This window comes from Peromyscus californicus, unplaced genomic scaffold (genome assembly GCF_007827085.1).
Source record: "Peromyscus californicus insignis strain IS unplaced genomic scaffold, ASM782708v3 Scaffold_16__1_contigs__length_79575227, whole genome shotgun sequence".
In the NCBI taxonomy this organism is placed as follows: domain Eukaryota; kingdom Metazoa; phylum Chordata; class Mammalia; order Rodentia; family Cricetidae; genus Peromyscus; species Peromyscus californicus.
Genome location: NW_026294458.1, coordinates 40,148,642 through 41,227,191, shown reverse-complemented (window position 1 = coordinate 41,227,191; position 1,078,550 = coordinate 40,148,642). Strand labels below are relative to the sequence as shown.

The 1,078,550-nt window shown below is 40.0% G+C and overlaps 4 protein-coding genes and 2 pseudogenes across 9 annotated transcripts; 5 read left to right on the top strand and 1 right to left on the bottom strand.

Moving 5' to 3' along the window:
- Positions 1–227,964: 227,964 nt before the first annotated feature.
- On the top strand, positions 227,965–228,074 carry LOC128112322 (uncharacterized; annotated as a pseudogene).
- Positions 228,075–305,389: 77,315 nt separating this feature from the next.
- Positions 305,390–305,498, top strand: LOC128112327 (uncharacterized; annotated as a pseudogene).
- A 246,234-nt stretch (positions 305,499–551,732) lies between these two features.
- Col8a1 (collagen type VIII alpha 1 chain) lies at positions 551,733–689,641 on the top strand. Its single transcript, XM_052740928.1, has 4 exons — positions 551,733–551,992; positions 633,941–634,059; positions 681,041–681,371; positions 685,094–689,641. The coding sequence occupies exons 3-4, from the start codon at positions 681,044–681,046 to the stop codon at positions 687,001–687,003; spliced, it is 2,238 nt and encodes a 745-aa protein (XP_052596888.1). The 5' UTR covers positions 551,733–551,992; positions 633,941–634,059; positions 681,041–681,043; the 3' UTR covers positions 687,004–689,641.
- A 22,440-nt stretch (positions 689,642–712,081) lies between these two features.
- Cmss1 (cms1 ribosomal small subunit homolog) lies at positions 712,082–1,028,039 on the top strand. 5 transcript variants are annotated; one of them, XM_052740921.1, is made up of 10 exons: positions 712,082–712,285; positions 1,002,941–1,003,041; positions 1,010,320–1,010,391; positions 1,012,497–1,012,626; positions 1,016,249–1,016,308; positions 1,017,767–1,017,869; positions 1,021,823–1,021,883; positions 1,022,314–1,022,401; positions 1,025,851–1,025,939; positions 1,027,773–1,028,039. In XM_052740921.1, exons 1-10 carry the CDS (start codon positions 712,225–712,227, stop codon positions 1,027,854–1,027,856), a joined length of 849 nt encoding a protein of 282 aa, XP_052596881.1. In that variant the 5' UTR covers positions 712,082–712,224; the 3' UTR covers positions 1,027,857–1,028,039. The 5 variants fall into 5 exon arrangements, with proteins under 5 accessions (XP_052596881.1, XP_052596882.1, XP_052596883.1 ...); XM_052740922.1 differs by having other exon boundaries at positions 712,084–712,285; positions 1,002,941–1,003,029; XM_052740923.1 differs by lacking the exon at positions 712,082–712,285 and adding an exon at positions 833,103–833,255.
- Positions 715,777–810,840, bottom strand: Filip1l (filamin A interacting protein 1 like). Of its 2 annotated transcripts, XM_052740920.1 has the most exons (5): positions 810,594–810,840; positions 809,682–809,855; positions 802,518–802,696; positions 736,426–739,198; positions 715,777–720,490 (listed from the first exon to the last, which is right to left on the bottom strand). In XM_052740920.1, exons 1-5 carry the CDS (start codon positions 810,834–810,836, stop codon positions 720,299–720,301), a joined length of 3,561 nt encoding a protein of 1,186 aa, XP_052596880.1. In that variant the 5' UTR covers positions 810,837–810,840; the 3' UTR covers positions 715,777–720,298. The 2 variants fall into 2 exon arrangements, with proteins under 2 accessions (XP_052596880.1, XP_052596879.1); XM_052740919.1 differs by lacking the exons at positions 802,518–802,696; positions 809,682–809,855; positions 810,594–810,840 and adding an exon at positions 762,385–762,492.
- Positions 1,028,040–1,028,152: 113 nt separating the features above from the next.
- On the top strand, positions 1,028,153–1,052,105 carry LOC128112124 (cell cycle control protein 50C). The gene is made up of 7 exons (XM_052740926.1): positions 1,028,153–1,035,359; positions 1,037,843–1,037,953; positions 1,041,505–1,041,606; positions 1,042,498–1,042,585; positions 1,043,010–1,043,150; positions 1,048,047–1,048,256; positions 1,051,640–1,052,105. Exons 1-7 carry the CDS (start codon positions 1,035,168–1,035,170, stop codon positions 1,051,822–1,051,824), a joined length of 1,029 nt encoding a protein of 342 aa, XP_052596886.1. The 5' UTR covers positions 1,028,153–1,035,167; the 3' UTR covers positions 1,051,825–1,052,105.
- The last annotated feature ends 26,445 nt before the right edge of the window (positions 1,052,106–1,078,550 follow it).

Sequence of the window (1,078,550 nt, the reverse complement as noted above, 5' to 3'; positions counted from 1 at the left end):
ATTCCTCCAACTGTATAACTGCACCAGAAAGTAGAGTGAACCAGTGCAAGTATGGAAACCTTTCTAGAAAAGATAAAGCTGAGGTTGTGGCTCAGCTGGGGAATACAGCCTGAAAAGCATCCGCATTTCTTGTTAATAAATACCCCTCAAGCAGGAGAGAGGCGGGCTCACATTTTCTCTCTGTTGAGTATTTTTAAAGAGTTCTTTCTCAAAGTGGAGAATAACGTGGTGGGAGGTTCCAGAGGACAGGACAGGGAAAGAAAGCAGAGAAACTAGTGTCTGGAAAGTAACACCCATCTGTCTGTTATTTTGTATTCTTTTATGTTTCGGCTTCCTGAGTTTTGTTTTTTGGAAGTTTGGCAGGAGAACAGCTGTCAAACATCCCTCTGCGTCCGAACTTGGGAAATCATAGGTGGAGCACTGACGTGAGAGAAGTGAAATGTGCTGCCCACGTTGTCTCTCCACTTCTGATTACCGTGGTACCACCAGCTTCAGAAGGCTACCGCGAGATAATGAAGTTTTTCTCAGGAACTTCCCACAAAAGTCATATATCAGGCATTCGTGTCGAGAACAATACCTGCCAGCAGGGAGTACTGGTTCATATTCCCTCTCCCACCCTCTGAGTACTTCTTTCCTCCAGCTCACCATTTCCCTTGCCTCTGTGACTCAGTTTCCTTGCAGGTTGACTTCTGCTGAGGCAAGGGGGACTGGATGATTTTGCTCCTGAGCCTCACCTACATAGGGACAGGACTGATGGTGATTCTGAAAATCAGGACCCAAGGTGAACAGGTTTGTAGAAGACCACCATCATAAGAATCATAGCTAGAAGCTAACATGTGTCCCCTAGGCAACCCTGGCCCCCTCAACTTTCCAACGGAATCTCGAGAAGGTGAGAGCTTTAGAGGTTCCCTTGAGTGCAAAACAACAGCACAAGCCCAAACTGAGTAGAGACTTCATTACACATGAGTTCCTGGACATGAGCCCAAACTTGCAGCCATCACAGTTGTCTATTTTGGCTGGTAAATGAAATAATGCTTTGAATGTGGCTCTGGGGAAGATTAGGACTTAAGGAAAACACCACACAGGACAGTTTGATATGAAATACTAGGAACTAAAGTATGTATCATTTTAATTCGTATTTACTCCATTCGAAGACACTTAAAAATAGAAACAGATTGCCAGTGTGAATTTTAATTCACCAGATCTTCTCCTCCCTAATGTCTCCCCCCCCCCCACCCCACCGCCTCATTCTTGCTTTTCTTTCATCTGCTTTTAGTCAATAAAAAGAAACAGGAATTGACACACAGAGAAAAAAGAAATATGAAGAGTCACACCCCACAATTTCATCTTGTAAATGAGCTCAGGAAATGAGAACGGAGGGAAAGCCCCTGGGGCTGGCGGCCTGCGCTCCTGTCCCTGCAGACAGACATCTGGGTTTTAATGACATGATATGGCAAGAATCATTTGGTACCATCATTGCTGTTAAATGTCTTTCAAGCATTAATAAAACATAAGAGACTTGCTTAAAATGGCATTTATACTGGAAACCTTGCCGTGATGGTATGTAATGAATCACTGGTGCGCTTTATCAGTGGCTGTGTTTTTGGCAGGGTAGCTGAAAGTGGTGGTGGTGGTGGGGGGGGGATGAAGGAGAATTTGCGTTTGTGATCTTCCCCTGAGGTCAGAGAGAAAGAAGCCTATGGCAGTTCTAGGGAAATATTTCAAACTTCAAAGACTGGAGGCCTAAGATCTGGTTGCCGTTCTCACAGGAGCGTTTCCTTTGTCCTGTGGACTGTCGGGGACAAATGTTTACAGCCACGTTTGTTGCTGAGTGTCTGAATTCTGCTAATGACCCCTTCTGTGAACAGCAGTGGTTTGGACGGATCCTTCCCTTTATGGGGTTGGTTTCTTTAGCCCGTCTCTTCAGACAAGGTTCTCGGGTGTATTCCTCACGTTTTCTTAACATGTATCAACGATTGCAAAAGATATTTGTTACAGCAAATTTAAGGCAGGAGTTTCCGTTATATTTATTTATATATTTATTATAGAAGACATTTAGTTCCTACAAGTAGGTTATGAGTTGTGACTTTTTTTTCTTGTAAGATTAACATCAGAGTATGTTAGCGACCACTCTGATTCCTTTCTACTATATTTCTCTGACTGCAACTCCCTCCCTTCTCTTTCTCCTTCTCCATCCTATTCTTCCTCCTTTCATTTTTCTAGGAACACAAGCAATTGGGGATTGGAAGTGTAGCTTGGTGGTAGAGTACTTGCCTAGTACACAGAAGACCCTGGGATTAGTTTTTTTTTCCACCAAAGGTAAAATAAGTAAATAAAATTAACTGGTTAATTCTCCCATGGTTCAGAATAAGAATCCTCCACTCCATTGTTTATCTCTGTTGGAGGCGTGAAGAGTAGTGAGAGCAGTGAAGAATGCCTAGAAATGAGAGAATTAATTATACATGAATGGTTAACACATCACTTAAGTACAAATACTAGAAACAGCAGAGTGTCTGAGATCACGTGTGTTAGAGGTGAAGTCGCTGCACGCTGCCATGGCTTTGTGCTGTGTCTTTTCCTGTAGAGATGTTTGCTGGGAACAGTTAAGAATTAAAGTACAGAACGGAGATGCACCTGAGAAACTCAGTTGTATTATAACATCCCTGGATAAGGAGCATGCGTTGAGCGCCTGCTGAAAGGGTTGTTAAATCTCCTGTAAGGCTCAGACCTCAGCATAAGTTTCTCTGTCCATTTTCAGAAAATGGCTGAATACTATTATAAATTTAAAGGTCAATAATTCTGTATTTTCATTGTCTGCCTCTCTCCTTCTTCCCCACTCTGCCCCCCCCATCTCTTTCTTTACCCTTGTGTGTGTAAATGTGTGCTTGTGTGTGTGTAAATGTGGGCATGTATTGCCATGGTATGCAATTAGAATTCAAAGGCAAACGTTGGGTGCTGGTCCTCAGCTTCCACCATGTTTGGTTGTTTGTTTGTTTGTTTTTTTTTTTTTGAGACAGGGTTTCTCTGTGTAGCTTTGCGCCTCGAACTCACAGAGATCCGCCTGGCTCTGCCTCTCCAGTGCTGGGATTAAAGGCTTGCGCCACCACCGCTGGCACCAAGTTTGGTTTGATGGACAGCGTTTCTTGTTTGCCACTTCCTACTCCCCTTTAGCGAACCAATTGCCTCTGGAGAGTCTGCTGCCTCCACCCCCCACCCCATCCCCCCGCATCTCCATGGGAACATTGGGGTTATAAATGTGCGCTGCTTCACCCATCTTTAAATGGGTTCTGGGGATCTGAACTCAGATCTTCTCATCTGTGTGTGGTAAATGCTTCACCCACCGAGCCATGTCCCCAGCTCTGCTGCTGTCTTTTATCTCTTCGATAAATTCTTCCATTTCCAAACTGCTCCATAATGTGGGGAAGGGAGAAAACAACGAAGCTGATGAATACAGAATCGGTTTCTGGGAAATGTTCACTCTGAACAGAAATGTACCTTAAGGGGCGCTCGAAAAACAACTACCAAAGTAACTAACTTCATATCAGCGATGCCTGCATGGATGGGCAAAAGAATAACCACTGTTCTGTTCTGTGGAGGAAGCAAGCAGGACCTTGGAGCAATAAAGGTAACATTATCCAGAAGAAGACGGAATCAGCGGAGATAAGGCCAGTCAGCTATGTGGCAGGGAGCTGCAGCTGCCAACAGTGGAGAAATGGAATTATCCAGTTGTATGAGTTCCAAGATGCCTTTAAAAGTAGGACAAAGTCGGGAGTGACAGTCCATGCTTGCAATCTCAGCCTCATAGGAGGTGGGCAGGTTCGAGGCCAGCGCATACTACATGGTAAGACTGTCATAGCTGACTAACTCACACAATAAATTAAATAGATGCTATGATAATAGACAGATCCAGTAAGTAATTTAAAGGCATTTGTTGCATATGATACACTGCAATCTTTTCTTTGCTTTCTTTCCCAGTTTGCTAGTCATAGCCTTGATTTGGATGAAACTTATGGCATTGGGGAGGAAATACAATCAAGACAGTATCCAGTTTACTGATTATACATAGAAAAGGGCAGTATCCTCAAGAGATAAAGAGAGATCAGGACTATTAGAACCATAAATTTGAGAAACTTATATCTCCATGCCACTCCCCACCCTTTTGACAAGAAACTGGATTTCCAATTCTTATTAGGTTAATATATTTGGAAATGTAGCCATAGCTAGATAGAGAATCTGGAATCTTCTAGGCAGCTAATACCTATTACACTAGGATAAGTAAGTAATGTAATCAATTTTAAATATTCCATGAGCCAAGAGAACAGAAGTGGAAACTGCAGGGTTTAAATACACACATCATTTCCTTCAACTATTTGTTTTCAGTCCTTGAACCGAATTCTAATTTAAATTCTTTAAGTTTAAAATAAGTCAATAACATAGGATTCTACTATCAATCCTTTGGTGTTTAAAACGGAGACGGAAGGTCTTTCCAAACAAGTGTATTATCCCTTTCATGCTGCGTTCACAGGCAAGCTAATGTTAGCCAGCCTAACACAATAACATGTAAATGAGATGAAGATATATATTTTCATTTAAGCGGGTTCTTTTTTATTTTTGACATTTTATTAACCGTGGTTTGCGAAATGATAGATTGTGGATGGAAAGGAAATGATATATTATTCAGATTAACCTAATTTTCCACGACCTTCTGCATTGAGAGTCAGATTTTAATACCATTCTAAGTATTGCATTTGACTGACACACACTGTTATTTGGTTCCTAGCTAACGTACAGCACAAGAGGAGAGAGGCGAATCATTTCTTTTGAAAGATTGACTGCTGACTGCGATAACTTCTAGGAGAGAAACAAAAGAGAGTATAATTTCCCTACACTAGTTACCTTTTCTCATCTCAAAGGATAGGGCATGTCTAGTCTGTGTGGAATTCTGAAGAAATAAAATTATTTTCTTACCACTTATATAGTATTGTTTGCTACAGCTGCTTCTAAATCAATATTTCACATACATTTGTGGACCCAGAGATTCATTTTGGGTGTGTATAATAGTATTTGATGCACATGGCTTGTATTACTAATTGGACTAAATGAAAGGGAGTAGCATGGCCTTTACAAAAGTCACAGAATAAGTCACAAAAAGTCATGTAGTGACAAAGCGCCATGCATTTCCTGCATATTTAGGGTTCATGCACAAAGGGCATAGATAGGAACAGCACCCATCCAAATATTTATTTAAATATTTTGATGCTAGTTTTTTCTTCCAAAATATATTATCAAATAGGTAATCCAGGATTCAATTTAGTCTTTTCGTTATTTTCCATTACTCTTATATTCAAAAGTAATATTCAGAAAGTACTTCAAACACGGCATGAATCACTCATGAATATATTTGCTGTAGCTACTGTTAGTTACATATGCATGCCATTAATTAAATCACCTACAAAATAATATTCCTCACTAGAGAACCAAACTGAATTAGCCCCAGATTTTAATAATATCTACAGCACTGCTTAATTAAATTGAAATTCTCTCCAAATGAACAAACTCATGTGACCACTCAGGATGGTTATAGAAGCCATTCATTTAGAGAAACTAATGTTATACATGCCCAGAATGGAAACTGTAACACAATTCTTCACTCATAGAAAACAAAATGAAACAGTTAAGCTATGTGTAATGAAATATAGAAATATTATAGTCTGTAATAATACCCTCTCTTCTGTAACTATTCATAAACTTCCATGTCTATATATTCTGTATATGAAACATTCACATTCTTTACTCAGTAAGATTTTCTTCCTAATTCTGAAATGGGCAGCAAGCTAGGCTACAGATAGTGTCTAAACCTTAGCAGTAGGTCAGACATGATGCTTGTATAGTAACCCCTCCTCCTTAAGCAAGTCGATCACCCATAACGATTTTCGTTTACTGGAATTCTCCAGAAGGCTGTTGGTGACAAGGATGAAGTACCTTCTTGCAACCAATGAAGAATCATGAACTTTAATATGGAACCACTACCTTCCATGCTCAGCAGCCACTCTGGCCAATGGAGACAGGGACAAGCATCACACAATATGAAGCATTTTATGAATGTACTGCTGATGTCTCCTAGCTCTCAGTGAGGTGATATAATTATCTACAGGTATGCATACACTAGTCAGTGACTAGGCTGGAACTTAGCTGGGTTGACCCACAAGGGAAGTCTACTGTGAGCGTTTGTGGTTTTTTTTTTCCACTTGATCACACTTCCTCCATGCTATTTTGAGGATTTTGCTTCTATCATTAAGTGAGTAAGGTTGTCTCTAAAGCTTGCTCCCACTTGGGAACAAGTGAAGTATCTAATTAAAGTGTATTTGGGTTGTTGCATACTTATTTGATATAGTTGGCTGTCTAGAAAGCGGTGTTAGACAATGCCCCTGTTGTTACATTTTCTAAATTTTCATTAAAAAATTCAGGTCTGAAATATTGAAAAGTATACGAACTGAGGTTCTGGAGTTGTGTGGAGCTGAATTTAGTGTTTAGAGACAATGCATTGGCAGTCCTTATCTTAACCTAGTTAATGTAAGTCTAAAAGAGGTTTGAGGCCAAAGGGCTGGGATTTAAGAATCACAGCTGAAAATGAAGCTGTGGCCAGGTAACTGAATGTCGGTTGGTTTAATGCTTGGACACTTTGCCCTTTCTCTACCCTGGTGTCACAGTGGGTATCTAAAGAAATAGTAAGCCGGGCGGTGGTGGCGCACACCTTTAATCCCAGCACTCGGGAGGCAGAGCCAGGCGGATCTCCGTGAGTTTGAGGCCAGCCTGGTCTACAGAGTAAGTTCCAGGACAGGTGCAAAGCTACACAGAGAAACTCTGTCTTGAAAAACCAAAAACCAAAACAAAAAAAAAAAAAAGAAAGAAAGAAAAGAAATAGTAAAGGATAGGTCATTCTGAAATTTCACTAAGATTCTGGAACATTCTGTCCTATCAGTATTATGCATGGGCTTAACTGTTATTGTATACCTGCTGAGGGCTGTATTATGGCAGGCTTGATTCAGTAACTGTGCCCATCCTATCTCTCTGAAGTCTAAAGGCAAAGTTTACATTTTAACAGCCACTTTCCTGTCAGACAAGAGCATGCACTGGCTTAGGGCTATGTCGTTCTGAAGAACAACAGGCTAATTTCTACAGAGCTAGTAGAGCAACATAAAAGCATGAAATTTTATCCCACTTCCCTGATTAAATCTTAAGTTACTAAGCTGTTTGCTGCTGGAGACTGGAGAACAGGGGATGTTTTTACATTGATTTTAGCATCTCATGTCAGTAGACAAAACTGTAGTAGACCTACAGTGAAGGTTTTAAAAAAATCACCAATATATGCATAAAAAGTAGTGATCCTTTTTTACTTAGACAAAAATTCTGCTCTTGTTTAGACTCCAGGTATGACTTTCTATCCCCATATTTTGCTTTTAGTTTTTTTTTCCTAGATTCAATCTTTCTTTCTAGATGTGGATGTGTTCTGAGGAGACATCATCACCACCACTCCATGTTGAAGCATCTTAGTAATGTTTATTTATCCTTTCCTAATTTCAAAACTACCCTGCCATTTTCCCTGGTTAGGTGCACAAGATTCCAGATTATATATCTGGGGTTCACATCTAAGTTCTGATGTGAACCTCCATTGTATAATACATATAATCTGTAAAAGAGGGATATGTGGGATCTTGACTCAGAATTGTTAAGGATTAAATAAGAGACACATTAAAAAGTTTTAGTGTTTTGTAGCAGTCAGTCCTCAGCAAAGGCACCATTTTTTGGTATCACTTAATTCTATGCAATTCCATGTACTAAATTTCAAGTATCTGTCAGGATACATAGATCAGAGATACATTGTATACACCTGTGTCATGTTCTTAAGCCCTAAGAAATCATCATTCACTGTTCAGCTTAATGGACAATGGACGAGTAAAAGCACACATGAATATTTAACATAGATACATTCTCTTTCTCAATTTTCAGCCTCTTCTACATTTTGATATTGATTAATAAGGAATCTGTTAGTGACAATTACTTATCAGTCTAATTGTCATTTTTATTATCCCGACACACTTCTAATTTCATTTTGGACGGCAAAGTAATCTGTTGAATATACACATCCATGAAAAGTATTTTACAAGTAAAGATGTCCAAGTGACCCAGTTCTGACCAGTAAAATATAAGAATCCATCAAGGAAGGTTCCAGGAAACTTCCAGAAGGAGGAAAGGCTTACACAGCAATGCCACTTACATTCTTTTCTCCCTGGCATCCTGGAGGTACAAAGGGTTGTTTGACACACAAAGACTGACGATATTTGACAAAGTTTACAGAGTAGAAATACAGAAAGAATTAGAAATCCTAATGGCATCCAGACCTACCCTAGAGTTACTTCCTATAAATACATTTATTTTAGAGGAGAAAAAAAAAAGAAACTCGAATTAGGACTGCTTATCAGGTTTCTGTTCTTTGCAAACAAATGCACTTGTACTTGGACAGTTAAAACAAACTATAAGGTAGATGGGTACACACTGAGTACATTCTAAGAGGAGATCTTACTGTAAAGACTTTGCTTATAGGTCAGAAGTACTGTCCCTTTTATGCAAAGTACAGAATTAGAGTAAAATTGCTCTTCTCTAGTCCCCAACTGGATGAAATAGATCTCAGTTAATTTCTAACACACACTCTTCACTCTCAGAATAAGAAATGAGTATGAAAAAGAAGTGGTGTCTCCTTTAAGAGGCTTATAATGGTAAGCCAGGCAACCACATAAATATGTATAATACAAAATAGGCTCAAGGTCACACCATGATTTAGGAGTAGATATAGTGGATGGTGACATTGCATACTGTCAGAGGATCTGGAAAGCTTTACAGACAAGAATAGGCAAGATTTCAACAGAATAAAGGTTGAAAAGAGCAAGTGGAATGGGCAAAGCATGAAGGAGGGAACAGGTGAGGTGTGATCTGAAGACTTAAGCGTTGCCGTATGAAATACACTAATTGTTCTTAGCTCTTGGCTTGTGTTCAAATATTATTTTAGATAATTCTGAGCTGGAGATGTCACTCCATTTTGTTCACATCCTTTGTTTTGATGCCAAACACTATTATAAACAATCTCTAGGTCAATTTGACTTTATATTTAAATTTTAATTCAACTATCTTTGAAACTTTCATCTGCTAAAAAATGTGTTTCCCCCTTCAGTTCTTTGAAAAAGAAGTAGAAGGATGAGGACATTGCAGTTTGAGAAAATTAGCACAAATGTGAATTCTCTGCACCTATGTCTGTGAAGAAGCATGGAGCATCCCGTGACATCTTTATTCTCCGTGATGATTTGAAAGTTGCCTGTTTTGATGATATCATGAGTATAATAATTGCAGTCTCCTTGACTATCCTTGTCTTCTGTCTCATGCGCCAATGCCTTTAATTGCATTCCTTGCCAAGCAGAAGAATTTCACACAAAGGAAGAAACAGAGTCTTGGAACCGATAAGAGCTTGTACATTGTGAATTGTTCCACAGTGTAAGCGAGTCCCTAATGAATCCCTGTTCACCGCGTTATCTCCTTCACTTTGAAAGTGTGGTCTGTGACACACTTTCTGACTGGATGGTGGGACAGAGAGATTGTTCTTTTTCAAAGATACCAAGTAGCTAATACCATTGAATTTTTTTCTTTAAACAAAACTCATAAACATATCTGAGTGAATGAACAGGCTGTAAGGGTTTCAGAAAAGAGTTTTAATTAATAAAAAGTATATCTACAAAAAGTGGGCCAATATGGGGTACATAGAAACTGGAACAATGTTGCTTTTCAGGCTGTCGTGTGTGTGCTATGGAGACTATGTGCTGTGTTGAGGATACACTGTTTGAGTCCATAAAGAATGCATTCACAACATAGTCTATGGAATGACACTTTTGTTACTGGATGATGCAGTACCTCTATGGTCATATGGGAAATTCTTAGGATCATCTTTTGTTTAGTTTATTGTGGCTGAAGAGATTTCCTTGCAGAATTCTCTGTCTTCTGTCATTCCTCCAGCTCTTACTTTTCGTGGAAACTTGGTTACAGGATTCACCAGTGTCTGTTATCTCTGGGTGTGGTTGACTATGTCCTTGACTCCCTACAATATCCTGCAAAACCCATACGCATATCTCCAATCTTTGTTTGGAGATTAGGTTAAATTTTCTCTGTGTTAATTATTCTTATTCCAGAGTCTAAGACTTTTCCCTACCGATTACTTTGTTCAAAGAATATATTTTGTTTTTATACTGGGGTGTAAAAAATAATTTTTATTCAGGGACAATTTTAGGTAAATATCATGCTGTCACCATACTATAAAGCCACAAAATGCAGACGTGATTCTCTAAGAAGGAGCTGTCACTAATGACACTGGAATACCAGGTACAGACTAGGGCTGTCCTGGGCCTCTTGGAGTCTTGTCACCCATTCTTCCCCTTTTCCCAGTGGGTAATCAGTCAATCCACAACTTTAGTGGATGAGAATATCATTTTGGAGTATTTCTGCTTTGTAAGTAAATAGTTACAGTCCTTCTGCCCTGAGTACATGGCTACCATTGTAACACTTCCCTGGGTCTCTGTATCTCACTACTTCACAGAAGCTAAAATGATAGCTCTTGGCCAGGATGGAAGGTTCCAACCCTTCACAGGCACTAAAGCTGACCCCTGCTCTGCAATAACCTACTCTGTTCTCATCATTAAATGCTTGGCATTTTCCTACCTGATTCAAAGACAGGGAGGGAGGTATTGGGTTCCGTTCTCAGCACCTCAGAACTGCGGGGGTGGGGTGGGGTGGGGGACTACTTCGGAAGCAGCTTTGAAAGGAGAGCTCTGTCTCTCCACAATCAAAGCATTGTGGAGAGATGGTGGGCCTGCTATTCTACTCCCCTGGCTGGAATGCAGAGAGGATGCTTGGGCTGTGGGAAGGAGATTAGAAAAACTAGAGGAGCATTTCAACGAAGAGAGCCAAAAGAAAGGTAGAAAACATTCAGTCTTTTGCTTGTAACAACCACATGCCAAATATTTCCTGTTATTGACTCAAAATAAGACCTCTTAGGGGCAATAAATAAAAAAAATGAAAATTTTATGGCTGTATATAAATGTTAAATCTAAAATATAAAAATCCTAAAAGACACTGGACAAGGATTTGGCTGGGTATTAGTTTCTTTCCCCTCCCTTTCTTTCTTTTCTTTTGTCATGTACAAAATATATTTTGAAAAGAATAAAGGGAACACAAAATCTAGGAGTGTGATAAGTTGTACAAAGAACATACGATCTGGAGTAAGGCAGGTCTGGGTTCAAATCCCAGTTCTGCCTTCTCGCTAAGCTCTGTATAGCAACTGCCTCAGATTACACACAGGCAAATAATGCTTTTCCTATGCAGTAGTTGCCAACAATTACGAAACTGATACAGGCAAAATGTCTACTAGCATGCTACTCCATAACAGGTGCTTGATAAATTTGCACTTCAGAGTCTGGAATACTTTAGAGTGAAGGAATTAAAAGCAAGAGCAAAGAATCTGGCCAAAGAGAATGGGAGGGTCAGAGTGACCTAGGTCTGGGGCGTGTGTGGAGAACTGGCAGAAGAGCACACGGGAGAAAGGGGAAAGAACGCAGCTGCAATTTCCAGAGCACCAGTCAGCGGTCAGCAGCTAGTTTCATATAGCAGGTCAAGGTCAAAGAAAACCCTGGCATACACATGAAGCCTTTTCTCCTTTGAAGACCAAAAGGATATCTGTAATGATTTCTAGACACACAGTGAAAAGGAGAAAATCCTACTGTTAGAATGATTCACCTCATGGGATGCTTGGTCTATATCCTTGCTGGGTTTACAGCCTTGAGGCTCATGGATTCCTGAAGGGGAACTTTAAGACTGTTTGAGTAGGCTATTTTGACCTCTTGCAACCAATTTTGTGAAAATTTTGGTGCATAATTGTGCTTTCTGGGAACTGCTTCTGTTGCTTTTTTTCAAATTCATTAAGAGTGTATAGAGTATATGCCACACCAAGTGATAAGTACTTTTGATACAGTACTACCTCCATCAGCATTTCTGGATACATAAGTGAGCTAGGGATCAGCCCATTGCCGTTTCACTTTTGTTTTAAATAATTTGTTTAGAATTGAGAGACTGGAAAAATAAGCCAGTAGGTCAATCATACAGCTTTATTTGAAACTGACCTAAAGAGCCCTTGATAGACTTTTACTCTAGAGGTAACCCTTCTGTTTTGGCTTTTGTCATGAGTAATTACAGTGCTTCCCTGCTTTGACAACTGTATGGTATATGTGTGCTAACCCAGATGGCACTCTGCCCTTGACTCTACACTCTACAAAGTCCTAGCTCAGGACAAAGCTAAGATTTCCTGCTGCATTATCTACTCTAGATCATCCTGATATGCATTCCATTTCCAGACTGCAAGGCTATAAAAAGGCATACCGAATTGCATTCTCTCCCGAGCATTTCATATCATAGTCCATTTGAAGCCCGACTCACTTTGGGGTGCTCCAAAGCATTGATTGTTACAGAAGAATTGGGACAATGAAGAGTATAATCTATGAGTAATTGGTGGCTAGATCTATGGTGTTCTCTCTATAGACTTCTCTTTTGGCAAGGCTGATTCTGCCAAAGGTCCAGATAGGAAGCCAACATCTATAGTTCTAAAGGAGAATCCTGAAAATCTGTTCTCACTCACACTCCATGTGCATTGTTATCAATGGCTTGTGTTGATGAATAAATGTACTATGATATTCTAGACTTTTTATGAGACAGGGCTGAGGAAAATGGTTGGAAACACAATCATAGCTTGCGATACTTATTTTTATACATAGTTAATATAAATTAGCTCATCTAATACTTATTTTGTAGATGAAGGACTTAGGACATAGAGCAAGGACCTCAAGTGTCTTGTCTAAGGCCACACTGCAAGGAAAAGATAGAAGTAAGGTTTGGGACCCAGAAATCTGGCCATAAAACACATTCACTTAGCCTTAATTTTTGATGCCTTTCACATGGTGTACTAGTTAAGCTGGTAGAATAGATATTTTTGTTTGCTAAAATATTGGCAAAAGCTCCAAAGGAAAGAAATAAATGATTTACTAATAATATATGTGAAGAAAGACCAATGTTGTTAGTTGCTCACAATCTGGATCTCAACAAAAGAGAAGTGAGATGTTTCTGAAAAGGAAACTTTTGGTTCAGGACAAAGGTAACTGTCCTATTGCGCTCTGGCTACTTGGATCCCTAAGACCACATCAGAATGTTTTACTTAAGTTGGTGTTAGAGTTCATGAGCAACAGTTTCAGGCTAAGGACATGACATTAACGGTCCAGGGGCCACTCTGTGTTAGCTGAGACAGACGCTTGCTCAGTACAGTACACAGTACCAGTATTTTATTTCGAAAATCATCAGTTGTAGCAAATATGGCCTGGTGCATCTCAGACCACAACCAGGTAGAATCAGGTAAATAGTGAAAACCTTGAAAACGTTACAAGACAATAATCAGAGCTACTTTCTTCACTAGGAATGGAACACCAACTACACAGTTCTAAAAGCATTTGGGCCACACCATTTGTTAAGCATCTTGTCTGTTAGCAATCAGAGTATCACCCCAATAAAATCGCTTTACAATGCCTAGATTTCCAAACGTAGTTTTTATTTCAAAACCAAAAAAGGTGACTCACACAGTTGTTAACGAGAAATATCAACTTAGTGTGCGCTTCTCACGACTCAAGTCAGCATATACTGATAGGCAATGCTAGCAACGAAATATGAAAGAATAACACCTGAAACGAAATCTCTAAATTCCTTATAGTGCAGCTAGAAAAAAAATGTTGAAAAATAGGTCTCAAATGGACATGTCTCTGACCCGTTCATGCTTGTAACTGCTCTCTGTCTTTGGGAAGACGCCACAAAAAATATGAAAGTTAATAATCTAAACCTGGTTGAAATCCACAGTACCCATGGTGACTGAAGAAAGTAGAAGATTTTAATGTAATCAGAGAGGTGACTCCTGGATAACCCCAACAAAATTTCTTGTGAGTCATCTATGCTCACATTTCTTTGAACTATGTCTCTCCCATGGGAGATGAAGCAATTGCATAGACATACTGTCTTACCCTTTCAGTACAATGCAAGCTGAATTCCTCAACACATTCATCATCATCCGTGGTATTTGTGTGCAGTGCTGTCGTGCAGAGCTGGTTGCCAGTGATGATTAAAAAGAAATCCATAAGGTTCTACACTTAGGAGACAGAGTAAAACCTATTTTCACCATGTTTACTATGAAGACATCAAGCCATTAAAAGGAAAATCCCCAGAGGAGCTCCTCCAGGAGACGCTCTCCGTGAGGACTGTCTCCAGAGACCCGAGAGGTAAATGAAGTGATTATCTGTCACTCACAATCTCTCTTCTTGGAATCCGAGTCCATGAGGCTGGGATATCGCTGTAGAACAGCTTCTGTCTCCAGTTGTTACTTTGCCTACCTCTCGCTTGTTGATTATGAAAGCCTTCTTTCTCTCTGACTTTCCTGATAGCCTGCTTTCATTCTCAAAACAAATAAAAAATGAAAGTCCCAAACACTCTGTGATCTCATTACTGGAGACATTTCATGTGGCATACATCCTATCTAGTACATGAAGATCCTTTCAAGTTCTTAGAAAAAAGAGAATGATTTAAATCTTATACCCCCTCGTCTCCCTCTCCCTCCCCTCCCCCATCTCCCTTCCTGTCTCCTCTTTGCCTCCTCAAACTTTCCTCTTTTTTCTTCCATCCTCCTCTTCCTTTTCTGCCTTCCTATGTTTCCCTTCAAAATGAAAATTTTAGTATCAACCAGCTTCCTGATACTACTAGTACAACAAAACTATGGAAGTGCTTGCAATATGCCTAGCCCCTCAGTATTCTAAGCATATTACACATATTGCCTCATTTAATCGTCTTAACAATTTTAGGAGGTGGGGATAATTGTTAATTCTTTTCAAACAAAACTGAGGCATGAAGAAGTTATATAATTTGGTAGTGACCCCATGAAAAATGAGGTCTAGACACTTCAAACTCCATGTGAGAATCAGTGCTACACATCATTCTGTGGAGGAAGGAATTGAAGACAAAATTAATGTACATGGGGCCCCTAATTCTTTCCAGCACTCAGGCTATGGGTTACTTAGTTAAATCTGACCAACAATACTACATATCAAGCACAATTATCCTTGCTTTAATAGATAAGATTAAAATAACCTTGCCTAGGTAGATTGATAACCAGCTGGTTACGTAAATTATTCAGGCTAATGCATACTAGATCATGCATACATGAAATGACACCATTGTGCTATAACTATATGAAAACAGTTTCATGTTATTCCATGAATAAATCTTGTGAGATAATTCACATGAGTCTTCTTTAAACTTCTCGTTATCAACCATTTTGGATTAAAGTTAATAAAGAAAAAAATATGTAATACAAATCAGAGTCAGAAGTAGGACTCAGACTCTGATGAGTTTTTTTTTTTTTTTATGAGAATGGATTCTTAAGAGCAGTAGATCATCTGCTACTGGAAATTATCTAAGTGGCCCTTATCTGAAATCACATCTTTGGCATTTAGTTCTTGTTCATTTTGACACCCTGACCACCTGGATATGCTAAAAACTTCAACTCAGCCAGTCAAGGCTACAACTTCCTTTTTTAACTTGCTCTTAAGAATCCATTCTCATAAAAAAAGAAACTCATCAGAGTCTGAGTCCTACTTCTGACTCTGATTTGTATTACATATTTTTTCTTTATTAACTTTAATCCAAAATGGTTGATAATGAGAAGTTTAAAGAAGACTCATATGAATTATCTCATAAGATTTATTCATGGAATAACATGAAACTGTTTTCATATAGTTATAGCACAATGGTGTCATTTCATGTAAGTCAACATCATTTAAATTTTGTTATTCCCATTTTATTCCTCATAATTTATTTAAAAGTAATTAAGAACATAGAGTATTTTAAAGGCAGTGTTCAACTGCCCTCAAGAAATAACTGCCAGTATGTTTTACATAATTTTATTTTCATGTAAATGATAAGTGTGGATCTTACAGCCCCAGGACCTAGTGTCTGCCACACTGCAAATATCTTAAAGAAAAATTTAAAAATACACTGTGCTCCATGAAAGAGAAAATACAAAGTGTCAAAATTTATGAAATGCATTAAAACAGAGCTGTAGGGAAATTTATAGCACTAAATAAACAAAATGCATAAGTGTAGAAAATAAGAATATTCTCAAATCAATAATTCCACTTTCCATATTAAGTAATCAGAAAAAAAATTAACAAGATAACCTGAAAGCAAGCAAAGTGTGAACTATCGAAGATAATAACACATACCAGTGAACCCAACAGCAGTAAAACCATAGGAAAAAAAACCAGTGAAACAAAGGACGTTTCTTTGAAAGATCAATAAAATTGATTAACCTCTAGCAAGACTAACATGAGAATATGCAAATTACATATATTAGGAATGACAGGATCTACTGACCTAGCAGACATCAAACTTATAGTAAAGAAATGTCACAAAAAATTTTGTATATATAAATTACACAACACAGTTGAAATGAACCAATTTTTCCAAAAGCACAAACTGTTACAGTTCATCTAATATGAAACAGGTAATTTTAGTAGCTCTATAACTACTAAAGAAATTTAGTTGATAATTTCAGTCCTTTCCTCAAGTGGTTTTAATAGTGAATTATTCAAATATTTAAGTAGAATAAATGTCAGTTTTCTACTGACTCTTCAGAAGAAAGAACATGTTCCAATTCACTGTATGTGGTCAGTGCTAATGACTCCAAAATCTGTCAAAGACATCAGAAGAAACCAACTACAATGCCTCTCAATGACACATACATAAAAATACTCAATATTTAGTCCCCTAAAATTAGCAATCTGTAAAAAGAGGCCATGAACAACAAAGTGAGATTAATTTTAAGAATATACACTTTGTTCAAGTTTTGAAAATGTAATCAATGTAATCTTTTATAACAGTACCCTAGAGAAGAAAAAGCAAGTGATCCACTCAGGTAGTCCAAGAGAGCAGTTGAAAAATTCAACATTCAGTTTTACAGAAACGCAGCAATCTTAGAATGGATAGTAATATCCTTATTCTTATAAAGGACATGTATGAAATGATCATAGTTAACTAGTACTTGATGAAAAACTAATGGTATAAGGTAACCCTGCCAGAGAACACACAGGGACGTGCTTTAAGCTGAATAGAAAGTGTTTACTTGCCAGATGGAGGCTGTTGGTGGAACTTGCCCAAATCATAGCAGTCATGAGCCTTACTGTTCTTGGCTTTTTACAAACAAAAACCACAGCCTGGTTGACAGACTCCAATTAGCAAGAACAGTTAGCAAGAAGCAGAGCTACAGAAGCCAAAAAAGCAAGGTTGGTACATTTAGGGACTTTCCTAGAAGTGTGGACTATGATGGGTTAGGTCTTTGTTCTCATTTTTGGCAGATGTTGGGGTCTATGTGCTGGGTTTGTAGGTCAGAATGGTGCCTCGGTGCCTTTACCATGGTGTCAGTTGGGCTAAGATCTGGGGAGCCTGTTACATTTCCCCACTGATTCTATGGGCGTGAGTCAAATTGTGGATTCATCACGGGGCATAGGGTTATAGTGTTGCTCAGTACTAACAACAGAATTTGCTCTCTGTTTTACATAGGTAAGTAGGCAGTTGAACAAGCGGGGTCCTACAGTGGGAGCTAGGGGCAAAAGGACTAATGGCCCAGCAATGGTTATAAGTGGAGTAGTTAACCAGGGGGACCAGGAGAGCAAGGACTGGTGCCAGTTATCAGGTTCTTGACACCGTTTTTCTCTTTCCTTAAGGTTATTTCTGACCATGACTAAGCTTTCTCTAATTACCTCTAACTGGTTGACATAGAGGCAACAAGTTTTTCCCAGGGCCATGCAGAGACTTCCTTGTTTCATGAAGAGGTCCAGACCTCTGTGATTCTGAAGACCAACCTCTGCTAATGAGTCTACCTGGGCACTCAGGAAGGGGAAAGAGGTCTTCCTGCTGCACTCAGGAGTGGGGGTAGTGTGTGCGGGGAGGTGGTTTCTTCTTCTTTAGGCCCCTCTCCCTCCACACAAACAGAGTGGCTCTGGCTATGGGGGCTCCAGGAAGAATTTCCGTGGGACAGAGGCAGCCCCGCCACCCTTCTCCCTCTAAGGGCTTGATGGAGTTTGACAATAGAAATCTTTATACTTTGAATATGAAGTATTGCTCAAAAAGGCTCATGTGGGAGTTTAGTTGGGAAGAAAGGGTACATGGAGAGTGAGAGAGGGATAAGAGAGGATATGGGGTGAATGTGACTGAAATACATCATATACATGCATGAAATTGTCAAAGAATAAAAATAAACCAGAATGGGCTCATTTATTGAAGGCTTGATAGCTAGCACTTTTGTGAGATGAATACATTATGAAGGTACTAACATTATGAATGGACTAACCCATTGATAAATCATAGTAGGCATCACTGGAGGATGCCTATGAACAGTATACCTTGTCCCCGGAGCCTTCCTTTCACTCTACTGCATACTTCTCTGTCTCTTGTCCATTATGAGTTGAGCTTCTCTCCTTTATCTCATGCCCCCTGCCAACCATGATGTTTCCTCTGACCATGTGGGGGCCCAGAGCATTGTAGTCAAGTGATCATGGGCTGAAACCTCTGAGTTCCTGAGTCAGATCAAATCCTTCCTCTTTTAAGACATCTTAGGTACTTTGTCACTCTGATGAAAATTGACCAGCATAGATGTTGAATCACAACTCTTGTATCCACCAGTATACAAACAGTTCTGTTGTAGGAATCTTCCTGGAATAAGCTCTCTTCTGACACCAATAGGAGCAGAATAGAGGAGGTGTCACTGAAAGGAATAGTTCTATCTATCTATCTATCTATCTATCTATCTATCTATCTATCTACCTACCTACCTAATCTATCTTCACTAAAGAGAGTTCCTGAAAGACTTCAATCCTGGATTACTTTGTGTTCTCATTTTATGTTCTAAAACAGCAATGAGATGGACAAGCAAGATTGATTGTACAGAAGCCTACACGGCAGCCTGTGGTGATATTGTGTTCCCCAATATATCATGCACCCTAATAAATTTATATGGGGTCAGAGGACAGAACAGCCACTAGACAGACAGAGAGGCCAGAAAATGGTGGCACTCATACCTTTAATCCTAGCCTTCTGGAGGCAGAGATCCATCTGGATCTCTGTAAGTTTAAAGCCACACTGGAAACAGCCAGGCATGGTGACTCATGCCTTTAATCCCAGGAAGTAATGGCAAAAAGCAGAAAGGTATATAAGGTGTGAAAACCAGGAACTAGAGCTGGTTAAGCTTTTAGGCTTTCAGGCAGCAGTTCAGCTGAGATCTATTTGGATGAGGACACAGAGGTTTCCAGTCTGAGGAGACAGGATCAGCTGAGGAATTGGCAAGGTGAGGTGGCTGTGGCTTGTTCTGCTTCTCTGATCTTCCAGCTTTAACCCAGTGCCCGGCTCTGGGTTTGTTTTTTATTAATAAGACCTTTTAAGATTCGTGCTACAGCAGCCAGCAGCTTGTTAAGTGTAACAGCCCATTGTTTCAGCCATTCCTCCAGGTCATTCTGTTCCAGGTAACAAGGGAAGTCGTGTTCGGCAAATAGGCAGTACAAGCAGTGCTTTAAGTAAACTACTAAAGTTAAATCAGTAAATCAGTATCTAACAATTGGTCTTTTCTACCTTATTCTTTTTTTTTTTTTTTTTTTTTTTTTTTGGTTTTTCGAGACAGGGTTTCTCTGTGTAGTTTTGCGCCTTTCCTGGGACTCACTTGGTAGCCCAGGCTGGCCTCGAACTCACAGAGATCCGCCTGGCTCTGCCTCCCGAGTGCTGGGATTAAAGGCGTGCGCCACCACCGCCCGGCACCTTATTCTACTTCATAACCAATGCCATGATGCAGTGAAATTAGTAAACATAGAAATTGGAAACGAAACCCTATTGTTACCTATTACAGAATCCTAAGAAAACTACAACAAAGAATAAAACAAAGCAAAAATTCCTAGGAAAAGTGATTGCGTTTAGCATGGCTAGGAGTTATAAAAATACCACGCACGTATCAATTGTATTTCATGTATTGATAAATAATGAAGTGAAGAGCAATACCACTTATAGCTCTCTTGAATAAGAACTGTTCCGCATAAGCACTGGAGCAGTAGGTCAGCGTCTCTGATATGGTCTGACTGCTTGGAATTCATACACTGAACTGTTCACCTCTCCGAGTGGTGGTATTGGGAAGTGAGACCTCTGGATGGTGATTAGGTCGTGAGAGTGGAGTCTTCTCAGCTAGAAAGACTAAAAGAGGTGCTGAGAACAATGAGATGCAATGTAACTAAAGCAGAAACTATTAGTTACAAATCTAACATACATGTAGAATTAAGTTAAATCTAGAACAGGATACCACTATACACCTCTTAGATAAACTGAAACGAAAATATAAAAACAAAAGCAAAAAAAAAAAAACAACTCTAAGTACTAACAAGGATTCAGAACAAACACAGACAACAGTAGAGTCACTTTGGAAGAGAGTTTTGCATTTTCCTATAAAATTAAATATATTTTAAAAATACACGCTTGCCGAGACAGCTGACGAGCTTGAACTGTTTAGGGGGCCCCCAGGCAGTGGGATCGGGACCTGTCCCTAGTGCATGAGCGGGCTTTTTGGAGCCTAGTACTTACGGTGAGACACTTTGTACAGCCTTGGTGCAGGGAGGAGGGGCTTGGACCTGCCTCAACTGAATGTACCAGGCTCTGCTGACTCCGCATGGGAGGCCTTGCTTTGGAGGAGGTGGGAATGGGGGTGGGCTTGGGGGAATGCTGGGTGGTGGGAGGAGGGAGGACAGGGGAATCTGTGGTTGATATGTAAAATGAATAGAAAATCTCTTAATTAAAAAAAACCTCTCCTATCCCCCTGCCCCCCCCCCCAAATACATGCTTGCCATATGACTGAGGAATCTCACTCTAAGGTAACTGGGAAACTAAAATTTATGCTTGCACAGCACATAGAAAAACTAAAGTTTATAAACATCACTGCAAGGGATCTCCAGGAGAATTTGAGAAAAATCATGCATGTTTTCATCTTGCCTCTTGGCTTCATTCACTTTGTCTCTGGGCTCTTGAGCAAGGGAAATTTAATTCTTTTGCTGTCTGTTACTAAGAGAAGGGTCAAGCTCAGAATCTTTAATCTCCTCTACAACTGTGAATCTGAAAATTATGAAAAATACTGATAAGTTATGTGTGCTTCAGAAAATAATGACAATGAGGCTCCTATGTTGACTATAACTGAGAAATAATTGTATGACTGTAGCATCTGGTGTGTATTTTGTTTACTAGATGCAAGTACTGAATCTGTCCAATGATGCTTTCCTTCATATCACTAATAGATCTATTTTTACCGATGGAGATTATGACAGAGTAAGGCTAAGCAACTTGCTAAAGATTAAGGTAGCTCCTAATTGCTAGTTTGGGATTAAACCCAAACTTTTATCATTGTGCTCTTCTTCCCCTTGACCAGAGCTCTGGTTATAAATACTTTTAGATGCAATAAGTGTGAATCAAACCAAATCACTTATGGAAGTTAAAAACCCACACGAGATAAGAAATTTCCAGCTGCATTGACACAGTAGTTTGGAAACAAAAATTGTAATTATAATTTATATTTTAATAACTTAGAGTACCTGAGAAATACAGGGATAGAAAACACCTTCTGAGATAATATGACACATTTGTCTTTAAACAAGTGGTGGCTAGAATGGTAATCTTGAAAGCTGTTTCAATTATGGGGTTATTTTCCAACAGGTAGTGGTAGGAAACAGTCTGAATGGGTGTAAGCTGTAATTCTTGCTTCATGGTATCTTCTGGTAGGAAAACTCATTAGTCTCATTAAACATTTAGAGAATCATATATAGAAATATAGAGTGATGGTATTTTGTTTAAACACAGCAATGGATAGTATAGACAACACACTCTTGCAATCTTCAAGTGATAGATGTATATATTCAAATAGTGCTTAAAAAAATGTGGACCATTCATGAGAAATTTCTTGCAGGAGATGAGCTTGAACTAGGACCTGAAAGCTGGCAAGAGTCAGGAGACTAGAGTAGCGAGCATTCTAAATGATATATAAGATCTAGTTGATATCTTCTGGAGGGAGTGAAGACATGGGTGTGATTTGAGCAAAGATATGCAGAGAGCAGATAGGTAGGTACTCATGGACTTTGGTGTTTGTACTGTATTGTATAGCACTATGGAATTATGAGAGGCCTTCAGGAGACATTGAAGTATTTTAGGATGGTAACAACAAGGTTGCTGAGAATGAACCAGGAAAGTATAACTCAAGAGAACATTTAAAGGCTGCGTGTACATCCTATTAAAATACATGTACTGTTTTGTCTTCTAAAGGGAAGTCACTCAATCTAACTGCTATTGGCATTGTTTGCTTTATGTTTAGGATAAGATGGAGCCAGCAAAAAAAAGTGCCTCTGATGAGAAAAGCAGTCTAGAATTCTAAATTCAAGAAGCCAAATCTATTCAGTAGCAGGAGCACTCATGGAGCTGAGATTCAGAGATGGAGCTGGAGGAAGGAAAGCAAGGCAAGAGCTGAGCAGAAAGAGGGGAAAGCTTACAAGCAGGCTACAGCTGGGCAGTGTCAAGGCTTAAGTATCTCAAGCTCTTTTCAGGTGACGCCAGTCCCCGCGGTCTACTGGTTAGTTATCCATCCTCAGGAGAGGATCTTTTAGTCACTCTTCTAGATAACCTGCATTCTATTTCAAGACAAATGAAGTCTCCAGTGCCAGGATTGGGTTATATCTATCTCACTGAGGTGTTAACCAAAAGGATCCCATGAAATCCCCAAACAACTTTTGCCAAGGCTATTGGTTGCCCCCACAAACTGATGGTAAGGCCTTTTTTGCCGAAGACAACACCTACATAACTGATTGGACATGGAAAAGTCAAAGTGGTACCTACCTAGAACCTTTACTCTGGCTAGTGTTCATGGTACTGTAGTGTACTCTACACACTACCAGAGGAGAATGCTAACCACCAACTCAGATGCAAACCATTTGCTCTACAGTGGCGACTGGCCTGCAAGATATGCTGGTGCAATACTGGCACGAAAGTTGTGAGAGTAACCACCTACTGACTGGTTGGATTTAAGGCCTCCTCCTCCTCCATGAGATGGAGCCCATGCCTGACACTGCTCAGCTGTCCAAGAACGTGGGATTAGACAGGCCATAGACCTACGGGAAAACCAAATACTGCTGTTCTGCCAAAGGAAAATAGCAATGAAACGGCCCCTCACGACATTCTGCTATTCTCATAGATCAGGGTCCTGCTCAGCCATCCTCAGAGAAGCTTCTTCACGCAGTAGATGGTAACTAATACAACGACCTACAATTGGGCAACGTACAGAGACTGAAAGAATTTGGAACGCTCTGTCCTAGACAGTGTCATCAAACCCCTCCCCCCAGGGCTCAGGGAGCTATAAGGAAGTGGAGGCAAGAAGGTTATAAGAGCCAGTGGGGATGGACGTCACCCAGGGAACAGTGCCTTCCAGACAAAACAGGACTGATGCACATATGAACTCACAGAGACGGTGGCAGCATGCACAGGGCCTGCACAGGTCCAAGCCAGATGGGTTGCCAGTGCTGTGAAGAGAACTGGACATGAGCCCCTATCTTTAACCCAGAAGCTACTTCCAATTGATAATTGCTTGGAAAGGAAAAAAAATTGGTTATCTCCTGGGGAATCTCAGTGGGTATACAAACCACACTTAAGGACGGCCTCATGCCCAGCGGTAGACCACCAACACAGAACAAACTCAATGATAGTTTTGGAGGTGCTTTGTTTGGGCATTTGCCTTATTTGTCTTCTGCTTTTGCGTTTTTATGGAACGTGTGTGTGTGTGTGTGTGTGTGTGTGTGTTTCTTGTACTTTTTTTATCTGTTTGATTTGCTTCATTCTGTTTTAGTTTCTTATTGGCCTGTTTATTTTCTAAAGAGAGAGAGGAAGAAGTCACGGAGTTGGATGGGTGGGGTGATGGAGAGGATCTGGGAGGAGACGAGCGAGCGAAACCTGATCAGAATATGCTGTATGAAAAAATTATTTTCAATTAAATACAGTTGAAAAAGATCAATTTAATTTGAATCTGAATGTTGACTATGTGTAGAGAAGGGCAGGGATCTTCTTCTGTTACATTTTGGCTCTATCACAAGAAAACATTCATTAAACCTGTTTATAAAAGAAAGAGATCTATAGAGAATCATGACTTACTTTCTTTAATGGCTATATAAGCTGTTTATCAAATCTCTAGAGAGAAAGTCTCATTAATATCAGGATCAAGTAACCATAGTTAATGTCATTTAAATTTATGCTACATGTACTTCTATTTACAAATTAACAGATGCATCCTATCATTCCATTATCACTTTAATTGAGAGTTCCAGGATGAAGAGCCAAAGGCATTGGGTTAATTTGTGACAGGCTTTTCTTCAGTACTTCCTCGGCCATTTGCCTCACTGTCTTTCTCTTATTAAATAGGGAGAATATTTTTAAAACCATGTTAGGAATCCATCAGAGAAACAGATTTTGAAATAAAATCATATTTTTCTCTATGTAAGGAAAGACCCAACCAATACCAATCAACCCCAGAAAATCCTTTTCTCTCCCTGGGGCATAAATTTTTGCTCATAAAATAAATAGCTGTACCTCCAGCCTATCATGTTTTTATTACAGTTCAAGTCCTACAGTGAAACATGCTTGTGTACCCTGTCCACATACCAAACAGTGCTGGGGTACATTGCACACTGCAGTAGATGTCTTCCTGTCATTTCTTGTATGAAATGTGATTCATATCATTTTCTTGGAGCTAGCCAAATACAGCATCAGTGATATTAACTCATTTTTGTGTCCTCTTTCAGATACAGCTGAGTAATGTCAAAAGTGCATTGCATTGTAAACCCCCACATACTGTTTTTTATCCTGGAGTTATTTTTAAATTAAAATATGCAAATGAGTTTATAACTTATAAACTCTGTGTGAAGGCAGTAGGATACATCAGAATCATGCTGCTATTACTGGTCAACTTGGTTGTAAAGCACAGAGCTGGTGCAAGAAATCTGCTGAAGGAAAAAAAAAAACACTTTTCTGCATGTGAATGAAGTGGTTGATTTAAAGAAAGGGTTCCAAGAAAGTAAGATGAGTAACATGTATGTCCGAGGTGATAAAAGTTTGTGAAGGGTTGATTTTATGTGGGCCTGCGGGGGATAAAAACATTAGTTCCTTGCTGACTCAGAGCCCAAGATTAAAACGAAGGGTTTCCAGCACATGGCTCCCTCATTAGAAACTCTTATTTACTGTAGAGTGTAGATCCATCCAGGCTGTGCTGGATGCCTGGCGCTGAGTCAGATGCAGTGATGATCCGAATGGGCTTTCATAGGAGGTGGCTGTGCTTGAGCTGGATTCATAGAAATAAGACAAATGACTCAGACTAATAATTAGTGGTGAGTCAAGGGAGACATAAAGGAGGGTGTTTGGTACATGAGATGCACACAGGGGACAGACGCCTGTTTTCCCTGCCTCTGTGAGTTTATTGAAGTTGGTAAGAAGAGTTCCTAGTTGCTTCCAATATGTGTCATCCCTCCACGAGGAAAATAAGTATGATTGAAATGGATTCTTCCACTTTTCCAATAAGGGGACTGAATCAGTCTACCTTATGGACAAAGAGGCAGGTTCTCAAGGAATCCTGGAGCTTATATATATCTATCTTGTTGTAATAATTGAGATGAGAAAAACTGGTGTCAGAAATACCAGCATCAACAGCTTATTTGTATTCACAGAGGAAAAGCAAAGGGAATTTGAAACTCTTCTGGAAAATCCCGGAAGGCATGTTATCCAGTGATTTTTTTTCTGAAATCTTTTTACTGACAAATGTAAACACTTATGAGAACTACAAAACCCTATTGTCCCATCTTCCTTTACCTACTGTCTGAGAATGCAAAAGATTAGAGTTTATAGAAATTTTGATCTAATGCTAATTGGAGGATGTCCAAAAGAAAATACAATTTACATATACTAAAGTAAATAAATCCTTTGAAGATTGATCAGTGATGAGTAGCCACAACTAGAAGAGTTAGGCATCTTTTAACAGGTTTATAGGACAATGACAATTAATTTAATCTATGGTAGAAGTATATTTTTAAACGTTGTGTGGTGGGGGTGATGCATGCCATGGGACACATGTGGAGTCAGGAGACAAGTTCTTCTCCCTCCACCCTTAAGCTGGTTCTATAGCTTGAACTCAGATAGGCATGTTGTATCGCTGGGCAGCAACCAGCTCCACACTAGAAATATTTTAACACAATGGCCCCACATAGAGCCATCATTTTGTTCTTTTTTTTTTTTTTTTTTTTTACTTTTTTTTTTTTTTATTTTTTTTTTTTAATTTATTTTAATTTATTTTGCAATACAATTCAGTTATGCCCAAATGACAGAATATAAGCAGAAAGAAATGGTCTCTCATGAGAAATCCAGGAGTAGTGGGTATGTTTTCAGTTTTAACTTTTCAAATACTTCAGTGTCACCCACCATTTATTGAGTGTTTGCTGTGCCAGACACACCGTGAAGTGTAGTTCAACAGGCCGTGGGCCAGGTTCTGTGTTAAATGCTTCTAATCTAATAATCCAGAAGTTATAATAATGTGAAGTTATTGCTATGCCCATTTCACAGGTGAGGGAACAGACGGTAATGTTTAACTTCTTAAGCTTATGCAGCAGGAATTTGCATCTGTATTTGCCTAGCTCCAGAAAAATAAGCATTTATGCAGTGAAACTTCATGGAAAAAACAAACAAACAAACAAACAAAAAACCCTCACTTAGTTTTTAAGAGCAAACAAGTCTTTCCGTAGATTTATTTAAAGTTAACAAAGTTTGATTGTAGTTCAACACTGTTGAACGCCTTCTAAATATTATTATCCACTGGAATCATATTCAATACAGAGAATGCTTGTAAAGAAGTTATTAATGATGACAGTATTTCTTGGCCCCCCATTTATTCTTTTCTTTCTCACACTCACATCATCATTTTCAGAAAGAATATACTCTTGTTTTCAAGAATCATTTAGCACAATTCTTTTCTAAAGCCTGAATCCTCCTCACAAGTTCCCACCTGGTGCTTGAATTTATCCCACAAAGGAAAACTCCGCCTGCTCTTGCTGGTGGTTCTATTTCTGGACTGCTCCGATAATAAGAAAAGTGTGTCTTATCATAAAGCTAGGACTGTCTTTCCGAGCATTTCACCCACTTGTCCTAGTTAGTTCTGTGTTAGGGTGGAACAAGACCATTCTCGAAACACATCAGTGGGGCAGAGTAAGCATGCCTCACACAGAGTAAGGCACTCGTAAAACAGATGCCGTAAAAAGAAATCTTGTGATTAGGAACTCAGAACACGATATGAGGGCAGAAAAGGAAAGGAGAAAAACTGAAGGCCTTGATACAGATTGTTTTGAGATAAATGCAATGCTACTCTTTCATGTAAAGTCAGAAAATAAGTGGCTAAAAATAGGAGCCCACAAAAATCCCTCCGTTATCCCGGTAAGTCTATTATCTTCAAATAGCTGATGTTTGCAAATGATATCTCCATGTTCTGGATTAACTAACTTCCTCAGAGGCTGCTGCTCATCCATTGAATTCCTGCTAGTATTAACTTGCTTAGAAAATCTTTTTTTTTTTTCCTTACAGACATTACACATAGAACACCAGTCAGTCTAGAATTCAATATTACACCTAATTAATTGATAACAGCATGTTTTATAGAAAGTTAAAAATATCCTCATACTGTTCTTGTTCTTTCTAAGACATATAATTATCTACACATATTAACCTCAACTACTTAGTCTCATTTAAAAATTTAGTGCTAATAATTGTCCTATTATAGTAATGGTACCCAATCCTGAGTTAAGTATAATTAAGTATCCAATAAATACTTTTGAATGCTATTGAATTGAACTAACTCAGGAAATAAGCATTTTTATAGAGGTCAGTTGATTTTATTAAATAAGACTATTGTTTCAAAGTTAAAACTGTCTTAATTTGATATGGGTACCACACAAGGAAATACCCAGAAGGCAAATACAAAATTGGAACAGTTTTGTAGGTACCACCTCTTCAGCATCCAGCTGACCATGTGAAAATACATCATGGCAATTGTAGCATCTTTTGGAACCTGTAAACTGATTATAAAGACTAAGATGCTAAAAATCAAACAAGTAGCTTATTATCTCTGAGGTTCCAGTTTGTGACCTCTATCATGATGAAAACTTTTGCATTCAAAAATTAGTGGACTAATTGAATAAACCTATATGAATACTGGGAGAAGTGAGATAATATTAAATTAATTACAAAAGGTTGGCAAATAATATATGGACTATCACATTACTTTGTACAATTAAATTGACAGAAGTGCATAGAAAATGTTCTGGAAGAACCCACAGTATCAGAGTGGAAATGTAAGAGGCTGAAATCATTTTTTAAAATAAATGCATATTATGTTTATATAATATGGTTCTTTGTTAATTAGTGTTTTTACTTTCTTCTATAAAAATATCTCAAAGTGGTATTAATGATCTGAAAATCAATTAAAAATGAAAAGTGATGAGTCCTTTTTCCTCTTACTCCTATCAAATTGTGAAAAGCAAACTAAAATGAACAAAAGTGTGTAAGTTCACCATAATCAACAGTGAACAAGATGATAATACTGAAATATTTATTTACTTATAGATTTTAACATAATTCTGTATTGATTTTTTGGGAATTTCACATCATGTACCTCAATCCTGCTTACCTCCCAGTCCCTCCATATTCACCCCTCACCCCCGCAGCATGTGCTCCTCCGAAATTAATTTAAAACAAAACAAAACAGCAAACAAAAGACTCACCTCCCACCTCCGTCTCTCCAATATCTCTTCATTCATTCTGGTGGCATTGGGAGCTGAGGTGTGTCATGCAGTATACTCTTTTGTCCAATTAGCCCCACCCGCAAAACGTTCTTTGCAAGGAGTCATTGGTCAGATTCAAGGCCTCTGGCATATTATCATCACTAGACCCTTACCAAAACTCCTCTTGGATATCCTGTTGTTGCCCCGAGTCGTAGAGATTCTGTGGTTATCGATCCACAGGACCTGTACCTTTACATACTCCAGCAGGTCATAGTTGGAATAAACGTTAGGGTGGGCCAACCCAAAGCCCAAGGTGTGGGTCTGGGTGGTAGTTGAGCTGGGCGGTCTGGACTACTGGGACTGTCCATCAGGCGAGGGACAGAGCCAGCTCTCCTAAGCCCATGCTGTCAGGGCCAGCTCTCCCACACCCATCTCTTCTGAATGCAGGACCAGTTCTCCCATGGGGTGAGCAGCTTTCCTGCTGCAGTGTCCATCTAGGATCAGCGCCAGCTATCCCAGGGTCAGTGAGAGGAGGGACCAGTTCAGCATGGCCCTTGGATTTCAACATGTATGGTTCCTATTATGCTCTGTGGTAACAGGGGCCATAGACATCATCACAGACCCCGGCTGCAGCAGGAACATGAACCCAGACATGCTCTTGGCAGCAGCTCAGGCCCAGGCCTCATCATGGCCCCGGTGACACCATAGACTACTCAGATCAGTATGACCCCAGCAGCAACAAGACTCCAGACACCAGCATGGTCTCAAGTGGCTGTTCAGACCCCAGGCATCTGCTCAGCTCTCACTAACAACAGGAGCCATGGACATCAACCCAGACCCTGGCTGCTTCCGAGTCATGGACTCAGACACGGCCCATGGCAGTAGCCTGGGTCTGCACGATATCATGACCCCATGTGGCAGCCCACGCCACTCAGATTGTCTTTGCCCCGGTTGCAGTATGGTCCTCAGATACTAGCATGGCCACAGGTTGTGGCCCAGACCTGGGGCATCCGTCTGGTCTTTGGTGTTACCATGGGCCAACGTCCACTTATTTCTAAGTCCCCCTGGGTGCTTTTGGGATACACTTCTTCCATCATTCCACCCAAAACGCTAACTCCAGGGCCTGGCAATCAGAAATGATCAGCAATCACATCAGTACAGACTCTGGCTATGGTAGGGTCAAGGACCCAGACATGGCCCTTGGCAACAGCCCTGGCCCAGACAACACCATGGCCCTAGGTGGCAGCACAGGCTTTTCAGATTGGCACGGCTCAGGTGGCGGTACAGCCTTTGGGAGTTTTTTGTTTGTTTGTTTTGTTTTGCTTTTTTCAATATGTATAATCAATCTTAGATAGTACTGGCCAGCTTCCTGATGCTTAAATTGTACGAAATCCACTTGTAGTCAAAATGTCTTGATTCTTTGTTAAATATTGCCAAGTGTTTATTGTATTACCAAGTCTTGTATTCTTTGTAATGCCTTTTTGACCCCAGAGTTTAGAAATCAGAAAAGTTCTGGGTTAGAATCCGAAAAGACACAGTCATTTGAACTGCAGGGAAGAAAATAGCCTCCTATGGTTGATATCCAAGGCCCTTCCAAGTCAGAGGTTATATTGCAGAAACATGTAGATGCTCTTCAGATCGTCTCCATCATGTTAGGCAGGCTCTCCCCAGATAGAAACAGTAACTTGCAGAATCTTTTCTCTCTATAAGCTTAAAGTATGGAGTCTGATACATGATACTGTACAGTGCTAGGTAGACCTCATCGTTTGAGAACCCCTAAAAGGGATGCATCCAGTTACATCTTACTAAAATCACGCTGCTTGGTTTCCAAAGTGATTACTTGGTACTCAGATAATTTCTAAGAAGATTAAACCAATGATATATTAATCTCATAGAAAATTAGTGTGGTTTGGATATCTATACGTACAAGAAAAAGCAAGCAAACAAAGGCAAACAGTAACAAATCTATTAGGAAATGGAGTCAAATTTTGAAGGGATAAATTTTCTTTGAGAAAGTCTTTCATGTTGGGACTTATTAAGATTGAGCCACTTGACCTCAATCACTAAGCTGTATTCTCCCTAAGACACTTTGAGAGCAAACTGATCAGATTGGTTATGATGGACCATGCTGGTTTTATCCACTCTAGTACATGTGTAGAGAAGCCACTCTCAGACAGCTTGCCAAGGCACTGGACCTGCCCGAGTTTATGGTTATAAATGGTCCATGATTGGCCTATTCGTTTGGGCTTATAAAATCCTCCCATAAAACGTCCACTTATTTCTAAGTCCCCCTGGGTGCTTTTGGGATACACTTCTTCCATCATTCCACCCAAAACGCTAATTCCAGGGCCTGGCAATCAGAAATGATCAGCAAGTCATTCTCAGGTTTATACTGTAGTCCTCCTAAAGAGTAGTTTTATATGTTTTTTTTCCCTTACTTGGGAAAAAAGGACTTTTTCTCAAATTGAGCTGTATACCAGAAACATCATCATTTTGAATGTGAGAGGAAATAAGAAAGGGAAAACAAGAATTAATTCACATGTTTAGGATGATGTAATGTGAAGAGGAACTTTAAGAGCAACCATGATCTTTGTATTTTTATTTACTAGCTTTTGTTTCAAAAATATATTTTGACTACTGTAGTTTTTTTTTTTAACTCTTTGGGGGCCTGCCACCCAGCTCCCAAATACATGGAGACTTATTCTTACTTATGAATGCTCAGCCTTAGCTTGGCTTGTTCCTAGCCAGCTTTTCTAACGTAACTTAAATTGTCTTATTTCCCCTTAACTACATTTTGCCTCTGGGCTTTTTATCTCTCTTTATTTTATAAATCTTGCTTTCATTTTTACTCCGTGGCTGGGTGTGTGGCTGTGTGGTTGGCCCCTGGCGTCCTCTTCTCCTCCTTTTCTCGCTCCTCCCTCTTCTCTCTGGAGCCTAGATTTCTCCTCCTATTTATTCTCTCTGCATGCCAGCCCCGCCAATCCCTGCCTAGTCATTGGCCGTTCAGCTCTTTATTAGACCATCAGGTGTTTTACACAAGCAAAACAACACAGCTTCATAGAGTTAAACAAATGCAACATAAAAGAATGCAGCACATCTTTGCATCATTAAACAAACGTTCCAAAGCATAAACGAATGTAACATATCTTCAACTAATATTCCATAACAGACTACCTAGCAGGTCATTTCTGTTAGTTTTTTAGTGTGGGGAAAAGGGAGGGGGCAAATTCAGGAATGCTGACATTCTGTTCCCAAAGTCCTTGGTCTGTGTTTTATTTTACTTATCTTTAAAATGTTTCTTGCTTTTCAGTGGGATGTCACAAGCTTGGTCCAGGGTTTATCACTTCCCATCCATATATCTCTGTGGCTACTTTCTCCTCATGTCTACACCTTAAGCTGCCATTGTCAGATAGTTTACCTAAAATAGTTCTTCTGTGGTTGCTGTTGTTTTTCTTATTGTATTTGGTGATGCAATCTTAAAACTGAATGTAAGCTCCTAGGACAGAGGGAATGACCTTATCCCTATGAGTTTAAACACCATTTAATAACATCTTTTCAGGAAAAGAGGTACATGTGAAAGATTAAGATAATTTTTGTTTCAGAAATGTCAACAGTTAGGAGCAAACACACACCTCATACTCAAGGAAATTCTGTACATCTTTATCTCTACTATTGTGGAAACTAATAAAAAAGTATTAGTAGCAAATACTATTATTTCATTATTTTTCTCATTAATACTAATGTTGCCAAGAAAACATTGACAAACACTATCCTACCAAGCTCATATGCAAAGTTTTTGCTTCTTATGTTTATTTATTTATTTATTTATTTTTAAACCTTTAAAATCATATGCTCTTAAAACTTTTTTCTGGAAATTGTTTTTAAAAGTTACATATATTTATGGTATACAACAGGATTCTTGATATACATGAAATGATTAGTCACAACATAAGAGCATGTTAACCTTCCCTGTGTGTGTGTGTGTGTGTGTGTGTGTGTGTGTGTGTGTGTGGTGAAACCATATTTCTGTTCAGTGTGCTTAGTTTCCTTACTTTCCTCATTATGCAAATACCTCCCTAAGCCTTTTTGATTCACTGTTTTGAGGTGATGACAGTCTTACAGACTGACATGTATCATGCCCCTTTCAGTCCCTTCACTTCTCATGTGACCACTACCTCGATACTTTGTTCCATGCACTAAAGTGCAGCTAAATAAAAAAACAATCATCACCTCAGCAGCTGCTCCCAGGATTCCACTTTCCTAAGGCATCTGTATGTGTTTAAGAAAACGCCTCGTGAATGTGAGTGAGAGCTCCTGAGCAGGGTATGGAAGACGGAGCAGAACACAGAGAAAGCAACCATATGATGCTCAATGGGGAAATGAAAACAGTGAGAGAAACCAACTCCCCCCCCCACCTCATTTTTTTTTTTAACTTTGAGAAAAGAGTAACGAGATGGAAGCAAAGGAGCAGCAATTCTCATAGAAACCTCAGAGAAAGGAAAAAATCTGAAACTTGAACGACACTAATGGATAAAAGACTTAAAAAATGAGGCCGGGCGGTGGTGGCACACGCCTTTAATCCCAGCACTCGGGAGGCAGAGGCAGGAGGATCTCTGTGAGTTCGAGGCCAGCCTGGTCTCCAAAGCGAGTTCCAGGAAAGGCACAAAGCTACACAGAGAAACCCTGTCTCAAAAAAACCAAAAAAAAAAAAAATGAGTGTATCTAATCCTCTTATAATTTTTATGATTCTTGTAATATTGCTGTAACTGTTTTCTTCAACAACAGTGTAACCCACCACTATATCAGGAAAGTCCACCGAGAGCATGAGCAAGTGATGATGAATTTGTGACTGTCATATGACTATGGTGTCTGACCCTTCTGATGTGAAATAAAGATAATGCATGCAGTACCTCAGTATGGCTCACAGGTTCACACAGTAGAAAAATGAGCTTGAGGCCGATGGAACCAAGAAAGCCACCAACCCCTCATCCCCATGCTGACACAGATAGGAATCACATCTGTTTCCTTTGTCTTTTCTTAAGGTACTGATTAGTGAAGATTTTGGTTTCAGTTGCCCTTGTATTCCTTACTTTCTTGATAGCGTGTAAAAACTATTGCACAGACTCAACAAAAACAATTTGAAAATACGAGCATTTTGACTGATACAGAAAGACAGCTCTGATGTACACCTGGGTAAAGTTCAGTTTGGTTTGGTGTACTTATCCTAATGTCTACTAACAGAAGATATGTCTTTAGTATTTACTAAAATATAATTAAAGCTTTGGTTAATAATCAGTATTCCCCAGCACTTGATGGTAGAAACTAAAAAAACAGGTATAAACAGCTCAATAAAGACACGGTTGAGAAAATACAGTGAAGGTCATTGTATATGTGTGAGAAAAAAAAATTATTCAATAATAGTTAAAATGGATTGATTTTACTTAATATTCATTCATATCTTGCTCAATATAATTCAATATAATTCTTCAACAGCTTGATACAATGTGACTTTTTTGAGTGACACAGGGGTACTGTTTGCTGAGTTTCTGCAAGGAGTGGTTTATCAGAAAATTTATATTATTAATCTTACAGATTAATGACTATGAACTTTCTCTAGAGATAGGAGCAACTGTGAGAAACAGACCAATAATGAGTGCTGTACTAGTTAAATCAAGCGCATACTCTTCTTTATTCCCAATGCTTTCTGCTAAGGACACCTTTTTTTATAAATTCATTGAAGCAATTTAGGATAGAGTTCTGTAATTTTCTTAAAAAGAAATTTCAGTATCCATCAGTTGGAAAGCACATTATTGAGAACTAAGAGAAAGCAAACACAAAGATCGTATGGCCCTGTATTTAAGATTTTTATAATTTACAATCAAGTCTACTATTAATATAGGTATTACATTAAGTTGTTAATTTAATGCCTATATTACCCCAAGAGAAGCTAAAATAATGAGTTATGAATGGAAGCATTCCCTCCTGGAGGCAAGAGATACTCACAAAATTCAGGAGGTTCAAAACGCTTACAAGACTTATAAGGCTCCTCCTCAAGCTCACACAATCAGCAAACAGTTGCCTGGGGGAAGGAGATTCTTCAGCAGAGCTGTCCTCAAGTTGCACAGAGAACAAGGGGATGCCAGTTTTGTCAGTTATCGCTCCTGGCTCATGCTGGAGTAAGTTTTCCAGTTATGCAGCTTCCTGGGGTTGGTCACTCATCCTCCACTCCATAATCCCTCATCTGTGTCCCATAAGAAACCCCAGGAGGCTCACTTACCCCACAAGCTAGACTTGAGCAGGATCATTTTGTTTATGCCCCACAAAGAGTGAATGGACACTTGCTCTTCTTTCTCCACAGAACTTCAAAATTCAGAGGAGGCATATTATCTGCAGTAGCTTGACCTGAGGATATGAGATGAGAGCTGAACCTAGTGGTTGGATTGGATTAATAAGTGAGCTCAGAGAGGAAGGGAAAGGAGAAAGTGAATCCAAGATAGAATGTATGGTACCTATTTCAGGTCACCAAACTCTGGTTTGGGCTTACAAGGCCATTACTTCTATTGTGTCCATTAGTCCATGGGTTACTTTGTGCTGTTCTGTCTCTCCTAACTTATCTAAGGAAATATATCACCACTTACATCACTATGCTACTAAAAAACATTCAGTGGCTCCATTACCCCATGCTTAGAGAATAAACTCCACATAGAAAACCCTTGACAATGTGATCCTTTTTTTCTATCAGTGGAAATTTTGTACCTTCTGAGGAAAATTCAACAGTCCAACGTTGGGAGACATTTTAACTTCTCATAGTTAAGGGGCACGAGTCTTCTATCATCTTGTAGGAGAGGTCAAGTATCTGCTAGCTGTCTTACAAGGCTCAGAGTAACTTTTCACAATGCAGAATTACCACGCTCAAATGCCAATAGAGATGAAGCTGAGCAATTCTGAATTATGCAGTGTTTAGATCAATTCTATAATTATAAAAACAAGTCAAGAGATGTGTAGAAAGAGACTAATAACTCTTAATAAATAAAAATGTCAACTAACAGCTGTGGGTGAACAGGAGAGTCATATATGAGCCATATGAAATTTGCATGGCCTGTGCATTAACCCACCTACTCACAGAGGCTTGCTGTGTACTGCATAATGAACAACAATTAAGGAAGCATTTTACTAAATTATATTTTCCCCAAACAAACACAGTTTCCCAAACCATGACTGGACTTATGCATATTTCTTTATGCCTGGAATTCTCTTTGCCACTCTTCCATCTAGTAAACTTATACTTTTATTTCAAGTCAAGCTTAAATATCACATCAAAGAGGAAAATTCCCCCAATTGTCTACAGTCAGTTGGTCTGGCAATCTCTTCAGGCCTCATCTATCACATGCTTCCTAGGGAATTATTCTTATTCATCATGTGTTTGTTTACAGTTAGAGTATGTGATTTGAAGACAGGGCTATGGCTTATTCATTTTTATATCTCTACTACTTATCATTTAAAAAAAGAGGACACAAAGTTGGGAGAGGAAGGATGGAGCAGGTCTGGAAGAATTTGGGTGAGGGAGTGAACACATTGTATGGAATTTTCAAAGTATTGATACACAAATCAGAAAAAAACTGCCAATGGATATTGACTTAGTAAATTAAGAATGGCTAAAAAAATGTGTATATTAGTAACAGCTGGTAGTCTACTGGATGGGAAAGCAGACATAAATGAGAGAGAGGTAAAAGTTTAGGTGCAGAAATTACTTGGAGGTTATTAAAAATGTTCTGAAGGCCTGGAGTTTATGGTTTATTTGGAAAGATTGATAGAACATAGGATGTATTTCTTTTTTCTCAATGAGTGATACAAACTGACACAGTAAAAATATTAATGGTGGAAGTATTAGAAAATATTTGGTAATTACAGTGTTTAATCATTTAACCATGTATATGAAGCTTATGTAAATACTGTAGGGTTTAGTGGAAGAGCATGTGAACTCAGTCTGGAGTCTGTCCCATGCCAGGAAGACTAAGGAGAGGAGGCAGGGGAATATTACTATAATTATGCAACTTGTCCCCAAGGATTGCATACATCCAAAGACTGGACATACAAAAGGAGGACACCAGGCCTGGGAGTCTGGATAACCAGTAGAAATGACCAAAGCCTGGCTTGTTTTCCCAGGGAACTGTTTGCTCCTCTCCCCATCAGGATCCTCACTTTCTACGTTCTGTGGTAGCTACTGTCGCTGATATCTAGGCTACCATGAAGAAATTCAGTAGGTCTTACTTTTTTACTGACTTATTTATTTATTCTATCCTTCCAGGTATAATACTTCATTTTCTTTGGAGAATTTCTCGCCTCTTTATGTGCTCTTTGTATACCCATTGAGGATAAAGTTCTGTCTCCTCAGAAACATCTCTGAACACTTGATTCAGGCTGAGCCTATCATTATATTGCATACACCTGGACAGTTATAATTCACAGAGTGAACACATCAACAAGACCCAGGCCAGTTGGGATTCTCCCCTAGAACTTTATGGTTAGAGATGCAAAGGGATCACTTTCCTCCACTTAGCCTGTGAACTGTGAGAATGAGGGTCTACATAACCAGTGGCTATCCTCTGACCTTCATGGTGAGCCTGCATGTAGCATGGATGCTAAAGGAGTCATTGATGCAAAGAGAAGTAGATGTCAACCTAAACAGTGGCAGGAGACAACCATGGCGATGGCAGTAAGGTCTTAACCAGACTGAAGTTCTTCTTCTTCTTCTTCTTCTTCTTCTTCTTCTTCTTCTTCTTCTTCTTCTTCTTCTTCTCCTTCTCCTTCTCCTTCTCCTTCTCCTTCTCCTTCTCCTTCTCCTTCTCCTTCTCCTTCTCCTTCTCCTTCTCCTTCTCCTTCTCCTTCTCCTTCTCCTTCTCCTTCTCCTTCTCCTTCTCCTTCTCCTTCTCCTTCTCCTTCTCCTCCTCCCTCCTCTTCCTCCTTCTCCTCCTCCCCCTCCTCCTCCCCCTCCCCTCTCCCTCCCCCTCCTCCTCCTCCTTAAAAGCCTTGATGTGCTTCCAGAATAAATGAGTCAATCTATTGTCTCTTTACTTAAGTTAATTTTTGTCGGAGTGCGGTCATGTGTAACCTAAGGAATTTAACTAATAGGGTTAACCCTTGCATAATGTTACAGCAGTTCAAGGGAGCATTCATCTGAATCAACTGTAATGTGAAATTCCAGCTCTTATTGCTGCACATAACCCCCTCTATCTGCTGACCAGTGGCACAAATGTAGGAATAATTTATTTGGATCTCTATTATGTCTAACTTACTGTCAAAATCCAACCACATGACTAAAAATCAAAGCACAAAGCTTTTAAATTCTAATAACAAGTGTGGAAACATTCACAACATGAGAAATCAAAGCTCTCATTTTATAGTGCACACCAGCGGTGACAGCACATGCATCACTACAACGGAATCGGCCCCTGTCGGCTGCTCTTCTTGTTTGGACATTTAAGAACCACCCTGACTCTCTCCCTTTCCCCACTGATGGACAAGGGGGAAATGGAAAGTGAACAGCAGCACAGTCTAATTTGCCCTGGAGAAAGGAGAAAGAGTAGAGACAGCTGGCAAACACCGGAAGTTCTAAACTACAGCTGAATCAATATTGTGGGTAGACTTTAGGTGGGAGGGTTTCTTGGGGCTGCGATTCTGTTCTTTGGAGGAGTCTCTCTGGATATCTCAGGGTGTTGTTCTCTCTACCCTTCTGTGGATCTGGACAGGGCATCAGTCGTACATGCTTTCCAAGAGGGTTTTTAAAGCTTGGTAAGTCCATTCTCATGAAGGAGTCTGGACAACCAAGACCCCTGTTCTGCCTCTTGCTTTTTTTGGTCAAGATTCCACTTTCTTGGGTAATTTACTCTCCTCTAAACTTCTGATTGGTTTTGCTCGAGTAAATTTGCAGAGTACCAAACACTCCTAAAGTCACTTTCAAAACACAGTTCTCAGATTTGCTTCATTTCTGGTTTGTTTTTTCCCCCTTCGCCTTGCATTTTCTCTTTGTTTCTTTGAGATGAATCTTGCTATGTCTTTCAGACTGGCCTTGAAATTGTGATCATCTCCCTGCCTCGGTCTCTCTAGGACTGGGCCTACCTGCAGGTGTCTCCACATCTGGCTAGTGTTCTCTGCTGAAGCTTTTGAGTGTCAATGAAAAGATTCCACCTTCAATCTGACTGTGCCAGGAAGAACGTTAATCAGCTGAGGGTTTTTATTGGTTTATTCCTATTATCATTAACTTGTGTGTGTGTGTGTGTGTGTGTGTGTGTGTGTGTGTGTGTGTGTGTGTGTGTGTGTCACTCAAAGCGTTTTAATCCACTTTTTCACTTTTGAGCTAGCTATCACTCTCTTGCCTGGGAGGCCCCGAATTCCTGGTTTTTCCTTTTCGGTCTGCTTTTGAACAGTCAGTGCTTCCTGATTTCATTTCCTGCTGGCAATGCCTTGCTAAACACAGCAAAAGGTCCCTAATACACAGTGCTAAATCTCTGCTTTCCACCCTTCCTCCGACTCCCCAGTTGAAAGCCCATTTCAGCCGACTTCCGAGTAGAGCTTTCCCAATGATTTTTATCACTGTAAAACACATTGTTGTTCAAGCTGCTCATATCGGTTTTCATGCCTACTTTAAAAAAAAATACATGTAATTTAGGTTATTTTAAACTGCTACTTGACAGTCAGATACTAGTTTCCTTATTAGGATGATTAATGCCAGCTGTCGCTACAGACATTCCAAAATGACACACAAGTGACAAGGGGTTCATAGTCTTCATACTACATATCCAGAAAGAATTAGTGGATAGAGATCGGGAAGTGTTGTTCCACATGGGGAATCAAGCTAGGAGAGTCATCTCACAGTATCTCTACTCCTTCAGAACAGTTGGTCTTTGAAGTATCTTGCACAGGAATTAAAAATTGGAGGAGAGCACCAACCCTTCACTCCTCAAATCCAGGCTTGTGAATATCGCTGTATTCACAGTCCATTTGTTTAAATAATCAGGCAGCTCAAACCCAATGGCAAAGGAGACAGGAGACTGGGAAACGTAAGGGGGGGGGCATGTGGAATACTGGGTGAGCCTTAACTGGCTCAACCCCTAGAAACTGCTGTAGCAGTATGCAGATGTGAGACTGCGGATTGGAAGGTCCTGCAGGAGAGTGTCTGGTAGTCATTAGTTCTGTTCCACAAATATTCCCAGTTCTGTTTCTCAGCATGCTGTACTTCTGCATTTCCCAGGAGATGGAGTGCTCGGTGTTTTTGCCTTTCATTGCTTTGTGCAATGAAATGTGAACAGAAGGGCATGTGTTTCTTGAAGGTTGACTTTTCCCACCCAGGATGCAATTATTTGCATAGTATCTTTCCATCTGCCTCAATCCTCAGTAGTAGTTCAGACAGAGGTTGCTTTATTAGCCTGGATACCCAAGTGAGGATGACAGGAACCCGAGATCCAGCTAAATCATTATAGACATGTATGAGCATGCACAGTAAAATCCCAAATCTAAGACACTGAGATATGTGCCCGTGATTGTTGGTCATCCAAATACATATCATTTCATTCTGATTGATGTCACCTTTTTTTCAACTTTGCTTTTTTAATGTCAGAAAGTCAGTAAATGCAGAAGGAATTTTCAAGTCTTTGCTTGTTTTTAATATTTTTCTAGGTTATGCCTGTATTAATTATAACAGTGATAGTACCAAGCAATAGAATCAAACTTTCTGACAGTTTCCTGCATATTGTTCTAGCTAGTGGTCACTGACATCGGTGGCATCCTAGGGAGAACCACTCATGGCTTTCCCTAGCTGTATTTCAAAGCAACACTTATCTCTGTGAGTTCATATCAGCAGAATGTTCTTTCAACCCCAAATCACTCCTGGCTTCCTTTCATTCTGTCTCCTCTCCTCTTTGCTGGAAAATTGTCCTTCCTCCATTTTGCTAGAGTAGAACTCTTTGCTCATATAACAGGACATCAGCTTTTTTAGGTTAACGTACATCATCACAGGTTTCATTATCTCACTTTCACACCTACTTTGCTTTTGTTGATCCGCCTCCCTCACCCCTCCTCCACAAGACAGTGACCCTTAAAGTAGTCTTAGAAATAGCCGGACGGTGGTGGCGCACGCCTTTAATCCCAGCACTCGGGAGGCAGAGCCAGGCAGATCTCTGTGAGTTCGAGGCCAGCCTGGACTACCAAGTGAGTTCCAGGAAAGGCGCAAAGCTACACAGAGAAACCCTGTCTCGAAAAACCAAAAAAAAAAAAAAAAAAAGAAATAAGTAAGGTGGCTTCACTGCACACCCACATTTTAGTTATAGGTAGAATACGTAGTGGCCAAAGCTCTAGATATAGATTCAGGAGCTTAGATGCAAATCATGTTTCTGTTTTTAGCTAATTTCTCTATTAGTAAAATGGAGTTTTCTGTAATATTGTTATGAACACAAAAATATATCAAACCAAATATAGTGGTTACAAAGGCTCTTTAATATTACCATAAAAATAAAAGGTACAGTTAACATAGAGAGCCTTCATGTACAACTGTTTGTATTAAATGCCTTTAAGACCGAGGACACCCCCAAGACAGGTTTACTGATGTCAAACTCTATTCTGTCTCTGAACTTGTCTACTCTTTCAGCATGGCCATCCAGGCAAAAGCCTTGTTGAGTGTAGCTGAAGTTTTCCTGGTCCTGCCTGGTCCGCAGCCACTCAGACCCAAGTAAACACACAGAGGCTTATATTAATTAAAATTGTTTGGCCATTAGCTCAGGCCTACCACTGACTAGCTCTTACACTTAAACTCAGTTCATTTTTGTTAATCTATATGTTGCCACGTGTTCTGTGGCTTTACCTGTGTGCCTGGATGGCGGGCTGGTAGCTCCTGACTCAGCCTTCCTCTTCCCAGAATTCTCCTTATCTGCTTATTCCACCTATACTTCCTGCCTGGCTACTGGCCAATCAGCATTTTATTAAACCAATATGCAAAAGCATTATCCCACAGCAGTTGAGGCATTTTTGAGAATAATGAAAATTGAAAATAAAAATCTATTGGCTGCAATTTAAATATGAACTTTACTCAGTTCAGATTTATATATGTTCAGGTTTTAGCTTTTGAACTTTATTCAACAACAAAAAGATGAAATGAAAGAGACTGCTATTCATAGTTATGAAAATGCTGTTCAAGTGAGCCTAGAGACCACAAGCAAAACCATATTTGTGAATCTTTTCCATGCTTGTTTTAAATCTTTTTCTCTAGGGAATGGACAGAGATGTAGACAAGCATTCTAAGAGAACCATAGTACCACAGTTAATAGCTCCTTCCTATGGCTCTCGGATGCTCTTTTCTTTTCATTTGCTTTGAATCATCCATTGACTTCTGGGTCCCTCACTGAACCATATTTTTTTTCTTTTACTTTCTTTTTTTTTTCAATTTCAAAGAATTTTCAATCTTGATGAAATTTTCTCAAATACTTTACATACAGACTGGTTATTTCTAGAAAGCTGATTGATCGCTGTTCTTAATGTTATAGAATTTAAAGATAGCCCAGATCTTGTCCATTGGCCCTCTACTCTTCTATCTTTCTGTGAGGTAGGCTGACTCATGTGGACAGTATGTGTTGGCACACACTTGGGTTTCCTGTTAAGTGTGCAGGGAGACTTGGCAGTAGATAGGAGAGGGACTGTGCCCTCCACACCAGGTGCAAGGTCTCCTCCAGCTGGCTGAATTCCTCCCATAGTCATTTCTTTCCTCAAGTTATTAACACTCTCCATGGGGTCCTGCCCTGTGCTCTCCACTCCCAACAGACTATTAGACTATTCCCAATGCTTGACTGCATGATTCCCATAATCCACACCTTTACAGATAATCTCTTTATAAATAAACAAATGAAATTATTCAGCTTGGATGACACCATCTGTTTCCTCTTGGGACAGTGAGTAACTCAGCAGATGCCTTCCTTGGATCTACTCTGTTTCTACTTTCTCTTTTATCTATTTTATTTATTGTTGCTGTTGTTAATATTTTCTTTACCTGTATATAATGTCTGCTATGTATTCCTGTTCTCTGTGTGTTTTTTTTGCTTTTCTACCTAATATTGTATGTTCTCAAATTACTCTGTTGTTTGCCACATAAGGGTTGTTTGGGGTTATATAGGGTTTCTCTTTTTCTGATAATTAAAAGTACACAAAAGTGGCAAGAATAGACCAAAAAACTTTTTAAAATTTATTTATTTATTTTTTATTATGAACCTTTTGGGGATATTGTTAAGAATCACCCTAAACTGAGCCAATAGTATGACTGAGTGGATAAAGGTGTCTTCTGCTAAGCCTGGCAAATGGAGTTCAATTGTTGAAATCTACATGGTGAAAGGACAGAATGTATTCCTGCAAATTGCCCTCTAAATCTCACACATGTGCTGTGGAACATGCATGCACACATGCACATGCACACACACACACATAAACAAATGATTAATTAATTAAATTTACAAGCTTACCCTAATTCCAAGTACTTTAATGAATATGTTCTACAAGTAAGTATAGTTTTCTGCACAATAACAGAAACACCATCAAAGTTATCAATGATAAATTATTATTGCCAAAAATCACAGATGTCATCCTAGTTTTTTTAACAATGGTCCCAATAATGGCCCTAGGAAAAGACATAATCCATATTGCCATCAGCTGTCATGTCTCTGTTATCTACTCTAATCAAGAACAGTCCCTTAGTCTCATTAAACATTTTTATGGGTTTATGATTTTGTTAAGTTATAAAATATCCCCAAATTGGGTTTGTCAAATGTTTCTTTAAGATGATTCAATTTGAATCCTTTTGCAGTTGAATCACTGCAGTAATAATTTCGTATTTTCATGGCAGCAAGCTAGGGGGTGTATGCTTTCACTCCATCCCACTTCCGGTTGATGACCACATCAATCCTCAGGAGGTGATGTCTACCAGATTTCTCTCCTGTGCAATCAGTCTTCTTCTTTACAATTAACCATGCTTTAGTAATTGACTAGATAAATATTTCATCTTTTCAACTTGCACTCGCTAATTTTAGCAATGCTTATGTTTCTTGCCTGAATTAACTATTACTATGATGATTGCAAAATTGTTGGTAGTTTTACCATGTCTTCTGTATTTATTCGTTAGCATGTTATCATTGGAATTTATTACTCCCAGTTGATTTTATTTATTCATATCAGTATGGATTTATGAATCCTGTTTTATTTGATGGGTTATTAATTCTGGTACACAGAATATTACAGATTTGCCAATAAGAGTCCTTCTAAGATGGCTTCCACAAGCATTTGAACATTTCCTTGATATACTGAATAAAATATTCAGGTTCATCTTTATCTCCTGTGCTTAGTCCTAAAGTCAGCCATTTGCCGAGGAGCACTGACTCATTTTAGTGGAAAGTTAAATTTAGAAACCAAGATCTGGGCACTGGTATACTCAGTCTTTCCCAAGTATTGCTGCCCTCGGACTTCCCTGGAGTGGCCAGGGAATTAATATATCAATCATATATACGCATGCATGTGTATACTATACATGTGAGCATGTATGTGTGTATATAGTCACCTATGTTTGGTATAAGAGGAGACTATACATAAGTACAAATAGAGACATGGAAGATTGGGAACTATTTTAATGGCTGAATACCATGACGTCTTTGTTTATTACACTATCTCTCTTTGTACATCTATGTAAGTGTGTATGTAGGTATGTAAGTATATACATATGTATCAAAGCTGTGAGTTCACACCAATATTTTCAAATCCAATCAAGTTCCTTTTAACTTTGTGTTTTTCCACAACAGTGAAAAATATGGGCAATCTGCTGGCCCTATAATAAGAACTGCCACCTCTGGATTTGTTTCTCCTCCCTCCCCACCTCATAGGGATTAGCAGCTCACCAAGACTCCATCTAGTAACTCCTGGAGCAAATTATTCAAGAAGAAAGGTCATTAGTATGATGACATTTTTCTCCCCTCATGAATTGTAAGTGGTCAATAGGAATAATTTATCATGCTTTCATTTGGATCACAGAAACAATTCTCAGGATTTAATCCAAACTAACAAAGGTTCTTCATACCTATTTAAAGGTTTGACACATCCATGTTTCCTGTGGAGATGACTGGTCACTTATTCTGTGTTGGGGAATATTATTTTAAGGCATGTTATTTTTGTTTATGTTGCATTTGTTTAATTGTGAAGCTGTATTACTGTGCTTGTCTAAAACACCTGATGGTCTAATAAAGATCTTAACATCCAATGGCAAGGCAGGAGAAAGGATAGGCAGGGCTGGCAGGCAGAGAGAAGAAATAGAAGGAGAAATCTGTGAGAAAAGAAAGAAGGAGCCAGAGAAGGAGGAGGACATCAGGGGCCAGCCACCCAGCTACACAGCCAGTCACAGAATAAGAAACAGAGAAAGGTATACAGGAATAGAAAACGAAAAGCCCAGAGGCAAAAGATAGATGGGATAATTTAAGTTAAGGGAAGCTGGCAAGAAACAAGCCAAGCTAAGGCCAGACATTTATAAGTAAGAATAAGCTTCTGTGTGTGATTTATTTGGGAACTGAGTGGTGGGACCCCCAAAGAGTAGAGAGCCAAAAACAACCAACAGCAAGTCTGTCTGCAAAGAGTTGCTTGTTTGGCCTGCCAACAGTGTTTTTATGAAGACTATATACAAATATCTTAGCCTCTTTCTCCCCATTTCCCTTTCCTTTCCTTCTTTCTCTTCACTTACTATAGCTTTCATCCTCTCCTATTTTTTTAAGTTGCTTTTGCTTCAGGCTTGTCCTTGACATTGATGGGCACACTAATAGGACTCAGTTATTCTCATAGCAATCCTCAGGAGGCTGTGTGATACTGAAAAGCCTCCAATGAAATTTCATTAAGAAAATCTAAACATATCAGATTGATCTATCTCATTTTAGACCTTTGTATAAAGTGTTTCTTTTGAGAACATGGGTATGAAATTTCTTTTAAAGTGTCATTATTCTGTGTCTCTTCTGAGGTACTTACTGGTGACCTCGGAACTTCAACCAAATTAAGAAATCTGAATAAGCAAAACAGGATTTCCAATATACAATTCATAATTATTCTAACAATATGCTTTCTCTAAATTGCATACTGATGAATCATACTAAACATCATTCCTACACTGGCCATTTCATCTTCCCAGGAGCTAGGGTGATTTATTAGATGAGACACATCTTGAGGACTATGAGACAGATGTTCCAGACATGTCAAAGAGACAAAAGCAAGCTGTTCAGTCCTCAGTCATTGACACAGAGAAGCATAATGGACCATTTTGGACTTGAAAGTTGGGCATGGCTAAGTCACCTGTAGGACTGTATGAACTTTGCAGAATGTAGACATGAATTTTTTTTTTTTTTTTTTTTGGTTTTTCGAGACAGGGTTTCTCTGTGTAGTTTTGCGCCTTTCCTGGATCTCGCTCTGTAGACCAGGCTGGCCTCGAACTCACAGAGATCCGCCTGGCTCTGCCTCCCGAGTGCTGGGATTAAAGGCGTGCGCCACCACCGCCCGGCCTTAGACATGAATTTTTTATGCATAAGAAATGTCAGTTTTTTTATGGTCTTACTGTGGAACAGTGCATGGAAGGTTAACAATGTGCACCTGCCAGAACCAAGGTACAGACATCTCTGAGTTCAACAATTTGATTTGAGAGTAAGTTGTAGAGGAAGCCAAAGAGAGAACTGTCTGCATGATGGGCACACTGGGGATCAAACTCTGTGGGAAGCCAAGGGAAGGCAAGCAGATTAACTTTTAGCACACCTCATGCTCTCTGAGGTTAACATGACATAAAGCTAACATGTCAAGTTATTTCGTGTTGGGAAATTTCACTACTGTTTATGAAGTGGTTCCAGTTTTTAAAATCAAGGCTAATGCCAAATTGTATCTAAAGTAGCCAGAAAAATCATTCCAGGAGCCCACAAGAGAATGAAATAAACAAATAGAAAATACAAACATTTTAAGATGGGAAGATACTAGGAGAACAGAAACAGAAATAGAGTGTGAGGGGTTTCCAAGTCTACTGCTGTCTTGGGTTTCTGTTCCGATATGTTACGTCTTCATGAAATGAAGCTAACACTGGTGCTTGGACACCTTTCTCTGCAGCTTTAGGGGGTAACATAAGAACAACATTTATCCAATATGAATTTTGGTATTAAAATTTTCTTGACATAGTCATTGTAGTTTTAATTTCTCTGGATGTATTTAATATGATCATTTCAGTGCAAAGACAGACTTTACTGTACAGAATGCATGAAAAGATAAAAAGAGCTGTGCTCTCACTTTGGGGAGGGAACAGCTGAAAAGAAATATCAGTTGTAGGTGTTTTTCCCCCCCAGGAGTAGTTAAGAAAAAAAAATTATATGTACAAAAAAAAATCAAACCGAACTTGGTTTTGCTAAGCTTTCAAGTTGCTTGTTTTCTTTTCCTTTAGTGTCATTCAATTTTAGGTTTGTCTTGATGAGAGAACATGAAGAAATACAGCTAGTGGAGGATTTCAAAAGTTAATAAAACTAAGAAGTGAAGAGCATTGTGTGTGTTTGTGTGTGTGTGTTTTCTAAAACAGTGTGTTTTGAAAGCAAACATTCTAAACAAGAAGGAAAATCCCAGAGAAAGAAAATAAAGTCATCATCATTTCATTAGAGAAAGAACTAATCATTAGCTTTCAAAACACGGAAACAAATGTTTTCTAGTTCCTACTGCATAATTTGGATAGGGCCAAAAAATATCAAGTATCTTAGTATGGCTGCATTGTCTCATATCTCCAGCATCTGTTAGCCTTTCTCAGAACAGCACCTACACTTTCCTTAATGGGTACTCTCTACCTCTCACTAGGCCTGGTAGGTCTCTGTCTCCTTGAGTGTTTGCCTTCTGAGCACATACTGTCTCCCGATCACAGGGATTGGCTCAGGGACCACTGTGTGACCCAATCCAAGTTCTGTGAATCGGTTCTAGGAAGTGGTTGGATGTACTGGTAATTCTTCAGTGGGACTTTCAGCTTAGGGCCAGGAGCCAGGCCTGAGATGTTAGGGAGTGTCCCATAGTTTGAACTAGCCTGTGAATGGAGGCAATAGAGAAGAGCATGCTGGTATGTGGAGAAACTGACTAGCCCCTGAGGCTGTCATTTGAGGTCTTTCCCAGTAGAAGTACTGTAGGTTTTTTTTGTTTGTTTGTTTGAAATGGTATTTTCACACCACATTTTTATTTAAAAAATAGAAGAAAGTAAATGTGATAGTTAATATTGACTGGCAGCTTGACAGGATGATCACCTAGGTGACAAGTTCCTGGGTATGCCTGTGAAAGAATTATCTAGACTATGCCAGTTAAGGTAGGAGAACCCACTTTAATTTTGGATAGCCTCATTCCACCGGCTGGGATCCTGGACTAAATAAAAAGGAGCCAAGCACTAGCGTTTTTCACTGTCTGCTTTTTGACTGTGGATACAGTCTGACCAGGTTCCTCAAGCTCTTTCTTGTCCCAGTCACTTCCTCACCATGATGGCATAAAATCCTCAGACTGGGAGTTAAAACAAACTCATATCCAGTGAATATGGCTGTATTGAAAGTCAACGTGATCACAGTGCAACAAACAGTAATGTCACCCTGTTTTCATACCCTTTCCCGTTAGCTTTTATACATAGACTTCTACACATAACTACACATTTTAGTAGTTTTTGTGTGTCAGTACTGTTTTAAGCACTTGGTCAAGAACACTCAGTCTTTAAAACAATCCCCTGATGTAAGACTTATGAGCACCTCCATTTCACCCTGGAGGAAGATGAGGCACCCAAAGGTCCTGTAACCTGCCTCAAATCACACAGGTGTCAAGGGCAGACCTAGGAACTGGAACTCACCACGCTGCCTTCGATATGCCTTAATGGGTATTCTATATGGTCTCTTCAAAGCAGTGTCCTGCCCTGTTCAAAATTGTGAATAAAAGCAAAGAATATGTATCTGTTCATTCTGTAAATGAAATTTGGGCTGAGGATACTGTCATATAGTTAATTACTTTTAAAGAAAGTAACCCAAGAAGCAAGATAATATTATGAACCAAAGTGTAGAGCAGTAACTACCAGATGTGTGGGTTAAATTCTTTACCTCTGTGTCTCTACTGCCCCATTTGTGAAATGGAGTAAAGAGTGATACATGCGGTTTCTATCCATTTATTCTGCTACAACAGACTATCAAAGACTGAACAGTTCATAAAAATGAAAGTTTATTTCTCACACTTCTGGAGTCTGAGAAGCACAAGGTTACGGGATGGCCTCTGACCTTGCTGTGTGCTTACATGGTGGGAGGAAGAGGACAAGAGAGGGTTCAATTCCCTCTGTAAAGTCCCTAAACAAGGGCACTTAATCCCATTCACCATGGGTAGATCCAACGATATAATAACCTCTTAAAATTTCATGTATCTTAATGCTACCCCCACTGGCAACATCTGAATTATAGAGAGGAGTCTTGATGTATCTAGCTGTGTGGGGTTTTTTGGGGGGTGGTAAAGTTTTAGCACCTATATGGCATTTAACAGAGCACACTGATTAACATATTATTATTATTATTATTATTTATTGCTATTAAATCTCACCTCTCATTCTCACAGTTGTTTGCCCCCTCTTTTGGTTTTATTCTTTGTGTCAATTCTTATAACTCTTCTGCCTCAATTACACCAGCATTTTTACTGTCCTCTCAAAAGACCATTCTTTCAATTAAGTCTGAATCTTTATTCTTCTCTGATCTTGTTCTAACTATGACTCCCTGCTCAAACCAGATTTTCATTTGAATCATGAAGAATTAGGGTGGGATACCCAAAAAGTCAAGCTCCTGCCCTACTTCCTTTTTCTTTGTCTAGAGAGAACCAACAAGGCACCCAGTTACTTCTTGTCCCTGTACGAGACTCACAGTGCTGGCACCATTTGTTCCTTTAGCACATGAACCCATTTTCTCTGCAGAAGGACTGTCGGCTATCTGCCAGGGAACCGCCTCTGACTCCCATCGTTCTGCACAGGAAGCCAGTGGATGTTAGCTCAATTCAAGAGTAGAGACTGAGGATTAGTCACTAGGTAAACTGAAACATTTCCCTATGCTGAATGGTCACTAAAGAGGTATTTAAAATCTATCAAAATGCAGTGCTATAGGAAAATTAGTTCGGGGCAAAGCATTTTAGCTTGTGATTGCTAGTTACTGTGTTTTATGGGTCATATGCAGCTACAACGAAGTGCTCAGAATATCACTGTGACCTTGTTCAATGAGGAATGTTTTATACTAAAAAAAAAAAAAAAGCCAAAGTTAGCCTCCTTGCTAACCCCATCCATCTGAGAGAAAGGTTTTCATATTCTAAAGCAGTGGTTCTCAAGCTCTGGGTGATGACCCCCTTGGGGGGTCTGAACTACCCTTATACAAGGGTCACCTAAGAACATTGGAAATATCAAGTATTTATAATACAATTCATAAAAGCAGCAAAAGTACAGTTATGAAACAGCAATGATAATAATTTTATGGTTGGGGTCACCACAACATGAGGAGCTATATTAAAGGGTTTCAGTGTTAGGAAGGTTAAGAACCATTGTTCTAGAGGGAAGCATGATAATAATTAAAAAACAATTCCATGATTAAGGAACTGGACTCATTACCTTTATTCAGGCTTCCAAAACAAAAAAGTGCCATGTTCTCAGTGGCCTAAACAATAGAATTTTACTTCTCAGTTGTAAGGTTAAAGAATTAGGCTCTGAGAAAAACCTACTTCCTAGACTGCAGATGGCTCCCTTGCCCTAGGTCCTCTGATGATAAGAGACAGAGTTAGCTCTAGTCTGTTTCTTTCTTAAATAATGCTAATTCAATCTTGGATTCCCCACTTCATAGCTCTATTTAATCAATTAGTTTCTCTCAAACTCCACATCTCCAAACATCCTTACACTGAGGGGTGAGGTTTCAACACATGAACTTGGAGGTGACACACGCATAACACTCATTTTTCTAATCTTAGGGTCTTCTTTTTAAATTAGCTAAGAAGGTCATTTTAAGTGTAATTATCATTTTATGCCATGATTGCATATGAGCTTTAAAGTTTGGACTTTTAAATCAAGGTTATTATTACAATAACTCACACCTAACATTTTGTGACCCAATTTGCAGTTAATGAGAAGGAGAAAATTGTCTAACATTTTCATTTAACTTGACGTTTTCTTAGGTAATAAAAAATGCTACAAGGAAAAAATTTCCCTGCACTGTTTTATCTCACTGCTAATGAGAACTGCTATGAAATGAACATCACCCCTTCTCGTGGGGATTTCTTTGGCTATCGCTACAGGCAGGATGTGGCATCCGATGCACAAACATGACCTTGTGATCCCTTGGCTAATGTGGACCTTTGAGAAAGATTAAACTGATTTTCCAAACAACTGGTTTAAGATTTAAAGCTTTGATGTAGATGAAATGGAATCCCCACTTTGCTTGCTCCACCTTGACACCCACCAACTTGTCTTTAAATCTATGAGTCATTTTCCGCTAGACATGTGAAAACACTATTTAAAAAATTCATTGGTAAGTGAATCAAAAAGCGTTCTGAGAGCTGATGGCAGTGTTTTGTTTTCAAGTGTTTGGGGGGACGATAACAAACACCTCTGATTTTCCAATGTTAGGGGACCCTTCTGAATCTTCATGATTTTTGATGTACATGATGAGATGGTAGAGGGTGTTAGAGGTTGGGATGTTGTCTTGAGGGTAAGGTTCTAACTAACCATTATGGACAAGACACTTTATCTCTAGATTCCTTTATGAAGTTAACTGTTAGTTAAAATAAAGGAAACTCACTAACTGTGACTTTGCCCTGAAGTTGTTTGACTCTAAAGCAAATAAGTTCAAGCAAGAGTTTAAGATGAGAACTTTTCAAATGAATTAACATATCAACTGACCTGTTGCTTCAAAATGAAAACAGACTTAAGACCCCAATACACAAAATTTTAAACCTTCTACTTTTTAGAAGAAAATGAGGAGCTTGGAAGCAGCATGACTATTTAAAGAATGAAAAATTATTTGACCTAGTTCTCTTCCTTGGCATTTGATGGATGACTTTAGGAAGCTCTCATACAACTTGATAGATTTTCTAAATAAATAGAGTGAGGTCTGCTGTAAGATGTGGACTGCTTTTTTATATAGAAAATGTGCAATCTTTGGTCTTCCTGAATACTTGGTAAGCAGACTTCTAAGAATACATATTACATCCATAAAATTGATAGGGTAGGCAAGTACAAGGGATCCTTCCCAGAGTAATGAGCATCACGACAAGTCAGCATGACATAGGGCCAAGGAGAGATGTTTAAGAGACTCCAGGAATGAGAAAAAAACATATAATCATCAGGATTTTGCAAATAGGATGCTTGAGAAGAGGAATTGAGAAGAGAAATTCCTGGAAAGTGAATTTCTACAAGTTACAAATGGCCCCAAATCTTAAGAGAGCTACACTATTGAACCAACCATAGCCCAGCGTTAAAGGAATTAGGATTGAAAATAAATCGCCAAATGGGTAGTGACTGAATTTCACCAAGAAGTCAGAGGTTTCTGTCAATCAAGTGACAGTAAAATTTATTGACTGCCAGCCTGCCACCAAAGCACTAAGTTCTGGGGGACATGAATGAAGGTGGGGCCATAGTTACTGTCCTGCACTTGCTCACAATTAGAGACTGGGACGTCTCAGTCTAAAGTCTAAGAGCTAAGCAGGAACAAGAGCCAGCATGGTAAAAGCTAGACTAGAAAAACAGCAGTGTTTGCATTTTCTGCCATATTTCAAACTGCTCTAGAGGTGGGAGAGACAGGGTTGAGTTTCAGGTGGGGATTTAACAATCATATCTATGAGAAATGGCAGGATGTGGAGGTGAAGAAAACTCAGGGCTTGCTGCTGCAGCAACACTGTGGACAATAATGAAGTGCTGACTGGTATTTCCTGGCTTTCAATTCCATCTCAGTGGGTTGGCAGCTTATTTGGGGGCTCCTGTGAGGATTTCATCTTGAAAGGAGAAGTGCTGTGAATAGAGTTTAATTCCTCTTATTTATTTATTTATTTATTTACTATTTATTTATTTTTAGCAAACTGTGAACTTTGCTCATTTTAATTAATCTGAGTATCAAAGATTTTAATGAGGGAGAAATCTGTAGAAATAAAACAATTCTGTTACAGTTGGCTGATGGGAAGCTATGCTTGGAAAAGCAAATATGGTGGTAACCCATGTTTTCTCTTTATTTACTCATTTCTCTAGTGAGAGAAATATTATTTTTAAAAAACTTACTTTGTTGGAAATCATTTAATAATTAGTACCCATCAGTATTTTAAGAATTAGTAAGTAATAGGTCATTGATAGCAAATGGTGGCAATTAACCACAGCCTTTCACTTTCCTTTTCTTACTATGTGACCATAGCCAAAACTCTTAATGGTTATTGTGTTGTTTTGTTTTCATTGTCGGTTTGACACCACCTAGAGTCACCTTGGAAGATTAAGTCTTAAGAAGGAATGACCTGTGGGTATGTCTTTGGGGGATGTCATAATTACGAATTGATGTGGAAAACCCTTCCCATTATGGGCATCACCATTCCCTAGGCAAGGGGTCCTTACTACATACGACAATAGAAGACTAGATGATAACAAATAGGCAGCAAGGATCCACTCCTTTCTTTCTGCTCTTGACTCCATATGGGATGTGGCTGTATGCACGAGTTCTTGCCTTCACTTCACCTTAGGGTTGCATTGCAATATGGAATTGTAAGCCAAATAAACTCTTCCTTTCCTACATTGCTTTTGGCCAGAACATTTTTATCATAGCAACAGAAATGAACATCTTTCACTTCCAGCCTCCTTTTCTTTGTGTTCTCACCTTTGGTAACATGAAATAACACTTGGCATGTAGGCCTCCTACACAAAACAATTTGCTTCTATTTTCATTCGTTTAATACATCTGTTGTCTCTTGTTATCTATAAAAGAGCGACTAGGGGTGCAGCAAAATGATTCATTCACTGTTGTGATGGTTTCAATGAGAATAGTCCCCATAGGCTCATATATTTCAATGTTTTGTCCCCAGTTGGTGAACTGTTTGGGAAGGATTAGGAGGTGTGGTGTTGTTGAAGGAGGTGTGTCATTGGGGCTGGGCTTTGAGATGTCAAAAGTCCATGCCAAGTCCAGTCTCTCCCTGCCTGCTGCTTGTAGATCAGGATGTAAAGCTCTCAGTTGTTGCTCTAGCACCATGTTCTGCCTGCTTCCCACCATGATGATCATGGACTAACCTAAAGCTGTAAGGAAGCCCTCAATTGAATGTTTTCTTTTATAAGAGTTGTCTTGGTCATGGTGTCTCTTCACAGCGATAGAACAGTAAGACAACTATGCAGCCCAAATTGACATGGAATTGGTATCCTTCTCCCCAGCTTCATGCCTTGATTGAACTTATAGACGTAGACCACTACACTAACCTTTGTTATGTATAATCCTTTTATATGCTTCCTTGATGTCCAAGGTGAAGACCTGGTTATCTTTTTTTTTTTCTGGAAAAATATGACTTTATCTTCAGTCCAAGTTTAATAGCATATGATAAAGGCTGTAAGTTTTCCCATAATTTAGGTTGATATGAGAGTTGCCTTTAGTATGATATCTAACTTTACAATCAGCAACTTATTTGAGCAGAAAGGAGTTTCAATGCTAAGGCTATTGTAGCTAGAGTTTTCCTGGTCCTACCTGGCCCACAGTTAGGACAAATCTCTCTCACCCACCAGTCCCATAGCTGCTCAGACCCAACCAAGTAAGCACACAAGACTTATATTACTTAAACTGTTTGACCTAATGGCTCAGGCTTCTTGCTAGCTGTTCTTATATCTTAAATTAACCCATTTCTATTAATCTGTAAGTTGCCACATGGCTTACTGGTATCTTAATATCTTCTCATGGCGGCGGCTGGCAGTGTCTCTGTGACTCAGCCTTCCACTTCCCAGAATTCTCCTCTTTCCTTGTCCCACCTATGCTTCCTGCCTGTCTACTGGCCAATCAGTGTTTTATTTATTAACCCATCAGAGCAACACATTTAACATACAGAACATCCCACAGCAGGCTATAACTAGTGCTTCTTTCATAAATGGATACTTTTTAAAAATTTATATTGACTTTAATTTTAGTAACTACAGAGTTAGTGATTATTCTTCATCAAAGTTCCCCAGAAACTGCTGTGATATTACACACACACACACACACACACACACACACACACAAAATCTGTTTTTTGATAGCAATGAAATAGTAATGCTATATTGGTTATATTGATATATGTTACTAACAACAAAGAGAATTCATATTTATTGAGAGTCATAATTATATACCAGAGGTTTTTTATCTGTTTCTTTTTTTAAAGAAATTCTTTTATTCATTTTACATACCTATCACAGATCCCCCTCTCCCTCCTCCCACCTCTTCCGCCTTCCCCCACCCAACACACCCCCTATTCCCTCCTCCAACAAGGCAAGGTCTCCCATGGGGAGTCTGCAGAGTCTGTGTACCAGAGATTTTAAGAATCATTATTGCCTCATTAGAGAATAAGTAATCAAAGTTCAGAAAGGCCAAGTGATGACAGTGCTCTGAGTGTGAGATCAGATGTCTTACTCTAAAACGCAGCCTTGAATCAAACCTCAAGTTATGCTTTTTCCTTTTTTGAAACAGTGTCTAGATTTGAAAATGTAAGTCTGGATTGGTCCCAAACTTGGAGTTTTCCCACATCAGGTTTCTGAGTGTTAGGAGTATAGCTGTACACCACCACATTCTCCAAATGAAGAGATAACTTAAAATATAGGACAAATAAAGAAACGGCTTCTAATATCACTGGGAAAGAGTAGTGTGAGTTTCTTTCAGACTCTGATGAGCTCCAAGGAGTTATGTGTGCAGCTCTGGCCACTACTAAATTGACAATGATTACTCATGAATCCTATGTGGGAGGAGGTGATTTCCTACAGGAAGAGAGTTGGGTAATAAAGCCGCAGAGATCTGCTGATATATTTGCTGGGCATGACTTCTGGTCATTTAGGAAGTTATTTTGTGGCTCCATCAATAAGGTATTTCCCAAGCTGCATCACTGCATCCCACTATTGTCTCTTCAACTTGAGTGATGGCTTCCTGGTCTGTGGCAAAGACAATCACCCCTTTACCACCAACCTCCAAGGCTGGTTGCTTGACGGCAATAATGAGCAGAGGAAATGAATACCTGGAAATCAGTCTTTGGGAGGTGTGGGATTTAATGATCCTTGATTCTGAAATACTAGCAGTGTGTGAAATCATCTGAGCATTCTTAGGAATAAAATTTTCACTGCTGTGTGTATTCCCCATGGGAGACATATAATTTCTTTTTATAAACAATTTATTATTTTAGAAAGACTTTTCTGATTATAAAATAATAGATAGATATGAGAAAACACACAAAATGGGAGAAATTTTGATTGTAATAAATAAGACAACTATTGCTAACATTTTGGTAGATTTTTTCTAAGAGTCTGGGAATTTTGTGGCAATTGAAATGGTAAGAGTACATATTTGTACCCTTTCTATCTGTTTAGTACATATTATGGGGATACTTTCCTAAATTATTAACAATGGAAAAATCACCTAAAGCATTTTGAACTTAATGTTATAATTACTCTCAATATTATTGCAGTCTCCTTAATAGAAACACATAATATTTATGTAATATTCTTCCCTAGAAATCAGCCATGTTGGAGCTAGAGAAATGGTGTAGGGGATAGGAGTGTGCACTCTTCTAGCAGAAGATCTGAGTTGGATTCCCATCACCAATGTGGGATGATCTACAACCACCTGTAACTCTAGCTCCAGGGAGTATGACCCTTCTGGCTACCATGAACACCTGCTGACACACACATATAACCTAAAAATGGTAAAAAGAATTCCAAAAAATCAGTCATGTTTGTCCAAGGTCATGTAGTTGATCATTATTCACAAGACTGGGGCAAAAAAAAAAAAAAAAAAAACTTCTCTTATTCTTATTCGATTGAGGGTATTTCCAAGCAAGGTTTTGTTTTTATACAATCTTGAGTAAAAATCAGGAGTTTTATTATAATTAAAATGACACACTCTTTTTTTTTATTAATTTATTTTGCAATACAATTCAGTTCTACATATCAGCCACGGATTCCCTTGTTCTCCCCCCTCCCGTCCCCCTCACCTTCCCCCCAAACCCCCCCCCCCATTTCCATCTCCTCCAGGGCAAAGCCTTCCCCACAGACTGAGGTCAACCTGGTAGACTCAGTCCAGGTAGGTCTAGTCCCCTCCTCCCAGGCCGAGCCAAACAATCCTGCATAGGCCCCAGGTTTCAAACAGCCAACTCATGCAATGAGCACAAGATCTGGTCCCACTGCCTGGGTGCCTCCCAAACAGATCAAGCCAATCAACTGAAAATGACACACTCTTAAAGAAGCACCACATTATGTATATTTAGATTTTCTCTTTTTTTGTGCCTCTCACAAGATTATTTTGTTTTAAAGTAGCTGCATATAGGTAATAAAACATGCCAAGTAGTGCATGCTAATGAAATTTACTTTGCCTGTTAAAGAATAAATCAGCTTTCTATCTGTATCAGATGGAACATAGCAGATCATCAATGACAAATGTCATGACATTATAGCATCTGGTCTAGGTTTGGGGGATTTAGTTGTGCTGCGGTTTTCATTGTAACAAGTCTCATTCACAGTTTGAGTGTGAATATGGTGATTTCCCCACCTCAAACGTTCCTTGCCATTGTTTATAGATGAAGATATAGGAATATGGAAGTCTAATCACTTATCTTCATCCACAGAGGAAGTGGACTGCACTGCTGGAAACCTCACAACTTGGCTGAATCCCTGACTTTGTCCATGGGTCCAGTTAGAGGCATAAAGCTTTTCTCTTCCCAAGCAGTGGTTTTGAGTACCAGCTTTCAGAGATTTGCTTGACATTGAATCTGAGCTTTGTGAGGAGCTTTAGTGGGAGAAGAAGGGGAGGAATTACTTATCCCTTGGCATACATTAGCATGCAAATCAATCATCTCTCTGCATTTCAGAGTGGCTGAAATTATCCCATATACAATCTATCTTTTATCAGCAGGTCTGAATACAAGTGTTGCTCTAAAGCATTCACTCTTCTCCAAACATTTACAGTGCTTCTTTATCTTTGGATTAAAACTTCCATTTGTTGTCATTTTAACAAAATATAATTGCTAAATAGTATAATTTAACAATTATTATTATTATTAATAATTATTAATTTATTCATTGTTAAAGCTTCTAATAGTCTCTCCCAAAAGTTTTTGTAACATGACTTGTAGTACTTACCACATTTTATGTGTGCAAGGAAGTTTTGCATTGAAATGAAAGTTCTAATCACAAAAGGAAAATCTTATAGACCTCTCCAATTCAATTCACAAGGCCATATGACTGAGGATTTTTTTGTTCATTTGTTTTTTTGCTTGTTTTATTAACAGAAGCCAGAATCTCATTTGATTAGTGGAAACAAGCCCATTTCTAGCATGACATGCTTTTTCCAAACGGAAGGTTAAAACACATTTATTCCAAGCAGCTACTTCATGATAGAGTATAAAAGTAAATGGCATAAGTAAATATAAGTAAATACTATTTTTATTGCGGTGTGCTTGGTGTTGAAGCCAAAGGGTATCTATCACATGTGCTAGGCCAGTGCTTACATGTGCTCGACCACTAAGCTGTAGTCCCCATCTGAGACAAAAGTTATCGTAGTTTTGAAGGCCAAGGAAAGATTCAGTGCAACCAGATGTTTATTGGATGAAGAATGATCAGTTGACACTCCTGGCTGGTATGTCATATACTGCAGCCAATAAAACAGAGTATTTGCTCAATACCCTAATCAACGAGGAGGGCCGAGGTTAGAGGTAATCTTAACTTCAAAATGGCTTGACAAGGGCAAACCAATTTGAAATTTAAAATATTATTGTTAGCTTTATGTTCCTATCCAGTTGTACATTTTCACTAAATATAAAAATACCTTCATTTCATATCAACCTTCCTGATATTAGGCAACTGTTTATCCTCAGTTTGTTGCTTACTTCCAGGTTCTGAACCGATAAAAACATGGCAGAAAGTCAGATGCAGTGGTTTTTGATCAGGGGCGATTTTCTACCCCAAGACCTCTTTGCAAACAAACATCTGGAGCAACTTTTGGTTGCCACAGGTTGGAGCAATAGCCTATGGTCATTTGGCAGTTAGAGGTTAGAAAAGTGTCTCTGAAAAAATCCAGTAATGAACAAGTTGCTTTCCACAGTAGAGAGTTATCCAACACCAATGTCAAATGTCACTGAAGCTGAAAATGCCTGGACTAAACAAGTACTCTCGTTTGATTTTTTTCCCCCAGTGCATCTCCTAAGTTATGCAAGAAAACATGGAGATTTCCTCCAGAATCTCCCAAGTATGCATTTATGTTCTAATGCTCTAAGACTTTCTTAAAGTAAATTCATTGAGGAAAGCAAAATAGAATCATCTTTATTCATCTTTCGAGATCATCACAATGATTTTTGGTAGCTGTGAATAATTTCCATTGTCAACCTGATTGGATCGAGAATCATCTAGGGCGTTAATGAGGCAGACCTTTGGGTGTGTCAATGAGGACTTTTCTACAGAAGAGTAATTGAGGAGGGAAGACCTATTCTGGATATGGGAGGCACCATTCCTGTGGGCTGGGTTCCTGGAGTGAATCAAAATGGGAAAAGGAGAGGGCCAGTTGAATGCCAGCATTCCCTGCTCTTTGCTCCTGGTCCATCAAGATGTGAGGAGTTTGAACCAAATGTTTCCACCTCCGTGAACTCCATCATGCTTTCCCAGCCATTATGGGCTGTACTAGCTCAACGGAAATTTTTTCCTTCCATAATTTGCTTCAGTCAAGTTATTTTGTCACAACACTGAGAAAAGGGGGCAAAATGTAAGGTTGGCCCTCACATTAAGTCACCCCAACTATTAATTGTCCACTAGAAAATATCTCTGTTGATATTTTACTCCTTTTTTACACCCTTCCTCCTTCCCCAGGTAACCTGTTCAGCCAGGGGCCACTGTAACTGGTGAAACATGGACAGAATTGTCAATTATTTTTTCTCCTTATGGCTGTAGTGTCAGAGGTTAAAAGTCTTTTGATTTTCTATGACCTCACCCCATGTCTTAAAGTAAATAAAAGTTTTCCCATGCCCAATTTCCTTAAAAGTTACAATAGACATGCTAATATGGAAGGAAGAAATCTCACAGGGTGTCACTTCTAGACAAAGAACTACAGGCAACTAGGCACTCCTGAGAGAGGTAGGGTTAGCCTCTCCCAGGAATGAGTTTCCTAATCGGTTATCCAATACAAAGTGGTCAGCCCTGAACTCATATACATACAAGCAACAAAAACAGGCCCAGCATCTTGCACTAATATTTATGCATCCATATGTATCAATAAAGAGGACATCAATTTGAGATAGAGTAGGAGGTAGGAGGAAGGAAAGGAAAAGGGGAAAATGATGCAATTATATATATTTAAATAAAATTAAAAAGAAATTAAACTTACAGTGTTATAACTTACATACAATAAACTGCACACACAAGTATATAATCAGATGTATTTTGATAGGTATGCTTTTACAAAATGATGAAGGCGTGCATCACCTGCAAAAGTTTCATTTGCTCCTTGCTATCCCCTCTTGCTTATCCCTCCAGCCCAAGACCTGTCTTCCTTTCATACGTATAGATTATGTCACATTGAATTTTACATCACCTGAACCTCAAAGAATGTTTTCTCTCTGAGTATTCTTTTCACTCACCAGCGTTATCTTGAACTTTATTCATGCAACTGAGTGTCTCTTCAATGTTTCAGTCCTTTTTTTTTTTCCTGAGTGTTCTGTTGTGTCCATAACTCATGATTTATTACTCACCTTGTTGAGGGCAATGATATATAGTGTTCTACTCAGCAAATGGTCCTGGGAAAACTCATAGCAGGAAATTAGATCTCCGTCTTTAACCCTGTATGAAAATGACTCCAAAAGCATCAAGGACCCGATTAAAGACCCCAAACACTAAGGTCGATAAAGAGAAAGAATGAAGTCAGTCTCAGACAGACAAAAATTGAATGTCCTCTATTATTTTGGGGTGTAGACAGTATAGACACATAGTATAGCGCACACGTTGACCATGTGACAGCAGAAGCGACACTCTAGGAAACGAAGGGGAAGGGAAAGAAAGGTTATGAGGGTGGTGCTCATGGCTGTGACAGCCTGTCTCTCAGATGATTTCTGTTACAATGAAACTTTCCCACCACCTGGAGTGGCTGCCATGTCTCTGTGCCTTTGCAGGCATTCAGAAGTTCAGGCCAAAATGCCTAACAGCACACATCATGGAGGACCCTTTCTTCTCTCGTTGATCAGTACATGATGAGGAAAAAGAATCTTAAATACCTTTGATTTCATTTAAGAATAAAGTCACTAGAAACATGTCAGGATTGAAGTGGTCTCTGATGTTCTCTCATGCCATAATTTGGTGTCAAACAGACGTGTATGCTCAATGGGATGAAGACGGTGCTGGAAGGGACCATGCGATGCCATGATTCTGTGCACATCACTACTTCTATCTCACTTCCCCTAATAACACTACTTGTATCTTTATGTTCCATTTTTGTGTGCAAGAGGAGACCTTGTTGTGACTCTCATACTTGTAAATCGTCCTGAAGGGGTGGGTATATACTTATTCCCTACAGCGTCAGCATTCCTTTCCATACTTTTCTTAAGGTTTGTTCTTTGTCAAATGCAGGATACTTGTTTGTTGTAAAATTGTAAGTATTGTGAGCCGGGCAGTGGTGGCGCACGCCTTTAATCCCAGCACTCGGGAGGCAGAGCCAGGCGGATCTCTGTGAGTTCGAGGCCTGCCTGGGCTACCAAGTGAGTTCCAGGAGAGGCGCAAAGCTACACAGAGAAACCCTGTCTCGAAAAACCAAAAAAAAAAAAAAAAATTGTAAGTATTGTAACATTAAGTCTATTACAATCTCACCCTAAAGATGTAACTACTTTACCTGTTTTACAGAAACAATTATAAGTAGCATTTTATATTTGTACTTCTTTATCTTCATGCAAATTTTTTATGGAGGTGGCATGGGTTCAAAGGACATTACACATTTGTATGACAATGACCTTCTGTAACCCGCCGTGATAAAAAATAACTGGAAAAGGAAATTATACAACATTATTTTGAACTTTTTAAAACAAACATTTTTATTTGCCTTTATGCTTACTCAGTATTTGAAATGAATTTAACATATATAAATTAAGAGTTTTTTTTTTCTTTTTTTGGCCCAGATGGTGGTAATTTCCATTTACCAAAAACATATGCCTCTCTCTCTCTCTCGCTCTCTCAATACATATATTCACCCACATATGTATATATATTTAGAATTTAGCATCTCTTTTTGAATTGTTTTAGCAAATAGAAATGTACCGGGAAAATATTAAAGCTCCCACCACCAGGCGATTTAAGCAATGACAGTGTAGGAAATAATGAAAACGCTAATGACTACCTTAGTTACCAGCTTCTCACTCATCTTGTAAAGCAATTGGTCTCAGATTCTCAGCTTGGGTGGGGGTGGGGTGGGGATGAGGTTCCATTGCACTCAGCAAGTGGGAAGTTGTAGGAAAGATAAAAATTACTCAGGAAGCATCAAGGACTTGGCTCTTTAAGTTGGGTAACTGCCCAGTGCAGAATTAGAATAATGAACTGCCTTTCTTACCTGAATGAAATATTTTTAAGAATTCTGGCTTCAGCATTCTTGAACCCTTTTGGAAGGATTCCATCTCTCCAATTAGTTGCTAGTGAACATAATGAATCTGCTTCTCTAGGCTGTTTGATATGAAAGATATTGATTGACAATTACCGGCCAGAAGAGGGTAACAGTCTTTCTGATTCTAGTGAGTCACTCACTCTTCTTGACTTTAAGAGCTTCTAGTCAAGTTAGCCATGAGTGTTAAATCAAAGGCTACATGTCAAACCCTCCCCCGATATTAGAATTTCTGTTTTCTGTAGTTTTGAACAGAAGGGAATCTGTAGCCCTGGAGTTTTTCAGTCTGTAGAAGCATGAAGAGTGGGAAAGAACACAAAGTAGGGAGCTTCCCCTTGGCCTTCCACCGATTCCCAGACATGGGTGAGTGCATAGTGTGGCGTTTATTGTGAACTCTTCACTACCACAGCATCAGCTAAAAAATGTAGCTACAGACCATGTCTTATAATAAACAAAACAAAACAAAAACACTAGGAAATTGAGGAATTCTTTTGGTAAACCTCAACGATTTGATTACGTCTCAAAGATTCTCACAGGGAACTGATCACAGTGAGTTTAAGTTCTCCTATCTCATGGCTCTTTATGGAAAAGTAGTAAATGCATCATTTTTCTAAAATGTTCATTTCTTATCTTTTGTTATTGGAAAATGCAAAACATATCTTTCTAGTATTACAGGGAAATACCAAAGGACCCACCCCGGCTCCCAGGCTTCTCACTGCTCTTTAATTGCTTTTACATCATGAAGTTTGAACATTTGCACTTAATACAAGTCTGAGGAACTCAGCTAAGCTGAAGGATGTCTGCTTTAAATTTTTCAGCCCGTGAAGGATTTTTTTTTCTGCTTCACAAGCCCAAAGGGGCAAAGGTCAAACCTTTTCAGCTGCAGATGAGGTCATCCTTGCTGATGGACTGCAGCTGATCACAATAAAAACAGGGTCTCCCATGTGACCAGTCCTCCCATTTAGGAGCAGTGATGTCATCTCTGCTGAGACAAGATGAGACATGTTTAAAACTTGTTTTAAAATACATAAATTTTTCTTCTGATTTCACCATGACCTTTTATGTGTTTTAACACAAGGATTAATTTGATCATCATTTCAAATAAAAAAAGATAAATAACTTAGATGGTACTTACGTGTTTTACACGTAGTTTGTCATCTCTATTAAGTTGAGCTCTGTGAAATCATCATTTTACTCAGCCAAGTGATTACATATATTCTAGCAAGAACTGGGAAGGAGTTCATGAGTCCACACCCTAACTGAGGATCTATGGACAGTGATGGCTTCTGGGGGAGGAGGGGTCAATTTTCTTTATGGGTGTGGTGGTTCTTGGTAGGTTGTCCACTTTCCAGTGAATGGTGCCTCACCCAGAAGTATGGACAACACAAATTGAAGTCAATAGGCTATTTGAACAGGTTATATTTAGGAATATATATGTATACACAAATACATATATACATAAGATAACAATTAATGAACAAAAAGGTCATGAATTTGAAAGAGGGTAGGGAGTGGCTTATGGGAATGTTTGGAGGGAAGAAAGGGAAGTGAGAAATGTAACTAAATTATAATCTTAAAAATAAGTGAAAAAAAAAGACATGAAATTGGAGAGGTATGGAGGTGGGGGTGGATGTGGGAGGAATTGGGGGTGAACATTCAGAATTACCGAGCATAAATTCTCAATTAGTAAAACATCTTTTAAGAAATGAAAAAAGGTACATATTGTCAGTCTCATATGCTGTACCTTCATAGTCCAAAGACCCTTACATCTAGGAACATTAAGTATCTCTCATGAGCTCCAGACTTGGAAAGACCTTAGTTTAAATTCTACCTGTGCCCTTTGCCAGCAGAGTGACCTTAAAACTTTTGGATAAGTTGCTGAACTTCATGGCACAGTTTTGAAAATGGAAGAATGTGGTGTGATCACCCAGAAAGAACTCTAACAAATGTCAAATCCTTACTTGTGAGCTGTGTTCAGGCAAACAAGTCTTTGCATGTTCAATAGAGATGTCATTTTTTTCTGATTATTTTATTAGCTGATTGAATCTCATGTTCACATCCTTTTTGTTGTGCTGCATACTAGTATTATGCAACAGTGTCTTTGAGTAGAGTTTGAGTCTGTAAAGTAATAATTGATGCCACTTAGGTACATATACACAATGGAATACTACTTAGCAGAGAAAAGCAATGACATCATGAGGTTTGCAGACAAATGGATGGATCTAGAAAAAAATCATCCTGAGTGAGGTAACCCAGACTCAGAAAGACAAACATGGTATGTACTCACTCATAGGAGGATACTAGATGTGGAACAAGGATGACTGGACTGCTACTCACATCACCAGGGAGGCTACCTGGAAAACAGGACCCCAAGAAAGACACGGGGATCGCCTAATGACAGAGAAATGGAATGAGATCTACATTAACAGCCTGGACATGAGTGGGGGTAGTGAAGGGCGAGGGTCGAGGGAAAGAGAGCTTGGGGGAGCGGGAGATCCCAGCTGGATCAACAACAGAGAGGGAGAACAAGGAATAGGAGACCATGGTAAATGAAGACCACATGAGAATAGGAAGAAGCAAAGTGCTAGAGAGGCCCACAGAAATCCACAAAGATACCCCCACAATAGACTGCTGGCAATGGTCGAGATACAGCCCGAACTGACCTACTCTGGTGATGGGATGGCCAAACACCCTAATTGTCGTGCTAGAAACCCCATCCAACTACTGAGGGATCTGGATGCAGAGATCCATGGCTAGGCCCTGGGTGGATCTCTGGGAGTCCAATTAGCGAGAATGAGGAGGGTTTATATGAGCGAGAATTGTTGAGACCAAGGTTGGATAAAGCACAGGGACAAATAGCCAAACGAATGGAAACACATGAACTATGAACTATGAACATATGAACTATGAGGGGTCCCCAACTGGATCAGGCCCTCTGAATGGGTGAGACAGTTGATTGGCTTGACCTGTTTGGGAGGCATCCAGGCAGTGGGACCAGGTCCTGTGCTCATTGCATGAGTCGACTGTTTGAAACCTGGGGCCTATGTAGGATCGCTTGGCTCGGCCTGGGAGGAGGGGACTGGACCTACCTGGACTGAGTCTACCAGGTTGCTCTCAGTCCGCGGGGGAGGCTTTGCCCTGGAGTAGGTGGGAATGGGGGGTGGGCTGGGGGGAAGGTGAGGGGGGCGGGAGGGGGGGAGAACAAGGGAATCCATGGCTGATATGTAGAACTGAATTGTATTGCAAAATAAAAATAAAAAAAATTAAATAAAAAAATAATTGATGCCACTTACTATAATTTATCATTTTAGTGAATAAAGAATAATTGAACCTTGAGCCACAGGTACTTGGATCTAAGCTTCGTGTTAGCATTTTGCAGGGTTAATTGAGATATATAGACACATTTTATCCTTCAGTAACCCAGTAGAGTGAGCCCTGGTTGATATTCCTCCAAATGCAGCAACAAATCCAATTATTTTGATCTGTATAATATGTATTTTAATTACAAAGTCTTACTGAGTTATAAAATAAGTGAGCAAGGTTTTTAGCAAGTTAAATACATATAATTTTAATGGAAAACTGAAAAAAAACCCAGAAAATGAAGAAAATAGATGCACCAGAAAGAAATACTCTTTTAAATTAGCCTTACAGAGGAAGGAATAAAGCAATGAATGGAATTATCCTAGCTGAATATGAGACTGTGCAATAATTTCAAACAAGTTGGATTGAGGAAAGGGTAGGATCCATATTCTAATCATTTGCTTCCTAGAAACACAAGGTAGCTTGTGGAAGAAGCCAACTTCAATTACTTTTGCAAGCAGCATATGCAGTTGTGTTAGAGTCCCATCAATGACCAAAACAGGAGAGCATCTTATTGTGACAGAGGCCACACCAAGGTATTTTGAGCTGAGACACTGGATCATTAGTCTGAGCGGCGAGATTCAGAGATAAGTGTGTTTGCTTTAAAATGTCTAAATTACGAATGCGAAGTTTTTTTTTTTTTAACATGCACCATTGCCATTCATTTAATAAGCAGACATGATTGTAAACAAGATGATCACTGAGACTAAAAAAAAAAGAGTGGATCTATTTGATAGGAGAAACCAGTGATACCTTTCCTGTGTAAAGGAAATTTAAGTAAATTGCAAATTCTAAACCTATAAGATCTTCCAAAGAAGCCTTTCATAATGATATCACTGATAACAGATTTTTCTTTTTTCTTTTTTGGTTTTTCAAGACAAGGTTTCTCTGTGTAGTTCTGGTGCCTGTCATGGATCTCACTCTGTAGACCAGGCTGGCCTCGAACTCACAGAGATCTGTCTGGCTCTGCCTCTGGAGTGCTAGAATTAAAGGTGTGTGCCACTGCCCGGCTCAGATGGGCTTTTTATTTATTTTTTTAATTAATTTTTTCTTTCATTTTACATACCAACCACAGCTCCCCCTCCCCCCTTCTCCTGCTCTATCACTATCTCCATCCCCGCCCCCATCCACTCCTCAGAGTGGGCAAGGCCTCCTTTGGGGAGTCAACAAAGTCTGGCTACCAAGTTGAGGCAGGACCAAGCTCCTCCCCCGTGCATCAAGGCTGAACATGGTATCCCACCATAGGGAATGGGCTCCAAAAATGCAGTTCATGCACCAGGGATAAGTGCTGGTCCTACTGCCAGGGGTCCAGATGGGCTTTTTAAAAAATAGCAAATAGTCTTCATGAAACAATACCACTGTATGTTAAGGACCATGGTTCAGGACCACAGGAAACTTTCCCTCTACTAGGGCCCCTTTAACTTTGCACCTTAATACTAATGCTGGAGCGGTGGGGGTTGGTAGCCTCCTATGACCACTCTCTCCTGGCTTCAGTGTGCACCTGTGCACCCATCCTTACGGCTTTCCCTCCTTTATCTTCAATAAGTTAGAGGTTTTCAAAAGTTGTTAGGAGACAAGACAGTAGAACAAAACAAAACAAAACAAAACAAAACAAAACAACAACAACAACAACAACAACAAAAAAAACCAACCAAGCAGCTACCAAATACACACACTGCTCCTTCTCCTTGGCTGCACCTCATTCCATGTGTTAGCTTTTCATTGGCAACGGCTTCCCACCTCGAATAGTAATTTCCTGACAGAATAACAGAATTCTCATAACCACTAGAGCATTTTTGATCTGGATGGAGGTGAGGGGTAGAATGATCCCCTCTGCAGGGTTCTGTGCAGGGTTTGTATAGGAGGAGCCTCATGCCTCATCAGTATCAATATGTGTGAATTTTCTGTATGTGTTTTTCATTTTTATCTCATGATCTCCTTCTTTCGAATCTCTCCTTTCAACAGTCTGATCTTTTCTACTGATAGTTTTGTCTTTTAATATTTCATACACGTATAAACACAGTTTTGATACTACCACAACTTCTTTACTTCCCTCCCACTTCTGGCAGTACCCCTTCCTCCTTACAAATCGTGTTTCCATATTCCTAACTTTTCTGTCCCATAGAGTTTAACGAGGGCTGTCTGTGTGGCTATGGTTTTGGGATTATCTAAATAGAGCCTGGTGGACTCATCCGTGAGTATATAGGCAGGTAGAATTATACGGGCCTGGGGCCAGTGGGCAGAGGTGGTGTGAGCTCCCGATTGCCATGGCCACGCTTGGAGGAAGGCATTTTGCATCTCTTCTTCTGTTCTGGCTTATACATTTTCCCACCCCTTCTTCTGCAGTATTCCCTGAGCGTTGGGGAGTGGTAGGAGAGTCTTGTGCAGGGCTACATCCTCAACAGTGCTTTATTCTCAGGATTCTTAGGTTAGCTTTAGTTTGGCTCTTGGTAGTTTAGATTGCAGAATTCAATTTTAATGGCAGTTAGGGTTGATCTCTCTGAGAGTTCCTGGAGAGGAGGGTGTTGATTTTAGAATTTTAGAAATACGTTTTTTAGGATACTTAACATAAATATTCCACCTTTAACCATATACTGCTTCTTATTTATTTGTGAAAATTATCTATTGTTCGCTCCTTGACTCCAGATTTACTCTCCAGTCCCTGCTCTGTGATAACGGGTCGGATTCCTGTATCTGCATGTACAATGAGGATGCTCTTCAGCTTCCTCAGTGAGGGCTCACCCCACAACTGTTGTTTCAGAGATGGCAGAGAGAATCCAAAGTGAGGGGTGAAGACAGAGTCACAGTCACTTGCCCTTCCATTCCTTACAGCTGTGACTGGTCTTGGTGACCACTTCCTTGCACTCTTCTGGGCACTGACACACACTGCTTGCACTGTCCTCAGAATGCCTTTGCTGAGCTGCCCAGACCCCTTAGCCATGGTCTGGAGCTCATCTGCACTCTGCTCATTGTTTCTGTCCGCCAACATGTTAGCTATTGGCTGTGTCACGTCTGGGACTAGATGGTTGCCTCCTTCTTGCCCAGTGACTGCAGAGGAGATCTGCTCAAACTAGCTAATGTCTCTGCTATCACTGAGCCACAAACTTGTCTTTACCAGTGAAGTCCTAACTAAGGCACAGACAGTAGGACCCTTTATACCCCTTCGCTGAGCCCCAGAGTAGCATATTTATTGGGTAAAATATCTTATAGATACGTTTGGACATATTCAAAATCTTTGTATTAAATAACTTCTATTTAAATGATTAGTAATTTATAACTCCTTGAACATAATACTTATATATACAACAAAACAAGAAAGGATGTGCATGTGTGAGACTCAATAAGCTATGGATGGAAAATATTAAGAAACAAAACAATCAAACAACATCTCTATTGAACATGCCAAGACTTGTTTTCCTTGTCACTACTCCTTAGCAAATAAAGTAAGACACCTCCTTGTACCAAGTTTGCATTGTATTTGGTATTAAAAAATATAAGTAACCTAGAGGTGGTTAAAATGTATGGGAAGACGTAAGATATGTGTGACTACATTCTACATGGTACTAGAGTATGAATGGACTTTGGTATCTGGGGAAGTTTCTGGAAGCAGTCTGCTCTGGGTCTCAAAGAACAAGTGTACAATGGGTGCTGATGTCAGACCACTCCTCTTCAGTTTCCAGCTCAGTTGCCGCCCCTTCCTGTTTCTTCATGCTTCATTTCGTTTTTGTCATTGTCAAGATATACCACAGTTGCCTTATTTACTCAACCCATTAGAAGACATCGAGGAACATGCGTTCTGTAATTATCTGGTAAGACGCTGTCTTAACCTCGGAGCCACCTCTCCAGTCCTTGAGCATGCCTAGTTTTTGAAGAACTCGCCAAAGTGGCTGTATGGTTCACTCTGGCCCTGTCTCTCTCCACCCCACTTTCTACCCATCTCTGTCTCCTGCAGATGCCCACGTATGGTGACATTTTGTCATCTCTGTCACAGGAGTGTGCTATCTTAGCATTCTGCTGAAGAGGCTTCTTTCTCTTTCGTGACAACCGACCTTTGCTTGCTGTGACAAGGCAGTCTCCATGGCAGGGATTTTCTTGAGTCCCAGTGTTTCTCAGGAAAATGTATTCTTCCCCATGTCACTTGCTGTGCAACTCCACTGACAGATTCAGTTTCCCTGTGTAAAGCCTGTGCCTTACACTCTGGCAGTGTTGAGAACACTTCGGGGAAAACCATATGTCTATAGTAAAACAGCCAGACACTTTACAAGTTATAGTTCCTGAGAAACAAATTAGAGTTGCCTGTGTAGTTGAGGTTCCTACGGATTAAAAAGGGCTAATAGTGGCCCATGCCAAGAGCCAAATGGCAACCGTGGGGACTCCAGAATAAGTTTTGGATTTGGGACTTGAGACAGGAATGAATGGAGGCATGTAAGGACCCCCTCTTTCCTTTGTGAATGGACATACCTGTTCTATATTCCAGCCCCAACAGCTCTTAGACCCCTTCCCTGATCTCATTCCCTGATTTGTTTTTCCCTCATCCGTATTCTGTTCCCTCTAATTGTCTATGATCTGGCACAGCTCTTAGACCCCTTCCCTGATCTCATTCCCTGATTTTTTCCCCTCATCCGTATTCTGTTCCCTCTAATTGTCTATGATCTAGGCACAGCACAGCACATTCCCCACGAGCGAGTGGGCTACAGATGAGAAAAGCAAGGAGAAACCTTCAGCTCTTACACAGGACCCAGAGGAAATGCCAGGCAGAGTTTCATTTTTTCCCCAGGACAGTATTTCCCTCTGCTGGTGAAAGGTTGTAACTTTCCCCACTGATTTAACTGGGGCGTTAAGAAGAAGTAATCAGTATTCAATACTAGTTGATCTCAGAACTGACACAGCCCCTAAGGCAGGGTGGTTCTCAACCTTCCTAATGCTTTGACTCTTTGATACAGTTCTTCACACCATGGTGACCTCCAACCACAGAATCATTTTGTTGCTGCTTCAGAACTGTGATTTTGCTATTGTTCTGAATTGTAATTACCTGATATGAAGGATATCTGATATGCAACCCCTTTGGGGGTCATGACCAACATATTAAGATCCACCGCCTAAGGACTTCAAGCATTGCCTCCTGTTTACATTTTCTTCAGTCCTAAAATTTTCTTCCCCAAATGATGTGCTTGTGTCTGTGGAGTGACTGCAGTCATCTCACTACATGGGCCTCGTCTTCGAGCTTGAGTGTGCATATGAGTGTTTATGTGTGGGGGTCCCAAATGCCGAACAACTAAAATGAAATTTATAAGCAAGTTTTAAAATATTTGTCCCAAAGGGTGTTCCTTTTTATCCCCAGAGTACAATTGTATTCCACAAAGGTTGGCATGGATACATGGATAGGAACCTTGCATTAAATTCAGTTGGCACTGTAAAGCCTTGTGATATAAATCACAGACTTCCACAGATTTCTGTCTTCTCAGGAAGGCTAATTCACGAGAAACTGGACCACTTTTAATGCCTCACCCTGCAAGAGAAGACATCACTAGGCTCACAGGTGATAACTCAGTCCCATCACATGTATGCACATTAGTGCTAGTGTGATTTTTGCATTGATAGTTAAGAAATAGAGAGAAGAAAAGAAATGGAAACAGAAGGAAAAGGTGGAAATTAGATTTTTGATTAGACTCTTCTCTACAGTCTGAAAGAGATGATGGGGTAAGCAGTTGAAATAACTACAGGTGACTTTTACTATATTATGTGAATTTAGTTGATACTTTAGACAGAATATGCTGAGGATTCATATTATATATGCAAATATTTAATTCGTTCTTTGGACACTAATAATTTTTTCCACTCAGCTCCAAAATTATTTTTGAAAGTCTGAGGATCCTCTTCATTTTCTGCTTTGTATGTATTGAATTAAATATTTGCTTTCTTCTAAATACTGTCTTGGAGGGTGTTAAAGAAGGATGACTTGCATAGGGGTGCCATGGAGTAAGTGCTCATGGATTTATTCTCCTTTTATCACTTAGTGAATCAGGCAGATATAACCTGTTTAAAAACGTCTGAAGAACAGATATATGCTGTGAAATATTACTTTCACTATGTGAAGATGTGTTACATTTGTTTTTGTTGTAGAATATTATTTTAACTATGTAAAGGTGTATTAAAATTGTTTATGTTACAGAATATTATTTTAACTGTGTAAAGGTATATTACACTTGTTTATGCTGCGTTTATTTAACAATGTAAAGATGTGTTGCTTTGCCTGCCTAAAGCACCTGACTGGTCTAATAAAAAGCTGGCTGGTCAATAGCTAGGAAGTAGAGGGTTAGGCAGGGTTGGCAGGCAGAGAGAATAAGTAGGAGGAGGAATTCAGGAGGAAGAATTTAGACGCAAGAGAAGAGAACAAGGAAGAGAGAGAAGGAGATGCCCAGGGCCAACCAGCCAGGAAGTTGCCAGCCAGGCAGATACAGAAGAAGCAGGAAAAGTAGGACATAAAGAATGAAAGAAAGGTTAAAAAGCCCTGAGGCAAATGTAGATGAAGAGAAACAGGATAAATAATTAAGTTATAAGAATTAGTGGGAGTGCTGGAGAGATGACTCAGTGGTTAAGAGCACTGGCTGCTCTTCCAGAGGTTTTGAGTTCAATTCCCAATAACCACATGGTGGCTCACAATCATATATAGTGGGGTCTGATGTCCTCTTATGGCATAAAGGCATATATGCAGATAGAGCCCTCATATACATAAAAATAAAAGGACTAGTGGGATAAGCATAAGATAATTCCAAGCATTCATAACTAATAATAAGTCTCCATGTCATGATTTGGGGACTGGTGGTCTGAGAAAGTCTGCTACAGATATACTTAGGTCAGGAATCCTGAAATGAGTGTGTAAATACAAGCAATACTGACTTTTTCACAAAAGAGGAGGGGGGACATTGAGCCTCTACCGCACAGGACAGGATTTATGTGTCAATAGGCTACAGTTGTTTCTGATGGTTACATTTATATATTTAATGTATAGAGTTTCAAAATAGCTCAAGGCCAGTTGAAGAGTAGAACTGAATCACCCAGAGTGTCATGTGAGGCACAAACATATTTCTTCATAGGAATGCTTTCCTGCTTGAGGCTTATTCTTCTATAAGTTTTCTTAAAAACTGGGCAGATTCAAGGCCCACAATGAACACTTAAAATTCTACATCATGATTTCTCTCTCACAAGATCCAGTGGGTTTAGGTAGAAGTTGCATGATGTTGATATGGGACAGTTCACAGTCAGAGGTCCCATTCTCCAAATGAAGTGCTTAACTATGTGAAGCAAATAATCTTTTGTTCTTTGCTTATATTCATCCTTCGGATGGATATACAGCCTATTCATTTAGTAAATACTTTCCATTTGCTGACTTGTCTAATATCAGGCTTAAGGAAATAGAAGTAGGCAAAGTCTGTCGACAAGGGACTTGAATATAGCAGGTGTGAATTTAACTCCATAAACCTAGGAAAACAAGAACTATAAAGGACCTGAATCTGAGAGCCCAGATTCTGCTTTGTAGAATAGTTCATCTCAGTCATTTGTCTTCCGTGGAGCCAAGAAAACCATTCATGGAACTGTTTTGTTGTCTGGGTGAGACTTTAAAATTTACTAACTTCCAACATCATCAGTAGAGGTCATGTCTGCTTTTGCTTGTCATTGACTGGGCTGCTTTGCAAGGCTGTAGTTAATAGAGCACTGGTTGCAATGCAAATATTTCCTATAAACATCCACATGACGATTCCTGTTCATTAGACTGACAAACACTTTCTACTTGACGATACTGGAGCTCAAGATGCTTAATCCTCCAGACCTCGAGACCTTCTGGGTCGCTCTTGATTAGGTCTGCATTGCTTAGCTGTAGCATGAATCCTGTTCTTTTTTGTTGTTGTTGTTAGAGCTCTCACTCTTGGTGTCTGATCACCCTGGAGAGTCAATCAAGTGCCTTGTTTGGACCACCCCTGCACCCCAACCTCCTGTCCCCAATATCTCATACCCTCACTTTGTCTTCATCACGAATTTTGTTGGATCTGTTTAGCCAGAATCTTCTCTGCACATATCTAATGCAGTAAAGTGCCCAAATGAATAGGTCTCAAACCCAGGGCAAATGACTGAGGTGCCTATTTAACATATCAAAGCAGACTTGGCCATCAGGTTCTCCCTCAGTCCCTACCTGTTACACGGTGTGGCTGGCATACCACACCCCTATCCTTCACTTTTCCAGCCTAGGGGCTGAGGTGCTCTTCCCCTCACCCTTCTTAACTCAGCCATTTTGGTTACCAGGCTCTTTCAGCCACCTTTTATTCTCCTGGCTCTCCCTTCTCCCCTCCCTTCTTTCCTCACTGGCCAGGCTCAAGGTCATGTTCACTCTGGACCCCTCCAGATGTCTCTGGCTGTGCTTTCCCTCACATCTACAATAAACCTTCTCCTCCACCATACCTTGGAGCAGTCATGTCCTTTCTTTTTCTTTTTCTTTCTTTTTTTTTTTTTCAACCAAAAACCTTTTCACATCTTTGGAAAACATTCATGAATTTGTCTTTCCCTATACAAATCCTAAATGAACTAAATTACTAAATTTACTTTTAATTTTTTTGAGAATCTCATACATGAATACTGTAGTTACATCATTTCCATCTTTTCCTCCCCAATCCGACTCTTCTGTGTTCCTCTCAAATCTATGTCCTCTTTTCTTAAAAAACTAGTTCTTTGAGAGTGTCATGTTTCATACAACATGCTTTGATCATCTTCATCCCCTCCTGGAACTCTTCGCAGATACATGCTCCCTTTTCTGGCCACCCGACTTTGTCCCCCCCACTTTTCTCAAATCCTTTGAGATCAATTGTTCCACTCACATATTCTCTGATGTGTGGTCTCCCACTGGAGCATGGTCAGTTTGTCAATAGCCACTCTCTCAAGAAAACTGACTCTTGTGACCTCTTCTTGCCCTGAATTTGAGATTTCTGGAAAATCTCAAAGGATCTGTTCTCTCACCTTGTAAAAAAGAAGTATCATCTGATTAGGCTTATTTAGCATGCTGCATTGCATGAAAGAACATACTGAAATAAAGAAGAGAGACTTAATTTTCCCTAGATTAAATTTTTATGAACCACATAAGAATATCAGATATTGAATAAAGCTTATAGACATTTGTAAACACTCTCGCCATCCATGATATGTCTTGGTATGATATGAGTCATAGATTTGGTTATTATTTTAAAATATTGCATGCTATAGAAATAATCCAGTTTCCTTGTTAAAAGAACTCTCAACAGATCCTTGTCTATAGCCAATTTAAGTCTTTAATCTATCTCAAGTAGGTTTTGTTTTACAAATGGATTTAAACCAAAAAAGTGTATGTGTGCTGTGTGTGCATGTGTGTGTGTGTGTGTGTGTGTGTGTGTGTGTGAGAGAGAGAGAGAGAGAGAGAGAGAGAGACAGAGAGAGAGACAGAGAGAGACAGAGAGACAGAGACAGAGAGACAGAGACAGAGACAGAATGAGAATTCCCATGGAGGTCAAGAGAAAGTATTGGATCCCAGTGAATTGGAGTTACAAGCATAAGCCAGCTGATGTGGAGGCTGGAAATAGAACCCAGGCCCTCTGAAAGAGCTATAAGTACTCTTAGCTGCTGAGCCATCTCTCCAGCCCCTCAAATGTGTTTTTAATGACCCATAGGCTGGAATGCTTCATGATGGAATTGAGTCATGCCACAGGACTGAGTAAGGATTTTTAGAAGCATAGTGGAAAGGCTGATAGATTGGCTCATAAAACTGCCTAATCCAGAATTGAGCAGAACAAGCATCAATTACAAGGGGTTGAACAAATTGCTGTTTGTTTGGTAGTGTGCTTCACTGTTGCTGTGATAAGACACGGACCAGAAGAAGCTAGGAAGGAAATGTTTCTTTAGCTTACAGGCTATCGCCCATCATTAGGGAAGCCAAGGTAAGAGCTCAAATCAGAAGCTTGGAGCAGAAATAATGGAGTGTTCCTTATTGACTTGTTCTCTGGCTTGCTTTGCCTTCTTTCTTATGCAACCTAGGGCCACCTGCTCAGGAATAATAGCACACACAGTGGGCTGGGCCCTCCCACATCAATCATTAATCAAGAAAATGCCCCATAGACGTCCCCATAGATCAATCTGATGGAGACAATTCCTCAACTGAGGTTCCCTCTTCCTGAGTGACTTTAGTTTTTGTCCAGTTACCCCAAGCTAATCAGCACAGTATTTTCTTGGAACAATGCTGCTGCTGCTGCTTTTGAGCTCTATTTTCTGAATTTAAAGAGACCCTTCCCCCTTTCCCTTGGATCATTTGTGACATACAGCACTTACATAGGTTATACTCTCATAATCAGAAATGAAGCAATCTATCATTTTACTCTGCGTTCAGAGTTCTAAAGGTCCCATCCTCTGCCCCTTGGCATGTTCTTACTTTTGTGTTCCATGACACTGATGTGTATCTATCCTCAATGTCTTGAAGACCACAGAGCAGTTAATGTCAATTGTTACTGATTTCACCTCAGCAGTCAAAGTGATTGGAGCTCTATAGTAAGGATCTTTTCAACTGTCTCTCTTCTATACTCAGGAACTGGTTTCAGGGTCTCCTCCAAACACTAACATTTGCCATTGTTTTTTTGTCATTGTCTCTTTAAATGCTTGACTGCCTGTACCACCTAGGAAATATCCTCTAGTATTAAGTCTCAAGAGATGGTTCGGCTGTCTCAGATTATAAAACAAAGTGACAGCATTTGAAATAGAATTCTATTTGTCAAGAAGCATGTTTCTTTTTTTCACCCAAGAAAAAGAGGAAGAACTGACAGGCTTCCTCTTTGACCAAATGATAGTCAGGTCTTGTAGCCCTCTGTTCTTCTCCCTTCAGCATCTCTACTTAGCATCATTGCATCACCCAGTGCTAAAAAAGAATCTTAGCAGCTTGGTTTAGCCAGAACCTTTGCCCTGGACAGCTGGTTAAATTCCTCATTCCGCCAGATATTCCAACTCCTCACATACACTGTGATGGCTCAGCAGTAAATCTTGAAAAACTAGAAGAGGAAAAAGAGGGGAGCATCATTCTTGGATCTTTCCTCAGTTCTCCTGCTTGCCTCTTAAAAGGCACTTGACTTTTTTCTTGCTGTCCTCTAGTATAATTTTCTCATTAAGTATATTTTCTGAAAATGAAAGACAAGAAGGAAATTGTTAGAAAATTTTGCTTTGGTCCCTTAATGGCCCCAAATCAAAGAACAAGAATACTGCCTTTCATTTTTCATTCCTGATGAAAAATGAAAGGAAAAATATAATTAGATCCAAGTAGTGCCTTGAATCTCAGTAAAGATCCTGTCTTAATGGTAAGACCCAATTTTACTATAATCATTATTTGTATTTTCAAACTCTTGTGAAATACTTCATATTTTTCAAAGCACTTTCCCACATGCACATCAAAAAGCAAGAAGAGCTACATGAGAAGTGTTCTGGTCAGTGTTTAGCAGCTGGCTAAGGCCAGGCGAGGTCTGGAAAGTCCATGTGGCTTCTGCCTAGTGCCTTTTGGAGTTCCTTCTGTGGAGGAAATCAGCTACCATGTGGAACCTGATTACCTCAAGGTCACTGTGATAGAGAGGACACACGTGAGCTCTGTGGTAGAGGCTGTCCTCCACGTTAGGGAGCAGCCACACATGACGTATCTACGAAAGTTCATCCTACAGATGACTGACATACCATGACTATGTAAATGAAAACTGCCTCACTGAGCATTTTATGATTCCTGACCCACATGATGGTGGGCAAAACAAAATAGTGGATGCTTTATACCAATGGGTTTTTTTTTAATTTATTTTTTATGTTGTTGGTCATGTAGTAATGGGAACTGTAGTAGGAAGAAAACAATAGTTTTAGAAGAGCTGCTTGAATAGATAATAAATGAGAGAGAAGAATTAAAGATAGATGACTGAGCCATTTGGAAAACAATTCTTTCATTTTGAACAGAAAATGAGTTGAAGGGCCAAAATAGAGAGGTGAAACTTAGATGATCTTGACTACATTAAGTCTAGAGGGTGCTGAAGTCAACACTTCGGTCCATAAAAGGATTTAAACACAAGTATTCACCAACTTCTAATGAGATTATTTCCAACTGGAAATAGTTCAAATATCTGCTAACAGGAACATATCTAAATATCTATATTATTTAAAAGAAACAATTTTCTTTACTGGCAAAGTGAACATTTTGCAATAGCTTTGCCTTTTTTAATATTAATTTTCTTTTTTATAGAAAAATAATACATGAATAAAAATAGAACAGTTGGGAATGAACAAAGCTGTTAAAAATTCAAGGCATTTACAATGTATTCCACTTGATCGGCTTTTCAAAAAAAATGTGATTTCCCTGGGGAACACAGAGCTGAGAAAATGAGAAAACGGCCTGTGAGAGATAACCCGTCACATACATACACCACGTTCTGTTCGGCATATCATAGGCCAGGCGTAATATAAAAAATCTGAAGTATTTGCATGTAGATTTTGAACTACTGTTTGCTTTCATCTGTTGATTCTCTAATCACAAATAATCATTGCAAACTGTTAGACTGTGTGTGTGTGTGTGTGTGTGTGTGTGTGTGTGTGTGTGTGTGTGTGTGTTTAATGAATTTAAAATCTAGATATCTTCTTTTACTGATGAAGTAGCAATACACATGTTGAAATATTCCAATAGCTCAGAGGATGCAATGACAAAAACAACTTGGCTTTTCATTCCGAATTTTTAGTTCTCCTTTTTCAGAATTATTCACTTGTAGTTGAAGTTTTCATGTGTCCACCCTGCTCCTGCGTCCTTGCGTTTCTGCAGCTGCCCAGACCCAAATAAACACATACAGGCTAATATTATTTAACACTGCTTGGGCATTAGCTCAGGCCTACCACTGACTAGCTCTTACACTTAAACTCAGCCCATTTTTGTTAATTTATATGTTGCCATGTGTTCTGTGACTTTACATGCTGCTCCCTGGAGGAGGGCCACAGTCTCCTGACTCAGCCTTCCTGTACCCAGAATTCTCTTCTCTGCTTGTCCTGCCTATACTTCCTGCCTGGCTACTGGCCAATCAGCATTTTATTTATATAGAGTGATATCCACATAATCTACCCTTTCATCCTATTATATCTATATCATCCACTTTAAGAAAATGTGGATCTTTTGAAAACCCATTCTTCTGTGAGCTTATATATGCCATCATATATCATCAGTTTGCATCCAACTATACTCTATCTTAATGTATCTGAGAGAAGTTCCTTTCAGGTCTGCCTCTATATTTCTCATCACAACATGCCATGGCATGAATGTGCCAATATATTATATCTCTTTATGTGATGCAATATGTCTAAATTGTGCTTATATATTATGTTTAGTTTAACATGTTTCTTACTAATGAGCATTTAGTTTGCAGGACTGGAGAGATTGCTCAGTGGCTAAGATCTTGGACTGCTCTTGTAGAGGACCTGAGCATGGTTCCCATCACCCTGGTGAATCACTGTAATTCCAGCTCCAGAAGATCTAATACCCCCTTCTGGCCACCATGGACAACTGCACTCACACATACATATCCATGCTCCCAAGCATACACTCAATTAAAAATAAAAACAAATCTAAAATGTTTTACAATGGCAAAAGTTGGGTGCAAATGCCTGTAATCTCAACACTTAAGGAAGCAGAGGCAGGAGGATTAAATGTTCAAGGCAAGTCTAGGCTAGTATAGCCAGCTCCGGTTTCAAAAAACAAACAAAAAAAAAACTCGAAACAATAAAAAGGCTGGGTTGTATTCAGTGGTAGAACACTTTCCCAGCACGTGAGAGGCCCTAGGTTCAATTCTCCTTCCCCCAACCCAACAAAAGACAAAAACATCAGTTAAATCCTTGAAGAGTGAAGTATCACAACTGGAAAGAGAAAGGCTGGAGATGGCTTTATACCTGATCTCAAATCACACTCCAGAGGCTGTGGTTGCGTTCCCTACTCCTGCTTCTCCAGCTCTGAGCAGCAGATATTACTCAGAGTACTTCCCATGAAATCCATCTCAGGGCATTTCTCCACTGAGAAGATTCTTTGTTGTTTAAGCACCCTCCAGCCAGAACCTCACAGCAAGAACCTGTCTGAACAAAACAAAACAACAACAACAAAAAAAACCAGTTTCTTCTTGGGATGGTCCAGTCAAAGGTACTGGATCATAGGACCTGGTGCCACAAGACTGTCATTTTCATGGATGCCAAGGAGTTGAGTATCTAGACGGCATTGAAATGTTCCTGAGGACATCCTCTAGAGTCTGCCCTAAGAGCGGAGGCCATATATACAAGGAGATCCATTCCCTGATAACAGAAAAATAGACAGTATGAATCTGAGTCCGGGCCACAACAGGCTTCTGGGAAGAGGATGCCTTTAAGCCTTGGGCACTGAGCCCTTCTCCAGTCCTTCCATGTTTCCAGATGCAATGAAGACTCAAGACTCTGTGCCATGAGGGTCCCAGGCCTAGACAGAGGCCCATTTCCCCAGTAAGTAAAGGGGTTAGTGAGATCGCTCAAAGGGTGAAGTAGCTGCTTACTACCAAGCCTGAGGACTGACTTCCAACCCTGGGACCCACATAGTGGAAGAAGAGAACCAATTCCAGCAAGATGTTCTCAAATCTCTGAAACTGCTGTGGGCCACCCGCATACATACATACATATATATAACAAATCAATCAGCATGGTGCTTATACAAATAAAGACATGCAGACCAATGAATTGGAATAGAGGAACCAGGAAGTAAGTTCACACAGCTATAACCACTTGACGTAAGAAGGTGCCCCAAACCCATGCCTGTGTGTTAGCTACTCATCTTGTTCCTATGACATATCCCGATCAAAGCAACGTAGGGAAGGATTCATTTAGGCTCACAGCTTCAGGACACGGTCCACTATGGGGAGAGAGTCACAGGAAGTGAAGGAGGTATGAGCTTAAGCACTTGGTCGCATTGCACCCACAGTCAGAGAGCAGAGGGAAAGGAAGCCGGTGCTCACAATACAAGCTTAGGCAAGGGTTTTTACAAAGACTCCAACTATAGGAAATACAAATAGGATTGTATGAAGATAGAAATTTCTGTACAGGAAGAAAACAGTCACCAGAGTGAAGAGACAGTGATAGAATTAAAGAAAAAAAAATGTTCCCAGCTATACACTTGAGGGGATTGACATCTAAAATCTCTAAAGAACTCTAAAATTTAATTGCCTCTCCCTAAGAGTCCCCCCCAAAAAAAACCCACATCACCATTCTAAACAATAAATGGGCCAATAAACTGAAAAGATGTTTTTTTTCAAAAGAAGAAATACAAGCAGCTTAAAAATAATTGAAAAACCTTAACCATCCTGGAAATGCAAATCTCCCTGTTGGGGAGGTGAAGGCAGAGATGCCTGGAACCAGCTGACTAGCCAATCCTGCTGAACCAGTGAGAGACTGTCTCAGAAAATAAGAACAACAAGAGAGGATATCTTATGTCAACCTTTGACCTACACACACACACACACACACACACACACACACACACACACACCCCACACCACACATACAGACACACATACACATCACACACACCACACACATATCACACCACACACACACACAAATGCACACACCCACCACACACACACACATACCACACATACCACACACACACAAGCGCACACACATACCACACACCACACACACACACCACACACACACCACACACATACCACACCACACACACACACCATACACATACCACACACACACACAAACACACACACCCACCACACACACACATACCACACACACACACAAGCACACACACACATACCACACACACACACACCACACACACACACATACACACACACACATCCCCCACACACACCCCACCACACACACACACCACACACACCACACACACCATACATACACACCCCACCACACACAGACACACACACACCACACACACCATACATACACACACACACCACACACACAAACACACACACACTCACCACACACACACACACATACACACCACACACACACACACACACACACAACACACACACACACACACACACACACACACACACACACACACACACACCCCACAGAAAGAAAACAAATGGCAACAAACACTGGTGAGGATTTGGAGAGAGAGGAGCCTGGGAACACTGCGGGTGGGAATGACCCTGGTGCAGCCACTGTGGAAGTCAGTGTGGAGACTCCAAAAACCACCATCCAGCTCAACTGTACCAGGTATACTGGGTGTGAACCCGCAGGATTCCAGGTCATCATAAGGACGTTTGCACATTAAGGTGGATCACTGCTTTAGTCACAGCAGCTAAGAAGTGGATCCGGCCCAAGTGTCTATCAATATGTGAATGGATAAAGAAAATACGGTAAATATGCAAAGCACAATTTTATTCACCCATAAAAATGAAGTCACGGTATCTGAAAAAGAAAGTGGGTGGAAATTACTATGTTAAGCAAAATGAGACAGACTCAGAATGACAAATATTATGTTTGCTCTCACATGTGGTATCTAGTTTTAAGTTAGTGTGTATGTGATGTGTGTGTATGTATGAGTGTGTGCATGTGTATGTTTCTGTGTATGTGTGTGAGTGTGTGTTGTACCCATGTGTGTATGTGTGTGCACATGTGTGTGTGTGTGTGTGTGTGTGTGTGTGCGTGCAAATTATGAAAGTAGGAAGAGGATGAAGGGAGGGAAGGACAAGATGTTAAGGGATGGAGGGAGGAAGGAAGGTGAGTGGGATATTCGTGATACAAAAGGAGAACTGTCTGGAGGAAGAAAAGGAGACCAGTAAGAGGGAAGATCAAGATTGGGGAAGCTGGGTGGGGGGACAAATAAGGACAATGCATGCTGACATACACATGGAAGTGCTACAATGAAGTCCATTACTTTTGTTTGCCAATTTAAACAATAAGATGTGTGTACATGCATGTCATTATATCTGTGGAAGTACAGTTAGTATGTGTGTATATACACATTACATAAGCATTTATATTAGCATCTAGATATGATAATTCATCTGTAGCATGACTTCTTAAAGGGCTATGTCAAAGGATGTACAAATATTTCACAATATACAAATGTTATATTTTGAAATACCATGGCACGTGACTCCCTGAGAAGATTTTACTACTTTTGCTCCCATGTTTTTACTGCTTTTACTTCTCATGTTTTTATCAGCGATAGTATCCATAAAATGTATTTTTTGCAACTCTAACTATATCATTTCTTTAATTTTCATTCCCTTCATTTAATATATCTTTGATCAGTTAATTTCCTTTTCCCAAATTTACTAATTTTCGTGTGTTAGCAGATTTTCAAGGTCTTCAGCACAGGGGATTCTTATGGCATGTTCAGTTGTAACATCCAGACTGGAAGGGGAGTGAGATTGGATGGAAGATGTTTCTTGCCATCTCTCCAGGTGGGAACAAGGGAATGATACAGTGTGGCTTTCCACCAATTGGTTGTCCAGTACCACATACCAGAAACATTATACACGCTAAGCAGGTTGTATTTGTGTATGTAAGGATATGAATGTATTCGAATACGTGTATATAACAACAATTAATGAGTAAAGAGGCCATGAATTTGAACAAAAGCAAGGAGGGTATATGAGAGGGTTTGGAGAGAGGAAAGAAGAGGAAATAATGCAATTATATAATTTCAAAAAAATAAATAGAAAGATTTAAAAAATATCAAATTTCTTAGAAATAAGTTTTAAAGGATCATGGTTTCTGTTTTATGGATAAAGCTATAAAGGAACATAACTACCATAAATATATCTGCTGTATGAATAATAAATGGGATTATGTCATTTGTATATTATTTTATGTACAGTGGAAAGTGATACAAAGATTCATATGGAAATGTAACACAAATTGCTGAACAGTTTTATTAGTAAAAACCTGGAGCCAGATATTGGGGTGAAAGCTGAAAGACCAGAGGGATAGAACAAGCCAGCCACAAGTTCTTACCTCTAAGAAATCCTCAGGCCAAGAGAGAGCTACTTCCTCTATAATCATGCCTATGTGCCTTTCTGTACCCTGCCATCTTACTTCCTCTCTCTGCCCAGCTACAACACTTTCTCTTTTTGCCTAGCTCTATCACTTCCTTTCTGTCTGTACAGACCTCCAGACCTCTATGGTTAACTAGTGTTGGAATTAAAGGCGTGTACCACCACGCCTGGCTCTGTTCCCAGTGTGGCCTTGAACCCACAGAGATCTGGATGAACCTCAGCCTCCCGCATGCTAGGATTAAAGGTGTGTGCTACCACTGCTTGACCTCTATGTTTAATATAGTGGCTGGCTTTTTCCTCTGATCCCCAGGCAAGCTTTACTTGTTAGAGCACAAATAAAATATCATCACATATAGAGACATTTGTTCTTGCTTCTGAGGTACTGCCTTAGTTGGACTCCGCGGTACAAGACTCACTCTCATTCTCAACATTTGCCTCCATTGCTTTATTTCTTAAATAGATTAACACAGATGGGGAGTTAAAAATTTTCGTGTATTTTGGAGCTGAAAAATTACATGGTGTGTTAGTTTCTGGTACAGGCTGTGGAGCACCAGGTGCATTGTTTCTCTCCGGTTGGGATCATTCTTCCCAGAGCTGTCGAGTACCCCAGTCACCAGACATTTTGTTTTCTCTGACTTGTAACTGTTAAGATAGGAGTCAATGTCTTATATTCAAATAAGGACAATGGACTGAGAAACAGAGCTACCAGCAGCTCTTACAGACGTTAGCAAGTAGGCATGAGCTGTCCAAGGAATGCAGTGAGGTTATAAATTGAGCTCTTCTCTCATCACAGATGGCCAGGGCACAGCTAGCTGTGCTGTCCAGCAAGGAGAGAAGAATTTCTTCTCTCTGCATTTTAATGAGTGCAGTTAACAAAGTCATTTTCCTTGCAAAGCTTTGCACTGTCTCATGTGGGACGAAAGAGTCCAGCTTATGCTTCTAGGTTCCAGGTGCTGGCTGCTGTCTTCTTACTTAGAGGTTTAGCAGAAACAATCATTTAAAGGCCACTTACTCCTTGAGTTCAAAGGCCAAAATGTCAGCCAGGAGCTGAGTTACAGGCCATTTTGGGTACCAGATGTTTGTAATGTGCTGGGTCCTGTGTGGTTTGGGTCCCAGAACTCTAGCTAGAGGCATCAAGGGAATGAAGAATAGGCAGATACACAGACACAGTGAAGCTGGGATCAGAGGCCATTCTCTAACGTCATCTTCTCAACTTGGAACCTCAGCATGTTTGTGTTTATTAGGTCTAGCATAGGGGATGGGGTAGCTAGTCTAGGCAGCTGGTCTCTGTAGGTGGGCAGTCTCAAGCTGTAAACAGCCCAGAAGAGGAAGCCATAGTTTCTAGTTTTTGCACACATGCTGATCAGTCATTCATAAACACTCACACTCAGACTCCTGAAGAAAACTTTACCATTCCTCTTGATCCTGGCCCACATGAGTAATGGCTTTGCCAGTTTCCCATGGGTCAATTGGCCTTGGCGTCCTTGACAGATCAGGCCTATGTTAAAATACACATTCACTTAAACTTAATTCACTTGGGGCTTCCTCTACTCTCTAGAGGGATGCATTGTCCACTGTAATCGAGCTCTAGACGGGTGATCCTTTCTAGTCCTTCCTTCCAACCTCCACCGAGGCAGAAACTGATTTCTACCACTGTTAGTTGGCCTGATCTAGTCTTAAATTTTGTTGTAACAGAATCATATACTGTCTATTATTCTTTCAGATCTTTTTATTTAAATAACATCAAAAAGATTTATCAATGTTACTGCACAGATCAGCAGTTTGCTTCCTTCTATTGCGGAATGAAGTTTCATTGTGTGAATAAACCATGATTGATTTGTGTTATTTTTGTCAATAAAGATTTTGGTTGTGTTAATGGTTTGTGAGCTAAGATACCTGGAACACATGTATAAGTTGTCTGTGTACATGTGTTTGCACTTCTTTTGGGCAAATACATGTAAGTGCACATGCTAGTCATATGTTAAGTCTGGTAGGCATTATGAGAAAGTGCTAGATCATTTTTTCAGAATGGCAGCACCTTTTCACAACTCCCCTTCCAAGCAACATATGTCTCTCAGTTCCTTGGCACTCAGCTGACACTCAGTAATTTCGGCTATTTTAATGGGTCATCTTAATTTTTATTTTGATGTGTTTATTGATGATTTCTGTATTTCTTGTTGTTTCTAAATATTTAGGAGATTTTGTAGAGGTGGCTTGCATCGTGAGTTTATTTTTACATTCATGATCTTTTGTCAGAAACATATATATTATTCCTGTTTTAAATCATTCACCTTTTAATATTTTAATATAATCTTTTAAACTTATTTTTACTTGTGTGTATATGGATGTGTGTGTCTGTGTGTAGATCTGTGCTAAGAACGCAAGGAAGAAAGATCAAAACTAAAAACAAACTTAATGCCGAATCATATTTATTTCGGTTTTAATTGCCTTTCCAGCAATTTTACAGTCCAGAAGAGAATGTTAACTGCATAGGTTCATCACCCTACAAAGACACACAGAGTGATTTACTGGGAAGCCATGCCTGTTTCTCTACTTCTCTTATCATTTAATGATGACTGTTAGTCAGGCTATCTTTTATACACACAAGTGTTTTGCTTGGGGTTGTTTCTGTGTCATAAGCCAGAGTCACTCAACCTTCCCACTGTAACAATCCCATTAGATTGCTAGTGTTACTACAACTAAATACCACAGACCAAATGTCTTCCACAACCAAAGTTTACTTCCTCCACAGCTTTGCAAATGGAACATCCAGGATCAAGGTATCTGTGTGTTTAGTTCCTTGTGGAGGGCTTTTCCTTGGCCTGCAGGTGGCTGTCTTTGGGCCTCATCCTCACATTTTTTTTTTTTATTAATTTATTTTGCAATACAATTCAGTTCTACATATCAGCCACGGATTCCCTTGTTCTCCCCCCTCCCGTCCCCCTCACCTTCCCCCCAACCCCCCCCCCCCCCATTCCCATCTCCTCCAGGGCAAAGCCTTCCCCACAGACTGAGGTCAACCTGGTAGACTCAGTCCAGGTAGGTCTAGTCCCCTCCTCCCAGGCCGAGCCAAACAATCCTGCATAGGCCCCAGGTTTCAAACAGCCAACTCATGCAATGAGCACAAGATCTGGTCCCACTGCCTGGATGCCTCCCAAACAGATCAAGCCAATCAACTGTCTCATCCATTCAGAGGGCCTGATCCAGTGGGGACCCCTCAGCCATTGGTTCATAGTTCATGTGTTTCCATTCATTTGACTAGCGCAGTAGGCAGCGCGTCAGTCTCATAATCATCCTCACATTTTTCCCATGCACAACTGTGTCTCCAGTGCCTGTCTGCATGTCCAGGTCTCCTTCTCGGTAAATATAAAGTAGTATTAGAGTAGAACCACCTCAGCCAGTCTAACTCACAGGCACTTCTTCAAAACCCCCCAACTCCAAACAGAGCCATATTCTGAGGTACCTGGGGATTTGGGCTTCAGCATACAGACTTCGAAGTGACCCGGTCCAGCCCCTAACAATTCCTTGTTGTTGTGGTCCCTCCTCTCAGTTATTAGCTATTATGAGAATTTCTCACTTTTACCCATGATTTCTTTTTTAAATTAGAACTCTCCAATTATGCCAAACAAAATGTCTTTAAGCACTGATAAATATCCTCAAGGGTGTGTGTCAAACTCATCCTGGCCTGGGAATTACTTTTATAAAGGCTAATTTGTACCTTGCTTACTTCCTGTCACTCATTTCATAATTAAGTAAAAATCACCCTGGGATAAATATTAAATGTAGCTATTAGCTGCATCTGAAAAAGAATTTCCTCCCCACTACATCACAGGAGCTATTAAGTGATCAAGGGACTTTAGATGGATTTTGGGACACAAATTCCTTGGGCTCATTGAAAAGTCAGATAGGATGTTTTGTCTGTGTATCCATTATGTCTGTCTATCTGTATCTTTTTCCTTTTCATAATTCTCTTAAAGTCTAAGTCAACTATAGCGAGATTTCATTCCAGATTTTTCTCTCTCCATGTTTTCACTGTAGCATCCTTTTGACAGCTAGAAACCTGGCCTTTTCTGGGATGGAGAAGGAAAAAAATCACAGGTTTTCATTGGCGCTATTAGCCCATTGTACAATGAGCATGCCTTTCTTAGCCCAGTGAACTCTGATGCCCCTCAGCTGTCCATGTGTGTGCAGCCCTTTCTCCTGCTAAGCTTTCTATGCCTTTCTGGAGACCCTTGCATGGATGACCATCTCACCGCTCTCTGATGACCCACGTTGGGAAGCTCTGCTAGCAGGATGATCTCTTTATCCTGCTTGGATTTTGACATCTCACACTGGCTTATCCCTCTCCTGTACTCTGTTTTTTGCTTCTCTGAAGTTCTGATCAAACAATTCTGTTAACTTCTACTTAAAAGCTTACACCTTAATCAGATCTTCTCCTTCCACTCTACATGGAAACTCTCCCAACCTTCTAGACTCCTATGGCTATTGATGGACTGATAATGTGCATAGGTAACCTTTGCGCCTCCAGACTGGGACACATTGCTCTCCACCCTCTGACACAGATGTCTACCTTGCTTAGCTGGTAGCTGACATTGGGTAGATTAATTTTAGGCAGGAACAGGAAGGGGACAGAGAGAATTTCCCTTCAGAAGTAAAATGGCATGAAGAGGTGTTGGTCAAGCAAGACCTGTTCAAATTAATATCTATCATTTTTCTTTCTAGGCTAGCTTAGGCACCATTCTATCTGTGGCACCATTCTCCTGCTTCTAAACTCTTGAGTGAGAAGAACATTATCATCAGTGAGTATCTGCTAAGGAAGTAGTTAGAAAAAACTTTTTGTAAAACTTTTCCTAGATCTTAGGGGTTTCTTCATTAGCCCAGGATGTTAAAGATCATTTTTTGTTTGGAATTGTTATGCATTTGGATCACGTAAGAGGAAAGAAGGTCTCCTCAGTAAAATGTCATCTTCTCTAGTGTCTTTGGTCCTGGGGTTCAGAGAGACTGCTTATTATGTTGGATAGGGATTACATTCTGGCATTAAAACTCTGTTTAAATCTTGGAAATCAAACATAGATGTATTTTCCAAGAACTGTCATTTATTCATTGTTTCATTAGACATGTCCTAGAGTTTGGTTTCTCTTTTGGTAAAGTGAGACAACCTTCCTCATTGGCCAAAATAAACAGAGGTCAGTGAAATAAAAATAAAAAAAATAAAAAAATGCTGCATTTCTCAGGTGAAAACACTCATGTAAGTACCAAGTATTCACTTCTCTAAAATGTTATTATATTCATTAGAAGCACTCCAAAGGGCAAAACAGTGAAAATTAAAATACAAGAAAACGTTGGCTTAAAAACGTAACTAAATAGATCATTTAAAAGACAATCATTCATGCCATTGACATTTGAAATAAAATAATCATGAAAAATGAATGTCTTGGTTATTTCTGATGGGAAATAAGAGGCTGGCTTATTGGTTCTTAAGTTTAATAAAATTAATTGGAATTTGTGCATTCTTGGAGAAAGAAAGATTGACCAACTACCTCTGGAATACTTTTACTTCATATTTTCCAGACATTTATTTTTCCTTTTATCAAATAAAATGTCAGAGTTTTTACACTTCAAATTTATGGCTATAATTTTATGATAAACTGTTAGCTTTGTTTCCAATAAGTCATTTGGCCTAATTCCTCCTATATTTTATGGACTTAAATGACTTTAGCTGGATCATGTTCAGACAAAATTATCAATTATAGTTGGTCTGGAAGGCCAAGAGATCAAGTAGGAGATAGACTGGACAAGATGTCCTGAGATTAGAGTTCATGCTCCCATTCTGTGGAACCCTAGCTAAGTTATTTTTCTCTGTGGCTTCAGTTTTCCTTGTCAAATGGAAGGAATCTGCCTACCTCTTATTCCTTTGTGTAGCTTTGAAAACTTTGATGGTAATGCTTGGAGATCCACAGTGCAGAATGGTAGAAGACCCTGCTATTTTTATAATTAACGGCCTCTGAGTTCATCTAGACACCAAGTGGATTTCTTTTCTCCATTTACTTAACTTCCCATATTCCTCTTCTCTCACGACTCTGGCATTGTTTCTCTCGATCATCTATCCCGGAGAGTTTGTGAACCTAGTCTGTATTTATGCTTACTTTTCTTACTTTCTTCAGTTTTTTTACTGAACTTATCCATTTCCTCCTTCATGTCATTCTTCAGTGTTACTTGTCTAGCCTGCGGTTATTGACATCAATATATCTGACTCCCCTTCCTCTCACATACCTGCTAGGTAAACATTATACCACTGAGTTGTAATTCAGTTCCCTACCATCCGTTTTTGTCAACAAAATTTTATCATCACACACATACTCATTTGTTTCCTTATTGTGAATGAAATTCCTGCCACTGGTGACAGTCTGGATGAACCCAGAGGACAAGCTGTGAAATCATGCAGATAGACCAGGAAAACTACTATGTGGTTCCACTCATCCATGGAATCTACACTCATCTGAAGTAACCTAAATTCAAGAAAGTAGAGAGCAGAATGATGGTTACCAGAAACATTGGGGCTAGGGAATGAAAAGCATTGATCAACAGGCATGAAGTCTCAGTTATACAGAGTGAATTGTTTCTAGAAATATAATGTTCAACATAAAGACTATATAACTAGTTATTATTTGTTGTACAGTTGAACTTTCCTAAGGTATTAGGTCTCAAGAGTTCTCAACATATGAAAAACTGGATATGTTAATTAACTTTGTAGTAACTAATTCATTATGTATGTACATATGAAAACATCATTTTAATAGCAAAATAAACATCTTTCATCTCTCCCCCAAAGAGAAAAGAACACCTACATCCTTCAAAATCCCAATTATTTACTATTTGATAAACATTACAAGAATGTTTGATAATTTCTGCTCTAGAGGGCAGTGATAGAATGCAGTAAAAAACAAAATCAAAAACCCCCATCCCAATAAAACCCAATAAATTTCTGTTTTCTTTTATTTTGAAGGAAGAAATTTTGTGTGTGTGTGCATGTGTATGTAAGTATGTATATGTATATGTGTGTATGTGTGTGCGGGGGGTACACATGTGTGTGGGTGTGGGGGCCTAAGAAGGACATGAAGTACTCCGCTCTATCACTTTGCAGCTTATTCTCTTGAGACAGAGTCTCTCACTGAACCTACACCTCGTGGCAGCCAGCATACCCCACAGATCCTCCTGCCCCAGTACACTGCAGTCCTGAGGTTGCAGGAGTATGTGTGGCATGTGAGTGCACCACAGTCCTGGGGTTACAGGTGTGTGTGTGGGGCATGTGAGTGCACCACAGTCCTGGGGTTGTGGGTGTATGTGTGGCATGTGAGTGCACCACAGTCCTGGGGTTACAGGTGTATGTGTGGCATGTGGAAACAGCCAGCTTTTCACATGCATGCTGGGGATTAACGCTCTTGCCCACCGACCCATTTCCTAGCCCCCTGAAGGAAGAAATTTTAAAAAAAATATTGTTCTCTTTATAATGAAAGTTTCTTGTCAGCTTTCTTAGACTAGAAGAGTGTGTTGACATAAAGATCCACCATTTTAACAGAGTGAGGGAGTCACCTGCTTCTGTCATATTTGTTCCTCCTAACAGTGCCAATTGTGCTCATATCACTTATATCTTTCTCCTGAAGGAAAACAACTCAGTCTTTGCAAACCATACAAAGAATATGAAAAGACAATCGGGAAACCAAGTGTGATACCAGATGAAGTCCAACAGGTGGCTGTATTTCTCAAAGTTTCCAACCCTGCTGGGTTGTCTGTTGAAGGCAAATTTTCAGCTTGCAGCTCTCACTCATTGGTCATTTGATTCTGGGATAATCGGCTTTATGACAAAAGCCTAAGCATTGGGCAGGCAGGGGGCAAAGAGAGTTATCACATAACCTGAGATTTCATTGACTTTATCCAAATCAGGGCTTCTATTGCTCACTGCACAGATAAAAAAGAATACTCATTTACATTGTCAGCCTGGCTAATCACTCTGTAGTGTCCCCTGACATTAGAGGACAATCTGAAGCTCACTTGTATCATGTCATAGCTGAGTGAACCTGATGGTTATTTGACCTACTAGAGTAAATTAATCAGCAAAAAGTCAACAATTCTACTTCATCCTGCTACAGGTAGTTTTATACATGTTATTGGTTAATATCTTCTTTACTCTCAAAAATGTTTGGTGTATTTGTTTATTTCATTCTACCAAGAAAATTGTCAACATTTGGAGTTGTAGCACACACCTTTGATCTCAGTACTTAGGAGGTGGAGGCAGCAGAGTCAGAAGTCCAAGGTCACCCTAAGCTATATGACAAGTTTGAGCCAGGCTAGTATACTCTAGTATACTTAAGACCCTGTTTCCAAAAAGAGGATGAGGATGAGCAGCAGGGAGGGAGAGAAAATGTCAATGCATCAAGGTATAGATCTCCTCACCAGCTTTAAGTGACTGCTACATGACTGCATTGGTCTCATTCTTTCTACAACTTGGAGTTGGTCTTATGTCCTAGGTGCTGGCATTAGGAACATATCAAGACAGCTTTTACATATTTTCTGAATGTTCCTGTGCTGGCTTCTGTCTCCTACCATGTCACTGTGGATATGGAATCTAGTTCTGCTTCAAATTATTATTTTAAAAATTTTCATTCAAGTTAGTATGTTTTCTGTCAAAGATTCTCTCCCCACACCTATTTTTCTTTGTGTGGTTATGTGGATCAAATCCATAGCCTCATCCATACTTGGCAAGTGCTTTACACTGAATTAAAACATTGACAGAATATTTCCAATCCTTATAAACTACTGCTATCCCTCACCTATTATTTTTGATATTATAGCCTAAGGTGAAAAAAATTTAGAAATTTATACACCATATATAAGATATATACAAGATTTAGAATATATAATCCTAACCTCAGGAACACTATAATAAATTTGAGCGTGTGTGTGTGTGTGTGTGTGTGTGTGTGTGTGTGTGTGTTGTGCATGTTTGTGTGGATTTCCCTCTGTGTGAGAGTGCTCATGTATGCAGGCCAGGGGACAACCTTGGTTATTGTTCCTCAGAAACCATCTTCATTGTGATTGAGATAGTTTCTCACTGGCCCAGGACTCACCAAGTAGACCATGTTTGACTGGCTAGCAAGTCTCAGGGATTTGCCTGCCTCTGCTTGCCTAGCATTGGGATTACAGTGCATGCCATCACACATGGAACTTTTTACTCGTGTTGTGGGGACTGAATTCAGGTCTTTTAAACAAACACTTCGCTAACTGTATGGTTCATTCAACCTTGTTTACTGATTTTTATATATCAGACAGTTGTAGATATGGAAGGGACAGCGACAAACAAGGCAGACCTCCTGTCCACATGGAATGTATCATTTTGGTTTTCTGTAGCTCCTCTAAGAAATCACAGGCAAAATTAGGCTAGAGTTCTGCAGGTCAGAATTCAAATAAATTCCTCTGAGGTAAAATGAAAGGTATGGAAAGGCTTTATTCCTTTCTAGAGTCTAGGGAATAATCCTTTTCCTTGCTCTCTCCAGAACTTAGGGCTTTGTTCGTAGCCCTGTCGTCCCTCTTCAAAGCCAGTGATATGGCATCTTGCTGACCTCCTGCCTTTCATCATACATTTCTATGACCATAGCTGAGACAGCTCCCCATTTTACAGAACTCAGGTGGTTAGATTGGACCCATCTGATAATCCAGACTTAGCCTTTCAACTGCAAGCTCTGTGCCCTTAATTACAGTTGACAAGTTCCCTTTGCCTTCAAACTCTGGGCACGCAGATGGGAATCGTTGGGGATATTGAGCCTGTTAGGTGGAACTTGCAGACTAAAGCATGGGTAGCAAGCAATGCCAAGAGAACAGGCAGGCAACTGAAATGAGTGAGATGGACAGAAGAAGGCAGTGATATCTGAGGCATTCTTGCTGACGTTAGCTCATGAGGATGCCTGCCTTCATGTTCTAGATATTTCTATATGCATTAAGAAAAGCTAAGAATCTTGATTACGTGAATTCTACCAGTTTTAAAAATACAAACCTCTCTGGGGCTGGAGAGATAGCTCAGCAGGTAAGAACACTGACTGCTCTTCCACAGGACCCTGGTTCAATTCCCAGCACACACATGGCAGCACACCACTGTCTGTAACTCCAGTCCCAGGGGACCTGGAACCCTCACACAGACATATGTGTAGGTAAAATGCCAATGCACATTAAATAAAAAAGTGAATTAATTTTTTTTTAAAAAAAGTTGTCCTTTGACCTCCATGCACCCATGGTGGCACCCATATCAACATACACATAAAGTATTTTTAAAAAGCTAAAATATAAACATCTCTCTTGAGGTATTTCCTTAGAAGCAGAACCTGGGTTGGCATTTATTGAATAAATATTTTTGGGAAACTGGGTAGGAAATGGGAATCTTAGGCCAGGAAAGGGACAATGACAACAGCTAGGGTACTGTCTCAGGCAAAAGAACTATATTCCCCATCTCTTAGAGAATGCTGGAGCAAGTAATATTTCATATTGTCTACTATATGAAATTAGGGCTTTCTTAAATATTTACTGCCCAGTCATTGGCTAAGAGCATCACCAGGGGTGTGTAAACAGCTTAGCATTAAATGGATGACCACAGATAAAAGTGCTCGTGATTTTTATGGTTTGGTTTGGTCTCTACTGTCTACTAGACCTAAGGATTACTATCTGATGAGCCTAATTTGTTTGTTTGTTTGAAATTTCTATTTTTATTTGCCAAATATTAATCATATATATTTATGGTGTTCAAGGAAAATATTTTGATACATTTACACATATTAGAAAGATTGTATTAAACTAGTACATTTATTTTCTTATACATAATTTTACTTTGAAGAATAGCTAAATTTTATTGGTTAATCAATTTTAAAGTATTTTAATTATGTTGTGCAGTGTGGACTTTAAGTGTTGAAAGCTTATTCTTGTGTCTAGTTGAAACATTACACCTTGGAACACCTCTCAAAAACTCACTCCCCTGCCTCCAGTCTTTTTACTACACCTTTTACTTTTAACCACTATTTTGTTTCCTACTTTATGTAAATTTAACTTACTTAGCTGTCACACATAAAGGAGACCATGTGGTATTTCCAAGCCTGGCTTGTTCCACTTATTAGCACAATGTCCTAGAACAATATCCTTCAGGTCCATCAATGTTATTACAAAGGAAAAGATTTCCTCTTTTGAAAGACTGAGTCAAACCCGTGTTCTTAATCCATTCATCTGCAAACTAACAGGCTTTTTGAGTCATGTTTTAATAAATATAGGAGTGCAGATGTCTCTTTCAACATGTTGATTGCAATTCTTTTGGATATGTAACCAGACATAGGATTTATGGATCATGGTAATCCTACACTCAGGGATTTTTGAGGAACCTTCACACTGAACATCCTTATTGATTATGTCTGTAGAAAGACATTCTCTCTTTCTTTGTATCTTTGCCAGCTTTTATATTTCATCTCTTATTCAGTCATTATAACTAATTTTGAGGTTTGATTGTCCTAATTCTAAGTTCCTCTTTAGATCTAGCATAGCACATATAGAAGAATGTGGTGATGTCTTACAGGTCAATAAAAAGGTAGAATTTTGCTTTTTGAATGCATATTTACAGTTCAAGAGAGGCTATGAGATGGAGAGCAGGGCAATTTTGTTGAGGATATTTGGGGACTCTCTGATCATTTCTTGAAAACACCATCCATTGCCCGAGACTCTTTAAAACTTAATATTATTTCAAGTTTTAAATTGGAAGATTTTTAATTACAGGATGCTGTAGAGTCTATTAAAATTATTTATTTCATCTTGATTTGTGTTTGGTTGGTTGGATTTATCCAGAAATTCACAAGTTAACATACATTATAGAAAGAAAAACAGGTACCCAAAGCCAAAGTCATTCAGTACAAGCTGTTCAGCTGGACACATCCTTCTCAGTGCTGTGTGTATAATACAGTTCCAGTTCAGGTGACTGAAACTATGTAATATGTGTATGGCAGATTGAAATGCCCATGGGAGATTTACTGGCCATTTGTAAAAGCCCTTTGAATATGATTTGGAAAAGCAACTCTTGAACTTTTACCAAATTTAAAAAGGAAACTCTTGCTTTATCTGGATATTATAGATGTAGACATATTGCTAACATAATAAAGTAAAAGTACAAAGTCCCATTCTCATATCACAATGTTCAACAGAAGTCAGAGGTCTGGTGCAGGTGACAGTATCTGCACCAAGATGTCAGGCTTAACGTGCCATTCTGCAAATACAACCACTCCCATAAAGTGAAAATGATGAAAATATCCTGAAAGCACATTGTATCAGCCTCTCTTTTTAAAATGTAGGGTATATTTAAAAGCACAGTATGCACTTTTAAACATTTAGAAGGATGCTTCCAACAAGAATTTTGTTGGAAGTTTTCCACCACACATACCTTTCACTGAATAAACCACACCCACCCAACAAAGGCTATACTTGGAAAATGTCTTCTAAATAAAAACAGGTCTCACCTCAAGCCCATCCCATCTCTATCGACCCAGTGGTCAAGTCTATGGAATGTAATGTTTTCACAGAAAATTTACAATTAATTACCACAGAGGCGTAAAGACCTTTGCACTGGTTCTTACTCCCTCTCTGAACGTGCATAGTATTTTGCTATGAATTAACAAACAGTTATTTACAAAATGTGCTACTTAGCACATCTAAACAACATCTGGAAAGACTAGATATTTTAAAGAACTTCCACTATAATGTTGAACAACTGTACACAGTTCTCAATGATTACATCAGACAGTGTCTTCCAATCAGAGTTCTGGTTTAAAACCCTCCGTTTCTTCCAGCACCTTCTCTCTCATATCAAATGTGATGATCAACTTCACTTCCAAAGAGTCTTTTCAAAAGATAGCCTTTCTATGAATTTAAACACAAAGTACACACGTGTTAGCTTACTAACTCTTCTTTTACCATATATGGCAACCTCTTTAATACCTAGAGATTATAAGGTATTAAAAACAGTTATATGTGGCACATGCTGTGTGAACATGTGCATGTGTGGGCATACGTGCGTGAGCACGTGCACACACATACACACACACACACACACACACACACGTCAATGTAAATGCTACTGTTTTCTAGCACATACCAACAAAATCTTCTACCATTTGTTCTACCCTACACTCCTCATCCCACCAATAACAGACAGTCCCCTGCTATCAGAAGTGGTTTCCCAAATCCATCTCCAAACAGTGTTTTCTAAGTTTTCAAAAGCTATTTTCCCAGAATATTATTCTATTATTTCTACATATAAATGCATCAAATACTTACAAGTATCTAGAAATCCTGGCTATTTCATGTCCAGTAAAGACCCATAAAGCTATACAAGTGGCAATGGTTATAATGCAAGGCAGCTTCTAAATTTGATCATTTTGGCCTTGAACCATGATTTCATCACTTCTTGCTCTCTGCCATCAACCAATAGACAAGTACAGGCGTATGTAGGGCTTTGGAATAGTAAAACAAACATATCCCCAAACCATTCACAGATTTCCCATGAATATTAGCTCACAGTGTACAAAATATGCCAGTTTTACTGACTAGGTTATCATACACTGGCAACCCCTTCAACATCTAGAGACTAGATGCTGAAAACCCCCTAGGTCTGTCGCCAGCATTTGTTGGCCACCATTCTCTCATGCCTTTCCTACCACCACCCAAGGTGACACATGTGACCTTGCTGTTGCTCTCTGTAGTTCCCTCATGTCCAGGCTGGGGACTTGAACAGTACGTTGGTCATGGAGAGAGGAAGGCTTAACCACTGCTTGGAGGCCAGGCCTCACAATGCTAGAGCTCTGGGAGTCCACAGGGATGAGGCTAGGCCTGAGCCAAGGGCTCAGAGGTCCCCTGTGAGGTGAGCGGGCCATGATCTTGGGTAGAACCCCTAACAATTGGTCTTTGCTGCTCAAAAGCAATGCCATTATGTCTTTGTTATAGTTTCACAAAGTGCTCTGAGACCTGCTTTGAGATTCACCACAAAGATGTTCATATTTGTTCTACCTTCAAAGCTCTAGAAGTAGCCAGATATATTTAAAAATTATCACGTTAATTACCACAGGTCATTTCTTTCAGAACAAGAACCAAGTTGATTCATTTTGAAATTATGACTTTTTATAGATCATTTGTCACCACTTTCTGTGTGACTTGCTAAAGCAATTCTTGCCTTTGGACACATTTGGTGAACACCATTACAAAGTATGTTCACTTTTGGCTGCCTTGAAAGGGGATGGAAACAGCATCAGAAAGTATTAGTAGGACAGCTGACAATTTGAGAAGCCAATATTTTAATTTTATTTCATTGTTCACAGCTGAACGAAGCTGGAGAGATCAGGCAATTGACTTTTTATCATGCCCCTGGGAACACGTAGTGTTACTCTCAGGAGTCTTACAAAAGGAAGATTTGACGACTGTGCATTGAAGGTCTGGGCTCATTCCTAGATGCCTAGGCTTAGTCTTGTTATAATTATATTCTTAGAATATTCTAGATGTTGCAACTGCTATCAGTTGGCCAATTAAACAATAGATTCCATATGGACATGTCTGTCGAGTTCATGTCACAATGTTTAGCCTTAAAAATATTTTAACAATGTTTAAAGGCACCGAGTACTACTAGGATGCTAACTTGAAGGTTGACTCAAAAACTGAGAGGTGTGTGCATGTCAAACTCTCATAACTTTTCCATAAGATCAATAATTTAGACTTGTCTTTAGAGGCTATTGCTTAGTAAATCACATATACTGTTTACCAATATATCTTACTTTATATATCATCTTCGTATTTCAATTCATCAAATCTCAAGTGCTGTTAAAACCCTACTGGACAGCCATGGTAGAGATAGTGGAGATGATTGAGCCAAAAGAGCACAAAAGGTTCAGGTACTTTCTCAAAAGTGATCATGGGGTCAAAAGGACACCTGCTTGGAAGTAGGCAAGCTTCATTATAACTTTGACTAGCATGTGACAATACATGCATGCCTTAGCCTTTGGATATCTGTTTCCTCATCTCCAAAATTGAAGAGCGTAGATTTAGACAATGTTTGAAGCTTTTTCCAACTCTGACATTTGCCTCATCCTCTGTTCCTCCACGAGACAGGCTGGAGACAGGTCAGGATAACGTCACTGTCTCCTCTGTTGCTCAACTGATTTATCCCCCATTCGTCTGGCCATTTCTCATGTTAGGAAATCCAAGCTGGTGTCCTGGAGTAGCCGGACCTTGTAAAGGGAGGTGTTGGACTTTCTCCTACTCAGTTAAGCCGTTTGTTCCGTCCACCAATACCATAAAATCATCTTTCTGTTTCCACTCCAGGATTTTTGCTTCGAATCCTAGACAATGAAGAGAATTGCTTTCAAGATACTAGTTAAGTTTCTTTTCTCTGGCTGCTTTCAACTGGTGTGGTCCTGGTAAGGAACAGGAAGAAATGGGCATGTTGGTCTCTGGAAAAACTGGCTACATGTTTGTTTTTTTTTTTTCCTATCCCCAGCAGCTAGACCCCACTGAGGAGGATCTATCAAAGGTTCTTAACTAGGATCAGAGATTAGGGCATACTGTGCCTTTGAAAACAGGGAAAATTTTAGTTTATAAGGAAAAACCATTTCTTGGAATTTTGGGCTTGTTTAAACAGTTCAATACTGTGTTCGCAGTAATTATAGTCCTATGTGAGGTTTCCAAAATTTCATTCTTTATCTCAAATAACATATAAGTTTTTTTTAATCACATAATATTCCTTCTTATGGAAGGAATTATGTACCTTACAGAGAAAGGAGAGATAGGAAAAAGAAAGGGAAATGAGTCATTTCCTCTTCCTTCCCAGTTCCTTTCAATCATGGAAACATGATTAAACACATATGTGTGACGCAGTGGTGGTGGAAAATGCCTAGTTCCCTCTGAAAGCTATGAAAACATGTATTTGGGTCCAAAGAGCCCCATGCAGTGAGGGAACCTGGAGAGTTTCCTAGTACATCTTGGCCTTTACATTCTTGCCTTTACTTTTAGATATTCTTTGCTTGTGACCAGGTGTTTGAAAGCTGTTTGAGTTGGCCAATCCAAATCCCCTGTTCATTGCTTAGTGCCTACTAGATGTAAAAACAGTTAAGTAAGTAACATTTTAATTTTTATTTTAATATTGTCTACACAAAATTTATGTAAACAGAATTGAACAGATTGAGATGATGTCTTTCGTATCTTATGATTGCCCAGCTTAAGCTGTTGTCTTGACTCTCCTCTCTCTCTCCCCCCTCTCTCCCTCTCCTTCTCCTCTCTCTCTCTCTCTCTCTCTCTCTCTCTCTCTCTCTCTCTCTCTCTCTCTCTCTCTCTCTCTCTCACACACACACACACACACACACAAAACACACACATACACAGCTTGGACTTACCCTGTGTTGTAGGCTATTTATTAGCCCCTGGACTTTACCAATTAGATTCCAATGAAACTTTCCAGTCTTCAATTATAAGAACCAAAATTAGTTCTAGACATTGCCAAATGTGCACAGGGGATATGATCTTCCTTGGTTGAGACCATTGACCAATTTTAGATAAATTTTGGTTTTATGCTGATCTATCACATATGTGGAAGTAAGTTGATCTGCCCCAAATCAATTCAGTATAAGCCAGTTTCATAAAAATACAATTTACCATTTTGTCCTGAACTCCTACCATTAAACTGACTCATTTGAGTCAACTGCTAAGACTAGGAATAACAGCTGGGGGTAGTCAGTATCTCACAAAGTTAACATACCAACCCAATTCATGAAAATTTATTTAAATGGATATTGTTCATGAATATAGCAGGTAAATTGTCAAGAATATATGTGTATTTATAAGAAATTTGTACTCAAATTGTAAATACATTTATTTTTAAATAATACATTTAACTATGTTTTTAGAAATCAGCAAATCCATAAACAGAGCAAACTATACTTCACTGAAGTAGTTTTCAGGAAGCAACGTCAAGGAGCTACCTTAGAGTTCTACTGCATCTCTCTCAATGGTATCCAAAGCAATGATTGGAATTGATAGAAAAGTTATCAAGAGCCCAGTAGACATGTTAGTATCATTTTCTGGCAAAGAAAACTGAACTTCTTATCTTGGTTCATATTTTATACAGTGGTAAAGTACATGTAGCCAAAGCATTTTGGGGTTATCGTGATTCCTGTGCTTACTTTAAAGTGGTAACGTGGCCTTTAAGCAATATATAATATCTTCTCAGATGGTGTCCCTCTTGCGTGTAGCTTTCATCTTAGATAATAGGAATGATGAAGTTGCTTCCACAGATGTGTTCAATGAGGGTTGTGGGGAACCCTGGGAACATAAACTCCACTCCAAAAGACCTCTAGTGGGCTGGTGGAAGTCAGAGATACCATAGACAGGGGTGACAAGTGGCAGGGAAAGAAATGCATCAAGGGAAAGTAGATGGAGGTCAAATACTTCATTATGACTTTTATTTGTTATTTTGAAAACTAGGTTGAGGCTAGCTGGCAACTGTTTTTGGATGTTTGGAAGTTTTGTTGGTTTTATTTCTCACCAGCATGGCACAGGTTGAGAAATACCACAGTTAATGCATGGTTGCTTTACTATCCTCATCAGAAATAGTCAACTTATTATGGTCCTGTTCCTTGAACAACTTAGATTTGGTTTTAGAAATTCTTATTCTGATATTTTCAGCAGTCATTACTGAATGGTTGGAGTTGGTCGATGAGTTTAAAAGCGTCACTTGTCATGCCTGATGATTAGAGCTAAGGCATACACATATGATTACTTATGTTACCTTCTAAGAAAGCTTTGCTGTGTAGTATCCACAAAAACATGCAAAACCCAGACCATTTTTGCACCCAGCATCACTTTTTAAGACACACCTTAGAGGACTCTTGGCTGGATGCCATTTTCCCCCTACTACTTGAGAAATCTTTTATTTGAGAACTTTAAGCACTCAGTAAGCACGTTTTAAAATTTTATTCAGCAGCTCCCATTGTCACTGATGACAAATGTTGCTCAGAAAAGGCTGTCCCATACAACCCGGTCCTCGTTTTAATGTGAGCATCTACTAACTTCCTCATTAGTGGGAGGTTAGAGCATTCATCTTTGTGAAAGAGTATGGGATCCAGTGCCATATGACCATTCTAATGCAGCTTAGGGGTTGATCTACCTACCAGGCTACATGCTTCACCACTGTTTGTATTTACAAAGACTAACCTCTGAAGGTATTTATAAAATAAATAAAGAATTAAAAAAGCTTTTGCTTGCTCTAGTTACACTGAAATCTCTTGGACCAAAGTAGACAGACCAATGCATTATTCTAGTTCCTATTACCTCAATAGCTTGAGAATTCTTTCCTTGAACATGTCAACTATAATTACCTCATTTTTTAATCTTTTGAAATGTCCAATATCTCTTTATTCTGCCCAAATAGATATACAATTTTGTGAAATAATTAAATATTAGTAATTTGTTTTCTGTGATATAATACATATACAGTATTATTATTATTATTACATTTCTGTCTGCTACTGAAACATTGTGGTTTTTTTTTTTCCTATTTATTTTTGAGGATCTTGTGTATTGCAGACTGGCCTGGAATTGTTGTGTTCAAGAATGATGTTGGATTAGAGGTGTGTACCATTATGTCTACTTTTTATGCAGTGCTGGGTATTGAGCCCAGGGATTTGTGCATGTCAGGGAAGCACTGTACCAACTAAGCTGCAGTTCCTGTTCATTTATTTATGCAAACAAAATGTCTTGCATCTTAACAAAACCAGGAAGTAGAATAGAGATAAAGTGAATGACTGCTCCAAGAGACTGGCATTTACCCCCTTGTTGGTAGGTGTAGAACTAGCCTCCTTCCTCTGACATTATAGTAAAATAAGGCTAGTAATCATCTCTTTCTTTAGAGATCATTGAATTAGTTTTGTGTTTTCTGTATACATTTTAATGCACTAGCCTCAGCTTCAGTTATCTAGGTATATTATAGAACTATGCTAAGCGCTATAGAACTCAACTAAAATCCACTATATCCCTTCAAGAGCTGCTGTTCTTTCTTTTCTGATCTTGCACAACCATTTTATTTTTATATGAAGCACTGTTTACTTCAGTCTCATAAAACTTCATGTCATATCTTCAAGCTCAGAGAGAATGTTTTGAATTCCTGTGTTGTTGATGTAGATCTCCAAAATGTCCATCTTCTAAAGAGTTTATAAGCATGCCTTTATCTCCATCAGAATCACTGATAAACATGTGGAGCAGGACAAAGCCAAATGCAAGCCCCGGAGCAGGTTATCTTTGCGCTCAGGCACAAATCCCGTGACCCCTGCCAACACCTTGTTGATGTTTCTTCACCTTATCTATAAGCTTCTTCTGAGAGATTTTATCAATTGCTTTTAGACAGTCCCTTTTATCTAAATTTTTTCCTTAAAATTGTAAATGAAATGAAATTGGAGTATTGTTAGCTCAGAAATGGGAATAGATAATTTAGTGATGAAAATGGGGCAAACATGGTACATCTCTCTTTTTAGAAAAATTGATCATTGTATCCAGGGTTGTCTGGGAGATAGATTGGAAAATGGGACATTGAAGAGTACATTGGTATCATTAAATCAATAAGTTATGAAAGTCCCAGTTAAGGTATTTAAAGTAACAATAGAAAGAGTGGAGCAATAATGATGTCAATTGAAAGGAAAGGAATTTTTTTGTTTCATTTTGTTTTTATGTTTAGGTAAATCCAGAATGACTCAAAATGAAGACACTCAAAAGGGAAGCTCATCTTTTAATATGCAGGCTCTACAAGTAATGGAAACTACTCAAATTGTTTAATATTTTCTAGTAGTATATCTTATGTAGCATTTAGTATAAAATGACATTATTATTGTTACATGCATTTGAAATAAAAGTCTAAACAATTAACTATTCTTTTTATTTATTATATGTCAGTTTATAACTTTCTTCCTGTCCTCTCTCTAATCCCTGTACTCTCAGCTCTATGTGTGTCAATCAAAACCTGGACAATAAGGTGACACCAGAGCTACAGAGTATATCGGAGTCATGTAGGAAGAAAAACAGTTATGAAGATCACCTGTGTAGTTAATAGAGGAAGAGAAGGACTGAAATTATATTCAACTGGCAAGTGAAGAAGAAACAAGATATAGTCTAAAGAAAACTGGTACTTTAACAGTTGCAGCAGAAGAGAATAGTCAAATACGCATGGTACTACTAGATGACATTATTTGGGCTTGTTTGGAGGGATAGTGTTGAAAACCTTATAGATTTAAGAGGAAAACTGACACTATAAAGAATGATTTGTAAAAATGAACTGATTTAGAGATCTGAGTGTATTGATAGAGGGAACAACTGTATTGAATTGTCCACATTTCTGTGTGGGAGAGATCTGAGGATATAGTCAGAGGGAAGAGGTTTTCAGGGAGTAGGAGCTTGACAATGTTTAGGCTTCCATGCAGCTTTAAATGCAGGGAGAAATAATTTGTAGAGATGAAAAGTTGGGATTTAAAGGAAACAAGGAAACTTTCTCTTTATGGTAGAGGACAGAGGCTCTTTCTCTGAGACTGAGAAGGAAGGACAAATATAAAATCCAGGGAAATTGAGTATGATAAAGTCAGACAACACAGAGTTTTTATGTCTAGAATTTCTCAAGAGTAGTTCCACTGATCTGAAATTTAACTTTACAATACATACTTATGTCCTTGTTAACCCTGACTACAATCTCTGAAAACCTTGTTGCAAACAGGTATGACTGAGGAGCATGTAAGAGTCCCATGTGTTCAGAACATTTCCTGTAGGATTGTGAATATGGAATATGTTAAGTAGCACTGAGGAAGCTTTCTGAGGTTGAAAGGTTTTGTCTCATTAGTATAAGAAAACATTTTCACCTTTAAGAATTATCCTTTAACTGTTTTTTAAAAATATGAATGTTTCTTAGGGTTTGGGGGTTTGATACATAGTATTTAGTAAAATAATCATTTTAACAAATAATTATTTAGGATTGTATTTTTTTTAGAATATTATCTTTTTTTCTTCCATCTTACTCTTCTCCATTTTCTTCCTTTCTTCCTTTCCTTTTTATTTCTTCCCCTCTTTCTTTCCTTCACAAATGATGAGCATTTCCGATATGCCAGGGAATATGTGAAACAAGATATAAGTATGATTATGAACCCTATAGGTCATAGTCTAAAGCAGTTTTCATGGATATCAATGAAATGGTAGAGTGGTGGAACCATTCTATGATGGATGTACTGGTGCATTCAAGCTCAGGGATTTTACTAGAAGAAGAAAAGTGGATAACATGATTTGTAGTTAAAGAGCAGTGACTTGGGATTAGGATCCTCGAAGTTAACCCTGGCATAGGGCAGCTGTCACAATGTAGACAAACAGTGGACTCAGAGAGCATTGTCCTGAACATGGAAACTTTGAGTATCAGGAAGACAAGCCATAAACCATAATGCCTAATTTTCGAGGCTCAGAGTTTTTGTTGCCCACCAATGAGGATTCAGGACACCAGCCTATGTAAATTCAACCCAGGGGTTAGACTAGAATGTTTCCATAAATTATTTCTCTACTTTCAAACAATAGTATCATAAATTCACCAAGCTGATTTTGGAAGCCAGAATAGCCCTCCTAAGTCTGTTTTAACTGCAAAGGTTTAGATCTAATCTCAATTAATAATGAACTTCAAATGGGATGTTGTCTTTCCTCCAGCAGTTACACAAATAAATATAGATAATTTATATTTTGACTCAGTCCCAAGGCTCTCACTATTAAGACACTGGAATTATTGTCAATGGCAGAACACAAAAGGGAAAAGAGAAGGAGGGGACTGGGAAAATGAATTTAAACCCAACTTTTTCTTACTAAATACTTCCCTTCTGTTCGATTTTATTATTTTCACAGAGCTATTAAATGTCATATTTAGAGTAAATGTCATTAAAGATCCAGAGGCAAATTAGAAAAATAACATCTGAATTCAATAAGAAAATATCTGCTTAGAACAACACAGACTGATGGAAAAAGAATTCTCTGCACCCCCACCGCCTCCACATGCTCCAAACTCACCCACTCCCCGCCCTTCCTCTTAATTTTCCAACAACAAAAAAAATCTTGTATTTAACCAATGAAATACAATCATCTCTACTGGCCTAGAATTTTATTAGCTGCTCTAGTTATGAAGAAAGAATGCTTTGCTTTGTTGTGTTTTGTTTTTTTCAAAATTGTCCAGCTCAGGACACGATGCAAACCATCTCTCACTCAAATCGGTGATTTGAGAAATTGCACATGATATTTAACAGTTGCATTCTTTTTAAATGTCAGCAACATGCCAGCCAACACTCTGATTATTAAACTGGAGTACTTTAATTTCAGTTCATTTAAAAGGAAAATCTTTATCATAAACCCACTTTAGCCAATGGTGAGAAATGATTTTAGGTTATCTTCAAGGGTTACTGTAATGTTCAGATGGTTTGATCAATGATAAAATTCATTATTGATGGTCCTTAGCAAATATTGATCTAACTCTGCCATATAATGTCATAGGTTTAGACTATGCCATGGCATTTGTTTTCTGTTGCAGTCCAGTTTGATCGAGAATTTCATTTTAATAATGATTCTACCTACAGGATTTAATTCCTTTTTCTGAGAGTTCATCCCCTCAAAAGCCAGCTTTTAGAAAAGTTGACAAATGAGACACATACTTATCAATAATATCAAAAGTGCAGTCATAATTGTCACTGAAGATCTAGATACAAGTTAGAGAAATGACATTAAGAAGATAACAATAAGATTATTAAGTATTAAGAAGATAGCTGTTTAGAATTGTATAAACTTATGGAAAGAGAATTCTCTGCACTGTTACCTCCATAGCGCATTCACTTTCTTCCCCCTAACCTCTATATTCCTTTTAAACTCCCAACAAAATCTACTGATCGCGCCCTGACCCCAATAGCACCTGTGTCACTGGTTCTGTGAGTCCACAGTTCAGGAGGTCTGGGGGATGGTGTAAAGGGTAAGTACATGATTTGACAGTTTCCTACCAGTTGCCCCTCAGTTAGCTGAGAATCATTGCTATATAATTAAATAGCTTTGCAGTTATGATTTTCCAGGTGAGCATGGGCGTATATAAAAAGGTTGTCACAAGAGATGCTCAGGGACCTCTACAAAATTACAACTGAAAATGTTTGCACTATAACTTAATGTTTCCTAAGAATCATTTGAATATAGTCTCCTTGGTATTCAGTTCCAGGAAAATCTGTCTATTCCAGTAAAAACACAAAATTAAAAATATTAATAACAAAATAACTGAAGAAAAATGCATGGTGAATAGTTAAGAATCCATCAAAGATGAAGACCCATCATACTATATTTTCCTATGTGCCGTGGATCTCAGCAAGCTCAGATCTATATTTTGTATTATATGTCAGCACTTACTTTTTCCTACATTGTTAGTAAAAAATGAGTTATCTTTCAATTGTTCTCATTATTGACACTTAATATTTTGCTCTGAATTTGTCATTGATCTTGAGCTGTCTCAATTTTTCATATGAAAGAATCATAAATAATGCAGCTAAAATAAAAATATTCCATTAGTTCCATTTTAGACTGCTTTAGTCTCTAAGGATTTTTTGTCTGAAAACTTCCTTTTCGTTACTTGTATTTAATTATTCATATCTTCTTTTGATTCTTTCTTTAAATATTTGTTTTCTCTTACTCTCACTATTTCTACTTACATTTTAAGCTTTCTCATTATAGAATATTTTCCCTCTGATTTTTATCCTCTTTCTGCCCATAAATGAGCTTTGGTCACTACCATGTTTTAGTTGTTATTTACTCATGATTTAATGGCAATCAAAATATGCATGAAAGATAGACATTAGGCAATAAAATGTAGTGAAAGTTATAACAAAAACAAAACAAAAACATACAGGATCCTACACTGATCCTATGTAGGGTTTCTGAACTTCAGCACTGACATTCTGTGTAAGAAAATTCTTTTTTTTTTTTTTTAATACTTGTATTTTTTTTTTTATTTTATTCTACTTTATTATTTGCATAAATTGCAGCTCAGAACAGTGACAGTGAGAAGATAAAAAGAAATAAGCACAAAATGTTCTACACAAAGATTAGGTCAAAGTGTATAATAAATCTTCAGAAATGCATCACTTGGCTTCAACAAAGATCAACAGTTTGCCTGTCTTACTTACACTGCGCTTTATTCTTTTGTTAATTTTCTGTGGGAATAAATTCAGGTAATACTTAACACCTCCCCAGCAGGTCGTTCACATAAATCTCTACCAGATTGTTTTCTTGTTGCCAACTGCTATTATAGTGAACAAAATTACTAATAATTACCTAATGTCATTATCACAGAAATATAAAATGTGTTTGTGGATTTGGTCCATCTTCACCTGATAGCCTTATATTCTGGAATCGTTTCTTTTTTTTTTCCCCCTTTTCTATTTTAATAAAAAGGAAAAAAAAGAAAAAGGTTATAACTAACAAAAGAAAAACTATATACAAAAGTACAATGACTATATACAATATATACAAGTAATAAATGTCTAAACAATGTCTAGTCCATTTGTATTTGACAAATTCAGAGAAAATAATTTCATTATCTATCCTATTTTGTTAAGTCCAAAATGTATCTAATTCACTTTCTATCCTAATTAATCTTCAACTATAACTAACTAACCTTCAACTATAACTAACTAATCTTCAAAACTCCCTCAGAGACCCAAGAAGGAAATAATATTAGCTAACAAAAATAAAAACAGAAAGTGCATGCAAGCAACTTCCAAAAAATTTGTGAGTTGACAGAAACAGCCAGCTACCTGGACAGTCACCTGAGGTTTCTCCACAGTGTTGGGGCATCATCTTCAGCCTATAGGCTTAGCATATCTGACAGACTCATTTGTGAAGTAGGATGTATACAAGGTCGACAGTTCAACCTCACATTGGGTGAGAGCAGTCCATGTACCAGAAACACCTGAATTCCACTAGTGTCATGTCATGATTCAGGATTTTAAATTCTGGAAATTGTTGATTTTTTAATTCAGCTGTCCATTCTTGGCTGTGTATATATGGCTTCATCTTAGCATCCCGTTCTTCTCCACATCCCTCTGTCAAATGCCAGTTTACTATTGCGAGGCGTGAGCTTAGTTACTCTTCAAGAATAACTGTTTCAGCTGCTGTTCCATTGCACATCAGAAGCCATCGGCCCACTGCCTATTCAGCTGCCTTCGAAGAAAAGGGCACTGTACCTTTTCCAAATTGCGAAGGCCACTTCAGGGATGGTGCCATATTGTCCTGGCCTCAGAAGATGCCTTTTGATAAAGCCATAACCACACTCGTTTTGGCAAGAATCAGTAGTCCTTTGTTTCATGTCCTGTCTGTCCATTTTGTCAGCAGTTGATTCAAGGATACTTTGTTGTCCAGTGGCTAACTTTTGCCACAATGAAAGTTAACTCCATATGCAGTTTCTTCAATGCCCATATTTTCTCTGAAGTAGATTGGTACTGCCAGGAGCCGACATGTCTCATAATCATAACAAAAAAGAAAAATTTTCTAAGTTATTAAAACATTTTAAATGCCATATTCTGTAGATCTCCGAAGGGTTTGAAGATGACCTGTCTAAAATATATCTGCTCAATTTTTAAAACATATCTAATATGACTACAACTTCTATTGTAATGTCTAACTACTAACTTTCATTTCTTTATATCCTAATAGTTGGTAATAATAACATTCAAGGATCAGAAAATTGCATTGTTAAATGAACAGTATAAGTACAATTAGAAATATACATATAGCATTTTCTAACAATATCAATTTCAGTATATATAATTTGTATACAATATAAAACAATCCAATCCAATGTAAAGTATTTAAAACTAGTAATTGTCTTTTCTTCTTTCTTTCTCTTTTTTTTTTTTAAATTTATTTTAATTTATTTTGCAATACAATTCAGTTCTACATATCGGTCACGGATTCCCTTGTTCTCCCCCCTCCCGTCCCCCTCAACTTCCCCCCAACGCCCCCCCCCCCCCATTCCCATCTCCTCCAGGGCAAAGCCTTCCCCACAGACTGAGGTCAACCTGGTAGACTCAGTCCAGGTAGGTCTAGTCCCCTCCTCCCAGGCCGAGCCAAACAATCCTGCATAGGCCCCAGGTTTCAAACAGCCAACTCATGCAATGAGCACAAGATCTGGTCCCACTGCCTGGATGCCTCCCAAACAGATCAAGCCAATCAACTGTCTCACCCATTCGGGGGGCCTGATCCAGTGTGGACCCCTCAGCCATTGGTTCATAGTTCATGTGTTTCCATTCATTTGGCTATTTGTCCCTGTGCTTTATCCAACCTTGGTCTCAACAATTCTCGCTCATATAAACCCTCCTCATTCTCGTTAATTGGACTCCCAGAGATCCACCCAGGGCCTAGTCATGGATCTCTGCATCCAGATCCCTCAGTAGTTGGATGAGGTTTCTAGCACAACAATTAGGGTGTTTGGCCATCCCATCACCAGAGTAGGTCAGTTCGGGCTGTCTCTCGACCATTGCCAGCAGTCTGTTGTGTGGGTATCTTTGTGGATTTCTGTGGGCCTCTCTAGCACTTTGCTTCTTCCTGTTCTCATGTGGTCTTTATTTACCATGGTCTCCTATTCCTTGTTCTCCCTCTCTGTTGTTGATCCAGCTGGGATCTCCCGCTTCCCCAAGCTCTCTTTCCCTCGACCCTCGCCTTTCATTACCCCCACTCATGTCCAGGCTGTTCATGTAGATCTCATTCCATTTCTCTGTCATTGGGCGATCCCTGTGTCTTTCTTGGGGTCCTGTTTTCCGGGTAGCCTCCCTGGTGATGTGAGTAGCAGACAATTCATCCTTGTTTCATGTCTAGTATCCTGCTATGAGTGAGTACATACCATGTTTGTCTTTCTGAGTCTGGGTTACCTCACTCAGGATGATTTTTTCTAGATCCATCCATTTGTCTGCAAACCTCATGATGCCATTGTTTTTTTCTGCTGAGTAGTATTCCATTGTGTATATGTACCACATTTTGTTTATCCATTCTTCAGTTGAAGGGCATCTGGGTTGTTTCCATGTTCTGGCTATTACAAACAATGCTGATATGAACATAGCTGAACAAGTGCTCTTATGGTGTGGTTGAGCATTTCTTGGGTATATGCCTAAGAGTGGTATAGCTGGATCTTGGGGGAGATTGATTCCCAATTTTCTAAGAAAGCGCCATATTGATTTCCAAAGTGGTTGTACAAGCTTGCATTCCCACCAGCAGTGGAGGAGAGTTCCCCTAGCTCCACATCCTCTCCAGCATAAGGTGTCTTCAGTGTTTTTGATCTTAGCCATTCTGACAGGCGTAAGGTGGTATCTCAGAGTTGTTTTGATTTGCATTTCCCTGATGATTAGGGATGATGAGCAATTCCTTAAATGTCTTTCGGCCATTTGAGTTTCCTCTGTTGAGAATTCTCTGTTTAGTTCTATAGCCCATTTCTTAATTGGACTGTTGGGCATTTTGATGTCTAATTTCTTGAGTTCCTTATATATTCTGGATATCAGTCCTCTGTCAGATGTGGGGTTGGTGAAGATCTTTTCCCATTCTGTAGGCTGTCGCTTTGCCTTGTTGACCGTATCCTTTGCTCTACAAAAGCTTCTCAGTTTCAAAAGGTCCCATTGATTGATTGTTTCTCTCAGAGTCTGTGCTACTGGTGTTCTATTTAGGAAGTAGTCTCCAATGCCAATGCATTCAAGACTACTTCCTACTTTCTCTTCTAGCAGGTTCAGAGTAGCTGGATTTATGTTGAGGTCCTTGATCCACTTGGACTTAAGTTTTGTGCACGGTGATAGATATGGATCTATTTGCAGCCTTCTACATGTTGATATCCAGTTTTGCCAGCACCATTTGTTGAAGATGCTTTCTTTTTTCCATTGTGCACTTTTGGCTTCTTTGTCAAAAATTATATGTTCATAGGTGTGCGGATTAATGTCAGGGTCTTCAATTCGATTCCATTGGTCCACATGTCGGTTTCTATGCCAGTACCAAGCTGTTTTTATTACTGTAGCTCTATAGTAGAGCTTGAAGTCAGGGATCGTGATGCCTCCAGAAGTTGTGTTATTGTACAGGATTCCTTTGGCTATCCTGGGTTTTTTGTTTTTCCATATGAATTTGAGTATTATTCTTTCGAGGTCTGTGAAGAATTGTGTTGGTATTTTGATGGGGATTGCATTGAATCTGTAGATTGCTTTTAGTAAGATTGCCATTTTTACTATGTTAGTCCTGCCTATCCATGAGCATGGGAGATCTTTCCATTTTCTGACATCTTCTTCAATTTCTTTTTTCAGGGACTTAAAGTTCTTGTCATATAGGTCCTTCACTTGCTTGGTTAGTGTTACCCCAAGGTATTTTATGTCATTTGTGGCTATAGTAAAGGGTGATGTATCTCTGATTTCCTTCTCCACTTCTTTGTCCATTGTATATAGGAGGGCTACTGATTTTTTTGAGTTGATCTTGTATCCTGCTATGTTGCTGAAGGTGTTTATAAGCTGTATCAGTTCCTTGGTGGAATCTTTGGGGTCGCTCAAGTATACTATCATGTCATCTGCAAATAGGGAAAGCTTGACTTCTTCCTTTCCAATTTGTATCCCCTTAATCTCCTTATGTTGTCTTATTGCTCTGGCTAGAACTTCAAGTACTATATTGAATAAGTATGGGGAGAGTGGACAGCCTTGCCTCGTTCCTGATTTTAGTGGAATTGCTTTGAGTTTCTCTCCATTTAATTTGATGTTGGCTGTTGGCTTGCTGTAAATTGCCTTTATTATGTTTAGGTATGTTCCCTGTATTCCTGATCGCTCTAATACCTTTATCATGAAGGGGTGTTGGATTTTGTCAAATGCCTTTTCTGCATCCAGTGAGATGATCATATGGTTTTTTTCTTTGAGTTTGTTTATATGGTGTATTATATTGATGGACTTTCGTATGTTGAACCACCCTTGCATCCCTGGAATGAATCCTACTTGATCATGGTGGATAATTGTTTTGATGTGTTCTTGGAGTCTGTTTGCCAGTATTTTATTGAGTATTTTTGCATCAATGTTCATGAGGGAGATCGGTCTGTAGTTCTCTTTCTTTGTTGTATCCTTGTTTGGTTTAGGAATTAGGGTAATTGTAGCCTCGTAGAAGGAGTTTGGTAATGTTCCTTCTGTTTCTATTGTGTGGAACAATTTAGAGAGTATTGGTATTAACTCTTCTTTGAAGATCTGGTAGAATTCTGCGCTGAAACCATCTGGTCCTGGGCTTTTTTTGGTTGGGAGACTTTAGAAAATTCTTTTTTTGGGAGGAATGTCTTGTCCGTTGTATAATATTAAGCAGCATCTCTTGCCTATGCCCAACCATTACATACTAGTAGGTCTCATCAATGTTAAATAAACAGAAGTGTTTATAGACAGTACCAAATATTCCATGGGGTTCAACATTGTCCCCAACTTGAGAATCTTTGATTAACTATGTTCCTGGTAAATTGGGGTGTGTTTAGTGTGGCAACATTAGCCTGTGAGGAATTCACTTGGACTGAAAGTTGATGAAGGAATTAGAATTAGTGTTGTGAAAAGAAGTGGGTTGGATCCTTTGAAGATGGGAGTCTTGGTGTTTGTGGAGGCACACAGAGGTTTCCTAGTGAGCTTGCTTTACCCAGCAGGGCTGTGTTAGGGGATGGCTTGACCATGTGTGTAGTTAACAGGTATTTAGAAGGGTCTGCACTTGGCTGAGCTAGGGGGAGGTCTTTTGCCTGGCCCCTTGGCATTCCTATGAAAAGCCCTTTTGAAGAGAAAGAAGGGGCTGGTGGATATTGATCTAGGTCCTCCCAAAGCTATCCTGTGTTTCTGTCTTCTCCATACTATCTTTCTATCTAAATATTTCTTATCCCTTTCTCCTCAAGAGTACCCTGGGAAAAAGTGGGAGCCAGCCTCTCAAAGGTGTTCTAGGAAGAGAGTCCAGTATCTGCAAAGTACTGAGCTGGAAATGAAACTATAATAGTCTCAGAACTAAAAGGAGGCCAGGGTGGACTAGTACTTATAAGATGCTCAGACAATGGCTACTTCCAAGCTTGAGAAGTATACCTCTCCTCCTGGGCTATAGGGGCCATGCTTAGAACAAAAACCAGTGGGAACACTAAGGCATTTTTAGCAGGAAAGTTAGAGGGTACTGAATTGAACCTGGATAATGACAGGAATTAGGACAAAAGAGAGGGTAGAGACACTATTTTCAGTGAATGATGGTGAATGATGGTGGACGTGGGCAGGTGAGTTGATGACAGAAAAGGCAAATGTGCTGGGCTATGTTTAATTGGCTAATGATATAAGCCTTAGAACCAAGATATCCCCTTCCCCATATGTGTGTATTATCTCTCTTTGATTTACTAGAGAGTCAAACGTGTAAGAATGATGGTCTTGGAAGACCTTTGTAAAATACCAGCTACCCCTCCCAACATCAAATTCTAAGTAGGAGAGGGGGATGATGCAACAGAGGGAGCATCTTATATGAGTCAGGAGAGAAAGAGAGTACCTGCTACAGACTGTAAAGGAATAGTCTTCACTGGAAATTCCAGAGTACACTGTAAAATTCTGAGAGTAAAGATACAGTTTAGACTGATGACAGAGACATGTTAGACTAATTCTGAGTTTTGTGTTTGTTGGGAGAAGCGGCAGACATTTTGATCTAAATGTAAGAGCTGGAGAGTTGATATCACGGAATAAATTTTCCTTATTCCACTCTACTTTGATAATGTCATTCTTTAACTTCTTCCTCCAGTTCTTTTTTCTTTTCTTTTTATTAAGAAATTTTTTTAATCATTTTACATACCAAAGATCTCCCTCTTCCCTCCCTTCTCCTGCCCCTCCAGCCTCCCCCTCCCAACCCACCCCCATTCCCTCCTACAAGAAGGTAGGCCTCCCATGGGAAGGTACATTTAGTAGAGGCAGGTCCAAGCCCCCCCTCCCACCTCAAAGCTGTGCAAGGTATCCCATCATAGAAGTGGGCTCCAAAAGGCCTGCTCATGCACCACGGATGGATTCTAATTCTACTTCCAGGAGGCCCCTTAAGCAGATCATGCTACACAACTGTCTCACTATGCAGAAGCCTGATAAGCAAGCAGGACCAGATAGCCTCTCCACCTTACCTCACATTACACTTCTGTGCCACATGAACTTGACTTTTCACACCCTGATCTTACTGTTTTTGTTCCTCATTCTCTCATGGACCCTCATGCTCCCAATCATTTTTGTTATTCAGATCTTGCACACTTAAAAAGGCCCAGCTTATATTTTTCCATCCTCTATGGTAGCTTCTTAGGCCACCATGTTACTGATCTTCTCTATAGGCATTGAATTAAAAGCTACCCTGGGCTTCTTTTGTATTGGTGGTGTCTCAAATATTGTTAGCTTTCATGGGCATGCATTTTTTGCTTCTGAAGTTAAGTTATGGATTTCTTGAAAGCTGGGATAACTATGCTAGTCCTCTGTCAGAGACACTTTCTATGCTCTTACTACATCCCCAAAGATAGGACTTGGCACACAAAAATAAACTAAGTGTTTAATGCATTGATAAGATACATGTCATGTTCTGAGAAGTGGTAGAGTGGTATGTGGACTTGAGGTGTAGATCTACCTCTGTACTCACTGTTCTTTTTTCATCTCATGTAGATGACCCATTTGATCTTAACCACTTACTCAAGAGATGTTTCTCTGTGCTGTACATCTTGAAGAAAAGTGATCATGACTTCCTGGAGCTATTCTTGTCAATGATTAGCTAGCTTTCCTGTAACCCCTCACATATTATACAACAGGCAAACTACAGGGGTAGCTTCCCAAGGGCCTCTTGATGACCAAGCTCACAATATTAACATTGTTCACCCAATTATTGCAATAGACAAGAGTCAAGTGAAGTTCAATGAGGAGTTGGACAAGGGACCTGGGCTCAATGCCTGACTTTAATGTCAGTTGACCCTATTACTTGTAGATTATATTAATAATTCATAGACCACAAATATTCCCATTACCAAACTTTCACTCAACACTCAGGTCGTATGAAACTTGGATGAGGACTTACAATTCACATGAAACTCAGCATGCTATGTAGTTCACTTCTTAAGTTCCTTGTAACTAGATTATGAAATCTTTGAGAGAGGAATATCTTTAAAGCAAAATGGGTGTGTTTGTGTGTATTTATATTTCTATAACAAAGGACCATCATAACTTCTTTAGCATTTAAGGCAAGAGAGTGAAATTAGTTTATACTTTTGGGCAAAAGTACTTCTTGCCACCTGGAAAAGCCTCTTTTTAATTTTAATTTTAAAAACATATGAAAAGGTAACAGAAGATAGAGATATTTAATTGGCCAATGAGGGCTAGTGAGATAGATCTGCACATATAGATACCTGCTTCCAAGTCTAAAGATCTGAGTTTGACTCCTAGTACCCACCTGATGGAAGGAGAAAACTGAATCCCATATGTTGTTTTCTGTTGGAAAACAGTCCAGGAATAGAATTGTGTGAGTAGAATTCTGAATGCTTGTGAGAACTCTCCAAGAAAACAGGACAAGAATCTTGAGACCTCAGTTCCTTCAAAGCATGGGGCTGTTCTTGGAATGGGTTTTCATGCTCCTCCCAGGTGTAGCAGATAGGAGTGGGTTCGCTTCAGGTTATCCACTGCTACTTGCTTTTGTTATGCTGAATGTTTTCATCCTGCACACATGTGAACTTTACTCATATGGCCTTTGTCTTAATGCTCAAAGTACAAATTGTTTGATGCTCTAAATAACATTTCTTGAAACTTCAGGCAGCCTCAGTTGTCAGTCCCATTCTCCGAGGTCCCACCGCCTCTAGAATGGCAATCTTCTGACACCCACATATGCATCACGGCACACATACAGAACAAATAAATAAATTTGAAATTTAATAAAAAAATAAATTTTATTTAGTCAGTGAAACAAACCAGTTCATCCCTAAGGTCAAATGGTCATCTTTAAGACTGTAGCCTGCTCCTCTCTTACATTATTCATCATGATTTTCCCTTGAGGTAAGCATTCTTCTCACTGTCTTCCTTTGTGTCTGTTGTATGAGTGTATAAGTTGCATGTTATGGTCTTCTTTATGACTGAAAAAAAATCTACGTTAACTTCCAATCCCTGGCCTCATGATAAAACCACATAACTTTAAAAATTATTTTTGCTTTATCCCAGTGAGTCCAATTAATGATGCCTATACGCACAAGGGTGTGGGAACATCCAAGGGGCACAGGAAGCCTACCAGTAGCCAAAAGTGACTCTTTGTTTTTTAGCATCTGTCAATAGCTTTTCAGCTAGAAGGTGGAGCCTTGGGTTCTTTGGTCTCACTCACTCTGGGTTTTATCTGGCTTGATTTTGTGTTGTGTTGGTCTGTTGTGAGTTTGTGTTTGCAACAGTCATGTCTTATTCTGAGGGCAACATTTCACAACACTCCTCCACATCTCCAACTCTTCCATTGTTCTTCCCATTCCAGGATGTTCTCTGAGCCTCAGGGCATGAGTGTGGTAGTTGATATATATGTCACTTATAGCCAGCCACTCACATTTGCTTATTCTCAGCATTCTGAACGGCAATGTGTCTCTGGACTAGTTATTACCCACTGCAATAAGAAGCTTCCAAGGTTGGAAGCTGCACAAATCTATGGATATAAATATTTAGAAGGCAGTTTGACCAGGTGACCATTTAGAAAAACATCAATCAATCACTCCTAGGGGCTATGACTTTCTTAGCAGTGAATTTTAACCATAAAACCTTGTAACATTATACTCCAATTATTTTTGGAAGTTTCTAAAGGTTATTTATCACTGAACCTGTATACCAGCTGCAGTTAACATGTTGATATCATTATTTCTCTTTAAGCCTAGGTCTGTTGTCCACTCCATGACTGGTTTGGCTAACCGTGTTCACAGTCAGAACTCCTGTGGGATTGCTATGCCAAGCTAGGTTCCATTGAGTAACATTAGTGCTTCTTCAGGTGTTTTCTATGGACAGCTTAGCTGGATGGCTTCATCACTGTAACCAGAGAGCTTCATAGCCAGTTCTAGGAGCAAGAAGGCAATAAGTACCATGCCAACCATGCTTTCAGCCCACTCTTCCCAATCCTTACCCTTTTCCTGCTCCCTATTAAGCTCCAAGATTTGCAGCAGATGCAATACCCACCCAGCAAAGCTGTTGCACACACATACACACAAATCAGTTCTTAGTTGTTGAAATCATGATTTTTTCCTACATATTTCTTCTACTCCATCAGGGAGTCTTTTTACCTTTCCATGGGGTCTCTTGGGAAAATTTTCTCAAAGTGAATGAATATTTCCTTCAAGTGTGATTTCAAGTGCCCACATTTACATAAGGAAGGAATACAGCTTATAGCTATGAAATTGGTTTTTTTTTCTATTCTATCCATCACATTTTTCAGAGATCTTAAAGCAACGTAAAGCTCAAGGTCAAACATTTATTTCTCTAGATGGTGGAAATAGTTTTAAGTTGGACATTTTTTTTAATGCTTCTCAAGGGATTTCTGTTCTCAAATAGGATTAAGAGGTCCTGATGTTAGAAGCACTTGCCCAAGGTTGGGAGATCTTGACTTGTTATTTGTGTAGGCACATTTGCTCTTTCTCCTATGTCAGAATTTAGGAATCTCAATATTATCACTTATCTAGAAGGTATAGGCTAACTCAAACTATTCACTATAAACTGCTATTGCTTGTAATTTGTGCTAATTCTTCAAAATTGGGGCCTGCAGAGACAACAGCTAGAGGTCATTTTCTGTCAGTTGTAGTTGCTGATATTCAAGGACAAGGCTCCCACGTGGGATTTGAGATGAAAAACTAGGAATGCCTACAGGTGTGGTTAATCAAGGGCTTCTTTCTAATCCTAAAATTAAAATACTTTTTAGAGCCGGGCGGTGGTGGCGCACGCCTTTAATCCCAGCACTCGGGAGGCAGAGCCAGGCGGATTGCTGTGAGTTCGAGGCCAGCCTGGGCTACCAAGTGAGTTCCAGGAAAGGCGCAAAGCTACACAGAGAAACCCTGTCTCGAAAAACCAAAAAAAAAAAAAAAAAACTTTTTAGTTCCAACGAATTTGCCAGTTGAATATATATGTATATTCAAAATAACACACTCGCAATATCAGAACAAGAGTTAACAAAGTTGAAAAGAAAAACAAACTACAGTTTGATTCTGTGTTCATTAACCATGAGTTATTATTAAATGTTGCTTAATATAATAAAGATATTTTCCTGCTTATGTATAATTAGCTAACTTGTCTTACTCAAAGTAGGTTATATACCAATATCATATTTTCTTTTTTTTTCTCGAAAATTTGAAGGCTCTAATACAGGTCAAAATTTTTGAAGTCTCTTATCCAGGTTTTAATTCTCCTAACAACCATGTAATACTTTCATAGAAAAGGCATTTGTTCAGTGTTCCAGCTTCTTAGCATTTTGTCCCTATCTGATTTCAGCTGGAGAAAGCAGAAAACCACAGAGAAAAGTTATATAGCTTTTGACCTTACTGTGACTAGTCATTGTTTCCCCTCTCATGGAAAATGGTCTTAATTTGAGCACCTCAGGTCTCACTCCCTCTCATCTGGTGTTTGATGTGCACTTGTGTGTGTTAGCACTCTTGTCAATCAGAGCTAACCTAGGGCTACAGGTGTACCCTGCTTCCCATAATTACAAAAATTTTGGTTTACCAAGTTGCTGTAATTGAACACATGTTCCAAGTCTTGCACAATGTAATACAACTACAACATGGTTTTCATAAAACCTCACAGAAATGACCTTTTAATTTTTTTTAAACAAAAGCATATTGTAATAAGATAAAATAAAAAAGGTGTATCATAATGAAAGTTTCTTGATATTCTCAAGTAGAAAAGTATTTTCCAAGAATCATGATTTCTTCTCTTCATAATTTCTCATTCTTTGGATCTACTTGAAATGTTTAATAAGGAATTCATTGATATGATCTAGAAATTAATTAGATGTGTATAAAAGTTAATTGACAAAGAACACATCAAGAATTTTCCATGTTATTGTGTCATTAAGAATTGGTAAATATTCAGATTGGTAATGGAATATTGTTCAGCACTTGCACAAGACGAGTGTATCTTTCAAGGAAGAATAACGTATGAAAGATTTCATTGTGATTACACATGCCATGAAGGGAAGTATAAAAGTTTTAAAGCAAGGAATCAGTGTTACCTGTTTTACTTTTAAACAACAAGCTAAAAGGTACTTTGACTTTGTAACTTGATGTCTTGACTCTATTGATATAAGATGATTTTCTTGAGTATGACAAAAGTAGCAATGAAACAAAGGATATGAGTGACTGTGTAGTGCACCTAAAACACTACCTGTATTTTCAAAGTTTCCTTACATTTATTGGAAGTAACTTTACTGAAAGTATTGGAAATGAAGGGACAACACACATTCTGTATTACTAGTCCTCATAGTGGCAGGTGGCTCACATAGTGTATGCTGTGCACTGTACTGCTCTGATTCCATGAAATGCTTATTTGAAGCCCTTATCCTTTCTATCTTATAATGAGAGAATCAAGACACATAGGAACCAGGGGCACAGTACTGGCTTGTGGCAAAACTGGGATTTGAGTTCAAGGTCTGTTCCACTATGTTCCTTGTATACTGTTGCCTTCCATGTGTGAAAAGCTGATACTAAAGTGGACACTCAAAAGAGACTCATCAAAGGACACCAGAGCAGGGCATGTCTGATCACTTCTTCCTGTCCTCCTCTGACAGCCAGGTCCTCAACGCACAACTTTTAGGAAACTTAAAGAGTTGGAGAATCTCTCTTCCATGCAGCCTGGTTGATCTGAGTCTCTCCTAGGCAGCTTGTCTGAGAGTGTCTGTCAGCAGTCCATATGCTTGGGGTGGCCTAGTGAATCTGGTAGGTTTTAGGGACTTCCTGATACTTTTGAATTGTTTGCTTCCTAAGCTCAATGAGCTTCTTTGCTGAACGGAGTTTTTAACCCCCCTTTCGAACATCCTGCATCTTTAGGGGGAGTTTCAAGATGGAATGCTTGTCTCAGAGGAAGTTTTCATGCAACAGTGTGCCAGACTAACCTAAAGTTGACTGAATTAATTCAAGCCAAGGCCATACAAAGACATTGCCAAAAATTCTATTGCAAGGAGATCACAAATCCTGCCATAGCTTTTCAGTGTTGACAAATGGTGACTTTTGAATATGATGAGATCACAATACATCCATCAGATACTAAAGATACCTTGACAAAACTACCAGTGTGTTATTTTATTTATCATCTTTGAAAAAATGGACTATGACTTTTTGGAAGCATCAGCTTGCTGGTATAAAGATCTTTACTACCTGAGAGTCTAACTTCATGGTTGATAAGCACATTTAATTGGCATCAAAAAGCATTTATGTATAAACACACCAAGTTTTCCTCAAGTTAAAAGTTACTAATAATACCTTTAATTCTTAGACACAAGATAGGTCTATTGTGCAACAGTGAATCCAGGTAAGATACAGGGCAGATACCCTGGAAGTGGTTAATATGTTTAACACGTGTTCATGAAAATATGACTGTTAGTAAGGACAGTGTTTTTTATATTTGACCTGTGAAAACATGTCCATTTCTTTGCCTGGCTTTCACAACTAAACACTCTCCACTTTTCCCATTATTATTCAGCTTTTCACAATCTCTCACTTTACTAATGTATCAATCTCAGTCACCCTGATTTTTAGCTACTCTCACCTTTCAAAATCTAGAAATTCCAGAATCACAGAGAATCCCTAGGCTACTATCATCTTATCCTCATCCTTATTCATAGCTTCAGTGAGCAGCATACCTACACATACCCACAACTCACCCATTTAGCACATGCTGTAAATATTATTTTTAAGATGTACCACCTTTGTTTGTACTGTGGAACATTTGTTTAATGATGCAAAGATGTGTTGTATTCTTTTATGTTGCATTTGTTTAACTCTGTGAAGCTGTGTTACTTTGCCTGCCTAAAACACCTGATAGTCTAATAAAGAGCTGAACGGCCAATACCAAGGCAGGAGAAAGGATAGGCAGGGCTGGCAGGCAGAGAAAATAAATTGAAGGAGAAATTTGGGAGGGAAAAAAGGAACAAAGAGTAAGAGTAAAAAACAACCAACAACATTTTGACATTCCAACATGGGGCCAGATAAAGCTGAACAACAAGCAGACTATTTTGGAAGGGAACTAGCAACTAATAGGAATACAACTAATATTATTTTACACATATATACTGGCAAGATTTTAGGTGTTTGTCTTTCAAACTCTTTTTAGGACTGAGTTATATAGGAAATTGGGGGTCTTCCAATAAAAGAAAAGTTAAAAATACAACTTCCCAGTCTCACATGACTGAATGAATGTGCCTTGCTTAGCAGAACATAGTAAAAACAAAAACAAAAACAACAACCTCCTCGTTAAGCAGCATGCTGTATATGGATATGTTCAACTAACTCTAAAAGTGTCTTGGTATTTTCTATGAAAAATAAAAGGTGATATAATGATCAGGAGTGGGTTGTTTTCTAAAATTTCATTGATTGTCCCCCTGGAATCTCTACAGTGTAAAATCTTCTGCACTTGCCCAGGTAAACCACAGTGAAGTATGTTCAACTTTAGGACAGAGGGTGTCTTCTGCACTTTCAAGACCTCTCCAGGGATTTGTCTGAAATAATAGCCTGTCACACAATAGAAAGGTATTCTCCTTATTTGAGAGGAATTTCAATTTCATCAAAAAGAAAGCCCTTCCTAAAATCTTGTGGTCTGAGTTTTTGCCTGTGGCACATGCTAGTTTTAAAAGTGGCTCAGTTTTATTAAATGTAAAAAACAATCTTCCAAGGAAAATAATAAATATATTTCTAATTTTGTACTTGTGGAATCATACCACTGGAAAAATTATGCAAAACCCAGGGACAGGTATCCAAAACCCACTGCAAGTTCAGAACAGTGGGGGTGGCACTCAGCCTAAATGCTTGTCTGCAGAGTCTGAACTTCTTTAATTTTATTCCTTCTAAATTTTGCTAGAGACATCCCTGTTTTTGCCAACCTCTCTCCTTGGAGAGATTCATTTAAAATTTTTTTGTTCAGGATTGTTTTTGTAGGCCTGCTCTAGAGAATCTGAAGTAATCGATACAGAAAAAAAGTGTTTTTTACCCATTTATCTAGATATTTATCCAATTCTCTTCCCAGGCTGTTCTTAATCTTTTGAAGCTATATATTTCTCTGAAAATAGGAGGAAAGCTGTGATCTATCACTCCAAGATTTAAAAAATTATGGATGTGGGCTATTTGAAGGATGTTGATGGCTTTTATTTCTTCATAGAAGACAGAACGGACAAATGGATTGGTAAAACCATACCTTTGTGGTCTCTGCCAGCTTTACTCCCATTCCCAATGTGTGCTGATACATTCAGTGTTTCTTAGCTCAAAATCTATCCCTTTTTGCTTTCTTTGTTCTTTGATACCTATGCTCCACAGAATTTTCTTCTCTGGCTTGTACTATATTAAGATTTATAGGTGGGGGAGCTGGAAGGGGAAGCTGGAATAGGGAGGTGGAGGAGATGAAGGGGAAGTTGGAGGGGGAAGTTAGAGGGCAGAGCTGGAGGAGGAGCTGAAGTGGGGAGCTGGAGGGGTGCTTCAAGACATAACAGAGAAAGACTTTCTAGTTCGGCTTCTGGTGCGGTGGGTATTTTCCACCCATGATGTGGGTGACTGTGTTTCAGAGGTCCAGTGTCATTGTTTTCTGCATGGAAGTTTTATGTCCCACAGTAGATACCCTGATGAAGAATAGCTGTAGCCTGCCAGTGCCCCAGCGGACATCTGCAGGCCACACTATACCATGTTCAACAAATCTGTTGCACACCTGTTGGGGGTGCCTTCCTCTGGGCGATTGTTTTGTTGCTTAGATGCTGTCTCTCAGAAGTAGTAGGTGATGTGTGTCTGTTCTTCCCACATTCCTCAAAGTCCCCTTTTAGCCACTAATCACCTTTTATTCATTAATTCATTTCATTAAGCTCTCTCTACTCACATTACTGGTGCAGTTTCCATCTTCTGACTAACGTTGACATTTAACTTCAATTTCAGTAACTTTTCCATTTTAAAATAATATCATTTAGGCAATTAGTATTTAAAACGCTTCCTCTTTTAAAAATAGATGCTGGCATTAGTTTTTGATGGACGCTGATATCTAATTTGCCTTCCCATCAGGGTACCTGGAGGTATTCCCTTGGAGTTAAGCATGAGCAGAGGTAACTCATTCCATTTCCCTGGAAGCATCAAATGGCTGAACCTTAAAAAATCTGCCTTTTCTCTAACCACCTACTTTTTCCATTTGTCTGCTAACTGATCTTTGCTGAGTTAATTATCATTATCTAAGGCATTGACAATGATTGCCAAAAAGGGTAGGAGTAAGACGTGTTAGACAAGGAAAAGACCGGGATTGCTAACTGATCCACCTCTTGCTGAACAAGTTTTTCTTCCTTTTAAAATTTCCCTCTGCAGAGCTTCTGAAGAGTTGTAAGACACAAACATGTCAGGCCCTTCTCTATGAAGGGGACATTTTTGATCTTTCCTAGCCATAATTGCAGGCGAGCCTTTTCCCAGGGAAGTCATTGCCACATGCTTGAGGTTTCTTCTTAGGGAGGATGTAGAGTAAACCACTGCACTGTTATTTCTAGGGAAACTCCAGAGTGTGCAGAGGATGGATTTTTATGATATTATTTGCTCCATGTCATATCTGTTTAAATCATCTTTCTATGCTAGTACTTGGCCTTTTTGAATCATTACCTAGAAAAGGAGACTCGTCTACTACACAGAGTAGCTTTGGGAGTGTCTTTTCATTTTATCGTTTTCGACACAAGAGTGAGGAGTGACATACTTCTAGCCTAAAATCAGGTAGGTAATGACACAGATCAGGGCACCGAGTCCCCAGTGTGAAATAAGGTTGTCTCTGCCTCTGCATGAAGAACAACTCTCTTTAGCCACCTGAGCATTACCCTTTTCCTCTACTTCTATGAACCCATCATGGGTTATCTAGACGTGTATATCAAGGCTTTTGTGCAAAGGATGTACATGCTGCACAGATGCTGCAGACAGGAAAACAGAATCAGCACCATCTCTCTTCCCAATTTACTAATTCAACAGGTACTTATTGATCAGCTAGTATTACGAGCAAACATGCTACACTTCAAAGATGTCAGATGAACAGGGCACACAGACACAAAGGGGAGGCAATGCATAGGTAATTTAGAGAAGACTGATAAAAGGAACAAATGAGAAGCAGAGATAGAAAACAAGAGAGAGGGGCAAGAGAAATGTGTAAGTTTCAGGAAATGCTTGTCTATGGAAGCGACATTTGGGGTGAGGCAGTGTTAGCTATGCCTCCAGGGATTAGATGGAGATAACCATGTGAACACTGGGTACAAGACAGCATCAGGCAGAGGTACAGACACACATAAAAAACCAAACCGTCGCTGGGCGGTGGTGGCGGCGGCGGCGGCGGCGGCGGCGGCGCACCGCACGCCTTTAATCCCAGCACTCAGGAGGCAGAGTCAGGCGGATCTCTGTGAGTTCAAGGCCAGCCTGGTCTACAGAGAGAGATCCAGAACAGGAAACAAAACTACATTGAGAAACCCTATCTTGAAAAACCAAAACCGAAACAAAACAAAACAAAAAAACCCCAAATCATCATCAACAACAACAAATCCCTCTTTCAAGATATTAAATTCCTTGGAGCCGAATCCAGTGTCATAGGAGCATTCATTATGAACAAGGGGAAGAGTGGCAGAAAGAGGTGAGATTGGCAGTTCATGGGATGGTCATATTGCTGATGGATCCTTATGGGATTTTCCTGTGCATTTTATTTGAATGCCAAGCAAGACCACTGTAGGTTTTTAAATGAGAGTATCTATTTTTCTAGTGTAAAATAGTATTTGTTTCTATGGGATACATGAATTGATAAGACACCAGAACAGGATGATGAAGAACAGTCAGAAAGGTGTTGGGTCATTTAGGCCAGAGATAATGTTAGTGCCATGGGAGAGAAGAAGTTAAAAAGGAAAAATGAGGACATACATTTTTTAGGTAAGAAGACTATATTACACATCTTGCCCATGACAAGCATACGAAGAAAGTTAACAGGGAAACTACTCATTTGCAACACCCTTAAAGAATCTAAGTAAACACAACTCAGGAGGTAAAAGACCTTTACAGTGGAATATGAGACACTGAAGAAATAAACTGAAACAAGTTAGAGCATTGAATGACATGTAATGCTCATGGATTGTTAGAATCAGTCCTTTAAAAATGGCTGTACTGTTGAAAATGACTTAAAAATTCAATGCAATCCCCATCAAGATTCCTCACAGAAATAAAAAAAATAATAATTCTGAGTGTAATACTGAATCACCAAAGACCCCAAAGTGCTAGGTCATCCTGAGCAAAAGAATGCCACTAAGAACATCTCAGTGTCTCATTTCAGGTTCTTCTATGGAGCCATTGTGGTAGAAACTGTGGTACCGGCATGGACATGGGCAATAGGTTAATTGAACACGTTAGAAGACTCAGCAACAAGCTGTGTCAAAAACATGCATTGGGAAGAAAAACAGTCTCCTCAACAAATGGTACTGGCCAAACTGGATATTTACATGTAAAAGAATGAAACCAGATCTTCTCTTCCTAGCCTGTACAAAAGCCGATTCCAAATGGGACCAACGATCTGATCTCAGTTTAAGATTAGAAACTCAGAAACTGAAGAAAGTATGGGGAAAACACTTGAGGCTTTAAGCATAACGATTGTTCAGGAAATAGTTCCAAGAAGTACAAATGGGATTGCATGGCATGCAAAAGCTTCTGCATGATCAGGAAAACAATAGAATGAAGAGACAGTCTATAGGATAGAAAAAACTTTGCCAGCTGAGCATCTGGTGGGGGATTAATATTCAGAACGGAAAAAGAATTAAAAAGATTAAGCTCTCTAAACACAAATATTCTAGTCAATAATTGGTCAATTGGAATGTATAGGTAAAAGTACCAAGTTTGGTACAGATGAAGCACAGATGACCAAGAGCTATATGGAGTTCCTCAAATGTTAATGCAACTGCTATATGACCCAGCTATGCCCCTCCTGGTAATATACACCCCCCCAATAAAAATCAGTACTTTATAGAGACACCTGCTAGTTCATGTCTATTGTGAGACTATTCACAATAGTCAAGCTATGGAATGGGTCAAGGTTTCAATCACTAGATGAATAGATAAAGAAAATATAGTATATACATACATACATATATATATATACACACATATATAGATATATACTATATTTGTATTCTTACGTGTGTACATGTTCATGTGGGTACATGTGTATAGAGCATATAAGTTGATATTAGGTGTCTTTCTTGATCACTCTCCAACTCATTTATTATTATTGATGTTGTTGTTGTTATTACAGGTGTATAATGTACACCCAATGTGTGGGTGTGCATTGCCAAAGCATATGTATGTATAAACCTGTGGAGTTGGTACTTTCTTTCCACCTTTATATGGACATGTCCAAGTTGTCTTGCTGACCCAGCCATTTTTCTTTGTTTTCTTTTGTTTCCTTCTGAGACATGGTTTTTGAGTAAACTGGCCATGCTCAGTAATTTAGCTGCACTGGCTGACCAATGAGTCAGTCCCAGGGCCTTTCTTGTCTCTGTTTTCCAAGAGCTGGGTTTACAACTGTGCATGACCACAAATAGTATTTTTTTTTAAACCTGGCTGCTAGGGATCCATAGTAAGCAGTTCACTGAGTGAACTACCTACCCAGCCCCTACCATATAGCTTCACTTGGACCTACAGAAGATGATTTCACTTGCAGAAAAATGGTAGAATTGGAGATCTTATTAATACTAAGCAAAATAACCTATATCAGAAAGACAAATATAGGTTTTCTCTCATATATGGAACCTATGTTATATACACACATATACACATTTCACATGCACACACATACACACAGAGATAGATAGCTAGATAGACAGACAGACAGACAGATAGATAGATAGATGGATAGATGATAGATAGAGGAACTATCTACTTGGAAGGGGAAGAGAAGAATCAAGAGGCAGGAGAGGTGGCAGGAAAGAGTAATGGGAATTTAATATGGTCAAAGTGAATTGTAGATGAGCAAAAAAGTGGTTATAAGATCCTCCATTTTGTACAAGAAATATAAACTAATAAACATTTGAAAACTATATTTGAAATATAGTTGAAAAACTATAGTAAATTATTGAAAACTAAACATCTGAAAAGAGACATGGAAACTGTATAAAAATACAAGGTTACATATCAAACAGTAATAAAAATAACATAGATCATGTGGTTCAACCTTTTCATTTAAAGATAAGACAGGAACTAAAAAGCCTAGCTAGTAGAATAACCAGTATCATTATTGGTTTACTTTTGGTGCTTCCCCCTTATAGAACACTGTGAACTATAAGAATAAAATTATGGGATATTTGTTAATTTTTATTAGGCAAGTTCAAGATTCTAAAAATTAAACATGCTTGTCAAACCAGGTAAAAATTTCATGAGATCTACTTGTCTTGGATACTTATTTCATTGCTATTGGGTAGAGATAGAAAACAAGCTATTTAGTTGTTTTGGAGGAAACATCAAATGTGGAAGTACTTGGATGGTTTGGCACAGCGTGGTGTGATGTCATCTTAATTTCGGAGTCTTGAGAAGAGAACCTTTAGTGGGCTCAGCTGCTCATCTTTTGCCCATTTGCAGCACAACAGGGTTGAGAAGGCAGATAGAAGCTAAAGTAGTTAGAAGAGACAGCCTCCTCTCCAGGGACTCCAGTAGTCTCTGGCTTCCTTCCTGATGACTAAAGAAAGCTAGACTGCAGTAATTAGATTTTAGTTAATTATAAAAGCATATTAAGTAGGGGTGGTGGGCATAAAGAGTGCTTATGAAGTCTTGGAGGAAACACTAGTCTTTTTCTTAAGACAACTAGCTAAAAAATGTGATTTGTAGCTTGTCCTTATTCTCCCAATACGCTCTTTTACCTCACTGACTGGAAACCTTGGCTTAAATGTTCAGAGCAACACATCCTTATAATTATTCTTTCTAATTAATTCTGCCTGCCACTTGCCAATACAGTACTTTCCATACATTTTGACTCAAATAAACCAATCTCTTCCTTTAACTCAGAGTGTACTCAGAGGTACTCTGCAAGTTGCAGTTAAAGCGTTAAGTTGAGCCAATGGCACACCACGAGGGCGAAAAGAAAACAGTGAACACATGGAAGTTCGACCCTGAATCTACAATATCTTTGTGATCTTTGTTCTCACTAGATTTTTCTTCTTCATTAACCATCCTATTTACATTTTCAGGAACTGTAGATCCAAACATAGTTGCTTTGTACCCAACTTGGAGAGAAATAATATAAATATCTTGACATAATCACAGAGGAAAATGGATATTAAAGTTGGAAAACTCAAATTCCTGGCTACTTTGCCTCTTAAGTTCTCTCAGTTCCCTCTTATCATCCCTGTCATTAATTTTTAAGTATTAAATGTAGTCTCATGGATTAAAAATACATGCAGGGACATGTTCAGTACAGAAAAATAAAAATTAAAAAACCCTATTCCATTATTGTCTTCAAGTGGGTATAGCATGAATCTTAAAAGGTCTTATTAATAGAATCAAACCTGAAGCCAGGTACTGAGGTGAATGCCAGAAGATCAGAGAAGCAGAACAAGGCACAGGCACCTCACCTTGCCAATTCCTCAGCTGATCCTGTTTCCTCAGACTGGAAGCCTCTCAGTCCTCATCCAGAATGAATCTCAGCCGAACTGCTTCTCAAAAGCCTGAAAGCTTAACCAGCTAGTTCCTGGGTTTCATACCTTTTATACCTTGCTGCTTCCTGCCATTACTTCCTGGGATTAAAGGCTCTTGTTATCATGCCTGGTTGTTTCCAGTGTGGCCTTGAACTCACAGAGATCCAGATGGATCTCTGCCTCTGGAATGCTAGGATTAAAGGTGTGTGTGCCACCATTTTCTGGCCTCTATATCTAGTGGCTGTTCTGTTCTTTGACCCCAGATAAGTTTATTAGGGTGCACAATATTTTGGGAAACACAATATCACCACAAGTGGGCTTTCATAGGTCAGTCTCCATGTGTCATGTAAGTTCATTGGGTTTGGGTGTCACTTCTTACATCCGTTAGATGCACGGATAAAGTACAAACATCAAGTCCAGACAGTCTAGGCTTTACTATTTCAGCAAATGTGTTGATGAAGCAAGTAACAAAGTTTACTTTTGTTAAAATATTTTGTTATTAAGTACTTTAAGGGTAATAAGATTGTTGCCATTATCTTTCCCTTCCACTTTTAGAGATGCATACTAAAATATGGCAAAAGAAATTGTAAGATATCTGGGCACTTGTTAAAGTACTTTAGCATTAATAATAGCAGTATGATCAGGATCTATTTCCAGTGCATGAGCTGGCTTTCTGGATCCCCCTACCCATGGTTGGACACCTTGCTCACCCTTGATGCAGGGATGAGGGACTTGGTCTTGCATCAACTGAATGTACCAGGCTTTACTGTCCCCCCCATGGGAGGACTTACCCTTTTGGAGGAGGGGAAGGAGGTGGGTCAGGGGAGAAGGCAGTGTGGGGTGAGGGGGCAGGAGGAGGGATGAGAGGGGGATCTGTGGTTGGTATGTAAAATGAATAAAAATTTTTTTAAAGGAAAAAGAAAACAATTTTGTTCATGTTATAGTAGTTAATTTTCTGCTACACACACACACACACACACACACACACACACACACACACACACACACGTATGGCAAATATTTTTTCTTATTCCATGCACTGTCCCTCTGCTTTAATTTCTTAGCTGTACAGAAGTTTTAAAATTTCATGTAAATTCATGTTAGTTTTTTTGCAAATAAATCCTTTCAGAAAGTATTTACCTATATTTGTATCTTGAAATGCTTTCCTTGTATTTTCCTACAGCAACTTCAAAGCTTCAGGTCCAGCATTCAGTCTTCGATACATTAATACTTAGGTACATCTTACAGTAACTAGAGAAAAGCTGGGAATTGTTTAACAGTTACAGTTCACTGTACCATCCTAAGTGAACCTTCAGTTTAACAGTTTTCACAATCCAGCCTTGTGATTTATGTCTACTCTCTTAAGTAAGCTAACATGTAAATATTTTTGAATCAGCGAGAACACATTGTCTTAAAGCTGTTGGGACAGATTCTTGGGTGAAAGCAACAAGGAATTAATGATTGATTACTTAAGGAGATTAACCAGCACACACTAGCTATTTCATACTTCTTTGTGTTTCTAAGAATTGCAATTTGTCTTGATTATATAATAAGTTTAGTTGGTTCATTTTTTTCTCCTTTTACTTTTCTTTTTGAAAAAGTTATTTGAGAAATTCATATAGTATATATTGATCATGTACATCTCTTCCCGATCTACCCTGTTCCCGCTCCCTGACCACCTAATTTTGTGTCCTCATTTTTTTTTTCTAATAAATGGAGTCCAACTTGAGCTGCTCATATTCTCCTGGGTATGTGACCATCTACTGGATCATGAATGGTTGACCTACCAGGGGCCACACTCTTAATAAAAATGGACTCTCCCCCTGCCAGCAGCAATCAATTGCCAACAGTCCATTTCTTTTCCTTTTTTTTTTTTTATTGAAAATAGGTTTTTTTATATGATATATTCTGGTAACGTTTCCCACCCCCAACTCTTCCCAGATCCTTCTTACCTCCTCACTCACCCAAATCCATACCTGTTTTTGCTGTCTTTCATTAGAAAATAAATAGGCATCTAAAAAAAAAAACAAGAATAAAAGCCCATTTTTGAAGAGCATACAATGAAGGTAGCAAGAAGAGTTGCAAAATTCCAGCTCTTTGCATCATCCCCAATGGTTTACTGTGTAATCTTTGATAGTTGCTTATTTCTCATCAACCCTGACTTTGACCATAAGGATCACCTTAAAGATACTTTAAAAAATTAAAATGACAGTAATGGGGGTTAAATGAAGAGTATTTGGGTTAAATGAAGAGTATTCAGAGAAGCACATTTGAAACCCCAGGAATTGTGGGACTGATGAGCATTTACCACATCAAGATCTGTGATAATCAGGTAGTTCAAAGATATTCATCAGAGCTCACCTAAATACCCATTCTTTTTTCATTTATGTGCTAGTTCCTCTTGTACACAGACATCATGTAGAAATCACCATAATATGTTGCTAATTTAGTTCTTGGAGTTTTGCTAAGAAAATATTTGCACATAAAATGAAAGACCCTGCAATTTAGAAATTAACACACATCTTTTATCCTGCCTCAAAGGCGAAATAAACCCTTTATTGTGTTTCCTCATTTTTTTCTATGTCCTGTATGTTTTGGACCTGACAGCATTTCGTGTATCCTGTGCTGGTGTTTCTGTTTTGGTTGAACCGACTACGCTTAGGAGTCAGAACTTTGAGTGTCAATCACAATGCATGTTAAATCACTTATGGAACTGATTTGATTCCATAGTCCATGTGGTAGAAGTAAAAGCATTTCTACCAAAGGCTCCACTACAACTGGTACGTTCACTTAAATACCAATTTTGACTTCACGACTGGAGGGTTAGTTTCCATGTCAAAGCTCCTTTTCCTTTGTTCTTTTCTTATACTCACACATGTGCCCTGCCACCGAGGCTATGTGTCCACCATGCTGTCTCTCCCCTAAGGACACAGTACTTTGCAGCTCTCCTTCTGAGAAGGTTATTGCATTCACTGGTTGCATTTGGAAGAATTTTGATGACTTTTTTTTTGTGGGGGGGGTGACTTTTTTTGTTGTTGGTTACTACAGGAGGGATTTGAGTTTTAGGTTTTATTTTCATACCAGGGTTGAGTTGCTGAGCCGGAAATCAAATTAAAACTGGCACGTCGCTGTGGTTTCATTTGCTTTTCTTCCCGCCATGGGACAAGCTGGCACAAAAGTCTTGTTTTGAAACCCTGAAATTCAAGCTTTAGAAAATCAGCGCCAATAGTGAGTTGAAAAATGCTTGCTTTGAATTTCCATAGGATTGTGTGCGCCCAAAAAGAGAGGTTGGGTTAGAGTTTGTCTCAGGCTCCAGTGCCATCTTCACAGAGGTTTGAAGAACATAGACATCGTCTTGTAAACTCTTTAAAGTTTACCGAATACAGGTTCTTCCTACACCATGTGGTGCATCCTGTTTATGTGTGGGGTACATTTGTAAAGGCCATCAGAAGAAAGGACGGGTGATTGTGTTTTAAATAAGGAAGAAGGAAGATTTGTGATGCTGAATTTGGTCAGTGTTGGACATTAGGAGAAGAATGAAGCTTTTTTTTGGATCTGTGTGTTACGAATAGAATTCTCATAAGTATACCTATAAAAGTCAAACATTTCACTGTAATAGTCAAAGATTTCAATTACTTTAAAATCTCTACTTAAGGAAAGGTTGGATTATATTATAGAAGACACGATAATGTCTTCTATGGATGAAACTGACATCAGTTTGAACTTACCCTTCTTATGAGCAGCACAGTATCCAAGTTTCATATATAGAAAGCTTTAAATATTCATTAGTTTTTCTTTAATATTAGATTTTGAATGGGAAATATCTCCAATTCCTGTAGATGTGACAGGAGATTCAATTATCTCTCTTTATTATTTTCATCTAATATTAGATTTTGTAATTATAAATATTTCCAACTTCAGGCAACATGGTATGTTGTTGATCAATATAGAATTCTGAACATTTCATGCACATGGTAATGGCAGTTCAGTGGGCTAGTCATGCAGAAATGAAGACAGGCACATGAGATTTGTAGATGTCAGATTTGTTGTATCCTGGCCCCATTTTTTTCTTAGTCTATTTTTAAAACATTTAAATAGCAGAGTCAAGAAGGAAAATGCAGGGCATGCTAATATGTCTGTGTGCAGAAATGATAATTTTCTATATTCCCCAAAATGCCTTGGTCAGGGTCAGCAGGAAGAGGAAGCAGTTAATGCACTTTCAAAGATGATTTCCCCAATAAATCACCTCTGGGTACTATGGCTAGATCCAGGTATGAGTTAGAGAGGCAGTAGATTGATGTTGGATTAATGGGGTCCTTTACAGACTTATCTCTTCCATAGATGCCCAGACGTTGCAACTTAGAGTGTGATAAAGACCCATTTCATTTTTCTTTAAAGAGTAAAACTCTCAATTTATTCATTATACAGTAAAGCCAAATAAAGCTTTTCATGAAAGGTGGTCTGGTATGAAATGTAAGAAGTCTAGTGACCTTCATCCCATCAAGCACTCATTATTATCTCTTGTGGTATACTGAAGAAACACAGGCCAACAAGGACAAGTATGGAAGTGTAAGAATTGGATGAATTATATCGAACATGATTTAACAATGAGTGACACCAGCAAAATCTCTCAAATTAGGGAAGATGAAGGAAACATACCGCGCACACCAGGTCCAACGAACGGGCTGTTTGTAATCACACATCTGAACCTCATTTCATTAAATCCCCCTGATTATTCAAGTCTGACTCAGTGTACATTCTAATTCTACCTCTCTATAAAACAGAGAACTGTTCACTCCAGGCTGGCTGTTTGGTTAGTAGGTTTTGGAAGAAAAGAGCTTAACCAAGAATTGGAGAATGTTATTGTTTTATTTGGGAAAAAGTTAAAGACATCACTTTAAGTATGATTAAAATATGCTTTTAATCAATACGTTACAAAAACTACAATGTTTAAAAAGTGGAATGAAGGAAGAAAGTTTCTGTTTTCTTAGGCTTCGGGGTAGGCTTGCTTTCCACATCAGTCCTCGGAGAGGAAGTGGGAAAGGAGTGGAAGTCACATTAATCACGGCTGGAACAAGAGGCCCTGGCTAGGCCCAGTTTCAGTTCTGTGCTTCATAGATAGTATCATGGCCAAACTAGGTACTTTTAGGTGAATTTGGATTTTAATGAATTTTAGAATCAAAAGGTTTCTGAGAAGTATTAAGGGCTGAAAATAAAACCATGTTATTAAACTGAAGGAACAAAAACCAAAGAATCCTAATTTCCAAGAATTAAAAAAAAAACAAAAACCCCCCAAAACTTCAAGAGTAAGATGGACCTGTACCCCTAATTCCAGAAAGATACGTGCTTTGACTCTCACCTGCAGGTGGATACACACACACACACACACACACACACACACACACACACACCCCCCACACACACACAAACACACATCCAAGCATAAAACATATCTTGTGGAGACAATTCTGTTTTGCTTTTCAATGAATAAGAACGCTACCACAGAGTTTTCCCTTTTAGACCCACATCCTTCTGACTTCAGCAGAGTTCACAGACATCTCCCATCCATTCTTTGTCACACTGAGTCCAAACACAAGAACATAGGCCTTCTGGGCATGATATAAAAGAGATGATGAAACCGAACTGAGAAACATCATTGTTTAGGTTTTCACTCTATCTCTTAAGCATTTTTTTTTTTGAAGAAGCATGAGAGATATAGGAAAAAAAAACACCCATTGATTAATTTCTGCCATCATACCTTCAGAGCTGGAGGAAGACGGAAGAAGTGATTCTGTGACAAAAACAAGACAAGACAAAACAAAACAAAACAGAGGCTTGATTACCCAAGGGTTCTATTTGAAAGGAAGATGACTTTAGTAGTTCTGTTCCTGAAGAGTGATTTCATCTTGGGGCATCATTATATGCCATTATGTCTCAGGCATCCTTGAAAAAACAAAGAGATTAGATTCAAGGATGTCTCCCCTACCACTCATATGCCACATATAGTCAAAGATAACCATGAATATATACTGACAAAAAACCTACAAACATACCCAAAAATCATGAACATAAAACATTATAAGGTTGCTTGTTTGTTAACTCAACTGCATGATTCTCAAGCATGAAGGCTGCAGGTGACAATCTCCTGTTGCAATGACAAAGGTTGGGTCTTGCCCTAACTTTGTACCTTTTCAAGATGTTTGCATTCTAATTAATTCAAGTATCTTCTTTAAAACAAACAAATAACCAGGAGAATAATTCTGAAGCTGTAGAGGTGACTCAGCAGTTAAGAGCATGTGTTGCTCTTCCACGGGATCATAGTTCAGTTCTCAGTATCCATATCAAAAGGCTCCCAGGCGCCTATAACTCCAGCTCCGGGGGATCTGACATCTCTGGCCTTGTGGGCATGGGGACTCACATACACACAATTAAAATAAATCTAAAATAATTTTTTTAAAGTTTTCTCAAGTTTCAACTTAAAGCCATGGGTTTTGGATATTCATTTTGTTGTTAGCAGGTCTTCCATTAGAAAAATTATTCATCTTTTCCTCTAGTCTGAGTACTTTAGGGTAAATTTTAGGAGCTTTAAATCCCTCCCCACTGGAAAAGAAAGCCAAACTTTTTAGGGAAGCAAGTTCTAAATATACATCAAATATAATCAGAAGTATATGGCAGAATATGGTGCCCACTGTAGTCATGAGTTTCATATGTCTATGGATTTGGGAGATTGTTTTTTTGCTAAGTATTTCCAACATCTCACTGCTTTTAATTGAACCCCGAAGGCTTCTTTTGGCACCTCATTTCTTCCCTCACTAAATCTGGGAAGTAGTGAAGGAAGGCCCCTGAAATCCACAGGAACAGTGGGCTGGTAGGATCCTTTATTTCAAGTTACCTCAGATTTTTCTCTCATAATTTTGCTTAGGCAAAAAGAGAACATCTCCTGCTGTGTGACAGATGCACAGTCAAGGTTTTCCAAGATAGGTATTGCTGGTGTGTAAGATTTAAAATAAACCCCACAAAGGCTGCCAGGGAGTGTGGTTTGGGGAGTAGGCTTGTACGGCCACATCTAGGTTTTCCTATTTGAATCACTTCCCTCCAGAGTGTGAAAGGGATTGGCTGATGTAAGGAAGCGAAATGGTGATGGATAGGATAGGTCCTCTTGAAATTAACTTGTAGTTCTCGAATGCTGCAGGTAAACTGTGGAAAGTCCCTTAAAGGTAAAGCAATGCCACAGTTTTACGCCATTGTCTCATGAGGACAGATGTGGCTGTTAAAAACATAACCAGTCTGCAGGAAAATGAACAAGCTCTGCTTGTGTATTGCTTATAATCATGGGTAGAGCACTGAGGAGTTCAAGTTACATTACTGGCTAATATCAAACATATCCCAGGATATCATAAAGAATAAAGTAATCTCATAACTTTTTACTGGCATATACAATGCATGATATCTGTTTACGTGAGTGAAAGTCTCCCGGACAGACAGAACCACTTATTGGCTCCTGTGATGAGAGAGGCGGAGGAGCCTTACTCAACACAGAGACTGGAAAAGACAGGGATACAGGTGGAAGGCCTGAGAGCCACAGGTCCAGCAGCATAGATTCCAGAATCTCTACAGGCTTGAGAATCAGAAATGCCAATAACAGCGGAGGATAGGCATCCTAGTTTGTGCACTTAGGAGGAAAGTCAGTGAATCCCTTCTTTTCCGCTTGTGTACTCTGTCCATATTGCATGGTGCCCCTGAGTGGGGGCTATCTGATGTAGTCCATCTATTGATTCAAACGCTCATCTCCTGCAGAAATGCTCTCATAGACACACTCAGAAGTAACATTCAATTAGATGTCATCATCCATGATCCAGTTACAATGCTGTATAAAATGACCTATCACTCTGCCTAAATATCATTAAGAATATTATCCCTAACAAATGATAAACTATCAACAAACTGAAAGACAGGATCAGCACTTTCTGGGTTTTCTAGTATAATTGAGTTGGTCTGCATTCTCTTGATAACATTACTATGACCATATGACCCGCTTAGGTGGCAAGAATTTTAGTATGTGCAGCCTGCGGGCACATACTTGCAACTTGTATTCTTTGGGTCTTGGATTTATGAGACTTAGCACTTATATGTAATCATGTGGAAGCATTCCTTTTCCCCCTAGAGCTCTCATAGCTCAATTTCCTAATTGACAGCCCCAAATGGAAGTGAACTTAGACACCTCCTGTGTCTCTACAGGTTTTCTATCACATGGAGCTCTCATTGTCTCTGAATCAAAGACTATCCCTTGAAGCTGGACAGCTGTCCTGACCAGCACTTGCTATATCAGTGGACAGCTCTTGCTGTGAGTTCCCAGAGGGAGAATGATGAAGGGATCTTTGATTTGAAAAGCTAGGGAAATAGAAAATACCCACTCCAAAGGCTTCCAATGCTGAAAAGAAGAGACAACTTTATGCAGACCCCCCAGTCACCTTCCTGTTTAGGCTGGACTTACACACAGTGCTGATGTTTCCGGCTAGAACATGTCCACGCTAATCCAATGACATCATATACAGGTGAGGAGATCCCTTTCAAGTGCTGGTCCACGGCAGCACTAGGTGTTTGTAGGCAGTGAGTGGCACTGGCAGGCAAGAGCAGTAACCTTGCAGTGTTACAGACAGGCTCAGTTCTAGTGCAGGCCTCCAGTATCAGGACCTTGGGAGGCTCTGAGACCCTTGTTCCTAAAGACTTGACAGCTCTCTGCAAATCTTTTGGCAACCAGGGCTTGCAGATGCTCTTCTCTGGATCCTTGCATTTTTTTTTTATTTCATCAAATGTCTTCATCCTTGGCTCTCTGCCCTCTCTTGCTGTCTCTCCAAGTCTGCCACATTCTTATTCCTGCTCTTGCTGCTCCTCAGCTGTTTAGATGCTGCTGCTGCTGCTGCTGCTTCAACTGGTGAGCAGCAGCTAGCTGCCTTGCTTGGCTGTAGCGCTCTGCTGTTCCTGCTTTTGCCGACCCACTGCTCTGCCACCATCGCCAACACTCTGCCCTTGCTGCCTCTCCTTTCTCTGAGTTGGGCTTCTAGCTTGGCCCCCACCACTGAAAGCAGTAAAGTAAAGGCCACTCAAGATTTTTTTTTTTTTAATCCCCATTGGGACTAATATGCGGTAATACCCAGGGAAGGTAGCAAAGGAAGTTATATCCCACCTAACTCATAATGTAAGCCCTATCAGGCAGCGTCTATAGCTTGAGAAGGGGTATTTGGACTTATCATGGCCATTTAAGTGGATTACAGCCTTTGCTCTTTATCACCAGTCACAATCATGAAGAAGGCGTTGTTTAGATCAACTGAGGCTTCCCGTTTGGCAGTAACAACACCATCTATACTCGGCCACCAGGGCGGCACTCCTCCTTTGGTCAAAGTGGTCGTGGTTTCAGGGTGATCTAGAGCAAAGCTTCTGACACTGTGGGTTGCAACAGTGTGGGGTCAGATGACTGAGGAGGGAGGTCGGACAAACTCTGGCAACGGGAAAAGGTTTCTGAGCAGGCAGGCCCACAGGTTTATTAATGAAACTTTACTGCATCCTTGCTTCTGAACATACATCTTGTACGATCTGCACGGTGCCCGCCTTCTCACCATGTAGTCTGTGAGTTCTGGCTGGAACACTTCAGCTCAGATTCAAGACGACTGGATGCCCTGAGTGATAGTGTTTTTAGACTATTTACAAAGTTTCTGTTCTTAAAGAAGCACGATGGTTTAGTTATGGAAAACGAAGGTTTTTTATATTTATCTGCCATTATTCTCAACATGTAAACAACAAATTAGTCTGTCTTTGGATGTATAGTGTTAGACAAATAAGCTCATCCATCTCATAAGCATGCAAATTTACTTTCATCTTTAAGAAGGGGCAAGATTATACATACCAAATAATTGCTTTAAAATAAATTTATCTCTCTATGCTTTACTACCAGGAAAGGTCTGATCTGTATACTTACCTTGTACACCTGTGTACCTGGGGTCACATAAAATTTCTTAGATGGAAAGTGATTCCAAGTGGAAAAGATTTAGGAGGCCCTAATCTAGTGTTCTTTGCAGCTTGTGAAAATGAAAAGTGGTGTAAACTGTTGTTAAACAGTCCTGACTGAGACTGGGCCTTCAGGAGCTGTGGCAGTCAGTTGTGATGAGCATGCAGTTATACAAAGCGTCAATCACCTGCTCAAGACAGCTACTGTCAGCGGAGAAGCTTGGGATCCATCTGTGGGTACTGCTTGGCTTGATACAAATTTTTGATCTGTTTTGTTTTTCGAGACAGGGTTTTTCTGTGTACTTTTGGTGCCTGTCCTGGATCTCACTCTGTAGACCAGGCTGGCCTCAAACTCACAGAGATCTACCTGACTCTGCCTCCCGAGTACTGGAATTAAAGGTGTGTGCCACCACCACCTGGCTCGATACAAATATTTTTGATATCACTGATTCTTGAACTTATAACTGGAAATTAATACCATATAGCTATCTAAGAATTACCTCAAGGATTCAAATGAAACATTTGAGTAACAAAGGGTCCTGTGGCAAAAGTTTAAAAGCATGTATTTTTTAAAATTTTTTTAGATGACTTTCTGTACACTACCAGAAGTAGAGGTGAGAACTGGGTACCCCATCAAGTCTTAGAGGACACCTTCCAGGGACTCCCTGGCTACACATTCACTCTGACAGACACAAAGCAGGCTGCTTGTATACTTGATAAACACTGCTCTAAACCAGGTTGGGTTTTAGCACTCCCATCTCAACAGACTTAAGGGTCCCTGGTTTCATTTACTTCTTTTACCTGGGCATGCCCCTGCCTCAGATATTTATCTTCCTGTCTCTTAGAACAAAGGATTTACCTTGGTTAAGAAACTCTTGTCACAGAGCAGAAGCAGAAATGATGCGGCCCCTTTTTCTGATTCAGGGATAATGTTTTATGTGCAAATTGGGGATATTGCTTAGGGGTTGATTTATTTAGGCAGCCAAAATATTATTTGAGGGTCCAAGTGAAAGTCTTTTGGTTGTTATTTGCTTCCAACTTGAAAGGAACTGACATGTTGCCTTTTGTTTTCACTATCTTCCTGCTTACAGTGAGAACTATGGCCAGTACCTGTACCCGTATCTCACACCGAGCCCTCAGCCCTTTACTGTTTGTCCTTTTCCCCATAGTGTTTCTCCTATAGCTCAGGCTAGCCTTGAACTACTTGTTTAGTTGAGGATGTGTAGCTGAAGTTTTCTCCAGTCCTGCTTGGCCCATGGTCAAGACAAATCTCTCTCACCCGCCAGTCCATGCAGCCACTCAGAGACTTATATTGCTTACAAACTGTATGGCCGTGGCAGGCTTCTTGTTATCTAGTTCTTCTATCTTAAATTAACCCATTTCTGTTAATCTATATTTTGCCACATGTTCCATGGCTTTACCTGCTGCCTTTAAATGCTGCTCCCTGGACGGCAGGCTGGTGTCTCCTCCTTCCGCCTTCCTGTTCCCCCAATTCTCCTTTCTGCTAGTTCCACCTATACTTCCTGCCTGGCTACTGGCCAATCAGCATTTTATTTATCAATTAATCATAGCAACATATTTTTACAGCATACAGGACATCCCACAGCAAGGATGACCTTGAACTTCTGATCTTCTGCCTCCTCCTCCTGCATTCTGGGATTACAGGTATGTGCTTCCATGCTTGGTTATGGAGTGCTGTGGATCTATCAAACCTGAGGCTTTGTGAAGGCTAAGAAAGAACCATACCAGCTGAGCAACACCCCTAGCCCCAAAGCTGGTTAAAAATTCACAATGCAGAACTTACTGGACAGATTCTCTGCTTCTTTGGATTAGAACACTCCAACATTTCTCTAGTGTTTGCTAAGTAAAATTCTACTTAAACAGTCTCTCTCTCTCTCTCTCTCTCTCTCTCTCTCTCTCTCTCTCTCTCTCTCTCTCTCTCTCTGTTCGTGTGTGTGTTCATACATGTCACAGTGCACATGTGGAGGTTAGGGGACAACTTGCATTAGTTGATGCTCTCCTTCCACCCTGTAGGACTCAGGAAATCCAACTCTGATAAGTCAGACTTGGTCCTTAAGCAATCTCACCAGTGTCTCTTGGGTGAATTCTCTGGGCTATGTGGGAATGTTTGGAGGCATGAAAGGGAAGGGAGAATTGTAATTGTATTATAATCTCAGAATTAATTTTTAAAAAGTAAGTAAGAGCAGAGGAGAAACCATTTGATAACAAATCCATCCTTAAGAAGTTTAGATGTTATTGCTTCTGTACTGCCAAGGGCAAGGGTTTTACCACTGAGTGTTGCCCCAGTCTTTTTTGGTTTGTTATTTAGAGACAGGGTCTCATGAACTAGATCAGGATGAACTTGAACTCATTCTGTAGCCCAAGAAGACCCTAAACATTTGATCTCCCTGTGTCAGAGTAGCTGGAATTACAGTTGTGCACCATTGAGCCTGATTTATGTCCTGCTAGGTAGCAAACCCGGGGTCTCGTGGATTCTAAGTGGGCACTCTGCCCATTGAGCTACATTCACAGCCCCGAAGCATTGTTTTCTCAACAGCAATTATTGACTCTGAGGTAGAAATTACTCATTAATATTTTTCTCTTTCTGGATTTTTTTTGGTAATATTAAAAGAAAGTAAAAGGGAGATGGAAAAATTCCCAATTTAAACTGGACTCAGATGATTTTTCTGTGGCTCTCAATTTTGGTAGTTGTTAGACATATGACTTCAGCAATGCTAATTTAGCTTGCTCCTGCCTCAGTTTTCTTTGTTGTGAAACCAGCCGAATATTATTTTTTCATTGAATTGTTTGAGGATAGAATGAGGCATCTGAGACATTACAGGTTAATCATGTTATTTATCATACAAACCAAGTAATAAATGTTGTTATTATTTATACTGTAAGTTAGAAACTGATAAAGCATTAGTAACTCACTTGATGGAGTGTGTGTCTGGCATGCAGGATGTTTTAGTTTGATTTACAGCACCTGTAACCGCACACCATACTTGGGAAGTAGAAGGTTGGGTGTCAGAAGTGCAAGGTTACTCTCAGGTGCATAATAAATTTGAGACCAGCCTGAATTACACGAGATCATGTCTCACAAATTACATATATATATATTTATATTTATATATTTATATTACCTACAGTGCACTTGCTAAGAATACTTTCCATTGTTTGTTAAAGACTTGAAAAGATTTTCATCTCACTTCCATTTTTATTCTTTCATTTTCTCTTGAGTGTGTATCTCCCTGAATATGGTGAAAACACAATGACACTTTCAGACCTCTGTTGCCTTTGGGTCAAAATATTTCTCAGCTCATATCTTTTCTCCACTATATCAAATGAACTTTGGGAAATCTTTTTTTTTTAATTTTATTTTTTCTCTCATATATTACATCCCAATGACAGTTTTCCCTCCTTCCTCTCCTCCCAGTCCCTCCCCTGCCCTCCTCTTTCCCCCAGATGCACTCTTCCTCCACTTCCCTTCAGAAAAGGGCAGGCCTCCCAGGATAACAACCAAACATGGCACATCAAGTTGCAATAAGACTAGGCACCTCCCCTCATATTAAGGCTGGTCGAGGCAACCCAGTAGGAAGAAAAGGGTCCCAAAAGCAGACAAAAGAGTCAGAGACAGCCCCCATTCCCACTGTTAGGAGTCCCACAAGAACATGAAGCTGCAAACCATAACATATATACAGAAGATCTAGGCCAGACCCATTTAGGCTCCTTGGTTGTCTGTTCAGTCTCTGTGAGCCCCTATGAGCTCTGGTTAGTTAATTCAGTGGGTTGTCTTGTGGTGTCCTTGTCCTCTGTGACTCCTACAATCCTTCCTCCCCCTCTTCCAAGGATTCCCCAAGCTCTACCTAATGTTTGGCTGTGGGTCTCTGCATCAGCTTCCATCAATTGCTGGATGAAGCTTCTCTGATGATGATTGTGCTAGGCTCTGGCCTATGAGTATGGCAGAGTATCATTAGGAAACATTTCATTGACTTCTTTTTTGGTAAAATTTGGTTCTATCCTAGGTCTCTGGGATATCCAGCCTCTGGTTTTGGCCATCCAGGCAGTGTCAGGCATAAGTTCCCTCTCATGGTATAGGTCTCAAGCTGGACTGGTCATTGGTTGGCCATTCCCACAAGTTCTAAGCCACCCTTATGCCAGCATGTCAGGGAAATCTCTATTTTTTTTTTCAGGTTTGCTTTGCTCCCTCTGTTCAACAAGACTTCTGGAGCTAGGTCCAATGCTTAGCTGCGGATCTCTGAATCTGCTTCCATAGGTAACTGGATGAAGGTTCTATGATGACAATTAGGGTCGTCACCAACCTGATTAGAGAAGGCCTACTTAGGCACCCTCCCCACTGTTGCTAGCAGTCTTCGCTGGGGTCATCCTTGTGTATTCCTGGGAGTTACCATCAGGGAAATCTTAAAGCTGTCGTAAGGAGTGTAAGTGGCCAGAATTCCCAAATAAACAAGGATGAAGAATCTGGAAAAATAAGGAACAATTAAAATGTCAAATTCCTTTGTTTTTTTGTCATTATTATCTTGCTAGCATGTTAGCTCTTTGTAAGTAGCAGACTAGAAACCTTTTCATATGTGAAAGGTACAAAATGATTAGTGCATGAGGTTTGTGTGTTAGATATTCTCCTGATTTCTACTACCACCTGTGACTATAGACACTGCTCTTTCAAAGATTAGTCAGTTAGTCCCAAAGTCCAATATTTCTTAACTGAATAATCTAATAAAATTGAGATAACTTGTTGCTTTAGATATCTTATTTTCCCAGATTCTTCATCCTATTTCCATTTTTATTGGCCTACCACCTTCTTTGCATTTCTCAAGCAATGTACCCTGGAATAATCTTAACATCTTTATCTCCTTCTTATTCCCTCCCAAATGTAGCCATTCAATTCTATCACATAATTTTATTTCAGAAATATCTCTCATTTGTACCTTCCTGTGGTGATTTGAAAGAAAATGGCCCCTCAAGGGAGTAACACTATTAGGAGGTGTGGCCTTGTTGGAGGAAGTGTATCACTATGGAGAAGGGGGTTTGAGGTCTCATATGTGTTCAAGATACTAACTTGTGTCTCAGACCACTTCCTGTTGCCTGCAGATCAAGATGTAGGACTCTTAGCTACTTCTCCAGCACCATGTCTGCCTGCATGCTGCCATGTCCAACTTCATGATGATAATGGATTGAACCTCTGAACTGTAATTTTTTACAGTTTATTTTTTCCTTTTTAATAATTACCATGGTCATGGTGTCTCTTCACAGCAATAGAAACCCTAACTAAGACACTTCCCTTGTCCATGTTCATGGCCACAGATTTCATCTAGACCCTCAGTTAATAGTTGGCAAAACTGAAACACATTACCTTAAGTCTCTCCCCTGTAAAATGTGATCCACTTGTGGCTATGATGGACCAAATCATGTCATTTCTACATTTAGAATCTATTCTATAGTATCAAAGAGTGAATCTAAAGTCTTTAAGTATATAAGACTTTTAATTCATGGTCTTAATTTAAGAAATGGGTTTATTTCTTGGTACTTTTGATTTAAATCACACAATTTGTTAGACTGACTTACAGCATGTGTCTGGGTAGTCAAACAGCAGCTGTCTCACATTGGAAAGACTGAGACTTCAGTGTTGTGGAATATTATTTTATGATGTATTACACTTGTTTATGCTGTGGAATATTTGTTTAATGATGCAAAGATGTGTTGCATTCTTTTATATTGCATTTGTTTAACTCGGTGAAGGTGTGTTACTTTGCCTGCCTAAAATACCTAATTGGTACATTTGGTATAAGCTGTACAGCCAATAGCTAGGCAGGAGAAAGGATAGGTAGGGCTGTCAGGCAGAGAGAATAAATAGAAGGAAAATGTGGTGATATTGTGTTACCCAATATATTGTGCACCCTAATAAACTTATCTGGGATCAGAGAACAGAACAGCCACTAGATAGAGAGGTCAGAAAATAGTGGCACTCACACCTTTAATCCTATCACTTGGGAGGCAGAGATCCATCCGAATCTCTGTGAGTTTAAAGCCACACTGGAAACAGCCAGGCATGGTAACTCATGCCTTTAATCCCAGGAAGTAATGGCAGAAAGCAGAAAGGCATATAAGGCGTGAAAACCAGGAACTAGGCTGGTTAAGCTTTTAGACTTTTAGCAGCAGTTCAGCTGAGATTCATTCTGACTGAGGACTCAGAGGCTTCCAGTCTGAGGAAATAGGATCAGCTGAGGAATTGGCAAGGTGAGGTAGCTGTGGCTTGTTCTGTTTCTCTGATCTACCAGCATTCACCCCAGTACCTGACTTAAGGTTTGTTTTTATTAATAAGAACTTTTAAGATTCGTGCTACAAGAAAAAGAGAAGAGAAAGTAAAAGGAGGAGAGAGGACTCCAGGGGCGAGCCACCCAGCTACACAGCAAGCCATGGAATAAGAAGTAAAGAAATGTATATAGAATATAGAAAGATAAAAGTCCAGAGGCAAACGGTAGATGGGATAGTTTAAATTAAGAAAAGCCGGCTAGAAACAAGCCAAGCTAAGGCTAGGCATTCATAAGTAAGAATAAGTCTTCATGCATTTATTTGGGAGCTGGGCGGTGGGCCCCCCTAAAAAGCCAAATGAGTAAAAAATTAACTACTGCACTCCAGTAGTTGTTCAGTTCTTGAAGCTGGATATCTCAGCTGGTTCTGGAGTCCTAGTGGATTCTTGGAGACCTAGAATCTCCAGTTTGTGTTGGAATCCCAAGGAAGTTATTTCTAATGTAGGTAAAGAAATGTCTTAACAGCACGATAGATGAACTTGCCAGTGAGTGTCAGGGCAAGTAGCAAAAAGCAAAAGCTTCCTTTTTCCATGTTCTTTTATGTGGTCTGATGCTTGAAGATATAGCCTATATTTAGGTGAGTCTTCCAATCTCAAATAATCCAACTAAGAAAACCCCTCACAGGTATACTTGAGTTTTAGTTGATTCCAGTTGTAGACAAGTGACAACCAAGAATAGTTATCACACATGCTAACATCTAATAGGGAAATCTCATGGGGCTCCAACCCTAGACAAAGAACTACAGGGAACTAAGGAATGCTGAGAATGGGGGAAATAGTCTTCCCCAAGAATGACAACCCCCCCATTGGTTATTCAACACTAAGTAGTCAGTCAGTTTTCTTTGATTTTTTTATGCAACATATTTTAATCATTGTCTTTCCCTTCCCCCAACTCCTCTCCCATAACCTCCCCATCTTCTCATACACCCAACTCCATGTCCCCATCCCTCTCTCAAAAAGAAAAACACATAAAAAATAAAAACTGGCCATGCACATCTCTATCTTCTCTGTCATACTTATCTCTCATGATTTTCAGGCTTAATTGCTTATCTATTTTCACTGTATGTTTTATTCTCACACTTATCTACTTAATCCTCCACTTATTTTATGTGCCATGCATTTATCCATCCATATACTTGGATGAATTATGTCTCTCCAATGTAGTTAGTAAATTATGACATATTAAAGAATAATATAAGGTTCTTATCTTCATGGATTTTTTAAAAATACATTTTAGTATGAAATAAATAAAAAAAACAGGTAAATGCAGCGATTCTATGACTTCAGATAATGAAAAGTGCCTTGAACAACAACAACAACAACAACAACAACAACAACAAAGAGCAGTGTATAAGGCTAGAAGGTGTCAGAGTTGAAAAGTTCTTAGTGCAATGGCTACTACAGAAGAATAACACAGATTTTTTTGGTTCTTGTTTTTGTTTTTCGAGACAGGGTTTCTCTGTGTAGCTTTGCGCCTTTCCTGGATCTCGCTCTGTAGACCAGGCTAGCCTCAAACTCACAGAGATCCACCTGCCTCTGCCTCCCGAGTGCTGTGATTAAAGACATGTGCCACCACCGCCTGCCTGAATAAGACAGATTTTTAACTATACAGAAAAAAGGTTATTTCTGACAGTTCAGACTGAGAAGTCCAAGCTTAAGACTCGGTTAGGTTTCACTGTCTGGTGAGAGCTGCTCTTTATTTTCCAGATGATGCCAGACTAATGTACTCTGAGAGGAGATGGTCATCATGGAAGCTGGGCCAGCTAGCCTAACACTGTGTGAAGCCCCTTTTATAAGAACCTTCATCTCACTCACAAAGGAACCGCACTTGATGTTAGAGCAACTACTTAAACATACCATCTCTCCATCCTATGGCATTGGCCACTGAATGTTGGAGAGGATGCACGGAAACCATGGCAGGGAGACCCGAATTAACTGTCACAGCCATGCTGGCATGCTTTAAATGGATTGATACAGGTCATGTGAGAAATAGGAGTCAAGAATAAAATGTGAATATGAGTGAAAGTTGAAATCATTTTCTGGGATGAAGCAGATTGAAAAGATACACATTAAAGAGAGGGCACACAGTTTATTTACAGATTAATGTCTCTCATTAGAACAGAGCTCATTGAAGGGCCCGTGGGGTGGCACAACTATAAGAGGTCATGTTTTGGAATAATTACCAGCTCCAGCACTGTGCATCTTTGAACCCTAATTTTTTTTTTATTTTGCAATACAATTCAGTTCTACATATCAGCCACGGATTCCCTTGTTCTCCCCCCTCCCGTCCCCCTCACCTTCCCCCCAGCCCCCCCCCCCCCATTCCCATCTCCTCCAGGGCAAAGCCTTCCCCACAGACTGAGTTCAACCTGGTAGACTCAGTCCAGGTAGGTCCAGTCCCCTCCTCCCAGGCCGAGCCAAGCAATCCTGCATAGGCCCCAGGTTTCAAACAGCCAACTCATGCAATGAGCACAGGACCCGGTCCCACTGCCTGGATGCCTCCCAAACAGATCAAGCCAATCAACTGTCTCACCCATTCAGAGGGCCTGATCCAGTGGGGACCCCTCAGCCATTGGTTCATAGTTCATGTGTTTCCATTCATTTGGCTATTTGTCCCTGTGCTTTATCCAACCTTGGTCTCAACAATTCTCGCTCATATAAACCCTCCTCATTCTCGCTAATTGGACTCGCAGAGATCCACCCAGGGCCTAGTCATGGATCTCTGCATCCAGATCTCTCAGTAGTTGGATGAGGTTTCTAGCACGACAATTAGGGTGTTTGGCCATCCCATCACCAGAGTAGGTCAATCAGTAGCCCTCCTATATACAATGGACAAAGAAGCAGAGAAGGAAATCAGAGATACATCACCCTTTACTATAGCCACAAATGACATAAAATACCTTGGGGTAACACTAACCAAGCAAGTGAAGGACCTATATGACAAGAACTTTAAGTCCCTGAAAAAAGAAATTGAAGAAGATGTCAGAAAATGGAAAGATCTCCCATGCTCATGGATAGGCAGGACTAACATAGTAAAAATGGCAATCTTACCAAAAGCAATCTACAGATTCAATGCAATCCCCATTAAAATACCAACACAATTCTTCACAGACCTGGAAAGAATAATACTCAACTTCATCTGGAAAAACAAAAAACCCAGGATAGCCAAAACAATCCTGTACAATAACACAACCTCTGGAGGCATCACGATCCCTGACTTCAAGCTCTACTATAGAGCTACAGTAATAAAAACAGCTTGGTACTGGCATAAAAACCGACATGTGGACCAATGGAATCGAATTGAAGACCCTAATTTTTTAATTGACATAATAATAGTATATACTTATGAAAATACAATGCAATGACTTGATAGGTATATACAATGTGTAATGATCAAATCATAGCAAAGTAGCCTGCCCATATCTTGGAACCTGTACATTTCTTTGTGTTCCCTCTAATGTTCTTTATAGCATATACAATAAAGTGTTTTCTTCTCCATATTACTGTGTAGAGAAGCACTACAAAATCTTCCTTTAATCTAATCCATTATTTTTCAATTTCCATCTGTCTTCTACCTCCACCCTCAGTTATCCTTCTGAGTACCTGGTGACCATGATTCCACTCTCATTTCTATGAAGTAAACTTTTTAAGCTTCCTGTGATTGGAACGCGTGGTATTTGTCTTTCTCTGCCTGGCTTATTTCACTTAGCATAATGTCGAGTCTTAAAACTTCAAGATGGGAAATTTCCCAGTGACATAAAAATCAAATGTTTGTTACTCAGAGACATTCAGAGTAACAATCCCCATGCACAGCACATATGACCAAGCTCTTCAGAAGTTTTCAACTTAAAATATTGTCTTCAACATGGATCATGATTATAATGTAAGAGAAAAACAAAACAAAACAAAGCAGCGAGTTACCGAAACAAACAACAATAAAAAACAAGCAAGCAACCAAAAATAAAAACCAAAAGAATAAAAAACAAACAACAAAAAGCCCAAAAAAACTTAGCAAAGATATAGTCAACACTAGAGAAATCTTGAAGTAAAACTTGTTCATTTGTAATCGTCTAAAGAGACATTCACATGATCTGTCTCAACACTGAGCAAACGTATACATTTATATATATCATTTATTTATTATTTTATATCGTTTATTACCAATAAGGAAGGAAGCAGCCCATGGTCACGGGAAGAACCACCAGCAGCAGCAGGCCAGGTCCAATACTGTTTTATGTCCAGAAGTGGATGAAAGCTTCCCACAGCTCACTTCCATTAACTGGGAAGTTGGGAAATCACATAGACCCTGCCCATCTCATAGCATTTTGGTGGCCTTTTGCCAAACAGCATCATAAATTAAGCTCCACCCCCAGCTCCCACAAATCATAAAGTTTAATACATTGACAAGACAATCCCTGAGATTTTAAACTTCCTCTTTATCGGGGCTATTACAAAGGTGTCAAAGATCATTAGTTACTTTGAGAATGTTCCTGTAACAGGAGGGGCATTATCATGTCTAAGCAACTCTAAATTGAGGCCTAAGTGAGATGCAGGGTAAGTTGAAGGAAGTACTATTAATGTCGTTCTGCATTGTAGTGACGGGTGTACTCATTTATTTCCCAAAGAGACGATAAATTCCTGAATGTTAGAAACCGTATCTTGTATAATATTCTCATATTCCCCTTATTGGCAGCAGTTATGAGCTCAATAAAGATTAGTTATATGAATCAGTGCAGGTAGGGAAGTGGGCTGAGGAGCTATATCACTCCATATATAAACACTCCATAAATCTTCCAGTCCATATATACAGTTCCCTGTGTCTCTGCTTTTGGAATGTCCATATTATGAAACTAGATTAGTTTTCTTGGACATGCTCTGTATTCCCTGGTGTCATGCTTACCCTCCCATAAATATTTCCAAAGACATTCCAGAAAGATATGCACACCTCAATTTTCCTAAAAAAGTATACTTTCTGTAAATGTTTTGGCAAAGTCAGTTCCATTTCCTGAAGTCTGTGGAAGGCATGATTTAACATGTTAGTTCCCCTTATTCCTTTATCTAAGGCATGCTGCAATGGCTTGTTCTAGTTATTTGAGTAAAGGCGTACAGTAAAATTGCCCAGAACACTAGAAAATTCATCACACAAGCATATTCCCAGGTTATTTCCTGACCTCATTCTGAGAGTGGTTAAGCTCTGATGAGATTGTTACAGATTCAGGAAACAGCTGCAAGAGAACACACTGCCCGGAAATCTGGCTTCTACGGTCTGAAGTCAAGCTTGTTATCTCTTCTGAATTGTACACCTTTTGATCAATGTCATTGTCAAGCAAATTCCAAACACATTGTGTAAATTTCAAAATATGACTAAGCACAAATGTTGCCCTTGCCCAGTTGTGCAGAACACCTGACCCTGTCGTAGGACCAGGTATAAAATACAAATGGGTATATTTGGTCATAACCTAATCTAATCTCATCCCTTTAAGTGTGTGGTGCCCAGTAAATAGAACAGCAAATAAGCTTAAGTAGCTAGACTTTTCCAATTAATGTGAGTTTTGTTTTGAGATCATGTTGATTTGTCTTTGAATGTCAGCTACTATGTTGGTCATTAATAAACTCTAATCAAAATGTGTACCAAGCTTAGAATTTAAATATAAAATGTATAAGTTTCTCTGAATATTTAGGACATTTCTGTCTTAGGAATAGATCATTATAATATGTTTTTCTAGTTTATTAATATTCAAATATGCTCAGACTATCTAGGAAATATGAAATTAAGTACTTTTATCATTTTACAGGTAAATTAAAATATCAATGCCTCTAAAGTAGCTTTTAAAATAATTGCTACAGTTACCTTGCACCCAAACCACACGAAGATGCAACAAAAAAGAGAATTATAGACCAATCTCCCTCATGAACATTGATGCAAAAATACTCAATAAAATACTGGCAAATTGAATCCATCAAAAAAGTCATCCACTATGATCAAGTAGGCTTCATCCCAGAGATGCAGGGATGGTTCAACATATGAATATCTGTCAATGCAATCCATCATATAAACAAACTGAAAGAAAAAAAAAACCTCATGATCGCCTCATTAGATGCTGAAAAAAGTCTTTGACCAATTCCAACACTCCTACATGATAAAGGTCTTGGAGAGATCAGGAATACAATGAATATACCTAAACATAATAAAGGCAATTTACAGCAAGCTGACAGCCAACATCAAATTAAATGGAGAGAAACTCAAAGCGATTCCACTAAAATCAGGAACAAGACAAGGATGTTCACTCCCCCCATATCTATTCAATATAGTACTAAAAGTTCTAGCTAGGGCAATAAGACAACAAAAGGAGATCAAGGGGATACAAATTGGAAAGGAAGAAGTCAAATTTTCACTATTTGCAAATGTATGATAGTCTACATAAGTGACCCAAAAACTCTATGAGGGAACTTCTACAACTGACAAACACCTTCAGTAATGGCAGGATACAAGATCAACTCAAAAAAAAAAAAATCAGTAGCCCTCCTATACACAAATGATAAACGAGCCGAGAAAGAAATCAGAGAAACATCACCCTTTACAATAGCCACAAATAATATAAAATACCTTGGAGTAACTCTAACTAGGCAAGTGAAAGACCTATATAACAAGAACTTTAAGTCCTTGAAGACAGGAATTGAAGAAGATAGCAGAAAAATGGAAAGATCTCCTATACTCATGGATAGGTAGAACCCAACATAATAAAAATTGCAATCTTACCAAAAGCAATCTATAGATCCAATGCAATCCCCACCAAAATCCCAGCACAATTCTTCACAGACCTTGAAAGAACAATACTCAACTTCATATAGGAAAACAGAAAACCTGGGCTATCTAAAAAATCCTTTATAATAAAGCAATTTCTGGAGGCATCACCATCCCTGACTTCAAGCTCTACTATAGAGCTATAATAATAAAAATAGCTTGATATTGGCATAAAAACTGACATGTGGACCAATGGAGTGAAATTGAAGATCCTGATATTAATTCATGCACCTATGAACACCTGATTTTTTACAAAGAAGCCAAAAATGTACAATGGAAAAAAGAAAGCATCTTCAACAAATGGTGCTGGCATAAGAGGATGTCAACATGTAGAAGATTGCAAATAGATGCATATCTATCATCATGCACAAAACTCCAATCAAAGTGGATCAAAGACCACTTGGGAAAATGATTCTCAAATGCCATACTTTGGGGAAGGGTAGGAGGAAAAGCCACATATCAGTGAAAATCTGCATATAAACAAACATGCTTTGTGATCATGTTGAAGTTCATTTAACAAATTTTGAACTCTCACTGGGAATAAGGCACTCAGATACAAAGGTGATAAAATTCACAGCTTTGGGGCAGGGTATTGAAAACCAGAAAATAGTATCTCAATGAGGCATAAGAGTATAGGGATAAAGGAGCAAAGGCTTAAAAGACACTCTGGTCTGAGAACAGCAAACAAGTAATGCCTGGGAAATATTTCTCATCCTTGACTGCACAGTAGAGTCTTTCTGTGAACTTAAAAAAAATGCTTACCCAATGTCCAAAACAAGATGAACTATTTTGAGGTGGTGCCCATGATTTCCTAGTGGTTCTCACTGCATTTCAGTTGAAACCCATTGTAAGGGTCATGGAGAGTGAAGTTGGACTTGATGAGAGATGAACAAATTCACCCATCAGCAAGCCAACTTGACTGACTCACCAGGCTAGATAAACGGAGGGTGGGCATGTTTCTGAACAAAGGACAGATCATTTGTACCCCCTAACAAACAGTATCCCACTGTGAGGATGTATTTCAAACTACATTTAAGATATAAAGCCCTTTATAATGCACAGTAATACTTACTGCCATATAGGCAAAAAACTTTTGGAACATGAAAATCATATTTTATTTATCTTTGTATTTCTACATATTCTAGCATATGGCTTGCCACCTAGTAGACATCCAATAAACTTCTGCCAAAAGAGTAAATGAATGAATAAAAGAGCGGTGCAAATAAACACATATTGAGTTCTTGAGACAGCACACACACACACACACACACACACACACACACACACACACACACACACACACACACACAGATTAAAGGGAAATGGTATCCATATGGTTTACATTCAAGTGAAAGTTTATAGGGACATGTGAGCTTATGGAATGATTCAAATTAAGTTGATTTATTGCAACTTTCAAACAAAATGTGAAGAAACTTTAAAACTATGCATAGGAACATGTCCTTGATGTTGAATGTTTAAGCTGAGAACACAGCTTGGTGCACAGACAATTTGAACAACAGGAGATTTCCAGAAAAAAGGTCAATATTTAAATTCACAGTGGAATTCTTGGAAAGCAACAACATTTTCTTTGGAGTCCCTATTAATTTATGTTTTAGATGGTCTGACTTTGAATATGAATATGAATCTCTCTCTCTGTCTCTCTGTCTCTCTCTCTCCCCCTCCCCCGTGTGTGTGCGTGTGTGTGTGTGTGTGTGTGTGTGTGTGTGTGTGTGTGTGTGTGTGTGTGTGTGTGAGATGCTTGGATTCAGACATTATGGAGATATTCAGGAACAACAACTCTATAATCCGAAAGTGGTAAAAACACATAAAACATGAGGAGGTGAAGATTATGAGAGCATTGTGTTTTCGATCTGCTTTCCACTCTCCGTAACTCTAAGGAACTATGCTCAGAAAATATCCCACACCGCTGGTGTCAAAGGAGAGCAAACCTTTGGGGAGTTTACTGCAATTTGACTTTTCACTAACTGTCCCCATCCCATCATCACTCTGTCTCTTCACCATATGCCAAATTCTCTATCATAGAAAGAAGAGATAAATGGATATAATTAGGTGCTCGGGCTCTGGAATGTTACAATCCAAGCCTAGAGTCTTGCTAGATCTGAAATGTGACACAAATTTCTCAAACTGTGCATTTTAATATCTCTCTTTACTGTAAAATGAGAGTTTTAATAGTACTTTCTATTTTTTGGAGTGAGTACTAAATGAGAGATATTGTTCTGAAGCTCTCTAGAGCATTCTCTTTGCTATTTTCTAGAATTAATTAGTACCAAGCACCCAACTATCTGCTATTTAGAATGATAAATGATAACTTCATTTATAATAAAAATAATAATGAATATTCAGTATATTATTATCAGTACATTATTTGATAAGGTTTTTAATACTGTGATGTGTTCATGTCTTTCATAAGCAATAGAAATTTATATTTACAATGAAATTTCACATAAGACATAATAAATAATTCAGATGAAAGCAGAAATTTAATTAAGATACTTTGCAGGCTTTGGTATTTGTCTAGGGATCGGGATGCTATTGTCTGGGCCAGAAATGAGTGGGAAATGCAGTATTGGGGCTGGTGAAAGTGAGACAAGCCTCGGTATGTTGGTCTTGAGCTAAGTAGAGGACATTATACGGAGATTTGACAGTTAGGCATAGCAGGTAGCATGAACTTAGGGCAGATTGAAGAACCAAAGACAGATGTGGGAGCCATCACTTATGAGTGACTGGGGAAGCCAGGTGTTGGGAGTGAGTATGTAGAGTGGACAAAGGACCAGAGACAGAATCTTCATGGAAACACTTTTACTAGAGATTGACAAGAAGAAGCTAGGAAGAAGCTGTGGAGGAATCCACAAAGGAAGGATGTAAAATACAGAAAAATAACAGGGAAAAGAGCCAAAGAGGTTGCTCAGGAGATGCAATCACTTGCTACCATGTTAAGGAACATGCCCACTCTCCAACCATAACCCAAGACTGCTACTTCTAAAGTCCTGTGAACCAAGGATCAAAGCTGACTGGTGACCAAAAATGACCCAGGATAGAAACTGGGTCAAACAAATTCCTTCTCCTTGATGGGTATGCCACAATGTGTAATTCTAGCTCTTTTCCTGGTGTTCTGAACTAGACTATGTAAGTCCACAGTCAGAACAGTCAGGTGGTGCAACAGTAGAGAAGTTAGTCTCTAGACAGACAACACAGCAGTGAGGAGTACTGAGAATTATGGTGGGCTTAAGCTACCTGATAGATGTGGTGGTTTCAATGAGAGTAGCCCATATAAGCTCATGTGTTTTAATGCTTAGTCCTCAGTTAGTGGACCTGTTTGGGAAAGATTAAATGTGGCCTCCTTGGAGTAGGTGGGACTCTGGAGGTGGGATTTTGAGGCTTCAAAAACCCACACCAAGCTCTCTCTCTCTCTCTCTCTCTCTCTCTCTCTCTCTCTCTCTCTCTCTCTCTCTCTCTCTCTCTCTCTCACATCTGCAACCACAATGATCATGAACTAACCCTCTGAAACTGTAAGCAACCCCCCAAATAAGTTTATTTTATAAATTGCCTTGGTCATGGTATCTAGTGTCTATTCACAGCAAAAGAATAGTGACTAGACAGTCAAGAAAGTTAGGGTGCAGTTTTTCACTTTTCACTCTAGTTCCTCAGAGGTATAGAGGAAACCCTACTTCTGGATTTTGTCCATCAAGCTACCTTGAGAGGTATACATTCCTAGCAAGTAGCAATTCCCTACTAAGGCTGAAATCAAGGGAGAAAAGTATTTGAAGAAGATTATAGTTACTATTAATGGAATTGCGTGCTGAAACAAGAGAATGATATACACTGAAACATATCCATGCATTTGGTGCAGAAATAAGGTATATTCAGAGTTTTAAATAGCTGCAGAGATTTATGTGGTAGTTGGGAAAAATGAAACTGAGGTAATCTGGCTATTTGGGGAGAAACATGGAATTCATTTTCAAAAAATTAAAATTAAGGGAAATTTATTTGGAGCAAAGACCCAGAAGCAAAGAAATCTTTGCTAAAATAATGGCGTATGCAGTGGAGGTTTTGGACAAAGCAGAAATGATTCACCTAAGGTGGATTCTTCTTGTATCTTGGTAAATCATAGAATACTATGCAGCATTGAATCTGGGTTGGAGAGATGGCCCAGATGTTAAGAGTGCATATTGATCCTGCAGAGGACCTAAGTTGGGATGCCCAGCACCCACATTGGGTAGATCACAACTGCCAGCTTCAGGGTATCCAGTGCCCTCTACTGGCCTCTGTAGGGACCTGCATTTGTGTGCATGTTCCAGATACACATGATCAAAACTTTAAAAAATCTATAATAATACATATAATATAAGAGCATAATTCTTCTGTTATAAGTGAATAGATGTGCACTGTGGATACATGTTCAATTTTTATTGATGAGTGTGTGTAATCAAAAAGACCATGACCATAATACTAAGGCATCAAAGAAACAAGATGCTCATTCTCTCAAAAGCCAATATTAAATGAGGCATCATAGAGTCAGCGACATGAGAGAAAACTGTTTTGGCATAGTAAAAATGAAATAGTGGAAACAGGTGTGTCCTAATGTGAAGGCAGCTCTACTTAAAAAAAATCTTATTTTCTTTGTGCTTTCTTGAAACCTCCACTTATATCTTAATGAGGTGAGCTTTATGAAGCTGGGAACTGAGTAGACCTCAATATTTTCATTTTATTACTTTTCCATAACAAAGACTTTTGGTCATCAATGACTGATCCCGGCATACCAAAAGTATCAGGTATGAAATAAAATATTTCTGAAAAGAAAATGCCAGGAGAATCTACTTTGATTCTTTTCTTAACTCAGTGGTCTTTGGACATTCTGATGTCTCATTTCTAATCAGACAGAGAGAAAGAAAAAGCAGTTGTCCTGGTCACCAAAAAATGAAGCAATTACACCTCCTTCATAACTGAGGTAGTAAAACAATGTCAAAGATAGAACAAAGTCAAACATCCTGTTCCAAATACTGGGAAATTCCTGGTGTCAGTATAGCTAGATTACAATAATGATGATGTTAACAATCAACTGAATAATTAAAAGATTCACCCTCATATACTGTCCATTTTTAGTCCCTTCAGCTGATAGAATTTATAGGTCACATGAAAGTTAAAGTTTTCTCTTTCATTCATCAGTTGAGGTGACACTGTGACTATCCAATAGATTAAAAGTTTTGTAATGATTGTATGCGCGAGAAGTAGAGCGTACAAATGGAAAAAAGCCCACCTTCTCCACGGTCCTTCATGAAGGACAAGCCAGACTCTGGGGTGGGGTGGAGGCAAGAGAAACAGAACTAAGAAGAGACCCAGGCAGAAAGTGGAAAGCTTGCATTCACTCCATCTTTTAGAATCAACTTGTGTGAAAAACTTTCTGCCACACATTTCCTTATGGTCAGAAATATTCTAGATGTTGTTCTGTAACTAAAGGCTTATGTAAAAATTCAATTTGCCATCACAGTGCAATATTTTTTTCATCATTAATATTGTGGGTTGAGGTGGCAGGGATGTCACATTTTACTTCAGGAATATCTCTATATCCAAACATTTCTCATCAGCCAAAGGCCAGTATTCTCAGAGGAGTTAAGTCTAACTTAAAAAAATCTACAATGGGATTTGTACTTTCAATGTATCTTTCACACATTTTTTTTTATTTCTAACACATTTCAGCTTCAGTAGAATTTTAGTTCTTTATTCCTTCATCATACTATTAAAAACCATACTCTCAGTGCTGGTTTAGATTCCAAGTAACTTTGTCCATTTTGGTAGCTCTGTAGGCTTAAGGGTAATAACTTCTAGGTGTCTTCCCCACTAGGATAACCTAGATGAGGGCCGAAAGACAACTAGAACTGTAAAACTAGAAACATTTATATCAAGGCTACATTCACACTCTATGTCTTTGTTGGTTTATGGCTTTCCACAAACTAATTTGAGCATCACTAACGGATAAAAAAGTGATTTATTCTTAAGATAAAAAGATAGGGAAGACAAAGTGGTATCATTTCCTCATCCATTATGGCTGAATTTTTATAACGAATGACAACAAGAGAAAATCATGAAACGTGAAATGTTTATTTAAGTTTTATTTAGGTTTTTATGTATATGAATGTTTGCCTGAAATATGTAAGTGCACCCCTGGTGCTGGAGAAGGCCAGAAGGGGGCCTTGGACCCTCTGGAACTGAAGTCACAGACAGTTGTAAGCCAAGATGTCAGTACTGGAAACCAAACCCAGGTCCTCTGCAAGAGCATCATGTACTCTTTAACTGGTGAAACATCTCTCCATCTCCCTAATTTCATGGGGGGGGGGTTTGGAGAATTCTAACAAGGAAAGCCAAAGGAAGGTTAGAAAATGATTCTCAAATGCCATACTTTGGGGAAGGGCATCCTGTATCCAGTGAGTAATTATATGTGTCAGAGTGGCTAGACCATGGTACCCACTTGCTTGATTAAACAGGAGTTTACATTCCTATGGTGAAGATATAGTTGAGATGAGAATTAACATTGAAGCCAGGAGGCATACTTTGAGTATTAGATTATACTATAACGTGAGGAGCAGCAGCCAACCAGTGGAAAGCCTCAAGAAAACAACAACAACAACATCCAAGGTTAGCCAAAAGGGAAGGAACTCTGCCTCCAGACTGCCACTGAATCAAGAATGTGCCTTCATCTTCTGCCAGAATTTTGAAATTTCTATGCTGCTCATCTTCCTTGCGTTTTTCAGACTTGCCATAATTTCATTCCTTACATAAGTGTTTGTGGGTGTGGGTGCGTATACTGTGTGTGTTCTGTTTCTTTGGGGAGCTCTAATACAGATAAAATTAAGATTCTCTTCCCCAATCACTCGAATAAATTATATTGGCATTGTTTGGAGAACAATAAGATCTTGCAAACGAGCATTCACATGTCTCTTCTTAATTGAGCCAAGCACTGAAACATGCACAGACTATTCTAGGGATCGCACACATGGTGCTGGACACACCAGTGCTGGTAGTAGTCAGTGCTGGTGACTTCACATTTAAATGTCCTGCTGGTCTTCGCCCGCTTGGTTCTGCTGTCACTCCCAACATCTGCTGGTTTGGAGAAGAAACATTTCGAGTTCTAAAGTGAAGGCTTGACAAGGGCTTACTCAGAACACCCTTTGGGGATTTACAATTCAAGTGTTTCCATAGCCGTGGTCACTTGACAGCTAAAAATTACACTAAGATCGAAGATCATTAGAAAATTTCCAGACGCTGAGTGCATTCAGGCCCTCTCTCTGAAAATTAGTCTGCTTAGCTACACAGAGGCTCACCTAGTAGTAATCACTACCGTTTTGTTTTGGGTGCTGTTCAAAGTAAGCAAATCGAAGAGGGTTCCTGTCACATTCTTCCTTGATGGGCCGATGTTTAATAATTTAGGAATAACTGTTCCTTACCCGACATATTTTCATGCCTCACCATTTAACTCTGAGGCATCTTATTTGACCAAATAAGTTATAATAAGTAATCAAACCCAGCATTGGATTCGGTATTAAGAAACGCAGAGAAGGGAAAGTACAATGGTTTCATTTGCATCTTTGCTCCCCTGTGTTGCTGAACTGCAAATCAGATTTTGAGACTAGACTTTACCCTGTGCTAACGCTCCATGGGAGTCATGCTGATCCACTGTGTTGATCAGCTCTGTGTGTGTGTGTGTGTGTGTGTGTGTGTGTGTGTGTGTGTGTGTGTGTGAGGTTGATGTTGCTTGTCTTTATCAACCACCTTCTATCTCATTTGCTTTTTGAGACACAGTCCCCTAGTGAACCCAGAGCTCACTGACTGGACTAGACTGGCAGCAAGTAAGCCCCAAAGAAAGTTCTGTCTCCACCTCTTCAGTCCTGAGGTTACAGGCACTCACCACCATAACTGGCGTTTTAAATGGGTAGTGGGGCTCTGAACTCAGATCCATGTTGTTTTGTAGAGGAGCTTTAAAAATGCACTCTCCTGGGGTCAGAATTTATTTTTATCTTGTTTAATGCTGGAATAAGCTGGAGCCCAAGGAAAAAGAAATCATCCAGGTAGCGTGGAATAAGTCATGAATATCCTCAAAACAAATGTAGGCATTTCTTCCTCTTTTAGTCCCTTTAAACACAGTGCCTGCTTTTATTTTATTTTATTTTATTCAGGGACTATGGTGAGACAGTTAGAGTTTAAGTGTTCAAGGATGATAGATAGAGTAGCCATGCCTATTGCATGTCATGTCTCAGGCGGTACATTTTGAATGAATTGCTTCCTCCCTACAAGATACAATCTTTCTACCAAGTTCAGCTATGTTAGGTTAATAACAAAATCCTTTCATCTTCATATCAAAAATGTAGTTTTTCTTTTTGTAGGGCCAAGAAAGAAAAATAGTCTATACTTCATTTTGTCAGGACTAAAGCTGGCCCAACAAACCTTGGGAGGGTGAATTGAAATTGTTCAAAGAAAGAGACTAAGATAAAAAAAAAAAAAGTAGCTCAGACTAAACATTTACGCACTGTCTATCTGGACCTGTCTTTGACCAGTCTGTAAAACCTGGCAGCGTGTGTCAGAGGCAGTCAGTAGTCCCGATGATTGCCAGCTTCTCATTCAGAGACAGAGGTGGCCACAGGCATCTAACTATTATTGTCAGGATTCAGAAAGTCTGAATAAACATCAACATTTTCATAAGGAAGTGGAGAAACTCCAGATGCACCAACCAGGAGAAAGAAAGGCTCTAGAAAGGAAATGGAGGCAGACACTCCCACACCTCTTGGACAGACATTCACATTTCCTACTCTGGGCATCCATTTGCCCCCAAATGTGAGAACTGAACAAACATCACTTTCACAGCCCAGCCCAGCCCAGCCCAGCAAAGGCACATTTTGATTCCAGAAATTCTGCAAGTTGACTAAAGGAGTCTACCTATGAACATTCCTGGCTACTTTCCCCCATTCTGAGACAAGAATGTCAAGGCATTTTTCCTCCTCTTCCCTCAGGGGAGAGAACACCACTGAGATGGAAACTCTCCATTCTAGACATGTCTGGCTCCTAGAAGACCATAGTCACTGAAAAACATTGTGTGTAGTAAGGTCAAACACAGAGAAATGCTGTGGATGCAATGAGCAGTTCTCTACAGTGTTTTGGAGAGAAAGAACCATGTTTTTGTTCTTAGCAAGAAAGAGAAGCTACCATGATCTTTTAACCATGCTTTCTTCTAGGGTAAGCTTTGGTCCTACATAAATTCAGCACAGAAAGAACTCTTGTTTAAATGTGATAGGAGAGAATTTGGCTCAATAATAGCAATACTAGATATGGAAGTTATTCTTTTTGGAAGTGATGGCTTTTTTATCTTTGGTTGGTTTTCAGGTGTCAGATATCAGAATCAGATTTCCATAGGTTCTCCTACTACAGCAGGGTGTGTCTCTGTTCAGAGTAAGGGGTCCTCATGCTTGTCTCCACACTCAACACTTGTAAGGGTCCAATCACTGTCTCTGAAAGTGGCACTGAAAATATATGCTTTTAGATATTTTAATGTTTATTTTTTATATTATAACTATATCATTTTCCCCCTGCCCTTTCTTCCCTCCAAACCCTCCCATATATCCCCCACCATTTCTCTTTTTCAATTTCATGGCTTATTGTTTTTTAATTGTTGTTACATTTACGTCTATATATGAATATGCACACATGTATGTGTTCTATACAATATACACAGTACACATGTATATGTACATATATATGTGTACATATTTATATGTATATGCACATCATGTATATGCATAGTTATAAATCTATAAATACAATCTGCTTACTTTATATTTTTTACTTTTATGTATATGTTTTCAGGCATAACCATTTGGTATTGTACAACCAATTGGTGTGCTCTTCCTTGGAGAAGATTGTTATCTCATCCTCAGAATTCCTTAGTTGTCTGTAGTTCTTTGTCCCAGGTTGAGGCCTCCTGAGTTTTCCCCCTTCCACGTTAGCATGAGTATTGATGTCGTCCTTGTTCAGGTCATGTTTAGGCAGCCATGTTGGCACAATTTCATAGGTATAGCTTCTGTGACTTTTCTACAAGACACAGTCTCACAGCAGACTCCCTGGTCAAATATTCAGATGCTTGTATTTTAATTCAAATTCAGTAAAACAGTTTTAGCAAATAGGTTGTAGGCCATTTGGATGAAAAGTATTTCCCTTAGAGGTGTCATTTGCTTTTGTATTGTATATTGCATTGTATAAACTAAATTACCCAGTGTGCTCAGGTGTATTTTATATTTTTAGGATCTATTTATGGAAATAGTAGTTTTGTTTCTTCAAGAATTTTCAGGCATTCAAAAACAGATGGAAAATAAAAAAACGAAGACACAGAAAGGAGGCATTTCTTAAAGAGCAGGACTGACTGACATCAGTGCTTTCCTTGCCAGGCTTGTGGGAGAAAAGAAGATGCTGATGATGGAGTTTCATTTTAATACTCAAAATGTATCCTAATTTTAAAGTAGAACCCCATTGTATAAATGATAGAAATGCTGATTTGATTATGGTCTAGCCTAAACAACCATGCAGGATTTGATTTTCCTTTTCCCTTTGGATGTTTGCATTTTTACAAGGCTATCAATGAATCCCTTACAACTTAACTGAAGCTGACTTGTGGTTGAAGAAAAATTAGAATAAAAGAGGTTAACAAAGCTCCAGAAATGCTTCTTCAGACACAAAATTTATGACCTAATTTTAAGTAATTTAAACTAGAGTCATCTGAAGAAACATAGTAGTTTATGAGTCCAGGCGACACTGGGCGTTGGTTTTTCTTGTTCCTCTTCACACTGAGAGGGGCATGATCTATTAATGTCAGGGCAATGCTTCATAGCTCTGTTCATTAGGACTGAGCCAGCCTGTGTACTGAGAGTGGGGCTCACTCACACTTAAGCAGAATAGACTAAAGAAGCTCAATTAGAGAGACCTCAGTATGCAGAGATTAAAACATATTTCAGCTAGTCCCCAAAGAATTATTTTACTTTCAGTATACTTTAAAACACACCGAGTCATAGAACAAGGCCAAGTATGTGTTTGGCACAGGTTTATTCACTATATTCATTTGTATATTTTAATGAAATCTATCAGTGTATTTAAGGTTTTCTACAGAAATACAATATCCCTGGATGAAAGTAACTCAAGTAAAATCAATTTCCTCTGTACACCGGGGTTATGATACTGAAATATATAAAGGGTCAAGAGATGGCCAACCCTGTAGAATTATGGCATGATGTGTATATTGTTTATCTCCCAGATGAGTTATTCATTACTAAACCTATAAGTAGCAAGGCAAATTCATGCGGAAAAATATAATAGGGTCTTTCTTGTGGTTACGGTCTAGTGTTCTTTCATGAAAGCAGAATTAGGAATCAGGAGAACTTGCCCCAGTTTTCACTTCTACAGTCTCACTGTGTGATCTCCAGAAAGGCATAAAAAAACTAGGTCAAGGTCTCCTGTTTTAATAATTAAAGGCACTTGACTTCTCTGTAAGATAGACTTTATAGTTCTTAATTTCCAGAGTTGACAAGTGGTAAATGGAAAGTGAGAAATACAACTAATAATGAGATGAGCCTTCAGATGCTCTTTCCAAATGCCACGTCTGTGGGGTTGCTTTCACCACACCGGCATCTCTCTCTTGTTCATGCTCAGCAATCCTGTAGTCAGGACAGGAAGCACAACAAACAGCACAAACTAGATTCAGGAATTTCAAATAAGCAAATTTTTTGATGCCGAGGAAGGTCTAGGGACAGAGACTTGGATTCAAGCCAAGGACTCAAATCTCTACTTGGTGTTCGAAGCGTCAGAGGACCAACTTCGTAACTTCAGGGGTCTTTAACACTTGCTCTTAGCTCTCAGTTCTCACTTATAAATGAGGTGCTGTATAAAGTAATTTACCTATCTGATATTTTGTGAGTCATCAAAAGAGAGTGTATTTGGGAAACAGGATAGAATGAAATAATCGATTTATCTTTAAATGTATTCTTTCTAATGTATGTCAATCACATGTTTTAATTTACATTATGGTACACAAAAAGTTAATGCCCATTTTTACTGTTATCTTATCACATAATATCTTCAGATTCCTCCCTTTCTTGTAAGCCAGCTTACTTGATTCAGCCACTTCTCGAGCACAGTTGTGCTTCCCAGATTTATTAGGCTTACCTTTCACCTACAAAAGTATCTATCCTTAAATATTCTTTGAGTTCTTCTGGTGACATCAAAACATATCCTATCAAAGAACAAAATTCACTGTAGCAAGTAGCAATGCTAGTTAGAGACAGAATGTTCCTCAACAGAGTTTATTTATATTCATTTTTTACAGCTACAGTAATCAAGTACTATTGAACTTGATTTCTTAGACAAGAGAAATTTATTTATTGTCTCAGTGTTTGGGCTTCAAGATGTCTGCAAACAAGGTACACCTGTGTGGAAGCCCACAGAGGTTTTCTAGTGAGATCTCAGCTTGCTTTACCCAGTAGGGCTGCATAAGGAGATGACTTGACCATGTGCATGGTTACCAGGTCTTTGGAAGGGTCTACACGTGGCTGTGTGGTATGCTTTGATCTAGCAAGGGAGAGATCTTTTGCCCCATCCCTTGGCATTGTTATCAAAGGCCCTTTTGAAGAGATAGAAGGGGCCAGTGGATTTTGATTCAGGTCCTCCCAAAGCTGTTCTGTGTTTCTGTCTGTCTCATCTCTGCTATCTTTTTATCTACAAATTCCTTATTCCTCTCTCCTCCTCATCCTCTCTCCTCCTCATAGAAACCCTTTAAAAGGTGGGAGCTGGCCTCCCACACACCTGCAATACTTCTTCATTCTCTCATTTGCAAATTGAAATTTTTCATTTTAAGATGGCTTTTAATGGTTTGGGTTGAAAATATTTTTAAAATGCATATCCCACATTTTGTAGTCCCATTCATGTTTTCTTTGTGTTGGAATAAATTTTCCCTTCTAGTTATCACATTAATTCCATGACATTTAGGAATGCAAATACCAGCTTTTGGCTGACCCACATACTTCAGAAGTGTGTGTGTGTGTGTGTGTGTGTGTGTGTGTGTGTGTGTGTGTGTGTGTGTGTGTGTTTAGTATTCATGGTCAGACCTGTTCTAATCTATGTATTCTGGTCCCATAGAGATGCACACATGCTCAATATTTAGTTGCAAAATTGCTTGGTAGTACACGTTAACTTTATTGACATCCCTTATCATTTTCCCTCTCTCTTTTGTTTATTTTTAAGATTGAATTTTAATTACCACATTTCTCTCCTCCATCCAAATCCTCCCTTGTACCACTCCCAACTTTATTCAGTTATCTATAGTTCTTTGTGTGGGGTTGAGGCCTCACTGCTTTTCCCCATGCATCTTGTCCTGTTCGTTGGTGTCCTTCCTTCTTGCTTAGCTCACCCTTGGATGGTAATGTTGGTGAAACTTTATGGGTAGAGCTTTTGATGTTACTAGAAGACAGAATCTCAAAGCTATGTTCCTAACCCTCTGGCCCTTACAGTCTTTCTGTCCCTCTCCCACAGTGTTCCTAAACCTTAGGTTTGGGAGTGTTTCTAGATGCAACCACTGGGACTGGACTCCACAATTCTTCATTTGGATTGTTTGTCATTTTCTATAGTGGTCTCTGTCTATTGCAAGAAGTTTCCTTGATGAAAGGTGAAGGCTACACTTATCTGTGAGTGTAAGAACAAATGTTTATAGATTGTTGTTGGGTATTATTCTGGTTGAGTAAATTAGTTATGGTTTTTCTTCCAATCACCATGACTTCACTAGCACCAATTAGTGTGGGGTGTTTACCCACCAACCCCACAGCTCCCCAGAGTTTCCATGAGTGTGAGCAGCAGGAAATATTAGATAGAAGGATTTATTGCAGAGAATATTGCAGAGATAAACAGAAAATAAAGGATAGCCTCGAGAGGGCCTGGAACCTTTTCCAATGGGCCCGACTGTCTCTGCCCCAGGGTATTTATAGAGACGCCAAGGGGTGGAGCAAAAGACCTTCCCCCCAGCATAGCCAAGTGCAGACCATCTCAGACACCTCCACTCAGGCCCAAGGCCCTAATTATTCTCTATTCAGACATGCTGGGTAAAGCCATGAGGAACCCGAAAACGGGCTCCCACAGATTAGTTAGCTAGGTTTCCCGTATCAGGCATGGTTTCCCTCTGGTTGAGTGAGTCTTTAGTTCAATAGAGAGCCATAGGATACCACCAAGATATGTATGCTACTACTTTACCTGTAGGGTTATTGTGCCATGCTCTCTGTTGATGAAGTTCATAGGCGTCATAGCTGAGTGGGACTATTAGCTGCTTCTCTCCTTTGGAAGCCTATATGGCACCTTCTGGTACTACAAAAGTGAGTCCTTGAGAACAGGGGATTCAGGTCAGCTCAAGCTCAATGGTCTCTGGACCCTGTTTCTGATGTTCATGATGTCTTCAACAATAGGGACTTGCTTTCCACTTCAAGGGGGTAACCAAGGGCAATGGCAGTGGGCTGTATGTTTTGGGGAGTCTCTTAGACAGCCGTGGCCAACAACTCAAAAGAGGGCCTCTCATTCTGGTATTGGGTTTTTGTGAGGTGGTCTTTGGCTCTTGGGGGGAACACTGTCAGCCCACCTTACCATTCTCTTAACAATGTCTAGAACTTAGAAAGAGATGTTAGTACTCTCTGGGCACTACAAATAACAGCTAATGAGCTATGGTGTGCTGTGGGTTGGAGATCTAAATGAGTGCTTCCTTACATCTTGTTTAGGTCTATCCATGCTAAATTTTATTCAGGGGTCAGTATCTTTTCAGAGAGTATAAGGAAGTTCTTGCCTGTGACCCTCTAGAGTGATTATAAGAATTAAAGGAGAATGCAAAATGGCTGCATATTAGAGATAAGGAAACTGAGAAAGATGGCCTGGTAATACGTTCAAAGGCGCACATCAAATCTAGCATTTGAATCTGTGATTCAAATTAGAGGATCTGGTTCCAAAGCCAACATGTTCTTTGTCTGAAAGCAAAATCTGAATAACTTCCCACTCTACTTTTTAAAACAGGAAACCCATTTTTATTGAAATTGCCTTCCTTTAACAATAAGTGTGGAATGAATCCTGAGTGCTGATTGTCAGTTTTAATCTAACCCTGGCTTGTATCACATCAGCTTCCAATGAGTTCTCAGGTGTGATCTTGGCCTCTGTAGAACATTTGCTGTGGATAAACCTGATCTAATTGGAGTGTTCTAAGTCCAGCACTTTCACCAACATCTTCATCTAGAAATATTCTTAATTTTTCTACACCTAAAGTTTTAAAGTTTGAAATTTAAGACATGAAGGGACAATTTAACCAATATTTCTGACTCTAACACTCTTTGCTGTTAATGTGAAATTTGAGGCAAGAACCAGTCTCATTTGAATGAGTTCAATAGAATTGTTAACTGAATTATTAAGCACTTGCGTCACGTCAGAATTATCTGGAAGTTAAAGCATCCTGAATATGTATATTCACTCCAGGTGTGCCTCTAAATCAAAATGAGTAGATTGATGATGTGATAGTGCTGTATTTTGAACTGATACTGAATTATTGATGCAAAACAGCAAATATTCAGTTAATAAAAGAAGACTAACAATATTGATTTACTGGATTTTATTCTCAAATATTAAATTAGGTCTTTCTGTGGATTATTTGTTTATAGCATTTATTAATTCTCCTCCTGGGTAGCTTATATTTTAAATTTATAGCCATTCTCTGTTGTAACCATTATATAACTGGTTGTAATCATTATAACTGCCTTCTCCTGATCTTTACTTCAGCATTTTCTTTATGATATCATTAGATAATTAAATATAGTAGCTAAATGCATCAATAATTACATCCATATTTTTTCTCTATGCACCTTGATTAGTTAGTTCATAGACACTTTCCCTAATCTATTCATTTAAAAAATTGTCACATTTACATTGTAAATCACCTAGCTGTAATCTATTTTTCAAATATGTGATTGTGTTAGTTTTCTGTCACAGGAGATGAGCAGCTTACAAAGAGAAAGGGGTGATTTTTGACTCATCTTTTCAGAGATTTTATTGTACAGGTGGCTGGCTTCATTGCTCTCAGTGAGGTGTCATCCAAGAGCAAAGCAGCTCACCCAGTGGCTTGTAGACAAGAGAAAGAACAAGCCCAAGGTTCCACAGTCCTCTTTGGACATAAGCCTTCATGGTCAGATTAGCACCACTTCTTAAACTTTCTAACCTCCCTCCCCAATAATGGTCCCCTTGGGACCATGCCTTTAAGCCTTCAATACATGTATCATTAGGAGACAGTCTAGATTCAAAGTACAACGATGTTATTATTCAACATGGAGATGTAATTTTATCTGTTTGTGGTATACTTAGTACCATGTCACACTGTAAGCAGCATATTTTTCTCTAACAATTTGTGATGACCCTATCATTTCTCAAGCTTTTTTTTTAAGGCTCTATCATATCATTATTGTTCTTTTTATCATTTCTCATACTAATATTACATTGTTTTAATTATGACAAATCTTTAAAAATTTTAGATTTATTTTATTATTTGGTGTGTATGAGTGCTTTACCTACATGTATGTCTGTGCATTGTGCATAGTGTCTGCAGAGGTCAGGAGAGGGCACTAGATCCCTTGGGACTGGAATTGGAGATGGTTGTAAGCTACATGTCAGGACTAGGAATCCAACCCTGGCCCACTGCAAGAGCAATGAGTGCTCTTAACAACTGAGCCAACTCGTCAGCTTCATGTTATATTAGCTCTTAGTTTTGAAACTGTTCTTTGCTGTTCCTGATCCTTTTTTGTTGTTTCTGGTGCATTTTATGATCAACTTCTACATTAGTTAATTTTCAGGTCCCTAGACAAAAGCAACTTAGGAGGAGAATGATTTATTTCGTCTCATGGTTCCAGGAGGTGCTGTCCATGGTCACCCCACCCTATGCATTTGGCACAGAGCATCATGGTGGCAGGAACAAGCAGTGCACAAGGGAACTGTTCCCTCCATGCCAGGCCAGTAAGCAGAGAGAAGAGGAATCCATGTGCACATCTGGTCTTCCTTTTCTTGTTTTACTTTTGCTGGCTTTGGAGCTCTTGGGATGGTACCACTCATTTCCGGGCACATATTTCCCTCTCAGCAATTTTTTTTTTCTGGAAATGCTCTTACAGAAACATTTAAAAGTGTGCCTCTCTATCTTCTAGATGTTTCTAAATCCAGTGAAGTTGAAAATAATGATTAGCTGTCACAGCTCCTCACATTTAAAATGTGTCTTTGAATTTGATTACAATTACCTAAAATTTTAAGTATGTGTACATATATTACATGTAATATACCTATATGCATTACCCATGTATAGTATGTATTATATGCTATATATATTCATATGCATACATGCACACACACAAACTATGAGAACATTTCATCCTTGTGATAATGACTCAAGTAAGTTAAGATAGCCCTCAATTTGTTTAAGGTCTTCAGTGGTTTGCAGTAGAATTTTATATATATACTTTTTGTTTTGTTTTTTGTTTTTCGAGACAGGGTTTCTCTGTGTAGCTTTGCGCCTTTCCTGGAACTCACTTGGTAGCCCAGGCTGGCCTCGAACTCACAGAGATCCACCTGGCTCTGCCTCCCAAGTGCTGGGATTAAAGGCGTGCACCACCACCGCCTGGCTAGAATTTTATATTTTTAACTAAAAAATTTAATTGATCTTTTATTGTTTGTAAGTTTCTTAAATTTATTACAAATGTGTAATTTTTTTTAAAAGTAATATATTTAAAATGTTTGTTTCAGGGCTGGAGATACAGTTCAGGGGTTAAGAGTTCCTGGTCCACAATCACAAGGAGCAGAGTACAGACGTAGGGCCCCATCACTGAGATAGCAGAGTAGAAGATTGTTAGAGCTAGCTGGAGTCTCCTAGTTCAGGTTCAAGAAGAGAACCTACCGTATTTACAGAATAGGCAGAGAGTGGTGGAGAACATCAGATGCCCTCATCTGGCCTCTGTGCATAGGCATAGGTGCACACAAATGTATATACATGTGTGTACACACACGGACACATACACAGACTCACACACATGCACATGAATAAAGAGATAGATACATAGTTCATTAGATAGACAATATTATTTCAAGATGTTTGCTTCATCTTTCTAGGAATCGATCTGAATTTTATGCTTTTTCATATTAATATTGTATCTAGACATTTCTTATTGATTTTAACAGCTTGATTAACGTCACATTACCAGAATTGTTTCATGTAGATAATAAAAATCACTGTCAAACACTCCAGTGCCTAAAAGTAATAATACTATTGATTTTGGAGTTCAAAGGAAATAGGTGTTATGTTTATTATTAGTAAGGTTTTGGTCAGCTACCAAGTATAACTATTTCCTTACAGTAATTAATTTGCTGATGCTCAAGAGACCATCAGAGACACTTAGAGGGCTTACTGAAAGAGATGGCTTGGACTTAGCTCCATGATATGTGATTAATAGGTGAGGAGAAAGTGCCATAAAATTTGAATTTCTAATATTTTTTCTGAAATGCTGATGTTAAGGGACTACACATTCATATCTCTACCATGTTTCCCAGTTAAACTTCTGTCTTTATTAACTGAGTGTTATGCTAAGGTGAGCTGGATTTTGTTTGTATGTAAACTTCTTTATACTAGTTTTATATGGTTTATATTTTTTCTGTGCTCAAGGAGGTAACCTGAGTGAGTATGACGCTAACCCCCATGACTTCTTTCCAATGATTGTAGCTACTTATCGATGGCTGTCAGTGCCTGCAGATAATTCTATGAATACTGCGCTTGTTCAGATTTTATAATTGTTTTCCTTTAGATGTTTTTTTTTATTGTTGAAATTATAATATAATTACATAATTTCCTCCTTCCTCTTCTTCCTTCCAACTCTCCCCATGTTACCGATCCTTGCTCTCTCTCAAATCATGGCCCCTATTTCTTTAATTGTGGTTACATATATACATATATATGTGCGTGTATATATTCCTAATAAATACACACATATGTATATATTTATATATATATATATATTCCTAATATATAAACTCACACACATATATGTTCCTCAATATATAAGCACAACTTGCTTAGCTCTATAATGTTGCATGTATGTACAAGATTTCAGGGATGTCAATTTGTCACTAGATAGCCAATTTGGGGGCTTTCTATAGGAAAAATTATTTCTCCTGATTTTATCATTCCTCGATTGCTTGTATCTTTTGTCTGGGGGGTGAGGCCCCCTGAGTTTTCCCCTTCTGTACTAGCTATGGTGATATTTTATTTGTACTGAAATGTGATTTTATTGGTATGTTAAAAAATAAAGTTGCTTGGGGATCAGAGCTAATAGCAAGCCATAGCAGAAGCTGGGCGGTGGTGGCGCATGCCTTTAATCCCAGCTCTTGAGAGGCAGAACTAGGCAGATCTCTGTGTGTTCAAGGATACACCCAGCATGGAGACACACACCTTTAATCTCAATACCAACCATAGAAGACCTGGAGGTCTGTACAGACAGGCAGTGACGAGGAGGTCATGTGGTTGGGTTTACAACCAATGAGAAGGCAGAAGAGAAAGTCTATAAAAAGGACAAACAGACAGGAAGTAGGTCTCTTGCTGAAGAGGACAACAGCAGCAGTGAAGGGTAAGGTTTTTAGCTCTTAGCTCTGACCTCTTGGGCTTTCATCTCTGCAATGGCTCTGTGTTTCTTATTTAATAAGATGGTTACTTCTACAACTAGCATTTCTATTGGTGTCATCCTTGTTCAAGTCTTAAGCAGCCCCGTTGGTGGCATTTTGTGGGTAGCTTCTCTGACAAATTCTCAGAGACACAGTCTCACAGCAAGCTTCCCTCTTAGTATCTAGCCATTCTAATTTACGTGCATTCATTATAGCATTTTGTTAAATAATTTTCAAACACATAAGAACTGGAGGAATGTTATGCTATCTATCTGTTTCATAACTGCTTTTACTATATTTGGTAAACAAATCTGCCCATCTCTCTAGCTCTCAGTACGTTTCGTTTTCCATGAATCTGTATCATTTTCTCTTGTGTCTGCAAGTTTCTTTTTCTTACTGATCCCCTTAACCGTATTTACTTTAGATCTCTTTTATGTTCTTCTATTTTCTGTTATTACTGGGAATAGAAATCTTTGTTATGAGTTCTGTCTCATTCGTGATACACTGTTTCCTCATATTTTATAATTGCATTGGAAACACATTTTCATTCTTATGGGAATGCTGTACAGCTAAAGTTGAAAATATTCATATCAGAGAAATTTTTGTTTTCTTACTCCATGACTCAGAAGTATAACGGTTACAAGAACAATTTTTATGGTCATTTCTCTTCCAAAATAGACAATGTTTGGTAGAGGCCCAACATAGTGATTATTATTATTATTATTATTTTAGCCACTTCAAATCTAGGCTAGAATAAACTTCCTTGTATTTTCCATATGCTGGTGGGCTTTCTTTCCTTTTTTTAGTCTTTTTGTTTAGTGTGCACTTAGAGGACCCAACTTTACAATGGTAACTTTATCTCTAGCTTCACTATTTTCTCAAGTATAGTCAACATTTTTAGTAATTCTTTGAGAATTTTTTTAAAAAATGTATCTTGATCATGTTCACTCCCCATTTCTTCCCCAACCCCTGTTAAATCCACCCCTGTTCAGAAAGTAGGCAGGAAAGTACTTTCTGAATAGGGATCTACTTGCCCAGAAACTAAGGTCTAGAATTGACAAACATGTACTCATAAAATTTAAAAACTCTGTATAGCCAGGAAACAATCACTTGAGTAAAGTAGAAGCCCACAGAGTGGCCTTTTCCAGCTCTCCATGCAGTGGAAGATTGATATCTAGGATACACAGAGAACTCAAAAACAGAGTCAAGGAAACAAGAAATCAAGAAATGTCTTGTGGATCTGAATAGAGAGTTCTCAAAAGGAGAAATAAAAATGGCTAAGAAATATCTGAAACATCTCAGCAAATGTTCAACATCTTTAGCAATTAGTTTTCCAAGGAGCAAGTCTCATGTCCATTCTCTGCTCTTGTTTCAGTGTGTAAAACCAAAGAACAAAATGACCCCAGGCCCAGATGCAACGAGAAATCGGGAAGGGGAGGCTGGAGTCCCCAGTAATGGAGATGAGCATTCTCCATGGCTTCTCACAGATGGTCTCTCTCGTCTCTCAGTCTCGTCATCTGGAAACCACAGTACCACTTGCACCAGCCTTCCCGAAGGCCTTTAGAGACCATGCTTTGCCATCTCAAGTATAAACTGCTCCTTGCATGAAATCTAAGCATATGGGCTTCATTGAATGCTGAAAGAGCAAGACCAATGGGAGTGGAGAAAGAACTGATTTACAATTCAACTGTTTTTGAACAGTTAGGATTCGTTCCCCCCACAACATAATATTTTTATTAGTTATTTGGGAATTTCACACAATGGTGCACCCTGATCATACTTGCTTTTCCCATTCCTCCCAGGTCCACCCTTCCACTTTTGCACCCCCTCCACCCAAAAGAAAAATCCAATTTGTGTTGCCCATATACTCATTGGAACAGGGGTCAAGCTCTCAATGGGCAGCCCCTTAAAGATAACCGAGTCCTCCCCTGCCACCAGAAGCCATCTGCTGTGAAGAGCTACACTTCAGCATCATTATCATAATTTTTAAGGACTCTCTTCTATAGCTTCGGGTCTAGACTGTTACTAGAAATCAGAGAACATATGTCTACCACATTTTAGCAGACTAATAATTAGGGAATAGGATGAAAACAGCTTTGTTGAGTCTGTCTGCACATATCTGCTTATTTAGAACTATATCTCAGCAGAGAGGCATCCCAAAGTGTGAGGACAGTTTAATTTTTATCTTTGCATGGGGTGCACATCTCATATGAATTGAAGGCTTGAGAGTCAGGAAAACCTAGATCACAACTAGAATTCAGCTATGACAAGGAGTTGATGATTTGAAGATTCATGTTAGAGGAGACTTTGTAATACCTCAGATCCAGTATTACCTGGTTTATTAAGTCAGCAAGGAAGGGTTTATAGTGTCCAACAAAAGGGATTATGTGACACTTCAGAACGAATTTCAATGCTTTTAATCCTGTGTAACTTTTGTGTTTTTTTTTTATTTCCATTCATACTTTATTTAAATGTGGATGACAGTTTCCTATATCTTATTCAATTAAATATCTCCATAAATCCTAAAACAACACTTAACAAAGGCTGGGTTTAAATTTTATCTCAAGTTCACTATTAAGTACAAAGAAACATAAAAATATTTTATTCTCAAGCTTAGAAAATACAAAGTTTCCAGTCTTAGAAAGGAAAAACAAAAAGATTAGGTGAGACGTTTTGTATAAAATTGCACTTGGATTGGTTCGATTGGAGCTGGTGGAGTCCAGCAGCTCTCCTCCATCCTTCCTGATCCAGGCTCCTAGGATGTCCCCTTAGGCAGCAACAATCCTAATTCTGCTCTTTCCTCCCCTTCTGTATTCTCAAAGCCCAGTTCCTTGAGTGCTGCCAGAAACAACTACAGTTAACAAAGAGGAAAGTGTCTGCTAAGGGCAGAATATATTGTTCACCTAGAACAACATTTTAAAACCTGGCTCCAGTACTGGTGAGCAACTGGAACTTGAGGATTTTCAGTTGGCTGTGTGATTTTTAAAAAAAATTGTCTCATTAGTTCTTTGATATTTCATTTAATATATTTTGACGATATTTACCTTCCTTTCCCAACTCTCTCCACAGCCAACCTCCCATTTTCAATTCCTTTTTTTTTTTTTTAACTATCATGTCCAATTTGTACTTCCAATCTTCTCTTGGGTATGTGGCTATTTACTAGATAGTGGCCCACATACCAGGGGTCACACCCTTAACAAAAACTTGACTCTTGGCTCTGAGTAGCCATTAATTGTCAATAGTTCCTTAGTTATGGGTGGGACTTCACACCCCTTTCCTATCTCCATGCTCCTGTTTTGTCTGGCTTGAGCATGCACAGGTCACGTGTAAACTGCCTCTATGAATTCCTATGTAGAACTGCCATGTTGTGTCCTGAAAACCCCATTACCTTGCAGTCATACACCATCTCTGACTCTTACAATCTTTCTGTTCCCTCTTTTACAGTCATCCCTGAGCTGTGGGAGGGTGGGGTGTTATATAGATGTCACATTTAGGGTTGAGTGTCTCAGGACCCTGGACCCTACCATAGCTGAGTGAGGCTCAGGGGCAGGCCAAGAGGCACAAGAAGCAGGCTAATTAATTCTCTATACAAAAGTTTCTCTCTCTCTCTCTCTCTCTCTCTCTCTCTCTCTCTCTCTCTCTCTCTCTCTCTCTCTCTCCCCTCTTTCTTCCCTCCCTCCCTTCCCCTTCTCTTTATGTTACTGCCCAGTGTGTGTGAGTGTGTGTGTGTGTGTGTGTGTGTGTGTGTGTCTATGTATGCATTGTTGTCTTGAAAAATAAATTCCAGCTACAAATTGTTTTTTTTCTAATCTCATCTGTAAGATAGCCCATGAATGGAACTGCTCTCCGTAGAGATTACATCTGCCCTATTTGGGGGACACTGTTGGCCAATAGGTGTCAGGGAATGATTTTTCTTATCACTGACAGCTCTTTATTGACGCAGCCAGCAATAGCCAGGTTGAGAAACGTTGTTTATGCATGGTCCAGATGCCTGCTGCTATCTCATGAGGTGCAGATGTCCCTCTTCCTAGATACAATCTTCACGCCAGCGCCCAAACCAACATTGTGTTGAGGCCGAATTCCATAAAATTCAGCCCTTATTTTCTCTACTCTATTGGGAAACCATGAATCTTATCCCTCTCCCAGCCTCAGCTCTTCAGATCAGAAAGGGAGCTGCTTAAAAACAGTCCAAAAGGACAGGAATGTACGTGCAATTGTAAGATTCCAGCTTTTACCAAGACTCAGGAGGTCTATCAGAATTTTGTCATAAGAATCTCTACCCACAGCTGAATCAAAGCAAACCATTTCTGAAGAATTTGACTGTAGACAAATTTCTAAACAGTCTTATTAAATAAGAAACACAGAGCCAAATGCAGAGTTAAAGCCAGAGAGATTAGAGCAAGAGCCACCTAGCTTAGCTTACTACCAGCAGTAACTTCCCCCGAGAGAGAGACCTTCTAATGTCTGACTTGTGTTTTTATTGCTTTCCTGTTCTGCTTTCTCATTGGCTCTAAGCCCAGCCACATGACTTCCTCATCACTGTCTGTCTATACAGACCTCCTGGTCTTTATGGTTGATACTGGGATTAAAGGTTCGTGTCACCACGCTTGGCTGTGTCCTTGACTACACAGAGACTCTGCCTGCCATGTGATCAGATTAAGGGCATGGGCTACCATCGCCTGACCGCTGTCCCTGGCTCCCTATGACCTCTGATCTCCAGGCAAACTTTATTTATTAACATACAAATAAAATCACATTTCAGCACAGTTAAAATATCACCACATTTGACTGGGGAAAATAGAGAATTAATAATGAGAATGATTAGTGGGGGTGAGGACTAGGTTAGCTGAATAAAGGTCACCAGACTGTAGGTTGCTGTTTTTTTTAATTTTTATTTTATTATTTTTTATGCTAGAGAAAAATAAGTCCCAGAGGAAATATGAGCTAAGTTACTACCTGATTAATTACTGGCAGAACTTGATTTAGACTAATTAGGCAGAGTCCTTCTGTTGAGCTTCAATAATGATCTTAGGTAAAGAAGAGAGTGTTCAAAGGCACTTCAAACGTGTTCTGCAATATTGTATGTAAAATAACGCTTTTAATATAATAGGAATCATTATGAAATGATTGAAAATGAAGAATGTAGAATTGGACCTGGGTGATGGCTCAGCAGGTAAAGGCTTATTGCCAAGCCTTATAAACCCTGGATTCAGTCCCTGGGGACACAGATGATAGTAGGAGAGAACAGATTCCTGCGAATTGACCTCTGACCTCCACATGTGGGCCCTGGCACAGGTGTCCCCAAATAAGTAGAAGAATAACTGTAACAAGAATGCAAACTTTTCTACTTGGCTGCTTTTTTGTTGGTATATTAAAAAGTCTTAAAGAAAACCCATTTTTTATAGATGGTATGTTTACTAGCCTGGCAGGAGAGGAAGCATGTTAAAGAAACACTGTGCCCTTTCCTCTGCTATCAACCAGACTGTTGAAACGAAGGACCCCAGAGAATTAAGATTTTTACCAGGCATAAAAGACTGAAGCCCTGGTGCTAGCCAGAGGAGGAAGTTGTCGCCCAGGAAGAGATTTCACACAGTTCTGACATTTTACGGGCTTCCCCTGTAGTACAAGTTGGAGCCAATCACTGTGGTTTATAGTGAGTACTACAGACTACATAATCATTATTATGTATTATTATTTATTGATTTTGAGTCTATTTTAACCATTCTCTTCTCTCTCTTTCTCCTTGTTTCCTTCTCCTCCCTCTCCGTCCCTTCCCCCTACGTGTTCTTGTCCAATGTGTGTGTGTGTGTGTGTGTGTGTGTGTGTGTGTGTGTGTGTGTGTGTGCCCCCTTCTCAACTAGTTCTTTGAGAATGTGTGCATTATATTTTGGTTATAGTTACCATCCCAAAAGTCCTTCCAGGTCTACCCTTGCTTCCCTACTAAACTAATCTAATGCAATTTGTGTTGCTCAAAACTCTGGCCTGCCCCGGAGAGTCGTTGACCTACCAGGTGTTAGACTCTTTAAAAAATAATTGCTATGGACCCTGCATGGGACCCTGGATTAGACCCTCTGCATACGGGAGGCAGTTGTGTAGCTGGGTCTGTTTGAGGGGCCCCTGGCAGTGTGATAAGGATCTATCCCTGGTGCATGAGCGGGTTTTCTGGATCCCCTTACCATATGGTCAGACACCTTGCTCACCCTTGATGCAGCAGCCAGGGGCTTAGACCTGCCTCAACTGAATGTACCAGGCTTAACTGTCCTCCCAAGGGAGAACTTACCCTACTGGAGGAGGGGACAGGGGAGGGAAAGAGACGGGGTGGGGCAGAGAGCAGGAAGAGGGGTGAGAGGAGAATCTGTAGTTGGTATGTAAAATGAATAAAACAATATCAGTTAAAAAAAAAAAGAAAAAAGAATTGCTATCAATTGCTGGTAATTCCTCAGCTAGTGGTGCAACTTTGTTCATGGACACACTGTCCTCCATGCTGGGATTTTATCTGGTTTGAGCTTGCGCGGCTTTTGCATCTGTTCTGTTGTTTTTGGAAAATGTTGTTTCCTTGTAATTATCCACTACAGTAACAGGTGTTCTTATGGCATTTTCCTAATAATTTGTTTTGTTTGATCTCCCTTCACCCAACCTTTTCCCCCTTTGCTTTACCCAACCCAACCGGCCCCTGCACTGATACCCTTCTGTCCCCAGTACTCTACTTTCCACTTTCACGTCGTACGTGTTCTATTATCATCAGAACCTTTACCCCCTTAGGACATTGTTTCCCTTCACCATGCTCCCCTTACTATTTTCATTACCTATCCCCGACCTCCCTCCTACTGATTACACATATATAAAAGTCATAAGATAAGATCTGTATGTGAGAGGGAACATGTGGTATTTGTCTTTCTCAGCCTGAGTTACCTCACTTAATATAATATTTTCCAGTTCCATCAATTTTCCTGCAAATTTCGTAATGCCATGAAAAAAGCACATGAATGTTTTAAATGGAGCATCCACTTTAGTTACTAAACCCAGTCAGATTATCATTGTCATTTTTGTAAGAAGAGATGTGACAGAATAAGTATCTGTACATTTCTTTTACACTTATTTTCAAAAGCTATCCAATCAAACTCTTTCCTGAATCTTAGATAAAGTCTTTTCAAACATAATGGTCCCTTAATATACCTGCATTTTTGTGTAATTCAACATTACATAGTACTGGACAATATTCCAATGTTCAAAGTATAAGATTAAAAAAAACTTACCAAAGATAAGTTATCATAGGAAAGATGCTATATTATAAATATCAACAATGATATTTTATGCCAATTATCCTATGTGCAGAGAAGAACTCTCTTCATGGTATGAATTATCTAAAGCAAATTTTATCTATATTACTGGCAAACCCTCTAACTCATAGTAAGTTTTCTATTGTGCTAACAAAATCTTTCACAGAGGCAAAATATGAGTAACAACTTTGTAGGTGGGGTAACTAAAAACCATCAAGGGAAGCAGAATTTGCTTTAAAGGGTAGCCTCATTGTGCAAGGTTCTGCAAGTACATAATTGTGAGATGAATCCTCGAGACAGACCATCACGTCATGTCCCTAGCAGCATCACATTGAACTCCATAAATATGGGAGATGCATTCATCTTTTGCAGAAAGGAAATTAATGTGGTCTTTACTGCTCATATGTGAAATTTCTCCAAACAAAATCATATCCTGACTAATATGGCTTAAGCCAAATGTTCTGTGCATCTCAAAATTTGCAAACAGCTGGCGACCAGTCACTTAATCAAGTCTCTCTGAATATTTAAAGAGTATACAACATGACTTGGGTCTTTTCTTTTCAAGTTGGGTAGTTTCTCCCCTCCCTGACTGCCATAACTTCCAGTTCTTTAATCATCTTCTGGATCATCTCTAAAGTGTTCCGGTCTTCCATGAGTCATTCTACTTGAGAAAGCCCTCCAGCTGCTAAGAAACACATCCGGATTTGTGTTTAGTTGTCATAGTATTTTCACTCTCATGATATATATTTCTCTGTAGACTCTGGGCACTAGGACAAGGCAACCATGATGCTGCCAGAGCAGTATTTCTGTTTTCTTCCTACTTTTACAATGTTTGTTGATAATGTGGTCTGCCAGTGAGTCAGATTCCTTAGTTAAGAGCACAAACTAGACGTAGGGATGATAGTTTAGTTCCATTCAAGTCTAGAAACTCTACATTGCCAGATTTTCACTCAGTGTTAACAATCTTAACTTTGCTAGACGTCATTTATATAAAGCACTTCCAAAAATATATCTGATTTTCCTTCCATACACATTGCATCTTGAATATGGTTTAGGCTTCTTATATGATAGCATGATTTGATATAATATATATTTGTTGAGAACTTACAAATACAATAAAGTGGAAATAAAGTGAATTTGCATACTACTAGAGGCTGGGATCTAGCAGAAGAGGTAAATGGGCATGGGATGATTCTCATGCACATTGGTAAGAATAGATGCTATCTGAATTATTGCAGATACAAGTTAAGGGATATTAGAGGGGATGGGTAACATGGAGGAACTATCTTTAACTTATTCATTAAGACAGAAGAAATACCTTCTCTGCATAAGCAACAGATTGGCCTAAAGTCTGAAAAAGGACCATAAAAGAATACTTAAAATTTCAGCTTGTTTGACACAGAATTTCAACATAATGGCAAATATATAAATATATTACATAGTATATAGTACTTACCATGTATATTTATCCTATATAATATATGCCCTATATATTATCTACATACACACACACACATATATGTGGAAATGTGGCTGGTAAATTTATACATTTTGTAGCTTCTGGGAAATTACTGTCATTTTTAGAGTGAGAGTGTGGTGAACAGGGTTGACTTTCTACAAGATTTACTTGGTATTCATGAATAAAATTTACTTAAATATAAAAATTACTTGAAAAGGAAGTAATCTGGGAAAAATTAATAAAGGTTTGAGAAATGAAGGAAAGGCTGTTTTAGGAGAAATCATACAATTTGACAGATCTGGAGAGTAGCGTTTAGAAGTGACTCTAAAGTTGAGTTTAGATTGCAAAAAGATGGCGGCATACTTACAGAAACAGAAAACCAAAAGGCAAGAGGCCTATTCGGATCATAAGAGTCAAAGCCAGGTTTCAGATAAAAGGTGAGTCAAGATCATGAATGAAGGAATATGTAAATATTTTCCTAAAATTTAACAACCTCGAGAAAGATAGAAAGGTTATTAACTTGAGAAGATGGAATGAAAAAGTGATTTGAAAGTCTGGTAGTTTTTGCTTGTGGGAAACACAGTGCGCACAGAGTATGGGATAGGGAAGAAACAACATGGAGATGACGACCAAGGAAATAAAGACAATAGACTGTGAGTTGCTGATGGCAGAAGCCACAACCCAGGACTTTAAAATCACTATTACAACTACATTAAGGATGTTCAGAAAAGGAGACAAAAAGAAGTAGACAAACAGAAAGATCTCAGCAGAGAAATGAAACTGTAAACCATAACCAGCACATGTTAGAACTGAAAACCTTAAGAAATCAAATATATGGTATTCATATCATACTAAACATTACATAAAGGCAATTGATAACAAAAAAATGCTCCATGAACTTGAAGATGGGTTAATAGAGATTATCCAAAATGATTTGCCAAAGTACAGAGAAAAAAAAACTGGCAAATACTGAAGAAAGGAACCTAGAAGAATCTGAAAGGCGAATAGCCATTTAAAACATATGGTGAAAACAAACCTTCAAGTCCAAGAAGCCCATCAAACATCAAGGAAGAGAGAAAAGGAAAAAGTCAAACACAGGTGCATTGCAGTGGAATTACATGGACAATTATTAGTTATTGGTTTTTATTGATTATTTAGTGATTTACTTAAAGCACAGCTTGCACTGCCTATTTACCAAACATGAAGTCACTTGCTACCAGGAACAGAATGACCCAGAGGAATAGCTGAACAAATGTGTCATGGTTATTCTGCAAACTTGCTTGCCTCTCCCACCTTGTAGTTTTAGAGTATAAAATGAGAATACAAACTGGACCTGCCGTTGAAGACTTTCAGGAGGTATCCTGGATTTGGTCCTTTGGTGACATCTCTCTTCCATTCTCGTTGGTGTCACAGTGCTTATTCTATGAAGATTCCAGTAACTGTATCACAACCAAATGTGAAAATCAAAAATATAGATGAGATTCTAAATGTAATCAGAGGGGGAAAAAACTCATGATATGAGGATAACCTTGGTAACATCAATATTCTCAAGTAAAACATTATTAGCCAGAGTGCAGTGGACTGAGCCTTTTTCAGGGACAAAGAAAAAATACCTATGTAGAATCCTCTAATCAGCAAGAAGTATATCCTTTGGAAATTGAAGTGAAATAAAGACCTTCTAGGAAGGACTGTTGAAAGCTAGAAATGGTCACAGATGCTTTATTAAGAAACTGGTTTATTTTTTTGTTTTTGTTTTTGTTTTTTTGCTGTGCTGTGGTGGCGCATGCCTTGAATTACAGCATTTGGGAGGCAGAGGCAGGTGGATCTTTGTGAGTTTGAAGCCAGCCTGGTCTACAAAGTGAGTTCCAGGACATTCAGGTCTGTTAAACAGAGACACCTTGTCTTGAAAAACAAACAGAAAACAAAACACAAAAGAGACTATTTTTATTTTAAAGTATTTCTATTGTTTTTAAAAAGGCATTTGATAAAAGGCAAAATAAACAGCATTGTATTATGAGATACCTAAAACAGAAAAATATTTGAAATCATATGATAAAATAACCAACAAAAATAGCAAATATGTTAAAGAGAGTATGTGGAATTGTGTGTTTGTAGCCTTCCCATATTCTACATGAAGTGGTTTAATAATAATAATACAAAGTAGACAGGTTATGCATACACATTAGTGTCTCAAATACAACCATACAATGATATAAGGAATTACAGACAGAATCCCAGTGAAGCAGATAAGACAAGAATGCCCAGTCTCTCAGTCTGAAGGAATGTTTGAAAGGAATAAAAGGCGTAACAACTATAATGGCTTTATTGACTAAGTGGGATAATAAAAGGCAGACATAGCCAGAACTGTTTTAACAAGTAAGTCCGGACTGTATTTATTGAGGGAGACAAAACACAAAGTTGAAAGAAAAATATGGAACTTGACATACCATACAAGACCATGTGATATGCAAAGTCTCATGTCTACAACAAGAGTCAGAGAGAAACACATTAGATGAAGAAGGATTTACTCTGCCCATAATTTCAGGGGTTTCAGTACATGATCACTTTGCTATGATGTATTGATCATGGTATAAGACAATATCATGGTGACAGGAGCATGTGACAGAGGTTGCATGCCTCATGGTGAACAAGAATCAGAGACAGAAAGACATAGAGTCCAAGGACAACACATAGTTCCCAAGAATGTATTACCCAGGAATCTACTCCCTCCATAAGCCCCACATCTGAAGGTTGCCACTCCTGACAATGTCACAAAATTGTGAATTCATCTAGTGAGTTAATCTATTGATTAGTTCAAAAGCTTTATGATTGATTCAGTTTACTTCTCAACAATTAGATCTACCACATCTGCCTTTTGAGGGAACATTGCATATTCAAGCATACCATGTAAAGAAGTGATATGATTCTGTTGCTATGAGTAAATTTACTTATCAATAGAGTGTTACTATAGGCACAGAAGGACAAGACAAAACTTAGGAGGGTTGACCTTTCATTAAGACAAAATGATCTTAATTGGCTACAATGGAGGTCAGGGTGCTGCAGTCACAAAGGTGAGGGAATTACAGTGATGGGGTCTCAGGGATGAGGACATGTGATGACTGGGTACTCCTAGAAAAGACACACATTGGCAATGTCTGGGTCTTAAGATGCCCCACAGCAGGCATCTTGGTCTTGAGAGAAGTGATAAGACATGGGCTCCTTACTTGGAGCAGGGCAACTATGTACACAGCCTACAGTTCCTGAGCCTGGACTTGGGGACTGTGAGACTTCAGGGTTCTCCAGGAGCAAAGATTCTGGGTCTCTGCAGTTTTAATAGAGCCCATTAACCAAATGGCCTTTCACTTATTTTTTCCTTTCAGGAGACATCCTTCCTGGTTCTAAGATATTTGTAATGGAAGAGTTGGCCCAGCAGCGACGGAGGATTTTGTTTCCTTCTCTTGTGTAGCAGTCATTCTGAGTCTCCAGGATCCAGAGAGGCTTTGTCGCTGTTGCGGGACCTCGCAGCAATCTTTCTCCGACACTCCCGTGGGAAAACAAGTATGTGCTCACCAAACCATTTCAGTGAGGAGAACCGGTACTCTGCTTTCCTGGGAAGACATCTTGCTCTTCTGCCCAGCCAGGCATAGGTTTTGTTTTGCTTAGAAGAGTAAGCATGCTAGTTAAGTGTTTACTTTTTAGACATATTTTAAAACTTTAAGGGAAACACCAAGAACAAATAAAAGTCATAAGTTCTTAATTAATAGAAGAGAGACAACAGAATTAGAATACCCTAATACAACAAGCCAGGGAAAGATATTTCAAAACACATTCTTTAAAAAAGCGCAAAGTCACAGAAGAAAGAAAAACAATAGAATAAAGTGCAGTACTATGGTCCTTGCCCCAGGCCCCATCCCTGGGCACCAGCCACTCCAGGAAAGACCTGCCCAACTCGGCCCCAGGTTCTGGCCACCGGGCAGGTTCCCTGCTAGCCCCACCGGGAAGGATCCCCTTCTCCAAGACCCCTGGCAGACCCTGCAGTCTCCACGCCCTGCCCCCACGCCCATCCGCCTGAGCCCCAAGCCTCTTCCTGAGACTTAGAGGCTGGCCCCCAGCTCTTATCTTGCTCCGGATGTCCCTTTTGGAACAGTCGTGAGTACCCTTCCTTGCCCCAGACCCCATCCCTGGGCACCAGCCACTCCAGGGAAGACCTGCCCAACTCGGCCCCAGGTTCTGGCCACCGGGCAGGTTCCCTGCTAGCCCCACCGGGAAGGATCCCCTTCTCCAAGACCCCTGGCAGACCCTGCAGTCTCCACGCCCTGCCCCCACGCCCATCCGCCTGAGCCCCAAGCCTCTTCCTGAGACTCAGAGGCCGGCCCCCAGCTCCCATCTTGCTCCGGACGTCCCTTTTGGAATACTGGTGAGTACCCTTCCTTGCCCCAGACCCCATCCCTGGGCACCAGCCACTCCAGGGAAGACCTGCCCAACTCGGCCCCAGGTTCTGGCCACCGGGCAGGTTCCCTGCTAGCCGCACCGGGAAGGATCCCCTTCTCCAAGACCCCTGGCAGACCCTGCAGTCTCCACGCCCTGCCCCCATGCCCATCCGCCTGAGCCCCAAGCCTCTTCCTGAGACTTAGAGGCCGGCCCCCAGCTCCCATCTTGCTCCGGACGTCCCTTTTGGAACAATCGTGAGTACCCTTCCTTGCCCCAGACCCCATCCCTGGGCACCAGCCACTCCAGGGAAGACCTGCCCAACTCGGCCCCAGGTTCTGGCCACCGGGCAGGTTCCCTGCTAGCCCCACCGGGAAGGATCCCCTTCTCCAAGACCCCTGGCAGACCCTGCAGTCTCCACGCCCTGCCACCACGCCCATCCGCCTGAGCCCCAAGCCTCTTCCTGAGACTTAGAGGCCGGCCCCCAGCTCCCATCTTGCTCCAGACTTCCCTTTTGGAACACTGACTTCCCTTTTGGAACACTGGTCTGTCTGAACCAAGTGTGCGGATAAGGCCAAGAACGAACCACAAGGAGATGGGCAGACGTCAAGGCAGAAACATATACAACAAAATGAATAGCAATACAGCATCACCAGGCCCTAGCCCTCCTCCAACACCTAGACCTGAACATCAGAAATTGGAAGAAGCAGAAGAAAACAGCCTTATGAATGACATCATGAAGAAGCTAGAGGCTTGCGTAGAGGAAAAGACAAAAAAATGTGAAGAACGCTGTAAACAACTAGAGGAAAGGGCAAACAAATTAGAAGAAATCAATAAAGTCCTGGAAGAAAACAATAAAATACTGAGAGAAAATCAAGAAAAATCAATGAAACAAATGAAGGAAACAGTCCAAGACCTGAAAAGGGAAATAGAAAAAATGAAGAAGACACAAACAGAGGGAATGCTGGAAATAGAAAATCTGAGAAAACGATTGGGAACTTCAGATGCAAGTATAATCAACAGAATGCAAGAGATGGAAGAGAGGATCTCTAGCGTTGAAGATACAGTAGAAGAAATACATTCATCAGTCAAAGAAAACACTAAAACCAACAAAGTCATGAACCAAAATGTCCAAGAAATTTGGGACACCATGAAAAGACCAAACCTAAGAATGATAGGGGTCAAAGAAGGAGAAGAATACCAACTCAAGGGCACAGAAAATATATTCAACAAGATCATAGAAGAAAACTTTCCCAACTTAAAGAAGGAAATGCCTATGAAGATACAAGAAGCTTATAGAACACCAAACAGACTAGACCCCCAAAAAAAGTCCCCTCGCCACATAATAGTTAAACAACTAAACGTACAGAATAAAGAAAGAATATTAAGAGCAGCAAAGGAAAAAGGCCAAGTGACATATAAAGGCAAACCCATCAGAATAACACCCGATTTCTCAATGGAGACTTTGAAAGCCAGAAGAACCTGGACAGATGTAATGCAGACACTAAGAGACCATGGATGTCAACCTAGACTAATATACCCAGCAAAACTTTCAATCACCATAGATGGAGTAAACAAGACATTCCATGACAAAGCCAGATTTAAACAATACTTATCCACAAACCCAGCCCTACAGAAAGCACTAGAAGGAAAATTCCAACCTAAGGAAGTCAGATACACCCTCGAAAACACAGGCAACAGATAAAGCCACAGCAGTAAACCCCAACGTATAGAAGTACCCACACATCACCACCAAAAAATAACAGGAATGAACAATCACTGGTCATTAATTTCCCTCAATATCAATGGACTTAATTCACCTATAAAAAGACATAGGCTTACAGAATGGATACGAAAGCAGGACCCATCTTTCTGCTGCATACAAGAAACACATCTCAAATTCGAAGATAGACACTACCTAAAAATAAAAGGCTGGGAAAAGACTTTCCAATCAAACGGTCTTAAGAAACAAGCGGGTGTAGCCATCCTGATATCCAGCAAAATAGACTTCAAACTAAAATCAATCAAAAGAGATCAAGAAGGGCATTACATACTCATCACAGGAAAGATCCACCAAGATGAAGTCTCAATTCTGAATATTTATGCCCCAAACACAAGGGCACCCACATATGTAAAAGAAACATTACTAAAGCTTAAATCACATATAAAACCCCACACGTTAATAGTGGGAGACCTCAACACCCCACTTTCACCACTGGACAGATCTCCCAAATTGAAACTTAACAGAGAAATAAAGGACTTAACTGATGTCATGACTCAAATGGACTTAATCGATATATACAGAACATTCCATCCTAACAAAAAAGAATATACCTTCTTCTCAGCACCCCATGGAACCTTCTCTAAAATTGACCACATACTTGGCCACAAAACAAATCTAAACAGATACAAAACAATTGGAATAACCTCCTGTGTTCTATCAGACCACCATGGTCTAAAGTTGGATTTCAACAACAACAAAAACTACAGAAAACCTGCAATCTCATGGAAACTGAATAATACCCTACTGAATCACCAATGGGTTAAGGAAGAAATAAAGAAAGAAATTAAAGACTTCCTAGAGATCAATGAAAATGAAGACACCACATATCCAAATTTATGGGACACTATGAAAGCAGTACTAAGAGGGAAATTCATAGCACTAAATGCCCACATAAATAAGTTGGAGAAATCTCACACTAGAGACTTAACAGCATACCTGAAAGCTCTAGAACAAGAAGAAGCACAGTCTCCCAGGAAAAATAGACGCCAGGAAATTATCAAAGTGAGAGCTGAAATCAATCAAATAGAAACAAAGAGAACAATACAAAAAATTAATGAAACAAAGAGTTGGTTCTTTGAGAAAATCAACAAGATAGACAAGCCCTTATCCAAACTAACCAAAAGACAGAGAGAGAGCATCCAAATCAACAAAATCAGAAATGAAAAGGGGGACATAACAACAGACATTGAGGAAATCCAGAGAATCATCAGGTCATACTTCAAAAACCTCTATTCGACAAAACTGGAAAACCTAAAAGAAATGGATAACTTTCTGGATAGGTACCACATACCTAAGTTAAATCAAGACCAGATAAACTATTTAAATAGTCCAATAACCCCTAACGAAATAGAAACAGTCATTAAAAGTCTCCCAACCAAAAAAAGCCCAGGACCAGATGGTTTCAGCGCAGAATTCTACCAGATCTTCAAAGAAGAGTTAATACCAATACTCTCTAAATTGTTCCACACAATAGAAACAGAAGGAACATTACCAAACTCCTTCTACGAGGCTACAATTACCCTAATTCCTAAACCAAACAAGGATACAACAAAGAAAGAGAACTACAGACCGATCTCCCTCATGAACATTGATGCAAAAATACTCAATAAAATACTGGCAAACAGACTCCAAGAACACATCAAAGCAATTATCCACCATGATCAAGTAGGATTCATTCCAGGGATGCAAGGGTGGTTCAACATACGAAAGTCCGTCAATGTAATACACCATATAAACAAACTCAAAGAAAAAAACCATATGATCATCTCACTGGATGCAGAAAAGGCATTTGACAAAATCCAACACCCCTTCATGATAAAGGTATTGGAGCGATCAGGAATACAGGGAACATACCTAAACATAATAAAGGCAATTTACAGCAAGCCAACAGCCAACATCAAATTAAATGGAGAGAAACTCAAAGCAATTCCACTAAAATCAGGAACGAGGCAAGGCTGTCCACTCTCCCCATACTTATTCAATATAGTACTTGAAGTTCTAGCCAGAGCAATAAGACAACATAAGGAGATTAAGGGGATACAAATTGGAAAGGAAGAAGTCAAGCTTTCCCTATTTGCAGATGACATGATAGTATACTTGAGCGACCCCAAAGATTCCACCAAGGAACTGATACAGCTTATAAACACCTTCAGCAACATAGCAGGATACAAGATCAACTCAAAAAAATCAGTAGCCCTCCTATATACAATGGACAAAGAAGCGGAGAAGGAAATCAGAGATACATCACCCTTTACTATAGCCACAAACGACATAAAATACCTTGGGGTAACACTAACCAAGCAAGTGAAGGACCTATATGACAAGAACTTTAAGTCCCTGAAAAAAGAAATTGAAGAAGATGTCAGAAAATGGAAAGATCTCCCATGCTCATGGATAGGCAGGACTAACATAGTAAAAATGGCAATCTTACCAAAAGCAATCTACAGATTCAATGCAATCCCCATCAAAATACCAACACAATTCTTCACAGACCTGGAAAAAATAATACTCAACTTCATATGGAAAAACAAAAAACCCAGGATAGCCAAAGGAATCCTGTACAATAACACAACTTCTGGAGGCATCACGATCCCTGACTTCAAGCTCTACTATAGAGCTACAGTAATAAAAACAGCTTGGTACTGGCATAAAAACCGACATGTGGACCAATGGAATCGAATTGAAGACCCTGACATTAATCCGCACACCTATGAACATATAATTTTTGACAAAGAAGCCAAAAGCGCACAATGGAAAAAAGAAAGCATCTTCAACAAATGGTGCTGGCAAAACTGGATATCAACATGTAGAAGGCTGCAAATAGATCCATATCTATCACCGTGCACAAAACTTAAGTCCAAGTGGATCAAGGACCTCAACATAAATCCAGCTACTCTGAACCTGCTAGAAGAGAAAGTAGGAAGTAGTCTTGAACGCATTGGCATAGGAGACTACTTCCTAAATAGAACACCAGTAGCACAGACTCTGAGACAAACAATCAATCAATGGGACCTCTTGAAACTGAGAAGCTTTTGTAGAGCAAAGGATACGGTCAACAAGGCAAAGCGACAGCCTACAGAATGGGAAAAGATCTTCACCAACCCCACATCTGACAGAGGACTGATATCCAGAATATATAGGGAACTCAAGAAATTAGACATCAAAATGCCCAACAGTCCAATTAAGAAATGGGCTATAGAACTAAACAGAGAATTCTCAACAGAGGAAACTCAAATGGCCGAAAGACATTTAAGGAACTGCTCAACATCCCTAATCATCAGGGAAATGCAAATCAAAACAACTCTGAGATACCACCTTACGCCTGTCAGAATGGCTAAGATCAAAAACACTGAAGACACCTTATGCTGGAGAGGATGTGGAGCTAGGGGAACTCTCCTCCACTGCTGGTGGGAATGCAAGCTTGTACAACCACTTTGGAAATCAATATGGCGCTTTCTTAGAAAATTGGGAATCAATCTCCCCCAAGATCCAGCTATACCACTCTTGGGCATATACCCAAGAAATGCTCAACCACACCATAAGAGCACTTGTTCAGTTATGTTCATATCAGCATTGTTTGTAATAGCCAGAACATGGAAACAACCCAGATGCCCTTCAACTGAAGAATGGATAAACAAAATGTGGTACATATACACAATGGAATACTACTCAGCAGAGAAAAACAATGGCATCATGAGGTTTGCAGACAAATGGATGGATCTAGAAAAAATCATCCTGAGTGAGGTAACCCAGACTCAGAAAGACAAACATGGTATGTACTCACTCATAGCAGGATACTAGACATGAAACAAGGATGACTTGTCTGCTACTCACATCACCAGGGAGGCTACCTGGAAAACAGGACCCCAAGAAAGACACAGGGATCACCCAATGACAGAGAAATGGAATGAGATCTACATGAACAGCCTGGACATGAGTGGGGGTAATGAAAGGCGAGGGTTGAGGGAAAGAGAGCTTGGGGGAGCGGGAGATCCCAGCTGGATCAACAACAGAGAGGGAGAACAAGGAATAGGAGACCATGGTAAATGAAGACCACATGAGAACAGGAAGAAGCAAAGTGCTAGAGAGGCCCACAGAAATCCACAAAGATACCCACACAACAGACTGCTGGCAGAGGTCGAGAGACAGCCTGAACTGACCTACTCTGGTGATGGGATGGCCAAACACCCTAATTGTTGTGCTAGAAACCCCATCCAACTACTGAGGGATCTGGATGCAGAGATCCATGACTAGGCCCCGGGTGGATCTCTGGGAGTCCAATTAGCGAGAATGAGGAGGGTTTATATGAGCGAGAGTTGTTGAGACCAAGGTTGGATAAAGCACAGGGACAAATGGCCAAATGAATGGAAACACATGAACTATGAACCAATGGCTGAGGGGTCCCCACTGGATCAGGCCCTCTGAATGGATGAGACAGTTGATTGGCTTGATCTGTTTGGGAGGCACCCAGGCAGTGGGACCAGATCTTGTGCTCATTGCATGAGTTGGCTGTTTGAAACCTGGGGCCTATGCAGGATTGTTTGGCTCGGCCTGGGAGGAGGGGACTAGACCTACCTGGACTGAGTCTACCAGGTTGACCTCAGTCTGTGGGGAAGGCTTTGCCCTGGAGGAGATGGGAATGGGGGGGGGGTGTTGAGGGGAAGGTGAGGGGGACGGGAGGGGGGAGAACAAGGGAATCCGTGGCTGATATGTAGAACTGAATTGTATTGCAAAATAAATTAATAAAAAAAAAAAAAAAGAAATGAAAGTTAGTAGTTAGACATTACAATAGAAGTTGTAGTCATATTAGATATGTTTTAAAAATTGAGCAGATATATTTTAGACAGGTCATCTTCAAACCCTTCAGAGATCTACAGAATATGGCATTTAAAATGTTTTAATAACTTAGAAAATTTTTCTTTTTTGTTATGATTATGAGACATGTCGGCTCCTGGCAGTTCCAATCTACTTCAGAGAAAATATGGGCATTGAAGAAACTGCATATGGAGTTAACTTTCATTGTGGCAAAAGTTAGCCACTGGACAACAAAGTATCCTTGAATCAACTGCTGACAAAATGGACAGACAGGACATGAAACAAAGGACTACTGATTCTTGCCAAAACGAGTGTGGTTATGGCTTTATCAAAAGGCATCTTCTGAGGCCAGGACAATATGGCACCATCCCTGAAGTGGCCTTCGCAATTTGGAAAAGGTACAGTGCCCTTTTCTTCAAAGGCAGCTGAATAGGCAGTGGGCCGATGGCTTCTGATGTGCAATGGAACAGCAGCTGAAACAGTTATTCTTGAAGAGTAACTAAGCTCACGCCTCGCAATAGTAAACTGGCATTTGACAGAGGGATGTGGAGAAGAACGGGATGTTAAGATGAAGCCATATATACACAGCCAAGAATGGACAGCTGAATTAAAAAATCAACAACAATTTCCAGAATTTAAAATCCTGAATCATGACATGACACTAGTGGAATTCAGGTGTTTCTGGTACATGGACTGCTCTCACCCAATGTGAGGTTGAACTGTCGACCTTGTGTACATCCTACTTCACAAATGAGTCTGTCAGATATGCTAAGCCTATAGGCTGAAGATGATGCCCCAACACTGTGGAGAAACCTCAGGTGACTGTCCAGGCAGCTGGCTGTTTCTGTCAACTCACAAATTTTTTGGAAGTTGCTTGCATGCACTTTCTGTTTTTATTTTTGTTAGCTAATATTATTTCCTTCTTGGGTCTCTGAGGGAGTTGAAGATTAGTTAGTTATAGTTGAAGGTTAGTTAGTTATAGTTGAAGATTAATTAGGATAGAAAGTGAATTAGATACATTTTGGACTTAACAAAATAGGATAGATAATGAAATTATTTTCTCTGAATTTGTCAAATACAAATGGACTAGACATTGTTTAGACATTTATTACTTGTATATATTGTATATAGTCATTGTACTTTTGTATATAATTTTTCTTTTGTTAGTTATAACCTTTTCTTTTTTTTCCTTTTTATTAAAATAGAAAAGGGGAAAAAAAAAATGTGGTGTCCTCCTAAAAGCCTAGAACACAAACCTTTGAAAACTAAGTTATGGGAGCATGGGCCACATGTTCTACAATGAAGTCATGTTTTGATGGAAAGCTGGATACTGTATACATGACATCAATCATTAAATTCACTGTTTCAAAACGTGAAAAAAAAAAAAAAAAAAAAAAAAAACCACACCAGTAGGAACTTCAGAATTTTATACCTAGCTAATCTATCATTCATCTCAAAATAATTATTGAAGTTTTGTAAAAATTAAAGTACTAACTCACAATGACCTAAGATTAAATTGATAAAAAAATGTTTTTTAAATTGTTTCCTGAGTTGGCTGGCTACAATTAATAATCTTGGAAGCAAACTAATAAACAATTTTTAAGAAATGGGAAAAAAAAAAAAAAAACAGTCATAAGCAAATAAATAATAAAATTACAATTGGAAAAAAAAAAAAAAAAAAAAAAAAGTGCAGTACTATTGACAATGTCACTACTGACATTGAAGATGGCTAAAGCGTCCATTTGTTCAGCTAAAGGCTTTACCTTCACAAAACCAAATCTATCTATATAATCCTAGATGTTGTAGCTGTTTAAGGGTTGCTTGTCATTATTAGGAGTGGTCCATAATAACAGTACTGCTTTTAATCTGAAAGTAATTATTACAACAATTTTCAAGTATACCTTACTTATTTAAACTGTTCAGCCATATACTGCTTTCACACTAGCCACAAACTATTTTAGACAATCATTTCAGCTAAAACTTTTTGTTCATTATTTTCTAGCTATACACCCTTTTTACTACCCATTTGTTTATGCATTTTCAGTATAATATTGTTTCTGGTAACTCTTTAGAAAGTTTGCTACATGTCTTTTTGTTTATTTCAATTATTAAAATATAAGCTTCATTACTGAAAGAGAGTTACCTATAGGTGAGTAAATTTCAGTAGAGTAGCAAAGAATTTTTAAACCAATTCGACAGTCATATATTTAGAATTGCAAAAGTAAAAACACACACACACACATAAACAACAACAACAAAAAAACAACCAACCAAATAAACAAAGACACCCCAAAACAAAATCTCAACTTTCCAAACAGGAGAATTTGTTCGGACAGAAAGGGGAGGAATTTTTGTTGAATTTATTCAGGCTTTTTAGCATCAGCCTCCTACTTTATGTTGTTGATCTTCAGTCCAATGTGATTTTTATTTGATTCAAAAGAACCTGGAGAACTTCCTTGTTGAAGACCAAAGTGCATAGAACATGCACCAATTTCTTTCAAATAAGTGTTTACCCTATTATTAATACTGTCTAGTGGTTTGTTTTAGGTAAACATTTAAAAGTGCCAGTATGATCTTATTTATCTTGAAAAATTCTCATTTCTTTCCAGGAATATGAATGAAAATCGCTAGGAAAAAAACAAGCATATTCCTAAAATAAAGCTGCACTTCATCAATTTCGTGAAGGGAAGCTTGGACTGAAGATGGTGAATTCACCTCACCAAATGATGCTTACATCATGTCCACGTAGTAGACAATCCTTAACTTAATTCATTGTTGGCTATACTCTAGGTAATAAAAGGATAGCTGGGTGCATGATGGAACAACTCTCTTTCTGTTCTTTTCAGAAACATTTATCTTATGTCACGAGGCATGGGAAATGTATTTGTATTCTTTGGAGAAGCTGATTCTAATCAAAGTCAAAGGGAATTGCAATCTCTGATCTAAACACATGGTTAGAACTATTTCATATCAAGTTTGGGGCCTTAAGAAGAAGCCTCAGCAATTGGAAACATGATTAAAGATTAAAGGAATTGGGATTATTTGGTTTGGAGAGAGCACGATTGGGAATTGACAGACCATGAGTCTTCAAACATGACATACTTATTTGGAGACTGCGGAGCAGCTGTTCCTAGCTCCAGTACATTCTGCCTGCAAGATAATTATTTAAAATAGCAGCAAGAGAAATACAGAACAGATCAACTGAAGAACTTACCAACTCTAGTAAAAAAATATTGAGATTTAGATGAAAGAAATATATATGGCAATTATAAGTGTTTAATGGTTGAAGGAGCTCACATCCAGCCATGTATGTGAGTCTCATAACACAGAGACTGCACAAATAGTCTTAGTATTGTATTCATGGCATTCATTCATTTGGATTGAGGGAAAATGTTTATTATCATAATAATATAAATCACAAGGTGATTTTTCTGTGACCTAAAGCAAAAGACAGCAAGAAATAATGACTGCCAGAGTGTCTATTTTCCTTAGAAACCATCACACTTTTCCTCAAATTAAGCTGAAAATGGAATCTTGGCAATATATGCTATGATTCTCTTATTCCATGCTCATAATAAAAAGGTATTTGACAGAGTGAGGAAAAGGCATTTCAATGTTCTCCTGATGTTCCCACATTTTTCTCTGTGGCTGTTACTAGCTGAAATAGCTATGAGTCAGTGAACTCTCTGTAGTTGGGATGTTCCTTTGCCCCACTAACCAGAAGAAACAAAGATAGTTTGAAACAGCAATAAGGCAGATCAGGGACAACATAAGTTCATCAATAAAAGTTTAGCATAATAACAGAAAAGGAGGATTCAGATTAGAACCAAACTGGAGATTATAACGTAACTGTATTTATCTGTAAAGCTCTCCAACATTTTAGTGTAGAAATGTTCTGTACTTGTGTAACTTAAAAAATGTGACAAAAATTAATTTAAATAAATTTCAATGAGACAATTATATAATTTTGTCTTACATAATTTATAAAAGACAAAATATGTCCATTTATACGTACACTTCATTGAGATTTAACAAGCATACACAATTACGTAGCCATGCACACAATGAAGAAATAGAATTATTTTCATCAGTTTTGTGTGTGTGTGTCTGTGTTGAGTGTTGGATCACAAGGTATAGTGCACATGTAAATCTATAAGTGCACAGATTTTGTTGTTTTACTTGAAGAGCACTGAACCTTGTTTGAAAAGGCAGTTACATTATTTGTTGACAAGCAGAAAAATCATTTGTTGAAAAGCTGAACCATCAGTTCATCTATCTATCTGTAACATTTTAAGAAAAGGCTTATAGTAGCCATCCTTGGAGGTTCCAGGACCAAATTCCAATTCTATTTCCTCCATGATCTCAAGGATCAGGTGTACACTGGCCTTTTGGTTGTGTCAGAGATAATCAATCACAGTGCTACTTCATATAGTTTTATATCTGCTTACAGAAGAAGCCCAAGTTCGAAACAAATAGTGCCTGCAGGCAAACATTCCCAATTTCTTTCCTAAACATCATAAACAACTCAATCATGCATCAAAGCACAGGGTACACTCTCAGAACTTCTAATACTGCATAGCCCTTTCCCATCATAAAATAATAGTGTGAGTTGTATAGATATGGTCAGCATATTGAGACACAAACTCAGAATATCAAAGAAGTTTCACTAAAATTAGGTATTCAGTTCAAAAGTATAGTCAAACCCTTAAACTGAACATGTGTAGAAGAAACGTGTGTATATTTATTTAACATATTTCTCTATGTTTGGTTGCTATATTTATGGTTTCCCTCAAATATATATTCATAAAAGTAGATAGCCAGTGAGGCATTTTACAATGTGAGTTCAATTACCATTAAAAAATTAAATACACTGAGCTACTCATTGTTTCCACATGGAAATGGGTAGTTTGGCTTGGGGGTCTTGGCAAAAATGCTTTATTTGTCTTTAATTTGACTCATCTTCCATTCAACTTGAAAAATTCTCTATGTCATTGGTATTTCCAAAGACATTTCATCAAAATTTCAAAATTTCACTTCATCAGCTTTCCAAGAAAGCTGGAATTTTGTCAGGTTCTCTCAGTAATTTCAAACCTAAGAGAATTTCCAAAAGAAAAAAAATTCATTTAGATGAGTATCTACATTAAAATGTGTCTATATTTAAAACAATAATCCTAAGGCCCCATCAGCTACTTTAAATAATCATCAAGCTTTCAACCAGAACATTTTTATATCCTGTTTTTGTCTTTTTTTTTTTTTTTTTTTTTTTTTTTTTTTGGTGGTGAGAGGGTGGCTCACAGGTCTCACACTGTACCCAAGATGACTGAAGTTCATTACATAGCCCATGTTGGCTCCAAACCCAGGCTATTCCCTGTGCCTCAGCCTCTAGAAATTTTCTAAATTAGTTTCAAAAGAGTCATGGTTTAGATAAATGCAAATAAAAAATTTGCATGAAGATAAAGAAGTACAAATATAAAATGCTACTTATAATTGTTTCTGTAAAACAGGTAAAGTAGTTACATCTTTAGGGTGAGATTGTAATAGACTTAATGTTACAATACTTACAATTTTTTTTTTTTTTTTTGGTTTTTCGAGACAGGGTTTCTCTGTGTAGCTTTGCGCCTCTCCTGGAACTCACTTGGTAGCCCAGGCAGGCCTCGAACTCACAGAGATCCGCCTGGCTCTGCCTCCCGAGTGCTGGGATTAAAGGCGTGCGCCACCACTGCCCGGCTCACAATACTTACAATTTTACAACAAACAAGTATCCTGCATTTGACAAAGAACAAACCTTAAGAAAAGTATGGAAAGGGATGCTGACGCTGTAGGGAATAAGTATATACCCACCCCTTCAGGAAGATTTACAAGTATGAGAGTCACAACAAGGTCTCCTCTTGCACACAAAAATGGAGCATAAAGATACAAGTAGTGTTATTAGGGGAAGTGAGATAGAAGTAGTGATGTGCACAGAATCATGGCATCGCATGGTCCCTTCCAGCACCGTCTTCATCCCATTGAGCATGCACGTCTGTTTGACACCAAATTATGGCATGAGAGAACATCAGAGACCACTTCAATCCTGACATGTTTCTAGTGACTTTATTCTTGAATGAAATCAAAGGTATTTAATATTCTTTTTCCTCATCATGTACTGATCAACGAGAGAAGAAAGGGTCCTCCATGATGTGTGCTGTTAGGCATTTTGGCCTGAACTTCTGAATGCCTGCAAAGGCACAGAGACATGGCAGCCACTCCAGGTGGTGGGAAAGTTTCATTGTAACAGAAATCATCTGAGAGACAGGCTGTCACAGCCAGGAGCACCACCCTCATGGTTGGCATATCAATTTATTGTGCGGAAATAAATGTTTCAAATGCTTTCCAAAGGAATGGAAATGAAAAAGCCAGTAAAGGGGGTAGAATTACATGAGATCCAGATGAGCAGGATAAGATTCCTACATTGCTCATGAGAATTTCTCCACTATCACCATGCTGTGGAAAAAAAAAAAACACAAAAAAACAGCATGGGCAAAGTTCACCAGCAAATTTTCCAAACTAGTTTTCACTGAAACATGGGCATTGCTAACTCTCAGCCTAAATATTAAAATATCTCAGAATGGATGCATTCAAGTTCCAAGGAGGAGGGTTGATGTTTATTCTCCCCAAGAATTTGTTCTGTCAGAGTTCTCTGGATAGTTACATTAGCTTTCAAAATATACAAAGTTACAAAAACTGTAGACACATTTGGTTTTTAAAGATCTTTATATGAATTCAATATTTAGAAGAAGTATCTGTAACAAGACCCATGCTCTTTCACCCTATTCACAACTTGCCTATTCTAAGATATAATTCCTGCCACACCCAAGCTACTACAGAAACACAGGGCAAGACTCAAAGGAAGGCCGTTTTAGCCCTGTAATCCTTTAATTTCTACCAGGGTCATATAGTATATCCTAACTTCCAGTGTTCCCAGAATACTGGAGCCTGCTGGGGCATAGAGAGGTCTCAGATGGGTGAGCACATAATGTTTTCCTTTTAAATCATGGATTTGGGTGAAAATACTGCCAGATTACAGTTGAGTAGTGGAAAAGATGGGGAGGAACTAACATCATTAGGAGGCCTTATGGACTTTTAAGTATGTCATAATTTCTAGTCTCAATGAGGTTTTCTAACAGAATATATAATATATATTCTACATATAATATTTATAAACAATTACTTATATTAAGCTAAATCTATGAAATCATAATATAAAAGCAATTATTCAAAAGATATAAGAACAGAGTTTTAAAATGTGTGCATATACACACCACTTCAAAACAAAATGGGTGGAGAGTTTACCAGGAGATTTACAGATCCTTTTATTTCAATTTTTTTTCATTTTTTTTTTTTTTTTTTTTTGAGACAGGGTTTCTCTGAGTAGCTTTGCACCCCTCCTGAACTCACTTGGTAGCCCAGGCTGGCCTCGAACTCACAGAGATCCGCCTGGCTCTGCCTCCTGAGTGCTGGAATTAAATGCGTGCACCACCACTGCTCGGCAAAATGGTTTTTTATTGACATTGAGTGTCCTGAGGACCAAGGCAAAGAGGGAAAGATGCAATGATGTTGCTGTAATTCTTCAGAGGACTTAGAATTTTCAAGGACTGGCTTCCTTCCTTGATTCTCAGTGTTTAGGTGTAACTGATTACCTGTCCTTAGAGGGCAGAGTCATTCCTGACGTGTCTTCAGGAAACAGGTGTGAAGTATTGGGTCTTGGTATTTCATAGTAAGGAGAGAAAAAAGTGACCATCTAAATTTCTGTTTTCTCTAGAAATCTCAACAAGAAAACAGAAGAAAAGAATCTATAGCTTTCTCCATATGTGTTGAATGGTGTCCAATCTATGAAATTGAAAGTTTGCTTTGATGACTTTCTTGCTGGATATTGTTCTTGTATTTTCAGCAAGGCAAAAAACAGGATTGAATCATGTAGTTTATTGACTCCCTGTTCTGGCCAATGTGACAATTTGGCAGATGGTGAGGTAACAAAGTCTACATTTGACATGTAGGTAGTTTATAAAAGGATACATTGGAAGAAGTAGGTGATAATATGTGAAGCAGGCAGATTGGATTATTCCCACTAATTCTGGTATCCATGCCTGTGGCTGGGATTTTTTGATCGAGCACCCATGTGGGGTTTTGTGGCTGTTGTCCCCAATAATAACTTTATTTATGGCCCCACAGCTCTTAACATGCAAAACAAGCCATGAAACATCAATCATGACAAAGAAATGTTTCAACACAGTCAGAATTGAAAATTCAAGCTATTGGCTTTGAAGTTGCAAAAGCCAAGGTCTTCAAGGAAGATTACAGAAGAGAGAAGATACAGGTCAGACAGCTTCTTTTCCTCCTAGCCCCAAGGAACCACATTGCCATACTGTGGGAGACAAAGGAGGGCTGAAGGTAGTGCTTAGTCTTATGCCTACATGCCTCTGAGAAGCAGCTATGTGACAGTAGCCTTGGGATATGTACGCCTCCTTGGAAGACACAATAGAAATAATGGATACATTAGGAACTTGCCAATTTCTTTAATTTTTCTGTTAATGCAAATATATTGCTACGTGATACTATGTATCACAACTATATTAGAAAAAAATCATGAAAGAGAAAGAAAAACAGCAAGAGAAAAACAGGTCAAGAGGAATCCATGAAGGGACCCAAATGGTTTATGGAATTGGTGCTCATATGAAGGTTGGGAATACCAAAACCTGACGGTCATGCCTGCATACTTAGGCAAGAGCTGATGTTGCACTTCGAGTCCGAGGGCAGCCTAGAGGCAAAAATGAGAGCCACTGTTGCTATAGTCTGGATCCTGAATGTTCCCCCAACATATTCCTGGATGTAGTTCTGAGGCCGGCACAACTGAAGTGAAGGAACCTTTTAGACATGGACCTACTTTAAGATCTTGAGGTTGCTGAGGCATGAAGAGGACTGTTGTGCCCTCTGTCCTTTCTCATCTTTTGCTTCCTCATCTGTGAGATAAGCAGTTTTCACTCTGCCCACATACTCCAGTCAAAGCATGATGCTTTGCTATAGACCCAAAGCAATGAGACCAACCAAGCACAGACTGGAATCTCTAACACTGTGAGCCCAAAACTTTCTCTTGAATAAGTTGATTTTTTTATTTCAGGTATTTTGTTATAGGGATGGAAAGCTGACTAACATCACCCTTTTCCCTGCAACAAAGAAGTCATACTTATTACTTGTTGATTGGGTGAGAATTATGGCTATGGGATTCAGACTCTGGATGGAACAAAGAGAAGGTTTTTAGATGGCTAATTCTGCAACCAGCTGTGGAGAGGCTAGCTTATGCCATGTGCTTCCCCTCATACATTGTTTGCTACTGGGAGGCCAGTCACTGTGTCTTACAAACCCTTCAACTTCTTTGGGAGAGGTCCCAAAACAGAGAAACCAAGGCTTTTGGTCAACAACCAGCATCAAACTGAGTGACGGATTCTGGGTACTGGCTTACTGTCAGAAGCCAGTAGGGAAGCACCAGAGGGAAGCATGTGCTTGTTTGCAGACAAAGAGAGGCCAGCTTGAACTCATATGGGAAGTTATCATTAATCACCAGTAATAGATTTAGATTTACCATGTATTGTGAGATGCTTTCTTTATGACTTGGATTTTGGACAAAACAGCCAATATTTTCTTTCTTGATTTTAGAGAAAAGTTAAGTTACTCACAGTAAAGATGATGGGAGGGAGCCCTAGAGAGGTAGATCCAAGCAAAAGGAAAGAGAAGCCTCTGGCAGAAGTGACTCAAAAGATCTGTTTTCTTATCTCTGTTGATTGAGACTGGAAGTCATCAGGAGATAGGGATTTATTGTAAAAGGGGCATTAAATAAAATACGAAGTATGCTGGGTACCCGAGGGGCAAAATGCCATGTAGTGTCATGTAATGTCATGTAGTACAGTTGAAAGTACAAGCATGAAACTGACTGGCTCCGCTTGAATCCTGTCTCCATCAGTCTCCATCTCTACTGTGTGACCTTGAGCAAGTTGCTTAATCTCTTTCTCTGTGATGTGGTTGAACATGCTGCTTAGCCTCTTTCTGTTCTTTCTCTCACCTTTAAGGTGATCATGGGAAAAGTGTCTACTCACCAATGTGATTGCGTCTATTATTTGGTGCTCTGTTGGAAAACTGAGTAATAATATTCTTGATCTCTCTTTCTGTGAGTAAGAACATGGGAGAGGTTTTGCTGAAAACCTTCGACTGTAGGTCTGTGACAGTGTTGCAGTCATGTGTTAGGGCCACTCTGGTTCATTCATTGCTGGCTGATTGGTGCTGGTTGGTAATCAGAGGTATTGGTTTCTTTCTATGTGAACATCTCCCAAAGATGTTGAAGAGCTTGTATGTGGCTGGCCCCCCAGTAGCAAACAATGTATGAGAGGAAGCACATGGCACAAGCTATCAGGTTCACCACGGGCTGCAGAACTACATAACACCTCTTTTGCTCTATTTTCTCTGGTAGATTTAATTTACAATCTGACACACATTTGAGGGGAAGGGGATGCAGATAGAAGAGTGTCAGTGAATTTACAGCATATTTGAAGTTACATATATAAAGTATACAGAGCTAAATAATGCATAAGTACATTATATGTTTATCAAATAATAAGCTTAGACTGTTTGACAGCTCAGTTGTTGGAGTTTAAGAATCACTCTTACTTTTGTATACAGTATTTCCTCACTGTCTGGGGGCTGCCAGTTCCTGTATCCCTGATGATACTAATCTGTAGTTGCTTGAGTCCATTATATAAAGGGTGTAGTATTTTCATATCAGCTGTAAACATCTTCTCATGTCCTTTGAATCATCTCTGAATTGCTTGTACTACTTAACACAGTGTCAAGGGGTGTTACTCTCTGTTATTTAGAGAATGATGACAAGGAAAAAACCTGCACAGGCTCAATACAGATTGAGTTTATACATATTCAACCTCTGTTGATTTGACTCCATGTATATGGAACACATGAACTTTCAGTGCTATCTAGGATTTTCCAGTTGTGAAGAACTATCTTATTAATACCAGTAACTTGTCCATGGACTCTTCAGGGCTACCTATATAAGAATTGTCAATAATAGTTATAATAAACATTCCAATGGAATATGTATACATTTCACATTTTTATTCTAGTTTGTTGTACTGGTTAGGACTCCAGCACCATATTGAAAGAGTAGTGATAAGGAATATTCTTAGTTTGCCCCTAGTATTTGAGGAAATCCTTTTTAATTATGGGGTTTACTGAAAGTTTTTTGCATGTTTTTGATCAGTGATGAATATTTTCTTCTGGACTTAGATAAGAGCTTTTCTCAAGAATAAAAATTGAATTTATTTTTTTTCCCAAAGTTGCTGAGATGAACAGATGATTTTCTTGCCTCATTTCTTTTTCTTCTTCATTCATGACACTTTTCAGAAGGAAGAATTCAGCCCAACCCTGAGGCTTCTGAGTGACACTGATCAGGATTCAGAGGCACATCAACCCAGAAAGGAAATGTTGGGCTATCATTTTTTTACAGATTCCCATTTAGAAAGTCCTTTTGTAAGTTGTAAGTTTTGGTGAATCAAGGTTCACACTTATTGTTAAGTATTATTTTCTACAGTTAGGTTTTTCTGCTTTATGTTTGTTATAAATACTCTTTGGAGTTTTGAAATAAATAATCATCTATTTAAATAAGCCTCTCAGAGTAGTTTTCTATGCAAACACACATATTAATTCTCCCCATTCCTCAAATAAGCCAATGAACTTAAGTATAGAGGTAGATTGGCTTCCTAAATTTCCTTTGTGGTAGATTGATTTCACAGCTCTTACTTGTTTTGCTTTGAGTGGGAAGGCACACCCACAGAAAGACATGAGTTCTGCTTTTCCTCAGGGCTCTCGTGAACAAAACAGCGTCACAGGGTTGGAGCCAGGTAGTGCATTAGCCTGCAGTCAGTGAGGTAGAAACAAAGCCGTTCTTCATAAGCTTTCTCTCTGAGTAATAAAAAAAAAATAGAGAAAGAAACATGCTTTTCTTTTTCCCTTTGGATTCAAGCCCTGTTGACCTTAAAGATTTTACCTCTTCTCCTGTTTAGTCCTCTAGCAGGTAAGAATGGCTGGTGGCTAGCCAGCTAGAGAAGTGGATAGGCTGGCCCCTTGAAACTCACTTTCCATTTTGACCATGTTGAAAGTGGTTTGTTCTCAGGCAGTAGTCAGGATGCTCCGAACATCAGGACCGCTGTCACATGAAGTTCCAGGTGTCCAATCTTAACAAATGTCAAACTTGTGGTGACTTGACCCTTTGCATCCGTGTCTCTCCTAGGAGACTGATGAGATCGATAGCTTGTTTCATGAAGAGGCTGCATGGGAAAAGTTGGCAACATCTTTGTACATGTTGGCAAGGCATAAAGAAAGGCAAAGTTGGCAAGGGATAGAATACTAATTACTACCAGGCTTGGAGAGCCTAGCATGTGCCAGGCTTTGCTAAACATAATTTATTTATTTACTTTTTAGCACTCTGGGGAGCAAGCATTGTTATGTCCAGTTTCCATATGAGAAGTTGATATTCAGAGAATATCTACAAATTTCACTTCAGCTATGGATAGAGTAAGTTATCTCAGATTATACATTTTCACTTATAATTTCAATTACGTGAGCACATTGCTTATGTGCATTTTTAAAAGGACAAGTGAGTTTTAAAAGTCAAATATATCATCAAACAAGATAGAACAATCTATCGCATTTGTGTGAATAACATTACATTCAGAACTATATTGACATCATGCTTCAGTGCTTAAGGAGCTATGATAAGACAGTGTCCTGCCAAGTGTTCCAAATTCAATGTGCTATAGATTTTAATAAATGTGCCCTGTAGGCAAAGAAGCAGAATAAAAATGCCTTTATGGATTATTAAAAGCAGCATTCTGGTGTAAAGGAGCTTTCAGATTTTATAAGGTTGATTGGTTGTCATTAGTTTTAATCACAAACAAATTATCCACCAATAAAAAGCAGGCCAGTTTCAATAACTTTATTGATTTCAAAGAATACCACCTGCATTCAATGTGCTGGTTCCAAAGGAGCAGACTTCTTTTTGATATCATGTTGACACCTGGCTGCTACGTGTCCAAATTTATTTTTCTGAAAAATGTCACTCTGTTTTTATTTCTGCAAGTAATTCCTTTTTTCTCTTAACAATATCACACGGAGCCTTTTGGAATTAAAAAAAATAAACCATTTTTCAAAGTGGGGTACCTGCATGGAGTGGAATGGCTTAACACTGTAGACTTTCAACTCTGTTCTAGAGAATTTATGAGCAGAGAGGAGAAACTAGCGGTATCCAGAGAATTTGGTCCGTAATAATCTATGGATGCAAATAAACACAGCATTTGTAGTTTCATTGAACAGAAAAAAGTTACCAATGAGATTAATCTTTTTTGGTCTTTTTTTAAAATTTTATAATTTGATTTAATTTTACATATCAGCCACGGATTCCCCTGTCCTCCCTCCTCCTGCTCCCCCCTCCCCTCAGCCCACCCACCCCCCATTCCCATCTCCTCCAGGGCAAGGACTCCCCTGGGGATTCAGCTCAACCTGGTAGATTCAGTCCAGGCAGGTCCAGTCCCCTCCTCCCAGGCTGAGCAAAGTGTCCCTGCATAGGCCCCAGGTTCCAAACAGCCAGCTCATGCACTCAGGACAGGTCCCTGTCCCACTGCCTGGGGGCTTCCCAAACAGTTCAAGCTAATCAACTGTCTCACTTATCCAGAGGGCCTGATTCAGTTGGGGGTTCCTCAGTTATTGGTTCATAGTTCACGTGTTTCTGTGTTTCCACTAGTTTGGCTGTTTGTCCCTGTGCTTTTTCCAATCTTGATCTCAACAATTCTCGCTCATACAATCCCTTCTCTTTCTCGCCAGTTAGACTCCTGGAGCTCCACCTGGGGCCTGGCCGTGGATCTCTGCATCTGCTTCCATCAGTCATTGCATGAGATTTCTAGCACGACAGTTAGGGTGTTTGGCCATCCTATCACCAGAGTAGGTCCGATCGGGCTTTCTCTAGACCATTGCCAATAGTCTGTTGTGTGGGTATCTTTGTGGATTTCTGTGGACCTCTCTAGCACTTTGCTTCTTCCTATTCCCATGTGGTCTTCATTTATCATGGTCTCTTTTTCCTTGTTCTCCCTCTCTGTTCTTGATCCAGCAAGAGAGCTTAGGGGAGCGGGAGATTAATCTTAATTTAGAATGATTATATAATCAATAAAATACAAGAACTATGATTTTTATTTTATCATCTTTTATTTTATTGATATAATTGTATTCAGTAAATAAAAGAACTTCCTAGAACAAAATTGGAGGGCTTGGTTGCTTTTGCTTTTGTGGTGTTCATACTCATGAAAAAGTTGATGCACTCAAGATGTAGAATATTGAGGAAGGATAAAACAGATAAAACCCTGTAAGGATACTCTTTAAGTCTTCTGCCCAATTTGGTTATATTCTCTGTGTATTCTTTAACTGCCAGCTGCCACATGGTAAATACCAAGATGGCATGAAGGCAATTCAAATATATATAAGCACACACAAAAAGTGAATGTCTTGTGATCTTGCTTTCTGATTTCAAGACTTAATACTGAGGCACAGCTGTGCTTATTAACCACTTGAACACCTTTTTGGAAAAATATCATTTAACTTCTCTGTTCAATTTTAATTGAGTTGTTGGTCTTTCCACTGTGGAGTCATAAGAATTTTAATATATTCTGGAGAATAGACCTTATTAGATACATGAGGTAATATATTTCTATAATTATGTGGATTGTCTTTGCACTCTAATGGTAGTGTATTCCAATGTACAAGTTTCTATCTTTGAGCAAGTCCAATTTATCTACCTTTTTGTCATTAATGCTTTAGAGAACAAAACTGTGACTGGTTAAATCCAATGTCATGAAGACTTACTCCAATCTACTCTTCTGAAAATTGTGTATTTGAGCTTTTATGCATCTAAATCTTTGACTCATTTTGAGTTAATTTTAGTATATCATGTGAGCTAAGGATCTAAGGTTATTCTTTTGCAAGTGATTACTGCATTTACTATATTAATTTAATGAAAAACACTATTGTTTACCTTGTTTAATGGCCTTGGCCCAAACTTATTTGACTAGAAATGTATGACTTTACTTCTGGCCTCTTGGTTTTATTTCATTGATTTATGCACATATGCCAGCAACCCACTTTTTCATTGTTGTGGTAGTATGTCTTAAAATCAGGAAGTGACTTCTCCGAGTTGGCTCCTTTTTAAGATTGTTTTTGCTATTTGAGAATTATTTTGATACAGTACTATGGTGATATTTGTGCTGATATGTGATTTTATTTGTATGTTAATAAATAAAGTTGCCTGGGGGTCAGAGCTAATAGCAAACCATAGCAGAAGCTGGGCGGTGGTGGCACCTGCCTTTAATCCCAGCTCTTGAGAAGCAAAGCTAGGCAGATCTCTGTGTGTTCAAGGATACAGCCAGCATGGAGACACACACCTTTAATCTCATTACCAACCATAGAGACCTAGAGGTCTGTATAGACAGGCAGTGACGAGGAGGTCATGTGGTTGAGTTTACAGCCAATGAGAAGGCAGAATAGAAAGTCAATAAAAAGACAGATACATAGGAAGTAGGCATCTTTCTGAGGGGAAGAACGGCAGTTTCAGTGAAGGGTAAGAAAGGGTTTTTAGTATCATCTCTTAGCTACTGCTCTGACCTCTTGGGCTTTGAACTCTGCATTTGGCTCTGTGTTTCTTATTTAATAAGACTGTTACATCTACACAGTACAGATTTTATAATCCACTATCTACCTTAGCAAAATATTAACTGGATTTTTGGTGGAAATTGCATGAGGTCTATAGATCAGTTTGGAAGCTATTGGCCCCTTAACAATATTGAATCTTTGGATGAACATATATGCCTTTCCATTTGTTTATGGTTTATTTGTTTTCTTCCATAAATTACCTCATTGCTTAGCTTTTTCTGCCAAGATTTTTAGTTTGTTTATTATTTTCTCTGCCATCCTTTGTCCGTGACAGCAGCTACTAATAGATTTGCCTTAAAACAGTTTTGACAAATGCCTTCTACAGAACCTTCTCAGCCCTGGATTACTCTTAATTAGGCAAGAAAAAAAAGCAAATCAATTGGGTAGGTCTATCACTCAGTCATCAGACTGTCAGCATAATGAACTACAATTCTACAAGAATCAATTCTATTCTGTAACCTCTAGTAGTAGGAACCTGAGTAAGAAATGTTGTTGCTCGGTGTTGCCATGATTGTCTTTGAGTTAGGAAGTAGAGGATGGGCACAACTAAAATAAAATGCCACCCAACTCTCTCTTACTGCAACTTGAACATTTTTATTGATTAATCACTTGCTGTATACCCCTGATTGCTTTCCAGGATATCGATGGTTGATCCTGACAAATCTTACCATTTTCTTTACTACTTTGGGACAGCTCTACTCTATTGTTTTTTCCTGATACCACTCCTAGGTTAGGTCTTTGCTAAGGAAGCACCCTCTAAACCAGCACATAAAGATTTCCTTCCCGTTCTTGATCATGTGCACTGTGAGTGGGCTCTCTGCTCCATTTTTACTTCCACCTCAAGATGCAGCTTGAAAGAACAGCTGCAATTCTGAGCAATGTCAAGAGTTCAAGCTGAGGGAAAGGGAAGTGGCAAATTATCTGTCAATTCTCAGTCTTCTTTCTGGAAGTGAGCACTCCAACCAGGTGAGCCAACAGAGAAACGAGCATTTGAGAATAAAAATATCTATAGAAGAAAACTGGAGAATTTTCCTATTAAGGTTATAGTTAAGATCATTTACGTGAAATACCCTTGAGCCTCAAAGTAATGCAAATAGTAAGGTAATTTGCTATGTATATAGGGGGTGACAACAACATAGTGGTCCTGAGAGTAAACCATTTGGACCCATTATTATATGCAGGTAATTCAATATAGTGTTACCTTTTTTAAAGATGAAAAAAATTGTTCAACAGACCCAAAGGCTCTGCTGAAGTTAGCTATGTATTCCTAAAGCAAATAATCAGGTTGGGATATTTTGCAATAACACTTCACTTTTGCAAACTAACAAAATGCACTGACTATTGCATTGTGACCAATAATACAACAGAACACTAAGAAACAAGTGACAGTCATGTTTGCATCGAGGTGATTGTGCTAACTTAAGAGGCATTTTCTTTTCTTCCTACTGGATCAAGTAACATTCTGGGCAGTTTAACCTCAGTTACCCTACTTTGAATAAATCCGAATGCAATGAGGTGAAGCCTAGAGGGGGAGACTCGCCTGTGGCTTGGCAGAGTGTTCTTCCCACAAGATGTTATTGACAAGATATAATTTTTGGCCTCTAACAAGAATATTTAACATATTTTTATCTGTAAAAATAAATGTATGTGATGGTTCCTATTGTTTCATCTTCAAGACTTTATGAGAAACTTGGGAAATAAAAAGGAATGATAAAAATGATTCTTTGTAGACTGAAGAAAAAAATTAAGATGAAAAAATGGATGGTTGGATATATTGTACTATTACAAGGAAGTAGTGGAAGGAGGCAACTGGATTGTCTGAAACAGAACTAACATGAATTTGAATATGTGGATAGGATGGGGGATCAAGACAGACTTGGATATAGGAAGGGCTTCCCTATTGATTAATTGTCTGGGGAAAGATCTTGGAAGGAAGTTGATTACTAAATGTAGGAGAAACACACTGACTACTTGATGGTAAAACCAAAATCAAACACTAAGGGAACACGAGTAGATGACTGTTTTTCCTTTTTAGTGTTAACCTTGATAAGACCTACATCATAACATTAAGAAATATACACTGTGCTAGTTCTAGCATGTCATCAGGCTTTCCACCTGTCTGGAAACCTTAGCCTCAATATCTTTTTACAGGTGAGATCAGGAATAAGGTAGGGGTACTAGAAGCATCACTTATCCCAATGAAAGGCCTGAGAAGAGGGCTTTGGAATTGTCTAGTACTTCCGAACATGCCTAGGGTGAAAAGAAGTTGATTGTCATTTGTTCTCAGCATTTTAGATTTTATTACACAGGTAGGGTAAGCTTATTGATTCACTGAAACTACATTCAGTCCCAGAGGGGAAAAGAATCCTATTAGTTATGCATAGGGAACAGGGAACACATAACTAAACAATCAAATGCCACTGCCCTTATGAATTTACAAAATAGCAAAAAAGCAAATCAGAAGCTATACATCTATAAAAAAAAATAGATTGCACTCAAGGCCTCAAAAAAAAGGAGGGGGAGAGACAGTGCCAGTTGTTTTTATCTGAATTACTGCTCATATTAGTTGGGTGATTCGACATAATTATGATGAAAGAATTAACAGTTAATTGGGGTTCCAACTTGGTCAGCACCTTATCACATTGGAATTGTGTTATTCCAGGTAGAAGAATTAACATGAGCATAAACAAAGGAGGCTGAGCTATCATCTGTAGAGCAGGTTAGATCAACCAGAAGAAGAAAATGCTTCTAAATTATAAGAAAGAAGACAGAATTTTCTTTGTGGAGTTATATTATCTGAGCCTTGAATACCAGGTTGTAGAGAACATGCTTTTTATTTGATAGGCAGGGGAAGATAAATCAAGGCTTTAGAACTCACCTGAGACATGAACAAAACTAAGTTTAAGGTCTAAGTCCCATATAGAGTAGCCTGGAATGGGTGAAGATTATAGGTTGAGGTAACTAAGTTAGAGGCCATTTCAATAGTACTGTGTAAGCAATGACAAGTCAATGTGGTGGCCGACAGAATGACAGTAGCTTCCAGGGGTCTGTCAGCAGACAGACTCACCAGGTGACTCACTACGGGGAAACTGGAGGAGTGGAATTGGATTTGATGGTTTGAGCAACAATGCATGAGAGCTTTAAAAACATCATCATAATAACACGTTAATCCAAAGAATGAGGGACCAGAAATGAAATCTTGAGTTATAGAACTCAATATACACTGTGAAAAACATATGAATTCTTTAGGTCTTAAATTGAGCAAATTCAAAGAGTTATGATTGTTAAACACTTTCTCATGATGTGCATCACCCTCGGGGTGGAATTTGAGGAGGATGGGCTCATTTGGGGGTACTTTGAGTTTGGAGTGACTGAGGGATAGCTACTGTCTTTGTCCACCCTAAAGCAAACCTTTCAATTTGGAATAAAAAAATTGAGAGGTACAGACTACTAGACCATGTAGACCTCCTTTTCATTTTTGCAAAAAGTTGTGGAAATATAACTTTTTGGCAGAAATGGTGTAATGTGGGTTATGCCCAAAATTTTATTTCTTTTGGAAAAAACTGATGCAAATGTGTTAAAGTCTGTTTGGGTGAGAGGCAGGTGAGAAAGTCTCTATTACTATTGTTTAAGGATCTAAAATTACATTTGCTGCATGGCTGATGGTAAGGGCTTGAAAGTTGAAACTTCAGAGGTGTCAAGTTTTCACTGAGGAATTTATTACTTATTAATAAAATCAGTTACCATTGAAAAGAAACTTGTTCAGAAGGTAAGGCCACGTTCAAAATACAGCTTCAGATGGAAGAATAAAAGCTGCACTTCTTTGAACTTTACTGAGGTGAAGAGAAGGGCAGGAGGAAGACCAATGGCAGGGGCATGAAGAAGGAAATGTGATAAAAGAAAAACTAGAGTTTTCCTCCATATCCCATCTATGTATAGTAAAGAGGAAATTCGAGGTAACAACTTGAAATTGCTTCATGTTTAGGTGGCAGGTATAAGCGCTGATAGGCCAAGAATTTTTTTGGAAAATTAGTAAGTTTCTTTTTCTCAAAGGGGCACATTTTTAAGCATTTTTTTTTTAAGGAAAATAGTATGAAACACAAGACTAGAAAAAAAATTTTTTTTGTTCATGTCCACACTTACAAGGGTGTTTTGTTGGGGAGGTCTGTGGGTGAGTGTGTGGATATAAAGTCCACTTACAAAGTCCCGTTTTTCCACATTTAATGTTCCAGATAGACTTGTTTCTTCCTCTAACTATTCCCTGTGCCAAGGGCTCACATATGCCTGGAGGCACAATCTGTCTACCTGCATAGAGTGTTGTGAAGGGATTTATAAAGCCTACCCAATGTGTTCATACAATAAGCCATGGGACTATTCTTGTCTTCCTTTAATCTCTTTATGGCAAGCCGATTCTAAGACAACCCTTAAAGATCTTTCTTCCTAGCATTTGTGGCTGTAAAAACCTTCTCTCTTTGACTATGATCTAGATACTAGTAATAAATCTAACAAACTGGGGAAGAATGTGTTATAGACTTTGATTTCAGCTGGGGTCGTGCACCTATTTGGCTCACTCAGAGTTACCAGCTGCACTGTGGCAAGCTGTTTGATGGACAAGTCCAGGAGACAAGGAACTTACATCTCCACCTGACGCTCAGTGAGGAGGGCTCAGAGGCTTCCAGCAGCCATGTGAGTGATCCTCCCTTAGTGGAACCATGAAATGACAGCAGCTACTGCCAAAACCTCAACTGTAGCCTTGAGAGCCTGGCTCCCTGCCTTGAGCCACAGTCATCCAGTTCAACAACACCTAGAGTCCTGGCTCACAGTAGCTGTAATACAACATATGTATATTGTCTTAAAGTACTAAGTTTTAGGAGACTTTTAATAGAAATAAAAAACAAATACATTTTTATATTGCTAAAAAACTGGTGAATCGACTAACACTAAATTGGAAATAGACTTTTTTTTTTCAAGACAAGGTTTCTCTGTGTAGTTTTGTAGTTTTGGTGTCTGTCCTAGATCTTGCTCTGTAGATCAGGCTGGCCCTGAATTCACAGAGATCTGCCTGGCTCTGCCTCCCCAGTGCTGGGATGAAAACTGGGATTAAAGGCGTGTGCCACTGCCGCCAGGTGGAAATAGATTTTTCTTTTGGCAAGTCACATGTGTTTCTGGGATACCACATGGCTCATCTCTTAAAAGTCAAATTTCCAAGGACTGTCTAAATAAGAACAGGCTTAGTGATATAGGCCTTTTCCTTTATAGAGTAGGTATTACCTCTTCAGATACTGAATTCTCTGAGATGTATCACTTGGAGTATTTCAGAATCAATGGGAATACTCCACACAGCCTTTTTTCTTTCAGTCTTTCATTATTGTTCTAACTATCAACTGAGTATACAAATGGAAGGCAATAAAAAGGTTGCTGAAACTATATTATTATTATTATTTGTGTGTGTCTAAACTTTCTTTGCTTATGTGAAAAGACTTATTTTAGTGATCCAGTTTACTGCACATTATATGTATAGTATGTTATATTCAATTATGCTTCTTCGCTTTACTACAATAATATCATCCTAAATCACTAATTGATGGCATTGAATGCTCTAAGCTTTGTAAATTTCATTTATATATTGATGTACTTAGTGACATTTATACTTTAAATCTCAACCTTAAAATCTTTTCTTTGAACTGCACATTGTGTTCTGGGTATCCAGGAAATATGCCATGATGAATCAAGAAGTCTATGAATTTTGATCTCACATGTGTGAAGTCAACTGAACTATAGACTTTTATTTAGTCTTCAAATGATGTGATAAATACATCCATTCATCATTGAACAGTGAGCATGACCCTATTACTGGAGCATACAACAGATAGGATATATAATTAGAAACTATATTAGTTTATTTTGAGTTTTGCAGTTTATGACACAAAGTGTTTCACATTAAAGATTAGTTTACTGAATATTTTAAAAACATTTCTCATTTAAGGAAAATTGCTTTGCCATTTTACAAATTTTAGTGGATTGAAACTATAAATCATGGTAGTAGCCAGAGCTTCTTTGTCTGGGTGTCACAGCAGTCCTCTAGGCATAATCAATGTGTTGCATTTCCTTGCCCTTCTTTTCCAACTTTAATACAGAATTTGGTGTGAGGAAGAGAGATAGAGGAGTGTTTTCTAAGCTTGTGCATATTTCTAATATTCACAGGAACCATTTAAGCTCAGTTCATTATGAACATTTTTCTTGTTGCCCTCAAGCAAAACTATCTGAAGTCCTTTGCAAGTTCTTGCTGTCTCTGGGCTGGTCCTTCATTGTCACATTGCAGTTTTAGAAGACTGTCTCTTCTCTACCTTCCCTCACCCACTACCACCAACCCATGTCAAACTCTAAACTCTTTAAAGCAGGAAGTATGCCTTCCTTGCTTATTGTCCAAACCTTAGCTTGATCCTAGTACCAGAAGGAGAGTAAACATTCTTGGCACCTCTGTTGAACAAATGAATGAGGAAGGCATGCCCTTCTTTCTATTGTTTACCGGAGTATTCAGAAAACTAGATTTTATGTATATTGATTTACTCTAGCTACTAGGTCATCCATTCCATGGAAGAAATATGGAGTACCAAGTATGTACAACATAGTTATAGGAAATGCAACAGCTACAGAAAACCAGAAGATGAATGCCCAGTTCATAAAGATATTGCCATCTAGCTAGCAACTCTATACCTAATTGAAAACAGGGTTTCTGTCAAGGCAGTGGTATGACCAAGCAAACAAACACTTATGCTGCCCATTAGTGAGAGAGGCCTCTGCTACCTTCTTAACCAAAGCCTTGCAATGAATTTTCCATATGCACTTCTTTCATTTTCTTTTGGTATAAAGTTCCAGCAAACATACAAAACTTCTTTGGAGCAAAAAATAAATAAATAAATGAAATTTATGTAGAAATTTATTTAATACTAAGTGATGAGAGACAAAAAAGTCTTTCACCTAACTCAAACCACATAAAGGACTATAAAAATAGCTGAGCATTCCTGGGCTGTGTTCCCTCTCCATATCCCACTAGCCAGACAAGGAGTACCTCTTCCCTGTGTGAAATATCTCCTGTTGGACAACTGGTCCATGTCTTGGGAATCTCATTTCCTAAGGTCCTGCCAGTGACCTTCTGTTAAAAAAAAATTAGTTCTTGTAAGATTTTGGCCAGGTAAAGTTTGGTCTGGCAGCCAAGAAAGGGTGATCCTGGGCAGTCTTGTGAAGTCCAAAAACACTATTATGCACCACCTTGGAGTCAGAACATGCTTGGCCCTCTGATGACTGGCTTGGGGAGGTAGAATGACTGGATAAAACCCCACTGCATAAGTCATAATTCTATAATCAAATTTGTATTTTTTTTCAGCTGGCTTCAGGATGGCAGGGAGCAGTGGTAAAGCCCTTCCAGGCTGTTTGCGTGGCTCGTGCCAGAGTTATTTATACTCAATGAAATGGTGCTTTGAGCTGTGCCCAATTACTGGCTCCCCACCTACACCCAAGCCCCATGTAAAATGAAATCAAATCATACACACCTATGTCTTTGCTCTTTTTCCCTGAACAGTCAGTGTTTTATAAGGTTGCCTGGAGCTCTTCTGGCTTTTCTCTTCGAACAGATCAACACTGTTGACTAACTAAGGCTGGCACACTTCTCCAGGGAAAAAAGGTCAAGGGAAGTGAACATCATAAAAGGTTTTGCTATTCATTATGTAAGACATATCATGTCACAACATGTCTTTAAACCCTTTTATTGTCTCATATACGTTGGGAGGGAGAATTTCATGACAACTTTGTGTACACAAGACAAAACAGTCATTCCACATTTGCGAATACTCTATTCCATATCCCCAGGCAGTCAGCAAGTATTCAGTAAGGATGGTTTGGGCTCCTGGGAAGTATCAAAGGACAGTGAGTCCCGGTTCTGCTCAAATGTATGTCCACTCTATAGTAAAAGACTTCCAGATCCATCCCAGTTGCTTCTAGCGTAACAGTGCTAATAAACTGATCTTCAAAGTGGATTTTAGCTACTTTTGGACTAGAGGGAGACTCTAGGCTATCATATTTAGAATAAAGTTTACATCTTTATAATAAGATTTCCGTAACTCCAGTGGTCTTGGTACCAAGATGTTCCCGCCATCGCTGTTTATTCTAGGTCTTAGTCTAGGAAGAATGCCTGCGAAGCCCTTTTAAATGTCTTGTTGAAAACTCTTGTGATGAAGGAGCACTTACACTCTGTGGCTTGGGGAGAAATTATTTCTGCTACTGCTGCTAATGCCATCAGTTTTGTCCCAACTTTAATGAATATGATTTATCCTCACAGCTGAGGTTGGTATTCTCATCTGTTTTAACACATTGGAAAAGCGAGACCCTGAGGAATTCATAAGTAACTTGCCAAAAGCATTAACTGACTAGTATGAGAGAGAACCAAAATTTGAACCCTGCTCTGAAAGTGGGTGTTAGTTATTTTTTGTAAAGTCACAAATTATTTTCTACATGAGTTATTAGGTACCAATAGGGTTTGACTAATTAATAACCCATTTAGAATTTTGAAATTCGTATTTTAAATAAATGAAAAGGTTTAAAATAAATATATATTTTATATAGCCCTCATAATTCAACTTACTAAAAATTTTTCTCTTGTAGTGCAGGGGAACAAACATTGACTTGTACATACTATGCCAGCACCCTCCTCCTGAACTACAGTTTAGCCCCATCTAATGTTTTTCAGTGCCAGGGGGTCTTGGGTTATATTTTAACATTGAGATTTGAGTAACAAACAAACAAATAAAAATTATCTCTTGATCTCATTTATAAAGTTTTCTTTAGTCCTTATTTTCATTTGCTAATGAGGGGAGATAGTAAATAAAAGATAGAATAATCTGTAAACAAGTGATAATAAATTCAATGAAACCAATGGGGGAAAAAATCTAAGTGAGTTAGAAAATGGGATAAACTGAGGCAGTTTCTGCAATTCTTTGAATACAATATTCTTATTAATTCACTGTGAATTTATTCCATACATTCATGAGATATATTTTTTTATCATATTAAATCTCTACTTTTTTCCCTAATTCATTCCAGGTCTATTCCCTACTCCTCACTCTCTCCCAACTTTGTGTCTGTTTTTTATTTTATAATCCACTGACTCCATCCTGTACTGCCCTCACACTCATAATTATGGGACCACCCACTGGATAGTGGTCAATGTACCAGAGGCCATACCAATCAAGTTATCAGCTCTTCTCCTAGCAGCATGTTGTTCCTCAATGAGTATGAGTGCCCATAAGCCCTCCCCTTTAGAAATGTTGGATCTTGTACAAGTCTCCAGGTAACTAGAACTGCTATGAGTGTATGAAAATAGTAGTCCTGTCCTGTCTCGCAGACACTGTTCTGGTCCTCCTAGACATTTGACTCTTACAGTCTTTCTCTCACTTTCCATGATAGTTCCCTGAGCCTTGGGTTGAGGAAGGGTGTCTGCTATTTTTCAATCAGGTCAATAGTTTATCTCTTTGATAAGGTAACATATAAAAGGAGATCAAGAAGAGATGAGAGCATGAGACACATGGAAATCCTGTAGAAAGGTGTTCCAGGTAACTCAGTGTTGCAAAGATACTAATCTAGGTCCACCTAGATGTGTTTTAGAAATAGCTAGGGAAAATGTCCACTTGGAGTACAGGGAGAAGAGCTTGAGAGATAGGAGCAGGAGAAGAGGTAGAAAGGAAGATTTGAACAGACATGGGTTGGAGAGATAGCAGAGAAGCAGAAGCTATGGGACCAGGGTGGTGATAGTTTTGACAAGAGGCTTGGATTTCATGATGAGACTGGAGGCCATAATTTTGAACAGAGGCAAGCGTCATCAGACATTGATTTTGAAAAGTGTTAGTCTGGCGTTCTGTACCAAATGCAGTATGGAAGTGTGGGGTGGGCAAAGGAAGCAACATGGGTACTTGGCAGGATGCAGACTGAAATAAAGATCTGAACCAATATGGAGAATCAGTGTGCAGCAATGGTAGAGTTTGCCAAGAAGCTGAGAGATGTGAGTGAAGAGCGAGTCAAGAGGCTTCCCAGATTTCACTGTTAGCGAGTAGAACAGTGAGATATTTAAGTGAAGGGAAGGAGGTTGCATGTTATAACGGACTCTGGGAAATCTCATGTTTTTTTCCATTGGACCTCATGAATTTGAGGTGTGTATTTGCTATCCAGAGGCTACGTCAAAGAATCAAATAGATGTTTGAATCTAGAACTCACGTGACAGTTCAGAAACATAAATCTAAATTCAAGAGGTACTTGAAATCATGACACCAGAAAGAAAATAAAATACTTTAGAGACAGTATTCAAGAATCAAGCTCTGATTCATTTAAATGATGACGAAGGAGTACCCAGGAAGCAAGATCAACTTCTACAAGGAGCAACTGGTGAAGAAGAACAGAGGTTGGTGGCTCTGATGGTCCAAGAAGGACACAGGGACTAAATAGCTGTATCAAGATGGGTGATTAAATCCAGCAGTAGATCAGGCCATTGGGTCATCTGTGATGCAATGTATGGTGGTACTTAAATCAAATGAACAAAGCATTTTTATGAGGATTTTTCTTAATAACCAATTTCCTCCAGAAAATTACTCATCTCAACCATTCCTTTCTAGTATGCAAAATAAAACCCACCTAAACCAAAAGGAGAGCATAAGTGAAACACAAAGCAAGAATCCATATTAAGTAATAAAATATTTCAGGCATAAAGATGGGCTATTTATTTTCTGTGACCCTTTTATCTGACTCAGTTTCTATGTAAATAGGATGGTTACAATGCATTAACCCTGAAGCAGCTCTCTTTCCAGTTTATTGATGGAATGAGGTGATGAAGTTGTTGCTAAAATGTAAAGTTCTCAGGGATTCTTTGTGCTGGTTCTCTTCTAAGCAAATGTTGGAGTCAGTCACAAACTTGGAGCAGCAAGGCTCACAGAGAGCATTCACGAGCATCTAATGCTTTCACTTGCTTAACAAGGACCACCGTGGAGTTGAACAAAATACTTGTTATTTCTTTAAATTAAAAACAGAAATTTCACAGCACCTACTTCAGTAACATTTCTTACAAAGAATATTTGTAGAAGCCCAGGCCAAACACAGAAGGGGCATTGCTCATGACTCATGCCAAGGGTCTTTCAAGAGTCCTGAAATAATAGTCACAGCTTTTTATTGTTTGTTTTTCCCTTTAAGATTAGAACATAGTGGGCATGCTATTTTCCAGCACCACTGTTAGGTAAAAATGGGCAGTTTACTTTTGGTAACCCTCTATCAGTTCTGACATCAGATACACATGTGCCCAGAACCTCAACTTTCCTGTCTTTTGTCAAGTTCCCGATGTCTTTCCTTGGTACCTAAGGACTATGTTTCTCACACATGAATGCGCACGCGCTCGCACACACACACACACACACACACACACACACACACACACACACACTCACTCTCTCTCTCTCTCTCTCTCTCTCTCTCTCTCTCACACACACACACACACACACACACACACACACACACACACACACACACACCTAGATCTTTTTCAGATTATTTCTGCTCTACTTCATAGATTCATCATCTCTTAGTTAATAAATGTTTCCAGAGGACTCGCTGTGTGTTCAGCAGTGTGCCAGGCATTGAGTGTACAGTGTCAAATGAGACATTTGCTTCTGTTTTTACAGACTCTGGTGAAAGGAGTTGGACAAGTCAAAGCTTTCAGAACGTGGTCAGCAATGCTATGAGTTATATCTGAGCATGTGACTTTCATGTTCTATGAGACCATGGCTTCCTGTACATGGCATACCTCTCCTAGGACTCCACTCGGTGATTTTCAAAGTACTGACTCATTAAAAAAAAATAAGTCCACATTTCTATTAAAATCTTTTTGTCAGATTTTTAATTAATATAGTTGTGAATATTTGCCCTCCATAGACAATAGCATCACCCAATGAATAATAGTAGACAATTTAAATATCAAAGCCCCAGAGTGAGATACTGGCTGCCCTGGAGCCTGGCATTACTTGGAGCTTCTTTATTTCCTTCATAGAGTTCCCAATCTAAATCTGTCTCTTGGGCTCTGCTGTTTTTGTGTTTTTCCACTGTATTGCACAGAAAAGGATATTTAAAGGCTCCCTGATGAGTTGTTTCTCTTCTGTCTTGTTGGCCCAAGCTTTACTCAGTCATGTCCCCTTCTCAGCACTTGTCTGCCATTGCCTCTTGGCCTATCATTCTACTCCTCTGATGGATCAAACTGTCTGGCTCTAGCCTCCCTGGAGGCTGTTTCTTCCAATATACACATGCCTTTTTGAGTTTTGTACTTTTTTTTCTTTACTGGAAGGTGACAAGTTGTATAACATTTCAAAGAGTGAAAGCCTAAATAAAAGCAATTTCTTGTGTCTTAAAAATTCCCTTTGGCTCTATGCAACACTGGGTTGCCACTTTTCCAAAGAAAATGGGAGACCCAGATCATTAGTTTACAAACTTTATGAGTCTCAGAAATTCTTATGGGCTGTTTTTCATGTCTTGGACTCTGAACCCTCGTTGCAGGATTGGGGCAGTGTTGGCTGCTGGTACAGCAGACACAAAACAAACATAGCCTAAATGGCCATATTATTTTTCTTTCAAGGAACCCTTAGGATATTATTGGTCATAGCAGAAAGATAGGAAGGAAGGCAATATTGATTGCTTTGAAATGCACAAACTTTGACTCCTGAGAGACCACCTTGGGTTGCTAGATGAAAGAGAAGCTAACAAGATGGTCTTTAGATCGAGCTGATGAAAGCAGATAAATGTGGTGGGACAAAGGTGAGGCAATTGCTGTCTGTCCCAGTTGGCAACCTTGGGGAGTCCAAGGAAACAACTCCATTAGGATTCTGGGATAAGTCTTGTGAATTCTCCTGGGACTCCAGAAATGTGTACAGTGATGGCATTTTGTTTTGGGGTGTCTTTTCAAGTAAACCAGGAAAAAAAAAACTATATACCTATTTTAGGAAATATTCAGTCACTAAGCTAGTATCTGGAATGTAGTGAACCCTTTCACAACACTGAATTTGCTTAATTTCTTATGTAATACCAAGAACATGTTATCTGAAAGGGTCCTTTTATATCATCTATGCTAACCTCTTCATTGCACAGATGAAAATATTAAAGCTTACAAAGGGATGAAAAAAATAATGTCTTTTCCTCATTTATTTCAAGGGCCACCATGGACACTAAATATAGGATAGCAATTGAAAGCATACTAAACTTATTTAACCAAACGTTGCATGAAATGGGAAGGATGTTTCAGAATGAAGATTGAGAGGTCCTTGGAAAACAGTATTATTATTCCAAGGTTCAGCAAGTATTAGATGCAAAGTCATGCATAAGTGGTGTGTAGAATGGCAGGATCTAACAGCAATAAATTGGTTGAGAGACTGGATCATTGGGTCCTTTTTGTTCATGTTTTCTTGGCCTTTTTGTGTGGTATTCCTTCCTCCAGGTGTGGTGTAGAACTTGCTGGGAAAAAGGTCTTTTGGCCTATATTCAGACAAAATAAGTCACAGAAGTATCTTACAGCTATACATCACACAAAGGGTGAAAGGTGATGGTGTCTTGCTCTGAGACTCTTCCAATCTTTTTCAGTTCAGAGTCCTTTTCAGTGCTGTTTTCTCAGCCAGACCCTTAAATAGGTAGGCTATTTAAGAATAAATATAATAGGGGTTGATGGTAACACATCAGGAGAGCAGCTGCTTATCACCAGGGAAGGCCTTGGAGTTAATCCCCATAGATCACAAAAATTAGAAAAAAGAAACAAAAGAAAAAATTAGAAGGTGGAAGCTTGACAAAAATGAGTGTGAATTATAATCTCTACTTGGCTAATGATTTCAATTTTTATGTTAGAATTTTACATATAATCACTATGAAATACATATGCATTTATATATACATATATAATAGATATATAAAAGAGAAGTTCCTAAAATTTGATTAAATATAACTGAGTTCATTTTTTAAAAAATTGAAACATGGTGCATGTTATAGATTTTTAGGAAAATATAAGTTTTCAAATATTTAGTAATTCAGGATGTAAGATAATTTACTTGTAACTGAACTTAGATGCAGAGATATTTTTAACTACATGTATTTAGAAAGTAATTTCCTATATATATCTGGGTTGTCTCCCAGAACTTCACATTAAGACCCCATTGCTGAAGATTCCACATGCTTTGGACACAAGACTTGGAGGGGATTGAGCTGGAATTGATCTGGAATCCTCTTTCCTGAGGACTAGCACTCACAGAATATAAAGATGCAATGTGAGTAGCTAAAGGAGAAGAGCAATAAAAAAAAATCTACCTAGCAATTAAGCCTATGAATCACAATAACAATTGGCCTGGCAAGATATCACCAACTGTTCAAAAGTGGCATTTATATACTGGAGGTAACTAACAGCTGTGGAATTGGACTTAAGGCCTTCTCAATAGGGGAGATTTCATGGCTGGTTCTGTAAACACAGCCACCCACCCCTGGATGGAGAATCTATAGATCCTAGAGGACAACTTTCTACCGCCATTTTCCTAAACCAATACAATTTATAACTGTATTCTTAGTTCATCTCCTTTGTCAGAGTTAGGGTTATCATTGCTGTGATTAAACACCATGGGAAAAATCAAGTTGGGGTGGAAAGGGTTTATTTGGCTTATACTTCCATATGATAGTCAATCACTGAAGGAAGTCATGGCAGAAACTCAAACCCAGCAAGAACCTGGAGTCAGGAGCTGATGCAGAGTACATGGAGGATTGCTGCTTACTGGCTTGCTCCTCATGGATTACTCAGTCTGCTTTCCTATAGAACCCATGGCTACCAGCCCACATTGGTACCATTCACAGTGAACTGGGCCCTCTCATATCAACTACTAGTTATGAAAATGGTCTCTAGGTTTACCTATAGCCCAATCTTAAGGAGGCATTTTCTCAACAGAGACTCCCTCCTCTCTGATGACTAGCTTGTGTCAAATTGCCATAAAACTAGCCAGCACACTGTAATACATGCAGCTGAGTGTATCTCTCACCTCATCAAAGAAGCTCAACAGCTCTATCTATTGTACAACAGATAGAGGTTACTAAAAAGATCCATGTTAGGTCAAAATGCAGAGAATGAGTGACCATGCAGCATCTATACCTAAGTCTCAGGGAATATCATAAAAAGAGGATGAAAAAAGTGTAAGATCCATAGGACCAGGATGACTGCTACTGGATAGTATCTTCTGGAAATGCAGGGATGCTGCACCCATGAAATCTCAATAATGTAGTTGCCTAAACAAGACCTGCATAATGAACATATAAGTTAACATGCCAATGTGGATGGAGCAAATTTTACAAGGTCCCACCTCTAGATCCAGAGCCACAGACAATCAATGGCAGATGAGAGAGGGATAATCAGCTTTCTCCAGGGTCAAGCCTCCTGAGAGGTTATTCAATTCTAAGTGGTCAGCAGTAAATATATACACATAAGATTCTGTTAGAACAACATACTACAATGAAATTATAGAAGACAAGCACACACACACACACATATATATACATATATATACATATATATATATATATATATATATAGAGAGAGAGAGAGAGAGAGAGAGAGAGAGAGAGAGGCTCTCATGCCTCATCAAAGAAATTTCTCTTCAGCAGGCAGAAACTGTTCCAGAAAACCACAACCTATCAAAATGCAGAGTTGTGGAGTCCAGTCCCAACTGACATATCACTACACAACTTCTGTGTTTAGGCTCAGGGAACATTGTGGAAGAAGGGTACCATCTAAGTCATTGTTGTATTGCTGTGAAGAGACACCATGATCACAACAACTCTTATAAAAGAAAGAATCTAATTGGAGCTTTTTTACAGTTTCAGAGGTTTAGTCCATTATTTCATGTCAGGGAGCATGGTGGTACACAGGCAGACACGGTGTTGGAAAGGTTGAGAGTTTTATATCTGTATCCACAGGCAGCAAGAAGAGAGACAATTCACTGGGCCTGACTTGAGCCCCTGAAACCCCAAACCCCACCCCAGTGACACACTTCCTCCAACAAGGCCACACCTACTCTAGCAAGGCCTCACTTCCTAATCCCTATCAAGTAGTTATACTTCTTAATGAATGAGCATTCAAATCTATGAGCTTACGGGGAAAATCCTATTCAAACCACCATATTCTACTCCATGGCCCCCATTGGCTTGTAATCATATCAAAATGCAAAAAATGCACTCAGTCCAACTTCAAAAGTCCCCATCGTCTATAATAGTCTCAACACTGTTTGAAAGTCCAAAGTTCAAGGTCTCTTTTGAGACTCATGGCAATCTCTTAACTGTAAAATCAAAATGAAACAGCAGATAACATACTCCCAAGACACAATGGCGCAGAATATACACTACCATTCCAAAAGGGAGGATAGGGAGCATAGTGAGGAAATACTGGACCAAAGCACGACCTACAACCAGCAAGGCAAACTCCAAACTCTGCCTCTCCATGTCTGATGCCAAAAGGTTCTTCAGATTTCCAATTCCTTTCAGTTTTGTTGACTGTAACACACTTCTCTCTCTTGCTTGTTCCACACCCAGTTTCCAGCTTTCCTTAGTAAGGAAACCATGGCTCTGGCATCTCCAACATCTTGAGGTCTCTAAGTCAATCCAGACTTCACCTTCAGTTTCATACAATGTCCTTTCTGGATCTACTTGCAGGGACACCCCTGACACACATCTAGACTCAGCAGCTTTTCTTAGTCACAGAGGGAGATTTCATAACCCCTTTCTTGTATTCTTGACTCTAAAGCCAGAACCATGTGGCTGAAGCTGCCAAGTTCTGCTGCTTGCTAGGAGTGGAACTCGGCCCCCTGATTCAAATACATTTTCATCAGCTTTCTGTTTTTAATGGTTTTCTTCACTGCTTAAGCTTTTCTTTAATTCCTTTCCACAAGTAGGAAGCTTTGCTGGGTGGGGTCTTTCCCTGAGATCACCACTCCCTTTATTACTTTTAGCATCAGGCTTATGCTTTTTTTTTTTTTTTTTTTATCTTTTTAAGCCCTGGACTGAGCTACATTACACTTCCTGGTGCTCCATTTCTCATCAAATTGTACATTTTGTATTTTTCCTTGATCACTTTGCTCCTTTTCATTATAGATCTGCATAACACTGGCCATTAATAACCACATGAAGTCAATGCCAGGCTCTTTTGAATCTCTTTTGCCAATGCTGTTAATCCAAAAAAACTCTTCAATTTATCCTCAGGCAGATTTTTCAGACAAGGTGAAAAAAAAGCCACATTCTTAGCCAAAATATCACAAGAATGATCTCTAGGCCACATACTAATATTCTTTCCCTCTGAAACTTCTTGACCTAGGCTCCTACAGTTCAAATAACCCTCAGCACCACTGCCTCCCATGCTCCTACTAAGATGTCCCCTTAGTTCCAGCTTAAAGTGTCCAATCACTATTGTAGTCTAAAGTCCCAAAGTGTTCCATATTCCTCCAAACAAAAGCATGTTCAGTCCTATCACAACAATACCCTAGTCCCTGGCACCATCTTCTTAGTCATTGTTCTATTGCTGTGAAGAGACATCATGATGATGACAGTTCTTACAAAAGAAGGCATTTAATTGGGGCTTGCTTATAGTTCCAGAGATTTAGTCCATTATTGTCATGGCAGGGAGCATGGTGGCACATAGACAGAAATGATGTTGGAGAGGTTGAGAGTTCTACATCCGATGCACAGGCTACAGGAAGAGAGAAGAGCCACTGGGTCTAGCTTGAGCTGCTGAAACCCCAAAGCCCACCCCCAGGGCACACTTTCTCCAACAAGATCACACCTACTCCAACTAGGCAACACCTCCTAATCCCTATCAAGTACATTACTCCCTAATGACTAAGCATTCAAATACATCAGTCTATGGGGGTAATTTCTGTTCAAACTACCACAAAGAGGAAAGACCCTCAGAGCCAGAGGATCGGGGAGTTTGCTGTGATATTATATCTCTTAGTAATAACCAAAGCTAAGTCCATAAAATCTCACCAACATGACTGCCTAAACTTCATGTGTTCATATGGAAACTCAAACAAAAGCAATAAATTAAATTGTAAGACAATACAATTTAATCATGTTGGCAAAACTTAAAAGGATGAAAATAGCCAGTATTGGCAATATCCTTGGGAAAGAAATTCATAAATAAGAAAGTATCTTAAGTACTTTGGAGTGTAAATAGTTTCAGCTCTTTGGAGGATTTTGGAATATCTACTGTAGGTGAAGATATTCATATCTTAGGTCCTCAACCCAACAGATCTAGATATAAAATACATATAGGGAGACAAGAGAAGGGTGGCTGATGCAACATACTTCAGGAAGTAACTGATCTTCCTGAAGTGGCCACAAACTAAGAAATATGTGTGTTGTAGAAGTATTCAGTGATTCAAATGCTCAAAGAAAATCCATATTTTGCTAAGTAACAAAAATATGGCTATTTTGGCTTAAAACTAGAAATACCTTTGCTCAAATCAAACTCATCACCTACCTGGTGATAAGTTACTACTATAACCTCTCCGTATTTTGCTGATATATCTGCTCAGCAATCCCTGTTGTGTGTTTTTACCTTCAGGCAACTTCCTGTGCGAATTTCTAGGTGCCCCATTTATATACAACAGATTTTGTCAGCAAATAAAGCCATTTCTTTGTATTTTGAGAGGAATCATGTCATGTGGCCCTACATAGTTCACTCACTGAGAAATTAATAAAATTATGATGATTTAAAAAAATTATTCCACACCTTGGTATGGAAATCAGTCCCCCTGCCTTAAAGAATGGAGCCATCAACACAATAGTACTTCTCTAAAAAGGAATAGAAAGGAACCAGTTTATGCTCAAGTGATTCTGAGCTCAGCTTTAACAGATAATAAAAACACAAGATGTAGAAAGGGATTTGTCAGAATGTGTCCTTGTAAACAGGTTTAAAGTATCAGATACAATGTTCATTCTGTGGAAAGATGTAAATAGGTACAGTGAAAGGTCAAAATCCCTGATCTGTAACTTGAATTCTAAGTTCCTAGCCTGCATTCTTTTGCACTGTGACCATCTATGGCCTTGAGGTTTTCTTTAAGAAATATCGCTTCTAGGCCTTTTGGCTAAGATCAAGTGTAGTATCTGTTATCAGTATAATATCTGATACATCCTCTATTCAAGAACAATTCAAAAAAAAAAAAGAAGAAATATGTAACTAAGAGGAAGCAAGAAGTAGAGGTAGGCATCAGCAACAGCCACACATTTTATTTCTTTTAATAAAGGAACAAATGAGGCAATATGTTAACATTTGTTAACTCTCAGAGGCAAATGAAATCCATCATTTTAAACAACAACAAAAAAAGTTTTGGAGCTGAAGCCCAGGGAACATTTTGTTGTATTCAAATTCCAGTGTGTTGATTATCTGGCTTTTTGCAAAAAGGAAAACACTATTTCAAAGTAGAAAATTGGTACATTTTAACCCAAAGCAAATATATTTACTTTGGCAGAGCTGTCAGTGATTTATGAATGATGATTAAAATGATCAAAATGTTACCATTTCATTGTTACAGTTCCAAAAAGGCCATTCCCAGCATGAATTCCCAGACAAATGTGAATGTGGTTTTTGGCTATTTTTTTTTAATTGCTGGTTTGTTTTGGGTAATTCATTCATGTAAATCACGGGGGAACAGGTAAGGTCCTGTTTCCTTTGGAAATTAACTCCATCATGTACACACCCTAAAAGGTTATATGTGGGCAGATCCCCTGCTTCAACCTTGGGAAACATATTCTAGAAAACAGTTTCTATTTTTTCCTTTCCTTTCCTTTGGGGTGTGTGTGTGTGTGTGTGTGTGTGTGTGTGTGTGTGTGTGTGTGTGTGTGTGTGTGTGTGATTTGTATTTGATTACATTTTGATTTCCCTTGAAAAATTGTCGTGGAGAGAAACCACCACCTTCATTGAACCTAAGGCCTCAAACACAGGCAAGGCAACACACACCTGTTTCTTGAGTCCTTTTCTCCTTACATACAGTGAGAGATTCTATATAAAGAAAGAAGTTAAAAAGCCCATGAACCCCAGGGAGCCCTGCTTTTTGGCAGGTAGGGACCACAACAAGAAAAAATTTCTTTTAGGTCCCTAAGTCTTCTTGGTGTTTGGAAAGTAGCACATGCTTTTTATAAAGTCCACTATCTGCTTGTTTTCTGTCATCAGTATTCAGAAAATACAACAAAAATAGTTTTCAAAGAGCTGTAGGCAAGGTCGGGGACTCCTTGTTTTACATTTCAGAGCACTGGCATCCAGGAACCCTTCACCATTGGAAGCACTGTGGTTGAAGAGAGTTGGAGGAGAGCCCAGCACAGCCTCCCTCAGGTTTCTCATTTTCCTGTTGCCCATCAGTCCACTGGCCAGAAGCAAATCCTGAGTTGGATACGAGAGTGGAAGCCCAGATTTGGTGTGGTCTAAACTAAGAGGGGTTTCTTCTTTTTGTTCCTTCGTTTTCCCCCAGCATCCTTGCCCCAAATCAGGAAAGGCTATTTCAGAACACGCCATTTGAAGCTGTAGGTAGACAAGCCTTATCATAAAAAGGGCTGGTACCCTGACTATTGTCTAGACATCAGGTTAAAGGAGAAGTTAATGCTGAATCATGCTGTACATTCTCAATTGCTTTCACTGAACAGTAAAGGGCCATCCTTCCTTCCTTGTGCTCCATACACTTATAATCACACTAGAAGTATCATTTCTGTTTGTTTAAAACTCACCCTCCCTGTCTGAAGTTGTTCATGAATGCTATGTTATGGGTTTGCATTATTAACCTTTAGATAGTACTATAGTATAGTGATTTTAAAGAGGTATTTAGTGATGGGTGTAATTTAAATGATACAGGAGAATGATATTGGAGGTTGTTCGGAAGACAAGAAGAAAAGGACCATTTTCATTTAATTCAGAAGGATCTCAGCAGAGAAATTCCACTGTACACTCACCTTAAGTGAACCTTTTAGCCCTGGCCTAAGTGTTTACTCTAGTTAACACAAAACTTTTAGGCCTATCTGTTTAGCACTTCAGTGAGTCTCTATAGTAACATTTTCCTCAACACATAGATTTTGATGAACTTCTAAATAGAATCAGTCTGAGATTTCAATTAAGAGGGTGTGTATGTGATTCACAAATTGTTTTTGCTTATAGGAAGATCAAGTGTGAACAGATTCTGTCTAGAGCCTTCTTCTTAAAAGACCAAAGAACTTTCATATGTAAAATTTTATTTATTTTTATACATCTCCTGTAATAGAAGTCAAGATTGGGTTTTAATTATTTCCTTATGCTCCATGCAGATGATATACTATTATTTTATGGTAAGTGAAGACTTCAAAGTATTAACTCAAAGTAAAATAAAGGAAATCATTGTGTCTTTTCCTGAAGACGCCCATTGCCATCAGCTTTGGCAGGCCTGTGTCTGACCTTTTGTTCTTTCTATTATCTAAATACTTATTTGGCTTTTAGATCGCAGCCATGTATGCCTGGAATTATTACTAAGCGTAGCCATTGGTTTCACACCACTTTATAACTCAGAAAAGGAAAAATGTGGTGCATATGCTGTTTCCAAAACGATCTTCTTATTGACAGCATGGGCCACTGTCTTTACTCTTTGAAGCACTCAGACCTGCCATGCTGTATGAATGAGTTGGCTAACAAGTGCCTCGATTACCAAAGATTCTAGGTCACAACACGGTGATATCTATACAGTAAAAATAGAGCAGAAAGGATGGTCTTTTTCTATCCCAATTCTACTGCTCTGTCTATCGGATTTAGTATGGATCTAGTCCTCAACTGGAAAAGCATAGATTTTAACAGTTCTCAAGAGCAAAATAAAATTTGAAGTCATGTGAATCCTATTTCCACACCCTTGTTTGAGTTTATAAGAATATTGGCATACCATAATCTCAAGATAGCTAACAGTTTGGGTTGGCTATTACTTACGTCTTTAAGAAAAGTGCAAATAACATATTATTGAGATTCATGGCACATAGAAGAATCTTCAAATTTGGATTCTATAGTCATGTCTATAGTTAATCTGGTGTAATTAGGATCCTGGAAGCAGAGTCTTCCATTCCAGAAGTCCTGCTTCACTGGAGAAGTCCAAAAAATTTAGTTTCATCTCTCACCCAGAGATATCAGAGAACCTGCCTAAAAAGTTGTTATGAGCCTCAAAATTGTACATTAGAAACTTGAAAAGTGAGTAAACCACACATTTAATAGTCATCCACTTAATAGCTGTGTAAAAAGTAATCCAATGTGCCAGACTCTATGATGGGCAGGCCCACAGCCATTTATCAAATAGTCATACATAAATACAAATAAAATTATCATGTTAAGAACTATCAAGGAAAGATGGATAAAATCATTTACTCAGGAAGTTGGCTTAGTCAGAGAGTTCACAAAAGCTTTCCCAAAGAAGATACATGTGAGCTAGTCAAAGATAGGGAAAGAGGAACCATTAATATATTCTACTAATACAGAATTTTTAAGTACTAAAGTCTGAAGAAATCCAGCTTGGTAGTAAGACTGGAAGGAACATGGAGAAGTTGGTGGGAAGGCTCACCATGAAGGGTCCCACCATGAGAATTTTTACTTTGCCTTTAAGGCAAAGCAAAATGAGAATTCATTATGAAAAGGTGAGGAATGTCTGTTACATGATTACACTTGTATGATGTTGAGTCTGTGAGTGAATTGTGCTAATTTGTGTGCAGGTGCATATATGTGTGTGACAGATTTATGTGTATGAAGGTCACAGTTCAACCTCAAGTATCATTTCTCAGAAGCTATCTTATTTTTTCAGGCAGGATCTCTCACTGGGAGTTGGGGCTTACAGATTGTGATGGTCTGAATGAGAACAGTTTCCATAGACTCATAAGTTTGAATTCTGGGTCCCCAGTTGTCAAATTGGAAAGGATTGGAGGTGTTGTTAGAGGAGGTGTGTCACTGGGGCAGACTTTGACCTTGACGTTCCAAAAGCCCATGAGATTCCCACTCTCTCTCTCTCTCTCTCTCTCTCTCTCTCTCTCTCTCTCTCTCTCTCTCTCTCTCTCTCCTCTTCTCTTCTCTTCCTTGTACCTGTGGATTAAGATGTAAGCCCTCAGCTATTACTCTAGAGCCATGCATACCTGTCTGTTACCATACTCCCAGACACGATGCTTATGGACTCTAACTTTCTGGGAATGTGATCCCCAAATTAAGTGCTTTACTTTATAAATAGAAAAGTAACTAAGACACTGATTAAGCTAGCTAGAGAGCCCCAGAAATCCACCTGTTGCCACTTCTTCGGCACTCAGATTACACCCACATGACATTATTTGTGGCTTTTGATCTGGGCTCTGGAGACAGAACTCAAGCTTTCACAGCATGCGCTTTACTAGCTGAGCTGTCTTCACATCCCTGTGTTGTTGGATTTTTAATAATTACTTGACTATGAATAGATTAATGGGGGGAGAAAAAAAAAGATCAAGTAGAATTCTACCCTGGAGTCCAGATATCATGGTTAGAATTTGTGCAGAGCTGATCAAAAAAAGAAGTAAATAGATTCAAGAATCTCCCTTGAACTGTGATAACCTCACATGTCTTTTCATTTCTCTCGGATCAAGAAATTTCTCTTGGTTTCTGAGACTCCACCAAGGAAGTCCCTCAGATTCATATTTGAATCCAACATGACTTGGTTTGTCTGCTTTTGCTTACGGTTTGTCCTTTATGGTCTCTAAAATGGGCTGCTTTCCAAACTCTTTGACTAATTCCATCTGGAGTACTGCCTAAGCATAACCCACAGCCTGCTACACAATTGTGAGTACAATCCTATCGGATACAAAATGCCACATCATGTCATGACAGATCAGGGTTCCATGGTTTAGTACTCACCAGGAAGATGGAAACCAATTGCAGCTCTTGAACCATGGAGACTGACAGCAGATGCCTAAGTCTTTGCTATTTACTGCTTAGCAGGGTCACAGAGTGACCCATGTCTACTGAGGTGTAGTTAAGTTACCTGCATCCCCCGTGTGTTTTCTTTAACTAGGTGTAACCAATGCTTGTTCATGTTTATGGCATGAATTAATGAATGAGGCCATCAGAGGTAAGAATCTACATTTCTTACTCATTCAGAGTAAAAAAAGAAAACAAAATTCAAAAGAATAGTTATATTCCTAAATTCAGGCAATAATTCATCAGAAGAAGAAGAGGAAAAATCTGGTTGAAACTAGAACTGTGACAGGAACAGAAGGAAAGTGGAGAGAGAGAGAGAGAGAGAGAGAGAGAGAGAGAGAGAGAGAGAGAGAGAGAGAGAGAGAGAGAGGAGGTAGGTATACTGGACAAAATGAGTTGATTCTTATTCTGGCAGGGAAAGGAAAGACTGGATAGAATTGGCCCTTAATCTGATGGAAACAGTGTGACTATGTTTGCCCCAGCTGGGCTTAATCCTCCTCCGCGGGCTGCTGGGACTGCCCTGGGTTTCTTGAAGCTTAAGCTTCTGGATTGAAAATCAGTCTAGACATTTTATTCTCAGACTTTCCAGAGGAAACTCAGATCAGTAACCCTACCAGCGTGTCAAATTGAAAACCTGCCTTGTTCTCACCTCATGACAGCCATTTAGGCCATATCCAATACAATTCAAAGGAATGGGAGAACTCTTGCTACTTTGCGAGAAAGTAAATGTTTCCTTAAACTCTTTTTATGCGGATTACATAAAAAGGGGGGAACTCTTTATCTGCTTGTTTAAATGTTGACATAGAAACAGGGACAGGGAATGTGAGAATTTTCATCTCTGTTTCTTGTCATTGTTAATCATAGTTTCATACGAAAGCCAAAATCTTGAATACTGGAGAAAAAACATGGATAGGAGAAAACACCAAAGATAAACAGGTTTGTGTGTAAGTTATACTTAGGGGATCAGGGGCAAGATACTTAATCTGGATCTCCATTATGAAAGTAACAGTTGTGTGAATTGTTTGTTTCTATGTGGAGTACTCACTAATGGCACTTAAAATGGATGGTTCATTAACTTTAAAAAATAGTAATACATTTGTAATGAGTATTAAATATTTTTTAAATAAAATGAGATATTAAAAGCTTAACTTGGATTTTGCATTACCACTCTTTGTAAATTATGGTGAATAGTAGACTAGCTACCAAAAGTTATCAGTTCTCTCTAACTCATTCTGTTTTTTTTTTTTTTTTTTTTTTTTTTTTTGGTTTTTCGAGACAGGGTTTCTCTTGTGTAGCTTTGCGCCTTTCCTGGAACTCACTTGGTAGCCCAGGCTGGCCTCGAACTCACAGAAATCCGCCTGGCTCTGCCTCCCGAGTGCTGGGATTAAAGGCGTGCGCCACCACCGCCCGGCTTTTTTTTTTTTTTTTTTTTTTTTTGGTGTCATTCTGTTTTTTTTAATCCATTTTCAAGAATAATTTCAGTGTGTGTGTGTGTGTGTGTGTGTGTGTGTGTGTGTGTGTGTGTGTGTGTGTAGTAGTAGTAGTAGTAGTAGTAGCAGTAGCAGCAGTAGTAGTAGTTGTTGTTGTAGTGTTACTAGTTTAGTGGAGTTTCTCAATCTTATCCTAAACTTCCTACAAATGACTAAAACTTCAAAGTTACATCAACAATTGATAAGATAAATATGAAAATAAGAGTATATTGAATTATATTTGAAGCTGTGACGGTATACTCTTGTAATCTCAGTGCTTTAGAGGTGGGGAGATCATGAGCTGAAGATCAGCTTGTAATACAGAGCAAGAGCCTAAAAGAGGAAGGAAGGAAGGAAGGAAGGAAGGAAGGAAGGAAGGAAGGAAGGAAGGAAGGAAGGAAGGAAGGGAGGGAGGAAGGAAGGAAGGAAGGAAGGAAGGAGGGAAGGAAGGAAAGAAGAAAAACTAGGACACACACATATGTGTAGCTGAAGTTTTCCTGGTCCCACCTGGCTCCTGCGGGCCTCACTCCCAAAGCCGCTCAGACCCAAAGGAACACACAAAGGCTTAATATTAATTAAAACTGCTTGGCCATTAGCTCAGGCCTACCACTGACTAGCTCTTACACTTAAACTCAGTCCATTTCTATTCGTCTATATGTCGCCACATTTTCCATGGCTTTACCTGTGTGCCATTACATGCTGCTCCCTGGATGGCGGGCTGGTGGCTCCTGACTCAGCCTTCCTTTTCCCAGAATTCTCCTTGTCTGTTTATACACACATATATAAGAAGAACTATCCTTATAAATCCCCAAGAATCAATGAATTTGTTAAGAAATAACATCAGAACACCTAGGTATTGAAATAAAAACTAATTTCAAATATCTGAAACCTCTAAATATAAGAAGCAAATTTTAAAGCGTTAAAAGGAAATATAGGCTAAGGAGGTTGAAAAGTAGGTATAATAAGACCTCGCAGTTGAGAGTGTATTGAATGAAAGTATTTGTCTTCATTAAAACTATATTTAATAAACACCATAAATCTAAAAAGAAGTCAAAAAGTAATTTCATATATTTAGCATATCTAACTGACATGGATCTTTGTATTTAGAGTATATAAACAATTGTAGATGAATGAGAAAAATACTCCAGTAAGGAGAAAAGACAATTTATGAAAGCAAGATGATTAAAAAAATGGATTCCCAAATGGCCAATAAAATTGAAGTAGAATGCTAAACCCCACAAATAGTTTCTTTGAAAGTTAAAACCATTTGCATATTCAAGTGACTTTTCTTTTCTTTTTTTTTTTTCAACATAGGATTTCTCTGTGTAGCCCTGGCTGTCCTGGAACTCACTCTGTAGATCAGACTGGCCTTGAACTCAGAGGTCCCCCTGCCCCTCCTCCCGAGTGCCAGGATTAAAGGCATGCACTGCCGCCACCACTTGGCAACCTATCTTTTCAAACACAGCAAATCGAAGCTATTTTAAAGCATGGCAAAACTATAGGTTTGTAAAGTTAATGAGTACTGAAGATTCTTCTTCTTATACTATCAATTCTTTCATATTTTGAGATTATACTATAATTATATCATTTCCCCTTTCTTGCTCTCTTTCAAATTAATGGCCTATTTTTATTAATTTTTACACACACATGTATGTATATTTTATATATATAATAGCAATATTATACAGACTGAGCAGGTTTATATATATATATATATATATATATATATACATACATACATACATATATTCTTGCATATTGATAGCACACAAGTCAGAGTGGTAAAGCCACCCTGGATGGAATTCAGCCATAGTTATTAATTAATTGTAATTTGATGTGCTGGTTTTCTGCTACTACTATAACAAATTATTGTAATCAATATGACTTTAAACAACATATTTGTAAGCTTACAGCTGTAGAAGTCACAAGCCCATCATTGTCTCATTGGATTGGCTACAGGACCACATTGCCTTCTGGAGATGGAAGAATCTGTTTCCCATGCCCCCTCCCAGCTTCTAGAGGCTTCATATTCCTTTGTAGAAATATCTGTTCTCCTCTTTAAGACCCATAACAGCTGGTTAAGACTTTATCACATCCTATCATCCTAACCATCTATTCTGCTTTTAATTACAATTTCCGGTCTCATATGATCATATTGGTACTTCTTGAATTAACCAAGATAGGCTCTATTGTGAAGCTCCTTGATTTTACATCTCCAAAGTCCAACTCACATACTCAGTGGTCCCAAGACTGGCTTTGGAGAGCCATTCTTCTACTTATAACATATATAAACTCCCTTTGAACTAGTAACTCTATTTCTCAGGTTTACAAGAACTATTGCAAATGTGCTTGAAGAAAAGTCACAAGTATATTCACTGGAACCATTTTGTACATTATGAAACATATTTCAAATGTATGAATCGAGAGAAAAGTGGGTAAGTATATTATTTCATTAATACAACACAGTGGTGTTTAGAGTTTGTAAGTCTGAAGCACAGTGTAGATCAAAATAAAAATGAATAGTATGTACTGATGATTGGTAGGCCTATACATAAATTGACAAATGTACAGATCTAGAATAGAACTATTTGTATTAACTAATGAGGACATGTTTGTTAGATTATTATTATCTCTGTGAAATAGGGCATAGCAAGAAAAAGAGATGCATTCATGGCATAATGTTACACTTATTAAAGCCAGAGGGGCTACATGATTTCTGGTTTTTGTTTTTGCTTTTAATCAGTTTGATGCAAGCTAATAGTTGTCTCAGACAAGGAAGTCAGTGGAGAAAATGTCTTTGTCCGTAGGTGAATCTGTAGGACATTTTCTTGATAAATATTGACATGGAAGAGCCTGTCACACTAAGATTGTGTCACTCCTGGGTTCTGAATTATATAAAAAAGCAGCTGAGCAGGAGCAAGCCAGTAAGCAGCTTCTGTTTCAGCTCCTGTCTCCAGGTTCTTGAGTTCCTGCCCTGACTCTCCTCAACAATGGACCATTACCTGGAAGTGTAAGCCGAATAAACCATTTTCTCCCTAAGTTTCTTTTGGTTATGCTGTTTCACACCAGTAGAAACCCTAACTAATGTAAATGTGTTCTCATTAAAATATTCTCTGTGCTTTTTGTATTCTTTAGGTATATTAAAGGATTGGTAGATTTAGGAGTTAGGACATTAGATTGATTGAAGGTATCTTATGACAGGAGCAAAAGCTAAGGAAAGAAAAATAAGGAATTGTGTTTAGATTAGCTGGGATTGGTGAAAAAAGGTTTTATAGACTAAAAACCCGTAGAACCCGAATGCTAAGCTTGGCTCTGTTTTGGCTTAGGTTGGAAACTTTGGGTAAGTTATTGGCATTATCAGATCCCATTCCTCCATCTCATTATAAGCTTGCTGATTCAAAACATCATTAGCCTATTGGAGGTATAAGATAGTTTAATCTTGTGGTTTTTATTCATGTCACTGTATTTTTATCACTAAAATATGACGTGTTTGACAAAATTCATCTCCCTAAAATTGGCAATCACATCCAAGGAACTTGTACACCCACAAACTCTTATCTGATTTTTTTTTCACTTAAAACAGCTTACACCCAGTCTTGGGGGGCTGAAAGCTGGCCCTAGAGTATGAAGTAGAATGGTAGAAAGCAATCTACAGTCCAGTTTTGCAGTGCAATTCTGAGGACTTTTTCTTTTTGGTGGTTTCATAGGACCACATTGAGCTTCTCATCTGTTGGATTTCCTTGGAGAACATGCCCAGTGGTAAGCTGTGACAATACGTTTCCAGAATACTTATTCTCTCCAAAGAAGCCTACTTAATACCATCAAGTTACAGTAACTGCCTGTCCTAATTTAGGAACAGTGTTAGACCATGGGGTAAATGTTTCCTGGCAAAATGATATGGCTATACAAATCCAAGCCATGTGGCGAAATCTCCTTGCCCATGCCAAAGTGGCCCCCCAGTCTGCAAAACTCTGAAAGCATTCCCTTCACCAAAATCTGTGCCACCTCACACATGCTGCTTTTGTCCTGTGTACAAAACCAACTCAAGGACTGCCCAGGTTTTGTACCTGATTCATTTCTTCAGACACTGCTTGGCATGCCTTTGGGAGAAATGTCTTCTTCAATAAGAACAAGTCACTTACTTCTGATGACATGGATTCTTGAGTGTTACTTTGACTAGACACGCATTGCCTAAGGCAACAGGCTGGGTTCCTTGGCCCTCAATTGCTCAGCCCTACTTTCATGTCCTAGTTAGTCAACTTCAAAACAGCCAAAAGTTGTCATAAGCCAAGTTCTTCTAAACAAAAAGCACTCAGAAGTCCTGTTTGCTTCAAGTTAGTAGAAGACTCCAGCCGGATATTGGACCCATCCAATAACTTTAATAACTAAAAGGGAACATATTAGATTCTTGTTTTATTTTTTGTATTGCTAGCACTACATTCTTTTTAGCCATGTCTATGTGAAATTTCATATCTTTTCCTTTAAATGTTATGTTGGTTTTATTGTTTTGTATATGGGACAATATTTTACAATGTGCTTTGTAGTCACATTTACACACCTAAAGGTCCACCAAAGTGGCTCTGTAATGGATATATCACAATTCTGCATTGAAGGTGACAATATTCCAGATGTTGAAAGACTCTCTCTACTTCCTTGTCCTTGTCTTCCATCAGTTTCCTATTCTCTTCCCCATACTCTTTGAGACATTGATGTAAGACTCGTGGATTTCTTTTCTAAGTCATTACAAGTTCATGTGAACAATTTATGCAACCTGTGGGTCTTCAAGTTCTTTTAGTTTTCCTCTATAAACAGCATCCTTACAGTTGGTCATTCTCTGTGATATCTACCACAATTCCCCCTAAAGTCATTAATTTGGGTTTCTCACTCCTTTTGTCATCTCTGACCATCCTAGTTTACTTATTCATGAATATTTTCAACCCTCTGGGGTTCTCCAGTTGACTTTTCTATTTTCTGCTTCTTTGTACTACCTCTGTTCTTATTTGCAAACAGGATTAGATGATTCAGCAATGTGTTGGTAAAATCACAAGGTAGCTCTCTCCCTTTGACAGAAAGCTCTAATCTGGCATCAACTTAATCATCAACTTGGAAAAATCAGGCCCTGTGATAAATTTATACTAAGGAAATCACAAACCGTATCTCTCTCTCAGGTCAACTTTTCCTTTTCCATGCATCAAAGACTATTTAAAAGTTCCCTTTCAACATTACTCTGGTATGAATGTAAGCTTAGCCCCCTAAATTGACGGAATGATGCCTAACTCACCAAATGAATTGTATTAAAACATGGTGTTTGGGGAGGGTAATGAGATCAGATGGGAGGAATTAGCATGAATGAAATTGTTGCTCTTACCAAGCATGGTTGCTCCTTCCACTGTATGAACACATAGCTTTGTAACAATATTTAGGGAGAAGCAGGCCTTTACCAGACATTGGGCCTATTTGGCACCTTCATCTTGAACTTCTATATCTCTAGAACTAAGAGCAATGAATTATGTTGTTTACAAATACCCACATTAGAGTATCTTTGTTTTAGTAGTCCATATGAACATGACAATCTTCAAATTTCATAACTTCTTTCCCAGCCTTACTGTGATTATTCATTTTTCACTGATATTACATTAAGCCATACAAAGAACATCAAAATAAACCTCAAAATAGTGAATTAATTCCTAACTATCCTACCACAAATCTTCCTGTGCCTGTATGTACATTATCTCTTCAGTCTACTATTCTGAGAAAGGGTTTAATCTTCCTGAAGAATGGCTTTGCTCCATCTGGACTGAGCCCCCAGCTTTTACCAAAATCTTCCACACCACTACTTTGCGTGGAATTGTCAATCTCCAGCTTGATACAAGATCTTTACCACCCGCCCCCTCCGCCATCACTCAGTTGGTCAACCTTTCTAATCAGTCCTGATCTCAATGGGATGGAATGTTAATCAGCCTTTTAAGCATCTCTGACTGTGATGTAATAAGCTCATCGATACTCTAAAAAATGTTCTTTTTCCCACCAGTTTATAGAGTTATTTGTGGATTCTAAGTATAAACATGTTCTTAGCTGAACATAACAATAGTGTTATTAGTTCTCGGCTTGCCTTTTAGATTTGTTTATAAGGCTTACTGTCATCTAAGAGTCTTCTTTTGTTGTAACCAATTGTAACAGATTTTTCTTTAATGATGTGTGGAATTTTTGTGTCTTTTAAAAACATCCTCTGTTTTCTGATACAATGATGTTAAATACTAATACGTTTTACAGAGAAATCCATGTTATATTTTACACAAGATTTTAAAGACAGTTAGGGTACTTTAAGAATATATATACATATATATATATATATATATATATATATATATATATGATTTTCCCATTTAAATCCAACAATTTATAAAACAATCAAGCCTTAATATTTGTATTCAATACTTTATTTCCAAGTTGATTTTCTTTTCATACTTTTGTTACTAGGGTAGTACAGAATTTTTGTAGATATTGATATTTGGAGTGAATTTCTGGACTGTATTCTTCTTAGAACCCTTGCCTTATTGTCTCACTGCACCTTCCCACAAATTACCAAGTTTTGTAACATAGTCACTAGATCTTTTTAAAATAATAATACTGAATGAGTATTATTTAATTGCCTTATGACTAAAACCAGTAAGAGAGAGTGTTCAACAATTTGAATTTGAGTCCATAAATGTCAAATGCTCTATACCATTTTTCTATGTCTTTGTGCTTTGGTTTGAATAATTTCTCTTGCTGTTTCTTCAAGTACTTGTACAATTTCTATTCTGTGGAGTCTACTGCTTGTCTATCAAATGAGTAATTGCAACTTTCTCCTCTAGAGTTTTTAATCTTGTCATAATTTGCATCTTTGAGTTGATTTGTTATGACCTTGGTGGATTTCACTAGCACCTATAGTGGAGTACTTTGAAGAAGAGAGCAAGACTTTCCATCAGTGGAGTTTGAGATAGGCACTGGAATACACAAATTCTCTCTTTATGCTTTACCTCATTTATCAGTTATCCAAACTGTGGGGAACAATTTTCCGTCTTAAGTTTCTCCTGTCACTTCTGTATCAATAACAGTTTTTTTGTTTGTTTGTTTGTTTTTGTTTTTTTGTAGCTGTTGTGTCGTTCTCTAAACCAGGGAAACCAACTCTGACCTGTGGGCTGGCCACCAGTCTCCTTAAGGCTGCTTCAGTATATTGGTCCAGAAAGCCAGGTAAGAAAAGAGAGTGGAAAGACGTGCTATATCCCACTTTCTGAGCATCACTGATACATATTAGATGAGGGGAAGAGCTAGTGATTAGGTTTGGGTTCTCTCTGTGTCTGGCAGGTCACAGGTTCTAATCCATCATTTTAGGACATAGGTGATTATTTGAAATTTGGAAATAATTAACCTACAGGAGTGGTTTACTCTCTCTGTGGATCATGATCTCCTTTTGGGGGGGTCATATATCAGATATCTTGCATGTCAGATATTTACATTACTACTCATAACAGATGCTAAGATTCCACTTACTATTTTTGGTGGATTAAAGCTGCTGTTTCTTTATTTAGATTTATTTGCATTCTCAGTTCTATGTTTTTATTTATATTGATTTTAAATAATGATTTTGTAGCTTCATCGGCTTGCTTTTTTTATTATCTGAGTAAAATTTTATTTGTCCTAAAAATAAATACATCAGAGAATTTTCTTTACTTAAAAAGTGAAGACAAATTCTTATGTATCAAGGTATGTAATATAAAATAATCCATTTATTTGGTGGGAAAGGATTTCATCTGAATGTAAAGGCTATTCTCTTCTTTCCCTTTGGGCCCTTTAATCTATAATATAGAGCACTAGCATATAACTCCCCTAGCAGACAGTCTGTGCTTATATGAAGTGAACACAGGTACTACATTTTTTGAATCCTCTTAATTTTTCCTAGTTGTAATAAATCAAAATTTTATTTCTTGGTTCCTAATTTTAGTGTTAAGGTCAACATCTTTGCTTTGTTACTTGATATTAACATGTTTTCAAACTGGCAGTTTGCTTTGGTCGAATGCTATTCTTGCAAAACTATTTCTTTAATGAAGGAAACATAAAATTTGTTTTTTTTTTAATAGTGCCTGGAAAAAGATGTGGATGACCCACAAAGTCATAGGAGGACAGAATAAACTTAGTATCTTTTTGAAAACATGTTTTCCACAATCCAAAGACTATTCCCACTTGCTTTTTTTGTTTCTCCATCATGTTATTATTACATTCTTTTAGCCAGACAGGCATTGCTCTCCCCTGTTCTAGAATATGAGTTTTTTTTTAGAAGATCAGTTCATGGCATTGGTATAAGGAATTCCTACTGTATCCAATCCAGCGGAATGTGTAATGGATTAGTTTTATTGAAAATGTTTTCTGCTTTTACACTGGAGTTGTAGAGTATGAACTTGAAATCACAGTAGACTTCACAAGGAAGAATTATTCAACCTACAGCAGATTTCAACTCAGTCAGTGGTGTTGTGTCAAGTCAATGCATCTAACTAGTTCTAAGTATTAGAATGTATTTTCTAGACAAATGTGAAAAACATGAAATAAGAAACTGGGCATTTATTTCACTTAAGGGCATAGGTTTGGGGGAGTTGGGCGCTGGAGAGATGACTCTGCCATTAAGAGATTTGTCCCTCTTTCCGAGGACCCGAGTTTGGTTCCCAGCACTCACATGATAGCTTACAACTGTTGGGGAATATTGTTTGAAGGTGTGTTACTTTTGTTTATGTTGCATTTGTTGAACTCTGTGAAGCTGTGTTATTGTGCCTGTCTAAAACACCTGATGGTCTAATAAAGAACTGAACAGTCAATGGCGAGGCAGGAAAAAGGATAGGCGGGGCTGGCAGGCAGAGAGAATATATAGAAGAAGAAATCTTGGAGGAGAAAAAGAAGTAGCCAGAGAAGGAAGAGAACATCAGGGGCCAGCCACCTGACTATACAGACAGTCATGGAGTAAGAGTAAATTTACAGAAGTAAGAGAATGGGAAAAGCCCAGAGGCAAAAGGTACACAGGCTAATTTAAAGTTAAGGAAAGTTGGCAAGAAACAAGCCAAGGTAAGGCTGGGCATTTATAAGTAAGAATAAGCCTCTGTGTGAAGAAAAAAACAACACACAACCACCCATAACACAAGTTCCAGGGAATCTGGTCCCCATTTTGACCTCCATGAACACCATGCACACATATGGTACACATGCACCCACTGGCAAAACAATCACACACATAAAATAAAATTGAATTCTAAAAACAGAAGAGTGTAGGTTTCCTCAAGATCCTCTGATAACTATTCTAAAGTTTATCACATGGTGTTGGTGAGAGAGCTACACTAGGAGCCACCACCAGCCTCTACCTCAAAAGCTGTCATTCCTGTGACCTCATGCACTAAGTTCAGTCTCCCTTTTAGTCATGGGTTCTCCTTGGTTTCCAAGATAATCTGTTCTCAGTAAGAGCGGAGATATAATTAAGACTAATCCTGACTCTAGCAGGAAGTTTTTTTGTGTTTGACTTGACTTTTAAAATTGACACATAAAATTGTACACAAGTATATGATAGCAGGTGATGTTTCAATACATTCACAAATGTGTAATGTTCACTTCAGAGTTCTCATATAAATGTCTTCTTCCTCTCTTGCTTTATTATTTTCGGGTGGTTATCTGTTGTTTCCTTTATCTCATAAATAATTTTTTTTCTCAGTCTGAAGGTCCCTTCAAGTGTCTCCTGTAGAGCTGACTTTGTGGTCATCAGTGCCTTTGGTTTATTTATATTCTACAAAAATATATTTTTCCTAGAGATTTCTTTGCTGGTTACGGTAGAAGCTGGGGTGGAAGCTATTGTCTTTCAGACCTTGAAATGCATCATCCCAAGACCTCCTTGCTTTATAGTTTTTGGTTGGATCACCTGCTGTCATGGGCCTGACTTTAAATGTGACCTGTGCCACTTACAGGGTGCCTTCTTTGTCCTGTAGATTTAGTGTGGTGATTATCATATGACGAGGGAGGTGCTTTTCTGCTCTTCTTGTGTGTTTGGTATCCTCACTGCTTCCTGGGTCTTGGCTCACCTACCAAGAAAACTTCCTACCTCTGCGAAGTTTTCTGTTATGACTCTTGTCTTTTTATTGTATTTCATTTTTGTTCATTTTTATCTAAATTTTTCATATAATCTATTTTTATCATCAAATTGTTTTCTGTGCTTTTAGAATGAGATTATTCTGATTCTATTTCTAAAAATCATAGATTTGATCCTTTCAAAATGTTGCATACCTCTTAGAATTCTCACTGGTACCTCCTCCTCCTTCCCCTCCCTCCCTCCCTCCCACCCTCTTTCCCTCCCTCCCTCCTTCCCTCCCTCCCTCCTTACCCCTCTCTCTTTCTTTTGTTAGATTGTTGCCAGTCCTCTTTGTTTTCCAGCTCAGATATTGTTTTCTGTTTGATTCATGTGTTGCTGAGATTTTTCCCAAATTTTATTTGACTTAGTATATTTTATTTTCAGCATTTCAGATGGGTTTTCCTTCAGCATCTCCATTGAATTTCCCTTTCATGCCATGTATCACTATCCTCATTTCACTGAGCTGTTTGTAGCTTTGATCACACTTTTAATCATCATTCTGACTGGCTTTTTTTTGTCTTTGAAAATATCTGTTGTCACTCAAGTGAAAATTTTTTAACATTTTAATTAAAATATCGGATCACTTCCTCTCTTCTCTTTCCTCCGTCTAACTTCTCCCATGCCCCCAAAATTCACACCATCTTTTTCTGATTATTATTGTTTTTTATATTTATGCATAAATATATAAATGCAAACTGATGAGCTCATTTGTATGAATATGAATTCAGGGACGACTACTTGGTATTGAATGACTGATTAGGGGCCTCATCCCTAGGGAAGACTATCTCTCCATCTTTCACCAAATCATTCATTTTCTGTAGTTCTTTGTCTAGGGGTACCTCCCCTGTGAGACTTCCACATTAGCATAGTTATTGGTGTTCTCATTGTTCAAAGTTTAGTTAGGCAACCACTATCATAGATGTAGTTTCTCTGTCATTTATATGTGGCGAGGGGACTTTTTTGGGGGGTCTAGTCTGTTTGGTGTTCTATAGGCTTCTTGTATCTTCATAGGCATTTCCTTCTTTAAGTTGGGAAAGTCCCCTCGCCACATAATAATTAAACAACTAAACGTACAGAATAAAGAAAGAATATTAAGAGCAGCAAAGGAAAAAGGCCAAGTGACTTATAAAGGCAAACCCATCAGAATAACACCTGATTTCTCAATGAAGACTTTGAAAGTCAGAAGGACCTGGACAGATGTAATGCAGACACTAAGAGACCATGGATGCCAGCCTAGACTAATATACCCAGCAAAACTTTCAATCATCATAGATGGAGCGAACAAGACATTCCAAGGCAAAGCCAGATTTAAACAATACTTATCCACAAACCCAGCCTTACAGAAAGCACTAGAAGGAAAATTACATTTAGGTTTTAAATCTATCTTGCATCGACTTTGTTAATGTTGAAATACAGAGATCTAGAATACTGTTTCAGTGTGTGGAAATACAATTTCCCCATCATTTATGGAAAAAACTCTACATCCAGTGCATGTTCTTGGTAGTTTTGTCCAAGATCAATTAACTATAGATGCTTGAGTTTATTTCTAGATCCTCAATTCTTTTCCAAAGTCTCTCTGCTTGGGTTTTGCTCATGTGCTGTTTTGGTTTCTGTAGCTTTGTAGCATGTTTTGAAGGCAAGTAATGCAATTATTCCTCCTTTGTTCTTTTTTTTTCAAAACTTTTTAAACTATTTGAGAGGCTTTTTTTTTCTTTTGTGACTGATACAACTTTTATTATTATTAATCTGTTTAGGGTTTTAAGTCTTGATGATTCAGTCTTGAATATACAGGCTTAAAAATGTATCCATTTTCTTTTAGGTTATTATCTTTGTATATACTTGAGATGCCACAAGAGATTTGTTTACCTGAGTTCTTTCTCCTTTCTGGATGTGCTCAATGATTGTTACAAATTTCTTGTTCAGTATTGTTTTCACTGTATCCCATCGATTTGGTATGTTGTGCATCGAGAATTCTAATTGATCTTAATAATAAGTTTTCCACATGGACAACCTACTCATTGTTGAAAGTGGGCTGTTAAAGTATTTTTTATTAGAGTCTAACTCTCCTTTCAGGTCTGTTAATATTTGTTTTACACATCTAAGTGCTCTGATATTGGGTGTGCATATTTAATTATTTCCTCTCGCTAAATCAAAGCCTTTCTCATAATAGAATTAACATAATGATCCTAGTGGTTTTTACTGCATTTTGTCTCTTTTAAACATGGCTACTTTCTTGGAGCCTATGGAATTAATTAATTGTAAAGTATTAGAGAAAATGTTGGCAAACACAGAACTTCATATTTTCTAACCTTTCTCACATTTTCTTAAATTAACTTACTGTTTGTGTTCAAGTGTTTTTCTCCACATTGGGACATTTTGGGGGCTGGACCCCTCTATTTCAGTGTATATTCTATTTGATACCCAGTTGTATGTCTTTTAAGTAAGCTAAACATCTTATTTTTCAGGACTTCCTTTATTTTTATGTGAAAATCTCTGGCATGCTCAGCACCTATAATACTTGGATGGGGATGGCTGCTATGAAGAAAGATAGCAATCAAGTTTTAGAAAAAAATAAATCCAAACACTAGTCCCTTTACTGCAAAGCTGCTATTGCGCGTGCATCTGTTTCAAAGATGTTTCTAAGTAAGAAGACCATGTAAGAATACCACTCAAACCTCCCTTTATGATTAAAAACATTCTCTAAGGAGTTTCAATTAACAATTTATTTTTCCTAATGGTAGTGGGAAACTAAAAAAGAGTCAAAATGTATTTCAAATTAGATATTTTGCAACTACTTCTATTTATATCCATTATTGCACCAACAAAAGTCATTTCTTTACATTTTCTTTACTTATATTCTTTGTAAAGTGTAAGACTATTGTAAAACAACATTTCACAACAACAAACATTTCACAAACTTTGAGTTACTTATAAAATTAAATTGGGTAAAAATTATTTTGCCAAGTGAGCATTTACCATAGTGTGAAACACAACTGTGAACTACTCAGATGGAAAATATCTCCAAACCAAATGTCTTCTTTAGTTGTCCTGATTATGATTCTTTTTAGTAGATTCAATCAATTAGTACCCCCCCTTTTAAAAATCTTCATCTTCTGTTTAGCTTAAAGCGTCATGTCCAAGACAACTGACATTTATACTCCTTCTTCTCTTGCGTGACTGAGCTCACTAAATTATCATGGATATGACTTTAGAATTTTCTCAAACAACTTGAGATATTTCTTCCATCTGATTAGAATTTCCATACAAGATGAAACCCATTTGCTATCCCTGGTTTAGATTACATATGTGTAATGATCATATTGTCACAAATAAGAACTTTGATTAGTGTCTGGATAAGTTCTAAGTCATTCATTTGATGACATCTGAAGAACTGTGTGGAAACAAAAAGACAATTTAAACTAAACTGGAAATTTGGGGGACAAATTGTGCAAAAGAAAGGACGCAAGGTCAACAAGTATGCCATGAAAGAAACATCTAGTTGAATCCCCGCTACTCTAGGATACTCTATTGTGTTTAGCTGATCTTTCAAAAATATGAAAACAAGACTTGGAAATAGTCTGTCGTGTTACCAGGAATACCATATCTTCTCCACTGAAAACTACATATTTTTAATATGTTATTTCTGTTATCAAAAGGTCTTATGACATATCTCAAAATAATTTCCCTGATATCATTGTGGTGTATGTGCGTGTGTGTGGATGCACACATTTCTGAGTGAGTATGCACAAGTGCACACATGAGAATGGAGGCCAGAGGTTCATTGCATATTCTCTATCAAGGTTCATCTTTATATATATATATATGTGTGTTTGTGTGTGTGTGTGTGTGTGTGTGTGTGTGTGTGTGTACATATATATATAATTTTAAAAGAGGTAGAGAAAATAAATAGGTGATATGGATATGGATAATTTTATCAGAAGAATAAAATACATGAGAAGAAAGGAAATTCAAGAAATGAAAGTTTTCACTATATGAAATTAAAAATAATACACAAAGTAAACATCTAGTTGGATAAAGCAAAATGCATGACTTGTAAATGAAAAAAACATGTCATGGTAAAGTATGCAAATTAAGAACAAAGAGGAAGCATAATGAGCACACAAAAGAAATATATGACCATGATGAATACATAATCCTGCAGTCGGATTTCTAGAAGGAGAGTATGGGACAGAAGCAGTAATTAAAGGGAAAATCACTTAGAATTTTCCAAAACTGATGAAATTAGCTAACACTCATATGGCAGAAGTTCAATGAACTCAAAGACAGAATTTTAAGTAAACCTAATTTAAGGTGAATTATGGTAAATAAACTCTAGGAAATAATTCTCAAAAAATTCAAAGACATGTTCATGATATGCTGAATGTCATAACAGTGTGGTCCAAGAAGGCAGTCAGAAGATAACAATTATTATCTTTAAAGAGTGAACACTTAGATTTCTGCTTGTAACTAGGCTTGAAAATGAGGACAAATTGGGGGTTCTCTTAAGGCCATATTGGGAGAACCCCTAAGAAGTTCCCCTAAGGATGTAGAAAGCTGGGAGGACATCAGGTATAGATACCAATACTTTACTCACTGTTGTAACAAAATGCAAAGTATGTGACAAGAAGTAACTTCAAGTGGCTCACAATCTCAAGGTACAGCCCATCATACTGGGGACTGCTAAACACCGAGAATATAGTAGAATCCTTGTTCCCTCTGAAAACTCATCAGCTCGACCTCCACTGTCTGTATTTTTCTCTGCATGAATGTCTTCCAAGTTCCCACCAGAATGGCTCATTAAGCTCTTCCTAAAACCTTTGAGGGTTTTTTTAGTTCAAAGTTCTAAACTCTTCTACATTCCTCCCACAAACCATTTCCAAAGATCCAAAAACCACATGGTCAGGCTTATCAGGTACGTTTAGTCCCCAGTTTCTGTCTTGGTTTGTTTTCCTGTTGCTGTGATAAAATGCCCTGACAAAAGTAATGTAAACATTAAAAGATTTATTTTGGCTTACATTTCAAGGGAACAGTCCATCTTGGTGTGAGTATCACAGCCACAGGTGCTTGAAGCAGTTGTCACATCATGTCTCTAATAAAGAAGTATAGAGAATGGATACACCTTTGGAAATATTGCTTTGTTTTTTCACTTTTAAGTATATGGCTTTTTACAGAAACAATCTATGTTTCTCATTTTTGGTTATGAGTCTAGCATTTAAAGGCTGAGCCATCTCTCCAGCACCATTCTATGCTTCTATACAGGAACAATATTGACTTAGAAAAGCTTCAGGTTTACTAAAAAAGACGGTTATGCTAATTATTGTTTACTATGATAACATAATTTTAATTTGTTTGAACGATTCTGTTACCCATTGGATTTAGAGTAATTCAGTATGTTAAAGCATTTATTTTTAGAAATAGTTTAAGAAATAAATCTAATACTTCCAATTGTGGAAGTATTTATAATTTGAAGATTTCTGAGAGAGTATATTCACAAACTGTGGATTAATGTGATACATATTTTTAATCATCATCACTTCCTTCTGCCTTCCATCCTCCATGATGGCCATTCCCACTACAAATACTTGCCCTGCATTCATGTTTTTTGTTTTTGTTTGAAGTCCACTGAGTTAACTTAGCCTCATCTGTGTGACCATAGGTTTGGAGCCATCGATTGGTGCCTGGTGAGCACATCAGTGGCTACACAATTAAAGACAACACCTGCCTGTAGCTGAAGTTACAGCACCTGCCCTTCTTCCAGAATCTTTAAGTGGTCACTCTTCTGCATGGAGGATAGGGCCATAGGCCATATATGCTCCCCCAATCTATGATTGACCTTTGAAAAGCACCTGCAATCCTTTCTCACAAAAATGCCTAATTGAATCTGGAAATTGTTTCAATAATTGATATTTCTACCTATTTGTTTTGCTCAGTCTTCTATTCAAGACCCTTGACAGACTACCAGGCTCATGGAATCTCTCAGTAAATACTTGTTCAATGAACAATTAGATATGAGAATTTTTGCTTTAAGAAAAATGTTGGTCCCTGATTTCAGAATTCTAAATTAAAATTTTAGAGTGAATTTTAGTTAGAATTAAGCAATAATAAAATGTTATGAGTCACAGAAGAAAATGATGTACATGGTAAAAAAAATATGAACACACAGTTATAATTTAACTATCAAGTGATTATTCTGAAGTATCAGAAAGGCCAGGATTGGGTATCTATTTTATATTTCTTTGTTCAGAATCTGTTTATAATGCTTACTGTTGAAAGCAAGTTGTAAAATTAAAATTGAGTTTTCAATGGCAGCCTTTAAACAGTAATGACTTTTTCTACAACAAAGTCAAGATACCACAGACATCTATGTATCCAGAAATTCCTATAGCAGAAGTTAATTTCAAAACATTCTCTTTAAAATGTGATGATGCATTTTCTTATGTAAACAACAGCAGCAGCAGCCTGACAGAAGAGAAGAATGAGGAGGCTGCTAAATATTTCAAGGAGATAGCATCTGTTGTATTAAAAGAAATACATCTGTTTTTAAATTCTGTGACATTCCAACTAGCCTACAGGGAGAGAATTATAAAGGATGTTCTTCACACAAACACATTTAATAAAAAAATCTGTCACTGCGGAAAGAAAAGCGATGTTTCTCTTCAACTATTCTAGTCAAAGGAGAGACCTCAGGAACAGGATGCTTGCTTTTCATAAGCCAGCATCAAGCCTAGACAAATTTTCAAATTAAAGCAAAATCTAATCAAGGTTAATTTTATGGGCAAGCATTATTTCAGTAACCCCGTGAGTTGTGTATAACTGTGAATACTAAGAGAAAAAGAAATTAAGAGACTTCCATTCACTAACTGATGTAGATGTGGCTGGAGAACAATGGGTGGGTGGGTCTTGAATTCAAGTATGACTCCAGAGTTTTGGGTTTTCCACTCAGCCTTAATTGAAAGCACTCCTCCTCCTTTTTAAAATTTTGTGTTTCTTTGTCTGTAATTATTTCCCTCACTGGAATCCCTAAGAATTAATTTTCTCTACTGGCATCATTCCACTTAACGTTGAACACGTTCATTACAGTTACTATGGTAGACAAATTTGTAAATTTAGTGGGTAATTTGAGACTGTTTTCCATCTCCTATTATGGTCTTTACCCTTCACCATCCCCTATCACGATCATGCAACAACCTGGGCTAATCATTTTCCAGGAATACTAAAAAAAATCAATATATTAATAGTTCAAAGAGTCTCACAATAAATTATATCCCCCTATGTTCAATTTTTCTGGTACACTTATAAGCTTACTTTTTTTTCCCTTCAGGTTGACTTTAATTTTGTAAATGGAATTATACTATGGAACATTCCCCAATCAAAAATCACCGTATTAATTACAATTCCTCTCAAATACATTTCTTTAACTTCATGCTCACATATGTCGTCTCCTTGCTGGGTGAAACTGAAGACTTCCTTTTCAAAGGCTTTTACAAGGCCCTAGACTTATAGTGGTTCCTCATTTGCACCTTCTTGAATTTGGGATTCCAACTTGTTTGTACAAATGGTCTTCCTGAAGCACATTACTTCATTTCATTTCATGCATTTCCTCCACACAAAGGGTATAGTAATGTACAATGGCATGTCTTCAAGGATTACATGAGATAATAAAGTACAGGTCACACAGTTAGCAGGCACTATTAATTCCTTTTCCTTCTCTTTTCTCAGATGCTCTATTCTATGCCATCTCCTTAATGTTTTGCTACATATTTAAAGCTCCTTTTTCAGGCTATAATTATTTATTCATTCATCAATACCCTTCAATTAAGATATGCTTATTTTGAGCTGATTCTTCTTAAGCACGAGGGCTTTTCTTAACAACAATCTTTCTCTGCGCAGTAGTAGCTCACACTTTTAATCCCAGCAGAAGCAGGCATATCTTTGAGTTGGAGCCCAGCCTGGTCTACAGAGCGAGCTCCAGAACAGCCAAGGCTATCCAGAGAAACTCTGTCTCAAAAAACAAACAAAAAACAAAAACAAACCAAACAAACAAACAACAACAACAAAACCCAATAATCTTCATACCTTATTCCTCCCTCTTTTCAAGAGTTGCATAGCCTGGCACTGTATGTAAACAAAAGATTAAATTTCAAAAATGGGTAAGTCATAGTTACGTAACTCATTTGCAACTTGAGCATCTCAAAGAGAAAAAGTTCATGAGATTCATATGTCCTACAGCAAAACGGTAGAACATAGTTTCCTCCTTTTCATCATTTCCACAGACAAAAAAAGCAAGTCTGCATTGCATTAGTGACCAGTGCCTATGTCTTCAGCCAAGATGGAGATATTTCTAAATCCACCATGACTTTTGAAAGATGGGATGCCTTATTACAAGACTTACTTTCAGTTAACTTTATATTTGTGTATATTCTATGGAATTACGGTAGCAAGAAAGAATAGCAGAATATTTAAGAGAATTATAGTGTTCAAAAATGTCATAAGGAATGAATATTATCACTGGCAATAGAACATAATGGACTGAGGCTCAGATTTCACTATATTAATAGTGCCATTGTGTTATTTTGAACCTGGCCCCAAATTTTTTTTGACATAAGAATATATGTCCCATATACCTTTTTATTAGTTATTGATGGGGAGGTCCCAGAGGCTCCCAACCCAACTTAGGCTCTTGCCATTCCTCTTAGTTGTCCACTTGTAACTTGATGATAATATCCTGTTATGCTACTGAAGACACCACAAGCTTTGATGCATAATATAGAGAAAGCAAGCCAAAACTAGACCTGGAAGCTTCTTCCCTGCCAGCTATCTGTTACAATTCCAGAAGGTGTAACACAGGATCCTAGGAGATATGGGGAGGGAGAAAAGGCATCAATAGTCTTACCCAGTGGGACTTAGGGGACCAACTTTCCAGTCAAAGTATGCTGATTTATGCAGTAGTGACACTGCTGTTACCGAGGCCACCAAATAGTCTCTGATTGGATTTAAGACCACTCCAAAGAAAGGAAGCCAAACCTGAGGACTATAAACTTGATCAAAAACCTACAGTGAAGGGGATTGTAGACTCAAGAGACTGAATACTATTGTTTCAGTAAACTGATATAGCATCAAGCTGCCTTCTAAATATTTATGCTTAGACCCATTTCCAACACTCTTCTCTGCTTTAGACAGAGAAGCCTTTCTTTCTAATGATGAGTGCAGAAACTTGGGGCTATGAACATTACTAAAAATAAGTGATGGGTTATATTCAGCCCTAAAGAAGACATTTATACCCTCCAGGGTTCAGGAACCATTGTGGAAGAGGCGGTAGAAAGAATGTATGAGATAGAAGATAGGAAGAAGTGCTGCTAAGTATCACTCCTCGTTTTTTGACTTTTTCTGAAGCCTGAAGGCAATTTTTTTTTACTTAAAAAAATTTTAAAAGAAATCCTCCCAAGGGTAGCAAGCTATGATTCTGGGCAGCTGCCCAGAGGAGGAAGATGGGGAAGAGAAAGAGGAAAAATGCAATTTGAGCTGAAATTGAGGCCGCCACATAACAGACAAGCAGCACATGGCAGGGCGAGGAACCGTAGAGAGTCAGGAATTTCAAAGTACCCGCAAAAGCACACTTAAGGCCCGGTCTTCATCTGGAAGACACAGACAGAGAAAAGAGACACAGGGATGCCTTTCTGAATTAAGACTCAAAAAGGTGGCAGGCCCAAGGGAAGGTCATGGTGACTTTGGAGCATCTTCCCAAAGCAGAGGAATTCTGGAAAGGAAAAACGCACGTTAGCTCACTAAAGAAATACTTACTTCACCTGAGCTCGAGGCTTAGGAGGATCTCACTTAGCTTATTAAGGTGGATCTTACTTCCTGAGAGATGGTCCCTTGGCCAGGTGATAGACTTGCCAGATAGGATTATTTTTTTTTTATTTAAGAATTTTTTGATTCATTTTGCATACCAACCACAGATTCCCCCTCTCATCTCTCCTCCTGCCACCTCCCCCAGCCTCCCCCCCCCCCCCCCCCCCCCCCCCCCCCCCCCGCAATCTCCTCCTCCAAAAGGGTAAGGCCTCCCATGGGAAGTCAGCAAAGCCTGGTACATTCAGTTCAGGCAGGTCCAAGCCCCTTCCCTGTGAATCAAAGGTGAGCAAGACATCCCACCATAGGTAATGGGCTCCAAAAAGCTGGCTCATGCACCAGGGATAGATCCTGATCCCACTGCCAGGGGCCCCTCAAACAGACTAAACTACACAACTGTTTCCCACATGCAGAGGGCCAGGATTAATTCTTAGCAGCAGAGACAAAGGCATTTCTCCTCTTAGAGGTAGATTCCATTCCTTACTGTATTATTTCCCCCCTTTAGAGAGGTAATCCTAAAAAGATTTAGGATGTAGGCTAAAGTTGTGGAATAGATATAGCCCATTTTTACCATGAAAATCTAGGGATCCAGTTCCAAAGTCATTTACCAGAAGGAAATAATTTCTGAGCTGGAGTGTTGTTTCCTTGTGCAGCATCCAGGCAGAGAGGAGCTCATTTAGGAACAGATAAGAAACTAGCGCTACCTTCTGGCCTTTCAAGCCAGATAACCAAGCAGACTTCTGGAACATCTGCCTCCAGGTTCCATGCCCTAAAATGCCTGTCTAGTTTCTATCTCCTCTATCTCCTGTTCTTGTCATTCCTCTCTCTGAAGAGGTGATTTTTAACTGTCATTTAGGGAATTGGGGCACTGACTGAATTTGGCTTCATCCTAGCAGGGCCATTGAGTATGGCAGTTGGAGTAGCCTTCCAGTAGGTCTACCTAGGGGTCCTCAAAATTGCATCAGTGGTTATATTTGTATAACAGCAAGGAAAAGTAAGGAAGTTCTTAGGATGTTCTCAGAATGAGACTTGAGGGAGATGTAAGGGCAAGAGTTTTGAACATTCCAAGCCCTAGGCAGAGAAACAGGAGAGGTCAGAACAAAAGACGTTTTTTAGATGTCTCAATTAAAGTTCATTAGAATCGCTTGATGGATTCAAAGATTCATCTATCCATTGTGTTCTTTTTTTTTTCATGGATCTTTTTTTCTCCTCTAAAGAAGAAAGACTCGAGAGTAAGGAACCTAGGATTTGCTTGTAGACATTGATAGCTGTTGGAGGGGCCAGAATCACAGATGCCTTATAGAGAAGGAGAATGAAAAGATGAAAAGATATTTAGCAATTGTGCTAGTTAACTTTCTGTTGCTGTGATAAAACACCATGATGATCAAGACCAATTTATAGAACAGTTTATTTTGACTTATGATTCCTGAGAGATTAGAATCCATCATGGCAGGGATTCCTGAAAGCAAACTGTGACCGTGGTGGTCGTAGAAAGAAGAAGAAAGCATATATTTTCAACATAAATGAGAGAGAGGAGGGATGGAGGGTAGGGGGAGTGGAAATAGGGTGAGGTTACCTGTAGCTAGAGTTTTTCTCTCCGGGACCTGCCAAGCTCCGGCAGTCCCGTAGCCCATTTATAAAATAAACATACAGACACTTATATTATTTAAACTGCTCAGCCATTAGCTCAGGCCTATCATTGTCTAGCTCTTACTCTTATATTCAGCCCATTTCTGTTAATCTGTATGTCGCCACATGTTCCGTGGCTTTACCTGCTGCCTTTACATGATGCTCCCTGGATGGCAGGCTGGCATCTCCTCCTCTCCACCTTCCTGTTCTCTCAATTCTCCTCTCTGCTAGTCCTGTCTATACTTCCTGCCTGGCTACTGCCCAATCAGTGTTTTATTTATTTAATCAAATCATGGCAGTTACCTAATCTCAAAGCCTGTACCTGATGTTACATGACCACACCTCCTAAACCTCCACAAACAGCATAAACCTCCATAAACTGGGAGCCAAATGTTCAAACATTCAAGCCTATGGGGGCATTTCTCATTTAAACCACCAGAACCATCATTTGACCTTTAGGTTAAAAGAATAATAACCTTTTTTTTCCTCTGTTACAGGTCTAGCATATAGCTGCTATAGTGTTGGAACTGAGCCATGTTTTAATTGCCTGTGTCTAAGTAGCATTTAATTTATTAAGAATGAAGTCATTAGTGAGAAATAGGTGTCAAAATAATATCTCATGTGGATTTAAGTCTAATGTTTGTGGAATGTGATCTCTTGGACCATTTAAAAAATGTATCTGTTATCAGTCACTTTAATCTTTGGTTATACTTTCCTATTGGTTGTTTAGGAACATATGGGTGGCCCAAATTAACCATTTTTCTTTTTCCTGTCAAAGAAGATTGAGGGCCTTGTCTTCAGGTGTCCATAGGATTTGAGAGGGCATATTAATATCAATCCTTTTCTTAAGTGATGTTCTTATACGTTATTGATCTGTACTTGGCAACTTCTTAAACCATTAGCTTAAAGGAATAAGAATATATATCAAATTAGGGTTTATTTAAAAGTATTTGTGTTTTGTTGACAATTATGCAGTAGTAGCAAGTATCAGACTGGTGTAACAAACCTGTTAAAATAACCTGAGTGTATAATAACCACACTCAGAGGCCTACTGGAGTGATTAAAAGAGACAGCATTTTGGCTCTTACTCTCCAAGGTCAGCTAGGTCCCAGGGAACTGTGAGGCATCTCTTTAAAGGTCCTGTAGCCCTAGTGAATTACCTGTCATCTTGATCAGGGAATCCGTGAAGAATCTACCAAGTGAACTCTAAACAGTGTACATCTACAAAAATGGAGGGAAAACAGGATGGAAAATATCCTCAGTGTTCACAAATGAAGCCATGGACAAGCAAGGCCTTTGACTCATTCTCAAAGAGATGGAACAATGATTATAAGAAAGATGAAATATAATTTTCTGGACAAGGCACAGCCATTGCAATCAGGAACTTTCAGCAGCTGCTGGTGCCAACACCAGGTCTGTACAAAAATGGTGCCATCAACAGTCAAGCATGGATGGAGGTGGTACTCATGAGGCCCTATCTCTTCAATGATGAATTTTGCTATTAGTGCATTAAGGGAGAGGAGAAAACACTGCCTTCAGTTGTATATCTACAGATGAACTGACCAGGCTTCTGATGTGCAACGTTCTGGATAGAGAACACTTGGTTAGATATGGGGATTAAAAGAATTTAACCTGGGACAGGAGAATGTATTCTAATTGAAAAGAAATAATCTCAATAGCATCCTCAGCTTTTCAGCCTTTAGGGTCTCCACTGTACTAGGGGGACCACAATGCTGCTTTTATTGTATTTTACTAATGGTATATTTCAATGAAGGAAAATACAACCTTTTAAGTGAATGGACATTTGGACTCGTTTTCTAATGATTATCTTTGCCAACAAGGAAGTTGAGGATTGAAGAGTTATGACTTCCCAAGCCCTCATGGCTTTATGCTGACAGAACTTGAAATAAAACTTATCTCTGTGCTCTTATTTTTAATGCAGTCAATTCAGGTATAGCAAGAATACCATGAAAAGAGCATTAACACCAATATTTTCATTTCTTATGACATAATGGTACTAGATTGACATGAGTCACAGAAAACCTTTCAACTGTATCATAAGCATTCATTGTCTCCTTGTTTTGTATGCATAAAATGTGTGATAATTTAGTGCTGTTAATTCCTTTATTGGTTTACCATTCAGATGAGTGTTCAAGTATTGCTTATTTTAAATAACTGGAATGTCTCTCCTTTTGCTTTTTAAAACTGTTACTGTCAATAACACAGAATGCTTTCTTCTATTATAACTGTGAAATTCCACCTAGTAAAACTGTCCCCAATGGTTGAGAGACATGTAGTGCCTTTATATAATACCAGTGCAATAATCTGTTGTGAGAAATTAAAACAGTTGGTTGCACTGAGACTCAGTAGTGCAGCAATCCCGAATTCAAGCACAGCAGATAAATGCAAATGACATGACCCTCACTTGTGTTTCCACTGGCTCCTGGGGTCATAGCATGAGAGAACTGAGCTGCTTGTGGAAATCATATACGTCTATGGGAAGTGAAACAATCAGTGATGGAAAATGAGTCTGAGAACTAGTTTGATTTTTAGTTTTTGTGTTTATAGAAAATTTAAGTGTTAAACATTTCAATCTTGTGACTGGTATGGCACAATTGTTATTAACTACTGATGATGATTTCCTATAGTTTTGTGAATCTCTTGAAATATTTACCATGCCAAATTTGTTAATTTGAAAAAGGCATAAAATGTTATTTCCTCCAAAGAGTTCCCTCAATAATTGCTTTTTAAAGTATATGTTTTCAAAGTATATGTTTAAAGTATTCAAAATACAATCATTAAAATAAAACATCTTGATAATTTTAGGAAACTGAAGAGAGCCCATTTAAAATATGACTATGCTCTATGATTCGTTACTAAAAATATAGTTTAATTAATATTCAGGATTTCTGTATGGAGCAGTTCCAGGACATCATTTATAACATTTTAACACAAGCCAAGGATCCATACTGTTGGTCTGCTTCAAAGAAAAAGGTTAGTCTTAAACTTAAACTTTAAATCTTAAAGATAGGAAAAAAATAAAACAACCACAAGTTAAAAATTCAAGAATGTGCAGACTAAAACTCCAACCAAAATCACATCACCAGGGAGGCTACCTGGAAAACAGGACCCCAAGAAAGACACAGGGATCACCCAATGACAGAGAAATGGAATGAGATCTACATGAACAGCCTGGACATGAGTGGGGGTAATGAAAGGCGAGGGTTGAGGGAAAGAGAGCTTGGGGGAGCGGGAGATCCCAGCTGGATCAACAACAGAGAGGGAGAACAAGGAATAGGAGACCATGGTAAATAAAGACCACATGAGAATAGGAAGAAGCAAAGTGCTAGAGAGGCCCACAGAAATCCACAAAGATACCCACACAACAGACTGCTGGCAGAGGTCGAGAGACAGCCTGAACTGACCTACTCTGGTGATGGGATGGCCAAACACCCTAATTGTCGTGCTAGAAACCTCATCCAACTACTGAGGGATCTGGATGCAGAGATCCATGACTAGGCCCCGGGTGGAGCTCTGGGAGTCCAATTAACGAGAATGAGGAGGGTTTATATGAGCGAGAATTGTTGAGACCAAGGTTGGATAAAGCACAGGGACAAATAGCCAAATGAATGGAAACACATGAACTATGAACCAATGGCTGAGGGGTCCCCACTGGATCAGGCCCTCTGAATGGATGAGACAGTTGATTGGCTTGATCTGTTTGGGAGGCATCCAGGCAGTGGGACCAGATCTTGTGCTCATTGCATGAGTTGGCTGTTTGAAACCTGGGGCCTATGCAGGATTGTTTGGCTCGGCCTGGGAGGAGGGGACTAGACCTACCTGGACTGAGTCTACCAGGTTGACCTCAGTCTGTGGGGAAGGCTTTGCCCTGGAGGAGATGGGAATGGGGGGGCGTTGGGGGGAAGGTGAGGGGGACGGGAGGGGGGAGAACAAGGGAATCCGTGGCTGATATGTAGAACTGAATTGTATTGCAAAATAAATTAATAAAAAAAAAAAAAGAAAAAAAAAAAAAGGAAATATGAAGAAATGTGTGTTAATAAAAAGTAGCACGGGCTGCAAAAGAGTCCAGTCTGGAAAGAAAACACAGGAGATACACATCACATTCATGCCTACTTAGCCTTCATGAGTATTCCATCTTTCTGAACATTCTCAAATCTACTGTGTGTGTGTGTGTTTGTGTGTGTGTGTGTGTGTGTGTGTGTGTGTGTGTGGCTTAAAAGTTATCTTCAAAAAATGTAAACCAGTTTTGTTTGATATGTATATATACAAGATCAGAGTGTGCATTGATTATAATTTGCTTTAACTTTCAATATATATAAATTTCTGGATTTTTCCAATGCAATTTGTTATAATATGCTTTTTTCATGTTTTGTACTATCATAATATTCTAGCATACTGACCATAGTTATTATTTCTCCTGTTCTTTTAAATTTTTTTTTAATTTATTTTAATTTATTTTGCAATACAATTCAGTTCTACATATCGGTCACGGATTCCCTTGTTCTCCCCCCCTCCCGTCCCCCTCACCTTCCCCCCAACGCCCCCCCCCCATTCCCATCTCCTCCAGGGCAAAGCCTTCCCCACAGACTGAGGTCAACCTGGTAGACTCAGTCCAGGTAGGTCTAGTCCCCTCCTCCCAGGCCGAGCCAAACAATCCTGCATAGGCCCCAGGTTTCAAACAGCCAACTCATGCAATGAGCACAAGATCTGGTCCCACTGCCTGGATGCCTCCCAAACAGATCAAGCCAATCAACTGTCTCACCCATTCGGAGGGCCTGATCCAGTGGGGACCCCTCAGCCATTGGTTCATAGTTCATGTGTTTCCATTCATTTGGCTATTTGTCCCTGTGCTTTATCCAACCTTGGTCTCAACAATTCTCGCTCATATAAACCCTCCTCATTCTCGTTAATTGGACTCCCAGAGATCCACCCAGGGCCTAGTCATGGATCTCTGCATCCAGATCCCTCAGTATATACATATCAAACAAAACAGGAATTAAGGATATATTTCATAGAGATACAAATATGTTAAGCTAAATAGAAAGTGAAGGGATAATAGAAAACTTATTCTACAGTAGTTAGTAATTGCTGGTATCTTTGCATAAAATAGAATATATGTTATTATTATTTTATGGTTGCCACTTAAAAATAAAAATGTAGTATAGAGATCTCTTTTGCCCCAGGGTAACACAGATTTAAAGCAGAAAACCCAGGATTTATAGCAAACACCCTGGTCAATGAGGTCAATGAGGTTCAATCTCAGAGAAAGGACACTTAATAAAAGGACACTCATTGTAGAATTTATTTGCTTGCAGGTCAAGGGAATAGCCGGGCCCCTCATTTCTAGGGTGAAGGACTTAGAATGTTTGAGTAATAAGGATGGCATTTCTTTGGGAAGGCATATACACACACATACATATATATCCCTAAATTCTAGTTTGCTTTCCTCCCTTTCCTTTCTTTTCTCTTTTTTCTCTTTTGAAACAGGGTCTCTCCCCACACCCCTCTTCTTGAACTCACCGTGTAGACTAGGCTGGCCTCAAACACATTGAAATCCACCTGTCTCTGCCTCCCAAGTAGGCACGTGCCACCACACCAGATTCAATGAACCTTATTTCTTTGTTGATCTGTATGCATACATGACTCAACATACAAATTCAACTTGCTCAGTCTACATAATTCATACCATGTTACTTGATTGTATATGATTTCAGGGCAGATCACTTCGTACTGGATAAACAAATTGGGGGCTCTTCCCTAAGGAAGTATATTTTTCCTGTTCTTTGTATCCCTTGGCTACCTGTAGATTTTTTATCTAGGGATGAGACTCTGAGACACTCCACTTCCATATTAACATGTTTGCTGGTGTTATCCTTCTTCAGATTTTGATTAGGTAATAATGTTGTTGAGAATTCATGTGTGCAGCTTCTGTGACATTTGTAGGAGACACAATATCACAAAATAGTTCCTTTTGCTCTGGTTTTCACATCTTCCATGATGGTCTCTGAGCCTTAGGTGTAGGAGTTGTGTTACTGGTGCATCAGCATAACAGCATACTCCTTGTATAAAGTTTCCTTTGCTATATGTTATTGAGAATCATATATGCTATTAGAGTTGTCATTAAGTACCTTTAATTGTATCACATCGACTAGATTAAAGATTGTTTACCAAATTTTCTAATGCTAGAAAGCTGAATCATTTTAACTATGTGGCTATCATGAGTAGAATAATTCTAAACAGTTATGGAGAATTTCATGGACATTTCATTTTCTGAGGTAATAATGCAGGGTCAAAATATCTGGGTCATAAGCTACTAGATATTTAATTTTGTAGCCCAACCAAAAAGTTGCAAGAACCTCACTTGCTCTACATTCTTCCTCTCATATTCTGGCATCAGTCTTTTTGAATTTTAACCATTCTGGTAAATGTGTATGATATCTCATTAAAGGTCTAATTTGAGTTTTTCTAAAGATAATTTTGTTAAGCACTTTCTTATGTGCATATTAACCATTATGTATCTCATTTTATGAGATATCCATTAAATTATTTTGCTCAATTTTTAAAAAAAAAAAAAATGTAAACCAGATAAAGTGCTAACTTTTTCTTAAACCATGAAGGTCTTTTTCTTTCAGTTTGTTTATATGGTGGATTACATTGACAGACTTTCATTTGTTGAACCAACCTTGCATCCCTGGGATGAAGCCTACTTGATCATGGTAGATAATTGTTTTGATGTGTGTTTGGAGTCTGTTTGCCAATATTTTACCGAGTATTTTTTCATCAATGTTCATGAGGGAAATTGATCTGTAATTCTCTATTGGTGAAATTATTAAGGCCACTCCACGTAGTTAAAAGGAGATTTATTTAATGGCATAACTTACAAATTAAGAGATAGGTAGGTCGCGGAGTCTGGGGAAGGTGTATCACAGTCCAGCGGTGTTCTCTGGAGCTCTGCTTGGTCCACCTCCACTATCCAGGGTCCCGCAACAGAGAGAGCGCCCGCCATTCCAGATCTCGGGTCCCCAGGCACCTCCCTTGGCCCCGCCTTGTAGGCGTGACAGTTGCCGAAGTCTCAATGGGGGTTGGAACTTCCAGATCAAAGCTGGAATGGCTACCCACTACAATTCTCTTTCTTTGTTGCATCTTTGTTTGGCTTGGGAATCAGAGTAACTATAGCCTCATACAAGGAGTTTGGTAACATTTCTTCTGTTTCTATTGTGTGGAACAATTTGAAGAGTATTGGTATTAACTCTTCTTTGAAAATCTGGTAGAATTCTGCATTGAAACCATCTGGTCCTGGGCTTTTTTTGGTTGGGAGATTTTTAATGACTGTTTCTATTTCCTTAGGGGTTATTGGTCTATTTAAATAGTTTATCTGGTCTTGATTTAACTTTGGTATGTGGTACCTATCCAGAAAATTGTTCATTTCTTATAGATTTTCCAATTTTTGTGGAGTACAGGTTTTTGAGGTATAACCTGATGATTCTCTGGATTTCCTCGTTGTCAATTGTTATGTCTCCCTTTTCATTCCTGATTTTGTTAATTTGGATGCTCTCTCTCTCTGGCCTGGATAAGGGTTTGTCTATCTTGTTGATTTTCTCAAAGAACCAAAGGCTGGGTTGAGGCAGAGCTCCAGGGGTCCAATTGACAAGAGAAAGGAGAGATTCTATGAGTAAGAGATATTGAGACCATGATTGGAAAAAGTACAGAGACAACTAGCCAAACTAGTGGAAACACATGAACTATGAACCAATAGCTGAGGAGCCCCCATGATACTGGAGTAGGCCCTCTGGATAATCAAGACAGTTGTTTAGCTCAAACTGTTTAGGGGGCCCCCAGGCAGTGGGATCGGGACCTGTCCCTAGTGCATGAGCTGGCTTTTTGGAGCCTAGTGTCTATGGTGAGACACTTTGCACAGCCTTCGTGCAGGGAGGAGGGGCTTGGATCTGCCCCAACTGAATTGAATGTACCAGGCTCTGCTGACTCCCCATGGGAGACCTTGCCTTGGAGCAGGTGGGAATGGGGTGTGTGTTGGGGGGGGAAAGCTGGGGGGTGGGAGGAGGGAGGACAGGGGAATCTGTGACTGATATGTAAAATGAATAGAAAATCTCTTAATAAAAATATATTATATATATTTTTATTATATATATTTGTATATATACAATAGTATATACAATTGTATATAAATGTAAAATTGTAATATATATATATACCAAAAAAACCATGAAAGGTCTTTGCTATATCACTGAGTATGTCTACTATGGCACACGGGTTGATCTCTGCTTGTTCCTTCATCTCCTTCCCATGCCTACCTCTCATTTTCTACAATCCCCTCCACTCCAAAGTGCTTACCCCTCTTCTATTACAGGCTTAGAACATTCTCACTTTGATGCTAGTTTACCCACTGTTTCTCAATGGGAATACTGCCGTGTGTGTGTGTGTGTGTGTGTGTGTGTGTGTGTGTGTGTGTGTGTGTGTGTGTGTATGTATGTATGTGTATTCCTTCTGGCATTTAAAATCAGCTTATGCACTATTTTCTTAGCAAGGTCTTTCTTAAGCATCCAATTCAAAACATTACTATGCCGCCTTGTTATGCTGTGCTATTTTACTTGTAGATGTAATCAGGAGTTGACGTTAGTTTGACTTTTATTTGTTTTATACTGTTTCTCTTGTCCCCTCTCTGCCTTATTTCTTGCCATTTTTCCTGTCTTATTCTTTCCAACAAAACTTTACTTGGCGCAGAGCGAATCTTTATTATATTATTAATGATGAAACTAGTCTCATCTAACTTTTCTATTACTTGTACCAATAAATTTCAGTTTTTAATCCCTCCAGAAATAATCAAAAGGAATTTCTTTTGTAATTGAAATTTTTTTCACCAAGAAAACTTAACCTTAGTCAATATAAGTGATTGTAGCTCTGGAGAATGTGAGCAATCTTCTTGGCCAGCCATTCACCCTGGTGTTAGGAAAGCAGCTCTCAAAAGGTATAAGACAAATTAGGAATGGCCACACTGCCATAGTTTAAAAAGGAAGGTGCTTCAGAGGGACGGAAGAATAACAGTGATATTCTGATGATGCATTCACTGATCACATTTTTTAAAAAATGAAGCCCAAGGCACTACCTAGTATGAGATCATATTTCACAAAGACAAATAATAAAGATTGAATAAACACTGTACAACCAAGAATGAAAATAAGAATCCTGTAAATTTGCAAGAACCACAAGTCAAATGGACAAAGCAGCCCAAAGAAACAAGAATAAGGGAAGACACAAGTGCTATTCAAAAGATTTCAAATTAGTCTATCCAGAATGAAAAGAGCATAAAAGCTAAATTTGGAAAATGATTGTATTGGTTTTATTAGTAAAAGATTTAAACCCTGAAGCCAGTAAGATGGCTCCGTGGGTAATGGTGCTTGCCACAAAGTCTGATGACCTGAATTTGATCTCTGGATCCACATGGTAGATGGAGAGAGCTGATGCCTACAAGTTGTCCTGTGAGCTTCACAAATGAGCTATGGCATGGGCCTTCCCCCAGGACAGGAATGATGGAATGCATTTTTTAAAGATTTAAATTCTGTTATTGCTTTACTTCCAACTTATGTATTAAGAGGAAGAATTTCATAATGAACAAAAGAAACCGGAGAAGAGAATAATAAAGTGTGACTTAGAATCAGACATATGAATTAATGAACTCAATAAAACCAGGGTGTCAAAACAATATAATGTTTAAAGAATCCTATTGAATAATGTAGACATTAACAGATTGAAGAAAGCTCAGTGTAATGTTCACAAGGAATGAAATACAATCTTATCCTTACTTATTCTTGCTAAAATTCTAAAGCATACCGTGATAAAGAAATTCGCAACACTACAGTATGTTAAGAGAAACAAGTAAGACAAGACAGCCTCCAAACACAATTCCCTTAACAAAGAAGCTTGAAAAATGTTGAGATAATTGGAGTTAATCAAAACTCACCAGATTATAGTGTTTACTATAACAACGGCTTTCCAAGAAACGGCACGAAATGTGGCGTGTCTAGTCTTTCATGGTATTGTCATCTTAACAAAAGCATATTGGGAAACAGAATACTTTATCATTTTTCTTTCATTGTGTGTCTAGGTGTGGGTATGTAGATGTGTGAGTATGTGTGTCCACAGAGTCCGGAAGAGGATGTGAGATCCTCTGGAAATGGAGTTGCAGACAGTTGTGAGACACTTGACTCGGGTGCTTCATACTGAACTCAGGTCTCCTGCAAGAGTCATTTCTCCAGCCCCTACTTTAGGGTTTTATATTTTTTGTCTCTTGTATTGAACTCTTTTTACTGATGACTCAAAGGGAACCATAGACCCTGCTTGTCACATCCACAGCCAACAAAAGCTGGAAGCAATAGTTAATGTGATGGATGGCTGAATCAATTTTGGAAAATATTATGACAGGTTGAAATATTGGACTAAAACAAATAAAATAATGTTGAGTTCCAAAATCATCCTGCATGGAGAAGACAGGAGACACCTGGCTTAAGAGAAATTTTATGAACGAAGTCTAGAAAGAAACAAGTGTGTTTCTCGGCAAACAGAAACAATGGTGTAAAAGATGTTCCACAGCAATGTTTTCACAGGCAGGAAAGGGCTAGAGTCACCACTGACTTCACTGACTGCCATTGAATGCTAGGTTAGAATGATGGCAGTATGTTCAGATGAAGACCATGGGGAAGTCAGTTTGTCTGTATGTTATCACAGAATAAGAACACAAAACTGGAACTGTCTTGTCTAGATAAAAGAGGAAACACTCCGATTATTTGTCCCCTCCAGTAGAAAAAATTCATAGTCTAATTGACAAAATGGCAAGCTACCTTTTATAAAAAAAATTTATTTGTTTGTTTATTTAATTTGTGTGTGTGTGTGTGTGTGTGTGTGTGTATGTGTGTAGGCACGCGCGCACACATCAGTGAGGATGCAGGTGTCCACAGAGGCCAAAAATGGGTGCCAGAGCCCACGAATCTTGAGATATACGTCATTGTGAATGACATGACATAGATCCTCTACAAAAGCCATAAGCACTCTTGACCACATAGCTGTCCTTTTTAATCCCACATGCTCCTTTTTGATGTATATATGTCAATCAGACTGAGTGACTATTTGACCAGGATATTAAAGGTAGCATTCCAATGCTGACTTCTACTTTCCCAGTCCAGACAGAATTTAGAAGTCTATTATAGTGTATAATTCACCATTGTTTTTCTGGCACGAAACCTTAAAAGGTTTTCATGTATACTACTGTAGAATGTTTAATGAGGAAATAGTTTCAGACAATCTGTGTAGAACTGCTTTTCAGAGGTGAAAACTGAATCATTCTTTGCTGTATCTTTCTTTGTGACTCTTATGTCCACCACACTAGATTGTGTGCATAACCAGGGAGAGAGATTGGAGTCCACCAGCTTATCATCTAGTGTGGAAGACTGGCACACAACCAAATTGAGGACGGATAGAAAATAGACATGACTGACAAACTGCAATTCCTTCTGATGCAAATATCGGGAAACAGGACAATTTAAAAGGCATTTAGAACTCCTCCCCACCCATCAACGCCTGAGTCAGGAGGGAGAGCTGGCTTGTGGTCACGAGAGTGGGAAAGCCATCCCTGACCCCCACCAGTTGCATCATTCAGGAGCTGTTAGTGCAGGTGTGGGTGAGCCAGCCCTGAAATTTTGAGCATGGGAGAGCTGTCCCCATTACCCATCTGTCTTGTGGCAGAGTAGTCAGGGGTGAGTTGCCTCCACTCCCCACCCATTAATGCCTGAGACAGATGGGAGAGCTGACCCTGAGGTCGCAAGAGCTGGAGAGCTGTCCCTGTCCCAGCTGCAGCATTTGGGAGAACAAGCCCTGCACCTTCCCCGGGCAGTACAATAGAAATACAACAGAGCCAACCCTGCTGGTGGAGGTGTGGGGGAGCTAGCCCCGAAGTAGTGAACAAGGGAAAGCTGGAGAGCTGTCTCCATTTCTCATCTGTCATGAGGCAGCATGGGCAAGTGAGAGATCCCTCCCACTCTCCATCCCCCCACCCATCAACACCCTGACCCCAGGGTGGAGGAGCTGGCCCTGGGGTCGGCAGAAGGGCTGTCCCTACCCCTCACCAGCTGCAGCACTCCGGAGAGTGGCCCCTATACCTCACCTAGGCAACACAGTAGAGCTGGCCCTAGGTGGTATTGGTGTGGGCCCCACCTCTTGCTCATTACTGCTAAAGGTGGATTAGCCAGGGCAATGCTGGAGAGCTTACCCCTGGTGGTGAGGACAGGGAGAACTGGTTGGTGAACCAACCCTGCAGCTGTCTACGCCTAGAACCAGGGTTATGACTTGGCCCATTGTAGCTGGAGAATTTTTCTCCAGTTCCCACCGCCATGTCCCGCCAGTCCCGGAGCCCACTTATAAAATAAACACACAGAATCTTACATTATTTAAACTGCTTAGCCATTAGCTCAGGCCTATCATTGTCTAGCTCTCACTCTTATATTCAGCCCATTTCTATTAATCTACTTTGCCACGTGGCTTGTGGCTTACTGGTACTTTACATCTTCCTTGTCTTGGCGGTGGCTCCAGCGGGTCTCCCTTTTCTTCCTCCTTCCTCAATTCTCCTCTCTCCTTGTCCCGCCTATACTTCCTGCCTGGTCACTGGCCAATCAGTGCTTTATTTATATCGAGTGATATCCACAGCAGCCCATCCCAACATCCACTTCATCTAGGATCTGCTGGGGAACATGAGGGACCTGACCCGCAGACCCAAAGCTGCAGGATCTCCACAACACAGGGAAACAACAAGATATCCAAGAAGAGTTAGAGTAGGGCCCAGCATTGATAGTGTAGTAGAAACCAAAGGCCTTGAATCAGACCAATGACCCTTTGCAATAAACACTTGCAAGTAAAGATGTATGGACAGAGGGGATTACTGTATGACTCACTGTGTCAAACTGCAGCTTCCATGACAAGGTTTTTTTTAATTCCCCTGTTTTTTTTTTTCTTTCCCTTTTTCTCTTAAATTTTGTTTTAATTTGGGTGGGGGTGTGCAGGGGCAGAGGACAGATGTGAAGGGATGGGGAAATGAATGAGATCAAGATACATGGTTGTAAAAGATGCACTGAAAAATTAAAAAAAAAGGAGAAAAAAATAAAATAAAAGGCATTTAGAAAAACAACTAAGAAAAATGTTTGGTGTTTATTTGTTTTTTAAATTAAATCATTCCAGTGGCCTCACGGACAACCAAGTCAAGACGGTAGAGCAATGCAGTCCTTGGAAGGGGCTCTGGCCCATGTGGACCAGGTATTCCAAGATCTGGTTTCCTGTTGCCTGAATGTGACTGCAAAGAACAGTTTTAGGTATGCACAACTTTTTAGGCCCCCAAATCAATTTCTTTCCGGAAGAACATAAGAAAGGTTCAAAGTGAGGCCTTCTAAAGCTCACAAGCAACAGAAATGTCCTGATTCCAGTGCAAGAAATATCATTTAATTTCAAGGTCATTTTGGCACTATGTAATCTTCTGTAGAAGAAAGTAACATTATTTCTCCTGGTAAGGTTTAAACCCACATTTTAATATGTCACCATTAAAAATTTAGAAGAAGCAAAACTAATTTTAATCTTTTATTTTTACACATGTGTACAATGTAGTATGATCACATTGACCTCCCAGCCTCCCTTCCATCTAGTGCCAATTCTTCCCTAACACACCCCCTCCCAATCTCATGTCCTCCCTTTTAAAATAAAATTACTCACTAAAGTGCAATTAGTGCTTGGAATTTATTCTGAAACTTTAACTACAATTATTTAAAAGCTATCTCCTTGTTCTTGATCAACACCTAGGAACACTATTTTGAATGAAGTGAAGGAGCTTTCTGAGGGTGTCTGCCATTTCTCCACACATGACTCTGTTCTGTTTGATATCCTTATTTTGAGTGACTCACAGGACTTACCGTGGGGGCATATCCTCTCTTTCAAATTAGCCTTCTTAATATTTAACAACTACTAGCACTGAGGTTTCCCACTCTATATGCTAGTCAATCTGAATTTAAGTTGTAAGGTGAAAATGATTTATTTGAGATCTTTTTCTTTCTGTGAATGGAGTCAGAAAAGTCCCAACGTCTGTGACCAGTGAGAACTACTGCCTTTATTAATTTCTTGCATATGCAGGTTGAAAATATGGGGTAAGTCATGCACTGATAAATCTGTAGGTAAGTCCCATGGGGCAATACAAAAAGTGAGCACATCCATTCTCGGCTTACAAAGGGGAGGAGTACATGGATGCCTGGGCTCCAAAGGGGTGACTTTATGCAGCTCTGTTGTAGTTACATATGGTCTGCATAAACCGATGAAGGGTCTCTGGCTTCTCTTAGACAAGGAAGGGTAATGAGAATCTAGCAGCCAAGAGAAAAACATAGACTGTTGGCCACAAACAAGTTTGATCAATGGCCTGAGAGCTTCAACTGGCCATTCTGTTTCCTTATTAACTTCATCTTGTGCCAGCCGCTGCTGTGCGCCCTGTTTGATTTTAGGGACTAGCTATTCATCATCCTTTGCTTTTCTCACCAAGCAGAAGGGTGCCAATAAACTGCTTGTTGCCTCAAGATAGCAGGTGGCAATGTTGGCAGTCAAGCAGTCAGCACAATGTCAATATTCCTTTCACTCTTCTGCTCCAGAAAATCACAGAGCTGAATGGGAGCCCATTTCACCACTTCCTAAGGCTTTTTTTTTTCCCAAGTAGTACTGTGGCAGCATAGGAGCTCCTTATATTTAATGAGCATTAACTGGTGTTTAGTTTGAGAACAGACAAATTCTATGTAGTAAAAAAGCTGCCTAAAACATCAGGGAATTTGTTTTCCTATAAAACAAACTAAGCATGTCTGTAGTAATATTTTGAGTGGCTAGTTACTTCTTAGTTGCTCCCTCTATTGTATCTGCAGAATTCATATCATCCTAGACTAACACAAAACAGAACACAATTGTTTCTCTGGCTAGATTCTTTGAGTCATTTTATAATGTCTATCCTGGGCCTATACCCCTAGCTCCTCTGTACCTTGGAAGACAAGGGTTCATTTCCACGCAGTTTCACTGGTCTGTATCTGAGTGACTGGGGTTTTCTGTACAATGTATGAGAACTGGAAATGTAGGCGAAAACATGCCCTTAAGGATGCTCAGACTCATGGAATCAATCTGTCATGTACTTTCTGTTTTACATTCTCCTAGAGATAGGCTAAGGTTGGGATGTGTGTTGCTTTCATCCCTTCCGTAATCCTCCATCAGTTTCCCATGAAGAATCTTTCCTAACAAATTGCCAACACACTAGTGTAAGAATACTGGGGAGGTTCCTCTGGCTGTGCTACCAAGAGTAAAATGTTTGTCAAAGTTCCAGGATGATGAGAATGGCCTCCTAAACACTGAATGTGTCTGAGTATTTTCCTCCTTTGGCTTTATTTTTTAAAAGCTAGAAACATCTCAGGAAAACATGTACACAACAGAAAATCAAAACAGAAACCCCTTCTGTAGTATCCACTACAGATAGTCTTCCAAATTGACCAGTTTTAAAAAAATCTGGAAACTTACTGTCTTGAAGAACAGTTTATTCTTTTGCATATGTTTGCAACTACTATAAACGTCTTCATATGGTGGGCTCAGACACTTTCCTATTGTTCTCTGTTCTGTGCTCTACAATATCACAAACTAGAGCTGACCTTTTCTCCATGTACGTGACACATAATTTTATGGGCAACTCTACCGGGACACAGGGTACCCAGATATTTTGTCAAACATCTTGAATGTGTCTGTGAAGTGTTTCCAGATGAGATAAATGAATTGTTGGCTAGGGAGGTCCCTGAAGCCTCCAAAACAAAAAGGGCCATTGCCATTGCTGTTCGTTACTCACGAAACTAGGTGGCAAAGCCTCATTACAAAGACACCATATTCTGTTTCTGTACAGAGCAAAAACAAGCTAGAACTGAGCTGGAAGCTTCCTTTCTGTTGTCTAGTTACTGAGGCTGCTCAGGGAGAAAAGTCATCAATAATTAGCTGTCTCCCTAGTATGCTATAATACTAAACTGCCAGGCAAGATGTACCCACTGATTCCATGGGGTATGACCGTTGTGGGTATAAACAGCCACTTTCTACTTGAATTTGAGTCCCATTCCACAGGAATTACCAAATTACATTTGGTAATGTGAACGTGGTTAAAAGCCTGTGGCCAGGAAAGACATAGGACCTAGTAAGGAAGCTACACCTTTTTTTTTTTAATTAAATGAACATGCTGTCCCTATCAATTTTCATTCTGAATATTTATGTTCATGCTCACAGATTAGTGTTGTTTTCAGCTTTTGTCAGAAAAGCTTTTTTTGTGCAGTTGGAGGCAATTGCCGCAGAGGCTCATAGCAGAGCAGTGTGCTGTGAATAAGTGTGTGTCGAATGCTTCATCATAAACAGGACATCTATATTACTACATGCAAGGCTCAAAGAACATTGCAGAAGATGAGGCAGAATGAATATCAGAGCCAATGGAGGTGGTGTCGTGCTGTGGAATGCTGTCTTCTAAGCATGCCATTCTTGAATTCTCGGCAGCTGTGACTCCGTGTACAAGACTTGCAGAATAAAAGTCTATTTACCTTGTATCATTTCTGACAAAAGCTGAAAATAACGCTAATCTGTGAGCATGAACATAAATATTTAGAATGAAAACTGATAGGGTATCATGTCCATTTAGCAAACCAAGGGTGGTTGTCGTAAGGCCTCTAGGAGGTAATTAATGATTTCGAGGAGGAAAGGGAATGTAAGGTCTCACCTAGCCCTAAGAACTTATAGGAGTTAATAGTTGTTGGGGAAAGAGAAACTTATTTTCAGTAGCTTCTGGTAGGTTGCCTGTGCTTCTGTAAGCAATCCAAATTAAACTTCTTGGGTCACAGCAAAAAAAAAAAAAAGACAGCAAAGTGGAATGAACACTAATTGGGAAGAAGAAGAGTATCAGTAGAAGAGGAGGACAGGAGAAGATACAGAGGGTGAATGTGATCAAAACACTATATGCATGCGTTAAAATGTTATCCACAAACCCGTTAATATGTACAAATGATACATGCTTTTAGCATTGATTTTTTAAAAAAAACTGAACAAATCGGTAGAATGAGTATGGTAAACTCCCTAATATAGGCGGACCTCACCAAATCAAGTGTAGGCCTTAGTAGAACAAAGAGTCTAAGAAGGAGGGACATCCTCACAGCTCAACTGCTGAGCTTGGACATTGGTCTTTTCATTCTGTTAGACTAGAACTGAGAAACCAACTCTTGGTAAACCTTCGGCTGGAATACATATACACATATGTGTTTTCCTGTGATATATTATGTTATGACTTATACTGTATATGCAATCCAGTCAGTTTTACCTCCTCTGGAGAACCATCTTGACTCACACATCACAGCATCCCTCGGGTAGGAATGTCTCTAAAAATTCTTGTTTAAAAATTGGTGATGGCCCAAATATATCTTATTTTCTGCTTCCTGCCAGAATTCTGTGCCTTTTACTATATTGCTTTGGATTAAGTGATTGTATTTCAATTTCAATGAAACTTTGGGAAAATGTGAATAACATAACAAAATTATACACTAATTATAGAAAAGTCTCGTACATTATCAGAGTTTTGAGTGAATGAGATAAAGAAAACAACATTTTGATTCGAAAAGTACTTTTGATAAACGATTAAACACAGAGAGTTAGTGTGTAGTAGAGCTTCACAATGGAGACTTCTGGAGAGTCGGGTTAGTATAAGGAACTTGTGGTAGGAAAGGATGCAAAAATAAAAACAAAGACTCTTGGCTACCAGTTATTTTCTCAGACTGACCTCACCAAAAAACAACAACAACAACAACAAAAAACCAAACAAACAAACAAAAAATTCCACTGGTGAATGAACTGACCTGTAGAAGCTTCTAGAGAAAATTAGTTTAATATTTTCATTTTTCTGCTTCACACAGGAACTATTTTCTCTGGATAATTTTTATACAATGTAGGAAGGCATACACTGGTATCTGACTTGGTCCACATTTTTAGAATAGAAATCTAGTATATGTAAAATGAAGCCCCAAGAACCAAAATGACAATTATTTACATAGAGTAGGTTTTAAACATCCTGGGGCAGACAGATGCCAAATGACTAAAATATGGACAGAACTTCATATATTAACAAGAATAGTTATTTTCAGGAAATATTTCATTGAGGAGATTACTTTCATAATTTTTAATCCCAGACACTTCTTTTTGTAGGTTCCTTAACAACTAATGAGTTAATAAAAATGATTTAAGGAAGGATAACTGGCACTGACTTATTTGGAAATTTAGGCATCTTAACTAGCTTTACTTACTCAAGTTACACCACTCTACATTTGCTAGTAATTTTCCTTTGGCATCATAAAAATAGAATTTACAACTTAATCAGCCTTGCTTACACACAAAACTCTGGAGAAAATATATCATTTGCAACTTATGGTTCCAAATTATTTTTTAATAATCTAACTTACCAAATTTAAATTTAAATCTTCTAGAGTTTTCCACCTTCTAAAATAGACATTGCTATAAACTGCAGAGGAATGGAATCAAAGTACAAATATTAACCTAAGGCTAGATGACACTGAGGAAATCATAGCATCTCATTAGGCACACTTACTTTCTCTTTGATGTCAAAAGAGTTTTTGAAGAAAATGGTATCTGAAAACATCCTCAACCAAAGACTCTATTATTAAAATGGCTCTTTTGAGCCTAATCATGTGAAGTTCTTGTTTTAGTAGTACTCATTCTTTAAAAGTGGTGAATAAAAAAGTGCACGCAATTCCATTTCTTTGTAGGGGTGTCTAAAAATAAAATAAGCCATCTCACACTTACTAACTTCACAATTCTTGAAGCTATAAGAAATATCAGAAGATCTGACGAAATGGTAGGGAAGACTTCTCATAGTAAGAGCAATAACATACCCTCCTAAGATTTTAGGGAGAATTAGATGCCTTGGCCTGTTGCAGATCCCCACTAGTCCTGGACTTATATCCTAGTTTAAATGGGAAATTAGCTTGTTGTTGAGGCATGGATTAAACTGTGTGATCAACTGACAGAAGGCCACTGGCCATGTGCCTATATTTTTATGCCTGCACACTTTCTCTGTCTCTGTCTCTCTGTCTCTGTCTCTCTGTCTCCCTGCTCACTCCCCCCCCTCACTCATTTTCACCCTCTCCACCCCACCGACCTCTGCAAAATTATGTGACTACAATAAAAACACCAAAAGCTTTCTGAAGTGCTCCTGGATGCATGTGCTGCTTTCACTTTTGTGACAGACATCATCTCCCGTGGCACTCTTAAGCTTTCATTTTAGGTGTGTATATGTAAGTGCAGAAACAACATCAACTAAGAAGAAAAGAAATTCGAGCTTGGATTCCACACACTGACCCTTCCTCTTATCTTGTCATTTTCTTTCTTCAGGTTTCTAACATCCTAAGCATACATATCCATGAGCATTTGTTTACTGAGTATCTATCTTTAGAGTGAGTGAGACCCTATCAATACAAGTGATGCAAGAATGGATGTTATAAAATCTTCAAAGGGATGGTCTAACTAAATAGCTCTACACCAGAGTTATATGGCAGACATGCAGCAACAGAAGTATGTGTTAAAGAACAATGATAAAGCAAAATCAATGAGGCGGCACTGCATGTAGGACTAGAACAGCCAAGGTCCTTCTAGCAACTTCAGGAAGTCCACGGAATTTCCTGGCATGAGGAAAAGCTTGATGGTGAGCTGTACGAGTAGACAGGAGGAAGTGCAGCTATAATTGATTATGCAAATGTGTGACATGCATATGCTTTTTCCCATTATATAGTTTTGGCTTCTTTGTCAAAAGACATGCATATTCTTATGTGATATTAGTGGCAGATACTGAGTATCAGAAAAGATATTTCTATTATCCCAAATTGCTGGTGGAAATTTTGCCGATGTTAAGGTCAATTACAATGATTTATATTTATATAAGGTTAACCATACAGTTCCTACAAAAAGCCAAAAAAAAAAAAAAACAAATAAACAAACAACCAAAACCATAGTCATCAATAGCATCCATTTTTTTACTCAGTAACACACTATAGCATGAGAGCAGTGAGCAGTTCAATCCCTGTTACTTCCTCTTCATTCTCAGTTTCAAGGAATCACTCCTTAGTAGCCAGGATTATGAAAACGCATGTAACTTTATTGATTTATTATACCTCCTCAGTCCAGATTTTACAAAAATTTAACATTTCAAAGTTGTTTTTACAATGCCTAAATGCACATTAAATGTCTTACCTGATGCTAGACCAAAATATCCATGATGAATTCCAATGCTAGAGAATATATGACTGGGTTAGACTCTTAGAAAAATGATTTTGTGGTCCCCTACATGTACCTGCTTAAGAGACTTAAAAGACTTCTAAAGAGCGTTTGGTTTTATACAAACTGACTTTGAGTTCTAGGTCTATGAAAGATGTCATTCTATGAAGTACTTTTTTCAAAAAAAAAATCCAGTAAATAAAACTAGAGCTCCAAGAAAGGAGACTAGCAAGTAAATTATACAAAAATTGTATTGATACAGAACCTTATTTAACACTATTGAATGCATGTAATCTTTGAAATAAATCTCTTTACTAAAAAGTGGCATGTAGACAAATTTCTAAGTGGTCTTATTAAATAAAGAACACAGAGCCAAATATAGCGGTGAAAGCCATAGAGATCAGGGAAATAGTGAGAGCCACCAACCACCTTACCTCACCAGCTCTGTAGCTTTCAAAAATGCCACAACTTCCTGTCTACCCAGGCTTTTATTGCCTTGCTGTTCTGCCCTCTCATTGGCTCTTAGCCCAGTTACCTCACTTCCTTGTTACTGCCTGTCTGTATAGACCTACAGGTCTCTATGGTTGGTACTGGGATTAAAGGCATGTGTCACCACGCTTGGCTCTGTTCCCTAGTGTGACCTTGAACATACACAGAGACCCTGCCTGCCAAGTGGTAGGATTAAGGGCATGTGCTACCACTGCCTGACTTTTGTGTTTATTTAAAATGGCTTGCTATTTCCTCTGATCTCCAGGCAAACTTTATTTATTAACATACAAATAAAATATCACCACATTTCAGCACAAATAAATTATCACCACAGTGGCATTACCATCATCATCAGAAATTCATCTCTCAAGTAGTAAACAATGGGATGATAGTAAAATGTAGGGACAATAAGGTCTTCTCTGAATATGTCAAGTTATTTGATGTTGATGATCTGTGTGTCCTTCATGCCTTCCTGGCTGGGTTGATTTATGCTTTCAACCAAATTCTTCATCAGCTTAGAAAATGTGTCCAACATTAAAAGGAAATTCTTCATAGTTTATCCAGACACATGATATTTTGTTAGAAGCAAAAATGTTTCCCAATATTCATGTTTCAAAGACTGTAAGATGGTTTTGATAAATATTTCAAAAGTTTAATAGTGTCATATTCTTGCAAAAACTCTATTACAGTTGGAGAACCATTCATTTATCAAGCATACTGACATTACCAAATCATCACTTGATGGATAGTTTGGCTCTGCATATAGTCAATCTTTCATGAAGAAGGCCGAGTCTGGGTGTGGTATTATCATGGTATGGAGAAGTATGAAGAATGGAATTTCAGAAGGAAATTTATTGGGATCTGTGAAAAGATCACATTTACATTAAAAGCAGTGAGCTAACCCCCTGGCCAATAATATAAGCTCTCCTAAAGCATGAATTTTGGCTGTTCTTTTGTGGTTTGATTGTGCTGCAGCTTCTCTTGCCTGGTGAAGTATCACCAATGTAGGGAAGAACCATGGGTATTGGTATCTGAATGAACGCTCTGCTGAGCACTTTGTAGTGACAGATATTAGATGGGAGATAGTTTGCTATCAGAAAGCATCATTATCATACGAATGCCTAAACCAAGCATGAATTTTCAATAAAAAAAATAGAATGTGGACTTTCATTTTTTCTGAGTAGTTAGATGAATACCATATAAGTTACAATGGAAGAATAAATTAGGAAAACTATGACCACTTGAGATGTTTTAAATATATTTAAAAAAGTGGAAAACCACAGAGAAAAATCCATAGGCAGTCTTATTTTTCATCTTGATGGATACCATCTCTCATCTTTAAGTCAGGTACTGAAGTAGGGAAGTTAATTGTTTTGTGTTTCAGGTGGGAGTACAGTGTGAATTTAAACAAAGACAAATATAATTTCTTTAGGCAGGAAAAAATATCTGGTGAAAGATAAGAAATATGACCGCCTGAAAATCACAACAATGACCAGCACATCAAGACACTTCCAACGGTGTAATAATGGGACTTATATCTCGAGGGTAACCAATAGGTGTCTAACTAGACTTAAGACTTCACTCAACAGAAAGGAGTTAATGCCTGGTAGTATAAACCTATCCAACTACCTATGGATAGTGAGGCCATGGACCCTGTCCCTTCCTAAACCATTATAATCTATACCTGCATTCATAATACTTATCCTTATACCCACAGATAAGTGCAGTTCTCACTTACCATTAAAGAAGTTTCTTATTGCAGCAGATTGCAGACCATCAAAGAAATCCACAACTGTTTAAAATGCAAAGAACAACTGACCAACAGTTGCCAAAACCTCTACCTCTACCATACAACCTTTAAAGAACATCACAGAAGAGGAGCATGGAAAGATTTTAAGAGGCAGAGGACCAGGACTTTGGCTCAAAGAAGTGTCTGCTATATATGATAGGAAAGCTGCATCCATGAAATCTCAGTGATGTGGTTACCTAAATAAGAGTAGCACAATGATAATGCCAGTTGGCATGTCAACATGGATAGGGAAAGTCTTAAAAGACACCACTCCTAAAAAGAAATTAATGGCTACTGAGAGAGGGATATTGTTGTGGGATATTTATACACTGTGTGAAGATATATTGCTGTAATTTATTTAATAAAGAGCTGAATGGCCAATAGCTAGGCAGAAGGTATAGGTGAGACTTCTGGGCAAAGAGAGGAAATATGAGGTGATAATTAAGGTGCAGGGGAGGCACCAACAAGACATGAAGGAGTTGGATACACAGAATGAAAGAAAGGCAAAAAGCTACATGGTAAAATCTAGATTAATAGAAATGGGTTAATTTAAGTCATAAGAGCTAGTTAGGAACAAGCCCAAGCCTAAGAAATTTAGTAATTTCTATGTCATTGTTTGTGAGCTGGGAGTCCAAAGAAAAATCTATCTACAGATATTCCATCTTCTGCAGGAATGAGCATCCTGGTAGATTATCCAATCTCCAATGGTCATCCCTAAACACATGTACATACAAGCAATACTAAATGGACTCATGAAGGGTTTAAACTTTTCTGCTTCTACAACTGAATTTAGGTTTCAGTTCTCTGAGAGGGACAAACAGGTGTCTCTCTCAACAAAAGGCCATTTATCAACTAATTATGTTCAGGGACAAGGGAGAGAGCATGAATGAGGCCTGAGTCAGCCCCACAGGACAGTTCTGGACAATTCCTGCAACCCCCTTGAAACTTACCCAAGTATGTCCAAAGAGAAAAACTCAGCCAGTTAAAAGTCTACTAATGTAACTGATGGTGAATGGCCTGAGTAATTTTATTGAATCAAAAGACATTGATCCACCAGCCAGGAACAAAATATTAGTTGTCACTAGGATTTGGATCTATTTACTAACTCTTTAAATTAATTAATTTATTTTGTTAATTGATAATTAAAAAATACATATATAAAGGTATATCATATGTTATTTTCATATGTTGACAATAAATATATCCAAGTCCTAGCAATAAGCTGAATACATTGTGAAATAGCTGAATTAAACTTTAAATATGCATTCATTTACTTTTTGTAGTTAAATATATCTTAGCAATTTCCAATGTAATTTATATGTATTAATTCTAGTTGCCATGATGTATAGTATAAAAAGTAGATTGAACTGATCCACCCCAATGAAAACTTTGTTATTTGAAGAGTGAAAACTACAAAGTAGTATTTTTATTAACCTAAATCCCAAAATACTTTAAGCAAATTGTATTACATCCAGCAACTAGTAAGAAGATTGATATAATAATATGGTTTACTTGAGAAAGAAAGATTGATTTTTTTTACATGTAGAAAAAAAATCAAAGTAGCTCATATTGTTGACTTGGCCTCATCCTATTCTTTTGTTTATAAGCTGCAACAAATTAGATATCTCTCCCATCTATTTTCTATGTTCGAAACATATTTTACACTTAGGACATGAAGGGCCAAAATGCTTTACTTCCTTTGGTGTCAGTTGTCACTCTAGAAGATTAAACCAATAAGGAATCACATGAACACATTTGGGAGAAAAGGTTCTCTCCATCTTCTCATTAATATTTATTTTTATTTATGTATATGTGTATTTGTATTAATGTATGTCACTTGTGTTTTGGTGTCTTCAGAGGCTAGAAGAGGGTGTTAGAACCATTGGAGCTGGCATTACAGGCAATTGTGAGCTGCCCAATATGTGTGCTAATATGATCTCTGGTCCTCTGAAAGAACAGAAAGCATTATTAACCACTGACCCATCTTCAAAATTCTTATTTATATTTTTATATTCTTTTCAATATTAGAGTATAGACTACTCAGGTGTAAAACACAAAGTTTCATTACTATATACACAAAAGAGGTACAAAACTAGGTCATGATCATATTGAACAAGAGGATACTAATTTTTAAGAAGTGTCCAAGTGATACACATAATCTTAGCAAAGAGAAGGACAACAAACTAAGCCTTCCTAATACATGTTTCTAGAGTGAATGAGTGCTTTACAATACATCCCAGGGAAGACCAGACAACCATGTGGTCTAAATCTTCTTTCTTTGGTTCCTGAGACTGCATCAAATGGAGACAAAAGTCTATCACACACTATGTTCATGGGACTGTGTTTGGTTCCAATACATAATTATTACATTTATTTGGGATACTTGTTTAGACCTGCAATAAAAACTTAATCCAAGAATGCATACCAGTATTAAGGCTCATCACAAGTGCTTTTAATTAAGCATTTCTTTAAAATGTTAACTAAACACTCCCACAGCATTCCATTCTTACCAATAACCCACTGACAAGCTGTCTTGATCTGGGCCCAATGTATCTTTAACAGTGAAATAACTCTTGTTCTGATTATCAAAGGAATTATATTATTATAGTTCTCTAGATACTATATTTAATATTCACAAAGGCTACACATCCATGTGATGATGGATAGTTCTATTTGTGCATGGTTTACTAGGTATATCCAATAGTACTCTGACTCTTAGTTTGAAGTCATGAGGAATGAACTCTATTTATTCATTCTCTTACTAATGCCTCCATGCATTGCAGGCCACTTGTAATGCCTCTGGCTATATTTGCATTAAGATAGTAGTTACATCTTCAAAACAATTGCCATGCGCGTCTCCATGCTAGACAATATTGTCAAGTCTCAGGTATCCTTCAACCAAATCAAATGACTTCCACTAATGTAATAATATATAAGCAATATAAAGTATTAATGCAGTCCTCTACCTTACAATCTAATTTTCATTGCTGTATTCTCAATGCTCAACATAATGCTCATCATGTATTTGTTTCATAAACAATGAATTATCTGATATGCTATATTCATAGTTCTTTGTATTAGTTTGTACTTTATCTTTCAATCATACCATCTGATACAATTAGATTGATTTGAAATTTCAGACTCAAATTTTCTTTACTTCTTGGTTTTTCAACCAATATCATATATCTAGAGTAAAATTATTAATAAAAGGAATTCAAAATTACTTTCTTTGTCTTCAACTAGCAAGGAAGAGAAAAGCCCAGAAGGGAGAGTGTTTTTCCATTTTAATCTTCAACTTCCTATAAAGTCACTTATTTCATTCATGAAAAATCTGTTCTCTTTGTCTCTATAAAACCTTAAAAAAATCAAGAGTGATTTCTCCTAGCTCATTAAAATTATCTTCAGCCTGGCCTGTGATACAGGTATACCTCTAAAGCTGAGTGCAATTAATGACTGCCAGAAAGGGTGGCCTGGGGAATTAAAGAGCTACTTTAACCCCAAATTGCAGGTGAATTTCTTTTCCACACTTAGATTAACATTCGTGGTAATCAGGCTTCATAAACAATATCACTTGTCACATGAGCTATCCACTGAGGAGTCGTCGGTTAGAGGGAGACTCAACCTCATTCAAGTGGTCGGTCTGACCTCCATCAACAACTGTCATGTGGAATGCTATTTGTGAGGTGGACATTTATTTTCTAATATGCAATCCCTTTACACATAGCAAAGACTCACCACTGCAACTTGTCCAGATCATTACACCTCCACTGCCCCCAAAACCGAGCATCATTTAACTCTTTCTCCTCCGGATAGTCCTGTGTCTAACTAAGCACAGCTGATACCATTTCACTGAAGAAAGTGCTGGTGGGGGATGGAGTAGAAAAACTCTACACATTTTTACAGCCCTGTACGTATGTGAAGTAAGAACAGAAAAGCAGATGTATCAAAAGAGAAGAGAAAAATGTGGCAAAATTGATCAATGTTACTTGTGAACAGTCACATTGTGCCTTGTGTTTATGTATACAGAAAGAAGTGAAGTGTGTGTGTGTGTGTGTTTATAGGAAGAAGTGAAGTGTGTATATGTGTAATCAATAGGAGCTTAAAGACCTCATCATTCTTCTTTACTAGTTTATAATCTAGTAATGACAAAATTTACCTACTTGAAACTGAAAAAGAATGACTCACATGCTTATAATAAGTATAGCAGATGTTCAAAATACAGGAAAAATTGTGTCACAGTACAGTTACCTTTGATTTTCCCATCAGTAACATTCAATCATTATTAGCTGAACTGTTACTAAGAAAAAAAATTACTTATTCAAACTACCAAAGTTGAAACCTCCCCAGCAGAATTAAATTGAAAACGAACCAAAACAGCATAGAAGTTAAATACAAATTCTATAGTCAGGCTGCCCGCACTGAAGTTGTAACCTTATTTTACATAAAATGGCCTTTGGTAAGTTACATTATTTCTCCACATGACCTTCTAACTTATAAAATTGGATATTTCTAGAATATTCCTAGGGTGTAAATGAGTAATAAATCAGTTTCTATCATTTTGTATTCAGTGCCTGCTGGTAAGAACCACATTAAGTATTCACTCTTATTTCTAGTCTGATGTTTGGTAGTATTATATAAGAATTTGGCATCATTTCTGATTTCTACTGTCTTATGACTGCCCTTGCAAGGAAGTCAATAAAACCTAGGACCATTGAACTGGCTCAGAACCCTGTAATTCAAGGTATGGGATTGCTGAGTGAAACACTCCAATGCAAGCAGGTACAAATAGGCTTAGTGTGTCAGAAGGCACAAAAATATGCCATTTGAAAAACTTGGGTAATCCTCCTATTTACCTCCTCCTTTTTTTTCTGAGAAAGCAAACAGGATTATATTAGAGAGCTAAGAAAGCTTCCTATACAGTATCTTATATGTTATTTCAAAATATTGAGATCATGCCTGTTTGTGCTATGTCTGCCTATGACTGACTGACACCTCAACGAGCCAGGGGCTGCCTGTGTCCATCAACATCTCCCTCTCCATGCAGATGTCATGAAGGTGAGATCCCTCAATGCCTTGAGATTTTGAGGAGACAAGTAGAGTTTCCAGAAATCATGAAGAAATGGGTGGAATACAGTTGCTTCTTAGAATTAGTTGACCATGGGTTCCTGCTTCCCTGCAAAAGGACTGTCTTCTCTCTGGATAAAATATGGCAAAGTTTACTTTTTCTCTGAGAGAGACGACTTTGCCATTGAGAATACTGATGTCACTTTAGATAAAAGGATCTTTAGCTAACAGAAGAATTGCTAGTGAAACTTGAGATAACTTTAAAGATAATAGTATCCCAATACACTGCATATCAGGTTTCTGTAATGTTTTATAAAATTCTTATTTTTGAAATTTTGCTTTTACACAAAGTGTTTGCATGTGTTTCTACAACTTTTAAGATTGAGAGAACAGTTGTTATCTTCATCCTTATAATGGGAGAACTGTAGCTTAAACAAACAAAATATATTATCCAATTAAATTTTACAATGAAATGGAATTAATCACAGTTTGCCTTATTTTCAATTACATTCTCTTTGTAATTTTCATCACCGGAAATGATTTTTTCATAACTAATGATAAAAATGTAAAAATAAGAGTGTAAGTTTTTTGGGAGAAAGTTTGCAACCCGATGTTCATTGGCATTCTATCTCATCACATTTGTGTCTAGGAGAAATGTATTGTCTGCCTTGTCTTTCTACTATGTCATCTAGGCCCGTTGATTTCCTTTTATTTTTCTTAGAATCTTGAAGCTAATCAGTCCCAGAGGGCCTTTATTCACCTAGCATCTCTATTTTTACCTACCTTGACTATCATCCTGACAAGAAAAAATATTGTCATAATGAAGGCACAAAAATAGCAAGTGATAGTTTTCATAATGGTAAAAAAAAAAGTGCTTATAGTAAATTTTCTCATTAAATAATAATCTATCACATTTATTCATTCTTTCAAATCATTTACTAAGAAACCACATAGAAATAAAAATATCCAATGAACTTTTGAATATCAGAACCATTGATTCATTATAGCCCTTCCATTACGACCAAAATAAGTATCTCTAATATTTCATGATTTTTAGTTGCAAAATGGATATCTAAACTTTGTCTCAACAAATTTAAACAAACACAAATCCATGGATAGAAACAGTTGTTTTTACCCTCATATAATTTTGGGGTGTGTGTGTGTGTGTGTGTGTGTGTGTGTGTGTGTGTGTGTGTGTGTAGACTTTAGAATGACTGTCATGGTACAGTCAATAAGACAACTGGGTCCAAATTGCAAAATTCCAAGCTCAGATGCTGGCAAACATGGAGGACAGAGCAGGAATTTCTTTTGCTCTACTCCACAGCAACCTACATGTCACAATATGGCCTTGATTTTCCTTCATGTTCTTCTGTCTATATATGCCTGTCAAGAACTAGAAAATACTGGAATCCTGATTAGAGTTGTGCCTGATATTTCCCCTCTGGATATTTGCTTTAATTGAAAAAGGAAATAGTATTATACAGTGCACATATGGAACATGGATTTTGATTGCTAACCACCATACCATGAGAAACATGTGTTCCTAAAAGAATGAATAATAACAAGGTACTTTTGCAGATGGTAAGGCAAAACTGATGAACCTTTGCCATACACAAAGGTTTAACCTCAGGGGTAAAATTTAGAACCATGGGATCAATTTCTCAAAGTCCAATGGGTTTTGAAATTAGGCTCTGCCTTCATAATCATTTTTTAGGCTTTTTACTAAAGTCAACAATCATTTTTTGGATTACCTTCACAAATATTTATTGATCCTTCACTGAAGTACTGTGCACTGGTGACATGGAAATGCTCTGCACAGAGGGAGTTCAAATTACGAAACATGAATGAATGACTCAGGAAGCGCATGATGTTATATCAGGTAGCGTAAGAATTGAAAAGCTCACTATGGCAGAAGGAGCTGCAAACCAAGTGCTCTTTAAATCTGTGATCAGAGGGTCCTCTTAGCTCTGTAGTTTATACTCACAACCAACAATGTACAAAGGCTCTCCTTTCCCCACATCCACGGCAGCGTTTGAGCCATTTGCGTTCTTGATGATGGTCATTCTGGCTGTTTGAAACAGGGACAGGGCCAAGAGGAGGAAGAAAAAAAGAAGTAGGGGATTAAACAAAACTAAGGATATATGAAGAATCCCTAGGAAACTCCACTAGTTTGTAAGGTTGTCAATATATATATATATGAATAAATTGAAATATATATATATATATATATATATATATATATATATATATATATATATATATATATATATATATATATATATTTGAATTTGAACACAGGTATCCTGTGTGGGTGAATAATGCTGCTTCAAGAAAATAGGGGTCACAAAACTGAAAATCTCAATGTCGGGAATTAGTTATTTGCAATTTAATAATTGGTCAGGGAGCCCCAGAAACACCCAAAACTATATAGGCTGTTACCACTGCTCATCATTGCCCATCATAACTAGATGGCATGGCCTTATTGTTGAAGAAACCACAAACACCAGTTGCAGAGAATAGAGAGGTTAACCTTGAATTAAGCGGGAGAAGACAAAGGTGCCAGGCCCTGCATCTACAATACTGACTTGCCAAGGAAGATATACCCATTGTTGCAAGGGGCAAGAGATGTTTCTGGGGGTAACCAACCAGTTCCTTGGTTATATTTGAGGCATCACCCACTGGAGAGAATTCATGCTGGATACTGTAAACATGCTTAAAATCCATGATGGGAAGTCATTGGCCCAAGGGGAGACCTTATTGATAAAGTTTTGCTAAATGATCTGTGTGAAACTGTCTTCTAAATACGTTTCTATCCATGGATTTGTGCTGTTTCTTGGTGTTGGTTAGAGAAGCTTCTTATGGCTGTGTGTAGTGGTTAGTGCACAGACTCATAACTGTTCAAAGTGCTGAGCAAAAGAGACTGTAAGTGTTCAGTCTTAAAAGGAACATCTGCATCAAACACCCCATTCCTAAGACCCAGAGAACATCATGGAAGAGGGGCTGGAAAGAAAGCAAGAACCAGGGAATCAGGAGATCAGGAGTAGTGCTGAGACATACTGGCCTCTGGACATGACATGCTGCTGCACTCAAAAACTCACAGGAGATAAGAGCTACATACATTCAATCCGGTTTTAAAATCCCACCATAGAAGATGGGGGCTTCTGGAAGGCACACTCGTAGCTAAAAAAAAAATTGGCAGTCAGTGAGTGCTGAGGGAAGAATTACTGTTCATTAGTGGAGTGGACATTGTTGGGTTGCTTATACCCCCAGTGGGTGACACAGACTCCTCCACTTATGGGCAGCACTGATTGGACTCGGTGGGTTATTTTTTAAAAAGAAAGAGGACATAACTTTAGGAGGGAGATGTGTTGGCAGTTGATGGATGGAGTGGGGCTGGATATAATCAAGATACATTGTGCACATGAACGAAGAGTTAAAAAAATAGAAGATAAAACAGTACCATGCTATAAATATGAAGAGCTATAAAATTCCTGTGGTGTGCTTTTTGCTTATTTGTTTGTGTGGTTTTTGTTTGTTTGTTTCTTGTTTGGTGCAGAAGATTCAAAAACTGTGGATTTGTGAAGCTGGGGTTTTGGAAAGAAGTAATTCAGCTTCAAAATATAGAACATGATAAATTCTTCTCCTTAAGCTGGCAGCTGCTAGAGACTTGCATATACAGTGCACACATATCTCTAGAACTTTCTGTAGTCTGGAGAAATGCAGAACAGAGAGGAGGCCTTTGATCAGCATTCATTGTTCCCTATCACTGTGAGGCTCTTAGCTTAGTCTTTGGAATAAGAAGGCTAACAGGGACAAAAGAGATAAACATAAAACATGATGAACTTTCTGGAAATCTCTCACCAATTTCCATCCTTTCTAACATATGCAAACTACTGCTTAGCTATTCTCCAGCAATTTCTTGCCACATTCACTAAATGTTTTTATGGTATCCATGATTATGTAGGGCTTCACACTACTGGATTATTACAGGGAATATCTTTTCACAAGAAGTGTGTTTCTTTCTCCTCTAGGCTCACAAAAGTAGTGCTTATCTCATAAATTTTTGATGTTCATCCACAAACATATACAGAGCCATATTTTGTACTAGGCACTAGCTATAATAGCTTGTAGGCAATATTCTCACCTCATAAAAATTCTCAACAAAATGTAATGCAGCTAGCTACCCAATGATGTTAATGCCAAGAATTTCAGCTATATAGTAGACCAATAGAGCCTGGTACCTATTAACTCCAGAAAATAAAAGAGAATCCATTAAGGCATAGTGTGGATGGTGTTTCAGTATCTGAACAGTGTCAAAACCTCATGGTGACTGCATCTCTGGTCATCCTGTCCTCTGACTGGCTACTGAGCCTGAGTGTTTTATCAGTGGGGATGTGTGAAGAAGAGAATTTCAAGTCTGGACAGTACACACGCAATAAGAAGAGAAAAGTAACCAGTAGATGCTGCCTGGCTTGTCCCTCCTTTCACCCAAAGCTAGTAGGTTTACACAAGGGCAGAAAGAGGTCTAGGTCTATCACCGACTGAAAAAAGTTGAGTATGTAGATATTTCTTCATTGGTATTCAAGTTTTCCTATTTTCTTCATTCTAAAGTGACATGTCTTCAACTCTCATAGCCATGTTATGAATAAACCAGACTAGCTTTCTTAACCCTATGAAATTCTATAACAGGAATTTTTCAACCCTGGCCAGTATTCTGAGGAGAAAAGCATAATTCTCCCCACTGCAAAGTCCAAGGAAATCAGAATATGAACCTCCCATTGATATACATTTTCTTTTGACATACACAATTTTACAAAAAGTGCTGACTTACAATTTGTGATGCAAAGCCATTTTCTCTGAACATTGCACAAGGGCTTGGAGTCTCAACAATGTTCATTGTCTTTTCTAGTTATACCATATTGCCTACTGATTTGACTTCATGATATTCATACATCTAGAAGCCCTTTAACTGGATTCAGTCTATCTGCCAAATATAAACCACTATTACTCACTTAATAATTAATACTCATGCCTAATATGAAGGACACTTCATTTAGCACTCTAGAAAATAGTCTCTGAGCTATTTGCCAAGATTCACATTTGAGCAGAAATATCAAGGTCTCATGTAGATCTCCATTTCTAGGAAGATATGTGAGATGGAAGTTGGCAAATTGCAATTGCACTTTAGAGTGTCTGGTGAAATTATTTTGGACCCTTAATGTATGGGAAAGTGGTTTGAATGACTGGCCAGACCAGATATCGCACATTCTCGTGCAAAGGAAGCCAGTGTAGAACACTGGCCCATTCCAAATCAAGGAGGAAAGCTGCTTAATTAGGAGAATTACTAGCTCTAACTACTAGATGATTTAAATGCTTGGTAGGTAAGGTTATTGGTCAATTGAAAGTTCTTGGTCAGCTATGGTCTGAAGACTCTTTCTCTTAACATAACAATTTGTCTTCAGACTTTTTAAAACCTCCAGGAGACTCAACACTAGCCAAATATTTAGTGGTTTTGTGAAGCTTTTTTTTTTCTGGTGTTCATGTCAACTGCAGTTCTTCAGAAACCCATTTAAAATGTTGTTTCTTTTCCATATGGCACTCTGGAAGGGAGTGGGAGTTTTGAATTTAAAATTGTGACACAAAAGAATGGTCTTTGTAACTATTTATTCTAAGCTTTATAAAACAATCTGACTTATATTGCACCATTATTGAATACTGTGTTTATCATTGAGATTGGGTGTATCCACGCATGGTGTGTATATGTTACATGCTTTTGATTTTCATCCTTTACTGTTTAAGTCTGATAAACTGAAGCCATAAAAGATTCTTGATGAAAGTTAAATCAGTTCAGTTTCATCACAATACTTACTGACCATATTCAGTTCAGTTTTAAGTGTGGGGCTCTAAGTACTGTTGGAGAATTGTGCAACCTCACGGCTTCATTGTATCTATCAGGGAACCAGACTTTCTTGAATTTCCATATACACTTGAGGTTGTCAATTTACTCATTCTCATGTGTATAGCTACCAGAAAGAACACAATTGGGGCTCTTCTGAGAAGCCTTGGAGTTCCTGCCAAGCCTCGGGTTCCCTCCAGGGTAGTTCTCCAGCCCTAGTTCACTCTCCTTTATTTCCTGTGATCATCACCCCATCCTTGAGCTGTGGCTACAATTTCTCTAGCCAGAAAATGTGTGCCTAACCCAAATGCATCCATGGAATGGGCAGAGCCAGAAAGGAGTCCAGCTGGAGAATTCTGCTCAACAAAAATTATGGAGTGACTGAACCCATCAGGTCTCTTTCTTATGACCAGGAAGACAGGCTTACAAAGTAAGAATTAGTCGTGGGAAAAGAATCTGAGAAGTACATAAAAAGGGAGAGTAAATACCATGAGGAATGTCTCACAGGCAACATAAACTGTATCTATTTAGATCTAATATCTAAGTAACAATTATGAAATTCAGAGAGGAGTGAGAGTGAGAGCTAGAGCAAAGTAAGAAAGAGAGACAGTAGAAATATGTATTAGTTATTGGATGTTTTGGAAGAAGAAATAGGTAGAAACCAAGGCAGGGAGGATATTGAGCCATGGACTTGGTAGAATACCACTGATGTAGTTATACAGAACCAAAGTCACAGACAGTGAGAGACTCTGTCTCATTGTGACCCCCTGTGTTCTTCTGGGTTTGGCTGAGGAGTCCCCGAAACTTTTCCATGTCTTTCTTCATCTGAGAATACATCCCCACCAATTAAGATACAAGGGACTGGTTTTCAAATTTCTGACAAATGGTATTAGAAACTTAAATAGTTAATGTGCAATGAAGTGGAAGATTATTTTGTGGGTAGGTATTCTGACAAATTTTATAACTGCAACTACAAACATGAAAATCTGTCCCCACTGGGCTCATTTGTTTAAAGTAGTCATGACACAGTTTTTGCAGAAGCAGGGAAGAGATAAAAGCATCCTTCATAACATAAGGCTGCTTGCTTTTAAGTTTTGGCCCTAATATCAACTATCTGTAAGATCTTGGGCCCCCTTTTGCCTAGGTTTGCTCTTCTGTGAAATGGAGGCTAACTCTAAGATTTCATAGTGTTCATTATATGAGTTAAAATCTATGAAGGGTTCATAATAACCCAGTTTGTCGAAACCTTCTCCAATGTCTTGAGTCCTTGTGGAAAGGAAGGAATGGGGTAGATTAAGCAACTCTGCATATGCCTATTCCTTCTGGGAGGACAGTCTTGATGCCAAACCAGGCAGCGTAGTTGGGGAGTTACACCTAGATTCCAAGGCAACTATCCACAGAACAGACACCCACCCAGAGCTCCTGAATCTTGGCAAAGGAGATCCTTGCTCTCATCGGTCATTCACATGCCAGGGGAGGAATTTGGCTCTCCTGCCTGTCTGTCTGAATCCTCTCTGCCAGACATCTGCTACATATGCTGCTCTTGTGTCTACTTCACCTTTCTCCACATGATCTTGTTCCCTTATAGAAAAGAACCAAGGGCAATTTTCTTTACAACATATGTGACCACACAAAACATACATTTCCCGCTTGGCTCTGCTGCATTTGTGAGCCAATCAATACCATCTGTGCTAGAATATCCAATATCCCCCAGTACACCCCACCATCTAAATCTAATCCTTTCTGTGTAATTTAACAGTCTCTTTGTGCTATAAAGCCCTTAATAATTTTTAAACAAAATTGCCTTAATACAGCGCAATTGCTAAATATAATACAGAAATATTTATTTCTCTTGCCAGGTATAGATTCTGTAGCCCGTAGCTGCCTTACACAAATTGCAGGGAACTATATGATATGAACCATGTAAGACACATTTTGTAAAAACTACTCCTTTGAGTAGCAACACATCACATTCAATTGTGTTAGAAGTAAACATTGCAAGTTACCGGCAAGTTAATTGCCCAGGGAAAGCACCCATGCCACTCCTACAATGTTTTATTTCCCCTCGACTGTTCTATGGTCGACATCTGATAGCAACACTGTCTGTGTGATGGCACCTGATTTCCAGTCACTGACTTATGCTTATCGTCACTGAAAAATATGAAAGCATCAGTTCTACAGACAGAAAAGAAATCCAGCTGGAAAAAAACACCATCAGAGCACCCTGGAATATGTAACATACATAGCAAGTCAAGGATAAGCACTGAAAAATAAAAACAATAACAATTTTGGTAATCTTATACTTATAAAATTACATAAATTTTCATGAGCTTTCTAGTGGATCTGGAGCTAGCTCAAAGGTCATTCTTTCGATGATTATTTAAATTCCATGAGCATGACATTTGCTCCAGTGAATCTTTGAACTTTTAGTTTTTCTGGATCCCTTAACTAATGTCAGTTGAACCCTCTATTGTATGCAGGATAGAGTCCATGTAGAATATAACCGTAGACAAGTCTCGTATCTGGGGTCCTAAGAAATTTACAATCTAGCTGAAGAAATAATATATATATACATGTGGCAGATTAATAGTTACTCAGAAATATCTGTGTCACAATTCCTGGAAATGGTGAATGATTTGCCTTACACAGCATGAATATTTGAAAAAAAATACTAAAGTTCAGGACCTTGGGGTAGAAGATATTACTGGGGACTGTTAGAGTAAGGCCCAGCATGGTTACATGATTCCATAAATGGTGAGAATTTCCCCCATCTGTAGGATATATAGTTTCAGAGAGATGCAACATTCGTGGTTTTGAAGATAGATGTGAGTCATGAGCCAAGGACTGTGGGTGGCTTTTAGAAGTTGGAAGAAACAAGGAAATTCTCCCCTAGAGTACGAAGAGAGGAAGTAGGCCATGCTGATTCATTTATCCTAGCCAAGTGGCATGTCAGACGCTGACCCCAGAGTGTAAACTAAAAGATTTGTATTGTTTTAAGCTACTGAATTGGAAACAATTTGTTATAGTAGCAATGGAAAACTAATACAATGCAGAATTTATATAGAAATTGGAAAGTATCAATTACTGTGCAGGATGTAAAAAGTAAACAGGATCTTAGATGAATGTGAGTAAGGAAAACAACTGTCTCTTCTCATTCTGTTTTTCTTGACTCAGAACAGGTATTGTATTGAATTTGTAACAAGTAGCATCCATAGAAAAGAAGAATTCTAAAGGCCCCTTCAACTTTCTGGGACCTCTTCATCATTGAAGGCCACACAAATGAGGTGAATTATTTGTATTAGATGGGAAGTTCACAAAATTGACTAAACCTGAATCAACCACAGTCTATACCCAAGAGGAAATTTTCAAATTTTTCAGTAATTTGATTAAAAAAAAAAAAGTTTCTGGTTTCACTACGAGAGACATGATAGTCTCATAGTGATGCCCAATGTAACTACTTTCTAAGACTTCCCTGTCATTTGAGAAGGATTCTTAGAGTTTTTCTGTAAAGTGTAGACTCATGGACAGCCAAATGTGATGGATGCGCCCAGCTCTTAGTATAATGCTTGCAGAGAGTGGCATGAAGAAGATGTTCTGGTAAATAGAAGTCACAGTCTTCCAGTATGAGGCAGCCGTAGACTCTAAGAACAATACACTTTTGGAACACCTCCACAAAGAGTCTAGACAAACTTTTTTTTTAATATTTAACATAATTTCTTTATTGAATCTCTGGGAATTTCACATTATGCGCCCATTCCACTCACCTCCCAGTCCCTGAATATCATCCCCTCCTCCCTGCAGCAGCCCCCTCAATGAAAATTAAAAACAAACAAACAGAAAAACAAAAATAAAACAACAATATTCTTCACTCCTCCATTTTTCCTGCCTCTCCAATACTCTTCATTCCTCCTGGTGGCATTGGGAGCTGCAGTGTGTCACATAGTATACCCTTTTGTCCAATTAGCTTTACTTGCAAATGTTCATTGCAATGAGTCATTGGTCTGTTCAAGGCCTCTGGTTTCTGGTATACCATCATCACTAGATCCTCACCAAAACTGTCATATTTCCCTTGGCTACTCCAGTCGTGGAGATCCTATGGTTATCCACAGGACCAGGACTTTCTCAAGCTCCAGCAGGTCCTAGATGGGGTAGATGTTAGGTTGGGCCAACCCAAGGCCCAGCTGTGGGCCTGGATAGTAGTTGATCCAGGCCACCTGGTCTGCCCCCCTCAGGTAATGGGCAGAGCCAACTCCCCAACACCTAAGCTAGACAAACATTTTAAGCTTTTGGGATCTATCCAAATTACCTATGGAGCTTTAAAAGAAAATAAAACATCCTGACCACACCCTAGATCTGCAACAGAAAGACCATACTATGAGTCATTGGGCTAATTCTCAGCAGATATTTTAGTGCCATTGAACCAATGGTTTTTAATAAGAGAACAGAAACTAATATCTTTACTGGTTCTTTCCCCCTGTTTACCAAGATATTAAATAATAAACAAATTATACATGAAACTTTTAACTTCCTAAAATGAATGAGGATAGTATTGGTTCATGTCCTGCCTAGCTTCCCTAGAAATGGATTGTACCTAGAGGCATATACTCATACTAGACCACCCATTCTCGGTGGAAAGAGAGGGCTAGACCATTGAAACTATTCTTGTTATGAAGTAGGGATCTATATAATAATGCATGTATTCAGAGAGTTAAAGTTCATGATAATATAATAACACTTGTATTTCATCCTTTGTTATGGAATATTAGTTAAAGATGTATTACATTTGTTTATGGTGTAGAACATTTGTTTAATGATGCTAAGATATGTTGCATTCTTTTATGTTGCATTTGTTTAACTCTGTGAAGCTGTGTTACTTTGCCTGCTCAAAACACCTGATTGGTCTAATAAAGAGCTGAATGGCCAATAGACAGACAGGAGAAAAGATAGGTGGGGCTGGCAGACAGAAAATAAATAGGAGGAGAAATTTTGGAAAAGAAGATTGAAGAACAAGAAAGGAAGGAGAGAGGATACTAGGGACCAGCCACCCAGCTACACAACAAGCAATGGAGTAAGAAGTAAAGAAAGGTGTACAGAAATAGAGAAAAGTAAAAGCCCAGAGGCAAAAGATAGATGGGATAATTTAAGAAAAGCTGGATAGAAACAGGAATTCATAAAAAAAAAAGAAGAAGCCTCTGTGTGTATTTATTTCGGAGCTGGATGGTGGGCCCCACAAAGAGCCAAAAGAGTAAAACAGTAACAACAGTCCTTTAGTGTGAAGGACTATCCTCTCTATTCTATTACAAACATAAACCAATGAGGATTTATATTTATAAATAGAACTGGATTTTGAATCCAAACTATAAACATGGCATGTTCTCCTTGAAGCATTTAGTTACTGCTCAGCAAATAGGCACACTTAAGGACTACAAAGTTAAGGACAATGGTCAAAGTTCACTGAACTCATATGTTTTCTTACAATGGAGAAGTTGTTACCTGATGATAATGCAGTGTTCTGTTATATCCATCCGAAGGAATGGGTTTGACAAAGTCTATTTAAAAGATCCATGGGTCATTTAGATGCACACCAATTTGCTGGCTAGAGTATCACAATAAAACTCCAATACTTATGTAGGTTAATCATGCCTGACTTATCTTAAGTCCATCACAGCCTAAGTCTAAGCCTTGAATCACACAACTTCCAGTGTCTTAATGAAGTTATTCCTCTCTTCCTATGTACAAACGAAAGACGATTAATAAGGGTAACATCATTTTTAAAACACCTTTGAAATGACTAAAAAGCAATTGGATTAATACCATTTCTTAAGAAATCCAATAGCAAAATGTTTTCAAAAGGAGAAAATGAAATGTTTAAGTAGCTCATTTGCAAGATGGCCCCAATGGTGACATCAGGCAAAAGCAAAGCTTCTTTTTCTCCTTGGAATTCATTTGGTTATTTAGGTCATAATTGGCTGTAGTACTTGGGGAAATGTGGGGGAAGAAATTTGGTTGTCAGGAAAAAAAAGAAGAAAAATCTCAATATGCCAGAAATTCTTTTCAAACGCCAGTTTCAGTGTGAAATTTAGAGTTATAATTTCCAGTAAAGAACAGAATCGATCAAAGCCATATATTTCAAGTATGGGGGAAGGACAAAAGAGATTATTTTTTTAAAAGAAGAAACTGTAAAATACAGAGGTTTGGATAGTTCAATGACAACTATATAATGCCCATGTCTGAATGATAAGTAGGGATAGAGTGACTTGTTTGTATAATCTGATTACAAACTATTAAACACAGACACATTGATAAGGTAGAATATTCATTTAAAGGCTTCACCTTTCAAACTTAACATGAAAATTTTACATTTACTTCTTAGAATTGCTTTTTATGCTCTTTCATTTAATTTTGTTATTATCATAATCCTGCACTTTACCTTATATGTAAGAAGTACATACACAGTTTGGCACTGTGCCGTGTACCCTGAGAAGCACAAGGGAGTAAAACATGATACTATTTCAGTGAACCTTTATACCTCACTGTGAAAATGGAACCTGTTCATATGGATATTGTCAGTGACAACTGTCTACATAATGTCTACTGTAAGTGTGATATGATTTCTGGAATGATAGGCATCATTGTGCCTAGGGTATTTTGCAGAAGACCTCAGAGAAATTGATCTTGACTGCAATCTTGATGAATGGGATGGTTGTAAAGGACACAAACTTAGAAAGAGTGGGTAGTCATGCTAGGAGTCATTTTAAAAGCTCAAAGGATACAAGAAAATTAATGTACCCACTTTACTATTAGATATGAAATGTGACTATTTAAGGTTTAAGAGACTGGAGTCATGGAAAGGTCTAGTAGAACAAGAATGGATTTTGAGACCATATCATGATCTGTCACTGTAATATTCTATCCAATGTGTACTGCAGTAAGAATACATTTTAGATTTTTACTTAATAGAAAAGAAGCTACCAGCTTGTTTTCACTTAATATCACTCGTTAGAGTCTGTGATTCTTAAAACTCCTTCCACTTATGTCTGAGAAACGTTTTCCTCTCCTGATATAAGCTGACACCTCAAACTCTTAGGTATTATCCTAAGGCTGGTCATTCTTCTCAACTCTAAAGAAAGTCATGTTAAGAAATACACAGTTTACTTCCTGTGTCCTTATGTTTTTCCACCTCTCATTCAGAGAGGTATGAGAGGTACAGCATTTTGACAAGATATGAGTCTCTAGATTAACTTTTGCCCTCCGTGAAAAGGAGCTTTTCTGCTGGAGGCTCAGATAAACACTCATCAGTGAATATTAACATGAATATTTAGAAGGAAGTTGGACAACATGTCCATTTAGAGAAACAACTATAGTATGTTCCCTTCTTAGGCTCATAATCTCCCTAGCCATCAGCTTTTGACAAAGTTTATAGTACTAGATATGTATTCCTTCCCGTGGAGTGTGTTTCTAATCTAATCACATAGCAATTGGTTACTGCCCTCTGCCCCCCGAACATAGCCATGCCACTAATGCACCAGTGTGTATATCTTGCCTGGTAGGTCTGTATTAAAACAAGTGCAGACTATAGCAGGATGAGACAATTGATGAGTTTTCTCCCCTGGTAACCTGCATAGCACCTTCAGGCATTATGGACACTAGCCAATCAGGAAGGTGTTCCCAACTCAGCTCCAACCTGATTTCTCTGTGTCCTATAACTTAAGAGTATGGTGTCTTCATCAATAGAATTTTACTACCTACTTCTGGTGGTAAATCAAGAGCAATGTCAGTAGTTGGTGTGATCAGTACCTTCATATATTTAACTGAGTGAGTTAACCTTTCTGGTGCTCAGCTTTTTTTCTGGAAAAAGGTAGTATTAACACTAAATTTCAAGATAATTTGGGTAGTTACATCATTTGTAAAACAATGTACTATAAAATGTAGTATTGATAATATGGATGTGTCATTAAGCTGATAATATTTTATCTTGAAAACTTAGACCAACTTCTCATTTAAAATAAGATAGTAAATCAAGGTGAGAGCTGGGGGAGGAGTAGGGTGGAATGAAAAAAGAACATGTGTATTATATGAATACCAACTACGAACCAAACTCTTGGGCTGATCTCTTCAGAGATATTCTATTTCACTAAAACCTACTTACATGATCGATACCAAAATATGAGGCAGTATAATTATCTCCTCAATATATAGGGAATAAACCAAGGTTAGAAAATAAGTTTTGTCCATTTGTCTGTTGGTGAATATCTAGGTTGATTCCAGTTCTTCACCATAGTGGATAAAATAGCAATATGCATGAAAGTACACATATCTTTGGTGAATACCCAGGAGTGAAATGGGAACACATCACATCAAGATTTTGAAAGCCTCTTATGTACAGCATCAAACATGAGTGTACAGTCTATTGAGGAGGACATAAATCAAACAATAACATAAGATACTTGGTATAAGTGTGAAATTTAAGTAGCGTTGTTGAAATCATCCTGATCAGCTAGGTATTGGAGCCTTACTACATGAGATTTGGAGTTTAGTTTCTCATCTCCCAACTACCCCCTCCTTCTTCTGCAAGAATAGTTATTTGGGTGAGGTTCTCCAGTTCTCCAGATAAAGCTGGATTCTTCTCTTTCTATTTAAGCAAGATCCTCTCAATTTGACCCTGTCTGACCCATCTCTTTGGCTGAAACATCATTTAAAGATAAATGGCCATGGGAGAATGATGTTCCTTACACTAGATTTCTGAGGAGCTTTTCAATCCCCTTCCTAATCCAGGATTGAGAACAATGAACTGGAACAAATGTAATTGTGACAGGAATTGTTCTCATCTATTAGTTTTTCAGCATCTCAAGAGGATCTGGGGGCTTTTGAACTTTACCCTTGAGCAAGTGGTTGGAAAGTATTTTGACTCCTGGCAACGTACCCAGTAGTCGGATAAATGTGACTGAGCCACCTTAGCTCTGTATTGTGGGAAACAAAATTTTTCTATGGTTGTTTTGTGCACTATGATAAAAGAAAAAGCCTTTATATATATTTACTTTTATATGTGTGGGCTGTGTGCACACAAAAAAATTATGAAAGAAAAATTATATGGTAACAACAAATGTGATTACCTCTGGAGATTGCAAACATGATAAGCAGGGCCTTTCTCCTCACATTATCAATTTCACGGTATTTAGAAGTAACTGCCAGGTTTTCTTTTACCTCAATTAGAACACACCATCATAAGTGAAAACATGTTACTTACTGTTGATATAACACATGGAGTAAATTTCAACAAAAGGGCAGATCACTCTCCGTGTCATATGTATGTTAAGTGAAAAAACATTGTGACTTTATTTCTTCACTTTGTAGAATAAAAATCTGTAAGTCATGTTAAGTTAATAAAAGTCCAACATGTTCCTTTTAGTCATTTTTATGGATAATAATAACCATGTAAATAATAACCTCTAAAGCTGAGGGAATCCTGTGACACTATTCACTTGAAACTTACTTCATGTCACATACTGAATAATTTGCTCATTCATTCACACATTTGACAAATATTTATTGAATACTTAACATCTAACAGATATTCTACCATACACTAATTCTATAAAGAGAAGACTTAGTCCTTGACCAAAGAGAAAGACAGAACTCAAGTAGGTTAAAAGAGATACTTATAATAAAATGCTGTGTTACAATTAAGGCACAGACACCATTTCTTTACTGTAATAAAGAAACTGAGACTAGGAAAGGAAACAGACTAACAGATATGACTACAGAGAAAATGATATTTAAGCTGAGACCTGATGGCTGGATAGGAGTTCCACAGGACAGAGGAAAGGGAGAGATGTGGTTTACAGGCAAGAGGAATGGCCTTTGGGACAGTAACAAGCCAAAGGAAAGATTACAGCATCTCCAGTGACCTGAAACAAATCCACTTTCCTTGAGCTGGTATGTGCAATGTGAGGAGGTTGTAGTCGGTGATTGTAATATGATAACTTTTGTAAAGTTATGACTTTGACTTTAAAATTTATCCTAAAACCACATAAGATAGGTAGTATTATCTTCATTTATCAGATAAGAAAATTAGCTCAGAGAGGTTAAATATGTTCCTATTTATCCATCAAACACTTATTCCAGCCAGACTTTTAAACAAGGACTGCCTGGCTACCAAGTCCATGACTTTTACCCTGTAATTTACGGTCTGTCATCTAACCCACACTAAACTTCCCACTGGGTGGCCTTATCTTGACCAAGTGTTACACCCAGGGACATAGAGCCAACTTATTTAAACATAATTTTTAAAAGATGAAGTGCATACTACTGAGCCTCAAGAAAATTCCGGGATAATAGGAGGTTCAGTTCGGATATTCAGGAAAGCGCTGCATCCAGTTCTACCTTTTTTGTTGTCAGTGATTCCTATGCTTGTAAGGTTTTTTTTTTTCAAGTTTCTCATCTTTCCACACTGTAAACACAAAAGCCTACAATCTTATCTACACAGGAACTCATGAGCCTTTATTTCCTCTCTGTTATAACCTTCCTTTCTTTATTTGCTAGTCATTTTTTTCACTCATTCTTGTGCTAAATGAGCCATCTACAGATTATTTGGTTTGGTTGGTTATTTTTCTCTGCTTTCTCCAAGCAGCAGAGATGAGTTAAGCTCTATGGATCCTCCCTAGAAATTTCATTTTTGGAAGACATATCATCAAAACAATCATCATCGAGAAATCTAAAAACTTCATGGTTGACATGCACCTACAGATACCTCATAGAATCCAGGAATGCTCCTCTGAAGCATAAAACACAAATTTTAAACATCATAGCCATGAATTGTATGAGATAACCGGCCAAACAGTAAGGTGAATCTTTTAGAGTACAAGGTCAAAATATAGCTGGCTGTATGCTGCTCTGTTAAAACAAACAAAAGAAATCTGACTATTTTGTTAATACCACTCCAAAGAAATTCAAGCCATTCATAATTTATTCAAGTTAAAAAAAGAACACCTTTCTTTGAAATGCCTTAAAAAAGCACTTACTGCATGTTAGCTGATTGTACCACTGGAGCACCAGAAAGAAAATTTCAATTTACCAAATTACCTGAAAAAAGGCTTTTTTCTTTGGAGAATGATACCACCTTAAGCCATCATTTATTGTCTAGCCAATACCTATTGATAAAAACATGGGCATGGTTGTCTATGAGATAATGTTGGCAACAATCAAAACAATGGAAGCAAAATTAATGGCAGAAAAAGAATAGAATACTAACAAAGATGATAAATTAGACACACAGGAAGATAAAGAGGAAGATAGAGGCAGAAAACAGACAGACACACACGCACAGCACACACACACACACACACACACACACACACACACACACACACACTTACACACACACCAGAGAGAGAGAGAGGGGGGAGGAGGGAGGGAGAGAGGGAAAGAGAGAGAGAGAATTTAAGCCAAAGAAAGAAAAAACATCTAAATGTAAGAACTAAAGAGAGTAGAGCCAGTAAGATAGTTCTGTGGATAGAGGGCTTGCTGTGCTGTGAATTAGATTCCCAGAACCTACATAAAAGAGAAAGAAGAGAAATTACTCCACAGAGTTGTCCTATGGCACAATATGATGGGTTACAAGCATTCAGTATTTGCCTGCTTTTCCACATGACATAACCTCAACACCACCTGGGAATATAGTCTGGGACTTCACAAACACTGGGTATTACAGTGCCATGGAGCTAACAGTCCCACATGAGATGACAGGAATTGCATCTACCGTAGCCATGACCATAGAAGATATTTCAAATAAAAACAAACAAACAAACAACAACAACAACAACAAAAAAAAACCATGTGTATTGGAGGTTGATGATACAACTACAAGAGGAAGTATTCTGATGGCCAGCTTTCAGACACTGACTCCCCTGGGAAACAGCAAAAAGAAATAACACAAATGCTGTAAAGAACACATCTGCAAGAGTCCTTCATATTCGTTTCTGTAATACTATTTTAGATGTATCATTGGCAAATTTGGACATAACAGTCACAACAGGGAGGTTCCGACCCCAGCCTTACCACATGGAATCCTAGGAAATGCATTAGTAGTTGAATAGAAGAGTACAAACATCAGTGCCTTCACCAGGATGTCAGAAGCACTTCCAAGGTGAAAGCCAGTATCAGTAGTGCCCACAGAAATTTGTACTGTTCAATTGGGATTTTCATTCACATTACAAGAGTAACTCTAGAGGAGACCTATGGCCAGGAAGGCCAGTGTAGTTAAAATGGTAACCTGGGGCAGAGGAAATGGGTAAGAGCCTTGCTCTGAAAGCAAGAGGACCAGGGAGTTTAACTCCCCAGCCACCATATACACATCTAGGTATGTGCCTCTCACCCCAGCCCTGGGGGACAAAGACACGCGGATTCTAAGACCCAGCTGCTCAGCAATCCCAGGTGAAACAGCAGCTTTCAGCTCAATGGAAGATTCTGTCTCAAGGCAATGAACTCAAGAGCAATAGAGGAAGACACCATATGACCTCCTCTGGCCTTCACATGCATCTGCATCTGCATCAGCATACTCATACCCTCCAATACATGACACTAAAGAAATAAAAATAGAAAAAGAAGGGTAACCCTAAGGCTAAAAAGTGTGTCCTCCACGTTATTTAATTTGATCCACTCTGTGGAGGTATCTGTTCCCATTAATACCTTTTTCCTGTTGAGGATCAAACCCAGATCTTGTACATGCTAGATATGCTAGATAATTGTTACAGATAAGAAAGTAATCACTAGTAAAAAGAAGATGAATAATCATACTTCTAAATTAGATGGAGGGAGGAAATAAAAGAATATATGAAAAATAATATGATTGAACTGGTTCATAGAGACTAAAGAGCTTGCTTTTGGTAACATGGTAAAGCAGAGATAAATATCTATCCTAGGTCCATCTAACTAAATCCTGTGCATTCTTATTTTATTATTTGACTTCTGTCTATGATTCCAGAAAGTACTTACTAAATACATTCTAGGTGAACAAGTATTCCTTTTGTAGTTTTATAATTTCTGATTTTAGTGAGCAAAGAAAAATGTTATTTAAAAAAAAACACTTGCTCTAGTAGTTGCATGTGACCCGGCAAAGTATCAGGAGTAAGTGGCAATAAGAATAAAAGAAGAAAGAAACATAAAGTAAATTTTGTGGTAATAGTCATTCACAAAGGGAAAAAAATGAGTTTGATGTGAGAAGTGGAATCTGAATCATGCAGTGACCACCCAGGAGATCAATGGGGCATTTGTGGTGTCTAGAAACACAGAAATTATATTCACTACATTTTTCTCACATCAACATTATTTATATTACTAATATATAGCATTTCTAAAGAAATGATCTGCTTTTTAGAACATGATGTTCAAATGTTTCCAACACTGGCTAGACAGAATGAACTTAGAATTTGAAAGTATATTGGGAGGAAAAATTAGGTATACAAAAATGGAAAAGGAAAATTATATTTTTAATTAAAATTTTTTATCTTCAAATATTGTATCCCTGTTTTAGAAAAAATACATCTTTCTGGATGTTTCTAGATGATGTGTATCATGGTGCCTTTTCCCATATACAGTATTATCGGTTCTTTCCTGACTGTGCTGAGCACTGTGCATGAGAGTTTGTGGAAGAGGCAGCCAGAAGAAGCCCTACTGCTTAATGTAAAAACTGAAGCTATAAGGAACCAAGGCCCTGTATTGCTCCTGCCCTGCGGTGGGAGTGTGTATCAACTTGAAGTTTTTAAGAGACAACAAGTCTGATGATACCATCTGGACCACTTCATTTCAAAGTAGTCAGAAAATTATGAAAAGTTCTGAATACAAATACAGAAAGAGATTTAAAAAGACAGAGACATGGTTAACAGGAAACAGTGAAAGAACTGATTGGATGATCGAGCCAAGTAGTGACTAAGGAGAAATAAGAGCCCCCTGAAGATATGGAGTAAAAAGTGGGGAGGGTAACCAAATGGGCATAACTAAGAGAAACAGGATTAAATGGAGCAAAAGAAAATGTAGGAAGAGCATTAGGAGGAAAATAACCACATAATGAGATCTGTCAGTCTGTGGAAAGTCATCGAGGGGAAGTGGTAGAAACCCCAACACTTGATTCATTTTTAGCTAAGCTGGAAAAATTGCTCCATTAAAGAAAGCTACCCAGCCATGGAAGAGGGGGAGCTCCGTGGTGAGTCCTGTGTCATTTTTCAAACTTCAGTTAAGAAAATGAAGTAAAAGATAAACAAGGGAGCAACCCAGTGGTGCAATCGAAGAGATCACAGCAAAGAGTGAGGAGCAAAATGTGCAAATGAGAGAGAAAACCCACTTAGTCCCATAAATGTCCAGAAATATGTGAAAATTCCAAGTAAAGCTTAGAGAAAATGACTTTAAAATAGCTAGGTGTTGTTTAAAGGCTGATTTTTTTCTACTCACACTAAACTGAAAACTCACCTTAACCTTCCTTGTATTGGTGGACTTTTATGACTATCCAAGGGAGACAAACAGTAGTGCTTCTTGGGGAAGCAGCAAGCCTCAGTGCTTCCAAGGGACTAGAATGTTCTGGTATGAACCCCAAATCCTTGATAAAGAGTTAGTCTGAACACAATTAAATAATATATACTTAGATCATTAAGTACAACATTAGAATGTTAATCAGCCAAAGAACACTGCCAGACAATACCAAGATGACAAAGGCATAAAAGACTTGGAAAATTACTTCTTTGGGCCTTTACTTTCTTGGCAAAAACAAACTGATGAGATGGGATAAACACCATGGCCTTTGAGAGTCTTTTTTTTTTTTTTGGAGTATTCCATCTCTGACTCTTAATTTTTTTTTTAAACCTCCTCTCCTACCTAGATCTCTGAGCCTTGAAAGGAGGGCTTTGATAAAGACCTCCCATTTACGACTGAATGCCCCAAAGTCTCTCACTCTCTGCATATTGTCCCATTGAAGGTACTGTGTTAATTACCATCTACTGCACAAAGAAGCTTCTATGATGAGAGTTCAATGAGGTATTGATCTATGGGTATAGCAGTACATCAATAGAAGTTGTTTTATTGCTATGTTCCTTTAGTAGAATAATAGTAATAGGTTTTTCCTAGATAGGCTCATGACCTATCTAGTCTCAGGTTATGATCCACTTTAGCAGTGTCAGGAATGGATTCCACCTCATGGAGTAGGCCCCAAATCCAATTTTTAATAATGGTTGGTTACTCTCATGACATTTGTGCCACTAATGCAGGAAGATCTCTCTTGTAGACCTCAGGGTTTTCTTTTGGTTTTTTTTTTTTTTTTTTTTGAGACAGGGTTTCTCTGTGTAGCTTTGCGCCTTTCCTGGAACTCGCTTTGGAGACCAGGCTGGCCTCGAACTCACAGAGATCCGCCTGCCTCTGCCTCTCAAGTGCTGGGATTAAAGGCGTGCGCCACCACCGCCTGGCAGGCCTCAGGGTTTTTAGCTGGATGATATTGCTGATTGCCTTTCTCTTCTGGTAACATGAAGAGCATCTCCCAGAATCATGAGTGCTTGTCAGTAGAGGTGAAGCTTCTAGTTGGGCACCAGCTTTATTTCTCCCTGTCCTATGACATAAGTGGTGTCTTCAGCAATAGAGACTTATCATCAGGTTGACAAGAGCAATAGTGTTAGCAATAGTTTGCGATGTTGGGAGGAAGCCTGTGGAATCCCTTTGATGAATGACTCAACAAACTAAAATCTATTCCTGGCACTGGAGGCTTTAATTTGTGACATAAGATGTCTAGTTGGGCATTCTTTACTTTATTACATGGTGATTACATTTAAATTATTCATATATATATAAAATAAATAAATTATATATATCTTTCCAGCATTTTGGCTAAGATCAAGTATACTATCTGTTTTTATCAGTTTAACAAAGTTCTGACATTACAGTTCTCTGCTTCTTACACATTAATAGAAGTCTCTTTGTTTAGTTGCCATCTACTTTTATTTATAACCATCATTGTTACCAGTTAATTCCCAGGTCTCCTCATCTAGTTGATGCTACAACAGTAACAAAGAAAACAAAGCATGGTATCCTGTGTTTAAGTTATGATTTAAGCAGTAACCCTGAAACTATTTTTGTTGTTGTTGTTATTGCTGTTGTTGTTGACTCCTTTGACAAAAATCCAGGTTACAACAAAATGTTCCCCAATAGGACACTTGTTCAGGCCAAATAGGAGTCTAATTGAGCAAAGAAGATGGAGCTCTGAGAATAAAAGCATTCTTTTGGAGAAGTTGATTGGTCGTCACAACAAGAAAACATCTGATAAGTACATTTGTGGAGCAGACACACACTCATGACGACACACAGGAGGGTAAAAGCTCATGTCCCGGGAAGATGTTGCTTTGGCAAGATGGCCAAATTCAATTTGAAATCATGAGCTCTCAAAAATATCATCTGTGATTCCTCAAACTCCTTTTTTTTCTAAGAAGGCATTGTCTTTCAGCTTGCAGTCTGAAGCAAGATGTGTTACAGCCTGAAATATCCTTTCCAGTTTTGAAAGCTTCAAACCTTTCCACACTAAGGGATTTATGACTGTTTGCGATATATTCAATCATTTCCCCTGTATTTTTTCCTGGCACTATGTTGAAAGGGTGATTTAAACATTAAGATTTATATGCCATTTAGAATAAAGGCAGTTAGTTTGTTCTCAAGAGGTGTGATCTGGCTGCCATCTGGCTAAAGTAATGACTTCTTCCTGGTTAAGGACAAGAGGGGAGGGAGGAGAGAAATGAGAAGAGGACCAGAAAGCAATATTCCCAAATTAATGTTAAACAACAGATGTGACAGCAGGGATGTTAGAAAGCCTTGATCTGGTTACAGCAGACATGAGTTCTAGTCCCAAAACTACTTAAGATATATAAAGCCTGATGAAGTATGGACTGCTATGAGCTTCAGCTTCCTTTCTGGTAAAATGGGAACAGCAGCAAGCTTACTGTGAGCATCACAAGAGAGACAGAGAACACAGATAGTTGATATACAGAACTGGCATATGGCAAACTGATCAAAAAAAACATAAGATTATTATTATCATAAAATACTTCATGAGAAATAAGTGAAAATTTGCTTTCTTAACTTCCTAACCACAACATTGCTCTGTTCCACATGTAATATGAGAATTTGTATCAAAATCATGTTCTGGTTGAATATTAAAAATGTTCATTTCTAACTCCCATTAAAATTTATTTAATCTTTTAAATCAAGTCTTTTGTCAAATGAAATAATTATTTCTGCATGCTTCATATACGCCCATCACCAGTGATGGAAATGCAGATATGTGCTTGTCCCTTGTCCTTACAGAACTTACACATAAGTGAAGAAAGATGCAGCAAGTAAATAAACAACATGATTAGCATATGGCATTAGGTGTTATAAAATTATGTAGGTCCATTTTAGATAGTGTGATCTTGTAAAACTTTTAAGAGAGATTAGCTGAGAACTAATGGAGGAAAGCTGCAGTAAGAGAACAGGCCGAACAAGTAAGAAGTTCAACAAGCCTGAATGGTGCAGCGAGTGGGTAAAAGAACTAAATGTAGCTAAAATGCAATGGAAGAGCAAAACAATATGAAATGATATTGGAGATGTAAGAATGACAAGAAATCAAACCCACCTCTGTGTCCTATACACCACTCAACCTGCTTGCTTTCTATTATTTATTCCTCCCACCGTTTCCAGGATTATGGCTGGGACCTTTTTCAGACAGAATCATGCTGAAACAGATTTCAGTTCCTACTGTATTGCTACCTCTATATTGTAACTCATTTTTTAAAATCATTTTTGTCCCCTGCTGTTCATTCTAGATTCCTCTCATCCTTAGCGAATGTATCTGCTCTTCCAAGTAGCATGTTGGGTGAGATGACCGAGACTCTCAGTCTTAAGTCTCCAGTCACCATGTCAACTTTCAGGTTGTGAGTACTGGAACCTCAAAATTGAGCAGAGATGGGCATGTACTCAAAGATTCTGCCTTATACCATAAGGTTGCCATACATATCCTTCACTGTTCACAGAACACAGCACAACTGATTTCCTCCTGACATTCTCTTGGTCTTTGATACAGAGAATCCAAAGCAATTGGATGACCAAGCATCCCTTAAAATATAATGGGACTTTTACCATATTATTTAGTGGTAGCATCATCCCTCTGAAAACTAGAAGTTTAAGCTCACAAAGTATAGGTTTTAGTATATACCCCCTACCTCTGAAGATATTTCACATGAATAAGATGTGCACAGTTGCTACAATGACATGCAAGCCTGGAATTTGAAGATAATGTGGCTAACTGAACAGCACACATCGGGGTCTACAGAATACTTGGCAATTTGTCCTCATTTGCTCCCACTGACATGAGACTTCAAGATAATGGAACAATGTGGTATAGTACAGAATATGAAGATAGTTATTATCCCTTGGGACTATATTATGAGAGAGGGCTAGATAGTCAAAGTTGCCTGGGTCAATACTTTGACGTCCTGTTTCATGTGAATGTTAATGGGCTTTAATTTTTCATTTTGACTGAGATGGAAAATAAGTCACTCGCCAGATCCATGGGCTCATAGCACACACACCTAAGGCTATGTTAATCTGTTCCAGCAATGATAAGAGACCCTGGCCAAAAGCTGCTGTTGGACCATTTTGCTGACTTTATAGGAGTCTACTAGCATTCTATTGTGGTGATATTTAATTTTTGTGCACCTCAATAAAGCTTATCTGGGGATTAGAGGAAAAAGCCAGCCACTATATTAAACATAGACGTCAGGCAGTAGTAGCACATGCCTTTAATCCTAGCATTCAGGAGGCAGAGACCCATGAGTTCAAGGCCACACTGGGAACAGAGCCACGCATGGTGGCACATGCCTTTAATCTCAGTGCTAGTTAACCATAGAGGTCTGGAGGTCTGTACAGACAGACAGGAAGTGATAGAGCTGGGTGGAAAGAGGAAGTGATGTAGCTGGGTGGAGAGAGGAAGTGAGATGGCAGGGCACAGAAAGGATATAGGTGTGGGTATACAGGATGTAGCTCTCTCTGGAGGCTGGGGAGTTGGTAAGGTGAGGTTGCCTGTGGCTTGTTCTATTCCTCTGATCTCTCAGTTTTATCCCACTATCTGGCTCTGGGTTTTTTATTAATAAGACTGTTTAGCAACTTGTCTTACTTCTGGTGCCCATTTAGCAATTAATCTTACATTCCATATGACCCAAGTGTTTTCATATCACCAGACTGATAAGTCAAATAATATAAAGATATTTATATTATATAAGTAGCAAAACTAATGCAAGCAACTCTGTCTCCTTTAGGCCTTCATCTTTGCTCTTACTGCTTGAGTTCCATGTTGCTTTTATTTATGAGTTTTACTGGAGGTGTCCGGGCACTTTCACTCACTTCAGACACCTGTCCTGACTTATAGTCCTTAAGTTGTATGACTTACATGTCTGGAAGCAGAAATGAGAACTTACTAGAGACAGACTTGCCAAGAGCTCCATTTATATCCCAACTTTCACCATCCCTATTTTAATTTGTCAGACTATAACAACATTTCAGGTCTTGTGAATAATTGCCACCTTAGATGCTGTGTCCAAGAGTCATTGAACTGTGTAGCTATTCCTCTTTAACTAGCATATGATTTCATTAATAAATATCTGTATGTCCCCTTGGGAGAATAACTGGGGAGGGGTATTACTGCCCTACACATTAACCATGAGCCTGTAGCGCCATCTCTCCTAGAGGCTTAATCACTCCTTCAGTCATTGGATTCTAATTCTAAGATTTGGCTCAGGTCTGGAAATTGGATAAGAGATTGTCATTTTATTGAAACAAGTCTCCTTGACCTCATACTCACAAATCTTTCACTTATTTTTTTGTGATATAAATTAATCAGTGTCCCTGTTAGCTGCCTCTTTACCTTTCTACCTAGGAATATTGTATCCTGTTAATCATTTCATAGCTCTCTGAAGGTTAGGTCTTTTGTCAACATTTCAAACTTATATATAAGTATAGTAACTTTGTACAGCCTACTTACGATCTAACCTAAATCATCTTAATTTCCACTTTTGTAATAGCATCCCCTCCTGTCATGGTACAAACCCTTGAAGTTCTTAGTGATACTGGATTTCTCCCACCAGTGCAGTCCTTGGTGCATTGGCAAACAGAATGCCTTCTTAGTTCTCTACCACACTGTCATCTAGAGTTTGTAACCATATGTACTATACAGATAGCTTCTGGTATGTTCATTTCTCTTAACCTATTGATCATCATCTAGAGATTTGTCACAAAATAGCTCTATACTGTTTTGCTTCATTTAGAGCAAATCTTTGTGTTTTTTTCCAAGCTTCGAAGGAGCTGTATGTTAACACTTTCTCCTAGAGTCTTGCCAAGGAGTTAGACCCTGTATCCCAGGAGAACAGCAAATAAATTCTTACTTTTCCAACTTAAGTTCTGTTATGTGGATTCAGTGCCTCAGGAATAAATCTCATACTAACTTTCCTGGCTTGTGCTAACACATGTTGACTCGGTCTTGCTGGTGTTTTGTTGTATGATCTTCTTCCTTTAGTAGACTTACCACTTTCCTGGAAAGGTTGTATTATTAATTGGCTGAAGATTTTGTCTTAAAAAATAGAAGAGGGAAGAAGTATCTTTTAAGATGGATGTATATGCTCACTTTGCAAATGCAAAGGGATCTGGAGACCTCAGGATTCACAATTTATGGTTAATCACAGGATTCTATATCCTCCTAATGCTTTTGATCTTAGTGTGTTGCATTTGTTTCAGCTGAAAAGCTAACTTTCTCTGAAAGTTTACTACCCTGACAAAAGTCTTTTCTTCTCTTCCAGATGCAAGATGTAGAAGTCTTTTGCTACCATGGAGGCTGTTTGATTTTCAGAGCTCATATTTAATTCCTTTAATCTCAGCATTTTAATGTCTTTCTCAACTGTCTCAGTAACACTGAGTTACTGTGTTCCTCAACAGTAATATAATATAGTATCAAATCAGTATAGCTAAGCTATATCTCTTAGAGTTATTGTTGCCCCAGACTGTTTTAAATGCCTAAGGAGCTCTCCCGCAGGTCATTTTCTTTCCTCTGTGTCCCATCCCACTCCATTATAAGTCAAAGTTTGAATAATATTCTACAACATGCTGATGCCTATCAACACTCTACCCACCAACAAAAGTTAAGAGTCTTCATTGTCAGGTGTCCATTGGGAAGTCTAACTTCAGACTCTCATTTTATAATCTATTTCCTGGAACCATTCTTGATCCCACCTGTCAAAGGACAAGTTTCTGGTTGAGACAGACTCAGGTAGTCTACTAATATGCAGGATATTTTTGGTCAAGGAATGTTCTTAGAACAACTCCTGTAGGAGAAAGGAAAGCAACAGTGTTTGACAGAGGGAAAAACTGAACTACAACACAGTCAAACAAGGCATCTTCTGAGAAGACCTGGAGCTTGGAAAAATCCTTCAAAGCTATTCCAAGTAAAGGCAATATGTTGGAGCTTTGTAGTTTTATCAACAGTCAGAAATTGATATACAGTCTCAGTAAAGGAAGTATAACCATTGATGTAGTAGTTTTCTCTAGCTGAAGCCAAGTCCCATTAACAACTCACACTTTTACAGTCTGGGTGTGAGTGTCTGTTGCAGTAGCGCCTGCGCTACCACCATCCATTCACCATGTCCAAGAGAGGGGCTGTGGATTAAAAAAAACAGAGACAAGAGACAGCAGGTCATTCGCCTCAGCAGAATGCCCAATGCTGTTTATTGAAGGAGGGAGGAGGCCTTAAATACAGGCTTACAGCACAATGGGAGAACCCCGGAGGGCAGAAGTTCGCTACCAATGTTCTACATTCTTGCATCTAAACTGTTTACACCAAATGCAGGATACACAAAAAAAGAACCTCTGGTGAGCGTTCAGAAAGAAGGAAACCAGCAGGGAATCAGCATAGTGAGGACATCTGGTCAAGGTCAGCAAACAAGGCAACAGCTACCCAAAAAGGGGGGCCAGGGCCCTACAAGTGTCATGGTCCTGGACAGATAGGATTTGTATTCCACACCATGGTGCCTCCATGACTATCCCAACTACTTCCTGGTCAGTCTATCAATCTCAAAGTCTTTTAGACTCACTCTAGTGGCAACGAATTTTGGCAAACTAGGAAATTTCTTGGGTGTGTGATCAGCAGAGAGATGTTTGAGTAAATGCATAGGAAATGACTCTTCTCAAATGTCCAGAGATTTACAGTATCACAGCTGCCTTTACTATAATTCATGATTATTTCCAAAGATCCAAGACAATTACTCAATTATTTTTCCCAAAGAAAATCTCTTCCAATTTCACAAGTGAGCAAGGAATGTTATAATATTTAGAATAATAGAATGAATTGATAGAATCCCAATAATGCCAACCCTAAAACTGAACTTCTTTCTACACTGGTCTTTTCTGTCAATGAATAGCCAACAGTATCATAGCCCTCTCATTGTCCTCTTAGTTTGGTCTATGAAACTGCATACAGACAAATTTTATAAAGGACTGTGTGTTAACTGTAAAGAGAGCATCATCTACACATGCTGGTATTGGTTCAGCTACTTCTGTAACTTTGGAAAGAACTGTAAGATTGTATATCTCTCATAATATAAAAGACTCTCCAAAGTAAAATGTACAATTTCTTCCATCAACATTTCATGTATTTAATATGAATCTTGTGATGTTTTATCTGTACATTTTTAAGTCAGGAGTCATTAGCACACTGACTTACTAGAGCTAAAGACATAGCAAGGTTCTGAAAGCAAATGTTTTCATCTAACTTTAACATCTGAATGTATTTAACTTTACTCTAAATCTTAGAGTCTTCAAAGCCAATCAGTAAGCTCCTTTTACATGGAACCAACACATATTGCTCTTCTTTATTTATGATGATATCTGTAGGGTGACTTGACCCATTAAAGAAGAACAAAACAATCACACATTGCTGTCTGTCCTTAATTCATGAGAATTTGTCACAAGATTGAGCATAGAACTAAACATTTTACCTGGCATCAATCTTTAAATTCTTTTCATAGCGCTGTTTGAGATTTTAATCTAAGCATTATTTAAGTAAACCAATTAATATAAGATAAACATAAGGAAATAAGTTAAAAGTGTGTGAATTCATATTGTTTATAAATAATGATCAGCTCAAGAAGACTGGTTTTATACACATTGCATTTTTCCTTTGGTGTGTGCTGTATATTTAAGAAAATGAAATGTATTTCAGCTGGAGCTTAAGGGACTGATTTATGCCAATGCTCCAGATTTTTCTTCTGGAGTCCACATTCCTAGGAAACATTTGAGACTATACAGAAGCTTCAAGCTTTTCTGGATGCAAAAGAACTTTGGGATGTAACTTCCTGTCTGTTTTCTATATGGAAGGGGCACTGAGAATTTTCCAAGCTCTAGGAGCACATTCTTGATCACAGTGCAAGATGCTACCCTTGCTAAAATATTATGAAGGGAATAAATACTATTCTCATTTCAAAGATGAAGACTCTTAGACACAGAGATGTTGTATTATCTTCCTCCAAGACACAAAGCTGATAAGAATGGAAACATAATCCAAAACTGAGCAGCTTGCCCTCAGAAGTTTTGTCTTTAGTCATTTGTCAAGGATGTTCGTTCACATTTTTTTATTAGCAATACAATAAAACCATGAATATTTGAGGCAGAGGAAGAAATTTGAAAAAAATATAATCGTACAGATGAAGTTGATTACCCCTATTTGATCCTCGTTGTTACCCAGTCAGTCGGGCATCTGTATTTGATTTTCAGATCTTCACAGGAATCATGACTCTCAATGGACCAACAAATGTTTCAGACAATTAAAAGGAATTGGGTGGATTATTTTTGTTTGGGTTAAAATTCTCTAGTGATAGAGAGACGTATAAGAAATATATTACAGGAATTGGCTCATATGATTTGGGGAACTGAGAAGATCTGTAATACTTTATGTGCAAGTTGAACAAATAAGGAAGCTGGTGGAAAAAGTCAGACCCCATTTGAAGGTTCAAGAATCAGCAGTGTACATGTCCCAGGGCAGAAGAGTAGGATACCCACCCCTCCACCTTTTTGTACTATTACAGCTCTAAGCAAACAATGATGCCCACCCACACTGACAGGAACCATCTGCTCTGCTCGACTTAGTCTAATTCAAATCATAATTCTCTTCCAGGAATACCCTGACAGACACACCCAAAACGTTTTACCAGTGTTTGGGAATCTCTTAGCTAAGTCAAGTTGACATATGAAATTACCCATCATGGTTGTGTTGAAAATTCACTTTCCCAGTCCACTCTTTTCAAAGCTCTGCCTTACCCTAGTGGCATATTTGATTTTCCAGCTAACTATCTACCAAATTAATTGCACATGTATCTCTATCAGATGTGTTTCTCAAGCTTATTTAATTCACTCTTTGTGGTCTTATTTTTTCTCAGCTTTTTTTTTTTTGCTGTCCTTAAAGCAATGTGTACCTAATGTGTGAACTTTTTAATAAAAAGACTGAAATTAATAATTGAAAACCGAATTCATATATACTGACTTGACAGATATCAGCAACATTTTCATATTTTTTCATGTGCCCTCACTCCTCTTCTTCCTCCCCCTGCTACTCTTCCTTTCTGTTTTTCTGCCCATATATAATTAGAGTGTTACCTCTAAGTTTGCTGTTTCAATCTAGTTTATAACATTACATACTTGCTTGAGTTGTTAGATCTTCTTCAGAAGCAAATTTCCATGAGTGATTAAATAATGTAAAATTATATGGATATAACGTAAAGGGCATTTGAACCTTTTTTATTTAAAATATAACACTAAAAGGGACTTTTCTGTTTATTTCCTTAGTGAAGTTACCAATAACAGTTTCCAAAACCCTGTAGCAGGCTCTTTAGTAAGCGTCGTAAGCCTCTCTGACAGTCTCCAGTGCAGTCTCCGCACTACCGCCCACAGTCTCCACATCCGAGGGGCTGCACACCTTCGAAGCCGTGCAAACAAACCGCAAGAGACCGAAACTGATTGTATCAGTATTGAAATTGCAAGTTCATCTTTAAAAAAGAAGAAAGTGGGCAGTGCTGACTGGTAGTAGAGAGTTGAGACACACAGCAGGTACAAAGACTTACCCTCAAACACGCATCAAGGATGTTTACCATGAGAAAAAGACAAAGCCCAGCAGAAAACAGAAGAGAGGAACTAGCCTAGCACAGTTGAGGAAATGTTTCCAATGCACCTGAAAAGTCAAAGTTTTATGTATTTAATTTAGGGTCTTATTATTGTATGTAATGGAGGGGTACAAGGATGCCACAGCACACATGTGGAGGTCAGGGGACAACATTTCAAGAGTTGTCTCCTTTCACTGTAGATTTCAAGTATGGAATTCAAGCCATGGCTTGAATGATTTTTTTTTTTTAACCTGCCAAACTGCTTTTCAGACACAGACACAGTCTATCAACTCTTTGGCATTGGAGATGAATATAAATTATTATAGCAGTGTTGTCCAAATATGTGACTCCCAATTATAGTAAACAAACAAATTATATATAATAAATGCATAGGTCACAAATTTTCATATATTTGAAATATACATTATTTGAAATAAGCTTTGAAAACATAAAGGATACCACTATAGAAATATTTTTAGGAAAACTGTTTGAATAATAGAAAAAAATGAAATAAATAATATGCATAGGAGAATGGGCTAAGGACTTAGGATATTTATCTCCAAATAAGAGTACCCTCCCCTGCCACCACCCCTGCCACCGCTGCCACTGCTGCCACTGCTGCCGCCACCACCAATTAAGTAGGGATAGAGACAGAATAAAGAAGGTATAAGGAGTGGCTTAATCAAAGATAGGCACATAGGAAGCCTCATGAAAACCCACTAATTTGTAAGCTAATTGAAAAATGTAACTTTAAAAAAAGGAATTGAACAAAGATACTGCATATAGGTGAACCACTGTGGTTGCAGAAAGACAAGGATTATTAAATGGAAATCCTAATGTTAGACACAGGTTACTCCTAAACAAGTTATCAGTGGGGGAGACTCCAGAGGCACCCAGCACAATACAGGCTGTTATATTGTTGCTGGTTGTTTACTATGATTAGGTGGTAGGATTCTATTGTGAAGATGCCATACACTTTAGCTGTAGGACATAGAGAAATCAATGTTAAATTGACCAGGACACACTCTCTCTGCTGCCTAGCTTTCTTAGTGCTGGAAAATGCTATGCATACTGCAGGGGGTGGGGTGGGAGAGGGGAGACATCAATAGTTTTACCCAGTGCTAGTTGCTGCATGAAACAGTACCATCTTTCCAGGCAAGATGTGCTCACTAGTGCAATACTGGCAAGACTGTTCATTAGCATAATCAACCACTCACTTCATTTGATTTTGAGGCTTCCTCTATAGGACAGGATTCAAACCTGGTCAAGTAAACATTGTCAAAAATCATGTCCAGGAAGGTTGTAGTCCCTAGAGGAAACTTACAAGGTTTTTTTTTTCTAAATGTTCCCATTAACAAATATTTTCTAGATATTTATGTTTATATCCAAGATTTGTGCTTCTTTCAACCACAGTCAGAAAAGCATATTTTGGTGGGTAGTAGTAATTACAAAGATGCATAACTGTTCAAAGTGCTAGGAATAAATGGTTGTGTCAGGTGTAGATGAGACATTCCCACCCCAAGGTCTCAGGGAATATGGAGTAAGTAGGGGCTGAAAGCATTTAAGAGGCAGGACATGGGGAGGAGTGCTGTGAAATCCTGCCCTCTTGACATGGCTTGGCTGATGCACTCAGGAGCTCACAGAAGCTGAGGTTACCTGCACAAGACCTGCACAAGATTAAGCTGGGTAAAAATTCCAACATGAATGGGGGAGGGCCTAATGAGGGACCCACCCTTAACTGAGCAGCTATTGGCAGTTAATGACTGCTGGGGAGAAACAGTTATTTTCTTTGGGGGCAGGCCTGCCGTGGCATGATATGCACATGGGCAGCAGATACAGTGGGTTAAGAAAAAAAAAAGAAATTCCTCCCAGTTCTAGTTTAGTGAGATACTATATTGTCTACCTTGATTTCTAGGGATAAAGCTTAATTTTGTGAAAGACAGACAGACAGACAGATAGATACTAGATTAGCATGCATATATATTTTGTTTTATACTCTATTAGAATTGGTTTGCTAAGGTTTTGTTTTTATACCTGTAGACAGGAATGAAATTAGACAATAATGCTTTTTCTTTCCTTTGTCCCTGCCTAGCTTGGGTAATAAGTTTATAACAGTCTTATAGAATTTATTGAGAATCTTTCTGGTCCTATTTGATATTTTTTAAATGCTATTTATGTTTAGACACTATGCCCATTTGCTGTGGGATGGTCTGTATGTCACGTGTGTTGCTGATTGGTCAATAAATAAATCACTGATTGGCCAGTGGCCAGGCAGGAAGTATAGGCGGGACAAGGAGGAGAATAAAGCTGGGAAGTGGAAGGCTGAGAGAGAGAGACACTGCCAGCCGCCATGATGACAAACAGCATGTGAAGATGGCGGTAAGTCACAAGCCACGTGGCAAGGTATAGATTTATAGAAATGGATTAATTTAAGCTGTAAGAACAGTTAGCAAGAAACCTGTCACGGCCATACAGTTTGTAAGCAATATAAGTCTCTGTGTTTACTTGGTTGGGTCTGAGCAGCTGTGGGACTGGCAGGTGAGAGAGATTTGTCCTGACTGTGGGCCAGGCAGGAAAACTCTAACTACACCCATTGAAAACTTGTTAGCTCACAAGTAATGGTGTTTCCTCAGTAAGAAGCCTTTCTTTAACCAAAAATTATCTGTTTATAACTGTTGTAAGCTCTGTACTGCCAAGGAACGCTAAACCCACAGACAATTTCTTAACTCTCTCCCATTCAACTCTATATTAATACTAATGAGTCAAAACTCAGAAAGCGATTTCAGTTAAAGGAATGAAATTGTATGCCTTTGCAAAAGTGTGAATGCTGTAATAATATGATACTGCCCATGACATATTCATTTGTTTTTTTACAGACAATGATAGAAGACCAAGAATGATATTTCCTTTGCCCAAAATTTTCAATACTGTAATCATAGTTGTACTATAGTGAAATATTTACCCCATTTGCAAAACATTTTTACCTTTAGATGAACTTTATTTAATTTTTTAAACTTTTGTTGTGGAAAATTCAGCATCAGAAAGAGGTTAGTATAATGAACTCCTGTATTTCTCATTCCATTATGAACAATTATCAAATTAAGGGAAAGATTGTGCTAAATACAAACTCAACTGTTTTTTTTCCAGACCCAAAGAATATATCAGAATCTGTCTCAAGTATGGTGGTTCTTATGGCAAGGTCTGCTTGGCTGTTAGTGGTCTCCAAGGCCCTTTCACTGAGTCATTACCACAATAATTCTAAGATGTTTATTGCATTTTCTCTTCATCATTTTTTGTAAACAGACTATGAAAATTTTCAGATACTGTGTTAGATGATATCACAAAGGATTGGATGTAAATGTAGATTTGTGAACAATCTACTTCTATCTTTGAGGATCTCTGAGTCTAAGGCTAGCCTAGTCTACAGAGTGAGTTCCAGGACAGCCAAGGCTACACAAAAAAAAAACCTTCTCTGGAGGAAGAAAGGAAGAGAGAAAGAAAGAAAGAGAGACAGACAGAGAAGGGAGGGAGGGAGAAAGGGAGGAAGGGAGAGAGAGAGAAAGAAAAAAGAAAGAAAGAAAGAAAGAAAAAAGAAAGGCAGAGAAAGAAAGAGAGAGGAAGGAAGGAAAGATTTCTTATAAAGATTTGAAAACCTGTAAAAACAATGCCACATTTATGATTTTATTTTTTTCTTTAGAGAGTATAGTCATCTTAATAAAAAAAAATACATTAGGGACCAAGGATAAAGATCAGTGACAAAGCTCTTGTCTAGCAAGCACAAGACCCTGAGTATCTCAGTACCACAAAAATTACATTAATGTACTAATGCCTCATAGTGTCATCATACAGTTGAATGGAATGGAGTTAAGAGATTGTCTGTGGGTTTAGAGTTCTTTGGCAGTGCAGAGCTTATAACAGTTATAAACATAACTGTTGGTTAAAGACAGGCTTCTTACTGAGAAAACACCATTACTTGCTGGTTTTTATAGGTGAGCTAACAAGTTTTTAACCTATAGACCATCTAAACTTATATAGCATTTATATACTTAGATGGTTGGTGATGTTTTAAATTAATTAATAACTGCTTTGTTTTAATTTTGAGTTCTAAATTTCTAAAACATTGACTAGTATCAACCATTAAAAATAACATAAGGGTTCTCAATGAGTTTTAGTAATACGGGAAATCCTGAGAGTAAAAATGAAAAGTGTTCTCACTTTCAGCACATATTTAAAAATCTGTATCCATAGATACAGTTGTAGAAGATGCGATACAGGCCTCTGAAGGAGAAAAGCTACCAACAGCTGTAAACCTTATGAACTACAACAATGACTAATGGTAAGATATTCATAAGTGTGCGATAATGGCATGAATATTACAGGGGTAACAAACCACTTTCTAGTTGGATTTAAGGCCTACTACACAGGATGCATCTTATGCCTGGTACTATAAATTGAGCCAAGAATTTGCCCTAGAAGTCATAGGCCCTAGAAGAAAATTATTAGGATTATTTTGCAAAATGGTCATAGTGTCAATCAGACTGCCTTCTAAATATTTATCCTTCTACCCATAGGTTAATGCAGCTCTCAAATCTGAATTCTCAGAGAATTTTCTTTATGCAGTTGACAGTAGTTTATATGGAGACTCACAACTGGTCCAAGTATAGAAAATAACTGACCTAATTGGGATGTCTGTATCATATCCATTTCCCCCAAAGGCTCAGGGAACATGAAGGAAAAGAGGCCAGAAAAATTATAAGAGACAGAAGTTGGGGACAACTGCAGTAAAACAGTGTTTTCTGGATATAACAGGGATGTGTACTCATGAACTCACAGAAACTGTGGCTGTCTGCACAAAATCAAGCCTAACACATTGCAGCAAGAACCAGGGAGGGACTTGTAAAGTCCCACCAGCTAGCTGAGGAGCTATTGGCAGTTGGTGGATGCAGGGGAAGGGTGTGTCAATTTTCTTCAGGGATGTGACCCTGGTAGGTTGCCCAAGCTCCAGCGAATGTCCTACACCGCGTACATATGGGCAGCATTAACTTGAATCAATGAGGGAAGACACGAAGTTAGGAGGAGGATGTGGTAGGAAGAGAAGTCTAAAAGGATTTGGAGTGGGGGAAGTGGTATTAAAATCCACATACATGTATTAAATTTGCGAAAAATCAAATTTAAAATACATTATTTATTTATTTATTCTTTTACATACCAATCACAGATCCCCCCTCTTCCCTCATCCCACCCCTCGAACCTTCCCTCCCCCAACTCACCCCCATTCCCTCCTACAAGAAGGCAAGGCCTCCCATGGGGAGTCAGCAGAGCCTGGTACATTCAGTGGAGGCGGGTCCAAGCCCCTCCCCCTGCCTCAAGGCTGTGTGAGGTGCCCCACCATAGGCTCCAGAAAGCCAGCTCATGTACTAGGGATGGATTCTGATCCTACTGCCAGGGGGCCCCTCAAGCAGATTAAGGTTACACATCAGTCTCGCTATGCAGAGCGCCTAGTCCAGTCCCATGGAGGCTCCACGGGTGGTGGAAAGTGTATTTTTTAAATTGATATCCATTTTACCTCTTTTGCAGGTGAAAACTAAAAATAATTTCATAATGTTACTAAAATCTACTAGGTATTCAAATCTCCATTTCATAGTGCCTGTTTATTTTACAATTTTTCTTTTGTTTCCTTCAAATAAGGTCTTTATGTGAGACTACAAGTCCATTTCCATTCATAACTTCCTTATTCCACTATTTTTTCCTCAGATAATTTGTTGATGAATCAAGGTTGTTTTTTTTTTCTAATGTAGCTTTTGCATTTGAATTTTGCTGATTATATTATCTAAACATGTTCTTCTTTGTGTATTTTTAGTGTATTACTATTTATGTATAGAGATATGAGCAGATTTAGGTTTGATATTTTGGCTATAAGATAGTTTTTCTTTTCTTTTTATGCAGCAACTAGTAGTTTATACAGCCTTTATCTATTAATCTGCTAGAGGTTCCAAAATGACAGTGTAATAAGTATTCATATTCTATTGAAATACTTCTATAAAAAGCAATTTTCCTTTTTAACTATTTGTTGCCATAACTATTTTCTTTTAAATCTAGAACAATCACAGGAAGCATGCAAACTCATGTGGTTTCTGGACTGACCCTCACCTAAAAACAGAACTTTTGTTGTGTCAATTATAAGGCAGTGTTTACACTTGGGACCGGACAAGCCAATAGTAAAGGACTTAACCCTCTTCTTTTTGCCTAACAGCAGCTGGACTACTTCTTCTAGTGCAGGGTGGGCATGGAATAATCATATAAATAAACAGTGTTCTCCCTCAAATACATGAAAGTGTTTTACTTAAGGCACTAACAGATGCTGTAAACTGATGTTTTAAATAAACGTGGCTTATTTGTATTAGGATTCCAACCAATTGCATTTGGTTGGAAGTTCCCTTTCTTCCTCAGCTCAGGACTAAAAACCTGATATAGATTCAATTGGTGTGCATCATAATGATGTTCAAACATTATTCTTTGCTCTACCAGAAAATTCTGTGGCAGTTGTGGGAGGGGACACTAACTTTAAGAGATGACTTGGTCAAATAGCAGCAGTGTGAAGGAAATGAAAGGTACTAGGAACAGGTGTGATAGGACTTTCCACAGCACACAGCTTAATGGGCCATACTGTCAAGCTCATCTGGCTCCACATTGCCTGAGGATCAGCATACATTCTTCACACAGTAACTGTGTATTTTGCTTTCACACTGTATAAATTGCATAATCTCAAGATAGCGCATGCATATGTTAACTATGCTCTTAACTGTTTCATTACTCATGGATAAACAATGAAGTACAATATATGATTTATTTTTCTTCCTCCAGTTTCAACTGAAATTTTCAAAGAAACCGAGCTGATGTGTGAATTATCACAATCTAAGGGAACTTGAAGTCAGTTCTTTCAATCTGTTTTGTTAGTTTTTGCTGTTGTTTTTTCAGAAACTGGTTGAGAATCATGTGAGTTGATTCTGAAAGGTCTGTAGACATAGACTTCAAGCTTGGGCTGGATGCTCACAGACTTGTTTACATTTAAAAATCTTTGTTCTAATTCAAAGACAGGAAACAAAGCAATGCAAACAGGTAGTAGGAAACATTCATGTAAGAGAGATTAACTTCAGATTTTTAAACAATCCAGTATTTGGGGAGAAATGAAAATATTTCATAATCCTGTGGAGCCCAAACAAAGGACCAGTCAAATCATTACAATTTGTAATATGGAACCTAAGCATGTTGTTTAATAAATCTGTCCTGAAGTCAGTGTTCTTTGTTTCATTTTCTTTTACCCACCTAAAGTTTATTTGTATGATTCTGTTCTTTGTAAAACATTTTACTTTTATAAGATCAGGCTGCTTATATGATATTTCAAAGCAAACCTGTATGACTAATTCATTCAGAAAGCAACTGTTAATTACCCAAGAATTATGTCCAGTTTCTAGTCTAAAAAAAAAGGTTATAATGTTTTAAGTAGATACTACATGGCGAGGAGGAAAGTGTGAAAAGACATAAATATAATAAAAGAAACGTTTTTAAGACAGTTATAGAGGACTATGCACATTACATTAAAGTGATCCTGAAAACAGAGGCTCAAATGACTGTGGGAGAGGAGAGGGAGAGGGAGGAGATTTCAGCTGCAGATCGGGGAGGCCAAGGAGCACTCTCCAGTGGAAGTGGCATTTTCCTTGAGCTCACTGAAAGATGTGACAAAGAGTGGTGGGAAAAACATCCAAGATGAGAAGGGAGACATGTCATAAGGAGACTTATGCTGGACAGACATGTTCGATTAAGCAAAGAGCTTAAAAGAGATGGTGGGAAAAAGCTAGCTGGTGAGAAGATAACAATGCAAGCCCCCACTGGGCTTAAGAACTTTTCAAATGTGGAGTCTTTAGAGATCTTGGAGCAGATAAATACCATGAGGATGAACTCTAGCCATGTTTGAGAAAACACTGGTGTACAGAGAGCAGAATAACTGAATGTACAGAATAAGAAAAATGACACCACCAAAAGAAATAAAGATGTTGGGCTCAGAAGATGCTCCATGCTCACCCATGTGAACTGTGCCTGTTTTCAGTTAAGGCACTCCTCACTTGGGGTTCAGCTCAACAAAACATGCTTCTCGAACTATGATCTTGACTAAGTCCCCTGGAACCCAACATTGCAGCAGATATTTACACTTGGACGCATGCCTAACAGAGGTCTTAGGTCCTGTTGCTTGTCAGTGGCTCTTTCCTGATTCCGGGCCATGTCAGTACAAGTTATCACTATCTTCCCAAGCACGCAGGTGGAAACTCCACTGTCTCTTTCTTTCACTACCATCTGCATCCCCACTATGAGTAATACTCAGTCCAGCCAAAAATGCTGTGGGCTGCACCTGAAAACTATATTCCACATGTGTTCATTTCTACTGAGCTCACCCTCAGATGCTTTCAGTATTGCAAAAGTCTTCTAGCTGGTATTTCCCATTGGCTCTGCTTCGCTCTAATCTACATAAAAAGCATGAGCAAAACCCCATGAAAACACAAAGGATTGCTTCAAATCCCTCCAAAACATTGTTGGATCCTTTAAAATAGGGAGACTTAACAGGCATACCCTCCATTTCTTCCTATCAATAATCAATAATCAAGTTTCTGAAGTGGGAACAGAAACTTCTCAAGACCCTCATCTAGGAGGACCCCTTTGGGTGGGGTCCCACAGAACCAAATCTGCAACCAGACCACTGCTTAACCAGAAGTTCTATGTGTATGCATATCTCTTGGCCCTCTGCATTTTTCCTTCCCTGTAGATTCTGGAGCCATTGTCTGAAGACAGAGGACAGTTCTAGACTACTATCTTCCTGGTGAGGCCAAGAAATAAACTCCCTTCTTCCTTCAACTCTGTTAATTGGGCTCTCAAGGCAGGCATACGGCCAAACCTGCTCTGTTAAGACCCCTAGAGTCAGGCCTCTGGAAAAGAAATCTAGTTAACCCTTGTTTCAAACATTTCAGTAGCCTTATATTACATTTAGAATGAAAAAAAAAATCCGATTCTTCATCCTCCTAGTCCACATATGATCTGTCCCTGTCTTTTCTATGATTTCTCTTTCATTGACACCTTCATTCTCTAAATTTCTCCTTTTAGAGTAGACTAAGTCCTGTCCCTTCTTAGAAATCTTGCCTCTGTTGATACAGTGATGATCTTTGCCTCCAAATCCATGTAGAGCTGGTTGCCTCTGGTCATTCACCTCATCTGACATCATCCCTTTGCTGACATCCATGTGTAAGTAGCAGTGCCCACCCATCTCTACTCATGGCAGACATCATTAGTCTCATTTATTAGGTTATTTGCTTCTTGTTCCTTCAATCCTAATGCCACCCATGAAGAGGGTCTCTAATCTGGTTTATCACACTATGCCTTCAGTAGTATCTGGCATACATTCAACTCTTATTAAATAATTGTTAAATGAGCAGACAAAGTCCTTTTGTATAAATCAGGGTCATTGTGGGTCTAAAGAATCCTGACTCTGTGCTAGTCTCAGGGATGGGAAGATATGAGGGAAAATATGTATTTTTCTCTAAAGTTTGCAAGACAGCCAAGGGTTCCCCCTCACAACGGAAAATTTTATTGCCATGAAGAAAAGCACATGGAGATTAAATTCTAAGGGATACTTGGAGAGATTTGTGGACAGTTATGTACCCATTCCGTGGGTTCCATGAGCCTGTAAACAATCAGCAGCACAAGCCACACCCTGGCTGCTGTGCCTCTGCCACAGAACAGAGAGCAAGGCTAGCTTGTGAACTATTGCAGCAGGACTGGTAGCTTGAGAGACAGCAAAGCCTGTGTTTCCCAGTTGGACAGCCTGTCTCACTCTCAGGTCCCAAAGGGCAGAGAGCAAGGACCAGAGAACCACAGAGACCAGTGCTCTGACTTCTGGAGAATCTGCAGGCTCCACATGAGTAATGAATTGGGCCTGGCATATCACACATTACCCTTAAGATGAAGAAAAACAGAACAGGGATGGATGCGTGCCTGTGGGAAAAGAAGGCTATCAGCTCTCACACAGACCATCATGCAGTACATGCCTGGCCTAGACAGAAGTCTGGCAAGCAAGAAAAAGGAACTGAATGAAGAAAAAGCTAACAAGTGATTCTCTCTCTTTTCATTATTACATTTCTGGCTGGGGGGATAAAACTGCTAGTTGTATCATGTGACAGTATTAATGATACATCTTCCATCGTCAAGAGAGAATTAACTATCACCATTAGCGAGAGACCACTGAAGAGACAGCAGTATATTGTTTGTAATTCATAGTTCAAACTCTGGATACCTAGCAGACTCAGACTCAAATTAGAGTTTTTATTATCTAGGAACATAACATCTCTTGCAGTGGGAGTATTGCATTATCCTGTGTAATATTGTTTAAAGAAAATGGACAAGCTAGTTAAGTGATTCATTCAGTACCTATGCCATAAAGACCCCATAGAGACCTCAGTAAACAGTAGTAAAACATATGTAAAATACACAATTACTATTCTACTATACAACCTATGCTTTTCTTTCTCAAAGAATGAGACTAAAAAAAAGTCTAAAAAAAACACGCATTTTCTTCTTAAGAAGTCTTTTTTAATTAAAGAATTTAATTAAAAAGATACTTTGATTTTGAAAAAAATTGTAGCAGGATTCTTAAAAAGTCTTATTAATAAAAACAAATCCGGAGCCCAGATATTGGGGTGAATGCTGAAAGATCAGAAAAACAGAACAAGCCACATCCAACCTCATCTTGCCAATTCCTCGGATGATCTTGTTTCCTCAGACTGAAAGCCTCTGAATCCTCATCCAAATGGATCTCAGCTGAACTGTTGCTAAAAGCTAAAAGCATAACCAGGCTCTAGTTCCTGGTCCTCACGCCTTATATACCTTTCTGCTTCCTGCCATCACTTCTTGGGATTAAAGGCATGTGTCACCATGCCTGGCTGTTTCCAGTGTGGCTTTGAACTCACAGAGATCCAGACGGATCTCTGCTTCCTGAATGCTAGGATTAAAGGTATGTGCTATCACTGCCTAAACCTGTTTACTATAGTGGCTGTTCTGTTCTCTGACTCCCAGAGAAGTTTATTGGGGTGCACAATATATCAACCACAAAAAAATTGATGAGCTTTAAAAATTGTTCTACATTTAAAATATGTAAAATCTAGTAGTCCACTCCCTCTGCAAATATCAAGACTGAACTAGGGAGTTTAATCATTAAGAGTAATAACAAAAAGTTATCAATAGGCTTGCTGTGGTATAGGTCAGTGTCAGAGCATGGGCTTAGCATGCTCAAGGCTCTGGATTCCATATGCTATAACACACACAAACACACACACACACACACACACACACACACACACACACACACACACACGTTATCAAACAGTGAATGAATAAATATAGTTTCAAATGAAGATAGAAATTCTATTCTAATGCAACATACAAGTGGTGTTTTCCAATGACCAGTTTGGCAAAGCAAAAGCATAGACAAATGATGCTGTACAAGGAAACCAGTGCTGCCACAGACAGTTCTTAGAAGCAGAGCTGAATACAGAGGATCTGGACGACAAATACTCAGTATATGTTACACACATTAAAATGCTTCCTACTGGCTCCAGCAACTCCATTTCTAGGAATTTCCCCAAGGAAATGACAGATAATTTCCACAAAGATAGATATATGCATCTCAGTTTGGAATTGTTTTTGAATTATACCTCAGAAAAAAATTAAAACCCACAATACACATATTATCTAAAACTTGGTTAAAGAAGTCATGGGAAATGTTTTATAGCAACTAACTGAAAATGTAGATCTATTGACTGCCAAAGTCAATATATCTAAAGTGATAGTGATTGGTTATTCTTTTAAAATTAAATTATAAAAGAATTTTATAGTATAATTTTATTTTGTTAATTATAGCATTCACATCTGTCAACAAAATACTTAGAAAAAATGCACTCTGCACATATGTTACAGTTGTGTAGCTTGGTCCTCTTATGGGACTCCTAAAAGCAGGAACAGCAGTTGTCTCCAACTCTTTTACTGGCTTTTGGGACCCTACTTCTCATGCTGGGCTGCTTTGTCCAGCCTTCATATGGGGAGGTGCTCAGTCTTACTACAACTTGATATGCCATGTTTTATTGGTACTCATAGGAGACAAGCCCTTTCCTGGATGGAGATGAAAGAGGAGGAGGTTGGGGGGAGTGGGGAATAGGGGAGAAGGACTAGAAGGGGAAGGTGGCAGGGAGGCAAAAGCCAGGTTGTAAAATAAATAGATGAATAAAAAAGGAAACTATTGTCTACACCAACAAAATATTGTATATACATTATGGGTTCCAGTTTGGTGTTTTTATGGGATTCCTGAGTGTGCAAATGTGTAGGTCTCTGTTTCTTGTGCCTTCCCTTGGGCTCTTTTCCTTCTGTTTGTTTGTTTTGTCCAATTCTAATGTGCAAGTTTTGCTTCATCTTTTGTTTTATTTTATTATGATCCCTTAGAAGCCTGTTTGTTTTCTGATGAGAGACAGAAAGGGAGTAGATCTGCATAAGAGAGGTGGGGAAGGAACTGGGAGAAGTAGAGGGAGGGGAAGCCATAATTAAAATATACTATGTGAGAAAAAAATTTATTTCAATAAAAGAAAAAATACTAAGTTCAGTTCTACATAGATTCTGCATAGATACATGCTACTAATACAGCATACTGCTTTCTCTGAAGTGGTCCCATGTTAAAGAAAATACGAATTGAGGTTTTGGGTTTCATTTGGTTATGAATTATTGTTTACCTTTATTTTCATTATGTTTTTACATCTTTAAACATTCTTAAATGTTCAATAATTTTATGTCAACAAGAAGCCTTAAAATATTTTATTTAATAGATTATGACAAGTATTTTATTTAAAAGTATCTAGAAGTTAATATTTATAGCATAGTAATATTATAATATTAGTGAATAACAGATGTGGACTAGACAATATTTATAACAAGACCTCTAAATTGTACTGGGTTCCTTAGCAGGGATCTATGTATAGGTTAATATTTTCCTGAATAGTCACAAGATAGCAGCACACAGAGATATATACACGTGTATGTACATGCGTGCGTGTATGTGTATGTGTGTGAGACGTGTTCTTAAAATGCACGTCTTAGAAGACTGAAATGTTTTTATTTAATCTATTTAGAATACTACCAGCATTTGTTTAACTAAGCCTGCAGCCACCTTTTTGCTTTGTCTAATTAGGAAAATCAGCAATTTACTACTAAATTAATTTTTGTTCTATCACCATGTGCTTAGAATAATGACTTGACTTAATCGCACAGTGAACAATGTGCTTTTCAGGACTGACTTGGAATAGTTTGCCTTGTTTTGTTTTCAGTGTGTTTGTGAGAAAGGCCACGTAGTCTTCTGGGACCAGTTGTCACCTCATAAATAACAAAAAGAGAGGCCAAATCTACCAGAAGCCTACAAGGAGAAAGCATTCCGCTGGTGAGGGTTCTTTGGAAACCTACTGCTATAACTACAGAGACAAAATTCGAAACATGGGAACCAAGAAGTAAGAGGAGGAATTTTAAGAAAATAGCATAAACTCAATACTGAGACTCCACATCTTCTTTTAACAAAGCAGGACTCAGGAAAAGCACTGTATTGTTTGCCACCAGAACTGGTATCCCCACACTTAGAGCATAGAAGACACCCGCCCCTTGCCTGCCTTGGGTGTGCCACTGTGGTTGCAGCACACTAAAACAGAGCTCAAATTTTGGCATTAAAACCATTTTTTCACTCGAGTTCCTTTTCTCCCTGCTTCCAAGTCAATGTGTATTTAGTTAATGATTTTGATGCCATTTGGACCAATAGAATAATTTCGGAGCCAAATATACAGCTTATTTCATGGTATGTTTAGAATCAAGCCCATACTGCCAAAGTGAGGCAAGGAGTTGTGTAAATGTGAGGAGTACAGACAGCTCCTTTGGAAACTTCTAAGTGAAAAGGGCTGCCTTGTCCATCTAGAATTACCTGATTTATCAAAAATTGTTCATTCTTACATAAAAGTAATTTCCTTTCTGACAGGCTTTGTGTTTCAGGAAACAACTGAATTTGTTTCCACTGTCCAACATCCGTGTGGAATGTGTTGACCAAAGCAACAATTGGAGACTATATTGACATACAGTGGAAGAATTTTTACCACCACAGATTATATGAGTTCTCTCTTAGTTGAAGGAAATACCAAAAAAATCTTAAAATTTATTCCAAGGCAAAGTTAAAAATCAGTGAATAGTATATATGACACCTCCAAGCTAATAATATACAATATATTAGGACAGAATGCATTTTAGTAACAAGCTAATTTGTGCTATGTACTAACCCCATGTCAGGCTTTGTTAAAGATGTTTGTCCAATTAAATCCTATTTATTCTGATTGGCAAGATGCCATAATTATCTATGTTTACAGATAAGAAAATTTAGATGTTAGGAAACTTAAAAAAGGATATAGTCTAGTGTATAAATAAACCAGAATTCAATTTCCTGCAATCTTACCTTTGAGTCACTACACTCCTCCTCCTACACCAGCAGCATATACTCAGTGAACTGTAAATAATGGCAAAGAAAGTTCTCTGTAAAATTTCACCTTGGTAGCAAAGCAACTGCTTAGAGAGATTGAATTGAGACCCTATTGTGTGAGCGACTTTGGGAGTAGCCTGAATGTTTTGTATTCTTGAAATCAGGGGGCTAATCATAGAAAATCTCAAGGAATACTTCCAAAACAAATTGATTGTGCTAATAAGTGATTCCAACAAAGGATAAACACAAGAATTTAAAGTATTTCTATTATAATGTCAATGGAAATTGAAATTAAATAAATTGTGTTTATATTAAATAAAAATCATTTTGCTCTAGTGACAGTGATAAACTTAAATATACAAGTAATAAAATGAAATAAGAATTATAGCTGAAAATGAAACAAATTGAAGGTATGAATAATGAAACATACTATATTCATGAATTGGAAGATTCAACATAGTACTGTCAAATCTCTCAGTCTAATACAGCATTTTAAGTCATTTCATCTTAAAACTCCTTAAAGGCTTTATAGAGATAAATATAAGGCTATTATTATACGCTTATGGAATGTCAAAAGAATTAAAATAGCTATAGTTGAAAAAGGAAAAGAAAATGAAAGGCATTGTTTACCCAATTTCATGACATACTCTCTCTCTGCATTAATCAGGACTGCTTGATATCTGTGAAAAGTAGATAGAAAAATTATTAAAGGAACAGAATATAGAAACCAAAGCAAACCCACAGAGCATGCCAAATTGATCTATGGGTAAAGTGAAAAGTAATTTCAATGGAGGAAAGATACTGGGTTTTGTTTTATTTTAATCTGGTGATGAATACTGGCCGTGGTGGTGTATGCCTTTAATACTAGCAGCTGGGAGACAGGGGCAGGTGGGTATCTGTGACTTCAAGGCCAGCCTGGTCTAAGTCATGAGTTCCAGGTCATCCAGAGATACATAGAGAGACCCTGTCTCAAAAGAAAAAATACAACAATGTGTCAGTTGTACATTTGCTGTGGGGTATCTTTAAGTATGCTGTGAGTATGTGTTGCTACAATTGGTTAATAAAGAAGCTGCCCTGGCCTATGGCAAGTCAGGTTATCACCAGGTAGGAAATCCAGGAGAGAGACAGGAAGAGGAAGGGCAGAGTCAGGAGTCACAAGCCAGACACAGAGGAAGCCAGATGTCAAGGCAGAGCTGAGAAAAGGTACCAAGCCACATGGCTAAACATAGATAAGAATTATGGTTAATTTAAGTGTAAGAGCTAGTCAGTGATAAGCCTGAGCTAATGACCAAGCAGTTATAATTAATATAAGCTTCTGAGTGATCATTTTATAAGCAGCTGCAGAACCATGGATGAGAGAGGTTTGTCTGGACCATGTAGGGCTGGGTGGGACACAAGAAAACTTCTGACTACATATATTCATAGACAAAACTATTTATCTCAATCTAAATATCATATCTCATAAAAAATTAACTGAAAATAGAACATGGTTATAAATCCCTGTGTTCAGACCCAGACAAAGACTTCTCAGACTTAAAAATCACAACCATAAAAGGATAGATTTGTAACTTGTACCTAACTAAAGTTATCATTTTGCATTGTGCATAAGATATTAAGAAGAATTTGAAAAGACCACATGCGGACTGAGAGAAAACATTTCTAAAACATATATTTGATTAATATCTAAAATAAAAGAGCTTGGTGTCCACAGATTCAAGCAGTCACTTATGAAAAATGAGGGGAAAATAAGGTACATCTGTGCTGAACATTTTCCTCGTTGCTTTCTGAATTACACTACAACAACTACGACCATAACATTTGTGTCAGATAAGTCACCATACACAATGTAGAGGTAATTTAAACTATACAGGAGTATGCATAGATTATACACACAAAGACTGCCCTATATCATTTTATATAAGGGACTTAAACATCTGTGAATTTTCATGTCTGTAGGGTGTAATAGAACCAAAATCCCATGAACACAGAGGAACATGGGTATAGAACATGAAGACATTCACTGAAAAAGTATAGATGGAAAATAATCAAGATAAAAAAGTCAATATTATCAGCAATTAATAAAATATATGTTAAAGCCATTGGTGAGATATCACTACATGACTATTAGAGTTGTGAGAATAAAATAACAATACCAAATTCTTCAAAGACTGTGGATAAAATAGGACACTCATATATGACTAGTACAAATGTAGCATGAGAATTTGTGAAATGCACTCACCATAGGGCCAAACAATTACACTTCTGGGCATTTACCCTAGAGATAATGAAAACTTAATTTTACATAAAGGTTTCTCCATGAACACTTGTGGCAAATTTCTTTGAATTATGTGAAAACTGAACATGACATATCTAGATGTTTTCTAAGAAGTGAATTGTTTAACCAACTGTAGTATAATTATAGCATGTATTCTCAGAAGGAAAAAACGAGAACATACTGTTGATAAACACAAAAGTGATAAATCCCCAGAGAACTACACTATGTGGGAAAAAGGCACCCAAAATTTATATACTCTGTGATTCCATTCATGTAATAGTTTTGAAATGACTAAACAGTACAAATGAAAAACAAATTACTTGTAAAGGATTAAGAAAACAATGCTATCCAAGTATTTGAGTTTGTTTCCATTTGCTATAATAAATACCAAAACCAAAAGCGACTTGGGCAGGAAAGGGTTTATTTGACTTACATTTCCACATCATAGTCCATCACTGACAGAAGCCATAGCAGAAGTTCATGGAAGGAACCTGGGGTCAGGAGCCGAAGCAGAAACAGGAGGAGAGCTGCTTACTGGCTTGCTCTCCATGGCTCATTCAGCTTGCTTTCTGGACAACCCAGGACGATCAGCCTGGGGGTGGGTGATGCTATCCACAGTGCGCAGTGATCTAGATAATCCCACATTAATCATTCAAGAAAATGCTCCCACAGACCTGACTATAGACCAATTTGATGGAGGTATTGTCTCATTTGAGGTTCTCTGCTCTGAGATGACTCTATACTATGTCAAGTTGACAAAAAAAAAAAAACAAAAAAAACCCCACTAACCAGCACACCTTTAACTGTCAAAACAACAACAACAAAAAACACCTAGAGTCACCCAAGAAGGGAGTCTCAATTGCAGAATTGTCCAGATCAGATTGTCCTATAGACATGCCTGTGGAAAAATTTCTTGACCATTAAGTGATGTAGGAAATTCCAGCCCACTGTGGGATGTGCCCGCCCTGGGCGGGTGGTTGGGGGCTGTATAAGAAGATAAGCTAAGCCTATGCCTGGTAGTGTGCCAGCAAAGCAGTGGTTTGTCCTGCATTCCCCTTGAAGTTCTTGCTTGAACTCCTACCCTAACAACCCTCAATGGTGGACTGTGACCTGGAAGTTTAAGAGAAATAAATCCTTGCCTTGCCACGTTATTTGTGGTCATGATATTTTACCACCACAGAATGGAACTAGAACAGATGAGGTGAAAGATAACTGGAACTACACTGAGAGCTATGCGAGGAATCTCGGCTGTGTTGTGAATGTTTCGTGTTAATTGCATCATTTTCAGGATTCTAGCTTTGATGTTATCTTCAGTTTTGTAGGATCTGGTAAATGAAAAAAAAATCTGGGTAAAGAGCACAAGAGATCTATGTACTGTTTTTTTGAACTGTATAAGAATAGTTATGATAAAATTAAAAGTTTAAAAGAATAATGTAGTAGGTAGCTGTTCCAGCTTTGACCTGGAAGTACTATCCCTAGTAAGGCTTCTGGGAACTGCCATGCCTACCTATGATGTACCTCTGGGATGGGGCTGAGATAGGAGCCCTTAAGACCCGAGATCCAGATGTGCCAGCCCTCTTGGTTCCTGGTAATCCTGGATGCTGAAAGACAGACCAAGTCAGAGTTCTCCAGAGAACCCTGCTGGACTGCACCTCACCTCTCCCAGATCTTGTAATCAACCCCTTTATTGGCCGTAAGTTACCCCCAAATAAACCTCCTTTTTAACTATGTGGAGTTGCCTTGATAAATCCCCACATTATCTAGAGCTCACGTGGGCCAAACTCCAAACACCTGGGTGGCCTCTACCCTCAGCCTCCTCTGTGGCTGCTGTGGTACTCTTTCCACAATTCCCACGCTTCCCTGTCTCTTCTTCCTGTCTCTTTTAAAATTCCAGCTCCTCCTGGGGATCAAGTGCTTACGGGTTCAGCCCATAATCATACAGTACTGCTCCTTCCCTTCCCTTCCTTCCTCCTCCATGGCTCACAGGCACAAGCACTCGCCTACCGAGTTCTGTATGGTCAGGGAGCACCTCTGCCGTGAGTCTGGTTCCATTCCTGATGCAAGGGAGTAGCTGAGTCCAGTCCTGGTTCAGCTGAGTTGGGCCCTGGTTCCCCCAGCAAACTTAGCCCCCAGACCAGTGAGAGCTGCCATCCCCCGTGCCCACGGCTTCTACCATCTCACCTGAAAGCTGCTCAGAGGCTGCTGCTTGGTTAAAATAGACACCAACACCATCCCCCAGCCGGCTCCCCAGGGGGTACTGCTCCCACAGCTGCAGAGACACTGAGGGGGCTCAGAGCTGCGGCTGCCAGCTGTCATCCTTGCCACCTGGAGCTCTTCGCTCCCTGAGCTCAGGCCACTCAACCCCACATGCCAGCCTCTTGGCTGAGGGTAGGGCGCTGAAGGGCCAAGCAGGCCACCACGAAAGCCAAGCCGGGCACTGAAGCTCCAGAGAGTCACAGGAAGGTCTGCTGCTGCCTTGCTGCTGCCTGAAGCTCCTCCACATGTGCACATAGGACACTCTGCTCCTGCCTGCAGCTGCCACCAGCCAAAGCCTTCAGTGGGACCTGCTCTAGCTACACCAGTGACACCTACTGGCTGAAAAGCACTACTACACCCCAAAAACTATCTGGTAAGACAAGCAAGCCAGTGATTTATTTCAGGTAAGAGGATTTGATAATTTTACATCTTGAAGCTGACTAACAAATTTTGAATACTTCTTTATAATATAGCTGAAAACATTACTTCACAAGAATTTAAAAACTTTTTTGCCTGTATGATGAATGATATTTTCCTGGAAATATACGACCTTCCTAAGGCGTATCTGGCCTGTACCATCTGGGCATTTACTGTAATAATTCACATAGCATTAAAATACTTGTTTGATAATAATAACAAAGATGAATCATTATTGGGACTGATACAGATTTCAAAAGATAGTGATGAAGGCTTACATAAAAAGATTCCTTCTCTGGAATCTGCTAACCAGGATTTACAAGATAGTAATAAAAATTTACAAAACAGACTTCTTCGTTTGGAATCTGCTAACTTATTACAAGAACTTCAGTCCATTAATAATAAATGTATAGTCAGATTTGATTTTTTATAATAAATATGAATACTTAATGGATAGAACAATAACTCTCCAGGGTGAAGTTGTTGCTACTCAGACACTTTATAAGGAAGAAAGGTTATCATTAACCGATAAAATAAGGTCTATGGAATCATGTGTTTCAGAAGAACATAAAAGATTGCATGATTCCATGAAAAATCTGGAATCCCTTGCAAGAGAGGAGGTTCACTCCCTAGAACAGACCCTAGGTGCTCATTTGCAAGCCCTGGAAGAAGCTCTCAGTAAAGATAACAAGGGACCTAATAAGCAGAAGGGCAAGACCATACAGGTTGTAACATCTCCAGATGTCTCTCGTACAATGGCTTATCCTGTCATCATCCATGAGAGGCCAGCAGATGATAGACACCCCGAGCTGTATGTGCAATATACATTACAACCGATTTCGATGAGAGATTTTTAAAAATATAAAGGAAGCGATAGTCATGTATGGCATACACTCAACATATGTAAGACATGTTAAATTTGTGGTCTACCTCACATAGAATCATTTCAGATGAATAGGATCTGTTAATTTCAGCTGTTCTAGAATATAGCCAGCAGTTACAATGGAAAAGCTGGTTGAGAGAAGAGGCAAGAAATTTAGAGCAACAAGGTAAAATCAGAGGTTTTGAGATCTCCCAAGATAAAATACTTGGTGAAGGACATTTCACTGATAGGAGTGTACAACCCACTTACGATGAGCATACAATATTCCAATGCCATACAGCAGCTCTAAATGCTTGGGGAAAATTCCAGAACCAGGAAAACCAACTGAGGTATACATAAAGATATTTCAGGGACTGCAAGAACCTTTAACTGATTTTTTACAAAGGCTGACCACAGCTATAACAAAAGCGTGTCAGATAAAGGATTAAGATAAGTATTAACTGGGTCCTTGGCATTCAACAATGCTAATACAAAATGCAAAAGAATACTTATGCCATTAAAGGTCAGATCAGCTCCTTTAGAAGAATGGATTCAGTATACTAATGGTGTGGAGTCTCAACTATAGTAATGAGGCTTGGATAGAAGAGGCAATTCCCAGAAGTGGAAGAAGGTCCCAGGGTACCAAATGTTTAAATGTGGTACACTGGTCATATAAGTAAAAACTGTATGTGGAGTGCTTCTAGAAGTAATACTCCTAGAAATAACCCAAACAGGAGACTCCCAACCTTCTGGATTATGTAGAAGATGTGGCAAAGGCCAAGACTGAACCAATGAGTGCAGATTAATAATAGATACACAAGGCAAGCCTTTACCAGCAGGAAACACCTCAGGGGGCCTCCTGTGGGCCCCCAAATCGAACATGGTCCAAATATTTCCAGCCACTGTGGAGGAAATTCCTCTCCAGGACAATTAAATAAACAAATGCCTAATGTAAAGAATGATACTCCACTGGATGATAGAATAGCTCTGATAAATGAATAAAATGTTCCAAAGAACACAATATTTTGGCAGATTTCCATGAATGAACAAAGACCAAAGCTTAAAATTTGACTTAATGGCATTTCTCTGGAGGGCCTGGTAGACATGGGTGTGGATGTGACTATAATTACACCAAAATCATGGCATCCGAATTGGCCTCCTCAAGAGGTAGATGTCCAATTTCTAGGGATTAGAATCCTATCTCAGATAAAACAGAGTTTGAGATGGGTTGAATGCATAGGGCCAGAAGGACAAAGAGGAAGGCTGAAGCCATATGTGGCAAATGTAGCAGTGAATTTTTGGGGCCAAGATATTTTACAACAGTGGAATACCAAGATTAAAATTCCTACACTCTCAGAAAAGGAATACAGACCAATGAATGTTTCTAGGAATAATATCATAACATGCTATAAAAAAAAGCCACCAGCTGTTCAGGCTTTACATAAACAGAGCACAACTGCTGTTCAATTATCAGAAACCAACAGCCTTACCTTTAAAGTTGACTAACTAATAAACCTGTCTGGGTTGGACAATGGCCTTTGACAAAAGAGAAGCTATAAGCTTTAGAACAGCTGGTTCAAGAGCAGTTAAATGCTCAACACATTGAAGAATCTACCATCCCTTGGAATTCTCCTGTATTTGTTATTTAAAAAAAAAAGTCTGGTGATTGGAGAATGCTGACAGATCTGAGAGCTATTATTAAAGTAATTCAACCTATGGGCTCCCTATAGACTGGGATGCCCTTGCCTTATCTGCTACCCAAAAAATGGCCTATAATAGCTATTGACTTAAAAGACTGTTTCTTTACCATATCCTTACAAGAAAATGATAAAAAAAAAAATTGCCTTCACAGTACCTAAGTATAACAATTCCCAGCCAGTCAAGAGATATCAATGGAAGGTCCTCCCACAGGGAATATTAAGCAGCCCTACCCTGTGACAATTTTTTTGCAAAAACCATTGGAGATAATTCATGTGAAGTTTCTACAATCCATAACTTATCATTATATGGATGATATCTTATTAGCTGATGCAAAGTTAGGCACATTAGAAAGCAAGTTTGAAGAAGTTAAAAAAAGGTTTGCCTCACTGGGAACTGCAAATTGCTCCTGAAAAAATACAAAGAGGAGATTCTATTAATTACTTAGGATATAAGATAGAGCCACAAAATTAGACCCCAAAAAGTACAACTAAGGAGAGATAGATTGCAGACTCTTAATGATGCCAAAAATTGTTAGGAAACATTCCAACTTACTGGGTATCATGGGAATACCCAAAGATGGACTATAAAATTTGGCTAATACTCTAAAAGGGGATAAAGAATTAAATAATAGTCCAAGAGAATTATCAGCTGAAGCTGAGAAGGAATTGGCTCTAGTATAAAAGACAATACAACAAGCACATGTGGATCATGTGAAACCAGAACTTAAACACATTATGGTCATATTCCCCTCCAGTCATTCCCCTATAGGTATTTTGATGCAGAGGGAAGATATTATATTGGAATTTATATTTCTACCATGTAAACCAATTAAGAAGTTAAAGACTTACATGGCAAAGATCTCTGCTTTGATTCAAAAAGGAAAATTAACATTTCACCAGTTGATAGGAATGGATCCAGCAGAAATTGTAGTACCTTTAACTAATGAGGAAATTTCCTCACTATGGAAAGAAAATGAATACTGGCAGAGAGCCTGCAGTAACTTTTTTGGAGAGATTAACAACAGTTATCCCCAAAGCAAGAGAATAGAATTCATAAAGATGACTGAATAGGTCCTTCCTCATGTTGTACCACAAAAGCCAATTTCTGGAGTCCTTACCTTCTATACTGATGCAAATAAATCAGGGAAAGCAGGATACAAACCAGGAGACTTAAGTAAAGTGGTTCAAAGTCCATACAACTCTGTACAAAAAGCAGAACTGTATGCCATTCTTATGGTACTAATGGACTTCACAGAACCCGTCAATATAGTCACTGACTCTCGATATGCAGAGAGAGTTGTTTTATATATTGAAACTGCTGAGTTTTTTCCTAATACAGAATTAACTTCATTATTCATACAATTGCAGGAAATCATCAGAAATAGGAAACATTATATATATATATATATATATATATATATATATATATATATATATATATATATATATATATATATATATACACATACACATACATACATACATACGGGTCTGCCAGGAGCTCTAGCACAAGGTAATGATGAGATTGATCAGTTACTAATAGGTAATATGCTAGAAGCCTCAGAATTTCATAAGAAACACCATGTAAATAGCAAAGAATTAAAGAAGGAGTTCTCCATCACTTGGCAACAAGCCAAGGATGTTATAAAAAAATGTCCTACTTGTTCCTTCTATAACCAAACTCCATTACCTGCAGGGAGCAATCCAAAAGGTATACAAAGAAATGAAATTTGGCAGGTGGATGTGTTTTATTTTGCAGAATTTGGAAGATTAAAGTATGTACACCATACCATTGACACCTATTTAGGATTTCAGTGGGCAACTCCTATGAGTTCTGAAAATGCTGATTCTGTGATTACACACCTATTAGAAGTTATGACCATCATTGGAATACCTGGACAAATTAAGACAGACAATGCCCCAGCATATGTGTCCGATAAAATGAAACAGTTTTTTGCTTATTACAATATAAAGCATATTACAGGTATACCACATAGTTGCACAGGCCAAGTAGTCATAGAAAGATCCAATTGAACTTTAAATGAGATGCTAAAGAAACAGCAACAGGCAACAATGACTCCTAGAAATAGATTTATTAATTCAAGCTTTATTAACCTTGAATTTTCTCAGTGCTGATGAGAAATGAACAACAGCTGCAGAGAGACATTGGACGACAGACAAAACTTCTGAGATAAACCAACCAGTTTATTTCAAAGATGTGTTGACCTCAGAATGGATATGCCTTATGTTGTGGAAGGGGTTTTGCTTTTGTTTCTGCAGGAGAAGAAATGCTATGGATACCAATAAAATTAGTAAAAATTTGATTAGAACAGTAGAAACCCCTTGAAGAAGAGAAGTAAAAGCTCATTCACCAATGTGACATCTCTACAAGTGGTAAAAAAAAATTAACAGACAAGGGTTGGGGTAGGGTTCTGATTTTTTCTTTACAGAACAATAGAAATACCCATCTTCCAGAAGTCATAAGGCCTTAGATATCCATACATCTACAGCAGAAAGAAAGAATCTGTTGGTACCAATCTACACAGGGTAATATCTCACAGCCTAACATCTATATCTCTTTAACGCTAGAAAAGTTGTGGTTCAGATTCAATTATATACCAAGCTGGCTTTGGAGTTGGAATTGGCTTACTCCTTCTCTAAACCCAAGCATATTGCTAAAAGAAAAGGTTGAGAGATTCTTTCTCATATCAGAAGAGCCATCTGGTGTGGGAAAGAAGAAAACCAATAAAAAGGGACCATTGCCTTCAAGATTCTAAATCTCTTCATGCTTATTCTTGATTTCTCAGAATCCTTTCTTACATGTCATGTCATCTTTAAATCCAAAACTTTCCACTTTGATATTAATAATGTTCAAGATTTTTACAGTAAAAAAATAAGTCTTTTCCAATAGCAATCTCTGAAGTCTTCAGAAGGAAGATGGGGCCCCACAAAAACAACTCTACCTAGTCCAGAATGATGCCATGGTACTCATAAACATTACTCAATCATCAACTCTGGACTGAAAACTCTTCAAGGTAATTCCATTATAAGATATTACACATCTAGTCAGAATCTCAGACAACCTTACCCATTACTCTGAGACTGGCTGCAGAATCTACAGTTAGTCTAACTGAGACTTAACTATCTGAGCTTTCTTACAGAACCCCACAGAGATACCATCACCTCCTGAACAGCAGGAAGCAATTCTAAGAAAATGACACACCTTTTTCCCAAAGGTTTCATGTTTCTGAGGGTTATGGATAATGGTTATAGGGTTGGGGGTGGAGGAAAACATTGGACTCGGTATTCACCCTAAGAAAAGAAGAAAAGGGGAATGGATAGGTATAAGATATTAAGGTAGATAATTGCATATACTAGTAAACTAATTTAGTAAAATATCAGCCTTAGATAAATTACACTGTTATGGATTCTTGTATATTGATACAAATGTAAACTATTTTTATATTCTTATTCCAGATAATTTGTATATTGATACAAATACAGAACCATATTTGTTGTAATATATATATATTTCTACTCTTCTTTGAAATGTTTGTATATTGATACAAATGTAAAATTATATTTGTCATACTGTATGTATGTTCTACCTCTGTTTAGGATATTTTGTATATTGATATATTTAGGATTATTGTCATATTGCATATTGCACTATATATTCCTACCTCTGTTAACGATATTTTATGTATTGTCACAATTTTGAGGTCATTGTCCTTTTACTGTACATTTGCTTACAGACTGTTTACCCTGTTTACATGAAGCCTTAATCCTTAGGTTATCTAGGTAGATAAGACTTACTAATTTATAGTCACCAATGCTTGTCATCTCTATAGTCATGTTAGTTAGGTTCTCCAGACTTACAGACATATGTTAGATAGATAGGTAATCTTCAAACACTTCATAGACCTGGAGAATATGGCATTTAAATGTTTTGATAACTTGGAATTCTGTTGACGTGGGACACGATTGCTTCTGGCAGCACCAATTTGATCCCAAAAGAATGTTGGGCTTCTAAGACATTTCTGTTTGGAATTTTGTCTTCACCTTGGCACAAAACGGTCTACTGGGCAAAGAACTGCCCTTGCCTCGACTGCTGACAGTAAAATGGTCTGACAGATACTCTATACTGCAGCCAATTTGAATGCACCAACAATGCTGAGAAACTTTAGGTGACTTTCCAGGCTGCCAGCTGTCTCTGTCTACACTCACCAAACTTCTGAAAGTTGCTTGCATCCTTCTCCCATTTCTTAGATATTATTATATTCCTTCTCAGATCTTTGATGGGATTGAAGACTAACAGTTATAGTTACAATCTTCTTGTATCTTAGCTAGAACACATTAAGTATTAGATTCAAGTTCTTTAGGATAGGACACCTTTTGGAATAATCTCTGTAGCATGCCATTTACCTATGCTCCAGACTTCTCTGAATTTTAGTATTTTAGTATGTGTCTCTTATTTGATATTGTTTGTGTTGGTTGTAGTTCCATCTTGTCTAGGTCATTATCCCTTATTCCTCCTGGACAATATTTGATAATCATTCCTATTGTATATAGTTTTTTATTAGGTTAGAACTTACTTATTTAGATAAAAGGGGGAGATGCAGTAGGTAGCTGTTCCAGCTTTGACCTGGAAGTACTATCCCCAGTGAGGCTTCTGGTAACTGCCATGCCTACCTATGATGCACCCCTGGGGTGGGGCTGAGATGGGAGCCCTTAAGACCCAAGATCCAGATGTGCCAGCCCTCTTGGTTCCTGGTGATCCTGGATGCTGGAAGACAGACTGAGTTAGAGTTCTCCAGAGAACCCTGCTGTACTGCACCTCACCTCTCCCAGATCCTGTAACCAATCCCTTTATTGGCTGTAAGTTACCCCCAAATAAACCTCCTTTTTAACTATGTGGAGTTACCTTGATAAATCATCACATTGTAATAATACACATTTTAAAAGAAAAGAGCATAGTATTGGATTTTAGGCTGGAGTTCTTGTCTATTATCACCATCAGTTGCCATAGGGTCTTGGATAAGTCCAATCAACTTTCAAAACCCGAGTTTTCTAATACTTCTAATATTTCTCATCAGAAATCTGATGAGAAAGCATTGATTTCCAAAGTCATTTTCTAACTCTGTAATTCCTCTATGAACTTCTGTTCCCTATAAGGACTATCTTCATGGAATATATCTTTCTCTTTACTGATGAAATTAAATGCATAAAGCCTATTTGAAATCTGGGAAAATATTTATACTTAAGTGTGGACTGGAGATCTTGCAAGTGGGCAATGTCAATGTTGGCTCACTACAGGGTACTTCTCTTAAAAGGATCCATCAGCTCAATTCAAGGCAGCATTTTGCATTTCCCTTAAATATTAGTTTTAAGGAGCTCACTTGAGATTGAATTATAATTTTTCTCAGTCTATAAAAGAAATATTTCCTTTCTAGCTGTTTCTGAGATTTCCAGAAATCCAAACTTTTCCCATGCCCCAGTTTCACAGGGTGGGGGAATAACCCACACGTGTGTGGCGGGGCCTTTAGTTCACTTCAGCTTCAGGAATGTTAGGCTTGGCAGAGTTGCTGGGACTAACATGTTTACACGACATTTGGGGCACGTTTCTTCTGGTCTTCTGTCTTTCACCAGCTGATAGACACCAACCCTGTCTGGATAGGAATCTAATACTGGGAATTAGTCTGTTTTACTACATTCATACAATGTTTCTTTAAAGTTATTTCCTCTGCTAAAAATCTACAGAATCTTAAAGGAATGTTAAAGAAACAAAACTGTTATTTAAATACCACATGACGTTCAAGTTTACTCGGATTGTTCTTTAAACATTCTTCTGAGTTCAAATTACAGAAGTATTGATGGATTCCTTAAAATAACAGAATGACATGATTCTGTGTATGTAGGTCATATTTTATAATATAGATGAAGCTATGGAATAGATGGGAGTTTTGAAGTAGCTATTCTCTTAATCTTATTATTTACTTATGGAACCAACCTGAATATTTAAACATAATATTGGGATCTATACTCTGCCCTTTAAAAAATTAAGAAATTGGGGGGTTGATGTGAAAAATTTTGAAATTGTTATGTTTGAGTTCTACTTGGGAATGCAAAGTATATGTGTAGTTCAAGCTGGCATATAACCTACCTTTTTTTTTTTAATTTTTTTTTTTTTTTTGGTTTTTCGAGACAGGGTTTCTCTGTGTAGCTTTGCGCCTTTCCTGGGACTCACTTGGTAGCCCAGGCTGGCCTCGAACTCACAGAGATCCGCCTGCCTCTGCCTCCCGAGTGCTGGGATTAAAGGCGTGCGCCACCACCGCCCGGCATAACCTACCTTTTGATATTGCAACATAATATTGTCATCTACAAAGTTTACTCTTAAGAAACTCAAAAACAAGTTACAAAAAAAGATTCACAATGTTTTAATTAAGTAAATTTAGGATCTTATTCATTCATTACTGTCCTCTGCTACATTTGGCCACATTCAGCCAGCAGTCCATGTGTTGACCATTCCTACTTCTGGTGTTTATTCATCACAAATTTTTATTGGAATCCACCATTAGTTATGACATGGCTAGTGTGAGGAGAGATACAGACTAACAGGAAATGAGCTTAACACGTAGTGTTGAGCTCTACAATGAAGGTAAGTGCTGTAGAAGGATATTAGGAGTTATCTAACCCAACTGTGAGAAGGCTTTCACATACATGATACTGTGTTTTAAACTCCAAATCCCATGTAAGCAGGGACATCAACTTCCCTATACTGTGACTATTACAGAGTTCTCCTTTGCTGGGTTATTGGTATGCCAGTAAATCTTCTGTAAAGAGCTGGTAATCCAGATCAAGACAGCCTACCAACAAATAGACCAGTTCGCTCATGAAAATTGTTTGGACAACCTTCATTGTTCTTGATAGAGTAGTGGCAAGAGTGGATGTACCATAACCTGTACCACAAGTTTAGCAGAAATTGGAGACCATGGGCCACTCTGTGAGATGTTCAGATTTAGAACATCAAATCTCTACCTATGATTCTAGTTTTCTGAGGTTTTCTTTCCTTCGCCAATAAACCAGACCAGTGGATTTATTTAATTTACAAATTTATCCTGAACAGTATTGCAGAAAAAAACTGTATTCCCTTGTAAAAATCAGCTTCCTGAGTGATGTATAAATAGAAATCATAAGAAAGTATGTTGGGGATTTTCTTCCCCCCAACTTCTTACTTAACACAGAGAGCAGCCTTGTTGAGGTAAAATTGAGTATCTTCACTGTCCAAAGTGACCTTAGGTTCCCCATGTAAAACCTAGCTCTCCCTACTCCAGACTGTTGGACAGTGTTAGCGTCTGGTTTGTCTGATTTGATTAGGAACTCTCTAGGCAAGAGCTTTGTCTGATTCTGTGTTCTCTACAGCACCTAGCTTGTAGTTGGCTTCTCCCAATGCCAAGGAACATTCTGTTAAAGAATAATAGGATTGACTTAGCCACTCACCCTGATGAGATGCTGTCTTCTTTATGCCCATGTCCTTTCTGACCCGTGATTCATATTTGTGTCTGGGTAGCAAGCTTCCTGTGTTACTGAATCACCTTTGGGCTGATCTTCTCAGGAAGAGTTTGAGTTTTGGGAACATAGCTGAAATATGCTAGGCTACGTGAAGGGGAAATATTTCTAAAAGAATCACTGTTTTTCAATAGTCATGGGGATCTCTGTTAGCCAAGGATGCAGGCTGGTTAGCAAATGAGGGCATAAAACCAGCAGGTCCCTTAATGCAAGTATTTAACTTCAGTTTCTCTGTTCCTTAAGAAAAATACTCAACTTTTTGTTTCATTAGTGAATCTTTGAAATTGTACTTTGTTCATTGTATCTTTTTTTTTATTCCTGGTACTAAATTAATAACAAAGTTTTCCATCATTTTTTTATGAACCACTGAGTTAATTTTTATAGTTAGATGTCAGGTATTATATATGGCATTTCATAGCATAAGCATAACAGAGGGCGGTTCTGTGCGACCTCATCTCATTTCATCTGGGAGTGAAAAATGTCTTCATATAAGATTCTTTCATTCTGTGTTTTCTTTTCTTGCCATTTAGCATGCCTAAATTTTTTTTATTGAAAGTTAGACATGATATATTAGGTAATAGGAATTTAGGTAAATATGCATGTAGGGTGAGGTTTTATGCTAATTGACTAGGAGTTGGGCTATGATTAATGTTTTCTATAGCAACATAACCAGAGATTTCAAATGCCTCTGCTGCCTTTGATTTTTTTCCTCTGCTACTCTGGGGCTTCCCAAAGAATTGCTGTCTTTTGGATCTTTAGTCCTAATTCTCTGATGTCTTGTGGATGTGATGATAAGGTGTTGAGGCAAGGGTGAGGATGGAGTTTTATAATCTTGTCACTAAGTTTTAGTCAGATCATAGGCTGAGCTCACTGGGCTGTGACTCTAATGAATATTTACCTTTACTCCATGCTTAGATCACACAACTCATTTGGAAATGATAGAATTGAATAGATGTCATTGTCTGAGGTGAGCTTAGACTCTGGTCTAATGTATGGGTAGTAGTTTGACCTTTAAACTCAGTTCCCTACTGGATACATGAACTCTAATGAAATTTTAGTTTACTCAGAATCTATATTATAATAAAAGAAATAACTTGCAAGTTCACATATTCTAATATATGATTTTAACAGTCAAGGTAAGTTTACATTGTCTTCAAAGCTTGTTATTCTTAATGACAAATTAAGTGAATAAGACAATTGAGATAGATAACAGAACCTAGCATGGATTCAATTGATTAATTTGGATAACCACAAATAATATTTCTGAGTGTTAGAGCAAGGAGGAATGAGAAAGTTGTGTGTGTGTGTGTGTGTGTGTGTGTGTGTGTGTGTGTGTGTGTGCGCGCGATGGTTTAAATATAAGATGTCACCAAAGAATCATGAATTGACAACTTGGCTCCCAGTTTGTGGTGTTAATGAAAAGTGGTTAGATTATAAGGACATTAATCTCATTAAGGGATGAATCCATTGGTAAGCTCAAGGTTAAATAGTTTATTGGTAAGACAAGGTGCATGACTTTGAAATCTCTCTCTCTTCCTCTCTTCTTTCTTACTTCCTACTTTTTTCCTTCTTTGTTGCCACAAAGGAAGACACTTTGCTTCACTTTGCACTCTCTGCCATGATATTCTACTTTTTTATGATCTCCAAGCAATGCGGACAGATAATCATGAACTAAAACCACTTAAACCTCCAGCCAAGACAAATCATTCTTTCTTTTAGTTGATTGCAGAGGTAGGAAGGTGACTAGTAGTACTAACTAATAAATGCAGAAGAAATAATGAAATCCAAGTACCAGCATTTACCAATATCATAGTAATGATTGCTCCAAGCTGTGTGGATATTTCATTGCATGATAGTGAACAGCAATAGGACTAGGGTCATTGGAGAACAAGATAACTGTACAGTCTCACTGTATCAAACAGGTTGCTTCTTAATCGCAAAAGAAAAAGAACATTCAAAATATGTTCACAATAAAAAATGTGATGGGCATGTTACAAGCAAATGATGTGAGTTGGCTCCCCAAAGCACGGGTCACTGATTCCATGCACCTGATTTGGAGCTCAGGTAGGAAATGGCACTATTTTTTTTTTTTTTTTTTTTTTTTTTTTTTTGGTTTTTCGAGACAGGGTTTCTCTGTGTAGCTTTGCGCCTTTCCTGGAACTCACTTGGTAGCCCAGGCTGGCCTCGAACTCACAGAGATCCGCCTGGCTCTGCCTCCCGAGTGCTGGGATTAAAGGCGTGCGCCACCACCGCCCGGCTGGAAATGGCACTATTTTTAATGGTCATGCCCCAAAATGTTTTCTCTAAAGCTGGTTCTAAAACAATGTTCATTTAATGGAAACTGTATAAAACAATGATTTGGATTATCAATTTTTTTTCTGTCATGAGAGAGAAAAAAAAAGGCTAGGAATTCTTTTGAGATTAAAAGAAAGCAAAGGGACTCTATACCTAAATGATATGCAGGATCTTCACTGGATCCTGGGAGGAGGGTCTGAGAAAAGGATTTTATTTTATTACTTTTGAAGCTCAAATGTGGGTTGTTTTTAAATAACAGCATCATTGTCACTGCTAAGTTTTTATTAGCTGTTTGTAGAAGAGTGCCCTCATTTGGGGAGAGAAATAAAATATTTTGCATTGAATGTCTTGGTATTTACAACTAACTCTTAAACAGCAGGAGATTAACAATTGATGAGACTAATTAAATGACCTGTATTTACTTTTCTATAGGCTTGATCCTTTCAAAGTAAAAGTAAATATACTGAATACTCATAATAAAAATCACTGCTGAACCAGTGCAATATATCACACAAAGTAACAGCTAATGAAAGGTAAATGGTGCTGGTGGTGGTGCTGGTTACCGGCAGAAAAGTCACTTGCCACGGACATGACTACCAGAGTTACAAAGAAATTTATTAGAAGAAAGGAGGGGATAGGACAGAGGAGAGAGAGGCCTGGAGAGAAAAAAAGATGGTGGGAGCAGAGAGGGAACAGAGAGAGAGCAAAGAGCAGAGAGAGAGGGTGGGATGCTTTTTTAAGACACAGATTGAGTGACCACATAGTCGTCAGTGCCCCCGATGATATAAGACACAAGACCCCGAGCTGTACATGTACAGGACCCTGACAGCTAATCTTGCCCTTCATCAATTAACACATTTAAAAACCAGTCACTATGTTATTTTGAATTAAATGTTAGCAAATGATAACAAATCTACAGTAAAATAATCAACCAACAAAAAGGACAAAGGTACATAGACAAAAGACTCTCGAAAACACAGATTTTATAAGGAGCTTGGAATATCAAGGTAAGAAATTAAAAGTAACGTTGTAGATCAAAGAAACTCATCTATAAAATATTTGTTGCCAAACTATGAAAATACCAACCAAATAATTAACACAAAATACAGGCAAATGCGATAAAACATCTTCCATTTTTGATTTAGCATTTTGTAGAAGCCCGTTTTCTTTAAATGCTGTCACTTCACTGTACTGGTTACTCTGACAACATGTGAAATAATGAGCACGTACACGTAGTCTTGGCTCTGAAGCTTCTCCTAAATAGGACACTTTTGAAGTCACCTCTTCTGAAAGTGTTGACAAAGTGATTAAAATTATGGGAAAGCCAGCATAAAGGTCATGTTGAATTCTGCCGAGTGCCAGAGCCCTTTGTGGAGTGCCTGAGGAGGGTTTTTATCTTTCCACCTCACCTCCTCTGCTGTAGTGTTCCAAGGCCCCAGGGAATGGTTAATCAGTGTATGCACAGACAGTGGGAGAAGCATGGGAAGTAAAGAATTAACTCTCTTGTCTATCTGCGGTAAAACATACTACTGCACTGAGACACATTTTACAGCAAACACTGTTTCAATTTGTGTCATTTATAAACTATCTATGCCCTGGGGAATTTCAGGAGGTTGATTTAAAAAAATACTTAATAAGCAAAAATGCCACCCCAGCACTGCTGTCTCCATTTTGAACAGAAATATGGTATTTGAAGCTCAGAATCTGGAGAGAGGAGGGACTTAAAAGCAGGACTTCCACTAAAGTCCCAGGAATTTTCTTTCAGTTTCTAATCCAGCAGAGAAGCTGCTGTCCTGGGCTGGGTGCAGAGCCTGAGACCAAACAACCTGAAGTGTCTGAGCTATTTCCTGCACCTCAAGACCCTGGAATAACACATGGGCCTCTGGGCTGACAATTAAGTTACACTGCAGTTGTAATGTTATTCTATGTTTTAGATTGAAATCATTTAACTTCTGAACATCTCCTTTAGCTTTCTATTTTTGTGCTGGGAATTAAACTTAAAGCCTCACCAATGATAGGCAACTCAGTTATAAAGGAAAACAAGCAAGATGGGTAGATAACTCTTGGCTACCTCTTAAAGTAGTATTTGGTGTAGACTGTTCTGAGGGTCTGTTGCCATGCTTGACAGTGGTAAGGGCTCAGGACATGAGGTTGGCCATGGGCTTAAGCCATGGAGGAAGGGTGAGTAATGCTGCCTTTCCTTGGAATTTTTTTCATGGAGTGATCATCTGGATCATGAAGGCTGTGGTGTTCAGCTTGTTACGGTTTCTTGTATGTTCACACATACTCTCACCATGAACTTTGGTCTTTGACAAATTTTTAAAAAATGGAAAACTTTTTGTAATTTTTCCAAAATTAGCCTTCATGTCCATAAAGTTTGGGACATCACTATTTGGACTAACCCATCTGATGCCTAAATTTTCCTTGAAATATCAGGTTCTACCCAATTAACCAATCAGATCTCTGAGGTTATTTTTGGGTCTTTCTTTTTTCTACTCATGTGGTCTTCCAGTCGTAGTGGATCCCAGCCTTGATGTCTAATATAAGTGAAGGCATTTGGCTGTCTTAGACTTCTACTGCTTGAAGCATTTTTCAAAAAGTAGTAAAACTTAGAAATATTTTGATGATTTGAAATAAAACATCAATCTTAAGCAATGGGAAATTGCTTTTAGAGATATTATCAAAGCAATTCAATTTTTTCAAACAAAAATAAAGAAAAGAAAAATACAGTAATCTTAGATTTAAAATGGAAAAACCAAGAGCCATGACTCGGTGTAACGTTTGCATTCATCATTCCCTAATCACAGCACCAATGTGTTCTCTCTAATTGTCAATGGTGGCAGGATAATTGACTCTACTTTTTCCTCTCTAGTCCTCCCATTTAAAAAGCGGGAGGGAGGTCTTTGTGTAAGCACATTATTAGTTCTTGACAAAAAGAAATATAGCTGCTTTACAGCTAGGTGAAAATATGTTTCATGTTTCAGTCATACATATCTGGGCTCATGGTTTGGAAAATTCAAATTAAATTTCCCAGTATTTAGTTCATTATAGAGTCCATGCTCAGTGCCTTGGGGAAATTGACTTTTCAGAGCCTTATCATGATTGTCACATTCTTAAGCTATGAGTTTCTCTTCACTAAAATCCACCAGTGTTTTGAAAGTGCAGGTTTTATAACTAGTAAAACCATACATGGCATTTCTTTTAGCTGGAGTTCTTTGTCAACATGAAGTAATGTTAAGAGTTGTTTGTAGAGTTTGTCACTGCCTTTTTCTCACCGAGTTTATATTTATCATCACTTTCTGATTTACTTCCTATGTCAAAACTCAAGGATAAGTCAGCTCATAACTGTATCCTCCCTTTACACCATTCAAATATATTTGGGTCCTTCATTCCCAGACATTTGTCTAACCTTGAATCTGATGATGTCTTTTGCTGCCTCAATTGAGTTTGGTACCTTCCTAGGTACCAAAATTTAACAAAATAAGTCTCCAACACTTCATTGTTTGTTGTCCCAAGGAATAATAATGAAAGAAAATAATGAAATAAAAATGTTTACAAATTTAGATTTTCTTTCAAGTTTCTGAATAAAGAACTCAAACTATATTTTTATGTGATTGTCTCTAATGATTTAGTGGGGCTCTCACACTCTCACAGAAAGAAGTTGCTTATCAAAATATTGTTGAAAGTACATGGAAATGAGTAAGCATGTGAATTCATATCTTAAGATCTTCTGAGGTCATCATATTTCTCACTTATTCATAGTTAATCTCATCTATGTATTAATGCAAAGAAGGAAGTAGCCCCCACCCGCCTTATTTTCTTTTTTGTCTATACACAAACTCAAAGATTCCCAAGCAAGATGACACACTAGAAATAAACACAGGAAACTCTCTTCTTGGCAATGCATTCTAAAAGCAAAGACTAAATAAATAGTTGCAAAGGTAGAAAGAATGAGCCAAATATTTTAACTTTTGTTCAAAAGTCTAAGTAGAAGTATGGTCATATTATGAGCTTTGCCATTTTGAGTTTCTGGGAGAAATCTGCATGGAGAACATTCCTTGGGCTGGCACCCCTGGGAGAGGGCTCCCTTAAATTCTTCACAGATGGTCTCTGGACACAAGCAGCTGTTCTGCATGCCAAGGACACAAAGAGAGAGGGAACTACCAAGCTGATTTTTGAGGAAGCTGGCTCCCAACCCAAATATGGAAATCACAGCCAAGATTCTGGTTACTTGTCACTTTTTCCTTACAGTTCTGAGTCCATATTTGTGCTCCTCTGGAGGCAGATGGTCATCACATAATTGCCATCCACATTCTCCTCAATCTTCAGTCACTAATTTACTTAAACATTTTACAGTAAGGGCAGTTCCATTAAGATTATGTTATTACTACACAAAAAGTCAAACAACACTGGTGAGTTTTCAAACTGTGGTGCTTTAGAAGATGAATAACTTCTGCCTATCTTTCATAATTCTTTCAGACTGAAGTCTGAAATCTGTCTTCAGAGAGGCTTCCTCTGTCTAATGAACATCCACGACGTCTCTGAATATCAGTTTGCTCATCTATCTCTGACTCCCTTTAATCACAGTTCATATAAGTGCACTTAGGATTTCTGTAAGCCTCCTGTTATTTTATTCATTTTGAAATTCATTCAGACCAGGAAGCATCTTCTTTATATTAGCAATAAGCATGAGGGAGCACTAAACATTTTGTAGATAATTTATCTAAGGTCCCATTTGTGCTGAACAGCAATGAGAAAGGGAATTTCACACTCACTGAATTGTGAAAGATTATCTTACTATAAAATGTTACTTCTAATGGGTAGGGAATTTAGTGTGATTAATTGAGGTTATTAATGACCACAGCTTAATTTTATTATGAGACATGGTGGGCAGTGTTTGCTATTCTCATGTCTGTAGAGGGTTTTTGGATTTAGTGTCTGATCACTCTGTTTACTCTTCCTGTGTGTTGGTTTTTGTACAAGGCCATCTACCCATTCTCTGCTAGCTACAGGCGGTCACCTTTAGAAAGATACATTTCCTCTGTACTACCATAATATAAACTTCAACTGATGGTTTTAAAGAGACAATAAAAACATAAAACATTTTTCACACTGTATTATGCTCAAGAATTATAATAATGGCAATGGTTAAAACAAAACAAGAATTAAAATTTATTGAGTGGCATATTTTCCACTAACACAGGGTACTATAAAGTCTGTTGACCTCAAAACTATCAACACAACACCACCTTAGCAAAATTAAACTATGATCTCCATAAAAAATTTTTAAAAGAGCTAAGTAGGTCAGACTGCTGAGAGCCCTGGCACTGAGTTTCCTTCTGACTGGGAAAGCATTCTCCACCGTGGAAGATTGAAGGCGGCATCATAAATCTACCTTGTTGCTTGTAAAGAAGTTATTTAATGAGAAACTTGGAGTGGTTCTGATAGTATCAAACAGTTCTTCAAGCTTAAGCTTTCTTCCTTCTTTCCCCACTTCCTCCCTCCCTACCATACACACACATATGTTTTCGTCTTATTGAGAGATATGCCCTTTCTCTTTGTAATATTTTATTTATTCTTTGAGAATTTTATAAATGTATATAATGTTATATCCTCTCAGTATTCACACACACACGCACATGCACACGCACACACACACACACACACACACACACACACACACACATGCACACGCACATACACACACACACACACACACACACATACTTCCAACACATCCCCCTCCCAATTCATGTCCTCTTCTTTATTCATATCTTTCTCACTCAATATCTTTAGTGCTGCCCATATATGCACATGGCCAATGCAAATGGAGCCAACCACAAAAGCAAAAGTAACCTACCAGTGGGCACACTCCAGTAAAAATGATTCTAGTTTCCTTTAGCAGCCATCAGTTGTAAGTGACTCCTCATAAAGCACCTACCCAGCCTCAAATCCCTTCTGAAATATCTTTCTGGCTTAATCTTTTGTAGGTCTTATGCAAGTAACCACAGCTTCTGTGAATCCATGGATGTGGCCACCATGCAATGTCCAGGGGACAGCTTAACAAAACATTCCTCCTTACCCTCCAGCTTTTACATCCTTTGTGCCTCATCTTCTATGATGTTCTGAGTCTTGGATGTGGGTGTCGGTAATACATATCCCATTTAAGGCCAAGTACTCACAGCCATTTATTCTCAGCACTTAGATCAGTATGAGTCTCCATATTAATCGCTATCCACTGCTGTGGAATAATACACTGTAAAGATTTGTCACTTGAATTGGTTTAATAAAATACCGATTGGCCAGTAGCCAGGCAGGAAGTATAGGTGGGGCAACCAAACTAAGGATGATGGGAAGAGGAAGGGCAGAGTCAGAGAGTCACTGGCAAATGCATAGAAGCAAGATGAGAATGCTGTACTAAGAAAAGGTAGCAAGCCATGTGGATAAACATAGAGAAGAATTATGGGTTAATTTAAGTGTAAGAGCTAGTTAGAAATAAGCCTGAACTATCAGCTGATCATTTATAAATAATAAGTCTCTGTTTGGTGACTTGGAAGCAGCTATCAGGACAGGGAGAGGGGACAGGGCAGGGCAGGAAAATGTCCATTTACAACCCACTGTAACAGAGTTTCTCTAACCAAAGTTGAGAGCCATACAGATTTATAAGTATAAACATCACTATTTAGAATACAATTTGACAACATAATCATTCAGAATAATGCTTCCCCACTAGGACTTGTGGTCTTTTGAGCAGGTTTATAGTCCTAAACATGAAGCCCCTCCTATGAAGTTGGCCTCACATACAGTTAGAAAGCAGTTGGTTACCCCCAGAGCAGCCATACCACTACTGTACCAGTGGGCACATCTTGCCTGGTAGGTCAGTATTGCAGCATGCAGAGTCCAACACTGGGTAAAACCATACCATTGATGTCTTTTGTCTCCCACTAGTCTGTATAGTATGTCCCAACTATGAAAGCTAGCCAATAGGAGAACATACACCAATAAGTTCCAAGTTAATTTCTTTGAGTCCTGCAACCACAAAGAGCGACAGTAATAGACTATATTGTTTTGGTTATATCTTGGACCTATTTGTCCAACAAGTTGAGGAAGTTGAAGGAAGGTTTCCCTTGCCTGGCATTAGAGTTTTGTTATACAGTCTATGGCTCTGAGAAGAGAATTATCACTCTGTGTAATATTATATACATAATATATAGTATATATTACACATATAATATATTACACAGACTGATTATATATATATATATATATACTATATAGTGTAATTTTAAGTAATATTATAAAATAATGTTGCTCTAAAGCTTTTTTAAAAACATCCTTTGTATTATTCATCTCTCTTTCCTCTCTCTCCCTCTGTATTACCTCACTGTCCCCTCCCCAGTTACTTGTTTCCTCCATTTTGTTTTCTTTCCCCTTAGATATCAACAATGTCCTGCTGCCTTGTTGGGTAACCCACATCTATCTAATTGGATAGAAGGATGGCTCAATAGGTGGAAGCTTCTGCATGTCACTGTACAAACTGCCTGGGTTTGCAGAAGTCATAGACCCTAGAGGAGGACTTACTACTGCTATTTTCCTAAATAAATATCACTTCTAGCTTTATTCTCAATGCTTAGCCTTATACACAAAGGTTAAGTGTAGCTTTCCCATGCTATCAAAGTAGCTTATTTTTGTAGCAGACAAAGGTTACTAAAGAGATACACAACTGGTCAAAATGGAGCAAATAAATGGCCATGGGATGTCCAGCTCCAATTGGTACATCTACAATACAATTCCTATTCCTAAGGCTCAAGGAACACTGTGGAAGAGGGGCCAGAAAGACTATAAGAACCAGAGGAACAGGATACTCACTTTGAAATAGTGTCTTCTGAACAGGAAAGGGAAGATGCAACCATAAATAATATGGCTGTCTGAATAAGATCTGCACAAAAACATTGTAGTCCGCATGCCAACATAAATGTGGGGAATTTCACAAGGCTCTAACCCTTCCATCACAGCTCAGGCTTCTCCTTATCCTCCTTTTATGTTTTAGAACAAGGCTTGGCTACAGCATCAAGTTTCCTCGTGCTTTTCTTCTCTTCAAAATGTACATTTTGTATTTTTTTTCTGTGCCACTTGATCTTTTTTATTGTCAATCTCCATTCAAGTGATTACTAATAACTATCTGACAGAGTCATTACTAGGCTGTCTTGAAATCTACTCCACCAAATAAATTAGCCTATTACTTTTAAATTTAGCCTCGGGCAGATTCTTAGGACAAAGGCAGAAAACAACTACATTCTTTGCCAAAATATCACAAGAATGATCTCTAGTCCAGTTGCTAATATTGCTCCCCTCTGAAACTTGTTGTGCTAGACTACAATAGTCCACATGCCTTTCAGCATGTCTTTCAAGCTCCTACTAGGGTGACCCATTAAGCTCTACTTGAAACATTCAACTACATTTCTAGTCCAAAGTTCCAAAGCCTTCTATGATTCCTCCAAAAGCCAGTGAGGTGAGCATCTTCACAGCAGTAGCCTACTTCCCAGTGAACAATATCTGTCTTAGTTTCTATTGTTGTGATAAAGACCATGACTTAAAGTGATTTAGAGAAGAAAGGGTTTATTTTATCTTACAACTCTCAGACCATAGTCCATCATTGAAGAAAATTGGGCAGGAACTAGAAACTAAGAAACAAAGAAGCCATGGAGGGGTGTTGCTTAATGGCTTGCTTTCCAATGGCTTGGTCATTCTGCTTTTTTTTACACTACCCAGGACCACCCACCACCACCATACTACCCAGTGGCACCACTCCAGATGGACAGGGCCCTCCAACTTTAATCATTAATCAAGAAAATGCCCTCATAGACTTGCCTATAGGCTAATCTGATGGAGGCATTTTCTCAATGAGGTTCCTCTTACTGTTGGACTCTAGCTCATGTCAAGTTGACAAAAATCCAAACCAGTACTCAGTTTATTTGCATATGCAATTAATATTTCTCTAAGTGTCCTATGCAAAATATCTGCTCTTAGAAGTCGATACCATAATACACATACAAAAAGAAGTTGAGTACCAACTTTGGTATAAATGCTATATTTGCTGGGACACTATATTCTCTACATTGCATTTCAATTTGAGTTATTAATAGATTTTTCTTTTGTCTTATTTCATGTTGACTTTTTCCTAAAATATACAAAAACATTTCAAAAATCTCTGAACTATTTCACAAAGACAAAGTTTAAGGCTGAAACTTTCTACTGTGAAGTCACTGGCACCTGGCCAGAGTGCAATCACATGGAGAAGGAAAATGATACTTATGTGCAACAAATTAAGTCAGATGAAACCAGGATGTCTTCTTTTTAATCAAGCATGCATAGCCACACATGGGAACCTGAAGAAATCTATAAAGAGTCATATTTAACTTGGACTTTGCAATAATTCTCCCTTTCCTAATATGGATATTCTCTTTTCCTTGGCATGGGTCAACTCTCAACAAGAGGTCATACCTTTGAACTTTTCTTCCACAAATCAAATAACCAAAGAAGTAAGTCTAGTTGGAGCATTGACCATTGCTCCTCTGGCTCCCTTGAATTGTCTATGATGGTTTAAAAGAGGCTACATAAAAACAGACCCAAATGTATTCCTAAATAAAAGAGATTGAATTTATAGATTTTCCATTATAGATTTCAGTCTCTCCTCACACTGCATTAGCAAGCTAGACTTTCTGCCTATGTTCCCACATCTTCATTCCCAAGGAAACTTTCAAGGGAACCTCAGATGAATCAAAATAAGGATTTTGCTGATTTTGAGCTGTACCTACAATCCTAAATACCCAACTAAAACATCCATGAACATTCAGATAGAAGACAAATACATACCTGCTTAAATGAACCAACACCTATGTTAATTGAGTAATGCTAACTTTTCCTCCATTTGAGATAAAAAGAAAAGCAGACACCTTTTATATCTCTATGCACGGCGGTGCTTAGAGAAATCCTGCCATGCTCTACCAAGCTATTGCACCCCCCTGTAGTCACACATTCTTTCCCTTGACCTATTACAGAAGTGTTGGAAGTCTTGCCTTCTATAGTGCATTGACTCAGTTGGAAACAACTGCATCAGCTAACATGAATTTGGCCTGTTTGGGACATGCTAGCAAGGTTTTTCCACCTTAAAAATATTTTACAGCTAGTCTTCTGAGTTATTGTCTGCTCAGTCACTATCTTCCACCCCGTTTTCTTTCCATCTTACCATGTCCTGAGAACCACTTGAACACTTGTGATCTTTCAAAAATAGAAATGTCAAAGAATTCTGCCAATTAGAGTGCTCTGGGCTCGTGGCGCCCACAGTTTTATACTTCCAGCTGTTACCCTGTTTGTCCGCCCACCCTGTTGGAGAAAGAACAAATGTTAAAACAAGTGGAAGTGGTGTGGTGCTTTAGAGTTTATGTTTACATTTCCAGCCCTACATACAATTTAAATTAGTCCTGGTCTTTGGGTGGTGACCCCAAATACAGTCTAACTGAATATAAGTCTGTTGACCCAAGATCCTCTCTTGTGAGTGCTTACCTGGTTACTTTATCTTTCTTTTGAAAGAATAATAGAAGCTAATGACAACACTAGAATGTTCTTTCTAAATGAAAAATTAAAATTAACCAATCTGTCTACACCCTCTGAAACTGGCAGCTTTTTTTTTTCTTTTGAGAATATACAATTGTTACTGTGATGCAAAACTGTGATCTACCTGTATTTGGGAGAGGGATCCTAATGAAATCTTGTAGGAGAGATTGTAACTAGCCTTTGAAGCAGTTGAACTAAAACAGCTCTCTACTTCCTTCTTTTAGCGGTTTTTCAGGTCCCAAATATCAATTTTTTTCTTGTAGGCAGCAATAGCTGTGTGTTCAGATTCATTTTTATAAAGTGCAAAGGAGTTCATTGATGACAAGGGGCTCAGAATTGAGAATTTGTAGACTTACACATTTTTCCTAACATTCTCATATTATCTCCACCATTTAGCACTGTGCATAACATATGGTAAGTACTTAAAGGAAACTAATTAAGTACTTAGTATTTGTGGGGGGAAATGGGATATTACCTAGAGGTGAATGTTCCCTGAATCAATACATTGAAATTCTAGCCCTCAAGATCATGGCAGTGGGAGGCAGAGCCTTTGGAAAATGTCCAGGTCTTGAGGACAAAAGCTCTCCTGAATATGATTAATGTCATTGCAAAAGACCCAAGGAAGCTTATGTGCCACTACTACAAAGGAGGAAACAGTAAGAAGCCTCCATCCATCAAGAGCAAGATCTCCCTAGATACAAAACCTGCTAATACCTTGGTATTATATTTCTCAGCTTTTACAACTCTGAGAAATGAATGCTTATTGTTTATAATCCATTAAGTTCATGGTATTGTTGTCCTAGCTACCTGATCAAACTGCTCTGATTTTGCTACTCTTCAAATTTCCTGTTTTGAAACACAGTGGCCACTGTGAGAGTATAAAAAAGCAGATTAAACCTTGTAGACAAGGTTCTTATGGATATAATTAGGGATCTTATAGAAGAGCTTGAGGAACTGGATTTACTTTCTTCCCTTCTCCTGCCTGTATGGAAGGAACAACTTATGAAAAATAAGCCAACTGGATACATTGATCCAGATGTGGCTCTATCTTGTGCTTTCAAGCTCTGGAACTACAAGAAAGTAAATTCTTGTTATTTTTAAATTGCTTATAGTCTTACAGGGTGATAGGTGTGGAAACAGACCTCAACAGACTGAGCAATCAGAGGTGAGAAAGTGCAAAGAATGAGCACACAAAAGAAGTAAGGAGGTAAACTGACGTTGTAACTTAAGGATGGTGTTATTTTCTTAAAACGAAAAACACCTTGAACTTAAAATACTGATAAGAAATGGCTACAGAGAATGATGTGAGTAGAATGAGCGAACAATTAAAAATAGGTCATAAGGGTGTTACAGAAATCCAGGACCAGGAAAAAAGGGAAATTCTTTTTCTATAAGAAGAGGGATATTAAAGGTTTTGTGGCAGGAAGTTGGAAGAAACGGAGATGTGAAGGCAGGAAAGTCCAAGGTGACATCATCTACTGAGGGTGAGTAAAGGAATATCAAGTGACAGTCCTGTGAGAAATAAATGTGTGCTGTTATAACCATGTAAGTTTACAGCATTTTTATTAAAGCTGAATTTCAGATCACTCTTAAGTTCATATAGCTTCCCCCTAAACACTGCATTATTTTGTATTTAGTTACAAACTAGTCCATTTGATTTCCAGTTTCAAGAAGGTGAGCAGAGGTTTCTCTAGATCCCTTTTCTTTTTGAAAATTCACATCTAAATGTTAAAGAAATGCATCATAGTTAATAAATATACAAGGCACACACTATTGTAAATTGTGGAATTTAAAAGAAAACTTTGTAACCATGACAATGTTAGGGGGGTTGTTCAGATCTAGGTACCAGCATTGAATGGAGATAGATGGAGTTCATTGAAAAGAAGTAAATCATCTTCACTGGACTTCAGGAAAGACCAACAATCGGGAGCATGAGTAAGCACAGTAGGTGGAGGTCAAGCAAGGGCCTGAAAATCAGGTTATTAGGCTGCAGTTCCCCACCACATTCTGAAGCACTGGTGGGGGAGGGGAATTTCTTGATCTACAACTGTAGAACCAGAGGAAATTTGTTTCTGAGATAGAGTCAGACACAGAAGCATCAAGCATAGGACCTACTCAGGTTCCTTTGTTTTCTCAATTTTTCCTTCTAGCTACTAGCTGTGAAGCTCACAGCCTCCAGAACAAAAGCTAGAGGCGCCACAGAATTAACCCATACACATCAGCATTTGTAGGATATGGGCAGAGAATTCCAGTCTTGAGTTCAGTTCCTTTTGATGAAGTGTTGCAACTTGGATGCCATACCTGTGCACACAGAACTCCATGCATCTGTCTAGTTCCTTACTCTTGTAGAAGACAAAGATCACCATGTGCATTCATTTGAATGAGAAAGTGTTCCCCCATAGACTCGAGTATTTGAACATGTGTCCCCATTTAAAGATGTTGTTTGGAGTGATGGTGAAGCCTTGCTGGAGGAAGTCTATCATTAGGGGTGACCTTTGAATATTTATACCTTCACCCTACTGTGACACATCAAGACATTACTTAGGTGATTCCACTTATTCTTGTTGAGACCATTTTAGGTTTAGCTAGAGTTTGGTCTCCATGGTGGAGAATCAGGTGGAAAATTAACCAACTCTATTCTAGGACCCGAGGCCAAGATGTCCCAGCTAACTTACCTTAGCTTCTGTTAAACTGCTTGCTTGTACAAACCTCCCCCACTTCAGTTGCTTAGCAGATAGCAAGATGTGGTTTTTGCCTTTAAAATCCCCTTGGTCTAAGTGCTTGGGGCTACACTTAGGTCCCAAATACCTGAGTGCAGTCTCAGTAGGCTGCAATAAAGACTTTAAATTAGCTATAAACTGTGTTTCAGTGGTCATCTCTGGTGGGCTCCCTGTAACACTACTTCTAGTTCCAGTTCTCTGTTTCCTGCATGTGGATGAAGGTGTAATCACTCAGCTTCCTGCTCCTGCAGTCATGCCTCCCTGGTTTTATGGCTCTTCCCTATGGAAACATAAGTCCAAATAGAGCCTTTTATAAGTCACTTTGGGTCATGACTATTTTGTCAGAGCAACAGAAAAGTAACAAATATACCACACGTTCAAGGAAAATCTCCAGGATGGAAGAGGAGGGATAAAGCAAAGGTAACAGGCTAGTAAAAGGACCAGAGGGAACAGAGACTTAGAGGAAGACTATTTACATGAGTCATTTATCTTGATACTCAGGAAGATGTAACTTTGGAACAAAGAAATACGTCAGAAAAGAAGGAGAAAATAAAAACCAAACAACTAAAACTTGAAGGAAAACTGTAAGATACTGGGGAGATGGCTCAGTGGGTAAAATACTTGCCTTTCACCCTTAAGGACTGAAGTTCAGCTCCCCAGCACCACATAAAGAACTGTATGTGCCTGTAATCTCAACACTGTGAGGGGAAGGCAAGAGAATCAGAAGTTCAAAATCATTCTCAGATACATAGTTAGAGGCCAGCCAGGCTCTACAAGGCCCTGTCTGAAAAAAAAAAGAAAACAAAGATGAAGGAAGGAAGGAAGGAAGGAAGGAAGGAAGGAAGGAAGGAGGGAGGGAGGGAGGGAAGAAGGAAGGGAGAAGTATTAGGAGATCTGGAGTGAGAAATGGTCATCTAGAGGTACAACTGAGTTCTTTCTGTGGAACAGGCAAAAAATTGTACATCTTGGAAAGAAGACAGACCTAGAGAAAGCTAAAGTGATAGAACCAAGGGATTGGGTGAAGGGTACAGGGAAGCAGCCATCAGGAAATGAAGAGTGACAGGCAGAGAAAGTGAAAGCCACAGCCAGGAAAAGAGAGAGGGAGGGAGAAAGGAGGGGAGTAGGAAAGAGATAGATGACAGATGATAGATAAATGGATAGATAGATAGATGATAGATAGATAGATGATGATGATGATAGATAGATAGATAGATAGATAGATAGATAGATAGATAGATAGATAGATAGATGATAGATAAATATAGATGATAGGTACATACATACATAACCTTTATTATTACAAACAAACAGCTCCCATCAGGGAGGCGTCCCAGAGATAGAAGTCTATTGAGGTCTTTTGTTGGACATCCTCTTTCCTGAGCTCCTCAACTTCTTCTTTATTGGTCCAACTCTAATATCTTCCCTTGGGCATGCTCTTTCCTTCCAGCTGCCTATGGAGACTTTGCAATGGTTGTGAAGTCCTAGAGGAAGGAAGCAATCCTAGGCAAGCAGCCTCACTTAAAGCAACCAGTCACTGCCGTTCAGATGAGGCTAAGTTTGCCTGAATCTCCTTCAGGAGGAAGGGAGGGAATGAAGGAAGGAAGAGGTCTAGAGAGTGTTAGGAGTGACACACAAGTGGTTTCTTGTGGTGATTTTAATGAGAAACCCCCCTCCCCACTTGTTAATGCATTTGAACACTTGGTTCCAGGTTGGTGGAGTTGTTCTGGGAAGTTTATGAGGTGCAGGCTTGCTATAAGGAGTATGTCACTGGAGATGGGCTTTGGGGGTTTATATCCTCACCCCACCTCCAGTTCACTTTCTGCTTCCTGCCGTGGGTGTAGATGTGATCTCTCAGCTTTCTGCTCTGGCCACCTGCTATGATGCTACCCCCCGCCCCCCGCAAGGACCCTTCCTCTGGAAGGAGCCATTGGCCAAAATTATTCTTTCTTCCTTAAGTTGCTATTGGTCATGGTGTTTTATCACATCAACTGCAAAGTAACTAATACATTCCTCTTTTAAACCTTTCCCTAAAAGCCATATAACAGGAAGAAAAGGATCAACATTTACGACAACAATCCACCAACTCCCCCTCCCATCCCAAACCCCACACTTTTGCACAGATACTCTGTCGAAGTTGAATATATGAGATCCTCAAAACAAGGCCATCTGCATCTGCCCTGCGCATTGTCTCAGTCCTTGCTCTTCTGGCATTTGATTCATGACAGAAGCAGCCTGTTCAGGGAACAAAAGCTCCTTTGTTTTCTAGGGAATGTGAAGTGAGGTAATACACCAGTTTTATGAAACCCTCCCCAGGGAGGAAAGTGGCAAGTTTTCCACTAGAAATAATTGCTTCTGGAGTGATAAGAAAGGAAGGTACTTTTGCAAGAGCTCGTCTGTCTTGACTGGCTACAGTTTCTGTCTTTAGCTTGCTCTTTTAGGTCAGATGTATAAACCAATGTATTTGGATAGTTTAACTTGTTTGGCCATAGTTTGATTTTTCTGCCACACTAAGTCCAACTTAAGTGTTAAAATATATTGGAGCCAAGCTTTTCATCGGAACAAAGCCACAAAACTACAATAGATGAAAATGAGGAGGTTGTCTACCAGCTTGAAATTATTGAGTACTGACTCTGTCATGGATTGTTCCCTGTGGATTGGCATCTGTGTTGATGTCAAATTTTGTTTTAAAAAGAAAAAAGCTAAGTGAGTCTAGTAGTTAATCATTTACGGAGTGGCTGCACCTTTCTCTCTTTGGGATCATGTATGTGTGGTACACATCACTGTACCTATGTTGGGGAGAAGCTCTCACACGAATTCTGCATCTTCTCTTCCTCAAAAGTACACTGGAGATTCGGTGTCCAAATTTGTCCTTACGGCGGCTCCCTGATTCAGTACTATGTCATTCATTCAATCCCAACTTCCGATCTTAACCTGCTGCTCCTCCCCCTCTCCCTTCTCCCTCTCCACCTCCAGATTCGGGTTTTATCTTTCCTCTAAGCCATTCGTGCAAAAATGTATGAGCCATTGACTCTTCACACTGACACAGCTTGTGATCACACACACGGGTGTCCATGTGTGTACCCAAATAAGAACTCTCAAGTTTATGAGACTCCAACTTTAAATTGTGCAGTTTTTTGGGTTTTTTTTGGTTTTTTTTTTAAAGGTTTATTTATTTATTATGTATACAGCATGTATGACTAGAGGCCAGAAGAGGGCACCAGACCTCATTACAGATGGTTGTGAGCCACCATGTGGTTGCTGGGAATTGAACTCGGGACCTCTGGAAGAACAGTCAGTGCTCTTAACCTCTGAGCCATCTCTCCAGCCCAAATTGTGCAGTTTTAAGATTTTATAAAATACAGCATTGGAAATTTGAAGTTAATTTTATTTATTTATTTGTTTGTTTGTTTGTTTGCCTTTCAAAGAGTAATAGGTGCTTTGTGGAAAGGACTTGAAGAAAATTATTTTAGTTTTTTAAGCTTTTTCTTATTTTTGAGACTGGGTCTCAGGTCAGTCAGAGGCCTGGAACTCACTATGTAGCTCAGACTGGCCTATAGCTCCTGTTCCTCCTGCCTTTATCTTCTGGATGCTGGAATTACAGGCATGAGTTCAACAAAAATGTCTTAAATGTTACCATTTCCATCTTTGGGCCCTTAATACTCTATATGTAATGAAAATCAATCTATGAAACAATGCTAAGGATAATTCAACAATATGAACAATTAACATACTGAGAGGGTACAATATATCATATTTACACAATGAAAAATTTAGTATTATAAGTGAAAAGATGTAAAACATTGTGACTAATAAATTTCAGATAATTTTGACAAATTCCCATATCTTGAAGTCATTATTAAGTTCTACTTTGACCCAAATATTTAGACTTTAGAAATCATCACATACATCACTTAGTGCATCATTTAGTCAGCAGGTGTTAGCAGATGCTTGTTGTGTCCAGGCACTCAATTATCTTCTAGCGGGAGAAAAGAGAAACAGAGCATAACTAATCCATGATGTGCAAATGATGTAGCATGTTAAAGGACAGTGAGCAGTTGATACATATTAGAGGGTGATAAGTACTCCTCAGAAAAGAAAAGACAACTAATTTAGGGAGTGTCAGGAGCATGGAGATGAGGAGTACTAAAACTCTGCAGTTTTGATTGGTTGTGGTTTTCTATGCCTAAATATGGCTAGAACAAGCACAATGCCAGTAGACGTGTTAAGCGGATGGAGGATAGCCCACGGCCTCAACCCTACACAAAGGACTACAAGCAACTGAAGCGTGCTGAGAGGAGAAGAAATGACTTTGCCAGGCAAAAGCACACACACACCAGTTGACTATCTAATACTAAATGGTCAACCCTGAAAACATATGCATACTACAAGTAACATTATACAGACTGAGGAGTTTGTATTTATATATTTAGGAATATACATGTACATACATGCACATATATGCACACACACACACACATGTAACAACAATTAATGAAAAACAGGCCATACATTCAAAAGACAGCAAGGGAATATACATGAGAGGGTATGAAGGGAGGAAACGGAAGGAAGGAAATGTGTAATTACATTATAATCTAAAAAAATAATTAAAATATAAAAATATGTGACAGAAAAAAAGTCATTACACATGGTGTCTCGCAGGAGGTAAAGGCTGATGGTTCTCTGTAGTTTGAGGCTAACCTGATCTACATGGTGAGAGCCTGTCTAGTTACATGGTTATTACAAGGTGAAATTTTCCTTTCAGTTCTTGTTTTCTTGAAGGACAGAAGGAAGGAATTCATCCAAGAGACAAACACTTTAAGCAGAAGTAAAGGACAGCAAAGTGGCAGTACACCTCAAAGAGAAACTATTGCAGCAGGCTTATCCAAAGGACAAGGGGTTACAATCCCATTGGGTTCTGTTTTGTACATTTTAAAGAAGCTCTTATGAATATTTATGAGGTGAGTGGCATATTCATGGAGCTAATGTGACCCATCTTTTTCTCCCAAACCATAGCAGACTGGATCTCCCTTTTAGAGTATTTCTTCCCAGAATCCTCTTAAGAAGCTTGGGAATGGGGTCAAAACCACAACAAAAATGATATAATGAAGCTGGAGTCTCTTGAGGGTGTAGGACCTGTTAGTCCGTCTGTGTGGGAAAGTGCCCTACTTCCTCAGCTCCTGGTGTAGTGGGAAGAAGCTAGCTGTAGCATCTGTTTGTTTAACACTTGTTAAAGAAGTGTTCTAAACACCAAGGGATACTGCTGTCAGTTCTTAAGCTCTCTCACTTCCAACTCTATGCCTTCCCAGGAGATACAGCTACACAGCTACTGAGACACAGTTGAGGCTTTCTTCAGTTCTGTCACACCTAATTCCTGCCTACCCAGTCTCAATACCATGCATGATTTGAAGTTTGATTATGCCAACAGGATGTCATGAGAGACAGCTATAGTATGTGAGAAGGAAGGGCTAAGAGTGAAACTAAGGTATAATCTAAGCAACTTGAAAGATGCTATCAACCATAATGAAAGCTGCAAATAGTATAAGAAGAGAGAAGGAAAACTCCTACAATCAGCAGTGGAAATGTTGGCTTTAACATTTAACTTTAAGATGCCCATTAGATATCCAGCTATACCTGGCAAATAAGCAGGTATAAATGGGAACCAAGGCTCTAGAGTTAAGTCTGGTCCATCAATAGAAATTCAGGAGATTTTTGTCATGTAGATGATATTCTATATTGTGAGGCTCAATGACATTACTTAGGGTTTAAAGTAAATGGAGAAGTGAAGAGGACCAAGAGTAAGAGTGAAATACTCCTGCTGTGGATTACACTCATTGTTAATAATAAAGCTGATTGGCTGATAGCTGGGCAGGAAGAGATTGAGTGGGAGAGCCAGACTAGGAGAATTCTGGAAAGAGGAAGGGCAGAGTCGGGGCAGATGCCAGTCATCTGTGTAGAAAATGAGGTAACAAGCCATGAACCATGTAGCAAAGCATAGATAAGAAATATGGGTTAATTTAAGTGTAAGAGCTAGCTAGTAATAAGCCTGAGCCAAGCATTCATAATTAATATCATAATTAATATAAGCCTCTGAGTGATTATTTGGAAGCAACTGCAGGATGGGGTGGGACAGAAAAGCCTCTGTTTACATACTCCAACATAAAGAGATTGGAGAAGACAGGAAACTAATGAGGGGTTCTGACCTGGGCAGAAAAGCCTGAAATGACTTGGAGCTGAAAGCTAAGTGAAGCATACCAAGAATGATGGCATGATAACCATGACAGGTCACATATGGTGAGGCTTACACTTAGAAGGGTGGAGAGTATGTGGGCCTTGATAAGAGAGATATTGAAGAATTGTGACCAGTGACAGTGGATTTGGAAATGAGTTTGAGAGGGAATGGAAAGCGGAGAATGGGAGACATTGGAGACATGGAAAATAAAGGTATCTTCAAGACATGTCACTGCAAACAGGAGCTGAAGAGGAAGAAAGTATCAGGAGAGAGAAACAGAAAAGCAACTGAGAAAAATAAACAGCACTGTGTTAGTGTCTTCAGGAAGCTTTCTAGTCACTAATTACATTGACTTTTTAAAAGTGGCGCACGCCTTTAATCCCAGCACTCGGGAGGCAGAGGCAGGCGGATCTCTGTGAGTTCGAGGCCAGCCTGGTCTACAGAGCGAGATCCAGGAAAAGGCGCAAAGCTACACAGAGAAACCCTGTCTCAAAAAAACCAAAAAAAAAAAAAAAAAAAAAAATTTAGTTTGTCCTATATCTATTTATTTATTTAGTGGTGTGTGTGTGTGTGTGTGTGTGTGTGTGTGTGTGTGTGTGTGTGTGTGCGCGCGCGCGCACGCGCGCGCGTGCGTGCCTGTCTGTCTGTGGGCAGCTTGCTAGAGTGGATTATCTTCTTCCATCATGAAGATTCCAGGAATCGAACTCAGATCATCAGACTTAATGGCAAGCACCTTTACCCACTGGTCCCTGTCAGCCTGTTTCCCTTTCATCTGTTCTTTCATTAAGTTCTGACTCTGTTCAACCAACATCTGTCAATTAAACAATATGTTCCAGGCACAGTATTGTACCATGGGCTAGGAGGTTTATTTTATGGTCAAAAGATAATTATATCTTCACCAGTGTCTCGTAAATAGAGTATAGTAAAAGCTAAGCACAATGACAGAGTGAAAACTGAGACCTAGGAACAGTCAGAGATGAGCAAAGGAACTTGTGTATACCCTATTGTCTTAGCTGATGTCCTATATCTATCTCTTTCCTAATGCTAGAAGTTCCTTCCTTTTTTTCTTACTAGTATCACATCTTTTTCCATTGTTCACTAAATCCGAGCACATGTGCAACAATCTTTTTTTTTTTTTTTTTTTGGTTTTTCGAGACAGGGTTTCTCTGTGTAGCTTTGCGCCTTTCCTGGGACTCACTTGGTAGCCCAGGCTGGCCTCGAACTCACAGAGATCCGCCTGGCTCTGCCTCCCGAGTGCTGGGATTAAAGGCGTGCGCCACCACCGCCCGGCGCAACAATCTTTTTAAGAATTTTTTAAATTAGTTCTTTGAGAGTTTCATACAATGTGTTTTGATACTATGCATCCCCGAACTCTTCCCAGGCACAGCCATATTCCCTACTTTGTGCCTATTATTTTTCATCCTTCAAGACCAGTTTGTGCTGGGTGGTGGTGGCACATGCCTTTGATCCCAGCACTCAGGGAGGCAGAGACAAGCAGATCTCTGTGAGTTCAAGGCCAGCCTGGTCTACAGAGTGAGTTCCAGGACAGCCAGAGCTACACAGAGAAACCCTGTCTCAGAAAAACCAAAGAGAGAAAGACAGAGAGAGACATAGAGACAGAGACAGGGACAGAGAGAGAGAGAGAGAGAGAGAGAGAGAGAGAGAGAGAGAGAGAGAGAGAGGGAGAGAGAGAGGGAGAGAGGGGGGGAAGGAGAGAGGGAGGGAGAGAGAGAAAAAAGAGAAGAGAAGAGAAAAAAGAAAAGAAAAGAAAAGGGAACAGTTTGTGCTGCCCAAATACTCTTAGATGTGTGGTCTTCCACGGAGGAGTGGGGGAGCGGCCAACCTACCAGAAGCTATACTGTTACATAAAACTCTCTCTCTCTCACCCAGCAGCTAGCATTTGCCAGTTTGATTTTAATGTTTCTTTAAGCTTTGAATTCCAGTTTGGGCATGAAATTTTCATGCAAATATTCTATAATGCAGATATATAAATTGTCACCAGTCACCTCCTTCTATCACCAAGCACCTGTGCAAGATCCTCAAAATATAAATGTTCAAATTAATTTTGTTCTTTGACAATTCCATATATACGTTATTCATTTTGATGACTCTCTCCCAAACTCTTTTTTATTGCCCTTCCATCCCTCCCCCTGCCAGTCCCTTTCCCAGATTCATTACTATCAGTTTTATTTTGTTACATGTTTAGTTTAACCAGGGCCATCTACATGACCAATCAACTAGACCTATCCACTGAAGCTCACTGGGGTCACCAGTGGTATACAACGTACAGACAATGACTCCTCTTCTTCATTAATCTATCAGCAATAAATAGTTCAGCAGTGAGGGGTAAGGTTTTCCGAGTCCCCGCTCCATCCATGGCTGACTGTTGCGGGACCCATTCTTGTGCAGATCGAATGCAGGCATCTGTAGCTGCTGTAAGTATGTGACTGCAATGGCTTTGTCTTACCCAGAAGATGACATTTCACACCTGTCTTCCATCATCTTACATTCTCCCCACCTCTTACACTTTTTTTCCTGCCTGTTATTCTGCAATGTTCCATTAGCCTTAGAGGCGATGTTACAGATGTCATGTTCAAGGCCGAGCACTCACCCATCTCTTATTCACAGTACCCTGTGCAGCTTTATGTCTGCATTGACTACCGTTCACGGCAAAGAGAGGCTTCTTCGAGAGGCTGAGAGTAAGAACGGTCTATCATAAACATAAATATGAAGAAGGCAGTTTGATACTATCAAAAACAAAGTTTTGAAAATATTATCTTTCAAGGGTTGATAATTCTTTCTCAACAATGTTTTGAAATTTAACCCCTCTTCCCACCCGTTACCCCACTCACATCCACAGCTTTATTGATCCATGCCTACTTAATGGGCAACATATTTCTGGGTTCTTTCTTGTCTGTCTTCATTCTAGCTCGGATTCACCTCTTACTAGAACATATATCCATCTTTATTAATTTAAAAAGTAATATAATGGTATTGGTTTTAAATATTTGTACATACACAAATGTGTGTACATATGTAGATGTGTAAACATACAAGTGGATAAAGAAACAGAAGTAACAGAGCAGGAATTTGGACAAAAAAATATCTTTGTGTTGTATATTACATAGAAGAGGAAATCTAAGTAGAAAACTGCCATCATTACTGGGGCATCACCCTGGCAAGACAGAAATACCCAAGGGGTGATAAAGGAAGCAGAGATAAACTGCTCTGTGGCGCTTTCTGGGAACAGCATCTGCTTTATTGAGGGTGAGCAGCCACTTATATAGTGGAAAACCTATGACTGTGATTGGTTAGCACATAACCTCGGATTGGATAGTGAGTGCTCACACCATCAGGGTCTCTATGCAGAAGAAGCATATTAAAGGAGACTTGGAGAGTGCAGATTGTGTCTTCAGGCCATCTATGACTATTCGGGCTACTTCAGAATTCAGTGTTCTGCCTTCAGGAGCATGGTATGCCATGCTTTTTGTTTAGAAGTGTAGTGTGTCACGTAGGCTGGCCACCAGGTCATGCCTCCATTTTCTCCTACAGATAATAAACACTTGAACTATGCTAATTTCAAGTATAATTAGGAAAATGAAAATTAAGTAACAATGTGTTTTTTCATAATAGTATTAAGGAAAATTTAAGTCTGAAAATATATTCTGGGAAAATGTTATGGATATAACACTTTGATAGGAGGGTAAAATCTTTTACAATTTTATAGAAAATGGTTCATCAGAAAAATATATGTGAATATTTAACAATCTACATATTCTACTTCTAGATGTATACCCCATAGAAACTACAAATATTTGCACTAAAAACAGTCATTAGACTATTAATTGTAGCTATATTTTAATGATACAAAACATTCAAGACAGTATAAATTAAAACTAAACAGCATGGCTTATTGATACATCTAAATCGTTTAATAATTTTAAAAGAAGAATTTAAAGGTGATTATCCTGATGAAGTTTTATAAAAATGATCCTCAAAGACATATAATTGTTGTGCAAAAGCATGTTAATTAATATAGTGTCATTTCAGTCCACTTAAAAAAATGGCTAGGGATAGAATTTAGTAAGGTTGCACCATGCAAACATGAGGAACTTAGCTCAGCTGCCTTGAAGAAACATAAAAAAACAGGTATCACAGTTTGCACCTTGAATGCCAGCACTGGGGAAGAGGGGCCAAGAGAATCCGTGGGGTTCTCTAGACAAATCAGTGAGCTCCACGTTCAGGAGCAACTGAGAAAGACTTTTGATGTAAACCTCTGGCCTCCATATGCACACACACACATACCTACACACATCTGTACATATACACACTATGATGATAATACATTTCATTATGAATAAATATATGCATGTGCCGAACCTAAACATAATAACTCCATGATAAAAGTTGTCTTTAGGCCGGGCGGTGGTGGCGCACGCCTTTAATCCCAGCACTCGGGAGGCAGAGGCAGGCGGATCTCTGTGAGTTCGAGGCCAGCCTGGTCTACAGCGCGAGATCCAGGAAAGGCGCAAAGCTACACAGAGAAACCCTGTCTCGAAAAACCAAAAAAAAAAAAAAGTTGTCTTTAGAAAGAGGAAAAATAAACCAACCTGTAGGTTAAACTATAAGTAAATGGTATCTTTAGCCGTAATTCTTACTTTTAAAGATTGTAACAGAAGTATGATAGTATGTAGGATTAAGTCATGATAAATTAATTTTTATAGTTTTAATATTTAATAAAGAATAATAAATCAAACAATATATAATGTAAGCTTATGCTCTGCAAAATCCTTTCACTATAAATACACTAAAGAAAAAATTTTGAAGTATGTCTTTACTTATTTAAATATATGCTCACGTATGAGCACCCATGTATGCATATACTATAATGTATATGTGCATATTTTTAAATGTGTGTATATACATATACACACAAAATAAAAACTTAACATATCTGCTGATCAGAAACAGAATTTACCTGCAAAGCACTGAGAGAGAGGGTTCAAGCCAAAGGCAGGCTGGATTCTGTGATTGGAAGCAAGCACTAAGAACAAGGCAATTGGCCCTGCAAGGTACAGGAACAAAATGTGTTCCCCACAAAATTATAGACGACCTGAGCCAGGTTTACTACTTGAAGCCAAGAGCTAGGGAAGGGCTGCTCTATTTGTAAAAGGAGGCTGAAAATAACATTGTTCAAAGGCAGCCTAGGGCTACAGCTTAAGTGGAGTTGCACGTCTGTGGAATGCTACAGTCATAGACACAACAACAAAATTACAAATTATATTGCTATCTTAACCACAAAAATAAACGCCAAAATGCCATTACAAGAACTAGTTCTGAATAAAATGTCCAAGAAGCCAGGTAGAGAAAATTGCATCCTATTAGAAAAAGAGAAAAGGAAAGGCTCATTTAAAAAGAGCCTGGAAAACAAATTTACCAAACACTTTAAAGATTTTTCAATTTAAAGAAAGACAAAAAAGTCAACATAAATTCACTCAATGCAAAATAATGTTATAAATCAATCTCACTAAAATGAATGGTTGTGGAAAATGTTAATTTAAACAACTTTAAATGAGAAAAGGTGTTTTTTTTTTTCTTAATCTCAATAAGCTGAACAGTTTCTATATGGAACACAATCAAAGAGAGATTAGTAAAGTGGTAATGTATGTGGAGAAACTATTCCAAAATCCACAACAGAAAGATAAAAAGGTTTAAGAAATATGAAAGAGTTATTTAAATATAAAAGAAAAAGATTGGGAAGCATGGATGAATTTCCAATTCATTTTACAGATAGATGGCTGTCGACTGACAACAGGCTCAAAGTGAACTTTCAAGTATAAAGGCAAAATAAAGACAACTTCAGCAACAAAAAGAAAAAAAGCATTCTTCTGAACATGACAAGGATGTCGCACCATGAACTTTCAACACCTGTGGCAGGCTACATAAGACCTGCACAAGATGGAACCAGTCAGCATCCCAGCATGGACAGAAGAAGAGCTCACAAGGCCCCCACTTTGGTTTCGAAAAGCTAGTCAGTGGACCACTGCAGTCGGACAGACGGCAAATTCTCTATAGGAATGTGGTCCTCAGCAGACGGCCTGTGCTACAGTGGTCAGCCCTATACCTATGTGCACATGGAAAACACTAACTGGACTCAGTAGATTATTCATAAAACAAATAGAAGAGGACATAAAGTTTAAGGTAGAACATAGGAAGGAAGACAGAGTAGGGAGTGAGAGGTGGATATGAGCAAAATACATTGTATTTGTGTATGAAATTCTCAGATAATTAAAAAGAAAGAGCAATTATTTCCATCTCATTCCTAACCATAACTGAATTAAGATATGATATTAGGATATGGTTACACAAGGAAAATAAAGCAATAAGAAATGTAAAGTCATTGGAAAGCAAAAGTTTTAATTATTAGAGAGCATAAGCATTGGTAAAATAGATGGACAAATGTAATAAACTAATCATTACTAAAATTAAGATATTTGGTTTGGAAATAAGTTAAAAATCTAAAGAAAAATTAAAGGATCTGAAGGGGAAGTCAATAATGGATAAAGAACAAAAGTTGTCATGGGCAGGATATAAATGTTAAATAACTACACATATTTTAAAACTTCCTAGATGTGGTTGAGATAAGTGGTAGAGCACCTGACTGGTGTATGTGAGGCCTACAGTTCAATCCCCGCCAATGAAAAAAAATATTGTTGATTAAATATGGATGTTTAAAACATAAAGCTAGTTTCAAAAATACAGAAACACATTGCTTGATGGCAAAGAGAACAGGAGAAAGAAAAGTTTTTAATATCACCTGTGGAGGTGGAATGAGGAATGTCCTGTGTTTGAACACTTGGTCCCATGTCGGTGGTGCCTCTGTTTGTGAGATTTAGGAGGCACAGACTTGCTAGAGAACATCTGTTACTGGGAGTGGTCTTCGAAAGTTTGCTTTCACCATTTCCTGCATATGAGTGGAGCTAGAGATATAATCTCTCAGTTTTCTCTCCTGGCACCCAGGCCTGCCATGGATTGCCCATGCCTCCACCACATCATGATGGACTCTGACACCTCTGAACCATAAGCTAAAATAAACTCGCTTTTCTTTAACTTGCCCTTGGTGTTTTATCACAGCAACAGAAAAGTACCTAATAACTCATCACTCATGACAGATTAGGAAATGATACAGTAATAAAAATAAACAAAAAATAACCAGAGAAAAATCAAAAAGTTTTAAGTGGACTTATAAAAAATAATGGAGAAATTGGTCAAAAATATTAATAGTGAATCCAAAAAAGCTATACTATTTGATTTTTCAAAAATATTATTTGATTGTATCTAAAAAAAGAACATAGCTCTGTACTATATATATACATATATATATATATACACACTCTGTACTATATACATATATGTATGTATATACATATATAGCGAAGACAGACAATAAAGGTATTTACCCAAAGGTATAATAAACAAATATTAATCAAAAAACTCGATATTTTGTTACATAAAAACTATACAGTTAAAGGTGAATTTTACAAACTCAAAATCATAGTAATATATTTAAAAATCAGAAATTGATATATTAACCTTATAAAAAGTTAAGGGAGTTATGGCATTTTTGAATGCCAAAGTATATTTGAGTAGCTAAAAAACTTTATCACTCAATGAAAAATATGCAGATTTTTAATTATTACTAATAATTATTTATTTTTAATTATTTAATGTTTTTAAAATTGACTGGAATGTAGGCCACAGAGTATTGTTTTAACAACTATGAACAAATGATATTATATAAACTGCAGTCTCCAATTCCAATTAAAAGAAATTAATAATAAAGGATTTTTAAAGTTTTAAAATCTCATGTTTGTGCACTAACAAATACAGCCTAAGTAACTCATGGGCTAAAGAAACAATCACTATTGCTAGGGGTCTTAGCTGCGGTCATTATTATGGATTCCTGGGAGTTTCCCTGGTACCAGGTTCTCCCTAACCCAGAATTGTGCCCCGCCCCCATCAAGAGTCTCTTTCCTTACTCTCCCCTCTGTCCAGGTCCACGTCCAGTCCCCAACCTGCCTCCTGCCCAGCCCTCCCAGCCCTCCCAATCCACTCCCTCAAGTTTCCATCCTCCCATTTCCCCACCTCCACCCCTCCCCCCAGTTTACCCAGGAGCTCTCTTCTATTTTCCCTTCCCAGGGAAACCCATGCATCTCTCTTCGGGCCTTTTTGTTATCTAGCCTCTCTGGGAATGTGGATTGTAGGTTAGTTATCCTGTACTTTACACCTAATAGCCATTTATGAGTACATACCATGTTTGTCTTTCTGGGTCTGGGTTAACTTTCTCAGAATGATTTTTTTCTAGTTCTATCCATTTGCCTGCAAATTTCATGAGGATTGTACAAGATGGGGTGAGGGTGGGGGGGGTGGCGGGGGTGGTGGTGGTGGTGTCAAGGTCATGACTGAGAAACCCACAGAGACAGTTGACCTGAGCTCCTGGGAGCACATGGACTCTGGATCCTGCACAGGACCGACCTAGGCCCTCTACATGAATGTTAGAATTGTGTAGCTTGTTCTGTTTGTAAGGCTCCTAGCAGTTGAGATCAGGATCTATCCCTGGGGCTTAGCTGGCTTTTGGGAACCTGTTCCCCATGCTGGATTACCTCCCCTCAGCCTTGATGCAGTGGGAGGAGTTCAGTCCTACCTCAACTTGATGTGCCATGCTTTGTTCAAGCCCATGGGAGGCCTGCCCCTTTCTGAATGGAAAGGAGGAGGTGTGGCTGGGGAGGGGGATAGATGGGAGTCAGAAGGGGAAAGACCAGGAGGAGAGGAGGGAGGGGAAACTGGTCAGTGTGTAAAATAAATGAAAAAATGTGAATTAAATTTAAAAAAGAGACAATCACAATGAAGAGACAAATATAAAGACTAGTGATAAGATCTTGACATAAAATCCAGGGATATTGCTGAAATAATAAACACATATGAACTTTAATATGTTTACTACGTAATTAGTGTTTGAAAATATGGGTTACGTTCTATAAAATAGAAAGTAAAGCTCCATAAGAGATGTGTTACTAAGAAAAACTATAAACATAAGAATATTAAGGATGATAACAAGTCATCTAGCAAGCAACAAATCAATCAGCAGAAACCGATATGAACCTTATGAAAATGAATTTTTAATAAAGTCAATTTGATACTACAATATAAATACAAAAATGACTCAAGAAGTTTACATAAAACTCAAAAATCTTCATAGACAATGATGTTTTATTTTGTCAACTTGACAGGATCTAGAATCACTTTGGAGAAAAAAAACTCAGGGCATATCTGTAAAGTCAATAGAGGTAGAAAGACCTACCCTAACTCTAGGCAGCACAATCCCACGAGTTGGCACAGTATGGAGAAAGAAAACTAAGCATCAGCATTCATCTCTCTTTTCTTCCTGTCTGGAGATGCAATGTGACCAGATACCAAGCCCTCTTTACCATTGTGGACTGTATCATCTAAAACTGTAAGTCACCAATGCAAAACCCTCATTCTTCAGTAGGGTATTCTATTGCACAATGAGAAAAATAACCTAAACAGAAAACTGGTACAAGGAAGTGGGGTTCTTTCTGTGATAAACCTGACCATGTGGCTCTGCACTCTTTAGAACCTGCATGGAAAAGGAATGTGGAAATTTGTAATTTGTGGCTAGAAAAGCCCTCAAGTACTATAAGCAGAGGCCAACCTGATGGGAGTGTGGAAAACCAAAATTCCAAGAAAGTGTTGAAAGAAACACAGACAGTGGAGGCCCAACTCTGAGAAGTGGGGTAGAGGCCATTCATATTACACTGTAGCAAAGAATCTGCGCATATTCATCCATATCCTGAGAACTTGAACGAGGCTGAATGCACAAGTAATGTATACTATTAACAGTCAGAGGAGCATTAAAGACAGGAGAGCATTTAAGTTGTGCTATAGTTACTGCTGTTGGCTCCTATCCAAGTCTATAGTGGTGAGAACAAAAAGAGGAGCAAAAATAAAATATGAAAATGTTTTGTTTGGTTGGTTGAAAATATGGGTTACGTTCTATAACCCATATTTGGGAAAGGAAGGAATTCAAAGTCGCAGACAGTGTTGGTGCTGAGATAACAGCTATAGATGTTAGAGATTAGCACCATAAAAGGGCAAACTTATGCTCTTCGTTAGGAAATAGGAAAGATGTCCGGGGGCAAGAAACAAATTATCTAAAGATCTAGGCTGTAAAAATGCAAATTCATTTTTTTTTTTTAATTATTTGAAAGGAAAGAGCCTAGACTGAGAGTCTTCCAGTTGGGATTTCCTGCTCAAAAATAACCACCTTGAAAAATGTTTTTACATATTCAGCAACCAAGGGGCACAGACAACACTACAGGTTTATTTATTCCAGTTAGGAAAAGCTCCATCTCAAGCTGACAGTAGAATTTGGGAGCATTATCAGTGTGGTAATGTTTTCACAGGCATAGCACTTGTAAGATTGAAGAGGTCATGGAAATCTTGCTCCAAAGTTTCAGAGACTTACCATGTCTGGGTGGTGAGGTGGGACCAGAGTTTTTACAAGGAGTCCTTAAAAGGCCATTGTGTGATGTCGTAAGGATGAAACTTAAGTTTCAATAGAGACCCTAGGATGTTGGAGTTGCTGGGACCATTGAGACATCTGCCAAGGAAAACCCAGGTTTGAAATGGAGTCTCCCAAGAAAGAAACTATGTGATAAAGTTAACAGGGATGCTGAGGTGTATGGGGATATCCAAACCCTTTGGAGGCCAGCTTCTTCTATCATGAGCTCCAGATGCCAGGCATGGACTACAGAATTTTATGTTTGTCTGGCTGGGTTTGTCTTTGCTCTGTCTGATCTTTCCTTGCTATGCCCCTTCCTTTCCTTTTAAAATTGTAATGTTTATTCTATGCCATTATATGCTGAGAATATCTAATACTTTTTGATGTTATAGTTGTTCGCAGTTAAGATTGCCTGGGCTTTAAAAGAGAAAATGCACTTGGACTTTTGAATGATGTTGGAATTATTGAAGTATAAAGATTTTTAAAAGTTAGCTTGCATATATCTACGTTATGAAATGCCCACTAGCTTATGGGGATGGGAGATTAAAGGTTATGCCTTAAATGTGATGTGTTTGATTATTGATGGTCAATTTGACAGGATCTAGGATCACCTTTGAGACACGAGAGAGTGTCTAGTTTAGGTTAACTCAGGTAGAAAGACTCACCCTAATTATGAGCTGCGCAATCCCAGGGACTGGGTCTCAGACTGACTAAAGGGAGAAAGCAGGATGAGCACCAGGTTTGTCCTGCTTCTCAGCTGCGGATACAATATGATCGATGTCTCTACCCACTGCCACCACATCTTCACCTCAACTACAGGGGAAGTATATGTATGTATCCCATTGAACTACAAGCCAAAATAAAGCCATCCTTCCATAAGTTCCTTCTGACAGGTATTTTATCACATCAATGAGGAAAAGTACCTAATACACAGACTAAACAAAATTAATGCTTAATTACTAATCAAATGTTTTCCACACAACCTACAGAATGAAAGGAAATATTTGAAAACAGTATTTTGCATAATGTTTTAATATCCAGAATATGTAAACTTAAAAACAAAAGATGAACAACTAATTTTTAACATAGGCTGAAGCTTCATCTAATATTTCTCTAAGAAGATACACAAATGAGCAACAAACATTTGAAAAAGTGCATGATAGTATTCATCATTAAAGAAATGGAAACCAAAACCAAGACTATGATGCCACTTTAAAACCAACAACATGGTTTGGGGATGAAAAACAAGTAACGGTAAGGAAATGGAGAAATAGAAACCTTCAAATAATTTATGGGGACATATAAGGTGGTGTTGCTATGAAAAATAATTTGTCCCTTAAAAAATTAACAAATTACCATAAAACCTCCCAGCAAATCTACCCTTACCTGTACAACCAAGAGAAATAAGAGTACATGTTCACACAAAATGTGTACATTATTCTTTGTAATGCCATTATATATAACATCTAGGAGATTAAAAAAAACAAATTTCTATCATAGATCGTTATGTGGGGTATAGTACATACAAACAATGGGATAGGATCCAACCATTAAAAGGAATGAAGTAAGAGACAGACTCCCTGATCCTCTGGCTCTTACAATCTTTCTGCCCCCTCTTCCACAATGTTCCCTGAGCCTTGGGTGCTAGAGTGTTTTATAGATGCATCCATTGAGATTGGGGCTTCATGACTCTACCTTTTGATTGGTTGTGATTTTTTTATGAGTTAAAAAAAGAGAGAAGTTTTTTTGTGAGAGGTAAAGACTACATTTACCTATGGGTTTGAGGCCAATATTTATAGTGTCGTTAGGGATTATGCTGGCTTAGTAAATTATAGATTGTAGATTCTCATCCAATAACTATGACTTCACTAGCACTCAGCAGTTAGCTATGCTTCCAGTACCAGAAATAGTTTCCCTCTTGTTGGCCTAGTAATATCAGAAGCTACAACAATAAAGTCTTACCAGAATGACTGACTAAAGATGAGTTGAACAAGCATTACACCAATGGACATGTCAGATTGGACTTGGAAAAACCCACCAGGCCTCAATCCTACACAAAGAACTATAGGCAACTGAGGAAAGTTGGGAGAAGGAGAGGTGGCCTTCCCTAGGGAGGAGCACACCAATCAGTAGTATAGTGCTAATCGGGCAGCCCGGAAAACATTTATATGAGTAACATCACACAAACTGAACAGGTTATATTTAGGAATATATGCATATGCATACATATATACATATATGCATTCAACAACAATTAGTGAAAAAAAGAATGCATAAGTTTGAAGGAGAGTGGAGAGAGGTATACAAGAGGGCATGCAGGTAGGAAAGGGAAGGAGAAAATTTTCTAATTATATTATAATTCAAAAATAAATTAACAACCAAAAAAAAAAAAAAAAGGAATGAGGCATGGATACATACCTCAACTTGGATAAACTCCTTCTGTATGGAAAACTTTTCCTGTAGAGATGCAACACACACACACACACACACACACACACACACACACACACACACACACACACACACCCCAAAAGGGGAACCTATGACAGACTAAAGTAATGATTGCACCCAAGCCCAACTTGATCAACCAATGAATCAATGAGTTACCGGGGTTACGAACAGGAATGTGTGTGAAGGGTTATTTCCATGAGAAGGGATAACTCAAAAACAGATGCATCACCAAAAAGCCCATGCCAGCATGGATGACAGTTGACAACAACTGCACCCCTGCAGCGGTTATAGACCTTGCAGGCCTGCTCAACCAATCCCAGAAATCTCCTCTCCTCTGGTCAGCGATCCAGTCTCCCTATTCCCCGGAAGTTATGCTGCTTCTATATCTCTGTAGGGGGCGCTCTTGAAACTTACAAATTTTACCTCCTCCCAGACAAGTGAAGTTTGCTTTCTTTTGAAGTCTCAGAAGAAAGTAACCCGGCCCTCCTGGTGGAACATTTTCAGTTTGGAAGAAACTGCTGTCCAACAATGTCTAAAAGAGAATGTTTTGCAAAGAAACCAGGGCACACATTATATGGTTCTTTTCATACACAGTCTTCAGAATGGGCAAATCCACAATGAGAGCCAGCAAATGGCTTCGATGATTCCGATAGGATGCAGGGAAAGGAAAACGAGTGAGGAGTGACTACTTAAGAGACAGAGGGAGGTTGTATCGAGCAACGAAAGTGTTTGGGGAACAAATGGTACTACTATTTACCCAGCATTTTGAATACACTAGATAACCCTGAATTGTATCTTAAGTGCCACTAAATTCACTAAGTTTAATACAATTGATTGCATGTTATCTTTTGTTTTCAACCTCAAAAATAAAACTCTTCCTCACAGACACTAATTTTACCAGGTTTATAAAAACTTGATGGAGCAACCAAAGGGTTGTAAACTGCTTCATTAAATGAGAAGGAAACACTGTCAGTTTGTTTCACAAAGCTAGAAAAATCTTAATACAAGGCCCCAGTGAAACAACACAAGTAAGAAAGTTCTATAGTAATCTCATCTTTAATGTATCAGTAAAGACAATCTTACTGTCCAATGTAGTCTCTATCATAGCCGTAAACATATCGCCAAAAAAATCTCTTCCATCAACTTGATATACAGGAGAAAGAATTGGTAATCTTGACCATCAGTCAATAAAAATTACTCAAGGCCCGGCAGTGGTGGCACATGCCTTTCTTTAATCCCAGCACTCGGGAGGCAGAAATGGGTGGATCTCTGTGAGTTCAAGGCCAGCCTGGTCTACAGAATGAGTTCTAGAACAGCCAAGACTACGCAAGAGAAACCCTTTCTCAAAAAAAAAAAAAAAAAAAAAAAAATATATATATATATATATACAAAAAAACTATAAATGAGCAAAGGATTTGTGCCTATATTACACAAAGTATACAATCTCAATATTTTTAATTCCAAAAATGAACAAAACAAACATATGCAAAGAAGGTGTATTTTGGAAAATAAGTGCATGAAATTACCCCCACGGTTATTTGAAAAATAAAGACCACAATGAGATACCACTTCACACCCATTTTTTTCACACTTGGAACTACTAAATGCTAGCGAGCACACTATAAATAGAGTATGAAATAGCGTTGTCACTTTGAAAAACAGTTTTTAGTAGTTATCATAAAGTTAAATGTATAACACAGCAACCTCATATTTATTCAATAATTTTATTAATAATCTCTAATGATGCGAAACAACTCAAATATCCACTGGTTAGAAATGCGTAAATTATTATATAGCCACACAATAGAATATCACACAGCTGAAAAAAAAAAGCATAATGTGTATAGTTTTAACATGGAGCTCAGTAATTGCTGAGACATGAGTACCCAAAGCAATGGGATATAGAGAAATTGATCAATTCTATTACCACTACCTTAAAAATCTCACATTCCACTTAATGAATTTGCCCTTATGCTCAGCCCCTGGCAAACACTAATCAGTTCCCTATCCCTAAATCTCAGCAAGAATGTCATACCAATGGAATCAAATAGCATATAGCCTATTGAGAATGTGTTGGGTTTTTTAACTTAGGTGTATTTTTATTCACCTATCTTTTCACAACATACCATACTTTATTACTTCCTTTTTTTCATTTTTGTGAAATCTTTGTACTGGTTCCAATGATGTACATTCTCCAGTTTCCTTTTTATCCATTTTATTCTCTTATAAGAGTACTAACCAGCAGAGAAGCTTTGACTTGATTGGAATTTAATTCTTCAGTGGTTCACCCAATTAAGCCTAAAACAGGTTTTTTCCATTTATTTCTCCCTGGTCTCCACAAGGAAGCACTCTAAATGTCCTTGAAGGCTTTTGTTATCTGTGTTCAGATCATCAGCTGTGCTTAGCAATAGTCACCCAGTTCTTTCACATAATTCACTTTAGTTTCTTCCATTTTTGAATGCCTGATACAAGGCACCAGTTCTCTTAATTAAAGTTTCTATTGCTGTAAAAAGACACCATGCAACTCTTTTTTTTAATTAAGAAAATTTTTTCATTAATTTTATACACCAATCAAAGATCCCCCTCTTCCCTCCTCCTGCCCCCCCATCATCTACCTCCCAACCCACCCTGCACTCCCCCCCTAAAAGAAAGCAAGGCCTCCCATGGGGAGGCACATCCAGTAGAGGCAAGTCCAAGCCCTTTCCCTGCCTCAAGGCTACACGAGGTGTCCCATCCTAGGTAGTGGGCTCCAAAAAGCCCACTCATGCACCAGAGATGGATTCTGATCCTACCGCCAGAGGGCCCCCAACAGATCAAGCTACACAATTGTCTTGCCATGTAGAGGGTCTATTCCAGAGGGGTGGGCAATGGAGGGTAGGGGCTAGGGGATGAGAACATAAGGGAATGGGATGGTCGAGCTGGAACAGGGATGGAGTGGGAAAGCAATGAAATAGATACCATGATAGAGGGAGATATCATGGGAACAGAGAGCAACCTGATGCTAGGGAAGTTGCCAGGAATCCCCAAGGATGACCCCAGCTTGGACTACTAGAAATAGTAGAGAGGCTGTCTGAACTGAACTGGCTTACCCCAGTGTTCAGATTGGTGAATACCCTAACTGTCATCACAGAGCTTTTCTCCAATGACTGATGGGAGCAGATACAGAGATCCACAGCCAAACACCAGGCAGAACTCCAAGAGTCCAGTCAAAGAGAGAGAAGAGGGATTCTATGAGCAAGTGCATCAGGATCATGATGGGGAAACCTGCAGAGATGACCAAACCAAACTAGTGGGAACTCATGAAAGTTGGACCATGCAACTCTTATAAGGAAAACATTTAATTGGCATGGCTTACTTACAGTTTCAGAGGCTCAATCCATTATCATCATTACGGAGAGCATGGCAACATATAAATACATGTGGTGCTGGAGTAGTAGCTAAAAGTCCTACATCTTGCAGGTAACAGGAAATGGACTGAAACACTGGACAGTATCCTAAGCATAGGAAACCTCAAAGCTCACCCCTACAGTGACATACTTCCTCCAACAAGGCCATACTCACTCTAACAAAGCTGCATTTCCTAACAGTGCCACTCCCTATAAGATTATGGGGGCCAAATACATTCAAACTACCACACAAATTGATAAATTCTCTTGACTCCTGTTACCTCAATGAACCACTAATTCGGCTTCCGAAAACCAGATAGCTGTGCCAGGACTGTCTGTGTGCTAACCACCCTGAGCGATGGAGTTCTCATTGCCAGATGGTAGCAAATGGCCTAGCCCCAAAACTTCATTTTGTCACGTGTGTTCTGAGCTAATTCTGCCATCAGCTTTCTGAACTGGCTCTCTCAAACACTTATTTCCAAACCCAGGTTCTTTACTAAAGAGTGTTCTTAGGATCCATCCTTGTAAGAAGCATGAATGAGGAGAGGAGTAAACATCACGAACAGTAATGTGGTCTAAACAATAGCAGCTCTGGAGCTAGGTGCACGTCTAGGATTATCTCTGTTGGAACAAAGTGACCAGGCTATGGTCAGCCAACAGAGGTGCCCACCCCTACCCACTATATACAGTGCTTATTTCAAGGGAGTGACATCTGAGGCCTGTCCCCCTGGCAGCTGAATCCATAAGCTCTTATTACCTGACACCTAACTTTGGAAAGGAAGGCTCAGAACACGAGATCCACTGACATTTCTAACATCTGAGTTATTCCTGGAGATGTGAGTGAAGACCTCGGTGTTGACCAAAATGTTCCAAACTGTATAATCTAACCAGACCCTCTCAACTTTCTCCAACATTTCCCACTTCAAAAATCTCTATTAGTTTTAAAATTAGAAACCTGGGAGCCCTTCCTAACATCTCCCTCTTTTCTCCCTGATAAACCCATTTACCATGCATGATATAAATTAATATTACTAGTAGTCACTTGTAGCTTCAAACCATTGCTCAGATTCTACATAGTTATTTCCATAGCCACTGCCACCACCTCTGTCTCTAAGTGATAGCCTTCTCCATTGGGTCAAATTCCAACACCCTCTGCTTTTCTCTCTGCTATTTTCTTTTTCTCCCTCCCCTGTGCTCTCGTATTCTCTTTTCCTTGGCCGGTTGAACGTCTCTGGGTTAATCACCATCTATTGCAAATATAAGTTCTCTAATGAAGGTTGAAAGATGCATTAATCTATGTATATAACAAGTCATTAGTGTTCTGATGGAAGCTCCACCTCAGCCCCTGGCACCCTGACATCCATACACCCAAAGAGTCTGGAATGTTCTGGTGGAAGGTCCACCTCAACTCCCCTCTCCCATCTCTTTTCCCAAACCCGCCCCCTCAAAGCCCACCAAACATGGCTCCTCCCTCAGAGAGACTCAAGACCACTCGTACAAGGTATTTAAGCTGCATCCCAGAAAACAGACATGTGGTTTTCCAGTCTCTTGCATCCCTGTCTCCTCTCTGGGGGGCTGGAGTTTCACCCAGGAATGCTTCACCCATTAAACCGGGCCTTTTTCTAATTTGGTCTGATTTGGTTTGATTTGGATTGCTGCATTGGTGGAGAGGTTTATGGCGTGCAAAAGCCTTTCAATTAGAAGTTAGTTTAATACTATGCCATTTAAAAGAGCAATAATAATAGATTCTCTCCTAGGATCTAGGACTTGTCTAGCCACAACTTTTAGCAATCTGTGCTGTTTCCTTACCTATGCCTACAAGGCATTTTTAAAAACATATTACCCAGCTAGGTGATGAGACATGCCAACTTATATCTAGCTTTTTTTAGATGCTAAAGTGGGACTGAAAAACCGATATAAATCAAGCTATGATTCATAATCCAACCAGGATTATGAGTTCTCATGAGCACTCTTTAGGATTCAGACAAGCTACTTGGTTGACCAACTTTTAGTGTCTTAATTCCCATTGAAAATACTTTTTAAGTCTTAACTCCAGAGCCTCAAATTCTCATCCCAGGAAGGTGTTTTCTCACAAGGTCCTTAGCAATGACAGGCAAATGGAAGGAATGAGAAACAGCACAATTAAAAAAAATCATCACCCAGTTAATGAAGCAAGCAACTTATCACTCTCTACCCTTCTCCAATTTGTACCTAAAATGCTGAAAATCAGACAGGTTGAAGGACCCTTTGCAGATGCACCACTAACAGTGCCACCTGTAGGCTGGATCCTCGGGAGAAGGCATCTCTCTAGCTCTCCTCTACCTTGGTTTCTCAGAGTCACATGCACTTGCTCTGTTTTCCATGGGTTAATTACCAAGGAAGCATTTTTCCTCTGTGGTCTAGACATAGAAATATCCAGATATTGTTTCCCTTGAAAGGCAGCCATCCTGCTGAACACACTTGATCACCCGTTCTCATGTTTTTCTCAGGCCAGATGGGGCTAAACACAGTTTCTGAAGCTTTGCCTCCCTCCTTCTTTTTTACCAGTTAACAGCTTGTTTGTTTTTGACTGAGGATGCTGCCAGGCAAGCAGAGGAAGGCAAAGCAAACGCCTTCATTTTTAAGGCGGGGAAACTAGAGAGTGATGGATTTGCTGTTGCCAAGAGGAAACAATCCTTGGACCTAACAAATAAGCATGGAATAAAAGGTCACTTGGTATTATATAATTTCAGTAGTGTGAGTACATAGTAGAGATTTTTAAAATATAATTTTCTTAACTGAAACCTGAAGGAGCATGTGTGTGCGTGCGTGCGTGCGTGCGTGTGTGTGTGCAGATAAGTAGAAAGTGAGAAAAAAATAAAACAGAAATCCCAACCTGTGGGAAAAATCTTGACCTTGACATTACTATCTCTGTGACCTTGGAAGTCACTCAACTTGTTTAAGGCTCTTTGTGTCTTCATTTGTACACTAGATGATTAAGGAGATTTTGTAATCATGGGGGTTCCATCTCTTAAAAATCTTTGAACTTTTGTGTTTCTCTTCCAGGGGCATTTTTACCTGGTCTTGAATTGTCACTCTTTGGCTGTGTCCTTCCCAGAAACGGAGTGCTTCTGTGGGAGTTTCACGAGCAAAGGGAAGAGCAGGCAGATGAGTCTGCTCTGAAAACATGATAAATAGCCCCAGTTTCCAGAGGGAGCCTTCCAGTCGAGGCCAAGGAACTCCATATAGGCATTTCGAGGTTTAATGGCACCACCGCCCAGGACAGACTGGCATAGGACGCAGGTACACGCAGGCCACATGAGGCATTCTGAGGTTATGCTGCGGCATCTCCCTCCTGGGAGGACATGGACTTCCCCTCTCCCATCTCAGATTCAGATTCCAGAGTCCCAGAGGCCCCCAGTACAGCCACAACAATTACCATTGCCAGGAACAGTGGTAAGTAGCAGGAGCTGAACCCTGACTGGATCAGGACTCGCTCCAACTCTTAATGACCGGGACAACTGAGTTGGCCACCAGTACTGTTTTCTCCCAACTTTGCTGAAATTGCCAAGCTTGTGATTGCTGATGCCCAGTGGTGATATTTCCATTCCAGGCCAAAGACTGAAAAATATGTTTAAAAAATAGAAAAGAGTCAGTATGATTAATGTTCTTGAAAACTGAAAAAAAAAATTAAGTCTCAAAACACCATTCAAGAGAGTGAAGGGACAGACCAGTTTTGGTAACTGTACGGCAAAAGGGACACCACTACCCAAGCCTCCAGCTGACAGGAGACTAGACTCTGCTTGGATACTGGATAGCCACATGGGAATAAAGGAAGCCAACTTGGCAAAGGACAGGAACATCGCCTCTTGTAGGCCAAACCCTTCACCGGAGGCGCACAGTACCCTCCGTGGAGCAGATGAGATGGGGCCTCTCGTTTCTTTCTGAAATGTGTGTTCCAACAGTATTAGACACACTCTGGAAGCAACCACACATTTCTGAATGATGAGTTCTGAAGTGAAGACTTGTCAGTAGTGTAGTAATGTGGAGAAAAGAAAAATATTGTATTTGGTGGTAGAATTGCCAGGCTCTTAAAAAGACACTGCAGAATTTACTTTGACTCAAGCTGATGTAAATGATCAAGGTCGTCTGTCTAAGTCATTATCGCTAAAGGAAAGCAGCTGTCCTTCACTCGTTCCTCTCTCTTCTCACTGCATGTTGGATGGCACATTGAAACGTATCGGGAGAGCAAGTTCAGACTCGGGGATGGGCTCATTTTATCTTAGAGTTAGGATCTAGCTATGTAACCCAGACTGACCTTGAATTCATGGTACTCTTGCCTCAGCCTCCTGAGTGAACCATCACGCCCAGCTCCGAGACAGATTCAGAACATTTATTACATCAGACCACTTTCTTCAAACATGGGGCGGGGGCATAAATTTTCCAGCCCTGTTTATCCATCCAAAAAATAATAAAAACTTGAATGTTCAAAACATTCTTTACTTTGATTCATTGGATGAGCACCATAAAGTGTTTGATGGGACTTGTCGCTTTTATCACTCTCTGTATACACCCCAAAAAGACACAATACAAGTCTACATGAGGCCTGAGGCAAAACTACCCAATAGTGGTAAGCCTCTCTCAGCCCAAACTCCCTCCTTTACTACACTCTAGGCATTTACCCTTACCAGACTCTTATTTCTCTCCGAAAATCATCTTCTAAGAGTTAGAAGAATCATTCCTAGGTGTGTAAGTATTAAATTAGTATATCTTTGGATTATATCATGTTGGACTGTTTGATATTTAAAATTACTGTAGAGTTGTTGAATGAACTTTCATTTTCAAAATTATTAAGTTAACTTTTGCTTAGAATTAGGATAGAATTTCCAACAAGTATTGGAATGGCCCTGAACATACTTCTGCCATTTTGGAAAATTAATTCATATGAAGCAGCATGCTCAATGCTAAGTATTATGAAATCAAAACACTGACCAGCTTTGAAAACTGTCAAAGGTGCTCTATGCCCTGTATTATGAAATATTCACCCAGAACTAAACTCCTTGTGTGAAAATAAACAGCCACATCTATCTCACTAGTGTGTACATTTGTGTTATTAATAAATGGTTAAATTATATGATTACTGAAGAATTGTATTTAATTAGTATAACTTTTCTATATTCAGATACTAGGATAACATTAAAATTTCTTAGCAAGACTTTTTCACAGTATTCTCCTTAGTAATGATGCTGCAACTTAGTAATTCATTCCATTCTGGACAGGCAGTATGTTTTTTGTGTGTTTTACTGTTATGACTAGTGCTACAAAATCATCAGGCATGAGTTCTTTGGTAAAACTATCTTCAAACTTGGATTGATAACAACATGCCAGGGCATGATTGAGCTTAGCAGATAGTGCTAAACCGTTTTCCAGTTTGACTATGCTGATTCAGTTCTCACACCTTCAGGGCCTCACAGACAACACAGCCAGCAACCCTGGCAATTTTTCATTCTTATTAACATTCAATGTGCTCTGTGCTCTCTGTTTTAGCCACCAATCAGGCAGCATTATCACAGGGTGAAGCTTGTTTGTTGTTCTGTGTTTTGGGTAGTCAGTCGTTGTAATGTCATTGACTTTGTAATGTTACACTACTTTTGTGTACCTAAAGCTCTTTTTCACTGTTGATGTTCTTTTTATGAATCACTGAACTGAATTTGTTAATATAACCTTTAGAAATTTGCATCAACGCTCAGGAAAAACTTGATTCGTAACTTTATATTATGGTGTCTTTGTCACTTTCATAATCCCTTTATGGAATCGCTCTAAAAGACTTAGGCATGTTCCCTCTTGCTCTGGTCTCTTAAAGAATGTTTGCAGTATTGCTATTATATTTTTCTTGAATTCACCCAGTAAAATCTAACCTCAGAATATGATGAGAAGATTTTAATCAATAAATCAATTTTTGTAAATATACACCTGTGTGCCTATGGAAACATATAATCAACTGTTGGGTATTTTGAATTATGAGTCCACTTCATCTAAATCATCATATTTGTTAGTGTATGTATGTTTATTATGTAGTTCAGTCCATTATAATCACTGTATTTCCATTTCCAGAAGCTTGAGAACTCCCTTTTCACCAAGCTTGCTAGAACTTAATGTGATGAGGGGTTGACAATAACACTGTTGATTTTTGCTTTCCATCTTTTTTTTAAGTTTTTGCTCTTTATGTTTTTTCTGTATGTTTCCTTTAGCTTGGGTGAGTTTTTGTTTTCTAGTTTCTTGTGTTTTAAGTTTGAATGTTTATTTCATCTTTATCCTTTCTAATATGTACACAAAAGTAGAAATTAGAAACTGTGCTGAACTGAGTTAAGACAGAACACAGCACATTGAATTGGAGGAAGTTAATTTAATTTTATAAAGATACACATGCTAGGGACAAATTCTCTTATATTATTTCTTGACTAAAAGTACCTTTACATTTTTAGAGGTACAATAATTTGTGTGAAATTATAATTTAGTTATTATTCTCTTCCAATGTTTTAAAGATGTAAGTTCACGGTCTTCTAGTTTTCATTTCTCTGAAAAAGTTATGTTTTAGTCTGTTTTTGCTTTTTTAAATGTGGATTTTAATATTAATCTTTGTGCTTGGTTTTCAAAAGATTTCATAAAATACTTTAGTATGACTGTCTTTGTTTATCATTGGACTTCCCAGTTTCTTACATCTGTCATTTGGTATCTTTCATCAATGTTGGCAAATACGGTTGATATTGCTTTCGTCTCTCTTTTCCTGATAGAATGCTGTTATGTGTGTTAGACTTCTGGATCATTCCACACTTCTCACTCACCTTTCCGTGTCATTAGTTTTTGTATCTAGATTTATATACTCTCCCTGAATTTCTTTCAACCCTTTTTCATACTCTCAAATCCAACTCTCATATTTGTAATGTGGGAGATTTTGTCTTGTTAGTTCTAGATTGTACAATTATGTTGTAAATCAAATATAATTCTCCACACCTTTACCTGTTTTCCATACCCTGTGGTTTACCCAATCCATCCAATCATAGGTATTTTGAATGCCTTGCCTGATATATTGACATCCTAATCATCTCTTCTATTGTTAAGTTTACTATTTTCCATACTTTTTTCTCTTAATCACTATTATTTTGTAAGCCATATCCGACATTAAATATCTTAACATTTTATAATTATTGAAAGATATCTTTCACCAGAGAGCATACCCCTCTCCTTGTACAGATCATATGGCGACTACCAAGAGAAGACAACCTGTCTCAGTCTACCCCTTGAAACAGACACCCCAAATTTTGGATTGAAAGCCCCGTTGATCTCTTTCTACTTCGCTCTGAAAGAGTTCAGAATTTCCAGCTCTGTCATTCGTGAGTGTGAGTTTATCCAGCCCTTCAACCTCCACGGCAGACATCCTACTAGTCCAGCAAACGTCTTGATTTAGAGACAAATGGAGTGCCTGAGGCACTGCTTGGCCTCGGGTTTCACTTCTGCTTTTGGACGCTCGTAGACGTACACTGCAGTTCTGTCACAGATGTCTAGAACTGAGCCAGGGTCACATGGGGCAAATTATCCACGCACTTGAAGAAGCCCTTAAGGTTGCTAACTTACCTCACCAAACTCCCACGCAGCAAAACAATCACTCAAACAGAGACTCTGCTGGTTTCTTTGTTTGCCTAGAACCTAACTTGAGGACGTGTTCCAAACCTTATTTCTCAAGGAGAAAAATTTCCAGTATCCCAAGGGAAAAATATCAGTTTACCTCAAATGTTTTTTTTGTTGTTGTTGTTTTGTTTTGTTTGGTTTGGTTTGGTTTTTGGTCCCCCCACCCCTCATGCTAGAGCCTTTATCTGTTTTCCCACAACTGGATTTGTAAGATGCAGTCTGTGAACTGAGCAGCCAAGTATCTTTCCAAATCTATTGTATAAGCCAAAATCCAAGTCCTCAGAAGTCCAGTTTCTAGGCTGGAGAGCTAGCTCCGTGGGTAAGAGGACCAGAGTTTAAGTCTCAGTACCCACATCAGGAAGCTCACAACCACCTCTAACTCCAAACTCCAGGGAATCCTTACACTCTAGCCTCCAAGGAACCCCACACACATATGGCAAACACACACACACACACACACACACACACACACACACACACACACACACACACACGATTAAAAATAAAATAAAGCTTAAAAAAATTGAAATTTAATTGCTAAGTTGTAACTGCTTAATATGAGCAGGATGAAGGTGAAGTAAACAAAAGGCTTATAGAGACAAGAAACACAGTCCCTTTCTCATTATCCTGCATCACTGTGCTCTGGCTCCTGGCTGAATTCAGCTTACAACATCACCCTCACATGTGCCCTTCCTACTCAGAAAAACAGGTTTGTCTTTTTGCTTGCTCTTTCACAGAACCTCAACAGTATCCTAGGGAGGAATAATCTAAAGAGGGTAACTAGCTCTTTCACTCAAAAAGCATTGCTAATTTATTAATTTCTACCTATTTTTACGGATAGTGGATAAGTACTATAATTTTAGTAATCTAGTTAATCTATAGTATGGTTTTAAAGTCAAACAAAATACCCAGAGCTGTAGCTGATACTAAATGTAACTTTATCAGGAACATATTGGTTTATAAAGTCTACATAAATGCATGTATGTTGTATGTGTAGGCAAAAAGTATATATTACTTATATTTTCAAGTATAAACTATAAAGACTAAACTGTTTCCAGTATGTTAAAGCTTTCTAGAATATGGTCTTACTTTTTCCTTTTCTTCCAAAGGTCTTTATTATCATAATGAGATGAAATTGGATTTAGTCTAAAAAGGTAATATTGTTGAACTATTACCTTTGGCTCTTTGGTAACCAAGAGTTGGCTTGCTCATGAATTCAGGTTCTTGGCAATGTTGAAATGGTATGGGAAAGAGAAATGAATTGCATGACAGCTCTATTCAGTTTGAAAGCTTTCAGCACTGGTCTACACAATGGAAAAATCTCAAAGACATTCCTTATGTCTGCGTGTTTGTGATGATTACAAGAAAGTCAAGCTGCAGTCCAACAAATGCTTTAAAGTCAAGATGCTGAGTGTGTGGACCAGGTTCTTTAACAGAGGCCAATATTGCTATAAAATTCCTTGAAGATTGGGAAACTTGAAGTTATATGTGGGTAATTTCAACTGTGCATTGATCCAAACTCTGTGTGCAGAGAGTAATTTTAGAAAATATATAAATTAGTACAGTGAGTCACAATAAACATACAAAGTAAATAATATTTTTACTATTTGTGAATATTGTATATATGTAGAAAATACGTATGGGTACATACATATGTGCATAGGAAGGTGCATGTGCATGTGTATGCATAGGCCTGTAGAGGTCAGAGGTCAAGCTTAGGTTTCATTCCTCAAGTGCCATCTAACTTGTGGGTTCCTTTTTGTTATTGTTTGAGAATTTCTTAATGCATTTAATGCGTTTTGAGCAAATCTACCTCCACTCCCTCCACTTCAACACCTACCATGTCCCCATTACCATGTTCCCCTCACAGCTTCATGTATTGTTTGGTTTTGTTTTAACTCATTATGTTCTCTTAGTGCTGCTAGTATGAACATGGGTGTAGGACCATCAACTGGATAGTCTATCAGGGTTCATATTCCTAAAGAAAAATGTTTCTCCCTCTCCTTTCAACCATCAGTTTCCAGTAACTTCTCATCTAGAGGTGAGACTTGAAACACTCCTATCCCTATTCCATCCATGCTGGGCTTTTGGCTGCCTGCTCTTGTGCATACAGTTACGAGCACTGTGAGTCAATCTGTGCAAGACTTATCATGTCTGAAAAACACTGTTTCGCATCCATCCTTCACTACCTCTGGTTCTTACAATTTTCCCCACCCCTCTTCTGGTGATTGAGAAGACTTGGGAGGAGGGGTAGTGGTATAGATCCACCATTTAGGGCTGAACATTGTCTCTTTTCTCTGCACATTGACTAGTTGTGGGTCTAATTATTAATATTAATCACCACCTACTGAGAAAACAAAATCTTCTCTGGTGACAGTTGAGAGATGCATTAATATATGTGTATTATAATAAGTCATTAGGAGTCAGTTTAACACTATGTCTGTTTAGAAGAATAATGGAAGTAGGTTGTTGTGCTGGCTAGATTTATGTCAACTTGACATAAACCACAGTTATCTGAAAGGAGGAAACCTCGATTACAAAATGCCACATGAGGTGGGATGTGGGCCAGCCTGTAGAGCATTTTCTTAATTGATGATTGATGGGGGAGGGCCAAGCCCATTGTGGGTGATGCCACCCCTGAGCTGGTGGTCCTGGGTTCTATAAAAAGCATGCTGAACAAGCCATGTGGAGCAAGCCAGTAAGCAGCACCCCCTCTATACCTCTGCATTTGCTTCCAGGTCTCTGTCCTGACTTCCTTCAGTGATGGACTACATTGGGGAAGTGTAAAAATAAACCCTCTCCTCGCCAACTTGCTTTTTGGTTATGGGTTTCATCACAGCAATAGAAACCTTACTAAAACAGTTGTCCCCTAGGGCTTATGACCTACACAACCATGAGTTCTTGACCCATTTAACAATACCAGCATGAGTTTCATCTTGTGGAGTGCGTTATAAATCCAATCAGAAGTGATGTAATAACTCTCATAATATTCTTGTCACTATTGCCTCAATGGGCACATCTTGCCAGGCCAATGATTATTGTAACTCATAGGGTTCATAGTTGGGCAAGACTGTTGACAACTTCTCTCTGTAAATGTAACCATCCTGTTAAATAAGAAACACAGAGGCAATTGCAAAGTTAAAAGCCCAAGAGGTCAGAGAAAAAGCTGAGAGCTAAAATCCTTACCCTTCACTGCTGCTGCTGTCCTCCTCAGCAAGAGACTTACTTTCTGTGTGTTTGTCCTTTTTATAGACTTTCTGTTCTGCCTTCTCATTGGTTGTAAACCCAACCACGTGACTTCCTCGTCACTGCCCATCTATACAGACCTCCAGGTCTTCTATGGTTGGTATTGAAATTAAAGGCGTGTGTCTCCATGCTGGCTGTATCCTTGAACACACAGAGATCTGCCTAGCTCTGCCTCCCAAGTGCTGGGATTAAAGGCATGCACCACCACCACCCAGCTTCTGCTATGGCTTGCTATTAGCTCTGACCCCCAAGCAACTTTATTAACATACAAATAAAATCACATTTCCGTACAAATAAAATATCACCATATTTCTCCTCCTGTAGCATATATAATATAGTAACTTCCAGCATTATGAAAGCTAACCAGTCAGTATAAAATTTCAAGATTGGTACCATTTTGATTTTTCCATGTGCTATGACTTAAATATGAGGTGACTTCAGCAATGAGGTTTTACAGTCAAGTTTTAGAAGGTAATCAGGGACAATAGCAATAGCCTGTATGGTTTGTAGGGTCTGTGGAAACCCATTGACCAAAATCTCTAAGGTAACTTACATCTGGCCCTGGGCTTTTTGTTTGTCAGCCTAGAGTGTCTGGGAGAGGGATTGTTGCCCCTTTGTAGGGCAACACCATTTAAACCTGCTTATACATGTACATACCTTAGGGAGCTTCTAAAGCATTAGATTTCCATATGCTTTTTTAAAGGTCATTATTATTAGTTATCCCTCCTCATATCCATCCTTCTACCCTGCTCTCCCATCCCCTAGCCTACTGAATCCTTCCTGCTCCATTGTTCCCCTTTCCCCTTCATACCACTTGTGTTCCATCTTCAATACCATAAAATCCCCACTCATGCAGTTTACTATTCCCTGCCTTCTAATGGTACTCAAGGTTAAACATACGTATCTGAAAGCTAGGGACCACATATGAAAGGGAACATGAAAATATTACCTCCCTTCGGATGACTGTGTCCAGCTCCATCCGTTTACCTGCAAACATCACATTTAATTACTCTTCAGCTGAATAAAATCCCATTGTGTAAATGTACTACATTTTCATGATCTATTTATCAGCTGATGGGCTTTCTGGACTGTTCCTATTTCCACTATTGTGAATAGAGCAGCAATAAATATGAATGAGCAAGTCCTCTGTAATAAGATATAGCATTCTTTGGTGTATGCTCAAGACTTATATAGCTTGATCATATGATAAATCTTTTTCTAGCTTTCTAAGGAACCTCCACACTGATTTCCACAAGGGCTGTACAAATTTGCACACCCATCAGCAGTGAAAAACTATTTCCCTTTCTCCACATTCATGCCAGAATTTGTCATCATTTGATTTTTCTTCTTTTTGTCCTGTCCATTCTGCCTGAGGTAAGATAAAATTCAAAGTATCTTGATTTTCTTGATATCTAAGGTTGTTAAATATTTTGAAAAATATTCTATACCTATTAGTAGTTCTTTTGAGAACTTACAGTTAAATCTATAACCCACTTTTTAATTGTGCTGTTTCTTTTCTTGACATTTAAGTTTTTAGTTCTTTGTATATTCTAGATAATAATCCCTGTCAGACTTTCTTTCACTCTGTCCAGTGTCCCTTAAATCAATCGACAGTTTCCTTTGACGTTCAGAAGCTTTTTAGTTTTGCAAGATTCCATTTGTCATTTTTGTTTTTCCTGTCCTGTGGTCAGGTGATCCTATTCAGAGAGCCCTTCCTTGTGTCAATGAGTGGATATGTACTCCATACTACTTCAGCTACCAGTTCCAGGGTAAAGTATCTTATATGGATTTCCTTAATTCATTGTCTATGGAGTTTTATGCAGGATGAAAGGTGAAAATCTAGTTTAATTTTTCTGCATGCTGAAATCTAAGTTTCCCAGTACCATTTGTTGAAGATTCTGTCTCTTATCCAGTGTATATCTTCAATATCTTTGTCAAAAATCAGGTTGCTATAGTTGCATGGATTTATACACAGTTTCTCTATATTGTTTTTATTAATTTGTGTATCTGTTTTGGTGCTGATGTCATGCTATTTTTATTACTACAGTTCTGTAGTATAATTTGAAATCAATTATGGTGATGACCCGCAGAAGTATTCCTTTTTGTTCAGGATTGCTTTGTCTACGTGGCTTATGTTTCCATACACATTTTGAGATTTTTGTTGTTGTTGTTGTTGTTGTTGTTGTTTTACAGCCATGAAGAAAGTTTCTGGTATTTTGATCAAAGTTTCAATGATTTTTTTTTAATTGCTTTTGGGTAGATGGCCAATTCACAAGAATAGTTCCTCAACTCCATGAGTATGGGATGTCTTCAGGTGTTCTCTTCAACTTCCTTTTTCAGTGTTTTAGGTTTATCTCAAGATTTTTTTTAACTAATATGAATGGATTTTTTTCCTCATTCCTTTCCTAATATGTCTCTTACTGGTATATAGGAAGGTACAAGGTATTGTGTGTTAATTTAGTATCTGCTACTTGGCTGAACATGCTTATCTGCTATAGAAGTTTTCTAATAGAATCTTCAGAGTGTTTATGTGTAGAATCATATCATCTGCAAATAAGGATACTTTGACTTCTTTTCTCCCCATCTGCTTTTGTCCTACTGCTCTAGTTAAGACCTAACCAACTTTGTTTTTTGACAGAGGGACTCTTCCCTGTCCTCTACCTCAATAGAGCTAGGCTGGCTGTTTGGTTGTTCATTGAGGTTCAGGAATCTACCTGTCTTTACCTCCTCAGAACTGGGATTGCAAGCTTGTAACACCACTCCTGAGTTTTTTATATAGATGTTAAGGATTGAACTTTCATGGTGAGAACTTTATTAATTGATCTCCCTCCCCAGCCCTAGTCTTTAGTTTTTCCTATAAACTATTTAAAGTACACTTGGTATGTACCACAAAAATCCTTGGCAATTGTTTATACAAAAAAATCATAATAAAGCATATATATATATATATTATATACATATATACATATATAATATCTTGTTTCAAATATACTACATACTTCAAAATACTATGTATTAGCTATTTTATTTTATTTTTAAATTATTTTTATTGATTATTTGGGAATCTCATATCATGCACCCTAATAGCACTCACTTCCCAGTCTTCCCATGTCTGCCCCCGCCCCATGCCCTCCCTCACAGAAAAAAAGTCCATTTTGTGTTGTCCATATATTCACTGGAGCATGGTCAGATTCCTAGTGACCATTCCCCGACAAGGGAGGATGAGTTTTTCTCCACCTGCATCCATTCCCGAAGTCAACTGAGGATACCTTTGTGGTGGCGGGAGCCAGTTCTGCACTCATGCTACCCTAATGCTGTGGGCCAGTGAGGTGCGGGGCTAGCTCTCCCACAAGGAGCAAGGCCAGGGGTCAGGCGCACATGGCACTATTCGTCTGTGCCAGACATATTGGTGCCACCCTGTGGCTGCCACCGAGGGGCAGCACCAGCTCTTCCTCCAGAATCAGGGCCAGCTATCCTGCACATGCAGAAGTTAACATGGCTTCATGTTGGCAGCCTAGACTATGGGCATCCACATGGACTTCGGTAGAAGACATCAACATGCCCTCTTGGTTTTATCAGGATCACTGACCCATTCATGGCCCTCAGCAGCTGCACAGGCCCACAAGCCTCAACTTGGCCTCAGGGGGTTACACGTGTCACTCACATCAGCATGGTACCGGAGGCAGCAAGGCCCTAGGACATCACCAAGGAAGACATCAGGCAATGGGTCTCAGGTTTCTTTGATCTGCGGCAGAAGCATGGACCACAGACACTAACATGGCCTCTGGTGGCATCATGGACTATGGTGGTCCTTTGAGGAGGTTCAATCCAGAAAATAAAACTTTCTTCATCTTGGGCCTCCATCTTTGCCCAGCACCGGGGGATCCGGTGGCCAGGAGGCAGGTTCAGGGTCTGCGTTGCTGTGTGCCATCTGGCTGACCCTATTGGGCAGCCACAACAAGTAGACCACAGCCTTCTCTCTCACCTGTCACCACCATCACATCCTCCTTCCATAGCACATGCACTACTCCATTCTTCTATTTTTCTCACCTCTCCATCACATATTTGTTCTTGAAGTGGTGCCCAGGGTGGTGATCTGCTGTCTTCAGCAGCAGCCACTGCTGCCACTGCCACCCCTTTTCTCTTTCTTTCTTTTCTTTCTTTCTTTCTTATTTATTTATTCTCCTCTCATACAATAAATCCTGACCACAGCCTCACCTCCCAACACTCCTCCCAGCCCCCCCAACATTTATATTAGTTCATATATAGTGTTATAATAGAATACCTGAGACTATATTTATATGAGATAGATAGATAGATAGATAGATAGATAGATAGATAGATAGATAGATAGATAGATGAAAGAGAGAGTTTATTTAGCTTTTCACATCACTGTCCACACATCACTGTAAATGATCTAGCAAGGGCTTGACAGCAAACGGCATCATAGAAGGAATACATTTGAAAGGAAGAAAGCATGATCAAACAGGAAGCCAGAAACAAAGGAGATCAAGGTCAGGCTTGCTCTTTTATAACCTTATGAAAGCTAACACCAGGGTCCCATAAAACTGCATCAGTTACTTCCAAGGGCAATGCCCTCAATGACCCAATTCCCCACTAACATAAACCACTATATGTTCCATACCACCCCTTAGCCTTACCACACTGATGATCAGTCTCCAACACACATTCAAACGATAGTAATATTCATGATTTATAGCTTTAGCACAGGTTGTCTCCTCTAGCTGGAAATTTTCTCCCTTTTTTCCTATACAACGAACTCAACTCAGACATCACCATCTTCAGGTTGACAAGATAGCTTAGCAAACACAGGCATGTGGCCCAGGTTTTAAAAAGCTGTCACCATCTCCACGACCCTTCCCAGACTTCCAGAACAGTTACTTCCTTTTTCCTGTTCCCAAAGCATTCCATTCAGACATCAGTTAGTGATTCCACTTCCCTACCACCCTTCCCAGGCAGGGGATGTTGAGCACGTCCATCCATGTCTGTAATCCTGCTTCTCTACCCAGCTTGTGGCAGATACATTTCTGGAGCACAGAGAGGAGGTGGGACAACGGAGAAAGGAAAGGAAGGTTTGAAGCTGTAGGTATTAGGAAGTCTACAGTAACATTTACTGAATGAAGAAAAGCCCCAAGATATTGAAAATATGGTGATGTAACAGAGAAGAAAGTTGTGAATACTGTTAAACATCCCGTGTAGAGCTACCGCATCCTCCATTTTTCTTTTGTACTTTTTCCCTGTGCCTTCCTCCAGTGACACTTCATTCCCTCCTCTGGTCATTTCCTGCTCAGTGTGCATTCCCATTCTGTCACTTTCTTTACTATTCACTCCGTGGCTTAATGTCTTTTTTTTTTTTCCCTCATGTTCAGTGGTGGGAAATGACACGAGGTCTGGGTACGACAATGTGAAATAATTCTGTGAAGTGTAATAAAACACTTTCTTTAAATAATCACATTTTCTCATTTTCTTTAAGTGATATGAGTTGGGACAATGCCAAACACCAATTTCAGTTTCTGAGAAGGAGGCAGAGATTTGTTTAAACTTGAGCATAGCTCGGTCATGCACAGGACTCAGAGGAGTATTCTTTTTCCTATGAGAGCTACACAGTGCTTATGATTTACAATGTTCTCCATATGAAATAGCCATTAGGTTCTTTATCTTTTAGCAAGGGAAACAAAGATCCTTGGCAGATAAACAATGGATGTACAATTAACCAGAAAATTGTCAGGTTATAGGTTAAAGCTGGCCTTCTGACCTCCACTCCCGCCTTCTTGTGCAGTGTCACAGGGCCTTCTTATGCTGGTTTATTTCCTGACCCACTTCCAGTACCTGTCATTTCTCCCCCGACAGTGGAGCATTCTGGCCGGTTGTCTGATAATCTGTTCCTTTAAACTCTACTGCTACATCTGAGCTCACATTCATGCCTGTGAGGGACCAATTTACTACACAGACAGATTCGGTCTAAATGTCTCTAGGATGAATGCCTAATTAAAACAGTCTTCAGCATTCACTGGATTTAGATGGATTCGCAGTAATTCAGATTCAAACATGGTAGTGATTAATGTTCACTAAGTATTTTAGGCTTTTCCTTCTGGGAAATTGATAAAGCACTCTTTCCTTGTCCTTCTAAAGTTTAGCGTGCATACATAAATGCATCTGGCTGCAGTGTGGGACACACTGCATGTCACTTCCAAGAGAAAACTTCAAGGTCAAGCACATTTTCTTTATTTCTTTATGTCTCACCTGCCCTACATGTACAGTTGATTGATTGATTGATTGATAATCTCGCAGCATGAGCAAGTAGCCTAACCTATCCTGGATCCTGAAAGAAGCCATGTAGAATACATTTGCTCAAATGGACCACATGTGTTTTAAATCTCAGAGCATAACTTAATCTCCCTTAAGTGGTACAGTTAGCCTAGCATATCATCCCACTTCAGTAGTAGTGCTCAACTGAATAAATAAATAGACTCTTTTTAAGCCTATGAAATTTTTTACAGAGTACTTTAAGAATTTTCATTAGCATTGGGTGTAGTGGCACATGTCTTTACTTTAAGCACTTGGGAGGCACAGGCATGAGATTTCTGTGGGTTCAAATCCAGCCTAGTCTAAAAAGTGAATTCCAGGGCAGCCAATGATAAACAGTGATACCCTGTCTCAAAAAAGCCAAAAGGAAAGAAAAGAAAGAATTTCCCTTAAAAAAATCAATGAGCTGGGAATGATGGCATGTGCCTTTAATCTCAGCATTCAGGAGGCAAAGGCAGATAGATTTCTGTGAATCTGAGGCCAGCGTGGTCTACATATCAAATTCTAAGACAGCCATGACTATACTGAGAGACCAAATGAGTAAGAGAGAGACGAAGAAGAAGAAGAAGAAGAAGAAGAAGAAGAAGAAGAAGAAGAAGAAGAAAAGGAGGAGGAGGAGGAAGAGGACGAAAGAAAGAAAATTAATGAAGATTTAGATGTGCAAAGATATGCAGCCCCCGAAAATGGCATCTTGGTCCCTAGCATATGAGTAAGCAAGAGAAGCAGAGCATTCCTGGTAACTCTCCTGCCATCTCCTTTCAAGTGGTCCATAAAAGAATTCTCTGGATGGGCAGATTTCTCTGGCCCCCAGAAGCAGAGGCAGGTGGATTTCTGTGAGTTTGAAACCAGCCTGGTCTAGAGAACAAGTTCCAGGACAACCAAGGATACACAGAGAAACCTTTTCTCAGAAAAAAATAATATAATAATAATAATAATAATAATAATAATAATAATAATAATTCTCTGAGCTTCTGAAAAGGCTATTAGACTTTTACATGAAAAGTAAAAACCCCATTATGTACTATTTTTGAGGGACGGGACTAGCCTTATCATTGAAAGCACAGAGACATAAAGATTCCAAATGAACAGGTCTTGTTACTCAATGTTGATACTCTTAGCCCAGACCCTATTTGTCCATATTTCATCAGACCTACCTACATATAAAAATTCACTGATTTAGCTGCTTCTTCAAACCTTCATTTCTGAAAGCTCCTGCCACTTACACAAATTATAGAAAACAAATCTTTACATTTTTCCTTTTTAATCTTTTTCACTTATTTGTATTAGTCACTTTCTAGTGCCATGATAAAACACCATGGCTGAGTCAGCTTATAGAAGGAAGGGTTTCTTTGGGCTTACTGTTCCAGACGAAAAAGAGTCCATCACTGTCATGGTGGGGAAGTATGGCAGCTGGAGAAGCAAAGGGAAAGCTCACACCTTGAGTTATACACACAAAACTGAGAATGAATTAGAAACGGCACCAGGCTTTGAAACTTCAAAGCCCACCCCTAACCTCCAATCCCCACTCCTGTGACATATTTACACCAGCAAGGCCACACATCCCAAACCTCTCTGTAGTGGTTTGAAAGAAAATGGCCCCCAAAGGGAGTGGCACTATTAGGAGGTGTGGTCTTGTTGGAGAAATTATGTTCCTGTTGGGGTGGACTTTGAGACCTCTTTGGTTCAGACTTCCTTCCATGTGACTTGTCAGTTGACTTCCTATTGTCTGCAAGACAAGATACAGCCAGTACCATGTCTGTCTGCATGCCACCGTATGCCACCATGTTCCCAGCCATGATGATAATGGACCGAACCTCTGAAACTGTAAGTGAGCTCTCCCAATTAAATGTTTTCCTTATAATAAGAGTTGTTGTAGTCATGGTGTCTCTTCACAGCAATAGAAAATCCTTACTAAGACACTACTCAAATGGTACCAGCAACTAGGAACCAAGTATTCAAACATCTGAGCCTATAGGGGACTCACTCAAACCATTTCACTATTTGTGTGTGTGCACACTGATGCCACACCAGTCATACAAATTAATTCAAAGGGCAACATGTAGGAGTCTGTTCTCTCTTTCTACTATATAGATTCCGGAAACAGAACTCAAGTAGTTTGGTAGCAAGCACCTTAGCTCACTTGGACATTTCCCCAGCTCCTTCTTCCTCTATTATATTAAGTTCCTCATCTATGATCCTTTTGATGTGAGGAAATACTGCTTTTTCTCCTTTGTAATGTTATTAAAATATTCAAAAGCCCACTGTGGGCATATTGCTAATAAGCTATTCAAAAAGGCTTTTCATATGTGACACTCTGAAGAAAGTAAGTGGAAAAAATAACATTACACAATCTGTGTAGGGGGTTCTAAGAGGATGTATAAGACTCATTCCATTTATGAGAAACTTCTAGAATTTTCTAGCTTTAATTGTCTCCAAAATTCAGTCTCAAAACCAATTCTTTCTTAACACACACCAGGGAGCAAACAAGCTTTAGACCCTTCAGAGACATACTAATTTTGACAAACTATAAGAGTAGACAAGAGTATGAGAAATATTTTTCTTTCATTTTGATTTTTATTCTGCTTAAGGAGTGCAGTGTTCAATTTTACACATCTCAGTATTTTTATGGGCTTTCTTAGTCTCAGCTGACCTTTCCAGAAAGGAAAACAAAAGATGCCTAGAATGAGTGGTTTGAGAATTCATAAGGGATTTTCAGTTCTGTATATGACAGCCACTCAAATCCATCCACACCAAACCAAATCATGTCCACATGTGTATCTCAGAAAGCCATGAGGACTGTATACAGTGGGAGACTGAGTCTGGCTAAATCTCCCTTTAAACTTTATATCTGCATTATACTTCTCATCTGGATTTGACTTGAAAGACGCAGGATTGAATTTCAAAAATGAGGTTTGAGTAAACAAGACTAGACGTGGAGATATTCCTTTATCCCTCCCACAAGCCAGGATCAATTGAAACCCCACTACGGTGGCACTGTTCAATATGGGCTCTCACACTGACCCCAAGCTTAACCAATTAGACCAAATTCGAGTTCAAACTCTTCTCTGTCTGCTGTCCCCCACCATGGTCAGAAACATACAGCAAGGCTTTTATGTCATGAATTAAGAAACACATTTATGGAGAAATTTTAACATTTACTAAGTGGGATACATTCAAATAAGATGAGCCTGACCAAATTTTACCATCTTTTGATTTAATAAAAACTGAAAACGATTCACAAGTTCTGCTAAATTTCTATTTCACTAATGAACATCAATACTTCACTGCAATGACTGAGGTATATTGGCGTATCCCAATCCATGTTTTCACACATGACTCTTTACAGTTGAGGGAAAAGAAACAGTATCAAGGGGGAGAATGTTCTTAGGAATTGTGTGTTGCTAATATATAGTATAACTCCATTTTCAGAGTCAGTGAATTTCTTAAATGGTAACATCCTATAATCAACTTGTACATTTTAGCTGTTATGCTTTGTATAATTTTTTAAAATATGGTAATAGGTTTGTTTGTAAATGAATGTTATGGAAAATTACATTAATCTATGATTACACACAATTAAACAAAATCCAAAATAATGTGCGTATCAGGGTCGCGACACAAATTCTAAAACCCCTGGGGAAAGCATATACTTGAGAAGACCATGGAATGAAGAAATTATGGCACACAGAACCTCAGAAATGATTTAAATTACCTCTGCAGCACACTTCCCTGCTCAGTCGCTTGAAATACACCATTTCCATACTCTGAGGGAGAGGGGACCAAACCACATTCATCACACCTTGCCAGGAAACAGCTCTGCAGACTCGCTGCTCGCAGCTACATGTCAGCTGCCTGTGTGGGTGGCATGCATCAGGTTTGCTAGTTTCCAAAGATGTTATTGGACTCTGAAGCTTCACAAGACTTCCTGGCTCTGTGGGGAGTCTGGGGTTCCTGAGGAGGCCACTTCCTCTCTTTTCCCTGATCTACTCAGGGCTAGAACACTGGAATAAGGAGGGGTTGGGGTGTGTGTGTGTGTGTGTGTGTGTGTGTGTGTGTGTGTGTGTGTGTGTGAAATAGGGAAAGATCTTGAGACTACATTCTCAGGAGAAAAGGAACAGCCTGGCAATTCTAACAGCTGCAACCCTCCACAGTCTGACAGGACAAGGAAGTGAGAGGAAGCAGTGAAAAAAGGAGGAGGGAGGAGGGACAAGAGAAGATAAGGAGGAAACTTCGAGGTCTAGCTGCTTAGACGTGGACAAAACAAAAGACACCACCAAAAGAGTGTAGGTAGGTCTTATCTCCAAGTGTTCTGTATTGCTCAGTATAGGTTCAACTTTGTGGCTGCACTTCCCACCCAACAGCACAAAGTTGTGCACAAAGGAAACCCCTCTGCCGTCTAAGATTCTCTCAGAGTCGCTGTTATCCCTGCAGTTACTGAGATCAGACTTCCACAGCCCTCCCCTCAGGCTACACAGTCTGAAATATGTCACATCTGGTAAGTGTAACAGTCGGCGGGAACAGGAGCTGCCACACCAGTGAGGGCGACTATGTCTAACACTTACTTTTCCTGCTCACCCATCATTGGCTACCTCCTGTCACTCACAGGCAATGTCTGAGTTCAGGAAAAGAGGATCACTGTTGTCCCTGTGAATCTAGAACTGGGAACTAACTCATGAACTCTACAGCCATGAGTCCTCACCCTCTGAAACTCCCAAATCAAGTTCCAGTTCTGTGAATCCTCAGCTTTCTCAGAAGCACCTGCGTATTGCAATGCTCACTTGTCTTTGTTCTCACCTCCGGATGCCAGTCTCCTTTCCAAATGAAAGAAAGAGAAAAGAGTCATAGAGAATGTAGCATGAATCTTTAAAGGTCTTATTAATAAAAACAAACCCAAGGCCAGGTATTGGGGTGAACACCGAAAGATAAGAGAAACAGAACCAGCCACAGTTAACCTCACCTCGCCAGTTCCTCAGCTGATCTTGTTTCCTCAAACTGGGGACCTCTGCGTCCTCACCCAAATGGATCTCAGCTGAACTGCTAAAAGCTTAACAGATTCTAGTTCCTGGTTTTCACGCCTTATATACCTTTCTGCTTCCTGCCATCACGTCCTGGGATTAAAGGCATGTGTCACCATGCCTGGCTGTTTCCAGTGTGGCTTTGAATCTGGATGGATCTCTGCCTCCAGAATGCTAGGATTAAAGGTGTGTGTGTCACCATTTTCTAGCCTCTATGTCTACCTAGCGGCTGTTCTGTTCTCTGACCCCAGATAAGTTTATTAAGGTGCACAATATATTGGGGCACACAATATCACCACCAGAGAATTCATTTATTCTGAAGACTGAAAACGGAATCATCTCTAAATGTCTGTAAGGCAAAGGTAACCAAATAATGCATCCCACTGGGCATAGTATAAAAGGTATTCAGCTGACACCTAATGACTTATCATTATACTCACAGGTTATTCCATCTCTCAGCCTTATTATAGAAGCTTCCTTGGCAGAAGATGGCAATTAATCAGAGACATATAATTGGTCAAAGTGTGGCAAGTAAGACATTACAGAATGTTCAACCTTAAATGGGACATTGTTATCACAGGTTCTTCTTCCAAGATTCAGGGGTCATTGTGGAAAAGGGGGCAGAAGGACTGATTGTGAAAGCCAGAGGGGTGGATGACTACAAAGAAAATGTTTTCTTCCTGACAAAACAGGGAAGGTCCACAAATGAACTCACAGCAGTTATCACAACATTCACAGGCCCTCTACAAGCTCACATCAGATAAAATCCCAGCCTAGAACAAGAGGGCGCAAAGTCCCACCCCTAGTTTAGGAGCTATTGGCAACTGATAGCTACTGGGAGAGGGGGGCTCATTTTTCTTTAAGGACATGGCTCCTGGAAAGTCTACCAAGCTCCAGTGAATGGCCCCACACCCAAGAGTAGACGGGCAGTGAAATTTGAACCTGATGTTTGTTTCCTTTTAAAGAAAGAGGATCTGAAGTTCAGTGTGTAGGGAGGGGAGATGGATCTGGGAGGAACTGGGGAAATATGATCAAAAGACACTGCATGAAATTCTCAAAGAATTAATAAAAATATTGTTTAAAAAGTTAATAACAATAGGACATTCTATTGCTCATCTCCTCTAGTAGAAACTTCAGTTTTAACAACTGTCCACTCATGAACTAAAGAAACTCAGAGACACTAGCACTTGTGTATAGTGCAGAAATTTAATAAAAAAGAAATTCAGAGAGGGTTGAAAGAAGAGGTTGGCTGCATACATACCTTCCCTCCCAAGCCCAGGCAGCAGACAGTGAGAGAGGTACCTTCTTGGGGAGGGTGCTTTGCCTTAGCCTCCAGGTGATGGTTCACCTTAATCATCAACTTAACAGGATTTAGAATTGCCGTGGAAACTGTCTTTAGACACATTTGTGAGGATGATCTAGATTAAGTTAATTCTGGTGCAAAGACACACCCTAAATGCCAGTGGTGTCATTCTGTGCGCTGGGTTTCCAGACCGAATAAAAAGAAGAAAGGTGAACATAGGCACTCAGCACTAGTTGACTTTGGATACCACCCGGCTAGCTGCCTCCAGCTTCATCCATCAAGCCTTTTCTGCTATGGTAGACTGTATGTCCCGGAACTGTCAGCCAAAGTAAACCCATTCTTCCTTCCTCCAGTTGCTTTAGTCACAACAATGAAGCAAGTGGCCTGACACACCTGGAATCGGGCTACCTCAGGTAAAATTCGGTTTCAGAGAGAACCCCTTAGCCCAGACTACTGTGCATAGTGCAGAAATTTAATAAAAAAGAAATTCAGAGAGGGCTGAAAGAGACCCATGCTTTCAGGCCTGTCTCAGGACCACTACCATGTCCCATGGCCCCAGTCTCTAGTCTTGCCCTGCAGGCTTATTACTCATGCTCAACCTGGTGCCCCTTCAGACTTAGTCCACAGGCCTCCAAATAAGGCCCTCTGAACAGTTTCATGCTTCAGACATGCCCAATGCCAAGAGACTCTGAACCTCCCCCAGCTGGATCAGCCCCCAGTGGCGCAACTCCAGTTGACAATGCAGCTTTAGACGTGCCCTAATTCCCAGCCTGATACATGCAACCCCATAACTGCTCTTACACATCAAGCCTAGACCTGTCCCAGCACCGCGCCTCCCTCATGCCTCTAGATTCTGGTCTAGACCCACAGACCAAGGCTCAGGACTCTCCCTAACACCAGGCCAGTACTGACATACCCCAGCTTCAGGCTAACCCCCTAGCCCAGGTAGTTGACCCTGTACCTGGACAGCCTCAAAAGCCTCATTCTCCACTTCAGCTCCTGCATCCCTCTGCTCTAGAAGATCAGATCCAAGGTCTAACACCAGCAGCAACTCCAATGCCTCTGGAGACCCACGCTCTAGAACTGTTCTTACAAACCCAGGTTCCAGATGGTCCCTGAAGTTCAGTCATCATACCCTTGCCAGAGTCAAGTCATATGGATCCAGATAGTAACTAGGTACCGTGGCTTCCAGGTACATGTAAATCTTTAACCAGTTTGTTCTTTGCATCTTCAGTCTCTCTCTGGTCATTTTAACTTGTTCCAATAGACCCAGGACCCAGATTTACTGGAAAGACTCAGTCTTAGGACTCATCCTGTAGACCCAAGCTGGAAGAGGTTGAAAGAGCACAGGCAACTATGTGAAAGGTAATAAAACAACATAAGAAGTACAACAAAGAGAAACCATGAAAAAGAACCAAACAGAAAGACAGGAAGTCAGCTCAATATTACTACCCACTGTCAGAAGGATAGATAAAGAAAATAGGACAGATAAACAGCAAGTGCAGGGCAGAGGCAGAATTAAGAGTTAGCTGGGGTGCAGTTTCCACTTACTTGAGGTTCTGAAAATCCCTACACAAGACCACATTCTAACACATCTTATCTCTTCTGAATGGCAGATGTCATTTGCTTCTCACTGCAATGGTTTGCTTATTTGGTCACTGATCACATCTGGATTAGCATTGAATAAGAATTTGTGGGTCTCCTCGTTGACTTCAAATCCACTAAATCCCAACCCGAGAACCTAAAAATTTTACTTGTCCTTATTTTGGATTGTGGACACATTTCCATAGATGTTTCCCCGTGAATGGACTCCAGTTGAAACCAGTGCACTCGGTGGGTGGTAATTTGTTGCCAGGAGGAGCCACACCTCAGTGGTTCAGGTGGGTGTGGGAGGAAGAAGGTGGACTGGCCCCGTGGGAGGTGAGAGGTCATCTGCACAAAACTGAATGCAGCCTTCAGCCCAGAAGTTAAAAGCCAGACTTCAGAGCAGAGAGGCAAAGTCTCCAGAGTGCCAAACTACTTAGCAAAATGAGATTCAAGCCTCTCAGGCTGCCAGCCTGACTGCTGGAAGGCCTGGGGACCTACATCCTGACTGCAGAGCCTTGATGTCCTGGAGAGAGGGCAAAGCAGGCCAGTCACTAAGAGGAAGGGAGGTGCAGGAATGTGTCTCACAATAGCATGCTTGAGAGTAAGCAGTTATTTTCTCCATGTCGGGTGTGAGGCTCAACTTGTGTCTGAAAAGGAAAATGGAAAGACAGAGGGAAAGAGAAAAGAAAATTACTGGAAAAGGCAGGGTATCTCTTTGGGAGTGAGAGGGCACAGCATCAAGTCTGTCTATCAGTCTGTTAGTTTAGGCAACTATGTGTCTGGAATCTGGCCTTATTTCAGGTTTCCAAGGCCCTACGTCAGGAAAATGTGAAAACTTAGACCTGATGTGTGGAATGTGGGTGGCTATGGTATGACCTGAAACAGAGGGAACCCTGAGGTTCCTCACTGAGGTCCTTTACATGGGGTCACTCGGGTGAATTTATGAGCTTTTGATCCGTTTGCCTCCGCTTCCCTTTTACTGGGATTTTAGGCATGTGCCACCATTCCATTTTATTTATTTATATATTTATTTTTGATTTTTCAAGACAGGGTTTCTCTGTGTAGCCTTGGCTGTCCTGGAACTCACTTTGTAGACCAGGCCGGCCTTGAACTCACAGAGATCTACCTGCTTCTACCTCCCTAGTGCTGGGATTAAAGGCCTGCGCCACCACAACTGGCCACCATGCCATTTTATAGGCTGATGATGACAGAACCCAGAGTTTTGCACGTGTCAAGCAAACATGCCAATTTCTCTTTTTAACTCATTCAATTCTGGCTCAAGTAGTATTTTGAGCTACCAGTGATAGATAAGAAATTCCTCTTTGGCAAATGAGAGAGTTTTTACGCAGCAGTCTTCCGTCTGCCAGGGGGCATTTTTAGCACTTCCATTTTAGTCAAGAAACACTCCTAATGGAAAGTCTTATTAGAAATCAAATAGGGAGTTGGTGAGACAGTTTAGAGGTTAAGAATGTTTACTTCTCTTGCAGAAGACTAGGTGGTTCCTAGCACCCATACCAAGCAGTTCACAGCTACCTGTAATTCTAGTTATAGGGAATTTGACAACCTCTGGCCCCTGCAAACACAGTCTACATAAACTCATACAGGCAAACACATACACATGCATACATAAAAAATAAGAAGCACATCTTTAAGAGTTCCAACCAAACAGTAGGATTTTTTTTTTTTGTCTCCAGGGACACCTTTTAGTCTTTACTTGCTGTGTTCCTCAATATTTTTCCAAGTCAAAGGAACAGTGTTGAATGGCATTACTCAAGAGCTATGATGTTCCTGAGTATGCATAAAGGCTTATTGGCAGCTGGCTTTTATTTCAGAGTTCATGATAAAACTGAAGAAGAGGAAGCCCTTCTCTGAAGTTCATTGATATCCCAAATGTAGAGCCAAGGGCAAGGGTAGAAACTTGCTCTATTCATGTGCAGCTTTCTGACATGAGCGAGTTGAAAATGAAGAACAGTTGAAGCCAGTGCATATGGATTGGGCCTTTAGCTGCTACGGATTTACTTCAAGCCAGGATGAGAAAGGAACAAGGACAAAATATCTCTATTTGACTTATGGCTTTGTGATATCCACAGTGGTCTACAAACTACTGTAGTATACTAGTTATCCATCACCTCTTGCTAATTGATTAGTGTTGTGTGACACTCTTCCTCAGGAGACATAAACAAACATCTATTCACCCTAGATAGGCAACTAAAAACAGACCAAAGTTCAGAAACAACCAAAGTCTAACTTGGTGAACCAGTGAGTTTATTGGGGTTGCTCTCAGGAGTGTGGATGAGTTTTGCATAGGAGTGTTAACAACTGAAAAGCATTTTCTTTACTCAAAGCCCATTCCCTGTTATTGTCATTCAGCACTCTCTCTAGAGACCTAAAGTAACAGAGTTACCCAATCTTAGACTGAAGCCTTCTGAATCATGTGCTAAATAAAATTTACCTTTGTAAGTTTAACACTTTGGTATTTAGTAACAGTGACATGAAACTAAATAATATGCCCACTGACCAACATAACTAAAATACCCAACTTTAAGCTCTTGACAGAGTATACTGAAGAAACCAATGCTAATGCAATGACAGTTGGTGTGGGTCCTGCAGCACCCACAGAAAACATATGGAGAAATCAAACATTTACTTTACTTTGGCTTTTTTAAATTTAAACACGTTTTTCATACAATATATTGTTATTATGCTTTCTCTTTCTGCAACTCTTCCCAGATCCTCCCCACCTCCCATCCACCCAATTCCACACCCTTTATCTGTCTCTTTATAAAACAAACAGGCAGAAGAAGAAGGAGGAGGAGAAAGAGAACAAGAACAAGAGAAAAGCACAAGAAATACACACACAAAAACAAACAAAACCCAGAAAATCAGAAAGCATACAAGGGAAAAAATCAGTAAGATAAAAAAATTCTCAAGCCAAGTAATATGAGATAAAAATCTATAAAAATAACATTGAGTTTGTTTTGTGTTGGCCATCTATTGTTGGACATGGGTCCTACCTATGTGATGAATATGCCCTGTGAAAATTTATTAGAGAAAACTAATTTTTCTTTGGAAGTGGATATCAATATCAGATAGTTTCTTGATTAGGGGTGGAAGCCTATGTCCACTTCCCCTTCTCAACTCTGGGACCTCATCTGGCTTGAACCTGTGCTGGCCCTATTCATGCTGACACAGTGTCTGTGGGTTCATAGGTGCATCAGTCCTGTTGTTTCTGGAAGACATTGTTTCCTATGATTATTAGCAAACTCTCTCCTTCCTCCTTCCCAAAGCTCTCAGAACACTGAGAGGAGATTCTTGATGAAGTTATCCCATTTAGGAATGTGTGTTTCAAAGTCTCTTGCTCTCTGAACAGTGTCCAGCTGTGGGTCTCTATGTTAGTTCTCATTTACTGCAAGGAGAAGCATCTCTGATGATGACTGACCAATACACTGATCTATGTGTATAGCAAAATGTCACTAAACATTTTATTGCCATGTTTCTTTAGCAAAACAAAAGTATTTGTTTTTCTCCTAGCCCATGATCTATTTAGTTTTAAGTTCTTGGCTACTAGGTTCTTGTCAGGCATGGGTTCCATCTCATGGAATGGGCCTTAAAACCAATCAAAGAGTAGTTGTTACTCTCATAATGTCTGTGACACTATTGTATATCTTTCAAGAAGGTAATTCCTGTAGATTGCAGGGTTTATAGCTGGGTTTGTTGGTACTTTCTCCTTTGGTAATTATACAGAGTACTTTCTAGTACCATGAACACTAGGCAAGGCTCTAGGTAGGCACCAGCTCCACTTCCGCATTCCATGAGATATGTAGATGTTGACATCAGCAATAGGATCTTACAATCAGTTTGTGGTAGCGGAGACCAGCTCCTACCTTTTTGAAGGGTTCTTATGAGAAGGAAAAGAAGGATAAGAAAATATTAGATAGAAAGAGAGACCTAGTTAACAAGAAGACAGAAACACAGGATTATTGGTGAAATTATTAAGGCTACTCCACGTAGTTAAAAGGAAGATTTATTTAGTGGGTAACTTACAAATGAAGGGATAGGTAAGTCGCGGGGTCTGGGGAAGGTGTATCACAGTCCAGCGGTGTTCTCTGGAGCTCTGCTCAGTCAACCTCCACTGTCTAGGGTCCAGGAACAGAGAGAGCTGGTCCATCTCAATCTCGGGTCTCCAGGGTCCTCCCTTGGCCCTGCCTTGTAGGCGTGACAGTTGCCAAAGCCTCAATGGGGGTTGGAACTTCTAGATCAAAGTTGGAATGTACCCACTATATCTCCCCCTTTTTGTTTAAATAAGAAGGTTCTAACCTAATACAAGACTATATACAAAGGAATGGTTATCAAATATTGTCTAGAAATAATGAGGGATAATGACCTAGATAATATGGAACTACAACCAATGCGAACAATATCAAGCAAGAAGCACATACTAAAATCCAGAGATGTATAGAGCAGAGGTAAATGGCATGTTACAAAGATCATTCCAAAAGGTGTCCTATCCTAAAGAACCTGAATTTAATACTTAATATGTTTTATCTAAGATTATATATATATGTATATATATGTATATATATATATATATATATATATATACATATATATATATACATATACTAAGTTGTAACTATAACTGCTAGTCTTGAATCCCATCAAAGACCTGAGAAGGAATATAATGGTACCTGAGAAATGGTAGATGGATGCAAGCAACTTTCGGGAATCTTGCAAGAATAGACCGAGACAGCTGGCAGCCTGGACAGTCACCTGATGTTTCTCAGCATTGTTAGTGCATTTAAATTGGCTATAGGCCTAGAGTATCTGACAGACCATTTTCAGAAGCAGGAATTCTGAAAGACCATCTTACCCTGTCTTGGCAGAGTACAGTGGTTGCTTTCCTGTGTCCCACTTGTCCAGAAAGGACAGCATTGTATTCGTACTGTCAGCAGTCGAGGCAAGGGCAATTCTTTGCCCAGTAGGCCATTTTGTGCCAAGAAGACAAACTTCCAAATGGAAATGTCTTAGAAGCCCAACATTCTCTCGGAATCAAATTGGTACAGCCAGGAGCAATTGTGTCTCACGTCAACAGAATTCTAAGTTATTTAAATGCCATATTCTCTAGGTCTATGAAGTGTTTGAAGATTACCTGTCCATGGAGGGCCTGGATCCACACACACAGTCTCTTCCATTTATTCAAAAGGGCTTTTTGTAACAATTCCAAGGGGTGGGGCAAAAGACTTCCCTCTAGCAAGATCAAAGCACATGCACAGTCAAGTGTCAACCCTTCCAAACACCTGGTAACCACACCCGTGGTTAAATCATCCCTTATGCAGCCCTGCTGGGTAAAGCAAGCTCAGATTCTCAGACCCTGAGTAAGTTCTCACTAGGAAACCTCTGTGGGTCTCCACAGTTCCCCCTTCTTAATATTTTAAAGGGGCCCTCAGAACCCTCAAACAGACTGTGCCTGTTTTAGATTGTCTTCTTCTTCACTAGTCAGCCTTATCTGTCATTGAGATACACTTTCTGTCAAATATACACTGTCTTAGGTTGACAGCTAGCAAGAAGGTCTTACCCATCTCTGACTACCAGCCTCTGGCAGGGGAAGGTACAGAGCTTAACTCTATGTAGCTCTGAATCAGATCCCCACTAAGGCTTGCAAGTAGATGGAACAACCACAGCAATCCCTATGGCTGCCACACCCCCTAGTAAAGGAGTAGAGGATGACCAAGATGGAATGTCCTTTTTTTGAATGAGTCTAAGATGTCTATAGCAGACTCAGCTGCACCAAGCTCTTTTTTAAATCAATAAACTATTGATGCAACTGCATCAAATAAATCAATAAGCTCCTGATGCAACCACATCAAACCTAAAGACTCCCCTAGCATTACCAAACCATGGTTCAGCAATATTAACAGGTTAACATAATTCTAACATGCACAATTACAATTCTTACAAACTTACATCAAAAAGCAAGCCTCACTAGAACTATTTACACTTTACAGACTTTAGCAAACATCCAAAAGCAGTTTCTTAATAGAACTATACAAAACATAGGGTACATTAACACAAGTTAATATTAATCCACTCAATGAACAAGAAAATATTTTTTAATTAAATAGACTGAGGAATATTAACTCCCCCTTTTCCTTATAATTTTTTTTTTTTTTTTTTTTGGTTTTTTGAGACAGGGTTTCTCTGTGTAGCTTTGCGCCTTTCCTGGAACTCACTTGGTAGCCCAGGCTGGCCTCGAACTCACAGCGATCCGCCTGGCTCTGCCTCCTGAGTGCTGGGATTAAAGGCGTGCGCCACCACCGCCCGGCTCTTTATAATTTTTTAAGCTTCATCTTGAGCCTGAGTAGAAAAAAACCAAACTTCTCCATTTAAGCAGTACCATTTTTAACACAAAACAATTCATGAGTCACCACATTAACACAGTTAATAAAGCATATATGCATACACAAAAGAGTTCATAAGTCATCACAGTTGATACAGTCTATATGCATAAAGTCAAAATTGTCCCAATGCAATTGAATCACTCCTATCCATCCCATCTCTTAAGTCTCAAAAGTTAAAAAAAATCAGTTCTGATACCAGACTTAAGGTTCCATTGAAAGGTTTCTGATACCAGTCTCAAAGTTCCACTGAAAGCTTTCTGATACTAGTCTTAAAGTTCCAAATATGAAGAAATCCACAACCAAAACCTTTTTGCAGTTCCCCTGATTGCAACAATTCAGTTCAAACCAGAGTCTCTGCACTTTTGCTCTTAGCTACAGTTGCGTTTTTGCAGTCTGTATCCTTCCCTTAGGCAATTTTGCTCCAGGGCAAATTAGCTCCACAATAGCTGGCTGGTACAGGGTCCTCTCAAAAGAGACTTCTTAGAGCCAGCAAATAGAAACTGCACAGCTTTTGGCTCCTGCTGCTGCCTTTTGAGACAGGGTTTCTCTGTGTAGCTTTGGCACCTGTCCTGGAACTCACTCTGTGGACGACGATGGCCCCAAACTCACAGAGATCTGCCTGCCTCTGCCTCCTGAGTGCTGGGATTAAAGGCATGCACCACCACCACCACCACCACCACCACCCTCCTGCCTGCCATTGCTTTACAGTCATGGTCTGTCCACACTTCCCATCACCTGCCAGTATGCCTAGAGACCCAGGTGTCCTAAAGACCAAGGGTTCTCAACTGCCTTGTGCTGCAGGAGCACAAGGGAGGAAACCCAGCTACTATGAGCTGCCCCTTCCTCGGGTCCCATTACCTGTTCCACCTGTGGCTCTGCACTCAGTACCCCAGATCCCAGAAGACTGCGCTTTTCCCTACTTGCAGAGCCAAATGACACCCTCAGGGCAGCTGCATGCATGGCTCCACCTTTCAACTTGCTGCTGGAAGCCCAGACTGGCCTGAGTTCCAACATGTTTCACCTGGGCTGTCAGCCAGCAGTTTCCCCTGGGTTCATAGGACTGCCTCTGCTGCAGTACCACCCTGAGGGAATGCTGCTCTACCTCTGCAGGGACCCCACTGTCCCCAGAATGCACTCAAATTCAGAGGTGACTATTCACTGGCCCTACTAGTGTGAGCCCCATGGGCATCTTTCCCTGGAGGCTTTGTCTCTTGCACAGTGACCATGGCGCCCTGGGCTCACCCTCCAGCTACCCTCTCAGCTCTCTGTCCACATTCTCCTGGGTGTCCCTCAGTCTGCTTCCATCCACCTTCTGGTGACAGACCTGCTCCAATCACTGGGGTCCAAAGTCTCTGCTGTACTCTAGCCACCAGTGTCCTGCTTGCATTTGCAGTGGGGGCTTCTGAAGCTGGCAATCTCTGAAGTGGCTTTTTGTTCTCAAACTACCAGGTTTACAGTGTCTGCTCAGTCTCAGACACTGCTTTCTGCATCCCAGGTCCTGTCTGCAATTGGGGGGGAGACTTTATATCAAACCTTCACCATATTCCTAGAACTAAAAGCCTATTCTTCCTAATATACCTAAGCCTACATATCTCAAACTAAACTTATGATTTACTTTAATAGAGAGACACAAAAAAGAAACAGAAACAGAAACAGAGATACTTGTTGCAGTCTAACGTTAACTACTTGCTGCAGCTTAACTTGAACTACTCTGCTTTATATCTACAATTTCACTCCTAAAGAATGGAATACTGCCACCTCAATTTAATTAATTAATTAATTACACGCATAACCCCTGCTTTGCGGCACCCCCTCTCTCTTTTCTTTTGTACCTAAGTTCCACATTCTGGCACCATCTGTGGGGCTCCAGCTCCCACCTCTTGAAGGGTTCTGAGATGGAGGAGAGAGGAATGAGGAAATATCAGACAGAGAGACCTAGTTGACAAGAAAAAAGACAGAAACACAGGCCAGCTTCAGGAGGGCCTGGGTCAAAACACAACAACCTCTTCCATTTATTCAAAAGGGCTTTATATAACAACGCCAAGGGACAGGGCAAAAGACCTCTCCCCCTTGTTAGATCAAAGCACACTGCACAGCCAAGTGCAGACCCTTCCAAACACCTGGTAACCACACCCATGGTCAAATCATCCCCTTATGCAGCCCTGCTGGGTAAAGCCAGCTCAGATTCTCAGACCCTGAGTAAGTTCTCACTAGAAAACCTCTGTGGGTCTCCACATTGTGGTGAGCAATCAATAGCCTTGGCAACAGCCTAAGTTGTTTGAGAGTTTCCATGGGGCCCTTTGGCCCACAACTGAATTAGATATAACCCAATCCTGGCATGGGAGGTTTCATTTGCTGGTGAAGAATGTTTAGTTGGGGCATTGTCTCCCTTGTTATTTGGTAATTCCATTTAGATGTCTTTCATATATATATCAATAGTTCATGAGGTTTCTGCAATAACAGGTTTCCATATGATCCTTCAAATGGCCATTAGTGTTGGTTATCCTTCTGTATAGTTTCTACAAAACTCATAAAATCTGAGAATCAGGAAGAGGAACTGGGTTAAGTCTTTATTCATTAGGACACAGTAAAAGAATGTGCTAACTAGAAGTAAGATTTTTATGCACTTGATTTCAAACTGAAAACTAATTCTCTCCTGCCCTATAGACAAGGAAAACACATGAGAAATACACTTAAAAATTATAATGAAGTATATCCCTTCAAAGACTTTCAAACGCTAGAATGTGCTATAAAATAAACAGTAAAGGTATATCTGATACTATAGAGAGGGTATAATCTACTATCTTCATATATCAGACACATGAATTGTTTTGGTTTTGCTTTTTTTGTGGTGCTAAAGAGCACACTAGGGCCTTGCATGAGGTAGGTAGATGTTCTACCCCTGAGCTAGCTCCAGACTCATGGGATACATTCTCTATGCAGCCTTGGGTGAATTCAGCTCTCCAGCTCTGCATCCTTTACTCTGCAAATGATTCCCTGACCTCATTTGATCAGTGACAAGAGCTCCTTAGAGGAATCAAACCATTGGAAGAAAAAATACTCTCCTCCAGATGAAAGCCAAGAAACCTGATGTGTACCTTACAGATCAGATTTCTTGTCACTGAATCAACATTACTACAAAATGAAAGAAATCAAGAAATTGTAACCCATACCAGTTTGTACAGAGTGCAGTGAGATTTGAATATGTGATCTCACTTAAATAGTAAGAAGGCATTTGGTGCCTGGATTTCTAACATGAAGAAATGTGCATGTATGTCAGAGGGCACCCAATTCTTAAGTAACATTCTTCTCTACTAGTGGTGTGCTTACCAAAAGTACACCTGAGTGTGTTATGCTGGAGGTGCTCAGATGCTGAGATGAGGGCTCCCTCCAAAGCAGAAGATTCACAGAAATAGGGAAGTAAAGTTGTGATTTTTTTCAGCAAACACCCAGCCTCAGAGTTCTGAGGACCTCTGCAGTATAAACTTCATTTGTCTGTACCAGAGTCTAGGCTTTCATATTTTTACACCTCCACCCATGAGCTAAAAGGCTTGAGGGAATGAAATAGACAAAGAGCTCAAACTCCCATCACTGATTATCTGTACATATAAGGCTCTAGAAGAGTCTTAAGCAGGAATTATTAAAAAAAAATTTAAAAATTAACCAGGGAAGCTTGCAGACATAAACAGTGAAAGGAAGGCTCTTGGCTGTGTTACAGGCATAAGCCATTGTAGTTTAGTTCTACAGGACTAGAAAAGCAGAATGTTAAGACTAACAGCTCAAATCTCAACTGCCAAACTATCAAAATGCATATGAAAGTGTGCCATTATATACATGGGAGAAGTAACTGAAGAAGACCAAGCGGAACCTTTCTCTGTGGATGTTTAAAGGTGATTTAAAGTATAAAATTCTATTGCATAAATCCCATGGCTTTGATAAGCCTGAGTGAATTAATTCTGACTGTTGTTGGCCTTCAATAAAACATTTCATACTCAGTTACAAATTACTTTTAATAGGATGATAGGAGAAGGCATGGTTACAATAATTCACACTCATTTGTATATATTTACTATTCTTGGTCCAAATAGTGAGCCTGCATGATTTCCTGCCTTGTTCAGTGTTACTATTTTACTCATTTCACAGCTCTCCTATCTAGTAAAGCACAAAGCCATGGCTTAAACTCAACTATGCCTGTTTAACCCAGAACACTGAAGTCTTCCACTTGCAATACAGAGGAAAGGCATTTGGGTCGTCTATGCCTTTTGAGTCTGTCATTAGCCTTGCACACTGTGAGTGCAACGCTGTCAGATGTGAGCAAAGAGGAACACAGGAAGGCAGGCAGAGGCAGGTAAATCTCTGAGCTTAAGGTCAGCCTGGTCTACAAAGCAAGTTCCAGGACAGCCAGGACTGCACAGAGAAACCCTGTCTCAAAAAAACCAAAAAAAAGTTATAGTATTTCTGTAGTTTGAGTTTTCCTGCCTGGCCCACAGTCAGGACAAATCTCTCTCACCTGCCAGTCCCACAGCCGTCAGACCCAACCAAGTAAACACAGAGACTTATATTGGTTACAAACTGTATGGCCGTGGCAGGCTTCTTGCTAACTGTTCTTACAGCTTAAATTAATCCATTTCTATAAATCTATACCTTTCCACATGGCTTGTGGCTTACCGGAATCTTCACATGCTGTTTCTCATCGTGGCAGCTGGCAGTGTCTCTCTGACTCAGCCTTCCACTTCCCAGCTTTATTCTCCTCCTTGTCCCACCTATACTTCCTGCCAAGCCAATGGCCAATCAGTGTTTTATTTATTGACCAATCAGCAACACATTTGCCATACAGAACATCCCACAGCATATTTCTGATAGCAAGGGAAGAGAGAAGTTGGCAATGTCACAAAGGTTTTCTCCTTCTTACACCACATTATGCAGATACCTAAAGTGTGATTTAAGTACCAATCAGGACATGGGCCGAAATTCAGAGCCTAAAGAATAGCAAGCAAAAAAGAAATTAACACATAAATACTTGACAGATATTGACTCATTAAAGATGCTCAAAAACCTTTTGTCCCCACATGTCTTGTACTTATTTCCACAAGATTGCAGAAACAGCCAAGTCATCATTATTTGTGCATGTGCATTTATGAGTGACCCCTTTTGAAAGTCAGTTTTTTGAGGCTCAAAACTACAACCCAGGTATCTATTTCCCTGAATCAGTTACATGGCAGCCACTACCAAGGTGCTTATAGGTACACAGGACCATGAAGCCTTGTACATGCCTCATCTTCCTTGAGAAGCAGAAGGGGACCCATGAAGTGACATGGGACATTCATCCCTATGGACACACTGTAAAGAGATGCCCTCAAAAACATCTTTTTAATTTTTATTTCTTTTTACTATTTTTTTGAGACTAGGAAGCCATGGCTGTCCTGGAACTCATTCTGTAGACGAGTCTGGACTAAAACTTGGAGATCAGCCTGCCTCTGCCTCCCAAGTGCTGGGATTAAAGGTATGTGCCACCACCGCCGGGCAAGGTTTTATTTCTTTAGCATTGAGTTTAAGATGGAACATAAATCTCTTGGGACTAAGAAATAATTTCATTGTAGTTATCAGACATCTATATTATAATAAGGATAGAAGATATTCAAGGAAAGCCTTATTTAAAAAAAAACATGGTGGGAGGCTGGAGAGATGGCTCAGCACTTAAGAGTACTCACTGCTGCTCTTCCATAGAATCTGAGTTCAATTCCCAGCACCCACAAGGTGACTTGAAACTGTCTGAAACTCCAGATCTGGTGGATTCAACATCCTCTTTTGGCACCGGAAACACACGTGGTGCGCAGGCATACATTCAGGCAAAACACCCACACACACACACAAAAAAAAACCAAAATAATAATAAATTTTATTTAGACACGGGAGATGTGAACGAGTGGCTTTACGGTCACCAGGGATTAAAACACAAAACACGAGAAATCAAGGGTAGCTCGCAAGCTAGTGCAGGGGGAAAGATACTTGCTGCCAAGCTTAATGACCCAAGCTTGGGCCTAGATACCACAGGGTGGAAGAAAAGGGCCTAGTCCCTCAAGCTGTCCTCTGACCTTCATAGTCCTAGCATGGCACACATGCCCATACATATGCATACATGAGAAAACAAATAAATAAATGTAATATTTTAAACTATAGAGACATGGTTCACCTCTCACATGTTCAACTTGGACTGACCTTGACCATAAGAAGAGCAAGACCACGCATCCTGTCAGAGACACACCCAGAAACCTGAACATTCTATGGTCATCAGTTCTTCCTTTGGTTCAAACACTATTCCTAATGGTGTGGAAACCCAATGTGACTAGATTCAGGAGAATGACTTGCTAAACCAAAATCTTAGAAGCACAAACAAGCCTCCTAGTTGCTGCTCCACAAGTCCACAGTTTAATCACAAAAGCAATACTACACTGAGTTTGGTGTGTTATGCAATTGCCTGGACCCAAGAACTGTGACACTGGGATTTGCTCTTCAATAGCTGTGCCACAATACATTGGCTTCATTAAGTTATTTTTTAAGTAGGGAAGATATTACATAAACAAAAGCAGGAAAATCTTCATTAAAATAAAGCTATTTTTTCATTGTTGAACTCCTGGAGCCCACACTTCACTATGATGAGCTGTGCCAAGAGGAGAAACAGTGGTCCACATTTCACAGACTGACTTGATTTTTTAATTCTGCTCCATACAATTTGATACACGGCAGAGGCGATGGATGACTTGGAAGCCCTTCCAAGCAGCAGTATCCTGACATTTCTCTCTAATCTCTTTCATCCCTGTCTAATCCCTGAAAGGACTTCTACTTGAAATAGTGGATATCCAAACTCTTTGCAAAGTTCAAAAACACTTATTAGCTTCTTAGAGCAGCCAAACCAGTCAGGTGAGGCACATCCTTTCTTCAGCACACTTTCCTTTAAGGAACCCTGAGAATAAGGGCTAATACACCACCAAAAAAAAAAAAAATCCCTGACCTTCAAGCTTTCTTTGAAAGAAAATATCACATACTTGGAAAATAAAGTCTTGGATTCCAATACAATTTTGTTTAAAAAATAACGATTTTTCATTTGTTTTTACGTAAATGGTATTGTGACTAATTAAGGGAGAAATTAGCTGCCAGGTTACATGAAAAGGCAAGACCTGTTTCTGTGACATCTTTGCATTCATGGGAAGCTAGCTGATGGTCTGCTGCCTGTGTGGTGTGCAGCTCAGCTTTGCCGACTGGGACTCATTAGCCAGGGTTACAAAAATGTACCCAATGCTTTTTCCAGATATTCCACCGCAAACCAAGTACCACAGTGTCTGACCTCTGCTTTGGAGGCCCGTGTCTGAACCCTCACACTGCTCCCTCCAGCTTAGCCTATAGCATGGGATTTTCATTAGATAGGTTTTCTTACATCCAAGCAAATTCTGCAGAGTATAAATGGCACTGTAGAGGTGGGCAGGGAGGTGAACACATTAATAAATGGCTACTCTTTAACCACTTTCATGATTTTAATGTTTAATTAACAACTTTTTGTTCTAGTCTTGTTTTTCTTAAGGATAAATCAGCATTTATTCCAAGGGGTTTGGGGGAACTGGCTAAACATTGCCAATGCTTGTTCCTTTAATGGACATTCATTCCTATTTTGACGTGGGAGGCTTATTCAAAGCAATATTAACCAGAGAGTTCATGCCCAGTGAGGCCCAGGATAATGAGATGTGAGAGACAGACACTAGAAGTTGAGTGAAAACAAGCAGTCACTTTCAGCCCAGGGGCACATCTAAATTTCACAATTCTGGAACCAGAGTACTGGCATCTAAGAGCCAACTGTGCAAACAAGGCACCTTGGCAGTGCCCTTGGGGACTCTGTTAGTTGGGCAAGAGCAGATTTTACCCATCTCTGAATTTTTGCTGTTGAGATCTACATGAGTCCCTTGCCTCACAGTTACTTGTCAAATCAAACCATCACTTTGGAAGAACTGGGGAACGGAGACCCCAGCTAATGGCACAGATGTACTTCTCATAAGCCCCACCCAGCCCTCAGCCATGCTCTGAGAATCCTTTCAGTGCGAGTGTGAAGTGTAGCACCACCTCAAAGGGAGGAAAGAGAGGAACGGGAGAAAAGGGGAAGGGAGGGATAGGGAACCCCAAGATCCAATGACTTAGTTCTTCTGCATACCCTGGAGACAAGAACAGCAAGATTTTAGAGAAGTCATATGCACCCGACTTTTTGCCAGTTCAATTCAAAGAGCAATTCATGGGACGGAAGTAGTCTCCTTTGGTGATTTCACAAGATAGAGCGGCATGTAAACGGGACCAAATCCCACCTTTAAATCCGTTCCGTGAAAATGAAAAGTGGCCATTCTTTGCCTGAGAGGCTTTGTCGCAAGCGAGTAATCCAAAGGACAAATTAACTGAGGGTTGGGGAAGCTTCTCCTTGGAGATGGATGGGCTGAAGGAGGGGAACTGGGCCACTGAGCTGATCAGCCTCACTCCTCTCTACTTGAACCTGTCTTCAAACCGCGCCCCCCCCCCATGCCTTTAATAATGAGACCCCAAGATTTCGAGGTTCTGAGATTTTGAGGTGAACTTTCTCATTGATTGCAAAGGGTAGTAAGGACCCTGGCTGTAGTAGACTATTTTAAGGTGTTCAATCACATTTGTTTAACTCTGTGAAGCTGTGTTACTGTGCCTGTGTAAAACACCTGATGGTCTAAGCAAGAACTGGCCAATAGCGAGGCAGGAGAAAGGATAGGCGGGGCTGGCAGGCAGAGAGGATGTATAGAAGGAGAAATCTGGAAAGAGGGATTAGAGAGCTAGGAGCCAGAGAAGAAGGACTCCAGGGGCCAGCCACCCAGTTACACAGTGAGCCACGAAGTCAGAGTAAGATACAGAAGTTAAGAGAATGGGAAAAGCACAGAGACACAAGGTGGTCGGAATAAGTTAAGGAAAGCTGGCAAGAAACTAAGCCAAGCTAAGGCCAGGCACTAATAATGAAGAATAAGCCTCCATGTGTGATTTATTTGGGACCTGAGTGGCGGACACCCCCCCCCCCCCCCCGCCAAGAAAAGAGTAAAAACCCACACCACCACCTGACCTCATGGTTTCCTTTTGCAGAGAGCCCTGAACTCCCTCAATGGCAGTATTCTATGGACAACTAACTGCAGGAACATAGCCCCGAAGAGAGCTGGGTAGAGAGCTGGGTTTCGCTTTCTAAAACAAAGCTTCAGCTATATTCCAACGCCTAAATACATGAAATAGATAATCAAAAGTCCTTATTACTAGGCTGCCAGAAACCTTGAAGTAACCCCAATACTGAATGACCTGAGAGGAAAGTCCAAGGGCTGCTTAAATAAGCCTTTTTCTGAACCGCAGCATAGCTGATGGCTGATGTATCCTCGGAGCTGCATATTTATACTCCTGTCTACTAGTCGAATAGGTGTCTGGGCCTTTGTTTTGTTTTGCTTTATCCAAGTGGAATGCATTTCTCTAGGAGCACAGTGAATCTTAGACCTGGGTCTGGATGGAGCCCAAGGAATGTAAGATCAGAGAGTGCTGGAAGTTACCAGATAATGGCCAGCAGGCAATGGAGCTTTTGTCTCTGTAAAATAAAGAATTGGACCCAATGAACTCTAAGAGTCTTCCAGCTCGAACATTCCGTATTCATCAACAAACAAGGAAAACCTGATCCGAACTGGTGGTTTTTAAAAACCTCACGATTCTATAGAGCACCAGGAAAGTGTGGTCATACCAGACATATTTCATTTATGTGCATTTCATCATTGCTGAGTCCTTTCCAAGGGCAAAATTGGGGCTGGGGTTCAAGGATGTGTGAAAAATAATCATGGAAAAATCCTGGCCACTGGGCTGTCCTAAATGTATGGCAGAAGCACTCATGATGCAAGGTGTTCTCAGCAGGTGACTGTAACTCTACAATTTAAATACAGCTCTGTACTGAGGAACTACACAGGGAGAAGAAAGTCCTTGACAGCTGACCTTGGAAAGAGATGAGGATTGTCAGTCTGAAGAACGGGATAAATGCTCCTGCCCTGACCCCAGATTCATATGCTGAAATCCTCTCTGCCAAGGAAATGCAAGTAGGAGCAGAGGCCTTTGGGTGGTGGTTAAGCAGTTAGGATAAAGACTTTATGGATGGGGTTAGTTCTCCTACCAAAATAGACCTCACTCTGTCCATCGTGTGGAGAAGCAGGCCCTCACCACACATCAGATCTGTCTGATCTTGGTCTTTGTTTTGGTTGTTCTTGTTTTGTTTGACATGAATATATACATATATATGTATATATATATATATATATATATTAAATGTGTGTGTGTGTAGTATGTCTGTGTGTGTATGTGTGTTTACGTGTGAATGGATGGGTGCACCTACCTATTTTATGTCCTTAAAGTTTCCCTTTGGTTTAATGCCATATACATGGATTTACATAGGAGTCAGCCTTTTAAGCTTGGTTTCATTCACCGGCATAGCCCACGTGAAACGCATCTGTTGCATTCTACGTGTCAGCAGTGTTTTGTTTTGCACAGCTGTGCACTGTTCTGGTACACAGTTATGCTACAGTTGAGAAACAGGTGTTGCTGCTTCTGGCTGTTACAATTACACATGAAGCCTCCACGAAAGCTTTGTTTAGGCTGCTGTGTGAATATGTTTCCATTTCCCAAAGAAAATTCTTAAAGCGGGTGTTAGATTTAGATGCTGAGAAACTGCCAAATTGTTTTCCAACATGCCTGAGCCCTTCGACAGTCCCACCAGCAATATTAAGAATTGGACATTCTTCTCCATATTTGATGGGATTCGTTTCTTCTTTAAGCTTGTCTCCTGTGTCTCCTTTCATTACCTCACTTGCCTTCTCTTATGGTTAGTGATGCTGAACGTCATTTTAGACGTTCATTATCAGATTTCATGGCAAAGTGTTCAGGCATTTTACCTATTTCTAAAATCAGATACCCTATTTATTGTTGGCTTTTCTTTTTCTTCTGTCTTCTGAATCTAATATTTTTATAATATGCTTGACTTAAAAATATTTTCTCATAGGTGGTCTTCTCATTTTCTCAACAGTGAATGCCAGAGCTGCAGGCCCCCTTTGAAGCCCAAAACAGAGGAGGGACAATAGAAAAGAGAGAGACAGTAAAAGCTTACACTGCTTCTTGGATCTCCTTCTCTGCTGAGCACATCCACCAGAATGAATATTATATTGGAAACACTAGAAGGCTCTCTGGCCATACTCTCAAACCCATCAGGGGAAAGCCCCCCTCTTGCCTTTGTAGCTTAAACATAAATGTAACGTGTGCCAGTGAGGAAATGGGAAAACATAGAAGAGCTGAAAGCTCACAGAACCTCCATTCTCTGTCTGTCCTGTACACGAGGAAGCATGAAAGCAGCATCCCTAAAAGGATAACCGGCCATACAGCATCGCTAGCCAGAGCGGTTAATATATGAGGACAATCAATAGTTCTACGAGGAGTTATCATGATTCACTAACTGGTGAGATGAGATGAACCTATTTCCCTGCTTCACTAGGCCTAGAAAATGGAGGAGATACAGACATGTGGTGTTTACATCTTATAATCTCTCTACAGGTCTGAATGGATGTTACGGAGAAGTGGATCAAAATAACCACTCCATTATTTTCATTTTTAATTTTTATAATTGTCTGTGAATTATTTGCAACCTGGAAAGAGGTTATTTTGATTCTTTCACAGCAAATATTTTTTTTATCTATGCCTGATTTATATCAAAATGTAAAAGAGAATTATACAAATCTACATAGATGGAAAATTGCAAATAATTATGAGTGATTTTGAATCTGCCAAAGACTTAAAACATATCTCCAAGTCAAGCTGAATAAGAGGGGAATTGAAAGAGATCATTTAAATTCCTTCACTGAAGTCCAAAATCGGTTTGAGTTCTGGGTAGTGGAGGGCAGGAGGTATGAAGCATTACAGTACGGCTTACGGTGTAAGTCTACACTAAGGCTGCTTTAAGTCAGTGATGAAATATGGTGCCCGATAGTCATAAAATACAATCTTAGGACATGTTGATGAAGATGTGTCCTTTCAGAGTAAATAATGACAGCTTTTTTAGGCTATACCTAGAGTTCAGTGTCCAATTGAAGGCACAACAGTCTAGGGGACTAACAAACTGAGTAAGTTTTGAAAAGAGGACCTAGCTATATATTGTAAACTATGGTGAGAGAAAAATGATAAAGAATTGACATGGGAGGAAAAAGAGACCTTGGAAGCCTATAGTTTTTGACATAAAATGATGAGAAGATTTTGTGCAAATGTTAATTAGATATGATTGTTAGTTTTAAACACCAGCTTGCCACAACCCGGAGTCACCCAAGAGAGTCTCAGTTGAGTAATTATCTAGATTAAGCTGACCTGTGAGCATGTCTGTGATTATCTTGATTGTTAATTTACTCTGGCTATCATGGGCCATAATATTCCCCAGGCAGGGCATCCTGAAGCATGTGAGACAGGAAAAGGCTAAATGAGAGGAGCAAGCAGAAAGCATAGTATGCTCATTTCTCTCTGCTCTTGACTGTGGATGTGCTATGAGTAGTTGCTTAAGTTCTTGCCTTGACTTCCTGTCAATGATGGAATAAAACCTGGAACTGTACACTGAACAAACCTGTATCTTCCTTGTGTTGCCTTTGGTCAGGGTGTTTTTAATCACAGTAACAAAGGAAACTCGAACCAGACCATTTAAGGTAACTTCCAGGGGGTGTAGCTCCAAGATAACTCCAGAAATGAACACCAGGAAAAGGAAGGAACTGGGAGAAGTAGAATTCTAACGCAGTTGTTGTAATATGAAATATGTTATTTGAAAGTTAATAATTGTGATGGGTAATTTTGATCGGCAACTTGATTAGAATTATAATCATCTGGGCTGCTGACTACAATGCACTGTCCACTCAAACGGTGAGCCAACATAATGCCTGTTTCACTTAAGTTGCTTTTCTTGGTATTTTATCACAGGAGTGAAAAAGTAACAGATGCAATATTCCTCCTCTCTTAGAAGGAGTTCGGGGGAAGAAAGGAGCGTGTCTTGGAGAACATACACATAAAGGAAATGTTAAAATGCAATGAGTAGAGGAAGAAAGAAACTGAAGTTGGATCTAACCTGATGAGTATGTGACTCCATGGTCATATGGAACTCATTTGAGCTCTCACTTTTCTAAACCTTGGGAAGGGGGAGAGGATAAAATTAACAAATATGTGGAGGGAAATGAGACCCATAACTACAAAAGAGAATTTGGAGTCAATTTGGAAATGTTTCCAAGAAGTTGCATTTCGATAGTTTTGAGTTGTTTTTGAATTTTGTGTCAAACTGAAAATTAGATTTTACAATTTTATGAGTTGCAGAGATATTAAAATTTTTTACATTGTTTTGTCCACTTGACATTCATAGCAAATCATAAGCGTTTGAAATGAGAGCAAGAAACACAACATTAAATTTAAAGCAAGAATTTCCATTTCGTTACAAGAGGATCTATCTAGAAGTTTAGTGAAACTGTGTAAAAAATTAAATAAATTGTGAAGAGAGGAGTACTAACTAGCTGTGCTCAATATTAATCAGTGTAGGAAAATTTCCTGAATAATTAAAAAACACAGAATTGAAAATAGATAACAATTGTCTCATTATTATAATAGCTGATAACACAAGGTACTGGACTGAAAAGGCAAATTCATAATACTACAGCTAAGCCACAACATGAAACTAAATAGTAGGAAAACTGAAACATCAAAACCTTGACAATCATACTTAGATCCCTGTATCAACACCAGGTTCTTCTGGGAAATCATTCTAATATCAGTCTTCTCTGGGATTACAGAGCCTAATTGCTTAAAAAGCAAAAAGAAAGACAATTAGAAAGATTAAAAGTTCCTGGTCTCTGGGGATAGAAAACGACAGTACCAGAAACAAAAAGAAGAAAAGAATAAATTGAATTAATGGTTTCCATACTTTCTCCATGACTCTTGGATACACAGCCAAAATCATTTAACAGAGTATGCTGGTTGACATAACACACACACACACACACACACACACACACACACACACACACACACACGCATGTGTGCATATACACACTTCAATGCATGTACATATATAAATGTAGGTAAATATATACATAGAGAGAAAGATGATATATAGCACAGGCTATAATCAAAGAGTCACCTAAGCAAAGAAAGTAGTTGCCACAACTGTATTTGTCTGAGTGGTTTAGACTGTGATTTCAAAGATCTCTGTTAATATATCAAACACATATGTGCACATATATGGATGTATGGCATATATCATCCAAATGTCTTCCATTTCAGAAATTTTATCATTCATTATGATTGTATATCTTTCTTCTTTAAATTTCTTTAAAATAACAAAGTTACCCCAAATGACATTAACCACTATGTTCTAAAGCTAAATACCAATGAGATTATCATTTTATGCCATACTCAAAGAAGACACAGAGTGGATAAGCACCAATTATGTAGCAATGGACGAGAGAAAGAGGAGAAAGTGCCAATGGGAGCTGAAGTCATCAGAGCACATCCCTGACAAACTCCACGTTCCTTCAGACCCTGGCTTCCATAAGGTTCATTTCTAAATCATAAAACACAAGACTGCACAGTGGAACTTGTTTTATCTCATAAATGATAAAAGGAGTTAAATGAGTCACTAAAATGCAATTTTATCTCATTTCATGTTGTCAACAGTAATATATTACTACCTTATGCTGTGGTAATATATTATCAAAGTCCTAGTAGATTTCTGAATCCATATACACATTACAACGTCACCCTAGACAATTATTCAGTAAAACATGGGTTCTTGAATATAAACACTTTAATATAATCCATCTGATCTCAGAAATGACTAATAAGTGACTAATGTCTGGTAATGGACACTCTGAACAAAAAGGATGATTGATATTCCAGGAAAGACAGAGCAAAATGACACAAAACTTTGCCATGAACAGTAGACAAATATATTCCAGGAATACATCCCTCAAATTTTAATATTCATGTTTTTGGATCACAGGGTAACAGAAAACACAAACATTATGTAAGGAGAAATTGCTTTTAATGAAACCTCTGTCTATTGACCAATTTATATTTTGTAAGGACAACTCCAAGAAATCAGTCTGGTAGCAGAATGGAAACTTAATCCCTACTTGCTAGTGTTCATGATTCTGGAAAGTGCTATGCATGCTCCCAGGATAGAAAAGTAATTAATGGCCTTGCCCACGTATGATCCCTACTGACTGTAATAATGACTGGCTGCAATAGAGGCATGAATGCTAAAGAAGTAAACAAGCATTTTCTGCTTGAATTTAAGACCCACTCCACAATACAGAATTCATGTCTAATACCATTAATTAGACAAAGGACTGATGGCTAGGACATCATAGGCCTTAAGTGAGGTTACTATTATTATGGAGATAGTATTAAAGTGGCCCCTAAATATTTACCTTTATATCCACAGGTTATTTGGATATAAAGATATCCTTTATATCCTCATCAGAGAAGTTTATTTTTGTAATACAGCTATTAACAAAAAGAACTACAACCTGTAAAAGTGCAGAAAACAAGAGACTGAAGAGTGTTCAGTCCTAAATGGGACATCTGTGTCATACCCCTCCATCCCAAGGCTTAGGGATTATCATGGAAGAAACATAGAATACGGAAGAGTCAGAAGATGAACACAGAGAAACAGTGTTTTCTGTATGAAAGGACTGTTGCACACACGCACTCACAGCAGCTCTGACTGCCTGCGCAAGATCTTCACAAGATCAAGCCAAACAAAACCTCTGCATGGATAGGAGAGGGAGTCACAAGGCCCCCTTCGTGACATGGTAACTGATGGCTGCTAGATGGAGAATCAATTTTGTTTTTTCAGTTAGCTCTTGTTTTGGTATTTTCCTCACTGTAATGAGTTATTCAACTTTTCCACTCTAGTAAGACAAACATCTATTAGAAGACCAAATTGCTATCAGTGCTAGGCCCAAAGGTGATATTTAACAACACTGTTAATACGTGAATGACTAAATGCTGGAATAGTTGTTGTAAATACATACTTATTCCTTACTATCTCTCTACAGTATGTGTCATTTACATATACGTTTAATTACAAAACAAACCTATTCCTCCAAATTAGTACCTCTGAGCCATATGGAATGATTCCTCCCTAATAGCGTAGAAGATGTAAAATGCATTATCCATTCAATGAATGAATAGAAAGCAGTGGTCCTGTATCACCAGGCAGGTTTGTGAAATGATTTGCTTGGAACTTTCCTTATTCACAAAACCATCTCAGAAGCCTTAACAAATAAATACTGTGTAAAATGCCAACTCGGGCAGCAGTTATAATGTCGTCTTTGTCACTGCTGCCTTTATTTCATTCTTACAAAAATATCAATGTGTTTAGGGAGGTCCCAGGGAAATGAAGCAAATGTATTTACCCAGAACAACTCAGTACTCCTTCTGAGTCCACATCCTCTTAGTCTGCAGACCAATGTAGAAACCATTTCTCTCCTGCAAAGGAGCCAGCCTTTGCCAAGCTAAACAGCAGGCACAAAGCAGATGGAGCCAGCGGCCTGGCTCTGCCTCCAGGCTCTACCTTTGGTTGGCAATAGGCATTTTCTGTTCTTTGCACAGGATGTTCACTGACCTCTTCTGGAGCTTCCAAGTTCTTTGACAGGGGTTCATGAAGTTGGATTTCTCTTAGAAAGTTTAAATCCTCTACCCTTTCATCTAGTAGAAAGAATTTCATCTAGTTGTGGAAAAATTCACAAATCACAGGAGTTCTAGAGTAATGTTTTTTTTTTTTGAAAAATATAGTATGTGATTATGAATCCTTTGTCCAAAATAACGTATAACTTAAGCACCAACAAACACCAGTCTTCACTCTAGGCTAGAGGCAGACATATAAACTCTTATAACAACCCTGAAATGTTTGCATAGCAACCCATGTGTGTATAGCACTGTTGCCATGCAGTCTTTCTATAGAATAACTATTAGGACAGAGGAATAAAACCTCCATTCCAAATGGAAGCCATTTCCTTTGGGTCAAAATTTCTCACTTCTTTTAGTGTTTCCCCTTTCTATTCTGCCTTCCAAAGAGGACACCTGGATGGCACAAAGACTTACCTACCTTCCTCTGTCAATCCTTTGTTCTCTTTAGAACACAGAGCTGTTCATCTCATCTTGCCCTTAGGAATCTGTCCACAGTATCTGCTGAAAAGGCACTGGTCCCTGACACCAACCAACTTCACAACTTCTGCTGCTTCCTTGTCCAAATATACTGCTTAGATGCATACTGTATACTTCTCGAAGTATACAGGCACACTGTGATTTCCTGAAGGCTGTATTCAGCCGTGCAGCACAGATTTGGTCTTTAAGTCTTGACATAAAGCCATTTCATAGACTCACCCAGTTGAACCCGTATTCTGTAGCACATGGAAAGAACCCAACTCTGTGAGGAGCTGGTAGTGATACCCCGATCTGAGAAGTAAAGAGCAAGCCCCTTGCCCCAAGAGCTTCCTCAGTCTGGAGTTTCTGCTTCCTATTCCTACTTTGGGGGGGGGGGGTTGAGTAAAGGGAAGAAAACAAACAGAGTAAGACTCATTTTTTTTTCATGCTCCTACCTGCCTCCTCTCTCTATGGAAAAAGAGCAAACAAGATCAGAGATCTAATAGCCCCAATAAGAAACATCCTTAAAACTGACTCTGCCCAGCTTGTTTTCTGATATTCGCAGTGAGAAGTAAATTTCCTTTCTTTTCAAGAAAACTAGATTTCAAGGTCAATCTATTACTATAGTAATCTTTCAGACTCATTCATTTGGCAAAACCCATCGCTGAATAGTCTGTATGAAGATGATTTGGAGAGAATGAAAACAACAGCAGCCACACATTTAAATAACTGCATCGCCAGAGTTTGAGAAACACCAGTTTTATTTAACGCCACGTTTCCGTTCTCTACTGTGTCGCCACTATAGGGAGTTAAGAGAAATGAGATAAGAAAGTTCAGAAAAACTCCAATTAACAGAAATACTTTCCCTCAAAACATTTCAATGTGATGGTCTGAAGTAAAACTTATTAGATAAGAGGTAAACCTGCCCAAGATGTGTTGGGCCTACCATGTTTCAGGCACCCTGTAGAAAGATGTAAACCAAGATCACAATCCTGTCCTTTTCACACTGGTTCCCTGGTTACACCATTCTATTATTTTACCAATGTATCAACCTAGTTATAGAACTCATATAAGCACCTTTACATAGATGATACTTATAGTGCATACTAGCAGCAATACAGAACACCTTCTGCTTTTTTAATTCTTATGAGTTAGTGTTGTACAGACCCTCATTGACAGCAATTCAAGCCAAGACTCAGATGCTTTCGGTGACCTCCATGTATTAGTTCATTTATCATCATGAACAATAAACAGAGCCTGGTGAAAATGACGCAAAGGAGGAAGGGTTTATTTGGAGTCGTGGTTTTAAGGGAATCACTCCATGGTCGCTAAGTCCCGAGCACTTATGTGGAAGAAGATGACACAATGGCTTCTTCACACCGTGAAGGAGAAAGGGGGAGGAGAAGAGAGAGGAGCAGAAGACAGCAGAGGAGTGGAGAGGAGAGGGAAGAAGAAAGAAGGGGAGAGAGTGGAGGGGGAAAGAGAAGGGGAGGAGAGGTGAGAGAAGAGGGGCAGATATTCTTAAAGATCTACCCCTAATGACATATTTCCCCCAGCTAAGTCATACCTCCTAGAGTTTCAAGAACTTCCCAAAATTGCTCTATCAGCTAAAAAAAAAAATCAAGCTTTCAATGTTAAGCCTTGTATTTTTAGGAAGTTGGTACATTTCATATGCAAACCAAACATAATATGTGTAAGCTCAGATTTAAACCCAATTCCCTTGACACTATGTATGCTACTTCTTCTCCTTTATCTTACATCTTTCTGCAACAGAAGCTCTGCATAAAATGATCTAATTTTGTCCCTTGGGACTGGGAGACATACAGCTCAGAACCCTGCAGGTGCGAGCCAGTGCTATGATAGTTAGGGGATATAAAGGGACAAAGCCAAATGGCCTATTCTAATGCACACCAACACTTCACAGGCTACTTTCCAGTTGATCGTGTTTGACACTAGATCCCTATTATCTGTCTTACCCTAATAGAGATCTATATTTCAACTGAGACCTTGTCCTTTCTACCCACCCTTTCTGCAGCAGACGTGGGGAAATAGAGGCAAATATGTGGGCTGTGTGGACAAAGACATTGTCTAAGAATGAAGAAGCAACAGCCCAGAAGGGTATGGAGCTCAGACTCTGTGGAGCCAATCCACTAGTCTGTGCTGCTTAAGACTTAATTGTCACTAAACTGAGAAATAAACTTTAATCTTATTTAAGTCTCTTTTATTGTAGATGTTTGTTAGTCCAGATGAACCTATAATTTAATTCATGTTTATGTTTCCAAATTACCCTAAAGCATGTGTTGTGATTTAAAGACCACTGACAATTCTCCACTGCATCCAAAATGAAAGGCCAAGCCAGAACTCATAAGCTTTCACAATCTGACCAATACCTTTCTCTCTTCACTTCCACTTTCTTTTCACTCAGCCAGAATGATGGATTTACTGTTTCTTCAACACTCTCCATCCTCTTCTGGCATGAACTCTAATGTCAAGAAACCATTTATTCCCCCAATGTGCTGTTTACAGCCTCCCTTTGAACCCAAAATATCCTGTGCCAAGAAAATAAAGGTTTATTTGTTTAGATTGGAAAGGCAGAGGAAGGGGGTTAAAGCAGGAAGTAGAAAGTGAAGGAGGAGGGAGTGAATTGAGATTTGAGGAAAAGGAGTAGAGAATGGAGAAAGCTGGGAATGGACGGCTGTTGTGTTGTGCTCTTATGGATGATAGGACACTATCCATAGGAGATTCAAGAAAGAAAGAATCACCCTGTGAAAATGTGGGAGGAAAGGCTATAGTCACAGGCATGTTTTATATCTTTCATTAACTTTCTGTTTGTTTATATTTATTCCTTGGGAAAGCAATTAGGCAAATGAGAAACATAAGAAAATTGGTTTACCCTCATTTGCTGAAATATTTTCTTCTCGTGTACAGTAATTTGAATAAACCACAAATTAATTTTTGTATCAGCAGTGCCAAAATGTATTTCAGCCTGTTAGGATACTCAGGGAATCTATGTGAAATTGAATTTACTTTCCAGGGGTAATCACTGAAAATTCGAATCCCAGCACATGGGCATATTGAGAAGGAGCTCTGTTCTGTTTTCAGTTATGGACTTCTTCGTTGTTTTATCCCAAATAAAGCAGCAACCTTGTCTAGGCGCATGTTTAATTTTCCACTTTCTCAGGGAACTTTTACTTGAATATTGAAAACAGTGAGGGGGAGAAAATTAGCACAAGAGTTTGTAAATGGAGAATTCATGAAATGGTTGTAAACAAAGTATTACTCTAACTTTTGTATCAATAAGACTGAACCAGTGGTATTTTTCTTCTGACTGGAAGTATCCATGCATTCATCCCCAAATCTATATCCCCAATATTCTTGAAGAATGTCCTAGTATAAGAGAGACATTTCATCTAGTATTCCCTCAAAGCCAAGGCAGTGGGAATCACTCCTGAAACTGGCTAAAGTATTCACTCTACATACAAAACAAAGGGTGTTCTCTGTGTAGTTTTACTCCCTGAGCAACTAACTGCATGTGTAGTTTCCTTAGTACTGATCCAGTCTACAGATGAAAGCAAAGTGAGACAACATGGGATGGGGGTAATCCTCTTTTCCCTGTGGCCAGAAAAAGAGTAAACCTCTGGAAACCTGTATCTGGTGTTGTACAAAGAATGATGTATTCACTAAGACCTTTAAACTTGGATGTTTACATTCCAACCAAATGCAGCATCATCAAAGGCAGACTGAAGTCTGCTTTGGATTTTTGTTTCTCAGCTCCACTGAGTACACCACAATTTACTGAGATACAAATCAAAGAAACAAATACCTGACACTCCCCTCTTTATAAAATTAAAGTTATGATTCATGACTTAACGCCAACTCTCGATGTGGTACTTAAGGTACTTTTAGAATAAAAATATAATCTTACATTTGTATCACATTTTACAGTTTCAAATTCATTATTTCATAATGCACTGTGTTGTTTCTGTGTATTTGTCTTGTTAAATTTTTGAAAAATGTGTCATTTCTTATTGCCAATGTGTTGATTTACTGCACATTTAACTTAACAAGCAGTAACTGAGAACCTACTACCTTTTAAGGTCACATCACATTGGAACCATACTTACCAAAGTACTTTTCCTCAGGATCTTATGCAAATGGATCAATCCTGTCATACAAATCCTATTGCACTAATGTATGTATTTCTCTGTATGACATTTCCCACAAGTAAATACAGTTAAAATATATTTAAAATCAATTAAAAGTTGGGCAATTATCAAATATTTCCCTTGGATGTGGTTCTACACCCAGGGGTACACTTACATGCTTTTGCTGCTGACTCAGTTGTCAGTTTTCAATCATAGAAGAGTTCTGGTAGCGTGTTGGAAGTATATTAGCAAAACTGGATGGCAAACAGGACAAGCAAGACTGCTTTCTTTTTCACAAGGGAGTTTTCTCCCTGGGTATTCTGGGTTTGCATTAATCTGCTGACAGTTCCCACAGCCGGAAACTATCCTTCTATGCCCTCAGCTTTTGTAACTACTTGCTGCCTACTCTACTTGTTCTGCAGGCACGCCTTAAGGCCTTTTAGCCAACACTTACTTATGTCTCCCAGTTGACCCTTTCCCTGGAATACACCCTTGTCTCATCTTTTTGTCCCAGACAATCTGCTCTTCTCCATAGACAGTATGTCCAAACAACTCCAATTTGTATTCTGTGACCTTTCCAACAACCCACACACCCTCTTAAATGGATGTTTTACTCATATAATCATGATGCTTTTCTTGTTTCCCTAGGAATCTCTGTATTAGAAAGTTTAGAGAGCGTGCCCAGTTTTGTTTTGTTTTTTTTTCTTTTACTCATAAACTTAAGAGCTAAGATTTATTGCATGCTTGCAATGTGCCAATTACCATGATAGAAATATTATTTAAGCTCCATTACGAGTACTGGAGGACAGAAGCAACCTTACTATATGGGTGAGGAAATAGCCTTGGACAGTTGGAATGGCTTGCACAAATGCCTTGTCCATCAAAGTCAAACATAGACATTAACTCACACTCACCAGACTCTGTGTCCTTAACGGTGCAGAAAAGAACACAGTGGCTGTACCTAGTAAATCCACAGAGAAAGTTTACAATAGGATATTACTCACAAGTGTTTTGCAAGAGTCAAAAAGCCGTCATCAGAGGGGAAGCAGCCAACTGTGGGATCTGACTGTAAGAGACTTCTACGAGTCCCAGATAGAAAATGGGATAGAAAATGAGATGACATGTCCCTAGAAAGAAAGTAGACACGGGCACTCAGTTTCTCAGTCTCAGACAGTGGGAGTCAGGACTACAAAAGAACGTCTGGCAGGAACGGCACTAATACACGAGAAATAGTCCCTAGATGTCCCTATAGCAGAGGTAGAGGTACAGACACTAAGCAGTGTTTCCCACCCTCTGTAACACACCTCTGACTTCCATGCCATTCCAGAGGGAAGGATCTGATTATTTGAAGTAAGCCCAAGGCATAGTTTACAGAGTAGTATGTAGAACACAGAGAGGAGAGAGAGGGACAGAGGGTACATATGAGAAAAAGCATGCACCAACACCCCTGACTCAAATGCCCACACTGACTTTACTAAGTCATGACATCTCATGTGTCACTCACATCCATGGTTGACAATCAAGTGCAGCCTATACCTGTGGCACACGGTAATTAGAAAATAACACATTATCTGTAAGTAGGGAAGATGAGGTGTGAACATCAAGTATGGATCTCAAGCGACTAAATGCCAAGACATTAAGCTATTCTTTCCCCAACTATACAAGGATAGCATAGGAACTAATGGCAGATTTTACTTTTTGGCTTCTATGAGACATTATTCCCTGAGTTATTGTTAAACCAATTCCATGATTCCCGTAACCAGGGGTCCCTGTGTAAGCCAAAATTCTGCTTAGGTAGCCTGAGAGGTCGTCAGAAAGTTACTGTTACCTCTTACCTAACAGTGTCTCACCTTCAAAAGAGAAGAAAGAAAAAAAAAAAGTGGCTACCACTTTAATGCTATTGAGAAGTCACTTGCTTGGTCTATTTGTTACAACTGATATTATTGTTGGAATTCATTACTTCTCTAGTGTCCTCTATTTAATCTATTTCACATTCATAAGGAGTATGAAATCCAAAACCAGCACAGACTCAATTACTCTCATTACTTGATCTTAAATATAATTGCCTAATACATGGAAGATGGAACATTTCGAGGAAATGTCAATGGGTCTAATGCTTCAGCGTGACAAAGTCCCCAATGCTGAATACACACCCAAACATTTAATCCCCTTCATTACAAAAATTACATGAGAAATTTCATAAGAGCCATCTTACTAACAGAATTTTAGGTATTTCCTGTTCTCAAGGGCAGAGAAATACTGCAAAATCAACATTTTTTAATGACATTTCAGTACTGTCTCTCTTGGCTGAAAACAGAGAAAGTGAGAGACATAAAAAAATGAAAAAAGGAAAATAAGGTTAATTAAACATTCTTAACTCTTAATAGTCAATTTTTACATTAAACCTTTAGGACAATTTATATTTTGTGCAAACAAGTTTATCCATCCTTCTGCTGACAAGATCATGAATAAACTAAACTAAATACATCTGCTTCCTCTGGGATTAATTCTTCCATGATTACTATAATACAGAAATGAGAACCAGCATTTCAGTTTAAAGATGAAGCATCTCTTAATTCTATTATCGGGGACATTTTAGGATAAAACGCTGTTTGCTGCTGCTCATCTAGGGTACAATCTGAGATAAGCCCATCTGAGCTGTGGCCGAGCCTAATGTTTATTAAAGTCTGTGAAATGAATTCACATTGAATATGATCCCTTGGTCTGAAAGTTGAGTATCAAGCCAGCATAAACTTTGCTCTTCTGGAAGAAAAGTTAAGAATTTCTCTCAGTTTCATGCGCCCTCCCCATCACTGCTCCACGGTACACACATGCAGACACACATATAGACACACACACACACACACACACACACACACACACACACACACACACACACGGAATTTTTCTTCTATCACACTGTCCAGATGGCTAAAGGATAGGACTCAGACCCCAGTCCCTCTCCTGCCCCCTATTCTCTTCTATAACAGGAGTCAGAGGTACTGACCCCTGCAGACTATTTTCTCCAAGTTCCCAGTGAGTTTCTGGCATTGGCTAATGGGTGGTAACTTGCAAGAACACTGAAAAGCCTGGGTACTTCTAACTCTGCTCACCTTGGCCTCCAAGACAAGAAAAGCCAGCTACAGTTAGGAGTTCCACAAAAACACCCCCTTCTGTCTCTTTTACTATGGCCTCCTTTGTTGCTATTGAATAATTTCCTTCTCTGTTTCTATTAGATTTTCAAGACTTCCATCATAAGTATAATGAAGTCCCTCTATTAAATCCCCACTATTTTAAATCTGTGAGATAGTTTTCCCTTTTTTGGTTGGATCATGACTAATGCAAATAGCTTCCATCAAAGCCAAAAGAATGATAACAAACACACTGTATGTATCATCTCTCACACTGACTTCATAGTAACCAGAACCATGTCAAAAATGTAAAGGGAAGAGGGCTCTCTTCTCACATGTTACCCGAGGTTCAGCCTCCAAAAGTCCCATGCTAGTCTCTGAATAGGTTGCAATCTGGATCTTTTTGTTTCTTCATCATTCACTCCAAAGAGAAAGCAAGTCTGGCTAACGTCAGCCACAACACTCCTTGCCACCACTATAGATTGTCTGTAATTGGAACAATTCAGCTACCAACCTAGTCCCTACCAGAAGGCAGCCTCTTACAGTAATGCTAGCAATAGTCCAGGGTTGCTGATTCACTTCAAGTTCTGGATCAGACACTATCTCGACTCTATCTGCCGTGTGGTCAGAGCCCTGTGTGGCCATGAACTTCCAGAGTGAAGTTTGGTGCCTTAGAGCTGCCACACAGTACCTTGGGGAGTGTATCATCAAACCTGAAAATCCTTTCTCCCAACATCATTGGCTCTGAGAAACCCAGCATGCCAGACATTTCATATGCTTCTAGAAGCAGAACCCAAGCTAAAGGCTCCAATAGGAGACCTTCCCCAACTCTGTATCTAACTTACCAATGAGCCCCAAAGAAGCCATACCAGCCATCATCCTCAAAACTCTCTTGAAAAGCCAGTTCTCTGGCCAATAGAGGATGAACAAAAATAGGCCTCTACACACACCATTGCCCAATCAGACAGGCCGGAAACTTGAGAGTTGAGATACTATCAGTGACTTGCCTGAGACAATCACATGAGAAGTTAGGATTCTGGCATATGAATTAGTGTAGAGGGTGGGAAGGGTGTGAACAGGTACTCTGTTGCACTCACAGATTTAAAAAGTTCAGTAACTATTTTGTCTCTGTTCCCTTTGAGTCTTTGTTGCTTCTGTTCACTGGTCCTAAATAATCTGTCACAAAACTCTGAATATATTTTTGTGAATAAATGTTATTGACAAAAATTTTCATATTGCAAAGGAGAAGGATCTTAAAAAGGAGGGTTTAATTCTGATTTCATAGACCAAATAGTTATTTTTTTATATTTATATTTTGCACTGCTTTCATGAAATGTTCTGGTTTCCCCTTGTCCAAATGGACTCCATACTTACAGCTATCTCCAGACTGTATTGATTAAGATTAGCAATGTGATTGTCAGTCCTTGTAGGTTCTAGTTTCTGAAGAGTCATTTAATCTTAAGACTTAGCATTCACAGACTAGTTCTCATACATGCACTCTGTCTCAACGAATCTTGCTTTTACTACCATTGATGCTATAAAATTATAGTGCAAGCCTGCTCTTTAATAAGCACATATCTAGAATGTTTTAGTAACTGCACTACATGTACAGTTAGGTTATGAGAAAAAATGGGATTCATAATAATGTGAAGAACTTCCGGAGTGGTCTCTATGAGCCACGATTTCCATATTAGTCCTTTTTTTGGGGGGAAAAACAAGTCTAGGTTGCATACTTGAAATGCTTTCACCCTGAAGCTTCACATGCCAAGCTAAATCCACTCCCTACTTCCCTGATCAAATCTCTGAGATTTGTAAAGGACAGCAGGCATTTTCAACTGGTCAGTCCCTGTGTAGAGTCAGATGTTCTTATCCTAAGCTCTCAGTTCTCTTGTGCAAAATCAGCCCCATAAGCTATGGGCAGCTTTGTGTCAACTAGATTAATGTGGGTGCAGTCTCCATCGCTCAGCTTGACAAATCATACCCACAACCATACATCACTTTGAACTCCACAGGTAGCCATTCTTTATTCACTTTAGTCCCTAGAAACTAGTAAATCACTCTGATAAACCAAGCCCTTGGCCAAAGGCCACAGTATAGCATTAGAAATGCAAAGGGAAGCCGGGCGGTGGTGGCGCACGCCTTTAATCCCAGCACTCGGGAGGCAGAGCCAGGCGGATCTCTGTGAGTTCGAGGCCAGCCTGGTCTCCAAAGCGAGTTCCAGGAAAGGCGCAAAGCTACACAGAGAAACCCTGTCTCGAAAAAGCAAAAAAAAAAAAAAAAAAAAAAAAAAAAAAAAAAGAAATGCAAAGGGAAGCAATTTCTGCTTCTACTTTGCTTGACAAATGAAGAACAAAATAAAATACCATAAAGCGACATAGAGAAGACACTATAGGCTTTGGAGTCAGACAAACTGGTTTTTGCATACTGGTAGCTCCATGCACTAGCTGACAAATCCTGCGTTTAGAGTGTAGCTTCTGATCTGTGGCATGCAGACACCTCCACAGTAGCCCTAGGACAGACACAATCTGCAAGCAGCAGCCATCACTGTTAATATCCCCGTGTTCTGAGTGAGAAAAAATAAGCAGACTGCTGTTACATAACCGAATGAGAGGAGAAGAAAACAAAGCTAGAGTCAGTGGTCACACAAACAATCCCGTTAAAGTTGGTGGGTTTCACAAAAGGGACATGAAGCAGGGGGAAGGATTTGCAGGGAGGAGGTGTGGGGAAAAGTCAAAGAGTGAGGAATAACAGTAATTAGAATGTGCTTCATATATGTATGTATATATATATGTGTGTGTGTGTGTGTGTGTGTGTGTGTGTGTATGTATGTATGAAACTGTCAAAGAACAAATCCAACAAAAGTTAAAAAAGAGAAAGAAAATATGCAGATACAAATGTAAAGGAGACAGACCTCACTGCCCATGGGATGTATCCACGGAATTCTGTGGCCACATGTGCGAAAGTCTGTAACCCTTCCTGGAAACTCAAATGCCGCACTATTGAAATGACACACACCAGGAAGGTTCTATAGTTGAGGGCAGCGTGACAGTCACATCACTGTATTAATCTCTTACTTGGTCAAATGTATGCAACAGGAGCCTTATACCAAATAAGGAGAAAATGCTCCTTGCGTGTAAGGGATGGAGGCTGCAGTGACTAGCCAGGCTGTGGAGTGGATCTAGGGCAGCAACCTGTGGCACTTCAATCGAGGTTGCATCCAATCCCTGGAATCAAGTCCCAGAACAGCAAAGAGATACTAGAAGGCAGGGTGTTGTCATCTTGCTGTTTAACCATCATGTTTTTCTTTTGTTCTAGCAGATTTTTAAAGTAGCCTTCCTACTTGATTCCCAATTAATTTTCTTCTTGATCTTACAGGGAGTATCTGTAGAACAATTACAGTTATCTACAGAGTCATGAGCTTGGTCTACTACATAAGGGTTTTAAAGAAAAAAGCTTTCAAGAATTGAAAGAAAAAAAAAACAACACATTCGCAGGCTGGAACAGGGACAGAGTAGGAGGGCAGGGAGGGAGATACCATGATAGATGAGGACATCATGGGAATAGGAAGAGGCAGGGTGCTGGGGAGGCTCTCAGGAATCCACAAGGATGACCCCACCGTGGAGTGCTGGCAGTGGTCTAGAGGGTGCCTGGACTGGTCTACTCAGGTGACCAGTCTAGTGAATACCCTAACCATCATCATAGAGCCTTTGTCCACTGACTGATGGAAGCAGATGCAGAGATCCACGGCCAGGCACCAGGCTGAGTTCCGGGAATCCAATTGATGAGAAAAAGGAGGGATTCTGCAGGCAGGGGATGTCGAGATCATGATGGGAGGATGTGCAGAGATGACCGGCCACACTAGAGGAAGCACATGAACTGTGGACTGGTGGCTGTGGAGCCCCCATGGGACTGGACTAGGCCCTCTGGATACGGAAGATGGTTGTTTGGCTTGAACTGTTTGAGGAGCACCTAGGCAGGGGGATCGGGATCTGTCCCAGGTGCATGGGCAGGCTTCTGGGAATGCGGTGCCTGTGGTGTGACGCCTTGCGCAGCCCTGGTGCAGTGGGAAGGGGCTTGGACCTGCTTAGGCTCAGTGTGCCGGTCTCTGCTGACTCCCCATGGGAGACCTTGATTTGGGGGATGTGGGGATGCAGGGTGGCTTGGGAGAGAGAGCTGGAGGATGGGAGGAGGGAGAAGGGGGTATCTGGGGGTGGTATGTGAAGTGAGTAGAAAATTTCTTAATAAAGAAAAATAAAAAAGAAAAAAAACACCACTCCCTTCTCTTTTAGCTCTTGGGACAACTGTGCATATCCTCAAATATTTTTCCCAAGTAAATGACTATAACCTCAGTATATACTCAGTAAATGCTTCTAAAACTTCTATGAAGACAAGGGTTTCTCTCAGCAAACTGACAACATCATATATATATATATATATATATATATATATATGTATATATATGTATATATATGTATATATATACATATTGGAGGAGGAAAATATCACTTTTTAGTCATCATAACACATCATTAATATAGATGACATTTCCAGTGGAGTTATGCTTTAGCCCCCAGCAAGGACTCAGGTTTGTGCTCAGTGTGCACCATAGCTTGCAATGCAATATATAAACATCTGAAATGGCGCCCCAGGAAAAAGAAAATTACGGTTACAGTCTGCAAGAAATAGGTTAAATTATTTCTGAGATACAGCTTCTGAAATTTCACATCTTAACAAAAGTTGCAACAGCACAGATTTCCTTAATATGTAATCAGAGCTCCAAGTGTAGCTTCATGGAGAGAAGCTGCATAATCTGATTCTCAGTACCAAAAAGGAAGAGTGAGAAAGAGGGACAGACAGAGAGACAAAAAGATAGAGGGGAAGAATTCACTACTTCTAACATCTCTAGTTTTCTCTAGAGCATGATTCATAGTTTCAAGGGATTTTTGACCTTTTTGCCCAAGAAATCATGACACTTACTGAACCAATCTCTGTCCAATGCTGGGGAAAAGAAGAAAATTGAGATGGGAATGAGAAAGCCATCAAACTGTCCAACTTGAAAATGAATTGACTGGAAAGAAAAGCATTCAGGTGGGATATTACTAGACAAATGGCAAAGGTCAGTCTGATACATCAGAGATCTACTGAGTAAGTTTAGTTTAGAGCTAAAAGCTATGGTTAGGATTTCATACAAAGCTGTGCCTGCTCATGTATACCATGAACATATAAGATCATATGTTGATTACATGAAGAAAACTTGAGGCTGACTGCAGATGGGGGAAAGATGAATCAATCTTGTGTTGAAACTGGTTATTTGGAGGAAAAGGTGAAGAAAACTTTTCCCCTTGAGTCAATGGTCATAAACATTTTTACTAGATTTTTGGAAAGTCTTTATACAGTCATATCACACAACACATGCCAGTTTCCCTTTTTACATGAAGAACTAAGCACAATCCTAAAGGGCTTTCATGACTTGGGATTCAAATCTGTCTCCTGGCTTAGGGAAGTCCAAAGATGGCTGTGCTATTAAACACATAGTCTGCAGCTGGAATTCCATAGTAAAGTATATTATGACCATCCTGGAACTTGTATCAGTTAAAATTCTAAAGTCAAGCTACTCCAAACTTCCCGAATCAGAAACCATGGAGGCTCCAAATCTGTCATCCAAATTTGATAGCCAGTGTCCTAAGACTTCCGGCTAGAGCTTGCAAAGCAAAGGTATTCCTATCTCTTCTCCTCTCTGAAATTCTGAATAAGAACATAAAAATTTTACCTTGAATTGTATTAGCTACTACAATAGCAAGTCCAAAACAATGAGGAATATAGTGAGACTTGGTTTCAACTGAGCATAATAGATGCATACCTTAACAGACCTCAGACAGAGAATGGAATCTGCAAAGGAAGGGCACATTGCCCTAAGGTGCCCGACCATTGATTCCTTGTTTGAAATAGCAAGTTGTACCAAGTGGCAGTCAATGTAGGACCAAAAGAGCAATGAAGCAGACACATCATAGTTGAGACCAGTGAACTGGTACCTGGAAAGGAGAGGTGGCAGCAACAATCAGATGCTGTTTTAAAGTTACAGTTCATAATGGGTAAAGTGAAATTAGTAAGTGTTCATTTCCCAAGGCATTGCTATGCAAGACAAATAGACTGATAAGCCTATCTGTGAGGGAAATGAATAAACTATCTCCTGACAGAAATTTTAGAAAGGGAATTGAAGCACCATCATAACAAAGATTTCTGCCACCCACAATTGCTATCCTTTCTCAGACTACTGTTCAACAAATAGCTGTCTCTCAGAGAGTGGCCTTGTTTAATGGATGAGAAAAAGATCAGAGAGGAGTTGATATAAAATAACATGTACACAAACCATGAGATGACAAGGTAATATAAGTAACACACGAAACCACATGTAACAATTGTAGAAACAATACACAATTGCCTCCAATACTTTTCAATGATACTTTTAAACTAAAGAAAATACAACCATTTGAAAACCATAATAAATAAAGTATAAGAACAAGAAGGGTAAGCCAATAGAAAGACATAAAAGCAAACTCTCAAATTCCAGCAGTGGTGGCACACACCTTTAATCACAGCACTGAGGAGGTAGAGGCAGATGGATCTCTGTGAGTTCAAGGCCAGCCTGGCCTATATAATGACTTCCAAGAGAGCCAGGACTGTTACACAGAAAAACTCTGTTTCAAAAAAAAAAGGAAACAAAAAAAACTCTCAGGACTCAGCAAGAAAACTATATAAATAAATACCATCCACTCAGAAATAAAATGCACTTGAGAAGCAGAAGTTTTTAAATGAATACCATCAAAAGTACAGACTTAATTATGGAGATTATATTTGAGAATCTCAAGTAAAATGAATGGAAGAAAAATAAAAAATTATTACTGTAGCTCTATAGTAGAGCTTGAAGTCAGGGATTGTGATGACTCCAGAGGTTGTTTTATTGTACAGGATTCTTTAAACTATCCTGGATTTTTTGTTTTTCCATATGAAGTTGAGTATTGTTCTTTCCAGGTCTGTGAAGAATTGTATTGGGATTTTGATGGGGATTGCATTGAACCTGTAGATTGCTTTTGGTAAGATTGCTATTTTTACTATATTAATCCTACCTATCCATGAGCATAGGAGATCTTTCCATTTTCTGATATCTTCCTCAATTTCTTTCTTCAGAGACTTAAAGTTCTTGTCATACAGTTCCTTCACTTGCTTAGTTAGAGTTACCCCAAGGTATTTTACATTATTTGTGGCTATTGTAAAGGGTGATGTCTCTCTGATTTCTTTCTCAGTCTGCTTGTCATTGGTATATAGGAGGGCTACTGATTTTTTTTAATTAAGCTTGTATCCTGACACATTACTGAAGGTGTTTACCAGTTGTAGAAGTTCCTTGGTTGAATTTTTGGGGTCACATATGTATACTGTCATATCATCTGCAAATAGTGAAAGTTTGACTTCTTCCTTTCCAATTTGTATCCCCTTAATCTCCTTTTGTTGTCTTATTTTCTAGCTAGAACTTCAAGTACTATATTTGAATAAATATGGGGAGAGTGGACAGCCTTGTCTTGTTCCTAATTTTAGTGGAATCGCTTTGAGTTTCTCTCCATTTAATTTCTTGGTATGGGCATAAAAACTAACATGTGGACCAATGGAATCAAGAAGAGAAGACTCTGACATTAATCCACACATGTATGAACACCTGATTTTTGACAAAGAAGCCAAAACTGTACAATGGAAAAAAGAAAGCATCTTCAACAAATGGTGCTGGCATAACTGGATGTCAACATGTAGAAGATTGCAAATAGATCCCTATCTGTCACCATGCACAAAAAAATAATTCCAAATGGATCAAAGACCTCAACATAAATTCAGCTACTCTGAATCTGATAGAGGAGAAAGTAGCAAGTAGTCTTGAATGCATTGGCACCAGAGATCATTTCCTAAATATAACACCAGTAGCACAGACACTGAGAGCAACAATTAATTAACGGGACCTCCTGAAACTGAGAAGCTTCTGTAAGGCAAAGGACATAGTAAATAAGACAAAACAACAGCCTACAGAATGGGAAAAGATCTTCACCAACCCTATATCTGACAGAGGTCTGATATCCAGAATATATAAAGAACTCAAGAAACCAGACATCAAAATACCTAACAGTCCAATTAAAAAATGGTCTATAGAGCTAAACAGAGAATTCTCAACAGAAGAATCTCAAATGGCTGAAAGACATTTAAGGAATTCCTCAACATCTTTAGTCATCAGGGAAGTGCAAATCAAAAAGACTCTGAGATACCACCTTACACCTGTCAGAATGGCTAAGATCAAAAACACTGAAGACAGCTTATGCTGGACAGGATGTGGAGCCAGGGGAACTCTCCTCCACTGCTGGTGGGAATGCAAGCTTGTACAACCACTTTGGAAATCAATATGGCACTTTCTTAGAAAATTGGGAATCAGCCGGGCGGTGGTGGCGCATGCCTTTAATCCCAGCATTCGGGAGGCAGAGCCAGGCGGATCTCTGTGAGTTTGAGGCCAGTCTGGGCTACCAAGTGAGTTCCAGGAAAGGTGCAAAGCTACACAAAGAAACCCTGTCTCGAAAAACCAAAAAAAAAAAAAAAAATTTAAAAAAAAAAAAAGAAAATTGGGAATCAATCTCCCCCAAGATCTAGCTATACCACTCTTGGTCATATACCCAAGGAATGCTCAATCATACCACAAGGGCACTTGCTCAGCTATGTTTATATCAGCATTGTTTGTAATAGCCAGAACATGGAAACAACCTAGATGCCCTTCAACTGAAGAATGAATAAATAAAATGTGGTACATATACACAATGGAATACTACTCAGCAGAGAAAAACAATGACATCATGAGGTTTGCAGGCAAATGGATGGATCTAGAAAAAATCATCCTGAGTGAGGTAACCCAGACTCAGAAAGACAACCATGGTATGTACTCACTCATAGGAGGATACTAGATGTAAAACAAAGATGACTAGACTGCTACTCACAACTCCAGGGAGGCTACCTAGAAAACAGGACCTCAAGAAAGACACAGGGATCGCCCAATGACAGAGAAATGGATGAGATCTACATGAACAACCTGGACACGAGTGGGGGTGATGAAGGGCAAGGGTCAAGGGAAAGAGAGCTTAGGGGAGTGGGAGATCCCAGCTGGATCCAGAACAGAGAGGGAGAACAAGGAATAAGAGACCATGATAAATGAAGACCACATGGTAAAAGGAAGAAGCAAAGTGCTAGAGAGGTCCCCAGAAATCCACAAAGATACCGCCACATTAGTCTACTGGCAATGGTAGAGAGACAGCCCGAACTGACCTACTCTGGTGATAGGATGGCCAAACACCCTAACTGTCATGCTAGAAACCTCATCCAATGACTGAGGAAACTGGATGTAGAGATCCACGGCCAGGCCCCAGGTAGAGTTCCAGGAGTCCAATTAGTAAGAAAGAGGAGGGTTTGTATGAGCGAGAATTGTTGAGACCAAGGTTGGAAAAAGCACAGGGACAAATAGCCAAACGAATGGAAACACATCAACTATGAACCAATAGCTGAGGAGACCCCAACTGGATCAGGCCCTCTGGATAAGTGAGACAGTTGATTAGCTTGATTTGTTTGGGAGGCATCCAGGCATTTGGACTGGGACCTGCCCTCAGTGCATGTGCTGGCTGTTTGGAACCTGGGGCTTATCCAGGGACACTTTGCTCAGCCTGGGAGGAGGGGACTGGACCCACCTGGACTGAATTTACCAAGTTGAACACAATTCTCAGGGGAGTCTTTGCCCTGGAGGAGATGGGAATGGAGGATGGGCTGGGGGAAAGGTTGGGGGAGAGGGGGTATCAAGGAATCCATGGCTGATATGTAAAATTAAATTAAATTATAAAATAAAATTTAAAAAAATAAATAAATAAAAATTTTAAAAAAGATCCAGCTATACCACTCTTGGGCATATACCCAAGGAATGCTCAATCATACCACAAGGACACATGCTCAACTACGTTCACAGCAGCATTATTTGTAATAGCCAGAACTTGGAAACAACCTAGATGCCCTTCAACTGAAGAATGGATAAAGAAAATGTGATGCATATACACAATGGAGTACTACTCAGCAGAGAAAAACAATGACATCATGAGGTTTGCAGGCAAATAGATGGAACTAGAAAATATCATCCTGAGTGAGGTAACACAGACTCAGAAAGACAACCATGGTATGTACTCACTCATAAGTGCATACTAGATGTAAAGCAAAGGATAACCAGACTGCAACCCACAGTTCCAGGGATGCTAGCTAGTAAGAAGGACCCTAGGAAAGACACAGGGATCACCCAGTAATGGAGAAATGGATGAGATCTACAGGAGCAAACTGGGGGTGAGGGGGGTTAATGGAGGCAAGGGTCGGGGAAAAGAGAGTTTAGGGAAGCAGGAGGTTCTAGCTAGATCAGGAACAGAGTGGGAGTATGGTGATATTTTATTTGTGCTGAAATGTGATTTTATTTGTATGTTAATAAATAAAGTTGCCTGGGGTCAGAGCTAATAGCAAGCCACAGCAGAAGTCTGGCAGTGGTAGCACACGCCCTTAATCCTGATCACATGACAGGCAGATCTCTTTGTGTTCAAGGACATAGCCAGTATGGAGACACACGCCTTTAATCTCAATACCAACCATAGAAGACCTGGAGGTCTGTATAGAAAGGCAGTGACGAGGAGGTCATGTGGTTGGGTTTACAACCAATGAGAAGGCAGAACAGAAAGTCAATAAAAAGACAGATAAACAGGAAGTAGGTCTCTTTCTCAGGGGGACCTGTCCCTAGTGCATGAGCTGGCTTTTTGGAATCTAGTGCCTATGGTGAGACACTTTGCACAGCCTTCATGCAGGTAGGAGGGGCTTGGACTTGCCTCAACTGAACGTACCAGGCTCTGCTGAACTCCCCATGGGAGACCTTGACTTGGAGGAAGTGGGAATGGGGGTGGGATGGGGGGGAGCTGGGGAGTGGGAGGAGGGAGGACAGGAGAATCTGAGGTTGATATGTAAAATGAATAGAAAACCTCTTAATAAAAAAAGAAAAATAATAATAAAAAATTAGAAATCATTACAGATAATTAAAAACAAATGAAACATATAGGAAATGCATTCAAGACCTAAATTGTTCATCCATCCATGAAGAGAAAAAACATGTTAGAAAAAAAGATTATATTTTAAGAAACCACATCAGTTCTTGTTAGTAAAGAATAAGTTCAAACTCAAAACAAAATATATTATTAATCAATAAATGAATTTTTATAATGATGAAACATATAGTTTATAGTGAAGACCTAACTACCCTAATTCTAAGAACCAAATAATATACCATAAAATACATAAAAGAACATAAAATCAAATGAAGTAACTTTTAAAGATACACGGGAAATTGATCAAATTGCAGTGTAATAGCCACCAAAGAAAATCTCAGTAAATCACAATGTAAAATATCATAGATGAGCCAGGCGGTGGTGGCGCATGCCTTTGATTACAGACCTCAGAATGCAGAGCCAGGCAGATCTCTGTGAGTTCGAGGCCAGAATGAGTACTAGGAAAGGCTCCAAAGCTACACAGAGAAACCCTCTCTCAAAAAACATAAAAGAAGAAAGAATATCATAGACGATATTTTGTAACCACAGTATCATGATACTAAAAAATTATACTAAAAATTAAGGCTGACACACCAAGAATTATGACATTCTCAAACAACTCTTGAGTCAAACAGGAAATAAAAGTCAAAATAGCCAAACTAAGAGACTGAGGCTATGGACCTTGGGCATTCTTAAGTCTATTCACAATCAAACTCACCAGGTTAGACCTTTAACAATATCTTAGAAATTGTAAAGAAACTGGGACTTGAGCAATGACTTAGAGGTTAAGAGGATTGGATGCCCTTCCAGAAGACATAGGCTCAATTCCCTGCACACATATGGTGATTAACAACCAATCATCTATAACTCTAGTTCCAGGGAATCTAATACCCTCTTCTGGCTTCTGCAGGCACCAGGCAAGCATATGATTCACAGACATATGTCCAGGACAAAACAAAAAAGAAAAACACTCATACACATAAAAAGCAATAAACAAATAGATGATGATTACAATACATGGATAGAGAGATAGATAGTTAGATATTTTTAAATTAAGAAAATAAATAAGGCTGTGAATAAAATTTTTCAAATATAAAATTATTTGTAAAAATAATGGAAAATTGGAAAGATATAATTTTTTAAAGACCATTCATTTTTATTTTATGTGCATGAGTGTTTTGCCTACATGTATGTATGTGTACTGTGTACATGCCTGGTGCTTGAGGAAGCCAGAAGAGGGTGCCAGATCCCCTGGAACTGCTATAAGTGCCATTTGAGTTTTGGGAATTGAACCCAGGTCCTCAGCAAGAATCAGCAAGTGCTCTTAACTGCTAAGCCATCTCTCATTTTTTCATAGCGAATTTATCAGCTGGTGCCTTGTTAGCAAAGCAGAGTCCTGACATGTGAGCGAATACACATATTTATATTATAATATAGGAAATAGGAGTTGTTAGAATAGCCAAAGGAGCAAAGGGGAAAGTGTTTCCAAAAACACAAAACAGCAGTAAGCTGATGATATATTTGAGACAGAAGGACAAGGGAAGGGATTGTATTCTTGACTACAATGAGACTAGTTGTGTTCATCCAGGGTACTAGAACACAGACAGGGTTGCCTGCTGGAAGCTAAACTCTGGTTGGAAGTGGAGGTGGTGAGCAGATGCAACCAGAGCTGTTTCCCAGCAGCAAAGTGGAGGAAGCTTCCCAAGCTTCTGCCCAGCTCTGACCTCCATTATTGGTCCAGTGTTTCCCACCAGGCAAACTTAAATGAAAGCCAAGTGGCAACGACACCTAAGACTACAGTTTGCATGGTGTCCTTCCATGCCAGCTAGAGTGGAAGGGAATTGAATCTGGAGTCAAATGGATAGAGAACTACTAATGTAATTATAAAAGGAGAAAAGAAAAGTTAAAAAGGGGAGAAACAGCATCATTTCTACATCACTTTCAAGATGTTAATGGAATATGTATGTATCACAGGCAGGACAGAAATATAAATGATACATAGTAAAAGATAAGGTTCCTTGTGGCAGGACTGAGCATCCTTTGGGTATATTCACAGGAGTGGTATAGTTGGGTCTTGTGTTAGACTGATTCCCAGTTTTCTGAGAAACAACCACACTGATTTCAAAATTGGCTGTTTAAGTTTGCACTCCCACCAGCAATGGGGGTGTGTTTCCCTTATTCCACATCCTCTCCAGCATGAGCTGTTGCTTGTGTTTGGATCTTAGCCATTCTGACAGGTGTATCTGTCAGATGGCATCTCAGAGTCGTTTGGATTTGCATTTCCCTCATTGCTAGTGATGTTGAACATCTCCTTAAGTGTTTCTCAGCCATTTGAGAGTCTTCTGTTGAGAATTCTTTGTTTAGATCTCTACTCCATTTTTTTTAAATTGGATTATTATATTTGTTGGTTCTAGTTTCTTGAGTTCTTTGTATGTTTTGGATATCAGACCTCTGTCATATGTGGGGTTGGTGAAGACCTTTTCCATTCTATAGGCTGACATTTTGTCCTATTGACACTGTCCTTTGCCTTACAGAAACGTTTCAATTTCACGAGGTCCCATTTATTAATTGTTGCTCTTAGTACCTGTGCTGTTGGTGTCCTATACAGGAAATTGTCTCCTGTGCCAATGTGTTCAAGATTATTTCCCACTTTCTCTTCTATCAGGTTCAGTGTATCTGGATTTATGTTGAGGTCTTTGATCCACTTGGACTTGAGTTTTGTGCAGGGTGATAGATACGGGTCTATTTGTGTTCTTCTACATGTTGACATCCTGTTAGGCCAGCGCCATTTGTTGACCATGCTTGTAGCTAGAGTTTTTCTCTCTAGGTCCTGCCAAGCCCTGGCAGTCCCTTAGCCCACTTATAAAATAAACATACAGACACTTATATTATTTAAACTGCTCGGCCATTAGCTCAGTCCTACCATTGTCTAGCTCTTACTCTTATACTCAGCCCATTTCTGTCAATCTATATGTCACCACATGTCCCATGGCTTTACCTGCTGCCTCTACATGATGCTCCCTGGACAGCAGGCTGGTGTCTCCTCTTCTCTGCCTTCCTGTTCTCTCAATTCTCCTCTCTGCTAGTCCCACCTATACTTCCTGCCTGGCTACTAGCCAATCAGTGTTTTATTTGCACAGAGCAATGTCCACAGCGCATGCTTTCTTTTTTCTAATGTATAACTTTGGGCTTCTTTGTCAAAAATCAGGTGTCCAGGGGTGTGTGGATTTATGTCTGGGTCTTTGATTCTATTCCATTGATCTACACATCTGTTTTTATGCCAATACAATACAGTTATGTTCATAACAGCTTTATTTGTAATAGCCAGAACCTGGAAAGAACCTAGATGCCTCAACTGAGGAACAGATGAAGAAAATATGGTACATTTACACAATGGAGTATTACTCAGCTGTTAAAAACAAGGACACCGAGGAATCTGAAGGCAAATGAATGGAACTAGAAAAAGTCATCTTGAGTGAGGTAACCAAGACGAAGAAAGACAGACATGGTAAGTACTCACTCATAAGCTGATATTACCTGTAAAAATGAAGGATAGGCGTGGGGGCAGGGCGTGGAGACTGCAGGGTCTGCCAGGGGTCTTGGAGAAGAGAGATACAAGAAGCAGGGGGCATTTCGGGGTCAGGTAAAAACCTGGCACAAGGGAATCTCCCAGGAGTCTACAAGGATGACCCCAGCTAAGACTCCTACCAATAACAGGCACATAGCCTGAATTGGCCACCTCCTGTGACCAGATTGGTGTCTAGACCAATTCTCATCAGAGAGGCTTCACTCAGCAACTGATGGAAACAGATACAGACCCACAGCCCAACATTAAGTGGAGTTCAGAGAATCCTGCAGAAGAGGGTGAGAAAGGCTTGTAGGAGCTGGAAAGGCCAAAGACACCACAAAAAAAAATTCACATCATCTACTAACCTGGACTCATAGGAGCATGGGACTGACCTAGACCCTCTGCATATATGTTATAGTTGTATATCTTGGTCTTCTTATGGGACTCCTAACAGTGGGAGCAGGGGCTGTCTCTAACTTTTTTGCTGGCTTTTGGGACCCTACTTCTTATACTGAGTTGCCTTGCCCAGCCTTAATACATGGGGAGTTGTTTAGTCTTACTGCAACTTGATATGCCATGCTTTGTTGATACTCATGTAAGACTTGACCTTTCCTAAACAGAAAAGAAGGAGGCATGGATTGGGGTGGGGGGGGGGACAGTTGAGGATGGGGGGTAGGGACTGGGAGAAGAGGAGGGAGGGGAAACTGTGGTCATGATGTAAAATAAAAAAAAAATAATAAAAATTTTGGTTGTGAGCCTAGCCTTTAACGGCTAAGCCATCTCTCCAGCCAGCCGGGCGGTGGTGGTGCACACCTTTAATCCCAGCACTCGGGAGGCAGAGCCAGGCAGATTTCTGTGAGTTTGAGGCCAGCCTGGGCTACCAAGTGAGTTCCAGGAAAGGCACAAAGCTACATAGAAAAACCCTGTCTTGAAAAACCAAAATAAATAAATAAATAAATAAGTAAATATATTTTTAAAAAATGAGGTTCCCCTTCATCCCATAATCCCAACTGCTCTACATAGAGGTGACTACTATTATTTACTTTTTTGTTTATTTCTGAAAACTTGTCATGACTAAAAATGAATATATATTTTAAAGATATATTTATTTTTATTTTATGTGAATGTTTGCCTTCATGTGTATATGCATGCCACATGTACACAGTGTCCACTGAGGCCAGAATTCTGAAACTCCATTCACTAAAGATGAAATAGCTGGGATTGCCTTTGACCTTAAAAATGTAACCACAAAACATGAGAAGAACAGCCTTATTGAACTTTAAAGAGCAGGATAGTTTTAAGCGCCACTTTGTTTTTTTTGTTTGTTAAGAAATCAGAACCTCTGGAGCTGGGGCCACAGATGGTACTAAGGCTCCATGTGGATGCTGGGAATCAAGCCTGGGTCCTCCACAAAAACTACAAGCACTCTTAAGAGCTGGGTCATCAGTCTATCCCCTAAAAATGAATATTTTTACATGCATAAGCCATTATGTGGAGGTAGAGGGCTCAGAGGTATCAGTTTTAGTTTTCTCTTTCACTGTAGATATATGTTGTATGTTTGTTGCAGCTTACTTCTTTTAAGTCTCCATTTGGGGAAAAGGTTTCCATTTAATGAACAAATAGACTACTTTCAGAGGGTTGTTTGTTTGTTTGTTTTTCCATTAAAGCCAATTGTTTTAGTTAGGTTTCTATTGCTGTGAAAATAGTCACAACCAAAAGCAACTTTGGGAGAAAATAATGTAATTCAATTGGGAGAAAATAATTTAATTCAGCTTACACTTCCATATTACAGTGGATCATCCAAGGAGGTCAGGGCAAGAAATCAAGGCAGGAGCCTGGATGAAAGAACTGAGGTAGAAGCCATGGAAGAATGCTATTTGCTGCCTTACTCCTAATGGCTTGTTCAGCTTGCTTTCTATACAACCCAGGATAAGCTGCCCACAGGTGACACTTTCCATAATGGGCTGTGGCCTCCCACATCAATCATTAATGAAAAAAGTGCCTGATGAACTTGCTTATAAGCCAATCAATTGTACGGAAGCATTTTTCTCAATTGAGAGTCCTTCTTCCCAAATGACTCTAGACTGTGTCAAGCTGACAACAAAAACAAAAAACAAGCAAAACAAACGTAAATAACCAAACAGAATACCAGTATAGTACCAAGACGAAGAAATGCTTATAAAACTGCTTGTTCCATTGTCTTTCCATTTTTTTGGTATCCAGTTGGCATGTGTTTTGCTGGAGGCAATATAGCTAAAAGCAGAGCTTAAGTGGGATATGGGAATTAGACATAAGACACTGAAAGATGGAGCTCATTCCACTTATATCTCATAATCAATGTTATTTATAATTCATATCCACATGTATGGGAATGTTTAGAGAGACATGCAGATGTAACCAATATGTGCATCTTTGCCCCAAGGCAAATGCACATACCAATGTTCTTATGAGGCCATAAGTAAATAAATTCTGATCCTGTCTGTTTTAGCCAGGACAATTCACTGGCCTCTAAATAGTTTAGAGTTTCTGAGGGGACAGATATTCGATCCTACATTAGGCCTTAACCTCTGAAGTCTTCAGATTTCCTAACAAATACAAAGTGGCATTTTAATCTACCCTGCCCTTTAAAATTCAACACGTCTGCTCTTCTCATGTTTTGTGGTTACATTTTGAAGGACAAAGGCAATCCCAGTCATTTTACCTTTAGCAAATGAAGTTTCAGAATTAAGGGAAGATCTATGGGGAAAAGAAAAAAAATTACCTGATCCATGTGACTTCTCCTTGATTCTTGTAAAGTTTTAGAGGTTCCTCACTTCTCTTTCCAAGAAGATAATGAGAAAAAAGTATTAGAGAATGACTGTGACAACAAAACTGTAAATTTAGTCTTCTGCAACTTTTAGTGTCTTCAGAAAGAATGAATTACAGCTGGCGAGCTTTCATAGTCCCAGAAGCATATACAGGCTGCAAGAGGAGAAAATATTTCAATGGTCTTACCCAGCTATGAACTCTATGAACTGGGAGACCAACCTGCCGGGCAAGATATGCCTCTCTTTCCATTTACCATTGATGAATCTACAGACTCGGGGCTGTGCAAAGTGCTGAGGATTGGTGACAGATGAGAGCTCAGTCCTAAATAATACATTTATAGCATTCCCTTTAAGGCTCAGGGAACGTTGCAGAAGGTACATAGAATGTAAGAGCCCGATCAGGGAGGACTGAGAAACATCATTTCTGGACAAACAAAGCCTTTACAATTGTGAACCCTAAACACCTGCAGATGCCTGCATTGAGTCTGCATAAGAATAGACCATCGATAGCCAGGCATGAACGGAGAAGCATCTCAGTGGGCTTCAATCCTTATTGCTGAACTATTTGCAACTGATAGATTCAGGGAGAAGGGAAGCACATTGCCAGTGGACCCACTGGGGTAGTTTCCAACCTAATGATGAAAGAGAACTAAAAATACTGAAACTAAAGTGAGAACAAAGGGACTATTAAATATGAATTGCTGCATTTTTCAGAATGAAACCTAGGCTATTCTGAACTTCAAAAGTGTGCTTAGGTCACTAGAATGCCAATATTTATCAGATACTACTGTGGAATATTATTTTAGATAGGCAAAGATGTGCTACATCTGTTTACGCTGCAGAGAATTACTTGAACTGTGTAATGGTGTGTTACTTTCATTTATGCTGCATTTGTTTAATTATGTAAAGATGTGTTGCATTTGTTTCACCTTGCCTGCCTAAGGCACCTGATTGGTCTAATAAAGAGCTCAATGGCCAACAACTAGGTAGGAGAAAGGACAGGTGGGGCTAGCAGGCAGAGTGAAAAAATGGGAGGAGAAATCTAGGCTAGCAGAAGGAGGAACAAGATAAGAAGAGATTGAGGGACACACCAGGGACAACAAGCCAGGCAGACAGACATGAGAAGCAATGAAAGTAAGATATAAGGAAGGAAAGAAAAGTAAAAGGCCCAGTGGCAAAAGGTAGATAAAGAGAAACAGGATAATTTAAATTTAAAAGCTAGCCCAGAGACAAGCCTATGCTAGGCTGAGCATTCAAAACTAATAATAAGTCTCTGTGTCATGATTTGGGAGCTGGTTGGTGGCCGGAAAGAAAAAACCTAGTACAAGATAATTCCTGGTAAAACTAAATAGGTGATAAAAACCAGACCAAATGTAATGAATATTGGAAAGGGATTGGTAGAAGAAAAAGCAGGTTTGTTCAACATGGAAAGGAAATGAGAGAAAATTTGGTAAGACAGTGATTAAGATGCGTCATGAACATGTATGAAATTTAACTGACAAAAGTGTAAAATTTAAATAATGAATAAAGGTTCTATAAGCATCAACAGGAATCACATGAAGAAATGTGGACTTAAGGAAGAAGAAGTTGTCAAATTTTGGACATGATTACGAAATTTCTAAAATGAAAAGAGTTTAGTAGACATAAACACATTTTTCCTGATGAAAAGGCAAATTCTGAACGTTTGACTGTTCAAAGCTGTCAGATAATTTTTTAGTTTTGTTTGTTTGTTTGTTTTAATGTTGGGCTACACATTTCAATGAAGGATAAAACAAAACCAAAAGTTTAATCAAATAAGTGAATTCAAAACTCTGATTTTCTTCAGGACGTTAGAAAATTTTCAATCAGCTTAAGAGATGAAACTGTCTAGATTGCTAGCATGGATTATAAAATTAATGATCTCCCACATCTTCAGACACTACTGCCCAAGGCCAAGAGTAGTCCTGGAGGATCTTTACCCTAGATATGTGAAAAATGCAGACTCAACTTTGTGAAATGTTAAAATATAAAGGCAAGTGAATTTACAATAAACAGCAAGCTAGTCTTGGTTTGAAATACTCTGTATATTAAGTGTAGTGTTTTAGAAGACATTAAGTATTCTGCTGGCATTTTACTGACTTAAGAAGCCTTTAAAATGCCATGAGGACATAGAATTATAATCCCAAAGGAACAATTCTTTAATTCATCCCAAGAAAGTCAGGAATGCTTCCACACAATTTTTGAATCAATGCTGAAGGATTCCAGTTGTGCAAGAGAGAACAAGCATTTACGGATGAGAGAATAGTGAGCACAAAGGTATTGAGACACATGTGGCTAGAAGAGCAAGGCATTCTATCATTTCTGGAGCAGTATTTGTATATGCAGCAGAAGACAAGGCAGGAATGAAGGGTTGGGGGGGAGTATGTGTCATAGAGTTGGAAACATTCAAACACCATGGCCTCTTTAATAAGAAGAAACAACACTGAAATATAGAACCACATGTCTTATTACAGCACATTAATGATCACATGTTAACAGAGAGGAAACTGAAAAATAATCATCGGCTTTGGCTATGACTCAAACATTCTCTACATTTCAACCTTCAATGTACCAATGTTCAAAATGACAGAGTTATACATTCTTTACACCATATTAAAATGAGCAGAAATCAGCTATTTATGCATTTTTAGAAACATATTAAACTTAGATGAAGGTTAATGAATAAAAGGGGTGGAACTAAACCCACTCAGACGTCTATGTCTTTAAAATTTTTGCAGTGTTAATGGAATCTCATCCACGACGTATGTACACAGCACAGTCCCAGAGAAACCACAGAACAGTCGTGGTTCCACACCCTGGGCTTCTGGAACCAAAAAGGAGATTTAATTTATTTTGCAATCTATGCAGGAAGTAACTGTCTTTCCTCAGCTGTGTCTCCCTGCCTTCCCCAGCCCACTGACAATTTGATTCTTGTACACAGTCTACATTTCCCCAATCTCAGTGCTTCTGTCGTTCTCAATACCTTCTTTATCTAATCTGCTTGACTAACATCTCCCCACCCTTCTCCCCTCATCAAGCATTACCAAGTGTATGTAAGAAGCAAGGATGATTTAATGGTATACATGGCGGTAAAACAAGAGGAAGGTAGCAAATATGTATTGATCACCTAGAACTTATCAATCATTAGGATTGGTTTTAGATCACTAATTAACGTTATGACACAGTACTCCATATGTACCTTTGCCCTTTCTATCCCCATCTCTATTATACTTTCACTGAATTTATTAAAATAGTTATGCTTTCTTATTTACCTTACAAATATTTTCTTCAGATACTCCTTATCTCATTAAAATCAATTTCTCTCTTGGTCGTCTCCAAACCCCTGTATATTATGTGTATAGATAGGTAGGTAGATTGGCAAGTAGATAGATAGATAGATAGATAGATAGATAGATAGATAGGTAAGTTATTATATGATAGGTAAGTATGCACATACATAGATAGATAGATAGATAGATAGATAGATAGATAGATAGATAATTTTAAATCAAAGAGTTAAAAATCATTGTTATCATTTAAAAAGCTCTTCTGACTCAAATTTTATCACCTATTAAAAGGAGAAATACATACCAAGGATCATTTTTGCACTTCTGACCAGCTGTTTTGATAATATAGAGTAACAATTCCCCTAAATCTCAGTTATTAATACATTACAGTCCTGTTTACTTATATATGATAGCTCAGGTACTGTTTAATGAATTAGAGAAGAGTGAACATTGGGTGCTCAAAAGGTGAGGATACCCAAACCTTGATAATACACTTTCAAAGCCAAGACAACCATTAAGTCAAGTCTTTCCATCTCCAGACAGTTCCCCTATTGGGAAAGCTGACAAGCCGCAGGGATTCATTCTAATGATGAATGAGACCTAAAAATATTGAAACTAACATCAAAGATGAACTAGTGAGAGTAAAGGGATTATTGAATATGAATTACTGCACTTTGGAGGCTGAAGCCTAGGCTCTTTTGAACTTCAAAAATGTGGTTAGGTCACTAGAACACCAATATTCATCAGACAGAACATTTTCAAAGACCCGAAACTACCCTCTGGTCCCTAAAGAATTATTAACCATTATTCATCCTAGTTATGTGAAAGCCTACTGGAGAGAAAAACAAAAAAGGCTGTTAGTAAATTCAGACAACAGCTTGTGGAGCAGGATGGGAAGCATGGGAGTGTGAAGCATAGGGTGCCATTCTTAGAGACACGACATCGGGTGCAGAAACCTCTCCTCATGTCAGTTGTTACCTTGCCCCTCCACGTTCTGTCCGCTTTGGCAGTGAGGGATAGGTGAGACATGTTCCACGACAGACCTCCGGACAGGTCCGAACACTCAGAAGTTCAACTTCAATTTTACCTGAAGTTTGAATGCTGCCCGGCAGTACACAGCTACACTGCCTAGAAGCGAGCTCTGGAATGGAAGCAGAAACGAAAAGCCCCGTGGTCTGTGAAACGACAAAAGCCAGAGTAGGCACAGCTCTCCTCACTGATCCGTTAGAGACAAAGTGGCAGGAAATTGTGAGATTCCTCCCAGAGCCCCACTTGCAAGAAAGCCCACTTAGCGAATGGTAGAGCTTCGAGATCTGTTGTTATTGGTTTTCTTCCCTGGGAACACAGCACACTGGGGATTCAGCTGTACCACAAAACAGTCTTCTAAGCCCTCAGACATGTCAAGCGCAGACTGGGAACTGCTCCTTCTGGGTTTTCAGAGAGCCATAACTCCCTGTCTTGGCCCACGTATTCTTGGCACTCTCGGATTGCTGAGGAAAATCTTTGGAACCACCAACCGAGGTTTCTGGTGTTCTGGGACTCCATTAGCTCAGCCTTACAGTATCTCCTCGGTACTTTTTTTTTTTTATTTGCATGAGGAACCTGAAGCCCACAGGACAAAAGTGACATCCAGGGAGGTCTTTAGAACAGTCTCCATCTTACTATTACCAAAATTAGATCATGTTTTCCACCCTTGACAAAAGTTCAATTCAACACCAAAAGGAAAAAAAAAAGGAAATAATTTACTTTAACAGAAATATAAGGTAATTCTTTCCTAATATATTTTTCTTGGGTAAAAATTTTTATCACATGTAATAGCATATTGCTATATATGTTATATGTATATGCATATATTATATATAACTGTTCTTACTGAATGCCTGCTATGTGCCAAGCACTACTGTAAATTTTTTTTATGTGCATTAGTTCATACAACCTCCCACAGAAGCCACAACTAATCAGTCTGGTAGATACCAGTATCATCTCTATGTGATAGAAATGAGGAATGTCACATGTTCCAGAAACAGAAAATTGTAGAACTGCATCTTGAACCCACATAGGCTTATCTCAGCTTTAGATTCTTAACTAACATTGGGTCATATTGCCTTCCGTGCATTCCATATGATAAGGCGTTTAAAAAGTGGGAATTAAATGATTTGAATTTTAGGTACTATACTTTGTCCAAGTCAGAATCTGTAAACATCAAATTTCTCTTTCTAGGCTCCATGCATAGGAACAGAGGCTACCTCTGAGGGTACAGAGACATCTTTGGAGTCTTCATCTCATACAGCCTCAGCTTTGCAGTACCACATCAGGCAGCAGGACCAAACTATTCATTAGAAATGTTTATTTTGGTGAATATATTTTTTATGATACTGTTGTTACTGCCAATACCATTTTGAAAAATATAGCCTATTAAGCAGGAGAACCACTCCTATTGAAGACTGCACCAGAAAGTAAAAAATGTATCCGTGTCTTTCATCCAGAAGGAAAATGATTAAATTTGCCTCATCTCTGGATATGACATTTGCTCTAAATTACATTTTTGCAGAAAGGTAGTTTAAGGTTTTTAAAAAACTAGAAAAATATCAACTCAATGAAAATAAAAACTTCTGGCAACTAGGCTGAAAATTCTTATGTCCTATTTCTGTGTATCCTGAGTAGTAAAAATAATAGTAATCATCATCATCATCATCATCATCATCCTACAGAACTACAGCCTCAAGAGATATGGACACCATATCTATCAACCACTTGATCTGAGGGATGGTAGTGTTTCTTCATTGTCTAAATAAAAACAGATACGCACAAAATAACAGAAAACATCACATTTTTAAACAATGTGCCGGTGAAAGCTTAGGTATCTGTCTGACAAAAGAGTGAGAAAGAGGAAGACAGAAGTGGAAACAGAGAAGGTTGAGATTGCCTGTCAGAACTAGTTAATCTTATTTTTAAAGTTAAAGGTCCTTACAGATAATCTAGGCCCATCCACTGGTTTCTCAAGACATTGGGATAGGAAAGAATGCAAAATATTTAGCCATCACCACACAACAATCAAAAGACATAGTTGAGACCAAGGACTTCTGTGTATAGTTAGTAATTTTCCAATGTCCTGTGTTGTCTGGTGACAGGACTGCAGTGTCCCAGCCACTGATAATAGTTCTAGAACTGGTTTTGCTTGAAAATACCAATATAGTGCCTGAGAACCTGGCATCATGTGCTCTGGGCTCTGTGTAGTTTACACCACCATAGCTCAGCATGGGACCTTGATAATTCTCTGAGAGTTTGTTTTCTTGTAATTGCACCATTGACTTGTGGCAGCCTGTGTGGACGTGTCCTGTAACAGTTTGCTTTGTGCTCTCTTACAATAAGAAGAATCCTCTAAGACTCAGTGTTCAGTTAAAACCATTGAAGTAGCCTGTTGACCCTGATGTTTGAACTCCAGGGTACAACTCTATGGGAATAGATCATAATGCCAGTTTGCATTCCTGCAGGCATTCACTCAACAAGTCCCTTCACAGTCACACAAATGTGACATCCACAAAGAAAACACAGCACCTGCTTCTCATAAGTCTCATTCAAGTTGTAAAAATCAGTGGGTGAAAGCCTATGAAGAATGATTATATTAAGCTTATTACTGTAAATTAATAGTATAAACATTTCTACCTCGTGTATTTTAATAGAAAGTCCAGTTTCATCCGAATAAAAATTATTAGTAAGAGAGATTGGGTGACACTTCTAATGTTTTTACAGCTTTGCATATTATAATTCATTAATAAAAAAACAAAGAAAAACATTGTCTATTTTCTCTTATAATTAGTATATAGTCAATTATATTAATTATTGGAAAAGATCACTAATTTCTAATTTTATAAATTAACCTTAATCATAGCTTGTTCTGCAAATGTATTCATTATGTCATCAGTTTCATATTATTATTATTACTGGATGTCTAGGTCCCAAGGTTTAACTAGTTTGCCCCAGATATGTTAGCAGTAGAAATATCTTCACCTTCTATCTCAGAACATCAGATCCTATAGTTCCTACCACGAAGTAGTGAAAGGAAAAGGGAAGGGATGACGCTAGGCCCACAGCCAAAGTAGCAGAGCTATGAAAGGGAATTGGTCAGTTCGGTTCACATAAGGGTATCTAGGAAGTGTGGGCTTCCCCCGTGTACTGAGGAAATATTAATAGCTCATTTTTTCATGGCAGTATGATTTATTTGCTCCACTTACATTTGGTAGCATTGTCTTGCCCCAGGCTTATTGCTAAATAACACAGAAGCTAGAAGGAAATATAATAAGCAAATTGAGAATGTGAAACATGTGGGGAGGTCAGGACATACTCCCACATGCCCACACAACACATGATTTTGTGGTTTCTTCTATCACTGTGAACATGAATGCCGTTTCTATCACCATCATTAATTAAAATGAAAATTCTTAAAGCTTGTACACCATTCATTCATTGTAGGGCTAAGCAGGATTATTCCAGGCTTTGGCCCAAGTTCTCCAAAAGCCTAGCTGATTAAAAGGCATTAACATCTGTGTTTTGCCAACACTGATTATACTGATTGCTGGCGAGTGTTTGTTGCTAAGACCTAACAAGGGAGCTACAGAGAAACTCGGTGAGCACAACATCTACTCAGAATGAGTGAACGCCACTGACTGAATTCCTGGCTTCCTCCTTGGCAAAGGACTGAGGTTAACTTAGTGTCTTCCTGTGACTGGTTGGCTGACAAGTGTTCAGACAGCATCTAAGACTGCACAGTGGAGGGGGCAAAGCCTCCAGAGACTGGTGATCAATCCTAAGTAATCCAAGTACTAAAAACGTGCCACTCTTACCTCCCCACCCCCCGACTTTTTCCATGGACTCATTTTGTATGAGTGTTGCCAGTGAAAAGGGAGAGAAAGACGAATTAATTAAGTCAGATCTGATGTGATAGAAGAATTTTGAGGTTACAGAAGGTTCTGAGATTATCCACAGAAATTTACTACATATCAAACTTTCCATAGCATCTTTCTTCAGCAGAATTAAGTCAGAAAGGTTAACTAAGGTTTGAACCCTTGTAAGCCTGAAGATCCCTGGCAGAACAGCACCTCTGAATAGAATGCTCGCAGAATGAAATGAAATTGTGATCGGGATCCAACCCGGCAGCCTGGAAGCTTGCTGCAGCCTGTGATAAGAATAAACCAGCTGAGAGTCTTTTGTGTTTTTAAAACAAAACCAACACAGAAGCAGTGACTTGCAAGTTTGTAGCAAGCTTATCTCCCTCACTTCAGGAGCTCTTGCTTGTGCCCACTCTGTGTTTCTTTTCCCAAACAGAAAGTTAAATCAACAACTTTCTTGGCACTCAGGACCCTGTAGGTAAAAGTATCTGTGAAATGTGGAATGAAATTCTCAGGTTTTGAAAGTGATACTCCAAGGTTAGGAAAATAAACTACTTGATGATTATTTTTGCTGGCTTATTTAAACTTCATTCTGCCTCCTAACAACCAACTCCCAGCAAGGAAACAGACAGCAAAGGAGAACATGATGTGTTCAGAACTTGAGTGCTACTTTGGAAGGATTATACTGACACACATCAATGCTTGACCCTACTGGCCACTACCATCAGTGGCATCATTAATGTCACACATTACCATTAAGTAACTTGCAAATACTTTTGAGTAATTTTTCTCATGTCTATATGAGCTTTCCAGTCATTCTTCAATGTAGCTGAAAGAGAAACTATTAAAACATACTTAGTAAGTATCTCAATATCCCTCAATTTTATCCTTTTTGCCACGGCCATCCCTACCATCACCCCCTCTTGTGGTCACTTAGTATTTGACGAGCTCTGTACCCCAGGTTTGATGTGGGTCATCTCATTTACTCTCCACTACCAACCTATGCAACTGGTGTTTTTTTCCGTTACAAGTGAGAAAGTGTGGTTGATTGGAGACTAGAATCAGAGGTTTATGAGTCCAAGTCTAGAGCTCATTCCATATTGTTTCAATAATAAAGTTAACAAAGAACAAAGAGAATGCTAAAGTTTCCAGTTCATTTCATATCAGCTTCCCCTAGACAGAAATAAGGCAAGAAAGGGACCATGAAAAGAAAGCTCCATTTGCAGCCTCTTCCCAAAATAAAGCAAATATGCAATAGGCAAAAATATTTGCAAATCTTTTGGCATTTTGCAAATTGCACTGAGGCTGTCATCTCTCTATGCTTGAAGTTAAATGTAAAACATCTTCTTCCAAACTGACTACTAATCTAACAAACAATGTCATTTTCTAAAAGCCTTTGTCGTAAAGTCTGACAATGTCAGGTAGCCTTTCTAAGACTCCTGGCTTCCAAACTGCCATGGTTATAACCCAGTTGATCTTTGTCGATGTCAGCTTCTGCCCAGCAAGTGTTTAATGAGTGCCTACTGAACATGTACTATAAAGGTGCCTGTTAACTACCCATAATGTTGAATGTGGGCTTCCCTCAGTCTGTCCTCCATGACCAAAATTGAATGTGCAACCTCTTTTCTCACATCCAAAAGTGACAAAAAAGGAAAAGATTGTCTAAGGAAATACAAGTGTGCTGCCATCATCAAAGAGAGAGAGACAAGCAAAGAAAAGGTGTACTTAAGAGACAACATGTTGAGGGAAAGTTTGAGGGTAACTTTGGGTGTGTCTGTTTTTCTTTCATACCCAGAAAAGAAACAACATCACACTGAGAGGAGGTAAGAAAGTAGACTGTTAGAACCATGTAGAATGGTAATAACTACTGGGGTGACAGGTAGTAGCACTACTTGAGATATGGTCTCCTAAACACTTAATGATGTACATATTCAGCAACTCTTTTCGTCTTCAGAGGCTTAAGGAAGCCCATCCAAGATGGCCTCGGTTGCCGCTCTCTAACCCTTATTTCCCAAAGTCAATATATTATAAGAATACAAGTTTCATCATGATTCAAGTTGTGGACCTCAGTCTGCTGATGATACGGTATGCAAACAACAATTCTTGTCTTTCTGTGACTATGAAACAAAGTTCTGTTCACTTCTCACTTAAATGTATTAAAGGAGTAAATACAGACTTAGCTAAATGGCCATTGCTAGCCGAGTATACCTCTCTTTGGTGTACTTAAAATCAGTCATAAAATGTCTGTGACTATCTTTTTTTAAGTGAAGAAAAAACAAAACAAAACCACAGTCCACTACTTGAGGTAAAGCTACTCTTCTTCAACTTTCTTCCATCTTCCTGAGTTGCTCCTTTAAGAAACGGTGACAGCTGAAGTATTCTGACCCTAGCCCAGAACTAATGCACTGGGTTTCCTATTTAGTGACAACCTTCTTTCTGTTGCCAAATGCTTCACGTCTTAAATGACTTGAATCTTGGCTGCAATTCCGAGATAAGCTTTTTCCCATAACCCTTTCACAATGGGCTTTCACCAGCTCCTTTCGAAAGGAAATTAAATTTTGCATTTGACTCCGAGTTCATGCATCTGAATTGAGAAATGCTGTTGGTCCTTCAGATACGGTATCATCCAGCAATAAAAATTGACTTACAGGTCCTTGAAATAAATATTTTATCTCTAAAGGAAAAGAGAAGGGAAACTCTACTTGAAGCTGATGAACTATCAAGAAATTGAATAGCCAAATGGCAAAATGATTCCAAAAGAGAAAATATTTCTGTGTCAGGTTAGTAACTTCCAAATATGACCAGAAAAAAAATCTGCTTATCTTCCCACATTTCTCAGCAACATCTTAGATGCAAAGATTACATGTAAAAGTGAGTTTGTGCATAGAATGTCAATTGTAAGAAAATAAAAGCCACATTAGGTATGAGTTCTGTACAGTGAATGACATCTTCATTTCTCAGTTTAGAACACATGACAACAGCTATGTTCTAATAAAAGCAAGATGTCCTCAGAAATTAGCAAGAAACTCCTTTTAGGCAAAACTCATTTTTTCCAGAACCCAAGCTGAGACTTTGCATAACCTGCAAGTAAACATCCTCCGTGCCAGGATTTGAGAAATACCAAACTCCAAGCTTGCGCAGAAGTGTTTGTCCCTAACCCTGGATCCCAACTCCCTAGTTTGCCTCAAGTATCCCCTTCCTTCATTATTGGACAATTACTGCCAGCCTTGATGGTAGGTGGAATTTGCCTATATTACAGTCTCAAATCAAGAAAATATTCAGAACTGAGACAATGGTTAATTCAAAGGCAACATCTGTGATAAATATGATTGCAAACTAAGAAAGCAAGTTGTCTATCAGGAGTCAAGTGATTCATAAATGTTTCTGGCAAAGGCTCAGACAGATGGAGTCGTGCACACACGCTATTTTTTCCCACTAGGATTTTTGCCTAACATATCATAAGTGATTGCAGACCTAAGTGAGTATGCATTAAGATCTGAAACAAATGTAATGAACTTTCTGATGAAAGCAGCATTGAATCTCTTCCCTTGTCGTATTTCCTACTCCGACTTCTTCCTTTCAGTAGGCACCTGTGGAAAGTTCTTGACTCAAGTGTTTGTGCAGATGCAAATGTTGTAACTCCCCTCCTGGTGGAGATCTCAGCATTGACAGGATATAGAGAAAAGAAAACTCCCACATCTATTTCCCAGCAGTTCTTGGGGGTTGGGAGTAGATATTAGTCTAATTTTCATTAAACGAATTATGGCTATTGTGAAGACATTACATATACAAAATTTGAGAGTGGTAGAATTACAACTGTGAGTCTGTCCATTGACTTCTCATGAAACCCAAACAAGTAAAAATGACTTGCCACTTTTCATTGCAGGATATTATTATAAATGTTCTATTTAACTAATAGCATTTGTTAATCTTTTACTATGCCTAATTTGTAAGCTAATCTCTACCACTGGTTTGTAGGTATAGAAGAAAAAGTATTTGTGTGGTTTCATGCTACCTGTAGTTTAAAGCATTTACTAGGTTGCAGGGAGATCTTGGAATAGATCCTCTATTGAGAAGGAGAGACTGCTATAACAGAAAGTCAAGAGATAGAGAATAGTGACAGTTTTTAAAGAAAGAGTGATTGTAGCCGCTCTGGAATGGTATTTAAATGGATTCCTAATGAAGTGAAAGTACAAGTGACGGAAATAATGGGAAGAGCTCTCTAAGCAAACAGAACAGTATGTACAAAGTCCAGGAAGCTGGAAGGAGCTGAACGTGTTTGTGTGTGGCTGGAATAAATGAAGACGAGTGGTGAGGATGAGGTCAGAGGAGCCACTAGAGGGCTTTGAACACAGAAGTAATGTGATCTTGCTTGGATTTTTTCCAAGGATTATGGTAACTGCTAAGTAGAGAGTAGATGGGAAAGTGGAGAGGGAACAAAAAGCCAACCAGGGAGGCAACTAAGGAAGCATCTCACTAGAGCTGACTGAAGTCCCCCAGAGCAAGAAAAGCAAGTCCCAGCTTTTTCCTCTGTGTACAACTCACCACAAGAAGAGTCACAGGTACAGGGCAGCTGCCTGATAGGTATTTACTGTATGACTAGATGTCTGAAGGATAAAGCTAAAGAGAAAAATCCATTGGGGCTTGAACTAGGATAATGACATGAGAGACTATGAGAAATGTTTCAACTAGTGGAAGATTTTAAAAGTTAGAAATAACGAGTTCAAGATTAAATTAGATTCCTTAGAAAGAAAGACCTCAATAATGCTGTAACCCTCCTGGGTGAAAATTGGGACTTCTGTTACTCAGAAAGCAACCTATTGCAAGGGGTAGATCAGAACTCTTGTCTCGATCACATTACAAGTAAGCTATAGTTGGTCTTTCATATGGAAATTGGGGAGTAGTTGATAGATGTGTCTGGAGTTCAGAGAGGAAATGAAGCTTGGAGACAGAGATAGATGGAAAGTATTTGAAACCTGTGCACACCATCAGATCACCGGAAAAATAAATTGAGTTGGAGAATTGACGAGGTCCAAGAAACCCTGGAGGATCTCAGGGCATTGGCCAGTAAAGGATAAAGAGCCAACAATGGCTTTTGTCCAACAACAACACAAAGAAACACAAGCAGAGAATCCTGAAGAGAACACCAGAAACTGTGGTGTCTAAACTCCAAGTGTTGAAAGAATATTTCAAAATGACCTGAGATGTCAAAATGAGCACTGAGAATGGACTACAGGATGCCAAAACACCGATGTCACTGGTGACACTAACAAACACAGCTTTAGTGGCATGGTGAAGACAACTAAACCCTCTCGATAATGACTCCAAGAAGAAATAAGAAAAAAGTAGAGATTGCAAGAATAGGTAGTCTTTAAAGGAAAAAAGTCAAGAGATAGAGAAAGCTAAGAAAGGTTAGAGCTTGGACAATGGAAAGAAAAGAGTGTCTCAGATTAAAAGAAAGAGAAGGTGGGCAAACAGCGGTCAGAGTCTGAGTTCCTAATGTTCTAAGCAGCACCAACAGGGAGCAGGATGGTGGTAGAGAGCATCAGACCAAGTCATTCAGTGGAGGGCAGTCTGCAGAGTCAGGGGTGGCTCTGGAAGAGGAAGCAGGAAGACTTTAGAGGGTGCTCACCAACTCCAGTAATTTGAAAGATCGCCTCGAAGGGCCGTGGGGTCAAGATAGCCCTTCACAGAGGTACAAATGTCATTCATTAATAAGATACTTTTCTGAATGAAAGATAGAAACATTTGCCATTTAAAAGTAATAGTTCTTTTATTGAATGACTCAAAAAAAACAGGAGTCATGCTCCAAACCAATGATCACAAAATGTAGAGTCCATGAATATTATGACATTTAATTACATAATATTCATATTTTGTATAGAACAAAAGATTAATGGCTTGTTAAGTTGAAGCAATTACTTAACAGTAATAACAGTAATCATGATGTAATTATATGTTCCTTTAGGGTACTTTACAGTGTAGGAGTTGGAAAGACTTACTCATTAATCTGAAGAGTTCTATTATTTATTCTCTATGGTACCTTTTATTTTTAGCTGCTCTGTGCTTTTTTATGAAAGGTTTTAGTTAATTCTTTTTGCTGTTTTAGAAATCTCTTAACTACATTTTAGATAAGAGTGAGATTCAAATCTTCAAGTAGTTTTAGAATTTCCTTTTTCCTCCAACACTTGTAATGCATAAGAATTCCATGTAAGAGCTCCAAAGAAAATCAACACAAAGTGTTGTAGAAAACCTGGAACTTCTGTGAGCTATAGGAATCATGTCATTATTTTCCAAGTAAGTTTTTCACATAACTTTGTGGGCATGGGGACACTATCAAACACACATTTGGATATGAAAGCAAGCATGCACACATGTACACAAACACACACAAGAATATTGCAGCTTTTTTTTCAAGTTCAAATAGATAAAGGACAAGTCTGCCTGATATTTAGACTTCATTGCCAGAAATTATTCTCATAATTATTTTTATTCTGAATTAAACTTGCTCATTGAGACAACTGACTTGAGCCTTTACAGAATGGTCTAAAAATCATTCAATATTTATTAAATTTCTAAAATTTATCCCTGACTTTCAATAGAAATGGTACTTTCATTCCCCCCATCCCCCCAACCCCCCCCCCCAATACTCCTGAGCCACATTCAAAGAGTGTCTGGAGGAGCCTTACTGTGACACAAGAGGACACCCATATGCACTCATTTGTATTCCTTACATTGAAGTAGAAGCCTTTTTTTGTTTTTGCCGCCATACAGTCAAAACCACAGCTGGGACTGATCTCAAGAGAGAAGGACAAGGGGTTCATTTCATGTTTATTCTTGCAGCCATCAAAGCTGCTATCTAAGAGGCTGTATTCTGGTAATTTGCATAATCTGAGTGCTGATCAGAAACCCAAGAGTACAAGCTCCAGGTGATAAAGACTTGGAAGCCCATCAAGTTGCCAACATGGCTCTGGACTAAAGCAAGTGGCTTATCCAAGGTCAGACAAATGAAACTTAAAAGTTTAGTCATGAATGAGAACAAAGCACAAGGGCAGAAACTAAGATGCAGTGATGAGACCTATTACTTTGTAGGCTGATCTAAAACATCAAATAATTAAATTTAAAGCCTAGACATTGGGATCAGGCCTATATCAAGTTTTACCTACACAGTTCAGGAGATGCTTTCTTTTTGATAAGCTGCTCTTATCTGTTGTAAAATTGGACATAAATGGCACTACCTCAAAAATTGTGAGGATGAAAAGATACAATGCATGTGCTATCATTTGTACAGTTGTCCCTGTCCAAACTCATTAAAGTGCAGTTATTATTGTAACAATATTTCAGTGGGACTTTTAAGAAAAGTTTATACCATGAGGCTTTCTCACTCTTAATGAGACTGGTGCTGTTACAGAAAAGTGATTTCCGCTCCCTAGTGCCCCTATTGCCCTTCCTTTCTCCCTCATGGTATGATGCGGTAAGAAGTCTCTGGCCTGATGTTCAATGCTCAATTCTTGTCTTTGCATCCAGCCTAAAAAACTATAAAATAAATTTCTGTTAATTACAAATTACATAGTCTATGCCATTTGTTACAGAAGCATAACACAGATGAAGACATAAGGCTATTGCCAGATAAGGTCCATATTAAGCTATCATTGGGAAGAATTTATAGACAACTTATAAAGACTTATTGTTAAAAAGTTTATACCTCGGTTAATGTTTAAAATTTCAGTGAGGCCAGCTGTATTATAATTGCCTCTGACTTTTTTCTGTAGACAGAGATTAAAATACATGGGACATTCAGTAACTTGCTTGAGGATACAGCTTGTCAGGGTTAGAGATAAAAATCTGAACCCAGGCAATTTGGCTCTAGCAATTTTCCTCCTAAACACTACAGTACATTGCCTTTCAAAGTTTTTTGGTTTAAAATCAGTTGAAATGGAAGTGTCAGTGTGGTTAGAATTACTCAGTAAATGGACAAGCAGAGGAGATAGTACCAATGACTCCAAATAGTAGTTGGCATTAGGACTCAGTAGTATTTACTGTTGTATGTGACATGTCAGAGTAAAGACAGACCAGACATAGATTTATATGGATTAAATATGCCCTACAAAATTCATGGGCTTAAAACCCAATCACCAGTGTGAGTATTGAGATGTAGGATCTCTAAGAAGTCATTAGTTCATTAGGGTGGGCTACAATATATTAATGCCTTTATCCATGGAGCAAAATTTCTATAAAAGAATGACATTGAAGGCCAGAGGGCAAGACTCCTGCAGGCAGGCCTGACTACCACCATCCCTTACAAGACCCTGTAACCTACAAGTCCCACTCTACCCCCCAAACCCACCCATCCTCTGAGACCACAACTGCTCCCTGAGACACAGACTTCACCAGCTCCAAATGGACTAAGAGCTCCAATTGGGCCAAGAGTGGCTCCCTGAGACACAGACACTATTTGCACCAACTGGAGGAAGAGATGGGTAGATGCCAGTGCAAGAATACATTCAACAACATAAAGAGCAATATGGCACTACCAGAACCTAGTGGTTCTATATTAGCAATACCTGAACATCCCAACATAGAAGAAGCAGAAGAAAATGACCTTTAAAACGACTTCAAGAAGATGATAGAGGCCTTTAAAGAGGAAATGAAAAATCCCCTTAAAGAAATTGAGGGAGAAGACAAACAAAAAATAGGAGGAAATCAATAAATCCCTTAAAGAAAGTGAAGAAAACCAAGAAAAATCAATTAAACAGGTGGAGACAGTTCAAGACCTGAAAATTGAAATAGAAACAATAAAGAAGACACAAACTGAGGGAATGCTCAAAATAGAAAATCTGAGTAAATGAACATGAACTATAGATGCAAACATAACCAGTAGAATACAAGAGATGGAAGAGAGAATCTCTGACATGGCGGATATAAAAGAGGAAATAGCAAAAAAAAAAAAAAAAGTCATAACACAAAACATCCAGGAAATCTGGGATACCATGAAAAGTCTAAAACTAAGAATAATAGGAATAGAAGAAGGAGAAGAATACCAACTAAAATGCACAGAAAATATATTCAACAAAAATCAACGAAGAAACTTTCCCAATCTAAAGAAGGAAATGCGTATGAAGATACAAGGTTACAGAACACCAAATAGACTGGACCCAAAAAAGAAGTTCCCTTACCACATAATAATCAAACCACTAACCATACATAATAAAGAAAAAGTGTTAAGAGCTGCAAAGAAAAAAGTAACATGTAAAGACAGAACCATCAGAATAACACCAGACTTCTCAATGGAGACTCTAAAAGTCAAAGGTCCTGGACAGTCGTTATGCAAACACTGAGGGACCATAGATGCCAACCCAGACTATTATACCCAGCAAAACTCTCAATCATCATAGACAGAGTAAACAAAATATTCCATGATAAAACCAGATTTAAACAATACCTATCCACAAATCCAGCCCTACAGAAAGTGCTAGAAGGAAAAATTCAACCCAAGGAAGTTAGATACACCCATGAAAACACAGACAATAGATAATCCCACACCAAAAAAATCCCCCCCAAAAAACGGAAACACAATACTACCACCAAAAAATAACAGGAATTAACAATCACTGATCATTAATATCTCTTAATATCAATGGATTCAATTCACCTATAAAAACACACACACTGACAGAATGGATAAAAAAACAGAATCCATCCTTCTGCTGCATACAAGAAACACACCTCAACTCAAAGAAAAACACTATCTTAGAATAAAGGGCTGAGAAAAGTCTTTCCAGTCAAATGAACTTAAATTAAACTAAAATTAATCAAAAGAGCCTTGTGGTGGTGGCACACACCTTTAATCCCAGCACTTGGGAGGCAGAGCCAGGTGTATCTCTGTGAGTTTGAGGCTATCCTGGTCTACAGAGTGAGATCCAGGACAGGCACCAAAGCTACATGGAGAAACCCTGTCTCGAAAAACAAAACAAAACAAAAAAAAAACTAATCAAAAGAGATTGAGAAGGACATTACATATTTATCACAAGAAAACTCCATCAAGATTAAGTCTCAATTCTGAATATTTATCCTCCAAATACAAGGTCACCCACATATGTAAAATGAAACATTACTAAAGTTTAAATCACATGTCAAACCCCACACATTAATAGTGGGAGACATTAACTTTCCACTCTCACAAATGGACAGATCTGACAGACAGAAATTTAACAGAGAAATAAGGGAACTAACAGATGTTATGACTCAAATGAACTTAATAGATATCTATAGAACATTCCAACCAAACACAAGAGAATATACTTTCTTCTCAGCACCCTATGGAACCTTCTCTAAAATTGAACACATACTTAGTCACAAAGCAAATCTCAACAGATACCAAAAATAATTGGAATAGCCTCCTATGTTTTATCAGGCCACCATGCCTTAAAGTTAGTATTCAGGAACAACACAAATTACAGAAAGCCTACAAACTCATGGAAACTGAATAATACCCAACTGAATCACCAATGGGTCAAGGAAGAAATAAAGAAAGAAAGAAAAGACTTCCTAGAATTCAATGAGAATTAACATACAATATACCCAAATTTATGGGACACTATGAAAGCAGTACTAAGAGGAAAGTTCATAGCTCTAAATGCCCACATAAAGAAGTTGGAGAAATCTCACACTAGCAATTTAGCAGCACATCTAAAAGCTCTACAAGAAAAAGAAGCAAATTCACCCAGGAAGAGTAGATGCCAAGAAATAATTAAATTGATGGCTGAATTCAATAAAATAAAAACAAAGAAAACAGTACAAAGAATCAATAAAACAAAGAGTTGGTTCTTTGGGAAAATCAACAATATAGACAAACTCTTATCCAAACTAACCAAAAGGCAGAGAGATAATGTCCAAATTAACAAAATAAGAAATGAAGAGGGAGACATAACAACTAACTTTGAGGAAATCCAGAGAATCATCAGATCATTCTTCAAAAAACCTGTACTCCACAAAACTGAAAAATCTGTTTTTCAATTTTCTGGATAGGTACCATGTACCCAAATTAAATCAAGACCAGATAAACAATTTAAATAGACCTATAACTCCTATGGAAAGAGAAGCAGTCATTAAAAGTCTCCCAACCAAAAAGAAAAGCCCAGGGTGAGATGGTTTCAGTACAGAATTCTACCAGATTTCCAAAGAAGAGCTAATACTAATACTACTCAAGTTGTTCCACACAATAGAAACAGAAGGAACATTGCCAAACTCTTTCCATGAGGCTACAGTTAATATGATACCCAAACTGCACAAAGATGCAACAAAGAAAGAGAATTACAAGCCAATCTCTCTCATGAACATTGATGCAAAAATACTCAATAAAATACTGGCAAACCAAATCCAAGAATACATTAAAAAATCATCCTTCATGATCAAGTAGGCTGCATCCCACAGATGCAGGGATGGTTCAACATATGAAAATCTATCAATGTAATCTATCATATAAACAAACTGAAAGAAAAAACACATGATCATCTCATTAGATGCTGAAAAAGCCTTTGATAAAATCTAACACCCCTTCATGATAAAGGTCCTGGAGAGATCAGGAATACCAGGAACATACCTAAACATAATAAAGGCAATTTACAGCAAGCCAACAGCCAACATCAAATTAAATGGAGAGAAACTCAAAGCGATTCCACTAAAATCAGGAACAAGACAAGGATGTCCACTCTCCCCATATCTATTCAATATAGTACTCAAAGTTCTAGCTAGAGCAATAAGACAACAAAAGGAGATCAAGGGGATACAAATTGGAAAGGAAGAAGTTAAACTTTCACTATTTGAAGATGATATGATAGTCTATATAAGTGACCCCCAAAAATTCTACCAGGGAACTCCTACAACTGATAAACACCTTCAGTAATGTGGCAGGATACAAGATTAACTCAAAAAAATCAGTAGCCTTCCTATACACAAATGATAACGGGGCTGAGAAAGAAATCAGAGAAACATCACCCTTTACAATAGCCACAAATAATATAAAATATCTTGGGTAACTCTAACTAAGCAAGTGAGGACCTGTATAATAAGAATTTTAGTCTCTGAAGAAAGAAATTGAGAAAGATATCGGAAAATGGACAGATCTCCCATGCTCATGGATAGGTAGAACCAACATAATAAAAATGGCAATCCTACCAAAAGCAATCTATAGATTCAAAGCAATCCTCATCAAAATCCCAACACAATTCTGCACAGACCTTGAAAGAACAATACTCAATTTCATATGGAAAAACTAAAAACCTAGGATAGCTAAAACAATCCTTTGCAATAAAGCAACTCCTGGAGGCATCACCATCCCTGACTTCAAGCCCTACTATGGAGCTATAGTAATAAAAACAGCTTGGTATTGGCATAAAAACTGACATAGAACCAATGAAATTGAAAAGAAGATCCTGACACTAATCCACACACATATGAACACCTGATTTTTGACAAAGATGCCAAAACTGTACAATGGAAAAAAAACATCTTCAACAAATGGTGCTGACATAACTGGGTGTCAAGATGTAGAAGACTGCAAATAGATCCATATCTATCACCATCCACAAAACTCGAATCGAAGTGGACCAAAGACCTCAACATAAATCCAGCTACACTGAGTCTGATAGAGGAGAAAGCAGGAAGTAGCCTGGAAAGCCTTGGCACAGGAGACCACTTCCTAAATATAATACAAGTAGCACAGACACTGAGAGCAACAATCAATAAATGGTCCCTCCTGAAAATGAGAAGCTTCTGTAAGGCAAAGGACACAGTAAATAAGACAAAACAACAGACTACAGAATGGGAAAAGATCTTTATCAATGCCACATCTGACAGAGGGCTGATCATCAAAATATATAAAGAACTCAAGAAACTAGACAGCAAAATACCTAACAATCCAATTAAAAAATGGGCTACAGATCTAAACAGAAAATTCTCAACAGAAGAGTACCAATTGGTCGAAAGACATTTAAGGAATTGGTTAACATTCTTAGTCTTCAGGGAAATGCAAATCAAAACAATTCTGAGATACCATTTTACACCTGTCAGAATGGCTAAGATCAAAAACACTGAAGCCAGCTTATGTTGGAGAGGATGTAGAAGAACACTCCTCCACTGTTGGTGGGAGTGCAAACTTGTACAGTCACTTTGGAAATCAGTATGGCCTGTTTCTCAGAAAATTGTGAATCAATCTACCTAAAGACCCAATGATACCTACCACTCTTGAGCATATACCCAAGGGATGCTCAATCATACCACAATGACACTTGCTCAACTTTGCTCATAGCAGCATTATTTGTAATAGCCAGAACCTGGAAGCAACCTAGATGTCCCTCAACCAAAGAATGGATAGAGAAAATGTGGTACATATGCACAATGGAGTGCTACTCAGCAGGAAAAAACAATGACATCATGAAATTTGCAAGCAAATGGATAGAATTAGAAAATATCATTCTGAGTAAGGTAACTTAGACTCAAAAATACAAACATGGTATGTACTCACTTATAAGTGGATACTAGATGTAAAGCAAAGAATAATCAGACTACAACCTACAACTCCAGAGAAGCTAGGAAACAAAGAGGATCCTAAGAAGAATATATGAGCCGGGCGGTGGTGGCGCACGCCTTTAATCCCAGCACTCAGGAGGCAGAGCCAGGTGGATCTCTGTGAGTTCGAGGCCAACCTGGGCTACCAAGTGAGTTCCAGGAAAGGCGCAAAGCTACACAGAGAAACCCTGTCTCAAAAAACCAAAAAAAAAAAAAAAAAAAGAAGAAGAATATATGGATCACCTTGGGAAGGGGAAACAGAGGAGATCCCCATCAGTAAACTGGGGATGAGGGGGCAATAGAGGGGAGGGGATGGAGGATGAAAACATGAGGGAACAGAATGGTCGAGCTGGGGGGTGGTAGAGTGGGAGAGCAAAGAAAGAAATATCTTAATAGAGGGAGGCATTATGTGGTAAGGGAGAAACCTGGTGCTAGGGAAATTCCCAGGAATCCACAAGGATGACCCCAGATTAGACTACTAGAGATAGTGGTGAGGGTGCCTGAACTGGTCTACCCTGGTAATCAAATTGGTGAATATCCTGTCATCTTAGAGCCTTCATCCAGTACCTGATGGAAGCAGATGCAGAGATCCACACCCAAACACCAGACCAAGCTCTGGAACTCCAATTGAAGAGAGGGAAGAGGGATTATATGAGCAAGTGGGGTCAAGATCATGATGGGGAAATCTACAGAGACAACTGAACCAAGCTCAAAGGAACTCATAAACTTTAGACCAATAGCTATGGAACCTGCATGGGACATGAGTAGAATCCCTGCATATGGGAGACCATTGTGTAGCTCGGAATATTTGAGAGGTCCCTGGCAGCATGATCAGGATCTATCCAATGCATGAGCTGGCTTTCTGGATCCCATTACCAATGGTCAGACACCTTGCTCACCCCTGATGAAGTGGGAAGGGGCTTGGTCCTGCCTCAACTAATTGTACCAAGCTTAGCTGTCCTCCCATGGGAGAATTTACCCTTTTGGAGGAGGAGATGAGGGGTGGGTCAGGGTGGGGTGTAGTAGGAATCTTAAAGAGTCTTATTAATAAAATCAAACCTGGGGCCAGTTATTGGGGTGAAATGCTGGGTGGTCAGAGAGACAGAACAAGCCACAGCTAACCTCACCTGGCCAACTTCTCAGCTGATCTTGTTTCCTCAGACTGGAAGTCTCTGTGTCCTCATATCTGAATGGTTCTCAGCTGAACTGTGCTGCTCAAAACCTAAAAGCTTAACCAGCCAGATGCTTAACCAGCTAAAAGCTTCTAGTTTCCGGTCCTCGCGCTTTATATACCTTTCTGTTTTCTACCATCACTCCCTGGGATTAAAGGCGTGAGTCACCATGCTTGCCTGTATCCTTGAACAGATGGATTTCTGCCTCTGGAATGCTAGGATTAAAGGCGTGTGCTACCACTGCCTATCCTAAGTATCTAGTGGCTTTTCTGTTCTCTGACCCCAGATAAGTTTATTAGGGTACACAATATTATGGGGAACACAATACCACCACAGTGAGGGGGAAAGGTGGGGGTAGGGGTAGCTGGAGGAGGGATGAGAGGGCAATCTGTGGTTGGTATGTAAAATGAATTTTAAAAAATTAAAAATCAAACAAAAAGAATGACATTGAGGACTCTCTCATATTCCTCTCTGACACACACACCCTCTCTTTCTGACTTTCCTTCTCCCCTCCCTGCCTTCCATCCTCTTTCTTTGACCTCATATTCCTTTTTCTCCTTCCTCTTTTTCTCTCTTATCCTTACTATTTCCACTGTAGGCTGATGCACCAAGAATGCTCTTGCTAGCTGTAGGCTCCTCAACCTCGAACTTCTAAGCCTTGAAAAATGTAAGAAATAAATCTCTGTTCTTTTTTTAATGTAAATGTTTTATCTTTTGAGAATTTCATAGGTGAGTACTGTATCTATATCATTTACATTGCTCCTTCTCCCCAATTAATCTCTTCCCATGCCCTGCAATCATCTCCCTGTCTCTCAAATTCATTACCTCTGTTTATTTAGTTTTTATATATCTGTATTCTAAAGCATTATCTTTATACTCACAGATAAATATATCTCTCACCCCTCATTAAAGACAGTTCTTTTTGCAACAAAGGGAGGCTGTTACAGAGATTCATAACTGATGAAATGTAGAAAGCAAATGATCATGGGGTGGCCAATCCCAGTTGAGATATGTATAATAGAACCCCACCCCAAGGATCAAGGAACATCATGAAACAGAAGGTGGAAAAGTTGTAAAAGCCAGAGGACCAGGATGCTTGCTGGTAGATAGCATCTTCTGGACATCACAGGGAAGCTGCACCCATAAATCTCAATAATATGATTGCCTGAACAAGATCTACCTATCGGCATTCCAATATGGATGGGGATAATTTCACAAAGCCCTACCCCTGGCTGAAAAGATACAGGCAATCAATAGCTACTGAGAGAGGAAAAATCCATTTTCTTCAGGGATTAGCTCACTGATAGGTTATCTAATTGCAGGTGCTCAGCCATAAACACATAAATAAATCCATGTTTTTACGTATTATCCAGTGACAGGTATGCTGTGATAGAGTAATGGAAAACCAACAAATTAGTAGGATATATCCAGGAACTACTGAAGGAATGTGGGGGAGCCAAGACTCAATGTGATATCTAGAACTCAATGAAGTATCAGAGCAAGATATAGAGAGCAAGTAAGACACCAATTACAAGATATAGAAGACAAGTCTCACCTTTATGTTCCTGAATTCCAAGTCTAATTGGTGAAAGAAGGAAGGAAGCTGATATACACAGATAAGGATATCTCTCACCCCTCATTAAAGAAGCTTCTTTTTGTAACAAATGGAGAGTATTACAGAGTTACACAACTGATGAAATGCAGAAAACAAATAGCCATGGGGTGGCCAATCCCATTTGGGATAGACACAGATCTCCAAAAAAGAAAAATCAAAGTGAGCTTGAAACATCTCATTCAGGGCACAATTCATAGATTGGCAAGGTTTGCTGAGACTGTCCCTACCCTCAGCAGGAGAGATTTTTAAGCTTTCTTTCCACTGGTGAGCATGTGATGGTGGTTGCACACTTAGGGTATTAGCCTATATATACTTGGTTGATTTTGCTTGACAGAAACATAACTGGCAACTTCAGATGACAGCAGAGACTATGCTGGCCTGAGACGCATTTTTCTCATACCCTGGAGATCTCTATTTTTTTACATGTTCACCACTTCTCCTCTCACACTGGACAGTCATTTAAAGTTGCAAAATGATAAATAAACTCATTTTACCTTGGTTTTGATACCTTGACAAGTTATTTCCTTCAAATGGCAAAGACAATCATAAGATCCAGTTGTAACTGGTTTGCCTCATTGACAGTTCAGTAGGAGAAGCCTTTGTTATGCATCAGTCATCAACCTGATTGAATTAAGAAATGACTAGGGTGGTGGTGGGACATATCTCTGAGCTAGTTTGTGAGTTAATTGAGAGAGGATTAACTGAGGAAGAAAACCCTACTTGATGGCACCATACTATGAGCTGAAAGCCCAGAGGGAATAAAAAAAGGGAAAGGACATGACTTTCATGTGTGTATCTACATTGAAACATACATACATGCTGTGGGATGTTCTGTATGGCAAATGTGTTGCTCTGATTGGTCAATAAATAAAACACTGATTGGCCAGTGGCTAGGCAGGAAGTATAGGCGGGACTAACAGAGAGGAGAAAAGAAAGAACAGGAAGGCAGAAGGAGATACTGCCAGCCGCCATGATGACAAACAGCATGTGAAGATGCTGGTGAGCCACGAGCCACGTGGCAAGGTATAGATTAATAGACATGGATTAATTTAAGCTGTAAGAACAGTTACAAGAAGCCTGCCACAGCCATACAGTTTGTAAGCAATATAAGTCTCTGTGTTTACTTGGTTGGGTCTGAGCGGCTGTGGGACTGGCAAGTGACAAAGATTTGTCCTGACTGTGGGCCAGGCAGGAAAACTCTAGCTACACATACATATAATGTACATACACATATGCATATGCATACATGACATAGTGGAAGGGTGCTATTTGCTTAAGGGTAGTAAAAGAATCAGTGGGAGATGGAAGTAGACAGAGAGGCTCTCTGGAAACAAATGTAAGTTATAACGTGTGTGTGTGTGTGTGTGTGTGTGTGTGTGTGTGTGTGTGTGTGTGTGTGAAACTGGTGTCTTATTAAGCCTATTATTTTGCACACCAATGGAAAGAAGTTAAAAAGTTAAGTTTTAAAAGCTGAAATACAAACAGGGGTTGAAATCTAGTAGGAAGCCACCATGTCCCTCTCTCTAGTTCCTGTTTCCAGTGGGATGAACTTCTCTGCCCTGACACATGTTCCAACCTTAAAGGACTGACACTCCTGTAACCCTCCACAAGTCAAAATAAATCCTTCCTCCCTTAGTTTATTTTTTCTGGGTACTGTGGTTACAACAATGAAAAATTGATTGGTACACCCATCTTTGATTACTACAAAAGCCTAGAAAAACAACAGCCAATCAAATTGGACATTTTTACCCAATTTACATTCACATCTGTTATTCTTCCCTCTCCTCTTTTCTGTCTCCTGTCTTCCTTCTCGTCTTGTCTCTGCTTTCTTTAGCTGCTCTAGGTGAAGCCCATGGAGACCCCCAGTCTTTTTACAGACTCTTTTTCCTGTTTCCTTCAGGGCAAACAAGCATTAGAGAGTCAGCACCATGACTCGGGACAGCTCCTTTCCCCAGGGCTTCCCAGCCTGGTCCCAGCTGTGGTTTTACCTTAGAATTAATGTTAGTGCTAAGAGGTTCCCCAACTTCCAACCCTCATTGCAGGGTTTTTTTTTTTTAATTTTGGTTTTTTTGAGACAGGGTTTCTCTGTGTAGTTTTGGTGCTTGTCCTGGATCTCACTCTGTAGACCAGGCTGGTCTCGAACTCACAGAGATCCACCCGGCTCTGCCTCCCGAGTGCTGGGATTAAAGGCATGTGCCACCATGGCCCGGCTCTCACTGTGGTTTTTAATATCAGAATTAAACCAAACCATTAAATTTTTCTGCTGTGATATTTTCAGAATCCTCAAGGTCTAGTAGTAGACAAATGGAGATGCAGACTCATGGGTAGCATATTTGAACACTGCCCAGTAAAGTCAACACTCAAAAATCTATGCCTCTTCACTAACATTCATTAATCTTACACATCTCAGATAGATGATTGTCTACACTTAAAATCACAGAGAGGGAAGATGAAAAATAATAACCCTGGTGTAGACACTTCAAGTTTCCCCCTTGTGAGAGACGAACTTTCTAGGATGGGTTCCTCGGCTATTCCCTGACTCTAGGGTCTTGACCATTCTGTTGTGCATCCACAAACTTTTAAGGGTTCCAAACTGTATAGATGGACCTTACAAACTTGAATTGGTGATTCTAGCATAATTTGGACATGTGTCTGTCAGGGCATAGTCCAATATCTTAGGCATTATCTGGGATACCTATTTCAGGTTTATATGGCACAACAACAAGGCACAACATCAAGTCTGAGCTGAGGTGTGTTTGAAAGGACAGCTAATTTTAAGTAGTCAGTGTGCTCTGGAGGAACTTGGGGGACTCAATTATGATCATTTATGGTGTCCCTAAGTGATACTCTAGAGTTCACACATAATATTGAGTTACTACAGGACAGTCATTAAATTCTTCAACTTACTTGTTCAGTCTCATGGATTTGATAAACATTTCACTATAATGCCAAGCGTATAATTTTCTATGCATTATCAGAATAATAAAAAACTGGTTTTCTTAGGTTGTGATCTGGCAGCTCATTGCACATACATGTTTTAGGAGAAAAATCTAGAGCACAGGTAGTGTAGACTTTCTAGGCTAAAGAAACTTTCTACAAATTACAGCCTTCTCAAATTCATTGTGTTAAACTGAACATAAAATTTTATAGCAATAACTGGAGCATATTTAGGGGAAGTCATAAGATGAGTTCAAGAGAGCTAAGTAAGTCTGTAGCTACAGGATTAAAAAATCAGGCCACCAATGAAACAAATTCAACCCGAAGAGTGGGCTTTCCTTGGCCATCTTTAGGAAGGAGGTGTTTTATCAACTTCTGAAATTCTAAGAAAATACTAAGGTAAATGTGTTCTCTTTGAGAAGGAGAATAGCTATGGTAGAATAAGGAGTTTTTCAGAGAAATGCAAGTTCCTTGAGGGGAGGAATTTGCTTATGTGGTTTGGAATTTAATTCTAAAGTACAGTGGGCATTTGATATGTGCTCAGGAGTATTTATTGGCTGGTTACCATGGCACACCAACACACAATTCAATGACCTCCATAAGCTTGGCAGATATGAACAAAGGAGCCACATGTGGCTTATTTCCTAGGGCATTTTATGAACATCAAAATCATAAAGGAAACATTTTTAAATGAACATTCTAATGCCTTTGTTCCAGAATTCTGATTTAATACATCTCTTAGAGTAGGACTTTTTCCCAATTTCCCCATCACTGTACCCTGTGATTGCTGAAACAGTTTATATGTTGAAAACAACTGAATTAATCTTTCCAGAGAGGTAACTGAGATGCCTCATGCCAAAGCTAGGGATATGGTTGAACTGGTCATCACAGAAAATGAGTACAGTCTGCTAGCTTAACTCTCTCTGGGTTACCTCTTTGAGAAGAATAACTCATTCCCTGAGAACACTCATGTGCCTGTTTGAACTCAAGAAAATAATTCAAAGAATATATGTTACAAAATGATTGTTTGAAATAGAGAATATGAATTTTTCTATCTTTGTCAAATTTACTTGAAGCAAAGGTATCTTTACTTGGGTGAATGTGTCTTTACATACCTCTATAACTAACTCAGTTGGGTTCTAATACAAAGCCTCTTATATCCTCAGGCAAGATGAGGAAGAGAAATCATTAGTGGACATATGGAAACTGACTTCAGAGAAGATCTTGGTCAGGTCAATAAACTTATTTGTTCATTGCATAGTGGTCAGATGATGATCTGGCAGGTCTCTCCTCTGTTAGAAATTTCTATGATCTCAAGAAAGAATAAATATATAGAACTAGAGCTCAAGAATAATTTCAGAGCATCAATTTCTTCCTTATCTAATCCATAATGTGGATCTGACAGGGAATAAAGAACTCAGTGAAAACTACAAATGGATTTACAACACCCATCGGTCACTTATAATAATTCTTTATAACAAACACCCACAAAACATTAGAGACATACTGCAATAACTATTTATTCAGCTCATGTGGTGCAGATTTTTGTTGACTAACTAATCCAGATTGGTCTGAAATAGATGATTCTTCCCATGTCTCTAAAGAGTCTTCTCAAACTAGGAGAGTAACAATGCTACTGTCTTCACTAGAGCAGAAATAATAAAAAGCAAGTGGATTTACAGAGTCTCTAGAACTTAAATTCAGTATTGGCATGGGCTGTGCTCAACCGAGGATCAAGAGGTCAGGAAAAAAACTGTAGTCTTTCATGAGAGATACTGAATAATTATGGCAATGAAGATGAGCACAGGAAAGTAAATTAATATTACAAAAAGTTAGTCAAATGACCAATAGACCCCAAATGGAACTTCTGCACAGACATGGAGGTAACCAGAAGATCTGTCCCATGTAACATGTGCCACCTTCATGATTTCTAGCTTTCCTATTGACTCCAGAACAAGACTGAATGCTGCACTAAATCTCCTCTGGCCAGTGCATTCCTCATACAATAGCTCTGTATAAGTATGAAACTAATGTTTGTCTTTCCTCTTAAACATTATGTTTTAAATTCATTGAGCATATGACTACTTGAGCATTACTAAATACTCAAAGTACTTTACAAATTAATTACTTTGGGGACACAGTGGTACTCACCAGTTACTGTACAGTAATTATATGGGTAAGGAATAACAGGCTCCCTTAGTCTTTGCCAAGCATTAATGATCTAACCATCTGGGTGGAGATAACATGAACTTGGAATTTCTCCTCGGAGATTTCCAGATGCATTAAACTCTGGAACAGTTTGGCAGTAGCTGTAGAAATTATTGTTATGACTACCAAGTGAGAAAGCTGGGTCTATTTGTTGGCTACTTAGGAATCAGCGAAACATTCAAAGGAACTCATTAGGGACTCAGCAACTGTGTCTTTGAATTTTGAACAGTATCTATGGCTTTCATGATGCCCTTTACTTAGTGATCATATTTTTTAGAATCATAGTTGATTTTTAGACCATACTTTCAAGACTGTAATGTGTCTACACAAAGTTTACTTGCTATTCCCTTTCAAATGTCTGGCCAAAGTATTTTATCTCAGAATGTTTAACCAAGTACTACTTGCCAGATGTGTTTAGTTAATATCTTCAAGTTAAATCAGTACATGCAATGCAAGCTAAAACCTGCTTTCAGTGCCAACTTTTAAAGTGAGCAAGTCCAGGACCACTTTAACACTTCACCCCTTCAGCATCCGGCAAGTCAGAATATTCAAAGAAGACCATCCACCCATGCACTTGGTAAGTAAAAGTGTTTTTTCAAAATATAAATAACGCTAAAAAAAACTAAGATTCATAGCAAGTTGGTTGCTTGAATTATCAATGATTATTACTAAATAAATATAAATGACTATGCAACCATTTTTTCTCAAAGCATATAAATAAACACATAAGCATCACTGAATAATACTATATTTAGTAGATAATTATCCTGATTTTTATAAATAAGATATAGCACTGAACTTTGAGGGCAAAAGTAATAATATTCCAAAGGATTCTTTCTCTAACATAGCAGTTAAACAAATATAAACTCTTCCTATGTAGCAAAAATCCTGAGGGCTCTTGTGATGCTTTTTGCTACATCTTAAAGTAGAGAAATAGGCTATTAAATTTTACACAGATGGGGTACCAAATTGTTCAAGCAGAAATCACAGTTAAAAACTGAATTCATACTGTAAGTAGCCATTACCTAGAGCAGTGGCTTCTAAGCTCTTTCGATCATGACATAATAAATAAAATACACATTTAAAAATCACAATACCTGATCATATTCACACACATACACACATATGCACACACACATACACACATATGTATACACACTCATAATTAAGGAAATAGTATTTACCTTCATTGTATAAGGTACATTTGTGTATGTTTTTCTCCTTTATTTCTTTGTGCTTTCAAATACTGATGAAAATGCACTTTTAAATGACTGCATAAACTGCTAACACAGTTTGTATTTTGAAGAAGTTGAAAGTTAGCAGATGCCACCGTCTGGGTTCTCCAGAAATCAGATCCCAAGGCAAAGCTTTAATGCTTTGCAGAAGTTTTTCTCAGAACAAAAAAAAAAGAGAACAAATGAAAAGAAAATGTGTCAGGGAAAATGAATAGCATGTTGAAGATGAAACATTAATAAGCTAATCACTACATGCACACACACACACACACACACACACACACACACACACACACACAAACACACAAAACTCTGCTCATTTGCAAGGAAGAGACCTTTCAAGAGGGGCCACATGGCACCATTATATTTTAGAGGGTGGAGGGGGTTGTCAAGCTATTGACTTCAAATCTTTTCCATCTACATTCTCTTGTTGGCTATAATTTCATCTGCTTGACTGCTTTCAGATCGTAACAAATAGTTCTTCTGGGCATTCGTTTCTAGTAATGTCAGACTTAGGCCAAGACTGCTGGGACACTAACAATAAAAGAGAAGATTCCTAAGACCTCAAGGAAGAATGAGGCACTGTGGCATGAAGAGATGATAGAAGGGACACAAGTTGTCAGTGCTCTTTAACAGGAATGTTGGATGAGTAGAAAGATGAAGCAGATAAAAGTATAAAAGTTCGACACCACATCAGCTCCCGCTGCAACTGCGGGATAAGCCAAGCAGCCCTGATGAGAACAGACTGACAATCCTAGTTGGGAGAGAGACCCACAATTCTCCTCAGCTTTAAACCTAATGTGGTAATTTGGTTTGACAGTGACTCTTCTTGCACTGGAGAAGACATTTGTCACACCACACAGAACTCAGAGTGCTATCCCCAGGCACCATCATGAAAGGGGGCCTGTTGTTTGAAACTGTTTTACTCAGGGGCCATGAAAATAAAGAAACATTACAATTCAGGGAGGATGGACACCACCACAGTGTCTAGGTGGGAAATAGCCAGGAAGGAGAGTTGAGAAGAGTGGGTCAGACATAAACTCTCTGGGCAGATTAAGCAGCAGGGCGGGCAACACCTTCTTATCCCCTGCCCCAGGAAGAACTCCCACCACTGGTGGATTGCTCAGCCTCCAGAGTGGCCTCCCTATCATGTGTGGTTTGTTGCATAGCCCTACTGAGAGTCTAGGAATTGCTGGATATCTATAGCCTCCTCTCTACAAAGTATGGTTTACTACTAGGCAGTATCTCAAGACATTGAGATTGAAACAAAGAGTTGGTTCTTTGGAAAGATGAAATTGGCAAACACTGAGCCAGAATAGTGAAAAGATATGAATTAATAAACAATGGACATAGAATAGGAGACATTGCAGCAGATACCACTGAAATCCACACAAATAGAGACACAAATCTCATTAGATGCTGAAAAGGGCCTTGAACAAAATTCAGTATCTCCTCATGAAAAAAAAATGCCCTGGATAAGAGAGGAACAGAAGAATCGTAGCTCACCATAATGAAGGCTGTGGACTAGAGTCCAACAGAAAACATAACATTTGAATGGAAGTTGTGTTCATTTTCCTGGTGAGGTGTAAACAAATATCTATTCACCCCAAACAGGACGTCAAAAACACATGAAAGTAACAATGCCATCAAGTCTAGCTTGGAGAAGGAATGAGTTTAGTAGGCACGGGTGATGGGTTCCTTACAGTAGCATAGATGACCCAAAATACCTCCATCATCTCAAAGTCCTGTTACAACATGCAATGCAGCCTCAGAAAAAGTGGACCACAGAGTCTCACTTTCAGTTAACTTTCTACCTATTTATTCTTGCATGGTCCCAGATCAGCACAGCTTTGGGTTAGGAAAGAGAGGTTTGGGGGATCTCAGAGAAGGGTCTGGTGAGCCTTTCTCCTCTCCCATGAGGGTGCATTAACAGCACCACTGTCATTAGTACAGTCCAGTTGCTGCTGCTTATTTCTTTGTCATGACTAGGTATTCCATGATATGGAAGTATTAATGCAACTCCACGTAGTTAAAGGGGAGCTTTATTTTGTAGGGTAACTTACAAGTAAAGGGATAGGTTACAGGGTCTGGGAAAGGTGTAGTGCAGTCCAGCAGTGTTCTCTGGAGAACTCTGCTCAGTCTACCTCCAGCATCTAGGATCCAGGAACCAAGAGAGCTGGCACATCTGGATCTCAGGTCTTAAGGGCTCCTCGTAGGCATGACAGTTACCAGAAGCCTCAATGGGGGAAGTACTTTCAGGTCAAAGCTGGAACAGCTACCCACTACAACTAGGAGACCAAAATTATTCTGTCCAAGGTTACTGCTTCTCCATAATGGCAGGTGGGAAGGGGCAAAGGCTACATGAAAAAAATGCGGGAAAGTGGAAGTGTTTCCTGATAGCATGATGACTACTTACCACATTTACCACATTGCACTGTCCATCCACAGTGAAAGAGAACAAAAGATGCAGAGTTATGTGAAAACATACAGTCTGCCAAGGAAAGAAGTGTGAATCCAGTTAGCATGAAGACAAGTTCAGATAACCGGTTGCCATTGTGAGAAATCTAAGGGGAAACCTCAGGCTTTGCACAGAGACAACAGGAAAGGTGACGTGAGGGCAAACCCCCCATCCATCTAGCTAAAGGCTGTAGGAGAGTATTTGAAAAGAGAGAGTCTCCTGGATATTCTTTTTTAGGTACCTTCCTTGAGTTCACCAGAATTTGTGTGTCTGAGACTTTATGACTTTCAACAATTCAGACAACTTCTCAATCATCATCTCTGGGTATTTTTCCATTATCTTTTTCATCTCCTTGTGGAACTGAAATTAAACTTAAGTCAGATACCTTGTTTTCCCTTTGTAGCTCTTCATCCTGCATATTTCCCACCCATCACATTCCCTTAGAGGAGGGGAGTGGCGTTGATGGCAGCCTGTAGGATTACAGCAAAGGGCTGTGATTCAGCATCCTGTGGCCTTTGTTTCCTATCATAACTCTATAAAGAAACTAACCAACAGCTGCGGGTTCTTAAGTTTTAGATGGATTATCTAGATTTCTGTATTAGACTGTCTAAAAATTATCATGGCTGCTTACTATATTGCCTGTTCATTGATGCATTTAAGTATCACATGTAATGTTTTTAGGACTTTTCAGTAGGAAGGTTTGTGTAGGTACTTAGTACATCATAGAATCATTGAACATTCAACTGATGGTGATATTATCCATTTAAGTTATTAAACACCAGCTATGCATTCATTACTAAATAGCTATTGTTTTATTTTTATTTTAAACACTTTATTATATTATACATGCATGCACAATGTGTTTGGATCCAACCCAAACCCTGTTCCTTCCTTTCCAATTCTTCCTCTATCCCTCTCCATTTTTCCTTCCCAAATCATTCTCTCTCTCTCTCTCTCTCTCTCTCTCTCTCTCTCTCTCTCTCTCTCTCTCTCTCTCTCTCTTTCTCTCTCTCTCTCTCCCTCTGGCTGGTGTGGTCTTATGCAGGTCTTATGCATGCAGTCTCAGCTGTTGAGAGTTCATGTGTGCAATTGCACTGTCATGTCTGTTTCATTACCAACATCCACTCCTTCTGACTCTTAAAATCTTTCTACCTCATCCTTCACAATGATCCCTGAGCATTTGGGAAATGGGATGCAATGTAGATATCCCATTTAGAGCTGAATAATTGACAGTCTGTTATTCTCTCAACATTAACTTGTTTGTCTCTGTACTAATCTCAATCTACTGAAAAAAAAAGAAGAAGCCTCTCTGATGAAAGTTGAGACTTAGATAATCTATAGTAGATAAAATTTAGAGGGCAGTTCGTTACTGTGTCCAGTTTACAGAGTAGAAGTACTAAGATCTCCTGGGGCCTGTGACCTAACTATTGTCATATATTATTATCCTAGCCTGACTAGATTGTTTCTCTTCCTAATTAAAAAGCTATACATGAGGAAAATTGATAGAAGCTTTGCAATTAAGAAGGAAATGATTCTTTGCTGGTTTTGCTATTAATAGAATGCCACAGCTAAGTTCTGAATTCTAGTAATTTGAACCAGAAAAAAAAATGGTCATGCATGTGTTCCAAGGCTCTCTAATAATAAGACAGAAAAGAGAAACAGCTCCTTTATTTTAAGTTTAAAAGCAATAAACTTGGCCATGCAAAACACAATGAAGTATTGAGAAAAAGAAAGAAAACAGAGAAAAAATTATACAGCAAAGTCTGCCAGACAAAGAAAAAAACAATTTACAAGTCATAAATATCAGTAGGTTAATGCAAAATAAAAATTTCCCATGACTGTGTGGCTGCATCTAATCAAAACTGCAGTGTTTGGTGAATGTTGCTGCTTCTGTGTGCAGGCATAGGAAAGATGAAATAATGCCAATTTCAGAACTTCTAAACCAGACAGGGTCACTGTAAGGATACCACCATCAAAGTCATCATGATTCTATGTCATAAAACTAAGTATGAGCATGCCTAAATGCCAATATCTCTTTACTATTATCTCTTGCCAAGTTTATACTGACAGAAACAATTAGAGCAAAAAAGACATTCTCCACATTTATCACATTACTAAAATGCCAACTGGATGATGGTTTTTGAATTGTCCAGATAATGGTAATAATTAACACTTCTCAAGGGATGGTGTCAGTTGGAGATCCAAAATGTCATTTAAAACTATTGCCCCCTCCCTTCCCTTGTGAAGATACGATTCGGAAGAGAGCAGGAGAGGCTGTCCATAGAAAAGATTCCATCATGACAGACACAGAGTTGGCATACACAAGAGCTATACCAAAGGAAGGACCAGGATGCCCTGTCTAATCAAGAATGGCTACAGAGCCAACGGTTAGTCCTTAGACTGGATACTGATGTTAGAATTACCAAGGGAAAAATGTTAATCACACACAATAAAATTGTATTTGTTAGAGCAAAAGCAAATATTTGCTGATTGCTGAATCTGCTTCAGGTATTAGATTATTAAGTGTGCTGATGATTGGAGCATTTTAATCATAAAACATAAAGATTCATAATTAGTCCTCATAAGAACCCCAGCAGAAGTCCTTATGGATACCATGCAAGACCAAGCAACTTGAATGGGTTTTCACTAAACATTGAAAGGGTTTTTTTTTCATTTCACATATAATATAAATTGAAAGCAAGGCCAGACATCCACAAGCATTCCTCAAGTATAAATTCCAACCCACACTAAGTTGTTGGCTCTTTGCTCCACAGCACAGCATGCTGCTAAGTCAATTGTATTGCAAAGCCAATTTAGTGAGACAAATAGGAGTTGAGTATCTATTGTTTGCCAGGAAGGCACAAGAAAAAAAGAGATAAATTAGACATTGTCCTCAGCAGTGTAACAAGAGTACTTTATGGAGAGGCCATAAATCCCCAGAGAGGATTCTTACGTAATTATTTCTGATATTGTTTGATGTTTTTGTTCATGTAGCAGTAGAAATCGCATACAAGGCAGAGGTTCCACAGAAACTACTGAATGAGTTATTTGGGTCATGTATTACTTTTTTATTGCTTTCTTATCAAATAAGTACAAACTGTGTGGCTCAAAACTATCCATCCATTATTTCTCCTCCAAATTCCATGAGTCAAAAGTCTGAGTACAGCATCATGTGGCCTCTTCATCTCCATGCCAGCAAAAGTACCTCAAATCCCCAACCTCTCTTCCTGTTCCTGGCCAGAAAAAGAACTCTGTTTTCAACATTTATATGGCTAGATTAAGCTTGCCTTGATAAGCCAGGATAGGCCTCTTATTTCAAGGTCACAGCTGACATTGGCAACTTCATAACTGCAAAGTGTAATTACAACTGTCACAGGTCATGTACAGAAGATATTCACAGTAGTAATATCAGGGGGCCAAACTTTTGCCTACTATTTGATTACAAGTAATATAAAACTGCCATGGGTAATTTGAGTCAAAATTAAATAAAATGAAATTTATTGACCAAGTTGGAACTATGGGAGTGAGGTTGCCGTCGTCATGGATGGAGTCTTGCCTGAATATACATCATCAGGTCTCAATCGCTATCTTCAATTTCTCAGCAATATTCACTTCTGTGTGTGGTCTCATTATCTCCTACTGCAGACTAATGACCTTCAACTCCAATTTTGTATATTTCCAGATAAGCAACCCACAAAAAAGAGAAGTTTTTTTTTTTATTCCAATGTCTAGTTAGAGGCTTTCTGTCTGAACTCTGAAATGAAGTAGAGTATGTCAAATGACAGGATCATGTTCATTTATTCCAAGTTCATTCTTGATTCTGAGACCCACAAAATACTGTAGAGATCTCCAGGTCTTCAATTCTTACCCTAGCCTTATCACACTGTTTCAGAAGATTCTATCGTGTTTATTCACATCCCCCTTTACTATCCAGTGCACATAATACCCCGTCACTCACAGTGTCATAGTTAACAGCTTATACTTAAATTTTCTCCAGAGCATTTGAATGACTTAGAGTACCTAGAAGATGCATAGGGAATGAGAGAGGGTCAGGCATCACCATCCTTTAACCTAGTGATTCTCAACCTTCCTGATGCTGCAACCCTTCAAAACAGTTCCTCATGTTGTGGTGATCCCCAACCATAAAATTATTTTGTTGTTTCTTCGTAAGTGTAGTTTTGCTACTGTTATGAATAGTAATGTAAATATCTATGTCTTCCAATCATCTTAGGTGATCCATGAAGGGTCATTTAACCTCCAAAGCGGTCACATGACCCACACGTTGAGAACTGCTGCCTTAAGCCAAAATGCCCAATGAAAACGGGGTGGTACAAAACTACAGCCACAACAGATATCCAAAGAGCTAATTCCTTGAGGGGGAAAAGAGAACCGAACAGAATTTAATTACCTTTAGTTAAATTAAGTAAGAAAAAAAGAGAGAGAAAAGTCAAATAAGATGATGTTCTTTGAGAAGCTCACATCCATGTTCTCAGGTACATCTTACTTTTTTCTTGAACATTTTTGTTTCTTTTAACTCTAATGCTTAAAATTTGCTGATAAATTCCAACTCTGTTCTTGAAATTAAGAAAAAACAAAAGATACAAAGGGAGACTTGGTGACTGACACAACAAAAGTCTCAAAGGATCAATAGAGACTATTGTGAATAAGTGTACCCCAAAAAACTTGGTAACCCAGAATACAGTTAGTGGTTCATATCTGGAAACACACACCTTACCAAGGCTGAATTATGGAGCAGCAGAAGATTTGACTAGACCAGTAACAAATAATGAAATTGAGTTCCACACACCTATGGAACTAATTCTAACTCTTTTTAATTTTTTGAGCATCTTTCCATGTGCACTATATAAGGCACACATTTAATATCAAAACTCAGCAAAGATAGTACAAAAATGAAAGCAATGGAGCAGTATCCTCAATTCTAATGATGCAGACGTACTCAAGAAAGTACTAGAAAACCAAATCCAAATATACTATAAGCTGATTCACTGTGTTCAGCTAGGATTCTTCCTAAAGGCACAAAACTAGTTCAATATATACATATCAATAAATATGATATACCTCACAAGAGAATTAAAGAAAAACAATATGATCATCTTAGTAGATACACAAATGGCATTCAATAAAGTTCAATATTGCTCTAGAACAAAAGGATATAGAAGAATGTGCTTTAATATAATGAAGACCATATATGATAAACCAACAGCTAACATTATACTTAACTGTAAAGGGCTCCTAGATTTTTTCCAAAGATGCAGAGGAAGTCAAAGATACTCACTTTCAACACTTTTATTCAACAGAAATGTCATAGCTAGAACAATCAGGCAGGAAATAAAAATAAAGATTACCCAAATTGGAGAAAAGCAAATTGAACTGCCACTGTTGTAGATAACATGATCTCATATAGAGAAACACAAATAATTTACTCCAAAATTCCTCTTAGAACTACTAAATAAACTTAGCAAAAATTTCAAAAGGCAAAAGCAACATTTAAAATCAGTAGCATCATTATACACCAATAGTTATCCTAAAAATAAACCAAGAAAAGTGATCTCATTTTACAATAGCTATAAAAAATATTTGGGAATAAATTTTAATTTAGGAAGCAAAAGATCTATATAACGGAAAATATTAAAATATTAATAAAAGAAATCAATGCACAAAAATGGAAACATATCCACATTTGTGGATTAAAAGAGTTAATGCTGCTAAAATGACCATACAGAGTCAATGAAATCCCATAGAAATTATCAATTACATTCCCTAAAAATCTAGAAAAACAAACCTGAAATGTGTTTAGAACTATAAAAACAAAAACAAAAGCTAGAGCTACAGTGCCAAAGGACCTAAGGAATTCAATAGAACTTGAACCTCCAGAACAAAGTAAGAGGTGTTAATAGTATCTGACTTTGAAATATACTATGTAACTATGGGAATCAAAACAGCATGGCCTAGGCATGAAAAGGTAGAATGAAGACCCTCGGCACCAACCCCCACAGCTACAGCCAACTAACACTCAAGGAAGTGTGTTTAGAATATGCAATAGAGGAAGCACGGAATCTTCACTAAATGTTACTTGGAGTATCCACATACAGAAGGGAAAAAAAAAAAAGAACCTCAATCCTATCTCTCACCAATTACAAAAAAGAAACTCAAAATGGATTAGACCTTTTGACATGTAAGACATGTAACATGTAATGACTAGGAGAAAGCATAGGGGGGAAATGCTGTGGGACATCCTGAGAGAAAAACAAGACAAGACCTCAAAGCACAGGAAAGAACTCAGAAGCAGACAAGGAGGATTACATCACAGTGAACATACAATGAAAGAAACAATCATGAGAGTAGAGACAGTCCACTTATTTGAAGAAAATATTTGCAAACTCTACATCTGACTAAGTATTAATGCCCAGAATATAGAAGAGACTCCCCAAACAAAAATATACCCAAGTAAAATGAGCAACATATCTAGATAGATGCCTCTCAAAATAACATATATATGTGTATGTGTGTGTGTGTGTGTGTGTGTGTGTGTGTGTGTGTGTGTGTGTGTATATATATATATATATATATATATATAATGAATAAATACAAGGGAAAAATGTTGATAATCCAAGGAGCCTGCTCTTTCTGCTCTTTTCTGAAGGGAAACAGAGGAGGATTGGATGCAGGGGAGAGGAGAGGTGGGGACTGGGGGACTAGGCAGAAGTGGAGGGAGAAGAAACTGTGGTTGGGTTGTATTGTGTGAGAGAAGATTACAAATAAGGGGAAAAAGAAAAGAAAAAAATGTTCCATATTATTAAACATCAGGAAATTCAATCCAAACCACAACAAAATATCACCACACTCCAGAAAGAATGGCTATGATAAAAAGACAAAAGAGGTCTGGACATGGCTCTGTAGGTAAAGAGCTTACTGCCAGGGATGAGGGCCTGAGTTTGGATCCCCAGCACCCACATAAAAAGCCAGGAGCACCTGCTCCCAGCACTCTTGAGTCGCCTGTGGCTCTTTGTCTAGAACTGGGCCTTGTGAGATTCTCCCCTTCCAAGTCAGCATGTCTGTTGGTGTTTTCCTTCCCCAGGCAATAGCTGCCCCGAGTAGTTATCCAGTCTCAAGTGGTCAGCCCTGAGATCACATACACAAGATTAACAGCATATGACTCAACAGATTGTATTTATATAATTAGGAATGTGCGACCGTTGTCACCTTTATAGCTTCCGTAGCCTGAAGCACAGACTTTATTTAACCCAGGTTCTCAGTAAATGTGAATGGATCAGTTGCCCAGAAGTCAGTTTCCCAAAGTAATTGTTACTTGTTAAAAGATGACACTGTGGGTTCACGCTGCAACTCACCTGGTGGAGTGCTTGCCTGGCATGCTGGACAGAAGCCCTGGGTTTGCATAAAACCGGCCTGTGATATTGTCATAATGAAAATGGAGACAGGAGGATTAGAGAGCCAAGGCCATCCTCAACTGCATAGTGAATCTGAGGTTAAAGTGGTCTACACAAGGCTTTCCGTCAAAAAAGGAAGATGGAGCAGAGGAGAACTCAGATGAAGACAGATTGAAAAAGAACTAAAGTATCTTTCATATACAGCTAAAAGCAATTAGAAATAATCTAATTTACATACTAATATACAGCTTAAATATTATATCTAAACATCATTTCATTTATTATTTACAGCAATAATGCAAAATGAATTTTAAAAACTGTTCCATTTTACAAATCAGCCTCATAGAGGTTGCACCTTGCCCAGTAAGTGTGACTGCTAAGTACTGAACAAGAACATCTGCTCATCAGATCCAACTGCTCTTCTCTCTGCTATTAATACAACCTCCCTGGAAAAGGAAGTCACTCCCTACCCTCCACCACAAACTTGGCTTTCTCAGAATGGCTCCAACTTGATCCAAAGAGGACCTTGTGCTCAGTTTTTCTGGTATCTTAAGAGAACATCTGGACTGGTGGCCAGAAGTGTGTGTTCTGAAGGTTGCCTGTCCTTTCAAAGAAAGATTAATAGCGGCCTGAAGGAAAGCCACAGAGAGTGTCTAGTCAACCTGTAAGAGACAGCTGAGATGAAGCAGGCACAGGTATATGGAGTGTGGAGCCTGGCTTTCGGTTCCCTAACTCCTGGCATCTATTGTTTCAGCTGCTGAACACTTGAGTTTCTTTCCCTCATTGGCAGCAAAGCCAACTCAATTTCTTTTCTATTATATAGTTTCATTCACATATTTTAAGATACAATTAATCAGTGTAGTATGTGGCCACCTTCTAACCAGGAGCCAAAACTTCTTTAACCATTAAAGAAAACATCTCCCACCCAAGAAGAGAGTCTTTCTTATTCGTTCTCATTGCCAAAGGCAGGGAATGAGCACCAGTCGTCTGTCTCAACTCTACAGGTGTCATCTGGGCTGCACATCTGGTCTTTGAGATTCAAAACACACAGAATCATATCGCTGAGGATCTCCTGCAAAGTCCTCTGCAGATCTGTTTGTAATTGTCTTCTGGCTAGAGCCATTACATTCACACCAAGGGTGTCTGATTTTCCAGCCATTCTTTAATAATGTTCTTCTACCTGGGGCCATTGATTTTGAGCTATTTTACTCCATGGATGTTGGACTTCTTGCAAGATGGAAAAAAGCAGGCAAACCTTCCCTGGACACCAGACTTTACTTCCTACCCACCACTCCCTGCAAGCTCCCCGGGAATCACTGTGATCTTGCCTGGAAACATCCTCAGTTTTAGTTAGAAGATTCTTCCAAGTAGAATCCCACACACACAGAGAAGACAAAATCAGCTGCCCCGATTTGTCTTTTGCCCAAGAATTTTAAAACATCTTTCCAAAAACCAAAAAGTGAAATCTCCTTCCATAAACAATGTTTTTGGCCAGTGTTGTTACAGTCAAAATAGCTTTGGCTACTAGTTTGCCCATCCTCTGATCTAAAGGTCAGAAAGGAATGCTTCCCCAATCACTCAGGGATTCAGCAATCACGATGGCATTTTTTTGCTACACATCTCCCCCTAGGTCTTAACATATCTATTTCCAAAATCCATGTCCTTTGAAAGAGTTTGTAATTAAATCAGTCAACTTGAGGCTAGATTCTAAATACAGGGCAACTGTTCACCCTTTTGCCTTTCATGGGCTTTGTTACAAACTCATTAATTTTTAATAACTAATGCTCATTTATTTCATGGAAAGAGAATAGGAGATCAAAGATGGGCAATAGGACAGGCCTACTCAAGGAAGGGTAACTTGTAAGAAGACTTTATTAATAAAGAATGATATGCAAATGTGTGACTTTTTAGGGGAAATACAAACACTGGTTCAATAAGCAAGAGAAACTGACAAGTGGTGATCTTGCCACCAGTGAGTTGTGACAGACAGGGCAGTAAGCGATGATTAGAATCCAGAATGAAGGCTGAGTAGAATCTACTGTCTTATGAGGAATAGTGACTGGTAGAGGGATGCAAACAGTTCTCTCAGAGAAAGGGCCTCAGGATATGCCCCTGACCTCCCTGTCTTCTCCCACTAGATCTTCCTTTGGCCAAACTCAAAATCAATCTGAAGACTTGAAAGCACTTTCAGAGTCTTCCACATAGATTAGCCTTTTGTAGAGAGAGGTGGCTGTGTAGAGCTATGTAAGAGGCCTCCTGCAGACTTTAATCATAATTTTAGTGGGTTCTTATCATACAAAGAAGCAGTAACTGAGTCATTTGTATTAAATATCAGGTACAAGTACTTCATTTGTTTAATCCCTCTACAATGACAGATGGCAGGTATGGTACCTCTGTCTTGCAGACATGGAAACCGAGGTTCAGAAACTTTCAATACCATAGTAAACATGGTAGTAAATGTCACATCCTGGTTTAAAACTCCCTTCTCTCCACAAGCATGTTCCTTGTATGCTCCATTGGGTTTAAAATGCTTGTCACTGTACTTAGTACATAACGAGATCTAGTGAATTGTAGCTAGGCAAGTGATGCCATTAATGACAAGAGTTTCTTCTTATGTAATCACCATGTACCATGTGCTGTGCCAAGTCCTCGTTAGGCATTTTGTCAGTAGATCTTTATCACCACCCATGTTTCCAAGAAAGAAACCTCCTGTCACTAGACTGATGCAGATCTTTGACCAAGGCTCTATAGTGGCCATGTAGATATGACTCTTGGATCTTACTCTGCAGGAAAAGCAGTCAGCACTCCCAAGGACTGCACTCTCAAATCTCATCACTGCCTATTCTCCTAGGTCACCCTTTCTTCCAGCTGTTTCAAGTCAGAAACTGAGAACAGGGCAAGCAAGCCAAGTCTTTTTCTAGGAGATGTGATATTCCTCTGATAGACAACTTCAGCTTGAGGACTCTTTCTTTCCTTCATTTGCTGTCTAATCTATATCATGGTCTGCAGTTTTCCAAAGACTTTCTCAACATCATCCTCATTTCTGCTTATTGACTTTCCCCTGAAAACTTTCTTGGAAGTTCAAGCCTGTGTTGATGTCTGCTTCCTGGTTGACTCCAACAGAGACCATAGCCATCTCACTGAAGTAATAGTATTAAATATAATATTATTTAGTTATTCAGCATTTGCGATGATGAGTTACTACAAGAGATAGAAAGTCAATCAAACATCCGTGCTAGAATCACTTGCAATCTAGCAACACATTTTTACATGAATAAAGGCAGGCTGTCTGCTGGTTAGCTGATCTATCCGAGAGAGAGACCTCCCTGAAAGGTCACACCATCCTTTGTGTTTTATCAGTGGGAATTCCATGCATGTTTCCTGGCAGTGTGTTTCTTTACAGACTTAGTTCTAAATCCAATATCAAACTGTGGTTTTTTGAATCCTAAGTGGAAATGGCTTGGCAAGAAAGAAAAAAAAACGAACCAGCTGTCTTTGTCCAACAGTTTAAAATATGTATTTTCCAAACATCCCATTCTTTCCACTGCTTTTTTTCCCCCAACAGAGACCCCTCCTTCCCACAAAATATGTTTGCACTCAGGAAGTCCCACTTGCCTCGGAAGCAGATAAAGGTAGCTGAACAACTATTGGTCTCTAGAGCATTCTTTTTATTTGTGCAATAAACTACTGTGGCTGTCCCAAAGCAGCAAAACTTTTCTCAAAGTTTTCAAATACAGTTACTTGACCAACTTTCTTTTAATGCACTCACAATGAATCCCAGGGTCTACATAAGACACAGAGTGAAGAGAGGGAGAAGAAAGGAGACTCTCATTCTCAGTCCGTTCGTTGTCAGTTCTGAAATAGATCTTGTTCAAGCTATCCAACAAATGGAGGCAATTCTAATTCTCTTCCACTTCCTTACTTTACAACAGTTGTGGACTTCTTATTTTTAAAGTATCCTGAAATACAAAACAGTCACTTCCTAAATATGCTTAAAGTCTAAAACAATTGTTTATTCCCTTTAGAGCAAGGATGAAGAGGATAAAAAACAGAATGTTTCATGGCTCCTAATTATGCAGTTAATTTACTAGGTAGTTGGAAGGGTTTCTCACCTTTAGTGTGTTTTTGAAAAAAATAACTTATCAAAAATAATAACTTATCAAACTATTATCTGAGAAGAATGAAGAGCCTCAAAATCTTTAAGATGTCCTCTTAGTTGGCAAGATGCCCTGGCTTTTTCTGAAAACAGTCAGTAAAACGTAGGCAAGAAGTTGATGGAGAAAGCCTACTTTTCTAGGGGTTCCTAAATTGCATGGCCAGATGTCTTTACTTACTACACTTTTGGCATCTAATGAATTCTAAAAATCTCAGCAGGAATTCTGACAGGGACCCAAACATCAATTCCAAGCCATATCTCCTCACTATCCCACAATGCCATGTCACATTTAACCTACAGGAGGCCGCCATCAGTTTTTTGTAAAACGCTATCTCAGAAAATCATGTTAGGACATACAGCAATTTGCCTATGGGTCATAATCCTCTCTACCTTATTATCCTGACCCCTCAAATAATTACCTGCATTTGAAAACAATCCATGATGGAAAATAAGAGAGTATCTGAGCCTTAGTAAGCAATCTAAAATAACTGTCTCTGATCATTTCCAACACTGGGATCAAGCCCAGGGCCTTGTGCATTCTAGGCAACCAGTCTAGTGCTGAGCTGCAGCCTCAGCTCCCGACCCATTTTTTAAACTTCACAAAGAGTCAAGGAAAGTCTATCTCTTCTCAGAAAATATTGTGTCCTTATCTATAAATTTACAAACTCTTATGGTGCCATCTCAATTTGCTTTAAATACTCTATTAACTTCTTTCAATGTGGTTGCCTAAAAATCAGAATATTTTCTCCTTTTCCCTAAAGAAAAGTGGGCAGCATGAGCTCAGTAGGAAGCCAGTTCTACTCCCTCTCTACAGGTAGTGAAAGCCGCATGCTCTAGGTAAATCAATAAACTTCATAAGGCAAGTTTTAAATGTTTTGATAACTGATTGTTAATTATTATAAGAGAAAGGTATCAAATTGTTGTGGATGTATCCTATAAAATGTAGCACATGAACATGTAAGCTGAACAATGTTTGCCCTTCCATTTCCAGAGTCAACATAACCAGAACTGTGAAGTGGTTACTTCTTCTCTGAGGACATTAGAGTCTTTAAAAACAAACAAATCTTTCTCTTCCATAGCTTCCACTCCTTCATGAAGCCTTGCTAGAAATTTCTCCTTCAGCTTGGGTCAAAAAAAAAAAAAAAGGTCATTTTCACAGCAGACAGCTGCCAGAAAAACATTAGTTGACGAGGATGGGCAAAAAAGGAGATTCCTCTAATGGATAGTTGAGTTGGGTGAATGGCATTTCAGGGCACTTCAATCAGAACTGTAGGACACAGTCTTGTTTTTAACAGGGTGGTTAAAACATTCAAAGATAGGCAGAACTGACCAGAATTTAAGGGGCCGTTTTGGAAGCAATTCTTACTCCATAAGTAACCCCAGCCACACCACCTATTTTGTTTCCTGGTCCCCACACTCAAGAGAAATGACAGAAGAAGAGGAAAGGGCTTAAGAAAAGTTTCCCATTCCAACTGTTTTTCTCATTATTCTGTGCGACAAGTCACAGTCCTCAGTAAAGATAAAAATACACGGAGTCTATTTTCACCTGAGAAGAATTGCATTCTGCAACTTAAATCTATCGTATGCTTTTCTGAGCACATCTGGTATTTTAACAGCTTGGACGGTAAAGGGTTTTTCACTCCCTCAAACAAAAACATAAGTGGCCACATCAGTCATCACCATTAAGGAGAATTTTCAGCATCTGAATAGTTCAGAAATGAAGATGCCCCAGAGCACTTCAGCCTGGTATTAAGCACAGACCAACAAAGACATAGTTCCTACCGTTTATAGATTTATTCCCTGCTTCATTTTGCCTGTGGTCTCTAGAGACTGAGCACTGGGTTTAGAGTCCCTAGAACTGTGCTAGAGTCCCAGTTAGCACTTACACTTTATAACGTCGAGCAACTTACTTTGGCTCTCCAAGTCTGAATTCTCCCAGGTATAAAATAGGAGTGTTTTTATGTCCCTAACTTAGACAAAAGGGGCTTTGTGAGGCTCAAAAGAGAAAATGGGTAGGAAATCGTTTAATAAATTGTAAATTGCAATGTAAGAGGTTATATTGGATGGATTAGCTGTCAGTAGGGTTGCTTTGATGATTCCTGCCTGAGTTCCACTCACCACACTGACATTTGGGTGGTCCTGTTCTGACCATCATCCCGTCCTCACACAGACCTTCCCTTGCCACAATCCTGCACTGCATGGGATGAGAACAAACTGAAGCTATATCAAATCTGTGCCTGCTTAGTTTCTGACAGATCTCCTGCTAATTAACATTCCAGAGTTGTTCTCAGTGATAAAAAAAAAAAAAAACACCAGGTGAGATGTCATAATTGCCTTGATTTAGATGCTTAAAATATAAGGAATTATCTATTCCATGTATTTTCTTACATTAGTTTTGGAGAGCCCAAATCCAATGATATGGCAAAGGTTTAGTATTTCATAAGAACGGACATAAATATTAATGCTCTCAGCTCGAGTTCTAGAAAGATGTGTAAGATGTTTGCTCCTTGGGTTTCAGTAAAGATATTTTATGCTTCCTACTAAATCATTTCAAATTCTGTTCTATGCCAGTGGTGTACATTATATACCCTGCCAGTCAATAACTAGATGGCAGTGGCACTCGTCCAGATTCTCATTTTTACATAAATGGCTTTAAAACACGTTCTCTATATTACATTCTAATCTCACCCTGGCCCAGCAAAATATACATGATTCAGTATAATGCAAATAATATTATGTTGAGAAAAAGTTACCAAGGAGTCAAAATGGTGTTATAAAGACTTACTATAAAATCCATATGCTCACTCTGAAAATATTCCAAATAAGCACTAGAAACTGACAGTTTGATGTGGTACTGAAAAGGTCAGATCAAGCAGCAGGGAGGCTCATGAAACCAAAACATATGCAAGAGACACCGCTGGAAAGTGTCATGACTCCACCAGAGAAGTCCGTACAGCAGAAAGTCAAACTTTCTATCCTCAAATGCAATATACCTCTGTCCGTATCAGAGACACATGTTTGCTAGAAATGTCAGGAAATAGAAATTGTGTATTGTTCTAATCTAAGTCAATGAAATTTTTAGCTAAAAAAATATCTTCCTTACAATCCAATCAGAAAGCATGAAAACTTAGATTTTAAATGTGCAAATAGGCCGATATGCTCTGTATTCATCTGGCATCTAATTTGGCTTCTCCAGTGAGATTTCTCAGTGCATAGGAATTTGAGTTCACTTTGTATAGCCTGCTTCTGGTCTATGGAATGATGTAGCAGGCATGCTTGTTGGTTTATGTTTTCCCACAGTGTTTTTGCAGGGTGTTGCTTTTAAATATATTTTGTTCTATTAACTCTAGTGTCAAATATACATTCCTTTACAGGGGACATGAAGGAATTGGCAAGGCCTTACAAATTTTTTTTTTTTTTTTTTTTTGGTTTTTCGAGACAGGGTTTCTCTGTGTAGCTTTGCGCCTTTCCTGGAACTCGCTTTGGAGACCAGGCTGGCCTCGAACTCACAGAGATCCGCCTGGCTCTGCCTCCCGAGTGCTGGGATTAAAGGCGTGCGCCACCACCGCCCGGCTACAAATTTTTAAGTGTATAACTTATAATAGAACACTATCCTTATACTCTGCCACATCCCCATGTGCCAGTTGGAGAAGTTGAGGCAGAGAGGAAGAACTTTGATTCAGAGTTTTCAGGGACTGAATCCAGCAACAGAGCACTTGCTCCCAGATTCTTTTTCCTAGAATCATTTTCTGGAGCTGCCTTAGAAGACCTTGCTCTGGGTATGATCAGCTCTGACAATAAACTAACTGCTTTTAAAAAGAAGATATTGACTGCTGGAACCCCTTCTAATTGGCCTGTGTGAAATCAAAAGCCAAGAGGATGAAATAACCTCAGCTTGGACTGCATGACAATTCTGACAGTAAGACTCTGAAGCACAAACATTCAACTGCCTGGCAGAAAAAAATGTGTGTGTGTGTGTGTGTGTGTGTGTGTGTGTGTGTGTGTGTGTATGCATATGTATCATATATAAAAGGCACGTCTCTTAATCTAATTCAAACCAAAATTTTATATATGTGTCCATATATATGTATATTTTACACACACACACACACACACACACACACACACACACACACACACACACACACATAGGCATGTTTCTTAATCCAATTCAAACTAAAGTAAACAATAATAGACAATAATAGATCTGTGGGATGCCTCTAGGCTGGTCTGGAGGAAGCAAATTGCTAAACCGTGGTGTGCGGTAATAGTGCTGAAGCCTTCATCTTGCACTGGGCAAAGAACCCCAGAAAACCTACTTTTCCCCTCGCGTCTACTTATCCCATCAGGAAAGTAGCTGCCTGGCTGATCCCCAAGTGGGGGCGACTGCCTCCTGAACAGCATCAGAGGGACATAGCAAAGAACAACCACACTCTCTTTAAAAGAGAGCAAATAACAGCTAAATATTGAGTCGGACACTTTCTACATTAAAAAGGAGTGCGCCAGAAACAAAGGGCTACAGAAATCAAGTCAAAATGGGACTTGAGCCTTTCTCAGCCCCAGAGAAAGAAGTTGGGGGAGAGAGAGAGGAGGGATATTGAATTTTGGGGATTCTGTTTTGTGGATACTGTTAAAGACATTTAGGTTTGGATTCAAAAGTTACTGATTTTCACAGTAACATTGGTAACAATGCACGTTCAGGAACTGGTGGGTTTTATTCCAAAATTGAGAGGCCATTTCTGTCTCAAAAATTATATTGGGGGATAAGTATATGCTTCATTTGATATAGTGCTGCCTCCCATGCACAAAACTGAGTTAGACCCGTAGCACCATGCTCACACAGTGTGATGCTGAACCTCCGTGCTCAGAGGGGAGAAGCAGGAGGACCAGATAGGGTCATTCTCAGCTACGTTGTGAGTTCAGGGCCAGTCAAAGACACATGAGAATCTGTAGACAGATAGAGTCATAAACAGTGGTGTCACAGAGACAGTTGCATGTGTGTAAGAACAATAACAAGAGAAATTAAAAACAGTCCAAAGTTACTAGTCTAGATACCACCTCTTTCTTTCAGTAGTGTTTATTACAGCATGTATAATTTTATATTTACCTTGTACTCTATCTCATAACAAGTTCTGCATTTGAGAATTCATTTTGAAAATAGCAGAATATTTTTTTGATCATTGAATTAGTAGCAAACTGAGCCATGCACAGCAGATATAACATAGCCCTAAGGACCTAAATCTAACTTGAAGCCCTTCAAAGAAATCATTTGGTCGTGTGTACACTGGTATTCTATAGATTACAAACACATCATTCTAGAGGAGAAAACTATTTGGAAAGACTATATAAGCTTATAAGTTTCTGGAAATTACTTCTTAAAATCCCTCAGAGGAAAATGAAACTGGGCCCATGGAACAGATTCTAAACTTCAGCATGATAGTGGCAAATAAAAAAATAAATCTATTAGCAAGTTGCTAATGACTTTTAAAAATATGCTGCAGGATCTTGCTCTTCTGTTGAAAACATGTTCCAACTCTTTCTCACTAACTTCAAAAGAAAAACCAAATTTCACGTCATGTAACTTGCTCTCTTAATTATTAGAAATCACACGCAGAAGGTTCTTTATCTCTTGGATTTTCTTTTCTTTTCTTTCTTTCTTTTTTTTTTACTTTTTTGTCCCTTAAGATATTCCTGAGTTGTGTATGGGAAATGTGTGTGTGTGTGTGTGTGTGTGTGTGTGTGTGTGTGTGTGTGTGTGCATGCACAAACTATCAACCCTCGGGAATATAATGGAAGCATGAATAGATGCTTTTGTTCTGTCATTTTAAGAGGACATAAATTAGTATACACAACTGCCTGCAATGAAATCCTCACTGTTGAAATTATTGTGATATTTCAATAGGAAAAATTCTGCAAATTTTCAGTGGTTATAGTGAATGTGACTCAAACAATGCCAGCCAGCAATGCTTTCTTCTTGCAGAGTGTACAGAATGTGAGAGAATAAGCCAATATATAAGAATATGCCAGCTCATGGATCTTTCTTTACCCAAAGAAGATTCCATTTGGTAACTGTTCCATTGTGACAAATAAATCTGGATCTTAAATTCTCATATTCTAGGCGAGGTGAAAAGCAAATGCATGGCTATGGTGCCTGAGAATCTACTGAGGCAGATGCAGATGCCTGGGGTATCTGTTCTGTTTTTCCAGGCATCTTTGTTTACCTGCCACCTTCTATTAACTTTTACCAAAGAAATTATGTGTAAACAAAATCAAAAGAAGAATTTCTGGATTGACATAAAAGTATATTTAAAGCCATTGGTACATTTTCCCGAGTATTGTTTGAAAAATTACAGTAGGCTAGGCTTATTGCTCAATGATATTGTGTATGTACAAAGCCCTAGATTTGATTCCCTGCACAACCAAAAAAATAATAAAATTATACTAACTTATAGTTTTAAAAAATCCAACCTCCACCGTACTTCAACATTGCCTTCTGGAAGTTTCTGATTACTTGGTATGTGAAATATTACATCTCTTGCTGGGCTGGGTTGTGAACTGATTCTAATTACTTGGATCATGTCCTGTGGCAGAAGTAAGGACAGTTACTGAAATAATGCTATCTTCAAAAACCTGTATGCTGTCCTCAAACAGCAACAGGACTAGGATTTGATGTGTGGAGTGAACCACATCTTTGGGCCCAGAGAATTCAAGGATTTGTCAGGACATTAACCTAGAAATTAACCACTGCTAGTATCAGGATCCACCTAGCTTGCTTTCTACTTAGGACCCGTTCTGTATGAAGTCCTGAACAGCTCACTTTTCCTTCTGGTTATAGGAGATAAAACTTTCTTTGTATGTTGTCAAGTGAGCACTTTGACTTCCACACTTCTCATTAAATAGTGATTAAACACCTTTTAGCCATTCTTTGTATTTCTCCAGTACATTTCTGGCAGCTAGCAAAAACAGTATAACTCTACTGGCAGGATGATTCCTGCTTCTGTAGAATTTCTCCACACACAAGAATTCCTGCTTCAGCTAAGCAAGGTTCATATGGGCTCACAGAGACTGAAGCGCCAAGCATTAGGCCTGCAGAGCCCTGCCATGTCCTCTGCATATATGTTGTGGCTGTGAGCTTGGTGCTTTTGTAGGACTCCTGACAATGAGAGCTGGTGTTTCTCCGACTCTTTTGCCTGTTCTTGGGACTCTCTTCTTCCTATTGGGTTGCCTTGTCCAGCCTCGATATGACAGCTTTTGCCCTGTTTATTGTATCTTGTTTGGTTATGTTCACTTGTTGTCTCTTGGAGGCCTACTCCTTTCTGAAGGAAAATGGAGGAGGAATGTATCTGGAGGAGTGGGGAGCTGGGAGGAGTGGAGGGGGGCAAACTGTGCTCAGGATGTGTTGTATGAGAGAAGAATCTATTTCAACAACAAAAAAGAATTACTACTTCTATAGAAGCTCTCTATACATCAGATACTGCTTGATGATGCACTGGTGTCCCCTCCCACTTCACTACTTTAGAAAGGAGCAACCAGAACCCCACCTGCCACCAATGATGAAGGTCTCTCTCTAGCCAGTAGTTTATCTAGCTCCACAATTCCATTTTAAAGTTCCATTTCTTAGATAGCTCTAACTGGTATTTAAACAGAGTTTTGGTCCCGCAAAAAGTGATAAAGCTAAAATGATCCTTCAGAAGTTTCAGAGAGGCAAGATCTTTGAACACTTTTATATATCAGTTATGTGATGTAAGCTGGCTCAAAGGAAAAAGCACACTCTTGAACAAAGTAGCACCCTTTGTCCAAGTAATCTGCAGAGAACTGCCATGTTGAGGTTATCTTCAGCAATGTTTATCATGAATGAAGAAACAGGTGCCTCAGACCTGAAGGGACCATCTGGAGGAGATCACAGCATCTATTACACACTTCAACAATAAGTAGTTTGAATATTATTTCATAAAGTGTTGGGAGAATATGATTATTAAAGTCAAAGTAAGACAGCAAATGACATAATAAATAGAGAAAGGATATGCTCACTATCCTCAAACAAGCCATTTAAAGATTAAAGTTATCAAGAAAGATGTTCCTAAAAGCAGAGTAATAAACAGATGGGACAATATTTTTAGTTGTAGTACTCTTGGAGGAAATAATATCATATAGTCATTAGTAAATAAAAAATATGGAGTGACTACACAAAGTCTTTGGCTAAGGACCTAAGAGCTAAGCTTGCTCATACACAAAATGTGTCTTGTCAACTGCATAGACTCCACACTGAATCTCTCTCCACCTTTCAGTTGATTTGCTGTTGTATGAGCTACTTTCTGTTACTATGAGAAATGCTGACCAAAAACAACTGGAAGAACAAAAGTGTTTATTTCACCTCACACTTCCAGGTAACAGTCCATCTTTGATGGAAGTCAGGGCTGGAACTTGAGGCAAGAATCTGGTGTCAGGAACCAAAGCAGAGACCGTGGGGGAACACTACTTGGTGGTTTATTCTTCAGGGCTCTCTATACTGTATTTTTTGTGGGTTTTTTGTTTTAATCAAGAACCACTTAACCAACGGTTCTACCACCCACAGTTAGGATGTACCCTTACACACCAATCATTAATCAAGAAAAATGCACCACAGACTTACTATAGGACAATCTATGGAAACATTTTTCTCATTTGAAGTTCCCTCTTCTCAGATGACTCTAGATTGTATCAAGTTGACCAAAAACTAGCCAACAGAACTGTCTACAAAATTTACCTGTGTGAATCTTCACCTACCTATCTTCCAAGATAGCTCTTCATGCTCAGCCCTCATAGTCAGGGAACCCTTCTGAAGGTGGAAGGTCACCGTCTTCAAACTGATACCATTTTATGCAGTCCCCCAAACTCCCTTTGGTTATCTGTTTTAACTGGGAAAAGTTAGTAAAGAAAATGTACTAAAACTTCTTCAAATCCTGTTCTGTTCCTTCAAACTGAGTTAGTAACCAACACAACTTGTTATAGGAAGCATGAATGTTTATGGTTGAGGTAATCCTGCCCTGTGACCTAGGTTTTTTTTCTTCTTCATTCAGTTTTCCATAAAAACTATTCTAGTCCCAGACTGCTGAGAATTGCCATCCCCACTACCCTTTCTACCATGCCAAAGGAAATACTTCATGTAATAATGGAAAAAAATTGTGCCTTTTCAAATAAAGAGCCAAATTAGGAAGTTTATGAACTTTAATATAGTCATAAAGTCATGCTATAGAAGTATGTAAAGTCATAAATATAAATATTTTACTAACCATCCAGAGCCAACTGTTACTTTTTGTTGTTATTTTAGTTTCGGTTTTGGTTTTTTAAGACAGGGTTTCTCTGTGTGGTCCTGGTTGTCTTGGAATTTGCTCTGTAGACCAAACTGGTCTCGAATTTAGAGATCTGTCTGCCTCTGCCTCCTGAGTGCTGGGGTTAAAAGCAAATGCCACCATACCTCCAACTGTCATTTGTAAGGGAAACGGCAATATGGTCCAATATGATCTTTGGATTTCAGCAAGCCTAGGTTCAAATTCTGGCTCCAAAAGCTAGTAGCCTTGTTTTCATGGGAAAATATTTAACTTATCTAAACATCAAGTTGTTTCTTCCATTAGTGTGTCTACATACAGACATGTGTGTATACACACACACACACACACACACACACACACACACACACAAACACAGAGGCTACTTCATTTTGTAGCTGAATTTTTCCTGTGTCCCACCCGGTCAGCAGCCACTCAGACCTAAGAGGTTTATATTAATTAAACACACAGAGGTTTATATTAATTAAAACTGCTCGGCTATTAGCTCAGACTAACCAATGACTAGCTCTTACACTTAAACTCAGCCCATTTCTATTAATCTATATGTTGCCACATTTTCCATGGCTTTTCCTGTGTGCCATTACATGCTGTTCCCTGGATGGTGGGCTGGTGTCTCCTGGCTCAGCCTTCCTCTTCCCAGAATTCTCTTCTCTGTTTATCCCACCTATACTATACTATACTTCCTGCCTGGCTACTGGCCAATCAGCATTTTATTTATCAACCAATCAGAGAAACACATTCACAGCATACAGAGCAACATCACCCATCATCATAGCATTGAAATAAGATTTGCTTTTGTGATACTATCAGCAAATAATGCTGTATTGTCCACTGAGAAAGTCTAAATAATCAATGTCTGTACTAATTGACATTTTAAGTGTAATAATACATATTTGCACTAATACATTAATCTCTTTCCCAGTGTTCTGGGACAGTGAAGATGTAGCCTAACAGAAGCAAGGGTTGGTTGTTTTCTCAGTGTTTTGAATTGTGGCCCTCCAGAGGACCAGCAACTCAACTGTGCTTGTTTAATGTGGTTTGTTCTGCACCATATGCGTGTGGGCTTTTAATAAATGCTATTTGATGATGATGATGAGTTCCTGGAGACGGAGCTGTGTTCAGCAGAGTCACTACATTATGCTTGGCCTAGCTTTCCACTACTCAACTCCAGGAATGCTCTTGTGAGCGGTACAGAAACTTCTGAAATTTCCATTTGAGGTGAATACCCCTGCCAGCAAGCCTCTCGAAGGGAGCCATTAACCCTCACCTTTTTTTTTTTCTTATGACTCCTTCCAAACTGACCCTCAGAAGGACTTTCTCAGCAGGCTACTCTGGAGCTCTTGGCAACATTCCAAGGCAGGGCTATCTAACATGCTTGCTGAGAAAGCTGGAGAACAGCCACTGAGCTCAGCAGGCCCACTCTGGAAGTCCAGCTATGGAGAACAGTGCATTGCACCTCTACCACATGTAAAGGCAAAACCGAGAACTGGCTGTCTATGGTCCCTAATTGGTACAAAAGGAGATCTGTGCTCTAGAGACTCACGGTTTCAATATTATGGAGATGTTTCCATTAAAAACAATGAAACCTCTATCCTGAAAACTAGCATCAAAACCAGGCTTTCCCTCCTCATACCTCAAATTATAGTAACTGGGTGGTATAAAGGGATTTTTCTCCCTTTTTCCTGCATTGTCTTATTTTCCTACTCCAATCTGGGCTTTCAACTGAGTTTTATCTTGACGCATTCTCCCACTGCCATAAAACTATCTTTTCCAACTGTCCCTGGATTAAAAGTCCCTTTGTTTTCATTGTGCCTCTGTCCCCAGTTTCTTTAAGTATAAAGTAACCCTCCTTGGATGAAATCGCTCTCTGACAAAGCTTCCACCCTCTCCTACCAGGATTGTTGTTGGAAAAGGCCTGGAGAGCCTGGTACAAGCTTTGAGAGCAGGATGTTCTGGGCGATGTGCTGTACATGAACAATGCTGCCTTTCAGACTACCTGGGTTCTCCAAACACAGATATCTGTGATCTTCTGCCAGGCCAAGAGAGGATCTGGTGTTTAATAGTGATGACCTGGGCTTTCAGCAGGGCTGTGGGCTTTGTAGACAGTCTGTCTATGCAGGCTGGGACCTGGTTTCCAAGGTTCCTCAGACTGTTGCCTAAAGTAGCTGAGAAGAGTGAACAGAGAGTCAAGAGTTCAGAAAGACATCATCTAGAGACAGAATGGACACAGGAAAAAGCCTGGAACAGTTGTGACTCTCCTCTGAAAACAAGACCCTATGCTCAACACTGCAAGCATTGGTCTTACCTTGTTGTTCCTGAGGCTACGTGTTTACGGTTACAATCTAAACCTCACTCTGTTCTTTGACTCATCTGTTCAAATTTTATAGCCAGTCGATCAATCATTTCATCAAGTTTTAAAATTCATCCATAGAGACTTTGAAACAATATTCCAGATTTTTTTCTTTTCTTTCTTTTCCTTTTTTTTCTTCATTGTGAACAAATCTGTTGTTACTGGCAGTGTGTGTAAGAACTAGTCCTGATGACCTCTCTGTGAACTCACCAAAAAGTCAAAATTTGCAATGTCTTGTTCAGTGTAAAACTGACCTTTGACCTTCAGAGCTTTGTTGTGGTAGCCTTTCCCGGGAAATCAAAGAGACTGGTCCTTTCCCAAGTCCCCCAAAGCGGTTCTGTCCTCAGAATCCCTCAGGGGCCTCTGTGTGGGAATCTTTGAATTTAAGGGTGCAAACACAGGTTCACAGTGGTATCCAGGCACTGAGATCTAAATCACAAATCTCTCCTGGGTGACATGAAGTTGCAAAGGAGAGAAAGCTCAGCAGCCTCTTTTGAGACAAGAAATGGCAAAGCCATACAAAGAGGAGGCAGAGGTCCCAGGGAACAGCCACATCCATCCTCTGCTCTGTTCCAGGGTGCCCTGCTTCTTTAGTGAAGTCCCTTCCATTGTTCTTACTGGCTCTTCTCGTGTAGAGAGCAAATACTTTCTCTGCCAATGACAATGGAATCTCTTACACCTCGGCTAAGAACGTTCTGGAGACTGGATTCTGTTCCGGTTTTCTTGGATGCCCTTTCTAGTGGCCCTATTCTCTCTGCGTGTCAGTTCTGAGTCCTCCCTGAAGAAGTTAGGTACTGCTGTTCTACACCTCACTCAGATGTTGACATAACTTTTATCACTAGCAGTTACGCTTGTCAAAAGCAGTTATGTGTGCTATCAAATGCCCAACGCCCAGCAGATCATCTTTACGATGCACATCAGAGAGATGCTCAATTTGTAGATTTATTCATCCACATCCTTCTCTGCTTGCTTGCCAGCCCATGGGGCCACTTCTCTCCCTTAAAACCACATGCCTCTGTGAGGGCCAGGATCAGTCAGTATTTATTGGATGAGAACCAATTATGTGCCAAAACTGTACATGAGAAACAAAATATAAATCATGAGCAGAACTGGAAAGGAACGTGCAACTTTAGCCTAAAAATTTCAGTGTCTCAGTCAACAAAATTGAGAACCAGAGAAATGATTTCTCAAGTCATCTACAATGTTGTGGTAAGGGTAGAAGAAAGCAGTTCTTATCGGGGATTACTGGGCTTCTGCGTGTTCATGAGGTTTCCAGTTTAGCTGCATGACAACTTAGATTATATAATACCACATTTCAAAAGCATTCTGTAGGAACTAATACTGTCCCCTGAATTTAAAATTACTGTTTGAAAACATCGACTGATGCATTGCCTTAATAAGATTTTATGCAGCACACACACACACACACACACACACACACACACACACACACACACACACACACCTCTAAAGGGAAAGCTAATGCATTATTTAATTCTTTCCATTTCTTAAACACTCACTGACCTCACAGGTGATAGAACATCTCTCTATCATCAACCCTGCAGGAGTTATACGGTAACAGAAAAGTTAGGGATGATCCCAGAGAACACAGAACTACATGTTTCAAGAGGCTGTAAGGGGAAAGAAGCCTGGGAAACCTTATGTGAGAAATGTAATGTGTGTAGCCTTTTCTGACTAGTAACAATTTTTGTAAGTTAGGCTTGGGAAAGCATGTTGCTTTGTTCAAATCTCTTTTCTGGGCTAATCCAGTCATTACTAAACATGTGACTCAGACATAGCCCAGAGTCCCCCAATTTGTATTTGTGTATCACGTGCATATTGTACATGTGTGTGAATCATTTCATTCATCCAGCTTAGTGAGACTCACAAGACTAACTCCAATGTCCAGAACAAAGAGGTGTGAGAGGTTCAGAACCTCTGCTCACTCTTCTTGCTGAGCCCTTACATTTACCTTTATCTCAAGGTTCCATCTTTCGGTGGGACTAGATCCCAAGTTTGGGGAAGAAAATATGAAAAGTAGCCCTTCTTCAAATGGTTCTGTCAGTACTTAGTTTGGGGTGTAGTTTATTCTTGCTTCTGCTATTTAGTGCCACTTTTTCAGTTCCTTCATCTCCTGCTGGGCAGAATCTTAGCTTCTCTGACTAGTTTTGTTTTGTGTAATAAAATACTATGTAGTCCCTTGGGAGCTGCAAGGTTTCCTAGTTCCCAACCAAAATGTGTATAGCTACAATTCCTTGCTAATTTTAACCCAGATACCCAGTTGTTCTTCATCAACTTGACCTGTGCTTCTCAATAGAGTAATGCTTGGGCCTTTATGATTTTCCTATCAAATCTACTCTTGGTATTTGAAAAGAGGTTCATTTTGACAGAGTACATACATATGGGTGGAGTCTTAAAGAACAGCTGACTGTTCATTTATTTCTCAATGATAGCCATTCTGGTTGGGGAGGAAACTCTTTTTCTTCCATTGGATTACCTGCCCAGCCTTGATATGAGGGTTTTTAACCTTGTCTTATTGCAGAGGCTCTCACCCTGTGGCTCCATGACCCCTTTGGGTCCAACAACCCTTTCACGGGGTCACCTAAAACCATCTACATATCAGATATTTACATTATGATTCATAACAGTACCAAATTTACAGTTACGAAGTAGCAACAAAAATGATTTTAGGGGTGGGGGTCACCACCACCTGAGCACCTGTATTAAGGGATCACAACGCTGCAAAGGTTGAGAACCACTGTCTTGTTGTATCTTATTTTGTTGCATTTGGTTGCTGTCTCTTGAAGGCCTGTTCTTTTCTGAAGGGAAGCAAGGGAGGAGTCTGGGGGAGAGGGGAGGTGAGAGGTTGGAGGAGTAAAGGGAGGGGAAACTGTAGTCAGGGTGTATTGCATGAAAGAAGAATCTGTTTTCAATTTTTAAAAAATGAGCTGAGTTGATGTCCGTGACTCACGATAACATCAAAGGCAATGCTGATACAAGAGGTCTGGGCTGTCACCTGGGGCCATGCTGGTATCTGAGGGCCACACTACTGTAGCTAGAGTTTTCCTGCCTGGCCCACAGTCAGGACAAATCTCTCTCACCTGCCAGTCCCACAGCCTCTCAGACCCGACCAAGTAAACACAGAGACTTATATTGGTTACAAACTGTATGACCGTGGCAGGCTTCTTGCTAACTGTTCTTATAGCTTAAATTAATCCATTTCTATAAATCTATACCTTGCCACGTAGCTCGTGGCTTACCGGCATCTTCACATGCTGTTTGTCATCGTGGCGGCTGGCAGTGTCTCTCTGACTCAGCCTTCCACTTCCCAGCTTTATTCTCCTCCTTGTCCCACCTATACTTCCTGCCTAGCCAATGGCCAATCAGTGTTTTATTTATTGACCAATCAGCAACACATTTGCCATACAGAACATCCCACAGAACACTACCTCGGGGACCATGCTGATCTGAGTGACCTACAATGTTCCCCAGGGCAGTGATGACATCAGAGCCTGGGCTGCTGTCTGGGACAGTGTCTGGGTTCATGGTCCTATCACAGTTGAGGTCTGTAATGTCCGTGGCCCATGATGCCACCCAAAGCCACATGGATGCCCAGGGTCTAGGCAGCAATCTGTGGCAATGTTGGTGTCCAAGGGCTGTGCAACCACTGGGGCCATGATGCTGTCTGGGCCGGGGCTGCTGCTGAGGATCATGTCTGGGTTCATGGACCTAGTGTAGTCACTGTCTGTGTTGATGTCCCTGGTTCCTGATACCATGGAAGGCAACTCTGATGCCAGGAGTCTGGGCCACCATCTGTAGCCATGTTGGTGTCCAAGGGCCTCACAACCATGGGGGTCAAGCCAATCTGAGTGGCTCACACAACCACATGAGGCATGGCTCAGGCTGCTGCCATGGGCTATGTCTGGGTCCGTGGCCCAACAGCAGCCAGGGTCTGGGCTGATGCCCATGGCTCATGTTGCCACAGGGGTCATAGGAACCATGCCTGTTGTGTTGAAATCCAAGGGCCGTGCTGAGCCAGCCCTGTCTCTCACTGGTCCCAGGATAGCTGGCCCTGGCCCTCGCTGGACACTAGAGCAGAAAAGCTGGCACCATCCCACTCCCCGACCCCTTACCCATGGGAGAGCTGACCCCAGCACTCGGCATCCATGGCATTGGCCTAGGAGATCTGGCTCTGACCCTCACCTGAGGGAAAGGTCCCAATAGCAAGGACCAACCAGCTCAACTACCACTGTGACCCACATCCTGGGCCTTGGGTTGGCCCACCCTAATAGCTGCCCCAACCATGACCTGCTGGAGTGCGCAAAGGGACTGACTGGTCCTGCAAAACAATAACTGCAGAATCTCCATGACTCAGGGCAATAATAGGATGTCTGAGAGGAGTTTTGATAAGGGCCCAGCCCAGTGATTATAGTGTACTAGAAACCAGAGGCCTTGAACCAGACCCATGACTCATTGTAATGAACTTTTTGTGGGTGGAGGTGATTGGACAAAAGGGGTATACTACCTACTGGACACACCACAGCTCTCAATGCCATTGGGATGAAGGAAGAGGTGTTGAAAAGATGGAGAAGTGAGGTGGTTTTTTTTTTTTTTTTTGGTTGTTTTGTTTTTGGGTGAGGGGTGGATATGGAAGGACTGGGAGGTGAGTGGGATTGGAGTGCATGATGGGAAATTTCCAAAAAATCAATAAAGAATTATGTTTAAAATTAAAAAATAAAATAAAAACCAAATAAAAGTTTTAAAAAGCTGAGAATAATGTAAGAGATGTCTCCAATAGTTATTTAAAAAGACGTAAGAAAATAGACAAGCTGAGAAACAGAAAGGGGAATATTGGGTCCAAAAGAGTATGAGCAAGAGGGTGAGAAATGGAGTAGAGAGAGGATTGTGTAGCAATGAGGATTGCCTGCAACTAAGTATGGAGACAAATGCAGTAAAGAAACCTGTTCTTTGTATGCCACTGGAAAATACAAATTAAAAGTAATAATTTTAAGAAGAATAGCAGGCTGTGGGTAAATGCTCTAAGACCACTACCGGGATTGAAAGTAATTTACCTGCCTTTCAAATTAATATATTTTATAGCATGTTGAATTTCTGTCAGAAAAAAATAAATGTCATTAAAACTAACTGACCTAAGGAATTTGATCTAAGAATATCCTTCTACATGTTTAGCTTTGGGTCAGTGAACATGCAGAACTATTTCTTGCATTCAACTCCAGAATCTCACTCATGGTGCTAGACCAGCGATAGTATTTATTCATCAATTAAAGATTAAAATGCCTTCATGTACTCATACAGGTTTTTGATGTACTGAAGAAGACTTACCTAGACTAAAATTTTGATCACTTAATTTTCTTCAACAAGAATTGATGAGGGCACTAAGTTATGTTATCAGTTGACAGAATCTTTGTTTGGTTTGAAAAGAGGTGTCTCACTCTTTGGGGACTCAATGCTAAACTGTCTGGCCAGCAAGCTCCAGGGAGCCAACCATTTTTGTCTTCCCCGAGCTGGGATTACAAGCATTCACTATCCTGTTCAGCTTTTGTCACAAGTTCTGGAGATTGAACTCGAGCCCTACTGCTTGTCCTTTGTCATCTAAACTGTCTTCCCAACCACTCTACCACAAATTATTCTTAATCTACTAGTTTACTGTCTTGAAGCCTGAGTTACTTTATAAATACATTATTTCTAAATAAATAAGTAAATTAGAAGTGAGATGCATTCAACTAGGTGACTAAAGTCCTGTGCAACTGTGAAAAGTTATTGTGTCAATTTTACAACACTATTTGTCTATCACCTAAATATTAATCCTGTCTTCTGGCAGAAAAAATCAACGAACACAATAAAGTCTTACATGACTTCTCCACTGTGCTAACAGCCTGTAATTCTCATTGATTCTAAAAGGAGTTCTGCTGATGTGGGAGAAAGAACATAAATAATGTGTGCCTCTATGTAATGAAACTGAATGGCTGGGAATCAGACATATGCACCAAGAGTGACTTCACTTAAATTTCATGTCGATACCTGGTACTCAAACTAACTCTGCCACAACAATTCCTGATCCAAATTTATTGGTGACAATAATGTGTTTGGAAACTAGAGGGAGAATATTTATTTGCCTACACAGGGTTAAAGAAAGAGATGCCACATATAACTTGCAAGCCTTTGGCTATAGGAAATTACTCAAAGCAGAAATATTGACTATTGGTCAACTTGCCATTGTTGTAAAAATGTACCTAATAAAGTAAAGGATAAAAGATCTCCTTGGGCTTATAGTTCCAGAGGTGTCAGTCCATGGCTGTATGGCTCCATTACTCTTAGACAGGAAGGAGAAAACACAGTGAAGCAAACCTACATACCCGACAGGGTCAGAAAAGCAGTGGAAGATGAGGGTGGGAACAGCAAGAACTGGGGCAGAGTAAACACAAAACCAGGCTTCAAAGCTACGGCTCTGTAACCTGCTTCATACAACTAGACGCCACCTTCTAAAGTTCCTCCATCACACAATTGCCCCCTAGGGTATTAAACCATACATGGATTAATCAGTTTGTGGGGTCAGAACCCTCACAATCCAATCACCTGCTGATAGTCACACCTCTGAGCTCCTTGTATTAGGAACTAAGACTTTAATATGAGAGTTTTTGTCAGATGTTTAAGACTGAAACTCTGAGGAACAATGCAGAAGAGGAGGCAGAAAGGATTCTAAGAGACAGATGATCTGGGAAATTGCTGTCAGACTGTGTCTCTTGGTACTATCAGAAGCTACATTCATAAAGTATATGAATATACATATATTCCTAAATATAACCTGCTCAGTCTATATATAATGTAACTTGTGTGTACGTGTTTTTCAGGGCTGAGCATTTGGTATTGGATAACCAATTGGTGTGCTCTTCCCTGTGGAAGACTATTTCTCCCATTCTTAGCATTCCTTAGTTGCCTGTAGTTCTTTGAGGAAGTTGAGGCCTCTTAGCCTTTCCTAGAGCTGATGGTACAGAAAACTCTGGAGGATAAATTGTATCCAAAGAGTGTCCCTTCTTGATAGAAAGAGATTGAAATGTTGTTGCTGTGGGATGTTCTGTATGGCAAATGTGTTGCTGATTAGTCAATAAATAAAATACTGATTGGCCATTGGCTAGGCAGGAAGTGTAGGCGGGACAAGGAGGAGAATAAAGCTGGGAAGTGGAAGGCTGAGTCAGGGAGACACTGCCAGCCACCATCAGGACAAGGAAGATGTAAAGTACCGGTAAGCCACAAGCCACGTGGCAAGGTATAGATTAATAGAAATGGATTAATTTAAGCTGTAAGAACAGTTAGCAAGAAGCCTGTCACGGCCATACAGTTTGTAACCAATATAAGTCTCTGTGTTTACTTGGTCGGGTTTGAGTGGCTGTGGGACTGGTGGGTGTCAGAGATTTGTCCTGACTGTGGGCCAGTCAGGAAGACTCTAGCAACAAATGGCGTCCAACGTGGTGGCAAGAGTTTCCACCTAAAACCTGAGAAAAAAGATTCTAAAACGGAGCTAAAAACAGCTTCCTAATTGTTTCTCTCAAATGAGTGGCAGCTGCCGGTTTGAGCTACTGGCGGGTTGCTGGCGTGCACTCTCGACCTGCAGTATGGCGGGAATGAGGCCTCTGCAAGTGGCACATTAAGCTACATTGTGGATTTAGCCTTTGCTAGTACAAAACAAAAAAAGAGGTTTCTGGGCTACACGCTGCTTGGATAAAAGCATAGACCCATGATAGCTCCCAGAGCTGGCGGTAAGCATACTGCCGCCATGTTGGGAAGCTGAGGTGGGCGGAGCCAGCAGCCACAGCTGCTGCAGTTTAAGGCAATAGATTCACAATAAGACAGATTCAGATGTAATAGTTTACAATGTGTGTAAAAGATACGTAGGCTTGAAAGAGACAAAAAAGGTGATATATAGAGTTATAGAAACAAATACATAGTTTTAAAAAAATAAAGTCTTTAAAGAGACAGTAAAATTAATATAGAAAATAAGCCACATAAAGATGAATATTACACAGAGAATCTGGATTGTGTTGTCTTTTAACTGCAGAAAAACATTTGATTGTAAAAGCTGTTGAGTTAGGCCGAAATGTATATTTTAAAGGTACCTTGACTTCAAAATTTGGATATAAGGATATGTTGCTTTGGAAAAGAGTCTCTGCTTTTGTTCCCACAGAAAGCCAAAGGCTATGGATTTGTTCCAGATTAAGATACATCAGGTTTGACCAGCCAAGACCCCCTGAAAGGTCTCCGATGACACCATGGCCCAGATGATCCAACATCCAGAACCGTTTCAAGGCAACTGGCTCAGACGATACACCCTCATGGACTACTCCATAATCCTAAAGTATTCTTTGTGTCCCCATAAGATACAGCGCCCCCCTCCAGCAGGAAGTAGTAAGAGAAACTACGCCCAAATTCCCAAATATACCAAACTGACTTTGGAGATGTGTAAAGGTTAAAACCTTCCTTTTTAAGAAAAGAAAAGGGGAAGTGCTGTGGGATGTTCTGTATGGCAAATGTGTTGCTGATTAGTCAATAAATAAAATACTGATTGGCCATTGGCTAGGCAGGAAGTGTAGGCGGGACAAGGAGGAGAATAAAGCTGGGAAGTGGAAGGCTGAGTCAGGGAGACACTGCCAGCCGCCATCAGGACAAGGAAGATGTAAAGTACCGGTAAGCCACAAGCCACGTGGCAAGGTATAGATTAATAGAAATGGATTAATTTAAGCTGTAAGAACAGTTAGCAAGAAGCCTGCCACGGCCATACAGTTTGTAACCAATATAAGTCTCTGTGTTTACTTGGTCGGGTTTGAGTGGCTGTGGGACTGACTGGCGTCAGAGATTTGTCCTGACTGTGGGCCAGTCAGGAAAACTCAAGCTACATGTTGTATTCTTGTATCAACCCCCCAGTGGCCACAGGACTGCTCAGGACTTACAGAAAGAACTGAGATTTCCTGTGTCTCTCTGAACCATGAGGACCCCCTTAGCCTAGTATGATCTTTCAAACAAGTGAGCAGCGGTGAGCCATTGGCAGCGAGCATCTTCAGCAGCTCCAGGCCAGGTGGACACCCCAGTATATGAGATCCCAACTTGTAGCAACAGCATCTAAGTCCACTCTTGTTCAGTTCAGTTCACTTGCCTTTCTCATAGACTTATTTCATGGAGGCTTCTCTAATGCTACACTTGGTCAGGTTTTCCAGTAAGATTTGTAAGAAAATTAGAGGGATGAGCTGCTGTCTGGATGTTAAGTGTAGTCTTGAGGTATATACCATCTTTCTACACCTTTCTTGAGGGTTCCTCTCTGCTGTCAGCATTTTTGTAATATATGTTTCCACTTTTATTGGCGTTTACTAACTGTACAAACTAATGGGTATCATTATGACATTTGTCATACACACATAATTTTATGCACATATAAATATGCTTGATCATCTTCCTTCCCTTATGACCATGTCATGACCCCCACAATGTTCCCTTTCCTGTAGCTCCAAGCCCTCCTTCTATCAGTTATATTGTTTTCTTTTTTCTTTAACTATTGTTGTTATATGTATATGTACAGATACATATATAACTTCAACCTGCTGAGTCCACTGAAAGTTTTTATATGTACATGTTTTTATTTTTAAACAGATTTTAATGAAAATACAATTATATCACTTTCCTGTTTCTTTTCATCTCTCCAGCCCATGTTCCTCCTCACTCCCTTTCATATTATGACATCTTTTCCAGGACTGATTCCTTGTATTAGACAACTAATTATGGGGCTCATTACTGGGGAAGACTAATTATCCCTCTCCTGGCATTCATTAATTGTTTATTGCTCTTTATCTATGGGTGTGGCCTTATAAAATTTCCCCCATCCACACTGGCATGTCAACTGGTACTTTCACTATCGACGTCTTGTTCAGGCAACCATATTGTTAAGATTCCACGGGTTCAGCTTCCATGTTCTACATAGAAAAAACTATCTCAACACAGACACCCTGGTCTTCTGGCCCTTAAACTCTTTCCAGCCCTTCTTCTACAATGTTCCCTGAGCCTTAAGTGTAGGGATTGTCTTGTAGATATATCAGTTAAAGCTGGACACCTAAATGCAGCTTTTCTCTGTGTTTTGAATGGTTATGGCTTTCTGTGATGGTCTTTATCTGATGTAAAAGGAAGAGCTACACTTATCTGTGGATATAGGTAGAAGTATTCAGAATGCAGGCAGAAATAGTACCTTTTAAAAAAGTGGCCATAGTAGGTTCTCTTCTGGGTTCCATGGTCTAAATCAGTCATGGGGAATTGGATGGGTTTACAGTACCAGGCCTGAATTCCCTCCTATTGAGCAGTCTTTAAATCTAATTAGATGGCTATTGATTACCCCCAAGATACAAGTGCCACATGGTATTGCACCTTTGTAGATCTCTTGCTAGGCTGGTCATTGTGGTTCACAAGCTTCACAGCTTGTTGGGACTATTGATTGCTTTTCTCCCCGGGCAGCTTGCCTAGCACCTTGCATAGTATGACAACTAATTCTTAGAGATGAGGCTTCCAAGTCAGTTCCAGCTCTATTTCTCTGAGTCCTGTGTGCAACGTATGTGGTATTTTCATCAATAGGGACTTACTTGTACATTCTGGGAAGACTAAGGACAATGGCAATAGCCTATATTGTTTTGGGCTTCTCTTGGACTTCAGGAACCAAAAACTTTAAAGGAGGCTACTGAGACTTTTGTTGGATAGACTATGGCTCTTTGGGAGATTATCATCCCTAGTGGTTTAACTTTATTTAGTATATGTAATAATCAATATATGTATTGTATGTATTGATTCTTTGTGGCTTTTTCAGACATATTTGGGATCAATCATACCCCCTCTTTCTCTCTCCCTCTGTATCACCCTTTTGCTGTGGGATGTTCTGTATGGCAAATTGTTGCTGATTAGTCAATAAATAAAACACTGATTGGCCATTGGCTAGGCAGGAAGTGTAGGCAGGACAAGGAGGAGAATAAAGCTGGGAAGTGGAAGGCTGAGTCGGAGAGACACTGCCAGCCGCCATGATGACAAACAGCATGTGAAGATGCCGGTAAGCCATGAGCCAAGTGGCAAGGTATAGATTAATGGAAATGGATTAATTTAAGCTGTAAGAACAGTTAGCAAGAAGCCTGCCACGGCCATACAGTTTGTAAGCATTATAAGTCTCTGTGTTTACTTGGTCGGGTCTGAGTGGCTGTGGGACTGGCAGGTGACAGAGATTTGTCCTGACTGTGGGCCAGGCAGGAAAGCTCCAGCTACACCCTTTCTTTTCACTCTCTGGTTATACCTCCCCTCTGAGTTTTCTCAGTTCCCCCTTCATAATACCTGTGCACTACTATCCCACTTTCTAGGGATAAATGTCCCTCAGTTTATAAATTGATAATGAAAATGTGGTATATATACATGATGGAATACTATTCATAGATTAAAAAACAAAATAATAAATTTTTAAATAAATGGATGGGACTAGAAAACATAGTGAGCAAATTATCCCAGACTCAGATAGACAAACATTGCATGTTCTTCTTTTCTTGTGGTTCCTAGCTCTGAATATTTTTATGTGAGTATATAACCTGGAATGGTTGCAGAAACAAGGAAAGCAAGAAGGGGCGGAAGTAATGGAGGAGTTCTAGAGAGAGGAATAATGACTCACTGGTGCCCTGTTAGCATTTTTATTACCTAGACAATTCATCTAATGAAATGATACTGGCCTGGATCCTTAAGTAGTCAAAGTCCCTGATTAGTAAGCCTTTATTACTTCACTGGTAGATATATACACTTAAAACTTGACATGGCAATATCAAGAGATGTCCTAGTGGATCATCTGAGTGCCAAAAAATATTCTCCTTTCCCACTATATAACAGCAATTTTAGCACCTCATTGATAAACAGGGTCACAATTATCCTGACCAGTCTGGCCCTCCCTTTCTTTGCCTGCAGCTATGGTAATGAGTCCAGGTAGGAGAGATCATCTACATTTTGAAGTTAAATTGAATTCTTATTGCATTCACATTCCCTTCTGAAGCCAGGATCTACAGACACATGGATCCTTTAACTGTACAGTAATGGTGGATTGTATCACCCTTATTTATACTCCTTAGTCCCAAGATTCATTTAGTCTACCTACTAGGGCTCACACAACATGTAATGGCCATTGATTGGTACAGAGACTATATATCCTTAAAATAAGTCTCCAATATTTACAAATGTCATTGAGTCCCCAAAATTGCATACTCTGAAAGTGATTCCATTGATTTATCAGCAGCTTCCAGAGAAGACTGCAAGTGAAAGCCATTAGCAAGCAGCCTACCCTTGAGCCAAAAGCCGTGGGCACTAACCTACGAAGGAGAACTTGGCAGTGTACCAACAGAGCTGGCTACAGGAAGAGCAAGAAAAATTGAAAATTGAGCTGATTCTTATTTCAGACCACCCAAAAGGCTGAGGATTTCTAGGAATTGAGGAAATACTCAGAACAAAAAATAATCATCAAATGCTTAGATTTTTCAAAAAATGTAAAAAAAGAAATAAGATTAAATTAAAAAGAGTGCTTTAAAAACTACGTCTTCTAAAAACACTAAATCAGTCTTAGAAAATAGAAATGTATGTAATAGTTACTACACAAAATTCGGTGAAGCCAGTTAGAAGACGAACCAAGAACATTTCTCAAAACGATGATAAAATTAAAAAAAAATAGGAAAGATGGACTACAAAAGTTCAGGATATTTCAGCACTTGACAGATTTTCAAAAATTACATAAAGAAATAAATATGAAAAGAAAAAATTCAAGGTTTCTTTAATTATGATATTGCCTCCACAGATGAGAGAATCCAGTATATGTGTACACTATGTGTCCTTTGAGGACACATCATAACAACTATCTATAAGTGCCCAGGACAAAAATATTCCAGCGAGCAAAAGGTTCCAGACAAAAGAATGAGAATTATGTATATATTCTCCAGCATTACACCAGAAGCTAAATGACAAAGGGATGTGTCTTTCCAGTTTTGAGAGATTGCTTTCAACTTAGAATTCCATATCTAGGTTGACTGTCAATTGAGGATGAGGGGAAAATAAAATTTGCCTCATTCATTCATTGGAAAGCTAAGAGGATGTTCTCCAAGGAAAGAGGAAAAGAAAATAGCTAGGACACAGGACCGTTAACGCGCGAAGACAGGTAGGGGAAGGGTGGGATGCACAAGGGGGGATGCAAGAGATGGGGGAACTGAGAACAATCAAAATGTATTATATACATGTACAAACTTGTCAAAGAACAAAGCTGATTAGCTTTAAAAAGAGAGACTCTCAGACAAGGAATGTGAAGGTGAAGCCCAGCACAACAGCTCTGCAAAATACTGAAAGTAGACCAGAACTCTAGAACGGAGCAGGACAGAGTCTCAAAGAGCAAAATCCCAGGGGGAAAATGAATATACTAGCCAAGTGCCCGAACATCTGGGGAAAGAATATTGATGTATGTATGACCAGTGTGACAGAGAAGCTGGGAAATTGCAAAAGTAGCCAAACTGCATAGAATAAAAGTGGAAATAAAGAAATGTTTCCAGAAAAAAAAAAAGAAAAGACATATAAGAGGGAAAATGGAAACTTAATACATTGTAGCTGAAAAGTGAACACATTTGCATAGTATTATATTCAAATTATTATTCTTATCATCTACCTGTTTGAATAAATTGGGAGGGTATATGGTTGGGAGAACATAATTGTTTAAATCTTCCTATACCACAAAGGCAAATTAAGAATAAAGCCTAAAACAGATAACTCCATAGAAGATTAGCAATTTAGAAATATAGAGGCAATTACTAGAAGCAGAAAGTAACAGAATGACAAAAAGGTAATAAAGGATTGGCCAGAGAATTACAGATTTTTCTAAGCTTTGCCCACAAGCATTTCCTTATATAACCTTGTATGTACATCATCTTGATAAAAATGTAAACATTAAATTAAGGAAGCATAGTATATGATATTTTATATTTCCAAATGCCCTGAGTAGAACAACTAATTCTTGATATACTAAGAAAAAACACATGAGCTAAATGTTTAGGAAGTAGAAAACCAAAGTAAATAAAATAAAATGAGGGCCCTAGATCTGCCTACATGTCCTCTTGATTCCTGTGCTTAGGGTGTTGCTGCTCCTCATCTTTCTTCAACATTATTTTTATAAGCTTGAACTATTAATGAAATGGTATTTGTAAACACAGAGTACACAGGATTGTATTCATAACTTTACAAATTGAAGTACAATAACAAGTATTTATAAGCGTATGTCTAACAAAAAGCTTGTAACAAAATACATAAAGAACTCTGAAAATATAGCAAAAGAAAATAAACAGCCCAATTTTTAAAATAGACAGGATTTGAGCACTGACCTCACCAAAGAAGAGCTATAGATAGCAATGAATACATGATGATATACTTACCATAATTAGCCATTACAGAAGTGATGTTTAAAACCATGATAAGATACATTCATGATTATCACAATAGCTAAACTTCAGGTGGTTAACACTTGGTATCAGTGACACTGTTAAAGAAATGGATTATCCAATGATTCCCTACAAAAATTAAAAACAATTCAATCACTTCTGAAAATATTTTGGCAGTATAAAGTTAAAAAATGCCATATTTAAATATTAAAGAATAGGATCTAGCCAGTTTACCTCTAGGCATTTATTCAATGGAAAGAAAGTATATATAAAAAGAGATTTATACTTTAATTTTCATAGGATCTTTATTCATAATAGTCAAACTAGGAAAACAATCCAGATCATTATTAGGTTTAAAAATAAAGAAATTTGCATATGTTATAGATTGGATTTAGAATGTACCCCAAAGGTCCTGTTTCAAAGCTTGATCCCAGATTGGTACTCTAATGATGGTTACTCCAATATTAAATTATATGCTCTTTCCATATTCGCAGTTCAAATAGAGAGTCTGACAAACGGTATGAGATAAAATTCATGTTTGGTTATAAAATAGCAATATGTAATATGTGTTTTGCTTTCTACACACAAAAAAAATTAATGAAGAAATGGAGGCCATGAATTTGAAGGAAAGAAAGGAAGGAAGGACATAAGGGATAGTTTGGGGAGAGAAAATGAAAGGAGTAAATGAGGAAATTATATTATAATCTCAAGACATAAAATAAAAAAATTCTGTCACTTGAGCCACCCAGTTTGTGATATTCTGTCAGGGAATCCAAGTTCATTTTTACAATTAATCTTGGATAGACATGTTTAACTAAGTTAATCTTAACTGACACATAATTAAAAATTACTCAAGTGCATGCCCCCCTTGGGCCCTCTGGGGGCCTAATTTACCTAGCCTGTCTGGGGCTGTGGATTGTAGCATGGTTACCCTTCACTTTACAGTTAATATCCACTTATGAGTGAGGACACAGAAACAACGAACCTGGCTCATAACAACTCACAGAGTCTGAACCAACAACCAGGGAGTCTGCATGCGATAGACCTAAGTCCTCTACATAGATGTGACAGTTGTGTAGCTTGGTCTGTTTGTGGGACTTCTAACAACGGGAGTAGAGGCTGTCTCTAATGCTTAGCTGGCTCTTGGGAATCTATTCCTCATACTGGATTGCTTTGCCCAGCCTAAATACAAGGGAAGGTGCTTTGTCTTATGGCAACTTGATATGCCATGTTTTACTGATATCCATGGACAGCCTGCCCCTTTCTGAACAGATGATGGGTGGATTGAGGGGGCATGGAGGGGAGGGGAGAGAAGGGAATAGGAGGAGAGGAGGGAAGGGAAATTGTCAGGATGTAAAATTAATTAATTAATTAAATTTTTAAAAATCACATGTATGGGGAATCATGTGATGTTTTAATATATGTATGCACTGTGTGAAGTTTAAATCTTGTTGGCCATACCTGTCTTCCCAAATGTATCATAGTTTTGTGCAGGGAAAACTTTGAAATATTTTCTTCTAGGCTTTTGAACACACAGTCCACTATTTGTTTCTGTTGTTACTCAACTGTGCATTAGAACACCACAGCTTCTTAATCCTACCTAATTATACCTTTACATTTATTGATGTTTGAAGTCTATCAAGGAATTCATCAGAGCTCAAAATATCTTCTCACTTATCACAAGTTAATGCTCATAATTTGAAAGATGTTGTAAGTTCATTTTTGTTTAAACTACTTACTTAGTTTTAACTTGTAGATTTTTAAGACCTCAAAGTGGATGTGGAAGAAGATGAAAGCCTGCTAAGAGGAAGACCAAATGCTTGAATCCTTGATTTGGACTTTCCATGATCTTTTGACACCCTTGCTGCTCAACTCCTCTTGTACAAAATACAAACAGTAGAACAGTAAGTGCCCCAGATCTCCCCTCCATCTACACAATCTTCCAAATCCTAAATCTAAAAAGGAAATGCAACACTGTGAGGAAAGGTACAGATTTGTAATCAGTTTATTTGAATGTGTAAAGAAACTGAGGACTGGTAAAAGGCAATGATAGCTCCCTTCTCATCAAGGGAACTCTTCCCACCAAGGGAGCCTGAATCAAGATCCTAATTAGTCTTATGAATAAAAACCAGGAGTCACATGTGAGTGTAAAAGCTGAAAGATCAGAGAAGCAGAACAGCAGCCACTAGAGACTGAATGGGGGCCAAGATCCTGTCTCCACCGGCCTTATATTCCTGTCTCTACCTTCCTAGTGCTGGGATTAAAAACATGAACTTCCCATGTGCTGGGATCAAAGGCTTGAGCCTCTCATGTGCTGGAATTAAAGGCTTGAGGCTCCCAAGTACTAGAATCAAAGGTGTGCACCACCACTCCCCAGCTCTGTTACTCTTTTAGACTGGTTCAACCTAGTATAGCCCAGATTGACTGTAGTGGGTAGCCATTCCAGTTTTGATCTGCAAGTTCCAACCCCCACTGAGGCTTCAGTAACTGTCACGCCTACAAGGCAGGGCCAAGAGAGGACCCTGAAGACCCGAGATCCGGATGGGCCGGCTTTCTTGGTTCCTGGACCCAGGAGGCTGAAGGTAGACCGAGCAGAGTTCTCCAGAGAACACCGCTGGACTGCACTACACCTTTCCCAGACCCTGCAACCTATCCCTTCACTTGTAAGTTACCCCACAAAATAAACCTCCCTTTTAACTACATGGAGTGGCCTTAATAATTTCACCAGTAGGTGGCTTTGGACTCCTGATCTTCCTGCTTCCTCCTCTCAAGGGCTCCACCACATTAAAAGTGTGTTCCACCACTGCCCGGCCTCTATGGCTAACTAGTGGCTAGCCTTGCCCTCTGATCTCCAGGCAGGCTTTATTTGTCAGAGCACAAGCAAAATCTACAACAGGAACCCTTCTCATCAAGGGAACTCTTCTCATCTGATCACTAGAACTCCGCATAAGGAAGCTGAATTGTTCTGGTTAAAGATGAGCATATCCCCCACATAAATACCTACTGGGGCTCGAAGATGAAAGAAGAAAGTTCAAGACAAGGTCTCAAAGACACTTTCTGAAATTTCTTCTTTCTAAAATCACTCGTTCATCCAACATATATTGGGGTTTGAGATGAAAAGGGCAAATAAAGCCTGTTCATGCCGCTTAAAGAGCTGGGAGCACTCTGTTTATCAAAATTATTATAATAAGCTAAAGAAACTTAAAAAACTTTAGAATCCCATGTCTTGACCAACAATATTATCACCCTGTCTAACAACAAAATATGCACAAGATCACAGCTTTGGAGAATTAAAATGTAAAGGCACTTCAAAGATTATCTTCCCTAAAGCCTCTTCAAATGTCCCTGGAAGCAGTGAGCTACCACCTTTTTGGATCTTACACAGCATTTGTTTTCTTTCTTGCAACAGCATTTTATTACATTATAATGTCAAATTAAATATGAGTGATTGTATATCAGGAAGCACCAGACTGAGGAGCCAAGTCTTTTTTTAATTTAAATTTATTTATTTGTTTGTTTGTTTGTTTGTTTTACGTCCTGGCTACAGTTTCCCCACCCTCCTCTCCTCCCAGTTTCCCACCCAACCCTAACCCCTGTTCCCACCCCCAATCCACTTCTCCTTCCTTTCTGTTTAGGAAAAGGCAGGTCTCACATGAGTATGAACAAAATGTGTCATATCAAGTTGCAGTGAGACAAAGTACCTCCCTATGTATTAAGGCTGGGCAAGATAAACCTGTATGAGGGGTAAGGTCCCAAAAGCCAGTAAAAGAGTTGGAGACAACCACTACTCAACTGTTAGGAGTCACAAAGACCAAGCTACACAACTGTAACACGTATGCAGACGGTCCAGGTCAGTCCCATGCAGGCTCTCTGATTGTTGGTCCAGTCTCTGTTAGCCCCTATGAGGCCAGGTTAGTTGATTCTTTGAATTTTCTTGTGGTGTCTTTGACCTCTTTGTCTCCTACAATCCTTTCGCCCCCTCTTTGGGATTTCCCCAAACTCCACCTAGTGTTTGGCTTTGGGTCTGCATCTGCTTCCATCAGTTGCGGGTTGAAGTCTCTCTGATAACAACTGAACTAGGACCCATCATGGCCAGTTCAGGCTATGTGTTCACTATTGCTAGGAGTCTTAGCTAGGATCATCCTTGTAGATTCCTGGGAGATTCCTTTGAGCCAGGTTTTTACCTGACCCCAAAATGCTCCCCTTTCCCAATAGTCTCTTTCAGTATTGTCCCTCTCTGCCCCCACAACCTGTTCCCATCCCCACTTGCCTTCAATACACTCATGAAATCTCTTATATTTCCTCTTCCCAGGAAGATCCAAGTGTTCCCCCATGAACCTTCCTTGTTACACGGTCTTCCTTCAGCTGTGGATTGTAACACAGTTGTCTTCGTCTTACAGCCAATATCTACTAATGAGTGACAAATATATCATATTTATCTTTCTCAGTCTGGGTTACCTCACTCAGAATGATTTTTCTAATTCTATACATTTGCCTTCAAATTTCCTAGTGTCCTTGTTTTTTTAACAGCTGAGTAATGTTCCATTGTGTAAATGCAACACCTTTTCTTTATCTATTCTTTGGTTGAGGGTCACCTAGGTTGTTTCCAGTTTCTAGCTATTACAAATAAAACTGTTATGAACATGTTTGAGTAAGTGTCCTTGTGCTATGATTGAGCATCCTTCAGGTATATGCCCAAGAGTGATATAACTGGGTCTTCTGGTAGATTGATTCCCAGTTTTCTGAGAAACTGCCACACTGACTTCCAAGTGACTGTACATGTTTACACTCCCACCAACAATGGAGGAGTGTTCCCCTTACTCCACATCCTCTCCAGCATGAGCTGTCACTTGTGGTTTTGAACTTAGCCATTCTGATAAGTGTAAGATGGAATCTCAGAGTCATTTTTATTTACATTGCCCTGATGGTTAAGGATGTTGAACATCTTCTAAAGTATTTCTGAGCCATTTGAGATTGTTCTGTTGAGGATTCTCTGTTTAGTTTGGTAGCTCATTTTCAATTGGATTTTTTGGTTTGTTGATATCTGGTTTCTTGAGTTCTTTATAAATTTTGGAAATCAGCCCTCTGTCAGATGTGGAGTTGGTGAAGATCTTTTCCTGTTCTGTAGGCTGACATTTTGTGGTATTGACATTGTCCTTTACCTTACAGAAAGTTTTCAATTTCATGAGGTCTCATTTATTAATTGTCGATCTTAGTATCTGTGCTATTGGTGTTGTGTCCAGGAAATGGTCTCCTGTGCCACTGTACTTGAGATTATTTACCACTTTTTCTTCTCTCAGGTTCAGTGTATTGGGATTTATTTTGAGGTCTTTGATTCACTTGGACTTGAGTTTTGTACAGGGTGATAGATATGGATCTATTTGGCATTCTTCTACATGCCAACATCCAGTTAGACTGGCACCATTTGTTGAAGATCCTTTCTTTTCTTCATTGTATAATTTTGGCTTCTTTTGTCAAAAATCAGGTGTCCATAGGTGTGTGGATTTATATCTGGGTCTTTGATTTGATTCCATTGATCCACCTATCTGTTTTTATGCAAATGCTGTGTGGTTTTTATTACTATAGCTTTATAGTAGCGCTTGAAATCAGAGATGGTGATACCTCTAGAAGTTCTTTTATTGTACATGATTGTTTTAGCTCTCCTGGATTTTTTGTTTTTCCATATGAAGTTGAGTATTATTCTATCAAGGTCTGTAAAGAATTGTGTTGGGATTTTAATGGGAATTACATTCAATCTGTAGATTGTTTTTGGTAAGGTGGCCTTTTTTACTACATTAATTCTACTGATACATGAGCATAAGAGATCTTTCCATCTTCTGATATCTTTTTCAATTTCTTTCTTCAAAGGCTTGAAGTTCTTGTCACACAGGTCTTTCACTTGCTTAGTTAGAGTTACAAAGTATTTTGTATTATTTGAGGCTACTATAAAAAGTGTTGAGTCTCTTATTTCTTTTTCAGCCTGTTTATCATTTATATGTAGGAGAGCTACTGATTTTTTTTTAGTTAATCTTGTATCCAGCCACTTGACTAAAAGTGTTTATCATCTGTAGGAATTCTCTGGTAGAGTTTTTGGGGTCACCTATGTACATTACCATATCATCTACAAACGATGATACTTGGACTTCTTCCGTTCCTTTTATACCCCCTTGATTTTCTTTAGTTGTTTTATTGCTCTAGCTAGAACTTCAAGTACTACATTGAATAGATAGGGAGAGCATGGACAACCTTGTCTTGTTCCTAATTTTAATGGAATTTCTTTGAGATTCTCTCCATTTAATTTTATGTTGGCTGTCGGCTTGCTGTATAATGCTTTTATGTTTAGGTATTCCCCTTGCATCCATGATCTCTCCAAGACTTTTATCATGAAGGGGTGTTGCATTTTGTCAAAGGCTTTTTCAGCATATAAGGACATGATCTTGTGAGTTTTTCTTTCAGTTTGTGTATATGGCGTTGACAGATTTTCATATATTGAACCATCCTTGCAACTCAGGGATGAAGCTTACTTGGTCCTGGATGGTCTTTTTGATGTGTTCTTGGATTCAGTTTGTCAGTATTTTATTGAGTATTGTTGTAACAATGTTCATGAGTGAAACTGGTCTGTAATTCTCTTTCTTTGTTGAGTCTTTGCATGGTTTGGGTATCAGGGTGACTGTGGCCTCATAGAATTTGGAAATGTTCCTTCCGTTTCTATTTTGTGAAATAATTTGGAGAGTTTTGGTATTAGCTCTTCTTTGAAAGTCTGGTAGAATTCTGTGTTAAAACTGTCTGGCCTGGGTTTTTTTTTTTTTTTTTTTTTTTGTTCTGGAGACTTAATTACTGCTTCTATTTCATTCGGGGCTATTGGTCTATTTAAACTGATTATCTCATCTTCATTTAACTTTAGTAAGTGATATCTATCAAGAAATTTGTCCATTTCTTTTAGATTTCTCCAATTTTGTGGAGTACAGGTTTTTGATGTATGACCTAATGATTCTCTGGATTTCCTCAGAGTCTGTTATAATGTCTCCATTTTAATTTCTAACTTTGTTGATTTGGATAGTCTCTCTCTGCCTTTTAGTTAGTTTGGATAAAGGTTTATTTATTTTTTTGTTGATTTTCTCAAAGAACCAACTCTTTGTTTCATTGATTCTTTGTATTGTTCTCTTTGTTTCTATTTTATTCATTTCAGCCCTCAGTTTGATTATTTCCTGTCATCTATTCCTCTTAAATGTATCTTTTTTTTAGAGTTTTCAGGTGTGCTATTAGGTCACTAATATAAGATCTCCCCAGATTATTCATGAAGGTACTTAGTGCTATGAACTTTCCTTTACCACCCCTTCCATTGTACTCCGTAAGTTTGGGTATATTGTGCATTTATTTTCTTTGAGTTCTAGGAAGTCTTTAACTTCTTTCTTTATTTCTTCCTTGATCCAATGATAACTCAGTAGAGAGTTGCTCTGTTTCCATGAGTTTGAAGGCTTCCTGTTATTTCTGTTGTTGTTAAAATCCACCTTTAATCCATGGTGGTCTGATAAAATACAGGGGGTTATTTCACATATTTTTGTGTCTGTTGAGAACTGCTTTGTGCCTGAGTATATGGTCAGTTTTGGAGAAGGTTCCATGCAGTACAGAGAAGAAGGTGTGTTCTTCTGTATTTGGATGAAATGTTATGTAGCTGTCTGTTAGGTTCATTTGAGGCATAATGTCTGTAAGTTCCATTATTTCTCTGTTTAGTTTCTGTCTGTATGACCTGTCGATTGGTGAGAGTGGAGTGTTAAAGTCTCCCACTACCGTTGTGTGGGGTTCTATGTGTGATTTAAGCTCTTGTAATGCTTCTTTTACAAATGTGGGTGCCCTTGTATTTGGGGCCTAGATGTCATTATCATACTGACTTTGTCACTGTGGCTCCATAGTATTATTTGAGTTTGGGTATTATGAACACCCAGCACTGCTTTCTGCTCAAGACTGCTTTGACTATTTGGCATCTTTTGTGCTTCCCTATATATTTTTATATTCCTTTTCTATTTCTATGAAGAATGCCATTGAAATTTTGCTAGAAAATGTGTTAAAGCTGTAGACTGATACTGGTGACATAGCCATTTTCATAATATTAATTGCACCAACCCATGAATAAAGAAGGCCTCTCCTTCTAGTGTCGTCTATAATTTCTTTCTTGAGCCATAACATTTTACTATAGAAGACTTTCAGCTCTTAGGTTAGGTTTATTCCAAGATCTGTATTTAAGCTACTGTGAATATAATTTTCTTCTTTATTATTTCTAAGCAAGTTAATATTAGCATATAAAAACTACTGGGTTTTGCGTTTTTTTGTTGTGATTTTGCGCCTGGTACTTTGCTGAAAGTGTTCATTAGATCTAAGACTTTTCTGGTGATGTCTCCAGCCTTTTAAGCAGAGATTTATATCATCCCACAAGAGAGATAAACTGATTTCTTTTCCTATTTGTGTCCCTTTTCTTTCTTTCTCTTTCTGTAGCTTAGACTCCAAGTGTTATGTTGAGTAAGAGCAAAGAATGGGAAGATTTGTCTTTGTCCTAATTTTAGAGGAAATGTTTTCAACTTTTCCTTATTAGTTATAATGTTAGCCATAGGTTTATTCTATGTAGCCTTTATTATGTCAAGGTATGTTCCATTTATTCCTAGATTCTTCAGTATTTTGATCATCAAAGAATGTTGAGCTATGTCAAAAGCCTTTTATGTATCTGTTTAGATGATCATGCGATTTCTGCCCTTAACTCTCTGTGCTGCATTACACCTATTAATTAACATATGTTGAGCCATTCTTACAGTGAAACTAAATTGAATTCTTTTTTTTCAGTTTTTTGAGACAGGGTTTCTCTGTATAGCTTTGGAGCCTGTCCCGGAATTCATTCGGTAGCCCAGGCTGTCCTGGAACTCACAGAGATCTGCCTACTTCTGCCTCCCGAGTGCTGGGATTAAAGGCGTGCGCCACCGCCGCCTGGCCTCTAAATTGAATTCTATTTGTAAGAATTTTATTGAGCATTTGTTGTGGTTTGTCATGGCATGGGTGTGTGGGTTCACATGGTGCTGTGGAAAGAAGACTCAGAGGCACCTTAAGAATGAATTTGGTGGTTGCAGGAGGATCCAGCCTCTAAAGACTGAAGCACTTTCCCTTTGTTCAGGGCATTTTTATTTTCTCTCTACAGTTTAGCCAGTTAATTTCCATATCTTCAAAGCAACCTGAAAGGAGCTCCCAAAGATAAAATGTCAAGTGCAAATTCCTTGATTTCTTGGGGATCAAGGTTTCAGAGTTTCCTGAACCAAGTTTTGCATAGGCCTTTGATCCTTGGGAGACTCTCAGACAAGATTCACATAGGGTGATAGGAGAAACAAAGGGATAAGAGAAACAAAAGGTGTCCTTAAACAAAGGATGGACTGGGGCTAGGTGCTACTCTCGGGAGCCAGGCCAGGAGTAGCTCAGCAGAAATGCAGTCACAAGCATTTTTGTGTCTATGTTCACCGAGGAATTTGGCTTATAGTTTTCTTTTTTGTTGTGTCCTTATCTGATTTGGGTATCAAGGTAATGCTGGCTTCTTAGAATGAGTTTATTAGCTTTCCTTCCCTTTGTGCTTAATAGAACAGTTTGAGAAGCATTGATGTTATCTCTTCTTCAATGATTTGGTAGAACTCAGTAGTGATTTCACTAATTATTAGGACTTTCTTTGTTGGGAGACTGTTATAAATCTGCTTAAACTGTTTATATCTTCCTGAATTAGTTCTGGTCATGTGTGTCTAAGAATTAGCCCACCTCTAGATTTCCAAATTTGTAAGAATAGAAGTTTTTTTACCAATGATTTTCTGTATTTCTTTGGAATCTTTATCACATCCATTTTTTCATCTCTAGTGATATTAATTTTGATCTTCTTTCTCATTTGGTTAGATTGGCTAAGGGTTTGTCTGCTGTGGGATGTTCTGTATGTCAAATGTGTTGCTGATTAGTCAATAATTAAAACACTGATTGGCCATTGGCTAGGCAGGAAGTGTAGGCGGGACAAGGAGGAGAATAAAGCTGGGAAGTGGAAGGCTGAGTCAGAGAGACAATGCCAGCCACCACGATGAGAAACAGCATGTGAAGATGCCGGTAAGCCATGAGCCATGTGGCAAGGTATAGATTTATAAAAATGGATTAATTTAAGCTGAAAGAACAGTTAGCAAGAAGCCTGCCATGGCCATACAGTTTGAAACCAATACAAGTCTCTGTGTTTACTTGGTCGGGTCTGACGGCTGTGGGACTGGCAGGTGAGAGAGATTTGCCCTGACTGTGGGCCAGGCAGGAAAACTCCAACTACAAATGGCGTCCAACGTGGTGGCAAGAGTTTCCACCTAAAACCTGAGAAAAGATTCTAAAACGGAGCTAAAAACAGTTCCTAATTGTCTCTCTCAAATGAGCTACTGGTGGGTTCCTAGCCTGCGTGCTCGACCTGCCTGTGGCGGGAATGAGGCCTTTGCAAGTGGCACTTTGAGCTGCATGGTGGATTTAGCCTTTGCTGGTGCAGAGCAAAAGGGGAGGTTTCTGGGCTACACGCTGCTTGGCTAAAAGCATAGACCCCCGATAGCTCCCAGAGCTGGCGGTAAACCATGGCCATGTTGGGAAGCTGAGGTGGGTGGATCCAGCAGCCACAGCTGCTGCAGTTTAAGGCAATAGATTTACAATAAGACAGATTCAGATGTAATAGTTTACAATGTGTGTAAAAGATACGTAGGCTTGAAAGAGACAAAAAAGATGATATATAGAGTTATAGAAACAAATACATAGTTTTAAAAAATAAAGTCTTTAAAGAGACAGTAAAGGTAGTATAAAAAATAAGCCACGTAAAAATGGATATTACACAGAGAATCTGCATTGTGTTGTCTTTGGGACTTTTAACTGCAGAAAAACATTTGATTGTAAAAGCTGTTGAGTTATGCCAATATGTATATTTTAAAGGTACCTTGACTTCAAAATTTGGATATAAGGATATGTTACTTTGGAAAGGAGACTCTGCTTTTGTTCCCACAGAAAGCCAGAGGCTATGGATTTGTTCCAGATTAAGATACATCAGGTTTGACCAGCCAAGACCCCCTGAAAAGTCTCCGATGACACCATGGCCCAGATGATCCAACATCCAGAATGGTTTGAAGGCAACTGGCTCAGACGATACACCCTCATGGACTATTCCATAATCCTAAAATTTTCTTTGTTTCCCCATAAGATACAGCGCCCCCCTCCAGCAGGAAGTAGTAAGAGAAGCTACGCCCAAATTCCCAAATTGTATGTAATTTTACTTTGTTAAGGTTAAAACTTTCCTTTTTTTTTTAAAAAAAAAGGGGGGAAGTGCTGTGGGATGTTCTGTATGTCAAATGTGTTGCTGATTAGTCAATAATTAAAACACTGATTGGCCATTGGCTAGGCAGGAAGTGTAGGCGGGACAAGGAGGAGAATAAAGCTGGGAAGTGGAAGGCTGAGTCAGAGAGACAATGCCAGCCACCACGATGAGAAACAGCATGTGAAGATGCCGGTAAGCCACGAGCCATGTGGCAAGGTATAGATTTATAAAAATGGATTAATTTAAGCTGAAAGAACAGTTAGCAAGAAGCCTGCCATGGCCATACAGTTTGAAACCAATACAAGTCTCTGTGTTTACTTGGTCGGGTCTGACGGCTGTGGGACTGGCAGGTGAGAGAGATTTGCCCTGACTGTGGGCCAGGCAGGAAAACTCCAACTACATTTGTCAATCTTTTTTATATTTTTAAACAATTGACACTTCAGTTAATTCTATATACTCCCTTTTTATATTCCATTTAATTAATCTATGATCTCTGTGTGTGTGTGTCTGTCTGTCTGTCTGTCTGTCTGTCCGTCTGTGTTGTGTGTATATGTGTGGTCTAGTGCTTTTGGTTTGCCTAGATTTTGTTTTTCTACAATCTTAAGGTCTATAATTGAGTTATTCTACACTTCTCTGGGTTGTTTAAATGTAAATACTCACAGTTGTGAACTTTCCTCTTAGAATTAGCTATTCTCCAAAGATTCTGGTAAATTGTACTTTGATTTTTACTTAATTCTGGGGACTTTTTAAATATCTTTTCTGATTTCTATGTTCATCAACCATTAGAGAAATAAAATGGGAAAACACTAGAGTTTGTCATTTTGCCATTTTATGACCAAGTATGTTTCAAGAAACCCTTATTATAGGAAAGGACACTTCTAGATCTATTTAGTACATGTGAAGCTGTTCCCCAATGCTTGTTTTAGGGAGTCATGAATACATAACAATGGCTACCCTCCATGCACATAATCACCTACTTATACTACACGGCTCTCTTAGTCTAGTTTGATTTTCCATTCCTGAGATAAACATGACCAAAGCAACTCAGAGAAGGAAAAGGTTTAATTCATCTTAGACCTTCCAGACCATCGTAAAGGTAAGTCAGGGAAGAAACTCAAGGTAGAAACTTAGATGCAGACACTAAATCAGAGGCTATGAAAGAGTACTTCCTACTGGCTTGCTCCTCATTGATTGCTCAGTCTGCTTTCTCAACTCAGAACATCTGCCCAGGGGTGGCACTGTCCACCGTGAGCTGGGCCCTCCCACACTGATCATTAATCAAGAAAATACTCCCACGGATTTTCTTACAGGCCAATCTGATAGAGCCAATTCATTTATCATTCTCTTCATCCAGACAACTCTAACTTATGTCAAATTGATTTAAAAAAAAAATTAAGCAGCACAGTCCTTAAATGGGACTTTAGGGCAGGTTTTGACAATGTATTGAGAACCCAGAGAACATGGTTACTTCTAAACAAAATAATTGTTGGTTGCATGTGCATGGCTCTTTTACAGTGTATTGTGAATAATGGCTGTAAAGTTGGTAATGGTTCCATAACTCATGTGAGGAGCAATGGTCAGAGTCCCCAAATGATTGGCCTGGGTATTTCATAAGTTTCTAACATTTTGAAGCTGCTTGTGTTTCTGCAGAATGATCCAGCCTTCCGTGAATGACTCAGTTCTCTAATGTGCAAGTTGCAGGTGAAAATAGTTAATAATTGTTGTTTAACTAGAATATGCTTAGCCACAGAGAACTGAATAATAAGGTCAGATGATAATTAATAATCCCTGAAATCCAGACTAATCCTGATGATATGTGTCGCGACCACCCCGACCAGCAAGGAAGACACAACACCGAGCTCTTCTTTCTGCCGTTTATTCAGGAACCTTGAACAATCTTCTGACCCTAGGGAAAGCCAGCCCACGCCCTTTATAGCCACTGGGCAACCAACCCCGTATTGCCACGTGGACAATGCCGATAGGGTCAGACATACGCAAGCAAGTCAGATTCCATGCCCAAGCCAAATAAGGAGTTGTTTATCCCAGAGAACACCTGCCATCGGGAAGGCGGAAGCCGGACGCCGGTGCCATCTTTGAGGCGCGGCTGTGCACGGCTCTCTACAGATATGTAATAGAAAAGGAAAACCACAAATGGGAAAAATGAATTGGTATTGTAAAAGAAACTGTGGCAAAAAAAAAAAAAATAAAACCAGGAGATGTTTTAGCTAATATCCAATATCAAGGCATGGAAGCCATCTTCATCTGAGATCTAAGATCTAAGAGATAAGACTAATGACCAAGGTCAAAATAGAGGACATACAAGGTTCGAAATGTCAAGACCAATTGGAAAAGAACCAAAAACCATGGCTGGGTAGAAAATTGTTAGTTTTATGTTGCTATTACATCAAATAACCAACGTAAACTTATTATCTTATAGATCTGTAAATCTGTATTGGAAATGCTTCTCAGTGTCTAAAATTAAGGCATCATCAGCTAACAGACACAGAGTTTCTAAGAAATAATCCACTTCCTTGTCTTTTCCAGTTTCTATAGCCTGACTGTGCTACTCAGATCATGAAGCCCTTTCATGAAGCAAGTTAAGAAGCATCTCTCCGTTCCCTGTTCACTTCTGAAGTCTCTTCCTCTAACTACAGCTAGGAAGCCTGCTCCACTTTTACATCATGCCCATGGAGTTAACCTAGGATAAAAATTCCCGTCTTACGGTTCATATCTCAATCCTTTTTTACTACATAAAGTAACGTGTCTTCAGTGCTGAGGACCATTACTCTTCCTACCACCTCAGCCAAGCATTAGAAATGAAAAAGTTGGTCAAGTTATAAATAAAGAAATGTGGCAGCAAACAGGAAAACGTCTTCATTCTGTTATATTCTGAACAATAGGAGGCTATCCCCGTGTATAGTTGCTTTTATCCTGATAATCTGAAAATGTCATTGTTTTTCTTTTATGAGATAAACGAGTGAGTATACCAGCAGATAGATACATGCTAGAAAATGTAAGGATCATATGTAAGATGTAAGAAATTGTTTTAGTCATTTCCTTTAAGAAGAACTATTAGCTAGGTGTTTTTCTGAAAAACAAAAAATAAAAAAGGATTGGTATACGTTGTCATAGGAGAGTGTGACCATTTGTGCACGAGGTTTATCTAGTAAGAACTCTAAATAGGTAAGGCCATGCTCTGCCTGTTAAACAACTATTTAAAAAGGGAAAGCTTTAGGTCTGTGCTGTGTGGGTGTGCAGCCTCTTAGTCCACTCACTCAGTGTGCTCCAGTAAAAACTGAAGAAATATAGTAATTCACAACCTCTACAAGAAACACCCAGTGAAATTTCTTTCTGGCTTTCGCACAATGGTGGCAATGGCTGTAATCCAAAACATAAACAAAAACTCATATGGAAGCAACAAACACACTTAAAATAAAACTTATATTATTCCCCAGTCCAAGGAACTTTTTAGTCTAAGACTTCACGGTTTATTTATACTACTGAGTAACTCTACCCAGTGAATACAAAGCACAGATGAGTACAAAAAGGCTGCATTTACATAGTCTAATGATTCCCATATATGGATGATAGATGTGCATGCCAAGAAGTCTGGCAATTCCTCTTTGGAAATTGACTTTAATGGGATGGTGACAAGTGACGTGTGTACACAGACAGTTTCATGATAACACAGACATTTATATACTCATCTCCAGGAAATCAAACCATTCATTCCCTATTACCAATATACAATAAACCAGCATACAATAATGGGCAAACTGCCACAAGTTGGATTTGCTAAAAATAGACTTATGGTATAAATAGAAACCAAAGTAGCCAGCCCTACTAATTCAATGTGAGAGCTGGAGGGAATGACACAAGTCTTAAAGCCCTTGCCTCATAAATCTTGCTCTAGGGACTTGACAAACTATGATAAACCAGAAACCAAAAAGAATCAATTTAGCCTCCTACTAGAATTATAGGTTCTCGGGGACCTTGATGTTGAGTTGAAACTTCAACTAATAGACACTATCTCTGTCTAAACTTAAAACTTATGCTGGCTTCCCCTACCACCCAGATAAACTTCTTTACTACACAAAGGTCCAAATGCAAGATGAAACTAAATTTGAAATTCTCATTGGGTTCCCCACTTCCTTGCCAATATCTAAAGAGTGGCTAATGTGTGCGGCGGAAGGAAAAGATACACACGTTGACTCTTAACTTACCCTAACAAATCCAGTTTTTGCCTGGTTCCTCTAGTTATGCTCCTTGAGTCAGGAATAATTCAATACCCCAAGAATCCTTTGTCCAGCATGTTATATTGCTCATTAAGTAAGTGTTCCAGTCAAACTGACCCTAATTCTCTAGTCAGCGTTCAGAAAAGATCTGGATATATCAGGGCCTCAGTCTGATTTAGGCACTTCAGCATCCCACCTCAGCGAACTCTCTCTTTTTGGTGTCAGAGCAGCTGCTGCAATGTGTTTGTATTGCTTAATGTTTACAGTTGCTGAGAGATTATTACTTTAAACTAATTCTATAATTTTATTTCTCTACCCCATTCTTATGTTGAGCATAATGACTCATTCTGATACTTATTGGTATCAATCTGTACCATTCAGTGACATCAGGGATTGAATCTCTTTAGTACCAGTCACTCCCTTTCCATATAAGATATGGAGGTAGAGAGAAATTTCCCCAATGAGTTTCTATAACAAATATGTACATAATATTGATCTTTGGATGAGATGCTTTGGTTGTATTTCAGTAAGGACTCCCTGTCACTGGATTCCACTATAAACCAACATTGAGTTGATTTATTTTGTTCAAACAAAAGTATTGGCATATTGACACTGAGTCAAACCAACTGAGACATATCTCCATCCATGAAGCCATCACCTCACACATTAGAAATGTTTCCTCTGGGAGCAGTTCTACAGAGGAGGAAATGTTTGCAAAATAAGAAATGGGGAAAAACTCGACTCCATGATTACAAGTGTTCTCCAACCACAGCTCCATGTGTTCTCTCCTGCAGAACTAAGTTTTCTCTATCATTAAAGTAGCGATTGGTGCATAATGAGTCCCTTTCTTCATCTCCCAAGTTGGAAAATAATACTTAAACTACACTAAGAACAGCTAATGAGAATGAAATGAGGTAAAACACAAGAAAATATTTTGAAAAGCCTCAAGTAGTATCTGCATTTATGGAAGAGTGGTGTTCATATTTGTGGTCACCCTATTATGGTAGGGTTTTTTTTTTCCTCATAGGATGTCCCAGCTTAGGGGTTTCAGTGCACCTGCTCTGTGAGAAGTCCCTTGGCATGATGCCAGAGTATGGATTATATTTGGTCAATAACCTTAGGAGGAGAAAACATATATAGGATCCACCCTTCAGAACCTGAAAGGACACATCATCCAGTCAAAGTGTGGCATGGCTGTACCGGTGCAGAGCCACAACTAATAGATGTATAGCATCATTCCTATGCCTAAGGCTCAGGGAACATTATGGAAGAAGAACTGAAAGATGGTAAGAGCCAGAAGACCAGTATATCTGCTTCAAGATAATGTCTTCTATAAAATGACATAAAATCCTAACAATATGGTCATCTAAATGAGACCAACACACAGTGACACCAGGTGACATTTCTAAGAGGATGGGGGAAATCTCACAAGGCCTCAACCTCTAAATGAAGAGCCACAGATTAAATAATGGCTGCTTAGAAAGGAGGAATCACTCTTCTCCAGGGACGAGTCCCATGATAGGCTTTCCAATCCCAAGTTGTCAGTCCTAAACATACACACACACACACATACACACACACACACACACACACACGGTCAATATTATGTATATATACATATATAATAATTAAGAAACGTTCATACATTTGAGGGGGAGTTGGGGCAAAGGAGGAGAAGGGGAGGGGAAATGATGTAAATACAGTACTCATGTATGAAATTGCCAAAAGGTAAAATAAAAGTTTTAAAATAAATCAGCTTAATTTTAATGATACAGAAGTTCTGGAACACACACAGATATAAAATACTTTTCTGCATAACGTCTCTTGCTATCCCAGGAATGGAATCCCAAAGAACATCATCATTATCCAAAGGGAATAGGAAATTTGATGCTCATTTCAATGAAGCACTTGTTATAGTAGAATAGATCCGTCTCCTCTTCAGTCCCTAAATTCTAGCTTATTACTAACAGTATCAAAGGAGAAAGTTTTGACTTATGAGGAAACCTACTCACATGGTTTCACCTTTTAAAATTATGACCCCTCATTTCAATTTCCAGACCCCCCTAAGATATCCGCATTTGTGAACTAAAAAGGATGTCTCAAATACTCACTATTTACTTCTTTTAGACATATGCCTATATTTTGTTTTCCATGAAAAAGAATAAAGAAAGCTATATTCAGGGATTTTTAAAAATGTATAGCATGCAGAGGCTCAAATGGAAACAAATCACCAAATATGTATTAGAATGGTTGACGTTGTGCTAATAATGTTTTGACTTACACAGATTCTTGATTTCAAGGAGTTTGTGGTCTCTGCTACCTCTCAAGTTAGGAATTTTATTATCTTCAAAATAGAAGAAAAGGAAAACATACAAATTAAGACAAAACCAGTATTCAATTATGCAAAGATACCATCAGAAGTGCCCCCACAATAAGAATAATCTTAGTAGTCCAGTCACAGAAAAAGTGGGGAGTAGAAGGGTACATCTCCTCCTGAACAGTGTTCTTACTGACTAGATGCAATCCCAGTATCCACCTGAAACTCTATAACATGTCAAATAAAAATGAAATTCTGAAAGGGTGAAAAATAAAAGGCCAATTAAATTGAAAACTCAATAAACTAAGAAAATTATAATTATAATGCAGAGGGTAAACAAATGAAAAAAAAGGTTAAACCAAGAGAAAGTGACACCAATTCCTTTTGTAAAATCTAATAGGTTCAAAACCAGGGTTTTGTGGTATCTACCTTTTTTTCCACAACCATTGATTTAATTAATTAATATAGCACACACACACACACACACAAGACAGACACACACACAAATATGTAATTATTCATTAAGGAAAGACTAGAGGGCTAGAATTAAAATAATTCTCATATTTCAAGTAGGTTCCAAGACAGCACATAGCAAAACAGAACTTCCTTTCTGCCTCTAAGATTTTTGACCATTCAACTTTTGATAAACAACAGCAGCAATAACATTCCTGAACTATGTTGCTGTACCGCTCATTGCACTGCCCCAGAAGAGAATTCCCATGCAAAAAATTATTAAAGAATCAGAAAAGGTTGTAAGTACTTCAGACGACCCTTGTTACAGGGAAGGGAAGGTCTCGAGAAAGGTTCAAAATCCTTTATAAAACTCTAGTAGTTTATTATGCTGTAATTTAGTCCAAAGTGAAAATGATAATCAGGGGTGAAGATGTAAATCAGTGGCAGAGAGCTTGCGTAACATGTGCAGGATCTTGGTTTTAACTCTAATTGTCACAAAAGGGGGAGCAATATGATTTTCTTAATCAAATTAATAAAAAAAAAATACAGCACTGGGAAGAGGGAAGAGTTTACAGTGAGACTAGAATAGTTTCATTTGGCTATCAAGTACTTCTGGCACAGTGGAGAGACTTTTCAGAGCATGGGCATCTATAGAGTGCAGTAATATTTCTCTCAACTGAAGGAGAAGTACCATGTGATTCCAAGGAAAAGAGTTAAAAGGCTAATGGCTATATCTGGGAGACTTCTGCCAAGCTGTAACATTCAGAAAGGCAATGTTCCTGGTTGCATGACAATGGTATAACCTCACCTTTTAGGAATCTGAACCTATAATACAGATGAGGTTTATCACATGGATATATCCCCTTGTGACAAACCTTGGGATGGTGGATTATAAACCCTATTCCAATGCCTAAAATCAAGCCCGTGGATCATGGAATGTTACTTGACACCATGGGCACTCTGTTTGTAGGGTATCCACAGACCAGATATACAGAGGATGCTTGTACATGCTGAAAGAAACCTTAGAGGGTATCTGGCTAAACGTCTTTGTTTTATACGAATGGAAACTAATTTCAAACATGATAAAACCTCTGTCACCGCGTTCTCATGGGTGGTTAGTATTAAGGCAGGACCTGAACCTCAGATTTTCTATCTTGTTATCGGGTGCTGTTTACAAAGTCAGTGGGAGCTTGAAGAGGTCATCTGTGGGATCTCTCATGTCAGTCAGCTCTGCTCTCTGAGCCAACAAGAAAATTGTGACTCACAAAATCCAGCAGCCTTTAGGGATTAATGAGAAGTGTGCTTTCCTTCTGTGCAGTAAACCCATTTTCAATCTTTGTAAATAAAACCCTGTAGAGAGCGGTGCACGGCCGTGCCTCAAAGATGGCGCCGGCGTCCGGCTTCCGCCTTCCCAATGGCAGGTGCTCCTTATTTGGCTAAGGCTAGGATCCGGCTTGCTTGCGTATGTCTGACCCTATCGACATTGTCCACGTGGCACTATGGGGTTGATTGCCCAGTGGCTATAAAGGGCGTGGGCTGGCTTTCCCCGGGAGGAGGAGAAGGAGAAGATGGCTTTCCCTGGGGTCAGAAGATTGTCTCAAGGTTCCTGAATAAACTGCTTGGAGAAGAGCCTGGTGTTGCGTCTTCCTTGCTGGTCGAGGCGGATGCGACAAAACCCTATCTTAAATACCTAGGAAAGCTGAAAGTTAAAGGGTCTTACTGACCAGATTCACATTTGTTGATGCTTAGCACAGACTTACGACTGATAGGTCACATGATAGACAGAAAATAAATTTCTGCACACTGTACTTGAAATTGTCAGATTTGCTTCAAGTAAAAACACCTGTCTGGGATTCTAGCTTATACCAAAACCCAACCTCATCTGCATTTTTAAGTACTTAGGAGTGACAGGAGGAGTTATCGGAGCTTGAAATTCACCAAGGGAAATATATACACATCACTGAAAGTCAGCTATGTGAGAACACAGATGTGAATATGTGGCTTTATGGCTAGATTCCATTGTTTTCCAAGCAGAAATCCTTGAGAACTAAAGGACTTCATACATGTTGGAGGGTCACTTAAAGCTACAACAGACAAAGAAGTTGGGCTCCTCTGACACATGGGGCAGACACCACCCCTACATTAACCTTACATAAGCACGATGTCCTGGTTATGCCCTGGAGAAGTCTCACCTACCCACCCTCTTCTTGCAGTTACACAGGGCTCTATAAGTAAATAGAGCTATAAGTAAACACAGATACTTGGTTTTCTCTCTCTTAGGATGCATAGGTAAGAATTCATCTGTAAAGTTACAATAAAGAACCTGTATTCAAAGAAGAATAAAACCCTGGTAACTCTTCAAAAGTCTTCGGTGACTCTTTATGGTCTACAAAGCAGTTCAAACAAATGATGTAACATTTAAGGCCTTCTACCTTCTGATCTCATCACCTTCTTTACACTGTTTAACCTCATTGTTGTACTACACAGCCCTGCTCTAAAATCCTGATAGCTAGTTCAGCATGTTCTGAATATTCCTATGCCTTTTTCAGATTGTAAGACCCCTCTAACGTCTAGAAAGCACTACCATTCAACCCCATCCATCCAAATGCTACTTTCTAAGGCTCAGCTCAAATGCTGTCTTGTCCATGAAGTCTCTACTACTCAACTGCCAAGACTGCATGCTTTTCCCCCTCTGTGAAAACACACCTACACTCCCATTTTCCTTTGCTTTAAATAACCCACACTGCCAGGTGTCCATTATTAATATATTTATGATCAATGAAATATATATACTGTACAAATATACATATATTTGATTGATCATAAGTAAACCTCACACAACACATCAGAAAAGGTTTATATTCACCAAGGACTTGAAAATAAGGTAGTCATGTGTAGCTGTTAATATGTCCACAGGATGGCAATTTCAGAGCATTTAGCATGTTGTCATTTAGATCCTTTTCTTTCACCAAGGATCCCATTTCAAGCCTCAGTCCCTTTGGAGAGATTCTAGGAAAAGAGCTCTGAGAGTCTGCACTGAGATCCATTCCTGGATTCACAACTTGTTGTCCAGATTTGCTACTGAATCAGATTCGGGCAAGTGTGAACTGGAGAAATGAACTAATCGTTGGCACCATCCAAACAAAATGAAAGGAGCGCCTTTGCTCTGTTGGCTGGATGTTCAGGTTCCAAATAATGGGGTAAAGGATGAAAAACAGAAAAAGAAAACTCCAGCCTGCAGCTGTAGAATGCCTTCTCTTCCAATGCGCTTTTCTTGTCGTTGCCCCCCTCCACCCTATTTTCACAACTATTCCATGGAACTGGAATGTGTGAGGGGCATTAAAGGATTATTTTCTATAATCCTGTGAGAATATTTGCTAGCACATTTTTTTTTTACCACCTAGACCCTCCTCTAGTCCCTCTTTTGTTTGCTCAGAATACATTTCCTTACTAAATTAAAGGCTCTTAAGAGGTGACACTATGCCTGTAAAATCATATTTGGTTTCATGGTTCAGCCCCAGAACACATAATGTAGTCTTAATTCCAGTTCTGGTAACAAAGTTATTCATTTCATAGACTTCACTTAATGGATTTGGACACATCCTTAAAAGATACAGCGTTTAGGGAGAAAAGCTGAATCACGAAAGAAAAGCCAGGTAACAACTAAGCACCCAATAGACAAAGGAGTTTGGGTGAAAGTTTTAGCTTTCTCTTTTTTTTTTTTTTTTGATTGCATCATTGTTTTTTATTTTATTTTATTTTAAAATATAATTTAGTTCCACATATCAGCCATGGATTCTCTTGTTCTCCCCCCTCCTGCCCCCTCCCCTTCCCTCCAGCCCACCCCCCATTCCCAGGGCAAAACCTCCCCCAAGTATTGAGATCAACCTGGTAGACTCAGTCCAGGCAGGTCCAGTCCCCTCCTCCCAGGCTGAGCCAAGCGTCCCTGCATAAGCCCCAGGTTTCAAACAGCCAACTCATGCACTGAGCACAGGACCCAGTCCCACTGCCTGGATGCCTCCCAAACATTCTTCATTCATTCATTAAATGGACAGTTACTGATCAATGGCCTTACATCCATGCTCATTAGCATAATTTATTCAGTTAATCCAGGTGACAGTTATCGAGCATTTATGCTTTGCAGGCTAGTAAACCAGTAGGTATAGCTTGCTGCAGCAAAGGAGTTTCCTAAATAAAGCTGTAGGAGGTCCAGGAACTAAAAAACTATAAATATTAAGTAAGGAAAGTAAGCAATGTGACAAACTTGGTGAGTGAGCTTAAATATTTGATGGGATGTCAAGTTTGTATCTTGATGAGAATGAATATTGTTTTCATTCCATGTACCCTTCCTTGACCGTGCTCTTTCTCTGAATCACATCAGATTCTACTTGTTAACTTCCAAGCGCGTCCAGCGGAGCTGAGCTTGGAATTCTTACAAAGGAATCACCAGTTGAGGCTTTGAGCTCTCCAGGCAGACGGATGGGAATACGTCTGTTAAAACCTAAGTCCAGTGTAAACTTAGCACATGTGGCGGCAGGTATTATTATTATCCCAATGGCACGCACCGGTATTTTCTTAATAGATTCTTTTAAAATTCTTTCTTACACTGTGGACCTTTACTAGGCCAATGGCTCTTAATGGAGAGGAGATTTTTTTTGCCCCTCAGAATCATATGGTTAAATCCAAGGCCCGTTTGTTTTCACACCTGGGGAAGGAGACTGCAGGGCAAGTGGTCCAGGGGCATCCTGTGAGGAGAGGCCGAGGGAGGGTACTACTGAACACTACAATTCGCTGGAGAAGTCCTCAGAACCACGAACAAGCTCCCACCCAGTGCGTTGAGGAGTGAAGGGTTTCCTAAACTCCCTAGCTGTGGTTCAGCCGGTTGCTAGCTTGAGCTCACTAGAAAACCCGACCGAAAACAGCACAGCATGGAACAGATCGTTCCTCTTGAGATCTGAGTGAACACTGGTCGCGAATATGTGTGCAGGTTCTCCCTGGCTGCCTCTCTGGCCGCTCTTCTCCCTGCACCCTCATATCCGCATCTCTAAAGTTTCAAGGTCTCTTTTAAAATGCTTTGATTCCTTTGGTGGCAACAACAACAAAAAAAAATCAAGCTTGAGCTGGGAAGTGAGTCACCGCTCAGCAGCGAAAGGACCTTGTTTTTCTTTCTCTGAATACATTTCTTAATAACTTCAGCATGACCCTTCGCACTTGGTGGTTAAATCCTCTCAGTGCCTAGGACAAGCGGAGAAAGAGCTATGACACCCGGACGTTTTTTTTCCAGTGGCTAAGCTAGGAGAGTTAAAAAAAAAAAAAAAAAACTGAAAATAACCAGAGGACAGCGAACCCTGGCATCCTATGTTACATAAGCAGATGTTGAAGGGACGAGCTGGTGCGGAGCTGTCTCCGCAGATGGACCTCACAGCTGCGCCAGTCTCGGGAGTGGCCTGGATGCTGCACACTTAGAACTTTCTGTGGAAGGAGCCTGGCAGCAGTGAGGAGGGGTGGGCCAGGCTGCAGCAGCCAGCTCCCAGGAGCAGGGCGCCTGGGGCTCCGGGGCCGATCCCCTCCCACCTCTGTCTGGGCTCATGCGGCACGCCGAGTCCTCCCCCTCACTCCCTCCCCCGCCGCCCCCCACCCCCGCCCATCTTCCTCGCCTACTCCCTCTCTTCGGAACCCTTCAATTCTCTTGGGCCCTTACTTGGCATTCCGATCACAGGGAAAAACACCTTAATTGGTGACAGTCGCCCACGGTTCCTCTCCCCGCCAAAAATACCAAGGAAAACAATCAGGTACCCATCCCATCTTCCAGGATCAGATCCCCGGCTCTCCTCCTCTACCGCTACTTTGGCTCCCAGTTCTCAAACCCCATTCATAGCCTCCCCAACCTTTCCTTTCTGTGGTCTCTGCCTTTCTCACTTCACTCCAACCTCTGTTTCCACTCCTGTCTCCGCCCTCCCACGTCCCTGACTCTCCCCCCCCCCCCCCGCTTACCTCCCCCCAGCCAACCCCCTGCAAGCTCTGGGTTCTACCCTCTGTGCCCCTCCCCAGACAAGTGTCCGGCTCCACGGGGGCAGCGGGCCCGCCGCCCGCCGCCCCGCTCAATCCCTGCCCACCTACTGTGAGGAGCAGCTCCGCCCACCTGTCCATAAAAGCCAAGTGCAAGTTACCCGCAGAGCTCAGAGGATCAGAGCCCTTCCTTGATCCTCTCCGTGGGAGCCCGAGTCCCTGTCTCCCAGATCTTACGTGCTCAAGGTAAGATAACCCTTCTTGGAGCAGCTGACCTACAGGGAAGGTTGCTAGCCGGAGTGAGTCGCTTCTGGTCAACACGCTTACTTAAAGCTGATTCATAAGGATGCTGGGATGAACAGTGAGTTTCTTAACTAGCAACTGGTTTGACAACAAACTTCTGTTTGAACAGTAAAATGAAAATTCCTTTTTGGCAGAAACAACAGCATTTCTATTACAAAAATCTTTTCTTTTAAACGCCTCCCCGGTCTGACTGTTGTTGAGGTTAAATATATCTGTTTGCGGTGTTATGTTTGTGTTTTCAATAGTAATTATTTCACATTATCAATAGAGGCAAGGAAAACTGTCCCATTGTCAAAAAATCCACTTTAAAGGAGCACAATTAGTTCTCTAAAAATAGCACACAGCCAAAAGGTCTGCTGACGATTTTGTGATGTTTTTCCAAACCCCCAAGACAGCTTCTGTGGGTCCTTTAAGAAGTATCTTTTCAGGTTTAACTGCTTGGAAAAAATGATGTGAACCGGTGCCCTTTGCCTGGGGACAGTAATCAGGTGGCTGGTAGATAGGAAAGAAGTAATCCCAGTTTACAAGCCGGGACAAGATACTACATCCCCAAATGAGACATGCGTTGAGACTAAGAAAGTGTATAAGAGAACTCTGTGACGGCTGTGCACACCTAAAACGTAAAGTGTTTCAATATGTTTCTCAGAGAAGCATGCAAGCCAGATTACACAATTCTTCCATGTATAACAGACTGATGTATGGCGGGATCAGCCAGAAAGACTTCAGATGAAGGTTTTCATCCTTACCAACCCTTCTGTCCTCCTCTTGCAAATGAAAATCTGCCTGATGAGTGATTGACTCTCCCAGAGCTCTCCAGTGAAGAAAAGACCTTGGGTGGGTGGGTAGGTCAGTGGTGGAGGTGGTGGGAGGGTGGGTGGGTGGGTTTGGGAATGGATCTAGTCTCCTTCCAGAGTGCTGTGCACCTGTGAGTGGAATAAACAAACCAGACAGCTACTTCTGTAAGAACCAGGCTCTTGGGCGATGAATCCTGCCACCGCATTCTGTGGGTTCTGTGGGATGAAAAGCCGTCATGTGGAGAAAAGCCCTCTTCAAGCGTTCCATCTGGGGAACTGCAGAAGGCTGCACCTAGAGGAGGCAAGGCTGGGCTGCCAGTCAGGAAGCCAACCCACTCTTTTAGCCCTTAAGGTTCTTAAAGGGAGAGAACTGTTTACGTTTTCATGGCTGTTAGTTGTCTGCTGTTTCACATGGGAAGGAAAATTTCACTACAGAGATAAAAAGTCTCCCTATTAAAGAAACTGAAGTAAATTAGACACATGACTTGGGTCTTTCTAAACATCCTCTTTATCTTTCAGATATCAAAAGAAATAACAAAAAGTATTTAAAAAAAAACTGCTTAGGATGAAAGGGATTCAATACAATTATTCAAGTGAAAGAGTTACATGTGGAGCATTCTGTCGTATTACACTTTTTTTTTCCAGTGGAAAAATATTGCAAAGAGTGTGGTTTCCTTTAAGAAAATGATGTAAAATTACTATTGGCCAAGATACTATGTGACCTGTGCATATTAAAATACCTTTATCTCCAGCCATAGTGCAGTCTGCTTGCTTCATATTTAACATGTGTAATCAGCCATGACAAGACAAAGGTATGAGACAAGGCCAAACCAAGTATTTAGTACATTCAGGATAACTCTCCTTAAAGGTGGTACTTGACGCCTGTCCAGCACCATCAGCGTGAAAAGATACTGCTCTCCTCCACTGATCTCCACCATGGAAGCTATCTGCTCTAAGGGGCAAAAGCTTATATTAAAGGGGTTTGTTAAAGCTATATTTGAGGGTTATAATAATTCTATGAAGATTTGATTCTGCTCTCTCTCACAGTCTGGGCAGACTAGTTATGAATAGTTTAACTATAACTGCCTTCCTGTGTGTCATGAGGTTCAACCCCCTTCACTAAGTAGGTGAGATCATCTTAGACTGTTCATGATCTAACCTTCCCAGAAGGCATCACCAATCAAAGGGATTCTTTCCATAGGGTACGTACCAAATATAACGGCACTTTCCTTCTTATGAATTTAGAAAAATCAGTGATGAGAGGTCATTTTGTTATCCTAATATCACCCCTTCTGCACAGAACGTCAAAGGACAACCCACGTCTCCTCTTTCTGAATGTGGCCATATCCAGTCCACACCACTGCAACAGGCTACAGATAACTCCCCAAAAGTAAAGAAGAGTGGGTGTCTCCTTGACCACAGGCACCCAAAGGGTGCCCTTCAGATTTTGAGGGCCTGCCACACTTGAAGAAACACACGTTTTAGATTTCTGTCTGTGAATAAATAAAATACCTGCATGATCAGAAAGCATACATTACTTTATTTTCTTTCAAAAGAAAAGAATAGAGGACAGGAAAATCACATCAACTGGAACTGAGAGGGAAGCTGAGAGCATCATAGACATCCACTAAGAGAATAGAATGGTCTAGATCTCCTATCAAACATGACCTCTTATTCATGCAGCTATGGAGGTGAAAGAAGAGCAGATGTGTCTGCACTTGGGCTTCTGTTTGAATTTTCTTTTCTAGCCAGTAAGAGCACTGCCGCTAATAACTTAAGAACCATCTCTGCTATGTGTCTCGTGAGCCTTCCTTCTCCTCCAGAAGACAGCCGCATGGGTCTAAAACCCGAAATGATTTCAGGTGTGCCCACTTCAAACTCACAGGAATCTTGCCAGTTCTAGTGTTTAGAGCTGCATTGTGCATATCAAACACCGTGTTTTGGTCTTATGTTAGGAACATCTACAAAATGAAGCCCCGCTCTCCTGAAGGGGACAGTGTTGTGTGAGTCTTTTCAAGTTAGAGGGTAGCAATCACTCCTCTTCCTTGGTATGGCAACTTAAAGAATGACTAAGACTTCTGATCTCTGCTTCTCCAAGTAACTCCGGAGGGACGTATCTTACTGTGTGCTTCCACACCTGCACATGTACATAATTTAAAGAAAGTACAAACCGATCTTGAGGTTTGAGAGCAGCCTTGCAAAATGAACTGTTCTAACTGTTGAATAAAACTAGAGGCTTGGAAGAGTTAAGGGGACAGTGAATGCCTTTGGAATTTCGAGAATCTTCCTCTTAGCGTTGTGCTAACGGATTGGATCTTTCATTACTTAAGGCGTCTAGTGGGGGACTGGGGGTGGCTGCTCACAAGTTGTTACCAAATACTAAGGAAATAATAATAATAATAACATTTTTTTAAAGATTTCCTATTTCACTGCAGTTTACAGCCCACAGTCCTAAAGCAGAGCTTTGCTGGTCCTCCCCCCCTCCCTTTTTGGAGATATGAGACAGACTGAGGGTAAGAAGGAGAGTTAGGTACATTTCAGTACCAAGAGAGATACTTCTGGTCTGAGGCTGGTGCATGACTTCAGGACGCATGCTGTCTAAGGGATGAGGCTCTGGATAGGAGCTGAGAGGAGTCCCTGGTGTCTGGAATGTCTCCAATCTGGAAGCCCTGTGTACCCCAATCCAGGAAGTCACTGACCCTGCATCAGATCAAACTGAAGTAAATAAAACAAAAACTAATTACAGTACTATCTCCTAAAATATTAACAAGTAGTGATGTCTCAGTTGGCACAAGCGCCAATGATCCTACTGATGAAGCGTCTACAAAGTGTTAGAATACACCTGACAATGACTTTCAAGTTCCCCTGTTTACTCAGGGCTCAATTCCATTGTTCTGCCTGGAAAACAAAACCTGGCATCTCTCCTTCATGCAGCCTCCTCAGGGAGGTGAGAGTGGGGGTGTCTGCAGCTGCAGTCTCCTTCGGTGGGTGCTACTGGCATTGTTTCTTCAGTGGAAGAAGTCTCCTCCATCTTTACAGATGGAGATTGTGGAGTAACACTCATTCTTGTGCTTTTTCTCATTACTGCGAGTCTCCCCATACTTAAATGTTGACTCCATCAAGTCAGAAAGCTTTATAGTTTTCTAAGCTTTAATTCATATGCAAGGATGAAAAGTCATCAAGAATTTCTCCTAGCCTCTAGTAAATTCTCTGAGGTGAGTTTTCTGGGAACTTTTATTGTTCAGTAAGTTCAAATCTCTGGTAGGTTAGTAAAGAACCCAGACAATGCAAAATATAATTCCAGAATGGACTTTGGGGGCTAATTTTGAATAAAAGTTCATTTTAGAGATGGAAAAGGTCAGAAAGGTTGGTGTCATTCACAAGGTCACCCAGATGAGTGTACCACAGCTGGAGGGCAAGTGGCCAAACTCCCTAGCCAGTTCCACATCTTGAAGAACTGAGGTTTCTGCCCACCCAGTGGGAAGCTTAGGTGTCTCTAATTGTGTTGAGCAGCCTGTAAGAACTTACCATGGGACTGTCAGATGGGGGCAAGTTTGGGATACAGCTATAGCTTTACTGAAGACTGTGTCTAAGAGATGTGAAATAAACCCTGTGAAGATCTTTGAGATTACTGATCATTAACATCTCAGGGACCTCCACTGTCATTCTCCATGGCAGAATCTGAAATATAGTGGCTGGTTGGTACATCTGTGTTGAGTTGGTGAGTAAATGAAGAGAGAAAAAAAGTTAAGCAGAAAATATCCATTATTTTCAACTCCTATAAAAGACCGATAAGTCGTTTCAAGTAGTGTTGTTTGGTGGGGTAACTTTATGTGTTACTAATAACTGGATTATCTCAGCAGAGAACATTTTGATGTCCTGAATACTTTAAGTTACAAGTATTCAAATCCCAAATGTATCAAGCTTTAGATACCTTCTTACAATATGAAATGTAGAAGTGCTCACTTAACCTCATGGATGGCTGGAAAAATCACCTTGCCTTCAGGACTGGGTAATTTTTCCTACCTGATCTGAGCTATAGAATTATATTTCTGTAGCATGTTTAAGAATATTAAGTAATTATTTGCAGTACATTCCTCATATTGTTCCCTCACTAAAGACAATGTGCTGTCAGTTAATTCTGTACTTCCCCCATTCTTGAAGGAGAGGAAAAGCAAATACACACACCAGACAATCAGAGAAACCACGGATCCACACTGATGGAAGGGTACAGGCCTGAAGTGTGTGGAGACTGAAGGAGAAGTCCAGGAGCCAAGAGCATATAGTGAGAGAATGGCAAAGCCCCAAGAGTTCACACTTCTGGTATGAAAGAGGGGAAAACTCCAGAGCAATTTGGAGAACTGGAGTACAGACTTCTGTGACTGTCTGTCCAGTCCCTCCAGGAAATGAAATGTCTATACCAGTATTCTTTAGGTATAGCACCATTTGAGGGCTGGTGAGAAGACTCATAAGCCTTATGCATTTAAACTCTGGCTTACCTTTGTCTTCAACTGGGAAAAGAGCCTGAGTTGACCTCACTTTAGACTTAACTCTGACCCAGGGTAGTAACTTAATGCGTGTCAAGACATCAAAATGTTCTCTGCTGAGATAATCCAATTATTAGTAACACATAAAGTTACTCCACCAAACAACACTAGGAAGATAGAAAAGAACATTCTTGTGTCACTTCCTAGAAACAGTTCACATTAAATCAGTAGACAGATGTTGCTCCAGATCCCTCTTCAGTTAACTGTGAGCTTGCCTGGCAACTGTTTGCCTGTCTTTGAAACAGTAATTATTTTTTGAAACTGATATATTTTGTGTTAAAAATCTACATAGTCAAAGTTTAAACATTGTACAAACATTCTTTTAAGTCTTTTTTTGAAGAGTGCCTCTCTTGCCCACTCTATTGATGTGTTTATGTCACAGGTTATTTAGGCATCGGGTCATTGAAGTGCTGAGACTACAATTAATTATTTCATGGGCTCTAAATGAATAGGCTTGGGTGTGGGTGTCAGCTTTTGGCTTCTCCAGGCAATAGCATGTAACCAATTTGCTGAGGAGCTTCTCCAGTCCCTTCTGTCAACTAGATAAAACAGCTGTTTTTCTGGAAATGTATGTCAGTGACTACTTGAGCTAACTAGTGCTGGTTTACCAGAACTTTTTCTCCCTGACTACAGAGGGGTTAAGTCTCAGCTGCCTTCGGTTCTCTGAGATGACCTCAAATCTTGAGAGGTGAGCAAAGAACATGTGGATGGGATGGCTGGAACACATTTGCAAGCCAATATTCCTTTAGTTTTCCATGCTTCCCATTAGCTTATACCCTCTAATAATAAATCTAAATTTGGTTCACAAATTCAAAGTGATAGCTGTACATATTTTATATAGTTATCTATTTTGAGTTTGCCCAGTCTTAAAGTCTAGAATCAAGGTTGCTAATGATATCAACCCAAATGTGCTGCTTTTGTTTTTTGTTGGTTGGTTGGTTGGTTTGTTTGCTTGTTTGGGCTGACATAAAATAAGGCCAAGAAGTAAGTAAGGAGATAAGAATTTGTAATTTAGGTAGCCAAAATTGTTGAGGTTGGACGAACGAGAGAAGAAAAAGGGTCTTCAGCAAAATATGCTATTGGATCCTCAATTCCTACTTTAAAAATGACACACATCAGTCTCTCAATTCCATTTATAACAACCCTTCACTGCCCAGTTGAGTAGGAGGGGGAGTTGGTTACCAGTAGGGGGAGCCAGTATGCTGATTTCTAGAAAAGATATTTGTGGCTAGAGTGGACCTTTAGAGTTAAGATTTTTCTGATAAAAAGCAGAGCTAAGAATCTGTTGTAACCAGTGGCTAGAGTGTCCTTTGCATTGTTAGTTTTCTTTTCTTTTTTTTTTAAACCTAATTTAAGCCTCTAAGAATAAATCACTCACTTCTCAGCAATGCCAGAAATGTCCAGGCTTGCAGAAGTTTATTTGAAAGAAAACCAACACAGTCTTAGAAAATGTTCTTTCCAAGGCCACCACCAGCCAAGACTAAATCTAAATGCTCAGTTCAGTAATAAACAAACGCCAGCAGCTGATGATCAATGAGAGACAAGCAGAGAGGGTGGAAGAGGTGCCATGACTAGATCCACCCCTGCAGCAAGGGACTTAGAAGGGAAAAGACAAAAATAGGCCAGCCAAGTGTCTCCAACCAAGATACCCCAGGACCGCTCCCCTGCATCTGCATCTGCCCAGGGAGCAGCCACGGTCTTGCCTAGACTGAAGTGAATGCCTTGTTGAACATTTCCATTGCACAGCTGTGGGGAGATGGCTTGTTAAGACTTGAGACGCTTGCATAATTCAGAACCCTTTTGGGGATAGAGATCAATTAGGACCAAGGGAGAAAAAAAATCCTTGGCACCAGAGAAAGGCTGCTTGCTTTGTAAAAATTATGACATTTGCAGGAACGCAGAATAATCCTCTCCCTAAGTCTATGTGTGATGTCACCAGAGATGAAGCTATGAAACTGGTGTATGTGTGACTTGAGAATTCACCTCTCCAGATACTCTTCAGTATTTTAATCCCTGAACCACCTTGACTCTCTAGGGTCCAGTGCAAACCACTAACTATCTATGTGCTTTGGTTTATTTATCTTCAAAAGAAAAACACTTATCAAACAATCCCACTGTTATTTAGAGGTGCATGGGGTCTTCCAATGTAATGTAAGAAGTGATGCTACCAGACCATGGAATGCAAGAGCTATTTATTTAGAATGCTAACTGGATGGCACATATAGCACCTGGGAATGGCTTGTGACATTTATAGAGAGCCACTCAACATGAGATAGACTTTCAAATAGGTGTGTCCTCTTCCAAGGTAGAGCAAGAGTATTCTTATTTCTTAGTATACAAAGGAAAAGGCCACCTCTACCAAAAAGTCAAGGGTAAGTGGAAAGAGAAAAATGATGAATAATTAAGTTATAGTTTAAAGAGTTTCCAAAAGCCTACATATTTACCAAGTGATGTTTAATCACCTGCCAAAGGAGACTCTCACAAGAATGTCATAAAAATATATTTTAACTAGAAAAAGATGGGTGGGGCTTAATAACTGTTGAGACAGAGAGACGGCTCAGAGAGTAAAAGCCTCTGACACCAAGCCGGAGTACCTGAGTTCATCCCCAAGACCCACGTGGTGGAGGGAGAAAAAGAACTACCACAAGTTGTCCTCTGACCTTTACTTACAGTCTGTGGCATGTGCGCATGCGCACACACACACACACACACACACACACACACACACACACACAAGGAATTGTAATAAAATATAAAAAAAGACTAATACGTTATATAAAATTAATATCTCTTTTCCTCCACACTTCCTAAAGTGATTTTTAAATAATTGCTACAAGGGATATAAGTAGGCATTTAATTAACATTTGACCTTGAGTCTCTTCTACTTTAGAATATCTCGGGTTTCAGTATTCCATAGAAGAGTTTGGTGATAGTTTGGCAATCACTTCCTACATCATTATTTTAAGATCTGCTGCAATATGGCATTTGCAGGATTGCTGTTATTGTGTGATATACACTCAGTGGATATTGCTTTAACAAGCAGTGAGTAAGGAACCATGCCAGGATGGTCAATTTCTAGCAGAACAAAATGATGAGATGCATATGACTTGTCCTGGGCGTTAGTTCTTCATAATAGAGTAATCACAGCAGCAGAAATGCTACAGTGATTCATGCTCTCGCTCTCTTATGCACTTTCTCCTGCCCTCTTTCCCTCTTTTCCTTCTTCCATACCTCCCTCCTTCTCTAATTCCCTATTTTGCTTTTATTCCTACCAAAACTGAAGTCCTGGGTATATTGAAACTCTCTCTTCCTTCTCCCTTCGTTTTCTTTTCTCAATATTTTGTTACAGAGACATGGCCAATGGTGAGTGATGAGCTTCGTAACCAGGATACTTTACATAATTCTGTACAATAGTTCATCAGTTTCTGAGCTGACAATCTGTCTGTCTTTATCATCATTAATCATCTGAGATTAGTCAGATTTACTCTCATTTGCCTTCATACAATCAGTAGGGAACTCATTTCAATAATTGAGACATACATGTTGATGTTCAAGTACAACTTAGTATATCTGGGACTATTGAATTTGTGTAAGACACTCAGACTTGCCACCTCATAAACTTCTCTATTTTCTCTTAGGGCTTTAGGAATTTTCTTACCCCTCACAAAGTTAGCATATAGAATCCAGTATCCCCAAATACGGCAATTAAACACCCTTCCATCAAGCAAATAAGTAACTCATAGTCATCCAAGAAAAAAGAAAGAGCAAACCCATTGTTCGCAGTTGTAAGAGTAGATGCTTCATAGCCAGACATGGCAGCTCATGCCTTAAATTCCAGCACTCAGGAGGCAAAGGGTGGTAGATCTCTAAGTTCAAGGCCAGTCTGGTCTACAGACTGAGTTCCAGATAGCCAGGGCTGCACAGAGAAATCTTGTCAAAAAAAAAAAAAATGATGCTCACACTCTAAGTTATCTAGCAAAGGAGGCACTGGTCCTGCTACTTCTCTGTTCCTCATATCCCAGTTCAACCAAGAAGAAAACAGAACTTCTGCTCAGCTAAGCAAAGCACTTTGCCCAGTGCCACGCAGCTTGGAAACATCAGAGTCAGTATGACCCTGTAGGTCCAGCTGCAAAGCCTGCTTCTCCTTGTTGCCTCTGAAGATGCCCTGTCCTCAAGGGGAGAGACAATCCCCTGCACCCTGGGACGGTGCCTCTGACTCATAAAGTGAGAGGATTTCAGTGGCTCTGTTCCTAGACACTGCTGACTGGCTCTGTTTCTTGTGTAAGACTGTGATTTTAATTTATTTTTCTTTTTTGTACTTTTTCTCTAAAACATGCTGCAGTTCCAAAGCCAAAAAACTAAGGGTTTTGTAATTAGAAAGGAAAAAGAGGAGGGGGAAAACCCTATTATTTCTCCCTGGGGTAATTTCAGAGAGCTAAACTTTCTCCACCAATTCCCTCTATGTGATTGACTACAGGTCATCTATAGCCATCATTCTGGTAAGGAGACTCTAATGTCATTTCTAAAACAGTAGAAATTCATAAGATTATATGAGAAACAGACTACAACAAAAGAACTTTCACACGCTCAATCAATTTGAGGTGTCCCCAGATCATTTTCCCTGGAGTTACTTTTACTATAATCCATAACCTAACGGTGCAAGTCAAGACCACATAGATGAATCTCAGTGCCATTTGAGTCATCTAGACTAATATTCATGGTAGCTTCCCCTGCTGTTCAGCCTGTAGTTAGAGTGATATAGACAACAGGGTACACCAAGCCCTTCCTTTGTGATCCACACCAAAAAAAGAAAAGAAAAGAAAAAAAAAGGGAGACAATATCTTAGATCTTTCCCCATGATCACATGCTGCTATTTGCTTTTGTTTTTCACCCCCACTCTGTGAATGAAATATTCTTTAACTTCATTGATTAGATTGATTTATACTGCCCTTCCAAAATTCAAGTCACATGTCTTCTCTGTGCAAACCAGACATGTCTGCAGCCAGTCTACTCAGGTTGCCCTATGCATCTCTCTATGCTCTTTAGTACCATGTGCATGGCCTGGTATCAAGATCATTACAACTCAGTAATGCTGATCCCCATTTATGCATCTACCTCCTTGAAAAGGACTCTTGTCTAATTAAATCTCTGCACCCTCAGAGCATACCATATGAGAGAACTTAATAAATGTAAGGGGAAATAAAGAACCAGGGAGGGGTTATAAAGTAAGCTGCAAGGTGAATGACAAGGCTCTAAATGCACACATTTCTGTCCTTATAGATTGTCCTAGAAAGATGTAATTAGTTTAAGTCTTTGAAACATGGGTATAATCAGAATACTCATAGGCAAGATGGAAACTGCTTCTCATCCCACAAAGTCCTTGACAGTCAAGTCTTTCATCATACTTACCCCGTCCTTCCACCCCATCCCCCACAAGTTTCTAGCAAAAATTTGAACTGAACCAGATGGTCTGAGTTTTTTTTTAATATTTCTTTTTGTTTTCTTTACTAAAACAATGTAAAGCTCTCATTTTTTTTTACCTGTCAACACAGTCTTATGTCTTCATCTTATTAATTAAAGCCTTTCTACATACTTTGGATTACATTCATCTTCTTTGGTTCTCAACTGACAGTTACTACACATGTCAGTAACATGTTTCCTCGCACACTTTTGTCAGGGGTGTTTGACAGAAGTTCTGCAGTGACAGACATCTTCTACATCTGAGCCATCCAGTGTAGTAGATACCACTCAGATACGACTCCTATGCACTTGAATGCACCTAATCTAGAGGTATTGAATTATCTCCTTTTATTCTCTACTTTCTTGTCAACTTGACACAAGCTAGAGTCATCTGAGAAGAGGGAATCTCAGGTGAGAGGGCACTTCCATGATATTAGCCTGCAGGAATGTCTGTGGGGAATTTCCTTGATTAATGATTGAAGTTGGGGGGGGCAGTCCATGGGGGTGGTGTCATCCTTGGGCAGGTGGTCTTGGAATGTGTAAAATAGCAAACTGAGCAAACCAGGGGGAGCAAGCCAGTAAGCAGCATTTCTCCAGGGTCTCTGCTTCAGTTCCTGCCCCAATTTCCTGTCCTGCTTGAGTTCCTATCTTGACTTCCCTCAGTGAATGATGACAGGGAATAGATAAGCCAAATAAACTTTTTTTCCTCCAAGTTGCTTTTAGTCAGGGCCTTTACCACAGCAATAAAGAGCAAACTAGAACAATCTCTCTAATTGTAAATTTAGTAGCCACTTATGATTATTGACTACTGTGTCAAACAGCACAGAATATTTCACTTTTCTTATCTTCTTATGGCATGCAATCTTTCATAAGTATGAACACTATGGAGACAAAAACTAAATAAGACGTGCTTTTTTTCATTCCCGGTGAATAATTGTGACTGCAGTTATCTTTATTAAAAATTACTTGATTCCTCGATAATTCTCATCAAAATCTCCACTTATGTAATTGAACAATGTTATGCCCTGCACAAACAAAATGAGATGTGAAGTAATTTAAACTGAATTAGAACACTCCAGTGCCGCCTCCTATCTACATCTCTTTTGCTTTTGTGGGAAAGGGGTAGTTTTAATACCTACTGAGATATTCAGCTACTTCAGCCTTCAACATGACCCTTTCTGCAGAGAACGACTGACCATGAGTGTCTGAAATAAGGATAGCTAACAGAGTCTTGCATTTCTTCATTCTCTGAGACCTCACCACTTTCTGAAGTAAAGTAGTTCCTTTTCATGGATTTTCCCAGAGCCAGCAGGGCAGAGGAGGTAACGTGTCTTTGGAATTTGGCAATGATGTGACTCTGGCACTGGCTGGCTCACTGAGGGCCCTTCAGGAATCCATCATGCCAGCACACCAACCATGCAATACAAACTCTGTGTTGGACAAAGCCAAGAGCAAACTGATCAAGCTGTCTGGCTGCAGAATAGATTCTGACTTATTAATGAGCCTTTCAGAAAATACATCTACATGAATCTCTAATAGCAACAGTTCATAGAGGTGTTTAATGATATCAGATGCCAGCCACACTATATGTGACTCAGCAAAGATCGGGCAGGGACAAAAGAGCCACTGGAGAAGCCAGGCAATCAGCTTTATCTTTTCCATTCAGAGCTCAGTTTGTTTGGAATGATTGGGAAAACCTTCAATGAAAATTATTCTAAAATAATAAAAGAAAAGAATTTATCCTGTTATTGTGAGCCAGCTGACATCAAGAAGTAATTATGGGTGTATACTTTCCCCTTGTCTTGTAAAATATTTACAAATTGTAGCATAAGCAAATTTTAGAGCAATGGTAAAGATAGCAATAACATATAACTTGTAAACTTTTAATATGCAGCTATAAAAGACTCACCATGTGCTTAAGCCACATTTGAATACATATAAATAAAATTCTCATCAGCAAACAGGGGCCAGTGGCTAAAGATTTCTTTTCCTCAGAGCAAATATGTCAGAGATATTTGGTATTTTGTATTTATGAAATTAAATTTATTACCACAACATCAGCAAGAGTGTTGTTGAGGACCTTAACCTAGGAACTTTGAGATGTGAAGGAAATCGCTAAGTAATAATGACAGTAATAGTTGGTCTTTGTAGGAAACAACCTATGTCATGTGTTATGTGTCTGGTTCTTTGTTAGATTTGGGTGGAGAAGCATTTGCCTATTGTACACCTGAGACAGAAGACTCTTAGAGAGATAAATTGTTCTCCATCATTAGGAGAGTATTGGAGCTCAAGTAGGAGCCTCACTCACCTCATCTTTAAAGTCTTCTTTCTACTGACTCGGGCTGAGCCTTAGCTAGTACATCTATGCTTCAGAGCAACCCAGAAGACCAGAAGACCAGCAGCAGTTCAGGGAAGATTAGCTGCAGTGCAGGGAAACAGAATGTTCTGCAGGGCCTCTTTAATGGTCAAGATTTCACAGTAGCCAAGACCTTTCAGAAAGCATAGATTTCTGGGTATAGAGGTGCAGACCTCTAATCTTAGCACTAAGGGGCCTATGGTTGGAGGATCTCCAGTTAGAGGTCGTCCTTGGCTACATAATGAAAATTTAAGAAGAGAAGAGATAAACAGCTAATACATCGCTTTGGGAGATGTGAACATCTTTACAATATTAATGCTTCCAGTGCATGAACATGGGCAGTCTTTTCATTTTTATCTTCTTCATCAATTTCAGAAAATACTGTGCCATTTTCATTTCAGGAGACTCACTTCCTTAGTTAAATTTATTCTAAGTATTTGGGGAAGTAGATGCTTTTGTGAATGGGATTGTCTTTCCTTTTTTTTTTTCTCACCATATCTGTTAATGTTCTAAAGAAATGTATTGTTGGGTGTGGGAAGTCAAGGAAGTCCTGAGTGAATGTGTATTGTTGACACGGGCACAGACACCTCAAGAACCCAATGCCTCAGACCCATGGGAACAGCAAAGCCTTCTCCATACAGGTCAGGCTCAGAATTAGCAAGCCCTTCCTCTGGTGATGGGCAGATATTGGCAGTATGTGCAAGAACCAGAAACTGCAGCTCTTTCCTCCCCAACATTTACAATGTTTTACACAATTACAACTGCTCCCCTACACAGACTTCCTAGCAGACTTCCTCCTCCTATCCTGTCTGTAATAAATCAGCTGGGGTTTCTAGATTGTTGCTTAGTAGGTGCCACTCCATCAGAAAATGCACAGCCCACCTGACCCCAGCTCTTCTGTATGCGTGTCTGTGTGTCTTCATTCCTTTCATTCCTTCTCTGCTCTACTAAGGTTTCCAGAACCCATGCTGAATGGGATGCTACAATTAGTATACAGAAAATATATAGACTATGTTGTTGTTCTTGTATGTTGAGTTTTTAATCTATTATTTTAGTGAATTTGTTTGTCAGTTACAATAGTCCCTTGGTGAAGTCAGTGTACAAAAGAGATATCTGCACACACATCGCATTACTACAGCACTACTCACAATAGCTAAGATAGAAGATAAGTATGGGGCCTACCAATATAGGAATGGATAAAGAAAATACAGTTTAGATACACACACACACACACACACACACACACACACACAAACACACACACACCACCACCACCACCACACCACTGGAATATTATCTAACCATCAGGAATAATATCCTGTCATTTGTAGATTGTTAAGCAAAGCAAGCCATATGTGCACAGATAAACAATATGCTCTCATATGTGAAAACGAACAAAAAGTGTTAACCTGAGAGTAGGATACTAATTAACTAGGTCTGAGAAAGGTGCCAGGGATAGGAGAAATGAGAGTGGAGAAGGGGTGATTGGATGTGATCAGGGTATGCTGTGTGTATATATGGAAACAGTGTACTGAATCCCATTAGCAAATGTAACACACACACACACACACACACACACACACACACACACACACACACACACACACACATACACACAGCAATAAATCAGTCAGCACACAATGAAGGTTTGTTTATCACGGATATTTTGTACTCTGACTTCTGTGCAAGTCATAATTTTTAAAGGGCATGAAACTCATTTTAAGACTGTCTGTCAGTTCTTTTTACTTATATGTTTAAATCATCCTTTTATTTAATACCCCGAAAGCATGCCATTTGTGAGGTAAAAATAAAATAGTTTGAATTCTGTGTGAAATGCTACTATAAGGTCATGAATAAAAAACACTCAATGCAGCTTAAGAAGTCCTGAGAACAAATGCTACTTTGACCACTTAAAAATGCAGCCACTCCAGGCAAGACAAAGAATGTCACCAAGTCTTCTTGTCCTCTGCTCTAAAGTAAGTCTTCCCTTTGGATTGTCATAGGTGTTAAATAAAGCAATATATAAGAATGTGTCTGGTATGCAGAATATGTTCAGTAAAATGATTTAATAATTATGCTGATCAGTCCTTGAATGCTCACTTAAATAGTAGCACAGTGGACACTTGGATGAGTAAGAACATCAGGTTTTGCTTTCTACACATTGCAAATAAGAGCATTAAGCATAGCTTTTCCTTGCAGCTCATTTAGTAAATTCTGGATTCCTATTCCAGGGTCCTGCTATGGTCATGGACATAGTGTTAGCTGTTAATGAGCTCTGATATGTGTTTCTTGTCTTTGGGAGGTCTTCTGATTCTTCCTTTGGCTTAGAGATGCTTGTTTCTTATTTGTTTCGTTTTTCTTTGTTTGCTTGTGTTACAACACAACATCCAGTCTTCCAGTTTCCCCAAGGAAAACTTTATTGGTTTCACAGACCCCATCCAGTTCAAGGGCACCTCCTTCACCAGTGAGCCTTCTTTATGTGCATATAAACATATACACCGTGTGTATATATGTATATGCATGCACATATGTGAAGTGTGTGGATGTGTGCATGTGTATTTCTGGCATCTATCTGGGTGTCTATGTGTGGCTATAGCATTGTCAAGAAGAAGATAGCTAACATAGGCAACTCATCTAAGACCTTATCTAACCCCATAGTGTTTTAGAATCCACGGTTCAGTGCTCTCCAGCACTCTCATTGAGGCTGCCAGCATGCCATATGTATCCTGGTCCCCGCATTTATACATTTATATGGTAATATACTTTGCCAAACCTTGTGCATAGTCACTACAGCATTAAATATAAGAATCTTACCTTGCCTGAATTTCATTTTTCTGCTGAAAAGTTCCTAACTTCTTCAGCCCCATATCTTGATTATCAAGAAATCATTTAATTCAGTCTCCCACAAGAGAACCACTCTAAGAAGCCATTACCTCAATAGGAAAATTGAAAGCTAAACTGAAATATGTTTTAATTCCTAAAGAAAGTGGAAGCAGAGCCTTGAGAATTTCAAAAACTGCCCCTCAATCCTTCCATGTTTGATTGGCTAGGACTCTAACCTCAATCTCATTTATTCCTTCGACAAATAGTTATTGGACACCTATCACGTGCTGAAGCCATGCAGGCACCATCAAAGGTTGATTTACTTGCACCCCCTGCTTATAGCTGAAAGGCACAGGAATCAATAAAATGTCACTTGGCAAATAAATGAACGAGGAATGTGAGAACTGCACTTTTTTTTCCTAAGGGGAAGGTCACATTTTGTGGTTTTTAAAAAATTTTAGACACTGTTCTGATCCTTGCCTGGGGCCAGTGTCTCTTACAACACACCTGTTCCCATCCTGCACAAGGTTTTCACTCAGTGACTGACAGGGATAATAAATTCCAGCTCCACCCATTCCATAGATGCCCAAAGGTAACAAGTCAGGAGTGTGGTACTTGTCTTTTCATACACCCAGCATGCACATATGAAAATACACAAAACACTAAACTATTTTTGCACCGTCTGTTCTTCCAGTGGAAACTTTAAGATCCTCTTGAATCTGTTGCCAAGAAGCTTCAGTGAGTGCTGCTGTCCCAGAAATGACTCTGAAACCTGAGAGACCTGGGGTCCTGAGGTCAGACAGTTAGAATTCAGTAAATACACGGTTATTAGAAGAATATAAGTCACTGGGGAAAAATCTGAATTATTGAAAGCTGAGTTTCAGAACTAAATTGTATCTTAAGGTTGCACTCCATTTATCTAGAGCCCTCCTTTCTGAAAATAACAATTCTATAGTGTATGTTCCATAATAAAAAAGTATCAAAAGTGCCCAGGAAACACAAGACAGTGGTCATTCATATTTATATTCATAATCAGTCCCTGGAAGTCCTCAGTAAGCCTATTCACCTTTCCTCAACAAATAACTCTAACAAGCATGGCTTTCTGAGTTTAAAGATCACAGTAGATTTGAAGCACATTGGAAGAAGGAAGGAGGCTGCAATAACAGAGTGAGCTGACATAGGAGACAGAACTGTGGAGGCCTAGTCCCAAAGCAAGAGGGGAAAGGAGTGTTAGGGTAAGAAGTTCAAAAGCACAATGGGATTCACTGTGGGGACAATTGGTCATCTGACTGTAGGAAGACATCACTGAACACAGCTGGTATGAATTCGTTAACATATGTAGTCTCACCATTTTAAAATGAGGAAACTATGTATTTTGAATGCATGAAAACAAGTACTTGGGTTCTTAAACATGTTAGCTATTAAGAAAATTTTAATTGGGCAAAATGTCTCATTTCCTAAAGAGTCTAGAAATTTGAAGCAACCAACTGACCGCACATAAACACATATGCCTATAAATGGCATAGAATAAAACTCGTCCTCAACTACCTAATCTCACCTCCCTAGATTGTGGTGTAAGAGATTATTAACTTCTTGGTTGTCTGCTTCCAGTAAAAGCATGATCAAAGGCCTTACCTGGAATCCAAAACCTTGAGTTCATGCTTCTTTTCATCAAATGCAGCCAAGACCATGGAAATTACCTCACTGTTCAGTGTCTCAATTTATCTGTTTGCATAATGAGAAAAACCAAAGCTGGCCTCACGGGGATCCCATGGACTTGGTTCCTATTTCAAAATTTGGAAATGCTTAGCATAAACCCCAATAATGGCCTTGTTTGGGGTTATTATTTTTTAAGCAAACAGCCCTCAAGGAAAAGATGTAAAGGGAGTCTTTCTTTCTTTCCTTCCTTACAATCTTTCTTTTCCAAAGAACACAACAAAGAAACAAAGAGCCAAATACATTGACTCATGTCTTTTTCTAATAGTGTTGTGGTCAATTTGCTGCTGCATAAAAAAAGTAGTAGTGAAGCTTTGAACTCTGAGTTTTGGAAGGCCATGAGTGGAAAAAGGTCTCTTAGCAAAATCAGTCCAATTTGCATTTGGGAGCAAAGTCCACTTGGGATCCTGTCCCTACTGAAGTCTTTTTCTGTTGTTTGAACTTCCTGGGGGAGGGGGAATTTGAACTTCACTTTTGAATGAAATCTTGAGTTGGTTGTTCTGTATTTTTTCTTAAAGGCTTTATTCATTTGAAGCCATAAGATGGTCTGTCAGCTTGAACTTGCTTTTAGGACAAATAGGAAAACAGGATAGGCTCTGTGCCTATAAATAACTGACTCCTTCCTTCAGAGTTAAAGATACATGAGCTTCATTTATAAAGCTGAATAGGAGCTGAGAGTTCTCACTAGGAGACTTCAAATCCTAAAATTAATTAACAGGCCCAAGGTTAATAAGATGTGTTTTGGCTTTTCTAGAATGTCTCTTCTATGAAGTCTGTCACAGCTTAGCATAGTGCATATGATGTATCTAATAGACAGTAGGCTTCTCAATGCTTTATTGTGGTTTCTTGGGTTTCGCTTTAGTTGCGAAAGCTACTGTCCTTCTGAGAAAGGATAGTGTTGGTGCATTGCCAAATGTTTAGTATCATTCCTGATTAGACTATGTAGTTGGCTCGCCCTATGTATCACTCCATTGAGGAATTTGTGTCCGTACTAAAATCTCATTACTAAAATGTCTGAAAGATATCTCAAAGTGTCTTCAAGCACGCTCAATGCGTTGTTACCAGATACATGTCCAATCTGCAAGCCATTCTACCCTTGGCTCTCTCCCTCATGCTGCACTGGCACAGACTTCTCTTCCTAAGGTTTTTCTCTTGCTTGTTCTCTGACCCCTCACCACAATCACCTTTTGAGACTTATTAATTCATTGTACCATTGGCCACATGCAGTGTACTTTCCCGGTATAGATCAGACTGATTCACTCTTGTTCCAGCACTTTCAGTGATACCTCAGAATTTACAACACTTTCCACTAATAGCACCTGGCCCTCTTTTCAGCCCCATTCTTTCCCACATCACCTACTGTCACCAACCTTACACCAAATAACAGCCACAGTACTTTTTATTTAGGCTTGCCTGTTTATGTGTATGGGTGTTTTGTCTTCATGTGTGTTTGAACAACATGTGTATGTGTGGTGCCCTTGGGTGTCCTAGGACTGGAGTTACAGTTATGAGCAGCCATGTGGATGGGGGGAATTGAACCCAGATCCTCTTGATGAGCAGGCAGTGCTCTTAATCACTTAACCATCTCTCCAGCCCCAATAGTTACAGTTCATTTAGAAAGTGTCATAACTCGTGCCATTTAAGACATTTATTCACACTGTTGTTATTTCTGCCTAGAACATCCTACTTTCTCCTTGCTCCCAGCTCCACAGCTGTATTCTCAGCAGCCTGCCTTGGCCCTTTACACAGAATTGGGTGGCTCTGGTGGGTGCTCTTACATTGTCCACATTCTTTGTGACATCTGACACTGTCAGTGTTTCTGCCCAGCTGCCTGTCTATATGGCTGAATAAAAGACTTAAAGGAGGATACACAATAAAATCAGAGAAAAACACAAATAGCAGAAATAAAATAGATTCAGCAGTCAACTAGGCATGTAGAAAAAGTGAGTACTTAAAAGTGTAATAAACTGTACCCATGTATGTAAGCTGGGAACCTCTTTTTAAAAAAGGGCTCAGTACCATACTCCAACACCGATGAGGCAGAGACAGGAAGATCCCTGGAGCTTGCTGGCTCAGCCTATGTCATCAACTTGGTGAGCTTCGGTTTCAGTGAGAGACCTTGCCTCAACCAATAAGGAAGATAGCAACTGAGAAAGATACCCAGTGTCAACCTTTGTCCACCATATACACGTGGTGTGTGTTGCAAGCTGCACACACACACACACACACACACACACACACACACACACACGCACACACACACACACACACACACACACAAAGAGGGAGAGAGAGAGAGAGAGAGAGAAACAACATAAAATCTAACTTAAGAAAAAGTCAGAAATTAAGTCAGCAGTAGTGTATTGCTGTAGTGCTAGCGTATTAGCTGCCTTTCTCATTGCTCTGACCTGACAGGAAGTGACTTTCTCATTGCTCTGACCTGACAGGAAGTGACTTTCTCATTGCTCTAACCTGACAGACAGGAAGTGACTTAAGGATAGAAAGGTTTATTTTGGCTCCTGCTTTGGGGTGGGGGGGTACATAATCACACCAAGGAAGAATGGCAGTGGGAACATGAGGCTACTAACTCACATCTTGACTGATCAGGAATCAGGAAGAAATAAATTCTGATTTGCTTTCTCATTTTTTCTTCTTTTATGTAATCCCCAACCCCAACCCCCAACACATAATGAAAATAAACCTGGTCATCACAACACTTAGCCAGACTCGCTCATCCTCATCCTGGAGAGTTCTCCAAAGTGGTGAAGTTTGCTCCAAGGACAAGCTACACCATGATTCCAAGTCTCTGATGAGTGCTATTGAATCAATCTCATGGTGGGTTGGTGGCCAGAAATCTGCATTTTTAACACACGTTCTCTGTAATTCTAGATGCTTTTAAGTTCTACGCCAGGAGTGGGTCAAAATACTCACTGGCTGACTAAGGAAGCAAGAATAAGGAGTAACTGATGGTAGTTAGCTAAACCCAGTGAGATCATAGTCACTCATATGTGTATGCGGATTCTCTTTTAGGCTACTTCTCCCTGCTTCATCTGTGCTGAGCTAATGACTAGCTGACTCACAGTTGACCCCGAGATGTTCCAACAAGAGTTGTACACGCAGGAGCCAGAGCAGGGGGTTCGTGGAACTTAAGTCTCCCACTTAGTCTTTCATTGTTGCCTTCCTTTTCCTGTTTGAGGCACGGCCCAGTACAATTCATCTGTATGTTTTATCTGGACAGATGAACACTCAATAAAGCAATCCCTTGCCCAGGACCTGGACAAAGTGCTAATAATAATAACTATTAATTCACCATAAATGATTAGTCCTCGGAGGAAGACAAACATGTTCCATTTAGTCCCACTGAGACTGTGGTTTTAAAGCCCTTTCCAATTTTACATTGTTGTCAGAGAAAAGTAATTAGATATGGCTGACTGACCAAAAAAAAAAAAATCCAGAAAGTTCTATATGAGGAAGAGAGGTTCACTTCAAACCAATGTTTCCTGTTTTGATCATGTGTTCCAAATAGTCTCATTTTTTCCTTTGGGTTTTACATATATTTTTGTCATTTTATGGTCATGCCCACAATCTGTCATGCTTATAGTGAATCCAGAACAAACACTCAATTTCTGTGGCTCTTCTATTATTTATAGCTTAAGATTATCCTTCACCTTCTTCCCAAGACCCTATCCCATCACTGACCATTTGACGTCAGTACACCGCACCTTAAGTTCATGATAAAACAGAACGTATGTGATGTGGGCAAGAAAAACAATACATCCTGACATTCCCAAAGTAGTCTGCATCAAATTTTTTATGTGTAATTGGAAACATATTTTTACAAGCAAATAGAGCCAATAAACTAGGAAAGCCATATGGAAGCAGCAAGTCCAACTTCTCCGGTTTTTAATAAACTGCAACAGAGGACTGTAGGAACAGTAAGGCATTACGTTCCAACCCAGACTCAGGGCAAGTCAGTGTGATGTCTTATAAGTGCTCTGTACAGAGAGTTCCAGCAAGGGGAAGGAGAAGAAATACATACATGCAGCATGGCTTTGTATTTCCTCGCTAGTATTGGTGTGAGAATCTCAGATGCCAGTACACAGGTGGTATGGTTGAAAAGGGAATACAATTACCCTTTCACATTCTGGTCTCTACATCTAAAAGCATGATTGTCATTCTTTATTTATTATTTTAAAATATAACCACAAAGGAAATATCCTTCTTAGCAGAATCCTGTTCTCAATTGCAGCACCGTCATCTCCCAGAATTCCTGTCTCATCCCTATAGTCACACAGCCTTTCTAGTCACTGAACTTGGAAGTGTATGGTGTCACAGTGATGTTCACAATGAGAAGAATTCTAAAGGCTGAGACTGAATCCTTGACATATAGTAAATCTCTACAACATACTGACTTTTTGTGTAACCACACTAGCTACAAACAGGAACTGTCTTACTTATTTCATTTATAAAATTACACAATTTATTAAAATAAATCACTTTACATAAAATGCTAGTTATAAATCCATTAATAAAAATTAAAAATGAACTTTAACCCTGGGGATAAGAGCAGTATCAACTTATGAGTTATATGTTTTTATCATATGTACCTTTTTAAATTCTAAGAAATGGGAACTGACTGAAATTTATTTAATAGGTAGTAGCCATAATTAAACAAGCTCAGGCTATATGGACACAATGGTGATGTATATAAATATCATATTTCAATTTCCTTGTTAATTTTTAAAGTAGATCTCTTCTGTGTGTTGACAAGAAAACAGAGAAGGGAAAACAGCTCTCGACTGTTAATAAGAGTCTAAATTGGCATAACTTTCATAGATTGAATCAGTGACTTCCCTCCAAAAATCTAGCCTACTTATATATAGGATACCTGTACAGTGATGCAGATGTGTGTGTTATAAATGAAAAAGCAGCCTACAGAATGGGAAAAAATACATAAAAGTCATAGCTCTAAAAAGGAAATAATATCCTAATTATAAGAATGCGTCAAATAAACAACTATAAAAATCTTACTGGAAAAATAAATAATTAAACAGATGTTTCTCAAAAGAGATATACAAATGGTTAAAATACACGTGAAAAGGTACTCACTACCAGTGATCACTAGAGTTGTATATTTTTCTACAATTGATAAAACTACATTGATATAGTCAAAAAGTTTCTCCGGCCCTGCCAAACCCCCACAGTCCTGTGGTCCACTTATAAAATAATCACTCAGAAGCTTATATTAATTGTAACTGCTTGGCCATTAGCTCAGTCTTTTTACTGACTACCTCTTATACTTAAATTAACCCATAATTCTTATCTATATTTAGTCATATGGCTTGATATCTTTTCTCAGTTCTGCCTTGTTATCTTGCTTCCTCTGCATCTGAGTGGCAGCTCCTGATTCAGCCCTTCCTCTTCCCAGAATTCTCATCTGCTCACCCTGCCTATACTTTGTACCTGGTTATTAGCCAATCAGCATTTTATTTATCAACCAAGCAGAGCAACAATATTTACAGCATACAGAACAACATCCTACAGCACACTGACATATTCTTACTACCCAGAATCTACAATTTACATTAAGTTTTATTCTTTATAACCTTCATATATTTTTCTCCTATTTTTAGGAAGAAGAAAGATGTTAATTGCATTAGTAGTGAACATATAAGCAAGTCTTACACATGGGAATTAACTATTGCACAGAATATATGCAATGACTAAAAAGATGTTTTATATATGCATGTACTAATTTGGAAGGATGTACTGGATCTATGTTCTAAGTTAGAAAATAATTTTCCAAGTAATACACTTATATTAATTTTATAAGGCTGACACAACCATAAAATCTAGAAACTGGGTAATATAGAAAAAAATTCTGAGCTCTGGAAATCCAAGATCTAGTCATACAAATGTCGAGTTTCTTTGGAAGGCCACAACAAAACATTTGTCTCTCTACCAACATCTGGTGGCTCAGTGGCAATCTTCAGTATTCTTAGTGTGTACATAATGCATCACCCCAATATCTGCCTCCATCTTCACACGACATTCTCCTTGTGTGTTTATCTCTCTCCCCAAATTTCTTTTAATAAGGACGCATTGTGTTAGAGACACACTACTCCAAAATAATTTCATCCTCTTTAATTACCAAATAAGATCACATGCTAAGTTACTGGTCATTAGACCTTCAAAATTTGGGAGGACACAACTCAACCCATAACAATAACCTCATATTTTTAATAATTCAAAAAGTTAAATGCATGTACATATGTATGGACATTAATTGCATGTAAGCAGATGTGTGCATATATAAGTTGTGAATATGTATAGGCAAAATTTAATTACTTGGGTTGCCTCTTATGAAATTATGGGATATACAGAGGGTAGATAATTGATACTTATTTATTTTGATCTACACTTATGAATTTATTGAAAAATGTTCAGGAAGCACATATAACTAGTGAGATTTTAACTAATCAATTCAGAATCTTTTAATGTACCTAATGGATATGATTCAGGTTAGTTATTGGGCCATCTTGAAAACAATGGGGACCACAATAGAGTGTTTCAGCTTTTTCCAATAATTTTCAAAATAGTAATATTTTATATTTTCCCCTAAATTAGACATTGTAACTTAGTTTAAGAGAGTAATTGGTACTTAATTTAAGTCCTGAAAGCCAAATGTGATCCTATTACTGGAAATGGCTATGTGAGTTAACCACACTAACATCTGCATTTTTATCTCTAAATATTTCTTCAAATCTTAGGTATGTAATCTCTTGGTCTATGTTTATTCACATCTGGCTCTTATATGAATGTTTTATGTCACAACAATCTTAGGGGCTAAAAATAAATACAAACTCAGATCATTGGGCTGATCTTTGTACTTGAAAGCCAGCATATCATTATTATCTGATTATGTAACCAACCTCTTCTACTCAACTCAGTCTCTGCAAGGTGTTCATGGCACCCCCCACAAAGTCTGTGGAAAGGACAACACCCCACTGCAAACAGATATCCAAAGACTATTTTGAACCCCAGAGAGCTAAGTTGCTCTTCTAGATCTTTGGTTCATTTCTTTGTTCGATCATGAAAAAAATTATTTATACTCACTATGAGCTAAGATTGCTTCTCAGCCATGTAGATTCACCCCATTCATTCAATGAGGTTTAGTTTTTGTGTAAGATGGATTAAAAAAAAAGAAAATATAAGGTGTTTTGAACTTAGCTCTCTGTGTTAGAAGTTGTAACTCAGACTTTAAAGTTTATCAGAGGTTTCTTTGGCAGAATTGTGTTGATTCAGCCTCAAAATTTATAAGTTAGGTAATTCTGCCCCCTGGTTTTCCAAAACGGCAGTTTTCAGTTGTGTCTATAGCTGTTGGAGAAGGATATGACTCAGGTAAGGAGTAACCAAGCTCCCAAAGTTCACCAACACAGAAGAAATAATGCCATCTCAGACTTGGACGTATTCTTACTCTGGGGAAGCAAACCCATCCATCAAGTGTGAAAGAATACCAGATTAAAAAAAAAATAAGGAACAAGATTCACACCCTGTCATAGTTAAAATCTACCATTTGCCAACCTGTCACAAAGCCTTGCCCTCAAAGCCCTGGAAGCAAGCGTGTGCTTGTTTTCTTCAGCCACAACCCATGTTGCGGTGACAGGCTCTCTGTCCTTTGATGTTCGCCCTTAGACTCCTCATAATTAGTGCTTCCTGTCCTGTCTTCCTTGACACTGGGCTGCAAAGCTCAAGCATGTAGAGCACTGTTTGGATTTCTTGATGGGCTTTTTTCTTTCTTTTTTTTTTAAAGGAACGTTACTCATTGTGGTGGTGGCAATGTTTTGGCTTTGTCATTCACAGCAATAAACTATAAATCGACCACATCCCTAACCAAAACAAGCTAATGTCACCCTCCTTGACTTTGAAGTCTTCTTTTCCACACAATATCCATCATCATTTTTTCCCCTTTAGCTGACTTCAGAAATTAAAATCTTGAATTGGTAAGAAAGCATTGAAGATGCTAAATATAAATTTCCCACAAGAAGTATAGACCAAGATCCCTTTATTGAAACCAGGTTTTGGTTTTGAGTAGGGTTTGGAATTTTTTTTTAATGTAGACTGTTTTGTAAATTCTCCTCATGCATCTAAAAAAATGAGTTTACTTGCTATTTCATGCCATCTTGGAGACTATGACTTCCCTTAGGTTTTGCCCTGCTACAGTTGTATCAGTTCCTCTCTCACAAGTCTCAGCAAATGATGGACAGACACACTGCTACAGTTCATTGATTTGAAAATCACAGGATATCAAAACTATGTTGCTATGCAAATACTCGCTACGCATACCAGAAACCTTAGGACTGGGTCTGAAAAGAATTCTACTGGGACCAGAGTAGAAGTTAAGCCCACTGAATAGAATTTACACATGGATTCTCCCACCATAAAAAAAAAAAAAAGCAATGTGGTCGGATGGAATCCTACAGGCAACTGTCCTGTATTTTGGTGTTCATCGTTGACCTTTCCCCCTTTCGGGTGTAAGCTCTCAGGAGCAAATTTTGTTTTAGTTCCTTGCTTGCCGTATCCCTGAGACCTTGGACAATGCTAGGAACAATGGAGGCCTTCAACTGTGATGTGTTGGACAAGTGAATGTAACAAGATATTTTTCTTCAATTATGGCTGTCATAATGGCTCTATGGAACCATCTTTGGATGTCCTTTGGTGACATCTTGTGTAGATTCTATATCTTCCTGGTCACTGGCAACAGTTAAAAGACTCAGTGCAGTTTAAACCTGAACCTCAGATGAAAACCAAATCTCTTCTCAACCTAAAGTCGGATTGGTCCTCTGTTCTTTCGCCCCTGCTCTCATCTATTGTGGATGCTGTACATAACCCAGCTCTGTTTCTAAACTTCTTCTCTGTGCTCACCAAACTCCTTAAGTTTTATTAGGGGACAAGAGGGAGTTTTCCCTTGCTTAATCTGCTGTTCTTGAAGTACTTTCACATTAACTGATTGATGTATCTTATTTAGGTCAGACCATCTAGACATCAAAATTCTGTATATGACAATCCACGTTCAATCTTACCTCTCTAATGGGACACCTAAGCAACTTTTTTGAATTATGTTGGGAGGGGGGATTGAAAGGGGTCAGTTCATTTGTCTGGCACACACTTCCTTAAAACAAAAATAGCATTCACCTTCCCTCAGATGCCACGTTCACTGCAAATCTTGGCCCCTCCTCATAAGTCCAGCACAGTTACCTTCTTTCAGGCCCACCTAATTCTCAAGACAATTCATTCAGCCCCACTACCTCCAGAAAAAAATAGGAATGTGATCTCCTCCACACTCTTTTGTCTTCTAGGTATTGCCATTCCTCAGATTTTCAGGCCAAGGAGCAGGCAGAGGCTCCCCTTTCTTGCAGGCAGTCTCAACATTTACCAGAAGAATTCTTGGAACTCTGACCTCTAGCTCCCAGGCTCTCACTTGACATTGGCAGAGAATGTACCCACAATCTCACTCCTGAAGAAGAGCATCTCACTGTGATGTCTGACTCCACAGGTGAATGCTATCAGTCCCCAAATATCCCTCATTTTGTTGCCCTTTCACAGACATCTGGACAGATGTACAGAGGAAAAAACATATTCAGGACTTAGTTCCTAAATAGCCTATTCTTTTAAGCCCTTCTATTAAGTCTCCATTAGGGTGGGAAAGTAATCAGTAAGGCTTTTCAGACTTACCACCTTTATGTTCTCAAGCTTACTCTGCTATATCCAAGCTTGTTGTGACAGAAAACATCTCATCACTATCCTGTTACATACACTCTCTCTCAAGAGCTAACAAAGAACCTTGTTCTGCAGGCAGTGATGGGGACGCTGAGTACTATTGAATCAAACTCTTGACACAGAATTAGTTACTATGGACATTGATCAGAAATTCAGACTTCAATCTGAAAGCTAGAAGAAGGTTGTGGTATCATATTCTGAATCCCAGACTTCAGAGCCCTATAGATTTAAACTCCTTCTGAATCTTCATGGAGTTTGTTGTTGGATGGTTCCCCAGATGCTCCATCAGAAAATCTCCTATGCAAAGAAATGTCGAAGGAGCTGGAGAGAAAGTTCAGTACTTAAGTGTACTATTGCTCTTGCAGAGGGTTCTTGCTGGATTTGGTCTCCAGCACCCACACAGCACTAGCAACCATCTATAACTCTAGTTCCAAGGGATGTGGTGCCTTCTTCTGGCCCCTGCAGTACCTGCATGCACATGGTTTTTAAACATGCACGCAACATAAACTACCTATAACATAAAATAAATATTTTTTAAAAAGAAAAATGGATAATATTTTTAATTAAATTCATGCTTTAAGGTGGATTTCGAAACAAAACATTTGACAATGAGACAGGCCCCCATCCCTGCTTGCTGCCAGCTCCCTAGGTTTCAGAATGTTGTCTTAGCTACCATAATCTGACACCTCAATCTTAAGATGGAAATCTTGAAGTACAATTCCCATTTATACTCTTCCTTCTTGGGTTTCATTCCCAGTAGGTTGCCTTTTGGCCACAATGGAACAAACTGAAGTGCTTGGTTTTGTTGCTTTGCTTCACAGTCAGATTTGCACCAACAGTTTTGGATCTTCATTGAACACCTTAGATGTATGGACATATGTAGCTGGAGGTTTCTCCAGTCCCGCCAGGGCCCACAGCCACTCAGACCCAATTAAACACAGAGAGACTTATATTACTTATAAACTGTATGGCCGTGGCAGGTTTCTTGCTATCTAGTTCTTATATCTTAAATTAACCCATTTCTATTAATCTATAAGTTGCCATGTGGCTTGTGGCTTACCAGTACTTTCATATCATGCTTCCTCTGTCTCTGGCTGGCGACTCCTGACTCAGCCTTCCTGTTCCCAGAATTCTCTTCTCTGCTTATCCACCTATACTATACGTCCTGCCTGGCTACTGGCCAATTAGCATCTTATTTATCAATCAATCAGAGCAACACATTCACAGCATCCCCAGCACTTCCCCTTTTCCTTTTTCAGGGAACCAAGAGAGCCGGGACATCTGGATCTCAGGTCTTAAGCACTCCTGTTTCACCCTGCCTCATAGGCGTGACAATTACTGGAAGCCTCAATGAGGGTAATACTTCCAGGACAAAGCTGGAACAGCCAAGCACTACAGACATATATCTAGAGATAGACATATATCCAGAGAAAAAAAATTCAGACCAGCATTGAAAGTATTGGACAGGAACTCATTCATTTGACTGGTTTTGATTTTCCATTGAAATTTGTCTCATGCTCTTATGTAAATCAATTTCTCTCTGTGTCTTTTTATTACCCCCTCAATAATAACAGTAACAGCCATGTTACTCCAACAAATAACTACAGTACTGCAGCAATTAAGTAGAATATTGTACAACAAAATTTTGGATTTATGGAAGAAATTCCCATTGTTCTATTACAAGTTCTATAATTAAACACATACCCTTTGGCAATTCATAAACTCTAACCCTCATTTTCCCTATCTGTAACTTAGGCAAGCAAATAAATCATATATTTTCAATTTCTAGAGCAATTTCTATGGAATAAATTTATTATGCATGTTTTGCTACGTATGCATACATATATACATACATATGCAATCATAATCTGCATTTTGTAGATGCAGAAACAGATATAGGAAAGTTCTTTGCACAGCATTGACTTGACTGGTCAATGATAGAACGGAAATCCAAACACTCAGTTAGTATCAAGACCCTGGTTCATAACAGCTAGAATTTGCAAATTCAATAAAAAAGCTCTGAACTTCTTCAATAATTTCTTTGGGTTCTATATTTGGAGACTTGTAAATATTTTATTTTATTATAAGAGGTATTGTTGAGAATTGTTATTATTGCTCTTTCTGTATAAACTTAAAATTTATATGTTTGTGCAATTACTTATGTATTACTAATAAGTAAAATAAGTATCAGGAGTGTTTATCTACCTTGACTTTTCCTCAAAAAGAAAAAATACTCCACTTAAACTAATGATTTCTTCTTAGTTTGACTATTCCTTCACGTAAATATTCTATAACATTCTTTAGAAGACTATTCATTGCTTAATATTAAAAGGAAGAATTTCTCTCTTCTATTCTAATATTTTGTCTTATATTTAGTTAATATTATGTAATGAATTTGATCACTGTTTCCTATTCCGTCCTTATAGTGAGAAATAATAAGACAAAATGTGCTTAAGAAGAAATACATAAATATTTATTGAAATACCACAAGGAATTGTTAATTCCCTTTTCAACTGCTGTTTTAGGGATTGTCTGTTTACATAGATTAAAAGAGAAAGAGGGCCGGGCAGTGGTGGCGCACGCCTTTAATCCCAGCACTCGGGAGGCAGAGCCAGGCGGATCTCTGTGAGTTCGAGGCCAGCCTGGGCTACCAAGTGAGTTCCAGGAGAGGCGCAAAGCTACACAGAGAAACCCTGTCTCGAAAAAACCAGAAAAAAAAAAGAGAGAAAGGAAGAAAGAAAAAAGAAAGAAAGGAAAGAAAGAATAAAAAAAGAAAGGAAGGAAGGAAGAAAAAAGAAAGAGTCCTTAAATGGGCAGATGAGGGGCTCAAGGCTTGCATGAAGATAATGATCATCTCCTCTTCTTTTAAATAGCATACATTCAGTATCATCTGCATTTTTTCCCCTCTTGGAGAAATAACACATGAGCAAGAGGGTGGGGAGGAAGGAAAGGTAGCTCCAACTAAGGGATACAATGATTTCATCAAGAATTATCTAATGTGCTTAATGAGTTATCCTCTCCACATGTCCTGGCCCAGAAAGTGAGGCGTCTTGACCACTGGTCTTTGAGACTGTGAATCATGATTTCCTATCAGCTAGAACCATTAGAAAAGATAACACAGTAAGTTAAAAAAAAAAAAAGAAATGAATGAGAATTTGTAGACTTTCCCCCCTACTTTGGCAAAGCTTTTATAAATAGCATTTTTCAAAACTGTCTGGCTAAACCAAAACAAATGTTTCCTGTCAGCATGGAAAAAGAACTTCCTGCCTAGAACTGTGTTATCTGGTTCTTAGTCTACTTAATTAAAAAGCTGTAAAATGTCATGCTACATGTCATCAAATGCCCTTTTTAAAACTGATTTTAATTTTTTATAAGTTCATTCCAGATTTTGTGTTCTTGCTGTTTAATCCTTTAGGGATTTCTTTAAAGTACAGTCATCATTTCTAAAATTCATAACTTCTTTTGCCCATCAGAATTAAAAGATAGCACAATGTGGAAGTAATCTATTGCAGATCAAGCCATTTGCTGAAACACAGTGCAGTCTCACACATGTCATTAATACCTACTCTGAAGGAGAAAAACTAGATAGATAAATTTCTGAAGCCAAGTTAAACTATATTATGTCTAACCCTTTAATTTTTCCCATAAACAAAAACTCCTGAGACTCAGAACTTGAAGGAAATGATGAACATAGAATTAGTTGCAGCTGATCTCCATCCGTGCACCTAGTGGTCTTGCTTTGCTACCACCTCATTCACAAATATCAGTGAAGGAGCTACTATGTACCATACAGCATCAGCTTCTGGGGATACACAAACAAGAAGGGTAGGGAGTCAAGTCCAGGGCAGTTATCATCAAAAGTAGAGTGAAAAAAGAAACGTTAACGAACAAATTTCTGCATAACCAATGACTTAAAACAACACACATTTGTTTTCAGGATTTAGTTCCCTATGAGCTGTAAGAATGAGGTCATCGGGTTCTGCTAGGAGTTAACTGAAGGTCACCGTCACTTCCTTGCCACCTGGACCACCTCAACATAACTGCCTCTTTTATCCAATCATGTGAGCTAATAAGGCAACCAAGTGAGTGTGCTAACACGGTGGAGGCAGGGATAATTTAGGGCTGTTTTAGAGTTTTTCTAGCACAAAATTTCATAATAAGACATGATAAATGCTATAAAAAACAGACAGTTATAGGCAGGAGAGAGTTTAGGGGAACAGACTAAACAAAATGAGAAGACTGGGGTACCATTTCAGCTTAATTTAAAGGATGCCAACTTATCAGGTCGGTGATGGTGACAGAAGTTCATCCCAGATAAGAGCAGGATGCATAATAGGAGTATTAAAAAGCACATCATGCCGGGCAGTGGTGGCGCACGCCTTTAATCCCAGCACTCGGGAGGCAAAGCCAGGCGGATCTCTGTGAGTTCGAGGCCAGCCTGGACTACCAAGTGAGTTCCAGGAAAGGCGCAAATCTACACAGAGAAACCCTGTCTCGAAAAACCAAAAAAAAAAAAAAAAAAAAAGCACATCATTGTCCATCTTTAGAGTTAAGGTAGAATGATACAACATCAGAAAATAGGTAAAAGATATACAGATTTTACGTATATGTATGTACACACATGCAAAATGAAGGAAACACAATACTGGTTATTTTCAACAAATTTTAGTGTTGAAAATTCTAAATGGAAAAAATTAGGACTCAAAAACAGTAAGATGATTATAAGAAAGATAGAAGCACGTGATAGATATTCAGTAAGTGATAAACGAAAGGACTTCAAAGTAATAAAAATAAAAATTCCACATTCCCATTTCACATTAGAAACACAAGTTAATCACTGTCTTTTTAATAAAGAGAGAGAGGGAACTGCAGGTATGAAAAGATGCATACACAGAGATGCATTATAGTAGGAATTTTCAAGACAGACCTGGTGGAAAAGAAATAGGGTGTTTAGATTCCATCGGTACTATCTAATTTTTTGGTGTGACTCCTTCTTTGAGGGGACCATGGGAGCAGGAGTTGATAGACATACAGGATAATCATCAGTATTTTAATTTAATTCTTTCACTCCATTCTAAGGGAAAATATGAGTTCTGAAAATGAACTCACCAAAATTCCGTTCAAGGGCAGAAAACGTAAAGTTCTTGAGTGGGCTATGAATACTTGTAATTGACAAGTTAAAAAGTATAGATACACACATTCACGGTCTATAACCTATGGAATGAATAGATTATGATGATTTTCATATGAACTACTCACACACTTATCATGTTTTGTAGCAAGAACACTTGAAATCTTACTCTTAGCTATATCCAGGTCACTTTGTTTATTGACTGTAGTCATTGTGCACAGTAGCTATCTGGAACTTGGTTTTTCTGACTGAACGTTCTTGCACTTCAGCAGTCCCCTCCCTGACTCATCCAGCCCCCCGCCCTGGCCCTGCATCACAGCCCTCCTTCTCACACACTCACATTCGTTACAGTCCACATGACAGCACACACTGTGAAGATATGGACAGGAAGCCTTGTACACCACTGGTGAGAACATACGTAATACATATCGTTATGATAGGAGACAGGAAGGACAATCATCACAAAATGAAAAGTGTGATCTAGTGCCTATCCAGAGGGAATTAAATCTGTGGATTAAAAAGATCCTGTACTCTAATATCCAGTTCAGCATGAGTCACAATGGCTCAGAAATATACATCCAAGTTTGAGAAAAATATTTAATTATCTAGATTATACCAAAGCTGTGAAAAGGGAGGCAAAACAAAACACAATTTTGTTGATTTTAACTATTCAATTTGATTCTCTTCTAAAGGACACAGGAACTGGGTAATTCTGAGGTACCAAGTTTAAAACCTACAATTAATCCGGACCTCTGAACCCTAACAGGCTCCCCAGGGGCAAACAACATAATTTAAAGGGAGTCCCTACCGTTTAGAGTTTAGATACAGTTTAGATACAGCTGGGCGATTAGTATCACATTGTTTTCAGACAAGCTACCTGGAAAAGAGATTAGAAAACCTGTCCTTTGTTTCAATATTTAAATTTCATCTCTTCGATTATATTGTAAATGCTTTTCTTATGTCTTAAGTCTTAAATATGTTTTAACATAACTTTTCCCATTTTAGGGAATATACTTCTTAAATTTATATTTGATTCTGACTCTTTAAAAGCTGTTTCTTTTTCCAATTTTCCCATTTTTCATTTATTCTTTCTGTTGTGATAATTCTCAATATACTTATTTTTAAATGTAATTTAGATAATTATGCTATGAACAGTTTACCTAATATAATCATTCCTTATTCATATCAACTAACTCTTAAAGTGGTTGTAATGGGAGAAATCCATGGAGTCTACTTTAGGGGCAAAGGAATTTATTAGGAAAAGGACCTCACAAGACAGAATAAAGGAATTTGTTGTAGGATCCTGGAAGGGTGAGGCACAGTCCAACGCTCTTCTCTGGAAAGCTCTGCCTTGGTCTGTCCCAGCATCCAAAACCAAGAGGAAGCAAAGAGCGAGCTGCCCATGTGCATTCCAGGTCTTAAGGGTCCCAGTGGCCATGCCCCAGGGACATGTACCTCAAGGTCATAGGCTGGTAAAACCCTTACCTGCAACCTCACTAGGGGTGGTGCTTTAGGGCATGGCAAAAACAGCTACCTACTACATGGTTAGTTTCTGCTTATGCTTTACCTTTCGGTTGATGAGCTCATCTTGAGAGAGGATAGTTTCCAATTCTATGCTTACTATTCCCTGGTCCCCATCTCTAATGTTTACTACTCCCTGATCTGTGGAGATTGCCACAAGGTTGGTTTTCCATTTTCTTTGCTGCAAAGCTGCAAGACCTAATGGTTCTAGAAAGTAATTTTACTTTGAACCTCTATCTGTAGATTGCTTAGTTATGCAAATTCAGGTCACCTGAGCATTCCAGATTTGATGTTTTAATTTTTATAAGAGCCCTTTGACCTTTAGCTCAAGGGATACTGGCTATTTCATAGTACATTTCCAAGATGTATCTCAAGACTGCCTTTCACATAGACTTTTCCAGCATCCTTCATGAATGACAATTTCCCAGTACATCTTCCTATGATGTAGAGCTTTAGACATTAGCTTCTAAGGCATGTTTCCATGATAATACCCCCTAGCCTGCTTGGCATCAGCCATTGTATTCTAAAATCACTTGATTTATATTTCCTGTACTTAGTGATTTCCTTTTCTGGATTTTGAACTCAGCTTTGTTGCTTGAAGGAAAATATCATGTTGTAGGTACAATTACTACTTAATTTGAGTTAGAAGATATACCTAGCACATCTGCTCAGCCAATTCTTCCATAAATCAATTTAGAGCAAAAACACAATGAATTTGATGATTCTATAGTTAGATGGTGTATTGAAATAGTACCTTAGAAGTAGGAAATAGACTCACTTCTATTTTTTAGAAATATAAATTCTTTATTAATAGATTATTTTTATGTGTATGAGTGTTCATCTGCATGTATGAATGTGTACCATATGCATTCAGTATCTTTTTTTCTTTATTAAGAAAATTTTTATTCATTTTACATACCAGTCATAGATCCCTCTCTTCCCTCCTTCCACCCTCCCTCCTCTGAAAAGGTAAGGCCTCCCATGGGGAGTCAGCAAAGCCTGATACATTCAGTTGAGGCAGGTCCAAGCCCCTCCCTCTGCATTAAGGCTTTGCAAAGTGTCCCACCACAGGTAATGGGCTCCAAAAAGCCAGTTCATGCACCAAAGATGGATTGTGATCCTACTGCCAGGGGGCCCCTTAAGCAGACCAAGCTACACAACTGTCTCGCTTTTGCCAAGGGCCTAGTCCATGATGGGGAAGCCTACAGAGACAACCGAACCAAGCTAGTGGGAGCTCATGAACTTTAGATCAACAGCTGTGGAGCCTCCATGGGACTGGACTAGACTCACTCCTTACTGCTGCTAAGATCAGTCAGTTTGTAAAATGCTTACAGTACAAGCAGAGGGACTGGAATCTAATCTCTAAAACCCACATTAAATGACAAGTTGAAAAGCTGAACATTCTAGTCCACACTTGTAATCCCAGCACTTGAGAGGTAGTAACAAGTAGATCCCTGGGGCTTGCTGGCCAGACAACCTTACCTACGAGGCCACTGAGAGATCCTGTTTTATATGTATAAACATGCAGCACCTGAGGACCCAAACTGGCACTCAGAATTGACCCTTGGCCCTCTGGCCTACACACACACACACAGACACACAGACACACACACACACACACACACACACACACCACACACACACACACACACACACACACACACACAGGGGTGGGGGCAGGAGGTAGTAGATTCAGTTTCTGAATTTGTAGTCTTTCATTCTGTTGATGTGTGGTGATATATTGTGTCCCCTAATATACTGTGTCTCCCAATAAAATTTATCTGAGGATCAGAGGAAAAATCCAGCCACTATATTAACATAGAAGTCAGGCAATGGTAGCACATGCCATTAATCCTACCACTTGGGAGGCAGGGATCTGTCTGGATCTCTGAGTTCAAGGCCACACTGGGAACAGAGCCAAGTGTGGTGGCATACGCCTTTAATCCCAGCACTAACCATAGGGGTCTGGAAGTCTGTACAGAGAGACAGGAAGTGACAGAGCTGGGCAGAAAGAGGAAATGATGTAGCTGGACTGAGAGAGCAAATGAGAGAACAGAATAGAAAGGCATATAAGCATGGGTATACAGGAAGTAGCTCACTTTGGAAGTTTCAGAGTTGGTAAGGTGAGGTTAGCTGTGGCTTTTCCTATTCCTCTCATCTCTCTCGGGCTTTAACCCCAATTTCCAAGTTTTTTATCAATGAGACCATTTAGCAATTCGTCTTTCATTTTTGTGGACTAACACAAACATTTCATAATGAACAAAAGCTTATAGATACAGGCATGGTGGTACTTCAGAGACAGAAGTAGAGCAAAACTCTGCCTCAAAACATTGAAAAGTCAAAATCATGAATCCATAAAAATTATGACACCTGGCTAGTAAACATGCAATTGGTTCAGTATTACCCATCTTAGCATCAAAATGAGAAAGTCTTGACTGTTCTCTCTTATTAGAAGTCCTTGAATTTTCCAGCCAAATAGTGTTACATTTCAGACTAAAATATTAGGGACATCATGCTCAAAATATATTGTAAGACTATCATCCATAAATTTGTCTAAATCACTATAAAAGCCTTTATATATTAAAGGAACTTCTTGCCTTTAGTGTCAATAAAATGAAATTAGTGTTTACTGTGGTAAACAGTCTTAGTCCTTACCATTAATATGAAAGTCAAGTTTGAAGAAAATGTTTTTTTAAGAGGAAATTCTTGGTTTTTACTACTACTTTACTCTTCTGGCTTCCATTTACTCTGATTTTGAGCCAGTTGTTGGTTTGGGGATATTTCTTTTAAAACATCAGTTTATGTGCATTTTTTTAAGAAGTAGCAGAGAATTTTATTAAGGTTTCAGGCTCTGGAATTGGGCTGTCTGGGTTGAATTCCAGCCTCTATTACTGAATGTGTGACCATAGAGAAGATTTTAACTTTCATGTGCCTCAGTTTCTGTATCTGTCCAGTAACTACTATACTGTTAGTCATATCTCCTTCCACCAAAGACTATGATACAAACTGAGTTAAAACACATAATACAGAAAATACCTAGGATAGCCCTCAATACATGTTAGTAGCCACAGTTCAAATTTCTATTCTGCTGTGTACAGATTTCTGTAGAACTTAGCCTAATGCTTTCATGGTTTGTGGAAAACTCTGAAGTCCCAATATTTCAAGGCACATAGGGAAAAAAAGAGCACAATATGACATAATTTTCATGATTGCTTGAATCTTGGCTGAATGTATGACTTAAAGACAGTGAATACAAATGGCTTTTTTAAATTTTTTAATCAAATATCTTTCGAGATTGTTCATAGATCTCAGGAATGGAGGGAACTGAGGCAAATTAAGAGCCCTTCAACTTCGTGGCCAGAGAAGGCTCTCACCTCCCTACCAGTCTTGTGGGCCAAGATCAACATGCTGGGCATGGAATGCCTTGCTTACCCCACCCTGTCAACCAGGAGGTAAAGGGTTTAGACTCTGGAATTGCTACTCCACCCAGTTTCTGTTCCATTTTTAATACACCTTTGTGATAAAGTGCATTGTATCCATTTTAGGAAAAAAAATCTCTTGAAGGTGTGGCGGACAAGAAGAAAGCAACATCCTGGAGTGGCTGAAGCATGAGAGGCCCTCCAGCCCCAGTCCATGACCCATGCTCCCTAACCTAGCCCTTTAGCTCAGGCTCTACATTTCTTTTTTCAGAAAGAGCAACAACATTCACAAACCCCACCACCTGGGAAAATGCCAGACAGTGTCCCTGGCAGACACCCAGGTATGTGAATGAGTTCACAATGGCCAGTCACAGAAAAATATCAGAATATCTTGCTTTAACAAACAAACATGTTGCTGAAATTCGCCATCAAAAGCAACACTTGCAAATTAATTCACTTCATAAGTGCACTGGAAATTTGCTGCTTAATGAATGTTGCCAAGAGTTATTTATGAACAACTAAAGTCATTTACAAAGTAACCAAGATCCTTTAGCTTATCGGTTTTTCAGTTTGGAAGGTGGGGACCTGGTTTTCCTTAAGGAAAACTCCTCTATGTCATCTAATATTTCACTGCTCAGTTTTCTTTCAGAGAATATTAAAGCTCTATGGTGATTTCTATAGTTCCTTCTAGTTCCAAATTCACTGTGTTTTTCAAAAAAAAAAAAAAAAGCCTAAGCATAGGCATGCCATCTAGTTTAGCTGCCTCTTGATTTCTCACTCAATCCATATCCTGTGTGCATGTAGGTGCTTCTGTTCTTTGCTTTTCACGTGGCTCCAGTTGATGCGCCATGATGAAGCTGGCCTGACTTCGGTGGTGGACATGACATAAAGAGCCACAGTCATAGTAAAGTAAGATTTTGAAATGTCCTCAGAGATATTTTTTCTATGGCCAATTTTTTCTTACTTTGCTTTTGACCATGTGAAAAAAAATCATTTAAATAGGTCAGGGATGCTTCTGATAAATGCACAGATTCAGACCAACTTCCTAGATGTTCCCTGGAATATAAGGCACTGAATATGATGTTTGTTCTCGGCCGTGAGCATCACTGAGGCCATAGCAAGAGAATAGTATGAACTACACCTCGTATTCTATAAACAGATATACGAAACTGGAGATGTGGCTCAGGCACTAAAGCACTCCCTAATGTGCATGGATTCCATCTCTAGCTCATCTGAACCAGGCATGATGGAGCAAGTCGATAATCCTAGCAGTCAGGAACTAGAGGCAGAAAGACCAGAAATTCAAGATCATTTTTGACTACATAGTGAGTGCAAGGAAAGCTCAGGATACCCAAGATCCTTTCTCAAAGTTAATTGATTAATTAATTAAAATATAACATAAGTGACTTGAAAAAACACTTCAGGTTAGCTTGGTTTCCTGCTAGTGTCATCCAGAAAATTCTAAAGGAGGCCAAGGTTGCTCAATTTTATGGTAGAATTACTAGGCCATGCTGCTTGAAGTTAAGATGCCCGACTCCAGGAAAGTCTGAGTTGATGCCATTCCTATCAGCTTTACCTAACCACACATTCCTCACCTAAGGAGTGCATATACCCACCAACTTACCCATGAAAACGTTCTGGACTTAAAGTAGCTCAAAGGTGACATTTCAAGCATTAAAAGAGTCATTGTGGATCTCGACTCACCTACTTACAAGACTAGAAATACAAATATCAACAGTGTTTTGACCTCATCTGTGACTGAATATATACTTCCATGTTACTGAAAGCATTTGCAGTCAGAGGTACATAAAAAGGCATGATTCACACAATAGCATTTTATACTATCAGTAGCATGGATGAGTGTAGCAGACCATTTAATGTCTTAGAAAAATTCAAAGAACTGACAGTAATAAGCATTATTATTCATTGTGGAACTCATGACATTATAAAATGTCAGCTAACATTAAAAAAATCATTATAGTATAAAATAATGTATGCCAAGAAATATGATAATTTATTTGACATTGGTATCAAAGTGACAGACAGAAACAGAAAAATATGAGTACTTTATGTTAGCAAAGAAATGAAATCTATTGTAAATTTTCCCACAAAGAAAATTCTATATCCAGATAGCCTTATTAATAAATTACTGAAGAATTTAAAAACACCAAAAAAGAGACCAGGATCACTTCCCTGGAGTTTATCAAATCGGTCTAATCTTGAGGCTATTTATTACAGAAGTTACACTGAAGGTTCTAGTTAAACAAGGAAAGAAATGAAAATAAAAGTTATAATAATCACAAATGAGGGGCTAGAGATATGGAAAAGCACATAAGAGCACTGCTGCTCTTGCAGAGGACCTGAGTTCAGTTCCCAGCATCCATGTGAGTTGGCTCACAACCACCTATAACTCCAGATCCAAGGGACCCAACTCCCTCTTCCAGCCTCCATAGCTACCTGCATGCTCATGCACTACCCACACATAGAGACACATATACACATAAATAAAAATAAACAGAATCTTTATTTTGTTCATATCCTGTAATCCCAGCATGTGGAACTCTGGGGCGGGAGGATCACTAGAACTTTCAGACCAGTCAGGGCTATGTAAAAAGACCCTGTCAAAAAATAAATAAGTAAAAAGGAAGGAAAGAAGGAATCTTTCAACAATTATGAAAATTAAATGAGTCTAATGATTAAAATATATACAAATCTAAGCAAATATAATTCACTTTTTCTTAAAGGTAGCAACTTGCTTTTAGTTTTGGATAGCCCAGAACTCACTATGTAATCAAGCAGAGCTTGAAAGTCATAGGAATCTGCCTGCCTTTACCTCCTGAGTGCTAGGATTAAAGGCTCATTCACAGCCCATACTCACTTTTACTAATTGTGTTCTTTAAAATGTTTCCAAGCACTTCTTCTTCATCATGTTAGTAAAGGCCAATATTACAGCTATTTGAAAAGTCCACAGCAATACTCTGATAACATGGACTAGGAAAGGCCTTCAGGAAAATTTTTCTTGGAAACCTTTAGGTTTATGTCTTAGACAGCACAGATAAAATGAGAATAAATGGATATATGATAATTTAAAAGTCTCTTCCATAATCTCACATGAAACCAAGATAGCTTCTTTACGCAGAGTATCTTGTAGTATGTCAAATGAAAATTTACAAGGTGCTTAAGAAAGCAATTTCAGAGAAATAGTAAACTTCTGAATACCATCTGAAGCAAGGGTTAGAGTATGCAATGACTGCCTTATATTATGATGAATTTGCTAGACCCCAAGGCCAACTGCAAATCCTCTCTTTATTCCTCCAGACTTTCCATACAGCTCCTCACTCAGAACAGTTCCAGATTTCTATGGGAAGGCTCCACAAGACAAAAGGGCTAGGATTTGGCCATGTACACACAGACCACAAATGAATTACCCAGAGTATGTTGGCAGAAGGACTTGAGCACAAGGACATGGGAAAATCTCCACAGGTTGCCAATGGTTTGTGAAAATTGTGAGAAAAGAGAAGTTTTAAAAAAAAAAATCTTACTAGCATAATTCACAGAGACAACATGTGCACATTCCAGTCAATCCACTTCATAGACATGATCTCATTGGTCTCCCCAACATCCCTACAAGGAAATGAGGGGGACAAGTATTACTCCACACTTCAGGACAAAGCTCCATCCTTCACTCCCACATGTGGCTATGAGTGGGTGGAACACATTTAAACAGGGGAACAAATTACCATCTCCCTTGCTTCTGACCCCTCAGTATGTGGGTGAGCAAGTTTGCTTTTCCCTGTTTGAGGTCACACAATCCCCCAAACAAGTTGTCTGAAATGTTAGGGACTGAATCACTGGCCAGTGATAATTCTCAAACAACGGCTGGTTTGTTTCTCAGCCATGGCCTGGCCATGTTGACTTGGAGACATTACAGCACGTCATGAACATGCCTGGAATGATATATTCCTCACTGGTGTAGGGGAGACATAAAAAGGAAAGGCAGTTATGAATATGGAAGTGGAGGCATCTGCACCTTTGCCTTTGGCTGAGGAGAAAGTCCCAGTAAAGTAGCTCATTGGACATGCAGAGGTTCTACCAGAGGGTAAAAATAGAGCTCAATTTGTCTGGTTTTATTTTGTTTTGTAAAGCAGCATTGCCTACTGTTTCATTTCTTTCTAATGTGTATCTCTCTCTCTCTCTCTCTCTCTCTCTCTCTCTCTCTCTCTCTCTCTCTCTCTCTCTCTCTCTCTCGGTTTTTTGAGACGAGAGTTTTCTGTATATCCTGGAACTTGCTTTGTAGACTGGGTTACCCTTGAACTCACAGAGATCCTCCTGCCTCTGCCTCCTGAGTGCTGGGATTACAGACATGCACCACCACTGCCCAGCTTAATGTGTACTATTTTAAGAAGAAATCTGAGCTAAAGTCTAGGGGTAAATGCCTGGAATCCCAGTATGTTGGAGGTGGAAACAGGAGGACTGGAAGTTCAAGGTCATCTTCAGCTACAATTAGTTTGAGGCTAGCCTGGGCAGCATAGGACCTTGTCTCAAAATAATAAAATAAAATAAATAATAAATAAATCTGTGGCAGAACTGTTCAAATTCTCTATCAAAACAGTAACTAGACTGTTGAGGAAAGGTTATGAGAAAGGAGAGCAGTATAATCAGAATGAATTAGATAGGTCCTTTGCATTAGGAATCAGAAGACAATTCATTAAAAGACCAGCTCTTTAGAACTTATTGATTACCTTATACTTAGAAATATATTTGGATTTTTCTGTCTCCTGTTAGAAATAAAAGTGCATCAGATAAGAAGGGACAAACAATATTGTTGTCCATATAAATGCTGACACACATACTCATACTCCTCACGCAGCTACCCACTATGGATAAAGACCCCAGTAGCTTCGGGCGTCATCTGAGACCGCCACCATGTGGGCCATAATAATGCATTATTTGGCTAAGGTTTTCAGAGCCTGAGAAAAATAGTCCAAAGAGTAGGATCATCTCATTTTGAGCCAAGCTTGCAATTTTCTAAATCCAAGATGTGCTTGAAGAGAGTCATCTGATAATTGTCAGAACCCTGGAAGGCTAGTTCATGAATATGAAACAATATTTTCCCCTGACTGCTCTTTACTGTGTTTAATCCAGGTGGTAGTTGCACACATGAGAAATGGCATTTATATAAAAGTCAAGAAAAGGACAAGCAGGGAATAGCAACTCTCCACTACTATCTTGTTACTATTTGCTCTCTATAATCCCCAGGAAATGGAAGACTTCTATCTGTTCAATAAGTGTGGAAAGTCTCCTGTGACAGTCTGTCACTGTTGAGTACACACACATCAGACTCCAGCCTGCTGTGATCATGAAGGATAACTCTCCCCCAGGAAATAATACACTTTGAAATGGGAGTCAGAGCACTCACTCTTCCTCTAGCTTTGTGTAGGACCTTAAGTAAGCCACCCTCAACCTCTTCTATCAAGTGAAAGAAAGAAGGTATTTCCACTGCTCTATCCAGAATATTCTTCTCTGTTTGCAAATGAGTTTGTATTGGTAGAAAAATGTCTGATCTGTATCTCACAGGGCATTGGTAAAGTCAGAGTCTCAATTTAGGATAAGCAAGACAGCAAAACTTCTACAAGATTTATTGTTGTGGCTAAATGATACATGAATATGGTTTGGGATGTATTTTGAATGTCAACAAAATTTTCCATTCCTGGATTACTTCATTAGCAATTCTTACCTCACTCATCCCTTGGTGAAATATTCCAGTACCTCTAGAATTGTAGGCCCTATTTTTTTCACCCGTGAAAAAAATAATCTCTTGTATTTTCCCTCTGTGAAATTTCACACCAGTAGTCTTGTTCTCTAGAATCCAAATGGGATGGAAATAGCCAAGGGAAAAAATTAAAAATAAAAAAAATGTGCAAAAAGAAAACAAAGTTTAGGAGAGGTAAGAAGGTTTGCTGACGGGACAGTGTATTTAGTCTAGAAACCCAAACTTTGAAGTGTGGCTTAATAAGAGTCCTCAGGAATATGAAACACCAGCTGCTCTTTATTTCCCCCAAAGATGAAAACCCAGAGGAAACTGTCTTCAATTAAAACAGCAGGTGGCAATTTGGTTTCAACCCAAGGAAAAATTTCCTGGTTGGGTCTTTGAAAGAAGGCTCCATGGAAGATGCTCACCACCACCCAAGGGTACGGAAAGCTTGGAGCAGCTACGAGGACAACGTTAGCTCATGTTTATGAAAAGCTTATATTCAGGTTCCTGTTCTGCATATTACATGCATTATCTCCTCTTATCTGGCGACAACTCTGTGAGAAATGTGTTACCATTATTCTCATTTTAGAGATGACACTAACAAAGTGGGAAGGGGTGACAAAAGCCAAGAGAACTGTTCCACAATCAGCCCCCTTCTCCACCGCTTTCTGCTTTGGATTGGTTCCTGTATAGTTAGTTCTAGTTGGTGATGTGGAAGGGGAGCTTTTGGACTTGACCTTCCAGTGTAAGAATTTTATACAAAGACATACAATCTAAGGTAGTTCATCTTCACCAGCTCTGGAGTAATTGACAATGGCTTCAGTGATTTTGCGTTGGAAGTAGAGAGCAGATTGTAGAAGAGTGTGCTTAGTGACCTTGGACTGTCCACTCAGCCTCTCTGATATTACCTGTTCAGCAGCTTTGAATATTTACTTAGAACCAGAGTTTGAATGGTAAATAAAACCCAGTAAGTATAAAAAATTAATAGCTTTCTCTCAGAATTTCAGTGCTTAGTACTCACTGACTATGAGTTTTCTCCCCACTTTCCTGTGTGTACAAAGGTTTTAGGGTACAGAAGAAAGGCTCTGCCTTAAAGTTTGTGATCCTAGGAAGAATAGGGAATTGTTATCTTCTGTGCTTTTTCTAAAATCCCAGAGAGACAAATTGCCACAAGAGTCATCATTTGTTTTCTTTTTTTTCCACTCAAAGTTTTTCCATACCTCTAGTATGTGCTTATTATACTTTAATTATCTTTTTGCATGACATTCTTCCCCATCAGACTTGAAATATTTAGAAGACAGTAACTGTCCTTTGCTCTTATCTGTACTTACCAAAGTTCTCCTAAGCCAAGGCCTGTCATGCAGCAGCCATTGATAAAATATTTGATGACTGAATGAATGGATGGAAATTCTTTATTGGAAAAAAGAGAATAAAATCACAGGATATAAAATATAAATTGGGACTTATTTCACATGTTAAGACTGAAATTTCATTGTGTTCTGTATGCCTTCAAGCATGATCATTAATTTATAAGGGTTCCCCCTCATATGTAATCACTATAAATCAAGTGTATTCTGGAGGGCTGGGACAGTACTGGATATTTTATATACTCTCTATAACACTAAAATGTAATCTGAGGAAGACAGGGGTTATAATTCCCAGTTTAAATACAAAGGGATGGGATAAATTCCCAGGGCTGTCTAGCTACCAAAATAGACAGTATTCACATTGAAATGTACCATTCTGTTGGTCTCTCTAAAGTTGAGTGTTAGGATGCTATTGAATTGTTTAAATATACGTAAGCCTGAAAGCTGTGGACAGACAAACCAGAGGCACAAGTCGTTTCTGAATGAGCAGTTGCTCTTCTCTAACCTCTGTTTATCACTCACTCCAGGCTAGCTCTACCTCAGTGTCCTACTGAAATGGAACAGTAGCCTACTTCTTCAGCATCTTTTGGAAACTGTCCATCTTTATTTGAATGATAGAATCATCTCTTGAGGTAGAATTGTGTGTTTTCTTCTTACTGCCTGAATTTGGCACCTTGTAGAGTCATTTTCTGAACAGAATTGTGCTTCCATTACCTAATTGCAAAAAGTTGCCAAATTGTAAGAAGGCACTGGGAAGTGGGGGTGGTGCGAGAACTCAGGGAGACCTCAGAGTCTTACTCTTTGGAGAAATGGAAAGATTTTTGGACTGGATTAGTATGACTGTATTGTCACCCTATTTGTTGGCGAAATTGCAGCTGAAAGGACAGAATAAAGGGCATTTACTTTGCTGCCTACTCCCTCCAGTAATGCTTAAAGTGAATTATACCACTCAGGAAGAAAACCATTCCTGGGATTTTGCAAAACTTACATTTTTTCTAATATTCTTAATATACCACTTTAGTGCCTCGCTAAATAAATAATGCATCCCAAAGAATATTTCATAGAACATAATTCAAGGAAATCTATAACCAAATAAATTTGAGGAGATGTTATTAAGATTAAAAATAGTTCCTAACTTTAAGAAAAATTTCAATGTTCTCATATTCCTTATGAAGCTTAAACGGGAAATATATACTAGTCAGCCTTAACTACATTTATTTAGTTTTAATTTGAAGTATTTATCAGATAGGGGAGATGGCTCAGGAGTTAAGAACACTAGCTGCTCTTCCAGAGGAACCGGGTTTGATTCATAGCTGTCTGTAACTCCAGTCCCGAAGAATCTGATGTCCTCTTCCGGCCTCTACAAACTGCAAGGCACACACATGCACAGACAAGCAGGCAAATCACCCATTCACAGTACACACCCACCTACCCCTCACCCACCCTCCCAGACACAGACACATCAGTCTTGGACAAAAAAGTATTTGTAGTTGGAGATTTTTTTTTTTTCTGAGAGCATTTTGTGGAATTAGTCCCCTAAGATACATGTGCTGGGAAAGACTGGTCTGTCTCTATTACAGGAAATTTTAATTAATAGATATTTTTCAAATGTTTACTACTACCTTTTTTACATACCTGGAGCTGGAATTATTTTCTGGATTCATTTGTTAATCACTGCCTTGGACTCCTAGGGACTAAAATAATATAAGATATGGATGAAAATGAACATAAAAGACAAGGTTGAAATTCTTTCAGCTGGCTGCATCATGGTTTGCATTGGGAAGTCACTAACTTTTCACTTTAACTAATAACACTCCACAGAATGTGAACCTGGATAATATAAAAACAGACTTTCCCAGAGTTGCTAGTACTTGAAGAACACAAATGGACAGCTGTTAAAATCCATGGTGTCAGGAAGCTGGATATTTCTCCTAGAGAATGCTTCCTTTCTAGGGATAATCCTTCATGGAGATTCTACATAGAGAGGAAGACCATGAGTTGAAAATTAGCTAATTTGTCAAATTTTATTTAAAAGAAATTACTACTTATGGTTAAAGATGAAATTGTGCAAATGAACTTGTATGATCAAAATACTGGGCCCAGTATGCCTTCTAAAACAGATGAAGCCCCAGGAAACATTGTGGAAGAGAGTTTTCACATTCAAAAGACAGGAAAGATGTTGTGTGTGACCTAGCTACCACAGAGTTAGTCATAATGAGAAGAATGTCCCTAGAGAGTACAGTATTCAGTGTGAGCTTGGGAAAATGATTTCATTCTTCTCAGCTGCAGTCACATTTGCCATGGAAAGGTCAAAGGTAAAAATATCATCTAGCACCTTGCTAGGCAAGTGGTCCATTGATCAGCATCATCAGTCTTGCCTAGGATCTTATTACAAATGTGGAAACTCAGTGCTCAACTAAGACCTCATGAGTCCACCGGCCTTTACGCAATTCCACTGAGCTGGGACATCATTTCTAACCATGTTCTCAGCACCTCAGGCCACTGACCTACATCTCTTACCACCAGCCACTCTATAGTACCTTATTCTAAGGGTACAAAGAACACTAAGAAATTTTAATTCAAAAAATTAATTTTTTGGTAAGGAATCAGGGGCCCAGAAAAAGAAGGTGAATTCCCTAAAGCCTCACAGCTAAGTAGAAACAGGACCTAGAAGTCATTATTAGTTAAATTTAAAAATGCCTAATACAATATTATGTAAAATGCCTAATATAACATAATAATGAAATTGTGTTATTCCTGGATGTGTTTAGAGAAGAATTGACTTACCCAGTGTCTCATTTCTCTTGTAGGCAAAGCCTCTGCACGCAAGGCAGAGGCTTGCTACCCTCTCCACTGTCTCTCAACAGGATCCCCAACCACACACTCTGTGGTGGTTTAAGAGAAAATGGCCCCCATGGACTCATAGGGAGTGGCACTATTGGAGATGTGGCCTTGTTGGAGTAGGTCAAAAGTAACATAAAATTAATTTTAGTAATATGTTTTATTTAACCTAATATGTTGGAAATATTATTCAATATGCATCCAAAAGAAATTTTTGTGAGATGTTTTCTATTAATTATAATAATCTTCATAAAACATTTTAATCTTAAGATATTAGCAAGAAAGATGGTTAAGATTTAGAGAAAATACTATACATTTTTTATATTGTTATAAAAACTATTGTCTGTGACAAAACTTACATAAGCCCTAAGATAATTGAATTGTAATGGTCTCTTGTTTTGTAGGAATAAACCTCAATATAAAACCAAAATAATTTTCTCATCAGCAATTACTCATCCTATGAATAAGATTTACAGTCAGTGGTAAAGGTTAAGTATCTCCATAAAATATTAAGAGAATTAAAAATAAAAAGACCCACAAGCTGTTCTTACTCTCTGTCTCTTTCCTCACTGTCCCACACTAGAATTTGTTTCTGTGCTGGGAGTACCATAATTCATAACTGTGGATATGTTTGTTGGTTTCTTTTCCTGTGTATTCTACAGAACATAAATTCTATAGCACCAGAATCAAAAGTTCTTTCCACTATATCCAAAATTCCTACATCCTTATCCAACACATAAAAATCACTGAATATTTGTGAGAGAAAAAAAAATCACACAAGGTAAGCAATCTAGTAGATCAGATAAGTGTAAAAAGATTTTCATTAGTGTAGTCAGATGTTTTCCTGTGTTCTGGCCGGCTGTGGTCGGGACAAATCTCTACCACTTGTGTCCCCCAAGTAAACACACAGAGGCTTACATTAATTATAACTGCTGGGCCATTAGCTCAGACTTACTACTGACTAGCTCTTACACTTAAACTAACCCATAGTTCTTATTTATGTTTAGCCACGTGGCTTGGTACTTTTTTTCAGTTCTGCCTTTACATCTTGCTTCCTCTGTGTCTGGCTGGCGACTCCTGACTCAGTCTCCCTCTTCCCAGAATTCTCCTCTTCTGCTGGCCCTGCTTGTATTTCCTGCCTGGCTACTGGCCAATCAGCGTTTCATTAAACCTGTGTGCAAGGGCATTATCCCACAGCACATTAGTAATGCTGACATCAGACAGACTGAGAAGAGAATAAACAAGAGAATCTTCCACTTCTATAGCACTTCCCATTCCTGGACTTCCATTTCCAAATGTTCTCCATTTGAGCAAGATTTAAAGCTTGTACAACATCCAACCTCAGGATTAGAAAAAATCTCTAGGGTACTCTACTACTGGAAGCCTGGGCTAGTAAGAGCTGGTCTGACTCGGAATATTTTCACTCCAAGCATCCAATAGCACTAAGTCTTAAGGAGAACTGAGTGTAAGGTTAGGAGTGGAGCGAAGATGCCTCCATCTGAAATATCTTTCTAAGTGGACAGATGGAAGGCCCATAGCTACTAAAGTCCTGTTTACCTGTATCCAGCAGCTGGTGGGAGACACACTGCCTCCTCCATAAAGAGACTGACTAGCCCATCATCAGCTCCCAGGCTGCAGAGTGAATGTACCATCATAACAGAGACTACAAACAGCCACAACCATTCAAGATTCTGACTTCTAGACCTCAGTCATGACCAAAGTGTTAAAACTAGAAGTATTATATGAAATTCATATGATACTTTGGGCATAACAGATGAGATCTGTTTTGTAATACTTCACTAACTCTCTCTTCCAAACCCATTTTTTTCTTCAGATTTTACAGTGGAAAGAAAGTATAACATGCAGTAATTAATATAATTATTAAATCCAAGACCCTACCTAAAGTCCACAAAAAGATCATGTCCAAGTGTCTATTTGAGCTATGAAATATTTCCTGCTGACTGTGCAAGAAATTAAAGGGGTAGCCTCTTTGAAGAAATGTTTGGCATGGTTACTGCTAATAAACTGTGGAGTTGTGATTCAGAGTTAAATTAGTCCTATTAGAAAGTTAAAAGATAAATTACCAAATTTGTTTCAAAGACTGGCATTCCCCTAAGGAGAAACAGGAAGCTGAGATAAAAACATGTTTATGTAATTAACTGAATGTGCTTTAGCAGTGGAGAGAGGCTTTGAGAATCTTCCAGCACCTACGGGAATCTCTAGCTTGAGAAGCACAGAATTCCAATAATGAGGACTGTAAGTTCTCCTGAAGAAGATTTTTAAGATTTGTTGCAATTATTTATATCTGAAAAGTATTTCTTTCTGAGAGGGTTTGTAGATACATATGTGAGTACTTCTTCACCCCTAATTGATATGCCTCTTCATATCAAACTGGTTTCTCTCCTTGCTGGTAGCAACTACTTGCTTTATAAACTACAATTACTAATATTCCCATAGAAGAAATAGCAAAACTGATATCAGAGAAATATCTAGAATAAGTAATCAAGTCAAGGTTCAAAAATAAATTTAGTAAGATTGTCACTAGGCCTCTTAATTATGAAGAAAGATAGAAAGACAGGAAGCTAGCATTCTACTCTGGTAGAGCTTACAGTCTAGTTGGAGAGAGAAAACATATATAATTTCATTTTTTTTACAAAAGATAGAATAAGAGCCTGGCATGTAGCTCAGTAGTACAGTATTTGCCTACTATACATGAGGCCCCAAATTAGACCCATACCACTGAAGAAAGTAAGTGTCCCTAATCTATGTCACTCCATCTTATTTTCTTTGTGGCACTTGCCCTTGGAAAATCACTTTGTGTGTTTATTTATTGAATGCATGTTTATTGCTCATGATGATGTTCCTCTACTACTAGTGCAGGTTCTATGTAAGAGGCATCTGGCCTATATATCCAGTGCCTGGAACACAGCATTAGTTGAATGACAAATGCTGGTATTAATAATGACTAACACAGATGACTTCCAGGAGTATGTCATTAAGTACACAATGAATGATGTAGATAAAAGACTGTAGAAGTTTAGAGCGGAGGACAGAATGAGGTTCTAGAGCCAACCAAGGCTCCATGCAGGAGAGAAGCAATTGAAGATAAGCCAAATTTGAGAAAGAGGAGAAGGCTTCTTTCCCAAGTGAGGTAGAATGATTAAAAAGCCAAACCAAGTCCACTGCAAGAATAGTTCTGGGGTAGCTTCTAGATTTCTCCAAATGGTAGATATTTAAAAGCTCCCTTCAAAAACTCTCCTGATTAAGATGCTCCTTGTCTATACCATATGTTCAAACTCTACAGTCACAGAAGGCTCCTTTCCCTGCTCGGTACAACTCTATGGCCAATTAGTGTCCAAGTTCTAAGTACTACTTTAGCCATCCCCCCCTCATCTGCACCCTCCTTTTCACTCATACTGCCAACACCCAGAACAAGCTGCCATTAACTTTATTTGAACTATGGCAATAGTCTACGTGCTTATCTTCAGTGCAGCCAATCTATTCCCCAAGTTGTGAGTTCTGTTCCCAGTTCTGCCTATGGATAGATACACCACTGTCTCAGTCTCCTCATCTATACAGTGAGGATCTGCAATGAATTGAAACATCTTGGTGTCCTTTTCCACTGTCTCAATACAGAATCTTAGGATGTCTCTGTCACACACAGAACCCGGCACTGTACTCCAGCAGGATAATCAAAAGCCATTTTCTTCTAATGTAATTAAGCAGACCACTGTGGAAACTTATCTGAGGGTTTCAACCCGAAGATGATAGTCTTTTCTTCTTTGGCTTTATTTAACTTTCTCAAATCCATTTGTTAATTTGATAATTTTTCCATTCTGAGTAAAGCTTTGGCTATAGTAACTTGTTATATACAAGTGCTTGCTATACAAACACAGGTCCCTAGTCCTATCCCCAGAATCCATATTTAAACAATCTGGGTGCGGTAGTGAATGCTTGTAATCTCAGAGTTGAGGCAGTAGAGAAAAGAGGACTCATGAGCCCACTCCTCAGCCAGCCTCACTTAATTGGTGAGCCCCAGGTTACAGTGAGAGATTCTGTCTCAGTGGGTAGCACCTAAAGCTGTCCTTAGCCCAATACACATACATACATACATACATACAGACAGACAGACAGACAGACACACACACACACACACACACACACACACACACACACACGCCAGTATACACATACATATAAATATTCAAGTAAGTTTTTTAAACTTTGAGTTATTGAGAAAATCTTTCTCATACACACTTTCTCTTTTTTTTTTTTTGATGACTCAAAAGCAGTTTTAACAATAAAAATCCACTCAAGTGCATGTGAAGACTCAGAAAACCACAACCTTTAGCTCATTGCATGATTTGCAGAAGGCTCCACAGTTCTGAAAATAGACTGATCAGGCTCTATTGCCCCAGCAGCTCTTTCCAGCTTCAATAATACTAGAGAGAATCTTCTGATTCTTGCAAATATCAGGATTCCCAGATATGGGAAGTTTAACACACACTTTCATACCTCTGAAGTATCTTTTAAACAATCCAGTAATCTTTAGTAGAGTCACACTTAAAATGCATAATTGAAATTACTGGTTATAATCAACTAGATGAATGAAAAAAAGAATTTTAGGGCAGGGCCTCAAATACTATGTGCCTGGTTCATTTGAGATGCAGGGGTATGAATGGGCTATGGTTAGTCTAGAGAGGGTGAGGGTCCTCGGAGTCAGCATTTCCAATAAGCTCCCACATGACCGATGAAAGAAGCCACTATTCTGGGAACCAAGGCATGCAGCTATGCACAAGGGCAGCCCAGGATAGCCAGAAGGTCTGAGACAGCTAGAAGTTTGGGGAGTAAGATGTTAAAAGTTGGTAGAAAACCACAGAAAGGCAATAAAATGTGCTTGTATTTCAATTCTGATGAGCAGGATCTCATATCTCAGAAACAGATACAAATTTCTGTACCCCTTTTCTACTGGCCCAGTGCTATTGTGCTCCCAGCTCTTACAAAACAAAGTAACAATAGAGTTCTTTGACCCACAAAATTCAGTTCCAAATAGAATCCCCAGGTAATTCTAACACACAGCCAGGTTTTAGAATTCCAAGTTTATTCATTTAGTAAATTTATAGTTCCCCTGTTATGGATTAAAGAGGCCTTAGAGGGGCCAACTCTCATCATTTCTATAGGCAATCTGTATTTTTTATTTGCAATTGCTAGTTTATGTCATGGGGAACCCTTCACAGTAGAAAATAAAGAGTCCTTTGTATTATTTCTTTCTTAGGATTTTCATGCTGCTTTCCCTTGAACTAAAAGACAGCATTAGAGTCTGCATGAAGGGCCTGCAGACTGCTTGATTTTATTTATCCTGTTTTCCATTGTAGTTGAATTATTTGCACACATTTATATGAGAATCTTTTTTCAGTAATCCCAATAAAACAAATTACAAATAGAAAAGTTTATACCTTTTCCTTAAGTAGTTAGCAAATAAATCTATCATTTCACAGGGGTAATGGTAAGATGTGAGGGGAAAGCTCATGCTACAGCGTTTTTATTAGGGCCTCAAGAGGGAAATCTATCACAGTACTGGTTGAGGGAAATACAAGAAAGATCACTCAATACACACAAGCGTGCACAAGAAGGATGTGATTCATGTTCCTAAAATGAAAATATGTCCAAAGTTCATTTATTCATAATAAGTAAGGAAATTTCATTTCTTCTTGGGAAATTATAAACCCTGCACCAGTTACAACCCTTTGCGGGGGAACATAATGAACATAGTGAAAGTTGAACAATGAATTTATTTATTCAATTTGTTCAATTTTGTCATTTTGCCAGTTTAGAAGAAATAAAATAATAAATAATGCTTGTTTTGAAATGTCAAAATCATTTTGCTCAGCTTGCTTGTATCTTTGTACCATCTTCTAGTCTACTTTCATAAATATCTTGGGCATTTTCAGAAAATATCCAAATTGTCTCTAACCGTAAATACACTGATCTAAGGACTATGTAAATAAATTACTGTTGGCCTGGAAAAATGTGTAGCCTATCTACACACTTTGGAAAAGGAAAGAGCAAAAGAGGCTTGACCTCCCCGTAACCTCACCTCACTCACCTCCAAAAATCTACATGTTTGTGTCTGTACCTGCCCTCCTCAGTACCACAAAAATACTGAGTGTGAACTCTTGACAGCTGGAAAGGCTGTTTATCTCCAGATCAAGTCTTTGATTTTCCTATTATAATCTTACTCGAAAAAGTAGGGGGTGTTTCTCAGTAAGAATTAATTAGCCTTGTTTGGAGGGTAGATTCTTTTTTCTCTTTGTCTCCTTGCCTAGAATCCAGCTAAGGCAAACTGAAAGTTGAGAGTCATTTTCTGAAACAGGACATGCTCATCCACATCTGAGGAAAATGAGAGGGAAACTGCCCAATCCTGAGTAGAATTCAAGCATTAGAATTGTAAAATATAAAATATGTTTTCATAGGCTGATGAGCATGGTGAACAATCCTGATTCCTGGGCTGGTCAGAACGTCTGTCATAGGTTTTGTAGTTGCCATCTCTGAAGAACATGGATTCCTCTATTCAGTCACCTTCATATGAAATTTCATGCCTTACCTAAATTACTGAGCCTCACAGGTCTTACCATTTTATTGGAATTACTGAACAAAAGGATTCTTGTATAAAGTGTCAAGGAAGCAAGTCCATTGTACGCAAGGTGCTGCCCCAGTCTTGATGCAGGACTTAGCTTGAATTAGCTTCTGTGTGTGTTCCTTAAATATTTACCGTGCTCCCAAAGCATCTGGGCCAGCATACAGTGGGGTAGACAATGTAGCAAGGTAAAATAGATTTTAAACAGTAAGTGAAGGAAAAGAATTAAGAGTAGAAAAGTAAAGTGGAGCGTTGAAGAAAGGGATGAGATCGAGCATGCATCTTGACAGAATGCACAATTGCAGGGGGCAGGCCACAGATAGGGCCTTTCCTTTTCAGTGGATCAGAGAAAATGGCAAACATGATCAATTATTTTCTATCTATCTATCTATCTATCTATCTATCTATCTATCTATCTATCTATCTATCATCTATCTATCATCTATCTATCTACCTATGTATCTATCTCTATATCTCTCCCTCCCTCCCTCCAACCCTTCCTCCCTTCCCCTCACTCTCTCACTCTTCTCTTTCTCTCACCCTCTCCCCTACCTCAAGCTCATTATTGACACAAAAGATAGTTTCTCTACTCTAAAGAGAAGGGTTGTAACACATCACTTACTGGAGAGGATCACCAAGCCTTGACTCCGTACATGGTGGGTTTAATTTTACACCCATCTGAAGAAACTGCCTACTTTATGTCGGTGTGGAAACTGGAGAGCTTCAATTCTACATAAGCTGAACGTGGTCATCTTTGCTTTTGCCTGTAAGTCTCCATCATTCATCAAGGAGAACAGGTGACGAACTGGCGCGTGGCAGGTGTGCTCAGGAAGAGTCATAGGACTGTCGCTTGCTTTAAATTGGGGTTCTAATCTATTGGAGAGGGGGTTAGACTTGTCAAGGAATCTACACGATCAAGCCCAGACATTACCTGACTTAGGGCATTTTCAGAGAAGTGATGCAGTTAAAAGTCTTTACATGTCGAAGATCAATAAAATAATAGTTAACATTAATTGTGCACTCACTGTGCGTGGACACTATGCCTAAGACTTGACATTCCATATTTTTAAGTCTTTCCAACAACTCTCAGATAGATATTTCTGTTTTATGCGTGTAGTAACAGAAAAGCTAAATTACTTCTGTCCAAATCATAAAGCTAATAAGCAGCAAAGTCGGGATTTAAACCCTGAAATTCTCGCCCCAGAGTTCCTTTCTCTACTGTGAATGCCAACACCCACTTGCTTCAACCCTTACCCTTTCACACACCTTTTGAGTACTGCCATTTGTGACTTCCTTTTTCTTTGGTTTGGCCTGACTTCTCTTCCAATAAAAAAAGGGGGGGAGTTAAAAAGAAAATCTCTGAGGGTTATTTGTGTGGCCCCCTACATCACCCTCGACTCTCTTCTCAAAGACATGCCACCTAATGTGGTAAACAGACATCTGAGGATACACTGGGCAAGCCCTGCCCTAGAACTGGAAACTGAAGAAGATGCCAGATGCCTCGAGACAGTCTGTGGTCAAAGACATAACTCAGAAAGTGTCTCTCCCCAATTCCCCGTTTCTCCTTCATTACCGAGTCTCAATTCCCTTTGCCCACATCAAAAGCCAAGATACTCACTTCCCCACTTGGCTCATTGATTTGCCCTGCCAGAAAACACCAGCCTGAATTATCCTGATGGTAAAACCTTCCGCCTGAGCCTAGAGCCCGCTTCCTCAGCCCTTCTTTGATCTCTTTAGAATTTTTCTTTTTTGGAAAAACCATACTGGCAGGCACACCAAACTCCTTCTACATACTTGGGATTTTACAGTGGCTTTTTTGGAACTCTGTTGGATTTTACATGTCAGTCGATCTTGCCTGGATAGAACCCCACAAGGACCTGCTGACACCTCACGGCACAATTTCACAAAATGTTCTAGGAAAAGATAATTTTCTAATTATAACACCAAATTCTGCTTATGGAGGCATTTTCCGACCACTCCATCTCCAGTGGTGGAATAGTCTGAGGGTGAAATTAGACCCAGGGCGCATACTTTCTTTTCCTTTCTCCCTGTCTAATTCACTCTTTTCTCTCTTTTTGGGGGGTATAAGAAATGTTGTCTAGAAAAATAAGCTTTGCTTTACAAATGCTCACAGAGAGTACATCCCTAAAGAAAGGTTATTTTTCTCACATTCACCCTTGGAAACAATGGTCTGAACCAATCTTCTGGGCCTGTTGGATTAGGACCCCAAAGGAACATAACCTGTCCATTTCACCCCCTTGGCCCTTTCTACTCCTCCTGCCCCTCAACCTTCAGACTTTGGTTGATTCTTACTTTCAGATTAGCTCCCCCTTAAAATGCTCTCAAACAAATAGGGAATCAAGTAGTGCGTATTCGAGACAGGGAAATGTGGCAGGGTGTGGAGAAAGGATGACTGATGGGTATATGAGTGCAGCTGGATTAGAGTGAATTCACAGAAACTTCAAAACAGCTAGTAGAGGTGATCTTGAGTATTCCTAACATAAAGAAATTATATATTTCTGAGGTGATAGCTATATTAATCATGCTGATCTAATCACTGTCTATTGTATACATAGATTGAAATATCACACTGTACCCCATAAATATGAACAATTAGTGTCAATTAAAGACCATGTTTTATATATATATATATATAAAACATATATATATATAAAACATATATATATAAAACATATATATATATATTACATATGTGGTGTGTGCATATGTAATGTATTATAGTATGTATGTGTCCCTTCTCTGATTCACTATACCAGTGTTACTCAGCTGTGGTCTGTGGATTCTCTAAATCCAGGAACCAGAGTTTGAAGAAACACCTAGAAGCTTTCTGAGTACAGAAAGTTTAAGCACCTCTGCTCTATATAGAGTTCAGTGTCGTGTTCCACCCTCCTATAGCCCTTCCCATCCTCTCATGGCACTGGTAATTCACCTGTTGAATGTCTACCCTCTACCTAAGACATAACTTCAGTCAGCACAAGGACATCACTTTCTGGCTTAAAAAGGTGGTAATAAATATGTATTGACCCAAACAGAAGGAAATAAATATTTAAGAGCTGCTTTTTCTCTTAAGGAATATTCAATTTCAGGAATTAGTCTAATTTCACATTTAAGAGAAAACACCCAATAAAGCAATTAAAAGATATTTATATGAGGAATTTAGCTTTTAAAATTATAGCCATAATTTGGGCTGAGGAGATGACTCAGTAGTTAAAGGGTTGACCCCACAAGCATCAGAACCAGAGTTCAAATCCCCAGAGTCCACATAAATCCTTGAGTGGCAACCCGCCTGCAAGTTCAGCCTCAGAAGGTGGAGAAAAGGCTCTCCAGAGCAAACTAGCTAACAAGGCTAGCTACACCAGTGAGCTCTGGGTTCGACTGGGAGACTGTGCCTCGATGAACAAGGTATAGGAGCAATGGAGAATGATTGCCAGCATCAATCTTGGGCTTCCATTTACATTTGCACACACACATATGTATACCTATACCAATGGTTCTCGACCTTCCTAATATTGAGACCCCTTAATACAGTTCCTCATGTTGTGATGACCCCAAATTATAAAAATATTTCCATTGCTTCTTCATAATTGTAATTTTGGTACTGTTACAAACCATAATGTAAATATCTGTGTTTTCCGATGGTCTTAGGTAACCCCCGTGTAAAGGTCATGACCCAAGGTTGGGAACCATTGACCTATACACATGCTACCCACACATGTGTGCCAACACACATGAAAAACATCTATACAGGGACATGTCACCATACATATCAGAATGGAAAAAGAAAAAGAAATAAATACAGAGTTTGGTTTTTTAAAAGCTTATATCCAAAAAAATGTTCATGTGTCTGATCATGTAGATACTCTGACCATTCCATCTGACCTGTACTGTCACTAGCAATGTTCTGAGTAACAGCAGAAGCATTGCCAATGACTAGAGATAAGTTTTATTCTTGTTTCTTAAAGATTTCCAAGAAGGTTTAAAACACAAAAAACTTTTCATACAAAATTTGAAGAAATCCAACTACTTAAGGAAATTCCTTTTAATCCTATAGGCAGCTTCCCCACCTGAGGAGGTGAGGGGGTCATATTTCAGGATAATATGTCTATTTGAAAAGAAGAGCATCTACTTGTTAACATGTCACTTAGCTTCATATTTTGTAAAGGACGTGCATGTGTATTTGTTCATGCACACATATTTAACTCACTAAAAAGAAAGTTTTACTGAAGACACCTTATGCTGGAGAGGATGTGGAGCTAGGGGAACTCTCCTCCACTGCTGGTGGGAATGCAAGCTTGTACAACCACTTTGGAAATCAATATGGCGCTTTCTTAGAAAATTGGGAATCAATCTCCCCCAAGATCCAGCTATACCACTCTTGGGCATATACCCAAGAAATGCTCAACCACACCATAAGAGCACTTGTTCAGCTATGTTCATATCAGCATTGTTTTTAATAGCCAGAACATGGAAACAACCCAGATGCCCTTCAACTGAAGAATGGATAAACAAAATGTGGTACATATACACAATGGAATACTACTCAGCAGAGAAAAACAATGGCATCATGAGGTTTGCAGACAAATGGATGGATCTAGAAAAAATCATCCTGAGTGAGGTAACCCAGACTCAGAAAGACAAACATGGTATGTACTCACTCATAGCAGGATACTAGACATGAAACAAGGATGACTTGTCTGCTACTCACATCACCAGGGAGGCTACCTGGAAAACAGGACCCCAAGAAAGACACAGGGATCGCCCAATGACAGAGAAATGGAATGAGATCTACATGAACAGCCTGGACATGAGTGGGGGTAATGAAAGGCGAGGGTTGAGGGAAAGAGAGCTTGGGGGAGCGGGAGATCCCAGCTGGATCAACAACAGAGAGGGAGAACAAGGAATAGGAGACCATGGTAAATGAAGACCACATGAGAATAGGAAGAAGCAAAGTGCTAGAGAGGCCCACAGAAATCCACAAAGATACCCCCACAACAGACTGCTGGCAATGGTCGAGAGACAGCCCGATCTGACCTACTCTGGTGATGGGATGGCCAAACACCCTAATTGTTGTGCTAGAAACCTCATCCAACTACTGAGGGATCTGGATGCAGAGATCCATGACTAGGCCCCGGGTGGATCTCTGGGAGTCCAATTAGCGAGAATGAGGAGGGTTTATATGAGCGAGAATTGTTGAGACCAAGGTTGGATAAAGCACAGGGACAAATAGCCAAATGAATGGAAACACATGAACTATGAACCAATGGCTGAGGGGTCCCCACTGGATCAGGCCCTCCGAATGGGTGAGACAGTTGATTGGCTTGATCTGTTTGGGAGGCATCCAGGCAGTGGGACCAGATCTTGTGCTCATTGCATGAGTTGGCTGTTTGAAACCTGGGGCCTATGCAGGATTGTTTGGCTCGGCCTGGGAGGAGGGGACTAGACCTACCTGGACTGAGTCTACCAGGTTGACCTCAGTCTGTGGGGAAGGCTTTGCCCTGGAGGAGATGGGAATGGGGGGGGGGGGGGTTGGGGGGAAGGTGAGGGGGACGGGAGGGGGAGAACAAGGGAATCCGTGGCTGATATGTAGAACTGAATTGTATTGCAAAATAAATTAAAATAAATTAAAAAAGAAAAAAACTTACCTAGATGGGAGGAAAAAAAAAAAAAAGAAAGTTTTGACACAAAAACAAAGCTCTGGGTTCTCTGCTAAACAGAAGATGACTTGTGAATCCCTGAACTAGCGGTAACACTAGGTTGTCATCAGTAGAAGTGGGAGATTTCCCAGATTCCAGACTGGGCTTCTCACCAAATATTCTCTTTCCTCACTCCACCCACATGACAAGTGGCACATGGAGAGAAGCAGGGGGCCGGCTGTGACTGAGTGAAAGCCTCAGAATAAGTGAAAGGAACCTACTGTGGTAGTTCTGCCCCCATCAACTCCCAATAGAAGTATTTAAAATGCAGAAAATACTAAAAATACTTTCAACTTGAGGATTGCTAGCTGAATAAAAGGGACATTTTTGAACTAAGTTTCTGGTGTCCCATAAACAAAATTCCAAATAACGCCGAATGTGCTGAAACCAAAGAAATTCAAGCAGACCTTTACAAATGTATAATCCACTTGGACAGTCACTGTCGGGAGACAAGGTCAGTCTGGTGATGCTGTGTATAGTAATGTTAATATTGGCCGGGAACATCAGAACTGGCTGCTTTTCTTATCATCAGCAGCCTATTTACTCCTATCTTATGAGTGAGACAAGAAATAACTGTCAACATCCGTCCTAACACTGAGATAAGTTAAACATTGACAACCAGACTGTATGAGTCCAGGTCTTCTGCTTCTGCACTAACGGGAATCTGGTAACTCTTAGGGTTGACTCATAATTTCTTGATGAATTAGGCAAATGTGAAGTAGAAGAAAAAAAAATCTTATTTTCATGATGTAATTCCTGGCTCCACTTCAGGGCAATACCTACAAGGAGAAAGTTACCATTTTAACTTCTGTAAATATCAACAGGCAAGTCTGTCCTCAAACAGTAGGGAGGGTCTGAGAAGGTTTGACCACACTGAATCTAAGAGCGAGACAATTCCAAGGCTTTCTAGTATATTCTTTTTCCAATTGCCAGTAGAGCTACAGGGTTGGCTGTTTATTTGTTTGTTTGTTTGTTGTTTTCCTCATTATCTTTCAGGTGAAGTTACTTCCTTTTCTAATTAAATAGGAGACAGTTTGAAAGCCTGGAAAAGCAGCAACAGACAAGAGGGAGAAAATAGTATGATAGTGATTCCACAGTTAAATTAAAAAAAAAATGAAGGAGAGAGGAAGGGAGGCAGGGAGGGAGGGAAGCAAGGAAAAAGAAAAAGAGAGACAGACAGACAGACAGAGAGACAGAAAGAGAGAAACTGTACTACAGTCTAAAATTCCAGGGGAAGTGGGTCACTTTGGTAGAAACAACTGTCAGGGTCACCATATGATTAATTGTTTTATTTTCAGCCTTCTGAAAACACTCTCTTCTGTTCTCAGGGCCTTCTCCCTTCACCCTGACTCCCTTTCTTAAAAAAAAAAAAATGAAATGAAATAAAAAAAGAACTCCTGGGATTTTTTGCACATCTGCAAAATCAATGTCAGTTCCAGGTTCCTTATTCCTGTGTTGAACCAATGCGACATCCAGCCTTAGAAGAGAGAGCCAGTCCTCACCAGACAAACAAATGGAGCTGACCTAAGACCTGGGGGACTCTGACTGAGAAATAGCAAAGGAAAGGATTTCCAGCCTGTCTGGTCCTCAGACCACTGACAAGTGCAACCATATAAGAACTCAGTGATAAATTGATGGGATCATGAAAAAAAAAAAAATACCAGGTGAATTTAACATTCAGAGTACCTGGAGAGAATATGGGATAGAGAGTTTCATAGGATAAAACTAAGTAGTATGATTCTTATTTTGGTAGGTTTTTTTTTTTTCAGGAAAATAATCATCAAAGTTGGAATAATATTTTCTATCTGTCCATCTCCTTAATTATGATTTATGTCCCCCAACTGAGATTAGTGGGGAAAAATGGCATTTTGATGCTATCAATAAATAGAAGTAATGCTCCTGGCTTGTGACTTTCTTTCCACTAATAAAAATACTTGAGCCTTTCAGGGTTTTGTTGACCTCTATTAAATTCAGGTAAACTTGGAAGTGAACGAAACAGAAAACCTGTTCTTGTTGGAAACGGATAAAGTCATACTTTGGAATGAGGTTTTTAAAGGTTAGGAGAAAATGCATTTGGGGCCATTTTTGTGGAAGAAACCACAATCAGATCTTACTGTCCCCACCAAGGCTATGAAGAATTGTTTGTGACTGTTAAAATGGTATTTTCTTTGAGGTGAAAAAAAAAAAAAGTCCAAACAGTTCCTGGAAACCCTACCTCTCTAAGAAGATGGCATTTTTGTGAATTGAGGATAAAGGCATTGGCTACATATGGAGTACATTTCCCTGTTTAACATTGATTTGTTTAAAATTGAGGGGAAAACCGCTTGGCAAAACACACTGGCCAAGGCAACAGCAGAAGTCCTTGCAGTTTATCCTGATTCCCTTCCATGGTTCACCTCTCAGCAGACCAGACATCCGGGCCAAGATTATGAGTACTGAATTGAAAACCAACAAGTTGGGGGTTCTTTTAGCATGTGAACCCCAGCACTGGCTTTTTTTGTGGGAGCCCACCAAAGCTTCCTAGTGAGATCTGACCTTGCTTTACACAGCAGGGCTGCATAGGGGATGGCTTGACCACCTGCATGGTCACCAGGTGCCTGGGATGGTCTGCACTTGGTTGTGCTGTGGGGAGGTCTTTTGCTCCACCCCTTGGCATTCCTTTAAAAGCCCTTTAGCAGCGACAGCAGGGGCTGGTGGGTCTTGACCCAGGCCTTCCCAAGGCTATCCTGTGTTTCTAACTGTCTCTCTCCTCTATATTTCTATCTACATATTCCTCATTTCTCCTTGCTTAAGAGTACCCTGGGGGGGAAAGTGGGGGCAGGCCCCCCACACTTTTTGTCTCCTATCTGCAGAGAAAATCTAAGGAGAAACACCTAACAATTTTCCAGAAATCAGACAGATTTCTAAGAGCCCTAGCAGTGGTTGGTTGAAGGATCCCATAGCCTTAATAAGAGTTCACAGAAGGGAGTCTAGACGTAGAGCCCTTCCAAAAGTACAGTGACTCATTCCTCTGTTTGGCCAGGTTACTCTTGGTTTTAACTGCCAGAGATCCCAAGTCCCTGAACGTCCTCAGCTTAGCGCAAACAATGACAGTGATCACTCAGACAGGATAGTGTAGGTGTCGCTGTGGCTCGAACATCGAGAAAACAGAAACTGGGGAAAATGTGCCCAACCTGAAGCACAAGAGAGTGACAAAAACTCTGATACTAAGAGGTAGCACTTGTGGAATTCTTGTTTTGATTCACAGCTCTGCCAGTGCTTCACATATGCACTACCTACACACACTGGAAACTACGATATCTGACTGTAACAGAAGAGAGGAAGTATTTCCTTTAGCTCACAGTTTCAGAGGGCTTACGTCCATCATGGCAGGAGGGCATGGCAGGGTAGCCCATTCATCCTAGCAGCAGTGTATGGTAGAGGTTCTTCACCGACTGTGAGCCAGGAAACAGAGGTACCAAAACCGGAGGCCAGATTACAACCTTCAAAAACCCACCTCTGTCATTTAGGCACCACCCTCTTTAAGGCTCCAGCCACCACATAGAAAACAAGCATTTTCAAAGCATGAGCCTGTGGGTGGCATATCATAGCCACGTCATAAGAATAAACATGTCAGTTCATTCTGATAAAGCCCCGAGAGTCCCTTATTATTTTCCCCGTTTTAGAGATGAGGAGAGTAAATAACAGAGAATTGAACGATATGCCCAAGTCGGCACAGGTGGTTATAACTGAGCCAGAGTAACTGTCATGGAATTGATTGACTTAAAGAAGAACAGTCCCTCCTTCCACTGAAAGACTGCTCACTCCCCATAGCTTCTTCAGCTTTTAAGATGCAATTAGACTAGGGCCTATTTCTTTCTGCAACTCCAGGACCTTGCAAGATGCCAGATGTTCCCTCAAGAAACAGATCAAGGAAGAGAGAAACCAGTAAAGCGAATGCTTGTTAAATGCCAATTGGTTTAGCACCTCCTAAAACAGAATCCACGAGCTTCTACGGAATAAAGTTATAAAGTCTTAGAGCAAGGTTACATGAAACCTGCCTCAGTAAGCCCTGCAGTCCTTTCCCTCGGAAGAATTCCTTCAGCCATTGATCCCTGGGCACTGGGCAGCCTTTTGTGAGCTAAGCACCCTGACAGATGGCTGCTCTGAGCTCTGTTAAATCCCCTCTCAAGGAGCAATGGCATTGTTTGAATAAAGTTGCCTCTGTTACTGTTACTTGGCTCACCATTTAAGAGTATTACAAACTCTGAGGAGAACAATTCATTTTTAAAAAGTTAACAGTATCCTATTGAATAGTGTCGCACAAATGCCCCAGACTGGCCATGAGAATTAATCTTATTAAGAAAAGTTGTTCTATGTAACCCGGTTTTCTCTATAAAAACAGAATCCTGGAAACTTGTGACTTTGATGAGAGGAGAGGAGAAAAAAGCAGCCTGGACATATGTCCAGGTTAAAACTTAAAATAAAGGCAAATGAAAAATGCATCCAACTGGGAGTCTAACCATAGATGTGCTGAGACAACAAATCCAGTCTTTCCCATTAGAAATAAGGGCCTCTGACATGTCTTTTCCTAGGCATGCCTAAAACATATGTATTTATGTATTTATGATCCATGTATCAGAGACTACTACCACACAATTGTGATTATAAAACAGCTCTCTGTCCTTTTCTTCCTTCTTTCTTTCCTTTCTTCTTTTTTTTTTCTACGTCATCTGTTTTTGACTCTGTATTCTTTGACTTCCTAAACCTTGACCCACCTCAATGTCAATACCACAGTATTCTATTTCCCCCAATGGTGTCCTTTGCTGTGAAACTAAGGCATCAACATTTGAACCAGGTAGCTAGAAGGAAGAGATTTCTAAAGCCCATCCCTTGAGGAAACAAATGATTCATGGAGCTCTTGATTTAGAAGTTTAGTGTTTCCTAAAATTTCCACAGAAGTAATGAAGAAATAGAATCTGGGAATGGACCTTTGCTTTGGGGACTTACAGTAAGCTTAAACACATCCTTCTCCTACTAGCCACCTGTGAACAACTCCTTTTACATTTCTTGGCAATAATCCTAGAAATATATTTCTACCCACCTATCCATCACTCATCTTTCCACCCATTCTTCATTCCATCCAACATGGACTTTTAAAGTTCAGCAAAGAAAAGAGCAGGCAAAGCTCCTTCTCTTACAGGACTCTGAGTCTACTGGAAAATCACATAATAAGTAAGAAAACAACTGAATAAAGTATTTTCATATAGCAAATGACATAAAGAATAAATAGAAGAATATAGCTTGGAGAGGAAGTGGCAGCCACTCTACATGGGGGAAGGCAGGGGGGCTTTCCAAGGAAACAATAGCTTAGCTAATATCCAAAAAGGTTAAATTTAAAAGAATACTATTCCAAGTCTAAGAAATTGTAAATGGAAAGACCTTAGAGGCCTCAGCAAGCATGGTGTGTTTCCCGAACAGCAAGAAGGCACTGTTTTTCTAGAACAAGCTCAGTGCAGTCAGGTGTCAGTTGGATTTGGAGGTTCACAGAGAACTTTCTAAGTCAAGGGAATTTGTTTTATTCTAAACACATTAGAAAACCATGGAAAGATTTGAGGGGGGAGGAGTGACATGATCTGACTCATAATGGCAACGAATCCATGTGGCTTCTGGGTAGAGAACAAGAATGGAAACAGAAAAAAAAATTTAAGAGATGGTTGTGATGAATAAATGAGAGATGTGGTGACTTACACTAGCCATGGACTCCTTCAGAGGTGAATATATTAGTGAAATAATTAAGAGACAGAGTTGGCAGATCTTATGGTTGGTTGATTAAGTTATGAGGAATGGGGGGAGGGGCAACGTAGAATGACTTGAGTAGGTCGCAGTGCCATTTATTGAGAATGCCTCTTTGTGAATGAGACTAAACCAGATAAGCAGAGTAAGTTAAGTGTGCCTCCTCTTATTCCATGTTTTCTTGAGATATGAGAGTGTTTATGCTTCCAGAATTTGTAGTTGTCTTCAGAGTTCAGCTTCTCAATGTACCTTTTTAAAAATTTATTTACTTTTTTAGAAAGTTTTTTTTCATTTTACATACCAATCCAAGTTCCCCTCCCTCCCCTTCTCCTGCCCCCCAAATCCCCCAATCCTACCCCATCCTCTCCTCAGAGGGGGTAAGGCCTCCCTTGGGGAGTCAACAAAGTCTGACACACTAAGTTGAGGCAGGACCAAGCCCCTCCACCCTGTGGCAAGGCTGAGCAAGGTTTCCCACCCTAGGGAATGGGTTCCAAAAAGCCACTTCATACACCCGAGATAAGTCCTGGTTCCACTGCCAGGGGCTCCCCAAACAGATCTAGCCACATAACTGTCACCCACATTCAGAGGGCTTAGTTTGGTCCCATGCATGTTCCCCAGCTGACAGACCAGAGTCCATGAGCTCCCACCAGCTTGGGTCAGCTGTCTCTATGGTTTTCTCCATCATGATCTTGACCTCACTTGCTCCTGTAATCCCTCCTCCTTCTCTTCACCTGATGTCTAGGAGCTCAGCCCAGTGCTTGGTTGTGAATTATTGCTTCTGCTTCCATCAGTTACTGGATGTAGGTTCTATGATGACAATTATAATTTTTTATGCATGTATCTCAGAACATGTAAAACATTTGTTGGAGTCAGAGCTACATAAACTCATAGCAATGAGAATTAATTCTCCCTGGGATGTAGGAAAATGAGACAATAAGCAAAATCATGCCTTTTTGTTTTCCAATCCTCTCAATGCAATGAGCAATTTAACTGAGTCACTAGTACATGAGAACACAGAAAGTGGGGTTAGCATGGTGACCTGAAATGTTTAGTCTCAAAATCAACTTCAAGACTAGTGGACTCTTGGATATTTTGTCATTGAAAAGTCTATTAGAGTTCCATATATTTTGGAGTCTATTACAGGCTTGGATCTTATGCATTAACTCTCAGACCACTGCCATTAGTATCTTACATATTATATTGATATGATTCTTTGCAGCTTAAGGTATAAGAATTTGCAGTCAGTAGACTGCTTACTATATAACGTCTATTGGAATCCTAATTAAAGCATGTCCTGCCACATCTCAGTTTACCACACTTTGTCACACACAGGTTAGTAAATATAGGTCCAAAAAAAAAACATAATATGAGCCGGGCGGTGGTGGCGCACGCCTTTAATCCCAGCACTCGGGAGGCAGAGGCAGGCGGATCTCTGTGAGTTTGAGGCCAGCCTGGTCTACAGCGCGAGATCCAGGAAAGGCGCAAAGCTACACAGAGAAACCCTGTCTCGAAAAAACCAAAAAAAAAAAAAAAAAAAAAAAAAAAAAAAAACATAATATGAAATAGATCTTTTAATAGACTTTATTAACTACAACTGATCGGTACATGAACATAGAGACTTCTTGAGCATTAAAATTTTCACACTGGTGAAGAATCCTGTTCTGAATTTTCTATCGCTTGTGAAAGTTCTTTTATGAGGATCATCTTGAACAAGAACCCAGAAAGTGATACTGGAAAACATTACTTCTAAAACATAGAGTCTGTCTGAATGATTAGAAGCAATTGACAAATTAATTGACTGTCTAAAGGTAATACATGGTCTCATCCGGTCATCTTGACCAGAAATTTTACATGCATGCTCTAAACTCCTCTACAAAAAGACCTTATAAACTATTAGCATTTCAACCAATACTCTGTGTTAACAATGCTGAGTCAAGTAGAATCCGGGCAGAAAATGCAGCAGGTGGCCTGCTGTAGACCAGGTGGTTTGCAGTAGTCCCAGAAGGTCTATTAGTGAATGGCATAAGGGGCGACTGTAGCCAATCATTGGCATTTCTTTGCATGACATTTGAACCTAGGAAAAGAAGTGTTTTCCTAACCTCCTCCAGCTGAATGTTTGACCTTAGAGCTTGCTGTTTGCTCCTTTTTTGTCTCAGTCCTCATGACTACAAAATGCTATTATTAGTCATAAGACTATTCAGGCCCTTTTAAATTCCAGTCATGCTACTAGGCGCTCTGACCTAAGCCTAACAGGAAATTCAAAATCCTAATTATTTCCAAGAGGTCTAATTCTTTAGCGTTTGCTTTGAATTTTCCCACCTCCATGTGCAACCAGAAGGTATGGTAAATGTTCATGAGGCTGTGGTCTAAAATCCTTCACAAGCAAGGAGCATATTTCCCAGAGGAAAGTGCTTAAGTGTGTGTACTGTCTACCTTGGAACTGAATCACAGTTTGTCATGGTAGGCTAAGTGGGCGTAGGAGAGCCATCACACCTATGTTTTGTGGAATAAACAGAAAATGTTGTTTATTAAGTAAAGTCCAAGCAACTAGAAAGGGACCCGAGTGACACAGCGGGGAAGGCGGGAAAACAACAAAGTGGAAGGAGAGAGAACGGGTAGTGGGTGAAAGGTAGAGTTGGAAAAGGTAGAAGGCAGAAGGCAGGGGGTAAAGGGGAGAGGGAGGGAATCAACCAGTATGGAATATTCATAATGATCCTATGTGAAAAGCCATTGTTTTGTAAGCTAATTCAAAAAAATTCTTAATTAAGAAAAATATTTGTCTGAAGCCTTGTATAAATGACACACCTCACAAATAACATTCAGCACTTAGCAAGTAGCAATATTATCCGCATTGACATCATTCATTTATGTAAAGGGAGGAACTAACTGACATCACTTGCCATTTCTGCCTGTGCTCCCTGGGTCCTCCAAGTTGACACTACTTTAAGCTAGATCAATGCTGGTGTCTATTTGTGTACATCTACATTGCTAGTCTTCATTGTTAGAATGATAATCATAATCACCTATTGTTCTCAGAGCCAGGCCTATCTTTGACAATCTTGGTGACACAAACATCTTATAGGTATGCAGAAATCACTGAGAGGACCCCCAGTTAAATCTGTTGCATCGTAGGATTTCTTTAAATTTTTTCGTACATTTATTTATATATTTATTTTGTATAGTGTGGGGGACACACATGTCACAGTGCTGATGCCTTAAAGCATGTGTGGAAGTCAAGGGGCAACAAGTGGGAACCAGTTCTCACTTTCTACATTGTGGATCCTAGGGATCGGATTAAGGTCTTCAGATTTAGAGAAAAGCCATCACTAAGCCATCTCACCGGCCCCTCGCCATTTTCCGTATTGTTACTTAACTAGCAGACACTTCTCTGCTATAATCACAACAAAGGAAGCGAGTGAATTGAGTATAGTTTTGTTGACTTCTAATACTCAATGACACATAGAAAATTTTCAGGAAGCGGAAGATACAAGAAAGGTATAGACTCTTACATTTTGTATTACACATGTTGGTTGTATTAGCCCATACATTGTATTATCATGAATAATTTCCTTATATGGGCTCCCTGCTAACTTAAATTTTCTTTAAAGTGATAAAGTTAAGTAAAGAGTGTAATGACATATAGGTCTTCAATAAGAAGTTTCAAGGGAATTATATTCATATGTATGTATCATACAAGCTGACATCAATTAAAACCCAAATTAATGAGGCAATCTAAGTTAAAAGGGGCTTTTCTACCTTCCTGAACCATGTGTGAACTGTTTTTAATAGCAGAATGAGCTGCTTCCATGATGAGTGAGTGAGTGAGTGAGTAAGTGGATGAGTAGAGAAAATGAAAGAAAAAGTCATGTGTCCAAAACCTGGGATCTAGCACTAAACTGTCACTAAGAAGAGGCAATCACTGTGTTTGGAATCAAAACAGAACAGAAGGAGGATCCTTTAGGTCAAGAATGGTAAGGGATTGCAGAGTTTCTGAGAAACAAGCAGTAACAGGGAGATCTTCCTTAAGAATTCCTTAGCCTCCCCACCCCCCTTTCTTGGAACATCCTGCTTTCTTGGTGATTTCAGAATGCATAGAAGAGAAAAAAAGAGAGGGTCAGTCTTCCTAGGGAAGAGCCCCCTCTGACTATCTAATACCAAATAGTACTGGATAAACATACAGAAGCAACACTAAATGAACTCAACAGGTTGTATTAAGTGTGTGTGGGGTATGTGTGTTTGTGTTTGTGTGTGTGTGTGTGTGTGTGTGTGTGTGTGTGTGTGTGTGTGTGTGTGACAATAACAATTAAAGAAAAAGAGGCTATTGACTTGAAAGAGAAGGGGTAATATGAGAAGGGTTGGAGTGAAGAGGGAGAAATGATGCAATTACATTTTAATTAAATAAAGTTTAAAAACATAGCTTTTAAAAAGAATGAGAGGAGAGAAAAAAGAGACTGAACAGAAGATGACTCTTGAAGAAAAGAGTGACTTAAAGAAAAGAAAGGGCTTAAAGGATGAAAAGAATGGCAAAGAGCACTCCCAAGCCATCCTGAACGTAGAGAGTTGCATAAAGATAACAAAACACAAGCATGCCATCTCCCTTGCTCACCACCAACTCCAGTACAGCTGGCTTACTGCCAGATGGCATGGTTATTGGTCAAGAGATCTGAGAGCTGCTTAGAGACATGGAATATTAGATACGTAGCATAAGACGGAACAAACTATCAAAGAAGCTGGCTATTCAACAGGCCAGGCAAGGGTCAACCAGTGAGTCCAGAACACTTGCTTTGTGCTCGGGTGACTCAAAGCCACCAGCATGTCTGGAAGGACAAGGCTAAAGGAAAGGAGGAGAGAGATGTGGTGATCCTCACAGAAAACCAGCAGAAATGACTTAAAACTGAGGCCAAATGGTTGTTAAGGCAAAATAAATAAATAATAAGTAAATAAACTGCAGATAGCCTTAGCACAGGCAAAAAGAGACATAACTTTATAACTAGCATTCATTCTGCTTTATTATCTGGAATATGATTGATTCAGATTTCCATTACTTAATTAGCTATCGATTTTGTCAGGAACGTTTTTTTCAAGTTAAACGGAAGATGGCATTAGTGAAAGATGTGTCTTCGAGAAAAGGACAAGATGAGGCCAAGCTGATAGGGGAAAGGTGCCCGAGTAAGAACACCCAGCTATTATCACACAAAAACTCCGAGAATGTTATAGCAGAGAGTTTTCTAGGAGGGAATGATGCCTACTCTGCCTGTTAGTGTTTGTTTCAAAGTTCATCCAAGCTTTAAAGAAGGAGAAAATTAACACTAACTGGATCATTGCAGAAGAAAAAGATTAACCCTCCCCCCAAAAAAATCACATCCACTGACTGCTTTCAAAGTCCTACTTTTGACAATTTTTTCAATATTTGTTTTAATTCTATAGTATTTAAGTTTGGGGACTAAAGGGAAATCCGTGTGCTATCATATTCTCAAAAGATTCATTTTGTTAGTATGTGCTTGAAAGGTTCCAGGGCATGCAAGAAATATATCCATGTGGAGAGAGGAGATTTGTAATTGCAATTTTGCTGTCTTCTTTCCTCCTTGCCTAAAAACTACTTTATTTTAAAAGACAAAAACAAAAAGAACCACCTCATTTGGTATCAGTGACCTTGTAAAAACATTCAGGCAATAATTTACTGAAAAAATAATATAGGATATGCAAAAAAAACAAGCTGTAAATATATGTATCTTATGACCAAAAGTACATACCTGAAAGAAGTTATATTAAAAGTATTTTAAAATTCCTCAGTAGAGAAATTCAAGTTGTAATTTGAAGGTTGTTGCTAGAGAAATCAGTAATAAGATGACACCTTGGACAAAAATAATGTTTGTTAGGGGACAGCAACTTCGTTTTTGTCCAAAAGAATACTCAAACTATATCCATAGAGTGATTGAGTATTAAAGGTGGTTACAACTGTAAAATTATTTGATCTATCATTTCATTTCATAGGCACAAAAAAAATCTCATGCTTCCACCACGATGTTTAGAAATAAATTACCAAATTGTTAAGAGCTAGTAAGTGACCATCCAGATCTTGAGGTCATCTCACCAATTCTAAGGAGGCATAAATTCTAGAGTTCTTTAGTTTTGTATGACCTAATCAATTAAAACTTGGCAGGGATTAGAGAAATAGAACATACTAGCATGTCAATATTTGTAGAATAAACCTCACTGAATCAAGAATGAAATGACAATTTTTTTTTTTTTTTTTTTTTTTTTTTGGTTTTTCGAGACAGGGTTTCTCTGTGTAGCTTTGCGCCTTTCCTGGATCTCGCGCTGTAGACCAGGCTGGCCTCGAACTCACAGAGATCCGCCTGCCTCTGCCTCCCGAGTGCTGGGATTAAAGGCGTGCGCCACCACCGCCCAGCTTGAAATGACAATTTTAAGGACTCTTCAGCAAGTTTCTAACAGGAAAAAATAAATCCAGAGGCCAAAGTTGGGAAGAGCAAAGAAAGATTATGAATAGACACCATGTGAAATAGAAGTCATGTATGTCTGAGGGAAGAGGCCCGAGGTATATGTTTCACAGCTGTCTTTAGAGAAATGACTGGATAGGGGTGGGGGCAGTGTGTAGTGTCCTCTCTGATGAGGAAAGGAGAGGAAATGAATTTAAATTACGAATAAAGGAATTTAAGTTAGATGGAAAGTTTTTTTTACTGGCACCAAAGGCTTTGTAAACCCTGGAAAGGATTCCTCGGGAGGCTTTCTAATTCCCTATCTGGATGTATTTACAAGAAGAAAGATACCCATCAGCCCTGGGTGACTGAATCAGAGACCTGCAGGAATTTGCTTTCAGCTGAGTTCTGTGAGTGCAGGTCCATTTCTGTCCAGCCCAGTGCAGGCCCCAGAATAGCCAGTGACATTGCTCCCAAGAACAACCCAAAGCAATCACTTCCTTGGAAAATCAATTGGCATCTGCTCGTTGGTTATAAGTGGAATGTACAATTATAATACATTCTGGTTTTTATTTTCTTTTTAGCCTGGTTTCCAGTGGAAAGAAAGAAGGCTTATGAAATCTCTCTGGCAGGCTGTACACTGCTTAATACATTTTCATTTTCCTTCTGCAGGCTGGTTACAACCAAATCTCTTAGAAAAAAGTGGAGACCAAAGTAACAGACATGAACCCTTCAAGTGGGGAGTGGGCAGTACCCTTTCCTCTTGCTCCGGAGGGAAATTTCTTTCCCTCCTCCTCAGTCTCTCCTTCCTTATCTTCGAAAAGACTACATCAAGTTTTCTGCACACTGAGAATTTCACTTGCTTCAGTTCCAACATAAAAACAGCATCCATACTAGCACTTTGTACCAAATCCTCTAATTGATTCTCTTTCTCTGTTTACACAGCTGTGCATCTGTTCACCCATTGTTTTCACTGCATCAATTGTCTGGTTTTTTTATTGTGAGCTCCTAGAGGCAAGGTGTGGAGCCTGTTCCATTTACTTTATACAGCACTGTGTACATATGTGCAGGTGTGACTGTGTTTGGCAATAATGGTTCCTGGTATGACTGAATGTTTAAAAAAAATTATTGTGCATTGATCAAAGCTGTAAAGAATTGGCTCAGAGAGAAGGGTCTTTGTGATCTCCTGATTCTCTTACATGCAGCACAACAGAGTCATAATCATTGTCAGGGCTCATCAGGGCATTGAACAGAGTGAACAGGGTCCAGCCGGCCACTGGAAAGGCTGATAAATCAGGATTGGAAATTGAAAATAACCAAACAAACAAGGAAGCATTTATTTAGGAGTTTGACCCCAAGCATGACCTGCCCATCTTTTGTGTGAAAGCCCCATCTTGCTGGGATTCTCAGTTCAGAGCACTGGTGGTCACATGGGCTGTTGCATGTCATGCACCCCACAGAAGACTATAAGTTCACAGCATCCGGGTTGTCTTATGTCTTTGATTTTAACCCTTGGAAAGCACAAGTCTTCTTCTTCTTCTTCTTCTTCTTCGTCTTCTTCTTCTTCTTCTTCTTCTTCTTCTTCTTCTTCTTCTTCTTCTTCTTCTTCTTCTTCTTCTTCTTCTTCTTTTTCTTCTTCTTCTTCTTCTTCTTCTTCTTCTTCTTCTTCTTCTTCTTCTTCTTCTTCTTCTTCTTCTTCTTCTTCTTACCAGAATTAGTATTTCTACCTTCCCACTAATTCCTGTAAAAATACCCTCCAATCTTCCCTTTTATCTCTCAGTTGTCCTCATTGACCCAAAAAGACAGAGATGAGTCAATCCACATTGCTTGTTGGGTTAAAAAATTCCATTTTTCCTTAGGGATCTTCAAAGTTGTGTTTTTCAAAGGACAAAATGACTAATAGAAATCTACCCCTCGGGGTAAGTACAAGAAATGACATTAAACTTAATCTAAGAAATATTTTCTAGGCATCAGCTATGAGGCACTCACGGTGTTCCGGGGAGAATGAAATGAATCATAGCTTCTGTCTTTAAAATGTAGAAGAGCAAAGGCTAGAGAGATGGTTCTTTGATTAAAAGTATATCCTGCTCTTCCAGAGGACCAGAGTTCTGCTTCCAGCACCCACTTTGGGGAGCTCATAACCACCTGTAACTCCAGGTGTAGGGGAAACTGACTCCTTGTACCTCCATGAGGACCTGTACTCATATGCACAACCCATACATAGACACATTCACACACACAGACACAAACACACACACACACACACATTCATGCATGCACACACAGAGATATACACACATATTCATAATTATGTATGCACATACATGTGTGTTTGCACATACACAGATATATATACATATATAATCATAATTAAAATACTCAAAAGGTTAATGGTTAAAATGTGTGTGTATACATTAATTTAAGATCATATTAAGTGATCTTAAAAATAAGAATGTTGTCATATTGTAAGAGTGAAGACAGAATCATATATATTTAAAGTATATTCAGTAGACAGAGCCTAGACATCCTAATAATTGATAGCTCCTACTAGAATTGCTTAGTACAACATCATTTATAACTATTTTGTAGGAAAGACTTTTGTAAATAAAATTTTACCATAGATAATAGGCAATTTGGTTTAATTGTTGAGGGGAGGAAAGAATTATCACATTCAAATAATAATAATAATAAAATTATCATCTAGAACACTGAAGTCAGTATGACCACACCAAAATTGGACCTCAACCATGCTTTGATGTCTGGAGTCTGGTTCTCATCCTGTTCTTCCTGGGATGTTTCAAAGTCTTGATCACTTCCCAAGATCACAGAAAACATTTTTTCTCTCCATGCTTCTTCCAACCCTGCTCTTATTCATGGTCATTTCACAGAACAAGTAGCAAGATAAACTTGAAGTTTTTCACATGTGTTTTGGAGACACAAGAATCAACTAAACAGGAATATGCCAACCCTTAACTTTTGAAAACAAATTGGTTGATAGATTATTGTAGGTAAAATATTGTATTTAATTAATTGATTACCAAATAAAGTATTGCCTAGATGACTATTGTAACTGATCATAATGCAAATGATGAGATGACTTAATGCAAAGATTTTATAATACAGCTAGCTTAAGCCTAAAAATTTACATGCTTTTTATATTTTGGTTCAGCTTAAGATTTGTTCTATATTTTCAAATATTTAGATCCATGAAAGAAGACTTTATATCTTATTCTCTTTGAATATTTACAATTAAAAAGACATAACATTCATTTGTTTTTCCATCTGTTATTTGGATGGCTTCTGGCCAGCCTGAACCACCATTATGTTCTTAACACTGTAGTCTCTCTGAAGACTCATTTCATTTGCTTGCTTTACTGAATAAGTATCTGCCTTCCTTATTTCCTCAGTAAAGATAGCTTTCCCTGGGAAATAACATGTTGCAAAAAAAAAATATGAACCTACAATAAAAAAATTTCACGGAGACTTTCTATCAAATATCACCACTTAAACTGTCGTAAGAGGTAATTTTAGATCCCAACCACCTCTCCTCTAGCCTTCCAAACTAAAGTCACCATTTCTCAAATACGTTTGCATTTTGAGTAGTTGGTTCCACACTCCTATTGCCCCTATTCCAAACTAATAGAATCCAACCATGTCATATATAACTTAGAGATGTAAGTATTTTCAACTTTTACCAGATCAATTAGTGTTGCCCCCTTTGACCTTATAACTGAAGTCATGAGACCATTGATGGGTTTTATAAACAAGAAGAAATGAAAATCTCACTAACCAAACTTAAAAGAAAGCCAGTGATTTAGCAATCTAGATACTTGGTGGTGGCTTACTATGACCCTAGAATGTTTTCTTTCTTCTATTTACCAAGATTTAGCTGTCAATTAAGATTTGATCCTATTCCAGTAGAAAGGATTTTCACAATCTACAACCTTGAGTTTCTGTTAATTAAAATGAAAATGGGCTCTCTCTGCTTCTAAACTTTATATCAGCCATGGACTAAATCAATAGGCTTCTCTATAGGAAAGAAAGTGGCTTCCAGGAACCTCAAGGTGCCTAACTCATTAATTTTTTTCTAAGTTCATCCATTTCTGAACAACTCAAATGTGCAGTTGTAGTACTGTATTGAGTTCAGTAGCAGTACTGATCAATGAACATGTGTTATGCTCTTGATATGACTATGCATCAGTATGGTAATATTTAGTATACCTTGCAAAACTTAAAATGTAGTCCCTGGATGATGTTGTTGGGATAAGATTTGGTAGTTTTGTTTTACTGATTTCTGGTTCACCAATTTTTCCCTTCAGCACTGTGTGAAAAAAAATAGAATCTTTCATCTCCCTGCCTTTATTCATTTGCTGCACAGTTGTAGGATTAATTGAGAGTAGGCAGACAACACAATTAGCAAGGAAGTGGCCCAAAGGGCACATTTATGTATTCCCTCTTTCTTCATAAACCATAAGAAGATAATCAGCCTGCTTTATGTTGGAAATTCAAGACTGGTTAGGAGAGGCTATGCTAATATATGTATTGAACCCTTTTTCTGGATGTCTGAGAAAATGCTATGTGCTTTCTTAAATGTTATGACACATCTATAAATAACAATTTGGAATAGCAATACACATTATATTCAATGGTTTTATAGAATTAAATCTCAGTACTATAGAATCGTATGATCATAGATCATACCTGGTTGCTGGAACCCAACCCACAAGGCTCTTGTATCCCAGAATGAATGGTACCACAGGCAACAGTTCTAATTCCACTTACCAAATGCAGTAAATATGCCACCTTATTCTTGAATTAAGCCAATCCTAAAAATAAAATAATAAAACTAATTCTTTTTTTAAAAGACTGTTTCAACGCTTCCAGTGATGAAAGAAAGTCTTTTTATTAAAACTTCTCCTTATCCAGTAAATAACCACATGTTCAACAGCAATAAAATATTGGTGAGAGATAAACATTCTTCATTTCAAAGCAAGGAGCCTGCTGAACGGTGATACAGTTTCAAAAGTATGTTATTTGACAAGGGAACTCTCATCATACTCCTGAAAAAATTTTACGCTGCTGTGATTTTGTTTGTGGGTTTTTCTTTTCTTCCAAATTGAAGGAATGTACTTAACTCTAATCAGAACCATCAAAGCCTTTTAAAATGCCCATAGAATTTAAAATGTCTGGCTTTAAAAAGAAAATAAAGTGTTTAAAATCTCAAGTGCTGGTTTTCTTTCCCTGTTGAGTTCTGGATTTCAGAATGGCAAGATGTGTTTATTTATAAGGGATCTAACAAGTATTTATAAAAACTTAGCCATGTGCCAGGCCCAGTTCTAGTCACAAGATATGTTCTAGTCTAAAAGAAACAGGTTTCCAGCCTCCAGGTAGGGAACTAGAAGAAGGTATACTGATACATGCCTCTAGTTCCAGCACTTAAAAGGTAGAGGCAGGAGATGCAGAGGTTCATCATCATCCTCAGCTACATAACGAGGTTGAAGCCAGCCTGGGCTATCTGAAACCCCTTCAAGGAAAAGAGAAGGAGATGGAGAGGGGGAAGAAAAGGAAAGTTACTGGAAGAGCAGTTCATGTGAAGGCAGACTTTGAGTGATTATGATGCACGATTAAGGAAGGAAGTTCTAACCGCAAGTATAGAATTCAAGAGAGATTAGAGACACATGTGAATGAGTAGTTTATTTTAGAGTAGAAGAAGAGAGTCCTTTGTGAGAGAGTGATGTTCGAACTGAGGTTTAAATGATTGAGAGCTCATCCATACGGTGGTCTTGGGGAAAGGATGATGCCTGGCGAGGGGTGGAAGGATGGCTGACGAAGCCTAGCAGAAGGCTTCTGTGTATGGTCTGAAGGTGGTCAGGCATCCTCCTCAGACACCCAGCTCAGGGTTCCCAAAGACCACAGCCCAGTACACAAGACAACCACTCAAAATAATGATAAAGAGAAGGAGGAGGAGAGAAAGAGAGAGGGGATAAGGAGGAGAAAGCTGTGCTCTGTCTCTTTTACTGTGCTGGGTATTGGATTGGTCAAAGCCACCATAAGGTTTACAAATTGATAGGAAGGAACACAAAGGAGAGGTGAGGAATTGGGACCATGTTAAAAATTTCCAAAGTATAAGTTTTTCAAGGACCAAGGTAGCCTCCACCTTTTAACTTGTTCATGATGATTTTTTTTCTTTTGTTTGGTTTTTTTTTTTTTTTGGTTTTTGGTTTTTGGGGATTGGGGAGGGGGGCATCTGTTGTTGGTTTGGTTTTTCTTTCTTTATTTTATTTTTTTTTTTGAGGCAGGGTTTCTTTGTGTAGCCTTAGCTATCCTAGAACTAACTGGACTAGGCTGGCCTCAAGGTCACAGGGATCCACCTGCTTCTGCCTGGGATTAAAGGTACGCGCCACCATCGCCTGGCCAATGATTTTTATTTACAATATTTTGTATCATTTTCCTTATGGTTGCTTCTAATGCTTTGCAATTCATTTGTAAAGAATATTCTTAAAATATCTATTTATAAAAATTAAAAATGAAGCTGGAGAAATGGAGTTAGGAGTTAGAAGTACCTGCTGCTCTTACAGAGGATCAGGATTCAGTTCTCAGCCCTCACATTGAGTGACTTATAACTCACTGTAACTCCAATTCTGGAGAATTCAGTGTCTTCTTCTGGCTCCCATGGGGACATGAACACATATGATAATATACATACACTTAGGAACATATACATTAAATAATACATTTTTAAGTTAAAGGTATCATCAATTAATATATTTGAAAAAAAACCCTTATGTTATTGTCTTCAGCTCCTTTAAATTCTAGACATTGTTGGTACAGCCATTTAATTCTTACCTCTTTTATCCTAAAAACCTTGTCAATGACAATTCATCTAATAAGTGCATGTTGAACCATATACTTAATCATACAATTATTATGTGAAGAAAATGAAGTTTGAATATTTCTTGCTTATAGTACTTTGCCATATTTCTAGCTCATTCTTCCAAAATAAACTGATATGCAGTGAGTTTTAAATTGCCTGTGTAAGTAATATTACCACTCCTATCTTTCAGTGTTTCAATCCTGAATACTTTGATTTGTTTCATACACAGTGACTATAACACTCTTTCCAATAGGGTTATGAGTGGCAAAGTAAAAATTAAAGTCTCCTTACATTACTAGCAACAAAGAGCCTTTTAACTAGTAATTAGTTTAAAGGAAGTTCTTCTAGTTAAGAGAGAGGGGGAAACTTCTTTTAAATATATGTAGTAAATTATCAGTACATGTTAAATCAAATGCCAATCTCATGGTCTAAAAATGACAACTCAAATCTCTCAGGTTATTTTCTGTACTACAGTATTGCACTTTAAAAGGGGGGAATTTGCCTTTGTATTGTAGATCTGTGTTTTGAGTGTGGATCCGTGAAAGCTATTCAGGGGGAACTAAATTCAATTGAATGTACAACATACACCCAGTAATAACTCTTTAGGACTTCTACTCATGTTGTATCTCTTTCTCCTCTTCCATTTTCACCACAATCAGAAAGAAAGCATAAATTTAGCAGAAGTCATTATGAAAACTACTCTAGTCTATTGAAGGGGTTGTCAACCTGTGGGTCCCAACCCCTGTGGTTGCATATCTGATATCCTACATATCAGATATTTACACTATGATTCATAACAGTAGCAAAGTTATAGTTATGAAGTAACAGTGGAAATAATTTTATGGTTGAGGGTCACCAGAACATGATGAACTGTATTAAGAAGATTGAGAACCACTGATCTAATGCAATTAGTCATTGTGAGGGGAGGGACGACAGTTTTCTTTTCAACTATAGTTGAATAGAAAAGAGGGGAGGGACTATAATTCCTTTTCAACATTCTATCTCCACTATCAGTATTGTGGTTTGTACTTAACCAGTGCTTATGGTATTGAAGAATAATGTATCAAGAGGCATACATGGCATCTATCGTCCTGTGTCAGAAATCAGCTCACAATTTGGAGAGTTCTTTCTCATGGAAGCAACTCTGCTTGCAGGGTCTTACCTCCTTAGCTGTCTGCTTCTAGCCAGTCTATTGTAAAGAGTCATACAACACATGCAGAGGGCTGGAAAAGTCCAGCATTTGTGTCCATTTATTGCCAATGAACTTTATTACCAGGTAGTTTGAGGTCCCATGGCTTTCTGAGTAGAGAAGATGTCCAAATCACTCAGGGCTGAGTATTTATGTCTCAATACCCATAAGAGGTGAAAATCACACTGATAATGGAGCCACCCTCAGTTCTGAGGAAAAATTGTGCAGGCTTCATGGGGAAGTGGTATGCCAGAGGCTGGGCATTACAATTCTATAGATTCGTTTTGTGTTGAATACCAATTACAGCAAAATCCTAGAACCATACTCTGACCACAGCCACTAGTTGCAGACAGGTCAATTACTTCAAATCAATTAAAAGCAAAAAGAGTAGACTGTGTGGTTCCCTAGTCACACTAGCCATATTTTTAAGAGCTAAACAGCCACATGTAACAAGTGGATACCATATTAGAAAGCAGAAAATATGGAACATCTGTTTTATTACAGAGAACATTAGAGAGTACTATTCTAGAATATACCACTTATTGCAAAAATACTTCAGATTGGATACCCAATTCTACGTTTACTTCCTAATCAACAAAAGGTGACTTTCAAATCTTGTTGACCTAAATTCTGATGTTTCTGTTTAAATCTTTTCTGAACAACAAATACAGATATCTCCTGGGCACATCTCTGTGCAACACAACAAAACACATGAGAGTATCTGTTAGGAAAAGCAGTGAGGTTCTGAAGCCTGGCTTCAGTGGGGAAAATCTCACATGACGTGGGAAGTGTCTCAGTGAGGGCGATGTATGAAGAGGGTGTATCTGCTTGACGTGTGTCAACATGGAAAGGAAATTTACACAAGCCAAAGCCAGCCACATCCCTTTGGATAAGTCATGAAGAACAGCTTCTAATTCAACATGTATTCAAAGGAGGTAGAAAACGTATCTTTTGAAAGATACATTTGACTTTTCTTAATTTTCTTCCTCAGGCATTACTTCCTCACAAATTGGCTTGTGAGGAATAATAAATGCCCAATTCATTCCTAAAGGGAATAGAACTACTGAAAATTGAGTACATGATGATGGGAACTAGTAAAGACAAAAGGTGCCTGATCTATTTGCACAAACATGTATATATGTGTTAGCTTTGTGTGACCGTAACCAATATGTTAAAAAAGAGAAGTGTCTCTGGGGTATGGTTTTGGAAGTGTCATGTCATGAGCTCTTGACTTTTGTTTCGAGCCTTTAGTGGTACATTATAGTGGCAGTGAGTGGAAGAGGAAGCTTGTTCATTTTGTGATAGCCAAAAAACAAAGGAGAAACATCAGGGTACCAATATTTCCTCAAGGGCACTCCCCCAGTAACCTAACTTCCTCCTACTAGGCCGCGCCTCTTAAATGTCCACCACCTCCCAATGACTGCACAGACTAACCAGGCATTTAACATATGGACCTCTGGAGAGATTCCAAATCTAAACTATAGGAATATATTCATAAAAATAAACACATACTTGTTTACATAAATGTAAAAAAATGTGCTCTCTCTCTTCTTATCAATACATAAGGATTTGTATTATATCTTAAATGTGCACTGAAATTTTTATGTGTTTATATATTTCTGCTACACAATTTCTCATATGATAAATTGTATCTACTAAGAAATTCTCATATGATAAAAATACAGTCAGTAATAATTATTATTTTTACTTTATATACAATTGAATTAAAGCATCCTCATTTTTTCACTTCAGAAGCTGTTCTGGAAATAAAGCAAATCCTGTGAAGAGACAAGCCCCAGCCCCAGTGGTACTACAAGAAAAGTCAAACAAGGACATCTGTCCTCAATTCTACTGGCCAGCCAAGCCTAAATGTAAGTTTGAAGAGGGAGGGAGGGAGGCACCAGCCATGGGGTGGTTCACATGTGAAGCAGACACTTGATGCCATGGAGTGCATCAAGAACTAGGCAGATAGGTATGCAGCCTTTCTGCAAATACTATTGTCCTGTCTCCCATACTATCTACACTGCTGAAAAAGACTTAAGACTATCACTAATATCGAGTTTAAAAAATAAACTCACAGTAAAATACAGAGTGCGAGCCTGGATGATTTTAAGTCCAGGCATGTTGAAATAGAGTCTTAGAATAATCGTTTCCATAGGACCTGAGTAGGTATCCAAGTGTTCACCAGATGCTAACAGCTAGATTGTACAGAGAAAAATTGCTAGCTTAAGCTTCTTTTCATGATTCAGCAAAGGACTTTAAGTAATAAAAGATCTGGAGATTTGTAAAATAAATAATTCCAGTGCAAATGGGAAAATTAAAATAATCTTATCATCTCTCAGACATGTCTATATGTGTTTTTCTACCATTATCATATTTCTCTTAATTGGGACCATTTTTTTCCAGCTGATATTTTATAGTTTGAAGTTATGAGCTAAAATGGAGAAATTATTCATTTCAGATGACTGAAGTGATATGTACGGAATTTTCCCAAGGACAGTCTAGGATGTTTGAAATACAGCATGATATAACAAATATGGTTTTGTTCACATGTGGTATTCAATACATCCACAGTGAAAAGTAATAACAGCATAGCAGAATCTTTTATTCTTTAATTGATGTCTCAATAGAAGCAATAAAAATGTAAAGTACATCATTAACTTTTGAACTTTGATGGAAAAAAAAGTCCACATCATACCATCCGTTTCTGACAAGTAGACATTATACCTACACCATCCTTTGCTTATTACTGTTGCCTGGTTTTTAGTGTGACTTTTGGACTCATGGTTTGAGAGTTCCTAATACATAACAGCACAATGACTTTTTACAGTGTAGTTTTAGTTTATAATTAAAAGATTGATTTGTTAAGATTTTTCAGGTTTTTTTGTGTTCTTGTGCTAGAGAACCACTTGAACAAAAAGACACATCCAGCACAGCATCCCGCCACATGATCATATCCTGTCTCGAATCCATTCAGAGTACCTGGAGGAATGTAAATAATTTAATGATTTTACTAAGATATTACATTTTTAATACAGATACTGCCAATTATTTGGACTGGGTTCCATCAAAGCCAGATGTTCTCCAAATAAAATATTCACCACGCAAAGCCATTGAATAAAATATACATGTTTGCTTAAGCAGCAGATTATAGGATTCAGGTTGATGGAGTCTGTTGGAGAAGCAAGTGAGAAGAGGCACAGCATGGGCTGTATCCACTCTTGGGGAAGGCTGTGAACTAAATCCCAGAGAAACTCTGTAGCTGTTACAACCAACTACAGACTCGGCTTCTGGATTTCTTGTAACAAAATCTTGCTGCCAAGGACACTGATGGACTCACCCAGTAAAAAATTACAATAATAATGTTCAACTAAATCATAAAAAACACAGAAGGTGATTATTACAGGGCAAAGAAGGGGAATTGCTTGTAAAAGTTGTGGTAGAAAGATCAAAAATACATTTTATTGGACTTTTTAAAAATTAAGTTCTTTGTTTTTAAACTAAGGTGAAAAAGTAGTAAAATGTAAAGGTGACTCAATAAACTATTTCATTCAATAGTCAAGAGTAGTGATTCGGCAAGTCAAAGTAAAAATCACCGTTATTCAATATGGAGAATTCAGGCAAGTCTGAAGCTTTAATCACGAGTTTTCTAATGAAAATAACCATCTGAAAGTCATTTTAAAGAATTTTGATTGAAAGAAGAATAAAGAATTGTTGAGGATATGTCTTTTTCCTTGTCAAAATGAATTGGGTTTATGCTTACTTTCACACAGAACTAAAAGTCTGTGTTTTTTCAATGTCCTTTTAAGTTCTGCAAAGACGTTCATTTGACACAATATAGAAAATGACCCAAATACATAAATATAAATACTATGACAGGCATACAATTAGAGAAAGAGAAACAGATCATTGTATACCTCCGTGGTTTCCAAAATTATACAAGGGAGCTTTCTAAATTATTTTTAATTAGGTAGAGCTCCTTTCCTGATCATTTTTTACCTTCTAAAGCACAGATTACCTATGCATATACCGCAGACATCTGGGTACACATATTCCATACTTTCTTCAAATGAAATAGCCTATCTGCAAGTGATTAAAAAATATAGAAACAAACTTCTGACCACTGAATATCTAGCATGCCTTATACAGAGTAAGCACCAGATAATATGGGTTAGGCCCACAAATTCTCACTTTCTGTTTATCATTAATGTGTCTCTTGGAGTCACACTGTAAGTGGTAGTGTCTCACACATAAGAATTAATGGAGTACATCTGTAACCAAAAATATCCATGGAAAACTTGCTGAATTGATCTATATCTGTTTTATTAATCAAGTCCAGTACAGAAAAACTTTCTTGTGGTTGTACTGTTTTAGAGATAGAGTTGAGAAACTACAGTTTAATTCAAAAGTTGTTTGAAACTTTGAAGAACATGGGGTTTTATGTTATATGACATCAGTAAAGTTCAGTCCTTGATGGCTATAATTCTAAATATATAAGGATATAAATATCCTTATATATACTTTTACTGTAAAACATTATGCAAGTAACTGTTCAATATGGAATTTACTTCTTAATGCCATTCTCCTCTTTCCTCAATCTTTTAAATAAAAAGGTTTTTGAAAAAAGCACCATTTTTAAACTAGTTTGGTATGAACAGCCTTTAGCTGAAGCAGATGCCTGGAAATCAGAGGCCTCAGATACTATCCTTCATTCTCTACCAATTTGGAATGTGGCCTTGGGCAAGTCATGAGAGCAAAATCTACAATAAAAGAAGTAATAATGCCTTACATGTGCATGGCATTTTATGGTTTAACAGCACACTTTCACATACAATATCTTATTTAATCTTACCCCCAGTCTCCCGAGAGGAATATGGTAGTATTATAAAAATTTTCCATTTTAAAGAATAGGGATTTGAGAGCCAGAAGAACTAAATCACATAGGCATATCAATAGCAAATGTCAGAGCCAGAAAACAGACAATTTCAGATGTGGGGTTGGTCTTTGTCATCCCTCTATACCACATTGCCACTCTCTGGTGTCTTCCTGTGTGATAAACTTAGGTGAGCAGCACTGTCTAATGTGGTGGTCACAAACCACATAGGGTTATTGAGCACTTAAAATGTGGTTCATCCTCATTAAGTCATGCTTTTAACAGAAACTATATGCCATCATTCTTAAGGCAATATACTGAGTTGAATGAAATAGCATGGTTGTAGATAGTAGCTGCGTTAATATGTATAACTAAGAATGAGTGAGTTTACCTGTCTCTTTATAGCTTTGCAGTTTTTAGCACAGCTACCAGGAAATGTAGTTGGATATATGACTCACATGATTCTGTGGGGTAGTGCTACACCAGTGAATCCAGTGCTCAGTACCTGCAGAATGATTTCATAGTACCGGGCTTGTTTAAGCACTTGCCTTGATGTGACTTAAACAAATTTCCCGAGATCCTATCAGAGCATAGTGTATATTAATGTCAAAGATTCAGCCTTATTTGTTTATCTTCTATACCCAGGGAGAAGATCAGGCTTCACTCTTGGATGCTTCAAAATGTTCACCCATTAGGAGAGTTCATTTTATACTTAATGCACAAAAGGCTTAGAAGCTAAAATTCATGAGAAAATCATAAATTATATTCATAGCTCTGTATCACTTCTTATTTTAAAATATGCTCTTCCATAAATATCATGAGTAAAAAGAGATATCTGTTACGCTAATATAGGCGATGCTAAAGAGTATATGTAAATTTGTTAACTAGTAAATTTTGGCCTGTTCACTATAACCCCAAAAGTAACAGCTCTTACAAGAAAAAATCTAACTGAAATTCTTCAAGGAAAAATACAACCCCAAACACCAACAACTAACATCTATCTGTCATTTACTATATGGGCTCAGGTCTTATGCTGAAAGTTAAACTAAGATTGTCTCCTTTAATCTCCATGGGGGTTTGAAAATCAGCAAGAGGAAACAGAAAACATAGCTTTTCATTAATATTGCTTCTTACTTTCAGACACAAGCACAAGTTTAAAGATCAAAGTTGTAATGTGTGTGTAAGGAAGCAATGGCCATGCTCATTCTCAAAGGCACAGACAGTCCCGTGAGAGTTGCACGTCTCCCGCTTTCCAACAAGTGGGCCATGAACCACTAATACAGTCTGTTAGAATTTGCTTTTGTATGACCCAGGAAGATATGCAAAAGGTCATTGGAAATAAACCATGTAAAAGCTGGTTTGAGCTAAAATAGGGTCTTACTGAAACTAAAAGTTGAAATACAGGACTATTATAGGGATCCTACATAAATTCATAGTGGCCTACCTGGTCTGATCATTCTTTTATTAATTCAACACTAAAATTTTTCTAGAATGAACATTGAGAAATGAGTGGTCTGTGTCATTTATTTGTTACCTCATAAATACACAGATCCTCAGAGCTGAAAGAGTCTTCTGGATTATTCTATCCAATGCAAATATTTTACAGATGAAAACCTACATTATAGAAAGATAACTTCCTTATGAAAAAGTTAAATAGCTAAAAGGAAATATCCTAAATAGTCCTTGACCATCTGTACTTACTAGGAAGGACTATGCACAGTGTTTTGAGTCCTGCCAGAATTTTCAATACAATTTGAATTTCCAGTTTAGTAGTTGGCACTTCTAACCAGGGAAGATAAGATGCAAATGTTGACTGTGAAAAAAAAAATCACATTCACAGTAAGTGCTTATAAAATAGAAACAAAAGTGCAATAAACCCATGATTTCAGACTAGCTACTCACTCATGACTCAGCTTCCTCTCCTTAGTGACTCAGATCGTTGAAATGAACTTTCTTTGCCACTTTCCCCTCACAATTCTTCTATTATCATGAGAACCCGGCTACTTCCAACATTCCAAATGAAAGAAGAATAACCGGACACATAGTCCTTGAGTTGAAAATAAGAAAGAAAAACAAAAGCCTTCTGATTTTATACACTATGAAAAATACACTTGTGATAAGATTGCATAATGGTTATCCCTGAAAACATACATATATACAAATAACACTAAACATACAGAAGGCCGTAGGTATGTATTCAGCATATATGTGTATATGTGTGTATGTGGCTGTGTGTGTGTGAAAATATGTTGTTGTGAAAATATTTTCACATACATGTGAAAAAATCACTGTTATTGCATAATACATATATAGATATCTATGTACATATATGTATATACATATATATGACTATGAATTTAAAAAAAGAAAGTCAATGATCGTCTTCTCATTGTGTTAATAGACTTGCTCCAAGCAGAAGAACCATTCCAACTTTCTCAGATGCACTGGCCTAAGGTTGCTTCCTGATCTAAAGGCCTAGGGAGAGCTATTTTACAGAGATGTTACTAATGAAGGTGTTCTTCTTCATTCAATTTTAATTTAGTGGAAAGTACTGTAGAAACATTGTTTATCATGTCTAATAACTAACTAGTAAGAGTTGCTGAACCATAACAGATAGTAATTGTAAACAGGCACTGAGCTGAGTGAGAGGGAACTAACTGTGTTTTCTTGGAGAGATCCTATTTGCATAAGATAAAATTAGGGCTAAAGCATGCATTTTACTTTGTTAAAAATCAAAACAGGTGGAGGGAGATTATATTAAGAATATATGCATCTTTCTCTAGAAATGTATATTTACTTCACATTACAGAGAATATTCTAGAAGAAGTAAATACTAAATCTCTTTTTTAAGTGTACTCTCTCTCTCAGAAATGGAAATAGAAACACGGACTTTCAAGGAAAATATTGCAATGTATGCAGGTCCATTGTCATCTGTAATGCAAGGCTGAGAGTAGATGTGTGCAAAGTTGCACAAGGATTAAGGCGATTGATAATAGTTATAAAATGCTCAGTACTATGTTAACATTAACAATCAATGAGTGTCAGTCATAATTAATAAACGTGATACTGCTGTTTATAACTTATTGACTACATCCCTCCCTTGGAACAAACCTTACTATTTCCCAGTTGAATGACTCTGTGGCCATATACATGCTGATGTCTTATTCTAAAAGCCTTTCCTCTACTTCTTCATCTGGTGAGCATCTAGCCACATCCAGAGTTTAGCCCTGAAGTCTCCTCCTTTTGCCTTTCTTCCCTAATCTCTAGTGGCATTCATCTGTTTTCCAAGACTATGTGCATGTACTTTTTTTACATATACATGTCTTTTTTTGTTTGATTCTCCCTTTCTCCACTACATACATGCATCCACACTTCAGGAAAAGCTGTCGCACCACCTCCTTAGAAATGTATATTGAAATCAACAAACTCTTGTATAAATAAATGCATACATGACTTTTTTTTCAATTAGGACATAATGTGTAAATGTATAGCCTCAGTATGGAGGAGGGTTGTAAAATGTATTGTTGGAAAAACTGGGATATTCAGCTTACTTCTTCTAGAACATTCTCCATAATGTGAAGTAAATATACATTTGTGGAGAAAGATGAATATATTCTTAGTATAATCTCCCTCCCCCACTTTTATTTTTATCAAAGTAAAATGCATGCATTAAACCTAATTTTATCTTATGCAAATAGAATCTCTCCACATCTGACTCTACCACATCTAATGCTGGGGAGTTCTGTCATTTTCAGTATGTCCTTTTACCTTTTACAATGAGTCATTTAACTTGGCAACAGTTTCATTTTAGGTGAAATTTTTTTATTAAGAAATTTTTTATTCATTTTGCATACTGATCACAGATCCCCCTCCTCCCTCCTCCCATTCAACCCACCCACCCCATTCCCTCCATTTTAGGTGAAATTTAAGTGGGGTACAAGTGTGCTCTGATGAACCTTCCAGTGCTAACATTTATATTATTTGAAACACTGTTATCTCAGTGGTTCACAAACTGGAGCAGGCACAGGAATCACCTGAGACGCTTGTTAAAACACTGACTTCCTGATTACCAGACCTAAGGCGGCCAGGAACTTGCATTTTGAATAAGCAACCAGGTGATATACTGAGGCTGCAAGCAGGGGAACACACTTTAAGAATCACTGATGATCCTTAGCCCAGAATTTTGACTCTGTTGTCACCTGGCCCAAAACACTCTTGATAAGCATAATCACGATATGATCCTGGCAGGGGAACTCAGGCTCAGCATAGCTGCACTTAGAAGGACTAGCACCCATAAAGGAGCCCCAAGAATACCTACAGAAGGCAAGCTTTGCTGACTGCAGTTTTGTTTAAGGCTCATGGAGTAAGAAGGAACAGCCTGAGTTTAAAGCTACAGGAACACTGTTGCCAAGGCCAGACCCATTGAGGGCAACCATCCGCAGCTAGTTCTATGAATCACAGTTGCCATCTAGTGATGCCTTTGAATTACTACATTGGTAGATGACAGGATAAAATGATTTCAAAATTGCTGCTTCTTCCTGCCTTTCTTTCTCTCTTTCTTTCTCTCTTTCTTTCTTTCTCTTTTTCTTTCTCTCTTCCTTCCTTCCTTCCTTCCTTCCTTCCTTCCTTTTTTAATTCTTTTGACAAAAGTATGTTCAAGATGAATATAAAAATAAATTTTAATATGCTCTGATCATATCTGCATTTATACCACAGTACTAAAAAATGAATACATGCCTAGTATTTACTATGTGTTAAGATCCTCTATGCTTTATATATACTTAATTATTCATAACAACTCAGTGAGATACAGTTCTTTTCTCCATTGTAGAGACAGGAGACAGCTACAAATGTACAAAACTCTTAAGAGATTTGTCTATCTAGCATGGAAGAGATGGGCCTTGAACCAAGGCAGTTACTGAGAAATACACCAGGAAGTCTCTCATATCAGCAACATATAGAACAAATCTAAATGTCCACTGTAGGAGATTAGGGTGATTCATGTTGATGATGCATTTTTGAAAAAAAATTAAGAAAATGAAAATTGTGTTCTCATACACACAAACTGTGTGAAGTAATGGATATATTAATTAGCTAGATTCAACTATTTTACAATTCAAAGCATCGTATTGTAGAAGCTAAGCACACATAATTTTGTGCAGCATTTTAAATTAGTTCATTTATTAATTTAAAAAAAATAAAACATGCTTGATGAAACAAATGGTATCTATGAACAGCTCCCAAATGTAGGTGAGCAAAGGTGATGCTTTTTCCCAATGAAATCATCTCATGTGAAGTAATTAAAGAAATATTCCTACTCACAGGCAGCCGAGCTGAATTAAAAAGGAGCACTGAGATGGAATTAGACTTGGAATCAAGTTCAGCTTTCTGTATTCATGTTATCCAAGGAATGTGGCCACAGGAACAAACAGTACTGCCATGGAGACTGTCTTAGTTAGGGTTATGCTGTGATGAAACACCATGACCAAAAGCAACTTGAGGAGGAAAAGGGTTATTTGGCTTATGTTTCTACATTACTGTTCATCACTGAAGGAAGTCAGAACAAGAACTCAAGAAGGACAGGAATCTAGAGGCAGGAGATGATGCACAGGCCGTAGAGGAGTGACACTTACTAGCTTGTTCCCCATGGGTTGCTCAACCAGCTTTCTTATAGAAAGCACCCAGGACCACCAGCCCTGGGGTGGCACCACTCATAATGGGTAAGGCCATGTCCCATCAATAACTGATTAAGAAAATGACCTACAGGCTTGTCAGTTTAAAGTCTGGTCTTCTGGAGGCATTTTCTCAATTGAGACTCCCTCCTTTCATATTGTTCATGTCAAGTTAACATGAAACACAGTAACTACATTGATTTTTGCTCAAACACAGAAAAAACAACTGTTACTTTCTCTTTCTCTCTTTCTCTCTCTCTCTCTCTCTCTCTCTCTCTCTCTCTCTCTCTCTCTCTCTCTCTCTCTCTCCCCACTCACTTTTTAGAGACAGGGTTTCTCTGTGTAACAGCCCAGGCTCTCTAGGCTCTCACTTTGTAGACCAGGTGAGAGACCAACTAACTCTACCTGGTATTCATATAGCACTCAGCAAAGCTTTGTTGAATGAATGAAGAAAGCTTGGAGTTCTGATAAGTGGAATGGGGTTCGGTGACAGGAGAAGCTTTTCTCTCTAGGTAAGAGAGTGCTTATGTAGTACAACCTTCCTCTCTGGTGTAACCTTTAAACTTATTGCAGGGTGTAATTCAGTGAGAGTGAGTGTCACAGATTACCTTGGGCTCCACAGGTTCATATGTGATCTACATTCATCACTCATTTCTGTACTTAGTGATGACTCTGTCAACCTAAAGAGTTTTGTTGTTTTTTTTTTTTAAAAAAAAAAAAAGAAAAGAAAGTGTAACTGACAGACTGAAAGCCCTAAAAGCTGGCTTCTTTTAACCACTTTCTCAATTTGCCTTTGCTTATAAGATCTGTGTCTATGATTCTAAATTGCCTTAAACTCACATAAGGCCTTTCATGCTATCAGCCTCATGGTCAGTGCTGGCCTTTTCCCATTGCTATCATTGCGCTTGCCCAGATCTATCACATAGTTATGGATAAAAACTAATAAAGAGAGAAAACTGAGACATGAAAAAGAAACTGAATGAGATACATGTGTTCCCAGACCAAGCCCCTTTTAGGAAAGTATTTGATAGAAAAACAGAAGTCTCACACTTCTGAAGCATAGAAACCAATCTGGATTTTAAAGTCTGTTTTCATTCAACCTCAAGAACCAGCATGAATCTCTCCTTACATCCAATGTTGTTTTTGTTTTCTTTTGTTTTTTGTTTTTGAGGGTTTTTTTTTTTTTTTAGATCCTTGGATGTAAGACTTTAAGAGTCATTCTAAAGTGAGAAAATGAATAGATACATTAAATGGAAAAGCCAAGGAGAGATAATAAAATAAATCTTACCCATCTCCCTTTTTGAGGATATCATCCTTTAAAAATAGGTATAAGGAGAATTTCTTAGCCTGGTGAACTTACAAGTAGAATGTCTTCCAGGATACAAGAGCCTTTGGCAAACTTTGATTGGCACTTACACCAAAAAGGTATAAAAACCTTTTTCATTCTTTGGCAGGTTTTAAAAGGGCACCAAAGGGCATCAGACAGGCCTTCCAAATTATAGGTAGCCAAAAGCTGGGTGATCCAAAACCACAGCTTCCCTGGTCAGATCAAAAACCAAGGAAGTTATGCCTGAGGATTTGGGAGTGGTTATTGTGAAAGGTAACAATGGATTCATAAACTAAACTCAGCTCATCAGAAGTGTTGTGAGGTGCTCCTTGCACTTGAGACAATTACTTATTCTTGATGTCATGAAAGTACTGGATCAAAACGTTACAGTTCAGACATAGACTATCCCCTGGCAGTAAGGGTTTCAGGAATCAACCACAGCAAGTGTGTGCAAAATGTAGATTTCTGACCTCTCCTCATTTCTTGCCTAAGTAGGTTCCATGAGGACAATATTGGCACCAAGGAAGGCCAGTGAGTAAGAAACCAATGGTCTGTAAACCACACATGGGAAAGCACTGCTTGGGAGGATGTCACTTGAGCTTTTGGAAGTCAGTCTCTCTAACTCCTGTATCTGCCAGGAAACTTGAATTTGGAAGATGCTGTAACTACTTAGTGAAGGAAAAGTAGTTCACATTTTATAGATTCCAGGCAGTGATCTACATATTCTCCATATATTAATCCATTCAGTACTCCCAAGGGTGGACACCCCACCTGCACACTGTCCAAGCAATGTCCTGTGGCTAGCTTCTTTAACCTGCCACCTCCTCAGGAAGACCCTTGTTTCCTACCTGCTGGATTTTGTTCCCATCTCACTCCTGTCCCATCCCACGCTCCTGTTCCTTTCCCGTACATCACTTGCCTCTGTCTAAAATGACCTTATTTGGTCCATTGCCTGATCCCTCCACTAAAATGGAGCTCTGTGAAATCAGGACTTTGATTTGTCACTGTACGGAAGCACAGTGCCTGACTCATAGTAAACATTGAGGAAATATTTGTTAAATAAACATACATAAAAATGCAAAGGAAAGAAGCTGTTTCTGACAAATACTTTTCCAAAACTTCCAAATTCTATTATACAAGTTAAAATGTTCAAGAACAAATTCTAATCCCAAAACACTCTCATCTGCCCTGTCCCATTTACAGCATAAGCATGAGAAACAAGGGGCAAGGGGGGGTAACAATTAAAACGTAAAGTCTGCATAGGTTTCCTTACTCTGTGGCTCCAGTACTTTGAAATGAACTCTGAGGATATCAGACAGACCCATGTTCAGACATACGTAAAAGACACATTCTGAGATCAAAGGTACATCATTTTTAGATTAACCAATGTTTTTATTAGCTAAATAGTGGCTCTGCTTCACTATTTCAAAGGCTGCATCGTTGTGGTTCTGAAAGAACAAATTAAGTCAATGAAGCTCGGGCCAATTGTTTAAAAGTAGAAGGAATTATAGGCCAATTTGCTCAAAATGGCGAGTGTGTCAGGATCATTGACTGTATTGCTGTGTGCCAACAAAATCATCATCAGGACCCAAACTGGCTACAGCCTCTAGAGACAGAATGTTTAATTATAAATGGATTTTTAATGAGAGTCTCATGTAGTATGACTCAAAATCTTGGCTCCTTTGAAAGGCCCCACTTGCTTGTTGAGGTCATGTCAATGATCACCAATCCCCTGTGGGTAAATATTGCTCTCTTTCTTTGCTACATTTATGGTACTGAGTCTTGAGCAAATGAGAGCAGCTGAATGAAACTTTTTGTTCCAAGCAACTTTTACCACTTTCACTAAAGTGCCAGAAAGTGAATGTTGTCAGTGATGTTACTAGATAGAAAATATTCAAACATCAACTAACTGTCTTCCTTGTTTTGAGTGTCTTTTTGCAGTGGCCATGCATAGAGTTGGCTAGACCCGAGTTGGCTTCATTAGTTTTCCCACATCATGTGCAGAGGTCATGGAAAAATCTTTCCATTTTGGAAGGATTGCTAGTCTCCAATCACATTCATTTCAGTCATTAAAACCTAGTCTGAAACTTGGAAGTAGCAAGACAAATGAAGGGAGAGATAGACGAGAGGCACAAACAGTAGTGAGTAATCCCTTACTACAAGGAGGCCAAAAAAAAATCGTTTCTTTGCAAAGACCTTGACTTAGAACAAAATTTTGCTACTTTCCTCCCATTAAGAAATATTTAGCCAAAATATTTAAAAGATAGGAATTTGTTTTCATTTTTAAAATTTCCAAGTACAATCTAGGCTAGAACAAAGATAATTTCTACCTCCACTACCCAAGTCCTCTGAAAACCATCTGGATAAAACTCAGAGCCAAATTTAGCAGGTTTTGTTTTCCCTTTCATGAACAAAACATGATTTGATTTCTCCACTTCTCTGAGATCTATGCAGAGAGCTGAAGTCCTCATTCACTTCCTTATCAGAAGCAACAGGAAAAATTCCAGATATGAAGAATCACAGAGATTTATTGCCTCCCTCCCCAGGCTGACACTTGGCTCAGCACGGACGATCAATGGCCAGGAAGAAGTCCTCTGCTAAAGTAGGAAGAGAACTGGGTGTTTGTGAAGTCCAGACTTGGGAGTGACACAAAAGGCTTAGGCTTTTACACAGCCAGCACAACCTAGTCCGTTTGAAGTCAGATCAATTGATTTCTTAAACATTTCAAATAAGCAAAATTCTGCAGGAAATGGGAGCCAGATGCATTTTTCACTCAGGAGTTCCTTGGAGGAGAGGTCTAAAATAGTCACACGACAGCACCTCAGTTCATGTTGGCCTCCCTTATCCTCCAGAACTATACCTGCATATTGTGAATGTAGAGATGGGGATTGAATAGGAAGAGGCTTTCTTGTTCAAATAAAAGATCAGTAGTAGGTTTCTGGTATATGAAAACTTTTTAAATATTACAACTGACTTGAAAAGAGCTCACACTGAGGAAGAAACATCAGCAGCAAAGCTGGAATTGTGTTTGCAATTTCATAAACCCTCAGAGACAGGTTGTTTCAGCTCTCATTATGCACCTAGAGAAACTGAGGCTCCATGAGAATCTCTGATTTATCTGAGGCCACATGATTGTAATCAGAGACAGGTTCACTCATCAAAGGAGATCTCGGTTGAACACCACAGTGTAGTCAGATTGGAGGAAATCATGTAGGGCTCTACGACACAGTGGGAGAGTAGCTACTCCCATATCTTTGGCCAAACACTGGTCCTCTTTAGGGAAGGTGGGCTCTACTGTGGCTTCTACGTGGAGCCATGTGGGAGATAGGGACTTCCTTGCTAAAGCCTCCAAACAAAGATCTCAGAGTGCCACCTCATGAAGCAGGAACAGCCTCCACACAACATTCCCCCCAAGAACAATAAGGGGAGAATGAAGGTTCTCCCCCTCTCCATTACTCTCTGCTTTGAGGCCTTCAAACATAACGTAGGAAAACAGACAACTTGTCACACCTAACTGACGTCTTAACTCTTTTGTTTTGGTCCATGTGACTTTTACAGAAAATTAAATATCCTTAGTTTCACAGATGCTTCCCAGAATCCCCCAGGTTTCCTGGAATTTTTATTAAGAATTTCAGATATTCCAGCAATCATTTTCAGACACCACAGCTTTGGCTGACAGAGAATAGACACATACCATGTTCGGAACAATTGACCTCTAGGGATTTTCCCTCTGCTTTCTTCTAGGTTTTTCTTCTCATGAAACTATCCTATTACTGGTTTTGATTTATTCGTATGATCATATTTCTTTTCCCAGAAATCTAATTTTCAAGATAAGGGAAAAATAAAAATGGTAACAGGTAGTCATTCTCATATTACTCTACTTCTCTGCTCTCGGATTTGGACTGATGCTCTGCTTCTTCGGCACTTCTGATTGTGTGTGTATGTGTGTGTGTGTGTGTGTGTGTGTGTGTGTGTGTGTGTGTGTGTGTGTGTGTGTGTGTTCTTCACTACTTACGTCCTTGTTATGGTAATATTTGTGATGCAGTGGAAGAGAGTTCAAAGGAAAGTCCACATGCCATACATCTTGATATTTAAAACTTATTGTGCCAACAAACCATTAAATAACATGTTCTATACTTCTACCTTGGAAAATAAATATGCCTTCATAACAACCTGGAAGGCCAAATTCAAATTTAAAATTCTTGGATTCCTTACAATTATGCATCCAAGTATAGAGATTCAGAGAGAGCAACTTGCCCCTGGGTTCTCTTCCTCCCACCTCCAGTTCTACCAGGGACCCCAACTGATTCCCGGCTATGCATGTGAGCACCCAGCTAAGCTCCATTCGAAACACCCAGAAAACAGCTGCTCCTGGGCACCATATTTTTCCCAAGGATGCACGTCCCAGTTGTACAGACAATCTCAGGAAACTGGACACCGACAAAAATCCCATTTGTGTATTAGAAAGATCTTGAAATCGTCAAGACAGAATTTAGAGTTCCAGGTATCCAGAGCATGGTCAAGAAAGATATAAGCTCTGCGTAACATAATCCCTTGACTTCTTGTGCAAGCAAAGTTGGGGAAAACGGGGCTGGAAGAAGGGTCAGTGTGTTCATCCTATCTGTGTGGTACCTGGAGATGATTTCCCAACTGTAAGGGCTTAGTGAGAATTAGCCTATTCACTACACACCATTCATCCTTCTACATAGCCATGAAATGTATCTCAAAATATCTAAAACTAGAGGCCCAAGAGCCATAGCTTCATGTAAGGCAAGGTATCTGTACCTCAATTGCACTAAGAATTATGCAATTTGAATTACAAGTTCAGCCACCTGATTTCCTGCTCCAGAGTTCTAAAGCTAATAAAGAAACATAACCCTTGATATATTCCCAAAGAGACAGCAATCACAGTGAATCACTCTCTACCAAAGAAATAACTTTAAGAACAAGGAATACACACACACACACACACACACACACACACACACACACACACACACACACACTATACACACACATATTTCATTGTCACAAATTTCTGTAGAATATAAACCAAGTGGAAGGAAGTGATTTCTTGGAAATCGGAAGCAGGGGTGGGTGCCTTGGGTTTTTATTTGTTCCAAGTGGGCTTCTCCTGCCTGTCTAAATGTTGTCTGCCTGCTTCTATCAGCAATTATAGCAATAATAATAGCTATTGCATTTCTTTTACTCCCTGTGAAAGTCCATGGTAAGCATTTCACAAACACTCAATTTCTCCTATGTGCTAGGATCTAAATATTATTTTTACAGAGAAGGACTGTGAGACAAATACATTATTCTTTTTAAAACAAACGAACAGCTGTCTTGCCTTAAATCACATTGAGTAATAAGGATCCGAATTCTAAATTGGGAGGTGAATATAGGCATTGTGGCTCTGGGATCTATGTACCCAGCAATCTGTTTTTCTGCTTCTTGAAATGATATGCCACCCAAGAACTCATTCAGCTAATTGCTCACCCTCTGTACTCTGCTATGTTCCATAAGTGGACATGAATTTGGCTGTGGCCGTGGAGGTTTGACCTAGACAAGACATCTCTTTGACTAATATGTTCTGCTTTCTTTGAGATAATAGCAGCCTCCTCCTTCTTAGTACCAATGGCAATCCCCTGCCAGAGGCCTAAGAAGCCACAGCAGCCTCAAGTTCTCTCAACACCTAGCTGGACTTTCATAAAGGGAATCTTTGTGAATGAGAATTTTTGAATTTGTGGTTTGTAAAACACTACATATTGAGCCTTATTTGTCCTTTTTCTCCACTTCCTCAGAAAGGTTCTTTGCATATAAAAGATATTTTTAAACTTTTAAATGAATGAAGTTATGCCATATTCTTCAATAACTCTGAGTTTTAATCTGGCAGCTTAACTTAAATATAAAGGACAGAATGATGTGTAGAAAAGTTATAAATTCAAGTATTAAATGTGATACAAATATGGAAAACACTATAAACACACACATACACACACGCAGGAAAAGACCTTATTTATTGAAGTGATAGATTCTAGACATTGTATCTAGAACCTGAAAACAGATTTCATGAGTTCAAATTCTAGTCCTATTATTTACTGACTCTAAGATGTTGTACATCACCGGGTGGTAGTGGCACAAGCCTTTAATCCCAGCACTCAGGAGGCAGACCCAGGGAGATCTCTGTGAGTTCGAGGCCAGTCTGGTCTATAGAGCGAGATCCAGGACAGGCTCTAAAACTACACAGAGAAACACTGTCTCAAAAAAACAAAAAACAGGGGGCTGGAGAGATGGCTCAGAGGTTAAGAGCACTGACTGCTCTTCCAGAGGTCCTGAGTTCAATTCCCAGCAACCACATGGTGGCTCACAACCACCTGTAACGAGATCTGGTGCCTTCTTCTGGCCTGAGGTCATACATGCTGTATACAAAATAAATAAATAAATCTTAAAAAAAACAAACAAAAAAGATGTTGTATATGTATTTAAATACACTATATTTGCTTTGCTTCTCTAGGATGTTTAATGTGTTATTTAAACCCTCTATGCCCGTCTCTTCACAGGAAAGTAGGAAATGGGAATCATATACAGTGTAGTTTCTATCCCAGAAGGACTTTTCTGAGGGTTAAATCAGTTTATCAGCATAAGTGATTACATGAATGAATCAACATGAAAAGCTTTCAAGGATGTCTGGCAAACAGTAAATCCTCCATAAATACTTGCTGCATGCAAAACTGTCCCACAATTTAAGCACAAATATATTTTTCAATGTAGAAATGGTTGTGTTTCCTAGAAGATAAAGTAACATTATTATCTCTTTATGATTTTGGCAGGGAGAAGAGGGTTCAAGACAAGGGCTTCTCTGTGTAGCTCTGTAGACCAGCCTGGTCTTGAACTCATAGATCCTTCTACCTCAGCCTCCTGAGTGCAGGCATGTGTCACCATGCCTGGCTCTCTTTATGATTATTAAGAGAATAAGGACTAAATAGTTAACCACATACAGCCAGTAACAACAGAATGCAGTATATATACATTAACACCAAGTGGGCAGTGCAAGAACCTACAGCTTGAAAATGAGGCTCAGAAACATGCTCTTAGTTATTAATGTATTCATTCCTCTCTTCTTCTAGCAGCTTATCTGTGAGAAGAACAGAAAATGGAAAATAGAGACGTCAATCTTAGCACTAGTCAGCAACAATTGCTGAAATTAACACCAACCAGCAGGAAGAGAAAAACTCTCATCATCTCCAACCAGCATCCCATCTACTAGATACCCATCAAGGGTATCTAGCAGAATAATTACTACAATGAAAAGTCACAATCATGTATTTTTCTATTTCAACTCTCCATAGAGAAGCTAGTTGAAATTACAGCAGCATCATTGCATCCAAGATGTGTCAAAACATGCATTACCTGTTTAATTCCTTTTGGAGACCAAATTCCTCCCTTCACGCTCTTAACCTTTGCTTCAAGGTAAAGCCTGAAGCACCTATTATATTGCACCAGATTGACTGTTGACTTCATTGGCACAAGGCATTTTCTCAATGTAGTTAGCCTAAGACAGGAGTGAGACCGCCAGAGTTCTGTTCAATTGTTTCTTTAACTTACGATCATAGCTACGCTTTTGACCTGGTAAGCGCCTAGGAGTGTTAACATTTCGTAGTTCCTACCTGTTTCTTTTCTGTGTTTTCCGTCTCATATCTTAATCCTCTTCTCTAATGTAGCAAATTTCTCTTCTGATATCTACACAAAAGTATTGAAACACTACCATTTTTATTTCAACAAAGTGTTTTATGAACATCAAATCCAAGGTATAATGCCTGTTATCGCAGGAAATTTCTTTCTGAAGCTAGTGTATATTTTTGCATTCATCTTTTTCATGTTTTTATTGAGAATTTCACACATGCACATACTGTGTTTGATGTCATCTGTCTCTTCCCATTCCCTTTAGATTCTCACTTCTCCCCACTTCCACTACTGTCCCCTCCCAGCCTCACATCCTCTATTGATGGCTGCTGAGGGGAGGAGGGGAAGGCCACCTTAGAGACATGGCTGCAGAAAAGCTACCCATGCTCCAATAGATGGGCCTAGACTCATGCACACCCAGGAAGCACAGAGATAGTTGTGTAGTTGGGTCTGTTTGAGGGGTCCCTGGCAGTGTGATCAAGATCTGTCCCTGGTGCATGAGCTGACTTTCTGGATCCCATTACCTATGGTCAGACACCTTGCTCACTCCTGAAGTGGAGAGGAGCTTGGACCTGCCTCAGCTGAATATACCAGGCTTAGCTGTCCCCCCATGGGAGAACTTACCTGTTGGAGGAGGGGATGATGGAGGGAGAAAATGGGAGCGGGGAGGGATGAGAGGGGTAATCTGTGGTTGGTATAAAAATTAATTTAAAAAAGGAGAAAAAAGAAAAAGAACATCTAATCATTAGGACCTAGACAGCTTGTAAATTCAAAAATTTTTTTTTACTATAAATATACTGAAAGGATAGACTCAAATGTCAATTATGGTAAATAAAATGACAAATGAGTGGATGCATAGATATAAGTTATAGCTCAATATTTTCAAAAAGTAAAAAGCATGAGCTTTCTTTTTTTAAAAAAAAAAAAAAAAGCTAGTATGTATTTTATACCAGATGTTTAACAAACCCAGGAAACACTGCTTTTTTCTGGGTGATTTTGTTATAGATGTGCATAAGATATCAAAATTTGTTAATAAAAAAGTATATAACATTCCTTTAGACTCTGAAACCTTAATGGTAAGAATACAAAAATAGATAATGTGTGTTGTAATAGCCGTCCTTTGTCGAGTTTCTACTAGTTGGTAAGAAACTTTCCAACATTTGTTACCAAATATTATCTCTGTGAGGATTATTATTCCCATATTTTAGGACTGCACAGGCAGGAAGAGGCGGTCAGGATCCAAGCCCAGGAGGCCTTGGGTTCAGCTCCCCTCACACGGTAGGTCAGCACTTGGTCCTGGGTCATTGTTAAGGCACTTAGGAAGGAAGAGCTGGAACTGCACCAGCTCACCCAATCCATGCCCTTAGGACTGGGAAGCAAGTTGTCGCTGTAATCACTGGGGAAAGGGATGCAAAGGTTTATATTTCTGACTCACTGTAGAATTGTTCAACCAAATCTCATCTGCCCTCGGTGTTGTCTTTGAAAAAGGAAGCTAAGCAGCCTCAGAGTGAAATGCGCTACTCTTGCAGTTACTATTTGGCCTACTCACTGAACTCGGAAGAGTTAGATGATATCCTCCAGGGAAAGAAGAGTCTGTGATGATATTGTGCTGCATACCCATGTGACGCCTTAACACCTCGGGATTCCTTGCATATTTTTGTGTTCTGCCTTACCAGCAAGGAGTGTACCATGTAAAGAGTACATGTACCTGGTCTACAGAGCGAGTTCCAGGAGAGCCAGGGCTACACAGGGAACGCTGTCTTGAAAAAATTTAAAGTATACGTGTAAACAGTGAAGAGTGCCACGATTTCTTTAAAATATAGCTGCCTCCTGAAGGCTGAATTGTACCACTGTCCACCTTTCCCCTGAATGGTTTAAGAAAGTAACTGCTCCCAACACACCTCCTTTTCCTTCAGCGATTTCTGCCTCTGGCTATTGAAGACCTCACCTATTTCACCACCATTTATTAATCCTAGAGTTCCTCAGACACGAGGTTTTCATTTACTGTTTCACTTTGGCACAGAAACATTTTTCAGTTTCTCCCGTCAAAAGCTTGGAAGAGAACACAGGAAATGTAGCCAGGAGAACTCTACAACAATATTTTTTAAACCTTCATATGTCCAGATTTAAAAATACATACATCTATCTTTTCTACAGGAACAGCAATAACTCCAAGCTGACAAAATTTTTATTAATGTTCTGAGTAACAGCTGGTAGGCCCAACATGTTTTTGGATTAGGAAAGAAAGAAAGAAACCTCAAATACCTCCTATCTACCCAGGATGACCTGGCTCAGTCCTGGAGAGGACTGGGACAGTTCCTTTCATAAAGTCACATTTCATTAGGATGAACCTTTTGCTCCAACCCAAACATATTTCAGCCCATCATCACTGCTTCATTGGATTATCAAAACACCAGTCAACATGTGACTCATCCTGCTACTGAGCTTCTGAATCGCAATAGCAAAGTATGCATTATTAATATGGTAAAAGGCCAAGCAGATTCTCCAACATACAAGAGATGGGAGTCACATAAAGCTACTGGTAATAATAAATCATATTTATCTAAAGAAGGAAAGAGAAAACAGCAGTAGAAAAATTATTTCAAATTTCTAGACCTGGAAAAAGATGTTATTGCCTTCCCCCTTATGATAGAAAAATAAGGAATTTGTCAGAGATTATAAATTACAATGAAGGCCCATCTACACATAACTAAAGTTAGATTGATTAGAACACAATCAATCCCATTTCAAATGCAGAATAAAACTAGAATTGGCTACTAAATTGTCTATTCACTTAATAGCAAAGATGTAAAAGCCAAATAAATATTCCTTTTAGTCTAAAGGTCCCATGTTCCTAGATCCCTAGATGTAGGGTCCCATAAATTCAAATTCTTGCAAGGTAAGAAACATCAAAGACTCCATCCCACTATGTAGAATGGTTCCCACACTCCTACAGCAAGCCACATGTTCTAGATACTACAATAACCACATGAAACTCATAGCTTACAATATGCTGATGGCAGAAGACGGACCACAGGTGGCACAGGACATTTGTGAACCGCTGTCCTCCTGGCACTACTCAGAACATTTACTCCTCGTAACACTCAGGTATAACGTTTACTAATAGTTTACCATATTATAATATTAATACCATATTACAGGTGAAGACTGGGGGATGCAGACAGATCACCTGAGTCACAGAAGCATTTACACTTGTGTCTGGTTTGGATCTCAGCCTCCTGCACTTCTCTTTATACTAAAATTCCTACCAATCAGAGTTCCCAATTAAAGGGCCTGCTGACTTCCAGCTGGGTGCTGTCCTCAGTCATCACTCCCTACCTTCTCACTGTCACCATCTTCACCCCCAAGTGGCTTCACCTTCAGACACTCTGTCCAGTGCTCTGTGCCAGCTTGTACCCTCTCACTTGCAAAATCATCTCCATTTGAGAATGGGAAAAGTTCAGTCTCGCCGAAGTTATTAATAGGAGTGTGAGAATGCCTTCTTTGTATAACCCTATTTGAGAGTGCTACCATTTCAGAGGAGTATTTTGTTAGCTCGAGAAAATCATGAAGGAGAGGACTTTGTTACTTGGTTGTTTCTATGGTGTTGCTGTATATGAAGAACATAGCAATTGGAGTCACACAGAAGTTGAAATCCTAGTTATCAAAACCAGCTGCGGTTGTGCAAGCAGTATTCTTAACTATTTCTCTTTTTTTCTTTGTATGTATATGTGTGCATATGTTTGTGTGTATATGCATGTGTGAAAGCATGTTTACATGTGTGTGGACACATGTTTGTACACATGTGTGTAAGACAAGAGGATGATATTGGGTGTCTTCCTCGAACTCTCTCTACCTATATTGAGGCAGGGTCTCTCGCTTAACCCAAAAATAACCAATTCGGTTTAGTCTATCTAGCCAGCCATCTCCATAGATCCCCTGTATCCACCTCCTGAATGTAGAGAGTACAAGTGGGTAGTCATGTTCATCTGGTGTTTACATGGGTACTGGGGATCCAAGTTCTAATTCTCAAGCTTACCGAGCCTTTACCTACTGAGTCATCTCCCAAGCCTTCTCCTCACCTATTTTTAAAGAAGATGACAATTCTTCTCCATGCGTGTTGTTACAGTCAGATCCAATGATATGTATTTAGCACCTAAGATGTTGGACACATGTTGGGCATTCAATCAATGTCCCATTCTCCAAGCCTGCCTTTCTCTAAACACCCGTCATACACACACAGCATTTGACCAAGGGAACCAGAATGACAGAGCTTCTGGTTGCTAATTAGGGCAGACATTCCGTTATCCATCTCCTTGGCAACCTGTAATAAATGTATATGCTCCTTGACAAGTGGGAATGAGTCAGTGGGGTCTCTGGAAAGCTGGTACAACCAGTGTCGTGTCACTGCAGATGTGCCAGATCAGTGACCATGATATTAACACTGCACTGTGTGCTATACTATCAAGGAGAAAAGGCACGGCTGAGACTCCCCTAGTGAGAGACAGATTAAAAACAGGAAAGGATACAAATTTATTTCTTACAAACTATGTGTGACAAAGACTGTGTTTTTTGTGGACGGTCATATGTAAGTATGATTGAAGAAGGTATAATCTAACGATAATGAACAAGGAGGAGGTTGACAAGATATAATTGTCTAGATTCTTCTTGACCTTTGGGTATAGTACATAATACTTCTGAAATAAGGGACTTTATGATCTCCATTGAGAATAGGTAGGTGCCCATTTCGGGGAAGAAGGGCAACAGATGGCCAAAAAGTGATCTTCATGTTTCTAAGATTTCCTTAGTTTCCTTCAGTTAAAAATACACATTATACCATAGTATGATAATGCAGAGTAGTGGACAAGACTTCTGTTCAATGCCGAAATGGCAGAGCCCTTAACGTTTTTAAATTGTATTATTTATTTATTTCATGGGTGTGGGAAAGCATGTTGCCATCTCCCAAACGTGGAAGTCAGAAGACAGCTTGCAGGAACCAGTTCTCCCTGTCCACTACATGGGTTTTGGAGATTACACTCAGGTCATTAGACTTCATGGTAGGTGCCTTTACCTTCTGAGCCATCTCACAGGCCCATGAAGCCTGTTTATAAAAAGATGTATTAATCTTGGCTGCAAACCCATCCATCACTTAACAATATGTACTCACAAACTGCTATCTCCCAAGAGTGCTAAGCTCTGAGGAATACAGAAACCAAAGATAGTCATGGAACCTGATGTATGTTACCCACTTAATAGCAGAGGTAAAGAGAGAGAGAGAGAGAGAGAGAGAGAGAGAGAGAGAGAGAGAGAGAGAGAGAACAGAGACGTGTTTCTACTTAGAAATAAACACATGCATGCATAAACACTCGCAATGTACACAATCATACCCAAGAAACAATGAGTAACATCTATGATGTAATCCATTCAGTCAGTCATGCCTCACATTTTTGCCAAACACAGTGCGTGGGAAATAAGACAGTAAATAAAACAAAACCAACCTCATCTCTCTATGGGCTTATAGATACAGTAGGGAAGAGGACAATGAGGAAGATAATAAACAGGATAATATCAACTATCACAAAATGTTGTGAATGAAGAAACATGATACTGACTGGATTGGGGCACTACATTGGCCGGTGTGATCAGAAAAGACTTCTCATTGGGGATGGCATTTGGCTGGAATCCTAACATGGAAAGGCATTAGTCACCTGCTAGACCCCATTCTCACAGAAAGAACAACATAACCAGATGATGAATTCGGTGAACATAGAAGTCAATGGGTCTTGGACCCAGGAAGGTAGAAGCATCATGAGACAGAGACCAACCAAGATTCAGATAAGTAAACATGGAGCGGAGTTTGGTTTTATAAAAAACAAAGCAAACAAGAACAAAAAAAAAAAACTAAGAAGGTATCAGAAAGTTTTCAGCAGAAGAATATTATGATGTAGTTTGACTGTTTTAATGATAAAAAATACTTTCATAATCACACTTCCACAAAATTAATGAGTCCATATAGGACAATGATTTTTTAAAGATTTATTTATGTATTTTATGTATATGGGTGCTTTGTATGCATGTACACCAGAAGAAGACATCTGGTCCCATCATAAACAGTTGTAAGCTACCATGTGAGTGCTGGATATTGAACTCAGGAAGAACAGCCACTGTCCTAAATCACTGACACATCATTAATGTATCAATTTTCAAATAATTATGTAAAAGACACCATTTTTATCCAGAAGTATTGTTTCTACGCTACATGTAGAAACATTTCTAGGTTACATGTAATGATTCGGAAGTCATTGTAAGATTTTTCAGTAATTTGGTGACCCATCCTTGCTCAAGTGGCATGAAAGACAACTTTAGTAAATTCTGACCAAGAAGATGCCAAGCAAAGTGAATTTGAAAGCACATTTCAAGTTGGTACTCCTCAAGTCTGGTGTGCTTTGTACCAACAGGTGTGTTTGAGTAGGAACTTCTCTAGAATATCAAGCTGGATTTGTGATCTGTGTTTATTTAATTCTACATAGCTGAGAATAAGTTGGCCTCTTTCAATTCCACTCATGAAAATCTATCAGATAAACTGTGAAGATGCCCAGGAGTCAAAAATATAGTACTTGACAAGTGTTCAGAGAACCTTAGCTCACTCTCTCTTCTGGTTTGAGGGAATCACAGGATATCATCCAAGAACATTAAAAAAAAAAAAAAAAAACACTACCCTCTGAGTTTTCCAATTGATCCTCACTCCTCAGCCTCCCATCACACAGTCCTCCTTGCATGAATGGAGTACTACTAAAAGACAAGTGTTTTATCTAATAATATCATTGTTAGTCATGAGTACCTTCCAGGTTTTCTTAAACAAGGGAGAGATTTGAGAAATCAAGATAAGAGTTTAAAATACTATGTTCATAAATAAGCTGGAAAATGTCCAACCAATGGAATATGATTCAGTGCCAAAAGCAAACAAGCTACCAAGCCATGAAAAGACTTGGAGGAAACTTACATAATGCATGCTGCTTAGTAATGAAGCTGATATGAAAAGCCTCCCTACTATTAGCTTATGTAAATACTTAAAACATGATTTGGTGGTTACAGGGGCTAGCTGGGTGGAGATAAATGAATAGGCGGAGCATAAGGAGTTCTTAAGGCAGTGAAACTATGCTGTGTGATACTGGAAGGGCAGACATGCATCATTATCCTTTGCCCAAACTGAAGAAGGTGCAATACCAAGAGAGGTTCCTATCATTACAATGGACTTTGAGTGATGTGCCTGTGTAGGTGCATCATGTTTAACAAGCGTACCACTCTGGTACAGGATGTTGATGATGGACAGGTTGTGCAGGTTTGGGGAAAGAGAGGATGTGGAGGAACTCTACTCTTTCCCGTCAATTTTGCTGTGAATTTTAAAATGATCTATGTCTATTTTTAAAAGTTAACTAATACAAAAAAGAATAAAATAAAATTAAATTACATATAAAGAAAGAAGCAGGTGGCTCCTTCACATCCCTGATGATAAGGTATGGGCACTCCAACTTCACAGTAAGTGTTGATCTAAAACTTCTTTTTTTTTTTCTAAAGGTGTATTTATTTATTATGTATACAGTATTCTGTCTGCATGTATGCCTGCACTCCAGAAGAGGGCACCAGATCTCATTATAGATGGTTGTGAGCCACTATGTGGTTGCTGGGAATTGAACTCCTGACCTCTGGAAGAACAGCCAGTGCTCTTAACCTCTGAGCCATCTCTCCAGCCCTGATCTAAGATTTCTTTAGCACATGTGAAGGGACTCAGGGAGCAGCCTTGGAAAGCACTGGCTATGTTTCATGAATAAGACACAAAATAAATTTAAATTCTATCATCATTTCTATTCATATAGATTCTTATTTTGAGGATTTTAGAAAGGAAAGAAACTAGAGAGATGGCTCAGCCATTAAAAACCCTTGCTGCTCTTCCCGAGGACCCATGCTCAGTTGCTAACACCCATACTGAGCAGCTCACAGCCACTGTAACTCCAGCCCCTGGGGATTGGACAGCTACACACATGTGGCACATACAGAGGCATATTTATTTAAAAGTAAATGTCAACAGAAACTATATAATATTATGAGCTCTTTGAAATTTTTTCATATACTATATATTTTACCTGCTCAATCCAAAAGCCCCTTTAACATGTGCTGAAAAATAACTACTTCTATGCTCAATCAGAACTCAAAAACAAGCAACAATTTTACCTGTTTGTCTCTGTGCCAAATGCCTGCATTTATAACTATAAGTAGAAGGAAAGAAATGATAGGCTTGATAATAAGATAGAGATAGGTGCATACTTTTTAAAGTTTTAAACAGAAATTTTCATCATGGCTATTGTATTAGGGTTCTCTGGAGGAACAGAACTGATAGAATGAATCTATATAAATATTTATTTATTATTAAGGGTATTTATTAGATTGGCTTACAGGCTGTAATCCAGGTAGTCTAAAAATGGCTGCCCACCAACAGAAGGTCCAAGAATCCAATAGATGTTCAGTTTACAAGACTGGATGTCTCAGCTGGTCTTCAGTATATGCTGGTATTCTGAAGAAGTAGGTTCCAATGCCAGCAAAGGAATGGACTTTCCAGAAAGAGGTAAGAGACAGCAGGTAAAGAGCAAGCTTCCTTCTTCCATGTCTTTTATAAAGGCTACCAGCAGAATGTACGACCCAGATTAAAGGTGGATCTTTCTACCTCAAAGGATCAGTATTAGAAGTGGGCCTTCCCATTTCAAATAATCTAATTAAGAAAAAAAAAATTCCCTCACAGGTGTACACAGCCACTTGGGTTTTCGTTCATTTCAGATGTAGTTGACAACCAAGAATAGCCATCACAGTTATAAACCATTGGACATTTTAGAAGTTAGAACAAGTAATAGTAGAATTTATTATGATACACCATGATTCTTTTAAAATTCAGAATATCACCATATGCCAAAAATATGTAAGTTTAGTCACTCCTCGACTTCTTTCAGTTCTTATGAATAACATTATTTTATTGTTTCCGTGTACTCTTGTATAAGGCCAGATATTCACACAGATTATTCCAATGCTATTGATGTTTGCTATGCAGCGTCTTCTATTTACATTCCTTGCAAGTCTTGTCAGACGGATCTTGAAATAAGTTTGTTTTCTATGGATACACATCAAGGACTGGACAGTAGAAGAAGCCCAATCACGTGCTGGGAGGTGGAGGGGAGCCAACATGAGACTGTAAAACTGCTGGCCGTTATTATCCTACTGAGTCGGCCAGCCTCACACACAGGACCAAGAGTTGAATGTTTCCCCGTTACTAACTCATCGAGATAGAGCTGACTTAGGGGAGGAGTCTGAGTGGTCAGGTCTTCAGCCAGGCAGCCCCAAACTGTGAGTTGTTCCAGGACAGGGACCTCACTCTCTGCTCATTGTTATGCCTCCAGCACCTGCTTGGCACTTGCTGGGTATTGAACTGTATTGAAAGGATGGATCAATTGATTAATTGCTGGAGGAGCACATTTCTCTCACCCGCTGTTGAGAACTCCAATCTCTTAAGTAGAATGCTGGACAGTACTGGAGGTTGTTATGCAAACAAAGGCAAAGGGCCAAGCAGTGTTTATTAGGAGAAATTTATAGAGAGGGAAGCAGTAGTGAATGTGACGGTCCTGGCTGTCCTTGGCACATTCCAGACCAAGAATATGCACAATGGTCTGGCGGCCTGGAAGTCAAACTCCAGAAGAGGGAGCTTGCCCCTTGGACTGTGAGGCATTTAAACTTCTGATTAGAGAGGCATCAGTGCTCCCCCTGGTGTGATCAGAGACTAAAATAAAATAGCAACATGATGTGAAAGAACCTTGGTTCCAGCCTTCTGGCCACTTGGCAAGTGTAGCTGAGGAGAGAATCAGATCCTTTCCTGCCTAGAAGACAGCTTTGCAGTTCTAGCTATGTGATATGACAAGGTGTCAGTATTTAATCCATACATATGCATGTTTGGGAAGCAGTGGCCCCTGCTATGGGAAGATGGGAAAAAGGCTGAAATCCAAGCTGTGCCAACAGCCAAATCTTCTCATCTTAAGCACAAACTTAGAGGACAACCAGTCTCCACAGAGCTTTTCTGGAAGCTGACTCTACTCCTGTGGAGGTAGTCTGCAGGAAATCTCTCTTAAATGTGTTCACACTTAACTGATAGTGGTAATGTAATAGCTACACATTAATCTTACCATCATGATCAGTCATTCACCCCATGATCTGATAGAGGAGTTTTGTGCTAAGACTTGGCTTCATGCCCCCATCTCATGCCTCTGATCTCCCCAAAGTACCTGTTACCTTGAACCTCCATGTTACTCTCTACCCAATCCCAGTCAAGACAGCCCATTCACATTTCTCAATATTCCTACATCTCTTTTCTCAATCATGGGTCAGTTAATCAGCACAGTTCTAAGGCTCTGTTAATTTTCCTAGGTTCTGGACATTTAGTTGAAATTTCAAGTACAAAGTAGAACTATGGAGAAGGATTTTGACTTGAGGCAAGGTGTTTGCTTGCCACCTTACCCTTCACACCTTGACTTGTCTCCTTGCTTACAAGAAGTCTGCCCTTGATCCCACAAGGAGAGAAGATAGCTCTAACTCAAGGGTCCCACTATGCCCTATTAGTCTTCATTCTAGCCCAGATTCAAAGTGTTCTAATGAGCTTATGAACACCAAATGGGCATCAGATACCTAGTAAAGAGCAGGAAATCAGAGATTGGAAAGACAAATTAAAAAGAAAATGAGAGAGAAAGAAGGAACACAATGCCTGAAAAGGAACAGACATGGCACTGGCTTATTTGCATTTTTTTTCAAGCATGTCTGCCTTGCCTGAATATCTACTGAGGCAAAAGCAGTATTCCAGTTGATCTTGAATCCTCTTCGGTTCCTTTCATAGTGACTCAAAACAATTATTAAAAGAAACTAAAATGGTATGTGGCAATGCATTCATCTTCCAATTCTCAGAACTTGGAGGATGAGAGAAAGGCACTAAACCCTAGAGGACATTCTGTCCCAAAGGAAGCATGGATTAAATGTAAGATTCAGACAAATTATTAAAATATAATATGTAGTCAGACTACGCAGGGCTGAAATGGGGTCATGACAACAGAGCCTTAACCTGTTTGCTATTAGGGTGAAGAACAAGATGCCATTCTTCTCTCTTGGAATTCAGGCAGACTTTCTGGTATTTAAAGGACTACAAGGAGAGCTCACACAGGCTAAGCTGGGTCTCCTTGTAATGTAAATACTTTTCCAATGGAGAAAAAAAAAATGACTGAAAGATGGTGAGTTTGCCTTCTGACAACATTTCCCAGACATTTTTTTAGTGTTAACGAAGCTCTCTTGGAGTGTAACTAAGTGTTTCTGTGGAATGGTAATTTTAAAGCAGAGGGAAGGAAAATTTCAATAAGAACCAAGCTGCCCCAACTCTCTCTTATTTTTAAACAGAACCATCAAAGGGTAGCTAACGGAAACATACTTAAGTGGCATTAATTCATCCCTAAGAGGGCTCTCCAAGAGTTTTATTGCTACATAAGGGAAAGCCATAAACCAGCAGGAGGAGAAAGCAAAGAAAATAAGTTTGAGGAGTCGTCCTGAGAAGGTGGGTAGGTGGCCAGTAATGTATCCTTGGCGGGCGTCCACACAAAGAGACAGAAATTCATGGCAAAGATGCGGACCACAAACAACCACAGTGAAAAAGCATAGAGCTTTGCAAAATGTTGTTGAACACTGGACAGGAATATGAAACAACACAGTGTTCAGCTCTCCTCCTCCTCCTCAGCACATGGGATTTCATGTTCATTCTCAACTCCTCACCTACTGCCTGACCCTTTTCAGTACTAAGCATAACTAACAGGGATCAATGAGTACTGGAACGGGTAGGAAAAGGGCTGTGAGTCTTTGGACCTGCAAGTACATTAGGGACCACTTAGTCCACCACTCGTGGTTTTATAAACAAGGAAATGGCATGTCAGGAATTACTTTTGTGAAAGAAGAGAACTTCAGAGATTGTTGCTTGAGATCTGAAGGCCTTAACTTAAAATCAGATCAGGAATTCAGAAATCTGCCTCCTTGATACTATAATTTAGCTCAAGGCAAATCTATGACCTTTATCATAAAGAGAATCTTACAAAGATCCCATAAATTGATGTATTGCCACAAATCTCATTTATTCTAAGACCAGTCAGTTCTTATATCTGTTCGTCATAAAGTTTACAAAATCAAAAGTAGCTCTCAACATTTCTCGCTCATATAAACCCTCCTCATTCTCGCTAATTGGACTCCCAGAGATCCACCCGGGGCCTAGCCGTGGATCTCTGCATCCAGATCCCTCAGTCGTTGGATGGGGTTTCTAGCACGACAATTAGGGTGTTTGGCCATCCCATCACCAGAGTAGGTCAGTTCGGGCTGTATCTCGACCATTGCCAGCAGGGGCGGGAGGGGAGAGAACAAGGGAATCCGTGGCTGACATGTAGAACTGAATTGTATTGCAAAGTAAAAATTAAAATTAAAAAAAAAAAAGTAGCACTCTTCCTTAATGTCCAAGGAAAAGGGGCTACTGTGTAGGATTTTCCATTCTTATGATCAGGACACAAGATTAGGGACATGAGGATAAATAGTATGCACAGGAAACAGTGCTACCAATGCAGGGCTGGTGCCTGTGCTGCTCTCTCAGTCACCACACCCCCTGAGATCTAACTTCGCATTTAGATTAGGCAAGGGACAAGATGAAAGTGAGACCACTCAGACATTCATTTGAAAGGGTGTGTTAAACCTACTTCCTGCACAACTATGAACTCAATGCAAAGATACTGCACGAAGACAAGGTTCTGCCTCCTATGGTCAACTGAATGACTTATACTGAGTGTACCTCCCCTTAGTCATGAGCTTTTAGAACTCTTGAATAAGAATTTGTTTTTCAAAATAAATTATAGGTTATATCAATTTGGAGGAAATTAATGTTTTGCACTTAGACAAATGTCCATGACTGGATATGGCTTCACACTTATCTGGTTCTTTGGATTTGAAGTTATCAATTTGTTGCACTATAAAAGAAAGCACATAAAAGAAGTATATATCAGACTGAATTTGTTTGTCAAATTCAAAACTCAATGTTTTTTTAAATCATCAGCCATCTAAAGGGGGGAGTATAGTTCTCAGGCACAACTCAAAATATGAAAAACACTATAGCAATATTTCTATTACTGAAGTCCCAAAGCACAGGAAGATCAAGCTAGAAAGAGAAAAGAGCTGATTGCTGTTGAGGGTTAGAAGCTCGTAGCCATTATTATTTGTGAAGTTGACTTCCCTCAGCAGTAAAAATGCAGCTCTAGATCATGCGATCACGTTCACTGCTATCACCGTAGGAAGGTCTGCCTGATTTTTATAACAGGTAAGGAGCAGAATGAATAAAAAAATTATCATTCATAGTCTTCAAATAAGACTGCAACAAAATGTGATAGAATATGTGTTTGAGATTCTCCTTTCCTCCTCTTCCTTTTCTTCCTCTTTCTCAGTCCTCTTCTTTCCTTGTAAACCTTTTCATCTCCATTAACAGTTTAGTGCTTAGAACTTTACTTGATCTAAACACATTCCTGAAGCTACTTCCCTGAATCTACTCAATAACTCTTAAGATAGGTCCATCTGTCATCATCCCCAAATCATCATGAAGAGTTCAAAAGTCACACAGCTAGCAAAAAAATGGTAAAATAAGGACTTCGTTTACGTAGTTCACCTCAAAGTGTCGTTTCTACTCATCAACCGATACTTCAGCTCTTTAATGGTTCAGAGTGTTACATGTCGGCTTTTGCTTGGTTTGGATGAAGGACAAGAGAGGAGTTCCACTCCTCTCTTTCAGTTGGCAATCCCCATTTATCCTTCACCTCTAAGTTCTGATGCCTCTCCTTCAAGTGCTTTCTGCCTGACCCGTCCAAGCCAACTTCATCCTACTTGTCTAAATACCTATACAAGATGAAGATCTTGTTTTTAGCTGTCAATCATAAACTTTTTGAGTGCATGTCATTGTTTAATTTTCATACATGTGTGTTTATTAATATTGTACGTTAAGCTTTGTTAGAATATTCTGAAATTGGTAACTAAATTAACCCACCGACAGGGGCAAGAAACAAAGCCAGAAGTTTAAATTTTTAGAAAACAAAGGCATGGCATACGAAATACCAGAAACAGCATTTTAGAATGGGGTATGTTAGAGAGCACCTGATACAGAGATGTCTAGTAGGTTAAAAGAAGGATCTAGTGGCTTGTGGGGGGGTTCATTTTTAGATATTTTTGTTTGGTTGGTGGGGGGAGACCTCGCTCCTACCAGATTTTTAAATTAAAAAGTTTCACAGCATGAACTGATTTCTGGCTTCCTTCCACAATCTGGAATAGCTGCCCAAATAAAGGAGACATACCCACGAAAGAGAGGTAGTAGGCAGCTCAGAATGAGCTAATTGTACCACATTCACTACAAACCAGCACCTTCACTACGCCCTCCAGACACTGGGCTTCCATTTGATCTAATTCAGTTCCTTTGCTTTATAATTTAGTAAAAGAAGGTCTTCAAATGCCTATAAGGTCATCATCACAGAGGTCACAGAGAAAGCTACCCACTGAGTCTTTCATCTACTTCAGCATCCTATTGACAATCATGTCCTAAGAAATCACACTTACAAAGTATTTTTACGATGGCATTGCACACATTTTTGTAAACTTACTTATACCATGTAATGAGTTGTGCTCGTAAGAACTTCTTTGCACACTTCCAGCCTGCATAACTCATGTATCCTCCAAATCTGGCAGCATCCTTTACATAATTCTCTATGATTTCTCCACTTCCATTTTCTCTAAAGAATGTTAGCTGGATTAACTGAAAACCTTATGATTTTCCTCCCAGACAGCACATCCATCTCTCTCTCTCCCTCAAAATAAATCCCACCCTTTAAACAAATGGAACTTGCAATACCAAGATAGCTGTGGTTTGGTTGCTCTATGTGCTTTGCCTGCGTTCAAAGGGCAGGATGTTACCACGCAGGCTAATTATCTAGATGGAGCTGTGGTTACAAAGTGGAGGATTTTAGAGACTGCCCTTTCTGTGGCTGACAATTTATCACAATTTGATATTTTAGGCTTAGTCCCAGATTGAGGACTAAATTATTTAAAATTTAAAGTCTTTGTTGGAAACAGTCATGTGGAATGATTTCTGCTGCTTCTGAACCATGCAACAGAGAAAAAACAAACATTTTCACTGACCAAGAAACTTGATTTTTATTTAATTCTTTGATAATTCAGAAGTTTTAAGGACTAACTATTGTAACTTTAGAAAGACTGGTATTCTGACCAGGAATTAGTTCTGTGTGTGGAGGTGGATAAGGGGTGGGAGGATTCAATTTTGGAAGAAAATGATTACTTTTATTTTCTAAGTGCTGATGATTTGATTTAATGTTTTGTCCATTTATGATAACAATTCTAGGGATTTTGTTTTATTATCAAGTTATTCACAGTTGTATGACTCAAACAAATGAAATGTCAACAGTTGAACGCCTTAAAGGAACTGTCTCAAGAGCTGGAGGGAACACCAACACTGGGTATGAACCCTAAGTTCTTCTCTAAATCCACAAGACACTTACACCACATGCAGAGATTTAATTAATAAACATTTTAGTATACAGAAAAATGGATTAAGCTCAAATTTGTTCCTTGATTTGGAAGATTTGTTTGATTCACAATTTCTCATTAAAATATCAAAGTGAATAATCTACTGACATAATAGCTTGTTCATTAAAAGACAATGCCAGCACAGGACATGACTTGATCTTCTCAACATCCGCTGACAGAGTCATACAATGGGACCAATAGAATGGGGTGGAGGGAAAGACCTTCCGTGTGGTCACTGTCCTCAGAAGTCACACACACACAAGCCTGTGAAGGATTTACCTCCTCTTTCCAGGAAGTACCCGACTCAACTGGAAACTGAGCCCATTGTACTTAATAATTCAGATTTCTCCGTTTTCAGAAGTCTCATAAAATTGTTTTATAGTAAGAAACATCATTAAGTCACCTGAGTTTCTTCTAACCCTTCAACCTTTTCAGGAAAACACCATGCCCTGATGATCCAATATGGTCCTCTTTACCCCCGTCTCCCACACCTCAATGCCACCCTAGGGCTCCCTTGTCCTTATCGCACTGATTCAGGAGAAAGTCATTCAGAAAGCAAGTCTGCTTTTGTCTTTCTGCCGAATAGGATTTTAACTTGGTGGATTTTATGGCCTAAGATGCTTTGGGAGGTGCCTAATTGTTATCATTTTACTTTATTCATGTTATCTACAAACAACCACTTTGACTACAACTACCTTGCACCCATAGACTTGCAATCCTTTTTTTCATGGGAAGTCTTTGCCAGTGCTTGTATTCATATGGGTACAGCGGTTCAAGACCAGCAAAAACTCTTTTTTTTTTTTTTTTTTTTTTTTTTTTTTTTGGTTTTTTGAGACAGGGTTTCTCTGTGTAGCTTTGCGCCTTTCCTGGATCTCGCTCTGTAGACCAGGCTGGCCTCGAACTCACAGAGATCCGCCTGCCTCTGCCTCCCGAGTGCTGGGATTAAAGGCATGCGCCACCACCGCCCGGCTAATTTTTTTTTTTTTTCAAAAACGCTTAATGGCTGGAGTCTTGTCTCCAGTCCATTCACTTGTCACAATTGCTTCAGAAGGCAGAGTTAGTATTTATTGAATGACTCTGCAAGAATTTTAAGACCACATGTTGTAGGAAGACATCATTCCCAGACATTTTTGGGGGCACAAAATCTCACTATGTAGCCCTGGCTGGTCTAGAACTTGCTAGTCAGACCAAACTGACCTTATACTCACAGAGATCAGCCTGCATCTGCCTCCTGAGTGCTGAGATTAAATACCATATCCACCTTCACAGCCACTTTTTAAAGAATTCTCAACAACCTTCACATTTGTGCCCAACCTTTGAATTCTCTTTAAAGCATACATTATGCTTTTATTCCCAAACTCTGTTTCTTATTTGGGGTCTTCCTTCTCATCTGATTCTGTTTAATCTTTGAAGAAAAAAATTATAAAGAGATTTTATAAATTCTAGCCCCAACTGTAAGATGGGAGATTGAAACATTATTGGAAGTATGAGATACATCTAACTTTCCAACATCAAAAAAACTTGATCATCTCAACTCATAAGTCCATTTACCTATGAAAGTGTAAATGTTCTTCACGTTCTCAGTTACTAGAAAACATCAGAACTGGAAAATTTGAATTCTACTAACCAATATCTTCATTCTGCAAGTAAAGGAAATGATGCTCAGGCGGGATGGGTGACTTAGTCAGAGCTTAGGCTGAAAACAACGATGCTTTCATTCACAGGAAGGGAAAAAATCCCACTTTAGAATGTTCCCTTTCAAGGGTTCTCTCAAGTGTTTTGTGAGCTGTTTAGCAGCTGACAATATTCCAGTTAGGGAAACACAGGGGGTTAATTACAGGCTTCAAATATGTGTGCTATTATTTTAAGAAAAAATATTCTCCAGATGTTTCCACCTCCTTTGAGAATGGAAAAAGAGGAAATGAGCTTAAGGTCCAGCAGAAGAGATTCCGATTAGATATTAGGAAATCTGTGAAGTACTGTAATTGGTTACTCAGAAATTGTGCAATCTCCTCTAGAGAGCTGTCGGAATGTGGTGCTTATCCACTCATTTCAGGGGGGTTATGTGTGTGGCCCATTTTAGTGGCAAAACCTAATGGACTTCTCAAGTCCTGCATGTCCCACAAGGTCATGTTCTGCCTGTAACTAGTAGGTGGGGTTGTTGGATGCTCTTAATTATAACGGAATTTGGGGTTGTAAGGGAAACATACAACTCAAGCTTAGATTTCATCAGTTCTGACATTTGTAGATGGGCAGATGAATTGAAATCATTAAATGTGTATTGAGTGATCTTGCCCAGGATATCCATTGGATTGATTGGCCAGTATCTGATGGGCTTATTTATTTGGGTTTTGTTATATGGTTCAGCAATGGTTCAGCACATTCACCTCACGAGTGGCTTTGTGACGTCATGAATAACTGGTCCTAAGAACAAAGAGTATCAAATCCAATTCAAGATTTTACTTTATAATGCACAACTTCATTTGTTTCAACCAACAAGAAGGCTTGCTTGTTTGGAGGACAAAATTGAGAAAAGTGAGTGTGTAGTTAGATGGATCTGTGCCTCAAAAATGAAGTGGAGATACGGTGCTCCTAGAAGTAACCAACAGGAGTTTTAAATTTCTACCTTTAACTATAACAAGAATAAATATATAGCTCTGAATTTCAGAAAAATGATCCATCACATAAGTACAGGATGGGGAGATAACAATTGAAATAATCTAATAGCCTTAATAGTTCTACAGATCCTGGCATGGTGGTGAAGGCCTGTAATACTACCACTTGGGAGATAGGAGGTTAAGGCAGTAAGATCAGGAGTTCAAACTCATCCTTGGCAAACTAGAAGCCAGTCTAGACTACATGATACTCTGTCTCAAAAAAAGAAGATAAAATAAAATAGACCTAACAAATAAATTAATTATGAACTGATTAACAATTAATAATCAACATGATTATAACTTAGCTGTCCACTGCTTCTCTACTCCCCAACCATTCCAAAGTTTCAGTTTTCTCATGTATAATCAATAATTTTTGTTCAGAGACAATCTGGGCACAGCACTGAATGATTCCCCAAAGATAACGCATCCCCACAAGTGGATTCCATTTTCAGATTTCAGTGTATAGAAGAGAAAAGGGGTGATTTAATATTCTGTAACAAACATCTGAGATGTATTAGTTCTTCACGGCTGCTGCACCAGGGAGTATCTTTTTCACTGAATCACCAATAAGTGGCAATAAATGCTACACATAATGCTACCTGGGTGTGAGCCCACTCAGAGGCTCAGTTCCCAGTAAAGTGGATTTTTACAGAGCATGCTCTTGGTGAAGGGTGACCACCAACTCCATACCTGCCTCTCCTTCTCCTGCTTTGTGTTTCCTCTATATCCATCACCTCATTCAGATTTGTTGTGCCCACATCAACGCACAATCCTCAAAGTGTTCAAAACACAATTCTCATCTATAAGTTAAACAAGAGTAAAAATTGTATTTAAAGTGCTGAAAAAGTCGATTTAAAATAAATTTAATACCTTAATTTTTGAAAATCAACACATAAAAAGAATATTGAGGGTTGGGGATTTAGCTCAGTGGTAGAGCGCTTGCTTGCCTAGCAAGCACAAGGCCCTGGGTTCGGTCCTCAGCTCCGGGGGAAAAAAAAAGAATATTGATATTATGCTAAATTAGATTAAAACTGGTTAGCAGTATAAGACAAAAAAGAACTCCACAAGGACCCTATAATCCCGAGAGTGCTAATAAATATCAGTTGTGGAGTAATGCATATCCGTAATACTAATCTATTCTACAACAAAATTTAGATCTCTAGTTAACCATTGGAGTGGGCAAAAGACCTTTTATTCTTTTTTTTCCCCTTTCATTGAAAATAGATTCTTTTCCCATACAATGTCCTCTGATTACAATTTCCCTCCTTTCTAAACTCCTCCCTGTTCCTCCCCTCCTCCACTCCCATCCAGATCCACTCCCTTTCTGTCTTTCATTAGCAGAGAACAGGCTTCTAAGAGATAACAAGCAAACTTAACAAAATAAAATATAACAAGATAAAACAAAAGTTATCACATCAAAGTTAGACAAGACAAACCAACAGAAGGAAGAGAGCCCAAGAGAAGGCCAGAAACTCTTCGATCTACAATGCTGTCCTGCCTAAAAAATATTCTGGGGCAAGGTGGCACAAAGCTTGTGGCCACAACCAACCAACATCTAATTTGACTTAGGGCCCACTCAGAACTTGGAGTTCCACAAGATGGAACCCATCGCCAACATTGCTTGGGTGACCAAGAACCAGAGACTAGATAGCCCAGAGACCTAGGGTAAAACCAAATATTATTGGTCTTTAAAAAAAAAAAGTAGTGATAAATTGACGCCTAGTGATATTCTCCTATACTAACTCATAAATCTAACTCATAGATAAGTGTGTTATTTAGCCATCATAAGAGAAACTTTCTCCTGCAGCAGATGGAAATAAATACAGAGACCCATAGCCAGATATTTCACAGAGAATGAGAGATCTTGGAACACACTGCCCTAAATGGGATGTCTCTGCCAAATCCCTACCCTCAGAGCACAAGGAACCCTAAAGAAGAGGAGGCAGAAAGAATGTAAAGAGCCAGAGGGGATGGAGGACACCAAGAGAACAAGTCTCTCAATTGAACAAAGCTCATATGAACTCACAGAGACTGAAGCAGTAAGCATAGGACAGGTCCTTTGCATATTCATTATAGCTTTCAATTTAGTATTTTTATGGGACCCCTGAATGGGTCTCTGTCTTAGTTAGGGTTTCTATTGCTGTGAAGAGACACCATGACCATGCAACTCCTATAAAGGAGAACATTTAATTGGGGTGGCAGTTTACAATTTCAGAGGTTTAGTCCATTATCATCATGGCGGGGAGCATGGTGACTGGGAGAATGGCAGTGTGCAGGCAGACATGGTGCTGGAGAATTCTACATCTTGACCCAAAGCAACAGGAAGTGACCTGTTTCACTGGGAATGGCTTGAGCCTATATGAGACCTCGAAGCCCACCTCCACAGTGATGCACTTATTCTCACAAGGCCATACCTACTTCAACAAAGCTAAACCTCCTGATAGTGCCACTCCCTATGAGCTTATGGGGGCCAATTACATTCAAACTACCACAGTCTCTGATTCTTGTGACCTTTTAAGAACATTTTCACATGTCTTACAGCCTTGTAACCAGTTTCAGGATTTCTTAAAACCCCACCCACCCTCACACACACATGAAAATCCACCTTGCTACAGGAACACTGCCATATATGGGTTTTTTGTTTGTTTGTTTGTTTGTTTGTTTTTGTTTTTGTTTTTTGGATTTTTTTTGTTTTGGGGGGTTTTTTTTAGACAGGATTTCTCTGTGTAGCCCTGGCTGCCCTGGAACTCACTCTGAAGACCTGGCTGGCCTCAAACTTAGAGATCTACCTTCCTCTGCCTCACTGAATGCTGGGATTAAAGGCATGTGCCTTAAGTCTTTCCTACAAATTATTCATATAATTTTTGAAAATAACAAAGTTATGTGATAAGACAATAGGTTGCTTTATTAGTGTTTCCACCGTTGTTAATTTTCAAATGAAAAATATTAATGCTTTATTTCAACAACCATTGTAGCGAAGATTTTAAGCAGGTGCTGAAGTTTAATAAAATATTTTAAAAGTCCATATCAGTCTCAAGAGTTTCGATTATGAGGATCTGTCAATAAGTTCCAAGAAACCAAAAAACAAAAATCACATTTTCCTTTTTTCTCTAGAAGCTGAGTTATATTGGCTAATGGAGGAAAAAATATAAAATTGGTTACAATTATGTTTGAGTTTAGGTTAAATTTGTAGTAGGATGAGGCAAATAATGGTGACTGGGAAGGCAGAGAAGACTTAAAACGTGTTTGAAATTGAATTTGTCCAGAGGAATGTTGGTGTTATGAGCTCATTCACCCATCTCAAAATCTGTGTGTAGAAATCTTAATTTCTGTCACCCTAGAATATGACTATGTTTAGAGATAAGATCTTTAAAGGGTAAATTAAATTAAAATGGGGTCATTGTGGTGACTGCAAAATAAAACACACATGAAAAAGACCATGTAAAGGCGTACAATGAAGACTACCATATACATCCCAGAGAAGCCCTTGGCAGAGCCTCACCCCACAGTGCACTTGGAAGTCTATACCTGTCTAATTGTGGGAAACTACATTCTTGTTAGTTACCCAGTCTTCAGTGCTTCCTTATGGTATCTGCAGCACAATGATACAGTAGGTTTGAAATCTGAGAGATTAAAAAACAATAAATAACAATAATACCTAAGAAAGAAAGAACACCATAAAGATGTCAATATGTGGAGGATAGACAATGATAAGGGGTGTACTTTTGAATACCCACAACTGTATTATAATAAATAGATGTGTCCCTCTCTTCCCATTTGGCATCTCCCAAGGGATTGTTTTAAAATAAACAAGGGACTAGAGAGATGTCTCAGTGGTTAAGAGTGTTTGTTCTTACAGAGGACCTAGGTTCGGTTCCCAGCATCCACGTGGCAGCTCACAACTGCCTGTAACTCTAGTTCCAGGAGTTTTGAAAACCCAGCCCCTGTGGACACCAGGCATGCATGTAGTGCACATACACACATGCAGGTCAAATAGTCACACATTAATATAAGAATAAATAAATCTCTTTTTAAAATCTCAGGATTGAAATCATTACTCATATTTTACTTCCCATTGATGTCTTCAACTATCATCCAGTTTCCCACTTCAAGTGATTCTTGAGTGCTTTACTCCAGTGCTATGCACTATGTGCTGTGTCCAAATGCCCACGTTGTTATCCTAACCTCCAGTACGATGTTGGAAGATGTATGGGAAATGACAGGGTCACAAGAGCAAAGACCTTTGGAATGCAATTGGTGCCCTTAGGAAAGAACCAAAACAGCTCTTTACCCTTCCCCCACATGATGGTAAAGTAAGAAGATTGACAGGTGTGAACCAGGAAGCAGTCCTCCCCAGACGTCTGTCATCTGGCATCTTAATCTTGGACTTTGCAGCCTCCAGACCTCTGAGTTCTGTTATGTACAACACCCAATCTGAGGCACTGCGTCATGGCAGCTCTGGTGAACAAATGACAACGTACCATGTATTTACTAGACAAGCCTGAGTAGATAGAGACACCTGCTTGGCTTTCTCAGCAAGGACTTGTATTCAATATTCAAACTTATTTTAACTTTTTATCACCTGTCAATACAGAAATAGAGTTCAATAAGGTCCCCTCATCTCCAAAAATTAAATCCCCAAATAACCACACAGAGACTTAATTACAAACGCTTGTCTGATAGCTTAAGCTTGTTTTTCATTAGCTCTTACAACTTAAATTAACCCATATCTATTTGCCTCATGAACATACTTCCCATCCTGCTCACTCTGTAACAAAGTCTGTAGGGGTCCAGCCCCTTAAGAGCCTTTTCCCAGGGTTTGTGGAAAAAAAATCTAACAACCAGCTGAGGAATCTAACCTTAAAGATATCAAATGAATCTATGTACATGAAACTCTTTAGTCCATTCACTTTATTCTTCTGAGTCAGTTCTTTCTCTACACAGCTTCTTTTCTGCTCTCATATTTAGCTTCTTTCTTGCCTGATTCTCTCTATATTTTTCTGCTCTTCTCTCTAAGTTCTATCTTAATTCTCCCATCTTAGTTCTTCCCCATCTAGTTCTTTCCATTTTCGTTCTTTCCTATCTGGTCTTTTCCCATCTAGTTCTTTCCATCTTAATATCTTAATTCTTCCCCATCTTAATTCTCCCCCATGTCTCTGAGGTTTTCAGTTATGTACCCATGCAATCAACAATACTCTGGCCAAGACAAGGTCACCAGGCTTGAATTCTTTCAGGGTCAAACAGAGAGGTGATAAGATCCACACAAAGAGCAGTAATTGTCAGCTATCATTAGCAACCCAAAAGGGAAGTGACTAATGGGGAATGAATCAACTAGGAGCTAAATTCAGTTAATAGATCTAAAAAGGGAATTTATGTGCTCAAACTATATTCTTAGAAGTGGTTAGGTAAAATGTTAGGATTCTATAAGTCACTAAGTCACAAGTGAAAATAAAACTGCTGTTTTTTCCTTTGGCACCATATCTGTCCAAGCTTAATCTTGGTTGCACCATTTTCTGGCAGGGCAGGAGAATGTACTCGGTAACTAGGCAACCTGTGTCACAGCTAGATGTACCTGGTATGTAAAAGCCTTTTTGTTCTGAGTTAATTGTTAAAGGGAGATCTTTAGAACTAGAGATAACACTTGAATAAAAAGGAGGGTGAAGCTTAATTAGCACATCTGCCTGGTGTGGGCAGTTGTCTTAGTGTAAATTTTTACCTTCTTTCAGTAACTAACAGATAGTCAGAATGCTTATCTGTAGTCTGTCCTAGGAGGTCTGAGAGGTATCTCAGATAAAATACTCTCGTCTGGAGATGGTCCTGGCCAGATGCAGCTAATGATGATAATTACAGAAAGGCACACAGTGGGGTGATGTTATCCAAATACCCCAAACTGTAGAGAGGAAAATTGTGCTCAATAAATGATCAACCACACTGGTAGAAGTTCTTCCGGAAAGAATCAAATGGGAAAGCTACAATAGCACACAGGAAATTCATTGCAGAAATGGCTAATATATTCAACAGCCAAGTCTCCTTAAGTCTTGGCTTTATCCTCTGGAAGAGTTCTTAACTCTTCCGGGTAATAGCTTTTGCCATAGTCAGTTGAATTCCTACTTCATATTTCTGCAGTTCACAGCAACTCTGCATCTCCCCATCATTCTCTCTGGCCTGAAAATCCTGCCTAGCCATTGGCCAATCAGTTTTTTATTAACAATGAGAGCAACATGTCTTCACAGTGTTTAAAAGGATTATTCCACAGCATTTCCCCCTTTTGTCTAATTAAAAAGGAAGGTTTTAACTTTAACATAGTAAAAGTATCTACAACAAATAAAGTTATCACGTAAGAATTACAGTTACAATATCCAGTCCATTTGTATTTGGTAAAATAGAGAAAATACTTCATCAGCTGCCCTCTCCTGGAGAGTCCAGAATTTCATACCTAATTTACTTTCTACCATGATTAGGGAGAACTGTAACTGTAACTATCTAGTCTTCAACCCCATGAAAGATCTGAGAATGTTATAATATTACCCGAGTAAACAGGAAGTTCAGAGCAAGCAACTTCCAAAATTAAGAGATGACAGAAACAGTTGACTGCCTGGACAGTCACTCTAGGCCCTTCTGTAATGTTGGGGCAACCAACTTTGGCCTATAGGCCTAGTAATCTGACAGACATTGTTAATATGCAGGGAGTACTGTCCTACCTTACCTTGGCAAAGTTTGGCAGTCACCATTTTTGCATCCTCCTGGTCCGATTTGGACAGTGTACAGTCAGCAAAGAGATAAATTTCTTTAAGATACACAGAAAAGCAACTCTGGGAAATACTGGGAGAAGATTCTGCCTCATTTTCCCTTTCTTCAAGGATGGCAAATCTAAGGCTCTTGAAAAACCCTGTGTCAGGACAAGGAGGCCTAGAAGACTAAGAGGGGCTTGTCCACACTACACCATAAACACGTATATATGCACAAGACTAAGTTTGATACAGAGCAAAGACTGAAGGTTAAATACTTAAATATTCTTTTATATAGCAACCCCAAATCTCATGAGGATAAACGTACAAAGGGTATGCTTAGAGCATCTAAAATAATACATATCATGGTAGTCTTATGTGTACATTACAGGTCACATAAGGGAACTCAAACTCATTCCAACCAGGGAACATTCAGGAAGCTATTCAAAGTGATGAGGATTGGCAAATCTGACACCAGAATAAATGACAGCTTTGGTTCAACTGTTCTTTTTTTTTTTGTCATATTTAATGGGTGTATTTTCATGGCCACCATTGCTTTGTTCGTGTTTGGTTTGTCGTTACTGCAGTTAACCTAACCTCTCATTTGCTTTGGCTAGTATCCACCTTTGAAAGCCTTTTGCATTTCAGTTGGTTTTGGGTTTGTCTTTTTGGTTGTGTTCCCTTAGTAATAACTTACATTTAAACAGTGCCTTTCAGCTTACAAAAAAATTCGTATTACTATTTGTAACAGCTCCGAGGGGTAGGCAGAGATTGTAATTTCTGTGTCATGGGTGAGAAAACTGAGGCTCAGTGAAGATAAGAGACTTTCCAAGTATTAAGTATGGAGGATTGCAGAGCTAAAAGTCAGACCTAAGTATCTTGAGTTCGAGAGTGTATGTTTCATATGGAATGAGAGCCATTCCTTAGTCCCTCCAGCTGGTAAAGATAATGGTAATATTCTCATTAGATATTATCTTCAAGTATGCACATTTGTGCGCACATGCGCGCGCGCGCGCACACACACACACACACACACACACACAAATCATGAAAAAAATAGCAAGGAAAATATGTAACAGAGAAAACTCACAGCATATTATTGTGCTCCTATCCTCAGAAAGGAAAGAGAGGCCAGAAAACCCACTCCCATCACTTCCCAGCAGGGCTTCTAAGCCAGCTTCTTCCCTGCAGGTGTTTGGATATTGTAATACATCTGGTCTTCTTTGAGTTATATGAGAGAACCACCACACCACTTTGACCACCAAACCCATCCTCGGGGACCAGAAGGAAATTAGTAGGGATAAGTCAGGCGGTAAATTCTAACCAGGGCCCCTTCATAAATATTGAAGCTAAAACTGAGCAAAGTTTACTTAAATAAAGAGCCAGAGAAACGGCAGAGGGCCGACTGGGTGAGGTGGTTTGCGAGAAAGGCCAAGCCTCTGAGAGGGTGTGTAAAGGGAAACTGGGTCCTGCCGAGCCCTGGGGATTCACCTGGTCTTTTAGGCATTTTGTTGCCTTCTGATTCCCCAGCATTTCACAAGTGTGTCCCAGTTTAAAGACGATTTAAGTATAAAATGACCCATCAGCTGCGTTGCTGAAAGGACAAAGACCAAGCATGCAAGTCTACTACTAACGATAACACCACATGTTTAAGGTTCGATAATGGAATTTATTCACCCTGAAGGGTAGAATTACATCCTAATTAAGACCTGGCTTCTTCGTTATCAGGTATTATCACATATTTCTGGTGTGAATTAACACGTTCAGCTTTCTGGAGAGCACCTAAAGATACTGAATATTAAAATCAGGCAGGATTTCAAATACAACTAAAACCTGTTTTTAACAGATGAAGACCTGGAAGGGATTTGTTTAACTATTCATATCTAGACAAAAAGAAAGGTCCAAGCACCAGTCTCAGAGGGAGAAAACAGCAGTGTGGATAGTAAGCTGTATTTGTGTTTTAAAGAAGTTTATGTTGCATTGCATATTTGTAAACCATTTCTGGAAAAAGAACATGGAGGAGCAATGGGAAATAAGAGTTGATGGGAAGTTTATTCTTTTTTCAGTGCACATTGCTACTCCTTAAAGGTGTGTACCTCTGTCACTTCCAGTGCAGCTTCCTGAGGCCAGGATTCATTGACCATATTATATTCAACCTTGTATTTCTCGGGTGGGTCTAGCACTGTTTCTGATAGGAATCTAATGAATTATGGCTGAATTTTTTACAGCAGATGTTCTTTTACACCTAAAATAAGTTAGTATTAATAAAAATAAATCAGTACTAATTTTATGGTTCTTTCCAAATGGCTTCTAGTAACCACTTAATCATTTAGAGGGGCAGAACATAACAAGAATATCTGACTCCTCTTACCAGCCCATGTCTTACTCAGACACTTGAAATAAACAGTTCTTCCTTGCAACTATGCTGATTTGTATCACGGAGAATGCTTTATAAATCATTTTAATGGTTAGTGTGCTTCATTTATTCCTTGGAGGGAAAAATGATTAATTTGTATATTTATAAAAACGGAGAGCAATGAATTTTTTTGGTAGGGAGTCACATTAAATATTTCCTTAGTTTTGTTTTTTGGTTGTTTGTTTGTTTGCTTGTTGTTTTGGATTTTTTTTTTTTAATTAACCAATCCTTCTGTATTCTGTTCAGACTCCTGGCATTGCCTTTTGCCTGGATGTCACAAATTCAACACCAAAGCCGAACGCTGTAATCTAGAATTAAGTTAGACAGAATTGTAAAGAAAAACTCCCATGGAAACAGAAATTAAATTTTGAGGTGTCCCAGGGCATAGTTACATTAAAGAATGTGGGACTCTTGCTGCTTCTCATTCTCCAGCATTATGACACACTCTAATTTTCACTTAGTCCTTTAATCAGGTATGTGAGCACAGAAGGAACTCAGGGCCAGTACAGGTCCGCGGTGGTGGGGGTGGGGAGCACTGAGCAGACTTCCCAGTGTTCTATGCCTGCCCCCTTGTGTCCATTTGCTCACATTGCATTTTCCTGGGCTATTTGGTCTCCAGCCTAGGGTGTTACCAAGCAGAGGTCTCCTCAAGCTGGTCTTTATAAACAGATAAACCCCCCATTTAAATTTATTCTGTTAGTGGTTGACTTGCAAAGAGCGCCGTTAAATAGCTTAGAAACAGTCTGTTCTTGTGAATAGTCAGACATCTCCTTCTATCTTATTTATACAACTAATTTGCTTTGTAAATTCCCTTCCTTTCATAAAACTTCAAAGATAAACTTTAATGGACTCTGGCTCCAGTTAGCCAAATTCTGAGCTAATCACTTCATAGTGTTTAAATAGAAGGAAGAAGAACATAACTATGACAGTGATTTTTAATGACCTCCTGGCACTATCAAATGGAATGCCCTCTCCCTGTAGTTCCTGGTGTTGCTTTCACACTTATTGTACATTCATACTTACGTGTATTTATGACCCATCAAAGCTTCCAGAAAAGCGCTTAGCAGATGAGCAATCTCTGCTCCTGCCATAGACCAGACATGTTTAACTGTTTCCAGTTAGAAGTCCAGCGTCTATTAACAAGGCCTATACGCCACCCAGCTGGAAAACTGTCCTATTGAGCGAAGTTACTACTGTCTGAGTAAAAGTAAATTAAAGTGATAAAACACAATTTCTCTCTCCTCTCAGTTTAAGGATTGCTGTAGCTCCTCCATGGTCAACCAGGGTTCAAGTTTGTTGTTCTACAGTCCCCAGTGCATAGCTTTGATGACATGGTCCCAGGGGGTCTGGTCCATTTCCAGGCAACATATTGGCAATCCAGCCAGCAAGGAGAAAGAGACAGAAGAGCATGCTTCCTGCCTCTAAGGAGCCTTCTAAGAAGTAGCAACTAGTACAACTATATTCAATTGGCAAAATCCGGTCATATCATCTCCCTGAATATTTTCATCCTAGGTTGCTCTATCCCAAGCTAAAAGTCGGGTTTTCTGACACTATGAGAAAATCGCAGAATTGGTGTTTGACACATTAGCAATCCCTGGTCTGTATTTCACCAGTTGCCTTCATTTGGCCTAGCCAATTCCTCTGGCGTTTGTTCTAATATTTATTAAAAGTTGACATCTCGATTCCGTTGTCCTTCCTCTTCTACAGTTCTGTGGATGTGCCCACTTCACCTAACCTTCTGTCTCTCAGCAGACATCAGTCCCTTGGCTTGTAGGTCCTCACTGTGTCGATGTGCTCCTTTCTCCACAGGTGATGGCTGTGCCGCCCAGGCCTCTACAGCTGCTGGGAGTGCTGCTCACCATTTCTCTGAGCTCCTTCAGGCTCACTCAGGCTGGTGCCTATTATGGAATCAAGCCGCTGCCACCTCAAATTCCTCCTCAGATACCACCGCAAATTCCACAATACCAGCCCCTAGGCCAGCAAGTACCTCACATGCCTTTGGGCAAAGATGGCCTTTCCATGGGCAAGGAGATGCCTCACATGCAGTATGGCAAGGAGTACCCACACCTACCCCAGTATATGAAGGAGATCCAACCTGTGCCAAGAATGGGCAAGGAAGTGGTACCCAAGAAAGGCAAAGGTAACATCATAGTGCACAGTTTCAAAATAGCAGCTCTACAAACTCCTAAAGTGTAGAAATTGAGGGGGAAACTGCAATTCAGAGACTTTTATTTTTAAATGTGTCATTGCTGTGAACACAAACAATTCTTGCAAAGTTCAAATTTAAAGAAAGATTCAGGGAAAAGGCCTTCAGGTCAGGTTATCCAATTCTAAGTGGTCAACTCTGAAATCATATAGATACAAGCAACACTAAATAGACTCAGCAGGTTTTACTTATACAGTTATGCACTATATATATATATATATATATATATATATATATATATATATATGCAACCATAATTAAAGAAAAAAGAAGCCATGAGTTTGAGAGGGATGGGGAGCATATGAAAGGAGATAGAGGGAAGATAGAGGGAAGAAAGGAAAGGGGAAATGATGTAATTATATTTTAATTTGAGAAAAAAATTAATATAGAAGTTTGATCCTTGGTATTAATAAAAAGTTAAAATTATAATTTATGTTTGGTTTTAATATTTTAGCTATCATCAGATTGAACAAAGCATATTTAACCACAGTCTGTCCTTACACACACGATTAATTTATTTAAGCATTCTCTGGCTATCGAGTGAACACCTGGTTGGGGCTTAGGCTCTGAGCCAGATGCAGGGGGTTCAGGGAGCAGCAGCAGGATGAAACTATAGGGTTAAAGAAAAGTCACAAGTCAGTCTTCGGAGCTAAGAAAACAATGTCTTGAGGAACCTATATAAAAGAAAGATCAAATGAAAACATGTCACAAACTAGGTGCTACATGTAAGAGTTTTCAGTTCCACTCTAAGGCACACAAGTCAGTCAATAAACCATCAGGAAGCTAAAAGGCACAGAAAAATTTCCCATCCCTTCCTAGAACTATGTATTAGGTCTACTACACCTACCAAGTACCCATGCCTGTGAGATACTTTCCTGTAAATTTTGCTTGCTTATCTGGAATTCTCAGAAACCTAGCATGTGTGGGGGAAACAGGAGCAGCAGAGTAGCAATTGCCATGAGGGATGTGGAGGTCATCCCCACTGGCCCCGTGACAATGCAGAAACCTCTGTTCTGGAGAAGTACTGGATTTGACACTAAGAAGCCTAGGTGCTGAGAACCCAGAAATCAAAGACACCTATTAATTCACTCCCTTAGTCTTTAAAATAAGATTGTTGAGAGACTCGGTGGCATAAGGTAAGTGGCACTGAGTAAGAACTAAAGCCCTGAGGGGTTTTGCATGGCCGCAGCTGTCAGTCATTCCAGATGCTCAGGTGGAGTGGAATGTGTTCCGGACACTGTGCTAAACACCAGGGATCCCAGACCAATAAGAGGTGTTACTTCAGGGTGGTGGCAGATGTCTGTAGTCAGGAGGTTGCGGCAGGAGGATCACAAAATGCAAGGCCACCCTGGGTTCCGTGGTAACATGTAGTGTCAAAAACTATGTGTGTATATATATATTAGGACTCTTTCTCAGACTTTCCCTTGATTACAATTTGCTTACTAGTGTGTGTTAATGTAAGTATTCCTTATATTTTCACTCTCCCCCTTTTAGGGAATCATCTAGGTCAGTGGTTCTCAGTCTTTTGGGTATAGAATGACCCTTTCACAGAGGTCGCCTAAAATCATTGGAAAACACAAATACTTGCAATTACAATTCATAACAGTAGCCAAATTACAGTTATGAAGTAGCATTTTGTATTAAAGTGTCGCAGCATTGGGAAGGTTGAGAGAGACCCACTCCAGGTCTGTTTTTCCCCTCCTTTCTTGCATGGCCTGCCTGGCTTCTGGTGCATCTTGTATCTCCTCAGATGATTACTCGTATCTGGGAAGAATAGGACTCCCAAGGTTCTCTTTGGTTTTTTGGCAGTAGTTCTGCAAATAGCACAATGATCAGACTTAAATGCTACTTATAGTTGAAAGAAGACTTTGGACCACATGTTTCGTGTCTTCCTTCCCCACTGCTCCCAATAGCATGGATCATACAGAGTTGCTTGGCTGCAAAGCAGAGCATACACTCACATGTGCTCTGTATTTCAGTAACAAGGTATCGGAGCTTTCCTAGCTCTTCTCTCATTACGTGGCTGTATTATTCTGGCTATAGTCATAGGAAAGCAGGTATGCCAGTCGCTTAAGTGACTTAGTCAAAATCTCATGCCACAGCCAGAAAGGTAAACAAGGTTTCCTGTTTCTAAACCAAGCGTCACTCCTAGTCTAAACTGTAAGCCACGCTAAAATATCTATTCACTTCTCTCGACTAAACCTAAATTTCTAAGAAAAGCAATTTCTTCAAAAATGTATATTTGAGGCTTGAGAAATCTTATAGCGTGTCAGAGACACTAGGCAAATCCATCGGGTTGAGACAGAAGTAGAGAGATGTTGTCAAGCCACATACAAAACAAAAAGCTTTCCTTTTTCCTGGGTCCATGGGGAAAATGATTTTCATCACCCATATTTCAGCACCTGAGGAAACATTATTTAGTCCTACATTATTAAATTAAGTGTAATACAAGCCAGTCAGGCACAAATAGACATATACCATGGGTCTTACTAACATACAGCATTATAACAATGTACAGAGGCAGAGAATGGAACGCTGGTCATTCTTACGGCAGACAGTAAGGGGTATAAGGAGTTGAGGAGAGGTTTAGATGGTGAAGACAATAGCCAAGAGGTGCAAAGCCTCAGGCAGGCAGGAAGAACATGGTTTTGATTTTGTTTTTATTCATTCTTAGGTCTATTACCAAATGTGGTAAATATAGTTAGCAATATATTACGTATTTCAAACTAAGAATATCTTCAAATGCTGTCCCCACAAAAATAATTATGGAAGGTGACAGAAATGTTGATTAGCTTGGTTTAATTATTCCACATTTTATTCATAAGTTGTACCATCACTTTGAAACCCATAAACATATAATTTGACAATTTATAATGAAATCTTTCAGTTGATAAGATGGTCATGGAAAAATACAATATAACTTCAAGTAGAAAAATTTTAAAAATAAGGAGTGTGACTCCAGCATTCTCTAACATACACAGAAATGTGTACCTTAAACAAATGAGATGAGGGAAAATGGGGCCCTGCTGCCCCTTGGATGCTGCAGCTGAGTGAGGAGGGGGCCCATTTTGATGGGAAAAGGGTGTAGGCCCGCCTTCTCCCCTTGTTCTGTGGGGGAGGGGTGGCCAGTATTGTCCCGGCCTGGGGCTCCCCTCTGGTTTCCTATTTGCAGTTACTTGAATAAAAAAATAGCCTTTTCTGGAAAAAAAAAAAAAAAACCAAATGAGATGAAAATCATGTCAAGCACATATCTCTGCTTTGTGGGCTCAATGGTGACGTGTTGTTGTTTTTCCTTTCAGTATACAACTTCGACCTTCCCAAATTCTGTATAATGAACACACAACAGTACCTTCAACATTTGCACTTGGAAAATTTTTGTTTGGATATTTTTCGGCTTTTAAAATTTAGCCAGTGCTGACATAAGCATCTGCATATAAGAGTTTTCAGAACAACTCAGACACGTCGCAGAAACTGCCCGCTTGATTTTCCTTTAAATACTGGCACCATACAGGGGAAGGTTTGGGAAGATGACTGTATTCTCTCAGCTTCCCTTTTGATAACATAATAGGCAAATGTGTCAAAATTAGATGACTGCTATTACTTCCTACAAATAAGAGATAACCAACCTCCCGCTCCTCCTTTCTCTACTTTTCCAGGAGAAATACCTTTAGCCAGTTTGCGAGGAGAACAAGGTCCTCGTGGAGAACCTGGACCGAGAGGACCACCTGGGCCACCAGGTTTGCCAGGTCATGGAATGCCTGGAATCAAAGGAAAACCAGGGCCACAGGGATATCCAGGGATTGGGAAGCCGGGTATGCCTGGAATGCCTGGGAAGCCAGGAGCCATGGGAATGCCTGGAGCAAAAGGCGAAATTGGACCCAAAGGTGAAATCGGTCCTATGGGAATCCCAGGACCACAAGGACCTCCAGGGCCTCATGGACTTCCTGGCATCGGGAAACCGGGTGGGCCAGGGTTACCAGGGCAACCAGGAGCAAAAGGTGAGAGAGGGCCCAAAGGACCACCAGGACCTCCTGGTCTTCAGGGTCCCAAAGGAGAGAAGGGCTTCGGGATGCCAGGCTTGCCAGGTCTGAAGGGTCCTCCAGGTATGCATGGCCCTCCTGGCCCAGTTGGGCTGCCAGGAGTAGGAAAACCAGGAGTGACAGGCTTCCCTGGACCCCAGGGTCCCCTGGGGAAGCCAGGCCCTCCAGGGGAACCTGGACCACAAGGTCTTATTGGTGTACCGGGAGTTCAAGGACCTCCTGGGATGCCTGGAGTTGGAAAGCCCGGCCAGGATGGGATCCCTGGCCAGCCAGGATTTCCAGGTGGTAAAGGAGAACAAGGACTGCCAGGGTTGCCTGGACCCCCAGGCCTCCCAGGGGTCGGAAAGCCAGGATTCCCAGGACCCAAAGGGGACCGGGGCATCGGGGGTGTTCCTGGAGCTCTTGGGCCAAGAGGAGAAAAAGGACCAGTAGGTGCTCCTGGAATGGGGGGTCCCCCTGGAGAGCCTGGCCTTCCTGGAATCCCAGGTCCCATGGGCCCTCCGGGTGCTATTGGTTTCCCTGGACCCAAAGGAGAAGGTGGGGTTGTAGGACCACAGGGTCCACCAGGTCCCAAGGGTGAGCCAGGACTCCAAGGCTTCCCTGGGAAGCCGGGTTTCCTTGGTGAAGTAGGTCCCCCTGGCATGAGGGGTTTGCCTGGTCCTATAGGACCCAAGGGGGAAGCTGGTCACAAAGGGTTGCCAGGGCTTCCTGGAGTTCCAGGGCTGCTTGGACCCAAGGGAGAACCAGGCATACCCGGGGATCAGGGTCTACAGGGGCCCCCAGGGATTCCAGGGATTGTAGGACCGAGCGGCCCTATTGGACCACCTGGGATTCCGGGCCCCAAAGGAGAACCAGGCCTCCCAGGGCCCCCTGGATTTCCCGGTGTAGGGAAACCAGGAGTAGCAGGACTTCATGGTCCCCCGGGGAAACCTGGTGCCCTTGGGCCTCAAGGCCAACCTGGCCTTCCTGGGCCCCCAGGCCCTCCAGGGCCCCCAGGACCCCCAGCTGTGATGCCCCCTACTCCGCCACCCCAGGGAGAATATCTGCCAGATATGGGACTAGGAATTGATGGAGTGAAACCTCCACATGCCTATGCGGGCAAGAAGGGCAAGAACGGGGGCCCAGCTTATGAGATGCCTGCGTTTACTGCAGAGCTGACTGCACCTTTCCCACCGGTGGGGGCCCCAGTGAAGTTTGACAAGCTGCTGTACAACGGCAGACAGAACTACAACCCGCAGACGGGCATCTTCACCTGTGAAGTCCCGGGTGTCTACTACTTTGCTTACCACGTTCACTGCAAAGGAGGCAACGTGTGGGTTGCTCTCTTCAAGAACAACGAGCCTATGATGTACACATATGACGAGTACAAGAAGGGCTTTCTGGACCAGGCATCTGGGAGTGCAGTACTGCTGCTCAGGCCCGGAGACCGGGTGTTCCTCCAAATGCCCTCAGAACAGGCTGCCGGACTCTACGCCGGGCAATATGTCCACTCCTCCTTTTCAGGATATTTATTGTATCCCGTGTAAAACAAAGAATAGAAAAGAAGAACAAGAGAGATTTAATAGAAGAAAAGAAAATGACATTTAAAAAAAACAATTGAAAACAATGCTTCAAAACACTTATGTAGTTGGAAAGTTATATTTAAGTGAAAGTTTGGACCATCATGTACAAATAAAAACTAAGATGCATGTTTAATACTGTACACAGCAGATTGTACCAGGATGATGGGACAGATTTATGGATGAAATACAGACGCCTGTGTTGTACCCACTGGACTCATATTAGCTGTTGCATGTTATATGATTTCATAACCTGCTTATTCAAATCAGTCAAAATATGTCAGTCTGGAAGGTCATAGCTAGTGAAAGTCACACATTCCTTGTGCTCCCTTTAAAAAAAATGGTTTTTCTTTTCTTTTTTTAATATGCCTTGAGAGGTTAGTGGTGAGAGTTACATACTGTATTTATTTGCATAATTTCCTCTCTTTGTGCAGATGTTTTGCTGTGGGATGTTGGAGAGTTGTTCTGTAGTGCAAAGACCATGGTAATCTCTAGTCCGAAGGATATTTCTCCATTTCAGAGGCTGTGCTTTAGCGGCAGGTCTCCCTAGTCGAAATTGTGTTGTGGTCGTCCCCAGAAGAGCAGATGTGCCAATGGCCCCTTGTGTATTTGCTCAGCACTCTCTTTGCCAAGTACTGGGTGAGATGCTAGTGTGTGACACAGGGCAGAGGCCACAGGAGTTCAGAACTTAGCTCAGAGAGATTAATGTATTAACTCCTCTAAAGAGTTTCAGTTTGGCATTTCTCTGGAACCTAATTTTCTTTTCTTCTTCCCTCCTGTAATTTATAATATAGCCTAAACAATATAAACAAATTTTTTAAAGAACCTTCCCTCAAATAGCTTTACCATTTTATGAACCTTTACTATTAATAGTAATTATCAGTTACGTTTACATGCATTAAAAAATCCCCCTAATTTGTCCATACAACCCATACAACCCATAGTCAGGTTTCAATTTGTCTGTATGTGTTTTAGTAGCTGTGATTTTCTTCAGTAACTATGAATTTTAAAGATGTGATTTATGTCATCTGAGGTTCCAAAGTCAATTAACAAAATCCAAGCCATTTTTTTTAATTTGGGAAAAAGACATTCAGAATTAATACAAAAATAATTACATTTTAAAGGAGTAATTATAATGTTTGGTATGTAAAAGCAGGTGTGTTGCTTCCAGATATCGGGACTAAAATTGTAGGGAAATGACTGTTTCTTTAACATCGGCCTGTGGAAGAGATAGCTGGAATGTCATAAAGCAATGGCAGCCCATGCCTATTATGTCACCACACTCTCAGCACCACAGCCAAGACAGGTCTGAAAGGAGAAACAGTTCTTCAGGCTCTCACTAAGGCACATGCTAGGTTCTTTGGGCATTGCTCAAAACACAAACATTTGAAAGTTGACTATTCATTTGCTATTAGTTGTTTGGGGAAGTAATGTGGGGCTACAGTGATAGATCTAATCTACGTTCCTCAAACCTTAAGAGTCAGGAATTGAAGAGATACACATAGACTGGAAAATACACAAATAAATACAGTATAAAACATGGTAAATTCCAAATCTGAATTAATTTTACCACCACAAATTCTCTTCTCCTGGCTAAATATTTGTCTTTTCCCTTTATGATATACAGGCTCCATTTCTTCTCAAATTTTAAGACAAATGAGTTCATTAGCACAAGGTTTCTCATTAATTGTACAAAGCACTTTCGCATCCAAAAGATGTCCTACCCTAGCCTTCACTTGCAGAGTAAACAGCATTTCTGTGAATAGTTATCCTTTGGGTTGCTCCTGAGGACACTGGCTTGTAGCTAGTGACTGTAGAAGTCATATGGGTCCCTGAGATCTTTCTACTAAATGGCTACATTGAAATGGTTTGGAGGACAGTCAGGCCAGATGCGTTGTAAAGTTGCTTTTATCTGTACATGTATGGTATTTTAGTTTCCATAAAGAAAGACAGAAATTATCTCTTAAGTTAAACCAAATTTTGCTTCTTGAGGTATCTTCCAACTTATTTATTGGTTGTTACTCAATTGCCTCTGTGTGTGTGTGTGTGTGTGTGTGTGTGTGTGTGTTACCATATATCAGGCATATGCTTCTAAACTTTTAAATGGAGGAGGAGCAAAATCTATGCCAGATACTGTATATTCTACCATGGTGCTAATATCAGAGCTAAATGATACTCCATTTAATTTAAAGAAGAGTTTTAAATAATTATCTATGTACCCGTTGTACCCTTTTGAACGTTGTGCATCCTGTTAACACGTTAGTGTGAAAACAGATGAAACAACTGTATGTTCTACAGTCTAGGGACAGTACTATGATCCCTGTTTAATTAAAAATTAAGTAGAGCTTTTCCATGTGAAGTGGACCAAACTGGCGTTGTTCTTATTTAAACACAGAGTTTTAAAGTAGCATGACATCCCACGGGGGAAAAGAATGTCTGCAGAGGATAACTGTCCTCAAATATTTTACAGAAACAAAGAATGATGAAAAGACTGGTAACTTGTTTGAGTTTCCATGAACAGATTTGAGACTTCATGGCAAATCAATTTTGTATTTAAATTTTTGTACTGATTTGAAAAACAGATCATTAAATATCTTTAAAAGTACGTTTCTTGTCTTGTCTGCATCACCCAACTGACAGTGTAGGAACCTAAAGTGGTTTTTAATCACCCATTGTAGTAATCAGCCACCGAACCCGGGGCTGAAAACGACCATTGTTTAAACAGGACAGTCCGTTCCTCTTCAGTGTAACAGCTCTGTAGATAAGCAGTCCAGAGCTCCTCTGTAGCCTGGTCACTACCCCACATTCCTTCTACATTCTTGCTTCTCCACCCAAGTGTGTTGGCCTTCTCCTTTGGAGGAAGACAGTCGACCTTAGCAATCACATGCCAGCTGGTGGGAGGGTGGAAAAGTCAGGAAGAAGGGGATGCTAGTTTATCTTTAAAAAAATACAACCTAGCAGTTTAGATCCTTCCATACCCATTGCCATGAATTTAGTCACATCATGACAAGTTGAGAGACAGTGTGAGACATTATCAGCTCTCAGCAAGCCCCTGCCAAACTAAAAATCAGGAGTCCTGTTCAGAAGGGAGAAGGAAGAACAGACAGTAACACTGTGTCATCACACCCACCATCACTGAAGAAAAGGCCTTTGATCTCTGTTCCCCCAGGAGACAGCAATCTTCAAACACTCCATTCAATTTGCCATACTACCAGTACCTTAAGGGATATTAGTGGTGAGTGGATTTTCTAGGCAGAAACACATGTATTTCAATAACTTAAAGGCCTTATAAGCAGCACTGGCGAGAAAAGCATGCTTTTGTGATGACTTATCAAGTTCTGAATGATCAAAGCATCATATCTAGACTATGATAAAGGGGTTGTTCAGATCTTTCAAGGAACAAGTGTGTACCACCAGTCTGAGTGGTTAACTTGTTTGAACTGTCTTACCAGAAGATCAAGATCACTTCTATCCTCACAGAGCTCAATGAGTTCTATCTCATTCCACAATCAAAGGCGCTATCATTATATTACCTGTGGTCAGGGCCTATTCAAAGGATTGAGATAAGGGCTCATACTGAAAAGAAACTTTATCCAAAAGCAAATCAGTAGTACAGATCAGAAAGAAATATACCATCAATATTGACAGTGGGCCACTTGCATGAGAAAGCACTCAAGGACCTTGGTTATTGTTTGGGGCATCCTTTGATAGAGTTCAAGAGGAGTGGATTATTTACCAACTGCATGAGCAGTTCTCTTTTCTGATTGATAGATTAGTCACAAAATCATTTTTTATGTAAATGTACCTTCCCATAATGTCTTAGTTAGGGTTTCTATTGCTGTGACAAAACACCACGACCAAAACCAAGTTGGTGAGGACACGGTTTATGTGGCTTACACTTCTAGATCATCATCAAAGGGAGTCAGGACAGGAACTTGGAACCTGGAGGCATGAGCTGATGCAGAGGCCATACAGGAGTGCTGCTTAATGGCTTGCTCCTCATGGCTTGCTCAGCCTGCTTTCTTATAGAACCCAGAACCACCAGCCAAGGGATGGCACCACCCACAGTGGGCTGAGCCCTCTGCCATCAACCACTAATTAAGAAAATGCCCTACAGACTTGCCGGCAGCCCAATCTTATGGAGGCTTCTTTTGTTTGGTTGGGTTTTGTTTTTTGTTTTGTTTTGTTTTTTGAGACAAGGTTTTTCAATGTAGCCCTGGCTATCCCAGAACTCGCTCTATAGACCAGGCTGGTCTTGAACTCAGAGATCTGCCTGACTCTGCCCCGAGTGCTGGGATTAAGACATGCACCACCACTAGGCCATGGAGGCATTTTCTTGAGATTCCCTCCTCTCAGATGACTTTAGCTTGTGTCAAGTTGACATAAAACTATCCAGCACACATAATGCTTCTGCTTTCAATCATACGTATGCCCAAGTATGCATAGGTATATGGTGGTAAATAGGGGATTCTCCCTAAAGCTTTACTTGAGAACACGGTTTTGTCTTGGTGTGCATGCATACAAAACCAGTTCAGGCTAGATCTGACATTCCATTTTTTGTACCTTGGTGCATTGGGATTATATTTGTATAGGAATTAAGTGTGATTGTTTTTAGCAGGACAGGAACTTATCTCATTGTTCATAGAAGGGTATATGTGTAGCTAGATGCAGGTGAAAGTCCAAGGTTGATAGGTGCATTTTCCAGAGAGAGGTATGTGTAGAGTACATGCAAGTAAAGGAGCTAGGCTACCAAGTGCATTATTAGAAGGGAAGGTTTGCATAGCCCAAATCAAGTAGAGTCTCAGGTTGCTAAACTATCCTATATGATTGCTGTTTCAACTTCCTCAAGGGAAAGTTTTCTCCTTAACTTAGTAGAGGAGCTGAAGGTAAAGGTTCAATGTTCTTGAACTGCTTCATGCTGAGTTGAGGGAAGAATGAATCTTCCAAAGATTCTGGGGGCTGGGAGATAGTTCTCAAATGGATGTGAGGCCAGAACAAATAGCCTTCCTTCTAGCTCTAGGGCAGTGGTTCTCAACCTTCCTAATGCTGAGACCCTTTAATACAGTTCCTCATGTTGTGGTAACCTCTGATCATAAAATTATTTTTGTTGCTACTTCATATCTGCAATTTTGCTACTGTTATGAACCATGATGTAAATATCTGATATGCAGGCTGGTCTTAGGTGACCCCTGTGAAAAGGTTGTCTGACCCTAGGTTGAGAACCACTGCTCTAGCACGTCAAGATTATACAGATCACTGTGGGATCATGTGGGTGATTTAAAACAAAATGTGGATTTAGACTGAGGAAGCTCAAAGGTATGGCAACAGGAATACCCTCACTATAGTAGGACAGGCCCATAGGGTCAAGGAAATTGGCTCAGACCAGTTGCCAAGTAATGCACACAATGTACTCCTTAAGAGCCAACCTGGAGTCTGCCTGAGGGCCTAGCAACAGGAGTTGTCAGAGTTCCTGGTCACTGTCAGTTCCTGATTATGCCCAGCCAATGAGGGACGACCACACAGACTGGGTGCTGGGAGGAGGGTATATAAGGCCTTTCCTGTTATTGAATAAAGGAGTTCATTATTTACCTTCAATGGACTCCAGGTGTCTGTGTTGTTGACACCTGCCTTCTTACCCCCTACCCCGATGGAGCCATTAGGATCCAAGCAACACCTCACCTCTTCTGAAAAGAGGAAAATGGGTGTGTGGCCGGGAAGGGTATGTGGCTGTGTGTGTCTGTTGATCTGTCTGCCCCAAGCTTAGAAAAAGAAGGAAACTGAGATCAGGGAAATACCTGACAAGATCAAGCATGTATCCAAGGATAAGTGAAAGAAATGGATGTGATAACAACAGAAAGGGGCTGGAGAGATGGTTCAGTGGTTCAGAGCTACTCTTACATAGAACTGTGTTCGATTCCCAGCACCCACATAGCAGCTCACAACCTTCTGTAACTCCAGTTCTACAGGATCTGATACCCTCTTCTGGTTTCCATAGGCACCAGGCAGGCATACAGTGTATATACATACATGTAGGCATATCACTCATACACATAAACTAAAATAAATAAATCTAAAAATAAAAATATATATCATATATATTTTAAAAATAACTGAAGAAAAATTAAGTAGTACAAGTCTTAAATATAGGGTACAAATATTTCTATTTCATCTGATGTGAAATAAGATATTGTATACTATTAAGTGAGAAAGCAGTATAAAAATGAGTATTTCAGAAAAATTATGTTGACAATTTTGAAAACAACACTGGAGAAGGGAAGAAACAAGTAGTAAAACCAATTTAAAAAGGAGAAGAGCAGTCATCCAAAAAGAAAATGACATGTGATGCTGAACAGCCCTGAATGAGCCTCAGGTATGAAGAGGGAGGGTAGGTGTCAGGGGTTATTTTCATGACCATGGAACTCTTCCAGGTACCAGGAATGCGGACTGTATTAGTCAGTGTTCTCTAGAGCAACAGAACTTATAAAATGAGTGTGTGTGTGTGTGTGTGTGTGTGTGTGTGTGTGTGTGTATGTGTGTGTTCATATATATATTGGGGTTTGTTGAAATGAGTTACAGGCTGCAGTCCAGCTAATCCAACAATGGCTGACTGTGAGCAGAAAGTCCAAAAATCCAATAATTGTTCAGTCCCTGAGGCTGGATGTCTCAGCTGGTCTTCAGTATATGCTGGAGTCTTAAAGAAGTAGGCTCCAATGCTAGTGAAGGAATGGATGTGCTAGCAACACAAGGGCAAGCAGGCAAAGAGAAAAAGCTTCCTTCTTTCATGTCCTTATATGGGCTTCCAGCATAAGGTGTGGCCCAGATTAAAGGCATGTCTTCCTGTCTCAAGATCCAGATTAAAGGTGTGTGTCTTCCCACCTCAAAGGTCCATATTAGAAGTAGATTCATCCACTTCAGAAAAAAATCTCTCACAGGTTCAGCTCACTTTCTTCTTTTTATACAGCTCAGAATCCCATTCCAAGGAATAGTGATGAGAGGTGAGAAGTTAGACAGATTCGCTGGTAAGCAGACAGACAGGGCCGGGATTGCCAGCTTCTTCCCTATCCTCATGACTCGAGACAAAAGCCTGGTAGCTTAAAACAAAGTCCTTGTACTTGTTTTTGTTAGTTTTATTTTTTTCTCCCTCCAGCAAGGCCCCTGCTAATGGACTGGCTCAAGGGGTTTAAGGCGAGATCAGGACATGCTGCACCACAGTATGGGCCAATCAAAAACCCTATCTTTCTTCAAACTGACCAACCCTACATTATGGGAGGAAAATTCTTCAGAGACTTAAAAAAAAAAAAAAACCCAGCCCTCATGAACAGACAGGATTCCTCAGCTTTGTGAATTCTCTCTCTGCTTTCCAGAGGGTCTTTTCTCTGTGTGTCTTCTGCATGTGTGTGCTTCCTCACCCCCAATAAACACCTTTCTCCAACTGCTGATGTTGTCTGTGATGTTTGTGATAAGTATTTTTGGATTCCCCAGAAGTATATTTCTCCACCAATGCAATAAGCCAGATCAAGCCAAATTAAAAGTCCAGGTTGAATGAGCAAAGCACACCCGGGTGACTCTCAAGCCCCCCAGAAGTGAGGTGGGGGAGGGATGAATAGAAATAACATGGCAGGTCTAGGAACTGAAGCTTAAATACCCTGTAGGGATGGTCTTGAGCAGCTCTGGGGGAAGGGCCACTGCTTGGTGGGCTTTCTGAGAGGGGAAGGGTTTGGAGAAGGAGGAGGGGGGCTGAGGTGGTGCTTCCAACTGAACATCCCAACCTTCTTAGATATATGGACGCTGGTTCAAGTCTAGTTACTTCCTGTGGGCATGGGACAATGTGGGGAGGGGGATTCAGGAGTCCGTGAGCTCATGTTCAGCGGGATGTGTGGGTGAAGAAGTATTCCATTAACTGCCATCCTGGAGACCTCAGGGATCTGTTTCCATTGATCCTGGATGGTGCCCACTTGAGCCTGTAGAGGTGGTGCCAGCATTAACGTCCCAGGAGCTTAGGGGGGTGGCACGCCAAATTGAGGGGTGATGTGTTCCAGCAGTACCTGAGCCATCACATATGCTGTTTCCCTGGAGGTGGGGGATGCCTCTATCCATCCTGCAAAGGTGTCAACAAGAGTTAAGAGATAATGGAGCTTTTTATGTGGCATGTGGGTACAATCAACCTGCCAGTACTCACCTGGTTGGTATCCTCAGAGCTGGGGCAGGGGCTGGCGTATCTGGAGGGCCCCGGTGGGTTGGCCTTGGCACACATCTGGAAAGAGGAGTGGACCTGTAAAATATGGGCTCGAAGATGGGTGGGGTCAAAGAGGAGCTCTAGAGATTGATATTAGTTTCCACGAGGTCAGATTTCTTGATATAGTAGAAGAACTCTTTCCCCAGGAACCTGCAGGTATCTGTAAAACAGTTGGAGCAGATTTATACCTTGGTGTCATAGCAAAGGCTATGTCTTTGGGTTAAAACATTTTTCCTAGTTTTTATCCTCGTTTTAGTTTTCCTGGTTTTAGCCCAGTGAAACATATCTTTAAGTCTATACTTAGAAGATAACCAGAGGAAATTTACTGAACGAAAGAGGTTGAGTGAGCAAAGGAGGGAAGGAGGCTGAGGAGCAGGGGAGGAGGAACAGAGTTGAACACACCTGCAGGCTTCTATACCCTCTTTAATGCTAACCTGTTTCAGAGGGGGAGGAGTTGGCATTTCAGCAGAGTTTTGCCATATGTGGCTGGAGACAATGTAGTAATGCTGAAAAAGCCTCTATGCAGTCCTAAAAGCTGGGACCACTAAAATCCACAGAATTATCAAAACTGAATTAATCAATGCTAAAATTCTGAACCTCCAAAATTCCAGTATAATAATAGCATAGAAAGGGGACAGAAGTCTGAAACATCTTTAACATCCCCTTAAGTGGGAAGTTACATCTGAAACCTGTTTATCCTTTACTATGAAGCCCATGAACAAGGTAAACCTGTCTGTATTTTTAACATAAAACTTAACTAATGAACTAATGAACTACCAAGGTGAAGCCTTGGGGGGGTGGTCAGGGAAAGTTGTTAAACTGGTATATCTATCAGTACCCTAGTCATCAAACACCACCAGATCTGAGAAGGATAAATTTCACCAACATAAAGAGAAGTGAGATACCTTTCTGGCTACGTAGGCAGCTACCCCAGGTTTCTGCCTGGTCATTGGGGACAGGGGTCCCAGGGCAGTATAAGTCTTTAGCTGCCAGATCCAGAAGGTCTGACAGACTTTCCTTTGGAGTAGAAATTTGGGGAGACTTGTCTTGGCAAAGCAGAACAAATCAATGCTTGTCCACAGTGTAAACAGAGTCTTCACAGCAGCTAAGGTGCAAAGCAGTTTTATGCTCTGTGACTGGCTTTGCTACATTTAAAGAAAGTTCCAGGTAAAAGTTCTTCTGTGGCCATCCATCTTCCTTGGAGGAGATACAGGATGCTGCTAGGAGCTGACATGTCTCTATCATGAGAAGCTTTTTTTTTTTTTTTTATTAAATGTCATAGTCTCTGGAGTGTTTAAGGATCAGGGGATCATTATCTGTTAGGTATAATCAGTTTAGTATCTCTAGAAGGCAAAACCCGATTTTCACAGTGTAAACAATTTAGTGTTTCTAAAATCAGTATCAAGGGGATTACTCTTATGTTACAAAATTTGGCTGCTAGCAAGATATAATCCCTGTACACGAATGCATGGAGGTACAGCTTTAATACCTCAGTAAACCAGCATTGTTTTAAACCCTATCTTTCATAAACCTAGTTTTCAGGACAGGAAAAAAATATCATACAGAAATCTATCCTAATCCAAGATACCTTGGAGACCTGTTGCCTCTTGGTGGACCCACTCCATATTTATTCAAGATGGTGGTGAAGTCATATGATCTCCCTGTTCTCCATCCTTAGTCAAAATGGTGGCTGCCCATGTGGCTGTACTTATCAAGGTGGTGGCAGACTGTGTATTGTTTTCCAGGGCAGTTCTAATTTGGAGTTACTGGTTTTAAGTTAACATTTGGTTATAGATTTTCAACCATACCCAATTTCTTAGATGTTTTTTCTTTAATAAGGTAGAACAGCATAAAATAACTTTCTCTATCATTACATCAGATTCAGGGCCAGAAAAGGCCCAGAGGTAAATTCTGAGCCCAGGCAGCTAGTTGCAATAACAGTTGAACTATTACCAAGACACTTGGAACATATAAACTCAGGCATCCAAGACCAGTTAGAAACAAGCATGTAGCGGCCACATACATTTCCACCCACACATACAAAATAGATGGGACTTAATAGAAGTTAAAAAAAAAATCCATGGGAATCTATGTCAGATGAACAACTTGCAAAACCTGAAATGTGAGTTTACAGTGTAGAGCAGTATGTAAGAAACCATAGGAATGAAAGACTTTTCCTGGCCATGACACAGCTCCTATTGGGCCAGCCCACCATGGGAGGCCAGGAGCTACCACTCATGGTACCAGGCTCTCGGACAGCAGGATCTGAGGTGGACGGGGCACCACAGGCTCACAAGCAACAATGCCTCAGGCACCTGATCTGGAAGGAGAAGGCACTTCAGAGGGAACTGAGAAACAGAGTAGTGGTGCAGACTGCCCAAGATGGAAAGAAAGCCTGATGAGCGAGCTGGAACAGCAAGTAGGGGATTGGAAAAAGAGATTTTTATTTTTTCAGAAGAGAGGAAAGTATAGCAGAGTTTTTTCAAGGAGAACAGATTTGTTACAGGCAGAATGGGTGGACAGAATTCTAGCACAGTATGGTGGAGGAGGGGAGAGCAAGCAGAAGCAGTGAGTGGGGGAGGGGTGGAGATGCAGACAAACAGCAAAAAGGAAGAGGTGGGAAAGCAAAGTTCATAACCCTGGATGAGGGAGCTCAGACCATAGTATGGCGTGAGACAGCCCCAATTTGGATAAATTTTGAAGACACTCAAGGGTGTCTGAAGATGGGGCTTGGGCCCACCACCCATTTACAAGTCTTCTGCCAGAGACCAAAGGGTACAGAACTGTGTCTGGTTCTATAAGCCTACAGCTGGGAGCAGTATAGGGATTTCCTCTGTGCAGAACATCTATTACACAAAGGAACCCCAATGTGCAGGGACTGTTCCTGCTCTGGGAAGGGTCGGAGTTACTCAGCGCTGCAGTGGCCTTGGCAGGTAACCTGGAAGCCTTTGACCCAGAAGGGGTGAAAAGACTTGGAAGAGATCCTGGACCCCTTACAGGCTTTTGGTTTGGAAACGAGTAACTTACTGAGCCAGAAGTTGGTCCAGTGTGGCAATGGTAAGAGAGAAAGTAGCTTCCCATGGCCACATGGTCATGGGAAAGACTCAACTCTACCTGGGTTTGGCATCAGAAGTAAGTATTTTTGGATCCCCGATAGTAGGTTTTTCACTGACACAATAAGTCAGATCAAGATGAATTAAAAGTCCAGGTTTAATGAACAAAGCACCCCTGGGTGACTCTCAAGTCCCCCAGTGAGGCAGGGGGAGAAGGGAGGAGGAGAAATCGCATGGCAGGTCTAGGGACCTGAGCTTAAATACCCTGTAGGCGCAGTCTTGAGCAGCTGTTTTAGAGCCATTGCTTGGCGAGCTTTTGAGAGGGGCAGAGTTTGGAGAGGGAGGAGATGGGCTGAGCCAGAACTTCCAACGGAACAGTTTGATTTCCCCACTGCTGCCTGTTGCACTAAAGACTTTTCCTGGCAGAGGAAACAAACCAACAAGAATGTATCAGTGCTGTCCATGGTGGAATTGAATTGCCATCTCAATTAACCTAATCAACATAACGTCACACAGGCATGACCAGAAGCCCATCTTCTAGGTTATTCCAGATCTCATCAAGTTGACAACTAAGACTACCACAATTCCACCCCTCAGTTTCCCCTAGGAGGAATTTTCTCTGTAACGCATCAGGTGTGCTGAAGGCAGGTCAGTCTTTTTAGAACTTAACATACAAACATATCACTTTAAACAATAACCTTCGATCTTTTGTCCCCAAAGTCTCATGTGTATTTTATAATGCAGAATAAAATCCAACTTTGAGCTGTTAACAATTGTAACAGTTTAAAAGTCCAAAGTAAAAAAAATAAATGTAAAAGTCCATTTCACAGGTCATCTGAGACTCAAGGCAACCTAACGGCTGGAACCTGTTGAGGAATATTATTTTAAGGTGTGTTACTTTTGTTTATGTTGCATTTGTTTAACTCTGTGAAGCTGTGTTACTGTGCCTGTCTAAAACACCTGATGGCCTAATAAAGAACTGAATGGTCAATAGCAAGGGAGGAGAAAGGATAGGTGGGGCTGGCAGGCAGAGAGGATGTATAGAAAGAGAAATCTGGGAGAAAAAAGAAGTATCAAGAGAAAGAGGAGGATGCAAGGGGCCAGCCACTCAGCTACACAGTAAGCCATGGAGTAAGAAACAAAGAAAGCTATACAGGAATAGAAAAAGGTAAAAGCCCAGAGGAAAAGATAGATGGGATAATTTAAGAAAAGCTAGCTAGAAACAGAGACAAGCTAAGGCTGGGCATTTATAAGTAATAATAAATCTCCATGTTATTTACTTGGGAGCTGGGTGGTGGGCCCCCAAAAAGAGAAAAAGCAAACATTTTGGCACCCAATATGAGGCCTGTATTTTCATGTAGGGCCTGAGAAAGCTCAGGGGAAAAAAAGTATACAGCTCCTTTAAAAGTTTCTGCCTGCTGGTGAGCCCTTGAGCAGCTAGTACGTTAAGTAGGAACAAAAAACTGAGTAAAAACGCCTGCCACAGCAAACATCAGCATTCTAGAGCTGTAGGAAGGTTGAATGTAGTTCTTGGTCACGTGGTCACACACCTCTGACCTGCTCGTGAATTTTAGGCTTGGCTTTCATGATCCCAGAGGTGGTTGGAGCCAGACACCAACACTGAGGCTGGAGGTCCTAGCCTCTGCTGCTGAGCAGTTTAAAGATTTGCTCACACAGTCAAAAAAGGTTAAAAGATATGCAGCAAAAGAGGTCCAGACAGAAAAAAAAAAAACTCTAAACAGGTTACAGTGTATTGAACAGTGTGCATAGGCTTAAGAAAGCAAGAAAAAGGGTATAGTCATAGAAAAAAATGAATAGTTTAAAAGTAAAATAAAGTCTTTAAAGATAGAGTAAAAGAAAAAAGTCACACAAGATGGGAAATACACAGGAAGTCTGTATTCTGTATAGTATTGTGTTGATTTTGAATTTTTTTTTCTTGCCCATGGGCAAGAGACAGCTGCTGGGAGACATGGGATTTGTGAACTGGACTGCTAAATTGAACCAAACTTAACTTAAAAAAAAAGAAGTAAAAAATTATATTTGTCAAGTAGAAATCAAAAATGCTTTTGAGGCCGGGCGGTGGTGGCGCACGCCTTTAATCCCAGCACTCGGGAGGCAGAGGCAGGTGGATCTTTGTGAGTTTGAGGCCAGCCTGGGCTACAGAGTGAGATCCAGGAAAGGCACAAAGCTACACAGAGAAACCCTGTCTCGAAAAACCAAAAAAAAAAAAAAAAAAAGCTTTCAAATTTTGTTATGGATTCCTTCAGGAATAATATGTATCAGGTTTGATCAAGGGAGACCTCCTGAATCTTAATAGGTGATTATCTATCAACAAAGATTATAGTTGGTCTTCCCAGATTATTTTGCATTGGCATGGATTTTGGTATAGTGATACAAATTGAAAGTTAATTTTGTTACTATATATATATATATATACTTCTTGTGGTGATATTTTATTTGTGCTGAAATGTGGTGATATTTTATTTGTATGTTAATAAATAAAGTTTGTCTGGAGATCAGAGGAAATAGCAAGCCATTTTAAGTAAATACAAAAGTCAGGCAGTGGTAGCACACGCCCTTAATCTGATCACTTGGCAGGCAGGGTCTCTGTGTGTTCGAGGCCATACTAGGGAACAGAGCCAAGCATGGTGACAACGCCTTTAATCCCAGTACCAACCATAGAGATCTGGAGGTCTGTACAGACAGGTAGAGAAAAGGAAGTGAGGTAGCTGGGCTAAGAGTCAATGAGAGAGCAAAACAGCAAGGCAATAAAAGCCTGGGTAGACAGGAAGTCATGGCATTTTGGAGCTGGTAAGGTAAGGTTAGTTGGTGGCTCTCACCATTTCCCTGATCTCTAAGGCTTTCCACCCCTATATTTGGCTCTGTGTTTTTTTGTTTTTTTTTTTGTTTTTTTTTTTGGTTTTTCGAGACAGGGTTTCTCTGTGTAGCTTTGTACCTTTCCTGGGACTCACTTGGTAGCCCAGGCTGGCCTCGAACTCACAGAGATCCACCTGCCTCTGCCTCCCGAGTGCTGGGATTAAAGGCGTGCACCACCACCGCCCGGCATGTTTTTTATTTAATAAGACCACTTAGAAATTCGACTACAGTTTCTACTCTTGTTTGGGTTACTGTGATTATGCAGCTCATTTAAAAAATGTGATGTATAAATAAGAAATGAGGCTAGTAGTTAATCCATAACAACCAAACTTGTAGTCACATTAGATAAGTTTTCTAGGTTAAATAGGTGTATTGTAGATAGATGATTTTCAAACACTTCAAAAACATGTAGAATATGGAATTTAAAATATTTTGTTAACTTGAAGGTTTTCATGACAGTGAGACACATCTGCTCCCAGAAATACCAATTTACCTCAGAGAAGATGATGGGCACTGAAGAAACTTCTTATGAGGTTTGTTTTCTTTGTGGCAAAGTTAGCCACAGGGCAAAGAAATTGTTCTTGCCTTTGACTGCTGACAATGTACTGTGCAGATTGGACATTCAGGACACACACAGGAAAAAGAACTGTTGAATTTTGCCAAAACAAGTCAGTACAGTCATTCAAAATTTCTGCTTCACTGAAGAATCTGCCAGATACTCTGCAGGACACATAGGAAAGTGACTAACAAACTTTGCCAATATAGGCAGGACAGTCTTTCAAATTTTCCGCTTCATTTAAAAGTCTGCCAGATACTATGGGCCTGTAAGCTAAAGATGGATGCCCTGATATTGCAGAGGAACTTTGGGTGACTGTCCAGGCCATCAGATGTCTCTGTCATTTCTAGAGTTTTGGAAGTTGTTTACAATGCACTTTTTATTTACTCAAATAATATTATCCTTCTGGAGTCATTGATGGAGTTGAAGACTAGCTAGTTATAGTTGCAGTTTTCCTTGGTTATTATAGAAGTAAGTTAGGTGTAAAACTTTGGATTCACTATGATAGAATAGATAATGCATTATTTTATCTGAATTTGCTGAATACCAATGGACTGAATATTGTAAATGTAATTCTTACTTGATAATTGTTTTGTTGTATTGTAGTTTTACTATGTTAAAGTTAAAACCCTTCATTTTTATTTAGACCAAAAGGGGGAAATGTTAAGGAGTATTATTTTAAGGTATGTTACTTTTGTTTATGTTGCATTTGTTTAACTCTGTGAAGCTGTGTTACTTTGCCTGTTTAAAACACTTGATGATCTAATAAAGACCTGAATGGCCAATAGCAAGGCAGGAGAAAGGATAGATGGGGCTGTCAGGCAGAGAAAATATATAGAAGGAGAAATCTGGGAGAAAAAAAGAAGAGTAGTGAGAGAAAGGGCCAGCCACCCAGCTACACAGCAAGCCATGTAGAAAAAAACAAAGAAAGGTGTACAGGAATAGCAAAAGGTAAAAGCCCAGAGGAAAAACATAGACAGGATAATTTAAATTAAGAAAAGCTGGCTAGAAACTAAGCCAAGCTAAGGCCAGGCATTTATAAGTAATAATAAGTCTCCATGTTATTTATTTGGGATCTGGGTGGCGGGTCTCCCAAGAGAGAAAAAACAAAGTCACAGAAGCCTATGACTCTCATTCTCACTTGTGAGTCTGCAATCTTTAATACCACTGCCAAAGAAGCTTCCTTGCCCATAGCAGCCAGTAGCCAATATGGATCAGGACATCAACATGGCCTCTGGAGGCAGCATGTACCTCAGACATCAACATGGCCTGCAGTGGTGGTATGCATGCCTTTAATCTCAGCACTTGGGAGGTAGAGACAGGTGGGTCTTGGTGAGTTCGAGGTCCACCTAGACTACTTATTGAGTTTTAGAATAGTCAGAGCTATGTAGAGAGAAAGACCTTGTCTCAAAAAACAAACAAAAATCTCATTTAACCTAATCAAGATAAGCTTAATTATCTTGGGGGGGGGGGATAATATGTTCAAAGGCCCATCTCCCAGATGATTCTAGGGCTCATCATGTTGGCAACTGCCTTAGTCAGGGTTTCTATTGCTGTGAAGGGACACCATGACCACAGCAACTCTTATAAAGGAAAGCATTTAGTTGGGGCGTTGGCTTTACATTTCAGAGGTTTAGTCCATTATCATCATGGCGGGCATCATGGCAACAAGCAGGCAGACCTGTTGCTGGAGAAGGAACTGCTACATGTTGGTGTGCAGGCAACAGGAAGCAGACTGAGTGCCACACTGAGCGAGGCTTGAGCAGAAGAGACCTCAAAGCTGGACTCCACAGTGACACACTTCCTCCAATAAGGCCATACCCATTCCAGCAAAGCCACACTCTTAATAGTGCCACTCCTCATGAGATTATGGGGGCCAATGACATTCAAACTTACCACAACACCCTTGCAGCATCACCCCCAAAAGAAAATTTTAAAAAATTAAAATTAAACCAAACCAACCAACCAACCAACCAACCAACAAAAAACCAGTTTGTTCCTCCATCTTCCCCACTTCTCCAACATTTCATTTGTCTCAGTGGCATTGGGAGCCGTGGTGTGTCACACAGTATAGTAGACCCTTTTGTCCTATCAGCTTTACTTGCCAATGTTCATTGCAATGAGTCATTAGTCTAGTTCAAGATCTCCGGTTCCTGGTATACTATCATCACTGGATCCTCACTGAAACGCCTCTCGGATATCCCATGGCCACCTGGAGTCATGAAAATCATGCAGGTATTGTTCCACAGGACCAGTTGTTTCTCGAGCTCCAGTAGGTCATAGATGGGGTAGATGTTAGGGTGGGCCAACCTAAGGCCCTGGATGTGAGTTTGTGTGGTAGTTGGGCTAGTTAGACCTGGCCACTGGGGCCACTCCCCTCAGGTGCTCAGTGGAGCCAGCTTTCCCACACCCATGATGAGGGGTGGATCGATCTCTCCCAAGTGCAGGGGCCAGATCTTCTGTGCCTGGGTCATTGAGGCCAGCTCTTCCGTGAAGATCAGGACCAGCTCTCTGACTGCAGTGTCTAGCAAGGGGCAAGACCAGCTTTCCCAGAGTCAGAGAAGGGCAGGGCAGGCTCTTCCTGGCCCTCAGATTTCATCATGCATGGTTCTTATGGCCCCCAGTGGTAACACAGGCCAAAGACATCAATACAGACCCCAGCTGAAGCAGGACCACAGACCCAGATATGGCTCTTGGCAGAAGCGTGGGCCAGGATGTCACCACAGCCCCAGTGGTAGCTCAGGTCACCAGATCAGTATGGCTCTAGCAGCAGGGCTCTCAGATATCAACATTGTCTCAGGTGGCTGACCAGACCCCAGGCATCTACACAGCCCTTGGTGGTAACAGGAGTCACAGACATCAACTCGGCCCCTGGCTGCTGTGAGGACATGGGCCCAGACACAGCCCTCAGCAGCAGCTCAGGCCTGGAAGACCCCATGGCCCCTGGTGACAGCACAGGCCACTCACAGCATGGCTCTGGCACCACCACGGCCCTTGGACACTAATAATGCCACTGGTTGGCCCAGACCTCGGGCATCCGTGTGGCCTCTCATAGTAACATGGGCCACAGACTTCAACACAGACCTTGGCTGCGGTAGGACCACAGACCCAGACATGGTCATTGGCAGCAGCTGGGCCTATATGTCATCATGGCCCCAAGTGGTAGCACAGGCCACTCAGATTGGCATGGCCCCAGCAGCAGAGTGGGCTCTGGGACACCAACATGGCCCTAGGTGATGGCTCAGACCCCAGGCATCAACATGGCCCTCAGTAACATCAACTCAGACGCTGGCTGCAGCAGGGCCATGGATCTAGACGTGGCCCTCAGCTGCAGCTCCAGTCTGGATGTCACCATGGCCTCGGGTGCCAACACAGGCCACCCAGATCAGCATTGCCCCAGTGGCAGCATGGGCTTTGGACACCAACATGGACTCAGGTGGCTGACCTGACCCCAGGCATCTGCACGGACTTCAGTGGCAATTGAAGCCATGGAAGGCTTTTCTTATTCTTAATTCAAAAACTGTTAACTTTCCTTTTCTCCCCTTCTACATCATTTTTTGATACAAAGCACAATTCTAAGCGTGCTCGCTTAGACAGCTGGGTTTTCTGTTTTGTCTGAAGACCATTCCTTTTTTCTAAAGATGCTTGTCTAACTCAGGTTGTTATCTTTCCTCCCTTCCTGTTCTCCAGCTCCCTCTTCAATGAAGCTGCCAAGATTAACAGATTGCCTGCCCTATTGTTTTTCTCGAAAAGTTTAATGAAATGATCCTTGAGATTCATTCCTTCTGAGTCTGTTTTTTGTTTGTTTGTTTGTTTGTTTGTTTGTTTTAAATTCTTTCATCAACCAAACTAAGAAATCACAAAAGGGAACCTACATTCCCAGTAACACTTCCACTGTACTCTGTGTGTTTCTGGCATTCTGGATGTCTGTCAAGTAAACAGAATCGATTCCATTTTATTCTGACTCTTCTCCTTCACCACATCATACAGAGGGAACTTCTAATTTGCCAGGTCTGCAAGCCTTTGTATATGAATGAAGATTCAATTCACCAATGATGGTCACAGCAGACAGCAAGATTTAATGTCAAGCAGTGTAGCTACTGTCCAGGGGCACCTTGTGCATGGCCAAACATCGCCCTCTGGTGGCCAGAAAAAAATATAGCAGTTCAACAAACAGATTGGGCAAGGTTGGGTTTGTTTTGTTTTGCCTCCACACTCCATCTCTTAAAAAATTTTTGAGAGTCAAGATTTCAGAGGACATAGGTTGCTTGCCTCTGCTCTATGTCTGAAGTTACAGGTTGAGGTCAATCAATACCTAGGACACAAAATCTTCTGGAGTTATTTTTATTTTATAGGTCTTGTAGATGTTGCCTGTTAGTAAGTACCTAAGCTAAACAGTGGGACAAAATACTTGCATGTTCTTTCCACGTGGCTCCCTCTGGGTGGGGGTGGGGGGTCTGTAGGTTTTGTCACAGGATGAAACCTTGGATCCAAGTGAATATCCTGTGGTGATTTGAATGAAAATGGCCCCCATAGACTCACAGAGAATAGCATTTTTGGAAGGGTGACTTCATTGGAGTAGGTGTGTGTGGCCTTGTTGGAGGAGGCTCACCTTCTCTTCCTGCTGCCTGAGGATTCAGATGTAGAACTCTAAGCTGCTTCTCCAGCACCATGTCTGTCTGTGTGCCGCCATCTCCCTGCCATAATGATGATAGACTAAAACTCTGAACCGTAAGCAGGCCCCAATTAAATGCTTTCCTTTATAAGAGCTGCAGTGGTCATGGTGTCTCTGCACAGCAACGAAACCCTAACTAAGATACATTCCAAGGGAACACGATAGAAATGCTTAGAATTTCAGAGTTCTAGCCTCAGAGCTCACAGATCACTTCCAATGTGTTCCATTGGTTGAAGTGACAACATTCCATCCTGGTTCAAGGAAAGGGAACATGGACTGTACTAGTTGATGGAAGGCTTGCCACATGGTAAGGAGAGTACACAGATGGGAGCTGCTGGTTCCAGGGAGAGATTCTGTCTAGAGTAATTGGATGGAAAGCAAAGAGGATGATATCAGATGTTCTACTCTGGCATCCACATGTGCATACATGGGTGCACACCTGCATGTTCATATGCATGCACTCCCTGTTTGGGTGGGAGCTCCACCTCAATCCCTAGCACCCTGGCATCCCTATACCCAAAGAGTTTGGAATGTTTGGAAGGAGTATGGTGGAAGATCCACCTTGGCTCCCTTCCTCAGCTCCTCCCTAAAATCCGCCCCTTTAAAGCCCGCCAAAGACAGCTCCTCCCCCAAAGAGGCTCAAGACCACTCCCACAGGGGATATATAAGAGGCATCCAAGAAAACAGACTCATGGTTCTTCCTGTCTCCTCCCATTCTCCTCTCTGCAGGGCCAGAGAATCGCCCAGGAGCGCTTTACTCATTAAACCTGGGCTTTCCAATTTGGTCTGATTTGGTTTGGTGCCATGGTGGAGAGGCCTCAGGAGGCCTAAAACTTATCACCACCACCCCCCCCACACACACAACACACACACAGATTTACACATACACACACATACACACATATACACAACATGCACACACACCACCTACAATACAACACAACACAACACACACAGATTTACAGTGTTTAATGGACATAAGATAGGGCTAGAGAAAAGAGTGATGGTATGTAGATGGATTGCTAAATGGTCTTATTAAATAAAAAAAAAACAACACAGAGCCAGATATAGGGGCGAAAACCTGAGAGACCAGGAAAATAGGGAAAGCCACAGCTAACCTTAACTTACCAACTCTGCAGCTTCCAATGCGAGATACTTCCTGTCTACCCATGCCTATATGCCTTGCTGTTCTGCAATCTGATTTGCTCTCTCTGTCCAGCTACATCACTTTCTCTTCCTGCCCAGCTCTGTCACTTCCTGTCTGTCTGTACAGAATCCAGACCTCCATGGTTAACTAGTGTTGGAATTTAAGGCATGTGTCACCACACCTGGCTCTGTTCCCCAGTGTGGTTTGAACTCACAGAGATCTAGACAGATCCTTGCCTGCCAAGTGATAGGATTAAAGGTGTGTGCTAACATTGCATGACTTTTGTGTTTACTTATAATGGCTTGGTTTTTCCTCTGATCTCCAGGTAAGCTTTATTTATTAGAGTATAAATAAAATATCACATTTCAGCACAAATAAAATATCACCGCAGTGGTAAGTAATTCCAGAGCTAGTAATGGTAGAGGGTCATTACCACCCTTAATTATGAAAGGACTGAGGCAGGAACTATTTACCAGTGCTCCAAAATTACAAAGAGAGAGGTAATGAACTGGAGCCACAGCTTTCAGAAAACGGACTAGGGTCAGCAACTGGGTGAGGCAAGCAGGCATGCGGGACACAACACTCGAGATGCTTCTCCCTCTGTTTCATGCCAGTGCCAAGCTGAGAGTGAAAGCCTCAGCTTAGTCCTCCTGCTGATATTAAACTTATACGAAGATACTACACTTGAAATCAGCCAAAGGCTGAGAAAAGGCACAGTCAGTGGTCATCTTCCTCTCGCTTCTCTTACCGATGAATCTGATTTGCAAAACCCAAATCTGAGGCTAGATCTCAGAGGATATTTATGTCATTCTTTTAGAGCATAAAGGTAGAGAAAGACAAACTGAAACATCAAATCCAGCAATGTGTTCTGTTCAGACTGTTTAAAACACACAGTGCTTAGAGGGGTACATAGGACATGCTATTGGTGTCTTACTACTTTTACTGTCTACATGGTGCAAACATTTAAGAAATACATTAACAAGGTCCAGGGCTTTGCTGAAGTTTATTAATAGATTGTGTTCACACAGCCCATGAACCCATGCTCTAAATAAGTCCCTGTCATTGTATTTATAGTGTGTGTCCTAGCTAGGGTTAATATTGAGTGTTGGGAGCACAAGGTCCTTGCACCCACAGATGTCAAGGGAAAACAAGAATGTTAATCATGCAGGGGTGTCTCCTCAATGGGGGAGATAAAATACTTGCATTTCACACAGAAAGCTGAGAGTAAGTACTCTTTTTCCTTTTTTTTTTTTTTTTTCTTGGTTTTTCGAGACAGGGTTTCTTTGTGTAGCTTTGCGTCTTTCCTGGAACTCGCTTTGTGGACCAGGCTGGCCTCAAACTCACAGAGATCCACCTGCCTCTGCCTCCCGAGAGCTGGGATTAAAGGCGTGTGCCACCACCGCCCGGCTAGAGTAAGTACCTGGTTGGTGACCTTTTTGCTCTGTGGAGGCACACCTCACCCAAATTCCCCAGGATGATTATCCTAGACTCTCCCTTCCTAGACAGTATCTTTATAGCTCCCAGAGTTAACAGAACCTGGGAACATCATTAGAGATGTCACATGTATTTTACGTATTGCTGACTTCCGTGCTCTCTTGGTCAGAGACCACATTAGATTTCACACCTTTCAGCTATAGAACCCATCCTCATGGTCACATGTACTTTGAAAAGGAGTCTCTAGTACTCACACTTTAAACTTTATTGTGGAATTGGAATAATTGCTGCCTGGAAACTTTTCCTCAAATTGGACTGTGTTTTAAACATACCAACAATGAACTGCCTAGCATTAGTCTCCCTGACATCTGATCCAGGTTAACAAAGTCACTCAGAACTGGGCTTTCATTCTCATCTCTTCCCAGATTTGTTTCCCTGCCTGAACACCTACAGGGTCCCCCTAATTGCTGGGATGAAATACCACGACAAAGCAACTTGGGGAGGAAAGGGCTTATTTGGATTATGCTTCCACGGGATTGTTCATCATTGGAGGAAGTCAGGACAGAACTCAAACAGGGCAGGAACCCGGAGGCAGGAGTTGATGCAGAAACCATGGAGAGGTGCTGCTTACTGGCTTACTTACTCCTCATGGCTTGCTCAGCCTGCTTTCTTGCAGGACCCAGGATGACCACATCAGGGATGGCACCACCCACAATGAGCTGGCCCGTCCCCCATCAATCACCAACTAAGAAAATGCTCTAAAGGCTTGTCTACAGCCCAATCATACAGAGGCGTTTTTCTCAACTGAGGTTCCTTCCTAGCTGATGATTACAGCTTGTGTCAAGTTGACATAAACCTAACCAGCACAGTGTGCCATTTTCCAACAGTCTCACGGTAGTCTCTTTCACAGTCATAGGCACCAATCTCCTCACATCGTGGCATCGACAGGAAATCCTGGCATTCGTACAATAAAACGAAGACTGAGGAAAGGCTATTTCAACCTGTGGCAGCTGGCCAAGACTGGTTCCGAAGACTAAGGGAATCACTGACGTACCCACGCCACACGGGAAGTTCTGCTCAAATCCGTTATCGACACAGCTTCCCCCAAACAATAATTCTATCACGTCCTTCAACTGAAATAGTAATGTTCAGACTTCTTTGTATGACACCAAAAATGTGGGCACGGAACTGGGAGAGTTCTCCGGGGTCATCTAATTTATTTTCTTTGTCCAGTTAAGGTTAGACAGCACCTTATCCAAAAAACACCCCAATTTTTCCACCAAGGAACTGATTTTTTTTTCTTTAATCATACCCACATTGGCCTACTGATACACACTGACAAGCTAAAGCTGTAACAGTTTAACTGCTGAAGGCAGCCTTGGCGGGTTGGAGCCAAGGGGCATCACAAAGCCACTCCATGTAGCAGACCTCAGAGGCTTATTGGGGGCGGGGTGCAGAGGCGACCTCTAAGCTAAAGCAGAAGGAAGAGAGAGGGGAACCAGAAGGGCTTGCTTCTCATAATGGGATACAGCGAATGTGCATAGGGAGAGGGCTCTACTCAGTGGCTACAATAGTCACAGTGTCACATCTTGGCAGCTGCTGAAGAAGTGTCCTGCTAGGTCCCCGAGGGCAGGCCGGTGGGTGTAAATGCCTGAATGACAACAAAAGTTTAATTGTCTTTTCTTCTGTGAAGGCTGCCAGTTCAAACCACTGGGAAGTGAATGTTTCATACCTAAACTCTAAGGATACTTGCTCAAATGCTCTACAGAAAGAGGGATCAGGTAAAGCCCCCCTAGTTGTTTCCGCCTTAGCTTCCCTGGGTTGATGAGGTGATCAGGTAGTGGATCTCGGGTTTTAGGACAGGCTAATTTATAAACCCGGTTATCAGTTTACTGATAACAAAACAGTTAAGGAAGATAAAATTTGGCCTGATTACTCGATATAGTCTGGAATTTTTTTCTGTAAAGGGAGAGACAGTAAATGCATGAAGTATGGATGTGTAGATTTACCATACCAAAGCCACACTTTCTGGTTAGTTTGCTTTATTTCTTCCAATGCTTTCTACTATAAAAATCACTTATGACCACCGGTACAAACAACCCATGGCTGCATTTGGCCTGTGGCTTTCCTGATCTCTGATACCTGTTAGGCAGAAAGTAAAGGAATATTGCGTATAGTCCGATTGTCAACAGTCTGAGAGTCTACTCTATGCCAAGTTCTCTCTCTCTCTCTCTCTCTCTCTCTCCCCCCCCCCCCGTCCCTCCCTCCGTCTCTCTCTTTTCTCTGTCTCTGTGTCTCTTTCTCTCTCTAGCTCCCTCCCTCCCTCTCTCAGAGATAGGTTTCTCTACATAACCCTGGCAGTCCGGGAATTTACTATGTAGACCAGGCTGGCCTTGAACTCGAGAGATCTGCTGGCCTCTGCCTTCAGAGTGCTGGGATTACCACGCCCAGCTCCAAGTTCTGTTCTTGTTCCAAGAGCCATAGTATTCAGACACAAACACTCCCAGTCCTTGAAAGGGTATATCAAACCCGATTAAGTATAGATAGAGAGAAGTAGTATAATATTTCAAGGCGCTAGGGCATTCGCACCCCTCCTGACTAATTACCTTCTCTTTATTTAAGTTGTACCAAAAGTGTAGCATCCACGTGTACAACGAATCCCTGACTTCCATCGCCACAAACTCTCAGGCTTCTCTCTCAGGGCAAACTGTACAAGCGCAGGAACGACAGAACACTGACAACCTAATGAAAACACACCCACGTGCTCAGGACTTCTCCCGCGGCTGAAATTGAGCAGAGAAAAATCGTCTTAGCATCAGTCCTTGCACTTTCGACACAGACTTCTCCGCCGCAATCCAAACCAAAACCCTTAAAGATATTTTTAAAAAAAACGATCACGGCGGACGATAAGCTTTTGGTTCTGTGTCGTGGCTCGTTTCTATCACTTGGGGGCCTTTACTTTGTGTTTCCGGTTCGACGTTGAGCACCCGGAACCCGTGTGGAAACGGCGACACCCGCTCCCGCGGCAGCTGGAGGGCGTGGTGTGCGTGACGTCATCTCCCCCGGGCGCGAGCGACGGCGGCGTTCCGTGGTTACCGCCGCGTGCTGCTGGGGTCGCCGTCGCCGGCCGTGAGGCACAGACGGAGAGCACAGCCGCCGCCGGCCCGTTTCCCCGCTGCGTGTCAGCAGCTCGCGTCGGGTCCCACGGAGATGGCGGACGATCTGGGAGACGAGTGGTGGGAGAACCAGCCGGCCGCCGCCAGCAGCCCAGGTACCCGCTCGGCCCGCCTCCTCCCCAGGCCCCCCTCGCCGCCTCAGCCCCCTGCCGGCGTGTGTGGCCCTCGCGGGGGTCCGCCCGGACGAGGGGCGCCCGCGGGGACACGGGTGGGAGAGCCTGTCGTCACACGTGAAGCGAGAGTGACACACACCCTCGTGGTCTGCCGGTGTGGAGGGGGGGGGGGTCCCTTCCCAGGCTCTCTTTCTCTTTTACTTAACTTTGTCCTTGAAACGACGTAGACCGTTTTTTTTTGTTGTTGTTTTGTTTTTTGTTTGTTTGTTTGTTTTTTGTGCAAAGAAGCGGTTTGGCATGTGGTCACCGGTAGTTCCTGAACTAGGAACTAGGTTCAGACTGGTGGAATTCAAATCCCAGGCTCTGCTGTCGCTGACACATTCTCCTTTTCATCATCTGTAAAAAGAGTAATGCTAATATCTGTTCAGAGGTTGTTATGAAGGTGAAATGGAGGTGGTTTAAAGTTGTACAGCCTGGTACAATGCTTGGCGCACAGTGTATGCCCAAAGTATTAATACAATGTGTTCTTTATAACATGTAGTTTGAGGCAACAAGGGTCTTCAATAAAGGTCATCTTTTAGAAGTCTGCTGTTTTACAGATAAGGAATGTGACCTAAAGATGTTCATTGGCAAGTTCAGTTACCTGGTTGGTGTCAGAAACAAAACTGTTTCCCAAAGCATTTAAGTAACTCCCCCGAAGTGGCCTTGAACATTTCAAGTCCCATAAGACTGAACATGTAGTGACTACTGTTGTTATGTCTCAAGTTACCCCCCAAGGTTCCAAGATCTGCCCCTCTGTAGTTTTGAGGGTAAGCTCAAAGTTAGATTTCTGTTTGACCTCAGAACCATCACATGATAGACACTGATGGAGTTGACAGGTTTAGGAGATTTCTCAGTGTGAAACTGAAAAATCACAGCATGGATTTTGTGATTTGAGGGAAAAAGTCAAGTAGAGTGTCAGTCCAGTGGCATATGGGAGTCTGAATCCTAGGTGTGAGACTGGACTAGAGATGTAGGAGAGCCGGCACCAAACTACAGTACCGAGAAACTAAGCGTAAAGCAAAGATGAATAAAAATGGCTTGTTCTCAGTAATCTACAGCTCTCCACACCTTTTCAGGAGTGTTCTTCCTGTGATTCAGTAGCTCATTTTGAGTCTTGATGCCACCTCTAACCATACATGTAACAAGAAAACGGAGGTGTTTAGAAATATCAGGAGTCAGGGGGTAGTCATGCCACTTTTCATTTGTTGAGCTCTTACTGTGTGCTAAATCCTTTTCCTTTCTTTCCTTTCTTTCTTTTTTGAGATGGAGCTTTCCTTCTGTAGTCCAGGCCAACCTTAAACTCTTAAGACTTGGTTTCTCTGTGTAGCTTTGTGCTTTTCCTGGAACTCACTTGGTAGCCCAGGCTGGCCTTGAACTCACAGAGATCTGCCTGGCTCTGCCTCCCGAGTGCTGGGATTAAAGGCGTGCGCCACCACTGCCCAGCTAACCTTAAACTCTTAATTCTCCTGCCTCAGCCTACCTTTAATGTCATGTGATTGGTATGGTCACTTTATGAATGCTAGCATATTTTCAAGTCTACTAAGAAGTAGTTACTGTTTTCTTATTTTTATACATGAGGAAGCAGGAGCACTGAGATGCTTGCTTAGCTTGGGCTTCTCTTGTTGAGTGAGGTAGCTCCCATTCATATTCAGATGAGCTGAAGTCAGTCTGTGCACCTATGTTTCTTGTGATGGTTATTCTTATGATCAAAGGTAAGAATCTCATCTCTAAGCAAACAAATCATTATTGATTTTAAAAGGTACATAATTTATATGCATTATACACATTATCAAACTGTTGACTGGTCGTCTGATTTTATTCAGAGATAAAAATAAGCAGTTTTGCCGTTATGCTTTGAGAAACATCTTTTTGTCTGTAATTGAGATGTAGTTCTCATATGTGATTTGGCTCAAAGCTCAAACAGCTGGATGGCTTCTGAAGAATTTGTTGTTTAATATGAATATCAAGTGTAAGTGGTGTAATTCTGCTTTGTCTCCACACTTCCATATTTCAGTTCCCACAACCCATCAATTTCACAGAAGCTTGATAGGATATTGATGTGTTTGTTCCCTTAACTTCTCACATCTCCAGGTCCTGTTGTGTCTCCTGCCCGAAGTTACCCCGGGTCTTTCTCTACATTTCCCCCCATTGACGTATATACTGTTGTTCTAATTTGTATTAACCACTGTAGTAAGTTCAAAATAGAGGTTCCAGCATCAGTTTTTGTCCCTCAGCTGCCAGAGAAGTCAGATCAGAAACTGGGTTAAATCTCCACAAGCTCTCTCTGCACACAGTAAATCTCATTACCGTGGCTAGTTATTTTCCAGACCTGCTAGTCCCCACTGTTGACAGTGGCTCAACAACACTGGCCTTCCCTTTATTTCTCCATAGGCTCCATTCCTTTCGTCTCAGGATCTTGTAATAGTTGTTCCGTGCTGTCCTTCTGATTTTAGTGACGAGCTCTTAACATAGGAACGCGGTTCAGACCTCCCTGAGAAGCAGCTCCTGGTTAGCTGGGAACGTGCTGTGGGTGCTCTTTTGATTGGCAGGTCTCAGACCTCCCTGAGAAGCAGCTCCTGGTTAGCCGGGAACGTGCCGTGGGTGCTCTTCTGATGGGCAGGTCCTTTACCACTGTCTGCCGCTTGTCTTGGTAAATCACTGTCTGCTGGCACTGGATGTTAGCTCCATGGTAGCTTTTCCTCATCCTTTGCTTTCTCCTTGAGGCTTGGAGGAGTGATTTTGTTCCTAGAAGGCATTCATTTAGTTTTTGTAGTAAATTAATTATTATAGCCATATCCTGTCTGGAGACTTATGCCTCTGAAGATGCTCTATTGCATGGAAGACTTGCCAAAATCCTGTGCCTTATGGTAGTGTCTAACTATCCTTTATTAAATGTATTTTATTATTTTTTAAGCCAGGATTTTAATATGTAGCCCAGTCTGCTGGCCTGAAATCTGAAATCTCCCAGCTTTGACCTCCTGACTGCTAGGATTAGAAGTACTCACTATCATGCTCACCTGGATTTAGTGTTATCAATTGTGTTGTAAAGGGGACAATAAATAGACTCCTGCTTTGTAAATGAGACTGTAACTCATACAGGTGACAGCTTCGTGACCTAAAGTGAATGCAGTGATTCTTTCTGTTAAGTGACTGCTGAGGTGAGCATCGTGAATATTCTTCAAATCGTGTTGCTTTATTGATTCAAATTTCCTCTGGAATGACTTGGTGGGGGAACATAGGATCTCTAAATGAATAGTTAAGGTTGTTATTTGTTTTGTTATTTACCTTTTTTCTCACCAAAGTTAGACTGCTATGGTATAATTTAATATATAGGCATTGTGCATATTGCGAACCATTGTCTGTGCTGTACAATTCAGGCTTGGAATATTCCTGTAGATGTTGACAGTACCCACAGAGAACCAACTTCAGAGCACAGTGTTTTCATGATTATTTATTGAGGTCAGCTCTATTTTTGACACAGAATTGGAGGGGACACCATCAGTTTACATTATTGGATATATGTATTGGTGTGTTTAATAAAGATACATATAACATGACAGAATGTTTAAGGGCAAAATTCAGGATGGATTTTTAAACACAAGAGGGAGGAAAGAAAAAGAGGCTACATTGTCAGTCATGTTCTGTACTTGAAAACTTCTAGATGAACCTGCAAACAACCTAGGAGACTTTTGGAATTCCCACAATTCTTACAAATGTTAAAACGAATGGTTCTTGACAACAGCTTAGGAAAGTTTGAAAGTACATGTGTGCATATCTTTCTCCAGATCATACATTCCCTGATATAATTTTGCTAAGTATCCATGCGTTTCCTGAAAAAATACCCCTCATAAATGCGGAAGACCTTTCATTTCTTCTCTTGTTTAATAATAATGCATAACATTGTTCTGTACTACAAATTCTTAGAGGTTTTTGTATTGGTTTTGGCTTTGTTTTGAGAAAGGTTTTCACTATCTAGCCCAGGTTGGCCTTGAATTAGAAATCCTACTGCCTTGAACTAGACGTTTTTTTGCTTCAGCTTGCCCATTGCTGATATTATAGGCTTGTGCCACTCTGCCCTGCTTTTGACCTGTTCTGGATCTAATGATTTGTCATTGAATACTTCAATGTTATATACACTTTTCTAAACATTTCATGAACATCTTGCAATGTAGTTTTCTCATTTCGTCAGCTTTCATAGAATGCTAGATTGAATTCTTGAATTGCAAGTGTTGCTTTTAGAAATTAGATGATGGTAGTGTGGTTAAATGTTCTGTTCCTGGGTTCCTTGCTAGTCTAGTTCGTGGGTTTCTTTTTTTTTTTTTTTTGTATGTATTTATTTATTTAGCAGGAGTCTACCAAGGTTTTGCAGATCCAGTCATTTTTAAACTACTCAGCTTTGGTATTTTAGTGTAAAAGTAGACAAATATGTAAACAAATGAGTGTAACTTGTTCTAATAAAACTTTATAAACAATGAAATTTGAGTTTTATGTAATTTTCTTATCATAAAATAGTTTTGTTTTGATTTCTTTCAACATTTTTCATTATCACAATTATTCTTAGCCTTCCTGTCAAATGAGGTGAGATAATAGAATTTTGGCCTACCCAGCTTGAAGATGCTGCTTACATCCCAAACTCAGGGGATTATATATTTCTCTGTAAGAAATTTGAAATATATCCTAGAGAAAAGTGGTTTTTATTAGTTACCCTAGTATTCAGTCCACAGTTCTGTTAGATACTAGATGAATTACATTCTGATTAAAATTAGATAACATGATTTCAAAAAGTTCAAATAGTAATCCAGAGATCACCAAAGCTGAATAAACAAAGCACAAGTAGGACTCTTAACATAAAACTATCAGTTCTTAGGAGTTTCATTATTTTCCTTCACTTGGACTTTTATCTATTTCTTAAAATTTAATCACAGTTACTCTAGAATTGTAGGACATTTTCCTTTTGAAATTTAAAAACATTCTGACAATTTCACATATGTATATGGTGTATTTTGTCCATTTTCACCCTCCTTACCTCTCTCACTCCCTTCTACTCCTGTTAAACACATTCTTTCCAGGGGCCTCCTTCCCACTTCATGTAGGATAGCTTCTCTTACTTACTTTTTATTTTCCCCCTTCATAACGGCCCCATTTCTGTAGCAGGGTTATGCTGGGGTGGCAGGATTCTTTGTTTCACTTGCTTTATATGTCAAACACTATGCTGTTGACATCCAAGTCATACTTAGTTCTTAGTTGCATTGCCTGTTATGCCTCAGATGTTGCTTGGAGTAAGCCTGTGTTGTAGTTGGTAATTCTTTGGTTAAAATGGAACATTTTGTGATACTTTTATCTTAATGAGAGAACTTGATTGCCATTTGAAGATGAATTACTGCTGGTGATCATAGAAATGTCCCTAATTATTTTGTATTTTTTCTTTTTAGTACTTTGAACAATATCTTCTCCTTTCTTTCCTTGCTCATGAATTTATGCCATCTTGATATAAAACATACTTGAGAGAGTACCAGTGTGGGAGAAAACAAGGTTAAAACCTTTAATATACAACATATTTTGTGTTCCTTTTCAAGATCAAACTTTCCAAGGCACTTTGTTTTTCTGAAGCCATTAATAGTATATGTTATTTTTCCTATCAAAAATTCAATTTTATTTTATTCTTATGTGTGTGGGTGTTTTACCTGCAAGTATGTTTGGTCTCCATATGTGCAGTGCCCATGGAGGCCAGAAGAGGGTATCGGATGACCTGTGACTGGAATTGCAGATGGTTGTGAACTGCCTTGTGGGTGCTGGGAATCCTCCCAAAGAGCAACCAGTTCTCTCTTAACTGGTTGCTCCCTTGTGTGTGTGTGTGTGTGTGTGTGTGTGTGTGTGTGTGTGTGTGTGTGTGTGTGTGTGTGTGTGTACTGCTGAGAATTGAACCTGTGGCCTTGTGAATGCTAGGCAAGTGTTCTCTCTACCAGAGCTGTAGCCTCAGCACTTTTTTTTTTTTTTGAGACAATATAACAGCTCAGACTAGCCTCACACTCATGATCCTTTTCCTTTTGCCTCCTGCTTCTGCTCCAGCTTGGTAAGATTATAGGCATGTGCCCAGCTTGTTTTATGCTTCCTTTTGATCTATTTGGTTTTCACTCTAGGGATTCCAGTAGTTTATCTCTCCATTAGCATAATAAATGGTACCCAGGCATAACTGATTTTCCCATCCTACCATACTTCACTACCCGTGTCTTGATTGAATGGCCTCTCTAGCTCATTCCTTATCCTGAATTTACTTAAGATGTATTAAATACCTGCTTTATCTCAGGCATGCTGCTGTGCACCCTGTGGATGTGTCTTGCTTTTGGCGTCAGAGCTCCCTCCCCTTCATTCATAGTCTTTTCTTTTCACTTATGGCTTTAACTTTGGCTTTTGTTTCAGTCTCATAACTTGTCCTCCCACAATCTTCCGCTGCTACTTGCCTGGTGCTATACACCATTCCTCTTTAACTAGCATAACTTAGTGCTGCCCACCTTCCTCCTCTTCCTCCTCTGCTTCCTCTTCCTGTCCCTCCCTCTCTTTCCCCCATTCCTCTCTTCATTAAATGGCCCCCTGGGGTGTTATATTGTGGCATCAGTGTATGCATTGAAATAGATTAGCCATGTGAGTGTGGGGAATGGCAGTTCTTTGCTTCTGCTTTGAGGCCCATTGTAGAAAGCTACCTGAAGTGTAGTCCTCAGCCAGGAAGATTTCCTCCAGGCCCATGCCTCCAGTGTTCGGTGATGGGTCATAGAAATCATTGACACTCCCAACCCCTGGGACTTTGTGAAGTTGTGAAATCTCTTTAGTCTAAAATGCCTCATCTTAAAAATGTCATTGCGCCAGTGTCCACACTGAATTATAATCACTCCTTTCTCTTGATTCAGTGACACAAGCTTGAATGAGATAGAACAGTGACTACATGTTACTACTGCCAGGGTACTGTGTGCAGCCTGTAGATGACTGAATGCAGTATTCTGTAAATGTCATCCTGGGTCTCCTGGACCAAAGCGTTTGTTGAATCTGCTAATCTTTTTGTGTAACATTGAGGGAAGGGATGTGAATAAAGACGCCCTATGAAATGATAAATTATTGCTCTTTTTTTTTAAGAACCATAACAGTGATTTATATTTCCCTCGTAAGATTTCAGTAGTAGTGACCATTGATTCTCATATGCTCTGATTAATATAGAAAGCCACAGTGCTAATCTGAAGACTTTTTTAATCTTACATGCAAAGCAATATGATTCTATAACTTAATCTTTAGGAGGGGAAATCTGCTATAAAAATGGTAGAGGAGGCTGAATGCTAGTAGTCAAGTATGTACACATCAGTGATTGTTGGTTGGCCACACCAAGGATGTAATCAGCTATTACTAATTTTGTTGTTTCTCTCTCCTTATAGCTAAGAATTACTACTTTTCTTTCTCATAGTCATAAGATGATGGTTTTTAGACCTTAAAGTTTGGTTTTAATTGTTATGTCATTTTGATGAAAATCATCCTACTTTCACAAATAAGTCAGGAATTCTTGCTAGTCCATTTTCTTATCCCATGTGATTATGTGATTCTGTAGAATGAAAGATTGCTTCTTTGTTTACAAAAGGCTCTTGAGCTATAGTAGTGGATCGAGTCTTGTCCTGAGCTGATGCTGCAGTCCAGCTTTGAGTCAGGTTACAAATGCCATGAAGAATTGAGTGGTGTGCAGTTGTGAACTAGAGAGTGTGTATGTATGCTCTAGAGAGAGTTGGAAAGTGTACATGCACTGCTTCTTTGGACATGCTCTTCACCAGGTCCATCAACCTGTGAGCCATAGGACAGCATGCTGCTTCACCGTTTCCTGGAGAGATAGATGGCCATCCTTCTCTGGCCTTCCGTGATTGTAGCTTCTCGGATATTTCTGGAGATGAATCTTCCTAGACAGTACTTAGGTGTGACTTACCTTTTCCCTTCTATGTGGAGGAATGTGTTAGAGGTAACAGTTCTTATGATGTGTAATTTTTCACAGCCATTTTGGTGACTAGGCTTATCCACAGGTCCGAGGGCTGTTTTGCTGGAAAGTCTACTGATGCCTGTAGATTTGGGTTTAGGGATCCTTGTTGGAATTCTCTGCTTGCATACTCCTTTGATCTTGAATCAAACAACAGCAACAACAACAAAGACAAAAGGTAGTTATTATACAGTGGAAGAAAATGGTCATTTTTAAAGGCATGTAGTTAGTTCAGAGGGTTTGACTTTGAAAGCAGTAGGTTCTGGGAATCTTATCAGATTGAAGTTAGTTTGAGAAAACATTCTGCAAACTCCTTTTGTATATGTGCTTTAATGATAGTGGTAACCACAGGGGAAGCCTAATTCTTCTTGCTAATCAGTGTTGTGGAAATAAACAAGAGCAGTGTCCCCAATTATTGTCAGAGAGCTATGATATTTCCAGAGAAAGATTTAATTTTTGCTGCATCTAAGAGCTTCATGGGGAAAGTAGCATTTGACTGAACCTCAAGGAAGCTGCTGTCGATTATAAGATGAGAGAATGTTGTTAATATTCTTGGTTCAGGAAAACATCAAACACATTTGAGAAATGGAGTGCTTCAAATTAGAATGCATATGACAGGCTGCCACATAGGGGAGACTACCCATTCATCATAGGAACACGTATGAGAAAAGAGTGGATTGAGGTGGGAGATGGGATACATTGCAGAGGCAGAGTTGTCTACTATCTGCTTATTGGTTACCTATGAGGGGCAATGTAAGAGGAGTCACATAGCCTGAGTGAGTGATCTAGGTAAAGGAGTAGGTTATCAGGGAGTTAAATAGATTGCTAACAACTATTATATTTTATATTTTAATTTTTAAGGGAGAAAATGCTTCCTTAAAGAATGAGAAGAGTAAAAAAAAATGAGAATATTTAAGAGTATTTGTTGGCAGTCCGGACAGTGGTGGTGCACGCCTTTAATCCCAGCAAAGGCAAGTGGATCTCTGTGAGTTAGAGGCCAGCCTGGTCTCCAAAGCAAGATCCAGGACAGAGAAACCCTGTCTCAAAAAGCAAAAAATTAAAATAATTAAAAAACAATAAAAGAGAATAGTTGCTGGCATATAGATGGGAAGTTTTCAACTAACCGTACATTTGTTATAGTCAGTTGATTATTCTTCCTTTATTGTTGTTGTTTGTTTAGTTTTTGTTGTTTGGTGGTGGTGGTCATGGTGATGTGATGGTGGTGGTGGTGGTGGTGTGAGACTAGATCTCACTTCTAGGCTGGTGTGGAACTCACTGTGTGCCCCAGGCATGCTTTGAACTTGTAACAGTCTTTCTGACAGAGTTGATTATTCTCCCCCCCCCCAGGTTACACCATTCTTTTCTTGTTTTGAGTGCATAAATGTAAATATTGTCAAATATCTTAAAAGTTTTTTTGTATTCCTTTGTTGTAGATTTTTAACACTGTTTTTATGAGACCATCTTCTAATTATTCTTCATCCTTTAACATTTTTATTATGCTGATTCAGAACATTGAAGTGCCTTTATATTTACCTTAAAATATAGTATATATGTTTTTCATTTATTTCATTATCCCAAATATAGTCTGATATTATTGAGCTTTTAACTCCTAAATCATTGAATACTTGATTTAAAAAGTGTATCAGAATGAGTTAGAATTAAATTTAGTAGTCACAGTCACTTAAACACATAGCGCCATAAATAGTGTTTTCAAATAGAAAGAAATGCTGCATAGATTTGGCTTCCTTCAGTAAGGATAAACAATGTTGGAAATACACTTGTTTTTTGATTCATGTAGTCAAGTTTTCTGTACGTAGGTTAATATTCTTAGTATCTTTTTGTTATTAATCCTAAACATACCAGGTGAGGTGATAGTCCCATTCCATTCTCGTGTGTCCTACCTGTCATCTTGGCTTCACGGTTCCATGTAACACTAACATATGCATCTACATTCTTCATGTTTTTGTTGTTTGCTTTTAAGAATACTACTAATAATAATAATAATCAGCGTCCAAATGAAGTAGAGAGCAACTTGGCACTGTATATCAAGTACCATAAAACTCATCCCCTGTGACTTAGTCACTTTTTTCGTTAGAGACCTTTTCTAGGAAATAAAGAAAGGTAAAGATAGTTATTTTAGCATTAATTAGAATGAAAAAAGTGGACATAGAAAACAATTCTTAATAGTGGGGGTGTGATAAATGAATTAGTGTATGATTACATAAAAACACTATGCTGTCGTTACAAGTCATTGAAGTTACAGGGAACTGCTTCCACAGCAATGTTAAGAAACTGGATTTAGATCATGCACACTTTAAACACTTACATGTGAAGAGAAAGAACTGCAGATTGACTGTCCCTTGTGAAACACTGGGGGTCATGAGTAGTTTGACTGTCTTAATTTTGGGTACTTATTTGCATATCCACAGTGTGATCCACATCTAAACACAGAATCCATTTATGTTTCCTGTGTACATTACACAAATAGAATGAATATAATTTTCTACACTATTTTTAGTGTCACTGTGTATTAGCCACTACATGTCATGTGAGGTCCTGTGTGGAACTGTCCACTTAAGACATTGTAGTGGCACTAAGAAAGTTAGGTTATAGCATGTTCAATTTCAAATTAGGAATGCTCAACCCTAATTTGTAGATGAAAATGCATCCATATTAGTGGTCTGCTCAGGTTAGTGACATTATAAGTGCTCTTTGTTAGTCCCAACACTTTCTAAAATCATACAATTAAAAGATGATATAGTAAACTATTAAGAGATGAAAAAGGAAAATTCTCAGTGATGAGGACATTTCTGTGATTATCACCTATTTCATCTAACCATGAACAACAAAAGCTGCAGTTGAAATCTGTTTCAACCTTTCCAGAATTCCAGTTTTCCAATTTAGTGTCAGAAGTCCATGGTGAGCGCCTGTTTAAATAGTTCTGTGGGTGTGTAGGAATCCACACCTCTAGTAAATTCTCCAGGATGATTTGTTCTGATGCAAGTGGTTAGCCTGCCACACTTAAGAGAACCACTGCAGGGGCTGAAGCTCTTTTAGATAGAAACATTTTCTTTCACTGTGAACTCCGACCTGCCAAGGTAGGGAAAATTTAGCACTATGAGAGTCTAGCGCATCTTGGCCCAGTGGTCACATGTCAGGATGTCTGTGATTCAGGTAAATGGCACACCCAGATGTTATGGCAGAGCTACAGATGATTGTCTGGGAGTCGGGTCGGGGCAGGTATGTTTTTCATAAGCACCACAGGTCTCTGTCTGAATACCTACCTAACATCAAACACTGTAGTGGTGGAGTTTATAGGCAATACTGATAGTGTTGGTGAAGAAGATTGGCTTGAGGTGGTGATAACTTACAGGTTAGAAGAAGTTCACAGGTTAGACTTTATTTGCTGATTTCACCACACAGTTTTTACCTCTAGATGGCAGCAAAGACTAGTTATCTTATTAGGACAATCCCTGAATTGTGTGCTGGGAGAGAGCATACTGGAATGATGCTGTTTTGGATTTTTTTTTTTTTTCTGGTATGAATTTCATACTTGGACTTGTTTCTGTAAACAAAGTATGGAGCTGTAAAATGTGTCATCCCTTGGATCATTTTTATAGAATGTTATGTCAAATAGCTCCAAGAAAGTTTCTTTCCAAATTTCGAGTGCATATTGCAAGAGAGATTTGTGTACTGTGGCTCTTTTAAGACCACACAGTGACTGTTCTACTCAAAAGCTCCTGGGTTTCATCAGAAAGCAGATGTCCGGGAGGGGGTTAAGCAAGTTGGAAAGTTCATTCATAAGAGAAAAAGATTTTTTTAATTTATTTGATATTTAACTCAACATGAAGGGTGCTATTTGGAACAGATAACAAGTCTGAAGGATGTGTGAGTTCACTGAACAAAAGCTCTGTCTAGGAAGCAATAGAAAGAAAAGAAGTATATTTGCGAGGTAAATTCATTATTCTCAGAGTATTAGCTTATTTTGTCTGCAGCTTCTTAAAAAGAAACCCAGCAATCTCTAGGACTCCGTGTTTGCCACAAGTCACTTAGATGGTGATGAATCTTCGTGACTGAAAGAAGTGCAGGTGCATGTGGTGTTTGCAGTTTTGTTCAGTCTACATCTCTAGCCAGTTTCCTTATGATGTGTTATTTTCTGTCATCACAGAAAACAAGCCTCAGAAGACATGTCGGATTATCAGACGATGAGGGAGCTAGCACATCCTGCGTAGACAGCTGGAGTCGGGATGTTTCTTTTTTTCACAAGGAAATTAGTGCTTAAGTGCTTTGAACTTTTTGGTGATGTATTGGCAACATACTGTGTGAGAAGGCAGTGTTCCTTCAGTATTGGGCTTGGTTCCAGAACTGCAAATGGCACTTAATCATGCCCTTAGTGATAGATACTGAGGACACTTCTAAAGACTTCAGCTCTGACTTGTCCTTGAGAAGTGGGAGATGAATTCAGAGCTTCCTGACTCCCCTGGGAACCCAGCTGTGGTATGCTTGGTCAAGGCTGTGTTTTCAAGATGACAGGTTTTTGTTGTTGTTTTAAGTTTCTTTTAATATTAGTGTTTATTAGGAGCGTGCATAAATGATTATGATAGATGTAGTGATAAAAAAGAGGAAATGCTGAACCAGGAAAAAGTGCCCTTGAAATATGACTACTTTCATTTGTTTTGTCTCTTATATTGTTTGGCAAATCACCACTATTTGTGGGTGCGGGGAAGGGTGGAAATAACAGATAATAAATCTGGCAGATAGCCCAAAGTTTCATATGCTGCTTTGGTGTTTTTATCTCTTGATTTTCTTAGAACTTTCCATTATTTAATGAAACATTACCCCTTAAGTTTTAGTTTTATATGGCACGGGGCCCTTCATAGGGAGACCTTATAACTTCATTATCTCATTCCCATTAGCCTCCTGTGAAAGAACATTTATTTGCAATTTAGCATCTGTCCCAGCACTGTGATTTATATTGAAGAGCTGTCCAGTTTCTGAGGTGAGGGGTCAATTGGTACCTTTGTTCTCTAATGTAATGTGGGTTGTGGTTGTACCTAGTCCCTCACATTCTCTTTTTGTGGTAATTACATGTGGGCACGAGGGGTATTCCAAGAATAAACATTGAAATATAGTTGTCAAACCTTTCCTAACCCAGTTCCTCACATTTGTGCCAAACACAGCGTTACATTTAGAAATATGGTGGTAAAATAAAATATACTAACCTGAATACTGTCTTCATTATTTATCCTGTTATTCATTTGCTTTCTTCTTTTGTCTCTGCTTTTTTCTTTCTTTCTTCCTTTTATCTTAATTTTTAATTTTGATTTTGTTTGAGATAGAATCTCACTGTGTAGCCCTGGTTGGCCTGGAACTTAATATGTAGATGGGGATGTTTGCAAACTCCCAGAGATCCTCCTGCCTCTGCCTCCCAGGTGCTGGATTAAAGGGGTGTTCCATCATCAACTTCTTTTTTGATGGGTTTACTGGTACTAGAAACCTGAGGAGTTCTAGGTGATTCTGAACAAAGTGGGAAGTTAACTGTGTTGTGAGGAATGTGGATGTGTTTGGGACGATGACAGCTGATCCTTGCATTTGAGATTATGGTATAGGAGAGGTAACCTATGACAGCAGAAAGAAATGCTGTACTGAAGCTACAGTGTTTTTTAGAGGAGTTTCTGGAAATCCACAGGCAGATTGAAAACTAGTGGGAGGTTTATCAAATAAGCGTACTTGCGGAAAGAGTAGAAAGAGAATATGAGGAGCAAAGGGAGAGGAACAATCTAGTCCTCAGAACAGAGGTGCAGGCTAAGAAGGCCAAACTGTGTGGAGGAGGAAAGTTAGCACCATTATGCTGGCGTGAAGGGTGTGGTCAGTATCAGAGGAAGATGCAGTGCACAAGGAGGCAAGTCCAGGTAGGAGGTTGGAGCACCCATTATCTGGGCACTGATGTAAGTGCTGTTACTTGATGAAAGGCTAGGGAATTACTATGATCTGAATGGTATTTGGGGTGAAAATTGATTAGAAGGATGAGGGTTATATAGAGTGTAACTATGCTAAAGTACTGTGTGTGCTGAGGTCTGGGTTAAGGGACTAGTAGCACAGATAGGAAGTATGGTGAGTACAGAAAGCAATAATGGAAAAATAGCTAGCTGGATGGTGAGCTTTGGGGAACAGAAGTTTCTAGGTGTTGAACCTGGGTGATAAGGAAGAAGCAGAACAAAAACCCTTAAGGGGGGCAGTGTAAATGGCGTGTGTGTGTGTGTGTGTGTGTGTGTGTGTGTGTGTGTGTGTATTTAACTGTTTGGTAGCATTGAAATTTTGGAGATGTTAATAGAGAACCCTGGTAGAGAAACAATCATCATTCAAATGTCTAGGAAGAATATGTAATTTCTTGCCAACTACTCTTCATCCCTTTCTTAGAATTAGAAATGAGTTTTTGAGAGTCTCTCCTTGTGTCTGAATCTTTGCTACAAGGCTACAAAACTTTATGGATAATTAACTAGTACTGAAAAGACCTCCTTAAAAAAAAAAGTGTTTCTTCCCATTACATGAATAATGTGCTATGATTGAACTATTATCCATGCACTGATTGGCCTGTAGGAAAGGAAATCCTGCCCTCTCTGCCAGTGACCTTTCTGGCCACCTTAGCCATTGTGTCTGGACCAAGCAGACAGATTACATAAACTTGCACTCTGGGGAGATTTGCTACTTCTTGGCACTAAAGTATTCAGTAAGGACAGGATGTCCCCCTCCATGCAGATTTCCTTCCTCATTGGCAGTCTGAGAAAGGTTTGGAATGTGGCCATGATAGGTTTCACAAAAAGAAAGAAAGAAAACAAAACAAAAACCCATTAGTAATTGTCTATTGTTTCTCCTGCTGTTCTCATTGCTTTCTTTAAAGTTAAACTCAGCAATCACAGAAGCATTCAGAATTTTCCAATTTTCTGCAGTAAATTTTATTATTATTATAGCCAGAGAAGAGTCTTCTATGAAATAAATGGTCTGCTTATGAATGTTACTCTGAGAGATGTCCTCAACATGATTGCACATGGCTTCCCCCCTTTCCTCCCTAAAGGAGAATCCTGTTTTTACTTAACTTCTCTCTGAATTAAAACTCACTAGTTTGTTTGTTTGTTTTTAGATTACAAAAGCATCTGATACAATATATTTGGGCAAAACTTCATCAAAAGACAAAACAGAAAAGGAAGTAGCTTGTTCTTTTCTCTCCTTCCCCCTTTTTAAAAAGGGAGAAAACCACCAATAGGAAGGAATTCTTGAGGAATTATTTTGAGTTGTTTGGAGGGTGGTTGTATTGAAAATGGGCTTTATATGCTTTATGAGGGGAATCATGGGAGGTCAATTTGAAGACTTTGATTTGAAGTGGCAGTTTTGATATGGGGTACCTTATTGGCTTATATTTATTATAACCCTGAATTAGAAACAGAATTTAACACTGATAGAATTGAACCCTAATATTTCCCCTGAGCTGGGAAAGTGGACAGTATTTTTTTTAAATGGGAGTATCAGTTTTTCCTTAGTAAGATATGATATTGCTTAAAAAGTAATTTCCTAATTTAGGGCATGCAAACTAGGAAAAATTTCTAGGGTTTTGCAAAGGCAGGATGCTCATTTAGTGTGGACTGTGTTAATGATGCTTGTTTTTATGGACTAGACCTTGAACCTTGGTGGCCATTTACAAAGGAAGTCATTACCTGGACTATGGAGACAACCATCGTCTTCTCCATGCCAGTGTTCATGTTTGTAATGCTTCTCCCATGGATCATGTGCACTTTGATGCTATTTTGCTTGCCGTCTTTGAAGCTTCTATAATTTAGTTATGTAAGTCTATCCTATAATTGATGATTATATTAATTCTCCACACATATTGATTGCCCATCCAAAGCTCCTTCTTCATGCTTGGCATTTGTGTATTTTGCTTGCAGAATCATGCTTTAGGGTAGAGTGGACACTGACTACTGCCTTAGTATTCTCTGACAACCATCTTTGGATGATGAGAACATGAGAGGTTATTTGAGTCTGTCTTTGCCTCATAGGAAATGCAGCCCTTCCCATACCTGCCATTTGTGTGAGTCTTGGCTTTTCACTCTTAGTATCTGTTGGCCTAACAGTAGCTTTAGGATTCAGGAAATGTTGGAGAGAAAATTAAATCACTATTGGCTGTAGTGATCTTGGAATGTTTTATAAGAAGTGAGCTTTGGGCTAGACTTTCAGGGTAGGTCCTGTTTCAGTTGATGAGAAACGAGAATCTTATCTATATAGGTGAGTCCTTCCTGTGTTTAAGGGCATTCTGAGTGTGGATGAAATGGCATATATCTGAGATGGAACACGGAGGTAATGTTAGGCAAGTTGTCCTATCACTGTAGGTAGCAGAATGCAGTTTATATTGCTCCATTGAAGTAGCTTCTCATGTGTTACCATGAAAAGAGAATGGACAGTGAGAGAGGCCTGTCTTCAACAGGTCAGTTTTGTCACATACTAATAGAAAAAAACCTAGAAAGCCTATGTTAATTTATCTCTAAAATTGACAGAATACCCCTGTTTTAAGGGTTATCATAAAATGAAATGCCGTATAAAGGACTCATTTCCTCTCACCCCCCATTACATGACTTTATTAACCAGAAGCCTTCTATAGGGACCCAGCACTTCCTGTCACTGTATTCAAAGTCCTTTACAGTCTGACCTTATCGCAGCCCCAGCCATCTCAGCTTGTACTACTTGTTCTTGAGAGGTGGATGTCTCCTCTCTGCATGCTCCATTTCTCTGCCATGTGGGCAGCTCCCAGAAACTTTTTTGTCTTCTGCATCCTAGGCCATCTCACCTTCTAGTCCCTCTTCTTATCTCACCCATTCCTCAAACCCTCCAAAACCTGCAGTGCTCAATGTTTATACAGTTCCTTCTCTGAAGCTATTGCTACAGCACAACTGGCCTATAGAGAGAGCTGTTTCATCTCTCTAATGGAATGGCTTCCAGTGAGGGGGCAGTTTTGGCCCCCCACAGAACGTGTAGTTCTATCTGAAAACACTTCTTGTTTCATCTGGAGAGATGCTATGTGGCATCTAATGACTAAAAGCCAGAGGGTCCTAAACATCCTGTGAGGGCAAAGAACACCTCTGCCATTGTCCTCAACAGAGAATTATTGGACCCATCCTGTCATTAATACTGAGGTTGTCTACTCCTTCATTTGGTGGGGTTAGGTCTTATATGATGAAAGTTAAAAGAAATTTATAGACTCTTAGAGAAGGAACACAAAAGAAGTCATCTACTAGTTTTAGCGTGTGCCAATGAAAGAAGTCTGTTTTCTGACGGAAAATAAAGTTGTCAGGTAGAGCCACACATGATTTTAGAGTTTAAATGTCTTTTTTCACAAAAGTCAAATGACCTGTCGAAGGCCCTTACAACTAATTGAAAAAGGCATGAGCTGGAATTTGGTCTTCCATTTGACTGCCTCTAGGGTACCCTCTTCCTAGTTGTTCCACTTACCTAATGCTTCATGAGCCTGCTAGTGCAGTGCAGTCCTCCATCTCCAGTTTATTGGTAGGAGTATATAGTTTTCTACTTGTAAATGTTTCCTGACACTTATTCCTTGATTCCCACACTAAGCTGTCAAGGGATGAATCTTATCCTTACAATACCCAGTGTTGACTGGGAGGCAGGCACACAGTATGTTCATTTGTCATAATCAGTGGGTTGACCACTTGTATCATGTGATGCTTTGAAGAAAAGATACCACATACTAAGACATCGAATTTGCTGAGTCACATAAGTAACTTTTCTATTAGTAAACCCACCTGCACCTATCCAGAGAATGTAGAAGGATTTGTGGGTCTTTAGGGCCTATGTTCATACATTGTGCTTTTACTTAAACATGACTGGCCTATATAAAAAATAAAGCAAGTTAAGTGTGGTGGCATATGCCTGTAACCACAGTACTTAGGAGTGGAAGCAAGAAGATCATCTTCAGCTATTAATTTGGAGTGTGAGTTTTAGGCTGGACATGAAACCCTTTCTCAAAAAACAAACAACAACAAACAGCCTGCACCTCCATGCCTAGCTTATCTCAGATGACTCCTCAAAAGTGACCATACAGAATCATTTGGCTAAGAAATCTTCCTTCCTTTACCTTCTAATTTGACTAATGCTTTTAACAGAAATTTTAAAATGAGGCTGTAAGTAAAGAGGATTTCCCTGAGATGGCTGACTGATGCCCAGAGTTAGCCAAGAGTGCATTCTTATGACAGTTTCTTAAGGGGAAAGCCTGTTCTAAGGAAGTCCCGACAGACTTGTTAATGCTGCCCTATCAGCAGTGTTAATTCATGATCAGACTTTAAAATACTCAGAGGTGTTAGCCACTTATCTCGATGGACTTTTAAGATTCTTTAGGTTGCCTTTCTGGGATGCTTGCTTCTGATGTAGTGGATCACACAAAAGTACTTTAGTTCAGAGGGTCCCTCAGTTAGAAAGGAAAGGACTTGGTGTTTAAATAAAATCAATTTAACAAAACTTCAGTTTGGGGAACTTTATTAGCAAGGCACTAGGCTTTCTTGTGTTTGCTTCACCGGGTCCTAAGGGAAATGGAGTGCTCTGTTCTGTTTCTTCAAAGTGCACTCTCAAGGGTGTGTTCTGGACCCAAGAAGTGTTGTAGGGATAAATTCGGGACCTGGGATTTGGGAAAGAAACACAGCTTGTTGGTGTCAGACCCTTCTGCCCAAATTAACTTAAAGATTCAAGAATTGATACTTTGCTAGTTATGAAACTGGCAGCATTCCTACCTAATATGCTTGCTTTTATTGAATTTTCCTTTTGAGTAAAAAGAACCTGGAGAATAAACCCTGCTTTTCATTATAGCCTCTAGAGGGCAAAATAGTCTCACTTCCTAGGACAGGTGTAAAACAGTCTTAAGAGTAGGGGGAACACTTGCCAGTAGCAATACAGAAATTTCTGTAGTGGTGAAATTCCAACTTCAGACTGCAATCCAAGCAGAGGATTTGTTAGAATGTAACTGAGAGCATACTTCCATCTAGAGATCCTGGTTTGATAGCACTGGAGGAAACCTACTGTTGAAATCAGGAGAATCACATATGGATATCTGGGTTCAACTTAGTTACACACTGATCATGAGATTGTTTGTGTGTTTGAATATCCTTAGGGGGAAAAATCAAATAAAAAATCTGAAACACTTCTGATCCTAAACATTTCTGGTAGTTTTCCATCCTGTCTAGGAATCCCTTTATTTATTAAAAATGCATTCCTTATAACGTGGTGTCCTTCTAGTAAAGATGGTGATGCTATTTTTACCCATAAAGAACAGTGGCATCATCTTGGGAAAGGTTCTGCCTTAGCTTGTTTTTCTTTCATTGGAATTTTGTATGTTTGTTTGAGACAAGGCCTTGCTATGTTGCCCTGGCTGGCCTGGAACTCCTTCTGCCTCAGTCTCCTGAGTCCTGGGGTGGGAGGTGTGCACCAGTTCACTCCGTGTATTTAGCTTGCCTCTGCTTGCCCCTGCCCCTATAACAGAAGCTTCTAGCTAAGACTCTGCTGTGGCTTTTAAATGGAAAAAAAGAACTTGCTGGAATGTTGAAATATGTGGCAGAATTCTACAGTTTAAAAAGCTAATGAAATAATGGGACCGTGAATAAAATAAAATTTGATTTTGAAGCAGGCACTCTGACCAATGAAAGAAAGTAGGAGTTTTTCATACATATTTATAAATCTTGGGGCTGAGGAGATGTCTCAGTAGTTATGAGCATTGCGTGCACATATCCACACAGAGACACATGTACACATAATTTTAAGAAAGTGATCATCAAAATAAAATAAATCAGTCTTTAGTCATCTACTCATCGATAGTACATCCCTCTGCCTTCACATATTTCATATGAAGATTTTCTGGCATCACTTCCTTTATCCTCCCGGGTTTGGGGCATGTCTAAATAAGTCAATGAAAGGAAATTATGCAATCTCACACACAAACTCTCTCTCTTCCTCTCTCCCTCTCCACACAAATGTATGTCTATCACAGATACATACATTGTATAAGAAACTTAAAAATTAAAGCCAAGAATTCATTTTTATTCTATATATAATTTTATAGAAAAAGAATCCTTTGACTTTAGATAGCAGGTAGTGACATGTCTAATAAACTGCATATGATTTAGTAATAGGAAACTACTAAAGTTCATTTTGATGTTCATGTGTTAATTATTTCACTCTTCCAAAAGAGAGAATCCTTAGAGGTTCTGCAATTTTGCAGTCAATAGAGATTAACCACCTAGGAAGCCTGTTTATAGTTGAGCTCTGCAACACATGGTAAAACAATGATTTGTGCATTGTAATTGAACAGCACATAGGGCTTTTGTTAACTTTATCACAAAGAATTGGTATGAGTCGCTTAAAAATAAAAAAAATAGAATCCTTACAAACTAGTTGGGCTTACAGACAGCTAGAGCTTCCAAACTCTTACTAGTTACAGTATGTCAAGAGTGGTCACCACCTCCCCAGAGTGCTTAGGGCATTCACATGGAACCCAGGATCATGAGAAGAATCACTTGGCTGGTTCTCTCTGCCTATTCCCCCAGGCTATGAAAATATGTTGTCTGTCTGTGCCTTTATGTAACAAAGTCAGGAAGACTGTTCTTGAGTTCTTCCTAGTTTCTGTTCATATGTGATTAGTTGATTGATACCCTTCAAATAGCACTGTGCCCTCTCTGGGTTAGTGACTATAAAAGGAGCCCTTGCAGCTCTTTCTCATTGTCTTCTTTCAAAGGACTGCAGTGAACTGTGTAGTTCCTTTTGGAGTTCTAGCCCAACTTGACTTAAAAATAACTTTGAAAACAGTTAGACCATCGTGTATTTTGTAATACAGTTGGGTCTGTGCCGATTCCCAAGATAAATGTGTTTAAACAGAAGCTTTCACATTCATCATCAGCCTCAGCTTTCATCCACATTTATTTAATGATGATGCAAGCCCACAGCCTTGGTGTTGCAGTCCATCACCATGGAAGTGTTTCTGTCAACAAATCCTTGCTTTGCAAAATAAAATTGATTTTTCAGGGGAAAGGAGGTTACCTTTTACTTCTGAAAGATCTTCACAGTGTGGCTGGATGTCTAGATGAATTGCATTTAAAATCAGTAACTGGCAATAAAATTGGACATACTAAATTAACAGTTAAGAGTATGGAAAGGGAATGGAAAAGGGAAATGCTGATTAGCTGCTGTGAAGTCATCCTTTTAGAATGTGACTTGGGAACTAGATTTGTAATTTAAAATGTTCCGTTAAAGGCTGTATTCTCCTCTCAGAGGTGTGGAGCATGCTCAGGGGCTACTAGGAGTTAGGTGTCACAATGTCTAGCGTGAGGGACCATGCCACGGGACCAACGTTAGAGCTCCTGAAACACAGCTTGGTGGTTGGCAAAGGCACACCTGAGTGAGCCTTGGAGTGGCAAAGCCCCGAGGACTATGAGTCCTGAGCAGACCTCATGCTGTTAGTGAGCATAGCTCTAATTGTTGCCTCCATGGTCACCACATCCCTCATAATCTATGGACTGTATGAAACTCTTAGGGGGGTTCTAGCCCTCCCTGGGCAGTGTTACTGGTACTTACAGTAATAGTGATTGACTTTTTCCAAGCATTGCTACTGAAGCAGTTTAATGATTTAACCACCACCCTTAGAAAGAATTTAGACATGTAGAATTGTTAGTATTAAGGTGTTTTTGTTAATGGCTTTGAGGTAGAAAATCTTGGGGGAACAATTTAAAGTTTAGAAAGGTACATAGGTGAGTGAGGGATTTGTTGAGGTCAAGAAACAAGAACAATGCCAGCCTGGCTATTGCTAGCTGACTTACTAGGAAGGGTTGTTATCAGGGTGATAGTAATTCCTTGTACCCATTTCTCCCTTCAGCTTCCTGATAGAAAAAACTGTTGATGAGTGGGTATGCACCCTGAGGATTTAAAGTAGAGCTGACTGGTTGTTTTTCATATACAAAAGTCTAGATTTGTGATTCTTTTAAGTTTTTTTTATAAGATTACCTTTTGAGATAAATAATAAAGTGATTGAACCTTCCTTGGTTACTGCAAAATGCAGCCTGCTAGCAAAAGAACTGGCTGAGAAAAATACCTTCCTTGCTTATACTCTGTTAATCTATAACAAATTGCTTGGGTATGAATGTATATGGGTTTTGGGGACAACTCATTTTTCACCTGTAGTATGTAAAAATGTTTAATCATGTAAGAGATATGGAAAACATGCTGTTTTTTACTTGTAATCATTGTAATCGTTGACTTAAAAATAGAATGTAACCACATGGTAATTTTTATACTGCTTGAAAGATTTTGCTGGGCTGTATAAGCTATAAAGAAAAAAGTAAAGATAGTTAGAAGGAAGACGTCAAGAGAGATAGAAGGGAAACATCGGGGTAGAAGAACAATAGAAAAATGAATAGAGTAGGACAATAGAAGGAACAATAAAATGAAGAACTAAGCTTTGGCCCTCAGAAAAGTCCTTGTGTGTGTCTGTCTGTCCAGTAGTTCACCTGCTCTGCATCTCAGTTTCTCTGACCTGCTGAGGGCTTGCCGTTCGTTCATCAGCACCCTAGAGGAGATTCTGACATGTTGGAGATCCCTGTGTGTGTGTGTGTGTGTGTGTGTGTGTGTGTGTGTGTGTGTGTGTTTCCCTTTTTTGCTGGCCCCAGAGAGTTAAGTTTGCCACATTCACCAGCTCCAGAGAAGTAAGTTTTACTTGCTCAGATAGAAAAGTCAAGTTGAATGATTAGTTCACTAAGTCCATGGATCCTCCTCAATCCCTGAGCTGCTGAAGACTGGTCCTCACAGCAGCGGTAGTCTAGGAAGCTTTGTGTGAGTTTTTTTCCATGTCCACTGTGAATGGCATAACACCCACAGAAGAAATCACATTATTAGTTGGCCTCTGCTGCCACACAGCATGATTATTTTTTAAAAGAGCTTAAAACAAAACTTGTGCTCTTAACTATCTGCAGCTTTTATTTGCTTCTTGAGAGGACTTTCAGAAATATAAATTGTGTGCTTCTGATTGTAGCCTTACTCACAAGCAGGGCAGGGCAGCACCCACATTAAGTAATCCAGACTGTTTTTGGGAACCAAATAACACAGAACAAGAATGACACTTTTGTTTTGAAGCAGAGTGTTCAGAAGTTTATGTCATAGTGGCTGATTCCAGGTTTAGATGTAATGTATGCTTTATGGGAATTTCAGCCTGTCGGAGAAATGTAGTCAATCCTTGATAGTCAAGGTAACCTTGTATTCTAAATGTGCCTTCTGGCTTCCTGTCACATTCCCAAGCTTTTAACTTTTACCATCAGCTTATAGACTCACTAATAGCAAATTATTTAATATTACTTTATCCTGTTATCTGTAAACATTTACTGACTTCCTAATAGCCCTCTGTTGAGCACCAGGAATAATAAGATACATATCAAGAATGGCATTAAGCTTGCCATAATTATTTTGGTTCATTTTGAAGTTGTGGAGATGAAATTTTTAGATACTTGAACCACTCTCACCTCCTCTAATAGGTGACCAGAACTATAAATGACAAATAGGTACTGCTTGTCTTTAGGAAGAATTAATGGGCTTTATAAACAGGAAATAAAATGATATTGTTCATGCAGATATATAACACAAAATGATCAAATGAAAATTCAGCAAGCAATGGCAAAAGTAACAAACTATTTACTGTTTTATCATGTTAAGTAATTCACCAAGACAAGTTGCAGTCAAATTAAAGTGAGTTATGGAAAATGAAATACATAAAGATGTATTTGTACAAGTGCAGACTAAATATTTTCCATACAGGTATGTAAATGAAAAGATAGACAGTAAGTGCACACTTGATGACTATGAGGCCACACATCGTTAGTTCCAGATACTCTTGTAGAGTCCATGCACAAATCTTCCCAAAGTACACGTTTAGTCATTCTTTTAGGGGGTTTGGAGGGATGATTAAAAAAGGATTGAGTTCCTTGCAGGAATATCAGTATGAACTAGATGAGGGTGAGGGTGGTCAGTTATATATATTACTTACTGTAATTTGTGATTGTCGAGGAAGAGGTGTGGCTGTTGGTGTAATAGTAATACTGCTGGTGACTTTATTGGCTGTTTTGTTTAGTGCCCCATTAGTTAAGCCTTGAGTTCTGTTATCCTGCAGTGGTGCTGAAGGACTGGCAGGTCTCACGGGGCTGGCGACAGCTTGCATGTAAGGACTTCCTAAGTGAATGTGGATTTTATTATCCTCAGTAGTTATCACACTTGAACTGTTACTGTTTGAACGTTGAAACTGCCATGATGACTGCCGGTCCGGGGAGACTCTGAAAATTGCATGCTTGGCACTGATTTCTATCGGCTCTGGGGAGCGAGCCTGCTCAGGAGAACTAGCTGAACCAGCCATAGCCAAAACCTGAATAGGTGACATTGTCCGTTCTGGAGTTACAGAACCACAGGACTCTGGGGTCTGTGCTCTGGCAAAGGTTGCCATGGTAACTGGGGGCATGCTTTGCTCTAAGTTCACAAGGCTTTCTGTAGAGGTTTTGGACTTCACTGGTGTTATGGAGGCATTTTGGAGAATGGTAATCCTTTGCTTTGGGGTGCCACAGTTTGGTATCACCGCTGTGCTGGTGTAAGAGTGAGGACTTTCTGTAGTTGGACTTGTGATTTCAAGAGTGGCTGTATTTTGGGCATGATCTGGAGTAACCTTTATGTGAAGTGGCTGCCCAGGTGTATGACTTAGGACTAGATCCCCAGGTTGCACCAGGTTGCCATTGGACTTAGTTTGTATTTTTCCATTCTGAGGGTGGCCCTCCTTGGATTTCATCCAAGGAATCCACAGTTTCCTGTTTACAGGAAGGGACGCAGATGGATTGCATTTGAAGGACAGCACAGATTCCTCAATAGCATCCTCATCTTGGTCCCCACTCTCCTCATATAGCTGACCATTGATGACTGCTCGTTCTAGAGGAATGAGGCTCTTGTAGTCTGGTGGCTCATTGTCTACTACCTCTGTTTGAACTTCTTTAGAAAACACTTGAGGGTCAGAGATCCTTCTTCCATTGAGACTAGGTCGGAGGCTCTTACTAAAATGCCGGTACCTTTCTAACTCTTTGGTAAGGTTTTCAATCTCTCTTCCCAAGTCTCTGTTCCTGTTTTCTTGTTGGTTTAGTTTCTTTTGCAGAATGGAGTGGTCTCCCTGGAGGTGACATATGAGGTCCTCTGTTGCCATGTACTCATGAATTTTCTCTTTTAATGCATCCACTTCTCTTGACAGATGGCCTGACTTCGCTTCTTCTTCTTGGAGCCTCTTGAAGAGCCATTGCTCATGGCTGGACTCCGTCTTTTCTGCTAACTTGTACTTGGCAAGTTCCATTTGAACATGCTCCAGCTCTTCAGACAGAAATTGAGCCTTGTCTCTCTCAGTAGCATACCTCCGTTCTAAGGTCTCATACTCATCCTCTGTTTTCATGAGGTCATCCTCAATGGCTTTCATGTCCTTTAGCTTCAGCCTCAGCTCTTCCACTTCTTGAGAGAGCTCTTTAATCTTATTGTTTTCTTGGTGTAATGCTGTTGTGGACTTACTGGAGTCTTGATTTAATTTGTTTTTGACAAAATCTTTCTCAATTGCTTCCAGTGACTGAAGCCTGTTTTTCAGTATATTAACTTTGGACAACAGATCAAGTCCTTTCTCTTCTTCTGCTTTCAGTTTATTTCTGAGGTCATCTCGCTCCTTAGTTACATTGTACATCTTCTCTTCAGCATCAGTTTTGGACTTGAGTGCCCTTTTAGTTTCCTCAATTAACTTCTCAGTCACTGTCGTCACTTTATTTTGCTCTGCCTGGAGCTGGGAGGCAGTGGTTTGTAACTTTTCTTCAGTTTGCTTTAATTTTTCACTCATTGTTTTGCGCTCATCTACAAGCATTACAGTTAATGTTTTCAGTTTAGTTAAATCATCCTTTAGAGTGAATTCTGTCTTTTCTAGCCGACTTTCAATGGCTTCTAGCTCTTTGATCCTAGCGTTTAAACTCTCCAGTTCTTCAGCCAACTGCTTTGTGGTCATCTTTTCTTTTTCTAAATTGCATTTCAGAGAGTAGCATTCTTGTTTGCTTTTGTCTAAAGCATCTTCTAATTTTTCCAGAGCTGTAATCCTTTTACTGAGTTTTTCGACCTCTAGTTTGAAGTCTTTACTCTGTACTGTCTCTTTCTCAAGCCTCTTATTAAGATCTTTGCACTGCTCCTCCATTTTTATGAGCTCCTCATCTTTTCCCTCCATATCCAGCACACGCTTCCTGAGCTCGTCCACTTCATCCATGATGCCAGTGTTTCCATATTCTCCCTTGTTGATTTTTTCCTTTATTTCTTGCAGCTCTTCCTCGGCTTTTCTTAAAGACCTGTTGGTCTCTTCTAACTCATCAATTTGCCGGCTGAGTGCTGCCAGCTTTTGGCGGAGTTGGCGATTTTGACTGTCCTCATTGGTGAGCTTCGCCATAATTTTGTCTTGGTTCTGGTGAAACGCTGTGGTCTGTGTTTGTAGTTCTTTTTCTAGTCTGGTTGCCTTCTGCTCTTCTTTCTGAGCTCTGGCTTCAGCAAGGACTAGTTTACCATGTGTTTCCTTGGCACTTGTGGTCAGGTCTTGGATTTTCTGTCTTTGAAGGGCAAGCTGGGCCGTAAGCCTTTGTTGTTCATCCACCACCATCAAAGCAAAAGACTTCAGCTTGGTCAGCTCCTCCTTCAGGGCCTTGATCCTCTTCTCCTTCTCTTGCGCCTTCCTCTCCTGGGACTCAGTTTCCTGATCAATTAGCTTCTTTAATCTGAAAAATTGAAGAGCACATTGCAGTTAGGGATTTAGTAATTCATCAGCTGTTATTCATTTAAAGTAATTGTATCAGTTCATCAATAACCTCCAGGGAAGTTTCTGAATTTGATGAGGAAGGAGAATCATTAAAAATATTGATACCTTGCCCCTCCCCACCTTTAAAATTTGACTAGCATTGATTAGTAGCAGTTGAAGTTCACCAGAGTCTTAGAAGAGGTTAGGTAAGAATATTTGTTTTAAATTGTTTGTGTAACATAAGCAGTGGATAGTCCAACTTGAAGGCTATAAAGATAGGCACAGACTTGAGATTTCGGTTAGACTTGGCTTTAAAACTACACCTGCCCATACCAGCTAATTAACCTGAATAGTTCTCCAATTTCCTCATAGTATCTTAGGGGCTTTTTGTGAAAGTGAGGCAATTCGTCTAGCATTATCGCAGTCCTGGCATTTGGTAAACATTTGATAAATGTTGCCATGGTGCTTTTTAAATTACTGATTCTTGTCCTGTATTAAGTGGCTTGCCTGAGCCATTGTGTATGTGATATATTACTAGTTACTGTTTAACTCCTTGGTTATTAGTTAAGATAGCGTTTTATTCAGTTTGTCTAGAAGTTATGCACAGCACAGATGGTTCTCTTTGTATATTAGAACTTTGGTTTTCACTAATAAGATAGCATCCTGGGAACCACTTCACCTGGGTCTTTATCTGCCTACTCATTGCCATTTAAGAGGAGGAAGAACTAAGAGGCAACTGAGTTAGGCTTTGGTGTGCTCATAACATATGGAAGAGCAGGAAGTTCGACCGCAAAGAGGTCGCTAATAAAAATCCAGGGCTAGGAATGGAGAAACTGTTAGCAGGAACATAGTGAATCCCTCTTAAATGACTCTAGTTTATCTTTATTTAAAATTACCCTTCATAACAGGAGGACATTTTACATGCAGAATAAATGGTCTTTTCTATGCACTTGGTTACCTCTGTAAAGAAGGTACAGTTTTAAACTTGTGGGTCTCTTAATTATACTGGGAATGGGCTAATTATAGAGGATGTAATTGCAGCTCCGCAGCATTGTTGTTCAGAAACTAAAATAGAATAGAATCCCTGAAAGAACTTAACTTGGTTGAAAATGTAAATATGTGCTTTCTAATCAAACCTGTAGAGTTCATAATGTTAATAAACCTGTTACCCACCTATTTATCTATCATCTGTCTACCACCTGTCTACCATGTATCTGTCTGTCTGTCTGTCTGTCTGTCTGTCTATCTATCTATCTATCTGTCGTTGAGATGGGGCTTCCCTGGGCAGTCTAGGCTGGTTTCTAACTTGTCCTGTTGAGGCTGGCCTTGAACATGTGGCCCTTTTTGCCCCAGTTAAGATTATAGTACTCCACCATGCCTAGCTTAATAAATCTTTTCTGTTTGTTAGTTAATTAACCAATCCATTGTCTTTATCCTTGCTCCAGAACACTTTAAAAATTAAGAATCTGAGAGAACATTTTTTTTAAAAGAAACAAATTTGGGGCAGCCTGGGGAATAAAGACTTCTTTATGAGATTCTAATCTGTTCTTTCTGTAATTGTACTATACAGGGAGAAAAAAAAAGCACAATGTAAGAATTCTTAAACTTTTGGATGACAGGATCTCCTTTTAGTTTGTCCTGCTTTGAGGACTGACATGTAAAGTTCAGAAGCTACTGGGCAGGGTGCTGGAGCTGGGCGGGGCCGCTGGTGACCTCATCTGTGGTCTTGGCAAGAGGCTTCATGACTCTTGCCTTTCCTCACTCCCTGCCTGAGACACCTGGGAGCCTAAGAGGAGAAACATGGCAGCATCTGCCTGGAGGTTGTAGAGTTTTGCTGCTCATTGGAGGAATCCGGGATAAATTGCTGTGGTGGAGAAACAGCTACAGAAGAGCTTCTTCCTCATACCTCAGCTTTCTCAGTTCACACTTGCTAGTGGTAACAAGGCATTGCCAAAGCTCAAAGGTTTCCTTTATTGGAGAACAGCTTCACAAAAACTCCCAAGGCTTTCTAGAATCACAGCTTTTTTTTTTTTTGGTTTTTCGAGACAGGGTTTCTCTGTGTAGCTTTGCGCCTGTCCTGGGACTCACTTGGTAGCCCAGGCTGGCCTCGAACTCACAGAGATCCGCCTGGCTCTGCCTCCCGAGTGCTGGGATTAAAGGCGTGCGCCACCACCGCCCGGCGAATCACAGCTTTTTAAATAAGAGCACATGCTGTCCCCCTTTCCTGAGAAGGGGATAGGTTTTCTTAGACTATAAGAAAGAGAATTTTTTTAAGTGTAATAGGAGAACCTTAAAATGGAATAACTGAATCCTATCAATATAGTAACAAGCAAAACAGTATTGAAAAACTTTCAGTTGTCTTTATTGTGCTCAATGTTTTTGGCAGCAAGCATGATGCATCTTTCTCAGCATGATACAAGTGCCATGCACCTTTTTCCTGGTTTTTATAAACTGGCTGACATCTCCATCTCCCTAAGCTCCACTTCCAAGGTAGACATAAAACTGATGATTGCAGTACATTTGCTCCAACCTGAGGTACATACATACCTAGTGACAGTATCCTCCCTGCTGACTCAGGCCTATTTTTCACACAATTGCTTTTCACATTTTAATGTACATTTGAATCACTTAGGAATCTTGTTAAAGGGCAGATTCTAATTAATTCTGTGGGTCTAGGGTGAGCCTCACAGTTTTCATTATAATAAGCTCCCAGTTGACCCTGGTTCCTGGCCTTGGACTTCATTATGTAATGTCAGATTTCTCCCAGTGGTGGGTGACTCTAGTTAGGAAGGTCCAGGAGATGCAGAACCTGTGCTGTCTCTGCAGTAACCTGCCTGTTCAAGCCAGCCTGCAGACCACAACCTGGGACTGACGTGTCTATCAGTGAAACCCTTTGAATTGGAAACTGTGGAGCTAAAGGAAAAGATGTCCCTTGTCATTGTTTGGAAACATATACATGTTATGGATACATACATACATACATGCATACATACATACATACACACAGTGATTTTAACCTATTTGTTCTTTTAGCACCTACATTTCTTTAAAAATTCAAGTTTTAGGGGGGCGGGGACCAAAAAAAAAATTCAAGTTTTAAACAGTTAACATTCAATCTTAAAGTCCTCATTTACAAACTAGACGTTCAAATCATCCTTTGGGGGAAACAGTCTGATTTCTAAGATCTGACTGTTGGAATTTATCCTAAGGTGTCCCCAGATGAGGATAAGCACTGTTCTCTATCCACTGGCTGTTTCTTTAGCTGCTACTGCGCCTTGCTCTCTTGGGACTTTCTGTAGAAAGTTCTAGAGGAGTTTCAAGCCTAGGAAAATTCCCTTGGTAAGAGTTTGCCATTCAAGAAGGTTATTTTGAAAGGGCTATTGGAAAGAGAGGGCACACTGGACACAAGCACTTATCAGGAAGATGAGATTTGGAGAATGTGTATAGGAAATGTGAATGTGGGCACCGATTTCCTTCAAGTGCCCCATGCAGCTGTGCAAAGTTTGTGTACCCTTGGGAGTACATATACCTCCGTTTGAAGACTACTGTCTTGGAGTACTCATGTTCATACTCAAATACTGACATTACAAGATTACAGGAACATTCACTGAATCCTGTCCAATAAAAACAAGTTGTGGAAGCTGATTTTTATGGACACAAATGTGAGGTAATTAAGCCCAAACTGGCTTAAAGCAATGTCTTATTACAGCTTTTCTTTAGAGTTTCTTTTATGGCTCAAGATTGTTTTAACTTACTGTGGTTTATCACTATTATTATGTGCAATGCCAGTTACTTGCTTTTTCAAAAATATCACATCTGTCATCTTGAGTGTTTTTTGGTACCAACCATAATGCTGGCTTTTCAATATAAATTACACATTTAGAAGGTCCTTTCAGTTTTTATTTATACACATATATGTCAATATGAATCAACCTATATTTTATCTCCTCAGTGTGACATGGCTAATAACATGCAGCATATAATGCACATACAAAACAGATGGTGCTCATCTAAAAGCCGGGTAGCCAATCACACCCATAGAATTTATATTGTAGTTCTCACCATGTTTGGTTTTGTATTATTTATGTACATCATAATCAACCCCACTAAAATATTAACTTCTAAAGAACAGAACATGAGTGTAAGGGATTTGTGTTTTCTACAGTGGTTACTGAAAAGCCTTGTGGAAGGAACCAAATGAGTGGGGTTTTTTTTTTGAATGAATGAATGAATGAATAAAATAGTGAATAAATATGCCATCCTATGGAGAATACCTCAGCATTGTCCTAAGCAGTTTTGTTCATTTTTAAAGATGGTTTTCTAGCATTTAACATGTATGTGGCTTTAGGTAGTTAAGAAAATGTGGTGTGAGTCTTCCCCTCAGTGTTTTTTAAATACATTATTGTCTATTTCATAATTATGGAGCCTCTTAAAAAACAAGACTGCAGCCGGGCGGTGGTGGCGCACGCCTTTAATCCCAGCACTCGGGAGGCAGAGGTAGGTGGATCTCTGTGAGTTCGAGGCCAGCCTGGGCTACCAAGTGAGTTCCAGGAGAGGTGCAAAGCTACACAGAGAAACCCTGTCTCGAAAAACCAAAAAAAAAAAAAAAAAAAACAAGACTGCTAGAACCATTCCTTTCTTCTTCAGATTCTTTCACCACAACTCTATTTGGTTACTTGGCTATGAGAGGTTGAATTGGTCACATGCTAGCTCGTCACTCTGCTTTGATTATTTCATCTCTGCAACGAAGCAGTTCTTTTACTTTCCCTTGCAGCTAAGAGCTCTGATGCATTTTACTTGCATATTCTTTTCCTGCTCTCAGCCAACTGGCCCACGCAATGAGCTTAGAGTGACTGTATAGAAAGTCCATACTCACTAATGGCTAGGTTACATCACTGCCTTTATGGTGTGGATCTTCAATTTAACAGTTGATGTGTAAACATGGCAATACTCAGTTTACAAGAAAGCCTTCTAGACTAGGGCTCTAAGGAGGCAAACAAAGGGAAAGGAATCTGTTCTCCAAGAGTTCATTGAGAGGCTAGTGAGACGGCTCAGCCTGTAAAGGCACTTAGTGCTAAACTCCAGTACTTGAGTTTGATCCCTGGGTCCCACAAAGTGGAAGGAGGGAACCAATCCCCCAAAGTTGTCCTCTGACCTCCAGACATCCTCCTCCCCATCTAGATAAATTAATACAATAAAGAAAAACAAGTTTTTAGACTGAACACGTAAGTCTAACACTATTTAACAAAGACCCCAGAGCAACAGTTTCAGTTTTGTTTTTTTTTTTTTTGGTTTTTCGAGACAGGGTTTCTCTGTGTAGCTTTGCGCCTTTCCTGGAACTCGCTTTGGAGACCAGGCTGGCCTCGAACTCACAGAGATCCGCCTGGCTCTGCCTCCCGAGTGCTGGGATTAAAGGCGTGCGCCACCACCGCCCGGCCCAGTTTCAGTTTTTTAGATCTTATCATCTCTTCACTCTTAAAGCTTATCTACATTCCCAAACTTTTGATTGTGTGGTTTTTATCTAAATTCACTGTTTATTAAATTAGGGCCTCTGTGTGGTAGGACAGACCTGTAATCCCTTGGAAAGTGGAGGCAGGGGCATCAGGAGTTTAAGGTTTTCCTTGGCTACCTAGCATAAAGAGCATTTTTAGTGAAAAAATAACCTAGAAACAACAACAAAAGACCAGTAAGAAGAGTTGCATTGTACTGTACAGACTGTAATGAGGACTCTGGATCCTTGGATCTATTTTACATATTCCATTAGCTGTGGTAGCCATGGCATCATCACAGATCATGCAGCATCTGGAATGGGTAAAAAGGGTGTTTATGAAGGTCAGGATGACCTTGCTGATCTCTTAAAGGGACTGTTCTTTGAAATCTTTGCTGTAGAGGATATGTAGGAGAAATGTAATAACAAATGTCTTTCTCCAGAAAAGCCTAAGGTTTGTGCTGTCACCCTGTTCTTCCTGCTGTTACTTATCAGCCCTTGCCTCATCATGATAGAGTCCCTAGTCTGCTTTGATGATGTCATCATTATGTATCCATTTGTTTGCTGCCCATCACAAGAAATAGGTTCTTGCCTTCAAATTTGTTCTTCCCAGTTCTTTGAACTATCTACATACTGTTAATGTTTTGTTTGAAACTACTCTTTGAAATGAGGGCATCCAAACCACTGGATTTGCAGTTGGCTTGGTAGTTTTGTTTTTTGCGACAGGTTCTTGTTCTATAGTCCAGGCTGGCTTTGAAGTCGGCCTCCTGAGTGCTGGGAGTACAAATGTGTGCCACTAAATGAGCCCAGGTTGCCTGTTGATTAAAATGGGTTCATCAACAGTGCAGTTCAGCTGACATTTAATTCATTTCAGGTCTTTATAAATACAGGGAGCCTCTACTGTGTGCAAGACACTGTACTTGGCATTTGCCAGTTTACGTTTTTTTTTGTTTTTTTCTTAAAAACCAGCATACTTGCCCCACCTGATCTGGTTATAATTTGTGTAGTTCCTTATCAATGACCAAACAGGTTGATCATAACAGATCTATTTAGTCTTCGGAAAATAATGTAACGTGTGTGTTCTTATTACTCTAGAGGCTAGTTTAATATTTTAACTGATTTGGCATGATAAGCAGAATACTGCATATATCATAATGCCTTTTTTTTTTTTTTTTTTTTCCTGGTAGCTGGAGGGAGAGCCGTGGGTGCTAGGAGCTGAACTCTTATTTGGTCGTGAGCCTAGCCTTTAACGCCCTCCAGCCCTTGTTTTTTTTTTTTTTTTTGAGACAAGTTTTCTGTGTAACCTTGGCTGTCCTGGAACTTACTCTGTAGACCAGGCTGGCCTCAAACTCACAAAGATCCACCTGCCTCTGCCTCTCAAGTGCTGGGATTAAAGATGTGCACCACCACTACCCTGCTTTTATATGTGCTCTCCTGCTATAGATTTTGCTACTTTGGTTGTGTTACATCGTATTTCATCTTTTAGTGATTCTTGTTTAATATGTCGTTTTAATTATTACATTGTACTGATAACAGGTTCTAGCAATTTGAAGGGTGATACATGGAATCTGTTGGAAAGCTTCCTCTTTTTAAGACAGTTACTATAATTTATGTTTCCTGCTGTACTCCTTGCCTTTTCAATGGGACTTTTCACTGTTCAGTCAGATTTTCAGGAGCATTCATAAAAACACTTATGACTAGCCTCATTCTATGTCTGCTGCTTCCTTTTATTTATCTTACAAGTCAAAGGGTTTTTCTTTTTCTTTTTCTCTTTTAATTACAGTTACAGCATACCATAGCCATAGTGTAATGCTCAATTCATTTGACTTGGTCAGCAAGATCTAGAAGAACAGTCAGACTTTTTTTTTGCATCTGCTAGCCAAGTATGAGTGTACATCTGTGTCTGCTTTATGTCTTTGTTACCAAAGATCCTGTCATCGTTGTTGAGATCACTTAGAGATACCATAAATGGGTCCAGATTCAGCAAGCTGGGTTACTATTTCCCTTCACTGTGAACTAAGAATTAGAACATGAAGGGAGAGAGGAGGCTCTTCAGGGGTATATATTACACAAGTGGGTTCGGACTCATAATTTGGACAATCTTATTTAGTCCCCTGGTATTCAGGGAAAGTGAAGTAACAAAGAGCTTGGGAAATTTCATCAGATAAAGAGGATTCTGGGAAGACCTATGAGCAAGAACTGGTATGGGTCAAATCCTGCTGTCTTAAAATTGAGACAAGAACGAAGTAATAGACTGAAGGTCCCTTAAAGAAAAACTGCTGGAAGGTCAGATTACAGAATCAATCAAAGACCAAGATCACAGAGCTGGTGAGGAGAAGGCAGACACTACAAAGAGAATGTTTCATCTGGAAACCAAAGGAGGTACCTGCCCCAACCCCCATACCAGGTGGCCATTTGGAAACCCTGGGCTGAGCCTGGGAGAGGAAATGGGAAGGAGGACAGAAGAAAACCTTACTGACTTTATCAGCATGAGCCTGAATTGTGTGTCATTTGCTTCTGTGCTATAGTATGGGAAGCTTTCTAGTTAGAATATTAGGGTGATGAGTGTTCACTTAATAACAGTGATGTGAGCCTGTATGTAGCTCTGTAGTAGAGCATTTGTCTAGCATGCCAGAGGTACTGGGTTCAAATCCTAGCACTGCAACAAGAACAGATATATAAAACAGAAGATTAGCCGGGCAGTGGTGGTACACGCCTTTAATCCCAGCACTCGGGAGGCAGAGCCAGGTGGATCTCTGTGAGTTCAAGGCCAGCCTGGGCTACCAAGTGAGTTCCAGGAAAGGTGCAAAGCTACACAGAGACCCCCTGTCTTGAAAAAAAAACAAAACAAACAAACAAACACACACACACACACACACACACACACACAAAAAAAAAAAAAAAAAAAAAAAAAAAAAAAAACCCAGAAGATTTTAAAGTGCCACACGTCTGGTGCCCCACCCATCTTTCAGTTCACAGTTTCATACTAAGAAGTCCACAGATTTCCTTTTTGCTGTTTATGTGTACAATTAGGGGGAGTGGCAGCAGCAAGAGGGAACTTAAAAAAAAAGAAAGTGTATACTACTGACTTGGATGGAGAACCTACTCACCTTTTTGGGGAAGGGGACAGGCTCACCTCTGTTCACTCCCCTCTGAATTGTGGCTCTTAGCTATTTGGAAAAGATTCCTCAGGTCAAAGTTTTTCCTTTCCAGACTTCACATATTGATGGAAACCATGCTCCCCGCCTTTCCAGGTGAGTAGGGTTTTCAATCCTGGTCAGACTAAGTTTGAGATAGATGTCTTGTTGAACTTTCTAAGTCGGCTTGGGTCCACCACAGCCATAACAGGACTACTCTGTGCCTTTAGGGAGAAGCATTCATAAAGTTACCTGGCATGTGACGCTTGGGACTGTCATCTAGTACGTGTGTTCCTGACAGTGCTGTGCAGGCAGCAGAGCTCTAGTGTTGAATGAGAATGAAGTTCAGGGTCCTAAGACTGACTGCTGCTCACCCGCGTATTGCTTCCTGCCCTCTTTCTGAGCGTCAATTGTTACCCCTGTGACCTGTGTTGTGTCCCTTCACACTTGCCTTCTTTTACTTAGGGCGGGTGTCCTTTCTTCAACATATTCCCCACTGTCTCAGTAGTGGCTAACAGTAAATAATGCAGGTAGCTAGTGACAGGTAGTTTGTGCTCTGGACAGCCTGAAGCATACTGGGGAAGAGGTGGAGAGCAGCCTGAGAAATTCACATCCCAGAGTTGGGCTTTCAGAATTGAATCCTGGCTTTGTACTTCTAACATAACTTAAGCAAGCAATGTAATTTACTCATCTTGCTGTCTTCATGTATAGAGTACGGACGGATGTCCTGAAGATTCAGTAAAAATATAGTTCACACAAAAGGCCTTACTGCCAGGCACAATTTATGTCTTATCATTAGGAGTCAGATAGGAGTATTAAGAGAGTAGAATTTAAATGTTCTCATCACAAAAATTTAGTACATGAGCTAATGGCTGGTTAGCTACAGTGTACAGATAAAAATACCAAGTTATAGAGAATAAACATGTTTTTTCTTTTCAATTGAAAAAAGGTCTTAAGTGAATGTGTACTTTTACATTAGAGAAAAAAGTAGTGTGTGTGTGTGTGTGTGTGTGTGTGTGTGTGTGTGTGTGTGTGTGTGTAGTAGAGCATAGCAGAGCTCCTCAGTCATAATGGGCTGGTAGGTAGAAAGCACCTAGGGGAGGAGCTGCTGGATTCATTCATACTGGAACAGAAGAGTACATAATCAGTTTACTTTGCCCTACCTGCAGGCTGCTCTGTGCTCATCATTAGCCATCCTGGTTGCCATTTTAGGTTAAGGTTTGTTTAACTTTAGTCTTTGCTCTACTATCACTTTGGGTTGAACAAGTGCTGTGGGGCTCTCCTCATATGTTAGCAGTATCCATGGTCTGTACCAACTAATGAGAAATGTGTGCAGACATTAAAGATGTTCTAGCATTGGGGGTAGGGATAGAGAATTCTGGTTAAGAATTGCCATTTAGTGTGAGTTAATTTGTGGGAAACCTTTTGTAAAATGTTCTTGTAGTAGTTACCTCTGACATTCATAACTCTGCTTTATTCACTGCTCAGTTGTATTTGAGGTCAGCCATTAGTTTTCATTTCTTTTTTTGTTCTACAGATCTCCTCCCCAGCTCTTCTCCCTTCCCAGAAGAAAAGGAATGAGCAATTTCCAGTGCAGTGCCAGCGTACACACGGATGTCACTAGCTGCCCTTCCCAAAGCCTGTCTGCTGCTTGACTCACACTTGCTCTTCCTTCCTTGAATGTGACTGTGCACTTTTCTGCTACGTTCACAACTCGGACCTCATCTGTATGGGCATGGAAAGGTGGCAGGGTGGGCCAACTGACTCAGGACAGCCCTGAAGAGAACAGCCTCCCGCCCCCCATAAATATTTGTAGGCTTTGTTTCTTGAGTGAAAAAGAAATTGTTAAGACCACTAAGGATATTTATGTTTTGTGATCTGTTCAGAAAAACAAAACAAAGAAACAAGGTTTGGAGGATGAAGCTTGCTTTGCTATGCGGCCTGCCTTCCTGCTGAGGACCTAACAGTTTGAAAAAATATGTCGATTTTCCCAGAAAGAGTAACTTAAGATTTTTATATTGGGAGAGTTTTGACAGGGTTCCCCAAAATAGCTCAAACTGTCCTTGAACTTGCAATCTTCCTGTCTCAGCCTCCAAGTGTCTGTATCACCATCAGTGGATCATATTATTCCATAAGTGAAGTTGTAGTTGATTTTATATTCTTCTAATTCCTTGAGCAATATGGATTTCAGTCTTCATTTACAGATTAGTATTCACGGATAAATATTTCAAAATGTGCATATTAAAAGTTGGGATCCCACTTTATCCTTTACCTTTCAAACTAAAACTACTGATGCTAATTTCTTGTACCTTCAAGACTAGTGTCTAGAAATAAACAAGCAAATATAAATTAAAATTTCTCATTCTCTCCTCTTACATACACACACACACACACACACACACACACACACACACACACACGCTACTTAAACAATCCTGTTTTTTTGTTTTGTTTTGTTTTTTTGTCATACAGCATTTCTTGGAGCTTTCCATTAGATCACTGTCTTCAAGCAGGAGCAGAAAATCAGTAGAAATTAATAAATAAGTTATGAAATAAGTCTTCACAACTTTCATGGCAAAATTTGTAAGACTTCTAAAGACAAAATAATGGGTAACACTATGGGAATTACAGACTTTTTCCCTTTCAAAAGTGTTCACTAGGAAGATAAATCTTAATAGTGACATTATTAAAACAGCACTTTGTTCTAGAGTCATACCATTGCAGTGCACAGCTTTTGGTAGTAGCCTTGGAACGTGGCTCCAGTTCCCAGGGCATTGTATGGCACCTATGCAGAAGGATACATATAGATGGAAGGTCTTTCATGGGCCACCTGATTTTACTTAATTCTTATAACAACTCTATAGATTAGCACTAGTATGCTTATTTTTTGTAGTATGGGGAGGGACCAAACATCTACAATTTAGAACACTTAACTTATTGAATAGCACAGATAGATAACCAGATCAGAATAAGAATATATTGGCAACAAAACCTGTGCTTCACACAGCCCCATGCCCATCCCCACTTGACCACGTCACATGTGAGGGAACCCACCAACCCACCAACCAATGTGGGTTAACCTTAGAAGAGCTTGCTGTTTCTTTCAGCTGGCCTGCCGCTCTCCCTTCACTCATTCTGCTTCACTCACACTAGGATCTCTGTTTGGGGTTTCTCCTTGTGAGGTCCTGGACTCTCACCTTAACTAGTCCCATCTACTATACCATCTACTGCTTATTTATTTGCTTATTCCTTAGAATATAAACTTCATGGACTAGAGAGATGGGTTAATGCTTAATACTCTGGCTGCTCTTTCTGAGGACCCAGGTTGAATTCCCAGCACCCACATGATGGTTTACCTGGAGTTATCTGTGCCTCCATTTTCAGGGGATCTGACACCCTCTTCTGGCCTCTGTGCTCATACGCCATGCATGTGGTGTACAGATATACATGCAGGCAAAACACTCATACACATAAAATAAAACTAAAAATAGAATATAACCTTTATAGGTGGAGGTGTGTGTATGTATCTTCCCATGCATGCCCATTTATTTAGTAATTGGCCAATCACTGGTGTCTGTTATATTCATTGTTTTATTTCCACCTTGAAAACAGTGCATAGTACTTACTTGGTATTCAGTAAATATTTGAGCAAATACCTATTCTACTTTTATATCGAGTACAATATTAGGGAGTTAGGGGATAAGTATAAATAGCAGACACATAGTAGTCCCTCTCTATAGTCTGGAAATAATAGAAATGGTTGAACAATTGTTTTATACTATATACCATGCTATTCCTGGAAACACAGATGTGGAGTCATTGTCTTTATTTTATAAATGAGCGCTCACTCAGAAAAGTTAAGTAATTTGTTAGCGGTCCAGCTTATAATTCATAGACCCAGAATGCTAATATAATTGATGCTCTTTAATTGCTGTTCTCCTCACTAAGATAAATGTTTACATATCTACCACATGTATCTTGTTCATCATCCTCACTGTGAATCTGCGTGCTAGAATAGTCTGTTTGTTAAAGACAGAAAGTCACTACTATTAGCCGTCCATTTTCCATTTTCCATTTTCTATAAGGTGATGGCTACGTTCAGCCTTGGTCATGAGACATTAACAAATATTCTCTTCATCTTTGTAATAATATAACAAGTTTAGTCATTCAGCATAAATTTGTAATTATTTTTGGATGGTTTTAAAAATTGTCACTTTGCCAGTAATAACATCCCACAATCCCTAGAGGAGGTGAATATGTCATAAATACCATTTCCATAGAACATTGCAAGGAACTTAAAGTTCTCGGAAAATATTTTTAACAGACAGCATTTTCTCAGACAGACTTGAACGGCATAATAACTGTATGTCCTTAGAAATGTTTGTATTATTTTAGCTTGCTCACAATATTTATATGTACTTTTCTTATTTAAAAAAAATCTATTTAGATGCTTTTGTATCTTAGATTGAGGAAGTAGAAATGGATTTTTTCTAGAAAAGCATTGTGGTGTAGGTGTTAAAATTTTTTAAAAGCTCATGATTTCCCCCCTCCCCTCTTTTAACCTTTCTAGGCCTTGTTATTTTCATTCAGATATTGCAAATATGTATTTTGGAAGATTCGTATAATTATTTTCTCTTAGCACTCATCTATGCAGTTGGCTTTGTTTCCTTTATTCTATTTTTTTAAAAAAATAATTGTAAGGAGTATATTCTTTTCTAGGTGTTTTTATGTACACCTCCAAAACCATAACCCTAATATTTTTAAGCCTCTTTTCCTTCCTTCCTTCCTTCCTTCCTTCCTTCCTTCCTTCCTTCCTTCTTTCCTTCTATCCTTCCTTTCTCCCTCCCTCCCTCCTTCCTCCTTCTGTCCTCCTTTCATCCATCCATCCCTTTCTCCTTCCTTCCTTTCTTCCTTCCATCCATCCATCTATCCTTCCTTTCTCCCTCCCTCCTTCCTTCTTCCTTCTTTTACTCACTTCCTTCTTGGTTCCTCCTCCTTCTCTCCTTATTCTCTCATTCTTCATTTCTCTTTCTAAAGGCTGTTGGCTTTCTTACATGGATTTATTGGTGTTAAAACACCCAAGCGAGAACCAGTTGTTTGAGAGTGGATGATGAGTTCACTGGTTTTTACCTCCTAGTAGCCTGGCTTTCCATACAGAGGCAGTGGCTAACATGGTATGCTTGGGAAACCAAACATTTCCAAACTTGTTTGAGGGAAATTCAAACTTCAGAAATTTTAAAACCACAACAACAGAGGCTTGTGATTTACTGTGACTACTGAAATCACACAGTTTGGCATAGAAACTGGGTAGATAAGAATACCAAATGTGTAAAATGGGAAACATTTTAATTCTTAGAGAGGACTTGGGTTTGGTTGGTTGGTTGGTTGGTTGGTTGGTTGGTTGGTTGGTTGGTTTGGTTTCATTCTTCATTTTAACTGTTGTAAACTAGGGAAAAGGGATCATTTAATACATTTAATAGTATTTAGAGGGTAGAGTAGTTGAAGGATGTAGCCTATTTTTTTTAAGCAAACACATTACAGACCACAGCGGGCATCCTCCATCCACCCTTACCAACTTTTCTTAGTTCCTGAGGACCTAAGGATTGGTTTATGACTTTGGAAAGTCGGAGTTTGAGGCCGTATGTAAAATCTAATTACAGACAGGCAGGACAAGTTTGAGGTTTTTTTGTTTGTTTTTTCTTTTCTAAAATATATTGGAGCAAGCTGACTATTGTCTTGTGGTCTTATTTTGTATATCCTTTTGCATTCATTTTAAAAATTAAAACTTTAGGCATCAGAGACTTAGTTCTTCCTTGACCAACAGTCCAGAGCAATTTGGGTTATATTTTCATTTTCTGCCTTTTCTGAGCCTTTAGAACCCCCAAATGTGTACGTATCGGGCTGCAGTCTGAATTCAGGCTCATGACATGAATGTGTGCTGTGCTGTAGGTACTTCCGTCAAGATGTCATGATTAGCAATAATTCTCCAGCACACAAGACAACAACTCGATGCTCCACTTCTCTTGGCTGATTCTTCCTTTGTGTTCTTCCCTGAGCAAAATGGTAGCCATTTTAGTTATGGTTATCTCTGTAAGGAAATTGTCTATTTACGCTCAAATTAAAGAGAAGTTTCTAAGTGTATTTTATCTGTTTGCTGTATGAATACCCATCCCTAAAATTATAGTCTACATCAATTTTTAATTTTAAGAGCAGGCAAACTATTTCATGTTTTCATTAGTTAAAAAGCTACTGAAGGAAAAAAAAAAGCAAAATCTGAGTTTGCAGGCAGTGGAAAAACCAATTTTAATAAGCCATATTTCCAATAGGCAGGAAATGCTGGACCAGAATCCTCCCCTGACTTACTGCTGGGCCTTCTCTCACCTGCCTCCCACCGCCCCAGAAGCAGGAATAAAGCAGTTCATGACTAAGATCTGGAAAGCCTTGGACTCCTCAGACCTCAGTTCCACAGAAGGAAAGCCTCCCACAGCCTTTAGAGTTTTTTTTTTCCTTCCTTTCCTGTTTAATGTTGTACACAAGTTAATGTGTCAAGAGGGTATATGGCTCATCAAGCCTTAGTGGCTTGTAACTATATAACCTTACATGGAATTTCATGTCACTCAGATTTTTGTTTCTTTCCATAGAAAGTATTTGTTGTAGTCAAAGTTACAGGTGTAGCTAAAAAGCAAAGAAGCAAATCTTCATGTTCTGATATTTAAAATGTCATGCTAAATTGCAAATACATGAGACTGAGAAATGAACCCCCAAGGAGAGACACCTAGACTGTTAGTGTCCTAAGAGACATGATTGTCTGTGCCCAGGATCTGACTAGAAGCTTTAGCCAAGTTTTCATTTGCCTGCCTCTAAAGTGCGGTGGTGGAGCTTTAAGATTAAGCAGGGTCCAGGCTAGCTTTCAAGCCTTTTGTGTTGCCCACTCTCCTCCATACTTTAATAGCTCAGTAGTCTGGTCTTACTTCAAGTGACAAGACACCTTAGGAAAGCTGTGATTTGTTTCATGGGGAGAGATTGCCTTCCAGCAGGGGAATCAGAATTAATTAATCAGGGAGTCCTTCAGAGTGGCTGAGGTTAGGTCAGAAATAGATTTCTCTAGTAAGCTGAGTCCTTGACTTTATTGCTGGGTGCCAGAGAACCTGAGCTCCTCTGGGCTGCATCTTACATTGCATTTCCTGGGACCTGAGGCAAAGCCTGTATCTCAGCCTGGTGGAAGCTAATAGTAAGCCCAGCCAAGTAGGGAACATGATCCTTGTAGGACACTGGGCTTAACTCAGTGATAGACAGCGTCTACTGAACTATACTCTCTGCTCTAGGGGTTATGCCAGTTGCCTCCTCCTCACACAGAATCCCTTCACCTTAAACACTAAAATCTTTTACGTTGTCTTCCTGTCCATGAGTCCAGGTTGTTGTGAGGGCCAACTAATGGGTTAATTAATTGGGGTGTGTGTGTGTGTGTGTGTGTGTGTGTGTGTGTGTGTGTGTGTGTGTTAAACTGGCTTTAGACTTTTGGTTTTTAAATTTTACTTTAGACTCTTTTTAATAGCAGACTTACAGGGAATAAACCCAACATCTTTGCAGTGTTCTACTCAGAAGTCCATTGATATTTGCCTTTTTGTGAACAGTTCTTTCAGTTGTCTAACCCTGGCTTACTTCTGTTCTACAGTCTTCACAGCCCTTCGTTTTATAACATCTATTCATGCCTTGTACTGCTTTCTAATTTGTTTTAATATATTGTGTGCTCTTAAAGGATTGATGCTTCTCTACCCTTCACTTACATTTGAACTCTGTATACACAAGAAGAAACATTTTCTCGGACTATATCCCTCTTGGCATGAGTGGACTAAAGGTCTCATTACAGCACAAGAAACAGTTTCATTGCTTTTGTTCCTATCACTTCTCCCTTTACTGTGAGGTGAGGAACACTTGGAGGCAAAGTTAGCTAAGTCCAGATAGGAGAAATTGGTCAGAAAGCCTTATTGTTACCTTTGGTTCTTTGTATGTATGTTCTACCTAGTGTGTTTAGTGAGACTGTAAGAAGAATCTTTCAGGGTCTAATGTGGGGAGAGATTAATGGAACCACAAATTTCCTTGACAAAGTTGTCACCTCTATTTGGTAGGTGACATACTGTGACATACTCTATTTGATAGGTCCCCATACTGCTGTATAAACATGTATGCCTGTTTATATATGTATAAACATATACAAATGTTTATATATTTATATATAAACATGTGCTTATAATTTATTATTATTTATTAGAATGTTTTTATATTATAATGCCTCCCATCTCCCCTGAGGATGATATGCTACTTCAAACATGATGTGTTGAGTGTTTATACTGATAGTGAATGAAATAATACTATTTTTCAAAGGTAATCTCCCTTTAGCTAAAAAGGATTCATTTCCCACAAATTCCAGGATGTTTCACTCTCTTTTGCTCTTCCCAATTAGCAGAGTAACAAGCTAAGGCTAAGCGACTTAGACAGCGTCTCTGCATTCCTTTGGGTTCGGCGAAAAACCAGGACATTTCCCATGTGCTCCTGGGTTTAGCAGTTCTTCAAGTTTAACAGTTGCAGACAGTCGTTCCAACTGCAATGAATATTGTACATTCCTCTTATATTTTTGTTTTTATTTGTATTAAAAAAATTTTAAAGAGGGGAAAAATGTAGTTCACCTTTAAACTTTTGTTCCCAGACTAATGAGCCATGGGACACAATAAATCAGGCAGTTTTGCTTCTGTCAAAGCAGCCTAACTTGAAGGACTGCCCTCATCTCTGAGGCTGCTCTAAACGATTTGGAGCTCTTGTAGGACCAATGCCCTTATGTTAGGCTGACCCACAGTTTCTTCAACTGATCTGTTTGTAATGACAAGATCAATACCATGAATTTTTATATAGACTCTCAACTTGATCAGAGTTCCTACAAGGACTGTTTCCCACTATTTGGGTTTTTCTCAAATACCGAGATACTCGGGGTAGATGACATCGTCCCTTTTATGAGGTTTGGAGAAAACAAGGGAACAAGAGACTGACCCAGTGAATGAATGGCAGAGCCTATTATTCTTACTCTAGCTTCACCATTGAGACAATACAGTTTGTCTGTGCCAGGAGTGTCACTAGGAAGCAAGCTTAGCAATGAACTATATTCTGTTGTTTAATTTTTCGGTGGGTAGGAGGCAACTGAGGTAGAGTCTGTGTCCATGCTGGCCTTGAACCAGTTCTTTAACCAAGGATGACCTGACTGTCCTTACTATCTTCCGAGTATTGGGATCAAAAGTATGCACCTACCACACCAGGCTCTGTTTTTTAAAAAAAATTCCAATATTGTTTAATTTTTTAAACAGCTAATCTCTGTGACCTACAGTGTTTCATTTAGTACATTGGAAAGCGGAGCTGGAACCAAGGACCACTGAACCTTATGTGTAAGAGGCACTGATGATTCTATTGTCATCAGTTCAGAGCTAGCCAGGGCTCAGAGGTTAGTGACATGGTATGGTGTGTGGTGAACTGACTTGCTGTACCTGCCAGTTTTTCTTATTCTTAGCATAGTTTGCTGGCTGTTGCTGAAACAAGATATAAGACCTACACTGGATTCAGAGTTGGCAAAGAAGTTGCCTGACTTTGGAATTAGGAAATACCTCTCATGGAAATTTAGATATAGAAAGTACACATAGAAAATTTGGAGTCAAAGTCCAAAGGAAAGATAGTGTGCTCCTTTCCAGTTCCTTGGAGAGTGAGTTATTTGAGCTCATGCCTGCATCTTGTAGGCCCTCAGCTGAGGCATGAGATTAGACATTCAGAGGAATCTATTCTTCATTAAGGACAAAACCACTGTACTGTGCTGGGCTCTTTCATGCCCTACGGCAGTTCACCTGGTGCTCTTTCACCACTTCCAATCTCATTATTTTGGGGGAGGGAGTAAGGGAGACATGGAGAGATGGGCTGAGAGCTAATAGGCATTTGACTTGGTCTCTGTACACAATCTGCCTGGGACAGTAAGTTCAAAGCAGATTCACTGCCTTGACTTGATCTGACTCTGATTTGTTTTCTGGCTCTTTTATTTGTAAGGCAGTTCTGTGGTTAATTCAAGTAGTGGCAAAGATTTGTTTGGGACTTGTGATGAAAATGTAGAAGGGCCCTTCCTCAGCCCATCATTGGCAGAGTATACTTTCCTTCTCAGATCAGAAGCTTCTGGGTTGTAGATCATTTATTCGTACATTTATTTAATATCCTTGTCCTAATGACACACCTAGTAACAACAGCTAGATACTTTCCTAGATGCCAGGGAGAAAGCTGGTTCTAAAAGTGATCCGGAAGTAGTTTATAATCCCAGATACAGACAATAAACTAATTAATGTATGATAAAATGTCACAATGCATGGTGTGAGGGTAAAGGAGGCGAGGTATCACTAGCTGCAAACAGCCTTCAAAGGTGACTTTCCTGCATTGTATGGACGGAATGTTTTGAAAGAATTAAGTCTCTGATTTTTGAAAGAGGGCTTCTTGATAGCTAAGGAGGTTGGTGTCGTAGAAAGTGTTTGAACTAACGAAGTCATCTGTAGTGTTTAAAATGATGTCAGCACACACACTTTCCACAACACCTCTCATGTTCAAATAAAGAGTGGGCATTGCCATCCAGATGGCCTGATTAAGTTGTGCTGATTTCATCTCACTCCTTTCCTTTGTTCTCTTCTTACTTATGACTGAAAACATACCCACCTATTCTGTTAATGAATTTTATGTCTACATTACCACGCACAGTACCAAAGCTACTTCTGTGGTCTGTTTGCTTGTCTTTGGAGCACCAATTAAAGGAGAAATCAATAGTGGGCTATAGTCCAAGCGTGGAGGAGTCTTGGCTCTGCCTGAGTTGCTCAGCATTGCTAGTGTAGGTCACACTGGATATCAGTGTCTTTATAATGTCAGGCATCTGGATCAGATGGCCACTGCCACTTGCAGCTGTGAAGTTCCACTGGCATTCTTTGCTGTGTTAGCTGGCAGTGTGCACATGCACTCTGAGGTATCCCGTTGTCCATTTAGAACTTAATAAGGCCTGTCTTAAATGCATATCTGGAGTTGAGTGTTTGCTATTCTGCTGTAATATATTCTGTCTCTTGCTGATAACTGGCCTTTGGACTAGAATAAGAAATTACAAATAGAAACAAGAAATTGGATGTGTGTGTTTGTACCTGTCTGTCCCAGTGATCACTTACCTGTCTCTTCTACATACCTCCCTACTCCTCTCTCGTGCAAACATTCCTTAACTTTGTCATCATAAAATTGTACACAATTATTATTTTATGATGGTTATTTGGGAACCAGTTGAGCATAGGAATGTGAGGGTGGTTAGTGAGAGAAAGAACACTGCTAATGTGTTCTTTCCTGTTCTTGAATTCAGAATTACAACTGCTGCGATCCTATCTTAATGTGCTGAAACATTTCACACAGTCGTGAAAAGGAAGGGTTCATCTCGTGGCCTAAAAGAGTTTGCTTGGCAATCCCCCTCTGCTTTGTGTGCCCAGCTCTCCCATCAGGGGCACTGTTAGTGCAGATTAATAAGGGAAAGAGAATCTCAACTCTTGTTTCTTCATGACAGAGATGGACGTGGAAGTGTTCACAGCAATGTTGGTGATGATCTATCAGTAATCACTTAACCTCACAGAAGGATTCAAGACAAAGGTCACACTCATCTCACTAATAGTCTCTGCTGTGTACATCAAACTTAAATGATTAGGTTGGTGGCTCAGAAACACCACAGTGATGGCAGAAGCAGCCATAGGAATGCTGCTTTGAACATTTGTGGTGCTGGCTACAGATGCAATCTTCTTTAAAGATTATCTAAACAAAGTTCACAAATACTAAGCAACCAGTTGAAAGTGAAGTGAAATTCATAGCCTACCACAAATTATGTAAATCTAAGATAACCTGAAATTAATGATATGCCCAAGAGGATAAGGTGTAGGGGATGCTAGATTTTTTCAAGATAATTATTGGCTGTGTGAACAACAGATGGTACCTTTCAGGCCCCAATGGAGGCTGAGACCAATATTGCTTTCTATTCTGATTAGTACTCCACAATGTGTAGTTCCTTCCTGTTCCATCCTCCTTTTTGCTTTAAATAAGAAGACCTATATTTTTTTCCTATTTACCTTGTAAAAATCTACAAAGAATTAGTGAAAGTTTATTCTTCCCCAATTCTCACTTTTTAGACTTTAAAATCTGTTTATTACCAGAGGTTCCCCCCCCCCCCCCAGCCCGCAGAGGGAACAGAACAGAGAATCTTCGAATTAAATCCATAGTGTGTGTGTGTGTGTGTGTGTGTGTATGTGTTGACTTTCCCATCAACTATTATAAGAAAACTGGAAAATGAAGACAAATACTTGATTATGTTTTCATATTGGCCATTATTACAGTCTATCAACAGCATTAGGAAAATACAACAGAAACCCTGTGATTAACAGTTAAGGTTAATTGCCCTAATTGGGGAAATTAGCTTACTGAGCCTAAGACTGCAGTGTGCTTTATTTGAAGGTGGTCCTAAGAACTGGGAAATGCTCACCTAGACAGTCCACTCGGAGGTAGCATAGCCATGATAAATTTGGTTTAACTTTCAGTTTTAAAGAGGGCTTAATAAGTTCTTTAAAGCATGCTTAAAAGTTAGTATGTCTGAAAAAATGTACTATTAAAAAGTATATTATGGAAATGTTTTTAAAAAATTGATGTTTCTGTACTTAAAGGCAGACTCTGGGAAACACAGCTCCAAGGGCTTTGACAGAGGTTATGATTTTCAGCAATTGAGCTATAGATTATGTTACAGACAGTACTTGGGTACAGCTGAAACAGTAATTGATGGTATCTGTTTCCTTCCTCTCCTACTTTAGAAAATGCAAAATACCTTTTTCCCAAAACAGGAATTTTTCAGCTTACAATCACTGTCTATAAAAACAAACAAAACCTCCTCTCTTCTGTTACATTCTGAACATCTTCACAGTGACCTGGCTGCTGGCCCCTCTCTTCCTGATGAGAGACTTCCCGGAGATTGAAATAATAGTTTGGAGGATTCTTAGTTCTTAGTACTAACTTGCAGTTTATTTTATAGCCTATCTTCAGACCCAATAACATGTAATTTTTCTTTAGAAAAGCCAGCCTTTTACTTCTCTAAATAAAACTAACACACACACACACACACACACACACACACACACACACACAACAAACCCTCATAGGCAGCAAAAGTAGTGTGTGATATACTTTAAAAACTGAACTACAAGAATTACTAAAAACATTTCTTAATTTTTGTTTACATCAAAAATACTGTTTCAATTTTAAATCTCATATCTAACTTTCCCCTCACTGATAAATACAAATAAAAAATACATTTGTACCTCAGAATGGTTGTTCATTTCTGTTAAACATTCAAACAGTAGCTTATATGTCTTTCCAATGCCAACAATATTAAAGCATTTTCATTCTTTCAGAGTAAGTCAACAGAAATGGTAGCCCATGGACTGTGAGCTCGTAATTGTGCAAACTTGGAAAACAGAGACTATTTAAAAGGGGAAATGATTCTTTCGGTTCCTAGTTTTTTTTTTTACACTGTTCAGATCAGATAAAAGTGGAGAAGTCATTTCCCATTTCCTCTTCTAGTGTGCTAAACTTGACATTTTAAGACTCCCACTGCTGATCTTTATTTTGAAAGGTAAAGTAAAATATGTAGCTTTTCAGTATCTGCCAAGTGTTCATTTCTACTGTAAGCCTTTATTAATAGCAATAGCCTTTGCAGGTTTAGGTGTAATCATAGTTAAAAGTGTCAGTGATTAAGATTATTTTTTAGATGCTACCTTCAAAATTAGGCTTTAAAATACATATTATCTGGAATATTAATCTACAGAGGAGAGCTTCATCTTTTAAATACAGATCGTCCTCCACAAAGTAGAGTTGAAGTAGAAAGAACTAGAAAAAGAACAACTTCCTGGTTCAGATGGACATGCATTTGAGTCAGAATAGTAAAAGTTTTTTGTATCATCAAAAAGTTATTTTAAGGTTAGTTAGCTACATCCTAATTCCAATTGTATTTCCGTTTTAAAAAATATTTGTTATATTAAGATTTCTAAGGAAAAAGAAAAGGCTGGCGCTAACAAATTCAATCCCATGTGGCATGATTTCGCACTCTGCTCTTCTAAGAGCTGAAAAAGTTTAAGATGTGAGGAGATAAGGTACTGGAGTAGAGCTGTTACAATGGAAGTCCCCAGCCCTAGATTTCTCAGGACCACTTGGGAGGCCCATGGGATCCGTACCCCTCTACCTCCCATCTAAACTTAAGTCGCAAGTCTTCTCCCGGCCGGCAAGAACTTTGAAGTTCTTGAATTGGAAAAGGGCTTGAAGCTGGCAGTCAGTCATTGAGTGCGCTCTGCGGAACCTGCCCGCCGCTCTGAAGCCTAGCGGGTGCTGAGCGCGACGCACACACTTGCCCCTGGCCCGGGGGCGGTGGCCGTGCGGGAGCCGAAGCCGCGGCTCTCTCGGGCTTACCTGAGCTGCGGGCGCCGGGCCGGGCCGGGCGGGGGCGGCGAGGCGGGCCGCGGTTGCGCTGCGAGCGGCTGTGCGCGCTCCGGGAGCCTCCCGAACAATGCGAGCGGGACGCCGAGCGCGCCCGGCCTAGGGGCGTTACGTCACCGCTCAGCCTTATAAGGCGCGCGGCATGTGCGGCCGGCCGGCCGGGCGGCGGGGCCGTGACAGCCCGGAGCCTCGCAGACCCCGGCGGGCGGCGTTTGCACGGTCTGACCCCGGCTCCCCGTGCGGGTACGGCTCCCCGTGCGGGTACGGCTCCCCGTGCGGTACCGGCGCTGGGCCTGACCCCCGCGCGCTCTCCTGCCAGGCTGCCCAAGGCCTTGGGGGTCAAGGTCGACCCTCCTCCTACTGGGTCTCACAACTAAAGTTGTCGCTTTAAATTCTTAAATACACATCCTGATTCTTGTGTAAACTTCTGTAAATTTTGTTACATTTGTTTTGAGGGTTCTGGGGGGGTGGGCAGGAGAGAAAAAGGAGAAGTCGGGGTTTTGGGACTTGTAGACTTAAAGCCTCTTTTCTCTTTGTAGAGAGTAGGGGTCCTCAGAGGATAGTATTTTATTTCCTGATGATGTAACTACAAAACAATTCTTCAAGTGATGGGAAGGCCAGATGAAATCTTATTTTTTCTGTGTGTTTACTGAAAGAACCTCTTCTCTTTTCTGCGTGCCTGTGTTTTAACGAAAGCAGTTAAAACTAATCAGATAGTTTGGCAGGGAAAATATTTTTAAAGAAGTTAAATGTTTTGTGCAGTACTTGCAGTACAATGTATAAAAATAGAACTTTAGAACCATTTTAATCTGTCTGCTCTCCTACCGACCAAATAAGACAAAAACTTAAAGACACAAGAAGGAAAACATTGGCCCAATCGGACTGGATTAAATCTGTTACCCTCTAATGTGGGACAGATTTCCTTGTATAGAAATCTTCCTCCTTGTGAGGGCTGCCCTCCTAAGTACCTTGAACATCAGTAAGAGAAGTCCTGTCCCAAATCTATGAACCTGCAAAATAACTTAGAGATGTGGCAGCCTTATTTGCAGGCTTCAGATGAGTAGTTTTAGTAGCTTGTGTCTATTTAAACCCCTTCTTAAATTACTCTAAAACGGGTTGCTTCCTATTGTGATGTACATGTCTGTGGAGTTATTGTTCCCATATGTTTGTCAAGCAGGAATAATGAATGTGGGGTGCTTGTTTCTTTGGGGGTGGTGGTGAGAGAGCTTAGTTGAGAGTATCCAGTTAGTGATGTTGGGGGCGTGGCCCCCAAGTAAGCATGGGTCTCCCTGGAAAGCTGAGTCTCTTATTGAGACAGCCAAGCTGCCTTTCATACAGGGATTTAAAGACAAATGAATGAACACACCCTTCACCTGAATTTAAAATTCGTATTTGAATTTGATATTTGCCTGTCTTTGTATTGTCTTGATACATTAGCTGTTGGTTTGTTAGTTTTGCTATTCTTCTGTATTTGAGAAGCACATTATGATCTTTTTAGTTTCTGTATGTGTCTCTACTTATTAAATATACCCATTGAGACAGTTATGCTTTTTCTCTTTTAAATGAGATAAAGTGACTGGTGAAAGCTGCAGGACACATGAACTCACAGCATAAAACACTTATCCAGAAGTGAGCAGTTCGTAGGTTGCTGGGCTTTTCTCCTTTGAATGAAAAATTTCCTAGGATTTGCCACTGCCACCTGTCTCCTCCCCACAGCTTTGCGTTCATGCTTCCCATTTATTTTCATTCTTTCGACTTCCTGTGTCCCCTGGGAAATTATTCCTTTTTCTCTGTAGTTCTGTTCTGAACATGGAGGAACTGAACAGATACAGGACTGGTCCACAGTTCCTGAAGCAAGACAAAAGAGAAGTAAGGCTTTATGCCTTACTTGGTGCCCTGTTGCTCTTTGAGGCACTGGTCTAGCCACTGTGATTCAGCTACTTTCCAACTAAGGTCATGGTATGTAAGCACTTCCTTCAGTAACCAGTAATAACCCTTGTTTGTTGAGCTTTTACATCATGCCAGTGGCCATCCTTTGAGTTTTCCACGCATAACATCATTTAATCTTTACAACACACTTTGAGATAGAATTATCCATACTTTTCAGATGAAGAAACACATTCAGACCGGAGTCTCTTGACCAAGGCTGCATAGTAATGAAAGTTAGGATGTAAGGACTTCAGCAGTTTTTTACATAATCTCGGACTTAACTTATTTAGAGGTTTGCTCAGTGGTGTCTGTCATTGACAAGGGACTACTGTGATTTCCTTGAGATATTTACAACTGTTTTTTACAGACACAGTGATGAACTAGGTAGAGAAGCAAAGACTCACAGTCTTTGCACATTTCACATCAGTGCTATCCTTACTGTGCATTAAATAATGCTATGGGCGTGCTCACTTTGGAGACATGAGGGGTTTGTGTATGTGCCAGGACAGGTTTATAGGAGGTGGCGGCAACTTGACACACTCTAATAAAATTAGAGCACCAGAGTGATAGTCTTACAGGTCAAAGTCCAACATTGTGAGAAATAGTCTTGCTCAGACACAGCAACCACCTGAGTTGTATCTGCAAACTCCAGCCAGGCATTTGTGGTGCCTCAGTGGCTCTCCTAGCTGATGAGTAGACATTCATTTCTTTCCCTCTTCCTAGGAGATTTCATCTTGAACTACAGTTTTTGTTCCCTTCTTACGTGTATTATAAAAATAATTGAGATAGGACTACTGCACTTGAAAACTGGCTGAGAAAAATTTCACTTTCTGGTCTAGTTCAGGTTAGTTATCAGATGCTTCTCTTCATTCTACCATCATGAGTTTCCTATAAATAAGCAAAACAACAAATTAAGGTAAGGCCCCTTTCTACAATTAGTAATCTGCATTTGTGAACTAAATAAGCAGTTGGTTTAAGATGTTATTTAGCAAAGGAGCAAAGAGCTTTCCTGCGAAGTTAATTACTTTCTAATGTGGGAAAAGATGTTTCTAGATAAAAAGGCCGAAGACCAGGAAGGATTAACAACATTTAATCATAGAGGATTACTTTTTTTTTTTTTTTTTTTGAGACAGTCTTATGTAGCCCTTTCTCAAAGTTGCTTTGTAGCTGAGAACGATTGGACTGGCTGATCTCGTGCCTCTCCCTGCCTAGAATTACACACTTGCACTGCTTCTCCGGGCTTATGCCTCCTGCATGCAAGGCAAGCACTTAACCACCTGAGCTGCATTACCAGTCTAAAAAGTACTTCTTATATAGTCAACAGTAGTTGTCCACGGCTTAATTTCATGTGGTTCAAGCTAGTGAAGGTTATTGCAAGGATTATAACAACCCATGTCATTAATAAAGTCAGTCATTACTAGCCAAAAGCACAGTCTCATTCTATTTAATACAATTATTGTGCTGTTAAGCATGTCAAGCCAATTCCTCTTTGTGAGGTGACGGGTCTTATTTCTTAGATAATATTTCTCCTGCCTTCTGTTTGTTCTTTGTCATCAAGTGCTAGAGAATATGTGCTAGAGAAACAGTGATAAGCTGAACTTTTTTCAGATGCCCACAGCTTTCAGTGGTGATTCTTTACCCTAAATGAGTTAGTATACCTTCCTCCTATGGGCTCTGTCTCAACCTATTAGGTAATAGTCATATCTCTGGATATGATGTGTTTCCTTTTTGTCCCCTGACATAATACATGGTAAACACTACTCTCTCTTAACCATGATTTTGGTGACATTAAGTGGAAACAACCCTGAAGTGTTAAAAGGTCTTACTATAGTATATTGGTGTACTTCTGCTATTTTATCATTACTTATTGTTGTTAATCTCTTGTTAAACCTAACTTATGAATTAAAATTTATCAGAGATACATTTGCCTAAGAAAAACACTTTTGCAAAGTTCAGTATTATCCCACTATCCTTAGCTTCAGGCATATGCAGAACATCTTGGAACTTAATTTCGAAAGATCAGGAAGGATGATTGTTAGGAACAAAGGAAAACAGTAAATTTCATGATGTACTTGGTCCAGATTGGTAACCTGAACAGAGTAGGGACAGACTTGGGTGGCTCAGGGAGGCAAAGCTCTGGAGCCCTCTGTGGTGGTTTGAAAGAGAATGGCCCCCGAAGGGAGTGGCACTATTAGGAGGTGTAGTTTTGTTAGAGTAGGCATGGTCTTGTTAGAGGAACTGTGTCACTGTGAGTGGGCTTTGAGATCTCATATATGCTCATGATACCACCCAGTGAGACAGACCACTTCCTGTTGCCGGTGAGTCAAGATGTAAGAACTCTCAGCGCCTTCTCTGGCACCATGTCTGCCTGCATGCTGCCTTGCTTCCCGCCATGATAATAGACTAAACCTCTGAACTGTAAGCGAGCCACCACAGTTAAATGTTTTCCTTTTTAAGAGTTGCCGTGGTCATATTGTTTCTTCACAGCCATAGAAACCCTAAGACATCCTTCGTTGTGTTTGGTTAGGGTTGGATTGGCATCAATACCAGTGTGCTAGATTGGTGTTAATATGAAGCCTTTGTGCAAAACAGCTTTGCCCCTGAGTACCAAGAAACTGCCATTAATGCTGCTAGTCCCCCTTCTTGCTCTTACACAAGAAAGCTGAGGAATTGAGCACTGTACAGGCAATGTAGACTTCCTTTCATTTCTTTCTGTTCTCTGGGTGACATCTGCCTGGTTTGATGATATGGATACCCCACAAACAATTTCTTGTTCTGGGTAGCTGTTACTGTGCTCAAAGAGCCTAATGGCAGAAGTTAACAGATTAAACTGGATATACATATAGACTAGTGACCCTAGATAAACATCCAGGCCCTCTCTTGTGTATAGCCTGTATTTGGGGGGCATCCATAGTCTTTGAATTTTCTAGAAGCCCTTTGATTATTTCTACTCATACTTCAGCTGACTTCGATTGTCTTGAACAGCAGCCTGTACCCTTGAGAGCTGATGAGGCTGAGTGTGGGATGAGAAGTGCTTTATTAGCGAATGGTGTTTTGTTTGTGTGGGGAGAGGTAAAACTAATTTTAAGTAGTTCATTTTTGTTTTCATTTTAAGATTAATGGTATCTTCATAATTTGAAAAGATAAAAAAGTGAAGAAATTTTACACATAATTCTACCAGTGGATATTGCCAATTGTTTAGTAATTCAATCTTTTCATACTGCGGTGTGTGTGTGTGTGTGTGTGTGTGTGTGTGTGTGTGTGTGTGTGTCTGAGTGTTATGTGTCTTTCTAAGTTTATATATTTTAATCATGTTGGTTGCTTTTCTGTAGACAGTGGGTCATTTTAAAGCATATATTTATGTATTCTGAATAGAATGGTCACAAAACCAGCTGCTTCCTGCTATCCCCACCATTGCGTGGCTTCGTTCTTCACATCACCGAATGAAGGAAAGATCTTGTGTGGAACAGAGATCTCTTGTTCTTTTTTCTCATGTAAATCTATGAGATAGATGTGGTATTCTCACAAGTAAGCATGCCAAGTAGGTGCGCAGAGTGGCTTGGAGAAAATGAAGAGGTATAAACACGATGTCACCATTGCATGGGAAGCAGGAAAAGCCTGCTATTTAGGTCCAATCCATTTGCTTATTTATTCTGACAAACATTTTGTGTTTCCTTGGCAACTAATAATAGTTTTGAGAAATTGTTGGACTCACAAGTATTACTGTAGGAGTAAAAAACCCTCGAATCACAGAAATTATAGATGGAAAAGCCCTATTAGTCTTCTTGTCTCTTGCCAGTACAGACTGTCCTCAGTGTTTTATCTAGTCTATTTTTTAAAGGGACCTTGTCAAATAGATTATATCCCATGAATTAAGCAATATGTTTTTAAAGAAACTAATTTGACAGAGCTTTCCATGTAGATGTAGAACTTGTTATCAAGGAAAAATATTTGTGGAGAAAGAACAGCTCTTTTCTTGTACCCAGTTTGTACTTAATAATAAACTTCTAAAATAGATAACTATGTAAGAGTCAGAAAATTCCAGTATCACTTTGACCTTATTAGTTTTTCTGCTATCTGCTGGACCTACTCTATACAATGAAGGAAATATTTAAAAATATATTACATTGCTGGTCAATGGTGGCACACACCTTTAATCCCAGCACTCAAGAGGCAGAGGCAGGGAGATCTCTGACTCTGAAGGATGCATTTTAACTTCATTCTAAATATTTGAAAGTAGAATGCATGATTGCACATATAGTCATATAAGTTATAGCATCACAATCTAAGGAATAGCATCACAGCTATTTTCTCCTGAGCAGAATAAGCATTGGGAAGTCAACATATTTACTTATTTACTCATTTTATTTCATGTGTTAAGAGTTTGCCTCTAACAAGACCACACCTACTCCAACAAGGCCACACCTCCTAATTGTGCCACTCCCTTTGGGGGCCATTTTCTTTCAAATCACCACAGAGGGCTTCAGAGATTTGCCTCTCTGAGCCAATCAAGTCTGTCCCTACCCTGCTTGGTGCCCATGAAGGTCAGAAGAGGACATCATCCCCTTGGAGCTAGAGTTACAAATGATTATGAAATATCACATGGGTGCTGGGAATTGAACCCAGGATTATTTACCCTGTAAATTCTTCTTCTCATCTTAAATCCTAATATCTCAGGATCCCCAGTGTTTTAATTCTCTTCCAAAGTTTTGTTTGTTTGTTTTTAAGCTTTGATGACACACTCCAAATTTGTTGTCATATACTAGTTGTTCTTAGTTCCACAGGGAACCATTGTCTGTTACAGTTTTAGTGAATGGTGGCTTAGATGCTCCAGTATATTTATAATTGCTTGCTTATATCATCCTTATATTTCTGTTTTTCATCTGGGATCAATTTCCATCATTCTTTTGAAGCTTTTAAAGTTCAAGTCTGTTCTTTGTACATTCTCTTTTTATTTATTTGAACTTCTTTCACCTCTGCTCTTAAGATTTTTCTGTGTATAGGCTTCTTGGCTGACACTGGTTTTCTGTTAGCTCATAGACAATATGATTCCACTCTGGCTTAAGGTATTGTCTACTGAATAGTCGACCATCACTCTAATTGCCATTCATTTCCTTGATTGCCTTTATGATTTAATTTTTATCTTTGGTAATATAGTTTTAGTGTAGTGTGCTTAAGCACAGGTTTATCTTGTCCTTCCTGGTTTCCATTGAGATTTCACTGATGCTGTAGATGGTGTCTTCAGTTCTAGACAATTCTCAGCCAATATTAACTTTTCAAACATGGCTTCTGAGCAATGCTTACTCATTTCTGCTTGGAAACGTACTTGGATTAGACACACATTAAGCTTTCTTTTTTCTGTCTTCACATGCTTTTACCACTCTTCCAGCTGTCCTGTCTGTTTGGCTTTTCAGATTGTACTCTGTGTAGCTCCTGCAGGGGAGATTGGGTGTATGATAGGCTGACTGTAGATGGCAAATCCTTCAGATTAGTCCTACTCACTAGTACCACTGCTTGACTGACAGTTATTATATATGTTTCCGAAGCTTTCTCTCTTTCACCCCTAGTATGACCACTTTTAGAAGTCTCTTGTCTAGGCAGGTGCTATCAACCCCCTTGCTTTTCTTTAAACAGATGAAACAAGATAGTTTGTGTCTGAGGACTTTGCAGATCTAATTATATTTCTTTGGGTTTCAATCATTGTGTGTTATTTTCTAGTGTGTTTCTGTTTTTTATATGAGCTTCATATATTGAGAACTTTATATTTAGGGATTCTTTGAACCTTGTGTTGAAAGTAGCATCTAGCAGAGAGGGTTTCTACTTGTTTGTTCCAGGGGATATTTTTAGCCCCAAAGCTCTGTAAAAACTTCAACGATGCTGTTGTTGTTTTGTTTTGTCTACTTTCTGGCTTTAGTTTTGGACCACCCAGATAAGTATGAATCTGGCTGCAGTTTCTCATGTGGGCTACACTGTTCACATCTACCTCATTGGGTTGGTACTTTCCTGCTCCCAGTGTCAGGTTGTAAGGAAAGCAGTTTCAAACCCTGCAGTTGGTTCCGTTTCTAAGTTAGCCTGACTTGGACAGTTGAGCTCTTTGCAATCCCAGTCTCTTGTGGGATTTATCAAACTTTGCCCTTGTTACCTGTGATATCATCAAGTCAAAATTTAAGTTCATTTAGTTTGAAAACTGCTGTCAAAGAAAAAGCCCCATTTGGGGTTTGGTTTGCCTTGCCTTGTTTTGGTTGTCATGTCACTCTTCAGCCACCCTTAGTAATTTGCCATCACGTCGTTATATTTTAAATGCTTGTTTTGCATTTTAAGGTATGTGTATGAGATATGTGTGTGCCTGAGGATACCCAGTCTATTTCACTGTCAGCAATGAGTATTAGACTCGTATAATCTACTATTGAAAAATCAATCAGAAAACTGTATAAGAAACAGCCACAAGATTAGTATGTTAAGACCTTTCCTATGGCCATAATGAAGTGGACTTTAGGTTAATTTCTTAAGAGTTTTCATCTCCGCATTTCACTGCCCAGTTGCCATTTCACATAGCTTTGTCTCAGATATACGCCCATTGACTAGAATAACGTCTGTGTTTTGGTCTTTAACAAAGACAGATGAGTTATGAGAGGCTGGAAAACTTCTCCTGGGCTTTGTAGTGAGCCATCATGAGTAGTGGGTGATAGAAGTCTCATTCTGTGCACTCCAGGGGGAAACTTCTCATGTGATTGATGCTTCCTGGAGGAAGCCAATTCGAATTGGGCAGTTTTTCACAGAGCCCTAGATTACTAGACAAGGGTCTGATTTTGTGTAAAGTATCATCTAATTCAAGATGGCTTCCTCTCTTTATCGAGTTCTAGGTTTTGACAGCTTGAAACTATTTTCCTCTACTGCATACTATCCTAAAAAGTTTACCAGATCCTTAAGTGGTCCAGAAGGTAAGTTTCCTAACAAATGACAGGGGCAGGTATGCCTCAAGTCACAATTAACAGATTAAATGAACTCCTAGTAACTCAAACAGTGGTGAAATGTATCACAGTCTGTCAATCACCACCCCCACCCCCACCACCCCACACACACACTAAGGAAAGAAAAGGAAAAAAAAGAAAAGAAAAGAAAAGTAATCTAGGAGTATGGAAGTGAGCCCGGACTCCAGGCCTAGCATGCTGCCTCTGGTTCCCTTCTTCTTATGGCTCTAACCTGCCCTCTTGATGGTCTTATTGTCTCACTGGTGGTAAAATTTCCTCTGCAATTCCAAGCATCTCATCCGATTAAAAAAAAAAAGTATCCATTTCTTGTTATCTCCCTAGGTGTCAGGAAGCTACCTTCGTCTCATATTACCTAGAACTGCCAGAAGATAGGATTTATAGGTCAGTCACATTTTATCCTCAACCTGACTACATATATGGCCATGTTTGTGTGAGTTCTGTAGGCCTGGAGCCATTCTAAATTCTTTTTTGCAGGAGCTGTTAGTGTTCTGTTGTTCTGCCACTTTCCTTGTGGAGAGCGTGGAGAGCCTCTTGATGCTGACCACAGAGAGCTAAGTTAGAGATCATGAGAAACAGGACTGATACTGACAGGTGGCAATGCCGTCCTTGGGGGAAGAACCCCCGATGCTCTATGTCAGTTCCTTTGAGGTGTCCTGGACATGGAGACTGTTTGGACACTCCCCTTGTAGTCGGGGCATGTGCATAGCATCTCTAGTGGCAGATTTAGCATCTGGACAGTTTTTAATTGGAAACTAAAAAGCATTGTTCACTTTATAGAGAATTGCAAATCTTTTTCTCAGATCTAAGACAAACTAGATTTTACCTCTTTAAAGTTTGAAGATTTTTATGGATTTTTTCCTATTGTAGTAGATCCCTAAGAATTAGGTTGTTTAACTCTGTGGTGGCTTAATCCCAGTACTCTGGAGACAGAGGCACGTGGATCTCTGAGTTTGATCTACAGTGAGTTCCAGGACAGCCAAGGCTACACAGAGAAACCCTGTCTTGAAAAAACAAACAAACAAACAAAAAGGTTGTTTGTTTGATGAAAGCAGATAGCTAATTCTTTGATTGTGTTTCTGCAGAATTCACTGCCTTCATAAAAGACTCCATTTGCTTTAGTCTACACAACCACTTTTTGCTTATAATTGATTTTTTTCATATAGAAGTAGAGTTCTATGGTGATTGAGGATGATTTCTATTTGGTAGAATCCTCTTTAAAAATATATATACATTTAAAAATAAACTAAAGTTTTACTGCTCACCAAGACAATTTGAAGGTAGAAGCAAGTCTAATTCCTTCTTTGCTAAGTTCACAGCTGTTTCTATTAACTACTCAGCAGTTTTCCTCGTATTGAAGCTGTCTGGTCAGGCACTAGGCTTTCTTTTTAAACACATTCTGTGGAGACCAATTCTGGGTGAAGAAAAGTCAGTTAACCTAGTGCCAGCATGTAGCAGGCATTAGCAGACCGGGTTCCATCCATCCCTACTACACTATTCACCTACTATTCTATTATAACCTGCTGTCTTTTACTATCTGGTAGAAATTAAGACAGATCCCTCCCTAATTTAAGAATTTTACTTAGTGTACAGTATTCTCCCTGCGTGTATGCCTGCATACTAGAAGAGGGCACCAGATCTCATTATAGATGGTTGTGAGCCACCATGTGGTTGCTGGGAATTGAACTCAGGACCTCAGGAAGAGCAGGGAACCTGCATGGGACAGAACTAGGCCCTCTGAATGTGAGTGACAGTTGTGTGGTTTGGGCAGTATGTGGGACCACTGGCAGTGGGATCACGGTTTACACGCAGTGCATGAACTGGCTTTATGGAGCCCATTCCCTGTGGAGGAACACCTTGCTCAGCCTCAATACATGGGGGAGAGGCTTGATCCTGCCTCAGCTTGCTATGCCAGACTTCATTGAGGATCCATGGCAGGCCTTACCCTCTCTGAGGAGTGGATGGGGAGTGGGGTGGGGGGAAGGTAGGGGATGAGCGGGGGTAGAGGAGGGAGGGGATCTGTGGTTGGTATGTAAAATGGAAAAAAAAAAGAATTTTACAACCAGAAGTTGGCTGGAAATGGTATGAATATAAAGAAAATAGATTGGGTCCAAACTAATTCAATTTACTCACTGCATGTAAATCATTTGATGTATTTTTCATGCAGAGGAAGAATTTCTACATCTGAAAAAGTACAAAAGAAAGTGGCGCTGTATTCCACAGGGTGTGTTATCTGTTATGGATGTGGACTCATTCTGGTGTCAGATCTGGACAAAAGTCACTGACCCAGTTAGTTGTGTGACCTGGTGTGCTGTTCCCTCCTTTCCAGTTATGATCGCTACTCCCTTTCATTTCTTTTTCTTCTTATTATTTAATGTCCTTAAAGGTCGGGGTCCCCCTCCCCCCCTTTTGCTCATGGAAGAAACATACAGTAATACTGAACTGAGTCTCACTTTAGATTTTAGGGCAGTTTGCTGTTTCATAACAAGCAGGGAAGTAAATAATCTTCCAGACTTAGGAAGTTCCCTGTTGTGGAAAAGGACAATATGAAAGATTCACTTGAAAGATATTACCCCCATGAAGGTAGCATTCTTAAAAGAATGGAGTTGGTCCTCACTCTGACAGAAGGACGAATACTAATCCCACACTGAAACCGAGACCTTATGTTTAGGTAACTGATAGTATGGTGGTTTGCAGCATAGTAATAGCATAATTCAAGAGATTTAATTCAAGAGACTATTACAACATGCACTCGAGGACAATATGCTTAAAATCGTGTACGTTTTCAGCTGTATGTTGGGTCAGGTAACTCTTTGTGGACCAGCTGAGAGCCCACATGCTACATAAAATATGATATTTATTAGCCAATGTGTTCCACAGCCCCACTTTCGATTCGAGGTGAATACCTCCCTGTCATTTCCGTGGCAACCTCAGGCCAGCTAGGCCTGCAGAAAATTAAATAGCTCTGGAAATAATCTTACTCTCCAGGTGTCATCCTTTTGAGTGGAGTTTGAGTGGGCTTTTATTTAGAAGGACCATTCACAAGTCAGGTGTTCATAACCCGGAGAATGTGTATGTAAATATTTTACATGACCAGCATGATGAGACTTAACTGTGTCTTCATATTTGCTATCCCAGGCAAAAGCATCAAATCAAATCATATTCTTTTCAACAACTAGCAGCCTCCGGGGCTCATACTGGGAAAGCTGCAGTCGCCCTCCTAGAAGGGATTTGATACAGGCTTTGTGGGTTATCAGCAGGACTATTTTGTTGCTTTGTTTGGTACCACTTACACGATTTAAGTGGTAGTATCTATGGACTATTCCAGGCACTGTGTTTGATTTTTGCTCATGAACAAGACCTAATGCTTTTACTGACAATATTTCCTATTAGGGCAAATTCCTGGTAGTTTCTGCAGCTTATCTTTTAAGGCTTGTTGTTATAACAACATAGCAATGCCAGTGTTTCTTGTCACATACTGCTTTTAGTAAGTCAAAATAGGACAATTAATGCAGGCTGAAATCAACATTTATTTCTTACTACTGTAGATACTAGACTTGCATATTTTATCTCTTTAAATCCATTCTTCTTTGCTGGAAAACCCTTCCTCTTGCTTAACCTCTGTCCTATTTTCTCTCCCTGCAGCCTGAGTCCATGAAACAGGTGCCTCATTAAGACTATGACTTAATGTTAGGTAGACTCTAAAAGCGATCACTAGAAAAGAAAACTAGGTTGAGGCTGATGAAGGTTGGACCAAGGAATCCCTTCACCTACATTTAATCAAACTCTGAGTTGTAGATACGGACCTTTTGTAGAAGAGGTTTGCTGCCTCCTGGCAGAAGGAGCCCTTTGCCTTTTCATGGAATTACTGTGGCTCCATATTCTAAAGCATGAGTCACGGATGTTTTTATGATTACACATCCCTCCTAGCATATGAGGAATAAACTTTAGAGCAAAGGAAGTTAAGAGAAAACAGAAGTGTGAATAGCTGCTAATGGTGCTGTCTCTGGCTCCGTTCCGTCTGCCATTTCATCATACATAAGGAGTAGGTCAGAGATGCCTTTCCTGGCAAATAAGTGGCAACATATGTTTGAAACAGCAAATGGAAACTAGAGAGGAAAGATGGCAGGCATATGGCAACAGGAAGGCCAGGGGAAATTTGCTGCCCCGATGTTAGCCACCTAATTGCTATGCTTTTCTAAGAGGTTCTGTTTTACTTTGAAAAGTCTGCATGCCCCATTAATATAGCATGTCTGTGTATGAAATGTGTATTTTCTAGTTGGGGTGGAGGTTGCTTGCTTGTCTCTCCATGAATGGCAGTCACCTTCAACCTTAGGAATCATAAAGAGTCCTTAAGTAAAAGGTTCCTAAAAGATAGAACCCAGTCAAGGTTGCTTTATTTGTGGCCACAAATTCCAGAAATCAGGACTGAGTTCTGTAGCCAGTCTGCTGACAACTTTGTGTGGCCCACAAACAAAACACACACACACACACACACACACACACACACACACACACACACACACACACACACACACACACTCTCTCTCTCTCTCTCTCTCTCTCTCTCTCTCTCTCTCTCTCTCTCTCTCTCTTACAGATTGAGATAGAAGAAAAGTGGAAAGATTATTTAATGATCCATGATACTGGTGGGTAACTAGTCCTTCTAGTATTAGTGGATTTGAAGTTCATTGCTGATGGACCCTTTTCCCTCCTAATCAGCAGCCTGTAAACCAGGAACTGAAACTGAAAAATTTGGTTACAGGTCAGAAAAATGGGATCTAAGTCCTGCCCCTGGGTGGAGACAGGACATTTCTAAATTATCTAAAAGGACACAATATACTGGCTAGCTTGAGGCTTTCAGTAAAGAACAAGGAGATACCATTGTTCACTGTTTTATGCGTTAATCCAAATGGGCCTTTAATCACATGACCAGACAACATCTCTCAGGAAAGCTGTCTTCTAGAGACTTTAGAAAAACAGTGCTGTCCCTACTTAGATATGTTAATCAGCACAGTGATCCCTCCCTTGGGTCATTGTCCACTCTCACCCTGCGAGTGTTTCATGTTCCTCTGTGATAACTCCATCTGTCTTCTTAACTACATTGCATTTGAATTCTTCCTGTGGGTACCACAAGAGCAGGGGACTGAGAAATCAGATCAAGATCCTGATAACAGTACTTTATTAAAGTAGTGAAAACATTGAAAAACAGTCATTGTGATGATTGTGCAAGAGAGAACTGGTCCAGAAATTGCTATATTCAGGAAGGCTCTATTTAAATGGTATTTCTAAAGAGACAATTTTTATGGTTTTGTTTTACGACTGTTGTAGCAGCTACATCTTTGCTGATTCTATAGAGTACCTAAGAACAGAAATTCCACCTTGAAATTACACACACACACACACACACACACACACACACACACACACACACACACCCCAGCATATACAAAAGGAGGCAGAGGCCCATTTCCAACCATCTGTCTAGTTTTTGCTTTTTTTGAGCAGAAGTGACTGTGGTAAAGAACATTAATGAATGTCCTGTTTATAAGGTTTAATTAACTTTAGTTTTAGTAAAACGTAACTGCTTATTTAAAAACTTGCCAGTTGTAGGGAAAAGTTCACTAGGTATTATTGTTGATTAGGGTCTTATCAAAGATAATAGTATCATGATTGAAGGACTTGCTCATACTAATACTGTGTGTGTTTAATATGTATACACCTAAAATATGGTTTAAATATATGTCAGTGCTGTAGAACCCCAAAATAGTGCCTGCTGCTTTCTCTTCCCTGCCTTGTTATGATTATTAGTGTCAATGGTGGGTTTTATGTTTTCAATATCATGTCTTAAAAATAAATATTTGTAGTCACAAGTTTACAAAGGCTTCACTAATTTCTGTAGCTAGCCCACTGCCAAATTCCGAGGACCTACATACTAAGACTAGTTTTAAAATTTCCAGATAGCTAGAAAAATGGTTTTTTCATTATATGTGACTGTTAATATAAAATACAGATTTCAAGGTCCAAGGATAAAGAACAGAGCCCCACGCTTTGTTTATGTGTCACCTAGCTGTTTGCCCGCCCTCACGGCAGAGTTGACAGCAGCACTGAAAACCATCCGGTTCACAGAGCCTAAACTGTTTCCTACCTGGCTCTTTACTGAAGTCTGCTGGACTGTTCTGCGGTTCGGATAATGAACACATTCAGTCATGACAATACCTATAGTACATGGCCATAAATAAATATAATTCAAAACAAAACAACAAACAACTTCAAGTTTAAATTTATGTTCATTTACCAGACATCAAAATTTGAATTTTCTGTTCTATTTCTTTTTTTAGAATTTGAGTAGTCTGTATTTTCTGAAGGTTGATACTGTTGCTCAAAAAATGGAATAATTTCTTGTGGCATACTGAAGTAACTTGGTGTAGTTTAGGGAAAATCTTGCATAGTAGAAGCAGAAAATCAACTAACTATTTAAAACTTCCAAGAAGCAAATCAGATTCTGAACTGGGTTCTTTAGTTTCTAATTTCTTTGTCATACCACTTTCCCTACCCCACAAAATAGGTTATTAGGATTTTAAAGATCTCTGTTGAGTGAGTGACCTCACTACGGAGGACCTTCTATCATGTGTAAAAGTTCAGCAAATAAAAAATAAAAAAATAAAAAAAAAAAAATAAAAAAAAAAAAAGCCGGGCGGTGGTGGCGCACGCCTTTAATCCCAGCACTCGGGAGGCAGAGGCAGGCGGATCTCTGTGAGTTCGAGGCCAGCCTGGTCTACAGCGCGAGATCCAGGAAAGGCGCAAAGCTACACAGAGAAACCCTGTCTCGAAAAAAACCAAAAAAAAAAAAAAAAAAAAAAAAGTTGAGCAAATACTCACGAATATCTAGTACTCATGCTTAATTTAATACAGTTGTTTTTGCTTCTAATCACCATGACTAATTAGAATCATACCATACTGGTTTGTTTTAAAGTGACTTGGATGATCATAGAAGACTATCCAGAAGGAACTGGGGAGATGGCCCGGTAAATACAGTGCTTGCCAAACGCAAGCATGAGGACTGAAGTTGGAATGTCTAGCACCATGTAAAGGCTGAGCAAGGTGGTATGTGTCAAACCCAGCACTGGTGGAGAGGGAGACAGGCAGATCCCTGGAGCCCAGTGAGCTTTGGGTTTAGTGAGGGACCCTGTCTCACAGAAGAAGATAGACAGCAATTGAAGAAAACACTTAACTTCTGGCCTCGACATGCAAGCACACACTAAGAGGAGTATCCACAGAAAATGAAGTTAAAAGACACTGTTCCATGAACACTGAGTCTAAAGATTGCATAGAAACTTAATAATTATTAGTACTAATGCAAATCAGATTTCTGTTGCAATTTCATGCCAACTTAGAAGGCCTGAGCATACACACTAAAAAAGGTGTACACTCCTTTTTCACGACAGCTATAGTGAATATGCTTTTGATTATATTTGATGGGGATTTTTATATGTTCATTTCTTTAGAGGCCAAAACTGAGAATTCTTTTCCTTTCATCTAAAAATATCTTTTAAGAGAAAATAATGTCTGATGTTTGTTAATATTTATTTACATCAATTTTATTTTAAACAGAACATTTGGTTATAGTTTTAAAAGCTCATGTTTGATTTCCTGTATCACATGATTATACTGTAAGGGTGTTTTGGTCATTTTGTAACACATACTTTTAATCTTAATAAGCATTATTAATGCACTCAACTTAAAAGTAAAAATTACGCCTTTTAAAATCATTGGAAATAGTTCTCCTAAAACTTTTACAAAGTTTTCCATGAATTAAATTGATTACACAATTAAAATGATCAAAAGCTATTACATGTGCAGATTTTGTGTTTGTGAAATCTGATAGCTGTGATTATTGTCATTTTTTCCCTAGAATTTTCCTCACTCCTATTGTATTCTTCAATCGATTCTTTCTAAGACAAAGTACAAGGACTCATACATGAAATACACTGTGAAACTTGAGGACAGACATTTAGGTGCCCACCTGCTTCTTGATCATGATTCTGCTAGAGTCCACCTTCCACAAACCAAGTTAACTACTTGGGTAGTGGGCAGAGATACCTTGAGTTCTCTGCATTCCAGTTGTATAATCTCTTTGTATTTCCACTTTGCCATTCATAAACAAAGGATACTGGGGAGTACTTTTCCTTATAGACCATTGAATCAATTAAGTGAGGTATGTAGCATATAGCTGCTTGCGTAAACTCATGATTAGGGGAAATATTCAATTAGCTAGTTATCTTGAGTCTCTTCATCACCTGTTATCTGTGGTGTTCCAGTTGTGCTGGAGCTATGAAACTCTGTATTGTAAAGTCAGAAGCAACTTGTCGGAATTTTAGAATGAAATAAATAGGTAAGCACAGGAACACTTTGTAAAAAAAAAAAAAAGGCAACGTATTCGATGATGTTTCACACATTATAAGTGCTCAGTAAATATTTGTAGAATGAAAAGGTTAAATACTTTTGTAAATATAATGCAATATCTTATAATTCTAAAAATCAAGACCTTTCAAGTGTCTTTAATTTAGGACTGTATATTTAACTCATTGGTTAAATATTTTTGTAAATATAATGCAATATCTTAAAATTCTAAAAATCAAGACCTTTCAAGTGTCTTTAGTTTAGGACAGTATATTTAACTCATTTTAGTGAGCTGTGAATAAGATGGTGATGATGAGGATATTAGCAAGTAACATATCTGAGCTTATTATATGTAAAACACTATTCTTAACACTTTATATTGATGTTGATTAATTCATTGACTCTTTATAGCAACCCTAAAAAGTACTTTTATTACCCTCATTTAATCACTTAAGAGACTTCAAGAAACCAAATCTCTGAGCACTCATAAACAACCAATAACCAGACTCATACCCTGGAAGTTTGACTTTTAACTCTGTTTAATTTTACCCCTATATTAGAAACTATCATCTTCAAAGAGTTTAGTCAAATCTTTTCCATCTTTTAGCTCATGTCAGACTTCCATAAAGCACCATCAGTACCCAACTCACCCATATTTGTGCTTCTATCCAAGTCTAAAACACCAACACAGACTTTGCTCTACATTGGAATTACCTAGAGAACTGTCATTAGTACTAATGATTACGTCTCAAGATCCTGGCTTGGCTGCTGTACACTGGACCCCTCTGGGGATTCTGGTATACAGAGAAGTTTTAAAACTATTGGTCCAGAGGAAAATGAAATTGCCCTTGATTGGATCCTGAAACATTCTTGAAGGCATGATGTATGCAGATAGGAGAATCTAGACTGTGCAGTATCTAGGAGTTAAAATTCTTGTCAATCTTGTTGCGCCCCCCCCCCCCCCCCCCCCCCGGGAGGATTATGAAAGTGTGCAGGGAATAATGGGTGAAAATGGTGGGTGATACTGGACTTGAGATTTACCTAAGATTTGACTCTATATACTGTCTAGTAATGTGTTGTAAAACATAAACACTCTGATAAACTTTAGCATTGCTTTAGGGACTGGGCCTCAAATGATTGTTAAAAATTTCCCAAAAGGTGGTATTGAGAAAAACAAAATGGCTGCCAGCTAGAGAAAGACAATGTTTTCTTTTGGGACTACATTTTGCTGCTTCGTGAAAAGAGTAGCCCGATTTTACTAAACTGTTTAGGAAAATCGGTATTTATTTCAAATGTTTAGGTTCTCTTTCTCAGAAGATTAATGCCAAATCCTCAAGAATGTAGTGACAAGCAATGACTCATTTTAGCTCATGTCAAAACAATGTGCTTTTGTAATTTTCCTGTCCCTGGAGAAGCTATTAAACACTGAACAAAATGCCTCAGACTGAAACTGATTGAGTGTTTTAAATTATGTATTTTTGCTTGGCTATTAGCCAGATGTTCATAGGGAAATCTCACTGTACATCAAGACCCATGATTTGAGCTGACAATAATATGACAGTTTACGAAGCGTCAACAGCAGCAGTTCGTGTTCTGAAGCTAACAGTCACAGAAATTCAAGTGTCTTTATATAAACAATTCATGTAACTGCGTCTGTGAGTTTTCCTTTGTTAACCTCTGCACAGGATGTACCTATTGAATTTTTTCTGCATTATCTTGTTGATAAATAGCACAGATTCCAGCAAGGATGAGAACAAGCTTAAGCGCACACTTGAACGCACATACACACAAGATATGTATTTGTTTCTGTGTAAGGAACAGCACATACGTTGTTCGAAGTAGAGCTCAGCATAATGTTGCACAGGTATACAAAATATGTATTGCTGATAATGATACCAAAGTGGCTTTTTCACTAATTCCCTATGCACGTCTGCTAACACTACATTGGGTCTTAAGAGAGACCTTCTGCTAACTACAATTAATTTTTTAGTAACAAAATACTTAAACAATTGCCCTACTTTCACTGACTTAAGCAATCAGGGAATACTTATGATGTTAGACACTTTTTTTTCTTTTTGGTTTTTCCAGACAGGGTTTCTCTGTGTAGCTCTGGCTGTCCTGGAACTTACTCTGTAGACCAGGCTGGCCTAGAACTTGAACTCAGAGATCCGCATGTCTCTGCCTCCCTAGTGCTGGTATTGAACACATGTGTCACCCCCTTCCTGCATAGATTAGACATTTAAAAAATACATTTATCGGTTTAAGTGATTCTTAATATCACTTCCCAAGACATTTTAGTACTGTGCTGCAGTGGTTTCTTTGAATAGGACTTCACAGCTTGGTCTCCTAAACATGGGGAGTATAAGGTTCCTCACCACAGTTTATACCGTACTTATCATGTAAGAAGAAATAGGCATTCCATCAGTAGTTGTTGAGTTGAACAGATGCACATACTCACTTGCTCATTTTTTATTTATTTATTTAATTTTAATTTTTTTTTTTTTAATCAGTTCAATGAGAGGACACGGGAACAGTAGTGAAACTGAGATAAGCTTCAGGTAATTCTATGGAATGTTGTTAGAGTCCCATTCCTTGTGAAGCTATCCTGATACATAAGGGTATGTACTGGTCTGCCATTCTCAGATGGAGAATAGTGTGGAAAGTAGTTACACGAAATATACCCGACAACTAATATTTTGATGCAGGGAAGAAATGTTGGACTCCATTCCATTGTCAGCAAGAGATTGGACAACTGAAAGGGTTAATAAGTCAACAAAATTCTTGTCAGGCATTAGTTTCTTAACCCATAAAACTTTGCTAATAAACATACTTATTACATAGGGTTATTGTAAAAAAAATTTAAATAGTAAGCTTCCTTCTTTCTCCCACCCCTCCCTCCCTCTCTCTTTGCACACATACAAATGTAAATCTGAACAAGTCTGTGCAGTTTTAAAGTATTAGTCATATTGGTTTGGTTATCTAAAAATAAAGTTTAGAAGTATTATAATTGGTTGATAAATGAATGTAAAATTTTCATGCATCTTCATAGGTTCCTGTGTATAGCATCCTTTGTAGATCCATGAGAAAAGAGACCCTGGGTTGATTGGAGCAGTGGCCTGACCCCTAAAAAAAGGGTGTTCTTGCTTTAAAAAAAAAAAAAAATAGGATGCTTCACACAAAAATACTGCACAAACACTCTTGTTCCAGGTTGAAAGAATGATGAAGTTAAGGTCCCTAGTGCTTCATTTACTTGTACTAATTTGTCACAAATGAACAAATCTTCATTTGGTAATAGAAAAATATGGCCTTAAGTAATAGAAAACAAGCCCAAGCTAATTGAGTTAAGCAAGATCCTTGGCCAGGAAAAGTAACTCGAGATACGCATCTTGTTTTCCTAAGCAAATGCTCTTATTTCAAAATCTAACTGGGCCCTAATTTGCTTACCTGCTTTGAGCTGCCCAGCTTTCAGACCAGCACTTGTATTCCTGGCAGCAGTGAGAATGGAGAATGTTTTTGCTATTATTGCTGTTAATGATAAGTACGTGGTTTGTATTCTCACTGTAAACAAAGGTCTGCGGGGGCAGTAGACCATGCTGTTTCATCATTAGAATGTGCTTATTTTGTTATTTTCACTATTTGTATTTTGGTTCCTAATCTTAGATCTTTCAGTGGGGAGAGAAAAACATTGTTTTCCAATCTAGTATCTGTAATTATTTTTGTTAGTTTTACCTGCATGGTAAGGTTTTTTTTGAGGGGGGTTGTTTTTGTTGTTGTTGTTGTTTTTGTTTGCTTGTTTCTACAAGGCAGTATTTTAGGCACTGGTGTTTTTGAATGACAAAATTTAAATAGGGACTTTAAAAATGTATTTAAAATGCTACTATAAAGCATGATACTCCATTAATATACATTTAATCTTCACTAGCTGGCTATCTTCTTCCTCTTCCAAACCTAGGCTCAGGCCTCAAGTTTCTTTCATATTTTAAATGTTTCTTTATGATCATTTACTGATTTTTAGTCAACCCGAGGTTCATGCCTATCTCAACTTCCCTTCGCTGTAGTAACCACCTCCCCCTTGCCTCCCACACCTACTGGTCTTCTCCAGGACTTGGCTCTGTTTGTCTTGTCTAGTTCCAGCATCTCAGTCTGAGAGTCTTCAATTTCACTCCTTCCTCGAGTGACTGTCCCCTGTCTTCCTTTCCAAATCCTTGGCAAGCCTCTTGAAAGAACAGTACTCTATCTATTCCTCGTGGCCACATCCTCACCAGCCTCTGGATGGAAGTCTGGACTTAACACTTGCCATCCTGATGAAATTATTCACTGCAGTGTGATAGGTGACTTCATTATCACATCCAATAGGTTCTCTTTGACATCCTCTGCCCTTTCTGTACCTTTTATACAGTTGACTGCCAGTCCAGTTCTTAAGAGTTTCTTCTTTTCACTTCCATGACACTGGACTCTCTTAATCCTATCTCATAAAGCAATTCTTTCCTAACACCTAAACATACTGGTCTCTCCAGATTCTCTGTCTCAAATCTTCCTAACTTCATAGACACTGGCCTCTCAAAAATCTCTGTCTCAGAGATTCTTTTCTGGTTTCTTCTACTCTGAAAGTAGGCTCCTGTCACAAGCATAACCCATTCATCTGTTCTCTGTCCCACCATCCACTTCGTGACTTCCTCCATACTTTTTAAGCTTTCCCCTTTGTGCTCAAGCTCGCAAATATTTATTGTTAGCCTTTGCTTGCCTGTGTTCTGTCTCATCCATGTGTGTACACAGTTCTGGATACCTGACTGGTTCCTCGACCACAACACTCCAGAGCTAAACTCAACAGCCTCTCCATATCTTCCAGTTGCTGTTAGAACCGGCCATGTCAGCAGTACTCGAGACTGTGGAGTTCAGTCTATTCTTTATGCCCCAATTTTAGAGTTTGTAGCACAGTCTCATTCTTTCTGCACCTTCCAGTTTCTATCCACTTCCTTTATTGGAAGTAACCACCATTTTGACCTCTGTTACCTTAGATTATTTCTGTCTGTTTTGGATAGAGCATCCGTGGACTCATAGTAATGGAATGATGGGTCTATAAATAGGATTTACAGTCTCTAGAAATGTATGCAAGTTCTACTTGTTCCACTTCCTCTTAACATTTAATAATATCTGTTTTGAGACAGGGTCTCATTCTTTAGTTCAGGCTGGCCTGGAATTCACTAGCCCAGGCTAGCCTAATATTCTTGGCAACTGAACCTCCTGAGTGCTTGGATTATAGGTATGAGCCACAACACCTGGATAGTAGTGTCCTTTTGATTTAGTCTTTCTGGTAGGGCTGAATAGGGTTTGGGGTTTTGTTTTGTTTAATGGTGATTTGGGTTGGATTCAGTTTTTCTATTTACAGGACCTAGGGTTTTGTTCATGCAAAGCAAATATGCTTACTCATTACCATGAGCCCTTATTTTAGTATTAATGCATATTTCCTTGAGAATTAACAATGTTGAGCTCACTTTTTCACATCCTTATTTGAATTTCCTCTTTCATAAGGCATCTTCTCCAAATCTTTGCCTTTTTTATTTTGGGTTATCAGTCTTATTGTTATTGTTTTGTGGGTGTTGTTTAATATTCTGAGTCTTTGTTGGTTGTATATTTTCAAATAGATATCTTCTGCCAATCTATGGTTTGTCTTTTCATCCTGTTATTTTTGCGTTTTATTAAACAGAATTTACTAATTTTGATGAAGTCCATTTTTTATCTCTTACAATTAATGGTTTTGTGTTCTTTTCAAGAAATATTGACCTTCAAGTTTATGAATGTAAAATTGAAATGCAGGGCTAGAAATATGGTTCAGTAGGTCAAGATTTGCTGTCGAGCTTGGTAACGTGAGTTCAGTCCCTGAACCCACATGGTGGAAAGAGGGAGTGAGTTGTCCTGGATCTGTTAGACACTACATTGTAGCATGCATCCCCAAATCCCACCCCCACCAAATAAATAAGCACATTGTAATGAAAGTGGAGATACAGAAAGTTTAAGATGCGCGGAGAATACAGCAGACCTAGTGACACAGAAACATCACTGTCTGCTTCCTCCTCCGCTCAGCCAGACACTTGGAGCTTTTCCTACACTGTGAAGTTGTTACATGAATTTGGATTAGAACAGTGGAATGTAGAGAGAGATGATAGCCTGTAACTTAAAGGCAAGATACCTTTGTGCACTTTGCCCTTTTCCCTCATTTTCCATATCCCTACCTTAAAATCATTTCTCTCTTTTTTATTTATTCCCCTCCCTCCACTTCCTCCACCCCTCCCCCACCTTCCCTCTGCCCTAGATCCACTCCTCCTCTGTTTGCCTTCAGAAAAGAGCAGGCCTCCCAGGGATATGAACCGAACACAGCATAACAAGATGCAGTAAAACTAGGCACAAACCCTCCTGTCAAGGCTGGATGAGGCAACCCAGTAGGAGGAAAAGGGTTCCACGAGTAGGTAAAGGAATCGGGGACACCCCCTACTCCCACAAAAACACCAACAGCCATAACATATAAACATCATTTCTCTTAACCCTAACAGCAACACAAATTAGTTCACAGGCACCAGTTAGTTTATAGTGCAAGCATTCCTTCAACTCAGGTCTGTTGTTTTTGCTCTTATTACATTGTATTACTGTCTTTGTGCTACTGAAATACATCTCAGCTGCCTCCTGCATCCACACACAGTCTCACAGTCACAGCTTTCTGGTCTTTGACCACTGTGACATTGTGACCGTCGATCTCACTCTTTTTCCACACTCCCTGTACGTAAGCAAAGCACACTCCCTGCTGAGGTTCCTGAATTTGATTGCACTTTTTGCCCCAATCTCCTTCCTTTATGCCGTTGAGCTCACCTGTGATGCTTTCTGTTTCCCATTCTCTTATTTTCTGTCTATTTGAGCTGCGCTTGTCTTTCAAGATGCAGCTGAAATGCTACCTTTCCACAGAGCCCTTCCTGATCCTGTAATCAATGATGACATCATTTTCTATGACCCAAATGCTTTCCTGCCTTTGGGCAGAGGTCATGTGTGTGGCTCTAGTACGTTGCATGTGGGAGGCACTCAGTAAATATTTTGAAATAAATGGATAAATGAACTACATACTTGAATTTTTCAGAAGCTGAAAAATTGATTTTTCTAATTGAATTTTCAATATTTATATTGAATACTAACATTTTGGGTTTGGTCCTGCAATGAATGTGGCCAGGGATTTAAGCTCTGTCTCCATCGGTTCCCATGCCTTCTTTCTGTCTGGGTAAAGTTCTGACTCAACTCTTCTCACTCAGAAGATTTTCTCTTCTGTATCACGCTCCTTTTCCATAGCATGGCTCCTGCAGTGGTGTGTCTTGATACTAGCTGCTGACGCAGTCCGACCGTGTCCTCCTTTAACCCTGCAGAAACAAGACCTTCTTGACTGTTACATAGTAAGGAGGAGGTTTGTGTGGAACAAGAGAATCTCCTTCTATTCCAGGCAGATGATTTGACTTAGACGACTATTTGACAACTGCCTTCCCTCGTGTTCTCTTGGCATCTTGAAAGAACATGTGAACCATACTTGAAATGCCACTGTGCTGACATCTCTGACCACCGCAATCGGGAATGCATTTTATCATGTTTAGGAATTGGCCCAGAAATCTGCATTTCTAAATATCTCTCCTGGCAAGCAATGATGGTCACCTAGGTTGGGGCACCACGGCAGAAAAGGGTTAAACACACTGAGATTTGGGAATTGGACCTCAGGCCTACTTTCCTTTATAGTGACTACCAGTGTGACCTTGGGCAAGTTACAGTCTTCAGAATGTCTGAGTGAGTATTCTGTGTACAATAATAGCACCCATTCAGAGGGTTATGGTGAAGACCAAATGAGGTAACTCAGCTCTGACCCTAGGTGTGTTTGAAGCTAACTCTAACTGTTGCCATGTCAACTGTTAGAACTAGTTATCCAGGTTTTTGGGAGGAATCTTTGTGTAGTTTTTATATAGAATTACACAAAATAGAATCTACTGTCCCTACAACAACCAAAATAAATCTCATTATTTCTCCCCCTTTTTTTCCTCAAGATGAGATTTTACTGTGTTGTTACACGAGTAAGCCTCCTGCCTCGGCTTGATGAGTGCTAGGAGTACAGGCAAGAGCTATCCCATGCGTCGGAACCTTTGGTCTTCCTGCCTCCTCTTCCTAAGTGCTTAGATGAGAAGCCTAAGTTACACTGCAGTGCTGGGCATGGAGCCCAGGGCCAAAGCAGGCGCTCTAACACCTGAGCCTTACTTAGCCTAGCCCTTGAAGTTCTTTTTGAGGTGCTCTGGACCGCTTTCCTCTACAGACTGTGTGTGTCACAACACCATTGCAGAGAACAGTTTACCCGCAGACTTTAGGAAGCCCAAGAGCTAAGGCAGCATTTCCAAAACCAGAGGATGGTGAAAGTGGCATAGTCTGGGAGCAGGGATTTAAAACGGTGGATGAAAAGAATACTGAGCCACCTGTTGGACAGTTAAGCATCTTCTTGTGAAATTACTTCCTTACCTGATTCAACAGCAGCCACAGAATGAAGGGAGAAGGTGCTTTGAACTAGGGCTGGGGGGATGGGGTGGTAAAACCTATAAAGTAAACTTAAGTTTTATATTTGTGTGTGTGCATGTGTATGTGTACACGCATGGGATTGTGTACACCATGAAGGCCTGATTTGGAACCTTTGCTGGGAAGAAGTGGGATGGAGGTAGGGAAAGTTACCAGTATCAGAAAGTTTTAGGACCAGTCATTTGTACCCTAATTACTTAGTAAGCATTTGTTCCCAAGGCTAACAGTAAATAATGAAATATCTAAGATTAGAGCAGAAATGTGAACTCATGACTGGGGCAAGATTTCTTTTAGGTGAAGCAGACATTGTCAAGGGCAAGAGAAAAGAGAACAGGGTAGATATATTGGAAGAGTCTTCTTTGTACCAAGAAGTAATAATATCGCTAACGGTGAGCTATTAGAGGAATTTTTAACATGTGATCCATCTTGCCATTCATCAGATAGGTTAAAAAATCCCCCACACTGCAAGTTTTAGTTAGCTTTTATAACTTACAGTTGCTCTCAGGTCAGTTAATTTAGATAACTTTGGAGTGTGTGTGTGTGTGTGTGTGTGTGTGTGTGTGTGTATTTCTTTTTTAACCACATTTTTATTGCATTTGCATTCAACTGCCTATTGAATTCTCAGGTTGCCTGCAAAGTAGGTGATGAGAGTCTTGGTCTGCAACCCCTTTCCTGTTCTTTCACTGGAGTGAACCCTGCAGACCCAGAGTTCATTTATCATTGTCAACAAGAGCTGTCGTCATCCAACCAGAGGGAATGAGAAATTCTAGTTCTTTGGGAAAGAAGTCTGTTGAGAGCTGAGATTTTAATTAAGAATAAGGCTGATTAGTTCATAGTTAAAGTCTTCAGTTTCAGATCAGTTTACCTTAATTGATCTTTATAGTATTAAGTAGTCTTAACTCTCCAGAATCCATGGAGTTTTTAGTAGATTTTGTTTATATATAATTTCTGTTATTTAACTCAGATGAACCTAAATCTAGTCTAAAAGCCTATATGGATTTCAAAGCTCACAGAGGATTAAAGGCTATAAAAATTCAAATAACTTCATCCAGTGAGCATGTTTACCTAAATGTGTCATCAAACTTCTCAGTTTTCTGGTTAGAAAACTGGTTTGGAATAGCCTGACTCACACTGAGGGCTGATAGAATGCAAACACATTCAGAGTTCTCTCAGCAAACCTAATGCAGAAAGAGTCTTATGAGCTTTTAGAGGTAAGTGCCCACATAGGTACTTTTAACAGTTCCAAAGACGCTTTAGGCCGGAAAGTAGAGCTCAAGACGGTGTCCTTTTGCAGGTGGGACTCATGTCAATCTTTCCTCAAACTGTCCAACAAACTTGGAGTCAAACTCAAAGGACGGCCAAAGACAGGCTACTCTCTAAGTGAGGCTAGCCAAGCTGCTCCTTTTGTGGATGGGGTGCAGACTGCAATGCCTCTTTAGCAGAGCTTGGACACATTTAAAATAAATAGATGCCCCTGTCCGCTTTTGCTTTTTCATTAAGTTGTATTTCATTGCCATTTGCTCACATGTTGCTGTAATTAGCTAATTTTAGGCCAGGCAAAAAGGATTAGGTAGCATATTACAACGGCTCCCTTTTTATGATTTTTGGATAAAATGAGATTTAATTTTCCATTTGCCGCAGCCAAATGGAAATGTATTTCCCCAGTCTCATTTTGCTATAAAGTTGTTATCAGGAGGTTGTACAGTAATGGGATGGCATACTTGGAATCCACTTTCAAAGAGCTCTGCTTATAATGGTGTTCTGGTTGTTAATCTTGTTATTATTGTTACTATTCTTAGATTCTCTCCTACTTTGGCTTTAGACACTTAAAATGCAATTCTTTGTTATACAGTGGATTCTCTGACAAATTGGGGTGTCAGGTTGAGACTTTTCTGCATGGTTTGAGTTTGGAATAAAGAGGAAAATCAGGTTTGTGGCACACAGCCTAATGTGTGGCCATTCACAGACTGTCTTTCTTACTTCCTTTGTATCTGGGGGTATAATTTCTGCCAGCTAAATGCCTTCAAGCTAGTTGCTGCCTGTCAGGAAGCATTTACACCTACTCCTGTAGAACTAATCATTCTCTCTAAATGGGCCCTTCTCAACCTGTGGGTCATGACCCCTCTGAGGATTGACCGACCCTTTCACAGGGGTTCCTAAGACCATCTGCATATCAGTTACTTTCATTATGATTCATAACAGTTGCAAAATTACAGTTATGAAGTAGCAACAAATAATTTTACAGTTGGGGGTCACCACAACATGAGGAACTGTGTTAAGGGGTTAAGAACCACTGCTTTAAAATCTTTAGAATTTATCAGTAAGCTCTTTCTTCTCCTCTCCTTTCCCTCCCCTCCCCTGCTCTCCTCTCCCGTCTTCTCCTCTCCTTTTCTTCCCTTCCCTCCCCTTCATTCCTCTTCCCACCTCTCCTCTCCTCTTTCTTGTCTTCTCTCTCCTGCCCTCCCCCTTTCTCTCCTTCCCCTCCTCCCTCCCTCCCTTCTTTCCTTCCAACAGGGTCACTTGGACACTAGGCTGATCCTGAACTCACTGTATAGCTAAGGATGACCTTACACTTCTGATCCTCCTGCATGCACCTACCTCCCAAGTGCTAAGATTTCAGTTTTGTGTCATTAGTGCCCTGTTGATGTGGGGCTAGGGGATTGACCCTAGGGCCTCGTGCATGCTGGACAAACATTCTGCCAGCTGAGCTACACTCCCAGCCCAATATGGGTTCTTTTAAAATACACATCCACAGAATAGTATCATGTGTTCTGCATAATATTCAAATTTCCCTTTCCCCTTTCTCTCTCCCTACCCAAGTGTCCTCAAATCATGATTCAAATAAGCAGATGTAGTGTATACATGCCTATAATCTTAGCACTCAGGCAACATCTCAAGTCAAGGCCAATGCATAGTACGACCTTGTCCGAAAAATATAAAAAATATAAACAATAAATAGTTCACGCACTAAACATTGTTGGACTCTCTAAATCTATTTCACGTTTACTGTCCCCTCTCTATTTGTTCCTTGTGTTTGTTAATGAAACAAATGTGTAGAATTCTCACAATGTTGATTGTGCCCCTGTGATCCCATTTTGTCATTATGATTGTCAAACTCTTCAGCCAGAGGTATTTTATATTTATATATGCTCAAATTGGAATAAATTTGATGTTTCTGTACACATTGATCAGGGTAGAAAAGTCTGTTTTCTGTGTTTTTCTTTTACTTGAATATATTATTATGTTTATTAGGATACAGAGTGCCTTGACTATCATATTTGCCTAGAACCCAAAATTTAAGGTATAAAATACAAAACGGAGTTAGACATTCTTTATTTTTTTAATTATAATTTTTTAGATTTATTTATTATGTATACAATTTTCTGTCTGCATGTATGCCTGCAGGCCAGAAGAGGGTGCCAGATTTCATTACAGATGGTTGTGAGCCACCATGTGGTTGCTGGGAATTGAACTCAGGACCTTGGAAGAGCAGCCAGTGCTCTTAACCGCTGAGCCATCTCTCCAGCCCGACATTCCTTATTTTTAATAAAGAACACAGAAAGCACATCTTACCCTCATAAATCTTGATCATGTTACCTCTGAAACTGTTACCTGCTTGTCAGGCATCTCAGTTCTATGCAGGGTGTTTGGGAAATTCAGGAAAGTAAACAAGTGTATGCACATGATAAATAATGAGGAAAAGCACAAAAAAGAGCTGGCAGTAGAAGTGTAGTTCAATGGGTTCATCAAGGATTTTCACATGGCACCATCTGATTAGTCCCTTTCCTAACCAGAGCTCCCGACCCCGCATTCCCATGAAGAGGTCCTATAAGTTTGGCTTTCTCTCCTTGATTTCAGTAGTCGAAACAGGAGCCAGAACAGGATGGGCACTGTGTGCATGTTGGCTGGGAGCTTCGCCTGTGCCCACCACATCTTTGACCCACTTTCCTCATCACGTTTGCCACATGTGTTATCCACGCCAACTGAATTATGAGAGGAAGAATTCAGTGAAGTGGTCCTTACATCCCATATTGTGAAACAAAGCAGACTTAGAACCATGTAAGGCCAGTAGTGAGTGTTGTTCACTGTTGCATATAGGTCACAGTCTTTGAAAAGTGACGAGGATCCTAGATTTGGCCTTAACGGCTTGATATGGAATCTGTAAATCGAGGAGACTTTCAACCTTTCAGAGAAGGACCAGCAGAGGTGGTATTCAGGAAGAGTACTGATGGTAGGTCTGAAAAACCTGGATTTGATGGAAAATGCAGGTGGGAATACATTGAAATCGTATTAACAAGATCAAAATACTCCTTAGAGAAAAATGGTATAATCTTTAAGTGTGTTTTTGATGATGTACTAGGTTTTTTCCTCAATAAATAATTCTTGAAAAATCAAAGCCCAAGTCAGTGGGAAAGTCTGATTCATCTTATTGACATTCACTTTAAGCGTGCTTTCACATCATGTGTTTAAATGAGGTCATCGTCAAGATTATTCCCAGATAAATGTATAAAGTATACACTGAGGGACTCTCCATTATTGTTGTTGTTGGTATAAATATCTGCAGATGGCCATTTAGCTGCAAGTTTCAAACTCCTTAAATAAAAGAGTTTCATAACTTTGACCCAGTGATCTACATCTAAGAATTTATCCTAAAGCAACAATTAGGAGTTAGCCTAAATTAATTGGAATGTGAAGCTATCGTAATGTTCTTTATAATAAAGGAAAGTGGAAGGAATCTAAATGCTCACAAAGGAGTCTCTGTTAAATTGTAGTGTATCTACATGCTATAGTTAGGGACTCAGGACTATGTTTTTGATATTTTTGTTAGTGAAAAATTATAGGACACAAAAAGTATATATGTGGAGTGGGTTGTTTCTGTGGCTTTTTTTTTTTATTTTTGGTGGTTGCTGTTTTGGTGTATATGACTTCAGAGTCTCCTTTTAGGGTCATCCTATCCTGTAAGTTCTTTAATAAAGTGCCCATCTGCCCTTTTTCTCTCACACTTACTTCACAACTGATTGTCTTATATTCTGTCCCCCACAACCATGCTAATTGAAGGGGCTAACACATGAAACAAGATGAGTTGAAAATCATAAAAACAATTTTTAAAGAGCCAGAAACACAAAGATTGCCTGTTCTTTCTCATGTGGATCTTAACTTATAATGTTTATCTGTAAGTAGGGAGTCAGACTGGGTATAGCCTATAAAATTAGAAAGACAGTGACAGGGGCTAACAGGTGTTGGGAGGAGGATACAGTCGACACGGGTGACATAAACATGGGAGGAAGGCTCTGGGCGAGGGAAATGATACAGGGTGGGCATAGAGAGGAGGTGGAAGGAGGGCCAGCATAAAGCTTGCTGAGAATGCCACATGAAACCTATTATTGTGTATGGCAATTAATTTTTTTAATGTTTTAATGATTTAAAAATGTACATGAAAAGAGCTATGAAGAAAGTAAATCAAAAGTAAGCCCACTTTTCTTCTTCGAGTGGGATTGTGTGATGTTTCACAGTTCAGTTTCGGGGAGAGGATGCTGTAGTGTGGGGAGAAGTCTACTGGTGATAGGCCAGGGTGGAGAGCTGGAGTCTTTTGATACACTTAAAGCCATCACCTTAGGTGAGTGGCTTCTGTGCATATGACAGGCTGTGCTTTTCTCAATACCACCACAGTCGACATTTCTGCTTATTCATGTAGAGTGACTTCCCCCAGAGATGTCTCACTGGTGTCAGGTTGAAAGGAGAGTTCATGGAGCACTGTTTGACCTCAGTTCATTGCTTCATCATTTTAGATTATTGGACTATTTCAAAGTTCTACTCTGGGGAAATAGGTGCACCTGTGAATTGAGACTGACTTCTCCTTTCTGCCTCCTCTGTATCCCATTTTCATCCATCTGTGGCTCCTCATTGCTCTTGCTTATACTTGTGTCTATCTTGAACAGCATTTTCCTTGATAGTTCTCATTCATTTTCATATTCTCAGAGCCAACCCCAAGATCTAATTAAATCCTTTCTTGACAATCTTCAGAATTCACAGTGGCATGGCCCAAAAATCTAAACAAAATACACTGAAGGAAGACAACTGTAAAAAAATGTAATTCTGATGCTTAATTGTATGTGTCCACCTGACTGGGCCATAGGATGCAGATAACTGCTTAAGCAATATTTTGGAGTGTGTCTGTATTTACCAAAGAGGTTCTGTTTGAAGCAGGAGACTGAGTAGAGCATCTGGCCCTCGCCAATGTTGGTGGGTATCATCAACCTTCTGAGGGTCTGAATAGAATAGAAAGTTGGGAGATGGTTGAATGGCCTGTACATAAATTACTGAATTGATAGTTACTGAGTCATCAGCCTTCTCTGACCTGTGTCACTCTTGGTTTATAGTACTTCAGACATGGACTGGAATTTGGACCATCTGTCCTCGGTTTTTCAAATTACATTGCTGCTTTGTCTGGTCCAACAGTTTGCAGATGAGATACCATGGAACTGTCTAGTGTTTATAATTATGTAGGCCAACATATCACAATAAATGTCTCTCTGGGTGCATAATATATATCTATGTATTTATCTATGTAATGTCTCATTTGCCTGCAAAACGCTACCCAACCCAGTGGCAGTCACTATTATTGTACTCCTTGTGTAGGTTATAACTTAGTTATTACATATGAAATCCATATATATTTTTCCCCATGAAGGAAGTTCAAGGACAATTTTATTAGTGTTTTAGAGAAAAACAACAAGGCAAGCAAGCTGAAAATTTTGGCAACTGTCAGGAAGAATGAGAGGGAAAAGAAGAATGAGCTAGCCATGTCTTTAAGTTAGGGTCCCAGAAAGCAGGCAGGTTCTGTAGTGGAGGGTAAGAAGCAGGTGTGGCAGAAGGGGATGGGGACCTTCAGAGTGTTCTGGAAAGCATGCTTTAGCCAGCAGATGAAAGAGAAAAAAAAAGATAGAAAGAAGGAAAAAGGTAAAAGTTATACTTACATGAGTAAACAGCTTTTATCAAATATGTTCTTTAGACTTTTATCAGAAAACAGCTGCCTGACAGAGGCTCCATAAGCAGCAGCTGGGGAGCCATATCTTCTTTTTTTTTTTTTTAATGGGTAAACAGTCTTAAAGAGATCGAGTACCTTGTTCATGATCAGATAGCAAGTTAGACTGGATGTAAAGACAATACCATCCTCCACACCTCAGCTGTCCTAATCCGAGTTCCCGCTGTTAACTTGGCTAACCTTAGGCCTTCTGTAAGGCCCATCTGTGCCTTGATACTTATCACTGTCGGTGCTTCCCATCCTGATGGCTCGATACGTTCAGATTCACATCTCACGGGTTAGTATACTCCTGGGACAGTTCACTTGCAAGTTACAGATTCAGGACACAGTTCAATTCCAACATACTACCTTGATTTCTATGTATGACTCCATAATTTTCATTGTGGTCTGCTTTAATACTCTTCTTCCTCTTTGTATTTTATGGCCTGGATGGAAGGGAAGTTTGAGGTTGACTTTGTACATTCAGTCTTTGGCTTCCTCTTTTACAGGGCTGTTAAGCTGGAAACTATGAGCCAGTTAGCCAATATCTTTACCAGTACTTGTTATATGTCCTGAATTCAGGGCTATGCTGGCTGTTGAATAGTCAACAGTTCTTAATTTCCGCTTTGCCTGACCCTTCATATTTCTACAACTTTGGTTTCTATACCATAGAATTAACAGGTGAGTTCTTCTTGAATTATCCACAAATTATTTTATGACTATCTTGCCTTTTCAACTGTATTGTGATTAGGTACTCAGTGTTTTCTGGATCTCCTGTAACACCAAGTTCAAGGTTTGGGTGCACAGTGATGATGATTCTCGGGAGAATAGCATTGAGTATATATTGTTAGGAGACCTGGCTCCAGCTCTGGCTTTATTCAGCAACAAGACTTTTTGACTTCTTAGTTGGAACTAAGTGGGTCTCCCTTTTTTCAGTTCAAAAATCAGAAGGTAGATCTATCTATACCATAGGTCTGTTCTAGCTCAAAATGTAAGAGTCTGAGATTTCTGTAGCTTTTGATATTTACCTACCAATGCTTAATTGTAACGGTTATACCAGAGTAGAAAGGTTAGAGATGACCTGGATTTGCAGGTGATACTAGGTTTAGTTTAGAACACGTGGTATTTGAGGAACTTGGGGAGTATACTGAAAACTAGATGGTCTTTAAGAATGGAAATACTGATTTGCAATTGGAAGTTAACAGTAGAGGCACTGTTACTCTCCCCAGCATGTGACGGATCTGATCTACAGACCTGAGTTCCCACATCTTCAAGCTCCTAGTTCGTCATCAGACCACACTGTGCTGGTTAGGTTTCCTTTTAGGACTGCCTTTTAACATCCCTAGTCTTTGGAATGGGTTAAATTTACTAATCATTATGCATCCAAATTTACATTCAAAATTATTTATGAAGTTTAGCTTAGCTTCCTAGGAAGGAAAAACAGTCGAATACCATCCACTCTGCATACATACTCTGACCTCTTTAATTATGTGGCATGTATAAAAACCGCTGAATTGTGTAGTTACATGGATATGGTTTTGTGGCATCTGTTAAAAGTTAAGTTGTGATGTATAGTCTTAAATGGGTATTTGGTATTCATAAGGTAACTACTCTCTCTACATCCCTGCCTAGCTCCAATGCTAGGTATCAAGTGGGTTGTGTAAACAGAAGACTGATCACATAATTCTGTATAGAATACAATATCAAAATATGTATTTATGATGGGTCTCCATTTTGTTCTGACAAAAAAAATGGATACCCATGACAAAGGTCAAGTGAAGATCTGTCATCCATTTTACTACTTGCTGGACATAGCCTAGGGAATATGTAATACAAATAACTCCTTTCCAGAAAACTGAAAGGAAATGATTGCATTTGTGTGCAATGTATTATACAACAATAGTTTAGTGTGCATGAAATTTAAAACTGCTGGTTTTCCAAATATTACTTTTTAAAAGTGGAATTTTAAAGCATTGTTTAGTTTTGTGAGATACTGGAAAAGCTGACATTTAAGACCAAAGATGGTAAAAATCCTTATGGTCATAGTTTCAAGATATAAAATTATCTAGTAAAATTCTCTAATTTAATGAGCTTGTTGATTTCCCCTGAATAGTTTGCCCTTGTGAGCATTACATGTTATTTAACTATATGGTGACATTTTTCTCTATATTAAAATGCCTTATGTGCAACACAATTTCAAATCTACTGTAGTGTCTGCTTTTTACAGTCAACAAATCTGGGGTTTTATTAGATGAAGATCTCCCTCAACAGCATCAGTGTCTCGTACAGGATTTCTTGTAGCCAGTATACAGTTACTGTTTTTAATGAACCAATGAATGACTGGTAAGCCACAGTAGTAAGCTAAGAACCTAGGTACTTAACTCATTTAAGTAAAAATTCAGATAACTGATATACTCATTCATTGCTGCATTTCAAGGGATTATATCCAAAGCCACCAGAGAGTGTGGGTGTTTTTGAAGAAGAGTTGAAAGTAGTCTAAGTTGTCTAATGAGTCAGTTAACAGTAGGATCAAATAGGACTCACTATTTCAGTCATGTTGCCTGAAGCAAGTCTCCAAAATAGACTTGTCACGCTAGAGAGGGGACCTAACGGGAATCTTTAGAAAGTTGCTTCTTGTCAAAGGAAAGAGTGAAAGTGGTTTGTTCCCACTGAAACCTAACAGCTAAGGACTTGTTTAGAGTGTAATTAAAGAAAGCATCAACCTTTGAATGGGGACCCCCTGTTGACCTTCCTCCAGTAGTGTCCACATGCCAAAGTCAATAACCTGCTAGGACAGGAATTAGAAGTCAATTCTTCTTGTAATGCCTTCCTCAGTGTGACTCCTAAGAAGCTAATGTGAGCTTCTGGTCTCTAAAGTTGGATTATCAGTGCTAAGTGACTTTGCCCTAGACACTTTGAAAAGTAATTTAGGGCTTTAGAAACAAGTAGGGTTGAAACCACACTTTTATGCAATTGCCATAGCAATATTTGCTTCCTGCCTTAGAAGTTCTTTCAGAGGCATCAATACAGTAATAGATGTGGTTTGCTTTAGTCAGAGAGCGAATGTTTTTTAACGAAGATTTTTTTTACTCCTTTACATCCCTTTCCCCTCATTTACACTAAAGAAAAATTCTGTAGAGGTTTTTTTTTTTTTTTTTTTAAAGTATTTGCTTATGGGAAATTTTTGCAAAATTACACTGACTGAAAGTGATTTTTGTTTGGCTTTCCTGTGAAGCCATCCAGAAAGGCCAAAAATTACTGGCATTGCTTTTGTGTAAAACTTTTCACATAGACTCCACTTGTAATTCAGCCAAGTATATATAACTCGGGTCATCAGTGACACACATACTCACTCAGCAGAACTGGTCACTGAGCAAAAGCTGTCATGAACCATGGTATGATAAGGTAATGTGGACACACCAAACCACACAGATTACAGCCAGGGAGACTTGACATTCACAAGCTTGGGAACATGATTTTCAGGACTGATCCCTGCCCCCACCCACCCTCAAGTGGGAAAGCCAATTGCTTACTGATTACAACAGCGACATCACTTGGCAAACATTTTGGCCTGAACTCAATGTGTGACATCAGGCTCCTTTAGGCTTTTTCACATAAAATGAATTCTCCAAAGAAAACACAAAAATTGAGCCTTCATTTGAAATCCATTATTGTATCCTCTAAGGTCTCATTAATTACCTCAGTAATATCTTACTTAATTTCTTTTTTCTGTGTAGATATTAACTAATACTTAAAATAAATGCTTAAACCCTCACAGTGGTTTTCCTTTTCAGACTTTTTAGTCAGATGGTCTTTTGTAGCTAGACTCACCCAACCCCCCTTTAAGTGGGGTTTATATCTTTTGTTTTACTGTCGTATGAGAGTCCCAAAGTTTTGGAGTGACTTACATCACTTTGTAAGAAAAGCTAGTCTGGCTTTGTGAAGGGGTGACTCTGCTACCACAGTGTAAAGGACTCAGTGATGGCATGCTGCTTTCCATGCCCCTGGAAAATGAGACACTGATGTTTCATTTTCCTTTCTGTCATCAAGTACCGTGTGCGCTTACCTGAAATCACTCGAGTTTCTCCCCCTGGAGTTTCTCCCACTCTTTTGTTAGGTGGTGTTCACTAAGAAATTTCGTGTTCATGGCCTTAAAGTAGGTAGCTGTCAGTCATGCCACAACAGGCCTGCAGCCTCCCTTGCAGGAGGCTGGAGCAAGTGTTGATGGGGAATGTACCAGCAGTTCCAACAGACAGGAATTGTATGTACAGACAAGGCAAAGGAAGAAGTTTCTGTGTGTGGTGTGAGTTGAGAGTGAGTTTGATATGCTCACACTCAAGCCGTTCCATCTGGAAGCTTTTCCTTGACAAATGGAAACAAGTGAATGCCTACTTATCTGTCTGACTGGCTCAGCGGGGAATGAGCAACAATCTAGTCAGTCACTTGTTCCTATTTCTCTGCAATGCCTGTTCAGCTTGACTATCCTTTAAGACTTTGGGTCCTGTAAGACAAACAACAATCCCCTGAGGTCTTCCTCTTATCTGTTCCTGTGGAAACGCCACCCTTAGCAGACACACTGATTCCAAGGTGTGCACTTGACTCCTTTTCTCTGCCTCTAGTGTGTCCTAGTTCACTGTTCTTTTGTTTACAGTTCTGTGTTAGTCCTCTTTGCTTTCTGAAATTAAACCGCCGTATCCATCTGCCTCCCAGTGTTACCGTGTTACTCTGGATGGCCTCTACAGCCTTGCTCCAGAAGATGAGAACAACTGTGAACATGAGAACCATACCCCATTAGCCCTTCCCATTCTCAGCCTGGATCTCTGTCATCTTGCTGTCTTATGTGGTCAGCCCCTGGAAAGGGACAGCCTGCACCTCTTTGTTCTCTGCCAGGCAACACTCTGACCATGGTCAGTGAGTGTTCACACTAAGGAGAGATGAAAGAAAGTGTCTGTTAGTAGACAAATGCCAAGACAGTATGGGGGCCAAATGAGGCCACTAGTGCCAAACCACAGGGGTTCAAAATAATATTTAATATAACATTGTCTCATTGAATAAGAAATCGTATATTTGTAATGTCTGAGTTGAATCTTCTCTTGGTGCCAGATTTCTTGAGCTTCTAAAATCTGTTCTTGTAGATATCTCAGAGTTTATGAGGTTCAAATTTGCTAGGATGTCTCTCTCCTTTGCCCCCACCTCCCGTGTATAAAACAAACGTCCTGGGGGCTGGGAGCGGTGTAGAATAGATATAGGGGACAGGGATTCTCAAGTAAGTGTTGACCATGAAATTATCTGAACAGAAATGAGACCTCACCATTAGCGGGGACATTGGTGGAACTTTAGTTTCCTAGCTAAAATACTGACTGGAAATTTATTAGTCACTTTGGTAGTGTAAGCCTTTAATCATAGTACTCAGGAGGCTGAAGCGGGAGGATTGTCTAAAGCTCAAAGTCAGTCTGCACGGCACAGCAAGACAGTGTCTCAAAAGCAATACAAAACAAAACAAATACTTGAATAAAGCAGGTGAGATTGCTTGTGTTTTGAAAATGGGAGCTTCCAGCTCATTTTTCTGCATTATTCTGTGATTGCTAGTCTTTAGTGTTGACAGTGTAACTCTTGCAAGCACACACAGAGAGAAGTAAAGCAGGCACATGTAGAAAGTGACATTGCAGATAGTCTTGTTTTCTCTTTGCAGGGTCAGTGGAGTGGTCTGGTTTTCCTCTTTTGTAGTGTCGATGTTCAGACTGTAGATGCTGATTCAGAGCAGGTCAAAGTCGAACAAATAACCTGCCCCGGGTATGGTAATAAAACATTTGCCAACCACACTGCTTTGCAAGAGTCGTACTTCAGAAATACCGATTCACCCCTGGAACAATTGTTCTCATCTCAGTGTTCAAAGTATTGTACTGGATTCTGCCCATGTCTTAGTGAAACGGCCACTTAAGTTCCTGGAGTGTCTTCCGTGTCACAGAATCTAGGGCATTTCCTGTTTTTCCTGCATGGGTTTGTTTGTTTGTTTGTTTGCTTGTTTTGCTACTTGACTGTCTACTCATTTTTGATTGTTTCGTTTAAGTTTTTCCTTAGTTTCATGAACTTTCTCTTCTGCTTCTTCCATCCTTCTGTTTTTGTTGTTGTTGAAGATGTTTTGTTTTATCTTTTCCTCTTTTCTCAGTATTCTTTACTGACATCCCAGAAAACAGCTAAGCATGGATTCTAGGGTTCCCTTGTCAACATCTTGTCTCCTGATGGCACCTAAGCACACAGCTTCAACTAGTACCCATTACAGATTCACACGTGAGCCCCTATTTTTGTAGACCTATATTTCTGACCATAGGTGAAATTTATACCTATTTTTCTACTAGATTTTGGGAGACACCAAGATATTTCAAATTCAACATGTTTTAATCAGGATTCATCGTCATGTAATTAACCTTTCTCTTCAACTGAAATTCCTCAACCAAAGCTATGCCTCATTTCCATATTTCACAGCTTGGTGCATAACCAGAATGCCAGCTAAATAACTCCTCTGGCCAGTGCACATCTCTTCAGTCTCAGCCAGTCACGATGTGGACACCCCATCATAAATATTTCCTGTTTACACCTCATTTCCCTTATCTGGGTAGCTGCCTCCAAAGCAGGCTTCCTGCCTCCAATCTTTAGCTCTTCTCGTCTTTCCTCCGTGTTGCGTCCATTGTTCTTTGAGAAAGTGTACCTGATGACCTCACTTTCCTTCTTACAGTTACAGTTTATTGTTGGAGTGTTTATGGCTGGGTGCCTGTCTTTCCCTTTCTCATGCTGCACTTACACCCTCGTCTGTAACTGTGATTGACTTCCCTCAGAACTCACTCATTTCTTGCCACACCACTTGTTCTTACTATACATATTTCTCCTCTTACATTGAAAAATCATTTTGAATGTTTGCTTATGAACAATTTCTCTTAGTGTCTGTGCAGCTTTCTCAGTGGCACTCCCTTAGAGGATTGGAACCCAGTATTTGTATCTCCATAATTATTATACTGTATTGATAATGCCTTTAGGTATATGTTTCCCTCACCCTGACTATCAGATCTTTGAGACCAGTATATGTTTTGTATTAATCATTGTAGTACTTCCAGTCCATAGGAACATTTATAATACTTGGCAGAAGGGGTCATTATTTTGTCCAGTGTAGCTCTTACCTTTCACATTCCTGTTCCAATAAGTTTATGAATTCATCGCTCTTTTCCATATATTCTTTATGTTTTCTCTTTTCTTCCTCCATCTCCATTATGGTTTGCCTGTGGGATTTTTCTACCATTAAAAGTTGTTCCAAGATTCGTCTGTGCGATTCTTTATGCTTTTCTATGACTTTATCCAACTACAAAAAAAAATACATTTATTGCCTGTTAATTACAAATTACTCACAATACTTCCATTAAATGCAAGGTATAACTGATAAAATACTGATTCTTGCTTTGTTTTATCATATAAGATTGAAAAAATTGTGACTCATTGTGAATTTAATGCCAAGTACCATTTTATGATATTTTAAGCACATCTTAAAAGGCATACAATTAACTAAAAATCCAAGCCACAAACTAACCAAATCATTTGGGGGATAAAAGGCAGAACTAAGAAGTTGTTTGGAACCCGATGAACTCCCTCTGACATCTAAATTCTCACATTGGCTGTCAGGTTTCTTCTGTGGTTTATGATAACATTTTGTCATCTTTTTAAAAGATTTGATTATATCATTGGTGGTTTTGAATAGACTTGGCCAGTCACTTTGTGGACACTGAAACTGTTAAGTTGTGTTGCTTGCCTACAGAGACATTGCTAACTAATACCTAGTTTCTGAGAAGGTGGTGTTCATTTTCTTTTTTTCGAAAAGAAGTTTTTAAGCCACTTACAGACATCTGAAAGCTTCATCTTAGTGCCATGGAGAAAGCAAGAGAGATTTGAGGCTTGAACTGTAAGTGTTTATACTTTCCGTAGGAAAATAAGATAAATGCATGGGACAATGGGGCTCAATATAAGTGTCTGTATCAGTAAATACTAAAGGGTAATCAGAGTGACTGCCCTCTCTTAACTGGCTTTGTATATAGAAACTGAGAATGAAAATAGCAATACTTGTGAGCCATTTCAGGGGCCAGCAGAAGTAGTACCATCAAAGCATTATTTATTTATTGTATAGAAGATTTAAGTAAGCTGCTTTCAAATTTTAAGAGTCAAATAATGATAAGATTAACCTATTAAGAGTTAGGTGATGTAGGAAAAACATTCAATTAAACATACCCTTGCATTAGATAAGTGAATAATTATAAATATTTAATAAATTAGAAATAAGTATCTTTAAAAAGTTTGCTAAATCCAAAATAATAAAATAAGATTTAATCTATCCTTAGGTAGATGCTTGTAATTGCCCAGATGTGTGTTTTAACTTTAGTTAACCAGCATACAATATGAAAATGTCCTTAGATTGCACAATACCATGTACAATAAATATATACTATGGAAATTTTCTTTTAAAAGAAAAATAATTATATAATAAATCATCATCTAGTTTGTAATGAATTAAAAGAAAAACTTTATTCATTCAAAAGAAAGGATATAGATGCATAAAGTCTTGCTTTCTAGTGTTTGTTCCATTTTGTGTAGTGATTATTGGTTTCATTATCACAAACTTGAGAAGAAGGCTTGAAAGAGTTCCTGCCATGCATTTGTTACATGATCTTCTGATACTTAAGTGGTCTCTCCTCCAGTTCTTCCCATTCTTTCCTTATGACTGATAGTGCTATCTTTCATCAGTGGGAATACTCAGTCTCTATTCCAGTAGTTCTCAACCTGTGGGTTGCAACCCCTTTGGGAGTCAAACAGCAGATATTTACATTACAGTTCATGACAGTAGCAAAATTGTAGTTATGAAGTAGCGACAAAAATAATTTTATTGTTAGGGGTCGCCACAACATGAGGAATTGTATTAAAGGGTCACAGCATTAGGAAGGTTGAGAACCATTGCTCTAGCCAGAGTCAATTGTACCTATGTCACGTCAACCCTATTTTCATTCCATTCTCCATTTCTCCCACCCAACTTTGAGCCATATTGGTTTCAGGCAGTTCTTAGAACACACAATGATACTAGATTGCTTTATTTTGATGTTGAAACCTAGAAGCCTTTCTCCTTCCCCAAAAACTTTTCCTTTTCCCTGCTCATTCCTTCACAGAGCTGTTTGCTTCTTCATATCAAAACCTAATTTCCTGAGATTTCCTTTTTCACATTCTATCACTCTAGAAGGATGAATTGAATTTCCTATATGTTATTTAATACAGTCCCCAGACAGCTTGCATTTGTAACAGCAATAATGGAAAAGCTGTTGTATAACGACCTCATAGAGAAGATGCTCCTTGCAAGAGACTTGTTGATTCTGGAGATGCTTTAGCTTGATTCTGAAAGTTTTATTCCATGACTTATTTAATGGTATGCCTCTTACAAGACATGCCATTGGTTTTTGCTTCAGTCTCTTCTCCCTTCTGACAGATTGCACAATGGATCTGACACTTTCTGAGTGCATGGGAGTTTGGCAAAATCACTTTCTATTTTATACTTCAGATTCTTCATTTATAATGTAAATAGATGGACTTAATGATTTCTAAGATCAAATCTGGCACCTTAATTTTTACAAAGGGACAAGTATTTAAGTGCCTCTTCTGTCATTTGAATGTCAAGTCTTTATGCTTTCACTAGGAAGAGAAATTAAACTCATGCATCATCTAGGACCAATGTAAGACACTGTGTCATTAATTGCTGAGGATAATCAGAAACTACCCCTTTCTTTGTTCTCATAGATTGAAGGTGGGAAAGAAAATAACAATACTTGATAGCCATATCTGGGGTTACTAGGGCAGAAAATTTAAGAAATAGCTTCCTAATGTTTACTGTACAGTGATAACTTGCAATTAATCAGTCTGACTCCTGCCCCTATACAATCAAATTCCTTCTGATTAGGTTGGAATTTTGTTACCAAACCTTTTTTCCATGTCAGAAAAATAAAGCACAGAGAGTTTAGATAGATAGATAGATAGATAGATAGATAGATAGACAGACAGACTGACTTTTTAAAAGGAAATAATAATGATCTTTGTTTTGATGTATACCAGGTAACAGACCACCCTAATAGTTAGATAGATAGATAGATAGATAGATAGATAGATAGATAGATAGACAGACTGACTGACTTTTTAAAAGGAAATAGTAATGATCTTTGTTTTGATATATACCAGGTAACAGACCACCCTAATATGGATTTGGTCTTCTTTCTAATCAATGGATGTTTGATTCTCCTTATTCTTTTCAATTGGCTCTTGGCACATTGTCTTTTCTTTGATTGTTTTTCTTTTGTTTACTCTGAATATACTAGTTGTGAATAAAGCTAATCTAAACAGCAGGGAAAATGTTTGAGCAATTTAGTAAATTGAAGGTAACCAAATATACTATTCATAAAAAAGTACACTTTTTCCTTGTCTGGACTGACACCTGACTTTCCTTGATAATGCTGGGATTCTACAAAAGACCATTTTCTCATTGTCTCTGCACCACAGACCCTGGAACTAGGGCATGACTCTTATGGCTCTACCCTGCTACTGCCTGACTCTTGTGAAAGCTCTTCTTTGTTTCACCCTCACTCTGTCTTTGTCTTGTTTGTTTTGAGAAAGGGTCTCATAATCATCTTGGTTCATCTCCCGAATACAAGGATTTTAAATCAGATCTACCCTACCCTGCTTCATCCTCACTCTGAATGGTGATGACTCTCCTGCTCTCATCTTTTCAGCTTCAATTCAATCCTCCAATGGTCTGCCTTTCTACACTCAGCGTTAGTAGCATCCTGTGTGTTGTTTCCAATTTATCAAGTGCTGTGGATATTGCTCTATATGCTGTGAATGTGTTGCTCTGATTGGTTAATAAATAAAGTGCTGATTGGCCAGTAGCCAGGCAGGAAGTATAGGTGGGACAAAGAGAGAGGAGAATTCTGGGAACAGGAAGACTGAGTCAGGAGTCACCAGCCAGACACAGAAGAAGCAAGATGTGAAGGCAGAACTGGGAAAAGGTACCAAGCCACATGGCTAAACATAAATAAGAATTATGGGTTAATTTAAGTGTAAGATCTAGCTAGCAAGAAGCCTGATCCATTAAGCCAAACAGGTTTAATTAGTATAAGCGTCTGTGTGTTTATTTGGGTCTGAGCGGCTCCTGGCCCAGGTGGGACTGGAGAAAACTCCAGCTACAATTGAGACTTTCACCTGGCAGATTTTCTTATGCATGGACAATAAAAGTCCCTGTAAGTTACCTGCTTGACACCCATCTGCTTTAATCGCAGATACATCTGTCCCTTATTCTTGTCTGCTAGTTGACTAAGATAAGTCCAGTAAGCACGGATGTTCTGTTTCTTCTGCTGCTGCTGCTCCGACTTAGCTTTCCTATATTTTGCACTTGTAACTTTTTCACCTACTTTAAAAAAATGATTCCTCTTTCTTTCTATCCAGCTCTTGTTCCACCTATGATTTTCTCCTTCTTCTGCCTTTCATGTCACCTTTGTCCCTTCGGACCGTGCCTATGTCTATAATCACATGCACACACATGCTCATCTAAAGAAAGACTAGGACAATTTGATATACTGAGCACCAGCATTCCTCTCTTGCCTGAGCATCTCCTAAGGTCTGTAAGAACCCTGGCAGTGTGTTTACTTACTCAATACTTTTGTTAAGATTTCAAAAGTAAAATGTTTTAATTATGGTCAGGTAACACCTATTTTCCTTCTCCCTCCAGCTGTTGTCAAATAAAGTCAAAAGGTCACAGGATGTATTTCAAACTGCTTTTGTCCTTTAATGCCCAATATTGGAAATTTAAGGGTTATAGAAAAGAAAAAAAATAAAATGTATCAAACAAAAAGCCAGTCTGTGGGTATCTTTCCCTTAGTTCCTCCTTTGATGTTTATCTTCCTTTGGTGTAGATCATCCATGCATTTAAGAATGGTTTACATTTCATCTAGCATTTAACAGACTATTTAATGATGTAGTTTCATAGTGTAGTCTTCATTATTGCTGGAGATGGAATTTGAGTGTGTTCCATCCGACTAATCCCTACTCATCCTTTGGATCTTGGCTTCTTGGTTCTTTTTGCATTCTTCCTCCCTCTTATTCCACCTCATAGTACTCTGTGTCATGCTTGCGTTTGAGATCTTATGTCATCTGGCCTCTCTTAGATAATCCACATCCTGGAGGAAGGAACCATGACTGTCTTTATACATTAGCTTTCCAGTAAGTAGTAATTAAGCAAATGAATAAAGTGAAATGTAGAAGTTAAATTCTGTGAAGTACTTTAACAGTTGTCTTAACTCTGGTACTGAAGAATCTTTGATGCTCTGAATGTTAAATTTGTGGTGACTTTTAAAAGAACTAATAATGCATTAGGCTTTAACTTGAGCATCTTTACAAATTGACTTCTAATGTAGAACTCCAAATTTGGAAAACACATGAAGTTTCAAAGCTTTTGGAAAGCGCTCTGGTCCTTCCCTCCTTCCTGTTCGCACTCTAACCCTAAACCAGTCCTAGCTTTTCTTCCAGCCCACGTGTCCCTGCCATTCTCATTGGCATTTCTCCATGTCCTGTAGCTATGAGAAGTTCTTCTTCTAAGGCATTTTTCCTTCTGAGTTAGAGAAGTCCCTTCTGTATTATCTGATATATGGTTGAGTTTTTTTTTAGATTTTTCAGAAGGAAAAAAAAAAGCAAAGGGAGAATGTTAACAGTACAAAATGAAGAGTCATGGGGGAAAAAAAGTAGATTTTTTTTTCCCATGCAGATTTCTTACTGTGTGACTAGGGTATAGACATCTATAGTCCTAATAGGTCCATTCTCCTTGCTCCCTTTAGTTTCTGGGTGTCCCATCTCCCCTCTTACTTACTAGGTAGAGGAGAAGAGTAGACAAATGAGCTTTATAAGTAATTATTTGGGCTTCAGGGAGCTGATAGCCAAAGACAAAGAAATCTAGAAGGAGGAAGTAGAAGAAATAAAAGAGAAAAATTGACAGAACATGGAGGTGGCAATGTGTGAGAGATTGTGTGTGTGTGTGTGTGTGTGTGTGTGTGTGTGTGTGTGTGTGTGTGTGTGTGTTTTGGGGTGGGTAGAGGGATATTTGTAGAAGTGGTAATCAAATAATGTTGCCTTTAGAAAGCAAGAAGAGGGTAGGAATAGCATTCAGGGCCACCTTACAGAGACATTGCCATTCGGTGAGTTTTGTTCCGAGTATTTTCCCCAACCATCAATTTGCATTGCACCTCATGTAGTTGGCATATTTGTCAGACCCAGCGGAAGCATTTTGGGAGCCAGAATAGTTTTAACGCTGTTGACTTGCATGCAGCCTCAGTTCCTTTTGTTTAAAATTTGGATTAAGGCATAAATCAACAGACTTTGGGTGGTCTCATCCTCATCACTTAGAGAAGTACATTCACATGACCAAACTGTTTCAGAATTTGGCAAGGCGGTAGTCTTCTCTCATGAGATTCCCAAGACAAGAATAGCAAGAACATTAGAGGTCAGTCCTGGACTAGATTGCCAGAGCAATGGCAGGGGAGGGGGGAGGGCATGGGGGAGGGCAGGGCGCTTTGTCTAAAACTTGCTTTCATTCTCTCAGCCTTAACTCAAGATTCTCAGTTGTTTCCTTTTATAAAAATGAAAATTATGAAAGTTTCCACTTAGGTCTCTGAGGGAAATAGAAGAGAAGAAAGGATGCCAGGGTTTTAGAAATTTCAGCACAGAAAAAGGAGCAAGAAGTACTTCATCTCTAAGCGGTGGTGGCCGTGTTTAAGCTGCTCACCTTTGCCACTACAGGATGCTGTGGGTGGTAGAAAGGTCTTCGCTGTCAGTAGATGTTTGAAGAATAGAGGGTATGCCATCATCGAAAACTTGGTTTCTTGGACAGTTTAGATGGTTTCTTTTTAATGATCAAACTTTCTGTGACATAATACCTCAGTGTTTTAACCTTGATGATTGAACTCGCTCTGCTTTTTATTATAGTCTGGATAGACTTCAAGCCCCAAAAGAAATACATATGCTTGCAGGATTCGTGCGTATGTGTGCTCTTCCATTTTACAGTTCAGTCCAATAGTAAGAAACAAGAAACCAAGTGGAAGCATCTTGGCTATCATTCATCTTTCTCCCCCACAGAACTTGTAATATTTATCTGTTTGGGTAGGCTAGAAGAGCGTTAGGAAATGCAATTGTGAACTGACAGGGAGTGCACATCCCAGCCACTGCCCAGGCCCAGTCTCCTGGCTGGCTGGTGTGCCCACGCCTGCTGTGGTACCTACCTCATTCATTGGTTTCTCATAGATGTCCTCCTGCCAGGGGATGGATGTTGCTTGAAAGGCATCTCTCTGGAGAGCCTCCAACACCTTTTTTGGAGTGACAAACCCATACTGAGCTTCCAGCAAAGCCAAGTCCATTTTTTCAGCCCTCAAAATGCCTATGACTTCATCTCGAGCCTGGAAGAACAAACAGTATTTCAGAAAGATTGCTTATCTACCCCAGGACTCAGCACATAGTCTCTTGTGATAGTTGCTGATATTTCTTATTCTCTTTAAAATATAAGTGAACCATATTCGGTTATAGCAACCTTTGGAGAAGGTAACAACAGAAGTGTATTCCTTCATCCTTCTTACACACCACTTATATGTTAACAGTATTTTACAAAATGATCACTGTACTACATTGGGGGAATGTTTCATTGGTTTCCAACAGAAGATAAGATAGCCCTCAGAGGACTGTCTTTTGGCCTTTTAAAGGTTAGGAAATAAGATTCTCCTTATGTTTACAATCTGTTTTTAGGTTTTTATATAAATAAAATGATTAATAATGCTGAAGAGCCAGTTTACATGGGATGCAAAATGCTTATTGTTATTTAAACCAATCCAGAAGTCTTCTGGCATGATTATTGAGATATCCCTGTGAGCTAAGGCCCCCAAGCCACATGAGCAGAGGATGTGACCTTTCACAGCATTCATGCCAACTATATGTCATAATGACAGCCCTTTTACATGTGATTAATTGTTATTGTTTTTTTTTAATTGGTAGAAGAGAAGTCTGTTTGTGTAGTTAATGTTTTGCTTTTGGATGTACACAAGTGTGAACCACAGCCATTGATTTCTTTAGCAGCAAGTACACCAAATTCATATGCAGGCTTCCCCTTAGATCATGGCAGAGATGGCCCCAACCCAGCTGACCTGCAGTTCTCCCTCCAGAATGCTGAGGAGAAATAGTAAGTCATCTCTTGAGAGGTCTTCTGCTTGGTGGCCTTTGCCAGTGTGTGACTTCTCTGATGTGGGATGTGGAAGGACCCCATCTGTCTCTCCAGAAGGGTCTTTGTCCTTCTCTCTGTGCCTCATGTCCTGGAGACTGGGGAATTTGCTACGTCTTGGGAATTGCTTTGGGGCTGAGCCCTCAGTGTTGCTGCTTCTGGAACGCATTCTTCAAGGACTGGAAGAAGAGAAGACAATTTGTAACTCTTACTAGAAGTAGAGTTTTATAAGTACCTATTACTGCTCTAACAACTCTACACTCTTGTTATATTTAACTTGATCTTGCTAATACGTACAACAGAGAAGGGTATTACCAGATCCATAAATCACCATCTTATTTACACTTCTCCTTTTAAAATCAACATTTTAAAAGCTTGTTCTGTCCTGATTAAAGCCACTTATGTCCATGGGTAAACAGCCCATGTTTGAACTTCATCCACCACACATTCCACCACAAGAACCTAGGTCATACCTCCAACTGTGACCGAGTGCTTACTTACACAGAGGCATACTTAACATAATTGTGAAAGGAGGAACTTGCTACGATTTTTCTTTAGTTTCGCATTATTCCCTCTTGAAGTTGTTGGTTGTTTTTATATGTATGTTTTTATCTTGTTAACTTTTTAGCTTTGGCACATTAAGATGGGAAGGTCAAATGTCTGCTAGAGAATCCTTTAGGTGACTTTGTTATTAAGGCAGAGTTTAGTATTAAAAACATTCAGGTCATTCCTTGACTGTTCCTGATAGTCTACCAAAATTCCAGATGCTTCTCTTTGTGCACTCATCGGTAAAGCAGAGGCACCGGTGCAGAGCAGCTGACTGGAAATGGACCACATGAACTCCATCTCTGAGGATACAGCTGTCCAAATTAGTTGACAGCAAGAAAAGCTGTTTCACTTTTAAGGATTCTGACCAGTCTCGAGCTTATAATGGACTCCAGTAACTCACAGGCAGATACATTTTTCATTTGGTTTTGTTAAGGCAATGGCTTCACTATATATAGAACTCGTTACGTAGACCAGGCTGTCCTCAAACTTGTGGTAACCCTCCTGCCTCTGCCTCCTGATGAATACAGGCATATACTACCACATCTAGCTAAGTTTTTCTCTCTCTGCTACTCATCATTAAATCACTGGTACTTACTTTCTGTACACAACAATACCCTTTAAAATCCAAGGCAGGAGACCTGCAAGTATACAGATTAACTGCTGCCATGTACTACCATGCATACTTGTCAAACTTTAGTAAATTACTGTGACTATGAGAAAGAAAATTTTACAAGTAGTGTATGATCGATACAGGTAAACCCCATGTGTGTCTCCTTCAGTGTTTATCCTCTTCCCTACCACTCCAGAACTGGCCATCATCTTGAATTTGGTGTGTAACATTCCTATATGTATATATTTATGCTTAAAAATGTGTGCATGTTGCTGAACAATAGGTAGTATTGCTTTGCATGTTTTTAAGCTGATGCAAGTAGCATGTTGATAGGTTTCTGAAACTTGCTTTTTTTTCCTATATTTTTAAAATTCATCTTTGTTCCTTTTTTCTGTAGTTTATATATTTTGCTTGTCATATAGTGTTTCACTGTGTGAATAGTATACCATTTACTCACCCATTTTTCTCTTGATAGACTTTTAAAATAATTTACTCCTCTCCACCCCCGCAAAACAAACACACACTATTAGGAACATGCCACTCTGAATTTTCTTGTTAGTATTTTTCCTAATTATGTGCATTTTTAAGAAGTATTTTCTAAGGCACAAGAGTGGAATATGTGAAGTATGTGTGTCTGCAGTATCACTAGAGATGGTTGCTCCTCTGAATGGAGCATTGTGAAGCACCTTTTGAAGCTACCTCAAGACTCATGACAACACTGTGAGGTAGAGAATGGTGTCTTCACTGTGTACTGAAGAAGTGGAAGCACAGAGGGCTTTCTAAGTAGAAGAAATGAAAGTTCATGTAGTCACTGAGCCTACATTCATACAAATGATGCCAAAATGCCAGTGTGCTGTATTGCTTGAGACAAATGCCAACAGCCTGTCTTTAAGAAAATGCTTGTTGCCCGGCTATAGGGAACACCCAAATTCTAAGTGCAGTATCCATGAAGAGTGATCTGTAGCAATAGTTGTCACTGGCTCTTCCCCAAGTAGTCAAGGACAGGGTCATTTTTTGGAGAAATGCAAAAGTACAGAAAAAGGTGTGTGCATGCGTGCGTGCATGTGTGCGTGCGTGTGTGTAGGTAATAACTTATGAATAACTAATATAATTTTGTTACTTTGTTACTTGAGCTGGCTCCAAATACCTGGACTCCAGCAATCCTCTGTCTCAGCCTCAGAAGATACTGGGATTAAAGCATACCAGATAGAAATTACGATGAATGATAGATATGGCTGGAAAAATTCACTACAGATATACTAATTTAATTGTAAATGTGTTCATACACTAGTATATTATCATATCATGTGCCTTATGAAAATGTATTTAAAAATAAAAAGGGAAAAGATAAATGTAAATCACGTTTCTAATTATTTTTCTCCAGTCATTGTATTTTCTTGAACACCTCAAGGATGCCCTTGCTCTGTACTATAACAATAGTGGAAAGTTATTACATAGATTAGATATAGTCAAACCACGTAAATACTGTTCTCAGACTTATATTTGCACATGAAGGACAAGGTCATCTTGTGCCTTTTGCATAATGTTTTTATTTTATCTTATCTTATAATGTGTATATTTGGGGGGTAGTTGCTGAGGATGGTACCAATTAATTTGCTCTACCACTGAGCTACACCCAAAGCCCTGATACAATTAATTGCAGTTCATGGCTCCTGGGATGTACCTTGCCTGATGCTCCAATCTGTTGGATGAGTCTTCAGCAGGGTGATTAGTTTGCTTCTTATACTTTGTGGCCTTCTGTCTCAGGTGTATATTATTGTTCTAAACTATTCTAAAGTTAAGATAGTAGCCACAGTGACTCAGAATTCTTTGTTTCACTCCATAGCTCCATCCATCTTGCATCTCCTTGGGGTATGATTGGTCTAAGATGCAACCTCTCACATGCAGTTAGCTATAGGCTAGTTGGTATCTTGGGGTGTCAGCCAGGTTGCCTCATCTCTAGCCCCATCCTCTAGTAGGCTGGACCCAAATTCACCGCTGTAGTGTCAGGGTAGCACTGCAACAGTGTGAGAACTGAAACTCACTCAAGCTCTTGACTTATGGGTAGACACTCATCACAGGGCCAGCCCCAGATGCAGGAGTGGGAGAGCAGACTACACTTGTAGATGGAGAGAGATGCAGACTCCAGAAAGAGTTGGACCCATTGGGAAAAGTCCACCACACCTACACAATAAAAAACAAAATCTAATTTTAAAGTGATAAAATATATTTACTTCTTTAGCTGTATTTTTTTTAAACGAATTTCTGTGATGTATTCTTATGCCCTTTGATTACATACGCCTGTAAGGAACAATTGCTTACAAATAAGAATCAGCTGTGTTCTCTTATTAGTTGATAAATATTCCTCTTCCCTCATCATATTTCCTAAAGTATGCCTTCCACCATAGCAAGATAACATAAGCTCCTTTTTATCAGGGAACTTGCTAGGCACTGCTCATAAGCAGTACCCTTTGTGCGTAGGCTGCCCAGGCTGAAGCAGAGGACGAAAGGGGGCTGGCTCTGTGTATCCTCTATGTTTGCTTCTCTCTCCTCACTCTTTTTTTGTTTTGTTTTGTTTTGTTTTTGTTTTGTTTTTCGAGACAGGGTTTCTCTGTGTAGCTTTGCGCCTTTCCTGGACCTCACTCTGTAGACCAGGCTGGCCTCGAACTCACAAAGATCCACCTACCTCTGCCTCCCGTGTGCTGGGATTAAAGGTGTGCACCACCACCGCCCGGCTTTCTCCCCTCACTCTTAAGTGGCTGAGCTGATATTTGCTAAGGGAAAGCGAGCTGACAATTTGTAAATAGAAAAACACACACACAAACAACTCCAAAATTTTAGTAGCATGTTTGTTGTTCTTTTAAACATGATTATTGTTTTTTGTCTTTGTTTTTCTTTTGAGACTACCAGTTCTGTTTGGGAACTAGTGTGAGTAGCTGTATTAGTGCTGATTAATGAAGCAGTACTCAAACTGATTGAGAACAAATCCAACATGTATAGGTAGGTGCCTGGTCTACTGAGTGTATGTCTCTACATGTTTACGGTGGTGGAGTTTCCTTCCCCCATCTGCCAACAACCACAACATGATTAGTAATGAGAAGTAATTATCAAGAGGGAGAAAACAAAGGCATGAATTTCATGATACTCATGTGTTGTATTGTCAGTGACTTCATTGTTTCTCTTGGCAATTTTTTAATACAGCTGTGCATGGCCCAGGAATACAATGTGAAGTAAAGAAAAATTTATTTGCAATGGTGGTTTAGATTTTTTAGTACCACTTCGCAAGGGGGAAGGGGAGACGGAGAGGGAGGGAGGAAATGGATAACTGCTTTTTTTCTTTTTTTAATAATAAATGCCAAATAATGGTGTCTTTTGCTGCTTTGATAAAGCAGTAGTGGTCCACTACCGACCATCATACGATCGTGCTTCTTGAGTGCATAGAATGAGAATCAGGAAACCTGACTTCCTGTTCCAGTTCTGCCTTTAATTAGGCAGGCCTGACTTACTGCTTACGTGAGAATTTGGGGCTATGTTGGCCCTACAAGATCATTCAGGGTGAAACAAGGACCAGGGGTTCTTCCCATTGACCTCTACTCTGTCTCTTACTCAGTAATGGGTCCCCTGACAGCAAGGCTGCGGCCTGAGGCTTGATGAGCTCTGAAGTCTCGGGGCTTCCCACACTCAAGTTTTGTGATTCTCTGTTGTCTTGTATCTATGGATACAAATACCATGTAGTTGGCAGTGAAAAGTAGATTGTATTTTGTTTTCCTGTGTAGTGACCTGGGTCTGTTTTTCTTTGGTTTAAGCTAGTTGAAATCATGGTGGGTTTGGGTAAGAGTGTGTCAAACCAAGTGACGGACCACAGAGAATTTGCAGGTTTTTTTGGTTTTTTTTTTTTTCTTCTTCTTAATTTTGTTATAGGAAACAGACAAATATAAATAGTAACTCATTCTGTTAACCCTCTCTTCCTAATTCGTATACCTTAATCGAGTTCTATCCATAAAGGTAACTTTTTAAAGTAATTTTTATTAATCTTTTGTATCAAAATTGTTTATTCTACCTAACTGGGTAGTTATTTAGAAGTATGTTTAGTATCAGCACATCATTAATTTTGTGTGTGAATTATGAAAGAAATATGAGAATATTTTATTTGTGTAAAGTAACTTGGAAATGACTCAAAAGAAATCAGTTTGGTTTTTTTTTCATTTAATATAATGTTGAGGTAACCAATCAAAAGTACTTTGACTTAAAGAAAATAATAGTAGAGGTTAACTAACATTTATTCAATACTTGCCATGTACAATCCTATTCTAAATGGTTTTCTTTAATTAACTTGCTTAATCTTTACAAAACTTTATTTCTCCTCTCTCCATTTTGCAGGGGAGAAAACTGAAATTTGCCAAAGATCATACTTCTAAAAGTAGCAAAGTTGGGTTCTAATTTGGTCATCTATGTACAGCACCCCCTAGATCACCACACTGTATCTACTTAGTTACCAAAGGGTGAAAGAAAGTAGTAAAGGAAAGTCCTGGTTCGGCAGTGACAAGTATCCATGGTGCCACCCCATTTGTTAAATCCCAAGCACCTTGAATTACACAAAAGTCCAATTAACAGAAATCCACAAGCCTTTGGCTTTGGAGCAACTGGTCTGTCCAGTAAGATTATTTTCCTTCCATATCTTATACATGTGCAGAAACATAGCTGAATGCAGTTAGAATTAAATATCAGTTTTCTTTCTTGACTGCCTTGCTAACATTTCGGAATGGGAGGAAACATGCCTCAATACATAATATGAGACCTTGTAGAATTTGGTAGCTCTGAGCTTAAACCCTAGCTCCAAGATGACTCTGCCAGTGGTTCTCAAACTTCCTAATGCTGTGACCCTTTAATACAGTTCCTCACGTTGTGGTGACCACCCGGCCCCCCACCATCAAATCATTTTGTTGCTTCTTCATAACTGTAATATTATGAATGTAATGATTCGTAATGTAAATATCTGATACAGGACCCCAAAGGGGTTTCCAGCCAAAGGTTGAAAACCACTGCTCTATGACCTTGGGTCTTATTCTGTCTTTACATGTGAAATGAAGATAATGAATGGTACCTGCTAGTGGATTTATGGTGCACTCTGTGAGCACAATGCTCCTATTGTTCATGCCTATGTCCCTGTATTTAGAGGAAATGGACCTCAGCAGGATTTACTGGATGACTGAATCATGCAGTTCTTTCTCAGCAAAGCTGGTTGGGTGAGAGCCGCTTCATGATAAAGATGATTCATCTGTAAACCACTGGCTAGAAGTACAGAAAGAGACACTGAGAATCTACCAAAGTGTAGCCATCCTTCCATGTGCCACACACTGATTTAAGTGTGTCATGGTCATTGTCTTATATATGCTTAAAAGAGTATTAGCAAAAATAAAATGAAAAACAGTGTAGGAACAGGCTTGATAAAGACAAAGTGAAGTTGTAAACTCATGAGTCACCAGAAAGAAAATGCCTACAAAATGTTGAGTGTGCATTTATGTACACACATGGTAATGTGCTAGGTGGGGATGTGGCATTAGACCCTAAAGGCAAACTAGCAACCTCCTTTTAATTTCACTGAATTTAGAAAACATTTGATATCACTTTCCCTAATCACGAACTAACTCTCCTCCCTACATACATAAAATTAGCTGAATGTCCATCACTTTTTATTTGGTCAACATTAACTTTGTTTAGGGGCATGTCATATTTTATTAATATCATGTTCTTTAAATGTGATTTAAACATGTGGGAAATTTTAGGTGTGAATTGTTTATTTTGATGACTAGACAATTGCATAATACAGAGCAATTCTATGCTACTTTGAGGATACTCATTACTGGGAATGACCCAAAGGTTTAAGTTGGAATGTGTTTAAAAACTCATCTTTTGATGATTTTTATTATTGACATGTCTGATAGCTTTTCACTTTCCACCTTTTTCAGCATTGAATCATAAACTAAAACTTAGTTTCCTCAAAGGAAAATGGGCAGAGCTATAGTAAGATTACAGGGTTCGCAACAAAGCTGTTTAGGCTTCTAATATCATCTGTCTTATGGTAAATGTGATTCATGTAAGCATTATGGAAATGCTTTCTATAAATAGATGTGAATAGTGCTAAGTCATGGAACAGCAAGGTCATGCTTGCATGGCCAGAATAAGGGAAAAAAAAATCTACTGGGATTTTATTTGGTCTTTCAAAAAATGTATTTTTTAATGTTTCCTTTTATTGCCCTAGTCACCAGCATTTCAAGACACTAAACTCAGTCAGCTCTACTAAACCTGTCTGATGGTCACAAAGACAAATTGAAAATCAGATAACCTAATTTAGCATTTGGCTCTCTGTCTTTTTCTCCCATTTTTCAATTAAGAGAAAATCACCAGCACATCCCCCTATTGGTATTTTTTTTTTCCCTTGTAGGGCATGGACATAGTTTCAGAGAAGGGAGTGGCAAATGGAGCATGTTCACATCCATTCCCTAGGATGCCGGGTTCTTAGAGCAAACATTACAGACTCTAATGTGAGGCAGCACAGTGTCTTCTCCTGTGTGCCCCACAGTACCAGACAGTCAGCTCTTCCTTTGCCACCTGCTCCAACGGCAAAGTCAGAGAAGGGCTTCCCTTGTTAGCAGATGCAGCCTAGCTCCCAGGAACTTCAGGTCATATACCTGGTTCTTTCTCAGAACTAACACAAGCAAAGCTACTTCTGTTGTCATGGTGTAGTCCTTTAATGTAATGGAAAAGATTATTCTCCATTTTAGAAGACACAGTTTTTCAACCTATTCCTTGCACCATCAAATTGCAGGCCCTGTCACCCAGCATATAAACACATTATTATTATGCCCCTTTAGACCCACTCACTCTTCATTCATACCCACCTACTCTATTTCTAAGGAAATGTATAGAGATGAACACAATTTCCCAAATCTTAAATACCAATAAAGCAATAGAATGTTGATGATATGTTTGTAGGAAGATTTTCGATGTCAGCTTTCAGTTGGAATTTTACATATAGACCCCAAAATTTCTTGAGGCATCAGGTTAGCCTATCAAGTGGTTACTTATAAATATCTTTCATGTGTACATTGTTTGACAGAATAAGAAGACAACTATTCATCCTATTTTGTAAATGAGGAATTAGAGATTTAGGAAGTATAAACAACTTTAGTCAACAAATACTTAACCAGTTATGAAAGCTTTGGTTCTCTCGTTCCCCTAACACACACACACACACACACACACACACACACTTTTCCCTTTTTTTCTCTCCTTGCTCATGCTAGACCCATTGACATTCACATTCTCTATTTAATTTGAAGGACTCTTTGGTTCTTATCTACTAACTGCTGTAATCCCAGAAGCAGCTAGGCTGTAATACAGAATAAATAGCCTGCTGATGAGGTCTAATGGGGCACACTTACATCATGGCTTTTCTTAGCTCTGTGTTATGGAGAAAGGACAAAAAGAAACATAAAAATCTTTTGAGTATAAATAGTTGATTTATCCAAGTTTTCCATTACAAATCAGTGGCTCTTTAAAGAGTCTTTTCTCATTTAAGGTTGAAACAGCCTAAGAATGGTTTCCAGATCCTGGTGGAATAGAGCAGAAAAAGAAAATTATTTTCATGTAACTCAACTTAGTGCCATACTCCCTGGCCTAAATCAGGGCTCTTGAAATTCACAGGATTCTTTTGAGTTTCAAACTGCATCACTTGCATACTTCTTCCAGCTCTGATTTTTCTTAGAAGTGAGGTGGGACTAAGCCGGTCACTTGACTCTCTGTCCTCTTTGAATGTTTGTCTAGTCAGGTCTAATTCATCAGTCTCCTTACTTCTGTAGCTAAGGCCCAGTGAAGTGAATGGATGTGCCTGTGGTCACACCCAAAGCCAACCCCAGCACACAGGAATCCTGCCCGTAGCTGTGCTGCTGTTTCTGTTCAAATGTTCCTTGTTCATACCCAATCTCTATTTCCAGTTCCAGAGAGATATAGAGCCTAAAAAAATAAAAATACGCCTTTCAGAGTCCTCAGAGTCTCCCACAGAAAAGTTGTTGACTTTCTCAACCGTGTTCCTCATCCTTTGGATAATAGGTCTGGTCACCCTGAGTATCTTTTCATTCATGTCAATCAGTCCAATGTAACATACATCTAGGGTGAACAGTTTTAGGAGATGTCAGTATTTCCCATCTAGAGATTTTACAGGACAGCATAATGTCTTTCCTTTCTCCTCTTTTATCTAATACAGTGTGAGTCCACAAAAAATGTACATATTACAGAGAAAATATCATAACCCACAAGGCCAAAGAGACCTTTGAGCCGCTGACCGCCTCTTGCCCAGCATCTCTGGTGTGCGGCATTAGTACCCCATAACTGGGAAGAAAACTGAATGACTCCTTACTTCTCAGGCATGTATTTTTTTCTTCTTAGTGGATGAGCAGGAAAGTAGCTTTGCCAAATTTCTCTTTTGTATCAGATAGTGTAATTGGTAGTTTCTGTTCTTTGTGCCTTTTAAAACATTTATACACATAGATTTATTATTCTCCTTTGGCAAATGCAAAGAGTTAAAAAAACTAAGGTGTTGAGAAGCTCACAGCTTATTATGGTAGAAATGTTGGTTCATGATTGAATACAAAATACTTAGAAACACAATAAATAATCCGCAATATACAAAGTAAGTACTTTTGGGAGTTTTTGAAAAGGAAGAACTAACTCTGCTAGGGGACTTAGTGGTTCTTGAAGGATGAAGGAGAGTTCCCAGGTCAAATGTACAGGAAGAAGGTGGCTTGGAAAACAGTATATGGGAAATATCCAGTCTTCCCAATGACTAAAGAAAGATAAGGGTAGAAAGGTAACATGTGGCACAGATAAGGTTGCTCATCACAAGGCATCTTAGATAAGAGGCAGCAATCAGTGCCCAGCAAACACTAGGAAACTGAAATGGATTAAATATCTTTCCCTATATTCTGTAGACAGCCTGTAAAAGTCTTGTTTTCTATTTTGTGAGTGTTGCATTTGAAAAATATTTGTGTGTGTATGTGTATGTACATACATGCTCATGCATGAGGGTGCAAGTAGCATGATGCGCATATGGAGGTCAAGGGACCAATCTCATTGTCAGTTTTCACCTTCTTATCTTTTTTGAGACGGGGACTTCCTTATTGTCTGCTGTTGCTCTGCATACCCCAGGCTAGCTCACCCACCTGTGTTTGCCTCCCATCTCACTGTAAAAGTGTGGAATTTCAGACATGTACCACCCACTGTGTCTGTCTTGTAAATAGGTTCTGGAAGTTTGAACTCATATCACCAGGCTTACATAGCAAGCTTTTTTTTTTTAAGCTACTGAGCCATCTTCCCAGCCCCAGATTAATGTAGGAAAATAGTGATTTAGAAAAAAATACTGATCTTATCTATTACATTGTCTTCATATTTTAGGGAATTTTTTCTGAAAAGAAAAGTAGATTACCTTAATAAAGCCTTAATAATCAAAATGGCCATGAAAGGTTGTCTTGATAACAGCTGGTGTTATTGTCTATGGTGTGTGAGAAAAGAAGACTAAGGAAATTTAAATGTAGGGGCTATGTTAGATAATATTAACAATGTAAATTTGTATTACTAGTCGTGTGTGTGTGTGTGTGTGTGTGTGTGTGTGTGTGTGTGTGTGTGTGTTGGAGACAGGGCCCTGTATTTTTCATCGCTTTGCAAGACTGCCAAGCGTAAGTAAGGCAGTAAGTAACCACATGGTATACAGCAGAGGAGAGAGTGTAAGTTGTGGCACCAGCTTAGCTGAGTTACAGTCATGCACTCCTTGATAACTACTGGTACAATTACTCCAGTTACTTCATTTTTCAGGGCCCAGTTTCTTAACTGCAGTAGTAGAAAAGTTAGAGATCACAGAGACCTTGGGTATGCGGTACTGTGCCCCAGTACTCAGTAGCTGGCAGGAACTCATGGCATCCTGGTGGAGAGCACTTAAGGAAACAACTTCTTCCCCTTTTCACCGTGCACGTCTCCAACTTAATAAGCAAATGACTTTAGCCTTATGAGGAGAACATGTTTTCTAGTCCTGCTTCACCGCGTGCAACGAGTTCTTTTAGTCAGAGCTAAACAAGTATTTTAAGAGTGTGTGTTATTGTGTGTCATTTGAAATGGAGATTGGCAAACCGAAGGAATTGGGGTTTGGCCAGGAACCAGTTGCTGCTGTCCAATAGAGAAGTGATAGTAGACCGTGTCCCTTCCAATTCAGAGGGTCTTGGCATGAAGTGACTCTTTGGTCCACACTGGCCAAAACTCTAGAACTGTTCTCAACAGGCTACAGAGGCTCCTGATTTAGAACAGTATGCTCACCCATGCTCTTGTTGATCAGTGAAAACTTTAAAAAGCCATCGTTGACATACAAGCAACACAGAACTTACTATCTTCAGGTACCATGCGAGAGCAGTTTATATGCATGGTTTTCATTGGAATGAAACCCCTATGGTTTTATATTATGCTTCATCTTTAATATGGGTTCTAAGAACCTAAACCTTATGAGCTTAGGTCAGTCTGCCCCAAGCCATAGAGATGGTAAGTGGCAAAGCAGGAACTCTTGCTGGCTTCAGATCTCACCCAGTCTCTACAGACCTTTTATGTTGCATGAATTCTTTCTCATTAGAGTTAATGGCCTGTGTCAAGTTAGGACAGATACCTTCTCGACCAGAATGTTACAGCTCCGTGTCAGCAAAACTGAGGTGGCTAGTCCTGTTTTGTGAAACACTTGCGTGTTGAAGTGGTGAGAGATTAAAACGCAGTGTGATTTACATTCAGACCCCTTTGTTCAGCTATCCTAGGCAGTGGAAGAGAGTTGTTTCAAAATCAGGAAGTCTGTGTAAGTAAACAATCACACAGGTCCACCAAGGAAAACACACTGTAAGGGGGTGTGGCTCCCGCTAGACCCCAAGAGTTTGGGTCTTCAAAGTAATGTGTTTTCTTTATGTTCTCATTAAGGAAGTATGCAGAGAGGGGAACTGGCCTTTGCTAATATCAGCACTACCAGAAGAGAGCTTTCCTTGTGTTGGTCATTGAAGGGAGTGCCCTTTCCAGCCTGTTGAATAGAACTGGATCTCAGATACTCAGAAGTCTGTGGAGTGTAGCAGGTCCTCAGAGGCTGAGACAGATCAACTTTGAGGAGTCTCCCTGTCCACTGTGTGTGGTTCCATGTAGCCCTTTGTTAGAAAGCATTCAGGGCTGCCAAGAGTATGTGTTGACCAGGGAGGTGGCTGCTGCTAGGAGCTGTAAGTAAATAAATGGATGTCAGACGTTTACAATTAGGGGGGAAACAAAGAATCATTCCCCTCCTCTGAGCATGTTGCCTTGGATGATTTGGGTAATGATCGTGAAGCCTTTACACACAGACTAAACTAAGCTCTTTGTATTCTTTGCAAGGTGGAGAGCTTTGCCAAGCCAATTTCAGCACGCAAAAACACAGACAATTATTCTCTTGGCATTTAGAGGCCGCCCCTGTTTTTACTGGGGGAGGGGGTGGGTGGCGGGTTGATAGAGGAAAGCTTTGTAAGGAAAGACAAGCCAACTTCACCCAGGCTTCCTTTTAAAAGCGGCCTCTTCCAATGTCCCTTCCTGTCATACTCAAGCCCTCATCACAGAACCAAGAGTGCCACACTCATTTGATGTTCACAGCGTGTCACTTACGTGTGGCTGTTCATCTCCTCCTGTCTAGTAGTTCTCCTGCAATTATATTATCCCTTTTGTGGATCTATGGATACAGAAAGTTGGTGAGTATGTTTCTAGTGGTAACCAACGAAAAGGCAGAATCCTCGATTATGGTCTGGGTCCACTGTGTACCGTAAACTTTATGGTAATGGTTCACAGCCTCTGTTCCCAGATCTGTGCAGTCCTGCAGAGTTTCCAGCGGGCCCTCTGTCCTCACACCAAAAGTACGTGAGAAAACAAAGGGTGCTGGGGCTAAGCCTGTGAAGAAACTACCTCCCCCACAGAATGGCAGCTCTCTTCTTGCTTAAATACGTAACTATCCTTTGGATTTCTGTTACTCGGTTCTAGCTGAAAGGTCAGTTGTACAGCATGGCTTCGTTCTCCTGGGGAAACCAGAAATCCGCGATGGTCTGTGCCACCACATAGAGTGTCACCTAGAGTTAGGGACTTCATTCTCAGTGCCTTTATCAGTTGATAGTAAAACAAACCACCCTACGGTGACCTTGGGCTCCTTCCTTCTCAGACGGCTAACAGGGCTGTGTTTCAAAGTACTTAATACTTTTCCCAAGAGGTACAAAGAAGTACATTGTACTTACTTTACAACTTCCTGAGAAAAACGGAATAATAGCTAAAAGGTTGTTAGAGTTGTACAGGCAGCATTTGCAGTGGGTCTTTAGCCTTCCAGGTCTGAAGTTTATTTTTTTTATTTTGTAGTTACCTCTAAGTCTGAGAACCAGAATGGGAATTATTTCTTATGCAGGAATTTTTTTCTTTTGATATTGCTTACCTTCCCCTTAAAATGAGATACAATGACTAACAAAGACATTCTTAATCAAAGAGTGCCGTGTGTGTGTGTGTGTGTGTGTGTGTGTATGTGTGTGTGTGTATGTGTGTGTGTGTGTGTGTGTGTGTATGTGTATGTGTGTGTGTGTGTGTATGTGTGTGTGTGTGTGTATGTGTATGTGTGTGTGTGTGTGTGTGTGTGTGTTTGTGTGTATGTGTGTGTGTGTGTGTGTGTGTGTGTGTAGGGAGGAGTTCAGGCTGAGTTTTGTTGATTTTTTTTTTAATTTGTAAGTATCTTCATCTATATCATCATTTTCCATAATAACCCTTAATTCCATAATTACATTATATGTATTTTTTGCTTTTATGCCTTCTCTGACCCACACAGGAAGACTGAAGATAAGGTCATTTGAAGGTGTTAGTTCATTCTTTGATCCAGTTAGGTTAGAAAAACAAAAGTTGGTAAGGTTTACCAGGCACAAGGAACCGTCTGATGGTAAGTGAGCCCTGACCAGATAAGACTTGACTCACATTTACATCTACATCTCTTGCCCCTGAGGCAGCCTCCCCATGTCCAGTGGCATGCATCGGAAATAGAGGAGGAAGAAAACTGTACCAGAACATTGGTTATCAATCAGGAGCTTTACAGACTCTCATTTAACCCTTGTTAGAATTCTGAGGATACCCAACTATCTGACTCTATACGTAGGAAAGCCAAAACTGAAAAGTTAACTTGCATAGGTTCATAAACTTCATTCATATGGCCCAGGTATCCGAACCGTAACTCACATGTTTCATTCCTGTTCGTGGGATTTTTTCCCCCACCTTATTATACAACCTTTCATTTTCAGGTACTACCCTTGGTAACTCTCTTGGCCTTTTAGCTACTCAGTGCTCTTTATGCAGTAGTATCGTTGAAGTCTAAGAATGTGCTGTTCCCAGCAGGAAGGTAGCCATAGCTGACCATGCCTAACAGAAAAGGAATGGAGGCAAGCTTGCATGATGCTCTTTATACATGTTCAGTACATTCCCAAAAAGCTGTACTATAAATTTTCTGCTATCGTGGTTTTGCTTTTACTGATTGATTCTATTGATAAAGATGTAAGAGAATGTTCAGAACATTAACTCGATCATTAAAAGAAGGAAAAACTGATCATAAGGATGGGATAGCCCGAGGCAGGAGGATTGTTACCCAGGGATTAGTGGGTTTAACTCTGCTCTTAGACTAGCTCTAAGCTTGTTGATAGGGATCCAGGGCTCTGCTCGACTCGGCCTGCAGCTTCGCCTCCGTCCCTCCCTCTTCAGGTGTGTGTCTTCTGCTAGTTACTTCCCCCTCATCACTCTCCCTCCCGACTCTAGGCGTTCTCTGGGGCTGTGCTCTGCTTGGGCTCCTTCCCGATGCCTTCCTCCCTTCAGCCCACAACCCTTAGCTTCAGCAGCTCCTGTCTGAGAATCATTCACTGGCTCCAGAACCCTGTCATCTACTCTGTGGGAAAACACCCTTATACATAACATCCTCCCACTAAACGGTCATCTTCATGAGTGAATGACATAGTCTCTTTGCTTAAGACGTGGCTCCAGTGTCTTGTACATGGTACATACTCTATCACATGAATGGATAAGTTTATCCTGAATATCATCAAATGACCAGATTTGCTTTTAGTATAATCTCCTGATTTAAGTCTTACAGGTTTGACCAAGCAAATCTCATATATTCACTCAGCTGCTGGATATTAATTTGAAGAAGATGGAAAATAACAATGAACCAAGCACATGTAATGCAACACCATTATTACCTAGTCGTCGTGATGCCACCACCTTGAGTTTGGCCATCTGACATCCCTTTCTGATGTATTCATCGATAAATTGGACTCCTTAGATCAGAGTTCAGCCAGCTTTTTCTGTTAATGACTCCATATTAAATGCCTTAGATTTTGCAGCTCACACAGCTTCTGCCACCCCTCCCTCCCTCTCCTGTCTTCCCTCCCCCCTCTCTCTTTGTCTCTCTCTCTCTCTCTGTCTCTCTCTCCAGCAAGCAGCCATATGTACACACATGAATGGCAGTGGCTATGTCCCAGAAGAACTTTATGTTTAAGAAGGGGGTCTAGTTGGGAGGAACTCAGTTGGTAAAGTCCTTACCACATAAACGTGAGGACCTGAGTTTGGATGGTTAGCATCCACATAAAAGTCAGATGTAGCAGCACACATCTTTAACCCCAGAACTGGCAAGACAGAGACAGATGACTCCCTGGAGCTCATTGGTCAGCCAGTCTAGCAGAATCAATGAGTTATAGTTTCAGTAAGAGACTCTGCCTCAAACAATACTGTAGTGAAATAACTGAGAAAGATACACAATGTCAGCCTCTGGTGCATATACACACAGGCACATGCATACATCCATGACCATCTACACACACACACACACACACACACACACACACACACACACACTCACACACACACACACACACACACACACACACACACACACACACACACACTCAACTCAACCATGCCATGTTTTGCCTATCTCTGCTTTAGATGATGTTATGAAATAATAGTCAGGGAACCTATAAATAAGTCAATGTGAAAGAACAGTTCCTCTGCCCCTTAGCATTGTTTATTCTAGTTGGATAGGAGTTACTTGTATGTATGACCTAGGGCCAACTTGGAAGTAGATAGTAAGAATAAATACATTTGGCAGGGGCTATAAAAACACGTGGGCCGCAGTCTCCTGTAGATGCGATGAGAGAAATGTCAATTTCTAGTTGAGATCCCATAGTTTCTGATCATAAAACATGAGTCCTAAATCAAATGAGGGCAGTTTTAGTGTGGTCATTTGACGTTTAACTAGATGTCTGAAGTATTTCTATAATGCGAAAATTACAGTGTTGTGCTGTAGAATTCAAACATTTTCCTCAACTGTTCTTCACCAACCCTTTTGTCTACTCAAATCTAAGAAACAAAAGAATTTTTTGGCTGATTCTGCCCCCAATCCACAAATGTCCATGTCTTAGAAAGAGCGTAAAGAATTCAGTATCGTGGGAGTCCGTTCATGGTTAGCTCATGGTGGAATGGAAGCCTTTGGAACAGATCATTTGCATCAGTTTATTAAGCTTCTGCTGTGAAGAAACACTCTCCTAGTTCTTACAGACATGGAAACATGACTGAAACACACGGGAGAGAGAAGGGTTTTCTCTTCCTGCCACGGATTTCCATGATCTGTGGTTTACTAGCTTTGAGTCAATAAGAGAAAAAAAGCAGAAATACCTAAGCTAACTATTAAATTACTTGTGAATACTCTTACAAGGAAACACAAGAAAAATGCCCATTTAGGTTTTATTTGAATTGGTGGAGGGCAGTTCTTGTGCTTATATTTTGGATTGTTTTTTCTGGTACATTGTAGAAAAGAAAGTGCTATAAAAGTGTGTCCCTAAAAGTGGTCAATAGAATATAGCTTTGAAAGAAACCCAGAATAATATATGATTGATTTGCTTTTTGTCACAAACTGGGTGTGGCCTGCAGAAGTGAATTTTCCAAGGACTACTGCTTTTCCTTTTGAAGTGCCAAAAGTTATTTTTGTTTGTTTTGATAACCACTCTGGTGAAAATGTTTTTAAGTTAATCTGCACTTCCCTGTATAATTAATGGTCAGTTGTTATTCCATTTGTTTGAATCATTAAATGATTTCAAACAATGTTTGAATCATTAAATGATTTTTGTATTTTTTTCATAAATATACTTTTCTATTTTGTTTTTTCCTTCCTCTATCAGTCCTTCGTCTATTCCTCTCTCTTACCCAGTTTCAAGTTTTAACTACTAAGCTGCCATGTGCTGGAAACGGAGAGATCAGATGAGCACTGGGTTCTAGGCATAGAGTCCTGTTCTGGGTGCCCATGTTTGAAGGGAGCTGTCTGATGGACAGTAGGCTTTGCCTCCTTTTGTCTCCATTGAACTTATATGAAAACTGTGTTTCAGAAAGGTGGCCATTGATCTACTTCCTGCCACGTGAACCATTTTGCTTTTGATTGGAGTTCTCAAAGAACTAAATGAACTCTTAATCATCTTTTTCTAATAGCACTTAATTAGTATCTTCATGGAGGTTGAGCCTATTCTGCCGTTGGGAGGGCTTATCTTACTGAACCTCTGAGGTGCGAGTGTCAGTTTTCATATTTTATAGATGGAGAGACTTAAGGTCAGAGAGCAAAGTGCATGCCCCAGTCACAGAGCTAACAAGGAACTGAGCTAGATTTGGAGCTCAAGCAACCTAACTACACAGCCCAGACAGGTCTCCTGTTACCCCATGCTGCCAGCATGATGGGAAAGCAGATTTACGTTAGACACACTTAGGTCCAATGACTCGTATAATAATCCATTCTGTCTGTGAGATAGCTATCATAATTGTTCTGATTTTACACACAGGCAAATGATATCAGTCACATAAGAATGATCACACGTCCGTTAATGGTAAAATCAGAGAAAGAATTGGCTGGCTCTTAGCTTTCCTAAGCCTCCATTTCTTCATCATAAGATAAAGACAGTAATAGGATTAGTATAAAAGACAAAATTAAATAATCCTTGTAACATAGCACTGTGCTCGGCCTATAATGAACCCTCAGTAAATGCTCGCTATGGTTTCCTCCACCTCGAACAATAAAGTTGCTCTAAGTAGAAGTATCCGGTTGGTACCCTACCATCCATTTGACTCTTAAAAAGATTTTGCTATACCAATGCTAAACAAAAGGATATCTTCTCTCACTTGAAACAACTAGATCAAGTGCCGGGTGATTTGTCCTTCATCACCCAGGTGATTCCATAAGTGGTTTTGAGCCCCCTTCAACTCTGTGACTGTGCTGTTCTTGCTGTGGAGTTTTGTTTTTCCTGTTCGGAAACGTGAAGGCAGAGTTTGGTCCTCTCTACAGTAATGAAGTGGTGTGCTCACACAGGATGGAGCAAAGCCCACTTGCAAAGCTCAGTGAAAACTGATCTTCAGAGTTGTCAATGACAAGGATACAAACAGTGAAGCCTTTGGAGTGTTTGTGTCTTGTGAATAGATAAGACACCCACAAAGGCTCTAAATAATAGGAGCAAAGCAAGACAATTGATTTTTGTTACAAGGGCACATTGGAGAAAATATTTGTCTTGTGCTTCCTGCCAAGGGACCAAAGACTGCAAATAATTATTAAACCGGAGTATAGTGGCATGAGTTGACTCAAGAAGGCAGCTGCACAGAATGAATCCCAGCCATGCTTGAGTGAGAAGGTAACAGCTACCGCCAGCTTTACTGCTCACAAAAGACAGGAAGGTTTTACTTAGATTGGTCGCCACACAGAGCTGTTAGCCCTGTGTGTCTTGTGCACTGGTGATCGTGAGATTACATGCCAAAGCATTGGTGGTCAGGATCCTGTGGTCCCCTGTGTGGAACTGCTAAGTTTCACATAGGACACAGTGTACACTTCCCCATCATTTTGTGCCAGAGAGTAGTAGTAGCATCTCCAATGGGCTGTCTCTGTTCTCAGAGATGACAGGTAAATACCCTTCTGCAGCCCCCCCTCCAGAAAACATCCCGCTCTTCCCTGATTAAATACATCTTATATAGATCTCCAACATAGCACTTACTACCTTGTGTTATGTTCCTAAGTGAATCTTGGAATCCTTGGCTAGTGCTAAGAGGTACCAGGCACACCAGTGTTGCTCAGCAGATGTTTGTTGACTAAATGACTAGCTTCCTTGCTGCTTAGTGGTTTGACTGACTTAAAAAACATGACTACCGCCGGGCAGTGGTGGCGCATGCCTTTAATCCCAGCACTCAGGAGGCAGAGCCAGGCAGATCTCTGTGAGTCTGAGACCAGCCTGGGCTACAGAGGAGTTCCAGGAAAGGCGCAAAGCTACACAGAGAAACCCTGTCTCAAAAAACCAAAAAAAAAGAAGATGACTACCATATGGTCCAGATATACCACCCATTAGTGTATATCCAAAAGACTATTAAGTCAACCAACAATATAAATACTTATATATCCATATTTACTAAGGCACTATTCATAATAGACTAGTTCCAGAATCAGCCTTTGATGTCTGTTAGCAGATGAATAGATAATGTGAATATAAGCACAATGGACTTTTACACAACCATAAAGAAAATGAATTAGGTCATTTGCAGAAAAATGAGCAAAACTGGGGATTATCATGTTAAGTGAAATAAGCCAGATGCAGAAAAACAGTGTGGAATATGGGGTGTCATAGAAACCAACTTCTATTGGTTTTCTGGTCTGCCCCTCTGTTTAACTGTGGGGACCATGGACATGTCCTCTGGATCTCACCTCAGGAAGTACATCCTCATGGCTGTACTTTTTCCTACTGCTGACTGTTTTAGCATCATATTGTGTTCACTTGCTTCTAACATGTACAAAAATCTGCATTCACATAGTCCTAATTGATTATGTTCATCTCCTAAGTTGTGGGTCCTTACTTATAGTCCAGCTTCGTCCTTACTGTGTGGTTTCATCATTTCTTTTTTTTTTTTTTTTTGGTTTTTCGAGACAGGGTTTCTCTGTGTAGCTTTGCGCCTTTCCAGGAACTCACTTGGTAGTCCAGGCTGGCCTCGAACTCACAGAGATCCGCCTGTCTCTGCCTCCCGAGTGCTGGGATTAAAGGCGTGCGCCACCACCGCCCGGCTGGTTTCATCATTTCTAAATCTAGGAACTTCTTCATAGTTACCCTATTCTGTGCAGACTGAGGTGGAGTTCAGTAATGGTATTTTGTCCCTACCTGACCAGGCTATGAAGCCCAGTGACCTTTTGTACTGCTTCTTCTTCCCTTTGACACATTTCCTTCTGTGAGAATAAAAATACTCTTCTTTCTGTTTGTAAACTTCCTTTTTGTTTAGTTCACAACAAAACTATACAGCAGAGGAATAACTTGAAAACATTGATCAGACCTTCTGATTCAGTGGAGAAGTTTTTATACGAGCAAGGGGTCAACTGGTGAAAAGGTTAAAAAACTAGTAAAAATAGTGAATGAAGCACATGAGTTACGTGCAAGGCAGCCCCTGCTAGGGGTTATGTTCCACACCCAAACACTAGCAGACGGCAGCTAGTGGAAGAACAGACAACTAAACCAACACACACACACACACACACACACACACACACACACACACACACACACGATAGGTATATATCATATGTATGATCTTTATTATTTCTTTATGGTTTTACCATCAGAACATGTTTAAGGAACAAGACATGCTTTTCATCACTTCCTCAATGCCATACATAATTGGGCCTCCTGCCTCCTGGGCCTCCTATGAACCTGCATAAAGTCAGCCCTCAAACTAGAAGCTAAGCACCATCCATAGGCAGTGTGCTTGCCACTCTCTCTCTTCCCAAACTCTCTTGACTGCCCTCGTAATCTTGTTTGTACTCTATGTGTATGGATTTTTCTTTTCTCTGTTACTTTTTGTTAAAAAGTAGAGTGGAAGTTTAGTTTGAATTCAGGAAAATAAATAATAAGAGAAGAGGGGAATATCCAGCCCTCTGGTGTCAATTTCTACTGCTCTATTCTGGGCTGATGCATGAAGATAGATAACTAAGTCTTAAACCTGAAGAATCCACTCAATAGGTGATGTGTTACTGAAGCCCGGCAGGCACTATCCTTACACACACTCAGTCCTCCCTTTTGGGAACCCGCAGGGTGGCTAGCCACTAAGAACTATACCATGTTATATGTGTCACAGAAGGGTAGGAAGGTTCCAGAGGGGATGGCCTACAACTCATAGTATTTTTAAACAGATTTCTATGAAGTCGGGTGTGAATGCTGGCATTCCTGCAAGGGAAGAAGAGTTGGGGCTACTGTGTGTAGTGTGAGGCATAGAGGCACGAGCCAGCTGGCCTACTGGCCTACTGAAAGAATTAGAGTGTATCATGGAGCTAGCTAGCTAAGTCAAGTGGCTGTGGGAAGGTGTGCAGTATGGAGGGGAAAGGTGGAGGAGGGACCGTGACAGACAACAGACAACCTGGAAACAAAGCCAGGCTGAGACTTGGGGTGGAGCTTTGATGTTATGCTTAGGCAATGGGAGCTAGTGTATTTGTAAGTAAGTTATCTATATAACAAGAAAGTGTACGTTCTCGTTAGTGCTTTCTGTGAGTGAAACCAGCCAGTTGGGGCTAGAGAGAGAACTGGTCAGGTAAAGCAGAAGTGTTGCATGAGGGCCCGGGTGTGGATCCCAGCACCCACATAAAAGAGTGGGCCTTAGGGTCTGGAGAGGTGGTTCAGTGACTGAGATCACTTGCTGCCCTTTCGAGGACTAGGGTTGAGTTCCCAGCACCTATGTTAGGTGGCTCACAGTTAACTGGAACTCCAGCTCCAGGGGATCTAGTGCCTTTTTCTAGACTCAAGCACACACACACACACACACGCACGCACGCACGCACGCACGCACTCATACTAAAAGGAGGGTACTTGATTTCATGGTGCCTGTAATTCTAGCTCTTAAGGGGCAGAGACAAGCTTCCTGGTCACCAGCCTAGTTCCAGGTTCAGTGCAAGATCCTGTCTTAAGGGACTAAAATAGAGAATAGAGTGGTAGACCAGAAAACGTGATGTCTGGTCTCTGCATGTGAGTACCCAGGTACATGCATGCTCAGACACATGCATACTCACACAGAACACACATATTTCACACGCAGACACACATTTGCACAAAATAGACTAGCTGATTGTCATGCCATGATAAATATGTATTTTATATCTTTTTTTTTTCAAAACAGGGTTTCTCTGTGTATCCCTGCCAGTCCTGGAACTCACTCTGTAGACAAGGTGGCCTTGGATTCAGAGATCCACATGCTTCTGCCTCCTATCCTAAATGCTGGGATTAAAGGCGTGCACCACCACACCCAACTTGTTCTGTACATTTTAATCAGGTAATTTACTGAAATAGGTTAAAAATCTAACAGAAGTATGTAGGATATTTGTAACTTTTAAGGAATATTGTTGTATAAATGTTCAAATAGTTTCTATGCCCCCTTTAAAAATTTTAAATACACTGTGAAGAGGAATTGAGTCATTTCATTTTTATCTAGGTTCAATTCATTTTATTGGTTTTATCATGAATTTAATAATCTCTAAATCAAAATGTTGTAACCACTTAGAGAAGGAGAAATATTAGCCACAACAAAGACATACTCTATCTAACACATATCTAACACATAAAGCAAGAACCACCTCCTTATCACATTAGCACCCGAGGTTTCTGGAAGGACTGTGTAGAGAACAATTAAAGGAAATTACCCATGTAATATTAAAAAAACAAAACAAAACAAACAAACAAAAAAACCCTACCCAACAAGGAGTCTGTGATTGTGGTCTTCTGACTTAGCCCCCAAGCACATTCAGTATGGCAAAAGTAAGAGGAGAACCTCTCATAGGGATAGAGGAGGTAACTGTGGGCTACAGTCAGCATTTAGGCATCCGGACTGGCCTGCCCCTAGGGTCCTGTCAGAGGATATACCTCAGCTGCAGCCACTAAGAGCACCCCCTGTGCACATACACTACCTCATAAAAGGCAGGCTTTGTACACCTCCCATCTCTTTCTCTTTCTCTTCCTCCGCTCTTGTCCCCAGGAACCGCTCTCTGTCCCTGTCTCTGCCCCTTCACGCCCCTCCCCTCAATAGACCTCCCATGTGGGCCCTGTTGTATGGTGTGACGCCTTCCTGCCATTTTTAAAATACAGCAGCTACCTCTGTCACACAGGAAGAAACAGATGTGAGTATGCCTAGTTATTTCTTTGGTCTCTCCTCCTTTCCTCACTTCCTCCTTCCTTCGTAACTGTCTACAGTGTGTGTAGTATAGTAGAATATATATTGTGTGATGCAGTAGTTACTAGGCTCCATCCTTACCCAGGTTAAGTTCATTTTCAGCATTGAAAAAAAAAAAGTAACTCAACTTGCAGGATGCCAAAAAGCAGTCTGGGGGTTTTTGTTTTGTTTTGTTTTGTTTTGCTTTGTTTTGTTTCCTCCAATCTTCAAGCAAAATCAAAAACGATTTCTTTCTGTCCAGCTAATCTGCTTACACACCTGGCTTTAATTATTCTCCTCTTGACAACTGGTGTGAGGTAGATGTCTGAGGATTTCCATTTTACAGAAGGGCAAACTAAGGTCCCAAGAAATCAAGTGGCGTGAATTAAATGTTATCTAAATACTACAACTTTCAACCCAACGGTTTTCCACAACTGCTCCTCAGCTTGAGAGGCCAAAGGAGAAGTCCCAGATTTTAACGCTTGAGGAAGCAATATTCCTGAACAGGATTAGGAGAGTCCCTGGGGCTGCCCCAGGTTGCAGTGTGAAGTGGAAGCATGTCCTCCCTCCCTGCTCACTCCCAGACCTTGCAAATCCTCAAAGCACTGTCTGCCCCCTTCTGCTCCCCTCCCCGCCCCTCCATCTGGCTTGCTTCCTTAATGGTCAGCTTGCCCTCTCCATAAGGAGTCAGCAGAGTTCTGGGACAGAAGGAGGATCACTTTCACTACAGGGCTATTGTTCATGCTTCCTTTTGGATGATGTTGGAGTTTCTGTTATTCCTCTTATGTTTACTTTCTGCCTGAATCTACGCCAGTTCATGTGCCCTTGGCTCTAAACCACAGTTTATATATTTTCATGTTGTTAATATTTTTAATTGGTGTTTTTAAAGTAAATGTACTCTGTGTTTGGCAGGCCAACAAAGTGGAGTAAAGAAAGAGTCGGTTTGGAAAAGTCACCATATAAGGTGAAAAGTCCCTTTTTGTGTGGGTGCATGGATGCATGTGTACAGACTGCAGGTTTTATCGGGCATGATATTCATTAATATTTACTATAACAGTTTACAGTGTAGCCCCTTGAGCCCCTCTGGATTGTGCACAGCCTCCATGACGTAACTGTGGAAAATTCAATAAATCTAAAGTTGAAACTACTTCTAATGGGAAGTTTCTTTATAGTTGTAAAGTTAAATTGCCTCCTCCAGGATGAGAGAGGTGGTTTGACCAAAGCCCCAGCTGACCTTAATATGCTTTGCGGGGCGATGCTGTCCGCTGCACTGAAAAATTGGGTTATATGTGGGATGACTATTCTTTTTGCTGTGTTTTATTCAATATTCTCTGTGTGTTCCTTGCTAATACTCAGTGAGGTGGCAGGCCTATATATGTATTAAACTGTAACCCTTGATATTCTTTTTAATGTATCCAGAATTACTGTTTTCCTACATGAATGAGCAATTGCATGAAAATAATGTAGATTTAATTTGTCATATAATGTAAACAATGCAAAAAACCTAGATATCACACAGTTCATTTTTGTCGGCCACTCTGTAAATCCCTTCAGTGACTTGGAGCTGAATACCAGCCAAAAAAATCTCATGCTCTACATTTTAGGAAGTTGTTTGTCATATTATTTTGAAAGAAACTCCCCGAATCTATACACTTGGCTGTAGTGGTTCTTTTTGAAGCTACATAGAATAAAATACTCTTTCTCTTCCATGGTATTTGTTGGTATTTAAAGATAATGACGTTATCTTACCTTGCCTCTTTACTGGGGAAAATCTATTTTCTTATGACAGTTGATTTACATTCCTGGTTTGTGTGTGTTAGATGAAGCTAGACACGAAGGACTGAGGACAAAGAGAGCCATGATCCTTGCTCTGGGGAGCTTTCTGTTTCATAATAGTAGAATGCTGAGGGACATAGTCGGGTCATTAGAATTAGCACAGGGGTTGAGAGTATAGAGGAACTGTTCCTAGGGGACATACCAGAAGGTAGATTGTGAAAGGTACTGTGAATGGCCCAAAGGATCTAGATGAATGAGAGCAGTGGATGCTGTGTTAGCAAGTCTGGAGATGAAAGATGCACGGTGAGTTTGGAGAAGCGAGGGTGGTGCAGTCTGGTAATGACACTGAATGGGAGTTTGAGAGGGGAGGGAAAGATGCAGAAGTGCTAGGACCTAAGGTCGAGCTGATGGGTGTGGAGATGAGGTCAGACAGGAGGAAGAGTAGAGAAGAATGGGATGTCCTGACCAGTTGGATATTCATTGTTCTCTTCATTACACAATAACTCTGGGCAACATAAAAGGCTCTTATATGAGGTCATGTAGGTTTGGAAATATTTTGAACACTGTGTTTTGTTATTAGAGCATAAATGTGTTCAGTCACGGGAGATAGGTATAGGGTCATTCATTAGCTTGGAGATTTCAGAGAAGGAAGAGAAAAAGATACTGCTAAACATTCTTATGACCATGGCAAGGTTTTGAGTGCCTTCTACACCCAAGACGGTGATGAGGAAGAGGAGGGAAAAAAATATCTATAACATGGAAGGCCTGGCCATATCATATGAAGAAATATAAGGCTCAAATTAACTCTGAATTAACTATTATTCTAAAATATAGAGATTTTAAATAACTTACCAGAGATTAGAAAGGTAAGTGCCAAATAGAATTGGAATACAGGCCCTAAAAACAAATATGGAAAGGTTGGGATTCAAACAAAGAGGATACAGTATTCCTAATTAATGGCTTCTAGAGACGTGACTCTTTCTTGCTGCTTATGTTCCCAGTTACGTACAGGTGGAGGCCTGTCCAGCATAGACACAGCAAATATCCATGTATACACCAGTGCAGGTACATAGAGACCATCACCCCCTTGGCAGCTTTCAGCATCTGACCTGGGTTTTCACAACACTTAGGGCTGCCTGCTGTCTCCCTTGCTTTTTCTGGTCCCTGCCATGTCAGAGAGGGTTTATCATGCAAACACCTGTTCAAGTGTGAGCAAGAACAGAGACTGGGAAGTGAGTGAGGCATTTAAATTCCATTTCATAGGAAACTTGAAGCATTCGCCCCTGCCTTTGTCAGTGGCTTCTGAATATGTATCAGTTAATGGCGTGATTACAATCATTCATGAAGCAAACATTCAGTAGGCTCCATCAGTGGTCAGTCCTAAGTAGTATTCAGTGTGAAACTGATTCATAAATTCACGTAACTGTAATAATTTTCAGGCTCATATTTAGATATTTGAACATGGTATATATTCCATTTATTGTGATTAGATAAAAGCAAGTTACAGACTATTTCTATAATGCACCTTACACTGCACATGCATGTGTTTCAAAGGTATTATATGCAATCATTCTCAATTCTTCCAAACCTATTGCAATTTAATTGTATTATTTTTATTTATTAACATTTATCTTCTTTGCCTAGAGTGGTAATGTGCCCTTTAATTTCAGCACTTAGGAGGCAGAGGCAGGAGGATCTCTGTGCATTCAGAACCAGCCTGGACTATATAGTGAGTTTAAAGGCCAGCCAGAGCTTTGAAATAAGACCCTGTCAATAATAATAATAATAATAATAATATAACAATATTTATCTCCATTCATGATCTTATACCTAACTGGCCTCCAGGAACCTTTGGAATATAGACAGTGTCTGTGTCTACTCCTGTTCTTTCCACACTGCAATCCCAGTGGTATTCTTTGGTACTCAGAGATACAGGAATTCAAGATAAATCGGCCCTTCAAGAAGGTCACACCAATATGCTTCAGCCCAGCTCTTCCTAGTTCTCTTGCACAGTAACATGCTGACACAGCTTACTGAGTCAGTTTCTCATGCCGATCTGCTGTGTGTGTCAGGCGGTTTTGAGCTGGTGTTTCACAACCTGTGCTTCCCAGCATGGTTCACAGAGTGGTTGGTGATGCTTCTTAGAACAATAGGATAAAGAGAGACTCTGGAAGGCCAGCTCCTTTCAAAGCAAGACTCCTAGGGATAGTGGTGGGCACAGGCCCAGCCAGGTTGCCCAGGATCTTATCTGCACACATGTGTCTACTGGAAAACGCTTTCCTAAGTTATTTTATGTCAATTGGACATCAGCTCATATAATGCACAGACACAGTAACTCCCCAGGCCTTCAGAGAAGGTGTCTAAAAACCACTATTCTTCAGTGTGTTTTCAGTGTACTTATTGAGGTATCAAGTGTATTTAGAAAATTCTCCTGTGTCTGTAAATCATGATAAATTACAAGTACATAAAATATGTTCTTAAATGACTGTATCTTGAGTAATTACCAGGAAAGATTGTATTACTCCAGAAGAATGTTTTGACCCCAGTGTCCCAACATGGCACGTAGGCCCCACTGGGCGATGAAAGGTTTCCCTTGAGTGAAACAGCAAACCTGAGAGGCAGGTCTTGTTCCTCAGTGACTAAGCAGTTCATGACCTCCTTTCTCTTCTTCTCTTGTTTATGAAGGGGTTTCACAGCTCCGTTTTCCAGTCCAGTGTGAAAGGTTAGACCATGCTTTGTCACGAGTGGCCACTGCTTGTGTCTCCCGCCCAGGGAGACGATGTGGCACACTGTGTCGTCCCTTCTTTGAAGGCAGCATTGTTTCTCCAGTCGGAACTGATTTTCCAGGTGTTTAGAAGCAACATAAACATTTAAGCTCTGATTTATTCTGGATATATTTCTGCATTTGTTTGTGTTTTAACAGAGGAGATGGTATTTGCAGAGATCTCTTTCATAATATCTCTTTAAACAAGTATAGGGAATATACATAATTTGTAGGTGAACAAATCCTCAGAGGAGTTCTTTCTGGATCCTGGAGTAGGTTGCAGGCTTCTGTGTAGACTGTAGGCTAGATTTGAAAGCCTGAAATGCTGGGAGTTGAAAAGTTCAACTCTAGGCAGATTGCCCAGAGTAAAGCAACCTCCTCGACCAGTGGCCTTTCCTGTCCGAACCTCCCCTCCACCTCTTCAACCCATTGATCTTAGAGGGTGAAGCACGAAGATGTCATTTAGCTGTGATAGCATCTTGAATCCAATTGTAGCTGACACTGCAGCCCCATTGGTTGATTCTAACAGAGAGTTTGGGATCCATAAACCCAGCCTGTCATACTTCGCTACTGAGACATCTTTCTGGTGGAGGGGCAGTACAAGTTCTGGAGACAGAGAAATGGGCACAGCCAATTTGGACATAGTTGTTTCTGACCTTAGTTCAGAACAGGTGGGACAAGGACAGTGCACTGAAAAGAGCAATTTTATTTTTTTATTTTTTTATTTTTTGATAACCAGGGATCAGGATTACCACGTGGCGCCTGGCATGCCTAGGGTAGGAATCCAGTGCAATATTGCAGTTAACCCTGACTAGCTCACGTTCAGTTTGAAGGGACTTCATCGGCTAATATTTAACCACAGTTATCATCAACATTAAATTACTTTAACTTGTAATCAAATAAATTGTTTTTAAAAGAAAGATACCAAGTCCTCAACGCCTCATTTCCTAACTCTTTTACTACATTTTGTGTTTACCCATGCTCTTGAGGTTATTTACATCTCTGCTCTTCCCAACTCCATGTTTATTAATATCATTGCTCATAGCTTCAAATCAACCACTTTAGAAATATTTGCACCATGCAAATAGACAAGCTTCTAGTCAGGGTGTAAATTTTTCTCAGAGAGCCAACTGTTATATTCCCCAGCAAGTGGCTGGACATGGTGATTGTATGCCAGCCAGTGGGAAGGAAGGGTGTGGTCTTTGTGACAGTGCAATGTAGTAAGTCAATGTCCAAATATTCCTTCTAGACATGCTGCCTACCTGGACTGGTGTTTATAAAGACAAAGCATGGGCTAATAACTTTCCAGGTATCTTCCCCTCGGCTTCTACTTCATGAATATCTACCATCAATTAAAGTTGTTATCTCAATGAAATAAGATCACTTATCCTTCTGTTCAGTTTTTTTATCCCAGTGTCCAACTAGTTTTTACCCAGCTGTTGCACAAATGATGTGGTTTTTCTCTTCCGTAGAATCTAAACGTGTTCGTGCTCAGGAATAGTAACTAAACATGTTTTTATACCTCTCCATAAATGCAGAAAACAAATACCTGTTTTGTTTGTTGTGTTTTCCCACACAGAAACATTTTCTCCCCCTTCCTTTTCTTTCTCCTCCTTCTCTTACCTTCTCTTCATTTCTCATTCTCTTCCCCTCTGTTGTTCTTAAAAGAAAGCGTGAGCTACTCTAGGTGATTGTGACTTGTGTGTGTGTGTGTGTGTGTGTGTGTGTGTGTGTGTGTGTGTGTGTGTGTGTGTGGCTATTTAATCCAGTCCAGTAGATCTCTGCTCTTCCTCAATGGTTGTTACATAGGGCCCATCCAACTAGTTTGGAAACTTAGAATTGTCCTTGTAAATGTAATGTTTCAGACGTGCAAAGCTGTTTGGAGAGCTGTATCTCTGGAGTTCTAAGGGCCACCTGTGTAAGACATGTGTGCAGGGAATGACGTGAGTAGACCCTGCTGTACGTGGAGGACACCATGATTTACTCTACCTGAATTAACTCAAGCTGCTGGGACTCTGAGCTGCTTTGAGTGAGATCCCGAAAGGAAGTGGTTGGAGTGTTCCTGGCTGAACCTTGATACTTCCCCACATGCTACACAAGTGGGATGGCCACTAAGTGACTACTTCATTCTTTACAGTTCCCCATTGGGAAGAAAATCATGAGAATAGGGAAGAGGGTTGTGTAAGAATAGTCCAGAAAATAATGAATAAAGTTCTTAGACTTTTCATACTCTGAGAATGACTTTTTGAAAAGCTTGGATTAGGTTTGGCAAGGGATGTAAGCACTGAAATCTTGGAATATGTTCTTGGCTCTTTCTATCATCTCTGACTTAGAGCAAATCAGCTGACTTCTCTGCCTGTAAAATAATACTCCCTCTGACATTAATACTTACCTCACGAGGTTATCTACAGGATAATACTGTGTTTACGTCATTTTGTTCACAGAGAGCTCAATGCACTTTGCATGCACTGAGAGTGAAGTTTCTTCTCAGGAGTAAACATGAAAATTGACTCTTGAGAACTAAACTTAAGCCATGAAAGCCTGACTTGAATATGTGGCAGGAGGAAACGTTATACATAGCGATCTAGTGGGTTAAGTGAATCTTCACTGTAAGTCCCATCCTTTTTCCTTATTTTTGAATTAAGGGAATATGGCAAGTCCTTACACCTGTATGGGAGATCCCATCTGTGCAATCAGATTGGTCCCCTGTGATACATCCAAAACTTGGAGAACAGTCAAGACATCTTTTGACTACACTCCTTAATACCTGTTAGTAGCTGAAAGACATCTGGGTAATCTCTGTTCTGAACAATAGAACAACACGAGATAAAGGTTCCAATCATAGAAGACAACATGAGGATGTTTTCTGTGTGCATTGTACTTCACTCTACCCAATATCCAGTTCTTTTAATGTGCATGATTTTAAGGGAAATGGAAAATAAGAGATATAGTTTGTCCAACGAAGTTAACCTGGTATCAGCAAGGAGATGGAGCAGAGTTTACAAGTAGATAAGTGTGGCCATTCTCAGGTGATCACAAAAACATTACAGAATTGTAGGTGTTCTACAGGAAAAATAGTATGTCTGCTTAGCCAACCCAGTATTATCCATCTACCAAGCAGTTTGTTCATCACTGGAGAGACATCATCTCTACCCTGGGTATCTGGACAGGAATCCATCCAAACTGATGGTTTCAGAATGCAGTGATGAAGAGTGTAGAGCCTTGCTTGGAAATACAGGGAAGGTTTTCTGTAGGACGAAACTTCTCCTAAAGTCTACAATTTGAAATAAATGTGGAAAAGGAATTCCAAGCCAACAGATAAGTATATCATAAGCCCCAGTGTTTTGACTGCTTTGACAAACTACAGAAAGCTTGGTTTTATTGTAGTCTAAACTATAGCTGGGGGAAGTAGTGGAAAACAGAATTTAAAGGGCCTGTCTTGCTATTATTCCCTGCTGAGTCCTGTGAAGTAAATCTGGAATTTGCAGGGTTAAATTAACTGAATGAATGATATGTTTGGTTTAAGTTCATGTCAGGTCTCATGGATATGAGGTAGGGATTAGGAGAAAATCTGAGCTAGGAATATAAATTTGGATTTTGTTCCCTATCACTAGTGTTTAAAATCAGTAGCAGTGAAACTGGGCAAGAGAGATTATAGAATAAACTATACCCCAAAGCTGAAACCCTCAGGAGCATATGCGAGAGGGTAACAGAGAGCTTAGGAGAGAATGTGGGAGTCCAGCAGAGAAATCAGGAATTCGTTGGTCTTCTCATGCAGGAAGACACAGTGCAATGATCAGGATAGGTATGGGGTTGTGACTTCTTACAGAATAAGTGGGAAGGTGAGTTGGTAAGATCACTCTTTCCTGTCGGTTAATTTAAAAGGGAATAGTGATAGTTTCCATGGGGCAAGTTTCCCAGACTCAAGAAGCAAATAAATAATCATTTAATGAATTATTAAATAGGTTTCTGATCTTAGAAAAAGAGTAAGTAGGCCATGAGAAGTTGAAGATTTAGGAATTAGATGGGATAATTGGAACACAGCCCTGGGAGAAATGAAGGAGGACTGAGGACATTTCAGGTTGGGCCTTTCACTTGAAGGATACATTCTTTTCCAAACTGGAAGGAAGGTTGGTTCAGAAGTGTGCATAAAAGAGCCAAAGAATGTTAAGATAATCGTTGTATCTCATTCAACTGAAAAAAGCACGCCATTGTTGGAGAAGGGTGTGGCTTGAGTTGGGGTCTTGTGCCTGATGGCAGTTTGGAACGTTGCGGAGAGAAGCAAGAGCAACTGAAGCCACAACAGGAGGTTGGGCAGAGTGGCTGGTGCCAGGCTGAGGGCTGCAGATGTCTAGTGACCCCAGTTTGAAAGATGGCCTTTTTTTTTTTTTTTAAACAATTATTCTCAACAGCACATCTACCAAAACAGAATATGTATTTTCAAATGTATCTTGGAGTTTTATTAAATTACTAAGAAAAAAGGACTAGAGTACAATGTGGAATGATTTGGGCAGTAGCAATGAGGCCAGGAAAGGGGTCAAGGAACTGTAATTTTTTTCTGCTATTAAAGAGCACTAGTATTGAGAGCAAAGGCATGAGAAGACTAGAAGGATCCGATAATGGTCAACCTTGGATGGGGATAGGAAGCAACCCCACTTGATGACCAGTCCAGGGCATGATCTTGGAGATGGGTAATCAAGAAGTTGAAAACTGAGGACTCATAGACTATTGTGTGGGTCACCTAAATAATATTAAAGTTACCTCAGATAATAAGAGGACAAAGGGCATGTTCCCCTAGTCATGAATAAATGTAGAGAAACCAGGTTAGTGAGAGGACATCCGTGAGAAAAGATACACTAGCCATTCAGAACTCAAAATCAAGCTGTTGCACCCTAATAAAGATGTTAGAGACTAATGGCTTAGACTTTTTCTGAGAGGGAATGATTGATGGTTCTGAGAGCATGCCAGCTGTTATTGTGTAAAATATATTGTTTTAAATATTGAACTGAATCATCTGAGTTTGTTGGTGTCTGACCTATAAAGATGGTAATTTCACGTGGCTCACTGTCACACTCTGTAGGCATTAACTCACTCTTACAGTTATCCCTCAGAAGTGGGTTGCCACTTTGCAGCTGAGGAGGTAAAAGCACCAACACCAACAGTGATTTCCTCAAGGTCATCTTGTGGAGCCCAGTATCAGGCTTCTCCATTGTGGTTTAGAAGTTACAGTTGCTGACTGGGTGAGGAAGGCCCCTCCACCCGTCACTGTCTTTCAGACCTTGGGGTATGAGATAGGTGAGTCTGAACTCCTTTTGCATGTGTAATTAACTGAACTAACTACTGCAAGGGAAGTAAGCATGCTTTCCAAGTCAGTCTTTTTTCAAACAGCTTTTAAAAATTTATTATTATATTATTATTATTATTCACGCATGTGTGTGTGTGTGTGTGTGTGTGTGTGTGTGTGTGTGTGTGTGTGTGTGTGATGTATGTGGAAGCTCACACATCACAGCACACATGTGAAGATCAGAGAACGACACTGTAGAGTTACATCTCTCCTTCCACCTTCATACAGGTTCCAGGGATCGAACTTGGGTCATCAGGCTTGTTCACCAAGCACTTTTACCCACTCAGCCATCTCACTGTCCCCTAGTCAGTCCTGAAGTCTCATTTCACATGCTCTGTCTTCCATATCCCTGTCTATGTTTTGTTCCTCACTCTCAAATTTCTTCCACTTGATTGAAGAGTATCTTTTTCCTTGCTTACTCTACTGACACCAACATGTCCCTGATTTCCCTGCAGGAGTTTGCTAGAAGATAGGTATGGTAGATAATACTTGATTATCTGGATAATCACACCTACAATGCCACAGAGATTTAAAGAGCAACAAATGTTCATTCACTCAGTAAATGACAAGATGTTCTATATTTGGACTATGAATCAGGATGGGGCAGAAGTAGAGTATTTCAAGAAAAGGGAGCACAGTAGTTTCCTTGAATGAATGAATGATTATATTGGGGCCTCAGAATTTAGGTCACCTAAAAGCTATCTATATTACTCTTTTTTGTGGGCCTAGTACATGTTCCTGACCTTGACATATATAGTCATAATGGCAAAAATGAGTTAATAATATAATTACTATACTCATAAGGAGTATATCCAGTAAATGGATAAAATAGTTAAATATCCATAATATAATCTGTCTAAGCAGTAAATGAACTAGTGGGAGTACTATTGAGAAGACTCTGGTTGTGACAGAAACAGTAATACAGAGACAGAAAAGTATAGTTTCTTATGCAATGTACAGGAGAAGGTGCAGTTGAAACAAGTCTTTTCAAGGTCTTCATGTGTTTGATAATGAAATGGGAAGATGACTCACTGTTGCTGGTCCTGACCCTATGGCTACTCTAATTTCGTTCATTTGCAAAGTTGACTTAGGTCTCAGGGATTTGCATGTGGAAAATTAATGCCATGGTAGGATTACTAGGTTGCAAATCCATCAGGAAGCCTGAGGATGCCATAAGCCATAAGAAGTCCATGACCTGCAGCAGCATCAGAAATTTCCCAGTCTGAGTAAGCACTGGTAATCCATTTTATTCCTTTCCATTAGTTATTAAAATAATAACGGATTGGCAGTGCAGCCTGTTTCTACCTCTAGTGCTGTCTGCTGCTGAACACAGCTGTTCTCAGTCATTCTTTCCAGTGTAAATAATGGTTCGTGTTTCCATGGGCTGTCGCGAGATCTTTCTGTACTTGTAAAATGAGCCCATGTCACCACCCTGTTGGGAATGATTGAAGGTATGAGAGAAGCCAAGGAACTGCATGAGAAAGCCAGACTTTACCCACCTTAAGATATGTTTTCTGCTCCTAAGGACCTTTTGATTGACTGGGTGTTAATGATGTGAACTTCCATGGGTGTGGGCAAGAAAATTCTGTCTTCTATGTTACAGGCCTTGTACTTTGGGGCTCTCCTTTCATGTTTGATGTAAATAATGACTTTCTTTGTTGTGAGATGTGTTACAAGACACTGAGTACTTCAGCAAAGAGCATCTTTTGATCTTCATGCCCTTGACAACCAATGCTGAACCCAGGAACTGGCTGAAGAATTTGGGATAGAAGCCACTCAAAGCCTCCTTTTGTCTCTTCATGAGGTCAGGTGCACAGCTCCAGGAGTAAAGAGTGGGGTGACAGTTATTAAGAAAGCTGAAGAACAAAGTGACCACTTGACTAGTGAGGGGTTTGTTCTCTCCCTTCTCCTGTGATCCCTTAAGGAACCAGTGATGTTTTAACTTCTTGTAATGCTGGTATACAAGCACACTTTTACATGTATTCAGGTGAGCAGGTGAATACCCAGGGGGAGCAGTCTTACTTTAAAAACCTCAATTTCCCTGAATCCTATGTGGGACATTGTTAGTTAAGTCGCAATTCCATATTCATATAAAATATACAATTAAAATACGTTTGAAAATTCTGGAGTTTTTTTCTTGCTTATTTTGGAAGTCTAAGGTGTACTGCTAGGTTTTGTTGGTAAATAACTAATGCCTGCTTTATTATTTAAAACTTGTCAGCCTCCCCCTTCAGAACTTACACAGTTCATGCCTGTGTCCAATAGTGAATAGCCTTGAGGCAGAGAGAAGGGAACCCCTTAGAAATAGTAGACATCCTTCATCCTAAATGAGGAGCTGGATTCACAGTTAAATCCCTGCTTAATGTTCAGTGTTTCCCAGTCTGAGCAGCAGTAATGAGGACAAAATTGAAGTAAAAGCATCATGTCATGTGTTCTGTTTCCATTGACCTGGTGTTGAGGTGGGAATGGGAAGGCTGGTCTAAATTAGTATATCTTGATTGGTAATGTATAATTGACACTTTTTAAAAGTCATGCACAGTTTTCTATTTCATTTTCCCCCCAGTGCTGTCTTAGTGTACAGTTCATAGGTAGCTGACTGGATTGCTGTGATAAGAAGGAAACCCAAGACTGTGTTGTAGCTAGAGTTTTCCTGCCTGGCCCACAGTCAGGACAAATCTCTCTCACCTGCCAGTCCCACAGCCGCTCAGGCCCAACCAAGTAAACACAGAGACTTACATTGCTTACAAACTGTATGGCCATACCAGGCTTCTTGCTAACTGTTCTTATATCTTAAATTAATCCATTTCTATAAATCTATACTTTGCCACGTGGCTCGTGGCTTACCGGCATCTTCACATGCTGTTTGTCATGGCGGCGGCTGGCAGTGTCTCTGACTCAGCCTTCCACTTCCCAGAATTATTCTCCTCCTTGTCCCGCCTATACTTCCTCCTGCCTGGCTACTGGCCAATCAGTGTTTTATTTACTAACCAATCAGAGCAACACATTTGCCATACAGAACATCCCACAGCACTGTGTACCTGCTCTTTCCAAGTTTAAGAGCAGCAGAGAGATAGATAGGCCAGGTAACTGAACTTCATTTTAATGGCCTTCAATTTGGAAATTAAGCTCACTCCTACTTTCTTGTAAGTATTGGACAGTGTGATTATTTCTGTTGGATACAAAAGAAGAGACAATTTATCACAGAAGGTCTTGTCACTTTTATCTTAGCTGAGTTGGGTGCCAATATATACAGTTTGTGCTTTCACATACACGCTGATTTATTGTGGTTTGATCCTGCAGTTTTTAGGACTCATACAGAGGGTATTTCTTTGAAATTTTAGTTAAGCCAATTTTTACCTTGTTGACTTTGAAGCTCTCCTTACCATGTCAAACAGGTTGGAAAGAAAGTCAAAACCCAGATTTGGAGGGAAAACGGCCTATCATTTCGTGGCGTAATTAAAACTCATTCAGTTTTATTCAAGTGAAGGTAGTGCTTTAGCTCTTGTGAGATGAAATAATATGTGTGGGTGAGGTAAACCTTAAGGAGATTGACAGTGAACATTTCAGCATTCTCTTTCCCACCCCTTGGCATGAACCTGGGTGCTGGCTACACCCAGGTGGATTCATCTCTACCACTTCTTAACTCAGTAAACATGGGTGTGTTGTTGGTCTTTTGGAATTGTAGAACCAGAAAATAATACTGCACTAATAGGCTTGCTCAGACGAGTCCATGAGATAAGAAAAGCAATAAATAATTGCAATCAGTAGTACTGTGTCCACCAGTGTTGCAGCACTGAGCTGAAACCTTAGCTGATGGAGGAGAAGCCCTGTGAAGAACCTTATTCACAGCAGGCATTAAGTCTACTTTCTACTCTTCTCTGCCCTGACAACCAGATTCCAAGTGAAGGGAACTTCTCTCTTCAACAAATCTGCAATCAGCTCTTAGTTCTTGAACTATTCTAAATTTATAAATGCAGCAGTGACCAAGAGAGAGAAAGTCCAAAGTGCCATACATTTTGGTACGGTAATTATGTGATACTTCATCTGATAGTAAATGCTATGAGGAAAAAAGGAAATGACAAGATAAAGTGACTAGAGTCTTGAGATACACAGATAAAGAAAGATTTCGAATTAGAGAGAATGGCTAGCAAAGAGCTGAATTAGTAGAATCTGAAATGGATACACATATTTGTATTAGTATGTGTCTATATACAGGTACACACACACACACGCACATACACACACATACTCACTGTGTACTCATTCCCAGATCATACCAAAAATATATTCTCACTCATATAAGTAATGAGCTTCAGAAGTTGAGATGAATCAACACCATATTCTTTATTGTCTTTGGGATAGCAAGCTAACAGTAATTCAGTAACTGACGTAATATGTCCAAAGTACTACAGCTGTCTGTGCTGTTACTAGTCTACTTAAAGAGAGCAACAGGAAACAGTTATCTTGGTAAACTTGTTCCTCCGTGTCAATAAATAAGCATAAAGAAAGTATGCACAGTAGAATTGGGTTCCATTAGATAGTCAACGAACTATTATTTTTCATAACTTTAAGATTTTTTTTGGTTACATAGAATTTGGCTCTGTCCTGTTTTGGTGTGTAATATTTTATTTTTTGCAAGGTTTATTTTAAATTATTAAACCATGTCCAAATCAAATAGACCCCGTGAACATAGAAACAGTAACAGTATGAGGTAACTGAGCCAGACTACAAACAGGGCTTATGCTCTCCCTGAATTCCAGTAATCACCATTCAAGTCCATGGCTTTTCTGTAGGAACTTTGACAATTGCATGTTATTATCTCTGGCTTACATGATTTGTATCAAAATGTTTGCTATCATTTTTTATTTTTTTTCTGGATAAGTCCCCCTCCTTTTCTCTTGGCTACTTTCAGGATTTTCTCTTCAGTTTTATTTCATTAGTTTGAACATGATGTGAATTTGTTGTTACCAGTTCTGCTCGTGGTAAACCAGCTCTACTTTTTAGAAAATGTTTGACCACTATTCTTGTTTCCTCTGTCCTGTTTGCTCTCCTATTCCGCAGTTCTTTTCCAGTTCTCCACTCTTCCCCTTTTTTCCCATAAGCTCCTGATGAAGTTGGTGGAGAAGGGTCTAAGTTGGCTTGAACACCCCGAGTGATAGTAGTTCTCAAGAGTCCTGTACTCCTTTTCTCTCCTGTCACCATCTCTCACTAAGCCCTTAAGTATACAGCAGAGTCCTCCTTAACTGCTGTAGCACTGAGTCTTGTCTTTGTGTGGTGCCTTCATGTCACAGATTTCCTTGGTGTGTCCTTGGATTTCAGGCGGTTTATTTTTGTGCCTCAGCTCTGTAGGCGCAAGAAAAGTTACACGTTTACATTGTGTTGAGCCTTTTCTCTGTTTCAGAGTGAATGTGACTCTCTAGCTTTGTGTGCACTAAGTAGAATCAGAATTCCACTCCAGTGCTTCTTTTTAGTCTTTCTGCAGACAAGTTTTAGGAGCTCTGCAAACCTGGGAGTCAAATTATTTTACAGCTATCAACTGTTTAAAGATTGTAGTAAAATTTAAGTCACGATATCTTGTTTATATACCAAATGTATTTATTATTTTTTTTGTGAAAACAGATTTCTTGCTAGCATTGATTCCCTTGAAATTATTTTGTAAGACATTTAAATGATTGTGATACATTTTTCGAAGTCAGAATTATCTTCAATCATGTATTTATTGGGATTCTACCTAATGTGTGATTTTCAAGAACCAACTGTTTCCAAAATATGCTCCCAAACCAAACCTAATAAGCAATTTGATTTTTACAGGGTTGGTGGAAGTAAGTAATAAATAGAGCTTTCAATGGATCATGCTCTTTGGATACATTTTACATATACATATTTAAATTTAATCTTTTTGTCAACCTTATGAAGTAGCCATTGTTATCAGCTCTATTAATGAGATAAAGGGACTAGACAAATGGTGTAAATGCAGTCACTCAGTAACTTAACCAGGAGTCACACTGGTTTCAGAGTATCGATTATTACCCACTAACTGCACAAGAATGTTGTAATGGAAGTCTGTTTCACTGTGAAATTTGACTCCTTTTTCCAGTACATTTATTTCTCCTTGTGTCTCCCTTCCTCCATCCCTCTACTTCTCTTTTTCTTTCCTCCTCTTCCCCCACCTCTCTTTCTGTCTCACACATATTCAGTAATTCTCTCTTGCTGTTCTTCCATTTGTTCACGTGAAGATTAGGTGGGGAATTTGCTGATTACTCTTAAAGACACAACGGGACCTAGTAAGCTAAATGGTTCAGTAGTCTTTTTAGGGTCAAAAAGACCACACGCAGCTAGCCTTGGTTCTACCCCTGTTTTCTTCTCTGAGTGCGTGGAAGACACTGTACATATCCAACTGTATTCCACTCCCTCCAGTTATCTGTTTATTCTACTGCATGCTCAGTGTGCCAGAGGCCCTGGAGTAGCAAGCCTGGGACATCAGGGAGGGAGAATGTGAGCCCTTTCCCACAGGTGTTCTTGGTCCAGTTCACAGATGGTAGAGCTTACAGTCAAGGTGTTAGGTCTACCTTGCTGTGCAGCAAAGTCCCTAAGTTGTAACTTTTTTTTTAAAGATTTATTTATTTATTATGTATACAGAAGAGGGCACCAGATCTCATTACAGATGGTTGTGAGCCACCATGTGGGTGCTGGGAATTGAACTCAGGACCTCTGGAAGAGCAGTTGGTGCTCTTAACTTCTGAGCCATCTCTCCAGCTCCCCCTAAGTTGTAACTTTTTATAGTATTATCACTTTGATGTTTATAGTTTAGGATGGTGTTCTTAAATAAAATTTTTTAGAGTGAAGATATTAAGTAATGTGTTTTTATTGTTTTTTAAAGTAAAGCAGAATTTCCCAAAATCCTATCACTGAATTATATAAAATCAAATCCAAGATGACTAAAATTTGAAAGGATTTAAAATTATGCTTTTTAAATTTTTGCTGTCCTACTTTTATTCAGATACCAAAAGACTGGGTAGTTTACAAAGAAATAAGGTTTATTTTGGCTAAATATTGTGGAAGCCAAAGAACATTGTGCCAGTATCGGCTTCTTGTGATGGCTTCAGGCTGCCCCTTATCTTTGTGGCAAGCATGAAATGGAAGTAATTATAAGAAGAATCACATGTTCAAGAGAACCAGAAGAATGTGCTGGGTTCACATTGTTAACAACCCAATCTCACTATAACCCAGGCTGAGAGAAGCTGTATGAATCCTTTAAGTGGTTGGATCTGTCATGATCCAAATGCCTCTTACAGACCCCATCGCCAGTACTGCTACATTGAGAATCACATTTCATCATGAATTGGGGTGTGGAAAAATCATAACCAAACTGTACCATAGTTGGATTTTATTTTTGTTGAACATGTAGAACAGAAAGGTGAGAAAGCCATGATGTATAGATAGATAGATGATAGATAGATAGATAGATAGATAGATAGATAGATAGATAGATATTATATATATGTATGTATATATAACTACTGTGTATTCATTCACTCTAGTTTCATACATCTTCATTCAGACAGCTGGAAGTTTATTGTAGACAAAAACATCATAGAATAGTTTTTTTTTAAAATGGACAGTTTCTAGAAAGCTAGAATTTATTGTACTAGGTTTATAATCTTGAGGCACCATGGGATTAGCTGGCATTATTTGTCTATTGATGTAATAAAATACCATGACCAAGACAAATGATCTAAGAAAGGCATTATTTTAGCTTTTGGTTCCGTAGAAATGAGAGCCCATTGTACTGAGGAAATGTGGTACAAGCGGCAAGCACAGCAGCAGGAGCAGGAAGCAGAGAGCTCACATCCCCACCATGAGCAGGAAGCAGAGAGCTCACATCCCCACCATGAGCAAGAAGCAGAGAGCTCATGTCCCCACCATGAGCAGGAAGTAGAGAGCTCACATCCCCACCATGAGCAGGCAGAGCTCACATCCCCACCATGAGCAGGCAGCAGAAAGCTCACATCCCACCATGAGCAGGCAGCAGAGAGCTCACATCCCACCATGAGCAGGCAGCAGAGAGCTCACATCCCACCATGAGCAGGCAGCAGAGAGCTCACATCTCCACCATGAGCAGGCAGCAGAGAGCTCACATCCCCACCATGAGCAGGAAGTAGAGAGCTCACATCCCCACCATGACCAGGCAGCAGAGAGCTCATGTCCCCACCATGAGCAGGAAGTAGAGAGCTCACATCCCCACCATGAGCAGGAAGTAGAGAGCTCACATCCCCACCATGAGCAGGAAGTAGAGAGCTCACGTCCCCACCATGAGCAGGAAGTAGAGAGCTCACGTCCCCACCATGAGCAGGAAGTAGAGAGCTCACGTCCCCACCATGAGCAGGCAGCAGAGAGCTCACGTCCCCACCATGAGCAGGAAGCAGAGAGGGAGCACTGAAGCAGTAGAAGGCCTTTACTCCCCAAGCCTGCTGGTAGTGACGTACTTCCTCCAGCAAGCGTACTCCTTATGCCTCTTAAACTTGCCCAAACTGGGGAGCACATGTTCAAATGCCCAAGAATGGAGGACATTTCTAATTTAAACCAGCACAGATGACATAAAAATTAATATACACGTACAGAGTCATGTCTTTCAAGGGCTGGCCCTCGATATGTAGTACCTGCAGCATAAACTCACATTTTCTACACTAAACCTTTCCATTCCTAATGTGACAATTTTTTTCCTTCCAAGAAATATGATTTTTTTTTTTTTTGGTATTTTCCATGGGAATTTTCTTGCTATAGCTACTCCTTTCAAATAATGATAGGGAAACCTATTTACATTGTGTAGCTCAGTTAATAGATGAAAAAAAAATGAAATCTTTCTATGACAGTGTAGTTTGTTACTCTAAACAGTATAGTGTGTGAAGCAGGTCAGAACTAATAGCACTCAATACTTAGCCTGAGTTGATTTCACTCAGAGCAGTTAAGGGGATCCCCCCTTCCAGTGGGCTTTTCCTCGTAGTAGTCTTCTCATTACATGTCTGGCTTTGAGACCATTAATGACTTATCGTGGGTGACAGAAACCAGTAGGAAGTTGTCATAATAGCCTGATCTGGGAAGCCAGTACCTAGACCTACGCAGTTAAAGTCAAATGTCTACTGTCACTTCTACATCTCAGATCATCAAAGGTTGCCAGTTGCTGCTGTTTCTTGTCCCCTGGCCAGAACACCATGGGCAGTGATATTGTGGGATGAAGCAGCCTGGCCCCTGTGGTTCATGGCTCCAGAGCAAGAGGTGAAAGTCTGAGGAACAGGCAAACAGCATGGTGTGGAATGAAGGCCTGCAGTCTAGTGGAACTGGTACCTCATCATGGGGCAGGAAGGAACCAGTAAGGGTAGTTAGACACAAAGTAACATCAATGGTTTTATATTTCAGAAAGCACAGAGCAGCTGAGTGGAGGGAATTGGGAGGATAGAGAGATCCAAGGCCGGGAAAAATGGCGCTGCAGTGGTTGAGCAAGGAAGATGAGGGCCTGGGAATGGTCACCGTGGAGTCACAGGGTTGGGTAGATTAGGCATAAGGGACGCTAAGGAAGATAGTGAATGTGTTTAAATTGTTTCATGGGAGTTTTGTGTCTTGGAGGAATAAAATTCTTCGATTAACCCATGAAATTAATTTAAACAAGAAAATGATTGATTTTCAGCATAGAGACTCTAAACTGAGTAGCACAAATATCTTCATCAAATATATGAAGGTTATTAAAAACCTGGGGGTTTTCGGGAAAAGTGAGAGACAGTGGATTTCTTTGGCAATAATGTAACACTGCAGAGGTCAGCACTGTTGGATAGATCCTTCATAGACTAGATAACTTAGTGCTATGGCCTGATGCCAGCCATTCTCTTAAAGACATAGATAGGGAAGAAAAGAAATCCATTACTATTACTCCAGAGTCAGTTCAAAACATATAGGATGCATATAGACATCGTAATCCCCAAAGGGAAAAAAATAATAAAAATAGAAAGAGACCAAAATTTCCATGTATAAATTATTATGCCAGCTGGTCCTCCTTAAGATTAATAAAGCTATGTTGAATTTCCTTATAATTGCACCTAAAGTCTTTTTACATAAAACAAGAAATAGACATTTCAAAAGAAAACATTTTATGACTTACCTCTGGAAAATATTATAAATTCTTAATAATAGTAAAGAATTTAGAATTTATAGACTGAAAACAGTCTATAAAAATAAAATATCATCTTCAGTAATTCCCCCATGGAAATGGAATTAAAAATCTCCACTCCAATCATCTCTAAGAAACCCCTTAGAATTTTAGAAGATGGGAGCCGAGGAGGTGGCTCGGGGTACGAACACTTAGTGTACGAGCGTGAGCACCTGAATCTGAAGCCCCTGTAGCCATGTAAAGGCCAGGAGTGGCAGTGGCAGTGCATGACTGTAACCTCAGCATCGAGGGTGAAGACTGGGGATCCCAGGAGCTCACTGACCATCCAGCCGAGGCACACCAGTGCGCTCTGGGTTCAGTGAGAGACCCAGTTTCAAGGCAGGGAGGTAAAGAACCAAGACAGACAGTGCCTAACGTCCTCCTCTGGCTTCTGCATGCACACACCCCAGCACTACACACACACACACACACACACACACACACACACACACACACACACACACACACTAATTAAAATTAATTATAAATAAATAAAAATAAATGATAAAGACCACTTAAAATTCCATTATATTCCCTGATTATGAGCATCTTTAAGGAAACATAAAAAAGACACAAAGCTTGATATATGACCCAAAGTTAAAAGGTATTAACCAATTTTATCAGAGGGAAAAGAATTTAATGATGCAGTGTATCTTCACTTTCCTAATGGGGTAAGTTTTCTGTGGTAACTAACTTTTGAAAGAATGAATCAGTATTGGAACCTGGTGATTCATATGTGGAAATAGTGTCGTCCCCCCCCCCTTTCCCCTTAAAGCTCAGGCTCATGAGATATAAAACCTTTTTAATGAGAAGTCCACTTGAAATTGTTATGTTTGTAAAAGAAAAGTATTAAACCTGTCATTACAGGCGTGTTAAACATCACCTCTGTATGCCAATACAAAAAGCATTAATTGAAATATTTTTGCCTTTTCTACTTGCAGCCAACATTCATGGAACAATGATGTTATTCACAGTACTGCTCTGATGTTGCGGGAACGTAATGAGGAACGAGATGTAGGCTCTCCTTGCCCAGCAGGAAAGCACAGTTTAGTTGGGCAACGAGTTCACAAGCTGTAAGGTCGAATTTGTCTTGTGCGCTATCGAGGGAGATGCCAAGGATTATGAAGAGTGAGGTAGAAACTCCGTTTGTGGCTGAGGACACCAGGAATGTTAGTTTGAAGGAGAGGAGATTGAGTCGAGCCTTAAAGGTTGAGGAGAAGTTCTGAAAGCAACAAGGATTACTTAGAAATTGGAAAATGAAGGGTCTGTCTTTAGACAGAGAGAAGCCTCATTCAGCTGAATGGTTTCGAGCAGGAAGAGTCATAAGTGAGACTCACAGTACCTCAGCGTTCCCTTGGGAGGCTGTTGGGCTTTATTGGGCATCCAGCAAGTCTTAACTAAATTTGACATTCTGGGAGCTAGTGTCAGTTAATCTTAACTATACGACTTTGGAAAAGTCACCTAAACTCTTTCTTTTGATTTGCTCATCTGTAATCTCTGAAGTCTTACATCAGAGATTTTAAAATTCAGAATTTTTCAGTTTTTAGAAACATAATAGCATGTAGTACTTTTGCTATGTTATATAAACTCAATAAGATCTGAAAGTGTGCCTTATACAAATACATTTACATTTAGCCGGGCGGTGGTGGCGCATGAGTTTCATCCCAGCACTCTGGAGGCAGAGCAGGGCGGATCTCTGCAAGTTCGAGGCCAGTCTGGTCAACAGAGTGAGCTTCAGGACAGGCACCAAAACTACACGGAGAAACCCTGTCTCGAAAAACCAAAAAAAAAAAAAACCAAAAGTGCATTTTACATTTATACAGCAAACCATATGTATACATATGAGTGTATGAGAAGTGGAATAAAAAAATAACATATACTCCTATATGCTTTCAGCCTGGATTTTGTACAAATAAGTTTGTAACATACTCCTGAAAAATTACTAATTACAAGTGCATTTTTCATTTCTTACTTGTGGATTAAGGATGCACGTTAGGTCCATTAGGGTCACACCATTCATGTGACATCATCCAGAGAATCAGCTGGGATGGTCTGTGTGCTGCATTTTATACTGACTGGCTCTTTGTAAGTCCTTCTTTTCCTCTTTCTGCATTCTTATTAGTTCCAAATGTGACTTGCTTAAGAAGAGCCAATGCAGTTGAGTGACAGTTCCAAGGAGCAGAACAGCCTAGGAGCCACCCAGCTGGGTCTCCTTCACTTACGTCAAACTAGGTTCAGTGCTGCCTCAGTGCTGCGCTTCCAGGACATTTGGGAACCATTCAACCACGGGAGGCATAATGAAGATGTGAAAATTGGTAGAACCATGAGAATGAAAAGATACTGGGCTCACTGGTAAGATAGGGAGTAACCCTAAGGTTTTAGGAGTAAATGACCTCTCTCATCTATGTGGAGTTCCATATCTCCAGCACGGTCAGAACATTGCCCACACTGTGTTGGAGGGTGGTACCCGTGACACTTTGACCACACACTCTGGTTCTTTTACACCTCCTCTGTACTTTTAACCATGCTGCTCGAACCTTGCCTTGGTCTTCTAGCAAAGTGGTGCATAATCTTAGCTCTCATGTCACATCAACTGTTGAGGAAGGTTAGGAACCGCCCTCGGGTTTCTCTGCTCCTCGTAACTGCCAGGACCTTTGGCACTGCTGAAGTACCTCGTCTGTATGTTTTCCCCCCAGCTATTCTCCTGCACATGCCTATTTTCTTTTCTGCAACCGAAAGAGAAGGAATGTCAGTGTTGATTCGTGCAAGCAGATGTGTAAATACAGTAAAGATACATGAGAGAACATTTTTTAAAAAAGCAATTTTATGCCTTTCCATGGTTGTTAAGTAAATTTGTGGTTTCTTTAAATCTCCTGGAAGTTTAAGGAACTAAAGTAATATAGTCAAATGATATATGTTTGATATGTGTACATATATATGTGGATTTTTGTTTTGTTTTGTCTTGGTTTTTTTTTTTTTTTTTTTTTTTTTCCGGTCAGGGTTTCTCTGGCTGTCCTGGAACTAACTCTGTAGACTGGGCTGGCCATGAACTCAGAGATCCACCTGCCTCTGCCTTCTGAGACTAAAGGCGTGCATCATCATTGCCCTGCTTGTGTATTTTTTAATAATGTATATGTTTCCATATCTTTATATCATAGCTTTCCTTAGGCCTGCCATACTTAACTGTTGCTCCTCAAACATTTTAATAAGTAGCTATGTAATTAAAGATGAAGTACACATTTCACTCAGCTAATTTTCAAAGCTGTTTGAGTCACTGAAATGTTTAATCATGGAAGTGCCCTGACCACCATTCATTTTCAAACTCTGTTTATACCATATTCAGTGTTTCATAGAATGATCCTTACTCATTTTTCAAAACCGTGCTTATAAAATTTGATGACAATTGAACAACCCCATGAAATAGTTATTTATGCAGCAATAAAAAAATAAATAATTCCATGTATTGTAGGCTTGCCACTGAAGACAGCTGTGGTAAGCATGTTTTTTAGTCTGTTCCATCAAAGTATTACAGGGCTTTGCAAGAATTTGCAGGGCTGGTGTCCTTGAAGTACCCACATACTCACTGTGCTTTAGTCCATGCTCTGTGAACATGGGGAAGCTAATTGTCTACCCATCAGGAATAGTAAGTACAGCAATGAACCCATCAAAATGCCTCCCTTAAGTGGCTTCTACAGCCACTCTCTCCCTTGCCGCTCCCACAGTTTGAGAACTTTCTGGGGATAGTGCTCCCTAGCACTGAGGTGGAGAAGTTGAAACTCCATGTTGCTAAAATCCTCATTCCCCACTGCTCTCATCAGTATTCCCTGTGACTCAACTGTCATTCCCAAGAAAGTAGAATCAAAAGCTAAGAAATGGGACAGTTTCAAAATACAGAATAACTTGCTGAAGCAAGTGAGAATGTAGATTTGATCAGAAAATAAGCTGGAAGGAGGCCAGGAGAAAAATATCCTATACTGTGTGATGTCTATCAGTTATCTGAAATATTTTTGCCGTGTTGGTTAATATCTTAACTTTTGTGATATGGATTAGCATGAAAAAAAGTGGGGGGAGGCTGTATGTAGTGTGTGTTCATGTGGGTGTCTGTGTGTGTTTGTGTAGTGTATGCAGTGTGTGTATCTGAATGTGTTTGTATAGTGTGTGTGTGTGTGTGTGTGTGTGTGTGTGTGTGTCTTTGTAATATGTATAGAAAGTTCAGGATCAAGTGTTCAAATATCAAGTGTTCAAATACAAAAAATTCACCCTTATTTTTGTAGATTTACTTATGCAAATTTTAGTTTTGCTTCTTCATTTATTTTAATGAACTTGGAATTTGATTGTTTGAAAGCCAAAGATGTATTCTTTCTTAATAGCAATTAATTTATTTATTATGAAAAATGTCATGTCATAGCAAAGGTTATATTTTGTCTTCTTCACATGTGATCTGGAGCCAGGAATGAAAACCACATGATATGTTTTAGAATTCAACCATTTATTACTGATAGATAATGACAGGCTAGGAACAGGAGGCACCGGTCAGTCTGCATTAGCTCATGAGCCCTGAATCACTTTCTTATGATCCCTACAGACCTTTGCGATTCTGTCCCTTGCCTTAAATCTCTAGTAAGTTTCTGATGTGGTCACTGAAAGCCACTCTGAACACTGTCTAGGGGCTTCTGCACTTAAAGGATCTTTGTCAAAAACTTCCTTCTTCATGTACTTCTTAGGAAGAATGTTTGTGAAAATGGGTACCTTATCTCTGGCCTTCCACTTAAGCCACAAGGGGAGGGGGATCCTAGGAGGTAAAAAAGAAGGATTTACATAAGAGGAATAAAGAAAAATCTGTTGTTTTAGTTTACTCCTAATTCTTTCTGATTGGGTAGTTAAGTATGTGATAAAATCACGGTCCACATTCAGCTAATATTGAATATTTTGTTGCAAAATGCCAATCCCACTATACAAAGTATAGATGATGGTTTAGAGCAGTCCTATAATTCAAAGAGCATATGGAATGGCACATTCAGATACAGACACCATTTTCTTAAGAGGGTTATTTTTAACAAACAAATGACCACAGTGGCCAAATAAACTGGTGGTATTGTTTTGTTTTGTTTTTTTTAAAGAAAAGACTTGGTGGGAACAGAATAACTCTTCTTGAACCTAAGTATTTAAAGGGTTGCACAAAAGGGCATAAGGAATGGGGCTCATGGAATTAGATATGTATTAATCATTTCTTTTTCTTTGTAAGACACAGATTATCAAAAATCAAGGTTACACGTTAATTGAAAGAGAGAAAATTGAGTAACAAATTGTCCTAAGTGCTAATAGTTTGTTTTTAAGGCATTTAGTGCCTAGTAAGATAATATCTGAAGAAGGTAAGCTATCCAAACCACATTCATAAAATTAATGTCTGAGCTGGGCATGATGGTGCATCCTTTAATCTCAGCGCTTGGAAGGCAGCAGTAGGTAGAGCTCTGTGAGTTCAAGGCCAGCCTGGTCTATAGAGTGGGTTCCAGGACAGCCAGGGCTACACAGTATGACCCTGTCTCAAAAACAAACAAACAAAAAAAAAAAAAAACAAAAAAACAATTAAAGTCTGAAATTTCTTTTCAGTCTTCTGAGTTTTGTTTTCATTATCACAAAATGAACTGTGTCCTAAACATGGATTTTCAAGCCAGTGTGACTCCCATCACACACTTGCCTATCACTAGTAGGAATTCATGAGATGCTAACTATACATGAATTTAAGCAATAACCAGAAGTGTGTTTGTAGGTGAATTAATTGTTGTGAGATGTTAAAATTTTATTTCACCTCTTTTTTATTATGCAGGAGGACAAATAGAAAGCTTATAGGATTTTTTTAATAAGAATTCTGTACCCTAGATGTTGACATTATTATCTAAAGACAGCCTTCATCAGCAGGCTAGTAAATGCTGTATCACAGTGTGTTCGAATGTACTGTGTCCCAGGATCAGGTAATTGCTTTGACTTTTCTGAGGGGGCAAGTTACTTGTTTTGTTTTGTTTTGTTTGTTTGGGGTTTGGCTTGATTTGTTTTTTGGAGACAGATTTCCCTGTATATAGTCCTGGCTGTCCTGGAACTCACTCTGTAGACCAGGCTGCCTTGAACTCAGAGATGTACCTGCCTCTGCCTCCTGAGTGCTGAGATGAAAAGCATGGGCCACCACCGCCTGGCTATTACTTGATTCTTTTTTTAATGAAAGTTGCTACATTAGCTATATGGCCCTACATTCCATGGCCATAAAAGAATATCATTAATACAATTAAAAAACTGATTTTATGCATGCTTATTGGTCTTTGTATAGTTTTAAAATTAAAGGCATATTCCTAGGGTAGATTATTTTTAACAAAAGGTTTTGTGAAGGTTGTCAGTTTTGTTTTTGTTTTTGTTTTTCCTAAAAGTATATAGGAAAAGAAAAAGAACAGGACAATAGCTTCATTGGTGTCTTTTTACTGAGAAGAATTACAGTGTCCCTTTGCTAGTTGAAAGAGACACAGAGAAATGATGACTAAGTGAGGAGGCATGCCCCCAACTCAAGTGGTGGGAGAATAGAGAAGACATGCCCCCAATTCAAGTGGTGGGAGGATGGAGGAGGCATGGCCCCAACTCAAGTGGTGGGAGGATGGAGGAGGCATGGCCCTAACTCAAGTGGTGGGAGGATGGAGGAGGCATGTCCCCAACTCAAGTGGTGGGAGGATGGAGGAGGCATGCCCCAACTCAAGTGGTGGGAGGATGGAGGAGGCATGCCCCAACTCAAGTGGTGGGAGGATGGAGGAGGCATGACCCTAACTCAAGTGGTGGGAGGATGGAGAAAGCATGGCCCCCAGCTCAAGTGGTGGGAGGATGGAGGAGGCATGGCCCTAACTCAAGTGGTGGGAGGATGGAGGAGGCATGCCCCCAACTCAAATGGTGAGAGGATGGAGGAGGCATGCCCCCAACTCAAGTGGTGGGAGGATGAGTCTTTCTCTTGTTGATCTTATGTTGAAAATTCTTGTAGAGGATGCACTTGCTCCTCCTGAGACATTCAGCATCGTCCGGAGATGTTTTGAGTTGTTCCACTTCCATTTGGACGATTTAAGTATCCAGTCTGTAGAAGCCAAAGATACAAGGAAAAAACACCCTACTCTGCACAGTATATCCCTCTACAATAAATATCAAATAGTTCAAATCAAACCTTGACCTAGTTAGAATGTCAAGAAGTATTGGGAGAATAACCAAGTATAGAGACACACACTTGTAATCCTAGCATTCAGGAAGTTGAGCAGGCAGATCTTATATAGCAAGACTATCTCAAAAATTCAAAATAGGAGAAAATAATATTGGGTGTATATAAATAAATATTTAGGTGTAAGAGGTGATCTGACCTGGATCTGACTAAAATAGAAATAGCCGCATGTCTTCCAAGACTAAAACTCTGTTGCCAGAGTGAACCAAAATTAAAAATTACTTTAACACAGTCCCGAGGTCTGAGTTATTTTCTCCATGAATGAATGTAATAAAAGTATTTTGAAATTCCATTGAAATTACATGCATATGTCTAGCAAGCAAGGCTCACAAAATGCTTTTGTTAACTTAAAAATAACATTGTAGTGGTAAACATTTCATTAACTTGATCTGGAAAAAACATAGTAAACAGAGTTTAAAACAGATTTTCCAGTCTGTCTGCCTATTGGGCTCTCAAAAGATGGCAAGGATAGTGTTCTTCCGGCCATTATTTCTGTTTCTGACTAACAGCTCTATTTTCTTAATCAAATAAAAGTTTAAAAGGAACTGTGGGCCATGAAAATGCAAGGATGAGCTGTGTTTTTATTGCTTGTCAATACATGTTTCAGGAGAATCTTATTTCAGAAAAATCTTGTTATCATCCTATGTCAACAACTGTTTTGTTTTATTAAAAAAAAAATCACTAGAAACTACAAGAATTATCATGACAATCTAAAACAGCCTTTAAAAAAAAATCTAGAATTTATCTTCAATTTGTCTTGTAAGAGCTGCTTTGACCTGAGAGGTATTTTAGCCCTGCTTCTGAAGTCCTATTCCACAGGTGTATTTGCGTTTGGATGGGCAGTTTAGCTTACAAACAACAGCAAAAGAAACTCTTTCTACTCCCTTCCTCCCAAGCACAGAGAGGCAGAATTTCTGGAAGGGCTGTTGGAGTTGTAGAAAGGCCAGCAGGGCCTGCTGGTCTAGGGATCACTTTTTCCATATTGTCATTTTGGTCCTCAGTCTGCCTTCTTTCTCCTGGCTGCTTCTACCTCTGTTTCTATTCAAATTTGTTCTAGAATTCTAAACAACTGGGAACTCCCTATGTTTCCTGATCCTTTATATAATTATTAGAAATGTGCTGCAATTGTGTTTGGACCTTTAAGGAGGGTATGGTTTTTGTTCATGGACTAAAAAGAAAAACTTAGTGATTTTTTTCTTCAACAGATTTTTCAGTCTAATAGTGAAGAGTAAAACCAACAGTTAGTAATTAGTTTGTAGAGCACTCTCATATATGGTATCTATCTTCTTTGGACCTAGCAACAACTGAATGGAGTGTTATTATGTTATTATGTTATGGAGGGGGTGAGGTGGACAGAGCAACACTAGCCATAGCCATGGCTGGCCTCAAACTCACAGAGATCTACTTGCCTCCCAGCACCTCCTAAGTGCTGGGATTAAAGGCAAGTACCACCATGACCAGTCCAAAAGTGTGTGTGTGTGTGTGTGTGTGTGTGTGTGTGTGTGTGTGTGTGTGTGTGTGCGCGCTCATTATGGATGGATATGTGTGCAAGTGCGCATGTGTTTGTGTGTGTAGGTCACAGGACAACCTTAAGTGTCATTCTCCTGGAGCTCTCCACTATTTTTAGAAGCAGGATCCCTGACAACTCAAGTAAGTAGGCTAGACTGGCTGGCCAGTAAGTCCCAAAGATCCCCTGTTTCCCTCCCCAGTGCTCAGATTGTAAGTATATGCCACATAAACAGTTTTTATATGGACTCTGGGTATCAAATTCAGGTCCTCATGCATTCAAGGGAAGCATTCTACCAACTGAGCTGTCCTAAACCAGCAAAGGCTATAGAATATTCAGTGAGTGTCCCATGAAGTTTTAGCCATGATAACATCAATTGAAGAAATAGTCTCATTGTTTGAAGATATATGAAGTAATTTCATTTGCTACCTTTTGTAATCAAAAGCATGTTATTTGAGAAAATGAGTCCATGTCACTATTTAAGTGACAAAACCAGGTTCTGAACTGTTACTCTAATACTCTGATGGTTCTAATCCTGGCTACGCACTGAAATACTTCATAATGACTTCATAGTTGTCCATCCCAGATCGTCAGTAGTTCTCGGGGTAGATGAAGAGGGCAGCAGGTCCCAGTGCTGCTGCTCCCAGTGGGGAGAATGGTTCAGTTGTCTCTACTGTCGCCTCCTCAAGAGTGAACAGCAGAGACTCGTTAATAGTTTAAAACTTTACACAGAGCTATGAAACTGGAGCTTGTTTGTGAAAAAGTAAAGTAAGGAATAATGTGGTGATGGTCCTGATTCCCCCTCAACACCCAACACTTGGCAATAAAACTTGTCTGTCACCCTCTTAACATGCAAACCTTTGTTGAAGTGTAAGGCAAAATATCATATGTTGTCTAAAGTATCCATTTTTAAAATACAAACTCAGTGTTTCCACATCTGTAGCCATGATGAAGTTGGGTAAAATTTTTCAGAAGAGTTATTCTTGGTGTTTGCTATACAATAGAATTAAAACCAATTAGTCTTAGCTGAAAGTTCAGAGTATTGAAAGAGGATTTAATGTAAGCTAGCTAACTTTCAATATTAAAAAAATCATTTTATGCCGGGCAGTGGTGGCACCCACCTTTAATCTCAGCACTGGGAAGGCAGAGGCAGGCGGATCTCTGAGAGTTTGAGTCCAAGCTGATCTACAGAGCTAGTTCTAGGACAGGCAAGGCTATACACAGAAGCTCTGTCTTGAAAAAAAAAAAATCACTTTGTTCCCCCAAACAATACAAGAAAAAAGTATCCTAGGTATCCCTATTGCAGATCCGAAAAAAATATTTTCTATTAGATGCTCTACAGTCCATTCTGAATGGGTGTTTTAATGTCTGTCCTTGTGCATGTCCTCATGTTGGAAGCAGCCCACACCTTCTGTGAATGGAAGAAGTTCAGTATTTGTATACATACCCAAGAGCATGCGCTTTTGGAATTAGGCATTTACCAAACACAGCTGGCAAGAGCAGTGGGGTCTGTTAGCTGTCCCGCTGTCCTGGGAGAAGCTGTCCCGGAGACGCGTGCAGCCTGCTCACTGTCTCGGGAACTTAGTCATTCTATAGCTTTCTTAGGCTCTGCTCATCCTCCTCCTTCCACTTTCTGATCTCCTGGCTACCTTTGAGTGCTGAGCTCACTGTATTTCTGTGATCTATTTAAAGAACGATGAAACGTATAACTGTTAGTGTTCCTTACAGCCACGTGGTACTCTATCTCTAAAGAGATACGAGCTCCTTCTACCCAGGGTAAATTCACTCCAGTTGTAATCTAACTGAATTCTGTGCCCTCTTGATCTCCCCTGGAGCAGATGCCTTATTGGCCCTCTTACCGCGTGTTTCCAGCCATCCCTTTCTGGCCTTCATTTCCTACCCTTCAACCTAAAGATCTGCTAAGACGTTTCTATCTTAACAATTGTAGGGGTGAGATGCTCCTTCCCACCTCCTTCCAACTGGTTCCTCCGGTTGCCCCTCCCCTGTATCTACCTGACCTTCCTTTTGAGAGGATCTGCTCCCTGTCAACCTCCCATTCATCGTGTGTCTGTTTTCAGCTCCCAGCCCTCACATGTCAGCACAGAGGGAATCTTCATAATCACACCCACAGACACTTCTCAGCGAGACTCATTCACCTTCCTTAGCTTTTCAATAGCATTTACACCAGAAGCCACTTTACCGGTCTTGAAATCATTTCTCCCATGGGCTTTGCTGATCCCATTTCCTCTGCTTTTGCCTTCATTGAGTGGGGTTTTACTCCTCGATGCTGCCTCATCTTTGTCCATTCCTTAAAGGCACACGAGGACTTCCTAGGCCTTTAATTCCCAGGTCTCTTTGCTCTTCATTTGTCCTTTGATAATGTTGTTCATCCTTGGCCGCAGCTGCAGTGGGTTGGAGCCAACTCATAAGAACCAGTGTTGCCAATTCTTTTCTGCTCTGTGCAGTGACTGTCATAGATCTCTTAAAATCAGCCAAGGTAAGAATATCGATAGCCTCCAAATCAGCAAAAGCCACAGGTCAGGGCTTCAGTCATATATCCCGGTGAGCCACAGAACACTGGCCTGAGCAGGGGGTGGCCATGAGTTCCTGAAACTGTCTCACACTTTCTGAGTGCCAGACATTATTTCCAGCTGATTTCTAGCCAGCTCATCTTGAACACCCCAATGCTGAATGGAATTCATTATCTTCTCCTGAAGCAGTCCTGTCCTGTACTACCCCATCATTTGGCTAGCGGTCCCATTCCTCTCCTGTTAATACCCCTCCTGTCTTCCACCTCCCCACTGTACCTAACTAACTGACAGGTGTGTATCTTCACCTTATTTCATTTAGATTCATGTTAGTTCAGGAGGATGCATGATAGAGCACCACAGAGTAAATTCTCTCACAATGATAGTAAAATGGTAACAAGGGAACAAGCACCAGAATGAATCCAGAAGTGGCATGGACATACAAAACATGTCATGGAGAACCACCAGCCAGCCACATGTTGCCAGTTAATTCAACATCCGGAAATACTCTGAATCTATCTTTGCCAGAAATGCAGTATCACATCCTTTCTAACCTACAAATACATCTCTTTGTCACACTCACTTCCCACTATGCTTCTAAAGACGTGATGCTCACAGGATCTTATCACAGCATCCTCTCCACAGTGTTGACATTTCCTGTAGTTCTCCAATGCCCTCAAAAGAAAGTTCGAGCAAACACCCAGAGACAACTTTCTACTCTGAGATACTTTTTTTTTTTTTTTTTTTTGGCCTATCCCTCTAGACTTAGCATTGATGTCACGATTCCCTGAAGCCGTCCTTGGCTCTAATACGTATTTCTGCTCTGTTCCCATAGTATGATTCCGTATATAATTATTGAATGTCAATAGCATCAATTCTGTTTGTACCAAAGATTACCTTTGGAAAGGTAATCATTTTTAAAGCGTTTCTGTTGGAGAAAACATACTTAAGAAATTACACAAAAATATGGCAGTTCCAGCTACTCAAGAGGGTGAGGCAGGAGGAGCCCAAGTTTCAGGCTAGCCTGAGCCAAGCCCCTGTCTTGTGCAAATAAATAAATAAATAAATAGGGCTGAATATAGCTCCTCTGCCTACTCTATTTGATACTGCAGAGTCAGTCCCCAATGCCTGGGAGGGAGGGAGAGAGAGAAAGAGGAAGGGAGGGAGGGAAAGCATACTAATTTCCACACGGGAAGAAAATACTAAGCACAGAGTAGCAGACAGGAAGAAAGGGACCCTGTCTCATGTATAGCACAAATTACTTTGTCTTACAGTATTTCCTAGCATTTCTCTCCCACTGCAATGGGAGAGATGTATATTCTCTGGACCACAGTGAGAGGTATACTGTAGGTTTGCGATAGAATCTGTAGTATGGATGGAAGAAAGTTCTAACAACTGCCCAAAACTATATAGAAGTTCGTTCTGTTGTTTAGATTTGGGTGGGTGGGGAGATAGGACCATGAGAACATATATCTTTAGTTTGTATAGGCCAAATCCCTGCCCTAAAAATTGCTTCTTGTGGTTCAGAGAATGAATCTGTTGGCCTTCACGGAAGAGCTCGGGGCCTAGCCCGTTCAATCAGCCCTTTGCTAAACACATAAAAGAAGCCTGCCACTTGATGGTTCATTTGCTTTATAGCTTGCCAGAGGCTCAGGCAAAAGGTCCTAATTAAAAGATCTGTGTTGTTTCTATGCTCTCTTGCTCAATAGTAAGGAGAGAATCCCCAGGGCTTCATCCCATCCCCACACAGTGAATCCAGTTAATCTTCTAGATTAAAACAAAACATGCACACCACGCTAAAAATTTATAGTTGAGTTTCACACATAGTCTAGTTCCCTATGCTCTCTGAGGCCCTCTATTCAGGAGGATTTAAAAATGTCTGTCTGTATCTCAACTCTAGTGGTTCAGCACAAGGTGTTGGAAGGGGGCGGATAATGGCCGGCAAGAAGTCCAAGCATGCGTATTGTTTGCAAGTGTTTCCAATGATTCTAATGTGTAATCAGGAGTGAAGACACTGGCCTAGAGTCAACAATATTGCGCTCCGCCCTGAATTGCTTCACATTCGCTCCTTAGCCTTCCCAACTCCGCTCTTCAACTCCTAGCTGGTGGTTTCCAGTGCCCTTGCTTTTAGAAGGAATACAGTTGGCCAGAGCCACCACTGAGCACCTCCCACACTCTGAAAACAACTTGTGTCTCTGTTTTCTTCTTTATTATCTATCACTCTTGCTAGAATAGGACCATGATCCACTGTTTATTGGCACTACTGTTGAAGCAGTGTCGACCGTACATCCAGGAAGATGTGACTGCTAGGCTGAGTCAGGCGGAGTCAAAGGAGCTGGAAGGAGCAGTTAGAAGTTTGAAAGAAAAGTCATACTGACGACATACAAGTCACAGAACGCCTTCTACGAGGGATGCAAGCTAAAAAGTACTTACAAATCAGCATGTCAAAGACTGCCCACTATTACTACTTCTTTACAAAAAAAATAAAATTCATAAAAGGACATACGCTTGTTAAAAAAAAATTCAGTGTTGTCAAAAGTGAAATTCCTTTGGTGCTTGTTATTTGAAGTATTTTATACATTGTACAGAATTAATAATACAGGTTGATTTTTAAAGAATTGAGCCATTTCAAATATAGTATTCAGTAATTGTATTCTCTATAAATAGGCCTGTAGTTTGTTCTATATCAAGACATGGGTCTGAGTAGTGAAGGGATTTAGTGGGGCTATATTTCCCTAGACAACCTGATTTCTGTGCGGTAGCTGTTTTATGGCACTTACTCATTGAATTATCCCATATTTCATATTCATTCTCTTTTATCCAAAGTGAGGTCTGATTGTGTCTATTTTTAATAATGTTACTTATAACTTGTCCGTTCTCTACATTGGGGCTTATAATTAAGCTATGTTTAGGGTGATAAATTTGGAGGTAGCTGTGATAGCCTCTCACTTACCAGAGTTCAGCCTGAGGTATAACCAATGGCCAGCAGGCTCAAGCCAATACTCCACCTGGTTTTTCTGAAGCAGTATTGGTGGACAGTATAGCTGTGCCTGTTCCTTTATGTATTGTCTGTAGCTATTCATGTCCTACAATGACGGGTGAGACACTGCAACAGAAACCATGTAGCCACAAAATCGAAAGTCCCTACTCTCTGGGTCCCTGAGGCAAAAATCGGCTGACCTTCGGTTTAGGTGATCAAAAGAATCATCCTGTCAATAATCAGAGCAAAGCAACTGAGCTCTGTATGTGGGAATGAGAGCTCTGGAATTTTGTCTCTAACACTATACATGTCCGATTGCTTTCAACAGAAAGAGAATCAGCAAGAACATGGTAGAGGATGTGGCAGGAAGAGGGTATGAAGGCATGTTCTATCTAGTTGGGTCCTGTCTTCCTGTCAGACAAGTCATATCTTCTCCCTTTCTATTCTGTCCCCTCCCAAGAGGAACAGTGCTTGCTGTAAATGGGGCCAAGATTTTCAGAATACCTGTACGTTGGAGCCTTTAAATTTAAACCAGTCTGCCCTGTCTTTGCTGCCAAACTTCATAAATCATTCATCTGAACAATTAAAGGCTGGGCACCTGTTGAATGCTGGCCCAGGTGCAGTAGGTTAACCCCCATCCTCCCAGCTGCTTACCCATGGAAGGTGAGGGACCCCACACCATGCCAGCTGTGAAGGAAGCATCAGGAGGCATTTGGTTTTCATCTCCACTAGGCTTGTGTCTGCCCCCAGTCCCACATTATGTAGGGAATGCCCCTCTGGAGATTCCACTGCAGCTCTTCCAGTGATAGGAGTCTGAACGTTTGCACTGGCCACTCTTGGAAAAGTGGAAAGGTGTTGCGTCACTGCAGGTGGAAAGCATTATGGCAGGCTTGCTAGAGCTGACCCCCTTCTCTTTGCTGTGTAAACCTGTGTAAAGTTTTTCCTTCTCGAGAGCTTGGTCTGTATGATCACATTCGGCCAGACTGTGGGTGTGTCATATAAAGGCTGACTCTGAAGTTGGTTGGGAATTGGGATTTGAATATCTCCTTTGATTTGAACATTGCTACACACTCTACTAAATTCAGACTGGGATAAAAGTAGGCCAAACATTGGGCGATCCCTGTGTCTTTCTTGGGGTCCTGTTTTCCGGGTAGCCTCCCTGGTGATGTGAGTAGCAGACAATTCATCCTTGTTTCATGTCTAGTATCCTGCTATGAGTGAGTACATACCATGTTTGTCTTTCTGAGTCTGGGTTACCTCACTCAGGATGATTTTTTCTAGATCCATCCATTTGTCTGCAAACCTCATGATGCCATTGTTTTTTTCTGCTGAGTAGTATTCCATTGTGTATATGTACCACATTTTGTTTATCCATTCTTCAGTTGAAGGGCATCTGGGTTGTTTCCATGTTCTGGCTATTACAAACAATGCTGATATGAACATAGCTGAACAAGTGCTCTTATGGTGTGGTTGAGCATTTCTTGGGTATATGCCCAAGAGTGGTATAGCTGGATCTTGGGGGAGATTGATTCCCAATTTTCTAAGAAAGCGCCATATTGATTTCCAAAGTGGTTGTACAAGCTTGCATTCCCACCAGCAGTGGAGGAGAGTTCCCCTAGCTCCACATCCTCTCCAGCATAAGGTGTCTTCAGTGTTTTTGATCTTAGCCATTCTGACAGGCGTAAGGTGGTATCTCAGAGTTGTTTTGATTTGCATTTCCCTGATGATTAGGGATGATGAGCAATTCCTTAAATGTCTTTCGGCCATTTGAGTTTCCTCTGTTGAGAATTCTCTGTTTAGTTCTATAGCCCATTTCTTAATTGGACTGTTGGGCATTTTGATGTCTAATTTCTTGAGTTCCTTATATATTCTGGATATCAGTCCTCTGTCAGATGTGGGGTTGGTGAAGATCTTTTCCCATTCTGTAGGCTGTCGCTTTGCCTTGTTGACCGTATCCTTTGCTCTACAAAAGCTTCTCAGTTTCAAGAGGTCCCATTGATTGATTCTACATGAACAGCCTGGACATGAGTGGGGGTAATGAAAGGCGAGGGTCGAGGGAAAGAGAGCTTGGGGGAGCTGGAGATCCCAGCTGGATCAACAACAGAGAGGGAGAACAAGGAATAGGAGACCATGGTAAATGAAGACCACATGAGAACAGGAAGAAGCAAAGTGCTAGAGAGGCCCACAGAAATCCACAAAGATACCCACACAACAGACTCCTGGCAATGGTCGAGAGACAGCCCGAACTGACCTACTCTGGTGATGGGATAGCCAAACACCCTAATTGTTGTGCTAGAAACCTCATCCAACTACTGAGGGATCTGGATGCAGAGATCCATGACTAGGCCCTGGGTGGATCTCTGGGAGTCCAATCAACGAGAATGAGGAGGGTTTATATGAGCGAGAATTGTTGAGACCAAGGTTGGATAAATCACAGGGACAAATAGCCAAATGAATGGAAACACATGAACTATGAACCAATGGCTGAGGGGTCCACACTGGATCAGGCCCTCCGAATGGGTGAGACAGTTGATTGGCTTGATCTGTTTGGGAGGCATCCAGGCAGTGGGACCAGATCTTGTGCTCATTGCATGAGTTGGCTGTTTGAAACCTGGGGCCTATGCAGGATTGTTTGGCTTGGCCTGGGTGGAGGGGACTAGACCTACCTGGACTGAGTCTACCAGGTTGACCTCAGTCTGTGGGGAAGGCTTTGCCCTGGAGGAGATGGGAATGGGGGGGGGGGGCGTTGGGGGGAAGGTGAGGGGGACGGGAGGGGGGAGAACAAGGGAATCCGTGACCGATATGTAGAACTGAATTGTATTGCAAAATAAATTAAAAAAAAAAAAAAAAAAAGTAGGCCAAACATCAAGTGATCTACATAATTGAGAGGAAACAAGTTGATTCTGTGTCTGGCTTGTTCAACTGACTGTGCTGTATGAGTGTAATTAGCCCAAAGTTTCAATAACAAAATTGGAAAGTCGAGAGGGACCTTGAGAAACATCTAATTGTACTGATGTGGAAATGGGGTCTTTAGACCCGGAGTTACTTATCCACAGTGATGAAGTCTATTCCTTTAGGCCTTCAGACCAAATAGGGTAATCCATAGTTAGGCATCCTGCTTGTGAGACTGCCCCTCTCAAGCATTATTTATACAAAGGGAAACATCGGAAACTTCAGTTTGGGTTCACATTGCTTTCTTTGATGAGCCTGGGGATACTCTGAGACTCTGCTGCTTTCTGCAAATCAGACATGCTTCCTGGATTGCATCAGAGTCCAGGGGACATGATTGATGAATAAAGGGCAGAGGAGGGATGATGTAATGGCTCGCGTGGCCTCTACCTGAGAGTTATCTCTGGCTGTGTATTGCTCGGGTCTGTGTGACTCACACACTGAGGTGCTGCCATCCCTGTTAGTCAGCACGATAGGCTCACACTTACCTCACCCTATGTTTCTCTGCTTTCCTTGCCAGATCTGATTAGAAGCACTTTTGTTTTAAGCTGGTGTTTATGAAGCAGAAGTGCACTTTGCACCAATGACCGCACTGATTCAGTCAAAGCAGCTTGATGTTTACATCAACTCAGATCAGCACCTACTCAGGGTCCCACATTGTCAGTATTCTCTCACAGCAATTTTTTTTTTTTTGTCTTTAAGCATCAGTTCAACAAACCCATTCCAAAATAAACCTGAAACAAATACCCACTGTGAGCCATAATTATGGCAGATGCTTTCAAATGCTTTTTTGCTGTTAGCCACAAACCAACAATGTGGAGCAAGCAATTACTACCTGTATCATTTTAGGGTTGAGAACACTGACCCAGCTCACTTGGATAATGTGTGTCTGAATTGAGATTGAAATCCTGCTTTCTTGGCATCAAGTACAGTACTTTTTCCACTGTGTCACAAATGTTTCTAATATATGTACTCCAGGAGCTTTTCAAAAAATATGTCATTTTCTTGAGGTTAAATTCATACTTGATTTATGACCTGCATATTTGATATACTGTCTATCTCTGTCTATCCTTGGTGTTCTAGAAATCAAGACAACAGAAATAAATTTATTTATTGAACAATAATCATTGAGTTCTACAGTGGAGATTTATCATAAAGCACTAATTCACTTGAATTTAATTGTATCTGCTTAGCAAATGAATGTAAAAAGAGATAGAATGAAAATGTATATGGACAGACAAGTCTCCTTAGCTTATGCTCAATGGGCCTATACTGGGGGCCTAACCCAAGATAAATGTGTATGTGTGTGTGTGTGTGTGTGTGTGTGTGTGTGTGTGTGTGTGTGTGTGTTTGTATTGATTTTCCTCAGTCTGTGTCTGTTCACATGTGCCTCTCATGAAGTAAACATCTTGCTTTGCCCAATGTGGTGCCTTTTTGTACAACGTGTATCTTAATTTTTTATGCAACCAAAGATGTGTTATCTATGCCAAAGCTTGAGGGGAAATCCATCTGGGTCTGGCCTACTAAGAAACAGTATATTTTCTTCCCGCAGAAGGCCTTCCTGACACAAGCTGAAGGGTTTGTTTCCTTTATGTAATCTCTAAAAATCTTAGTCTCCAAATAAAATCCCCCCCCTTTAGAAGTTAAGATTGCTTATAATCAAACAAGAAATTATAATTAGGGTGTTCTTAAATGGATCTTCTGTTTTCTCTGTATTGTGCCAAGTTGTACAGAAATTACTATTGAACAGACCAAATATCAGTGTCCCCATAAGAGAACTGTTAGACCAACTATGGTAGCATATGCCTATAATCCCAGCATTTGGGAGATGGCGGCAAGGAGATAAGTTCAAGGCCAGCCTTGGCTACCTGTTAGTTTGAGGTCAGCTTGAGCCAGACCTGTCTTCAACAGCAGGGAAAACTGTGTTACTACTGAAAGCAATGGAGAAATGCCAGTGGGGGAGGAGTGAAAACTGGAGTGGACAGTCCGTCAGAGAGGTGCAGAGAGACGGCTAAGGAAACTGCTTTGGGGCCGGAGAGATGGCTCAGTGAGTAGAAGCTTTTGCCACCAAGACTGATGACATGAAGTCCATCCCAGGACCACGTGGAAGGATAGGGCAAATGCCTGCAAGTTGTCTTCTGGTCTCCACATGTGTGTGGTATGAGCATGCACACACACACACACACACACACACACACACACACACACACACACACACACACAAAAAAAAATTTAAAGATTTTAACAAATTTCTATGCATGGCCTTTTGAAAAATGAAATTGTATCCTTCTAAAATTATGTTATTTCCAACATATATCTAGGAATATTTATAGTTTTTTGAAATACTTAAATTTTCATTTGAATACGGAACACATGCAAATGCTAACAGTAATAAGCACTTGAGTATGGGGAAAGGAAGTTGTTACGTATTCAGAAAGGTTTTTTTTCTTGGAGTTATTCTCCTGTCCTAAGAGGAAGAGCTGTAAGGACATAGAACACACAGAGGTTACCATGACGTCAGGCCATGCCTTTGTCCCACTTTCCTGCAGCCTGCAACTGATTCCTCCCACAGTCCCTTTACCCCAGCCCAGCGGTGTCCCGTTCACACCCACCTCCAGGACCCATAATGCAGCCTGTATGTCCTAAACCTGAGTGGGGAATGGTAGGAAAGAGACAAAGGAGCCAGCAGGAAGTAGACATTTGTATGAGAAAAAGAGAAGCAAATTCTGAGACACCCTACAGCAGTGGGCCGGAGTGCCATAGCCATAGTTCCCCAGCTAACATTCGCTGCAGCTAGGCAGCTGTGCAGGCTGCAGATGCACAGGGCAGTCTGGAGCATGGCTGCAGTTTACTTCCCCTTCAAAGACAACCACAGAAACTTCATGTTCCCACTAGCCTCCCTCACCTGATGATCGGCTCTTCTTTTATGTTTGTATTTGGGTTGTTTTCTTTGGGTAAATCATTTCCCTAAATAATTTCCCAATTTCTTCATGACTGGAAGAGTTACATGCTCCTTTTGAGTATCTTTGCCAACACCCACTTTTCCTCATGTCTGGTACCCCATAATTACCATAACTGCTACCCACAGATGGCTGTTTTGAATCTTATCTTTCTGCCTTTTCTATGAGGTGATCATCTGTGATTGTCTGCTCCAAGGCTCCTTTAAAAGAAATATACAAAGAAAGTATCTCTTCTCAATAGCCATGAAGGTCATCATTCAAATCCCAGAAGTTTTTGTTTTGCCTCTTTTATTGTGTATTATTAAAACTCAGCTCTGGAATGATGAGAATCTAGCTTGTTTGTTTTACATCTGTTCTTCCCATAAGAAAATTTCAACTTGGGTTACCCTCAGTCCTTAGACGCCTAGAATTTTCTATGGAAGTTTAAGAAATGAAAGCTCAGAGCAAATGTTCCTGATGATGTTTGGAATCAGATAAGCAAATGAATAGTCGCAGCATGTCAGCCAAGGGAAACAAGCTTCTTGATGGGCAGGAGCCTGCACTGTGTGGAGCTCTTCGCTTACTTCACCAGCCACAGCCCTGTTCATTGAACCCCATTTATTGTGTATTGAAGAGGACATAAAACACCTTGTTCTAAAGTAAATGTGTTTGTCTTCTGTACACTTCATCCGCTGCGATTATGTTCATATTCGTAATTCCTTGATCCTTGACCTGCTTGTTTCACGCTATGCTGGCAGCAGTTTGTGCTGTGACTTTCTCTGCCAGGCTGTGTTTCCCTATCCTTGCACTTCATTAGCCTTCGGTAGTTGTTGGTAATTGGAAGAGAAGAAGTCACCTGATTATTCTTGGCTCTGAAGGCTGTTCTTACTTTCCTATTTTCTTTGTGTGACAGTGAGAGTCAGTGAGTCTCTCCTATCTATCTTTTCCACCCTTTACTCATTGTGATGAAAATACATTACTGCTTAACTTTCCATTTAACGAGGGGACTGTGTAGAGCAAGCCCGTAGTGACATATACACAAAACAGATTGGCAACAGATCATTTTGTGTCAAGTATGGAATTTTAGTAACCTGTGCTTGAACATCTCCAACCATAAGGTAAAGGGAGGAAGGAAGGAGCCAGATCATTAAAAAAAAAAAAAAAATCTGTTGAGTGTTGGAGAGATAACTCAATGATTAAAGAGTGTTTACTGCGGGCCGGGCAGTGGCAGCGCACGCCTTTAATCCCAGCACTCGGGAGGCAGAGCTGTAGCTAGAGTTTTCCTGCCTGACCCACAGTCAGGACAAATCTCTCTCACCCGCCAGTCCCAAGCTGCTCAAACCCGATCAAGTAAACACCAGAGACTTATATGGATTACAAACTGTATGGCCGTGGCAGGCTTCTTGTTAACTGTTCTTACAGCTTAAATTAATCCATTTCTATTAATCTATACCTTGCCACGTGGCTTGTGGCTTACCGGTACTTTACATCTTCCTTGTCCTGATTGCGGCTGGCAGTGTCTCTCTCACCCAGCTTCCTGTTCTCTCAATTCTCCTCTCTGTTAGTCCCGCCTATACTTCCTGCCTGGCCACTGCCAATCAGTGATTTATTCATTGACCAATCAGCAACACATTTGACATACAGACCATCCCACAGCACACAGCCAGGCGGATCTCTGTGAGTTCGAGGCCAGCCTGGACTACCAAGTGAGTTCCAGGACAGGCACAAAGCTACACAGAGAAGCCCTTTCTCGAAAAACCAAAAAAAAAAAAAAAAAAAAAAAAATAGAGTGTTTACTGCTCTTGCAGAGGACCTAGGTTGGATTCCCAGCACTCACTTAGTGGTTCACAACCATCAGTAACTCCAATTCTAGGGAATCCAACTGCTCCTCTGACCTCTGAAGGCTCCTGCATGTACAATATGCATACACATATAATACACATAAAATTAAATAATTTTTAATCTATTATGCAATAAAGAAGAGCACCAGGGACAAAAATTCATTCTCAGTTGGGTGGCTGGCACAGAGCAGCCTAGAGCAGATTTTGCTCAAATCACAATTCAAGACCATACTCAAAGTGATTTTGTTTCTTATGTACTTTTTAACACAACATTTACTTAATTCTTTGAAAGCTTCATACAATATATTTTTATCATATTCACCCCCCACTCCTCACTAACTCCCACCAGATCCATGCCTGCCTCCCTACCCACCCAACCTCTCTATCTCCCTCTCCTCACCCCCCACCATTCCCTATCCTTCTATCTCTCCTTGAATCCCTCTCCCTCTTCCATCAGTTCCAGTTTGTGTTAGCCAGCTCCTCTTGGGTGTATGGCCTACCATGGAGTGTAGTATATACCAGAGATCACACCATTAAAGAAACGGACTATGCCTTTCCCCATAGCCATCAAATGTTCCTCAGCTAAGGGTGGGACCATATGCCCACCTTCCTCACCCTTGGGATTTTGTCTGGTTTGAGATTGCACAGGACTTATGCATGCAGTCATAATTTTTTTGTGAGTTCATATGTGTTTCTGCCCCATTATGTTCAGAAAACACTATTAACTTAAAGTCATCCACCAGCTCTGACTCTTAGAATCTCTCCCTCCCTTCTTCTGAGAAGATCCTGGAATCTTGAAGGCCAAGCCTTCTAAAGTCTCTTTTTCTCTGCATGTTGACCAGTTGTGAGTCTCTTAATCACCATCTACTATATGAAGGAGCTTGTCTGGTGAAGGTTGAGAGAAGTACTAATATATGGGTATAACAATAAACCCATTAGGTATTATTTTCAGACTGTGTCCATTTAGTAGAATAATAATATTAAGTTCTTCCCTACAGCCTATAAATGATCTTGCCACAGGGCCATAACCTATGTAACAGTGCCATATATGGGTTCCATCTCATGGAGCCAGCCTGAAGTCAGAAAGTGGTGGATTGCTCACATAACATCTGTGCCACTGTACACCAGTGGGCATATCTTGCCGAGCAGATCGTTATTGTATATTGAAGAATTCATGGCTAGGTAAGATTAAGGACTACTTTTCTGCCCCAGTAATGTGCCTAGATCGTTCCAGCAAGGTCAAAGCTAGTTGGTAGAGATGAATTATCCAGGTCACTATCCACTGATTTCTTCATATTTATGATGCAAATATGGGGTGTCTTCAGCAACAGGATCGTATTAACTTAGATGTCCAAGAGGAGAGTGGCAATAACCTATAATGTTTGGGGATCTACATGACCCCAATGGCCAACAACTGAAAAAGAAGTAATGATAACAACCTTTTGTGTCCACTTTTGTGCTCACCATGTACTTTTAGGTGTGGTCTATCTACCAGGCACTGCACCCTCAAAAAAACTTGACTCTTTCTCCCCTAGAAGCTACTAGCTGTCCATACGTCCTCCTCTAGGGGAGTATCTCATGATTCCTATCACCACTCCATGCTAAAATGTTATCTGGCTTGCTCTTGTGTAGGGTCTTATGCAAATAACCACAGTTACTGTTGAGTTCACAAGTCCTGTCATGTCCAGAAGACACTGTTTAACTCCAGTTCTTTTCAGCCTTGGCCCTTTTTTTTTTTAATTTTCTATTCATTTTACATACCAACCACAGATCCCCCTCTCCTCCCTCCTCCCACCCACCCCCCTCGCCTTCCCCCCACCTACCTCCTATTCCCACCTCCTCCAAGGCAAGGCCTCCCATGGGGAGTCAGCAGAGCCTGGTACATTCAGTTGAGGCAAGTCCAAGCCCCTCCTCCCTGCACCAAGGCTGTGCAAGGTGTCCCACCATAGGCACTGGGCTCCAAAAAGCTGGTTCATGTACCAGTGATGGATCCTGATCCCACTGCCTGGGGGCCCCCTAAACAGTTCAAGCTAAACAACTGTCTCGCCCATCCAGAGGGCCTAGTCCAGTACCATGGAGGTGGGGGCACAGCTATTGGTCCACAGTTCATACGTTTCTACTAGTTTCAGCCCTGGCACTTAACAATCTTTTTGTCCTCTCTTTCACAATGGACTCTGAGCCTTGTGGGTATGAAAAAGGCATAAATATAAATGGTCCATTTATAGCTTACTATTCCACTAGCACTTATTCTCTGCACTTTAAGTTTCTGCATTAACCACTACCCACTGCACACACACAAAAACCTTCTCTGATGGTATCTGAGAGCTGTGAGTACAGACATAGGAATTTGGAGGGCAGTGTCATACTATGTTCATTTAGCAGAGTGATGGTAGTAGAGGCCTGTGAGCCCCTCAACCATGAGTTCATGACCATATTTTCAGTACCATACATCTGTTTTCTCCTGTGGAGTGGGCCTTAGCTCTATCAGAATGCTGCCGGTTAAGGCTGTAACATTCATGCCACTATTGCCATGGGTGTGTCTTGCCGTTACTGTAGCTCACAGTGTTCACAGCTGAGTAAGACTGGAGATGATCCCTTCATCCACCAGCCCTAGCCTGCATAGCTGTCAGTACTCTGGAGCTAGCCGTCTAAGTACTTTAAGTCAAAAAGTTCTTCATGGATGGAAACTACAGTGTTGTTTAGGGAGATGGGGCCTTGCTGCCTTGACTGCTGTTATTAAGGTATAGGACTGATGGATGTCATTGGAAAAGAGCGAGCTGACCATTGAGGGAGTATGAAGCATGTAGGTGTCTGTTAGTGCCTGTTTCGCATAGCATCTGGTAATTAGTTTTCTAGCTAGTTTCTAATTGTCTTGGGATATGGGAAACTGAAATGTCCCTGGAGATTATGTTAGATTAGGTTCATTTCCCCAGCACAACCTTGCCTGGGACCTATATACAGGGTGTGGCCCTCTACTAAGTTGGCATAACATTTTCCACCTTCCTGGTGTTTGTACTAACATAATTACGATAAATTGCTGCTGTTTTTGGAGATAATCTCTGTTCTCACATCTGGGTTTCAGGTTTTGAGTAAGGCTGCTGAAGCAGAGGAGAGGAAGGAGCCTTTCCATAATATTAAGGTCATTCCTGATAAAGGTGATTGCTCCACCTTTCCCAGTTAGATCCCCTGCCAGCAATAGCATAGGCTTGAGCCAATGCCAAATGTTTTAATACTGTATGGCCTTGCTTGATAAAGTCTGTGCATGGCAAAGGGGTGGGGGGGGGGGAGGCAAAGTTTCCCAAACTAAAATTTTCCAAGCTTTCTCTCTGTGATTTAGGCAGAGCACCCTCCATCTAAGTATTACCATGTGTTTGGTGTAGTCGCCGGTAGCCTGTGATTCTCATTCGCCAGCGCTTCTAGAGATTAGAATTGACAGGAAGTGCTGGGCAAGTTAAGATGTAAATCTACTCTTGCTGCACAGAGTTTTGGGGGTTTGACAAAAAGGACAGTGGCAAAGATGGGGAACAACGGAGATTAATGCTGTGATGTTCCCAAATAACACTGAGTTGTTATGGTCTGCTGCCCGGCAGCACTCAGTGTTATACTCCATTGTTCCACTAATGTTGTGCATGTGTTCACCAGACTTGCTTTTCCTCCTGTTAGAAACTCTCAACTAGAAGAATTGTTGTCCTTCTCTGGCACTTGTGTTTCACGTGGATAACTAGCATGGTGAGGCCCATAAATAGTTGTTGGGTATCTGAGAAGTTAAAGCCAAACCATCGCATATTCCTTGGCAAGAAGAAGCCGGTGTGATAATAACCACATGCTCAGGCGGTTCCCAACCCTGGAGCACCTACAAGTGTAGGAAAGAGATTTTTCTCTATTTCACAGATTTTCAGACTCCATATAGAATATACCATTAGCCTCAATATCTACCAAGCCTTTACTGTAATTACTAACAACAAAATTCATGAATAAACTTAGTACAGTGAAAAGGGAAATAGGAGATTTCTGGCTTTTAAAGATTAGGCTATCTTTTGAGAACTCAGATTCAGTTTGGGTGACTGCACTGGGTGAAACTGGTTTCAACTTGACTACTCAGAGCTTTGGCTCTGACCTGGCGGCGGTGGACCACACCTTTAATTCCATCACTCAGGAGACAGAGGCAGATGGATCTCTATTAGTTTGAGGCTAGCCTGGTCTACAGAGTGAGTTCAAGGACAGCCAGGATTGTTATACAGAGAAACCCTGTCCCAGAAAACCAAAATAAAGAAAATTATGGCTCTTGTTTTAAGCAAATTAATGAATTATTACCAAGGATATAAAATCGATCTTGAGTTCAATGTATTTTTCTGTTGTTCTGAAACAAATTGACAGCAAATAAAAATGATTCCTGGGGGATTAAGACTCAGTAGTGGCGGCACTAATGAATGATCACAGTGGAGCAAACATTAGATTGTCTGCCCTGGTTAGCAGCCTGAGCAGTGAAAACCTTAATGGACCATGAAGACTGGAGGGCTGGGTGACGTGGGTCACAGCCCAAAGAACAGGCGAGCACAGTACAGGGGAACCTTTCATCACCTCCATGACACTGAACGTTTTCTATCCATAGAGCAGGCGCTTAATTTCCCCAGGTTGTTAATCTGGCACCTTTCATGAACATCACTGTTCACTCTGGGATATAAAAAAGCAAATAGCCAAAACATGTAAGTGTTAAGGGGAAAAAAACCAACAGAGGAAATTACCGTAGCACTTGGTGTGCTGGCACCTTTCCCCTGAGTCTGAGAAGGCAAAGATAGTTCGAAATCTGCTGCTTTGGCTGTCTCTGTTTAATAGTAACCAGAGGTCTCGGGAAAGAAGGTCCCATAAATATACACTCACAGAGTTCAGCCGTGGCCTTTAACTACATATATATTCACATTGTCAAACTAGACTCCAAACCCACCTGAGAGCCAGGTAATAGGAAAGTAAAAGGCTCTTCCCTCGATGCTCTGATTTTGCCCTGTGTTTACCCTCTCTGTCTTAAAGGACCCGGTGTTTCCTGACCTGGTACAGTGTGTTCCTTTTACGTGCCCATCAGTTGTTAGCATATCTGCCATGTCATAGTGTGCTGAGTGTTAAAGCATAATCCTTATTTGGTTTTTCTGTCTCTTGTTTTTAGGTAAGTCGTCTGATTGGAGTGATATTTCATTGGATGGATTTGGCCACTTGGTAAAGTACTATTATTTTTATCACATGATGTCCACTGTCACTTTTGTGGTTTCTCAACCTGTTTTTTTCTCACGTTACATATTAATAAACTCTGCCTTGGAAGGCAATAACAATAACAAAAGAAGTGAGGAGGCCATGGGGAACCAGGAAAGATGTTGCACTACACGTATTTGCCTATGAAAACCCACCTTTGAAAGAAAACTATTTACAGCTGTTTTCATCAGCTTTGTGTTTTAGAACTTCAGGAAGTAGAAGGGTTTCTTATATTTAGGAATGATTGAATTTCCTTCTGAGACTCGCACCAAATTAAGAGTTGTGACTTCTGCTTGTGTTTGATAAAAATCTGACATTCCTCAGATTCCTCAAAATATCGCTCTCCGTGTTACATGAAACATTGTGTCCCATGGGATATAATTTGAATCATGATTTATCTTAAAACATCTACTCACTTAAAGCACAGTCTTTCCTAGACAGAGAGGACATGAGTTTTCTGAGTCTCTGAGTCTTGGAGGTGGAGTTGGGGCTGTGCTCCGTGCTAGAGGTGAAGCCTGTGAGCGTGAGCCCCATGGTAGGATACATGAGAACAGCAATTGCCTTACCCAGCTCCTTCTGGATCTTTTCAGTGATAAGAAGGATGTCTGTGATTGGTACAATTTCTGAAAAATTGGTAGGTCCTGAATATTAGCAGTGGTTTTTCTTCTGACTTTGTACTTCTTCTAGAACTAAACAAGCAAAACCTGAGGTCCTTCCTCCCAGTACCACACCTTCCCAAAGTATCTCTTGGCATAATTTTGCATCAAGTATTTTCTTTTAGACATGAATTTGATAAAGTTTTATGACTCAAAATACCCAGAGGACCCTTTAGTGCCTCGTTCCTTCCACTCTTCTCCATTACTGTCTTCTGAATTTTTTTCTTTGTTGTTTTGTTGTTGCTGTTGTTGTTTTGGTTTTTTTTCAAGACAGGGTTTTCTCTGTGTAGCCCTGGCTGTCCTGGAATTTACTCTGTAGACCAGGCTGGCCTCAAACTCAGATATCCACCTGCCTCTGCCTCCCGAGTGCTGGGATTAAAGGTGTGCGCCACCACCGCACCGAGTGTTCTGAACTTGTAAATTTACAGTATCTGGTCGTCTGTGATTGTAAGTCATTCAAGACTGTTGAGTATTGCTGTCTATTGTTGCTGACTCTGACTGAGTAAATAACAGTCTTTAAGCATACGATGCAATAGTGTTAGATTGATTTCCGTGTTCACCTTGAAACACTTAGTTCAGTGGTTCTCAGCCTTCCTGATGCTGTGACCCTTTAAAACAGTTCCTCATGTGGTTACCCCACAAACCATAAATTATTTCATTGCTACTTTGCAACTATAATTTTGCTACTGTTATGACTTGTAAATATCTTATATGCAGATGGTCTTCGGTGACTGTAGCTAGAGTTTTCCTGCCTTGCCCACAGTCAGGACAAATATTTGTCACCCGCCAGTCCCACAGCCGCTCAGACCCGACCAAGCAAACACAGAGACTTATATTGGTTACAAACTGTATGGCCGCAGCAGGCTTCTTGCTAACTGTTCTTACAGCTTAAATTAATCCATTTCCATAAATCTATACCTTGCCACATAGCTCGTGGCTTACCGGCATCTTCACATGCAGCTTGTCATGGTGGCGGCTGGCAGCGTCTCCCTCACCCAGCTTCCTGTTCTCTCAATTCTCCTCTCTGTTAGTCCCGCCTATACTTCCTGCTTGGCCACTGGCCAATCAGTGATTTATTTATTGACCAATCAGCAACACATTTAACATACAGACCATCCCACAGCACTGACTGAGTAAATAACAGTCTTTAAGCATACGATGCAATAGTGTTAGATTGACTTCCGTGTTCACCTTGAAACACTTAGTTCAGTGGTTCTTAGCCTTCCTGATGCTGTGACCCTTTAATACAGTTCCTCATGTGGTTACCCCACAAACCATAAATTATTTCATTGCTACTTTGTAACTATAATTTTGCTACTGTTATGACTTGTAAGTATCTTATATGCAGATGGTCTTCGGTGACACTGTGAATGGGTCGTTCTACATGCCCCCAAAGGGGTCACAACCCACAGCTTGAGAACCTCTGACTTAGCGGTTGAAGCCAAGTCTCTCCTTGCACAGGAAGCTATCTCTACTCAAACACAGGCTCTGCCCCAAAAGTCCAGGAGCACATAGGATGGGAACCATTTTTTCTCGAAGCACTACTGTCACTGTGTGTGATGGTTAACGCCTCTAATCTCTAATCTTGACTCCAGTCTGAGGCAAGAAGATTGTCAGTGAGTTTGAGGCCAGCCTGGGCTGCATAAGGAGTTACAGATCAGTGTGTGCTAGAATGAGATGTAGTCTCAAAAGAAACAAAGAGTGCTGTGCGTTTGGAGAAATGCCTGACTGAATACATGGAGGAGGCAGTGGATGGCAGATACAAATGCAGCTCGGAACAGAGAGTTCAACATTTATCCCTAGTTGTGTTTGACAGCCTGTGATGTGGAGTGATGCCTTTCTCTATCAAGATGCTGTCCATGTCTATGTTGACTAGCAGGTACCTGAAGGAGATTGCTTTTAAGAACCTCTGTGAGAGCATAGTGTATGGGAAGCCAGGGGTGAATAGTTTCCTTTAACTCAAAGTATTCAAAAAGCAATTCAAATGGCATGTTCCTTGATTAGGTACTTGAATAGAAATGTTAGTATCTTTACTTGCCTTTTAGCAGACAAAAGGCAGAAATACCTAAAAACTCCTTCTTTTCTAGCTTTAAAACAAGAAAGAAACTGGCAGAATTGATGTCTTTTTAGCCTACCAAAAAGCCTTCTAGATATGACCTAGACAAATTTTTCAATGTTTTCCCCCATTTTCCTTCCTGAGAATGTAATTTCTCATTGATATCACTAGAAACAAAACGTTTTTTTGTATTTTCTAAGAAATTGCCATCCAAAGATTCCCCCCATCTTTCTAATATAATGATGGACAGAATCAGGAGCCCTTTAAGAAATATGGGTTTCTTGGGAAAGGAGTAAGAATCTCGTTCAATATTGGGAAGCCTGGGAAAAGGATGATGCTTCATCAGGAATTCCATTGCACCCTTCCCCCATGAACTAGCCTAAGACCTCAAAGCCTGCCCCCACAGTGATGTGTTTTCTCCACACCTACCCCAACAAAGCCATACCTCCTAATAGTGCCACTCCCTTTGGGATTATGGGGGCCAATTACATTCAAACTGCCACAGTGATGGTGTTTCATCACAGCAATAGTAACACTAAGACGGGACTCTTTGCCCATTTTTAATTACATTATTTGTTTTCTTGTTACTGAGTTGTTTGAAGTCTCTATCTTAGATATTAATGACCCTTTATTAGGCATCTGTTTGATTCATAAGTATTTTCTTTCCTCCTGTACATCATCTCTCCATTTTATTGTTTCTTTTCTATGTGGATAAATTGTCATCCATGCGATCTCTTCTGCTTAGAATTATCTCAGAAAAATCACTGCTGAAGTCAATGTCAAGAAGTTTCTCCCATGTTTCCCTCTAATGCGTTTATAGTTTCTTGTCTTTGGTGCATTTTGTGGTGAGGGTTTGGTTTCTTCTGTTAGTAGACAGCCAGTTTTCCCAGGGTCCGTTTTTGAAGAGACTGGCCTTTCCCCTTTTTGCCCCTGGCCCATTAATCAAAGATTAGTTAACCATACATGTATGGATTAACTTGGGGGCTCTCTATTATGTTCCATTCGTCTGTATGTCTTTTTTTTTAATCCTAGTACCATGCATTTTTGATTGCTGTATTGTGTATCTTAAAGTCTGTAGCAAGATGCGTCCAGTGTTGTTCAAGTTTGTTATTTGTAGTCTTCTGTGGTTCCATGGAAATTTTAGAATTATTCTTTTGTGTAAAGGTGTTGTTAAAGTTTTGGTGGGTATTAAATTAAATCTATAAATAACTTTGTGTAGAATGATATTTTAACAATAATAACTCTTTTCACCCACAAAATATGTTCATTTTCTTTCTATTTTATTGGTGGAATTTCCTTTGAGATAAGGTCTCATGTAGTCCAGGCCGGCCTCCCACTTTCCATGTAGCTGAGAGTGATTGGCCTTAAACACCAGATCCTCCTGCTTCAGTATCTTGAGTGCTGGGATGCAGGAATGCACCACCATGCTCAGGATTTGCAATGCTGGAGCTCAAATGCAGGCCTTCCCATATGATAGGGAAGCACCCTACCAACTGAGCTACGTCTGCAGCCTTAAAGAAGAATATTTTTTAACCATTTTGAAACTGAGGCTATAGCTTAGTGGTAGAATACCATGTGTGAAACCCTGAGTTTGATCCTCAGCATCTAAAAACGTACAAGTTCTTTAATCAAGTTCATTTTGTCAGTAATTCTGGCAATCCTTGAAACTATATGCTAAGATTATTGAAGCAAAAGTTGCTATGGCTAATATATAATTACAAAAGAGAAACTTGTCTTAAACTCTTTACGCCTTGGGGTCGTCTGCTGTTTGCTTTTGTTGGATTGAAAGCCCTATGATGCTAGGGACTATGGCCTCTTGTGCTCATGTTTATACATATAGCACCTTTTACACTGCCTGGTACAAAGAAAGCACTCAGTGAATATATGACAAGTGGAACTGGTAAACACTATAATCTAAATCATATATGATGATTATTTGAAATGACGAGGTGATGCACACATTTAGAGGATTCAAACATACTTTTAAAAGAAAAAGGTTCCTGCTAGCCAAATTCTCTTTCTGTCTCTCTCTCTTTCATACACACACACACACACACACACACACACACACACACACGCACACACACACACCATGGTCTCTGTTAATTTGCAACAGATGACTTCTTATACCTGATTCCAGACTTAGAATTCCTTGCACTCATTTTTCCTTCCCTGCTAATAACTACATCTAGGCAGGACAACCAGGTACACATTAGAAATAAATTGATGACAAGAGAGTAACAGAAATAAACTATAACAGGCCAATCAAGTTTCCTTCTTCATTTAAGGCTTTTATTTGAAACAGACCATATTATCCTTGAATAGTGCTTATACAACTGACGGGTTTTATAAAATACTTCACTTTCTATTACTCTATGACAGCCCTCCCAATACATTTTTTAAAATAATTTTCAAGATATTTGGAAAAGGAACTTACATCTGCCTCTTTTATTTTCTAAGACAGGATATTATATATTCTTGACCAGACTGGCCTGAGACTTTCAGTGACCCTCCCACTACTGCCTCCTAGGTATTGAGTTGACAGATGTGAGGCTCCTTGCCTTTTTAATATTATCATCTAACACCGGGTTTTATCTGTAGCCTTTCTTCATCTAATTACCTTCATCTTGATATCTTTCCTACTTTCTACCATGTGTCGTGTATCCTAGAAACCAGGCCCTGGTAAGTGATCAGCAATCACTGTCCTGAAGGTGAGTGTGGAGCTGTCTCAAGTAATCTCCATTTCAACACCTGTGTCTGAATGCCTGATGTCAGCGTGTTCTGGGTCGTGATTCAGTGAAGAAAAACAGAAATAATGGGTTTTTCTCTGCATGTTGTATCTGAGTGTCTGAAATGAGACAGGTAAGAGTGGGAAATTCAGCCTTTGGATGAGCTGGGTGTGTAGGGCATGCACTTGGGGGTGGAGGCAGAAAACGCAAGAGTGCAAGATTGTCCTTGGCTGCTAAGCCTGGATGCCATCAGATCCTGTTTAAAAACTGAAAATTGAAGGGAAAAGGAAGGAAGGAAGGAAGGAAGGAAGGAAGGAAGGAAGGAAGGAAGGAAGGAAGAAAGGAAGGAGAGAAAACAAGCCTATCATAATGTTGCCAGTCAGTGTTTCCATCATGTCTTCGGTGAAACACCATTCTTGTGAGATGCACTCCAGAAATGAGGAAAATTTAGGAAAACTAGCAGTCAGTGCTCTTGCAGGTTCATACTGTAAATTGGATAGCCGGGCTAGCGCTCTCAAGTGCCCTACACAGACACAGGTGAGTCTTTGCTGAGCCAGTCTATTTGGGAACACACTTTGGAGAAAACTAGAGCCATAAAGATGCCTTTAGAGCAGTGGTTCTCAGCCTATGGGCCGTGACCCCTTTGGGGGTTTAAACAACCCTTTCACCAGGGTCACCTGAGACCATCAGAAAACACAGATATTTACATTATGAGTTATAACCATAACAAAATTAGTTATGAAGTAGCAACAAAATAACTATATGGCTGGGGAGTCATCACAGCATGAGCAAAGGGTCACAGCATTAGGAAGGTTGAGAACCACTGCCTTAGAGGCTTATAGTTCACTCAGTCTGTTGTTTTTTATTCTTTTTTTTTTTCATTTCCTCTTCCTAGATTCTTTATGTAATTGAGAATTCCTAAGCCCTCTATCCTGTTCACCTTCTGTTTTCCCTTGCCAAAATGATATGACCTAACAATTTCTCTCATTAAAAATCAATACTTCTGAATATTTGTTATCTTATATGGCTCTGATTGTCTGTTGAGCTGGAAATGGATTGAACTTTAGAGAGAAGTCCAACCTAGCAAACCCATTGCACAGAGCAGAAGGAATTGTTTGAAATGTTTTGATCAGCAAAGAAGCTAGATGGAAGGTTTAGCTCCTCTCAGCAGTCATGCTAATCTTACATAGACTGAAATTATACAGCACATCCCTCCAAACTTTCTCTGTCCTCCTTAGCCCTCTCTCATATCTACCATACCAGACAAGGTGAGAATTACCAGAATAGCCAAAGCATGGTCTTAGAATTCTGTATGTTCATTTTTATTGATCTAATTTAAAATTTGCAAAGGCCCATATATGTATGTGGCCTTCTTTTATTGGCTCATTACAAAAGACTGCTTTGTTAGGGGATACCTGGTTTAGGTTTTCCTAAAGCCAGTGTGCTCACTATTTCAAGCCTAGACTCTAGCCACCATGCAGAACTTCCCAGCTATTTCACACAACACTGGAGGATGCCTTTTTCCTGACATCACTGCTTCGCAGAGCATCCAACGAAACTGTTGGAAGTACTGAGTTGAAAGGTCCTGGTAATACGCTGCTCCTTATGCATTAAAGTTTATTTCATAGTTGGAAATCAAGAGACTCAAATTCCTCTGATTTCGGTTCTGTCTGTTCCCCTTGCTCATTATTATTTTCCAGGTTGGCATCTTAGCATTTTTACTCCAAAAACCAGGCTTAGGATGCACAGTACTAAGAATTCTAGAGAGAAGGAGTCCTGCCCTGAATTTCAGAATTGCCTTGTGGGAGCAAAAGCCTCTATAACATTTTGTTTTACATAGTCGTGTCTGAAAGAACAGACAGGAGAGTCGTTACTTGACAAGGAGTCTGAGGCAAGATCTACATTGTTACCTCAGTTTAGAAGACTGTTCTTGCTCCATAAAACAGGGCCTCAAACAAGTCAGTGAATTTTATATTGAACATTTTCAGTTGCTTGTGTTTTTAAGGTCTCAGAATAGACTTAAAGATCTAAATTGAATATCTGGGAACTTCTGGGAATCCTGTGTGATTAAAGAAAAAATTATAAATAATTTAAAAAACAATGATTTGCATGTTAAAGAAGAAATCAAATACTCTATGGAACTTTGTCCTTCTGTGTATTTATTTATTTTATTTTATGTTTTGGTTTTGGTTTTTTGAAACAGGATCTCTCTGTGTAGCCCTGGCTGGTCTGTGTAGACCAGGCTGGCCTTGAATTCACAGAGACCTGCATCTGCTTCTCAAGCACCAAGATTAAAGGTGTGTGCCACCATGCCAGGCCTGTCTGTCTGTCTGTCCATCTGTCTATCTATCCATCCATTCATCTATCCATCTATCTATCTGTCTGTCCATCCATCCATCCATCCATCCATCCATCCATCCATCCACCCACCCATCTACCCACCCATCTATCTATCTACCTGTTGTCAGAGGACAACCTCCTCTGGTTTCTCTACCTTGTTTGAGGTGGGATCTTTCTTGTTTGCCGCTGTGCTGTGCCCTTGTGTCTAGTTGTACCATTACAGACACGTGCCGCCATATCCAGATTCACATGGGCTCTGAGGATCCGAACTCATGTCACCAGGCTTGCATAGCAAGCACTGTCACCCACTGAGCTTCCCAACTTTGTCCTTCCCAGTGGAGATGGACGAATTAATAGCGCAGACCCTTGGTCCTGTTGTTTTTGATTTGAGCTCGAGAGCTGAGGGAAAGGTCAGAGGAATGAGAAGAGAGGAGTGGACTGGGAAGGATACAAAAACAGACATCAACAACAGTATGTTCTTCTTATTTTTCCATGAAACATTACAGCCGCTTGAAACCAAAGCTCATCAGAAGGACTTTTAAACAGTCAGGGGAAGACCAGGGGAAAAGGATGTGAGAACAGCTGATTTACTTAGGAATCAGGCCTTTGACTTGGGTGCAGCAGCACAAGAAGCTGCTGGAAGAGAATCAGCAGCTTCCCATGGTGCTCTTCCACAGCAGCCTCAGCAGCGCCAGTGCCGCTCCTTTGCCCACACATGTGATGTGGCATGGCACTGCCACAGGATTTGTCCCACTGCTTTCAAAGGGCCTGCCACTGCAGCAGTTCCACATTCCCCTACAGACACAGCGTGGAGTGTGATTTTGGAAGAGTAGCACATACATCTCATTCTGAGTATCCCAGAGGCCTTCAGCTCTCACTATGGTTGTGTGAGCCTTGGCTTCTCAAGTGCTCCCAGAGGGTCAGAGACACTCGGAAACAACCCAGGTACCCAGGAAAGGAGAGTCGGTTCTTCCCACCTCTGCTGGGCTAGGTACAAAATGTGAAGATCTTTTTCTTCAGCGGTCATCATCTACTTCCCCCATTTGTTCCCTGATTGTTTCTGCAGCCAGGTTGTCATGTGCACTTACTCAGAAACAGAAGTGAATGAAAAAGGAAAAAAAAGACTTGAGGTATTAGATCAGAGGCAGAGAGACGCTTTTTAGACTGACGTCCTAACTCCGAGATCAGACCTTTTTTTTTTTTTTTTTTTTTATGTGTATCTGGCTGAAGATCTGACAGTCTGACAGTAGGTGCACCATAGTCCTTGCAGAGACCACATAGTGTTGCCATGTAGATTCGTCGTGGGCGATTTTGCATCTGTTGTAGCTGCCCTTCCTCCTTGAGTTTTAGGTGTTTTAGCCTTCTAAGAGAAGTGCATGGTGGGAAGAAAGGAATTGGTAAAGAGATGGTTCCCCTGAGGATGACCAGGTCACAGTGAAAATGGAGTATGTGCTACTTTGTGGCCCAGGCCAGGTGATTGGGTGTGGATGTCATATGTGTCCCCAGTGTAGTGGTAGTTCTCCCAGTTTAGCCACGACAGAGGATTGTTCTTTGTTTTCCTATAGTGCTTGTCAAAATGCTATGACAACTGGCTGGTTTTATGCAAACAGAGCCTGGCTCTCTAGAGACAGTGTGTCTGAAAGTCAAACATGGATGGCAGCCATTGGCACGCAGAGGAGTCAGAAACCACAGATTGTTTTCTCGTTGGATGAACAGCTTAAAGCAACGTAAAGTTAATTGAAGAATTCCTTGAAAGTGAAGTCAGACTAAAGAAACGCTCTGAGTCTATAATTTAGTAAATGTGAAAGATCTGTAAGTGGTAGGAAGACTAAAAGTTTGGGGGTAAAAAAGAACATTTTTGTAAATAGATCTGGCTTACTTTATTGCCTAGGCTGTTTTAATTATTTGCTCTAATAATGTAGATCTGCAGAAGAATCTCTAATTAGGTAAGGCTTGATTTATGGAGTTGGCCTCATATAAACCATGATGTCATAGTGTACTGAAGAAAATTACAGGCCTGGTCTCGCCATTGAAAACTATTATTTTTACCTAGAACTATTCCTGTTCTGTGTGTCTTACCCTCAGAAAACCAAAGTGTTCTTTGCTCTTCACAGTGGAGCATGCCCAGGTAAATTCAACGTGTACTGTTGCGTATTGAGTGATTTTATCACACTTTTTTTTTAATGACAAGAGAGGGCCAGGCAAAAACCTCTGACTAATTAAAGCAACCTCCACTTGGTGAGAATTAGATGAAGACCAGCGTGACTCTCTACAAAAGTAAACTCACGTTCCCCTTAGCTGACACACTGGCAAGGATATGCCAGCCTATCAAAAGTATCAGTCTTTCTGTCCCTCCATCCCTCCTATGGCCTTAAGCCCATCCCCCACTCTCCACACACACACACATACACACACTTCCTGGAAAGCAGTTTCAATGTCTTTGTTGCCTGTTTAGTCTGGTTTTAAATGAGAACGGGGCCTCTGTCAAGTTCTACTATACTGCTTCTCACTCTCCTCTCCGTGTGGTAGAATCTCTGCGCTAGGACCAAGGCCTTTTTTCTCTGATTATAGGTCTGCTAAGTGCAATTTCCTAACATTTTTCTTACATTAATTATATCTTAGTGATTGTGTTTTCTGTGGCTTCTTATTTCAACTTTGCTGAATTTTTGCTCTTGTGGAGTATGATTATAGCAAGAATGCCCTTGGACTTTTTATTTAGAAGCACGTCTCCTGCCTTTCACAGTTGTCTAATCTACGTCTACACTGATCACTTTTTCTTCTCCTTGCACACTCTGAGTGCATTTTTCATAGGGAACAACTTTTACCTTATACTGTCATATTCCACCAAAGTATTAAATACTTAATTACACTAACAAGTCCGGGAGGCACAGGCAGGTTCAGGAACAAGCACAGCTCTGGGCAGCTGGGAAAAGTGCATGGGCACACTGGAGAGTTGACCCTCTAGCTTCGTTTGGACCGGTTCCTAGGTTTACGGCACTGGACTGGATAAAATGGAGGTCCATTTGGGAAGCTTCTGAATGTATTCTGTCCACACTGCCTTCATTATCCATACAGCATTTGGGGGTGGTTACATGGCTCGTTCAGGGTCGAAGCTGGTCGGTGGCCAGGCTGGATATGCTAACTCCCACACTAGGATTTTGCCAGAGCTCCAGTAGAGGACAGATGTGGTATAAAGTTAGTAAGTGGAAAATTCCAGAAATACACATTTTAAATACTTTTCTCACATTATACTATCCTATTTTTTTCTATTACTGTTACTAATTTCTTACTGTGACTAGTTTACAAATTAAGTTTTCACTTATTAATATTTTGGTTTGCTACTCTTGCAGTGATAAATCACTGACCAAAACCAAGTTAGGAGGAAGGGGTTTATTTGACTTAAGGTTACAGTCTATCATTAAGTGGAACCTGGAGTCAAGAACTCAAGTGGAGACCATGGAAGAACGCTCCATTGCTTGCTCAGTTTATTTTCTTATACAACTCAGGCCCACATGCCCAGGAGTGGCACTGTCCACAGCAGGCTGGGCCCTCTCACAACAATGATTAATTAAGAAAATACCCCACAGGACAGCCTGATGGAGGCAGTCCTCAACTGAGGGTTCCTCTTCCCAGGTGATTCTTAACTTGTCTCAAATTGACAAAAAGTAACTGGTGCAGGTAAGCATGTATAAGAAGAACACGTGCTACTTACCATCTGCAGTTCTCAAGATTCAGGGGATATCTTAGGACATATGCCCCATAGATAACAAGGAGCTACCATACCAAATAACACACTTTTCTTAAATCATTTCTGATGTTAAAGTTGATCCTTGCCATATACAGTTAACTAGGAACAAGATTTGTCATTCTTGTCTGCAATGGCCATGAGAGAGAGAGGGCGGGGGGAGGGAGAGAGAGACAGATACCATGTGGAGGAACTGCCCTTGTCTCTCACAGGGTTCATTCTTCTTGCCCATCCGCAGCCTCACACTACCCAAGGCTACTTTTGTTGATGTTAGAAACAGTTTCTAACAGGCATAGGCCTCTGAGGCAGAGGGGTGATGACATTTTTATTTATTTAGTCACTTTAAGAAATCAAAACTGCTAACTTTCCTAATACCATGATGGGAAGATTAATTTTTTTAATCACTTCCTTACGCTATCTTCTTCCCAATGCTTCGCTCCTGTTCTTTTTCTATAGGTAAAATTTTCTTTGTTTAGCCAGACTTGTGGCCAAGTTGATGTTAAAACGTTTTCTACAGTGAGTATTCATGAGAGAGTTTGGGGCAGGGACCCTGAACTCCAACTATGTGCAGGAATCAAACAGGTACAGGGCTGTTGATCACCTAGAAGCCAGGTGTATGACTAGGAACAAGGACAATTGTAAATCCAAGGACCTGTGTCCTGTCCAAAATGGCCAGTGGCTTCTTAGCTCCTGCTCGTTTTTGTCTTGTGAAAAACAATAGTTATGTGGTTGACAAGATCTTACAGTCTTTTGAGAGAAATTGGAAGTCTGGATTATTACATTAAACTTCCTGATTTCACATGCTGACAGCCTATTTCTTCCACTTGATTTAAGCCAGAAACCTTGAAGTTGTCCTTGACTTCTTTCCTCCTTTCAAAACACACATTGAATCCATCAGGAAATCCTGTTGGTTCGACCCTCAAAATATATTCGGAATCCGACCACTTGCTATGGGTCTTCACGGTTCTGTAGTCAAACAGCACTGCCTCTCTCCAGGTGTGCTGCTGGAACTGTCTCCATGCACACAAGACAACTTCCTCAGAGTCCGAGGATCTGCTGAAGCCAAGTCAGATCATGTTGCCCTGTGCTCACAACTCTCCCAGCTCTCCCAGTCTCCAGTAGTCTGAAAGTCAAAGGCTTCCTAGTGAAACATGAAGCTCTCTGGCTTCATCACGGCAGCTCCTGTGACCTCCTGCCTGTTTCTCTGCTACCCCAGGTCATTCCCTCCTCTTGACCTCTGTCCTTGCTCTTCCTTCCTCTCCAGGTATCTTCATGGCCCCTTGAACCCTTCACCCTCTACTCAACAGTCATCTTCTCAGCAAGGCTTGCCTTGGAGAGTCTAGGCTTCTGTCGGAAGCACCCATTTATACAACTCTCCTCTCTCCTCTTCTTTGCCTCTCCCTTTAGCATTTATCATGATCCAGTAGGCTACATATTTTCTTCTTTACTTTCTGTCTTCCATAGAGCATGTGGATTGCACAAGGGCCAGTACTGGATAGTCTGTGTTTGTTCACTGTTATATTCTAAGTGTCTAAACCTATGCCTCGTTCCAACATACTTAATAAATATTAGGTAATGAATGAACTTTAAAAACTACTTTTTCAGTGGTTGGCCAAACCAAAACTCTCCAGTGGACCAAACCTAGCCTACTCCCCTTTGTTCTTGGATCAAAAGTAGAGCAGGTACTTTCCTGGTGGCGTCTTGTAGCTTGAGGACAGACTGTGTTTGGCCTCATGTATTCCTGCCCTGTCCTAGAAGCCACAGGACCTCTTCCCATCCGTTAGTTCATATTGAGTCCTGCTCCCCCTCTGCTAGACTTCAATTTCTACCTCTTTTTCAGTTCCCCAACATTGCTTTTCCTCATTGATTCATGTTTAGAATATGGAGGATGTGAGCTGATGGGATGGCTCCATGTGTGAAGATGCTTACAGCCAAGCCTAATGATCTAATTCCAATCCTTTTAGCACATGAGGTGGGAAGAGAGAGCCATTAAGTTGTCCTCTGACCTCCACATGTACCCATGCCATACATATCCACACATGTACATCCACATACAGTGTGTGTGTGTGTGTGTGTGTGTGTGTGTGTGTGTGTGTGTGTGTGTGTTTTAAAAAGAGATTCTTTAAGAGGGAATATGGAAAATGTATGTGAATTACTTCAGCCGTCTGAAGGAACTTCTAAATCTCCAGAGGTGGGAAGTAATGGAAGAACTTGACCTGCTTTCTACCACACAGTTAGTTAGGTAAGAGGAAGAACAGGGCCAGGAACAGACCCTCAGGTGGAAGAATCTTGATGGATTGGAAGACAGTGAAATATAATGATTACAATGAATAATTAATTGATTCTGGTCTCCACTGGAGCACTTATGGCCAAGGACACCGAATTACTTAGTTTCTGGAAATTCCCTGTCATGAATATGTCATTTCAGCACATAGTTTAACAATGTTGATGTCCAGGGAAATACCGTCTAAATTATAGCATGAAAACAATGACCTCAGACTGGAAGGCTGGACAGTGAGAGGTACTCTGGCTCTTTTTCTGTTGCTGTGATAAACTCCATGATCAACAACAACCTGGAGGAGGAGAGGGTTTGTGTGCTTAGCAGTCACAGTCCATCATAAAGGGAAGCCGCCGCAGGAGCACAGGGCTGGAAGCTGCAGGCAGCAACTGAAGCAGAGACCACAGGAGTGCTGCTCATGGGCTTGCTCTCCAAGGCTTCCTCAGTTTTTCTTCTTAGACAGCCCAAGACCACCTGTCCAGGTGTGGTACCGCCTTCAGTGACCTGAGCCCTCCCACACCAATCGCTAACTGAGAAGATGTCTACAGACCTGCCCACAGGCCGACCTGGAGGAAGCAATTCCTCTACTGAGTTTCCCCCTTCGTTCAAGATGACAAAGTAACTAGTACAAGACAGAAACAGGAGGAGCACAATCATTTCAATTCAGAAAAGACAAACTTACTTCCATTCAGATAGACAACATCACCTGGCAAATGCATTTCTTGTCAAACTTTAATAATTTCATAGATTTTACACATGTAGTATCAATCGATATAGTTTCATCCTAAGGCACTTGATTAGTCTTTTATTGTAAAAATGAAAAGAAAAAAATTTTCTTTGAGCCAAATAAGTCCTGCATTTTCATAAACAAAAAGAAATGAGTCTGAGAGCTAAGAATGACTGATCTGCTAACGAAACATCAAAAGGGATACATTTGTGATACACTTTGGTAAAAAGGTATTGTGTGTGTGTGTGTGTGTGTGTGTGTGTGTGTGTGTGTGTGTGTGTGTGTGCGTGTGTATGTGAGGGAGAGAGAGACAAGAAGCCAGTGCACTATCCATTGTGTCACAGTTACCTGTAGAAAGGTATCTTAAAAACAAAAAGAACCATTGTATTTAGAGTTCACATATAGAGGGAGTTCACAGCAATGAGGTCTGACCCCATCCATTGGTATGATAGCTACATAACCCTGGCTGGTATCGAGCTCATCATCATCCTTTTACAACTTCCTGAATGCTGTTACCACAAGTGATAAGATTTCACATATTTATCAGAAGGATCCTGTTAGTGAGTACAAGGCTCCTTTTTCCAAAGGTGAGGGAAATTGAGAACCCCTGTTCTAAGTCCAGAAAGTCCAGAGTTAACATAAAAACTCAGTATTTTCACCATTTTACAAAATGTAAAAGTCATTCTTACAGTTGACTGTGCAGATTCAGGGCACATTTGGCCTACTGGACAGTACTTGCTAACCCTTGCCCCAGGGAGCAAAATAATGAAATGTGTGGAAAACTGTAGATGTTAATAACTGAAATATTGATGATTTGAATGTGGTAAGGGAAAGTACTGGTGGGTATGCAGATACAAGAGAAGACGGGTACCCTACGCCTTGATTCTATTTGAAGTAATCTTGGTTAGTCCTCTGTCAAATTCCAGCTTGGTTACTTTGATTTATTCTCCTAAGATTTATGAAAAGCAGGTTTTAGCTGGCCTTAAAGAAGAAAAGCAGAAATGAGGCGAGGATGTATGACTTACAGCTTGCCGTAAGGTATGCAGAGCCAGGAGAACGTTTTATTGGGAATGGCAGCTGATGGTATGTATTATCAGTGAATCATCAGGAAGTCTGCTGAAGGCGAGGAGGAGCCTGCTAGCCATATCCCCCTTTAGTAAAATTGACTTCAAGTTATTGTTAAGCTTCTACAGAGAACGTCTCCTGCCATACTGAGAGAACCCCTAAAGATCGTATAAAGGCTATAATGATAAACTTTGAGCTTAAGGGTTATTTGTAACTTAAAAGCATAAAGATGACTAAAAATAGATTATTTACAGGTAGTTGAATGCAGATTTCCTGGCTTTGTTGGTTAACTTTATCTGTAATAATTACAGAGATGATAGACGGCAGCTACCTATAACAGAGGAACCTTAGTAGAGATGGCACTAATGACAGCTTCCCATTTTTGCAGGTATCTACCATCTGCTACCACATAACATTATCTGATTTTCCCCCCTGCAGTGATCTTGCTAGGTAGGTCTTACTCTCCCATAGAAAATAAAACTGCAGTTCCATCACATAGGCACAGAAGATCAGGTCCAAATACAAATCCATACCCACCTAACATGAAAATTCACCCCTTCCACTGAACCATTACCGTCGATGAGAAAGAATGGCTTGTCCCTTTCCCTACTCCTTCTTCCACAAAAGGTTAATTGGTAAAGCTAGACTCAGTTATCTTACCGGACAACATTGCTTCATTGATGCTGATTTTACTGTGTAATGATTCTACGGTAATAGAATGATTTTAGCTGTTAAAACTTCAGAGAAAAATCAAAGCAATTATGCCTTTTAATATTTGTGGTTTGTGTGTCCATTCTCTGCTCCCAATTTCTCAGCAGCCTGCAACCTTGAACTATTCACTGTCTGAACTTGCCCTCAAAGAATTCATCCTCCTGCCTTCTCCCTATCAAGTGGCAGCCAATGAAAAACCCACAAGCTTGGCAGCTGCTGCCCTGGAAGGCTTCCACAGAAACCCTCACTCCCAGATCCCCTTTGAAAATCACAGCTCTTAGAGCTTTCTGTTATCTTCTTGAAGCTGGTGACTAATGTTTGCAACCTTGTAAAACCCCACAGCAAACACTGTCTGCGAGGCTTGGATTCCTTAGCTTGGACTCTGTAACTTGCCTGTATCAAGACACTGCCCAGCAACTGCTCTACCTCCCACTCTTCCCCAGTAACCCCGAAAGCAGGTATGAAGATGGATGCTTTTTAGATCACAGAAAATTAGAAAGCTGAATAGATTCCCCATAGATTCCATAAAATGCCTCTGAGATGCCAGACTTGAACTCAGCCAAACACAGAACTGTCTTATGACTAAGATATACTCAGCCCGGTTCCTGTTTCTCTAATGTTATTCTTTTTATGATTTATTTTTAGCATTTAAGATTTAGAAGACAGGTATCCAATATGCCTCCCTCAAGAAATAATTTTATTTTCTTTAAATGAAGTGTAGAAGTATGATTGAAAATGGCTGTTTTCTGTATGACTGAGCAGTAGCAAAATCCAGGATCTTTTTGTTTGTTTGTTTTTATTTGGGGTTTTTTTTTGTAGGGTTTTTTTTGGGGGGGCAGCCTTTTTATATGTAAAGGATGTTACTTACTGCATGTTTCTTTGAAAACATAATACAACCAGACTCACAGTATGGTTATTTTCTGGAGAAGCATGGTTGCTATTATTTACCTACTTACATTAATGACCCATTATTACATTTAAGAAAAAAGTAACTTTTTTCGTCACCATCCACTGAAATTGGTAGACACAGGACCCCATGAAAAGATAACTTCCTGATCAGTATCACAGCACTGGTTTTTCTCATAATCACAAAAGTATATCCAGAAACTCAGAGGAAGTAAAAAATAAAGTGAAAAGCTGCAAGCAGGAGACAGTATGTGCTAATGCAGCACTTACTGTCTGGAGAAGACCTGTTCTCAGGGCAGATATAGCAGGTTATTGGCTCCATGTTTATTTACAGTGTGCGGGCTGCTTGGTGTTAGTGTTCTTACTATGCCCGCATGTGAATGGAAAGATTCCACTACATTTTCCCACCTACCTAAACAAGGAATGCACCTTTTGAGTAAACTCTGGGTTAGAGGTCACCATGTATGTGAATAACCCCAAAAGGTGCTTCCTGCTTCCTGAATAAGAAAAGGGATTATTTGTGGCCTCAGCTCCCATCTGAATTGACTTCTTTTGGTCACTTACGCATGTTTCCTTATCAGTGAAACTGAGCAGACACATATTTTTTAAAATTTGACAGAAAATGTCTACTATTTATGTATGACAGCGAGCTCAGATTTGTGGTACAGAAACACTCATAATTCAAATTAGACTTTCTTAAAATAACGCTGATAAGGAATGCCAGTGTCAGCTTTCACAATGGGGGCAGGGGCAGCTCTTACAAGGCTTTCATTAGAGCAGTGCATACATACAAATGTATTTCCTTAACGTGGTTTTTCCCAGAGCAGTGTATTTGGTACTGCAGTTTTATGCTTTTCTGTTTGGACATTTTGACTACTGGTCATTAAATATGGGGCAGTGAGTTAGCATGTCAAGAAAAACCATCTTCATGGAGTCATCAAAGAGCTGGTGAGTGCTCTCCAGAGAGCTCAAAGGCTGCTGTTGGTGCTTTATTTGTATAGGTTATCTGAGATCATAGATCCATACTCAGGCCAACTGTCTGTCCAGCTGGTTCAAGTTCATGTTTTCTAATAGTTAAACTGTGGACGTTTTCAAGTCCCATAGACAAAAGGCATTAAATCAATGAACCCCAAAAGTCAATGGGTGCCTCTTGCTTCCTTCCAACCTTCCAAATTGGCATGTGAGTGGCTTACATGCTGCCCATGGAGCTTCACATCCCAAAGGCCTTGGTCTTCCCTGATGTTCAAATGGGGAGCAAAATATTTTTCAGTGTTAGAAGAGGCTGTCTATAGAAATATCCATGTTCTCAAAGAGCATGCCTAAAGTACTCATCATCCAGTATAGGGACCCAGTGGTTTGCATAAAATGGTCATCAGTCACCTGGAGAAGTTGTTCGTGACCGATGATGCAGTAGCTATTTTAAAAGCACTAGAAGCACATGGCATCCTGCTGCAAAAGGAGTTATAATGGCCTCTTATGAGCAAGAGTCTGAGGTTTGACATGGAACAAACTTTGTTCTGGTATTTGCTGGAGTGCTGGTGCTAAAGACCATTTTAGGATTGACCTGGTGGTTTCAGATGCTATGGGAGGTTCTGAAACAGCATACTGAGAAGCCCATGAGATTCTTCCTGAATCCTCTGCTGTTCTGCAAAAACCCTTTGAGATGCTGATGAGCCATCAGCTCTGCTTCCCAGTCACCCTAAAGTTAATGAAGTTTACCGCTAGAGTATGTGTCTGTTTTTCCTGATTGGAGCAGTTTCTATGTTGTCCCAGTAATGAAAAGTGACTAATACAGCCAGCTATAGTGATCCCCTGTCACGGCCACCTTGATTGTATCTGAACTTCTTTCTCTCACACTGGGTTCTTTGGAAGCAAAACTCAGACAAAGAATTTCTATGAATTGTCTGTTGTGAAATTTGAAGTTTGCTAGGCTTTGAGAATGAATAAAAAAACAAAAGGAGGCGTGATCCTATTTTTTTATTCTGATCAGAGCTGTCTGTAGTAATTAATTACATTTAGCAGTCAGTATAATAACATATCTATTTTAACACAGAACCAAAAACTGAAACCTCTATGATTTTTATTTCTCTTCACAGCACAAACCTAACTTAAAATAAGTTATTTTGTAGAATGGTCCTTGAATCTGATTTTATGACAGCTTATTAAGACATGAAATATTCCCTAGATCTTTCTGCTCAGAGGGCCTGGTACCATATAACCATGAACATATATAGCATCAATAACTGGGCTTCTAAGTCTCATTGTCTATCCAAGGGTCTAGGGCTTATTACAGAAATAGCTGACTGTGAAGGGCTAACAAAGGAAAAAAGTAGATGAGCTTGGGACATCTTTTCATGCCAGGATGTTAGGAAGTTTCCTGGGAAAGAGCTTTGGAATAACAAACCTGCCAGTGACTCCTTCACCAAGTGATTCCTGTCCTCGGCACTGGTATCAGGACAAACTGAGTCATGTGCACCTTGATGTTTCACGTAATTAATTTAGTATTAAATAGTATCAGACAATTATAAAACAGAGGTACTTCAGAAATACCATGACTTTAAAATGCAATCTTCCCCAGTTTCTGTTACTAGGCAAAATTAGAGAATAAGTCATATTACCTCAGCAAAGAGACCCTAGACCCTTTAACAGTCTTCATGTTCAATGTATCAATGTGTTGTAAACAAATTTTCCCAGCTGCTTGTATACTGCCAAGGCACACCTGTGTGTTAGTTCTGTGTCTATCTGGAATCCATCTGTCTAAAGACATGCAGACATGTGTGCGTGCGTGCGTGCGTGCGTGCGTGTTTCGGAGCTCTATGCTGACGCTGATGACAGCTTGCCCCAACACCCTGAGCCTCTGTCACCTGAGCATCTTCTCAGCCACAGGAAGTCAGCTTTAGATCAGCTCCCTCTGTGCATCTGGCTCCGAATCATTGGGTTTTCCTTTATTTCTTTTCCTCGCCGGGAAAATATAACTTGTGTGGAAATATGAAGAACAGTGAAGTGATGAATCCCTGATACTGAGACTATCCAAAAGAATATTGTTTTGCTAATGACAAGGAAGAATAAAACATGCAATTGTACAAAAGCTAGCTAGCCAAATCCCTGTTTTGCGCCCCCCACCCCCACCACAGTTTTGCTCTGCAAAGAGAATTGGAGTTTTAAGTAGAAATAGGCAAAAGTAATCTGCCAAGTGTGGCTTCTTACTATGCGCTTTAATAGACATTATATGTAATATCAGGGCTGGTTAAATAAACAAGATATATCCAGATGTAATCAGACTAGAAAGCTCTTTGTGTTGTCATAAAAAGATCTGCCAGGCATATTGCTAAGTTCTAAATGCACAGGGTAGAACATACTGTCTACACTGGATTCTGCAATTTTGGTATCATAAAGGGGAAAAATGCTGACTTGCCTTATGTGTATTGTGCTCACTAGTTTTATGTCAACTTGAATCAAGCTAGTAATCTGAGAGGAGGGAACCTCAATTGAGAAAATGCCTCCATAAGATTGGGCTGTAGGCAGACCTATAGGACATTTTCTAGATTAGTGATTAATGTAGGAGGGATCACCCTAAGCTGTTGGTTCTGAATTCTGTAAGAAAACAAGCTGAGTAAACCATGTGGTACAAGCCAGTCAGCAGCACCCCTCCATGGCCTCTGCATCAGCTCCTGCCTCCAGGTTCCTGCCCTGTTTGAGTTCCTGTCCTGACTTCCTTCAGTGATGAACTGTGATACAGAACTGTGAGTGAAATAAACCCTTTCTTCCCCATGTTGCTTTAGGTCATGGTGTTTCATCACAGTAATAATGACCCTAAACTAAAAAATATTCCAAATAGCTCTGAAAAGATACAAAAGTGCCTGCCCATGGAAATTAGAAATTAGTATTTAGTGTTGAAACATTTCCCTTTTGCTTTTGCCTTTTAAGACAGAGTCTAACACTGTAACTCAGGAGGGACTAGAAATCACATCAGTCCTCATGCCTCTCCAGTTCAGGAAACGAATGTATTACTTTTATCATAAATAGATGTTGTAAATACCCATAAATTTAGTGCTCATAACAAGCAAGATATACTGAAAATTGTTATAGTAAAAACTGCTTTATTTGTGTGGCAGGGACTTAGAAGTTTACACAAGCTGGCCTTGACCTTGCAGTCCTTTGCTTCAGCCTTCTAAGTGACTGGGAATACAGTTCTGTGCTAGGCTTGGCTTTCACTGGGATTTAATTCTATAGAAATTACTGTCCTAAAATGATACCTTATCAAACACAGAGATGCCCCTCTGCTTTTGATGTACTGCCAAAAAACATCACACATTTCATCTAATTCAGTTACTACTGTTTACTTATTAACTTGGCCTCAAAAAAAAAAAAATTGACCACCTTCCTTCTCCAAGTGCTTTTGATAGCATGGAGGAGGGGAATAATTAATGAATACAAGACTTCCCTGCTACCAGAAAGTTAAAGTGCTAACAGGTATAGGACTGACTTTAGTGGGCTCTACTGAAAGAGCAATTTGGATTAAGATGTCATGGGAAATTAAAAATTAAACATATTCCAAGTTAAATAGTGTGACATTTTATTTGCCCTAATGTGGAATATCAAAAGTATCTCAGAAAAGCCTTGGGTGTCCAACAGAATATAGAAGAGTATCTTCCCTAAGGTTGGTATTCTTCACATGTCATCACCAGGTCATTCTTGAGCCAAGACCTCAGTCCTTCCTGTAAATGTGATATTAAACAAGACATGGTAATTTTCTTCCCCTGATAGTTTTCTTTGCAGTTAACACCTTTATCTATCCACATGCTTTTTACAGTTAGACAAACAGAATCCGTCCAGACTGTCTGAATGTTCCCTTTTCTTCCTGCCCCTCACCAAAGTCGATGAGAAGTACAAATCTAAGACAGTCTCTGGCTCGAGTAGTCATCTGCAGTAAAATTAAGTCAAGAGAAATCTCTAGCTCATTTGCATATTTTATGGTCCTCCTGTTTAAGTTCCCCTTTCAAAAGAATCATTAATTATTCAGATAAGCATTGTTTACTCAATCTATCCACAGTGAATGAAAGCACTCCCTGCTCAGAATTGTTTGTATCATTTCTGTTAACAGTATTTCATTTTAATGGGATAGAGTATACAGATGTAACCATAGCTTCTTCAGGGACAGTTTAGGTAGCATTGAGAAACATCTGCATGGTTTACTAGCAGCCTGAGGAACTAAGTAATGACTTGGGCCTTCTCTGCATCCACTCTTTGTCTGTTCTTTTTTCAACACTGCCTGAATTAACAGTACACACGTAAGCCATAGTTGTCTGTTTGAAACACCCCATTTGGGTATCTGATTGGGCTGGATAGGATGCCTTCTACCTGGGGGTTGTGACATTTGTAAGAAGCCGGTGCTGGCAGCCATGTGGGACTCTGCCCATCACACCAGGTTCATATTTTCTTGGGTTGTAGGATTGTTGGGCTACGGAGAGACAGACTTTGGATCAGTGTCTAAAGTGTTGTCCCCTCAAGTCTAGGCTATACACTTGAAGAAATGTCTTTTTTTACTTAGGAAAGGGAAGACATAAGAGTTTTAAAAAGACAAAGACAGTGTTCATAACCACTTCATTCATTCTGCTGTGGCTTTTGCTGAAAGCATGTCTCCACTGCCAATCCCAAGTGTCCCAATTACAGAGCAGACTCTGTGTGACCTGTTATGTTTTCCTTCGACAGTGGGATATGATCACACAAGACTGATTGCCAAAGTTTTATTTCAACTCAGATGTGGCTAAATGCAAGAAATCACTTCCTGACACCTTTTCCCTCTGACTGCCCCACCCTAAAAATCACCATTTTGAAACAAGTTCTGGGATCTACAAAATGTTCTGCCTATGTTCCAAGTTAATTTTGAGAGTGGCTTTTTATGGCTAGTTTACAATCCTTAGAAAAGCAGAGTTATGATGGAAACACTGTGACATCCTAAGCCGTAACAAACGAGCTGTTCTTGAAGATAAATGTAACTTTGTGTCTGGGAACCTAAATATTTCCTTCCAGATGATTTAGTGTATCTTTGTTCCTTTCCACCCTAAGCCTTTTCTTTCTGGGCATCCCTTCATCTCAAGGCTACCTTTTTTGTAGCCCTGTTATATCAATGTTTTGTGATGTTCCAAAAAAGCAAAAAGCGTGAGGTCAAATTTTCCATTACATACCTCAGCAGGAATGCCAGGGAACTTGGCCAAACTAAGGCTACAAAAAAATAAAAATTACAGGAAAGATGATTCATTAGTCAACAATTGCCTTCCCAAGAAAATAGAATTAGTTATATGTAGTTGATTTGGGGAAGGGGACCAGTTCACACAGACAGATGGGAGAAGGGAGTGGGGGACAGTATATTATGAGTGTATAGCATGGTTTTAAACTCCGTGATATGTTAAAAGTATAACATTGGTGGAAAGAAAGCTCATTCTGTGCCTTGATTTCTCTCAGCATCTTTTCCCCCCCTGTTCACCACATGTTGCCCCTAACTGTGATTTGATTTTATGCTAGAGAGGCCCAGCCTGCATAAGAGGAGCTATGACTTCCCTTCTCTCTTTCCTCCATTGTCTGAGCCCAGTTTCTCCTTCAGGTCACAGTAGGTCAAAATCTCTGTCCTTTAAAATACTGTGAGATTACTAGAAATCCTGGAACTAGTTATTATTACGTATTCAAGGTCCAAAATTATGGCACCAAAGGGGAGAAAAATTAGCATGGAAGTTAGGACAACCCCACAGACTCCTCACAGTCTTCTTATGAAGAGAATTTTGTGATTGTAGAGCTCAATGCTATAAATGCCTACTCACGGTGAATCTTCTTTAAAAAAAGAAAATTCTAGTAGGAAAGCCAGCCAGTAACAATAGCCAATAATACATAGTATGACTCTATTGTCTGGCACTCCATTAGCCAGCCAATAAGACCATAATTGTTATAAGACATTAGGCTATATCTCCAGATGCTCCCAGATCTATGCGCACCTCTGACTCACCAAAGAATGAAAACGTTAAGGCACTCTGTTTTATTTTAAATCTTTGGAAATTGGCAATTTGTGTGTGGTTTAGACACTGTTAGCCGGATTACATAATTAAGCATTCCTAACCATGGATGATACTAAATTTACTAAAGAATTTTATTTCCTTTTATGGAGAACATGAGGAAAATATCAAAACTAGTTTTTTTTTTCCTCCTTTGCCAAATAGTTGATAACCCAGTTGCTCTTACCATTTCATCCACACAAAAGGATTGCCACATGAGAAATAACCTTTTAAAGTTACTTATACTTGAATGTTTCTTATGAAAAGCTGGGACAGTTCAAGGGAAGAAATGGATTGAGGATGAGAAACAGAGCCAGAGTCCCCAGGACTTGAGAACTGAGACAAGTGTAACAAGTCTACACTCATCACGGAAAAATGTGAAGTCTTGAACTTTAGGAGTGAAAGACCTGAGTGTGAGAAGAGAGGCGGCGACAGGGAGCAGCATAACCTGTGCTAGTCACACCTCTGTCCTCATGGCCTGGCCTGAAGGTCAATGGCAGACTGCCCAGCAGAGGATGCTGAACTGTAATGATGGGAGTTCCTGGGGCTCAAATTGAAAATTATTGTTCATCAGGCCTCACAGCCCAGAGAAATGTTTTCTCAAGCATTTTCAAAAGTCTGTTCTTTCCTGTGTGCATCCCTTCACCCCACCACATACACACACACACACATATTCACAAACACACGCACATACCACACACACACACCATCAAACTCACACACCACACACACACACCATCAAACTCACACACCACACACACACACCATCAAACTCACACACCACACACACACACACACACCATCAAACTCACACACCACACACACACACATACACACACCATCAAACTCACACACCACACACACATACATGCACACGTACACCCACATCGTGCGCGCGCGCACACACACACGCACACACACACACACGCACACACAGATTGTGTAGAGGAGACTGTGTACTATTTTCTTCCCTTGTGAAAAAAATTGTTTTGTCTTTTCAAAATCTCTCTGCTTATAATTCCAGTTAGATTATTAAATAAAGATTTTTATTTTAAGAGTTTTATGGCAGAACCCCAGCTCCAGGAATTCCAGTGGACCAGGTACTGCCAACTAGTCCCGAGATGCCAATTAAGGAGATGGAAGTTGAAGGCAAGGGAGGACATGTAACCAATGTAGATAGAGTGGGAAGGGAGTAATGCCTTCCAAGGGCACTGCGTTGACTCATAGGTTACAGAGGAAAAGATTGATGTCGAGGGTAAGAAGCATGCACAGAGAAATGGTCTAAGTCAGACTGAGGTCCCATTGATCATTAGCTCAGGATATTCAGAGAGAACCTTGACCAGAAGCTGTAAGACATACCTTGTTGCTGAATTAGCTTCTATTTATTAATTAGCCTCTATTAGTGTCAAAAGTTATTGATTCACCTATCAGATCTGTTGATCCTGGAATCTATAATGGTCACAGGAAAATGATGCAAATCAAGGGCTGTGGACGCCAAGTTGAGGGAAATGCTCTTCGTTTCTCATTGGACATCTGCGGGCCCAAGTCAAGAGTTGGTGCGTTCTAGCAAAAGCAGCCTTCAAGTCCCTTTTGCAATTCGTTTGCTTAATTCCTGAATCTCATCTTGTTCAGGCTTATTGCTGCTCAGCAAACACTAAGATCTCCTGTCTCTTCTTATTCATACCGCTTCTTCTCCACTGGACTATCCGTGCAGGCCAGAGATGATAGTTATGTCACGTGGCAGAGGAGACCAAGTCCTTGCCCTCCTTACCATTCCCGCCAGTCTCCAATCCTCTTATCCATCCAACTCTCCAACCACATAGGTTAATAAGGACTTTGAGACTTCAAAATTTTACATCCCTAAAGCTTAGACAGAACTCTTTTGCTTTAAAATATATTAGAAAGGAATGTGCTGGTGCTGGAAAGATGGCTCAACGGCATTGGCTGCTCTTGAAAAGGACCTGGGTTCAAATCCCAGCACCCATATGGCAGCTAACCAGTGTCTGTAACTCCAAGATCTGACACTCTCACACAGACATATGTGCAGGCAAAACATCAATGCACATAAAATGAAAGTAAATAAATTAAAAAAAAAAAAAAGAAAGGAATGTGCTTGGGGTGTGGGTGGGAGACCTGTCTTGGCATGGTGATACATGTCTTTAGTCCTAGCACTGCAGAGGCAGGAGAATCTCTATGAGTTCAAGTACATCCTGGTCTACATAGCAAGCCCCTAGAGAACCAGGACTACATAGAGAGACCCTGTCTCAAAAAAGCTAAAAAAGAAATAAAACTAAGACTGTTGTTCAAATCCTGTGACTTTAAACAAGTTTCTTTTGTTTTAATAATGTGAGAAATACCGATTGAGCACTATACACATCTGCCAGGCACTGTGCTAAGCATAATGGATACAACATAAACTTGGTCTTTGTCCTCATCAAATTTGTATTCAGTTGGGTAAAGCATGGAGACACAACCTTCAATAAGGTTTATGTAAGTATTTCAGATGTGTAGATATCAGAACAAAGGAGTGAGAGAAATTTGAGTCAAGAGGCAGAGAAGGCTATTTTGTGACTAATAATTGAGCTAAGCTTCCAACAGTGGGTAAGTGCTAGCCAAGCAAAGAGGGTAAGAGCCTCATGGTTGTAGGACAGCCTGTTGTAAAACACTAATGCAGGAGAGGACCTGGGACAAAAGAGGAGCTCAGAGCCTGGAGCCCTGGAAGGTGGAAAGATAGCATTAGATTTAGAAAGACACTTTAGGCACCAGCAAGAATTTTGGGTCTTTTCTAATAGAAAGGACACTAGCCATTTAAATTACATACAAATGCTCATGTGTGTGCACACACACAAGAAAGTCTCAGGTTTTCACTGTGTTGTCCAGGATGGGATCTTAAGTTACAGACTCAAGTGATTCTCCCATGCATGCTCAGAGTAGCTGGAGTCTAGGCTACATTCTGTATGGAGTGAACCACCATACAAACTGAAAAATATTTGGGGTGGGGGTAGGGAGACACAATGTGATCACAGCAGTGTTTAAATTGCTCTCTTTGCATCTCATCAAGTGGGTGGATCCAAGACAAGTTCAAGAGCAAAGTTGACAGCACTTGCTTTCTCTCTGGCTTTGTGACATTGCAAGTAGGAGAGTGTCACTTAAGACTTGCACTCTTCTAGAATGAAGTACTATTTCATGAAGGGAGAATTCACTTCTGAGCAGATAAGTGATGGTTCCACGTTCAGTTGTTTGGTTTACCCAAGTGGAGATGTCACAGTCATTGTGAAGGGAAATCCAAAGCTCAAGAGATATGTCTAGGTTGGGACCTAAGTTGGGTAGCAGCTTATAGAGATTTAAACAGGGACTTGGATTAGCTTAGGAAGAGATCCTGACTCCAGGAGAGAGCTCAAAACCCCATCAGGCCTCTGTTGCCACAGTGTAAACATGGAAATAGTGTTATCTGTGTGCAAACAGGTTGTGAGGAGTCTTTACAGAATACAGCCTAGTATTCAGCAGGTGATAAGTGTTTGGTATATAGTAATTATCACAACGTCTAATGAAGTCTCCGAGCCTCATTCTGTGGAGTAAGATGACATTGGTTAACAGGAATGGAGTTCTGTTAATGTGTGAAAGAGCAAGCAAACCTGCATCTGTAAGAAGCGAGATAAAGGCATTGGCTTTCATCATATCCGTATATACAGTTTTTTCCCTAATTTTTATTTTCTGTGCAATTTTCCTCTTGCAAACAACCCCCTATTATTTTCCCCCTGAAAAATCTAGTGATTTCATTTTATGTAGATGAAGTCATTGGATCTATGTATGCCTTGTGAGGCTGGGTAACCAGGTTTGTGGGTTTCTCATTGATGCTGTAGTGGCTGATTGATTTGTTAAGAAATATCTGGGTGTTCTTTTGTAACGTTCGTTTTAGGAAGGCAAAGCCTTTCCATCTCCAGACAGCAGCTTTGTTGTGAATGTGGGGAGACCACAGAGCTGTAACACCCTGCACATGTCGGCGGGGCCGTCTGGGCTTCTTGGCATTACTAATGATGGTAATGATCCCACTTGGTGCAGGCAGACCCTCCCTGCAGCTGGTGTCCTTTCTGCATAGGGATGAGGTCATGCGGGGTGGGGGAGGAGGTGGAGCTGGAGAGGATGAGGGAAGAGAAGGGGAAGTTGTCCCTGTCTGCATTCTTGGTGGAAAATGGAAACATGTTTGCCACATGCTTGCTTTGTTAATTTTTTTAAGGAAGGGGAATTAAAAAAATGGGATAGTGAGGGATTGTAGGAAGGTGACAGCTTAGTTTTTCTCCCAAGACTGCACAGCTGTCAGTATTCACAAAAACTACCCAGGAGTCTTCTAGGACACTGACAACCCTGTAAGTCCAATAATCTCCCAGATATTTGGAATTGCTCAGAGCAGGTAACTACTGTAAGATTGTCGATCATGATTCTAAGCAGTCTACTCCTTGTTCTGCTTCAGGTGTGCTTAAACCTGAGACGTTCGGAATTCTCTTTCCTTGACTGTGAAGTTAAAGGTATCTGATTGTGCTTCATCTTTATCAAAGTTGTCAGTGAAAACCGATGAACACCCTTTCTGTGGTTCACTAGTAGTCCAGCTGGTGCACCATAGTCTCATTTCTAGAGCTTGCATACTTAGTACTTGTTGACCTGCGATGCCCTGTAAGTTCTCAGCTTGGCGCTATTTTCGTAGTAAGTAGCTGTTGGAAATTGCACAGGGAGAGTGGGCTTAGGAAAAAATGGGAAACTTTCTAGCCTGTGCGGGATCAGACAATCAGCCACTTGCCCATCTCTGTTCCAAGCCAAACATGACCAACTGGAAGATGACACTAAGGCTTTGCAGAAACCTTTGGAGTGCCTCCCATGGAAAACAGGTCTGCCTCATCTGGGTTCCCCACACGGGGAGGGGTGAATGTGTGGGGAGCCAGTTTACCTGTTTTCCACATTGTTAATAGATGCAGCAAATGAGCATCAGTACTTGGTGGAGGGGGGAACCACACCCCTAAATGCTAGAGAAAGGGGCTGTTGGTAAGTAATCCTCCACAGTACTGACTCGGCTTGGTTTTTCAGTACATACTGTAAATAATACTGTCCTCGAGTTGCAAAGGTCCAAAACCTTGTCTCTAAATTTTTTAGGCGCTGAAATCTGATAGCCTTCGTTGTGGGTTTTTTGTTGTTGTGTTGTTTTCTTGTCGGTTGAGTGGGAATAATCTTTTCTCTGCCTACTTCCTAGGATCACGTTTAGGATTAACTCCTACTAAGGAAGTAAAAGAACTGTATGTGGTAAAGGGTCACTGGGAGTAAAATGTTCCGAATTTGTCAAAGGTAATTAGACAGCATTTGTTAGTGCTGTTGCTAATCCATCTTTACCCCTTATCCTCCTTTAATCCCAGCACTTAGGATGCAGAGCCAGGAAGATCTCGGTAAGCTCAAGGCCAGCCTGGTCAACACAGTGAGACCCTGTTTCAAATCAAAAACAAACCCCCCCCCAAAAAAAAAAGAAAACCGTAATGGAAACTCCCCCTCCCTCTGTGTAAAGCTTTAAGAACATGAATTCGAATTTTGTATGTTAAAATATCTAAGTTACCAGACATGCCTTGAAAACTATCTTATCATTAGTAACGCCTGAAAACAGCAAGTTTTAGAAAACCACTGACTGAAAGATCGAGTGGTCACAAACAAAACTCTGGTCATCTGCATGTCAATGCTGGCCCCGTAGTTTGTGCCTCTCTAAACAGTGATTCAGCTGCAGGTGTCCACCAGTTCTGTCCCAAGGGACAGTGCACTCCAGTGGAAGAACAGGACGTGCCTCCACCGCGTCCTGCTGCGACCCTACAAATCTCCCACCTCCCAGGATTTAGGCATCCTTATTTTCTAGGGACCGAGTGTTCGGTGGCTTTGCTTTGGGGTCTTCTCCCCTCTTCCCAGAAGGCATTTGTAAAGACATAAAATGATAGAATGGGTACAAGATGACAGAGCAGGGTTGGGTTTCCATTTTGTGCATAGAGGTAGATCTACTACATAATGCCCCACTAACGAATGCTGGGCCATAGTTTAAGAGAATGAAGGAGTCATGTTAATAGTAAAAGAATGTCTGGAGCCGAAGTGGCGTTGGATATAAGGATCAACTAGCCACATCCAGTTCTACTTTTGTTTACTTCGTCTTTTCTCTCTTAGCCTGCCTCACAAATCTAAGATCCCAGCCCCAGTAACCTCAGTTCGTAGCTCATAGAACAGGACAGTCTGGACCACACCACACACCTTCCGTTGTCTGTTTACCTTGAAACTGAGCTATGACAGTAACTGGTTCACCTCTTTAGTCCCAGAGCCCTCCTCCTTTCATCCCTTATGGGCGGGTCATGGGCTCAGGAGCAGTCCTGTGGCAGCTGCCTTCAGCATTTGTTCAAGGTGGGTGGGGGAAGAGAAAGAAGCAAGAGCAGAGCCAGCTCTTCCCTGCAGCTGTAGCTAACCAGAGCAAGCTGCAGACACAGACAGCTCACTCCGTTTCAGTCAGTGGCCACCCTGAAGCCGTATGTGTGGGTGCAAAGTTACTGTGACACATTCCTCGTGGGGTGGGAGGGAAGAAGCTGTGCATGGTGCTGGAGATGCCAGATGGTTCTTAAACCACTTTTGGAGGCTGTCACTTAGAGAGGGAAAACAAAACACAAATCAGGAATCCTTCCTTCTGGCCACCTCAGCTGCAGGAAACAGCAGGTGCAGGTACTGTGGCCCTGCCCATGGACAAGCCTGCATTCCAATATTGTTTAGCTCTGGGTTTTTCTCCTACTTAAATTTACTGTAAGCTTCCTAAATTGTATTTTATTCTTTAAAGGAAAGCTATTGTGCAGAATTGTATAAAGCTTGACATGATGGCTCAGAGTCGGCTAATTGTTTAAATATGGGCTTAGACAATTGTTGAAAAGTACTTTTGTTTGTATCATGGAATGAAAGTTACCACATACACAATAGTCTATTTTCAAACCTAAATTGATTTCATCTAAAAGGGATTAACAGAACATCACAAAAAAGAATATTAATTTTGTAGGGGTTTATGTGGTATATATGTGTTTATGTGTGTAGGGAGGGTATGCATGCACATGTGTGTGCATGTGGGTGGAGGCAAGAGGTCAACATCTTGTGTCTTCTTAGTTGAATTCCACCTTATTTTATGAGACAGGATCCGTCCCTGCCCCTGGAGTTCACTGATGGAGCTAACCTGGCTGCCAGTCAGTGAGCTCCATGGAGTCCTTTATCCCCCTGAGCCCCAGTGCCTCAGGAGCTGGGATTACAGACCGACATCACAGCACCTGGGGTTTTTTGTGGGTTCTGGGGACCAAAACTCAAGTCCTCATGCTTGCCTGGCAAGGACTTTACTGATCAAGTCATCTCTTTGGCCCAGACATTAATTCTTTATGCCAGAACCAAAGTTGATGTCTAAATTCAGCTGGAATCTAGAACTGGAGAGCTTTGCCTCTGGCCTCACTGGCTGTCCTGCTTTGTTTCATCTTCGCTTTCCGCTCGGTGTTGGAAGCTATGACTTTGGGAGCACGGGGCTTCTCAAGATCAAGGAAGAGCAGTGCACTTGGATCACGCTGGCATACAGGCTCTTCTCTTCACTCACTCCTTGCCTCTTCCGAGATTGAGAGAGACCTGACTTCACCGTGAAGCTCAGAATTCATAGAGAGGAAAAGTGCTAATTTGGAGAGAATGTTGGTTTATTTTATTTTATTTTTTTTAATCACTCAGTGTTACAGGGAAGATTGATAAAGTATCAAAATGTCATATTTTAGGAGGGACCTTTCCTTTTACTAATTTATTTTTCCCTCATTCCTAAAATGTATGCAGTGCAGTAGGACAGAATTATTACTTGAGGTAATCAGGGTATTTGAAGTTCAGAGCCTGAGGTGATAGTAAAGAAGAGAAATACATACTGTCTATCCCTTTATGCTGCTAGGCATAATGGCAATTTAGCTCTGAGCTTTTTGGTGTCTTAAGCCAAAAAGAAAATAACTTCTAAATCACCAGATTCATCTTACAGAATACATTTATTAAGACCATTTGTCCATTTATCTACAAATACTTTTTAAGATTCATGTGACATGCTCAGTATGAAAATATATAACATTTTAAAGTTGATGTTAAATATGATTCAATGCTAAAATGGGATAGTATCCTAATTATGATAAGATCTAAATTAAATCCTGAAACATTTTAGTGGTTTTCCTTTTTTAGCATGTGTAAGTGTGTGTGTATGTGTGCATGCTTGTGTGCATTCGTGTGTTTGCAGGTATATTTGTATTATATGTGGAGATTCAAAGTTGATATCAGGTATCTTTTGCTCACTTTACACTCTATATATTGAGACAACCTCTCCATACCTGAACCCAGAGCTTACCAGTTTGGCTAGTTTAGGTAACTAGCTGGCTCCAGGATCCCAGTCTCTGCCTCTCAAGCATTGCTGTTACAGGTGGGCCACCACACACACCCAGGGTTTATATAGTGCTAGTTATTCACACTCCAGTCCTCATACCCACACTTCACCCACTGTGCCATCTCCCCAGCCCTGAGTTGACTTTTTTAAGAAGTCTCTACATGTCCTTAGATCTTATATGTTGCTTTTGAAGCACAGAAGTAGTTCCTCAGATTGAGTCTTCACAGTCAGAATTTGGTCAAAAGACAGCTTTATAATTCCTTCCACCAAACCTGTCTTCACATGTTTTTCATAGCAGAGGCTCTTGACAGTTATCTTCCCACCCTCCATAGAGAAAATACAGATAAGTGATATTGATTCATGTTCCTTTTTGGTTTTTTATGTTGTTTTTGTTGGTTGGTTTGAGATCTGCTCTCACAGTGTGGCCCAGACTGTCGTGAATATTACTATGTAACCCAGGATGTCCTCAAGCTAACAACAGTCCTTTTGTCTCAACCTCCCAAGTCTTAGGACAAGAATCATTTGATATAAAATTATTTTTAAATCACATGACTCATGTATTTATTATGAAGATAGATTAGGGAAGTTAATGAAACTCTTTCCATTAATTAGAAATTTGAATGAATGATAATTTCGCTAGCATCTTAATATTCCCACACTTTGTTGTAATTTTTTAAAAATTCATTTTGGTGCCTGAATATACATCTATACTAAACTGTTTTAACAGTTTGAAGGGAAAATGGTTTACATTATATTCTGAAATAATCAGAATTCAAAAATGAATAATAAAAGCTAACAGCCCATATTCTCAAAATGTTTATAATCCGTTAGACATTACTAGTATATAATTTAATGTAATGTGCCTTATTCGTATATTTTTTGTTAAATTATATATGCATTGTATAATTATTTTATATATTGCTAATAATAAACACAAAATATATCAAACAAGAAGCACATACAAGGTACCATTTGTCCTTAAATAATAGGTAATATTACCATGAAATGTCTTTCATGTCTTAAAGTTATTTAGAACACTAATGGGCATTACTTGTGACCTGACCAAGGCATCATGAGATGGTCTTGTAGTTGGTAGTCGAGTTCAGGACTTTCTTGGCATGTATGTAAGATGCAACTGTGTTATGGTAATAGTAGTGTGTTCTATTGTGGTTGTGCGTGAGAAGACATGCACAGTCCAGAAAATAATAAAAGACTGATGTAGGGACAACAAGATGGCGCAGCAGGTAAAGGCACTTGCTGCCAAGTCAGAAGACCTCCCAGAACCCGAATGGTAGGAGGAGAGAGAAACTGTGAACGTTGTGCTCTAACCACCACACGTGTGCCGTGGCGTGCACAAACACACACACTACCTACGTGAAATTTTAAGTTTTTAAAAGACAGATTTAGAGCAACACCCTTCCTAGTAAGTAGTGTGTTTATGAGGTGACTTTTGTGCCGGGATCTTTGTAGTGATGGCAGTTGTGTGTTGGATTCGATTTGTATAGAACTCCACCCCACTGGAGGTGAGTCTCACGCGCTGTCCACTGTTTCTGAGGCTGTAGTAACTAAAGTGAGTCTACTAAAGCCTTGTCTGTCTTCTTGGGCTCCAAATAGAAATGTGGGCTGTTATAGGAAAGTGAGTCTGAATCTTGAGTGTATAAAGCCTACATCAAATTATTAACAGTGAAAATCCTTGACTGAATTAATGCTGTTTCTCTAACCAATATTTTATATTATGTTAAAATTCTACAAAGGCAAAATGGCAGGCATCTAGTCCCACAAATTCGTACCTGATCTTGTTCTTTAGAAATATAAAGATCCTAAACCTTTTTTTGCTTTTTTCTGGTTCTACTCAAATACAAAGAAACTAAGTTAGGCACTAGCCAGGGGTAGGAAGGCTGAGATGTGAAAAAAAAAAACTGTAATGTATAATCTCCCTCAATTGAAAGGTAGTTCAACTCTGAGATCAATGCTAAAAGTATACCACCCTGCATGTGGTTACCAATCAGTATTACTTGTTTTAGTCCATTTTGTGCTCCTAACAGAATACTACAGATTCTGTGCATGTGTGTGTGTGTGTATGTGTGTGTCCATGGGCACACACATGCATATTTTAAACATACTTGCAGAGCCCAGCACATGGAAACCAGAGTAAGGTGTTGGGTGTCCTCCTTTGTAACTCTGCATTATTTAGTTGAGGGAGAGAGAGGTTCTTTCTGAACCTAGAGCTAGTAAGTTTTGGCTAGGCTGGCAGCCAGCAAGTCACAGCAATTTCCCTGTCTCTGTCCCCATGCAGCACAGGGTTTACAGGTGTGCCCAAGACCACACCCAGCTTGCCACATGGGTTTTGGGATCCAAACTCAGGTCAAAGTTTGCCAAAAGCACAAGCTTTGAAGGACAAATTCAGACCATAGTATTCCTCAGTTGCATTCTCTCCTGGAACGGGGTATTTCTGCTTTGATGATGCCCTGCTTCCTGGACCTTACCTATGTCTTGGACCCTACATATTTCATCAGTTAGTCTGTGCTTGTAAATCGTTGTATAATCCGCCCTATAATCCACCCTAGCGAGCCTGCTAGCCCAACAATGGCTTGAAAAGACAGCTTCCGAGAGCTTTGCCAGTAAGTTACTCTGGCTTACAGCACAGTACATTTTTTTTTTTCTCTCACAGTTCCAGAGGCCAGAAGTTTGAGGTCAGAGTGTCAGCCAGGCTGTCCCTCCACCAGAGGCTCTAGGTTGAATGCTTCCTTGGATTTCATAGCTCCTAGTGTTTGCCAGCAGTCCCTGGTGCTCCTTAGTTGTGACAGTGTAGCTCTGCACTCAGTCTGCCTTTGTTCATTCACTGTGTGTCTGTGTGACAAGTTCCCTTATCTTATAAGGACACAAGTCACTGGATTGGGGACCACATAATCCAGTATTATTTTAACTAAATCACATCTACCATGATCCTATTTCCAAATAAAGTCACATTCACAGATCCCAGACAACCTGATACTTGAGTATTCTATTTATCTAGTCTCAAGCAAAGCATTTGTATTTCCATCCATTTGGGGTATTGAGTGTTTCTTTTCACTGTTGATGTCTTTCTTACCTGAAAAGCTTTCCAAAGCCACAGAAACCCTAACTAATCAATTTTGTGGTCACTGCCATAGCACTTGCTGAGCTTGTTACATTTTATAAACTTGCCCCCAGGTCCAGATGTTTGTTCTCTGGCCTTCATATGCAACTTCCTACTAGAACCAAAGTAAATTGCATCCAAGTGTTTTCAGGCATTGATTCTGGCCCACACTTACTCAAATTCTATACTTTGTTCTATACATCTGGATGTTAGGCTTACATCGGTATGTGCCACATTCTCCCCAAAGCCACAGTTCTCAAGAGCTATATTATCTCAGATTCTCTCTACCACTTAGCCTCCAAGGATGGTAAAGACTAGCCAGGAACCAGACACCTGGATACTGTCAAGGTCATGCTTAGTGATATTTTGAACTCTTCCTTAACTAAACTTGTTATCAAAGACGGCTTCAAATCAAATGTCACCAACTAACTCAAGTACCACATTCATCCCAGATATGACTTCTTTGACTTGCACAATGACCATTTTAGAAGAAAATTAATTATTGGCTAATAATAGCAAATTCACAAAGAAATCCAAATATCTGGCTTTTCCTGAAACTTGAAGGTCAACAGTATGGGAGCCATATTTCTTCATTGGCTGGAACTGAAGAAAAGCCATTTAGTCAGATAGAACCAGATATTCTTGCCTGTGTGTGGCCCCTGTACACATGTCCCACCTGGGCCAGGACTTGGCGTTCAGCTGAATGTTCTTATTGATGTAGCCTGTTCTTAGGGGCGTGGTGGGGGTCACATTAAACATACTCGAGCAATCGAAGGGAAGACCACTGGTTTCTTCCTCTCTGCTTTACACTGCCTTCGGTGATTTCCACCAGCACCTTCCATCCCAACAATGAAATGCACACTTTCAGTCTCACTGCCTGGATTCCAGAACCTTGCTCCCATTCTCTGTAACACCTCTGCTGTTACAAGAACTGAATTGTTCAAATATGAGAGGCAATGTCTAATTTAGCCTCATGAGACTCTGTTAAGCTTGGTTTCACTGTTATAGCACAAACCATTCCAAAAATTACCAATGTTGTTTTCTAGCCAGTTTCAGCCAGCCTTGCCTCTGTTGTCCTTTCTTGCTTCCATGCTCTATCCTTTACCCCTTAGCCTATAGGATTTTGACCTCAAGCTAGAGCTATCTTTATAGAAATTTCCTGCCTCAGATTCTTACCAACATCCTTGTGGTCTTGCCACCCAAGAATGTCTCTGATCAGCCCAGCCCTGAGTCAGAGTCTCCTTAATCTTGTCCTGTTCTGTTCATTCCTGTAGTACCCGAAGGTTTTCAGTAGAGGTCTTTATCTCAAGCACTGACCTCAGCATCCCACATAATGCCTCTCTAGCTCTCCCCAGAATCCTTAGCATCCTCAAACACTTCTTTGGCTCTCCATTATCCTCTGTAACATTGGCATAGTCAGTCCAGCCAGCCCATAGACAGTCATGTTCGCTGTATCACCTATATGACCACATGCTCTGCTTGGGACTTCTTCATAGGACATACTCAAAACCATGGACAAGTGATTTAGTTGGTAAAAGAAGTAATAATTGAGTGGTTCAGGACTGTAGATTGTTGGTGAAGGCTGTGGAGTTTGTCAGAGAAGCTCAGGAGCAGGTAAAGCCAACATTTGGCTGTATCATCTTCACGTATGCCCCTGCAGCAGACTGGATAGCTCTACAGACTCTTCACTGGTCCTCCAAGTGTGCATAATCTGCTCATAGGACACCAGGTAGGAGTAAGATGTTTCTTTAAGGAAAGATGACTTAGCTGTAGATGCAGGCTCTTCCAGTCTTGTCCAGTCCGTTGCAGATACTCATTACCTCATGAAGGAAAGGGGCCAATAAAAGCTCAGACCTTTCAGACTGTGGAACTGGCTTAGAAATTAGGATGGACAGAGTAGCTGCAGTTTCTCCAAATTTTGAAATATTACATGTTCTTTGCTAACACTAAAGTGTGTCCTGTGTTCTGTATCTTGTTAAAATTCTCATGATATGTCCTTGTAAGACTGCTGGCATGCAAGCAAGGAACGTGTTATTCGTTATCTGTTACCAGTTAGTTCAGCTGGTTGAAATCCAAGGCTTTGGGATCAGGCCCCCCAGGAGACAGTTGGCTTCATACACAGCAGCCCCTGCCTGCCCCACTGTCTCATAAATGAGTGCACTTGATGGGGAGTCATAGGTATGAGCATGGCCCAACCTAGCTTATCCTTTCTATTCAAGTCACTCTGATAGTATTCTTTTCCTGGGGTCTCTGGCCTCATCCTTGTTTAAAATTACCAATAGCAAGCATGGTGCTGAGCCAACTATTCCACATTCCTCAAATATCCTGATGACCTTTCACCTACCTGATCATCTTCTGAGTCTTTATGAACATTGTGAAAACTCTGATTCAAAAAAACGTAGTTCTCCATGCTGGCTCCAAAGTGCAATGCTAAGAGTATATTCTCTCACTCATGTCTCAAAGTACAGATAACATGTATTTGTACTTCCCTTTTGCAAAGAAATTGGCTGAGGAAGTTGCTTGACTTCCTTTAGGGTCTGATTGGCAAAGTAGAACTACTTTCCGTATGTTGTCAGACCTAAGAGTCTGTGCCGTTCCCCAGTGTGCCCAGCTGCCTCTCCCACGGCCCAGAGCAGGACACTGAGCAGAACCAGAGATTTCAGAAACTCTGATAAGACCCTGCTTAGGGAGTGAGGCTGCCCGGATCCAGATGCTTATATGGGTACTGCTTTAAGTGGTAATTCTTTGAAATGAAAAATGAGGTCACCTCTACAAGTAGGCGGAGACAATTTGCCAAATAGTCAAGTGAGACAGACGTTTGTTCTCAGATGTTTCTGCGGACTCCTCATTATCGACCTCCTCTTGTCCTGACAACTTGGGGTTTGGGGTAGGCATACCCCAAATCCCTAACTGCTCAGCATTGGTTCCTCTGGCTTTAGTTCAATACAGATTCCCAAAACAGGTTGAGAAGTCTCCCTCTATGTCTTTTCTCCTGAGTTCCCGAGCACCTTGCCACCATCTCCATTCATTGTTGTCCCCATCAGACTCAGAAGTACTGGCAGTAAAGTTACAAAGGCTTTTCAGTGGAAGGCAGAGCTGTGAAATCCCTTAGCGCACAAAATTAAAAGCATGCCTTTCTCTTGAGTCCCTGTGTCATCTCAAGCAGAGAGGACGAACCCCAGGATCCTGTTCAAGCTTAGGGGAGCTGTATCACTGAAGTACATCCAGTCCTTCCCTGTTTGGGAGAATGAGCTTGACTATGTGGCTCAGCCTGGCCTTGAACTGGTGACCTCCCTGCCTCAGCCTCCTGAGTGCTGAAATTGCAGGCACACCCTAACGTTCCAAGGATTCTCTGAAGTTAAAGTGTGGTCGTTGAGTCATGTATTTATGACTCAGGGAATCCTGTTCTTCCTGCCTTCTGACCTAGCTCATACTTGAGTGCCATGTTTAGCTGTGACCGCAGCAAGGCATTTGGTACAAATTCATGGAGGGCCCTTAGCAACATTCCTGTGATTTTCTTTTGAGATTCTGCAGAGAGATAGGAAGTGAAGGCTGCTTTAGGGAAATTTCTCTGTTACCTAGCCAGCCCTGCACAGTGTGGCCTGAAGCTCCGCTTCATTGCTCACACCGTGAAAGACACCTGGGAGTGAACAGCCTCATTAGACAATCCAGGTTTGTTCAGTCACCTAGCTTCAGGGAAGCTATCATTTTAAAATGCAAGACCTCTTTTAATTTCCTCTTAAAGAGATTTCAAAATCACCACCCCGTGAAGCTGTAACAGAACAAGATCTTCCCTTTAACATGATTTTTGAGGCAGTGAAAAGTACTTCTCTGGTACCCAGGCTTCCCTTTATCCTCTTCTCTCTGATCCATCAATTCTTACATCTGCTTCTTTGCCTTTGGATTTTCGGGGCAGACCTTTTTCACACCTGATATGTGAATAACGCTGTGCTAGACTCTGGGAAGATGAAGACAGAGGCTTTGTCCTCTGAAGATGGGGGGTGTAGTTCAGAGGTCACAGATTCAAACAGCTGTAAGATCTAGGAGTTTTGGGAGTGAGCAAGAAGGAAGTGGGCCCCAAGCAGAGGAGAGCTTGGGACCTGTTACAGTGGCAAGCTCAGTCACCTTCAAAGAGCTCAGTGCTGCCCCTACAGTGTCAGGGCTCCCGGTTTGTCAAAACAAATCAGAAACCCAGATTCTGTGTGTGTTCCACCTCCTGATTCTGGAGGGAGGGTGTCCTAGCAGGTAATTCCAATTCTTCAAATACATTGTGTGGTCCCAGCAAAACATGGAGATGGGCTGAATTCAACCAATGAGCCTCCAGCTTGCAAAGTATGTTTTGGTCAGTGAGGTAAATCACACATGTATGAAATCATTCATTTCAAATGCAGCCCACATGACTAAGAGCCTCAATGTGTGGCATAGGAAGTTTCCAGTGGGGGAGTTCAGAGAAAGAAGGAGGGCCAAGGAGAGGGTCCTGTGCTCCAGCCACATGTGACCTCAGCCGCGCCCAGCCTGGTAATGGTGTATCCCTCAATATGGAATTGGAAAGGCATCGCAAAGGACACTGAGCTGTGCTAACTGTTTCCAGTTGTGATCCTACCATTTGGCGCCCACTGTTCTTTGCTTCTTACCTGCACATTACTTGTTGACTCCAAAGCCAGCTTCCCCAGAGTTCCACTTGTACCACCTGTGTACACCTCACCCCTGCTGTTTCCTATCTCTTATCTCCCCAGTACAATTTGTTTCCTTTATAGAAAGTATAAAGTTGGCGCCACTCTTAGGAGAACAGTAACCTTGGCCAATCATGAAGAGTTAGAATGTATTATTCCTGTGTATTTGAATGATTGCGCTGTTAATGGTAGGATAGTCGTTATAATCATATGAATCATCCACGTGTCATCTGAATAGCGTGTTGCTCAGATTCAAAGTGTGACGATCTTGCTTTCTCAGAGCAGATTCCTCTTTTCTTTCTAAAAGGAAACTCTAACCAAAATTAGAGCCTTTTAAGCTTCTGCCCCACACTGAACAATTAGCAACCATTATTCAGATCAGGATATCTACCTCTCCAGAGTCATCATTTTTAAGACTCACTTTAATTGGGTGACTTGGTTTCTTTTTTTTTTTTAAGCAGTAATCTGTTTTATTTATTTGATACTGTTTGCAAGGTTAGGAGAAAAGAAGTTGCTGGCATAAAAGTTCACCAAAAGTCTGGCCGTGAGGCAGAGTAGAAAACTAATTTTGAAAACACTGTGTTGGAAATGGACCATTTCAAAGAGATGGACTAGTGTGTTCTGTTATTTGAGAATAGGTGTAAGTCTAACCAAATGTGGAAATCATGCCACGAGTCCCCACAGAGCTTAGGAGTAGGTACGGCCAGTACTGAATGTTCACACTTAAGGGTGAAAAAATTGCTTCTAAATTCTCCCAAGCTTCAACTTACTTAAGCGTCTAGAAGCAGAGGAGGAGGCATTGTTTTGTTTTGTTTTCCTTTCATTGTGCCTGTTCCCTGAGATCCCAGGAACAATGGAGATTTGAAAAGTGAGTCTGAGGTCTGCTCTCCAAACCTTCAAGGGCTCTTTCCTTTTAAGGCTGCTAAGCTGTCTTCTGGGAATGTATTTGGGGTTTAATGGATTGGGAAGGAGGAGGATGTATCAAAGTAAACATTTCATGAGTTTCTGCTTTGCAGTTTAAATGACTAAACAGACAGAAACCTCTGAGTATTTCCTGTGTATCTTAAAGGACCAATTTGTCACCAACTCCCAGCTTCCACTGGCTTTTTCCAGCTTCCCTTCCCGGCAACCTCACACACAGCACATGCTGCTGCTGCTCTTGCTCCTTTTTTTTAAAAAAAACTTTGAAAACGCTCCTCAGGTGTGGGACTGATGCGGGCTTGCCAGCACCATGCTGGATTCAATGTGCTGGGGCTTGTTGACTCCGTTTATGGCAGAGCTGGTTTTCATTCTTTAAGTTTTAATAAATACAACCCAGTATTCGATTCAGAGAACTCACTTGAGGTCCTCTTAATTCTCCATGGGCTAGAAGGGCCTGGAATGAGCACGGGAGACACTGATCAAAGACTTGGAAAATGCATCCAGTCCAAACGGTGCTTATGATTTCCATTTGCTGCTTCTCTTCAGCGTCACAGTCATTGAGGGCAGGCTGGCAAGTCATACTCATGCATGAGAATACTTCTAGTATGTTCCATGTTACCTTCCTTCTACCACATATGACTCATTTGACCAAAGAGCTAATTTTTGGAGAAATTCTGCTGAATTTTCACATAGTAAATAGTTTGGAAGTAAAAGATTTGAATCAAAAGCAGTGAACCTAAATAAACAAACAAATATAATCCTGGTACTGCCTGTGCAAAATATATCTACAAATATATGTTATGCACACACACAAGCCATGTGTATAGCAAAGTCCAGTGCTATACATTATGTATTATAAAGCCCAATGGGAAATGTTTTTAACTTTAATGTGGGTCCAGTGACACTGAGAATGAGGAGAATGAGCGAATACACTATAGGGGCATATAGACAGTAATGTGATGGAGATACACAGTTAGTGTGATATTTTATTGGCAACTGGCTGTGGATGCTGCCTTATTGCTGTTCAGATTATGACCTGATGCTCTGCGTATCAGCATCAAAGATGCAGATTTTTCAGGACCATCCATTACCTACTGAATCTGAATCTTGAGTGGGAATGCCTCACCCATCAGCATGAGTCAGTCTATTAAACTGCTAGTTTTTGTCCCTATGCCTTGAAGATGAATACTCAGAAAGAACTCTTCTAGAAATTATTCTCAGGCATACTTTAACCACCATAGACAGTATGAGGAACATACATGGCTTTTACTATTAAAGATATTCTTGTCTCTTTTTCCTTGCCTGTTTCAACATAGCTGAATTCTAACTAGGGCTTCTGATAGCTGGCAGAGCTATCATGATTTTCTGTGGTAGATATAAAAAACTCAAAATGGCCTTCTACAGCTTTTTGGACTCAGTCACTCATTTATAAAATCACTTACAGAAAACTTAGTATGTTTCAAGTAGCAATTACATGGTTTTTTTTTTTCTCCCTCCAGGGGTTTTAGTTGCAAAGAATTCCTATAGAACTAAAGTGTCGTGTTTATATGGGCAGTCATTTGCCATGTGGTGAGCTTAAAAACAGACTAAATAAATGTTTTGGTGATGTCAAGGGGAATGGTGATTAAAGGAAGAATAATGTGAAGGCTATTTCTTAACCACCCAGGGTCACTATGAAATTCTGAAATCCTGGGGTACAGTGTAATGACTTTGATATAACTGTATTCATAGACCTTCGTGTCTTATTTACTCCAAGGATATTCTTCAGAGGAACATCTGAAAATATGTGCCCCACATGGATTTCTTGTTCAGGTGCACTTGGTGTGCTGAAGAACAAGCGTGTGGTGTCTGATTAACCCTCGCAGGACCACTGAGATGCAGTCACAAAGAATACAAGACCTTTGCAACCAGAGTTCTGCCTACATTTCCAGATCACATCTATGAAAAGGGAAAATTTTCTATGTGTTTGCAATTTGACCCAAACTAGGGGATCCTTATTCAAACAGAATGAACTGGGCCATTCCTCCCTCTTCTCAGCCCTTCTCAACAACCCTACTCAGTAACTTTACCAAGTTACCACGGGCTTGTTGCTTTTCTGTTGCTGTGCTAAAGCTTGGTGCCCAAAGGCAGCTTAAGGAAGAGATATTCTAGTGCTTCTAGTTCCAGAGAGATAAGAGCCCAGTGTGGTGGGGAGGCATGGCAGCAAGCAACAGGTACAGCACAGCAGCCAGAGCAGGAAGCTGAGCGCTCACGTCTTCAAAGCACAATCATGAAGCCGCCGAGAAAGCACATAGGAAATGGTGCTAGCCTTTAGTCCCCACAGGGTCACTCCTCCTAACCCTTCCTAAATACACAGTCAGCTGGGGACCAGGTATTCAGATGCCCCAGAGTCAGTCAAACCACACACACCCCCACTGACCTGGAATCTTTGTCTGTTGTCATCCTGTGTTATCTTCACTTCTGGGTAGTCAGTAAAACAACAAAACCAAAACATGTAGGAACTGTGCGTGCTGGTGTGTGCCTGCTGTCCCTGTTCTCTGGAGCCTGAGCCACGAGGATCCATGGGCACACCAAAACCAAAACATGTAGGAACTGTGCGTGCTGGTGTGTGCCTGCTGTCCCTGTTCTCTGGAGCCTGAGCCACGAGGATCCATGGGCCCAAGGACTGACTAGGAGAGTCGCGTGCTAGCATCCGAAAGATGCTAGATAGAGATGTGGTCGCTCAGGGAGCTGCCTTTCTGTTCTGTACCCCAGTTAATGTTAGCAAGTACACACATGACTCTGGCTGGTTGGGTATTATGGACTTACAGCTTTTTCTCTCGAGGCAGAAAAATGAATGTATTATGTTAAAGGTTAAGTTAACATTGCTTTGAATCTAGATTAATTTCTTTTCTTCTTCACTTTCTGAGGAAGGAGCACAGTATTTTGTGGCAGTCTGGATGTTTACCATAATGGAGCTGAGTGATTAATGTTTTTCTGAAAAGGCTTAGTTGTGAGAATAGAACAGAATGAATTTCTTCTAAAAGGGTCACTTGTGGATCTCTTACAGACAAACTATCTTTTGAAGGCCATGATTCAGATGATCCAGCTATGGAAAAGGATGTGCAATTAACTATTCAGCATGAGAACACCTATCATGTGCTTGGCTGCAGGGCACTTGTTACCTGTTTGGAACTTCAAATGACATGCTCACAACAGGCTGTGGGTGGCTAGAACAATAGCAGAGATAAACAAGACTGTGCCCTTCTTTGCAAGCACTCCAGCACAGAGAACACTATCGAGTTCCGTGGATTAAAAATATAAAGACACTTTTTTGTGAATTCAGAGGTATCAGTCCTAGCAAAGTTCAACTTGTTTTCACCCTCATCCAGCAGGTGGCGCTATGAAATAGAGGGATATGGTAGATCAGGGACCAGTTTGTGCTCCACAAACCCAGTCCTAACATTAGCAAGTATCTGCATGATTTTGACCATATATTAGTTGCTCACTTGAAAGTCTCCTTAAAAGGCCAGCGCCTTCACTTTTTTGTTCAGTTTAGTGTCTCGTCTTCTGTAGGGCGGCTGCTTCCTTTCAGATCGTCGGAATTAGCGGAATCAGTGATGTCCTTTAGAATAGTGCAGCTGGGTTTCTGCCCCTGGCTGGTAGAATGGAGCCTTTCTTCCACCTGAGGAGAAAGCCACAGTTCTCCTGATCCAGGTGTAGGCCTTTTTACCCCTTATTCTTGGGAAAGAACCTGTTAACTTCTTGAATGAATTACCTTGTTTGTGGAATACTCTTACCCAAGCCAGCCATTTGCTGCCTCCTCTGGTCTGGACAAGCAGGTGGATAAAAGAAGGAAAGGGGATCGCCCATTGTTTGTACCAGATCTTTCTTTTTAGGAAGACAGTTTACCCTTCTTCTGTGACTGTGTGTGTGTGTGTGTGTGTGTGTGTGTGTGTGTGTGTGTGTGTGTGTGTGCGCGCGCATGTTGACACAGCAACCACTTGGAACAGTGGCATAGTCAAGAGGTGGTGGCTCCTTCAGGCTGCGGTCTCCTGGGGTACCAGACAAGTTTCTACTCCTAAGAACGTTCACCGCTGTTTCACAGACATTAATAGTTTCCTGGCACTGCCTCTCAGGAAATGTCGTCATGGTCTGGAGGAACCAATAAAAATACATCTAACCTGTTTGGACAGATCTTGTTTCTGCTAGAGATTTTGAATTGTGGGGTGGGGGGTAGAATGGAGAGCCAGCCCACTTAGAAGAGCCTAATCAGAAATAGCAGGTTCACTCGAAGAGAGCAAGGAACAACTGCGCTGGGCCTGGGAGAGAACACATCATGCCGCCCAGCTCATTTTGACAAACTGATGAGACAGTTTATGTCTGCTCTACACTGGAAGTGTGAGCCTGCTCTCTCCTGCTCTCACGGACTCTCCCTTCTCCCCTGTCACGATTAAAGCCCACTTCTTAACTCTTGACCCTCCAACAGAACACTCATGCATTAAAATTAACATCATTGGTTATCCATTTGGTTATGGGTACACACTTGACCATAGGTCTGTAGACGAGAGGCCATGATTTGGGTAATTATTACCAAATGGCTAGTACTAAATCCTCCAGGCTCACCTTGGTTATCACAGAGCATGAGTCTGAATCTCATTAATGTGAGGAACATTGGCTGTTGCCTGTAGACTAATCACTGGGATTCCATTTGGGGAGGGAGTCAGTTGTTTCTCCCTTGAAAGTTTTGGGGACCCTCTACCACCATAAGACTAAAAAAGTGAAGAATTCAGAATAAAACTGATAGAAACAGCAGTGGTAGCTGTGATCTCTTCTCACTGAAAGTGCCCTCTGTCATGCCAGTGCTGGGCTTGCACACTCTGCTCTTTCTTGACTAGAGTTTAAATACCACTGCCTTACTTCCCTGGTCAGTCTGAGCTTGTGCCTCGTACACCACAAAATAAACTTAGATATTAACTTCAAGGAATGCATTCCTCTTCAGCACCATCAATGCCTGCATGTGAATGGAGGCTTTATCTCAGGGCTATTGTGTCTCCCGGAATGGTTTTCCTTTTTAAACTCCTGTATAGTCCCTTCTTCGGTTTGTTTCCCAGGACGGGAAGAACTTGTGTCACTGTTCTCCTATAATAATGTATCCTTATTTTCCATCCTTGCCAAAGAATGCAAGATCTTCCTTGTCAAGGAACCTGTGACAGTTCAATTACAGAAAAGATCATCTTGCTAAGTAACTGTTTCCATCTCTTAAGAAAAACAAACTAAAGGAGGAAATGTCTATTTGGTCCCAGGGTTCCAGAGGCCTCAGCCCAGGGGCAGCTGGCTCCATTGCCTTTAGGCCTTTTGTGAGGCAGAAGCATCATGGCGGAAGGCATGTGGTAGATCAGAGCTGCTCATGTCTTGGCAGCCAGAAATCACAGAAATGGCACCCCCCAGTGACCAGCTTCCTCCAGCAGGCCCATCTGCCAGTAGTTCATTCATGAATTGATGAATGGAGTTACACTTTTAATGACCCAGTGACTTCTCAAAAGTCCCCTCAGCTGACAACCTTAACCTTAATAAGCTTTCAAGGTACATTTTTAGATTCAAACTGTAAGAAACTCCCTAGGCTGCTTACTCTAACTTACCACTGAAAACTGAACCAGAATGTGTGAACATTAAGGGGAAATAATGATGCTAGAACATGTTTGAATAGCACTTCCAAAAGGGTTTTTAGGTCCATTAAATTTACATATCTAAAGTCACAATAGAGGCAAAATATAGGTAATGTTTACGTTCAAAACTGGAAATTACCGTGTTTCTTTTATCTGCCTACTACTCATTAAGAACCTTCCATGGAACAAGAGAGAACTGCTGGGCCTAGGGTTGCAGGTATGCAGTCCAGCTATTCAGAAGACTACACAGGAAGACAGCAAGGCCTCCTGGCCAACTGGAGAGACACTGCCTCAACATCTAAAGTAGGCTCATCAGGTAAAGGCACCTGCCACCAAGCCTGCCGACCTGAGTATGATACGTGAACCCACATAGTAGACAGAGAGGACAGTTTTTCTCTGATCTCCACACACCTTCTGTGGCATGCAGAGGGACACACACACACACACACACACACACACACACACACACAAATAATAAATAAAAATGTAGCTTACAACATTTTAAGTAGAAAATAAGAGAAGCTTGGGATGAAGCTTGGGATATAGGTCACTGGCAGAATACTATATGACCTGTGACTGTTTTGGTGCAGTGAGAACAAAGTTGAACTGCAGAGGCTGAACCATTCACCATCAAGTATCTTACATTTAACATTTGCTGGATTGGGACAACAAAATGAAGCCAATGTGTACATTTAAATACAAATGTGGTAACTTCTGTCTGTAGCTCCCTGATATTGAGGTCAAGGAGATTTGAGGAGCAAGGGTAGAGGGGCACTTATGGGTTTAATTTAAGAAAAGGGAAATCTGGAGCACTTTTTCCTTCAGATTTTCAATGAAAACTGAATAAGGAATTCTGGCCTGTGTATAGAGAGGGAATTGTGTAAGTACCGTCATTTGGGGCATTTTATCAGCCTTTCTCAAAGGCCAGAAAATTCCAATGCTAAGTACCTAACCGGTGGTCTTGCTCTTGTGATAGCCAGGGCTCACGTTCCAGCAAAGAACAGGATGCATGACGGTCCTCAAAACTTCCCATTTAATTTTCTGTGGGTCTTGGCACAAGAAGACTTTATTAAGAACCTTCCTCCTCTCTAAAGCCTGTGTCTTTTTCCTACTAAAACCCTGGAGTCCAGCATTCATTAACTAGCTTTCTCCACTATGATTGCACACCAGTGTTCTCACACATGGAGGACGTAATGGTTTTCCTGTTTCCGTTCTGGGGGACATTTGCACACTGGTACTCCATCCACTTTTTCAGTCTTGCATGCATAAAAGCAAAGCATCTTCCACAGTTAACTGCAGTAAAGGTTTGTAGAGGCTTTTGTCGTCCCCCCCCCCCCCCCCCCCCGCTTCCTTTCCCTCCTCCACAACTGGAAAATATGAGGCAGATCCTGTGTACGTATGTGTAACCTCCAGAGTAGCTGATGCGCTGTTGTCATTAGAGAATCAGAGCTGTTTTCCCAGCAGCAGAGTGCAGAGCTCTAAATCTGAAAGCCCCCCTGGGCCCTGCAGGCAGACCCAAGGCCTGTGCAGCTTTCCCAGGGCTGCTCCAGACTGGCAAAGGTTGCTTCCGAGCCTCCTCAGTGCACTCTAGGGATGACAAGATCTGAGCTGTGACTTTATTAAAAATTGAGACCATCTTCTTTTTGCATTAAATATTCTTTAAAATCTCTTTTCCAGAGGACTTTTCCACTCTAAAATGTAAACTAAATGCGTATGTATACCTTCCACTATTTGTTCTATGAATCTCTTATCACAGTCCAGAAATCCTTTTACAAAGTCTTTCTATAGCCAATATGTTTGGCAAGTTGTTTAAAAAAGAAAAAAAAACTTTCTCCCTTTAAAACAAGTGTAAACTGTACTTTGAAAAGTATATTTATATAGTTTTTTGAAGTTTAGTTTCTAGGTTTTTTTTAAATCTTGTTTTCTATGCCAAATAATTTTATTTTTCTTTTATAAAATGACTTTTTTATAAAGCTTTGTTTATAACCTCTGTATCTTTCATGATTTATTTCATTGGTTTTTTATTGGTTTCTCTTTGTTTAGTTTGCCTTGGGGACAAGCCCAGATTCCCCTAACAGGGATAGTAGTTGATAGAAACCATTGAAACCAGAAATGAACAGCCTGAAGCACTCCCTAGCCAGCTTTTGCTAGAAGAGGCAACATTAATGCACCATGGTTACTTAACAAATAGCAGACTCCCAGTAAACTGGTGTGTGTGTGTGTGTGTGTGTGTGTGTGTGTGTGTGTGTGTGTGTGTGTGTCCGTCCCATGCCCATGTATACATACATATGTGTGGAAACTAGAGGTCCATGTCAGGTATCTTCCTTGATCTCTACACACTTTGTCTTTTGAGACAGGGTCTCTCACTGAACCTGGCACTCAGTGATTGGCTAGACTTGCTGCCCAGGGAGCTTTGAGGATCCACCTGCTTTCCCCCATTGCTAGGATTACAGAGGATGCCACCATGCCTTCTCCACTTCCCCCGTCTCAGGTCCTCATGCTTGGACAGCAGGACCTTTACTGACTGAACCATCCCCACAGACCAAAGGTTTTCTTTTTAGTTCTGGGGATTGCATTTAGTACTCTTAAAGGTTTTCTTTCTTTAGAAACCTTATTATACTTCTTCCTGATAGTTCCGTGCTAAAGAGGACATAAGTGAGAGCCCCTTATAAATTGAGGAACCTGAAAGGTGACAGAATTCTAAAGTTGTCTGACAACTGTAGGGATAGGAAGATACAAGATTTGACAACATCTTTAAGAATGCTGGCCAGCAATTCTTGAGTTGTTGAAACCATAAGTCTGGGAGAGAAAACTTAAAGAGATACATTTGAATCCTGAATAGCACTGGTTCTCCTGTCTCCTGCTAGTTAGTTTGTGTTTAATTTAACAAACTATTTAGTTATAGTTTAGGACTGGCTCAGAGGGGAGTGGCACTTAGGGATAGAGGCTCTTGGGAGCAGGCCTGAGAACCAGAATTCAATTTCCAGGCCCCACCAGCTGGCCAAGAGAGCCCACTCCTCTGACCTCCACACGTGTGCTATGACGTGCATGCACCTACACACACACATATACATACACACACGTGTGTGTGTGTGTGTGTGTGTGCGTGTGTGTGTGTGTGTGTGTGTGTGTGTGTGTGTGTGTGTGTGTGTGTGTGATTTAATATTTGAAGAGGGGGTCCATGTCCTGCTCTCCTTGTGTGATAACCCAGAGATTTCCATCTACCTGTCTCCTGTCCACCCCCACTGAGATGACACACTCTGACTTATTCCTAAGAGAAGCCTAGCCTTTCCTATGGGCAAGGCACTTGGGATGAAGCCAGACTTGCTCATTAACCTGCACTTACTTGCAGAGCCTGTTACTTTGAGAGTGTTTTTTAATTCTTCTCAGTATATGTAGTTGGCAGGGAGAACGGAGAGGACTGAATGGCCTTGCAGTGTGCACGGATATTACGTCATCCTGTCCAGGGGCTACTTACTCATTCTGTGCTCCGGCTCCTGGCTTATCTGAGTTTTTCCTTTGACTTCCTACTCCTGCACTTCTCTATTTTCTTTAGTCTTACCTCCTTATTACACATGAATTGAGTGAAGCAATGTCTAGAATATGAAATGTTATTAGGAAACAATCACATAATGTGATAGTAACTGGTCTATAAAGATAATTTATAGATTTAGAGAATTTCAAACTAGTGGGAACAGAAACAGGGACCTGTTAGTGCCTGACTTGGGCTAATCAGCTCTGCATACCATAAAGGAGAGTGTCTGAACTTAAGCTTCTTATGCTGATGCTCTTGACTGAGGATTCTGGAGGGCTGAACTGGAGCTCAGAAATCTTCATTTCTAATCAGCTCTCCAGGCACTTCCGAGTTGGAGGCCTTCAGACCTCATTTTGAAGGCAGAGTGCTATGTCGCCTCTTAGATCCCTCCTGTATAAAATTCTATGATCCTAGACTTCTTTCAACCACACGGCTTTGTGCAGAGCCAATGCGTCCTGGAAGTGCACTGTTTCATCAGCCTTATGAATAACTAGGGAGAATATCTGTTAGTTATCCTGCCTGGAAAACACTAAAACTGTAACCAGTCATTTTGATCAGAGTTAAATGCCTGGTTGTATCACTGCTGAGCAGAGTTCTGTTTGCTTTGACTCTCACTATGTGTTTCTCTACCTCTGTACGTGAGATTTCCCTGTACCGATTTCTTGGGTGCTTTGTATCTTTCTTAAAAAAGATGTAATGCCAAAGCAGAAATTCATGTGCCCCTGTCCCTTTTTAATACATGCATGCCAACATTAGCATCTACTGAGGACATCGGATAAGCAGTCTAATGTCAATTTTGTGCTTTGCTGTATTGCTCCTCCATTATAGAATATTACCTAATTTGTGGGGCTGCAGTAGTCATCCACTTGCTTTTGACATGCTTTCGAGGTTTCTTCCACCCACTGACGGTCAGTCTTCTGAGTTATTTTTTCCTAGATATTTGTACTTCGCCTATTTTTGCCAAACTGAACTCCATGTACTTCATTATCCATTTTTATAATCTCCATGGACCCACTAATACTGTTTGGGCTCATGTCTGTCTCTCCTACCAGCTCCACATTTAGCGTCATCTGAGGTACTTATTAATATAATGTTTACTCACATTTCCATTCCATTAATAAAGCAATTTAGTAAGACCTTTCATACTTGCTGGGCACAGCTAGGCTAGTCAGTGTTTCACACCTTATTACAGATCCTTGTCCATCACAATATCCAATATGGTTAAGGATGCAACACTAACAAAGGGTACATTTCAAATTAGAATTTACATAGGAATGCCTCTTCCCAGAAGATACTTTAATGTTCCACCTGAGAAATAAAAACTCATTTAGTTGGGCCTTTGAGTCCAAGACTCGTCAGGGTACACTTACATAAGCTTGTTTGCAGATTCTCATTAGGTTTCCCAAGGTCGCAGACAGCTGTGTTTTGAATTTGTATCCTCTGAAAGAATAGGTGCTTGGATAGCTCTTTCTTGGCAGCAAGACCTTAGGAAAATAAGAAATTCACATGTGTTGGTGCATTCTGAGTACACAGCACACACCCCAAGTGAGTTCCCAAGCAATGATGCATGGTATTTTTAGAGGAAAAAAAGAAGACTTTATCTTTTTTTTTTCTTTGTAATCTGTGAAACAGAAATGCTTACACCTCACTTGACTCTCTTAGGTCAACACCAGATGCAAAAATGGAAGCTGTCAACAAGAAGGGGTTTAATGGTACATGGCTGGATGCAGCCTCCCAGGAGCCTATAGCATAGAGCTAGTTCAAGGAAATAGCTTTTGAGATATGGGGAGTTTACACAAAGGAAGAAAAAATAACATTAAAGCCGGTGGCGCTTGCCTTTAATCCCAGCACTTGGGAGGCAGAGCCAGGCAAATCTCTGTGAGTTCGTGGCCAGCCTGGTCTACAGAGCGAGATCCAGGACAGGTGCCAAAACTACACAGAGAAACCTTGTCTCGAAAAACCAAAAAAAAAAGAAAGGTTGCGGAGTTGCAAGTTAGGCTTTATTTCCAAGACGGTACCTTAGAATGTAATAACACAGTAAGATTAATTCATGAAAAATTACAACTGGTGTTAGGAACACCCAGTTTCTTTTATTTAGACTCTAAAATAGAATGTCAATAGTATGATGGTCTACTAAAAGGATATTGCTTTACCAACAGTATTAAGTTATTCTGTCTAATATAGAATTGAGTGTTTTTTTAAGATGCTACGTTTTATATACTGATTTAATAGCCATCTTACCTCAACATTTTAGGATACAAACATAATATTGGGGGTGTAAATACTTAGTCTCACTCCCCAACTAAAAAACGAAGAAAGGATATTACTTCTCAGTCTCCAAATATATTGGAAAATATTGGGTCTAATTGAAATGTGATTCCCACTGTAATCTTGATGTAATCTTTAATATCAACCTGTGTGTAAACAACTGTTGATTAATCCAGAACATATATAGCAACTTTGTCTAAATTTTTCTCTGGCTTGGGTCTAAAACAAAGAACAGTTGTGAAATCTTGCTTTAACTAGGCAAAGATATGTTACATTTGTTTATGATGCATTTGTTTAATAAAGTAAGAATGTGTTGTGTTTGTTTCACTTTGGCTGCCTAAGGCACCTGATTGGTCTAATAAAAAGCTGAACAGCCAATAGCTAGCCAGGAGAGGAATGGGGCGGGGGGTGGGCCTAGTGGGCAGAGAGAGTAAATAGGAGAACTCTAGGCTCAAGAAGAAGGAGGAGAGATCAAGAGAGGGAGATGCCCAGGGCCAGCCAGCGAGGCAGCTGCCAGACAGACAGACATGGAGTAGGACATATAGAAAGAAAGAAAGGTTAAAAGCCCTGAGACAAAACGTAGATGAAGAGAAACAGGTTAAATTAATTAATGAGAGCTAGTGGGACAAGCATAAGCTAAGACCGAGCATTCATAACTGATATTAAGTCTCCGTGTCATGTTTTGGGAGCTGGTTGGTGGCCCAAAAGAAAGCCTGCTACACAGTACACAGTGGATGTTTTAACTTGGGTTGCTACACAACAGACCATTCTAAAGTGTGATGACTTAAAGACAACAACAGGTTATCATTTACTGATTAGAATCAGCTAAACGGCTCCTCACCACATGGTGTGCCAAGCTATGGCATTGGGATGAGATTTCAATTGAGGCTGTAACATACAGAATGACCCCTATCATCTAAGGTCTCTCTTCCTTACCCCTCAGCCATTCACAGACTAGGTCAGATTTTTTTACGGCATGGTGACAGGCCAGAATCAGAAGTTCCCAGACCTTCGAGGCTTAAACCCAGAAGCTATAAAAAGTTTTTTTGGTTTTTTTTTTTTTTTTGGTTTTTTTTTTTTTTTTTTGCTATTCATTGGTCAAAGCCATCACAAATCCACCCTACATTCATGAAGAAATAGTCTCATTCCTTCACCCTTCACGATGACTTACAAAGATCTTAATTTATCATAGTTACTTAGTAAATTTTTACTGGGTGGTCATGTGAAGATTGCTTTTGAGATTTTTTGTGTCCTTTGTTAAATTGAAATGATACTTATTATCATTTTGTAGAACAATTTACTTTGTACCTTATGGACAAGCAAGAGACATTTTATCATGTCAGCAGAATAGTAGATGTTTGATCTTTGGATTATTGCTAGATCTGTATCACTTTTACTAATGAAAACTCCATCTAAATTTATGAAATAAGATCCTTCTGGCTTTTTTCTTTACTGTGAGGTTCCATGGTTTTACATGAGATTATCTGAATTCCCAAAACATTAGAAATACTTTTTAATGAAAATAAGACCATGAAGAACCCTAAATTTTCAGGTAGGGGGTTACTGCCAATTTATCATTACTATGCATTATTATTCTCATAACCTATGGCTCAGCAGGAAATGGTGCTTGTTGCCAAGCCTGGCCTGAGTTCAATCCCTGGAACCCACAAAGTAGAAGAAGAAAACTGACTCCACAGAGTTGCCCTTTGACCTCTGCATGTGTGCCATGGCATGTGCACACCCATACCATCTGTGCAGATGATGTGGAGGGTTCTTTCTTTTTATTAAAGTACAGTCAACTCACAGAGTGTGGAGGCTCACACCTGTGGAAAGAAAGAAACGAAGGAAAGGAAGGAGGAATAAAGAAAGAACAGTAGTCAACAAAAAGGGAAGGGGATACCAGGCATGATGGCACAAGCCTTTAATCCCGGCATTTGGGAGGCAGAGGCAGGAGGATCTTTGTGAGTTCAAGAACAGCCTTGTCTTCTACATGCTGAGTTGTGGGACAGCCAAGACTACAGAGAGAAACTCTGTCTGGAAAGGGGGGGGGCGCATTTATTGCCCATTTTCTATTGTTGCTCCAGAATACCTGAGACGTAAAAGGAACAGGTGTTCATTTTGGCTCCTGACTATAAAGACTGCAGATTCCAAGGCGGTGCAGCCAGGTCAGATGAGGACCTCATGCTGCGTCAGCTCGTGCAGGCAAGCAGGAGAGAGAAAGTGAGAACCGTGCAAGACTCTCGCAGTACTTATTAATCCATCCATGTGAGGAAAGACTTTAATCCATTTATAAAGGCTTTCCCCCATAATCCAAATGCCCTTCCCTCATTCCCATCCAGACGCTGAGGAATTAAGAGTTCCAGTGCATGCACTAAAACCATGGCACATGGACAAAACAATCTATATCAAAGGTTCCCTCAGAAAAGAGTGGCTTGGGGGAGCTAGATCAAGAATTTACAATGTGAGAAATTAAGCCCACCACAAAAGTAACTGACTGTCCCAACGCTGAGTCTTTACCGGCCCTTTAACTGCTATCCCTGCTGAGGTATGCTGGCTATTGTTGTTTAAGCTCGCACATGCTGGCTTAGGGGGCAGAGACGGGCGGGAAACTGTTGCTCTGACTTTCCCTGAGTCCTTTTATAGAGGGTTTCTCAAACTTTACTGACCATGAAAATCACCCAAGGAATGGCAGTGTGCTGATGCCTTAGTCATCATGGGCATTGCCAGTTACATAGTGGGGGATTTTTATGGTTTGGATCTGAAATGGACCCTGACTGGGTCAAAGACTAGGTTGCCAGCTTCTTAGCTTTTGAGAAATGATTGGATCGTGAGTGCTGACCTCAGGGCATTAGTCCATAGTTGGATTCATAAGTTGATGACCTTACGGGGGTGGTAGAAATGAGTAGGTAGGGCCTCTTGGAGGAAGTGAGTCCTAGTGGGGCATGCCTTGGAAGAGGGAATTTTTGCCCCTGATACCTCTCTCCTTCTCTCGCTCTACTTCCTGGCGATCTCTCAATAAGCAGCTCCACTGTGCTCTTCAGACATAATGCTCTGCCTCACTCAGGCCACAGAAATGTGGCCAAATGGTTATGAATTGAAACCTCTGGAACGGTGCACCAAAAGAAATCTTTCTGCCTGTAAGTGTTTTTTTTTTCCCCCCTTAAGTGTCTTGTCACAGCCACAAAAGTGACTAACACGGAGATGAAGCCCAAGATCAGAATTTAATACCCTGGATGATGGAGACGTAATCGATTTATGATCTGAATTCTGAGGAATCCAGCCTCGATCTCCAAGCAGTCCAGAAAGGCTGGCAGTGAGGAGAACTGTAGAGTTGGGGTTTTGTCCTGGCCTCCTATTAGCATAGAGAAGTTGAGGTGGCAGGAAACAGTAGGTAAGTTAATTAGAGAATTCAAATGTATGTAATTCCTTGGCCAATAAGAGGTCATGGTGTTTGTGTTGTTTTGTGGTGCTGGAGCCAGAATCCGGGACCTCACTTGTTAGACAAGCATGCTGCCACTGTGTCTGTCACCCCTCAGCCTCCAGGACTTCCTTACTTGCATTGGAGCTAGAAGGCTTGTTCCAATCCGAAATGTTTCACCAAACAGTTATCACCCAATAAGACATATACAGACCTTTCTTGCCTGGTCCTGTTTGGAGATAGATGAGTATGCTTGGCTGATGATTACTAAAGCAATTCCTTGGAAACCAGCTCATACCACCCCACTAAATGATTATTTGGAGTAAATATAGTTGGTTTACAATTGTGCTTTTCAAAGATAGAGAAGCCACATATTTGCCAGCCTTCCTTAATTTATTCAAGTAACATTTATTGAAGATTTTGAATGAGGAAGGCTTGTTCTAGGACATTTCTCCATTAGTCTTGGTGGCCAACGCCTCAGCTGTTGCTCTTTAGTCTTAGAAAAGATTCTGCTATGGTTCACAATCCTCTCTGCAGATGGAGCGTCATCCGAGCTACCTGAGAGCATCACTAGTCTTAGTGATTTCAAGAGATAAAAGTTTTTTCCCCACTTGATGCTTTTTTTCTGTTGCTGTCAGCAGTATAGAAGGACAATAGCAGTTAATGTGACTCAGAGGCAGCATGCTTGCCTAACAAGTGAGGTCCGAATTCTAGCTCCAGCACCACAAAACAACACAAACCCACCGTAGCCCTCTTAGTGGCCAAGAAATCACTTAAATTTGGATTACTTAATTAACGGCTTTCTTATAGAATGAGTTCTCTATGTCATGTTTACTGCTATTCCAAAGACCACCTAGTGTTCAGTTTCTATCCTTGAAAGCCTAGCCGCATTCTTCAAAAACGTGCTATCACAGTCTTGGGAAGGTTTTAATAATGTTACTTTCTCAGCAATAGACTGTTAGCAGAATCGGGTAGCATGAGGGTTACGGCCTCCTTTGTTTGTATCTGAGATCTTGTGGCTTAGCCTCCTTAACGCCTGTATGCTGTGGGCTTTGATTTTATTAGAGTGACAATCACAGAAGTTTTTCAGGAAGGGAGTCTTTTATGTACATTAATATAAGTAAATCATAGAATGGTCACAGGGAAAGTTAATGTGTCTTACTATATTACATTGTGTCTATTATTTTTATAATTAAATCTTCTTAGTTGTTTTAAGACAGAGTTTCTCTACATGTGCATGCACTGTTGACATTTTTGTGCTAGATGAGACTTAGTTACAGGGCTTCCCTGTGTTGTAGCGTGTTCAGCAAGATACCAGCCTAATCTGGTAAAGGTCATTTTGCTGGCTCTAAGTGTCTCCAGACACTGCTAAATGCAGAGTCACCTGCAACAGAGTCACCCCTTGCTGAGAAACACTTGTTTGGGAGTGTGAGGAATAGCATACTTAAACATTAGGCTGCCTGACTAACTAGACCAGTTTCCTAGGACGGGTCTTCCCCATCATCCAGTCAGTGCTCTTGAGGTTCTGAAAGTGCTCATAGACACTGTTAGGAGCATAGAATCTTTGCACTGGAACTACAAAGTGTGAGCACCTCTTGGCTCTCCATTCTGTTATTTAAAACAGACCGAGAATACTGTTAAACTGGAAAGTCATATAAAGTATGCTGTATAGGATTCACAGGACGGAATCTGCTCCATAACATATGGACCTAAAATATGCATGTGAAAAAGTAAATACTACAAACTCATAACTCAGAGGCAAGAATTTACAAATAGGGTATAGCAAAAACTTACACAAACTTCTTTATGCAACTGGAGGGTAATAACCATGTGTTTTATTATTATGAGTGAGAAAATTTTTTCTCATTCTACCTCAAAGTTTAAGGCTGGTGATTAGTAGACGGCTTTTCCATCCATCAGTGAGAAGTGATTCGCTTCCAGGACTCTCATAGAGAAGATGGCCCATGGCATCAGAATGAGCCAGCTTTCAGGCCATAAACAGCAGGCTGGCATTCCCGATTCTGGTCAAAAGAATGCTACTCTGAGAAAGACATGCACAGGGCAGCCAGATTTGGCTCAGACTCAAGGTCCAATCAATTTTCTTTCAGGAACCTTTATAGACACCACACAAACCCACCCATTTTTATACCCTGACTTAAATTTATTGTTACAAGTTTCTGTTTCTGTGAGGTCCATAAATGTCACAAAATCTGCTTGTCAGCATGGTAGTCAGTGTTACCCTTGTTGATTTAAGGAACCGCCATGGTTGAAGAGATATAATTCACCCCTCAGGCTTTAGTTTGTGAGAATGACCTATTGTACATTCCACAATCTGTAGAATTAGCTTGCCTGTGGTTTTGAAAGAATAAATTGAGAACTCCTGCTTTTGTGGTTTTATTTAATGTTTGGAAAAGTTCAAGTTTAATCTGGTAATTTGGAATGTATACATTTGACTGACTGGCTATATTTATGAAATTATAATTCTTTAGCAGCAGTTTCAAACTCTAAAAAGTTATGTGTGGGTTTTATTGTTCAGGGTCAGGCATGTTGGCAGTCAGTCAGTACCTGACAGTGTCAAAGAAAGAATTTTTATACAACCCCTCAGGATATTTAACGTAAGACTCCCCAGAATAGTTGACATAAGAATTAACCAAGTAGTTTTTCTTTATCTCAGCCATGCTTAAGTGATTGAATCTGTAGCTACCTTTTTCTCCCTTAAACCTTGACCAACTAGTTTAAATAAGCAATTCTTACTTTATATTTTCTTAAAGTATATTGCCTGGAAAAGAGCTTCAGCACCTCCTGGGAGCTTGTTAAAAATAATTCCAGGCCTCAACCCCAGGTCTACTGAATCATTGTTGCTGTGGTATAGGTATAGGGTATGGCTCAGTATTAGGATACTTGCCAACCATGTGCAAGGTCCCAGGTTCAATTCCAACCATGGATGAAGGAGAGGCAAACAAACACAGAAATCTATGCTCGAATAAACTCACCAGGTTAATCCCATGATTAACCAAGATTTGAGAGACATTTGTGTATTTTGTCATAGTCATTGGGATATAACTTCCTGTTGACCCTAATTCTGTCGGAAGGACCTGGTTTTTCTAAGAAATAAAGATTGTTTAGTTAGAAGCATACTCTGTCTCTTTTGGGGAGATGAGTCTTTAGCTAAAGTGCCTACCACACAAGCATGAGGACCTCAGTTCAGATCCCCAGTACCCAAAGAAAAACCAGCCTCTGTGACACATGCCTAATTCCAGCACTGGAGAGATTGGTGGGGACTAGAGGATCTCTGCACCTCATTGGCTAGCCACCCTGACCAAATTGATGATCCCTGAGTTCATTGAGAGGCCCTGTATCTAACAGTCAGACATCAAACATGGACCTCTAGCTGCCACATGCATGTGTTTAGAAGTACGCACATGCATGCCCACATATATGAACACATACCACAGGCACACACAATAAGAAGTCTACATTTTCTGACGTATTAAAAAAAAATGCTGGAGTAGTCAAGCTTAGCTGAGTTGGAACCGAATTACAGAGACTTGGTTAAGGCTGAGCTCTTTTGTGTGACTTCTTCCTGTCATACAACAATGCAATGTTCGTACCAAAACTGCAGGGTATCTGCCTCTCTCAGGCCAACAAAAAGAGCTCAATTCGAAAAGAAATTGCTGCCCCATTAGCTTCACCTCATCTGCTACATGGATAGGCTTCTAGCCTAGTTAGCTGGTTAACTGTAACCTGGTTAGTAGAAACACCATGTTGTTACTTCATGGGCATGTATTAGTTTCAACCCCAGCCTTCTGAACGAGTCATTTCAGAACTTAGCTATAGGATATAGTGTTGGTTTGTTTTGGGTTTTTTTTTCATACTACCCTTTACGAGAACATATATGTTCATAATCTGAGGTCAGCCATCATAGTTAATCTGTGCCTAAATATGAATTCTGATCAGGACTGCTTGTTCAGTTACAGTGAATGAATAAAACCTTTCAAAGACTTGTTTGAAAGGAACAGTCATTAAATACTGAAAGACATTATGTGAAGAACTTTTAGTAGCCCTGTTTCTTCAGGGGACCTTTATAAACAGGAACTGTGTGTGTGTGTGTATGTGTGTGTGTGTGTGTATATATATATATATAATACATATATATGTGTGTGTGTATACATATACATATGTATATGTGTATATGTGTAGTATTTGGTCATAAAGTCACAACTTAGAAGAATTACCATTTATATATAACACAAGCATATATGGATGTTCCAAGTGGACCTTGCTTTTTCCCCAAAATATCAGATGAAAATAATATTTATAAGTCATGGTTTTCATCTGTTTCATAGTGTTGTCTGAGAATGCCAGCAATCTGCCCCAGCCTAGCATAAAGTTTGGATCTAAAATGTCCGCCAAAAGCCCATATGCTGAAAGTTTGATCACAAGCCAATGGTGGTGTTGGGAAGTGATAGACTACTTAAGATGTAGGGAACAGTGGGTGGAAGTTAAATCATGGGAGTTGTGCCTTTAAAGGAATTAGGAGCCCTACACACGCGTGCACACGCACACACACACACACACACACACACACACACACACACACACACACATTCTGCCTGCTTCCTAGACATCATGGGACAAGCAGCTTCTTCACACTCCACACTGAAATGTTCTGCCTTGTCATGGGCCTTAAGGCAGTGGGTCCAATTTACTGTAGACTGAAACCTGAAGCTATGAGCAACATAACCTTTCCTCTTTATAAGTTGTGACAGGTGATTCACCACAGATATTTTTTAGTGATAGAAAATGGACTAACACAATAGTAGTTATAATATGACCACTATTTAGAAGACCACCTATTTTTAAATATTTTTTCATTTTTAATTAGGTAAATATGTATGTGTCTGTGTGTGGGTTTTGTGCACTTGAGTACAGTGACCATAGAGACCAGAAGATGGAGTCAGACCCCCTAGAGCTGGAGTTACAGGCAGTGTGAGCCACCCAGTGTAAGAGCTGGAAACCAACCTTGTGCCTCTGCAAGAGTGGGACATGCCCTTAACTGCTAAGCCCTCTCTCCTACCCCTACAAGCCCACTTTTAAAAAGTAAACCCAAGAATCATTTCATAATGCCTCTGCATTCCCTTTCAGTCTCTTTATCTTCAGATTGTCTGTCTAGATTGTAGAATTGTGGCACACTTTCAAATATGTGAAGTTCTCAAACGAAGCCATAGCCTCACACAGAGGAAGCACATGCTAGCTGAAAGGGTCACTTGGGAGGGAATTGTCTTGGAGGTGTTTAAGTTGATTCCCCACACGGCCAGAGGTAATTACCTGAAGTTTGCCTGGGAAAAGCATTACTAGTTTAGAACAGCTTATTGTAAGACATAGCTTGATTACAGAATAATGAAAATATGTCACATCAAGATGGCTGATATCCTGGGCATCTTACCTCCTCCTGGAGGAATTCATTTCTTACTGTCTCCTCATTTAGGGAGGAATGGTCCGTTATGATAGTGGTCTTGTAATTCATGTTACCTATTTGAGGAATATGCTTTTTATATGTACTTCAAATTTCCCCAGACTGGATGTCAACCTTCAGGGTTGTTGTTTTTGTTTGGTTGGGTTTTTTTCTCTTTTGAGAAAGAGAAACAAAATGGTTCTCATTCCTTCTCTTGTCACCAGGGCTCTGCAGTGGCTCCCTTTCATGTGTCCTCTGAACACAGCCCTGAGATGAGGGCCAGTGTCCTCAAACACAGGCTTTCTGATTCTTGTGAGGGAAGTAAGCGCCTTCCTACCAATGTTTCTGAAATCTTCCTCAGCCACCTTGGTATTCTGCCATGTTTGTCTGTCTCCTGGGAATCAGCTGTGTGTGTTGATGACCCCTTCCTAGTGGCCAAATAAAGAAGTTACAGATGTATTCTATTCACTGCTATTTCTCTGGAGACTTCCGCAAGAGGAAAGAAGGTGTTTATGTTGTCCTGAAGAGTAATGGATTCCCAAGTTGGATTCTAATGGATAACTTAGCTCCAGGTTAGATTCCTTGGCACAAAGGTCACCATTTTTAATATAGCAGGTCACCAGTATGTCACTAGGAGAGTTAATCAAATAGCTGCTCTAGTTCAAAAGTACATCTGCATTTGAATAAAATACGATTCGTGTTAGGAAGCTAAACTTGACAGGCTTCCCCCAGGTAATAAAATGGCTTTTAATGAAATAAACGTGTGCCTTTCCACAGCAAACATGCATGAAGGACAGCACACAGTTACATTTGATTCCTGCCAATGGTAGGGAACTCTTGACCTGTCACGGGCTGCATCTTCTTTAATCATTCCTGGATAATTATCAACTGTTACTCAGCCTGATTAGCAGAACAACCCACTCATCAGTGCCACATACGAAAGGGACACAAGAGTCCTGAATTTAGTCCTGTTTGTCTGGGTGTCAGCAGTCTGGGTTATATTGTTTCAAGTGTTACTACTGAGACATAACCTTTGACTCAGCTTCTCTCTTTGTACACCTGTTCTTGTTCCGCCTGCAGCAAGAAACAGGTCCCCCTCACACCTGCACTATAAACAGTGCATAGCCCCTAGTTGAGGCAGACCATCAGTACTTCTTATGGTCAGGTGACATTGATGACTCAGTGTGCTGACGTCCAGAATATGAAGCCTGCTTCTGTGGAGCATCGCAACCATTTAGTGAGGAGCCTCTTAAAATTGTTAGCAAATATCTCTGGAGAGCCGGAAGCCACAACTGATCCATTTCCTTGCTGTTTAAAACATAGATGCAGTAGAACTTTGATATAGCTACTGCTATACCCGAAATACAGAATACTTCCATGGCCCCCAAAAAATTCCTGATAATGCCTGTTTTAGTCAACGTGTCTTCCTATTTTCAAACCTTGGCAACCACTCAGCTATCCCTTCTTCCTTTTGTGTCACTTTTCCTGGTTGTAATGTGAAGAAAATCGTATTTCAGCCTTGCCAGAGGGTACTGGAGATGCTTCCAAATCGCTATGCTCACCAGCAGTCTGCTCCTTAAGGGGACTCTATAGCAGTCCATCATATCCACGTACTGTATTTTGCTTCCCTGCTCAACCACTTGATCGGTATTTAGGTTGCTACCTATTTTAGGGCATTAGCAATAAAGGCACTTTGGCTGTTCAAGTACGGGATTTTAGAGAACATAACTTTCTGCGTGTTCCTCTGTGAGTGCAATTACTGAGATTTATTGTAAATGGGTGTCTAGCATTTTGTGAGGAATTCTGTTTTCTACTCTGTACTGTGCTGCCTTCCTATCAACAGAGTGTGAGAATTCCAGTTGGTCTTACCCTCACCAACAGTTAGCATTGTCCATGGTGTTCGACTGAGGAGGAGGATGTCTTGTTTTGGGCCACTGGTTGGCTGAGTTGTGACTTGTTTCTTAACCTTTTTAGTACTGGTATCTCATGGCTTTCATAGGAATTGTTTATTTTGGTGAACTCCGGTTTATTTTTTTTTTTTAAGATTGTACAGATTGTACTTTGGCATCATTCTACAAAATTGTTGCCAACCCTCCAAGGTCACCATGCTTTTCTTCTGCGTTTTCAACTAGAAATGTTTCCCTTTAGTATTAGTGCAGGGTTCTGAAGTGAAATTTGGGAGCTTGTCGGTGGAAGAGGCAACAGAAAGGAGAGATTCTCATTCTGTGGTGTTCCCTGGTCATCACTTAAGTTAAGGGCAGGATTTGATACACATTCAGAGCTTGATTTGATATGCACAGGTAGTTTCACGACTGAAATTAATGTAAGTTAACCTTAAGACATTATTGAATAAGACCAACTTTATCCTCCCCAAATTAAAATCATTCAATTTAATAGTGTCTTATTTCCAAAAATGCACGTGATAAAGCATAATTAATACATAGACAATTATTTTTTAAGATTTTATTTTATGTTTATGGGTGTTTTGTCTCCATGTACATCTGTGCATCACCTAGTTGTCATCTAGTGTCCAGATGAGAGGACACCAGTTCTTCTAAAACTAGAGTTGCAGATGGTTGTGACCCGCCATGCTGGTGCTAAGGATAGAACCCAGGTCCTCTGGAAGAGCAGCCAGTGCTCCTAACCGCTGAGACCTCTCTTAAGCTTCATATTTCTGGTTGTAAAATACATTTCTAAACACAAATCATTCCCTTAAAGGTACCCACATTTTGTGGACGAAAAATAGTCTGTGCAGTGATTTCAAAACTTGGCCCCTAACCAGTCCTCTCAGTGTTTTACAGACTCGGACTCCTCTTCTATGCTCTCAAACTCCCCCTCACTTTCCTGTCTGTCACTCTCCATAGTCACCGTTTCTTTCTCCTGACTGGTTGTCTTCAGGTCTTTTTACCCTGGAATTCCTCTCTCCTTTCACCTGTATCAGGGCCTTATGGAGAGCCTGCTCCACGGCCACCTCCAGGGTAATGCAAGAAAATCCACGAAGGCGGCGAGGGCTGGACTTTCTCTGTCTGAGGGTATTTAGAAATAATTCTATCTGACTGGTAAAATAAGGAAACACACAAGCTTTCTGATGTTAATTTTCTCTTTTACTTCATCTTAGCAATGGTCTCTGACTCTGTTTCCACATAGCTACATATCTCCACACTGCTGCATACAGCTACATATCTTTACATACATACATCTTTTCACATGGCTACACATCTTTCTTTTACATACATTTCTCTTCTACATCTCTTTTCTGTATAGCTTCATCTTCCTTGCCTCCACACAGTTACAAATCTCCACACAGTTACAAATCTCCACCCAGCCATAGCTAAACATCTCATTTACACAGCTCTCTTGCCATACAGCACTTTACACAGTTCCTAGGCACAGCTCCTCTACGTAGCAGTGGCTCTTTCACACAGCTCTCTCTCTCTCTCACACACACTCACTCACACATCTTTCTTTTACATTATTCACTCACTCTTTCTCCCACTCACTTCCTCACACTTCTCTCATGCTTCTTCATCTCTCACTCAGCACACACACACACACACACACACACACACACACACACACACACACACACTTCACTCACATTCTGCAGCAGCTCTCACATAGTTCTACACAGCCATCTCTCTCCACACCACCGCCACTGCTGCCTCTTCACAGCCAAACTCTGGACAATTATAAGTTACATTTTCAGGGCCCTACTGGTTCTCAAAACACAAGATAAGTCACGTAGTTTCTCTTAGACTAGTAATGTCACATTGACCCATACATGTAGCTCTAAGTTGGTGAGGCGATCCCAGACAATAAACAATTGGCTGAACCTTGAGCAGTCAGGGTATGTGCAGAAGAGAGCTATTGCAAGGACTGTGTCTTGATGTAAACAACTTGACCTTGATTTAGCAATAAACAATACCTGGGAATTAGCCTTTGTGTATATTCTGTAGGGGCAGCTTAGTATGTTTTGGACTAGTTCTAAGATCTTTGCAAAATGTGTAAAAGGCTGTCTTTGAGACTGAGAATACTGTTGCTTTCCTATGTTGGCAAAGAATATTCTGGTAATATTTCTGTTCCTCAGAATTATACAGCTTAAACAGAGATCATAACCTGATCATCCACAACTGTGTGCCCAGAGATGTAAAACACACACCAATGGGCTGTGGAAGGAATCCCACAGCTGTTCTTATTAGGGAGGCATAACAGTGACACCTGGGAAAGTTACAGACAGAAAACAACTGGTTTCCACAGCCAGTGAGTGACCCCACGGCTTTGCCAGCTGGGGCTGCCCATCAGGGAGGGAGTTACACATCTGGTGGGTCGACTTGTCAAACACTAGTTGTCACCTGCTGTATACCCCCACGGCCCTCAGCACATCTGCCTGCCTCTCTGTTTTCACATTAGCTCACTCCAATATGGGGATGGATTCTTCTAGGCCGTTTTTATAAGAGATCTTTTGTCTTTCTTTGCTGATATAAATATTAACTTTTTGGGCCTTCTGATTTAGACATTTGGTTAAAAACACCAACCAAGTCACTGTTATCATGCATTAATCAATCATGATTTGTATACCCTCCAAGAAAGTAGTCTTTAATGAGATAAAGACATTATTTCTTCTTCATACAGCACTAATCAGCAGCATCATTGAGGAACCTGTTATCTATGTCCATGGAAATAAAGCATCCCTGATTAAAGCGCTATCTATTACAGTTAACATAAGGTGTCTAGCCTTACACAGCCTTTGTGCGGTTGGAAGGAACTTGGACCTGCCTAGGCTCTGTGTGCTGGGCTCTGCTGACTCACCATGGGAGACCTCGATTTGGGGGGTGTGGGGATGCAGGATGGTTCGGGAAAGAGGGTTTGGGGTTGGGGGAGGGAGGAGCGGGGATCTGTGGATAGTATGTGGAGTGAGTAGAAAATTTCTTAATAAAGAAAAAAATTTTCAAAAAAAAAATAAGGTGTCTAGACATAGATACTTTTCAGTACATCCTAATGGCCTTTGTTTCCTTTGTCTTAGAGAATGGCTTATTGATTTGCTTACTGACTTTCAGACGTTGTTTGCCCTACAGGACTGATTTTATTAAGTAGCGATCAGTTGCATTTTCCCAATACTACAACTGGCATGTCCACAAACTAAACAACCCAAAGGAGATTCCGTTGCTTAGCTATGATATCAAACGAAAGAATTCTCCATTCTTTCTCACTTCATAATACTTGCTGATATTTGGTTTCACTAACTTTGTAGAGGAGATGATTGACTTAATTATAAACCTTAAAAGAATCCATGGAGATGAAGACAGGACCCTCTTTCTTTGTTTACGTCATATGAAGTCAAACAGAATAGATAGAAGCATTTCTAATTAATCCCTCTCGCTTAGGTTTGACACTGGAGTCGGGCATTCCTGGCTGTAGCTCTTTCTTTGGTCTTTGGTGATGGGATAATGCTATTGGTGCACTTGAGGGGAAGGTGCCTGCCTAGGGAAGTAGTACGCATGAATTCCCTTAAGTCCATGCGTAGTGCATGAATTCATCGTTCCAGAGTGATCTGGAGGAGAAGACACCCAGTGACTCAGGAAGATTTAGACACACTGGTATTGTCAGTGCTGGAAATGGAACCTAGGACCTTGCACATTCTGGGCGGCCGACCACTCTTCTACACGGAGCACAACCTCAGGCCCAAGGACAAGTTTCTAAAGTACCGTGTTATAACAGAAACAACTGGGTTTCAGTCTTCACTTTCGCACTTCGTGCTGGTTAGCAGACCATGAGGAGCAAGTCTTCTCACCCTGCACTGTGCGTCCTGGGCTGTGGAGTGTAGGAACTGTCTTTAAGTGACCTTCAAAGTGGCTTCCAGCTCTGAACAAACTTTGAGGGGAGTAGAAGTTGCTCTTTGCCCACCCCAGCCGCTCTTCTCTTGGTCTGGCTGCTTGCAGCCACAGTTACCCTTCCAGTTTCCCGGTGTTCAGTGCTCACTCTCCGTGGCTGCCTGTTTGAGCCTCGTCTTTCTGTGCAATGCTTGCTCCAAGGCAGTTGCTCCCTGGACTGTGAAATACTCCATGAGTGCCGCTTCCAGGAAGGCCCCGGGGCTCTTGTCCACGTGGGCCCACGAGCAGCTGTTTGCTGTTGGTTCTCCCTCCCCAGAACCAAACTTAATTGTCTTACTCTTCGAAGTCTTTAAGATAGTCCAGGGAACATTAGCTCACTGGAAATAATTGAAAACACCTTGTAGAAGAGGGCAGCTGGGGATGTGAGCATCGAATTCAGTCAGGCTGATCAGGGTTTCTTAGCAAAGAAGTTATTCATCCACCTTGTAACATTTTCCAATAAATTTGCACAAAGCAGTTCTGGAGGCATAGAGTTTGGAAGCATGACAGGGCCCTGGACAAGTGTGGCTTGCCTAGGACCTCCTGATGGTAGCTTGATTTCCCCACCCCCAGCCTCCACTCCTAAGGCACACATACAGACTCACTCTTTGCTACACCAGTCTTTGGCTCTCCGAGGCCACGCAGACCATCCTGTTAAATGTTCTCTCAGTTATTTCCCTTTGACCTGAGGGAAAGTCTGAACCTGAGCTCTGTCAAAAGGGGAAGCCATACTGTGGGTAAAGGAGCCTACTCAAACACTTAAGGAAGCTAGTCAGTGAAATTATATTTAAGTGACCTTCAAAGTGTCCTCCGGCTCTGAACAAACTTTGAGGGGAGTAGAAGTTATTCTTTGCCCACCCCAGCTGCTCTTCTCACACTCTGCCACTCTCCTGGGAGGTCTTTATGAATATGCTGGTGGTGACAGTTGCCTCCCCCCCCCCCCCCAAAAGACATGCTGTCTCCAAATCCACCAGAGCTCCCTTGCTTCCTTCCATTCCATATGATCTATGGTATATTTTAGGAAAACTTGGACTTAGTGCAGAGGTTAAACATTTGTGAAGTGACTTGGGCTTACAAGTAATTTTAAGTCAAGATCATTTGGAAAATATTCTTATTGGAACTGTCTTTAAGGAGCACATGAGTGTGTGTGTCTGTGTCTACTTCCTCCCATGTATTAGTCACCTGTCTTGTTACTTTGACAAAATATCTGACAAAAATAACTTTTGGGAAGGCTAATTTTAGTTCACAATTGAAGACACAGCCAATCTTAGGGGAGTTATGGAACCAGGAAATAGAGGTAGTATCGTCAGTCAGGAAGCAGAGAATAGTGAACGTTTGTGCTGAGCTAGCCTTTTCCTTTTTATACATTGGAAACCCCCCCCCCCCCCCCCCCCCCCGCCAAAGTACCAGCCACATTTAGGGTGAGTCTCAATTAACCTAGTCTGGAAGATCTCTCTCCATAATGTCTCTAAATCCCATCACGTTGACAAGGAAGATTAACCATCACATCCTCCGAAGCCAGGTGCTTTAAAAGAAGAGCTTTTGGGACAGACTGTAGGTTCTCTTGTTCTGTAAAGGGAGAAGCAGTGTAGCAAAGAAAGAGCATCCAGTTTTAAAGATGATATTTACCTCCCAAACAGTAAGCATTGGAAGTTACTCTGCCACTAAGAATACAACCATGATCTAACAGAAATGCATAGAAAACATCCGAGCTCCTCAGTTTCCCAGGAACTTGCATTTGAACTGAAGAGAGCGTCTGAATTCCTGTTTCTGTCATCTCTAGAAAGGAATGAAAACAGTACTAGAAATTTAATTATTTTACTAGTACTTAGGCAAAAGTAACTTGTTTTTCTAGACATTTTCCTTAAGAGAGAATTCTTCATTTGGGTGATATGGGTTCTTCTCTTCTCATTCCATGTCGGACTTGAGCTAAGGCAAAACTGCATGGAGATGAAGAGCTCAGGTTCTGGGGCCAGGTCCCCCAGATTAGAATCATGACTTTTTCCAACTCTTTTCTAGACCGTATTGATTGACTTTTCTGGACCTTATCTTTTTTTCCACATCAAAAAAATGAATATGAAGATATTAACATCTTTGTCGTAGTTATAATGATTAGTAGTTTAAAAAAATGTACTCCCAAAGGCACAATGAAAAACTGACTACTTTCTTGAACATTTTAAATTTGGATTGAAAGCTTTTCATCATAGATTTTAAAATGTATTTTCATTAATAGGAAGTAGAACACAGTAAGTGTTCTGTAACATGTCTATGTAAAAATTGGTTGTGGCTGAAATACCTCCTATTCTGGCAGATGTCCTAATTAAAAATAAGATGGAAAAGAAGAAAGATGAAGTTTAAGAAGGAAAGATAGCTTGCTTTAAAAGCACTTCACATAATAGCCCTTGATTGCTTAAAAATCTTGGGATTCGTCTCCACATATCCTGAAACCAATAGTACTTCTACTTAGACATGTTTTGAATTCCAGAAAATCTGCATACCCCAAGACAGTGATGTACAGTACATATTAAGGTACTAATTTTAATGTTTATTTTATCAAATAATTTAATATTTTATAGATAAGAGTTGCCTTTTAATAAGATGGGAAAGCAATGTGAATGTAGGTAGATTGTGAGGCAGATAGAAGTTGAGATCTGAAGAATGATTTCATAAACATCCTTTATGTGCTCGTCTTACAAAACATCAGCATGCTGATATATATACCCTAATTTAAAGGTTATAGGGAGGAAATTACATGTCAAGATATATTACTCCTTTAGGACAGTGCCCAAGATACAAAAAGCAGTGAACAAAAACATGTTATTATGTGGCTTTGCAACTCAAAAATAATTATGCATATCGTTTCAAGTTCCTATCTTCTCCTTACTAGCTGTCTGCACTTGCTATACTTTAGAATGAGTGAAGGATCAGAAAAATTTGTTACCTCTGTAGGAGGAACCATGGCTTCATCGTGAGACTAAATCACTCCAGATATAACTGCTGAGACTTTCCTCTTTTTTACACATTCGTGTTTATTGCTCTTGGACTTACGACAGCAAGGTACTAGAACCAACAAAGATGCCCATCAGCAGATGAATTAGTAATGAAAACGGGGTACATATGCAAAGCAGAATATCACTCAGCCATAAAGAAAATGAAATATGGGAAAGTGGGTGAATTTGGAAAGTATAATGTTAAATGAGGTGACCCAATCTCAGAAAGAAAAAAAAAATGCCTTGTTCTCCTTCATATACAGACTCTAGCCTATAGTGTGTACATGAGAATAGGTGTCCATCTGCGTTTATGTAGCATTTAGGAAGGAAAGGAGCCAAGAAAGGGTACTAGGCGATAGGGAACAACAAATGTAGATTAAAGGAAGCGTAACAGATGTTACACAGCTTTTGTTTCTTTTCCAGTTGCAACTCTACCATAGTTTTTTTTTTTTCTTTTCTCACGGAAGACAAGTGAGTTCAGCTCTGTCGTTGAAATAGCAAAACCATTAAACAAAGTCATTGAAAAAAATAAGAATTTCCTAGAAGTCATTAGCATATATAATTTAGGAATCTTACCATGAAAACAAACCTTTGGCTAAAGTAGCAATTCTCAAGTTGTCGGTCCAAATGACCCTTTCAGAGGGGTCACCTAAGGCTATTGGAAAACACAGATATTTGCATTATGATTCATAACAGTAGCAAAGTTACAAATATGAAGTAGCAGTGAAAATGCTTTTATGGTTGGGGGTCACCACAGCACGAGGCAGGTGTTAAAGGGTCACAGCATTAAGAAGGTTGAGAACCACTGGGTAGAGTCTCTTTTAGAAATGGCTTCCTTGGCCAGGCGCGGTGGTGGCACACGCCTTTAATCCCAGCACTCGGGAGGTAGAGCCAGGTGTATCTCTGTGAGTTCGAGGCTAGTCTGGTCTACAGAGCGAGATCCAGGACAGGCACCAAAACTACACAGAGAAACCTTGTCTTGAAAAACCAAAAAAAAAAAAAAAAAAAAGGCTTCCTTAAACTGGGAAAACATTGTAAAGGTCACAGATGATAAGATGATAAGAAAGACTGTAAACTGCTTTCAGTTAGGTAACTTTCAGATAGGTAGTTTAAGATCGTAAATCAAATTCCACTTAAGGCTGTGCTGGATTCATCTTAAAGAGAATGCAAGAGTCACTCATTTAGGAAGCACTGTTTACCTTCACAAGTTAAAGAATTGTTACAAATTTAAGAGTTTTCAAAGTGTCCTTCTGTCTTGCACTTTATCAGTCCAAGATTGAATTATTTGCAGAACATAAGATTTGGTTTCTGAATTTTTCAGGTGTTTATTTGGGAGAGGGAACTCGCATGCTGCTACACATGTGTGGACGTCTGAGGACAAAACATGGCACTCAGTTCTCCCCTAGAATGACAGGAAAGTCCCAATGAGCCTCTGAGTCATAGTGAACAGACCTCTTAACGTGACCCAACTATGCCACCTTGAGGGAGTCACTCAACTTTTCTAAGGCTCATTTCATATTACACAGAAAAAAACATGTAATGATGTTTCTACCTGCCTAAGGTGGCAGTCAAGTAAAATAACCAGCAGGGAAGAACACTTAAGCTCAGAACACCTACCCTGGTTTTCATTCTTTAGATCTTACATAAACATCCACATTTTACCAGACTCCGCCCTGGTAACAGGATAAAAAGTCAAACAGGATTGTTCCTGGCTGTGGAGGCATAGTTTGCCAAGAGGAGACAGACATGTGAACTTCTTAAACACAGTGAGATGTGTTTAATTAAGAGCACAAAGGTAGAACCTTCCCAATATGGCTAGCTGTAGGACTAGGTTGTTGATGTAGAATGAGCAAAAGAGTTGGAGTCAAGAAAATTTGAAGCCTAGGTTTTATAAAGACCATCCATGTTCAGGTTGAGGCCCCTTCCACAGGAAAGGAGTTAGGAAGGGAAACAATGTGACCAGTTGCCAAAGTCCTCCTGAAGTAAGGAATAGGGGTAGATAGGTGTCAGAATTGAGGAGTAGTCCAGCAGGGCATGGAGAGATGGCCCAACTCTTGAGAGGGGACAGATAGTGACATGATCATGGAAAGGAAGGTTCTGGAAGAATTCTTGTCAGCTCAGGATTGAACATGGGCCCCATGACCCTGGGGGCGGCCTCTTTAAGAGACTGATAGGTTGTATGTCCTTAGGAATGGGTGGACAGGAAATGGGACATCTAAGAAGGGTAAGCATGTGAAGGTTCGATAATAACAATAAAGGTCACTTTAGATACTTAATCAAAAGAATGAAGTTAGTACTGTCATCTGGACTTTAGAGACCATGCTCATTATTTCGGGTCACACAGGAAGTCCGTATTAAATCATTGAGCCCAGATCAGCCTGGCTGCAGAGCTGTGCCTTTGTAGTGTACTATATGCTTCCAGAGGGGGGAAGCAAGAGAGAACAGGAAGAACTGGGGCAAGTGCAGTTAGGTAGAGGGAGCGTGCAGGAGATGGGTGACTATTGGCATAAGTGTGGTTGAATGGCCAGGCTATAAAAACCAAGACTGTTGATCTGTGGTGGAGGCCAAGGCCCCTCAAGGTTAATCATTGCTTTGTTGTAGGCTCAAGTGTAGCCTCTGTGGAGAGGGCATTCTGATGCCAGTCTGAGAGACTTCTCCCAGTTAGCAAAGAGATCAGCTTTCCCTGGCTCTTTGTTCCTGGCACAGCGATTAATTAGCTGAGGCTCACTCACGTCAGTGCTGGTTAGCTCCAATACAGAGAAGAGAAGGAAGTATGGATGACGCTGGCATCCAACCCACATGGAGGGTTGAGAGCACATCAGACTAGGCAGTGCCTAGGAGACTTTGCGAGGTGGACGAAAAGTACACCCCTGGATCAGCCTTTCCTGGTCCTGGGTTCCAGTCTGTTTCCTACCTCCTTGCCAGCCAACCACAGTGCCCTGCTTTCCTTTACAAAGACATCACCATGTTCCATCTGGGGAAGCAGACGCCATTGCTCTGGAAGAAGCGTTGTTATTTGACAAGAGGAGATGTTCCACTATACAGCAAGGTGAAAGTGGCCTTGGGTCAAGAGAAGCAGGTCAGAAGCGGCAAAGGGTGAGCAGCTGAAAGAGAAGTTAGTTTTCATAGCCTCCATTTCACTGAGTATGTCCACTGGGATTCGTGATCATGGAGGAAGTAAACACATCCTTCAAGATACCATGTGTGCTGCCTGACCCATTCTGTCACAGGCCCAGGGCAGTGGGAGGATAAACAGACGCTCTGGGAAACAGCAAAACAAGCAGAGAAAAGTGAAAGAAGCTTTAAAAGCCTTCATTTACAGCCGGGTGTGGTGTCATGCCTGTAATCCCAACCTTCATGAAAGTGGACCAGCACACCAGTGAAATCAAAGTCAGCCTGAGCTACATTTTTGAGACCTTACCTTAAAGGGAGGGGGGAGGGAGGGAGAGAGGAAGCAAGCAAGGAAGCTAGGAGCAAATTTCTCATTTGCCTAACATGGTCACTGAAGAAATCTGATTGTGTGTGTGTGTGTGTGTGTGTGTGTGTGTGTGTGTGTGTGTGTGTGTGTGTGGTGTGTGTGTGTCTATGTGTGGTGTGTGTGGTGATATTGTGTCCCCCAATATATTGTGCACCTTAATTAACTTATCTGGGGTCAGAGAACAGAACAGCTGCTAGACAGACATAGAGGCCAGAAAATGGTGGCACACACACCGTTAATCCTAGCATTCTGGGGCAGAGATCCATCCAGATCTCTGTGAGTTCAAAGCCACACAGCCAGGCATGGTGACACATGCCTTTAATCCCAGGAAGTGATGGCAGAAGGCAGAAAGGTGTATATAAGGCATGAAAACCAGGAACTAGGGTCTGTTAAGCTTTTAGGCTTTTGAGCAGCAGTTCAGCTGAGATCCATTTGGATGAGGACACAGAGGCTCCAGTTTGAGGAAACAGTATCAGCTGAGGAATTGTCAAGGTGAGGCTAGCTGTGGCTGGTTCTGTTTCTCTGATCTTTCAGCGTTCTCCCCAATACCTGGCTCCAGGTTTGTTTTTATTAGTAAGACCTTTTAAGATTCATATTACAGGTGTGTGGGTGTGGGTGTGTGTGGGTGTGTAATGGTACTGTATTGAACCCCAGGTCTTTCACATGATACACTGACATTCTACCACTTAGCTCTACCCTCAGTGACCAGGTCTCACTACCTGTCACCTGTTACCCAGACAGGACTCAGACTGTCGTCCTCTGCCTCTGCCTCCCCAAGTGGCTGGTAGTGCAGGAATGTACTTCCAGGCCCTGCTTCTCTTTCTCTTGAATCAACCCAGATTTTTTCTGTAACTCTCCTGTGGCCTGATTAATATTACATATTGTTTTATCATTTTAATGAGAAATAATTTCTCGTCTTGGTTTGCATTCAGTTACTCAATGCTTGCATGAACATATGTACCCCTGGACACTAATCCTTCAGATTTCTTCCTAGCTACTAAAGATACAATTTGCAAATCCAGTTTCCTCCTTTGGTGAATATCACAGACTATTACTTTTTAAGTATATTTGTATTTTATTACATTTATGTGGGGCAGGGGGCAAGAGTGTACACCACGATAAGCATGTGGCGGTCACAGGACAACTCTAGGGAGCTGGTTCTCTCCCTCCACCATGTGGGTCCCAGGGATCAAACTCAGGTCATCAGGTTTGAAGACAGAAGCCTTTACCCCAGCCATTTGCCTGGCCCCTAGGGTATATTTTGTTTAAAGTGCTTTGTAATGTTTCGAGTGTGTAGGAGGGTGGGGAGATTCTTCTGTTTAGGGAATGTTGTTAAGTCTTCTTATAAAAACTGGTCTTTCTGTCTCCGACCAAGTTCTCCCAGGGCAGAGCCCATTGGCAAGACCTGTCCACAGGAGAAAGCAATGTCATACCTCTGTTCATGGCCTCCAGGTGCTAGCGGGGAAGAAAGGCTGTGTGGTGGAGGCTTGCGGTGCTGACCGCTATAGAGAAAAGAAGTGGGCCAACTGATGTGGGTGCAGACTTCATGCAACACCTCCCTTCGACTTTGTATTCCTGTGCACTCTGTCATCCAGGTGGCTTTAAAGGGAAGCTGGTGATCTAAAGTTTCACCACATCAACAGAGTCATCGGGCCCTTGTGTTCGGGTTCTTTGACCATGGGGAAGGCAGCAGCTCAGAATGGCAGCAGGACTAGGGAACAGTCAGAATGGCCAGAAGTTAGAACCCTAAGTTTGGGGCAGAGCAGTGAGCTGGGCAAAGCCGTTCTGTTCTAAAGACTGTTGTTGCTCCTATGGAGATTGCTGTACACAAACCGGTGGCAGCTGTTCCAGTATTAAGTGTAAGACTGAATGTATGGCTAAAGATTTACATTCTTGGGGGGTCTATTCCTCGAACACGAGCACGTGTGTGCGTGCGTGCGTGCGTGCGTGCGTGCGTGCGTGCGTGCGTGTGTGTGTGTGTGTGGTGTTTGTGGGATAATCCGACTTCTTTTCCTATGGAAGTTGGATATGCCAATTTTATAGATAACACCAACCATTCTTAGCTTTGAGCAGGAAGGAATGGACAGTATAGGCCCAAAATTGGAATGGGTAAATGTACATATACATGTCTAGGTTAGAAATCCTAGAATGGTGACTTCAGGACCTGTCACAAACCACCCATGGGGAAGTCCAGACAACACACTTGGATTTAGCATAACTAGCTTCCTGCTTAACTAAGCATACTTGTTGCATTAAGATGACCCCACAGAAAAGTCTCTGCCCTTTGTGTTGGCAGCATTAGCGGTGAAGCAGCTGATCTTCACAAGGCAGTCCGTATTCCTAACGAGAATCACAAGTCTGCCTCTGCCATGCTGCCGCCAACGACTTACTTAATCAGCCCGAAGAGCTTCTCATTTAGTTGAAGCATCTCTTCCTATCCCTAATTTCCCTATGGGACCAGAGGCCATATCACCAAATTGGGGTGCTCAGCTCTTTCTACAGGGTTCCTGCCACAGTCATGGTGCAGCTGAGTGCCCCAGAACGTTTCCCTGAGGCAAGGCCCCGAGATGCCTGGCTGGAGGCTCCTTTGCGGGACAACTGTCACCGACCACTGCCTGAAGCAAGGAACCGAGCCAAGATGACACAGCTGTGGCCACGTCCAGCCTGTTAACTGCATCAGTTGTCTCGATTTGTTTGTTCAAGAACTCCGAGCTGCTTTTTTTAACAAGAAATTCGAACCACATTTTGTTTGAGATACTCCAGAGACATGCAGCAATGTGGTTGCCATTTTATAAACTTTTAAATGAAACCGTTAGCAGCTCACAACTTTGTTTAAAGAACAAGGGCTTGGAGCGCGGACCTGTGTTCTCAAGACCCAGAGGACAGTGACCGAGGCAGAGAAGAATCCTGTGCAGAGGCAGCAGCCAAAGCCTGCTTTGCATGGCCAGGAATTCGGTGTCAGTGTGGAGGCCTCTTCCCATTTTGCAGGAGTGCTGGTGAATTTGGCACTGTTGCGGTCATGACTGGCACCGATGTTTCTACCTGTGTTGCTTCTTCCCTCTGTAACAGCCAGAACCTCACCAATGCTTCAGTCTAGCCTTTCTGCTAAAATATCGGCCTTCATTTTGCTTTCTCCCCACAACATTTACGTGTATAGGGCTCTCTGTTTGCAAGTTGTTTTCCTTGCGGTAGTTAGCTGTGGCGTTCTCTTATCAGTGTCCTAGAAAAAGTTTCATAAACATTCCTATGAAAGCGTTGAGACATTTATACCCTTGTTGATTTTCTAGACTGTTGGCAAAGGTTGTTCGGTAGATAATATGGTTCTCACCAGGGGGTGCGGTTGAAATCATCTGTAAAGTGGCACATCCAGTTCCCAACCATACGAAACACATGCAAGTGAAGGAATTTAGACTAATAGCTTTTTGACACGTCTTTTTGGAAAAGTCAGTTATGTTCCCAGAAATCCATTCTTTTGGATTAAATAGATTTCATATCTAGCAAGTTCATAGTTTCGAAGGAAGATTATGGCTAAAATGTTGACTAATTCTAGGGCAAGGGGACGTTCCAGCTTAATAATCGTGTAGCAGGGGAGTTTAAGGGCTGTGAGATTAACCAGATTTAACGTAAAGCAGAGCGTTTCTCATGTAGCCTTTAAGCAGCACTGCCGTGGTATTTCCTGGAGATTAATGACAGTCTGAGTTAATGGACTGAAGGAGGGCCATTAATCCCCTGCACAAAGGTACTTCTGAAAGTAGAAATGAAAAACAACCGCTAGGTCAAGGGCACTGGATCCCAGGAGATGTCTCGGAAGATTAGTTACTTCAGAAGCCATCCTTGCCATGTTCTCTGCCCCTTCTCTACAGGGATACCTCAGCCTCAGGGCTTGGCCATCCTGGCATGCAGTGTTTTGTAAGTAGTTTGTAATCTTTCTTTTCATCAGACAGAACGTTTTTTGTAACCAATAAACTGCTTCTCCCCGCTGAGAACTCAGCAGTGTCATCCTCTTAGAAGTCATTCTTCACACATAGCTTTGCCCATCACGAACATGGCAGATAGAGCCATGCTTGGGAGTCAAGAAACCAAGGCAAACAGAATTATATTACAAAAAAAAAAAAAAAAAGAGTTGTATGTGTTTTGTGTAAGATACACAGGAAAATGGGAAATGTAAATGCCTGGGTGGAGTTGATGGAGCAATCAAACCCAGACACTACATCAATAAATCATAAGAGCTTGCCCATCAAAAGGATACAATGACAACTCAGTCCTGTCAGGAACTATTATAAGCAAAAACTGCAAGCTTCCAAACAGCAAATTACACAATTGAAGACAGAGAATGTCAGGCTGAATTTCTAGTCTTTCTCCAGACCAGTCTAGGCCTGACTAATTTCGAGTGTACTGATCTAGCCAGGTTTATTAATCTCAGGATTAGGCAAGGTATAGTATTACCTCCCAACAAGAAAGTCTCCTAGATGACAGAAAGGCATAGAAACTGGAAATATATATGTGTGTATATATGGATGTATATGTATGTGTGTGTGTGTGTGTGTGTGTGTGAGATGTTTCACTAAGAAACTCGCTGGGGTCTTTAGAACAGTTGAAAGTTGCAGCTTTTCTCTTAGTTGAAAAACACCTGCCTTCATGCATGCTCCTCATCTGTAAGCGTGCGTCCTTGGTAAGGGTTCACCTGCCTTCATGCATGCCCCTCATCTGTAAGCGTGCGTCTTTTTTTTTTTCTTTTTTTTTTTTGGTTTTTCGAGACAGGGTTTCTCTGTGTAGCTTTGCGCCTTTTCCTGGAACTCACTTGGTAGCCCAGGCTGGCCTCGAACTCACAGAGATCCGCCTGGCTCTGCCTCCCGAGTGCTGGGATTAAAGGCGTGCGCCACCACCGCCCGGCTAAGCGTGCGTCTTTTAACGGGGTCCTTGAGGTCCAGCCTCAAGGTCCCCTTCAGGGTTGAGAAGAAGATGCTGCAACAAGCCAGGGAAACCTAATGCTCTGAGGGCGAAAGAATGAGTAAGCTCTTCTTCTCTGCATGTCTCTATTGTTCTACTGCTATTCTAATTCTCTGTCTTAATTCTAAATCCTTCCTCACTTCTCCTCTAGGCTAAAACTCTTCTTTTTTAGAAAGCTTGAAGCAATAGAAGAAATTACAAGACTTTCATCTCCTTGGTCAAAAGTACATTCCTAGGGTGAGCGATAAATAAGGGCAGAGCCATTTACCGTGGCAACACAAGGTTCCAAGGTTACAGAAGACTGACCAGGTGGGGGGTGGGGGGTGGGGGGGTGGCACAGTGCCCAGTGACAGACTTGAGACATAGGGCTGTTGTCAGCAGACTTGGCAAGGGAGAATCGGCAGGCTTTTTTTAGGGTGCTTTGTGTAGTAACCTTGGTAAGACACCTGCGATTCCTTGTACATAACTGTAAAGTTTTAAACTTATGATCTATTTACAAAGGCCTTAAGTCTAGTTTGAACTTGCTCTGAGGTAAAAAGGAGCTTAATGTGTGCAGTTTGTGTTAGACTGAGGAGAGACTGTTATTTTCTTGTGTTAGTCTGAGCAAAAGGAACAAAGCGGACTTTAAGTGTCTGCAGTCGACGTGGGGCAATAGATCTGGCTATGAAGCATCTCCTAGTGTATTTTCTATATGTCAAAATTGTGCCGCTAATGAAGAGTCATCTTCCTGACCATCCACAGATACATGTGTGCCCATACGATTGAGATTGCAATCATGGGATTATACATACACATTTCATGAAAATTCTGGTCCTGGGGAGATGTCACAGCTGTTATTGCATAAGTGAAATCACAGACGGAAGCAGCAGTGTTCACAGTCTGTGGTCCGCAAGCCTTGCCTGCCAGGGCACCCCATGTCAGAACCACTCCTCTAGTGGGCTGACATCTGAATTATCAATTGCTCTAAGCTGTATCTGCGTCCTGGCCCACAATAGCTCATGACAGTCCTCAGTAAGGGTTTCAGGATCCAGAAGCTTGCTCCCTTTACCTGGGAGAGATGGTACCCACCTTCCCACTTTGCATGTCAGCTTCCCTGTGAAGCCTGAAAATGCCTTCAACCCCGTCCATTGCATTAAGTTGTTCTGCTAGTTCTGACCTAGGACTCTGATCCTTGCAGTATGCTTTCATCTATTTGGAACAATTAAGATGCCAAAAGTTATTTTGCTGATTAAAAAATAATAGTAACTCTGCTGACAATAAGACAATAGGCCTGTGCTAAGAGAAACTACAAAAAGATATTTTCTGGTCAGTTGAGTGAAAAGTACAAATACAAAAGTTCCATTAAAATAGTGACTGGAGGGGAGTGGGAAAGATGGATCAGAGTTTAAAAATGCTCACTGCTCTTGCAGAGGACCCAGGTTCAATACCCAGCACCCACATGTCAGCTCACAACCACCTATAACTCCAGTTCCAGGAGATCTGGCATCCTCTTCTGACCTCCGTGAACACACACACACACACACACACACACACTAGTGACTGATATCTTGCCACTAACATACCTGATCTATCTCTGAAAGCTTTCCTCCTCACAGAATTGGAGACAGCCAAGAGGTAGAAATGGGTGTCTCCCTGTTTAAATGGGCAGTGCTACTGTTTTAGCACTGCAAGGGCAGGTGAAGATCTTTATATGCTTCCATACTATTAAAAAAAAATCTTGCCGTGCGGTGGTGGCGCACGCCTTTAATCCCAGCACTTGGGAGGCAGAGCCAGGCGGATCTCTGTGAGTTCAAGGCCAGCCTGGTCTACAGAGCGAGATCCAGGAAAGGCACAAAGCTACACAGAGAAACCCTGTCTCAAAAAACAACAAAAAAAAAAAAAAAAAAAAAAAAAAAAAATCTTATTTTCTCCTCCCCACCCCCACCCCCGCCCATTAACACCTGAGGCAGGTGGAAGAGCTGCCCCTGCCCACCACCAGCTGCAATACTTGAGAGAGCAGGCCCTGAACCTCACCTGGGCAGCACAATAGAGCCAACCCCATTGGTGGAGTTGTGGGTGAGCCAGCCCCAAAGTTGTGAGCATGGGAGAGCTGTCCCCATTACTCATCTGTCATGTGGCAGCATGGGCTGGGGAGAGATGCCCTCCTCCACCTCACCCCTGCCTATCAATGCCTGAGGTAGGTGGGAGAGCTGGCCCTGAGGTCACAAGAGCAGGAGAGCTGCCCCTCAGGTAGCTGCAACACTCAGGAGAGCAGGCCTTGCACCTTACCTGGGCAGCATGGTAGAGCCAACCCCTCTCTGATGGATGTGCTGGCCCTGCAGGTGTAGGTGTGGGAGAGCTGACCCTGAGGACTCCATAGTGGGAGAACTGGCCCCACCCCTTGCTCATTGTTTCAAAGGGTGAACTAGCCAGGGCCATGCAAGAGCGCTCACCCTGGTGGTAAGGACGAGGTAGAGCTGTCCAACCCTGCAACTACTCAGGCCCAGAACCAGGGTTACGGGTTGGACCATCCCATCACCCCATCTGTGATCTGCTGGAGCACATGAAGGGACCAGTTCTGCAAACCAAAGCTGCAGAATCTCCACAACACAGGGCAACAATGGGATACCAAGAGGAGTTCCTGTAAAGGCTCAGCATCGATAGTGCAGCAGAAACCAGAGGCCTTGAGCCAGACCAATGACTCTTTGCAATGAATACTTGAAAGTAAAGATACATGACTAAAAGATTTACTGTGCGACTCACTGTGTTACACCACAACTTCCAGATGAGATTAATTTTTCTTTTTTTTTCTCTCTTCCTTTTTTTTTTTCTCTTCAGTTTTATTTTATTTGGGGGTAGAAAGTGGATATGAATGGATGGGGAAATGAATGGGATGAAGAAGCATGGTGTGAAAACACAAAGAGTAATAAAAAGAAAGTTTTAAAAATCTTATTTTATATGTAGTTAGCTGGAGTGGACCTAGTACAATTGCCTTGTACAAGTGAACTATCCAGATGTAGTTGGGGACATAACCAAATTATGTGCTAGATTATTTAGGTCATAACTGCAGCTTCGTGATTCCATCTGGGGAAATGGAAATGACTAAGTGCATGTGGATTTGAACTGAAGTTCCCCTCCTTTCAGTAGGCACTCTGGCCTCTTTTGACACTTGGTTGGTAGTGAAATTTCCTGGTCACTTGGCTTCCTTTGAGAGCAACAGATCACCGTGATTTGAACTGGTGCTGTCTGTCCACGTGTTTGGCAGGTGTTTAATGCATTTGTACAGCTTTTCTGAAACATGATCCACTTATTAAGTGATGGGATAGTAAAGCTCGCTACCTTGTGTGTACAAATGCTGTCTTTCCAAATTAGAAAAGAACTAAATAACACCCCGTGGAGGTGCCTTGTTTTAAAAGGAGTAATTTAATGCTCCACTACTAACATTCTTCTGAGGTAGCATTACATAAATAACCACTGCTGGACGAAAAGTCCTCTCACATTCTGGAATGAGTTGAACACATTTGAAATTTTTATTGTCTACTCAGAATCCTCTGGGCTGTGAGACTGTAAATTGTCATTTTTTTTGAGTATTGGAACATCCATGATGCATTTTAAATTTTATGACAGAAGCGAGCAAGTGAATGATATTGAAAAAAAAAATTGCTAGTATAAGGCCAGAGATTCTCAAAGGAAAGAAAATGATATTTCTACTCTTTAGCATCAATCAAGGAAATTTCTGGTTTGTTTTTAATAGTTGACTTCCTGGGGATTTTCCTAGTGCCCAAAACATGAAGTTTGGCTTTCTACACTCATACTTCATGGCGCGTGTGTAGAGTCTGGAGCCGCGGTTCATCACTCAGGGTCCAAAGAAAGCAGCGTTCTCTTGTACTTCACTTACCGCTCAGGGCTTCTTCAGTTGGTTCAGAAAATCCACATTTTGTGTTTGCATATGTTTTGTGGTTTATAACATTTATCAGCTTCTCAGAAGGGCCAGGTATACCACGTTTTCACGACTGGATTGCTTAGCAGCCTGTAGCATCACGATAGTTTTCTTTGTCAGCCGCAGTGGTGATGATGGCTCCTGATGAAGTACTTTTATGCCATTAAATGTGCTCACTGCTTTCTCTTTCCCCTTATTGATCTCAACAAAGGCAGGCTTCGTTACTGTCTCCATTCTGTAGTTCAGAAAACCGAACACTTGGAGGTTCAGTAGTTTGGAGAGCAAATGGAACCGAACTGGGAAGCCAGAGTGCTGTCTGGGAGAATCCATGCTCCCAGACATTGTGCTCTGTGGTGATGAACTCATCCATGTACTGGTCTTGTTCTGACTTTGATTTTATGTGGACTTCATGTATTCAACACAAACAGTCCTTTCTCTGTTCTAATGATTGGGCATTGCTCCACATCTAGATGCTAATATGTTACAAGTCCAAGATCAACATCAGATTGTAGGATTCAGAATAGTGTTTGGCACATGATTTGTTGGTAACACAAATAAGTAAGCAAAGGAACAAGCATATGCCCCTTCCAGGCTTGGCATGGGCCTTCTTTTGTGATATCCCTACACTGGGGACAGTGTGTGGTATTAGTGGCAGCAACATTGGTGACTTTTGATCTTTAAAGATTAGACATGTAGCAGTGTCTGACTAGGAAAATCAGATCAAATTCCTCTGTAAATGATTTTTAGAAGCCAGCAGCTTTGGCCAATTTCTTTTACAGGAAAGCAGCTACATGAAGAAAATCTTTATGTAGATATTTGCCCCGCACCTTTTTTATTGGACAGTACTGTCTTAATAGTCAGTATTATACAAAAGGTATTTAGAGTTGAATTTCCAGGGATTCTAAAGGTTGATAAATTTTGTTATCTTAAAAACAGAGGCAAATTTCTCTGCCAACAATTTCCTCTGGTCTAAGTTCTTCATCTGGAAACAAAGTGAGTAAACTATATCAGTCATTTTTCAAACATTCTGTTTCCTTTGTTTTAGCATCCTGGCTTCTTAAAGTTAAGATTTTTTAATTTTTATTTTATGTGTATGGGTGTTTTGCCTTCATGTATGTCTGTATAGCACATGCATGCAGTGCCTATGGAGGTCAGAAAAGGGTATTGGATCCATGGAATTAGAGTTCCTGCTGATTGTGAGCTGCCGTGTGTGTTCTCAGAATTGAACCCTGATCTTCTGCAAGAGCAGTGAGCATTCTAAACCACCAGACCATCCTGCCAGCCCCCTGACTTCTCTTCAGATGAAAATAAACCTGTTCAAAAGCTCCATTGTAGCAAGACAAAAACAGAAGATATGTTTGAAGTTTGAGGCAGAAAGCTCTCGGTATTCAGTCATACAGGTGTTTAAGATACACTTTGCCAACAGTAGGATTTGCCCTTCAGATAATGTACAATTCTACAAATTGTGACAAAAATATATGGTCACAGATGCCACCATCAAGACCTACAGGAGTTCCCCAAAACCTTTACAGAAGCTCCTTTACAGAAGCTCCTCTACAAATCACTGATCTGCTCTCTGTCCCTATAGCTTTTCATTTGCTACAGTGCCATATAATTGTGCTTACTCAGTATATGACTTCCTGAGTCTGAATTAGTTCCCTTGGCCTAATGCAGTTGAGGTTCATCCATGCTGCTGTACTATTAGTGTTACAGAGTAATTCGTTGTGAGGTTGTACTATGGTTTGATTATTCATTCACCAGTGGAAGGCTGTTTGAATTGGTTCCAGTTTGAGGTAATTACAAAGAAAACTGCTATAAATATTGCTACTCAGTCACATGCTAGTTGGCTGTGAGATTAGAAAACATCAGCTTCAAGTATCATTGAGGAAGGAAATGGCTACCCAATTCTTATTCTGCCCCAACAAACACTTACTTCCTTCTAGTAGGCAGGGTGGTACATGACTGTAATCCCAGCACTCGGGTGGCTGAGGTAGGAGGATCATCTGTCCTGGGCCAGCCTGGAAGTCTCTGCCTCAAAAACATCCCTCCAAAATCTTTCCTTTGACTCCCTTGCCACACCCATATATACAATCACGAATGGAGTCCTTAATAACCCATGTGTTTTCTTGGTGGGAGATTAGTTCCCAAAATAACACAACCTTCACACCCAGTTTTCCTTTCACACCTATTCCCCTTCAAAGAAATAAACAACCCCAAGTGGGCCGTACCCACAGCATTTACCCTCCCTCACTTTTGCAACCCATAGACAATCTTATGTCCCTACCTCTCACCAAAGAAAATGCCTCTTAGCAATAGTGAAATTTTGCTACTATAAAAAGTGTAATTATGGAGAAAGGCTCCCTACAAAGTGTGGCTTTTCTTTGGACTCACGCCTAAACGTGGTTCATCTTACAGAGACTGGCTCTGCTGTGCACACAAATCGTTTTGGCCAAGTACACAGACTACCATTGGTTTTTTCTTCAACAGTTGTGAGGCTGTTGACATGGCTTAATATACTGTCACAATGTATCACTCAGGCCCCTAACATCGCTTAGTGCAGTCATCATCATCACCCAGGCCATTAATATCATTTAATATAATTGATGTCAGTTAGGCTGAGAGCATCACTTAGTAAAATTAATATCATTTAGTGATATTCAGAGTGTTGCATATCAACCTGTGCTGGTCTGGAAACTTGCTCATCTGCTATGACATAGACCAGAAATTGATGTAAGCATTTAGGAGCTTTTACAGCAGTTTGATTTACTACAGGATCTTAGCTTGTGATCTTGATTCTGAATAATTTTTTATTACAGTCAATGCTGAATGGACCACAACAAAATTTCTATGCCACAGATCGGTGGAAAGCACAGATATAATGTGCTTTTCAAATGCTAACTTAGAAAGAAGTTGTATCAAAATGTAGACTCGATTCTAGGGTGGAGCCCGAGATTCTGCTTTTCAAACATGCTGTCGAGTGATACCTACACCCGTCCTCTGCCAAGAAACATGAGCAGTGGAAAATCAGAGGACTTCTACACTTTACATAAACATGGCCTTCCTTTTGTTGGTTTAAGCATATACCTGCCTTTAGTAAACATGAACATGAAAGGCAGCAAGGGAACATCTCTGTAAACATGGACCCTTGGTTTGGGTTATTGTTAGAGAGAAGCAGGGCCTGCCATCATACCACTTATCAAGCTTCATTACCGCATCCTAGGTCTCCAGTGCCAGGAACAGGGAAGCTCAGTCAATCGATGGTTGACCGAATCCCAACCCACTTGTCTCCCTGAACTAGAAGGCTGCTTGTATACAGTGTTACAGCGTGCCTGGTTTCTTATGAATGAGTCCTTTACAGAAATAAACCTCTGCAGTTCCATCATGTCATATTTTTGCTTTCTATTAAAATATCTCATTTGGGGATTTCCTGAGAGAATTCTGCCTCCCAGAAAATTCTTTAATCCTGGATGTGCCTACCCCATTGATTACCCCACCTCCTTTCTTTTCTGGAGTTGGACCCAAGCATCAGATTCTAGCACACCTTTTTGTTGAGTCTCCTAAATAACACAAATGTATCTTTTGAACTGATGGAATAGACAACTCTGACTTGGGTGCATGCATGTATGGGACACTTGCAGCAGACAGGGGAAACCTGAAGTTTAGAAGAATTTGCAGATACTGGGCTTAAAACACTTTTGAAAGCTTTTGCTTTGCTTTGCCTTGCTTTTTTCCTCTACACGCTGTACCTTTAGGGAGTGGTGAGATTCACAGAGGATAAACTGTCTCCATCAGTAAAAGTTCAAATGATGAATCACAGTTCAGTATTACCGCACAGCCTCCTTTGTCCTTATGGTGTTCGCAACAGTCACATGCCGAGCATGGGAAATAGAATGTAGGATTATCTTATTGGGCTTTAGCACAAATACTTATACACCGCACTAATTCAAAGTCAAATTTTATATGTAAGTTCTATATGCACTATAGTTTTATATATTTTATAGAAAGTTTATAGAATTTTATCTATTCTATAATATTATAACTAAAACCCATCCAAATAAAAATTATGATAGAAATGACAGATACTTTAAAGCAAGTCCTAAGTGATGTTAATTACATTGAAAGAACAGTTTCGGTCGTCTGTTTATTTGACTTGAGATAGTCTGCCTGCATTACTCGGGATGGCTTGGAAGCCATGACCCTCCAAGCAAGCCTCCACAAGTTGCATCTTTATTGCATGCCTCTCCCACAACATGTAGTTATTTATGTCTTAGTTGTAAGAAAATAGGATAATAAGGTTTTTTTTTTTAATTTTGAACTATTAACTGCACCTGCTTAGGATCTAAAACCAAAGTGAAAAACATAAGGCTTAACCCCACATGCTCCCTGATCAAATGCAAAGTTTCTTAAAATAGCCTCGTGTGGCTAGCGATATGAGGAGCAGCTGGTGTCACTGGTGTCCCCGGGCACAACCTGGCAGTCTGACGCTGCCGCACAGGCAGCTGCCCTATTTCTTTCCCTTCCTGGGCCAGCTGCAATAGCTTGAAGGAGAAGCCCAGAAGCAGCTTCACTTTACCCACTTTGCTATGATCGCCCGATTCCAGTTTTGTGGCCATGACACCCCTAGATCCATCTTGATGATCTAGGATCTCCATGCCAACCCACAAACGAGAGAAATTCATCCAGACATCCCCCACAATTACAGCAGACTTTAAATACGAGTACAAAAAAGAAAGACGGAAGAGAGGAAACACGGGAGATGAAGTCTTGGGATTTTACTTGGTCACAGCTAATAGATGGTCCTGGCTATACGTGGTGCCGTACACTCAGTTCTCGTCTGTGTTAGTTGGCCGCTGTGGTGGTGTGTCTGAAGGTATGTCCTTCTGTGATGCAGAGGTTTCAGTGTGAAGGGAAATCAGCCCTGAATGCAGACACCACACCGTCTCCTGGACTTGATTCCAAGACTGAACATAAAATAGAGGAGGGAGCCAGGTGACCAGGATCATTCATCTCTCTGCTGCCTGACCTCAGGACCAATGTGGCCAGCCACCTCCCATTCCCATGCCTTCTCACCATGATGGACTGATTGATCCCTTCCTAAACTGTGAGCCAAAATAAATACTGCCCTTAGATTTCTTCTGCTGGGTATTCTGTGACAAGAAAAGTAACTAGTACAGCAGCAAGTGAGCTTACTCCATAATGTCATCAGAAAGACCCACAACCACAGACAGACTGCTTTGTTCAGCTACACACAATGCAGTCTGGTACACTTAGCACTTTCTCATTCATGTACAGATTTTGTTTGGTTTGGCTTGGTTTGGGTTTGGGTTTCTTGTGGTGTTTTTTCTTATCCCTGATAAATTGCTTCTCCACAAGGACCTGTCTCTTTCCCCAGAAGCAGTACCTAATCTGGTCTCCTGTGTCAGTGTTTTATACTGCTGGGGGGTGGTGCTAACCACCTGTTTAAACTCCATTTGCTTTCACACATAGCTGGAACTAATACACTCTGCTGTCACTGTCCCAGTCAGTGTCAGATTTTTGTTTCAATTCTGAAAGATGTGGTAACATTTCTTACTCTTATCAGAGTACGTTTTATCCCATAAAGTTGTACAAGAGGTAAGCTGAGAGTTAACCATCCTAGTTACCCAAGGTCTACACAGAAAAAGTAGTAGCCTCTTTAGAAAGGAAGCTGGTTTTTCAAAAGCCAGGGGAAACTCTGGTCTAAAGAAAATGGAGACAGGAAAGGACGATGGGGTGATTGGTGTTGAATCTCTCCCTGTTGGCATAGTTTCCAGCTTACCAATACCATCTTCCACCAGTAGGTACCTGCAGGGTATGTGCGCTCATGCGGGAAAATCAGAATTTTCTAATCTTTCACTTAAAGATTTACTCTGAGGGCCTACATCAGGCTGATGGAATGATGTGCCTAGCCCCCTAAATATCAAAATCTAAGTTTGTGATCTGCTGAGCAAGAAATGATTATATCTCCCTCCCCTATTGCATAGGATCAAATGGTTCACATATAAGTTCTATGAACAAGACCAAACATTCCATAAGTGTGATACGATAACGTTTCCATAGCCGACGTGGGCAGCACAGCAGCTCCACTCTTGCAGTGTGGGCACAGGGATTGACTGTCACACAGGCATAAACATCGTGAGCATCTGTTCACTAGGAAGTCCTGATATCTAAGAAGTTATAGTACAGATTTGGCTCTAAAATGGTCCTTAAGGACTTCCTGTCTGACCCAGTTCTGAAAAAAAGCAGACATTATCAGTAGTGAGCCTTTTGCCCAGCATCTATTCCATGGTCCAAACTTCAACATCTCTTCATGATCCTCAAGTTTGTGTAAAATGTGTATTCCAGCTTATTTAATGCTGAGATGGTCTCTGGAATTATTTCCATATGTTAGAGATATTGAATAACCCTTTCAGAATAGGTAAACATTTCTAGTCCTTTTAATCAGAAATGAAGTAAAAAATACTTAATCCTGGTAAACAATATGCACAGTATACTAGTATTGAAATCACTACAAATTCCTTCTACAAAGATGTGAGTTCCTTCTACAAAGTTGTTCCAAGCATTTGCTTCATTGACTCTTGCACCCTTAATAATCCACATGGGGCCTAGGGCAGAAGCATTCCAAATGGTGAATGAATGAATGAATGGATGGATGAATGAATGAATGAATGAACCACTGAAGTTACAAGCTCCTTACTATGAAAGTGTTATCCCTAACATTAATGAAACAGCATTATTCTTTGTTCAGTGTTACTAAATGCTTGTCATCACTAATTCTAGACTGCAGAAAAATAAACATTTTAAAATATTTTAATGCATCATGCTATGTAAAGCATATTTCCTTGGTAATGAAATTTTGTTTTAGACTAAGGTAAAGAATAATATGAACTCTGTTCTGAAAGAAAGAATAAAAGGCTCATTTATTTGGGGATTTTCCCATCCTTGGACCTGCCTAACTCTTGGCAAGTTACATTCTCAGTCTCTCCAAATACATCATCATTTTGAAGCCACGATAGAATATATCTAGTTACAGTGCTTCTGCCTGAGGCTGGTACTTGACTGAAATTCTAGTTGAGTAAAGTTTTAAAAAAGAGACAATTATACATGAACTCTGGTAGATGCTAAGCTCTGAGAATAAATCACTGTCCTTTTCTTCCTTACCAGTGCTTCTCTTTGCCCCAGCATTTTTGAGTGGTTTTGCATTGGCTATAATCAGAACCCAAGCCCCACATCATTTTGGGAAATTACACAGGAAAGTCTACTCAGAGGAGATCTGTGTTAATTATGCTACATATTTGTTTTATTATTTGTTTTTTAGAAAATGGAAATAGCACATTAAAATTACCGATGCTTCTGGAAAAAGTCAGTAACAAAAAACTCCCACGTTGCTGATGCTGAGTTTTAAAGTTAAGCATGAGGAGCGTTTCATAAGTGACGATTGGTAACTACAAAAAGAACTAGTTACTTGGACTATTTGTTTTTAAGGAGCTGACAAATAGGACAGCGTCATCATAAGAAAGGCATTTTTATCTGCACAACCGGAGCATTGCCATGATTAACACCCTCTGCATATCCTCCTTAATGCAACTCTCATGCCATGGAATACGTGAGTGTAGTTTGGCAATATCTGCATTGTGCCTGTTCTTATATTTCCTGACACTTTTTTTTAATTAAAAAAATTTTTTATTCATTTTACATGCCACCACAGATCCCCCGCTCAATCCCTACTCCTGCTAACCCCACCCCTGCCTAACTGCCCCCCCACTCACCCCTCCTCCACTCCTCCAGAAGGGTAAGTTCTTCCCTGGGGGGAGAGCAAAGCCTGGTACAGTCAGTTGAGGTAGGACCCAGCCCCTCCCCCCGCCCCCATCAAGGGTGAGCAGGGTGCCTGACACTTCTTTAAAAGATGTGATCACTGGTCACTCTGAGAAGAGAATGCATCAATAAGACTGGAGCCCCTTGAGAAAGCACATGCCTCTGTTAAATGAGCTTCTGTTCCAGATCCGAAATTTCCTAGCCATCCAGCACCTTAAATTATGCTCCCATTGAGCACACGGAGCCGAGCTGCCACAGTACTCTCCATCAGCCTGGAGTCACTTCTCCTTTATACTGATGTGTGATGTACCTGTGGATATCCAATCAGCCTCAGTGTAGTGAGCTGCAGTACAAGTCCATAATTAGCACTGCTTGAGACTTTTGAAAACTTAACTTCCAAAACCTGCTCTGTTCTCTGGCCCCCCCATTCAAATCCTAACATCACAGAAAATAAATATAAATACAGTAAAAAGAATACATTCTAGTCATCATCTGGAGATGCCGATCTCTTCTACCATCCCTCATGAAAGAGGAATTCCTTCTCTGACCCAGCAACTCCGGTATGCTCCTCCATTTTCATCACACGATGATCTGAAACTGTACGTTGATCATTTGTATTTACAAAATCTGACTAGTAACAAGAAAAGTCATCTACTCAAACCTCTCTTTTTACTTTTGACCGTTTATCTTACTCGTAAGAGGATAATAATTTAACATTTCCTTTTAATTTTCTTTCATTGCCTACAATGTAACAAAGCTCACTGTCAGAATAGGACCTCAATTTTGCAATGGGCTCTTACCTATTTTAGACTGAAAGACATCCTACATAAACTCTGAATCATACCTGAGACTTCCTCCCTCCCCCTTGCGTAATTTCCCAGGGATCTTGCTTCTGGAGAGCATGACAGTTCCCAGCTGCCGGATAACACAGAAACATCCCAATGCCCTTCTCAGTCAGGCCAAGGACACTTAGCTTACCATGCAGGTGCCTTTGTTGGGTCACTCCTGGCAGATCTCTCTTCTGATCCCTGTCAGAATCCAGTAGTGGAACCTGAGCACCCAACAACGTTTTCTTTTCTTTTTGGGAACCCTCTCAGTCCTTGTTTTATGGGCTTCAAAGTCACTGAGAGTTCGCAAAGAGGGACCAGTGACAGTTCTGCAGAGGGGATGCAGCAGAGAGCCCAGCACCAACTGGGCCCAAACACTAAATATAACCTTCTTTCCTTGCTGGGCAACGTCCTTCATACTCCGAAGACAGGCGACCTTGCCGAAATGCTCACCCTGCTGCTTTGCCAGTCTCCACTGAAGAAAGGGTCTACCCAAACTGGGCTGCAAGATTAGGCGACCCTAAGGCCAGAAGCCCTCTGCCCACAGCACACGAGTAGAAGCAGGTATAGGCTCTCTGAGCGTGTCTGCGTGTTCCGGTGTTTGTGTATTTGCATGCCTGTAACCAACAGCTGCTCTCCAGATTAGAAGACACCACTCGTTGGCAAGCATCTCTGAAACCTCCTCCTGGGTCATTTCAGATTCATGTGCACATCCTGGATGAGGGGAGAAACTGCTGGGCACAGCCTAGGTCCTCTTCTCTGCCATGTTGCTGCCTGAAATCTACTGTGAGCCATAAACAGCAGTGCTGGCCTACTAGGTAGGAGCAGATACCCAGACAGACAATGGGTTGCCCCTCATTTTGTGTCCTGCAGCTGTGAACTGATGTAGGCTTCGTTCAAGATTTGAGTAACAAAGCCATGACCCCTTATTTGACAGCCATAACCCAAGGCACTGTACACAGACACTCACATTATTAACGCTGTGTTGCTCTTTAATTTGAATGCCTGCCCATTCCATTTAGTGTTACAGAGGACTGGAGGGCAAATTGCTAAGAAAACGCTGCAGCAACACCCAACACCCAAATGTATAATAGATTTTTATTGTCATATATTATTCAGGGGTTACTGGAACTTCGTATTTTAGAGTTCTAAAATTAAAAGGCTCAATTTAGTTTCCTCTTGGTATCACTTATACGAGTGGGGAAGTGAGATGGAGGGGCTTGTTCACTGATTTGGCAAACACTCTTTGCAGCACCATTTAGATACCAGATCTGCTACCTCACGTGCCTGCCAGCTGCCTGAGATTCAGCTTGTGTGCGATCTTATTTAATCCTCATGGCCTCCTCTTAATTGAGACTCATTTCTTATGTTCAGATGAGAAGGTCAACGGCAGCAATCATTAAGTGACTGCCTGTGTCTTACACATGATGGACACTACACTGGGAATTCAAAGTTGGATGTGAGTCCCTCCAAAGAAACCATATTCTTTGTTTCGTTTTGTTTTTAGGGCTGTGTGTGTGTGTGTGTGTGTGTGTGTGTGTGTGTGTGTGTGTGTGTGTGTGTAGTGGGGGGGGTGTAGGTCAGAGAACAACTTATGAGAAACCATTTCTCCTTCTGCCGTGTAGGTCTGGAGAATCAAATTAAATGGCTTTACCCCTGAGACCTCTCACCAGCTCTGTCCTCTTTACTCTTGATCACTAGCACTGAAGTAAGTTCAGGAAGTACATGCAGCATGTGTAAGACACAGTCATTCTCTGCTTTTTTACAGTTTCTGTTGCGTCTTCCTCCCCACCTCTGTGGGGTTTGCGTGTGTGTGTGTGTGTGTGTGTGTGTGTGTGTGTGTGTGTGTGTGTGTGTGTGTGTTGTTTCCTGGATTGATTTGTATAATCATGGCACAACAATCAAAATCAGTAAAGTAACATTGATTTATTTCTCATCCATTAATCCCATTCAAGTCATCTGGAAAGCCTTAATGATATTCTTTAAAATACCTTTTGGTCTATGATTATGGGATGCTTTTAATTATCATGTCTAGTTCAAATTGAGGTGTGCTATAATTGTGAAATGTCTATCATTGTGAAATGTCTAGTGAATTTCAACGAATTAGCAAACATAAACTATCTCAATGATTTTTATATTAATTATATGTTGAAGTTATAAAACTTTGACATATTAGATTAAATAGAGTACTTTTTTTTTATCCAAAAGGCAGATACAATCCAAGTGTTCCCTAGGTGACTAGGTAAGTACAATGTTGTAGGTGTATGCAATACAGAATTACTCCAGCTTAATGAAAGAGAGTCCAATCCAGGCTACAACCCAGATGAGCCACGGAGACTTTATCTCCAGTGAAATAAGCTAGGTTCAAATCCACAAATGCTGTTAGGATGGTACTTTTGGGAGTTATCTAGAATTGTCAGATTGACAGAAACAGACAGTAAAATGGGGTGACTAAGGACTCTGGAGTGGAGCAAGAAGTGAAGAGAGTTGTCCCATTAGAACAGAATCTCACTCCAAATGATCACAAAGTCCTGGAGACTCACCGTGATGATGGTTGCACACAGATAGAATTATACATAATGCCACTCACTAGTGCCTGCAGAACAGGTTCCGTAGCAATTCTCCCTGTATGAAGAGCTGAAGAAAGACACTTTTTTACCTAAAATTATAATCAGGCTCGAGCTACATAAGTCTCTTGTGAATCAGTCACCATTCGTGGTTTTATTGCTCCTCATCCCACCTGTAACAGTATCAGCAGAGCCTCTATCCAAGCACCAACAGTTGTCACTTCTTGTATACCTTCTAAAATGTGGTAATCCTAAATCCCCATCTCACGCGTAAACATGGAATTGGATGTATCCGTTAATTCTGTTTCAAAACCTGAGACTAATGATAGGGACTCCAAGCCCTTCCTGTAGCCTCCATGTCACAGTAGCTGCTCAAAACGAACATTTGCACATGGATATATGAAGGGACTGGGCACTCCCGTGTACACAGCAGAACAGAGTCTCTACTCACAGTGACCAGTCAGCCCCAGGAAGCAAGAGTCAAGGACAAGGTATTTCTAGTCTCCAGGTGATTTCTTCATTAACTCTCTGTGCTTGTCTCCTTTTCTGTGGTAGTTTGGCACTGAAACTGATGCTATCGTAGTTCCATTTAGCACTGATACTTTTCAAGTCTGTGACTCAATGATTTAAAGTGACTCATGAAAGCCTCCCTCTGCTTTTTTTGCTAGACTTGTACAAGTGGTCACTACTACAAAGGTCTAGAGCTGGTTCTGGTACAATGAGCTTTAAACCAGTATTTTATCCATCTTTTTTCTTTCAGTGAATTGTGAAAAGTGGGTTCTTGGTAGACTCTGATCACAGGACACTAGAGACAGTTCTTGCACACACCCCTAATGCCTAATTTCTCTTAATTCATATCCTAGATCTCATCTTTCCCATTGGCCCCTCTGCATTCCAGGGTAATTATTGTGTCCTCTGCTGTTCTCCCAAAGCCTAATCATGTTCCCCTCAATCCCAAAGTAGTGCACTTGCCAGCATACTTATCTTCGCCAAACTAAGAGGGGAGTTCCTGGAGTACGGATTGCTCCCTCCTGGCCCCCAGACGTCAGTGCAAATGAAGAATGATGGAGCATCACAGAATGCTCCCATGGGTAAACAGACGATGAGGTAGCAGCCCCAGGGCTAGAGAGCTTTGAGTCACTTCTCAGGCAGAGCATATGACACGGGGGTGTAGCACGTGTTCCCTGCGTTCGAGGGTCAGGGTTCAATCCCTGGCAATGATCAGAGGTGGTTGTTGAACAGCATCGAAGTGACCGGTAAAATGAGGAGTAAGAACACTATACTGTTTTAAACATTTCTAGCAGACAGTTTATTACCAGCAAAAATTACAGGTTTAAATTTCATTTATGACCCTCTTCTTATTGTTCTGGAAGGGTAGGATCAAAGACAAATGTAAAAATAAAAGTGTGGGTAATCCACACAGTAGGAAAGTATTACTAAGAAAAAAAATCTGCTACAATAAGCAAGACTCTGATCCTTCAAAATGTACCTGAGGCAGTGTTATGGAATAATAAATATTTTAGGCTTCACATCTTTCTGAAGTGAAAAGTGGTAGTAACAGGCTAAGTTCTTGGGGTTTTTTTCTTTTTTGGTTTTTTTTTTTTTTTTTTTTTTTTTTGGTTTTTGGTTGGTTGGTTGGTTTCGGGGTTTCTTTGGGGAGCTGGGGGTTTTTTTTGTTGTTGTTTTTTGTTTTGGTTTGGTTTGGTTTTTTTTGGTGAGCAAGATGTGTACTTGACCTCTGAAAATTGTTGTTGCCAGTAATCTGCACTCTCAGGTTCCTAGGGGCAATTTCTCCATGGGCTTCTAGAATGCCAAGATAGCAGGTGGCAGCCACTTCAGCGCTGAGACGTTCCTCCAGTGACCTATCTCAGCGTCGTTACGCAATGCTCCTCTCTGGGCAGAGCTGCCCTCCCTCCACAGCCTCATTCATTCGCGTCAGTCACCACACTGTTCTTTCACGTCTGCACCCATGCCCTTCAATGGGCCTTGGTCCTTTGAAGATTAGAGGAGGGGGGAAGAGACGATTCCAGCTGCTGTGCAAAGTCAACCAGCATGTGAATACAAAAGTACGTGAGTTGTCTTTCTCTCCGCTCATCCTTTTAAAATGTTATCTCTTCCTAATCCTATTTTCCTTCTTAATTACACATATTATAAAGAGTTGAGCCAGCTGAAACTTTTTCAGATCAAACCTTGCTGTAGTTTGAATGTGATTGGCTCCCATAAGCTCATAAGAAGTGGCACTATTAGGAGGTGTGGCCTTATTGAAGGAAGTATGTCACTGTGGGGGCAGGCTTTGAGGTCCTATGCTCAATGTTTGCTCAGCTGTAGTGTGACCTCAGACTACTTCTTGTTGCCTGTGGGTCAAGAGGTAAGACTCTCAGCTCCTTCTCCAGCACCATGTCTGCCTACACACAATGCCGCACCATGATGATAATGGACTAAACCTCTGAAAATGTAAGCCACCCAGTTAAATGTCTTTCAACTCTTATGTTTTTAAGGTAAGACTTGCTATGGTCATGGTGTCTCTTCACAGCAATAGAAGCCCTAACTAAGACACTTGCCTTAACTCCTATTGAATCTGATGATGGAAAAGACAGTTATGCATGTCAGTAAGCATTGTTTAATTCACTTATCAGAAACTTACTGACTTCCCATAACACATTGTCAGGGATTGTGACGGTTATTGGTACTACAAAGTCAAAAAGTTATCCCATCCATTGTGAACTCCGCCTAGTGAGAGGGGCAATCATGCCAATTCCAGGTTTTAATGGGGCTGTGCCTTTCTGTGTGGGAGCTGAGTAATGCTGGTTGAACCTTTTAGAGGTGGAGGTCTGGGAAGCTTCATGGAATGGAGTGTAAATATTTAAACTGGACACCCTGAGAAGAGGGACAGGTTTCTGCCTGGGAAGTAGGCAGAGGACATGGTATGAGAACAAACACCCGGCAGGGAATCGTAGATGGCTTCAGCAATAACACATTGCTCCTTTGCCTCAAGGACAGGGTCACAGACCAGGTAAAGTAGAATCTCTGTCTGGGCTTGGATGGTTAAGGCTCGTTTAGATGCATGAAGTCTCCTGTACTATGTACACAAGGGAGAGCCACTAGAGGCATTTTTCACAGGAAGTTAGGGATCTGGGATGGGGGCTACACATAAGATTGAAACCCTAAGAATTGTTTCTGCGACTCTGGAATGTTTCCCCTGAAGAGGAACTTGGACTTCATCTAATTCTAGCCTTTTGATTTACTCATGAAACTTGTATAACCATCTTTAATACCACTGGGTGTCTTGTGTTTGAGGCCTTAAGCAGACACTTAATGTAAGAGCCTCTGTAGTTACTGAAGGATGCTGAAGCCTTAGAGGCCAACCCCTGTGGGGACAAGGAGTGGGTGAGACTGTCCCAAGACCAGTGACATTCATTACAAGTGTGGTATTTCAAGGAGACTCTGGCTGGAGATGACAATAGCTTTACTCCAGGTAGTTTGAACTGTGGCCTGATTCCAAGAAGCAGCTGAAAATGGGGAGCTTAATAAATGGCATACCCCGAGATAATCAAGGGGAAAATCTAGTGCTAGGGACTGAGCACATCGGAAGGTGACTGGGGAAAGGCTGTTTTTCATCAACACAAGTCCTCATGCCCACTCCAGAGGCCCTCCATTGAACACCCACATGATTCTAGACCTGGTGGCTGGGTTCCTGGTAACCTGCCAGGTTTGGTTTCACTGGGCCCAAACCAAAATCTTCTGTTTTAGCCACTGGGCAAGATTGAGAGGCAGACCTGGCATCAGGGTACCACAGAGCTTACAGGCAACTGCACGAGAGGGCAGCCCAAGGCCGAGCCAAATGGCAGAACAACAAGGGTGTTCCCTTAGAGCGACCTCACAAGACTCCCAGGAGCCCATTGTGCTCCCTATTCTTGGTGATCTGGTGCTGGACTTTAAGGTTCTTTATAATTTTCCCCCAGTTCAGGAACACCAAGCCACACACATAATAGCAACTTTGCCTTCAACCACAAATGTCTTTAAATAAGAAAGCACTGCCCCATACCCATTCAAAACGTATTGTGTGCCAAACCTGGTCTTTTAAAGCAGTCCTTTTGAAATGCTCTAATTGTAGCCATACGTTAGGTCTCCATTCTCTCAGCCTCACAAGTCAGTCAGGGTGGTCCTAGTTAAAATGAATCCATGAGCAAACTCTCATAGAAATGCAAGGTTTACAGTAGTATAATAGTATTTATGGTAGTCCAAAACACAATAAAAAAATGCTCTTTTGTCTTCTAAATTTATTATTTGCAATTATATTCATCATCTATTCAATGGTTATTCATTGTGTTTAGACACTGTCCTAAACAGTAAAAATATGTTTTAAGTAGACAGTATCTATCCTTGCCATTTTGGAATTTGAAATCTCTAAGAGAAATATAATAAAGTAACTGGGCTGTGAACTATAGTTCAGTTGGTAGAGTGCTTATTTTACATTGCAAGAGGCCTTGGGATAAACTCTGAATAACATATACACTGGGTGTGGTTGTATGCTCTAATCCCAGCATTCAGGAGGAAGAGTTCCAAGGTCATCCTCAGCAGCATAGCAAGTTCAAGACCACACTGGGCTACCAGAGACTCTATCTCAAAAAATAAAAAGTAACCAGTAATCAGATCATTACAATTAATAATAGTGCTATGATAAAAGAGAAAGTCAAGGAAGGGACATGCTGCTTCAGTTGCCTGGAACCTTTCTGAAGAAGGAACATTTATAAGACTAGTGTTATATGAAAGCTAAGAAGAGAGATCCTTCAGGCAGAACTGTAAGATCCTGAGGTAACAGAGGAGGTTAATGTGACTGGAACACTTTAGGGCACAGATCAGAGAGTAGAAATTGAAGGAATAAGTGGAAGCCAATGTTGTAGAATATTATTTTAAGGTGTGTTACTTTTGTTAATGTTGCATTTGTTTAACGCTATGAACCTGTGTTACTTTGCCTGTCTAAAACACCTGACTGGTCTAATAAAGAACTAAACGGCCAATAGCAAGGCAGGAGGGAGAGATTGGTGGGGCTGGCAGGCAGAGAGAATATGCAGAAGGAGAAATCTAGGAGGAGAAAGAAGAAAAAAAGATGAAGGAGTGACAGGAAGGAAAGAAAAGTAGCCAGAGAAGGAAGAGGACTTCAGGGGTTAGCCACCAAGCTATACAGCAAGCCACAGAGTAAGAGAAAGATTTACAGAAGTAAGAGAATGGGAAAAGCCCAGAGGCAAATGGTAAACAGGATAAGTTAAGAAAAACTGGCTAGAAACTAAGCCAAGCTAAGGCCAGGCATTCATAATTAAGAATAAGAATCCATGTGTGATTTATTTGGGAGTTGGGTGGTGGGCCCCTCAAAAAGTCCAAAGACTAACCAGCAACAAGCCAAGTCATGGGAAGCCTGTAGCTCCTACTAGGAATGATGATCCCACTGTTGTACAAAGGAGTACACCAAGTGGAAACAGCTCAGCAAAGCAATTATTTTTTCAAACAGTGTGCAAGACCCAACCCAGCTGGCAAGCCCTGGGACTGCAAGTGCTCTTGTAATTATTCTAAGGCGGGTAGTGACAACTGAGTCTTTCCCGACACTGGCTAGGGTCCTATCTCACAGTCTTTTGCCATGGGCTAGTTTTTCAAAGAATCAGCACAAAGGAAAAGGAGGAAAGCAATACAGGGTGAGAGGATTAGACCATTTGAATAAGGTGTTATAAGGTAGGAGAGATAAAAGTCTTACAAGGTGAGCGTATTCGTCAGGGTTCCCTAGAGGGACTGAACTTACAGAATGAAGAGAGAGAGAATTTTTAGAGTGGCTTATAGGCTGTGGTCCAGCTAAACCAACGATGGTTGTCTATCAACAGAAAATCAGAAAACTCAGTGGTAGTTGAGTCCATGAGTCTGGATGTCTCAGCTGGTCTTGAGTATACACCAGAATCCCAAACAAGTATGCTCTAGTGCCAGTGAAGGAATGAACTTGCCAGAGAGAGTGAGGGTAATCAGGCAAAGAGCAAAGACTTCCTTCTCCCATATCCTAGACCACCAGAAGATGTGGCCCAGATTAAAGGTGGATTTCACACCTCAAAAGATCCAGACTAAAAGTGAGTCTTCCCACTTCAGATGATTTAATTAAGAAAAATCCCTCGTAGGTGTACCCAGCTGTTTGGGTTTTAGTTAATTCCAGATGTAGTCAAGTTGACAGCCAAGAATAGCCATCACAAGTCCACGCCTTGACAACTTGACACACAATCATATCTCCTTATGTCATGCTTAATTTCCAATTGAAAACAATAACCAGGTAAAAGTTACACCTAACATGATATAACTATCCCACATACAATTGCAAATTTAGTTAACTGGGTCATAAATACACATAGCGTAACTATTCTTTGTACAATTGCAAATACATTGTAAGTTTTAGAATAGGTGGCAATGTCCCTTGAAGCACATTTTTTTGATATCTTAAAACTTAAATATGATAACCACTGGTATTCTCTTAATTGATGTTATATTATATAATAAAGAAATTGAGGAATAAAAACACAAATATCTTTACAAATACATTCTTAACTAAATATAGCAGAAACACTCATGTCAATTCTAATCCTCAGTTCTACAACTGGCATGTGACCTTAGCTAGTATTTACAACTCCCTTCCTCTACTGCCCACTGTGTATTTCCTCCACTTTCAGCAAGCACCTCAACAGGTCTTGGATCTTTTCCTGGAGGAGTGACCCATACCTTCATTCCTGAAGGGTCTGGGCTCTTTGTCATCCTGCCTGGATTAGATCATCTCGTATCCCGTTGACTTTAATCACAGGGCATGGTGGCACCAAGAGATGCCCTAAAGTATCTCCTGCACAACAGACATAATCCTTCTTACCTCCATTGTGGAGAGGCCATCCAATTTCCTCTTCACAATCCAGATCAGTCACCCCTCCTAACACTGTTCTTCCTCCCTTATAGCCTGTTGACATAGGGCATCAGAAGCCCAAAGTGGCCAAGGCTGAGCCTCTAGTTCAATGAAATTGTTGTGGCTCCTGGCAGGAACCAAAACTTCTAGGTCAGCAGAAGTTCCTGCAACTTAAAGTTACAGGAGTAGGAAGCAAAGATTTTCCTAGTGGGTCACTAGGGATGGTAGTAAATGAAACTATTCCCTCTCCATACCCTTGATTCCTGGTCCCATGGATGCTGGCCATGGGAGAAACAGTACCATATACTGGATGTTGATTCAAAGCATATACAGTCTTCTGGAGAGCCCTGTCCCAGCCCTCCATGCTGCTGCCACCTAATTGACACTGTAACTGTGTTTTCAAAAGGCTGTTCCATCTTTACATCATGCAGACTGCTTCAGGGTGGTGGGGAACATGGTACGACTCGTGCATTCCATGATTGTGGGCCCACCGTCGCACTTATTGGGCTGTGAAGTAAGTTCCTTGTACAGAAGCAATACTGTGTGGAATACCATCATGATAGATAAGGCATTCTATAAGTATTATGGTAGTTTTGACAGAAGCACTATGTGCATAAAAGGAAAAATCATAACCAGAATAAGTGTCTACTCCAACAAGGACAAACCATTGTTCTTTCCACAGAGGAACTGGTTAAATGTTGTCAGCCTGCCACCAGGTTGCCGACTGGGGAGCCATATCTGGGGCTCAGTGTTGGACTCTGCTGTTGGCAGATCTGGCATTCAGCAGCAGCTGCAGCCAGATCCGCTCTAGAGACTGGAAGTCCATGTTGTTGAGCCCATGCTAACTTTCATCTCTACCAGCATGGCCACTTTGTTCATGGGCCTGTGGGATAAAGACTGGGGAAGGAGGCTGACTGTCCACAGAATGGGTCATCCTATCTACTTGATGATTGAACTCCTCCTCAGCTGAAGTCACCTTAGATGAGCATGTACACGGGATACAGGCATCTTCACATCCTTCACCCACTTGGAGAGATCTGTCCACATAATTCTCCTGATGTCTTTCTCACCAATTTTCCAATCATGCTCTTTCCAAGTCCCTGACTAGCCAGCCAATCCATTGGCTAAAGCCCATGAATCAGTGAACAATTGCACATCTGGCCATTTCTCCTTCCAAGAAAAACTTATGACTATGTAGTGCCAGAAGTTCTTCCCACTGTGAAGATTTCCCTGTACCAGTGTCTTTCGGGGCTGCCCCAGAAAGTGGTTGTAATGCTGCTGCCGCCCACTTCTCTAGTCTTCTCTTCCTCAGTCAGCTGATCATAAGGCACAACCCATGAGGCTGTAGATGCATGATTGGCAGCATATGGCATTGTAAAAAGAGTCGAAACCATAGGCATTTGGGCAACTTCTTATGGAACTTGCTTGTGCCTTCAGGTCTTACTCCATCATGTTCCTATCACTTACATTTAATAATAGATTGTTGCTGTGACATCCTACTTTATGGCTTGATGGGTCAGATAACACCCAGCTCGTGATAGGCAGCTCAGATCACATGTAACTTAGTGACCCATTGTCAAATGTTCTGTTTCCACTAAGGCCTGATATCAGATCAAGAGTTTGTTCTCAACGAGTTAAGAGTTGTCTGTAGATGTTGGTAGAGCCTTGCTGCAAAATCCCAAAGGTCTCGTCCTTGATTCACCTATAAAGGCCTGCCAAAGGCTACAAACAGCATCCCTACCTGCCACTGATATCTCAAGTACCATTGGGTCAGATGGATCATGTGGTCTAAGTGCTAGAACAGCCTACCCAGCAGCCTGGACCCGTTAAAGAGTCTTCCCCTGTTGTAGGCCCCACTCAAAACTAGCAGCTTTCCAACTCAATTAGTGTATGGCCTGGAGTAACACACTCACATGAGGAATGTGCTGTTTCCATAATCCAAATAGGCCCACTAAACATGGTGCTCCTTTCTTAGTGGTAGGAGGGACCAGGTACAACAACTTATCATTCACCTTAGAGGCAATATCTCTGCATGCCTCACAATGCTGGACTCCTTAAGTTTGTAAAAGAGTTCACGCCATGGGCATAACCTCTAAGATTCTAGAAGAGGCTCTGGTAAGTGTAGATGTTGGCAAATTGGAAAGCCTGTTCTAGATACTTTTAAAAAAAGTATCACTCTTCAGCAGGATTCCCTGAGCTCATCCTAATGTTTGGCTGTGGGTCTCTGTATCTGTTTCCATCAGTTACTGGATGAAGGCTCTCTGATGACAATTGTGGTAGTCACCAATCTGGTCCCAGGAGATGGCCAGTTCAGGCTACCTATCCAGTATTGCTAGGAGTCTTACCCTGGGTCATCCTTGTAGACTCCTGGGAGTTTCCCTTGCATCTGGTTTCTACCTGACCCCAAAATGCCCCCCTTTACAGTCATCTCTTTCAGTACTCTCCCACTCTACGCGCCCCCCAACCCAATCCCTGAAGTTCCCATGCCCACCCACCCCCACTCCACTCAGGAGATCTCTTCTATTTCCCCTTCCCAGGGAGATCCATGCATCCCCCTTTGGGGGATGTTACCCAGGCACTCTGGGTCTGTGGATTGTAGCATGGTTATCCTTTACTTTATAGCTAATACCCACTCATGAGTGAGTACATACCATGTTTGTCTTTCTGGGTCTGAGTTACCTCACACAGGATAATTTTTTGCTAGTTCTATCCATTTGCCTTCAAATTTCCTGATGTCATTGTTTTTGACAGCTGAGTAATACTCCATTGTGTAAATGTCACACACAGATATTTATAATAGAACCTGTGTGAGCATACAAGTCATGTTGGAAAGTTAAGAATTTTGAGGTTGAGGAGGGGACCCCCAGCTAAGACTCCTAGTAACAAATACAGAGACCCACGGCCAAAATTAGGCAGAATTCATGGAATCCTACTGAAGAGAGGGAGAAAGGGTCATAGGAGCCAGAGAGGTCAAGGACATCACAAGAAAACCCACAGAATCAACCTGGGCTCATAGGAGTTCACAGAGTCTGAACCAATAACCAGGGAGCTTGCATAGGATCGACCTAAGCCCTCTACATATATGTGGCAGTCTTGGTCTATTTGTGGGACTCCTAACAATGGGAGCAGGGGCTGTCCCTACTGCTTTGGCTGCCTTTTGGGAACCTATTCCTCATACTGGATTGCCTTGCCCAGCCTTAATACAAGGGGAGGTGCTTAGTCTTACCGAAACTTTTTATGCCATACTTTACTGATACCCATAGGAGGCCTGCCCCTTTCTGAACGAAACAGGAGGAGGAGTGTATTGCAGCTGAGGTGGAAGGGGGGGGATAGGGAATGGGAGGAGAGGAGGGAGGAGAAACTACGGTTGGGATGTAAAATAAATTTATTAAATAAATAAAAATAACACTTATACTTCTGTTGCTCTAGAACCACTCTGGTACCAAAATCTGTATTAGTACAGGATCTCTAGAGGAACAGAACTTATAGAATGAATATATATATGTGTGTGTATATATGTGTGTGAATGTATATATGTATATATACATATATGTGGGTGTATATATGTGTATATAATATATGGATGTATATATGTATATATACATATATGTGGATGTATATATGTGTATATAATATATGGATGTATATATGTATATACATACATATATGAAGGGGATTTATTAGAATGGCTAACAGTCCAACAATGTCTGTCTACAAACAGAAGGTCCAAGAATCCAATAGTTGTTCAGTCCATAAGGCTGAATGTCTCAGCTGGTCTTCAATATAGGCAGAATCCTGAAGAAGTAAGCTCTGTGGTGTCAGTGAAGGTATGAATTTGCCAGGGAGAGTGAAAGCAAGCAGGCAAGGAACAAAAGCTTCCTTCTCCCACGTCCTTTATATAGGCTGTCACCAGAAGATGTGGCCCAGATTAAAGGTCTTATTTCCTACCTCAAAAGGTCTGGATTAAAAGTGGTTCTTCCCACTTCAAGTGATTTAATTAAAGAAAAAAAAATCCCTTACAAGTGTGCTTAGCCACTTGGGTTTTAGTTAATTCTACATGTAGTCAAGTTGACAACCAAGAAGAGCCATCACGATAGGGGAGATAAGATTTGAATCTCTTGTCATAAAAGTTGCACAGTGTTTGACAGCCAAGACTAATAGCTGATAGTTCTTACATAGGTATTACTTTGATTGCAAGAGCACAATGTTGTGGAGTTTTAATCAGAACAGTCTTGTGATCCTATTTACATTTTTAAAGATTTCAGGGCTGGGACTGTAGTTCAGTGGTAGAGTACTTGCCTCGTGTGCCGTGAGGTTCTGTGTTTCCCAGCCATACTTATGCCAACACCACCCCCACCACCACACACACATGCTTTGCATACTCATGTTAAGAGTGGAGGGGATTACAGAAGGCCAAACAGGTTGGATTTGTTGCAGGGATGGTGACATTGGAATTAACAGCCCAAAGACAACCTGTTATTATTTGTAGGTTGGTTTGTTTGAGACCGTGTCTCACGTATCCCAGACTGGCCTCAAGTTAAGCAGCACACATGTCCTGTGCTCTCCTGCCTCTTCCTCCACCTCCCAAGTGCTGAGAGTATGTGTGTGCTTGGGATGCATCTCCCTTGCGAAGAGTGCTTTCTTCCCAGGGACACTGCTCTTCTTTTAAACACCCCAACCACTTCTCTCTCTGCTTCCTGTTCATGGAAGGAAAGGGCAAACACCACCACTAGTGCTTAGCTATTCAAGTGGGAACCTAGTCCCAACATTCCTTACCAGAATCCTAGACAGATGTTATTTTCCGTTTGCAGGTTGATTAAATTCTTGCCAACTCCCTACTGCCCTTCAGCACTGCCCCTGGCATTTAGAAGGCATTCAGTAAGTGTTAACTTGATTGTACTTGGCTTCCCCATGTTCAGAGGAGAAAGGGAGAATTAGAGAGGCCAATGGGATCCTCTTTATTTCCTCTTTGGAGATGTAGTATGTCAGTAGGCTATGGTGCCTCTTAAGAGCATGGTATTTCCAGTTTCTGATGGACACATTTCCACCCCTCTCTGCTAGAGCAAAAGGTGATGCGTACATGCAAAAACTTTAAGAGCATCTGGTTAGAATTTAATGTGGCTGAAACATTGCATTTTTTTTTCATGTTTCAATTACTCAAGTATGACTAAAAGTGTGCTTTGGAGATTTTCCAAAATAAAAGCTGCAGGGTGAGAGAAAGCTCAGCCCCAACAATAACTTGAAATTAGACATTGAACTAGGAGCTGGTTCCTCAACTGTCCTAACTCTGTCACCAACACTGTGATGATTTGATTCCATGGGACACGTCTGGTTTCTGGCCATTGACTTGTACACTTCAGCTTCAGGCATCACTGCTCCCCTTCTTTTCTTTTGAGGAGAGTATGTGGGGAACAGAAATGGTAAGAGAAAGCGAGACCTGAGAAGCTCAGACCTTTCCAGTGACCCCCAGGTCACAACTGCTGACCTTGACCTCAGCAGCCTCATGTGATGTAACCCTGCAACAAACTGTTCATAGAATGGGTCTCTTCCCACAGAACCCACCACTCAGTGTTGTTGTCCAAGTGCCAATAGCGATAGTATCGGGGATACACCTCCGGGTGGCAAGGGGCCACCTAGGACCTGTGCAGGAAGGGAGAGGATGACACCCCTGAGGTAGCAGACAAGCAGCCCGTGGCACAGTGCCTGCCTGGAGCAGTCACCAGGTGGTGGTCCTCCGTAGTCTTCTGTGTACTGATGTGATGGTTTAGAGTGGTTGAGTGTGTGCAAGTCTCAAGCTGGCAGGTACTCGCTCCATGTTGTCTTAACTCATTCCCTATATTTATAGCTGCCCCTGTTCGTAGTACTTGGCATTCTTTTGACAGCTCCCCTCTGGCAATTGCCATTCCTTCTTAGTATTTCTGTGAACCTTGAAGTCTTTAGAAGTCCAGAATACATAGAGCTGGACTGTTCCAAGCACCCCGTTTATCCCCTCCCTCTTTCCTGTAAGGAGAAGGCTTTTGTAGACAGCTCTCCTCAGTGCTTCTTATGCTGCCACATAAACCAAATGATTTCTTCAGTGATCTTTTCTGATTTACTGAAGAGCTGTGGTCTGAGGTGTCTTGTTTTGCTGCAAAGGGGAGACTCACATATGATCTCTCACTCGGGCAAGAAGTAATCATTTCAGTTAGGAGCCTGTTAGGCATGTCTATTTGTAAAAGGAAAGAGTTGCCATTTATCTGGCTGTCTCCTTCCTTCCTTCTGCCCCCAGCCCACCCTTAGAAGTGTCTCTCAATGAAATAAGTGTTGTAATGGGTTGAGTAATTAGCAGCAGAATTATAGTTGGATTGTAACCTGACTCTAATCGCTGACTTCAGAGTTAATTTCATATGACATAGCTCCTTAGATGTGTGCTGCCTTCAAAGTTTCCACTGGTCTCTCCTTCTTAGCCAAGCTGCCTTTTCTATTTTTGTGCTTGTCCTGTCAATGAGTCAAGTGGCCCCAGACTCTTCCTGTGGATGAAAGGGGCATCCTGACTTGGATGTATGTTCAACATAGTAAATTATAAAAAGGAAAAACTCTGTGTCTGCTTTTTGGCATGAAGGTAAGGGAAACTGGAGGGGTGAGTGAGAAGGTATAAAGTAGCCAATATAAATAAACTCTAGCCCTAGGGCTTGGTGTACACACAGAAGGTGGTGCTAGGGAATGCTTCTCTATGTTAAAAGCAATCACCATGTGGAGCCCAGGATGTAAAAGGTCATGTTAACCTTTTCCACCAAGTTCTAATCACCAAGTTAAAATAACTGAAAAGTAAGGTAAAATGTTCCTGGGAAGATTTATTTGTGCCTGGGCTGCCGTCTGTGGAAAGAGACGTTGCACACACCTCAAGTCTAGGAACCACTTCAGAAGCTAGCAAGTTCATCGTTGAGGTCCCAACCTGCTTTCATTCTCATGGATAGTGGTTGCCACCTGACTCTAAAGAAATGGTGGACTAGTTCGTGTTCTTTAAAACGTGAGAATGTGAGTTCTCTTGTATACTAAAACAATGATCTAAAAACCAAACTCACCTTGGCACACCGACCTCAGAGCTGCTCGTCAGAGGAAGGGACTGTGCATTGAGACTTGAGCTGACGTGGTTGTGATCCTTAGGTAAGCAAATACACTTCTGAGGACACTATTGTTTCCTTGCCATTGCTGTGAACTTTCTGGCAGAAAATGAAAAAAAGAAAAGTTGGGCAGAGGGTGAGAGGAATGAACTACGAAAAGAAAATAGTGATCAAAGCTGTAGAACTCACTAGCAGCCTGTGAAATGCTGGCCTTTGGCTTTTTTCATGGGGCTCAAAATCATCTTTAAACAGGAACATGACTATATCAATTTTAGAACCATGTTTATCTCTGTCATAATTATTTCCAAGCTCTTACCAATAGCACACCTCTATTGCCAAGGCTTGGACCTGATCCTCATTCTTTCTGTCCAGCAGAGGGACTTGCCTCCCAAGTCGCTTTTCTTGGAGCTCCCCAGAGTGAGAGCGACTGCTGCCCATGACAGAAAACAATGAGAGACCAAGATTTCTTTGTGGATGCTTGCTCTGCCTGCAGAGTCTGGGCCACGCCCCAGCTTTCCCAAGTCTAAGTTCCAAACAGTGAGGTGGTCATCCGATTACACATAGCGCGCAGCACACTTCCAGCCCTCACTACCATGCCTGCACATCTTCTCAGGAGTGTTCTTCCAAAGGAGACTTAGTGCTCTCGGGAGGCCTTTCTAGATCCCAAGGCCACCTGATGCTGAGCTCTGCTGCCTTCCTTGCCCTCTGCTGCTGCAACTCACACGCTGTGTTTCCATAAGACTTATCATTGAGGAAATTCATTACTGGTTATTATGTTTATTTCCTTAAGAACACAAAAGAAACTCCAGTTTATCATAAAAATATGGTAGAGAGGTTTTCTTTTTTTTTCTTTTTTTTTTTTTTTTCACTTAAACACCATTAGGAAATCTGTACTTTAAGAAATAAGCCAAGACAGCTGAGGTCATATTTTGATTGAGATATCATTTACATTTAACAAGTTTGCTAGCCAGACAGATTTGAACAAAGCCTACATTTCTTCACACCCTATCATTCTTGAAAATTCCCTATGATCCTTCCCAGTCAATCCTACCCTGTCCTCCCACCCTGAAGTCACCGGTCATCAGAAGTTAATGTTGCCTACTCTAGACATGCCTACAAACGCCGTCATGCGGGACACACTTCATTTTCTCTGCTTTCACTGGACAGTGTATTCAGGTTCAGGCATGTTGCTTCATCTGGCAGTAGTTCTTCCATTGCCATCATCGTGTGAAGATGCTCTTCCAATCCTCTGCTCCTAAGCATCTCCTACACCATATGCTCTAACTTTCAAATCGTCACACAATAACTTACCTTTCCTTTTGTATATAGACTTCTGGATTTCAATGAACAGTATGCATACAGTCCCCCAACTTAGATGACTCTCGGTACTTCCTTTTAGTCAACCCAATCCCAAACTCCTGCCAGTCTTATGTCCGTTCTCCATCACTATAGTCTCACATCACATTTGAATTGTTCACACACATCTGCCTTTTCCAGTATATGGTCAGTTTCTCAGAGTAAGAACCAAACCTTATTTATCTTTCTACCTTGAGACACAGCAGAATACTGAGTATGGAACAGGTGCCCATTCAATATCTGAGGGATGAATGAATTCATACCCATATGGCCATGGTGAATACTTTTATCATAAGTCATAGGAAGGAGAGAAGAGAAATACAGAGTTGAAGGAAACCAACATTAACGTTATTATTTTAAAGAAAGAATTAGGTCATTTTCCCCAAATAATAATGATTGTGTACTTTTACGAAACGCAAAAGAATGCTGGCTGCCAACTGCCACTTGAGAGAATATGGTAAATCATACAAAATGTGTACTCTTTTCAACTCAACAAATGCTTAGTTATATCAAAAATATTGCTGCTAGTTAAGTTTAAACATGAAATTTTAAATGAAAATTTGAAACATGCCTCTCTGTCTCTTACCTGTTTCTAAGTCTATTCTAGCATTCTAAAATTCTCCCCTAGAGTCTTAATGTGTTTTCCAGATATTGTTAATGTTGTAAAAATCCCTTCCACTGGAGGGAGAAACTCAATATTTATGCTGCTACTGTTGACAGGCTTCAGTTCTTTACTTTTGTCTAGATCAGTGTCATCTTCACCTACAATCTGTTTAACTAAAGTCATTATTACTGTAAGCAATACTGGGTTCTTGCAGCTCATGGCTTCCCTTGAGTCCATACAGTTCTCTTTAATTTCAACTTTCTTTTCTTTTTCCTCCTCCTGTGTTTATTGGTGTTTCCTTTCTCATTGATCACAGTGCTGAAGTGACTCTGTATAGCCTTCTTATCCTCTTAATTTCACCCACCAGGACATTATCTCCTACAAACCAAGCCCTTTGCCAGCTCCATGTCACATTTCTCTAAGCAAATAAATTTCCTCCATGTGCTGAGGATATACCCTTGAGCCCTATAGCCTGTTTCCCCTTTTAAAACAGAAATGGGGAAACAGCTGTTTCTTGGTTCCTATAAAGTGTGTTCTGTTTTATAGATCACACTGGACAGCTCTATTTTGAAGTCTTCAATATTACTTGGTCTCGAAATTGTGGATTTCCTGGACTTGAATTCCCCTCACAGTTGGGAAATAATGATTAATTCTACAAGCTGTTTCAGTGTACTGTACAGGCCATAAGGTCTTCCCTATAGTCTGTTTTGGTGGCTACTGAAGAGCTCAACTGGACATAATGCCTTCTCCCATGTAGCACACAAACTTTAACCACTGACTCACATTATAGGGTCAGTTCTTGATGTGTTAGCAAATGTTGATGGAAAATACCTGCCAGATTCTATACTGTTACTTGTATAATATGCAAGGATGAAAGGATACCCTGTCCCGCCCCCAGTTCAGGGAAGACAGCTATAGTGTGGTGAGTATTCTAATTCACAGCTTCTTGACTGTAGGTTGTAGCCCACTCTAGAGGTGCATAACTCCACCCAGGGATTTCAAAAGAATTGTCAGTAGCACTAGGCCTTTGAATGTGCAGTGACCAAAAGTTAACTCAGAACCAAACATGTAATGAATTTGAGGTATCCCTCCCTCCAGTAACTATGAGGTGTGTCTGGTGGTGTACACCCATGCTGCACCTCACAACTTAACTGCAGCCTTGGTTTGACTTGGACACTTTGCCCTGCTCATGCCTTCATGCTACCTGAAATAAATGCTGCCTGAAACACTCCTGCTCATATTTGACTCTACTGTATGTTCCAAAGTAGTGTTCCTACTGTAATACCAAGTTTTCTATCCTCAAAGAAATATAGTGAACAAAGACTTATCAGTTTCCCACCAGCTTCCTCAGCACAGAAGTATCAAGTTAATGTATCTTTGCACCAAATTATTTTAGAATGCTTAATTTTTAACATTCCTCCTTGACTTGCTAATTTTATGCTCTTACAAAGTTGTGAAGTGAATTTTGACTTAGGTTTAGGACAGGATTCCAGCTTCCTAAAATGGCCCTAATCATACTTTTATAATTTTATACTTCAACAAATAGATACTGAAAACACTGAAATCTCCTTGACAAATGAGCAAAGGTTAAGAATTTCTACTCATGTAAAAAATGCACATGACTATTAAAACAAGAAAAATGCTGAGCCTTGCTTCTAATCAAATTAAAATGTGTCGTTTTTACTGGTTGGTAGTATAAAGAATATAATGCCCACTGTTTGCTGGGTTATGATAAGATGGTTAATACTTTGCAATATTCTAGGAAATAGAAATTAAGGTTTTTTTTAATTCATGTCTTGTACAATGTAGTTTCCATTCTAAAAATCTTTTATGAGAATACAGATAATATTCAAGGAACTAAATGTAGTGGTACACTATCATGAGCAGAAACAGACATGATTGTAACTTTCTACAATGTCAGAATTTATTGGCTAACAATAAACTCATAAGCTGTATCGGTGTTCTCAGCCATGATTTGCTAGGTAGTCCTGATTTCCCTCAGTAGTTGGCCTTTGGAAAATGCAGGTTCCTTGTTTTGATTCTAACTACTAATATTTAACTCTTAGATCACAACTCTCTCTCTCTCTCTCTCTCTCTCTCTCTCTCTCTCTCTCTCCCTCCCTCCCTCTGTGTGTGTGTGTGTGTGTGTGTGTGTGTGTGTGTTACAGAATGGCTACAATAGGCCACAGCAGAGTTCAAGGAGTTTCCCAAAGGCCTTCTTGAAGGCAGCAGAAAGCTGATAGAGGTGCAAAGAGGATTTCCATGGAGTTACATAACAAACCTTTATCAGTCTGCAAAGTCAAGCCATATGATCAGAGTTGAGCTGAACTTCCAAGTCAAGTTCAGCTACCCAGGCAAAACCGTGGAGGCCTAGAGGCAAAGTGCAGAACTACTACCAAATAGTCAAATCAGTAGACACAAGCAATTGGAGTAGACCATTTCAGCAGTGGGACTTTAAAATGAGCCTGAAGCCTGTTGGACCGTCTCGAGCGCTCAACTGTCTGTCCCCTACCTGTTTTTCACTCACCATAAGTTAAACATGGCATGTAAAATGGAGTGTCTCCGGGGCAGTGTACAGCTTTCAAGAGAGACACCATGTGACACAATATGAAGTGACTTAGAGTTGGACGTAGTCTGATCTCATCAGTCCCAGAATGTGTGACACTGAAGTAGGAGGATCATGAGTTCGAAGCCATCCTGACAACGTAAGAGGACCCTTTCTACAAAACAGAACAAAAAACTGTTTAGTGGCATAGGAAAATGTTTACATGCAATGTTAAGGGGTCAAGTGTTTATATATAGTACGTAATTCTAGGTATGTAAAATTGAGTCTGTGTATGTGAATACACACACGTCTATATACACAGAGCGAAAACAAAATGCGGAAGCAAATGCATCAAAATTAAAATGTTGTTTTTTAATCAAACCATCTTTTTATGTGGGACCAAATTTTTGTTTCTTTTAAATTTTCTATATTTTTTGTAATATCTGTAGTTAATATATTATGTTGTTTAAATACATAAAATATTTTTCTTCTATGTTCATTGAGGTTTTATCTGCATGTATGTCTGTGTGAGGGTGGCAGAAACCCTGGGGACTGGAGTTACAGACAGGTGTGAGCTGCCATGTAGGTGCTGGGAATTGAACTCATGACCTCTGCAAGAGCAGCCAGTGCTCTTAACTGCGGAGCCACCTCTCCAGCCCCACATTATGTCCTCACATTGTATTAGGAAAAGTGGTAAACAATGTCATTTAAAATTTCACTAAGTGATTTTTTTTATTTACAAGTTCTTTATAAATTTTAATTAATTTTTGAACAAAGAACCCCTCCGTCTAACTTGATTTACAAATGGAGTTAGATTTTAGACCATCTTATCTATTCCGTTAGGTTGTTCCATGTTGCTTTATCCCACGCCATCATCAGACCAAGGAAGTGAGGTTCTGGAACATTCTAAATATAAACCCTCTTAGCATGGACTTGACAGTGAGTTGATAGCCTGATGTCCTTAAGCCAGTTTAGCAGTAGGAAACTCTAAAGACAAAACAGAAAAGCACATTGTCCTGAGTCCTAAGAAAGGGCCTTTCCTATGGGGAGTATGAGTATTTATGGATTTGCAAGACACATGAGGGGATGCAGTAAGCAGGCGGTCGGAGTCTCTGAGGGAGAGCCAAAGGCAATCCTAACAGAATTGTGCCTTCCACTGTATTCTGTCTCTTCCCTGGGATTAAACATTGTAACACTGGGCTGCAAGGCTGACTCCAGACTCCAGTGTCTTCCTTACGAAATTTCTCTTAGGAAAAATTACATAACTTGCAGACCCACATAAAGAGCCATAGTCACCTGTATTTTTTAAGACATTACCCTTTCCTTCAGTGCTTTGACATTCTGCCACACTGTGGAAATTTTGACATGGCCATGGTGTATACCTTTCCAAGAGAACTTACCATAAACCAAAAGAGAATCATAATTCACAGCAGTATGACTTCACCAGTCGACAAATGAGAAAACTGTAGCATAAAGTAAGTGATTTGCCCCAAATCATAAAAGTTGGAACTAAAAACCTTAGACTTCCTAGTGTCCTCCCATCACTCCTCCGTCCTGACACCTCTTAAAACAGCCACCCAGAGCTCTGTTCTGGGAGCCATTAGAAGGTGTCCTGCAGAGGCCGGGGAGACGGCCCAGTCAGTAAAGTGTGCACAATGCAAGCAGGGGAGCCTGAGTTAGATCCCCCACACCCATGTAAAAAGCTGGGTGTGGTGGCGTAGCAGGGATGGTGGCGTCTGTCTGTAATCTCAGAGCCGGGAGGTGTGGACCGAGACAGGAGTTCACGGGCTTCCTAGCATAGTCTCCTCGGTGATCTCAGGTTTGACAGGAGACCTGTCTCCAAAGAACAGACAGATAACAACACTCAAGGTGCAGCAACAATCTCTGGTACTCGAGTGCACACACACACACACACACACACACACTCATACTCACACACTCACACTCACACACATGCACGAACCTGTATGAACACAATAATTAATTTATGAGGCATTCTTCAGAGATATTTATTAGGGATCAGATAGCCCCGAGGATGTTCTCATCACTGTTCCTTCACCTGTGCAGTAGTAACCCAAAGTAACATGCAGATGAGTCCTTGTGGGACACAGACACTAAACTAGACGGTGACGACATAAAGCAGCTTTTTTCCTGCACAGATAAAACAGGGAATACGGGGAAAGGTACTGACTTGTTGGTTTGGGGCTTTAGGGAAGAGGGGAACTGATTGCTACATGCAGCACCTTCTCCCTCAGTTAGATGAGTTCTCGTTAAAAATAGCATACATGGTTATACTAAGCTGTGCTCAAATCCCATAGACACCCATACCACCAGAAAGGAGCTTAATTGACTTTCCAACATAATGGGCCAATTTTGCATCATGGGTAGAGCTTTGAATCCATACTGCCTGGCTCTAAAGCCTGGCACTCTTGTCATCAACCTTGCCTCAGTTTCCAGCTCTGTAAAGTGGGCAGTAATCACAGTAGCCCCTACTCTTAAGATTCACACGAGGGTTGAATTAATTTGCTTAGAGCATTTGGAAGTGTCTTGTATAAAAATAAGGATTATATAAGAATTGCCATTGTTACTGCTTTCTCATCTAGGAATGGAGAGTTTCTATAGTGCTTCCAGATGCACCAAATATACTAATCGGGTAAACTCTGCGAAAACACTGAGGCACAGAATGCTACCACTGTCATTCACAGCCTGTTCACCTAGTTCACAGTTCGGCAATTGGAACTAAATGTACAGTTATCTCAGGATAAAGCAGACTAGAAAGGAACATGAACATGCGGTACTGAAGTTGGATCCATGTCACAAGCCAACTCATCTTTTTTTTCCTTAAGCAAAAAACAAAGTAGGTGGGGGATGCTTTATTGCAGGACAGAAAGAAGTTTTCCCTGGAAAACTGTCGCCCGATTCCTGTATGACCTACTCCCAGTGTTTGTCACAAAGGTAGCCGAGTCCTGAGCCCCTGGTTTGGGGCATTGAAGGCTCTTCCCCCTGCCACTGAGGCCGGAGAGTTCACAGGTGAAGTGAGGATGTTGTGGCCTTGGCATAGGTGTAGGTTCACAAGGAGCTTTTTCTGTGGGCATTTTAAATAAGGACATTGGGCGAACTGCAGAGATGGCTCAGTGGCTTAGAGCACATGCTGCTCTTGCAGAGGACCCAAGCTCCCGTTCCAGCACCCACACCAAGTGTTGGCTCACAGACAGTACATCTACTGGCTCTTCTGGGCTCCATAGGCATCTGCACACATGTGGTGCACGTACAGATAAGTGAGCACACACAGACATAGAAAATAAACATATGTATGTATGTATGTATGTATGTTTGTTTGTTTGTTTGTTTGTTTGTTTGTTTGAGAAAGGGTCCCTCTATGCAGCCCAGGCTGTCCTAGAACTCTGTGTAGACCAGGCTGGCCTAGAACTTACAGCAATACTATCTGCCTCTGCCTCCCAAGTACTAGGACCAAAGGCATGTGCTACCACAATAGAGTTCATCTTTATTTTTTTTTTTAAGAAATACATAGAGTATTACTAAACTAGAGCAGTCAGCCTTTTTAGATAATCAACAAGATTTAACTCGACTGACTTAAAAGTGGCAGGAGAAACATGAGCATTTCCCCAACTCAGACTTTCTTCAGCCAAGTTCTCTCCGAGGTGCTCTTGTTGGTGTGAACACTCTACCTCTCTCAGAATGTCAGGACCCAGAAAGCAACTTCATCTCATGTGTTGCCATCCTGCTCCAAATTCTTGGCTTTAAAGTTTCCTGTGGGAACGTGCGGCATATTTTGTAAGCAAAACTCTGAATCTGTTGCTAGGGACATCCCAGACTGAAAATAGAACCATTATTGGAACGTGGAGGAAATTGTGGCTGTTGCCATTAGAAATGGCAAAATAATGGGGGAAAGGAATGGCCCCCACTCCCCATTCTGAATCACCCCACGTTCAAAAGACCAACAGATACTGCATTCCAGCATACTGGCTCAGATCTTTGTCCTAAAACATTTCTTCGGTCAGGTCTTTCGGAAGAAGAAGGGACCCTCAGGAACTTAAGAGATAAAGAATCTAGCCCAGTTCTTTGCTGTATATAAGAGAATATCAAGACAATAGAAAAAATGTAAGAGCCAGTGGGGGTGGGGCACAGAATGGCAAAAGCTATTCCAGCATGAAGCCTGGTAAATCAGTGTAAACCTTCGGAAGACTTTGGGGGCTCCAATATCCTGACACGTAGACCCTAAACTGACATGGCCAGGTATGGCAAGACTCTTGAACAGCCTGTCCCAGTGGCTGGATGCCATGTGCTGGCTTGATAGACTTGGGCTTGAGTTCCTGGCTCTTCCTCCACCTCCTCCCCTGGGTCTCCATTTCCCCTGTGTCTTTCTCCCTCATTTTCTTTTTCTTGGAAAGTTGGAGGTGCCTGCTACTACCCTAAGACAGCCCTCGGACAGCCTTAATTCTGCTTTCAGGTCTTTCTAACTTAAGGGAAGAGGAAAGATGCTAGGAGGTGATAAGAGACAGTAAAGTACAAAGATACTGTGTTTCCTGAATAACCTGAGTGAGATGCACCTACAGATAAAATGATTCTTTGTTGAGGTGGCCTACAGTGCCGCAAAGCCTACTCTTCTAGTCACAGTGTATCTGTATTAACTGTCCTATGGATGTACAGAAGCAATTAGAACATGGCACCTCCTTTATCGCACTACCTCTCAGTGAAGTTGACTGCCTCTTCTTCTGTAACATGACTCCTCCTTGCTGCCTCATCCTCCCCGCCCCTCACCGTGTCCTGCATGGCTGAAGTGTGGGAACGTGTGCTTGCTTAGTGATGCTGGTGGGAGTCTCTTAATGAGCTGGGAACAAGGTTCTTGAAGAGAGTTCTGAGCCCTGGTTCTCCTGGCCAAGGAAAACAATCTGGCTCCAAGGGATGAGTAATTGTAGCGAAACTCTTTGGAGCGTTTAAGGCTCTATATGCAGCATGACTTTTCAGTTTATATGATGTAGCTTTCCCAGAGAACAGCCAAACACTTTTAGAAATACAGAAGACCCCTTACCACTCCCCAGGTGAAAAGAGAGTCAGAACATAGTTATATGGGAGCAACTGAACAGGAAGCCATTAAAAGTCCCTGAACTGTTGTGTGCCAGTATACTTAGGTTGTGTGCAAGTTAAAAAGTTGTTAGAATTACTATTAAAAACCGACAAGTTCAAAATGGAGTGAGGAGATGTTCATATCTATGTAAGTGATTAAGAGATAAGTGTTCATAAGTAGAAAAGTTCTAAAAAACACAAATTTGCCACCCTCTGGAGACTAAGGCAGGAGCCTTTCAAGGTTTTCAGTAGTTAAGAGCAGTTGTTGCTCTTGCAGAGGACCTGGGTTCTCTTTCTAGCACCCACATGGCAGCTCAAAACCATCTGTAACTACAGTTCCAGGGGACCTGATGCCCTCCTCTGACCTCCACGGGCACCAGGCATGCACATCCTGACCATTCATATGCAGGCAAAAATCATGCACAATGAATGAATGATTAGATAGATAGATAGATAGATAGATAGATAGATAGATAGATAGATAGATAGATAGATAAAATAGAGCCCAGAGAGACTTTAAGGTAGGGAGATGGAGAGTTAGAGGCAAGCCTGGTCTGTATAACAAGACCCTGACTCAAACAAACAAAAATCAAAAATTTATCTATGATCATATATAGGTGTTCCTATCAAACAGTTAGAAACTATGCTTTACAAACCTTGAAACCTCTTTTTACTTTTAACTTACATGTAGTAAGTCAATGTTTTGCAAACGAAGGCTCGTGGCCAAATCCAATAAAAATGTCACTGTAAAGTTTATCAGGACACAATTAATTGCTTTCACTCTACTTTAGACTTCTTATGCACAATAGCAGATTTGAGCAACACCAACAGTGGCCATAAGTGCTGTGCTAACTAGTTTTTATATCAACCTGAAAAAAACTAGGGTCATCTGGGAAGAGGTCAATTGAAAAAATGCCTCCATCAGGTTGCCCTGTGGGGAAATCTGTGGGGCATTTTCTTAACTAATGGTTGATGTAGGAAGGCCCATCTCACTGTAAGTGGTGCCACTCTGGGCGTATGGTCTTGAGTTGTGTAAGAAAACAAGCTGGTTAAGCCATAGGAGCAAGCCAGTGAGCAGTGTCCCTCCATGGCCTCCCCTTTAGTTCCTGCCCTAGGTTCCTGCCACGTGTTCCTGCCCTGGCTTCCTGTTCCTGACTTGAGGAACTGCGACTATAAGCTGAAATAAATCCCTTTCTCCCCAAGTTGCTTTTGATCATAGTGTTTTTATCACAGTGATAAGAAACCATAACCAGCACAACTGCTCTGCACCAATCACCCACTCTCTGGATGATCGTGTACCTCAAGTGTGCAGATTCCTGCGCCAGACAATACGGAAAATAAGTTGTAATAAATACGTATGGGATGTATTAGAGTGACTTACAGGCTGTGGTTCAACTATTTTAACAATGGCTTTGTACCAACAGAAAGCTCAAGAATCCAGTTCAGCCCATGAGCCTATATGTCCCAGCTGATCTTCAGTATATGCCAGAATACCAAAGCAGCGGGCTCTAGTGCCAGTGAAGGAATGAGCCTGGCAGCTAGAGCAAGCAGGCAAAGAGCAAAAGCTTCCTTCTTCCATGTCCTGTATGTAATCTGCCACCAGAAGGTGTGGCCCCGATTAAAGGTGGATCTTCCCTTCTCAAAAGACCTGGATTAAAAGTGGGTCTTCCTCTGCAAGTGCTTTAATTAAGAAAAATCCCTCACAGTGTACCCAGCTGCTTGGGATTTAGTTAATTCCAGATGTAGTCAAGTTGACAACCAAGGATAGCCATCACAGTAAGAATAGGTTGTGATTTAAATAACATTCTTTCACAAACTTCAAAAGAGCAGTTGATTATATGATTTCATTGTCAGCATCCCTCTCAAAGCCTCGATGCTGGGAAATTGGACTTTAGATATTTATATAGAGATAAAGGCAAACGCTGAGAGAAAACTGAGCAACCTTCTGTTTGTAATTGATACTGTTGCCATGGGTCGGAAAAGGACGTTGTCCTTGCCTCCTCTTTCGGAAAAATTCAGCCAATCCCATCTGGCCATGTAGTTTTTAAACAGTCCTCGGGGAGTTGAAGAAATGCAATCCTGTCTTGGTGCCTCTGCTTCACAGGCTGAATGACCCACTGGGACTGAGTGGGACAGGCCTGGCGTCACCTCACATCCCAGCAGCTCTAAAGAACTGGCTAGCTTGGACTGCTATACTTTTCTTGCACTGTTCTCTTAATGGAAATCACAGAACCACCATCCTTACTTCAGGGGAGCAGTTTCCTCTTTTGGAACCAAAAAAATGTCAGACTAAGGAAACAGCTAATGTGTTCAAGCCACAGTGACAAGATGATCTCATTTTATGTGAAAAGTTTCAAAAGATGAAATAACTTTTGGAATAAGAAGTAACTGAGATTCAGAGTATTTGATTAATAAGATATTTTAAATGTTTCTCATGGGCATAGAGTCCTTTAAGTATGTTACCTATTTTCAACTAGATTAGCCAAATATAGACTGTATTTTGCAGCTAGCAAATTCTAGGGAATGGAGAAACACAGAGTCTAAAGCTTTTCCTCTCTCTATTTATATTTAGGTCATTCTTTTTATCTTAAAGTTACTGTTAAAGCTAACAGTAGTATATGAAAATAGTTGTATTACATATTTAATATTTTTAGAGGCAGGCATGGTGGTGCATGTCTTTAATCCCAGCAGTTGGGAGGCAGATGCAGGTAGATTTCTGTGAGTTCAAGGCTAACCTGGTCTACAAAGAGGGTTCCAGGACAGCCAAGGTTGTCACACAGAGAAACCCTGTCTCCAGGGGGAAAAAAAAAAGAAGGAAATTTAACATTTTCATAAGGACTAGGGGCTAGAGAGATGGCTCATCTGTCATTTACTGCTCTTGCAGATGACATGGGTTCAGTTCTCAGCACCCACTTGACAGCTCATACCATCCAAAACTCCTGGGACACCAGACATGCACATGGTGCACATATATACATGCAGACAAAAAAAAACCCTCCTATACATAAAATAAATCTTTAATAATGTAAATGAGGGATGGTTTTTAATTCCAAACTAGCCCTGAGCTGAATACTTTGGACACTTAAGCATATTCTCAAAGCGTTTGGCTCAGGTAGATAGGAAACCTAATATGTATTTGATACCATCTCACATGCCATGAACAGAATAAAATTATGTGCTAATCTACAAGTTGAAGTCTAGAAATCATGTGGTAATTTCAAAGACTGAGCCCCAGTTTCTAGAAGTTGCACTACCACATCCTTTTGGTTTGATTTGTTTTTGGTTTGCTTTGGTTTGGTTGGTTTTGGTCTTCTTTGGAAACAGGGTCTCTCTATGTAGTCCTGGCTATCCTGGAACTCACTATGCAGTGTAGACCAGGCTGGCCTTGAACTCATAAATATCCTTCTTCCTCTGCCTCCTGAATGCTGGGACTAAATGCATGCACATCCTACCCCCACCCCACCCCTTGTTGGACCATTTCTTAATCACACCATAGGGGACATTTCAGATTCAAACTGTAACACGTAAATGTTCTCTAGTGATCTTTAGTTTTTCAGATTCTAAACAAGACTAGCATACGAGTGCTTAAATCAGTCTCCAACTTCGATAATTTCCATTCAAGTCATCTTCTAATGAAAGCCAGGACTACCAAGGTTGCACTGAATGGGAGAGGCGCTCTTTAACTTCTGAACTTCGCATCTCCTTTCAGAGCCATCAGGTGGTGAGGAAGGAGGAGACCCAGAAATGACGCCGCAGGACACCGCTCCAGCTCCTGAGCCAGCAAACAAAACCAGACAGGTGACAGTCACTGTGAGCATGTGTAGCCAGCCATGCTACAGAATTTTCTTGACTCTAACATCAACTGTTGCTGGGGTTGGGGGAAACTTTTACTCTCTCTGCCTCTCAAAAGGCCATGTTTTCCTAACTGTAAACCAGTGAGGCCTGGCTTCCCGGGTGTTTTTTTTTTTAATATATTGCAGGGGCCAGAGAGCTGTTTCTATGGAGACACCACTGCTGTCACTGTCACTTCTCAGTGGGTGCCCGTACATAGCATTAAATTGGGTGAACTCCTTGATGTGGCTTCACCTGTCTGTCACTTCTATGGAAAGGCCTGTGACAGTATCCACACAGCTAAGGGATCACTTTCATCCTTTGCTGACAACAGCTATAGGTACTATATGAGCTATATGCCAGTCTTCCGTGGGGAAAGTTGACTTGTGTGTGGGTCCTATCATGGCATCCATGCACAAGGCCACAATCGAAAGCAGGCTTCACAACAGTACCCAGGGTGTTGTGCCAGAGGCTTTAGCTGTTTCCATGTGTGGTGGTTTGAGTAGGCTCATACATTTGAATGCCCAGTCACTGTGATAGCGACTCTCTCAGATGGCAGTATTTGGGAGAGATTAGGGGGTGCATGGCCTTGTTATAGGAAGTGTGTCCTGGGGGTGGGCATTGAGGTTTCAAAAGCCCAAACCAGCCCCAGTCTCTGTCTCTCTGTCTTGTCTCTCTGTCCACCTCCCGCCTCTCTCTTTCCTTCCCTCCCTCCCTCACCACCCTGCAGCTTATGGATCAGGATATAGCTTTCAGTTAAAGCACCAGCACTTGCCTGCCTGCTACAATGTTTTCTGCCATGATGATCATGGACTAAACCTCTGAAACTGCGAGCAAGCCCCCAATTAAATGCTTCCTTTCATAAGAGTTGCCTTGGGCCGGGCGGTGGTGGCGCACGCCTTTAATCCCAGCACTCGGGAGGCAGAGCCAGGCGGATCTCTGTGAGTTCGAGGCCAGCCTGGACTACTGAGTGAGTTCCAGGAAAGGCGCAAAGCTACACAGAACCTTACTTGGATCAGCTGGTCTTATAGTCACTAAGGTGGGGCCAGTGGTGGATTCTTCCTGTTGAATTGTTCCGTAGAGAGCCAGCAGTTGCTTCCCTAGCATTGTCTCCTGAGTTCCTGCCCCTGCCCATGCCTGAGATTAGAAGCCTATTGGAACCATTTGCTCTGGTGGTTTTCCACAGCTCCATATGTAGCTTTCTGAGTGTCTGGTAACCTCTCACATGAAAGGACATTGGCACTAGGACATGCAGATGTGTGCCTGTCCTAGAAGGACCTTAACCTGCACAAAAGCCTCTTGAGCATTTGTATCACAGCCCCGCAGGGTACCTCTCATTATTGAGTTCAGACAGTAATAATCCCCAGACTCTCAGAGCTGTGCCTGGCCTTTGCACTGGTGTGGATTCATCTCCTATTCTTTTAGGTATGTACATGTCTTTTAAATGCTGTTCTAAACCTGTGAAATACTCAAAGGTTCACATTATGTCACTGTATTAGTTACTTTTCTGTTGCTGTGATAAAACACTATGAACGAGGCAACTTATAAGACATGTGTTTATTTCGGCTTAAGGTTCCAGAGGGCTAGAATCCAGATGTCAGGGCAGAGCAGCAGGCAGGCATGGCAGCTAGAGTAAGAGACTAAGAGTCCCATCTCTAACCACAAGCACAAAGTATAGAGAAAGAGCACTGGGAATGTCAGGAGGCTTTTAAACCCCAAGGCTCGCCACCGTAACCCACTTTCTCCATCAAAGCCACACCTCCTACACTTCTCCCAACAGTGGCACCAACTGGGTACCAGTTGTTCAAATGCCAAACCTGCAGGGGGCATTTTAATCAAACCACTGTAGTCATCTAAATAATGAAACATTTTTATAGGATGTGGGCAGAGTAACAAAGTCCAGGGCTACCATGACATGGGACTGGGAAGGCAACCTTGAGAGTACGCTGAAGGTCCAGTGTTGACCACGGAAAGTGACTAGAAATTGGTCTTGGAATCCAGTAGCTAATAAATAAAAAAAATACTTTAGCAAAGTCTAATGCAGCATGGAAAGACTCTTATCACTTCTATCTATTGTTCAGTAGAAAGATTAAAGGTGAGCAGTGTGAGAATGTGAGAGCTACCTTCTTTAGCTCTCTGTCATCCGTGGCCATTCTCCAGGAACCCTCCGGCTTCTTCACGCATTATACCAAACTGGTGAAAAGGCTGTGGACTGGGTGAAAAATCTCCTCTCCCTAACTCCTCTGTTTCTGTAATTTTATCATAGCTCTCAAGCAGGCTATACTGCTTGATACCTACTCCCCCACACACTTACAGGAGGTGACTTTACAGAAAAGATACAGCACCAGTAGGAAAGAGAAGTCATAAAGAAAAAGAGTGTAGATGTTTCCAGTCCTCAGTGGCCATCAGTCAGGCGGGAAGCATTCTCAGTCTGTGCCAACTGCCTCTTCTCTCAGTGACCACCTCATCCGTGTACCACCTGTCAAGAGAACAGTCCATGCTGTTTGCCCTCCGCCTTTTTTCCTGTGGTGGTCACCTGTGGTCTGTGGATAGAGCCGGCTGATTACTGTGAATAGTCATGCACCTCGGGGACAGAATGGGATGAGCTTTCTGCTGGATGGTCCTAGGGCTGTGGTCTTTCAAATGCCTGGTTAAAGGCGAAGGAGGCCCGGTGAGGTTACAGTGATCTGTACTACAGTGGACGTTCACCTTCCTCATCCTGATCCCAACTTCCACAGCTCCCATGCATAATCATTCGCAACCCCTTGATCCCTCCCTCCCTCTCCTCACAGCTGGACCAGCTCTCCTGGCTAGCATCAGTGGAGAGAATGCTGTGTATCGCCCTGAGAGTTGCAGGTGATAAGACAATCCAGGAAACCTTGCTGAAACCACACACTCAGATCTGATCCTTTGTATTTTGCATTTAATTTTCCTTTTGTAAATTCTTAGACTCTTTTCTTTATCCACAGTGTGAAGTTCTCCTCTTATTCACTGTACCATACTTTTGAGGAGCTTTTGTTCTAAAAGGGTCCCTTTAGTCCTAGAAGTGCATTCTCCAATTCTTGTTCTTTTGCACATTTTTTCCTTACTATTTGATATTACTTCTTTTTCAGTAATGTCTTTTGGCTCCCATATCGGGGACTTTATTTAAATGTCTAGTTAACCTTAGCTTTGTTTGTATTGAAGAACAATCCTCTTTAAAAAAAAAAAAAAAACTCAATTTAGAGCATTTTTTTATTAGTGTAACTATTGGGACGATGATAGTCACAAACTATTTTTAAAACCCCCAAATGTCACTTTCTTGCAGCATTTTTCTTTGCCCATTCATGTTCTTCCAAGTAAAGAGTCAGTAGTCTATCTAGAGCCAAGTGTGGTGATATACGCCTCTAATCCCAGTGCTTGGGAGATTGAGAAAGGAAAATCTTGTGTTCTGGGCCAGTCTGAGCTACACCACTGGACCCTATCTCAAGAAAAGGAAAAAAGGTAATAGTGCGCAAGTATGCCATGGAAGTGGGAAATGGTGGAAAACCCCAAGCTCTGTGCTTTTCCTTGCTAGATATCCTCATCTGCCCAGAGAATAGCCCATTGGCAGGAAGGACCAGGGAAAGGAAGCAGTAATGGGATGTTTGCTTGGCTTCCAGGGTAGGAGATTAGAACAGAATGAGAATGGGGTCAGGAGACAATTTGTTCTAGCTGTAAACTTTCTTGGACCCCTTCAAGTACTGGGCTTCTTCACAGCCCATCAGGTCAGTCTCATTCAATGTTGGTTTCCACCTCCACCCAGCCTGAACCACTTTCCATTTTCTCCATTTTCCAAAATAGGGTTGAAATTTTTGCACCAAAGTTGTCTTTTCTGGTGTCTTGGACTTTATAGGTGTATACTTTTCCAAACTTCTTCATTTTGAGATTGGTTTGCTGTGAGAAGCAGTCTTCAAGCATGTAGTATTTAATACTTAAGAACTTGAGAATTAATTGTGTCATAAATGCTTAAAAGCTGTGTTTAGCCAGGTATGGTAGTGCACGCCTTTACTCCCAGTACCTGGGAGATAGAGGCAGGAGGATCTCTGTGAGATTGAGGACAGCCTGGACTACAGAGTGAGTCCCAAGCCTACCAGGACTAGATAGCAAGACCCTGTCTTTAAAAGATTTCTGTTCTTGTGTATACTGAATACACATGATTCTTCAGACTACATATTTAAGACTACTATAAAGACAGGACATCATTTAGGGTTGTTTAGGTCTCGTCCTATGGGAATAACTTCTAGAAGTGGTGAGTGGCTAGTCTGTGTCTGCCATGTTGTCTGTGCTGTCCTCAAGGGTAGACAGCAGCTGTTGGAAGACATCGGGCTAAAGTTAGCAATTCAGAATTGCATTTTTATTTTTAACTCCAGAATTGAAGAGCCCGTACATACCCTTAATAAGTGAGCTCATGTTTAGGTTTAACTCATGTCATGTTTGAATTAATCATCTTTTAAACCTAAAAATCTGTAATCAGCACATTAAAACTGAAAGGACCAGGCAGAAGCCATAACAGGCTGCTCAGTCTTCTCTCAGAGATCAGGCCTCAATTTCAGTTTCCTGAGACTTGAACTTGAGCAACCAGTTTCTGGAAGGGCCATGAACAAAAGACATAGTCCTTGCAGTAGCTCCCTTTCTGCATGTACTCTGACTGCTCAAGGTTCAGCCAGTTGTTTACTGTCTGGGACACCTCACCAACTTAGAACTATGTGCATGGGTCAATGTGTACGTGTGAGGCCAGCAAGCCTCCATGGCAGCTCAAGGTCAAAGCCTAGGATTTGTCCAGGCCTGCCCGAAAATGGATAACTGTAACCCCCAACTAACCCTAGCCAAGTAAAAGTTATGAACATGATTGCCACCAGCATAAACCAACCCTGAGTCTGTTCCTGTGTAGTCTGTAGACCCCAGACCCCCTTGCTTTAAAAACCCTGCCGCATTGCTACTCAGGGCCTCTGCTCTGCTGCTGCATCAGACGGACCGAGAGTCCTGAGTTAACTTGTAGTAAAAAGATTCTTTGCTTTTGCATTGGATTCAGTCTCTTGGTGGTCTTTGGGGGACTCTGAGTACAACAAAACCTTCTTGTAGAGAATAGCTCCATATGCTAACTAAGAAAACAAAATAGGTGTCTACATCAGCTTCCCCAGAACCTTCATAATGGTTAACAAAACTAATACCAGAATTTGGGGAGGAGGGGGGCGGGGGTGGGGTTGGTTTGGTTGTCTTTGTTTTTGTTTTGAGATAAGGTCTCTCTGTCTTTGTCTGTCTCTCTGCCTTCCTCCCCTCTCTCTCTTTCTCTCTCCCTCCCTTCCTCTCCTATGGCTCTTCCCCCGACTCCTCACTCTATCCCCTACCCTAAACCTCTCCCTCCCAGGGGCTGGACTCCGCTTCCCTTCCCCTAGCCTGATCCCTAGATATAAAACTCAGTGGTCTTGGCCGCACTGGTCCCTTGGTCTCTTGGCCCAGGCTGCCTCTCTTGCTCTCCCTCCTCCTCTCTCCCCTCACGTCCAGTTTAATCTGCTGGCCATGATCAGCCTGGACTCTTCCCTTGGCCTGCCTTCTCCCTTCTCACTACAGTTAAACTCTCCATCCTTTAGGAGTAGTCATGGCAGTCTTCCTGCCTCGGCCTCCCAAGTGTTGGTTATAGGCCTGGCTCCAACATGTGCTTTAGGGACTCTGCTAATTACATCCAGACCTTTGCCTCAGAAGGAAGAGCTCAATGCTTCCTTGTTCTGTAATTAGAGGCTTATGGCCATCTGGCATCTCTTGTGACATATTAGCGGCCTTGGCCCAGTTTCTTACTGACATGTACCAACATTAAATGGACATGAATCTAAATCCACAAGGCAGCTTAACTTTCTAAGTAAGAAAGACAGTATCTTTATTTTCTTAAGCTGCAAGGCAATTGGTCTTCACAGGTTTTTTGTTTAAACTGTAAAGAAGCTAAGGATGAAAGATTCCCATGTTATTTTAATCTACCCTATTGACTGAAACAATGTCTAAACAATGTTGTTGTTGGCCCAGTGTCTTAAAGAAGTTACGGACCATTGTATCCCTCTTTGATTTGAGGCTGTAGGCATTCCTAATCTTCAGGTTTTCTTGTTGTTGTTGTTGTTGTTGTTGTTGTTGGAGACGGGGGTCTCACTATGTAGCTCTGGCTGTCCTTGAACCCACTATATAGACCAGGCTGGTCTCAAACTCACAGAGATCCACCTACCTCTGCTTCTCCTGCTGGGATTAAAGGTGTGTGCCACCATGCCTGGCTTTAATCTGCTCGCTTTCTTAAAAAGATTCATCTACAATCATTTTGAGCAGAGCCATAGAGACAAGACTGCTACTGGTGACTGACTGGCTAAACATATCCTCTACTTGGAATGCCTCTAACTTTCTACTTCCATTTTACATCTTTCTTGGCAACCTGCATGAAATGTTGCGTAAAGATCCAGCGCAGGAAACATTTTATTTTGCTGCTTATGATTAATACATGTGGAACCTGCACATTCCATTTTATAAATCAAAGTTTTAGTCCAAATTTCCTGCTTTTCTACCTTAAAGAACAAAACTCAGCTTAAAAATAGCACGAAGCTATGTAGGATCCTTGGGGCTCGGGGCTCGGCAGATCAATCACTCTGGGTGCTAGAGTGGGGGGCCTGTTTTCAGACTGTTAGCAAGACCATTTATTCTGTGGTCATGTTGCAAAGACTCCATGGGTACAGCTGGCTGGCACAGCTGGGTTTGTAAAAGCATAAGTAAACACATCCTACTTTGGATTTTCTCTGATGTTGAGAAGAGGGAAGGAGCGGGCACTACAATCAGAGCTGCTGGGAAGTGCAGGCTTCAGCACAGGCAGCTCATGGAAAACTTCAGTCAGTCGTGGACTGCCTTGCCACATCAGCCTTTTAAGCACGTCTCTTTCTGCCTGCATTTTACAAACCAGCCCCTGGCTTCCATCTCTAATAATCTGCACACATCAGGCACATGTATACACTCACTCACTCACACATTTTGATCTCTGTTCAAAGATTTTTCCAGTCTTCCGTCATCTCTACTTTCTGACTTTCTCAAATTCTGTCGGCTCAGCTGCTGCATAACAGCCCCAGTGGGCCTTCCAGCATCTCTGTGGAATGTTACCAAGGTACTCCGAGGAGTTTGTGCCCCGCAGAAAATGCTTTGGGATTCATAACGTCCATTGACACTTCATCCTGCAAAGATGAACGTTTTCTCATTTATATTTCATTACAGCCTACAGAGTGTTTCTTGACACAACCAAAGGAAACAAAAGAGGAAGCCCGGAAGACCAGGAAGTGGAAAAAGGTACCAGAAGAGTTTGTTACAGGGGTATGGACACATGTGGCTCCCATGACATTTTTATATACCATACTTACGTGAAGTTATTTCAGTCCCCAACTAAGAGATTCAGAAATTGTAATATTTAGTGAGATCTGTTAACTTTCCTAAGGTTTCTAGGAATAAGTTTTCTTTAGGGAACTAAAACTAAACTTTCCTGACTCCCATGTCACTCTTGTGAAACACCAACAGCTTTCTTGCCCACTAGGTTTTCACTGTGGCATCACACATAGATTCTAATCTAGACAGAGCCCAGAACTTCTCTGACACTCACTCCTCTACTTTATCCAAGAAAATCCATTACCCTCTTCCTAGCCATTCCAGCTTTAAGCCTTACACACAAAACTAATGACAAAAAGAAAACAAGCAGAGGAAGGTACTGTCGAGCATTTCTAACTCTAATTCAGGCCATAATTCAAGGCAAATGCTCCCCTTCCTCTTAAACAATGGCTCTGTGCACAGAGAAGACGCTGCTGCTCCTGTGCAGACTCCGCTTTCCCCTCTACAGCCGCTGTGAGAACAGCAGTGTGCTTCTCTCCAGGTCAGGTAAGGTCTGCTGCTGAAGTCGGCTGAGGAAATGATTGGGGTGAAGAAAAGAGGGTCCAACCAGTTAGCTATTTAACAGCAAGCATTCAGAAAGGGGTGTGCATACGTATGTTTTCTTTCCTCAAAAATGGCCAAATAGAAAGGTAGGACATGCCAAATTGGCTGAGGTTTGGCAAGCCCTTAAAGAAGTGCCTTTTTAACTTCACTTTGATAATTCAGTCACACGGGGCCTTGAGGAGCCTTAGGTTCCAGAGGTTCAAGCTCGGCTGAGGTCATGCTAACATATGCCCAGGGTGACAATGTTAGATTGATATCTTTGATGGAACCTTGAGTAGTTCTGACACTGGGAGTCGGGGAGTCGGTAGGAATCGCTCTTTCTGGGTCTTTGGAGAAACATTAGAAGGAAATAAGGGAGTTTATGACAAAAATGGACAGTTGTGCTTCCACATATTGTATACATTAAATAAAAGTTCTATACAAAGGTGCCCACATCAAAAGAGATGAGAGAAAAGCCGGGCGGTGGTGGCGCACGCCTTTAATCCCAGCACTCGGGAGGCAGAGCCAGGCGGATCTCTGTGAGTTCGAGGCCAGCCTGGGCTACCCAGTGAGTTCCAGGAAAGGCGCAAAGCTACACAGAGAAACCCTGTCTCGAAAAACCAAAAAAAAAAAAAAAAAAAAAAAAAAAAAAAAAAGAGATGAGAGAAAGTATCTCCTGGGACATCTCTTCTGTTGTGTTCCCTTGGGGCCTTGGGCTCTCCTCCTAAACCAGGAGACTCAGTAGCATCAAGTCCGCTTTCCAGTGAGCACCTGTGCTCAGCTTAGTCTGCAGAAGTTCAGTCTGAGGCTTGCCACCTAAAAGGCAAGTTAAACAAGAAGTTCTCAAAATTCTGCTCTTTCAAGAGTACAGATCATTTAGGAATAAAAGAGAAGTTTCCTGGTAGACTCAGTCCAGGTAGGTCTAGTCCCCTCCTCCCAGGCCGAGCCAAACAATCCTGCATAGGCCCCAGGTTTCAAACAGCCAACTCATGCAATGAGCACAAGATCTGGTCCCACTGCCTGGTTGACCTCAGTCTGTGGGGAAGGCTTTGCCCTGGAGGAGATGGGAATGGGGGGGGGGGGGTTGGGGGGTAGGTGAGGGGGACGGGAGGGGGGAGAACAAGGGAATCCGTGGCTGATATGTAGAACTGAATTGTATTGCAAAATAAATTAATAAAAAAAAAAAAATGGAAAAAAAAATAAAAAAAAAAGAGAAGTTTCCATAGCAACAAGACCTTTAACAGAAAAAATAACCTACTGAGCTGAATGCAAAATTTTCACTTCTGGAAGATGCAGACCAGACATTACAAGGAGCCCTTTAGATTATTTCTTCATTTTTCAAGCACTCACTATGTCTAAGAAGTATGCAAGAAGGTTTCCCACTCAGCTGTCACCAAAAGCTCCTTGCCATTTAAATGCCAGAGAAATGAACCTATGCCACACGCCATTCTAAAATCGAGTGTTCTGCTTTTTTTTTTCTCTTGTTTTAGAAGAAAATTTCTGATATTCTTGCAAAATCAGAACCCAAACCAGGGAGCCCTGGAGACCTTCAGCAGCTTGTCAAGGACCATTACAGTGGCAGTCGGTCTGTGATTGAGTTAGAAGAGCTGAACCTACCAGGTACAGCCGGGCTTTGGTTGTCCTAAGGACCGGGAACAGACAAGGTCAATTCTCATTCTACTGTTTTATCGGTATCTCTCCTGGTAGAATTTATACATTTTCCTTGCTCGTAATCCTCTTCCCTCCATCTAATACTTTGCAACTCTTAGTGATTTATTTGGGATACTAAAAAAGGTATTTGCTGAATTGAATACTAGATTTGTGCATATACGTTATCTTTTCCTGGGAAGATTAACTGTTCAGTACACAATTTTAGCAGACCTTTCACAGAGTAAATATCTCTAATGAAGATAGATATTAAACTCACATAAGGACACTTCACACATTGAAAAGGTCAACTTTGTTGACCCTTCTTTTATAAATAAGAATTTTAGCTTAGGAAGCCTGTTAAGCTAGGTCCTGAATCCCAGAACTCAGGAGCCTGAGGCAGAAGGATCACAGCAAGTGTGAGTCCAGCCTAAACTATAGAATAAACACCCTATTTCCAAAAAAATTAACAAGATTTTTCTTAATAAGCATTTTAGTTGTATTTTTGTGGTGGCATGGTTTCAGTTTTAGAGTTGTATTCGGGTTGTACCCAAGTCTCTTGCAAGCCAACTAGCCAAATGTAGTCATAGAATTCTGCATTTCACAGATACCGCTATAGTTTGAGGTCCAGTACCTTATTTAGAATTTAGAAGATACTGCAAAAATACAGTCCCTACTCCGAGTTTTTAGATTCTGACGCATCTGTGAGGTTCCTGGGCAAGGACAGGAGAAAACAGATGTTATCCTGAAAGCAACCCCTGAGAGCTTTGGCACCACTGCTCCAGATAAGCTATTTCAAGACTACTGGAAACAGCTAGTGCTGCTTTGGGAAGAAGTCAACAGTAGCTGACTTTCCATTACAGCTCTATGCTTTCTAGAAGCTTGAGAAGCTGAAGAACAGCCTGTTCCCTGCATAGTTATAATTCTTCTGTGCTATTTTTTGAAGTGCTCTTTGGGATTAGCAGGAGTGCCCCCCGTCTGTTCTTTTCCAAGACAGTTGCCCTTGAGGGAACTGGAGGCATGCACTTGGATGTGAACAGGATCTGGAATCTAACGTTTACTGAGCCCAGAGGGCTGCTCCTCCAGTGTGAGAGCTGTATCCTGGCTGCTCTATGGCAGGAGCCGAGTGGTGTCACAAATTCTCTGCTCAAGCTGAGGCTGATGGCCAGTTTTTACTGTGACTCAGTTTCCTCTTCTAGTTCCTCATGAGCATGTAACTTTTGAGCTCTGGAAGGATTTGTGAAGGACATCCTGCTATTCTGTGACCTCAGAGAACATCATAAACCTTGACTCTATGTAGAATTGTTGAGAGCTAACGGTTATAAGAAGCCCTTGGGATTCATCCGAGTTCCATAATAAGTTTGTATTATATTAGTTATATTAAAGCCCCATAACATAACTGGGTAAGATCATGGACTCATGTTTTTTTTTTTTCTTTTGTGGGGAGGAAGTGTGTTGGAAACAGCCAGAAAGAACAGGCTTTATTATTAGCTAATAGATGATTTCTCTGAGACATAGTCAATTAAGGCATCATTAGAAGATTTCATAGAAAAGACCCTAGTCACCTCACCAAGACCAAGACCAGCCTCCAGAGGTAGTAACCATGCTAGCTGAAGAGATAGATGATGCCATTTGTTATCTGGAATAAGTTAAAGAAGGGATGTCAGTTATAAAGTATTGTTCGTAATCAATTTGTTGAGTGTCTGACTGGATTTTAATCTGAGGCTGTTTGTGTCTGAAGGGCAGGAACATGTCCTCTTAATTACCATTAATTTTGCTGTACACTGCTAGCATGTTACACATGGGAACTTAATTAGGGATTTCCAGACCAAAGGCACCTGGAGCTAATTAACCTCTACTGTCTCCTGAGGGATGGTTTGGTTTAGATCAGTGACCCTAAGTGCCTGCAGTCCAGCTGCAACCAACTCACCCAGGAGTCTCCTCCAAAGAAACACAAGCCACCCTCAGGGACTTAGCCAAGTAGAGTCCATTCTTGTTGTCACTGTTTTGTATAAAGTTCTCCAGATGAGCCTGACCCTGTCACAGCTGGGAGAATTGTAACTGTAAAGGACATCAAAGGCTCCCTGCCTCTACTGAGGCAACAACCCTGAAAGTATTACGTAATATGAGTTATATGTATTATATGTACCACTAAATTAAATCATACTGCATTCAGTAATAGTTCACTCCCTAACACCCTATGTTTACACAGAAACTTTTTCTTATAGAAGGAATTGAGCTGATAACCATAATGTTACTTTTTTATATATCTCAGGCTCAGAGTGAATGATTCCACTCAGAGTTAATATTGTTACATAATCTGTGGTCAGCAGAGGCTCTGTTTTATTTTGATGTGTTGTGTTGTATTTTACAGTCAGGCTGAATTGTTATATTTTGATACATTATTCCCATTCTTTCCAAATCTATACTATATTTCCTTTCCTCGTAAGTATTTAAATAGTTGCTACACATTTTTATGTATGCATTCTCATATGCCATTTGGGTATGTATTTTTATTTTTAGAAATTACATTTGCAGAGCCTCTCCTTCTGTTTCTTCACACTTTTTCCAGAGGTGGCTTTGTGTACATCTGAGTCATTTCTTAGAGATGCTACATAGTGTTCAACTTCTTTCATCTGCCACAAAGCGCTCACCCCTTTTCCCAGATATGGACACGTGTATGGCTTCCCACAGCTCAAGATCATAAATTTGGCCAAAATTAACCTTTTTGTGTATCCATTTACAGGACACACAAAAATTTCTTTCCGTTGTTCACCCAGAAAATAAATCAGAGGATCACAGAGTATATAATCTTAGTATTATTACTTTCCAAAGTAAGTTTAGCGGTTGACAAGTCTGCCCTCAGTTGGTAAATGTTACCGTATCACCCCACATCCTCCGTAACTCTTTGTATGGCACAGCTTCAGCTTCTAACATTGCCATCCTACTGACTTTTCCCCATTGCTCTATCAGTTTGCTCTTCTAGGTAACTAATGGATTTGAGGTTCTCGCATGAATTTCTCAGCCGCTTCACCTGGCCTCTGCACACTGCCTCAGTCACAGATTTCAAATGTAAAGATGCCTCATCTATCTGAAAATGATAGGCAGAGCTTTTATTTCACTGCTGTAGGGTTAATTAAAAGTTCCTAACCCAGGGATGAGCCCGGGTTATCCAATATACACTGGTCATCCTCACATATACACAAACAACAAAAATGTACACAACAGATTATATTTCTATACGTGCGCATGTATGTGTGTGTCACGATAACAATAGAAAAAGATGCTATCAGTTTGAGAGTGGGGGTGTGGAAGGGGTTGACAGAGGAAACTTGGGGAAGCTAGGAGAGAGGAGGAGGGAGAAGTGATGTAATTACATTTTAGGTAAAAATATAAAATTAGAAATAAAACATTTTAAGTGAAAAATAAAAAGTCTGTTATTGCTACTGCTGCTATTTTTAAATAACACTTTAAATAATGAGCCTCCAAGTCACTCACATTTTATAACTCATTCAAGAATTCATCATTCACATTTAATCTGTTTTGACTGTGTGCTTGCAAAGTTCTTAGCAAAGCATTTTTCTCGTATTTCTAGACTCCTGTTTCCTCAAGGCCAACGATTTGACTCACAGTCTCTCTTCATACCTAAAAGAAAGTAAGTAAAGTCTGATATTTAAAAAATTATTCACCAGGTCATTATTCCATAAAAGAACAGGTTTTAAGTCAGGTATGTTGGTACACCCATAATCCCAGCATGCTCAGGAGACTGAAGCAGGAAGATCAACACTTATTCAATACTAACCTGAGCTACAGAGGGAGACTAAAAAACCCAAATAAATAAGGTTAATCTCTCTAAATTAAATACATCTATATTGCAGTTTCATTTAATGTGGTATAATATACTATATATATGTAGTGTGTGTATATATATACATATACATACATACATATATATATATATATATATATATATATATATATATATATATATATATGCACACACATGCACTGCATGTGAAATTAAGTTTCTAGCTTAAGTGGAGAGGGATTTAGTGTTACACCTTCTTTTTCCTCAGTCGTACGATTTAGGCCAGGGTGATCTATTCCCCTGCCTCAGCTTCTCACATGCTGAGATTATAGGCTCATTATTGTGATGCTCATTATTTCATGTCACTTTAATGTTTAAATGTATTCCCGTTTTTCTCTGGCTTTGGGAACTTGGGTTTGGCCCCATTTGGGTTTTATGTTTAGATGCGTTAGTCTGGGAATCTGGAAAGTGGTGTCCTAGCCCAGAGCCTCCAGTCTCCTTAACTTGACCATCTTACCTGAAAGATCAAGAAACTGAGTCATGTGATTTTTAATAGCTGGGAGAACTTCTGTTTACATGTTCAGAATTCAGACCTAGCTATTACAGCCAATCTGATTTGATATTTTAGTTTGTATTGTGTATAACCAGAAAAAAACTAGATTATTCATATCAAAATATCATTTACTTGTTTCCAGCAATACCATAACTTACATAGAGAGATTCGACATTCTTCTGTTAGCCTCTCAGTATTATGATGATACCCAATTTGTGCTTATTAAACACGTCTCAGAATTTAACTTCATAAATATAAACCTGGATTATAATACAAATAATATCCTGGCATAAAAACTTGAAAATATTAAAATTCTAAGCCTATTGAATAAACATAATAATGAATTTGAAGTATTATTTATTGTCAGTTCCATTTTAGATCATGCTGAATGTCTCTTTAAAATTTAATATGGGCCGGGTATGGTGACCCATGTCTCTAACCCCAGACTGGTGGATGTCTATGAGTTCCAGGCTGGCTAGGGCTCTGCACTGAGATCCTGTCTTTAAACAAACAAAAGGCTAAGCCGAACTAAAATCTAAAATGATCGAATCAGAATTACCCTATTAGTCAACAGTGTCTTCAAGCATTAAACATAAGTTTAATCTGGTATCTAAAATAGCAGAAAAAAAATGTAATAACATTCCGTGCTTGTTTGTTTTCTTAAACACTTACAGATAAATAACTGGAGAGTTTCCAGTGTCCACAGCACTGTCTTACTGTCTTCACTACAGTTTTTGTGGTCTGTCTTTCAGTCTGTCCTAAGTGGGTCAAACTTCGGAAGACCCATGGCGAGAAGAAGTCGGTTCTGATGCTGATCCTCTGCAGCTCTGCTGTGCGAGCCCTGGAGCTCATCAGGTCCGTGTCAGCAGTAGGGGTCTCCTGAGTGTTTTCTAATACGTGCCAACCTGTGTGTTCTATGTGCAATAAGTAAAACAGAGTCCCAACCTGTGTATTCTATGTGCAATAAGTAAAACAGAGTCCCAACCTGTGTATTCTATGTGCAATAAGTAAAACAGAGTCCCCGCCCCAAGAGATTCACGTTCTTGTGGGGAAGCTGAGAGTAACCGAGTAAGTGTGCATGACAGTATCCTAAACAGTGATGCGTTGTATAAAGAAAATAAGGCATGCAAACGAGATGGACGCAGAGGAGGATTCTGTTTTTTAAGGGATGACTTGAGAGCAGAGACTCAGATGAAGTGAAGGACAGGGCCACATAGCTTTCTTGACCTGGAGTCAGAGGTAGGCTTCCAAATGTGCAGCAGGGAGCCCTGAAGTAGGTGCCATGGAAGGATGTGGGGCAGAGGAGTGCTGTGAGCCATTTGAAAGGCACACCTACACTGCCGTGTGGGGAAACACATTGTGCAGGGCAGGGGTGAGAGCAACAAGCCCACACTAGCGAACAACAGCAAGCAAATGGAAGGGATGCTCTGACTCAAAATAGGACCAAGGAAAGGCAGAACACCAGGGAATAAACTGTCCAAACCTATGTAAAGAAAACGCCATGGGGTGGAAAAGCTCTTACATTAACGTGGGTACCATACGCTTGAGAAGGGAGACTCAGTGTTGTAAATACGCCTGCATTACTTAGGGTCATCTACAAATTTCACAGGTTTCCGAGTAAAACTCCAGGAAATTTTTTTTTTAACTAGATAAACTAATTTTAAACTTTTACGAAAACATACAACTAAAAGTGGCCGACCAAGGGTTTTAAAGGCCACTGAGAAGAGGCATTCACTGTCCCTTTCAGACCGCAATACATGTTATAGTCTCAGCTATTCAAAGCCTCTGGGTCTATCGCATGCAGGACAGGCAGAAGGAATCAGTGGGCCAGATGTGAAAGGGAAGAAGCAGACCCAAATGCAAGTGAAAATGTAGTACACGGAAAAGCTGACAAAGAAGAAGTCAGCAGAGGAAGATGGATTTTCAACCATCATGTTGAACAACTGAGTAGCCATCCAGAAAAATAAAGTCGGATTCCCATCTCACTCCTTCTACCAAGATCAATTCCAAATGGACCAAAAACTTAAAGGAAAAAAATTCTATAGTAAAGATAAGTTGACACATTATTAAGCGCTTTCACAGGCATTCCCACTTGCTGCTTTTGTAGAATAAACAAAAAACTCTTCCACTGGGACTGTGTAACATTGAGAGGACAGACAGAGTAGGGTGGCATTTACAGGGAAAGCCCTGTCTGGGAACCAGGCTTTGACAGCAGACAAAACAAAGGAAGTCTGTCTTGAAACAGGAGCTTTGTCAAGTACCCTGAGGTGCAGGGATGTGGACTCCATGGCGATTTAACATCTGTTTTTCTAGATGAACTAATCTAATCATGACTTTAGAAAAGTAGTTGTTAAACTTTACTGTCCCTTCAGATTCTGCTTTCTCCACCTCAGCACACACATGAAATCATATCCCACACCCTCCAGTAAAGCAAAATGTTCCTTTCAAGTTCGTCTGCTCCGAACATAATTGATCTTCAGTACTCCTGTTTACCTGGGTAGCCATCTGTACTTGTTGGCCCTGAAATCAGAGCATTTCACACCAACTTCTCTGAGTTTGAGACAGGACTACTGCAGACCCACTGGAAGTTGAGATGCTAATGGCAAAGAAGTTGGCCTACATGTGACCTCTTAAAAACAAGTTGTCATGTTGATTTGAGCTTTTACTGTTTATAAATTCCTTCCTAAGGGGTATAAAAGCACTGTGTCGTCACACTTCATTTACCAGCTGTGCCCAGATATATTATGATCCATTTCAAGGTTAAATGAATTACAAAGTGTGGTCTGAGCCGGCCCAAGGACCAGTGTTTAATAATCCTACTGTAAGGATATCCGTTCTCTTGAGAGCCATAAGTCCTATTGTTTTCCTTGTTAACCCTGCAATGGAGAATGCTTATGTGTAATTAAGAACTCATTTGCAATAGAAATTGGATCGCATGTTTCACTATTTTGTGTATCAATAGCTTCCTCCTGGTCAACATTATTTCTCAAAATGTAATGATATCAAGGAAAGTAATACCCCATCTTAAGTATAACTCTAAATCTTAACTAAAAACTTACTTGTTCATTATACCCACTTTAACTCAAAACAGAATTTTAGGTGATACACAGAAATACACCAAAATGAAAAACAGATGGTTAAAAAGAAAACAATAAACATCAAAAAATCAGATGAAGCCAACTGGAAATGGTGTTCATGATCTCTTCCATAAAGCCTTGTTAGGTTGTAGAGATGGTCCCAACTTCTGTGGACAGAATGCGTTTGGAAAGGTCAGTTCACAGATCCCTGGCATTCTGTGAGTTTAAATTTAAACATCAAAAATGACCCCAGGGTAACATATTGGTGTAACCTGCTTATTCATAGAGCAACTGTTTGTAGACTCTGGGGGCCTACTATCAGAACAGTCCTTTCCTCTAAAGTGCCAAACAGAGCAGCCTTGACTTTCAGAACTGATTACCTGAATTGATGTAGATAGATCCAAATTGTTGAATACCTAGAACTGAATGGACTACCTCACCTACATACAGATGTTATAAATCAACAACCCAAGGATGAGTCTACCCAATAGCATTTTGGTCCTAAAAGGTTCAAATAAAACTGAGCATATTGTTGCATGCATGCAATCCCAGCACTTGGGAGTGGCAGCAAGGGGAGGATTGCAAATTTGATGACAGCATGCATAACAAAAGCAACAAAACTGGTTACAAGAGGAAGTCTCGGAGCAGTGGGGTCTGCCTGGGATCTGGGGGAGCCCAGTTGTCTGAAAGTCTGCTGGGGTGTCCAGACACAGAGCCACAGGATGGGTGCACCAGGGAGGAGGGCAGAACCTCCCCCCCCCCAACTTTTCCATATTGTAGACTGGACTTCTCTGTAAAATTTCATACATGAGGGAGGGAAGGAGGAAGGAAGGAAAAAAGACATTGGACAGTAGATCTTGATCCCTGAGAGCAGGTGTGAATCAAGCATGAGTGAAGTGATTCTTTAGGTGGCAGCCGTGAGGACTGAGGGGCACTACAGACCACATGTCCCTGAAAAGGTCAGTTATTAAGCCAATCGCTAAGATGTGAGATTACAAATCCAGTGTTGAGACTTTATTTCTGGAGAAGTCAAGCATCTAGGTTTTTAGATGTACAATGTATTAAAAATCTATCTATCTGTCTGTCTGTCTGTCTGTCCGTCTGTCCGTCCGTCCGTCCACCCACCCACCCATCCTTCATTCTAAATGGAGTCTTGCTATATACCCGAGACTTCCTCTTGTAACCAGTTTTGTTGCTTTTGTTTTTTGTTTTCGGGTTTTTTGGTTTTGGGTTTTTTGAGACATATTATGCAAGACTGCAGGGAAAATTCTCTACCAGACACCTGAAACACCGAAATTCTGTTTAGAGAACTGCAGACGCATGTGTTTGAATCTTCATAGAAACCAAAGTGACTGGCCTTGTGTTTGGCTTAGAAGGACACGTAGCTACATACCTGAGTCAAAGCCTTTCCCCATTTCTGATTTTTGTTTCCTTTTTTAAGATAGTGTCTTGCTATGCCATGTAGACATACGGCATGGTCTCGAACTCACCACAGTCCTCCTGCCCCAGCCTCTTGAGTGATTTCACACACGTCAGCCTGAAAGCCCACTCCAGTTTCACAGCAGAGAGAGACTTGCCTAATGATCTTTTTGTGTGTAGATACACACATAACTGTACACATTTAGAACAGTCTTTTGAACAATAAACTATAACTTGTAAATAGTGAATTCTTAAATGAGTAAATTATCATCATCTATTCAGTGCATTAATTAACATACTCCTTTTCATTAGGTCACTGACAGCATTCAAAGGAGATGCCAAAGTTATGAAATTATTTGCAAAACATATAAAGGTGAGCAAGGCCCTGTAGTTCTGATAAGAGAGGTAAGTGGTCCCTAATGGCATCGGAAGACCTCAGCACTCCCATTCAGCCTCTTATAATCTCCCTAGAAATCGCTTTCTCTTATCCACTCCTGATAGGACAGATTTAACAACTGCACCGGTTTTCTCTGCCTTCTGTGCCCCTCCATGGGCACCCTGGCCACTGCAGCCACTGCCACTGCCTCGATCTATTCCTGAATAGATGCTGAGGTCTGATTCCCAATTCCTTGGCCATTGGCCAGTGTTCTAAAAAAAAAAAAAAGTTCTTCTTTTGTCCCCAGTCATTCCCAAACACAAGTGGCCTGTTTGCTTTTTTATTTTTTACGTAGAGATAAAATGCTCTAAAGTGGCCTGTGATTATACTTTCTTAATGATTCTGCCTTTTCTTTCTTCTCCTCCAGGTCCAGGAGCAGGTAAAGTTGCTGGAGAAGCGTGTGATACACCTGGGTGTGGGAACTCCAGGGAGAATCAAAGAACTTGTTAAACAAGGTATGAAATGAGGATGGTGAGAATTCTGGTTATAGCTAGCCCTTTACCTTGCCCCCATGTGAGTCCAGGAAGCACATTTGGAGTGCTTTTTTACAAGAAGAAAAACAGACCTCTGTAAATCGCCCAGTGAGAAACTCAACTCAGCCTTTGATCTCAGAAGCCAGCCAGTTTGAACAGTGCTATGGGGAACGGCAGGGACCGTGGCCTTCTGAAATGCGTTTGCCCAACTAAACACATTCAAATTCCAGTGGCTCTGAGCAGCTGAGTGAATCCACGCAGCCTTTACCACCCCTTAGCAGTCCTTGGTAGAGTCAGCCATGCTGAGTATTTCCTTCTCAGGAAATTGAGGCTTGGTTCTCAGAGACTCCCGTTCTAGTTATGATGGGATAATAAGTGTACTGAAATGAAAACACCATTTCTACAGATGATACAGATATTCCTGAATATTCCTCCCAAGCACATTTCCCTTTTAATGCTTTACACAGTAAGTATTCCAGAATTCCTGGGGTTTTTTAATAGTTTACCAACTTCCTCAAGCCAGAAGCCTTAAAAACCTGCTGGTAATCCTATTACCTGTTCTTGACCAGACCTTTAGGTTTGAGGGTCTGAGGTGTTTTTGAGGTGCTAGAGATTGAATCTAAAGCCATGCCCACGCTAGGCAAATGCTCTAACACTGTAACACCAGCACTCTTTCTACTTTGTACTTGGAGATGCAATCTCATTAAGCTGCCAAGGCTGGCCTTGATCTTGGGGTCTTCCTTAAGCCCCCAGAGCAGGTGAAGTCACAGACCTGAGCCCAAAGGCTGGTTCAGATTTATTGATTTCGTTCTTCATTTTCAAATTGCTTAATCCAGTAATGTGACTTTGTCTTCTGTCTGGCTCCAGTCCTGAATTATTTTGTGTATGCCAAAGTAACATCTTCAGCAATATTGTAACTCAGGAAACAACATCTAAAATGCCTGGCATTCTTCTCCAGGTGACAATAACCTACAGCTAATTAAACCCACTGACTGCGGAGGTCTGTACAAATGGCAAAGAATTAAGACACTGAAGGTCCCTGATAGAAACATTTTTTGAATTTCTACTTGTAACTGGTGTTATGCTGGACATCCTTTTGTGTACTTTCTAACTGGTACCCACAGCATCCTTGGCTGGCTAGGACTCTTAATTTTTATAAGAGAAAACAGAGCCTCAAAAGAGGTGGGTGACTCCACCCATGGTCTCAGGCCAGGGCTTCTTCATTCCAGACCCTCCCCCCCCACCCCACCCCAGGGGTTTCTTGATACCAGGGTGTTTGTTTTATGGACATAGGAAGGCATTGGAATTAGGAAGCAGGTGTTAGGTACCAAGTCTGCTCCTTCTAAGAGATGCAGCTTTGAGGAGATTGTATGGGGACTGGGAGAGGCCAGGGAGAGATTCTCGGGTTGGTCCGTGACTCCCCAACAACACTCAGCTCAAGATTCAGCTCGCCCCTTCTGGGACCCCGGACTTTTTTCTATGTTACCCGATTCCCCCCACCACCTAAGAATAGGGCCCTTTTTAGGTTTCAAATAGAAGCAGAGAGGAAGGGAGGGAGGGAGACAGAAAGAAGCGGTCCAAGCTGTTGAGTAGATTTCTACAGTTGGGAAAACTCTATTTGATGGCCTGTTCTATATGGAAAAATAATGTTGGGCTGTTGATTTTTTTTATGTGATATTAATGAAAGCTTTTACTTCTGAATCTGATTGGATAGTTTAAAACATATTAGCCACAGTGTTAGGATGCATGGAAGGTGTTTATAAAGATAGCCCCAGCACTCTGGGAACTGAGGTTCTGTCAAAGCTAGAACAGTCACATAACTGCTTATATGTTCTTAACACATATAAGCACATTTTATATTCTCAACACAATGCTTATATTTTCAGTATGTAAGGAGAGTGTCCAGACATGAAAGACATCCCATGACACTGGGGTCTGTAAAACAATCTTCAGAATGGTGGTGTTTTAATTTAGCAATTAAGGAAATGTTCTGACTCGGGGCCTGTGAGAAATGCAGGAACATAGAGAAGGGGCAGGTGAGATGGCGAAGTGGGTAAGGGTGCTTGCCACCAAGCCTGAGGTCTTGACTTTGGTTCCTGGAACACAGGGGGTGGGAGGGAGGGCTGACTCCTCAAAGTTGTCCCCTGACCTCCATACTCTCACCTTGGCATGCAGGCATGCACACATACACACATGCACACACTAAATTAAGTTTCTTAACTTAAGATGAGGATAAAAAATAAGTTACTTTAGAGATAATTTCTAGTTAATTATAATGGGTATACTGCCTTTCTGTCTTTTTATACACAAGTATGTATTTTTATGAAGCAGAGATCATATAACATTCCACATGGTTACAGTGTATTTGTTTTATATGTCTACATAGAGACTTTATATTATAGATATAATATATACACCTCATTTGTAATATGTATATTTATACCTTAAGAGGATTTTCCTTCTCAGAAAATTGATTTACTTCTCATTTGTAATATCTATGTATTACATTGTCCGTCTGCAATACTTTCAGTATAGAATACTTGGATTTTATCCAGTTTTTTAAAATTATGCATAACACAGTGATCATTGTTGGAGTGCCTTTAAGCTTCTGGTAGTTTTCTTAACTGGGACATCACAGAACGAAAGCTGTTTTGTCAGTGCGTGTTTGATAGCTCTGGGTAAAGGTGGTTCCACTCGACAGCTGAGTCTCCTTTAAAGGGGGACTATCAACTTGTTACCTTTTCCGGGTTTGCTAGCACCGTTCCAGTGAGTGTTGATCAAGGTATTATAATTACCTGGGGCAGAGAGGGAAGTGCTGCAGAGGGAGAGGCTCTGGGGACAGCTGCATGTGGGGAAGCTTCAGATGCTATTTCCAAGCATGGCGTGCAAGACTTTGAAACAACTGCAGGAGCCGGATTTGTGCCCGCCTTTCAGGACCTGAGGACCAACAGTCCTGGGTCTCATCCAGTCTTCACGTGAATAATTCGAGGTAAACCAAGCAGCAGAGTGGGTGTAATCCTAACATGATTTGCCAGCCTCATCATTGGGTAGCATCCTTCCCCCCACCTCCGCAGACTCATGCAGACTCTGGTGCTCTCAACTCCTCTGAAGGCCCACTTGCCCTGGCTACAGGAGACGGCTTCTCAAATCCCTGTCAGGAAGGAGACCCCAGCCTCTGGCTTTCACACCTGGAGGGCTGAACACCTGAGTATTGACAGACTTAAGCAGGGTGGCTTCTCTGTCCTCAGAAGCAGCGCTACAGCTGCATGTGTCAGAGTGCTGCGTGTGTTTCCCATCAAGCGAGCGTCAGTGTGCAGAGGTTCATTGCTGGGGGAGAGGCCGGAGAGTGAGGCAACCAGGAGGATGAAAACCATTTTAATAGGCTTACGTCGTGAGGTCTTTCCTACCACGACTCTCGCTGTGTCTTTCAGATGGCCTTAATTTGAACCCCTTAAAGTTTCTGGTTTTCGACTGGAACTGGAGAGATCAGAAGCTAAGGAGAATGATGGACATTCCCGAGGTACTGTGTAATCAGCTGTTGTCTTTAATCTTTTTTTTTTTCCAATTTGAACTTAAGTTCAAACACAGTAATAAAGTCTTTGGCATGGGGAGCCAGCACATTCTGGCTTTGGAAATAATTTCTGTCTTCAACACTGAGGTAACCATTATAGAACCATCTCATCCGCTTACACATAACTGTATCCTTTCCATGTGTAGTATACAATCCGTTTGGTTGCCCACCAAATCCATGGCCCTACCCCACTAGGACATCTGTACTTCAAAGAAGCTCGATGATCTGGAGGATTTGCCTTTTTCCTGTGCCTCTCTCTCCTCACAGACGGCCGTCTTTGCCGTTTATTCTTACATGTACATTTTTGGCCAAATCGGGGGAAGAGAGGCTGCCTCCTGGTTGGCTTCTTCAGATCCCCACAAAACCTACTTACATAATTTACAAAGATGTTTTCATTTTGTGTGGAGGGTTTCTGTGTCTCAGTGGATTCAAACTGAATGACTGAATGCCTTTGTGGGCACCGCACAGCTCACTGTATATTTATGAAAAATAGCTCATTGCCCTCATAATATAGAAATTTTATTTTGCCACCCACCATGTTATCATGGAACGATTTTTCAATCTAATCTGATATGTGTGGGGAGGGAGTTATGTAATAATAAATAAGGCTGTCAATCACCTCTCAGGATAAATCATGCCAGTCACTATCAAAGAGGCTTGGATTATGTCTCTAAAACGTGCTATGAGTTAATTTACCACATAAAACTACTTCCCTAGACTGAACAAAGTTCATTATAATTGATTGACGAGTTGTATTAAGCATCAAGTTTAAAAACCATTGGCACACACACATACACACAATGGGGTACGCTGTGCCTCCATGAATAGCCTTTTTTTAACTAGTTATATGTCAGACACAAGGCCAGGTTTTATAGTTTCTATTATAATGTTAAATGTGAGTAATCCACTATAACAGTGTCAGAAATTTATCATCAGTTTTTACACTTTTTTATTTTAAAAAATGTTTTTATTCATTTTACATATCAACCACAGATCCCCCTCTCATCCCTCCTCCCATTCCCCGCCCCCAAGTCTCCCCTCCCAATCCCCTCCACCAAAAGGGTAAGGCCTCCAGTGGGGAGTCAGCAGAGCCTGGTACATTCAGTTGAGGCAGGCCCAAGCTCCTCCCCCTGTACCAAGGCTGTGCAAGGCGTCCACCATAGGTAGTGGGCTCCAAAAAGCCAGCTCATGCACCAGGTACAGATCCTGATCCTGCTGCCAGGGGCCCCCCAAACAGACCAAGCTACACAACTTTTGTTCATGCCATTTACAATGATCACAAGGCAGTCAATCCTTTATTGGATCCTTGAATGAAAATCTGGGTTACAAAAAGCACTTTGGAGTCCTTGAACATTGCTATGGCATTTTCTTTTGGATGGATGCAAACGTAAAGGCCCTTTAATAGCACTGATGTTTTACATAGTACTCTTCCTTTACTTATCTCTCAACTCTGAATCAACATGCACAGGACTTTTGCCCACTCTCATTCTGGCCATAACAGCTGTATGAACATCTGGGGCCCCAGATGTGGACCTAGCCCTCTCTGATTCTGGCCATGGCAGCTGTATGAACATCTGGAGCCCCAGGTGTGGGCTTTGCCCTCTCTGATTCTGGCCATGGCAGCTGTATGAACATCTGGAGCCCCAGGTGTGGACTTTGCCCTCTCTGATTCTGAGCATAACAGCTGTATGAACACCTGGGACCCCACATGTAGACTTTGTTCACTAGGACTACTTTCGTGCGATCGTAACCTTTCTATTGTTTTTTTTTTCTCTCATTTAGATAAGAAAAGAGGTTTTTGAGCTTCTAGATATGGGAGTATTTAGCCTATGCAAGTCGGAGTCCTTGAAACTGGGCCTTTTCTAAGCCTGGGTCCTGGTGAAATGTCCAGTTGCCAACATCCCGCAAGTGCTCAGTAACTACCTACCGTGATGTAATGATGTAAACTGCATCCGTCACCCAGTGGCTCACTGAGAATGCGTCCTGGGGATTCTTGGACAGCTGTCCTCCGACTCATGCCCTCACACAATAAAGAAGCTCTGCCTCGTGTGTGTTGTCTTTGTTGAGCAGACTGGGTTTTTCTTCTCCCCTGCTTTGACTACGCAGGAGACAGGAAGTAGCAGCTGAGAACCGGAGCCACCTCCCTCTCTGAGCTTCAGTCTGTCTTCGAGGCTCCAAAATGGGAATGCTACCTCACAAAACTGTCAGAGACCGTGAGATGATGCCCGGGGAGCAAGTTGGTAAACTAAGCATGACGGCTGGGGCTGTAGCTCAAAAGTAGACTTCCCTCAAGTGGTTAGGGGATCTGGAAACCAAAATCCACTCCCTCCCTACCCCCAGCCGGAAGAGGGCTCAGGGTTGTAAGTGCTTTTGGTGGCCTGGGATGAGCCCTGCTTCCCTCATTTCTGATTGGTCAGCTTAGACAGAGAAAAGTGAGTTATCAGCTCACAGCCCTTGTCAGGCAGGTCAGCTGGGAGGGATCCCACCATGGGGAGACAGATGCCTGCTGGGTCTTTGTCATAGCTTGAAGGGCAGGTTAGCTGGGAGGGATCCCACCATGGGGAGACAGGTGCCTGCTGGGTCTTTGTCATAGCTTGAAGGGCAGCGGGAAGCACAGTGTCATGTTATTTATGGTCTCTTCATATCTCTGCCTGTCAGGTGCCGTCAGACGCCTCTATTCCCTCGGTGAAGCATGGTCTCGGCACACAGTGTGGCCCACAGAACTAGAAAGAGCAAGTGTGCCTGGTACGGGCAGATAATAAATACGGCACCCTTGTCCACTTACTTGATTCGACTTTTTAAATTGAAACAATTTCCAACATGCACAATTTTTGCAAAAGTAGTGTAGATAATTCCCATGTCCCCCTCCCCAGGTTCTCCCCGTGTTACCATCTAATAGACCCAGTGCACGGGTGCCCAAACTGACGGTAAGCCAACACCAGCACGGTGCAGTTAAACAGCTGTGCATGTCATTCTGACGGCACAAGTTTCTCCTCTGATGGCCTCGTCCCAGCTGAGGACCCCGTGGAGGATCCTGCTGCACTGAGTAGTCTTCCTTACGGCGACAGTGCCTTGTGCTTCCCTTCCCTCCTGACCTCACAGGATGAGTGCTGGTCCGTCCTTTTGTAAACCGTCCCAAACTCTGATTGTCTGTATCATAACATCAAGTTCTGTGGCTTTCGGTCAGAGCCATAGTGGTAGCATGTCCGTCTCACCGTGTCCTATCAGGGCATGCAGAATGTTACTGCGTCTTAGTTCCCATGATACTGGCCTTGAACATCCGGTAAAGGTGCCATCTGCCACTTTCCTCCATGGCAGAAGGCTGTACCATTTTTCCCATTGTAGTCCGTATCTGTGTTGGAGGAGATACTTTAAAGACATGTAAATATCTTTTTCTTCAAGCCACCCAGTCATTTTTAGCAGCCACAGATTATTACTGCAGTATCTTTTCTGTTCCTTTCATTCTTTTGATCTTTATTGGAATCCCTGTGAAAAACTTGCCTTTTTCTTGATTTCCTCATTCAGTTATTTCTTACACCAACGAGGACACATGAATATTTTATTCTGTGGGTTATAATATATTACTGTTTTTATTTTATTACTCAAATTCCTTTTTCATTTGTTTTGTTTCAAGACAGGATTTCCCTACATAGTCCTGGCTACTCTGTAGACCAGACTAGCCCCCAACTCAGAGATCCACCTGCTTCTCCCTCCTTAGTGCTGGGTTTAAAGGCATGTACCACCATACCTGGCTACTGATCAAACTCCATGTTGTTACTCATATAATTATCTGCTCTGTTCCAAGCACCATATGTACAACTCCATATATAGTCTGCTTCGCCACTGAAACATTCCTAACAGTATTAGTCACACTTTTAATTCATTTTTTGTTATGTTGAGACAAGCTCTCATGTTTCCCTTGGCTATCTTGGCACTCACTGTGTTGACCAGGCTGGCCTAAAATCTCAGATCTGCCAGCCTCTGCTTCCCAAGTGCTGGAATTGAACCATGCAACACTATGTCCAGTTCTTGTTCATGTTTTATAGTCAATAAACTGAGTCTCACAAAGAACTAATAATAGAAAGGGAAGTCAGGCCCAGGACTCAGATTCCATTCGAGAAATCAAGCTGTCTTTTTGGAAACTCGAGCGTACAGCCATCAGATAATAAAGGAAATGGATGCCGTCACTGATGAAGTTTCACATTGAAGTTATTCTAGCTCACAGGGTGGCAAATCACAGCCCAGCAAACCCACACACTGCTACATTCCAGTGAGCACTGCTTGTGCACCTCCTCAGGCCTCAGAGCTGCCACACAAGTGAGCAAAGGAGACAGGACTGCACTTCACCTTCAGAGATCCTGATTGGAGCCCTACGAAGAGAGAGGAGAGCCGCTAGGGAAGTGAAATGTTAGGGTCAAGCCAAACCCTGTTATTTTCATCCTTTGAACCCTAACAAGTGCGATTTCCCTATCCAATGATAAATAAAATGGATCGCATCATAGCTTCCTAATCCAGGCATGTAACTGTGTGTCATCTTAGACAATCTAGAAAAACATACACCAGGCATAAGCTCCTATGAAGACATGGCAGTCTAAGCCTGGCAAAATTCAGAACAATCCACCAAGTTGCCCATAACCCTGAGACCATTGGGAATATTGGGAGTGTCCACCCTGCACACATAACCACGTCCTGACTCTACACATATTTACCATATCTGCATCCCTGCAGGTAATAGGGAAAGACTATTAGATGTAAGGCAGTCCAAATTTGTAAAGTGTGTGATACTGCCTAAAAGGTATTGTGACGGGCTGTCCTCCAAACATTAGCTGCCATCACTGTCTAAACCAGAACAACTGATATGACTGCTGTTGACATTCCTGCATAGAATAGATAGTTGGGAGAGTCGTTAGATTCCAGCCACTCCTTTCTGCACCCTGCTCCCATCCCTATGTAGTTCTGCCCCAACTGCATGTGGTTTTAGGAGTTATTAAAACATACAGTGTAGGTTTTAGTATATAGGTAGACCATTCCCTGAAGAATAGACCCCACCTAAGCCGTGATGACAGAGTTACCCATGCTGGGATGAGATTAAAGCCATGTGGCTGTTTGGGGGTCCGTACCCCCCACCCCCTGCAAGGAAGCTCAGTTAAGTACACTGCATTGGAATCATTACTTTTTCTGTCATTGGTTCCCTGTCTCCAGTGAGTGTACATAGAGAGTGTACATACCAGGTTACACCGTGATTAAGGAAAAATAAAGACTATGATTTAAGAAAATCCCTCCCCAAATTTTTTAATGATACCACCACACAACAAGCTACTAGCCAATGGGTGTCAGTCCAGAACAGTGGTTCTTAGGCAACTTCCCCTCTTAGGGTGCATTTGCTTTTTTTTTTTCCTCTCTCTCTCCTCAAGACAGGATCTCACTAGCACGACTAGCTTGGAACTCCTATGTTGACCAGGCTGGCCTCAAACTCAGAGATCCTCCTACCTCTGCCTCTCAAATGCTGCAATAAAAGGCATGTGCCACTGTTGTTCTTGGTATTTTACTCATTTGTTTGGGGGGCCCACCACTCAGCTCCCAAATAATTCACACACGGAGGCTTATTCTTACTTATGAATGCCCAGCCTTAGCTTGGCTTACTTTCTAGTCAGCTTTCCTTAACTTAAATTATCCCAACAACGTTTTGGCTCTGGGCTTTTCCTGTTCTCTTACTCTGTAAATCTTACTCTTACTTCGTTGCTAGTTGTGTAGCTGGGTGGCTGGTCCCTGGAGATCCAGAGATCTTCTCTGGATCCTCGCTCTCTCCTCCCACATTTCTCCCTCTATATATACTCTCTGCCTGCAAGCACCACCCATCCTTTCTCCTGCCTTGCTATTGGCCGTTCAGTTCTTTATTAGACCAATCAAGTGTTTTATACAGGCCCAGTAACACGGGTTCACAGAGTTAAACAAATACAACATAAACAAAAGTAACACACCTTAAAATAATATCCCACAACACACCACCACTGCCCAGCTTTAGGGTACATTTGCAATGCCTAAAATTATGTTTAGCTGAGTACTGGAGCAGGAGGCTACGACTGGCATCCAGTGGGAATGTGAATGACACTAAGCTGGTTGAATTCAGGGATGCAGCTAAATATTCCATGCCACACAACATATCTACTTGTCAAAAGTGTTGAGGAACGTTGATTATTAATAAGCAAAGCAAATGAAATGTATTTGCAAGTGTAAGTTGTGTTATCTAGAACCGGATTTAGGCCCACTCCATGAGATGGAAACCATACTCAAAACTGCTGAACTGGCCAAGAACCTAAGGTAGATCATGGGCCCTAGGAAAAACAACCTGAGACTGGGGTAGGTCATGAGCCCTAGGAAAAACCTACTACTATTATTCTGCTAAAGGAGCATGGCAATAAAATCACCCCTAATAACACAATGCTATGCCCATAGATAAGTGCCTCACTGGATCCTCAGCAGAGAAGATTCTTCTTGCAATAGATGATAATTAACACAAAGACCCACAGCTGGACAATGTGCAGAGCGTGAGTCTTCAGAGCACTCAGTCCTAAGTGAGATGTCATCAAACCCCTCCTCTCAAGGCTCAGGGATCTACGTATGTGGAAGAGGAGGCAAAGATTATAAGAGCCAAGGTGATGGATGACTCTGAGGAAACATTGTCTTCTAAACACAACAGGAGTGAAACACACAAATTCACAGAGCCTGTGACAGCATGCACAAGACCTGAGCAAGTTCAAACCAGACATGATCCCAGCACTGAGAAGGGCAGTGAACACAAAATCCCACCCTAACCAAGAAGCTATTTGTAGTCGATACCTGCTGGGAAAGGAAATACACTACGGAATGTTCAGGAGTATACCAACCATACCCCAGGCCAGGACAGGAATAGTTGGCCAATAGAAAACAGAGTCTGGAGTTTGGGAGATTTGTTTTGTTTTGTTTTGTGGTTATTGTTTTTATGGGGGTTTTCTTTTCATTTTGTTTTGTTTGGGTATTTTCTTTCTTATTAGATTTTTATTTTCCATTTTTTTGAGAAGGAATATGAGGTTGAATAGGTAGGGTGGTGGGGAGGAGTTGGAAAGGAAAGAATATGATCAAAATATGTTTGTAAGAAAAAATTAATGAAAAAGATCAAAAATTTAGAAAAGAGAGTGAATATAAATAGGTGGGTACATAATGTGTACCTGGTTATCTCAAGAACATTGTCCTAGAAATGTCTGTACTTCCTGCCTATGATGACAGGTTTTAATATGTCTACTTGGCTGAACCACATGGTGCCAGATAGTGAGGCATTATTCTGTGAGGTTGTCTATGGTAAGAGTACATTTAAATCATCAGACTTAATTGAATCAGATTGCCGTCCATTATGTGAGTGGGATTCACCGCCCCCCCCATTTAAGACCTGCCCAGAACTGAAGGCTGAGTTCCCCCACCCCCAACTAACAGAATTCTAACTGAAAAACTGACTCTTCCTGAGGTTATGCCAGTCTGTTGGTCTTCAGAACTCAACTGGGACACTGACTGGACTCTGCAGATTTTGGACTTGGCCTCTAAAATTGTGTGAGACAGTTCTTTATAATATATACTTACGTGTCTATGGATTTGATTTTCTGGAGAGGCACGATTAACAACTACCCGTGAAGCTTTTTTAAGTTTGTCATCTTGTTTTATTAGAAGGCTAAGAAATACTGTTCTTAATGCTCTGTTACAGAAATAAACGCTTTCGCTGAGCATTATCTGCTCCAACATTGGAGCAGGACCTTAAGTCACAAACGTACCTGGTGTCTTGTGGGACAGTTTTATACAGATAAATCTAATCTTGTAGTCTGTGGCTGCTCTTTAAAGCCAAGCACTTAGCCATGTTCATTTAGCAAAACAACTAGCGGATGCTAACTGTGTCCTCTGACATCTCACACACGCTGTCTGGTGGGTGACAGCAGCAGCCTGTCTAGTGACCACTTGCAGATTCAAATGGCATGCTGAAATCTCCCATGGGTGATTTTCTTTTTGTTTGTCTGTTTTGCAAGTATAAAGACTGATTCTGAATTGGAAACCTCCTACTGTATATATTCGCATTTACTTGATATTCTTTTAAATCAGGTCCATTTGTCATTGACACACCATGGCTTCTCTGCCGACTTTATAAAATTCAAAGTCTGTGTAAAGGAATATTTATAAATTGTTAACGGCCAAGGGAGAAAACCCTCAAACCAGAACTAATATCATATTGCAAGGCTGAACATCCGATGATGCTTCACTAACCTCTAAAGAGTAGATTTGAGAGAGGCTAAGGGGAGCCTTTTTCTTTCAAGGTTTTTATTTTTATTTTATATGTATGAGTATATTGCCTGAAATCATGTGCAGGAGTATTTTGTCTGTGCACCAAGTGCATGCAATGCCTGAGGAGGCCAGAAGAGGGTATTGGATCCCTTGGGTCTGGAATTAAAGACACTTGTGAAGTGCCCTATGGGTGCTGGGAATCGAGCTTGGGTCCTCAGGAAGGGCAGCCAGTGCTTTTAACCATTGAGCCATCTCTCCAGCCCCAAGAGGAAATGTTGGCATCTACATTTTCTGTCTGGATCTTTCTTATGTATGAAAGAAAGAAAGAAAGCTAGTGACGTTAAATGCATGCAACTATAGTCTGCAAATTCCTGTTTGTTTCTCCTTTCTCCCTCACAAAGGCAGAGTTAGCTGTGGTCTCAGAGCATTTTCCCAACTTAGTTCATATTTGTGTTAGGCAATAGCCATATTGGGGGGAAAGCTGATAGCCCTAACTTCAATTGTATTAATCACCAAAGATTTACACAAGTTCATAAAGATAAACTTAGGAAGCTTTTGCCTTGACTTAGCCAACAAACCTCAGAACCTTCCCATAACAACTGCTTCTGAGTGTGAGCAGTTGGTTTTTAATGCTGAGGCGAACTCTCTTAGGCCTGGCATTTAACACAACAGGCTTACTGAACTGAAATCAAGGGCACCCAGCAGTGACTAGAGAGAGCTCTGCTTACTGCAGGTAGCAGGTCTGCCTAGAGAACAAGACAGAACTTTACAACTTCATGTCATTCTTCATGTAGCATTAGCATTATGTGATAGGACTACAAGTATGAATGTTCTAAATATCCCTAAAGTATGTGAGTCACCTACAGGACCAAAATGGAGATGATGCCCCAGTATGACCTGTCCAGAATGCCAGAAAACACAGCCCTGAAGCAGCAAACGTTGCCTGCCCACCAGCTAGATTTATCTGCCTCGGTGGTCCTCTCTATCTTTTTTGCCACAGGAGGATTCTGCCTCTGTATGGGCATCATCCTTCTACTGTCTGCAAAGAGCACCAAGGAAATCGAGGTTTGTCGTGGTTTACGCTTTTAATTTCCAAAGTTGCTCAGTTTGGGACTATAAATGGGAGCAGTCACTTTAAGAACATAGCCTCTCAATGGGAAACTAGGTATGACTGGATCCGCCTAACTTTGGGCTGGCAGGGATGCAGATGGAGAAAGAGCCCTTTGTGTTGATGTCATTCATTCTTGCTGTCACACTGATCACCTACAGCCATATTTACATACAAAAGCCTGCCCAAGTCAGGTGGTCTTGGAGAAGTGAGCAACAAACAGAGGCAGAAGGGGAGGGTCAAGTTCAAAAGCCCGCCAGACCCCAGTAATCCATATGAGCTTTTAAATGTTGTTCTTGTGTAGTTAATGTGTCATGGTTGTAATAGTTTCCTGGGCACAGTGAGTTGTTTTAGTACATGTTTACAAATGCACACTGAGCAAACCAAGGCAATTGCCATTTTCCTCTCCTTGCTTTCTTTAGGATTAGATTCTCGCTCCTCTCTTCTGGATAGCTATGAAATATACAGAAAGTTACTACGAGCCATAGATACACTACTGTCCTGTGGAGCACAAGGATTATTCTGTCTGTGTTTGGGTCACTTCAGTCAGCTTCCATCCCTCCTCCCACTGCCCTCCCTTTCTGAGCTCCTGTTTAAGCTTCCATGTATGAATGACAGCATGCAATATCAGTTGTTCTAATAGCCTCCATAGCTGTTCATTTTGCTGCAAATGACAAGGTTTTATCTTTATGACCTAATAATGTTCCATTATAGATATGATATACTACATTGTCTGTATTCATCTGTCGCTGGACAATTATATTGAGATCAATTCCATAATATTATGAATAGAACTGCAAACAATTGTGGGAATATGGGTATCTTTTTAATGTGCTAAATTGCATTGTCTTTAGCTATATAGCCAATGAGAGGAATCACTCTCTACATGTCACTTTAAGTATGAATGACACCTGCCTCTCAAATTCTATGAATAGCAAACTACAGTCTTTGCTCTGTTTTTAATCTAAAGGTTTACAAGTTCAGCTGAACACTGAATTGCAAAATACTGTCATTGTGTACCTAGTATATTGGGGATATGTGTTTCTCACTAAAATTCTTAAAGGTAGAAAGCATCAGAGATACCATCTAATCAAAAACTGTGTGGTCATGAAACATTTCTTCTAATTCTATGTTTCTACACCGAGGAATGGAATCTATAAAATAAAGTGCATTCCAGTATGACATCTCTGGTAGATAAACTGTTCTATCAAATATGCTGATGATCAAAATTTAGAATCCTAGAGGTCAAATATAATCCTCCCGTCAAAAGAGGACTTTGGCCACACTGGAGCCCCAGTTCCCTTGGTGTGGGTCAGTGTGCTTGCTGTCTGTGCTTGCTCTTGACTGGCATACTGTCCTGTTCTTCAACGCTCTTTATAAGTTGAAGTATGGTTCCACAACCAGAAATGGAATAGTTTTCTCAGAGTAATTCTCCACACGCCATGGGTGTGGAGAACGGTGACTTAGAGCATTGGTAGCACTTTAATATTCCCCTTCGCTTTTCTGTTTTAACTCTAAGGGACTTCACAAAGACTCAGTATTCCTTTTTTCCTGTCAGTCTTCTCTCCAAAAGAATCCTACATCCTACTGGCACCTTATCAGAGAAAAAGCCACTTCCTGCTTCTCTGAGCTACCACTTGCCCAGAATCCTCTGATTGCTCTTCATCATAGACAGGGAAGCAGAAGCCGCCCACAGGATTGGGAAGCATGCAGTTCCTGGTCCCCCAAGCCCCTACCCCGTCTCTGAACCTTGCCTCCCACTGTCTTCCAGCTTCATCCTTCCAGAACTGAGTGCAGAGTGCCTTGCCAGAGCACACAGGCGTCACTCACTTGGGACACGACTCTTTTTTTAAAAAGAGTTCATTATATAATTTTTCCACAGAATTTAACTTTCAAAAAGCAGAACACACCACTTTCTCAAGCTGAGAATTATTGCACATACATCAATAATCTCCTTTGGAAATACTGTTTTCCTGCTTTGTCACTTTGAGTAACTTCCTCCAGATGACGTGTGAGGTAATTAATCCGAATATTTTCCATAGAAAAAAAATGGAAACTAGAGAGTGAGTTTCCTGTAAAGGTGATTAGGCTCGGGCTGGAAGCACGGTTTTCGTGAATCACCGGCTAATGCCTTCCTAGCAGCCCCTACTCAGGACTGAGGGAAAGTGGCTTCCTCCCAACCAATCACAGAAGTGTGCAACAGAGATATGGAGCTCCCAGCCAGTGGCAAAATGCCTCCTGGCGCCCCAGTGGAAGACTTGTAAGAAGGCCTCCTCCCAAGCACCCCAGAAAAGAACACCCACACTGCAGGCTGTCCTCTAGCCATGCCACGGGCTCCATCTCCAAAAAATTGAAGACTTTGGATAGGCTGGGATATGGAATTTTCAGATGTGGGCTTATCTAACCTCTAAATGAATTACTGTGTTTCCGTGCCTGACAGATTAATTACACGAATATATGTGGAGACTGTGCTCAGCTACGGGAAGACAGCTCGAACTCGGACAAAGAGTGCACTTGCTCTGTTCCCTTTTACCTTCCAGAGAAAATGGAGGTGAGCCGATTCACTCCACGCTGGTGGGCCTCCGCATACTTCCGCATTCTGTTTTTGCACTTTCCATAAAATGCTTTCCAAAAACTGAAAAATATAAGAAATAAAGCAAGGTAGAAATGATGAGTCTTGAGTCCATGACCCTACAACCTCAGAATGCCTTTTGTGCTGTTATATTATTGCTTTTTTTTCTGTTTCGAAGCCTCAAGATTCCATTTTTAATTTATTTATTTTACATCCTGACCACAGTTTCCCCTCTCTCCTTTCTTCCCATTCCCTCTCCGTACCACCCCCCCATCCACTCTTCCTGTTTCTATTCAAAAGGGGGGGCTATAGATACCAACAAAGCATGGCATATCAAGTTGCCATAAGACCAAGCACCTCCCCTTGTGTTTAGACTAGGCAAGGCAACGCAGTGTGAGGAATAGGTTCCCAAGAGCTAGCCAAAGCATTAGGGACAGAACCTGCTCTCATTGTTATGAGTTCCACCAATAGACCAAGCTATACAACTGTCACATATGTGTAGACAGGTCAGTCCCATGCAGGCTCCCTGGTTGTTGGTTCAGATTCTGTGAATTCTTATGAGCCAGGTTAGTTGATTCTGTGGGTTTTCTTGTGATGACCTTGACCCCTCTGGCTCCTATGATCCTTCCTCCCTCTCTCCAGCAGGATTCCCCAAGCTCATCCTAATGTTTGGCTGTGGGTCTCTGTGTCTGTTTCCATCAGTTACTGGATGAGGGCTCTCTGATGACAACTGGGGTAGTCACCAATCTCATCACAGGAGATGGCCAGTTCAGTTCACTATTGCTAGGCATCTTAGCTGGGGTCACCCTTGTAGGTTTGTGGGAGTTTCCCTTGCATCAGGTTTCTACCTGTCTCCAAAAAGCCCACCCCCACCCCAACCTCAAGATTCTTAATTTTCCAACATGATTTGTATGATCAATCACACAGGTTCTATTATAAATATGTGTGTGGACAGGGCTATAGAACTTACTACATTTAGCACCTCGTGTTAAGTGAAACCGTTAATGGACTGAGAAGTTACATGACTTGGCTAAGGTCACACGTTAAGTTAGTGTCAAGAGTTTTACCTGGTGGATTTCTCCATGGATTCTCCTACCCCAAGTCATCTTACCAGTGCATTTGCTGGATCCGAAAGAGGCTCTCAGCATGGTTCACTGGCACTGTGAGGAATGCCAAGAAATACAAAGAGAAACCCCTGTTGTTGGGCTGATTAAACTCTCTCTGTGAATACAGGTTCTGGGGAGATTCCGTGAAGAAACTTCCCAGAACAGGAGGAGGCAAGGAGAGCTGTCCACCCTGATCTTTAGGGAAGCGGAAGGGAAGGGAGAAGCGAATGGATTTTTCAGGAGATGATAACGACTTGGGTTTGGGACAGCTAAATGAGCTGTAAGCCCTAAGGTGGGTGCTCATTGGAGAGACAGAGAGAAAACTAGCCTGGACCTGGATTCCTATGTATAGTGACATTCTGAAGGAAAGGAGGGAACCAGGTCTGTGGGGGGGGGGGGGGGGGGGGACACTGCAAGGAAAGGATGTAGAATGCAGAGCACAGGATGGACATTTGAAATATCTTTGAGAAGTAGAAAAAAAATCATTTTTTCATTTGAGTCTTGACTGCTAGATAAAACCATGGAGGCATAAAAAAAAAATCTCTTCTCAGCGCTCCATGCGGGAAGTGTAGCTGAGGTGTGGTCCTAGCTCTGTGCCCAAGGGCCAGGCTTCCAGGGGATCTTATGAGCCACTGGCTGATCACAGAAGTAACTAAGGTAGGCTTTGCCATACAAAACATCCCGCAGCAGTAGGCTTTCCCCAGAAGAGAAGTGTCCTGTGAGGCATCATCGCACAAGCCTTCCTGTCAGCTTGCTGAATGGTTTGAAGAAATACTGCAGCCTGCGACCTTCCTTGCTCTCATTCTTGACCTTCTTCTAGCCCTCGACTCTATCCATACTTCCTGAACTCCCCTCTCCTCCTTTCCTTCTTGAAGGCTCAGAATATTTAAATTTTTGAAGGAAGAAAAATCCCAAAGAGAAAACCTAGTATCAGTTCCCACCCATCTGTGCTCTTAGGGAAAGCACAGACCTTGCTGCTAAGTTAATGACATACTTCACCAGAGCCTGAGCACAGGGAGTTTCTAGTCTCCTGCCTCCCATGTGCCCAGCCTGCATATTCACCTTCACATGCTTAGTGACTCCAGTTCTAAGTTACATCCCCTGGATTTGAAACTGTATTCATGGCTCTCAGTGCTTACATCAATGTAACACGCAAAATGTTTGGTGTGGTATGTTTGTCCTCCCCCAATGAAGCATTAAAACAGCTTCTGAAATGAGAGATAGAACGGTAACCACCAAATGGCTGTGTGCAGCTTCAGCTTAGTGCAAAGACAAGCCCTGGGTCCATCCCACTGAGCAACACACACAAACCCACAGTCAGTTTTGCCAGTCAGCACCTCCTTCAGGTCATCCCATGGCAACTACCCCACAAACTCAGAATCAAACTCCAAACAATCATCCTATCCTAGCAAGGTTGTTCATCTAAAACCAAGTCCTCACTGAAACCCTCAGCATGCCAGCCCTCATCCATCCCAAAATATACCCAGTACTACCATCCACCCAACTGCTCCTAGACTACCAGTTGGTACAATGAGACAGCACCACAGACAAGAGGTCCCTAACCTACAGCAGTGGCTGCTGTGGCTATTCTGCTGTCTCACTATGCCATAGTATAAATATACTGCATAGTCTCCAGCACATCTTAATACATGGCCTGTTCTTCCCATACAAGGTCATTAGCTTTTGACTGCTGTCCCACTCAAGAGCACCGGCAAATATTGGATGAACAGCAGTCTCCTCTTAATCAAGTCACGCACCCCACTCTTACTGGAAAAATCACTGGAATGTTGTTGGATATTAATTACTCAAACCACTTCAGCTGCTTCAGTCCCTGTCTCTCCACTCTGAAGCTAATAAAAGTAATGACGTTGTACCAGAAGCTGCCACACCGAAGAGGCTGCCAGGAAAGCTTATACCAGTGCTGCTGATGTTCCAGCTGTTTCAGATTGATTGGGGAACCCCAAAAAGAAAAACGTGTTCCGTCAAGAAAAATATCTAGATATTGCAATCTTGTAAATAGTTATTTTAAAAGTTTAGAACATGGTATGCCAAGTATTTTCCTGGTATCGCCACAAAGAGACAAAATCCATAACTCTGCATTTATGCATTGAAAATACACAGCCTAAAGCTGGGAATGGTGATGGCACACATCTTTAATCCCAGCACTCCAGAGGTAGAGGCAGGCAGATCTCCTAAGTTCAAGGCTGGCCTGGTCCTATGTCAACCAGGACTACACAGTGAGACCCTGTCTCCAAACATTTTTTTTTTTTATTTTTGAGTTTCTAGTTTCTAAAAAGAAACTTTCAGTTCCCATCGACATTTTTGTATACTGTTTCCTGTTTGTTTGTTTTTTTAGAAGGTGTCAATGTTTATTAATATCCCAGTCAATTTATCTTATTTGCTTCTTATTTCTCTTCTATGCAGGGTGATGTTTACATGTTCTACAAATTGTATGGTTTCTATCAGAACCTCTATCGATATATTTTATCGAGAAGCAACAGTCAACTGGTGGGGAAGGATATTTGGGTAAGGCTCAGTCCCATTGGTGTAACGTTCTCTTCTGTTTAAGCCAGGGGGTTTCTTCATTCTAAAAGACCGGAGTTGGGCAGGGCTCAGAATCTAGGTTTTTGAAGATAGAAATGTTCACTTCATTCTTAAAGTGAAGGAGCTGAGCATTTTAGATAAATATTATCAGGAGCGAGCACTGGCCCCCTTTAAAGCAGTTAGTGTGGGTGCTAGCCATCGAAGTAGCTATCCTGTGTTCTGAGAGACCTTGGTGTCTGCTTGATTCACTTGCTAACCATGTTCGCCTTTTTATAACTGAGGTCTTTGATCCATCCTACTTAAAGGAAATTTGCTTTAATAAAAGCCTTTGGTTTAACGGGGTATAAAAGCCTAGGTGTAACCTAGGATTGTATGACTATCCTCAATAATTCCTATATGTTAACGAGAGAAGCTAGCTGGATTGTTATTCCATCCTGACAGTCTATGGGAGTGATACCTAAACATGTTTAGCAAGCAGTTCCCTATGAAGTCATCTAGCTATGGATTCTGGCCCGAATACTCTTCTGAATATGGTACACTTTCCCAAAAAGATTTTTAGAAGTGTTCCCATGTAGACTTAATGTGATACTAAGCATAACAAGGTAAAAAATTTTCCTGCAAATAGTTTTGGCATGCTGTGTTATTAAAAAGGAAATAAAATACCTAGACATCCGTATGCACATATATCTCCAAAGACTGAACATATTCTAGTGTAAGTGAGCCAGAAACCCTGAGGAAAACAGGTAGCAGTCCATAATCCTTGCCCATGCCAACACACTAATAAGGGTTGATGCACATTGCCAGTGTTCTCTCTTTCAATAGTCTGAGAGTTTGCCAAAAGCCCTTCTCATTGATACATCGTCTTGCACACAGGATGTTAAGAACTGTTCTCCATTCCAGTTGTCCCACAACGGCACTCCCATCATTCCTTGTGGTGCAATTGCCAACAGCATATTCAACGGTAGGTGACTTTTTTCCTATCTGTTTCATAAGTGTGTAACCACCTCCACATCCAGGATGTTCCCCGGGCAGCTGAGTGGCTGGTTTGATTTGCTCGTTTAACGCCAAGTATTTTATCCAGAATAAGCCCGAACACTGATGTCTGGTGTTTCATTTGTAAATAACTTCTCCCTTGCCAGCAATCTGAAGAACAGTCAGAGAACACAATTAAATGGAGCCAAAGAATATTTTTCAATAATTGGCTCAATGTTGGTTAAAGAAAAAATGATCTCATGGTTAAGCATCTATGGCATGTAGGCGTGTTGAGTGTCTGCAAAAAAAAAAAAAAAAACTAGTTTGTTTTTCATCTGGGTCTGGGTCTGCATTTTGAAAGGTGGCAAAATGGCTATCTAACATCTCTACTATAATTTTAAATTTCCTTTCAGATACCATAACTCTTTCATACAACCTTAATGCATCTATAAATATAGAAGTCCCAATGCTAAAGAGTGGGCTTACATGGTGGACAGATAAGTATGTCAAATTCCGGAATCCAAGAGCCGGTGATCTTGCTAGTGCATTTGCAGGTAAGATCCAGACAGTTACTCAATAGAGCTCCCCCCACCCCTGTTTTTGGAGACAGGGTCTCTCTACATAGTCCTGACTGTTCTGAACTCACTGTGTATACCAGGCTACTGCAGAACTCAGAAATCTGCCCGCCTCTGCCTCCAGAGTGCTGAGATTAAAGGTGTGTGCCTGGTTCCCTATTTTTATAAGTGTGTGTGTGTGTGTGTGTGTGTGTGTGTGTGTGTGTGTAGAAGATCCCACAAGTCTTCTTTTTTTATTTCTTTGATTCCTGTTGCCCTATCTTTCCCCATCCTGGGCACCTCCATGATTTATATGAAATAATTGGTTCTGTGTTTTGTGTAAATGTTTTAGGAAACTCATGTTTAAGCTACAATTTATCATGAAACTGGACACATTTTTGAGTGAGTTTTGAGACAGGATTTCTCTGTGTAGCCCTGACTGCCCTGGAACCCAGAACTAACAGCTCAGGGATAGCACCACCTACGATGGGCTGCACCCTCCCTCATTGGTCACTACACGAGAAAATGCCTGACAGCTGCATCTCATGGAGGCATTTCCTCAGCTGAGACTCCTTCCTCTCTGACTAGTTTGTGGGGAGTTAGCACACAAAACCAGCCAGTGCAGAGGAGAATGTGAACTTTTATTTCACTGTAGTGAAATATGCTAGCATTTTAATCCAAATATTTTCATAGGCATTTTTTACTCCACAGTTTTTTCTATTTTGGGTTTTTTGAATGTATCATGAAGTTTAGATGCCACAGTATAAATCCTGGACTTTCTCAATATCACTTTATTCTGGCACAGAATTTTTTTTTAACCAAAAGTAAGAGTGCTACCAATAGTCTTTATAAAAGTCAAAATAATCTGAGGCATAATTATGAAATTCAAAAATTGAATCTTATTTTGAACTATCATTATGTAATATGTTCAGTGATTCCTTTACTGTCACCTGAGTAAATTTTAACATTTCTTTGTTTGGAAGCTTATTTTGAATAAGCATTACTTACAAAGTCTTCACAACCTAACATTTCTGACATTACCTATGTTGCATATTTAAAAAAGTTTTCAAGTGTCTTGCACAAAATGGAACCCTAAGTTAAAGGGCTCATTAAAGAACAGAAAAGTTGGGGATCACTGTAGACCACGACATGAGTTGCTGATAGGCAAAAGCCTTCCTTAAAGTTTGAGGCATTCCAAAAATTCTCTCCAATACGTATCTGCCTGTCACACATGTCACTCTGAGTGTTTTGCAATTTTTTTGTCAATTTAGAAAAAATACTTCTTTGTGCAGCTGAAACTTTTTTGTTGTTGTTGTTTTTTTTTTCGAGACAGGGTTTCTCTGTGTAGCTTTGCACCTTTCCTGGAACTCACTTGGTAGCCCAGGCTAGCCTTGAACTCACAGAGATCCGCCTGCCTCTGCCTCCCAAGTGCTGGGATTAAAGGCGTGCGCCACCCTGCCCGGCTGAAACTCTTGACAAGTAATGTGTTGTAGCATTAATGGGCACTACTGTGATTTAGGCGTGTGCCACACCAGTTTAAGGGCATTTCCTCTCTGTTGCTTTCTCTACTTGCTCAGGGAATTAGCTTCACTCTGGGGTACTGCTCCACCAAATTTGCACTTCTTTTATTACTACAAAAGCAAACAATTTAAACTTGATTGTTGGAGTTCTTAAGTGAGTTTATAGTAACATCTATAATAAATGCCAGATTTTTATCTTCATGATTGACTTTCTAAAAGCTTTGCTTTGATTCTATGAGGAATTAAACCCAAGGGTTTATTACTGCTTGAATTTTCCCGTCTGAAGACATTCACATAAAACTAGCTTCATTTAACTGTTCACCGTTCTTTAGTGCTAATGAAGTTAACACATTAAGACCTTTTCTTTGGCTATGAAAAAATTTAAGTAAAAACCTAGGGGCTAGAGAGAGAGAGAGCTCAGTAGTTTAAAGTGCTTGCTGCAGCGTGAGGGTCCCTGGTATCTGCATAAAAGGCTGATTGTGGCAATGCACACTTGTGACCCTAGTCCTGGGGCAGGGAACTGGAGAAACAGGTAGGTCCCCAGAGCTCCTAGCCAGCCAGTTTAACCAATTGGCATACCCTAGGTTTAGGAGAGACCCTATCTCAAAAAGCTATGCACATTGACTGACACCCAGTGTTTATTATGAGCGTGGACACAGGTACCCGTTCACACACACACACACACACACACACACACACACACACACTGAAACTAGGTAGGCTAGGTACACTGCCCATCCCAGCACTCAGGAATGTGGGAAAGGACTTTGTATCAAAAAAACTATATAAACAACCACAACAACAAAATGAAAATAAAAATAAATCCATTTATTTCTTATTTTCTGGAATCAGGGTCTTATAGTCTCACTGTGGCAGGCCTTGGCCTCACGGAGATGTTCCTGACCCTGCCTACTGAGCACTGGGTGTGAAGGTTTATGCCACCACGCCCAGGTCCATTTAATCTTAATGAAGCCATGCTCCCAGAAAGATATATAAATGGACTTTCTGTAGGAGTTAAACCATTGTCTGGATACAGTCTTTAATCACAAATTTTTGAAATAAGTTCATATGTTCTTCTGATTTACTTTTTTTTTTTTTCACATGGTCATTAACATCATTGTGGTTGCTGTGGTGGGATGATGTCAACCAAACTGAGTCGTTTTCAGCAACTTTAAGAAAATACACTTAATTTTACATTAAACATGCATTCCAGTTTTTAGCTCTTCACAGCTAAAAGGATTTATTATAAAATAAAAATCTGATACCTAATCATACCTAGTGATCTGTTCAGACCATATCATAAAGTGGCCATCGAGAGTGTACACGCTTCTCAGCTGGACTGCTCAGCATCCATTTCCTACAGAGGCATCATGAACACACAACTAGACCTGTTGTTGCCTAAATTCCAACCCCGAAACACCACCCCCTGAGTTACAGCCTGGCAGCTTCACACATCTAACCAGTAAAGTCAGAAACTGCATGCCTGCTAGCTGGAATGTTGAGCAGCTGGCAGGGCCTTAGAGATACCTTCCATTGTAGTTTGACTGAAAAAGTCTCCAAAGAGTGAAGTTACATGTATACAGACTGTTTGCAATAAATACCAAAGCGCATGGACTCATGGGCAGCAGACATCAACTGGGGATGCCCTGTGCTGCCTAGTCCCTGCATTTACAATCAATCACTAGTTTTTCAAGGAACTTGACAACATTTTATTGCTTTGTCTTACCACAGTATCTGTAGGCCTGTACTGTAGAGTCCTTAAGTTTCTCTTATCCTTTGCCATCCCGTGTTCCTGCCTCAAAGTGTTATCATATTATAGTCTGTGTAGCAGTCTGTGAGTTCCTTCAAAGATCTTACACAGTTTTTTATCCTTGACCTTTGATACAAAGTAAACAAACAAGAAATGGTATTAAATGAATGAATGAATGAATGAATGAATGAATGAAAACAAATGACCCAAATTAACTTGGAAAATGAAGAAAGCTGATGTTTCAGACCAGACCATGTGTGCAGCTGATACTATCCAGATATATGGGAAGTGGTGGGATTGGAAGGTGATAGGGAGGTCTTAAAACCTGCATTTCTACAAGCAGTGTTCTGGCCCCAGTTGTCCCTGGCATACATTGCCTTGGGTCATGGTTACAAGATAAACTAGTAAGTAGCTGGGTTCTACAATGTAGGCCCCAAACACGTTTTTTTAATTAGAATCAATGACTGATGTCTTGGGAAAGGCCAAAATAGACAGGTTCTATGATATTTGCAGAGGAGGATTCTCCAGCACAGGATTATTTCCAGAGGAACATGTATGGTATAATCTACTCCAGTCGACTAATCATACCAGACTTAGTATAGCTTTGGTAAGTACCTTAGCCTGTACCTGGGGGCTCTATTAGAAGCAAATCGTCCCAGTTGGAGAAGAATGGTGTTCTGGTTATGGGATTTGTTGTTGTTGTTGTTGTCTTTGAGACAAGGTCTCACCGTATACCCTTGACTGACTGAGAACTCACAGAGTCACCTGTCTCTACCTCTCAGTGCTGGGATTAAAAGGATGTGACACCATACCCATCCAAGAGGCTTCTTATTTATCTTTTGAGTCCCCATCAGTAGAAGGACTAGCCATACAGTAGTAAAAAGTCCCTCACACAATTTACTGTTGTTAATTAGCTCTCTGAAATTCAACATGGATTCTATCAACTTTTGGCAGGTTGAATAAGACTCTTTGATCCCTTCATCAAGCATTGATTGATAACTGAATACCTGTTGCATTCCAGGTGTAGAATAAACGATAGGGAACAGATGAGGGCGAGTCTGTTTTCAAGGGTTCTTTGTAGAGTGGGGATAGCAATGCTGTCAGCAGAAAATCAAAGCGTGAGAGTTGGGGCAAAGTCCGAGTCTGGTCTCCTGACTTCACACAAGCCTGTGATTCCAGTGCTGACTACTTCTCCCCACTTTCTCTTCCTGTTCTTGTTTTTTAGAATGTATTTCTATGATCCTGAGGTGAGAGTAGGTGGGTAGAGCGACAGGGAATGAGTATGCTGTGGTGCATGTGCCACAGCTTTTGAGAGCTGGTTCTCATCTCCCACTGTGTGGGTTCCAGGGATTGAACTCGGGTCTTCAGTCTTGACAGCACTTACCCTTACCGCAGGAGCTAGCTGCGGTATCTCTGATATCTCTTATTAACCCTACAAAATTATCATACACTCTTTCTTAGAATGTTTTAAACCAATATAATTAAGGATTGCATATTAAACTTACACACACATTCTTTTTTTAAAGTCAAGTTTCTCCTTTGTTGTGAACGCAGTTCTTTCTCTAAGGAAAACTAAAGGGAGAGCTGACTTTTCTCTACCATATTCTTCATCCCCCACTCCCACAGGAAGTGCAAAGCCTCCGCATTGGGCCAAACCTATCTATGAACTAGATACAGATGACCCAGGAAACAATGGCTTCATCAATGAGGACCTCATTGTATGGATGCGGACAGCTGCCTTTCCCACTTTCAAAAAACTGTACCGCCGACTCAATCGTGTGCACAATTTTGTTGACGGTTTACCTGCTGGTAACTACAGTTTCAACATATCCTATAGTATCCTTTATGCCACTTCCGTTTCTCAGAGTGAAGGCAAAAATCTGGCTGCTCATTGTTGAGTTCTTACATTCTGTTTCTGTCCTCCAGCCAAATATGCGTACCACTAAAAAACAATAGCCACTTTATAGTGATACACACAGAGGAGGAAAATGCTACCTCCTTGATTGGGGGTGGGGAGGGGGAGGTTCTACCTCAGGACTGACATGTCAAGAGAAAAATATGCAAATTTTGTTTATATTGTAGTTTGGAACCCTCCCAAGAAATAGAGAGACCCAAAGAAGTGACTGCATGTATTTACACACTAGTTTTAAAGGAGTATCAATTATGGAAGAACTGCTGAGGGTTAGTTTAACCAAATTTGTCTTCACAGGTTGACTTCTGATGGTAAAGATATTTTCTTCCTTCCTTTCTTCCTTCCTTCCTTCTTTTCTTTCTTTCTTTTTTCTTTCCTGCTTCCTTCCTTCCTTTCTCTCTTTCCTTCTTTCTCTCTTTCCTTCTTGCTTTCCTTCCTTCCTTCTTTCTTTCTTTCTTTCTTTCTTTCTTTCTTTCTTTCTTTCTTTCTTTCTTTCTTTCTTTCTTTCTTTCTTTCTTTTTGTGTTAAGGTCTCACTATGTAGCTCTGGCTATCCTGGAACTCACTATGTAGACCAGGCTAACCTCAAATGCACAGAGATCTTCCTACTTCTGCCTCCCAAGCACTGAGATTAAAGGCATTTGTCCCCACACCTAGCAAAAGGTAATTCTAGTGTCAGAGGGCATGTTTCATTCCTCTCCATGTCATCAGAAGAGGATGGAAGGTCAGCATGCCCTTCTTGCACTTGCTGATTTTCAAGTACCTTAAGCCCAAATAATATGCTGATGTGGCATATTTGGGGTTGGTATGTCTTCTTCTGCCATCATCATCAACTATAACATCATCATATAAAAGTGTCCAAATCATTTATGTGTCTTTTTTTTTTTAAGGAACAACAGGCAGTAGCAATATCAGGTATGGAAACAGGAAAGGAGTATTTTTGTCCCCAAGAAAGACCAATAAACAGTAGATCTAGACATCTAAAGCAGTGAGGTGAAGCATACCATATTGAGTAGGGTGAGATAGAGAATCAAAAAAATAAAGGGGGGGGTAATAAGAAGTACAATTGGAAGACAGACTGGAATAGCAGACGCTGACACCGACCATAGAACCTTTAGACAAAAGTGTGTTAGAGCAAGGGAGCCCCCATCTCCCTGACTCATCACCCCGGGAAATGGGAAGCTCTGTACATGACCAAACCTACCTATGGGCTAGATAGAGACCATCCAGCAAACAATGGCTCCCTCAATGAAGACGTCATTGTGGATGTGGACAGCTGGTTGAGATCCAGGCCAGGAATGCTGTGAGCTCTGCACTGCAGATGTGTGTTCTTCCTCCCTTAGGTACAGAGCCTGCCAGTGGGGGACCATGTCTTAGTAACAGGCATATGGGCCGAGTTAGGAGACATGTGTTCTAATAATGGATTATGATTTTTCCTCCGAATTTAAAGATACAAATGTGAGTCTGGATTTAAAAAAAAATGTTTTAACTATAAAATGTAATCAAGTCTTATCTTTAAGCAGTTATATATTTACATAAAATTGATACTAACTGTGGTCTGAAGACCACATTTCCCTGAAGAAGGTAGATTCCTTAGCTAGGTTCTCACCCAGCTTGGAAGCATCCAATTAGGCATCCACACCAGGGTTACTAGCTAGGATTGTTCTAGAGGACACCCAGCAGGCCAGAGCTTCTCCACTGACTTGTCCACTTCCACAGTCTCTCTAACTCCCAGAGAGGTTCAATGAGAAATTCTTGTTTTATTTTTCAATGCCAGGGATCAGACCCAGAACCGCAGGCACACTAAGCAAATGCCCCTCCACTGAACTATATAGCTAGTCCTGGGATAGAAAAGCCTTGACACAATGTGAAACGCATATGTCCACATGTGGTCCTGTGCCCTACCCCAGGATTTTTTCTTTCTCCTAGAGCAGGTGTGTGGAACTCTCCCACGGGAGAGTAGGGGTGCTCCTCTATGAGGTCCCTGCTGACGTGACATCTCTACCTCGTCAGCCTTTAGTTTTCTTTTGCAGTAGTTGCTTCAAAACAGAGGTTGGATGTTGCCTGGTGAGTGTCTCTCAAGTTGAATCTCTTGAGACTTCCTGACTATCATAACAGTAAACTACACAGGAAACGGCAGAGGAAAAAACATGATCAAAAATGCTGCCTTCACCCCTTGCTACAATTTGGGTTTGGGAGTGAGGAAAGGAAGCCGCGTCTACAAGGGAGACAGTTTTTCCTCTCCAGACATGCTCTCCTCTGTGACTGCTAACAGCCAGTCTCGAATGCTGATCTCTCGATGGTCCATGCACAAATTCAACCCTGAGCATGGGCCCTCTTGCTCGCACTACCCCTGTGTGGCCTGGCTGAAGCCTAGACTGTAGCCGTGCCTACCACTAAAGGGGAAAATGATGCCCTCTAGGTGAGGATAGGACACTCCCTTTCAAATGAACCAGGAGAGAACACAGGCAGGAAGATGAGGTAAGGCAGCACCCAAGGACCAGGTGACAATGAAGAATTCCGGGATTAAAAAAAGAAAGAGAGAACGTGTCCCTAACATGTTTGCTTGTGTCTTTAAATAGCATGTTGCCAAGAGATTGGAAGCCTTTTAAGAGCTTTGCTGGGAAATGCCTCTGTCCTCTGTGTTGCTATGAGAAGGCTTTGTTTGTTTATTAGTTTCATTTACAAAAGGCACCAGATGTTGAAAACCCTCAGGCCGCATGCATCATGAAGATGACATCATTCAAATGCAGCATAGCAAACCCACTTCAAACACTTTCTCACCAGTAACAGGGACACTGCCTTTGCAGAACCCTAACAAACCCGCCACCCTTAGCGTTCTCACCAAAGACGTTTCACTGTTCATTCTGCTTTATTTATTATTCTCATTCTTCTTAAAGAATCTTATCTGTGGGGAGGATTCGTGCTTTGGCCTGTTAAGGAACTTAGCCTCTCCAGAGTCTTCTGATTCACGAAGAAAAATTTTGGCTTGCTGTGAACACTATTTATATTCTTTGTGCTACCTTAGATTCATCAAAGGCAGTTAGATATCTGCTCCTTATCTAGCTGCTGGCAAATCATTCTGATCAATATACTTCAGCATCTCCTTTGTACACTATAGCTATGTGGAGGGGACCCTTGTATTGACTAATTTTGTTCTAGCAAAATAGAGTACTAGTTGACTGTGTTGAAACATGAATAACTGTTTCATGTCTACGAAAAAGGTCAATTTTATATAATTTAATGTAGTGTATTTGTATATGCCATGGTACCGATGAAAAATAGTGAATCCTTAACACATCTTCTAGATTTTCCAGTTACTGTGTTCCAGGGAGAAAAATCTGTTGTTCTTTCCACCCTGACATGGATTGGAGGAGGTGGCCTTTTCTTGGGGCTTACTTACACAGTGACAGGGGCACTGACATTGTTGGCCTCTTTCGCCATCCTGGCAATTTACTTGATGCTGAAAAGGAATAAAAAAAGTTTCCCGTAGGAGGGAAATCAAGGTTTGTAAAGAAGAATAGCAGAAGACAGAAATGGACAACGAAGTAAAAGAACCAAAGATCTCTGGCAAAGCTGGAAACATTTCTGAGCTATCTCAACAAGGGGTTACTGGATTGACTGAATCAAATATAATCCCAACTATGTGGATAAATAATGAGATTCCCAGAGTGGGGTGAAGAGAAGGAGGGAAGAGGAGGAGGAAGAGGAGGAGGAAAATATGTGCAGTAAAATGTTCTTGGAATGAAGACAATAAATGATATTTGAACTCTAGACCAAGTGTTAAGAATTTGAAGTTCTTGTACTTGAGAGTGGGTGAGTTCCCCAGGGTTCTGCCATTACAATAAGAGCAAGCAAGCCGGAACTGAGTCCTTTAGCTGTCCAATTAGACTCGGTTTTCTGGCAGGATGAATTTATAGATTTTTTTCAAAGCACAATTGTTGAGCTGAGCAGTAGAACTGAGTTGCAACCAAGTTTTATGCTAAGAATAGACCAAGCAATGCTTACCTACGCCCCGAGTATCTAAAATACATCAAAAAGAAAGTTTCTTTAATGTTACAAGATAATAGCACTAAGAGTTACTAATCCTTTAAACTATTTTGAGCCTGTTGAGGACACAAAGCAATTCTAGGCTTGACATTAAAATGACACTATCTAGAATATGAACGATGGCTGGCCTCAAACTCACTGTCTACGCAGACTGGCCTCCTGCCTCAGTTTCCCTAGTGCTAAGATCATAAGCATGTACCATTACACTAGTTATATTAGTTATCTGCCTTGCTGTGATAAAACACCTGAAGCAGTTTTGAAGCCAGGCCTGAGCCTGTTGGTGGTGGTGCACACCGTTAATCCCAGCAGGTGGATCTCTGTGAGTTCAGGGCCAGCCTGGTCTACAAAGAAAGAAAAAGAAAAAGATGAAGCAGCAGCAACTTAAGAGAGGAGGGGGTTGTTTGGGTTTATAGTTCCAGAGGCTACAGTCCATCATGTCGGCGAAGGCATGGCTGTTAAGAGCAGGCGGCAGCTGGCCACATTGCATGAGGAGTCAGAAGTCAGAGCGTGAGATGACCGCTGGTGCTCAGCTGGCCTTTGCTTTTTATGTAGTGTGGGACTCCAGCCCATGGAGTGGTGCTGCCCACATGTATCTTGGGTCTTCCACCTCAGCTTAGAGTAGACAGTCCCTCACAGGTCTTCCCAGAGGCTTGTCTCTTACGTGATTCTAAGTCCTGTGAAGTTAACTGTCAGTATTAACCATCACACCAGGCTCAACAGGGGTGTTGACTACTTGAATTCTATCCACACATGGAAAAGAACTTGTTATTTCAAGCACAGGGTAAGCGGCAGCTTGCTATAGCAGCAGTAGAAAGTTGCTACACCACTGTCGATGCTGTAATCATCTCAGCAATTGTTTCTGGGGTTTGGGGGTTCCAGAACAGAGCAAAACTAACCTCTGACCCTGAGCTCCTGGCCCTTTGTCCCACAACCCTCCTTTACAGTGCTAATTAGAGAAAGCAAATACAACGGCTGTATCTCAAACTCATAAGGATATAAGGTATAAAGATGCTGTATCAGTGAGGGATGACAGAAAAATCTCTCTCTCTCTCTCTCTCTCTCTCTCTCTCTCTCTCTCTCTCTGTGTGTGTGTGTGTGTGTGTGTGTGTGTGTGTGTGTGTGTGTGTGTGTGTGTGTTTGCATGTGTGTGTGTGTGTGTGTGTGTGTGTGTGTGTGTGATGTTGGTAGCTAAACATTCCTTATAATTGGCTTGTGTGATTGTTGGGAACTCTACATTCTAGTAGATGAGTCCTGCTCAAGAAAAGACTTACAGTTAATAAGTCCAAAAGTATTCTGCCAGGAACTGTAACGCTGTGGGTGGACTCCGAGTTTGCTGAGTGTTCCCTCTTGATCAGAAAGTCTACCCTTTTCTAGTCAGGGTTCCACACACTATGTAGGACAATCTGCTTATGAAGAGTCCACTGTTGTAATTCTCATCAGAACCATCCAGAATAATCCACCCAGGTATCTTGGAACTCCACAGCTTGGCCAAGTTGGCATAAAATTAACCATATAGAAGCCAGGAAGGCATCTGTGTTCAACAAGTGGGTTAGCACCTTCCCAAAGAAAGCACTCTTGATTTCACTTGGAGCTAGCGTTGGCTTATGGGGAGAGCCTGTACAAAAACACAAGTCGTACTCCCGAGGAACCAATTTGAGAAAAACAAATGGCGATTCATGCCTTTTTCTTGCTTCTCCAAAGCCAGGACACCCAAAGCCATTTGTCCCCACAGGACTCTCACCCTGGTATGGTCTGGAAGTCCTCCTTGTTCACCATCAACCTCCCAGTAGTGGGAAACTAGAATTCTCTGATTTTCATTGGCTCCCATTCCATGTCCCTAACCCCCACTCCTACCACATAACTCCCTTCTTTCTGCACGTTTCTAAATTCTTCAGGTATGTGTGTCAGGATCTCATTGAATGGTCTTGGATGTCTTATGCCCAAATGATCCTCCTGCCTCAGCCTCCTGAGTGTTAGAACAACAGGTGTATACCATGGTGCGTGGCTTGTCCTTGTATCACTGTGAAGCATTTGGTGCAAGCTTGGAGAAACTGTGCTAGTCTAGTCTGTCTCCAACCCTGACAACAACGCGAAGAGAGGAGGAAGAATGTTCTCGAGATCAAGAGGAAAAAGAACAAAATGGAAAATCAGTGAGAGTCTGTCTGAGTGTGAGTCTGGGTGTGTTTGAGTGCATAAGAGCACGAGAAGAGGAGCTTGGGACTGTTGGGAAACCCAGACCTTCAAGGCACGTCTATTTTGGTGTGTATTTTAGATGCAGGGACAGAGGCATTGGGAATAGGACTGCATAGGATGGAGTTACGAGAGAACATCGATGTAGAGTTGGGCCGAGGCTGTTGCTGAGCTACTGCTGGTGCTTTAGGTGACCTGTCCAGGGCAGAGTTATAAGAAGGTCTGATTGAAATCAAGCCCACTGACTTCAGACCCCCAGCCCTTATATTTTTTAGTCCACATTCCTCCATTACAGTGCTGATTAGGAAAGGCATAAATGCAGCCATTAGATCTCAACTTCCTTTGTCCATATACTATGGTACTCTATCAGCATGTACAAGGCCTTGGGTTCACTCTCCAGCACCGCACAAGTCCCATGTGTGATAGTCTCTGTATGCCTGCAATCCCTCAAGAAGTAAAGGCAGAGGATCCTGAGTTCAAGCTTATAATCAGCCACACTGTGAATCTGAGGCCAGTATGGGATACACGATACCCTGTGATAATGATGAGGATGATGGCGATGGTGATGGTGGTGATGTGGAGTTGATGTTTATTCAAAATTTACCTATTAGACTATGGCCTTGTGTGGCAAACTCACAATGCTGAGTGCAGCCAGAGGAGCCAGCGCCCTAGCTGTGAAGGGGTTTTATCCTACATCAGCCTTTGTTTTTCCATCCAACTCCACTCAAGTCCTACCCCGCCCCCCATCACTTTCAAAATGAGAGCATCTTTTGCTTTGATTATTATTATTACACACACACACACACACACACACACACACACACACACACACACACAGATACATAAATGCAACCTGCTGTGTCCATTTTTGTTTGTGTGCACATGGTTTCAGGGCTGATTACTTTGTATTTGGGTAACCAATTAGAGAGGCCTCATCCCTGGGAAAGGCTAACTCACTGTCTCTCAGCAACCATTAGGTGTCTGCAGTTCTTTATCTAGGATGGGGCCTTGTGAGATTTTCTTCATTTCTCATTAGTCTTGCATCAACTTTGGTAGCCCCTCACAAATGTACACATTCACCCCATGGTTGATCATGATCCCCTGCTCTTCTAGGTTTTTCCCAGTTCCTTTATGTTATGGACTAAGGAAATGTTCCCAGCAGCACCAGACTTCCAACTCCTTCCACATAACCCCAGAACACCTAAGCCAGAATACCCACTGACTTTGACAAAGCATCATTCCCCAGTCAGTGTTGCAGCCATCCCAATGAAACCAGCCTAAGAAGGCTGGGGTTTTCATCTGCTGTGTTACTTGGTACTGGCTTTATTAATGCAATATTCATAAGAGGAAACAAGCTTCAAACAGCTGCTGGTGGTTTTGCTTTGCAATGTGTCCAGCAATTCCCCAGCACCGTGGCCTGTGGTTATCAACATTTTTTGTCTCTGAATATCCATAAGTGGTTGTACCACAAAGCAGCTCTTTGCTGGCATCTCCACAGGAAAGTCCATTTCCTGTCCTGAGAGCCAAGGGAGCCACTCAAAGGTTCAACCCAGAGTCTCTTTCACCAGGATTGGCTCACAATTCCATTGCTAACTCGGCTTTTGTTTGCCAAATAGAGTTACCCTTGGAAGGCCAAGTATGGTTGAGCATACCTGTAATCCTAGTATGAGGGAGGCTGAGGCAGGAGGATGGCCAATATTAGGCCAGTCTAGGCTTTGCAGCAAAACCTTGTCTCAAAAAAAAAAAGGTTTTTAAGTTTCTCTGACGTTTCTATTAAGCAGATTCCTAAAAACTATGTTGTTTGTTTGTTTTTTTAACCTAGTAACAGGTCAGTGCTTCAGTGAGACTTCATTTTGGGGTGAGGCTTTAAAAAAATCCTCATCTTTTCTCCCCTAAAAAATGATGATGCGGTAAAATGATTAGGAAAGAAGGTGGTGAAATAGAGAGATTTGGATTACAGTGTCTCAGACGGCAGTGGGGACAGTTCATTTAGAAGCAGGGAACTTGGCTGTGCAGAGGAAAGTCGTCCAGTATCAGCATTCTGTCCTGTGGTCTCCACCGGATGATTCAGAACTGTCCTGACAAATGTAGGAAGTCTTCGAAATCTAGAGAGTGAAATACTGCCTAGCAACGGATCTCTCTTCTATGAGTGCGGAGCTTCGGTCTTGCTTCCAGAGGTAGGTTCTGCTTTTCTTACTCATTCTCACCACAGTTGGGATGGAAAAACTGAAGTCATTGCTCTGATGACAAGAAGTATCTTGTGGGGCTCAAGGCCAGCAGCAGCAGCAGGGACAGATGAGGGCAGGCCTCTCAATTCTCAAGCTTTTTGCTGCAGGGTAACACTGGAAAATCACTCTTGATTTGTTTGTTTTATTTATAAACATTCTCAGTCCTTGTTCATAGTCAGCATCTGTGGACGAGGCATTAGAAATGTATTTTCCAATCTAAGGCCGGCAGTTCTCTTGAGAAGTCATGGAGTCTCCAAATGGTCTTCGAAAATGGGTGCTACAGAAACCGACAAGGAAGGTCGGGGTTGAGTGACCAGCAGGGCTTTAGTTTGTGGAGGGTGAGCAATTGGAGTTCCATGATTTCTCTAAAGGTTAAAAAAAAATGAGGGGACACTGAAGGGGATAAAGGGAGAAACGGCACAGAAAGCTGAGAAGGAGCAAACTCACTCTATGTGCAATGTGGGTAGGAGCGCCTTAGAGCCACTGTCTCGGGGACTGTCTCCTCACCCTCTCCCCTTCCGCCAGAGCTTGAAGTACAATAGACACTGAAATGCTCGGGACATACTTTACCACGTGGTGCAGTTCTGTATGAAGTCCATTGGGTCAGTTCAGGAAACCACCTTTCTCTAAGGCAGAAGATGGAAGGGGAAGAAGAGAGAGAGGAGGAGGAGGAGGAGGAGGAAGAAGCACACAAAAGAACTCTCATGTAGAGACTGGGGAGATGGCCCAGTGGGAAAGAGTGCTTACTGTGTAAGCAAAGGACCTGGATTTGAAGCCCCAGCACCTATGGAAAAGCCAGGCATGGCTGTGTGTGCCTGTAACCACAGGGTTGTGGGGAGAGGGAAACAGAAGGACCCTGGGAGCTCACTGGCCACGTGTAGAAATGAGCTCCACGTTCAATGAGCGACCCTGTCTCAAAAAACAAGGTGGAGAGTGATCGAGGAAAACAATGCCATATGTGTACACACTGCAACACACACACACACACACACACACACACACACACACACACACAATCTGTAGATGTCCCCTGCTTCTACATATGAATGCAATTGTATGATAATATATCTGGAGCTGCTCCAACTATCTTACAAACAAGAGGTGAGCAATTTGAGATCCTGACATTTTCATATTGAGGATGGAGACGTGGGGAATGGGAAGAGTTGGGCTCTTCATAGCATTGTGGAGACCACCAATTCAGCCCTAGAACTGCCTGCTACAGAGAGTGAAAATAATCCCCTTATGTCAGATACTTTCAAGTGGCTGTTCTGTTAACTTGCAGCTAAAACATTCTAACAGATGCACTATGACTATTTGATTTTACTCTGCTAAATGCATTTTATTAAATAGGCCAGAAAATTAATCTACTGGTTATTGCAAGAGAAATAAAAACATTTTATAACCTCTACAAAAGAACCTTTCTTATTTCTAAGATTCTTTTCTTCCTCTATGTTCTTTATGTGTAGATGATACACATTATGACCCATGAAATGATCATGTAACCCAGATGGTGACTTCACTTGCTGTTACCATGCCTTGCAGCCCAGGAGCTAAACCTGATCATAATCCTCAACCACTAACCTTATAATTTGGCCAACACCCTTTCCCAACAGAAGATGGGGAACCACATGAATTCAGAGGCTGGTGTCCTGAGACCAGTGGAACACATTATGTTTATGGCTGCCTACCATGATAGTGATACCTGTTTGCACTTTAGGATGTCCCTGCTCAAAATGGCTCCTAGTGAAGCCATTAGTCACCCTTAAGTGTCTAATCACAGAGATGTCACATACTGTATGAAATTCTCAGAGGCAAAAGGAGAGTAGAAATAGAGGAGGGGTTGTGATAGAATTGCTCTAATCTTGATTGTGGTAGAGATTACCTTGATCTACACATGTTTATTATGTATCCAAAAAAGTCAATTTTACTACAAGATAATTTTTAGAAAAAAAATAAATTTATTCCATTAAAAGTGGCTCCTAGTCAGTTGTCAGCATTAATTAGTCCAAATTAATTTTAATTTCCCCTCCAATTCCCTCTAAGAAAGAAAGCTGCCTTTAGCTATTACTTAACTTAGGTAAACAGTGGTAAATACATTGATTTTACTGCTACTTCTGATAGCAGTATGGCGCCTCACCAAGAAGTATGAGAAAAATTCCTAACAAAAAAAATCCAGGAAATCTGCAACATTATGAAAAGACCAAACATAAGAATAATAGAAATATAAATAGTCATTAATGTCCCTAAATATCAATGGACTCAATTTCCCAATAAAGAGACACAGGCTAATGGAATGGATACACAAACAGGATTCATCGTTCTGCTGCATACAAGAAACACACCTCAACATCAAAGATATATATTGTATCTCAGAGTAAAGGGTTAGAAAAAGATTTTCCAATCAAATGGACCTAAGAACCAAGCTGGTGTAGCTATCCTACTATCTAACAAAATAGACTTCCAACCAAAATTAATCAAAAGAGATGGAGAAGGGCATTTCATATTCATCAAAGAAAAAAATACATCAAGACAATGCCTCAATTCTGAAAAATCTATGCCCCAAATATAATGGCACCAACATTTGTAAAAGAAACATTTCTAAAGCTTAAATCACACATAGAACCCCACACAATAACAGTTTAACACCTCACTCTCACCAATGAATAGATCATCCATACAGAAACTAAATAGAGAAATAACAGAAAACTACATAGCACTAAGTGCCTTCATGAAGAATTTGGAGAGATCTCATACTAGCAACTTAACAGCACACCTGAAAGCTCTAGAAAAAAAAAAAAAAAAACAAGAGCAGACACACCTAAGAGGAGTAGACGGCAGGAAATAATCAAACTGAGGACTGAAACCAATAAAATAGAAACCAAGAGAACAATACAAAGAATCAATGAAACAAAGAGTTAATTCTTCAAGAAAATAGATAAACCCTTATCCAAACTAACTAAAAGGCAGAGAGAAAATATCCAAATCAACAAACTCAGAAACAAAAAGGGGGACATAACAGCAGACTCCAAGGAAATCCAGAGAATCAATTAGGTCATACTTCAAAAACCTGTACTCCACAAAACTGGAAAATCTAAAAGAAATGGACAAATTTCTTGATAGATACTACTTACCAAAGTTAAATCAAGATTAAATAAATAGGGGACTGGAGAGATGGCTCGGTGGTTAAGAGCATTGATTGCTCTTCCAGAGGTCCTGAGTTCAATTCCCAGCAACCAAATGGTGGCTCACAACCATCTGTAATGGGGTCAAATTCCTTATTCTGGTGTACACATAAAATACATGAATAAATAAATATTTTAAAAAGATTAAATAAACAGTTTAAATAGATCAGTAACCCCTAGGGAAATAGAAACAGTCACTAAAAATCTCCCAACCAAAAAAGCCCAGGGCCATACAGTTTTAACACAGAATTCTACCAGACTTTCAAAGAAGAGCTAATACCAATACTCTTCAAATTATTTCACAAAATAGAAACAAAAGAAATATTGCCAAATTCTTTCTATGAGACCACAGTCACCTTGATACCCAAACCATACATAGACTCAACAAAGAAAGAGAATTAGAGACCAATTTCACTCATGAACATTGATGCAAAAATACTCACTAAAATACTGGCAAACCACATCCAAGAACACATCAAAAAGATAATCCACCATGACCAAGTAGGCTTCATCCCAGAGATGCAGGGATGGTTCAACATATGAAAATCTGTCAATGTAATCCACCATATAAACAAACTGAAAGAAAAAAACTACATGATAATCTCATTAGATGCTGAAAAAGCCTTTGACAAAATCCAACACCCCTTCATGACAAAAGTCTTGGAGAGATCAGGGATATGAGGGACATACCTAAACATAATAAAGGCAATTTACAGCAAGGCAATTGCCAACATCAAACTAAATGGGGAGAAACTCAAAGTGATTCCACTAAAATCACGAACAAGACAGGGTTGTCCACTCTTTCCATACCTATTCAATATAGAATTTGAAGTTCTAGCTAGAGCAGTAAAACAACTAAAGGAGATCAAGGGAATACCAAAGGAAAAGAAAAAGTATCATTATTCAAAGATTATATGATAGTATACATAATCGACCCCAAAAACTCTACCAGGGAACTTCTGCAGATAATAAACACCTTTAGTCAAGTGGCTGGATACAAGATTAACTAAAAAAAAAAATCAGTAACCCCCCTATATACAAACAATAAACAGGCTGAAAAAGAAATCAGAGAATCAACACCCTTTACAACAGCCTCAAATAATATAAAATATCTTGGTGTAATGTAGCTGGAAGGTTTCCTGTGTCCCACCCAGTCCTGCAGATGCTCAGTCCCAAATAAACACATAGAGGCTTATATTAATTACAAACTGTATGGCCATGGCCTATGGCTCAAGCTTCTTGCTAGCTAGCTCTTATATTTTAAATTAACTCATTTCTATTAATCTATAAGTTGCCACGTGGCTGTAGCTTACTGGTATTTTTACATCTTGCTTCTCCTGCCCGTGGCTAGCAGCATGTCCTTACCCTCCTTTCTCCTCCCACTATCTGTTTTGGATTTTCCCACCTGGCTCCATCTTGTCCTGCCATAGGCCAATGCAGCTTTATTTATCAACCAATCAGAGAAACACATATTCACAACATACAGAAAGACATCCCATAGCACTTCCCCTTTTCTATCTAATCAAAAAGGAAGGTTTTAACTTTTAACATAGTAAAACTACATATAATAGAACAGTTATCAAGGAAGAATTATAGTTACAATATCTAGTCTATTTATATTTTGCAAAACTAAAGAAAATATTATATCCTATGTTTGTGAGTCTAAAGTTTCATATCTAATTTATCTTTTATCATAACTAAGGAAAATTGTAATATATCTATCTAGTCTTCAACTACATCAAAGACCTCAGAAGTATATACTATTACCTAAGTAAACAGGAAATGCATTGTAAGCAACTTCCAAAATTCTGGAAATGACAGAAACAGCTGCCTGCCTGGACAGTCATCCAAAGTTCCTCTGTAACGTTGGGGCATCCATCCTCAACCAATAGGCCTAGAGTTTTTTAGTCTCTTCTCCCTGTGTCCTGTAGAATATTTGGCAGTCTCCTCTGTGAAGAAGGGACCTGAAGAACCATTTCACCCCATTTTGGCAAATTCAGTGGTCATTTTTCTATGGGTACTGTATGTCCAGTTTATATAACATACTGTTAAGCAGTCCAGGCAAGAACAGTTTCTTGCCCAAATGGCCAGTTCTGCCAAGAAGAAGATAAACTCCATATGGAGTGTCTTCAATGCCCATCCTCCTCTCTGAAGTAGATTGGTACTACCAAAAGCAGATGTCTCACTGTCCAGAAAGTCTAAGTTTAAAACATTTTAAATGCCATATTCTGTATGTCTTTGAAGTGTTTAAAGATGACCTACCTAATTGAATTATATCTATTTATACCTAGAAAACTTAACTAACATGACTATAAGTTTGACTATTGTAAAAGACTAATTATTAATCTGTATTTTTAATTATTTATTACAATTTAAAAGAGTTACATAAACATATTATCTTAAACCAGAGTAGAAATGTATATACAGTATAACAAAATTAACTTTAAATTTTTATCAATAAACTAAAATCCATAGCAATATCAAATATTTCAAATAAGTTGTTGCTCTTTAAAAGTAGATTCAAAAATCTACCCTTTTATTCTATCATATCTATATCCACTTTTCATTTTTAGAAAGAGGTTGTATTTATAATCAAACCCCTTTAAATAAAAATAAACATTTATAAACAATATTTGGGATCCAGGTAGGGATGCCTGGATCTCCCTGGGAAGGGAAAATAGAAGAGATTTTGTGAGTAGATTGTGGGCACGTGGGGATGGGAACATGAGTGATCAGGTTGGGAGGGAAGAGACTACTAGAAAGGGGGGCGTATTTTTGGGGTCAGGTAAAAGACTGGCACAAGGGAATCTCCCAGGGATCTACAAGAATGACTCCAGCTCAGACTCCTAGCAATAGCAGATACATAGTCTGAACTGACTATCTCCTGTGACCCAATTGGTGCCTAGCCCAATTGTCATCAGAGAGGCTTCATCCAGCAACTGGTGGAAATGCACATGCAGATGCAGACTCACAGCCAGACGTTAGGTGGAGTTCAGGGAATCCTGCAGAAGAGGGGAAGAAAGGATTGTAGGAGCCAGAGGAGTCAAGGACATCACAAGAAAACTCACAGAATCAACTATCCTAGGTTCATGGGGGCTCACAGAGAATGGACTGACAACCAGGGAGCCTACATGGGACTGACCTCACTCTGCATATATGCTACAGTTGTGTAACTTGGTTCTCTTCTGGAACTCATAACAGTGGGCTGTTTCCAACTCTTTTACTGGCTTTTGGGAACCTACCCCTCATACTGGGTCACCTTGCCCAGCCTTAATACTTATGGAGGTGCTTAGTCTTACTGCAACTTGATATGCCATGTTTAGTTGATACTCATGAGAGACCTGTCCTTCCTAAACAGAAAAGGAGGAGGAGTGGATTGGAGGGTGGGAACAGAAATAGGGGTTGAGGAAGGTACTGGGAGGAGAAGAGAGAGGGGAAATTGTGGCTGGGAAGCGAGTATTTAATGTCAGGATAAATGTCATCTAAGATGTACTATATCAACATGTACTATCAGTTATCACCTGGGTAATTCTCTGTGATATTTTGAAAATAGATTGCAAAACATCTATACACATAAGTTAAAAAACTATTAGGAAGCAAGATCTCAAAGATGTATTTGTGTGTGCATACTGGTAGCAGTAGCCAAAAAGTAGAAGCAGCCAAGTGTCCATGGACAGAGACTGGGTAACTGAATGAGGGCTACAGACAATGGAATGCTACCCATCCTTTGAGAGTTGGACATTCCAAAACAGGGATGAGCATTGAGGACACTATAACAACCTTAATAAGTGACTTACAAAAACAAGAAAAACACTATATGATTTCACTAACACAAGATAGCTAGGACAGTCCAATTCATTGAGACAGGACGGTGGCTATCGGGGGCTTGGCAGAGAGAAGAATGGGGAGTTATTATTAATGGGCAAGGGGAACACACATACGCTACTGCACACTTGTGGAGGTCAGAAGATAACTGTGGGAGATAACTTGCAGGAGTGACTCATTTCTTACAACATGTAGGTTCAAGGGATGGGGCATACGGCTTGGTGGCAATCACTATTATTTCCTGAGCCACTCTCCAGCACCCCCAAATTGAATTTCTAGTCATGCGTGAAGACAAATGCAAGCACGCACACCCCACCCCCTCAGGACTGACATGCTGTACTTGCAAATTTGGAAGAGCAGATACCAAAAGCCGTTTCTGAGTTGATAATTGTGCATGGGCTAAGTATTTTTTCCAAGCCAAATATCGGCGAGAGCTCCAGCGGCAGGGCTGGGGAGATGGTTCAGTGGGTAAAGTGCCTGCTGTGCGTGAGGACCCCAGAATCCGCAGCACCTACATAAAAGCAGCCCATGCTTGTAACCCCAGTGTGAAGACGGACAGAATCCCAAGGTCCCTGTGACCAGTTGAGCCAAAATGGTGAACTCCAAGTTCAGTGAGAGAGACTCTGCTTCAGAACGATAAGGTAGAGAGTAACAGGGGCAGACACTTCAACAAGCACAACCATGGGCCAGTGCATCTCTGTACACGTGGGGATGCATGCGTATACCACACACTTACACATCCCTGAGGGAGGGAGGGAGGGAATGACGAGTGTAGCTCTCAGCTGCCCCTTGTAACATGCTTGGGCAGCATGCTCTTTACTCTTTTTGGTTTTTTGTTGTTGTTGTTTTGTTTTGTTTTGTTTTGTTTTTTTTGTGAGACTCCTGTCTTGCTAGTTTCATTGGAAATGAACAGTCTCCATTCCAACGGAGAGTCTCGTTAATTGGGGTTTATTGGGTTCACTGAAACAGTCCTGTTCTTTAAGTGCTCAGAACATTTATTTTGGCCACACATGTGTCACTGTATCACCAGACAGAGCTCTGTGAAGGATTCTCTGCAGATAACTTCTCAGCACAAGGATTTCATTCTCCTGAGAACACTCTCAAGTGTCCATATGGCTCTTAAGAAGACACTGACCTCTTTGAAACCAGAACTGAAAGGTCCAGTGAACTGGGGGTGACTTGTGCTTGCACAAATTCTTTTCAACTCTGGTTCTCAGAAAGGCTAAATGAAAAGAGTTGTTGGAAGATTCAAAATAGAATCTGTCACATTCCGATCTGGTGAGATAATGCATGGTCTTGCAGAGGCATTAAAAAGGAAGACAGATAATCTGGGGCTCTGTTTAATGTGATTTATTAGCTTCTAAAGACTCAAAGACTATAAAAAATAATTCACATCTAAAAATTTATTGATGTATGTATCTACCCTGTTGGACTCTGTTAAATTGAAAATAACAGTTAAATCCTAGGATCTGGGCGAGTGCTAGAGGAAGGCCTTCCTTCCAGCCAGTACTGAGCCGAGTCTGTATTTAAAGATTGTTGTCTTGCAACTCCTTTTGTCTAAGAGGTAAAGTAGCATTGTCAGGAGCCTTCAGATGGCCCACAACTTCCTATAGCCTTCTTTGGTACACACCAGTGAAAATTTCCCATAAGAATTGAGGTCAGTTTTTGACCCCTAGGATTCTCAATGTGTTTTCTTCAAGGCAGCTGCCTTCTTCTGAGCCTCTTATAAATTAGCTGTGTATTTTCTGGGATCAACCACATCCTCAGAAAACGGACTGCAGCTCATCCAAGAATCCTGACCCCATCCCTCCCTCTCCACAGACAGCTGTGTGGAGAGGTTTTAGGAGCAATAATTCACACAGAGGCTCCTCTGTGCCCCCAAATTTGGACATGTTTTTGCTTGAATATCCACTGGCTTCAGCAGTTTGGCAAATATAGGAAAGGACTCCTAATTCCACTGGGGTCAAATACAGTCCCTCAACTAAAACTAAAAAATTAACGGACTCAAGGAAAGGACTCTGTGATAAACACAATGTCCTGAGGCCACTTTCATAGTGGCGCCCCCTCTTCTCATCACTCGTTTCCCTTGTGTGAGTCACTAATCGTGTCATTTTCAAGGATTCAATAAGAATTCCCTGTCAGTAGCCCAAGTTAAAGACTCCAGGGAACACTGAAAATTCCTGCTCTGCCTCCCGGTACAAATGATGTGTAAGCACACATAGGATGTAAGGAACAAGATGTGGACCGGGGACAGCCTCAAGACAATAGCCCCTTTGGTGCAGAATGGAGATGTTTAAAGACACTGTAGACTAGGGACTGGAGAAATGGCTCAGCAACTAAGTGCACTTGGCTGTTCTTCCAGAGGACCCGGGTTCAGTTTACAACACCCACAGGATGACTCACAACTGTCTTAACTCCAGTGCTGGGGGATCCAATGCCCTTTCCTGGTATCTGTGGACACCAGGCACACACATGGTGCCCAGACACATATCCAGGCAAGATACCCATACACATAAAAGAAAGAAATAAAAATTTTAAAAATAGATTATAGACTAAAGGCGATGAGAGTACTGATTATGCTAGTTTAGTGCAATAAAAGTATCAAAGTTATGGCTATGCGTTTGTTGTTTACTTGAGACCAGTGTATTGGTGGGTGAAATCATGATGTCTAGAGTTTGCTTCTAAAAATTCTAGCAGAAAAGTCAGTGAGTCAAGACTGTTACTGCCAAGCCTGAGTGCAATTCCCGGGTCCCATAATCCCCTGGCCCTCCTCTACATGCCCATGCACACATACAATAAATAAGTAATGTAATTTTTTTAAATGCCAGCATAGAAATGAATAATGGTAAGATGACAGATGATATAAAATTGGTACAGTGCTGATACCAGAAAATGTAAACAAAACAGGATGATTTGTTCCTGGCATATGATCTGATTAGACTTATGATAGTAAGCACATTCTTTAGAAGGAAACAGATCAAGTGGCATTATTTCTGTCACCATTATGAATGAAATGTGGCACTGAAGATCATCTTCTTTTCTATCAGATTTGGTCATTAAGTTGTTACCTTGGTGGCTGATAATACCTGATTTAGACAGAGCCAAGGGTGTGGCTTTGTATGCTGTATAAAGAAGGGTAGAGGCTTGACATTGCCCCTCCACTGTTGGTCCTGTTGCCTATGTGATCCCTTATCTAATTTTTTTATAATACTATCTATGTTAGACACTGTCCAGGAAGCAAAGACAGGAAGCTCAGAAATTCATCAGATAGATGTCCTGCAAGGTAGTTATATTTAGTGGTGAGCAATATGCAAGAGATAAAGGTATTTTAGATTGGGCTACTGAATAGACATGCGTCAGATTTATTTTTTCTTCATTCGATTAGTTGTTCATTTAGGTTTTTTGTGTTTTCAGTATTAAGTAAGTTCTCAGCACATTCCAGTATTGAACAAGAAGAGTTTGACTTGCTTAAATAATAGCCCAGCCCTTAAGAGTCACTACACAGCAGCTAGAGGGCGGAGAATGGAAGGGAATGCTTGAAGTACACAGAAATCCACAGCAATGGCAGTGTGACGGGATGAATGAAGGGTTTTCTTTTCTTTTCTTTTTTTTTTTGAGACAGGGTTTCTCTGTGTAGCTCTAGCAGTCCTGGAACTCACTCTGTAGACCAGGCTGACCCCAAACTCAGAGATCTGCCTGCCTCTGCCACCCAAGTGAGTATGAATGTCAATGATCTTCTAAAAACTCTTGCAGTGTAAACAGATGATAAGAACTGACACACAGATTGTAAGTAAAGGCTTTAATGAAACAGGCTGTCAGGCAACGTTTACTATTCAGAAGACTTACACGAACTTCTCAGTAAGGCACACATACCTTTCAGAGGGAGGTGGAGCATGAATGCATGCCTGTGATCCCAGCACTCCGGAGGCTGAGGGAGGAAAATTGTTATGAGTTCAGGCAGCCTGAGTTCCATGGCCAGTTTCATCCTTGCCTGGGTTATGGTGGAAGCCTGTTTCAAAACCAACTAGTAACCAACCAACCAGCCAAAACCACAACACAACAAAAAGAAAGAAATCAGTATGCCGGGCATGTGAAACAAAGATCAAACCGTCAGAAGAAGGCGATATTAAAATGCCAGACAAGTGAGTCCAAGCCAGTGAAACTTGAGAGAGAGAGAGAGAGAGAGAGAGAGAGAGAGAGAGAGAGAGAGATCATGACAGTGCATGCCCACATCTGCAGTCCCAAGAGGATCAGGAGTTCAAGGCCAACCTCAGATAAATAGTGAGGCCAGCCCATCTCAACAACAAATAATAGGCTCGAGAGATGAGTCAGCCATTGAGCGCCTTGGCTGCTCTTCCAGGGGGCCCAGGTTTAATTCCTAACACTCACAAACCTCTTGTAACTCCAGTTCCGGAGGATCCAATGCGTGTGGTGCACAGACATACATGTAGGCAAAATAAAATAATAATAAAAAAATACTCATATACACAAATAAAATAATTTTAGAAAAAGAAAACAAAGGACAGTAATATGTGAAAAGATGTTCAATGTCTCTAACCATCAGGGAAATGTGAAACTTGCCCTCTGCTGGTGAGAATGTGAATTAGCCCAGCCATTCTGGAGAAGAGTGGCGTCCCTTAAACAAAACAGGGAAAGGACCGAGAACGCAGCAGTAGAGTACTTTCCCAGTATGGGCCCCTAGGTTCAACACACAGTAAAGAGGGAGGAAAAATTAAAAGGAGGCTATGTCTGATTCTGAGAGAGAAGGAGAGAGAGAGAGAGAGAGAGAGAGAGAGAGAGAGAGAGAGAGAGAGAGAGAGAGAGAGAGAGAGAGAACAATAGCAAAGGACAGAGGTTTATAGTTAGAGAAAGGAATCTATTTCAGAGAAGATAATGGGCATTGAAGAAACTCATTATGGAGTTTGCTTTCATTGTGACAAAAGTTAGCCACTGGGCAAAATAGTGCCCTTGCATTGACTGCTTGATAATATGTTGTATAAACTGAACACGTAGAACCCATAGGAAGGTGACCACGGAACTTTGCAAGGCGAAATGGTCCTTCAGGTTCCTACTTTGCAGAAGAAACTTCCAGATATTCTAAAGGACACAGGAAGAAGCAACTGAGAGACTCTAGGCCTGTGGGCTGAAGATAGATGCCCCAACATTGCAGAGGAACTTTGGATGACTGTCCAGGCAGACAGCTGTCTCTGTCATTCTAGATTTTTGGAAGTTGCTTACAATGCTCTTCTTGTTTACTTAAATAATATTGTATCCTTCTGAGGTTTTTGATGTAGTTGAAGATTAGATAGTTATAATTATGGTTTTCCTTAGTCACGATAAAAGAAATTAGATATGAAACTTTAGACTCACAAATATAGGATAGATAGGATATCTTCTTTAATTAGATAGACTAGATATTGTAACTATAATTCTTGCTTGATAATTGTTTTGTTATATGTAATTTTACTATATTGAAGTTAAAACCTTCCTTTTGAATAGAAAGAAAAGGGGAAATAATGGGTGATGTCATTCTGTACACTGTGAATATGTGTTTCTCTGATTGGTTGATAAATAAAACTGTTTGGCCAATAGTGAGACAGAATAAGGTTAGATTAGACATTCCAACTAGGGAGAGAGGAGAAGAGATGCTGCCAGCCACCTCCATGAGAACCAAGATATAAAGGTACCAGTAGGCTATGAGCCATGTGGCAAAGTATAGATTTATAAAAATGGGTTAATTTAAGATATAAGAGCTAGCTAGCAAGAAGCCTGCCATGGCCATAGTTTAAAAATAATATAAGCCTCTGTGTGTTTACTTGGGTCAGAGCAGTTACAGGACCAGGCAGGACACAGGAATTTTATAAGTGGCTGTGGGATCTTGGTGCCGGGCAAGCACAGGAAAACTTCAGCTACATTTGGTTTTTGAGACAGGTTCTTCCAGTGAACCTGGTACTTTTCACTAAGATGTCTGGGATGGCTAGCCAATGAGCTCCAGATGCCTGTCAATCTCCATCACCACAGATGGAATTACAGATACACACCACTATGTCCTGCTGCATATGGGTGCTTGGGATTTGAACTCAGGTCCTCATGACTGACTAAGATATCACCCCAGGTCCTTATTACTCTTGTTACCAATGGAAAACCAGAACTCAGAGCATCACTGTACTCATATAACTAGTTTGTGTCCAAACTCGATTAAACTTCCTTCCAAAGAGTCCAGTCTTGTTTCTCTTGGGATGGAAAAAAACAGTGAATGACAATAAAAAGGCTAAAAGAACCCACGACTGAGGACCTGCCAGGCTTTGTAGAATTGGCATGAAGATGAAAACTAAAAACAGGTCATTGAAAGAATAGAGAAATGTAATCCCATGCAGAGAGAACTCCACTTTGATGGAAGAAAATAGGTACAAATTATCAGGGCTGAAGAGCTGGCTCAGCAGTTAAAAGCAAGTACTGCTCTCCAGAAGACACTCACATTTACCTGTAACTCCAGCTCCAGGAAATCTGACACTCTCTTCTGGCCTTCAAGGGCACTGTAGTCACATGAACAAACCCATACACTTATACACATAATTAAACATAAAAGTAGGGGGGATGGAGAGATGGCTCAGCAGTTCAGAGAACTTACTGTTCTTTCTAGAGGAGGACCTGAGTTCCACTCCCAGCACCCATATCTGGCAGCTCACTACTGTCTGCAATTACAGTTCCAGGTGATCTGACACCCTCTTCTGGCTTCTGTGGGCACTAGCACACCGATAGCATATACACACACACACACACACACACACACACACACACACACACACACACACACACACACACATACACACACACACACGGATGATAAATAAATAATAATCATTAAAGATAATTATACATGATTTTAAAATTGTATATCCACCTTTTGTTTTAAGACTCTTATTTTAATGGGTTGAGGAATATTAACAATGTTTGTCAAAGTCTTCTCAGTGTCCCAGTGCAGCCACTGTATCAAATTAGAGGCATATATTTCCCATGTCCAAAGTAAATACAACCCCCCCTTTGAAATCACACTAGCTGTTTAACCATAAACAAGGTAATTTACGAATAACTGCTCTTTGTTAGAACCTTCTTTCTTTTTCTTCTACAGTAATTTTTGTTTGTTTGTTTTGTTTTTGTTTTTGTTTTTGTTTTTTTTCAAGACAGGGCTTCTCTGTGTAGCCCTGGCTGTCCTGGAACTTGCTCTGTAGACCAAGCTGGCCTCGAACTTAAGAGATCCACCTGCCTCTGCCTCCTGAGTGCTAGGATTAAATGTGTGCACCATCTCTATCCATTTTTGAAGTATCTTTTTTCTAAATTGTGCTCTTTAAACTTGAAAAATATAGAAAAGTAAACAAATGGCAATGGGAAATCACCCCAAATGCCACTGGTGTTCATATGTGGGCTTCAGATAGCTCTAACCTCTCCCCTGTGAACAGGCATGTGGGCATTGAGCCTTCCACAGAAAACCTAACACATATCACACCTCACCTCTGGGCTGGGGAGTTCTGATGATACCTCAACCCAGAAAATTCACACAACTCAAAGGTGTGAAAGCCAGAATTTTCCTCTGACTCTCAAAATGAATCAGCAATATGGAAATTCATAAATGTCTTCTCAGATCTCACAGTTATACTCCCAAATCAGTGCTTGTATATTTGTTCTTGTTTCTAGGTCCTTAGCTGCTACTTCTGTGGTCCTGGACAGAAGGGAAATGCTACAGGTGACTTGGATGGCTTTGGTCAATGAAGGAAGTGTCATCTTTGGGGCAATGGATGTTCTGATTCAGTTGAGCAGGACTGAATTCCTGAGATGAACTAGAGTTTCGAAGAGCTCCACTGGGAACTTCAGATGTCTGGACAAACACTGAGGAGTGAGACTTGGACCATGAGCCATGTCAAGCTGACCCTGCATAGTGGTAGGCAACTCATCACGTGAAAGAATAAGTGCATTTCTCTAAAAAAAAAAGGGGGGGTAGTCTAAAGCATATTGTTGGTTCAGGGGTTCTCTTTCAAAAGTTCCTGATGAGTGGCATGCGACTGGGAGAGCGTGGTACTTGCCAAAATGAGATGCTTTTATGTCACACACACAGTTACAAATGTAAACTAAGTGTTTGGCTAGAACAGCTAGCTGAGAAAGCCCCATTCCTGCCTCCCCAATCCCCGTTCTTTCAGAGAAATGCCGAAAGTCGAGTTCCACCCAGTTTGTGGAGGACGCATGTCATAACCCTGCACCTACATCTCGCCCCACTCCAACTCCTCCACTTCCAAACCCCACCCTCTCAGAGAAACCCTCCAGGGGCCCAAGACCCCACCCAAAAGCTTTTGGCACATCATCACCTCGGTGCCCCTACAGGGTATTTAAACCACGCCCTTTAGACCAGCCATGTAATTTCTCTCCTGCTCCCTCTCAGTGCTTTGCTTGGATTAAACCTAGTTCTTTACTTTTTAATTCGGCTCAATTTGGTTTACTGCATCAGCGGAGAAACCTACGAATAGGGATACAAAAAAAAAAAATTAAATTAAAAAAACCCACATCAACCGGATGGGGTATCTGGGTATTTGGGTGGCTAAGACAAGGAGATTTCAAATTTGAGGCCTGCCTAAGCTGCATAGTTAAGACTTTGACCAAACACCAAAAACAAAGAACAAGAAAATAAACGTGGCTCAGCCTTAGAAATAGTTTCTATTCAACATTTAAAACCTTCAGATGGGAAAAGAAGACTATGAAATCTGGGCATAATTAATAAAAGAATCTTGTAAAGATACTACAGGCTATCACAGACCCAAAAGTTCTTAATAAAAACAGTCCCCCTGAATCTGTATTATTTCCCAATTGTCCCTGGGTCTTTTAAGGAACTGAAGGAGTCTGGCAGCCAAGTCCGCCCCAACTGCTCCCCACTGAAGTTACAAGAGTGCCACCTAGTGTCACTTGTTAGAACTGTAGGGGGGCACATTACTTCGTTATAGGAAACTGAAGCTTTGGGAGCAGAGGCGATTTAAATAAGACCTGTTGAGTCTGGTTTGTCACCAACCTAGGGACCAGTTGTCCTCATCCAGAGCCTCCTCAACTGGTAAACCGTTTAAGACTTTGGGAATCAGGGTTCGTAACAGTTGGGCTGTGCAGAAAAAGAAAGCGGAAATCTCCCAGAGCCTCAGGATCCCCCATCCCTTAACATACTGAAATAATATTTGTACGCTCTTAAAGTCTTGGAGTCACGTGAGTGACAGAGAAGGGAATCTGTGTGGGTCCCCATAGGCATTGTGTCTGCTCCTGTTTATGACAACTGTCCCGAAACCAGCTGCACATGTAATCAAATTAGTCCTACAGCCAGCTGCTTTGATTCAAAGCCATCAGCCTTACTCAGAGGCATCCTGAGTACTAGACTTTCTAGAGCTTTCCGCCTTCGGCCTCTGTTAGAAGATGTAGGTCTGACACCATCTGGAGCCCGGTTGTAAGGAAGGGTCCGAGGGAACCAGGTGTAAGTGTTCTCCGGTTTTCCACATAGAGTGCAGCTTCAACATTACCTCTGCCAGTGATTCTCCATATGGTCTACACATGAGAAATCACCCGAGGAAATTTTAAAACGCACTTGGGTAGTGGGTGTTTTCCTGTTGGTTTAGCTCCCTCCGTTATTGAGATGTACAGAGGGCTGGAAAAGGAATTAACGATCTACAGATGAGTCCAAGGCTCTCTTACAGTACATATGCAAAACATTTACAAAGAACCACAAAGAAACTTAAAAGGCAAAGAAATAAAGCCAGGTGTGGCACACGCCTTTAATCATAACACTCAGGAGGCAGAGGTAGGTACCTCTGTGAGTTCGAGGCCAGCTTGGTCTACAACAGAGTGAGTTGCAGGACCCTGTCTCAAAAAAAAAAAAAAAAAAAAGAAAAGAAAAAAGAAAGACAGAAAGAAAGAAAGACAGAAAGAAAGAAAGAAAGAAAGAAAGAAAGACAGACAGACAGACAGAAAGAAAGAAAGAAAGAAAGAAAGAAAGAAAGAAAAGAAAACACGTGGTCCTACCTGAGCTGGGATCTGTGTTGAAGTCTGGAGCCCCTGTTGCCACCAAAGGTCACACGAAAGCCAGGGATTGGGGCTGCAATCTATGGCCTTGTTGGTGTTTTGGGGCCATGCTGCCACCGGAGTCATCCTGATCTGAGTGGCCAGTGCTTCTACCTGGAGCCAGAATGTTGTCCGACCTGAGCTGCTGCTGAGGGCCATTTCTGAGTCCACTGTCCATCTACAGCTGGGATCTGTGTTGATGTCTGTGGCCCATGTCACCTCAGGGGGCCATAGGAACCATGCGTGATAAAACCAGAAGGCCATGATGAGCCGGTCCCGCCTTTCACTGGCCCTGGGAAAGCTGGACAGCTGGCCTGGACCCTCACGAGAGGGCTGCCTCCCTCTCCCCAACCCCACTCGGGATAGATGGCCCCACTCCTCACCACAGGCGAGGGAGAATTGACCCTGATTGCTTGGGTGTAGGGGAGCTGGCTCCGCCCTGCCTGAGTGGGGGCTGGCGCTGTGGCCCAGACTGATCAGCTTAGCTACCACCCAGGTCCACAGCCGGGCCTTGGGTTGGCCCACTCTAGCATCTACCCCATCTAGAACCTGCTGGAGCTCGTGCAGGGACTAGTCCTGTGGAATGATACCTGCAGGATATCTCTAACTTGGGGTGGCTGAGGGATATTCCAGAGGAGTTTTGTGAGGATCCAGCGATGATGGCGTGCCAGAAACCAGAGGCCTTTAACCAGACCGATGACTCATTACAATGAACATTTGCTAGCAAAGCTGATTGGACAAAAGGGTATACTGTGTGACACACGGCTCCCAGTGCCGCCAAGATGAAGAATAGGTGTTGGAGAGGCAGGAAAGACGGAGAAGCAAAGAAGGTGTTTTGTTTCGTTTTGTTTTATTCTTGTTTTTGTTTGTTTGCTTGCTATGTTTTATTTTGTTCTGATTTTTTTAAATTTTCTTTTGGGGGGTGATGCAGGGGTGAGGGGAAGATATAGGGGGACTGAGAAAGGAGCAGAATTGGGGTGCATGGTGTGAAATTCCCCAAGAATCAATAAAGAAATTATGTTAAAAATTGTAACATAAAAAAACAAAACAAACAAAAAATAAAAGAAATAGGTAATAAAGTTGAAGAAGAAGGAGGAAGAGGAAAGAGGAGGAGGAGAAGAAATATTTTAAGATATAACTACAACTCATATATATATATATCACTTGATTTTCTCTTTCCCACTTAGTTTCCTGACTCCTCAACCACACATGGTGGGTATAGAGACACAAATAATAGGCCGGATTTCATGTTCCAAAAGGATTCCTTGACACTTCTCTGAGGAAGTTAACAACTGATGTCTGCAGAACAGTGGATAGCTAGAGTTTCGTGTACCTATGTTGGGGCCTGTAGAGTAGGGGGACTCTCTTAAGACAGAGAACAGGCACATTGGGTACAAAGGCCATGTTGTGAGAGATGGGACTTACTCAAGGGACAAAGGGAAAGCAGTGTGAGAAGATACAAAAGTGATTACAATATTTTGGGGGTGCCCAACCGAAAAGGACCTAAGTGTTCACTTGCATATACTAGATACCACATGCCACTATCTCTTGAGGTTAAGTTCACCTGCCTCGTTTCAGCAAGGTATCTCATCTTTGATATCAGTGACTCACTGATAGCCTTAAAGTCTATAACTGGTTTTCAAAAAATTCCAGTTTTTTCTAAAAGGAGCTTCCTAATATTTTATCCTCATTATAAATCCAATACATGTTTATTGGGGAAATATTTCAATGAATGTGTAGATGTATAAAATGAAGATTCTCCTAAATCAGACTTACCAAAGTTAGTAATGCCAAATATAGTCTGTTGTTGTTATTGCTTTGAGACAGGGTCTCATGACATAGCCCGGGCTGTCCTGGAACTCACTATGTAAACCAGGCTGACCTTGAATTCACAGAGATCTGCCTGCCTCTGCCTCCCAAGTGCTGGGATTAAAGATGTTCACTACCACACCCGGAAACCAAATATATTTTTTTCATAACTTTCTATGTGCATATGAAATTTTGGGAGAAAACGAGGTTTTACTGGGTATGCTGTTTTAGAACTTGTTTTCTTAAATTTTTCATATATTAAAAACATCTTTCCATATCAGCATGCACAGCTCTAACTTGTTTTAGGGATAACCTAGCATTTCATTGGACAGCTGAAGCAGTCATTGATGGACAATCAGCCCGGCCAGCTTTGTTTTGTTTTTTTAACCATTGCAAGCCAAGAGTAAGCATCTTTGTCTATGTTCTCACCTATTTGTGCAAATATCCCAAACAGTCCATGAGACCAATTGTTAGGATAGAATGCCTGTGTCTAAAGTTTTGAAAATATTTCCCAATTTCTATTCCCAAAAGGTTGACCAACTCCTGCCATTTTCTGTCCCTTGGCTGGCTACTTTTTACCCCACAGAAACGAGTAGAATGGGAGTTTTTCAGGATTTAGATCTTTGGACATCATCCCTGTTCTGACCTACAGTCTGCTTGCCGTTGTCTCATATGCTCCATTTCTATCTTGCCTCCGTCTGAACCGAATCTCTTGGGGGCCGTTAACTGTGCCACCCTGCTATCCCTCTCCTGTGTCTCATAATTAACTGGGAACTGTGTCTTTCATAATCTTTCTCTGTTGACAACCTTTCTCACTTTCTTTCTGCTCTGTGGCAGCCATCCTAGTTCATGATCTTAATTTTTTAAAAAAAAGTGTATATGCATGCCCTAGTGTGTGTGTGTGCCTGAGTGTACACATGTGCATCACGTGTGACTATGGAGGCTGGAAGAGGGCATCATATCCACTGGAACTGGAGTTTCAGACAATTCCCACCCAACATCTTTGTCTCTGTTGACTTCCACATTCAGTCTAACATGAACTCCATCCTACATTCATATTTGTAAAAATCCCCTTTATGTTACATGGTTGCATCTTGTTTAAGAATCTCAGTCAGTCTCCATTCTATATCAAATACTGATGTGATGCATCTTCCCATCATCTCTCTAGAGGAACGCTTCTCTCCAAACAGGATGGACTTCTATCCCTCGCATCACAATACCTGGCACTTAGGTGCACTTGTGTTGTAGAATATTATTTTAAGATGTGTTACTTTTGTTTATGTTGCATTTGTTTAACTCTGTGAAACTGTATTACTGTGCCTGTCTAAAACAACTGATGGCCTAATAAAGAACTGAATGGCCAATAACAAGGCAGGAGAAAGGATAGGTGGGGCTGGCAGGCAGAGAGGATATATAGAAGGAGAAATCTGGGGGAAAAGAAGAAGTAGCCAGAGAAGGAGGACTCCAGGCGCCAGCCACTCAGCTACACAGCAAGCCATGGAGTAAGAGTCAGATGTACAGAAGTAAGAGAACAAAAAAGTCCAGAGGCAAAAGGTAGATGGGATAATTTAAGTTAAGGAAAGCTGGCAAGAAACAAGCCAAGCTAAAGCTGGGCATTCATAATTAAGAATAAGCCTCCATATGTGATTTATTTGGGATCTAGGTGTTGTGGCCCCCAAAAGAGCAAAATAAACAACAACACACTTCATCATGTCATTCAATATCTAAAGTTCCTTCCCCCAGCTTTGGCTATCTGAATGTCATTTATAAGTAGGCCTAAAGATGTCTGATAAGGAGCTTTCAATTTGGAGAAAATGTTAGGGTTACAGGTTAACTAGGGCCTTTTAGGACACTGAAAAGATGATGACTGGGAAAAATTTAATCAGGTTTGATCTCAGCTGATGGACTATCATTAAATGTGCAAATACATTTAATAATAATATTGTCATGGCAAAAGAATTTCTTTTTCTTTTTTAATTTTGTTTTTGTTTTGGTTTGTTTTTTGTGGGGTTTTCTTTTTTTTTTTTTTTTTTTTTCGAGACAGGGTTTCTCTGTGTAGCTTTGTGCCTTTCCTGGGACTCACTTGGTAGCCCAGGCTGGCCTCGAACTCACAGAGATCCGCCTGCCTCTATCTCCCAAGTGCTGGGATTAAAGGCGTGCACCACCACCGTCCGGCTGTTTGTTTGTTTTGAGACAGGGTTTGTCTGTGTAGCTCTGGGTGTTCTGGCTTTGTGGACCAGGTTGGTCTCGAACTCAGAGAGATCCAACTGCCTCTGCCTCCCAAGTGCTAGGATTAAAGGCATACATCATCACTGCCTGGTGAAATTATTTTTCTTGAGGTTAAAAAATGTGGCACCAAATTTCGCCTTTGCCAGCAAGGATTTCATTATGCAGAAACAGGAGGTCATCTGGATTTCTGAGAAATTCTTCTTACTTGTTATGACTAAAGAAGGACTCTGAACTCATGCCTTTCTCAATTAATACAAACATGACCATCATTTTTATTTCTAAAGAGATTCTTTGTAAACCACAAAGAAAATGACTCAGCTATTTTATTTACTTGAAGTTGGACTGCATATTCATTTATTGCTGTTAGAAGGTTGTTGACAAGATAGCATGAGTTAGCAGTGCTTTGAACAACATGTAGCACATAGTAATTGCTCTGCAAGTGTTTATAGCAATTTATCTTACATCCCTTCATTCATACAGCAAATTATAATTATGTATCAGGCACTATACTAGGCTTTGGCAATGTAAGGATAAATTAGTCCCAAAGATCTCATGTGTATATATCCCATGTGTATATGTCTCAAATATAACCACATGATAAACATAAGGTTGATAAATAA

Bases quoted from the DNA above. Each gene is read 5' to 3' on its own strand.
- Col8a1 (XM_052740928.1), top strand. From the start codon at position 681,044: ATGGCTGTGCCGCCCAGGCCTCTACAGCTGCTGGGAGTGCTGCTCACC. The intron at 681,372-685,093 runs GTAACATCATAG...CTACTTTTCCAG, and splicing joins GGTACCCAAGAAAGGCAAAG to GAGAAATACCTTTAGCCAGT.
- Cmss1 (XM_052740921.1), top strand. From the start codon at position 712,225: ATGGCGGACGATCTGGGAGACGAGTGGTGGGAGAACCAGCCGGCCGCC. The intron at 1,003,042-1,010,319 runs GTGAGCATGTGT...ATTTCATTACAG, and splicing joins CCAGACAGGTGACAGTCACT to CCTACAGAGTGTTTCTTGAC. The intron at 1,010,392-1,012,496 runs GTACCAGAAGAG...CTCTTGTTTTAG, and splicing joins AGACCAGGAAGTGGAAAAAG to AAGAAAATTTCTGATATTCT.
- Filip1l (XM_052740920.1), bottom strand. From the start codon at position 810,836: ATGCGTTCCAGAAGCAGCAACACTGAGGGCTCAGCCCCAAAGCAATTC. The intron at 809,856-810,593 runs GTCAGCTGGGTT...TTGTTCTTCCAG, and splicing joins TTCTGGAGGGAGAACTGCAG to GCTCGAGATGAAGTCATAGG. The intron at 720,491-736,425 runs GTAAGTAATATA...GTTTGATTCAAG, and splicing joins CTCGACAATCACAAATTACA to ATCAAAGGAGTATGCAAGCA.
- LOC128112124 (XM_052740926.1), top strand. From the start codon at position 1,035,168: ATGGAGATGATGCCCCAGTATGACCTGTCCAGAATGCCAGAAAACACA. The intron at 1,035,360-1,037,842 runs GTTTGTCGTGGT...CGTGCCTGACAG, and splicing joins AGAGCACCAAGGAAATCGAG to ATTAATTACACGAATATATG. The intron at 1,037,954-1,041,504 runs GTGAGCCGATTC...TCTTCTATGCAG, and splicing joins ACCTTCCAGAGAAAATGGAG to GGTGATGTTTACATGTTCTA.